Here is a 1,153,433-nt window from a genome sequence, read left to right on the forward strand (position 1 = left end):
AGCCAACTGGAAACACAGAATAAAAGGCAAATATACATTCTCCTTCCTCATATACGTATACATATAAACAACTAATTTGGGGATATTAAAGGATGACTATTTCAGTTGAGATTCATTCTTCTCACATAAAAGTAAGTAACTTTTAAAAGAGAACTGAACATTACTCTTTTGGAACATAGCAAAGGAAGACATGGTGGGAAAATTTCCAGCATGTGGGAGATTTGTAGTTAATGTCATTTTTAGTCGGAGAATTCAAATCCCTATTTTTATTTCTTAGAAGATTCTTCTGACCTCTTAGCAATGAATTTATGATTCATTACACCAGAGAGAAAAGAAACATGATTGTAGATTCTTGGGTACTCTGCATTTGTTCCAAGGTCTGCTTCTGCCAGCAGATTCCCCGATGTGACCTGTGGGACCTCCTAATATTGGAAAAAATAAATAAAACACAAATTTAAACACAAATTTAAAAAAGGTTACTGTGGGAAAGCAGATTTTTACCTTACCTACAACATTTCACTTACTCAATATTGCTCCCCATGGCTCTGAAAAAAATGGGGATCACTGATTTATTCATACAAGATATATTAATTAGATAAAAGGAAGGGGACGTTCCTGTATTAAGCGAAAAGAAGTTTTAGCATGATTTAGTCCATTATTAGAAAGAAGTAGAAAATATGTTAAAAATTATCTTTGCAGAGCAACAAGGTGACACACATATCTCACTTGAGCACAAAGTATTTTCCTAGTTTTCTGGAAACACAGGAGGTTGTTAAATAACATCTACTAGAAAGAAACATTTTTAAATAAGCTGGCCTGGATGTCTTTAAGTCACGTGTCCTAAATAAGCACGTTAGGACATCTCTGGCATGCATCTTTATGTGAAGCAAAACACAGTAAAAGCAATAAAGAGAGCATTTCTAGGGTATTTTTGTTATATCATCCAGCTGAATTTCAAAATTGTTTGGGAATTCTAAGTCTGATCCAAAGCTTATTGATTTTAATGTGAGAGTTTCCATCAGCTTCGATGTTCTGTGTATCACACTATGGTTACTCAAGAGGCTACTAAAAAAATCTGATAGATTAAAAATCCAGCAGCTGTTTATAAATTTATGCCTGCCAAATCCATATTCTGATCTGACTGATATCTGGTGCAGACCAAAATCCTTTGGAAAGTATATGGAATAAGTAAGAATTGAGAGAACTCGTTTTGAAATCATCTTATCTTAGACTCATAAGCTATTTTTTGTTTTCATTCCCTTTTCTTTCTTATTCTAAAATGTATAATTTTAACTCTGGAAGAAATTTATACCTTTTAAAACAAACAAAAAAAAAAATCAGTGTTAGAATCAGCTTTTGATGTTAGCTAATATTAGTCAATATTAATTATTTCTCAGACTTTTCAAAGTCTGCTAACCATCTGGAAAAGTCAGTAAAAGCACTAATAACAATATTATGACATGCACCAGTAGATAGGCTAGCCTTAGCTTTCATCTGGTTATTTACAATCAGCATATTCTTCTATTACCAATATCAATATTCTATTATCAATATCAATATCAAACTGCATTCACTAGCTTGAAAGGAAGACCTGAATAATATATATTAAATATATATTTTAAATATATATATATCCTCAAGGTGCCAGAGGATTTGTATATACTACAACTACAGGTTAGTCAATTCCCTAAGCTCAGCATGCGCCACATTTCTCTGACAGACCAGGCTGCATGAACAGGATGGGAGATGCCTGTCTTAATAAAACAAGTGGTTGAGTTAAAAACATAAGGGATAAGGAATATGTTGGTTATGCCTCCACACCTCTTTTGCATACACAGTTTGCATATAGGACACATAAAGCCTTAGAGTCAAGTAGCAGATAACTAGAGGTCTGGATCTGCTGCAGCAACCCTGTTGTTCTTGATAAATGCTAGTTAAGATTAATACTGTTTCGTCTGGGGAATAGAGGCAGAATTCTGTATAGTGGCGCATCTGACTACAGTTTACTGTGCTTTCTTTTGTGGAGTAGGAGTATTGAATGAACTAGAGAAAATAACCATTAAAAGTTTGTTATTATTTTTATTATTACATAATTCCAATTACCTGTGTTTATCTCTTTGGCATCTTGCAAGTATCAGTCTGCAACTCCAGTGCTAGGCACTTTTAGATTTTTCACAAGACTATGCAGCAAGGAAAAAGCTGGTGACTAAAACAGAGTTACTTAATATAAAATACCTATGGATTGGGAATTTCTTCTTGTTCATCAAGATTGAAAAAACTTTCTTTAACCTTGGAAGCTGAATCACTTAGTGTGAATCAAATGATCTGATGTTTTGGTTACAAACACAATGTATATCTTTATGTCGAGTTAATACATATTCACAGCGAAACGTGTGCCTGCACTCATTTGTTTAACTTCACCCAAATCATCTGGGTCTGGAGACCCTTTTCCAAGATATGCTTTACCATAAAAGTTTTTTTAAAAAAACTTCAAAATTAATAATTTTAAAGTTAAAAAAATAAATTAAAATCTTTACTTACCACATTTTCATTCTTGAAACTTGAAATTCAAGGAGACCATTTTATTCCTCAATACTGAATTGCTGTTTATTTTGTTCTACAGATTTGGAAATTAATAGTAAAGCATAATTGTATTCTAGTTAAACTACAAAAATTGTATCACACAAATGAAATGAAAAATGCATCAGGAGAATATTTGGTCAAGCAGAATATTTCACTGGCAAAGTGAACACATTTTTCTTTTAGAAAACTGTACTCTCTTCATAACATTTCAGTTTCCAATAATTTAGTTCTAATGATTTTCCATTCCTCTTTGCAGTTTTCTACTCTAATCTATCATTTTTCTTAGTTCTTTCCCTGATATACAGACATCTTATATCTCTCCATTCCTCATAACTCTTTATTGCAACAGCTTTTTGATATATCTCTTTCTATCAAGCTCTATTACATCTACTAATATTGTTTACTATTATTTTCAGATATTCTGCCATATTCAGTCTTACAGGGTTTGTTTGTTTTTTAACCTGGTGTACCTTCATTCCACTCAAGCTGCTTCCAGTGAGTTTCTTCTGGTTAGATTTCTGGTCCTCTTCTCTTCAGTACCTTTGAATTTACTTCAGAACTGCACTATCTACAGTTTGGCATCCTGTTTTATGCTAGCTTTTAAAAGTATACCTTCAAGTCCAAACCGTGTACATTTTTTTTCATGATTTAAAGTAAGAAAATAAAATATATAAATTCTTTTAACTGGTTTCTAGGTTTATATATATATATATATATATATATATATATATATATATATATATATATATATACATACATATATATATAAGCTGTAGCAATAGTGTTTTTTGAAGCAGGAATTTAATATTTGAAAGAAGACATCTCTTCAGGTTGGCTCTCCCCAGGAAAATCTTCCTAATTATGAATAAGAAAGTCAAGCTTCATCTGTTTTGGCCAATTTTTGTTAGAACATTGTGAATAGGTTAGCCCATGAGGCATGCAGACCCACACAGACTAAACAGACTCCAAAGTAGAAACGAGCGGTATGTTTTGTGCATTTACTACACAAAATAGAAGCCTTGTACAAAAAATGACAGCAGGCAATTTGGGGCCTCTGTGCTCTGATAGTATGGCAACTGGATTTCACAGATGGCCTGAGCAGGAGATGAAGCAAGAAGACTGGCAGAGTCGTGGGTCTAGGGGAAAGGGAGAAGAGAGCAGGAGAAGCACGCCCTGAGCAGACCCAGAAACAAGGAAAGGGAGCCAAAAGAAATGCTGTTGTTGAGTAACTGAAGATCTGCTGAAATTTAATGGAAAAAAAAACTATAAAAATAAGTTTTATCACTCTTTCTGCAGTCAGCTCCATTTTTATGTTAATCTCTCTGCTCACCATCTGTGGAATTGAGAAAATAATTGAGAATGGTGTATAACTACACTGATTACATTTATGAATTAAATTCATGAATCATAAGGTTTTGTAACAATGAACACTGACTTCAGATATGCAGCTTGGTACTGTCAGAATTTACAAAATTATGGAGAAAATTCTTGAAGTCACATGCTCTATCTTACATGCTGTTTTTCAGTGCGCCAGGAACTCAGAAACAGAAGAGAGGTGATGGAGGTTTGACTTTCTGGTGGTTCTTCTATTGCAGTCAATATTGTATAAGCTGTAGCTTTCATCTTTCAGCACCTTTCTATCTGATAGATCTATGCAGCAATAGAAATTACCTACCTGGTGAGTTCCAGAATAATGTAATAGAAAATTGCATACAGCCTATTGAAGAGCACGCTGAAGAGCAGAGTCTCTGAAAATGGCTTGGTTGGCATTCTAGACAATAAACATAAGCACTCAACTTAACCCTATGAGAGATTAGATGATGTGTATCTTGGATGAATCAATATAGGAATAGTGACTGTGTAGGAAAAACAAAAAGGTCAATATTCAACTGTCGCTTGAAGTTTTGATATCTAAGGCGAAAATACCAAAAAACTGAAGACTTTGTAAAAGTGATGATACAATGACTCAAAATATGAAAAAAATGCATTATCATGACATTCATTAATTTATTAAATAGATTATGTTATAATATATACTTCCACCCAGGAAAGAGAATTCCTGGTGCAAGATGGGTCTTTAGTGCAGCAAAGAAAGGGATAATAAGGTCTAAAAGCTAGAGCTGTAGCCAGAAAATTTGAGTTTAGATATGTAGCTTGGTTTGAGAGTGATTTAATATGGAAATAATACTGAAATACAGAAAAAATTATCATTAAATTAGTGGACTGAGGTCTCTACTCCTTAATGGCATAAAGATAGAATACTTTCTGGAACTTAAGTCTTTCCCTAGCTCATTTATTGGTGTCAATGCAGGAACGATCAGGTAAAATGCTATAAGCAGTGATATTTGGAAAGACAGCCTAGATTATATATCGGCTTTTTTTACTATGAAAATCAGCGCATAGGGGAACTCATGTGAATTTCACTTGATTGTATGGTTTACATGATATCTTTCATAAAATGATGTTCCACTGACTCTTAACAGGTGAGGCTTTTGTATTTTCTCTTTCTATTGGAATGTAGTTCAAGAATTTTCTGTTCTAATTAGAAATATTTATTCTATGTTTTAAAACACAATTGGGGGGGTTCAGAAGGAAAATTTTTGAATATTCATTTGTGTTTAAATTTACTTTAGTTTTTTAAAAAATATTTTTTTCCTTTAAGTTTTGGCACCATTGAACAAAAAATCCTGGTTTTGCTTGGCTGTATTTCCAAATTATCAGTTTTACTTTTATAGTCATATTATGTATGCACATTTCATGTATACTCGTTGTAAACTTATCTTTTGCTTCATATTAAAAATCAGTATCTTTGCATGAAATGAGAGATGTTGTATATATTGTTTTACTTGAGTTTGTTGATCATAACAGTCATATAGAAAACAACATGTTGCTTGGCTTTGCTAATTGTTCTAAACTGATGCACAGAGTGTAAGGTCAGCAGATGAAGCTAGGTGTGTATATTGAATATCTGATATAACTTCTTGCATTATATTTTGTTCCACAGAGTGCATGTTGCATTCTGAACATATATTTGTGTAAAGCTACATTCAGAAAAGTGTTTCATACTGTTTGAAGATACCAAAGTACAAGTATTTCATCTTTTCTACTGACTGTTAATTATAGAAGTTAATTAACCTTATTTAAATATATATATATTCTCTGGATTTCATTTCCATTTGAGGTTTGTTGTTGTTGACTCCCAGATATTACTTTTTCTCATGCCTTTTTCTGTTGTCTTCTTCAGAAATCTGTCTAATTTTTAATAAAATGTACAGATTTAACTGTTGCAATATCTCGTTTGAGGGCTTTTCTTTCTGATTATTGAATGATTTGGTAGAGTTTTTCAATTCCCTTTAAAAAAAGTGCACTCTGAAATCAACAGTGTTGCAAAGAAGATAAAATCTTCATACCCTGACTCACTACTATTCTATTCATTCCTCCAGAGATTACATTAGCCTACTTTGCTACAGTGTTGCACAGGATGTTGCATGTCTATAAAATCGCTGGAGTCTTTCAGAGTTTTGCTTTCCAGGATGTGATTTCCTAGTCTGTAGTTATAACTATAATTTTTTAATCTTAAAAGATTTTTTTCTGTTCCTCAAATGAGGCCAGTTAATGCTTCAATCTGGATTTTTCTGTGTGGTTACTCTCTTCTCATCTTTAATTATCATTTTGTAAATCTTTGTTTCGTCTGCAAATATAATCGATAGTAACTTGATACTTACTTCCAGAACACTCGTGAAAATGTTAAATAGTGTTGATCCTAATAGTAATCAGTTTTGATTCCCCCTAGGAAATCTACTGTTCGGTCCTGATTCAGCACAGACAACTGTTTTGAGATATATCAGTCCAGTAATTCTTAATCCATGCAATATGTCTCTTAGTCTTCACAGGATCACAGAATCATTGAGGTGGAGGTTGGAAGTACCTCTGGAGACTGTCTAGCCCCCTTTAGTCAAAGCAGGGTCAGCTAGAGCAGGTTGCCCAGGACCGTGTTCAGTCAGGTTTTCAATATCCCTCAGAATGGAGACTTCATGACCTCTACAAGCAGTAGTAGAGCTTGTACTACAGAAGTTCCACTGCTCTGTTACCCTCACAGTAAAGAATTTTTTTCTCATATTCATTTTCCTTTGTTTCAATTTGTGCCCATTGTACCTCTTGCCCTGTCAGCGAGCACCACTAAAGAGTGTGGCTCAATTATTCTTTACACACTCCCATCAGATATTTAAACATATTGATAAGGTCCTTCTCTAGGCAGAACAGTCCCAGCTCTCTCAGCCTTTTTTTCATATGGTAAAAGGTTCACTCATCTTTGAACATCATCTTAATCATCTTGGTGCCTCCTTTTTTGTTTGTTTGTTTGGTTTTTTTTAGTTTTTTAAAGTACTATTTTCAGCAGTCAGAATGTCATAATTATAACATTGAATTATGAGTCAAATAACAGTCCAATCATCTGTGACTTTAACAATTTCATCACAGAAAGTAGGTTTTTAAGGAGTAACATTATTTATTATGGCATCATACAAATTCTTTTCCTTTATTTTAATTCCATATTTGATTCTTTATCAGCATGTCTGTTAATATGCCTAAAATTAGGAATTAGGCATAGAAATGCCTACAGAATTAGACTAATTAGGTCTACAGTTACTTAAACCATCCTATCTGTCCATTCTGAATATTGGTACAAATTTATTTCCTTTGGAATCTTCCAGAATTTCTCATGTAGTCAAAAATTTCTGTAAAAGAGGATCAGGAGATCAGAAATCTTCTCATAGATGTATATGCAACCTTATCTCCCCTGCTGATTTGAAAATATTTATCTATGAAAATATCCTAGTATAATTCAGGTTGGAAGGGACTTCAGGAGGTCTTTAGTTCAACCTCATTCTCAAAGCATGGTAAGCTCACAGGCAGTCCAGTTTGCTCAGGACTTCATGGAGTCAGATCTTCAAAACCTTCAAGGATGGAGATGGCATAACCTCTCTGGGCTACCTGTTTCACTTACTGTCCTCGTAGGAAGAATATTTTCCTTATGTTCTGTCAGAACCTCTCTTTTCAGCTTATATCTGTTCCTTTTTCTCCCACCAAGCATTGCCATAAAGATGAGTCCATCTTCTTAACAACCTCCTGGTAGGTACTGGAAGGCTGCTGTTATGTCCTTCCCAAAGCCATCTTTTTTGAAGACTGCTGTGACATCTGCATTTCCTCAGTCATCAGGAACCTTTCTCACTCTCCCTGACTTTTCAAAGATGATAGTGGTCTTTTAAGCACAGAGACCAGTTCTCTCAGCTGCTTTGAATGAAGCTCATCCTGTCCCAGGGACTTGAGTGGAGTGAATTCTCTCAAGCAGTTCCTGACTTATTCCTCCTGCATTAGTGATGGGTCTTCCTGAAAATTTTCAGTAATCAGGGAGGCCTGGGAGACATTGCTTGTGAAGACTGAGGGAAAGAAGACATTGAGTACCTCAGCCTTGTCTATGTCTGCTGATATTAATTCACCCATCTCATTCAGCAATGGGCTCTATTGCTGAATGTCCGTGTCCAGCCTCTTTCTACTAAAATAGTGGTAGAAGCTCTTCTTCTTGCCCTTGAAGTCTCTTGCAAGTCTCAATTCCATTTGAGCTTTGGAACTATTCAAATGCTACTAAATTCCTTCTTTGTAACCTGTTCCTACTTCCTCATCCTGTACACTGCTGTTTCACACCAGAACTCTGCCATGGGTTTCCTGCTTTGCCAAGATGATCTCCTGACATGTCTGCTTGGTTTTCTGAGTATGGAAATGGACAATCCTTGCACTTAAAGGATACTGTCCTTAAAGGATTTCCAACTTTTCTGAGCTCTTTAACCTTTTGAAGCTGCTTCCCTTTGGATCCTATTTATCAGGCTCCTGGAGATATCCACATCTGCTCTCCTGAAGTCCAGGATCAGTGCCCTACCACTTCCCTTCTTCACTCCCCTCAGGATTTTAAATTCCACTGTTTTATGGTCACTACAGCCAATGTGACCATTGATCAGCAAATCCCCAACCCACTCTTCCTTGTTAGAGAGAAGCAAGTTCAGCTGTGAATCACTCCTGATTGGCCAATCCTGTACCTATACCAAGAAGTTGTCTTTTACACCTTCCAAGAATCTTGGCTTCAAGTATTCTACTATGTTGCCCTTCCAGCAGATGAAGGTTGAAGTCACCTGTAAGAACCAGAGCTTCTGCTCCAGAGGCTTTAGTCTTTTAAATCCTTCAGCTTCTCAGTCTGATTAGGTGGTTTGTAATAGATACTCATCACAGTATAAAATTCTTGGCTAGCTCCTCTGATCCTGACCCACAAGTTCTCTGTCAGCCCGTTGTCCACCCCGCAGAAGCTTCATATGTACATACTTCTTCATACAGAGGGCCACCACACCCACACAGTCACCCTTATATGTCCTCACTGAAGAGTTTGTATCTAACCATGGCGGCACCACAGACAAGTCAGCTGTTCCACTGTGAAAGAAGGCTCAGAGGAGATGGGCAAGGGTGAGGTGCCCATGAAGCTCAAGAATGGGGTAGGATGTGACTTGTTAATCATAGCTGTTGCACAGAGAATTGGCTGTATCTTAACACAAAAAGGGCTGCTGAGAGTGGCCTTGTGTTAGATAAGTAGCCATAGACGAAGTGTAAATGTTTCTTCCTGAGCTGATCCAAAGAACGTGAATGTCTCTCTGAGATTAGCCAGACCAGCATGGGGGAAGTATATACACGGCTGAGCCCAACATAGAGTATAAAACCTCAACAGCTAACAAAGGAATTTTACAGAGAGTAAGGGGCTTGAACTGGCTTCAATGGATGTATTTCCTCCCAGAGACTGAGGATGCTCAACATCATAACAGTGAGCATATTGTGGAGACCAGTAATGGCAATTACATCAGTATTATGATTGAACTCTGTAAGTGTACTGTATTTCAGTATATTGCTAGATCGCTCTGCTAAATCAAAAAAAAAATCTCATACAATATCAAATATCTTCAAAATAAACTTTTATATTAAACATTACAATCTCCATATGTGTGAAATATCTAAAAGAACTTAATAATAGAGTACTGGACTCTGACACACTTACTCCAACATCACCATTTTGTGATTGCACATGGAAACAATAGCTCCTGAGGTTTCTCCTTCTCATCAGGTGTTCCTTTGCTTTCCATCTATGTTCAGTCTTTCCTCACTTAACTGCATGTCATAACCTCTCTTGCATAGTTCCTAGTTTAAAGCTCTCCTCACCATCTTGGCCAGCCTACTGACAAAGATGTTTTTGCCCTGCTATGTAAGGTGCATCCTGTCTCCCTCCAGTTGTCCTCAGTCTTCAAAGATGTTTCCATGGTCATAACACTAGCTGTATAATTGATGTTGATCCACAATATACACCTCTCCTCACTGTATCTTTCCTCTTCACCAGCTGAATGGAGGAGAACACCAACTAGACCCCTATACCTTCCATTCTTGCCCTCAGAGCTGTGTACTCACTTTTGATACCCTTAGATATTGTTAGATAGGTCTCTAGACAGTGCTTAGTATTTATCTTGTTTATCAACATTCAAATACAATATAACTTTTTTTCTTGTTTCCATTTGGCTTATATCTTTACCTGCCAAATACAGGTAAAGCAACTTTTATTCACTTTGTATCTCATTCATTCTAACTGCTACCTAGTTTTCCTTCTTTCTCACTTTTAACATAGTGCTACTTCATTTCTAATCTTCTTTCTACCAATACACTAGGATGCAATTTTAACTGAAGTTTTTCTTAACTGAACCAGAAAGAACTTTTGCCTTTCATTTACTTTACTTTGAAACTATCATGTTCATAATTTCTTTTTCTTCAAAACAACAACAACAAAAACTTCCTGTGAGTTAGTTTCATTCTTAATTTTCCTCTTTGGTGGAATTAGCTTCTGAGAAACATTTTTACATATTAGTGCTGTGTTTACACATAGGGTACTTTTACTTTATGAGATAGTCTGGAAAGTAGTCCACACCTTGGTCACCCTTCTCCTGCCTAATGTAATGCTACTTCTCATAAAATGCCTATGTTACAAGAAAATAAATATGATTGATCTAAAGAGATGAATGTCTATGGGTTTATATAAGTTTGTAGCTGATTTGAGTAGAGAAATTTTTATTTCTACTGCCTTAGACTGTGATCCTGTCAACGCTAAGATTAATCTTTTTTCATTAGTATTTTGATGAATAGCAGCTATGAAAAATACAATACACTTCTGAAGCTGTTGTTAATTAGAGAATCTTGTGGTTTTCCATACCCAGACCAAAACTCCTGCAGTGTTTACATATGCTGAGTGTCTTTTAAATCAGAGATGATATTAAGTCATGGTATAATAAAGAGTCTGCTTGTAGAGTTAGTTTTTTACTCAAATTATAGGATCAGTACTTAGTCTGCCTGAAGTTTTATTTAGAAATGATGAATTAATAATCTACAAAATAAAACAATTATCTCTCTTTCAGTGCTCAGGAACTGGGCAATACTGTGCAATGCTCTCTATTACTGTATGTGCTCCAGAGTCAAAGATTTGCATCTCCAAAGCAACTTTGCTCCCTTTGTTCAGTCTGAATCATGGGATCAGAGAATCACAAAATAATTAAGGCTGGGATGGACCTCTAGAGATCATTTAGTGCAAACCCCCTGCTCAAGTAGGGTCACCTAGAGCATTTTGCAAAGGACTTTGTCTAGACAGCTTTTGAATATCTCCAAGGATGGAGACTCCACAACCTCTCTGGGCAACCTGTTCCAGTGCTCACTCTCACAGTAAAGAAGTTCTTCCTCATATTCAGGTGGAACTTCCTGTGTTTTATTTGTACCCATTGCCTCTAGTCCTGTCGCTTGGCACCATTGAAGAGTCCAGCCCCATCTTCTTGACAAATAACCCTCAGGAATTTGGGTAAACTGGTAAGATTCCCCCTCAGTCTTCTCTTCTCCAGGCTAAACAGGTCCAATTCTTGCAGCTTTTCCTCATAGAAGAGATGCTCTAATCCCTGAATCATCTTCGTAGCCCTATGCTGGACCCTCTCCAGTAGCTCCATGTCTCTCTTGTACTGGGGAGCCCAGAACTGGATGCAGTACTCCAGATGAGGCCTCATCACGGCTGAGTAGAGGTTCAGGATCACCTCCCTCCACCTGCTGGCAACAGTTTTCCCAATGCACCCACGATACCATTGGCCTTCTTGGCTACAAGAGCACATTGTGGCTCATGGCCAACTTGTCCACCAGAACATCCAGGTTCTTCTCTGCAGAGCTGCTCTCCAGAAGGTCCGCCCCCAGCCTGTACTGGTGCATAGGATTATTTCTCCCTAGGTGCAGCACTCTGCACTTGCCCTTGTTGAACCTCAGGAGGTTCCTCTCTGGCCAACTCTCCAGCCTGTCCAGGTCTCTCTGAATGGCAGCACAGCCCTCTGGTGTGTCAGCCACTCCTCCCAGCTTGGTATCATCAGCAAACTTGCTGAGGAGGCACTATGTCCCTTCATCCAGGTCACTGATGAAGATGTGACCCAGTACTGATCCCTGCGGGATACTGCTAGCTACAGGCCTCCAACTAGGTTCTGAGCCACTGACAACAACCCTCTGAGCTCTGCCTTTCAGCCAGTTCTCGATACACCTCACTGTCCACTCGTCTAACCCACACTTCCTGAGCTTGTCTAGGAGGATATTATGGGAGACAGTGTCAAAAGCCTTGCTGAACTCAAGGGGCACAACGTCCACTGCTCTCCCCTCACCTACCCAGCCAGTCATTCCATCAGAGAAGTCTATCAGATTGGTTAAGCATGATTTGCCCTTGGTGAATCCATACTGACTACGCCTGATCACCTTCTTGTCCTCTACATGCTTAGTGATGACATCCAGAATGAGCTGTTCCATCACCTTTCCAGGGACAGAGGTGATAGGTAATAAAATAGTATATTCAAGTATTATATTGGTTAAAATAGGCATTAAAATATTTTTGTATATAAGATTTTTGAAAGCTTATGAATGTAAAGCTATTCATATATAATCTAAGTTTTGGTTGAAGTAACATATTTTTGTATTTTAAATAAAAATGAATTCAGGAAATGAATTTGAGTTAAGCTAACAACAATAACAAAAAAGTATCTGTGATCCATTTCTCTGTGTATTTTTAAGCTTTAAATATATAGTTCCTATTTCAGCCCATCATCCATGTATCAAGGAAATCTGATAATCAAGAATCTCCAAATAATATTTATAAATATATGAATGCAAAACCACACAAGTATAGGTAGTCATGATGCATATTAATAGTTTCAAAAGCATAGTCATAATTATTAATTTAAAAGAACTTCCATTTGATTATTTTGCATATTCCCCAAAATGTATCTTGAAGCAGTAAGAGCTCATCCATTTACACCAGAGATATCATTATACAAAATGAAAGTTTTGAATTTATTGATTTAAAAAGCAAAGCAATCTGTTTATCAGCAGTTCATGTGTTAATTATTGTAATTAAATTAACCTTGAATATTAGGTTCTTCATTTGCTTAAATTTGCTGTTTTTAGTGTCCACTAAATGTCACTGAATAATTCTTGGCATTTCATGGTTAGTATAAATGATCATTCAATACTGAAATCAGAATATAGAATCAGAATAGGTAATTTTTTATCATCTGAAAATTGAATGATCTTTGATTCAAGTTGTAATGGTTAAAAAATATTTAACATTATTGTTTTCACACTCTTTCTAGAAACCTTGTTACAAAGATCTTGATGAACATGAGCACAGTTGGAGTGAATTGATTCCATCCAAAAACTGAGTGAAGACATATATGTGTTATCAGATTTTTATAGCAAATTATTTATGCTGTAATGTATGCACTGAAACATCCTGAATCGTCTTACTATGGTGCACATAGTCCCCTCTGCAGCTGAAGCAGTCATTAGGCAGCTGATCTATAGAGTACTCTGCAACTATAAAGCACTGTATAGTAAACGGTAAAGGACATCGCTTTGCAGCACCTGCAAGAAAACCTGCAAGAAAAAACGTAATGAAGGAGGACGAAACTGAACAAAAAAATTACATTCTTATTATTGCAGTGAAACCATTTTTTTTCAGTTTTAGAAATATCTATATTTTTGATCTCAAAATTTATTTCTAGTTAAATATTTTCAAATGGGTTATTTTTTCTTAATAAGATTTACTCTACAGACCTAGGAGGCTTTGAGGGTCAATCTGTGAATCATAAGATGCACAAGATACTGCAAGAAGATAGAACTCCGTTAGTTACTACTACTACTTCTGATTGTAGTTCATTCTGTATAACTTAAGGCGTAGGCACTGTACAGAAAGCAAGGATTTAATATTTTCTTGTGATGAAGTGAACTTGAGTTAAAAGTACAGTTTAGAGTGGGTACAGTGTGAGTTAGGAATGTGGTCCAGCAATATCCTGACAGAGCAAAGACAGTGTAACAGACTGCCTCATCATAATGAACGTCTGGAGAAAACAGGTTGATCAAGTGCCAAGATAAATTGGCTGGACATATCCAAATGATGCCTTCTAGCATAATAATGACTCAAATCACTATTCTGAAGGGACTTAGTAAATTGTGAAAACCTAGCATATAAAGGCTAATGCTCATATATTGTATTGTCAATCTAAAGATGACAAACGTCTTTGGGGAGGATTTTCCTTTCTTCTTTTTTTTTTTTTTTTTTTTTTTTTTTTTTTTGGTAGCATAGATGAAAATACTCATACTGCAAATATTCAAATGCGATGCCAACTACTGCATCACATCTCCTTAGATATCACAAATCCCCTTTAATCCTTAGAAAAGAAGGATTAACTATATCAATGAAAAAATGATATCATCTACTGAATATCAGTTACCCTGGAAGAAAGCAAACTTCCCTGATAATGCCCTTTAAATTTAGTATCTTATAAGATATATCTTTTCATGTATTACTCTTGTATTTTATAATGATATGTATATAGTAAATATGATGTTCTCCAAACACAAATTCATTACATGGAACAAAACAAATATTTTTCCTGTGCAGGAATTAACAAGGCTCAAAATATCCATCTCTTCTAGTTATAAAATTGTGTTCAAACCTTTGTAATGAGCTAGTCTAGCATCTATTTTCTTTTTGTCTCTGGCTGGTGTTCTGGTACACAAAGATGCTCTCACTCCTTTCTTTAAATGATGTGGAATCACCTAAACCTTTCTCTGCAGTCCCATGCCTGTGCTTGAATTAGTTCATTATTTTCTATATTTACTCACCTGCTGGATATTTTGGCTAGAATTCCTACACAAGGACCATCCTTGTATCCTGTGGAAGGAAGATAAACCAGAGTTTTGCTTTCATGACAAACTATAAGTCAAAGAATGAGACAGGCAAAAATATACATGACAATAACAAATGGAACAAAACAAAAATAGAACCAACTTGGCTGGGTAAGCAGTAACACAAGTCCCCATGATATATCAATTTCAGTAAGCAGGCAGTTAGGCCTTCCAAATGTTAGCTTAGTGACTTATTGTAAAGAGTATGGATTAGTGTCTCAATACAGTCAGGAAGGTCTATTGTACTAATGGAGACAGAGGCAAACAAGAGCATGGTAAGTAGACAAAGAATCAGGAAGCATGATCTAGCCTGCCCAGCAATTATGATTCCTTTGCTAATGGATTTAGAAAATAAAATAAATACTTTTCCAGAAGATTAATGTAGTTTCAGAAAATCCTATCTTTTGACATACTTAAAACACTGTAAAAGTAACTACTTATAACTCCACATGCCAGGTGAAAAATTAGTGTTGAAACAGAATTGTAGTTTTGCTGTTAAGAGAGTTAGGCAATCAGGCAAAAACTCTGATGCAAACTAAACTTAGTGGATGAGTAGTGTGACAGTTGAGCTGAAAATTCTGTTGAGAAATTGGAAGGATGGCTGCAATAGCTTTTTTTTTTTAAAAAAAATGATTATAAGGTGTGCAGATGGAAGAAAAATCAAGAGTAGTATTAATCTAATTCTGATACCAAAGTAAAGCCACTTAGGACTGTTCATCTCTTAAGAAATAATTTTAAAAAGTTTTATTAACCACTCCCTGAGGAAGCAGAATCTCAGAGAGTATTTGCAAAAAAATGTAAAGAAACACAGTCTTGTGCACTAGCCTCCTCAATTGTAGTGACAGGAACATGGTAGAAGTATCATGACCAGTTACTTAGATAATCTCAACTGGAAAGTAACAAAGAAATGAATCATGTAGGCTACAAAGTCAATGTTGCTGAACAGTCAACTCATTTTGTGAACCTTTATGTTGGGTTCTCAAATTCATTCTAACATCCTGAATCTAGTTTTACAATAATGCATCGTGTAGGCAAGGATACCAGAATATGGCTATTAAAATAAATAATCAAGATAAAATGACAGCTTCAGACTAATATTTAAAAAGAAATAACATGACATGACCTTCCAGAGTAAAAGTACAAACAGAGAATGATATACAATAGAGCCTGTGGAGGCGGAGGGGGAGAAAGACAAATCCACATTTTTTTTCTGTATCATGTGCTATATGTGTATTTATATGTAGTTAGTTAAAAAAAATTACTTACCTTCTCTAGACAAAATGTAAAAAGATTTTAATTTAGTACAATACAGTATTAGTAAGTAAATAGAAAATAAAGTTCAATCTTTTATTGAAGTGAGAAGAAATCTATACTTTTCCATTAAAATTGGTAAAGAAGAAAACTGCTTCCACTTGTATCTATTTCAGATAGCACCTTGACAGCTGTTGAACAACATAAGAGTACCACAGCTAGAGCTATCGCTAAAGCTGTGAGTCACTTCTCCGGTGCAGTTAGGAGAAAAAAGAGAGCACCTAAAAAGGGAGTGAGAAATGGTTAGCGACTGATAGTACTGCCATCTTTTGTCTGTGATACCTACTGTCAGAATTGTACCTGACTTTGAATGAAGAGAGAAGTTGTACCTTCCTTTGACCAGTGCATGGAAATTTTTCTTCATCCATCTTCCCTGGGTGTCTTGTGCTTATAATATGATTCTAAAGCGCACACCAGCTACCAAACTGGAGTGTACTCTGAGCGTAGCGAAGGTACTCAAGTACTGAGTGTACCTGAAGTTATCTTTTTACAACTCATTAAACCATAGTGGGTTAGATATTGTGTAAATAAGTCACAGCTTAAGAATAACCAAGTACAGTCTTTATTATTATTATTATTATTATTATTATTATTATTTTCTTTATAGAATACATTCTTGTCAGAACAAACAGAATCTATATAAACCTAAACCATAAAAGATTAAATCTTAAGGATATCTTTTATATATATATATATATATATATATATATATATATATATATATATAAATTGCTTTTGGTTAACAATTCATGGTTAAATTTGAGGCTTCTTGCTTAGACATTTTGATCTCAGCTGGTATTAAGCATACAGAGATAGGATCTTTATATTATTTCTAATCCAAATCCAGTGAATGAGATGTCAGGAAAGATTGTGTGGGGACGTTATAAAATATTCCCACCTAGATAATTCTGTGGAAATGTAGGCTGTCATTTTTGCATCAGTCAGTTACAATATCTTGGTAGCCTCTACAGAATGTGTTATAAACATACAGAACAGCATCAGAACAAAAAGGATTCTTTTTTTCATTTTTTTTTTTTTTTAGTTTTGAGGTAATAAGAGCATATATTTTTACTACTATATAGTATATTGAGTAATCTTTACTATGAATTGTATGATTTTGAAATATTTCAGTGCTCATAAACTGTTATCACACAGAGATGTTTTTCACTGTTAAACATTAATGTTGTAGGAAAATGGAATAGCTAAAGGTATCTCTCATCCTTCTCAGCCTCATTTTCTTTTATTACACATAGTGTGCCTAAAAATCTTTTTTTAAGTAATGATTGAAATACTTAATTAGTGTAGAGCTGCCGTTTACATTTTTTTTTTCCTAAAATGATTTGACAGTCTGTGGGTGTGTAGACAATTTTTATCTAAAAACATTTATTTCCAAAGAGCAGAAAACTTGTAAATTTTCAGGTGACCTCACATATAGCAACTATTGTGGGAGAGGAAGCTCCTACTGAAATGTATTCTTTGTATTCAGGCTGAGTCTAACTTATCCACAGTGTGAAGTGTTCTGTAATGAAAAATGGCCTTCGATGACAACATTTAAGAGGAGAAAAGGTTAACAAATATCATAAATATCATATTTGACATAGGAATAAAATCCATATTCTTCTCTTCTTCCGTAGTATGCTTAGATGCTTTACAAATAAAAATGCTCTGATTTGCATTAATGAACATGGAGTTTAATGGAGTATATATACTTCTTTTCTGGTGACATCTGCAATAAGACAAGCTTCATGTGAAGAAGTATCTTGCAGCATGGCCTGGAAGTTAGCAAGCGCAGATAATTTTCTACCAAATTTTGAGAAAGGGAAGTTTTGAATTAGACTATAAGAAAAAATACTCAGGAACAAATAAATTAATGCCAAAATGTTCAAGAATGATGAATAATGAAAATGCATCCCTTCTCAGAAAATCATCTCCTTTTTAAAATGTTCAGGAAGGACTCACATAGATTGAGATGCCCAAGAATCCTGGTTATTCTAATATGTTATTATTTATTCCAATGTGTTATTCTAAGATGCTAGTCTAAGAATCTAAATAGACATTTGGAGAAAGGCTGATGTATAAAATTCACTTAGTATGCATAACATTGTCTCAGAGCAGATAATTATGGCAATTTCATGTAATAGACGTGAGGTTTGTTGGGGCTGTTTTTTAGATTTTAGGAAAAAAAATAGAACAAATGCCTTATTTTTTGAATACCCATAGTATGACAGCTGAAGCAAGTGGCTTTGTAAAGTGAGTCTGTTTGCATTTATCTTTATTTTTAATTTGTAATTATAAAACCAGACTGTCCTATCCAGGCCAGTTATTGTATTCTTAGCTAAAGGCATTTTGTCAGATAGACAACATCAGCATGAAAAATAGGCCTCTTTGACTTCCACTAATAATGTAAGTTAAACTAACCATGAAAATATCTGTGCTTTACAAGAATTTTTAAAAAATCAAATCATACAAATTACTAAATTTATGCATCGTTGAGTATTAGTTGTTTTCATCAATGTATCAGTTTTACTTTATTGTCCATGTCTGCACCATCCTTAGTAGGTATGAGTCTCATAGACAAATTATAACATTATAATTTGTCAAGCATTCTGAATGGGCAATTTATACCCTAAGACACTTTTAATTAACTTATTATAATATTCAGTATAATAACAGTATTTATATGAAATTGATTTCAGCATAGAAGAATTTTGTAACTATTAAGATGACTTTAGCCTTCACAGTCTCCAGTACCCACTTTCATATGCAGAAGCAACACAACCATCCAGCCACATCCAGGTAGCATCTGGAATAGCGCTCATGACCTTCATCTCTCGAAACATAGAAAACTCGCCTCGTGAGATAAGGAAACAGCTTCACTAACTCGGCTAATAGCGTGCGCTGATGTGCATATGAGTCGGTCAGACATTCTGTTCAACAGAGGATAAAAACAACTGTACACGTTTGCATTGATTCATCGGAACGGTTGCTATTTTGAGGGCCAGTACATACGCAGACATTACTTCAAGTAGAGGCCATATGTGATAACTGACCTACTATCAAAGGGAGGAGGGAGAATAAGTCATGACTTATTTCATAACCTCTTTCAATTTTTGACTTTCCGGCTTCATAAGTAATGACTTATTCTTAGTAATGTAGTAAGTAATGACTTACTAAAGAACAGTTATTTTATAACCTCTTCCAATTTTTGGCTTTTCTATTTCATAACTGTCATGTAGTAAGTATAAGGCTTAAAGATTTCATTAGAATACTAAAATGCAGAGAAGAGCAGGTAGAACAACACATATTTAACATCTGTGAAATCTCTAGACTTGAATGACTGTTGCCCACCAGCAAAGATCTTTTTTATTTTATTATTATTATTTTTTAAGAGATTAGCCAGTATAGTCCCTGGAATGATGAAAATAGTAACTCAGAGATTGCAAGAGAATAGATTTGTTAGGGTTTTTTTTTTGTCTGTTTGTTTGTGAGGTATTTTTTTTATTTTTATTTTTCCAAAGAAGATCTTCTAAAGGTACTTATAAAACTGGTGTATCCCACCGGCAGAATAAGTATAAAGTGATTTCACACCGCAGATTTTGATATTAAATCTCAGAAGAAAACAGATATAGCACTGGATGTTGCTCATATTGTGCGTTACCTAAGGGATCATGATGTTGATCAGTGGAGTGCAAACATAAGTAAGAAAGCAGCACTCTTCTTCCAAGAGGTGGCAATTTTAAATGCACTAACTCAAAGTAAGAGAGGAAGAGAAAAAATTACTTGAATTTGCAAAGTATATCAGTAGAAGCATTCAGAAAAGAATCTAGATTTGCCAGACTGCTAGTTGCTGCCTTTGTAGTCCATTCATAATCTTTCCATTTCAACTATCCCAGTGGCTTTTTCCAGATAAAATTGTATCCATGGTAAAGTGTACTATAAAACTGTTTGATTCTCCTTGTTAAAATACTTATTAAACATTAGAATTTAACATTTAATATTTTTAAAATACAATATGTTTAAAGTTATTCTGGACATTGTAAAACATGGAGAATAAATATAATTAAATAAGAAAATATAATTGATACTACATATATTCCCATACTTCCAACTTTTTGTCTTCCTTACAAGATATCAGAGCATAGCAAAAACCTCTTCAGAAAGCACTGAATTTCTGAAAGAGTCCAGAATTAAGTAGTACTCTGTATGCACTTGTGGGCAAGAAGATAGTATTTCTTTTTCTATTTTTTCATTATAGACAGGTTATAGAAATTTGTTGCATGATTAAAACTATGTCTGAAATACCATACTTACATGAACAAATTTGTCTCACAGCACCTGTACTGTCCCTTTCTAGATCCATTTAAATTAAATTTGGAGATAGAGATTAAAATATTAAATTATAAAGTCATTAAAGGAACAGAATTTTCTTCTCGATTGAGATTTTAAGCAGTGGCTTCACTAGTATGTAATTAGCATCAGCTCACCAAGCTTAGCTTAATTAATAACATGACAAAGACATTTTGAGATGGATAAAAAAAGAAAAATGATTCCAGGTAGAATCATGTAGACTGCTGAGACCAGGGGAAAAATGTACTTTCAGCAAAGAAATCTCCACACCTCAAGATGAGTGTGAAAAATCTAACAAGTTTACGTCTTCTCAGCTGTTCATCAGAACTGCACATTTCCTAATAAACTACAGCTTCAAGTAGATATAGTGTATCTCTTCATAAATTTGACTTGAAAATTGAAAACTTAATACTTGAAGATCTCTCATTCTATTCAAGTTACTTTTTTCAAATGCAAGTAATAACTTCAAACATTTTTTTTACGAGTGACCAGATTTTACAACTTTCTCATCACAACTGATCCCAAAATATTTCCAAAACATTGAAAAAAAAATAGAATACATATAAAAGGTATTTTTCTTTTGAAAAAGTAGATATAGTGACCCTTATGGAAACAAGGAAAACTAGTTTTATCAATACAATTCAGGAAATTTCTTGTAACAATTATGATGTGTGTTGTGTGTTATTTATATGGCCATCATGATTAAACAGATGTGCGGAATATGGTCATTCCAGAAACATTTGATTTAGCAAGACTGCTGTAAGCCTAAATGCACCAAAAGTAGATATTATACATGTATACTACCTTCAGGTACTATTATAGAATTCTAGTGGTGCTGCAGGAGGTTAGATCAAGCTTCACTGGTCTTCAAATTGTATGGCACAGCTCACTTCAGCAGAGCATTGTCAATGCCCAAGATGACTCTAACTTCTCATATATCCTAAAAGAAGTATTTTTGAGATAGAATTGAATACAAAATAAAATATTATTTCTGTAAATAAACATGCTGATTCAAGCTGAGCTCTTGGAGAAAAAAAACAGACTTCCTAATATAACTTCTGGTAACAGCACATAACGAAACACATTTGGCTCTGTTATCAATTGTATAGTTGTACTCATTCCCAGCATTTCCTTTTCCTTCCTCTGTTCCTGCTACTTATATTTATATTACTTATATATATGCAAAGAACAAGTTTCAATTAAATATTAAGGTTACTTAAGCATTCATAACTTAGGATGTTTAAATATTTTTCCTATGATACTAGGTGCATCTGCTAAATATACATATATATTTTCACACTTAAACTTTAGTCGTGCAACTGAACATTAAGCTTTGTAGTTCCTGAAATTTGATTTAACTGTGTAGTCTTTATGTTCTAAAACAAACAGTTGGGTCTTGATCTCTCTTTTCTCATTCTTTTATTTTCTTTTTTAAAATTGGGAATTAGAAAAGGAAAAGGGTGACTTTCCTGCTTTACGAACCAGAGGCACAAGGCAACTAAAAGAGTTGCTGCAATAGTTGTAAAATATGCTCCTTGTTAATGCAAGATGTACCAGTTAGATAGCACTGATGAGTAAGGATGGGCTTCTATATCTAGTCTAAATTTCTATAAGTTAAATGTCAAAATTCACTATGAAAATTGTCCCCATTATTCTTCCTGTTGTTCACAATTTTAAAGACAATTTTAAATTTGTATATCTGTCATGGAACTGTGTTGGTATAGGATCAAGCCCTGTAGATCCCTCTGAAACATTATAATTGCATTTATTCAAAGTTGGTTTAGAAAGAATAATGTTGTCTAGTGAACGATTTATTTCTGTGTTTCTACAATGGTTTCTATTTACATATTAAACTCTAGTATAGTAACAGCAATATTAAATTTTGCAGTTTATATCTTTTTATGAAAGATAAATTTTAACATTTTCCCATTCTGAGTATAGTAAAACTTGCTGTTTTATAGTTGGGCATTTTAGGAGGTAATTAACTAGAGGAATTCTGTTTAACCACAGAGGTCAGTTATGGAAATATTCTTTTCATGACTGAGACATCTTAGTGATTCTACTATTTCTTTCAAAATGAATAGACACACACAGATTAAACTCCATAATATTTTTTTGCGGAGATATCCTACTAGATGTGATATGTATATGAAAAAAAAGGAGAACAAATTATTAATGTACTGCTTCTGAAGCAATCTGAATATTCTGAAGTCATTAAACTCAAAGCAGATGAAAAAGTTAATAGACTGCCACTACAGTTCAAAATGCCTGGAGGTATCTGCTTACTTAATGGTAAAATTTCATTATATAAGACAAAAGCCCTGTACCTTGCTATGATACATTTTAAATGTTGGATTTTTTTTTTCCTTTGGTCTCAGGATAATGATTTTTCAGTTATGGAAAAGGCTTATGTGTAAATAGGTTCTTCCTTTAGGAAAATAAGAAAAGACTAATAAACAAGCTTGGCATTTTCAAAGGCAATTAGTACAGTTTGAAATTAGATATGCAAATTAGCAATGCTCCAGTAAATTGGTGGTTGGTGCACAGATTTACTCTTTAGAAACACAAGAATCACAGGCCAAACCACAAAAAGAGCACAAATTCATACTCCCATTTTACTTTTGTACTAATGTAGACATTTTGGCATTGGTTTTAGCAATCTACTCATGATGACAGAGTTTATTATGCTAATTTGAGGGTGTTTCTTTTTCATGAGATACTAACCATATTCTAGTACAATAAATGTCAAGGCTAAAGGTGTTTATTAGTCTCTATACAACTTTTATTGAGCCAAGAAGTATTCCTAAATGGCTATCACACTATAATCTGGTAATTATATGCATTATTATTATTATTATTATTATTATTATTATTGACATAGCTAAAATTACGTTTTTTAAACAAGTCATAATGGATTTAAGAATAATGACATTTCTAAACAGGAGGGAAAGAAAGCTGAGGGACCCTTGCAGTTGTATTTCTGGGGTGATGAGGCCATGTGTCTGATTCCACATGTATAGTAGTGGGTCAGAATGTAGGAACATTTATACAAGACTATTACTGAAAATTAGAGCTAGAGAAAAGTGTGTTTCCTCCTCCATCCATAGAACTTAAAATAACATCACAAATACTACATTCTCAATAAAGTTATAAAACAGTATCATCGTATCATTTTAGGCTGAAAGTAATACCTAAATTTGCAGTAACTGGTTCATTTCAGTAAGGAGCTACCAAAGATCAGTAGATATATATGTCATGAATAACCAGAAAGCTTATTTGGTGGAAAGAAGGGACAACTGTTCTTCTCCAACATGGAGAGGGATGAAAAACTTTGTGGCAAACATATGCTTACAACAACTGGAGAATTTAAGTAACTATAAATAAGCATTGATATATTTCCAAGCATTCAGCCAAGATACTTCAGCATTTTCTGTAAAAATTACTTTAGTTTAAAATAATTTAATTCATAGCATTTTCTCTGAAAGTTCTATAATGATCGTATAATCTAGTCTTATAGATTAAGATTATAGAATCATAGATTATTTTTTTTATCAGAAATAATTATTAAAAAAGAGCATTGCATTTCAAAAATAATAAAGAAATTCAGGACTATTTTAATCCATCTTCATATGTTTCGGCGATCATGAGTGAATTCTACTATTCTTCTACCGTTAATATGAAAAGTGGTTATGCTGTTAAAGGTATCCAGCACAGAGGACAAGGTTTTTGTCTTCTCTGGAAATGAGTGACATTGTTTCTAAAACAGTGTTATTTTCTTTTGATGATTTTTCTTCATTCAGTGTTTCTAGTGTAATGTGAAGGCAGAGTATCATATACTGCAGCAGAGTTTTTAGTAGCATGACATCAAGGTCAGGACACTGTATGACACCTGGAGATGTTTCAGGACCTAAGGTTTGTTGGAATAATTTTAGAGGACAACATAAGATACCGACTGGTAAATTTAATGCTGTCTCATGCATGTTACCTGTAGGAAGTGGTCATAGAAGTGAACCAAATGTCACCCCTATCTTCAGAATAGGCAAGGAAAAGAATCTGCAACCTCATCTCAGTCCCTGGAAAGGTAATGGAGGAAACATTCCTAGAAATCACTTCCAAACATATTTAGGACAAGAAGGTGGTTGAGAGTAGTCAGCATGGATTTACAAAAAGGAAATAATTCCTAACCAACCTGATAGCCTTTTATGACCCCTCTATGATGAGGTGACTGGTTTAGTGGATGAGGTGAGAGCAGTGGATATTGTTTACCTGACTTCAGTACAGCTTTTGACACTATCTTCCATAGCATCCTCATTGACAAACTGATGAAGTACAGGCTGGAGCTGCTCTGACTGACCCTGCTTTGAGCAGAAAGATTGCGCTAGAGACCTCCAAAAGTGCCTACCAACCTCAACTGTTCTATAACCATTCTCATAAATACAACAGAGTTTCATAGAAACTAGATGCTTCACTTCAAAAGGGATATGAGAGTGAATTAAAATTAAGACAGACGGGAATTTAAGGCAGCAGGACCTATCTAATAGACAGATAAGGAGCTCAGAAATTTGCCAGTATAGACTTCCACAATATTTTCTTGGTATACATGTTATTAAACAATAATCTGATATATGGACCTTTTTTTTTTAATACAAGAACATAAAGCTATGAAAAATACGTTCTTAGAGATTATCATAAGAAATTGTTCTGGGTTATGCATAGATTACCATGACAAATTTAGGACAAAAAATTAAGTCATTTTTACAATGATGTTTGGATTCATAGACAAAATTTGAAAAATTTTACTATAAACTGAAAAGATTATGCTGCGGATTAAAAATTTAAATTAAAAATACAGAAATGTCAATACTATACTGTTTCTAGTGCAGCAGTAGCAGACATGAACAAAAGGAATAAAAGCAATTCTTGGACTCCTAACCTTAGAAGTAACAAACACGTGAACATGTAGCTTCTGCTTAAGATAATGCCACTGACAATTTCAGAGTGGTAGCTAGTATTGAAATCTTTTCAGATCAAATGTTTATCTTAATCCTAATCTTGCTGTAATCTTATTTTTAGATTAAGTAGCTAGGTCACTTGTTCAGATACTTCGCTGTAAATTGACAAAAGAAATACAAGAATTTCTAACAAATGCTGCTGTATCCAGGATGCTCCCTAACTAAATTCAAAGTCCTGAAATCTTCAAATTGTAATTTCAAAACAGACTTTGTTTTATCTCATCAACAGGATCTGAACCTTTACCTATATTCCAAGGTATCTGGAGAATTCTCCGTCCAGAATTAATTAAAAAAAAAAAAAGAAAAAAGAAAAAAGAAACATCGAAATCTGTGAGTCCTTGTTTTCCAGAATGATTGGAATTTGATCTAGTGTCTCCACATCATAGTATATGGCCATAGTTATCAAGCTTTTTCTCCACAAATTTTTTGCATATGCAGTTTTGGCAAGTGACTCCAAGTAGATGTAACCAGAGAGATATGGAGATACTAAAAATCCCTTAACAATAGAAATCTCATGCTAGAAATTTCCTAGTAATACTCCCAGACTGTTGAAATACAAGAAGCCCCAAAGATGACAATGATCAGCAAAGTTGAGCCTACTGATCTGGCAACATTTTTAAAATAATGAAAGAAAAGATGGACAACAACAGATGAGCTGTTTTACCTGCGGATATGTTCAGTCCTAATGACTTATTGTGACTGTGAAATGTCAATGTTGAGACTTACTTAAAAAATAACTGAAATTCCTGCAAACTTCTTATACGTTAACCACATATGCTAAACATACAAACAAGCTGCATGCTTAGTTCTGCCACCTACTGTGTAGCAGCTGAAAATTTTAATTATCACACATATTTGGCAATATGACAAAGCACAGTACCAATATTTATTTAGGTAATGTGAGTTAATTCAGAGACACAGAAAAAAAGATTCTTTTCATAGTTCTGTCAATAAAGTTTTCCCCAGCATATGTTCTAGTGCTTTGTTTTGAGTCCGGCCTTAATTGACTGGATTTTACTGCTTGAAACATTTTCCTCAGATATAGATCTAACTAACAGGAACTATCTTAGCATGAAAGTTCTGTTTTCCATTCTTTAAATGCATCTCATGGCTTGTTTTAAAAAGTACAGAATAGTTGGGATTGGGACCTCTGGACATCATCTGGTCCAACCCTGTGTGCAAATAGAGTCACGTAGAGCAGGTTGCTATCTGGGTTATGAGTATTTCCAAACATGGAGACTCCACAACGTTTCTGGGCAACCTGTTCTCTTGTTCAGTCACACTCACAGTGAAGAAGAGGGGTTTTTCTGTGTTCAAGTAGAATTCCCTGTGTTTTGGTTTGTGCCTATTACCTCTTGTCCTATCACTGGGTACCACTGAGAAGAGTCCTGTTCTTCTTTATTCTGCCTCCATCAGGTATTTAAACGTGTTGATAAGATCCTACATTTCTCCAAGCTGAACAGCTCCAGTTCTCTCATTCTCTTCTTATATGAGAGATGCTCCAGTCATCTTTGTGATCTTCCACTGGACTTACTCCAGTAAATTCATGTCTGTCTTGTACTGGGGACTTCAGCACTGGACACAGCTCTGCAGGTGTGGCCTCAGCTTTCCTTTCATAAGCATTGAAGTATTCACACCAGTTCATTCCTTGCCTTTCTTGATTGATATATATTTTCTCTGTATTTCCAACAAATAATTCACAGAGAATATTTTTCATTTTAATAATAATTACCTTAGCTTTCAGTTCCAATCTTCAGACTGTGAGCATTAAAATCAAGAACTTACTACTTATAAACTTAACCTAATAAAAGATTAACATTTGTAAGGCAGTTATGCTCTTATATCAGAAATATCATTAGGCATAGTTAATTTAGTTAAAATCCAAAGATTAATCGGGGATATCTCATTTCTAATGTTATTTGTTATTTTATTAGCATTTAGCTTTAATGCTAATGCTTTAATGCCAGGTATATTCAGTATAATAGGGGAAAAACTTCCCTTAACTTATAACATTTCTTAGGATCATGTTGATATGACTCATGAGAGGCTTATGCTATTGGAAAAAAACATTTGAAGTGCTGGAGGTTTGATGCTCGTAAAGAAACCTGTGTTGACTCTAGAGAAGAAAGGGCAATTTTTGCTCAAAATATTGCAGAGAAAATACAGCTTTGTTGTTGCAAATTGCGAGGTGTAAACTTATACCCTTTATGTATACCAGATAAAAAGAGAAAAAAATAGCACTGAAAAGGTAAGGATCATGATAGAATAGGGCACCTAGAAAGAGGTTTAATGCCCAGTCATAGTAGATATCAACAGCTTCAAGATTAAGGGAACAGTCAGAAGGGCCTTGTCATCTTTTAATGTGACAATACCAAAATACTGAGATTTGAATGACTGAATTCTCACTACTGTCACTCTTTGCATAGCACATTTCAATCTTTGTTTTGCTGCTCTGATGTGCTTTACAGTTTGGGTTTCTGATTCTTACGATATGTTGTTTTAAATGAAAAAAGGTGTTCCTGTGTAAACCTGAATGAAAGATTTAGGCCTAGCAGAAGTAACGACAAAAGGATACCATCACCGGGACAGATTAAAGGAATGTAAAGCAGTCATACCATCATGAGCTTGTGACGATGCAAAGTGGTCATTTTTTTAAAAAAAAATGCCAGTATATGCTGATGGATTATAGAGTATTTTTATGCAGGTGTATGTTTTTCACAGTTCTAGAATTGGCTTAATGAGTTAACCAGAAATTACGTGTTTTGAAATATTATCAGAAACCTGTGAGGATGGGTAGGACTTGTTTATCTGCTTCTTCATGTGATTAGTTTCTCATCTGGCCACACAGAAATGTTGTGGTGGTGGCCATTTGCTATGACATATGACTTTATAGCTGAATTCTTTCCAGGTCAAAATGAATAATGCATTCTCTCATTTAGAATGTCATAGAATCATCAAGGTTGGAAGAGATCTCTGGAAATCGTCTGGTCCAACCCTCAAGCAAGCAGCCCACACAGGGATCAAACCCAAGACCTTGGCATTATTAGCACCACGCTCTAACCAACTGAGCTGCCTGCCCATGCAAAAGAAACAGCCTGCTGCCCATGACATAAATTCCTATACTATTTTCATGAAATGTTTTGATTATAGCAATATTTTGAGCTTTTTTGTCAAATAGACCGTTGTCTTTCATTTTGTTTGGAGTTTTCTTGTTGAATTTATTTTACTTAATAGCTTGGGGGGAAAAAAGCCATTATAGCACTAGTTAGGTTAAAGCTTGTCAGGATTGCAAGCATATTTTGAGACAAAGGCCAGATATGATTTATTCTGACAATGTGGGAGCTAAAAGGTGTATAAGAGTAAACTGCTTTAAAGGATTTCATCTGAATAAATGTTTATGATCTCAGTAATTTAAATCACACTTCCCGACAACTAACAACTGAAAGAAACCATCATGGCAATAACCCATAACTGGAGAAAATCTGTTGAAGAACCTCTCATCTCTGATTCAGAGATGTCCTCTTGAAGAACATAGCATCCTGCAATTTGCACAAATAATGTATGTTTGCATTTTAAGGCACAGCAATATTCTTCAGGATACTACCATGTCAAATATGATATTGTAAACTTAAATAAAAGTAAACACCTTAACATTACATAATCCCCTACCTACATTTGCTGAAGTATTTTGAAGAAAATTGTTATATTAAGACATACAGATGCAAAAGAAATATTCTGAGTGTTGAAATTTTTTCTTTAAATGGTTAACCTAACACAGCTCTCACTAAACATAAAATTTAGGATAAAACACTCTCATTAACATTTATACATATACAAAAGGTAGACTTGTGAGTTTTTGAAAACTGCAGCTTTTATCATACTATCATATGTCTGGCAATGTCTCTCAGACACAGGTCTGTCTGTCTGTCTCTCTTATTAGCAGCTGATTTGGTAATTATGTTTGTTCCCCGCTCTGTTACAAGAGCCCATCAATCACTTTCAGCCTATTGCATCTCTTTCCTTCTTGCCTTTTTACCCTTTTTTCTTCCTCATTCTTCTTTTTCCCCTTATTATTTCTTTAACTCTTTTAATGTTATATATGTAAGTCAATGTTCAGGTTTTCATTCTCCTATTCATGTAAACTTGTTTTGCCAGAAATAGACTCTCTCGACAGCTTTGCAGGATGCAATCATCTCAGTCTTTATTTTCTTCTCCAGAATCTATTGTTGGCACTCTTACAGTATTTTGTACAGTGTAAGATCACTCTCTAGCAGACATCACCAAGTCTAACCATCGGGAAGTTTGATTTGGTGTTTAAGGCTCAGGAAACACTAGAGAGTTCTCAGTCCGTATTTCTCTCTTATGCTTATTCGTTGGTATTAGTCACTTAAGTGGATTCTTCAGTTATGAAAGAGAGTTTGTTCTTCAGCCATAATAGATTAATCTGAACATTTTCAGTAAAGGCCCAGCTACCGCTACCAACAGGAAAAGAGTATGGAAATTGATGCATCATATAAAAATATGGACAAGCAAAAGCATCATTTATAAGATGATCCTTATTTTCTGAAACTGTGTTGCAAATTATTGAAAGAGTTACTTTAGTTCCAGTAATATCAAAGAATAGAAAAGGATGAGGCAAGGAGTTAGGACCAGGTTGAAGACTGGGGACTGAGGGTTACAAAAGTTTGTGTTTAAAACAGCAAGTGGCGGCAGAGGCAGAAGACAGTCAAAGGTGAAGACAGGAGAAAGACAAAGATTAATCAGCAAAGCTTTGCTTATTTGACAGTTACATCAGTTTGATTTGCATCTGATTTAATTAAACTAATGCAAATACTTTCATGGTTCTATATTTTGGAACTGAGAAGTTACATTTTTTTTAGTTTAAACTGTGCTCTAAATCACTATGCTAATTCCAACCTCAAAATGTCAAAGGTAGATAATCAAGAACCAAGTTTATAATACCGAAGAAAAATAAATAAATAAATAAATAAATAAAAATACTAAGCCTGAGAATCATTTTAAAACCACTGAAATGTTGTTTCCACTGAAAACAATGGAAAACCATTGCTGACTGACTTGCAAGAATATACTTGGGGATAATAAAAAAAAAATTCAGGGAGAAGGTCTATGTCATTACATAGAACAGATTTACATGAATTAGGTTGGCCAAATACCTCCTAGTCTTTTACCAAAACAAGAATTTACAAATCCTTTTCTTTATGCACTGCAGAAAAAAATCTTTTTCTGATTCACCCCTTAACATCTGTTTGCGGATTAGTCGTTAGAGTATTTCAATATTTTCACTGCAGGGACCAGTGGAGACTATAGGGTCTGGGCATCAACTGAGACCCATGAGTGTATGTGTCTGGAACCACAAGAAGTTCTGCCTGAACGTGAGGGGGAATTTCTTCCCTGTGAGAGTGATGGAGCACTGGAACAGGTTGCCCCAAGAGGTTGTGGAGTCTCCTTCTCTGGAGATCTTCAAGGCCCGTCTGGATGCAACTCTGACTAATATGGTCTAGGTGACCCTGTCTGAGCAGGGAGGTTGGACTAGATGATCTCCAGAGGTCCCTTCCAGCCTTACTGAATCTATGATTCTACGGTGTGTGTATATGTGTGTGTCTGCAGGCTTTTGGGGCTTGTATGTGTAGGTACCAGCAACTGGGGAGAGCATGGATGCAGGGCTGGTTGCTGAGAGGACTGAGTGTCCAAGTCCAGCAGCTGAAGGGATCCACCTTGTACGTATGCATATACAGGTACCAGTGACAAACTTTACTCTCAACTGGCCAGACAGGGGAACAGGATGAGGCCGTTGATGTTGTTTGTGTTTTGAGTGAGTGCTGAGAGTGTCTGCCAGTGCTGATCTCTGTGGCCAGCTGTGTATATGCATACATACATATACATATATATACACATATATGTGTGTATGTGTATATATATATATATATATATATATATATTGCATATGTGTGTTTGTGTGGGTGCCTGCCAGGAATACATTCTTAGCCTTGCTACTGGCTGGACCTGGGGGCATGGAGCTGCAGCAGCCTTGTCCCATCGGGCTCCTGAGTTTAGCCTCCTCGCCTGACAGTTCCCACCCATGTGAGAGGTATGCTCTGTAAATATAACTATAGAAATCTATACACCAATACTGAAAGTATATCAGTTTGTAACTTTAGGTAACACGCAACATTGGAACAGTCTGTAGTATTCTCCTGTGTGATTCTTCTTTTGACATTCTTGTATTCTAAACTGATTGTTGCTACGCTTTTTTGTTTAGTCTTATTACAGCTTATTAAGTTTTAGATTATATTTGGAAATTTCTCCTGAAGAAAACAAACAAAAAAAAACCTTTTGAGCTGCAGGAATAGGTATGGATGAATGGATGCCCTGAGCTTAGATCACTTTTCACTCTCAGTCAAAAGATCAAAAATCATCAAAAGCATCCCTTTCTGCCATGTGTTTTTCCAACAACAAGTTAACATGTGCACAGAATGTACAAACCAAGTAAAAACGATAGAGTTATAGTTAAATGGCAAAGCAAGCTGTCTATCATATAGTGTATATGTGCACAGAAGTATGTTTTGTAGGCAAGTTTCTGGTGCAAGTATATTGTACATCAGCTGTACTTTGTTATTAAAATGCCTGAATCTCTGATTCTTTTCTAAATATAGATGAATCATAATATTTGCATCTGAAAATATAAGTTGATATTGCATTTGTAAATGCTATTTGTATTACAGTATTGATACACTTCTAAGATAAATCTTCAAGATGAAGTAGGCAAGTCTACAGTAACATAAATTAGGAAAAAAGTGTGGAATGGTGTTATATATCAGTTATTCTTACAAGACTTATAGTAAAAGTGAGATGGTTTGGATAGTTCCTTCCTTGAATTAAGATCTGTAATTACACAAAATATAAATTTAAATTAAAAAAAATGCATTTTAAGCAGAAGTCAATTCACTGAAAGTTAGGTTTAGATAGGAGTTGATATGCCAGTTTGGAATAGGGTTCTGAACCTCACCTATGTTTTTAGAAAGTCACAGCATTGCCCTACAGTGGTTAGGGAAGTCAAAAGATAAATGAGAAATCTAAATTTGTGCTCTGAATCTAGGTTCTTGTCCTTGCTCTGTTGAAAATGGAACGGCCATACCTTATTCCAAAGCATTCAATATCAGTAATTAGTATGTTTCTGCAGGATGCTAAACACTGAAATGCAAACTTCTGGTTCAAATCAGAGAAAACAGAGCTTTCAAGCTTGATACTAAACTTTCCTATTAACCATCTTCAACATTAGGTATGATGCACTGGATTGACCTTGGGGCTATTTTTTACTCTTTCTGATTTTTTTTGTTTTTGTGATGTAGAATAAAAAAATTTTACAATCTCAGAAAACTTAAGGATGGAAAAAAAATCCAGCTCATTTTCCTTTGATGACAATGAAAACTTATATGTACAATAATATTTCGGAATAAGCATGAGAAAGACATACATGATAAATAGAAATAAAAGTCTAAAATATAATGTCAGCTGGAAAAAAATCTACTACTTACTTACAAAACACATAAAGTACTTGAAAAGGAAAAAAAAAGGAGTACATGAAAAGGAGGGAAAAAAGCATCTTTAGTTTTCAAAGCTTATATTACTGCATATAACATATCCATCCAGTCTTCCTTAACAAGCCAATCCAACTTCACCGAACCTTCAAAAACAAAATTAAAGACAATGAACCATTTTAAATGGATGCTATCATGTTCAATATACTGAATCTTAGAAAATAATTACTTGTCTTACTGAGAAGACAGCTGCAGGCAACATTTTAGGGCTGGAAGATACTGTCTTCCACAGACTACATAACCATGTAAAAGCCAGTTTCCTTGCTCTGTAGTAGATAATATCCAGTTTTACATCATAACCTCTTGCTTCAAATTATATACTAGCGTCAATGAAAATGACATGCACAACATCATTTTACTGTGTAGAGACCATCGTCAGGGTCCCAGCCATTCAGTGTGGCTCGGAAAGCAAAATGAGAAAATATGCATATGGATAATTAGACTCCTAAATAGCCCTATCACAACACAGTTCTTTGGTTTACATGAATTTGAAGCTTATTGCAGAATATGCATATATCTGGTCTTTAATCAACATAGATAAATTTTTCTTTTATTGATTATTGGGGAAGTTGCCTATGAATGTGATTTCTAGATATACTAACATAAATCATTTTAAATTTTGTGAAATTTCATAAAACTAAAGTAATTTGAATATATATTTAAAAAATCTCAAACATACATTTAAAAATGAAACATGTATTACAGTAAAACTGTATGATCAACCTCTTCAGTGTTTTTTGCTGTTAGTATGTATTTATTCTCCTTGTTTAATAAAAAGATAGAATAAGTACATCATACTATTAGTTTGTGTGATAATCATAACAAAGTCACTAATTCTAGAAAATTATATTTAATGTAGTAGATAAGCCAACTGTATCAGATTCAATGTAGATCACAAGCTATGGAATACTCCATAAGTCTATTAATAGCCTCTTGCTCTTGAAATCCTTTTCATGATTCGTATCTTGCCTTTTTCAGTTATTCTTCTGGTATTCCCTGTATAAATAGGGATAGGTTCTATATAAAACTATCATATTTTTATCATTTAATTATACTAAATAACACCAATTCCCCAAATGAAAACCATAGTTACTTTAGCAAGATTGTCATAACTTTGTAGTACTCTGTTTTGATACAGGGGCAGATTTACAAGCAGAATTGTGGGACAGGGACTAATTTACTAGACAGTAAATTGCTGCCCTCCAATAGCGTTATATATTAATAAAGATATTAGACTATATATTTATCAATTATAAACTCATTATTAACTTTATTTAGAAGATTTATGAGATGTTACTTTGTATTCCTTTTATATTAAACTAAAAGATCTCTGGAGTAAATACACTTCTCTCCCCCCCCCTCAAAAAAAAAAAAAAAAAAAAAAAAGAAAGAAAGAAAAAAAAATGTTAGTCACTGCAATCTTTCCTAAAATGTTATTTGCAACTCTTTGGGGTTTTACAGACATGTGATGCTGTTCTCTTGAGAAATACCTTATTTCCAGGACCTAAATAAAATTAGGAAAATATATATAAGGTCATTAAAACTTTTCAAATATTATGTTGCTATGTAAATAACTCAGTTAATATTGAGAAGGCAGGGAGAGGATGACTGGAGGTTTTAGGAGACATAAACTTAGGAGACAACAAGATAATTTCCTTATTAAGATACAGTCACTGCTATGAAATTGGTGGAGAGCTCCATTTTATGAATTATTTGCTATGAAAGCTTCTAATTAGAATGCCAGTAAATCATTCAAGAACTATAAAACCATTGTATTTAAAACTTACAAGTTAAGCTTTTTTAGAATGCTGCTAATTGAGTGAAAATTATAGGTAGAATTCAGCACTTTGAACATTCTGTTTCTGCACAAATCTTGCTTAGAATGCGATTTTTTACATTCCAATAAACTAAAAATATATAATTTAAATTTTTTGTTATAACTTTCTTCATATTCAGTCTAATCTTACTATAAAGAAAAAATAGTTTAAAAGGGTTGAAAGTATGATGAGACTAATAGAGGATATTCTGGCACTTAATTTATTCTAGCTACTAACTCCTTGGATATACAATAACACTTTAAAATACTTTAGTCGCACTGGTTATCCATATAGGATGCATAACATACCCGAAAGGATCTTACTTTTGATGAATTAGACATTGCATATGTGTTTATTCTTGTGCTGAATTTGTGAACAGATTAGTTGTCAGTCTTTATCAGCAGATGTAGAGGAAATAGGGAATCGAATATATCTCCCAGACACATCTACTGTGCGAAGCCCAGGTTAATGCTTGGGGCTCCATAGACTGACTGTTTCACTGACCACTGTGGAATATTTGCTGTACAAGGTGTGATCACAAGGTGGGCAAGGAGTGGAGAGAGACACTCAGAGTTCTTGGTGGTTAAACAGGACAGAGTTAATAAAGGACTCAAGTTCACACCCAAGCTGCAAGGGGAGCCCCAGGAACCACGAGGAGAGGTCATCAGCAAGGGATGCAGCATGAGCGGGTGCATGGATCAGAGGCCCAAGTGGGACTCCCCTGTGTAGTAGGCCCCTCCCAAGGGCTCCCTTTTGTCTACCAGGTCTATTTCCTTATCTCGGCTATGCTAACCTTACGTAGCTGCTGCCTGGGAAGCAGCTAGATGTTGTTAACAAAGCAGAATATGCACGCCTGGCCCTCACGGGAATTTGGTCACTGCGCAGTTTCACACACTAGCGCTGCTATTGTGTGCTTTGCCCATTGCCGACTCTTCGCCAGATCTTCCTCGGGTGTTCTCACTACACTAGGTTTTTCTAGTTCTTTGGAGCCACATGTCCCTGAATTTACTTTGTTTATTTCCCTTCAAAAGCTCATGAAATACCAACTCCCATCACGTTTGTAGGCCTTTTTTGCCCTTAAGATAACAAAAGCATTCAACATCACTTTCCTGAAACTGTACAGTGTTAGAGGAAACTGATGATTTACAAAAGGGCACACAACTGGCACAAATTATATTATAAAGGATTATGAAGAACATTCCCAATGGAGAAAGGAGCAAGAGAGAGGCAATAAAATGCTTTCCTATATGAAGAGCTCCAAAGAGCTCTAGAACATCTCTCAGGGTCATGGGAAGGCTTCATCTGAAGGAGCCATTCATGTCTGTGACCATGAATGGGCAATTAATGAACACAATAAAATGATGTGATCATTAAAAGTCAGAAGGGAGACCTTGGGACTATAGTAGATTGTTTCCTGTATGTATCAACTCAGTTTTCAGTAATAATCAATAAATCAAATAATTACAGTAATTTGGAATGCAACAAAGAATATCTTTATTATAAAGCATAGTTTACCTCAAATTGAATACATTCTGCAGCACTGCAAAAATTTGGGGCGAGATTAACAAAAATGATTAAGATGATTATGGCATCAAAAATATCATAGCTCACTCCGGTTTGAGCTGGAGATTGGAGATTAGATATCCTGGTGTTCCTTCCAACTTGAACTATCCTATGATATTATGAATTGTCATAGTTTTTCAAAAATCAGTCTTAGGACAGGCCAGGGTTTTTAGCAGATATAAGCAGAAATATGACACAAGCATGGGAATCTATTAACTAATAATTAATTATTAATTGTTATTTCATTTTTGTGAGCAAAGCATTGCTGCTGACTTTAAGAAATACAGTCTGATAACAAACAAGGTCCAGTACAAGAGTTATCTATTATAGAATAAGTCATGACAAAATCTAGGGAAGATCACGAGGGTAAGGTCCTGGTAAGAAATCATAAACAAATTACTTTAGAAGCTGCAAGAGAGACAGATTAATCATTAAATAGACATTCACTAAGACCAAAGTTAGACTGAAGCTCTATCACTTGGGGAATCGTGAATGAGTCAATGTTCATAGGACATATTGATTACAGCCTATAGGCAAATATTTGTCTATCAAGATGTTTATAATCTGATCTATAGTCTAGATTTCATAACACAATTGCAGGGCAGAGACATTGTAATTTATCACCTATAAATGTCCCATGCTAGATAATGACCAAAGTGAATGTTTTTATGTGTTTAGACTTTCTGTCTTGTGTAATGAAGAACAAAGGAATAGAGACTGAAAGAAATAAGAGAACCATTTAAAATACTGTCACTGAAAAGCACAATGAAGTAATGGGTTTTCAAGAAGTTTGGATATTTGAGTTAGTTTTAGAATGGCTATAGAAAAAAAAAGAGCAATAAAAACTCCACAGACCAACTACTACCCACATATTCATCTCATAAAAGGGCATTAGGGTTAAACCATCTCAAAGCTGTCTCTTCAATTATGTTAAAAGGCTAAAAGCAAGATGATCTTTTTCTAAGGCCTTGTTATACTATATAGTCCTTGCAGATGGAAAAAGATAATCAGACTGACAAAATTCAGTGAATGGACAGTTAGTTCTCTGTGCTGCACAAGCCAACAGCCTGGAGACAAGGGAGGAATGTCAAGTCCTGCTTCATTATTGTTTCAATGGGTTTTTTAACTGTTGCTTTTTTCAGTTGCATAACACTGATGATATTTTGGATGTCACTTGAATCTATTCTTGCACACTCAAATACTCTTAAATGGCTGCTTTAAGGACTGGAGTAAACTGTGATCTCAGTTACAACAGTTTACAACAGTGTAAATCAAGAATAACTCCAGTGTAGGCATTGGAGTGACATGGAGTAAGACCAACCTCAGTTCAGGAAGGAGCTTACTGAATATATATATATATATATATATATATATATGTATATATATATGCTGTGATTTTGTTTAAAAGTCTTTTCTGGCACAAAGATACATGTGGAATTACTTCTAAGGAGCCTTTGTAAAGCTATCCAGCATCTCTGTAGCACTTGTTGGCTTTTCCTCCCTGTAAACAGAGAAGCTATTCGTTCCTGTATTACTGACTTATCCCCCTTTTCTCCCATTCTTAGAACTTCTACTATGCTGGTGTGGCATTTAAGGAACAGAATAGCTTAGAAAGATCTCTAAAAATATCTTTGATAATTTTCAGGTCAGAATAAGACAGACTTATGGATTTCAGTTCCAAAGTTTGTTACACTGATAATCTTGTTTATGGGCAAAGATGAAGCACACATTATATTTATAAACATATTGTTATTGTTAGTATAATTGAAAGCTAATTATTATTAGTCCAAATTTAATCCAAATTTACTATATATAGTGTCTTTTATGTATGTTAGATACTGCTTGTTTTCTGAGTTACTCCTAAAATCAGGTTTGTCCAGCTTCAGGTCTATATTTCTTTAACTGATCATGAGGGAGTTGCTTATAGCTGCAGGGTCTCCAGTGCCGAGCCTGTGCCCATCTCTTATCATCCCGTGCCCACACTCCTCTATGCCTCACCCTGTGTCTGCACCGCTCAAGGCCTTTGCTGTCACACCAGAGCTTGATGTTTCTACACTACATCATTATGTTAGACTGGTAAATATCTCATTCTACACTGATAAGAGTTTACTGCAGCTGTCTGTATTAAACTATGGCTGTACCACACAAAGATAAGGAAAAGTAGAACCAATTAGCCACAGACACTTGACCAGTTAGAGAAACTGCTGCCACAGCCAAGCCAAGTAGCGCAAAGCTGCAGGAAGGTCAAGTTCAGACAGAGGAAGTCTGGCGAGGCTCAGTCCCGAGGCCTTGCAAACTCAGTACAAAGCCTATGGCCTGCTGTTAGCATGGTAGTATTCTATTACAGTAGTAGACATGAGAGACCAAGAAAAAGAATATTTATCAGAATTCAAATTCCCTCTCATTTTGATGAAATGGAATATTTTCTGCTCTTACCACTTCAGTCAGAGGTATCTGAAGATTCTCTTAGTCTTTTACATGAGCTCAAAATAAAAATAATCCAACAGTTTTAACTCATTTTAACGTTATCAACTGATACAAACACGTCCTACAACTCAGTTTCATTTCTACTATATATATTCCAAGTTAAATACAAGCATTGTAGAAGAACTATCGACATTTTCTAGCAGGGATATACTGTATTGCATCCCAGTGTTTGCTTGCTTTCTTTGACCTACTAGCTGCAGTTAGATGAGTTTGATGAAAAGATGGAGTTATTATACAGTAACAAAAAAAAGTGCATCTATTTTTATAATGTGTTTTTAATGAATAACTGGCTTTGTTCCTTTTGAGGTCTCTTCTAATTCCTAACCGTAAAATTTTTTTCTTGACTAAACTTCATTTTATTTTTCATTTATTTAACAAGAAATGTGTTTAGGTTTTGTTTTCCTCATCTGAGGCCCTGTAGTGGTACCTTTATGATAACCACATATTTTAAGCCTAATGACACCAATGCTGAGTGATAACCGGGATGAATGGACAAAGTACCTCCTCAGCAAGTTTGATGATACCAAGCTGGGAGGAGTGGCTGACACACCAGAGGGCTGTGCTGCCATTCAGAGAGACCGGGACAGGCTGGAGAGTTGGGCAGAGAGGAACCTCCTGAGGTTCAACAAGGGTAAGTGCAGAGCACTGCACCTAGGGAGAAATAGCCCCATGCACCAGTACAGGCTGGGGGCGGACCTGCTGGAGAACAGCTCTGCAGAGAAGAATCTGGGAGAGCTGTTGGACAACAAGTTGACTATGAGCTAGCAATGTGCCCTTGTGGCCAAGAAGGCCAATGGTATTGTGGGGTGCATTAGAAAGAGTGTTGCCAGCAGGAGGACATAGATGATCCTCACCCTCTACTCAGCCCTGGGGAGGCCTCATCTGGAGTACTGTGTTCAATTCTGGGCTGCCCAGTACAAGAGAGAAATGGAACAAAACTACTGGAGAGAGTCCAGCGCGGGTGACGAAGATGATTCAGGGATTAGGGCATCTCTTCTATGAGGAAAAGCTGCGAGCGCTGGGCCTGTCTGGCCTAGGGAAGAGAAGACTGAGGGGGGATCTTATGGATGTCTACAAGTACCTTAAGGGAGGATGTCAAGGGAATGGGGCCAGACTCTTTTCAGAGGTGCAAAGCAACAGGACTAGAGACAACAGGCACAAACTGAAGCACAGGAAATTCCACCTGAGCGCGAGGGGGAATTTCTTCCCTGTGAGAGTGATGGAGCCCTGGACCAGGTTGCCCAGAGAGGTTGTGGAGTCTCCTTCTCTGGAGATCTTCAAGGCCCGCCTGGATGCAACCCTGTCTAACATGTTGTAGGTGACCCTGCTGAGCAGAGGGTTGGACTAGATGATCTCCAGAGGTCCCTTCTGACCTTAATCACTCTGTGACTCTGTTTTTCTGTGACACACAGTAGGCTGAATAAGAACACCTCGATGATAAAAAATAGTTATATTAGGGATACATTAACCGCCTGGTATTTTGTAATTTACTTTTAACCTCTTTTGTTCTAATTCAGACTCCTTTTTTTCCACCAAATACCTTTCTTTCTCTCTACTGGAACTTCCAACAATATTAAGCTAAATTGGCTTAAGATCATGACTATCTTTTTCTTTTTTTTTACCTTTTTATTTTTAAGCTATATATTTGGTACACTACCTTTTTATTTATGGACAACCTATTTTTTCTTTTGTTTTCTAATTCCTGGAAATGGCAGCATGAAATATTTCTCTCTTTTTTTCTTCTCTCTCTTTCTCATTTTAATTCTCATTGTTAACAAAATCTGAAATCTTCCTATACTTGCTTACTTCCAGGAGTTCAGCCATTAGGAGAAAAACAGAAAAATCCTAAAACCGTGGTAGTACCACGCAAAGTTAAACAAAAGTAAAACAAATTACCACAGACACTGAGTCACTTAAAACTGTTGTTACATCTGCACCGAGTAAAACAAATTGCATGCAATCAGACAAAGTTCAGCCAAAGCTAGGCCTGACACTTCTCAGTCCTGAGGCTTCACAAACTCAGTACTAAGCTTACAGCCTGTTACAGCCAATGGCAATACCATATGGCAAGGCTATGGGGTAACTGGGACAGTCTCTTCTTCCTGCACTAGTTTACTCTTTGTGTTTTTTGCAAGTCCTAAAGCAGCTGACGTATGATGTAACTACATATATCTGTGTCCCCTAAGAAAATAGGTTGATAATGTTTATCTCATTTGCTTTTGATCTCACGCTTGTATTTTTCTTCCATAAAGATATCATGTAGTATTACTGCTTCTCCAATAGGGAGAGAAGTACAGAATTTGCCTATCATTGTCTGCATCTGTCCTCATACAAAAATCATAAAATATATGTACATACACACACACATATATATATATATAGAGAGAGAGAGAGAGAGGGAGAGGGAGAGAAATAGAGAAATAGAGATGGAAGACAAGATTATTGGCACCAGTCTGAAAGAAGTGTTAGCTGCTTCTCCCATCGAAACAAAGAAAATTAGAAAAAGAGAGGAGCTGCAATCTTTCGGAAGAACTGTCGAATGTCACTTTCTAAAATGTCTGCAGCCACTGGAAATTCTTTATAACAGAGATAAGTCGTGACTTATGGTTTATTGCTTTATTCTGTTCTTGTAATTGATGTCTTTTCCCCATACCCTGTTCTTTGCTGCCTGCCTGCTGCATCATGAAAAAATATTGGCTGGGACAAAGTAAGTGATTTGGATCCCTAAAATGGTCTTAGTAAAAATTTCAGGGATAACAACAAAGTTTCATTATTTTTGACATGAAAGAAGCTGCATAAATTCGTAATATCAAATGTACACTTTTTCACAAAAATTATTAGAATTATTAGTATTCTTGATCATATCATTGTTTATTTTTGTTGCTTAATTAAATAACTTTGCAGATATCTTAGCAAGTCATTGCAAATAAAACTTTCTGCTTCATAGAGAAAGAAATGACTTATTAACCTAGTATTTTCAATATTTTGATAGTGACTGAGTTCCTGTGGACCTCTTAGTTTTGGTATAGCAACACAGCAGTGCATTTATAAATATTGGGAAATTTTCCAATATTTTCTCTAAACAAAGACTTAGAAATATCATAAAAAGGGGAAGAAAATAAAAAAAATCTCATGCTAATCACATCACTTCTTTAGTATCCTTTTCTCTCAGGAGATGTGGATACCTGGGTCTCTTAGTGGACTTCCAAATCCTGAGTTTGGTAGTTATAATATGTAAAAAGCTATGGGATGGGGGTGGAAGAGAGGAGAGAAAGTTAAATACATCACAGTGCTACCTATTCACCTCCATATTCATATTTATATTCCAGGATCTTCTCTTGATGGTATACTCCTAAACCATGTTGAAATAATTAGATGACTATCCCTCTTTTTCTTCAAGGTACAGATAGATGATGTTTACACAGCAATTAGACCTCAACACCTATTCTTCCGTTGTTGACTTTAAAAGGCTCTGAATTAGATCTCTTGATGACTTGAGCTATCATTATTAATACGAATCACATATTCTCAGCAAAATCTTTCTTCCAGATCTTAATACAAAAATTTTATTACATGAAAAAACTCGTAACAATGTAGCTAATCAGTTGCATCTGCACTGATTGTGCCCATGTTCATTTCTGTCTAATATCAAATTAATTTACTATTGTTTGCAATAAAATACATTAAAAATGTGATGGTTTACTATGAAGCAGACTTTAAAAATAATTTGATTATTATAAAAAAATGAAATCTTTGTAGATTTTCCAAATGAAAAAAATCTGAAGAGATGAAACTTCTTGATGTTTTCGTTTGTAATTATATTTTCCAATGTCAGCTGGGATGCAGGTGGGTTGTAACTAAAAACTGGGTTAATAGTCATTCACATAGATAGTCTGATATAAAGCAGAGGTTTTTGAGTATGAATTCTTTCTCAACAAGGATGTACCAGGATGTGTCTGGACATATTCCAGGGACTCTTGCCAGTACACAGGTTGGAAATGGACATTTTATTTTGGAGGGAAAAGAGTTCAGAACAGGCAGTAGTTGAACTCTTGAAGCCAATTCATGTTTTATTAGTAGTATAGATACAGCAATTGAGTCTGTCCAAGCAGATAGAAATATTAACAAATAACTAAGAATTTCCTAAATACTAATTAGTTAATAATGAATTCAAAAAGTTATGGTAATGTTAATATATGTAGGAAACCATGAATTACCATAAGTTCAAGATGCTTTACAGAGATCAAATAGAGTCTCTCACAGGAAAAGGCTTGGAATATAAAGGAGGAAATTTAATTCAGATAGAAAGGGAGAGAGAGAAGAAAAATAGATAGGTGTTGCGATTGTTTGCATGTTTATAGTAGTTATTTAAAACCTCATAGATCTAGTAGTGTGGAGAAGAGTAAAGGATTTTTAAGTCATTCTCCCTAGTCACAGAGCTGGTTGCCAGAGTGCAGTGTCTTTTACCAGGTGACAACTGAATAGCTGAGCAGTTGCAATTGCGCAGCCTGCACTTCTACATATTCCCCCTGTTCAAAATGTAGTAGTCTATAAACATTTCAGACATACTCTGCTCCTCTGTAGTGATTGTTACATAACACATGAAAGAATATATAGTCTTTCACTTAGAGCAATAGGAAAATATTGGATATTTATACATGTACGTTTGTGCACACACTGCTCAAATGTTATTGCAATAAAGAACTGTTAATCAGGTGTGCTGGCTACCTGGTTGATTTATTGTTTTTAACATTCTCCCAGTCAAGTACAATATTAGCAATGGAGAGCCCCTAGGATGGTTGCTAGTAGGGAGCAAAAGAGTGAATAAGTAGAGAGGGGTACATAAAATTCAAAAAATAAAATTCCTTCATGTTTGGACCAACTTTTAAAAGTTCTATTGCTAGATATATAAGAAGAATTTTAAATGAAATCTCCAGGGTGTGTGTTCTATAGATGCTTAAGAGCAGAAATAAATGAGAATATGCATATTGAAGCAAACTTGATACTCTGCTAGATCTGACCAAACAAGTTCAGTGCAGATCCAATTGCACTGTATATCCCAGTTCAATCAGCTTGCTTAAATTTATTTTCAGGACTTTCCTGTAGCTGACAATAAAAAAATAGTCTGTAAAGAGCTTATATGAAGACTATGCTTTTCAGCTTGCTGGCCAATGAAAAGAAAAATGAAAATGCCTTCTAATTTCAAATAGAACAAAAAAAGCAGATAAAAATATTTGTGATTTTTAATATTGCTGATGAAAATTTGCCCACCTAATGTTATTTTGAAAGAACAAAATTTGAATGTCTTCTACTTTTTATATTTGCTTTTGTTTTTCTTCAGTTGAAACATTGCCATGTTTAGTAAGAACAACCTGAAACAGTTGCTATCTTTGACAAATTATCTGTTATATCTCATAAAACTTTTCTAACCACTGTCTCTGGTAATGTATTGGTCTAGGACTTTGGCCTCGGTTCCTGGCTCTTCCACACTTGTTTGAGCTGTGCAGTCTTTGCCTATCTCCACAAGCTATAGGAAAGAATTCACAAAACATCTGCTTTACCTCTCAGGAATTCATTTCAGTATATGTATATCTGAATGAGGTAGTTCAGTACAGGACGAAGAAGAGCACAGAGCTATTAGAGATGTGGGCTTCCCACATTTGTTAAAGTGGATATAAAATTTCTGGCACAACAGACAAAATATGAAAGCTCAGGTTTACTGTAGTAGCTACACTAAAGTGCTCTTGAAAGCCTGTGTACAATCTATAGAATCTCTGCATACCCTCTAATAACTTTCTGAATCCTATAAACAACATGAAAGAAAATTTTCATGTCATTTAACGGCACCTGAATTTGATGATTATCAAACCAAAAATGAGAAGCACTCTAGAAGTAATTATCTGGTCTCTGGAGTAAACTAGCTAGCATGTTGAATATATAGTCACATCAAGTTGTGAGAAGTGAAAGTCCTGGTGACTATTATCAGAATCCATTCACTATTTAGAAGTTCCTAGAATAATTCTAATTTCATACTTTTAGCCTTCTTCTTATACAGCACATCACCTTTGACTGTAAAAGTCTCCTTCTTCTCTCCATGGCTAACTCTTATAAATTACATTTCTAGATGTACCTAATTTGATACAAATGCTTGTGGTACATCAAAGATATACATATGCTGATGAGAAGATGTGATTATAGAAAGCATAGCAATTCTTGAACAGCACAAATAGCCTTGTCAGTGAAGATGTGAGGCTTTGGCAAAGCAATTACAGCTCAAGCTTTGGTTTATACTTTCCCCAAACAAGCCCAAGACTCAACTATATTAAGAATTTCTCAGAACACCTCAGCCTACTTAGTGTTAGGAAACAATAAAAATTTCAGGTATCCCTCCATATTTCAGTGCCAACTTCAGTTGTGATGTAGACACAGTGGAGGATAATTTTCATGTTTATATTCATGAAAGTATAAAATGTATACCTATGGAACTTACAGTCATCCATCTAATTCAGTTTCATATTGCTCAGTGACAAAATTCATGCAATTTTCAATTTTGCTCTCTGAACCAAATTATAGCTCTTTCTGAAGGCTGTTTTTAAAATAAGTAAGCTTTTAACTTTGAAAAAAAATCTGAGTAAAAAGACTTTGTAAAGTAGTATAGTAAAGTATATAAATATACTTTGTGAAATCTGTGGGGTTTTTTTCCCTTTCTGCCTACTTCTATTAACCTCTTTTGTTTTTTTGCTATAACTTAGAAAAAGAAAAAAACATCAATATTCAATTTAATCTTAACGGGCAGTTATAGCACATGTTTCCAGAAATTCAAGTTTTGAAAGATATAGGAGCTGAAGATATAAAAAATATAGTCTCACTTTTTTGGGTAAAAAGATTTTAAGCCTAGAAAACATTTAAGCGTGAGGCACCCAGCATTAGGACCTCTGTACATTTCATAGAAAACAGTAGATGTATGTGAAAGACAGAATATTGTTGGATGGAGAGACATAATATAACCAATAAAAATGTCAAAAATGGTAAGGCCTGTGCAAGGTGCAGCACGTCCAGGATAAAAATTGAGAAAATTACTGTCAATCTATTTTTATGTTTGACATTGTCACAAATTGAAACCATAACCTATACAGGATCATAAGCATCCAGGGTCATAATTTACCAATGAAAGTCTACATAAATTATAATAGTTTTTTTTAATAGTTTTTCCATCTTGAGTTATCCTTAAATTATTCCTCCAACCTATAACATGGTAGTAATTTTCTGGAAACTTTAATTGCTTCATCAGGAGATACTCAGACAGCTCCACAGCAAAAAGTCCTATAACCTGAGGGGACAAATAGTTACATAAGAGGTACAGAAATGGATTCAGACCTTTTAGGCAGAACTGGACCTGAACAGGTGTCTCCCACATCCACAGAGGTCCATAGCCTTCAGCCCATAGTTAATAGGCTTTGAAATGAGTAATTTTATACTATTATATGTAGTAAGACATACTAAATGACTCAAGATTAAATGTTCAAAGGTCTGCTTTCAGAGATTACATATATTCTTAAGTACATATTTTCAAATCGACTTGGAAGCCTCAGAAGAATATCTGTCTATATTTACCCATTGACTGTGCACCACCTTTTTTGGAATGTCACCACTGTATTCCATTCAAGATCCTGCTGAAGTATTTATGCAGAACTTAGGAAGAGTTTACAGTCTACTAAAACTTCCCAGTTCAAGTCAATGTCCTGAAGGATTCAAAGGAGAATTTAGAAATCAGCTAGAATACAGCGAGGCTAATCCTGGTAGGCTTGCTGAACCAAAAAATAACTGGGAAAGAAAGGCTATGCACAGTGAAGCCAATGGATAATAGTTGTGTCACTCAGTTATCTGACAGTTTTGAAGCAGACACCTAAAGTTTCATCCCTGGACAAATATTGATGCGTTTGATCCTTTATTGGTGCTGTTGTGTGTATAGATTTGATGCTAAACCGCTGAAGGAACACCAGGGCATCTCTGAAATGTGAATAGATGAACAAGGTCTGAAGTGAAAGGCAGATATCCCTTGACAAATTTAGCTGCATTTAATCATCAGGAGAAATTGTCACATTGCAAATAAATATTTAATGACTTGGAGATAAATCATGTTCTCTCATTTCTTGTGTCTGGATCTGATTTTAACTATTCAATAGTGAATAACAAATAGGAAAACTGATAGATGTTCATCAGTGAACATCAGTGACTATGCATACAATGACAGCTAAGCGCAATCTAGAGATTGTTAGTGGCATTGAAGTGGTGATTTGTATGTCTCAAGGATGGCAGAAATGTATATGAAGCTTTGAGATTAAGCTTCATTAAAAGTAGACATTTCTAGTGAGATTTAGATTTGTGCCTTGATTCTAAAATCAATTAATCTTTAAATGTGGAATTCACTGCAGATATCTACATCCAGACTAGTCTCCTGGACTGTCAAGTCAATGGAGAGAAGTAGGCATGATGAATAAGTTATCTAGGATATCTAAAACGGACCAGATATATCACAAACCAAAATGTTTATTTTTCTGCATTGTCCATAAAGGGAGTATAGAGTGACTGGCTCAGACCTAGACGTCTGAAGTTAGAGGATATTAATAGTCTCTGCACTAATGTTCTATTGACTTGAAAATCCTACCCCAGTCATAACTCTGAAGGAATTAAAGGAGAAAATTTTTCCATTGATTTCAGCAGGAATTAAGGATGTAAATGGCTTCAACAATTGAGTAATATACATCACTGTTCATTTTTTGATGACTAAACAGATTTAAAAATTCTCCTAGACTATTTCCAAAATAACAAAGAAGTTATGTTTTCACAATTTTCCTTTTTTCTAGTGTACTGTATTTTAGAGCTCAGTCATGTCTGAGCTGATATAGGGTTTAGCTGAACTCTCCACGTAGTTTCTTAGTCCAGTTTGAAGTTACTTAAAACTTTTTGACTGTTGACCAAGATAAGAGATTCTGGATTTTTCATATTTCTTGTGAATAAGAGAAGAAAAGTTCTGCAAAATAGGTAATACGTGATAATTTATTGTCTTAACTTTATAGTTAAAAAATTGATCATATATCTCAGTACCTGCCTTCTTACTGAACATTCATTACTTTACTATCTGTTTATCCTCATTCAAAATGACTATAAATGTCATCTCAAGCTCCAGAAGCTGCTTAAGTCACTCATTATGCAAAATGGATGACACTGTGACTATTAAAGGAAAAAGACAAGTGACATAATTCCAATTTTGATATACCAAGAAAATTAAAAAAGAAAATAAACGTAGAATGGGAAGTATAACTTTTGTTAGTGAAATAAGTGAATGCACTGTGACCACATAAAATAAATGTATATCTAAGGAGGCTGAATTAAAGTATAGGAAGGAAGGAGAATGCAAAGGTAACAGGCTTAGATCTCTTGGGTTTCCTGAACAGAAAGAACAATAAATATTTTATGCATATGAGAAAGGCCTTTAAAAAGGCTTAGAACACGAATCATTAGAGATTTCCATTTCTGTGACTTTGACTGCTCTGATACATATTCATGGAATTATTATATGTTTTCATAGGTTTCTGAGGCATATTCAAAGCTAGGGGCTGTTAGTGACAGGACTTTAAGAAATGAAATAAACTGCATGAGTAAGTAGAAGCTGATCAATTTATTAGTTGTTCTGATGTAATTATAAACTCCTAAGAATATTTCTGACCATAAGAATTTATTGAAAGATTATGCAAAGGCATGTTTTAAAAATACAGAAGTATTTAAAATGAATATCACCCTGAAAATAGTAACCTGTTTGTTGCATATTTAACTAACTCAGTGATTAGTCTAGTAAAGCCTATCTAAATAAATTATTTAGGAGAAAACATTGCAGTTATGGAAACGTAGTCAAATCAATATCGTATATAAAAAAAGTAAGCACTCAGAATGGAGACAGGTCTAACAGAAAAGATGAGAAGGTGCAGAATGGAACCAGATATAACAATTAGGCATAATTAAAAGATAAAGGATTAATGAATGTTGAAATGCAGACCTGTTGTACTATCTAGGGCAAGGTTTGTTTAGGTTCGCATACCACTGGGCTTTCTGTAGGATAAGCTGATACTCAGAATGAAGGAGGCAATCAACTTTTTGCACAGATTTTGAGAATAATTTATGCATTGTACAAAAAAAAGGTCAAACATTGTGCAAGTTTTGTCACTCCTTTTTTACGCATAGCTTCATCCTTCCCTTATCTGAAGTCATTAACAAATTGTCTTGAATCTGAATAAACAGGAGTATTCTTCAGCAATAAAACTCTGAAGTTTTGTTATTCTCATTTTTGATAGTTCAACAACACCTGCATTACTTGAACAGGATAAAGAATATTAATTTTTTCACAGAAGACTGAAAAAAAAGTCAGCAGAAAATATATATGAAAACAGATACCGAGAAACTTTATTTACTTAAGGTTGTATTGAACCTTTACTGAGTCTTCTTTGGTGAAGAAGCTGAATGATTCTATAGACAAATATTTATTTAGTATGTGAGAGATGAAACCTCTATAATAGCTTAGCCTGGCCACAACCTTGAATAGTGTCTCTGCTTGGCTACAGCATTTATATTTTATCCATTTGCAAGAAGTCGTAGATCCCCAGTTAATTTCAGATGCTTAAATTTGGCTGTTTAAATATATATTTTTTGTATTCACAGCCTGGTATCTGGGATATATTGTTGCTATCTTCCATTACAGTAAAGATTCAACACTGAACGTGATTTTTAGGATGACAATAAGTAAATTTTCAGTAATTTCTGTAGAGATTCATAAACTAGTCAGGTGTGAATTCAAGGCTGGCACAAAGAGGTAAAGGATCTACCCAAGATTAGAAAGGCAGAAGCCAGATGATGGCAGATAACAGAAGTAGCACAGGAAGCAGTTGCTCAGCAATTTCTAGTATCTGAGTCTATTTTTAATTCTTTTAACTTTCAGACTTTCCACAATACAACTTGCCCCAGATGAAGGTTCTAATTTTAAAGTTAAAGAGAAAACTCTTAAAGTGTTAGACTTACATTAAATTCTGATGCATATTTTACGTATTTTTAGTACCTTCATGATTTGCAATATTTTAGGGGAGTAAGCCTCTCACCAGTAATACTCCTGCCTTCTCTTGTAAAAATTATATTTTAATTTGACTTTCTTAGAAAACCCTCACAATCTCAAATGCCTCACAAATGGCTAAGATTGCATCACAGGGCTGGTAGTGTGACTGAGCTGACTGAAATAGTTTAACAATCCACATCTCCAGCTACATGAAGAAACAAATCAGTAGAAGCTGAAAGATCTGATATTGCTGAATTTTGGGGGGATCTAGCTGCTTATTCAAGCCATCACAATCCTGGGGTAGAGTGGCTGGAGCTACAGATACTCCTCCTTGCAAATTCTGCAGTTCTTTGGCTTTTCAAGGTATGCACATCACAGCCACCAGGATTTTGAAGATTTGAGCTTCTGGCATATAGTTTCCACAGAGCTTACCAATACAATCTTGAGAGACACAGCAGCAGACTTGACCTTGACAGTGGTCATCTGTTTAAAGATTCTTTCTGGATGAATGCCATCAAAGTTGCAGAAAAAAAGAGCAACCGCTTCACTCTCTTTTTGTTCTCCTCAAAATACTCTGCTAGACTGCATTACTGAGGAGGAGGCTGACACTCTAACAGTGCAGGTGTTCTAAGATGAGCATCCAACCATGTCTTTCTTCCCTCTCTATTTTTCTGCTTCATCTATTGTCCGTTTATTTGTATTTGGATTGTAGGCTTTTAGGGGAAAACTCATGTTCTGATTCTTTGTAGAATGTAGTACTTAGCATGTTTGTGAGGAAGGCTCTAAGGTACTAAAAATGCAAATCATAAATTATAACTTATTGCTACAGTAAAATCTGAACAACAGTGCTGTAAGCAGTTTAGCTTAAATAAATACATTGCAATAGCATAAATAACTTACATTCTTGTTTTCTGTTCTGTAATGAACAGATTTCATTTATGATTGCCAAATTATAAAAAATATTGCAAAGTACTACAGAGTTATTGTACATTTTTAGATGAAATGTTTGAAAAAAAATGCAAAAAAAATCCAACCCATTCCTTTCAGCTTGAGAGCAGTTTAGAGGGTCATTTTTTTATTGTGATGTATATGTGCAATATGCTTTATGTCAGTATTTAGGAGTGTGTGTTTTGCTATCAAAATATGTATAGACATATACATGTTGATTGTCAGGTTTGCAGCATCACATGAGACTGAGGTCAGCCAGGTTTTCCCATTATAAGATCTTGTTTTCAGCTGACTTTATTTTCCAGACATTAGCTTCTTAAACTGAAGTGTTATGAGTGTCTTCTTTAAGCTGTATTTTTTTCATTTTATTTTTAAAAATCTAACAATTATTGTGTGCTACACACTGTAGTCTCTCTCTGTTGAGCTAGTTCTTGACTGTGGGGCAAAGATTAGACAGTGTGGATAATGTATACAATCTTTATATGACTTTTCAACTGCATCCATTCAAAAGCTTCTTCAAAACAAGATAAACGGATAAAGTAGATCTAAGCTTTTATTGAGACAGGGACTACCTTTCACATAGCCCCAAGTGTGGCCAAAACCTTAAGGAGGTCTAAGTAATCTTTGGAGCTTAGCCCAATAGGTTTGCTCAGAGCTGGTTTAACACACAACAGAAATATTCAGTTGTTGCAGTCTTCATAATATCACAGCTGAAGGAGCTATGGACCATTTCTGTCTAAGAGCCTGATAGCTAAAGAGTAATCCAAGTCTGTAAGCTGAGAAAATGTGTATTAGATATTAGCATTTTTTTTTCTGTAGAGATTCCCTCTTCTTCTTCTCCTAACCACAGTAAAAGCTGTGCCATTTTATAGAAAATAAAGAATGATTATGGACTGAAATTATCAGCAAGCAAAAGGCTACATGCCTCTAATCCAGTGGTCATAGTTATCCATGTGTTCACAGAATCACAGAATGGTTGAGGTTGGAAGGGACGTCTGGAGATCATCTACCCCCACCCCTGTTCAAGCAGGGTCACCTAGAGTGTGTTAGACAGAATCGCATCCAGGCAGGTTTTGAATATCTCCAGAGAGGGAGATTCCACAACATCTCTGGGTTGTGGAGTTCAGAGGAATCATATTTTAGGGTTTCCACTCCCAAGGTTGCTTATGGTGTTGCATTAAAAGCCTTCAGATTTAGAAAACCACAATCCAGAAACCTGTACCCAGGGAAGTGAAGAACAGTTTTAAGAAGCTGGAGATCTACATTTGAAGCCAAAAAGATACTGAATTATCTGTTCTTCTACTTCTTGAATGGATGTTCTTGTTTCTGGGACGTTATAAATACTGGAGAGTATGCCTTTTTCCTCTTCCATAAGGAACTACATTTTCAAGCAAATAGAGTATTGACTTCATTTTTGGAATGACATGAATCTTCTGGCATGTTGTAGATCTCATCTAATTATGTCGTAATAAATTGGGCTCCTGAGATAATACAGTTTTCCTCTGCCTACATTTTCCTCTACCTCTAATGTTGTACTTTTCTACATCAGGCAGAAGACAGGTAGCTAACTGCTCGTATACCTGTGCTCTGAAGAACTGAAGGTAACTAGAGGTAGGGAACAGAGATGTGTTTTCCTGAGTTTTAGGTGCTGCCAGGGCATGGCAGCCGTTGAGTACAGAGAGTGAATCACATTTTTTATCATATTTAAGGTCTAAATTTTAAAATTTAAGGTCATTTTAAAAATCTATGCACAAAGTGATCAAAATTAAAAGTATCATTTATTTTATCATCTGAAGGTGTGAAGATCCAGTTTTGGGGGATAGTATTTTAAGTTTTTCTTTCATGGTCAGTGGTATCTGTCTTTAAGCTCAAAATGTTCATTGGAAGCCTTTTTTTTTTTAAGTGAGGGGGGTCTTACATGCTATATATACAATAATAGATCGCTGCCATCAGGAGCATCCCTTTTCCAAAACTACTACTTACCTCCTTACTCTCAAAAGGATTTCATCACATTTAAGCTGCCTATTAGGAATATTGTCTATCTAGTTCATACCAGTTTTAAGCCATACTTGGGATTTGTTTGGGGAAGTTTTAGTGAGTTAAAATCAAAACTAAGCTGAGTTTTAAGTCTATGGACTTCTAACCTGGCAACTCCCAACTTAAAGACAATTAAGTTCCAGTGCCCGGGAATATTCCCTGACACCATTTCACTTACTAGTAGAGACTGCTCACCAGGGGTAGCTATGAGTATAGCACTTCAACAGATATCTCAGCTGTGTTCCCTTTGATAGATATTCAGGAAATTAGACACAGTAAATTAACAAGTAAATTAACAAGCAAGAATGAAAAGTTTGTTACAATTACTCCATCCAGCATTTTGTGCTAACTATGCAGAAAATGCAAGCTTAACATGCAATTCAGATGGCTAACCATAAAAGGCAATTTATCTTCCTGTAATCTTCTGGCTCAACTATATGCCTTTCAGCTTCCATAACAATAGAAGACAGTTCTTCTAGATAACAACTATTCTATATACTGAGCATTCATATACAGAACTATTCTATTTATACTCAGAAAGAAGCACATATCCTGTCTGTATCCTGTGCATTCTCACCAAGACAGCATTGTAAAGGATATATGTAAATAAATTAAAGAGTTAAAGGATAAATGCGTGACATGAATGCTGTACGTGATTCATTTCTCACATTCTAACTTTTGAGGGCCTAATTTGTGAACTTAAGAACTTTAAAAGTAGAATTTTAGAGTGTAATTTAAAGTCATCATACTTATATGCACATGTCCATATATATGCATGTATGCATATTGCCTGATGTTACAGTTTTAGATTTCTAAAGTGTACATTAATTTTTGATTGAGGGAAAACTGTGCATACTCAGACGAGCAATTGACGTACATCGTCAAGTCCAAATGTCAAGGTATGTAGTAAATGCATTCTGGTTCAACACAATAACCTCTGATAAAGATTCTCAGCATGAAATGTCAGGAACTAGAAAATGAGGTCAGACAATGATAATCAAACAAGTTCATGGACTGTGACTAGCTGGGGAAAAGGAAGCACTTCTATGCTGTATGGATGAAAGTGTAAACCATTGTAAAGCTGCTTACAGAACTACTTGCAGAGCATGTTAATGTGCAGCTTTTATCATGTTCCTTATGTATATTCTGAATCCAGCGTCTGATAGAACTTGAAGTTTATTTTACATTCTGTTTGACATTTCCTTTATTTATAGCAGTTTGTTAATCTACCGTGATGAGAAATTAGGACACAGACTTTACCCACATGATGTATTTTCTCTTTAGTTACATAAATGCATTACCTGAAAAAAGTATAGTTAATAGTTGCCTTAAACAAAAAAAAAAAAAAAAAAAAAAAAAAAGAGAGAGAGAGAGAGAGACAATTTCATAAATTGCTATATCTTAGGGGCTTTTTTTTAATTCAGAAAAGTGCCATTCCATATTGATGTTAATAAAAAAAAATGTAATGCATTATAGATGAATTAGTACCTATGAATGGCAGCACTTCATTTTATTTTCTTTTATGACAAATTTTTAAAAATGCATGAAAAATGTCTAATCTTAGATTATACAGTGAGAACTTCAGAGGATGTCTTGTATGCTTGTATGTGTATGTGCCAAAAGCTCCTTGGGGGCAAAGCATTAAGTCAGGAAAGATGTTTTAAAATAGCTTTAAGAGCTTCAGTTTTAACTTCAAAATCAAATGAATTATTCTTAAGGAGGGGAAAAGTTTTCATGTCTCTTTGACTTTTCCATTTAAATTAACAATTCTGGTGACTTCTGAACAATGAAATACATTAATGTCATCAGTGGAATCAGACCAAACAACTTTAACTTTTATCGTGAGCTGAAGCATTACCTCAGGATGTAGACTTATCTGTAAATTTTCATGATTTAGCTGCTTGAAATCAGACTATGCTTTATTTCAAAGGTGCATTAAAATATTTTATTCATAAATCAGTTTTTCACACTCAGGGTATTTAATACTAAGTAGACTTTGGAAAAATAATCTAAAACTGTCTCGAACTCTTTCCAAACTTTTCAACATCAAAAAGAGACATGGCATTGTACCTGCCCAAGCAATCCAAATTCTAAAATGTGAAACTCTGAATAAGCATGTCATGAAATTTTAGATAATTACGAAAATGAGGGAAAAGCTAGGGTAAAAGATATTTGTGCATACAAGTATATGAGGTAGAAAGAAAGAGATACAGAGAGAAACATTCAGTCAACAACATTCTGTACATTTTACTTTTATAAAAGTTAAGCAAGTCTAAGGAAGATAACTGTCATCATAAAAGTGAGAAGAAAGAAAGTCTTGAATAAGGAAATGCAATATAGTAGAAGTGAAGTTATGGCAATATTGTAGAGCTCATGACAGACATTTGAAATCATTGACGTAAGAGGAGAAGGAAATGTCATCAGCATTCATATAAAAAAATGTTAGAAGGACAAAGGATGATTACAGTTTTTCTTATTATAATTAATGAGATCATGTTAACAAAAGCTTAAGGATAAGTACAAAGAAAAGAGTTCCCAGAAATAGAGAAGATGGAGATGTTCATTATCAAATCTTACATGAGGACTTTGAAGACATCATAGAAGACCAGTAATTGTGTTGTATATCAAGACCAAATATACTTCATCTGGAATACAAGCTAGAGAGGGTGACAGAGCTGCTGAAAATCTCTGGCAGATTCTTGAGAGGAAAAAAAACATAGTACTATAAAGTTCATGACAAACCTAGAAGAGGAGGGCAATATGGCTTTGTTTGAGAAATGAGCAGAACCGTATAAAGCATTGGAATCATGCATGATTGGAGACTTTTAACTAACCACAAAGATACCGAGGAAGGCAGAATAGCAGGATACATAAGATAGGATTTTTTGCCTCCTGGTTATGGATAGCTGTAGACGTGCTTATCGTCTAAACTACCTGTGGGGGGAAACCAGGAACTTTCAGAGGGTTATTCCCTTCATTCCAAGGTAATCCCATAGCTAAGATCAGATCACTCGTACTCTAGAAATGCCTTTTTGTTTCTTTATTGACTGCAAAGAGAATCAAAATGACTGAGGAAGATGTAGTAAATATTGACAATGAAGTAATGTTACATGAGAGGAATGCTTTTAAGGCATAGTGAAATCTTTTGATACACAAATGTAGAAAACATCTAGCAAAGAGATTTCTATGTTTCAGTCTAAAACTAGGAAAGCAGATAATGTCAAGGAGGAAGGCAGTTTGGGTCAAAATAGTCATAAAATGAGTGTTCCTGATTCTCATGTTAGGGAACAAAAATAACATCAAAATACAGTGTATGAAGGAATTAAATGTTTTGCTTTATATTACATTATTTTAATAGAAATATAGAAATAGAAATATTTTATTATATCGTATTAGGTTAGACTGAAATAATAAACTCAAAGAATATATAAGACATCCTAGGAAATAAATTAAAAGAATCACAGAATCACAAAAAATATTTTTAATGAGCAGTATTGAAGATCATAGAATCAGTAAGGTTGGAAGGGACCTCTGGAGATCATCTAGTCCAACCTCCCTGCTCAGCAGGGTCACCTACAGCATGTTGGACAGGGTTGCATCCAGGCGGGTCTTGAAGATCTCCACAGAAGGAGACTCCACAACCTCTCTGGGCAACCTGGTCCAGTGCTCCGTCACTCTCATGGTGAAGAAATTCCTGCTCACGCTCAGGCAGAACTTCCTGTGCTTCAATTTCTGCCCATTGCCTCTTGTCCTGTTGCATGGGACAACTGGAAAGAGTTTGTCCCTGTCCCCTTGACACCCTCCCTTCAAGTACTTGTACACATTGATCAGATCCCCCCTTAGTCTTCTCTTCCCCAGGCTGAAGAGGCCCAGATCTCACAGCCATTCCTCATAGGGCAGGTGCTCCAGCCCTCTGATCATCTTTGTAGACCTACGCTGGACTCTCTCCAGTAGCTCCATGTCTCTCTTGTAGTGGGGAGCCCAGAACTGGACACAGTACTCAAGATGAAGATACGTATACAAAATGTACTCCTGGAGAAAAGATTGGATATGTTTTAAAAGATTATTTTGGTTAAATCAAGATAGCTCTCAAGCACAAGCCAGAAGCACAGAAAAAGTAAAACTTAGGACAGGGTACTAAGAACAATATTTCACATGTGCAAAATCAGAAAAGCCAGTGTACCAAAATGCACCAACAAAATACATAAGATACACAAGCATCTAGATGCTTGACTAGATGATTGACTAGATGATCTCCAGGGGTCCCTTCCAACCTCAAACATTCTGTGATTCTGCAAAGCAATTATTATGTAAATACACTAATTGCAAGAGAAGGATATGAAATTGGTAAGTGACCATGACAAAAATGAGTATGTAATGCCTAAATAAATTGATGAAGAGCGATCAGGTGGCAAATACAACGGTGAAAAAGATACAATTCTGGTCTAGAATAAGCAAGAAACAACTTAAAAACTATTCAGGTATATTGCACAATTTGAATTTATTGGTTAATTTCACATAAAGATACTTAGACCATGGTTGATGAAACCTCAAAGTCAAAACCGTTATCTCTTGAAAACTCAGGGAAGGTTGATGAAATATTAGAAGACTGAAAAGAGCTATATGGTCTCTATAAAATTGGAAAAGAAAGGCTCAGTAAATATACTTCTACCTGGTTAAAATCAGTTCTTGGAAAAATCCTGGAACAAATAATCAAACCAATTATATGTAGGTAATCTGTTTTCTATGTATACGTGCATAGGATGAAAAATAGTAGTAGCAATGAAATTCAAGTAAGAAATGAGACATCTGGTGGTAAGAATAGCACAGGACTGCACTAGACTGGGAAAGCTATGGAGTCTCCACCATCACCAATCTTTAAAAACAAACTAGGAAGAATATCTGCCAAAAATGACTTAAAGCAATTGGAGCGGGACAGTGAATGAGATATTTTTTGAGTTCCCTTCCAGCCCTGTGATTCTGTGAATTGATTAAAAAGATCAGACAGAAAAATGTAAAGTAAAGGTTTTTCTAGTTTTTTTTTCTTTTTGAAAAGTGCTATGTAGCAAAGATCCAAAGATGCTAACTTTATCTGATGAAGGTCCTAGTCTCCTTTTCTGATGAATGTTGAATGTGAAATCAACTTCTCTGAAGATCTACTGAGGGAACAGAGATTTTAGATTTCCTGCATTACAGGTGATATTTGCTAATACTACAGCAATTTTCTTTGTTGTACAATGAATACAAGGGCAGCTGTCCCTGATAGCTATTCCTTGTTTGCTTCTTTTTCCAATGACCACAAATATATAAAACATGTTTGGGGAAGCGTGATTGTGAACTATGTCTCTGAAACCTACAAAAACTGTTACACATTAGATTTACAATGCTGTGGTAGAAGACCATACATATTCTCAATCCAAAATAAGTCATGGAAACTGGAAACTATCCATAAATTACTGGAGGAGATTATGAAACTGTCAGTGATACACAGACTAAGGCTGGGATAGCCCAAGAAGACCATCTTTTACAAAATTACAAAAACTTGGAAGTAATTTGGAAAAAATCTCTTTGCGTTCAGAGAAATTATATAAGAGGGCTTCCACTTTGGATCTTTCACACAAAGGAATAACATAAGAGGCAAAATATTGATACAGTGTACACAAGACATAATATTCTCAGGCACCATAAGACTATATTCACTTCTTTTGCCTCTTATAAAGAAGTTATTTAAAATGATTTTTGAATTTTGAGCCCTTAAGAGGCTGACTGTTGCACCACTTAATTTACAAACTTCAGAATCATGTGTGTGTGTAGTTGCAGGGCCGTGATCACATTGTGATTACAGAGACATGGTGGGATAGCTTGTATGGCTGGAATGCTGCTATGGATGGCTACCTGCTTTTTAGCATGTGAAGGTTGTGGGCAGCCTTGGCTGTAGTGACCATGAGATGGTGGAGTTCAGGATCCTGCAAGAAGGAAGCAAGGCAATAAGCAGAATTGAAACTCCGACTGCAAGAGAGTGGACTCTGGCATCTTCATGGAGGAAACCCGTGGGTTAGGCCCATAGAAGGAAGCGGGGGCCCGGGAGGGTTGCTTCCAGCATCACTTCCTCCAGGCTCAAGAATGGTGCATCCCTATGAATAAGATGTGAAGCAAAGGGGGCAGGAGACCTGCATGGATGAACAAGTAGTTCCTGGCAAAAGTCCAACAGAAGAAGAAAGTACACAGAATGTGGACGAGGGGAAAGGCCACTTGTGAGGAGTATAGAAACATTGTCAGAGTATGCAGGGATGTGAGGAGGAAGGCTAAGCCCCATTTGGAATTAATTTGCAAGAGATGTTAAGGACAACAAGAAGGACTTCTTCAAATACATCAGTTGCAGAAGGAAGACAAGGAAAAATGTAGGCCCACTGATGAATGGGGTGAGAACCCTGGTGACAAAGGATGCAGAGAAGGTAGAGTTACGGAATGCCTTCTCTGCTTCAGTCCATATTGATAAGGCCAGATCTCAGAAATCCCAGGTCCTGGAGACAAGAGAGAAAGTCTGGAGAAAGGAAGACTTTCTCTTGGTCAAGGAGGATAGGATTAGAGATCACTTAAGCAAACTTGACATCCACAGATCCATGGGCCCTGATGGGATGCACCCATGAGTGTTGACAGAGCTGGCAGATGTTAATGTTAGGCCACTCTCCATCACCTTTGAAAGGTCCTGGAGAACTGGAGCCTGAAGACTGGAAGAAAGCCAATGTCACTAGCCTTCAAAAAGGCAAGAAGGAACCCAGGAAACTACAGCCTTACCTCCATCCTTGGAAAGGTGATGAAACAGCTCATCTTGATTGTTATCTCTAAGCATGTGGTGGAGAAGAAGGTGATCAGGAATAGCCAGCATGGATTCACCAAGAGAAAATCATGCTTCACCAATCCGATAGCTTTCTGTGATGGAATGACTGGCTGGGTAGATGAAGGGAGAGTAGTGAATGTTGTCCACCTTGACTTCAGCAAGGCTTTCGACACTGTCTTCCATTACATCCTTGTAGGCAAGCTCAGGAAGGGCAGGTTGGATGAGTGGACAATGAGGAAGATTGAGAACTGACTGAAAGGCAGAGATCAGAGGGTCGTCATCAGTGGCTCTGAGTCTAGTTGGAGGCCTGTCGTGTGTTCCGCAGGGGTCAGTACTGAGGCTAGTCTTGTTCAACTTCTTCATCAATGACATAGATGAAGGGATGGAGTGCCTCCTCAACAAAGCTGATGATGATACCAAGCTGGGAGGAATGGCTGATACACCTGACAACTGTGCTGCTATTCAGAGAGACCTGGACAGGCAGGAGAGTTGGGTGGAGAGGAACCTCATGAGGTTCAACAAGGCAACAGACAAAAACTAAAACACAGGAAGTTGCACCTAAATGTGAGGAAGAATTTTTTTACTGTGAGAGTGTCGGAGCACTGGAACAGGTTGCCCAGAGAGTTTGAGAAGTCTCCTTCTCTGGAGATGTTCAAAACCTGCCTGGATATGATCCTGTGCCATGTGCTCTAGATGACCCTACTTGAGCAGGGGTGTTGGACTGGATCATCTCCAGAGGTCCGTTCCAACCTCACCATTCTGTGCTCCTGTTTTCTAAAATGTATTCTTTTGTACTTGCTTTATGAAGGTTTCTGTCACAGCCTGTGGCCTGCAATGCTTTCAAAACCTTTACTGAAATTTCCACAACAATCCTTCATTCCATAGCACAAGTTGTAACGTATTCTCATCCAGCTGGTGCTGAGGGAGACACATGCACAGTTCACACTGAGTATCAGTTCCTCTGTCATTTTTTTTAGTAAATATATCCCTCAAGACATGGAGGAGCGCTCTCTCTCCTCTGGAATTACTGAGACATTTATCTCTTCAAGATGCACTGGGGAAAATAATTAGCCTCCATGAGGGAGCGAATACTTTTCAGTTCTCACATTTTAGCATCTAGAAATCTGAAATAGATATGTGTAGAATGAAGTCCATGGGGAGAAATTAGAGCTTAAATTAGTTTTGTCTTAATCTTAGACAAAACCACTATTGCTATCTGAAAAGACAGATAACTATTCATAGTCAATATCACGTGCGTGTGTGTGTGTAAAATATACTCTAGTGTACATATATGTATATATATAAGCTCTTCATGCACATGTTTATATATAAATTTCAATAAGTCAGTCAGTCTTTTGTATACCAGGTGTTCCCTGTGATTTTCTCTACAGGTTATTGAAAGTACTGCCATATTGAAGCCTAAGGAGAAGGTTTGTCTATAACTTCTCCTTCGTCAGTTTTTAATAGATCTAATTGACTAATTATCTGCTCCAGTGGAATGATGGGATGTTGTAACATTTCTTCTCTCCTCCAGGGAACAGCCTCTAGGAAGTTGCCATCTGCTTCCATTTAGAGTACTGGTGAAATATTCATTTAAGCACTGAGGGTTGCCAACTTCATCTGTCACTAATCTTCATTCACAAAGGATTGACCATTTCATGATTCTGATTCCTTTTATCATGAGAGAGACCAGTTTATCATCAGAAATGAAGAGATACATTTGTTAATGAAAATGACCACAGAGACACCTGCAATCTCACTGAAAGCAGAAAGCAGCTAAAGTCAGATGGTCCAAAACTACCGTTTTCAAAATCGCATTGCCAGTACTGGTTTGATCAGTTTGTGAAACACATATTTGTTGAAGTCATTCAATGATCATGAACAGCAGGTATTAAAAACAAACAGCACCTCCTAGAAAGTAAACATTGCTGGTCTATTTAGAGTGTGCCGTTCAAATTCATTCAGCAATTATCTCAAAAAACGCACTTACTGCTTACTAAACATAAAGGATTTTGAGTGTTCTAACAGTTCATGTGATTTGGTGGTTATCATATGGAATGTACCCCTTCGCAAAGATTTTGATTTCATTGTCTCAGTCTGGGTAAGTTACTGACATGTAAATTTAGCTGGTGTGCATGTATTATCTAAAAGATTAGCAATAGAATTAATGAGAAACATTTTCTTCCAAGACACATCTGTCCATACAGTCATTTGGTTAGAATATGCGCAGATACTGGTTGAAATTGTCCCAGTTTTCTCTACAGCTGGGTGGATTAGTCAATGAACCTTCCATTGTCTAAACCATCAGGTAGAGCACAATCTAATGTTTTGTAACAGACTTATAACTAGTCTAGTAACATTTACACAAAAATCAAGCAATCTTTGACTGAGTAAGCAGTTCTACTGAAGAGCAGCTTGCCTGAATGAAGATTATTTTTATGAGCTAGAGATCTTTAAGGTCAGACTATGACTTTTTAACCAAGATTTGGGCGTGTATAAACTGCTTTTCCAAAATAAATTCTAAATGCCACTTCCCCCTTTCGTTTTCAGTTCCTTGAAGTAGAGTCAGAATCTTCATCTCCATTCAGTCTTGCTGGGATCTTTCCCCATCCAGTGTCAAGACAGAGACCCCCAAATCTTGTGATGTTCAAGGCATCACATATCTTGACTAGGTTCTACCTGACTGAACTATCTACCAGCTCTCTCTATAGAAGAACTGTACAGAAGAATTTTTCAGAAGTGTTACACTACTATGTTTTAACTAGAGATATATTTATGAACTGAGCTTTAAGATGTTATAAGAAAGAATGTCTTAATTACGTATATTATGCTTGGATATCAAGGTAATTGGTGTGGTGGACTTTATAACAATTTGACCATCCTGCTGTATCATGAACTCTTTCATACAGCTTCCTTAAAAATGAAAATAAAAACTTCTAAAGAAACAAATTTCATTACCATGGGGACATTGTTATATACCAGTTTGCAATACGAATTGCATGCCAAGAGATGGTTTATTTTAGTTATTTTCAGAACTTATACAGAAGTGATTAATTGTATAACTGTGTCACTGTAGCATCAAACTCCTCTAATATGAAGCAATTTTAGACTGTTAATTTTTCCCCAGAAGACACATTAATACCATTGTGGAAACTGTGCAGCCCGTGTCTTTATTACACCACAGCGTGTCTCTCTCTACCAAGATTAAAACTGTAAAATAATTACTAATCATAACCACTTTGAAATTGGTGTCCTACTGCTATAGTACAGTGTTCACATAAAAGCAAGGAGATAGCTAATATGTTAAGAAATCTGTTTTTAAAGTGATATTCAGAAAGAAATTTTAAAAAATCCTCAACAAAAGAGGGACATTTCCATCATAAAGCACTAGTTGGTGTTCTGATTGCCTACTGTTGTCATGTTGTCTTTCTGCAAATCCTAGTCAAGATGATTTGCCTGATTAAAGATTGATGGGATAGAGAGAGAGCAAGGGATAGGAAAACAGTTTGTTAAGACTAGTTATAGTTTAAAAAAAAGCAGCTCTAGACCTCTGAACCCAAACTGAGTCATTGAGTGATTTCTCCCCATTTCCCTCCTCCATCCCCAAAACATCTGAACTGTAACTGGCAATATATTAAAAAAAATTTTTGAATTTTCCATTAAAACTAATAAGTATACATTTTTCTGGGCTCCCTTCTTAAAGTACTCATGGTCTATAGTTGAAAATAGACATACTGATGGGAAAACAAACAAAAAAACAAACTGCAATAAATCTTTGCTCTAGTCTGAAATGAATTTGTGATTACTCATGGATTTCTCATCTGTAACTTCACTTTCACATCCTCATTTACGTAATTCCTTGAAATGTTTTCTCACCTCTTGCTCTAGTTTAGTGCAGTAGACTGCATTGTCTCCTTTCGTAATTGTTCTAGTGACTTCCCCACGTGGAAGTCTGTCTTCCTTGTATTGAGTATACCCTGCTGAAAAGACTCTCCCAAATTTGACATATCACAGTGTCCTGTTTGCCCTAACAATCGCTTATGTAGTTCACTTTCTGGTCTCAGATCTGCCTTATAGTTTACAGCAATGGATTCCATACAGCAAGGACTCTGTTGTGTGCCCTCATCTGTGAACAGCACAGATCTATCTGCCTCAACTTTGTATGGATTAGCCTGTCTTGTGAGATCAGCTGTAGCGACTGACACTTCAATATTTACAGGATCATGCCTATTATTTAACATCAAGCTTAGTTCAGTTGTCTTTGTTTCCTTGTAGCAAATTTCTGTGATAAAAAATCAGGAAATGTTCACAAATTACAGCTCTTATTTTATTCTCAGAGTATTTTGATGGGAAAATGTTTTCTTATACTTGATCACTATTGTAACTTTTTGTTGCATCCTACTTGTTCTCTCAATATTGAGTACTTTTCATCAAAGAACCACAGTTCTAGTTTCAAAAGACATGTCCACATCAACAACTATATTAATACATCAAGAAAATATTGCTATCACTACTAAAACCAAAAGAACTTCTGTCACCTAGTCACCTAGTCCTGAATACTCAATAGCCTTAGAGGCATCTTCCAATCAGGCTTAGAAATCCTCAGCCCTCTATAACACTCCCAACCACTTCCTCAGTCTAAGCACAGATGCTCAGTGCCTACTTAAGGCAATTAGGCTCCAGAAGCCTCCAGAAGCAGGTATAGCAGCACCTAAGAGCCCTAAGAGCTCAGTTCAACAGTCACTTACTAAGTATGCCTAACACATCTAGAAAGAATCAGATCCTCGTACAATGAAGCTTGACATCTTCATTTTGAATTTTGTCCTTTATATGTAAGTCAAAGGAAACAATTCAGAAATAACTCTGAGGTCAGGGTTAAGCCATTCCCCTTCCCGAATAAGTTCCTTGACCAAAAGTGAATAAAATCACGCTCCTTCACTTTCTAAATCAATGAATAATTATTTCTTTCTAAACAGTAGTAGAGCTTAAGGAGGAAAGGATGAGAACTTCTTTCCTCCCTTGCAGTTTCACGTCCAGTCTATCCTATGGCCAGATGTTTAAAGAAGCTCTTGAGGGAGATGAAAAACATGGTTTGCATCCAAGTATCGTACTTGCACAGGAAGTGTACTATCTACTGAGACTTCTGAGTTCCTCAAAGGGATTAGTGTCATCTTATGGTAGCGCAACTAAGGGTGATAACTGCTGCAGCAGGGTTGGGAATTGAGTCAGTTTTAATGAGTTCATAGCCGAATGCACAAGCCTATGTGCAATTATCTTTAGTTGCAAACTTGGCAACACCACTCATTTCATGAATCACGCTGGTGCTGCTATTTTTGATGCATCCTTCACTTCAAATCTTTTTCTTCCTAAAGATATTCCTCATTGCCCCTCAGTTTGAAGTTCTGTTAACATCAATTTCTTGGTTGAGCTTTAAAGACCTGCTCAATTATTTCAAATTTTAAAAATATATATATTGAAGAGCTTTTTCAGTAACTCCACTTGTTTTTCTCATGTCTCCTTTTTACCAGATAGGTCCTTTTTGGTTATTTTTGCATTTATCTCCTTAATTGATATGTTTCACAATGGGCAATTAGCCAACACTCACAATGAGTTTTTGCTGGTCAGCATTCAATATCATCACATTTGGTGGCGGGGCACAAACATATGAGTGTCTGTGCGTCTCTGTGCTTCTTTAGAAACCGGGTGTTCAAGACACATATTTATATCACTTTGTGATTTTTATGACAAATTTGCTTATTTTTCATTTGACTGTGGGGTTTTATACAATGCTGAATATTTTCTTCCAACATCTGTTAAAGGCCAGCTTCTGAAAGTCAGAAATTACCTCACTCTCAGTGACGTCATATTTGCCCAAAACCTTTACAAAGATAAACCAACCAAACAACATGGGTTTCAATTTCACTGTTGTATATGGAAGGGGAAAAATATTCTGTTCCAGAAAGTGGTTGACACATAGCCTTGATTTTTCTCAAAATTATGATAGTTCTAAGCCAGTCATTGAGCCAGAAAATTAACTGCCCAACAGTTGAAAACCTTTTGTCAGAATATAGCGTCATAATGCATGTGCTTAACAGTTATGCTGGTATTGAGGCCATGAGTATACCCAGCCTCTCCTGGGGTTCAGAGGCCTAGGCTGGGCCAGCCTAGAGGCAGTACAGCCCATGGCCTTGAGGAGAGCTTTCCCAGATAGTCTACCAAGAAGCTGCAATGGAAGCTCCATCACCCACAGCTCTGCTAAGAAGCTTCAGCAGGGCCTCTCCCCAATTTTTGCTTGTAAGAGGCTTTTAAATGGATGTATTTAATCCCCATCTGAGCTATATTGCATTTGTATTGCAGATGTGACTATGCCTAGCCATACATCCCCTTGATCCATACCTGCAGGCTGACCTTCTGGCTTGACTTCAGATTGCCCTTGTCCCTATGGATCTCTGGCAATGAGGACTCTCAGCTAAACTCCATCACCATTACAGAACCTGTTCTGCTCTCCCCAGGGCGATGGGGACAGGCCCTGGTCTGTGAGGTCTGACTCTGCTGCCTTGGGGAGCCCCCAGCTCCAGGCCCTGGTAATGGAGCTGTTGGCCATCACTGTGCCCTGAAAGCTAGATATCACTCTTGTTCTTATAAGGGAAGCAGTACACACGGCACTTGGTTCAACAGGTGCTGATGTTACGTCCCTGGAGGAGTTCTGGATTGCTCAGTGGGAAGGGCTCTAGAACATGAGACTGAGCCTTCTGTCCCTATTGCATTGATATCTGAGATTCCTGACTCCCTCCTGGCAAGATGACAAACAAGGAATTAATCAGAGTTCTGGCCCATGGAGGCAAAACATGTAAAGTTAGGAAATAATGAGCAAACTTTAGTCACTAATGTCCTTTTTTTGAATTTCATCTTTGTTTTCTTCGGTTCAAGGTATCGCAACACTTGTAGCCAAGGGAAGATACCATATATACAGAGAGAGATATAGCTATGTAAATATATATGAAGCCAAGGTTTTACTGTCTATCATCTTTGAAATCCAGTCAAAATACAGTCCAATCAATTAACGCTAGCACAGTTACAGTAATACTATCATCTTTAATCAAAATTAATACAGAAAAGCCTCAGTAATAAGGATACCCTTAAAATTATTATGGAAGAAAACTCACTAGTATCTTCCTCATTTCTCTGTATTATGCTCATTCAGTCCAAATTTTAATTCAATATTACAGTGAATCTAAAAATAAACAATATTGAAGATATTAATCTAAACCTGAAAATTATAGATGTTCAAGCAGAAAATTTTATGCGATTCACCTCTTGTAATTGGAAATCATAAGAGCCCCAGAACACTTTGGGGCTTTTTGATCTGCCTTGAAGGATGTTTTCATGAGCTGAGCACCATCCATTTTGGATCTGTAGTTTTAAAGTGATTATTTGCAGCATAGTATATCCACGTTATTAGTACACCCGCCCATGTAAAGCTATAATTAGAGCAGAAGCATGAAAGTGTTTGAAAATATAAAATGATTTTAAAGTAATTAATTACAATATGACTGCGAAATCTAGTTAGGTTTCTGCATTTTATCATGCTTATAGAAAAGGCTATTTGCTGTCATTGTTATTAAAATCACAGAATCACAGAATCACAGAATCACAGAATAGGTAAGGTTAGAAGGGAACTCTGGAGATCATCTAGTCCAACCTCCCTGCTCAAGCAGGGTCACCTAGAGCATCTTAGACAGGGTTGCATCCAGGCAGACCTTGAAGATCTCCAGAGCTGAAGGAGACTCCACAGCCTCTCCGGGCAACCTGGTCCAGGGCTCCGTCACTCTCACAGGGAAGAAATTCCCCCTCGTGCTCAGGCGGAACTTCCTGTGCTTCAATTTCTGCCCATTGCCTCTTGTCCTGTTGCATGGGACAACTGGAAAAAGTTTGTCCCCGTCCCCTTGACACCCTCCCTTCAGGTACTTGTACACATTGATCAGATCCCCCCTCAGTCTTCTCTTCCCCAGGCTGAAGAGGCCCAGCTCTCACAGCCGTTCCTCATAGGGCAGGTGCTCCAGCCCTCTGATCATCTTTGTAGCCCTCACTCTCTAAAACTACAGTTGTGTATGTCACCTGCAATAAATGCCTGTATTTTAAAATGATTATATTGTAGTAAAATTTTCAACTAAATATTCCTTTTCAGTTGTAATACTGGATGACAGTAACCTATTTTTTATATTTTTGTGCCAAAATATAATATAAAATATCACTTCAAAAATTTATTCTAAAGAAATGGTTGTGAAAAAAGTGAGTTGTAAGTCCCTACATGTAAGCATCTCAAATGATAGACTTGCTAGGCAGGAAACATTTACACAAAGTTCTTGATGATCTTGACATGAAGTTAAACAATTCAAAACAAGATTTTCATTTGTTTAATAGACTGTTATGAAAAACTTCATTTTCAGCTAAATTTGGGTTTTTTTTCCATTTTATTCTGTCAAATAAAACACTATGCCTTTTCCAACAACACTGAGAAATCCATTCCCACTTCCATGTACACTTGTGTCTCCACAGAAATCTTTTAAATTGTCTTCTTCTCCATTTAATCTAAATTTCCTCCAACTTATCAGTGTCCTTCTTGTAATTTAATGCTACATTTGTGTGCCCATGGACATGATTTTACCAGGGCCGCACAGAAGCTATTACATTGTTTGATCCAGAGCATGATGCAGCTGGACAGCCTTTTCTATGCTTCTCCTCTTCACAATATGTCTTAGTTTCTCCTCTTCACTATATGTCTCTGCTTCATTTTGGGAATTGCAGGAAGGGAAAGAGAATGTTCTGCTTAGGGGGAACAGAAGTATTAAATTCTGGATGCAAAATTCTAGCTGAAGAAGCTAGATTCTAAAGCCAGTACAGTGTCTGGAAAAATAAAGCAAGCGCGGAATAATCATCTCTATATTTATGAGATGGTTGAGATTTATGAGAACTGGTGTATTCACCAGTCTGCAAGATGCTGAACTCTTCCCTTGAGGTCAATGTAAGTTGAAGATACAACTTTGCAGGATTTGTTTATTATAGGCAACATCAAATGCGATAGTAAATTAAACAATCACTGAAGCAGAAAAAATGTGACATGAAAGAAGCATCAGTTAAGATATCACATCCGCAGTGGCTGTCTTTCGAAGTTTCTGTTGGCTATGATGAATGTTATTGTATTGTGCATATATTTTCCCCTGACGTTCATGAGAAAAAAAAAAAATAGGTCATTTTTTTTCCAGTATTATATTCTTTGCCCAGCTCATTGGAGTTCCAGAGATGCCCACAGATGTGGTACTTTTAAAATACAGTTGCTCAGTGCAGATTTGTATAAAATTGAAAACACTTTCATACCCTGACGATGTAAATTATTTGCAATATTCCAGAAGCCATTCATGTGACTGCTAGTTATCTGTAGTTTATAGATATCCATGGCACCTAGCCTTACACATTAGACTTTACGAGTCACAAGAACTAGAATGAGACTTAGAGATCCCGTTAATGACTCTCTCTCTCTCTGTCCATTGTGAGAAGGTGATCATTTCCAGCTGATGCCCTTTTGACAGTAATGAGATACCAGATTTCAACATAAATTTGTAAAAAAAGGCTAGGAATATCTTATCTGTGTGTGTGTAAGTGGAACTATTTATAAGCACAATAATGTAAACTGTCAGTATTAAAAACTTGTTTATATCAATAGAATATTAAATCACTGCTAAAAGATTTGAAGATAGAGAGATCTAGTCAAAGTGTAGGAAGACAGACATCTACTTCATTCAAAGGATTTGCAACTGTGTAAATTAGTGGTGAACTTAGGATCTGTCTGGGATGCCATGAAACATGGAAAACTAAACAGCTATCAGCCTTGGGAAAAAAAAAAACAAAAAACAAAAAACAAAAAACAAACTACTGTTCAAAAAGACCTGTGTAACTGTTAGGGCAAAACCAGTGATCATGTAAATGTGCTTTTAATTTGATTTTCATGTGAAAGCTTAGGTGAAAGATGCCCCATAAAGTATTTCAGTCAGGAAGATTTTTTTTTTTTAAGTGACACTGCTTTTAAAGGAAGTTTAAATGATCAAGTGCAGTAAAAACATTTATAATAGCCTGACAAAGAAAAGAATCATTCTCTCAAGTTTACTGCTCTGCAGTTTGTACTATGTTTTCACGGAGTTAAAGCTGATAAAACACTTTTAAAGAAACATCAGTAAGAAATGCTGTTGTGTAAAATAAGAAATAAAGACCAAAGAAATATGCCACTTTAAGAAGTTCTGTTCCCAGTATGTTTTTCCAAGAAACAAGCTTCCTCCTACTGATACATTAATAACTAATGAATCTTCTGCTGATGGCAGTATTTCTGGGTGTAAGGCAAATGAGCAGGCTTCTGATTTCAAAATTGAGCTCCCGGAGGTCTTTTGGACTATTCTACAAAGATTCAAACTAATGAAAGAAACTAGATCCAATCAGAATTTTTTAGAAGAAAAGGAAAATAATGCAACAGAACAAAGCAAGTTCCATATCATAATTTTTTTGTTGGATGATGAGATGACAAGAATATATTTTTACAGTCACTTTCCGTTTTACTCATTTGACATCAGTTTAATTTTTATCCAATTAAGGGCTTCAGTAACAAGTCTGTAGTGCTATATAGAAAACAATTAGAGATATGTGAAGTGTTTTAAAAGTTACAGAATCTTAAATATTTCTGAAGCTTCTGTTGGATGGAGAACAATCTTTCCTAAGATATATGATATATTTATACATAGATACATATTTCTAAGAAATCGAAAAAAAAGTTGTCATTAAGGCTTCAAAATTTATGAATTGATACCTATACAAATATTTAAGTGCTAATTTCACAGCACACATTAAGAAGTCAGGTTTTGTTTTGTTTACTTATGACTAAAACCTTGATTTTCAAAAGACAGGCAATGGATAAGACTTGCAATTTAAGCAAGCCTATGTTAATCCTTATATTCCCTATAAAAGGAGTGCATTTTAGAAACTAAGCTCCCATCCCTACTTCCATTTAAGCTGAAACATGAATATTTAAGATTCTGGCGTTCCCTGCTCCTTTGTTCAAGTCAAAGGATCCAATCATCACTCACTCATATTTCCGCATTTTTTAGGGAAGTGGAATTTGTGATGACAGATATTATCATTACTGAGCTCTGCAAATTTTCAGACAGCTCTTCGGAGGCAAAATGTTATTTTGAATGTATTGATGCTCATCATATATAGCAATGCTGCATGTTATCAATGGAAAAAAAAGAGGAAAAATAATTCAGACTTTTTTTCTAAACAGATCAGGACTGACTTCTTACAGAGATTTAAGTATCTATCTTGCCCTGAATGAGCAAATAGGTAAAACTTCTATGGTCTTCACCGCATAACAGTCACATTATGAGGTGCCTACATTTCTGACACTAAGTATATGCAACATCAGGGAGGTTTCAAACATGTTATTTATACTGCAGCTCTTTCAGAGAATAGATTGAGGTTTCCCTTATTATTACTATTTCTCTGGCTTACAGCATGAGCACTAAAGTCATTGTAAGCTTGTGATATTAATAATTACATCAATTGAAAGTTATCAGTATAAAGAAATACCATTTTTAGATACTGTCTGAAAATCATAATAGAAGCAAGAGTTAATTAATAGCTAAGGAAAATGTTGAGAGAAATAATACAGTCAGATCCATAGTTACCAGAAGGGATAGGGAGATGGGAGAGAGCAGGAGATGTATTATACAGGCACTGCTGGTTTGAGTTCTCCTACATTTCTCAGTGTATTCTAATCTGGATTTTTGTTTTCTATTTTATTTTAGCATGTGTGATTGGACCTGCTAAAAGGACTTGCTAAAACTAAGAAGCCAGCTTCTAGTTGGGACACATCGTGTGATCACACTGAACTGGCAGTAGAGTGATGGATGATCTGAATCTCCTACTGTAAAAGAAAATGAGCCAGTAGAGGCTGCAGAGGTCAAATTCATCTGATATTTAGTTGTGTACCAGCTCCTATAAAAGAGATTTAAGACCGTATGAAGGATATTTATCTCTTCTGCCTATGAACTCCCTCTGGGACTCGTCTTTTTAGGGCTCTGATCTGTATGACATGCCTTACAGCTTTCTAACTGCATGAAAATTGTGATAAGTGGTTCATAGGCTCATGAAGTGTTGCCAGAATTTATTCACAATACGCTGCTTAGATAATCATGTATTTCCAGTCTGACATGTGAGCAGCTGGAAGCTAAAGGGAGCTCTCCTCTGTACGACTAAACACCAAATTCTTGTTTTGTTGCAGCTCATGACTTCTCCACACCAGTAGTTCTCAATTAGTGGTCTACTTTGATTTATAAAAGCAAGTTCATCCATATGAATGTTCTGTCAGATTCTGTAAAAGGATCCTTTACTCTGAGTCTCCCAGAAAATCCACTTAGAAATTTCAGCATTTCTAAAAGCTGTGCTGGACTGCTGCAGAGGTCTGAAGCCATTACTGTCTCTAAAGACCCGCACATTTCAGTTCAGGTGTCTGAACATTTCGGAAGACATTTACTCCCCCTAACAGGTTTGAAAGCAGTCCGCAGGGGAACTATTTCAGCAAAAATCATTTGTGAATGAGTAAGAATTTCTCTGATTTCAGCCAAAGGCAGATGATACTTGGCTACTGACAAAAATATTTACATTTCATCTGTTTCGGCTGTTCAACATTTTTTTCCTGACTGGTGAAAACTTAATTCAGGTATTCAGGTGTAACAGTCAGATAGTATAGATGTTTTGCTGGCCATTGCTGCATTTGAAATTGAAACTAAACTTCAAGAATGTAGGCTCCAGATCTCATGGCCTTTTGAGTGGGCTAAAGAAACACGATTTATAGACAGAGCCAAGAATTTACTGTTAGTCTAATAAAAGTATTTAGCAATATAATCAAAGGTTTATTATCAATTCGAATCATAGAATGGTAAGGTTGGAAGGGACCTCTGGAGATCATCTAGTCCAACCCTCAGCATAGCCAATACAATACGGGAATTGAATCCGTGACCTTGACATTAGCAGCACCATGCTCTAACCAACTGAGCTAATTACATTAATATTAACAGATATATTGTAAACTATCCAATCACTAGTACTTTTTAACAAGAATACAGTTAAAATTGTTATAAACATATCTTTCTTTTGTTTTGTATCTACCTATTCTCTGAAGATATGCTCATCCTTCCTATGTATTATTATGGCGAGCCATCAGACTCCTGAATCCTTCACCATAAGCATGAGGTTGATGGTGAAGCGGTTTCTTCCTCTTCTCTCTTGGTCCAGTTAAAATCATTTCTATATCTTTTTTTTCACAGTCCACTTGCTTTCTCTTTCATCACTGTTTGACAAATTCAGTGTTATACCTGTACTTTACTACTCTCCCTGAGATCAGATTTCTCCAGTTCCCATGGCTGTATTTATTTGGTGTTCAATAATTGTCCTTGTGTTTTTACAGCCCTAGAACTTCCATTATTGTCCTGTGCTGCCACTTTCAAGAATTTTACTGCCATGTTGTGCTTTTATTTTGGGTGCCTTATTTTACCTTCTTGTACTCTATACCACTTCAACAAAAAAATCAGCCAGTCCTGAAGTGGATCACATTTATTCCAAATCTTGTTTACAGTATTTTAGGCTAAAATGACTCCATGACTTCAGGAAAAGTAAAACAAATAAAATTCCTGACAAAATCATCGGGCAAAAACTCTCCCAGATTTATTGAAAATGAAAAGCCTAGGGTGCAAGGTAACAGCCGTGCTAAGAGTAAAAAAGCTTGACCAATTATGTTCAGCATTCCTTTAGAGAATAGTATTGTATGTCAAATTCAATATTTGAAATAATCTTTCTTGAAATAGTTCAAAATAAGTTTATTCCTAGAATCAAGGGCAGCTGCTACTTTGCTTCAAAGATATATAGATCCACAGATATTATGCTTTTCACTATATTATTATACATGCAAAGTAAGACCAGAAACAAAACTGTTGGAAGATTTTTCTATTTTGTTTTGTCATCTCCTTTTTGTCACCCTGCCAACTTTAATAGATACAGAAGAAATATTCAGATAGGAGTGATATTCTTTCTTAAAACAAAACAGCATAGTCATAGGGTAAAGCCATCAAGATTTGTAAGGCTGGTGCATGTTCAGTTGTACAAAGATGCTGGGCTGGTGCTCACATAGCAGCTGTTGCAACAGTAAAATGATTGTCTTCTCCCAGGCTACTGTTTTTAGAGGCTGCATTAGGCTCTGTTTGTATTGTCATATCCAATCAAAGATGCAGGTCATATTTTGTAATATAACATAAATGAATACTGACATGGGTTTGTGATAATCAACCACTCTTTTTTTTTTTTTTAACTCTGCTTGATCACAGATAGTATGTTGGTTACTGTTTTGTTAAAATTTACATATCTATGAGAGAGCCAAAGGGCAAAACTAAAATGGAACATTAAACTGAAGCAAAGAAAGTAACTACGTGGAATAAGTAAGGGAAGTAAGACTGTAAAAAAGTTGAGAGAATTTTGAAGCTCTATTTTCTGACTGGCAAAGCAATTGAGGGAATTGTCATTGGCACTGTCTCCTGCTGAAGTTGCAGAAAGAGGACATTGTAAATCATTTTTAAAATGAATGGAAATGGATTTTTTTAAAAGCGTGGTTTTATTATGAATTTCACTCTTACCTAAAACAACCCACAAGCATCTAATGTTCTGAATCAGCTGGAAGTGGCAGGTCAATGGGTAGCTGCTGAATCTTGATTTATACCTTAAGCTCAATATGCGAAGATGTGACATTTCCAGCCTCATGTCAAATATTCTTTATAAAAAAAATAGATATTATATAATTAATATTAAAATGAATAATAATTTCTTACCTTTGTATAAAATAGGAATATATTACTGTAAAATTGGTTATAATGTCCACAGAACTATTCCATGAAGAGATCCCTTAGATTAAGGATGAACATTATTCAAGCTGTTCTGCTTATAAAGTCTATGGAGATCTTATTTAACATTTTCCTTTAGTAGAAGTACAAGCTAATTAACATATTAATGTTCTCTTGCAGACAGGGATTTTCTGTGATATTTAATACAAATTTCTTAGTGGAACTTTTCTAATTTTTTTAATTAGCTTTGCCTTTTGTCCTGCTTCATCTGATGGAGAGTATGGGTTGTTAAAGCACAGTCTAATATCTGTATTTTATATTATGAATGCAAAACACAAAGATAATGCTAATTTGGCATTATTGATATTAGCAGTAGTAGTTCTGAGCCTGACTGCAAAATATGACTTCAGAACTACGGAAAGATTTTCACTGGAATTTCCAATGCATAAAGGTAGGTACTAGCAATGGGCTGCAGGTTGCAAGTTTTCCAAGATGTAATTTAGAAAGGTGATATCAGCTCTGGTACCATTTCACCAAACCATAGCTGTTGAGCTAAGAGCAGCTTTATTGGCATGGGGACCAATATCCTAAGCAATTGAAATATGTCAGAAAATAGTTATAACAAAAAAAAGGTTGATCAAATGAATGATCTGTGGAAAGGAAGGTGGAAATGCAACGAAAATCAAATGCTCATAAGGAAAATGAAGAAAATTATAAAAATAAGTGTTCTTATAAGGGTTTTGTTTGTAGAGGTGCTGAAACAATCTGCCAGTCGGGACGACTAACAGGACTACATGACACTACTGGCACGAGTTCTAAACTGCCCATTCTGTATAGAGAGAAACCTCTGTAATTGTTCAAGGAAAGAATCTCTGGAGAACATTCACCAGATCATCTTCATTTTTTCATACAAGAGATGAAAACTATAATGTATGCAAGCATAAATAAAACTACAAAAATATAAATATAGCTGAGAATGTATTAAAACATAATTTGGACAATGCATGAGAAAAAAAATCTTCTATTTTTCCCACTTCTTTTCAAGTGTTCCACACTTTCAGAACTGGAGATATCTTTATACATATGTAAGAGTTTATTCTATATATAGTTCTCATATATTCTGAATTCTGCCTTCAGATAATACACATCCTTGTTCAGAAAGCAGTCAGGAAGGCAAACAAATGGGAAAAGAACGTGAAAAATGGGCCAGAAGTTGATGAAACTTAAGAATTTTGAGTACGTATCTGTTTTTCTACCTGTCATCTGATATGCTCTCAGTAAAAAAAAAAAAAAAAAAAAAAAAAGGAAAAAAAGGAGGAAAAATAAGGAACTAAATTGCCCTACTCTTTTCAAGAAGAATAACTGAAAAAAATAAGAAGGGAATGCAATCTAGGCCATCTATCAGAGCTTAAGATAAGTGTTCATAGGAATTAACGTGTATGGAAATGTCATTTTTTTTAAAAAATGCTAAGCTATTTGAAATAAATTTTGCTTTTGAAAATATATTATTGACAAAATTAGTAAAAATACTTAGTAAAAATTATCAAATTTACAAAATAACTGACAAGTATATATCTATAAAGGAATTTAAAAACAAACAAATGATTCAAGTCCCTGAAGTATGTAACGTTATTCTTGGAAATCATAACCACTTATGGCAAGATCACCCTTCTTTATAATGAGGTGCTTGATTTCTCAGCATGGCCGTTCTGAAGATCTTTTTTGCTGTCTCTTTGTAATCAACAGAGCCCATCTAAAATGGGAGAGTAACCTAATTCTCTCCAAACTCTTAAATATTATGTCAAAATGTAATTTAAGTCTCTCTTGTCAAACTGCTATCTGACTGCTCTTGTTATATCAGAATAAAAGACTATTCAGTATTGATTTTTATGTGTCTTTTGAGGCTCATTCGAGCAAGCTGCTACTAAATGAATGACAATCTGTACCATATCTTTGTCTGAAAAGGAAACTACAGTTGTTTGTTCAGTCAGGGTCATAGGCTGCATCCACCGTTTGAATATCATACTCTTCCCTAGAGTACATTGACATTCTACCAAAATTCATTTTGTCTTGCAAAATAAGAATTCTCTATATTAATGATAAATGGCTGAAATTTGCTATTCCCTTTAATTTATTTTTACAAAGCTAAATATCCTAATTATAATACACATGTATGTGTATGCATACCTATAACATGCATGTATTTGAAATGCAAGGCGTTATTTAGGAAAACAGGAAATGTCAGTAATTAACAATAATCAAGGAGGGGAAGGTAATAAATAGGAAATCAATATTTATAGAAATTTGATTTTGTTTTCATTTAAATTGTAAGGATTTAAGAGGGTCCTACCTCAATAACATGATTAATAGATTGAGAACCATCACATATCAAAAGACTTTGGTTTTGCAAACACTTCAGAATATGATTTTTTGGATAGGAAGTTTTTTTTTTTTTCTCTCATTTACTCATTTTTCCCAATTAAATGAATGGTGTTAGAGGCCTACAGGACTTGGCAGCACTTTCTCAATAACAAAATGATGTCAAGGTATATATATCCTATAAATAGGACAAGAAGAGGTCTTTTCGAGTCCAGCTTAATTAATGCAATTTTTATACATCTTCTGGGGCATACCTTAGCTTTGATCCTGCCATCCGATCTTCACAGAAAGACACACACGCTTTCATGCAAGTGACAAGAATCCCAGCTGGATATAAAGTTCTCCCAGCTGCTTTTAATTGCAGGATTGGTGTCGAAACGAGGTCACATTCAGGCCACCCTGCGAGGCCGCAGTAAGCAGAGCAGACAAGACTCTATTGTCAGTTCAGTAAGCTCGGAAGTGTCAAGGATGGTTCCCTAATGATTTCTTTAAACATAATCCGGCCTTATTATCCATATGCAAAATTATTCTTATTAAGCAGTGGGAATGCTGAATTTCTGTTTAGTTCAGCAAGGTACTCCTTTCCTGTGACAATAGTTATTGAAGTAGAGTTACTGCACTATAAATTCTCTTTCATTTGCATTAACTTTTAAGAGAGGGCAACTCTCTTCTATATTTATTTTATTATTGCACAAGATATGATCTATTTTCCTTTATTTGAACAAAAATCATTCCCTAATAATTTTAATTAAACAAAAAGCAGGTATTGACATATGATGAGATGAAAATTAAGTTTTATTGACCCAAGAGGTAACCATACACCAGGACTTACCTCTTGGTCAATAGTTTCTTTCAAGAATGTGTTTCTTGAAATTTGCTATCAATATTTTATGTGTATATATTTATACATGCCTAAAGCTGTTGAATCTGCTTTGGTATTGCCATCTTACAAAAGTGCAGAAACAAAAGCTGACATCTTTTTGAACAAATGAAAGCAAAATCATGACAAAATTTTTATTTTCTCTGTCTGAATTTATTTGAATAGTTCTCTTGGATCTTAATGTAGGAATTTTTTTTCCCTTTTTGAATTTCACTCATCCCTTACAATGTTAAGAAATAGTTCCACTGTATCTCTATTATTGTGTCTGTCTGAACTAGATAAGTAAAAGTTATTTAGAAAATCAACGTTCATTAGTCTAAATACCTCTTATTATTACATTTTTTTATATAATATACTAATAAAGAGTAGCACAGCTAATCACAAAGATTTTTCAGCCAATCAAAACCCAATATTCTTCTTGCATATAGCACGACTGCTGGAAAAGCTACAATAGAAACTCAGCCTTGAGTCCACCTGAGACCTTTTAAGTAACACTTAAAGTGGGAAATCTTGTTGTTTATTATGCTAATATTTAAGAAATCACAAACAAGTAGAAAATCAGAACTTGATCTTCATTACTGATGCAAAAATATTTTTAATATACTTTAGTCTTATTGATACTAAATTATACAGACAAGACAAAATTCCTACTGAATGTTGGAGAAAAAGAATGATGAAGATGGTGATACAGTTGATTTGGATACTAGTTAAAAATTTTTGTTTCGTTGGTTGGTTGGCTATCTTTTTACTGTGAATGGCTTAAAAGGCTTGAAGTGTCCACATACTTATTGTTATTATTATATTCTTATTCAAGTGGCAAAGTGACATTTGTAGAAGTAGAAAAGTTCTATAAAGGTTAATTAAATCTTAAGTTCCTGTAATAAACTTAAGATTTCTAACTGAGGAACAGGACAAATACCCAGGATGCCCCAGATGAGTGCCAGGTCAACTCTCAGGACTATACTGATGAATCAAGCTTAGAGACTCACATTTCATTCTAGACTCTGCAGAGGCTGAAAGAGGCAATATTGTTCTTGCTCTGCAGTGTGAAAGTGGGGAGAAGGGGGTCTTCTCTAGTTGTGTTTCTAGTGTGAGGCTAAGATTTAAATTTAGAACAAAAGGTAACCTCAAAAAAGGGAAAGTAGGGATACAGGCAAATGAAATACTTTCACTACAGTTGGAAAAAATATTTTTTTTTAATTATCATAAAATATTAACTTGCATTTTCTGCTATGATATTCTTGGCTACAAAAGTATTTTTGAATTAGGGGACTTTCAGAGATTAGCTACTTCTAATTGCAATTGAGAATGCAAATACAGAAGAATAATTAAATTAGCTACTGTTTTTATTATTTTATTTCAACATCCTGTGTGATACTTGCTTTCTGAATTGTTAAGATGAGTGGCTGAGAGTGGAGAATTGATAGGCTACAGATGAGAAAAAGAACAGAGAACAGTAAGTAACAAAAAAGGCTAATAAAAATTATATATTTTTTTTTCAATCTACACTTTTAGCACAAACTCTTCTGTATAAATTTCCTGAAAATCAGAGGTTATTTTAATTAAAAGTTACAAGCACTTATTGTATTGAAAAATTAAGGAGCTGAAGCTGTCTGCTGTTATACAAAAGAAGAAAGGATAAAAGACTAATAACCAGCTTTGCCTGTAAGTATTTTAACATTGTTTTCCCATAATGACAACTCATATATAGTGTTTCCCCTGCATATAGTTTATTTGTTCATTTTAAAATATTTTTATTAACAGTACTGAAAAAAAACCCAAAATAATTATAGAATAACTCTGCATAGGTTTCATCCTGAGTGAAAGCTGGAACAGAATAAGAAACACAATATAATTGAAATAGCAGAGCTTCTTTTTCACAGAGATACTGGAACCATTTTAAGCCTTAGCATTTTTCTGAGGCAAAACAGAATCTCTCAAGCAGAGCAGAGTTGGAGTAACCACTCTTCTTTTCTAGCAGCAAAAAGAACTGAACAAACCTCTGTTAAGAAGACAGCAGAGCTGAAAAGAGCTTTTTGCATTCTTAACAAGTTGCTTTCTTGTTGTTCTGTATAACTTCCCTGATGTTCTGCTTTAAGGGTTTTGACACTGAAATAGCTGCAGACACCCCATCTAGCAGTGTGCAGCTGCAGCAGCTTCCTGGGCGGCATGTGTTAACAGATCTCTCGGGCAAGGACATCACATCAGGAAAGGGCTTTGAAATAATAAGGACTAATTGAACTGTGCTCTCCTTGATGGTTGGTTGGCCAGGCTAATCAAAACTCACCACACTTGAGAAAAGCCCAAGAGACTGTTGAGGCCCCACACTCCACTAAACATGCAGCCATGGAGGAAAGTAGCTCTGACGTGAACTAAAGGGAATGGACAGGAAGACACAGACTTCTTCTGTCATTCCTCCTAACAGTACCCAGGTCACTTTTCTAACATTATTCAAATCCACAAGTCCACTTTTTTTTTTTTTTTTTTTTTTTTTTTTTCTCCAGGCATGACTTATTATAGCCACCAAAGAGAGCTTTTAAAGCATACTGAGGAATGTTATACAAATTCCTTCAGTTCATCCTTGAGTGGATTTGTCCCAATTTACATCCCAGAAGATTTTGTTTAAAATAGCCACAAATAAGACTTCATTTTCTTTTTATGCATCTGCTGCCCCGTTTTTGTGCTAGTGCCATGCATGTACAGTATAGTGTGACAAAAAGGATTGTAAGAACCGAATGAGTAGCCAAGAACTGTAGAAGTTGGTGCTTAGGTCTTTCAGGCTCTCTGGCTACAGACTTCTGTGTAAGCTGCTGAAGACTTTGTGAGTTGTTGAGAAGTGGGGCAAGCAGAGTAGATAGGAAAGAAATATAATTCTGACAGCTGCATGAAATGGAAGTAGGGCATTCTTTCTAGCTTTTTTTTTTTTTTTTTTAAGTTTTAGTAAATCAAACACTATGGTGAAAACAAGATAAGAAAAATATATAACATTTTCTACCCAGGTCCAAGAAATGTTCATCCAGATTTATCCTGTCCTTCTTCCTCCTATTATTCAAAGCTGTTTTGAAGATTCTTAGTAAATAAAAAATGATTTCAGCTTCAAAAGCTAGAAGTTCATTTGTGAAATAATACATTCAGAGTTAATAGACACGCAAACATCCAACATTGCATCAGTTGAATAACATTCAGAACAGTAAAGTAGTCCAGTCCAGATCAATTGATGTGCCGTGATGAATGCAGCAGTTTTCAACCAATAAGTAAATATATAGTGTAATATTCATCTTTTTATGAACATCTAATATCTCCATTCATGGTAAAAGGGTAGATGAAGTAGAAGGAACAGAAAGTCAAATAACTTTACTGAAAGAAGTATGGATAATGAACATCATAGCATCCAGTTCAGCAGAAAAAGGCTACATTAACAAAGTCAATATTTGGAAGTCTTTGAGCAGAGAATCAAGGTCTTAATACCTTATTGTATCCAGAACAAATCAAAAATGCCAAAGTCTATTGTTGATCAAGAGAGAATATACTGTGGTTAAGAGCACACATTTGCTCACATGATGTCTGTCTTTCAGTTCAGAATATTCTCTGGAACATTTTACTTTTTTAAGCAAAAATAGATGGCAAATGAATAAACTCATAGGTTACACCAGTTCTAACAAATTAAACATGTCCAGATCATTCCCTAGCATTGAACTGGATTGCATGAAATGGCCCATAGTCATATTATTTAACTATTTAACCCTCCAACACATGCACCAAAGCCAGACTGTCTACTAGGAATGGTTCCTCCTCATGCTAACTCTCAAACATTGACAAGGCCCAAAATTGTGCACAGACCATTCAAACTAGTTTAATGATATAGATGATGATATATAATGATACAGATGATTGATTCCATAAAGCTCTCTTAGAGGTGCTAATGAAACTGGGATATGCACATATTTTGATACTTATCACACACCTGCAGCTTGACGCAGTGTCAAAACAGAACACTTTCAAGAGCAGACTTAATGTTAAGCAAAGCACTAAGGCAAAGTCAAAGTGTGTTTTTGTTGTGGCTGAGATTTTATAGTGATGTCTGATCGTGGACTCAAAATCTCAAGTCCACATTATTTTTCACTAGAAGAAATAATGAACTGGTGCAAATATGGAACATGGTAATGCTATTTACTGAGCAATAAAATTATTCAAAGACCTACAAAGCCAGAGATCAAATTATCGTCCTAATCTAAGGACTTTATAGAAGTCACTGTACATCACAGTTCCAAACTATAAAGTATATTGGTTCCAGATTCCATTACCTACTTAAATAAGTTTTGCTAATGTGCATAATTTGGAAAAAAGAGAGAAATTCAGACTGGATATAAAGAGAAACATTATAATCATGATGATAGACATGCATTGGAACAAAGTGTCCAGAGACATGCAGTCTCTACCCTTGGAAGTTGTCGAGACTTGAACAGACAGACACATAGTCTAACCTCATAGCTGGCCCTGCTTTGAGGACTTCAAGTTCCCATTGGAATAGATACCTGCTAAGGTCCCTTCCAATCTGAATTAACCCATTAGCCTGTGATTTTAGCAGTGGGTAAGACTGCTTAATATTAGCAAATAACATTGCAACAGGATAACTGTCTTTTAACAGTAAAAAAAAAATCACATGATCATACTCACATACCCACAAACTCAGAAGCTCCAGGAAGCATGTGTCTAAATTTGTTCAGTATTCAGCCACCAAGAGATATACATCCAACTGATCCACGCAGCCTTCAGGCACCACGACATATGTATCCAGGTAGTCTGACCAGAATTCCTTGCTATGAAATGAAGGGCAAGTAATGGCAGTTAGCAAGTCCTCATCAATTCCCTCTATTCTTCTTAAATTGATGACAATATACTGGCTTTGGCTATATCATTATTTATTTATTTATATACTCTTTAGGGCTTGACAGTGTTTAGTCTTTCCATCCTGTCCCACCTATTGCTGTCCTTTATCCCTCAGTTTGTGTCTTTAGAGAAGCTCACACACATGTGTTGTAATAATCTGTATGTCACCAGTACATGTTATTTTTATAGGCTTCTTCTGTCATCCTTCTGATACTCTCACACCCTGATATTCCAATTCACTCTCCATTCTACCTCACTTAATAGACTTTTGAAGTTCCATTGGAATTCCCTACAAATTAATTCAAGAGACCCTTAAATAAACATTGTTTTTTTACTTCTGATATTCATCAGATATATTATAATTTGACAAGATTTAATAATGATAATAGTAAAACTGGAAAGGAGTAGAAGGAAAGAGCAAGAACAGTTTCTAATAAAAGGCTTACAAAAGTATTTAGCAAAGAGAGACTAGCAGAACTCAGAAAACGTAAGTGAGTTTGAAAGGACCAGATGGAAGAATGATACCTCCATAACCCAAGCCATTTCCACAGCAGTGTAAATTTACTCAATCACGCTATGACAAAGATCATTAGAATGATGGATAGAGACAAGATTGTTCCTAATTTTGAACTAGAATTAGAAAAAAAGAAAAGGTTTTGGTTTTGCTACAATAACCTTCTACTACATAATTCCCAATAACAATAAAAGAAGAGGGGAGCGTACATAAAAATAAAGGCATTTCTGAAGTAAAAAATAAACAGTGACTCATGACAATGAACATTGTCCTGGAAAGGTAAAAGTCTGGTCAAATTATACGCTGAACATAAGGATGTTAAAACAATTATAATGAATAGAAATATAGATAAACTTTATAAACTAACTATTGAGATTAAAGGATCTTACAAGCAACTATAACAGATTTTCTCCTATTTTATTGCAGAAGACAGTGAAAGCTTACGATGTATTTCATTAATGAACTCATCAGAGGTCAGTGAGTTAAAGACCAGCTGTTTGGATTAGGTCAACTCACCTGCAATGTTCTTTAGATTTAACAGCTAATCAAAGTGTGAATCATATGGGGGGTGAAAACAATTCAGTAACATATTTAATCTAAAAGCTTACATAAAATGGAAGTATAAATTCTTACTTAAAAATAGCAAAATTACTGCACAACTTAAAGTCTTAGCTTATACTTCTTACTTAAATTTTGTTAAACTAAGAAGTCTCATTTCAGAAAAAAATGAAATGAAAATATGGAAGAGAAAAAGAAGTTTGCTATTATATTTACTGAGGGAAGATAGCACTACAAACAGAAAGGCATGCAAAGTTCAGTCAATTTGAGAGAGACTTTTCCTTCAGACTACATTTAAGGAAGTGGCAATTGATCTGCAATGACCTTTGAAATTTCAAATTTTGCTGTCTTGACTTTCTCTTCCCCTTTCAGTTGCTGAAATATCTTGGTTTTATTATATTGGCCACCACATACATGAGCCGACCAGCAGCAAAGGGGGAACTAGCATTTTATTCATCCTCTGCTTGACTACCAGTGCCTGAGGGAAAGTAGTAATTTGTTGCTAATAAAAGCAGCTTCAAATTACTCTACTTACAATAAGAATGGAGTCTGAGCCTTATTCTTCCTTTAGACTACAACCTGGTCACGCAGGAAAAGATGTCAGCCCCTTTCCCAGACAAAATTTAGCCTATAATCTCACTATCACAATACCAGCTGAATTTGCTTTTAAACAACTCTCAAACAGTGGTAAATTGAAACAGCTAACACCTTCACTTCACACAAATCTCTATAAATCTCAATAATAAGCTAACTATTGAAATTATTTTTCATTCAAAACTATTTAGAATGTTGTTGGATTTTGAGGGGTTTTAGATCAAGTTATCTTTGCTATTCTAAGTTTTATTTTATTTTAATACGAGATAACGTTGTCTTACCTTATTTTGTTCCAAACCACTTAGGTATGTTTAATACATATTTGTGTTCAATATCTTAGACACTGAAGTCAGCAAGATTTAACCATTCTAGTACTTTGCTTAAATTCAGATTTTTTGTCTCAATACCTGTACAGAAATACAGTCTATGAAAGGAAGTAGTTGATAAACCTAGATAGAATTATTACAATCTACACAACTGTCAAATCAAAAGAAAAAAAAAAAAAGCCTTTTTTCTCCTTACTCTCAAAAGATTGATGCCCTTTTACTAAATATATCATTTATATAAAAAGAGTACAGTACAATTGTGCAGTTCGATTTCAATATAAGTTGCTTACTTTCAACTTGAACATATTCTTTCCTGTGAACCACTGTTTTAAGGTATGAAAAACTTAACACAGTAATGAAATCCAGGGGTCAAACCTTCTGATGGAGGAATTCCATTTTACATTAATTTCCATAGCAGAGCATTATTACCAGATAACTTGGTAATACAAAGGCAATAACTTGGTAATACAAAGGTACATAGAGCTAGCATGTCTAACTCAGTGGCACTGTTAGATTGCCTTGCTCCTCATTTCTCTCCCAGGCCCCGAGGCCCTTGGTCATCCACATGAACACATGCTGGTTTGCTCTGGGCTCCCCTCTGGAGTGAGCCAGCTAGTTCCTTCCAAAACAAAATCCTGCCAGATTTGACAAGGTAGCTGCTCCTCAGTCCATCCCAAACAGACAGTACCAATGTGTAATGCATGACTTCTTCCACCTGGCACAGCCCTCCACCACTATCTGAACAGGGCTTGCGGCTTCAAGTATGTCAGCATGCCTTCATGCTGTGCCCCAAGGCAACACATGCTGATGGTGCCCTCTCACCAAAGGCACGGCTCTTTCATTATGTTAGGTGCTCTGGACTGTAAAAAACACACAGAAAATTTTGTCTCAGGAAAACTCAGTTCGAATGCCACTGACTCCGTACTAGCCTCCAGTCTACTCCTCAGTGTGTTAGAAGGGGCACATAAGGCAGCATCCACAGCCGACCGCACAGCCAGCTTACGCTACGGGAATTCGTCCCCTGTGTTTGCCCTACTAGCAAAATATAGATATAGCCACAGACATCCAATCAGATAGTTATGCTTGGGATATTCCTAATACAAACTTTAGGAACTGGCACTTCCAAAAGGAAAGAGTTGTAGCTTCATTGTTTCTAAATATAAAAGAGAGAAGGGACAGAAGGGACATATTTTCAATGTCTTAGCCTAGTTTTGAAGGGCTTTGCATTAAATTTTGTTTTCTGTCTAAGGAGTTTCTAATGAATGTCTTCCATATTTCAGGAGAGCTCACTACTAGCGGTTGTACGCTTTAGTATAGGTGATGGCATTATTTACTGCTTATAGTGACTATAAGCTGCAGCCAAGAAAAAAATTCTGAAAAGACTAATCTTATATATATCTATAACTAAAATGTCATTATGGCGTATATATTTAAAAAAAAGGGAAGGGGGTCACAAACACAAACTTCAGATTTGAATTCTGATCAAAACCTGGGTCGTACATATATAATTAAAACTAAAATTTAACAATCTTTTTGTCTTACACTTTCATTTTACAATCTGATTCTAACTGTTTATATTTCCTGCCAAAGATATCTAAACAAATTGTGTGGATAATTCCAGTGGTAAATAAGATCTCTTAAAAAACGCATATTGCTAATATTTTAGTGTTTTTCTAAGGTAAAAAGATAAATACAATGTGGACTTCGGAGAGGAAAAGGAGGGTGAAATGACTCTTCTGTTATGAGATGAGTTTGTTCATATACCTTATTAGTCTCTGAAGCAGAGAAAAGGAGGCTATTACTTCCAAGCCTCCCAGTAACTCTAAATCTTAAAAAGATAGATGTGGAAAATCCAGAAAATCATTTTCACTAGAATTGCTGCTTCCAAAATACCTTCAGTATCACTTTGATAGTATCACTACTCTTTTTACATAGCAGCAGGCTGTTTTGAGGTGCGGGTGTAAGGGAACAGTCATGTACAAAGGCTAAACTACTCACTCTGTCACTGCTGCTGCTGAAGTTACAAATTTTCATGTCTTGCCTGAAGATGAATATCGTAGCATAGTTATAATTGGATACAGTCTGTCTTCTCCAGCAGACAAACATATACAAGCAGCATTTTAACCACTACATTTTGTATGAGCCCTTTCACAAGGAACAAGCACCTTTAAAAGCTCTGCAGACTCACTGCAGATTTTCCTCCCTGTGACAACACACTGCACAACAGACTTTAATTTGAGCAGTTTCTAAGTCACTGTACAGTGAGCATAAACTACATTTAATTCCATAATACCTAGTAATAAAACAGATGGATAATGTTCAAAGGATTCCTTGACTACATAATCCCAGTAGAGGAATGCTTTTAAAATACTACTAGACTTCTCCATATTTGAGTAACTAAATTTAAAGAACCTACCACTCCAGGATTTTCATGGTTCTAGTGCTGTGAGAATGCTCATTTTAACTACTCAAAGGAAGCATGACTAAACTGCTAAAAACAGATATCTCACTATGCCAAAATTAGGTTACTGGCACCTTCCAGATTCAAGCATTTGGATCTTCACACATCCTCAACAACAATATGGACTCACTGATATTCTTAGGAATAAAATTGTACTACTTTATAAGATCTCAAATTCACCAATAAACAAAAAAAAAGAAAAAAAATCCCCAAATTTACATTTCCAACCAGAGAAAACTATGTATAAAGCTTTACTGATAGTTTTGTTCATAAATCATGACGCTGATTACCATGTCGTAATGGGTAAAAACTAGACAGATCAGGCTGATCCAGATCCAAGGAGGCCTTCTCTATTTAGCATACACTTTGAACCAGCCAGAGAGAACAGCGTGGAAGAAGACAATAATCCAGCAATACGTAGATCCAATGGCCCAAAGAGTTTATTGCAGTAATAAGTTGTTCATATACCCAAAGAGGTCTATGATACCTATACGAGGGGAAAAAGAACGTTCTGGTAGTCAGGCTTTGCACAGATATTAGCAAATTTCCTATCTATATAATATCCAGCTGAACAACCTACTTATCTAACTCCTTTTCTTTGTAATAAGATTAATATAGAATGTAAGAAAAGAATTTTAGCACTTAACACAAACCTTACATTAGTATCTTCTGTTAATCCATTAGACTGTAGTAACATTATAGCTACAGGAAACACCATCATAGTATGGAAAGATTATTGCCATTTTAAATGTTGAGTTTTTAAATATTTATTAATATCAAATATATCTTTTATAAGCACGACTCTGTAAACATTTGTAAAAGACAAACATTGTAATGGAAATTATTTTCCATCTAGGAGCCAAATATGTGAAATTTCTACCTGTTCATGTTACATTTATACTGAACATAAAGCAGAATAAAATATCGTTCTAACTGTCTAGGGTTAGGATCTCACATAAATATAACTTACTTAAAGATGACTAACATATGAAAGAAAAAGCATAGCACTTCTAATTAGAAGACCATTGAATTAGCTTTATCAAAAACACACAAGATAGGACCCAAAACATTGGCTTCCATTTACACTAAAATGCTTTCCCCTATTTCACTTTGCACACAGGAAACTTTTATCAGCAGTGAGAGAAGCAACAAAGCAAGGGAAATGTTCCTCATGATAGTCTGGGTTTCTCATAAGAGCTACTTTATAGAGTAATTCATAGATTAGTGTTCATACTTACAGTATGTTCTGCTTTTTGTAGGTAGATGTTCAAAATCGATAGCAGCAAACAGCTTTCATATCTTCTGTCAAGATTTTGACTTTATGTTTCAGTCATTTTGACTTTTGTCTTAGAACTGCAGGATTTATTTTGGAATGAATGCCTTAGGGGCCGCGTATCTGTGGCTTCATAATCAGGCTAGAGTATAAATTAGTTTCTCTTCAAAATAATGATTTATTTCCTCATTGGATTTATTTTTTTGTTCAACATTTTTCTGTATTTCTACATACTTTTCTACCTTCAGCAAAATCATTATAACAACTCCATAAAAAAATTATCAAAAGTCTCTTTTATTCTTTATTTAAAGAGAATACTTCTAACAGCTACTGCACTACCTCTGTTAGTGATGTTAGCTGTACAAATGATTGGACACCTTTAGGGGCTGGCTTATTTTCAGTTTGCTGCATGCTATTGTTGGCAGGAAAATTCTTAAGCTTGAATCTCAGCTGATGTTTATATTTGATTGGACATGGCCAAGGGATTTCTGGACTGTACACACTCCTGGCCTCCCTGTCATTCAAGCTGTTGATCATCTGCAGATAAATCATCAAAATAGATATAAAACTTGTTTTCTACATAAACAATTAGCTGCAATAGAAAACAGATCAGATAGGCAGATAATGAATTTTTCAGTTTACTTTTCATCATTTCAAGGTGGTTGATAGAACAGTTGAACTCTGGTTCAACTAGAAGTATGAAGATAGCATGAAGGTTCTACTAGAAGATAGAAGTATGTCAGATGTAAACTGACTGGCTATACAAACCAGATGTTTTTGAACCATAACTGGCCTTAGCATAAAAACTTCTATGCTGTACCTTTAAAAAAATAAAAAATGAAGGAAATAGGACAAGAAACCCAATGATCTCAGTAAAGGTGTAGAGCTTGTTCTCTTTCCTTCTCACCATGGTGGAACATTTTAAACTGGATTCTTGTGAGGTCAGGTTAAAAGAATTCCTTTTCCTAGATAGACTTTTTTCTTGTTTCTGAGAGCTGAAAGGGTGAAACTTTGGGTTGTGCAGCATTTTTAGGGTTACTTCTTTTTCCTACTGTAGATTTCTCCAGCTGCTTTTGTTATGGAATCTTGGAAATCTTGAGATTCTCAGGAAAAGCTAAAGAACAATACATTGTGTTACTACCTCACATGTGAAAGAAAAATATAAACTTTTTGAATGTTTGTAATATATAACTATCCAAAAAAACATTATGTAGTAGTTACACTTTCTATTATTCATTGTGATTTCTGTGAATTATTTTAACCTTCAAAGTATCCTTGTACAAAGGATGTAATGACCAGGTCATGACCCTTACAGGTCACGCAGCTTCTTTTCAGAGGGAAAAATGCAATTTCAATCAAATCTTTGCCAGAATCACTGTCTATCTGCTAGGTGTCAGTAGCTGACTGTTCAGCTTACTAGCTCTTTTGTTTGCCGTTCTCAAATTCTTATTTCTTTTCACGCACCCAAGGCTAAACTGAGATGTCTCACTTGGGTTCCAAGGGTCTGTCTCCAAAGGGCCAATCATGGCAGCTTCTAAATGAATTATAAGAGAAAAGGTCAAGAAGAGGAACGCCTGTGTAGGAAGCTACATTCCTTCCTAATGAATGAATAATATCCTAAGAACTTTCAAGATCTTGGTATTACAGCTGCTACTTTGGAGGACTTCGGGGAAGATCTAAAATAGCGTGTTAGTTTGGATCAGATTTCCAAAAGAATTGGGCCACTGTTGAGCACTCTGGCTTGGTTTGAGGAAGGCTGGGAGAGGTGACAGAGTAAACTGACCAAATGCTAATTTTCAGGGTTAAAAGTAGAAGGCATAGCACTGGGGCTGCAGCTGAACAACCATTCAGGTTAGAGTGAAGAGTCCCCTCTTTTTGACAGAAGCATGAGGAGGTGACCTGGAACAGAGCCATGAGGTTTTACTGTTGCTGTAACATAGAGCTGCAATTGTATTTTATAATGGTACCTGTGACCTCAGTTCTTTCTGCCAATGTTGATGCTGACTTCATGAGCCCGGGTCTGATTTTCTCCACTCTTATTATACCTTGCAAAGCTGCTCCCGTCTTTTTAAATCCCTTGAATGATACTTGTTCTCTGGTAGCATAATAATTGGCATTTTTTTTCAAAAATTCTGTTACCTCCAAAGCCAATTAATTTGCTTTTATTTTACCACAGTTCTGTTTTATTCATCCCCAGGATTTATTGATCCATAACATTGGATATCTTATTTCTCTCCTAGGTTTCTTTTTGTCTTTTGACAATCCATTTCCACATAAGTCCAGAATCAAAACATTAAGGAAGATGAACTGCTACTTACAATTTTTGTCTTCGATAAAGATCCAGAATTTTTGTTTTGTTTTTGCTTTTGCTTTGGTTTTGTTTGATTTGTGAGGTTTTTAGTATTTCAGAAAGCAAGTCTGGTTTCAAAGAAAAGAAAAAAAAAGCACAAGTATTTTTTATAAACATGGCTTTTTTTTCTCAAACCCTTTGACAATTCAAATTGTGTTCTTGGTGCCGTTTTATTAACAGCAGCAGCTATCCTCTTAATCCTCTTGCAGTAAATTATTATCTCATAGCCTTCAAGTGCCATCACAGGTCTACTTGTGAGAATTTTCCTAGTGACATGTCTTTTGCATTTCCTCACTCCTCTGCATCTTCTTTTCTCTTTGCTTTGCTATTGACCATTCTTCAGCTGTCAGGGCTCTCCTGTCGCATGGCATCACATTCACATTCTTTTTCTTTTTAATTCTGGAGTCTATTTATAGTTAATTACTTGCTTATGTGTATCGTCCTGATATATTTATTTATTTAATTTAAACCCAGGTTTATCTTCCAGCTTTCTCTCCATAAGAAGTCTTCACTTTTCTTTCTGTTCTTTAGTCATTTGCTCACAGGTGACTAAGGCTGGCTTGGCATTATGAATGTTTTACTTGCCTGTCTGTTGCTTGTCAGGATTATTTTTAACATGCTGTTGGTATATTGTCTCATCTGTTCAGCATAATTACAGGTTGGCTTTCTATTTTCCTATGCGACTCACTAATTGAGTACTTTCAAGAAATGGCTGTAATTGAACTTACACTTGCAAATTAATTTACTAGGAAAAAAATACACATGCAATGTATGCAGAGAGCAACAAATATTATGGCTTTTAATATTCAAAAATTAAATCTTGCAGATAAGAACCTTCTATTTCATTTTATCAGTAAATAATACTAATATACAATGATCTATATTTTATTAGCAAACATATTTTTACAATTGAAACAATTCTGGTTTTAAAGACTTTAATAAGAACAATTTTAAGTTTTATAAAAATGTTATTTAAAAATTTTACAAGAAAAGCATACTTTCTATGTCTAAAGAATTACTATTTTTAAATTTTAGAAAACTATTAATGGAAAAAGGTTAATTCTACAGAAACAGATTGTGACTTGCTTGATTCTGAGTGAAACTGTCTTTGATTGTAAATCATCCAACACCTTAATACTTTCTTTCACTCTTCTGATGTTTACTAGCTTAGTTTGGACTAGTTTCATTATTTTTACAATTAGCTGGATATTGAACCCTTTTGAAGCCTTAATAAGGAAAATAAAAAATTTCCTTCCCTCCTACTGTGGCCCAGTAAATATCCACTGTCCAAGTTTTTTTTTTTCTTTTTTTCATATTCTTAGAGTTTTCCTGAAGATTCTCACCATTCAAATATTTTGAGGAAAAAAAGAAACAACAACAACAACAAAAAGCCCCACTCTCCTGTCATAGTAAATCAATAAGACTAAAGTGGAAATGAATTTGCTTTCGCTAGTACCTATCTGCAAGTTTTATTGTATAGCACCAGACATCCCTAAAGCATACATCTACCTTACAACACAATTTCCCTCAGTCAGAATTTCAATGAGCACCATTGGCTATATCATTACTTATCAGTTTCCCACAGCTATATAAGCTTCCATTATGATTGCATCCAAATGATGTGAGTGGATCATGCGTGCATGCATGCGACTGTAACCAGTATAACTGTAACCATATCTGAACAAATAGTATGTAAAGCATTGCTGGTACCAGAATCAAAAAACAGTCTTTATTTTTCAGTATTGAATTTAGCAATTCAATACTGAAATTCTTATAAGACTTCTTAAAATCTAGGGTACATTACTTACAAAATTTGTATATTCCTTTTTGTTGTACATATGTGATTCACTGGCACTGAAACTACAATATATTAAAGAAAGAGTAAGCTAATTTGACAGATGTGCCAAGTTTTAGGGGTAAGACTATGCATTGCTCATACAGGAAGCAGATAAAACTACTTATTTTCAAATGTATCACTGCACTAAAGATGATTGCTATTGGCTCAAAATAAACCATTAAAAGGAATCTGCAAGACAGTGGCTGGCCCTATACATATCCATTACAGGTAATAAACAATGCAGGACTATTCTGTAATTGGTCTGGTAACAGAGTAGCAATCAATCAGTGTTATTTGAGGTAACGTTTTAAGGAGATTTTTTTTCCATACAGATCAATATTGAAATTTCCTTATTGCCTTGTAAAATTATCATTTAAAGGCCTCTTAAGGTGGAAAAAAAAAAAAAGAAAGAAATTAAAGCATGGCCTCCTTATAACTGCTAAAACTTTAAAGCAGGCTATTACCTTCTATCAGTACAAGAGGAGTCAAGACCACTTATCATTTAGTCAAGCACAGGTTTCAAGCTTATCTTTATTAACAGTACAGCTAAACACCCCTAAAGTGAAGATCTTTTCTTCAAATACTCAGTAACATTACAGTTGCTAAGAGATCTTTGGAAGCAACTTAGTTCAGCAAAGTCAGTTATGAAAATATATAATTAGTAATTAAAGTCAAACTCTGTATGCATTTATTTTAAAATCATAGTTATTTCAAAGTGACAGACCAAGAAAAATTGTCCAAATAAAGAAATTAAGAAAAATAGTCACATAATCACAGAATAATTTAAGTTAAGTTGACCTCTGATGGTCAACTGGTTCAATGCCTGGCTCAAAGTTAGATCACATTGCTCAAGGTAATGTGTAGGCAAGTCTTGAAAATGTCCAAGGGTAGAGACTCCACAGCTTCTTTGGGTAACCTGTCTAAAGTTTGAACACCCACACAGAAAATAAACCAATAAATAAATAAATAAATAATCCTAGCATCCAATTGACATTTCCCATATTTCAGCTTGTGCTCATTGCCTCTGTCATATCACTGTGCACTTCTGAGAAGAGTCTAGCTTTATATAGTCTCTATCTTGCAATCAGGCAATTGATCAAGATAAGAGAGGTAAACTCTACATTTTACCTTCTCTTCTCCAGTTCCAGCTCTCTCAGCCTCTCCTCGTATGACAGATGCTCCAATCCCTTTATCATCTGAGTGACCCTTTGCTGCACTCATCCACTGAATTCATGTCTTTCTTGTACTGGGGAGACCAGCACAGGACATGGCACTCCCTGGTGCTGAGCAGAGGGGTAGCATCACCTCCCTCCACCTGTTGGCAACACTCTGCCTTCTGCAGCACAGGATACTGTTGGCCTTCTTAACAGCCACAAGACTGCATTGCTACAGGTTCATGTTCAACTTCTCATCCACCAGAATCCCAGGTCCTTTTCTGCTTTCCCTCTTGTCTGTCCCAAGCCTGTACATGGGCTTATTTATTCTTGGGTCAGAATTTTGCCTTTCCCTCTGTTGAACTCCATGAGGCTCCTGTTGTCTGTCAAGGTCCCTCTTTATACAAGCCCTGCCCTGCAGTGTATTGACCTCTATCTCCAATCTGCTCTCCTCCAAAAACTTGCTGAAAATGTACTCCATTCTGTCATTCAGGTTATTAATTATTAGATGATAGACATTAAAATATTAGTCCCTATACCGATTCTTGGGAGATGCCACTAGCTGCTAACCACCAGCTGGAATTTGTATCTTCTTGTTCATTTTATTCACTAAGCCAAATCTCTGCTAGAAACTTTGCAACATAAGTAGAGAAGACACACACAAACTTTATACTTCTATGTGCAAAGGCTAACTTAATGTGTGGCAAGTCAGTAGAACTTTGATGTTATTATTTCTAATTTTGCTTTCAAATTTTGAGAGGTAATTTGTGAAAGCTAGGTAGGCTGCAAGAAGAATATTGAGAGGACAAAAATCATTTTATTGCACACAGGTGGTCTCAAACATCACAGAATCATAGAATCATAGAATCAGTAATGTTGGAAGGGACCTCTGGAGATCGTCTAGTCCAACCTCCCTGCTCGACAAGGGTCACCTAGAGCATGGTAGACAGGGTTGCATCCAGGCGGGCCTTGAAGATCTCCAGAGAAGGAGACTCCACAACCTCTCTGGGAATCCTGGTCCAGGGCTCCGTCACTCTCACAGTCAAGAAATTCCCCCTCACACTCAGGCAGAACTTCCTGTGCTTCAATTTCTGCCCATTGCCTCTTGTCCTGTCACATGGGACAACTGAAAAGAGTTTGTCCCTGTCCCCTTGACACCCTCCCTTCGTGTACTTATACACATTGACAAGATCCCCCCCTCAGTCTTCTTCCCCAGGCTAAAATCATACTAATCCTTGTATCAGAAGGTTTTTAAAGTTGTTGTCTTGTAGTGTTCCACATATAGTTTACTTGTAATGTCCTTTTCAAATTACTCTGCCTTTATATGTAATAAATAATATGCCAACAGTAATCCATGTTACTTATTACGGTAGCACTTTTCTCCAAAGAGCAGTCAATCATCAGGTAATTGGTTCTGTCAAGTGTCCCACAACTGAATCTTCTAAGATCCATGGAGGAGAGCAGTCTTACATAAATCCATAATTTTCAAGGGGAGGAACAGGCAAGAAAGAGGAAGGAAATCTCTGTTTACTCAATGTAACTGAGATGATGAAAATAGTATCTTCTCTGCATAGTTCCCAAAAGGCATATCAGCTTGTGTGCAACAAACATGGGGCTATTTTTCAAGTGAGACCAACAGTTTGGTATCAGAGATCTCCTGATACCTCTTTATAGGTTTGTCTTTTTCAAGAGACCTTTTAGTCTCCAGCTACTTTTGCTTTTGCCATCTTTGAAGTTTTCACGTTTGCTTCTGCCATGTGGAAAATCCGAATCTAACCTAGAATGGATTTTATATTTCACATGCTGCCTGCCAGGAGATTGGGAATTGAGCTGGTAATGATATATTTGGCATTTCAGTCATATATTACTAGGTGGAAAAAACTTTTCCTAAGTTTCTCTTCTAGAAGGTTTCCAGTTTGCAGCCATATTGATGTTAAAGTACATTCAAATTTTATCTATTTGCTGTAGGGAGTGAAATTCCACTTCCACTAAGAATTGTGCTGAATAGGTTGGTCTTGCTCCAGATCAGTAGCATTCTGGAAATCTCATAATTCTGAAATGAAAGATTTTCTGGCTAGATTGCACCCCTTACCACCCATGTGAGATACAGATGCCAGTGGTACTATGCCTATGCACTGATTTCTCTAGCAAAAAGCTATAAGTCAATTCCATGCTGTATTAAACTTTCCTTGCAGTTAAATTATGTGAAAAGTAAAGACTTTTTTTTTTTTTTTTCTTTCTCCTCTGGTTCTGTTTTTATTTGTATACATGTGACCATCCATGTCATTAAATGGATATAAATGTATAAGTATCCTCTAATATAAGAGATATAAGAGACAAAGAAGGGTAAAAGATAATGTTATCTTCATGCTTGCTCAGATTATCATGACCACAATTTACCTTCAACAAAAAGATGAAGCAATTTTCTATAGAGGTGAAAGCATCTATGTTTGAAGCCCTGAAATCTTAAGGAATACAAAAAAAAAAAAAAAAAAAAAAAATCTCTGTGTTAGTATTTTTGAAGTATCTTGTTAGTCTGTGAAAAATGTTTTCAAAGTGCAAATAGTTTACTAAACTTATTTTGCATATTTTTTTGTAGCTATTTATCATGCTTTTTTTTTAGCAGAATGTTTTTCATTTGGGTGTGTTAGGTATACTTTATCCACTTCAGACACTGACATGATTGCTCTAGAATTATATGCATGTTTGCAATTATTTGCTGTAATTGAGAGAGACACTGCAGACCTTGTTGAATTGATAGAGTGGCAGTAATCAAGATTATTAACCTGTAAGACTGTAAAAGGTCATGGAGGTAGCAAAAACTATTTGACACTCAGAGTTTAAAGAGATCTTCTGTGACTCCTCAATATGTGCCATAAGGTGTTGTCTGCAAGATTAAATTCATGCATACATTCATCTGCTAATGGCACCTAAAACATGTCATATAAGGGAAGTATTGACCCCCGAAAATTATTTTTCTTTCATTTTAGCAATAGCATTTGTATTCTTTTTCATAAGAAAGGACAATTTAACTAAGGTTAATTTGAAAGAAAACAAAAAAAAAAAAAAAAAAAAAAAACTTTATCATACTTGGGATAGCTGTTTTTGATGTACTGAAGGAGGATCCACATTGTATTCTACTTACCTCTTCTCATCTGTCCCTACCAACAAAAGGATCCTATATCCCTTTGTCTTTTTTTTTCTCTGTATTTTCATATCATAATCTATAACTCTTCATTCCATGTCTCTAAACTAGTGTGCTTTCTTGACAGAATGCTTAGAATAGACACCAAGTTGAAAGTCGGTGTTGGCTATATGCCAACAGGTGAAAAGAGCAATCCTTGTACATCTGCACACTATGATTAAGTGGTTATAAATCATTATAGCGTGTATATTAGAAAACTCACCTGTGGCTTAAACGCCAAATTCAGGTTAGATGTTAACATTATTAATAGGGCATTGCCTATTTAATCAACAATTAGAATTAAAACAGAGCGAGTGAAGTGATATTTTCCTTGTGGCTGTCATCATTGATATTACTTTCATTATTATAAGTAGGATGGTAGAATATATTTTGTACTTTCCAAGTACTTGCTCAGCCTAACTGTCTACTCTAGTAGAAGAGACTAGATGTCCTGGAGATGAGACGCTGAGGTTTGTGATTTATTGTCATGGAGAGTATGCTTTTCCTTTGACTTTATTCATGAAAAGGTATAAACAATAAGCAAAAGTCTAACAATTTGAGTCCATATTTTATTTCATTACTACTTTTATCTTACATTATCTCCAAGTGATTAGCTTCATGTTGCTTTTTGAAAAGAAAACTAGAGGGATTTTTTTTTTTTAAGTAAAGAAATAAAGTGGCAGAAAAATATAAATTCTACAAATGTAATCCAAAAATTAATGAAAAATGGTGAATCGTTTAAAACTCTTTTTCCTTAAGAAATGCCAAAATTTATTCCAGCCATGAACCAAAATGTTTTATTACTTACTATAAAAGAAAATTGCATTCATTTTGTTGAGAACAGCTTTCAGCAAGCTAACAAGGTAAAAACACGCACATCCAGAAGATAAAACAAAATGAATTGTGCATTAAGCAGACAAATGAAGATCTTAATGAATTTTCATTAGAATGGTTTTCCTTGAGTATGTGGGACAGCAAAATCTGTTATTTCTCTTGCATTTTTTTCTCTTCTAAAGTAGCTCATGATGGCAATGTTTCAGAATATTCCAGATTTCTCTGTTCTACATAATCTTAAAATGTATTTGATTATTTTATTTATCGTAACAACTGCATCACAGGATGGCAGTTTGAACATCACAGGATGATAGTTTGAACTAGGTAGGTAGAATGTCATGTACTGGGGATATCCAAGTATTTAAATTCAACATCTTCTCTGATGTTGTTTAAGGTCCATTTGGGGACAGGTATATGAAGCATGAATCTTGCTTCGAGAGGAGACTGATATCTTCTTTCTTATATTGGTTCTTAATATGTTACCAGGGAAGACATTTTACTTTGCACAACTGAATCATGTTTAAATCAGTGTTTGTTTTGTTTGCCAAAGCTTTTGCAATGGAAGTATTTGGTTCATTCAGCTGATCTGGGAAGCAGAAAGATTTTCGTTTTGAGAGAAGGAGAGAGGGTGCAGAATCCAGTCTTCCATCCTCATTCATGGTAATTTTCACATCCATATTGATGTCCCAAGTGTCCCACTAGTCTCATTTTTTCTTGTTCTCATTTTCTTGTGTGATTGTTACTCATGACTCATCTTTCCACTCTTCAACATAGTTTAATTTATCCTCAGATTTTTCTATTACCAAGTTAATTTTCTCTGACTGGCAGCTCATTTCAATGACTTGCTCTTTCTAGCCTCCTTTCTATTAAAGCTCTGTCCATGAATTCCAAACTATTGACATTTTGTAGCCATGTTCCTTTCTAACTTTCCAGTCCTTCCTTTTATTTCTATCAGAAGAGTTAATTTATACTGTTCACTTACTGCTCTGAAGTATTCTGGCTATCTTTGCCCCTCTTCCCACCCTTTCTTTTTTTTTTTTTTTTTTTTTCAGTATAACTGCAGGAATGTTTAAAAAATTCAAACTCTATTTTACTAGCCATAAAAGGCACTGCATTTCTGTTCTTCTTCTGTGAAGACCTATGGAGCAATGCTGTGTTGGCCCAGTTGGCTTTCATTATTAATGTGCTCCTCCCTTCTTTTCTGCTATCGCCTGTTTCAGGCACCATTACTTCTACATGCACTGTAACTCCAGCATCCAGACTTTGATACCAGTTCTCCGCACTTGACCCTTCTATAAAATTATTTTGAATGCTAGCCCTCTTATTTTTCACCTGACATTCTTTGACTTTTATACAAAGATAAGTATCTCCATCTAATATGTCATTTTCTTCATCTATCATTCTTACACTTTATTCACATGAGGACTTTCATTTTCCTTGTCATACCCTTCCATATGCAACGTTAACCATTCCTTACCTTTCTCATTCCTTTTTGTCATATTAACACTTCTTCAGATTCTTTTTCAGCTCTTCTACCTATTTAACTTTTTCTTCTTCAGAAAATAAGAAAACAAGTTCTATGTGCTCTGTCCTAGGCTATTCCTGTCTCTGGAACTAGCTTTCTATCTTAATGTTTTCTTCCTCTTCTAATTTACTGAAATTCTTATGACGTAAAAGAGCTTCATGGTATCTGCTTTTTGTGCATGCAGAATTTCCAATTCATTCAGGCATTTTTTTTTTTTTAAGAAAAAGGAAACATATGTTTAGGAATTCCTTAAAAAATAAAATGAACAAAGTAACAAGATATAAATAAATTATATTCCTTAGTGAGAGACTACTTTAGATAGTCAAAGATGACAGTACAATTATCAGGTGTAAATATACCCCCAAAGGAAAGAGGAATTAAGTAATAATCACAACTGGCATTGTTCTAAATAATAATCAGTTCAACCCTGGCCAAAATTTTCTACATTCAATACTATGGGTAATTCTTTCATTAGTGAAAATATTTGAACTTTTGCCCAGTAATCATTGTTACACTCATAATCTTGTTAAGGGCTACAGGGAACAAATGATATACATATGAAACCAAGAATTTATTGTTAGACTAATTAAAATCTTTACAGTCTAATCAAAACACAACATACTTATTAATAGCATAGTTACAGTAACATAAACAATCTTGGTTTAAATACAGAAAAGCCTCATTAGTAATAACGCCATTAAATTGTCATTAAAAAATTCCCCAAAACTGACAGCTATCCTTTTTTCTCTAGTCTTATGCTCACCCTTCCTGTATTCCTCTGGGTCCTACAGTCAATGGTAATGATCTTTCCCACGCAGAGAGGTGACAGGGAGTTGCAGAGAGTCATCAGCATCCTGGGCTCCTCACCAGGAGACCTTTGACTCTGTTGATGGGAGTCCCTAGCTCCTTGCCTCAGGGTCCACTTGGGACTCCTTTTATAGGCTTTCTTATCACAGCCTGCTTGCTTGCTTGCTTTCATTCATTCATTCCCAGCTAGTTTGTTGCACAATAGGCAGCTCCTTAACAAACAAACAAACAAACAAAAAAACCACAAACAAACAAACAAAAAAAAAGGCTATATCCCATTATGTAACACCTTTACCATACTTGGTTGTCAATGAGATTAAGGTCACACAGGTTAATCAATAGTCACTTGGTCACTTGGAAAATTTTAAGAGAAGCTAAAACCAGCTATAGCCAAATCTTGACAAGTCCTGAGTCTCTGCACTATCACATCAGTGTAACACTTATGATCTTCTACTAATAATAGCAACATCATGTGTATTTAGCTTTACAATAAGACTTTTTAGATAGTTTAAAATGCTGATTTGGTCTGTTCATCATAAAGACCATTTTGAAGGTCTGAAGTGCATTGTTTGTCTGCAGAGAACCTCTCTATCTGACCTGCCCACTGAGGAAACCAAAGACATACCCTGCAGCTATACTGTAAATGTAAAAAGAAATGATTCAGTACAGATGCACAAGCTGCTTATGAGAGGGTACTTTTAGATCTGGTGCACTAATATGGTGAGTCAATGCTTAATGATGGCACTATTCACTTTATAGTGGGTCCTTATGCTTACACCAGGGCAAGAATTTCAATCTGTATTTTCACACCTGCTCTCAGAACAGCAACAGGAGTCACTGATATCTCCACCTTCAAAAATCAGGTAATTAATTTAAGTTCACAAATTTCCATTTAGGACCTTGATTTTACACTTCTATGTTTAAAAATTAAGTAAGTATTGGGCAGTTTTCCCCTGATTAGGCAATACTGTTATCTCCCAGGGGAAATAACAGGCAATACTGTTAACGCTGCTCTTGATTCTGCATTCTAAAGGGCAAGATTAGCATACATTCCTAGACACAGTCAGATTTTACAATAAATGTACTCATCATAAAGCAGCTGAAACCATTAAACAATAAAGAAAATTAATAGTTTAATTTCACAAAATGTTCTGGAGGTAGACATTTTATTGTTGGAATACTTTAAGAAGATGTAGAACTAAAGAGCTTCTTTGTGAATCACCCTGGCACAATGTTGATTGCTACCTTAAGCTTTGTTTATTATATCTACAAAAAAGGAGTGAGATTGGCATATGTTTCTTTTAAAGGAAAGCATTGCAGATACAGGCAGAAAAAAAAATGTAGCAAAAGTCAATTACAGTGATGGAAGATTAGAAATAAAATGGAAGCTTTTACTTTCTTGAAAGAGAATGGAGAGGATGGATAACTGATCCAATTAAACTGTGTTTGCAAAACAAAAAAGAAAAGAAAAGAAAAAAAATGGAGAAATTTTAGTAGTGTAGAAATAATAAATATTAGGAAAAGCCTTTATTCATTTAGAAAGCTGGGAAAAAAATACATTGATTAAGAGCTATGATTATATATTTTATGTCAATGCAGAGAAAGGGCATAATAAGAAAATAATGGACCAAAGGAGGAGAAAAGCAAAAAATGGACAAGATAAAGAATGTCTGTAGGATTACCAAATACAAAATATTTTTGTTGATTTCTTGTTTTTACAGACTTCATGTATGGTCTTTTGCAAAACCCAGTTTCCTAGTTTTGATAGATGTGTATCTATTTTCACCTTACTAGGTAAATGATAAAATGTATTGCTTTGCACTACGTTCAGACATTTTCCCGTGCTGCAGCCTCTATAGGATACAGCACTTGTTAAAAGTGTATTAGGTCAGTTTTTAAAAGCCTGCTGTTCACTTGCGTTAGAGCCAAGAAGCTTAGACCTAACTGCAGAGCCATTATATAAAAATTAGTGAAGCAATTACGATGTGTTTTTTTAACATATTTTCCCTTTCTGTTGTTTAAACAAGGTCAAACAAAACTGGTTATTCAGCCAGAGTTAAAATTTTCCTGTAATATATCCTGTAAAGTGTCCTTTATGCTAAAAAGATATTAATGAACCTTAATTTCTTTCAGATGACTGTACTGAGAAGTTACTTTTATGAAGTGTTTAGTGGAAAATATTGGTATTATAGTTGTTGGAAAAAGAGGGGGAAAAAAGTGAATTCTGAGAGGTCTAGGATTTCAAAAGAGCCTCAATTCTACACATATTTTGATGAATGGCATATTTTGATGATGAGAGCCACAGAGTTTAAGAATGCAGCTGAAAGTAAGTTTGTTAAATCAAAAGGTTTTCTGATTGTCCTTTGGAGCCCTGTAGCCTAGTAGGCACCATATTGTCATTGACAGTAAGAGGCCAAAGGCTTTGCGCTGATTTATGCAGGCTTCAAGTCTTGTCAGATTTTGTCTGGATTTGACTTGGCTTCCTTGGAGCTTTGTTCAGCATTTGCAACAAATGTTTAATGCAAGGTGGATATTACTTTGTTGTAGTTTTGCTTAGCTTTGTGTAACTTTGTAATCTAATGAATATTGTTGGTAGTTCTGGTAAGCGTAACAACTAGTCACATTGTGTAGAAAGAACCATCTGAACTATGAAGGAACTAATGATGCATATAAAGGAGTACAGGGGTTGGGATGGCAGCAGATACCTAGAAGACATAGGCCAGATCATATCAGAGAAGATACCAGAAGCTTCACAATTATCAGCAACTCACCTGTGGTTAGTTATTGATAGGAAAGTAAACTTAGAAGCCAAGAGTAAAAAAAGAAAAATGAGTTTGGGAGCAACAGAAAGCAAGTATCTAACATAAAAGCTTCATATATAGTAGTCTGCAACTACTGGAATTGCAGACCAAAGAAGAATGAGCAAGGTGTAAAGTGTGTTAAAAAACATAAAAATGGCCACCAGTTGACTTTGAGCCAAGGATGATGAAACTGTCAACATCAGCCTCATATTCCTCCTGGCAAAGAGAAGGAGGAACATTTTCAGACATCTGAAGAACAGGAAGGTGATTGGAAGCAGTCGGCATGGATTTTTTTTTTTTTTTAATCAACTTGATAGCCTTCTCTGATGAGATGACCGGCTTGCGGCTGAGGGGAGAGCAGTGGATGTTGTTTGCCTTGACTTCAAAAAGACTCATAACATCCTCATAGACAAGCTGATCACATATAGGCTACATGAACAAATAGCGAGGTGGATTCAAAACTGCCTGAACTGCTCAGCTCAGAGGTTGGGATCAGTGGCAAGAAGTCCAGGCAGAGGTTGGTCACTAGTCGTATCCCCCAAGGGTCCATACGGGGGCCACTGCAGTTTAATATCTTCATTAATGGCCTGGATGATGGGACCCAGTGAATCCTCAGCAAATCTGCAGATGACACAAAACTTGCAGAAGTGGATGATACACCAGACAATTGTGCTGCCATTTAGAGGCATCTCAAAAGGCTGAAGAAATAGGCAGAGAGGAACCTCACGAAGTTTAACAAAGGAAAGTAACAAATCTTGCCCCTGGGGAGGGCAATACAGGCCCATGCAGCAATACAGGTTCAGGAAGGACTAGAGAGAAAGTAGATTTACAGAGAGGACCTGGGGTTCTGGTGGATGACAAGTTGAACATGAGCCTGTAACAATGCAGCCTTGTGGCTATTAAGAAGGCCCACAGTATCCTGTGTTGCAGTAGGCAGAGTGTTGCCAACAGGTGGAGGGAGATGATCCTTCCCCTCTGCTCAGCACTAGTGAGTCCACACCACGGGGTGCCATGTCCAGTGCTGGTCTCCCCAGTACAAGAAAGACATGAATTTAGTGGATGAATGCAGCAAAGGGTCACTCAGATGATGAAGGGATTGGAGCATCTGTCGTATGAGGAGAGGCTGAGAGAGCTGGAACTGTTTAGCCTGGAGAAGAGAAAGCTCAAGGTGGGTCTTGTCAATGATTATAAATATCTGATGGGAGAAAGTAAAAAGGACACAGACTCTTCTCCGTAGTGCCCAGTGATAGGACAAGGGGCAACAAGAACAAGCTGAAACACAGGAAGTTCAGTCAAACATAAGAAAACTCTTACTATGAGGGTAACAGAGCACTGGAGTAGGTTGCCCAAAGAGGTTGCAGAGTCTCCATGTTGAAGCTATTCAAAGTCCAGCTGGATATGGTCCTGGGACATCTGCTTTAGCTGACTCTGCTTGAGCAGGGGGTTGTATCTCCAAAGCTATCTTCCATCCCCAGCTATTCTGTAATCCTGCAACCCTCACCATGACCATGACACTTTTCCTGGCAAAGACCTCAGAAAGCTGACAACTTGCCAAAGGCTTCCGCTCAGCCTGATGTTGATCCAGAGAAACAGTGGAGGGTGAGCATAAAGCAGAAAAAAAGTAAATGATGCTAGGAGACACAACTTTTAACTGCTCAAAAGCCACTTTCTTAATCTCTCTCAGATTCTTCAGCAGAATAGATTTCTTTTTAAATTCAAATTCTAAACATATAGGCATACAAATTGTGAACTGTATTAACTACTCAGAATTCAGTTGGAACTCAGGCACTTTACATTGAGGCAATTTTTGAATTAAGAATCTGATTGGAATACCTGATTTTAAAATAGTTGGCCTTTTAAAATAGTTGCTTTTGCATGTACATCTTGGGGAAAAAAAAAAAAAAAAAAAAAAAAAAAAAAAAAAAAAGAGTTATGTGTCCTTGATGATGATTGCACTGCTAATAAACAATTTAAGAATTGTTCAGATTAGCCTTAGAAATATACATTACAGGAAATACAGGGAAGATCTGCTTTGCACAAATGCTCTTTTATAAATTATCAGTTTACTTCTCTGATTTAATTATAATAACTCTTTGCCATGTTATTGGATGTAGTACTGTCGTCAAATTGTACTCTAGGCATTGATAGACTTTTACATTACCCATAAGACTGAGGAATGATCTTGCTCCATACTTCAGAGCACAAATGTTAGAGTCAGCACACACAAAGCAGAATCACGGAATGGTTAGGGTTGGAAGGCACTTCTGGAGATCCTGGTCCAACTATCTTCTACCCCATCCTGGCTCACAGCAGGGTCAAATAGAACAGGTTTCCTGGGGTCATGTCAGGTCTGGCTTTATGTATTTCTGAGGTTAGAGGATCCACAACCTCTCTGGGCAACCTCACTGTAAAAAAGTTTTTTTCTTATCTTTATGTGGAATTTCTTGTATTTGAATTTCTGGTCATTACTTCTTGTTCTTTGGGCAGGTATCGCTGAGAAGAGTCTAACTGCATCTTCTTTATGCCCCTAAACAGCTGCATAGGTAAAAATTCCTATATACAGTGACAAGATCCCCCTGAGCCTTCTCTTCTCTTATTCTCAGGAGTAATATTCCTTCCCAGGGAAGTCTCCAGCACTTTGCATTTCCCTTTGCTGAACTTCATCAGAGGAACTGCACTTTTCTAAAGGCTATTTGGTCTCTGTCAGGGCCCTGAGAGCACCATCAGGCCTTAGATCCTCCAAATAACCTCAGCTGAACCTGCACCTACACCCTCTGCTCATCACCAGGGGCTCCTTTTTGGTTCAGGACTTCAACTTTAGCCTGAGCTATGCTGTAGGTGTACCAGTTTCCAGCCCTCTCTCTAGCTCCTAGATAGACCCTGTCCTTATGCCTAATCTGTGTGGAGCTTGGCTCCTGGATGGACCCCTTGCACAGATGCTGTAGCTTGTCTCCAGCACAGATTCTAGTCCCATCTCCTTTTGCACTGAGCTCCATAGATGGACCCTGGACCTAGTTCATCACACTCCATGTCAGGGGCATTTGATAGACCCTGCTCTACATCATGCTCTGCCCACCATGTTTAGCCCCTGTGGGTCTGTGCCCCATCATTTAGGGCACAGTGTGTGCTGGAGTCATCCCCAGCTCCTGCTTCCCCCTATCTTAGGAAGCATCTGGCCCTCACTTATGAATTGTAGCACAACCACCCGGTATATGAACTGTTCCTCCTTGTTTTGTATCACCTGCAACAGTGGTGAGGGTACACTTTGTCCCATCACTGAGGTTATTAATGAAGATGTTAAACAACATTGGCCCCAGAGTCAGCCCCTGGGCTATACAGCTAGTGACTGGCCTCCAGTTAAACCTCATGTTGTTGAGCTCTTTTAGCTCACCAGATCAGCCAGCTCTCAGTCTGCTTTACTGTTCATTGAGTCCTCAACCTTTCCTGTCCTTTTTCACTAGATCCTTTTCCTCCTTCAGTAGCAGGCCCACATTTCCCCCAATCTTCTTCCTACTAGTATGCCTGTAGAACTTCTGTTGCCCTCTGCGTTCCTTGCCAGATTCAACTCCAAGAGGGCTTTGCCTTTCCCAGCACCATCCCTGCATACTTAGACAGTGTCTTTACAGTCCTCTCAGGTCACCTGTCCCTTCTACCACCACTTGTGCACTTCTTTTTTTATGTCTGAATTTTATCATGAGCTAATTGTTGATCCATGCAGGCCTCCTGCTGCCTTTGATTGACTTTCCACATGCTGAGATGGACCATCTTGAGCTTGAAGAAGGGAATTCTTGAAAACAAGTTGGACGTGTCTTCTGTCCTGTATTATGTCCTATGGGATATGTAAGCAGGTCTCTGAACAAGCCAAAGTCTTTCCTCCTGAAGTCTAGGGCTGTGATCCTGCTATTTGTCTTCTTCCTTCCTTTTGGGATCACAAACTACACCATCTCATGATCAGTGCAGCCAAGGATACTCCCAACATTCACATCTTTGACCAATTTTTCCTTACGTATAAGTGCAAAAGCCAGCAGAGTAACTCCTTTTGTCAGCTGCTCATTCACCTGTCTCAGAAAATTGTCATCAATGCACTCCAGAAGCCTTCTGGATTGTTTATGTCCTGCTGTGTTGTCCTTCCAGCAGATATCAAGGTGGTTAAAGACCCAGTGAAGACCATGGCTGTGAAAGTGAGGCTTCCTCCAGTAATCTGAGAAAGGCCTCATCTGCTTCTGCTCCTGATTAAGCCACAATGTGACCCCATTGGTCTGTCCTCTAATTCTGACCTGCAAGCTCTCAGCTGACTCACCATATTATGAGATCCACTAAATCCAACAGACTTTGGGACCCAAGGATTCCTCCTTCTCAGCCACTGAAACTGAGCTGGATGCAGTCTGAGATCCATAGGTCCTTGCTGTATGGGTGCTGTCGTTGCTGTTACCACTTGCAGATTCAGCTAGTAGTGAGGCCAAGGGTATATTCCAGGCACATGCACACACATGCACACACACACACACACACAGGACACTAGTGTGGTTGGCCACACAGACTACCACAGAGTACTACCTTTAGTAGTGCCTACCTGTAACACTACCAAAATTCTTTGAGCCTTCAGATTTTTACCTATACATTTTGATTTTTGAATTCATTTCTTTCAGTCATTTTGGGTGCCTGTTGGACTTTTCAAGTTGATTTCATTACTCACTATTTCTGTCTTTTGAGTGTTTTATGTTGGTCTACATGAAGTGTTGTAAATTTTGGAATTAATACTCCTTTTGTATTAACTGTTCCCCATCAGCCTCATTTCATTGCTTCTCCAGGGTTGCTTCAAGAGTTTTGCCGGCTGTGGGCTGACTACAGAAGCTATTTTCCCAGTGTTCTCCATTGCAAGTAGAGTGGAAGGCAGGAAAAACTATTCTTCTCTTCCATATCCCTCAGGGAAGAATCCTGAGTCACTGGTTCATTAACTACTGCAGGATCTTAACTTGTAGACACTGCATTTTGTTTACTTCAGGATGTATGATCATCAAAATATTAATAACATCAAAACTTGCTTCATTGAATATCACTGTTAGTTTCATGACAAGATTTTTTTTCCATGAAAGAATATACAGTGTCACCTGGTTCAGTTCCCTGACTCCTCATCGCTGTCTAAAAATTTCATCTTGTTATCTCTTTCTTTTATTTTTTTATATTTTTTTTTCTTTTTCTTTTTCTTTTTTATGGCTTGCTCATTGAAATCACTTTTGCTTAGACAGAATCTGTCTGTTAAACCTGAGATAAAATACCAGAAATGTAGTTCTGAGCATTATTCATGACTACAGAAAAAATGAAAGTGAAATCTATACTAGGAGAATAAAAATATTAATAATAGTTTACAGAGTCAGAGCATCTACTTTTTCTTCAGGCTCACTGATGATTTTTTATTCTTCTGGTAGCTGTAATTCCTAGAATGGTATCCAGAAATTAAAACTTTATATTGTGATTGAGTAAAAGGAGAATTAAAACAGAACACAGCATTCTCACTGCAAAATGCCCATCTTGAATAATCTGTCTTTTCTTGTGTTACATCTTCTAGTTCACTGCCTTCTCTCTGATTACGAGTGGCCTGTTTAGACAATCATTTTCATAAGGATTATCTAAGGCAATAGAAACAGTACTGTGTGAATAAATTGACTACATAGGTAGTCCCAATAAAACTATGTGACAAATGAATGCTACAGTTAGAGTTATTAAAAAGCACTTATTCATCAGTCCAATGGCTAAAATTTTTGTAGGCTAAAGGGTGCTTGAATAACTGGTAAAGATGAATAAATTGGTAAACTCTCAAACCTTTGCTAACACTTAGCTGACATAAAAGATATAGGTGCTATGAACTCAAATTTTTAATTAAGAATCAGCAAAAATTTTGGACATTGAGTAATAAACTACTAGACAGGGCTCAAGTAAAATCCAAGGCAAAGTGCTAGCTACTGGAAAGGCAGCTGTACTCTGCAAGTTTTTTAAAAAAAAGCCGAAAGCTTTGTTTAGGACTTGAAGAGCCAAAGGAAAAATGGTCACTATTTTATATGGTTCATTCTAAATACTTCTAGTCATTTTATATCACAAATCTATCACAGGAAAATACTATTATCTAGTTAATTATTTCAAGTTTAGAGACGTGACAGCACATCAAAATTTAGAATTGACTGAAGGCAGTGAGTGAAATTTTGATGAGGAGCCCAAATCATGAAAACTACCTGACAGAACTAAAGATGGGTTCTTAATCATCTGCACAGAAGAAAGAAAATAAGCGGATAAATATTCAAGGAACAGTGTTCAGTGAAATATATCTGGCCTTCCTAGCCAGAAGAACAGGGTGAGCCAAATTCAGCTTTCTTTCTCATAGTGTTAATTCTACTGTACTTAACTGAATGTTCCTGCAAATATGAAGAACATGTTTTGCCTCCCATGTCATTTGTTTTTCTTGACTTCCCCATTTAGCCTCAAAGTAAGAGCATCTCTTACAAAGGGCTGAAAAAATCTTAGCTATCTGAATGTTCAGGGGGAACTATGTTTTCTGTATGGACAGAGAATATCTTGGGGTATTTCACTAATGGCCCCAGGCTAATGTTTAGCTCTTAATATCAACAATACATTTAATAAGGATCCTAGACATCATGCACCAGAAGTCAATATAGATCATTTTTCCTTACTTCTTCAGTCTTGTAAAGAAGAATTTATATCTCCTAAAATATCAGATAAAGGATCCACTCTTTCCAACCGGTTCAAGAAGCTATCACAACTTCAAATAAGATAATGTGAAGACAATTCTCAATATCTTGGGTTACTTATTCTCTCTTTTGCTGGTATACATTTTCTTCCTTCATATGCTATGAATTGGGATTTTATGACATATGTTTTATGTGTATAGCTGCTGTGCATTACTACAGTATAAATAAGTAATGATAGCAGTGAAACAGAGTATGCATAAATGAGAGATAAGGTTTTAGTAAGGAAAGATAAATCTACAGGGGGGTACATTTAGCTCAGTTGGTTAGAGCGTGGTGCTGCTAATGCCAAAGTTGCAGGTTCAATCCCCGTACAGGATATGCTGAGGGTTGGACTAGATGATCTCCAGAGGTCCCTTCCAACCATTCCATGATTCTATAGAATTTTACAGTATGGGAATTCTGACAACCATATCAGTTTGAGAAGCCATTTACCATTTCTGGATACTTTTCAGACTCCTAGAACAATTATCTGTGAGCTGGCCACAGTATATATCCATTTATATGTACATATATAAATAAAACCTGGAAAAAAAATTATTTGTCATTCAATGCAGTATTGACACAGCTGAACAATGACAAGCAGTGCTGCACAGGTAAGAAAGAGGAAATGGGGCTGGAGAAGAGAAGAATTTTCTTAAACTAATATTGCTATAGAGGATAGATCAAAAAATAATTAGAAAAGAAAAAAGTTTCACATTTTCATCTAGCTAAAGACTCAGGAGTTTGGAGTTTTCTTGATTTTTTTTTTATTTGATTCATTTATTTTGCCTAGATTCCTATGCAAAGACAGCTTATACAGTTACTCTGTCGCTGAGTCCGTGTGTTTTCCTGCCACATCCTCCCAGTATGTTTTTAATTAGTCAAAAATTCTACCCAACTGGCTAGAGGTTTCAAAGATTTCCTACAAGTTTCATAAAAAATAGATGACCAAGGACAGCATAGTCTGGGATTTCAGCATTTGCTAGCTTACTTCAGAAGTCTTCGATCCTGTCAACCATTTTCTAAATATGATAATTTGCACATTGCTGCCAAATATAGACATATTACTTTCACATTCAAAATCTTATTTATGGACAAAGAGGAAATACACCTTAAATATATAATCAAACCTAAGAATTTATTGTTAGTGTATGGAAATTTTAACACACTGCTTCAAGAATCATCATTAGTCTAGATTGAATTATTGTGAAAAATAAAGACTAATAATACAGTTAAAGTACTTATATACGGGAAAAGTTGCAAGAATAATAACAATACAGTTAAAATTGTAACACACTTCCTAATTTCTGTATCTTTTTTTTGGTGTTATGCTCACCTTTCCCTTGCTCCTCTGAGTTCTAAGGATGGTAGGCTCATTCTGGTGCAGACAGTGGGGGTGCTATGGTGAGTTGTCAGCAACTGGAAACCTTTGCCAGAAGGAATATGATGTTCACATTGATGGCTTCTTCCTTTCTCGCAGGATCCACTTAGGATGACTTTTATGTGTTTGCTAACATGCTTTTATACCTTTTCTCTTTCTTCATTGGTCTGCAGCTAGATGTTACATCCAAATTTATTTCCTATAGTGGTTTTTATTTGTGTTAGATTTTGATTTTTATTCTCTTTGTTTCCCCTAAAACCAATTTTCTCCAGCTCCTTGTCTGCATTTTTTAACTGATCATAGGTGAATTGTTTATACCTGTGGGGTCTCCAGTGCCCAGCCTCTGCCCCATCTCTTATCACCCCATGCCTGCACTCCTCTATGTTGCGTCCTACTCTCCACTTCTCAAGGCCTCTGTTATTGTATCAGACCTACATTATTATGTTAGGGCCATAAATACTTCATTCTACATGGAATAAATAATTGTTGCTGCTATTCGTATAAACGTATGGTCATACCACATAGAGATAAACAAAAGTAAAACAAAATAGTCAGATACTTGTTAATTAGAGAAATTGCTGTCACAGCTAAAGCGAGTAAAACAAATCTGCAGGCAGGTCAAGAAAAGTTCAGACAGAGGAAGGCCTTACAAACTGACACAAAGCTTATGGCCCATTACTAGTAATGGCTAATATATTACAGAGCTACACAGTTGCACTGCATAATGCAGTTCATGCATAAAATCACTAATCTGGCAAACCAAATGCTAAGCAGTGAGTCTTTAGAATATAGTAAGGTATAAGAAAAGGACATAGGTACCTTGATCATCAAATGAGAAAAGATGAAATCCCAGTCACAGAGTGAAAACTTGAGACCAAAGACTATGTCCCTTGGACAAAAGTCAGATAATATCAGTCTATAAGTACTAAGCTATAAGCACTATAGTAAATGTTTATGGTTCTTCCTTTTATCTTAGAAAGAATGATTTTGCATATGATCAAAATCACAAGATTTTAATCAAATCACAAGAAAAGTAATGTAAGAAGATCAGAAGTCACGAGAAGGTAAATTAACTTGACTGTCACTGATGAAGACAAGGATGAACCTATAATTTTGGTCAGAGACACCAAAATTTAGAGTGACATCTATAATCATTGGTCCTCAGTACTCTTCTGTTTTCAGAAAGTATTTGTGAAACAGGCAAGAAAAAACTTACAGGTATTACCATTTACTCCATTAAATCAAATGGCAGATGTTTTGTGTAACAAAAATTTCAAACTTGCTGATGACTACCTGAGATATCAATATAATAAGATATCAATATAATACAAGCAATAAGAATTTCTACTTTTCAAATTACCTTAAAAACAGCAGTTGTAGCCCTATAAATATGATTTACAGGCAGTAGGCTTTATATTATCTTGGCAGCATGGGGCATGAAGACTTGTTTGGGATTGCCTTGGCCCAAGCTGATTTTAACTTATCTTAGCTGTGAATAGCAATTTGTCTGGCAGTTAACTGGTTTCAATTTGGCTTTAGTTTATAGAAACAACTGTATTTATTCTGTGTTTCCACACCATGATCTATGACAGTTGAATAAAATGTGGCATAGAAGAGTGCGTATATGTGATGATACCACAGGCCCCAGATGGTCTCACAGATCACCATGGTCAATAATTGGTCACTACAGCAGTTCAACTTTGTGAATCAGGTAAAATTAGTAAATTAGTTTTATCAATAACAAAGAAAGCAAAAAGACTCAGTAATTAGGAACAAACGAAAAGAGAGAACACAAACAGATTACATTAAGAAAAAAAAAAAAAAAAAAAAAAAAAAGTAGGCCAAGACAGAGAGAGGAGGGAAAAAAAAAACACATGAACATCCTTCCTGATTAAGAACTCATGATTTTGATGGCTTGCTATAACATAAGTTATAGGGAGGTAGTGAAGAAAACTATTGTCTGTAGGAATTCATATATGAAGTATGAAGGAGGGGATTTCAAGAAAAAAAAAAAAAAAAGATAGTCTCATAGTTAAGCCAGTTAAAGGGTCAAGGAAGTCTAAATCTCTATGAAAGAGTTATATCGCTGCTTCAAACTTGAAAGTTCTTTAACGAGGCTTAAATAGTCAATTAGGATATCAGGTTCCTGTGATTACCTTCCCTTAGAACTGGAAGAGCTGAAAGATGTCTCTTTCCTGAAATCCACAGGTGAATGCCATATAAGCCTCTCAAACTAAACCAAACCAAACAGCAGAAATGTTGACAATAATATTTGCATTTCTGTTTCACATACATAATACGGCAAAAGTATTGATGCATCTAACAATAGGTCTGTTTATGAAACACTGATAAGATGATGATGTGTGCAAGCCTGGTGCTCTTGTGAACTCCACTCTGTCTAATGAACACTATGGACAATTTTAGCAGTCCTCAGATTTGAGTGTCCTTTTTGTAGAGTAAATAGACTTAAAGTGAAATTGAAACAGGGCTATCAAGTATCATCAACTGTATAGATGTACTCTTTGATTGCTATATTATCTTGAAAGGTTTTTCTGTCAGTAATGCTCTATCATTTTCAACATGGTAAATCTAAGCAAAAGAACAAGAACAAAGTCCTTGCCAAGCAGGAGAAAAACAATCCTTTATTTCATACTCGGACAAAACCTGAGTGTTTCATTGAAAAGCTTATGTTCCTTATTGTACTTATAATGAAAGTTAAGTCAAATTAATGTAGATGACAGAATTAAACTTTAGTCTTGCATAAGAAAACACACTTACACGTCAAGCATTCAAGAGGGTTTAGGAATCCAACAGCCGGAGTGCAGAGTGGTACTGCTGGATAACCAGTAATTTAGGCTTAGGTACAATTGAAAACTGTGGGATGAAAATGGCTTTGAAGATAAAGAAATATTAGATGCTCAGTTTCTCAGGCACCCTAGAATGACTAAAAAGAAATACAGAAACAGAAATCCTATTATGAACATAACATTACTTTCATTCATTCAAAAAATAAATAAAGAAAAAAGAAAACAAATGTCCCAAGACTTTAGCAGACCATAAATGGTATATACATCCATGTGAACTCAGGAACATCAAGAACAATATAGTGATAAATATCTACTTAAGAACAACTCTTAAAATAGTATTGCGGAATACAGATAAAGAAATTTCAGGAAGTTGGGCTGATTCATCTCTCATATGAGGAAAGACTGATAGAGCTGGGACTGTTCAGCCTGGAGGAGAGAAGACAAAGGGGGGATCTTATCAGTATGAATAAATACCGGAAGAGAGGGTGTAAAGGTGATGAGGCCAGACCCTTCTCAGTGGTGCCCAGTGATAGATTGCCCAGAGAAAGGCAATGGGCACAAACTTAAACACAAGAAGTTCTGTCTGAAGATAAGGAAAAACTTTACTGCAAGGGTAATTGAGCACTGAAATAGATTTTCTAGAGAGGCTGTGGAGTCTCCATCCTTGGAGATATTCAAAAGCTGTCCGGACACGGTCCTGAGGTCCTGAGAAATGCACTCTTGGTGACCTTGCTTGGGCAGGGGAGGTTGTGTTAGATGAACTCTGGAGGGCGCTTCCAGTTTCAACTATTTTGTGATTCTAAGAGTCTGTGAAGTATTACAAATTTTTGATATTTCTAACCTGTGTGAGTTTCATACACTTTAAGAGTTTGAGTTAAGCAGAAAAAAAAATCATAATTATTTCAAATTCTTCAAATTTCCATGAAACTCAAATCTTTATAATATTATCTATAAGAAATTTAACATATTTAAATAAATATTCCTGTATTTTCTCTTGTTCTTGAATAACTTGATTTTCATTGTTTGTATCTACTTAATCCAGAGGAAGAGATTCCATTCAGGTCAAGTTTAAGCCACATAGCTGGGCTTTTGCTCGGTTGTTTATTTATATAGGCAACTATCTATTAATATTTTAAGGAAGTAAAAGATATCAGTGGCATGTCATAATTTAGGATTCCTTAATTTTGCTCTGCTCCATGTTAAAAATCAAATGAACATCATTTAAAAAAAATAGCAAAAAGAGCAGTGTATATAATATTGAAATATTCTCATATATTTTATGCCACTGTTGATAGAATCATGCTTCCGGCATTTTTAAAGTGAATCATCAATCATGTGGAGACAATAACAAGCACTTTAATGAGAGTTTTCTGACCCAGATAACCTTAGAATGAAATATTAAAATAAACAATGGAAAAAAATTGCATTTTTGCAATTATTTGCAAATAATTTTTTTTAAATTATAATTTTTGCAATTATAATTTTGCAATTATTGCATAATTGCATCATTACATGGCTTACAATAATGCCTAACATATTGACTAAAGTTTAATGATAACACATGTACAAACATATTTTCATTCTTTGTATAACTTATAAAATGTATTACTTTACAAAAGCATTTATTTCATTTTACTTCTTATTTTTTATGTTTTTATAGTTATTTTGAGATAAATAAAGAAAAAAAAAAAAACAAATGTCCCAAGACTTTAACAGACCATAAATGGTATATACATCCATGTGAACTCAGGAACATCAAGAACAATATAATGATAAATATCTACTTAAGAACAACTCTTAAAATAGTATTGCTCTGTTAGTTATACTGTCTTTGACTATATATCTCAAAATAACTACAAAAACATTTTTGAATGAATGAAAGTAATGTTATGTTCATAATAGAATTTAATATCTTCCAGTTTGAAAGTCCCATACATGGAACATAATGCTTTCATAAGCTAATGAAAAGAGAGTCTTTTTCATAGCTATGTCCATAAAAGGCCTACAGGAATTCTTGGCTATATGTACAAAGAGGACACTGCCTAAGAACTGAAGAAAATTGACATAATAGTGTCAGCCTGAGCTTGAAAAAAATTTTCTTTGTGAGTATCAAAGCTAAGATATTTCCTTTACCTGTCAAAATGAACTATTGAATATTTAATCAAGTTCTGCAGCAAATGAGACTGCCATTTAAAAACTTCATAAACTATTATGTAATAGGTCTTACAAAGATTAATTAAAACAATAGAAAAAAAGATTTAAGAATTCTTAAAAATAATGAGAGAGAAGAATGTCACCATGCAATAAAGATAGTCCTGAGATTACAGATTATCTAGGCACTGCTTAAAAGTTAAATAAAGTATTTGCTTCATTTATCAACAAAGGTGATAATTCTGAACATCAGGCAAAATTAGAATGGATAATGGCGATGAAATTATAGTTATAGAATTGTACCTCTGACTGTAGTTCAAATAGTTCAGCTTAATCTCCTTCCCTGAATACTAAGGTAAATGTAATATAAAACTACTGAGGCTTTTAGCATGAGCAGCAATAAATCTATTGATTTGAACATAGTGTTATCACACTGGAGAATTAACAATGTGGTGAACTCCTAAAGGGTCTGTCTTGGGATTGATCACATTAATATTAAAAAATTTGTTAGTCTTCTTGATGCAAAAAGTATGATAATGCACTTAATTTATTACATGAAACTAGAAGGCATCAGCAAGACAGGAGAGAATTGGAATATTATTCATGAATAATCTTTCAGGACGGAATAATAAAAAAGAGATGAAATTCAATGGCACAATGCCCAGTCATTTACTTGATTAGTAATTGATAGAAAACTGAGGACTCATCAGATGGAAACAAAAGATGGAGATGAAAGAGAAATCAAACCAGAGTATATTATCTGATAACAGAGTGATTGTAAACTACCAATCTGATGAAGACATGATAATTAATAAATACGAGGCTAGAATATAGCAAACATGCTATATTCTACAAATGACACCTCTAAAATATCCTTATTAGATAAGATAATATTACTGACAGTATACAAAACATTGGTTAAAGTTGTGTAGTGTGGACAATTGTTTAACTAGTATTCAAGGAACATTCTTTTGAACTAGAATAAATGCAGAAAAAAGCCTGTTAGCTGGAGAAATAAATGATTTCTTAGAAGAAAAAAAAAATGGTGGGGCATATTTCTTCTCTGAAAGGTAAAGCTAGGAAAGAATGTCATTATTTTCTATAAGTAAGCCAAGGATATAAATAGAAGAGAGAGAGATTTAAGATAAAGGAAAATGAAAACAACAAAATTATATAACCTGACCCTGGACAAACTCAAGTTTGCCTCTAAGAAAAGAAAAGAGCTAAGAAAACAAAGGAAGCACAGAATTAGGAACAATGTCAAATCTGGCTGGTATAGTAAAGGAGGGAATTAGTAATCTCTCATCAGAAGTCATAGCTGCTGCACAAAACACCCAGCGATGAAGTATTCCTACTGATGTTGATACAAGACCAGCTATTCTACAGGAGACTAGCAGAACACAGATCTCCTATGTCGCAAACTGGACACATTTATTTTGTGAGTGGAACTGGGCTTCTAAAAATTACCATTTTTTTCCCTCCAGCTAAAACCCTCAAAGTAATACTGACTGCTCTCTACTGATATACAGAAAGTGAGCTGGTTCATCACAATCCAATTCTCTTTGGAGAGCTGTTCACCAGATTTTAACCACATATTTTTTCCCCTTCTCACAACATATAGAAAGAGTTGAAAGACTAGAAATCATGTAGCTTGTAAGAGTCTTTTATCCTAATGAGAGATAGCTGCAGTTCAGTTTTGAAGCATTTGCAAAAAAAAAAAAAAAAAAAAAAAAAAAAAAAAAAAGGTAACATTGCATTTTCCCATACTGTTTTTCTTTGGTAGATAAAGAAAAAAAATCAAGTGCCAAGACTGCTGCTCAAGCACTTTTATGCACACTAAAAAGCAAGACATGCTATGTGATAGACAGCTGTATAAGCTGATCATACAAATCCCAGTGAGACAGCTTTATTATCCAAGGAAATACTAATCCAATTATTCTCTTCTTGTTTGTTCATGGTCTGCTTTTGCTGACAAAAAGAAGGGGCAAATAAGCATTTCCTTGATAGTCATGTTATTAAGGCAGTCTTTTTAGGAACTTATTTTAGCAAAGGAATAAGATATTGTCCCTATATATACAGTATACTGTATATATAACTTGTTTGTCACATCCTCTGTGACACTATAGTGACACTAGTTTTATATACTATAAAACAATAGTATATATACTATTGTTTTTTGGATAGATAACATAAATAACTTAGAAATATCTGATGCTAGTGTAATATGTTTGGAAGTAATTTACATTTTTAGATGCATCAAATTATTGGAGATTTCATAAAGGAAATAAGAACACAAAGTTTGTGCCTTGACTGGAACAATTGAGCAAAATTCACAGTAAGATGTTCTTTTTGTTCATTTTAAATATATCATGTAAGAAAGAAAGCTATTATTGTAAGATGTAATCCAGTAACTAACCAATAAAAGCACAGATTCACAGCATGGTTGTGGTTGGAATGGACCTCTGGAGATCATCTAGTCCATCCACCCTGCTCAACAGGGTCACCTAGGGCATGGTAGACAGCGTTGCATCCAGGCGGGCCTTGAATGTCTCCAGAGAAGGAGACTCTCTGGGCAACCTGTGCCAGTGCTCCATCATTCTCACAGTGAAGAAATTCCCCCTCACGTTCAGGCAGAACTTCCTGTGCTTCAATTTCTGCCCATTGCCTCTTGTCCTGTCGCATGGGACAACTGAAGAGAGTTTGTCCCTGTTCCTTTGACACCCTCCCTTCAGGTACTTATACACATTGATAAGATCCCCCCTCAGTCTTCTCTTCCCCAGGCTGAACAGGCCCAGCTCTCGCAGCCGTTCCTCATAGGGCAGGTGCTCCAGCCCTCTGATCATCTCCTTAGCCCTGTGCTGGATTCTCTGCAGTAGCTCCGTGTCTCTCTTGTGTTGGGAAGCCCAGGACTGGACACAGTACTCAAGATGAGGCCTCGCCAGGGCTGAGTAGAGGGGCAGGATCACCTCCCTTGACCTGCTGGCAACACTCTTCCTAATGCACCCTAGAAGACCTTTGGCTTTCTTGGCCACAAGGATGCATTGCCAGCTCATGGTCAACTTATTGTCCCCCAGAACTCCCAGGTCTTTCTCTGAAGAGCTGCTTTGCATTAGGTCAGCCCCAACATGTACTGGTGCATGGGGTTATTTTTCCCTAGGTGCAGGACCCTGCACTTGCCCTTGTTGAACCTCATGAGTTTCCTCTCTGCCCAGCTCTCCAGCCTGTCCAGGTCTCTCTGAATGGCAGCACAGCCCTCAGGTGTGTCAGCCACTCCTCCCGGCTTGGTATCTTCTGCAGCTTTGCTGAGGAGGCACTCCGTCCCTTCATTCAAGTTATTAATTAATAAATTGAACAAGACTGGACACGGTACCGACCAGCTACTAGACTGTGCACTGCTGATAACACCCTCTGAGCTCTACCTTTCAGCCAGTTCTCAATCCACCTCACTGTCCACTCCTCTAGCCCTCTGTAGGGAGACAATGTCAAAAGCCTTGCGGAACTCAAGGTAGACAACATCTCTTCTCTCTTCTCTCCTCTCTCTCCTCATCTACCCAGCCAGTCATTCCATTATAGAAGGCTATCAGATTGGTTAAGCAGGATTTCCCCTTGGTGAATCCATGCTGACTACTCCTGATCACCTTCTTTTCCTCCACATGTGTGGAAATGACATTCAAGATGAGCTGTTCTATCTCCTTTCCAGGTATGGAGGTGAGGTCGACCAACCTGCAGTTCCCTGGTCCTCCTTCTTGCCCTTTTTGAAGACTAGAGTAGCATTGGCTTTCTTCCAGTCCTCATGCACCTCTCCAGTTCTCTCAGATGATGGATGGCAATAATATCTACCAGCTCTCTCAGCACTTGTGTGTGCATCCCATTAAGGCCCATTAATCTGTGGATGCCAAATTTGCCTAAATGATTTCTAACTCGATTCTCCTTGATCAAGGGAAAGTCTTTCTTTCTCCACAGTTTATCTCTTCGCACTACTCAATAACTCTGCCTTCTCTGTATTCTTCATCACCAGGGCACCCACCCCATTCAGCAGCAGGCCCACATTTTCTCTAGTCTTACTTCTGCTACTGATGTATTTGAAGTTCTTCTCATTGTTCTTGATATCCCTTGCCAGATTTAATTCCAAATGATCCTTAACCTTCCTCACTGCATTTCCACATACTCTGACAACATTTCTATGCTCCTCCCAAGTGGTCTATCCCTTCTTCCACATTCTCCCTTTTCTTCTGTACTTTCTTCTGTTGGAGTTTTGCCAGGAGCTCCTTGTTCATCCATGCAAGTCTCATGGCCCCTTTGCTGGACTTCTTACTCATAGGGAAGCACTGACCCTGAGCTTGGAGGAAGTGATGCTGGAATATTAAGCAGCTCTCTTGGACTCCCCTTCCTTCTAGGACCCTAACCCATGGGATTCCTCCAAGGAGGTCCATGAAGAGCCCAAAGTCTGCTCTCCTGAAGTCTAAGCTTACATCCTACTTATTGCCTTGCTTCCTTCACGCAGGATCCTGAACTCCACCATTTCACGGTCACTGCAGTCAAGGCTGCCCACAACCTTCACATCTCCAACCAGTCCTTCTTTGCTTGTTAGCACAAGGTCCAGCAGCACATCTCTCCTCTTTGGCTCCTGCACCACCTGTGTCAAAAAGTTTTCATCGATGCTCTGCTGGAGCCTCCTGGGCTGTTTGTGTCTAGCTGTGTTGTCCTTCCAGCAGATATCAGGGTGGTTGAAGTCCCCCATGAGAACCAGGGCCTGTGATCATGAGGCTACTTGCAGTTGTTTGTAGAAGGCTTCATTGACTTCCTCTTCCTGATCAAGTGCCCTGTGGTAAACTCCCATAACAATGTCACCCATGTTAGCACTTTAATCCTTACCCATAAGCTCTCAACTTCATCCACCCCAAAGCAGGGCTCGATGCATTCCAGTTGCTCTCTCACATAAAGAGCAACTCCACCACCTCGCCTTCCTGGCCTGTCTTTCCTAAAAAGCACATGTGCATCCATGGCAGCATTCCAGTCACATGAGCTATCCCACCATGTCTCTGTAATTGCAATGAGATCATGGCCCTACGACCACACAGAGCTCTCCAGTTCCTCCTGTTTATTCCCCATGCCACATGCATTGGTGTACAGGCATTTCAGAGAAGTAACCAAGCACACACGTCTCCCAGGAGGGGTGCAAGAGGATCCCCCATAGCCATATCTCACATGCACTTCCTCACAGAATCACAGAATTGCATGCACTTCCCCTGGAGGCTGACTCATGGATAAGAAGCATTTTGTCTGTGTTTCACAATATTTCCTTGCAATTTTTGAAAGAAAATCAAGACAAGAAGAAAATCTAATTAAAAAATTTCAGCCTGGAAAACTCAGTCATCATATGCTGCTCATGACCTCCTAAGAATTCCTTGCACCATCATTTTTTAATCTATCACTATCAGCAATCACATAGAAAATTCAATAATATAAACAAATGTAAATGCAGTATTCCTAATCTAATTTTCTTGTAATGCTGTTCAACATGGGTGTTATTAAAATTTATCTTCAATTCACCTTCATTTCGGTAGAGAAGGTAGAATGGGGGGATTTAAACAAAACCATAATTTTGAGGTTGTAGAAGTTTTACTTGTATTCATATATTTCAAAAAAAAATGCAGAATAGTAGTACTTTTGCTTCTACTACTTATTTACCTGAACATGAGGGGGAAAGAAAAAACAAAACAAAAAGTACTTTTCTCAGAACAAACCACAATTCCATATATGAAATATGTCCCTATTTCAGATTTTAAAAGAACAGAGTAGAACAGGCCTGCGTACTCTGTTTAAATAGCAGTGAAATGAGGTAACAATGTTAAATAGAGAATGTATAGAATTGTCTTTGAGGATGAGGAATTCAAATACCATTGAACATGGCTGCATTTAGCAGATACATTGGCTTTCCTTTCAAACACTAGAACATTTCTATTCATAACTTGATTTTGCAATTTTGCCTAAAGAGAGATTTATCATGTTTTCTGTCCATGATAAATTTGATATTTTGCTGCTAGAGAAAATTTAAAATTTAATTTTCAAAATTTCTTACCTGTTTTATAGTATGAAAGATACGTACTTTTGTTTTCAACATGTTCCCTTTGCATTCTTTGAAAATGAAGATATCTTAAAAATGGAAAAAAATGATTTTCTGAGAGGAGTCTTTGGTAATGAATTTACGGGTCACATTTTGCCCCATATTCCAACACTGGAGATCGTAAATTTCAGAATATGACTGCAAGAATCATCATTATCTCTGGAAAACCAACACGAAAGATAGACCAATCCAGAAAATATACAAATTTTCACCGTAGGTCAAGTATCGTCTTTCCTAGTCCCAGAAAAAAAAAATGGCTAACAAAGGTTATTTAACTTTAGTTTTCTCCTCTTTTTCTGACTCACCCAGGAAGAGATAGCACTTAAAAATTAGAGGCTACTGTAATGTAATAGTTTTATTGATTAACTACATCTTGAATTTTTAAGAATTTCCAAAGTCAGCTTGTCATTGGCAAAAAAAAAAAAAAAAAAAAAAAAAAAAAAATTTTTATTCCTAACCCCTATTTAAGGTCTTAATTAAGAAGAGTCACTTTAGATTGGGCCATTTTCTTAAATTCTTTATTTGGAGTGCTGAATGTTTGCCATATAATTTTGATGAATGAAAGGTGAACTGCAGGCTAAAGTTAGATCACTGAAGTATAGCAAATTAAATGAAGTGGTATATGATGAAACCTACAAAGACTTGTTTTGATTTACCTAAATTCTATTATTTATGAGAAAGTTGAGAAAAGCTGCCATATATTTCTCGTCTGTGATCTTGGTTCTTTAATTCATTGTGTCATTGATATATTTCATCGATATTTTATAGATATAGTTTAACATTGAATGCCCCCATAAAAGCTCAAGACTACTTTGAAAGGGATTCATATTGATACCTTACTTTTAGGTGGTTATATGAAGTGAAAATAATTCCCCTCCACACCTCTCCCTCCAAAGAAACTTACTTATGAGTAAATTGATAATAAATGAATTTTGGATTGGACTTGAAAGTACCGATTTTTAATTAGATTCTCCCCTGTTGTGTGTCATTTAGCATCTTTCACCTATAGGTCAAAAGGGGAACGACATTTTTTTTTAGTTCTAGGGTTCTTATTTGTTGTTTTGTTTGTTTGCTTTCCTGAGGAATTAATATTACATGAAAGACAGTGATGTGTAATTTATGATAGTGAATTTTCAGGCAACACAAAAACATTTGCAACATTCTGCAACATTTGAAGTGAATGTCTCCTAGAAGCTTCTATGAGACAAAATTTTAGAGATGTTCCCAAGAGAGATGTTTTAATATGAGGCACAGTGGAAATCAAACAAACAAATAAACAAAAAAAAAAAAAAAGACAATCATACATATTTCTTCTTTGCATCAGCTTGAATTGTTTCCTCCATTCTCTAGCTACAGCTCCATTCTAAACATTCCTGGTTTAGAATTCTGATGTGGGATATATCATGTTATCTGATATGGATTAACTATGCAGTCTTCAAGGATTTCTGCTATCTTAAGGCTGGATTAATACTTGTTCAGAGTACATGCACAAAATACTCACTAAAAAGAAAGCTGTTTTCCCATCACTGACCACAGGAAAACCAATGAGCCACAGTATGAAGACAGAATCACCATAGTTGGCAGAAGGGGAGTGAATTTGAAGCTTGGTAGATAATTCTTCCAAGATTGGATGACCACCACATGTACAGATGAGGAATTCTGATAAAAATGTGATTATTCAAGTCATTCAGTACATTAGGTACTTACACTATTAAACCCAATGACTAAAAAGAAAACAGGTGGAAATAATGTTTACTTTCTCTAGAAAGAGTTCAAGTCCTTTCAAAACAAGCTGGTAAGTTCTCTTTAGAAGAAGGAGAATGATGCTATTGTCTTCCGCTCTCTTCAATGAGGCTAAGCCATTGCATATAAATGAAAATTTCAATGCTCTTCTCCAAAGAGCAGGGCTTGCATGGTCATGACTGAAACATGAAAAAACTAATTTCATAGTTTAATATTTATATTTGATATTGCAACAGCAAATGACTAAAGAAGAATAAAGCAGAAAAATGTGCTATACACAATCCAAAAAATTCTGATCAATTTCTTCTACATTTCTTTCTCATAGAAACCAAACATTTCTCATACATCAAAAAAAGTATTCCTGTACTTGTAAGATTAACAGAAAAAATCTTCTTAGAGGGAGGAAACACGACTGCTTTGAGATTTATACCCTCAGATAGCCTAGGAAACATAGATTTATGTTTTCACTGCAAGATTTAAATGTCAAAAGTGACCATTCTTACTTGGCAAACTACAGACTTTTGATATATGAACCAAAATGATGTATTTATGACTGCAATAGCCAAGTCCACTTAGGAGGTCTATAAAGAGCTTTTAAGTATTCTGCAGTTGGACAATCATAAGAGTGAGGAAAGTCATAAATAAAGAAATGAATTTTTGTCTTTTTTTTACTACAAATTGTATGAGGATTGGAAAGTAGGAGTTTTCATCTCTGAGTATGTTTAATTGCTGAATTAAGTAAGAGTTATGTAAACAAGAAGTGAATGACTACCTAATGTAATTTTTACATATTGTTGATTTAAATATAATTCTTATTTCCCCCTCTCCTGATTACTATTTTTTTCTCTATATATCCTGGCAAAATGTCACCTCCCACAAGTTTACATCTATTGAAGGCTGACAGAATTATGATAAAACTTTCCAACTTAAGCAAATTTCCAGATGTCAAACATATGTAGTGGTGCAGTCTTATAAATATGTATTTAAACTTTTTACATGATTCTGAGTTCTTTATAAACAATCATCATTTTCTTTGCACTCACTGTTTTACAGATAATAATGACATAAATGAGCCTAGCTTATGCACAATTTCTATTTGTATACTATATATTTGTGGTGTTTATCTTCTTTTGGGAGCCTAAAATTACTCAAAGAGCAATTTTGTTTTCAGGAAATATCACTTATAAATCTAAAGATTTTGAGAGAAAGTGTATTAAAAATAATGAGTAGTTGCATCATCTACATCTGACTTCAAACTGATCACTAGAACAGGGAGAATTTGGATTCCATTTTCAAAAAAGAATGGTTAGTTTACTTTGTATTAATCCTTAAGTGGAACACAGTGAAGGTCATGTCAAATTATTTCAAATGATTGCTGAAGCAGTTATACAGTCCATAGTCATTCTATGGAAAATAGCATACCTTTCACCACCTTTTACAAGAATATTTTAAAAACAGGCTAATTTCACCATGTACTACTGTTCTCTTAAGAGCTGAACTAAGTGTCCCTAGCCGAACTAGGTCTCCCAAATCTGATTAAATGGTCTAATCGATGAGTAAAAGGAGAGTGAAACAACATTTTCCTCGTGTGTTTTGAACAGAACTCAATATGGGATCTAGAAAATTGCTTAGATTGTGATCCTTGCCACCCTTCAACACTATTTAAATATCTAGCTTCTGTTCAGTGGCAAGATTTAGATAAGTGAAGATTTTCAGAAAAAAGGGATGCTGCCATTTATGGTGTTCAAGTACTATAAAGATTTGATGCTAGAAGATTATCAGCAAGTTCCTTGAGAATCTAACTTTCACACTTAGGGCCAAGATTCAAATTACTTAGAGGTCTCTAAGAGTAGAGGCTCTAATGCATTTACATGGTGGCTACCTCAACACAAAAATTTTGTAGTAGATTTCTGTACGCATGTGCACATTGAGGTGTTTCCTGTATGTGTGCATGTGCACACATACATCACAACAGAGATTTACAAGAGCAATATGGCACAAAACAAGAAGAGTATCTTATTCACTATCAAGATAATCCTAACAAGTCAAGATTTTGTGTTAGAAATGAAAAAAGGCCATTATCTTCTAAAGAACTTTGTAATTTTCACTTATACACTGCATCCTACATAGCCTGAGTTGCCTCACATCTGTCTCTGTGAATTTAGGGATAGACTCTCACTAAAGGCTATTGCATGGGCCCTCTGCAATGCATTTAATTAACTTGTTTTTCTTAAAAAAAAGTCTATATTTAAATTCATTGTAAAAAGGAGGGCTGTAGCACACACTCCTACAATAGTGCTCATTACTCACCTCACAAACAGAATCAACACTCATCCTGAGCTGTTGTATGCCCATCTCTGACTTTATGGATAGCTGGGGATATCCCATCAAAAGCTGATGAGCAGGAGCAGTGTGTTTTCGATTCTTTTCTAGTCTGTTCTTCCTTGTTTTGTGTGTTATGCTGTCAGGCATGCAGCTAGCATGTGTCACATTCATATCACAAAAAAAGAAATAAAACTCAGGTTTTGCCAAGAGTTGTAAAATTCCAGTGGGGACGGGTCTACAGAAGTATCACAGAGATGCCTCTGACTAAAGATATCGGAATGCATAAAAAATTAGGCTCCTGAGAAGTTCACACATCTACTGTGATTGGGTGCCTTACTAGTAGAATGTGTGCCACTGATGGAGAAAGTGGAAGAGCTGGTGGTGGTAACTGGTCGCAGGCTGTTTCTACATTTTTGTTAGACAGCAACTGCATGAAATAAATATTTGGTGGCAAACTGATGGAGGTCTAACACTTTGTCAGGTGTGCTTTGACCAAGCCTTAGGGATTAAATATTTCATAGAACTAAGAAAAACTAAAGACATCTAAATACATCTTCAGATAATAATGAAGAATAGCAAGAGCTCTGGGCCTATTTTCTCAGCTATTTCTGCAGTGATGATAACTTAGGAAAACTCTCAGGTTTAGGAAACTCTCAGGTCAAATAAGAAAGCTGTCAATTAATTTTTCATTTCTGGAGCAAGTGAAAACTTCACTTTCTAATCTTACTGGATCAGTTTCTTAGATAATTCATTAGATATAAATCTCACCTTGGATGAAAAAATAACTGCTTTAGACTCTAAGTACCTACAGTGTTAGCAAAGTCCTTAGGTCAGTTTTTGGATTTATCCTATAGATCCTCTTTCAAATCCTGAATCCCTCTAAAATGATGATCCTTACGTCAGATTTGTAATAAAAAATATGTCCAACAGAGTCCTATGGTTTTACTTTACAGACAAAGATTTTAGAAAATATGGGTCTCTAGCCAAGGGACAGTCTACCTGAAATCAGAATGTCTTTATATGAAGCAGACTATTTATCTATTATCTTGTCAGATGGACATATTTTTATATAAAAAAGCTATCCTCCTCTTAGTCTTAATCCGTACAACACATTTTTTCTGATTTCATAATGTTTCCAAGAACTATTTTATCCTTCTACATCATGCCCACTTCTAAGCCTGGAGACCCAAAACCTGCAGCCTAGGCTGTTTCCCATGATGTTTGGCATCCAAAAGCTCTCGGCATTCATGTTCTGTTTGGAGTTTGGCTCATCCCTAAATCCCTGAGGAAATCCCACCTGGAGCCACCATTCCCAAAATTACTAAGCCTCTCACTGCAGATCACACTCTCAAATTCCTGAAATGTGCAGCTTCCTAAATTCACAGAATCAGGTCCAAATGTGGGGACCTGCCATAAAACTAAATGAAACCACCATCCTATCAGGTCCACTAATGCTGTTGGCAGCACAGATATTGATAAGAAAGCCAATTTCACTAAGCAGCTACTGGGAAGCTTCTAGTTCACAGAACTGTTTTTTAATGGATTCAATCTAATTTTTATCAAAGGCATATTGTGAAAAATGAAATTTTCCATAAACTTAATATCTTGCCTTATGGATCTTTCTGATCCTAAATGCCGAAGGCCTCGTGACATGATCTTGAACTCTAGAATGGAAATGTCCTCACTTTACACACACACGCACATGCACGTGTATGTGTGCGCACACAGACACACACACACACATACACTTTTGATGCACAGAAACACAATATCCAGTATCCAGTCATCTATTTAGTACCATATTTAATAAAATGCAACAATGATAAACAGGAGCACAGCAACTCATTAAATAGAGACACCTGCACAAATAAAATCAGATTTGATGGCTGAGACAAATTAAATACAATAATTTTACCTCTTAGTCAAGGGGATGCCTTTTCCTCCAGTCTGCTTTCTTTATCATCTTTCAAAGACTTTTTAAACTTACATGACAGAGTCCAAATAAACTCTCCTCCATTCTATCACTGCTGAAGCTGGTCTGTGAGTATGCCATTAGCCACAGAGTCTCCTTCCTTTCATCCTGTTATTTTTGTGTCATTCTTTCAAACAGCCTAACTCTCTTCCGTTAACTATGCTTAGCCAATAAGTTGTTTTCAGATAGGGATTGTCATTAGCTGGATTTATGTTTGCAATTTACTTAGTGCTTAAATCCTGTATGTGAACAATACTGACACAGATTTTAAAAGTTTCTCAGGTTTTATAATCCTCACTAAAATATATCTGAGAAAGATTTGTTACTTGTCAGTAAATTCTGTGCTTAGGTATTATCCCATTTTTGTTCTATCTGGCAGCAGCTGATCATGATTTTCTTTTCCAGATGAGTCCTGCTTCTTTGTGCCAGAAAAGATACATCTTTTGAAATATCTTTTTTTTTTTTTTTTTTTTTTTTTTTTAAGAGAGAACCCTGGGAATATATTGATTTTTCTTAAAGTGATGTAAATTAGGAGTAACTCCACTGAAATGTTGTTACCTGAAAATACATTAGGTTTTTAGGTTTTGCTTACAGTCAGCAGGCAGAAGCAGGCTATGGAAGATAACAAGCACCTAAGTTAGACTTCTGTTCTGAATTATCCTCTTACTGAGCCTTCCCATATGAATAGGCAGCCTAAGGATGCTGTGCTAACTTCTTCATCTAAATTAAATACCCATAGAAAATGGCTTGACTGAATGCTATAGCCCTTTCCAAGGATTCAATAAAAGTCACTGCATATAAATCTTTCTGTTGACTTTGTCAGAAGAGAGTGTTTCTCAGAAATATAATCAAAATGTGGTCAGGTAACTGAATGAATATTTGAGTCATGAGGCATAATAAGGTAAAGTCTATTAAATGATGCCTTTATACCACAGTATAAAACTACAACACAGAAAAAAAAAACATTTTGGCAATGTCTGAAATAACCTTATAACTTTAGCAGCAATTTTTTATTTGGGGGGAACAAATATGGTGTAGTCAAAAGCTTGGTTAGTAATAGCATATTGTCTTTCATAAAGGTCATGTCCTCAGGGGGGACAGTAAAAGTCTGGCAAGGTTCTCCTACCATTCGTAAACCTGTAGCACACTTGTAGTTCATCTTCTCACTATCCATATTGTTGTCCATCCTTTTAGTGGCACTGTGCCTGCAACAGATTTTTTTTTTTTATTTCAATGCAAGATATTTATCAAGACAATGTGCACTTAGATGGTCAGTGAAAATTGGTTCAAAAACTTCCTCTCATTCTGCAGAAACTCCCTCTTATGAGACTTCATTGCCCCATTATTTCAAGTGCACCTCTGCTGGACAATATTTGATTTGCATATGCCAAAAAAAAGTTACTTGAACAAAGCAGAAGCAAAAAGATGGATTTTACATGCGTGTGTGGCTGCCAGTAAGACAGAACGTATTCCACTGGGCACATGTGAAATCCATTAAGAACAGTTGCAATGTCAGAACCCATGCAGCTCAGGAGTGGAGTCAGACGTTTCATCAGGGGTTTGCAACTGGCAAACAGTGATATTAGTGGAAATTGAAATATGCAGAAATGAGAATGCATATAAACACACACATTTACTTGATATATATGATATATGTTTAAACACATAAGCATAGATTATAGATTCCTTAGGTTTTAGTTTCTAAAACAAATGTTAGTTACTGTGAAGGTTGTGGAAGAATTTCAGACAGTAGAAGATTATTTATAGGAATGAATGGTCTAGGGTTTGGAATAAGAAAATACAGATTCTAACTCCTGAATAAGACTGTATAAAAGGATCAGCTGAATCATCAGTTTTGATTAGTTGGGGTGAGTTCCAATTTAAACTGTGAAACAATTATTTGCATTCCATATCCTCACCCATAGCCTTTTTCACTTTTCCGATCCTTCCTTCAGTCTTACCCAGAACCTCTCTTCATCTTTAATTTGATTTGTTACTCAGGGAAGATTTAACTCCACAGGTCTTTCCTAGTGTAGCTGAGTAAATATAATTATTTTCCCATTCCTAGAAAGAGGCACATGGTGTTTCACTGACCTGTCTGTGCAAGGTCTCATGACTGGCTCCAAGCTGTTTTTTCCATGGTTTGAGCTGTGATGACAATTTTGTCATGATCAAGTGGCTATTATCTATGACGTCTGCACTTGGCTCTGGGATTGCTACATATGGTGAAGGATTAACAATGCTGTGTAGCCACTGCACAACCCACAGTAGCCCTTTATATGAAGTAGGGCTAGGTAAGGCTATGCAGCTCTCAAGCTGTATAAAAAGAGAGCACTGTCTGTTTTATAAGAAAATCTCTAAAAAGTGTTCCAAGCAGACCCCAAGACTGTGGAAGAAGTCACCCGTATCTGTATCTATATCTATATGTAGCAGTTTTAACTACATTATTAAAGTGGCTTTTCTGTATTAATTTGGACTAGGGGTATTAGGATTGTTGTAATAAGTAATGTTATAAATGTCTTAGTCACATTTTTAGTAATATTATTTTGCTCAAATAATGTGTCCCAAAGGTCACCTACCATTGATGTTGACTCTGGATAGACATGATAATCTATTTTCATAGTGGAAGGACTGCACCCCTGTAAATGAGTTGTTTGCAGGAAAATGCTCCAAAATGTTCAATTAGGACAAAAATGGTAGAATGTCAAAAAGCTTACTGTAGCAGCTAGGAAAAAAAATACTGAAGCACTTGATTCTAAACATTCATAGGCTGGCCTAGTGTCTTCTGAAAAATGAATCAACTGCCATAACTTGTAGACAGCATCAAACAATAGCTCAAGTCTTGAAGCTGGTTCCTTCACAAACTTCTTCCCTGGCCGAACAACTTATTTACCTCAGTTTAAAAAATGAAATTATTAATATGTATGCTTCAAACATATATCTATGTTAACTCAGGCTGATATAATACTTCATCATAAAGCATTATTATAATTATGTTTTGATTAGTTATATCTCTCTGGAAAAAATATAGTCAATGAGCTCAATGCAGAATGTTCTTCAGATCCCATTTTGGTAATTAAACATTACATCCTGTTAATCTTTGGGTGTCATTGATACCTGCGCAACTCCACCTATTTATCAATAATGGACTGCAAGCATCATTTGATAAACTAAAGTTTTCACTTTCAACCGTTTATGAAGGTATATTCAAAAAGGACCTGAGTTTAGGTTGAATAATAACACTACCAGAAGCTAACAGAAAGCTCTTATTAAAAGAATCTGAAATATACCTCTAGAGAGATTTTTTCACATCAAAATCTATTTGCTCTTAGCTACTGAATTGGTTAGTCAGGACAAGTTCAGTTCATTGCTGAGATTTGCAATTACTGTAATTGCAATATATAAGAATTAGGAAGAAGAGTAAGTTTTACATTCTATTATACAAGTAGAAATTTCCAGCAGCCGCTGTTTAAAGTGAAGTAGCTCAAGGTGGAAAAATTACATTTAATCTTTCTTATTGAAAATAGTGTAGGTTGTATAATAACTTGTTTTTTGCTGATTATATGCTCAGTTACTCAGAAGACTCAGAACTTAGCTTTCTTGGGGAATTATAGTTATTTAGTTTTGGGATGAAAAAAAAGAGAAGCTAAGCACATCTATATCATCTTAAAATAAAATCAACAGATTTTTTTTTTTTTTACTTTAGAAAATATATAAGGGGCACAACCATTTTGCAATTGTAGAGGCGGAAAGATATTATAATTCATTCCTAGAATGAAAAACTCAAAAATTATTTAAAAAGTAATTACTTAATTTTGATCAAGACATACTACCAGCATCTGGAAAATCATAGTTTTTTCCCACTGGACCCACATTTTCTGTATGACTTAGGATCTAATTTTAAAGTAAATAGATTAAGTTTATGCCTAGTTAACCACACACTAAAAGTATTTTTTATTTATCCTGGCATTCCCTTATATATCATAGTATCCTGGCAGAATTTGACTCAAGGTGATTTACAACCTATGTGATGGACTTGAGACTTTGTTTTAAATATGAAAAGTATGCAAAAACATGAAATCCTACTCAAATGAAATGTCATCAACAGTTGAGCACAACATTGTTAACTCAATTTTGTTGTAATTAATAGTGTCTTTGCTTTGTTTCTTTTGTGACAGTGTTTAATGTAATTAAATTCTTCATTTACATCTAGAATCTCCTATTAAAATTTGGCAGAAAATTAGATGAAAAGAAGAATACTCTCACAGGATAGAGATATAAAAGCAATTCATATTAAGAGATTTAATAGGTTTGATTTTCATAAAGTGGGGATTCTCAAGTGATATGAGAAATTACCAAAGCCATATCTCAAATGCCATATTCCATTACAAAAACAAAGAACTTTATGCAAAATTATTTCTACTCTTTATTGAGATATATTTATTCTTGTTGTTGCTATCATTATGAACAGTAAAAACAAAAGAAAATAGCCAATGTATTGTTGCTCACAGAACACTTTCACTACAAGAAATCTGGGGACTTAGAGATTTTGTTTGTAGGCTAGAAAATTGACTTGAAAGTTTTGCTTTTGCTAGTGGTAAGTTTTTATTTCTTGTATTTCAAAACTAAACAATTAATTAAAATATCCCTCTAATCTGAAAAAACATATTTTCAAGATAGCATTTTAGAGCTTTTTTTTCTTTTGCTCTTCCATGTCAAATGTGCTCATTTCTTCAAAATATGATTTTGATTCTACCTAGTAGACTTCTATTGCTATCCATAAAAATTTATGGGATTAATATTATATACACAGACAATAATAACTGAACTACTGTATGGTTTTGTAAGCAACTGAGAGCAGCCAGTTGTTGATGAGAGGGCTGGAATGCTGATAATAGTCAAGATTTCTAGAGTAGTTTCCAGCACAGTGTCATCCTGTGATGCTGAAGAGTTTAGCAGTCAGTGGATATTTGTTTTACAATCTGAAGATACAAGCAACATTTCTAGGAGGAAAAGTAATGATACAGGAAATCAACTCTGCTAAAAAAAAACCTATAAATAGCATGTTTTGTAAGTTTTCAGATATAAAATTCATATTGAAATCCCATGTTAAGATATGCATCAGAAAAAGGCTTGGTAGTGTATAAGGAATGCTGGTAGACTTACTATCAAATAGATTTTATTTTAAAATTTGTTTACACTATTTTATACGAGATAAAATATCAGAGAAATATTTAAAAATTTGCTATGTAGATTTATTTTATATTTTGTTCTTTTTTTTTCCTGTGGGAAATTATACAGTAGTTACTTTGAAAGGCAGCAGGGAACTATTGTAACACATTTACAATTGCCCTGAGGTCTGATTCCTTTATATCACATTCTGAAAAGTCAGCATGCTGATCCGAGCTTCTGTAAACTGATCCTATCCAAGTGTAAGTCTTGCCAAGGGAACAAAGCTTGTTCTTTTGCAGTACTCAGTCTTCAGATCACCAAAGAGTCTGAAAAATCTAGGTTTCTGCGTTCATAAAGACTGACAGCTCAGAAGCTTTGACCAGTCAATTTGAAACTTGTTTGAAAGGTTGCATGAATAATATGTAAAACTGAAACCAAGAGGATAGCTAATAAAATGATGACCACTGATGAATAAAATTTCTCTCACCAGCTTAATTGCACAAAGACTTCTTGCTGACAAGCAAGCTCCAGATGGGTTAAAGAAATCTCTATACATTGGGAAACTAGAGTTGGAACAGGTATTTTTTTTACCAGTTTTAGTATTGACTTCTCATTATGATCACTTGGTGGTGCCCTGTTACCAAACAGTGATGCTCTTATAGAGGACTCACACCCTTCCTGTTTATGATTGAAGGTAGCTGGATACTTATTGCACACGTTGAAGAGTACTAAGTTGAAGCGCAGTATTTTGCAAGTGAATGGCAGATGGCAAATGCAGTCATTCAAAAGATTCATGTAGTATCCTCCTATGCTGACACAGCTAACTTGGTAAGAACATAATTGTGTGTCCCGATTTTGACATCTGTTTTCTTCAGCTATTTGCGTTAGGTGACTCTAATCCAGGTCACAGCATGACCAGGTGTGGTCTATGCCTTGGGCATCACTCATTAAAAGACACATTCAGTAATTTGTTAGCAAAGCCTTGTGAAATTGGAAGATATCTGTTCCTGCCCAGCTATCCTGGGGCTGTGTCTCACCCTGGGCCTGACCCTGACCCTGACTCCTAGGCAACTGCCCAGCCTGGCTTTGGCCTGGACCCATCCCCACAGCGGTGTCCAGTGCCGGGGCTGAGTCTGCTCTGGTTGCCCTCACGACCCAGTTCCCTCAGGGCTGTGGGATGGGCTTTGGTGGCCAGGCCCAGTCTTGTTCCGCTGCAAGCCCCCAACACCAGCCCCAGGAGGCCCCAGCCCAGACAGCACCCTGACACAGCCATGTTGCCTACTACATTCAGAGGAGTACCTGAATCAAGAAATGAAGTGCTGTGGAGATGAAATAGATATCTTCAGCAAAAAAGCCTTATTTCTGAACATAGATGAAAGGTCACCAGTGTGGAGATTAAACATTTTGCATCCCTGTATATTATTCTTCTGGGCAGCATCAGTGGGCAAGTAGGAAGGAACATCAAGGAGACACTGCACACTGCCTCTGTAGTGCTGGATGACTACTTTTTAAAAAACATTCTGAATTCACTCAAATCTTATATTGATTCTTCTAGTGGTATCTGTCAGTATTTTTTCATTTCCATTCCATAGATTTATCTTTGCATTGGCAGACCAGAAAGATTTAAAAGGCATGAAATTTATCCTTGCTGGTAATGCAGACTAAATAGTAGGTTAGTCAAGATATGAGTGGTTCTAGATAATTTTTTTTTTAAAAAAAAAGTTTTGCCAGTTGAGCTGCCACCATTCATAGTGAAACTGCTGTTATAAATTTGCATAAAACATCAAGCAAATGATCAGAGGGCCATAGCACACAATATAGAGCTGTCTGCTAACAAAGCCATGATTTTGAGTCCCCTTCTAACAAGTTTGACTTACAGCATCTTACAATTTATTCTGATGATCAGCAACATGTGACACCAATCACAACATAGGATGCTAGGGATACTAGGTGATTTGCTCTGACTGAATAAGAACTAACGATATGGTGGGCTGAATATATGAGGACTGATTTTAGTTCAAACATTAGCCCAAACACTGTTGGTACTAGATCAAGCCAAAAGAATCAAACTCTGGAATTCTATTGCTGACAAATTTTAGAAAGTCTGTTTCTATTGTCCCATCACAAATACAGCAAGGCACAAAAAACTTACCAACAAAATTACTGAATTTAGAATTTAAGTGAGTTAGTTGAACTACTGAGTATAGATGTGTCATAGATGGTTTTGGATCAGATAAATATGCCATAAAAAGAAACTAAACTTAAAGATTATCAACTTTTCTAAGCTTGTTCTAAAGTAAATACTTGGATATTCAACCAGAAAAAATTTTCAATATGTAGTGTTCAGTAACAACTCCTGGGAAATGAGTTTTGCATAGAATGGGCAGCATACATATTAGAGATCCCCAATACATTTTAAACTGTAAAAAATGGTATGAATGTAACTCATTGATGAACACACAGTGGTTGTGTCCATCTGAAAACAATCTGTCTGTCTGCTGATAAAACTTTTTACATATTTGTGAACCCTTAAGGTTATAAAGGACGGTAAATTCATCTAGTTGTCTTCTACACGAAACATGCAAGACATGTTTAATGATTTTTTCCCAGAAGAAAGAATATTAAAGAATGAGAATTCACCCCTTTATCTGCTTGTTTCTTCTAATAGTTAATAGCCTTCCATATTGAAAATGTATGCTTTCTTGAAAGGTATTCATTTGAATTTGACTGACCTAATCTACTTTAGGTCATTCTGAGATATACCCTGATGGATATTAACCTAGAGTATACCTAAGACAGTTTGACTTCCATCTGACCCTTCTTGTGACCTGCAGCTTGGCACCATTTAAAACAAAATCACATGAAGCAAATGTATTTCTCACATGAAACAATTCAAAAGCATTTTCTTACTTCATGTTAGCTAAGACTAAGGACTATAAGAGGTCACATTATGTATGGAGAACTAAGTAAAGGACAATGAGTATTGATGGATAAGATAAAGGACTAAATAAAAGTGGAGGGCAGCCAAGCTGAGTCCAGGCTGATCCAAAATCTTATCTATCCAAAGCCCCCAAGATTGTCACAATGCTTATGGAGACAATCCTTCACTGCAGAGGTTGGCATAATATGTCAGGTCACATCCACAGCAAAGTCTGATTATCAGAAAAACGAGTGCTGTAGGTAGCTTTTCTTTGGTTCCTTAAAGAAAGTGCCCTTCTCTTGCACTATGAACTGATTCACCCAAATGAATCTTGCTTTCAACTTATCAATCTATTGTATCATAAGTGAAGAATGCATTTCTTGAAATGTAGATGCAAACGTTCCTATGATCTACTTTTCAAAAGATAGAATACTGTAGTATGTTAAGTTTTTTATGGCAATGAATATGGTGTGAAGGATTATGAGGAAGTACACAAATACCAGAAAATTCCAGTCAAAAACTTCCTGAATATTCTGAATACATACCTGGAAAAAAATAGAAATGAATTAAAATTTAGTCTTGAATATATTCCTTTATTTCTCAGGGCAACCAAGGCACAAAATATAGCACTGTTTATTGAGTCACTTAGAATTAAACACAATGACAGAGATAGAAAGACATTAAACAAACAACTGCAAGGACTGTCATTGAGCACCAAACTGGCAAATCAGTCAAATTACCTTCTCACATAGTTGTAACCTAGGTAAAAGTAAACGAGAAAATAAAAGCATAGCAAAAATAAATGAGAGAAGTAAGCAAATAAGAAAATACAACTGATTTTTTCCTATTGACTTTGAATCAACACTTCTCAAACAGCACAACAAATTTTCATTTATGTATAAATCCCTAATGATATCTTACTATGAGCCTCCTAGTCTATATAACATATATTAAAATGAAATTAAACTGGAGTTACAAATCCAAAAGTATGTACACTGCTCTGATTCAACTGGTACTGAAAGTTGAAAAAACAGATATGTCCAGCTTGATTAATCCAATAAAAAATGCCAATGCAATTATAGAAATATATACAGCCATTTGTTATAATATTTCAAATAAGTGAATATGGATTGTTACATGGGGTACACCCTCAAAGAGAAGTGAACTTTAGACAGATTCATGCTATGCAGCTAAGAGTATGAACCTGCTCACTTGTGCCAGGCAGAAGTCCTAATGGGACAGTCCCGGCAGCTATATCTAGCAAAAGGTTTTCATGAATATTCACACAGATACTAACTGCCAATGCTGAAACATTCTTAACAATACACAAATGCTTACAGATAGTATGAGACCTCTATCAAATACTGAATAATTTCGCCGAAATTACTAGATGACAATGGAAGGTGTCGAATGTCATCATTTTCTCATTGAGCTTCCAAATCTAGCGCAGAGATGGGGAGAGACAGAGATCTCCAGAGATTTGTTTGGCTTATGTGTCTTAGCTACATAGGTTAATCTGGGATAAGTCTTCCTTTCTTAACAGAATCTAAGAGTTTAGCTTGCAATTGATGTGCAAATTTTATCCATTTAAAGTCACATGAAATTAACTTGATATTAGTGTTTCTGCAGTACTTTCCTTTCAGTCCAATTTTGTTAATTACTTAGGGTGTATTTTTCTTTACTAATATTTTTTATAGTTTATTCTAGTTTGTAGGTACTTTTGAATTAAATAAGCAAGACTGGCATTTTCCATAATGTAGTGAAAATTACAGTTCAGACAGTATATCTTTTGTGCCCAGAGACAGAATTATACTAGAACTGTGTATTGTGTTTAGTTCTTACAAGAAGTATGAGATAGTAAATAAACAGCGTATAAGATAATGCTTCCTGTGCCGAGGCATAGGAAATACCGTAATGCAAAGAAATACGTGAGTGTCATACATATGAACTAAAATTTTTGTACAATTCTTTATTATATATAAATATTTTTTAAGGGGGGGGGAAACCTTCCCAGATACAATCGCTGCTTATTTTTGGATTCTTCATTCATATGTAACTAGGAAAATATATGCTTTCCTGTTGCCAAAATTGGTATCTGACCACCACCCCCAAATCCCAAACAAAACATATAAACTTCTAAATGATGCAATATGACAATGAAGTTATATAGTTAAGGTTATGGTTAAAGCTCAGCAGCACCTTCTGGGTAATAAAGTACCTTTGCTCGTGTTATAATTTAAATAATGTGATGGCTTTGCAATTTGCCAAGGTGCCCAATAGCTCATTTCTCATTTAATTACATACATATTTTTGGAGGTGCCTGTCAGGCGTACAGACCTGATTATTTCCTATGTAGGAAGGCATCAGGAGCTTTTTTGGATAATTTATTTACGCCCTACTTAATTCTGTGCTATATATCTGCACTTGGATGTTTCATCTCTTAGTCACACTGAAATCACCACAGCAGATCCTGGTGGAGGCAGTTTCTGCCTTGTCCCTCACTGTGCAGGGACAAGCTGAAAGTGCCTGATCAATCTTTGTATTCTGGAAGCCAAAGGCAAAAGATGTCCTATCACAGTGTTTGAAGTTTGTTACACTCCTTTGGAAAGCAGCAAATGAAAACTACTTGGCATCAATGTGACAAACCAATAATTCAGAAAATCATTTGAATTACTAATATTTAAATAAAAATATTTAGAGTGTGAATGATTTTTAGGTTAGACATAACATATAAAAAGGGGAACAGTGTAGCAAATGCATAGCAAAAAATCACAGATAACTGCTAAAAATGAGGAGAGACTCTTTTGATTTTTAAATGTAGCCCAGGTAATACAGAAAATAATTATTGGGGAAAGGTCAGTTCTTCCACCATGGAAATTACTAGTTGGCAATTACTGAAAAAAAAAAGATAAGGAAAACTTCAATATCATCAGCGAAATAATTTGCAAAATTTAAAGCTTAGCAAGAAAATATTGCTTACACATAACAGCAATATTCCTAATGAATACCTGGCCAGTCAAAGTCTCAGATTCATTAGAGTTGATTTACTGAGCTTTCTGACGACCCTATACCCAGCCTGTGTTCAATACTGCTGCAGCCTCTTGATAGTTGTGCGTACTTTACTATGGTATTCCAACTGATTGAATAGCCTGAAATTGATTATTAAATGTGACATAAAGGGCAATTATAAAATTTGGGACTTGATTTACAAAGCTTAATAGCACTGCTGAGGACACACCTTATGAATGCAGAAGTTGAGTTCTTGCATAAAATTGCTGTCAAATATGTTCATGAGGTTACTTTATTCATTTGATAATTCAGTGCAGTCTGCTTATGAACTATATTTTAACTGAAGCTTTTGGATTTCTGGTCTTTTCTCAGATACTAGAGTTTCATTTTCACTACCTAGTTATCAACCATATATTTACCAAAATTTGGAATTTCCTTGGAAGCTTCACAGACTGTCTGTGCTCTTCTAATAACTCAAAGTTTTTGACAATTAAATCTTATATTGCTTTAGTTTGAGATCTCATGACCTATTCAAATTTCCTTGATTCCCTCTGCTTATCCTTCTATTCTTTGGTGTGAACCTATTACACAAGCACATGCCTGAAACTAGTTACATATAATAGCTGATTACCTGAGAGAAAATTTGCATTGAAAATACATAAATGAGGCTTGCCTCTCAGAGGCATGCATAGCATTTTAAAAGCTATAGAGGCATCTTTAAACAAATACAGATTTATTCCAAGCTCAAAAATCCCTCAGGCCAAGTAAAGGAGACATACCACAATGAACTTTCATTTCTATGCTGCTGCAGTTTTCTCTGAGTCGCATTAAGCTGACTGGGTTTTGAGCTTTGCTCTTTCGAAATGTCTTCAGCTACTGTGTCAGTTTTGTTTCTAGCAGTAAGAATATTTTTCTCATTTGGTCAGAAGGAAGACACATAAGTGTTTGATTGATGGAGACTATTCACAGTATCAAACGTAGTTGTTCTTAGTTTTTTATTTTTTTATACAGAACTGAACAACCAAGATCCTATTCTACTTTCTTTATTTTGTTTCTCTGCCCCTGACACATAGTCCATGCTTTTACAAAACACTTTAAAGAATTGATTCTTTGTTCTCATATTTTTCTTTAATAACTGTTATTCTACTTGCTCAGAAAGTTTGACTATCTTCCAGAAACTGCAGAGAGAACCGATAGATTATCATTCTTACCCTCCACAAATATGTGAGTGGAATATGAATTTTCAGACTGAAATTTGGACTTCCTAGCACTTTCAAGTAATAAAAAATTAGAAGTACTTTGCAGATTAATTTTTAGAGTAATCCAGCCTCTGTAAAACCTGATCAAAGTCAAAAGGTTATGCAACTAAGATGGTGAGATTTCATCCAGTGAGAAGGAGAACTTGACCTTTCCAATTCACCAGCCTAACTGAGAACAGCAGTTTGTATCATTTCTTTTTTCCTTAAGTTTTAAAAACCTTGGAAAAAACCTTTTACTTGAACTGCAAGACCTTGTCTTCATATCAACTTATTGAAGTTATAATAGTAGTAAGACTAATGTGCTGACTCCTGAGATCTCACATCATAAGATTTTAATGGCAGCTTGGCATATAAATCCTAGAACCAAATATAGTAAATCATAGTTGTATTACCCATGGTGAAGGACAGTTCCTGTCCATGGCTAATTCAGATATCTTCTTCCAATATTTTCAAACTGAGACTCATTATGGTATAATTAAGCGTTATGCTTTACTATTTCAGGGGAAAGCACATCAGCAAAGTAGTCCAATTAACCAATGAGCTCTGTCAGTGATATACAAAAAGAGGAAATGGAGAGCAAAGCAAGCAGAGTCCACCATGGGAAATGCTCTGTGTAACCTTTACGATAAATCAGAAAAAGAGGGAAAATGCTCAGGGAAGCAACCTTTTCCTTATTTTGATAATGTGCCAAGTAACTGAAGATATAGATCATTTCAGTTATCTATTTTTGCAGAGAATGAAAGCACATGGCATTGAGAGAAGGTAGATATTCTGTTTAGAGGCACTGTAATTTTTCTCTTTTTTGTATCCAGCCGACCATGTCCAGAATATTACCCTTCTCTATAGTCTATTAGATGGTATAATATTCTTACTTCATTAGTCAATACAGTATTCTTAAGGAACTTCAGACTAGCATCTGTGGTTGACAGTGCACCAAAAATAGTTGGACCAGCCTTATCAAAACACTGTTTAGTAGAGTTTTGTTTAATTTGGTATTGCCATTTCCTCAAGTGATGCTTAGTCTAATCTTCATGTTATTTCTTCCCAAGACTATATACCTTGTGACCTGATTTGAAAGGAATTCACTAGGCACATAACAGCTCCATTATGTTTATAAAGGTTCGGCTCCTGGTATTGTACTTTCTTCTTTCCTTCAGGTCTTGGAGTTCTGGCAGTACTTCCTCTTCCTGAAAGATTGGAGTTCATTAGAGAAGTTAATGAGAGAATGGGAAATTGGGGTGGGAAGTACTGGGGTGAGCAAGCCCAAGGAAAATTGTATCTTCCAGCATCCTTACCTTCTCAATCTCCTATAGAGATTACTTTGGAAATTTAACATTCAACTTCACATGGTGGAAAATCAAAGCCAGTAAAATTCTGTGACAAACTATTTACATCTTATTCTCTTGGTTTTTCCACCAGAGAACAAAGCCAATTCCTCAGTCTCAATGAATATCTTGGATTATTGTTCCCAAGGTAAAGCAGTTTGTCTGTTTGATTGGTTTTTTCCTGCATGGAATCCTATCCTGCTCTTTCCTATCCCAATTTTTAACCTTGCTGATACCCTCTCTATATTGGCTCTTTTATCTGTGAGATAAACAGTGATTTTCAGTAACAGGCTCTTTATTGCCTCCTTCTAGAACGTTATTGTAAGTACAACAGCAGCTATTACTGACCATAGAATGCTTACTTGTCATTTTCTTTCCATTCCTTGGTTTTCATATTTTACCATATCAAAATATCATGTATTTGCAGCATTCAGACCTTTTTTTTCTCCAAATCAGTTCCAATGCTGTCATAAATATTGAAATCTAAACATTGCCTGTATGTTATTTCATATACTAATTCATTAAAAACTGTTGAAAAAAAAATTGGAATTAGTTTGGAAATATTTTCTATAACTTTATACTGTGCATTCCTGCTGTCTTTAATGACATTCCTTTCCCCTCTTAATGCTAGTAATAATATTTTACTTTGTCTTCAGGAAGAATTTAAACTGAGCCTTTCATGAGTTTCTGCCACCTCAAGTTTATTTTGCTGTATTGAAAGATAAGTAGTATATTTTCTTATCTGTAGCCAGCAGGAGAACTTTTTTCAAGATTTCAAGTGCTTTCTCAAGTGATTAGTTACTTAATTTGTTAATTCCATCTAGATATGTTATCCATATAAACTGAACTCTTTCATAACTTTTATTCCAGTTATTCTACACAGCACTTATACATAAATTCTCATTTCATTTTTATTTTTTTCACTTTCAATAACATTGAGAGATATTAAAAATAGTGCTTTAGAAAAACTGATAAGTTCATTTCTAATATTATAATATTATAAAATTACTATTAACAATAATAATGACTATTTCTCTTACTAATGTATTTATTTCTCCCCACTTCTGATATTTCCCCCAAACAACTTTGATTAATACTGTTGGATATTTTTGTTTGATATTTTCCTTCTCTTTTGTACGTGATTTTAGCAAGCAATGTTCTGCATAAAGATCTGTTCATAAAGACCTGTGTCCTTATAAATCCCTTATAAACCCTTATAAATCTCCTAAAATTTCTTCTTTACTTTTGTGTTTTTTTGTATGTTCACTTTCCAGTGTCAGTCTTGTTATACTACACAATTTGCGCCCTTGGCACCTTAATTTAATGCATCTTTTCACCTGTCACCTTCCATTGATGAATGTTAACTCCTTTTTTAATATATATTCTTTAATAGTTGTCTGCAGTTCTTACTCAAACAGAATTCACAGTGAAAGTTAGTGTCATGATTCTCTATTCGGATGCTAACGTCCCCAGATTCACATATTTGCTTCCAGAATCGTGACATGAATTGGATCATTTTGTCAATGCGTCATAAGTTTCAAGTCTTCCATAGATCAGATAATATAGGAGATGTACAAACACAAAACTGTGAGTTATGTTTATTCAAGTAATGACTTTAAATTCAAATCCTGGATGTGCTGATTTCCTGAAATCTAACATCTAGTGGTGAGCTTGCAAAAAATGTGTTTTGAAAAACAAAGAATTACTTCTTTGTGGGTTTTTTTCCTTTTAAATGTTCTATATTTTATTTACATGTGTTTTTAATGTATTGGAGCTTTGTAATTTATCTAAGTTGTGTGAACTGTGTCTCCACTATATAACTCCAGTTTTATACCAGTGTAACTCCATTCATACACAATGATATAGAAGTGAAGTTAAAGGCTATGGCAAAGAGGCCTTAATTTCTTGTAAATGCTCCAGAGAAAGTTTTTCAGCTAGTTAATGATTGCTTAACCCCCCTAAAATGCTTATTTTCTCTCTCAACTGTTTAGTATTCAAAATCTAAGTCAGATCTGTAAATAGCTAGGACTAGTTTGTGAACCTTTATGTTGCTGTAATGAATCCCAATGACTCATCATCAGGATAAAAAGTCCTAGATTTATTATTTTCTCTAAATCTAACATCCAGAAGCAACTGAAAGGATGACTATGTCTAGTCAAGCATAATCTAGGCTATTACTCTGAAGTTTCACACTGTTATTTTCACTGTAACTTATAATTCCATTTCAAGCATGTTTGAGACAACTGTGCAAATATGTTTTCCCAGACAAGTCTTTCAGAAAATTAAAGTCACAAAGATTTTTATAAATTTCTACAATTATTAATGATTTCTATTCAGAAGAAGCAGCTCTGCAGAGAAGGACCTGGGAGTGCTGGTGGATGACAAGTTGACCAGCAGTGTGCCCTTGTGGCCAAGAAGGCCAATGGTCTCCTGGGGTGCATTAGGAAGACTGTTGCCAGCAGGTCGAGGGAGGTGATCCTGCCCCTCTCCTCAGCCCTGGGGAGGCCTCATCTCAAGTACTGTGTCCAGTTCTGGGCTCCCCGGTACAAGAGAGACATGGAGCTACTGGAGAGAGTCCAGCATAGGGATACAAAGATGATCAGAGGGCTGGAGCATCTGCCCTATGAGGAACGGCTGCGAGAGCTGGGTCTCTTTAGCCTGGGGAAGAGAAGACTAAGGGGGGATCTTATCAATGTGTATAAGTACATGAAGGGAGGGTGTCAAGGGGACAGGGACAAACTCTTTCCAGTTCTCCTATGTGACAGGACAAGAGGCAATGGGCAGAAATTGAAGCGCAGGAAGTTCTGCTTGAACGTGAGGAGGAATTTCTTCCCTGTGAGAGTGATGGGGCACTGGAACATGTTGCCCAGAGAGGTTGTGGAGTCTCCTTCTCTGGAGACATTCAAGGCCCGCCTGGATGCAACTCTGTCTAACATGCTCTAGGTGACCCTTGTCGAGCAGGGAGGTTGGACTAGATGATCTCCAGAGGTCCCTTCCAACCTTATCGATTCTGTGATTCTGTGAGGATGTGAATTTGGACTAAGCATATGCTGAATTTGTACTGTGCATGTGGATATCTCAAGAGTGACTTCAACACAGGTGTCTGAACAGCTATACTCAGTGTTTTTTATACCAGTAGTATCAATATGTGCCACTGTTCCTGTACAGAGCTTTAATGTGTCCTTAAACAAATTAATTATATGTAAGCTTACTCAAAGTAAATTGAATGTGCTGTAAAATTTTCCAGGTCATTATGCAAGTACTACATAATAATTTGTGCCTATTTCCATCAGGGAAACTACTGCCAGGAACGTGGAGGCTCTGAACCTGACTGGTGTTCACTGTTAACCCCCAAAGAGATTTGAAGTATTTCATATTTTAAAAGTCACGTACATAGAATAGTCAGTGTTTTTCAATATGTTGGAAGGTAGCAAATTCAGATTTCTCCCTATAGCTGATGGGCTGAAATGACTGCTCACCATTACTCATATTCTGCTTATGTGCTGAGCAAAAGGCAGCAGGATGAGAATTACATGCAGAAATCTAATTAAGTGGAAGCAGAACACAAAGACATAGCAGGGAATAATGGAAGAAAAACAGGAAGAAGAAAATATAGCCATGCCTGGAAACATGGCTTAACTATAATCCGACTAAATATATCTACCAAACAAAATGCTGGATAGCCAATCACTAAATCATTTATAATTGGTTTGGCCAAAATGGTTGAGAATATACAGCATGCAGCAATTCTTCATTTGTGAGTGAGTAAATGACCTACAAGAATTGGTTGGTGTTTTTTCCTCATCACTGATTTATACAACTGAAGAATGATCCCCAAGCTGTTACCAGTGTCATTAACAGAGTGAATTTCATAACCAAATGTGCTTGGTAGATTAAAAAAGAAAAAAGAAAAACTTTCCACTCACATTAAATAATTCAGATAGCTCTGCATATAAACAAATCAATCCTAGGCTTTGTGTAATAAGGTTTTCTGGATGAGAAAGCTGTTAATAAAAAATCAGAATTTATACATAAAAGTACATTTTAGTGTATTACTCTGCCAACGTATGATTTCATTTCTTGCATTAATTGAAAGTCAAATATATAAAAGAATTACAAGGCATAATCAAATCTGCCCTGTATCCTGGAGAAAGATAAATTGTTCAGCCTAAAGTTCATATGCAACTACATTTATTTTCTTTAAGGAAGATAGGAAGATTTTTTTTTTTCCTTCTGAGATTCAGAAAGACAAACACATGAAATAAATTTAAGGGAAAATAAGATGTACATGTGCTTCACTACAACACCTGAGGAATTTTTAGCGGGGGGGGGGGGCAAAAAAACAAACAAACAAACCAGACAAAACACAAGAAATCAAAGGAGAAAATGGCCAACTGGGCTACTCAGAGCAGGAAATATTCTTTCTATTTTCTCCCATCTGGGGAGATTCCCAGAGTAAACTTGACTGGGAATTGGCTTATTTTTATTAGCGGCATTTTTGGACAGAAGATCTGAGTTAAGATACCACATTTTTATTTCCTTGACTGAAATAAGCCTCTGTAGGCCAGGCAGGCATCGATTGAATCCAGCTGAGAAAAATCTTGCTCTTCTTTCTCTGTGAAATGTACAAACCACAGGAGAATAGTGTTTAGAAGGAAATTAAAGAGGATCAGAAATCAAAGGACACCTTCCATATTCCTGCACAGACCTGGGAAAGACATGATAAACTGCAATGACACTACAACTGTAAAATGAACATTTTTCTGGGAAGAGGCACCACTGTGCACGTGGCCACCTAAAAAATGCATCTTGCAGTGTGAAAAAATAGTCCAAAACAGGACAAAATTAACCTGTGGAAAAAGTTAATGCAATCTGGCATTGACAAGAGAAATACTTGAAAGTTGTATACAGTTAGGCATACAGAAACAGAAGGAACTACCAAGGTCACTGAGTCCAGAATCCTGCAATTCAAGGTGCTTTATAATTGAAGTTTAGTCCTGAAGAGACGCAGAGAATATCACAATCCACATGCATTCACAAAACACAGTGTTTCCCAGCCTTTTATCACAAAGTTAAGACTTCTAATACTTTAGACATAAAAACTCCACAGCACTGGAGAGAGGGAGCAGGAGAGATCAAAAGCAACATTATAAAGGGCATAGGAAAATCTTGAAAAAAATCTCAGAAAACTACCTCTAGAGTATTTTGAGGTCTGATTAATACACTTCGTAACAAGAAATGCAAGGAAATCAGTATATGTACTTTGTTGCAAAGAAGAGTAAGAGGCAATTTGATCACAACCCTGTGTGATGTTATTCTATAACTGAGTTATTTAATTTAGCAGACAAAAGCATAAAAAGATCCAATTACTAGGAATTAAAAAAATTCAGCTTGAAGTAGGCTTCAGATTTTTTAACAGGTAGTGTTAATTGTGAATGAGAAGATATACTGACAAGTTTAGATTGCTTTGTTTCCAAGATCAAAATTAGTTTTCTAAAAAACCCCAGAATCTTAGTGGAATCAGTACTTTTGCTCACTGCTGAAGCTGCAAACAGCACTATATTGCAAAGTTAGTGCAAGAAAAGATGTATATGATTCTTCTGTCCTCAAAACCCCTAAGGGAACCACAAATACCTGCTGAAAGCTACATGTGGTTTTAATTTGAGCAGAATTGCCACAGTGTGACGCAAAAACGTCCCGATACACGCTTCAAAGGTAGACTAGCAGATGGAGATACGCTAGACTCATGTCGTAGTCCCAGCTCACTACTGGACTCTGGGTGGAGCTTTTATCCACGCCGAGTCAAAGGGAAAAGAACGGCGAACACGAGAGCTCTGCAGAGCTGCTCAAGATGAAAAGCAGAGATGAGAGGGATACCAGGGGAATAAAACGCAATAATTTGGAGTAGAGGAATAGGCAGGGATAGTGATTAGAAACAGAATAGAGAAACACTGAGTCTTTGTTATGAATTGTGAGGGAGGAGAGTGATTATCAGAGGGCAGAGTAGACAGTACTGGGTGGCAGTGTATCTCTTACAGTACATTCAAGAGAGCAGCATCACTGGCAGGGTAGGAGGAGGACACTGTGTATTCCCACTGAGTGTAGCAGGCATCATCTAATAACCCAGATGAAGCGTGGCTAAAGAACAGTAAGAATGGGGTAGACAGTAATTCTCAAAAGAGTTATTCAAGCAAGAGATTACCTTAATTTGCAGAGTAGTAGAAAAATATGTAATCTTAACTAACATCTTTGCACTATTATCAACAAAAAATGATAACTAATTATTTTATTCCATCACGTTGTTTTGCATTACTTAATTTAAAACAGATTATAACATTTTAAATATACTATTTTACTGAGGTAATATAGAGGCCTGAAAATTTTTGGTAAAATACTTACCAAAAATGCAGTTTTATGGAACATGAAACTGTTCACATGCTAAGGAGTAAATGTAATGAATTTTTACTCATTAGAATAAAGAAAAAAATAAACTGAAGAAAAAAAGAAAGAAATGCAAATGTCAGAATGGTTTATTTCTACCCTTCTTACGTTTTCCAGTTTTTCAAGACAAATTCAAAGCAGTAATTTAAACATTACTCAAAAAATCCAAGAAGTTGCTGTATTTTAGATCTTCATTATGCTAACCTAGTGCTTAGGATTAATTTAAAGTAGCAGACAATTTCAGATCTGCTTTTGCCTGATTTATAAAGTTAACTTGAACTTTCATTTGCTATTTCTTTATTGATTACCCTAACCACTATGTAGCAAGTCATATTCAGCATTTCTCTTCTGTTTTTTTCTCTTTTCCAGCTAAAATATAACTATTTCTCCAAAACACACAGTAGCATATCCTATGCCTAGTGGCAGCTGAATGTGTGTTTAAACTCTCTTAGGCAATGAAGGGATTTGTCAGCAGAGTTTCCACCTCCTGAACAAGTGCTCTGCCAATGTGACTATGGAGTAACAAGGTGCAAGCCTCCTTCCTAGGAGGAAAGTATTGCTTCTCCTCCCAGGAAGAGTAGCAGAGCTCAAATGAAAGATGTTTCTATGCAGTTCAGAGTGAAGCAGACATTTAAGTAACAGAGGCAGATTAACTATAATCTCTTCCCATTTCTTTGGTTTTTCCTCTTGATTAGTTTAAATAGCCCTCAATTTACTGCTTGACTTTTATGGATCCATTCTCAGCCTGGGTCTATATCTCTCTATAGCATATCTATATAAGCTTGTATTAGCATATCTACATAAGCTTATATTAGCATATCTATATAAGTCTAATGCTATACTAGAAAAGTAAAAAGTGCTAGGAGATGACTTAAGCACTCTTTCAAAACAGTTCATACTATTTACTTGCTAGTGTGGTCCCTGAAATGGTTTTGGCCCTTATTAGCTCATGCTCTTCCAGACAATGCTCAGGGGACTGGGCTTTCCAGCAGCTGCTGCCCACAGGCAGTGGGGGAGACAGGTCACCATTCACAGCAGGGTGAAAGTTCAGCTAGATGACTACAAGCCATGTCATAGCTCCTGCCCTCAAGTCCAGAGAATGGTCCGTGACCCATTTTATTTTCCAGCACAGACCATACTATCTGCCTAAGGATTGTGGATTTCAGCAGGTGCCTGAGGATCGTGTGCTTGGCCCTTTTCCAAACCTATCCCTTAGTGTTTTTCAAGATGTTCTGAACATTTTTCAGGCCAAATGCATATGCACATATCCTTTGAGGAAGGCTGGGCTAGACTCCAGGAAGAATACAGAAGAGAAAACAGGAACTGAATTATTCTCCTACCCTCAGACTTAATATCTACACTTGAACTTTTTCAGTCCTCAAATTCCTCTGATTGCATAGTCCTCTAAGACATACCTATGATCAACAATGGATAATAAATGATTCCTCCTGCCCAAATAGAGAAAATTAACCTAAAGAGGAGAGTGATGAAATAATTAAGACTTAGAGCAAAGCAACAGATGTTCCTCTTTACGGACAATTCAGAAAGATTCTTAATCATATGCTTAACATTAAGCATATACTTCAATTTCATCAAAGTCAATTGGACTTATGCTTATATTAATATTAGATGAATAAAGATGAAGCTATACACACATTCAGACTTTAGAAGCTAAAATCTGAACTACCATTCCAGATTACTTTAGACTAATTCATATTATTAATAATATCCTGAAGAAGAAAATCTGGGGATCTAGTAAAAGTGTTACATATTTTGTGCTGGAAAAGTGAAAAAATAACATATTTATCTGAGGGGAAAGGTAAAGAAAAAAATGCAGCTAGTTAATATAATAATAAATGTATAAACTAATTTTTCATTGACTGGTAGTTCTAAAGTAATCTCACTATATAAGCTTTCGCTATACTCATTCAAAATAAGCTGTCACTATACTCATGCAAACTCATAAAATTTTTTCATGTCCAGTTTCACATTTCTTTCTCCTCTATATTTCCTTTAGTACACTCTCTTGTAAATAAGTAATCTTTTTACCCTTTTTTTCCATTTTTAATATTTGTTATAAATATTGGAGCAATATTTGTGGAATATAATAGTTGTACATATTTTTATAATTTTGAATATATGACCTGATCTTACCCTCACAACTCAGAAATCAAGACATAAAAGACAAAATAAACAGAACAAAAAAATCCACGCTTTAAAAATCCAATAAGTTATCTTTTGCTCAACTGGCTTTTAATCTCAAGATTTTGGAGGGCAGCGTGGATTAATTCATTTTTTAATCCTTTGGAATGACAATTTGGATGGTTATCTTAAAATTTCTGTATTACTTTAAATTATTGTTTAATACTGTTCTCCAGGGGTTAAAAAAGATTATTCCTTTATGGGTGTGGCTGCCAAAATGTTGAAATATTTTATGGGATGGCTTACAGAATTCTGTGGATTTTTGCACTCTGCCTCAATGGTTTATTAGGCTTCTTAGGCTTCTCAGATTCACATTCCTGCAAGCTGAATGTGTTCACCTCACTCTTCAGCTGAGTGCATTGTATATCTTCCTCCTTGGAGTTACGCTATGAGAAAGACAAAGACAGAGCTCAGCTATCGAACGAACCCAACTGACAGATCAACTCCTAAATGAGAAAAGTAAACCTGCTCAGCTTGAACCTGTGTCAGCAGAAGACATATGTATGCATCCAAAATTAGGGATGGCTTCACTTTTTTCTTCTGTCGCCTCTTTCTTGCAAAAGGTAAAATCACCATGTAAAGTAGTACAGATAAATTAATGATCAGAAGATTACAAAAAGCTTTTGCCATGACTGAGACTAAAATTAACAGCAAGTCCAATCGGAAAATATACATTTATGAAGCATGTTTTCCATGTTTTTAACTATAAAATTGTGAAATCTAACAATAGACTATTTAAAGACGTTATTCTTCTGATATGCTGGTAAAGAAGTGATACTGTAGATCAGATCAACAGAACCAGGATAAGGAAAGAATTCTCGTTTCTCAGCTCAGCATCTTGCTGAACTGTAGGACCATACGGCTTTCCTTCAGGCCAAATACTGATATTGTTTGTGTGCTAATTCATTCAGTCTCTCTTGAGTGGCTATAGTGGCACTAGATTGGGAATTTGGCTCTAAGGATTTGACACAAATTTAATGCACTGTAGGTCAAAGAACATATGCCTTTCATTCAGTTAAAAAAATAAAAAAGACACCCACATAGCAGTGTGCACATTACATTATGTTAGAGTAGTTTTGATCTGTTTGTGCCACTAATGTATTCATTTTAATAGAAGGTTTATCTCGGTACTGAATTATTTTATTAATCAGAGAGGAGATTAGCACCAGATGGTGTTTTGCTTCTCCTATCAAGCAGGGGAAAAAAAATAAAAGAAAAAAGTAAAAAGAGAACGAGTGTATTTTGTAAGTGGGTGTGAATGTAGGTATACTTTGTCATTTTAAAGGTAAGGAAGTGGATGATGACACCACCATGACATACCATAGATTTATGACTATCTGAAGCTCATGAGAGAAACCTGAAAGCTTTGAAGGATCAGAGGAAATAAACTGCAGCTTCATTCATGCGCTGCCATGTTCTCTTCTTCCAAATACATCAGTTATACACTAACTTCTCCTCAGATTAACATGAAGATGACAAGTTCTTGAGGACATAACCAGCCATTCACAAATACAGAACTTCACTTAAGAGAATTTGTTATATTTACTATATAACAAATATAACTATATAACTTTATGACTTTGTTATATCGTTAATCATTTACTTATCCACAGAGTAAAAAAAAAAGTCTTGTAAGTAATAAAAATAATTGGAAAAATGGCAAAATTATTGTGGAAGTTCTGTGTAGAAAAACGGTGGCCAACAGTAAAGTACAAATTTCCATAACACAGTTATGTCAAATACTTTCCTCAAATGAAATCAGCCCATGCAGCTAACAAGAACATTTTTCTCACATATGAGCTGGTTAAAAGATTATTACATATTTTACTAGTTTCTTTTGTCTAGAGGTAGATGTTTTACAATTTAGTAAGGATAAGACATCACATTATTTCATTTCTCTTTGTTCTCTCACAGGTAAAAACAAATATGCCCTCAGTTCTTATCTCGGTTTCCTCTTTTTGATTTCATAAGGTTGTATCATAATGCAATAATTCATATCATTGTAATTAACTTTTTTTTTTTAATGTCATTTCAAAGATGTATTTCCAAAGCTTTGACAGGTCAGTGGTACCCATTAACCAGCCTCAGAAATTGTGCATAATTCACATGTTCTTCTCCACGGCATTCTATCCATCATCAAAAAAAAGGAATGACCTTTGAAGAGGTGAGTAGTGAGATTCACAGAGATGGAAAAGCTGCAGAACTTAAAGCTATCAAAATAAATGAAGGCTAAATATAAGCAGAGGAAGGTTGGCTTAATCACATAAGTAACCCACACTCTTTTTCAAAAATAATATCTCATTTCAACCTTCATATGACATGCACACAGAAAAGATGCTAAGTTTCACATCCAAAAAAGACATTATCTGCTTTTATTTTCCTTCTTCTGATATCCACCTTGATGGTCCCCTTCACTTACCTCACAAGCATACTCCATCTGAAGTAGTAATTGACTGGGGCTATATACTGTTGCATGTCCAGTACATATATAGTTTTGTTACAGATTCAAAGACTGTTTGAGATTGGAAGGGAACTCTGGAGATCATCTAGTCCAATCCCCCTGCTCAAGCAGTGTCACCTAGAGTAGGTTGTCCAGGACGATGTCCAGACAGGTTTTGAATCTCTCCAAGGATGGAGACTCCACAATCTCTCTGGGCAACTTCTTCCAGTGGTCTGTCACCCTTGCAGTAGAAAAGTGTTTTTTTAGATTCTAATGGAATTTCTTTTATTTCAATTTGTGTCTGTTGCTTTTCACATTGTCATTGGGCTCCACTGAAAAGAGCTTGATTGTCTTCTGTACAGATATTTATATACTTTGATAAGTTCCCCCCTGAGCTTTCTCTTCTCTCTCAGCCTTTCCTTGTTTGACGGATGCTGCAGTCACTTAATCGTGTGGGTGATCCTTCACTGAACTGCTCCAGTAAATCCTTGTCTCTCTCATACTGGGGAGACAAGTACTGGACACAGTGCTCCAAATGTGGCCTCACCAGTGCTGAGTGGAGGAGGAAGATTATCTCCCTCAACCTGCTGCCAACACCCTTCCTCATAAAGGCAAGAGTGCTGTTGGCCTTCTTTGCCTTGGGGGCATATGGCTGGCTCGTGTCCAGCTTGCTGTCCACATGGACTCAGGTTCTTTTCTGCCTATACTTCTGCACTTCTCCATACTGAATGTCATGAGATTTCTCTCTGCCCATTTCTCCAGCTTATTGAGGTCCTCCTGAACGGCAGCACAGCCCTCTGGTGTATCAATCACTCTTCCTAGTTTTGTATCATTAGAAAACCTGCAGAGGGTGCGCTCTGTCTCTTCATCCAGGTCATTGACAGATACGTTGAATGAGGTTGGACCCAGTAATGACCCCTGGAGTACACTATTAGTTACTGGCCTCCAACTAGACTTCATGCCACTGACCACAACCCTCTGAGTTAGGCTGTTCAGCTAGTTTTTAATCTATCTCACTGTCTACTCCTCTAGTCTCTACTTCATCACCTTGCCTACGAGGATGTTACAGGAGACAATGTTGTAAGCCTTACTGAAATCAAGATAGTCAACAGCCGCTGCTCTTCGTACACCTCACAGACCAATCATTTCATTGTAGAAAGCTTTCAGGTTACTTAAGCATGATTTCCCCTTTGTGAATCTATGCTGACTACTGTCAGTCAGTTTCTTGTCCTTCATATGTCTGGAAATGATTTCCAAGATTAATTGTTCCATTAATCATGCATTACATATCATTATGCCAAAGAGTAATCTATGGAAACTTCAGGACCAGCCAAACAACACACTAAAGCTATTCCTATCCTTGTAAATTAAATAGTGTCAGGAAACCCATTTTGTAACTGTTTAATTTAAAAGCGCAGTCTTAGACTAAATTTCACCAGAGGCATCAGGATGCTCTTGTTAAATAGCAATTGCATTTGATTTTCTTAGAAATACTTGAATCGTAGAAACTAGTTATCATAAACAATAAACTCCTGGTGACCCTCTTTTTCCCCAATTATGGTGAGAGCTTCTGCATACGTGAGCACTTCAACTCCTGGCTGGTTTGCTATTACATTTCCTGGTATATCCAACCACAGAGTGATCTTTACCCTATAACTGAAACACAGTAATAAGTCTGATCCTAGCAACCTTTTATGCTTTAAGGTGCTTTACAATATTAAGAGAAGCCTAAGATCAGAGAGGGAAAATTGTATACAGATGCCAAAAATGACATGTGGAAGGGCAATATGATGTATTCGTAAATAAAATAAATGTTCAACTAGCTGATCAGTGAAAATACTTCCTATGTAAGTGTGATAAATTCTAAATCATATGAATTATTTCCTTAACACTTTATAAATATCTAGATGCCTTTTTAAGTTTGTACTTACTAATTCCACATTTTTTGTGAAAATGATAAGAAAATATTCAGTAGATTAAGATAGAACCAGAAATAAAATATTCTAATATCAAAAATCTGGTTGGGTCTATGCATTTGTTTCCAAGAAGAATGACTTTGAGCATAAGGATGCTTAAACATGATAATTAGGCTCAGTAAAGCAAAAAGTCACCAGCTCTGTGAAACTATACCTAATGTTAAATCGGCTCTCTGATAATGGAAATTTTCCACAATGCCTCCTCAACAGACAGCGTGTTTGATAGGTTGCAAAGTGTAAGAAAGTATCTTTCCTAAAGCCAGACAGATACGCTGTTTTATGATCAGTGTCTATGTGGAATACACTGCAGCTTTTATTGGAAGGTAAATCTCCTATGAGAGAAGATTCTCTCACAATAGACAGCAGACATTCTGGAGAGTCCAAAGAGGTCAAAGGAAGATGACAACACAGTTAATTCTATAATCAAGGTGATTATATTTCTCAGAAGCATACACAGTATTCCATCTTAAGAGTAACTCCATCTCAACTCATGTTTGTTGTCATTTTGTAAGATGACAATGCCAACTCCAAGGGGTTCATATTCACTACAGAAAATGTGCCACCTTGCTAACGGAGGGCTGAAGTCAGAAGGGTTTAGGTAACAGTCCTCCTTTCAGGCTGCAGGTAAGATTTTTGCTATCATCTACTCAGTATTTGATATCACAGAGTATATAGCAGTACAATATTTGTGAGGGAGTAGCAGCTTCCTAAAATTAACAAGTGATATGGACATAAATAGAAATCCTCCTTCTCACAAGCCCATACAAAAACAAGGTCATTGTGAATAAGATCAGCTACAAAATATGGACAAACACAATTTGGCAACAGCAGCAACTCAAGGAAATAATTGTGAAATTGAATATGATAACAAAAAATAGATTGACTTATACTCTGAGACTAAGACATTCTGTTATTACACAGGCACTCTTAAATTTCTTTACACTTTCACAGAATGATCAGTAGTCTGACTGAAAATGTGTATTCAGAACTAAAACCTAAGTTTGTCCAGAAAAGATATTCTGCCTAGCTGGAACATGGGAAAGGAAATTTAACGTAGAAAAAAAGTATCTGCTTTTCAGATATGACAGCTCTCTCCACAGCACTCTCTCTACACCATCAGTAACATCAGGAATAAATATTTCTAAAAAGGTGGAGCATACTTGCACTTGAGTAGTTCAAAGAAAAGATTCACTAATGAATCTGAAGGACAAAGCTAGAAAATAGAGGATTTATAGCATATTAAGATGAAAATAAATATAGAACAGATATAGATTTTTAAACTCATTTTTTCTTTGAGATGACTGGAGACTAATATGTTGGTTGTCTTGGAAATATGACAGATAAACAGTCAGATAAAGAAACTAGAAGATGTTAGGCAGAGAAATACCAACTATTTTCATTTAATAGGAATGTATAAATAAGAACTAAGAATTCTTACTAAGTAAGAATTATTTTCTTACTTACTCAACTACAATTATTTTCTTACATGTAGTTGAGTCTCTCCTTTTCCTTTTCTGTCAGTGTTTTAATCAGATTTTACTTCTAATTGTGATGACATTCCTAGAACTATTGAACAAATTAAAAAATCAAGTAGTTTTGTAGTTTTGTTCTATTTGTTGTGAATTTCTAGGAAAAAAAATGAAAAAAATCTATGTACTATTGCATAGAGAAAAAAAGAAATGCAGATTTATGTTGCTACATGTTTTCTGACCTTCAGCATTTGCTCATATTAAAATTATATCCATCCTTACCTCATAAATTATCACATGCCGGCAGATAAACTTTATATTTTATTCCATCTCAATTATACTACACATGAGAGGATAAAAATTTGAGAATAGTCTAAATTAACATGGACAATGAAGGTGCCAAGGATGAGCTAACAGGTACCATTCTAATGATCTGGCTGTTAGAGCTAACATTTGTATATTTTACTGAGGATGGCAGAGGAAAGTTAAAAAAAGTCATGTTTTATTACTTCATCTTTTTGCCTGTTACTTAATTGTTCACTGTCAGGGCCTGCTGGAAGCCAAATATTTCTTGCTGCATAGAAGGGAATGTCTCAGCCATGGAAAAGCTAACACTGACTTCATGCCAATTAATACATATTAAAAACAAAAAGTGTTAGGTACATAATGAACAATGAGAAGGTGATACTAGACTGCATAGAAAAAGCTGGCTGGTCCTTCACAATACCACTTTTAACTTATACAACACTTAAAGTTGCAACTTCAACATCTCTTGTTCCTGCGCCATAGAATCACAGGATAATCCAGATTGGAAAAGACCTCAGAAGATCTCTGGTCCAACTCCTGTTCAAGCAGGATCAGACTAGGTTGCTCAGGGCTTCACTTAGTTGGGTCTGTAAAACTTCCAGTGATGGAGACTGGACAACCTCTTTGGGCAACCTATCCCAACTCCTGATTGTCCACAAGGGGGAAAATTTCAACCTTTGCTTGTTGTTGCCCATCCCTCTGCCATGCACCACTGTGGAGAGGCTGGCTCCTTCTTCTCCATAACCTCCTGACAGGCATGGTCAGGCTGCTGTAAGGTCCTCCAAAGCCAACTCTTCTCCAAGCTAGCCAAGACCAGCTCCCTCACAGGGCAGGTACTCCAGCCCCAACCATCTTGGTGGCCTTCCTCTGAGATGTCTTCCCCATACTGGGAGCCTGAAACCAGACACAGTATTCTATATGTGATCTAACGAGTGCAGAGTAAAGGGGGATAATCACTTCCCTCAATATACTAGCTATGCTTCTGACTTTAATTTCTGTGAACCCTCACCATGTGCAGACACCAGCCATTTTGCTTTTAGAGTTTTAACAGTTGATTTATAAAGGAGATGTACAATGTAATATATTTTAAAGACTTGAATTTTAACCCTGAAAATATAGCAAATTGCTGTTTCTATACTGAAAAATGAAATATTTCAACAAAATATGATATTTCTCCAAAAGTTATTGATTTACTCTAACACTTTAGATTGCAGTTTACCTTTTGCTTTTGTCTTTTTCTGTCTTTCCCCACACACACACACACCTCGCATTTTCCTGTTCCTGTTCCCTTTCTTTAAACCACATCTTTACTTTTATTTACCCCAAGATGATGATTTCAGTGGAATATGAATATTCCCCTCCTGAATAGTTGGAAAAAAGCTAGCACACCCATTAAAATGAATATTTAATAACAGTATTTATCGCTACTTATTGCTTTTTTTATGGAAACGCACAGAGGTACAGAAACAAATATTAATTAAAAACACAACCAAAGCTGAGGGAAATAAACAGGTTTATTTTGTTTAAATGGGAGAGAACCCTTGCAGTCTTTCAAACACTAACCTGTGTTGGCTGAGATTTCAGTGCTACAGGAGGAGTTGCCAGGGGGAGCTCTTCTGCACGTATCTGGGCAGGTGGAGCAGCTGCCAAACCTGCGTCTCCCACTACCGAGGAGGTTAAAATGATAAGATGGCAGATGGAGCTCTGAGGAAAAGGGCACTTAAAACATGGTATGTTTTTCTTATTCCAACCTATCTTAATTGCTTACCCAGAGGGTGCTTGCTTACAATGTTGCCAGCTCACAGTATGGTATTGCCTGTTCTTCAGATATTTTCTGAATATCAGATATTGAATTTTCTGTTTTTCTCTATATGGCCCAGCTCCTGAAAGTAAGTGATTACAAGAAGATTTCAGATTTGTTAAGAGTGAGAATTAAATAGAGAAAAAAGGAGAGAAATATTTCATACTTGCATTTCCAGAAAAGAAAAGAAAAGAAAAGAAAAGAAAAGAAAAGAAAAGAAAAGAAAAGAAAAAATACATTGCACATAAATAAAAAGTTAGCATACCAATTGTATAAGTCAAAAAACGAACAAGTAAATAAAGAAGTCATAACTAATAGTCATGGCCTTAAACCTATTTAGGTTAATAATGTTGGAAGGAAAGGTATTTGATGGAAAAAAGAGTTTGAAATAGAACAAAAGAGGTTAAAAGTAAATTACAATATAATTAAGCCTATTTATAGAAATTAAAATATACACAGAAACATCCTGACACGGAAGAAAACAGGAGGGAGGATAGGAAGTGATTTTTTTCCCTTAATGTAACAGCTCAATTTTCATCCTATAAAAGGATGTAGAGGGCTAATATATCCCTAACATAACCATTTTCTATTATCAAAGCATCCTTATTTAGTCTACCATCTATCATTCAGCATTGGTGTCATTAGGCTTAAAATATGTGGTTATCATAAAAGTACCACTATAGGTCCTGAGATGATGAAAACAAAACCCAACATTTCTTGTTAAATAAATGAAAAGCAAAATGAAGGTTAGCAATGCAAAAATCTTATGTGGTTAGGAATTAGAAGAGATAACTCAAAAGAAACATACCCAATAATTCATGAAAAACACATTATGAAAATAGATGTGCTTTTTTTTTGTTACTATATAACTCCATCTTTTCATTAAGCTCATCTAACTGCAGCTAGTAGGTCAAAGAAAGCAAGCAAACACTGGGATGGAATACAGTATATCCCTGCTAGAAAATGTCAATGGTTCTTCTACAATGCTTGTATTTAACTTGAAATATATATAGCAGAAATGAAACTGAGTTGTAGGATGTGTTTGTACTGGTGGATTATGCTAAAATGAGTTAAAACAGTTGTTTGATTATTTCAAATCGTATTGATACAAATAGAAGCCAGATTGAAAATGTAGCCTTTTAAAGCTCTTTTATGGTAGTTAACTGTCATTAAAACCCTTTGGAAACTGTTTTAGTCTCCTTCATGGAACCTCTCACCTACCTTCTTCGCAAGAATCGTCATTCTCAGAAGGCTAATCACTGCCACCCTTAAACTGCGTAGTAAGAGAGAATCGTGTTCTGGTTTTCTGGGACGTGACTATATGCTCCACAGCTGAAAAAGAATGTAGAAAAGACTGCTGATTTCTTACAAAGAAAGCAACTTAGCCGGAATACGCCTCAGCACCACAACTACAACTGTTCCCTGTGCCCTCTGGGCAGAGGGGAGTTCACCGTGGCTTCGAGAGAGCTGAAGTCTTCTGCTTCTTACTTCAAGGAGGCATCAGCCCAATTTGAAGGTGACATCATATCCTTCTTGATATTCTGAGGGTGAAAAGAAGACAAGAAAAACTTTAATGTACAGATTGCTGGGCTCCTAAGGAAAGCTCCTATTAATTGCACCATAATACACACATTGGATTTCAAGAGCAGAAAATACTTGAATACAGAGAGATGTGTTTCTTAGTTTTTATTTTGAGCTCATGTAAAAGACTAAGAGAAACTACAGAAATGTAGATACCTCTGACTGAAGCTGTAAGAGCAGAAATTATTACACTTCCTCAAAATGAGAGGGAATTTGATTCAATGTTATGAATTCTGATAAATATTCTTTTTCATGGTCTCTCATGTCTACTACTGTAATAGAATACTACCATTGCTAACAGCAGGCCATAGGCTTTGTACTGAGTTTGCAAGGCCTCAGGACCGAGCCTCGCCAGACTTCCTCTGTCTGAACTTTCCTTGACCTGCCTGCAGCTTTGTGCTACTTGGCTTGGCTGTGGCAGCAGTTTCTCTAACTAGTCAAGTATCTGTGGCTAATTGATTCTACTTTTTCCTTATGTTTGTGTGGTACAGCCATAGTTTAATATAGACAGCTGCAGTAAACACTTATCAGTGTAGAATGAGATATTTACCAGTCTAACATAAAGATGTAGTGTAGAAACATCAAGCTCTGGTGTGATAGCAAAGGCCTTGAGCAGTGCAGACACAGAGTGCAGCATAGAGGAGTGCAGGAGATAGAGCACAGGTTCATCACTGGAGACCCCAGGGCTATAAACCACTCACCCACAGTCAGTGAAATGTGGAGTTGGAGAAAACTGTGTTTAGGGGCAAGAAAGAGAACAAATAGAGAACAGATAACATATCTAACATAACATAAAAAGTGTATGTAAGCTAAATTCAGATGTGATGTGGAGCTGCAGACCAATGAAAGAGAAAAGTATAAAAGCATGTCAGCAAACATATAAAATGAGCCCAAGTGGATCTTGCATGAGGAAGAGAGGATTAGAAGGAGGAAGACGAAATCGTCAATATGAACATCACATTCCTCCTTGAGGAGGACTTCAGATACTAAAAACACACTGTATACCCCCCCACACACACATACCACCATGAGTGAAACTACCAATCTTAGGACCCAGAGGAGCAGAGAAAGAGTCAGCATAACATCAGGAAAAGCATTGGAAACAGAGTGTAACTAGCAATTTTAACTTTTTTATTATTCTTTCCTTTGCTGTAATAATTAGATCTGGACTAATAATAATGATTAGAATCCTAGGATTTTTGCTACACTAACAATCATAGCTTGGCTTTATCCATTTAAGGTGTGCTTACTCTTTGTATCTAAACAATATATATAAGGTTTAGCTCAGATGATTAGAGCGTGGTGCTGCTAATGCCAAGGTTGTGGGTTCAATCCCTGTACGGGCTATGCTGAGGGTTGGACTAGATGATCTGCAGAGGTCCCTTCCAACCTTACCATTCTATGATTCTATGATTTTCAGCATAACATATGTCCTGAGAGAGCATGGCCCACTGAAATAGTGGGTGAATCTTCAAGGCCTTATTGACAACTGGTTAAGCCTCAACTGTAACACAGGTACTGTTTGATTATTCATGGAGGTCATACTGGCAGATACTGGTTTGATCATCTTTACTCATCGCTGATGCTTTAGTTGCACCTTCCAGCTAACTAGAACTGTAGAGACTTTGTGGAGCAAGTCACAGCAGTACAGAAGGCTTCGTTTTTATGACATAAAATTTATTTCACGAATACTTAATTAGTATGCAACACTGTGAAACTCTATTTCCAGACTAAATTGTTCGTGTCCATAGGATTGTCTTGGAAGACAAAAAATACGTGTGCTTCCCTAGAAGTAAATAGAGAGGTGAATTCAGTCTGAGTATAGGCTAAAAGTATATGGCTTCATGTAATGCATCATGGGGAATAATTTAAGTAGGAAGTTCTCAAAGCAGTAGGAAGGCCCACAAGCTTCAGTGGCTGTTTGGCTATCTTCTAATCAGCTTGACCAGTTTTACTTCAGACAGACCAGTTACTGTTAGAGCTACTGTAAACGTGCAGACTGGTCTGTGCATGTGTCTGAGGAATCCTTTCTATACAAATATTTCAAAGGTATCTACCATAAATTAGTACAGCTTTTGAGGCTGCTTTCAATTGCATGCAAGATAATGAGCAGAGAAAAGCCCAAATTTTTGAAGAGGTAAAGTGGCTTAATTGCGTCTTTGCTCATCTCCTTCCAGCAGCTCACCATCCTACATCTCCTGAGAAGGCTCTGCTGTTCTGATCACTTGCAAAGTCTCCTTTGAGCTATCTATCAAAAGAAAAGATCCATGTCACTGGAGACCTACTTGTGGTAGGAGCAGTGATGTGTAAGTTTTTTAGTAGCCACTGAAAGAGATGAGACCAGAAGCTGCAGCTGGGTCATAGATCTTACCGTTACTTTCTCATTTTTGACTCTGGTGGGGTTGCAGGAACCCCTGCAGTTGCCTTTAGCTCAGGCTCAGGCCCGGGTTCCATATCCAGTCACTATTTCTATGCCTTGGCACATTCTCAGTGAGACTGACACTTTTTGAAAGAGCTATTTGATGCTGGAATTGGCAATGACATTTGGAGTGCTTTGGGGAACACAAAAGTGCCGAGAAAATGTGACATGTTTAGAAAGTGCAGCAAAACCCAGAGAAGCCCTCTTCAGCAAATATGAGATTTTAAGAGACTTATGAGCCCAGTTAGATGATGGCAGCTTTTCAAGAGGAACTCAAAAGGCATATCTCAAATCAAGGTCTCCTAAATTTACATCCCAACTATAGACATGATACAGCTATTCAAACACAAGCAAGAAAAAGCTTTTTAACACTAGCAGAAATACATGTCTTCCTCAGAAGTAGTTACAGCTGAATTGCTTAACATGAAAGTTTAATAAATTTTCAGGCGTAGATCGAGAATCAAAAATGTTAGTTGGAATATTTAGACATAGAAAATAAAATCTTTAAATAAGTAGTCTTTTCCTAAAAATGTATTTCCTATTTTTAAAAGGAGAGGGAAATAATATTGCAGGAGTAGGTAATACAAATTTCAAAAGTATTTCAGCTGGATCCAAGATATCTTAATCAAATCTGAAGTCAGAAACAGCGTTGTTGTGCTCCTCTGTGAAAAGGAAAAATCACCAGATAAAGTGAACATAACCAAATCAACTATAAAGTGACCCTTTGAATTTCAAGTGGACGTAAGATGTAGTAACCATCCTACTAAATTAACACTATAACACCACAGCTATGTTTACTATCTATCTATCTAACATATCTGTATCTCCAAAAAGACTGAATCCACCTCCAATTAACCATTGCACAGTTTTAGAGATGTCTAGTTCACTCGTTGCTTGGTATACCACAGCAAAAGACACTCTTTAAACTTATATAATAATCTTAAAAAGGTCATGGCTTCTTTTGAAGCATTGTGACAATTAGAAGTCTAGTCTGATTTGTGCTGAACAAACTGCTGCGATTACTGCTGTGATCACTCACTACTATTCAGAAATTGTATTTTTTTTTCTAATGTCTATTTTGTGATGTACGTGATTCTGCCCTCCATCCTGCTAAACTAATATTAAAATCTGGAAGAAATGTTCACATTCAAGTTTTCTGAACCTCAGTTTATACAAAAAAAATCAGCAAAGACATCAGATAAATGTTTCCTATAAAATTGTACTACATTTGAAAATGATCTGTTTGGTTATTTTCTCTTATCCAAATAATATCCTCTCAAATTACTGGTTTATTTGAATTTCAGATTAGTGGACAAACTGCAGCTAGCTATTCAGCTGACAGATTGGAAGAGGAAAATCTACTTTGCATATGAATAAATGTAATTACCAATTTTCATCCAAATCAAAATTTATTATCTAAATTCTGGTCAGATTTAATATCTGTGCATTACTTTTTAGTTTCTGATGTCACTATAATTTCTCTCCCTTCCCATCTAAAAATAGTCTATAGTCATTTTGTGAGTGCAGTACAATATAAGTCTTTTAGAGTGGCAAAATATATACCCTCATTACAATAGTCCCACAAGGTAAAAAGAATATTATCAATTTGGGAGATGATGCAAGGTGAAGTCTTACTCTCTCTGGCATATACAGTGGCTCAAAGCAGTCAGAATGCTGGTTTAACAGGATATGAGGGAATTTTTCTTGTGTATGAGGTACAATCAGATGTCTCCTGCTTTCAGGCCATTCTTACTGCTTAAATGTTCCATTGTATACACGGATAAACTGATGTAAATTGTTTAAGCTTTTAGATAGCTAGAGAAGTTTCTTGGCAACTGTGCACCACATGGTGCTAACAGCTCTCTCACTTTGTTCCTGACTTCTTTTAGTCCTAGGCCAAGAATAGCTTGGCCGCACTGGTGAGGATGACTGATTGCACCAAGTAATGAAAATGGATGATGATCATTTCTAGTATTTTATATATATATATACATATATATATATATATATATATATACACACATTTAATTTCTAGTATTTCTTCTTCAAAGTAGTAATGAAGTCCCTGCTAGGAACCAATTATCTGTTTTTTATAAAATACAATTCTTCAATTACTTTACTGAGAAATGAAAGGAGTAGTATATCTATTTTCATTTGATTCTCAGATCTTGAATAATATGACAAGTGATAGATGGGACAATCAGCATTCAGGCCTGAAAAGTAGAATAGATGATTACACCTTGGAGAGATGCTTTCTGTGTGCTAATGATATTTCAATTTCCTTGATGTAAGGCAGACTCTGTGTAAGTTGCACTCCAGAACATGTACTTCTCTTGAGACCCATTTTAAATTTGGAACTGCTTTGCCATCAATATGTGAGAAATGAGGACAAGATTGAAGCTCTTAAAGTACATTATTTTTGGACTTGTCCTATTCAACAGCTATTCTTGTCACAAATCATGTTTGTTTTTTCTGAAAATGTTTAGTGTTCATTGTTTTTTGAGACCTCATGTTTTTGCTTGGAGATGTAGCATAATTGTGTATCTTCTACACCATAATAACAAGGTCATTTTACTCTCCTTAATTTCCTTTTCTAGTATTAATGTACTCTTATGAAAAGAATGAGCAGGTTCAAATGCTCTCAATTAATTGCTACCTATAATGTGATTTTTCTGCATTTTACTTTCAGTCCTGCTCTTTCTGGTTCTACCCTACATACAAGTTCCCAAAAGCTCTGTACCATATAGTCCACGATTCCAGAAGTTTCTCATTATTATGAAGGAGCTCTTTCATTATTTCTAGCTCTTTTGTAATAGGTAATTTGACTATCATTGCCTTCAAGTTGCTACAGCATAGCAGTGGGAAGGTATGGAAATGGACTAATGCAGGATGGTAGAAGAATTAGGCTTCTTGCTCCCACTGTCACTTTGGGATAGGTAAGGATATAGACATAACTACTGCCACCTTTCCATGATACTGGTAGACGAAAAAGGGAGAAAAGACAAACCGACTCGAACCATTGAGCAAGGAGAGAAGAGAAAGACATCTTCATCCTGAATCTCCTAGAACTCCAGTTCTGAGAAATTTCTTTGCTACATTCTGAACTGTTAAATTTGAATTTGAAGCTTGTATTTCACCGCCATGGATACTTCCTAACATTATGGCAAAAAGTAAACATATAGAACATATGATTCATAAATAAGTTGGTAAAATAATTTAGAATTTTTCCTTAGAAAATGGAAGAGGTTGTGCAAGCTTCCACCCTTGTGCTCAGCCATGGCCAAGAAATATTTTTAGCCTTCATTTTGATTTGACATTTCTTTGACTCTTTAAAGTTGTTCGCCCTGCTTTCTAGCTCGTGTACTTCGTGGCATTTCTGACTTTGCTGCAACCCTTTCTGGGGCCACAGAAACCCCTTGTGATATTATTCCCACCCTGTAGCTGAGTTTCTCATTCCCTGGTGGTTCACCTAAAATGCAGGTCTGTAGAAAAAGCCATTCAGAATTCCAGAAAGTGACTTTTGGTTAAACTAGCAGGAGAATTGGTAGCAGGACATCAGACACAGCATAATCCTGCCACTGTCAGCATGTAATAATACAACATGTGACTAGTCAGTACATACAATCTGAGTAATTTTTTAATATCGTGTCTTTCATAAGAATTTGATCTTTAGATTGTCAAATGCTCATGGGAACCATTATTAAGAGCAAAAGACCTGCAGTATCTTGAAAGATTGCGTCCTAAACATACGCTAATGTACCAAATTCAGTTCGGATAGCTATCCTTCTCATGGGGTTATATTATTTATGTTATTTGCATAGAAAGCTGAGGGTAAGGGAAAGAGAAGTGTATAAACTACTGCTTTTGCAGGGTTTTAAGGAGCATCCAGCACCTTGCCCTGTATTTAGGATAGTACAAAGGTTGTTTCTTGTTTACTTTCTGTATCTTTGGTGAGGGAAAACTATCATCCAGATTCACCAATCTAGTCAGCAGTCTGATAAAATGCATCCAAGGGCTTCACAAGGGCATATCTGAAGGAAGATTGTGTCTAGTCACATGATGTACCCATCAGAAGTAGAAGAGCACCCTGTGGCCAATACAACACTGTGAGTATGCATGCCAGGTAATAACAGGGCCTGTCAGAAAGCATAATTCCACGAATAAATATAATCTCAGCAGTAGCACAATACTTCTATCACATAATCCTACACTCCAGTTACTGAAGCAGCATAAAAACCTATAAGTATAGGCATCACTGGGCACAGGAAGGAGATGGGGGCTGAGCAAGCCTTATGCTGCAAGCAGAAGACTCATGAAGTCCATAGAGGATTGCAATCCAGAGTGCGACAGGAAACACACTAAAGCTTAGTGCTGCTTCCCCAGCAATTTTTTAGTAATTCTTTTAGCTCTTTCCTGAAGCTCAAAATCACACACTCTGGTTCTCAAAATATGTGTGATATGCTATTTACTCTGTTTTATGACCCTCGTATCTGTTCACACAGAGTAATTCAGACATATCAGTCAGGCTGAATGATAGTGATGTCAAAGGCAATCGTTAATAATACACACATGTAGTCAGCCTATAAATATCAATGGCTTTCTCAGGAATGTGGAAACATGAAAAAAAAATCTGGAAAGTCTGAAAACATATGCAGCTCACTGTGAGCTCAATTATTGTACCTGCCACTGCTGCAGCTGCAATTTTTCCCTTGCTTTGGACAATATCTCTTTGCCTTTCATTCTATTTACTTTCTGGAAGGAGTCCATATGATGGTACCTGAGTGTCACATCATTTCCACAGTGTATAACTTGCAAGCATTACACAAAGTTGGAGCCAAACTGGTGAGAGGATGTCAACACTTTCAAATTCTCCATGCCGTTTCTGGCTGCCAGACTTGCCTCCACAGTGCTGTGATTCTGATCAAGCAATTGTAGCATAACACAAGGGATAGCTAAGCTTATACCTGGCCAAATTAATGAAACAAAGTCTGAGATGACAAAGGATTCTGTCCCAAGCTTGAAAAGAAGTCAACAAATAGGAAAGTTTCATCGAATGGCTGTAGCAGTTGTGTCTTAGATCATGAGAAATACTTAGGGGTGAATCTTTGTTCCGTTAAGTGCTTAAATCCACCAATAAATACAACAGGGACTTCAGCTGCTACTGTCATGGAGCAGCAAGATTGGGCTGCTCCTCAAGGGAAGCAGGCACAGAGCTGAGGATGACTGTCAGGCAGGGGCTGTATCCTGACCAAGCAGGATGGTTCAGCAAGTAGAGCAGAGCAAGACAGCAGCTAAGGCCAGCCAACAGTCCCAACCATCAGTCAGGTCCCTGCTGAAATGTCAGGTCAAGTTTAAGCCAGGAAGTCAGGTCAATAAGGTAAGGTCAGGCCCAGTATGCAGCAGGGTACAAGGCTGGACACAAGCATATCTACAGGGTGGTTGAGGCAAGTACCAAGAACAAGGGCTTGAGTGTAGATGAATTTCCTGTGCGAGTAAGTAGAGGTCACAGGAGAGTTTTTCACAGCAGTCCGATCCAGTGCTACAGAGCTGTGCAGTGTCAGAGCTAGCCTTGATCAGGGACAGCAGTAGAGGCTTCAGAGCCTGATGGTACCCTTGGGTACCATCTACATGACACCTAACATGACACCTGACAACTACATGACACCTAAGGAACATATAGCTTTAAGGTACTCATTTTAACTTTTGTAAATTGCCAAAGTACAAACTTTGTACTATAGCCCAATACTGAGCAGGCTGCCAAAAAAAAAAAAAAAAAAAAAAAAAAAAAAAAAAAAAGAAAAGAAAAAAAAGAAAAGAAAAGAAAGAAAAAAAAGAAAAGAAAAGAAAAGAAAAGAAAAGAAAAGAAAAGAAAAGAAAAGAAAAAAGTCCAAAGTCAAGGCTTTCTTCTCAAAAGCAACTTTTCTGCAGTAACAGAAGAAATGCCTATCTTATTAGCAGGTTGCAATTCCATGCCTGAGTCAGCTCTTTCAGGCTACCCAAAGGAGGAGGAGGAATGCTGAGGAATGTAGCATAAGTGCAAGTGTAGTTTGTAAACAGAGCCAGAATAATAATTAATTCAACTTAGAGAGTTGTTTTTTTAAAAGGAGTCAAAGCTAAGGATCCTAATGGGAAAGAAATCAGCATTACACCACTGTCTGAGCTCATTCAAGTGGCTGGGTCCAAACTATGCAATCCATTCATTTGACCCTAGGGTAAGTTCTGTTCTTATTTTGCAGCATCTAGTGGTTTGACTTGAGCTAACATTGATCTGTCTAATAGATGCTGTCTCAGAACAGTAGCAGTGCTGAAGTAAGATATCATGCGGCATAGGAGGTTTAAGTACAGGAACGTGTTAAAAGAATAGGGAGCCTGAGGAGTATGTTCTTAAAAATCTTTAAGCTCTGTAAAATCTAAATAAAAATAACATAATACTAGTATAATCTCAGAAGCACACTGAAATTCTTTCAGTTCATCACTTTTTGCCCTACCTGGGAAACTAAGAATATATCTAAAATAGTTTGTCAAATGTGAATAGTATCATTCTATAGCTCTGAGACTAATTGGAGCAGAATGGCTCACATCTATACTATTAAATTCTCTTTCCTTCTAAGATACATAAACTGTGCAAGTACAAACTAGTCCTCTAGCCCAGCAACATGGTCTTACCGCTGCTAGTAAAAGGCCACAGGTTTGTATTGAGTTTACTTGATCTCAGAACTGAGGCTTGTGAGGCTTAGCCTGTCTAAATTTTTCTTGACCTGCTTAGAGCTTTTATTTTTATTTGGTTCATCGGTAACACTATTTTTTCTTCCAACTGGATAGCTACAGCTAATTTGTTTTAATTTTGCTTGTCTTTATGTGGTAGAATGATAATTTTTATAGACAGTAGTAACAAGTACTGGAGCACAAAACAGATTATGTCTGCCAGAACACTGTGCTGAGATGCATCTCAGAACAGGCAGAAGCTGATAGCTGCTTTGGGCATCTCTGTTCAGCTTCAGTTCACATAGATCTGTAGGGTTTTAATACGCAAAGCATTAAAGCTAAATAGCTGAAGTATGCACTAGAGAGTTGCACATGAAGGGCCTCTTCTGAGACTAGCAAGTGGGGAACACTTATCTTGAGATTTTCTCTGTAGAGAGGTTTCAACTGAAATTCCTGTCATCTTGGTTCCTTTAAACATCTTGGTTCACATTCACCAGAGAAATAGCCATCTATTGAGTTAGGGATAACTAATACACACTTTGAAAAATGTCACAGGTGCCTGAGTAGTGGATTTAGGTGCATAACAAAGTAGAAGGACTAATTACCTTGTATGATCTGAGCTGAACTGACAAGCTTAATGCTACTGTCTTTTAAAGTCTATCTTAAATTATCAGCCTTTGGTATATTGTACTGCATTATCATTGGATAACAGAAATCTGTAAGTCACTTTCTTTACATTTTCAGGCCTAGGGTGTTGAAATCAAGATAATACAATATATTTTCTAAGACATTTTTTCTCGTGTATATGATTACATTATTATAGTGTTACATAAGTGTATTACATAAGTGTATTACATAAGTGTAATAGCCCCAGCTCCTCTGGGGCTATTCACTTACCTGCCAGGGCTATAAACCTCTCCCTTGCTTCCTTCCTTTTTTTTTTCCTTCCTTTTTTTTTTTTTTTTTTTTTTAAGTAAACGTGGAGCAGCAAACACTCTCAGCTCAGAGAGCTACTTAAGAAGACTCTATCAGTCTCTATCAGGCCAGGATTGATCACAATTAAATGCTTTTTACTCCCCAAATGAAAAAAATGCGTACATATTTTCCCTATTTTTGCCAGCAGCAGACTCCCTGAATTAGGAACCAAATTAAAAAAATAGTAATTTTACAGTTATATCTAGTTATAATTTAGAGATTTGCTTTGTGATTTGCATCTGAAGTGGTAAGCATATTCTTTAGATAAGTGAAATTCAATTTATAGCTGGACAATATGACTTGTCATTTCTGCTTTGAAAATCCATTAAGTTGTACCAAATAAAAGCATCTAAGTGAGTAAGTAGAATTCATTAATAAATCTCAGACTTATAAATATCAGCTTGGAAGAAAAATGCAATAGAAAAGTTTTTACTTTTGTTTCTTCAGTTTCCACAGCCCTTATAACACTAACGTTTCACTGATTTAAATTACAATGAGTTTTTATTTATGAGAATTATTATTTTTATTATTTTTATAGGCAATGATTTTCAAAAAGAGGTCTATAATTTTAACCCCTTTATTATCTTAACATATAATAAAGTAGGTTATACTTAAAGAGTTAAAGTCACCTAAGTGGTGATTTTAAAGATTTTTTTTTTAAGACCAGGACTCTTCAGTGGGCAGATAAAATGGAGGCAGGGGGGTATAGCTGAGGTTTACAAAGCCTTTTAAAGATTTTAATTTAAATTTTATGTTTCAATGCCACATAAAATAGACACTGTAAACATCCTAACATACCTGTTGCAAAATATTATTATGTTGAGTGAATTGATTAGGTAAGCTGGTTTTATTCTGCAAGCATCTAATCCTTTAGATTTCTGTTTTCAGTGGCCCTTATTTGAAAATATATCTGAGTTCTTACCTTATAGCTCATGAAAGAATCGGAGACCTAAAGACCCTGAGAGAAGAGTCTCACACTAGTGTTTCTCCTCTCCATCCCACCAGATGTGCTCTGAGCATGCTCACAGCAGCTGGAACCTATATAAAACACGACTCGGTGAGGATGATGTCCTAATCTAGTACAGCTACTACCAGTTTAACAGCTAGTATATGGCTACATCTGCCAGTGACTCTAATCGTCGGTTCTTTGCTGTTGCATTCCACATCTTGCTAGTGAATGGGGATTTCTGGTTTCTTAGCACTAGATTTGAGGCTTTCAGTACCATGAGGAAACAAGGTACTTTGTGTTTAAGGATTATCATGTACCTTTGAGGATCTTGCCTTAATTATTTTCCAAGTATTAAAAAGAAAAGGTTACTAGAAATATCTTATTTCTGTCTACAGGAGTTGGTGCCTTTAAGCCTGAAAAGTGTTACAGTTTATTCACATCCTTCTGCCAAGCTTTCTTCAGAAAGTTTCCCTACTTTAAGAATGAGAGAACTGGCTTGCCATCTTTTCTGTCATGTTCAGAAAAATGAATTCATGCATACGAGTCTTGGTTTGCAGAAGCAATCTTTAAATCTATGCAATAACCTTGAAGAGAGGTTTAATGTCTCTGACTGAATTTTGTTAGTAATTTGATTTACCTTCACTTGTTAGGATTTATGTAAGCTTCTATTTTGCATGATAATTTGGCCATCCATTTACAAAAGCTTTACCAAGAGAGACTAAAAGGCAGAGAAAATGGAGGTGGGGGGGTATAGCTGAGGTTTACAAAGTCATGGCTACAGAATGGTTGTTGAGCAAACCCCACAAAACAAGAGCTAAAGGGCCTTTAGGGAAACTAGTAGAAGTTTAGTTTAAAAAGATGAAAGAAAGCACTTTTTTGTAAAGATAGGAAGTTTTGGAACCCGCTGCTGCTGCAGGGGGTTGTGAAGGCAGAGGCTGAAAACAGAGAGTAAAAGTGCTGGTGAGGGATGCACCCTCTAACATCCCTAATTCAGCAGTTCTGGATGCTGGGGAATAGATAGGGAATAGACTCTAGAAAGTTGCTACACTCGCAGACTCTCCTGAAATAGCATCTCCTTCTGCCAGGATCTAAGATAGAATACTTGGATCATTGGGTTTCTTTTAGAAGAGCTTTTCTTATATGGTTAGCACAAAATTTTAATGCAAAGCAGTAGATTTATACAGTATAATTGAATAACTCTGCTAATACAGTTCTGAGAAGCTCTGTCTAGTTGAAGCCATGGCAGAAGAGATTTAAAGCAGTACCTGGTGCAGTGAAGGGAAGGGGTAAAATGGAGAGCCACCAAGATCCAAAAGCTTCCTGGGACTCAGAGCTGTGACAGGCAGACCATCTCACGCCGCGGAGCTGCAGGGACCAGTGCAATGCCCCTCGTTCCTGCACCCTTCAGCAACACAGCTGTGAAATTCCAAGTACTGTTTCCCCATTTTTCCCCCCCTTTTCTAAATACCTCCCAAACCAGTCAAAAAATGAACCGTGAAATGTTTGTAGTTTTGACGGGACTTTTTCAGCTTGGTGCTGATTACTTGTTACTGCTTTCTCCCTTCCTCCCTTCTCGTAGTGTACTATCTTTCCTTCTTTTCCTAACATACATTCTTTTTGACATCCGCCCTCCTTTCCCTTTTATTTTTTATTCAACTTATTCCCTTCAAAATGATGCCTTCTTTGACAACTTTTAGACCTGTTAAGAAACCTTCTACCATCACACTTTTGCTGTCTTTGTAAATAGTGTCCTTTCCTCTCTCCTGCAGCCATGATCTGATTTCTTCCTTTCCATCATGAGTATGGGAACAAGGACTATTAATCCATACCGGTGGGCAGGCTAGGCAATTTATTACAGTAGAGAGAACAGCCTGCAGTCCTACTCCTACTTGCTGTCTTTGCCTGGCACAGCATTTGCTTTTGCTCGTCAGACAAAAAGGAAGTCAGAAATCTCCATCCACACCGCTGCTTTATCCAGACTTTATTTATCTGTCCAGTACCTAGCACAGTGCTTCTTCATTCTCAGTTGCACCTCAGCTACATAATAATAAATAAATAAATAAATAAATGTGGTCATGTGTACATATAAGCTTCAAGTACTTTTAGTAATTAGATATATTTTTTGAATTTATTATTTGCATTAAGGCAGGAGCAAGGAGTATCCATCACACAGTAGAACTCCAAGGTGATGAGTACTCTGCAAATAACAAACAGTGCTGGATGTGAGAATAGTTTTTGATGATTAAGAATATACGGAAGAAAGAAGCATAAAATAAAGCTATAATCAGGTTATTCAGTTGAAAAAATATTGTTATTGGAGACAAATAACATCTTGTTAGGTATAACCCACCATTGAATGAGCTTTTATGGGAATTTTAAGCTTTTGTGCCATGTATTTGCAGAAAGCAAATTTAGAATGATATATTTTCATTATAATAATCAGATTTACCACTAAGTTCATTAGTTACAAAGTCAGCTCATCAGGGAACAAAAAAATACCTTGAAACTCACACAGCATGTATTTCAAAGTTTGAATAACAACAATATTTATTATTATTATTATTATTTTGTGAACTAATCCCGTAGGATAAATATTTTGCAAACAAAATCCCTCAAATTTTGGATATTTTGTCATCTTCTAGTAAAAAAAAAATGGTTACATTTGATCAATAATTTATTCATTTTCATTTATTTTCTCAGGCTTTTAATGAGTAAAATTGAAAAGGTAGGGTTGAATTTGATTTTGACTTATCAGTCACTCCGTGGGGTTCGTTTGCAGATTTATTTTCTCTTTAAAAAAGCAACACATTAATTTGTTATTTAGTTTAACTTTTCAATTATTCCTTGTGGAACTGAAAGAAACAATTGTGCCCACTGCAGAACAGCCTCTCTACAAATTGATAATGTACTATTCATTCAACCATTTATTTACTTGCATCTGTTTGGCATCCCCACCGTTTCCCAATTTTGTGAACTAATTAATTCATATGACTTTAATTCTCTCTGATTATGCATTTCCATTTCATGTGAACACGAACATTTATCATTATTAATTTTAATGAAAGTGATTTATATTTCATTTATAATAATGTAAACATTAATCTGAGTTAAAAATAGTTTTCTAAAGAAAAATTTTGAATCACATTCTAGCAGCAAGAAAGGGATTACTGGTGGAAACTAGTGGGAAGATATTGAATTGTATTTTTTTCAGAAATACTGAGTGGACAATTTTTTTTATTCTTAAATTATTCTGTAGTTAAATTGTTTCTGGCTTTCAATTACATTGGGACCAAGCAGTCTGGAAATCTCAGTTGTGTTTTTTCCTAACCCAGCAGAGCAATATTATGTTCTAACAGGACTGGCCCACAAACAAGTGATATTTTTCTTTGTGGAATCCTTGTCAGTTGGGAAATTCTCAGTGTACTCATACTTTATCTGTCACTAAATAAAGTTGATAAATTCCTATCCAAGTCACTATGTGTACAAACTGTGCTGTACTACCTTCATCACATGGGAAAAACACAAGCTGAATGAAAGAAGTTTAAGTTTATTAAATGTAGACAGATGGTTGAACTGAGACTGACCTGTTTTATCCTTGAAACCTCTGAAACCTCTTGGTACCTGTGGCAGCAGGTATGGAGGTAATTTAATTTATCTGAAACTGTCATAACACTGTAATACAGGCTTTGCCAATATTTCTGATTATTTTAAAATATATAATTTATTATTTTCATATTACAGTAGGTATACACATAGTAGGTATACAAGATTTATGACATGCGAAAGAGTTCTTGCTTATGAACAACTATTCTGCCGGAATAGCTACATACAGTAGAACTCAATTCTTTTTATTTAGAAAATGGAAAAATGGATAAAATAGCTAGGCTTAAATTTGTTTTATCTGTTGTGGAAGTAAAAATCCTTTTATCCTATTCAAAATTCTTGGTTTTATCCTCCTTTTTTCCCCACCTACTGCCATTTAGCCATGGAAGGACATGCAAGTATAAGCAAAACAGCAGAGCTCATAAATCAGTAAATGACAGCATTAGCTTCCTTAAAGTATTCATTGGATGCTATTTCCTGTTTGCTTTCATGAGATTGCAACCTCATATTCTATGCTGATAAAGGAATTTGAGATTCTCCGTAAGAAAAGTACTATATTAGGACATTATTTACAGCCTCTGAGCCTTAAAAATGCAGGGGGTTTGGCAGGAGGTTTCATATCCCACTGAGTGAATCCTTTTGAATAACATTAGAACATATCATGGCACCAGCTTTCAAGCAGGACTCGCCCCTGGAGCCAAATTCTAACTAAAAATTGATAGTACTATTTGGTCCATTAAATTCTCACTAAACCAACTGGAATTTTCTAGGACTTTAAAGATGAGATCCAAATCCTAACATAATCATGAATGGTGATCAGACTGGATATATAGGTTATATATCTACAAATCTGGTGTCAAATGATGTGATTACAATGACTTCCATGGAGTTGTGTTAATCTGCTAAGTTGATGATCTAGTCACAGTGTAATCGTACTTATGTGCCACATATTATTTTAGGAGATAGAAGTTTTATTAGTGTATAGTACTAGCACTGTAAAGCATAGATCTTATTTGCTGAATCTCTCAGCTGGTAATTCTCTAAGCATATATGCTTTCAAAATGGAAAGAAAAATATTGTGTGACATCTACTTTAAATGAATTTAGGCTTTGTCTTTCTCTGCTAATGGGTTTGATTCTCCCCTGCGGTCTTTCTTCAAGAGCAGAAAATCCCCAAAACTGCAGGGAGACTGTTTAGGTAATGGGTGATTCCAGTGTGGCTCAAGCTGCCATCATTCCTGCTGTGTTTACTCTATTTCTGTACTTAACAAATGGGTTGGGTGGAAGAAATGCAACTGGCAATTGGCAATTGGTCTTGGCAATGTCCATTGGTGAAAATGTTTATTCCACATTCTCACTGTGGTTAAAATTGGGTACTCTAGACTGTAGTACTCCACAGAAACTCAGTGTTGGGGAAATACAGGATAAAAATGTCATCGCTTACACAAAAACAAACAGGCACACCAACATACACGGTGTCAGATCTTAACTAAGATTGGGAGGCAGTCCATTGGGGGAATAAAAAAAACACATACGTGGACAGTTCTGCATTATGCAATTAATTTCTTTAAATTATTTAGCTGTGTAACACTAGCATTTATAAAAACTGATTATGCATACTGTACGCTCACTTGTCACACTTAACCAGCAGTAAAACTAGCTATTTCGCTCTGTGCCTATTGCTTGCTTCATTTGTTTGATTCCATGCCTAGACAAGGCAATTTATCCCAGGATCTCTTAACAGTGAAAAAGCATAGAATGTCCAATTAAATTAATCAGTACTGAGAGTATCAAGAAACAATTCTTACGGCAATTTTTTATATCATTAAACCATATTTTTGGCCTCTTTATTTTCCTAATCCAGTGCCAGTCTGTGGAGACTCTGCTGAAGTCCAAGGAATTGCACCACTGTCATAATTATCAGAAGGAAGCAGCACCTGGATCATTGCTCATTCTGCATGGAGAGTCTTGCAGTGGGAGGAAAGATGAAAGGTGAAGTCTGATTATTCTAGTTAGAGTAAAAGAAAGGGGTTTGGACACTCCATCTATACTTCTTAAGACAAAAAGAAAAAGAAAATCTGTGAAGTATCCTTTCAGACTTTTCCCACTAGGCAAAAAATGCTCTGAATCTCAATGTCATTTATGCCAGCTTAACCTTCTTCCTTGTCCAGTCTCAAGGGAGAAAATTGCTGTCATTCTCATCCACTCTGAAAAAGCATGCAATGAGTCGCAGAGTATAAAGGGACAGTGTAGTCTGTGCTGCCACTGTCAAATTTAGGATTAAATATTCTTGATTATTTAGACAAAATACTTCTGTCATAAGTGAAATATGAAATATAAAATCCACGAGCGTACTGGATTTTCAGAGGCACTTAATAAAGATGACTAGAGGGGTGGAATTGGGTTATTTACCCCGCCATATTATAAGCTAAGTTATTTTCTCTTTCGGATCGCAAACACTACCCAGACACCAGCTGAGGAAGATATTTTCCCTGCAGCAGCATCTGGTTCACTGGCAGACTCTTTAGGCAGTTACATTGGCATCTTGAGGCCAGCCTGCAGATCTCACATCATTATGCTAATGGTTTGTCTGAGCTACTGTGCCCTTCTGTTAAAATCTCTTTTTTTTTTTTTGTCTGCTTTGTTTTAAATAATTTGTTCATTATATTAACCTATTAATTAGCTAATTGCTGTACACAGGAGACCTTTGAAATCACTCATGGTAAAAATTAGTGATTACACATTTCTGCGGGGTTTCCAGTTTGCTTCTTGTGTGAATCAATGATAGAACTACTTAAGACTCAAAAAATTCTTGACTGAGGGTGAATTTTGAGAGAAAGTTAAAAGCTGTCTTTTCCAATCCATTTACTACTTTTTAAGTATAATTTTAACTTAAAACTACAGCCTTAGATCTGATTGTCAATATAAGTTCATTATTATCAAATACCAAAGCTTTGTCATCTTTAAAAAATAATTCAAATTAAACTACATATCATGGAAAACTTATCTTCTTCAATGATGAACAATTTAAGCAAAATATTGCACTACTAAGGATAATTATCACTAAGGATCATTGTGATTACAGCACAGAAGTATTGTACCACTGCCAGAAACTAGGAATTAAAAACAAATAGAAGCAAAAAAGGGTAGTCTAAAGTAGAAGTTGGTACGAATACAAGAACTACCTTACAGAGTTAGATCGAGTATCCTTCCAGCTCTGTGTCCTGTGCACTGAAGTAGTAAAAGGTAGACGGCTTGTGGAAGAGTGCGAGAACAGCAGAAGCATATATATTTCCCCAAAATACTTCCTAAGTTGTCAGTTTTTTGCTGCTCAGGAATTTCTAAAATTGAAAAAAAAAATCTATATATTTAATAATTCTCAAAAAAAAATGTCCTTTCTGATTCTAGTTTTCCCTGAAATAATTTCATCTTTTGCATCCAGTATTTGCTGGGAAAGAGCTTCCACAGCTTAACTTTGTGTTTACAAAGCTTAGCCAACATCCCGGCTAATGTCATCCTTAGCCTTCTATTCAATTGTACTAAATGTAGTTTGTTTTCAGTTATTCCACTGACTCTTAAGCAGAATGAAAGATAACGTTTTGTCCTTTAACGTGTTGATCACAAACAGCCTGTATACCTCCTCAATTTCTCTCCTATTTTCAATCACAAGTTGTTCTTCTGGTACTGGTAGCAACTTTTGTCTATTTTCCTTAGCTAAGAAGTCTTAATTTAGTTAAATTCTGTTGAAATTACCAGATTTCCTTTGGAGTGGTCATCATCTTGCACAGTATAAACCAATACTATCATTTATCTTCAGAGGAAAAGGAAAAGTGTTTTGGAAAATCCAAATCAATTTGCAAGAGTTATTTCCTTTCTTTCCATGTCCATTAGGTGCATACAGTGCCTCTTTGAAAAATTTTTGAGAAAATCCTACATGCAAAGCTTTAGGTGATAAAGTTTCTCCTTAGCTGAAATATTTTAATATGTGCAGTTGGGATTTTCAAAAGACATTGACTTTTTTTTGAAAAACATCATCCTGACAATTTCTTTTTCTTATTTAGAAATCAGTTTATAGTGTTGAACATTTCACATTATGCACAGTAAAAAGAAGTGTTTGAGGAATAATATTCTAAATTCAGCTGAAGGCTTGTATCTTTTTATTAGATAGGACATCTAATACACTTTTCTTACAGTGATCTTCAGTTGCTTTTAGTCAGATAAGGTATACATGAATGTTATTATTGTACATTAAAACTAATTGATTCCCTGCATAGCACACTTTATGTTTCCTGATACAAATGCAATATTTGATTGACTGTTTTATAATTTTTGAAGGAAATTGCAGGAGAACAAGCTTTCCATTTTCTATACAGTGATAAGCTCCACTTTTAGCACTCTTCTCAACGCTAAGGTCCCAGTTCACTCAGTCTCTTACATGCCATAAGTTCCAGACTCCTAAATATACCTTACTGACCTCTACTCTCTCGTATGTTGATATTTCTTTTTAAGTTGAGGAGTCCTAAAACTGGACACCAAATGACAGATACAGCTTAATGTCTGTCAAGTATAGGGGAGTAGCTCTTCCCTCCTTCACTGACTATGCTCTTGCTGTAGGCTGTAGCCTGATATGCCTAATCTGATATCATTCATGAATTAGCTAAGGGTGCTTTCTGTCTCATCGTGCAGGTCATTGATAAAGATGTTAGAGTTGATGCCAATATGAACCCCTTAAGGACACCACCCCTAACTAGTCACCAGCTTCACTTTGAACTATTACCATCTAACCCAATACCGCAATCAGTTTTTTGCTTTCCTTGTAGCCCACATATCCAGTCCATACCCCCCCCAGTCTGACTGCCAGGAGACTATGAGAGACTGTGTTCCAGTCCTAGGGACCTCCACTGATCATCAAGATCTTTTAAACATGATAACTGTCCTCACTATGATATTGAGGTCTCCATCAACAGTATCAAATACATCCAGTCTGATCCCATGAACTTGTAAATGGCCAGGTTACCTGGGGATCCCTAACTTTTTCACCTCTATGGTTGTAGTGAGAACACCTGGGGGAGATCTGGTAAGGAGTCAGTGACTGGCAAAGTACATGGTAGCAGCCTCGATGTGTGAAACTATGCATTGACCAAATTCCCACCAGGGCCAGGCATGCATATTCTGTTTTGTCAACAACACCTAGCTGCTTCCTGGGCAGTAGCTGCTCAAGGTTAGCATAGCTGAGATAAGGGAATAGTTCTAGCAGATGCAAGGCCTTTACGAACAGTGAGTTGAATCCCGCCTGTGTGTCCTACCTGTGTGTCTGACCCGTGCCTCCAATAGTCTGCTGCTGGCAACCCCTCCTCATGCTCCTCAGCTCTCCCTGATCAGCTTGAAATGTAAGGCCTTTATTAAATTTGTCCTATTTAACCCCTCATTAACTTTGAGTGTCTCCCTGGGTCAGTATATGCCCCTCTCTTGCCCGCCTTGTGGTCACAACGGTGAAGAGTGCCCCTCTCTCTCAGCCTTGGCACTATGCACCGAGACACGGGAAGCTTGAGAAATGACTTAATAAAAGCTTAAGAAAAGAAAGCAGGAATTCCTCTGCCTTTCTCGTAGCCTCTCACACTAGATGACCTATTCCGTTCAGTGCTGAGTCCATGATAGTCCAGAGACGATTTCTAGGTCAGAAATTCCTTACCAAACATACTCAAAATCTAAGTGCATAAAGAATAAATTCATTCATACACACCCTGTCAACATGAGTGGAATATTATGTTTAAAGACCTTGTTTCTTCTTCCAGCAATGCGATGCATTCACTCTTTAAGTGTCGGGATATATTTCACTTTCTTGTAACAAAATCCAGTAAGTAAAAATGCAGATATCTCACACATAGATTCTAACTACTCATCGACTGAGTAAGATAGTCAGTAACCAACAGGGATTAGAGCAATTTAGTATTTTTTTTTGCAAGGAGTTTTTGGACTTACAAACTAATGATATGTGTAAGTCTTCTATGATATTTGTCATTTAGTATTTCTTTAAAATCTAAGGTACTGCAACTACCCATTTGAATTTTCCTGTTATTCACCTGTGTGTTTGGAGATACCTGATATGCATAAAGACCTAAATGTTGAACTGTGAAACCACAGGACTTTCAAAAGCAAGAGCCATATCAGACAACCAGAGAAACAGTTGGTCCTTTTCTGTTTGACCACACTGTCTGGTACCGATGGGGCAACAAGGGGAATATAAACATCTTTATTCCGTAACATTCTGTGCATTGTGGTCATGACTGTATAAGAAGGCAAAATTATCTGCCCATCTGTCCACTTGAATGTTATCTAATATATTTGCAGTGCAGAAACCTTCAAAACCACAGATGGCATCTTTCATCCATTTCTACTTGATAAGGAATAAAACAAGGCACAAATACTAAAGGCCCTCACATCAGTTTGTACGAGTTGTTCAATTTCCTGGAACATTTGTCTAGAAATGAAACTTTATACTGGCTTAGTCTTTAGTTTAGGAAGGAAAAGTGTCAGGAAAAAAATAATTAATTGGAGGAAAAAAAGTTGAAAAATAAACAAACTAAAAGGACAGTATAGTTATATAGTTATGTTCCTTCCTCTCTCATATGTCAATGAAAAGCAGAAAATACTAACATTTTGTTTTCATACAATGTTCACTAAAAATACAGTGAAATACTGAGTTTTGAACAAACATGAGCCAGAAAAGGTGACAAATAAATATTTTATGCATCTTTCTTGTAACAAATCTTCATACATGGTCTTCATGAAGCTTGGTATAAATCACCATGATTCCACCGAAATCGTAGAACTCCAGCTGAGAAACAGGATCCATGTGCTGCTGAAGCATTAGCAATATCTCATCTACAATAATATCCTGAATGAAAGACTTACAGGGAAAGGAAAACCCAAAGCAAATGTTTCTGGAGTCACTAGTTTCAGACAAAAATGAATGTTCATATATCTTGCATAAATTAAAAAATACGAAGAAATTTAAACTTGAACATACAAAATGTTTCAATACAATTTTTTTTCCACATTTTATTTCTTTATTTTTTTTTTCAAATGCAATACTATAATGCTGAGTTCTGGAGAAGGAAAAACAGGGTGGAGGGAGAGGATAAAACACTTAAAATAGGTGATAGAAAACTGTTTTTTTGTAAATGTGGAAATTCTCACCCAGGCTGCCACTGATCTGTTCAACTGTGAGCTGTGAGCAGTATTAACTTTATGTCAGATACAGGGCCTTACATTAAGCTGGCTTTTCATGTGGCAACCCAGGGCAGTGGGTCATTGCTGGCAAAAAGTCCTCCTGGATGAGAGAACAGTGGCAGAAGATCTCTTTTCTTGGGCATCTAAGGTCTGCATATAAGAGCCATTTCATACCATGTACATCAGTCACGGCAAAGACTGGGACAGCAGGTTATTACTTCCACCTTCCTTTTGGGGAAAGCATCGAGTGTTTTTGCACACTGAGTGAGAGAGGGCAGTGGTCTTGCAATGCCGTGGCATGTAAGTGCCAAGCACAAGAAATCCCTCATACTGGAATGACGTTTCCAGGAGGAGTGAAATTCTTCCCTAACCCAAGTCACAGTGCACAGAAACCAGTAAAAGTCATACCCAGGAAAGCATAACATGCTAATTCTCTTTTCACTTCCACTGTTGTAAACCAGAGAAAACAAAATCCTTCACCTAAAGTTGTCATTTGCATAAATAATGTTCAATCAGAGTTAATCATAGGATGTGACTGACTGAGAAACTTTGTGTGTTTTATTTTTTACTTTGTCTAAATATGTTCTTACTTGTGGCTGGCTAAAATTCCTTCAAGAGGCACTAGTTTAAACAAAGCATGCTTTTCCTGAAACACAGAAATGATGTACATACTGCAAAATTTAAGTATCCTGAGAAAATGACCTTAAGAAATTCAGAATTTCTCCAGATTCTCCCAATCCCGTTAGAAGTTAAAAGCCTGAACTGCACAAGAATAGTTTTTATAATAGTGTAAAAAAAATTACAGTAGATTCTGGATTAATGACACAAATGCTCATAAAGATAGCTGATTTACATCCTTTGAATGTGTTGCTTTTGCATAAACACAAATCAGACATGTTTCTAGTTTAATAGCACTATCTGTAACTGTCTGAAAAGGATCAGATAATTAAAACACATTGTAGTTAAAGAGGTGAAATTCTTATTAGCCACCATCAAATTCATCAAGCTGCTCAAAACATTTGCTGGATGGCTCACACTGCAAAAGTCTCTTTTTGCTCCTGTCTCATGGGGAGAATCAAATGGTTAAGTGGGGCTAAGGAAGGAAAATACAATGGGAGACACAAGTAGTATAACAGAACGAGAACGATAAGTAAAAACATGCTTTTATATTGCCATATAGACAACTATTTTCAGTATGCCCCTGAATTAGGAAAGGGAGCAAAGAATACAAGCTCTTCTGCCTTAATATATATGTTTATTTAGGATTAAATATGTCATCATGTTACCACGAACTGATCGTATGCCATGTTGTAAGATTATGTTCTAATAATCACAGGAGACCTACAGATTGGGAAGCTGTTGTCCCTTATATTATTAACTAATTAGCTACATCTGCAAAGTGATTATTTTAACATAAAACAAATGTTAAGAACATTATAACTAGGTCACATTAAAAACATTTTTTCTCTAATAGTCTGTCAGAGGCAAAATACTTCATTTTTTTCTGACTAGACAACATAGTGTTCACTAGTCCTTTATTCTTTCTTTGTCAACAGAGGTAAACATTTCTAGTTCCCATTAACTTTCAAAAAACAGAATATCACCAAAATAAAGTAATTCTGCAGAGGATCAGGCTAGAAGCAAAAAAGGAATAAAACTGAAGGCTTGTAAAAATGAGAACACGTGTGTCTTGATAATGTGAGTAATCTCCATAAACTGAAATGTTTACTCCTTAAGTTAAGCAGTGGTGTTGTTGAAAGATGATCTGTCTCCTCTCATCTCCTCTCAGTTCTTTTGCGTGTCCTCCTCCTAATGCCAGTTGTAGCATTCCACTGATGCTCTCATTAAGCTGATATAAATTGCTAAACTGACTGAAAAATCTCACGGCAAAAAAGTATACAGATTTCTGTAAGGCTTAAGTGATATAAAGGGTCAGGGAAACATGAGAAGGAATGAAGGCAGAGAAGACACCTTTCCCTGGAGGTAACAGGCTGTTTGATTAGCCCAGCTGTAACATGTAATGTCACCTTAGATAACAGAGGGCTTAATTAGCATGTCTAATTAAGTTAATTAAGTTAATTTCTGAAAGCAAGTGTAATGAAACTCAATTCACAACAGAAATACAGCCACTATGACCACAGAAATAGGGCATAACATAAATAATGAATAACTATTCAAATGTCTCTGTCACCCGTATATGTTTTTTCAATATGAATCCCAGACGGATTTTGCTATCACCAGTCTGGGATCCTTAAGGAGGAGGCCCAAACTGCTAGATTTGAGGTTCTTTGTCCCTTTTCCGAAGCTCTATCTGTTCTTCTGGGTAAGTGGTATTGTCTGCATGCTAATCCTTTCATGTAAAATCCTTTTACCTCTGACACATGCCCTCATCCACCCTACAGGGTTGTCTTCTGGGACCTATACTGTTCTAAAATTGTAACAAACATATACGATTACTTGTGCTCCACCTTCTGATGCTGTGATGTAGGCAGGTACCATAAGAGGCTCTGGACATTTTTGTTCATGCCAGGAAATGTTTTCATGGCACGCTTAGATGCCCTTTAGATAATTTTCTTGTGGGTGCAGCTAAAAATGTATAGTCAACATTCTGCTGAACTTTCTTAGGTGAGGTAGAGTTAAGGTCAGTGAAAAGAAAACTGGAGACACTTGGAAGCAAACTTCACCTTCCCTGAATCCAGCACAGTTTCAAGTCCTTCTAGACACTGGATTATCACAGTATATCTTAGTAAACTTAACCTCAGAATGTCAGCTAGATCTGGGATTGGGGCCCTGAACAGTTAGTTCAGCTAAAAAGCTACCATTCAAAGCACATTATGGAGAGGGAGGTTTGGAGATATTGTGAGTAGATTAGACATCATTTGATTTCTAGACTATTACCTTTAACTTCTTGAAGCTAGCAATGGTTTTTCTGGTTTTAGTTGTTGCAGATTGGTAATTTTATTTATATTACCCCAGTATGTCTTGTCTTCTAGATAATTTTAATGTTGAGGGTTTTAGTAAATGAAGATGATGTTACAGGCTAAAAACAAGGAGTGTATACAGTTAAAGCTACAATACCAGATCATTAGTTTTTCATAACTGGTACCACAATACCTCCAAAATGTCCAAAAGAGAGCAGGGAAAGCCTTGGCTTAGTTTCCAGAGCAAGTCTGAGATCTGCTCACTGAAGGAGAGTCATATCAGCATTTTCCGGCTGCCAGTATTAATTATTAAAATCTTTGGATGTACACCAGACTAATCTGGAACATGCTTGAATCTCAGCAGGATTGAAAATATCCACTTCTATTACGTTAAATGTAACCAACAAGAAGAGAAAAGGTGAGAAAATAATAGTCCCTGAAATGTATGGGCATATGTGAAGATAGATGTAATGAAAATAACTTGAAATCTAACTGCAGCAATCTGTTGATACAATAATACACTATGAAGATAATCTACATTTTTAGTTTATAAGATGCTCAATCTAACTACAAAAAATACCTTTGCTACACTTATTTTAATGCTTACATTTTAATCCTATCTAAATAAAAAGTCAAAGTTGAAATAAATTGTAATTTGGAAGTTGTGATCAAAATATTTAGCTTTAGGAAAAAGTAAAACGGAGAATAAAATGGAACATATCTTTCAATTTTAGCTGTAGAAAACCTCAGTATGATTGATATAATGATGTTCCATAACCTACTCTTGAAAACAAATAGGCTGCTTTCAACTTTTTATTTATTAAATACAGCTGTTATTATAGTGTCTGGTCTCCATATGTGTTGTGAAATGCATAATTTCTCTTTGAGGACATCTTTCTTTCATTTGTAAATACATATGTATTTTAGGGGCAGACATGATAATGTTATGATTTGACATAGAATAATATGGACATAATATTTTAAATTCAATTCTTTTTCTACAATAGACATTGATATATATATATATGAAAAAAAGGATCATTTAGTGTATTTTTCAAATATAATAGTTATAGTATTATGAATTGAACTATTTGCACTAGCTGACAGGTGCCAATAGTTCAATTCACAGCTGTTCAATTCATAACAATTTCTCTTCTTGTCCTCTCCTATTATTTGGCACTAGTCTATTGACTCTTTCTTCACAGCACCCCTTAAACATTAACCCTTAAACATAAACATTAACCCCTTAAACAAACCCCTTAGAATCATAGAGTCATAGATTCAGTAAGGTTGGAAGGGACCTCTGGAGATCATCTAGTCCAACCTCCATGCTCAGCAGGGTCACCTAGAGCATGGTAGACAGGGGTGCATCCAGGCGGGCCTTGAAGATCTCCAGAGGAGGAGACTCCACAGCCTCTCTGGGCAACCTGTGCCAGGGCTCCATCACTCTCACAGTGAAGTTGTTCTTCCTCATATTCAGGTGAAAATCCCTATGCTTCAGTTTATACCCGTTGCCTCTTGTCCTGTCACTGGTCACCACTGAAAAGAGTTTGTCCCCATCCCCTTGACATCCTCCCTTCAGGTACTTACACACATTGATAAGATCCCCCCTCAGTCTTCTCTTCCCCAGCTGAAGAGGTCCAGCTCTCTTAACAGTCTAACAGCTGTGTCCTTGTTAGTGCTACTGTCTTTCTTAAGCCTTTTATCTCTAATGGTTCTTCATAAACTTTTCAGTTCCACGCTAAAAGGCATCTTATGCATCATTTAAGTTACTATTTTTGTACGGTGTAATTAATAAACATTATTCACTAATAATACCCCAAAATCCCTAACCTTTGTTTTTTTTTTTCCGAGTTTCTTCTTATTCCTTTTCAAAAATTTAGCACATAAAAAGCAGCACATAAACTTGAAATTTTTAGTAAGGCAAAATTCACAGAAAAGATAATGGCAGTTATGAACAACTAAGACTTTCAAGACTAGGCCTTCTTGGCCACAAGGGCACATTGCTGCCTCATGGTCAACCTGTCATCCACCAGTACTCCTAGGTCCTTCTTTGCAGAACTGCTCTCCAGAAGGTCAGCCCTCAGCTTGGACTGGTGCCTAGTGTTATTTCTCCCTAGGTGCAGGACTCTGCACTTGCCCTTGTTGAACCTCAGGAGGTTCTTCTCTACCCAGCTCTCCAGCCTGTCCAGGTCTCTCTGAATGGCAGCACAGCCCTCAGGTGTGTCAACCACTCCTCCCAGCTTGGTATCATCAGCAAACTTGCTCAGCAGGCACTCAGTCTCTTCATCCAGGTCATTGATGAAGTTGAACAAGACTGACCCATAGATTTGTGGGTGTCCACGGAACAAGATCAGGGCCATGGATTTGTGGGTGTCAAGTTTGCCTAAATGATCTCTAACTCAATCATTCTTGACCAAGGAAAAGTCTTCCTTTCTCCAGACTTCCTCTCTTGGCTCCAGAACCTGGGATTCCTGAGGACTGGATTTATCAGTAAAGACTGAAGCAGAGAAGACATTCAGTAACTCTGCCTTCTCTGTATCCTTCGTCATCAGGGCACCCATCCCATTCAGCAGTGGGACTACATTTTCCCTCGTTTTCCTTCTGCTGTTAATTTATTTGAAGAAACCTTTCCTGTTGTCCGTGATGTCCCTTGCCAGATTTAATTCCGAACACATCCCTGGATACTCAACCAGATTCTTAAAATCCTCCCAATTAGCCTATCCCCTCTTCCTCATTCTATATGTACTTTCTTCTTCTGTTGCAGTTTTGCCAGGAGCTCCTTGTTCATCCATGCAGCTCTCCTGGCCCCTTTGCTGGACTTCTTACTCATAGGGAAGCACTGACCTTGAGCTTGGAGGAAGTGATGCTGGAATATTAAGCAGCTCTCTTGGACTCCCCTTCCTTCTAGGACCCTAACCCATGGGATTCCTCCAAGGAGGTCCATGAAGAGCCCAAAGTCTGCTCTCCTGAAGTCCAAGCTTACATCCTACTTATTGCCTTGCTTCCTCCACACAGGATCCTGAACTCCACCATTTCACGGTCACTGCAGTCAAGGCTGCCCACAACCTTCACATCTCCAACCAGTCCTTCTTTGCTTGTTAGCACAAGGTCCAGCAGCTCACCTCTCCTCGTTGGCTCCTGCACCACCTGTGTCAAAAAGTTTTCATCAATGCTCTGCAGGAGCCTCCTGGACTGTTTGTGTCTAGCTGTGTTGTCCTTCCAGCAGATATCAGGGTGGTTGAAGTCCCCCATGAGAACCAGGGCCTGTGGTCATGAGGCTACTTCCAGCTGTCTGTAAAAGGCTTCATACTCTTCCTGATCAGGTCGCCTGTGGTAAACACCTACAACAATGTCACTCATAGTTGCCTACCCTTTAATCCTTGTCCATAAGCATTTGACTCACTCCAAGGCAGAGCTCAATACATTCCAGTTGCTCCCTCACATAAAGAGCAACTCCACCACCTCGCCTTCCTGGCCTGTCTTTCCTAAAAAGCACACAGTCATCCACGATGGCATTCCAGTTATGTGAGCTATCCCACCAGGTCTCTGTAATTGCAATGAGATAGTGGCTCTGTAACCACACACAGATCTCCAGCTCCTCCTGTTTATTCCCCATGCTGCGTGCGTTGGTGTACAGGCATTTCAGAGAAGTAATCGAGCATACATGTCTCCCAGGAGGGGTGCAAAAAGAGCCTCCATAGGCATATCCTCTATGTACTTCCCCAGCTGCTTGCACTCACTGGAGGCATTCTGACTTGAGCTATGTTGTGTTGACTACCCTGTCTTTATAACTCTCCCCTTCCCCCATCCTTACTAGTTTAAAGCCCTCCTTATCAGGCTGGCCAACCTACTGGCAAAGACACGCATGCCCCACTCTAGTGAGGTGGATCCCATCTCTCCCCATCAGTTGTCAGTCTTCAGAGTCCCATGATTGTAGAAATCAAAACCTTGTTGCCAACACCAGCGGTGCAGTCAGTTGTTAATTTGGAAAATCAATCCACTCCTTCTCCTACTCATCCCCCTCACTGGCAGGATTAAGGAGAAAATGACCTAGGCTCCCAGACTCTTATATATATGCTGTATTCTTTGTTACTACATATATCTCTCCTGATCTCTTTTCCTGAGTATGTATCAGCTAATATTTTCCTAAATGCCTTCTTTAAACTGATGGCAATCTTTTATTAGCTGCTTATGTATCACTTTTCCATGAGAACCCACATCTTTTTTGAAATGATCATTCAAAGGTATTCTAATTCAGTAACATCTAGAACTGAATTAACTGTGAAGTTTAGATACATACTGAAGTTTAGTGTTCTTCAGATAATTTTGAGAGATGCATACCTAGCACTATTGACCTGGTCAGAATACTGTCTTAAAAACTGATACTCTATCACCTCCTTATCCTAATGTTATGGAAGTGCAAAAGAATTTAAATTGTCTTCACTCGCAATTGCAGGAGGGGCTTCTTAATTAAGAAATGACACAACAGATGGATTAAACAAATACATGAGGAGGATATTGGAAGTATGAGACAATATTATTAGCAGAGATTTTTTTTTAAGGTGTAATATGTACATTTTACAGTAGCAAGCTACAGTTCTATTAGAAGTGCGAGGGAAGGTGTTGACAATGAATTAAATACACAGTTTAATAAAGTAGGATGTCCTTGCCTTTGGACAATGACTCTACAACGGAGAAAAAGGGAATTAAAGACATGGAGGTACTTTGTTTATAACCTTGGCGCTTTGTTCTTGAAGTTAAAAAGAATACAGACAAAAATGAAAACACATAAAAAAGCATCACATCTCCAAGCTTTTAATCAAATTGCACATTTTTCCACCCCTGACAGCACACTGAAGTCATAAAGTTTTCTTATGAGGAATTTTTCTGAAGCAAGTGTTATAGAAAATAATATTTGTTCCTCATTTTCTTCCTCTTGAGACACCATATTAATAGAGCACCAAACATACCTCAGAGAGCATTGAATTCCATTTAGCACTATTAGTAGTAGTATATATATACTGATATTTATTTTGCCAGATCAGTTATTACTATAATCCTGAGAGAAGGATTAGTAGTCCTATAGCAGTTACTTGCAAAATTTCAACTGATGCCACAAGAATATTATAGAGCTATGAGTCTGGGCACATTTCACCAAAAATCAAACACATTTTCTCTGATTCATACTGCTTCCTAGTAATTTATCCCTACTGCCTATACATATATATATATATATATATGTATAAAAAACCAAAGACTTATTGCTACTCACAATCATAGAAACAATACTGAAGTATATGTTGGTAGAAGCATGAAGAATTACCCATGGATTTTTAATTTGCATAAGTGTAACAGAGGATCACTGTACTTTGTTATTGAATGAGTCAAAGCACTTGAGTTACCAGGACTTAATGAGTCATCATGCATCAGCTAAGCTCTAATAACTGACTATCTTTGCTCAATTGCACCACTTCAGTTCTGAAGTAATATACTTTATCTTAAGACATCATTAAGTTCAGCCAGTGGGCAGTTTTTCACTAGGATGTGTTAAAGTAATCACCTTTCAACATATGACCAGTTAATTGCAACTGGCATAGGAAATCATAATCTAGTCTTATTTTTCATAAGACCAATGTGAGATACTTTGTGCTTCTCTCTCTTCAGTGAATCTATAGACACAGATTTGCAGTTGATTACATTTATAGAATAGCAGGGCAGAAATTTGCTGAAAAAAAAAATTTGCACACATGTACAAATTAGAATCCAGTTCTGTACTTTCTGTTCAAGTAAACGTGGCTTTAAACTAACAGAACTGAAGGAGTGAGCAAAGTAGAACTGGCCCTATTAAATCAAGGAATTAACTACATTTCTTCCTGACAGCAATAATAAACGACAATTTTCTATAGGGAAGTACCTTGGTCTCATTATCAAGAAGTAGGTTCATTACTTGCTATATTCTTTAAGAGGTATTTCCTTTACAAAGAGGGGAAGAAGATGGTTGGGGAAGGCAGAGAGATTAGAAACTAATGAAAAAAGACAATCCTATGACATGTATATCAGTATTTCACAAAGAGAGAAAATCTTTCTGCTGAGCAATGATTTATTAAGAGTAGGCTTCCCAAACACACAATGACATTTTACTTCAAGTATATTTACGAACACTAGCACTTTTTGAAAGCTTCCTGAATTTCATAATTTCTGCACTATAGCAACTGCATTAAGTTCCCTCTTTTGTTTATTTTGGCAGGCTAATATAGAAAATTTCAAGTAAAATACTTTCAATTTAGAATTAGAAATAAGTATTAACTTATATCATAAATAGATTTTTAGTTTAGTAAAGTGTTTTAAAATTATATTTGCTGGAGATGCCCGATATCAAAGGAAACATTTTCTAGCAGGTATTAAAAGAATACATTAAAACAGGACACACATAAGGCATATCCAATTCCTTTTTTGTCTCAAGAAAAGGACACCTGTCACCTAGAAGATCTCTGAGTCCCTGTGGTGGGTAGGGTGCAAGGAAGAGACTTACCAGTAGTGGATGAGGAGCAAGTCAGGGATCACTTGAGACAACCTGACCCCCATAAGTCCATGGGATGGACAGGCTGCATCAAAAGGTGCTGAGAGAACTGGCCAATGTTGTTGCAAGGCCACTCTTCATAATTTTTGGAAAGTTATGCAGATAAGGAGAAATCTTCAATGACTGGAGGAAAATAAATGTTGAAATCATCTTTAAAAAGCCTGGAAGGACATTCTGAGGAACTATAGGCAGGTCATTCTCACTTCAGACCCTAGGAAAATCATGGAGCAACTTCCTCATGGAAGCTATTTCTAGGCATATGAAGGAGAAAAAGGTGATTGCAAATAGTCAGCAAGGGCTTACCAAGAGTAAATCATGCTCAACAAACCTGATTGCACTGGTCTGTGAATATGGGGAGAGTAGATGTCATTTGGCTTTAGTAAAGCTTTTGACATTTTCTCGCTCTTGGATTCACATATTGAAGTTGGGTTGATATAGTCTGGATGCATGGATAAGCAAATGGAAAAAAAAGAAAAAATGGTTGGACTATTGGCTTAGAGGGCAGCAACTAATGGGCCATATGTTTCCTAGAGGCTGATAACGAGCGGATTGCTGCAGAGGTCTATCCTAGGACCAGTTCCATTTGACGTCTTTACAAAAGATCTAGACAAAATGGCAGAGTGTACTTTCACCCAATTTGAAGATGACACCAGACTGGGAGGTGAGCCATTCAGTATATTACAGGGCACAGCTGACATCCAGAAGGACCTAAACAAGAAGTATGGGTCAACAGGAGTCTTATGAAACACAGCAAGGACAAGTGCAAAGTCCAGTACCTGGCAAGAAATAATCTATGACAGGTATACAGGCTGAGCACTGGCTGAGGAGCAACTCTGCTCAAAAGGCCCTGGGTGCCTTGGCACACTGAACTAGAGCCTGCAGTATGCCCTGGCAGTGAAGAGGGCCAAGAGCATCCTGGGCTGTATAAACAGGAGCAAAGCTAGTAGATCAAATGAAGTGATTATTCTCCTTTAGCTGACACTTATCAAGCTACATCTAGAATACCATGTCCAGTTTTCAGCATTCAAAACAGGAAATAACTAGATCATCTAGAGCAAATTCAGTGGAAGGCCATCAAGGTATTTGGGGTTTGGTGCACTTTCCTGGTCCTTTGAGGAGAGGCTGAGGGAACTGGGTTTGTTCAGCCTGGAGAAGAGACAGCTGACAGCAACATGTCAGTACCTACAGGGAGGTTTTCAAGATTGGGTGGGCCAGGATCTTTGTAAAGATGTCTGATGGGAGGAAGAGAGACAATAAGTTCACATAAGTTGAAACAAGAAAGAAACCCACTTCCACTTATAATGCTACATAAAAGTACTGTCAGGGCTCCAAGTGCACCAATAGGTCTGCAGGGCCCTGAAACCTCCCTCGGGAGCACCACCCACTCCCTCTACCAATGTCCCTGGGGGCACCATATAAGCGCAGGCCTGAGAGGTCGGAGTTTTATATTCCCTGTAATATGAATTCTTGGGATATGGAACAGCAGTAGCTAAAAATCTTTTCAAACCCTCTACAATGATATTTGCCTTCTTCAGTGGGTATGATCTTATACTTCATAACTCATAAGATGCTTCATAAGTATGGTAGAATGGGGATAAGACTTAGCTTGACTCAAATAGCTTACATATGATATGGATAGGTACCTTCACTTTTCTCATAATTACCTGTGCCAGTGGTAACTGGCAATCAGTTATAAAAAGACAATGAAAAACTAATGAGATCACTATTTGCATATTAAAAAATCATCTATCAAATGTGTATTACATTGTTCTAATGACTCAATATAAAATCCAGTGTTTGAGCTGTACTATCTCATTCTTGATATATCATGTTTAACTGTAAACTTTTTGCTAGAATGATGGTGAACAAAGATTAAGCATATATACTGACTATAGAACTCTTCATATGATAGAAGACAACTGCAGGACAACAACTGATACAAATGACTTCAACTTTTCTGACAGTAAAGAAGGCAAAATCAGTATACAGAGCCCACATGGTGCCCAAATAGTGAGGAATGAGGAATGAATCACGGGAAAAATCCCCACATAAACTTTTTTGCATTTTATTCCTGTGACAGTATGGTCCTGGTCTATAAGTGCCACATTTGGATACTGCAGAAGATAATAATTTGAGAGCGGCTTCAACTACATTGTCTTCCAAAAAATTACTCTTTCAATGAGACAATTCGTTTTAAGATTCGGTCTAGGGTCCACTAGTGCAGATGACGATAATAAATTTTACAATTCATTCATCATTAACATGGATTTTGTAAGAGCCTCTCAAGTTTTGGTGTCTAGCTGTTCATGGGGCTACTAACGGAACCAATCAATCATTTTCAGGAAAACTTAGCTCTTTTATAAACTAGTGTAAGAAAGGAATTACTGAGAGTTCTGAAAGTCAATCTGAAAGATATGTGGAGAGAAACCAAGGAGGAAGTTTATATTGGTTAGCTTAATCTACCTGTACTGTCACTTTGCCCTGTTCTATAATGAAGGGCAAAACCAAAGGAGAAAAAATAGTAAGAATAATTTTTATAACTATATTCCAATCTATGTCCCTTTAAATCATCTGAAATCCTTTTAAACCTGAGAACACAGTGTCCTCACTCTCATGTTGATCCAGAGATTATCTTCCTCCCACACGTGGAAAAGCAAAAGCATCCACCAAATTACTGTAGGCTTCAGAGCTGTGGTGAAATGACATTTCATTCTCTTAACCAGTGACATTATTATACAGAAGGTACTCAAATAAGAACCTGCTAAATGCCTGCAGCAAAGGGGTGGAGACAGTTTGTGGGCCCTTTTGGAAGGAGAGCAAGAGGACTAGAAAGGTATTTCTGTGAACAAAAAAAGAAGTCACTCTTGACTCTCCCTTGGTATTTCTATTACGAGCATGCCTGTTGGACAAGCCTGAAAAATATAAATTGTTATTCTCCATTAATGTCATATCAGTTGGTGGGAGGAAATTAAAAAGCTATACAGAACATATTTCACCATTGTATTATGTGCATTTAAAAATAACTGTATAAAATTATTGCTATTGTAGTTCTCATTTGAGAATAAAGGCTGCCAAATTTAATGTGCATGATGTACAGAACAGTGACTTCTAGCTAACAAAAGCTAAGTAAATTTCCTACTGTGCTTAAAGCCAGCAAGGCACTCGCTTTTAGCTGGCTTGGTAATGTTTCTGCCTGGGGAGAATTAGGATCCTACTCAAGGACGGGCAGCACATGCAGACACGCTCTCTGACCACAAGTGCAGAGACCATTTCAGTCTGACCAACAGGCAACATTATCCTTTGACTCTTATTGTACCATTTCCAAGTTAGCTGCACAGATGCTTTCTTCTTTGAAAATCAGTGATTATAAGCTGTTTTTCCCAATTGCTACAGTTCAAGAAAGCAAGTATTTTTCAGCTTTCCCTTTTCTAGTTTGCATACATCTTTACACACAGGTCATACTGTACCTTTTAGATGAAGGGCCGGCTCCTTCACCTTGGCCAGCCCTTAAGCAGCCATGTGTTTATTGATTTTTGGCTCCATATATCTTTGTTTCAAGAAAATAAAATTTTAAAGCTGCTAAAGGTAAAAATAATAATAATTTTATTAAATTATCTGTTTTCATTATTACAGCTTATGATACTTAAATTCCCCAAAATCTCTCACTTCCTTTATCTTACCCTATGTGACTTAACAGTCACTGCTTAAATAAACTGCACAGTAGAGAAAGAAGAAGCATTCTTGTTTACCAGGTATTACAATGGTTAATTATACCCCTTCAAAATGTTGAAGCTTAAAAAGATATTTTAAGCCAAACTGGCTATTTTGCTTGAAGCAGATAAAGTTCTGGTATGTTCTTTCTGCTGGCAGAGCTGAAGACTGGGGACCCTGCAGGAGAAAACAGTAGCCAAGCAGCTAGGAAAGCTGGATTTTATCCGCTCCAGCTGGAACCAGAAGAGATAAAGCCTCAAATAAGTCAAACTGGAAATACACTGCCGTGAACCTGAGGTAATAATGTGATGTAGCATTTTAACTGCACTGCCACTTTCTTATGTGGATGAGGCTTAGCCAGTGACCAGACAAAGACTGTTGACCTGAATTCCCAGAATAGCAATATTATTATCAAAATACAATTTATTGGCATTGAATAAATGTAAATGGCACTGGCATCTGGAAATCAACTCCAAGTGAAAAAAAAAATATGATTTGCTATTAATATCAGACAGAAAAAGCTAAACCATACAGAACAACCAAACTGGCTGACCTAGGACTAATAAGATGTAGCTAATACTAAGAACTTTTTAAAATTCTTTATGTGGGAAAGAAGAATAAAAAGAAAGCCTTTTGCACTGTTTCTTGGCACAGTCAGCATATTATTTAGTTTTAGCGCATCATGTCTGGCTAGACGTTGCAGTGGTTAGGGGTCACCCAAGCCGGCAGCCCAGTGGAGGCTGCCGCAGCTCCAAGCCCGCCGGGCAGCCAGCAGCAACGCGGAGCACCGATTCCCGACAGGCACACGCGCACGACGCGTTTACGCTGTATGCGCAGCCTGCACAGACATCAACACGGACAGAAACCCTCAGCCCTCACGCAAACACGAACAGCACGGTGTGCATCCCTCCAGGAGCTTGCCTTAAACGCTCAGCGGACCCGTTGTAGCTCTGGCAGGGTCATTGGGGCTCCCCAGCCTGCTGCTGGGTGCAGGCTCCTGTGTGCATGTGGGGTAAGTTCTGATCAGATAGGCTTTTATACCTTGCAATGTATAGACGGTAAGCATCAAGTGAGAATAAATGTATGCCTGTTGCTTCTCACAGTTTATCTCTGCAGAAATTTAAGAATAGCCAGTACCAGTAATTTGTAACCTCAAGGCAGCAGGTTATTTTGATACATTTATCTGTTTGTTACTAACTCTCTATTGACATGCATTATAAAAATAGCATTAGAGGTATACTATTTCTCTCTAATTAAAACAAACAAATATAAAGCCCTGCTTTATCCCTACTCTGAATCAGAAGTTATTATTTCAGTTTTCTTACAGGATAATTGTTAGGTAAATCTGTTGGAAAAAAAGAATATCTTTTCCAGCTCTTCTCAGAGGATGTTTTGCAGTCCTTGCGTGCCTGAACAAAGAGCCAAACAGCAAGCTCTACACTTTCCATGAGGCTGAAATCTTTTCAAGATTTTCCAGCCCTTTGAGACATTCTGCTTGTCTGCTTGCACTTTTCTAGGACTGGAACTGCAAAAATACACTTCTTCTGAAAGTTAAGACATCCATAAACTTGCACAGCTCAGCTCCCCCGTGTTTAGGCTTATGATAATAATAATAAAAAAAAAATTAAAAAAAGGGAAAGAAAAAAGAAAAGGAGAGACGGTGGAAGGTATTACGACCCACTTGGTTAGTGGCTTCATACCATAATTTTTTTGTTGCAATAGTGTTTTTCAATTTGTTGTCAGTTAAGCCTTGGTGGCATGGGGACTGCAGGGCCATAAAAGGCGAGTAAGACAAATAAGCTAATTTATGCCATATGCAGTTTATGAAAAATCTGCACTTTCTACCTCCTTTCTGAGTGTAGCTGCACCTTTTGTGTGAGAAGTGAGGAGCACTGTGGTTATACCATGCATACAGGCCTGGAGCTAAAATGTGCAAAATTCTGTTTAGAGAGAACTATTAATTTATTACCTAGAATATTTTTATTATCTGGAAAGGAATAATTTGAAAGTCACTACATTACATTCTCCTGTGGTAGGGGCAAATTGTGTGAGCTGCAAGGACTGTTTACTGCACAGAAGCAGTGAACTCCTGTGGAATTTATTCTCAGATATGCTCCAATCTTTTCCACGCATCACATCTGCCTTCCACCTTCTAGTACACATTTAAAGCATATTATTAAAACATCTTTGAAGAAGTTCCTGAAGGTTATTCTTTGTTAATATTATACTTAAATTGTTCAGAGTTGTGTTTTGTAGATTCCAGTGCATGTGCTATTCCTCTGCTAAACAGCCCTATTGAATCTAGATTATACTGAAACCAGATCATTGCCTAATGCTGAATAGACTGAAGTAGAGAAAATAATATTTAAAACTTTTCTATGAGTTGTTACTAGCTTGTATTAAACTGATTTTTTCCTGCATCCACATGCCAGAGAGGATGAGACCATCTAAGAAATATTTTCTATGCCCCTTACCAATCTATACAATTTGGAGGCCTTCAGTTCGATTACATTTGTCTACCACTGGATCCAACATAATAACATAACAGATTTGTTACTATTGCATGATTTTCTAGTCTTAGTTAAAAATTGAAGGGTGATTTACTTCTAACTAGAAAAAATAAGATGCTACGGTGTTTTCATTGTTTAAATGAAGTCCTTGATTTTGTAAAAAACATTCTTGTTATATTTTCATTACCATGACTACATTTGCCAACTTGAGAAAATAAAAAGGTATACAACAAGGGCTATGGCACTGCAATTGAAATTTCTGGCAATCAGGCTTAAACTCAGTTTTCAGCTCCAAAGTTGGGTCTATTTCATATCCACGTGAACATGGCCCGTCAAATACCCTGGAACAGAACTATACTGTAGTGTGTGTTCCTGGAGCAGAGTAGTAGTACTAGAGTACTCTAGTTTGTATTCCTGGTTATCTGTATAACTAATTAGGATCTTTTCCCCATAGATGTTTTATTATCAATCTGTATTGTATACAGCCACATCAGCTAGTGTTCCTACACAATCTTCTGACCACTAAGAACATTTACTGATACCATTTCCTGGAAGGTTTGAAAATACTAATCTGGAAATAAAGAAAGGTTGTTCCTTTTGGAGTATTTTTATTACTATTATTATTTTATGGATATGTAAGATTGAAGCTAAAGAAAGCAAAACAGCCTTGTTTTCTGAACCCCAGACCTTGTAGCAACCACCACACAGTCCTCTCACAGATGATTAAGAGAGGTTTTTTTTTCCCATGTCCTTTTCAGAGTCTACTACAAGGCATAATTAAAATTAATAGAGAAATGAAGGACATCATGAGCAGAAGGGTCAGAGACTATAGTTTCTATTTGGACAACAAGAGAAAAGTAATAAAATTTTCCTCAGAAAAATATGTAGTGATTTGCTTTTGTTTTTTTTTTTTTTTTTTTTTTGTTAAGTGAAGCTACTTAGGCAAATATTACACTAATTTCCTGTGCGGATCAGTGAGATAACAGCAAGAGTATTTATCAAATGTGCTGTTCAGGCACATTTAGTCGAGAAGATTTGGACTGATAAACCCAAGGAGTGCTTTACTCAGGGCAACAAACACATGGGAAATTCCAAGGGACCACCAACTTTTACCTTTATAATAATTCTTTAAACATGTTTCTTAGAAGAAAAGAAAGCTCAGAGGAGATGAACAAGGGCGAGGTGCCCATGAAGCTCAGGGAAGCATGTAGGGAGTGACTGACCACAGCTGCTGCAAAGAAAGCTAAACTTAACACAAACGGGACCATTGGGTAGTCTCAGCTGGTATGTCAGCTAAGTGCATCAACCAGCTGTGCAACTGTTCAGCCATGAGTTAATCAAAAATATGCAACTATATGTTCTCCTGAGTTAGTCAGACCATCGTGGAGGGTGTATTTGGGGCTCTGCCTAACAAATATAATAAAAACTGAACAATGAACAGAAAGACCTCTGAAGAGAGATAGTTGCCACCAGCTGATCTTGAGTTGGTTTCATCCTACGTATTCCTTCCCAGTAACTGGGGACATCCATTGTTGTGACAGTGAGCCCAGTAAACAGACTGGCAAGGAAAATCACTATGATTCAGCTATATATTGCAGTTGCTATGCTCTGCTAACTGTTATTTGTGCTTGTAATGTAAGTACATTGCTGTGCTAAATCAAAATTCTGCACAATGTTAACTAACCTCAAATTTAGTAATTAAACATTAAACCTTTTATGTATAGACTATCTGGACCTGGTCAGAGACTACTGCATTCTGACATCGACCCTGTGCTCTCATTATCTTGTCTGAAACAGAAGCTAAGGTAAATAATAGCACTCAAATAATCCAACCTACATGTAATAAAATCATACATACGGTACTCTTGCCATAGGATGAGGGCCAGAATAAGCAGCATTTTGAGGTTACAGAGTGAAAACAGTGTAGCCTCACAGGCATGACTAAGTTTTGCGTACTGTCTTAGTCTCTCTGAAAGGTATATTTTTTCCTTTCCTAAAGAAATTTTTCATTCTTCCTTGGTACTAAAAAAGTTTCAGCATTTGGCTATATAATTATGATCTATATTTGACATAAAACATCCATACAGAATCCAAGTATCCAATCCACCTATTGCACACTGGATTGTTTCTGAGGGTATACACTGTAACAAGGATGATCAATACTTTTTGAAATAAGAAAGAGTCTCATCATTTACCTCAAAAGATTTTAAATCAGGAACTATTGGGGAGCTGAGAAGAAGTGGAACAAAAGCATTTTTTCTCAGAGGTGTCTAACTCTCACAATGTTTTCATGAAAATGATTAGTTTTTACAGCTTCTTGTATGGTATTTCTGAGATTATCTCTTCAAATAAAAAGGAATAAAACCAGAAGTTTTAAAGTCCATGCAGAACACCTGCAATCATTTTAGCAGATAACTACCTTATCTTAAGAGATAAGAAAGAAGAACCTTATTCACTAATTTTTGCATCAGTTTGTTCTTATATATTTGATAGATATTCTATGTTGAGCTACAAAATAAAAGTGATGGAGAATCTACAATTTACTTAAATATTTTATTTCATTGTAAATTACTCTCACTTAAAAACTTGAATATTCTAATTGGAATAAGCCTTTCTTAAGTGTTTCATTATTGGATTTATTATGTCCTCTTCTGAGTGATTCAAGAAATATTTACTCTCCAAAAAGATTATTCTGAATAAATTTGTAAATCATAATCCTAACTTCTTCAAGAAACTAAGATTATTGCATTGTCTTACTCTTTTATAAGTAATCAAATTTTCCTAAATCTTAGAGTTTTTTCTGTTCTCCTTTACAAATTTCAAAATCTTTGTTGAAAGTCCAGATATCAGAACTGGATACATTATTCCATCAGCAGTCAAACTAATTGTGTGTGAAGAAAAACTCTTCTCCCTTTCTATTTAATTATCCTCTGTTAAAAAAATTTGAACATTATACTAATTCTCAGAGCTATGTCATTAAAAGAGTGCTCATGATCAACAGATTTTGTACAGCAAGACCCAGTCATTTTCAGAACTACGAGATGTGGTCTCTCATTGTAACACAGTCCATATTTATTCTACAGTGAACTTTATGTGGCCATATCAAAATGGATGTAGCTGATATGATTCTTGATTATTATTAGTTTGCTTTCAAATATATTTGCTATTTCTCCAATGTATCTGTCATGTGAAGATCATTCTCACAATGATTCTACATTTTTTCAGGAAAAATGATAAAATTACTGAACAATATTGGGCTGATAGCAGATCTCAACTAGATCACATTAACATTCCTTAAAGTGGCTAATAGGCCTCATAGCATAGCTGAGGATATCAATTAATCATTTTAAATCCCTCTGGCAAGGGTCACACTGATTCTGTGTCACAGCTGTTTTTCTTCTAATCAGATGTCAGTCAAATGCTTTATTGAAGTATATGTATATTATGACAAATTATCACTTTTACCAAAGTTTTCATCAAAAAGAAATATACTGATAAGATTCACCTTTTGTAGATGTGTACTGATTATTATTATTATTATATAGCTTTCTCATTTGTTAACCTGTAATCAGTGATGACTTACCCAGCATACCATTATCAAATCATTACTTCTACTCCTGAATACTGTCTTCTTTATTTTCAGTCTTCTTATACATTCCAAGAACTCATTTTTTCTTAAAAATTATTTTTAATGATTAATAAATATTCTGAGACAATTTCTCAAAAATCCTTCATACAAATTTTCCAGTTCTTAAGATTTTAAATGTTTATTTCTATTGTATTCTTTCAACATCCTCTTTACTTACTTAAATTGAAAGAACAATATCTCTAAACCACATACACACATCTTGCTTCATTCTGGATATAGACAGAAATAGTTAAAGAATAATTCTACCTTTCAGCAGTACATCTGAACAATATTATTGCACTCGGCTAGAATCAGACCTGGAAATTGGTCGTTCATTCATAAACTCATCTTTATGCATCACATAAGGCCTTATACAATCTGTGATATGGACACTTATGCTTTCTTGTATAAAGATGTACTTCTGGTGGTATGAGACATTCAGCATATATTCTAGAAATGGAAATGTTCAAAGTCTATATTTATTTTATATTATTTTTAGATATACAGACATACACGTTTGTTTTTGAAACTCTGGCAAATATACCTAGCTATATTCTGTTATAAATGAGATGATCTTTGACCTGACTTCATTGTCCTTGACCAGTTCTACTCATTTAAAAAAACAGGATTTGGAAATAACCAACAGAAAAAAAATGGACTTTTGGAAAAGATTGATTAATAAATGTAGTCCTATATGCAAAGTTTCTGAGCAATATGATCTCCAATACAAAAAAATTAAACCTTCTTTGCCCGATCTAGAAAATAGTGGGGTGATATCTCTTGAGGTGCAACCCCTGCAATGCAAACTTATGGAGGAAATTCTTCACATTAAATGAAGCAGTAGATTATTTTAGTAATTCCCCATCTGAAATAAATTGCCATTTTTGAAATCAGATTTAATTAGTTTATTGATGTTATTGGGGGGGGGGAAGTTTTCTGTGCAATTAAATTAAAAATTAGCTTCACAGAAATTCTGTTCTTTTCTTAGAGGTGAATGTTTTGCCTCTGAAGTCACACTTCAGTTCACTTCTGAATGCCCCTTTCTCTTCTGTATTAACAACATTCCAGTTGCTGGCTATATCTTGTAATTTTAAGGGAAAAACATTAAATGCCTCTTCCTTTCTAATAGAGCTTAATAATAGCACTACTGATGCTGAATTAAGTTTTCTATGAAAAAGGAAATTACTTCAGACAAGCCAAATATTCAGGCCCATCTTCATCTTATTTTATATTGTTTAAAATATGTGTCTGTTCTAAATTAGTTGACAGAAGTCTTTAATGAATGGAGAGAAGAAATGTGAAGATATTCTCTTTGAAATTATATATTTTTTTCTTCCCTGATTAGATGGGAAGCCTACTATAAACCAGGGACAGATAAATTCAGGTGCTGAATTTAAGAGGCTCAAACTTTTACACTATAGTACTACTGCACCTCAGTGATTCCCTTTGAAGACAGATATTCTAGAGTGACAGCTACATGTTGCCCAGGGAGGACTGGATGAATAACAAGTCAATTAAAACAACAATTGCTGTTTGTGAAGGCAAAAGCTAGATAGATCTACCCTAAAGAAAAACTGAGCCTTCCACTAAACAAGGAGCATAAAAAGTAAAAGAGGATCTATCAGTGCATTATTTAAGCAAGAAATAGTGTAGAACTAAGATTCCTCTTTGAAGAATAAGGAAAAATAATTCAAATCACAACATTAGTTTCAAAATCTGAGAAGCAGCAATGCTAAGAGATTCAGGTCACAGCAAGTAACAGTGATTATATTATGGCTTCAGTACAAGAATAATTAAAACTACAAAGTTGAATGACAGAGATAAAAGCAAATAAACAGTGTTTAGTTCCTAAATGCAGCAGTCTACTTCATATTAACCACTATTTAAAACTTGCTATTTTGAAGGGAAAATTTTTCATGACCAGTTCGTCTAGTTAATACAGAAAAATCACTACCCTTCCAGTACAACTTTTCTGTTGTGGAGCTACACCACATTTATACATACAGAGAAATTAGCTCAGGCCCACTTAATCACATGTAAATTTAAAGTGGCTCATCATGCACCATCCAACTCACTCTTCAAAAAAAGCCATGAGAAATAAAAATCCAAATTACAATCTGTGAAATTTACTCAAAGATTTCCTTACTAATGGAAAATCCACCTCCATTTTGAGCAGATCCCACCACCAAAGTCAAGGGGAATATTTCCATTAACATCAGGAGGAGCTGACTGCTGCCCTGACACTGTGGAAGTAATTACTTTGAAAAGTCTTTGACCCCCAGGACTCTAGTTACAAGTATAGTTTGCATTACCTCTTTTCTCATTCCACACATTTTCTCCATGGAGAGCAGTCTATTTACATAGAAATTGCAAAAATAACCTTTTATGAATACAGCACTTACTGTGTGCTTTATTTGTACCATCCTCTCTATCAGGTCTTGAACATTACAATAATGCCATACATATTCATAGAGAAATATTGTAGGATAATTCTCACAAGGCAGTTATTATTCACAATTTATAAATGAATTATTAATAGCCATTGAAACTTATAAATAATCAGCATATAGTAGGCTTTGTTGATCAAATTAAGTCATTTAGCTGCAGTACAATGACTAAAGAATATGAAGAATTCAATATCAAGTGTACTTCCTTTGAGCACAGAATTTAAAAAAGTATTGTTTACAGCATGCGCCAAACCAGATATTTAATATGGTTCCATATTAATATAACAGTATATTATGCATTAACTTTCAGCCATCAGCTTGCATCTTTCAACACATTAAGATGGACATATGTATTCCTACAGAAAAGTCCAGGTTTCAGCTGACCAAACATAGACATCTGAGTTTGAACCGATGTGACACGCTGGTGCTAGGGTTCATTACGACTCCAGCAAGAAAGGCCTTCAGATGCTGTAAGGTATTGATTAATATATAATATTAGAAGGAAAAAGAGGATAGATTATCTTACATCAGAGGCTGGGAACTCCGAGCTGTGTGACACTGGAGAGACTTCCAACAGGATCATGGCATGCTCTACAGCTCCTATACATGAAGAGGCCCACCACTGTCACAGTCTTTGAAGCTCTTATAGGATTTTCTTAGCAGTAAACAATTCACCATTGTCAGGCAAAAGGAGTTCACATGAGAACCCGCAGCTCATTCAGGTGAAATCAAGGACATTCAGGTGGAGAGTTGCACTGCTACCAAGTCAGAGCTGTCTGCAGACTCCTTAATTACAACTGGCCAGCTAAGTTTATTGCATGGCCAAGGGATATGGGGGTACAACACAGGCCTGAAGGCCAAGCTGTAGGTGCAGCAAAGCACACTACAGCACCAGCCTGCCCCTGCTCAGGTTAGCTCTGATGTGGATCACGGAATCCTCAACACACAACAGTCTCAGGTGAGGATCACTACAAAAGAGCACCTAGACTTATTTAACACTCATTGAAAAGAAATTGTATCGTTTATGACATGATTCATTTTATTATGAAAAAAATAGGTCAGATTATCAGATTATCAGTCTTTTTGTAATGCCTTTGAGAATGGTTCCTGACCAGTTTATCTCCTAAACTATCCCTGGACTTTGAGAGAGTGTTAGCTGGCCTGGGATGAAACTGTACCAGAGATTAAGCAATAAAGAGTAGGCTTGACTGTTTTCTAGTACTTACATTTGCTTCTTGATCTCATGTAACTTTCTAATTCCGGCATAGGCTGTCCCAGATAATGGGAGAAAGGTGTATGTGCAAAAAAAGGGAATGTCAGCTAATATATTTTAAAATGCGCTAAACTAATTCTGATTAGCGCTTTGAAGTACATATGTTTACACATTATTGATGAAAATCTCAGTTAGATTTCATTTTTTCTGGATTCATTTTTCTGAATAAAACTGCACATCTGTTGAGGATTTTTTTCTAGGGAACAAAATGAACAAACATCGCCTATGTAGCTTTTATCCTCTAATTGTTGATAATATTACTAAAGTATTGCTATAACATGCTTGCAAACAATGCAAAAATTCATACTGCTGCCTCTCTTATGCATACCAGTCATAACCATATCTACTTTTCCCTGAGTTCACAGTTAACTCTCTATTGGCACTTTTAATAGGCTCACAGAAAATGTTAAGCTGTATGTAATATAACAAGCTGGGATTTCTGTAGGTTCTCAAAATAGACAGCCAAAGGCAAACTGTAAGATTTTTAGTCCCTTAGGTAGCCCTGTGTATGTTTCCTTCCCAAGTTTTACATAGTTCTCAGTCTACAATGCTGTGCAGACTTTCTCCAGGGTTAATATTAAGCCAAATTCTCTGTCCATCCACAGTTCTTGGGGTCAGCTGTGGAGCTACCTCCTTTTATTCCAAGGTCAGGGAGCAGAAAAAGACTTTGGTGCACCCTTTTTTTTTAAAAAAAAATCACAATTAAAAGTAGTAAATACTTACTATGTATTTACCCTGTGCCTGAGAGTGGCACCAACCCCATCTGCCCTGAGGGTGACAGGATGAGATTCAGACTGGTCAAACAGAACAGCCCAGAGTCGTTCTGGATGGGACTCAAGCTGCTGTTGGCTGCCACAAGGTCAGACAGGTTTTAGGGTCAGCTCCATTATAGGCAGTCTGAGTCAAACTGATCTCTAGCTCACTTGAGGTGTTTATACATTATGACTGTTGGGTCTTTGAAGCATCCTGAACTTCACGCTACCCTCAGGACTCTCTGGTTCAGCTACCATCTATACAAAGATTTTCTATGAGCTAATTGCTCCAGTGTAGTGTTATTCATCAAAATAGAGCTTAGAGAGTACATTCTTCAGCTGTAATATTTGTCTATCTCCAGTGAAACTACTGTTATAATATAAGGGTGAACTGTGGTAGACAAACTCCAAGTCACGATCTAATACAATTTTCTTAAATGATAAGATCCATCCTTTACTTCAGAATATATACTTTGCAATGCATAGATGTGATATAAAATACATTATGTATGTATGTGTGGGAGAGTGTGTGTGTGTGTGTGTGTATATATATATATATATATATATATACATATACACATACAAATATATATATATACACATATAAATATACATATATCTCCTTGAATGCATATTTATGAATAAATAAAGAAGAACAAATATCCTAGAGTAAATTTTTAGCAGCTTAAAACATATTTCTAGCACCTGCCAGATGCAAAATGTATTATAAATATTTTTAAATGAACTATAGTGATAGATTTCTCTTTTGTAAATAATAGCCTCGGTTGCTGTGTCTCCAGCTGTATGCAAGTGGGAGTAAAGACTTTGAAAGAGAAACCATGTTTTCTTCAACAGGCTCACATTTTAGAACAACAGCCTCACATTTTAGATTTATAATAACTATATAGTTATGATAGTTGCATATGTACTACCATTCTTTTTTGTCAAGTGAGCGGACATACATGAATGTAAGCACATGCCCAGCCACACATGAACAAATAGACCTGCACATACAGTACTGTATAACTGACAAGCTCATAGATTTTTATACCAAATTCCTACTTGTGAAAAATAAAATTATAAAGGTAGAATGTAGAAGACAGCTTTAAATTTTTAATTAATGGCAAATCATCCTTTTATTGGTTAAATATCAGGGCACTTTTATGACAGCAGCCCTACATAATGAATTCTTTTTAACTTTCCATAATTTCAAGTGAAATCTTTCATTTTGATCTCCAGATTGTGTATATATATCATATGATTAAAATACCTTTTAATTTTAAATGCCAAATAACAGTACCCGAGTGAGACAGTATACAGTATTTCCTGAAAAAGAGTCTTTATATCTCTGCTTCATATCACTTGTTAAAATATAGCGGGATCCTGCCTCACTCTATCTGATGCCAGAGTAAAACCTTCACCTCAATGAGGAGTGGGCTGCAATTCCTAAGATTTCCACAGGTGCCTTAGCAGGCTACCAGCAGGTTGGCCTGCACTGCCAATTTATTTGGGTTTATAAGCTCAGTAGAATTGGCTGGATTTGTAACTACACTTTGAAATTCTTGTGAGGTCACTTTAAATACATAGAGAGCCTAAAAATGAAAATAAGCCACATTCTAGCAAAATAATTATGTTCTCCATTACAGAGTTAGAAACACAGTTACAAACAGCCCTGCCCCCACCACTCCACCCCCTTTCAGATGCAGAGGGAAATTTCAAATAAGAGTAGAACTAATTTCTTATCTTGTAGCTTTTTTTTAGATTTTCCCTAAACATCTCTCAGATGTAGTAGCTAAGGATCAGCAGACAGGAGAGTCGTGGTAGCTACGGATCAGCAAACAATATCTCATATTATGGGCATCATCATTACCTTCTACCAGGACCCTGCCAAACATCTCCCTCATACCTGAAACTAACCCTCAAAATACTTCCTGGGACACCTAGTTTATCCCTCTTATTGCTAATCAGTTTGAGGAAATAAATAAATTAACTGCTTTGATTAATGTATCTTCAGAACATAGGTAAAACACAACTGTTGTCATCTCTTCACTTTTTCTAAAACTTTGACTTTCACTAGGAACTTTTACATGAATCCGTAATACCACATGTGACATAATAACTCTTGTAAAATCTTTCTGGTAGTTTTGTAATCTGAAGCTCAAGAATGAGTACATATGGCACAACAGTAATTGAAATAAATCTGAAAAAAGCACGTTACTCAATTTTTCAAGATTTTCAAGAATTGGACTTTTATAACAAGAAATAAGAAGTACTAAATAAGGCAAGAGGTAGAGATATTTACAAATGAAAATTTCTGAAACACTTTTTTTTAATAAAATCTTGATAAAATAATCTTAATAAATCTTAATAAAAATTTTGTCTTACATTTTAGTTTCTTGTATCCCATATGTGAACACAGAGAAGAGGGCAATCCAGTTTATGGATTGAAATTCAGCAACTTCTTTAATTTCTTCGCTTCTTAAACAGCATGTGCCTTTTCACCCTTTAACTTGACTATTGACAACTATACTTTCTTCTGCTCATGATAGTTTTGTAGACAAGAAATGTTGGATGATAATTACTTTTGTAGTGAGTACAAGAACAGCTACAAATAACTACCCTGAACATGTCTATTGCATCAGGTTTGTTTTGCCTAAAATAAACCGTGTATTTTTTATGTATCGAGTGCAATAGCAGAACAGATTATTCTAGAGACTAAAAGACACTGTTAATGACATGTTTTGTAATGCATAGCTGACAAAGGAGACAAATGTAAAAGTCTGAAGTAAGTTTGGCAAGCAATGATTAACACAGGAGTACCTGGCATCAAGAGGGCTGAAGAGAATAGGGAAAAGATGACTATTCCCTAGAAAATGGACATAATGATTATTAGAGGTGCTTGATGCTCTCATTAAATGGCGCATTTTACGTGGAATTCACCAGATGGCCAAGGCAAAATCCAGCTTGGACACATGCCTCCTAAAAGGCACAAAGAGGCACTGTGGGATGTCAAAGGGTACAAAATTACCAAGCGTAGCAATGAACAGGAGTTTTCAGAACGAATAAAGTTAAGAGAAAAATGTCCAATGCAACTGAGAAAAATTATTCTTGAGCATGAAACTTTGAAATAGGATCTTATATACATTTAAATGAAACACAAATCAGTCAAAAAGTTATTAAAAGGAAGGAAACAAAAATATTTGTGTCCTGAAAGTTACTTTTTCACCTCTGTCTGATGCAAATAGGAGCATCAAAGAATGGATGGATATCCCTGAGGTGATGAGAGAAAGTAGAGAGGGAGCACACAGGAGGAAAGAGGACAGGTGAAAAAAAAATCCTGTATTCTCAAAGAAAATTTCTAGTGGTCCTGTCATGACGAAATACATTTTCTGAAATTGGAAATTCAGCTGTACTGAATCAAGTAGAGAAAAAAATATAAATGTTAGAAGATAAAATGGATAGTAGAAAATAGAAAGACAAAGTGAACATCTAAAGTGCAAAGATGCTAACAGGAGAAATCAGTGTCATGAGACACAATGTAAGAATCAAGAAAATTTGGTAAAGGTTGGCTTAGCACATGGCTTAGTACAATGAAACCCTGATTCCTGACTAACACTCCCTGGACATTATACAGATAAATTAGATAATTGCATTATTTAGATATCTGGATTATTTAATTAGATAATTAGATAATTACAGATATAATATTATAAAGATAAATGGTAGCTCTTATTCTTCTTTTTAAGGAATTGTCAGCTACTGAGGTATATCAAAAGGAAGAGGCTAAAATGCATTGAAGCTATGAAGATTAAGTACATCAGAAGAAGGAAGATATCAAGGAGTGCTTCTCCATTCTTGTATTTCTACAGTAATCTTTCCCCGCCTTGCCCCAATGCTTTGCCACACTAATGATATTTTGTTATCTCCTTTCTTTCTCTAATGTTAGTTGAGTAAAGTGGGAAAGGGAAAATGACCAATAAATACACTTTAAAAAATACAATTGCATAATATGTCATTTTGCCAGTGTTCTTGCCATTCCCAGTTATTGTAGCTGACATATCAATTCAAGGGAATAAAATAAAACCAAATATAAGCACTTCCTTCTACTAGTTTTTCAGGATAGCTGCAGTATGCATCTGTGAGGCCATATGGATTTTCTTTCTTTATTAGTTATATGCTATAAAGTCCAGGGCTTTGAAAAAGCTGGAGATTTGTCTGAAAAAATCCAAATTTTCCTATAATATCCACAGATAAAATGGCAGGTGTCACCAAAGACAAAGCTAATAGATGTGAAACTACAGAGTGGATATACAGAATAGTATTCAGTGCAGGTAAACATGAATTATGTTGAAAATAGAATTATGAAACATGACAGGAAAAAGTAGAGGAAAATATTTTGTTAATTTAAGTTCACTCAATAGTTCAGGTTGCATTCTAGGCAGAAACAGATTGCACTAATACAGTGAACAAACATACTATTACTAACCTTGTCATAGCTATTTATCATTTTCAACCATCTGCAAACCATTTAGCCATCTGCCTCTTCAGGTTCATGGATTTCAAAAATGGAAATACCGCAATATAAACATTTAATGATGTGAAATATCTTGAGGAGAAAAAAAAGATGCATTGCATGTCCAGTGACTGGCTTTAAAAAATTTTGCAATTTTCTAGAAGGCATGCAGCACAAATCCTGGAAATTTCCTGTCAGAGTTATCCCTACGACAACAGAAGCACTGCCTCAGGCTCAGCCTACACTAAGGGATAGGGTTCAGGCTGGAGTTAAGAGAGAAAAGAAGTCTAGCACTTCAGCGGGAGTAAGGGTGGAAAGGAGATGCCAAGGAAAGTGTGGGCTGCAATGAGCACGAGACTGTGAGAGATCTTCCGACTGGACAATGTCTGGGTTACAGGGGGTGTGCCTCCTAGGGCTTTCTATGGCTGTGGAGAAAAGTTAGGTAAGAGTTAGAGTTAGACTTTAAATAAATAAATAAATAAATAAAATAAAAGCAATTCAGTTGGAGTGGAAAGGAAAGGCATCATACTAAAGGTTTCAGTATTATTTTTTCATATAAATAGATTTTTATCCTTAATTTTTTTCTCTACTTTCAGCCAGCTCAAGGGCTCAAATGTTCTCCAAGCTTGGAAGCATCCTTTATGCTCTTTAGATTGCTGCTTTTTGTATTCATTATCTGGTGATTGATTCTGTGAGAAATAGTATTGCATTTGCTATCATGGCTCTTAAAAATCTATTTTCAGGGACAGCTATTTAATTAATTTTATTAATAGAAATGAAAAAAATACTAATTTGAATTAAAAAAATTCTATCACATATACTGAAATAGTCTAAAATATGACTAAGCGCCTTTCTGAGTGCATGTTAAGGTGAATACAGAACACAACTCTTACATGGTGAGCAGATAAAAGCAACTATAGTCCGTCTTGCACAAACTTTTACCTCCTGGCTATTGTGAATCCTTTGTTATACCAAGCAGTATGATCTCATACATTCTCACAATAATCAGAGTTCCTATTCTCACAAAGCAATTTTTCTTTTTGCTTCATTTCATTTCATTTTTCTCCTCCCATATTTGAAGGGGGGTGGTTCTTAAGAAGAAAAGGCAAGAGGTTCATGTACTGCAAAATATAACAATATAAAAATGAAATGTTGACAGCACTTTGTTCTTTCATCTGTTTCTGTTGGTTTTACCTTGCTTCCATCCAAACTGCCAGCTATTATGTTATGGGAGTTACAAAGCAACCCCCTCCAGCAAGCTCCCGGACAAGGATCGCTCCTGCCCAGTCACCGGAGCCGAGCGTGGTGTGCCTGCGCACCTGGAGGTCTCTCTGTCCTAGGCTGATGGATACAGGTGCTGCTCTCCCACTTGCAGGTTCAATCAGTAGCAAGGTTGAGCATGTATCCCAGACACACACACACGCACATACGCACTCACACATCTGGTCACACAGAGCACTACAGAGAAGGCGCTACCTTCAACAGCACCCACATGTGACACTCCAAGAACTCACATAACGTAAGTGCAGATAGCAACATCCCCTCCCTTCCCTCCATCAGGCAAAGGCTGAAGCTCACTAGTGAAAGCACACGCATCCTCGCTCTCTAGTGCACAAGCACACACACATTTGCAGATCCCTCAGATACCAGCACAGCTCCTTCATCCACCTCATATCCTTACCTGTGTCTTGGACCCCCTTGCCCACATATATGAGCCAATGCTGGGAGCCCACTTCACCCCACTCCAGCACCCCAGGAGCTGGCCACCATCACCCACAGTCTGGCTCCAGTTAGTGACCCCAATAGCTCTGTCCTGTTCCGCCTCTGGCTCACCAGGACTGACATGAAAACACAGATGCCCTCACTGCCCAGATGCACAAGCACACTCGCACTCATGGAGCCCTCAAAAATCTGTGTGGCCTCTAAGTCCATCTAACAACCATGCTGCGCTCCCTTACCTGGTATGCAGGTCTCTTCCAATTCACTGGCAGTCCTACTTGATGTTTGCCAGTGAAATAGATGTGTGCATTCCACACTCATCTCACAAGCACCTCCACAATCACAGATCCCTCAGATATTAGCATGGACCCTAAAAGCATCTAATATCCATGCCCTGACCTTCACCCAGCCACTGGCTCAGACCCTGCATCTGGAAGATGCAGGTCAGTTATTTGCTACATTAGTCGAGCTTGAAGTTTGCTAGCAAATTATACGTACACACACATGCACATGGTGTTAAATTCACTGTGAAAGATAGATGGACTCAGCCCCTTCGTCAGTTACTGGCACCTAAACCTTGCAGTACACACACCGGAGCCTTCAGTTGCTGGCACCCAAATCTATCGGCCCTGTGGTCCAGGCCCCTTCTCCAGCTGCTGGCATACACATACCTTGCAGTACTAACACATAGACAGTGAGATTACTGAGTGAGAGAAAAATTAGTTAAAAAAATGATTTAATAAGAGGATAGGCTGGACTGTGGGGATCAGGTGCACAACTCACTCAGACAAGCGTACTGACCAGCTACTGCTTACACAAGACCAGCCCCTTTCTCCTTTCTCTCCCATCTCCCCATTTGCCCACACTTCTTCCTCCCTTATCTACCCTTAAACCTCCCTTTCCCTGCTTCTGGCCATCCCCTGAACATCCCATTATATCCCATCCTATTTTCCATTCACAAATTTATTAGAAATTTGCACACTCTCACAAACCCCTTCTGATATCCCAGGATAAGTTTTGCCCAGCCCCACAAGTCCCCTCAGCTACCCCGTAATCTTCATGATAATCATGTTTCCTCTTTCTTATACGGATAAGAAAATGGCAAAATTCCCATTAAGCCTCTTCAATGCAGTGCCTGAGCAGCCTTGTCGGCGGCCCATCAGACCCTGGCGGAGCAGTGCTGGCCCTTGGTATCGTCCACGTTACCACCTTACTGTTAACATCTGCATGCCTCTTTCATTTATCAATTTCCCTGTCCCTAGTTATTTCTTTTGTACTGAATAATAACCAGATAACTTAATGAAACAGATGCTCTTTCATTTCATATATCCTTGAAGCTTTGCCACATGCTTTGCTGAAAATGAACACATCTGAGTGTCTACAAATGAAAAAAGAGTAAAATCTGAATTTGAAGATTTATTTTTTTCATTTCTAGACATTGTGTATGCACTTCTAGCAGTCTGGTTAAAATATTTAACTTGCTCGAAGTTAATTGCACTTTCATATAGAAAGTTATGAGGAAGTGCTGAATTAATCTTTTGATAGGCTTCATCTTGTTTAGATGTTCTGCTGTATAATTGGCTTGATCCAATGTCTATTGAAATCGTTAGAAATACTATGCTGGTTTTAACAACACCTGTATAATTTTCAATGTAAACCACTAATATTTCAGCAGCACAAGAGGAAGTCTGCGTTAGAAATGCCACTTTTATAAAAATTATTTTTTAATATTGACCGAAATACAGGGTTTACTGATCTGCAAATAGTCATGACAAGCTGTATTTTTTGGTTTCATTTTCTTCTTGTAAGCCTGCAGTTACGATGTGCTTTCTTAAAGACCTTGACAAATACTAACATGATACATTTGTGGAATTTCCTAATGACATAGTCTCATTACGAAAAGATTTTATTGCACTTACGTTTAGAACTTGGAATACTGTCTAACACTTGCACCTACAGTTTTCAGAAGGTAATAAATAGAATATTGGCAGAGTGTAAGAAGCTAAAGGTTTTATTGCTTATCTTCACGGACAGAGCTCTTTAGTTTTTCTTTCTGTAATTATAATTTTACTGAAGCACCCTAGCTTGAAATAAAACAGTAAATCAAAGACTAGAGTAATGTTCTTAATGGAAACTTTTAACATACTGCACTTTTATGCATATATCAACGACTCAAGTTGTCTGATTATTTTAGGAACAAGGTCATCTACGCAGAAGTATAGATCCCCAATGAAATAACTTCACTGAAGTCAAAATGATTACACCTATTTTAATCAAGAGGTATTTATAATGAGAATTAGGTTCTCCTGCATATAAAACAAAGATTGGCTAAAGGAAAGTCAGCTGGCAGCATCTAAGAGAGTGACACAGTAAGAAATTCGCCAGACCTTGTCAATTCATTTCCAACTTGAACCAAGTATTTATTAATAGTTGATCTATTTATTAATATTATTCACATCTGGGAGATTGCCTTAGGCTTTTAAACTATATTTTTGTGATCTTTGAACATGAGCCTAGCATAAAGCTCTTGATTCTGCAAATGCTTTATGGACAAGTTTCATCAAAAGGTAACTGGGGTTGTATATGTTAATCATAGAATCATAGAACCATAGAATCAGTAAGGTTGGAAGGGACCTCTGGAGATCATCTAGTCCAACTCCCCTGATTAAGCAGGGTCACCTACAGCGTGGTAGACAGGGTTGCATCCAGGCGGGCCTTGAAGATCTCCAGAGGAGACTCCACAACTTCTCTGGGTAACCTGTTCCAGTCCTCCACCACTCTCACAGTCAAGAAACTCCCCCTCATGCTCAGGCGGAACTTCCTGGGCTTCAATTTCTGCCTGTTGCCTCTTATCCTGTCACATGGGACAACTGAAAAGAGTTTGTCCCAGTCCCCTTGACATCCTCCCTTCAGGTACTTGTACACATTGATCAGATCCGCCCCTCTCGCAGCCGTTCCTCATAGGGCAGATGCTCCAGCCCTCTGATCATCTTTGTAGCCCTACGCTGGACTCTCTCCAGTGGCTCCATGTCGCTCTTGTACTGCAGAGCCCAGAACTGGATGCAGTGCTTGAGATGAGGCAACGCCAGGGCTGAGTAGAGGGGCAGGATCACCTCCTTCCACCTGCTGGCAACACTCTTCCCAATGCACCCCAGGAGACCATTGGCCTTCTTGGCCACAAGGGCACATTGCTGCCTCATGGTCAACTTGTCATCCACCAGCACTCCCAGGTCCTTCTCGGCAGAGCTGCTCTCCAGAGGGTCGGCCCCCATCTTGTACTGGTGCATGGAGTTATTTTTCCCTAGGTGCAGGACTCTGCCTTTGCCCTTGTTATTCCTCTCCGCCCAACTCTCCAGCCTGTCCAGGTCTCTCTGAATGGCAGCGCAGCCCTCTGGTGTGTCAGCCACTCCTCCCAGGTTGGTATCATCAGCAAACTTGCTGAGGAGGCACTCCATCTCCTCATCCAGGTCATTGATGAAGAAGTGGAACAGCATGGGACCCAGTACTGAGCCCTGGGTGATGCCACTAGCCACAGGCCTGCAACTGGACTCCACGCCACTGATGATGACCCTCTCAGCTCTCTGCCTTTCAGCCAGTTCTCAATCCACCTTGCTGTCCACTTGTCTAACCCACACTTCCTGAGCTTATCTAGAAGGATGTTATGGGAGACAGTGTCAAAAGCCTTGCTGAAGTCAAGGTAGACAATGTCCACTGCTCTGCCCTCACCTACCCAGCGAGTCATTCCATCATAGAAGGCTATCAGATTGGTTAAGCAGGATTTCCCCTTGCTGAATCCATGCTGGCTACTCCTGATCACCTTCTTTTCCTCCATATGTCTGGAGATGACATCCAGAATGAGCTGTTCCATCCCCTTTCCAGCGATGGAGGTGAGGCTGACCAGCCTATAGTTGCCTGCATCCTCCTTCTTGCCCTTCTTGAAGGCTGGAGTGACATTGGCTTTCTTCCAGTCCTCAGGCACCTCTCCACTCCTCCAGGACCTTTCAAAGATGATGGAGAGCGGCCTGGCAATAACATCCGCCAGCTCCCTCAGTACCCATGGGTACATCCCATCTGGGCCCATGGATTTGTGGATGTCTAGCCTGCCCAGAAGGTCTCTAATCCCTTCCTCCTCAACCAAAGGAAAGTCTTCCCTTCTCCAGACTTTCTCCCTCACATCCAGGCTGCAGGATTCCTGAGGGCTGCCCTTAGCAGTGAAGACTGAAATGGCAAGTTTGAATACAGAGTTTTCAGGTTTGAAAACAGAGGCTTTTTGAATATGTTTTGCAGTCAGTTGCATTGCAGCTCCTATAGGTGATGTGTATGATCATATAATTCATATAGTCTTTATGTTAACTGCTCATTGACCCTCTCCAAAAATTTATGAGAAAGAAACTTCCACTTAAAAGTGCTCTACTTCATTTTACCAAAGCAGTCTAGTGCCCTCCAGAATGATTGCAGTCCTATTTCTTAGAAAGATAAGAGGGCATTTAACTCTTATTGGATACAATTTACCTAGATGTTGTTGGAGTTATTCACTTCTGTCTATATTCCTTTTTAATCTTTTTTCCTCATTTCATTTATTTGGATGATCATTATATTCTAATTTTAATTAGCTATTTTGTTGAATGCTAAACTCTTTTGGAAGTAGCTTGCTTTATGCTGTTGCTAATGTATTAAGTGTTTGATTTACAAATGTGTATTTCAAGTTCATTGGTTTAGCAAATAATTGAGCTGATATTAATGGATTCATTCATTATGTGTGAGTAGAGAAAAAATAAGTTTCCAAGAAGACGGCACATTAGTACACAAAGTAACAGGAGGTTAATTACTGGCCATTTTACTGCAAGTTTAAATATTTTCTTTTTAAATTATTTTTTAAAATACTCTGAAAATGTTTTATTAAGAATGTGCACTAGTCAGTAATACCTAGCAGAAGCATATTTCTAATACTTAACAGAAGCATATTTACTTTCCACAAATACAGAAAGATTTTATTATGGCAGCAAAAAATTATTTTAAGTAGTTTAGCAGCATAACATTTTGAAAAACTTTTCTGTGGTACTGTTTTGATGCCCTTAGGCATACACAGATTAATTTAGTCACTGATCAGACCACACTGGGGCTACTTAAAGGAACTACTATTTAACAGACTAGAAATACATATCTGTTCTATCTTCAGCATCTATTAAGGCTTTGTGAGCCTTGACGTCCTTACACGGAAGATGTGTCTCCATTAAATCTTTTGTTTAAACAGGATGGTAGCTTGAGCATATCGCAATTTCACTCTTCCTCATTGAGTCTTAAATCGGTAGGAAGCTGCATGCTGCTGTTTTCTATGCTCATTCCAAGTCTCTGTAGGATAAAATCTTCCACTCCCTAGAGAGGACCTACTTTTTTCCCAAAATACATTTCTTCACTAATTACTATTTAAAAACTCATTTTGTTGGATTGGCAGATTTACAGTAAGATTTGTATCACTGTCTTAGTAGTCTGCATTATTTATTACCCAATAAACCTGTGAGTCATCTGCAAACTTTATTGGAGATATTGTCTAAATAAGAAATGAACTATTACACTATGAGAGATCTAGACCGATTTCTACTTGGACCCTTACTTCTCTACTTTCCCAGACTATTTTAGTTAGGGGTAGGTAAATCCTAAAAACTGCGGACAAATCCTTAGGTCTTCCAATTAGAGATGCTGTATGAGGACAGACTGAAGGATTTATATGAAATTATTATATACAATGTGTAACACAAAATTGTTACTTCATATTATTAATGAGCCAGTTAATTCCTCTTCACCTTCAGAATTCACTGATGAAAGACTACAACTAATGAAAATGTTCTTCAAATTTTGTTGGATGGCCTTTATATTGAATGAAAAAAATAACTTACAGAAGCATTTGGTTTCATAGGATGTTCAGGGAAGGTTAGAAAAAAAGGGAAATGATAAAAAGCCACTTACTCTTAAGACAGTTCTCTTAAGAGTAAGTAAGTTACTCTTATGAAGTGTTCTTCCTGAAATGTGTAAGTAGTGCCTATGTTGACAATATACATTCCAGCATTATGGTGCTCCAATAGGTACTTGTAACTCTACACGGGTTTGTGCTTTTCTATGGATACAAATTACCCACCCAATCTTAAACATTCATTTACATAAAACTGGCCCATAACTGCCACAGCTGTTTAAGCAAATGCAGCAATAGTAATAGCAATACTGATAGTTAAATGTTTTAAATCTCTCCAAAACAGAAAGCAAATATTTGAAATCTCAAATTAGTCAACAATCCATTTCTTTATTGTACTTTAGCCCACTGAGCATGTCTGACTCCAGCCAATCATTTTGGTATGAAAAATGGAGAAAACAGGAATTCTAGAAGCAATTTTTTTGACCTACTATTTAATAATGGTTCTGATTGTGTTTTATGTGACTCCACAATCCTAGAATCATCAACTGCAAGAGGATTTATATGGCACACTAGATTTATATGGCTGTAGGAATTTGATCCAGTGAGCTTAACAGTACAAATATGCCAAATCTGTTGTTCTCTTTATTCTTGATGATAAACGGTCTGAATTTTCAGAATATGGGAGAAAGAGGAAGAAGAATTTGCAAAGCCTGATTTGGAGCAGGCTTATTTGTTTAATGGTAAATCATTAATATTCCAATATATATGGAAGAGAAGAAAATAAAAAAAAAAAAAAAATAGGTTTCCCTGAAAAAAATAGCCTCTACTGGTGATAACCATTTTTTTTATATATCCAGAAAAAAATGGATGGAAAAAAAAATGCTACCTTCTGATCTACTTAATTGATATAGCACTAGTGAAGAAATATTGCATACATATCTGAATGTGAGCCTTTAACGACGTATTTTATGAGCCCTTGCTTAATATATTTCCTTGTTTCACAAGTATCCAAAATCTTTACAGTAAAAATTCTAACTGTGTCGGCTGCTGTCGGCGCTCCTTGGCAAGCGCACGCAGCTGAGCTCCAGGGGTGCGCTTCCCTGCGAGCGCCAGCCGTCGGCCGGGGCAGCCCCAGCGCCGCGGGGCGCCGGCACCGCCGCGGGGCCGGCAGCGGGGCCGGGGCCGGGCAGGGGCCGGGCTGGAGCCGGCGCCGCTGCGGCGTCGCGGGGCAGCGACCCGCGGCCCCGGGCTGCGCTGCGCTGGGCTGGGCTGGGCTGGGCTGGCGGCGCCCTCCGGGCCCTGACTCTAATACTTCTGGAGTAAACACAGCTTTTCTTGCTGGTGTCGTAACTGCTTAGATACCGCTCTGCAGGTGGGTCAAAGCTTCTGATCAGCAAAGCCACCGGGCGCTGGCCAGCAGTTTTTCCTTTGATACCTCTCCAAGAGGATGCGGAGCTGTCTACTTTAAAGGTACGTATTTCTAGAAACAAAAGCTGTTTCTTAGTATGCCTTAGGTACAAATAAAAGTTGTTCATACTCCCTGTTTTGTAAAGTAACTGTTTTGATATGAGGGCATGAATAAATTTTCAGAGCGTCCTGTTTCGGGGGTGGGGGGCAGAAGTGACGTCTACAGCCCTGCCAGTAAATTTTTTTGTTTGTTTTTATACTGTATTTTTTAGTACAATGGTTCCAAATAATTTTTCCTTATCATTAAATCAATCTCATTTTCAGAGAGAGTTTCTTAAATGCAAAACCTGCAGTAATTTAAACTCTTATAACTTAAAGATATAACTCATACATCACACTAGTTATTCCTCACTTGCAACATCTGTACTTTTGTCCTCCTGTAATCTGCAATTTTTTTTTTTTTTTATCTGCCTCAGGTAGCTTCCCTCATTACCTAATCACTTCCCCCCACTTTTCTCTCTGTCTTCTCCATTTTGCTAGTGTTTCAGCTGTGCAAGAAATTAATGCAAAAAGTGCCACGTGAACATGAGCGATTACACTTCTGTTAACCAAGATGGAACAATTTTTCATGCAGCTAGAAATTTTTTCTTAGTGATTTTTCCACAACAAGCCTTCAGTTTACTTGTTTTGTCTCTTTTATTTGTACAGCCAAAAAGTACAGCTCTCTGATCTTCAGTTTTTCCTCTAATCATATAAAATGCTGTGGGTGGCCAGCACCCTTCATCAGTTCTCACTGAATGTCAAGCCTTGATTGAAGTCAAGAGATGCTGAGATACTGCCAGGCAAGTTCAGAGCCTGCAGGATTATACCTACACAAGGTAAAACAAGAGAAGAGCCATGTTTTCTAAGAAACGAAGACTCAGTGAGGAAAGATTAAAAAAAAGCACACACACCCACACACACACACACAGAAACACACAGCCAAACTTTATCTGTCATGTTTGTACTTCTGATTCAGAAGCAAGACCTCTGATGGCTGTTTGTCATGGATCTTTGAATCACTTCTACGCAAAATTGATGCATGCTACAATTGTTTTTCTACTTTTTTTGAAAGCAGAATTTATTGGCTTAGAAATATTGCCAAACTTTGTGCGTCAGCTGAAAAACTTTAGGTAGAAGAGTAGAGAAAAGATGAGGGTGTTCTTTAGCCTGTGTTTTGATTGGCCATGTCACTCTAGACCATTAAAAAGTGTATTTTTTTCTTAAAAATATGCATAATGCTTCAGCTTTTGCTGGACCTTCGTAGGAAGGCTTTTGTTACCATCCCACCTGCTTGGCTTGGCCATGTCATTTCACTGTAGCAGTTGGTAGATGTGTCTCATCTGTGCTGCAAGCAAAGTGTGCCCAGGCTTTCTCTGAGCTCCCTAGGAACTTATGGTTTCTTCCTGCAGGCTCCTCAGTTGTGCTTCAGTGGGAAGATTTTACCAAGATTTGAGTTAGAGCACAATCAAGTGCTCAAAAAGCCCTCTACCTTCAGCCTATATGTTTTCTAAAGCTATGTATGCTAGTCAAAGAGTAACTGATGACATCAGTCCCTGCTAATACAGTTTTAAAATTCTGTTAATTGCCATTTAATACATCTTAAAATGTCAGCTTTTTGACAGGTGCAGAAGTAACTCAAATAACTGCAGGATAATCCAAACAGGAAACAGGAAATAGCAACATCACTAGCAAACAACATGTGCTTTTTGAATCTTTTATACTTAAAAATGAATACTTTGCAAGATAGTTTAACTGCATCTGATTTGTTTCCAATCTGATTTAGAGTAATTACATCTGGTAAATATCACATGATTAAATATATTTTCTCAGCACTCTTTCCTTAATTTATACACTCTAATGGAAGTAAAGTGGAAAGTAGAGTTGCTTTAACATTCCTGTGACTGGTTTATCTTCTTGATGATAACAGTAAACAACCCTTCATTTAGTCAACACTGACATCAGTGACAAGCACAGTGGATGCTGTGCTTCCCCAGAGTCCCTTACACATAACAAATGTCAAAGTCAAATAAGGCAAGAATGTCTTCTTTAGACAGTTTGATTTTACTATGACAGCTGAGTGCTTGCCTGTCTTAGAGAACAGGACTGCTGATTTTTATGAACTACTCACAATAACTCTCAGACTCTCAGATATTTCAGACCTCTTTCAGCTAGGCATTAAGATGTGTAAATAGAAGAGACATAGAGAATGAATAATGTTATGTAAACACAAAATAATTAATCAAATTCCTATTTCTTTTGGAGGTAAAACCTACCTCCCTTTGAAGGACTTCAGCCTCGTCCAATATAAACTCATTTCTCATGCTATATGCCTATTTGTTGACACTAGAAAAATAAGCTGCAGTAGTGAACAACTTCAAGAAATATGAAGACTACATCTCATCACCATCTTGGTTGTCATAAAACTCCCTGTACAAGACTCACTGGAGATTTTTTTTTTCCTTCTTTTAACTGTAGGAGACAGGATTTATTGTCTATCATTTTACTATATTACAGATTAATAATAGAAGTGAAGAATTAGCCTACATGAATTGTCCATCCCATTCTGAACACTTAAGGCAGAACTTCAAAAACATTGTAAAGATTCACACAATACAGCAAGAGAATTTGGCTCCACTTTCTGTCTTACATAATTCAATGACTTTGTTGTTTATCTAACAAATTGTTTAATGAACTGTAAAGGTTTTAAAGTTCCTTGTTTTCCTAAATGCAAAAATGGTTAACTATTTATGTAAAACATTCTGCATAGTCTGTGTGGAAACCCATCTCTCTAGACTAGGCTTCACTCGTGCTTATTTTCGTGTAATATTTTACAGCTTTCACATTCTACCACTTGAGATAAGGACCTCAATGATGGGAACAGAAAGTTACACTGTAGTCACAAAGATAAAATGAAGGGAGAAAATGTCAGTTGTTCATGGTTTGTGGTTTTTTTTTTCTTTTTTTCACCTGAGATTTTCATTTAGTCTTTTCCACTTGCCTACTATTCCATAGATTCACCTAAAGCTTGGTGTCTCATGCCTTATATAAACAGATAGGTGTGCTACCTAGATGATGTAACAGTGAAAGTTATTATTTTGCTATCCAGAAGAAATAACTCAGAATGCTTTTTCTTTCCGAGTTTATTTGTGAAAGTTTGGAATTAGAATGGCAGAAAGTAGGGGAAAATAAGTCTTGCTAATGCATAGAAAGTAAAGAGATTGAGGAATAGGAAATAATCACTTGCCATTCAAAGGGACCTACACAAGGCCGTGAGGAACATTGTGGAATTCAGCAGGAACAGATTGAAAGTCATGTGTCTTACAAGAAAGAACCTTGTAAGGTTCCTTACAAGGAACCCCTGGTAGTGATAGAGGCTGGGGACAGACTGGTTTGGGAGCAGTTCTGCTGAAAAGACCCTGGGGGTTTTTGGCAGGCAGTAAGCTGATCGTGAGCCAGCAATGTCCTGGAGGCAAAGAGGGCCAACAGCATCCCAGGTTGTATTAGCAGGAGCAGAGTGAATAGATCAGTAAAAGGGATTATTCTCCTTTACTAAGCACTTGCTAGACTGCATCCAATTTTGGGACCCCCTCAATAAAAGAAAGATGTTGATAAGCTGGAGTGAGTCAGCCACCAAGATGGTTGGGGACACAAGCATTTGCTCTATGAAAGGAAGTTGAGGGAACTGGGTTGTTCAGCCTGGAGAAAAGACAGTTTGGGGACTGGGGTAACTTAATAGTATTTTCTTTATATCTATGAGGATCTTCTCAAGAAGACCGAGCCAGGATCTTTGCTGTAGTGCATGACGGGAGGACAAGAGACAACAGACATAAATTGATAAGGTAAGGCTACAACTTAAAAAAGGAGAAATTCTTTTTCCCCATGAGGACGGTGAAACAGGTTGCCCAGAGAGGTTGTGCTGTCTCCATTCTTGAAGGCTTTCAAGACCCACCTGGATAAAACCCTGCGCAACCTCACAGTTTACCCTGTTTTGAGCTGGAGGTTGGATAGAGTCTTATGGAGATTCCTTTCAACCTGAATTACCCTATGATCCTATGATCTATAATCAAAAATTAACTACTTCAATGGTCTGTTTGAAATCTTTTCCTACTTCACTGTCATGTTGCTATAATAACTGCAACATTTAGTTCTTTCAGAAGAGTCCAGTAGAGTGTGAGCTTCAAGTTGAAAAAAATGGAATAAAAAGGAAAGACTATGAAATTTATATTTTACTTCTAAAAACCACATATATATATATATTTTAAAGTCTAGCATGAGTTATATAGCCTGTTCTATGCAATAGAGAAGTGACTGGTAGAGATAGTAAAACCATTTTAACAAAACCATTTTTCATTCAGAATTTGCTTCTTTGTCACAACAGAAATATTTCACAGAGATAATTTAATGTCAGCACAATTTCAAGAGAAACCTGTCAGCTTTATTTAGTACTTGGAGATTCTCAGCTCCCATACTGCAAAACTCAGAGACTGGAGGTGTTTGTGGACAGTGAGTGTTCTCAGGAGACTAAGACACAGAAAAGTGATTCTAGCTGGACATATCTTCCCCAATGAATACTATACAAGCCTCTGAATTTTCAATATCTTCCACAGAATAGAATCAACTATTTTCTTAGTCGCTTTTGGAGAACTTCCTGTGACTAGGAAACAGATTTGCCTATCTGCTCCTCTTGGGATCCATGCATCTGTTACAAATGCCATACGGACCTCCCAGAATTCTGGGGTCTAGCTTATATTGCCTCACAGCAGATGTATTACCTGTTCACTCTTTAATAATCTCAGCTGTGGAAGAATTTGGCTGTTATTAATTTTTTAATCCTTTTTTTTTTTAAAAAAAAAACTTTTGTTCTTGCTGAGGAAACAGCAGTTAGAAGCACTGTAAAGATGCTAAAGCTTTGTCATTGATCACTATATTCTGCCAGTCTTGAATAGAGAGGAAAAGGATTTTCCTCTTTTTGTTTTCTGATAGATAACCTAGTCTGCTGAGCTGAAAGATGAAAAAAAAACAGATAAAATAAGCCATGTAGTACATTAAAAATAATAATGCATTACACTTCTATGGTGCACATGAGTAGGGATCAGGTATCTTGCCACCTTCTCAGGTAGAAGGTGAATTGACAAAAGAGAGCTAGCTATATCAGAGTCATGATATCCCACATAGACAGCTCTCCAAGCCTTACCCATACAAGTTAGCAAGAACTATTATAGTTCTATATAGTTGTATAGTAGTGGTATATAGTTGATTATTGTAGTTGGTGAAGGTGTGTTATTTTTTATACTGGAGGGATGCTCTTTTTTCATGTTTACAATATCATGAAATACTGGGGACCACAAGTGATCTTGAAAGAAATGTCTTTAACAGTGTTGAAAGGTCTTTGTAACGTCCACAAATCCATGGGCCATGGTGGGATGCACCCACAAGTGCTGAGGGAGCTGGCAGATGTTACTGCTAGGGCACTCTCCATCATCTTTAAAAAGTCATGAAGAAAAGGAGAAATGCCTGAGGACTGGAAGAAAGCCAGTGTCACTGCAGTCTTCAAAAAGTGCAAGGAGGAGAACCCAAGAAACTATAGGTTGGTCAGCCTTACCCCCTGGAAAGGGGATGGAACAGCTCATTCTGGATGTCATCACTAAGCATGTGCAGGAGGAGAAGATGATAAGTAATAGTCAGAATGGATTCAGCAAGAAGAAATCATGCTTAACCAGTCTGATAGCCTTCTAGGATGCATGGCCTGGTTGGGTAGATGAGGGGAGAGCAGTGGACGTTGTGTACCTTGACTTCAGCAAGGCTTTCGACACTGTCTTCCATAACATCCTCATAGGTAAGCTAAGGAGGTGTGGGATAGAGTGGACAGTGAGATGGACTGAGAACTGTCTGAATGGCAGAGCTCAGAGGGTTGTGATCAGTGGCTTAGAGTCTAGTTGGAGGCCTGTTGTGTGTGTCCCACAGGGAGCAGTACCAGGTCCAGTCTTGTTCAATTTATTCATCAGTGACCTGGATGAAGGGACAGAGTGCCTCCTCAGCAAGTTTGCTGATGATACCAAGCTGATCCACCGGAAAGCTGTGCTGCCATTCAGAGAGACCTGGACAGGCTGGAGAGTTGGCCAGAGAGGAACCTCATGAGATTCAACAAGGGCAAGTGCAGGGTCCTGCACCTAGCAAGGAATAACTCCAGGCAGTAGTACAGGCTGGGGGCTGACCTGCAGGAAAGCAGCTCTGCAGAGAAGGATCTGAGAGTGCTGGTGGATGACAAGTTGACCGTAAGCCAGCAATGTGCTCTTGTAGCCAAGAAGGCCAATGGTATCATGGGGTGCATTAGGAGGAGTGTTGCCAACAGGTCGAGGGAGGTGATCCTGCCCCTCTACTCAGCCCTGGTGAGGCCTCATCTTGAGTCCTGTGTCCAGTTCTGGACTCCCCAGTACAAGAGAGACATGGAGCTACTGGAGAGAGTCCAGTACAGGGCTACAAAGATGATCAGAGGGCTGGAGCATCTGCCCTATGAGGCACGGCTGCGAGAGCTGGGCCTGTTTAGCCTGGGGAAGACTGAGGGGGGATCTGATCAATGTGTACAAGTACCTGAAGGGAGGGTGTCAAGGGGATGGGGCTGAACTCTTTTCAGTGGTGACCAGTGACAGGACAAGAGGCAACAGGCACAAACTGAACCATGGGGATTTTCACCTGAATATGAGGAAGAACTTCATTCCTGTGAGAGTGACAGAGCCCTGATCAGGTTCAGGTTCAGGATCAGGTTGCCCAGAGAAGTTGTGGAGTCTCCTTCTCTGGAGATACTCAAAACTCACCTAGACATGATCCTGTCTACCGTGCTGTAGGTGACCCTGCTTGAGCAGGGAGGTTGGACTAGATAATCTTTTCCAGAGGTCCCTTCCAACATCATCCATTCTATGATTCTATGATTCTGTAAGTATTCTGCTATTTATGAACTCTTGTTCACTGCATGTATCTTTATTAATATGAATGCCATTTGATACAGTACCATTCTTTGTTTGTACTGCATCTGCAAAATTTCTTTCACATTGTGTGATAATAACATTAGCTTTCAGTCCTTAATATTGATGGATTCCTGCTCAAACAGGTTGAAGTGTTACTTACATTTCATAAGCTCAGGTTTTCCATATAATGGGAGAAAGTTACTACTGTATTTTCTAATTCTTCTTAACAATTTTTGTACCATATTTTAATGATGACTTTTATAATCTCTACATTTTTAGAAATGATTTATTCTTCCCAGTCTAATAAAAACACTGTTATATACAACTTCACATCATCCTCTATGAATTAAAAATCATCCTTCATTCTTGTAAACTTTTAACACTAAATATGGTGTCTTACGACATTTATTGGATACCCTTATTACTAGAAGTATTTACACTTTGCAAGTATCTTCAGAAAAGGTCTTTCTGCAATTATGGCTCCATACATTGTAAATGCATTTCAGTTTGAAGTGATAAGTGTTGGGTAAATGTTTAATGAGGGCCCACTTCATGCAAAATTGACTTAACTACATAAATAAATGAATGTCTATCATCTATATTATATATATATGTATGTATGCACATCCACAGACACATAAAATGTAAAATCAAGCCAGCGGCTGTGAAATTGATTTACAGAAAAACAAAATAAATTAAGCCAACCGAAAGACTTACTGTCAAAGGTATATAGGTGTTATAAGGTTGTGAAGGCATTTAAATATGCAGAAATAGAAATACAACCCATATAATCAAGAATCAATCAAATTCCTATAGTAGAGATGTGCAAAACTGATGGGCCATTATGTGTTTTTCAGACCAGATCAGAAACCAGTTTTACATCTGCTGGAGCAGCAAAAAGACAACTAGTTTTGCAGTTGAAAAAAGATACGAGGGTGTGGGGTGTCTCAGCTTTAAAAAAAAGAAAGAAAATCAAAGAATATCCTGTCTCAGTTACAGTCTATGCTAAGACATAGATATGGGCTTACTGGCTTCTCTGTTAAGGAACTTTCCTCAAGGAGAAATAGGAGATTCCATTATAGGAGAACTTGCCCATCTAAAACTGCTCAACAATCTGGAAATTCGGGGAGGAGGAAGGAAGCTGAAGAAAGACTAGACTACAGCAGCAATTCCTCTGGACTTTCTCGGTGGACTCTTTGTCAGTCTCACAAACCTTAATTTTTCTACTCGGACCACAAGCACAGAATACGTTTAACAATGTCTGAGCCACCTACCTAACCTTGTTCCCTAACTGTCAACTCCTGAACTTCCTTAATTTCTTTTGTCACTTTGTGTTATCCCCTGGGGCCCATTCTGTGGTGAGGAGAGTTGTCTGTTTTGATACCTCCATTTTTATCAAACTATATGACCTCTTTTTCACAGAGCTCTTCTCACTTCATCTTAGCCCATTAACATGTGGCAAGTATCAACTTCTTCATTTACAGAAAAGCTCTGTACTCCAGGCCAAGTTATTTCTGCCTTTCACTGATGACAAAGTCCATCTTCATCTTATTTCAGACTCAGACATGACTGATATTGTGAAACTGGTATTTTTCAGAGTGCTTTAGAGATTGCTGTATCATGTTACCATAGTTTCAGCTTCCACAGAAGATAAAAAAAAAAAGGGGGGGGGGGGGGAAGCACAGCTACATCATTGGATATATATGTGTATTTATATATATATATATATAGATAGATTAATATATATATATTAATCAAACTTGCATCTATTATCGGTTCTGCTTCACTTTTGACGCTCTTAGGCTCATATATAGATAATATATAAATGGTAATAGCAAAACAGTGATGTTTTTTCTTTACTTTTCTCTTCGTCAATCATTTTAGAAATAGCTTTTACATCCTACATAGCAGCAAAAGCACATAGTGCAATTTTCATGAACTACTTCATGAACTACTGTAGAGTATCTAATATGTTCTACATAACACATTATTTTTACATGAAAGCTTAATTAACTTGGCAATGATTTAAAAATATTTTACAGATAAAAGCAGAAGTGTAAATTTACAAGCCTCAAAATGTTTTTATACTCTGTTGTTAATGATATAAAATATATTCATTCTTATTTAATGAAAAATATATCCCCAAAACACTAGCAAATAGGACATAAATTATGCTTTTTATCAGGCCATTAAAATAACATGGACCCTGTTCACACTGATTTTTTGATTTCTTTTCCCTGAGAATTGCTCTTCAAAACTTTTGGGCTTGGATCAAGCAATTTTGTGATCCAGATAAGAGACAAGTGGATGGATGAAAGGTGGAAGAACAAAAACTTTTGTCAAGAAATGGGTGGAATGAACAGGTTAAGTTCTGAGGGCTTGAAAATCACATCAGATTGCTCTTACTTACCCTGTTTTAGAATCACTGACCAAATATAACACCATTTAGCTTGTCAACAAAACCAGGGATCTATTTATTGTCCTCCTTTCCCTCTCCCGTTCCTCTCACATGGGTATTTCAAGTTTTTGGACCACTTTTCTATCACAAACCAATTTCCGAATGCAAGTGAAGTGAAAAGAGGAGAGGGAATCTGAGGGTGTCTTTACTCAAAATTGCACTACTGGCCATTCTTGTGGTGGGCTAACCATCAAATCCTGTGATACTCTCTCTGATATTTTTTTTTTAACCTATATATGGGACTGAAAAATCCTTCTCTTGCAGAAGAGTCTATTCTTCATAATTTTGTGGGAGAGGGGTTATTTCACAGTTTCTCCTTCTGATTTCTAGCAGGTCACTAACTAAACTTTTCTTATCATGGCTAAATGTGATAAAATACCCAAAAGAATGGCTCACAAAAATCACAAGATGAGGGTTAAGTTAGAGCAGTCAGATGCAATTTCCTGTCAGTTAAGTTATGGAAAAGAAGATGACTATATAATTAATTTGCCCCTACATGGCATCTTTTATCTTAGAAACATGAAGTATTTTGACAGCACTACATAACTGGGATCAAAGATCACTCTAGTAAACATTATGTTTATTTTTAGAAATGTGGGCTTGTAACTAGAACATAAAATTCTGGATACTATTTGAAATGGTTTAAGATTTTACTCTAAGATGGATATGCAGCTCTTCTGATGGAAGTTACCTTCTTTATAGTCTGCTTAGTAGCTAAGCACTTTTGACAAGTGTTTTATAAATATACTTCACATAAACAAGTATTTTGAACTCATCAGCCTAATCTGGCAGATTTTTCATGCAGCAAAATACAGAGCATTGAGAGATGCTCACTGGGTACTTGACTAATAGCTAGGGAATGGTGAATGTATTCAACATTCACTATTATTCACAAAATGATGGTGTACTAATAGTCCAAGGACTGACTTTTCAGCACTAGTGAGCAAGTCAATACCTTCAAAATCATACTCAAAATTATTTACCTGAGTTATTACTATTTGTACTCATTTTATTACAAGAGGAATCCAAATGATGAGTCATCTTCCCATTGTCCTAAGCTATCAGGTATAGAACAGCAAAATAAAGTAGATGAATAAAATGGTCAGAGGGTGATACTGTTTGGGAGAATGACCTAAAGATAGTTTATCCTATGTGCAGAAATGACAAATGTTCATTTGCTTAAAAAAAAAAAAAAAAAAAAAAAAAAAAAAAGAGAGAGAGAGGGAGAGAGAATCACCCATTGATTTGGGATAATGAATTGATTTCAAGTGCAGAAATCTTAAACTTAAATGCATTTCCAGACATTACATCATGCTCGCCTCACTTGAATATTATCTTCTGAAAAAAAATAATTATTTCAGAGTGGAAGATTGTAAAGGTACAAAAGAATAAAATGTTTAATTGATAGCCAGTAACAAAGATATCACTAACATCCAGCTTTACTAGAAAAACAATGCAGTGCATCTTTTTCAATCATGTTTGATTGAACTTTGATATCACATGAAAAAATTTATAGAAGCACCAGATTTCATGAAATCTTTAAGTTTTGAGAGACATTGTGTAGATCTTCTGTAGTAGCATGTAATGCTAGTAAAATCAGAAACAAAATGTTTGAGATTAACACTGGAACTTGGTTGCTGGGTTTATCATTGCTTCACGGCTGTCACTGGTGGTCCTTCTGAAGTCTCAGACACATAAAGGACACACATTAGTACCTACTGGCAATCTGAAGTTGCATACTATTTTCACAAATCAGCCTAACAGACTGTGATCAATCTAACAGAGATTGTGGGGCTTTAATATAACAAATAATACAATCATATTCTTCTCCAATTCTGATAATCTTTTAAAGAAAAATCCTGCAATGCTGCCCTTTTTTTTGTGAAACAGATCACCAGATCATCTTTTCATCTTTTCACAGAAAAAGCAGAGACAGAGGCCTACAAAGTAAAAAAAAAAAAAAAAAAAAAAAAATAACACACACACACAAAACAAACAAACAGAAAAAAAAAAGGTAACTTCCTGCACAAGAGATCTATGCCATACTTACAATTTTGTACTAGTTAGGTAGTAGTTAGGACTTAAAATTGAATCTACACCCTGGAAAACAGATCTGCTCACCTACTTGTACAGCTGCATCCAAAATTTGAAATTGCTCTTATTTCACTAATGTTGGAAAAAAAATGATGGATGCTTCATAACACTTCAGCCAACTTTACTCATGGGTTGATATATAACATCTGCTTTAAGGACTTAGAAAAGAAATGCTGTCTTTTACCAAGACTTGGCTTATAGGCTTATTTTATTTTCCACTCCATATGCTGGTTCTCTATATGAAGCCATAAAACTTGTAGCTTTTAAATGATTTTCCCCACAAGAATGGCTTCTTGTATTGTCAAAGAATTTTTGCAGGATAATACATCTCGTATATGTACTAAAGCCAGTTGTATTTTACAAACAAAAATAAAATCAGATGTTTTTCATTTTATAGGAAAATAACATTTTCTCACTATTTCCTCCAGCAATTTTCCCCTCCCTTCCTAATTTAATGTCATTGAAAGTCATTAACTTTTTTTAATGTTAGAAAATACTGTATGCACTGTTAATAAGTATGCCTTTTATCTTTCTGCGGAAAGAGCAAACTTCAGCAGGTAGGCTACCTACAAGTTTCAGGAGCACTAAGCTTTTCTATGCTTTAAAAGAAAAAAAAAAAAGAAAAATAGGACTTTTCTGTGCTTTGCACTAGGTTGACAAACACAGGACTTTCCTGTAAATCTGCTTCTCAAGTCAAATGAAAAATTAATTTTAGTGAATAAATGTACACTTTGGGTTCATTGCTTGTTTGTGAAAGTAATCTAAATCTTACCACTTTAGCTAAAACACACAGAAAGACTGATAAAACAAAACATTGTTTTAAGACCGACAAAAATAGGGGATTTGAGTGATTACTTTGGCTATTTTATAGTCTTTACACCTGAAGTGAGTCTAAAGCTCATCTTCTAAAGAAGAAACATGGTTAAAAAAGCAATTGTCCATTTTTATTTTGTTTACATTGCACTGAAAATTTACATCATACTTTTACAAATCCTTTTTTCATAAAAATATACTTCTTTACAAAAGTGTATGCATTAATATAAGAGGAGTAGCCAGTTGCAGAAGAAACATTTTAAACGATCTCAAATGTATTAACCTTAACATTAATGAATGAATCATAGTTATTGCAGTCATTTGAATAAACAAGAATAAATAACAACCAATGGTATAAAATATAAAACAGCATCCTTTTAGTAGAATACAGTTTGACAGAGTTGTATGAATTTTCAAAACAAAGTGTTGTAAAATGGTTTATAAGAAATTCATCAAACATTATAGAAATCCAAGCAGCAATCCTGGGAACAATGATTTTTGGTAGGCACTCTCTATTACGGTAATAAAAAGTTTAGATTTTCACAGAATTATTAATGTCTGAAAGGGACAATAACAGATAATTCACACTGGTTAACACACAGCATTTATGAGTCATGCTATAAATGGAAGACAATGACCTACATCAAATAAATTACTGAGTTGCCATTGAATAACTCTGTTATGAAACAACTGCAAAACTAAAAGCTACATTTCCTTAGAAATGGCTCTGGAATGTCTAAAACTTGTATTTGAGGGCTGTGGAATCTGAATTGTCCCTAATATGGATTGCCCCTAATAAAATCATGGCTTTTCTTTTCTTTCTTTTTTTTTTTTTTTTTAATAATTTTATTTTCATTGCACTGTGGTAATATATTTAATTTTAAACTATTAACTGTAAGGATTTGTCTCCATAAAATACAGAGCTAAAATAAACATGAAAACACAGTATTTCCAAATTATAATCACCTCTTGTCTTGTAGGCACTAACCAAAGTCTGTTAGATTCTTTCCATCAACTTCAATGGGATTTTGCCATGCTCTGTGCATACATTTCAACAAAATGCTAAAGGAGCAAATTGACATGATACAGTCTAGATTTAACTAGAATGGATTGAAATACAGACCCTCATAGTTTTGATTGATTGATTTGATTCCTAATGTTTCTGTAAACTGCACCTTTTAATTGGGAATATCATTATGTTTTGACAACTGAAAAAAAACTGCAAAATGGTCACTCTTCTAAATGATCTTCATCAGTAAGCCCCATGACAAAGCACAATTCATCCTAGTATCTTGATTGCAAAATTTGTCTAATTGTAAGGTTGACAAGAGGAACGTAGGCACTGATTTGTACCCATGCACCTCTGGGTGTTGTTGATGAATACAAAAAAGGAGTTTGACTTGGAATACAGAAAGGAAGCAAGATATGGAACAGGGAAATAAATTCATTAACCAAGCTCCAAAAACTTAACATTTTATTTTTTCTTTTTGTAATGTGAAAAGAGTAAGTTGTACTTGTTGATTTTTAAATATCATACTCTGGAGTTAAAAATTAACTGATTCAAGAAAAAATAAAGCTAAACGGGCTGAATAAATGAAAAAGTGGTACAAACTTATGAGAAAGATGTAGTATGTGACTGTTAAAGAGAACTCAGTGACCTATTGTCTCCTGTAAGTATAGCTCTTATTTTCTACCTATATATATTTTTTTTTAACCCAGACCCTCTATTATAGTTTTTATAAAGCACAGAAGTACTGATAGTGGATGCTCCTCCAATATATGCAAATACATTTTATGTTTTAGAATAATCTTCTTTTTTAAAAAAAGCAAATAAACTGTGAGTAAGCACTCATGGAGTGCAGCAGATTTTTTGTAAAACTCTCCATGGTAAACATGAAGACGATTCTGATCCAGATTATGAAAACAAAAGAAAAAAGAACCCAACCCACTCTTGTCTATCATCCTCAGGAAAAGGTGACCCAGTATATCCTGAAAAGTGTGCTTTAATTTTTTTTTTTTTTTTTTAAATCAGTGAACTATACGTGCACTGTGTTGTGTTTCAATTTCCAGACTTTGAAGATATATCATTACCACATTATACCATTGTGCAAACAGTGTTCAAGTTGGGGTCAAATCGTACAGCTTTCCCTTCCACAGACTTTGCATTTGTATCATACATGGGGTTTTCAAAAGCAGCTTGTCCGTTATTATTTTCATGTACAGAGCATCCTGTATATTGTGTTTTAGGTGCAGTCCTATTAAAGAAAGACAGAGTAACATGTAAGGCATTTATGATTCATTTAAAAAGATGTTCATCTGAAAACTCAGTTAACCACCCCAGGAGAAAGAAGCATTTCTACTGCAATCATTTCTACTGCAATCATCGAATGATTAGTTAAAAATACAAGAATTAAGTCCACAGACAGATAACAGAGATTTTCTTTTTTCTCTGAAGATGCAACACATTTATCGAGAACTAATTTATAGTTGAAAAATATTCTTTTTTTTTTTTTTTTTTTTTACTAAGTAACTCAAAATGTCAGTTTAATCCCCTGACAACATTCCATCTATGTTGCAATGTAAAACGTATATTATATTGTAAATTATCTATATAAATTTATATCATACAATTTATAGAAAATGTATAAAATAATACTGTTTGAGCATCTGCATTCTTTCACACTCTGAACCAGTTCAAAATCAAATAGTATGGTTAAAAAATTATGGCACATCTTTAAATTAATGTTACCCTGCAGAATGTGTCACAAGTGTTATAGTTAGGCTACCAACATTAAATGACTACTTCGACTACTAGTAGGCAACGAATCACTGTCTTTGCAGTGATTAAATTTTCTTCAGTCTCCTAATGCTTTATAACTATAGAAAAAGATTAGTTGAAAGTAAAGCCAAAGAATTAATATTGATCTCAATAACATGAACAAACTGTTGTTGAACTCAGAAACAGAATGACACTGAGAAGACCATGATGGCTGTATGTAAGCATATACATGTGCATATAATTACATATGAACTAGTAACTTTAGATGGTGAAACAGTTCCATAATGAAACTCCTCACTGACATAATACTTGCATATACTTGCAAGTGAATAAACAGAGCGGCATTAAAATAAATTACTCAAGATATGACTGACAATTCTGTTTGTGTCAAAACAAAATACAATCTACCATAAGTAAACACAAGATCTACGCATTATATTATTCTCTGCATGCCAATAATTTTTCTTATCTATGTTGGTCTCAAAGAGAGAAATTTATAACATTTTAAATATGTAGGATTAAGAGTACAGAATGGTACAATAATCTGATCTCTCAATCAGCCATACCTAAATGCAGATAGGAGGAAATGTTTATATAACCATTTTGTAAACATTTTGTGTATTTTTAACAAATCTTATTTCACTCCGACAAAGTTTGAGGGCAATAAAAACACAAATTAATACAGAGATTCTATATAGGTAATTTATGCTTACCTTTGTTTATAAAGATAAAAGCCAAAACCTGCAAATATAAGGGCAAAGAAAGGCACAAGGATAGCAATGGCCACTGAACTACTATTTGTACCATGTGGTTGATTAGAAGAATTTGAACCCTCAGACATGTTAAGACCTAAAAAGAATAAGAAAAAATAAGCAATATAATATCTGGGTCTGTTACCTCTGACACATATTACTCCATGAACTTCAGAATTCAGTAGAAGTTAAAGAGCTTTCAGATCAAATAACACCTCATGATTAGATCATTAAAATGCATTCACACAGCTGTATGCTGAGTCCACCAGAAAACTAAACATATTTATCACAATATGGTATTCCAAAATGACGGGATGCTGAATGTCAGGAGAACAATACATGCACTCTGGGACGTAACTGTCTTCCTGTATGTTTCAAATTTTTGATGTTATGCTATGAAGCTTTAAATATCTTTTGAAGGACTTTTTCAGTATCTTAATTATGCAGATAAATAACATATTAATGTACTGAGTTACAAAAAGTCAAATTTAGAATAACTCTGTGTGTGTGTGTATTATATATACGTATATGTGTGTGTGTATGTATGTATGTGTATATACATATATAGGAAAGAAAAAAGAATACTCCATTCATTTAAAAAATGATTTAAAGGAAAGTGTAAATCACCTGAAAAGGCAAACTGAAAATTTATCACATTGTTTTTCTGTCAGTATCTAGTCTTCCTTCTTTTAATATTTTTCTACCTCTTATGCTTCGTGTATCAACAGCAGTGCCTAATTAAATCAATCTCCTGCTATTACATTATCTACATCGTCAAAATATACACCTTTTATATGAAGAAGAGAATACCAATTCAACTTCACAGTTCATTTTTAAACCTTGAAATAGTCCTCATAAGAATTATGTAGGTGAGTTAGTTTTCTGGCTTTCTCACTTGTATAAAGAAATATAAAGAAAATTATAAAAATAACCCAGATAACCAACATATTAAAATATGGGAATTTTAATTAAAAGTTGGAAGGAAAATTGACTAGGAACATTAATCAAAATATATTGTTTCAGAAAACAATTTTCTTGTTTCTTCAGATGAAATAATAACGTGGTAAATATGTTAATCTGTTCAATGATTGACCTGTTAACTATATTACTGACTTCTTTAATTTATCTTGTACAGATGTTAAACCTATTCCTGTAGGACCAGAATGATTCACTAAGGATGTAACTCATTATAAAAAAGTTTTGAATACATTACAGAAAAGATTCTCCCTAGTGAATAAAGAAAAAAATCCCTCTGAAAACTGAATGAAGAAATAAAGTTTCCATAAGAATCTACCAAAACATTTTGCCAAGGCACTCTTGCATTTTATATTACATGACTTTAAAATATTTTAATATTTGAAATAAGTTCATATAGGGAAATTACTTTTTAAATATTAAAGGAAATGTTTTCTGATGAATATATTCCTAAAAACTGTTCTAAAAACACCTGCATATCAAATACCATGGAAACCAAGTTAAGAGCTCAAAGTATTATGATTGTAAAAAGGGAATAATTTGCTTTTACCTCATATATTCATTAATAAATACTTCCAGAATATCCAAGAATTATTAATATTAAAAGAATTTCTTGATTTTGTTCAAACAGTAAGACTGCTAAGAGTGAAACATTGTGGCTGGAAGAACCTACATTTGCTTCTAGATACAATAATTTTATCTGAAAATAAGTTTTCTATTTAAGGAGGAATAGGTAACAAAAAGTATTTCCTCTTCTAACACTTTCTCAATAGTATTTTAACATCTGAGAAATTGTTCTTAACTAAATTCAAATTCTTTGTAAAGAAGAAATACCACATTCTCAAAGGACACAATAACTGCATGAAATTTTTTTCTCCTTAAATAAGCACAAAACAGAAGCATCTGTGCTACCAATGCTATCTTCTCCAAAAAGATTAAATAGTGAGTTTAGAACTCTGAACTGAACTTATTGAATTTACTAGTTCTATAAGAACTGAATTTATAGATCCAAGTCCATTTTCAGAAAATAAATACTTATCAATTCAATAAAATTTGTTTGTTTTAGGATTATCATAAGGAATTGAAAATATGCAACAGTATTACTCTTCTATCAAGTAGGTTTAATGTTGTTTCACTACTAGAACTAAGGTCTATTTAGCACGGTACGTATTCTAAAACACATGCTTTTTAAATAATGATTAAGATGTAGAATTAAATGAATTACATACATTCTTATAAAAATATTGCTCAAGACACTGCAAATATATAGCTATAATAAGCAATACATCACAAGGCAATTGTGACTTCATATAGGACAAACTATTTGTAAGCAGTACTTTAAATGTGATTTCAATATTATCAGTACTGACACTTTACAGAATACTGATATAAGCTCTTCAGAGGCTCTTATTCTGTAAGATATAATGAAACAGAATATGGGACTGAATTGGAAAAATATTATAATTTGTTGAATACCTAATCTCTGAAGTCCAAATTGCCCGTAATCTTTACCCTGGATGAATCCTTGAAAAACATATGTAGCTCCATCAGGTTCAGCAGAAACCTGTAAACAAAAAGCACTTAGAATTGAACAGGGAAAAGTTGGTTACTAGTATCTAGTTGCTCACAATTATTCCTCATTAAAAAAAAAAAAATAATAAATAGTACTCCTTCTGTTAGGAAATGTATAAAGTACAAAAGCAAAGACAGCTGCTAAAGGTAAAACTTAGAAATGCTACACTATGGCCAGACACAGTACCTTACACTACCTTGAAGCAAATTATTTTTTAAGCCAACAAAACTGAAACAGTCTAGCAAATCAAGAAGTCAGCATTGCTAAGGATCTTACATATTTGAGTTATTTAAGTTACGTGGAAGATAATCCTACAGAGGCAAGCACTGAGGTGTTAATAATCACTTTAAATAAGAAAGTCCCTCCATTCAACTTACAGATAGTTATTTTGTTCATACTCAGTGCTCATTAGAGTAATTAATTATACCGCAGTACACAAGAAAAACATCGAATGAGGCTTTGGTACAAGAATAAGATATGCTAGTATAAACCTAGAAGACCTGGGGGAATAGGAAAAGGGTTGTGATTCTATGAGTATCTCCCTTACTAGATTAAGCATGTTCAGAACTAAGACGTTTTACTCAAATTTACTGATGCTTTCCTTCTAGGATAGTCTTTTGGCAAAAATTTAGTGGTTCCAAGGCAGTTGCCTTCACTTCCCTTGAGGTTCCCTCTCTTACAGCACCAGCATGTTCTCAGTAGTCACCTGAGGCTATGTTTTCACTGAAGAAAGCGCACATTTTTCAGGTGATATTTTCTACTTTGGGGTAAGTAGTAGTGCCAAAAGTTTTTTAAAAAATACAAAATAGAATTTATAAATACCCTTCAGATTTTAAGAAACCTTCTTTCATGTACACCTCTATTGGTGGCATGGTATAGCTTTACTAGTACATACAGCATAAAGGAGACAGGTATGTGTACAGACAAATTTATGAACAGCTGATGAAAAACTGAGAGGCTTTAATGGATGGATGGATGGATGAGTGTTCATCACCATCTTCACCCAAATTAATTTAGGCCCCTTCTTTTCTGATAAGTATACTTTCTTCTCTGGCAAATAAAGTGTCTCAGATCTCCAACACTTAGCTTTTTCTTGGCACTGCTGGTTTCTCCTCTGCTTGTTCTTTGAAGGGATTTCTTCATAATTTAAAAATATCCAAGCCCCTCCTTCAGCTCTCCTCCTACTCATGCACCCTCTTCATCTCTACAGAAAAATCTCATCCCAGAACCTCCAAGGGGCTTAACAGTAACTGGAGTGATATATTTAGGTTTCTCCATCTATGTAACAGTTTAGCTTTTTCATAGTATTTTAAAGAATATCACCAAAACTTAAAACATGACTGTTAAGCTAATGACGAAAATTACTATGATATTATATGATAATGGTAAGAAAATGTCTCAATATCTTCCAATGACATTCAAAGAGAAGCAATAAATGCTTCTTTGCTGCCATGTGCTATAATAATGCCCACAAAGCATGGCAATTCCCATATTTTTCCTCAAACTGGTCCCCTACATCTTTCAGTAACATTTTCATTTCTTTTAACAGATCATCATTGTGAACAGCATTTCACTTGGTATGTCTGAACATTATGGATGCAGAACACCAGCATGATTTCAAATAATAATAAAAAAATCTCCTTTGCCTTCTCTCTCTTTTGTAGTACGAATATACTCACAAAACCATCCATTGCCCATTTTTCCTCTTTCAACTTGCTTGCAGAAGTGTGAGAGGGTGCTTTAACGAGATAGATGTGGAGCATTAGCCGAGCTTCTTGGCTTTTATACACTCCTGTAGAAAATAGTTTTAAAGTTTATATTTGTGTTAGGTAGACAAGTCATTTCATTTTTAAGAATAAGCGTTTAATTTCTTGCCTTAAATAGGGAAAAGAAGAGTAGGTAGTATTTTCAACATTTTATTTTAGTAAGATATATTCTTTTATTGAAGCTAAAATATTTTGTGGAATTATTTCTATTATCATAGAATTCCATTATCATAGAATTTCAATGTGAAATGAAACTGTTTAATTTAGCCCATAGAGCAGACAGAACGGAAACTATTCACACAACTGCCTACTCAATAGTCATGGTAGAAACTCTTGATACAAATAAGAAACATTGACATGATCTGCTTTGAGATGAAAAATATGGATCTGGGATACAGTAGAGTTTTCCAGCAAGAAGGCAGAGTTTTTTGTACACGTTCAGAAGAAAATGGTGAGTGTCGTTATTGTGTTATACAGAATACCACAGGAGAAAAATTGGAATTAAAGAGTTGTCACATCTGTCTTGCTGGTAGCTAATCTGAAAAAGATAACACTTTTAAAATGGAAACAGTTTGCAGTCCCGGATAATTCCTCCTAAGAAAAGTCATTTAACTTTGACCTCTGTGTTAGGAGTTTAGTCACTCTAGGCTCTCATTACAGGCTATGAAAAGATATAAGCATCTCAAAAGTCCAGTTCAGACTTTGATGCAAACTGCCTTGCTCTTTTCAAAAGCTGTAGTAGGAGGCGGGACAGTGAGGTTCCTAGTTCAGGTTTCTCATTTATGTGCCGAAATTCAGAGAAGAGAAGCCCTCTCTCCATACTCAAGATAGGCAATTATCCTATACGGTATGAGGAGTATGGATATATATAACCATCTGTGGGCTAACAAGCAGCCTTACTTTTGTATTAACACTGCACTGAGTTCAAATTCATATGCCTTGATAAAGGTACAATTTAGTCTCTTGTTTTAAGGGCTGCATTACCTTTATCATATAGCTCTGTCACTTCAGAATTTGGACAGCGAGCCTCTGATTATCACTGGAACTTGGCAAAAAATCATTCACATCTGCCATGAATGTATTGTATAAACATACACTAGGAAACATTACATGATGCTGCAGCTCTGGTGTGTATACTTGAGCATGAACATTATGTATGAATGCTCAAGAAAGAATATAGAGAAAAATTATCCCACAGAGCAAGACTCCACCGTTCTCTACTAATTTACAGTGATGGATTCACAGGCAATTCTCCATGAAAGGGTGATGTGCTTCTTCAGAGCTGGGCACTAGTTTCCTAATGGACAAGACAGTGTCTAGTCTGAGCCAAATCAAAATAAATCCTCATAGGCATTTTTGTACAGCTGTACCTTCCTTTCCTCTTAACGCCTATAATTCCTATTTTCACTCAAGCTACCCCACTTCTAACCTGCATGACAGAGGTGTCTACTACAATCACTCCAAGCAGAGGTGTCAAAGAAAGCAGAAGTGGGGAAAAAAAAAGAAATTTGAATGATGCAAAGTATCCACCAACAAGATGGAATGCAAAACAGTGAGTATTGCAAGGCGAAGAGAACTACTTTTCAACTCAGAAACACACAAGTCACATACAGGAAAATTCAACTTTGACATCAAAATATCTTTTCAGTCCATTCAGATTCTTGACCCTAAGATACTCTTTCAATATATAGGAACTAATTTCCTATCTATGAAACGGGCAAAGAAAATAGCATTAACTACATTAGAAGGAAGCTGAAGTATATGCAATGCCTGTATGTAGAGTACAAATGGGCATTTGCAGTAACCTCATTTGCATCCAGCTGGGGAACAATTTTATTTGCAGGAAGCTTGGGTGAAAAAGTACAGCTTTTACATTTGATCATCCTATTCTGTGAAATACTACATTTGCTAACACCCTCATGGAAGATACATGGCTCAAGCCAAACAGACAACACATGATAGAACAAATTGACAGAGACGTAAAAGAAAATACAGTTGCCAGTCAGAAAATATTTTTAGGAAACAGCCAGTCTGTATATGACCCCTCAAGTATGATTCCCAGAGGAGACCTAAAAAATACCTTCAAAAACACAATCCTGATGAAAAAAAAGTCATTGCTTTACTAGATATTAAAAATTATAAACTCAGCAGAGACAATTACATGCTTCACAGTGACCAACCCCCTCAAAAATAAATGCACTCAACTTTCCCCGTCTCTTTTACTAGTAGGCTAATGGCCTGTCACTTATCTCCGTGCTAACACCTCCATAAAAAAACAGTCGTGTTAAAGTACCTGAAAGAAAGGGGTCCTTATGTGATGAAGAAGCCTAAGAACAGCCGTGTCCAGCCTACACTTAACTTCAATTTTTAGGTTTTGTCAGCCCCTTGTGAAGGCTGTCATAGGCAGATGGTGAGGTTACATGAAAACAAGTCTTCAGTGACAATACAGATTTAAGGTGGTTCTTCCGTGCTGCTTATCCACGCCCCTGCGCTACAGCCTGCCACTCCTGTGGTGTGGCAGGTCCACTGCTTGCGTGGCTGTGCTGTGAATTCAGTCAAGAAACTGATGGGGTTTGAAAAACAAACCAAAATTACAAACTCAAACAATTTTATAGTATTTTTGTTTGCTTGCCTGTCGAGCCAGATCTGCAGTTCCCACAGCATAAAGAGCTGTGAACGTTGCTGTTCCAGCATAACCATGGTGACAGTGCTCTGTGGTGCAGGGACAGTGGGAATAACATAAACCAATATCACAATCAAGGACTTCTTCTGAAGCCATGAAAGCTTGCTGATTTTTTCAATTATATCAGCTAGTCTGACAAAAGCTTTTCTCTCTCCTTATTCTCCATGTTCTTTACTTATCTCCACTTTGCTAGGTCAACACGTATCAATATCATCATACTGTTTTTTATCCATTAATATGCTGCTGTAGGGAAATTTTATCACTTAAGAATTAAGAAAAAAGAATAGTAATTTAAGCTTATTTATAAGCTTAAGCTTTAAGAAAGAAGAATGAGAATTAGGATGATTTTCTCTCTCCTTATTCCCTATTAACTCTAACTATAATAAAAATCTGGAAAACTAGAAAAAGTGGAGGAAAAAGTGCACAATTCCCTTAAAAAAGGAACTGAATTAGAATCAACATTTTTTGATAAATAAAAAGTTTCTCAGTTGTTGCAGTTGTTGAAATTTTAAGTGTGAAGTATAAAATTACAGGCAATAAATGTATATAAAGCAGCAAAATTAAATTCAAATAAGTTTTTCTTCTCCCCTACCTGAAAGCAGCAATTCCATATTGCTGTTAGTAAGTGTTGCATTTACTCTTCCCGAAGTTGCATTGAAACTGGTGACTGTCAAAGTCATAGGCTGTTTCTTGCTTTTGTAGTTGTAAGATCCTTTCCATATATAATTTTGGGCAAATACGTCATCAGGAACTATGCAGACATCAAACACATTTCAATATATACAATATTTAGTAGTTATGAAGTCAAACATCCAGCAAACTGTATGATAAATTGGAGCAGTTCCTCTATTCTCCTCTCTCTACTTGTTAGCTTTATTGGGCATTATCTTCACGTATAAAGCACAAAAAGCTTACATGAACATTTATGAAAGAAATACGTTAGTACTGAAGATCTCAGTCACTGCTATGCCTTCACGTGTTTCTTTCTTCAAATACAGACACGTGCTAAAATAAAACTAACTTTGTAAGGTCTAATTTAATGGCTGTAACCAAAAGATCAGATTCTTCTCCTTGTGAAATCTATTCTGGGCCAGTACAGACAGAGATGTACAGCTAGGATTAGGTTTAGCAGAAATTAACATCTATTTAGATATTAAAATCTTTGTAAATATACCTAAATGATACTACTGGCTTATATGTATCTACTTTAACATCTGCCCATATAATCTTTAATGTAAACATTATTTAAGAACTTTCCCTCTCAGGACATCTAAAATTCAAGATTTGGACACACTGGAACACCTGATAGTCATCTTTTACTGTTTATTCTATGGGCCACAGAGACAAGGTGTCTTCCCTAAAGAGGGAAAAATATCCCTCATACATTTTATTTGTGCATGCATACAAGAATTTTTTGACAAATAAATGTGTAAGAGAAAGCACCAAGTTTGAGCCTGCAAACTGGAAGCAAGGGAACAGCCTGGTGGAAACAGTTTTATGCTGTTTATTTGTGCTCTTCTGCTTTTCCTTCACTAAGCTTCAGAAAAGCTGAATCTTTACGTACTTTATGTGAGCTTTATGTACTTTATTTGCAATCAACTGGGATTTTGCAAAAAGTTTCTGAATGGAAAAATTGATAATATTACTCCCATATATTTCCCCCAAACACAAAAACTTTGAGATCAATGTCCAATATATTATTAACAAGCTATTTTGAAGGAGAAAACAACATGTTAAAAAAAGTACACAAAAGGTATTACTCTTGAAATCTTTTTTTCATATTAGTAAGCATTTAATAGGGTTATAGTCAAAGGCTATTTTAGTTAAGGAGACTTGTCTCTTCAGAAAGTATCTTCAGAGAACAGAGAAAGGCTTCTCCAAGATCTATTCAGGACAATAACAATGTTTTTTTCTGGTACAATGTTTGGTAATGCAGAGTGTTCAGTATTATAAGGGTTAACTTTCATGGATTATTTTTCACTCCAGCTAACATAGCTATACATATCCAGCCATCAACTGAGCAAAAACTTAAGTTCTTGGACTCCACAGTATAATCACTGTTGATAAGTGCTATCTCTGCTCTAAAAGTGGTCACACAAAAGATTCACTTTTTCAGACAGCTTCTATTTCTGACAGACTAATATAGTTTCTGCATGAGTACACTGCGTAAGGTTTTACCGAAAACAAAGTGACTTCAGTGAAATCAATAAAACTATTCACAGAGTAATAGTTGGAAAATGTACACAGATACAAATTATATAAAGTCTGGAAGGGCTTAAATATTGGGGAATAACTAATGCTTTCCTTGTGCTGTTAATACAATTGCTAATTTGATACCCTTATTCATTCTGAGCCATTCTGTGTAGTTGAACTAAACAGACTCTGTTTGTCTTTTCTACAGAAATAACATTTAAAACTATATATTTATCAAAGTACTTACCACTTAGTTTGGGACTTGGTGTTCCCAAAGCTGGTCTGGGATCCTTCACCAGTATTTTGGAACCAGCTGATGGAAAGAATGAATGACCAAATGACAAATCATGAGCAAATTACCACCTAAAACCAAGTAAAAATCACTTCCATAATGGAATTCATTCATTACATAGGTTATAAGATGCTGCTTCAAATTGCAAAATTTGACGAAAATTTGAATGAAGGAGGAAGAGCCTTGGTATTGCAGGAGCACATGCCCACTGATTTCTTCCACAACACATTTGCTTTCAAGTCACCTGGATGCTACTAAGTTGTTTGCAATAACCAAACAGTGTAGCTCTCATTTCAGAATCTACAGTTTTGGACCAGGCATCTAGTACGTTAGATGTCTTCTAACGTGCTATATGACCTAAACTGAGATTCACATAAAAAAGCAACATGGGCAGTGTTTTGACTGGATAGCTATGTAGCACCAAACAGTGAGAAGATACATAATAAGGGTGTCTTAAATCATGTTCCTTTCTAGGACAGGATTATCTTCAACAGTACTAAATGAAGTATTTCCTTGTTTCAGGACTGAAAACCCAAAGATGCATTAACAATAGAGAAGGTCTCTATTTCTTTTAAAGTATGACAGCAGCAGAAGAAATAAATGAGGTTCTCCAAAGCATCTCCAATTGCTCAGCTAATTTGATCAGTAGAAGTAGGAGATCTTTTGTTCTGGAGTTTTGAAGAACTTCATTTGCAGTTCTTCCGTGCCTAGTGCAAGAACTTTCCCCCTCTGAAGATGATGCATTAAATGCAATGGGGCACTACCACTTCCTCCGGCTGAATCTATTTTATGTTGCAGAAACTAATTCGGATTCACGGGGCTATAAAGAAGACAAATAATCTCCTAACGTAGGACACTCATGTGATACTAGTCTACATTCCTTGCTCTAATGGTTATTTCAATATTTTGTATTTTGGATCTTGGTTTGGAACCCAGACCTTCCCTCTCCCTGGTTGGTACTCTAAAAAAATAAATAGACAATAAAAGCAACAACCTTCTCCCTGAGTGGATTATTTGTCTGTATAATAGGAAACTTCAGCAGGAAGCACTGGAAATGCTTTTTTGAGAATACTGAGAATAACCTTTTACAGAATGCATGCTCTTGGCATATATGTTAAAACTGGCAAGGAGGGAATTTAACATAAGGGCCTCATGGCCTCCCCATTGCTCTTACTATTAATTGATCAGATAAAATGGGCACAGCAACATCTCTATTTCCCCTGCATTTTGCAAAAAACTATTGAACTTCACTGAACACAGCTGATCTGCAGGGCATTCTTTAACAACGTATGCTTTTTGACTATATCAAGCTCAAGTTAGAAACAACTGGATCACAGTTCCCAAAGGGCATTAGTATAAACAATTGCCGAGTACATCAGCCTTGTCAAGGCGGATACATCTCTTGTCACGCTCAAAAGTGAAATTTTAAATTCAAAATACAATTGAAATATGATTTAAATTTTAAATACAGAATTTAAATACAAAAACCAAACTAAAACAAGGTAGCTACAGAGTTCACATTTTTAGGCCCAAACACTTGTTCCATAGGACTTTCAAGATTGCTGTTTTGTATTTAAAAGACAAAATTCCGCCTTAATCCCTCTACAGATCCTTTTATAGGATCTGTATACAATCCACTCCAAGTTTTTTATTCCTCTTCATCTCTTTGTATTTTTTAAAGTTCATCATCACAAGTGAACAATCTGACCAAGTGCTTTTCTCCCGTCTGCAGGAGAGACATGTTTCACCTACCACCTCTCTGTGTACTTAAATATTTTCAATATCACCTAGAGATGCTTCACTTTACCCAATTAGAATTAATACTTCACCATATGCTGTTCATTCTTATCTTTCTCCACTATTGAACAGCAAAAAGCAAGACTCTGATCCTAAACACCTCCCTTTCTATTAATCTAGTTTATAAATGCCACCATTTGTAAAAGTAGTAAATCAAACACTTCTCAATAAAAAAGAAAGAAGTCAGTGCTTTCTACTTGCTTTTTAGAAGTTGGAACAGCTGTTAAATTCAATATCTTGCAGCAATAGAGAAGAAGTAGTTTTACTGCTAAGGGGCATACCTTTGGGTTTGCTGCTTTCACACACATCTTCTAAACTGAAAACAGGCACCTTTCACTATAAAGCTTTCTATATCACTTAATACCTTCCCTGAAATGTTTTGGGTTAATGAATCATGGCATTTATAGCTCTAGTAGCCACTTGGCAGTAAATACCAGAGACAAAAAGAATTTTCATGCAAAAGTGACGAAATACCTTCTTAAGCCACCTCTATACTGCTACATCCCTTCTCTTCAGGAAGCAGCCATACCTAAACTGATGAGAGTTGAATTTATTTTTAGAGGAGATTGTACAGATGGTATATTGCATTTGGTCCCGGGTCTTCTCTATGTCTTTTATTGGACACCTCTGGTCCTAAGGTACAGTTATTATACATGGTCTTGTTTTCAATTCAAAATGTTCAAAGTAATTCTGCAGCTCAGAGTTCTGCCTTTATGAAATGAAACTGAAAAAAAAGTCTTAAAAGTGGGGAATAAAAGTATGTAAGAGTATTTAAAAGGTGAAAAGCCTGCTGGGATACTGTTGGAGGAGTGTGAAAAGGCAAAAGGAGGCAAACTGCAAGCGGTCTTGTCCATACTGAGCAGCATCTCTTGAGTGAACTGTGGAATCAGAGCTAGCTGGTTCATTTCCCAAATGAGCTTACGAGTAAACTAATATTTCTGCACTTCTGCAACATTTTTGTAGGACCTTGAGAAACTGTTATATAACAATATAAAGCACTGGAACTGACAATATAAAGCACTGGAACAGGTTGCCCAGAGAAGTTGTGGAGTCTCCTTCTCTGGAGATCTTCAAGGTCTGCCTGGATACAAACCCTGTCTAACATCCTCTAGGTGACCCTGCTTGAGCAGGGAGGTTGGACTAGATGATCTCCAGAGGTCCCTTCCAACCTTATTGATTCTATGATTCTATGACAATATAGTTATAGTTAACCATTTCTCACCATTAGATAGAATAACTCTGTCTGTGAACGGACTTGCTAGTACTATTTGTTTTAATATCATCAGCAAAATATTCTTGGATCAAACTATAATGAATCCATTTTGTCCTACCCAAACACTTCCTGAGCACAGAACAAGTCATGAGCTTCCTGGCAGCTTGCCTTCTGACACTGTAATACAAATATTCACTTCCTGTTTCCCTTCTAAATAGCAACAGTAGGCTATGCAGCCTTTCAATAAGAGATGTTGGGGATAACACCACCTGAAACATCAGGTATTAATAATGTAAAAGGTGCTTTAATTATTCAGGAAAGTAGCATTCCAAATAGTTGCCAGACTTGAAGATGTTTCTTATCTCGCACAGGAAAAACACTATTTTCATCATGGTTTTGACATGAGGTTTTTCATGAGACGCTATGACAAAGTATGTAGTAAAGATTAAAACCAAGTATTAATTGCATATTGGAACATCAGCATCAAAGGAAACACATTAATTTTATTTGCAAATAACTGTTTCTTACATATGAATGTAAAATAATAATAAATCCTATGGATTAATTTCATGGAGCAATTTAGACATCAGCTTGGAATTTAGGTATCTTTATGTAATATTGCAACTGCCAGAACCATCTTGCAGCTGACACAATCTCTGTAAATAAAGTTATCCCGGTCTAAGTATAACTACGTGCAAAAACATCTGGGTTCTTGCTCCACTGAGTTTATCAGAATGTAGCTCACACTTGGCCCAGTCACGCATCTAAAAGCGAGTGTCACTCATGCATTTGACTTGCAGAATTAAATCCAAAACCGACATCTCTGAGCAAAAGACAGACAAGTACATGAAAGCATGTGTCTCATTAAACACAATAGACAAAAGATTACAGTTATCCCCGTAGATGTTCACCCTCTTAGTCGTCCTCACCATTCTGCCTCATTGTTATTAGACTGCAAGTAAACAAAGTCATTGAAATGGGATATATGAGAGATGGAGTGAAGAAGAGGGAAACAGAAGAGCTTGCCTTCACAAACTGGAACTTTTCCAGTCCAAGTGCCGTCAGATCTACAAGCTCTGTGCTCTGATCCTCCTGCCAGAAAGAAGCCTGGCTGACAAGTATAAATCAATGTATAGCCAAGTGAGGGTAGATCCATTCCTGCAACATTAGCATGAGTTGGTGTTTCTGGTTGTTTACAGCTGTGAGCTAAAAGGAAAACATGAATTATTCTTTAGTCAAAATGGTGAAAATATTTCTGAAGGAATAACGTATACACATTTTGACAAGTATAATTAAGTTAGAAACATCAGTAAAAATAACATATACATGTTCTTTCTTAATTCATATTAAAATGCATTATATATATTCTATGAACTGTTGTTACATGCCCTTGAAAACAGACCTTTCCTCTGCAAGAGATCAAGAATCAGTTTAAATGCATTCTTGCTTGATCAAAATCGTGTCTGCATATGTGAAGGCAAATATCACGACATTTTATAAATTATAACATCTATGTAGTATTGCATAACAATAAATAAGTATCACTTTCAGAGTAAGTAAATAAGGTCACTTAGGGAAATACTATGAAAGCCAAGAAGAAATTTATTTATTAGGTGAGGCCAGCTTAAAATATCAGATGTAGAAATTAATTAGCAATCCTAATTTCAAGAAAACCGTCTCATATCTTTAACAACCACCAACATCTCAGAGTCTTGTGTTATCTCAAAAACAGTATACCACCAGGAACAGAGATGACCTTTCAGTACTGGACTACTGATTTGATATTTGCTTAAGGGAAACACTAGCACCAACTGAATCACTAAGGCTGTTTTCTTCTCTGGATTTACTCATCATACACTGAAGTGATACTATAATGTTTCTCTTGTAAGCTGAGACTATTTCCCTAGGCAGAATAGCTCCTGGCTAGCTGAAGAACTAGAATGGTTAACTGATATCTTTGGTAAATTAGCACTATTTACTGAAGTGTAAAATATCTAAGCACTGTAAAGCTGTCTGCTGTGCCCCAGTAAGAAGGTTCTCTCCAGTTCATATCCACTTGTTTTCTCTTTTCTTTAAAATGTTCTGACAAACTAGTTCAAACTCTCTTCTACAACTAATAATAATTTTATATTCCAGTACACATTATGGTCGAACAGGGCTTTCCTACATGTCCTGTTCTCAACACATCTTCCTGACTCTTTGCACCTTCTTAACCAGAAGAATCTTCCCTGCTGGAAACTGTTACCATTTTCAGCATCTCTTTAACCAGCTGAAGAAGTCTCTTCAGCTGGGATTCAGTTCCCTTCAGCAGGAACGAGATTTAGTATTAATGAATACCCATGATAGTCTCATGATTTCAATTCTTTTCAGTTCTACAGGCTACTGTAGGAAAAAAACAAAAGCAGAATTCTTTTAATCATTATATATCATTTCATATTTCCAGCTGCTGTAAGCTAGTAATGTATATTAACTTTGTTATATTCCTGTTGTTATAAAGTTAACTTAAATAGCCTCATTATAAACTGATTAATAATTCTAGGATTAGCAGAAATACTTACTCATGCTATCAATTACTTACGTATACATTCTGGCTGAATTCCACTCCATGTAAGATCAGGAAGACAAGTTCTCGTTGTTGATCCATGAAGAAGGTGTCCTTTTTTACACTGAAACTGAACAACATTTCCTACCTGTTGAAATAGACAGCACATTAATATCAGCATGAGAAAATATCAGTTTTAATTTTTTCAAATTCAACAGCAAGCTTCTACACATAATGCAGTCTGGATAAATTGGGAGGCCCATTCTGTTGAAAGTAAATTAGTTTCATAGAGCCTGTTCAATACGAAATACAATTTTGCTTCAGACACATTTAAATTACTCTTCCCCCACAGAAAGCCTCTGTGGAAGAGAATCAAATACTTGTCTCCTGTGATCTCTCCAATGTGCTGCTTTGGGCCTGGAGCAGTCAAGGTGCTGCGGGTCTGGAGCCAAGACTGCCATGGGGCGCTAGCTCAGGACTGGTCAGTCCAGCAGGGAAACCACCAAGGAGGCGGTCAGGCAGCCTGGAAGCAACCTAGGGAAGCTGCATAACCTCAGTGGGTAATAGATCCTGCTGGACCTTTGCTGGACTGCAGCCACTTTTGTGGAATGTTTACACAAACCAACAAATTATAATGAGAAACCTTTCATTAGAACACACAAAACGGTCAACAATGCTATTTCATGCTTCAGAAACTATAATGCTGCTATAATATTTTCATTTTTTTACATGACATGAAATAAAAAAAAGACTATTCAGAAAACACACATACTAAACAGAACACAAGTACACTAAAATTTACAATAGGAATTCATTGTGATTTGTTTGTAATTATTATTCTTATAATGAGTATGTGTCATAAAAAAAGAGAATGGAATTCTTCAGTCAGTAACTGTTTCTGTAGAACTGTAACATGGAATAACTTGTTCAGCATGTCCAGTCACTGTGAAATTGATGAAAGTGCAAATAATTCTCAGTTTCCATCAAATTCAGGGAAATTAGATTACAAGTGTATCATTCAGGGAGTAGTTTGTTACATGCTGTGAGTGGTTAACTCAAGTATCAAGGTGCACAGATCTCATCCACCACTCTGTAGTGAGCTGTATTAATGTATTTATTTATCAATCAATGTTGAAAAGAGAAGCTAAAGAACCTGAACTGTATGTAGCAGCATCTTTATGATTCTGTATTGGTTTTGAATTTTTGATTAAATGTAGAAGGCTTGATTCAAAATGATGCCTGAAGGTAAAATGCAGGCTTTTTCACAATATCTTAATCCCGGGAAAGAGTGTTTCACTGCTACAAGCAGTCATTTGAACCTTTATAGTACTACTCCATTTCAACTCAAGCCTCTGATCAGAATGGAATTTAATAATAACCCATGAACTGCAGACAGTAGCTCATCAACACTGTATGTGATTTAAAATTCATCTCTTTCTTTTTCCTCTTCACAGTGCTCATTGGACTACGTAATTACTTTTAAAAAGATTTTGAAGAAAGTACACTAAACTACTCTCAAGATGAAGCATATAGTGGGAAAACACTAACAGTTATAAAAGTTGCATCAAATTGAAATAGAAGTCCTCTTTTTTTCTGGAAAAGTTTTTTTTCTTTTTTTTTTCTTTTTCTTTCTTTTTTTTTTTTTTGAAACAGTAACCACCAATATATTGCTTTACAACCACTACTAGTCTTATGAAGGTTCAGTAATCTCTCCATAGTAAATCAATCTCCATTCAAAACTACACGAAGAACACCTGCTTATTTAATCTTTAGCTGTCCAGGCACACCATACTTTGACATTGTCTTTGGCCCCATCACCCTTGTACACTTGCTCTTGTTAAAACGCCCCGTCTCAGCATGACTGTTAACCATAATTGCTTAATATATTTAACATGCTTTAAAATTTAATATACTATTCATTCAAAAAGGACTTACCTTCCTGAATATAAAGTATTTAGAAAAAAAGTAGCTTAATATTTTTGTAGTGTGGAGTAGCTGGACCTCATCAAAAAAATCAATAAAAATTAGAAAGAAAGTTATTTGAGTACTCATACTCAGATATTTAACTCTAAACTGTAATAGACTCAAACTCTGCCAATAACAACTCAAGGAAAAGCTATTCTGTGGCTTTTAACAATAAGTGAGGAACTGTGACTCAGTAGTTATGTGCTTATTTTTAAAATAATTCTTCTTTTAAGAGTTTAACAGTTCTCAGGATATGATTATCTTTCATATATTAGCTCAATGCTATCTAAATATGGTCAATATTTAAATTATCAGATAACAGCAATCTTAATTTTTGCTACTTCTGGGGTTAATTATTTAGGACGTTCTTATGAGCATATTATTCAAAAAAAATTCATTGGATAGAATCTTTTTGGAAGAATAAAAGGTCAGTGGATCACAAACACATACCTAAAATGTGTTCAGTGTATTCAGTAAAATTCAGTATATAGTAATTCTTCTTATCAAGGATGATATGATCAGGAAGTTCATACTTTGAGAGTTGAAAAAGCTGAAAAATCACAGCCCTAAAGTTTTAGGCCTACCAGATTCAATGGACAACAGCTAAAAAGAGAAGAGCCACATTCTTCTGCTTTTTCCCGTGACTTTTTTCTTTTTTTCTTTTTTTTTTTTTTTTAATCTTCCCTAACTGCCTCCTCATGACTTTGGATTAGTTTTTCAGGAGCAGACACATCAAGGAAAAACTGCTCACCTGAAGAGCAGGAATAAGGAACACACAGAATTTTTTCCACTGTCTGCTCATCTTCACTGCAGCCCTGTCATTCATCAAGGTTTACGCAATCTGCCAACCTGATAGCTTTAGTGCATATACATTAAATCAGTTTTTAAGTTCGGTATCACAAGTACATCAATCGGATATTTTAGCAACTTGTGCCATTTTGTATGTGGAAAATTTGTGTTGATAGCCTTCCCACTTTCTATAAAAAAAAGTGTTGGTATTAAAAAATAAAGCCATCTTTTTTTTTTTTTTTTTTTTTTTTTTTCTATCCAAAAGAGCAACTAACAATGAAATCACTTTCATTAGATCCTCTTCTCATTTCAAACACACAAGGAAAACATCTGTAAAAGTGAATGTCAACACCATCCATGTTAGGGAAACATAACCTTTATATGTAGTCCCAAAAGCAACAGAAAAAATAAAATAGCTGTCCAAGTATTGAAGATGATTTTAGAAATACTCCCATGATATTCAGGATTATGTTAAAGATAAATATAGAAAAGAAGGAGGCTGCCTGCTCATGAAAAAGAGGAGCAGTAATATAGTAATATAAGTAATATAGTTTCCCAGTGTAATTACCTCAAGGAAAGTCCACTTTGCAATACTGTTATGCCAGAAACACCAGGTGGCACTATAATACAGTCTTGCATATTAAAAAAATAAACAATTTCTCAATCTTGAGAAGATGTTCTGTATCGTTCAAACTTTTTGTTATTCAGCTTGCATAAAAGACTTGGTGTGAAGGTTTGGGAAAACACCTGAAATGTCTTTATTCACCATGGCTTGAGACTTTAGGAAGAACTACTCCATGTCACAGTTATTTGCGTTCAATTCTGAAAAAAGATTTCCTTATGCACAGTTTGATATTCCTGTTTGGTAGTAGCTTTTTTCATAGTATCAGTTGTGGTGTGGATATTCAAAAATTCAATTTTTCCTTTTGTTAAGAACCAGAGACCAGATATTTGCTATTCCTCAATACAGAAGAAATAACAGTTAGAGAAGAAAGGCAAAAATAACAACCTGTAACCATTTACTAAGAATAGCATAATCCTCTCTCTCTCTCATACATATAGATATGTATTTTACACATACACACACAGAGAGAGAGAATGCATAATAATACCATATATTTATACTTATTATTTGATTTATATTTCTTCTTACATTTCAATTTTCTTGGTCTTCAATTTATCAAAGAGCACCAGGACACTGCAATGAGCTTCACCAACCCCAGCAATTCACATCAAAAGAATGAGAGGCTACGGGAATGTCAATTCTTTCTCTTCACGAAATTTTAGCAACATATTTTAAGTGGATGAAAATACAATTCCTGAATTTTTTGCTGTATCTGTAATCCTGTAGCCCAGAAACACAATATTGCCATTACTAGTTACAGGACAGTGCTTTTGCAAGACCCCAGGGCTGATGCTTGTCAGGATTCCTTTGTGTGAACTTGTCCGGCCCTGCCTGAAGCTTTGGTTTTGGTTGGTTTAGCTGTAACATCAAATTTCTTCTGAAGAGGTGGCTCTGGCTAATTTTACAACCACAATGTTATATACATAGTAATAACAAGTTCCTATTTCATGTAGAACAAAATATTGTGACTAAAATCATGATGTAGTATAAAGAAATACAGGTCTGGTATGATATAGCAAAACCCTTGAGAAAAGAGGACAGTGGATACTGTGAGGAGGACACAAGCACGAGGTGAAGAGAGATGGGGCACACACTCAAGACTGGAGAACCTGTGGCTCTAAACTGTATTTCTTCAACTGACTTGGGGCAGATGTGGAGCTGGACAAAATCAGGTTTAGATGTAACACAAAAAAAAAAAAAAAAAAAAAAAAAAGTAACTAACCTACATGGAATGCACCATATACAGTAAATTTTGATGCAAGGTTGAGCTGCAGACCAGTAACAGAAGAGCAAGGTGTAGAAGCATATTAGAAAATGTGAAAATAGCTCCAGGTAAATCAAGGAGAATGAGGAAAAAAAAATAGGAACAAAAAGTCAAAATCACGTGCCTCCCAGTGAAAAACTCCAACTACTGATGCTGTAACATGCACCACCAACACTAGACTGATGTCAGTGCCCTCAAGATCCAGAGAAGTGGAAGGAACCAGAAAAAAGGTTAGAAATGCGGTTAGACACCAGGAAGTTTGTCTATAAGAATTTTAATTGAAAAATTATTGAGATATTTTTCTCCACGTAGGTATTAATTTATTTATTTTCTTCCTCTCCCTTTTCCATAATAATTACATTTGAACTAATCAGGATTCTTGGATTAGACTGTTAAGACTTCAACAACACTACAAGTTCTTGGCTTTATGAGGTGTGTTCCCTTTTTGCACATAACACATGGGCAAAAGCATTTGAGAATATTGAAGCCTAGCCCTAACTTCTACAGCCAGAGAGAGAGTTTCTAGAAGACTGGATAGCTTTGGTAATTAAGAATTAAGTATAAGAGCTCAGAAGAGGATTTTTGACACTGCTTTGATAACCGAATGAGCAATGAGTTTTAGTTATAGCTAAGTGCCTATCCTGGTTACCTAGGACAGTACATGAAAGAGTTGCGTTCTTTGTGCAGTTATTCTTTCTGGTGTACATATATTTGCATGATAAAAGATACAACATAACTCTCATCCTTTTTGGATATTATGTAGTGTCTGGTAGGGGTAAAGTTATATTTTCATCAAAGAAGTTAATGATGCCAACTATGCTAGTGAAGACAGCTATACATCTGTATCACAACACTTCTGTTAATTTTATCCCACAATTCTGTAAACACTATGGCTTTTATAGGCATCACATTCACAGAAGAACTTTTACAGGGTTGCTGTGTATCTTCAGATAACATTTCATATGGCATTTCATACGATAGAACCCAGGAGCTAATACAAGACTAATGCTGTTGTAATGTGGACTTTTTCCTTTATAAACTCATATTATTCCTTGGCGCTCTTCCAGATTTAATGTAAGGGAACATTGCTGATTTTCTAAAAAAAAAAATTGCAAAAACACTAATGCTAAAAGTGTCTGACATATATGACTGTTTATAACACTTAAGCATAAGCGATAATAATAGAAGACACTACTGAGCTGAAGTAACAGTTTAGAAATATTTAGAACAATTTCCTATATTACTAGCAATATATTTGAAGATATATTCCTTTCCAAGAACAAATTTATTTTCCAGATTATTGATGAAATGGATAGTCACTGAGTCCTAAAGATAGTTTGACTCTGTAATAGATCTTCACACCACACTGCTAAGATAGATCTGTCAAATCAAAAATAATCAGACGAAGAGTAAACATCCTAGAAGCAGAGCAGTCATACCAAGTGATGTCACACACTAGGTCTGGTATCCAAGCAGTATTAAAATTGTAATAAAACATTTGTGTGTGCAAATGTCCACCAAAAATACAAGAGTGTTTAACAGGTGAAGCACTGCTAAACTGAGGTGAGGTGACATGTGCACTTTTTGTTAGCACAGGATACAGGAGGCCAAGTTTTAATACTCCCTTCTCTTGGTCAGGTCTGGAAACATGTCAAACACACCTGAACTTTCAAGTCAATCAATAAGACAGGAAAATAGATAATGAGGAGGTAAAACAAAAACAGTGCTGTGGAAATTTGCAACTCGGCATTTGTATTGTGAAGGGTAGATATAGTCAGCAACATAGCCAGGAGAAGAAAAAATAATCAGTTATCAAAAAAAAAAAAAAAAAAAAAGCACAAAAAAAACAGGACTCCACATAGGAAGGCTGAATTCTACTGTCACTCTAGATCCTTATTTTGTGATATAGAGATATAAATTAAAAACTTAGCAATAGAGTATTTAGTCACTTCACTGCTGTTATTTTTTTTTAAGCAAATTCCCACATGAGGAGAAAAAAAAAAATCTAGTTTAGAATCAGAAAGCACCTCATATATTCAATAGTAACAACTCTGTATCATTTGTAAACTCCAAGCCATTTTGATTAATTCTGCTTAGGCTCTGTTCATCTGTTTTTTAAAAAAAGATATAGAATTTAAGGAATCTATCAGCCAAAGAACCAAAAGCCTACTATCTTTTGTATTTTGGTATAAATTCAAATTATTCTTTGACTTTCTGCTATGGATGAAAGAAAAATCATCATATTATTATCCCATTCATACAGGAAGTCAACTATAACATAATATGAATTCAGCTATAAGTTTGCTGTTTAAATGAGTCATATTGTTATTATACATAGTTATACAATATTTATTTCCAGAAACTATAGATGGTAACTTGTTTAGAATGGATCATTTTAACTATTTTTTTTATACCCAATAAGGAGCTAAACTCAGCTTCATCTGTGAGAATGATATTCCTACCCTGTCCTATATAAACTAAGCAATTATATTTACAGTGACAGAAACTGTCATGCAAACATTTAGTTTCTATACAGAACCAACTCATTACACGAGAGCTTGAGGATAGGCAAAGGACATACAGCTTATACAGTTTACAAAAGAACTGTTGTTGAATTAAATTGGCAGATTTGCCCCATTAATCTGCAAGGCACCAGCCTTATAACTGTGGGATCAAGGGTGTAAATTCTGCCAGCAGCTACACTTGTTTTAGAAATTACTTATCAGCTGACTGTTATTGTTATTTTGCCTGTTATTGTTATTTTGCCTGTTATTTTAGCAGTCCCATGCTTCGTGTGAGTGATGCTTTCATTCACAACCACAACTACCTCTCAAATGAAAGAGGTCACATTGCTTCTTCAGTGTAAGAAGCACTCATTAATATGCTAGAGAAATTCTGACAATAAAATTGCAGGAGACAGTCATTGCAGTGATTCATTCCTTACACAGTTGAACAAGGAGTTGCTCTCTAGCGTAATATTGTATTATACCCAGAGGAAGCTAGCCCAAGGATTGTCCCTGAATATTCTGTCTTGGTATTGAAAAGCCCTGCACTATATTCCCTGAAGAAAACTGAGTCAAATATGTTATCACTTCTCTATGACTCTGACCTAGCAGAATCCAAAATCCCAAATATTGATAAAACTCTCACTAAGCAGGAGATAAAGGACACCAAAAAAAAAAAAAAAAAAAAAAAAAATCATCTTTGCCATGATCCTTTTCAGAGTGTTTCACCATAACCACGCTATAAACAATGTCTGTGCTGTATCTTTGCTCAAAATTTCAAATCAGACTTTTCTTGCATTTTTGGCAACCTGCACTCTTTATTTAAATCCTGCTACTAGGCAGGTACGAGCTCACTCTTCTGCCTCTTCATCTTCACATGACTGGAGCTTCTAGCCCTAACAATAAACACAGACATAGCAGGATCAAAATAGTTTTTTGACTCTTTCTTAGCTGTTATGGAACCAAACACACATCACACAGCAATCATAAGAATGATCAACCTAATTCTGTTCTCCTTCACACTTGATTTACACGGATACAAATTTACTAATTTAATGGAACTATTCCTGATGTAAAGCAGTAGGCATGAAAGAAGAATCTGGTTTGTCTGTACCAGACTTATTTCTTAGCAAGTTCTCACATCTGCACATCATTTGCTCAGTAAAAGTCACACTGAGAAAAAAGTCCCACTGAAGTGACTGTCTTGTGTAATTAGAAATTCAGTAGCTTTTTCAGTTTCACATTTTGATTTCAATGCCATAAAACTAAAGGTTTCTCATTAGATTATGAAAAAGGTTTTTTTATGCTGAACCTCCTTTTTTAGCACTGCTATGTCAAAACAGCAAATTGTATGAACTAAAATATGTAACACATGAACACATGACCAAAGCGGTACTGGAGCATCTCTCATATGAAGAAAGGCTGAGAGGGCTGGGACTGTTCAGCCCAGAGGAGAGAAGGCTCGGGGGCTATTCTGTCAACCTGTATAAATATCTGATAGGGAAGGAGTAAAGAAGAGGGAGTCAAGACTTCTCAGTGGTGCCCAGTGTAAGGACAAGAGGCAATAGGCACAAATGGAAGCACAGGAAATGCCACTTAAACATAAGAGTAAGGGGTTTTTTTTGTTTTTTTTTTTGTTTGTTTGTTTGTTTGTTTTTTACTGTGAGTGTGGTCAGACACTGCAACATGTTGCCCAGAGAGGCTGTGGAGGCCTCCATCCTCAGAAATATTCAAATCCCAAATGGACACAGTCCTGAGCAACTCTGCTCAAGGTGACCTGGGGGGCTAGATCAGATAATCTATAGGTGCCTTCCAACTTTAGTGATTATACACACATGTGAAAAAGATTACCACAAAAGACAGAAGTTCTCTCAGGAAAAAAAAAAGAATTCTGTTGGTTTTTAGAGTAGGTGTACGAAGCATTTTGGCACACAGCAAGCAGTCTTTTAAGGTGAAAAACCATACTTGACAAATAGCATGGAGCACACATTGGTGTTGAGATACTGAACGTCTTCAAAGTGAAACCAAGCAGACCTTGATCACCAGGGTTTCATGAAGTGCAAAGCACTGCTAACAAAGTAACAAGGTCAGTGTAATCTGGCAACTAGGAATAAGGAAAGACAGTACCAAACAATTAACTCTTTTCAAAGCACAAACAGTTTCTGGACCTCTAATTAAGAGTTTCTAACTCTGAGGTATTATAAAGACTTTAATAGACAAAGTAATTATTAAGTATATAGACGCATGCATGCACACACACACCCACACATATATACACACACACACGTATATAATATACACTACCTGATAGCCAAATGTGTTGTTCTGTGATCCATGCCGTGGGACTCCTGGATTTTCACATGCTGTGCGAGTAGGTTCTTAAAAAATTACAATAAATGAAAAAAAATACAATATTTTGGTTAAAACTCATATGTTACAGAATTATTTATTTAACAACATGCAATAAACTGAGGAAACAAAAATAAGGTGCTTTGATTTCTAGAAAGTATAGAATAGCACCAGAATAATTCAAAATAGCTGAAAACTTTTTGACTGAGAAGGAGGAGGACAATAAGAATTAAAGAAATTTCAGTATTATGGATGTCACCCTACCTATACATCGAGGAGAAGAACCGCTCCACGTGCCGTCTGCTTGGCAAATCCTAGTGTTGGAGCCAACCAAAATAAAAGGAGGACTGCAGCTGAAGGAGACTTCTGATTGATAGATGAAGCTCTTGCCTTCTCTTTTCCCTTGAGCAGGCACTCCAGGGTCACCACAAAACTTTGCTATGAGGAAAAAAAAAAAAAGTGATAGAAAAGGCATTTGTCATTTATTAAAATATAAAAGACTTATGTGAACTCAGTTGAGTATTTTGTCTAAATTTCACCTTTCTTTTTTAAAAAAAGAAAAAACACACAAGCGTTTGATAGCAATTCCATTAGAGACTAGAGACCTCACCTTTAGTCTGCTTCAACGTGCAGTAGTTTTGTTACCTGTTCAAAATGCCTAAGTAGTAGGATTGGTCCATAGCTTAAAGTTGACTCTCCAGGTATGCAGAAGTTGTTTGCTTTAGCACAAAATATCTACATTTCACCACTGTCCCTACTCCTCAGACAATATCAATCTGTAAACCTTCCTGTACAGAGCAATTAGAGAGAGTAACAAACCTTTACCCTTCGTCTCCTTCCCCTCTCCTGCTTTCTGCTCATTGTTCTACACTGTTATAGAATTAAAGGATTTAGCAGACAGATTTTAAGAATGGTAAATGCTTATATCCTCATCCTTCACTGAAGGATAAGATCTGGTGTTTATGGAAGTACAACATATATATAGCCATATATATAAAATATATTAAACAAGAATTTCAGCAGCAGCAATCTAAAAGTCAAATATTAATAAGCTTTTGTTAGAAGGGATAAATTTAAGAACTTATTCTTTAATTGGTATTTTCATTTTAAACCTAACTCCTACAAGCTTCTCTATGCCTGTAGCACAGTACAACTGACTAGGAGCACTGCTGAAAAATTTACTGGCCTCCTTCTGCAACATAAAGTACTGATTATTGTCATAAGCTAGATTTTGAATAATTGATTCAGGAAATGTAATCAGCTATGGTAAATCCTGTACCATTAGACTATACTTTAGCTTGACACATCATGAATTCTAGTAAGGTACAATCTAATTTCATGTCAACCAGAAAACTTTATAATACAAATTTAAAAACAAGAAATACCTAAATGTGCATAAAGATATATTTCTACAGGGCATGTTCAACACAGAACAGAAATTTCAGCTCCACCTTTCTCTCTAGAAATAAAATTTAAGTTACACATATTAAACTATCACTTTTCAAAATACATTTCTAGTATTTCCATTTTTGTCACCTAGATCTTTATCCTTCCAAAGGATCTGCTCACATGAAATGCTCCTACTCTCTACCCATCACTGTGGAGACTGACTGAATGGGAACTTCACGCACACACAAATAGCCTTGAAGAAAACGGCTTAATCCACAACAGATCAGAAATGGATACGATTTCATGGTTTGGGATTGTCTGCAAAATTATAGGCCCACTTCCAAAAAAAAAAAAAAAAAAAATCTATGAGTTGAGGGCACTGATAAAACAAATCTCTGTTTGAATGACAAATCACCATTGTAAATTTGTAAATTATATTTTCATCAGTTCTATGGAATTCTTCAATACATGAAACATTTATAGTTTTTAAACACAGAGGCTTTAAACTGTCTCCTGATCAGTTCTTTACACTAGTAAAGTAGCAAAAATTCTCAGGGAAAATGAAATAAAATAAACAAAAAATAAAAAAAATCCTCACATTAAAAAAAATGCTATTTAAATGGTCAGCAGGTTAAATTTTTATAAAAATAAACTCTATCATGCATTTGCGATAGAGATATCACCTTTATCCAGTTGTGAAATAACTGCTAGCTGCCTTTTATATATGTAACCATAGAAACCAGGCAATATGGTAATTCACAGCAGTTTCTCTCCATTACTGAAAGAGTGGACTACAGTACATACTACAGTTACAGCAGACTAGAAGGTCTGTGAGATCTCCTATTCCCAGTGGAAAAGTTTTTCTAAGGATTCTGAGAGCCTTTAATAAAGATATGGCAGTGGAGCTCAAGCACTAAGGCTGGCAGGTTGGATTACTTTCAAATAGAGCATTAAAAAACAAACAAACAAACAAAACACCCTACCACCACTATTTTCACTTCAGGAAAATTTCTAAACACTTTCCTCAACCTTTCTACCCTCTAGAACCTCATTCTACAAAGACATTTAATTGATGAATAGTAATTTAAAATCTGTAGTTAGGCTTCAGGCATAGGACAATAGTTTCATTTGCTTGCTCTTGTCAAGTTTGTAAAAACAATACTCCTTTACTGATACAAGATAATATACCACAAATTAAACAAATTTACTAGATTATAGATGACAAATAACCAAGCAAAGACATGACTGTATTTCATTTGGAACAGACACTCTATGTCATAGCTCCACAACAATTCTTGCATGTGCCCCTTGCATGTCTTCAGCTAAAGGCTGTATGGAACCAAGCTGGGAACTAAATTCCTGATGTCAGGAGCTGCTTAAAGATTGCTCACTGAGAATGACTTTCACCAGCTCCCTCTCATTTCTGCCAGATGGCAGCTAGTTTAAGCTCTTTGACAAGCATGGGCTGCCAATTGATTTCTATTGCAAGCCAATGGGTAACCACAGCACATCAACAGGACTCAGTTAATGTAATCTCTGCATGAAACAGACTTTAATTCCTGGGCAGCTGCACTGTGAGCTAACTACACATTTCAAACAGTTTAAAGATGGAGCCCCTTTGTGGAATATATTATAGTATTCCATCATCTAAGATGATAAATACCTTAAATGATACCCACAACTGAAAGGAAAGACAGAATAAAGAACAAAACGATGAAAATAATTTTTTAATGTCTTGCTGTTCTTAATATAGGGGATACTAGAAGAGCTTCATATAGTGAACTTAGGCAACAAATGGTAGATGTCACCTTTGGTCAAGCAAACTTATAAGATACTTTTTCCCAGAAACAATGTTTTCACACTGTTCCTGTTCTGAAATATACAATTTCAGCAACATATCCTAAACAACTAAGTTCCTTAATGAGAATATCATTAAGGAAAAAAAAAGAGAGAGAAAAAGAAAAGAAGTAAAGATATATGATATACCTCCATAGGAGTAGGATGTAAATACAGCCAGAGTAGAAGAAATTTTTGAAAGGGAAAAAGGAATAATGCAAAGAAATAGTAAAACAGCTCAAATGAAACTTTGGAAATGGTAATGCCACAAAGACGGAATCATCCTCTTCCAGTTAGACCCCCTGTTCAAGGACATTACATTCTTCAGTGCAATCAATTGAGCATCTCCCCAAAGCAACACAATCACTTTAAATAAATAAATAATCACTGAAACAGCACCAACCTAAAGAATGAGGCACATTTTCTGTTGTAATGACATTCACAGCGATATAAATTCCATCAGTGTTATGAATTTTAAGCAGTAATTTTTACTAACCTGAAAGTTATAACTATAATTTAGCATAGAATAAAAAATACAGTGGTCCAAGAATCATTCTGGGGTTTAGTCAACACTGCTGACAGACAAAACTCCCTGTCACATCTAAGAAAGTTTAGCATGAGTAAATGAAAGACTTCACAACAAGACCTCAGCTGTCTCTATACGTAGCTGGATCTATAAAGATCTCTCAGTCTTGATTTGCTTGGGATTATTTGATACGCATTGTCTGTTATATTCCTTCAAGTCTTTTTTCTTTCTTTCTCTCTTTTTTTTTTTTTTTTTTTTTTTTTGAGGCTTCCTATACACTCACTTAAGATTTATTGATGTATATTGACAGATATCAACCTTATGATGTTAGGACTGTATTTTCCCAAGTTTGAAATCAACTAAGCTACTCCTGAAAAAAAACAATGAACATTCTAATGAGGAAAAAAAAAATATCTGGAAGAATAAAGAAATACAGGAGCACAAAGGAGATACTTACGCAAGCACTGAGGTACTTCACCGCTCCAGGTTCCATTCCCAACACAAGTCAAAACAGCAGGAAAAGAGAGTTCATAGCCCGGAGAGCAGACGTAGCTAACACTAAACCCCCAATCAAAGTTTGTTCCTTCCAACCTTCCATTAGAGATCTGGGGAGGTGTTGAGCAGGTAACAGCTGCAATAACATTTGAAATAATTAGACCCAGCTGCCATAAATATCCCCAGTGTACACAATTACTAGAAGAACCATATGTGCTAATTTCACCCTTTTTTTGGAGGACAATACAGTGAGGACAGGCTGTCTTCCTCACTGTCTTCTTGCCATGATACCTGAGGTTAATACTTTTGATTGTTTCCATTTCAAAGATGTACTACAATGGCTGATTGATAAAGTAGCTTAAATAAAAGAGCAGACTGAATCAAGCCAGGTAGGAAAACAATGCCAAAATCATTATATGGACTGTGAAGTGTACAATATTTATAATATGTTTGAAGGTATATTACAAAATATATATATATATATATATATATATTTTGTCTATTTAGGAATCACTGAGGCCACAAGAAGTGTATCTGAATGGTTTCTCATTTCCAGGCCTCTCAGGAAAAAAAAAAAAAAAAAAAAGAAAAGAAAAAGAAAAAGAAAAAAAAATCTATTCTGTCCTAGGAGAAAGAATTGAAAAGCACCACAGGAGGACACAGGAATAAATGAACATAAATACGGTGATAAGGGTAAAAGGGCTCTTAATCGGAGAAAGGAGTAGTAACATACAATTGCTAATTGAGGGCTAAAGGAAACTGCAGATAAAAGAAGTGAGATAAAATAAAATAAGTATCAATTAGAACAGGGAAAATTGAGGCAAAAGTACTAAAATGAATGAAAAAGAGAAAAGTGAGAAAGAGAAAAGGGATGAATAAACAGGGAGTGAGAAGAGCACCAGTGCGAGAAAGTGTGCAAACAAAAGAAAGGGAAAGCAAGTGAAACTAGTTTGACAAAATTGTGTGGAGAGAGTTGGGGGAAAGGAGGAGAGACAGTGACTAAAAACAAAGGCGAGAACAGAGGTCACAAGAATGGAGACGAAATGCTGCACTCTTAACCTTTAGGCTTTTAGTCAGCTGTCATCCCGCACGCTTAAGGAGGTCAGATGTACTAGGTCAGGAGCCGTGTGTCTTTGAATGTGTTCTGCAGAAGATCTCATTTTTATTGTTAGTCATTTCAGTGAATCACTACTATCTACATCACTAGGATGCTCTGTAACATCTTTCATCACTGTTTGAGAGTTATGGATGAAAGCTGGACTATTTTTAGAATAATCCTTTGCCAAACAGTCCCTATTTTTGAGACTTTCTGTTTCTATTGCTCTGGTTCACAGCCAAAGAAAAAGGATATGAGAACCTTTGCCATGTTTTCATCATGCTTTAATAGAAGTCATGAAGAAGCAACACAGATAAACCACAGATACCACATTAAGTGATAAAAGTCCACCTACGTTCTCCAAGAGCTTCATTATTAGTCCTTCTAAAAAGAGCTTTATGTTTTAACTCCTGAGCTGAATAATAGAGGCAGGAATAGTTGTTGACCATAGGGAAAGATGACAGATGGAGAAGGAAGAAAATAAGGGTATTACTAGAATTGTGGGGTGGAGGGGGGTGGAGAGGAGAGTAGCAAGGTAGAATGCTCTCCATAATGCTTTTATGAGAGTCAGCCATAAATACATACATTTCTCAAGTTTTCAGCTGAAAGTATGTTACAAAAGCAAGTCAGCAGAAAAAAAAATCAGTGCTTGAATAGTTCATATTTAGTTGCAGCTAAACATGCATCCGGCCAAGCTGGAGAATCATCTATATCTTCTATTTCAACAGCACTGAGACAACTATGTATTTATTTTCCGGGCAGTTCATGTCCCAGTTATTTTAACAAAACGGTAACAAAGGACCCTGGCACTTTATCCTAATAGTAAGAATTAGTTAATATACATTTCAAACATACTATTGCATGTTCCTTTCCATTATACAGTTTAAAAATGGGGGGGGGGTATTAATTTACTACTGCATATTATTTTTTATTATTACACAGAAACCAATGTGGAATAGCAGGAACCTCTGAGAACACTAGAGATTCTGCATATGGTTATTATTTAATACTAATATAAGCCTCAAAACTCTAATCAGAGGTTACTCTCCTGTTCCCAGTTAGGTCTTAACCCTGTCATCCTTAAGAATTAGAAACTGGGAAACTGTTAGAGGGGACGTAATCCTTCAGAATGGAAAAAAAATCAAAATATTGGCAAAATAACTAAGAAGAAATATGATGTTATCAAAGGTGAAGGTGACCCTGCTTGAGCAGAGCAGTTGGACTAGATGATCTCCAGAGGTCCTTTCCAGCCTTACTGATTCTATGATTCTGTGAAATGGGACTTGGTAAGACTGGAGGAGAATTGTACCAGCAAGGAAAATGGCTGTAGATGGGGTGAATAAATGAAACTGACTTGATCTTTTTTGGAAAATGAACTTGGGGAGAAAATGAGCCTCACTAAGCAGGAAAGGAATTATACCTTCAGAGAAGAAGACAGTCTGCCTGTGCAAGATGAAAGGAAGATGAATACAAAGTAAGCACAGACTTAGCTGGCTAACTTGTAAAAGAACAGAGAATAAACACACTTAGTGCGAGTCTACTGAAAGGCAAAGATGATTCTCTAAATCTCTGATACCAGGAAGAGTGAGAAGAATGAGTAGAGAGAAGATGTTTTGGGATGTAGCAAGAAAGAAAGTTTGGGTTTCTTAGAGAAAAACAGTTTTGATGACATAGATAGAATAGTCTTTCACTAAAGTTAAAATTTTTTGCTGCTGACATTTCAAAAAAGGACAGTAAAACAAAATTCCTCTAAAAAGGAAAATTTAGGAGTAAAAGTAGTAAAAAAGAGAAAAGATGAGGATCTCGAGACTTATCCTTTCATTTTTCACACTAGAGGAAAAAAAAACATAAAGCAGACAAATGTCTTTCAGGGAATTTTCTAGAAGGATTTAGTTTGCCGTATATGTTGATGATGCTCAAAGGTGTATGTCTAATAAAGGAAGGATTAGGAAAAGATCTTAGCATTATGGGCATGGTAACCCAGAGCAATAAGCCCATTGAAAATTTTCAGTTGTATATGATCTAGACCTTTCCCAAAAGTTTCTATCATGCATTTAATTGTCATGTTTGTAAAGACAAGAACATAGGTAGGTCACCTTGGTATGAGATCTTAACCTTATTTAGAAACATATGAAAGCAAAAAAAAATCTATAATTTCATATTTGCTAACTTACTGTGCTGATATAAGCTTATAAAATGAGGTAAATAACCAAATGATGAACTCACAGTTCCTGCAACCAAGAAATCAATGCAACATATTTATAATAATACTACATTTTGGGTTCTACAGAAATATTTGGTTGACACATTGTAATAAACAGAAGATGTAAATGTCATAGAAGTAGCTGACAATCACAATTAATGTTGTACCTTTGCATGTTGGAATTACTCCACTCCATGTGCCATTGCTAGTACAAGTGCGAATTAAGGAGCTATTTGATTCCATTGTATAACCAGGTTGGCACATATATGTAACATTTTGTCCAACAACATAATCGTCACCATATCTCATACCATTGGCTGGAACTCCTGGATCTCCACAACTGATAACTGCAAGTAAATCGTTGAAGAATAGATTTAAAAAACGGAAAGTAATTTATTTATAAATAAAGGGGTAAAACATATGGCAAAATTAATAATTTATTATGAAAAAAGAGGAGAAAAAAGTATGATATATCTCTTCATCTCCACTAATAGAAGATAAACATATATGTCATCTAAATTAGCTGCCAAACACATGTGGAGTTGTACAGCAGTTATATTTTGGAGAAAATCAATACACCTGTTCAAAAATAGAAGTAATGAACTGTACAATTTTAATCAGTAAAATTTCAAGACCATAAAATGAAAAGGAAAAGTAGCAAAGAAAATAGCCATATGTTGCTGTAGCCCTTTTATATCCACAGATGTTCATATCAATTTAGAACTTCATATTTAAGAAGGCAGGTATCTATTGTATCCTTTACTTTTCCACGTGTACATCCAGACAGCAAGCACTGCCTGGAAAATCTATGCTATATGTCTGCAAAAATCTCCCAGTTTGTAGGTATTCACACGGTTACCAGGTACCTAAACAGATGACAGCATGCAGGTGACTCCAAACATGTCCTATGGTTTACGCCAAAGTTAGGCCTATAGTATTTTAATGCATGAGAGTAGTTGTGAAATCTCTTGTGACTTCTAGCATCAAGAGATAGTTAATGTTTACAAGGAGGTACATCACTACAGTCTGAGAGTTACGGTAGAACAGTTTTTTTCTCAGATCTGGTCAATTAGATCTATCAATCTCTGGAATAGTTTTAATTTCTGGAATAGTTTTCAGAGTGAGAAAACCAATGATCAGAAACAGAGAAGAAAATCCTATCCAGTTTATGAAAAAGAAAAGATAAAAAAATCTAGTTTGTATGAAACAAAGCACCCACATCTGACAGCTCATCTTATAGTGTGACACCCCCCTCACAGCAATCGCATTATTTCTGGATAACTGTCAGAGGCAGTTTCCTGGGCAGAGAACACATCCTGGCTACTCTTGACTCAATGCCAAAACATAGCCATTGTACATGGCATCTTTTCTGTATCCTGATTTCCAAAAAGAAAAGACCCATGACCATGCCTGTAGTGCAATCTAGCCAGGTCCCTTGAACTGAACAACTGGGGAACTGAAACACCAGGTGTAGAGTATACCTGCTCTACAGTTTATCACCATCTGAGTGAGCAAATACTAATTAAGCTGCATGTATCAAATCTTCTGAACATCAAAATGTCCCATGCAGTGGGGTCTAAGGATGTGCAATAGACTACAGAACATACTACAAGATTAGCTAGGTCTAAAGTTAGCTAGTTCTGTTTAGGCAAAGATTTTGTTTCACCTAGAAATACTTGGGGTTTTTTGAAAATTATTATAGAATTGTAGGTTTTTTTTTTTTTTTTTTTTGTCATTTTTCAATAAATACAGAAGTGTCAAAGAACTGTATCTCTTAGTTACAAGAGCATGGTCATATACTTTGTATGTTCTACCTTCCTCTAGTTCAAACATTCCATTTACTGTGATTAATGTTGCAAATTCAACTGAAATAATCCTTTTTCCAGATATATAACTGTTTTAACTGGATTACAATATAATGTCCATGTCTGTATCCTTTTTTCCCTATCCACTGTTTCATCACTTTAGATTTTCCTATATGAAGAACATTAAAAATTTAAAGATATGTAATTCCATATACAGTATATGTTAAACCCCTTCAGAGACTTCTGAAACCTATTTGCCTTGTTTTTTTAAAAAATCCAACAAAAATTGTGTTCCCAGCTTTCTCACTCATCTTCATTACAACCTCCATTTCTTACTTTTGGTCACTGATATGTAAATTTTGCTTCTTCCAGTGCTACTGTAAAAGTTTTGTACCCTTTCCTACCACTGACAGTCTAAAGTTTGATCATCATACCTTAATGACTCTTGCAGATCTCTAAGATTCCTCTACCTTCTCAAAATTTCTGACTATCACTTTCAGTCTTTATCTGAGAAAACAAACCCCAAACTGCTGTTGTTACACCTGTTTTTGTCCTTCTGCACTTACCTTTTGTAGTAATCTCTGTCTTACTATAGAATAAGGAGTGCATAAAAGAAAAGGTTAAAGGGAGAAAAAGTGTCATTCTCCACAGTATTGTGTTGTCACAATAAACTATTTGTAGATCTGGATGAAAAGTAGTAAGAAACAGATACTTCTACCCTTTTGCCTTACACCACAGCATTTGAATTTCAAAGAAAGAAAAAGATGTAAGAAGAAAACCTGGATTTTAATTAGATATTGTATTTTGTCATAAATGTAGTGAATAGAACCTTAACTACAAGAAACACGTCGTAGCTAATTAGCAGGCTCAGTGGCAGTTTCTGAAGTTTGGAGATTTATAAATAGAACAGAAACAGCCCTTGAGAGGTCAGACAGACCATACATTTTTGGACCACCTTTACTAAGTCAGCATGGTATGTGAAAACCAGTTTAAACTGGGAATGCTGACAGGTGGCAGACAACAGTGTGTTGGGAGTGTATGTTCAAAACTGAACTTCTGAACTCTCAAGCAGAAGCCTGCTACTTGTGAGTTGCAACAGGTATGGGTTTGTTGTAAGTTTTGATAACACTTGGATTAAATAAAAGTGGTATGTCCTGAATCCTCCAATTAACAGAGACGGAACTGGGCTGACCATGCATTGAGCTTCTGCACACTGACTATTTAGGCTGGAAAACTGGGGGCTTCAGGGTCTGGGAAGAAGGTGAAGATGTTGGCTGCAGGAAAGATCCTAGAAGTTGGGGAAGACCTTGGAGATGTGGGAGATGCGTGGAGATAATGCTGGGGTGCTAGCCAAGGGTACTTGGCTAGTAACATCTGAGGCTAGTAACTGAGAGGAGCAGCACAGCAGGAACTGGCATGATTTTGTGCCTGATCTGCCTGTGCCAGCAGTGGTCTACCTGCAGGCTAGCGTACCTGAATGCAGCACTGGGGGAGCTAGCCAGTGAGTGTGTGAGATAATCAAATAGGGTAAAAGTATGAAATTTATTGGCTGCTAAATGAACCCCAATATGCAGATCCACTGCAGGTTGTCATTTACTTTGGCTTGCTGGTGACAGCTGCTCTTGACAGATGCTTACCTAACCTGTTCTCAAAACCTACAATGCTTCCATGATGTTCCCCAAACAGAACAGACAATAAGGACATATTGGAAAATCTGGTCATAGTCAAAAATGGAGAGCATGGTGGGGGCAGCTAGTTCAAAAGGAAATAAAAACTGCCTTGTCCACAAAGTCTGTTGGCACTGCCAGTTCCAATGCTGTTACTGCTTTGCATACACTTTGAAATCATTGTGAAGAGACTGTTCCATCAGAATAGATAATCTTTTCCAGGTATATTTTATAGTCCTATATACTCTTAGGAGACAGGGAAGCAATTGTTAACTCATGATCTGTTATCTAGCTATTTAGCTAACCTGGTCCATTAACTAGTTGCTAATTAGCTGTTAGCTAATTGTTAAAATTGAAATATCATAAGAGGTAACATGGCAAGATACATATGAGGAAGTTTGATATAATCTTATGTGCATTTAGGTGAGGTGGGTGTTTGTAGAATTAAGGACCAGTAGAAAGGGACATAGACTGGACAAGTTCTAGTTCTGGTTGCCCCTGCTCTATGCAGCGGGGTTGAACTAGATGATCTCCAGAGGTGCCTTCTGACCTCAACAGTTCTGTGATCCTGTCAAATGCCTCCACATTTATGGATATTTAGAGCTGCTGCTAGTACCTGTAGCAGCTTGTGTACGAGTTAGAGCACCTAGCAGGGCCAATAGGCCTTTAGGCCTTTAGGAACTAGTTAAAAGTCAGCAAAGATCAAAAAAGGTAGAAATGATGCTAGCTGAGATTCTCAGAGGTTGTAGCTTTTTTGGTAAGATTTTAATTCCATTGTTCTTTTTAAGTTCTGATGACTCTAGGGGATACACATAATGATCAAACTGAAGAGTTCCCAAAATATTATTTTTGGAATAAGTATAGAAGGGAATATACTTTTTAACATATGTAACCATAATAGAGAGAGAAATGTGCATTAGGAATGTCAATGTCAACTAGTCTAACAATCTAAATCCCATTTATTTATTTATTTATTTAACCAATAACAGTTTGTTCTTCTACATATAATCTTTACAATGTTTCTCTTTGTTTTATTAAGGTATTTCCTCTCCTAGGTGAAATCAAGTAAGAGATTTTTTTTTGACAGTTTTTTGAAGGCATTTTTCTAAGACTTTTTTTGAGCAAACATCCCAAATTTCTACCTGAGTAGTGTTTTTTGAGAAGACTAAGTTCTAGTTCTACTATGTACTTCAGCAAATTTTCACTTTAAAATACAAGAAGAATAAAGATGCAATTATTGTCAGTAAATACCTTTATCCTTGGTACAACTAATTTAATGATCTTTATAATTTTCAGCAAAAGAATAATTCAATAAAATCTCTGGCATCTCTCATAGACTTGCCAAGACCAGAGAAGCAGCTATTCTCAGATTTACCATTAATAGTGGATTTAAGGACAATGTAAACAGAACAAGTTTATTTTATCATGTTATTTTCTGTCTTTATTTGGGTTGCTACAAATGTGTAATGTGGCCTACTGTATAGAAAACAAAGTATTAGTTTAAAGCATTTCTAAAATTTAAAAATATTTTTAAATTTTATTTTATTTTTTAATTAAACAACAGTTATATTGATGATGGTATGTTTTATCAAAATGGTAGGAACAGTCATATGTTACGTACCTGTAAAATTTTCATAAGTGTTACTAAAAGATGACCTAGGAAATGTAAGAAAGCAGGAGCAGATGGGCTTAGAAATAAACTGTTTCTAAATGACTATTATGAATGTGAGAGAAGTTGAAATAGCTTCTGCTAGCCAACTAACCAAAGCAAGCATAAGGTTAATGAAGAGGCCAAACAGAAGCTGTTAACTGAGAGAGGGGCAAGAGATTTAACCTCTGAGTCACTACAAAAAGAATTCTCAAGTGTTCATTTCAAGGTTTTTCTTTATCTACCCTCTGCAAGACCAGAATATTATACCATGAAGTTTTTATGACACAGAAAAGTGACTGAATGAATAATATTTAAATATGACATATCATAAAATATAAACAAGATTTAAAATATACACTAGTGAAGAATTAAAGTAGGTAGGTCCTGTAACCACACAACTGCCTTAAACTGCAACAGCAGACACTATACTGTGTCTGTCTTTAAATCAATATATTCTTCATCTTTTCATAGCACCGCAATTTTTAAACATATCTTATGCATAAAATCATTTATGAAGTAGTTCAAGGAAAAGCTAGAGAGCTGGAGTCCTTTATTTATTTGCAGTCCACTTCTATATTCTACTTCGCTGTCTTTCAGTGGAGAGAAAGAAAAAAAAAAACAAATTCCTTGTTTCTTACTTGTGCAGTTTGGCAAGGATCCAGACCATGTTCCATTGGCAGTGCATTGTCTTACAGATGATCCGGAAAGTATGTATCCTTCCATGCATGAATAAATTACTGAATTAGAGAATGTAGTTCCATCTATACGAAATACTTTTCCATTAGCAGTTGTCCCTGGATTACCACACTGTACAGCTATAAAATAAAATGTTAAATATGTATAAAATGTCGTTAGCAAAGGAAGTTTTTGAAATAGGAATGCTTAAGGACAATCCAGTTAATATTCCTGCTCCCAGCAGTGCTGAGGTGGTAGAAACTTTGTTATTGTGCTGAAAATATAGGTTTGACAGCCTACTGATAAGGCATGATTATATTAAATAGCTGTTTGCATAAATTATCATTTGTTTTTACCTTTTTGTATGTAGGAAAAAACAGCTTAGAAATTTAATTTTAAAAAAATTAATTATAGGAAAGCTAGTTTAACAAACTCCAAACTCCAAGAAAAAATGCCTCATTTACAACTATAATTGAAAACTTAATTTGACTTATTTGCAAGTATGCACTATGATATCATCAAAGTACATTTCCTATCTAATTCAAAGCATAAGATAGAATTAAACTGTTATTTCATGGTCAGATGTAAGTCTGATGTTTCCTAGCTCTTCAATGTTCAGCTTTGAAATCTAAATGTGCCTTGCTTATGTAGTTACATATATACCTCTAATCTATATGACCAAAGTTGAAACGGTATCAACCTCTGTACCATATTCATGCTCTGAAGAGATTTTGAGAGTAACACTTAAAATCAAAAGTATCTTAAAACATAAACTGTCAATGTCTAATTAATCTTCACAATAGGTAAGATCAAAGAATGATGGTAAGAAGTTCAGTTTGGTTAATCATATCCCTAGTGAGTCTGTAACACACAGATATATATTTACTTTGTGTCAGAGTGGCAGTCATTCACTAGAAGGATATTGCAAAACCAGCTTGTGAAATAAATTTTTCAAATGCTGACTTTCTCATACAGATCACACAGACGATGCTGACAAAGCAGACAATAAGAGAATTGGTTCTTAACTGCTATACAGGAAGCCTTCCTTTCAGGAAGAGAATTGTTGGAAATTATTTCCTATTTCTGAATTAAAATAATTTCAGCTAACAAATGATTCTCTTTAAATATACTGTTAGGTCTTTCTTTTGTTGTGATATACCTGATATACTTGATATACTTGTGATATACTTGAAATTTGTAGACTGATTTATTCCAAATAAACTTATTTCAGCATTTCATTTTCTGTTGAAAAATAATCATAAGTCAATAGTATTAATCAGTAAACAAAATCTGTAAGCTGATCTTTTATAACATATATGTATCCAGTGAAATGATGACATTGTCATTTCTGTAAAAGTCAGCTCTTTTCTCTGGAATTCAGATGCATTATAATTGTAATTGAAGATCAAGTAACTGCGACCTTTTTAAGAGAAAAAAAATCCTGCAACAAAAATGAGTTATACAGGCCTTATCTACATCTTTTTCTGTCTAGTTATTTAAATAGATGACACATACTATTTGATGCTGACTTAAGACTGAGAAGAAATAAAGAGTAAAATAGACTTTTTTCTCAAAACTCTGAAAACACACCATTTCTTGGTTACTGATTTCAAATCTGCTCACTTGCCCACTCTCAAGTCGCTCACTTGAAGCCACTGCTATCTTGTAACAACTTATTTGAAAGATTTGAATGATCAGTCCAAAAACCCAAAAGTAAATCACTCACAGATCTCAAAACTGGCAATGTAATATTGCCAATATTAAAAAAAAACAGTTTTTTAAAAATGTGGACCTTCTGTGGCTTACCTTTGCACTCAGGTTGTCTTCCTGTCCAGCTTCCATTTGCCATACATGTTCTTTCTTCTGAACCATGGAGAATATATCCAACATCACAGCTGAAGTGTACAGTGCTTTTAATTTTAAAACTATTCTCTTCCCTAGACCCATGACCTGGGATACCTGGATCACCACAAGAACCAGCTGTATCACCTGGAATTTAAAATGCAAAGATTAAACTAAGTATGAAATATGATTATAATGTATTTAAAATATATCTTTATATATTTTAGATATAGGCAGATATAGATACAGATCTGTGTGGGTGTGTCTGGAATTAAAAATTACTTGATTCTCAAAATGGTTTGATATTATTGATTTTATTTAGGTACAGAAAAGAAAATATAATTATTTCAAGGTTCTCTTTAGATCCTGACAAATTTTGGTGGTACAATCCTCAAGCAAGATTAGGTAAAGAAACAAGAAAACCTTTGTCATTTTTCATTCAAAATAAGAATTCTGAGAAACACAAAGGTACAAGTGAAGATAATTTGCTTGTTTGTACATCTGATATTCATATAATCCTTCCAACCTCTATGATATCATTAGAGTTGCAAGAGTTTTAACAATTACAGCTGTTGTCAACAATTTTATGCACATCTGACATCAAGTATTTTGGTATGGGACGTTAGGACACTGGAGTTATAGATACAGGATAAAAAAGAGTTGCCCTTGCCAATCACTTCTGGGAGCCTCGCAGATGATGTGGGCAAACTGTACTATTGGAGTCCCTGCCTGAGCACCAGGAAGCTAGTTCATGTACCAGCCTGCAGTTTTGCCGGTTGCACTTACTAAACCTTTAATTTTCTTTCATGTAGGTCACGTTTCCTTCCTTCCCCACAAACTCAGGGGAAAATAATGTAATTGAGCATCTCATGAGCTGATCTGCACAAATCCTATAGGCTTGTGGGAGAAGAGTACACATCTCTGGAACAGCAGCCCAAAGGCATACTGGAAAGTCACAGAGGATAGTAGAAGTTTGCTTGGAAATGCGAACTGGAACAAACTTGGGAGCGCATATTACCTGTTCAGCTCCTGGCTGAAGCAGCTGACGAGCAGGCTTCTTGTGAATCACTGCAGGACCTTTAGGAGTCAACTTACCACTAATTAAGTTATCATGCTTAAACAGACCCCTTTCATTTAAGAATAATCCAGCAAGCTAACGTAGTCACACCTATTACATTGCAAACTTTTATACTATGTATGTGCAGAAAGTACATAGTCCCATGTATTTTAATGAATTTAGCTAATTATCTCAAGTACATGTAAGAGCTAGCTGATTTTCTCCTTCAAAAGCATAGACTCTCAAGTCTAGGCTCTTTTCTGTTTAACCTCATCATTATGTGACACAGATCACTAAAATTGCTTGTCAGCCTTCTTTCAAAATAGATAAACAGCACAGAGTTACAACTCCAGAACCCAAATTACAACAAGTCAAAGAACATTACAAGCTTTCAGTGCTCCTTCAGTATTCAAATGTCCAAGCTACTTGGATGACATACGATATACAAGTTTAAAATACTTATTGCTACATTTTTTTACATTAATTTACAACTGCACTGGTTGAAGACATTTTGACTGTGATTTAGGAAATCCATATCCTGCATTTGCATGTCTTATTTGTTTAGACTATAAAGAATTAACGGTATGGCTCATTCATTATTCTACATTTGTACAGTGTACTAAAAGGCTTAGTTTTCAGCAAGTGACTTTCTTGGCATGATACCTAAAATAACTTTGTTATGAATAAAATGGAAATAGGCTTTTTGCTATGCAAAGTGAAATGCATATTCCTCTTGTAAATGAAATCACATGTTCTTAACTAGTGCCTAATTATTAGTGGGAAAAATTATTTTTTTAAACTTAGGTATGTTAACTACCGGTATTTTTGATTGAAGATTACAGAAATACATTTTCTGAAAATCACATCAAGAAGTGAGAGTGATATAATCTTCCATAATATCATAAAAGAACATAATTTTATGACCTCATGCATCATAGAGATTTGAATAAGTGGTTTTCACAGTTGACCACGAACTGCTCTTTATCCACATATGTTACAAATTCTCAACGGTCATTTAATTTTGATGGGAGGAGGCTATCTAGACCGCTTAAGTAAATGCACAATCAGTGCTGCATATAAGAGCAATTATGAGTTGCTGCAAATTGCTGACTGCAGCTGACACGCATGCGATAACCGAAACTGTTTCTGAATGACAACAGGTATCAGCGAGACACCACAATTCTCTCTGTCTCTCTTTGAGGTGTGAAAGAAAGTGTGATATATCAAGAAGAAAACTGGGATTTAGGGATGATGTGACAAAATCTGGTCATATTGTATTGACTCAACTTATATAGGTTTGAATAAGCTCAAAAATAAAGAGGACTTCTTAATCTAAGTAATGGAAACATGATGACAAGAAAAAAAACTCAGATATTTATTAAGAATTAAAACTGATAACATGATTAACTTCTATCAGAACCTGTATACACATATTTTAAGATCAGAAATGAGACTTAGCTATACCCCCAAAATTTCTGGGACTTAGGTTTCTATCTCTGTTGTTAAACTGATACAAACTAAAACTGTGAAACAGAACAGTCCTAAACTTCAAGGTGTTCAGGAAACATATATTGACTTTGGTGAGGGCTACTCTTAAAACGATTAGCTGTTTTTCTCTCAAAACCAAGTATCTATCTTGAAATAATGTGGAGTCCACTGGGCCTTATTAAAATGATGGATGGATTATGCATTTAAGACATAACTGAGATGGTATTGTCAGTAGTTATTTTGCAAGTTAAAAAAAAATGAACTCATCATCTTGAGATAATGATTCAGGGTTTTCCTATGCAAATTAATACAAAAATGTTACCTGAGCAATGAGGAAGAGATCCACTCCAGTGTCCATTTAACTGACATGTACGAGATGACTGCCCTAACAGTGATCGTCTGCCTGTGCAGGTATAATGAACAGTAGATCCAAATGTATACTTATCTCCAGACAGGACCGCATTAGGAGGAATGCCAGGATGGCCACAGTCAACCACTACAATGCATAATTATTGGAGATAAAAAAAGGTTATTATCACTGATCAAACTGTTCATAGTTATCTTTTTCATAACTCCATACATAAGCTTGGTGAAGAGGTTGACCTTAGAGGAGGGGTTACAGTATGTGATTAGAAATACAAAATATATTAAGGAACAAAAGCTGTAAAATAAGACCTCATAAAGATACTTTATGTATAGATATTGATATCCAAAAGTGGTTAAATATACTTTTACATTTCTACTAAGATGAGCTTTGTGAGCACACAAACACATTGATCTACTTAGTCTTCAGAGAAAAAAAATCAGGTAAATTCAGGTAGAGAGTATAACTAAAAGTCATTGCTGAGGTATAGAATATCCAGGATTTCATCTCTGATCCAGTCCTAAATCATTGATTATAAAGCCTGTTAGGTTTAGAAGCAAGATAATGCAATTTTGTTATGAGCTTTAATGTACTAATTTCATATTGATTTAAGTTTTGGTTTCTTAAAGTTTTGTATGTCAATGAATAAAATACTTGTTTATATATTTTTAATCAATCCTGCTCCTAGGTACCCTCAGTTGATGTTAACTGAGCAGATTTTCTAGGGAACTCCTACATGATTCAGTCTTAGAAATGGTTGTAAGATCCCTACTCATTTGCCATCTCATATATTTTGGTCAGTTATTACTAGTTATTTTCATATTGTGATTAGTACTCTCATAGTCTTGCCACTTTTGTGACTTCCTCTTACAGACTGCAAAGAGCAGTATTCAACTGTTAGTTTATACACACTTAATTCTTCTAAAACTGGCTTAAATATCATAAAGTACTTAAATTTTGCACAGAAAATTGGAAAACTAACAATCTTGTATCCTTTGTCTCTTAAACACACAAAAAATATGATATTGGTCAAAAACAGTCAGTTTTTCAGGAACAAAAAACAGGCTAAACTATAGAAACTTTGCCAAAAATCAGGATAATGCCATTCAAATAATTTCAGCAGCCTCCTATCTACTATAAAGTTTTATGAAATAAGTGAAGCTACCTTGGCTAGGCCAATAGGCAGCTTATCAATAAGAGTAATGTAAAAAGACAGAAGTGTCATTATGGATAACATTATTTACATGGACAATATATGTAAGAGAAATAAAGCTGTGTCCTGTAGTACTAACAAGAATTAGCTAGTTTCTCTTTTAAGGTTAAGAGTATATATCAAAAGCTTACAAAACAGAATACCCTTATACGTGCAAATAGTAAACAAAAAGTCCTAAGAATTCAGAGCAAGGAATAAATTTAGAAGGTAACTAAAGATGTAAATTTATGAAAATAGATAGCTACAAATTCACTCCATTCAGAGTCAATCTAGCCTTGCATGTCTGATTCTTTTTTATTTCACACCTGTCCTGTGATGTGTTCTTGTCCAAAGATATTTGTATCTATGCAACATGAAACCCACAATGTACAACTGTAAATACCAGGATATTTCCAGGCCTTAAATCATACAATGTAGTTTGCACCAACACTTCTTCCTCTTCCATGACATTTTTAACAGGAATTTTTTTAACTCCACTAGTAGCCTGACTGGGGTTGAAGATACATTCAATTCCTTAGCACTTATATGTATACAACAGCACATAGGTTTTACAATACAACACATGACCAAAGTCATATGTGATGATTCATCCTCCTCTAATGTTTTTTTTTTTTTCTCGGAGTTTTATTTTTTATAGATACACTGGAGTTGTGCTCAGTGACACAGGTTTTCCTTGGGATTCAACCTGCAAAATACAGAACCATGCTGACTCAGTCCCACAAAGGATTTAGGAATGTGTATGTCATCAGTTTGCTTTGATTCCCGCCTAGCATCACTGAGTCCCATGACCATTTCATAGGAAGGAAAGACTTTGCAGGATTACAGTCAGAACAGTCAGCATTACAAACTGAGCACCTGTTGTTAGCATGCTATTGTTTAATCAAGGACTTATAAATACAAGCTACTACTAATTATGTATTATTTGAAAGAAAGCAAACTTGGAACATTATTAATGAGAAGGCATGATGACTGCATAGACTTGAATGAAATGAAGCTATAGTTTCCTGTGAGCAATGCTCACTATTTTTCAAGGTGTTTTTGCTGACTTGCATTTTTCTTGCTTGCTTTCAGATGTTTTCTGAGAGGAAGAGTTAATTTCATAATGGTTCATTACAGTATTCACTTTTGAGCTTTCCTATAGACACTTTCTTCTCTTACATCTACATTTCCATTCAGAAGTCCTAGAATCCTAATTGATCTAGAAAATTATACCACCTTTTAATGTTTCCCTTGACATTCTCAAACAATCACCCAAATTAATTTTATATTCATGTTCTCAGCTGGAGATTTCACGGGAAATATTGATCATATTTCTTCCTTTCTCTCTTTGCCAATGCCAATTCATCTTCCTTCTTAATTCCATCAATGTCTTCTTTCTGCCTCTTTGTTATGCTATCTAGTGCTATTCCATCATGTACTTTCATTATACCTTCTTCTAAGTGTATAAACAACATTTCACATTAAGATAGGGACCTTGAAACATATTGAAAGAAAAAATTATAGAAGAAGAAGAAAAATAAAAGAGAAGAATATTATTAATATTAATATGTAAAATGTCATGTAAAATTAATATTTTTCATTATAATTTTCATAGACAGGAATTGATTAATAATTCCTGTTACACTGATACTTCACTTTCAAAAACAAATAAATTTGAGAGAAAGATATCCAAATAATTCTTTTCTCTAGTGTGGCACTTCAATGGCTACTTCTTTTTCCCAGAAAAACTCCAATAACCAAATATATAGCTAGCACTATCTGTATAGTTGTCAGTATGTATAATTGTATAATTGTAATGTACAATAATGTATTGCAATGTGTAGTTGGCAGCAATTCCTACCAGCCTAACCCATAGTTCGGAATGACTGTATATGACACATCCTTCTTTTAGGAAGAACAGGGTGTTATGATAGAATTATTGAGAGGATTGCATATTCATCAGCAAAGCCTAGTCTACATTATTTGGATTTTGAGCTTGGAAGATGTGGATTGTATGTACTCACACCTCAGTAGTTTAAAAATAAAAGATCAAAGTATATGGCTTAAAAATAAATTGAGAATACTTTGCAGTACATGAAACTAATGTTGTGCCTGTAACTCTTTGAGGTATATTGTCTGAACATATCTTTCATTCTAGGTTCACTTCAAATTCACTTAAGTAGCACATGCCACTGAAAATCTTTAATTCAAAGAGAAAGTGGAAAGGATATTATCAGTTAAGCTACCACTGAATTCTGCTTCTTACAGGATTTTATAGCAGTTAGGAGAGTAGATTTTGCTGTAGGACAACACATTTTAAAGGAATCCAGTCACTTTACAGGTGAATAACTGTCACTGTGAGCCTCTTGAAATACTCATTTCACTAATTTACTATTGATGTTTCAAAAGACGGTAAGAACTTGGAGCCTAGTTATAGAGATTGAAGTCCAAGTAGGTAAAAAAATAACTAATAATAATAACTGAACCAAGGTCAAAGAAAAATATCTAGCCTGCTTTCCACTGCTTTTCTATTGCCCTTACAGTAGTAAAATGTGCAGACTACTGAATGATTGCCTTGCAGATCTCCCAGACAAACAATTTGCAAAACTTTGCAGAAGCTGTTTTTGCTCTTGTAGACAACCTACAGTAGCTACCTCAGAATAGGTTTTAATAAACTTTGTGAAGTTAATGTGCCTTAGTTACAATTCATTGGCCTCTCTATACAAATGATACAAACCTGAGGGTGCCCTTTCAAAAGTACATACAGCACTTTCATTCCCAAAGGTCAGTTTAAAACATGGGAAAATCTGTATTATTAAACTACTACTGATAATTCTGAGCAAAGACTCTGGGGGAGACAATCACAAAAGGAGACAAAAAGGTCTTAGGTCTTTGAATCTTTAACTTAAGGATTTCTTTCTCTTTATAGGTATGTTATTTAATATCCGTTTGACTTTCAAAAATGATAACGAAATCTTATAATTTAATGTGAAAAAGTTGGAATCTTTGTCATAAGTTTAACTGTGACTTGCAATCATACTATTAATCTTGTCAGGGATAAGAGCACCTTCCAGAAATAAATGTTTTAACAGTAAAAAAATAAGAATTCATTTTGGGGGGGGGGGCTGTGGACAGAATAGGAGAACTGGAGAAATCTCAACTGATGAATAATAATAAAGACGAAATGGAGGAGTATTATCTACAAGATTGAAAATGTCTGTCCATGATTCCTGAATAAAGCCTTTACACATTTTCATTTTAATCTTTAAAAAATAATGTTTTCAGCCATTCTCAGAGAGAAATGTTGATCTCAGAACAAAACCTTGTACAATGACTTATAGAGGGCTGGGAAAATGATCCATCCCAGCTCATTAAAAACCTACGAAACTTCTGTGGCAGTATTTATGTGACAGTTAGAAAGTGCTTTACATGAAACCAGAAAAAAAAATCCTCCTTGTATTTGTTGATCCAGTTGGCTTCTTAGTGGACAGGTTGCATGTGACTATGATTTTCAGGTATATATAGTAGTGTGGTAAGCTGAGGTTCATTTGTCTGGTCCTGAGGACACTTACAGTGTGAGTGGGTGAGTCTGACCTTGCTACTGTCCCAAAAGAAGTCCAGAAAATACTATATTGACATATTCCAGTAGTCAGCTATTGCAGTGTTGAGTTTCAGTGTCATGGTTTACTATGAGGATGTTTAATGGCTAATGGAGGCCAGATATTGGCAGATTCCATGGATATATTTTCATCTCCAGATTGTTCCTTTGCTGAAACACAGTCCTATCAGAGGTCATTTTTCTGAGTCATTCAGAGATATTTGTGTTTTGCTTACTGATTTTTCCAAAGTTTCCCTGATTTTTGCTGCAATCAGTATCAATATAGTTGTACTACTTGGACTGCTCTTGAGACCTCCCATCATGACCACACACATAAAAATATATATGAATATGATTATTCTAGTCACTGTCATGAGACTGATGGAAATGTTACGTAAAATAATACTTAGTACAGTTTGTAATTTTTACAGAAAAATACACATTATCTACTTACTAATGCATTCAGGTAGAGGCTTGTCCCAGTGGCCATTTGGTTGACAAATTAAAACGGAAGAGCCAAATAAAAAATATCCGGGATTACAGTCATAAAATACAACTGTGCCATATGTGAAATTTCCATGTTCAATTTTACTCTCTCTTATGGAATTTGCAGGAATTCCAGGGTCAGAGCAATTCACCACTAAAAAGAAAAAAATATACACTTTAGACTCAAACAAATACATTTCACCAGAATGGTCTTTACAGTCTCCTATGCACTGTATAGGAAACTTCTGGTGCTATGCTATCCTATACAGGATATATCAGGATTTTGTGTATAATGATATTGAACTAGAAAGATCATATGAAACCAGTAGATGCCAGATTCAGACCAAATAAAAGGAAATCTTTCTTCACAGAGAGTCATGAAGTTCTAAAAGTCTTTGCCACCAAAAGTGACTGGACATATTAATGGAATCAAGGTCTAGAGAGAGTGTCCAAGCAAAAGGGCATTAACTGTGTTTAAGGAAAATGCTTAACCAATTTGATTGCCTTCTATGATGGAATGACTGGCTGGGTAGATGAGGGCAGAGCAGTGGACATTGTCTACCTTGACTATTATATGACCTACTATTCAGCAAGGCTTTTGACACTGTCTCCCAGAACACCCTCCTAGAGAAGCTTTGGAAGTGTGGGTTAGATGAGTGGACAGTGAGGTGGACTGAGAACTGGCTGAGAGGCAGAGCTCAGAGGGTTGTCATCAGTGGTGTGGAGTCCAGTTGGAGGCTTGTGGCTAGTGGAGTCCCCCAAGGCTCAGTCCTGGCTCCCATCCTGTTCAACTTCTTCATCAATGACCTGGATGAGGGGACAGAGTGCCTCCTCAGCAAGTTTGCTGATGATACCAAGCTGGGAGGAGTGGCTGACACACCAGAGGGCTGTGCTGCCATTCAGAGAGCCCTGGACAGGCTGGAGAGTTGGGCGGAGAGGAACCTCCTGAGGTTCAACAAGGGCAAGGGCGGAGTCCTGCACCTAGGGAAAAATAACCCTAGGCACCAGGACAAGCTGGGGGCTGACCTTCTGGAGAGCAGCTCTGCAGAGAAGGACCTGGGAGTGCTGGTGGATGACAAGTTGACCATGAGGCAGCAAGGTGCCCTTGTGGCCAAGAAGGCCAATGGTCTCCTGGGGTGCATTGGGAAGAGTGTTGCCAGCAGGTGGAGGGAGGTGATCCTGCCCCTCTACTCAGCCCTGGGGAGGCCTCGTCTCGAGGTCTGTGTCCAGTTGTGGGTTCCCCAGGACAAGAGAGACATGGAGCCACTGGAGAGAGTCCAGTGTAGGGCTACAAAGATGATCAGAGGGCTGGAGCACCTGCCCTATGAGGAACGGCTGTGAGAGCTGGGCCTCTTCAGCCTGGGGAAGAGAAGACTGAGGGGGGATCTGATCAATGTGTACAAGTACCTGAAGGGAGGGTGTCAAGGGGACGGGGACAAACTCTTTTCAGTTGTCCCATGTGACAGGACAAGAGGCAATGGGCAGAAATTGAAGCACGGGCAGTTCTTCCTGAGCGTGAGGGGGAATTTCTTCCCCGTGAGAGTGACGGAGCCCTGGCACAGGTTGCCCAGAGAGGTTGTGGAGTCTCCTTCTCTGGAGATCTTCAATGCCTGCCTGCCTGTCCAACATGCTCTAGGTGACCCTGCTGAGCAGGGACGTTGGACTAGATGATCTCCAGAGGTCCCTTCCGACCTTACTGATTCTATGATTCTATGAAATCTCTGGGCCATGTAGTGTTGGAGGCTGGAAGAGAACTTCATTCATTACAAGTTATTTCCATATTTTTACTCTTCCCTTGACATAAACTATTGCCCACAGCTGTAAATTGGTTATGTGGCTAAACGTGTCTTTGGTCAAACACACAGAGCCATTCAAACATCTTCATGTTCCTGTATCACCATTTTGATAATTAAGCACATGACTGAGCCAGATGTTTTGAGCTCCAAGACAGACGGTCAATTAGGTAAAAAGGAGATGATGCTGCTAGAACAGGGAAGTAGCCACAAATGGATATCTGCTCTTAAAAATACAGGTATACTTTGGTGGCTGAGAATATTGTTGGATGTTTTTGTGTTCTCAACTACTGTAGCATTCATACATTTCAAAATAACTGAAGAGTGATATTTTTTTGCCACTTGCAGCTGACTGGTAAGGTGAGTATAATTCTTCTTGGAGAGGCCGTGGAGAATTTGTGAGTGTTTTCCATCCCAGTTTTAAAATATTCTCCTCTAGTCATCACCTAATTAAAGTTACCCTAGAAAACTATACCTCACGTAAAAAAGACTATCCCTATAATCAGTTGCATACATATATGTATGTGTGTGTATGTATCTGTGTGTATATGTATTTGGGTGCATATGTGAGTACATACACATATCAAAACGTGCCAGAAAGCTCTGTAATTTAAAAAGAAATAAAGCTGTTGCTGGATTCAACCCAAGATACCTCCTCCTACCTACATTACTCTGTGTAGTTGTTTTATGGCTCACCTACTTCTCTCTACTCACCATCCCAAATGGGGGAGTCTGCTTGTGCGCTCTTCCTAGCAGTTCTCAAATACTGATATCTAAAGGCTAGGATACATATGTTTTTCATGGCTAGAACTAATTTACTGCTGGGGCTTGAGCTCGTTAACATTCAATGACAGACCAAGCTGTTATATTGATGGATAGACTTGGTAAGTTTTTATTTTTCTCCTGGAGGAAAATTTGAGCTATATTTCATTTCATTTTCTGTTTTGCTAATAGGAATTTCATAAAAATTGAACACTCATCTTTAGCTTATTAAGCATTAGCTTTAAATAAAATGAAAATTATTTATTAATTCAACATCAGTCTGATACACTGAATATTTGAAACAAAATAAAAGTAGCTTTGAGCATTCCAATAGTTTTCAGCAATTATTTTTACTGGCTAGGAACCAAACTATTTAGCAGACCTGTAGAGAGTATAATCACATTAAGGGCACTGCTGAGTTTATCTTATGATAGCAAATAGAGCTTTTACAAAGATGTGCAGCCTCTTCTGTAATACAGATTGCATTTTAGGTAGCTTACAGATATACAAGGTAATGCCTTTTTACTTTTTAATTTGACTTCAATGCAAGTAAAATCATAATAGAACAAAATCATAATAATTAGAATTGATTTTACTGCACCCTACGAACAACAGTAATGATGTTCTGCACAGTTTTTGTTGTTATTTAAAATCTGCTCTAAAACTAATGTAAGATTTCAGAATAGTGTAAATTTTTTTTTAAAAAAATCTGATCAACATATTTGCTGAGCCCTGATACATGCCAGTAGCATATCAGACAGTTTGACACATTACTTGCAATAGCAGAACACCAAGGTGTTATAACAGATGGACTGAGGATGAAATTTGTTAATATACAATGCATGTTTTATATTGCAAATTAAAAAAAAAAAAAAAAAAAAAAAACTCATCAACAAATAGCTTGCTTGAAAATAAAATTCCAGAGTATTTGCCAGTATTGCTTAAGGTAAAGTGATGCAAGGGAAAGGGAAGGACATTTATGGAAGGAAAAGATAGTAAATAAAATTATTATACATACATAAAATGATTTAGACACATAAAGACAAAAATCTACAGAAGCTGCCATGAAGCTTTAGAAGAATAATCCCTATAGCTCCTGCATGTGTTCAAGTAGGGCTGCTGTAAAAAGTAATTTTTTCTAAATGAGGACAATTTTAAGCATTTTAAAAGCATTTAACAACAGACTTAGACAATGCTGATTAAACTTTTCCAAAAGGCTTATTAAAATTCATACAGAAATAATTTCATGTTACTCTTTTATTTTCAGTGAAGGACTTCTAAATATTTGAATTTTGAGACGTGTTGAGAATCAAATGGATTATGCTAATGAATTAGAATAATAATAAAAAAAATAGAAGTGAAGCTAAGCAGCCAGCTCAATGCAAATGAAATAGGAAAAAGTACATTCTTATGCACCTATTGAAAATAGGTAGGCTAAAAATGCAGATGGCATTATTTCAGGATTTAAAGATGCTCTCTGGTTATCTCTGGATAACGTATTAGGCTTAAGAAACTTACATAAACCAAACATTACAAAAAATCAGTATAAGCTGCAGACAGTTGAGGAAGTTTCTCTGTAACCGTTATCCTGGCAGCCTTTTGCATATAGAGCAGATCTAATGAAAGATGAGTCATGCTACAGTAATAATTTGACATCTTTTAGTAAGACTTAGGATCTTTCAATGCATGTTTTGTCTTGACAGTGTCCCTCTGCCTTTTGTTTATTTTCCAGCCTTAATTTTCCAACTCAGTTAGAAATCAGTAAGCACTGGCATTCATACCTTTGCATATGGGTGGTGGGTGGCTCCACTGCCTGTTAGCCTGGCACTGGGCTTTGGTTGGCCCTTGCATAACGTACCCCGTGTTGCATGAGAACGTCACAACATCATTGAAGTTGAAACCGTTTCCACTTGTCCTTCCATAAATCGGACTGCCAGGGTGACCACAGCTAACAGCTAGCATAGCAAAAAACAAAGAAACAAAACCACGGAGAGAAGCATGCTGTTATCACTTTTCACGATTTTGGGTAATTGTTCATGATTACGTACTGGCAGGTTTGATATTACAAGCTACTGAGTGCTACATAACAGTATGCCTTTTGCAAGCCTAATCATCTCCCAAGTCTTTTGTCCTTTTCTGAAATGCTGTATTGCAAATTCTCTTGTGTTCAAACAAGCACCTTCCAGTTGTTCAGAGAAAGAAACTGTGTTCACTTCCTCTGCTATTAGCAGATCTGGAAGCAATTATTTTTTCAGTTCTAACACTAACATTTTAATTTTGAATTTCTTGATTACCTGTGTCTTTCTTTTGTTTATCTTAAAGGTTATCAGTAAAGAAGTTATGTTCCCTAATGCTTATCTGAAACATAATAAAAGGAAGTAATGATCTATTAATAGATCATAAAGTGGAAACCAAATAAATAAATAAAACTATTGTAATAAAGTTCTATGTAAATCTAGCGCTGTGTAAAAAAAATATTAAAGTGCTATGTAAAACAATGAAGACAGTGAGCAAAACCTGCCTAACTTTTTGAACAAGTTTTATATTCATATTTTTTTTAAAAAAAAGAGGTATATAGTAGTAAAAAGATGCAGTGGAAACTTCACGATTGATTTTAGGTGCTCACATACCTTTAAGGATCTGCTTTAAATGACTTTTTAAAAGAAATGAAAACAAAATTCCAAAGTCATACGGCATCTTGTCTGAAAACGTATTCCTGTAGCATCATTTAATCTGTGTTGCCATGCTTACTTACGCACACAGGACGGAAGCTGACCAGACCAGTTGTGATCTTGCTGGCATAGTCGTACAGAAGAACCAATCAACCGAAAACCAGGACTGCACTGGTATACAACGGTGTCTCTATATCCATAATTTTCTCCAATTACTTGACCGTTGACTATGAGATCTGGAATGCCACAGTGACCAGCTACAATTTTCAAAGTAAATAATAAATAAAAAGAATGAGTAAGTATTCCAGACAAAATTTAATTATACCTCCTTAATTAAAACAAGTAACCACTGAACTACTTCCAGTTTCTTCTAATAACTTCATTCAAGAGTTTATTTATATTAAGTTGGAGAAAAATACAGTACTGCATTTGTATTTGTGAGATTTATACATCTAAAAAATCAGAAAAAAATAGTGAAACTAAGAGATTAAATGCCATTTACATTATCAAATTTCCTTTCCAAAATATAATAATTACCTTTTTATTAAAAAAAACTCTGCAAAATTCTCCAATAATTTCATCTGTTCTATTTTGGCCACAATTGAACTTAGCAAAATAGTGTCATTTCCATTAGGTGATTAAGTCATTATAAATATAAATAAATATAAATGTAAATCCACATAAATATAAATCTATTATAAATATAAATTCTTGAGGATATTATTAATATATCCTATCTTATAATGGAAAAAAAATTAATTGGATGATTTAGTGCTGGAAGCTGACTCTCTGGATTGTTTTCTAGTGTATTCTTCTCTCCCATCAAGAGGAATACCCAAAAGACTAGTGTGTTTGGCCTAAAAGTGATCAGTGTGACGATGTGCAAATGTCTTGTAACTAAAAAAAACACTGCTGTCTTGGCCGAAGCTCCTTCCCTGTACGCTCAAAATATGAGAAATATTTTATTTACACCATGAGTGTAAATACTCACACACTATGAATGACTGAGAGTCACAAGCACATATTTAATCTAGGGGAAAGATGGAAAAAAGAATGAACTTTGTGCCTCATTTTTTTTAGCATATTTCTTAATGATTTCTAGAAAGTCTTTTAAGTACTGCACTTCAACAAATAATGTAGAAATGGAAAAGCCTTTGAGAACATATGAGCTCATGGAGACTGTGATATATGATAAATCACTTACTGCAAGAAAAAGGCAGGTAGGTGAGGAATATGAGCAGTTTCATCTAGTACATTAGAGAATAAAATATTACCAGCCACCTAAGACTCCTGCACTACCCTTTTGTCCTCTCTTCCTCCTCCTCCAAAAAGAAATCAAACCCCAAAAGCATGGGGTTGCAACTAAGAAAAGAAATTTAGAAGTAATATGGTTTGCTGCTTTTTTTCTTTTGGAAGTTTTAGGTCTTTATAATGTTCTCACGTAAAATTTAAGAGTTTTCTTTCTTTTCTTTGAAGGCTAGAAACTTCCGGTAGAAAAAAGAAAGAATTGCAAATCTGAGATTTTTTTTTTTTTTTTATAAATTGTCTCTGACATTTGGGGCCTCATATAGCACTTCATTCTATGAGTCATGATTAAACCGTCAGGATTTATAATAAAGGTAGTGTATGAACCTTTGCACAGACTAAATAGATGGGTGCAATCCCACTTCTATATGAAGAAAGGAAGTTCTAATCTATTACTGTTCGTGGGAACATCCCCTGTCATGGTGTTCCCTCCCCGTTTCCCTCAGCCTTACATGAGGACCAGGCATATTTGAAATGTTAAGATTGAAATGTTATATTTTCAGGGAAAAGAAAGTGGTATAATACATGTTTATAACATTTTTCACAAAGTCCCTCTTGATTCTCCAGGAAATTCAAAATTTGTTCAGTCTGTAGTAGACTTTGTTCAATGTGCCTCAAAGGGCCCAAGTTCTCTATCCTATCACACTTGTATGTTAACAGGCGGAGCAGTAAAAACTGAGCTGGAAAAAAATCCGCTTTCTATCAGAAGGGCAACCAAACAGGTTGTGGTGATACCGACCATGTTCAGGGGAATCGTTTTCTAATTGCATCTACTTAGTTCAACAATTGATAACTTACCACTTGGAGTAATCTTCACTGTTTATTATATTTATCTACAGAAGACCTCATCTGTTATACAAAGGATGACTACAGCCTAGCTTTCCAAAGAGGGTTTCTGATAAGTTTACAATACTTGACCTGCTCTTTAATTAAGATTTTAGTGTAGTATTTCAGCAATCGAGTGGAAGCAGAATATATCACCAGAAAGGACTAGCTCCACTTCCTTAGTTGAACGATAAGCTGGGGGAATTTAACATACCGGGTGACCAAGATCAGACTGCAGCTTCTGTGACTGCGCATGGACAGCACAAAGAACATGCAGATGAAATAGGTGCAAAATTCACCATAAATCACCCATAAGTCTTGCAGTAATGTCTAACTCTACAAAGTTTATCACTTAAAACTCCCATCCTGTTGGCATACTTCCTCTCAATGTCATAAACTTCTCAGATGCTAGCTTTGATTTAAAAGCCTCTGTCTTGATTATATCCTCCCAGTCTATAACAATTACATCTTTGGAACATTAACTATTTTCCATGACTAATTGTGAACTATTCGTTGTTAGGAAAGAAGAATATATTTGCTAAATAGTAGAGCCCAGTTCTATTTCTGTGTGAAGTTCCTAAATTAAAGAAAAATAAAATAGAAACATAATTGTAAGAAGAGTATTACAAAATGTAGGTCTTTTATTTCAAAATTCTGATAATCAACTACTTATGACAATTTCAAGGAAATACATATCACTTAAAAACAGAATATGACAGACATCTGTGACACAATTTTCATCTTAACCTCAAAAACAATTAAAAGACACATAGAGTGTGTAGGCTTTGTCCCCATTTTCACCCTCCCTTCTGCAGAAGTCTTGTCTGCCTGAGATACAAAAAGCAAAATAAAACAAAGCAAGACAGAAATCTCCAAAACAGATGAGTTCAGCCCTTTTTGTTTCATTTTCAAAACATCATCTGTCATGTAGGTACACATGGTAGTTAATTGTATCTTCCATAAAAAGTGTCTGCAAAGGTACACATAATTCCTGATAAGAGAACCTTTGAGAATATCACTGAAATTTACTCTAATTTATGCAGCTGAATAAATTCCCTCAGTTCCAATAAAGTCAGAGGTTCACTAATATTTTCCAGAAGGTTTTTGTTTATTTGCTTTATTTTTCCACACATCCACAAAACTGGTCTGCCTCAGAGGAAAGGCAGACCTTTCACTTGCAATACTAGCTATCACTACTTCTCCAATTTGTCTTGACAAAAAGGAGAAAAAGAAGAAAAATAATCCCACAAATCTGAAAAAGGAATTATTACTTATTTTCCATTCAATTATATTCTTTTTCTTATTTCTCCTATAAACAAGGGTTTTGTTCTTTCTCACAAGCTCTAGTAGAACTATTCTCTTTTAGCATGTTTCTCTTAAGAAATCTGTAAAGAAATGAATTCCAAAATGCTCATTTCACATTAGCAACATATGCATATCCATTACTTTTATGCCTGCAGTTTTTACAATCAGTTCTGCTATTAAATCATTTCCAGAATTTCCATGTTAAATTCTCAAGTAATATATGCCAAATAAAGATATTTCCCCTCCTTATTAAGAAAGCTTGAAATGATTCTTGGAAGTGTCATTCAGTTTGGCTTTTGAAACATTTCTTTGTGTGTGTGTATGCACATATATGTATACATACATATATACATATATACATACTTTTTTCAGACATTGGAAAGTTTCCAAAGCTTTCAGACAACAGCTACATTTGGTAGCCTGAGAAAAACAGATATTGTACCTGTATAGCTAAATTTTGCTGAGAAACTGCCATTGTTTCTGAATAACAAGAAATATACTTATTGTGGAAAGATAGATCTAAGATTAGCTCTATTCCTTCATTTCAGTTCAAAGCTGTATCCCAAAAACTTTTTTTCTGCTCATTTGCTCCTATTCTATATTGCACCTTCCATGTAACTGATGTCAGTTTTGTCACTCTGGAACACATAAGGAGTAACAATATAGAATTTCACTACTGCACAAAACAGTGCAAAGCTATAAAGGGATATCATTTAAAAACTGTTCTCATCTGGTACGGAACAAAATCACGACACTTCACCCAACATAACTGTAAGGTGCATCTATCTTTTGCAATGAGATAGCTAAAATAATCCCCTAAATGCAAGCCAGATACAAAATTGGTCAGAGTTTAAGCTCTGCAAGTGGAGTATTTTCACTGAGGACTGAATGGAAATACTGCAGGATGGGTACCATACCGAGAGAGCTTTCTGTAAATATGAACAAGATCTGCCAGAAAAACTACAGCAAAAAACTAAAAAGAGATGCAGAAAGGTAAGGAAGCAGAAAGCAAAGGACTGCTGAGAAAAAACTAGGAGCAATGATGGGAGAAGAAGCAAGAGTTCAGATGCAGAGTAACAAAGTTGTTTTCTGTTTTTTTGATTGTGTCCAAGGAAAATTATTTTTCAAATAAATGAGAAAGCATTTAAGAAATATTGAATCTATTACCAATTTCCATTCCTCTTTGAACAGCCTGAAAGACACTGAATACCATCTTATCATGCATAAAACAGTTAATAGTGCTGTTGTTATCTAATGGAATATGGCTTCTTTATTCCTAAAGTAATCTTCTGACTCTAAGATGAATTATAAGAAAATACAAAACTGCTTTAATCACCTTGGAATACTATTAAAAAAAACAGAAAATAAAAAGCCATCATACAAGATTTGTGGGGAATACAGGATAGACAAAAAGGTTCAGACAGTAAGATCAATATCATTCTTCTGGTCTGCATTTATCAGAATGAAGGAGTGAGAGAAGAAAAAAACCTTACAGGGTACTCTTCTTAATAAATACAAGCTCATAATAAACACAGGTCTTACTCCAGTGCATTAAGAACTGGGTTATGGATAAAGGAAACCTGGATAAAATTTAAAAAATGATAAGAAAATACTCCCAATCAATGATTTACTGTAATTAGGTTATGATAACTATTTCAACAAAAAAATATTCTAACACCCTCATAGTTCCTCAGTTAACTTCACATTATGGCAGGATTTGTCTCTTCCAGACTGTTTCAAGAGTAGTCTTGTTCACTGTTAGTTTCTTTATTTTATCATCATATTGTAAGCCTGGGAGCAGGCTAGTGAAGACCTAACACACGTATGGTATGAATGCAGCTGAGCCCTCTGAAGTCTTAATGCAACACCTAATTTTTAACACTGAATCAGAAGACATCACTTTTGTTAAGAAAATCAGTGAATACTACAAAGAAACAGATTCAGTGTGAAACTTTTCTGAGTAGCAGAGATAAAGGGAAAAATAAGGACTACGATCCTACTAATTTCCACCCTAGCAAAGCTTGAGAAGGATAACTATCGTGAAGTATTATTTAGTAAGAAACAACATTAGCCAAGGAGTATCAGTGAAGCGTATTACTAAAATGTGAGTGTCAAACAAATTACCTAACTTGACATAAAATCCAGCCCCAGGAAAGGAGAATGAGCATAATAACTTAATGTCAGAACCTTTCGAAACTTCAGCTTTTCTGCAGAATGAAGGTTACTCTCTGATATGTGAGAGCAGGAAGAAATGAATACAGAATCTTTACATTAAATGACAAAAAATGCCTATGCTTATTTTAGCTGTTAATAATATCAAATATCAGTGTAGTACTGAGAGAAATCTACATATTAATATATTCTTGGAAAAGGAGATATAGGTTATTAATCAACAACGTTAATTAACCTGTCAAGATGGCCTCAGCTGAGGAGGGAAGAATTATTTGAGCCCCATGTTTGAATTCCTTTGCTCTCTACAGGGCTTGCATTTCTGATAAGGATATATTCTGCCTAATCCTCCTGTCTGCATACAACATTTTCTGTAGAAATTCACAGTATTGAAATCAGACAGTCACAATCCTGGAAAAAATAGTTTCTTGGATCTTCCTCCTACTAATTTCAGAAGATCCTCCCCTTATCAGCTGTTCAAGTCATGGTAAAACTGTTTGAGATGAATGGTTAAGATCTTTTGCACCTTTTAAATCCATGACCCAAACTGTGAAGTTCTCTGCAGGATTCCTTTATATGGCTGAATAACTCTTTAAAGGGAAGATATTCCCCATTGCATTTGAAAGTCTAGTTATTATTATTACGTAGTATTAAAGAAAAAAGATAAAGATATAGCTAACTCAAGAAATATTAATTCAATATCATTGGAGATACTGATTCACTTTCAATTAAAAATCTTCAATTAAAAAGAATTGTTTAAAAACAGTGTAGAGGAAGAAAAAGCTACTTGCTTGTATATTTTTCCAAAAGTTTTAAAGAAGAAAACGCTGCCAGAAAGGCTATGGTTCAGAGAGTATATAGCCAAGGAAAATGGAAACTTTTCAGTAACTAAGAGTTGACTGAGGAAATTTTTTAAAGTAAATACTAAAGCTCCTTTATCCTTATCTGACAGAAATGTAAAGATATACTCACTATGAAGTATACATATGTTCCTCTCAAACATAAGAATGGAAGGTATCTTTCCAGCTTTACTCCTCTGCCTTGCTCTTCCAAGTACATAAACTGCATATATGTAAACATGTATATATTTCAGTTCCTGGCTTACTTGATCCACACTATTACTATTATTTGGAGGAAACCAGAATACATAATCTAAGTGATTGTAATCTCTCTTCAGATCTTTTAATCTGACTATCTATCCTCCCCATTGGTGCTTTCCAAGCATGAACCAAGCAAGATATGCCTTATAAGCTGTTCTTACATATTTTTATTCTTTATCATGTTTTCTTTCAGATATGAACTGACTGGAGGTGTTAAATGACAGATCCTTACCTGTTCCCCACTATTCTCCATGGGCATTAATTCACACATCGTGTATTCTTCATTGTCAACAGACATGGTTACACTGCCCCAGTGGTTTTATCTGTCACTTTTACCCCATTGACAGCTTTGCTCTATAGAACTACTGGGTAACAGTCTTCTCACATGTTGCAAGTAATCGTCTGTGACACTAAAGTCTCATTAGAGTTGGAATGGGAACTTGTGTATAAACAAAAGAGGACTGAGAAAAAAATGAGCTAAAAAGCTTATGTAGACCTGACCTGTGAACCTCAGCGAGGAACTGATGTTTACAGGCCGTGTCTACATTAGCATTTTAGTTCAGACCCTCCATGTGCAGAGTGGTTTTGGTATGGACAAAATAGCCTCCTGTCAGAGAAGAAACACAAGAAACTCAACTCTAAGTGCCCCCAAAACATGTTTCAACTCCTTTTGCACAAAGCGGTCTAAATTAATAACAGGACTTTTTGGTAACTTAAAACCATCTGAGTAATGGGAACATTTAGCTCAGAGAACCAGACTAAATATTGTCCCAGGAAGAATCTCAGAACCGTATGTGATGCAGATATGGGGGATTCAGCACCAGCTATTTCAATCTCATGATCTATTCCTCTCTGGCTAATGCAGACAAAGCCATGGTAGCTAAGGTCTATTATTCCTCTTAGAAGAAGAGATTGAAGGCATTCCAGAGACCACTGTACTGTGAGTATGAATAAACGCTGACATTTAGTAGTGCTTACTCTAATCAAATTAGCTTTTTCTGCTTGTTATCCCAGCTTATTGAAAACTCCACTAGAATTAGTGATATGTTCAAAAACATCTCCATCTAATTGATCAAGTCAACTTCTTTCTTCATTTCTGCATTTTAATTCATATGGAGGCTTAGCATTTTATAAAGGCACGTTGAGCTTTCCAAGTGAATACTTATACTAAAGTCATGATAAACTTAATAGTATCATGATATCTTAAATAGTGACTATAGATCTATTAAAAAGGTGATCAGATTTTATTGTTTATTTTGATTTCAGATTTAATATTCACTTGGAGAACTGAACAGACATATCATTGCAGCAATTGCTGATTAATCGCAGGACATATCTAGGAAATGGTAGCAATAACTTTTGGTAAATAAAGAAGAGTGAGAATTGATTGGTTTTATCAATGTTATTAGAGGTCTGTGGGAAGTAAGAAAAAGGACTTAAGAAATGATGGGTAAGCGTAGTCCAACTAGTTGAAGAGAAGGGATCCAGACCTTTTAAGAAATATGAAGAGGCTGGAGCATGCTCATTAATCAACCAAGACAAGAAGTTTGGTTAAGATATATTTCCTGTAATGAGTTCTGGAATTAGTTGAAGGTAACCTATCTTTTTTATCCTAGATTTACTTGGTTTTCATTGATGTCATATCTAAGCATCTTCCAAAATTACATTCAGTCATGCAGCTAACACAATTGTGAGAAACCTAATAAAATCAGATTCCCCCAAAGATAAGTATGAAACTTTGTAAATTACATTAACAATGAGTTACGCCCCAGAATGAAATATGAATACTTTGGAAACACATGAGAAACTCGTTGCTGCTTTTAAGTACAAGAATTCAGTCTTATAGAAATGCTTTTTGCATGCTATATTTCTGTTTCTTAGTTTTACTTTGGTTTTGTAACTAGGTTTTCTAAAACAGAAATCAAAATAATATAGGATACATTTTAAAAACCAGAAGCCACCTCAAGAAAATTAATTTCAGCATATACTGATCTCTACCATGTCAACTTCTATCCAGAGTGACTTTAAAAATCATACAGGTTTCTGAAAATGCCTATATATACTTCCTGCTGTCAAGCTACAGTAGCACAGGGGAAAGGCTGAAAGCTCCCCAGATAACTACGCTGAAACAGCAATGATTTTCTGATGATGCTTTATCTAAAGCATCTCCTTTGGATTAATAAAACTTCTGGAAATAGGGATAATGAAGGAGAAGAGGAAAAAAAATCTCAGTTTAGGAGAAACCTCGGGAAATGCTGTGAGATTTTATTCATTATTCATATTTCCATTAAAAATACGAAAGTACTAAAACAAGTACAAAATAATCCATATTTCTGCTTCTGCTCTAAGTGTTGTGCTGTCTAATAATAGCTCATGATTGACATCAAAATATATAAATAAAAAGAAAGCTCTTAAAATGTTTCTAGTTCTGAAGATGTATCTTTTATTTGACATTGTTACTCTTGTCACTAATTGAAAGCAAATAAAATTATTCTTTCCACATACTAAGTATAGTTCTTTAGCTTCTGAACTTACAATTTTGTCATGCTGCTAATGTAGAGTTTAACAGAGATGAGATACAGAAATTTTCCTGGATATTTGCCAGTGAATTTTATTCTCATTGCTCTGTTAAAATGACAAAAAGCTAACTTCAGAAGAGGCAGACATTCTTTACTGACAGAGCTTCATCTATTTCATTGTATCAGATCTCACTTTAGTACAATTCATTATGTAGAAAGAGGATGTGTGTATTTATTAGCAGTTTTACTTATATATGTTAAATAATTTCATAAATAGGTAAATCTGTATTTCTAAGAGAGATACACAATATTCTTTTGTTATTCTATCAAAAGCAGTGATTTCTCTTATTTATCTTTCATTAATTGTTTTGGTTTTCTAATATTTCATTAAAATTATTCAAAAAAAATTTACTTTTTAAAATCTATCAGTAGTCACTTTTGATATTATAAATATGTTTAGTTGCAGATACTACAAGCAATGTGAATGTGAATGTGTTAGGTTTTCATATAAACAGAAACACAACAATCATTTTTTTCCGCGAAGAAAATGTACAAAATATGAGATCTGTCAGGATATTCAAATAGAAATCTTTTTCTATGTCTTTGAATGTTTATTTAGTATTTATTACACAAATTTTTCCCTAAAAAATGATTTAATGTCTTCAGTACAGAAAAAAAAAACCAACAAAAAAACCCCAATTATTTGTAAGGGGCAGTCTGTAACATTGGTATAAAACAGTAGTAGTTTTCATCTTTGACTGTCACTTTATATTAAAAGATTAAATTGAATTTTTCACATTTTGTCATGCTAAAATATTTTATTTGTTTTAAGATTTCCACAGCAGAATGACTTCAGTTCTTTGTGGTTTTTTTTTTTTCATTGCTGTTTTTGTTTGTTTTATTTGACCACTGTTTCTTCTCACCAGCTATCATGGAGAATAACAATAATGATCCAGAACTCAATTTTCCACTGCCGTCAGTGATGGCTAAACCAAGGTAATTACATTAATATGACTACTCACACAGCACAACACGGGCATTCTGGAGCAAGATTGGTCAGAATTCAAAACAATAAAAAGGCAGACTTTCAAACCTTTTCAAATCTCTGGAACATCAGCAAGTGAATAATTTGTACGTAAGATGACCATTAACTTTTATGTTGTAACTATGAACTTATCTGGAGAATCTGGAGAATCAAGCTAAACTACAGCTGTAGCCTGGCGTAGGTATAACCTGATCCACCTGTAGTATCACATATATTACAAAACTTCCCCAAGCTCTCTTGTTTCCTAAACACTACACTGCTCTCCTCCTGTTCTTCAGTGGACCAGAGATAAATGCAGATCATAACAAGTTCCTTTGGGTTCCCTTACTGACATGGCTTCAAAATGCTCCCTCTGTTAAGCTTGCATGAAAATCTTTTGGAAGTATTTTTATTGCTGTCTAATAATTCTCTCCTGCTCAGTACTTGAACCTGTTCTGCCTTTCAACCTTTTCCCTTGATATAAGGATACAAGAACAGGGATGACAGCTTCCTCTGTGCTCTTCATCTGGCAATAGCTTCTTATATATGTAAAGAAATAAAAGGACACATATGAGGCCCAGAAAGCACGGTAGTTGTGTTAAACTTAATGATTGTCTTTGTCATCTACTATCTCCTAAAATTCAATGTCCAGACAGTAGTACCTCTCTCTTCTCCATGCAATACAGAAGCAGGAATGGAGGCAAGAAGACAAAGCAAAAACGGGCTGTGAAAATTATCAACATCTTCTGACACTGCCCATTACACTTCTCATTAAAAATATGTGCTACTGCCCATAATGTCATGGGACTGTATTTGTGCTGTAATACAATTTGGATTCGGTCAATATTTTTAGTGATTTAAAATCTGTCTATGCTCCAAATTCTCTTCTCTATCTGATTAGGTACAACACTAATTAGTTTAAGATTCTGCAGAGGATACTTCCATTCTTCTTTAATCTTTCAGAGATTCATATACTTTTCTACTTACATGTAGCTGGAATAAAAATGAAGGTGTTTAACACAATGACAAGCCTAAAAAACTTGATCAGAATTTCTGAAAAAAAAATAATTGGTACTTTAAAAACATACACATGGAAAAAGTTGTTATTTTATGCTGTAGGATTTCATTAACGTCATCTGAAAGGTACCTAAGTGTAGTCTTAAAGGCATCTTCAGTCCTTAAAATAGAAATACTCTGGTAGCCCCCTGAGTCCAAGAGTGACTACATTCTTCAGCAAGCAAAAGTGCAAAGGCTCCAAGATAAATGGTGAAAGAAAGGTTAAAGGTGAGGAGAAAAAGCTTTGAAAGTAAAAAGTGATTTTTTAAATTATTTTCCAGTGACTGAAAACAAGCACTATAATTTATTCAAAATTTGCACACAAATATATTTCTCAGATCACGAAAATACGCACTCTGTATATCTTTCTGATGTAGTCTGTCTCTTTCCTTCCAGGTCCTACTACATATATCTCGTTTTGCCCAAGGGAGCTTTTTCTTCTCTATTGATGCCTGCTCAGGACTTTGACAGCACCTTGGCTGCTTCCTTACATTTCCTCCATTCTCCCCACCTCCCAACAACTCATTTTCTCTCTCAGCCTTGCTAAACAAATCTGTGTCTTCTGATTTGTCATTAGCTCCATCCATCTGTCTATCTTAGGTCTCAAATTATAAGTTGGAGATACGTGAATTTAACGGAGTTATATTCAGTCTTTTCAGAAAGCTCATTCCTGCAGTGATGGAGCACAGCAGGTAGCCAGTGATGCTGCAAGGGCAACTATATTAGTCATTACTGTCTCCCTTTTATAAATTTGCTCTGCCACTAACTTTTTTTTCCTTTCTTTTTGCAAGCTGTATCTTCTGATAAAGTCATATGTTATGTTCTATTCCTGTAAGTAAAACTTTTATCCATCCTCTCTTCAACAAGATACTGTAAGATCTATGGTGATTATGTCAGGTTGATGCAACAGGTGCCTTTTATATTACTTTTCTGCCTCTTTATGTATCATTATTTTAATATGTTTGTTAGCAATTTATTACTACTAGATACTAAAGTATATGAACTTAACAATAATGAATACCTTCTGTGAAGAAAAAAAAGTTTTGTTTTATCTGAAAATAGGTCAGTTCAGAGCTTTCCTTTTAAATTTCAACCAGAGATTATACAACCAAATAATATTCTTAAGACTATATTAGACCTTTCCTATATTTCTACAGGCATAGGTTAAGGAGAAAATAAACACTTCACTTTACATAAAGTTATAAGTTATTTTGGTGAAATTCTTAAAAACTATTATCTTTCCAAAATGCTGCTCACAAATAGCACATAATTTGGCATTTTTTTTCAGATTCATATTACTCTGGTGAAAATTTTTACATATCCTCAGCTTCTAACAGCTGTTTCCTTAACAGATGAGCATGTAATTATGAAAAAAAGTCAGTATATTTTGATTATACACATCTTACGGTGCCACAAAACTTTTCAATTTAATAATCTGTTTTACCATTTCCCTCAGCTTAAAAATCAAAGAAGCTCTAACATGAATATCTTTTCTTTCCCCCCCCCCGTGTTTTTTCCTTGTATTTCTCCTCTGAAAGGAGGTTAATTTGTCCATAGCAAAACCAAAAGTGAAATATAACTAAAATCTTCATATTGCCCTTGATTATGTGCCACGAAAATTCCAGCTTCAGATATGGACCTTAACACGTAACACTTCTGCTCATTCATGAGTCATTCAGGTTATGCTTAAGTGAAGATTTGCACCAAATCATGCTGAATTATAGAAGGAAAACTATTTTGGATAGAAAGTAGTCTGGAAAGGGATTTTACAATAAATCAATGTATCTTCTCTATATATTATTTAGATACTTCTGAAAGTTTCAATTCATAATATTCTTTTATTTTTCCACACTCAAGCAAGTAACAAGGGACAATGTGACTTTAATATTCCGTTCTAAAGACAGAACATTATCATTATTTTTACTTCAACTGAATTTAAAACTTCAGTTGTATATAGAGCTAAAAAGGATGCCCCCAAGTTAACCAGAACAAGGTATATTTGATAATATACATTAAGAAGAAGCCCTTATATTGCTTCACTGAGATAACATGCACATTTTATTCATGAACAGTTGAGGAACTGTAGTCTGAGTATTGTATTTTAAGTAAAATTTAGGCTGCCTAAATGTATACAACTAAAGGGTTGTCAAATTCTATAAATATCAGCTGCACTGTGATTTTCCCTCAGTGATAAAGCTGCAGTGCTCCTGTCCAAGTTTCCATACTCATATATTTTTGTGCTATTTCTATTGCATGTGTACAGATTAATTCTGTAACCTCTGAGTTCAGGTCTTCTATGCAGTCATTATACTAACGGGAAGCATTACAGTTGACACTTTTGGAGCCCATCAGACTTACTGTGTATGCATAGGTCAACTTTAAAGTCGTATGGAGCAGCAGAATGACACAGGCTTTGCATGTGGACTAGATACTGAAAAATGTACTAAATCTCTGGAAATGTAACCATAGTTATCTTTTGAAAAGAGAAGTAATCTAGCCACACACATTTATAAAATACAGAAACCTCTTCAATGCCTGTGCTTGAAAGGCTAATGGAAGGAGACAAGTTGATTTGCCTTGCTTGCTTTTGTCTGCTAAAGGAAAAGAAAACAGGCAAGCCTTGACATCATTACCCATACCTAAACATCGGGTCTCAATTCCACTCCAGAGTCCAGAAGAGAGACACTCCCTCACGGCAGAGCCAACCAGCATGTATCCTGAATCACAAGTAAAGATAGCTGTAGATCCATATGTGATCTGGGTTCCAATTTTATTTCCGTTTGGAGGTGTTGGAAGTTCTCCACAAGAAATAACTGTCCAGCAAAAACAAAACAAAGCAAAAGTAAATATTCGAGTATCGCAAACACACACACAACAGTATGCAATACTTATCAGCCAGTGAAATAAATGTCACAGCCTGAAGTATTTTGCTTTGTAGAATGAAAAGCTCTATATACAAAGACTATTATTTCCTCAGGCATAATACTCAAAATTTGGAAAAAAAAAAAAGTCTCTGTAAAATTAAAAAAAACCCACACTTTGCTCAGAACTATAATAACTAATTGCTATTTAATTACCTTGGTTTTGTTTGTAATGTTTAAAACTATTTCAGTATTAATATTGTTGCTACTTTTTAAATTACATTTTTTTCTTTGATAAGATTTTTATCTTCTAGTTTATACCAAAATGCTTGCTCTTCCATTCTCACAATACATTGCAACAATGAATGAACCATTTTCATGGAATTCCTTGCCATGTAGTTACAATTCAAAATAGTTTTTCATATAAAATAAGAATTTTTATTTAAAATTTTTATGAACTAATACACAATTACTGAACAAGATTATCAGTTAGATTACCAGTGGGTGAAAGCAGCCAGAACACTTTATGTTAGAAGAGTAGGTAAGTGGTAATATTGCAGAAAAAACTATATAAAGACGTATAACATATATATAAATATACATGTAGATATATACACAGAATTTTAACACTAGCAGAGGTTGAATACTGTGAATAACTTAAAACCCAAAAACTCTTCCAGATTATAAATGAAATTTCCATTAGTATTCAAATAACTCCAAAATAAGGTTAATTTCCAAAGTAATTATATTGTTTTCTGATTTCACTTTTCAGTCTTTTATTTAATATTTAAATATATTCTAAATATGAACAAACTGCAGTTTTAGGGATTATCTACACATTTGGTTTCACTTTTTAAAATGTGTGGATTTATACACACATATATACATATACATGTACCAAATGCAGAATTACATTTCATTTCATTAGAGTGTGAGTTACTAAGTGTTTTATAAAGAGGAAAGCTTGTGTGGCTTTCAGGTAGGCCTATACAGTCATAATTTTCAAATACAGATGTCTAAATTTAAATTCATAAAGGAGTCTGCTTTTCACAAGGCACCCAACTAAAGCCCCACATGATGGACTATTTTACTCTCCTTGTTTAAAGTATCTCTCCACATGGTATCTCAATATTCACTACTTATGGTTTTTGAAAAGTAGTTACTGAAGGTGATTAGGATACCAAATTATATTGGGAATGATGCGGGCCTGCATAACATATGGGAACCAGATGAAAGGAGGGATTATTTTATTTCTCAAATGTTAAGGAGGATGCAAAGTTATAGCATTTTTATAGACGATTCAGCATTTTTAACCTACAAAAGTATTCTCCCTGATTTATATCCAGCATGAACAAAATAGAAAAATAATCTTCATGACTTATTTGTACATTTTTAGGGGCAGGGAACTTAAAAATCCAGAAGTATGTATACAGATATTTTCTTGTCACTAAGCCTAATAGATTTTTTTTTATAAATAATAGCCTGCAGGATACCCAAAAACTGGCTGAAAAAGGTTTCTACATTTCTTAGTAAGCCAAATAAAATACTTTCTATCTGAAGCCTATATAGGAGAGGTCGATAGGTACAGATGTAGAAAGATAGATACAACATGTACTCACTTTGGCAGTAAGGCCTCTCATTTCTCCAACTCCAGGTGCCATTAGCAAGACACTCAATAGATGCTGGTCCCAAACCATAATAGCCTGGATCACAGCTGAAAACTACTTTTGTTTTATACTCATAATGTGAGCCATTCACTATTCTCCATCTTCCATGCTCCAATGTGAAAGAATTGATGCTTGGACATGTAACAACTTTAAAAGTAACAAAAACATACAATTATTTCTGGCTTAGTACACTGAAATTAGGAAAATATGTGTAATTATTCACTCAGAAATATATCTTAAAGATAGTGACATCATGTTTGAAGAGCAAGGCTCTTGAAAAATTCAGTGTAGGTTCATTGTCATGGAACTACTATGCCACTTTCGATCAGACATGAGAATCTTTATTAAAATACCAGCTAAATTTTTATACAGGAATTACTTTCTACCTAGGTAAAGTCTATGACATTTTAAAATCTGATATGGAGAGTTGCATACTGGTGACAGCAAGTAATATCTATATTCAGGATGGGTTTTCTGTAGAAAAACATTTTTATCTCAGCTCTGAATGCCACATGTTCTTCCCACTACACACACACACACACACACACACACACCAAAACAAAAACAAGAACAAACTTATACAATCCAACTTTCTTTCTCCCCATCCACACTGTTTCTTTAGGTAGAGAAAAAGGCACGAGGAAATGTACTAATTTATAAGAACAAGGAAAAAAAGAAAAGTGAAACTCTTATTATAGAGTAAGTTTCCTTCCTTCTCCAAAGTTCACTGCATGAACATCTCACTGGGTGAGATGATGCAAATCAAAATGTGCATTTCACTTTTGGTCTGACATTTCTGTGTCAGTCTTATGATCATCTGTGTTTTCATATCCCACTTACAATTTTTTGAGAACCTACTCCTCCCAGGAACTGAACATGCATTTTCTCTTCAGTGATGTTCCCTAGAGTTTAGATGCTGGAGGACTATAATGATGGGCTGGATACAAATAATCAGCAGTAGTTTCACAGATGTGTGTAGCACCAGAGATTTTGCAATTCTGGATAGTGAATAGGGTTTTTTTAGTAGTATAAGAATTCTCTAAAGAGTTGAGTTTTGAATAAACCTCTGAAATCATAAATTGTCACAGAATGTTTCAATATATATTTGATTAAAATAACTTAAAGTCATCAATAACTCACAAGTTAAAGCAATCAGAAGTTAAAAGTTTAAGTAATGCAAAGTTTTTTGTCTTAGATAAATAAATACAACATACAGTCAGGTTCCTATTCATCAGGATTTTTTATATATTTCTTACCTACACAGCGAGGTGTTTTGTTGTGATTGCTCCATGTACCATCTGGCTGGCAGACTGCAGTAGTAAGTTCCTTGGACGATAGTCTATACCCGTCATTGCAAAAGTAAGTAACACGGGTGCCAACTAAGTAATCTGTCGTTAATATTCCACCATTTACTGGAGCTTTAGGAATTCCACAAGATATTGCTAATTAAAGAGAAACACAAAATATTTTTATGGGTTCTTCATTATAAGCTGCCTCTTGCCTTAAAAGGTGTATGCACTGTGCTATCAGCAGTTACACATTCATACAAATGTCTCTTTAACTTATTAATGCATGTTTTAAGCCTAGAAATATTAATTCTCTTAAAATTAAGGGAAAATTAAGGGATGAAACCTCAGGAAGTTTTTGGACCATTATTACATCTTCCTCAAGGGAGGAGGTAGTATAAGAAGCTGCATAACCCTGCAGCTATCCGTTCAAAGTGCAGAAGACAATCACAGAAGATACAGTACGGAATATCCAGAAAAAATATTATCGAATGCGAACAGCACTAAACTGAGACATTAGAAGTCTAGTTTGTATTTCTGGTTTCTTCAATCAGATGTACTGTGTAGCCTTTGGCAAGGCAGTAATACTAACTTTCAGCATTCTATTTATTTTCTTGCAAAGCAGAAATTAAATACTTACTCTTTGTAAATATTTTAAAATTTAAAATGCAAGCAACATTATTACTATTACTATCATCATCATCATCATCACCATTCAGTAGAGGAAAAGCACAAATAGAAGATCTGACTCTGGGTGATACTGCATGTTTTTGGTATAAAATCAACACTGAATCTTATCTGTATTTTAATATCACTCATTTAACACAGGCCAAATCCAAGCAAAGGACTTACACATTTAATATTGAAGTATCTTACTTTGAAGTGGAATCTTGAATCTATCTATCCTTTGTACAAAGATATGAAAAGTTGGACCCTCTTGGACTACATATAAATAGTTGGGACAGAGAAGGTATGCAATTGTTGGCGCTCCTGTGAGCTCACCTGATGCAAGACAAATCTCCTTTGTAAGCAATATAACAACAGCATGGCACTGCACCAAAAAAAATAATCGTGGTTGAGATGGTAGAAAAGCACTAATACTATCACAGCTTGCAGAAAAGAGGTGATAAAATCACTTCACATACGGCATGTGACGTTAAAGATAGAATACACTATATTGAAAAGATCCAGGAAAACTATAATTAGTTTGTTCATCACCATATCTAAGCAACCACAAAACATATATCTCATGGCTATCACTATATCTAGTGGCAACTGAAGACAAATGACTTTAGAAGAAAAAGAGAAAAATAGTGATTTGGATGCGGTGAAGGCATTTGGAGTGTCACTGAATTCCAAGGATATGAAAGAAACCTTTGAAAAGCTTTCAGTTCACTAATTCTAGCTGCAAAACTTGATTTCTCTCCTGCACATTTGGAGTTGCTGTTTCTAGTAAAACACTGTGAATCAAAAGTGACAGCTCAGATTTTCACCTCTCACCTTTTCCGTAATTTTAAGATCAAAAGTGACAAGCTAACTAAACAGATGGTCCGGAAGAGCTTTTACTAACTATCTGACAAAGCTCTACTACTTCACCTGATACCACCAAAGAAAGAAACAGAGCTCGCATGACACTAAAATGAAAACATGATAAAAATGATGTTTATCATATCTCATATTCCTCAAGAACTTGGATTAGAGCAGTGAACATATTAGACAGACCTCTTCCCTGCAATGAGGAAGACAACAAAAAGCTGGTATAAGCAAGGTGATTAAGTATTAAGTCAAACTAAGTGATGTCCTAATCTACCCCACAATTCATCTTTCCATAAGCTGTAAATTGATAAGATTTTTATTGACCAAGTTTACCTCCTCCTTCTCAAACATATGTCTACACTAAAAATATGTTTCAGACTATAAAGGAGCTTTGAGAACCCAGTCCATTGCCAGTAACAACAAAGTCAACTTCTAGCAGAATATAAATCTAGAAAAGCCCAGAGCAACTTGTTGCATGGCATCAGCTACTGCTTATGGTCCTGAGGACTAACAAATGGCATAGCACTACTTGTGCACATACTGCAGATTCTTTCTCTTTCAGCAATCAGCAAAATATAAAATCTCAGATGTTCACATATAACTCGTGTTTCATATCTACCGCAGAGATTAACGATTCCTTCAATATTCAAAAATCTCCATTAGTAACTTAATTAGATAAATTTTGAGCAAGATCATTCATGCTAACAGAATCAATTTTGTGGCACAAGAAAAATATATTCTTCCCTTAACTTTAAATTATTCAAAAAAAACCCTTCATCTCAATGCTCTAAATCCTTAATAAATCTTTTATATAAGCACTAAATCTATCCAGGAATTACTGAGACTTTTAGTTGTCAGCAGATATGAACTCAATTTTACTCGTGTGCAAACTTGCACAGAAATTTAAGATTTGGTTAAGGAAAAGAAAAAGTAAGAAGATTAAAGCAAGGTATTGCCTTATCTGAACACCCCCCCCCACACACCAAAAAAAGAGAAACGACAAATAAAGAATAACTACACAAAAACCAGCTTTATCACTGAAACACTTGATCACCATACACCGGCTTGTACATTACAAACCATGTTTTTGTAAATCAATGTCAGAAGGGTATTCAAAAACTCACAAATGGAACATTAAAATCTATTTTTTTTGTTGTTTTTTTGTTCACCAGCTTCAGAACACAATTCCAAATCTAAAGATGTACACATAAAGTCCTTGGAAAACCTTAAGTTTGTTAGTTCTTGAAGACCACCAGCAACTTCCAAAGACCTATATGAAATTTCATATTTTCATGGGACTGGGATAAAGCTGTTAAATGTCCTCATTTAAATGTTAAAGTGCAATTAAAAGTTTCTGTGATAATGACAATTTGCCAAGCAAAAACCTGACTATCCACCATACAAAGGAACTTTGATCCTTAGATTTACTCTGATCCATAAAAAATAAAATAAAATAAAATAAAAAAAAAAGGTAGGTGTAGGTACCTTCTACTCCTCCAGGAGACAAAATACTGAGCGTCAATGCTGACACCAGCTGAGAACTGAAAACATCAAAGGGTGGCTTGCATCCTTTACCAGGAGCATTTCAAACATCAACAAGACTACTTCTGAAAATATTCAGCAACATACTCCCCTGAGTGTAATTACTTGGACATTTGACCCATGAAGATTAAGAAATATTATGAAAACTAAGTTTCCTGTAGATTGCCTTGAACATCACTTGAAAAGGTGTCAGCTCTTTCTTTGGAATTTAACAAACTATTAAAGGAGTTCTCACTCCTATTGCTCTCCCTATACAGTTAAGCACTTTGGAATAAACAGGAGTCTATTTTTAATGAATACAGGAAATAGTTATCATTAACATTGCTGTATTAATCGCTACTTAATTCAGCTAAATAATGTATACGAATATGGCTATCTTAAACTTACAAACATCTTGAAAAACATTTAAAGGTAGAAGATAATTTCTTTATACCTCAGACATTTGTTCCAGACTACCATAAATTCACTCTAGCATTTTATCTGACAAAAAGATCATTTTTGAGAAAATCATACTTGCAGATAGCAGTCAGGCTACCACAATTTTAATATTAAAGGCAGTCTTGTTTTCATTCCTTTTTTTTTTTTTTTTTTTGTATGCTTTAGTATCATTTGCTTAACAATTACAAGTAGGACAATTTAGATTACTGAGCTACAGAACTCCTCTGAATTCCACTTTATTTTCAAAGTTCTATTTACTCAACATCTTGACCTAGAATTTCTGCCAAACCATCTGCCTGTAATCCGTATATGAAACTGTGAAATATTAATACTGATTTCTGATGAGGCCTGTGTGAGACAACACTTATTTGCAAGAGAAATATTTCATGATTAAAACCAGGGATCATGTAGTGCTGGGATAAAAAGTAAAATGTAAATAATAACCGAGAGGAAAACAAATGCTGTAAAAATACTTTGAAGCTACTGAGAATCCTTATCACTTGTAAACTTATATGAAGTATAAAATTTTAATTTCCTTTCCCTGCAGCATGTTAATTCTCATTTTTTAAAACCTTTACCATAATCAATTTCATAATTTAGTTATTCACAGGAAACTTTTATTGACTTGTGATTTCAGAGGCTTGGTGTCATTAAAACTGAGATGTATGCAAGGATGCACAATACTTTCACATTACAATTTCTTTAAAAACAGAATAGTTAATATCTAAAAGTTAGAAAAGTTATTTTGTGTTTCATAGTAATTATTTTTGCCACTACTGTACCTATATTAGAGTTTGAAACAAATTCCTTTTAGTCTTTTTAAGGCAAGAAATGGGTGGTTTTACATTAACTTTGAAGCAGGTTTCAGTTAACCACTGAAATCTTAGATCGAGGCTTTTCCTTTTGATTCCTCACTGCTGTACTGAGTATTTTCTACTAAGGTATTTTTGGAACTATATATAATATAAAAAGGTTTTCATAAGGTTAAAGTGTTTATCCGGATTTTTCAGTTAAAGTTCTGTAGTGCAAGTGATTTGAAGAATGCCTAATATTATATATTTAGAGGTTTAGAGATCAAGATTTCTATTCATACAGGTGTAAGAATGAGAACATTAAAAATGTGTTGCTCTAACATAACTCTCAATTTTGACAAAAAGCAGCAGTGAAAGAGGCTACTGGCATTCATCGGTTACAGGAGGGAATTCAGAGTGATGACAGTAATTGCATAGATGAAAAATGAAAAATGTGGAGAGAAAGCACTGGTTAAAACACAGTTACGAAAATCTTCTGCAAGCAGTAAAAAAGGCTTGAAGAGAAATGGACATAGCATTGTTAAAAGCAACATCAGCTGTGCTGATTGTAGAGGCAATATATTAAGTAATTCTCAATTTTGATTCCTTAGGTTTCTCATTTTTTACAGAATAATGCCAATAACAACTACTGCGATTCAACTGGTAATCTTCATTTAAGAAAGAGACTATAAATAGATTAAAATGAGCTGTACTAGTCTCAAAGCATTTTACAAATTAAAAAAAAATTGCAAATGACACATTTTTTTGTCCACAAAATGGGCATCCATGGCAAAATTAGGATATATGAAAGAGCTCGTTGAATTGGCTTTGGTAGTTACTCTATATATGTGAAAATGTAAAGCAGAAGAAGTTGGTAAATTGTGAAGGATAAAAATGTAATGGGAAATTTTAATGACTATATCATGAAGTTCTAAAAACCACCTACTCATAGTTAAAAGAGTTGGAACTACTTTATGGCGAAGCTGTACTTTTCAGAAATAAAACAAATGTGTCTTGGATATCCTCTATTAAAGAACATTAGGGATATTTACTGGCAATGTTCTCAATCTTTTGATACAAGAGATTATATCATAAATCTTCCATACACAGGGTAATTATCACCTTGGCAAGGCAAGAGGAAGCTTAGATGCAGGAGTGATGCACAAAATCAGGTTATTTCTGAGAGGCTGTTGCAGTAATAATGTTTCTTTATGTTGAATTTAATGAGCTGGTTGGCATGAGTTGCAGGGCATACCTATTATGACTGCAAACCATTTCCTGCACACAAGGACTTTCTAGAAGAATCAAATGAAGTCCATATCATGTATCAAAGCTAACTCTCATTACATGAACAATTATAACTGTTATTAAATTAATATGCATATTATATAAAATTCACATTAAAGTTACAGTTAGTCTAAAAGTCTTTGTATGATCAGACACCATGAGATTCCTAAGAACTTAATTCCACTTGTTCTTGAATTATTATCTTTGAGTAGTGCAACTACTTCTATTATTAACTATTTCTATTATTATTTCTATTATTCACTGACTACATTGTTGGCAATAATCATCTGTTATTTGCATGTGGAAGGCTTTTTTTTTCATTCAATATTGTTTGAGATATTCAATTAATAGTGTCAGGCAGTCCTCACATTGACCAAGAAGGAGAAAAAGCTAAGGAATGAAATGCACTGCCTGTTTTTGGTTTTGGTTTGGTTTGGTTTGGTTTTGAGGACTTTCAATTTTGAAAAATACACACACGCTTTCTATATATTAATGGAAATTTATCAGAAAGCTTTGACACTGAGATTATTTTGTTATGCTTCAGAAACACATAGTTCAAAGGTAAAAAACACATCTGGGAAATGTGAACATTTACAAAGCATTTATCTTCACTGGTCAATAGGAATGAAATGTCTGTAAGTATCTAGTCAAAATACTTAGCTGCAATATCCTAAAGAAGGTCTATTGCTTCTGTGAACATATAATTTGCAAAGTTGAGATACCTTATCTGAGTAGTAAATATAATCAGTGTTTTACTTGGCTTATATAAGAGAACAAAAGAAATTCCTGTCTATATAACACTGTATAAAATGTAGACCGCACATCTGCAATTTTTCATGAATAAAGTTCTAACAATGTACTAAAGATAACTGTATGTGCAATTTATAAGCAGAAAAGCATTCTTCTTAAGAAAGGAAGAAACAGAATACAATTTTAATGAACATTAAGTAGTTATTTAATTTTTCTTGCTAGGGAAAAGATATTTTGATTTTATAAGGCAGAAGAAACTAAATATACAGTAAGCCTCATGACATTTAAACCTCAGAAGATTAGAATGGCATCAAAAGTAATGCTTCTTTTGGCATGTATCCTGTTCTTGGACTTCCTTGTTTTACACATTCTTGGATTACATCAAAGTGTGAATTAGAGTGAAAAGTAAAATTAAAAGTTTTAAGCAGAACTAAACAAGACAAACTAAATGAACTTTACTAAATACTAAGTGTTAAAGAGTATTTTGAGTGTCTTTATATTTTAAACTTGTATTTTTTTCTCACAGTGATGTAAAATATCTTTGTTACTTGCCAGCCTTAGCAGATTCTGTTAAACTACTACTTGTTGAAAATGCATTTATTTGGTAAGGTTTAGTGTGCATTTGCATACAGCGGTATGAACATTAAACCTCATACTACCTCATATTCATCTAAAGGCAGAAAAGTGATGGCTTATGTTAGAAAAGGAAAAACAATTGCAAGTGCCTATTATTTTATACTAAAACAATTACCTTGACAAGCTGGGACTGGAACATCCCAGGAGTAATAACCATATGGAGACTTCTTGCATACAGCAGTACTTTTCCCAACGAGCCGAAAACCTCGATCACAAGCCCAGCGGACCATACTGTTGAGCTGTCCGCCCGTCTGGCTGACAATGAAACCGTGTGGCGGGGACTCTGGAGTACTACAATAGAGAGCTTTAAACACAAATAATAAATAAATAAAAGATGCATTTAGGAGCCAGATGACACTTCTTGACAAACACTTATTGAACTCACTGGATATCTGAAAAGGAGATGAGAAATATATAACTGAAAGTTGTATTTTGTGCCCTAATCATGCACTCATCAAACCCTGAGTATAAAGGTGAGAGAACAGGGCCTTGTAAAGGCTTCAGGGTTTAGTACTTTGAGAGGAAGTGAAAGGTGATAGCCCACTTGTACAACTGCATTTTACCATCTTGTTTTTTAAACTGAATAACACAGAGAATTTTAGTCAATGATGAAATGTAATGCAATCTCATAAGTTTCTACAGTATACAAAATGTTCTGAAGAAGGAACTGTTAGGGGCATCCTACACATAACCCCTCTCTTTTCTTTTCTTTTTTTTTCTGATCCTAACAGAGTTATTTCTTTTAAGTTTTATGATCCTGTGAACTGAAAGTGAACTCGGAAAAGTTAGGATAGACTTTAATTGTATCTATGAGTACTACTAAAATCTGTAGCAAAAACACTGAATCTGCTTTTTTTTTTTTTTTTTTCTTTGTGATTTATTTAGAATCTGAGAAACCCTTATCTGGATACTATGAGAAAAAACAAAACAAAACTAGAAATCTTTATAAAGGCAAAAAGATCATTGAGAGATAGAGTTGTTTTAACCTGAAATAATGTATGTGCCTTAAGTCTACATAACATTAAAGAATGCTTAAATATTATCCTGTCATTACGCATATATTGTTAACTACTCTTGCTCATTAAGTCCATGAGACTGAAGTCGCTTGGTTTGGTCTAGCTTGCCAATGGAGTAGACTAGAAGGGTCTTACAATCTGCTACCTAGTTTAAAATAAATTTTGTTTGTTTAATAATTTAACTTAGTTTCTGATCTTTTTTAGTCAAAGAGGAGTCAAAATGGGTTGGCTAAGATGCTACTTCTTCATTTCACAGGACAGTAAACTCAGCGAGAATTTGTTTCCCAAGTTCTCCCTTCATGCTTTAAAGGAATGTTGGTAACTGGGGAGAACCTCACTCTGTTCCAGTCCGCAGTGAAACAGAGAATTGCTGCTTGGCTCAATCTCTCAGCCTTTCCACATCCCACTATTTATTTACCTCAGTGCAATGGTTTTCACTGGTAAAAGCTTCCTCTGGTCAGGACTGAGTCATATGGCTGTTTATTTACTCTATTAAAGCAAGTAGCAGAAGCTAAAATACTGGCAGACCTTTCAGAGTACATACTGTGGAAATGTTTTCTTCTTTACCCCAAATCATTCCTCATATCTGTGGAAAAAGGTAGAGATAGAGCCATCTCTACTCCTTTAATGTATGAGGAATTATACTGGTGTTTTCTGCGTGATACAGACCACTCCCTAGCTAGGATTTCCTGTCTAAGTCTCAATATTCTTGTTATGCTGCCTGTAAAGAATATTAAGAGATTTCTCTTCTTACTTTTAAAGGATCCCACAGATACTACAGGCAGAGAAAATAAGCACAGTGTAATGTTTTGTGTCTAGCCAACAGTGAATTTTATCTAACTACACAGTAAACATACTTTATCTCTCAGAAAACTGTGTTCTCCTACAGGGAAAGATGACACTGATACTTTATTTCACAGATGTTTGTACCAAGCCTAATTATTTTCCTACAATAGTGAAGTAACCAAAATTGAATGAGAAAAAAAAAAAAAAAAAAAAAAACACAGCACAAAAAATTTCATACTACTCTCTACTGCCTTCTCCATTTTGTAAAGTGAAATTGTGTCATGCCACTAACTTCACCAGTACTGCAAACTATTCTGGAGCTACTATCCCCAGTACTTTTCATGCTATATTTTGTATCTTCAGTCGTGCTACAGAATTCAAATATATATTTTATGAAATTTCTAAAAATGACAACAGATTTAGCTTAGTTTGAGTGAGGAATATTATTAATCTGTTTGCTGCTTCTTTTGAACTTTGAATTAAAGGGTTCAGTCCTTCAGGGCCTCATACTTTTCCATCTTACAGTTGTTCATTCTTGCCTAGTTGCTACCTCCTTCTCTGACCCAGCAGAAGTGTTTAAGTTGAACTGCATAATGATCCAGTAAGAAGGACGGTGGCACACGCATGGAAGGAAATGAGGAATGAGTGGCAGAAGCATGAGACTGATTCTTTCAGTAAAGGTGCTGGCTTATGTCATTTAAAAGTTTTGCGAAACTATTTCTTAAATCTCTACAGAGTACTTGTGCTGCCTACATTATATATATATTTTTTTTACAAAAGATCAGTATCATTGGGTTTGTGTATAAAGCAAACTGAATTTCCTTTCAGTTTGGGTAGCTGATGTCACAAAATATAGCTTTCCTTTTCACACAAAAAAGTATGTTCCATATTGAGATTTTATACACATTAAAAAAATTTAATTCACATACCTATATATCTTATCCTGAACCCTTTTTTATTCGTGCCATGATCCGCTGACCACCGTAGAAATACCTCATGGCCATTGCTAGTTATATTTAGAGAAGATGAATAATCCCCACTGAGAGAAATGAGCAATGGGCTATGACTATTTGGTCCTTGACACAAGCAAGAAAAGAAAAAAGGAGTTACAAAGTTTAAAACCACATACAATAAATTATAGGTATACAATTAATATATTTTAAATACATCCTTCAACCAAATGATAAATTAATCACATTTAAAAATGAAAGTTGACATTATATGATATACATTACAGAATGTATATTTGTTCTGAAACAAAATTGTTTTTAAACATAACTAATGCATTACAATCTTGAAACACAATATAATCCAACAATTCTTTTTAGCATAACAAAGATGTGCTTATTTAACTGTTTTTATACTTAAATCAATTATTGTATGCATAATGTGATTTGATAGTGGCAACACAGATGGAATGTAAAAATACACATAAATATAAAAAGTATCATCCAAAGTTGTTCATCCTATAGTTACCATCAAACACCTCAAGTATATCAAATTCCTTTTCTGTCTGGAAGAATTCAAAGAACATGCTGATATTATAACCCTTTTCCACAGTAATGGTCCAAGCACACATCTGCAGGTTTGGATAGCTGTCAGGATAACCAGGGCTCAGTATGACTCCCGTTGAATCCAGACGCATCTCATTGGCTGGACAGAGCACTGTGAAATAGATGGATTGTTTAAAAATCCAAGTGCACTATTTTTAAGTGTTATGTGATTGGTAAGGTTTTGGTTTTATATCTACATTGTTCATTTTATTGCCAAAAATATAGAAAGACTGACACTTAAGGAAAAAAACAGTTATAGAAAAAAAAATCTAAAATAACATATACCTTGAAAATAAACATGTAGCCTTCAGAAGTTATTGACTCAACGCCATTTTTCTTCTTTCATTGTCTATAAAATTGTCTAGAAGATATGTTGTCGTTTTAGACTGCTCTTAAAAACCAAATTGTTACATTATTCAAAAAATGAACCACAGCCTTTTGTTTTTTTTTTTTTTTTAATACTACCATCAGCAATAGTTGCAGGAAAAGTTTGGACTGAAAGCCAAAGTTGAAGACACTATGTGATATTCATTTGTCAGACTCCAAATACAAAGTAGTCAATCTCTCGTACAATCTGTCTGTATAAAGCAAGGTGGCACCTAAATTTTGAAATCCTGAAGCAAGCTCCAAGAACATTGATATATCTACATTGTACAATGCGGCACTAGTCAGACATTCTGCCTTTGGCCTAGAAAATAACAGACAGACTTCAGGGTGACATTTTATCATGACTAATTAGCCCAGCCTCTCAGCAGGGCTAATTAGACAGAAAGTAGAACTGTGCTATTGAAGCTGTCTTGCTTTTGGATCCAAAGAAACCTCACATAATGCTTGTTTATTGCCTATACTTGCAATAACCAACATTTGAAATTCTGTTTCTCAGGCTCCATACACAACATAGTGCTATTTCTTTCCTATCTCTTACCAGATGAAGAAGAAGAGAAGAGCTTCTCATAAACAAAGTCTAGGACTAGCAGTCAAGACATTGATGTTCTATTCCTGAATGTGCTACAGACTCTCAGGCTGACTTTAGGTAACTCATCTACTTTCTTCCTTTTAAAAATATGTACAGCAGGTCATTGTATGATAAACACTTCTGAGTAAATAAAGATCAAATTAGGAGGAAAAATATAGGTGAGTTCTGCCCCATCTAAAAAAATCCAAATAACAACCTGGCATATTTATTTTTTTAACTCCATATTCTTCATTATCAACAGATGTGTAACTGTAACATATGTTATGCACATACTGAATTTACATCTATAGATCACTTCCTTTTTTATTAGATGTGTCTATCAGTGATTTTTAGTTACATTTTCACATTTCTGGTACAGGGGACTCTCAAGTTCAGATGACCTGTTATTTTCCTCCTTCTAACACGAGGACAGATAATTTACCAGATGAGTAGCTTTAACTCAGCTGAAGAAGAAATTTAAAGAAATGAACCCTAAAAATCTCAACTTCTTAATAGCTGACATCATTTTTTCCCAAATTCAACTCTAGGAAAGAAGAAAGGGAACGTGTTATCCTGATCTCTAAAATATTGTTGGGAAAGGCTGGACCCCACAAGATGAGAGTGTCTCCTGCAGGGATGAAAGAAGACACTTGCTCCATTCCTGCTGGTTTGTTCAGTAGATATTACTTTCATCTCATTCAACAACTCCAGAAAGAGTTGTTTTTCTTATTTTCGACACCACAGTCTGCAGTTATTCATCTCCCACCTACAGCTGTACTGGAAAATATAAAACAACTCTAGCTGTATTAATCGTCATAGTTCAAGGAGGGATAGAGGGTGTTAACTCAGTAAATAGTAGTTTATGAAAAAAATAATATCACTATTGCTGAAATTCAGCAAAATGGGGTTAAAAAATCATGAAGAAGAGTATGACAGAGGCTTGCTTTTGATTTAATTCTGATTCAGTAGGTCTACATAGAACAATAAACATCAGAACAAAGAAGTGTTTGAAGTTGTAAACCTGTATTTGCACGGAGCTCTGTTCAGGCTAATGGACACAGTTTCTTCGCGATCCAGCCCAGAACTGAAGTTGATATTAACTACCAAGTCTTCTGTGCTTGAAGTACTGGATTTAGCTTAATATCTTAGAATTGTTTTATTTTGTCAGACAGATGAGGTTTATCTACACTCTGAGCATCTTTACTTAGACTGAAAGGTCCTTTACTGTAGCATTATCATGAGATTTTGATAAATAAAATAAAAATAGCTTATATTACTATGCTATTGAGACTTCTTTCAATAATTACTTTTGCTTAAGGATATATGAATCAGCTATCTACCATATATTCAGGGCTGAACAGTGCCTAACAGAAGCCTTAAAATCTGGCATTTACGTTCACAACTAGCACTTATATGAAAGTGAAAGTACTAAGCTCCCACAGTGAGAAAGAAAAATAATGAGATCTCAGATTTCTCAGAAATATTGAAAATAATGCAGTCTTATTAAACATGAAAATCAGACTTTTATGAAGACTAAGTCATTTGACTATAGAGAGAGAAAGAGATCACACAAAAGTAAAGAAAGCAATAGCAATCTTTTTTCATAAATGAAACCAACGTAAGAGATAGGAATCTGACCATATATTTTAAAATGTCATTTTCAGAATTATCTCTAATTGTTACGTTAAAAGAAAAAAAAAAAAGTTGTTTCTCACTCCCTGTTTTTCTCTCGGTTAATCAAGAAGAGATTGACTATAACAATTCTACTCTACTAGAGAATAAGCAAAGTTTATATGCCTATAATCTGGCTGTCAAAATCACACTGGGCCAGTAGTTATACAGACTTCACCCGATGAAAGAACTGATCCTCTCAAGCAGATGAAAGAATCAATCCTCTCAAGCTTTTATATATGTATTTATGCAAATATATGTATATACACATACAGAGAGAGAGAGAGAGAGAGAGGGAACGAGAGAGACAGGGTGAAAGAGAGATATAGGTCGGGAAGAGCACTGTTCTCTGGCTGCAGAAGTGTATTTACAGCTAATTTTGCTATCTCCACATGATCCTGCTTTGAGAAGTGCTCTCCATTTTAGGATCCCTTTCTAAGTGTCCCTCATGAAGTTTATAGAGAACTTAAAGATCTAATTCTGTACAATGAACTCCCCTGGGAATCAGGTAGCTAAGTTATTTTATACATCCAAGCTAATGTAGCTGAGATAGCTGAGAGTCATCACCAAGAATTTTCTTAGGATCTCATAATTATAATGTAAAATAAAGTTCGAATCCTCTTACTCTAAGTCTTTCATTTTATCCTGAAAGTAGAATTTAATGTCAAGGAAAAGGAAAGGCAAAGCTAGATGATGGATATGGGAGATACTCTATTTTAACAGAAGATGATAGACATTTGCATAAGCTTGTAGAAATTAGTGATTATTTACTGATCTAAAGGAGGAAACCTAAAATAAATTTAAGAAATGCTTATCTAACTGATATACATAAGAAAATTTAAGTCAATATAATTTGAAATGATAATACTGCATCTGAGTGTAAACTAACCTTCACTAGCAAATACAATCTGAAATAGACTTTGTTTCAGTATTTTCATTTAGTGGTACCTAGTTGTTGACAATTATGTCTTTACTGCAACACATTAGATTCAAAAATACTTTCATTTAAATTCTGTTCAGTAACACTATTCAGATTTAAAAGAAAGCCTATTGAATGTAATTATTAATTTACTTCAGTCTAAATCAAATTAAAAATTGAACCAAAATTCAGCAGAAACTCACTAGACACTGACTAAAATTTCTAATGTATGCACAAGGCTAAAGGCAATAGAAAATTACTCAATGAAGTCTAATGCTAAAACATGCTCTGCTTCTTGAAAGATCAAGAAATAAATTAATATAAACATGAACCAACAGAAGAGCAGTTTATTCCTACAGAGTGACTCTTAGGTAGTGAGTTATAGCCTGCATAATTGAAGTATTATAAAGTAGTATTATATGAAGTTTATAAATAGCATGGTTAGTGTAGCATAGCAAAATCATGAATGTCATACATTTAGGTATATAATTTTGCTACCTCCAGATTCACAAAGCTATCTATAAGTATTCCTTTGGACACTGAAATTTAGATTACATATTTTAAAATTTAAATATTAAATAAATAAATATAAAGGATAATAATGTTCCTTCTTATTCAAGTTGGCCTGTTTGAATGGTCAATGATCCCACTAATTATGAAGATTATGCTAATTTGATTCAGCTTTAGACTGAAAATGATAAGAGCCCTGGTTTAGTATTTAGTATTTCATCCGACATTTACCATTTCTATGTGATAGACTAGAATTTGACTAGGGTAATGAAAGTTGTCATTCCTGGTTTTTTGTCTTGGGTTTTGCAGTGAATGTATATATGATTTTATCAACACGTGTTGAGAGAGTGCCTCAGGATCAGCACATTTACCTCTATTTGCTTCATCTATTATTACAGCACTTTAATTTAAAGAGTTCCCAGAGGGTTCCTAATTTTCTTCAACCCATTAAAGCTTTCGTACCTGCAAAGTTTGGTTCTTCATTTAAACTGGGGATATAGGGTGTTCTTCCCAAATACAATGTTTTCTAAATAAATCCACAGATTTTCAGAAAAATGAATTTTAAAGTTCTTATTGAAACTCACAGTTCAAGATCACTCCGCATTTTTAAGGACTAGACATAATGTTAGGCAGTATGTTGACTTTCCACAGAATTACAAAATTGAGGTTGGAAGGCACCTCTGGAGATCATCTTGCCCAACTCAAGCAGGGTCAGGACCATCCCTGGGACTGTGTCCAGCTGGATTCTGAATAACTCCAAAGATGGAGTCTCTACAGCTTCTCCGGGCAAACAGTGTTCATTCACTCTTAGAATTGTATATATATGTATATATATGTGTATATATATATACATATGTATATTATGTTCAGATAGAATTTCCTGCGTTTCCGTTTGTGTCCATTGCCTTTTGCCCTGTCAAGGACTTCTGCATTGTTTTGTGAATAAAAACAGGGGAAAATAGTTTATTCAGCAGTAATAGCTGTTCCTTCCAATTTTTCAGGTATGTAGGAAAAGGATATTTGTAAGACAGTTATTTTTCAACTCTCAGCTGAAAACTCTGAGCTAAACACTACAGTTATAATTACATTGTAAAAAGAGTATATTAATGCCTAAATTCATAATAACTAAATTGTGAATTACTCTGAAACTTTTAAAATTATCAAGAAACTGTAAAAAAATAAAATTTTACTTGTAAATATAGTAGATTCACTCACAATTAACTTACTACTATTACTAAATCAATCTTTTATCATGAGTGTTTTCTAGACATGCTGATTACCTCAAATTGTTGCAAAAGAGAACATCATCTGATAGGCAGCAAACCCAGACACCAGCAATTTTCATTTAATAAATGTAAGTAATTGTACCTATTACAAACTGATTTGGGAAAGTACTTTAAACTTTTCGTAGATGGTATAATATTAATGGCAAGAGTAGCTGGACCATGAAGGAATAATAACAGCAAGTAGGATACAAAATGGTTCTGATTTACATAAATTATACTTTTCTGAGCCTGAATTGTTTGTCTCTGTCTTTGTCATAAATGTTCATAAACATATGTCCTATTTTATCTCTCTTTAACACTTGGATGAAATAGCCAGAAACCATGGACACATGCCCATCATTTTGAAATTAAGAAAAGATTCTAATTTCTGATATAAACTGTTGGAAGCTTTACCTCCATTAGCTCCCTAGTCAATACTCCATAAAAGGAAAACTCTCACATTTTCTTCAAAAGGTACAGAAAAATTCTACTCTAGCATAACACATCATATGTCAACTTAGTAAGAACTGGTTTAAACTCTGAGATGTTGGTGGTTGTCAAGATTGTAATCTTGTTTTAACCTCAACAGTGAAGTAGTGGCATATCTCTCTACTCAAAATTTGCAAGCAAAGGTGGAAAATGTAAAAACACACACATATATGTACATAGAAACATCATTCTTTAGCGTACACTGAATAAAAATGGAAAACACTTCAAATTGAACTTTAAAACAATAAAATTTCATGATCTTCCTCATCCAAATATGAGCTATGTTGTAATTCAGCATTTTTTAAATTTTCACTTGAATTTTCATACTGCTACATTCTAGAGAAAATGACAAAAACTAGCTCATGTGCACACATTTATTTTAACCTCCCTCCTAGAATATGAATTGTGAAAGTACACAATGTTTTCACAAAATAGAGCAGTAGCCCTTTAAACCTAAAACAAATGCGTTAAAACGTTAATAATGGTTTTGCATCAATATTTGACATATATTCACTGTAACAAACAGTGATAATATTGAAAGTGTCAATAGGTCTGAAATATTTTAAATGTGCCAGTTTATGTAAATAGAAAGTGAAGGGTAGTTCTGGAATCGTCATTTGGCTGGTCTGACAAAGAGGAGGACAAACCTTGACAAGTAGGTGGTGCTCCATCCATCTGAAGTCTTTCTCCTAATCGACAGGTCAGAATCTCATTACCAACCAATGTAAAGCCTGGTTGACACTGGTACCTTATTATGTCTCCTGTTTGATAAAAAAGAATACCATTAAATAGTAATTATCTAGGACTTTTCACTCTGAAAACACTATTGATTAATGAAACTCTTTGCTGACATATATAATAGGTGAAATGACCTCTGGCATAAACAACTTTGATTAGTCTAAGCAAACGTTGTGGTAAATGAGTTTTGTATCACACACTATGTTGCACCTATCACTGTCTTCCACCACAATATTAGCTGAATAATTTGCCTGATTTTGACTGATGCTAGGTAAGCCATGTGTCCATAAGCTTTAACTGATATAATTCATTGGATAATCATTGTCGAACCAAATAAAAAGACAAGATCAAGTCAGTATTTCCTACAGTCTTGAGGGGAAAAAAACCAATATGAAATACATTTAATTGATGATAACTGAATTTGGCATGGTCAGAATAAGAAATTTTGTTAATTAATAAAGTATTCATGTAGTTCTATACAGTCACAAAGCGAAAAATGTGTGTGGCCCAGCAGTTTCGCTGGTTTAGTTTACAGAGTAGAAAAGAAAAATATAGGTGAAAGTCTTTTTCTGTTTTCCATCAAATATAAAAAAGTATATATATATAAAAAGTATAGATATAGGTTAAGAATAAATTGAAATTCTTGCCATAATGTAAGCAGACACATACAGTCAAATATCTGATCCAACACAGATACACACTGAGGCAAAACAGAAAGTCGGTATTTCTTTGAAGATTAGGTGGCTAAGTAATGTTATTAACATATCTTGTAAAGTCAGAATGTCATCCCCTCCTGGATTCTCCTAAATTCTACAAATTTGTTGTTACTCTTTCATTTCACAAAACTGTAATTCTGGTGCAAAATATACCATTGTCAACAATACTCTTTTATTAAGCAGAAAATAAATTTACTATAAATATTCTAACTAAGAATGTCATTGATAATACAAAAAAATTTCATTGCTGCTTTTGCTAAAATTCCAATTAATTCCAATTATCTAATTTATTATAGTTATACAGGTACATACACACATATATACATGCACATACGTATTAAAATACTCTTAACTTTCACTGTAAGACTGCATGTTTTATATTAAGCCTTATGAAAAATGTATTTGAAAATGCACTTCATTGGAAAGGAGTTACTGAGATACTCAGATATGACCTCTGAAAGTGCTCAGGAAGTCTAGGGAGGAGCAATGATTTCATAGATGTCGTATTTTTAAATATAAATATATTCCAGTCACGATTTGCATCTTGAAAAATAAGAAATTTCTGTTCATAGCAGTCCTTTTTCTGAACTAGATATCGCTTTCATTTTTTCTCACATTACCTATTTCAAATTCATCATCTTCAGTCAAAATTTCAGCATTTGGTATATTTGTTGGAGGTTGGCAGACCCGAAGCTGGTAGGCTATAAAACAGAAGAAAGCATAGTTAATATTCCCATGCTTCCACAGTTAGCATAGTCATACAAATATGACTGAGTTAATATTCAAGTTAACATGATAAAAATGAACACTTTAGAAATTTCAACAGAATAAAAAAAATATGAGCCAAGAATGAAAAACTGGAAGTTGGATTCACAATCTTAAATAATTAATTCTAATGTCAAAATTCCCTACATAAATACCCTATGAAGCCTAGAAGTAGTTACAAATTTTCTCACTGAAGTAAACATCGAAAAAGCGCAAGAGTTTTTTTGATTTATGCAATTGATTTCTTCTTTTTACAAAAGCTATCCTCAATATATTTTTTACTCCTGAACAATTCCTCTCCTGACACTACTCATAAAGAAGATAAGTTTTAAAAGACAAATTAGTGCACCCAGAGGTATATGGACAGAAGTACTTCAAATGTGAAATTTCCTAGTAAATGAATGGAAGTGGAAGACAGACAGGTGATCACCTGTAGATAAGATCAAAGAGAACTGATTCTTCTGGAATTAACAAATTAGAAGCTTAAAGGAGTTAGTTTCTAATCATTATGTTTCAGATACAAATCCGGCTAAGACTATTTGAGTGTCCTATTAACTTACCACTTTCCTTAGACAGGAGAGCAAAATATTCTTATCTAACTATTTTTTTAACATTACTTGATGAAAACAAAAGAGATTTTGCTTCATATTGACATAAAAAGTGCCATACTTCATGTAAAAAAATCAATTGCATTCAAGTCAATAGATATTTTTCACTAATTTTAAAGGAACAATAATTATATTATTTTTCAAAAATTTGGAATGTACACTAGAGTTTTATAATCACATTTCTTCCCCTTGATCGTGAGATACGTCAGGCTTAAATAAGTTATTAAGACATAGACGAATACATTAAGAAATAATTTTAAACAGTCACTCTAAAATGATTTATTCAAGGAAAAGCAATAGAAAGTTGCACTTCTTTCTTAAAATTTCTCTTTTGAAGTTTCACTTGAAATAATTTTTAATAAGTTTTAACATACATATGCAATGGCCAGGCAAAAAAATTGGGTGAAGCATATGATAAAAATACAAGTATCGAGTCTACAGAAGATATATAGCTCTATTTTTTTTATAGAGAATCACGTTGCTTGCATCAGCATAGGCTTGTGTTTGGACATAACTGAAATTCCCTTCAGTTTTAATGCAATTAGGACAGAAATGGGGCTTATCGTTCTGAAATGTTTTAACTGACTGTGGTTTTAAGGCACATACTCAGGTTGGTCAATGGTTCAAGCATTCTTGGTTTTCACCGATACTAAGTTCTTAGATATCATTGTTTCCTACCATCTCTCATTAGCTAGGAAATAGCCATTTAAAAGGCAGATGATGACTTTGTTTCTATTTCACACATCTTTGCTACATCCTGTCCTAAGATTCTGTAGTGAAAAAAGGATCTGGCTTATTTTGATTGAACACAAATATTTATATTTTGCCCAGACAACATCTCTTCTTGGTACTGAGTCACCACTTCACTCCTTTTTGTCTACTGTATAGTAAAGGAGCAATTAAATTAGTGAGTCACATAGCTGTCGGCCTGCTTTAGGATAAAGTAATTTAAAAGAAAGTACACCAAGCAAACATGGAACAGCTGTGGTATTTGCATTACTAAAAAAAAAATATATATTAAAATCACCAACATAATTAAAAATGGCTTCAGTAAAGTATTCATGTAATTTATCTCAAATGTCTCTCATTTAAGGGGTATCACTCATTTTAATCTCCAAATTATTTGTTTTAAATAAATTTGATTCCTCTCACCCTCTCCTTGCCCTAAACAGTATGTAGTTGATATGAAGAATCACAGGCTATAGGATACGTGTATTTGTTTATGTTGAGAACATCAATCCAAGTGTTTAAGTTTCTTTCAAGAATAACTTTTTTTTTTTACTATTCAGTTTGCATCGTCATTGCAAGCAAAGACTGTGTTTGTGCAGAAGATATATAGCTCTATTTCTTAACAGAGAATCAGTTTGCACAGCATCAGAACAAAGAGAGTACAAGGCCAGCAAGTTCTCTAGAGACACATTATTACTAGCTACAAACATTTTTAGATGTGGTTGGTCATACTCATATATCAATAAAGGCAAAGAGTCAGTTTGTTCTTCACAAACTGCAACATGTAATTTAGATAACTAGATCTGGAACTGAAATTCTGAAAAACCACGGTCAGTCAAATCAGCAATTTGGATGCTGTTGCTGCTGTTTCTTCATTGCGGGCTTTGTTGTTGTTTACAGTAAAGTTCCTCTAATCCTCCCATCTCTTTTCATTTATGTGCACCTTAGTCTTTATTCAGTTAAAAAGATAGAACTCTAGTCCCAAAAGCTGATCAGGATCCAGAAGACAGACTGCTGTCTATGTTGCCTGAGCACCTAAAGGCACTCTTCCTGCTGAATCTGTCCCACTGTAATGATAGGAATGGAAGAGACACTTGGACAAGAATAAGTGAATGACTGCAAAACGTGCTCCAGAAGTCTCTTCCAATCTCAATCATTCATTCTGTGGTTCTGTGAAGTATAATTCAGTGTGTTAGAATTTAAGCATTCAGTCAAAATAAACTGTAAACTCATTTTCCAATCTGACTTTCAAAAACATTTCATTTAGCAACAGTTCAACGTTAGCTGTAAAATATAGTTCACTATCATTGGCAACTCTGGAAGAAGAGTATTTTCCTCGTAGTATCTGAATACCTCAGAGAAGTAGAATGCCACTCACAAATATCTACACAGAATTTTAAAAATGTTGTTAGTAGTTAGAAAATATGTTATTAGAACTGCAAGATCTTTGCTTATGGACAGTCTCTTCACAATGCTCTCTTGTTTGCTTGAGTATTAGTGGTTAAGAAAAAAGTCTGTTTTGGTCATTCTCATTAGTCTTTCATAAGTTCACATTACTCTAATGTTGGTCATACATTGTAATACTACCAATTCTTAAAAAAGTAATTAAAGTATTTTTTTCCAAGTTTTACTCCTACAGTAATCAGTATAGATAATGAAAAAATTATTTGTTACACTTACCATGATAACTAAGTACAAAGAAGCCACTGGTAGTAAAGTCGCTGTGGAATTTGATGAGAATCTGATTGGAAGTGCTGTAGACTGATTCTAATGCAGTGTTGCCACTGAACTGTCCAATCTGAGGAGAAGTTTGATCTGGTCCATCCCTAGGAAAAACAGATATAAAAAAATAAACTACAGAAAAATTGTATAATATTGTATCAGAATATTGAAGAAAATGTTCTCAGAGCAGAGGGATTATTTGTTTGTCCAGAAGGCATGAGTTTTTATTTCAAAGTAGTAAATTTTCTTTAGGTTACTTTAGGTTTTAAAGTCTTAAATCATCTAAAATCAGATAAGAAAGACATTAAGGACTGCAACTCTTTTGCAATTCAGCATGTGGACTAAAGTATAAGAATTAGTTGCTTAGAGAGTCATCAAAATTTATTAAAATGCAAGATCCTCCATTTTTACCACCTTTTGGAAGTAACAGTCTCATATTTCTGAAATTCTGAAAATTCCAGCAACCTCAATATGATTGGATTTGTGATACTCCTTCCTCATATTGCCAGAAACCCTCCTCACGTTTACATGTCCAAGTTTTTAAATACGGATATTAGAAAGAAATAAACCTAACGCTGTTCATCTTCCCCATTCTTTTGGATATGTTATTGCTAGGAAAAATTAAGACATGAATATCTTTTATTTTACAAGATAATGACTGAATATTGGCTTTCCTGAAAATAAAAATGCGTATTCTCTACTGAATGCAAGATCCTGCTTGAAATCTGTATACAGGCATTTATGAATACAGAATTTATTTATAATTTTTATTTTAAGAGCTTTAATTACAGAAAGTAATTCTGTAATTTTGAATTGTAAAATTTAATTTATAATTCAAAAGAAATTTTCAATTGCATTTTTATCTAGCTTTTTCACAATTAAATTTTCTAATGTTAATTTTTCTATTTTATAATTGCACAGACATATGAAACTCCATTTAATATGCATTTTTCTGAGTACTGTAGAATTTTCTTAATAAATTTATTGTTGAGAGCGATGCTCCATGCAGTTTATATAAATGATTGTGTTTCATTAGCTCAATAAATCATTCATATAAATGTCAATACTAGTTTTAAGCAAAATGAAGTATGATAGATGTTTGATTTTAAATCAGGAATAGCAACAGTCTTTTTTTACTATATATCTCATATTTACCATATAAAATTTATTATAAAATTTTTGAAATTGTTTATATACATTTATTGATATTATTTTGTTCTATTGTGATTTAGATAGTACACGGATGACTTGCAAGATAATTGTCACCCTATGGAAGAATGAAATACTTGTTTTAGCAGAAAAATTAAATCAAGGTTCAGACTAAGCAACAGTAGACTTGTACAGAGGAATCATATTTTAAGTAGGGCTGTGAAATGTTGATATTTCTTTCTTTCCAGGCCAGAATGAGAAAAAAAAAAAAGAGTCTAAAAATACTTTGGCATTGATTAACATTAAATCAACAATTTCAAATTAAATCATAAAAGTTTAAATTGTACAATTGCTATATGAATAATATCTTTTTAACAGAAAATAGTTTTAAGAGGATGGGAATGTTTGCTTGGAAAATTTAAAAATTTTGTCCAAAAATTTTAAATATTTTTCCAAATTCTCACATCTCATCCCCTCCTCTCCCCATTCTATTTTTTCAGGCAAATAATATGATTTGGAAAAGTATTTGGATTGTGAATAGACTGCATCCTCCTTAAAATGTTGTTAATTTAAATAGACAGATTAAAACCAATCTAAAATTGTAGAAATAAAAGAAAAAAACAGTAAAAATCACATAGTGAAATAAAACTGAGGGTTTAGTTTTGTAATGTTATATATATAATTATCTTTATTGTAAGAACTAAGTCTGTAACTCAGCCAGGCATACTGCTGAAAGCACATGAAACCACATGGTAGAAAGGAAGAGCCCAGAGGGAGGAGCGCTGGAAGTGGACAGGAGTGTTCTGATTTGTGTGGGATAAAATAGAGAAAAGATGTACATATGAATACAAAAACAGCACTTAATTCAGGAAAGATTCTGAAGTTCAGCCTAAATTTGATAAACTGGGGAAGAGTCAAGGGATTCAAAAAGTGGTTGAGATTTACCAGAGTCTGGATACGTACTCTGACAAAAATTGCTTAAGCGTTAGAGAAAAGCAATCAAGTATCTGGAACACTGGACAAGAAAGTTTGCACTGCTCAAAATGAAACATAATTGGAACCTACAGAAATGATCACAAAGGTGTATAGAGAGGACTGTCAAATGTTCAGGGGTGTAGGAATGAAATCCTCAGTTATCTGAACGTGTATGAATGCAAATTAGACTTCTGTAAAATAGAAATATCAAACAAATAATGGATATTTCACTTTGCTTCTCCACTGTCTTGCACTGCTCAGGCAACACTACTCAGACTACAAGACTACTCTCTCAATCTGCAGATTCTTTCCACCAGACTATTCTCTTAGACAAGCTTCCAAAAGGTCTTCATCACCGCTGAACTGTCTAAGGGACTCACTAGTAACTATTTCAAGATGACTATGGGGCAATTACACTACTTTATAGCCTCCTGCCACATTAAGTAGCAACTAAGCACGACAGGAGCTTCATTATCTGAAGAGATTCATGATAAATACGAATTCAGGTATAACAATATAATTTATTGACAGCAATAGTTATCTCAATTCTTTTTGTAATAACTAAATATGTTTCCTTTTATGTGCCATTAATAGTTTAAAAGAAGCTATAGGAAGAAAATGTAGCTTGTATTGACTTGAAAGACATCACAATATAATTACTCATTACTCATTATTTTCTTAAGTGTAGTTACTTCTTTCGGTTGCTGATAATCTCTGTCTTATCTCTGTATACTTTTCTTGATTAATAAACTGATAAGACACTATTATTGTTTTCAAATTCTTAAGACAGGGGCTATTCAACTTCCTATCCAGTGCAAACTAGAGAGAATAATAAATTGGAAAACATGGAATATTGCAAATCACTCATTGTCACTAGACAAAACAACAAGCGTCAAGGGAGAAATCACAAAGATATTCTTTTTAATCTCTGTTTTGTTACATAGTGTCACAAGAAGATTAAATAAATGTCAATAGTGTTTTCTTACCAGACAGTTATGAAATCATATATTGGCTCTGTTTGGAGAACTGTGAAATTGATGTAGATTCCATTCCCAGGTGGCACTCTTACAAGCCAGAAGCAATCTTGAAAGTTTGGATACTCATCAGGGTATCCTGGAGAGTATATGGTGCCATTCATTGCAGTTATATTTCCTCCACAGAGAGCTATAAAAAATACATTGGTTTTCAGAAGCATTAAATGCTTTTTGCATTCTTCTTAGATCACCTGAAATCTATACTTTAAAACACATTTGGTACACTAAAGGTAGATTATGTAAAACATCATCACTGTTTAGAAAATAAAGATTTTACCAAGCTCTCTGCAAAGAGTCAGAGGTCAGCTTCCAACTGATAGCTCAAATCTGTATTAAAAATCCCCCAGTAATTCTGATGGTATAAAGACTATGAGAACTGAAACTAAAGTAATATTTAGACATTGGGTTAATCTAGTGACTGCACAAGTGGAGGCAATAAAATAGTTTGTTATACCTTTGTGTATATTTCAGCTCTGAATCAGCAGCAAAACATAAGAATTGCTATCACTTATTGTCACAAGAAGATAGCCAACCAAAATTATCAGGTGGGAGATGAGATATGCTAAGTTGATTGAAGATGTATGGGGAAAATTAGAGGATACAGAAAATGTAAACAGTTGGTGTGCCACAGTGAGGAAAACAATTTTGCATTTCCTGAAAGAAATACTGATAGGTAAAGAATTTCTTTCTGAAGTTCTTCTTGAAGTGTGGTAATTTTAAACCTCATCGAGGCAAACCACTAATTCATACTCTATGATTTTCTCCACAGATGTTTCAGACGCATAGTGAATGTTACACTTTTAAGTATGTATCCCTTTTTACTATCCTCATCAAATGTAAGATATTATGTTAGCAGAAGCCTAGTTCTGGAAAAACAGGCAAAGTCTAAAATTGTATTATTTGCTTAACTTTGTATACACGTCTCCGAAGAAAAATTGGGCATAGAATGGTAACCTAGACCCTCTTAAATATGCTTAAGAATCTCTAACTAAAGAATAGGTAGTTCGGAAAGATAGGTTTGTCCTAGGAGGATTGTAAAGTGTTTGTATTTAAGTGAACTATGTGCTATGGCTTGTATCTTGGTGCTGAACTGTAGGATAAGGAGACTTTCAGATTCACTCCCCCTCCGTTCAGACTGAACAGCTGATATACCACTTATCTCTGCTTTTAACTTCAAAGGCTCAAGGTGTTCTGAGAAGTGGAGGCAAAACTGATTTGGCAGCAGAGTCTCATGGGAGTGAAGACATGGGACAGTGACTGGCATGCAATGAAGTTTCTTGGGAGGGAGTAGGAAATGTGGTGATCCAAAGAAATAAGGGAGAGGGATGACTTAGGAAGGACCAGAGAGAGTTAGAGAGTGGTGAGCAGGGATCACAGGGGTTTTAAAGGCATGAGGATGCAAAGAGAACAAAACTGTTAAAACAGAAAGCATGTTTAATGATATTTGATTCAGATCATTTGCTTCAAGAAGTCTAGCATTAAATAAGCCTTAGTATAGCCTCACAATAACCCTTACAAGAAAAGTATTAGAGGAAAGAGAGAATAATTATATGTCTCAAATATGAGACACAAAAAAACAGGGAACATCCAGAAAATAACTGGTTCTCATGGAAGAAAAGATAGACAACAGTTTCACTTATAAACTTTGTGGTGCACACATATTTCTCATGCAGATTTCTGTGCTACATAACTACCCATCTTTGTGTCTTTCACAGTTTGCTGATGCTAGCCAACTCCTTTTACTAGATAAGGATAAAAATCATCATATACATTCATTCATTTCCTTAAAATTTCAGCTATAAGCAAGTCAGTTCCTTGATTCTGCTTACCTATTACATGGGTATCATTGTAAAATAATGTTAAATTTAATATATTTTAAATACCTTAAATACCATAAATATGAAAATATATGTAGATGACTTCAAATAGCAGTGACTGTAGTCAGTTGCATTTCATACCATTTTTGACAGTTTCTTTTTTAACTGATAAGACAGAAAGTAAGTGGCCAGAGTTGGGAAATTCAAGTACTGAATCTGTTTTTCTTGACTCAGTGCAGAGCTTTTACTCTAGAGCACCACCTAGGCCAAAAAATTAGCTCCATATTCCAGAATTTCAGCCCAACATTTCAGAAGTAAAAATCTTTTTTACAAATATTTACAAATAATGATGGGTTCTTTCAGTCACTCAGTACATACCTTCACATCTGGGCAGAGGATGATTCCAGTTACGGCTGATGCCATGAAGACAAGTCAGAGCTGAATTTCCAATTAAGGTGTATCCAGGAAAACACTCAAATGAAATAGTTTGTCCCACGGTAAAGTCATTCCCAATAACAAAACCATTACGAAATGGTCGAGGGTCAGGACAGCTTTGTAGTTGATATGCTGAAATAAATAATAATAATGAGAAAATAGCATAAGTAAAATACAGATTTTTATTATACCTTCAAAAATAAAAGATTTTTACTAGAGTAAAAGAAAAATTACACAGAGATCCCAAATTGCTTAAGTTCTATCATAGTGACAGACAAAATCATTGGTCCTATACAAGGAGAAGCATAGCAAAACATTTCAGCTGTAATTCTGGAACTATCCATAAAAATTATTTTAGGATTCCAAACTTTATAGAGGAAACATAATACAATAAAATTTTAAATGATCTTATACTTTTTACACTTTGGAAATATACACACAAAAAAAGATACACCCTGAAGACTTTTGGAATAGAGTCCCTGTGAGGGCAAAAATGAAATCAGCCTCTTAATTTTGTCTTTTAATTTTAGTAACTAGAGAGTACTGCATTACAGGAGAAGAAGAGAGCAGAAAGAGAATAGACTTCTTGTGTTCACAGGTCTTCAAAAAAGTAGGACACCAATTAGCTCTTTAAGACTACAAACAGCTTCCAAGTACAATACACCTTAAGCAAAATGGAGGTGGTCTGCTGGTACTGAAAATTAAAAAAGGTTAAAGAGGAGTCCTTAAACCAGAAGCAGTGTAAAGACTCATGTGAAGAGTTTTTTCTGTCGAAAACCTGATGTGAAGCCATGAGAGGGATGAGGCCACCTGTCAATGCACCTCTAAAACAGGCCAGCAGGAAAACAAACAGTTTTACAATGAACAGGGAAGACAATTAGATCGCCTACAATGCAAGTTGCCTGGCGCATGCACTGTAAAGGAGCAAAATACAGGGCAAAACAAGAAGCATTTTCACACCAATACAGTAGCCTAAAATATAACACGTGGGAACTAGGATGCTTGAACCAAGCAGCCACATCAAAGCGAAAGGCATCTCACAGACCAGTGTGGCCAGGGACACAGTGCTGCCAGGCTACTTTACAAGAATGATAGGGTATGGACTTCCAGGTGGGGGAGAACACTAAATGCTGAGAACTATATGAAGTTTCATATCAGTGAGATATTACTAGGAAAAAGGAAACATGACTGAATACTTATAGGTAAGATTACAATTCTATAATATAAATGTAGTATTAGCTGCTTCTGTAACTCTGTAACACAGAAAATTATAGTGAGCCATAAATGTAAGATTAAGTAAGAAAAGTAAAATTAGAAAAGCTGCAATTGTAGGACAAGTAATGGGAAACTCAGATCCCCACATATGGACCTCATCATGATGACCTGAAGAAATCAAATCGCTGATCGTTAGTGCATTAAATAATTGTTCCCTAGAATAACCAGTTTGAGAACCCACAAGCAAAGTGGTTATATTAGATTTGAACTGACTAGCTACCCAGATCTTAGAGGGACAGCTGCTCTGTAACAGCAGTCATAATATTGTTTGCTTATATTGTGAGGGAGCGAGTCAAATAAACACAGCACAGGCATCTTCAGTCTCCAGAAAGGGAAACAAATGAGGAAAATACAAATGAGGGGAATACAAAAATGAAGTAATGCAGACTGGAATCTGTTGATTAATGTTACATTAAAAGGCCAGGTAAAACATGAGCTATAATTCAAAATAAAAATCTAATAAAGTGGTCCAAAAAATGCTTGTATGAGTCAGTAGAAAAGTTGGAGAAGTTACCATACGGAAAAGGCTGGCATTTAAAAAAATGAAAGATCTGCCTTTTCAAAACCTAATCAAACATAGTAGTCAAACATAAATAAGAAATTAAGAGGGCAAAAGTATAATTCAAAAAATCAAAAGATGCTGGAGAGATTCCCAAACAAGATACAATATTTGCAATAGATAGGTCTTAGAAATAAATAGAAAAAAAAAAGTATTAGATTAAATAGATAGGGCAGAGGACCAGGAGCAGATGGCACTCATCCAAGGTGTATATCTCATAATTTCAGGCTCTGCGCTAGAGGATTGGTGGTTTGCCAATGTAAATCTCATCTATAAAAACTGCTTTAGAAGGGATTCTTGAAATTACAGATCACTGAGTCTGACTTCCATCCCTGGTAATACGGTAGAGTCTATAATAAAGAATAATATCACTGAGCACATGGATAAACATGGTGTTTTGGCAACAGACAGTGGAGCTCTGTAAACTACTTCCTACAGTTTTATAAAGGCGTCGATAAAGATATCGCATGTATGCGATCCAACAGACACAATACACATTCAAAACACTTTTTGACAAGGTTTCACAGAAAAGCTATTAAAAATCTGAGTTGTCACAGAATTAGAAGAAAAGTTCTTTCACAGAATGAAAGCTGGTTAATGTGAAGGATAGGTCACTTCTCAGATATAGGCAGAGTCACCAGCAGTCTTCTCAATGGATTGTTACAGAGCCTAGTTTTATGCAAAATTTTCACCAATAACCTGAAGAAGAGAGTAAGTCGTGTAATTTCCAAGTCTGCAGATGATACTAGGCTCTTATGGGCAATAAAATGCTGTCAGTGAGGAATTGCAGGAGGACCTCGTAAAATTAGGTCTGCAAAAAGCTGCCAGATGAGCTTCAACTTAGATAAATGTAATTTAATCCCTTGCATAAATCATCCATGCCTTTGCATGGATAAACACAGAACTGACAGTTTTTTCCTGACACTTCAGGAAAGAGATTTCAGAGTCATTAGTTCAGTTTTCTGAAACCGATGCAAGGTGCAAAGGCAGCCAAAAAATTAAACAAATGTTGAGTGTGATCAGAAAACATACTGAAATTGATATAGTGTGTGTCTTTTCACCACTATATAATACCTTAGTGTGGCCACATTTTGACTTCTATATGCACTTCTGGTCTCTGAATCACAAGAAAGTTAGTGGACTTAATTGCTAAAGCAATCCAGGGATGGAAGCTGCTACCTTTACAAGAAAATACCAAAAGAGTTGAAACTCTTCAGTTTGGAGAGCAGATGGCTCAGAGAGATCTGACTGAGATTCACAAAATCGTGAAGGTGGTGGAAAGGCTGAATGCAAAAATGTCCTCCATAAAATCCCACGGTATTAGAATGAGGAGACTCTCAATTAAATAGTAGCAGATAAGTTCAGGACAGAAACAGAAACTTTACAGAGTGTGCATGAACTTCTGGAACTTGTTGCCACAGCAGTTTGTGCAGTAAGACGATATCAGCAGGCTGAAAAGGGGGTTAGACAAATTCATGGACAACAGGTCCACAGAGAATGTGAAAAAAGGCTTGGAAAGTGCTGTACCCTCTAATATCTCTGGTACAACCACTGTTGGATGCTGGAGGGGTACAATGATAATGGACTACAGAAATTACCTACCTAACTTCTAGTTAACTAGCTAACTTTGTTCCTAAATAGTATTTCTTTTTGCCACTAGGAGACACCATACTGAGCTAGACAGAACATTAGTCTGACACAAAAGTTTTTAAAATATAAGTATATGTGTGTGTGTGTATGTATGTTTGTATGTTTAAGACAGGGGAAATGAAACCTGACTGTAATTTTATTTCTGATATTTTTCTCAGAATAATTAACAATTAAAAGTTTCCATCATGAACTATGAATACTAAAGCTTTTATAGTGAGCAAGTAAGGTCTGAGTACAAGCCTCTTTTGCACATCTTGATGATCTTTTCCAAGCATTGCCTTCCTATTACAGAACTGAGAACAAATATGCTATGTAAAATCTGCAAAATCTGAAAAGTGCACATAGTGTGTATATTTTTGTAAGAACTAGCTATCTCTCAAGTGGTTTAAAGGACTAAGAGAAATGTTTTGGAATTCTTTGCTCACAAAAAACAGCATCTCCAAAACGATTACTCTTTTATTAATAGTATCAATTATTCACATGCTTTTTCTTTATAATCTTTCACTGCTTTTCTTATCAGTAGATTGTAAAAGTCCCTTACCCTTACAAATCATATCATATCTCAAATAAGAACTGAACAACATCTTACCAGGCACTTTAGGTCATAAGTTAATTTTTGCTATAAAAGTGAACACTTTTACAGGGGCTTATTTCAAGAATGTTATATAGAGTTCAAGTCAATTTGGACTTGTTACTATTGAAAGAGTAATAGCAGACTGGTATAAAGCAAAATCTCTTAAAATCACCCTCTGATGTTATTCATATTGTGAAAACAGGTATAGTTTTAAATATGCATTTGACCTTTCTCTAGGGACAGTGGTGATCTAATTCCTTTGAAATGAATCTGCAACTATATGAATAGAACTATGATTTAGCAGTCTTCACCAGCTCAGCAGGACCAAACTGGGTAGAATGGAACATAAATTTTCAAGGTAAATTGTCAACTAGCAAATAAAATGGATTTGGAGATTTCTAGGTTGGGATAATTTTGGATTAGCCTGTATCGATCCAGTGTTCTAAAACAATATTTAGATCTTTCCCTTGATAGAACCCAATATATAAAATTGTGATTCCTTTAAGTTTATAATGATTAAACAATAGAGATGCTTATTTTGTAAACCCACACAATGTCAATCAACATGTCAACTGAATTCAAATATGAGAAATTATCTGTTCACTTAGATTTCTACCGCTTTTTAATGAGAATACTTTTTTCCCCTTTCTTAACTATATGCATCTCTGTACAATGACAACATATAACACTTTAGTTGGAAACACACAAGATATTTTATTTCATGTTTATCTTTCAGGAATGGTAAGAAAAGAAATAGCCTTAACAACTATCTTGCTCTCACATAAGAATATCAAATCTCTTACCTTGGTATACAATATGAAATCCTTGTTTATTCTGTGAATAATCGCTGTGGAAGTATAAGCTTGTTTCATGAGTTGTGCTAAACAGAGAGGCTGGTAGCTGAGGACCACTTAGTCTTCCAATAACAGTGCTAGTTTCTGTAGATCCACTCCTTACTTCTAAATAATCATGTATGGTCTCCGTTGAGAAATTCAAAAATTGCAAATGGACACCTGAAAAACAATGTGAGCAAATAAAAGCCATTGGTATCAATACCAGGCAGGAAAATAAAGAATATATATTATATGGTGCTGATGTCAGAAAATAATGTAAACAGTGGAAATGAATGTGTTATGTTGCCAGATACAGTCCCAGGGATTCAGTATGACATGCTTTTTCTCCTTATTACTAATTTTAAGAGGCTGGCAAGATAAGGAATGTGAATGATGAAATACTGACTTGACGTAGGGTGTTGAACTGTACGTTATTTATAATTAAATGCTACTTTTTGGCAAGGTTTGTTGTTCTGATATTTTGGCCAAATTTAACTTCTCAATACAAAATACATTCAATTTCATTAAAACTTTCCTGTTTTCAATTGCATACAATAGTCTTTGTTTCCGTTAAAAGAAAAAACGCTTTGTGTGCCGTGACTGGAATGGGATAATGACGGAGTCCTCCCCAGAGAGAGCTGCATTTCAGTGGTACATAAACTGAACTCTATCAGGTTATTTCTAGATATGAATATATATATATATATATATGTACATATACACATACATACAGAAAATAAATTGTAAAAAATATATCTAATAAAAACAATGAGGCAAATAAAATTATATATATAATATGGATTATGCATATATATAGTATTTGGGGCTTTCAGGTAATGTAAATGATGTTAATAACCATTATTCATCAATGATTCTTACTAGAAATTAGACATGCTATTCATTTATTTAATTCCCTTCACACTGGTATATGACGACCTTGTCAACAGAAAATTCTGATTATTTGATTCAGTAAGGAACAGGAAGGAAGCTTACTATCCAGTAGCAAGTTATCTCTCCTAACCAGATGATGGGTTATAATTATTACATGACAGGAGAAGGAGAAAATGTTCATCAGCAGAGTTGCTATAGGGCTCTTTAAACATTTTCTTATTCCTACAATTTTCTAAATAAGATACAACAAAAGAAAATTTTTATTTTGTCTGAAGTGAGCTAGTGCTACTACGGAATGACAATGGACTACTTTCATTAAAAAGATGATTGAGTTCTGATGGTGTTTCTGGCAAAGATAATCAACATGATTTCACATAACATTGAAAAGAAAACATATAATGACTAATTATTGAAAAGTCATGAATAATTTTGTAACTCCTAAACTGTAACAGCTAAATAGTGTTTGTCACTGTTTCATAGAGCTTTCTCCCTAGATATCATGCAAAACTTATGAATGGCTTTCTGAAGCATGTGGTATTTTATATTCTACACCAAAAGTTAGTGCATAAATACATCACTGTTTCCTTTACCATTTCTGTCCCTCTTTCTTTGAAGATAGCCTGTATGTAGTAAGAAAGCTTCTGCTCTGTGTCTTGGATTCTTCTAGCCTTCCAAATTCCTATAAACTTACTTTCCTACTCAAAGAATCCAGTTATGTCCAATCCTTGCTTTTTCTCTGTCCATGATATTTTTAGGCTTGACCTTTTATTTAATTCCCTCAACCTAAACTTGTCCAAATTTTAAGATGTCATTCTTTAATAACTGCCAACTCATGCTATCTTCCTGTCATTTTTTTTCTCTTCTACCGCCTTTGATCCATATAAACACAGCCCTAATATTATATTGTTTGCCCATCATTCTACTCTCTGCACTTTGCTGTCTTTCACTGTATATTCCCAGAACTACACTAATCTTCCTTCATAGCCATCATTGTCTCACATGTGACACCTGTCTCCATTTCTCTCAAACTTCTTGTTATACTATTTCTCATCCAGTTTCATATTTTCTTCTTCTTTGGACACTCCTTCTGAGTATTTTGTATATTTATATATAAAATCTAACTACAAATCTCAGGAAGAATAGCATAGCAAAAAAAAAAAAATCGTATCAAGTAACCTTGTAAACTCATTGCAAATTAACAGTTACTGGTTTAGATAATAATCACAGTTAATCTGAAGTGGAAAAGTTTATGATCCATGGTTTTTAATTGGGAAGATATCTCTTTTTAGAAACACTTAGAAAGAAGAAAAAACTACAGAAGGTCCCCACAATGATCTTTGTGAGTTTTTTCCCTTGCTACTCAGAGGAGTTAGATGTCTACGCCTCCACTGGACTAGAATCTCAGCCTCTGTAAAATCAGTTTTACCTATCACTTTTTCAAGTGCCAAAAGGTGAAATGTAATTTTACTCCAATATTCAATTCAGTTTTGTCTCCTATTATCAACGTATTATATAGAAATGGTCAAAATGTTAAAAATATTTCAATCAGTTATTCTAACAACAGGAGCACTTAGTTTTCCCATATATGAACTGGAAAACAGTTCTAAATCCAGTGGCTAAATTTCAGTTAGTGTAAAGCAGTGAAGAACTGCTGATTCTGAGGGAGTTAAGGGGCTGTCTCCAAAACTGTAATAGTTGAATTACCTTCCTAATTGAAGGTAAAATTAATAGTATATTAATATATAGTTTAAATAGGAATCTGGACAGCCAAATTGGAATTGTTGCATGTGGAGACAGAAATGGAAAGCTAAGCCTGGGACAATGAAAACGAAGAAAATGGAGTCAGTAGTGGAAAACAAGCAGGAAAACAAGTAGTGGAGTGGGACAAGAGGCAGAAGGGAACGCATCTGGCATAAAAAGACAGCAATGTCTGTACAGAGTTCAGCACAGTATAGAATCTGAAATGGAATCAGTATTCTGGATTTTTATTATTTCTCCCTTATTAGTAAATGTCTTTGAAATCATCTGTTAAAGAATCCTATTGCTCTGAATGTCCTGTTCCCCCAGAGCTGTGACCCATGGACAATAAGCCTACTATTGCGATCATTTCCTTGGATAACACAGCCAGCAGGGATCCGCACGGCATCTGAGGATTATACACACTTTATGACTCATAATGAAACACTAACTAAGCTGTCAAGTCAATCTCTCTAAAATTCAGGCACTGGCCAAATTAAAGCATTGATGCTATTTATATAAAATAGTAATACAAAAAATCAAAGACTGACTTGAGTCTTGTGACTTTTAAACAAAATGCAAACATAACAATAGGATTTTATTTGGAAATTCTTATCCAGAGATAATGTATTTTCCCCACACCGATTGCGCTCAGTTAATGTTACACAAGATTTAACATTCTTCAGTATAAACAGCCCATGCAAAACAAACGGCTTTCATCTAAATCATAAGTGAACCAGGCTGATGGGACTTAAAATCAAAAAGGAACATAGAAGTGATTTTGAAAAGAGGAGAGGAAGAACGTGAACAGGTGTAGAAGGGCAAACTATTTGGGATGACACATTCACTTACTGAGGAAGACCCAGAAATCCTGCATTGTCAAGTAAAGACGACAATAGAAGATGGCAATTATCAAACAGGAAACTGTGAGGAGCAGACAAAAAAAAAAAAAAAAAAAAAAAAAAGAAAGGCATGCCATTCAACCAGCATGTGAAGAAGAAACTGAAGAAGTGCACAGGCTCCTACACATGAACCAGAAGTTTAAAAAATGATATGGGGCAACTGGAGCTTTGAATAATTATTTTGCAATAGTATATATATATGAGAAACTTGGAAGAAGAAAGGCAACCAGTGGCCAATGTTTTATTAGTTCACAAAGTACAGGCAAAAGCAGAACAGGTTATGACAGGGAAACAGTTGCAGTATACTTAAGAGAAAGCATAAAAACAAATAACGTGATAATTACCAATGTCACCATGAAACACAGAATGCCTATAGACCAAAATTCTAGATGGAAATAGGCAAAATAAAGTTTTAGGACTACATAGGAACTGATATGCTTAGGAAAATCAAGTAGGCTACAAGTTCATAAGATGCAACAGTAAAAGAAAAACTTGAATTACTGAAGTAGATTAGCTATATTTCTCTCATCAAAACTAAATTTTTAGGGACAGCTAATGATTGTTTCTTAAAGTAACTGGTCAGGGACATCACAAGAGAAGAAAAATATCTGTTTGTACAGAATCTGGCTTAAATACTGTTGTCAAAGAGCTGCTCTGAAACAGCAACCGTAAGGGACTGGAATGTTTTTAACTTGCTCTGAGGAGAAATGTAAGGCAATCAATCCCATTAGTTTTTGCCTAATTTTAAAAAGTAGAATGACATAAAAATGAGGACTCTTATAAAAACGTTAAAAGAGTATCAGTAAAAGAAGCTGTGCCCTTACAGAGCAACCACAAACCTGAAGGTGTAAATGCATACCACTATCATAAAAACACACTATATACACAAAAAAGAAATTGAGTAATATTGCAAAAACCAAAAAGTAACTTTTACTTGGCAAAAGTTGTCTCTAAAAGAAGACCAGAAAGAATCTATTCTAGTAGATCAGATGTAAAAATATAATTCAATAACTAAAAAAAAAAGTTGAGACTCAACCTGAAAACGATATAAAAATAATGATAAAACTTTTGTTAAAATATTAGAAACAGGTAACTTCTTAGACAATATCTAAATATATCAGCAAACAGCTCACAATAAAAAAAATCCCTAAACGTTAGGATAGCAGAAAAACTAAATACCGGTTTTCCTCTGCAACCACCATGAAGGTGTTTGAGCAGGCTAGGAGCCTCACTATTGGGAGACTTTCTCAAACTGAAGTTCGTAGTCACAATTTCAAAGCAAATAAAGTATTAGACACTGATTGGGAGAGTCAAGTGGTATCACACTCCCAAGGCAAGAAAGAAGGAACAATCAAAGCAACACAGTACATGAACTCCTGTGAGAGAAGAAGATGGAAACTACTGGCAGCAGGAGCAAAGCTACATCCCACCTGCTGGGGTTCACCTACAGAACAAGATCATGACCCTGGTAACAGAAGGAACAACTTCCATAAGGGAGAGGCTCCAGGCCAGACAACTCAGATTATCAGATGTGGACCAGTGTTATCAAGCGGAAGCAACAAGTACTGGTTAAGGACTCCCTCCTGCATAGAACAGAGTCACATTTCTGCCAGCCAGACCTACAGGCTTGTTTCTTGCCAAGAGGCCAGATCTGGGATGTTGAAAAGAGATTCTTAAGACACATCTAGCTTTCTGACAGCTACTTCTTTCTGTTCACTTCTGTACATGGAAAACGTGGGTCCACTGATGAATGTGGAAAGCAACCTAGTGAGGGCAATACAGAAAAGGTTGAAATATTCAAATTCTTTTTCACCTCATTCTTCACAGGCAATGTGTGCTCCTAGACCTTTGCATATACTAGAAAGATTTGGGAAGGGGCAGATCCAACAGTGGAGAGCAACTGGTTAGCGACTATTTGGAGACAGTGGATGTATTCATCTCCATATTGATTGATAGGATCTACCCAACGGTGCTCAAGGGGTTGGCCAATGCATTTGAAATGCTCATATTGTCTATGCAAAATCATGGTGAATGAGAGAAGTCCCTAGTGACTAGAAAAACCCTGAGATTAAAACTATCTCTAAGGCAAGAAGACCTCTGCTACTACAGGTGGTTTGCTTCACTGAAGTCCACGTAATGACTATGGACCTGGAAGCCATTCCAAACAAAAAGGGACTCAGGCACAGTCAACATGGATTTACTAAGGGCAATCACACTTGATCAACCCTAATTTCATTCTGTGATGAAACTACTGGCTATGTTGACAAACTGAGAGCAATTGATATAATGTACTTTGACTCTAGTATGGCTTTTGACTCTGTCGTCTATAGCATTCTCGTTGATGAATGGACAGCAAGTGGGTTAAAAATGAGCTGACCTCTGAGGCTCCAAGGGTGATAATCAGCTGTACAATATCTCCAATATATTCCATGGGTTGATATGGGAGCTCATACTATTGAGTGTCTTCATCAGTGACTAATGAGAAAGAATGCATCCTAAGCAAATTTGTGGAGATTACTGAATAAGGGGGAGTGGTCAATATACCAAATGACAGAACTTCCATCCATGGAAATACTGAAAAACAATGACAACTGGGTCAACAGAAACTTCATGAAGTTTTGAAGAAAGAGAAGTACAAAGTTCTGCACCTGGGGCAGAACAGCTTTATGCATTGATACAGGTTGGGAACCAATTGGTTGAGTATCTGCTGAAGAGGACCTGCCACCCATAGTTGACTTGATTCGGTGTTAGCAACAGTTCCTCTTGGAGTAGGAGGTTTGACAACATTGATAGGGAGCCTTTCAGAGGTCCCTCCATTTCTATGCTTCTGTGATATTTGCCTAGGAATTGCAAAGAAGTTTAATGATAAAATAACAGAATTTTTAAATGTATCTTTCTTCTGTTTATAGGGAGAACACCTAAGGAAGATCTGTCAAGCAGTTAGGTGACTGATAGAGTACATGATAGCAGCCCCACAGCGTGCTCTCTACACGCTGGCCAAAACCTGTCAATGCCAGACATGCATATTCTGTCTTGTTAGAAAAGCTTTTTAGCTTTTCTATCCTAATTTGTTCTCTTATGGCACTGATAAACCCTTTAAATGAACCAAAATTATTTGTTTATTTATTTTATTATTACCAGGATGAATACAATATTTTAAAATCTATGTTCAAAGTTTTGAAGCCATAAAAGAAGTAAAGTTAATCCATGAAAGAGTACATACCAAAACCAATAGGCAGTCTGATTGTCCATGTGCAATCTAAACTGCTGGGATAGTTGCCAGGAAACCCAGGGCTAAGGATCACTCCACTGAAGTCTGACATACCACCACCACATTGTGCTGCAAAAGCATCAAAAAAAAAAAAATTTTTTTAGAGGAGTAGAAACAAGTTGAAAACTGATCTAGAAATCTAGGGCCATTTCATGATTAACTATATATCAATGTTTATATTTTAAAATATATACAAACATTTTTTACCACTAAATATCTGTAATGAATTAATTTACAAATAAATACTGTAAAAATGTATTTATTATGAATTGACTGGGTTTTAATTTGGAGGACACATGCTCCTGAAAAGAGAACAGATGTTCACTCTGCACTCTGTATGAATCATTCTTGTGAACAGGCAAGAGGTACATACCAGCACACTGACACAATTACTTATGGGTTTATAAAGGAATATTTAAGTAATATAAAGTAATAAATATTCAACCATTCTAAATATTTCAAGAGGCCTTTATAAACACTGCATTTGTATTCTCCTCTGTTTTAAAAATGAGATAAAATAAACAGAGTTATAAAATGTATATGTACAAATATTTATAGAAATGCAAACAACTTTGGGATTTTTTTTTCTATTTTATCATGCATGAGGTCATTCAATAAAGGAACTTCCACTTCAGTGTTAGATTTGAAAACATGTTTAAAAGATTAAGAAGTTAATTAGAGTAAATAAGATTTTTTAAACTAACTTTTTTTCCAGTTAACAGTTGCTACATTATTTGAAATACAATTAAAAATCATTATTTGAGGGAAGGCAAAGCACGGCAAGGCAAGGGGAGCTCAGTACCTCACATGAGGTGTTTAACACCTAACCGAATTAAGAGCAGGATTGTGTGTGGTAGGTCATGGGATACCTAACCTGTCTCAAAGAAAAATAAAGTATAAAATCTCTAATGGGGTCCACAGCTTTCTGCTTTCTATACATTCAAGATTACAAATACAGATAACTCTTATTATTAGGGAACTTTCCCCCCAAAATCCATTTCTATTCAGTCAGAGAAGATGCAGATAGAGAGTTCTACATCCCTCACATTTATTCTTCATATAAAAAGAATATATTTTAATGCATTTCAGATGTTTCAGTTGGGCTTATGGCAGGCTTCTAGGGCTTTCTCCATTTATATCAATATGGTTATTTATACAGTTTAATTTGAAAAATAAAATATCTTGTTAAATAGGTAGATATGCCTTATCCTGACATCATCAGAGCTGAGAATGTAATGTTACTTCTATTTTAGTATTTTCTATACTATTTATCACTCTACTGTGGAAATTATTCATAAATAAATTAACTATGTTTTTAAAGGTCTCTGGAGGTCTCATCACTGGTATAGGATACTCAGATTGGAATCTATTTCATTCATTCTTCTTTGATTGGACACTTCAGAAAAGTCTTGCCAAAATAAGAGTGTGAAGTATTCTCTGAACATCTTCAGTTTAATATGTCCATTTTCACTTTTAATTAAGTCCTTTCAGATCTACCTACATATCTGTTATTTTTGAGGTCTCTGCCTTGTTCATTCCAGCATGTTTAAACAAATTTATATAAGATGAACATACCTAAACATATCGGAATTGGGTAATTCCATCTTCTCACAGGTCCGGGCATACAGGTGATATGTGAATGTCCCTAAAAGGCCAAAATATTTAACAATAAATATAATAAAAATGTGAAATATGTGCTGCATCATTAGTAGCCCAACAACAGAATGTTTAGTGATAACCCAAAACAACATCAAAATATTTTTAAAAAGCAATAAGGTATAATATCTATACTGTACATCTGTGATTTCTATCATATCCTTCAATGTAACAGGAAAGCCTGTGCGATCTTACCTATGTGATTGTCAGCCTTGCAGGGAATTGTGTTCATACCCTCTATTACTGTTTCTAACAGTGTCCATTTGAATTCCGTGACTCTAGTTTTAGCAATTTGATAATGTAATCACACAGTAAAGTTAGAAACGGAAAGTCTAACTGAGTAATAATTACATATTATTCATTTGAATTAACTGTGGAACATGAAAATATATGAGCAGTATACATTACTGGTTTTATATCTTACCTGCATATTACCAATCCTAACTGTAGTCCTTACCTCACCCCTACCCACACAAACAGTTGCTTTAAGTAGCCAAAAGCTGAGTCATTTAAGAAATTTCTTTACAACAGATTGTCATGAATAGCCTAAATATTCTCTGATTTCAAGATTAGTTTCAAGATCCACCACTACCTTGTATAACAACTTCATGTAGTTGTTACTGTCTTCCAGGTTCAGCAAATGAAAATGAAAAACCCACGAAAATCTACAACCCATTTTTTTTTCTCTCCTAGAAGGAAAAAATAGCATGTTTCCTCTATAATTATGAGCAAGAATATCTGCTCAGTGCTAGAGGAAAAAAAATGAAGTGGCAAAGTCATACTGTATATGCCAGCAAAACAATACGGAGGGAGGAGGTTTTTCATGCGTGTTTACATAATCTATGTGCTCTTTGTATTTCCTTTACTTCAAACCTAAGAGCTAAACTCCAGTAGTCAATGACAGAGCTGCAGTCACAGAATATTTCAGTTATTCTTGCAAAGCTGGAAGGCTGTAAGCATGACTAGGAACTCTGTATTGAAGGGGAAACTGGTTTACAGGCCTCAAATCCAAACAATGGGTGAGATCTGGAAGCACACAAGTTTATTTAATTCCTGTTACACAACGTTGGCTGCAGCTTTTTACATGGTCCAAAAACCTGAATCATTTTCTATTTTTGGTGCAGTACTTATTACCTCAGGATCTAGATCTTCACAGAATTAGGTAAAACAACTGTTTGAAATGATCAGTATTCTTAAACCTCACTCTGTGAGTAAGTCTGAAGCCCATCACTGTAGTCACACATGAGAAAAAATATGGAAAAGAATAATCTGTCTGTTGGAATTTTCACCCTTTTGGAGAGTATCTCAAGTTGAAGCAGTGATCAGTTTTGGATTTGGTTCTTCAGTGTAACTACAGATATTGTTGAAAACATATCCAAGCTCTTTCCTGTAGACAGACATATACTGGTTGTATATGCCAGGAAAATCAGATAGGCAAATTAATCACAATTCATGGTCATTGTGTTACCTCTAGTCCTACTTTTTGCTAATTGAACAACACAGCAAATAAGCATAGTAAAAAACACCAATATTTGAAAATGTTTTCAGATAAAAAACAAACAAGAAATATCTGAAAGAATATAACTGACACTGATTTCCTGGGAAAGGAAAAAAAAATTCCTTTCTCTTTGTTCTTTATTCTCCCTTCCACTTATTTTCTTTTCATTCCTGCCTATAGAGAACTGTGGATATTGCTCATCAAATGATTTCTTTAGCTTAATTTGCCAGCACTTCAACAGTTCATCTATGAATACCAAAGATATCATCAGTAATATATAACAATGTATAATCACTAACATGGAGGGAGCACAGAGCCATATACTTTGAGGGAATATCTGGATAACTGTGAATTTTATATTAGGCAGAAAATGCTATCAGTCCTGCAAACTGATTGTGTATTTACAACTCCTGAAGTTTTTGGTGTCCATTTCATATTGACTGACTCAAATATAACCATGTTAAAGAACTAAAGGCATCATTTAAAATTGGAAACTCACCTGGAGGGAATAACCCTGATCGCACTGGAAAGACACCACATCTCCAACCATGTATCTGTCTCCAATTTTGATACCATTGCTTGGGGTCTGTGGTTCAGGACAAGAGTCTAGACCTATAGCTGTGAAAAATTGAGAAGTTTAGACATTCTAAGAAATATAATCTGTTTTTAGATTCACCTTACTTCTGTGTGTACTGCATATGGGCACACTCTGTTGATATACTTTAGGAAGCTCCTGGGTACCAGCAGTTTGTCTGTGGACAAGCAAATGGCATATTATTCTGGAACTATATAGAGAGGAAAGCTTTCTTTGCTGAGCAAAAGAAGGGGAAAGCAAGAAAGAGGCCGTAAACACTTCCCAGCAATTTGCAGTCTCGATTCAGTCTTGCCTAAATTTCTTCTGTCTTCTGGCTTAGACCTATTTAGTTCCAAACTCAGTCTCACTCCAAATCAGAGCCTAATTCAAACTGGGAGCACTTGCACATTCCCTTCTCAGAGTATTACAGAGAGTGAAGCTTGGTCAATACCCCACCAAACCCACAACACAGGAAAACAAATGTAATGTATAGCAGCCCATCTGCATTCAGTCCTTCCCAGGTCTACCTCTGCTTTTCCATTCTTTTATACACAAAGAGAAAATTTACATCTAATTCTCATGTAATTTTTCATTTTTAACACAGCATATATGAAGTTACAACACAGATATTTCTAATTAGTGATCATGATAGAAGTTAGTTTGACAAGAGAGTGTATGTTTTTTTTTCATGGTCATCATAAGGAGAAATGAGAAAAATTCTTCACTGCATCTACCCAGGAAGACCCAGGAAGATAAAAACACGTGTAACACTAAGTATAATCAGTTCTCTTACTCTGTCTGCATGCTGTAAGAATTGCACCGTAATTACTTTTGAGGCCAAGATTAATAAGCAATTAAACATATACACACATAGAGTAGTAGGGATATATGGGATTCAATAATGGAATTATGTCACCATATTATGAACTTGTGCATGTTTGAAAACTTGCTAATGTAACTGTCCACTTAATTTAAGAATCTCATTAAATAAAAATTACTGTTTAAAGAATCTCTTATAAGGATATATTTTTATAATATATGAAAGCTGAAAGCTAATAAATTCTTAAGGATTATAAAGCATACATATTAATATGTTCTGTAAGGCACATGTTGTAGATTACCAGTAATTTTCACTAGTCTGATTTTACAATAAAATTATACTGTAAAAACAACAAAAAAATCTAATTTGAATGTCTGGCATTTGCAAATTAATTAGACAGATATTGCTGTCCTTAAAAACATTTTGGTTTGTACCAAATTTTACATAAAACTGTATTAATAAATAATATATTTGGACTAAGATCATTGGAATCTACAGTCTTTGTGTATTAATACCAGTGAACCTCAGAACAATGGTAATTTAAATCCTATCATAAAATGCAGTTTAACCTTACATTGAAGAAACTCCCTCAATGCCTTTGCAATTCTTATCTTCTCTGCTCAGTACAGTAATCAGAGGAAAAAACATATTTTTATTGTGGATATCTTTAGAATCTATTAATAGGAATCAGAAACAACTAATACAGATCCACAGACAGGGCGATTCTGCTCATTACTTTTAGTCACTGTTAACTTGGTGAATATTAAAAAAAAGTCTTAGGATATTAAGGAGCATATATAATTTATATATATTTATATAATTGTTATCTTAACATAGATTAACAGCACCTGCTGGGGAAAAAAAAAGAGCTTACAGCCCTATTTTAATTCCTTCAATCATTATAGTTTTCTGCTACAAGTTATCGTTTGAACTTATAAATTCTTTAAGTGTCCAATAATTTTAAAATGTTATTTTGTATACTTGTGCTTGAATTTCTTTGTACAATTTCAAATAAGAGTACTAGAAACATATAGGAATATCTGCCTTGAAACCTAGCAGAATTCTGGTTATTTACTTATACATTCTGGAGAGAAAATTATCTCCCCTTAAAAAAAAATGCTTTATAGGAAGAATAGAGATAAAATACACTAAAACTGCAGGCAGTACAAGCTTGATTCTTATAATACTCATGTTATAATATAAAAAATTTATCTCCGTCATGTTGCATACATATATGAACTTGAGACATTATGTGTTATTCTCTATAGCTGATAAATATTCTTTGGATCTCATTTACACAATAAATAATATTTATACAGCAGCAAATGAAGATTTTAGTGCCACTGGCTTCAAAGGAGGATGACTTTCAAGTGTTCACTGTAAATTATGAATAGCAGTGGAAACCGATCATATAAACTCTCAGCTACCTCTGCAGTTCATTTCATCTCCAGTCTTGTAACTATACTACTTTTAAAAATAAAATTGCATAGTATGTGGTTACTGAGTGATTAAAAGGCCTCCTTTAAAGAGAAGATAACTTATCATATAAAATCTTTAAAAGATATACTGGAATATTACAATGGTGAAAAAGAGTTGAATGAACCCTAATGAGGAATACCACAACAGCAGCTTGTCTCAGAGTCTTGGCACTACTGCTGCAATATCAGCAAGGCACGGTTGAATTTGGGGGTAAAATTTTTAGATGAGTTCTTTTAAGATAGTCAACATGAAGAATTTAGCTGCATAAATAGCTTTCAGAGTTGGGATAGTCGATATTTAATTTCCCCCCCCTCAAAGGATAAAGGAGTTGAATCTACAGAAATACAGAGACAAAAGTACAGCAGGATTTGGCTTACTCAGATGAGTGCTTATAAACTATTTTGAGCATTTAAGGAGTTGTTGGTCTTCAGCTTCCAATTACCGAACCTGCAGCTGAAATGCAGAAAATTAGCATGGGAATACTCATTTTTTTTCTGAGGTCACGCAAAGTGAACCAGTAACTTGGCTCACACCATGTCACAGGTCTTCATCCCATTGTGCTCTCGCCTCACTTAATCAAATAATGTTTGGCAAAAAATACAGTTTGAATGTTTTGAATGCCTTACAAGAAACTGAAGTATAACATGGTTCTTCTCAGCTGAGAGTTAACTTGGAAGAACTTTTGTCTCTCAAGTTGCCATAACAGTAATTCGGAAGAAATCATAAATGTATTTACAAGCCGCGCCCTGTTCATTCCTGACTATGTTTCAGTGCATGACTAGTCCCCTGAATCACATTATACTGTCTTAGTATAAAGTTTTAGATTTTTAAACTTTGATAAACAATAGCATTAGAAAGAAAAGAGACTTTAACTCAGACATTAATTCAAAACACTTTCTCAGTACCTTCCCATTTTTAAATACTTCTGATAAAAAGAACTGGATATAAATCAAAAAGATAAAGAAGCAATTTGATGCTATTACCCACTTCTCCAAAGGTTCCTGTAGTTCTAAATATGAAAAGCTACAAATGAGATATTGAATAGTACACTGTTTGACCACGTAAGTCTTAAAGTAATAAAACTTTTAATTTTTTAAAGTTATTGCCTTAATTTTATGGATTTTTTTTTACTATTTATATATCTATGTTAAAATTACATGTTTAAATGCATAAATTTCCAGGGGTTGTATTTTAGAACGAATAGAATGAACATTCATTAATTTTAAATAGATACTGAATGTGACAGAAATTATGTAGGAGGCAATCAGACAGGAACTCAACCAACCTCAAAGGATATTACTACTATTCATAAACCATAAGCAATTACCTAATTAGTAAAACATTGCATATAGAAAAATGAAGAGTAAATCTAAGATTTATAGTGGCTTACAACAAACATCTTTTTGCTATATAACAAAGCTTTCTGTTGTGCTATTTGTTGCAGTATTTCAGTTGATGAAACATCTCTTCAAATTTAGAATAGTCTATTAGAGTACATACTATGGATGTTACGAATATAGAAGAATTTAAGACTTCAACATACAAGTGAAAATATAATAGAAAATAAGATTATTGATAAGACCACTACTCAGCTTTGGAATGTGAATACTTAGTCCCTTTAGGTCTAGGCACCATTTACTTGGTCTTAAAATATTTCTTAAACAAAAAATATCCTGTTTTGTCTATTTTTTTTATGAAAAAGCACATTTAGATTTATTAATAGTGCAAAAGATGAACCAGATTGGACAGTGTGAAAAATTTATTAATAAAGAATGAGAAGAGGTATTGGAAATGAAACAGAACGAAAATGAAATTTCAGAAGTTCACTTTCTAAATGAAAATCTTTCTTGAGATGAGAAAGTAATCATTTTGGAAAGAGAGGTGCCTTTCTCCTCAGATCTGAGTCTCCTAGAACATGTGAAATGAACTTTGAAGATGCATTCTGTAACAAACAAAAAGGTCTCTGCCTAACCCACTTCACTTTTGTTTAATATAAATATTTAACTCTGATGTGCTTTTCACTGAAGACTCATGCATTGATACTTTAATTTATTTTAATTTATCTGACCTCTGATAACCCCTGCCAGTAGAAGCTTAAGTGAAACACCGTACGTGTGGTGTTAATGTGTGGTTATTACTGTTTATTTACTAACACTACTTAGAAGGACAATCACAGCTTTTATAGTAGGAACTGTTGTCTGAGAGTCAGAGATGATAACTAAGGAGAATTACATGATCAAAACACTGAGTTTTGTTCCAACCAATGCATTTCAAGTGAAATTTCAGTAAAAATACTGTAGTTTTATATTGTGAGCTCTGGAATCCTGACTAAAATAATCCTTTACTAAGCTCTCTCTCCACTGCAGAAAGCTACCAGAGAGTCAAAAATCTAAAAGATACACCAGGTACAATTCTTGTTTCTCCTCCTAGTAATGGCAAAAAAAGGATTGCTCCTTAGCTAAATCTCCTCTCAAATTCAGAATTCAGCTCAGTGCAGCATTCTCCATCCTCTTCGCAAAAAAACCAGACAGCTTCAGCAACATTAGGAGAAGAAGAACTCATAAAACTCTCCTCCAGCCTATAACTAATAGATACTGTGCTATGTCTTCATAAGCAAGCAACAGAGTAATGGAGCAACGGAGTGAAACAGCTGGTGTTGAGGACTCAACAGCCACATTACATGCTAAACTAAAGGGGTTTATTTTTTTATAAGCCTGAGTCTGGTGCCATCGCTTGAGTCTGTCCATTAGTAGCTGAAGGCATTTGCTGTGATTTTGAAGTATGTATTTCAACTTAGATTTTCATGGGAGGAATCCAAACTGCGTGTTCTGAAACCACGTTTTAGTTCTATGATATGAGCCAAAACAAGATAAACAGGTATGCTTATGCTAATGCTTTACATTTTCCACATTTATTTTACAAATTTATTTTATAATTTCATATCTATTTCTATTGTAAACTTCACATTAAACTATTCAGAGTAGTATTTCAAGGAAATAGCAAGATAATTTTAATCTATAATGAATGTTTAGTGATCACGTAGCCATTTTGCAAGGCCTTGTTCTTCCACTGGCTAATCAGACAACCAGAGCATGGGATTTGCATACTGTAAAATTTACAAGAAATAACCATGAAACAATTATGCAGATTAGACATCTGAACCAATATGAGCAGAGGGAATTGCACAGCTAGGGGGAAAAAAGTCTGTAACAAAGTATCAGTCACTGTCAGAATTCCTGACAGCTAAGGAAATCTCATCCAGACAGAAAATAAAATATGTTTATAGCCTTTTCTGTTGATAAGATATTCACCAATAATAAAACATTTTAAACTATTATGTTCTCTTGTGTTCTTACCAACACATAAGCATTTTTTCAGTTAGCTAAGAAAAAAGCTCTAACGCTGTCAGCTTATTCATTCTCATTTTCTTTGAGAGTGATTTATTTTCATGTCTTACACATAAAACATATACGATATAGTGCATATTATACAAGTATATTGTACTATATTTTGGAATTAGCATTGTCATTCGAATATATCTGCATCTACTACTGTTTGCAGTATGGTCAAAAAAGCCTTTGAGGGAGCAAACAGAAATTAAAGGAGAGACTAAGAGAAACTAAAGTTATCAGTCCTTTCAATAAAGATTTCAGGCCCGGTCTTACTCCTTTGGAATTAAATGAGGATGTTACTAATGACTTTAAAGTGACAGTATTTCATTCATTATGTACAACAGAACTTAATATTCCTCTTCCATATCCCTTAGGTACACCTGCAGTCTGCAAACAGAAAGCTCTCTCAGTTAACTGAACATTTCTACACTACCTGCGTACTCAAGATGAAATCCAGCAGCTGAAACACTAATGTCAGACTGAAAGTTTAGGTACAAGTTGTTTGACGTGCTGTTGAGAAGCGGAGGTATGGTTGTACCTGAAAAGAGAAAACAAAGTATTACTGAAACTCACAGAAACTGAAATGCACATATAAATGTGCATTTCACATTACGTATGTATAAAAAAAGAGAGAGAGAAAAAGAGCAAGAGCGAGTGAGAGAGAGAAGTTACATTTGTTACATTTTCAGGGTACCACAATATCAGAGAGAGGAACTGCAGGCATTCAGGGAAGAAGGATCTAATGTAAGTTTATAACACACACTTTTATCAACCAAAGAAGAAATAAATCATGAAAACAAGAACAAATCTTCTATCGGGATAGACTTTAAAAGTTCCAGTCAGATATATCAAGTAGCTCTGAACATATTCTGCAGGGCTATTGTTAGAAATGTAATTGATTATTTATTTGTGATTTCAGCAAATTGGTAATGAGGAAGTTTGAATGACAAGACAACAGTCTTAAGTGATCGTACCCTGTACATAGGAATGCTGTATATTAAAGGGAGATGAAAAAAATAATTGTCTTATTTATCTAAAATATGGGTAGAGAACGCATTCTTCGCTCATACACAACTTCATGAAGAATCTCTTTTAGCAGTCTGTGGTTTTGGACCCTGCTATAAAGTAGGTGAATCCTGACATTAATAAGAGATGATGTCCATGATATTACATCTGTAGTTTAGAAGCGTCTGAACATTATTTTATTTATATTTTTTCAAATTTTCAAAGTTTTAATGAAAATCTACTAGAAGATGACAGTTCATTAAAATAGAAACAATATTAACTGCTGTTAATTATGGGAGTATGGGAGAAACAAACACAGAAAAAAGAATTAGAAAGAGTTGTGTGTTTACAATGAAGAGTTACATTTCTAAAATATTTATTATAAAATCTACTCAGTCACCTGAATAACTTCCAAGCCTGGGAGCATTGTTGTCAGCACCATCGTAAAAGTCTAAGGAATCCCAGTTGTGTTCTGTGGCAAAACTCACCACTTGCACCTATGAAGAAAAATGTGAGGTACGGAACATAAACTTGTTCCCTTCTGTACTCAGCATAAAGAAGGAAGATTGTAAATTGAAGCCCCTGTGGCTTTCAATCACAAAAAGCTGTTTTTTGCTGTCACTGTCAAAAAGAATGGAAAACAAACATTGTGCATAAAATTGCATCCTAACAGTTTTTTTTTTTTTTTTTATTTTAATTTCCAATTCAGACGTCTAAATTCCTTGACCCTCAGCCACAACTACATATTACCTCTGACATAAGCCACAGAGCCACAAGAGTCATCTGGGTATAGAACATGATTCTCTCATTTGAAGGACACTGAGGGGAAGATAAACTACAAGATCATCAATTACTGCATTTTTGTGTGTGTGTGTGTGTGATTCCCACTTGTTTATCCAGCGCTAAAAACAGTCCCTCAATGATTCAAGTTGTTTCATCTATCTTGCTACATTCAATTCTGCCTCTAGGTAAAAGCAACCTCCTATATTTGGTGGCCTTCATCATTGACTCATCTCCTGAGGAGAAGTAGTTACTAGCCTGCTGCAAGCAAAAGGCAGAATATTCACTCCATTTCTTCCAGAGGTGACAACATCATATAAGGAGATTGAAAGCAAGAAGCAGATATACTGTAAGAGGGAGCATAAATTTGTTCTGACATACTGAAAGCATTCACTACAAAGCAGAGAAATACTAGGTTTCTATCTCTGTCCACTTTACTATTTTGGATGATGTGGAATATTTATTTTAGTAAAATAACTGTTTAATGAAAAATGCTTGAAGACTGACAAAGGTAAGAATGAACTTCAAAACACCCTCTCAAATGAGTTTTTTGGGCCACTAGATTAGAGACTCATGCTTCCTTTTGCTCTCATTTACTCTTCCTTATCTTTTCTTCAAATTTGGAAAATCTTCAGCAGAAGTAAGTGCTAGTTCCAGTATAGCTAGGTACTGAACAAATTTTTCTAAGTGGAGTTGGACCTTCTAGCTGAAGAGAATGTTGAGTTTGGCCACTTATTTCTTAGATAGGGACCTTAAGCACTTTGCTTTTTATAGAAAGGAACTGGTCAGATGCTACAGCCAATGGATGATTTTTTAAAATTAAGTAGCAATTTTGTTGGCATGTTTTAGATGCTTGGAGAAGGCCCACTGGATCTGCTCTACTACAAAACTTTAAAATTTGTCTATTTTTTGGTTCACAAAGGACTTAAGTGAAAGTTATGTGTTGTTAGTATGTCAAGAACAATAGAATTAGAGCTGCAGGCACACAGGTCTCTTTCAGACCAAATTTGGAGATACCTAATGCTTTTTATATGTTTTCAAGGCCAGACTGCTGATGATTGCTATTTTTGGATTAGTCACAGAACATCTAATTTTAAATATCTATTTCAGTGCAAGTTATGCTATTCTCCCTAAACTCCCTGTGTAATCAATAAAGAGAAAGACATAACTTCAGTCAGTGATCTGGAGTCTACATTAGATGTTCTGAATTGCAGATGCTTTTGTGTTGTAACTTCATAAGAAACCTTGGCAGGTTAACTTCCCAATGTAAAGTATTTAAGTTAAATGCCTCAAGATAGGCATTGAGTGCACTCTCTTCATATCTACCTTTCAATATTTGCTTTTGGATTTTAGATGATGCAGCTTACAGCTGACCCAGTTGTTTCAAAATATTCAATAAGGTACTTATGCACATTGCTACACCTGAATAGCCTCTTACATGTTTCACTGAGAAATATGAATAGGTGATATATTACCTTTGTCTCCTTTAAAACTCAGAAAAATATCTCTGTTACTTTGAAGGAATAAATATTAATTAAGTAAAATATTCAGATATTTTATGCATTTATGTATATTGGTGTATATATAACATTACCTACCAAAAAATCTGGAATACCCACATTTACATTCTCAGGTTGGATAAATAAGGTACTCAAATACTGCCTCAAGAGGCTAGCAGGCATAGTAAGATACATTTTTATGTAGGCATATTCAGGTTTGTTCTTTCTTGTTAAACAAAAACAAAAATGAAACAATTATGATGTCATTTCATTGTAAATGCATACAAAGCCAAGTTCAGTTCTCAAAATGGCTCATAAAAATGGTATGATGAGTTCCTAGTATATTATGTCTTACTGATCCTGTATCAGGTGTGCTCAGTTCACTGTATCAAGGATTTTTATCCTCCTCAGAGCTAGCCCTGAAAACCAGACAGGATTCAGAGCACCAAGCCTGATAATCGTGCCTTGTGACTGTCCTGCTTCATCAACAATATTCAGGGTTCTGCAGATCTAGTTATATTCGTAAGCATGTCCATGAAAATGCCTTGTTCTTATTACATATGACTAAGTGATCAGTAACAGAAAAAAAGAGATATTTTACACTAGCTCTCTTAGCTGGAAAGCTCTGGAGAATATAAAGTATTTAAAACAGTAAATATATTGTTTTGTTATGACTCTGGACTAAATCATGTAGATTTCTAATCATGTAGATTAGAAACCAGAAGTAGCAGTTTAGTCATCTAACGTACTCAGTTATAAGAGATAAACACTTCCAAAATGACAGTGTGGGTGCTTAAGTCAGGACGTCAATTAATGTCTAACTTAAAGGCTCTGAACTATCCTCCTAGTGTTTAACTTTCATTACTGATCATACAGAAAATGTAGGGAGCTCAGGATCCTAACTTAGTCAACTGTTTAGACTGAGTAGCGTTCCTCAGAATCAATTTCAAAACTTATTTATCTTATTAATGGATATTAATGACTTTGAAAATTGAACTCATAATCTTTTAAATCTTAATGTCTATGGACTTACGGTGGATTTTGATGAAGTTTTAAAGTTTTTGTTAAATATTTTCAGTTAGTTAAAGTAAACAGCATATATTTTTCAGGATGACTATATAGCAGCCAACCATTAAATCATATTGTTTTCAAAACCTTTCTTGACTTTATAAAATTCCTTAAAGTATCTGTGATGCAACTATTAAAAAGACAGCTTTGATAAACTGTTCACAATAGTTTCAATTTTTTGTCAAGAGAGTAAAAATTAAATTGGAAATAATCTTGTCACTTTTAAATGGACTTTAAAGTTACACTAGGGACTTTAACTTAACAGCAATGGGACCTTTCAGTGTTAAGTATCTACTTACTGAAATGTAGCTCTTTAATTTTTCAGTTTCTACAGTAGTCATATTTTGAATCAAAGGAGATTTAGGAAACTATTTAATGATAAATGTTTTGCCAGGAATTTCATCAAAAGATGCTTAGAAGTCCTAATACGTTAAACACAACTCTCCAGTAATCAGGCTTCTGTTACTTTCTTTAGTGAATTCTAAAAAGTGATGAGATAACCTTACTTAGCTACATGAATACTTTTCTACTATACATTCTACAAAAGCCTTAATCTATATTTCAATAAATTAGAATTCTGTCAATAATTTAAAACACCCATTTGTATGTCATGTTGAAACAGACTGAAACTTCTTTATAACATGTCAAACATTTATTTACTGTACAGTAAATAACAGGGTTTCTAGGAAAACATGTATAACTTGCCTATGAAAGCAACCCACTTCACTCTCTTGAAAGGAAATATATCCATTTTAGGAAGGAATAAATACAGAAACTTCCTTCTGTTCTCTACTTTACAATGAATTTTTCACTATTGACACATTTTAAATTATTAGTGCTTTTCTTCTGAGTAAAGAGGTATAGGTATATTGTGTAAATTTTGCATCTTTTAAAATGTGTGTGAATAAAATAATGTGCAATAAATTCCCTTATGACAATCATAGTCATAATGAGACTATGAGTGAGATAGTAAAAACATATGAATAAATGATCTCATCATGATCTTTTATTGGGAAAAGCAGTTTTGAGCACGGTGACGGCAAACAAATAGCAAATACACTTACTTGAATACCAGCTCCCTCCGGTACTGTGATCTTCCACACACAATTCAGATTGTTGTCATAAGGCTCAGGGTAACCAGGAGACAAAATGGTCCCTTTGCGCTTTGTTAAAATTCCACCACAGGGCACTGAAAGGAAATGTGTAAGGCAAGAAAAGAACTATGAAGCTTCAGATGTGAGAGAAGTTATTATAAAATCTTACACAATGTTCAGCAAAAATTTATGCTGCATTTAAAAATTTATATTTGCCTCAGGAAAATAAAATCTTGTATCTCAGAAAACTTTGTTTTAAGTGACCAAAAAAGAATAAAAGAAAATTAAAATTCTAGCAGTTTTCTACTTCACAAAGTCATGTTCACATTCCCTTCATTTATCTGACCTTTAACAAAGTAAAACCCATTCCGCCGTGCCCTACTAATCTGATCAAAATAAAATATTATTGTTAGTTGTTAAGACTGAAGCTTGAACAGTGTTGTGTTGTATCAGTATAACAGATAAAAATGTGGTAAAAAAGAAATATTCTTTCTTAATATTGCTACTTTATTATTGTTTAAATAAATAGTAGCACCAGTCTTATGTCCTTGGATTTCTCTTTGCTTTTGTTGAGTTATCCCATTACAAACTATCATATTAGCAAAGAAATTGCTAAGTGCTAACATGACCGCACTCATCACACCCATACCTATGGATTAATAGAAGTGTTATGCATGAACTAGCGCAGAGGCCATCAGTACCATCAAGTTTCCCTTCTGAATGCTCAACTTGAATGTATCTTGTCTAATCATTAGATGTTCTAACAGCAATAAAGAAATCTAGATACAGATATTCTGTTGATATTTAAGAAGTTGAAGGAAAAGATTGATGAGATGTTTTATCAAAGCTGTTAAAAAAGCTAATGTATCATTTCTATGCAACACTACCAAGTACTAAACTGATTTCATTAGATACAAATACGATGATTTTGAAAATAGGTAGAGGAATGAAATTTATTGTAGTAATGAATATTTTAGCTACATTTTATACAGCATATAATTGATAGAATCTGTCCAGAACTACATGGATAAACTAAAGGTCAGTGTGTCTTAAAGTCTTTAAATAATTACTCGTAAAAGGGATGAGCAGACAGAATGATTGATGTCCGCTATCTGCAAGGAAACATTCAAGCATTCACTAGATTTAAAGTAATTTAGTATGGTCATATGTAGCACTTCAATTATTAAACTGATTTAGTTCAATGAAATTTTCACTCCATATGTATTTTATGACCTTTACTGGTACAGTGAATTTCAGAAATAAGGTGCAATGAATAGTTTTGGTCTGTAACCCTTTCTCAATTTAACTTTCCTTGAGCTAGATAGTTCAATATAATAATTGTAATCAATGACCAAAATATTTATTTTAACATTTTGCTGAGTTGTTTTATCTAAAAAACAAAGTGAATACACAGCAAGGGGATAAATGGTACAGTTCTACTGATTAAATTGTAGTAGTTGAAAATAAATAGAAGCATAGATCCATACTTCAGTTTCCTATTAATATATGCATTTTGGTTCTATCCTCTAGTGTCTAGATAAACACTATTAGTCTATAATATCTAGTTAATTGCATTTTATTAATACCATCCCATTGGTATGTAATCTCAATATCTACCAAGATTTTAATATTTTGGAGGAAATCTATTTTTATTGAAAGCTACTCAGTCTCTACTATACGGCATCAGCCGATTAGTACAGAAGTTTTAAAATTACCCTAATGAAAAACTGTTTTCTATTTTCCTTTCCTCTACTTATCTAAAGCTCTGTGTATGTATTTCATAATGCTAGGGTCAGCCTCACAGTGTGGTTTCCTTTTCCTCTATGTGCAATGGGTTAGGATCATTTTTTGTAAAAATCATAGAATCACAGAATCATAGAATCGGTAAGGCTGGAAGGGACCTCTGGAGATCATCTAGTCCAACCTCCCTGCTCAAGCATCTGTTTTCTGTTCAGAAAAGTATAGTAACTTTATCTCATACATATGTTTATTGTTTGGATTGGGAGCTGAGTTCTTCAGATGGCTTCATTCTCATAATGAATTGTTTTTAATGTATTCAATTTGCACAAAATTAATATATAATACAGTCAGTACTCTAACAGCCGTTACAGGTTAGCTGCCGTTACAAAAACATCTCTGCAAAGCTAACCAATTTTGATTAATTTATACACAATTGATCTTTTTCCCACATTAAAAAAACCCAAACATACCAAAGTCCATTAAAGCATAATATGTAAATCAAAACATACAATGTTCCATATTTGCCCTTGATGTAAACTTCAGGAAAAATGTACTAATAGAATTTTATCTGTTTACTCTAGAGCTTTTCAGACCAGTCAGCTAGATTTCCAACTGGTGCAAATCAGTTTATTAATGCCAATGGATGCACATTAATTTAAGAATTTAATTTTGAGAATTTAATCTTGCATGACTAAAACAGGACAAAGTATATTTTCTGCTCTGGAAAACTACTGACAAACAATCACATATCAGCTTAACTATTTCTAACACTTTAATACAGTAGCACTCTGCATAATAGCTTGCAATGTCTTGTTAAAGATCTGAAAGGTGAGAGCATCGTAGTCTTGCAGGCAGTTGGGGCACACAGTGTTGTTTCTGAGACTTGACTAAGGTACAGCCAGAGCTTGTCATTGATGTTAATGCAAAAGAAGCTAACATATAATTTATAGCAGCAGGGTATATTCATGAAACTAGCGAAATGTCACAGCAAGGTTAGACTAGAAAGAGGAATAACATCTTAACCTTGAATGAGGAAGAAACTGAATGAAAGTAAGCAGGAATAAAATACTGTATGGATGACAAAGAGGGAACACATTCAACTAGAGGTAATGGTCTACACTTCAGGCAGTAATCAATTCTACAAAAAAACCTTAAGAACTCACCAACACATGTAGGGAGAGAATCATTCCACTGTGCCAATGCATTTGGTACTGTATCACATCTAATTGCTGTTGATCCATGGAGGATATATCCTGGATTGCATTCAAAAAGAACCAACGAGCCAACTGCAAATTCATTCCCAATCCTTTTTCCAAATCTTGGTTCAGGCACAGAGCTGCACTGTGTTGCACTTGTTCTTGGAACAGCTGCAAAGATACAAATAACTGTGAATTCCTAATTTTATATTTGGTGAGGGAATACATATTTTGAAACACAAATATTGAAAATGATTGGAAGCAACATTCCATTATTTGCCAGTTAAAAATATCTACATAATTCCTAAATGAATATTCAGAATATAGATTGCGTACTTTTAATGTCTGAGTTACAATTTAGAGAAGCATACTATTGGTATTCTTGCCAAGATTAAAACCAGTGCATAAAATCCACACTGAAATCTTTCTCAAATGGCACCAAAAAGAAGCAATATTATCAAATATTCAGCTAAAACTTCTAACACATGTTTTCCAGTAACATTTCTGTGTCAGATAGATATTTACATTTATTCCTGTGGATTTCTGAATGTGTACTTTGCTTGTCAGATCAGGATTCAAATTTAATGAAAGAATGAATTACAGTTGCAAGTATTAATGCATAACTATTTCCTTGTCTGATCCATAAAAAGGCAAATAATGTAAATCAATAGAAGTATCTTAATAATAGAAAGCTCATTAATTCACCCACAGGTAATACTAATTCCAGTTATTCATATCTAAATGGAAAGATAAGCCAGTTTAGCAGCCAGATGGACCAAACATTAGTCAGTCAGATTAGCAAACATAGAAACAGATGTTTTGTAAAACTGTCTTCCCAAATTTGGAACCTCTCTCATGCTTCTTAAATATCTCATTTAATCTTTAAAACGCAGATAAAAGAATGGTGCTAGAATATTTTTAAAACATACATAAATAGTAAAACATTATATCATCAAAAAGTTAGTACTTTTCTCTGTATTCTCAGTGTGTTCCTCTCTGATAGATTTCTCCATCAATAGCATTGCAATTTGTGAATAAAAGCATTAATTTACATATTTTTCCAGGCTGTCTCACCTTGATAAACAAAATGAAATCCTTTAGCTGTTACTGGTCCAACTGAAGTAAATCTAACCGTGATCTGGTTACCTGAACTCAGTGGAAGGGATTCACCTACTCAAACAAAGCAAACATAAAGCTATCATAACCAGTTTCCAGTAAAGATGCTTTCAAAATGCCTATCAATATCTTTGCAACTAGAAAATAACCAAAAATCTCTTCTGCTCATACTTTTTCAATATACATATGATTTCAATAATTTATGCTGGTAATATTACATTATTCTAGAAGAGGGAAACTGAAACTCATCTCAGTTATTAGAAATATTATTTTCCCCTTACCAAAAATTAAAAAAAGATATATTGTATCTCCTGGAGGAAACATGCACATAATTCATGAAACTTCACTTTGCTATAAATATATACTTTTATTTCCATTTAAATATATAATACCCAGTTCAGATTGTTTCTAGATAAGAAAATCATAAAAGCCCAAAGTAAGACACCCCAAATACACATTATAATAATTAAAGAAGAAAAACAACAACAACAAAATCAACTTAGCTTTAATTCTTTCATTACTACAAACTTTTGAGTGATTAGGAGTCTATATCAAAATCCTGGCTTCATATGTTGGTCTAAATTTGCGTCTGAGAAAAACTAGCAATAGATTTTATTTATGTATTTATTTATGTATTTATTATCTACACATTCTCTCTAGGTTTATACAAAATGAATAGCAGTTCAATGAACGTTCTATTAAGGGATACCTGAATGAGATCCTGAGAGAGAGGTTAACAAAGATGATTGCAGAGTTGGACCATCATATACTTCGACCACATCATGGAGTGATGTCTGGAAAAATACAAACTGGCCAAAAACCACTGATCAAACAGGAAGGAGAAAAAGCAGGTGGCACCAGTTGCCAAACAAAAAGAGGGATAGAATGGAAAAAGTAAAAACAAACAAAAAAAAAGAGAACAAAATACACATTAATACAGTTTTTTAAAATATTTTAATTGAAAAAAGACATATATTTATTAGCTGACTTTCCTGCTCTGTTAATTCAAGTAACTGTCTTGGTATATAAAGTTATTTTTCACACCATATGATCAGTAGATGGATAAAAGTGTAGTTATGTATATAGAAAACAAGCAATGAATGTAGATAAATCATATATTTACTCATAAAAATATTTTAATAATGAGGGGAAAATATGCTGTGGAATATATTTTCAAATTTTCTGCTTTTTTCCTATTAAATTCTCAGTTTATTAAATTCCCCGATTAAATTCTAAAGGCAACAAAAGTTGCTATTAGAATTGTAGATATTTTTATATATCCTCTTTTATTCAGTCATTTTGTTGATAAGTGTCTGCAAGTTTCACTTATCTTGGAGTGTTTTATTTTTCTTAAGAACATTAACATTCACTGCATCTTTCAGTTTTGCAAAGTATGATGAACAACTGATTCAAAACAACAAACACCCTGGGGAATTCATATTCTGAAACACCAAAAAATTGTTTGCTTTTTAAAATCATGCTAGTTGAACAACTCAATTAAGGATGTTATTTTTTCACTTAAATCCAGAAGAGTACTCAGCACATTCATATTACAGGTATTATCACTTTCAATATATGTAAACAATTAAAAGAAAAGGAAATGAATTGTTTTGTTAATTCTGACCCTAGCACCTACAAAACATTTATATCCTAAAGCTATCACCATTACTAAAAATGGTTGGGAAAACGGCTTTAGGAAAAAGCGGTAAAAAGGTGGAAGTAGTTATGTATATTTGTTGGTACTGGAATATCTGTAAAGGGAAACAGAACCAGTTCTCGTTCATGACCTTTAGCTCATGATCTAGGTGAGACATTTGGGGATAAATATTCCAGTACGCTGTTGCTGGAGACAGGTATCTGTCTCCCATCTGTTCTATAATATCCTTAGCTGGCATTCTATTCTGAAAGGACGAAGCGAGGAATTTACAATTCTTCCAGCTTATACATTCTAATAAGGTTTCACCCTGCCAATGCAAAATCTTATTATATCCTCTTTTCAAGAAAAAAAAGAAATTCATTTCTGAATGAAAGACTTCTTCTGAAGTGAAGGACTGAATGTTGTATTTATAATACATTCAAACAAAAAGTAATTTAGAAAGTGTCAATGAAACACTTTCAAATTCTTTGTCAAATCTTAGGAGGAAGTATAAGTGAGATGTCAAATTATCTCCTTTATTTTTCCTCCAATTTATAATTACATTTAGTGTCTCCAGAAAATTAAATACAGATGTTTTTACTAGCCCAACTTATTTTTAAAACCATATTTGACTGCATCCAGCTCATAATTTTTTGTGTCTCTAAAGATACTAACAAAGTGAATTCAGCTAATTGCTCCTGCCATGTAACCTATTTACATTCATACTTGTTGCAGATCTTAGTTTCAGAGTCAATGAAGAACTTTATTTTGCCACTGCGTCAAGAACAAAGTTCTTGACCTTCACTGCTCTTTCCCATTTCAAGGCAAGTTATGAACCATGTACAGAAATTTCATGCAAGTTCTGAGGCATAACTGTTAACAAATACACATAAGTGTTATCAAGATCTGTTTCATGGGAAAACTGTAAAAATAGATTTTATAAACTGTATTCGTGCTTTAATGGGCTATTATAAAATATTTGCAGAGCAATTATACCAATTATACCATACAGCGAGCTAAGTCCAAAGGTCTGTTTCTACACCTCATAAAAATTTCAAGATCCTTGTTCCCTCCAGCCTTGCCTTGAGCACTTTCTCATCTAAGAGTATAACACTGAAGAAAAATGAACATAAAATCTGCTTATTATAGCAAACAGAAAACTCCACACATCATTTGTGCTAATCTTTTTTTGTTTTTATATTTGCTTCCCCTCCCCTCGACATTTGTGCATTTCTTACTAAAATACAGGTAAAATCTGAGCAGGTAACCAGAAGTTAGTATCGGCTTACAATCAAATACATTATGGAGATATTTAAGGTGATTAGATCAGACATCAAATAAAAATGTTGAGAATAAAGTTTCATGATCTCTTTAAGCCAGTCAGACTACCTCTTCAACTCGGGCAGCAGTAAGGTGCAGTCACTAGTGAAGATAACAGATTCCCTTTCTTCCTCCTTTTATGCTAGGCTACTTATTTCTGACTAAATCAACTGTGATATACTACGATACATCAGTGACTGGTATCTGATCAGCTGAAACTATGTAATAAGAAAGGAGATTTTGATTATTAAAAAAAGAACAGTTCATGGTTCCTGAGTTTTCTGGGGCTTCTTGTTATCTTTAATATGATTCTGTCTTCCAAATAACTACTACTATTCTTATTAAAAATAGTTAGTCTTTACTTCTCATCTACTTAAAACAGTATTTTTTTTTGTAGATCATCATCCATCAGCATCAAGTAAATATTGTTATTGCAATAACTTAATTCTTCCTTAATATATAAACTTTCTTAACAAAAGGTATGGCAGCTAAAATATTCAATAGCTGTACTCCAAGCACAAAGAGAGAGACCTTTGTTTAATTACACATTTTGTGAATTGGGGGCAGAGGGAGAAGGGTATGACAGAGCTGAGTGGGTCACTATAAACTAGCACATTTGGCATGTATTTATTACTATTTTATAGTATTTTCTTAATGCAAAGCAAAACAAACAGATGTACACCTGAAGGTGATAACAAAAATATCTGCTTCAAAATTAAGTAGAGATTGATCTATAAATGTAAGTATACAGTATAACTTGCATTGGGAAAGTCATTAGAATATAATTATTCAGTAACAAGAAAGATCAAATAGCGTTCATTGAAGAGTTGGGAATGTGAGGTAATTTTCTTATGATAGGTAGGTAAATATTCTCTAAAGAATAAGACTCATTCAGTTGCCATCACCTCTCAACTACCATGGAAGACTGAAAGTCACCTGTTCAAACTTGATGTCTAAAACTGGGTTACATATTGTTCCTGAATTAATTTTCATTTTGGTCTTCACTGATTTGTGGCAACGCTATTTAAAAAATAAATAACCTTTTTCTATATATTTTGTGGCTTAACATTTAGCTGAGATATTTAGATGTCTTTTCCTTCTCAATGCTAGATGATCAACAGAAGCTTCTCACCCGGAATTTTCAAATTAGTTATGATACTAGCTTACCTATTGCCTCAAAAATAATAAATGACATTTTTACGTTCTTATGCTTATTCATCTGTGTGGGTTTCTTTTCTTTTGCTGTCCAGATTCCAGATGAAGTTGGTATCTATTCAGAAAACTAAAGAAATACACATTTATACAAAACATATAAGCACAAAAAGAATTCCTTTTTAACCATAATCCAGACAAGAGCAGGACAACAGAACTATGCTTATATGGCTTTCATCACTGTAACATCTGGGTACTCTTAATGAGTTTGAAGAGCATCTAACAACAGATGGAATTGGCACAACATAGTTGATTGGCTGAAAAATTCAACTAAGTACTTTTAGTTACAGTTTTAAAGTGAAAGATTAACATGTGTAAGACCTACTTCTGACTTTCAATTGGCCTGCTTCAAAATCAGAAAAAAATAACGGTATAATTTAAGTAACAGTATTTTCAGTCTGATTCTTATCACCAAATCACAGACTCACAAAACGGTTGAGGTTGGAAGGGATCTCCACTATTCATCCAGTCCAACCACCTTGCTCAAACACAGTCAGATCGAGCATGTTGCCCAGGACTGTGTCTAGTCAGATTTTGAATATATCCAAGGATGGAGACTCCACAGTTTCCCTGAGCAACCTATTCCAATGTCTGACCACTCTCATAGTAAAAAAAGATTTCTCTTACGTTTAATAGCATTTCCTGTATTTCAGTTTGTGCCCATTGCCTCTTGTCTTTTCATTGGGCACCGCTGAGAAGAGTAGTGCCATCAGATATATTTATACACATTGATAAGATTCCCAGAGCCTTGTCTTCTCCAGTCTGTACAGGTAGGCATCACCTGCAAACTTACAGAGGCTGCACTCTGTCCTATCAATCCAGGCCACCAATGAAAATATTAAAACAGTATTGGCCCCGATATCGATACCTGGAGCACACCGCTGGGGACTAGCCTCTAGTCTTCATGCCACTAATCACAACCCTCTAAGCATGGCAGTTCAGGGAGTTTTCTGGTCATGTCACCATCTTTTTCACAAGTCGCTATGTTTGTCATTGTCAACTAGTCAGTATCAGCTTGTCAATGAGGATGTTATTGGACCCAGATGCAGAAACGTTGCTGAAGTCAAGATAAACAACATCTACAGTTCTCTTGTCCTCCACTGAGCTAGTCATTTTGTCAAAGAAGGCTACCAGGTGCCCTTCATAAATCCATGCTGCCTATTCCCAATCATCTTCTTGGCCTTAATATGTTTGGAAAAAGTGACTAGGATTATTTGCTCTATCAACTTCCCAAGGTTTGAGCTGAGGCTGTCTGGTCTGTAGTTCCCTGCCTTCTCCTCCTTGCCTTTCTTGAAGACAGCTGTGATATTTGTTTTCTTGTAATCCTCAGAAACTTCTTTCAAACCCCACAGTCTTTCAAAAGTAACCAAGAGTGGCCTCACCAGTAGCCTGCTGGTGTAACTGTAGAAGCTTTCTTGTTGCCTTTCACAGATTCAATGACTGCTGTGTTTTGGCTTTCGTAACTATCCCTGCATGCTCGGATAGTATCTCTGTGTTTCTGCCAGGTCACCTTCCATCTTTGGTATGCTTCCTTTTGATATCTGAGTTTTGTCAGGCACTCCCTTTTTATCCAAGCAGGCCTACTGCCACCTTTACTTGATTTCATCTCCTTTGGGATGACCTATCTTGAGCTTAGAGGAGGTGATCCCTGAAGTTCAGCTACTCTCCTGGGTACCCTCGGACCAAAAACTTCCTCCCATGGGATTCTTCCAAGCATCTTCCCAATAAAGAATTACACCTCACTCAAAAGACAAACTTTGGCAGATTGTATATAATTGTCATTAACACTGCACTGCTGATGATATATATTCTTGAGTACAATACATGCCTTTGCCAGCTATTAGAGCTAAAGAGACACTCTGAATAACTTCCTATGCATATCAAAGGAATACTCAGCTGCCTTTCCTCATCCCAGTTTTCCCACTGACATCAGTGGAATATTTTATATGTGACTTACTGTTTATCAAACTTGCAAAGTGCTAATAGAAAGTCAAGTTGCTTGCAGATCTGACTTTAAGATACTATCAAAGAGACAAACACGGTATTAAGGCTTGTTACCACATTAACTGAAGTGTGTATGTCATGCAAGTCCTCCTGATTAAGTTCAGATATTTGCTTCAGGATAGAGTCAGCACTTATGTAAGAGGTCCTAGTAACTCTGTCACTAACAAAGGAAAAGGAGAATCAATCTTGTTAACTTTAATAGGTCCCAAATTATCTCTGCAATTCTTTATATCTACATATATATATTTACATCTCCCACTGAGACCTATTTCAGAAGAGGAGGAAAAAATCTGTGTTAGTCCAAGATCTACATGGGTTGTAAGTTTTGAGGAGCTGAAAGACAAGTAAACCGCGAAGCCATCCATTTGTTATGAATGATAATTTTCTACTATGTCGTAAAAAAGCAAATGGTAGCAGGAAGATTCAACAGATTTCTTCTGACTGCGAATGAAAATTTAAGAGGTTCAAGTGTCTGGCAGTTGCAGCATATGCACAGATCTTATTACAGACTAGAGCTAGAGGAATTCATCAGAATTTCAAGTTAATTTGCAGAAACTGATAGATCCTTTTTATGAGAAAAAAAAAAAAGCTATACATTCTTGTGGTTTTTCAACCATGAAGAGTATTTTTTGTTTCCTTTAGCAATTATGTTTACTCTATTAATTTTGTTGTATCAAGCTCAGTTGAAACAACTATTCTCAATTCATGTTTAGTGAGGACATAAAGGAAGTGCTCACTGAAAATGTATTTTCCTGCACAGTTAATAAAACAGGTTGCTCAGTGTTTGCAATGATTGCCATTAAATGGACCTCAGTGGTTTATGTCTTTCACCTCTTAAATAAGTTGCTGAGGAAAGGGAAGGACAGATGACTATATCCTTTCTTCATGATCTTTATTTTTATAAAAAATAGCCGCTTTTCAATTTTATGCTTAGAGAATATAGTTTACTTCAAGTTCAGTTATATTACTCAAAATATATTACACAGTGCTTGGGGAAAGGAATAATGTACTGGGCAGAGTCTCACTAGGAACTATCCCATTGGAAATATTTAGCACAATGGTGTCTGTAACTCTGCTCCTCTGCAGAGCACTGCCTTGGTTAATGCTCTCAGAAGGGTTAGGCATCACTCTGCCTAGGTGCTGGGTCCCAACAAGGCTTAGGCAGTAGCTAGGCAAGAATGGTTCTTTGCTACTTTAGCTCAAGATTTAGACATTTGCACCTAAAACTCCCATCCATTATGTGTGAATCTGATGTTCAAGATTTTGATCTCGAGCAAAGCAGGAACTTGAGCATGAGTGTCTCTGTCCAAACAGAGTGACATGATGCCAAACTAGTGCCTATTTAATGGCATGACAAGCTTTCTCATAGTTTCAGATAGAATTTCCATCCTCAGATTAAGTAATCTTTCCAAGAGAGAGTTTTGCTGAAAATAGTGTATTTCTATGGAAAAATATTCACTTCAGCGAATCAATATTTCATGGTTAAAAAAAAAAAAAAAAGATTCTTCATCAACTCCATTGATGACGTCCTCTGCTATTCAGCAGTAGTCAGAATCTACAAATTCATTTAAAAGACAAAGATAAACCTCTCACTAGAGAAATGGTCTCCACGGCAGAGGAGGCACCCCTAAAGGCAAGAGATACCCAGTAAGAAACAATAAATGTAAACATCTTAACTTCCATGCTAAGTGGTGGATCATGACCAGTCAGCTAATGATAAATGAGACTGGAGAAATACCATGCTTTAAATGAGCAGGATTCAGGAATAACTACGAGAAGCAAAAAGTAGGTAACTATTGTGTGAGACTCTTCGTCAGTGAGCAAGACTCAGCAAGGCTCCAAAGCTGATCAGAGAGGGATCATCAATCAGATGGTCACCAGGCAGAAGAAACTCCAGTGCCCAGTCTCATAACTAAAAAAGGAATTGTCCACAGAAATTTGCTCCCACAGGATGAAACCACTGCAGTAAAATGTCATTACATTAACATGAAGAAAATCATTCTAATTTTAATTTGCAAGATTTTCAGAAAATATATTTTTCTACAGAGGGGAGGAAAGCAATTTCCTTTGTGTGTGTGTATGTATGAAAAACATAAGATATTGTAATTTTCCAATTCTTCTACAACTTTTTTTGACTGTCATCTTTAGCCTTGAACTAGCATTGATAGAAAATAAAATGTATGAGTGAACAGGAGAACATCTGCCTCTATAAGGATTTAAAAATGAAGCTCCATTATTTATTCATATAAGGTAGCTTAACATTCATATATTGCAAGGTAAGAGTTTTATATAAAATAGAATAATCATAGAAAGTAGAATGATAAATTCACAGATTTTAAAGGTAGAAAGGTTCATTAGGATCATTAGGACTATCTGTTCTACCCTATCTAGACTTAAGGTGAAAGGGAAAAAAACAAATTTTATTACTTTGTTAAAAAAGTCAGAGGCTGCTTACTGTAACAATTTGAATCTTTCTCCTGCTAAAATGTGAGCAATTCCTCTGATTTTAGTATCTAGCTTCATAACAAGCAACAGGTAAGAAACAGGTAAGATCTTTGTATTTAAGATCAATTATGAATACACTGGATTGAATCAATGTTTTTAAATTAAATTTTACTCATGTAGACATCAAACAAATAATCTGATGTTCACTTCCTCTTGCCCAAACAGAATGTACAGTAAAACTGTAAGATAACTTGTTTGGGCTTAGAAGAGATTCAGTAATCACTGTAAAGATTTTTGAAGGAAAGGACTAGTTGTGATCTTATGCAATTCACCTATATAGAGATACTGTTTTCAGTGAGGCAACTTAAGCATGACTAGATCACATAAGCAAATTGGAAGATTTGATCTTTTACTGTGCATACGAATACTCAGTTTGACATAAAAAGAGTCAAATATCTGAGCTAACAAGTTAGTACTCTTATTTAGTCTTTAAATTAAAATAATAGCAGAGGTGTCATTTTTTGAACATTTCTTCCCTCACTTTTCTAAACATATGGTTGTCTGCCAGTTACTGTTAATACTACTCTGTTGCAGTAATCATTACTGAAATCTGTTAGGCTTCATACAATGCTTGGCACTTTTTAGCATATGCTATAATATAAAAGGAAAAATAGTAATTGTGAAGACAGAATAGAATCCTTATTAGTAGTATCCTGTTGGGTAAACATCTATCTGTTTCAAAATAAATAGTAAAATAAAACAACCCTCTAGTGTTTCTGAACTTGGAATCAGTAAAAAAAATAATTCTAGCAGTAAACCCGCCAGGCAGACTACAAATGAGACATCAAAATAATGCCAGTGATGGCTTTATGTTTAAACCACTATAAAAGGTATACATTATGTAAAATTACGTGAGGAACTGCTTACCCTCCACAGATAAATATTAACAAGAGTTAGTGACTGAGTTACTGAAGCTGAATGAAATTTCTATAACAATGTTATAAAAATAATCAGATATAACAAAGGAAATATATGATAAGTGGAAATGAAAAGATGACGAAGATGGCAACAGATAAAAAGAATATATATATATATATGTATATATTTGTATAGATATATAGTTTATGTAGTTATTCAAGTTATATACTGTTCTTACACAAGATCACTTGTGTATGTACAAACTTCAGACAGGTATGATGACTATACATCATGAATCTACAAGAGCCTTCAAAGGTAATGGAAGTGCAAGTTAATACCATCAGATGCACACTACAAATTTTATTATTATTTAAATATAGTTGAATAAGGTGTCATGTAACACCAAAGATAAACATAAAAAGTGTGTACTTCCACACAGAGGTACAACACATGCCTGTTCAAGGGAAAAGAATGTGAGTTTCTTGACAATGTATGCAACATACACCACTGTCTAGTTCTTCCTTCTTCAGTATGTGGAAAAAGGCTATGCTGAGCTATTTGCCTTTCGCTGCTAGTTATCCATGTTCCATAGGTCTTCTCAGATACTGTGTTCTCAGGTGGAGTTCTCCATTTCCAGGTAGGACACCCAGGAGCTGGGGAAGGATGAGAAAGAATAAAGGATTCTGTCTCCAAACGAGGGTCGGGGAAGGAAGGGCAGAAGTGCTCTGCTTCTTAACACTCTGAGGTGCTGCTCTCCTTGTCCCACCTGTCCTGTACTGCCTCTGGGACACAAGAGGCAGGAAGGTACAGACTAGCCATGCTCTGCTGCTCTTTGTTCTTCTTCTGTAGAGAATGTGTTGACTGAAAACATGCTGGCCCTGTTCTTGCTGTCTCTGCTGTTTCCTGCATTTCCAGACTAGGTGGGACAGAAGAGGACAGAAGTGCTGCATCTTCTCGTGTTTGAGAAGAGAAACAGTGTTTCTCTGAAGGTACGAAAAGAGAAGGTGTGTTTAGGAACAGAAGGTGCAGTTAGAAACACTAGGAGCTCAGAATGAGGAAGACACAAGTGAAATTATGGAGAAGAAGCCACACATGCTTCCCCACAGACACACTCCCATGCAACATGGGAGACAGTGAGAATCAGGCCTCTTCCTGAAGCTGGAACAGGAAACAACTCTCCTAATTAAAATCTTTCTTGCCTTCTCCTAAACTCAGCTGAGTTCTAGCCTTACATAAATTATTATTCTCCAGGCTTCAATCAACAACGTGTATTTTAGTTTAAACATTATGGATGTCTATCATATTATTATAAATATTATATGCATTAATAAACAATAATAATATAGATATTATTATTTAAAACACTATATAATGCCTACTATATTTTTTATTATATATTTAGAAAATATATGTGCAAATTTTATTTTTTAGAAGTTGTACTGAATACCTACTCCTCATAGTTACTCACAGTTATATGATTTCTGTAAATCTCCATTCTGAAAGTGGGTTTTATTTCAAAGTATGTTCTCATACTTGTTTTTCCTCCCCCCCCATTTACCCTTCACTGTATTGGATATCCAAGAGGCACTAGCAGGAGAAGTCACAAAATGTCTTGATGGCTTGAGAGGCAGCAGAGAGGAGCACAGTTTGGTGTTGGCCTGATTACCACCCTTTTACTCTGGGGAGTCAAACCTGTCAAAACGATGTGACTCCAGCTGCTACTCCTAGCGATGTGAAGGGCAGTGGTAAATGCTAAAGCTACTCTTTTCACCATGGCAACAGGATGGTTAATAGGCAATGCCACGAAGAGCAGAGCTCCGTTTCCTGCAGCTTGGCCAAACATCCATTACCGTGTCCTTCCCTGTCCCAGCAGAGCAGAAGTGATTTATCCCCGGACAAGAATCAGAAAATATTTTAGAGAAATATTTCTAAGGACACTTGGACTATACACTGTTTCACTTCACTTTTGTTAAATCTCCAAAAAACATGGCCAGGAGTGATACAGGGTATTTTTAAAAGTCAAACATCTATAGAGTCAATTGAAATAGAAAAGTATGCAAATGGTTACAAGAGCATAGGAATAGTTCTTTGAGAAGAAATATGAGGAGTACTGGTAGACTTTAGTACTATTTCAAATGGACAGTTAATTGTATTAAGAAGAATATCTGAGGAAGGGAAACACAGAGGCACAGCTATATGAAATACTAAAAAAGTTATGTATTATATTCTATTGTTAATTATAATATGTATTATGGGAATCATAATCATTTTTTATTTTTGTTCCAATTATGTTGTTTATAACTGAGGAGTTTATATGTTTGTAAAAAAAAAATTTTCTGTCATGAATAATGTATTTTGTTTTACACTGAAACATTATTTTAGAAAAAAATATGGAATAAGTAATTCAGTATTTTTGTAGCAAATATTCTACCATATATAATCAACAAATGCATGTTTATATTTCATGTTACATTCACTAATTATATGTGCGCATTAAATATATAGCAGGGAGCAATGTATTTTCCAGATTTGGAAATATCATTCCATATTTGAGTACACTATTGACAATTTTAATTTTCTGAAATGATACTAAAAATCCAGAAGACTTTAATCTTAGTAACTGTCAATTTACAAACATTAAAAACAGTGACCCGAGCAAACACATTAAAATGTTTTATATACAGTACAGCTAATTACACTTTGAACTGTTTTCTCAAGCAGAAGGTTGAATCTCCTTCAAACATTTTTGTCTCAACGAAAAATTAACATTTACTGCTGAAAGATCAGCCAATTATATACCTTTTTCAAAACTATTAATTGACAATTTATTTGAACTGTGAAACTGTATAAAGAAATACAAACTGATCATAGCTTCACTTTAAATTACATTTTTCTTTCTATGTCCCAAAGAAAATATCCTCATTTTTCAAAAGGCTGCTTTCAGCCTTTGTCCCTCAGTCCTTAGAGTTTTTTATTTAGACTTCCAACGGCTTCAAGTGTACCTTGAGCAGAATACCAAGGGGGAAGTATTTGTTCACTGCTCTAACTGCACATCCGTGTGCAAAGTGAATTTAGCATCCAAACAAATTAACTTATGAATAGCATCACTAATAGCTTTTTTTATGATTCAAACCACACATGAGGTTTTTTTAAAAAAAACAAATTCTACCTTAATAAATTCTATTAAATGTTGCCAAATAATAGAAAAGGTACCAACCGACTATCTCTAGATAATTTCTTGTTCTTGCAATATTGGTTTTCATTAGCCTGCAAATTGTATATCATATAGTGATGCATCACAGGCAACCATTCAACACTGTGTTAGCTACAACAAAACAAGCGGAGATCTGGTAGGACTTGGAAAGGAATATATGGAATAGTGTAAAACAACACATGGCTTCCCACCAAGTTTGATCTGTTTTCTTCATGTAACATAGAAGATGAAGCTTGCATTTCACTGTAGGTTTACAGTACCTTTTTGTACTTAACTGTTTAAGTAACAATCTGATTAATCTTCGTAAGATTTCTTGCAGGTCCCATGTTGTTGTTTTACAGATGGGTAAACAGAGATGCAGAAAAGTTAACTGATTTACCCAGCTAATATATACATGTTAATATTTATTCTCTCCTGCTACTTTTAAATATTGCTTTTATATAATGATTTCTGGTTCCTTCTGTTCATTGCTGTTGTACATGACAAGAAGAATTGATGAAAAGAAGGTAAAACAAGAAAAAAGGAAAAAAAAGTGATTAAAATTCTCACACCCCCTAATTAGCCACAGTGGACAGAACCAGATCCAAAATACACACACGCACATGTGTCTCGCAGCAGAAGTCTTTGCTTACCGCTCGCTGCGGCAAATTTCCTGTCTTACTGGGCCCAGGACTACTGTGCTCTTCACAGAACTTTTCCAAAACAACAGTTTTCCACACAGCAGTCTGGATTCTGCTCAGTTTCTCATCTGTACAGCTGCCTATATGTGGCCTCTGTATCTCCAGAATGATACCCTGTTTCCTCAACCTCTGAGTACACATTAATGTTGCAGGACGAACATGAACACTATTTATGTAAATTATTTATACCTAGATTCAATGGAATACAATTCCAACACGGAATTCAACAGAACTTCTGTTAGCTAACTGCTAGCGCATCATCCTTCTCACCTTGCCTGGGGTATGACGTACTTTATCAGACAGTATGAACTCACTTAAGTAATGTTTCCAGCACTGCATATGCTTTTACCATCAAGGTCGACTGTTTTTTATTTGATGTCCCATTCAAGAAGGAAAATGGAAAAACCTCAGTTTATCCTTGAAAGAAAAGGACTTTACTCTGGGACAGTTCTTTTCACTTCTTGATTTTGGTGTTTAAAAAAGAATCTTGAAAAGCTTCTCAGCTAATAAGGATTTACGCAGCTCCTCTGAAGTCAAAAAATGATTCTAATATTTGCTCACTACGGGTTTGCCTTTCTCTGTACCAGATGTCCTGGCAGCGACACAGAGAGCCAGCCATGAGTGTTGTGCCTACTAATCTTCCCTCAGGAACCCAAACAATTTTTTTTTCCTTTTTTTCCTTTTTTTTTTTTTTTTTTTTGTGTGTGTGTGTGCGCTGTCTTCTTTTAGGAGAAGTAATTGGATGTACCATTTATGTAAGAGACTACATGATTATTTATAAACCCAAATACATTTAGGGACACAGAATTACTGATGAAGAAGGTACAAATACCTACACAAACATAAAAGTATGGATATACTAAAAGTGTTAAAGATTCTTCAGTCATTCTCACAAACACTAGACATTGCGTAAACTGAGGCATTTCTGTATTTAAGTCAGAGCTCCTTCTGCCTGATACATATGGTAAAATAAAGCCATTCTGAAATTTGGCCCTTATCTAAACTCTTACTACCCATGTCCAAAAATTGGCTTTCTTTTAACAAAAATCTTTCTCAATCAAGATTATACTCATTTACATGAATGCACTAGATTGCTATTATTGTTGTACGTGTTATTTTCTATTTATTTCTTTTTAAACAGCTGAGGGGAATTCATGGTAGCCTGGTTGAGGAAGAGCGTAATAGACTCAGTTTCTTTGCCTCCTTTATCAAGATTTATTTGTTTCCAATGAGCTACATTCTGAATGAACAAAGATGCACTGCATGTAAAATTTATACCCTTAAATAGGGTCCATGAAACATTATTCTAACACTTACATGGTATTTTTTGCAGAGTAAATTCAGAATTTGATCTACTGAAATTAGTCTGAAATACAGGCACTTTCACTTTAATTATGAAGTCTCATTTATTTTATACATGAATCTCTGGAGAAATAGAGATCATAGAATAACTAGAAAATAAACTGTAAGTGTGAGTTATTGCTAAATTTAAAAACCAAAACTATACAGAAACCTATCTAGTTTTTAATGTTAGAGACCATAATAAAACACTTAATTGTCTCTCTCTTATTTTAGTTAATTTTAATAGGATGGATGAAACTAGAAAACATTATTCTTAACTGCCAGGATCCAAGAAAAATAAGAAAAATACTGATGATTAGACATAAGTTACCTAATTTCAATATTACATTATCTTATTTCATACATTACAGCAGAGAGCAAATTATTAAAAGCTTTTCTAAACAAGGTACAGAAGCTGAACCTATCCTTTTATCAAGGAGGTCATCACCCCACATAAATTTGGCTTCTACAACTTTAAATGTTTATGTGACCACAACCTATAAACTCTAATCCTCAAAAGTCTAATTATGCTCCTACTCAATAGAACACTGAAAAGAGAATCAGATAGAATAGTTAAAAATAGTTTTTAAAAAGTAATCTTAATAGGAAATATTTTTTCCTATTTATTGTCTAAATGGGTAAAAATTGGTGACAGTGGGAATTTCAGTGATTAAATGCATTTTAAGGCTCACTGAAGCTGGTATTCACTACATTTATTTTTAGATGTTTAACTGACACATCTAAATTAGGGTTCTATTACTGTTAGTAACTGAGCTAGTCTTAAATTCAAGGAGCTGTCTATCTTTGTATAATGCTTTTTATACATGCCAAATTGCCTCTAATTTCTCAGTTAAGTTATTAAAGTTATATGGGAAGAATGTGAATATAAGCACTTGAGTCTATGGACACTGTAATCATTGGAAAACTCTTGCTTTCCACAGCCCTGCCAGAATATGCTTATTTAAGTTAAGTATTAGTAGCAAATTCTGACTTTTTGCTTTAGTGTAAGATAAAAGAGAACGTTTTTATAAAGATTAAAAAAAACCAGGAAGAACAGGTATGCATTGTTCTAAGCCATTATTCCAAACCTCATCAACAAGAACAGTAAGTAGACGTATTTCAATTTTTGCATATAAGGACAGGAACAAGAAAGTTTCATTTCTTAGTATGCAAGAATTAACAACAAGAAATCCTTAACATTGCATTGTCACTTCTACTTTATTGCTCCATTTCTTAAAAATCTCAGATCACCTGGAGGTTCCTGTTTTTTGATGGGTAATATGCATAGTCCACCACTGCTGTTTAAAAGTCAGCTAGTCTCCTGTTTTTGTGAAAAAAGCTTTCCAGCAAATGCTAAATTTAAAATGATACTTATTTCCTTCTCTCTTGTCTAAATAAAGGGACAATTCTTTGCCACTATGATCTGCACGTGAGCAGCAGAACCACAAAGGGAGGAGGCAGTAATGTGGTGCTCTTCTCTCTTAGGTCAAGTAATCTCAGCCTACAGCTGATATGTTTTAGCATCCTCCAGCTGGGAACGGGATGGGGAAACACAATTCTATGACTGCACAGCTAACAACTAGTACTGAAATTTATTTTATGCTGAAAAAAGTGATTACTTAGGATTTTAAAAGTGGCAAGCCACTTTTAGGAAGATTTTATGAACCAAAATGAGAGGAAGAAATTCGAGGAAGCATAACGTAAGACGAAATTGCCAAATTGCCCTGCTCCTACACAAGTATGGTGAACCCCAGACACAAGTGTGTGTCTGCGTCTCAAAAACATGAAGATCTTCTTAATCTTGAGCACAGGTAACATTTTGTATTCCTGCTTCATTGCTCTCATATACAATTACCTATTTGCTTTTTGAAAAAAAGCTGAACCACTCTTTTATGACAAGATCTGACTGTGTGTGTAACTTTTTATACGAAGAAAGGGGAGTACACTAGTAAAAGCAAAGCATCTGAATTTTGTTCAGCATTCGTTTTTACCCCTTACAGTCTCCAGACTGAACAAGAAATAAAACATGTCTGCAACTTTTTATTGTTCTTTTTCTGTAGATCTTAACAGTAGCCTTTACATAACAGCAGGAATTAATACTCTTATATATGGTGGGTCAAGCAAATTTATTTATAGTGATGGCCACTGCAAAACTATTCAAAAAACTATCATCATAGAATCACTGAACCAATAAGGTTGGAAGGGACCTCTGGAGATCATCTAGTCCAACCCCCCCTGCTCAGCAGGGTCACCTAGAGCATGGTAGACAGGGTTGCATCCACGCGGGCCTTGAAGATCTCCAGAGAATGAGACTCCACAGCCTCTCTGGGCAACCTGTGCCAGGGCTCCGTCACTCTCACAGGGGAGAAATTCCCCCTCGCGCTCAGGTGGAATTTCCTGTGCTTCAATTTCTGCCCATTGCCTCTTGTCCTGTCACACGGGACAACTGAAAAGAGTTTGTCCCTGTCCCCTTGACACCCTCCCTTCAGGTACTTGTACACATTGATAAGATCCCCCCTCAGTCTTCTCTTCCCCAGGCTAAAATGACCCAGCTCTCACAGCCGTTCCTCAGAGGGCAGGTGCTCCAGACCTCTGATCATCTTCATAGCCCTACGCTGGACTCTGTCCATTAGCTCCATGTCTCTCTTGTACTGGTGAGCCCACAACTGGACACAGGACTCGAGATGAGGCCTCCCCAGGGCTGAGTAGAGGGGCAGGATCACCTCCTTCCACCTGCTGGCAACACTCTTCCTAATGCACCCCACAATACCATCGGCTTTCTTGGCCACAAGGGCACATTGCTGGCTCATGGTGAACTTGTTGTCCACCAGCACTCCCAGGTCCTTCTCTGCAGAGCTGCTCTCCACAAGGTCAGCCCTCAGCTTGTCCTGGTGCCTAGGGTTATTTTTCCCTAGGTGCAGCACTCTGCACTTGCCCTTGTTGAACCTCAGGAGGTTCCTCTCTGCCCAGCTCTCCAGCCTCTCCAGGTCTCTCTGTATGGCAGCACAGCCCTCAGGTGTGTCAGCCACTCCTCCCAGCTTGGTATCATCAGCAAACTTGCTGAGGAGGCACTCCATCCCCTCATCCAGGTCGTTGATGATGAAGTTGAACAGGATGGGATGCAGGACTGAGCCCTGGGGGATGCCACTAGCCACAGGCCTCCAACTAGACTCCACGCCACTGATGACGACCCTCTGAGCTCTGCCTTTCAGCCAGTTTTTAATCCACCTCACTGTTCACTCATCTAACCCACACTTCCAGAGCTTCTCTAGGAGAATGTTATGGGAGACAGTGTCAAAAGCTTTGCTGAAGTCAAGAGATACAACATCCACTGCTCTGCCCTGATCTACCCAGCCAATCATTCCATCATAGAAGGCTATCAGATTGGTCAAGCAGGATTTCCCCTTGCTGAATCCGTGCTGGCTACTCCTGATCACCTTCTTTTCCTCCACATGTCTGGAGATGACATCCAGAATGAGCTGTTCCATCACATTTCCAGGGATGGAGGTGAGGCTGACCGGCCTGTAGTTGCCTGAGTCCTCCTTCTTGCCCTTCTTGAAGGCTGGAGTGACATTGGCTTTCTTCCAGTCCTCAGGCACCTCTCCACTTCTCCACGACTTTTCAGAGATGACGGAGAGCGGCCTGGCAACAACATCCGCCAGCTCCCTCAGTAACCGTGGGTGCATCCCAGCAGGGCCCATGGATTTGTGGATGTCTAGCCTGCCCAAGGTCTCTAATCCTTTCCTCCTCAACCAAAGTCCTCCCTTCTCCAGACTTTCTCCCTAACGTCCAGGCTATGGGATTCCTGAGGGCTGCCCTTAGTAGTGAAGACTGAAGCCAAGAAGGCATTCAGTAATTCTGCCTTCTCTGTATCCCTTGTCTCCAGGGCCCCCGCCCCATCCAGTAGTGGGCCCACATTTTCCCTAGTCCTCCTCTTGCTGCTGATGTATTTGAAGAAGCCCTTCCTGTTGTCCTTGACATCCCTTGCCAGACTCAACTCCAGCTGGGCCTTAGCCTTCCTTGCCACATCTCTACATACTCTGATTGCATTCCTATAATTCTCCCAAGTAGCCTGTCCCCTCTTCCACATTCTGTGTATTTTCTTCTTCTATCTGAATTTGGCCAAGAGCTCCTTGCTCACCCATGCAGGTCTCCTGCCCTTTCTGCTGCACTTCTTGCTCACAGGGATGCACCACTCTTGAGCTTGGAGGAATTGATGTTTGAATAGTAGCCAGCTCTCCTGGACTCCCCTTCCTTCTAGGGCCTTAACTCATGAGATTTCACCAAGTAGGTCTCTGAAGAGCCCAAATTCCGCTCTCCTGAAGTCCAGGGTTGCAATACTGCTTGTTGCCTTACTTCTTCCTGCAGGATCCTGAACTCCACCATGTCGTGGTCACTGCAGCCAATGCTGCCCCCAACCATCACATCTCTAACCAGTCCCTCTCTGTTGGTAAGGATAAGATCCAGCAGGACACCCTTCCTCGTAGGCTCCTCCTCCATTTGCGACAAGAAGTTATCATCAATGCATTGCAGGAGCCTCCTGGACTGTTGGTGCCTTGCTGTGTAGTCCCTCCAGCAGATATCAGGGCGGTTGAAGTCCCCTATGAGAACCAGGGCGTGTGATCGTGAGGCTACTTCCAGATGTCTATAGAAGGCCTCATCAACATTCTCCTCCTGGTCAGGAGGCCTGTAGTAGACACCCTAACAGTGTCCCCCATGTTGGCCTGCCCTTTGATCTTTACACATAAGCTCTCAACTGCCTCCTGCTCCTCCACCCCAGGCAGAGCTCGATGCATTCCCGTTGCTCTCTCACATAAAGAGCAACTCCACCACCTCACCTTCCTGGCCTGTCTTTCCTAAAAAGCACATCTCCAAAGACAGAAGCAATGTGAAATTCAGCTTAACTGTGCTCCTCAAGCATCTTAATTGTAGTTCTAGCAAGGATTGATTTTTCAACGTAAGTATCAAAATTATAGGTGCCTAAAAATATTTGCCTAAATTTGAAGGCTGGTCTCCTCTCAATAAATTTCTGGATGAGCCCTTCTCTCTTCACTGGTTTTATAGAGAACACAGAGCTACTAACCTCTTAATTATTACAGCTAATTTTGGTTCTAGAAGTTAGATTGTATAACTGCTGCAATAACTGCATGTGCAACTACTGTAAATATACCATAGTAAGTATAAATTTAGTATTAAACAAGACCGCATTTCAGAAAAGACAGTATAACTGCCAATACCACCATTTCATCCATCCTTTATAAATTTACTTCCAACCTTTGACTGATAGATTGACTAAAGAAGAGGGTTTGGGGTTTTTTTTGTTTGTTTGGTTTTTTTTGTTTTTGAAGGCACCAGTGTGTAACAAAAGCTAATACAACTTGACTTGTCATGAATATAATGAGTAAACTATTTTAACTCCGGAAGAACTGAAAAGTAACCCAAAGCTATTTAAAGTGAGGTACAACTGGAAAAAAAAAAATCTCGTTAAGATACCAGGTTTAATTCAAGCCATTCTATTACCTTGATACACTTTAAGAGGTTCTAGATTTAACAGAAAACTCACTGAAAAAAAAGGTTCTCCAATCATCTTCCAGGTAATTTAAAGCTATTAATTAAAATTACAACAGTTTTCTGAGTATAATTATTCTCTTTTATTATCGTACCAGAAAATGGTATTGATTAGATCAGGTTCATCAGATCATTCATCTGAAACCAATTATCATTTTAGCTTGCTGAATGGTATATGCAAAACGAATACTTGATTTTTTTCCCTTTTTGTTAGTAGGCAAAACTAAAGTAACTCTCAATGGAAAATTTAAAAAGAAAATATAGAAGAACTACTTTGTTAGTAAAAGTATATACAAATCCTATGAAAGAATAAAATGAAAATATTCAAGGAATTTGATGGCTGTAGATCGGAGAAATACATCTTAATCGATACCATCACTACAGTAGAGGTAATCAGTTTCCAGTCTGGCAGTAGTTGTGTTGTCAGTTTGCAAATGTCTGCAACTGAAATGTGATCTCAAAACTTGGAGAATGTTTAAATGTAAAATGTTTCAATAGTTAAATCAGATAGAAAGTTTTTTGGTTTTGGAAAAAGCTAATCTTGCTTATCCATAAGCTTGTCATTTTATTTTTCAGTTGTAAACAAGTACAAAAAAGTGGTAGAAAATGTCTCCTAAATATGATTAGCATGCTACTACTAAATCTTTTTCCTCATTCTTTTTAAAAAAATCTATTCTTGTTATTTCAGTTAATGAAAGCAGTCATTACAATAACATAATGAGTTAAAGACATTTATATGTCTCTTTATCCGTGTTATTTGGTCTACATTTATCAAAGAGGTATGAGTGAAATCACTCTACAGTTCTGAGTGACTAGTGAAAATTGTCATCGACACTCAACATATTAGAATACCTTTCTTTCCTGCTAAGTATTTTACCATAAATTTCAGTATATGTTTCATTTAATTATTCAAATTTACTATGCTAAAAGTTTCACTTTTGAGCAAAATTAGACAACCTACATTGTTGTGGTTAGGTATTACCATTATATTATTCTTTTGCTGTGCTCTTGCTATATCAATTCAGTCTGATCTTTTAAACTATCACCAAAATCATAAAACATATCCATTTAGGTTGCTTATTCACCCATGAGCTGAAAATAAAATATATTCTATTCAGACACAGTGTAAACGTTAAAGCTCAAGCTAAGACTTGTCATATTTGGTTTGAAACATTAAAATAAGAAATGAGACCATCACAGAAATCATACTGAAAATATGACTGATGTTATGATATAACACTAACTACCTTTGAAGATTGTATCTGTGTATATAGAGTTGGGAACACATATATCTGAGTTAATACAGGTGAAGTTACTTGAAAGAGGAATATTTATATCCAAAGGAATACAATGAAGAGGAAGAGTGAAAAATATGGATTTTAAATATATGAGCAGTGCCTAATCTTGAAAAGTTTTATAAGTAGAAGACTTCTGTAAAATGCCCTTTTTGCAGCTCCTTGATTATATCTGATCCTAATTAACTCCTTCCCTGAAACACAGCAGACTACTTTGACGGTTGCAGCTTGGCAGTGGCTCAGAATGACTCACCAGTGATTCTCTGGCCATATTCTGTGCCTCACTACCTCCCGGGGAAAGTCCAATACCAGGGAGCTGGCCAATAGGCTACACTTTGGACACTTAGAGATTCCTCAACTGTTCTTCTCTTAGGCTGATTTTCCTTTTTTTTTTTTTTTTTTTTTTCCCCAACTACAAAGGTGGGAAAATACAGAAAAAAAGGTATATTTGAGGTATAAGGTCAAATTCCTGTAGTGGAACACTATTAGCTTAGGTGAAGTACTGATTCATTTGTGGAGGTAGAGCTGATACAATCTGCGCTTTTTCATAATTTTACATAGTCTTGTATTTAAAGCTCTTGTTTGAGAGCAGGCAAATAGTTTAACTTGGAGTAGTTTGAAACCTCATTTATATCTTCTAAGAAGAATGTCCTATCAGTCAAATATACTTTATTCTAAATAGCAGTACTGTTCTAGTTAAGTCTGGGTATTTATGTGATCAAATATACAAAATCACCAACTAAAAATGGCTCTCTTCTGAGTACAAGTTGATGTAACGCCTTTGCCTTGATTACTTCTTTATCTGCAATTTGTATGAATGAAGATCAGAACTACAGAGTTCCACAGCCTACCTAATCCTTCAAGAGTCAGGCTCTGCCTTATCTGCTCTTTCAAGCTTTACATGTAGCTAAGTGTATTCTGAGGTGGACTGTGGTCTTATTCCAACACGAAGGATGAAGAAGGCTCTCATCTGGTGCACACGTTTATGGGGGAATGCTCCTAATCTCAGGAGATCAGCTGCTCAAAAGTACGGAATTTCGTACCTCCTATATCAACCCCATACTGTCCAACTTCAAGGGTGAGAAAGCACTCACGCAGTGATTAAGAGTAGAAAATGACAGCCTCATTATTAGTATATCTTTTAAGTCACAAAAAGCATAACTGATGACAGTATAAGCTGAATTGTATAGAAAAATGGCTACCACTCAGTTTCACCTCCAGGATAGTGACATACATTAGAAAGCATGTTACTGACAAATATAATATATAGTTCTGTCTTCTGTCAATTGGAATAAGGAATCTAAAGTAATTTCAGCTATTTTAATAACAGCCTTTTATGTGAACAAGTTTTGATAATTAACTATTTGGAACAGCTGGCTTCACATTGCTGAGGGAAAAAAAAAAGGTTTAGAAATCCTTCATCAATTCAGTGGAATTAGACTCAAATTATTTTATTTATTTGAAGCTATCTATTTCTTTGAAGACCACAGATGTGGTCTTATCTTCATTCTGCTTTGTTACTGGACTATTAGAAAGGCAGATATTCTGTTGCCATATCTTTACAGTCAAACTCAATAGCTTAAGCTATTCAGTGCTCTGTACTAAATTGACCATTATTATTCTCTAAAACATCGTTAATATTTGAGCCAAAACTAATCATTTTTATTGAGGAAATCTAATAACAGCATTAAAAAGTGACTTCAAAGGATATTAAGCAACTAAAATAGTAAGTCTCTTCGAATCTTACATCAAAAAATACATTGAATACTTTAATCTCCTTTAGAAGTCACCCTACGGTGACTTCTTCATTGGCATCTGCTCACTTGGCAAGCATGCTAAGCACTGAGCCAGTGAATGAAATACTCCCCAGCTGTGAGTTTGCTTATATAAAACTTGCCAGTCCCTGCTCTCATGAACGTAGGAGATTTACAGATAAGCAGAGAGTGATGTGCAACGACCTTGTGGCATCTCTTTAAATGATATAGGCAGCATCTGAGTGACACAAACTTGGCCTAAAACTAGAAAACCACAACAGAATTTGATAGTTTTATAACTAATGCTCATCTTCATTCTCCTAAAATCTTCCAATGCAATCTTTCATTAAGATAAAAGAATACTAGCCACCTGCCAAGAATATTTGTGCAATATATTGTTACTAGCCTACTTGTATAGGCTGAAATTAATGAAATCAAATAAATAAAATATAACGGAAAAAAAATCCATGGTACAACCTCTTTAAACTCAAAACTTGCAAAATCTTCTTCAGAGAAAGAACTGTATTTATCAGGAGTTAATTTCCTTGTTTGGATATGTAACACTGAATTTAAAACTCTTATATTTTAATTTAATTTATATCAAACTCTGAAAATATTTGTACCTTAAGTAGCACTTCAGTGCAGTAGTTACACGTTTTGGAAAAGAAATTACTTTAAACTTGCTGAAAAACAAGAACAACAAATCCAAAATATAACTAATACTGTCTTTCATGTTTTTTTCTCAGAAAGTAACGTAAATCAGAAAGCAATGTAAATCATGTAGGTACTCCGTGTGCAAACAGGCTGTAGGGCAAGGCTTCCTAAACATCTGTAGAGCATCTAACATAACAGAATCCATCATCTGACATTCTTCCTCAATACATGATCTTACAACATATAAACAAGCAGGAATCTGATTGTCTAACATATGCTTAATAATAAATACAGATTTTGTTCCATCCCCATGTTAGAGTTAAAAGATTTGAGGATGAAGAATCACCAAGTAAACTTTGAATTTGAATTACCCATGCACAACCCCCTATCTGAATGGATGAAAAGTGAAATATATCTGAAATCACCAGCCTTACCATACACTCAGAAGACAAAAGCATGAAGCTATGTGTGTGTAATTTGAATACTGGATGGGTGTAGATTACAGAAGCAGAAATGTTCTCTAATTCATTTAACCACCTATAGTTACAAGAACAAATATGATAAAATGAGTCTGTTCTCTTTCTTTTATTGCAAGGAGTTTATCTCTTTCCAAAAACTGCAGAGAGAGAGACATTTTAGACAGGATGAATCATACTATGGAAACACTTATTTCTCCTTTTTGATTATAGCAACCATCCGAGTGGCTTAGACTAGATACGTAAAATTTCATGGTTAGGTAACTAGGAAAACTGAGATGAAAAAAATCACACCTAAGGGTTAAACTGTGTGTATACGCACATATTTGATTTGCATGCAAGTGAAAAGCATGTATGCACGTACATCAGCAATACTTAAGGGCAATGCTTCAAGAAGAGATACCACTCACAGATTCAGACTATCCCTGCTCAGATTATACGGATTCAAACACAAATTACATTACCACATTTACTCTTAAGGTTCTAAATGTTACAGTTACAGGTGAGGACTTTTCCATTAAGCTTATTATGTCCATCAGAATGTACATTTTTCAATTTTCTTGTTTCTGGCTCATTACCTGTATGTTCTTTCTTTTACAAAAACACTGACAATATAATGAGCCTCATTCTACTCTTTTTTCTTTTTTTTAAGCTACTTACTGTATAGCTATATAATTCTCTTACAGAAAGTGAGAATCAACTATGCCTTAAAAATGCATTGTACATATCAATCAAGTATGTTTATTTCATATATTTAATCTAAACAGTGCAAACTAAATGCATATCCAGCCACTATTCAATGCATTATGAATGCACATTGAGAACATTCAATTTCCATTTTTATGGCGGGAGATGTAATAGTTGTTTCCAGCACGATGCACGTAGCGTACCTATTTGTATGGCTTTAGATAACCTGACTCCATCCTTACCCCCTTCAATCTCATTCATTAATGCTCAAAATTAACTTGACAAAATGGAGTCAATCAAAAAGACATACACCAGCCACGGGTCAGTCCACTCAGCCAACTTTCAAATCAAAACAGTTTTCTGGCTGTGAGCTAAATAATTTGCAGCACTTTCACCAGTGTTGCAAGTATTTCCTTTCCAGTAAATGTGTTCATCTTGCTACTCCCACATGAGGACAGAACAGTTTGCCAGTTGTATGTCTGATTGCAGGTCATCTTCATTAGGCTGATTGTTCTCGAGGTGAAAACCACTCCCGCGTCTGCCCGACGCCCTCTGCACAAGGATGCCTCCCTTCTGGCCAGAGCATCTAATGCGAGGGCCGACATACCACTGCCTACTGTTTAGGTACGTATGAATGAAGCACAGTTAGACGACTGGTGAGAATTGCAGAAAAGGACTTCCATGCATTTTGAATGCTGAGCTTGGAAACTCAGGATTAAAGGATTTTTAATCCTTAAAGGAATTTAAGGCTTAAAAATCATTCTGTTAAGCTGGATGCTAGTAGAAGATACTTTGAACACTTTACACTAACAGAATAGTCTTAAAAAGAGAAATAGCAACAGGAAAACAGCCTTTAAAGAAAGATGAGAAAAAAAAAAGGAAAATGGGGCTCAATTGCCTATCCTCTGATGACTTTACCCTTGCAGTAAGTACTTCTCACTAATGTTAATAAGAAGTATTTGTATGTATACTCTCAACACTGCATGGCATTTGCTAGATAGTTTAGAAAACTGAGAAAATAAACCAGAAAAATGAAATACTATCCTTCTCATCTAATCAGTTGCCATATTCAACTAAATTGTCTTTCATTAAATTTTTGGATTAAAAGATTCATCTTGTATTTCTGGTATTGTTAGTGTTTATATGTTGTGTCCTGTGATACAGTCAGCTTTTCTGTCTGACAAATTTCTGTAACCATATATGCAAACAGAGATTTATGTTTTAAAATACAGTTTTATGATTATAAGGAAAACTTAAACACAAATTTTCAAGCTCAGAAGGTAAAAATAAATTATGATCAGATTTTTTTTTCTTTTTAAAAGTCCTGTGATTTTGTAGTCATTCACTTTTTGGGAATGAAATGTAGCCTGATTTAAAAATAAATAAATAAATAAATAAATAAATAAGGTTGCCCATGCTGGAGCATGTTCCTTCCTCCTGCAGTTAGTATATTGAGGCTGTTGGACAGACAAGAATTTGGAGCAGTCTTTGCAGTGCCACGTTTTATCAACTAGTAATCATTGTTAGAACAACACATTCCTACCAACAGTCCCACGGACTTTGAAGTGCTCACTTGTATGAAAAGAGAGTAAGAAACAGAATAAGATTACTGTCTACAGTAGTATATTTGATCTTTCAGATCATCCTTTATTAACAGCCTAGGATGAACTCTATCTCCCATTCAGCAAAATATTGCTAAATTCAATATACACATAGTTGAATATACCAAATCTAGATATTTAACTGAATATTTCGCTAGATATTTAGCTGGGTATTTCCATCCATTCTAATCTAATATGGAGGCTTAAATTATCTATGTTTTAAAACCTCAGTCCAAACACATCTGCCAGATTTCTTAAATGAAAGTAAGATGCAGACAGTAGTGATGACCACAGAATCATAGAATTGGTAAGGTTGGAAGGGACCTTTGGAGATCAACTAGTCCAACCATCAAACGAGTGGCCCATACGGGGACTGAACCCGTGACCTTGGCATTATTAACACCACGCTCTAACCAACTGAGCTAAACCTAACCCCTGATGCACTCAATTTACTAAAAGTAAATATTTAACTTGAATGCAGTTAAGTATAACTATAAATAACATTTCATTCTTATTCCCTTCTTAATTTGAGGTTGTCATTTGAGATATTATGCTACTTTGATCTGTCTATGGCTATATTTTTCCCTAGCAAATGTAAACCTAGTTTGAAATCAAATCAGACAGTACTGAAATAACTCTAGTGTGACATGGCTTTTAAACTGTCTGAAGATTCTAGATGCAGTAAACTTCAACAGGGAAAATGCATATTGACAACACTGCTCGCTCAATGTGCATCTTCGCTGGCAGAATAAAAGTTGTACTTGTTCTTTCCAGAATTTGCAAAGCTATTTTTTTCAAGGATCTTAAAAAAAAATCATTTTTTTTCGTTGTCATTTAGAATAGTTCAGGGCTATGTCATAACACAGAAACTCTAGAAAAGATGCAAGGAAAAGCTGAATATGGCAAGACTGTAAAATTGGAAGGTATTTATGAAAAAAAAAAGTATGGCTTTATGCTGTTGTCTAGGAACTGAGAAGAATAGTTGATTTCAACTTTTGTTTATAGTACCGCATTAAACTGGGTCTACCTTCACTGAATTCACAAAATTTTAAGAAATCTTGTCCTAGAATTTAGTGCTTGTCAATGTAGTGCCTGTCGTTCTTTCAATATTATATTTTGTTGCAAAGGTATAGCAAATACACACAGAAGCCAAACCTTTTCTCAATTACATACACGTATTTTTACCTTTTTTGTAGGGGAAACAAAAAAAACCCTCTGATTTAAAATTTATATTTCTCAGTGGTCACTAAGAGTGAAATATATTGCATTTAATACTTTATTTTCTGATAGCATGTCATATGTAACTTATGCCAGCTCATGCCTTATTGTGCATGTTGAATGTATTTTTCTGATGTAACAGAAGAAAAAGCCATTTGCTGAGGCAAGATGAGGTTATTTGTTTTGCTATTAATAATATTATTTTAAAAATAAACTACATTATTATGTATAATAGCATACACAAATTAATTCAATTGCATCAGGAAAACAAAGAAATCTTCAGCATCTCCTTTGTAATCAATCCTGGATTTCAGCATTAAACAATTAATGCTCATTAAACCATTTTGAAATATCAGTGGGAGAGTGTCAAAGAAGATGAGTCTTCCATGTTTAGAAAAGACTTTGCCTGTGGCATACTGTGTGCTTTTGTGAATCATTTATCTTCTAGCTTAAAACTGTCATGATATGAAATATTGCAACAGTGATTCTGCATGACAGAATAATGAAACATTGAAAGAAGTCTACACTGCAATGACTTTTACACAGAATTTTGGGTATAGAGACTTGAAAAGCTGCACATGAAATACCTTTTCTTTATGCTCTACCAAAAACTAATCCAGGCCAGTGAGTTCCCTCCTATACATTTAATATGCTATTCCATTGGTTTTGACCCTATATTGACCCTGATTTTAACTTTTTTAAACTGTGCTCATATCATATGATATGTAAAAATATGTATGGTGTGTAAAAATAGTTCTTGAAGAGATTTTGTTCAGCAAATACTTGAATGCTATATTTCATATTGAAAACCAACAAAACAGGGAAGATTATAGAAGAACAACTATAGCTTTTTGCCATTTTCTTTAGGTGAACTAGCTAAAATTATTTTATGTCCCAGCTTTGTTAGAGTACTCTTTAATTCTCCCCAAAACCTGTCTTAGCTCTTTGATTAGTATTTGTTGTGCCATCATCTCTAACAAATCTACAGGTAGTGCCTGTATCTCGTGCCGTTATCCACGCAGGGCAGCACTTCTGTGGGTCGGTCTTGTCAGTGAGTGATCCCTAAGCAGCCTGTGTAAAAGCCCTGCAAGTGAAGACCGTTCCGTCAATGGAAGGTCCTCTGTTAGGACCCACAATAAGAGCAGGTTGTGTAATAAATTCTAAAACTGAGCCTCAAGAACTCAGCATCAAGAATCTATGGTTATCGTTCTCTGAAACTGTATTGGAAAATATTGCGATGAAACAGGCAGATAAGCACTGAGATTGAACACATTCATTACATGAATGTGTCTCTCAGACTGAGAGAAATATATATCCTGAGTATGGAAGACTTGTTTAGATTATGTGGATTGTCAAAATTTCTTAGTTTTTTAATGGTTGTTATTGGAAAAATTCTAGCAGAGGTAAAATGGTATGAATAACTTAAAACAAAACTACATGTATCATTCCACTAATCATCATATTTTAAAATTTCAGCTATTGGAGGAAGGAGGTTCTGCTCCTATCATTGAAAAGAAGCAGCTAAAATGGCAGTATCTGTTTTGGCCTCTTTAATGTGCCATGTCATCCTCATTTTTGAATGGCTACTGCCACATGTCTTTTACTTTTCTCTTTCAACACATATATGCCCATGATTTCTGTCTTCACAAAAGCAGATTAAATACTTTCATGGCATATTCTACAGGTACTTGGTGTCATTGCCAAAATGTAAACATCATAAGAAAAAGAGAAAAGGTCCACCCCAAGGCAAAAGAGCAAAAGGACAAGTAACAGGACTGACAGAAACTATAGTAATCATCCCCCAAAACTTCACTGACTCCTTGTATGATAGGATTAACAGTATCGCAAATCATGATTTCTTTTCTTCAAAGTATTTTTCTTTTTTTTTTTTTTTTCTGAACGGTGCTAGGAAAGTGCCAAATAGAATTTCTTATTATTTTTCTTAACATACTTAATATGAAAAGAAAATGAACATATGCCAAATTATTCCAAGTAACTAAGCAGAATAGTCTATATAAGGATTTAAGTAACTGTATGAAGTTTGTTTTCCTATTTCCATGTTTTATTTTGGGAATTATGCTTCTGTTTCCAATTACTTAACATCTGATTGTAGGAAGTCACAAAATTACATTTCCATTCAGAATGTCAAAGAAGATAAAAGGCATTAACATTTTCAATAAATTCTTTGTTACAATAATTGTAAATCTTGTATTGTAACGCGTTGACATCTGTGTCATAAATTAATAAATATCAACTTTGAAGGAAATGGCAGAACTTAAACTTTTCAGTTTATCTAAAATAGGTTGGTTAGGTCAAAATTACAGTTCTAGTAACTGCTAGAAATAAATCTAGAACTGTGCAGACGTGTTTAGATTTTTTTTTTTTTTGAACATTCTAGAGGCCACTTGGAATGAATAGGAATATCCAGAGCTTAGAGACAATACTTCAAAAAAATCTGCTTATTTTGTAATAGCCTAAGCACCTCTATGCTAGGTTAAGAACAAATTAATTGGATATTGAGGGAGTTCAGGCATCAAGAGTATCAGATACACAGCAGTGCAAGCATTGTCTTTAATTTGGATAAAGTGTGGTTTGCAAAATCAGTATGAAGGAAGATTAATACAATACACATCCACATCCCCAGGCACCTGTTATTAGACCAACTAAACTGTAAGTAAGTGGTGATTCAGAATAAAGTCTTACATATCCACAACATAAATCCAAAGCACATATATTTAGAGAATAAATGCTATTCAGTACGTGCTTACAAAGCAGTCAAAATGAACAATAAAATACCAGCTGCCGCTCTGCGCACTGTTCAATCACAAAGTGAGCGAAAAAATTCGTAACTATGGAGAGATAAAAAGCTGATGTAAAATCCCTGTCTTGTGGAGGATAAAAGACAGCTTTTAAAGATTCCTCCTGTCACCAGAGAGGAGGTTAGGAAGGGAGTGAAGTTCTTACGGTGGGCTGAGGAACCTGCAGCGGAGCGGCAGGGACAAGCTCCTCTAGCTCTGCTCCTCAGGGAAGCTGCGCCGTCAGCCAAGGATGCGGAGAGCAGTATTATCATACGTTTAAAGCAACCGTCGCTTCCCCTCTTGCCTGGACTTCCTTGATCTACACCACACTTTCTCGAGTTTTGGCACATGATCTTTGGTGAACAGCCACCTTATCTGATAACACTAATAAACTTGGCTATTACCACCACAATAATATTCTAAGTCACATTTTTCTTGTCAGTGTGAATTAAAAATAAACAAACAACAGTGCTTTCTAAACATAAAGGTAAACGTAAACATTCTGAGGTAGGAGCTATTGAGTAAATAGTACACAACAAAAATGTATGGCCTAAAGAATAAATAGTAGTATCAGTTTAAAACAGCTTTTTTACATTAGTATGTTTTAGGTAAGGTGATGATATAATTCATCGAGATGTGCTGAAAATATGCAAGCAGCAAAAGGATATGAATGAGATTAGATCTACTTACCAAATTCCTTAGGAACAGTAATAGAGTAAACACAGTTGTGACCAACGCTGTAATTCTTCGGGTAGTTTGGTGATAACACAGTGCCTTCGGAGCCTGTTGATCGGCTTCCACAAGGTGCTAGAAAGTAAAGATAAACAGTTTTGAATAATATAACATTAGAAAAAGTTATCAACTTGAAGCGATTTGTTGCATGTTGATATATGCTATTATAGTAAATTTTATTATATTCTACACTAGATTAAATTTGTGTATTATGTGAAGTACTGAGTATGCAACCTTCTCATATATCAAAGGAAACTGATGGCAACCTGCAGGTTTCCAGATCAATTATTTTTCTGTATCATTTATAAATCACCTTAATAAAATAATGATGTTCTTCATGCTAATGCTACTCAGGATGCTACATTCGCAGCACTCAAAGCTCATGTTTTATGCTGTGATAAAGGCATAGAGTATGCAGCCCTTCTGCACACTAGTAAAATGCTTACTCATACCTATAGGCTCATAATTCAAAATAATATAGAGAACTTCTCAAATAAGAAAGTCAGGATTCCTTGTCTAAATATGATGTGCAACACGATGTTCTATCCCTTGAGAACCCTTTTCTTTATCACAGAAATAGCTTGTTTATTCTACTATTAATAGTTATAAAGGTTGATATAATGACAGACAAATAACAACACTATTTACTACAATAATATATTTTTCTAAAGTTGACAATAAATGCTGGCATTTGTTATTACTGAAAATTGTCAGGCATGAAGCACTGGTTTTTACTTTTTCTTCATCAGATGTTCAGGTGCATTTATATGAAACAGTTGCTAGTAATAACTGCTAGTAATTTCTTATGGATAGGATATGCTTCTCATATATTTAATTTAGTAATTCAATCTATTTCAATGATTATAGCATCTCTTCACATTATTTCTTCTAACAGCAAATTGAGTTATGAAGAAATCTTCAATGAATTTAATGGGAATTATTACCAATTTAATAAATTTATGTCTTCAGTTAAGAAGACTTAAGTGATTTTCTAAAATACATATTGCTACTTAACGTTTAGTGAACATAAAAAATTCTAACATTTAATGTATTTTTGTGATATGTTCTCAAAGCATGACTACTTTATAAATTATATGCAATATGTAAAAAAGTGGTTTCTTCCTATTTTTTAAAATGAGGATATATTATCTCATTACTTGGCATATTAAATACAATCTTTAAATTAAAAACTGCATTAATGTAGTTACAAATAGTGTATTTCAAGACTACATTTAGTTAAATTCACACAAAACATAATGTACAATGCATTATGTAAAGAATACACCCATTAAAACTAGCAATTTAAATTCATTTTGACCATGGATTTCTATAATTTGCACTAGAAGAGCTTCGTTTCAATATGATGTAGCTGCAGAGTTTGACAGACTGTGCATCTGAAATAGGAACAGATATTACTATTGCTCTAGTGTGAATACACTAATTTTAAATGATTTAAGTGAAAGTCACGGTATTTGAGATAGGTCAACAGGGGAGTTGGAGGAGTCTTGACCTTTTTCTTTCTTTTTTCTTTTATTCACTTCAGTGTAATTTGCATCACATGGTATGAATCTACTATATCTAAAACTAACAGTGACTTCTAAGTTATATCTTTACTAGCTACTTAACACTGTTCATGCTGTGCTAATGTTATAATACTGTATAAAATTGAAAATATATTGTAACATCTTAGGCACCAGAACATTTTTTTTTAAAGGCAAATAGAGGTTTTTTTTGGTCAAAAAAAAAAAAAAAAAAAAAAAAAAATTGAAAGCTAGTATACTTTCCAAGCGCTCTTGATTCTCTGTGGCAGGATTGCTGTTCAGTGGCGAATAGCTCTAACTGTAATATTCCACAGTTCGGAAGGTTGTATTATCATAGCTGATATAAAAATAAGCAAATATCAAAGTAAAGGCAGAAAATAATTCCATTGGCAATGCAAGAAAATTCTAAAAGTCTTTAAATGCAGCATGTCTTTGCAAATTCAAAAAAATTCCCACAAAATATGAGTTATTGCCTTCAAAAATGTGAAGGTTCTCATTAATACTAAAGACTAATTAAAACAACTCCAATGTATCTAAAAGGTGAAGACAGTGCAAGAGTTTTTTATAATTTATATTAATTAAAATATTTATTTAGACACTATTTTTAATGATACGTTTACAAAACTTTTTTTCTTTTTGTAAGCAGCAGTCCTTGAGAAATAAAGTGTTTTCTGTTTTTCTTTTTGTTTTTTCTTTTTTTTTAATGGAGGGGTTTAATGTGCCAGCTGTCCAGCTGATATTCGCAGGTGGGAGGTATTTGAATAGGGAGGAACCATCTAAGTAGAACTTTGGCTTGGCAAGCTCATTTGGCAAGTAGATTGAACAACTATTATTTTCTCTAGAAACTCACTTATTCTTGTATGGAAATTAGCGGCACAACGATTCATGACCTGCTTGGTCACAGATACCCTGTTAAGATACAAAAAAAGCCAAAAAATCCCCCTAAAAATAAACCAAACCCCAAAAAGCCTGTTCCTGTCATTTTCTGCATACTCTTTGGCAGCACTTTGCCTTCTATGCTTTCTCTGATGTTTTTGTAGGGCTTAACTGCCTTGTTATTTAGAACTGTATTATGCAAATACCTGAACTTTCCTGCTCCTCTACCTGAGCCTCCGCACGCCGAGTGCCTGCACTGACCAGGTAGCAGACACATCGCTGGTCGCCCAAGAGGACACGCGACGCAGGACGTGGGCGACTGGGCGGCGCAGGGTGCAGCTTCCCAACAGAGCTGCCCGCAGCCTCGGCTACAACGCGCTCAGTGCCGACAGCACTTGGAGAGGAACCATTTATCGCTCCAGCTTATGTAAAGGGCAGTTTGCAACAGCTCACTACTTGCCTCTATTCCTCCTGGGAGCCGGTAAGTTTTCCAAACATTTAAACTTTGTCTCTTTTTTTCCTCACAAATAAAAACTAACTGGCAAAACTATTTCCCTCTGTAGTCCTGTTTCACAAGGTTAACGGCATCAATCATTTCTGCTGTCTTAAGAGGCAGAAGTAATGGATGTAAAGGTGCTGAAAGCAACAACGGATTTCAAGGAGTCAGATCCACTGATAATTCATGGATATGTCACAATGATGCTGTGAGAGAAGTTCAGGATTTTTTTTTTATTTGTTTTCCTATTCATTTATTTAAAAGATATATTCAAGATATAAACATTCAGTTGTCCTTAACAATTTAAGAAAATGTTTAGCCTTGTAAATCTTTACATTGAAAATCATTTAGTTCTTACAGCAGCAAGACTCTTCTCCAAGATCTGTTTGAATGTATGAGGGAGGAGGAAGAGGTTTCTTTTATGGGTTTGTGTTGGTAAACCCATATAGCTTACTGACTGTATTTTTTCTTTACATTTTGGGAAATCTAACAAAATTCTTTCTTTAAAATGACAGTAGTTACAGGAAGAGGAGGCTCTTAACAGTACTTTATTTATTTATTTTATTTATTTATTATATTATAGTTATTTTAGCTATAGAGGTCTTATTGCCTTTGCAAATAGTTTTAAGTGATTTATTTCATTTCCTGACAGCAACAAAGTTAAAATCTGAATGGTGTGAAAATCAACAGGTCTAATTATTAGGCTATATTAAAAAGTCTGAGTGTAATAAAATTCTAACAGATCCATCACATTTACAAATGTAAACTGTATTTAACATAAACAAGCAACAAATGTTGAATAACATTTCCTTAGCAAGACAAATAAATTGTGGGGAATAAAAACAAAAAAGACAAGTTCATAAGGCAATTCATATCATCTAGTGTTACTCTCCAATAGTATGTCAGTACTTTTAAAGATTGTTTTGTCAGATTTTGAAATACACTGTGAATTTCCATATTTCTTTCTGTTATAGTTCATTCACTGACAAAAAAAATACTACATGGTTTTCTTGTCCCACTTCCTAGTTTCACCAATGTACACTAATGGAAGAGAAAAGCAGCTGACCATGATACCAGTTTGATGAGAATGAGAGCATCTGAGGCATTTCTCTCTGCTTCCTAATGAAGATTTCAAGCATTAACAGCAAAAGTTCCTTTTTGTGTGTGCTGAATTCAGTGGAATGGCATCTCCTCTTGTAAAACAGCATTTCCTGAAGCCCTTGAAAAGCCTCATCATAACCACAAGAACCAAGTATCACTCTTTCTCTATCTTCAAGTGGTAAACATTTTTATTTGGGAAAAAACCTATCATCCATTAGTATTGACCATTAGTATTCATGCCTGTTAGCTCGTCAAAGCACTAAATTGTAGTACTTTATGGCGATGCATTACTAAAGAGAAAATGCAGTATAAAACGCATTATCGTATCTTAAAAAGTAGCAACTCCTATGCTTACGATTCAACATACACTAGACTCAAAAGGAATCTAGATGATCACTGCAGAAGCAAGATCACACAGCAGAACCACGGATCCCCACACACTACGTCTCTCTAGTTACTGCTATAAAGTAAACAGGGACTTCTGGGGGGCAGTCCCAGCAACAAAGAACCGAGCTAAAAGCCCTTACCAGATGCTCATTGCTCCTAAGTTTTCTACCGTGCCTTTTCAACATGGTAACAAAACACATACACACACACACACCCCCTTTCAGTAAGGAACTGTGAAAAAGGGACTCCATGACCGTAAGAGTCGATCACAGACATCTTCATCTTTTGAAGACGTTAATATTTTTGCTACTACTAAGTGTCTTTTTCCTGCCTCTTCAAGTTTTTAATTCCTGCTAGTATTTTCAGATTACCACTTTCCAGCTCTTACAGCTAAGATCTAATACAATTTAATTGTAATTGAAGATTGTAAGTAAGTGCCATATTGCGCCATCCATTTTTAAGCAGCATTCCTCAGTGCAATCAATAGGGAATACCGCTTAAAAATGAATGGTGCAATGTGGCTTTATGTCATGCAGACAGATTTGATTACACAGCTACAAATACGATAAAAGGACAAAGAATAGCAGTGCACAAACTCAGCAAAAAGAAGACAATATGCCTTGAAGACCTGATAATAGGATACTGATTTTTTTATCTAATGGATCACTGTTTCATAATCAGACTTAGAGCAGAATAATTACAGATTACAGAATCTAGTATAGCTATGGAATATTTACTTGGCCTAACTGATTAGTTAAAAAAAAATTGTTTGGTGACATGATGTATTTTTAAGATTTTAATACATTATAGTGTTGAGTGCTGTCTGTCCTAGTCAGATAGATAGTAAAATTTCATTTTCCCTATCTTTTTTAACCCAAGTGACCAGTTTTGTCAGCTATACTGGTTAAACATGGTGGTACACTCAAGACTGATATGGGTAAAAAGAAAGCAAAATAGTAACTAATACATCACCAAAGAAAATAGAAAAATATTTGCTGCAAAAGAAATCATAACAGATAAAAATAGCAGAAACATTTTCTTATGAACTAATGAATTACAGATACTTTATTTGCAGAGATCAGTCTGAAAATGTGAATGTGCTCAAGTATTTGAAATTATTTTGATAATACAATGGATATGGAGAAAACAATCTGATACAGAGAAATATTTTAATTGATATTTATTACTTACAGAAATACATTAGAAATAAAAAGAATAACAAAATATATGATACTCTCATACAGCAGGAAAGCAGTACCAAAAATATAATAGCACAAGGCACATGGAAGAATTCCATGTCTTCTTCATTTCAGTCTTCATAACAGCTAAATGATGGGAATCAATTCTAATTTAAAAAATGAGAGAAAAGCTCAAGTCAATGTATATTAAAAATATTTGAAAATGATTAGTTAAAACAGAGATCAGCAGGAGCTGATTGAAATCCCCTCAGGAATTCAGAAACTAATCAAAGCATGGCCTGAATCATTAACACCGGAGAAATGATGAAAGTCAAAAAAATTAAGTTAAATATAGAGAAATTCTAAGTACTAAACTTAAGAAGAAAATAAAATATGAACAGAGATATAAATGCAAAATGAGAAGTATTTGGCAAGACAGTGATACAGAATAAAAACTTTGTGGATCAAATGTTTAATGTGAGTTTCCACACATCATTGCTACAGACAAGCACATATCAAAGAAAGGCTTCCATATATAAGACAGAAGTAACATTTCTGCTCCATTCAGCACTGGTAAAGCCTCAAGCCTCACTCAGCAGGAACATGATGTCAAGTTCTTGGCATCAAATAAATAAATAAATAAATAAATAAATAAATAAATAAATAAATAAAATTGAAGGAGTATGATCTTGCAGGAAATACTGAAAGAATTGTTTTTGCTTAGCCTTCAAAATAGGTAGACTGATCCCTTTTCCAGTATGTTGTAGATGCCATAAAGATAAAGCAACGAATTGTTCTTTTCATCCACCAATGACAGCTGAGTTAATCCATGTCCATTTTAGATGGGCAGCGGAGTTCAGAAGCATAAATGTAAAACACTGTGCTCCTATTTAAGTCATAAAGTACTACAGAGAAAATTAGAAAAAATTTGTAAAGTCAGAGTCCACTCTTATAACTCCAAATCCTTTTTCCACACAATATTACCATTTCTAAACAGCAGGGTAGAGATACATATCAGGAATTATCATTATTGAAGTCTACCTTATTTAGATGTCAAAATATCTAACAGTTAAACAAAATCAGAGAGATATTAAAAAGACATATGCTTCACTCTTTAAGAATTACAGCGATAAAACTAAGAATGAATCTAATTGAAATTAGATTGAAATCAGACATCTTGTTAATCACCGTTGAACAAATGCATATATCCAAAATAGATAAATTTCAGATAATTATCAATCATAATTCTTCATTTTTCTACTAATATAGTAACAAACAGAAAAATTTTCTTGGTTAAGAAAAATAATTCACCATATAACAGTGGTATAAGTTAAGTTCTGGCGTGCTACAGTCTTTTAGATCTCAAGTGATGTATACTGCACTCATTTTTTCTTTTTAAGTTTTGAAAGTGATATATGTGGCTCATGAAAGCCTCAAACAAAAACTGTAGAATTTGATGGGATTAGATTTGACCTACAGTATAGCTTTCTGCAGTAGATGAATAGTTTTTTTTTTTTTTTTTTTTTTTTTTTAATGTTGCTTGCCTCTGGAACAAGGAATGAGATCAAAACTCCACCTGGCTCAGAGCTCCCAGACAAGCGGGAAGATGGTGAGGTGCCTCCACACAAACTCTCCCTGGTTTCACGGTACACCTCAGGTCTTTGGCTCCAGGTGACATAACCACTGGAACTCCACGATAGATATTTCAGGACCTTGGCTTACTTCAGAAATACTAATTGAATAAAGCTGTGGTTCCTTCATTTAAGCAGTATTTTATTGTCTTCTACCCAAGTTAAAGTAGCAGGCTCTGAAAATGGAGCCATCTAAACAGAGAAAAAGTTGCTTAAATGATATTTTGCGCTAGAATAAAATATATTAGTCTTTGCAGTGAAATAGTCTCTGCTTATAATAAATGGAGGTAGAACAGATCTTTGCAGTTACCCTGTGCTCAGGATCACTCCTCTGAAAGAGCACACCAGTGTTATAGCTTCTACAGCTGAAAAATTGTAACTACATAAAAATTTTACAGTGCTATTCAACTCAAACCATCTGCAGCAGAGCTTTGATATGATATTTAGGGAACTTCTGGAGGAGGAAAACAAACAAACACTTAATAACAATTTATCTACCAACTAGTAAATGAATAAAAAAAGTGAAAAGAAAACTGGCAGTAATACAGTGTGCTAAGGGAGATCAGTTCAGACTCTTTTGTGCCTGTTTACACAGCAGGAGGGAGAGGGCATTAGATTTTTAGCTACAACAGCAGAACTGAAATGTTGATTCAAGAGAAAGCATGAATGAAAGATGTTTAAGGATTTATAGATGTCTTAAGAAGAAATAATCATCCCTTCCCCTCAGAAACAGAACTGTGTCTTTTTGGAGGCTATATAACTTCTGTAAGATGTGTTTATTCACCTATAGGCTCAGTTTTTATCCAAATTATATTTAATTTCAAGCCAGACTATTATTTGGTGGTACCATTCCTATTACAGGGTGAAGATTATAATGACTTGGAGGTACTACATATAGCTAAGGTCATATAGGTAGACAATAAAGTTGAGGTCTCACGGAGCATATTTCCTCCTCCATAACAGACAAGGACATAGCAAAGACATACTTTCATTAAGCTGAAGAAGAAAACTTACAACTGTGAGGCTGAAAGATAAAATTACATAAACTTTCTCAGAACTCACTAACTTTACGAGTTCAGTTAGAACTTCATCAGAACGGCACAGTGCCAGAAACCGACTTAGAAACCTACTAGAGAGCAGGTAAAAGATACTGCCTTCTGTATCTGGTTTCAAAAATAAGATTCTCACTATTTTTTTTACAGTATAATCTGCCTATAATAGCTGTATCCAAAAACCTTGGAAGTTGTTGTCCGCTCCCAACCTGTGTATCTCTACAGCGTCCCTTTATCCAAATGAGTTTTCTTGCACTAGCAGTGAACCAGAGCTGATACATGGAATCAGCTTTCTTGAGTTATCTGAGGATCTTGTTACACTATTGGAACAAAAATCTGTAATTCCTTACGTTTCCAAGTGACTGGTTTGACAGCACCAGAAGTTGACTCAAAGGCTGTTGTCTCACTATATTTTGGATGTGTGTGTACACTGGCAGTTTGAAAGGAAATTAGAGTCACGGTGAATGAATTTAATCTTAAAATTGAGATCTGACAACAAACGATATATTAAATAAAATGTCTGCAACCTTTTCAGTCTCTGCTTTCTTTGCCATCATTGCTGGTTACATCTGCAACACAGACTTTAGAGTTAATTTTACGTAGACAAAAGCACCCACTTTAGAAGATCTCTTCCTCAAATAATTCCTCCTTTCATTTTTCAACTGGATGTGTAGGTAGGTAAATTTATCAGTAGCTTCATATCTAAACAATATGTATTAGCTTATTGTAACAAACTGTTCTGAGGAGAAAGAAAGTCAAAATACTAAGTTGCCAAGAAAATAAAATACCATGTTCTGCATAAAATATTAACTCCAATAAATTTGTTTCAGTAGTTGAAGAGGGGAAAATATATTCAAATATAAACAGTAACAACAGTCATCTCAATTCAGCTACCTGAATATCTGAGTTAATCTAAGGTTAACATAGGATCATTCTCAAATCAATAGCAAATTAAATATGACAATTCAGTAACACATCTGAGAAAACAGCCCTAGAGCACCAAGATGACGCACTCTGCTGCCACGCATTACCCCACACTTTCCACTCGTCTCCATCCATGCTGGCTTACTGCTCCGGAAGCGAGACACACCACCGCTGCAATACAGGATACGGGACGTAGGGAGCTACAGGGATGCTCTGCCATACCTATCATTTGTTGCAGGCAAAGCAGTCTCAGCTGGGGGAATTTCACTCATTTTAATTTATTGCTAATCAACATAAACTTTTAATTACTGATTTGGGTATTGAGAAGCAAAAAAGGACATAAACAACTAAACTCTTAGGGAGACAGTTTTCCTTCCTCTTCCCAGGCTCAGCTTCAGTCCGTCACCTCTGCTCCCCCCTGCTCCGCTCAGCCGCCCTTGTTCTCCGCGCTCACCGCGCTCACCCCTCCCTGTCCCTGCGCGAAGGCAGCAGGCAGTGCAGGATGTGAGATCCTGTGCGTAACGGCCGCTCCTCACTTCTTACTCTTATCCTCTGTTACTCCGTCGCCTCTTACTGCTCCTCTGCCCTGGCGTGGGCTCCCCCAGGGCCGCAGCCCCTTGGGGGTGTCCCCGCTCCGGCGCGGGTCCTCCACGGGCCGCAGCCCCCGCGGAGGCAGCCCTGCCCCGGCGCAGGGCGCATCCTTCCAGGACCGCGTCTCCAGCCGGGCCCCCAGCGAGGTCCCTCAGCACGCCACCATGCTCATCAATATTAATATGATTTTGTCCTGAATACTACCTGTAGATTTTAGCAGGATAATTGCAACACCATGCTAAATTCAGCTGAGGTGTCAGACTGAAATCCAAATATATACTACCTGTATAAAGTGAAAGTTAGGAAATCAGCATCCTGCTCAGAGAACTTTGAAACAAGGTAGTGGTTTGTTCACATCTTTAATTACTAGCCTTTATTTCTGAACATGTCCTGAGAAAGTCTTGTGAAGTTAAACTGTAATGTAAAGATTTAATACCAGTACATTCGACAATTCTGTTAAAATCAAGTATTGAGCTCCTCTGAAAAAGAGAAAACATAGCAATTTTTTTTTCTTTTTCCTAAAATTTCTACTAGTCCTTGGAGCAATTATATTAATCAGGAAAGATATCAACTCCTAGGGATGCCATAAAGCAAAAACAAAGTAACGGGCCCATTTTTGTGCGCCTATATTCATCACCTACCACTACTTTGACAGAGAGGCTAGTTTACCCTATTGGTCCATACTTGTACTTAATATCTAGGTTCCTTCTGACCTCCACAGAGAATATCATCTAATCCTATCAACTTGCTACAGTCCAGTTTATTGACTTGGTTTAACATCACTTCTATCACTGCTTCCATTTTGACACAGTTCCTTGAAGCCACGGGAACGGCCTCTAGTGCAGGACCTCTCTGGTCTTCTCAGTAGTAAACTTAAGATAAATAATTTACTTAGCTTTTCTGCAATAATTTTACCTTGAATGTATTTTTGCCCTTGATCTTCTATTAACACTTTAATAAGTTTCCTGCTTTTCCCACCTTTGAAAAGTGTATTAATGGTTATGTTAAGTTCTTATATTTAAAAAGTTGTTTCTCAAAATGTTGCTGTCCACATTACTCTTTCTTTCATTTGAACACGATTTCTTTTTCCCTGGAATGCTTCTTTTAATTTCTAATTGATTCCTTGACTCTGTTGTTTCACCATGTGTTTTGACTATTCTTTCAGAGCTTGCTTCTGATTGGCAAGGCTCTAAAATCATGTTTCTAAAAGATTACCAGATAAGTACTTCCCTTTTTCCTGTTGTCTTCAGTTTCATTTTAATGAGCTCCCCCAGTCTGATACAGCTCCGCATATAAAGTTAATTTTTTTTTCCTTTTCTCCTGAGATGTCAAATTTGAGTGTGTTATGGACAGTCTGGGTACACTCTGAGCACATCATTGCCATATTTACTCTCATTGAGAAAATCTGCTCTGCTTTAGGCCAGCTGTTTCCATATTCATTTGATACTCTCATATTAAAGATGAAATAAAAATATGTTAACTAGACCACTAATGTTTGAATTGGGGATAATTAAAACATCACTATGATATTCTCTGCCCTTTATATGTGCTCTCAACTGTAACTCTGTCTAGCTTAATGCCTGATTGCACATTAAAAATTAGTCTCAGACCAAATCAATGTATTTCATATTTTCCTACAGTTCATACTACAAAAGTAAAGTGTTAAACTACAAATCAGTACACGATTATCAAAGCAACAGAAAAACAATAGTGCTGTACAGTACAGAAGGAAGTCCAATCGTTCTAATTCACAACACCACCACAACTTCTGCAGTAGTTGAACTACAGAAAATGTGTATTAGACAGAGTTGTAATTCATGTATTAATTTCTGTTAGCACTCCGCTACAATTCAAGATATAAGAATAAACATATAACAAAAGATTCCAGTGAGTACCTAAAAACTGGAAGTTTTGCTAACTGTTTCCTCAAAAGAGTTTGAAGTCAGAGAAAAGCTGTTATTTTATGCAGCTTACCACTGAAACATCAAGCAACATAAGATTTTAAAAGAGGTTATTCTCTTTAAACTGGAAGATTATCTTGTTTAGCAATCATTAAACAGATTGATTAACTCCTACATGTGGCACCGCCAAGAAGGAAAAGATAACTGAATTCCATTTTAAATATCGCAAGGTATTAATTCCGTATTTTCCAGTCCACAGAACCCTCACCAAGGCCCTGTCGTGACAGCGAATGGGTACAGCAAAGTTATTAAAAACCTTGCGAAAAGGAGGAAATGTGAGTTGTGCACAAGTAACCACCAACACATCGCACCTACTAGAACTTCTTCCAGTTGAGTGGGATCCTGAGGTATTAGACACGAGTGAGACCATTCAGGCTGCTGCTGCAGATGAAGTTAGAAACATGCAGATTCGTCAGCGAGAGCCACCACTGATGACTGCACCAGTTTCTTTAATGCCAGTTATTAATTAATTGCTTACCTTGATTTCTGACTTATAAAATCCTATCCTACTTCCGTGTCTTGCAGTCTTTAGAAAATAAATACTTGTTTATCTGTGTGATTACATGATGGAGTTTTTTTAATTCTAAGCATAGAATACTCTGCAGCCACTCTGTCTGTTCTTAAAAGACTTCAAAAAACAGTATGTACCTATGGTGTTAACATTTAGAACAGAATAAAGCATATATTTACTTGAACTAGTGCTAAAAGCTGTTCTTCAGCTCATAATACATGGTCGAATAATTGTTTGTTTTTAAACAAATAATAATGTATTTCAATTATCTTCTTGCAAAAATTATATGTTCAAAGCAAACAAACAAAACAGAAGATTGACAGTGAGCAGTATTCTAAATCCAGAGAAATCAGAGTTCATTCTGCATTTTCATCTGCTTTCTTATGCTTTCTTATGCTTTCTTTTATTATCTCTAAATAATTTAGAAACTGCATGACAGTTAATTTATGTATTTTATCATTTACATACTATTCTCAATATTATCAAAGCTCTATGTTGCATTTGCCTTTTTATTCATGATGTCAAACTAACAGTTGCATCTAAGTAGACATAGTTAAAATTATAGCATTGATACAAGTTTAAATTCAGATTTTTTGTAGTATGGAATATAGAAAGCTAAGGCTACAAAAATCAAGGTGTACATAGCCTAAATTGTTTTTCCTACATTCTAATATTTACTTCACTAAATTATGCTTCCAAAAATTGGCAACAGATTTAGTTCAACAGAAGATGAAGTACCTGATTTTGTGATGCACTCTATTTAACTAATCCCTTGAATACATTGGAAATTAGGATTCTCTGACAGCTGATTTTAATGAGATCATTGTAAATAACTACTATTCTTCATTTCTTATGCTTTATTTATCTTTATATTACATTAGCACTTTTTAAATGGAAGCTTGCAATAATTATAAATAACATTTATTATTCAACAGAACACTGTAAAGTCATATTATGGATTCCAAATGTATATGCAAAAGGTCAGACACTGAAAACAATGCTTGATATGGGTATACGTGTGTGTCTATATTTATTTTTAATTGTTTTACAATCTTTCTAGAATTTTTAACCTTTATAGTGAATTCCAGCAACATTTTCAAACTTTCTCTAATGTGAAGAGAAAAATAACTTTTACTCAAAAAATCTCAGAAAAGCTGAGATTGTAACATAATCACATTTTTCAAGAATTACTAGGTTTTGGCAAAATGCCAGACATTCTTATATTTGTATAGAAGTATCTTAGTTCCATTTCCTACTCACAAAACCATCTGTGCATTTTACAGTAAACAGTCAGTGGCTTGTCATAGTTAAAAATGAGCCAACTATCTCCAGCAAATAAAGACTGGTAACCAAATTTCTCCTAAACTAGTCCAAAATCCATCAGGTTAGGTTCCCTCTTTTTGGCTTCGTGACCTTGATAATTCTAGGCATACGATGGCATCCCTTCCATGGAGGAGGAGTAAAGCGGTTCATACAAAAGAGTGTGTGTGTGTGCAATGTGAAGATCAAATTCAGGTATACTCAGACCTAGATCCCAACTCTTTTACTTCTTCAGCAGTCTTCTAACTGCTAAGCTTTTGCACACACACAAAAAAAGTGACCTTACAATCTCTCCAAAATAGTGTTGTATGTTTTAATCTCAAGCAGATGGATGTACTTTTGAACAGTGTATTCAGGTATTTTGCTACACCTACTATTTCTTGTGTTGCTTCTCCAGGCAGTTCCCTGCAGAGCATGCAAGCCCAGTGAATCCTGTTCAGAGTCCAGACACAAATTGAAAAACGTTCCTTTCTAAGAAGCTCTCTGAATTCCCTTCAGTGACCTTTAAGACATCTGTCTCTCTCCAGTGACTGTATTGGAAAAGAAGCTTGGCATGGTAAAGGATCAGGCACCTATTTGTAGAAGATGGAAGTTTGGGAACAAGAATTCAGAGTTCAGAAGATATCTCGGTCACAATAGAATAAAACCCTTTCTACTTTCTTTAAAAATCCTTAAATTGCCTCTGCACATCTGACTACTAGCATCTAATTTATCAGAGCACGTAGCATTTGAGTGGCATTCTCTGTATTCAAAACACAAGCCTAACTGACTTCAGTCCTACTTCTAAGTGCTTAGATCATGGTTCATTTTATCGTATAAAACAGATGTCTCATCCTGGACAACAAGAAAATTAGAAATGCACTGTAAGTAGTCAACACATGGTAACTTCGAGTAAAGCATACTAGTTAAGTGGTTACACTGAAGATGACTTTGGAACTACGGAACAGAGGCAAACACAGAATCCAATTCTCCACAACGGCATGCAGCTTCATTAACTGCAGGAGTATGCTTTTTCTTCTGCCATTGCCTGACTCATTCCTTAACACTTCCAAACTTGGAAATAGATGAGGTAATGGCCCTACATATTTCGCCATCAGACACTAAGCAACTATTTATTGTCACTGAATCAAAGCAAAACAAAAATCTGCCTTCCTCTCCCGACCACAACAGTAAGTAAGATCACAGCTTATTTACATCCTCCCCTGCATGGCAGCCTTAATTCTGCCCTTGACTAACTTTTGTGTTAGATTTCCCTGCCTTAACTTTCCTTTTTATTGTAAAATAAACACCACATCATTTATTGTTTATAATGATCTACAACTTTTATACACATAACTATCATATTCATTCGGCAGTATAATACTTTTATACACATATACACATTATATCACTGTTTAATTATACTTCAAATACAGTTCTTATTGCTTTAAAGGACAAATTCGTCTCTCCTCACACATCATCTTGCCTCTCCTCTTCTGTCACTCCATGATTAACAGCTTTAAACATAAAGTTATGGGAAGTAACAGAGTAATCAGCAACATTACACACTATCATAAACACAGTCACTGAAGGGAGCCATGGCTTGTTTTTCACTAGTGGTTTTATAGCTTTTATTTATAAAGATTTAGCTTTCAAGTAAATACATCTGTCTTGTATCCTTCCTGTTTTTATAGTGTAAGTATAAGTGCACCTCCATAAAGTTTTTCTTTACCTATTCAAAGATGCTAGTTAAGCACAATAGCGCATGATTAAATACACAGCACACAAAAATACAGCTATACCTTTTCTGAATGCTCATTTAAGAAAGGCTCATTTAAGAAGTAGATAGTATAGTAATAGAGAGAGAAAAAAAAAACACACAGTAACAGTCAAAATCCAAGAACAGGTGGCACAACGTGTTCACATGCTCATGGTAATTAATGAATCTCCTGCTGTAATGTCATTTAGCTAGTCATAATTCAAATGCAAAATTAATAGGAATAAATTTTTCTTTTTTTTTTAACTAAAAGCATCAGGCTTGAAGTGGAGGGAAATGGTCTTCTACATTTTCAACATCACCTACACTGTCTCTTCCAGGAGTTTTAACTATGCTTTTAGTACTTTTACTGCCATAACTGGGTGCTGACTCACACTGGCCTTTGCATTCCAGTAAAGAGTAATTCTCTCAGTAATTGTGTTGGACTTTATTGCAGAAAGTCTAGCTATTTAAACTTAATGTCATTCTCAAAATGACATGAGGTCTTTTTCTTACAAGAGAAATAAAACTGCAACAGCAAATATCAGCCTGACAAATTAGATTTATGAAATATTACAAGAACTTAAATATGTTTTTAACAAAACATTTTAATGAGCAGTAACTGCAGCCAATCTAAAATACAGCTACTGCTCTACACTATAGTAGACTTATAAGACTACTTTGGTAGTCTTATAATAAAGTGTAATCCTGATCTCACATTTTAGATATTCATTTGATCCGTTCTTTCCTTTAAAAGTAGGCAGTTTTGTCTAGAAATGTATTTTGTTTTGTTACTTTGTTGAAAAAGATGAAAATGTTGAATACCACAGATGGAATTCAGTGAGTGTTAGGCTTCTAAAAAGCGGTTTGTGCCTTTCAAAATCTTTTTACTTGCTTATATATGATAGCTGAGGATTTTGGAATATAATCAAAGCATTCTACATTTATACTCCAAAAGTGCAGAATTAGACAAATATGCTAATGAAAGTTCCAATTGTTTTGATCAAAATCATTACATCCAAAATAATAGAAACACATTAAAAGTGCCTTAATTTTTACCCACATTAAATTGACCAACATATGTCAATTGTACCTAAATGTTCTTATAGTGTACTTGAGCATTATGAAGAATTATAAATCAGATTTCCTAGAGATTCAACCTTGTCTTTACCAATTCTATACAGAAATCATCCAAGAAAGTATTTTAGCCTAACATGCCCTTGTCTTGTATCTTCTTACAGGAGATTTATGTCTTTGCTTATGATAAGAAAATTCTCTACTCTTTATAACATAGTCAATAATGGTTAAAATGATCATTTAAAAATTTTTAATGAAGCCTGGAAAAATACAGTGTCTGACTATGGTTTATCATGTAAATAATGGGCTGACTAGAGTAATGGTTTTAGAAGACCACACTGGTATGCAAATACCACATAAAAATCATAGCTTTATTACATAAGAAGTGCATAAAAATGCCATAAATAAAGCCTCTAAAATAATCAATAGCACATGATTGATGAGAAAGCTGTCAACAGTTAATGCATTACAAGATAATAAATAATAAGATTAAGCTTTTCTGTGCAGTCTTCCACCCTGAAAGGTTTCAGATATAACCCTGACATGATCTATCCGAAACAGCTTGGTAAGTTAATATGGATAAGAAAGAAACAAAATCAGCCATACAGAAAAGCAGGAATCAGCACAAGCGAAACCAAGAGTCAATGTAAGAGTCCAAACAAACAACAGGTATTCCCTCTGACACTGCAGTTTTCAGGAAAACATTTACTTGGGAGACAACTGCCACTCCTTTTCCCAGATCCTAATAATGTGAATTATCTTCCAGGTCCCATGACTGAGGTACAGCCATAGTTGTTCAAGCTCTTCTCTCCCTCCTCATACTGCACATGCATCTAGCCTTTAGCATGGTCTAATCATAACCTACCACTGCTATTGTGTAATCATGTACTGACGCCCACAAGACTAGGCATTATGATTTGTTATTGCAATTATAATTATTAAGAGCGTTTCTGTTGTTTTTTAACTTCATGGTATAGAATTGTTTTATGAACAATATTTAGAATGCCAAGACTTTTTTTACACTTCTTACGACAAACAGTGCAAATGAATATAATGAGACCTGATGTTTTGTTACAAAATGAGAGCAAGTCATGTCATAACCAGTTATGACATTATCTGAAATTGTTAGCTATATCTTTCACATGGAAATATTTGGAAGCCATGATTCAAATATTTTTATATTTCTAACCTACTACAATGAGGTATAGCAACAGTTGTTAGTGGTGGAAAAATTCTGTTAGGAACAAGATTTTACACTCAGCCATGACTATGATTTCCTACTATGGGACTTTCTGTTATTCTGCAAACAACTGTTGCTCTCTACCAAAAATTTTAAATGAACTATAGTTGGTGAAGCTAAGAGAAATCATTAATCATCATCTCTGCCACAGCAACATTTAATCTGCATATGTTAATTACATCCTGTTCTTAATATCCACCATTAAATGCCAAATAGCTTGGCATATTAGCCTGGATAATCTTTGCATGTGTTCATAAAAGAATGAAGCCAATGATTTGGTTCACTTCCCACACTTATTAGAGAGGCTCAAGGTCATTTTAAATAATGATTTTAACCAAATGCAAGTCAAGCCAAATACACATAGGACTAGGCCATAAAAATATTGTGCGCATAAAGCTACAAACATCAGTTTTATACACTGATTTTTTCTTTCTCTCTCTCTCTTTTTTTTTTTTTTTTTTTTTTTGTAAATTTAGTCCTCCTTTTGATCCTGAAAGCTTCTGCTCAGCTTTAGCTAACTCCAAAACCATCAGTGGCTGACTTTCAGGGTCTGTAGCTAGTCATATTTTCTGGTTTTGCACATTTCCAGGAAAGCATGTTTTGACAGACCAAGCAATTCATCAGGCAATTCATGGTGAAGCCTGCCCAGATCCGAACACTGATGTTCCTATGGGACTTGATCTAGTAGACATTTTCAGGCCATGCTTAAAGCTTTCCTAAAAGATTGCCCTTCTAATATAACACAGTCATAGCCTTCATTTTAATTCTGAATGGATAAGGAATTTCTACCCACGGTTTATATAAAAGCCTAGGTCTTAGAAACAAGGCCCATTACTCCTTTCTGTACTTGGGTGATCCAAACTCATCTACCCTCTCTCGTGAGTATATCTGAAGTTATTTCAAGTTATTTGGAACGGGTAGAGAGATGGCTCTCCACCCTCCTCTGCTCAGATTCCACTATTCAGTGAAAAAATCAGTATTTATTGCTACAAGAAGAGTTTTGACTTAACAGGGTATGATTTCGCATCACTCTCTGTTAGCTTCACCCTGATACCAGCTTTGTTCATATTATTTATCTAAGGATTTTCTTCATGTCAAATGATCAAATATTATTGACGTAAATTCTCTTGGGGGGGGAAAAAGGCTTGTCTATGTTTTTTGAATGACACTGCCTATCCTTACAAATCCAACTCTGTGTGGCATAAAGCTTTTTCCCTTGACACCCGAGAGACCTCTGGAATACTGAACGTTCTCCTGGCCTTTCTTCTGCCCCACTTAGAACCTGTGAACATGAGTAGTCAAAATACGCAGTAACAATATTTCTCTCTATCAATCATATGCATTTTGTATTTTGAGGTGCCTGTCTCCCCTGATAAGACTTTATGGGTAAATATCACTCACAGGAATATAACAGAGGATCCTAAATTCTAACATGAAATTAAAAGTCTGAAAGTTTAGGTAGAATGCTGTACAACTTTTATACAAACTTCTTGCTGAACTTGCTACCTAAAGCTCTAGATCAAAATATTACAAGCATAAATTTTCATAAATAGTTTTTTTTTTCATAAAAAGAGATAGGGAAATGACAAAATAGTATATTTTGAGGTTTGTTGTATACCACATTTTATTGTAACATCGTCAGTTTTAATCAAGTTTCAAAAATGCAATTGGCAGAATGGAGGCATCTTATTTCTCTACTACAGCCAAGTAAATCTTTCACCTGGGTAAGACTGGACAACTGAGAGGTTTCAAAATTCAGCTCCCCTATTGCTTCTGCCAGCCCTCATGTAATGGAAAGCTAATCTATTGTTATTGTCTTCTTTTACACAGGTGTATATATATATATATAAATATCCTGTTTTTTCCTGAGTAAAATCCCCCCAGAGTTGATTATCTAGTAAAAATATTGTAATTGTACCACAGACTCACATCTACAAATCTTTACAAACTCCAAAGCAGAGAAAACCATTATAAGTAAAGGTATAGTCAAATTAACTGTAAGGCCCAGGCTTTTTAATGGGGATTATAGTGCATGCTACAGAGGTGTAGGGCCCGTCATCTTCGAAACAAGGCCCTGTTCATCCAGAAAAAAAAATAGTCTAGTTAGAATTAGTGACATCTGTCCACTACCCAATGTATTGTAAGATTTTTTTTCTTTTAGTAAAATTATAGTCATTTCCGTCCAAGTAAAAGACTCTCCCTTTAGTGAATATGTTCAACGTTAAGATAATCAGATAGCTCTGGAAGACTATTATGTAGATAGAATGAACATAATCAGTGCATCTTTGATAAAGAAATTCTTTATTTATCTTTACCTATGAAAAAGATCTCTTAAACGAAGAAATCCTTTCTCTTGCATACAACAAGCTTTCTCGTCAACCCCTCTCCAGAAGTTAGATGACATCTGTATATCATTTTTAAATGAGAAAGAAGCTTCCAACTTGAAGCTTAAAACACATTTCCAAATGGTCGAACACATTTCCAAATAAGTTTGTTAGGGCCAGTTTTCCAATTTGTGGCCACTGAAGCTGGTGTTTCAGTACTGTAATATTTTGGTGAATAATGAAAACAATAGTTCTTCAAATCCTCATACTTTTATCATTTGGCACTTGGATATTCTGTTTAATTGTCGACCTGTATGTTTTACTGATACTCTCCCACTCACTGTAATAGGAATATAGTATATAACAAAGAAAAATCATATTCTATTTAAAATAAATATATTTAAAATGGAAATGAATTTCATAATATTTTGTATTCACATTGGGCAAAAGAACTGAAATTAAGATGTTACTTCTGAGATTTAATTTTAATCAAATCTTTAATCAAGTCTCAATTTTATTATTTAGTAATTTTGTGTTCCAAAAGTTAGCAATATCTGGACATACGGGACATGTTTTGCACTCAATAATACAGAATATCTGAAAAAAAAATATTGCATTCTTCTGGAGTGGGTATCAACTGCTGGAAAAAATCACCATCAAATCAGTAATGTGGAAATGGAATCTTTTCTTACATTCTAAACCTGAAGATGTTTATGCTGGAGTTAATCAGTTGTATTATCATTAAAGACAGGAGATTCCTGAAGTGAGTAACATTACTTATACGCATAGAAGTGTGAAGGACTGGATCTTCAGTTTGTTTCAAGGCTGAATTTTCCCAGTCACTAGATGCACAAAAGGTTAACTGATACACTGTGGTGTAAACAAAATGTTTCACTAAAGTACTTCTTCTGTAGTTTAAAAACAGTCATAAAAATGCAACAAAAATATATGATGACATTAAGAGTATAATTAATGCTCTATTTAAATAAGTATCCTAGGCATATATTTGTATGCTCTGCTGAAAAATTGCTGATTCAAGAATACAAGTAGAATCTGTCTTCAATAACTTGTAAAAATATTTATTTGATGATACTAAAATAATAACTTGTAACAATATTTACCAAGTGATATTAAACATGACAACCCAGTGATATTAAACATGACATTTTTATTAAATATATCACTGGAAAGACCACTTGTCCTAAGAAGTTTATTAAAACTGCTTCTTCTAATTTTGAATCTGTTTCTTCCATGTGACAAAAAAGGAATAAATTCGACAGCAACAACAGTAAATGAAATGCTGCTCTTACCGTGACAACTGGGCAGTGCTCTGTTCCACCCAGGTCTTCCATCATCTCCCATGATGCACGTTAGTGTGGAATATCCTTGAAGAACATATCCTGCATCGCAGTAATATGTTACAGTTGACCCCAATTTATAATCCATTCCAAGTCTTGTTCCATTCATTATATTCCCAGGATCAAAGCAAGACTCACGCAGTTTTGCTATAAAAAAAATGCAAACATAATTCTGAGTATAATAAAACATTATAAATATTCTTTGCTGTTCTGTCAAGGTCTTGTTTGAGCATCCTGTGAGGGTCTTCATCATGCTCTCATCTTCTCTAAGGAAACCTTCCTTTCACATCAAATGTTCTATCACTGTAGTGATCTCTTCCTCACTTTTAAAATTTCTACATAATAACCAAGACCACATCTCTTATAATTTTCCAAGCTTATACCTATAGAGCACCATTAGAAGAACTCCTGGGTTCACTGTGATCAGAGATGTAGCTATGTAGGAGACCTGAAGTTACATTTTATGGATGTGGTCCCACTGAACTAGGCACATCTTAGTTTTAAAATATAAAGACTGAAAACTGGGAAGTGGGGGAAGCTAATATAATATCTGCTTTAGAGGAAATAAAAAGTATGCATATGAGCAGCATTTCACAATTTGTGATTAATCAATAAACTCCAAGTGGAAATCTACATCCCTATACACTGCATGATACATTTTCATATAATTTTTCTTTGATGACTGGAGGACATAGCACGAGACTATTCCGAAGAATTATCTGCTTCCTTTGCTATTTATGCCTATTTGTTTTAAAATATTGAAATCCATTCTAACATGCATATCACCTTATCCCTGTTTCCCCCTTCCTTCCATAACATGAAAAGCAGTATGTCTAGTAACTAAGCCATAAAAAGTTGCACAGAAATAATACCTCAGCTCTTTTAAATAACAACACTGATAGGAGGGAAAAAAAAGTAAACATTTAGGTGAAATTTGCACCATTTTTTCATTAATGAAATAATAATAAAGGTATTAAGAAATCACAGAAGCTGGAATGAGGTGACACTTTTGTGTCGTGAAGATTTCAGATTCCAGAAGATTCCAGATTTTCCTCTTAATCACTTATGGATGTCGTGGAGAGGATCAACAGGGAACACTTACACACTTCCGCAAGGACTAGGAGGAACCAAATGGAGTTATCAATTGCCAATTTCTAAAACATCAAAAGAGGTGTTTTACTATGCATATTCGCACTGTGGAATTTTCTGCTCCAGGTAGGTAGGGCTGCCAAAAGATTAAATGAGCTTTGAAATTCTTGGAAGGCTATTTAAGAGGTTTAAATACATAGACATTTCCTCAGATTCTGGCAGTCTTCAAGCTAGATTTTCTGAAAGCTTACAGATACAAGGGAAAAATGATTAAACATTCAAATATTTTGTTATACTTTAGCCACATATCAGCTGTTGGTCACTACTGCAGACAAAATATTGAAGAAAACAGACGGTTTGTTCGATCTCCAAAGGCCATTTGTATATTGTAATATTTACGAGAGGAGAGAAAAGACACATTACAAAATCATAAAGTTATATTCTCATGTGAACACGGAAACATAGCTTAATTCTTCTGAAATTTCAATATGAAATTTTGCAAACGAATGTGAAGATATAATGTGGTTAACATTTTATCAGGATTTTTGTATCCAATCTGCAGAACATTGCTTCTGATACATACAATAACAAGTAATAGTTACAATGCATAGTTTTCTTAGGAGCAGGTAATAGAGGTTCAAGGCAATTCATTTGCGTAATTGCAGTCTGGTGCCTGTGACATCTAACTGCTTCCTATTCTGAATGGGAAAGCTTCAAAAGAAGAAAGGCCAAAACTTTGGTAACACTCATAGTCTGAAATCTGGTGGCACAATCAAAAGTTGAGAGATATAATTTAGTAGAAACCCTGTAAGATATCATATAATTATCATAATAATTACTTTGTGAGCCACTCACTTGAGAAGTATGACAGATCTTTCATTTTCAAATTCTCAACTTCATATAAAACGGTCCATTTAATTTAGAGGGTATCTTAACATTTTGGTAATAAGAAGAATGGAAAAGAATGAACTTTCCTTCTTACTAAATTTAAAGCTACATATTGTGAGATAACTATTCTTGAATTCATAAGAAATTCACATTTCAGAATTATGGCAAATCCTTGGATAAAGTATAGACTAATATCACGTAAGAAATTAAAGAGAGAAAAAGATGAAGTAATCTATTATGTCTGGTGTGTAAACCAAAACCTGAGGAAAGACATTATCTGTCATAGCACAAATTTTCTGTGGGAAACAATGACAGTCCTGTAATTTTCTTTTCTCCAAAGATACTGTTGTGACAGATTTTTGAAACTGCTGACTAAACACTAACAATGTCACTATGGAAATACAGTTTCTTAATAACTATTCTTAAAAATAAAATCTGAAATACTTAGCACCTTCAAATTACTTCTGGCAATCTGAAGTACCTCCTAAGAGAACTTGGAAAGTCAGTATATCAGGCCATAATACTTGAAGAAGTCAAATTTGGTAAAAGGATTCACCAGATGGAGCTGGGATCATGAAAAAGAGCAAATAAGTAGACCATATTAACAAACTTAATTTGTTTCTCAGGTAACTTTGGTATATCAGTAGATCCATTAAGGCTTCTGAAATACACACAAGTGATACATGCTGCAGCATTCTTGATGTTTAATAGGAAGCCTCTTTGTTAGCTAACATTTGGTAATGATGTTAAATCCCTCTAGAAAACTAGTATCTCAGTGCATGGAGAACAGCACTGGAAGCCAAGAGAATCAGGTGCTTTGTTCAGAACTTGATGACTTACTACTCTATCTCTAAGTCTCAAAAAGAACGAAGCTGTAATAGGCTTCTTAGAGAGACTATTACAGACGTACTTAACTACAGTAAATATTCATAATAACTCTATAAAGTGCTTATGATAAGTAATAAGCTGCTCCACTATTATGAAAGAGAAATGAAGTGAGGCAGGAAGGGAAGAATAACATCCAATGACAAACAGTTTACAAAATAGATCTGATGTAAACTGGTACAATTCACCCTTCCATTAAGTAGCTGAAGCCAGCCTTCTCTTCCTAAGGTTGAGTAAATCCAGTTTCTTCAGCCTCTCCTCATATGTCACATGCTCCAGCCTCCTAATCATTTTGGTAGCCCTCTGTTTGAATTGCTTCCATATCCCAATGGTCTTGTGTTGGTGAGCCTTGAACTGTACTCCAAGTGTGGTCTCAAAAGGGCCAAAGGGAAGAATTGCTTCCCCGGTCCTGCTGATCCCACTTTTCCTTCCACTCTGCCATTCTCAGTTCAGGATGCGGCTGGCTCGTGTTCAGCCTGTTGTCCCACAGACCCCCAGGTCCTTTTCTGCAAAGCTGTTCTCTGTCCAGTCAGCCCCTAGCCTGTACTGTTGCAGGGGGTTATTCCATCTAAGATGCATGACTTTGTACTTCCTTTTGTTGAAGGTTCCTGTCAGCTCATTTCTCCAGCCTAGTAAGAGCTATTTGAATAGAAGTGCCAGAGTATTGAATGCTCCCCACAGTTGGCCAAGATTGCCAACTTGCCAAGAGCACCAAAGCACCAAGAACATGCCCCGTTCCATCATGTAGGCCATCAGTAAAGAGAGTAGTGCCCACATTACTAACCCCTATTAACTATTTACTGGCTGCCAGTCTGAGCCCAGCAATCAGGCCAATTTTCTGTCTACCAGATTGTCACCTACCCACTCTCTATCTCACCAAATTTCATTCTCAAGATACAACGGGAGAATGTGTCAAAGGCATTTCTGTAGTCAGGGTATTCAATATCCACTGCTCCCTCATTGTATGCAAAGCTTTTCATCTTCTTACAAACAGCAACAAATTGGTCAGGCATGTCTTCTCCTTGGTAAATCCATGGAGGCTGTTTCCAAACAACTTCTTGTCCTTCATTGTTTTGGAAATACTTTCCAGGAGGATTTGCTCCATTCCAAGGACTGAAATTAAGCTGACCAACCTGTAGTTGCCTTTCTTGTCCTTTTGAAGATTAATATAATATTTATCTTTTCCAGTCTTCTTTTCCAGTTACCAGGAAGCTTGCCTGACTGCCATGACCTTTCAAAGATGGTAAGATAGCAACTTTGCAGTAATATCAGTCAGCTTCCTCAACACTCTTGGGTGCATCCCATCTGTTCCAATGGATTTACACATGGCCAGTTGGCTTAAGAGCTTCCTAAATCTTAAATTCTTCCACTGTGGAGGATGCTGCACTCCCATAGATCCTGATAGCAGGCTCAGGGAGGCCTGGGAGGCAAAGCTTGCCAGCAAAAAAAAAAAAAAAAAAAAAAAGTTTAAGGCTCCATAGCCTTCTCCATCTCCTCTCTCATCACGTTTCTTGCCCCACTGAGTAATGGAATATTCTTTAGCCTTTTTAGGCTGCCAATGGACTTCAAGGCTGCCCTTGACCTTCACAGCACTGACTTCTCTGTTTGCGAGTAACAAGTCCAGCAGAACATTTCCTCTAGTCAGTTAGGGATCACCTACATCAAGAATTTGTCATAAACACACTCTGGAAATCTCCTGAACAGCTTGTGATTAGTATATTGCCCTTGTAACAGATAATGAATTGGTTAAAATCCTCCATTAGTACCAAGACCTGTGATCATAAGGCTTCTGCCATCTGTACAAAGAAGGCTTGGTTCATCAAACATCCTATTAAGAGTTTTCTTGTCATTAATGCAATCATTATTTTTGACCAAATTAAATGCATGTTGGTTTTCTATTTCAGATGTCATGCCTACATCATTTGAATATAGTTTATGACCCAGTAATAGTAATATGATAGAATAATATAGATAATAACAGAGTAACAGGTGAAACTATTTCCTTTCTTTTTAAACACATTAGTTGTCCTATTACTGTCCTGCCAACTTTTGTTTTAGGTTTCAAGCACTCATTCCTCGCTGTTAAAGGTTTTGCTTTGGATTCTGGGATATTTACTAAAAGTGAACTGTCTCAGAACCTTAAACATATAAGAAATGGATTGAAAATAAGCATGTAGAAAACTAACAACAATCTAAACAATTGTTCTGAAACCTTACAACTGATCTTTTGTGCACTAGTAAGAGTTATATCACTTTCAAATTTTAAGACATTACAGTGATGATACTCTTACGATATCCATAAAGTAAGTTTAAATATAAATATAAACATAAATACAAATACAAATGCAAATGTGTGTGTATGTATGCAATATTTAACAAATAGCCTCAGTACAGATCGCATAATTCACGAGTAAGGAGTTTCTCTGCTTAAGAGATTTTGATAAAGGTCTAAAAGTTAACAGTCCTTGAAGTTCTTTAGTGGGAATTAAAATACCTCCTTCTGCTTATGTCCTTTTTTTCCCCTTAATTTAGATGTTCAAAAGCATATGGCAGATATTCGGAGAAGAGCAAGAGATATAACAGTATTAGGTGAACAGCGAAAATAACAGTTAGGTTGAATCCTTTCTCAAACCTTCCCTCATCGCCTTACGCTCATGTATGCATACACAAACACATATACGCACAGTCTAATGCCTACATCCTCCCATTACCTAGATTTACAATCATTTTAAAGATATAGGATAAATCTCCTTGAAAGGGTGACTCCTGGAAGCACAGAAAGAAATATGGGATCATAGTGACACACCCAAGCTAACAGTAAAGTTGGAAATAGAATTTTGTCTTGAATCGAAAGCACAGTAAATAAATCACTTCCTTATTTAAACATAAACTAAGAATGAGAAGAAACTGTGCCCCTAATGACTGTCTTTCACATTTAGATTGGTGGATCTGAGAAACTGTTTAATTCCATAAGACATGGCTGCATTCAACAACACAGGAAAAGACTGCTCCCTTTGCAAAATCCATATGGTTTCTCATTCTTTAAAAGTTCTGCATCCCTTTATTGTTTTATATAGTACTCACATCTGCACTTGCCATTCTTCAATTTCATTGAGAAGGAAGAAGAAATATTTTAAGTGATGTGGAAAAGTGCATACAACTGGATTTACCATTAACATGTTTCTGAGCTACTTTCAACTTCTTAGGGCTAAATTATACTTTGGAACTAACTTTCCTTACATTTGTGGAACCCACTGGTGTTAGGAAAGTAAAAGGAGCCTCTGTGGGTTTGCCAAAGTAACAAATGCATTACTCTTTTTTTGTATACTTTTGTGTTTATCAACTGTTATCAGAATAAATGGAGAGGAGAATCTATCCAAAGAGGTTATGATGTATTGCCTTTATTCCAACAACATTCATGTTTTCCCACTGGCTATCTTTATACATTACTGGATATGTTCATATTCATTTTATATTTGATATTTCTGTCTCTTGTGCTAAACTGAAAAAGTTTTGAAACTCCTACTGATCTTTACAAGCCTTCATTTTCTTGTTTACGGTGTTATGACCTTATGTAGATAGATTTACTATGGCCTACCATACAAAGGTCTAGCCCAAGACTTTTTCATTTTGAATCACTGGCCTTCTAGAACCTGGAGCATCTTTTCATCTTACAAGAATCTGAGATACAAATATGCCAAAATGCCCTACTGCATAGTGGAAAAATAAAAATAAATTATATACTGGGGGAAAAATATATCTACGCTGTCTAATGTTGTCAATTAATCATTATTTTTGAAACATATAAATTGAGGTCTTCAGCTTTTCTGCTTTTGATTGTGAATTTAACATTATCCTGTGTCAGCTGAATGAAATCATATAGCAGAAGCTCTATCTGAAATTAGTATTTTATAATGCTCTATTCTATATGAATAGATAACACACATATCATAGGCAAAACCAAAGCACAACCAGAGTAATTAAAACGGACTAAGGTTTACCCTCATGCATTAAACTTTTTTAATAGAAAAGAAAAATGATTTCCTTTACCTTTGTACTCCAGGTGGAAACCAGTGAAACTAACAGATCCATCACTTCGAAAAGCCAGATGCATGGTATTTGAACTGCTTTCTATCCTCTCAGGCAACTTGCTGTCTTGAAAGCTCCCAATCAGTGGGCTATTACTGTCTGGCCCATCATAGATATAAAGAAAATCATAATTTGGTTCTATACTGAAACTGTAGAACAAAAAAGAGAAATGGTAGCTAGAATATGCTTTGCATAACATTTTCACTCTAATCACATTAAATAAAATCTTAACATCATTGTTTTCATAAAAGGAAAAACATGCCCTCAGAATAATGATTTGTGTAAGTGCTTTGTTATAAAAAACAATGGAAATACTATATTTATTGAATCTCTGCTTAGAAAAAAAATCATTATTTTTCTGCTAGTCAGCAAACTATGTAAACTTTTAAAATAGAGAATAATGATTAAAGAAAATATTTCTAAAGCTTTAGGGAAATAAACAGCTTAGATCTGCCAGAACCCCTGACAGAAATACTTCATATAGAATACTATCATATACAATGCAGTCTGCTGCAGAATAAGAAAGTGTACACCTCCAGGCAGCCTGAACATTTTCACATCGCAAATGGATGATCCTCCAGTAACCCTAAGACAGCACTTTGACCATTGTTAGCATAGCTCAAAAAGGTCTAGTATTTAAACCTTCCCTCTTCTTTCTGCCATGTTGCTCAGGTGAATTTGAATTTAATTTTACTTAAGGGCAGAGAATTAAGTAAAATTCCTTGTAAGGTTGTCCTTGTACAAAAAAGGTGGTTAAAAAACAGAGATATAACCACTAGAAATATTTCATCTCTATGTTTCATAGTGATTAAAGATCTGATCCAGTACCATTAGTTAATTTTTAATTTTTTATTTAAAAGTTAAAATTGTTAACTTTTGGATTATTTCCAAAAGATTTTTGAAGTAGAGTATTTTGTGTCTCTCAGTTTAAGGGTGGCCTGGAATGAGTATCACTCAAAAGCACTATTTCATAGTGTTTAGTGAATTTTAAATTTTTTATCCAGAGTTTAGTTTATATAGGAATGGTTTTTTCTTGCTCCGGAACAGTCTGTGCGTCACAAGTGCGGCAAATCTCAGTTAGGATGTGTCCCCCTCTGTTCAAGATTAAGCTTCTGAGAGGAATCATAGTAACTGTCCAGATTTTAAGACTGACGTGACAATATCTGGGATCTATAAATAGTGTTCACATATTCTCATGTCAGAACTGTTTATCTAAACTCAGTCCAACATGAAGAAGCACACTGAATCTCTTCCTACATTAAGTGACTCTTTCTAGACTAGCCAAATACAAAATATAATAAAAGGTTTCCAGGGCACAGTATAGGTAATATCTAATACGGTAAAGGTAAATATCAAATGTATTTTAACAGCAAAACACACACTATACCACTAAGCAACAGCTGAGGACAAATATACAGATAATATGATCATTAAAGAGGTTATCACATTATCAATGACCAGAGCAGTAAAGCTAGTATTATATAACACCTGCCATAAGGAGGACTTAAATTTAATGCAACATTAAAACTAGTTCTTTTATCTTTTATGTGGTACTATCATATGTTGCAATTTGGATGTATTTTTTCACACATAATAAATATGTGTATTAATGTACTTCATGGGTTATGTACAGTGCTAGGAGCAGAAGTTCCTCTGTGAATTCTACTAAGCTCAATTAAATACTGCAATGGAAATGCAAAAACTATTTCATTTAATAACCACGACAGCAGCACCTTTGCTGTTTGCAAAGTGATATGGGTTGATAAAACTACTTTTAAACACTACTTTGGATTTAAGTATCAGCAGAGTATGTTGCATGAAACACGATCAACCAACAGGTGTCCTGCTCAGAGGCCTTCCTCCAGGGCTAGGGAGGACACGGTGGATTAGCCCACACCGCCTGTTCAGGAAAAGTCTCTGCAACCGGAGTGCCATCCGCTTCTGCCTCAGTCCGTGCAAGCCAGGCACGCTTTAACCACACAGGAGCAACGAGCTCAGGAGCTCAAACCCCATGTGCACTGGATACTTGAATGCCTCCACTGAGACTGCTAACAGAGATAATAACTATGCATCACCTTGATAGCTATTGCAGGTGTACCAGATGTTATCCTACAGACCTCTGAACAGCTGCCAACAGTTAACTTACAAACAGGATTTCAGGAATTATGAGCGAGTAGCAGTTTACCTGATAAATGCCAATGATATAACGTAGTCATTATTAACAGTGATAGTCCAGTCACAATCTCTGCTATGGGGATAAGGATGAGGAAAGTTCGGTGAAAGTATAAAACCTGATGAGCCGGTCAAGTTTCCTCCACAGGGAGCTGTAAATAAAAACAAATTGAAATTGAGGAGATACGATAGGAGAAAAAGAAGAAAGTACCAGCAATCTGTTCACTGACATTTAATTAAACAAGAAACAACTGAAGTATTTACAAAGCTTTAATAGAAATAAAAACTGAATTCACATTTCTCTTTAGTCAAATATTAAATACTACTAAGTGAAGCACTTGTTTCTGAACTTTATATCCTTTTATTTTTCTCCATGGCATTATATCCAGGCTTTTCTGAAAACACTGTGAACCTGAGAAACATTCTGGCTGCTGACAGAAAGCAACGTTAGCATTTCGTTTTCTACTTCTTTTTACAGGCACTCCAAAAAAAGTTTTTTAGAATATGAAGTACACCTTATCTATACTAATGCAACTATGCGCATTTTCACAAGTCAGAATGATTATTAATTCAGATCAAGACTGACATAAACAAAACCCAACAAAAGCATTCTAGCAATTGCAGCTCGTATACTCAAACATAAAGAGTATTAAGTCTATTAAGCACACTCAGAATAGGAAAAAACTAATTTTTCTGTATGATTTTGAGATTTCTCAGTTTTGTGCATTTTGTGGTCCAGAACTGTAAATACTTGATAAAAAGAATAAAGGTGTCTATAGCAGAATTAAGTTTTTTAGTCCAGCAGTCTTTAACTGACATTTCATATAAAAACAAGAAAACAAACATGTTTTCTATGGATCTTTTTTGAAAGAACTTCTTAAATTGTGTTTAAATGACTCTAGCTGTGCATTAACACAAAGATATATCATTTTGTGAAATAGAATTCTATAATGCAATCATCTGCACTATCAGGGAAGGGCGTCAATCACTTAGTTTTCTCATTCTCCTTTCTTCTAAACTTGCACTTACAGTAAAGATACTGTGAACTCAAAGATTATACATAATCCCTTATACTTAGAAAATGAACTGAGAAATATACACAATATTTTTTAATGTCATGAGAAATAAATCACAAATCATTTAAGAATTCAAGTAATGGCAATTAGAAAATTTAAATAGATTAACATATCTGGAGTTGCATTACATATCTGAATTAGTATATTATTTGTCCATTTTATATATTTTTTCTTATATTGAAAAGGAGTAGTAGATAGCTAAATTACCATTATTTAGAATCTCTTCAATTATATTTTGGTGCAATAGCAGTAACAAATTCCAAAAATGCTATTTTGTCTAAAAGCGGTCAAGAGTTGAACAACTACCTAGCTTTAGGAACATATAATTATTATAAAACAATAGAACTAACAACTGCATAGAATAATCTTCCCAGACTGTTAGCCCAGATGATTTGCTTTGCAATTACCAAACACAGATTTTATCATGAGAGCAGTTTCTCAGAAATTTTTAAAAGTTAGACAAATTTTAATTTGACTTTAATTTGGAGAAATTTTATATACATTGTAAAACAAACAAAAAAAAATCTTACTTAATTTTATAACAAGGATCATAACAGTGATTATTCTGTTTTCACAAGATTAAGGTTGATAATGTTCCTAATCAGAAACATATTTTTATTTAATGTTCTATTGTTACAATTCATATTAAAAAAGAACAGGATAAAAATATTATAAAATAGCAATCTTGTTCCTTTAACTGTAAAAGGGATCCCATTAACCCTTCATCCTGTTGAACAAAAAGAGTTTGTGTAAAATAGCTTTGAAGTGTGAGGATGCATGGAATATAAAGGTTGCTCATCATCTGAAACTAATGTTCCTTGGTATGACCCTGCACATGCATGCTCCTCAAGTACCTTAAATGTTCAGGTTGCACCATCTGTACATCTCAAGAATGAAAACGTAAAGAGGCTCAGACATTAGGGTTATGTACTATAATCAAGCTTCACTGATGTGACCCCTAAATTCTAGCATGCTGAAGATACTCTCTGAGGCACCCTGAATGGCTTTTGCCTATGAAGAGTGAGAATACAAAGAGGTTAGTTCAATTCATATGTGCTCCTTCCAGACCACCTTCTTCTACTGTCCGGATTCGCGATACTTTCCTGATGTGATTTTGATTTAGTTTAGTTCTCTGTTGAGTACGTTAGAATATTTGCGTATTAGCAATTTCTTCCCCATCTACCTACACATTAGCAGTTGCTACTTCTGTTAAAGTGAGGAGATAGTCTCTTTGGTTTAATCTTTGCCAAATCTAGCTGATAATCTGAAAGAAAACCCATGGAATAAGTGGAAATCACATGAATTTGGGCAGTCAACATGTATTTTATTTCAAACTTTACCATAAATAGTGGTAATAGACATTAACCTTCAACTATGCAAAATATCTCCCAGGTAGAATTTTCTGCAGGTTCACAAATTTCTTCTTTTTTTTTTCTTTTTTAAGTTTGATTAAACAAAAGTTTTGTTAGACAGTAAACTGAGAAAGGCAACATCATCTAATGATATTTTTCATGAAAATTACCATTAGATGATGTTGCCTTTCCCAGCTTCCTATTTGCTCCAAACTTGTTTCAAGATTATCTTTCTCTTTGTGGCTGAATTAAAATCACGTGTGTTTCAGAATACATTGTTTTCTGAATTTAATATGTAGAAGAATATTATTAATAGTGTCATAACTTTTATTTCAAGTCGTAACTGAGGGAAGACCAGCACTGAAAGCAGAGCATAACATTTGAAGGATGGACACCTACCATTATTTATAATATTGGACACAATACTGAATAAATGTAGGAAAAGACAGATCACAATACACTACAAAAAATGTGTTTTCCAATGTATTATACAATGAAAACTAGATGTAGGCTATGTTAACTCATCTGCAAAAACCTCTGTAAACATAGTGGTGAGGTAGGATTGTGCCAGATACTATTGTCTGTTTGTGTGATGATTATAATATTCATTATTTATAGAGGAGGAAGAACAGATGTTTACTCAAAACTATTTAATCTGTGTGGAAGGCAATGAAAGGCAATTGCAGAACTTTCCAGCTTTTTTTTATTGTTATGAATTACATATTAACAAGAGAAATAAAATGCATAGTTTCATTAGGTATTCTGCTTTAAAAAGAGATATTAAATCTAATATTGAAATTATCTCTATTAAATACGAGATAATAGTTGATGACAGATCTTCAGAAAAAACATATCTGTTTGAAGTGTACCTGTCTCAAAAGAGTTTAAAATCCAAATCATATTGTTTTCATTGCATTTTTTCTTATTATAAAAAATTTTCTTTATGAAACAAGACTTGATTTTTTATTTCATTCATTTAAGATATGCCATCAGAAGAAAAAAGAAAGAAAAGACAAACAGTACTGGAAATACAATTTGTTTTAAAACTAGCTAAAAGTCTCATTCTATTATTTGATAGTTCTTATATCCTTGATATAGATAAAAGATCTACTATATGGAAATTTTCATTGGTAAATTCACTAGTGTGATTTTTTTTTTTTTTTTTTGAAGAAATCACTGCTGGAATTCATTCTTTATAAAAGTTTTTCTATATATCTATGAATGAAAATCAAGTCCCTGTTCAAAACAAAAAAAAAAAAAAAAAAAAGAAAAAATATCTATCTATATCCTTAAAAATATGCTATTTTATAGAATAGTAATTATTAAGCTATCTACTTTTGTTGATTTTGGGGGTGAATAGAAAAACTAGACAAGATAAAAGTAGTAACATTCTTTTACACTAATATGTTCAATACTTTTCATTTCTCAAACATGGAGTCTCAGAGTTACAGCTTCTCAGAAATAAAATAGTAGAACCAATATTTAGCTCTTTGTAATTTCCCCATTGTTATTTCCGTTTAAATGAAGGCCTGCTTAAAATTTTGTTATAGACAAGACTATAGAAAGTTAAACAATCAAGGCAGCCCCAGCTGCAAGAAGCATTTGCAAGTACACTTACTGTGCTCTCAGCATTAATAATTAGAGGAGGTTTGAGGTGGTATTTCGTAGCGAAAAGAACTGCTAAAATACATCTAGAGCATGCTATACCTATAGACCTCAAGAATTATCCCTGCCTTTCATTTCTGCAACAAAATGATATTTATTTTTTGTAAGACTTTGCTTAAGACTTGATATAAATCGTGATGAAGCTGAAGACTAAACTTTGTACAGTTTTGATATATAAGCATGGAAACAACAAGACTCAAGTGAAAGTATTTCACGTTGGAAAAGAATTATGAACTTCAGAGCGTAGTCAACTACAACAGGCAATTCTGAAATCTTTAGGCTCCAAGCCAAGTTTGCACACTAGAGTTTAGTCCCTTGGCATCTCATTATCCCAAATAACATATAATCATACAAAATCATCATAAAATGTCTCTTAAAGCCTGACTTTCAGTCAGTTAATCATCATAATATGCATTCTTGCTGCTACAGGTGTTTCTGCATAGTGTGTGGATATTACAAGTATTAGACAAACAAACAGATGTATATAGTTAAGAAAACAAATGTATGCATATGTGAGCACCTGTATTTAATCTATTTAATAATATTATCAGCTCGATACCAATAAACAATAAGATTCCTAGCTCTGATTTATCATAGGGTAATTATTTTTGCTTGAAAAAATATTTTTAAAACAGTAATATTAAATGACGCCAATCAAATAACAACAGTCTAATATATTCATGTTCTTAGACCTCTAGCATTCTTTTTATTTTTTCCTTATACACCTACACAGGTTCAATTACAATTATTGTTACAATTTTGTATATTGTTACAGATGTATAGGGATATAAGATATAAGAATAATAAGAACTGAGCAGTAAAAAGTTTATTTTCTGCACTCTTCCAACAAAGAGTGTAGACAGTCCATGTCCTGAGGATCACACAGACAAACTACACAGGAAGGTACAGTAAGGAGAATAGGAACAGAGAAAATAAAACTTTGATGTGGTGGGTAGAACAGCCACAGGCACCATGCCTGTGCCATGATATGTGTGCAGACATCTGGGTGCAGACACACACGTGTGTGTGCACACAGAGGATGCAGCTTTTATTTTGTAACAGCTAAGGTCAAGTTAAGGTTATCAAAGGTAAGAAAGTGTGCAAATTTTGGCAAGCTACCCAAGGGCTCCTCTGAGGTGCAGTCTCAGGCTAGGTCCTGAGCAATGTCCCCTAAGGCCACCACAGGATGGATGAGGACGGGGGATGCTCTGCAGAGCCCCTGTCCACCCTGCTGACTGCCTCCTCCACACCCTCTGGGCCAAAGGCTGCTGTCTCATTAGCAGTCACTAATGAGTTCTAACTAATAATTAACACTGCAGAGTTGCCCTTGTTTCCCCCCTTTCAAACCGTCCGGCTGGGGAAACCAAGAACAAAGATGGGACCTCGCCACGGTGTCACCCAGGTCTGCGCAGAGGGCTTATCGCTGCACTGGGCCTACCCAGTGTCCTCCCACTTGTACTTCCTTGGAGAAAAATTCCATTTTCTTTTTTTTTTTTTTTCTATGCTATCACACCTGCAGGTTCTATTTAGATAAATTTAGATAGATAACAGATAATCTATCGTGACCTTTAGGAATTTTCAGGCTTGCAGGCACTGTCCTCTGAGACAAAGTCTTCCAACATTCTACTCACATGGCATCACATTTGACTGCATTAAAGAATATACTGGGCACATAATTGGGTACCACAGTATTTAGCAAACTACCCAGATCAGTCTTTGCAATTGACTTTTCCCCATCATTATTTATTACTCTGCTTTCGTAGTGGTAGAGTTTTAGATAGTGTTTTAGAAGTGATTAGATTTTTCTAAATCAGTAATAAAAATTATTAGGATTTGGCTGAGAATACATTATTGGAAGACTACAATCTACCAAAGATTTTTGTAATTTCTTATCACTTTTCATGATGATTCAGTTAATGAAATTAAATGTTTTTAAAATCCACTTAATATGGGTTGTGCTTATCAAAATGCAATTAGGGATTGAAACAGTATTTCCAAAAGTAAATGGAATAACATATTTTTAACTAATGAAAATTTTGTTCTTTCTAAAATAACAATGAATTCTCAGAGCAATTATGCTACCATCTTCTAATTATTTTCTGTTGCATCCTACATTTGTCCTTATGTAATTTTACCTTGTCTATAAATTTACTAGGTCATCTGCCTGATGTTTTGCAAGTTTGGGCACATTAACCAAATCTTCTACAATTATCATCATTTTTTAAGTTTTAAAACAAAGCTAACAGTGTTACTGACACTGACTTTCTTGCTTTCTCTGTCACATGCCATCAATCTATAAATAGCATGGCCTTGATTAGGAAAGGAAAAGACCTATTATAGGGACAACTACAGAGAAAAGATCTTGCTAACATCCATCGAAGCTTTATACAGAATATTTTATCAGGTGCACAATACTCTTATGCATTTGCTTCTCAAAGGCAATTTCTAATGCACTGTGATTAATTACACCAGGATTTCACAATTTAGGAAAGCATTCTCTGAGGTTTTCTGCATACCTATACAAACTGGTGGGTTGGGCTGCCAGAAGTACCGGTTTTCTACCTGAATGCAGGTTATTCTCTCATCTCCTTGCAGTTCATATCCTGGGTCACACTGGAAAAGAACAGTGTCTCCAGGTTCTCTTCCATCCCCGTTTCTAGTTCCGTTCATGGGGACACCAGGATCACGGCAGGCAGTAGCTACAGAGCCTAAAAAAAGAGAAGAGAAAAACAAAAATAAAAAAAGCAGGTTTTCAATCCACTTTTGTCACATTTAACCAATTTGTCATTAGATTTTTCTAGTCAGGTAGCTCTGCAATTCCAAAATTTTCCCAGTCACTTCTACACTTTTGAGAAATCATACTAAAATATATGGGCAATACAATGCTTCTTTTATACTATTAATTTTTGCCATCCATTTTAACTATTGAAGGTGCCTACTTCTTTCATTTATTTTTTGTACAGATTCTGTGTAGTGTTGCAACATGCAAAAAAGAAAGTAGATTTCCTAGTTCTCTGTACAATCTGCAGAATTAACATAGAAGAATTTTTAATATGAATAATGAGAAAAATTGATAAAGAGCCTTAGATTGTTCAAATAGCTATGTCTGCATGCATTTCCAATTCTCCATAGTGCAAGGTTTCTTAAATGCACATACTGCATAAGATTTAGCAGGAAATCTGGAAGTAAATTCCAATAGTGAGTGTGTGTCTGCTTATGTATGTATGTAACCTACACACAGCACATTTACTGTGCTATGCTTTTGTAGCAATATTAAAAATACATATCTATATAAAAATGCAAATGGACTTTGAGATAAAATAGTCATGCATCATGCATAACTTCAGATTACTACTATACTATATCTGCACTCACAATCAATGATTACAAAAGCAGTATCATGTACAGATTTATAAATATCTCTCCTTAGTTAATGTTTTATGATGAATATATTATTTAATACTCTGCAAAAAAGCACAATCATATGAAAAATAAGCACATCATTCTTTATTTAAGTAAACATCATTTCCTACTTATATTAGAGTACTGCAACTTACTGTATGTTCTTCAAATATATAACAGAAGTCAAGGTTGCCAGTGGAACTAGTCCCATTGAACTCAGCAATCTGCTGGTAAAGGGACAGGACTAGGGATTAATTCAGATGCCCTTTTTCTGGGGCACTAATACCAACAGAATTTGTCTGGAGTGTGGGGTTTTTTTTTGTATATTTACTATATTTTTTTAAGAAGAAATTTTGCTCTAAACAGGTTATTTCCCTAGAAATCAAATATCTTGCTTTCCAAGACATAGTTAATCAAAAATAAAATAATTAGCTCTATAAACACAAGGGGTTTCCAAATTTCCTTTTTTCCAAATAAGAAGTGGCCTAAGAGTGGAAGAAAACAACAACAACAACAACAACAAAAAAAAAAAAAAAAAAAAAGGATCAACTCTGACTATAAGTTGGGGAAAATTTTCCTCCATGTCTCTCAAAAATGAAGTAAGTACCTCTTTGAAACGTTAGCAGAGAGAAGCAGCCGGCGGGGTTTGCTTGGCCAGAGGAAGAGGAGGCTGCCTTCTTCCCCCCAGGCCAAGGCACAGCCTCCTCCTGGAGGCACGCAGCAGAAGGACTCAGGGAACGTGCAGCAGTTGCAAGAAGGGAAATTACAACAACAGGGGAAGAGAACTTGGTTCATCACCAGGGTAGTCAAACCCCAGAACAGTTTTTCCACAGAGGTTGTTTTATCACTAACTTCGGGGACATTCAAAGCTCAAAAGGACGAGGCCCCGAGCAGCCTCTGCTCTGATCAGGGACTTGGACTAGAGGATACTTCTTTTAACTTCATGAATTCCCATTAAGCACACACGGACTTTTTTTTTTTTTTTTTTTTTTTTTTTTTTTAAGACTTTGATTTAGAGCTCATTTTTGCATTACAGCGCTAGATTGCTAAGGAGGCAGAGTCTCTGCTCCCACAGTGGAAACAGATAAATTGCTATGAAGTCTGGATTTTAGATTTTTAAATACTCAGTCTGTAGAAGTCTGATTCTCATTTGTCAGTTTGCTGAGCCATCTGCAAGGCTCTGTAAGAGTATCAAACCTAAGTGAAGGATTTATGAAACAACCTCACAGACAAGGTGAGCTGCTATTTTAGAATCATCCATTAACGTCAAACAGAAATTCTCAATAATTTGATAAAAAAAAAAAAAAAAGACTATGTTCTCAATGCATAAAAGGTAAGAGGACCTAACACAGCAGTTAAAAAAAAAATAGTAGCCATGAAAAGATGCATTTATTTTTTACTTTCTCAAAAAACAATAGTCAACTAATTTGTCTTAATTGGTCTAAAATCTGTGGAATATTTTACTTTTTTTTTTTTTTTTTTTTTTTTTTTGGTTAAAGTGCTACTTTAAGAATGCACTTTAGGAAAAAAGCCTCTATAAGATCTCTACTACCTGATATATGATTGATTTATTCATGTAGTTGTGTTGTACAGCATTATTTTCATCAGGATAACAACAGCAGTGATGATTTCTTACTGCAAGTGTAACAAAGCTGTAAAGCTACTGACTTAGAGGTAAGATAATTTGTCCCACGGCCTTTGGCAATGTGATCTCTAGTATGCTGATGACAGTAGCTCTCAACTGCTGTGTGAATCTGCACAACTTTGGCTATTGAGTAAAATCCTGGGATAGGTATGCAGGGATACATTTATGAAAATGGGACAAGCCAAACACAGATACATTTGCAATGCATCATTGCTCTGAATGTTTAATTTGTATCAATAAAACACTCCCTCCCCTTTTCAGTTGAGAGCAAGCACTCCAATCGGTTTTGTATCTCTCACCTCTATTTCAAAAAACATATATACTTACCTAAACATATTCCCTATACATACACCTAGAAATAATTGAGGATTATACAGTTCCTAAAAAAGACCATTTTCACCTTCAGCTTTCCCTTCCTTTCATTAAAAAAAGGATAAATTAGGAAACACTTTTCACCTTTCCAAACATCTTTACACACCTCTATGGTGAGCTTAAAATATAAATAAATGATTCTCTTTTGTGTTTCTGACAGCCACAGATGTTTCTTTCTAATCACGTGTCTAAATCCACCTTAAGTAAGTGGGATTCATTTAACCTAATTTTCACCATGCAAAATCTAAAAGTGTCTTGTTAGTACACTTATTTTCTAGATTCTCTCTACAGTCAATAGAAAAAGAAGAATCCTATACGAATACCTTACATTAGACATCTAACTTCTATCCTAAGAATAAATTTGTTATTCTGACTCACTTGGCAGCATATATTTGCCTTAAAAAAGGAGAAGAAAATGACTTTTTTTTTTTTTTTGATAAATCAAATTGTCAGAATAAGAACTCTCAAATACAGAAATATCTTTTCCCTGGGGCAAGGTTAAAAAATAGCTCTATAGGAAGCAAACTGGCAAAGAAAAATCTCAACACTGGATATAATTATGGAACCACTGCACTTCTTGACAGTAAACACATATTAACCATATATTCATAAATGGATTTCTTAATCACAGCTTTCTGTAATTTCTGCTCTTTTTCTTATGCTCCTTTTCATATGCCTGACTCTAGCCCATCATTATCACTGTGTAAAACTGTATGTTTATATGTTTGATCTGACAGCGGGGGTCCCCATTACCAGTGTCTTAGTGGGATGCGTTCTTTACTGCATTCTGTACTCTCTATTCGCCTCTTTATTCTGCTTATTTTTGAACACTTATTTTCATGATATTTCTTCAGTCTCTTCCTTTGAAGCATCATTAGTGCTTTATAGATGAAGTGAATATTCCAGCACAAGAACTTTATTCTTTTTTTTTTTCTCCTATTAGATGTTCAGGGACTTCAATCACCACTTTTGTCATTTCTCATGAAAATATGTGGAGTAAGCAAAAACTCCAGGAATGATAAAGTTCCTTATAACCTTGCTATCATACCTGCAATGCAGTCCTGAAAGCTTTCTGCAAAATCAATGGAGCTGGCTATCACAATCCCCCATAAATTCATGTATAGGCTTTAAAGCTTTTTGCCAGAGATTAAATTAATAGCTATATCAAGGGAAGGGTAGTTTGATTTGTATCCTATTACAATCACTGTAAACTCAAAGTTAAGACAAATCTTCTGGTCATATTGTCTTGTATAAGTAGTGAAGTGTGATCAGTAAATTTAATGTACTAAATTGCTATAGGTCAGATGAGAAAAAGACAAATTCCAGCAAGCTTCTGTTATGTGCATGTTACGCACATGCAGCATGATAGGTGCAAAGCAGTGTAGTATAAGCCTGTGTGTGTTCATCTGAGGACCTTTTTCCTAACGAATACAGAGAAATACAAAAAAAACTATTTTATTCTTTCTCTAGACTGGAATAATTGCACTGCAAACAGTCAATAGACTTATGACAAGTCTGAAAAACAGCTGCTGATCAAGAACTCTGGCTCCAAGATGAGGCTGAATGAGACGATGCTCAAACTATTCAGGAGATATTAGGGGATAGACTAGGCATACAGACCTTGTCTACATGCTCAGGGTAGGAAGACAGAGCATGTTTCTACATTAGCATTTCAGTTCACATCTCTCTTTCTTTTGAAATAAACTCCAGATTGTACCCATTTACTGCGCTTTGGTTTACACTGGGACACAGAGACTGGATTACTTTCAGATGAAACTAAACTGGAAGATACTTTTCTGACTTTAGAAGAACAACTCTGAAGCAACAATATCTCCAAAACAAATATAGTATTGCCAGCAGTTTCAAACTATAGATCAGGTTGTGTTGCTGTACGGTACTTGCTATTGGACAGAAATAGCCATTTCTGCTGTGAGCGAGTCTTAATATCTCAGATATCCATACAACATGTTTCCCAGTACAGACTTCGAATAGGAGATCACCAGCTCTCCACAGAAGATATGCCAAAGCATAGGCATAAGACACTTTCTCTGGAGAATTACTCATCTTACCCCATTTCTGCTAGGTGAGTTGAAGGACCAGGGGTAGAATCTTGTTTGGGAGATTCATAGGAAACAATCCATGTGGGACACTTTCCTAGGAAACTTGTTTGGGTTTGTTCTAAGAGCATTCGTATCAACAGCTACCAGATCTTAGCAAGTGGTCATTCAAGACTGAGAGGAGGGAATCCTTTCACCATCACTCACTGAACTGTATGTGACCGTGCAAGTGCTCCTTTAGAGCTGCAGAACCCTTTAAAACACCATTCAGTCATATCCAGGAAGTGTCCAAATACAGATTGGTCTACAAATTTCCTTGATTTGAAGTATTGATATATTTTGATACATCTGTTTAATAGTAAGGAACTCGCATACATTTTATGCAAAAATTTAGATAATCAAACTTGCAAGTTGATCATTCCTGCCTCAGAGAAAAAAAAAAGATTCTGCCAGAGTTTCTGTTAGTTCATGAGCCCAGGCAATTTGATATGTGATTGTTATGTCCCAAGATGACATCCCCATTTTCATGTGGGAAAGGTACTCTGAAACATGGCATTAGAAGTGCAACAAAACAGTAATAGACTCCACTAATGCTAGGATCAGTATAATAAATGTCCCAGGATTTCTCACTGTTAACAGTGATTTCTAAATTTAGTTTCTTAATGTATGCCAAGTCTAGCATCAGTAAAGGCCTGAACCTCAACCCTGAGATAAAATATATATTTTTTTAATTTGTTCATGTCTTCTGGAGAGAGAAGAAAGAAGAATTTCACTTGTTTATCAAAGAATTTAAAAACTCTTTTTCAGGGCATATGCTTAGGGCAGAACTTCTAAGCCTGCCAAATTTCAAACCATTCAGAACTTGCTACATGTCAAACAAATTTATTCCTAAACCAAGGATAGTCTTAACCTATTTAATCCAACATGTTCTTTTAAACTCCTATCACTTTAGATCAAGACCTTTTATAATTGCTGGCCTTCCAAACTTTCATCAGCCTCAACCAATCCTGACAGACTGCAGCTTCAGAATCCAAGCTGTCCCGAACTCCATGCAATATCTCTACCCATATGGACACTGCAGTCTCCGTGAATCTTTGATACTGTCTATTTGAGAAGCAGGTTACCTTGATATTTGCTATCTCAAACCCAAACTTCCATACAACTTCTCTCTGTAAAAGGAAGCATAAAATGACAACAGTGTTTTCACTCTGTCCTATATTAACTGAAATACTGTTGAGACAAATTCTTAACTATTTTTAACTGCTATATCTGCTGTAGACCTAGCAGAGATTTAAAAACATAGCCATTATAATTTTTAAGTAAATTCTAACCATAGGCTCAGTTTGTTGATTTTGTATGACTTCACAGATTCTACTTAAGCTTGGGAAACTATCAGTTATTGTTGGAAGATTAAAAGGAAAAATATTAAGAATAAAGCACTGAATCAGAATTACATTTGTGAAAAAACAACAAAAGAGAGTATAATATTTTGCACAATCAGGTTTTGCAAGTTCTCTGATTGCCTAACTTTTAGTTATATCCTCTTAGGCACTTAAATTAGGGTTTTCATCCTCTCAGGTTTAGTAATTATAAAAAAAGTTAGCTGGTATAAAATGAGGCAGCTTTCTTTTGTTTTTGCTTTTTTAACACAAAGAGTAGGTGAATATTACAGTAAATTGAGGCAGCTTACTGTTCAATCTCTTCTTCTAATTTGAATGTATTTTGATGTGGCTTCTCATTTAGAATTTACTGAGCAGTTCAAGGGTAAGTAACTCGAAAAAGTTAGGCCTGCCTTCAGTTTCTGTTTCAAACAATGCTCAAGTACTCTAAATAAAATAAAAGAATTTTGAAAGAAAATAGCTAAAACATTTTATAAGCTCCTGTTGCAGATCAAGAAGATCAGATAACAAATGCAATTCTTAAATCACTTTCTGTAAGGAAAGAAGGTCTATGTGGAACATCTTGGACAAAGAGCTGGCTTGCTCCTCCTGCTGCTGGGTGGCCTGGGAGGGATGGAGAGGCAATAGGGGCCCTGGAGACAGCACTGGCTATTAGTAGCTTCCAGGTAACACACTCCCAACCTTCTCTGAGCAGCAACCACTGCCACACTGACTTCCCAAGGCTCTGGCGTAGCCAACAGGCCGTTCTCACCTTGGCAACGTTATCAAGTCAGAAAACATAGACTAAGTGAATCTTGAAATTAGGATATATGCATACTTCAATAATATTTCATTGCTATTGTTTCCACACATTTTGCAGTGTATTTTGCATACATTATGTATTATATTGTTTAGTAATCAGAAGCACTGCAGACTAATTTTTAACTGACTTGTGTTGAAAAGGCTGTTTACATTGCAATCTGGTATATTCTCTTTTTTTTCTTTTGTTGGGGGGGGAAGGTAGGGACAAGTTTTTTTCTGGAGGACTTTGTCTGAGGTTATTATGAGATACATTTTACTCTTTAGGTAAACAACAGGCGTGGGTTTAATGAGACAGACTCCTTTTCCTTTTTTGTTTTTGTTGTTGCCAATTTACTTCAGTTTTGAACCAAATTTTAATAACTTAAGTACTACACAACTCCTACTACATCTTCTTGGATAAACTTCAGAGCTCTTTCCCAAATTGATAAGCAGATCTCTTTCTCTTCAAATATGAACTCTTCAGTTCTGAGTATCTATTATTCCTCAAGCTTTTGCTCATAGCTCTTGCACTGTGTATGAAACTCAGCCTCAAATAAATTAATTGACACACGGTTTCAGATAATTTGATGGGAATCAGCATAAAATGGGTACTCTGACAATATGCTGGTAACTCTCGAGCTGGGGAGAAGTATTCCAAAAATCTTCATTCCATTTAGATTACTTTTTTTTTTTTTCAAAATGATAAGATTATTTAATCTTTTTCTACAAGACTTATTCCCGTTTCAGATGATATATTTCTTTATGTATATTTATGAAAACAGAGAGATAGAAATAACTTCTCAGAAAGAAGCAATCACAATGCTCTTGGACCACACACAACACTACTCACACACTGAAAATTCTATCAGTGATCACTCATTTTTAATACAGTTTCTACTGAAAAGATCTTTAAGATTATCTGAATAAAAATCTTTTTTTTTTTTTAATCTGATTCTTTACAGAATATTGCACAACCTGTTCTGTTGAAGGACACAGACATGCAACAGGGACCAGTACTGCTGTTTTGACTTGCCCTTGATTTTGCTCTCTGGGTGAACTGAATCCTCAAAAGAAAGGAGGGTTCTTACCTTAAAAGTTAATTTTTCTCATTTGTGTTTTAGTATCACAAACTGTACATATACATACAGCCTTAGAGACTCAAAGTCCCTTCGGTATTCTGGGATTTCTTAAAGGTATGATTAGATGGGGATCTCAAGACACCTACTAAGAGTGAGGAGATGTTTAATCTGCCTGAAGTCTTCAGCTTTTCTTGATTTTTTGCTTCAGGTTTTTGTACTATAATTGAATAGTTTGACATTGATACAGAATTGCGCTCATTATTTGATAATATTTACTTGACTATCATTACCGTATTAGCAGGACTCCTAATCTTTGTTGAGATATTCTAAAATTTTTGATTTAGGAAAATATTGTACTAATTTGCAGAAGGTATAAAGCACTGTGTCACTTGCAGGAAATTACAGAATCTTTGTCAGAAAACAGCTTCTGTTCCCATTAGTTGCACGACACAGATAACAGCTTCCCAAAACACAGTTCTGTTGGCAACACATGCTGAGTTGTCTCAAGGCTGGGGACAGATAGAAGACTGAATCTCTGATTCTTATTTTCATTTTCTTTTGTGATTTTTAAAAAATTCCTCTATGAAAATGATTGCATCTGAGATTGTGCATTTGAACATATCCAGCCACTAAGCTGAAGTTACCAGTCACTAAATAATTTGTTGACACTGATGTATGGAAGACTGAAACATGAGCATTCCTTTAGTCAAGTGGCTTTGCCAGATCTGTGATTTATGAAATGGCAGGCTTACTGGAATGCCTTTTTTAAAAAATTACCTATATATCTATGGGCACAAAATAGCAAGAAACATCCTCCTTCAGTTGAGCAAATTGAACAAAATACCCAGCCTTAGTCAGGAATGAGGTAACTGGGAAAACAGGGGCAAACAATGAGGTGACAAACTTGAAGAAATCTTAACTCTGTAGCTCTTCCCATAACCGAAGTAAGATGTATATGGAACTCTATATAGAAAGTTTAAAGAATTACTCCTTGAGAAAGAGGATCTGGATTCCATTAATGAAAGTTTTCTAAGAGATAGCAAGATAATAACAGAACATGAAAAAAATATCAAATACAAAGTGTAAATCTAGTTTCACATGCCTTCAAGGAATTTCACTTACATAAGACTATTTTGGCCATTCTCCTAAACTATTACTTCTCCCTAGCTACATTTTTGTGATATGTTTATTCCATTGCAAGCTAGCAACAAAGATTCCAAGTTGCCTGTCTTTCCTATGATATGGATTGCATAAAATAGAAAGCCCACGTCAGTCATACTCATTAATTGAAAATGTGAGATGTTTAACTGACAGGAAGACAAGACCTTAGATGAACAGAAGATACTTCCCAGAATAGTTGTCCCTCTTGTATATTTGTGCATTCTACTGTAATCTGTACATGGAAAAAGGAAAATAGTCCTTCTGTACCTCCAGGAAAGATTCCATCATGCATGCATTCATGTGCACATGCATATATGTGTATTATGTATAAAGATGGTACATGAATCATATACGTAAGTTATACTGACAATGAAGCAGAGCAGAAAATCCACTTCTAAGTACTATTAATGCAATAATACTAGAATTTGTTGAGGGAAAACAAAGAGCAGAGTCACTACAGCAGCTAATGTATTCAGCACTGGAGGATGATTTCTGTACCCACATTTCTGGATATCAATTCCATACTGGCATACACTTCTATGCCTTATACCAAATACTTAAAGTACCTCATCAGAGAACACAGAACAAACTGCTTGATACTATTGTCCTACCTGCAAAACTCACTGTAGGAAGATATTTCAGTGAGGCAGGATGAGTTTTATATATTTTTAAAGCTACAAAATGTAACCTTTAAGTAACTCCATCAAAATAATTCCGGCAAACCTCAGCTGATGAATTTGCCATTCCCACTGCAATTTGCCTGCAGTTCCCTGTAGGAGTGCCAACGAGCTCTGTTGAATAATCAACATAACGTATGAATGCAAAGATTAAACTTCAGGGTGAAATTCCACATGACAAGTGGTTGGAGAGAAATTTCTTTGCAAGCAGAAGACAAAAAGCAGGAAATCATGATCGTGTACAGCTTTGCTTACTTACTGGCAATAGAAGTAATGCCGAGAAGTGAAAGCTTCAGCAAGACAACACAATCAAGACAATCTTTTGGTCCTGAACAAACCTGAAGAGGCAACCTGTATTATTAAACATAAACTACTATTTGATGATTAGGCTGCTTCATCTTCTCATCCTCAAATTTCTTATTGTGACTAAGATCACATAATTGCATATGTAGAGAGACACCAAATTGCAATGCTCTTCTACTGATGTCGCAGCCATCTGTTAAAGACAACTGGTATCCAGAATAGCTTAACCTAGAATAGCTTATACACTTTTATTTTTACTACATAAAATGGAAAATTGAAAATAAAAACATGCCATTACCTAAATCTTTGACAGCATTTTAAAGTCATAGAATTTACAAACTTACTAATATAGACACATTTTGACTGTGATGTGCACTATTTGGATCAAATGTCAACTTTAAAGATTTTGTTGAAAGAGAATATATCAATCAAAGAGAAAAGATTAAGGAGGAATTTATTTTGACGTATAATAGAAAGGTAGTGCTATTTGTAACACTGTGATTCTGCATAAAGGTATCTTTGCACTTCAGTTTTATTTTATTTTATACCCAAAGCACTTTATAAAGCACTGGGGAGGTTTTTATTTGTAAGTGCAATGACTCACCAGAATTACAAATTTTATCCTAAAAAAGTTACATTTTCATATTCTTCAATAGAAAACATGCCAAGAGATATTTCAGATTCAAGGGATAGATATCACACATATGAAATCGAAATATGAACTTTAAACTGAGACACACGATATTCCCAATTTAGAGCTAAATCAGCTTGAATTCTCTGAAATGCCATCCCTAAGTCAGACAAAGTCTATTTTAAACTATGCACTTGTAAATCTAGGGCAAATGAATGGGCTTTGTATTGATGTAAGTGACAAGGGTTTGGCAAAACTGTGTTGCCTGAGGTTTAAACTAAGGAAGTTCAATCTTCATAGTAAGAAGATTTCTATGGGGACATGATGAAGAGGACTATTTATTTATTTACTTATCATTTCATAATTAATTATAATTAATTTCGTTTTTTTTCATTGCTTTCTGGCTACTTTCATCTATCCATGCTGTAACTTCAGATAATTCTAGGTATAAGCCAGTATCAGGACATTTGACGTGGGAACATTAGTTCATAGTATTTACCTGCATAAAAGACGTGTCTCCTACCTGTATACTACTGAACTAAGAGATAACAGCTATGTTTGCACAAACGTGTGATAGGATTGCAAGTTTTGTCACTGAAAGCATTATTTATGGTAATTCCCTTTACAAACACTTGCTACTTAAAAGATAAGGCAACAGATCATAGAAGGAATGGCTATTTTCTTTTAAGTTTCTCAACATGAAAAAACACACAAGCAAACAAACAAATTGGCTAGACTAATTCTCTGAAATTAACTTTCTGAAGCAGCATTCACAGATACTTCTGGCAGAGAAAGCAGTGACCCTTAAATCTCCAATCATTAAATGCAAAGACTTCCTCTCAAGGTTGAAAGAAATCAGCAAATGTAGATAACAAAAACATTAAGATGAAAAAAAAATCCCAAATCCCTTCTCAAATGACATGCAGGTTAAACAGGTCAGAACAAGAGCTCTCTGCTACTGGAAAAACAAAATATAAAGGAGGATATTCAGTCTCAAAAAAATCTTCTTCAATGAGGGTATAGTGAATATGGCTTTCTCTGAACAACCACCACCAACAACTGAAGAAACACAACATTTAGAGACATAACATTATGTGGCTATAAATCAGCACTGAACATACATAGAAAGCTGACTTGTAAGCATTTATGCATTAAACACAATCAAAACAAACTATCATGCAGTATTCTTCCAGACTAGAAACTAATTTTGCCAAATTTAAGCCATCCAGGTAGGCAGACATCTGACTCAGTTATCTTAGGCTTTTTCTGCAATCCACAGAGACAAGTAAGTCCGAAGAGCTTTTTGTCTTATCTAAGAAAAGTACGTTTGACAGCAAAATAAATCGAAACATTTTAAGGTATTTACTATTACATCGGAAGCTGTTGTTGCATGATATAAAATAACTTCCTTTATATTTATATATTCATATATTTATGAAAAACAAGTATTCAAAATTTTTTTAACAGCTTTGCACTGGCTGTCTTATAAAGTTGGAAAAAAACTCTATATTGTGCTCTGTTTAATTAGTTAGAAATATTATTGCACACTTAGGCATGACTGGAATGAAGTCTATAGTGCTGACTGATTCAGCAGTGCAGCTGCTAATAGGGAAATAATAATCTATGAGAGATGAATACAGTTATCTTTCTTTCTGCATAAATGCTAAATGGCACCTGAGCTGCTAAACACTAGCAGAGATAAAACTTTCTCTGTAATATAGATACAAAGACCTTTAAACTCTAAGAATACAATCTCAACATCAAGAAGATCTGATCTGATGTTAGGCACTTCAAGTATATTTAAGAGACACAATTAAACGATTTATTTTAAACACATAGAATTAAAATCACTTTTTTTTTTTTGCTTTTAATGTTCAATTATCTTCTTTCATTTCTCCTTCTCTCCCTCTACTTCTTTCTCTTCCTCCCTCCCTGATAGACTACCCTCAGCTTGCTGAGATGAAGTAAAGAAATCAGTTGAAGAAAATGTTTTATTATGCTTAATATTTCTCTGAGATATGTAGCTCACGTCTGTGGTAAATACACATTTGTTCCTTTCTCTTTTTCTTGAAGGTCTAATTTTCTATTTTATACAGAATATACTGACCAAACAAAGTTATTGATAATTTAATTTATGTTTTTCCAGTGTGTCTTGGGCTCCAAATACCTTGTCTGAGGCAGTTCTGAGAGGATATGTGATAACAAGTACTTCCCGTGTGCATACTGCCTTTGGCATGCTGTAAACTTTTCACTCCTCCTAACTTAAAAGTGAAGACCTCAGGCACCACTTTTCTAGCTACATCATTCAATCTGATCATCCCATTTCTAAGCATGTTCCAAAATCCTTCATTGAATCCCCAGAGGTTCCCATTTTTCTCTGTATCTATATATATTAAATTTCAAAATATTTCTGCTTTAATACCCATCTTTTTATAGTTTGCTGTTCAGGTTTTGTGGGCTCTGCTTTCCAGTTTGTTCCTTCACTTCATCTCAAAGAAGAACATAGAAGTTGAAAATGTTTTAAGTTTGCAGGCAGAGAGTTCAGAATCATGTCTTGCAGATGTCCAACAAGGAAATTTTCCTCTCTCATTTTAGAGATTGAAGTATTGGGTATATTTTAATTTGTATTTTTAATATTAATTAAAATATTAAGTATTTTAATTTGAATACTGATTTTGACCTGGGAGATAGTTCATCAGATTAGTTTGTGCTATAAAGATAATCTATTATTACACTTTAAATGTTTGATCCACACATCTGAAGATCATCCATTTTAGTGACTGCAGCTGATTTCAACAGTCTAATGACCTATACATAAGACAAATGTAAAAATACATCATTTCAAGAAAATGTGAAATAGTTTTTCCAGAAATCAGAATATACCAAACGCAATATTAGAATGTATTATCTTAGAATAAAAATAATTTAAATAGGCCTATTTTTTCAGGTTTTTCACAACAAATGCTGCTACGTGACAGTGGATGAACCATCAGCAGACTGAGGTATCTCCTTTTATCCTATATCCATCACCCTCTCGTCTCAATTTCCATAGTAATACACAATTTTAATAATTTAGAAAATTTGTCCTAATCAACTATAAAAAAATTCGCAGCATTCCTCAGAAGTTCTGCATAAAATAAGCAGTTGTCCTGAAATTAATTACATAGGGAAAGGGTTTATGAATGTTAAAATCATGGAAATGGTTGTACTATTTCAGATAGCAGCATGCTATCCCACTCCCCCCCCCCCAAAAAAAAAAAAAAAAAGGCAAGCAAAGAAACAAAAGCAAACAAGCAAAAAAAAAAAAAAAAAAAAAAAGCATTGTTTCAGGTGATGAACATGAAAAAGTTCATCTTGACTGCTTGTGTTTTCATATTATTAACAACTTTGATGCCTTGTAAGGGACGGTGTTGGGTAGCCCCAATTAAGAGTCAATTCTAATAGCCCTACCTATATATGTATAAGAATATTCATTGATTTGTAATTCTCTTTCCATTATTTATATAGTATAAATACATTTATTTTTATATATAGGGAGAGAGTGCTTGAGCACTAGGTTCAAACACTAGATTTGAACTCCAGGTTGCCTACAGAGGTTGTGCAGTCTCCGTCCTTAGATAGAGATTCAAAACTTGACTGGACATGATCCTGTCTAACAGGCTCTAGGTGACTGCTTGAGCAGGGGGGCTGCACCCGATGATCTCCAGAGGCGCCTGCCAACCCCAGCCATTCTGTGCTTCTGCGATATCAGCTTCTCTAGGCTTTTTTCCCCTTTTCATTTGGCGAAGAATATCTCACCTGTTAGTTATTTTGCCATTTGCAAATCCATTTTCTGTATTTATTGGATGATACAGAAAGGAGTAAAATTCAAATTACACGACATTATCAATGGTGATTTGTTTCAGTCATTACATAAATTACTGCTGTGGAATTTTTTTATGAGCACTTGACAAAATGATAGTAAAGACTGTGAGGAACCGATAAAAAAGAGAATCCATATTGTAGAAGCAGATTTTTAGTTTAATTGGATTAAGAAAATAGTACAAAAAATATAGCATTCAGGATCTTTTAAACATTTAAACACACAGTTTATATTATCTTTGATTAACACTCCTAGTGAGGCTAAACTGTCAATAATCCAGTTAAATACTCATACTCTATTTCATAAAATGGCAAGAGGAAAGTAAAAGCATATACCTCCCCTGTGTGAGTTTTCTGTTTGTTAATTACACTGTAGCTAAAGTGTGTAGGCACCATCTGTTTCACTCAGGCAACATTACATATTCAAAGAAAGTATATTCAAACTGAAAATAAGATTATATAGAATTAACCTTCCCTTTTCTCCTCAAATATGTTTCTTTCCTGGCTAGTAAAATAATATATCCAGAGGGCAACAGTGTAATTGAGGCTGCATAGCTTTTCATGTGTTCTTCTAAAAATCTTAAAAAAAAAAAAAAAAAAAGTGTTCCTTAATAAATACTAAATATTTACCCCAACTATGCAACATCGAGTATTTCAGAAAGAGCCTATATTGACGAGTAAGACAAATGCTAAGGCAGTGACACCTCATGGATATTTTAAATTGTCATAATAAGACCTCAACAGAGGGCAAGAGGATGAGAACTAAGTAGAATACCTCTCCCTTCAGATGAAAGTCTGAAAACTCTTCTCGGGTAAAGCACTGGAAGTACATCAGCAACTGCTGTCCGGTCTACTCCCATATACAATCCATTTTTCCTCTTAACTCCATTCTCAGTCTACATCAACCACTTTTTCCCACTCAACGTAGACGAGTGACTAAATGGTTTCAAAATGTAATGTTCTCCCCATGATTTCTGGCTCAGCCTCAAAATAAATGAGAGTGTGATGAGGCTGAAAAGTAGATATGTGAGACTCTCCTAAATAGGGTTGTAAAAGGTGATAAGGTTGAAAAAATATTTTGGAGCTGAAGAATTAAAAGGTTTATTCATGGTTTCAGAAGAACACACAGTGGAGCAGAGGCACTCATTTGCCACTAATCAAGCGCCTTTTACTTTGTCTTCTTATTTACATACTTCACTCGTCCTTTCCGTTCAAGGTTCCCTCTAACTTAAAGTTACTGTGAATGCGCACACACATGTTTGCCATACAAACAGAAAGAATGAGGGTAGGAGGAAATAAGGATTAATACAATACCAGGTATAGAAAGTACAACAAGATTAATGGTGTTATATAAAAAAGAAAAACCTCTGTGTCAACCACTGTTAGAAACAATATTATGGTTAAAAAAAAAAATGATTCTAACAGACCAAATCTGTCTTTTGGAAAAAAAAAATACTGACTAGAAAAGTAAAAGTCAAAACTGACCTCACTCAATGATTTCTTCTCTTTGAGCACTAAAAAATTCAAAACTTCTAAAAGAATTTCGTAACAGTTAAATAAATGCTTTGAATTATCACCACGCTCTCTGCTTGTTAAAGCCTGTAAGACGAAACAGTGCTAGAAGGTGAAAGAGAGCGGGACACTGCTGTTCCTTCAGTGCCATTTCCTGTTTCATCCCATACAAACGCAGCAGGAATGAAAACTGCACACAGATGTCTCGGAAAGCAGAGGCTCTTATTGATGAAGGATGGAGCCTTTGACATTCCTGCGTCAACCTCTTTGTGCAAAACACTAACCATAATTATGAGCATTTCTGCACTCTCCAAGCTGCCCTTGAAACAATGCCAAATAGGAAAAGATACGCATATTTTTTGAAACCCATACAATCAATATTTTTTCAGAAAAAAAACGATAAAGCTATAGTTCTACAACAAATCTCCCATTTCTCTTCCTACCAAAAAACTGAAGAAACATTGCCACTGTTTTGAATTGTAGTCAGCACTGATTATCTGTAGATGAGCCACCTTATATGAAAATATTTGAAAATTAAATTCATGAACTTACTTGAAAACTGTATGGCGAATCCAGATTTACTGATATAAAAGTCCGTGTCAAATTGGATTGTGACTATGTTGAGTGTACTGTGAATGCCTTCAGGAACAAGAGATCCACTAATTTCCTTGAGTAACATCTCATTCTCAGGTGGACCATCCCAAACTCGTAGAATATCATGTGATGCCTCAGTATCAAAAGCAAGAAACTGGAGGCTGTAAGAATACCATGATATTACTCAACAATGTATCTTTGGCTATAACACTAAGCCAAAAAAAGCAAGCAAACTGCTGTTTCCAGGTATAATTTTCCATACTTTTTGGTACCTTTACATTTGGATGCATAAAAATCCAATACACACATGTATTTAAAAGTAAAGTTCCTTTAAAACTAAGGATAATTGAATACATGAATTATGAAATAATATATTTAGTCATTCAAATAATTTATAAGCATCTACACAATCTTTAAGAAAAATAGATTTTTCTTAAAACAACACTGTACTAGATTTTCATCAGCATAAATTAAATTACACTGTAAACTCAGACAGTTAGCCACATAGTGTCAATAAACATCCAACTACAAATTATCACTGAACTGCAATAATTTGGGTGGGAATTGATTCTTCCACTAAATATTTCCACTGACTCCATCACTTTTTACTCTATACGCATGCAATTTTTTGATTTTGGCATCAAAACAACATTCTTCCTAGATCTTTTTACAAGATTTCCAGTTACAGTATAGTTCTATTTCGTATATTAACATAGTGGTTTAAAATTCACCAACACTTCACAATATGATAAGTAATTTTAGGGTTTGATCTTCATCAGAAAGATCAAACCTTTTTGAAAAAAAGGTGTCTTTTGAAAAATAAATAGTTAAACACAAATCTATAGATCCAAATCTAGAATGCCAGAAACAGCGGCCTTAATCTGCACATGAAATCTTAAAACCTTAAATCTCTTCTTTTTTACTGTATGAGTAAGATTCAGTTATTATGTAATCGAAGAAATTTGTTATATATAATTAAGATTTGCTTTCAGTACCTGACAATATTTCCTGGGTCTACTTCAATCATCCACATGCAACGCAGATTGTTGTCATAAGGAAAAGGATAGCCAGGAGATAAGATTCTTCCTGATGATTCTCCTTTAAAACGACCTCCACATTCAGCTAATAAAAACACCATTACATAACACGTGACTTTCATTTTATTACCGATGGGCTTCCAACTAATCATCTGAGCAATCAGTTTATACACCTACTGCCTTGCTGAATAAACAACACAATCCAAACATGATGAAATTGAATTTATTTCCTAAAATTTTAGAACACCACATAAGTTCTCTAAGCATTTTGGTAAAGAAAAGTATATTTTTATTTAATTTTTCTTGTATTTTCCTTTAATACTTACGTCTTTCTAATCATTCTGAATGCAACATAAAAATCGGAATATATACCATTGTATAATGAAACGAAGAAGGACTGTTACTTAAAAACCCAACAGTATAATGTCTCTCTAAAGCAGTGGAATAAAATAAAGAAAACTATTCAACTGAGTAAGGAGGAAAGAAAATGCAAACAAAACAGGGAGGAAATTAATTAAATAAAAGCAGGCTATTCAGAGATAAAATTATACTTTAGGCTTACATAAAAAATTTGTAAAGTTTCTTACTAAAGAAGTGTGATCGTAGGGAAGCTATATTATTTCTCAGAAGATAGCAAATGGTAAGTAGCTCCCTGTTAGGTGGCTTCAGCCAGCCATAGCCATTAGGCAAAGCTGAATATTTCATAATCTTGATACCTAATCTCTAAGAAATCCTAATTTTTACGTAGACCCTTTAGGCTTTTAAAGTCTCCTTATTTTGCCTTCCTTCTTTTTAAAGTCTGACTAATGCTTTGTCTCTTGTGAACTCCAAAGCCAAAATAATGCTTTGATTAGATCTCTTGGTAGAGGTAAAATGCAGTTTTATTTTGATTTAACATGACCTAAAATATTTAGTTGAGTGATTCGTTACCTTATGATCTCTGTGTACTGTGATACAATGTAAGTGAAATGGTACTCTTGATAGATTCTCTAACATAATAAAAAACATAAATAAATTTTCAGAGACAAGTGGCCCTTCGTACCTTTTTTAAGCACTTTACCAACCTGTTAATTCCTAAAAGCTATTTAAAAAAATCTTCAGTGATTATTCAGCTCAGAGAATAGACTTGTCTATTATTCTTCCATTGGATGAGGATATAAATACAGTGCTTTATAAAAAGAAAATTATTTACTGACAAACTGAACAAAACTAAAAAGTAATTGCATTCCCACCCCACGACCAGTGTGCCACTACCAGTTTATTATTTCTAATTGTCACAGAGGATAATTATTTTACTTTTTTATTATCAGTTCAGAAGATTCTCCCCCCCCCCCCCCCCCCCCCAGTGGCTACTTTCTGCCTCTCCAGCGAGGCTCCAGCTCCCGTATTTGCCGAGTGCCAACTCTGGTGCGAGTAGGGAGTCCTCAGCAGCCTTGCGGGTGGCCACCAGCACCAAGGAGCAAGCACCTTCCTTCTCCACATTGTTTACTATGAAGACAATCCGAATTAACCATCGCGACTTTGCCTCCAAGTGTCGATGTTAAAGATACCTCTGAGAGTTTCAAGTTAAATGGAATACGTACTTTTCTTTCTTTCTGTAAATTCAGCAGTTAGTATGTTGTGTTGCAATATTTACTGCATGTTTATTAAAACTTATGATAACTAGAACTGCTCAAAAGCAGTTTTGCTGCTGTCTTGTCACTACCACGTTTTCCCATGAAATTACATTCAAACTATAGGCACCTTTTTTAAATCCAATTTTTGATGGTAACAGCAAGTTGAAGTGGTTTCTGACTTGCTGCTCAGAAATTTCCATAGAATCATTTTATTTGTAAATGCCAATCAAAAATATTCCATACAAAGCATTACTGTTTTCATGGATTCGCAGCGTTTGGCTGAACAGTCTGCGTACTCTAAATGAGAGATCGTGTGTTGGGCTGCAACCATGGTCTTGTAAGCCCTGAACGTCAGTGCAGGCAGCTACCTGAAGCATAAACAAGTACTCAGGAGAGAAAGAACATCAGTGTTCCAAAACCACCTTTTCTTCTAAATTTTCTTTTGTAGCAAAGAAGTCTAGTTTCAATCTGATTCTAACTAAAAGTGAATGTTAAGAGAAAGATTCCTATAAAACAGAAATCTGTCTGTTAGAACAGTTTTACTGATTATTCATCTTCACCTCCTGTTATTTATCTATTATAAATGCTAAACTAGACTATTTCAAGTACAGATAAGCACAGGATTTTCATACCAAGGGTTTTGTTTGGACATACTATAAAATCTCAATCCTATACCAAATCTGGCACTATGAGACCTTGCTGTGTTGTTTCAAGCACATTTCTAACTTGAATATACTCCTTTCTTACTAATCTTGTTGTGCATTTCTTAACTGTCATTCTGCTTTCTGGTTCTCTTCTGACCCGATTCATATATCCTTACATATATATATGAATATACATATATTTATTTGTATATGAAACTATTTTGTAATTCAATGTTACTGGGTAAATAACCTCACAAAACTTATACAGCCTTGGTTTTCTGACTAAGCTGCCTTTTTATGCTATTTGCTGACTATAATTAGGATTTCACTTATTAAGAATTTCATTATGCATGCATGTTTAAAAATTACTAGTTTTTTTATCAAAAAAGCAACATTACTCATATAGACTTAGATCAGCACTACATAGATATAGCTTCAAACTTATCTGTAAATAGATCTGTACATGATCACATTTCACATATATCTAACAATCTCTAAAGAAAAAAAGAACTTTTTTTTTCATTTCTTATATTTAGACAATAGTTCAAGTTAAAAATTTTAAAAAGAGTCTACTACCAATACATGATGGCAGAGGATAGTCCCATGCCCTTCTTTCCCCTGTCATACACTTTAGAAGGCTACTCCCATGGAGCGTGTAACCTGGATTGCATCCATAAATTATAGTGCTTCCAGCAAAATGGCCTTGGTCACTAATCTTGTACCCAAACTGTGGCACACCAGGGTCCTCACAATGTGAAAGCTCAAAACCTGTGTTAGGAATAAAACATTGTAGTTACAAAATCAAATAGATATGTACATTGATAAAATTAACTCTTTTGTTTTCTAATGGAAAACAGGTAATTTCAGATGTCACGTAACAATATATTTAAAGTTTCTTGTTTATCTTGAAACAGTCTAAGTAGAATAATTCTGTCTATAACACTCAGTGTGAGCATGCCAAACAAACTCTCAGCAGCATTTTTTTTCTAAAAGTCCTACTAAAGACTCAGAAGAGAATTCATGATCATTTTTGATCAGGTCTAAAATGCCATGATAAATTGTAAAATGCTTTTAGTGACTCTCCATTTACTCTGATGACAACTTAGTTTGTGAACAGCCATTTAAAGGCTCATAAACAAAATTTAACAGCAGATTTTTTTGTTGTTACTGTGCACAATAGCACTAGTGGCACCATGGCATCTATAGCACAAAATACATCTTGTTATATTCATAAACTCTTGCTCCAATCCCACTTTCAATAGTTAGCTTAAAAACTGCATGCAGGAAGCAATGATAATGACGATATGGGCAATTAAAGCCAAAAAATGTAGTCATTTTTGAGAATTTAAAGATTTGGAGCAAGAAGAAAACAAAAACAGCTTATACATTATACAAAGGCAGGAAAGCATACTAACATTTGGGGAAATATAAACTTTAATTCAGAAGAAAGATTTTCTGTTCAAAATGTTCTTTATTAAGTGAGAAGCAGCTTGAAACCTCGCTTTATTCAAAAACAAATATATTTTAAAAGTATCACTGAGCTCGTAGTGCATGTAGATAAAAAAGATACTTTGTGACAGTTTGATATTCCTATATGTAGCTGGTATGGGAGCAAATTAAGGGATCTTCCTGTCCGTGTTGTCCAATTATGGCATTTACACAGTATTTACCCAGCTGGTCAACAGCTGGTAGCCTTTCGCAACCTGTCCTGAGGTACTGCGTCATTCCTATTGATGGATCGTGAAAACGTTCAATATTTTATTTTACAGACAACAGTGGTTTAGGCTGGACAGGGCTCTTTGCTCTCACAAGGTAAAAAAGTAGGTCAGATGCTGTACGTTCATGGCTCTGGCTCCAGCTCATTAAAAGTCTCACTGAAAACAGCTCATCTCCTGAAGGGCCCCTACAGCCCCTGGGCTGAACTTTCCCCACTCTGAGCTGAGGTAGCATTTCCCAGTAGAGATAGTGCTGCCAAAACGCTAGAAGAGGCTAATGTGAGGCCCAAAGAACTGTACTTTCGATTCAGATCAGTAGTCTGAATACTTATTGACCGGTAACAGATTCCTGTTTTCTAAAAAAAAAAAATCTGTTGATCAGATCATGTGAAAGAAATCTAAATGGGCCTTGGTCCCTGAGATGTCCTTACCTGTGGACAGTCCGGTTATAGACACAGTACCAAAACTGCCTTAGTAATTCATCATTTCTCTATCAAGGATGAAGTTAAAAGTGCAATTTCCCTACCTAAGCTCAGGTGTTAGCATCATTTTAGCTGCCCTAGTGTATGTATTTGAGCCACCTACACTGCACTGGCAGTTCTGGCCCAGGAGGGTAGAGCTGAATCCTTCTGGAGTAGCACCTCGCAACCAGGGGCACACTGCAGGGAGCCCAAAAGGGCACTAGATGGCTAATCTGGGCAGCTGAAAAATCGTAATGGCCACAATGTGTCCTTAAAGACAGAAAATACTTCACTGCAGCTCATGGGGATTTTGCTGATTGCTTAAGAGCATCAGGTTTGTGGATTGTGCTTTTGAAATATTCGATTTTCTATTTATGAAAAAAACCCGAAAACCTGTATTAGTTATCTTCCCCAAAAGTTTTCAATTGTAAAGTATCATGACCGTCTACAATAATGATCTTGCATCAACATTAAGTGGACAATTATCAAGATTAATGAAGGGACTCAAACAGTGAAAATTCTAATCAACTCCATGTTGTTTTATCTCTGGTATTAGCTAGAGGACTCCAGGGAGGTATTTATCCTATCTAACTTAAAATGTCTACTTAAGAACCAAGCCTATGCCCTATGTATCTTTCCAGTGAAGGAAACATCTAATTCAGCACTGTTCAGGCTAGAAAATTAAGTATTGCCTAATTTAGGTGACTCAATACATGCTCTGAGGTCCATAGTCTTTCCGTCGAATAGGTAGGATGATTTATATAAACACCTGAGTAGGTGCCTGAAGTTACGTAGTGTGAATATGTTCTCCTTTCTTTCCTGTACGCAGGCTCGTGACCTGGCTGGTGCCGAGCTGTACGTCATGTAGCTGCAGCACATGTAAGTCAAGATGGAGATGAACCTGGCAGTTCGGAAGGAAGTCGTTGAAAGAACTGTCAAAATCTCAGACAAAGATCTCTTAAGGGTAGCATCACTACTGTTTGTTAAATATCGCAAAGCTCCTGTAATGTCTTAGGCAGTACCTTCACATACAGGTATCAGCTCGGGTCCAGTGCCATCTTTTCTAAGTATTTCTAAAGAAGTAATGCAATCGTTTCTTACTTTTCCAACTAAATAGATCATCAGCATACATGGTAAGCAGGACATCTTGAGACTCTCTTGAAAGCTAAAACTAGAAAGGGTATTAGATCCCATTGACGAAATGAGCAGGTAGCTTGTGGACATACAAAATCTAAGCTCCATGATATACACTGGTTTCCAGATGGAATTTGAGGTTTGTGGGTTTTAATGAAAGAGCCCTAGAAAGACTGAAAATAGGTATCTGAAAAATTACTTTATATGCAATTTCACAACATCAGAGTAGAGACAAGGAACTGAAAGAGCAAGCCATGTGCCGTGGCAAAGCATCAGTTTTGAAGCTTGTTCCATATCATGGGAAGCCAGGCATCTTTCTGCCTGTATAATAAAATTAATTTCTTTTTCTAATCACATTCTTCTCTAAATTTAGGGATAAAGTCTGCTAATATTAAAATATTTATTATATTAATATCTCTCTTTTGTTAGGGTTTAATTTTTAGTATAAAATATTTATAAAATCAAGAGTTTTTTTAAAATTTTGAATAGAAAAGTAGTAAGTAATGAATCTGCACCATGAAAAGCATAATGGGAAAAAATAGTGCATTAGGCAAATATTTAGTCTATAAACAAATTTATTTTGCACTATTGCCTTCAGAAAGATGAACATCATATGGCTTCTGGGGTTTACTAAAACATAAAATCTGTATGACACTATGATAAAAACACAGCGCTGGAAAGCCCACGATAAATCAAAGTACAGTCCTAAGCTATTACATGCTTGCCTTGCTATCACATGGCACAATTACCCAAATTTCATCTTACAACTAATTAGATACACTTGTAGAATCTTGAAATATTTTCCGTTATGAAATCTCTGAAACAAAAATATTTCGCTATGTATTTAAAACTACTCAGGTGCTTAAATAGTTTTATATGCTGGAACCATTGACAGAAAATTATTATATTTTTTTCTTATCCTTCCAAGACTGAAAAAATATCAAAATTACCCTTGCGCAAAAGACAGCAGTTTAAGTATCAAACTACTGAAAGTACCATCAAAGCCACAGTCTCAGTACACTAAATGTTGTCTGAGGCAGAATTATGGCACTGGATTGTTTTGATGAGCAATGAATGAGCTGCTGGTAACATTTTGTTGATTTTTATCAGTATTTGACTTCGGACTGTATTTTCATCTCATGAGCCATGAATTTTCATTCCATAAATGCCATACATCTATTACCATTGTTTTCCCAAATACTTACTGGTATACACAAGCTGAAAACCTTCATCAGTGCCTTCCAAGTCTGAGTTAAATTCCAACCACAAATGATTTGAAGTACTACTTAGCGTCAATCCTCTTAATGATGCCCCAGTAAATGCACCCAGAAGGTGAGCAGTGTTGTCTTTGCCATCATATATCTGTAAAACAAACATTACTTTTACAGTTGCTGAAAAAAATGAGGTATTTGAGTTACAAAATAATTCATTATATTTCAATTAAGGGAGAGGACAGCTTTGCTAGGGGACATCAATTGCCAGTCAACCCACAGCGCTCTTTGGATAAACTGTTTGCCTCTCTTGAATTACGTTAATTATGGTGACCTTTCAAATGCACAATTTAGAATACGTCAGTTCATTTTCTGCATGACAATAGAAGCGGGCAGGGTTGCCAAATCATCTCAGTGTTTTTAAACATCTGTGTTTCTCTTTCACTGCCAATATTATAAAGCTGGTCACACCCTATCAGTAAATACTTATTCTGTGGGGCTTTGTCTGCCTCAGGTCACTGAGGTGGCGTAACACAAAAGCTAAATTTGTCCTGTTAAATAAATGTCTGTAAAACTTTTCTGTATAAGGAGAGGTTCAAATATAACTGTAAAGTAAAATGACACTAGGAAATCAGAATAAAATAAATAGAATAGCTGCTTCTGTAAGTTGGAAGAGAAACGTAATCTATATGTAAATCGGAAAACAGCATTATTATTATTTAGTTTTCTTCGAGAGTTGTCCTTTTCCATATTTAAACTAGAAAACTTCTGTCGGACTACTAATGCATAAAATAATCTTTTAATAATACTGAGAAAATTTCCTTACAATTTTATTGCTTTAAAACATTGCAGGTAACAATCTGTGATGCATTCTTCTCGTTTTTAAAAGTAGTTAAACTATAATTTAACAGTAGTTGCTAACTCAAGTACAATACTCTATAAGTTTTATTTAGTGACTTGTATAACCACTAAAACTTTGATAAATGGGTTCTAAGAATAATTTCACTTGCAAATCAGTAAACTGACCTCTGAATAATTTTCAAACTGTCAGAGAGAAATTCTAAAGCTTTACTAAATAAACAGGGAACTGTCTCTAGTTCTAAGTAAGACCTAATTGTATGAATTTGAAATGTAATCAAAGTTTACAGTTATAAAGAGAAATCTATACTAGAATGAATGAATCAAACCAAACCCATCAACAACAGTATACAGCAAGAATAAGAATGTGAAATACTATGATGTCTGCTCCTCATCTGTGAGAATGATTTATATACGTAACTCCTATATGCAGAAATCGGATGTATCTAGAAATATCAGAGACTTTTGCACTTAATGAAATGATAAAATAAAACAAAGTCATTGCTAGCCACCTTTAACGAATGAATATTTGTATGGCAGTTTAAGAAATAGAGAAAAATGACTTAGTATCTTTCCTTGTTTTTACTGAACATGCCAATAAACCTGAATAAACTTAATGCTAATGCTAGCATTAATGCCAGCACTTAAATGTTAATGTCCTTTCACAGAGTTAAAATAAGATATTGAAGTAAAAAAGCTACAATTAATGCTTATCAAGAAAAAGTAATTTTAAAATATATATTGTAATGTTAAAATGGCTGTCTCGCTTAACTTTATTTAAAATTTCTTTAAAATTATATTAAGATCAGTAACCAGGTATGGCCAGAGGCAAAGCAGCAGAAAATCCGTTCTGAAATGGACTCAGTTATGGTTCAGTAGCTGAAAGAAGAAGAATCTATTCCAGGAGCACTACTGTTATCCTACAGAGATATGCACATCATGACTGACTACAAGAGAAGTCAACTTGTACTTGATGTTCCTTTTCCTAATCTCTCCAAGCTACTTATAACTAATAACACACAAGGATTCTGGATTTATTTTATTTTTAAGCACTGCATAAAAGCAATCTATTTTCTTCTCTTACATATGTGTGGATCACTAATAATTACTGCAGGAAAGCCTTTTCAAGTTATGCCAACTAGTCTCAACAGCTTGCCAGAACTTCCCATAAGCCACTTCACAATACAAATTTTCTTCATGAACAGTTTTCCCAAACATATATTTTATTGCCAATTTTGTAAACTGTCCTACCATATTAATCCTTTCACATTGACACATTGCTTATTGTGAACATTCATACCTCTCAAAAGCTGACATTAATTCTACTTCATGGATAACTGGTAGCCTCATTGTAAAATGTATCTAAGCCTATGTCACTTCTAAGAAGTAACAAATTTCAAAGTATCCAAAGGCTTCTGAAACACTCTGATTCTTTGTATAAGAAAAATGAATTGGTGTGAGGGAAGGATGTGATTTGTTTCAAAAACATTTTTTTGGGTGGTTGACTTAAATAACCAAAGTAACACATACTCATTTTCTTGAGATATTTGGGTATCCCCTAGGCCAATATGGATAAATATTTTTTTTTTATATTTCATCCAAGTTATTGTGCCCTACATAGGAATGTCTAGATATTACCTAAATGATAGAGTTATTCATTCTACTCAAACGCTTTCACATTTTTATGTATTTATGTTGCAAAGAAATTGGTAACAGCCTACATTCTCTTGTGAGATTTGCAGGAGCAACATTGTCTTTCCAACCTTCCTATAGGTGGGAGTTTTGCTAAAGATTTTGAATGAATTTGATAATAAATATCACAATGATATTTTGAGATGTTGTAGGGAAGGATCCTATGTAGGAACACCATTTAGATAAATATGATTTGAACAGACAGATGTATTCTGTTTCTTGGGGGAGGGAAGATAATGCTTACATTTACAGTTGGAGAATAATGGAAACTTGATAAGTTTCTGAGGGACTTAATCATCAACAAATTTTTAACAGAAATGAATATTTGTAAGTTTGGTAAGTTATTTAACTCAATTCTATAAACTTTTAACAATAGTTTAAAGTGAATTTATTAAATGTATGCATTTTAATCAAACTCTTTTTGAGACTTGCCATTGAAACGTAAAAGGCATATGGATATGTAGATCTGTGCCTTTCTAAAGAGAAGGAATAACATAAAATCAGCAGCTCAGAGCTGAAGCTGTCAACACCCCGTCAAATATATCATTTATACCACATGCAAACAGAAGCACTAATATAAAGACAGAAAAGGGACCATATGTTTGTGTTTTTTTTCTCCCCTATATTTATTACCTATTTCACACTCATGTTTTCAGGATACTACTGCTGAAAGGATTATTATAGCAAGCGTAGAGAATTCTTAAGAAATAAATTAGTAAAAAGACATTATCTCCCTTTAAAATATTTGCACAAAAATCATCAAAAACTGAATCACATGCTCACACTTCAAAGCTGGCCTATAAGTCAAAGAGCAAACAAATGCAGCCAAACTGATTTCTATGTATTGTGTGGGAGCACAAAGTGAGAGTGCTGAGAAGCACTACCGGGAAGGGGATGCTCATTGCCAGCTCTAGTTTGGTCCACTATTAAATTATTCTCCCCCAGTCGCTGCACTGACAGTTTTTGAAGAAGCTTCATTACAGCAACAAAACCAATTCTCAAAGCCATTTTTTGCCATTTTTTGAATTTCATCTGACATGACATCTTCCCCTCTGCGTACTGCCAGTTAAGAGCACACAAAGTAGGGGAGTGCAACTGGTCGCCCACTGCAGAGATCCACGTCTTGTGCACAGCCTTTCCCTTGTTCCTGCCTGTCATGCACTGCCAAAACAAAATGCATATATATGACAAAGTGCTACACAGCTTCTCAAAAGACTAACCTTGCTTTGAAAATAATAGTGCATTGTAGTCTGTTAATGTAGCGTCTTCAACATTATTCTGATACAACGGTCTTTGTGTTGAACTCTGAACTGGTTCTTTTTCTCCAATACTATATGACCCAATTAGACAAAACTTCTAGACATATCATGAATCCTTCTCAGAATCTAAAATGTTGATTTTGACAGTTTTTTTTTTTCTCCTTTAATCATTAAGCTCTTAATTCATGGGGTCACTACACACTTATCTTCCATTAAAAATAACCAGAGTTTTATTATTATTTAAGGACTATTTTTCATTCTTGCTAAAAATGAAAGTCTTTGAAAAAGTGTGTTAACTTTGCTTCAAAAAGGATTGCGTTTCTCAAATTTTGAACAATCTTCCAAAACTCTGAATGAAATGTATACTCTTTTCTTCAAAATGAGGTACCTTCTTTTTTCGATAGTACACTCAAATATAGCTTAAAGATAAATACAAAATAATCCTGCAAATTTCTTAACACAAAATATCTGTATCTATTTACAATTTCTAAAGAAAAAATTCTGTCAGAAAAAAAAACTTCAACATATATACTATAAAGAAGAACTAATGTTCTCTTTTCATCTCAGTCTTTCATACTTGATATTCCTTTCTGTTTCATCTTATGTTCTCCTATGGAATGCCCGCATTTTCTGTGGTTGCTCTTGTTGCTGTTTTTTAACATTAATATAGAACTACAGAGTACCACACTTGGGTAAACTAATCCAATTCTAGTAACAAAGCTTCTCTTTATGTTGAAATCTCCTGAAAATGAAGAACATTTAATCATACAATCTTTGCTGAAATTTTAATTTTACTAAAAGTTGCCTTTCTCCTGCTAAATTGGAAATGTATATTTGTACTAAAAAGACTTTCGACAAAAGCTTTCAACTTTCAACTGACAATTGAATGTTCACTACAGATAATGGACTACCCAGTCAAGTAGAAAAATAGTAACTATTCCTTTCTGTGTAAATATTTGTATTTATACAGTTTGCTTATAGCTAAGAGATACTACAGAGCTTACAAGCAAAACTGGTGGATGGAAGTGAAAGTGAGAAGAAAAGCGCATAGAGATGTTATTTTGCAAACTGTGGATTTTGTCCTGCCTCCCTCACCACCAGTTTGCTCTAACAATTTAGAGCTATGGAAGCACTATAGTACACAAATTCAGTTATCAGTACAATTACAAGGAAGGAAACAACTGTTTTACGGTTTCTAAGATCAATATTAAATGGATTGCCATGCAGTAACTATACAGATCATACAGCCTTCTTCTGCCTTCATGCAACTGCCATTCATAATGAATCAAGATGTGGTGGCATCAAGAGCAGGTTACAGCTATAAAAAATGTAAAGGAAGCTATGTATTTCTTATAATTTCCACCCCCTCAAGAAAAAGCTTCCCAAAACATTAATGTAAGTAGTCAGAGCAATTCTATCAAAAACAACAAAGAGAAAAAAATGCATATTAAATGCAACAAATGGAAAAAAATGTGCATGTTCTGAAGCTTCTATTCTATACAGTTCAGAAGTGACAAATGGGAGCTTCTCCTTTTCTGTCTGGTGAGTAGGAGGAAGGGTGGTGATTTATTTGTGTCAGACAGACTGTTCCACACTAACAGGGTTCTCCGCTCCCGGTCCAGCTGTTTCATTGTTTCACTCATACTGCTTGTCAGGGATAAATTTGATCCACGGTCAGTTAATTCAACCGGAACCCAGCTGACCCCATGCCTTGATTAATTGGTATATTAAAATATCCAGCTAATTCAGACTTTAAATTGGAAATTTTGCTGCATATCACCACATAATACTCTAACACATTAGCTGATAGAAAAAGTAACTTCAAGAACAAGATGAAATTCTTTGACAAATTTTTTGTCTATTGCTATTCTGAAGAACAGATTAATGCATCATCCAATCCATCACCAAAATCTGTACTTCAGAGACTGAGCTTTAACTGAGAAATATTATTGGGCTAATTCTTTTGTGTTTGGGGACAGAAGCCTTGTCTGAAAGCTTCTGAGAAACACCTTGGCTTCTGCGTGGTGCATTCCCTATCTCACCTATTATATAGTTAAAAGAGCACTGTATACTGACTGTATGTCACCCATTTTTTTGTTGTAACACTGAATGGCACCAATTTTTTTTCCCCTTTTAACTTAATTGCCTTCCATCATCATATTTCATTCTAAATGACTTTAGATATTCATTATTCCTTACCTGCCTGAGAGTTCTTAGGTTTCTCTTAAGACATATTCAGTATAAACTTTTCCAATACTGTATTATTACAGACAGATAAAGTTCAATGGTGTAAAGCACTGAAAGTTTAGAAATATCAAATAGATTACATGATTACCTACCTTAAGAACATCTCCTTGGGCTAAATGAAATGTTCTGGCTGAAATGTTGATTCCTTTCCCTGCTTGTACCTGAATGCTATAAATACATTCATGGTTGTTCTCATAGTTAAGAGGATAATTGGGGGACAGTAAGATTCCTTCATTGTTTGTAGTGGAGGCTCCACATTCAGCTGCAAGTAAAAGAAAATGTTAAAGTATATTTTAAAAGAAAATTTAAATATTTTCAGTAATTGTGATAATGGGAATGTTAATGTAACCTAGCTCAACGTGACTAGCATTTATTCACATCCAAAGTCTAGTTCTAAAAATGTGTTCATGAAAGTGATAGAAGATTGCAAACTAAATTCCTGCAATACTTATATTAAGCTATGCTAAATAATATAGAGAGTGATAATCATGTAAGTGTTCGATTCTGTAATCAGAATATTCTGAAGGATCTTTCTTGAGTTTTGTTTTGGAGAAAATATACTTTGTATTTAATAAAGCTTATTTCTCCAATACAGAAATTCTTAAAGATATGCTAATTAAAGGGAAGTAAGAATATTCCAAAATTTTTTTATGTATATATTTTTTACACATACACATATATATACATATATGCAGATACACACATCTTCAAACATATATAAATGACAGTAGAGAATTTTGCTCTAATGTCAATGTAATAAAACAAACAGTATAGTGAATGGTGTAAATTAGAATAGAACAGAAAGAGTTATTCTAACCTACTAAATAAATAAATAAAAAATCTAATTAATAAACAAGTAGAAAAACAATTACTCTCAGGGGAAAAAAAAAAGAATGAAATGTGATTATTCCAGAAAAAGAACCTCATAATTGAGGTCTTTGCTTATTAACATTAATCAAACTGAAAATTTAAATATGAAAAATCCTATTGTATTTTGGAGTAGTTATATAATTTTAATTAAGACATTTTTGGCATTAAGGTACCAGCTAAATTAAATTAACATTGACAAGATATTAGAATTCTTTCCTCTTCTTTTTCTTTAGTCCTGATATGTGGCCATTATGTGCAAAGACAATAGCACTTTCTCACTTTTTAATTGATTTAGATTCATTTAAAACTTAACTGTAACACTAAAGTTCCAGGGTTTATGTCTGTTTCCAGGAGTGCTGCAATATTTCTGCCATGCATTTTAGCCAATATGATTAGATTGCACAGAATAAAAAAAATCTACTGTATAAAAACTAAGTGACATTTTAATGGATCGAAAAGACATTTAAACAATTTGGTATCTGTCTTAAGACCTCTAACTGTTATCATTATAACTCCCTCACCAGACTTACTGTTTGAAATCTTAGAAATGAAGGATATTAAGATGTTTTGTAAGCAAAATAACTAACCATACTTGATTAATTGTTCTTTCTATAAACAACTAAAAACAACATTGTGCAGGAAGCCAAATAAGGCACAGATCAGACACAGGTGCACAAGAAACACACGATGACTATGTATAATTCAATAGGGAAACCTAGCAAATACCCAAATAATTCAGAAGTCATCAGGTTGTCTTAGAATATTTGAATAAACATAGTCTAAGTAGAAGCAGGGAACCTTCTAGTCTACATGGTTATGTGTATCCTTTTATCTCATTCTTAAACAAATGGGTATTTGATGGGAATGCATAGGCCAGTTTGACCTATAGCATGTAAGAGAAAGATAACTGTAACTTAAAGTTTGCAGGATATCCTCTTCCATGTCAGAGAGAAAGAAAAGTCAAAAGATGCAAGGTATTTATTGCATTAAATATTTCATTAAATAGATCAAACACTAACTGTTCCGCCATTTAACCAATATTGAGAACCATGCTTTCTTTTCTGTTACAAATAAGGAAATTGCTCAAAACAGATAAAATTTATACATCTGATTGTACTTTTCTTTAATACTAGCAGAGAATAAAAGCTTTAAGATGATTGGAACACAGTATGTATGATCTCAACCCTCATAGTTTCATACAAGAAAGTATGTTTAGTAAAAGTCGTTTTGGAAACTGTAATAAAAAAGATGAACGTGTCCCATAGTATTTAGTTAAATCACTACAGTTCCAAGGCAGTGCACACTGCATCCTATAAAAGTAGTTTTTATTGCTCACTTTCTCAGAAAATCAACAGTGTAAACTTAAAAAACAGTATAATTCTGAATAAGTGCAGTATCAAAAAGGGAAGTTATGCATTCAATATTTTAAGACTTGCCAAACTATACCACAGGCAATTCTATTTCTCAGACTGCACTTTGATTTCTAAACCTTAACAGACAGTTATTTCAGTAAAAATATACATGCAACTTCAAATAATCTATGGTTACCTTGTATTCATTGATGTTAGCACTATAGCATAAAACACAACAGAGCGTAATATCTGTATGTCTGGTAAAGTGCTGAGTTAGGGGAAAAAACATTAACTGAGTTCTTAAGCTTAAAATAAATACAAATAATAAATGTAGTTTCTTTAAAGTGTTTGGAAAATCTTAAAAAGCATTACAGAGAGAATGTCAGAAAAAGAGACAGAAGGAAAAGAACAAGGATAAAATGAAGAAAAATAGATAATGAAAGAAGAAAAAAATAGGACACTTTCAGAAATGAAGGAAAAATGACAGAGGAACAGAAAGTTTAGGATTGTCCTTTTAAAAAACAAAAAACAACTAGAGCTACATCTGCTACCAAACATTTCTACACTGTCTTAATGTTTCATTTTAGTAAAGTTCTTTTTTCAGTAGAAATAAAATCCATGTTCTTTTAGTGACAAAGGTAAAATACACATATATTTATCTTAGCTGAAACTAAGAATCTACCCTACATATCTTGCTTGTAGGAAAAAAAAAAAAGTAAAAATATTCATCTGCGTAACAAGGTCAACAATAGAAAACATGCAGCTATGTTTTGACAAGGACTGTAATTGATCATACATACACAGTATAATGATATAACTGAAATAAATCATTATTTCTGAATTTCATTAGAAATGTAAAATTGTTTCAATATTAAAAATGAAAACAAATCAAAACTCAAAAAAATACAAGATAATACTGATGTAACAAGCTATTAGTTGTTATAAGAAATAACTATTACGCTTTCTTTGGTTATAAATATGTGCTTGTTGCAAATTTTCATACTAGAACAAGTAAGTTCTTGGTTTATTTGTATATTTAAATTCAGTAATTGTGTAAGATGCCATTACTGTAACCGAGGAATGAAATGCATCTGTCTGCATAATTCAATTATTTGAATACAATTCTTCAATGAATGAGATTTTTTCAAATCTGCTCTATTAGGAGGATTTTGCAAGGTTTCTCACTATTCAATTGATGAAATGCTAACCACAGAAAACTATCGAATGGCAAAATGCCATGTGCAGTTACAGATAAAAATTGTCTTTTCTTCAAGGCAAACTGTTGGAATCAAAAGCTAAGAAGTACAAATAGCAGTTCCATATTCTGAAAAGATGTTATATCTCTTGGTTAGGAGACCAAATACAGTGCCAGAAGCTTCACTGGGAAGTATATGGAAGCATTCTTAGAACAGCATCAGACTGAAAATCAACAGCTATTTCAGAAGGAGTATCTGAATTCAGCTGTCAACAAATTGTGTCTCATTAATCTCCTAGAAATGTGACCACTGCAGCTCATGGAGGAGGTAAGCAAGATAATAGCAGTCTCATCAAAATAAGACAACAAAATGGAGAATAACAAGACAATCCTGAAAGTGTAAGACTGTGATAGAAGCGGTCTACCCTTGAACACCTTGAGTCTGAGGTCATCAACAAATTTCCAGATGATTTGCTGCTCTACCAGAAGTGAGTTTCAGGGAACCAGCAGGGTTTCAGGGAATGCTATGCTGACAAATAAAATAAAAAAAAAAAAAAAAAAAAAAAAACATTGCTCCTCTTACATTAGCATAAGGGCAACAACAGAAAGTATCTTTAACTTTTATTTTATATTGTTCCAGAAGACCAGATTTACTTTCATAGAGCAATAAAAGGAATGACTATCATTTGTGGTTAAATGCGGGTGTCTGCCGTATATGCATCTCCATCAGAGTTGATCTAAACAACACCTGAGCCTCCTTCAGCAACTGGTAGAGAGATCATCATCATATTCAGTAAAATTTAGGTCACATTTCTCTTCATAAAGTAACGTCTCGCATCCTAGACTTCCCTGATCAGACCAACTAATCACCACTGACTGCAAACAGGAACCTGGACAGCTAGTACAAAAGCATATTGTTGGCAATCAAAGTTAGCAGGCATGGATTCTGCTCTTGATAGCAAAAATCATGGCAAGGCAAAGAAGGAAATCCAGCTAAGAGGACTGATACTAATTCCAACTTGTGACCACTATGTGAACAGTGGCACAGCAATTCCTTTAGAAGATCTCAATATGAGCACATAAGGCCTGCATCTTAACATCTACAATATGTCCCTACATCTTAAACAATATGTCCCTGCAAAGTAACCAAAGAAGGATAGGGAAATAGCATGGTAGATGAACTTCTGTGTTAGTACTTGCAAGGTAATGTGTGCTAAAGAATACATATTCTCCAACAGAAGAATCTAAATAGTCTGCACGCATTATTTGGCTTTAAATTAAGTAATTACAAAAAACAAATAACTCAAGATGTCATTGTTGGGACAATTTTTAGTTTTTTCAGTGAAAAACTGTACTCAATGGGTAGGAATACTTAAAACATTATATAATAATTCTAGAATTATAATACATTTTAATTGATAACATTTCATTTTCATATTAGCATTCGCATTCATATAGCATTATAATATAGCTATTCATATAGCAATATTATATATATTATATATTATTATATATATTAGCTAACAGATGGTGTGCCCTCAAAGGCTATATTTTGCTTGTTTTGGGACACCCTATCCCTGAAGAAAACAATAGAAATAGAAGGAAGATATTCCAAGATGACATGAGATGTATTTAAAGGGATAAACTTACTTCTGATTAACAAGAGAAAGACTAGGAATAATTTGTTCTGAGAGGAAGCAAAGAAACATACATGAGTACTACAAAAATTAAAATAAGCGTTCATGTGGCTAAAATATTCCCTATCTTAAAAGAAAACTCAGTTAAAACTGACAAAAGCAAACCTTTTTTAATCCAAAAACATTAGAAAGAATCTTTTGCCTTAGGTATTGCATATCTACAGAAATAGGCCAGCAAGACTCTAGCTGGCAATATAGTATGAGAAGTGCAGAGGATCTCACTAATGGATCTCCAACTACAGGGCCTTGCAATTACTGCACAGGTGTCTGTTGTACAACCTTCACTTCACTAGTTACATAACTGTTCTTCAGTTAAACACAGAATTTCTTTTTTTCTCACACGCAATATAACACTCAGACATTGCTATTTTTCACTCCCCAGGGATCCCCTGCAAGGGCCCTTCACTTGAGCTTTATGCAGAAGCTACACAGGTAATCATGATGAAAACTACCACTTAACCAAAAGTCTTCTTTACTAGCCAAGCCCCATATAAAATACACCTGAAAATGGTGCAAGGAATATGCTGTATGTGTATGGATTTGCCTGCAGTTTGCTTGTCTGTTTTTCATAAATGTAAGATACAGTTCCTTGGAAGCGTGTATGCTGAAGATGCTGACCCTTAGCTGCTGCCATTAGGACAGATTCAGAAAAATGGACAGGAAATGTTAAAATAAGAATTATAACTAGAAGTAGTATATGAACAAAAGAAAAAAAAAAATTCAGTGTCTTCCAGCCAATATTTAACAGACTGAAGGAGTTTTGTATGGTCCTGCAAAAGGCAAAGGAAAAAGGCCACTACAGTTGGGAAGCAATGAAGAAACTTCGTTATTTTCTTTATGAAAACCTAGAAGCAACTGTAGGTTGCAAGTTTTGACACAAAAGTTACAATAAAAGGCAATCTGGCTCTCAAACAATCTTACAGAAAAAAAAAAGGAGGTGGAGAGAAAGGGAAGAAAAAAGAAGAGGGAAGGAAAGAAAGAAGAAAGAGGGAGGAAGAAAAAGAAAAGCAGAATAGAAAGGAGAGACAGAGGAGGGCAGAGAGTAAAGGGGAGTAAGCCAGTAAAGAAACAGCTTTTACATCTGTGCTTTACATAAATTAAAGTGCATGTTTTATCAGTCTTTCCCAGCATATGACAATATTGTATTTCATGCGTAGATTCATCTAAGTTATTGATAGATTAAGGTCCTATATCATAGGATAGTAATTCAGTACAGTAAAAATACTTGGAACTAAACAAAGAACCCTCAGAAACATAGTCAAGTATATAATTTCCTGCTTCTACTTTTCTTTTTCTTTTTCATCTAATTTTCCATTATAGTTTTTTAAACAAAAGCAGAGGTATATTTAATGGCATCATTAATTTGAATGAAAATATTTTCCTTATTTGTCTTTTTTACTTCAAGTAAAATTACTTTTATAAGCCTTTTCTAAATTCACATTTTTAAAGATTTCATGTTGAAAAGTCTGTTAAAAAGTCCTTCATTTACAGAAAGCAGGTAGCAGCTACTATGAGAATAGTTCCATGTCAGGTTATATTTGACGGTGCTGCTGCTGCTAGTGTCACTTCTTTCCTTCAATTTTGATGGTCCTAAATTCTCCATTACACTTGGAACTGGTATTTATCTTACTCTAGTAAGCTAAACAAACAGAAAAGCATCATTTCCGTAGGGTTCATTTCTGCCTCATATTGACTTACTGACAATGGAATAAAGGATTTGCTATAAAGTGTGTAGATGGTGCTCATCTTAGGGGATGAAACGATGCTGGAGAACAGAATAACATCTCTTAATATTCTTAACAAACTGGAGAGTAAGCCTGAATAAGCAAATTCCACAAAAAGAAAAACAAAGTTTTATGGTTAGATAAGAATAAGCAGCTGCACAAGAAGATGTAGAATTATAGATCAAAATTTTGGATAACCCAGAAGCTTGCTTTTTTCACAGTTGCATAAGATCAAGATATTTAAACCTGAGTACTGCTTATAACATGCCTCTTCTCTCTGATAGTGATAAGACTTAAAATCGATTGAGCATTTGGAAATTCATTTAAAGGGATAGATATCTGAATAACTACAGACTTTTTCAAGGTAAGAATGATGACAAATCTGGAAATGTGATTTTTTAGGAAAGACTGAAGACTGTAATCTCTTGATATGAAAGAAGACTTGAGTCTTCAATATACAGAATAAGCTAAAGAGAGGAATAATTTATAAAATTAAACAAACTTGCTTTCAACATTGACACTTTCACTAACAATAAAAACTTCCTTTTTTCCATTTTTAGTTATTTGCTTTAAAAAATATTATCTTTCACAAGATAAAGTGTTTGATATTATTTCTTGCTAATCAGGGCAATGCATATTTAAAAAACACAAATTTACTGAGAACCGTATTCTACTGTGATTAAATTCTCAATTTTTGTTAGTTTTCTTAAAATAGTATTCACTATATGCCTCTAGCTGAATTTAAAAGGAAATTAGAATTTCATTCAGATACCAAAAATCAGCCAACAAAACAGAACAAAATGACAATATGTCAATATAATTTGTTAGTTATTTAAATCTACTACACATATGCTGAAAACACAAGCAATGTAATTCAGCTCAGTGATTAAGGCATCTATCTCAAAATAAGCTGAGTCATATACTCAACTTCCTTAATTTTATTGGCCAGATAGCCATTTACTATAAAGGTATTACTTAGGTTATTAGAAATTATGTACAGATATACAAATGTAGCTACATGTATTTGTATGAACTTCAGCCAAGAAAAAAGTGAATTTACCAGCATGTGGTTTGTTCTTCAAAATTATCATATGTGATACATGAATGTGATCATTTGTAATCACCACACTCATCAGGATATACGATGAGTAGTTTTAATTCTGTCACAGTTTTTCATCTTTGAAGAAAACAGTCATTTAACAGAACCAGGTAAATAAACAGAAATATGGAAAATACTTCTGCACTTTTAGAAAAGAGTAATGTTAAAAACCTGGTGCTGCATGACATCAAGCCCTGTGGGATTTAGAGAATTCTATCATTTGAACAATTTAGCTTTAAAAATTCAGTAGTAAATACCTACAACCAGAACACTACTTTTTAATTTATTTTAATGAATCACAACTAAGTTCAGTCTTGATTTCAAATTCAATTTTGAATAGGTGTATCTTCAGATATTAGAAGAATGATAAATAATAATTAAAATGTTCCACTTATTCCCCTGACATTTGAGTAAGCAGATGAAAGATAACTTTGCTTTTCTGGCAGGTAGATATTTGGTTTTATTTCCACTAATTACCTGTTACTATGTTTGGGTACTGTTTCGGAATTCACTATATTGGCCTTCCAGGTTTCCAGAAAGGGATGTTTGATAAAGACTCTGCCAAGATATTTGAAAATCTTTGCTATCCACCTACATTTCCCATTGTTTTTTAAATTTCTTTATACTATTGCCCATAACTATTTCCACGGTTATTTAATAATTGAAAAAAAAAATTAAATTGAAGGGGAAATGTATTGATTTCTATCAGTTTTGATTTTTTTAAAAAATTTTCAATTGAACAGTTCTTTTTCTTACATTAAAGAAAGACAGAGTGGAAGCTCTTGAGCTAGTTTCCTTGTGCTGTTTATCATAGCAAAGAGACACTTCTCCATCTCTTTTTTCTTATTAAAATGGTTCAAGCTCATAACCTGTCTTCGTGCTGTTCTCTGAACTCTTACTAATTCTGCAGCATTTTTATGGAGATGTATTTGGAAATATTTCTAAGGACAGCATTTATTACAAAGACTCTGTGTCCCAGGCCTTCTACATATCATGCAATATCATTTTTATTTTGACCCCTGGACATCGATGAATTGTTCTCCATTTCTCTTAAGTCAGCCTCTTAGGTTGATCACACTGGTTTAGAACTCCTAAGATGTACGTATGTATGCTTACCTTGGATCTTTCCCCCCCTCACTGCATTTATCAACCTCACATTTATTTACTACTGTACTCCGACTTTATCTGTCTATTCATTATTATATCCCTCAGGTTCTTCAAAGTTTTCTTCTGGTTGTAACTATTCTGATCAGCTTTCTGTCATCTATTCATGTTACTAGCATGGAGTTCACCTCACAACAGTAGTAATAATAGTAATAGTAATAATAGTAAGCAATACAAAACATAATACACAATTCTGATCAATCTTTATCAAGCATGCTTGTTGATTCCTAACAAACTTTTGATTCTTACAACTTTTTCCATCCCATGACAGAGTAATAGAATTTTATGTAAAAGTTTATTAAGATTTATTGAAAAAAAAGGTTAGATTCTTCTTTATCATTATCTTTATCATTAGTTCTCTGTGATTTTAATAAAATTTATATTATTTTTCTCTTTACAGGACCTAGGTCCTAGGACCTGGGTGAAAGCTGGTAGGAAATTCTGACTCATAAAGAAGACTGTTTTAACTGACACATTAATCATTTTCTATATTGATCCAAGAAAAAACAGGTAAATAACAATAGTTAGAAAATGTTCCAACTATACATACAAGATGATTTCCTAATATACACAGAGCATCACAATCTATTTTTTTCCATGGGTTTCAAAAGAAATAAAGTCATACTGGGAATAAGTCAGAGAGTAATAATACAAACTCAGAATTTCAAAATGTTGGTAGCTTGGATCGTTAGTTGCCCATCAATTACTATAAGGATGGTATAATGTGAAAATATGCTTAAAAGATAGTTTCAGAAATACAGAAGGCACAGATTCTTTTTGTTTGTATTTCAAGGTGTAACAGAGATATAATAATTACTAATTCTTAAATATTCCCACTCTCCTGGAAATCTAGTGCAGGTATGTATCCTCAGCAGTACCAGAACTATATTCTGAAGCACTTTCCAAGCAGGTCAAGCAGATCTATCTCACAATTGGCAAACAGGCTCGGCTCAGTTTGTGGGACCAGAAATTCAGCAGAATTCAACTGAAAAGCATCCTGTGATGCCCCATTAAGAGTCTGAGCTACACTGAGGTGGTTAGATCTCAGACTAGGTATATGGTGATAGTCGCATTTTGTTTGTTTTTTTGTCTGTAAGTTAAAGGTTACAACACATGTAAGGTCACCTTTTAATTGAGGCCAACTCATTAAACTGCTAAATATCTGAAAGACTTACTTTGAACACTTTGAAATTGATTTTCATATGCACATACAGTATTTTTCATGTTACTAATTCACCTGTCAGAAAGAGGCAGATCTCTTCACTAAACTTCTAATAAAATCTGTTAATTTATTTTATAATGAAATTTAATAAGCTATGAACCTTGCCCAATTCTCTGAGAAAGAAAATAACAGATATAAAAATATGTATCACCAAAATAGAGATTGTATACATAAATACATAAACATATATCACTACAACGAGGAATATTTTACTTAGGTGGTAAATTCCAAGCAATCTAATGGAGCTAAGTACCCAAAATACACTGAATTTTAAGCATCAGAAACATATAAAAGCTAGTGTGAAATACTGTTGGCTACAAATCTGTTCTTGAATAGCATATAAACTTCGTAATGCAGTAAATTTTGTAACCACACAAAAAATGGTTGTTGGGAGGATCAAATGCCATGATCATCTAAAAACAGCCGAGGATCAAAATAGAGGCCACAATGATAGCTGGGGAACTCCGAGCAAGTACTGTTTCCTTCCACGACGGCTTTGCCCTTGGCTCTAATAAAAGAGTGATTCCTGAGAGAGCAGAGGACTCACATGCTTTAAGCAACTACCTCATAGGAAGATAAAAGAGAATCATTACGAGTTGGAATGACTGGAAACTCTGGCCTGTGGAAGGTACCTGCTCAAATTTCCAGGCATTAAGAGGTACCCCATGAAACACATCAAAGCAGCAATTTGTGGAATACGGGTTTACTTAACTGATATAACGGTGCGTGTTAAATATGTGTGACACCAATCAGTGCAGGAACATAGGAACAGAGCTGAGGAAGCACTGACAGAGTTTCTGTTGGAGGAGAGACTGTATAAAAGCCTGAGTCCTTCTGTTTGCGACCTGACTCCTTGGCAAGACGAGCTCAAACAGGAACCGTCGATTCATCTGCGGGGGAAGAACTAAGTGGGAAGGCTACACCCATCCTAACGGAGAAACGGAGGAAGAGCCCCGTGGCCACCACTGTAAGGTACAGCACCGAAATGAGCACTTCTCGGGGCCGCAACGCGCTTGGGTAGAACGGCCACACGGCCTGGCCACGGGGCAGACCTGCACGGAGAGGGGCACGGACAACAGCTTGCATCCCCCTAAGAGAGGAATCATGACCAGAACTGTCTGGCCTTCTGGTAACAGTTTCCAAGGAAGTTAAGTGAAGTAAATGCTGGCATAATTAAAGTATATCTTCTACTTTTGTCTTTCTTATCTTTTCCCCGTATGTCCAAAAAAAAGATGAGAAGTTTGCGCTTATGCATTGGATGTCAAAAAGGCACGCATTTTGAAAAACAAATTGTTGATCAAAAACACTACTTGCTGAATGTACCTTTCATTCAGCATTGAAAAAAAATAAATAGAGTGCAGATAAAATTTTAGTATGGTAATCATGTCAAAGAAATGTAGTATGCACAAAGGGTATCTGTATAGGCAAAGACAAAACAGGAGGTGAGACAAGAAGCTATCGTCTATAAATGTTAAATATATTCAAGTATGCAAAACACAAAATGGCAAAAACATCAGAACAGAATTCTGTACCATTAAATTATCACAGCAGATAACCAATACTCTGAAAGAGTGAAAGAGCACATAGACTATTACAGTCCGGGCCCAGAGAAGAAAATCCAAGGTCTGGAAAAGTAGACTGCATGCCTAGCTTTGGAACGTACAACTTCTTACTCTTTTGTGACGGGGAACATCATTGCTTTCTGTATGTATAAGCCACTGCTAATAATTGCAATTTTTCTTGTCCAAATTAGAACAAATTTGATAATAACATAATTAGTGCTAACAGAAACAGTTTTAAACTCATTTCCCATAATTCAGACCTTTTTCCCTTTCTCCTAACAATTATTATAATACATCATGTTATGACTTATTTCTCTCTCATATATAACATTCATCCCCACAAGCTCTAATATTAAAATCCAATCAAATAAAAACATGTCATCTCAAAAAAATCATGTAGTATATTTATATAATAAAAGGTATTACAATTCTTTTTGAAATAAGGAAAGTAGTATTGATTTTTATTTTTTAAAAAATAAAGAGTGAAAAGGATGTTGATGTACTAAGAGAATGTGGAAAACTGGATATTGGGGTAGTTTTTGATGCAAGCAAAATTAATCTCCCTTTTTTAAGACAGGGGCCCTTGCGTATTGCTAATTATGGGAACTGATGTTGTCATGTACAACCAATAAATCTACTAAATTAATTCAGTCCTTTCCTGTTTAAGGAATGTCCATAAGCTATCAGTAATTCATTTTTCAAAATTTTGAATTTAGTCAAGTACAGGATAGTTAATAGTCCCAGACATACTGTAAAGTCCATTTGTGGCCATTCAGATTACATCAGAATACTACTAGAACAATTAATTCTGACTCGTCCTAACCTCCTTGTTTCTCTTATGGCATGTGAACTAGGGACCAGTCATAGAAAACACAAATTCTTCAGCCACCCTATTAATTTCCATACTCCTTCTGAAGTCCCCAAACAGTCTCCCATCATATGACTAGAACTGTCACCATCATTAAGGATTTCTTATCATGGGAATGGAAGCACTTTTATCATATGCTAATGAAACACTCAGTTTTGGTGACATTGCCTGTATCTACCCCGCTAAATGCATCCACTCCCAGAAAGATCCCTGTCTCCCAGGCTACAGCAACAATAGCAATATGCAGAATTCTGAATCTGGTACAAATGGTCAGGGGTAAGGGAACTTCTACTTTCCAGTTCTGTTTGAATTGCATTTATCATGGCGTACAAATTAAGCACAAATTTAACAAAGAATGAATATTTGTAGGGGGAGAAAAAGGTTCATGAAGTCATTCTGGGGAGACTATCTTCCATTTTCAAAGATTAGGAGAAAATATATGGATGTGCAATTTCCTCCAAACACATAAAGCAAAGCTTGACTAGAACATAACTCATTCCCTATGTTCTAGCCTCTCTTTTTCTCCCCCAAGGACACAAACATAAACATTATTTTCTATGTCATGAAAACTAAATAGCAATTATTTTCATTTATGCTTCTGATCGAGTTATTTACTGCTGATTTACAAAATCATTTTCTGATACAAATGCATTTCCAGGAATTTATTACTAAAATTTCACCTGTCTTCACAACTGTGCATGCATTCGTTATTATGCTTATGGTTAAAAAAAACATTATCGTCTTTACAAAAATAACTTTTCTTCATGTGCCGCACTGACTCAACTTCTAAACTAGCTCTTATATATATGCAAACATATATGTTGATGATAAAGATGTTAAGAACTTTTACTATATAAAAGTAAATATGAGAATATCTGCCATGTGACCATTATGATACACTAATTAATACTGGGTAAAGGCAAGAAATTAGCCTAGTAATAATTATTATACAATCAGATTTTTTTAAAAAGTATGTTTTTCTATGGTGCAGTTTAGCATGAAAAGATAAAAAAGATTTCAATCACACATTGATATAGATATTTTTACAAATAAACTTTTCCGTGCAACAGATATTCTTATAAAAGTAAAAAATTACAGTTTTGCTGTTGATTTCAGTGAGTCTAAAATTTTACAAAGAATACTGAATATTTTATATACTGAATATTTATGAACATTTTTCATCATAAAATTAGAGAAATAAGTATCCCATTTTTTAGAGATTTTAGACTTTTTGTTGTTTTAACAGTTCGCAGTAGAACTGAAAATCAAGACCTGTAGGGAGAGATTCATCTAGGACAACATTAGGCATTGAAAGTTAAGTTTCTCATCAAAGCTAGATATGTTGGCTACTCTTAAAGTCAGTGGAGAATGTCAGTAGTCTTTAGAGCACCCTCTCAATTATCTTAGCAAGTGCTTTAAAATCAGATGGATTCCTTTCTGAAGGTGTCCATTTCTGTCCTCTAATTACATAGGAACACCTGGCTGACTGTGCTCCTATATATGGGTCTATTTTTATTAAATAATTCTGACTTAACTGCTCTAACTACATTTATACATTTTGATAATACAGGTTTCAGTTGGAAACTTGCATTAACAGATAGGAGTCAATTATTAGGCATCCGAGCTGGTAAACGCTGACCTTAGTTTACATACAGGTTTCTACATCTATTCACCAAAATAAGAAAAGCAAATATTATGTCCTCAATTTTAAATGTATCAAGGTACAGACTGTGAAGCCTACTAATCGCTCTTATAATAATTATATTAAGAAAAATTAAAGAGATCTGACTGAAGAGATATGGAGAATGTGAAAGTACGTTAAAAATTAAGAGGTGTTTACCATGCTTTTCCATGCTGTATATCTGCAACTCCATGGACAATGACTACACATACAAGCAAATGAAAGCAGCTGACCACGTACCCACACACCTTGGCAGAGGTGCACTCCACACTCGTCGGCCACCACCAAGACAGATAATTTCTGAAGCTCCTTCTAAACGATATCCAGATGAACAGGAGAATGTCAAAATGTCTCCCACTCCAAAATTAAATCCTATTCTGTTACCAAATTGTGGGATCCCAGGATCTTCACAAGGCTCAAGATTATACTCTAAAAACAAGAGAGCAAGTCAACTTGTGTGAGAATTACATGTATTTTCTATCGATCATATTTTAATCTTGCAGTCTACTGTTCTCCATGTATTTCCACTTGACCATCAATACAGATTTTAGATTTGAAAACAAAATGAACGCATGAACGCTAAAGTGGCAATTATACTATATTCAAAAGTAAGACCAATGAATACAATCTTAATGTTTTTAAAATGTGTAACACAACATGTTTTTTATCACTTTTACATGAGCCAAAAATGTCTCAGGTACATAAAACAAGCTAAAAGAATGGCAGAGCAAAAAAACCCGACTAACTTATTCCTGGGCTCATCTGGAATTTCACTAATTGAAATTGGACTAGCTCTGTTTTCCTCCCTGACTTGATAATACTGCTTACAGTTTACTGCCATTTTATTTATCACATTGAATAAATATCTACATAAAGGCACAGAGGTCTGCTTGGTTTGAAATTTTTGTGCTTTGGAAACGACTTATATAATTTTATGATTTGGTATATGTATTTATCAAAATCACCTCCATTTGAAACTTTTTTTTCAGGAAAAGAATATATTAATAAAAAATAATTATTATTTTTCAAGGTATTCCAAGTACTTCCTTACCAGAGAAAGAAATGTTAAATCCTTCATATGATATTGAAAAATCTGAAATAAAGCGCAATTGAGCTCTGAAATTTCCATAGAGACCAGCATTGATTGGTGAAGGAAGTTCTGAGCCAGTCAGACGTGCTAATGGCTGTGTGAAACTGCCGTTCTCCGTTATTAGTAAGTAATCATGATGATCCTCTAGATGAAAGGTATAAAAGGTGAACTGCACCCCTATTAGAAAAAATAGAATTAGACTTACATATCACACTATTAACGTAAATGTAATTATGTCACAGATTAAATTCATACATTCCATTATGAAAGATCGTTCAGAAAATTAAAGTAGTCTATAGCTAAGTCTAAGATTTCTAAAAATTATCTTTTTAATTTAATATTTTCAAAATATCTTTGCCACAGGTCTTTCAGTCCTGTCAGCTGCCTTTCGCTTTTCTCTTGTTGCTGAAAGATATGGACATTTGGTGTACAGAATTCTCAGGTACATGCTTGAGTTTTGATGTAATACCAAATGAGGCACTGCATCTGTTTAAAACTGCAAATTGTTTTACACAGAATGAGAAAGGTAAATTTTATTCCCTACAGTAACTAATATCCTTGTACAGTAACAGTGACTGAATCCTGAAAGGAGGACTAGGAAATTACACACTCATGATACACAGAAAAATAACACTCCCTCCCCCCAAAAGGGAGGGCTATCAGTAAGATGGGGCGTATGTCAACAACACGCTTTTTTACTATACATCACACATCCTGAAAGGAAAAGATCCTGCAACGTAATAACAATAAATAGGACTTAAAGGTGAAAATAGACTATTCAAACTATTTTTTCTGCAGTTCTGTAACTGAGAGTCTGATCATGACCTTCAGGTGCAAAGGACAGAAAATTCAAGCAAAAGAGAAAGTAGAAGTCATTGGCCAGCCTAAATTACTCCTGAGACCTCCACTGGGAAAGCATGCTCAGTTTCAAAAAACTTCTTAATGTTTCAGGTTCTATAAAATCTACCTACTAATGCATTACTTTGGAAGATCGATGCATGTGGTGTATACGAGACTGACGATTAATGTCAGGTAAGAAGAGTAATGACCTCCAGGTATGCTCATGGGCAAAAAATTCTTAATAGCAGACACAGACTTAATCTCATAGGAAAAGCAAACAAATATCTCCTCCCTCCCCTCCAAAAAAGTCTCCTAACAAAGGCCAGAATTCAAGTTTCTGATCACTAGGCCACTAGCAACCTTGCAGAGGTTCAGCCAGACCTTCGTAACTGATAAGAAGAAGGGCAATAGCACCCTGCTGGCAGGATTATCTGGGGTCTCACAGAAACTTACTGTGGCGTATTTGAGAGGCATTGCAAGATTGTGTAGATCTTCGTATGGAATTTTTTAATGGCATTGTGAGACTGTAAAAATTTTTTATGGGATGTTTAGGGCCAAAGGCAGGGAAAAGAAGGGAACAAGGTGGATCAGAGAGGAGCACGTGTGGGAAATTGGAAGGAGGCGGGATAAAAAAGGGCTGGTGACATGTAAGCTGCAGCTGTCAGTAAGCTTCTCGGACAGAGCCCAGTGTAGCAGCCTGTCCTGCCTTCTTATCACTCCCTCTCCCTGGCTCTTTTCTGTGTGAGTCAGTTCTCTGTTCAGGGTGTGAGTATGTGTGTGACCACTAGTGAACTTCACTCTAGACCAGCCAGAGAGCAGGTCAAGGGCAGGGCACCAGCAACCAGAGTAAGAGCTCTGGTCATAGTGGGCCAGCAACTAGAGGGACTGGGATCTGGGAGCCAGCTGCCGGAGAGACAAGGGCTGGACTCTGGAGGGTTGTGCATGTGTGTGAGGCATAGTCACTGCACTGGCAAACTTGCATCCTGATCAGCCCAACACAACAAACAGGATCGTGCCATGCATGTTGGTCATGCTTGTATGAGTGCTGTTGGTGCTCATGGGGGTGCCAAGAAAGGCATGGCCTAGCCATGCTAGTGTGTGCGCACATGTGGGTTGTGTGCAAGTGTGCACTGGCATCTTCAGAAAACACGCACAGCCTTGGTATTAGCTGGACACAGAGTCTGCTAGATTTGACTTTGCCTTACAGAGACTAGGGAACTGCTCAACCTTCTGAAATAGATACCTCCTCCTCTTACAGCCCCCACACTTGAGCTTGCAGACCAGGTAAACTTGCCCTTCTTCAGAAGTTGAAGCAGTGATATAGAAATTACTGGATAGGAATGTGTTTTACGCGAAGGATAAAACTAGATAACCACAGAAATCTGTTTTCGATTTGTAAAATTATTAATCTAATAATTATATGATGAAAACTGTTCATCTGTTTTGAGCATCCCATTTATTCTCCTAAATTGTGTGACACGCAGACTAATAAGAAGGGCAACAGGTATATCATGCACTGAATTTTGGAATCAAGGCCAAATTATATAACTTTTGAGCTTATGTATGTAACTTTAGAGACTCGAGGTTGGTAAACTTTTGAATGATTGAATTTCTAATCATAATTTAACATAGGAGATAGTGTTAATCTCACATGAAAGAAAGCACTTAAGAAAAGAACTCAACATATATAGAATGAGGGTGAAATTTAGCCCAGATTTCTTGTATTTGTTGCACCTCAAATTAATTTTGATCTTTTACATCATGAGTCTTTAACTATAAAATCAGAAATGCCAAAGAAAGCTTTATGATAGTAACCCAAAATAATGGAAATCCTAGGGATGACAGCTGAGCTTCACTGAGTTTTGTTCAAACCCAAAGTTTAACTCAAGGAGATTTTTCAATTAATTTTTCAGTTTGCCAGGACGTTTCTAAGCAAAACTGCAAGATATATCCCAGTAGTAGCCATACAATTTAGCTTTCTGCAGAAAATGTTCTAATCACATTAATATATGCTGTGTGACAGATTGTATTGTCTCCAGAGAAGTTTAAAAGGTATGTTCAGGTAGATTCTTGCTCACGCTGCTTCACAGGCCCCTTTCTTTTTAAGGGGAATATTTAAAACCATAAATAAAGATAGGAAGACATAACACTTCAATGTAATTTCTCAATACTATAATCCACATGGCTGGCGGAAGAGTAAATTAATTGTTCAATTAGTTTATAGTCTAAAATCTACAGTTGAGACCTCACGCATTTCATTTCACTATATGTTAACAGAAGCATCAATGTCATGATAGAAGCTTCATTTCCTCTTTATAAGTAATATCAATCACTAGACATATTAATTATTTATAGAATATGTTTTCCATCCTCCTAGAACATATAAATTAAAAAATATATACTTTTAATAGCCATTCAAGAATCTTAAAATTAATCCACGTGAACACAAATGAAAAATCAGATGTACAGGATTTTAGATGAACTAGGATAGTAAAATTGAAATGTGTTTATATATATATCAGATGATAGGATTTAAGACAGAATGTATGCATTCAGAAATATAGATTTTTTAAATAATGTAACATATAAAATGTAAAATAAAAATCTTAACTAAATATATTTAATCATCTGCTACTACTTAAGTATTGGCAGCATGAAACTGTAATACAAAGATGTATTTTAAAAAGCACGCCACAGCATTCTGGTGTTACAAATTAGACACTATTTTCTTAGTAGCCTGACTTTAAACTGGCAAATTCTGACCATAAAAGCCAAAGAAAACATTAAATAAAAAAATCATATCATTAGTTACAATATGGCAAATACAAGATACTCCCTGACATTCTAAAGTTTAAATTATGTTAGACAGGAAATGAAGCAGAAAACGAGATTTCTACAACAAAGTTTCTTTGCACCATTATTTAATAATCCATTTTAGGTATATGGGATTAATTTTCCCTAATGGTAACTATCTGAAATTAAATTGTCTAATTTGATTGACAGGCTAGTCATCCAGTCTCCCCTTGCACAATTATTCCTGGGACTACATGAACCTGTAGACATTAGCTGATAGAGATCAATAGGCACCTTCAGAGGACAGTTCATTCCATTTATGTTTTAGATGAGAAGTCTCTTATTCTAAGGTGCTTGTGCTTGTCCATTAAATACAGAGGTAGTCTAATGGACTAGATTACTCAGACATAGCAATTTACTGGTGGAAGTTTAAAGTTAAATTTAAATAAGCCTGTGACTTTTTGCCAAAAAAGGGCAGTTATCTTCCTCCTGCACTACTGCAGGAAGATTTTAAAGTATTAATATTTTCTGTCACCAAGAAAGAATGAAATATGAAAAATTTGTACAATATTACAAATTCGCTACTCAGAGTAAAACTCATAGTTTTCAGAAAATTTTTTAGCAGCATAAATCAAAACAGCATGAGTCAAATTACATCACAGCACTCTTATCTAGTAATACTTTTTTCTTTAGTAACATTTTCATAATTTGAAATAAAAGTTATGGATACATAAACAAGAATGCGCTTGTATTTTATGTATATACCTGTAGGGGTGTGTGTACTTACAGATACATATGTGTATATAATTTTTTTCTCTCGCTCTTCTCTCTCTCTCTCTATATATATATATATATTTTCTATAAATTTGTTTTCTTGGGAGTCTCATAATAGATGATTCTTTTTTTCAACAGCCTCACAAAATGTAGTAATATTTGAGAACTTCAGCTTTTATTTATTTCATCTTTTAAATACATTTCTAGCTGAGGGTTTTAGAAAAAGAGAAATCACAAAAAATCTATTCAATTTTCTCTAAAAAATTCCCTCATGTTTTTCCTCAAATTCTCCTTAAGAATCCTATTTTTAATTCAAGAAAAAACAAGTGTTAATAAAAAAATGTCTCCAAGTTCATGAAGAGCCCTTAAAAATATTATGTGAATTTTGGCTCTTGTTCACTGCAGAGTTTACATAATTCTTACTTATGCATTGCTCCCTGAACCTAAACCCTCATCCGTTTCTGATGATTTTCTTCAACACCCAGGTTAACTGAGCCTTTCTCTTGTATAAAGCTTGGAATCGTTACCCACTGGCTTTGCAGACACGATGCAAGCTGAACTAATATTTTTTCCTCCACTGTCTATCAGTCTGTCTTGCTTTCCTAGAAGAACAAAGACCTTCCCACATCCTTTCTGTACTGCAAAACATGCAGAAACCTCACCTCAGATCCTATCTCACTTTCCTGCAGACCATGTATCATCCCTAGAGGCAATAAGGGTAAATGCAGCATCCAGTGCAGACTCAGTAATTTCAGAATGACTTTTTTTCCACTGCGGATACTTACAAACAAATTATATTGATACAATGACATCACTTAGCACTAAACGGAGAATAGTTGGAACAATAATTCTGAGATACACTCTGCCACTGTAACATCAGGGAGTTTTAAATAGGATGCCTAGCAGTACCATTTAACATCCGGATGGGAAACTATTGGATTGTTCATACAAAATAGGACATAGGGGAACACAAATCAGCACACTTCTCGGTGAGGGAAGTCTTATTTTCATGTTATCAATGAGTGACATTTGGAGGAATACCCCATTAGCTAACTTTGCAACACTTTCTATGTCCTCATAGAGAAAAGTGTGAAAATCCAGAACTGATCTGTCCTTCCTTCTTCTCCTTTTCATTCTATTTTCTCTGTTTTCTTCAGTGTTACAGTCACGATTTTCCTTCTTCTGCTCTGAACACTTCACCCTCTTTCTATTCAAATTTGTCTTACGACACTCATCTCTATTACACTCTTTCCCTTAACATTAACTTGTGATGATTCTCTATTTTTTCTTCCCCATAGTAAAACAGACTATTCTGCAGTCTCTCCTATATTTAAAATAAAATCCCAACAAAATCTAAAAATTTGACCCATTTCTTCTCATCTATTCCCAACACCTTTCATCTGAAAGCAAATGGGACAAATGATTTCAAGGAAATTTTACTATCTGGAATTCCCACCTTCTATTTGTATCCATGGCAATTTTTCTAACCTTATCCCCATGTCTCTCATTTCTTTGAAATAACTCTTAATGATATCTCTAAAGATCTTTTCTCGTACAGAAATTAAATCCATTACTACATACATCTTTGTCTTAAAAATAATGTCTTCTACAAATATCTACTCTTTTCTTAAAATTTTGTTGTCCCTCAGTTTCTGTGACCAGTCACATATAGTTCTTTCTTAGCTCTCTAAATGCTCTCTGAATTCCATTCTTTCAACTATTTTCTAAATAAGGCCTTTCCTCGTCAACACAACCAGAGCATTCACAACCTGGATTGATGTGCACCCATCCAACTATCTGCTGTCTGGTAGCTGAACTAAAAACTTTAAAACTTTCAGGGATTTTTTTTTTTTTTTGGTCAGAAAGCGCTATGCTCACCAGTGTTAAATCTTAATCTTCACTTGAAATTCTAGAAACTATTACAATAAAAATAAGTTAAAAGAAAAATAACAATACAACTGCTAGTTCACTGCTGCTACCCTAGATCTGCATCTGTAGCACAAATTCTGGACTTATATAAAAACAAACATGAGGAGAAAAAAAGAGAAAATCAATTATTTACCTTTTCCATGCGTGACATCTACAGTCCACGTACAATTCAATGAATTTGGATACAGTTCAGGATAACCAGGGGATAAAATTGTTCCACTAGGTCCTCTAACATCTCCACCACATAAAGCTAGAAATAACAAAACAAATATTAATACAATAATTTGTATTATTTTTACAATAACTTCTAGATGAGCGATAATATTAGAAAATATCTGCTTAGATCTTACGGTTTACTTAAAAGTCAACTAGTCGAACGATTCAGCTATTCTATATATAAATACAGTCCATATTTACACAATACAAATGGAAATACCATCAATTAAATAACAAATGAAATGTGGGTTTACTCAGCTGTTTTTCACATTTTCTTATGAAAAGATATATATATATATATATATGTATGCATAAATACACGCATGTATATATGCGTATATTTCCAAGTATTTTAAATTATTAGCAGAAAAGCAACGAGAAAACTGTATCGTAGAAAAAGGTTTTTACGAAGGAAAAAGAAAAAAAAGGTGAAGTCTATAATAACTTTGCCTAACTAAAATCTTAGCAAAAGAAGGCAATGTCTTGGAGAAAATGATGAAAACAGAGAGGGAAATTCATAGCTGTTCCTAGAACAACTGCTAGTCTCCCTCTCCCTTTTAATTTCTGCAGCGGTGAGTTCAGCTTCCAAGGATTTAAGAATTAAATCCTTTAATTTCAATGAGAACTGCCCTAGGTCCAAGTTAGCATAAAACATTTGACTCTGAAAATCCCAAGTTAGCACGAAGCTAAAGGCAGACGCAAGGACACGCAGCCAAGTAATATCACTTTAGCCAACATAAGTTAGAGAGTTAAAATGGCAGAGGGTGGACCTCAGTATTAAAGATTTACTGACTGAAAATATTAATCCAGGGAAGCATGATGCCCTTCATTGTACATAATTATCAAATGTGCATCTGTAATTCAAGTGAGAATGATAGTTGCCAGTGTAACTTATTCTACAGTATCACTAGTAACTTTGTAAAAATGATGAGTAATATGAAAAAATAAATTACAGCTTGAATTATAAAAATAAAATCATCATATTACTGGCATAACTATCACCACAATTCTCCCCTTTTCCACTCATAGAACTTTAAAAATTCCAAATGAATTCTGAAATAGTAGTGAATAGGTCCTTTCACTTTAGAATTACCTTTATCTTTTATCGTAACAGTAATTAAAACTTGTTACTGTGCAAAGTTATTCCATCAAAATTTCAGAAGAACTACATTATAAAATGAACAAGTATTTCTAAATTCTGTCTTCCTTCAAAATTAAAAGCATTTATCCTTTTCATTTTTCTTAGGCCAAATATAGGATCCCCCAAATTACTTTGTAAAAAATATTCCAGGATACAAAACCCAGTAAAGTACGATACTGCCACCGGGTTTCAATCAAACGAAGTAGTTTTAGAAAAGTGAAAAGCCAGTATTTAATACTGCAATTGCTCACAACATGGTTTTCTCTTTGCTAGAGGCTTTGGAAAAGCTGTCGAAAGGCAACGTGGGAGGAAACACAAACGGCAGCCGCTTGCCTCCAGTTCCAGCCTACCCGAACAGCAATGCCTCTTCCCCCAGTATAAGCCACGGTTCACCCACAGCTCACGCGGGTGCTTGCAGGCACGCAGGCGAGGATCAGGCAGGGATAAGCTTCAGCAGGGAACCTCCAGGGATTGTTTTCCCCGTTGCGGAGAGCCGCTGGTGGGGCAGTACCTCTTGGTGAGAGAGGCTGCCCCAGGAGCACCGTCTAACGTGCCCCTACTCGCCCTCCCCGTCGGCCGCAGCCCCAGGCGGCACCCGAGATACCAGGGCTGCCGAGGAGGGCAGCTCGGATCGTGCAGGCGGGAGGCGCTTGGCCTTTCAGCATACGAACGCTACTCAAGTAGCATCTTTTCAGTTCTTCAGGAAAGGGATGTCATGACTCATTTGTTTTATCTTGCTGTTTATTCTACAATGAGGACTTTGAGTCACTTCATGACTCATTTGTTATATCTTGCTGTTTATTCTACAGTTAGGACTTTGAGGGGGTAAATTATTACAGTTATACAAATCTTTAATTCTTGATATTCGGTGTATATATGACATGAAGGTCGTATACACATATTCACAAGCGTGACTACGTTGACCAGCCACAACTTCCGACTTGCAGAGGTTCATTCAAAGCTCTTTTGAGGACAAGCCAGACAGTGAATCAAGAGAAAATCCAGACTGTATTTTCTGCCTTACAATGTTTCCAAGCACAGATTTGTCTGGAGTATGGCCATGGTGGACAACTAGCCCTGTCCTGGATGCCCTTATGTATGCCATCTGCTCTTCAGTCTCCTGTATTTGTCTGAGACCCAGGTCACATAAGATGATGAAAAGGAAAGGAGGCTTCTTACCTATGTGTAAACTCAATAGCTCTAACATCTTACTCTAGCAAATAGCTCCACTGAAGGGATAATGGGAACCCTACTCCATTTGTGAAAAAAAGGTTATCACAAACATCAGAATCACTTTTCTTCTTGAAAAATGTTAAAATAGTACGATAAAAAATAAATCACAGTTACACAGAAGTCTTTCTTCACATATCGGTAGCTTTATTTATATCCACTTCAGAATTATACTTCATTTTACTAGCTAATCCGTATCATCCCCGAGTATGTTCAATTCAAGACTGCCCACTGAATGTTGCCTTATGGTGAATGAAAGAGGGAGCTGTCAAAGACCTTCTGAAATGCTGTAGTGGTGATGTGATTTGATCTGTTTGTAATGATTTTGGTTATGGTCTTTTTCTCTCTACCCATGCTCTTTTACGTCATTTTGGAAAGCTTATCGCTCACATTAGAGCAATACGGATCAGCAATGTTTGCTACTACTTATATTCTCTAGATTTGTTTCTGCACATGAAAAGCCAATAAAAAATAATTATTTTACCTACCTAACCTTATTTGATTCTTCTGAATAACCACACTTTTATTTTTATCTGGGTAGTCTCAGGATTTCTTTGCATGTGATACTTCTGCCAATTTTATAGTCTGTTTTGCCCAGTTGTAAGCTGGAAAGTTGGAGGTTCAGTAACATAGGCTGAACTGGGATATTATAGGACCACCACTGCATAACTGCATCACTGTTGCTATGGGGGATGTGGAGATGCTGCCTCACCCCACCAATTTCCCTCCTCTCTCCTGCGATGAAGAACCAATGAAGGTAACCTCTGTCCACTTAATGTCTGATCTCGCTATATTTAGAAAAACTCATTAAATTATATTTAGAGACCTCGTTAGATTTTAGCAAAACAGAATCAGGGCTACAGCTATGTGTTATTAAGCTCGTGAAGATAACTACCTACTTTGCCCATACCTTAGGTAAGCCCAATCAAATAAACAAACACAATCAGGATTTGCAAACATGGGAAACAGCTCACGCCAATAATGTATTTTACACTGGGTGCTTGGAAAAACTTTCAAGAATGCAAGTGGTGACAAAACATCTCTGGCATGCCAGCAGGCACTCTGTGTGACTCTGTGAAGGCCAGCAGATGGCAAACAAAGGCATCCAGGGACTAGTATTTTACAAAACAAAGTCAAGATGACAGATCTGAAATATAAAATGTGCACTGGTCCTGATAAGATGGCAAACAGCCAGAGCATATCACTGCTAGTATCTGATTTTTTTTTCCCAGAATGCAAGGGAAAACAGAAACAAAACAAAAGCAGTAAAAATCTCACATTTTCCCAGGAAGTTCTGCAAGGAACTTCCTTTTCATTTTATTTGATTATACAGAGATGGCGGCTAGGACAGGCTAAAAGGAAAATGAATAAATGAATGAATAAACAAATAACTGATGCACTAGACTGGTGTTACAATGTGGAAAATGGAATATATGAAATGTTTTTTATATAACTTACTGTGTTGCTAACACAGTATTTTAATATTTTTTATTTATTTTTAGGCAAGAAAAACAGTGGAATCAGAATGTATGCCTAGATCTTTTTTTTTTTAATCATTTGTCACAATGGTGAATGAAGGGAATAAAAAATAGAAGCACCTGTATGAAATAGAGAGAGATAGCTAGGTGTACAGTATAAAGTAGCTATACAGCAATAGGGGGAATAAAATACATGACAATTCAGAAAATAAGTCTCAGATAATTATGATTAAATATTAAAATTCAGTAGTGGAATTCAGAGTCTAAGTTTATCAGGAATAAGATTCTTATGCCTTCTCATGTGCTGGGTTGCTTAGTTATATACTTTCTTTTGCTGTAAGCAATCACTTACACTCATTCTGTTCAGCTAACGTGATCACAGCCATGAGGAAGCCTAGCAAAGAAAACGGCCTTGTATATTTTGAACAGATTTTTGGCCCAAATATTTTTAGAATCTTTATTCAGGCTACATATAAGTGTCTCAGTCGAGAGATATATTAAGAACTTGCTTCATCCCTGAAATATATAAATAGTTGTAACAAAAGTACTTAACTTTTATGTCGTAATAAAATTATGAAGCTCCATTTCAGGCCATATTTCATGCTACTGCCAAACTGTTACAGAAAGCCACTCTTCCAATGCTAGAAATATTCTCTCCTAAATTTCTCACCTAAATTTTTTCATGGTCCATTTTTACCCATTTATTAGGTTAAACTGTCATTGAGTTCTTTTCCCTCTCAGGCACTCACTTTGAGATGTTGGCAAAGCATAGTAGTATCTCGCAGGTTGTTTTGATCAGCTAAATGAGCCAAGTTTTCTTGATCTGGTCCTGGAAGATACATTTTGCATTTCTACAACCACTGCATTACCAACTGCAAGTACTTATCTTTCTTTCTTGTCACAGCAGCTGTACTAATGAAACATATTGCTAGGAGACTTCACACTGGATTATGTCAGCAGTTAATAAGCAAGGAAGGTGACATTTTTGTTCAAAAATGTTTTTTCCCATTTCCTCGTGTCTCCTCTGTTCTGTTTCTACCTTATTTATTTTTAAGATCTTAACCACTGAGATGAGTCTCTATAGGCAGCTTACCACTTCTCTGTGGAAGTCTCTCTTGAATTTTGCTCGTTATATCATTAAATAAAACTCAGCATTTACTAATTATGATTTCTGTCATCTAAGGTCTTTGAATCAGGTTTACTGTCTACTTAAAACTAATTTCTTTTGATGTAACTCAGGTCAGCCCTAGAATCATGAAGGGGGCAAAGAAAGTATAGAAATAATATGAAATAATGAAGGATACTGGATGTAAGAAGAAGCAGGTCACCAACTCCATGAGGGACAGAAAACTGTGAAGAGAATGTATTTGTTACTTTACTAAAGTAAGAGAAGAATAATATGCATTATGTATAAATACATATATCTATATATACAAACATATGATGTTCAGTAACAATGCTTCAAAAAGTCAGCTTTGTGTCCCTCACTAGTCTGATATTTCAGTGATATTTTGGAAATTAAACAAAATTTCCACATTTTGAAATCATACAATAATGTATCTCAATTTTCTCAAAAAACAGAAAATATACATAAAAAGAACAGAAGATTTGAGCAAGAAATGACTTTTTCAGTAAGGTCACCTTGCTGCAGATATAAATAATTGAAAATTAATTATTTTTGTAGATGATGGGAAGTAAAAACACACATTTATAATAAATTAGTAATAATGATTATTTTTACAGTTTCAAGCATTAGTGAAGTTCAGGAAGAACCACAGAGTGAAAAGAAGATACATATACATGTATGTGTGTATATATATGTGTGTGTGTGTGTGTGTGTATATGTGTGTGCATATATAAAACACAGAGATGTATATGGAGAGATATGCTTTTATATATATATATATTTGTGTGTGTGTGTGCATCAATGTATATATACGCATATGTACACACACACACACACACACACACACACACACACGAATTTACAAGCTTCATTACAGTCAGGTATTAAGTAACCATAACTGGTACATAAAAATCTAATCATCAGATGTTTTTCATTTACTATATAGCATAATAAAAGGGAAATATAGCTAAGATTATTAAAACAGTCAATTACAATTTCAAACTTATGCACTGTTTCACAGATCAAGAAATGTCAGCATCTTGCTTCCCTGTGTACAGTAGATTTAATGTAACATAAAATGGGATGCAGACAAGAAGCATCAGGAAAACAAAAGTGTGAAGAGCAAATGATTATAAGCAGCTTCCTGAAAGAAACTTGGACCTGAGCTGTATGAAGAAGAGACTAGCGTAACAGAGAATAGTCCAGTCTAGACTATTAACAATAAAGACTCTTGCATTTTTTAATCTTTTTATTTAACTCTCAACCAGACCAAGACATGCTAACTATTACCAGTTCTGGCATAACCATCTACCACACCGAATATTTGCAGTGGACTTTTTAAAAACAGCTTTTTAAGGAAAATATTGTTTTTAGTTTAGAGATCTCTTAAAAAAATGATATAACACTATTGCTTAATTTCCTAGAAATGTTGCCTATGATACTGCAAAAAGTCGTATTTGCTAATTAATTTGAACATCTAGGTGTTTTCAATATAAACATCAAATTACTTTCATCTTCCTTGAACATCCTTCTTGCTAATGTTCTCTATTTATCCATTTTCTTAAGTAAATCAAGATCAAGTGAAATGACAATATTTAGTCTTAATTCAAACACTGAATAAGAATTACTATGTATTAGCACTCATTCTCATGTTACGAATAAATACGAATAAAAAGAATTTTAAGATTGTCAACTCTTAATTAGGTATCTAAAATTTTACATTAATTTTCCTCTCATATTTAATGGGATTAATACAATACTCTATCTATTGGGTAGAGAAAGGTTTCTCACAAATATTCAAAGCTCAAAAGCCAAATTATATTAGAGTATTTGTACCAGAAGCACATGTAAGACAAAATTTATCAGTCGGACACTGAGAAGTGATTACGGTCAAGAAATTCAGGTAAATTAAACATAGATAGGTATCCACTGAATTATATGGAGATGTAAGATATGACCAGAACAATACAAGTATTATTCTTTTCTGAGTAAAGCTCAAAATAATATATTATCTCTCTTAAGTATGACTATTTTCTGAAAGCCTGTTAATATTACCATTTGAAGAGAATGGTTGTTATTTATGTGGTTGTTTATTTTCTTAGGTAGTGTGCTCTATATTTATAGCATCTAGACCAAACTGTATCTTTAGATGATGTATTTAAAAATAAATAAGTGCACACAGTAAAATAAACAAGCAGGCATCTTTTCCTGTCTATGTGAATACAGAAGAGTTTTATCCATGAATAAAGAAGCAAATTTGACCTGATAGAAGCAAAAGTCATTAATCAGTGAAAAGAAATTTGTCATACTTGCCACTGAAATATTGTTAACAGTATCTTCCCAACAGCCTACCAATTAATTTGTGTTTTGAAAAGAAAATGACAGCTTTTAGGTTAATGTTATGGTTGTGTAAGATATTTTAACTCAGGGGAGTTACTATCTTGAAAACTATAAAGCAATTCAAGTACCTTATACACCATAGTGAAAGGACGAGAAGCGAGAGGCGATGGATATACTCAGTACGTGGGCACGTCTCAGTAGATATAAGGATTGCTCGTCATGTGGGCCGGCATTGGAAGAGGTTACTCAGAGAAGTAGTGGAATTTCTCCCCTTGCAGATAAAACTCTGCTAATCCTGAGCAACTTAATCTGTCTCAAAATAGGTTTTGCTGCTTGGTGCAAGAGTCTGGACTAGATGCCACCCTGAGGTCCCTTCCAGGCTAACTTGTTCTGTGGTTCTATATGAGGGAATCTGAAAATATTTTCCTTAAACACCCACCCTAAAAGAACATGAGCAGAAAGAGATTCTACTAACCTCAAGGTTTTATTTTCAGAAAGCTCTAAAATATGTTTTTCAGAAGTTCTTTGTTGTTTTTTTATATGTATGTATGTTTGCATGTGTATGTACACACATAGAACGTATACAGGTACAATACTATACTGATGAATACTGTGCACCCGTTATCAATGTAGATATACACCAAAATCAAAAGTAAGGAAATGACTAATCTAAGATAGCCTATGAAATCTTTCATGAATGAATTACGCAGCCTGACATAATCATATATTTACCCCCTGAGGTAAATTTCTAGGGAAGGAGATATGTGATTTGTTTGTTAATTTTTAAACCATCATTTTTAGTACCCTCTAATTGTTGCTGTAGATAATAAACTGTGACTTTCCTGATAAATTTTTCTGTGATGCTTAGTTGCATAACATCTGAACACCTCATGAAAAAATTAATTGATATTCCTTCAAAGAAGAGAATTCCAGTCAATGTAATCTTCTACTTTGAGGAAAAGCTAGTGCCAAGAAATCAAGAAGTTTTCCTTCTCTAATATTTCTTCTCCATCAAAACATTTACACTCATGAGTTGTCACAGGCTGTCTATGTAATTGTTGCTACATGATTTAATTATCAAAAAGAGATGTAATTATTAAAAAAACCTAGCAGGAAGTATTTAACTCCGTTCCTCAGAAACTGTCAGAATATTACACTGAATGAGCAGGAACAGTGGCCAATGTGTTTCTTAGTGGCATGATTAACACAAACCCAACCTCACAGCTCATGCAACCCATTGAGCAAATGCCCTTTTTTCCCTAGGGATGTAAGGACTCTGGATCCTATTTAAAAATATTCCACCAGAGAAGAAATTCAGCAATGAAATTAAAATGAGTCCAACCATGAATTGATTAAATTTACTAGAATAAGTGTACTCAATCCTGCCTTTGGAGCATATTTATTCAATGGACAATTGCCATTTAGCAATGTGCTCTGGAGAAAAAACCATCCCATTTAGTTAATGAATTGCATGCGAGTTCAGTATCTTGAGGAAGAAATTTATCATGACACGTAAGATTACTGCACAGCAGAGCGCAGTATTCATAGGGAGTGTGTTAATACTGTTTGTTTTAGATGACTAGCATCTAGTGCCTATCACTGTAAGAAAACGTATTTTCTCTTTATGGCTTATTCAGCAAACTATAGTCTCCTTGACGGCGAGCTATGGCACTCCTACAATTCCTCATTCCAAGAACCTGACTGAGAAGCCAAATTCTTTAAGGACCTGGGCATGCTGAACTAGAGAAAGCCATCTTCAGGGAAGAGATTAGTCACCCTCCTCTCTACCACCACAGACTCCTGCTATCATCACATCCTTACATGTTCATCTCAGTCAGGTACATAATAAAGCATTTGCTAATTAAAATAAAAGCCAATAAAATTCACACCATTTTTCTGAAGAAAGAAATAGAATGAATATTAATACATTTCCACATGGAAAATCACACATCCCTGATTCAATAAGCTTATTCTCTAGTCTTCTCGCACATTTGGCTTTTTTCTTTATAACCAAGTGTCACTAGAAAATAAGTCTAAGGACTTTTTTTTTATACATACTACCACCTTCGTTATTTACGTCATAAAACTTGAGTAGGTAATTTTTGTACAGGTACATTATTTCTGATACTATTTTTATCATCAGAGAAGTGTGTTCTATACTCAAATACTGTATTTATTTAGAGAAGAAAACATCGCAAATATAGAACCTGATAAACAATTGTACAAAATCCTTTCTTAATATAAATACAATGGATATCAACCTTAGTGTGAAAATGGCTTAAAATGACCAACTCAGGTAACAAGAGGTCACAGAAACTATTCGCTATCCAGTACACTTTGTTTGTATGTTGCAGACTCTGAAATGCACCACACAGTGGTACTCAAAACCATCTTTGTCTGGTTTAACAATCATCTACATAATCATCAAGTATAATCAGGCACCGACCAATGCGTACAGTGACTGATAGGTGGCAAGCTTGTACTGGCAGGCTAGGAACATAGCAATCAAGATGAAACTGGAGAAAACACAGTCTTTGAGTGAGATCCAGTTAAATCACATCTCATGTGTTACATGTCAACAAGTCAGTGTCCATAGATGGATACTCAATCACAAACATTTGTAACTCAAGAGAAATGATTTGCAAGCAAACATACAGATTATTCTTGCATGCCATGAGCTAACTGCCTACCAGCTCACTGTAACATATATTTAGATAGACATATCCTCAGTAACCTACTATTCATGGAATTTATTTCTACTTTTATTACTAAATACATCCTCACACAGAGGATATAATATTAATTCCCTCCAACTGTTATTTTTTCCTAAAATTAGAGAATTTATAGCCTCTAGCATTTAACAGAAGTTAACATTTTGTCAGAATATGTATGTTTTTAAGGTAATCAGAATTTTAGGTTATCAGTATGTAAAAGGAAAAAGTATGTTTACAGTACTTGGTATTTTAACCTTTCATACTTACCATCACAAGTTGGGAGAGGGTGACTCCACCAGTGATTTTTTTCACAGAGCAAAGGCTCTTCATGACTCAGCCTATAACCTGGATCACAACTAAATGAGACAGTGGAACCTATAGAGAAGTCATGTCCATAACGACGTCCATGCACTGGTATTCCAGGATCCAAGCAAGAGTAAGTATTAACAGTTACACCTGGATAAAAAAAAGGGGGAGGGGGAGAGAGAAATAAACAAACTACGTATTTCTAATTTAAGCAGCCTTGCTGTGCTGAAATGACAAAAAAAAAAGGTTCAATTTAGATCCTTAATTGTATTACATTTCTCCATGTTTCTGTATATACAGAAAATTTTGAAAGGACCTTATAGATAATGAATTGCGTCCTGTTGCTATTGCAGCCAAAAACATCACATTGTTTACCATGGCCATCCCTCATACTTCAAAATGGATGAGAATTTATCCAAACCATCAGTTCCCCAAAACATACAAGACTGTATCAATGGCAGTACACGAGTGCGGGTTGGGACAGTAAAGAATTTAAAACTAATTTTCTGAGATAAATTGCCAGCACTTTGAAATACAGCTTCACGTGACATTTTCTGGAGTTTACAGTAACTCATGCTAATGGTTACAGTAACTCAAATAACAGCCCAAATTTTACATAACTAAAGTCATCTCCACATATACTGCATTCATTATCATTATCATTAGCGGTCAGGAAGAGTGTAAAATGGTCATAATTGATGTAAAAACTAAGAAGATAGGAGAATTCTCTAGTGGTAATCCCAACAGGCATGAAAATCAAACGAAAAATAGATGTGTTCACAACCTTTACTAACAGATTAGACAGCGATTTTAAAACTGATATTTCACATGAAAATGTGACCCATTAAAAATGTATTTAGAAGCACAAAAAGTATTTTTTTCTGATCAATATATATTAACAAAATTCATAAAGACATGATATTTTATGGATATTTTCTACAATTAACTACATGTTACTATAATGATTTGGATATTTCAGCATTGTAACAAACAAATCATACATGCAGAATCCATAATCAAGCAACTCAGTAGTTTGATTTTCAGTAGATTAGTGTAAATTGCATTTCTTATTAACTTAAGTGAGAGCTGTAGGAACATCAATCAGACCAGTAATTCAGGTTTTTGCCATAGATTTTCATAATCCTACTGATTTTATGCAGTTTTACACATACAAAAATGCACCGTGCCAACTGCATGAGATATAAGAATAACAAGGCGTAAGAGCAATCTCCAGAAGAACTGTATTGGATTCCAGTTCCCAACCTTTGATTCTTAAAACAGAGAACACAAAAGCAATGACCTTAGACTATACACAAAATTTCTGATTATTGTTTTGAAGTTTAACATCACCAAAATTTCTTATGTTGAAGAAATGGGAGCTCTGATTCAGGAATTTACTGTAGAGCAGACCTGTATATCTTTACCTACATATATATGTGACTATAGCAGCAGAGATGGGGAAATCAAATCATACAGTCCAGAATGACTTACTTTCATAGTGAATCTTGAATCCATTGTTGGAACGACTGTTGTCAGTTGTGAAGAGAAGATAAATGAAATTGCTACTACTAAAGAGGAACTGTGGGACCTGTGTACCATTGTAAGATCCCAGAAGAGGCGATAATAAATTTGGTCCATCATGAACTTCTAAAACATCATAATTGAGTTCTGTCTGAAATCTAGAATCGAGGAAATACACACACACAAATACAAGAAGCAGTTAAAACAAACTCAGCAAACGTACAAACTATGATATATATTTAAAACTTTGCTTGTTTCCTGATCAGGTTCTTTGAATTATTTCTCCATATAATACCTACGACATTATCATAATATATTATATAATGTAATTGATATAGTAATAGAATTTTAGTTAAATGCTCTAGCAAAATGAGAAATTTAAGCCTCAACTTCCTAGGCTGCTTTGTATCGCAGGAAAGAAAAGCAAGAAAACCATGACCTGCTAGCCATCGTTATTTTTTATTTCAGAGCACAAAATAATTTATCACTGTCATTTTGGAAAAAATAAGTAAAATATAAAAAGGATATGTTGATATGTTCCTTTATTACACTGATTCTATTTGGCACAAATATCATGAAAGTATTTTATATTACCGAAGAATCCTACTCTGAATGTTTACCCTTAAAATCTATAAGCAAGCGTGTAATTATTTAACCCTTTTCTGAGACTCCAAAAACTTGCTCCAGCTGAGGAACTTGTTTGGTCCAAACTACTGGTAGAAGTAGTAGCAAAACAAAAAAAAAACAAACAATAAAAAAAGGAAAAAAGAAAAAAAAAGGAAAAAAAGAATGTATTTAGAAAGCTCTGCAAAGGGCAGAAAGCATCTGTGCTGTCTTTATCAGGCAAAAGCAGCGTGTGACAGTGCTGCTAGATACCTCCTTGCTCTTCTGGTTTTACACGGTATCAGTAAGCCCAAACTGTCTGGCATCTGCTTTTGTCTGAGTGTTTCCTCTCTCTCTCTTGCTCTGACAGCTCTTACATCAATCACACTGCTTTAATGCACTCTCCGATGGATTACTGAGAAACTCGTCCAGCACTGGAAGAAATAATTAGCAGCAGGACACTATAAGGGGCTGAAGAGAGGGGCTGAAAGAGCTGTGAAGAAGGGATTACGTATTATGTCTTTGTTTAGTACTTTGTCTCAGAAAAATGATCAATTTAAATTTAGTTTGCACAGTCATGCTCGTATCATTTTCTCACTGAATCTCCTTCCACGTGATAATCAGCCTGGCTATTTGATAATTTACATATTACCTGGCTAGCCTCTGGTGCATTATGGATTGATTAGGAAAATGAGTAAGAAATTATTTGTGGTCTTGACAGAGTAACATTCTTCCCTTCTTAATTAGCCACTATTTTTAAATTAATCTGGATGGTGTCTTTACTCTGTGTGGCCCATTTTCGCAGAGGATGCACAAACATTCAATCAACCAGACAGGAGTGAAACAAACTTTACCACTGGAGGGGACAGCAATTTTTTTTTATCTTGTTTGTACAGATGTAGTAATTTTAATTAGAGCACACATCTTTGCTTCTAAGAGACAGCCTATCAACCCAACGCAGTGTTAGGACACGAGCTGAGCTCCCCACCTCACAGCATGTTCTCATTACTCAAATGTGACTAGTACTCCAATCAGCAGTTCGATGATTAACATCCCTAGCATTTAAATACTCATAATTAGGCTTCATGATAAACAACCTATTACAATAAAGAATGACACTCACACTTCTCCCTTCTACTATTTCAATTCAGCCTGTGCTGCCTTAAAAAAAAAAAAAAAAAAAGATAAGAAAGAAAGAAAGAAAAGAAAATTCCAACAGATAGTTATAACTATATAACAGGACTAAAACCTTCAGACTGCTCATTCACAGTAAGCAAAATATGAGCAAATTCACAGGGAAATCCTGGAAGTACTCAGACTAATACATTAGCTTTGTCTGCAGATCTGATTTTTTTCTTTTATACTAAGTCACTGGTTGCACACAACAGAAATACTTCACCACCCAGACATCAAATGCAATAGTTTGCCCACATGCAATGTTATACAGGAGAAGGTGTAGAAAGATGGGAGATTCAAAGTGAATGGAAATTACTGTGCTAGTGATAAACTGAAAAGTAATACAAAGATAGCATTCTGCAGGAAACCTGTATTAACTGTTCCAAAAAATCCAAAAAGAAGGAATTTAAAGGTTCCAGACATGTACAAAAAATGTTTTTCCTTGACAGAGCCAGAAAAATATATTTCAAATAACTACATATATAAATTGGAATTCTCAGTATTTGTACATAGAAAGGCTGGAAATAGCCTTTCTCATTGTTACTTTTTGAGGACAGAGGCTCAGAAAAGGCAGAGGTATTCAATGCCTTCTTAGCCTCAACTTCTACTGCTAAGACCAGCCCTCAGGAACCCCAAGCCCTGGAGACTTGGGAGAAAGAAAGACTTTCCTTTGGTCGAGGAAGATGAGCTTAGAGATCACTTAACTCAACTAACACCCACAAGCCCATTAGGATGGGATCACCCACGAGTGCTGAGGGAGGTCGCTGATGTCATTGCAAGGCCACTCTCAATCATCTCTGAAAGGTCATGGTGATCATCAGGAGAAGTGCCTGAGGACTGGAAGAAAACAAATGTCACTCCAGTCTTCACAAAGGGCAAGAAGGAGGACTCAGAGTACTACAGGCCAGTCAGTCTCACCTCAGTCCCTGGAAAGGTGATGGAACAGCTAATCCTGGATACCATTTCCAGGCACATGAAGGACAAGAAGGTAATTGGGAGTAGTCAGCCTGGATTCACCAAAGGGAAATCATGTTTAACCAACCTGATAGCCTTCCATGATGGAATGATTGGCCTGACAGGTGAGGGGAGAGCAGTGGATGGTCATAATTGATGTTACTTGACTTCAAGAAAGGCTTTCAACACTGTCTCCCATAACATCCTCATAGGCAAGCTGATGAAATGCAGACAGGATGAGCAGGCAGATGAGGTGGATTGAAAACTTGCTGAATCACAGAGTGCAGTGGTGCTAATTAGTCACAATTAGTAACACAAAGTCTAGTTGGAGGCCAGTATCTAGTGGTGTGCCCAAAGGGTCAACACTGAGCCCAATACTCTTTATCCGATTTATTAATGACCTGGATGATGGGGCAGAGTACATCCTCAAGCAAGACTGGGAAGAGTGGCTGATACAGCAGAGGCTTGTGCTGCCATTCACAGAGATCTCAGCAGGCTAGAGTGATGGGCAGAGGGGAACCTCATGAAGTTCAACAAATGGAAACGAGTTTAAAGTTTTTTTAAATCAAAAGAGAAAGCAATCTGATTGTAATTTTAAAGATGCATATTTTAACAAAATTTACTTTCTATCTTGAGAAAAGCCAGCTGAAGTTTCCCAAGTAGAGAGAGTGGAACAAGGGCAGTCAGACTAGAATGAGTCTTTCAAGAGAAGCTACTACACACATTTTTCAGACTGTGAATTTAAGGGTTTTTTTTTTAACTCAGAAAACATTGTGCTAATATTTTGCAGAATGTTTTTATTTTGGTATTTACTGAAATCTTTATTTCACTACCAAGTTTATGTAGCAACCTTTTTTTATATTAAGATAACTGTATATCTAAGCATATGTGTAAGAATACATATAGATAAATTTTACACATATTCACGCATAGAAATACCTAAACACATCTATATGTAAATAGGGCCTCTCTGTATTCACCTTGCTGCATCTCACCAGCAGGCATATCAGTCCAACTTATGGCAAGTGACAAGAGTGTTAAGAATGAGCAGTGATAGAAAAAGATGGAAAGAAAAAATGTGATAATGAGATTACTTTATAAACAAGAGTTCTTTCTGTCAGTTGAAGAGAACACATCTAGTTCTTACTTGTTTTTGTTACAGGAATAATAAATATTGTGTAATTTTAGGAACAGATGTTAATACACAAAATATGCAGGGAAGGGCCAGATTTAATGAAGCTCAGGCACAAGGGAAGGAAATGCAGCTGATTTAAAATTTGGGAGGAAAAAAGCAAATGTTTCTCAGTTTGAAGATACTTTTCAGATCAAAACTGTGGTTCAAAATGAAATGTTGAATTAAAAATTAATTATTTGGAATGATCTCATAATTTATTTTCTTTTCACAGACATGAATTAAACAGAAGTTTCCAAAATTTTTATTTTTTATGATTTACAATTATTAATAATCTCTCAATTTTGAACTAATATGAGTTTGCTGGATTTGTACAGGAAGAAATTATTCACTTCTCTTTTGTATTTTAATTGTCAGTAATTGGTAAAGTTTTCATTTTAAGTTAACGTACAACATTAGTGAAAACAGAAGACTACTTTGATGCTAACCATGGGAAATAGATTTAAAGTATCTGTATTACATGTCTACTGATCCTATATAATATCATATCATCATATTAATATAGTGTAAACTATAGTACTAGAAGAAGCTTACAAAAGTACTTTGCTAAGAAAAAATGATAAATTGTATATCATGAAGAAAAGCAACTTTTGAATTATATTAACATGAAGCAACATTTTCTCTTCAGATTGACTGTGACCAGGAGTAGTCAAAACAGCAACTAAAGATACTTTCATGATATTTGTGCACTCTAACTTCAAATATCACAGGTTCTTTGTGTTCTGGATCATCATCTAACTTATTAGCAATCTAACAATTAACTATGTAACAAATAACAAGAAGACTATACTATATATATAGTATATAGTATATATACTTGAAAATAGACCATACGGCATTTTTTAATTAAATTTTATATTTTGCCTTCTTTTAAGGAGCTTAAATGAAATGCCCGTGTCTTGCTAACATCAGCACTTTAAGATCCTCAACACACTTGGATCCTTGCAATTAGAAAGGGCCAGGAAGTAACAGGCAGTAACATAGACAAAATTGAATGCTGCAGTGCATATAAATGAGAATTTCCCCCAGAGAGCACACATTCCTTTCACAAAAACAGAGCAGCTGACCTCAGTTAAATATTCACAATGGATAAAAACCTGCGTGCATTTAGTTCAGAGTTCAAGATCTCACCCACTATGTTTAAGGAAAGGATAAAATAATTTAAAATTTTAAGCATTTAAAAAATGACAAATACGTATGATCAAAATGAAATACAGTACTAGCTCCTCTGGCTAAAAAAGGGCTGAAATACAAAATTAGATTCTTCTTTCTTTTCCTTTCTTTTTTATGAAAAGGTAATTATGTTACACTTTAAGTAGATTGGGAGATAAATAATATATGAAATCCACTCACATACTTCCTTCAGATCTTTCTAACTAAATACAACATTGCTACTAAGAAAATGGCTTCTTCTTGTGATGTTGTATATAAATACAACTTGTAGGTTCTATTACTGGTACAGACAATCCATGCAGGCAGACCTTTAAACTCATGGGAATCTTGTTTCAGGATTAGCATTTCAGAAACCAATTAAAACACAAGAGGCCATATGCCAAAATACATGTAAAACAAACAAAAAAAAAATGTTTGAGAATATCTGCATAATTCCTCACAGCAGCACAGTTATCTGTAAATTAAACAATAAACCTTAAAAACAGACAAAAATGTTAACTGGGGTAGACAGGCTCAAACATATGTAAAAGCATATGAAGTTCAACAGCTTTTCAGCGCATCAGAATTAGAAATTACATTGAAGATAAAATTTATGCTTTGAAGGCACTAAGGTGTTTTGCAAAGTCCTATTCACTGATACAATTGCTTCATTTCAGACAACGTGCAAATTAATTTTATGATACAGCTAATAAACTCCTGCTTCTGGGTATAAACTAAACAATATTAAGTAAGAAAAACATTAGTCAAGACCTTTCAAATGTAATTTTGATAGAGTGTCCTGGTTCAGCTTCTATCACCCACTCACAATTCAAGGAGTCTTTATAATACCCTGGCCAGCCTGGAGAGAGGATTACTCCACTGGGAGATGAAAAATGCCCACCACATGGAGCTAAAAATGAAACAAAAATATATAATTTACAGCACAGACTTATCATTTGCAATTCTTAATTATTACTTTCAGTATAAGACATCCATACTGAATACACCGAAAAAATCCAATTGCAAGATGCAGTAACGCCTCAAAGCTGACATAAGCTGTACATGGCTAGGAATTAGATGGAGAGAGCTGAATTAAAATTTTAAAAAGATAAAATAAACTATGTTCCATAAGTGCTGGCAAGAGCTATTAAACTGCACTCTTATGGTACAATCCTCTTTCCTATAATAAAGGATGTACAGTAAAATGAAATATTTAAAAACTGTTGTTACTCTTGTTTCTATTTGTGAGTATAGAGATTAGAAAAATACATAGAGAAATTTTAATTGAGCATCAAGTTAGAAACTTATTTTACTTATTTTACCTTTGACATGGTTCCACGGTGTGACCACACACATTCTGCTTGCCATGTTGGCAACTCAAATTCCTCATTCATGGAAAAGACATACTTACCATTCTTACAAAATTAGCTGATATTTTTAAAGCATTTTGCAAATGTAATAAATATTTATATTATATACTGTAATATATACATACAGATATCAGAAATAGTATGTAGCATTTCTCTCAGAGTAAGTGAGTAAATATGAGTTAGACAAATTGAATGAAAACATAGTTCAAAATGGTGTAGTTTGTAATGGTGTCTGAAGTTTTGCAATGGCTTAATGGCACATTAATTGCAGGAGTAATCTCTACAGTGGTAGGCATTATAGTGATCAAGTACTTTCCTTTGATAACAGTTCTTTTTAAATAGTTGAAAAGAATCTAGTACAGAATGAAGGAAGTTCTCACTAGCCGACCAGTGACAAGACAAACAGTCATAGGGCAGAGAGAGATTCTCAGAAGGAGTGAGCATTTTTGCCTCACGCTGAATTTGGCTACAGAGAGCACTAGTCCATCCCAAAGCTAACGTCATCTCACGTGTGGGAAGGCTAAGAACCCTGAAACCAATACTTCTGAAGGACAGATACTTTAAGCTTCAGTCTTGAAAAACTCTGTGCAGGTTCTTAATTCCATGCATGCATGCAAACCCACTAAATCTGAGTAGGTGAAGTTAAGTGCACGCCTATCAGACTTAGGTGAGATCATCTTCAGTGGTACGGAGGTGTGAGGAAGAGATTGTGGGAGTGCTTTAATGCTGGTGGCAGTTTTAGGTTTTTTTTTTCAGTGGAGACAGATATTCCCTAAATATAGAAATAAATTCATAGAATTATTTCAAATTCTGGACATGTAAGAAATACAGTGATTTTATCATTAGAAGTACTAATGTTTTTAAAAAATTACAAAAATCATAATGTTTTTCTGGCAATTTAAAATGTCTAGGACAGTTTATGAATTTAATGTATATTCAATATGGCAGATTGAACCTATGTTATTCAACCTATGTATAAGCATTGACAAAAACACATCTTTCTACATATACATTACAGCATATGCATGATTATACATAAATATACCTACATACACAAATATGCCAAATGAACATCTCTTTGCTCTGCAAGAGACAAGACAGAAAAGCAACTGATCTCTGAATACGTTTTCCTCTAGAAAAATAAAATATGTTTTCCTCAGGCTGCAGTGTTACATTAACTAACTGTAATTATTTATTCCTGGGTCAAATTAATTTGTCGAGTACTTGACTCTAAACAAAACTTTTCCACTCACTGAAGTTCTTGCAAACTGGTGTCCTTGAGTGAATCAAGCTATTTCAGTAAAAAATGTTGCACATAGAGAGATTTAATAAGGTCTTCTTCTTAAAAAATAAAATGAATTACTCAGAATCCAAAGAACAAAAGAGGGAGCTGAGAATAGCAATACATAAAAAGCTTTTCCCAGTTGCTGAAACTTGCATGAATGTGCAATACCTGTGACCTCGTGAAGATATCTCATCAAGCTTTCTTTGCTGAAAATATGAGGTCTGATAATGTTAGAAGAATCTGGTAAGGTGGTAAGACCATAAGACAGGTAAGACAGGTGAGGAGAAACATAAATATCTAAAGCCTTATTTAGTGACTTGGATTATAATCTAGACACCTGTGCAATGTAGGCCATATGTTACGTATACAAGTACTCTACAACAAATGTCATGGCTTTCAAGATGGTCAACAAAGCAAAACTTAAAGGCTGAGTTGAGAGCATTACACGGAGCATGCTCTTAAACTGGTGACCACGGACTCAATGATGAACGGTCTACAATTTATTTTTATTTTCAGGAAATGATGACTTTTCTATAGAAAACAAAACCAACAAAATATATTGGCTAATCAATTCAAATTTTACAAGAAAAATGATTTTCTGTCACAAAATATTTTTATTCACATCCATTTATACATATTCCACATGAGGTGAAGAAGAGCACAAGCACCACGCAGATCACTGCCATATACAAGCAAGCAGGCAAAAGCAGAATTCTTTGCTTCCCCAAGGTGCCAGCCATGAAGAGGTAGGTAGCACCTTTTGATGACAGTGGTAGATCAAACAAAATATACTGCAAACTAAAACTGTTTACATTACTCTTCTTCCCATTAACATCCTTTGAGTAATAGATTAGCACCAATGCAGTCTAGACTGAGAGCAAAGACACACTATTTTTCGAAGAGTTCTCAACACTACAGTACACTTTGTATATACCTTATTCTAGAGAAAGTCTAGTTAAAACTAACCCACTTTTCCTGTATGCGCTATAAAAATAAGAATTGAACTGAATTAATATGTGGACTCTGCAGGTCAGCTTGAGAAGGTTATCAGTCTTATATTAATTCAGAAGGAGATTCTTGCAGAATAAAGGGTAATTTATAGTTTTCAGGGGAGTCAAGCAATAAATATTTAATCTATTATAGCCTTATTTCTTCAAAATCTTCTGGACATCTCATATCCACCACTGGGGTGAGGGCACTGTACTCTGGAGAGCAGAACTTAACACCACTGAGAAGTAGAAGGCAGTAGTGAGCAGAGCTTCCAAGCTGCAAGCTGTGATTGTTATGCCAGTAGAAGGCATTAGTAACGGGTGCCCTGGTATTGAGTGAATTGGTATCAGGAATAAACTAAGGATCTTTGCCACATTAATCTTCTCTCTTGCACATGGCTTGGATACGTGCCAAGAATGGGATTTGTTCATATGTACACAAACCTAGGGAAGAATTTGAACTTTAAAATTGGTATAATTATTAATCAGGTAAGCTATATGGCAACTTAGATATATATAATTCCTCCAGTTAGAAGTAACATACTTTAAATACTTTCTTAGTTCTGATAAATATTAGCGTAAATACATTGTCCTATAGAACTATAAATGCACAATAGATTTATCGTTATCCTAAGCTCCTTTACTTAATTGCTAATTAAGGATTTGATTCAATCCAAATGAAACTTGCTGAGCTTCCCAGAATCTGAGCCTTCAGGGACTAATATAAATACTTATGTTTAGTTTTATGATACCTTTCTACACAAATTCATTAGATGACCCTGGATTTCACCAAACTTCAAAGTTCTTACAGAGCTGATGTTATCAAGCTAGCTACTTTTCCCCTGAAATTTATTTTGTAAAGTGATTGATAAGCATTCTAGATTTGCTTTTCAGGCTCATCAGAGACATACAAGTATTTATTTATATCATCTGCATCTGTCTGCAGACACTGATTTTTATATTTGCTTAATGTTTTCTTCTATTATTGAATAAAAAGCTTAAGTGAATGAAGTATATGAAGGAATGCTGTTATATACCTTATGGATTTGCTACCTAGCTGAATGCAACAACTGTCATTTATTTCTAAACACAAGTTTCTAAAAGCATTTGCCTTATTGCCAGAAAACTTCAATATTCACTTCCAAAGCAAATTAAATCTCTGTTAGGATATCTTCTGAAGATGAAGATATAACTTGACTCCCGCACAGATGGAGTCAGGACAGAGGAAAATTACTGTTGCATGTAGGTTTAATACTGACTTGATCCAGTTGCAAGTAAAGTCAATAGATAGCCTTAAACTGACTTCTTAATGAATAGGTCAGGGACATCATTTACAGCAAAAAAAGGGATAGGCAGTTAATTCTACTCTAGCAATAGTCAGATGCAAAAATACACTGAATAAATACGTGATCTATAAACTAATCAATGTATTCCTCCTACAGATATGGAAAAAAATAAGATTGTCAAGCCATTTATCTATTTAATTCTAGAAGACACTCAAAGTTTCTGAGGACTAGAATTATGTAAGTACCCTCTTAGATAGAAGGTAGAAAGTCTTGCTTTGGGGAAAGAGAAAGCTGCATCACAATGTTTCAAAATACTGTTTTTTCAGTAAATATTTATGCATACAATGCTACCCAAATGATGAAAAGAAACAAGATTCATTATATTGCAAAGCTAAGCTAAGACCTCCTTCTGTCCGAAGCTGGGAGTCTACAGTTACATTAAAAAAAAATCCTTTTGAATGAAACTGGGGGAAAAGAATTGAAAAGAATAAAAAATGAAGAATAGACTTCATGATTGTTTAGAACAGTGAAAAATTGAAAAGGATTTAGAGATTTAAATACATAAGCTGAGGAACAGAAACTTCAATATACTAAAATAAGACTCAGTAAAAAACGGAATGACTTTCTTCTTGGCTATTTCTTTCTCCTATGTATCAACAAGGCCAGTCAGGACACTATCTGGACTGGACTTCAAAAACATGGAGATGAATCTTGTTGGTGTACTGCTAACATGGTAGCTCGTTACTCTAAACAGCTCTCAAACAGGACAAATGTGTGCTTTCAAAAGAAAAAAGGCAAGAGTGATCCTTTCAAGTGTCTTTGGGAAACTGTACTACCACCAGCACCAAATCAGTGCTATCTGAAAGTATGAACAACATAAGCTGTTCCCATTACTGGCCTAATGTTCAGAGTTTGCTTCCATTGGTAGAGCAGTTATACAGCAGTATTTGCATCACTGATGTGTATGCCAAGTTAGTCCACATTCTTTTTCTGCCCATAAAACACTTACAAGAGAAATCCCCACCTGCAGACAGGACTAACGTCATCTCATGCAGCATTAGACCACTTTATTAAGAACTAGGTATTGCAAAGGCTTTGTGCTATCCATTTGCACAAGTCTGAATTTCATTTGGTGACAATTTAAACAAGTCACCTATCTTGAATCAAAAAGAAATACTATACATACCTCCACACTTTGGAATAGGTCCACTCCACATTACTTTTCCATCCATTAACATGCAAGTAATTGTTTCAGTTCCCTGTGTTTTAATAAATCCTTCCTCACAGATAACCGAAATTGAGCTCCCCAATTGAAAGTTATCACCAAAACGCCGAGCATTAATTGGTACTCCAGGATCAGGACACTCGTTATGTCCAAATGCTTTGGATATGAAAAAAAAGAAAAAAAAAAAAAAAAACAAAGAGGAGAGGAGAAATGTTACAACTCTTGCAAGTAAGTTGATATTTTTAGGAATGCATTTATCTAGTAAAAAATACATTATTTACATTATGAAGTAATAAAGACAAAAGTCCAGCCAAGATGATAAAATGTACACAAATACAAAAAATTGCTTAAAATATGATAAAGCTGTGCCAGCATAAATCTTAGTTAGGACACCTAAGGGGCTGACTGAATTTCAGTGAGGACTAAGTCACCCTTCCAACAGCCCATCCCACCCAAAGTTACAACATTCCGTCAGAGGAGCAGTGCTGGCATCTGTACTTTAATAGTTTTACTTGTCTCTTGTATTTTTAATTCACTGTCACATCCATCAGAGCCATACTAATTTCACTGTGCCTGATATTGCCATAGCTTGTTTTGCTTCCTGAACTGAGAATCCCTGAACAGTTATACTTGCGTGACAGTGGAGAAAGGAAGAAAATCTGAAATTTCAACCATACAGTTATCACTACAGTCAAAGAAATTCCTAGTAAATACAAATCCTTCCATAATTTCAAGTTTATCTATGAAGCAGATGAAAAAAAAAAAAAAAAAAAAGGCAGTTTCCCTATATCTGTACAGACTATCATATCTGGATGCGAAAGTAAAGACAGTCCATGTCTATCACTACAGAATAGACTGTACACTGGCAGAACAGACCAGCCTATCTACCTACCAGAAGTGAGCAAAATCATAGATACTAGTAATATCTTTAAAATGTCTGCATTCATTAGGTATAATTTATTTTTTTATCCAGAAAAGACTGTATATATATTTTAGTTAAAAAATAAAAAGTAGTGATTTCTCAATGAGAACAGATATCATTGGCACAAGATCACCTTCCTCATTTCTGATGATTGTAAATTATTTCTTATAAACATGCATACATTTGAAGGATGCATGAAAAGATAATTTTTGTACTATTATTCTGCAGTCTTAATAATACGTCTGCTATACAAAATATATCCAAGCTTCTCTATGAAATCTTCCAAATTAAAATATTATTCATAGAGAAAAAAATTATTTCTTAGAACTTACTTTAGAAGGGGAAATCATTTGGTTTTATTTATAGTGCAGACTATTCAATTTACTATTTAATTGAAATCTGACACCTGAATCATATTAGTTTGCTTTCATATGTTTTGATTGCATCCTGCATTGTGCAAGTGTTTGCATTTTCAAATTTCAGTAGATACTCGCACACTGATTCTGCTGGTAAAATAACCTTTCCAGAAAAAAAAATGAAGAACTTCCAAGCATGTTAATATCAAATAGAAAATGGAAATGTTTAATTTTTTATTGTTAATACATCTATTCTTACATTTCTTAAGAATATTAGTTATATAAATATTCTATATGAGAAGAATTTGCATGTTACATGACTGGTACACTTTTCTGACAAGAATACAAATCATCATACGGTTTTCAACTCAAAATACTTTTGAAATTAATAAACAGCCTTCTTCCTTTTCAAGCAATCTGTATATAAAAGCCATCATTTTTTTTTACTATAAACTATTAATACAGTATATATGCAACAAGACAATAATTAACTCCAGTTATATCATTTTGCATATTTTGAAGTTCTATTAGTATAGTGGCTTATTTTATTAAAAAAAAAAAGAATTTTAACTTAGTAACGAGATTTCTCTGAAGCTGTATTACAGAAGTAGAAGAACTACAATAAAGTAGAAAACTGAATGCATTAATATACATACATTTTGACTTAGATAAAACTATGTATCTTTGAGACTAAAACAATGCTTATATTGAATGGTTGCCTGCCTCGCTGGAGTATGGCATTCAAAAATGGTGCAACTGCACACTTTTTCACAGGAATTACAAACACTTTTCAATATTCTATGTATAGTCCTCATTTTCAGTGATGGGATTTAATGCCTGTTTCTATTACTAGCTTCAGACAACATAGAGATAGATTTATTTTCAATAGTACTATTTATAAATATAGATATTTATAGAAAAAAGTGATGTGAGATATAGCTTGCATGTGACACCAGTTTACTGAGAGTGCAAAACAGGTCCATTGCTCTGTATTTGAGCCCAGGAGTTCAGAGCAGAGCACTTTTGATCCTGCAGAAGATGTAGAGGATGGCTACTGAAGGTAAGAGCAAAGGATGACCCTTCTCAGCAGTGAGCCCTCTCTCATCCCAGACTGGGAAGCCAAGCACTTCATGAGCAAAATTCAGTCTGCCTACCACTTCTGAAAAGCTTCATGTTAGATCTGTAATATCATTTATATATATTCCTTAAATAGAAAGAAAAAGTATGTAGGTATATATCCTTAATATTTTACACATCAACAATAAGCCAAGAAACTGTGGAAAGGGTCCTCATACTATATTAAATGAAAAGAGGAGATCCAGCTTTCTTGGGTGGAAGAAATCACTACCATGATTGCACTCTCAGTTTAAGTAATATCTGGAAAAAAGCCAGACAGTGTAATCATAGCACAGGGTGAAGTACTTTCAGTTCTAATATTAACTCAGAAGGACGCTAAAACCTGAATTTTTCACTAAAAAGAAAGAAAGAAAAGAAAAAGAAAAAAGCGAACAGGAGGAACTGCAACAATCTCAGGAGATATGAAGGCAAGAATCAAGCTAACCATAACCTATCTGGTCTGAAGTCTGCTCTGAAGAGGTCCACTGGCTCACATAATTGTTTTGGTAGATTGCCCTGCAGTTTTAACTGATAAATCTAGCAATGGCTTTGAAATAAATACAACCTTTTTCTGAGGACAATACTACAGAGGAAACAAAAGCTAAGAGAATATCAAATTATTAAGAGATACTTGATAGGAATAATTGTGAATGATTGGGTTGCTAAAAGTCATGCAAATAACTAATACACAAATTCAGTACTGTCACATGTAAACTCGGATTTCTGCATAGTGTGTAACACTGCATGAATAACTTTATCCTGGGAAGTACTTAAGTTAGAAAAGTTGAACAGGAGGGAATGCAAGCAAAAATGTATCATGATGCACATACCCCCCAGAGTAACAAGAATATAAAAAAAAAATGTATAAAAATAATGGAATCCTGACGTTTTGGCCTCCTGAGCTGATATCACTAGAGCCATCAGGCTGATGTTGAAGTCCTACAGTTTCACCTGTGATATGTTGTTCTCAGATACATAACTTCTGTTAGCAAAAGCACAATTAGACAGTTGCTATGAAAAGAAAACCAAAAACACATAACTGGCAGAAATAACAGAACTAAACTTATACAAAAGTATTTGCCCAGCACCCCTGCACTAATCAATGAGCAACAGCTCAGAACGGTCCACCAACCCTTAAAATTGAAACAAGTTGGAAGATGCTCTTCACCTCATAACATTTGGCCACCTCAGTCTGAAGTGGGTGGCACTATGGTCAGGGATACCTGCCTGTGGGGAACCTCCAGGGATGCCCAGGACCAAAGGCCATGAACATCTCACTCCTAACAACCACTGACAGCCACCACTCCTGGCTGCAAAGACAGAGGAAGTAGAGACTCACAGAATGCTAGAGGTTGGAAGGGACCTTTGGAGTTCATCTAGTCCAACCCCACCACCACCCCCCAAGCAGGGTCATCTAGAGCATGTCACCCAGGACTGCGTCCAGATGGTTTTTGAATACCACCAAGGATGGAGACTCCACAACCTCTCTGGGCAACCTGTTCCAGTGCTCAGTCAGCCTCACCATAAAGCTTTGCCTTATGTTCAGATAGAATTTCTTGTGTTTCCATTTGTGCCCGTTGCCTCTCGTCCTATCGCTGCGCACCACTGAAAACAGTCTGGCCTCATCCTCTTCACACTCTCCCTTTAGATACCTGTACACGTTGATCAGATGCCCCTCTCAGTCTTCTCTTCTCCAGGCTGAACAGGCCCAGCTCTCGCAGCCTCTCCTGATTTTGAGGTTCCAGTACCTTAATCATCTCAGATTGAAGCAGAGAGACTATATAACCTCACTGCATCTATGTGGCCATTTTTGGATTCTGTGCCTAGTTCTGATCTCCACAATTCAAAAAAGATGCATATGAAGTGGGAAGCATTCAGGAAAGAGTCACAGATGTGATAAAAGGCTCAGAGCTCATGCCTGAAATTGAGGAATGCATTTTACTTATCAGAGGGAAGATTAAGGGATGACTTGAGTTTATAAATACCTTCACACAGAAATGTGAATGGCTCCTGAATTTGGGTATAAAGTGAAAGTAAGGAGCCAGAAGCACATATACAATTCTACGGCAACTTAAATCAACCTAATTTCAAGCAGTTATGTTCCTGTCTTTTACTGTACTCAGGAAAGCATCTGCCAACCTCATTCCCCACTTTTACATCAGCAGTAGTGAACAACAAGCTACAAAATAAATTGATACAGAGATCTGGTCTAGCTGAAAATCACAGCCTTTTGAGTTGCCAATCCATGGTTATTAGAGCATTTTCTGGGACATCCATTTTCACGTGTCCCAAAGTTTAACTCATTAGAAATCTTTTTATTTTATCAAAGTCTGCAGAAGACCTGAAAACCTGAAGCCTGACATTTGAAGTCACTCAAAGATGAGACATTTTAAATCTAAATTAAGTTTACTTTTTATTGAATTTGAATTTATGTTTAGTTTTACCAGAACATGCATAACTATCTGAGACTACAAGCTGCAGGAATGAAAGAAAATATAGCATAAAAATAGTCTGTGAGAAACACTTTAAAATCAGATTATATTCTAGCAATTCAGTTTTATTCTTCTCTACACTATACTTGAAAAACGTACTAATGAAGTTATTTATGTTAGTAGCCTACATTCTTTTTACTAAAGACTGATTATATACCTTTTCTGTAACATACTGTCTGTGCTCTTGAAGCCAGAAAAGAGAGTGATAGTTTTGAAAAAGATCGGCAAAGACACAGTAGAAATATTAATAGAAAATGATCTTTTTAATTAACTTTGGGTTTAAAATGCCAAGACAGAGTGAAAGTGATGCTAATTCATTTTCTACCCTCTTGTCTGGCCTTCAACTATTATGGAAAGAATATTTCTATAATTTATCAAATTGTAGCTGACTTTACTAAAGAAAGATTAGACTTTTTTTTTTTTTTTTTTTTTGGAGTTATTCTCTCTTTTGCAAGTATTAACTGAAGAGTTTAACAAACATATACTCTTCCATTCTATCTTAAACATAACCATGAACAACAAAAATATAAATACTTTAAACTATTCAAACATAGAAAGCACTTCTTTAAAACAACCTTTCAGAATAAGTTTGTTTCATTATACAACTGTCAAAATTAGTATGATATTGTCATTTCTTTATACAAATTAAAATTGTACCAGTGAATATCTGGCAATATCAGTACATACTTTAAGTGATTACTAATTGAAAGATACTGTAATTAGACTACCACACTACAATTTTTTTAAAAGGATCAACCTAAACAGATTTTAGTTGATTGTTATATTTCTATGGTGCAGAAAAATTAAACCAGCAATCTTAATATTGCTTGACGAAGCATTGTATTTTAAAATAAAAGGTGAAAATATTTTCCATGCTAATCTTCTGTATCTTTCATGTTTTCTGTAATGTCCTTTTAAAGCCATATTTCTGTGCTTATACTCTAACCAAACCTATGTCTAGTTCTAAATCTGCAAAAAGGGACAGCTTGGAGAATATACATTTAAAGATATGCCTATTTTTTTTTCCTTGAGAAGACTGCCATAGCTTCTCTTCTAAAATTTTCTTCATTAGTAGATTTAGGCTTGACACTACTAAGTGCATTACAGTGAAACTTTAAGGTAGAAAGCAGAATCCTTATAAATTTTAAAATGGTATGAAATAAGAAAACAACAAGGTATATAAGGAACAAAAGTTACAACTTCCGTTAAGAAATATGGATACCATATCTCAATTTAGTTATAATTATTTTTATATTTCAACAGTACTGAATAACTCCAGATATCCTGATATTTATTTACAGTAGCGTGACACCTAGTCACAGCTCTCAAAGTTGAACTTGCCATGATGACTGGTAGCTATAGAAACAAGTAAGAGATACTACATTTTCTTCATGCTTACTTTCTGCATTTGTGAGAAGTATTTGTGGATGAAGCAGCTAAGATAGAGGGCTGGGAGCAGAAATATTAGACAATATCAGAAAATGAATGTTTACACAGTAATCTAGTGTCAGCTTATCTCTTTCCTAACCAGCCACTGTTCAAGGTGAGTCTTAAGAAAATCCTTCTCTGAAAAATTCACAATCTAAAACAAACAAACAAACAAAAAAAAAAAAAAAAAAAAAAAAAACAGAGTAGAGGGGATGATACTAGCATGATACTAGCAAAGTAGAAAACCAAAGGCAACACTTAGTCATTGCAGTAATAAGAAAATAATGTTGATGATTAACTATTCTTCAGAGGAAAATGTGGAGTCTGGTTCTCAAAATTACCAGACTCACTTAATCTCACTGCCTCTTTGGCTTAATGGAGTCTTTTGATTTGATAAGTGGTGGAATTGATTTAATAGTAAAGATTATTTTACCATATAGCTAAGCAAGTAATACATTCTTCTAAGGAGACCTAGGTTTACATCTCTCCTTCATATCAAAGAGTTGATTCATCTCTCCTTCAAATCACTTAAATTCGAAGTAGGCCTCCAGAACTATCATACTGGCAGGTGTTAGGGAGAAAGACATGAATGGGATATAGGAGGCAGTTACTCATATCATCAGGCTTTTGTTTACCCTTTGGTCACAGAAAACTATCCTGCTACCTCTACTGTCAGAGAAGGGTGTGTGTATGGCGGGGGGGAAGACGTGACGAGGGCCAGCTCTAGCTGGAAAATACAATGATCTCATCAATTGCAACTCCTTTATCCCAGCCTTTATACATAACACTTCAGAAGAAACATAAGATTTTACTAGCAAAAAGTAAGGTGAATAAGCGCTAATGGTATTTATTGCTAGAGAAGATATTTAATTTCATCTTCAACTATTATGCTCTCTGAGAATGTGGTACTTCGTAGACAATGTGAAGATACATACATATTTCATTATATTCATCCTTTCCACTCCCCTCTCAGTGGAAAGGAGTGAAGTACATAGAACTCCATTTTAATGGGAAATGCTCTGTCTCTGCATAATGGTCAAAATACTAAAAGTGTAAAACAAGACATACTAGTGTCTCTTCCAATGGACAGAAACAAGTAACTACAATTCAGATATTGCTCAAGGCAGAAGCCCAACTACTGGTTATTGCAGTTACTCTGAATCACAGTCTATAAACCTCTCTCTCTCTGTGGCTGCTACATATGTAAGTTAAACATGTATTAATCAGGACTTATTTAGTGATGACCAAAAGGGCAATGCCAAGTGTAGTTGCGTGTACAAGGCATCCAAGTAGCAAAAGTTGCCAAAGGACAGGATAAGCACAAGGGACTGCAGATAGGCAGAATATCCTCCTGAATACACAAAGATGACTGCTAAGACAAAGGAGAGCAGGAGAAAGAGAGACCTCCCTTTTGGGAAGGCAGGTAGGGGAATAAATTAAAAGCATCAAAAATAAGCAAGGAAAAATCTGAGAAGAAAGAAGACAAGACCACTGAGGTTTGACTAATCTCATCAAAGAGAAGCCTAATCATGTTGACCTTGGTGACCAAGAAGCATCAAGGACCACAGCCATCAGTGCTCTGTACAGCATCAGCTGGTATATGGTAAGTTAGCACATGCATGTATTTTGTAAGATAAAATCATTAGCACAAAGTGTGCTGTTAATGAATCTAGTAAAGTTTAGTTTTAACAATTTAAAACCAACCTAATTTGTCAATCCTCTAAACACTTCCATCACATACTCTGAGTGTATATATATACACATATATATATTCAGCTGCAACATTTCCTTTGAAAAGCAATCTAAACATCTAAATTAGGCACTCATAGCTATGTAGTTTTTTAAAGCTGTCCCGTATTACCATAATGTCCTTTTTACACATGCCTCTTATGTCCTTTTTATGCATACCTCTTAAAATATACATTGAAAACAAAACAGACACACAAATATATACATACATATATATATATATATATTTATATATATAAATATTATTACTCACTGTTGTAAGTAATGTTAAATCCACGTCCTGACATTGAATGGTCAGCTTGAAATTCCAGACGCAAAATATGTCCATTACTGGTAAGATGGGAAGGAACTTCAGCACCAGTAAATGTTCCTATTATGGGAGAATCTGGAGAGTCACCATCTTTGACTGCAAGGAAGTCAAACTGAGATTCCAAGTCAAAGTCATTAAAGGAGAGATGGATTCGGCTCCCTGGGTCTGAAATTATTGTCCAGATACAGTTTAAATTATTTCCATACCCCTCTGGATAATCAGGTGAAAGAACCGTGCCCATTGGTGCAGTGAAATTAGAAAGGCAAGGAACTGCCAAAAAAGACAGAAATAAATTAGATAATAGAATAAAATATATTTTTAAGAGAGAAATTTTATTATTAAGTGTTTGTAAGAGATCTTTAAATTCTTTTATTATCTCAGTTGAGTAATTCAGTATTCTGTATAACCAAGTGCGAAGCAGAAAGGTTTTTTTTTTTTTTTTTTGGCATGTACTTATTTCCTTTTCCATAATTACATCCTCCCAAGTACAGTCTCCCAGGTAACAAAGAACATATCTCCTTCACTGAAAAGCCACAGCAGTCCTTTCAATTTACCCTTGCTGAACTGTCCTTAATCACTTAGCACCATTTGTTTTCTCCTTTATGAATTGTTTAGATGAACAGATCTCTCATGAAGTACATTAAAGACTCAGAGGGCCGATAGTTATCATTTGTTCACACAGAAACACAAGAAGTTAACTAGCCTCAAAGAGACAAAAGAGTTGTTTTGCTATTATCAGGATGATATTTTGTATTCAACCATTACAGTTAAGCAATATTAAATTAAGTTGCAAGGATGAATGCAACTGATTGTGCTCTTAATACATACAGTCTATTCATATTTTAGTGTAAAGATTAAGTAGTAGGTTTCCACAAAAGTATATCACAACAGTGCTTTTACTTATTCTGTAAGGTCTATCTGGTAGGCAACTATACCTATCTATGTAAATAGACATGTCTAGGAACACTCAAGTTCTAAAATATATTCATATATAATGTATAGGAAAAAACTGTAAATAATTTAAATGTCCTTGACTGCAATTCAACAACTACTAACTTGAAATTAACTTAGAATACTAGCTATAAAAAGCAAATAATACATATAAAATCTACAGCTTCTTACAAAAAAATGTCTCCAATAAAATGTTATGGGGAGTCACTTAATGACAACTATTTTGAAAACAAACAAAAAAAAAATTAGCAGTTCTAGAATTTCTATTGGATACAAGCCTTTAGTAAATCTACCACCAAACAAAAGTAAAACATTAAAACGAATTACATTGTGCTAACTTTGCAATTAATCACACACATCATTACTTGTGAGGCAAAATGTAGGATAATAAGACATATTAAAAATCAGTACATACAAATACAAATTGGTATGTTTGCAGACCACTGGTTGTTTTCTTGGCAAACGATAGATTTCTCTCCAATTAGTTCAAATCCGAACTGACACTCAAAACGTAAAACATCCCGGTTGGAAAATCCATCCCCTTCTCTGATACCATATAATGGTGTTCCAGGATCCCCACAGCTTTCCTTTTCAATTTCTGTTGGAAAAAAATATATATATTTATAAATATATATTTCTAGAAGAATAAAGCATACTCTACGTGGGTATATGCCCACATCTAGAACATAAGTACATATTACAAACAAATGAGGACCATCTACATAACAATTGCTGAAACACATCACTGAGTCTGATTCCATACTCTATCTTCTTAAGATTCTCTGTGAGTTTTGTGTAAGAACCTTGGAAAGATCAGAGTTCATCTGTATTATTATGTTACTCAAAATTAAAAAGACCAGGGGAAAAATATTCTTATTTTATTTTATTTTGTAAAATTTCTGGCAATAACACGAAGAAAAATATCACTTGCAGTATGTGAGATTTTAAAACTAACAACAAAGATCAGTATCCCACTATGTCAAACATAGTCCATATTCAAATACAGTTTAAAATGACAAACTAGGGAAAAGGAAAGAAAAAAGGAATAGTGATACAAAAAGAATTCTTCAAAGTCAAAAGGAGGCCACAAGTACATTTACGCATATATACATATATGTACACACACACGTACAGAACACATATGCATAAATTGTCTATATTCCAGTAACATTTTACATAAAATAGACCTGATTGCAAAATAGCTGAATGATCATCTATAGCTAAAACTGTTTTAGCCTTATTTTATAAAACAATACATTACCTTGAATTTTCACTGGAAGTTAAAAGCATGGAGGGATTTTCTAAATTGCATTTCTCTGAACATCTTTTTTTTGTTAACTTTTGCTCATTGTCTCCCATCTTCCCACCAGAGACCACTGTAAAGAGACCAGCTCTGTCTTCCTGATAACCTACCTCCTTGTAGGTACTAGCAGGCTAGGTAGTGGAAGACTGGTAGGTACTATTAGGTCCTGCTAAAGCCTCTTCCTCTCCAGGCTAAACAACCCCAGCTCACACAGCCTCTCCTCATAGGGCATGCTCAAGTCCTCTGACTACCTCAGTGTCTTTCTACTGAACTCATTCCAATATATTGATCTCTTTCTTGTATTAGGGTGCTCAAAACCTATTCTAGATGTGGCCAAATGAGTGCCAGGTAAAGGAGTATAATCATTTCCATCAATCTACTGGCCTGACCTCTGTTAATTCAGCCCAGGACGCTCTTTGCTCTCTTTGCTGCCAGGGTACACTGCTGGCTTATATTCTTGCTGCCCACCACGATGCCCAAGGCTTTTTCTGCAGAGCCATTCCCCAGCCTTTACTGTTATCACGGGTTCTTCATTCCCAGGTGCAGGACTTGGCACTTCCCCTCGTTGAACTGCACAGGGCTTCTGCTGGTTTACTCCTCTGGCCTGTGTAAATCTCTCTGGATAGCAGCCCTGTCATCAAGCTTATCAAACGTTCCTCCCAGATTGGTGTCATCTGCAAACCTGATGAGGGTGAACACCACAGCCTCTTCCCAGTCATTGACAAAGATGTTAAATGGGACAAGTCCCAAATTATACTCTTGTGGTACTCTTCTTGTTCCTGGCCTCCAGGTACAGAATGATCCATTTACCACTAACCTCTAAGCCTACTAAACCAATATGGCTTTTTCTTACTCATCTGGTTGTCTCCACAGTTTTCTTGTATATCCAAGTCATGGCATTATGTCCTAGCTAGGCGGACTAAAGTCCTAGCAGGACTTAGCCCTGATAAGTCTGGAATAGGCAACCTTCACTGCTCCCCTTGTCCACTGACCAAGTGATTTATCATAGACAGCAGACAGCTTGGTCAGGTGATTTACCCTTCAAAAATTCATGCTGACTATTCCCAGTGTTGTCTTCCTTTTCATATCCCTAGAAATGGCTTCCAAGAGGACTCGTTCCATGATTCCCTCAGGAACTGAAGAATGATCAGCATATAGTTCCAAAGGCTTCTGGCCTTTGTTGAAGATGGGTGCAAACTTTCTCCAGGTGGAGAAAGGATTTCCTTTGATCTCCAAAATCTGTCAAAGATGTTAGAAAGCAGTCTTGCACTGGCAATTTTCTCAGCCCCCTTGAATACAGCCCATCAAGTCCCAGGTAATTTTCCCAGTCAAGTAATTCCAGACCCAATGCTCTTCCACTGCAGGTAGTTCTTAACCTTAAACCCTTCCATTAAGCACAGAGGCCTGGGAGACCTTGTTGGTGCAGACTGAGGCAAAGAAGGCATTCATAAGGCATATACCTTAGCCATATCTGTATCTGCCATCATTAAATTACACATGCCATCCAGCAACAGTCCCACATTTTATTTGTTTCATATTGACACACTTTTGTGGAAACTGAGCCTCAGACATGGCCTGACTGCTTAAATTTTAAATGTTCCTTCCACACCACTACACCATAAGAAAAAAGTCCAAGAAAATATTGTGCTCAAGATACGGAATCTAGGAATTCATTCATAATCTATGACTATATAGACAACAAACATTCAGTCCAAAATTATTTTCTCCTTCTCCATCACAACTGTCACAAATCTTTTCCTAAGAAGTTTGAACTACAGAAGGGACAAAAGTCTTAAGATAAAATTAATTTATGACACATAATAATAATAACAATAAATATCTCGAAACTGTATTTTGAAAAAATTATCTCTGAAGGTCCTACTGCCACTATTTCATAGTTCAACAATGAGTAATAAAGCAATTAATTGTTTCTATTTTAACTCAAAGTATATATGGTCATACTGTCAGCATCATATACCACATTGCTCAAATATTTCAATTATTCATGAATACAATAAAATACGGTAAAAAAAAGAATATTAATTTTCAACAAAGAATTGAGACAGAAAAGACTGGGGAAAAATAAAAAGTTCATATTTTATTGTAGATATTTAAAGATCTTATTCTTTTTGACTAAAGGAAAAGCAAAATCAACAAAACACAAAAAACATCAGCACTTGCTATTGCTTTCTTTATTTTTGTCCAAAGACTCCTAGGAAGAAGCAAATACGATTCATAATTAAAAAAAGACTAAAAGAAACATGTTCAGATGCTCCCCAAAACACACAGTTCTAATACAAGCTAAAGCTGGCTTGAAGACACAATATAAAATATCCATATCCAGGCACAAACCCACTCCACCTGTTTTAAATGGTGATGAGAGTGGGAATATCAAACCTACAAGCTATACAGGTTTTCATTGCCCAGGAGACACAACATTTTGCTAGGCTTTTCTGGTAGGTCATAGGATTAACATAGTGCCTAAGTGCCTATGGCCCTTCACATTCTGCTCGGGAAAAGAAACGCATTCTATAAACTTCTTTCCAAAAAATGATTACTTCAAGTAACATAGTTTTCTCAGATAATGTATGCTAGACAACTCATATTTATTGTCTTTAGGGGCTGCTACATCAATGTAGCTGGGCCAAGGATTTTCTATAATTACTATTTTATCCTAAGTAACAAGAGTTTCCATGCTTTTTGTCTAATTTAAATAAATTAGGCTTAAATAAGGCTGAGTTAAGCTGCTGCAATGCGTTTGTTCATCTTGTCCTCTCCCTGGTTTCCCTATTAGGAAGACCTAAAGGAACTGATTCTCTAGTCAAAAAAACTCTTAGGGGGATGTATTTATTGACAGGAGTTGGAAAAAAAATACTGTTTGTACTATGAGATGCTGCACTTGAGAGATTACATCCGTAGGCTTATATTTCATTCTTTTCTAAATGGAATTAAGTTAAACAAAATGTTATTTGAATGACAGTTTAAAATTAAATACATCATCCATAAACCCCTTCCACATCCATTTACATTTACAGGAAATCTTTCCTTCATTACTTTAATCCTTCCTTCAAGCCTTGCTTTACATCACTTTTATACTCTCTGGAAGATTCATGTTAGCATCAGTTTATTTCAGAAGTTGAAACTAGATGTTTTTGTGTCTTTACTCAGTTCTAGCAAGAAGCAGAAATGATACTTATTTTTGTTGGTTTGAAACACAAGTAACTTTTAGACTTGCTTAAAGAATGGTAACAAACTTTCTTCAAAACAGACAGGAATAAAAACTGCTGCTTTCAGGGCTCCTGTCCGACAACCCCATTTTCAATACCAGGATTTCAGGAAAGAACACTATTTCAGCTTTGTCTGGAGTCAGCAAAGGGGCTAATGATATTCATATCCAAATCCATTTCTTTTACTGCTAGCTCTACCACTTTGTTTCAGCTTCCCTGCATCGCGTATCTGTGCCAGTGACTCTTAAGAAGTTAGATGCTGAGGCCAGCAAAGACTCATTCCTTGGTAAGCTCACACTAGTCCCTCGTTGCGAATATTTATGACTAGTGGAACACAAACAGCAGATGTATTAGTTAACTTGCAATCTTTAAGTTGTTATTTTTTTCATAAAACCTAAATAATTAAAACCTTAATCAAGTTAAAAGAAAATACCACATCTGTAAGCATAATGACTTTGTCTCCTATCTTAAACATTATTTATTTATTTTTAATTTAATCACTGTCTAATTCTAGGCCCAGGCAATCTTAGGTTCCCTTCTGTGTGGGGGACACTATTAATTTTTATACATCAAGTACTCTAACTGAAGATCACAAGATTAAATCAGTTTATAAGCATATATGAGACTAATGCGGATCAAAAAAAGGGTAAGATTTACAGCAGAGGGTAAGGTGTCACAGATCTGAATCCTTAGTGACCTTAATTTTTTCAGCATGACCTTGACCAGGATACTTAAATGCAAAAAGACTTTAAGACTAATTATTAGACTTAGAAAACTAATTAAGACAAATACTCTAATAAAATAAATAGAAACAGTACCACAATAATATTCCTAATCCTTCTTAATAGATTAATAATTCCAGATAACAGCTATTTCAACAAATATTAGGATTTACTCTAAAGAACAAAACAAGTTTTTACCATTTGTGTAACAAATATAACATGTACTTAAAAAGTAGGGAAACCAATCACCACGATATAGTTCGCAAATTGAGATTTTCAGTATGTTCACCATAATCACAGCAGAAGAATGCTTGTAATAAGATGGAAATGTTTTCCATCAGCTCGCTGATTGTAACTACTGCTAGGGTGTTAAGCAAAGTATGAATTCAGCCCATATCTCACCAGATTCAAAAAAAGCCTTCACTTAGAAGTACATATATTTAAAATATGATTGTCAGGATAAATACAGCAGTATTTTACTGTTATCACTCCTCTTCAGAACAGACATGAAATTGAGGGTTCGGGAGGGTGGGGAAGGAAGAGAAGAAGAAGAAAAGACAGCAGTGTCTCAAATTAGAACATCAGTTCACAGTGCCTTGGGGGAGCTGAGGCTCTACGCGCATTTTTTTCAATAAATATATGGGTTTTTTGCTTTTCTTGTTTTTGTTTTTGTTTGAGTAAAATAGAAGACAGCAGTCTAACATTGCCTTTAAAATTAGTGTATGCAACATAAAGAAATTGTAGCAGTGGTCCACATTAATTTTACTCTGCCTTCACAGTCTCACCATATGACAAAAGTACTCTATTTTGGTAATTACTTTTTATTTAACTTCTGACAAAGACTATCCATGTACTAGTAATCCTCATGTGAAAGTGTATTTCTTTCCTCATCAGTCTGCTTTTTTCTTCCTCCATGACTGTCCTTCTTAAGTCAGACAAAGACATCTTAAGTCTTTGGAAGAAGTCATTTCTATATATGACTCCTTTTCAAATTTAAAAATAGCCTTATAGATTAAGCACATTTTTGTTTTGTATTATTCTAGTTACTTTATATTTTTACATTTTGATTTATTAATATCCTTTTTCATGATTTTTTTAATTAGCTGTTCACGTTATATACAGTAAGAAATAGTGATGCTGGCGTTTTCTTTTAATATGGTCACTAACACTGACTTATAATTGCATGTTTCAAAAGAGCAATATTGCCACTTGTGTCTGAGAGAAACAAACATAAGCTAATATTATTTCCATCAGCCTGTTTTTTTTTTTTTTTTTGTAATGTCCTCTAAAAGAAACATCTCTGAGCACATTTTGTTAAACTTCTTGTAAATTAATCCTGCAAGACATTTTCAGATTTAAGGCTTTTGAGATAAGAAAAAAAAAAATCAGCTAGTTTTTGTTCTCAAAAATTATTTCACAACTCCACAGTAAGTATGGAAATCTGTTAGAAATTCTATTAGCATTACAACACGCAGAGATGTGCCTACTCTTTTAGCATAAACCTTTCCCTCCCTGCCATCCCCACCCTGGTTTCTCTCCGCAGGCCAACATTTTGCTTAGCGAAAGGAGAAGGGGGGAGGCATTCGGCAGCGGTCAAAATACTCTGTGACTTCAGGTTTTCCTTCGAAGCCCCCTGTGCCACAAGAGTGTTGACATGAAAGGACAGTAAAAGTGCAGAGAGGCATGAATTCTTCTCATGGTAAAGTTCTGCCTTTTTGTAGAAAGACCTTAACTTGCTGAGGTTGTCTGAGAGGCTTATTATTTTGGAAATTTTGTTCATGCAAAATTGATAAGTAGCTGGTCCCAATGCACAGAATGAAGCTTAAAACTACCAACATATTTTCTAACAAGAAATACCTGAAAGCCATTGAAATTATATATGGCTTTTCTAAGCCCCAAATGAATTGAGAAAGCCTGGCAAGGAATATTTAAGTATCTGTATCATACAAAGAGAAGGTAAGACATTATGTTTTAAAGAGCTATGTATATTTTACTGAGAAAACTGTTCCCAGTTTATTGTGTAATGATTTACATAAGTTATAATTACAAGGAATTATTCTTCAGAAAGCTGTACAACGCGGCTTCACCACTTTCAGAGATTAAAGTACCTTACATATATAAAGATCATGGTGCTACCTTCTTTTATTATGTTAAAACAAAGGAAATATACTAGCTTGACAGTTTAGTATTTTGTTGTAGATCATTATTTGGATAGACATTATGCAATCAAAGTCTGATTTCCCAATATCAACAAAAATCATAGGTACTTGATGCTAAATAGCAAGTGTTTGAGTTTGACACATATATAATTATTTGTTCCTGTAATTTTCATGCTCTTAGGAGAGAATTAACATGAGATTAACGTTGTGGTAGGGTTTTGTTTGCTAATTTTCAAGGAAAGAAAAAAGGAAGATAATGCAGGTGTTTCATTCTGCTCAAAATGATTCTTTTATTTCTGTGCAGCTCACTTAAAGAGTTCTGTATCTTTTCTATATATCAGCGACGTACTGAAAGGACAACACAAAGCTACAGTAGGTACTAAATAGGCTACCAATATAAGGACGTTCTTGTTCTCTTTTCATCTGCCTTTGTGAAGGACAGGCATATTCTGGAGGTGACTAAATGGGCCTTGGGGAAAAGAAACAGTCACTTACTACACAAATGCATTCTGACAGAGTAGCACTGGAGTCAGTGCTTGGAGAGGAAACTTGTCTATCTAAACCTTCTATCATTCAAGGGAAAATAAAAGTAAAGACTGTGATTCTTATAAGGGGAAACAATTTTAAAGGAAAAGAGATCACTACAGCACAGTGGAAAAGTACTTTAGGAAGACTTAACATCTCCTTTCTTATAAGCACTTGCTTATTCAAAGAGCTATGAAAAGAAACGATTATGTATTTATACAATTTCTGTTCAAATAGTACCAGTAACCAGCAGTAATATAATTATGTATCTTACTGTGAACATTAGGACATAAATCATAAAGAGAAAAAGCACTCATAAAGCAGCAGGAGGAAAGTTAAAAAAAAGAAGAAATTAACTTATGAATCAAGAGCATGATACTTCTTAGAGTCAATTAGGACGACGGATAATAAAGGCCATAGGTAAACCACGTTATGGCTACTGTGATTAGTAAACAAAATAGAAAACAATTTGAGTGACCTTATAGATGACACCTTCTCCTAAATATCATCATGTTTATATGCTACTTCACATAAAAGAAATTGATAACTGCTACTATTAACAGCAACTATTAAAGCACACGCATTTTTACAAAGAAAAGATGCAAGTCATCGCCAAAAGAACAAACAGCGAGGCACCATGAGGTTTTATCCACACCCTTGCTTCATTCACACACCACAGATTATTCCGCATGTTCCACGTCTGGGGAATTACTGAGAGATAACAGAACTGCCACCTTAATCATTATTATTATGCAGAACAGCAAGTGTAATTTATTTAGCCTCTGTTATGATCACAGTAGGTTTCAACAATCCCGGCCGCCACCTCCCCAAAAGTAGGAAGGAGCTACCCTTAGATGTGACATGGCTATTTTTCTAGTAGATACCAAATTTATGGATAGGGAATGAATCGTCCATTGAGTAACTAGAAGCTATTAACATTGACCAGAGTAGTAGAGTGTAGCAGCACACGTAGAAATGGGCCAGGACAACGTCAGTGCCAAAACTGAGAGAAGGTACAGTCCACATATTTCATGAGAATTATAGTATATTATATATTATAGATACTCAGGAACTTTATGATATACATACTTTCTTCTTTTTATTATTCAGGACCATGTTCTTTCTTTTAAATTTGAGTTGTTTACTTTACAGCTAGCAATAAGCTGGCCCAGCTAATGAATCAGCCCTGTGGGGCTTTGCAAAATAGTCTGCACCTTCAACAGAGTAAGTTACTCTCTTAGTTTAGGTTTAGAAAATGAAATGCTCTCTACAGAACTTTATGTACACAAATGCTTTAACAGTACCATGGGACAACTTATTTGTATAAATGTCTGCAGACACTGGGGTCTAAGTAAACATACTTTGGAGAAAAATGAGAGATATCTGTGCATAAAAACTGAACAAGGAACTATGCATAATTACTGAAAATAACATAAATACTTGACATTCATCTGAAACCTAAATTAAATGTTCAAATATTCTCCACTGTAAGTTATAAATATTTTTTCTTTTTATAAAATAGCTTTTAGAATTGTTTAATAGTTTCTAGGATGATTTAAAACTTCTATTAGCACAACAGTATTTTCTACGTTTGGAGTGTAATTTATGTAATGTTCTGACTGATACTACCTTCCTGGCATCACCTACAATTCACCTTGGACAAAAACTATTTACCATGTTCAAAGATCCACTGAGTTGAACAGCTGTGGTATTAAATATAATTTCAGCCAAAAACATAAACAGAAATATTTGAATCCCAAGAGAAAGAAGTAAGAAACCACTGTTTACTGAGGTCTATCAGCATGCTTGGCAGTATTTAAAACCCCCCAAAAAATACAGTTCTTGACAGCAGCATATAAGACTACTTTTACCTTTGAATACATGCTTTAGGACCAAAGTAAATTTCAAATATTTTCCAAAATAAAAAGCATTGACTCGATGCCTGATCTAAAGAGAAAATATAGCTTACTAGGATGAGAAATGAAGACTCCTTCATCTACACTTCTTTTTACCTTGCATGATTGGACTGTCAGTGACATTTTAGTTAATCAACACTTTATTACACTTTATTTTCAAGTTCTTTGTATCAAATTTGTGACCTTCTTTACTGCCTCAGTCAACAAGTATAAAGGATACAATTGTTCCTGTAGATTATTTTTAGTAGAATAGTTAAATTAAAACAATAAGAATAATTACATTGTGTAATTTATTTAAACATGCAATTACTGTAAAACTTTGTCTATTATTTGGATTGTTGATTTTATCAACTTTAAAGATGAATTTACTGAGTTTCCAATAAAACTAAAATGAATGTGGGTCCAGTTCAACAAACAGATAATAATTTACATAAATTATTTTATACGTTACTGAAAAATAAAGTTTCAGCTTTACTCTTTACTGTTTTTGATGCTGTACTACCATTAGTTTCAAACTAATGCTTTTAATAATAGTTTCATCAATTTGCAAACACGTTCTCAGAAATACCTCAAATCTAAATGTAAGTATGAAAAATCTTTTAAATCCAATGATCAATCTGCCCCAGGATTATTAAACTGACAGAAAGAGAGCAAAGCAGCTAGAGGCCAGTAGCCACTTACAGCTATGCACCACTACTAGAATAGGTCAAAAAAGTGAGCAGACTTCTTCTCTTCCACATGCCTCCTGTATCTAGTATTTCCTTAAATTTCTGTAGAAATATCCCTAAATCCCAGTGCCTCGTTGAGTCTACATTTGCTTGCATAAAGCAGCAGGTATTTATCTACACCATTTAATAAAGTTTCACTTAAAGTTGTGAAAATCAGCAGCAAGGTCTGTCTTATTCTCGAGTCGCACTCAGGAAACGCTGCTTTGTCTCTCTCTCGTGTTGTCTGATGCGAAGGCAAGGTGCACGGCAGCACAGACGTGCTTTTTCCTCCCACTATTTTCTCTTAAACTGTGGTGTGTATGTACATCCTTATACTCCCATTTGCCTGCTGAATCCTTTCAGCTCCCTAGCCTTGACAGCTCTGAGTCAGCTGCACGCTGCCTCCTCTTCACATAACTCCCCTGCAGCAGGCTTGTAGAGAAGGGGCATAAAGCAGGTACGGTGCATTCACTGGCCTTAATACTGCTATTCCAGCCTGGAGGAATACCTGCTCTTGGGTACAGCTAAGTAATTCCTGGAAGCTTTTACTGCATGTACGTGACTTTTAGTTGGACTGAAGATGCATTTAATTTAAAGAATTTAAAGGAAATTTCATGCAGCTATCGATATTCTTATTTTAAAGGTTGAATTCCACATTCTAGAGCGCTATATTGTACAGTAATGTCTCAGAAATAAAACAGTTTTGGATAAATAGAGAAATCAGTTTCAGCAGCCTTGATCTAATTCTTAAGAACAGACAATTATGCTGCTAATTTTCTGCATGGAACTGTAGAAACTAGACATTAGCAAGAAATAATACCCCAAACCCCTCTAATCTAAATGCCCTATCTTTTACAATAGAAATTCCAATTAAAACAGACAAAATATTGCACAGACCACACACTACTGCTGGGCTGGTAAAAAAGAAGTACCAATGTGAATGGCATCTGAACAAGTGCCCTTAATTAACAAATTATAATAATTAATAAATATTTGTAGGAGAACTACCAAAAACAGAGGATAATTCCAAGAAGAAAGTTGGTTACAAAAAATATAGTTTCTTCTGAATGTCTCTGTCTAAACCTCCACTGCGAAGATCTCTTTTTAGGAAAGAAAGTGGTAGGAAGCAGCAGCTGTGGCTGTATTTGCAATCAATTTGCAATTGTACACTTTGAAAATAACGATAGTCACTACATGCAGAAATGATTGAAATCATTTATACATTTCCATCAAGCCTGAAATCTATTTATCAGAAGTTACAGAAATTTTATGATTTCCATATTTGAACTCTCTTTCTTTATGTGGATGGGAGATTATCTGTATCACATAGCAATTCATATTCCTTATTTTAAGAGAAGAGGGGTTTCTTTCACTAACTAAATAGCTTAATTTCAATGAGGGAAAAGAATGTAAGCATGTTGTTAATCAACATGAATAAGCTGAAGAGAAAATGGTCTTCAGTGTTTATAAAACACTCCTAAGATTTGATAAAAACATGCAATATTGTATGAGAAGCCACGGGAAACTCATTTCTGTGATTATTTGACTAAGGCATTTCAGTTGGTCAGCTTTCAAAAACCCTCAGGAAAATGAGATGCTTTAATATATCGAGCATCTTCATCGCCATCTTTCAGGGTGGTTTAGAAGACCATGTAAATGAAAATGGACTATTTCAGGGAATTTTTGGCACTATGGGAGGCAAGTGGACCTTGTACGTACACCAGTCAGCCTTCTATTCTCAATAGTGCTGTCTTTTCAGCACTAGGAAGCTCTATGGCAAGTATATATAGATCAAGGTCTAAATCCAAGATGACTGAACCTATCATCCAGAAATTCTTAACTGTTGACAACTAGGAATTTATTTGCAGTCAGTATATCATCTGTAAGACCTTTTAATAAGCTACCAATGTTGTTCTTACTAATAAGAGGACAGACAATACTTTCAACCTGCAACAACTCTGTAGCTCTTCTTCAAAAGCAATTAAAACTCCTTGAATGATTCCATAAGTTATCTGCCTCAGATTCTGAATATATCCGAGTATGATCATACTACACCAGCAACATTTTAATTTAGCAGAAATAACATCACCATTAAAACCTTCCAGTTTTGCTGAGCTAAATGTCTAGTCAGGATGCAAGGCAGCTGGCTTGTTTCTGTCTAAGGTATACGTGAATATTGCACAAAAATTTAAAGGACACCCTAAAATTTCCCTAGCATTTTGTCAGATCAGTGTCAAGAGGAAGAGAAAGAAAAGAGGCTCTAGGATGGTCATAAATCTTTTACGAAGGGATCACAAGCTTTGGATGAAGCACCCACTCAGCTGAAGGTCACAAAACAGAAAAAAGGAAAGCTTGTAAAGAAACAATTAGCAATTTCCATTAAACTGTTTACATGCCGAAACTGTAACCACAGCTTTTTCTTGTATATTCATCTCCTCCCACAGGAGTAAGATGAATGGTGAAGGTGAATACCTACATAACACAAAGCAGCAGTTGTGAGAAATAATAGACCACCTTGAATTTGTCAACTACAGTTAGGCAATACAAACTAAGCACAGAAAGCCAGGCAGTTATTAGTTACAATTTTTTTCCCCTCAGTATTAACTTTCTTTTTAGCTGTATCTGTTGATTGCCTTTTGACATTTCCCTAGAGAGTAAATACAATACTGCCGAATGTCTCTATTCTGGGTCTGTATTAGTTCTCTAGTCTATGATTCATGTCCCTAGCCAGTATTATACTATGTTATGTCAAATTATAATACAATATGGTATATCACTGCCCATACTAAAATTGTCAATTCATTGCATATTCTTTATACACAGTTCAGCTTCTGCATCTCTTATGTGAGTGATAAACTTCTCCCATTCTGCAGCTGTTCTGCTGTTGTCTATCTCTTTCTGTACAGACCTTAGGCTTCAGATGGCTTTAGACTATCAATGTGGCTTGCTTGCTTTCCCCAGGGGGGTCTGATCCCACGGTCCCTCATCTGCAACTGTCTAGTTTGGCCACTTACTCCCATCTGGAGCCAGGCAATGAGTTCTTTCCAAAAGCAAACTAGGGTAGAGTAAAAAGAACAATTCATTCCCAGGTCTGCTCTAAAATGACAGAGCAGGTTTTGCACCCTTAAAAATCATCATTTGATGAGTTCTAAAAATATATTTTAAATTGCATCTAAAGTAGTTGTTACAAGTAGATTATTTTTAAAGTTGAAATTAAAGATGGATGTCTCTCTCCTCCCCCCTCCCCAGAAAAGGAAAGAAGTATCGCTAGAAGCTCTGATTAGGCTAGAGCTCAGATAAGGATAAAGCTCTCAGGGATTTTAGCTTTTATAACCTAAATCCTCTTAAACAAGTAAGCACGTGCAAATTGGAATTTTACAAACTGAATCTGGTTATATATCCATCCCCCTGCCAAATTTCAGGTCACTGGATCTAACATACAGGAATTCTAGAACGTTTCAGAAAGGTTTCCAGATTACCATTTTCAATGTGTACAAAAGAATGCATTTTCCTTAAGCCTTTTCTTTGAAGCTGCTGAAGTGTTTTGCCTGAATTAGCACATAAGTGTTTTAAACAAGACAGCTTGCCAATACAGATAATTTCGGCCCAAACAATAAAAGCATAGGATTTCTAAAATGGTAAAACAAATAATCAGAGTGGGTCATATGTTAGAAATAGAACCTCAAAATAAGTAATACAAAGAGCCTCACCAATAATATGCTTTATTGTTTCACTATTTTGGTTGAAACACACAAATGAGAGTGAAAACACTATTTATATATCCACAGAAAAAAAGTAAAAGCAGGAAAGTTACTTACACACTATATAAAATACGAGCAAGATCACTACTGTGACTGTGTAGCTAGGTCTTTTAAAAAATATTCCAGTTTTGAAGAGATGTTGATTAAACATGATTAAACATGATTAAACATGTATTACATGCATAGTAAATGCATGTATTGAAGTAAATAATTTTCATTAAACCAGTCATGCACCAGTAAAGTTTGTTGTCAATATAAAGTTGAGAGAGAAGGGAAAATGAAGTCTATACAATTTAAGAATTGCTGTTCAGACATCTCACAGACATATGAGCACAGCAAGTACAGCATCAAATACAAGTTGCAACATAGAGTCAAGAATATTCTAGGTTAGAAGAGACTTCTGGAGGTCACCTGGCCCAACTCTCTGCTCAAAGCGGGATCAACTGAGAACAGGTTGCTCCGGATTTTGCCTATTTGAGTTTTAGATGTTTCCAAGGATAGAGGTCCCACAGCCTCTCTGAGTAATCTGATATTTTATCTAATTTTACTTGTTGCAACTTTAGTCCTTTGCCCATTACCAAAAAGGCAAGCAAACGCCCTACCGACTCATGTTCAGCCTGTCGTTCACAAGGGCCTTCTAGTCCTTTTTTGTAAGGCTGCTTCCCATTCGACCCTAATCTGCACTTTGGCATGGGGTTATTCTATCCCAGGTGCAGAACTTTGTACATATATTTGTTGAACCTCAGAAGTTTCTGCCAGCTCATTTCTCCAGCCTGTTGAGGGCTCTCTGGAGCCCCACCATCTGACATAGCAAACGTTTTCCAGTCCGATATTGCTGACAAATGTCAAAGGCCTTGCTTAAGTCAGGATATTCCATATCCACAGCCATATCCTTATCGTCTTATCAACATATTTTCAACAAGAGCACAAAAAATCCCAAACTGGTATGTGAGTATGCTTTGAAAAGAATACTGTACCTGCAGTGATTTGCATAATATTATTTGTTCATAATTTAGCGTGAGGTATTGATATATGCATTGCTTGGTAATTTTGTGAATTAGGAATAGCAGCCAACAATGTCAGAAATTCCATGGTGATGTAAGAAATTACTCTTATTATGCTAAATTATAGAATGCATAAGCATCTCTACATACACACACATAGACAGAGTTTTTGGAATATTCAAACACTTGATTTTAGACATAATTAAACGTCAGATCTCCAGCTTCAAAGAAAGGTGACTTCCTTCTCTCATCACTGTTTTCCATAACTGACAACACATATATTAGATGATGTTATGCAGTTCACTGTACCTACCAATGTACTTTTCCAATTACTGAATACAATACACAAGATAAACTTCCTATTCTGAGTCCTTATTCTTATAAGTGAGTAGCTTACATTCTGCCACATGCAATTTGATTACTCTTCAGTGACTTAGTAGGCCTGCTATAGACATTATTTGGTAACTATTTAAAGAAAATGAGAACCTTTTCACTCAATTACACCTTTATATCAATTGCATGTGAAAGATTAATTAAATAAAATTAGGAATAATTAACAGCCCACAGAAGGAAGGAATTTATTTTACATTTCCCTTACATTCAACATTTAGTAGAGGATAGTTAGTGTATCTACTGATTCAGAAAATATTTTCTGATGATTCAAAATTCTCAAAGGTTTTTTTCCTTTTTTTTAATGGCATTATGTATGAGACTGAAGGGTCAGCTGGTTATCAAGCTTTGTTTTATAAAATTTAGCCATTAAATGTTAGTTTTTATTTTGCTTAAGAGATACAGCTTTACATCTGCCTTATTGATGCAAAATAGTGTAAATTATCAAGTTATATCCAGACTTTTTCTCTTTCTACAGTTCACAAGAATTTAGTGTGCTGAGTCTGAGCTATTGTTTTGGCAGCTTTTACCTGCTAGTCTTTTCTCCATACAAAACAAAATTGTATTAAGTTTCCACTCTCATAGTGTAGTTGTGGCATGTGGATGCCTTTGCTAATGCTGTAATTCCTTTAAATACTTGTATAACACCACCTGAAAACAATATAGTTGAAATTGGTGTCAAAGAGCGATTTAAGAGAAGAAAAAGAAAATGCATTCTGTTATACACTGCCTATGGACACAGGCCCATTGCATATTTTATTATGCTTGCTGTTCATGATAAATATGAGAATGTATTCTTGGCATTAAAGAGCTTTTGCACATCAAAAGTAAGAACTGCAAATGCTGTAAGTTTCAACAATATAAATGATAACTTGAAAAATCAAAAGAATAGTACTTTGGTTCTATAAGGATCACATAGGAATATGGAGCCTTGGCAAGTTAAATACAGAGAGCCAACTCATGGAGTAACTAAAAGAAATTACCCATACAATTACATCTTGAGCTGAACAGTGCTTCCTACACATGTCACATTATGAAGGGCCATAAGAATTGCTAGTCACGCTGAACTGGTAATAGCAAAAGCAGAACTTATAAGTCCTGATTTGTAATAAAAAGTAAACTTGATTCAGCTCAATAAACTATTATAAACAGGGTTTAAAAAGCTACATATAGATACAACATAAAACCCATAAAATTACAATGCTATATTACAGAAACATAACTCTATGTAAACAGGGAAAATTTAGTGATATTGCATATCTACTCAGTGCAATATAAACTACAAAATTACTTGTAAATAAAGTTCAAATACTGAAGAAAGCAGACATAGTTTAATAAAACATGACACAATGTCTCATCTAAGCCATAACTATATGGTCAGCTTTATTGCTTTCTGTATGGACAGGATGCATCGATACTGTGATTGCATACATCCTGTTAATGGTTCTGCTATACCAGGACAGTTTAGACTGTCTGAATATATGCATTTGCAACACTGTTGAAGTCTGTCTGGATTACCACTTGTGAGCTACCTTATTAATTCATGTCCTTTGCCTGATTAATTAACCCCATGAAAATGCAACTTTTGATGCCTTCTGATCATTCCATACTGGATGAAGGAGCTGGACTCCAGGCTACCCTAGGTAGCATTAATGCTCTTTTTTTTTTTTTTCTTTTTTTTTTTTTTTTTTTTTGCTAACTAAAATTTATGCAGCATGAATGACTGGGAAATGAAATCTTGGAATGAAACAGAAAGCACACAAAAATAACAATATGAGTACAGTAATTTCATACCAGCTGAGTTCTGTACTATGTATACAATATCTTTATATTTAGCAGACCTTTCTGCTTCAAATATGTAAATAGTTAACATGTGTATTGTTTCAAAATTACCAAAAATTGCTGCAAGAGTTGCTAGCAAAAAACACATTCTCAAAATCAAAACTTGACCTACTGGGATATTTATGCTGCTGTTGCTGTACCATTTGATTTGACAAATATCAAATACCTTTACAAGCTATTCAAGAAGATATTATTAAAAAACTGTGACTCTTCTGAGAGCTGATCTCATCAATATCAGTGACAAAGTGAACAGTAGGAATATTCATCTTTGTGTGGATTTAAGGGAATCAGGTAAACATCTGCCAGGATTATTCAGTAAATACAGCGATAGCCCTTCAGTTGTGCAGCCATTGTTTAACCACACAGAAGCACGGTGTCATGGAACCTCAAAGCTCTTCTCATCAGATGGGTCATACATTATTTTTGAACTCATACAATGGACCAATCACAAATAGTCACTTACACTGCAGTTACTATAATACTGGTATCTCTGACTATGAACCTAAGGCAGTTCTTCCTTCACCCCATAAGAATAATGCAGAGAAAATCTTGCTTCTAGAAGAATTACCTGTAGAAAAGATTCAAGCAAATGACCATGTGGATAGCAGCGGCCAGAAAGATTACTTTCATTTACCTGTTACATGAAATATAGATGATGAATTGGAAAAGTGAAGCTGACCCCTTGTCTAGAAATCTGTTATCTTTATCAGAAGCTCAGACAATGTAGAATTAGGGGCACAGATTAGTAGCTGCTTGGTTACCAGTTCTGATTCAACAGAAATTACACGACTTTCTGATACGATGGTCTAACAATCTCAAACACTAGACTACAGCATGAATTTTCTCAACAAAGTAGCTGGAGGTAATTATAGATTTATTATTCCAAATGATTTACAGGCAAATATAATACAGCTGGGCTATGACAGAAATCAACAAACTGTTAGAACAAAACAACAATTATGAAGCAATTACCTCTAGTATCAGAGCTGGATATTCAAACTGATGCTGATAAAAAGCTCTGCTTACTTTCTAGTTTTATCACAACACCCCAGTGACTGCATTCCTTCATAATCTGCTCCTTTAGCCTATTCATATTTAGGCAAAGTGTACAACTATCACTGTACAACAATTTGATTATTCAACATTTGATTACTGCCTTGCCATAAATGGCCAGAAGTAGCATTTATGTTACAGTTGCTACTGCACCCATTTACACTTCTGAGTATTATTTTCAAAAGACACCAAAACTCGAAGGATTTAGTAGCTAGCAATGGTTCCTTATAACAGAATTTTTTTTCTGAAGAGGAGATATGTTCCCAGATCATTGGTATGTTCCTCTCAAGCTAATGGAGAAACAGAACGCCTCAAAAGAAATTTGAAAGAAAGTTTATTAAATGAAATTCAGAGGGAAAAGCTTGAAAGACACTCATCATGAACTTTCTTCAATGTTCTACATCATCAGAGGTTTCTTGATAAATTACTGCTATTGGAAATCAGTAGCAGAGATTATTTATTAAAAAAATGTACTGAATAATTAATAAAGGTGAAACATATCTCTTTCCAACCTCAGAATTTTAACCGCAGTAGAGTTAGGCTGCTGATAGCCAACAGATCCATCTTATGTTCAAGGTGAAGTCATGACAAAAGCTCAATAGGCTAAAATTATAGGTTTCCACTGTCAGGATAAAAATCTTACATAGTTACCCAAAGCACAGCTCAACATAAAAATAGTTAAATGTTATCCTAAATTAATACAGAAGAGGTCAAGCAAGTTTTGGGATGGGCTTCTCTGTAAAGGCCATTTTAAGGTCTTTTCCTCCTTTTTTCCTCTCCTTCTCTCTCTCTCTAAAAATACCAAGTCACATGATCTCACCTGCAGAGATTAATAACTACTAGAAACAAAAGCAGGAACATTAGCAGTATGTTTCTCTCTCCTCTTCTGATAGATATTCATCAGAAAAGGATTTGCTTCCCCCATGAGTTTGCACTTTTCAGAGTGATGAAAATGTTGCCTGTACATCTCTCTGCTAGAAAGGAATTAAATCCCCTCTTAGACGTCACTTTGATGCACAAACTCCAGGAGAAATGTTTAAGAATGTTACTTGGGGACAGCTCCTATTTTCTAATGCAGCAGAGTAAATCACTCTCTGTACAGACAAAGAAAAACCTCAGGAGAAAACAGAACAAGACAGACACTCTGGAGAAACAAAAGGTGATGGAGACAAGTAAAATAAAAAGAGAGATGGTTAGACGAGTAAACAGAGGAGTAAAACAAGAAAGGAACGAAAATACAGAGTGAATATTATAATTTGTCCAATAGGTAAAGTGAGTGGTTACCTCACACTACCATTGAAGGCACAGCTTTGGTAAAGTTGATCAGTGGTCATCTACCTATAATCATTAAATGATATAATAATTCTAAGTCTTAGTAAATATTTTACTTATTTTGTGCATATTTTGTACAATTCTATATGCTTTATAAATTGTATTTTTTTAATAAATTCATAATGGTACTTAGGAAGTTTATTAAAAATCCTTGAAAAACAGACCTACACGCAGAGTTCTGAGACTTAAAATATTTTCAGGTTTTAGAGTAATTGTAGACACTGTTTATAGGGGTGTCTATTTGGATATAATTAACATATACTCTGGGGCCACTCTTCCCGGTCAGATATACTCAGTATATCATGCTGGTTAGCATGGTTGACTACAATGAAGAATATATAAATTACGTATTTATAAATTTATTGTGATTTCCCGTGACTACCGAAGAAAAACACCAATGTATGTTGGTGAAAACGGTAAAACAGCATGGACTAACTGTGCCTGAAACCAGACTAAGCCGTCAGCAGACAATCATACGAAAGGCTGCTTCCGTGCAGTGTTGGAGTTGTGTTTGTAGCCTAGCCCCAAGGCCAGGGCTGCAGCCAAGCAAGGTTCATGCCAGCAACGCCTCTGCTCACTGCTCTTGTATCTGGATTACAGACATAAGTCAGTAATTACAGTGGAAAGCACCAATTTCTGCTGAGAGGCAGCATGAATGTGTCTGAATCTGCAGAGAAACTGCAATGTATAGACCAGGTTGAATATACTTTTTATCACATATAAACACTGTCAGGAAAAGCAGCGAAATTAAAGAGGTGTTGGATTAGCAAGCCATTTTATTTTTCTCTAACAAAGGATATTTTTATGAGAATAACAGAATTTTGCAGTTGCTGTGGCAGTTGTGGATATACAGTATTGTGTACAGAATTGCAGAATAACTGTCATATTTAAATGATATCATTCTGTGATATAATTTGGATACTCCATAATATTGTCTGCATGATTCAATTTAGGCAACCTCTAGATCAAATATCCTGAGGATCTCTTCCAGACCTGTTAGAGATGAGATGCAAAGTTCCACTTTGTAAACACAACATGTAGAAATATTCCTTGATACTTGTGCTAATTTTTGCATTAAAGAAAAAAATAAAAGGGTTAGACTGAATTTTGATAAATTGACTCTACTTTGACAGAAACTCCCCTGGCACTCTATCCTAATTTATTTATTGCACTTAAGAAATGACTAGAAACCAATATAAATACTTTCCAACCCAAATTACTTTATAAATTGATTCTCTAATTTCTTAGTTAAATATAGTGCTCATTAAGAAGTCTTTCATTTGACCACAGAAAAGGGGCAAGAGATGTTATTGATATAATCTATAAATTATTTTATAAGGTACCTAATAATAGAAATAATAGGAAAAGAAGGCCTCAACTGCTTTATGAAGCTGTGATTCTGTGTGATTCTGTGATGATCAGTACTGAACTTGAACTATTAATTCTGAATTCTAAGGCTGAGGAAACTAGCATAACCCAGCAGAAATAATTAAAGTGATGACATACTTCTAGAAGTTTCTGAAAAATGTAGCAAGATTTTTTTTTTCCCTTTTTAACTACACCTAGTCTTTGGAATAACAGTTGTACTAAAGGAATTAGCTGTTTTATGTTCTTGGACAGCATTTGATTTTGTAAGAAATTACAAAGGTAACCTTCATTCCTATTAGTTAAAAAGAATAAATAAATAATTATTCTGATTCAAAATACAAGACAGCTATGATTAAGTCAAAATTAGGATTAAAAAAGCAAAGCATGAATCTATTGAGATCTAAAGAATAAATACCTATAACCATCATTTAAAAACTATACAATTCTGCCAATTTGTTTGCTATTTGAAATTCTTATTTACAATCACTGCAATTACTGCAGGAGGTTTTCTCTGTGGTGACTATTGCTGAATTGTGTCCATATGTATCAACTTGATTGGAGAAAATAACATATTGCTTTGTAAATTCATTAACGAATCACTTTATCAAAGTCTTCTTTTATGTTAGCTTTCACAGTGTACTGTTCATAGAATAATAGGAATTAATGCTCCTTAGATCCCACAGGTGAAATGTTTTAAATATACAAATGTAAACTGATAATCAAATTGGCAACATTTGGCCTTAGTAAAATGATTATGAGGAAACAAGACAAATATCTGGTACCTGTATTTGCCTCTGTCTCCCATGTTTCACAGTCAGCTCACCTTCTCTAGGTCATCTGTTATACTTTAGGTTATGTCTCTTTTGTATAGAACCATATCTGTGTAGAACAGATTGCTTCCTTGATATTTTGATATAGGTAGAAAGTATATTTTGTTCTTGTTATGTAAAGACTATAATTTGGATTTATTATAGTTGTTTTCTTTCTCTTGATTTTCCATCATCTGACGATCATCTGCTCATCTCTCAGCTCTTCAAGGAGAGGGGAAAAAAGTATAGGGCTATTAAATAACTAGATTGGTATTCCATCAAACTCTGGAAGGTCTGGAGGTATGTCCTGTGATACCAAAATACTTTATATATTAATCTGGAGCAATGTAAAGTGGGTTTGATCCACAAACAACAACGTAACTTTGAGATTATTCCAGCTACTCTTAGGTCAGTGCAAGAGAAATAGTGGATTCAACTAGAACTGCATATTAAAAATATCATCATCTTAAAACTCTTCTGATCTCCTCATAGCTTCATTTAGTTTGGACCTTATCACCCTCTCTCTTTTCTCTATAATGCAGTAAGCAGCTACAGCTAGTTTCCATCAAAACTGCTGAAAAGGAAAAAAAAAATATTGGAATAGAAGCTTGCACAGCTTATTATTATTTCAATAAAAATCTTTGGAAGAAGTTCACATGAAAAGTCCAGGAATTCCCATATGAAGAATGACAGATAAGGCATTGACGAAGAAAATCAAAATGCCACTACACCAAAAACAAACATTCAACCAAAATGAAGCAAACACCAAAAGCATTCTGAAACACCCAGAGAAAACTCTAATAACACTTGTTTGGATGATTCTGACCTTTCCTTCTTTCTTTTTTTAAATAACACAGTTATATGACAGCAGAAATCAGGACATAAAATTAATCAAAAGAACATTTTTATAAAGTCAGCTCTCATCAGCAGTTGTTCTAACTTTTAAAACTGTTGGCTTTATAAAACAATATAGCTAGTAGGAAGTAAAGTTATCTTGTGAAACACTAGCTTCATGTGTAATATATGTGTTTTACATTGTTTTATCTATTTTATATTTTTCATTGACATTATCAAAATAAAATTATACACTATTTTTTGATTAAATGCTGTTCCAATGTTGATTTTTTATATGTACATCATATCTATCTGATCACAGTAACCTCCCAAGTATCTTATCCCAACTAGCAGAACCCCATGTGACAGAACAGTCCAGCTCATGTCTGATCAACATGCTCTTAACCAATGCAGAAATGCTGCGATAGCCCAATACAAATGCCTCCTACTTAAACAGATTAACATATCCCATTCACTGTTCTATTAATGACTTATCAATGAAAAAAAAAACCTACTATGCACATGACCCTTTACACAATCTGTTGCAATGACTACTAATGCCAACAAAATACGCTGGCATATTTCACCAGAAAAAAAGTCAATCAAAACACAGAGAAATACTTTGAAAGAAAACAGAGCCCCCGAACTAGTTTATATCATCTGTATAATTCCTTCCCTCACACTAGCTGAGTTATCACACCTATTGTAAACTTGTAAGCAATGAAAATTAATTAGTGAAATGGTTCCTGTCCCTACTTAACTAATAAAAGTGAATAAATAACAACTTTAGTAATTAGTAAGGGAAATAAAGGATCAACACTTCCTTTAAACAAACACATATCTAAAAATCCATCAAAAGATACAAAATCTTACAAACTACTTCCAAAGAAAACCCTAAAAAAATATGAAATTAGTATTCTGTCTTGTGGATAAAATAACTGAAAAAAATAGTAATCATCAGCCAGAAATCTCCAAATATGCAAATATGAGATCTAGGAAAGTGCTTTGAGATCAGTATTTCTGATAGGTATTTCTGGTAGGTATTACTGCACTGTTGGTATAACTGTACTGAAAACTTCTTCCAGCAAAAGCTGGCAAAAGAGTATGATCCTGTGAAATAAGTAGCAAGATCTTTTTTTTTACTGCTTATTTCCAGAAGCATACTCTTGGACATAAAGCTCATTAGCTTGCTTAGGGAGTTGAAGAAATGTTGGATCATCAGAGGGGCGTTTGCTTACAGTGTACTAAGGAGACCAGGACTTCATGCATGATTTCCTTCTTAGATACACATCTACACACACATTAAACATGCCTTTGGCTCATAGCAATGCTTTCTTCTTATCATCTATGAGAAATCAATATTTTTAGGAGTAAGGGAGCTAGCAGCCCAGAACAACTCCTTCATAAGGCTTTTAACTGGAAAGGTTATGTACCCTATGAAGGGTATGAATGCAGATAAAGATTAAAAATGAAAAATGAAATTTGTTTCAGACCATATGTTGTAATAATATATAATTAAATAATAAAATCCATATTTTTAGCTCAGTTTTATTAATAGTATACATACTATAATAGTATACAATAGTATAGTAGACAAAATAAAATAGATGGGAAGAATATATGTCACAGAGTAACAGAAAGTTCTTTTGGAACTTTAAAAAAAAGCATCTCCTTTCCAGGAAATTAAGTTGTTAAAAATAATTAAAATTCTTGAAGCTTTTATTCTCAGCTTTTGCTGGGCAAACAAAAATAGAGGAGCCTAATACATTTTCCTGTACCATTTAAACAATTCTGGGTTTTCTGCTTCTACTTATTAGAAATAACTACTGGCAAATGAATGCTGTGGCTAAGGGCAGCAGCGAGAGGAAATTGTGTCACTGAATCTTCAAGGAGTTTGCAGCTCTATCCAAAATTATGCAAAATATAATTTTCCTCTCAATGAAAGGCATGGCAAATTAGTGCTTAGGATTCAGCACAGACACTTTCCCAGCAAAACACTGAAAACCATTTTGTTGTTTTTTCATACATCTCATTTTTTCCCCATATTATTCTTTTGTTGAAAAATACACAAAGGTAAATCACATGAAATAAAATTGCTCTTGCTGTAAAGTTACTCTTTTTCTATATTTAATTAAGTGCTCTTCACTTTTATGTTTTAATGGCAACTGATCAAGATCTATAAAATTATATATCACTTTACATTTTAGCGCATTGCAGCATTAAGGCAATGCAAAGAAATTCTGCAACACAATTTGGAATCTAAGAAATGTATGATTTTATTTCATATTTATAAGCTTTCTACATTCTCAATAATGTTCAATTGAAAAATAAAACATCTTGTGAGGTTAAAAAAAAAAAGAGGTAAAAAGCTAACTGGCAAAAAGGTCTCAACAAAGAACAGTCGTTTCGAGTTGCACAGAAGATCTGTCCAGCAGAGTCATGTCTCTAACAGCAGCCATAAGCCTAGACAAATTCAAAGGCACAGAAGGCATGTATGATACTTCTCCCACTACTTTTCCAAACAGTTACTATTTTTGGCTCAGGGGGCTGCCAGAGAAATTTTTCTTTGCTTTCCTTGTGTTTGGCAATTCTCAATGAATCTCTCTCCTGCGTACTTGTCCAGTTTCCTTCCTAACTCTTGTAAAGCATTTGCTAGTCCCGCATTTTGTATTATACCATCCTATTCACTTTTTTTTGTTTTTTATGTGACTCCCAGTTGCTTAATTTTCTAGCTTGTATTTCTATCACTGAAACAGATGGGGGAAAATCAATTCCTACCTGCCATTCATAATTTTGCAGATCTCTGCTATAGCGCTTCAGCCTGTTCTGCACGTCATAGCATTTAAATTACTCATTCGATGCTTGGATGAAAGAAATTAAATACTTTTGATCATTCTTGCTAGCCTTCCCCAAATATTCTCTAGTGAGGCAGTGTATAGGATGTGGAAGGATGACTTACAAGATTATAATAATGATGTTCTCTGTATTATTCCCAAGAAGTCTTATTTGTTCTTCTGATCGCTACTGAACATTGATCCGGTAATTTCATGGATCTATTGTAGCCTCAAGATATTGCTTATGACTGTCATGTAGCACTGGTTTTGTTTTTTTGTCCTCTTCCCCCTAAATGTATCATTTCACATTTTTCTGCCATTTTATTACCGAGTCATTCATCTCATGCAGTAACTGCAAAACACTGCTTTTGGCCTTATGGCCCTCCAGAAACTTCTCATCACAGTGCTGTCCCATTTTTTCAGGTCATCAATGAGTATGCTGAACAGCACAGGTCCAGGAAGAACCATTCTGATTAACTCCTTTGCAAGAATTATTTACATTCATGCTCTTTACTGGTTTTTAGATACTTATCCATAAACCATATTCCCTGTTATCCTATGGATATTTAGTTTCTTAAAAGTTTCTTTTAGAGATATTGGCAACTGTCTTTTTGAAATCCAAATAGATTGTCTCAAACAGATCCCTATTACCCAAGTTCTTGTTGACCCTTTCAAAGAACTTCAAGTGATGTTCAAGGGATGCCTTCAATTTTAAAAGCCTTTTTGGCTTTCCACATATATCAAGTTCATTTAAGTATTCACTAATTCTGTTCTTAACCTCAGCTACTTTGCATAGTAGAGATGTGAGGTTTATAAGTTATTGTTTATTATTTATTATTTAGGGTCTCAAAAAAAAAAAAGTTTTCTTCTTTGGATGCTTTTTATTATACTCTGATCATCAGCCGACCTCTGAGACTTATCTGGCAGACTTTCTGCTCCTGATCTGTTTAAAGAAAAATTATTTGTAATGTTCATTTTTTTCTATATGCCTCAAATAATACTTTGGCCTACCCTATGTTAAAGACTAAATGAAGAAAGCAAAGTACTCTTGCAAACATTGTAAAGGCTACAATGATAATTGGAAGTGTTTTGTCTTCTGGATTTGCATAGGTGTGAACTTACAGCTGAGAACTTATTACATATACACCTCCAGTCTTTCTCCTTGAACCTATCTTAGAATTATATACTCCTTGGTTTCTGTATTAATGGCTTTGTTGGCAGCAAGTAAAGACAACAACAATTTCACTAGGTAAAGAGGAAACAGGGAGGGAAAACAGGAATTTAGATCTTCTCTGAGATGACATTAAACTATCCTTCAATATTTTTAAATTTCTTAACTCTTCCTCTGCAGGCAACACTGAATTTGTGGGCTAATAATAATTGAATTGAAAACTGTATAGTATAATTCAGTTACTCACTGTATGCATCTATACCTTCTTTGTAGCTTTTGCATGGTTCAGATAATTAATAAAATGAACATATATTTATTTATAAAATTTTAACACAATTACATATGATGCCATATCCTTAAAAATCTGCAAAAAACCCAAAATATTGAGCATATTTTTGCAACTCTAATTCCTCCAAAAAAGACACTGAATATAAAGACTGACAGATCAGAATAATAACAAAAAGGGAGCTTTTCTCTTTTCAAAAATGTCAGTCATAAAATAATCATGCAGCCAACTTTGGCTTCTAGGAAGAACGTATTCCAACATTTACATTTAAAAAATCAATTAGGTTTTATTAAACAAGGTTGTACATAGGTACTGTGCTATCTCAGACGGTCTGGTAAACCCTCTCCTGAATTCAGCATTTTCTGAATAAACTAGGTTAATCTGACTCTAGTCTCATTTTTACAGAACTAAACTAGAAAAAAACTAGTTCTCATAATCCGAAGAAACAAACTAAGAGAAATACTGCTAAGCTCCAACATGACAACACAGATTCTCAGTCCACACATGATGGTTCAATTATTTTTAAAAATTAAGATAAATTTAGATATCTAAACCAACTGCAAAAATAGAAGCCCTGTTCTACCTCCCTATATTTTTGAGCAACTTTTATTGATGAACTTTCTCCATTATCATTTTTCTAAATGCCTTCTCAATCCTTTCTGAATGATTTTTTTTTTTTTTTGCTTTTTTTAATACCTGTTTTACAATATTCTGATCTCATTGTGTCACTTTTAAGACAAGCTGCATGTCCATCCAGCACCAAAATGCTAAGGTGGCTACAACACAGAAGACAAGAAGATATAGATTAATTTACAGAACATTTGCATAGAAAATACAAAATCTGCCTTTCTCTCACAAGAGAAAATGTATGTTCTATATTGTCTAAAATGGTTTAATCCTGCACTAACAATCAGCAGCTACAAATACCTTCTAAAATTCCCCAAATGAGGTACTATTTCATCATGAACAGAATCAGGCTTAGCAAAGCAAGCAGCAGAATGCATATTTTGGCTAACATAAAACTCCAAGTCACAGTTACATAGGCAGTAATCTCACATGGTACAGGGAAAACTTTTCTGTGAGGAATTAAGTATAAGGAAGAAGGAAGGAGTATACAAACAGCTGTTCATTCTCCCAGCAAAACCTAACAAATAAGAAGGCCATGAAGAAGGCCATTTTCACAGAGAGTAGAAGACTTGAGAGCTTAATTAAAGTTCCTTTTTGTTCAGTAGCAGCATATTTATATGATCTAATACTGTAGGCAAGGCAGGGTTTGGAAAAACAACTGAAAAGAGTTGAGAGGGAAAAAGAGAAAAAAAAAAAACAAAAGAGTTTTCAACAGACAACAGCTTCCTGTAGTCTAGCAAGAAGCTTCTTAGTACTTAGATCATGTAATAGGGTCTGTTTTTCACAGTCATAATGAGATCTCTATAGGCCTGTCCTACTATGAAAAGGTGAACTTATAAACTTCAACCACAGACAGCTTATGGAAGACTCATAGATTTTAAGGCCAATATGTAGTCTAATAAGTTGGGTAAACTTGTTTTTTTCAGACACTTTTCTGTTCCTGGCTGAAATGCACCGAACTTGAAATGCATTTTTTTTCCTGTAAATCTGAGCTGTTTCCAAACTTCTTGCTGTTAAATGTATGGAAAGAAGGTTCAGAACATGTGCTACTCTTTTCTTATGGAGTTATAGGCTCAGTCATGAAAAAAGGATATAGGGAAGAGACAAATACTTAAAATACAGATACAGAAAGCAGAATTTTTTTGGCCCTAAGGGAGTGTACTACTAGGCAACAAGATCAGTATATTGTAAAATAAAATAAATTAAAAAAAAAGAAGCATTCAGAAAGGATTGAGAAAGCATTTAGAAAAATGACGATGAAGAAAGAAGTTTATCAATGAAAGTTGCTCAAAAAATAGTTTTAGGATTGAACTTATTTAACTTATTTATTGCTTACAACAGTGCTGGCAGTTTAAAAAGCTGGAGCATATTTATAAAGCAGCTTGTGATGCCAATTTTTCAGTCACTGTCAATACAGAACAGAGAGCAATGTAAGTAATTGGTTGAGCTAGCTAAAGCCAATGGCATGCTGTCACAGTTTAAATGTAGTGAGAAGGACATAAGAAGTTGCAGCTTGTGATGTATTACATATGATGCCTGATAATAGTTAAGGTATACAGCCAGAGTGAATGAAAACCACAATTACAACATCTGCCACTTCCTACATGAGTTTTATTTTTGGTGTGTCTAGATTCAGATCCTGCTGTCTGGTAAGCAAAAAAATGCCAGCAATCACAAACATGAGAAAAGTCAATGTTAGATGCAGCAGAATCAACAAACACCTTAAAATATGCAGCATGATTGGCAGCAATGAAATCTGAGCTGAGCATCTAAAAGTAGTTTTACCACTATCTCATAGTTTCAATCTTACTCTTATCTCATTTCCTACATATATAATACAATAATAATTATGATTTTTTTTGATCTTTTTGTGGAGATAAATGCATAATAGTTTGTATGGTGATTAGAAAATAAGACCATAAGCACAGTAAAAATGAGACAGTTCATTTCAGGCTTTGAAGAGCATGCAGTAAATAAGGTAGAGGCCAACACTTGAATGATGAGGTTAAAAATATTAAACAGCTGCTATGTTTCCCAGGCACCATTCATCCAATGCAACGAATGAGGCAGGGAGCCTCAGGGAAATACGGGGCAACTGTGTAATTACAGACTGTATGATAATGAACGCGCACACAGAGGCTGAATTATGGTTTCATAGGCAACTTAAATTTTAACACTTCCTAATTTTCGAACCATCAACTTCACACGCAAACACACACACAAATCAGTTCTTGAATAAAATCCACTCTACTTCATGGCTAGCTAAAGCAAAAGCTAAAAACACAACATATTTTTTAGACAAATTTATAGCCTCGAATATAGCATGTTTCATTAATAGTTTTTGAAAATGAAGTATCGCAGCACAGACAGAACCACAGATCTAACGTTAAATAAATGTTAAAGTCTAATCCCAGCACAATGGAAAAGGACTGCTGGGACCTGTCCTAGTGCTCCTCTCAAACACCATCCATCACAGATGTCAAAATAAAACGTAAGTCTTGAGAGACTGAACAGGCCACTGATTCCTGCTTTCCTTTCTACATAAACACCTCTACTGATACTTAAATATTGCTGGGCATATAAGTTAGCTCTTCAATACAACTGAAGGCATCACTTCAAATACTACAAATCTGTAATTATGGACTCAGTCATAAATTACAATATTATTATATTAGAGCCATACTTTCTGGACAGAAATATTAAAAAACCCAAGAGAGAAATATTCACCTATGAACACCAAGATTTTTAAGAGAATGTTATACAAGCAAACAGCCAACACCATCTACATTTAAAAGCAGGTGTTTTCTTTTGATCCTTATTAAATAAAGAAATAGTCTTGCTTTCAGAACATTGCTATTCAGCTATGTTTGTTTTTGTTCATGTTAGCATAACAGATATTAGATAGTCATCTAATAAAAGACACAAAGGAATGACTGATTTTGGAAAGAAAAAAAAAAAAGTACACCAGTAAGGCTATTCCCATGTGTAAAGGCTATCAAAGAGCAACCACATCCTTTAATTTTAGACATTTTTAGGCATTCAAAGATAAGATGATCCCTTTATAACAAGGACAAAGGATGATAGATGTATGCTATGCTTCAGAAATTACGCAGCTTGCAAATATTCTTCAACTGCTGGAAAAACAATATAATTATGAATCACGCATTTTTCAAAAAGAAAACTGAATCAAAATTATGCCTAATTTTTGAAAGAGAAGATACTTCACAACAGAAAAAATGACTTAGAACTACAGTAGGGATCCTAGTCAGATAAAAATGGGATGTGGCTGGCTTCATATTATTCCTACAATTTCAAACTCAGCCTGTTACACTTATTATGGTCATAGTAAATAAAATAAAAGCAGGTAACTGCCTCAGTGACAATGCAGGGGAAAAGCATATAAACCAAACAATTCCAATGGACTATTGTCTTCCTCTTCATCACCCACAAAGAAAGCTGTTCTCTCCACCATCTCTCCACCATCCCAAGGCAGATATTTAATTCAGAGAAGTCAGACTGCCTAGAATTCCTTGGAACTCTCCAGACTCAATTTACACGTTCTAGAGGATGCAAACACATGCATAAGAAAAGTCTAAATGAAAATAACACAAAACCAGCCAGAATAAGTGCTAAATGTGAATATTAAGTTTTAATTTATACTTTAACACATCTATTGTACTGAGTTTTATGTTTGAAATCCTAGGCATGCAAGCTAAATAAGCTGGGATTCCTAAGTCTCAATTAATTAAATTCACTGATCATGTGCAAGAGGCTGAATATAAACTGCATGCTACGTACTGAGAGATTAGTAAGAAGATACAGAGCATAGGTCCATCGGAGTCTAAAGGGAGACTGAAAATGAACTAGACATATATAACATGTGATCTTATATATACTGATGTGAAGAAGGGCAAAATTATACCATCACAGGTTAGTCCTCAATACTACTTACAAATTTTGCCCAAAGACACTTCCACTATCTATATGATGACAAACAGAAAGAAATATGCCTTAAAAGAGTTGAATTTTAACTAAGTTGGCAAAAGAAATGTCTAGTTAATCCTCTATCCTAGCGAGTCTCTGTGGGAAAAGAGGAATCAAAGTTGAAGGCTTGAGTTCTACAGCTAGGAAGTGTTTTCCCTAGTTCAGGACTGATTGGTAATAGACAAAAAGTAAAAATCAGAGCATTCCTAGCAGATATGTACTCAAAAGCATGTTCAACAAATCTTGCTGGCAAAAGTATATTCCTAAATACTTAATTAAATTTATAAATGTTATTGTTCAATGCAAATTCACGATGGCAGTATTGGAAAGGCTAAACTTTCACAAGAAAGACCAGAGTAATGAAAAGCAATGGAATCTCCAACAAGATTTAGAACTAGTTGGCTAGAAAAATGTTTAGAATTTAAATATTCACTTTATCAATTATCACCTGACTAAAGTAACAAAAATGAGATAATAATAGAAAGCATGAAATATAAAAAGTCTAAAATGTGGGAAGAGATATTTATTCTCGGATCAGTCACTGCAACATGGCTGGACATGAATCACTTCTTAGTATAACACCCTTTGCAATCCGCCTTTCATTGATAACTCACTTTACCTCTAGTATTTTCCATTCCATGTTCACAGTAAGATTTGAAGCAGCCGTGATTTAGCATGAAATACTGCTCATGCCTCTGAAGAAGACAGTCCTGGAAAACTGCCCCATACCCAATTTTGGTTGTTCACATCAACTTCATTACTTTCTTATGAATTTGACTTTCTTTTGCACTGACCCTCATGGGCTACCAATGATTTTAATAAAATTACAATAACCTAAATTAGATTTTAAGTTAAATTGGGCAAGACTGTATCTGATTTAAATGTCTGCCACCAGACAATTACTTACACAGAAAAATTCTTTAGCCCAAAAGAAGCTTAAAATAAAATTACATAATTTTCTACAACAAAGTAGCAGAAGGTCTAAAGAACTTACCCCAACATACTAAACATCTATTTCCATGTATTTCCATGAACATGTATTTCACTGAACAAATGAATCTTGGATACAAAGCAAAAGCCTACTTGAAATATGCTACGCGATCTGCTCATCAAGAGGTTTCTGTGGTAAAAAACAGTAGAACTCTTGAACCATATGCATTTGTCAAGTATTAGGAACACAACACACTGCTAGTAGTTCGGTTGTCTTGGAAGAGAGAGCGGAGAAACAAGGAGTCGTACTGAGCCCAGGTCACCCGATGATCAAATGACACAACTTCCAGTTCAGCTCATGCCACAGCACAGAACCAAGATCCTCGGTAACCTCTGTTAGTTTCCCCCTTAGTCAATCAGTTAATGACAATCAGTCCCAAGATTTAAGAAACATCACAGTTTTACTGCTTGTAATGAAATGCAGTTTTAATGACATGCCTAGTCAGGGCGTCGTAAATATAGCTATTGCTAGATTACTGCAAAGTGCACTCAAAGGAACTGCAGAACCCGTGGAAGTCATGAAAAAAATCCAGGAAACAGTCAGCTAAGTAATAAGGCCATGTAAAAGCCAATTAAGATTATACACCTCGATAAGCTGTTGAAGAGATCAGAATTGGCAGGCTTCCTATTTATGCTGCACATCTTTAGAGGATTATTTCTAGCCTACTATAGCTTTTTGGGCAAATAAAGCGGGGAAGGGGAGCTTTAAATACTTCTAAAACCAATCGGGACAATAATGAAACCAAGCAGTTTGAAAAAACACTGGTAATCTTTCTTAACCTCCCCGCTGGGTAATAGGAGTATATCACCAATAGGTGTGGAGCCTAAAAATGTTGAAAGTGAATAAAATTTGACCCACCATCTGTCTTTCTCAAAAACAGTCAATTAGCGATTTAATTGACTTGGCACACTATACATTACTGTACATATGTCCCACTGGAAGAAGTGATTTGGTTTGTAAAAGTTGTGGAAAAAGGAGCTTTGAAGCTTTCAGCTTACTCTTTTTTTTGTTGGTGGTTGCATTTTAGAGACATTTTGTATTTTCACAAAATTATGCCCAGGGGTTAAATTCTTCCATGTGCAGCTTTCAGTCTTTTTAAATGTAGTGCTAAAGTAGGAAACAATGCACCATACTGGTACACCAAATGCTATTTATTATTTATTACATTGTGTCTATGCTTTCATTTTGTGAAGCCTGGGGCTGGACTGTCAGATTTCAGGTGTCCTTTAAGATGGTCTAAAAAGTTAACTATAGGTGATGAGGATGTTTACAGAATACATAATAACTGCCTACTGTCCACGTGGACATTACTTCCCCAGTTTATACATACACTAGTACAACATAAATTTTCAGGATTATCTTCCATTTAATTCCTCGTTTTCTTCCCATATATATTTATATGGTTACATATCCTGGGATTTGTAGTATAGTAAAAAATAAACAATGCGGACTGAAAATAACATTAGCAAAGTAAGCTTTAATAAATAGGTTTGCACTGTAAAACAGAATCTTTAGATAGCCATAGTGCTCAAAGGTTTTGTTCATCATATATGAAATGACTGTAGAACATAAACATGACCTGCAAATGTCACATGGGAAGCAACTATAGCATTCATCTCAGTTTATTTTATACTTTTTACAGTTAAATTTGTTTTAAGATTTATTTTTAATTAATGCTATTATTTCTCTCAGCATCACACTGCCAGCATGAGTTTAGAAGATCTATAAACAAATCTGTAAAATTAGTGCAACTATATGCACAACCTACAGGATCCATTTCCTTTCTGTTTTAAGCAGCTGCAAGGTACTTGCCAAAAAGGAACGCACAGCTGAAGACATTATTGTTTACAAGTGCAAAACTTTATGATTGAAGCTGAAATTTACTTTTATATTTTGAAATATTCTGCCATTCCTTTATATTTGGAAATATTCTACCATTATGAGAGATTTTCCTCAATTAAAATAGGGAAAAAATGGGGGGAAAATATTGTAAAGACTTTGCACTTTTCCTCAAATCAGGAGAAAACTTAACTGGCTATCTCAAATAATATTCTTCATTAATATTTTTTGCAAAATTAATACTAGCAATTTCAGACTTGGTTTGAACAAGTAACTCTACTTTGCATTGCTCACTGTGAAATTGTACCAAAACACAGCACTGACCTAAAGGAACACATATTTTGCTATAAAATGGGAGCAAAACTGTCCTATAAACAACCGAAATTGCACCAGCTAAGCATTCTCCTGGAGAGGATTGTGGGCTCTGGATGACAAGTTTAAGAAGGTTTAAGAAGGTCTTGCTTTAGGCATATTAGGTTACTGCCAAGTAACCTGCGGTGGCAGCCAGCAGCCCGTGAGAAGGGAGCAGGCAGCGGTGAAAGACAATGTTAAAATAACCCCAAGCAGATCCCAAAATGGAGGAGGAGGAGGAGAGCCTCTACCATGTACACCAAATACCTGAGCGAAAGACTCGAGGTGCTGGTGCCTTGCCGTAATCCAGCTCCCTCCCTTAACCTTTATGGGAAGGACAGATGCCACCCTTAAGACCCAGAGAACAACAGGAAAGGTGAGCATAACACCACAGATACAGGGGAAGGAGAGATAAAGGTAAGATCATCTAAAACTTTTAATGTATTAGTTAGGATTAACAAGATCCAGCTCTGTCCAGACATCAAGTCTTTTCCAGCTTTTCTGGATGGAGCAGGATTCCTGAAGACTTCCAGGTCTGAAGGCCCTCGGTTCCTTAACTCTAAGCCTCTCAGCAGAGGGCAGGACTTGGCAGCCCACTGAGCAGCCCACTCAGCTCTGTCTGGATGCCAGCCCCTTGCTTTGCGTGAAGCAAGGCTCTAGTGGGAGTCTAGCTCAGAAAGCCCTTGGGTCGCAGTTTTAGACCCCTTGTCTCCTCTAATCCTAGACATAGCCTTACAGCTAGCAGAGCACAGGACTCCCACCTTGCAGTATGCACTGAAATTCTAGCTCAGCATTTATGGGTTTTGCCCCTACTACTAGTAAATGACCACAGGCTTTGCACTGGCCTGACAGCTCTGTCATGTCCTCTCAAGACTTGCCAAGGCTTGTCTTGGCCAGAACTTCTTTCAGCTGGTCTGAGCTCTGACAACTGTTTGGTAGCAGAGCAACCAAGCTTACCCTGTCTAGGCTTAGGCTCCATGACAATCATATACAATAAAGACCTGACAAATGCAGGTAGACACCACATAACAAGAAATAGCCCATGGTGGCCACTGGGACTGATGGAGGCTATAGGGCAACTTCAAACCTGGGAATCAACAAGAAAGCTAGCTGTTTTCAGAGTGAGCTCCTGGGCATACCTAAAGACCCATGGTGAACCACTTCTCCAAACAACGAGCTCAGGGTCCTGGTTGACCCACCACAGGTCTCCCACTCCACCCTCCTTACATAGCAGATGCCACAGATACTAGGGAGGTTACATACAACATTAGATTGTACAAGGTTATCTAAGCCAGCTGTGTCGTTAACGAGGCCTTTCGGTAGTGTTGAGATACTAGATTGTTAAAACATGAACTAGACTAACAATAATTTCTTAGTTCTTTTTGTGTTACGTTTCCTTTGGCTCCTAACCAAACTTTGAGTGTGAGTTCCACTACAGCGTGAGTCAAAACTTACTCTTCTCCTGCGCATCATTTCCTTCAGCTAGGTCTGGCAGGCACAGACTCAACACCCTACTTTCTTCAGCTCATCTCTCTGAAATGTCTCCTCCTGGGCAAAGGATTGCAAGGTTCATCTCTTGAATGTGAAGCTCATTTCAGGGATCAGGCCTCCAAAACTTCACTTTGTATCAAATTCCAAACTTCTTCAAATTTGGATTTTGGCTAGTTTGTATCCCTACTTCTAAGAACTCGATTTATTTCTAAACCGTTTCACCAACAGATCTCCTACTAATGCACACAGATTATTATATGCTCGCTAAAGTTCATTTTTCTATGATTTTATTCTATTTAGCCTGCGCATTCTTTTGTTTAATGTCATCAAATTAATTCTATCAAGTTAATGCCTGTATTTGCTTGGTATTTGATATTAATACTCAGAAGAAGGTACCATATCTTTTCTTTAATTATCATTTAATAATGTTATTGGATATGGTGTCTATTTAATAGAAATAATTTTCTTCTCAATTAGTCTCTCCAGCAACTTAAACAGATCAAGGAATAAGTGAAAATTCTTAAGTGACTAACAACAGCAATAACCAGAATTAGTTTGCAGGCACATGCTCACATCTCTGTATTTTCTTTCTAGTGTAATTTAATATGATGACTAGATTAATATTCCACCTTCTGATTTCATAAGAACATATTTTTTCCATTTGTTGCTTTGTTAACCATTTTGTTAAAAAGTTGCTACTGTCTCTCCAGTATCATTAAAAAAGATGAATAATTTGCAGAAATGAAAAAGATTACCTTAATTGCCTTTCTATACCATTAATTAAATGGCAAAAATCCGTAAAACATTAAGTTTCCAGGACACAGTAATCTCAAATACTTCCCTCCTTAGTTATTTATAATGGGAAATTAGAACAGTTTCTCTAGACTCAACTTGGCTGAGAAGTCAGCTTTGGCCTTCTTTCATTAACTGTCTCCATCACCTGTCAATCAGCATAAACGAAATGTTTGCCACGGAATTATTGACCTCATGTGTTACCATTGTAAGTGAAGATCCTGAACTGCAGGGTACAGATTCAGCAGCTGGCTCCCAAAACTCTCATTCTGTGTACAAACTAGGCAAAAATAAGTAAACTAAGAACTTCAATTGAAAATGCACATACATGTAATTCTTGTAGAAAATTCAGCTGAAAGAGGTTAGCTATTTTTTTTTTTAATTTGGGAAGGTATAACAACATGAGTACATTCTTATGACATGGTAAAGGAAAAATATAGCACCTTGATTATAACATAACATAAAGAAACATGTATTTTCCAGGCAGCTCTCAGTATGTCTCCCTACTAAATCACACAAAGAATTCCATTGTCTTCAGGGGGCACTGGATTGCAATAAAAGAGGTTTTCATTGCCAGTCATATATAATAATGACAAGCAAGTTGGAATCAGTAGAGATTTCATGCAATTGAATGAAGAACTACACAAAAAAAAGAGCAATTGTACAAATTTCCAGTAAAAAAATTCAAAGTTTTTTCAAGTAGGAAAAAAAAAGAAAAATATAGCAAAAGAATATATAGAAAACATATTTCTTGGATTATATTCAAAATGACAGAACTGATAAATGTTGACAACTGTATAGAAACCTTGCATGTTTTGTGAAATTCAGCTATAGAGAAAATGAAAGACTGGATTTTTGCATGTCTTCATGGAAAGTATAGGGAAAATATAATTTACTTTCCTATTAATATTTTACTTAATATTCCACATTTAAATGCCACAAGACTTCTCCTTCATTTTTTATAGCATATTAGAAGAATTCTTGCATATGTAGATGTAGAATTATTTTCAGAAATGACATAACAATACACCAAATTGGGAGGGGGAAAGAGAGCTTCAGTTTTCAAATTATATACTACAATACCTGTTTTGTACATATAAGTATATATAGATAAATTGCTCATACATGTATATATCATTATTTTAATCAGAGGACAATGAAATTTTATCATTATTTTAAATATTAATAAACGTGATAACCAGCAAGGCAGCCTAAAAAAATTTACTTGTTTGTTCTCAATTTACAATTGGCCTATATAATTAAAGGTTGTGCCATAATTAAAATGAACTATTTTTGTAAATGATTCTGACAAGTAATGTTAAATTCTCACTCTGAATTTATCTTTGTCAATATTACCAACTTATTAATGTCAATTCCTAAAAGTACAACGTGCAAGCTTGTACTTGAATTTTATAGATTTTAGCATGCAATTTCCATTTTGAATATTCATCACCTTTTTAGATGAATGGAAGCAACTATTTCAATAAAAGCACTAAATTCCACAGCAACGCTTCTGGAAAATCATCTGTTCTCCTAGTCATATCAGCTTAGAATTTCTTAGGATTTTTTTGGCATCAACTTTTTCAAGTATTTTTTCAAATATTTCATAAATTCAGGTAAAGCTAAAAGGCATGTTAGATGATCTACTCTCTTTTTTTTTGATACTGAGGATAATCCAAAGCTAACTCTTTAATCTGCAAGACTTCTGATATGCAAAACATTTCAGTCTGTGGGGGAAAAAAAAAGGTGTCCAAAGTGCAAATGCAGAGACTTCTCTGCAACTGGACACAGCTGTTGTAACAATTAGTTGCTGAGATATGAGCAGTTTATCCCATCATTACCTTTGCCTTATGTTACATATAAATCATAGAATCATAGAATTGATAAGGTTGGAAGGGACCTCTGGAGATCATCTAGTCCAGCTCTCAAACGAGTGGCCCATACGGGGATCGAACTCACGACCTTGGCATTATTGGGGAAAAGTATTAATACAAGTAAAATGAAATGAAACAAGAAAGCACCAACACAAAACACCTGCAATTTTACATTTAGGAAAAGCTCAACACTAGCTTGGCACTATCTGAGCACTCACCAGTCCATGCAGTATTTTGTCTTCTGATAAACTCACACCTTTCAGCATTTTGCATAGACTGTAGAGGAGCTTAAAACCAAAAACCAAAAACAAACAAAAAAATCCATAATCCCCAAACAAGATGTGTCTCTCTTCTCCTCCACTCACAATGAGAACAAGAATCTATGTTATATTTAAGGGGAAAAATTCCTTTCCACCAACGTCAAGTGACCAGATAGATGATAGTTACATAGAACTGCTTTTCACTGTTACTTTAATGTTGAGCTGCAAATTAATCAAAATGAAATCAAAATGAAAATCTCTTCCTAATTCCCAGAATGGTTAACAAAGAAAAAGGTCAGACATGGAATTCAAGGAGAGAATACAACAGTCCTATTTTTTTGATTTGACAACGTAGACAAAAAAGACAGCATCTCTCATGATATCAGAAACTAGGTTCTTTTCTCAGTTCTACAGAATTGAACATGTCACTCATTTCACAAATACTTTAAAAACAAATTTGGGGCATTATGGGGTTGTTCTTCAATTTGTCATTCTGGTACTTTTCATTCAACATAAAATATTTTATGCATAGAAATATTTACACCATGCAGGAATGAGAGAAAGAGAGGAGACAGAAAAATAAAGCAAACAAACAAAAACAAACAAAAAGCCTCCTTTCCAACAATCTTTCTGAGAGAGACTACAACAGCAGCTAATTCAAAAGCTTAAGCCCTCAGCTGAACATAACTGGAATGTCGCCTTTGATGTAAAGATATAACTGTTTATTTGTATTCCACAGGCATTCCCTAACAGGTACACTAAAAACACATATTCAGTGTTTCATTTCATATGTATTATGTTTATCATGCTGTCATATTCTTATAAAAATTAATAGTCTTATTTTAGATATAATGATGAAGAGGAGGCATTCAACATATATTTCGGATATTAAACAGGAACTGCAAGCATATTTGAGCCTAAATAGATGCTGCAAGTTAAAAAATAGAAGTTAACCTGCAAATATTCTAGATATACAACAAAAAGGTGTTCTGAACACATATCGATGATACCAATGTCCTAGAAACTTTTAATAAACTGTTGCTTCAGCACTAGCAAAAATCTATGAGAATTCAATCGTATTGAAAAGTTGGCAAAAATACCAATTAAAGTACTGACTCAGTCCATAAAACATTAATGAATTTAATGCAAGGAAATTTTATGCTTAAAACAAGAGAATTTTATGTTTAATGTACTATTGACATCATCATTTGAAGCACTGGCGTATAGTGAGCTGAGCAATTCTACAGCTTTATAGCTCATAAGAGCTTTATTTCTCCAGAAATATGTTACAGAAAGTGTTAACCAAGAGCAACCCAAAACAAAGTATCATCAATAGATATAAATTACTCTAATACAATAAAATTAATTAATGATGGTTTCTGGGAAGATGAAAACATACGCTGAAAAGGCACTGCAGATCTAGTTGTTATGTCTAGCATACCAGCACTTACACAAATTAATTATTGACTTTAAAATAAAAGGCCAAAGCCCTTGGCATAGGCTTGGCAATACAGCAAACTCATAATGCAAGTCAAGGCAAGTGCAGGACTTTGGATACACCTGTCATTTTTCTAAGTTCTCTTTGCTGGAAATATTTTGAAAAACTCAACACACATGCATATATTAAATTTAAGGATGAATGTATTTTACATATAGTTTCATTGTATACATGAATGAATGAATACAAACATGTAGCTTCATTCTTCATGCAAGCAAGTTAAATAAATTTCTGGCTCTCTATTGCATGAAATGCCAACTGCTGAGGAAATCTAGCAATGACTATGATATGATGGTACTAAAATAGACAGACTGGTGGGAATCTTGGTACCAACTCCCTGTCACCTGCTGTTGTAGCAGGAAATGCTAAGAATACTTTCAAAGAAGACATCTCCAAAGACTGCCACACACAGTCCCTTCCCCACCCTGAGACACTGCAGTGCCATAGTACGACGCGGTCCCTGCATGGGACCTCTGCCATCTCAATTTTAAGTCAGTGTGGTAAGAGGAGACTAATGAAGCATGCCAAATTCAGACTCCGGTAAAATACAAGGCCAAAAGAATCCATCTCAGACTAAGAGCTCATGGTTAGTTAACCATAAGACGAAGAAGACCAGTACACAAAAGCATATGTATCCCAAATACTGAGGTAGATTCATCCAGAGATAAATAATACATAATAAAAAACACTGACATACAATCTTGTATTCGAGACACTTTTTAGAGCTCCACAACACTAAGGTATTCTAAGTAGTATTCTGTTGCGCTGGGTTTTCAAATTCTATCCTTTGCCCAGTGGGATCTTTTCAAAACTATGAAATGTTTTAACACCTGTTGCAAAGTTCATAATTATAATTAAAATGAGAAAATCTAGAAGTGCTACTAAGAAAAATTTTGCTTTATTTCCACACATAAACACAGTTTCAAGTATATTTTTCTCTGAAATATACAAGTAGTGCCTTTTGTAACAAATATGATTAATACGTAAGTTGAATTGAATGCAATTGAATACACACTGAACTGGTGAGGGGGATGAATCAGACTAACACCTACTTAGCCTCCTGTCCTAGCTCATGCAGTAACTAACATTAAGAATAAAGCAAAGATGACCTTCTCACATGTAATGCACTCATACTGCTCAACAGAATACTGTCAGAACACAGAAAATCCTCCTCTTCTTCTTTATAAATGATAACTTCACAGAGGTCTGACTGCTAAATATTTTTAATGAAATATAAATTAGAAAGGGTAACCTACATTTTTACCGAAAATAAAACTAAAAATTGCACTTCATAGATTAACTTTAAGAATACAGTCTTTAATGAGTACTAATACACAGATAAATCAAAATTAAACTCAATAAATAAAAAGCAGCAGCAAGGATCAGTAAATAAATATTTCAGGGAAGCACAGAGATGAAATAGAGATTAAATGCACTATTTTGCTTTAAAGAACATCCTTTTAGGCTGAAGAATGGTTTTCACCAATTTGACAAAGTTAATAGAAACACATGCTTCCCATAAAAAAGTATTGTCATGTATGCTTTCCATATAGAAGTTTATCTGTCATATCAACTAACATTTGACTTTTCATTCAATCCTAAGTATTTATGTGTATGTATACATATATACATACATATGTCAAGGTTCTGCTTAAAGTGTTGACCGAGAGTACACAGCAGGTAGGCACAACAGCATTAACATTTTCAAATTCATAGAATCACAATTATTTTGAGACAGGTATAGATAGTTAATTTCCTGTCTCAGTAGTACAAGAAACACAGTTCTTCATCTTTACTATTAGAAAAGATTCTATCAAAGACTGAGATACCAAAAAAACTATTGGAACAAATTATTAATTAAAAGAAAAACTAAGTCACATGTCCTCATGATATGCATCTTAAAGTTGCAAAAGAACATAGCTTCTAGCATCAGTACAAGAACAGCTGAAAAAAAATAGGTACCCCATCACCCCAGCAGAAGACAGGAGGACAGAATTATCAAACATCACTTCCTCCAAGCTCAAGAGCGGTGCATCCCTATGAGTAAGAAGTGCAGCAAAAAGGGGCAGGAGACCTGCATGGGTGAGCAAGGAGCTCTTGGCCAAATTCAGGCAAAGAAGAAAGTACACGGAATGTGCAAGAGGGGACAGGCTACTTGGGAGGATCATAGGAATGCAGTCAGAGTATGTAGAGATGTGGCAAGGAAGGCTAAGGCCCAGCTGGAATTGAGTCTGGCAAGGGATGTCAAGGACAACAGGAAGGGTTTCTTCAAATACATCAGCAGCAAGAGGAGGACTAGGGAAAATGTGGGCCCACTACTGGATGGGGCGGGGGCCCTGGTGACAAGGAATACAGAGAAGGCAGAATTACTGAATGCTTTCTGTGCTTCAGTCTTCACTGCTAAGGGCAGCCCCCTGGAATCCTGTAGCCTGCACATGAGGGAGAAAGTCTGGAGAAGGGAAGACTTTCCTTTGGTTGAGGAGGAAAGGATTAGAGACCTTCTGGGCAGGCTAGACATCCACAAATGTCCACATGTGAATGCACCCACGGGTACCGAGGGACCTGGCGGATGCTGTTGCCAGGCCGCTCTCCATCATCTCTGAAAAGTCCTGGAGAAGTGGAGAGGTGCCTGAGGACTGGAAGAAAGCCAATGTCACTCCAGCCTTCAAGAAGGGCAAGAAGGAGAACACAGAAGGTAACTATGGGCCAGTCAGCCTCACCTCCATCCCTGGAAAGGGGATGGAACAGCTCATTCTGGATGTCACCTCCAGACATATGAAGGAAAAGAAGGTGATCGGGAGTAGCCAGCATGGATTCACCAGGGGGAAATCCTGCTGGACCAACCTTCTATGATGGAATGACTGGTTGGGTGGATGAGGGGAGAGCAGTGGATGCTGTGTACCTGGACATCAGCAAGGCTTTTGACACTGTCTCCCAGAACATCCTCCTAGATAAGCTCAGGAAGTGTGGGTTAGATGAGTGGACAGTGAGGTGGATTGAGAACTGGCTGAAAGGCAGAGCTCAGAGGGTCGTCATCAGTGGCACGGAGTCTAGTTGGAGGCCTGTGGCTAGTGGTGTCCCCCAGGGCTCAGAACTGGGTCGCATCCCATTTAATTTTTTCATCAGTGACCTGGATGAGGGGATGGAGTGCCTCCTCAGCAAGTTTGCTGATGATACCAAGCTGGGAGGAGTGGCTGATGCACCTGAGGGCTGTGCTGCCATTCAGAGAGACCTGGAGAGGCTGGAGAGCTGGGCGGAGAGGACCCCCCCCCCGAGGTTCAACAAGGGCAAGTGCAGAGTGCTGCACCTTGGGAGGAATAACCCTAGGCACGAGTACAGGTTGGGGGCTGACCTTGTGGAGAGCAGCTCTGCCGAGAAGGACCTGGGAGTGCTGGTGGATGACAAGTTGACCATGAGCTAGCAGTGTGCCCTTGTGGCCAAGAAGGCCAATGGTAGGTATCGTGGGGTGCATTAGGACGAGTGTTGCCAGGAGGTCAAGGGGGGTGATCCTGCCCCTCTCCTCAGCCCTGGGGAGGCCTCATCTTGAGTACTGCGTCCAGTTCTGGGCTACCTTGTGCAAGAGAGACATGGAGCTACTGGAGAGAGTGCAGCATAGGGCTACGAGGATGATCAGAGGTCTGGAGCACCTGCCCTCTGAGGAACGGCTGCAAGAGCTGGGCCTCTTCAGCCTGGGGAAGAGAAGACTGAGGGGGCATCTTATCAATGTGTATAAGAAGGGCAAATGTCAGGGTGACAGCACCAAACTCTTTTCAGTTGTCCCATGTGACAGGACAAGAGGCAATGGGCAGAAATTGAAGCACAGGGTCGCAAGGGGGAATTTCTTCCCTGTGAGAGTGACGGAGCCCTGGCACAGGTTGCCCAGAGAGGTTGTGGAGTCTTCTTCTGTGGAGATCTTCAAGGCCTGCCTGGACACAACGCTGTCTAACATGCTCTAGGTGACCTTGCTGAGCGGGGAGTTTGGACTAGATGATCTCCAGAAGTCCCTTCCAACCTTACTGATTCTTTGATTCTATGATCTTACTTTTCTAGCTGTTTCTGTGAGTGTGTAAAGCAATAGTGTAAAGTCTGAATCATTTTAGGATGTATATTCATAGGAAAAGAGCTTGGGAAGGGGTACTCGTATCACTTGTTATGGGGCCGCTTTAGAAGATCTGGCTCAAAGTGAAGTGTTCGTAAGAAAACTAAGGAACATGTGACTTCTTGCTTTAAATAACCTTGTTCCCGTAGAACAGAGTGGCAAGCACAGTGTCGTTTTTTATAGAGTTCCAAGGGGAATTTGAAAAGCTACAGAGATGTAAACCTGAGATCTGTACCAAGTTTTTAGAAATTATAATCAAGAATATATTCCACTGACATTTGGATAAAAATGACATCTGAAAAGCAGCATACTTTGTCTAAAGGAAAATCCTATTTTATAAGCCCATCAAGGTTTTCCAAAGAGATTAGGAAACTCGAAGACAGAGGAGATTCAGCTGACATGGACCACTTGCACTTTCAAAGGACATTTAAGGAAGTGCCTGATCAAAGGCTCTTACAAGCTCTGTCACAACAAGAAAGGCTTCTGGTGCATACTTGTTTAAAATATAGTTAATCAATGGCAAATATAAACGCTTAATGTTTCCATAGGAAGAAAGTCACTATGGGACTCCTGCAGTTCTTTATGCTGTTTGACAGCATATTCATAAACATGATGGACAAGAAGGTAAGCAGTAAGATGGCAAAATTTGTTGAAGATACTAGTTTACATCAAGTAGCAATGATGATAGCACTTGCAAAGAACTAAAGTAAGTTCCTGCAAAACTGAATAAACAGTAAAACGGTAGATAAAATGCACTGTTTCTTCTACTAAAGGAATGAAAAGGCATCAGATGGAGCTGGTAAACTTAAAGTGAGAAGAAATGCTTCTTCACCAGAACCTCCTTCCCATGAAGTATTCTAAATACTAAAAGTGTACATGGGTTCAAAGGTAAAGTGGATAAAATCATGGAGGAAAAAAATCTGTCAAGAGCTACTTAATATAAATAGATCTGACTCAGGAAGTCTCTGTGAACTGCTGAAGCCTAAGAAAGCATCCTGAGAAAGTATTACTATATGATTGCTTGCTCTCTCTTCCATATGTAATACTCAGCTAAGTGGATTTTCGGTCTGATTCTGTAGAGTTGTTTTTATATGCTTAAAATCTAGAGATTATAAACAGCAATTCTTTTATCTTCTAATACATTGCTTGATATATAGATTACTAAAACATTTGGATAATACTGACTGAGTAGGGTTTATTAAGCTTGCAGTGAGACAATTGTAGGCAGCAAAGCAGGAGGAGCAAGTAAAATGCAACACCAAGTTTCATATTGGCAAAAAGTTAACCAGGAAAGCATCCCAGGTTTCTGTACTGGATCCTGTTTAGCCTGGTGTATCAAAAATAAATCTGAAACGGTTGTGAGCTTGCAATACAAAGCTTGTAGATAACACAGCTTTAACAAAGACTGAAATTGATACAAAGAAAGTTGTGTTGTGTATGTGAAGCTCTGTACGAATATGTGAACAAATCATGAGGCTCACAATGTTTAAAACCTAATTTAAATTTAAATTTGTACCAGCTTAGGAAAGGGAATTTGCCATTACTGTGAAGCTCAGCTTGTTTTGCTGCATAAAGACCAGCATGGAAGATATTAGAATCCCATTACATAAATCAGTGGCATGATCCCATCTAGTTACTGCACCACAAAAACACACATGAACACACACAGACACACACACACAAAAAGAAATCTCTATGCATGAAGTATACAGAAGAGAATGTTACAAAGAATGAATGGGAATTACCAGAAGAATGGAAGTAATTCAAGAATTGAAACTGAAATGCATAAGACTGAACAGTTTAGAAAGGAGAGTTTTGACATAGATTTCATTCGTGACTTTACAGTGTAGGGAAAATAAAACAAGAAAAAGAAAAAAAATAGTTTATCTTCCTCCTTCCTAATAAAACTAGGTAATATTAGAAAAAAGTATTGTAAGATCCAAAACTACACTACAGAAACTGATGACAACACAATCTCAGAGTTCAATAACTTAATTAGTTTGTAAAAATTAGTCTGTACTATACACAAGAATTAAAGCTATGTTTTTTTTAAAGAAAGAAAAGATATAAAGAGGCATGGTTCATAGATAAGCTTTTCCCATAACCAGTCTAGAACAGATGAGCCCTTCCTGAAGCCTATATTATCCCATATATACCTTTCTTTGCCCATACTGCTGAAATACATGGTTCTAGATATTGTTAGAGGACTAACACTGGATTAAGCTATCTGCCTAATTTGGACCATTCAGTATTCTGTCGCCAACTGAAAAGCAAGTGTTGTTGAGCAGTCACTGAAAAAACATCTCCCTGTGACAAAGCTCTAATGCTCTGCAGTTTAGTGCTTTCTCCTAGGAAAACAGGCTGAAATACGGATGGCACAAAGTCCAGAAGGCTACCTCAGGCTACAGCCGTGCCCCAAGCATGCAGGCACCAAAACTCAAGTCACACTGGTTGAAGCAAGGTGTGCTTTGATGAGAAAAATCTTTGTAAATACTGGGAGCCAGAGTATAAATCTCGTATCTTAGAATGACTTACTTCATATAGGAAATCTAATAAGCAAATCTATTTTGCTTTCAATTCAATTTTTACCTCAGTCCTACCTAGCTAGCGCAAAATTTACCATCATACTCTAAGTAACCTTCTCCAACATGACTGTCTCTCATGCCATTAAAATTAACTATGGGTAAAACAACAACAATTAAAAAATTGTATAGAATTTATTCAGATAGGAGGCAGAGCTATCAGAAGACCCTACTTGGAAGATTTAAAGTTATTTATTAGCGTGTAGTTAGTTACTGGGCACAGGGGAGAGCATACAACTGTCCACTCTGGCAACTGCTCAGAACTGAGGGTGGGACACGAGGACCTCACAGAAACAGACTACTCTAAAGCTTAGATGTACTTCGAAGCAAGAAGCTCAGCTTGTCCATCTTAAGCTAATACAGGAGGTATTTGTACTTTACATTTACATGAATTTATTTTCTTTTTCCTATGAGCTAAAACAGTGATTATGTATTTTTATTCTGCAACCCAGTGAATTCTACAATAATCTTCTGGAAAAATGTATAATGTGTACTTTTACTATTCTGTCTATCCTTTCACATATGTCCAAAGTTATAAAAGGAAGCTGTTGTATACGAATGTGATTACATTTAAGGAGTTTTCATATATAATTTTCCAAGTACTACAATACACTACTAACTATATTCTCAGTCAGTTTTTGAGAAATGAAATAAAACTAACAAATGCATAATTCTTCAAAACCTTATGTTCTTAAAAAAATGAGACTATTTCTAGACTATTTGTTTTTTTAAAGCTATACCATATTTCTAACAGTATGTTTTCTATTTATCTATTCTATCTATTTATCTGCCCTACGAGGAACGGCTGCAAGAGCTGGGCCTCTTCAGCCTGGGGAAGAGAAGACTGAGGGGGGATCTGATCAATGTGTGCAAGTACCTGAAGGGCGGGTGTCAAGGGGACGGGGACAAACTCTTTTCAGTTGTCCCGTGCCAGGACAAGAGGCAATGGGCAGAAATTGAAGCACAGGAAGTTCTGCCTGAGCGTGAGGGGGAATTTCTTCCCTGTGAGAGTGACGGAGCCCTGGCACAGGTTGCCCAGAGAGGCTGTGGAGTCTCCTTCTGTGGAGATCTTCAAGGCCTGCCTGGATGCAACTCTGTCTAACATGCTCTAGGTGACCCTGCTGAGCGGGGAGGTTGGACTAGATGATCTCCAGAGGTCCCTTCCAACCTTACTGATTCTATGATTCTATTTTGTGCAGTTGGCTTCTTCCCCTCAATTTTAGACTAAGAAAACTCAGTTCCAGTGTTATATGTTGAGGACTGTCAGTTTCTTCACTATTTTTAGATGGAAACTTCCTTCCCCTTCTTCACAGCTTTAGGAATAAAAGTGCCACTGTATAACTATGACATAGTTTTCTGAAATACTGGCAGATATGAAGTATTAAGTTATCTTATTGCCAGTAGTAACTATTAATTTGTAGGGTTTCCTTTCATAGTATTGATCCATAAAGCCTACAAAACTCCAATATTTAATTATTTGCTGATTATATGATAATCACAGCCTGATCCCATATCCAAAAGAAAGACTAGGTAGTCAAATAATCAAAATTATGAACTAGAAACTTGAGATTTCAGAATCTTAAGTATTCCATAAGTTCATCAAAATATACAAGAAATACAAAATCTGTACATATGGATTTGAAACATGAAAGCATCTTACACAAATGTGAGCGAATAGGTAAAAATATATATGCCTTTACTGAGCCTAGGCTTGTATTTCTCTCCTGCCTATTCCTGATATTTATTGTGCTACTTTCCTCAGTAGGTTTTTCATTAGGGATGTTGGTACAAGTATTTCAAATATATATATATATATATACACATATGAATATATATATGTATATGTATTTATTTTTTTAAAAAAATCTCTCTTAAATGTTTGAATCATTATTTTACATTTCATATAATCATAAAATCATAGAATCACTACGGTTGGAAGGGACTTCTGGAGATCATCTAGTCCAATCGCCCTGCTCAACCACGGTCACCTAGAATATCTTAGACAGGGGTGCATTCAGGCGGGCCTTGAAGATCTCCACAGAAGGAGACTCCACAGCCTCTCTGGGCAACCTGTGCCAGGGCTACGTCACTCTCACAGGGAAGAAATTCCCCCTCACGCTCAGGCAGAACTTCCTGTGCTTCAATTTCTGCCCATTGCCTCTTGTCCTGTCACACGGGACAACTGAAAAGAGTTTGTCCCCGTCCCCTTGACACCCTCCCTTCAGGTACTTGTACACATTGATAAGATGCCCCCTCAGTCTTCTCTTCCCCAGGCTGAAGAGGCCCAGCTCTTGCAGCCGTTCCTCATAGGGCAGGTGCTCCAGACCTCTGATCATCCTCGTAGCCCTATGCTGCACTCTCTCCAGTAGCTCCATGTCTCTCTTGCACAAGGTAGCCCAGAACTGGACGCAGTACTCAAGATGAGGCCTCACCAGGGCTGAGGAGAGGGGCAGGATCACCCCCCTTGACCTCCTGGCAACACTCGTCCTAATGCACCCCACGATACCTACCATTGGCCTTCTTGGCCACAAGGGCACACTGCTAGCTCATGGTCAACTTGTCATCCACCAGCACTCCCAGGTCCTTCTCGGCAGAGCTGCTCTCCACAAGGTCAGCCCCCAACCTGTACTCGTGCCTAGGGTTATTCCTCCCAAGGTGCAGCACTCTGCACTTGCCCTTGTTGAACCTCGGGGGGGTCCTCTCCGCCCAGCTCTCCAGCCTCTCCAGGTCTCTCTGAATGGCAGCACAGCCCTCAGGTGCATCAGCCACTCCTCCCAGCTTGGTATCATCAGCAAACTTGCTGAGGAGGCACTCCATCCCCTCATCCAGGTCACTGATGAAAAAATTAAATGGGATGCGACCCAGTTCTGAGCCCTGGGGGACACCACTAGCCACAGGCCTCCAACTAGACTCCGTGCCACTGATGACGACCCTCTGAGCTCTGCCTTTCAGCCAGTTCTCAATCCACCTCACTGTCCATTTAAATAACAGTAAAGAGATCTACAGATTAAAACCATAAAAGGACTCCATAAACAACATTGTTAAGTCTAGAAGAGGCCAAAGATTTTTAATATTTCACAAATTCTTACTACGTTCTCTCAACTGGCAGATACACAAAACAGAATAAATTGTTGGTTCTGGTAATAACATAGACTGGAAATAATTTTTCAGCTGAAAACCTCTTAACTTAGAGAATACGAAAGTATTTAAGAATTCACTTTCAATGTTATTTCTGATTCTTTCTACTTAACTACCATGAGGTCTATTTGAAAAGGAGAAAGCAAACAGGAATAATACTTGTTGGGTCACATTCATGACAAATGATACAGTGCATTCAATTTTATTCCAGTTGGAAGGGATCTGACCTTCTATCTCACACCTTGAGCAAGTACACTATTTTGGGGGACAACAGGTAAAAGGGCACTGGGTAACAGTGTCCCACAGCCTCCTGTTCCTTCTCTTCTGTTCCATGCAGGACTTGGGACAGTCTATATTCTTGAAAATGTTTGTCAGGCTCAGATCTAAACAGCTACATTTAAGTATTCTTAAATTTTGACAAATCTTTACAAATTAATTACAAATCCTGATGGAATGGGATAGGCACAACTCTGCTACCTCTGTAGCTAGTTAGGACTTGGGATGCACAGACACAGATATTTAGGCATCAAAACATTTTAATGGGCAAGTATTCTGGCTATTATCAAGTATGGTATCAAGTACATTAATAAGTAATTTTCTCCAATGCATGACAATTTTTAGAGTGAAATAATAGAAGATACAGTATCCACACTATATATTAAAGTTTCAGTGTGCTTTAGTATTTTATTTTGGACAAGTTTTAGCCTGATACTGTGGACTGAATGTCCATCAGCAGTTGTAGGAATGCTGTTCAAGTGCCTCCTCTGAATCACCTCAGAGCAATCCAATTGATGCATTTCAAGATTGCTCCATGATGAAAACCAAAGCAAGGGGAGTTGGGATGACCAGAAGCTTCACTCCAAAAGCACACCGCTGTATCTACACTAAAATGCTAATGCGGATGCACTTTTACGTAAGCAGAAACTTGCAAGATCTATATATGTAATATATCTATTGCAAAATATCTATTTTTATAGATACAGTATCAGAATCTGTAGTTAGTTTTCTGAATCTTCGAATGGATAATGGCAATTGTGAGGTGGAAGGAGTCAAGCTCTAGGAATAGAATTTGATCTACTACATTAAAAAGAAATACAAACAGGTTGGGCATGCACTCTTAATTTATGTAGTCACTTAAATTGTCTGTTGGGGCCCTGTGTCTGGGCCTTGGCTATCTTGCAGGATTATAAAGAACTGAGGTAAGCAACAAGCCATTCAAAAGTCACCAAGGAGGGATTCCTTGAGGGCAAGAAGACTAAGAAGATAAGATAAGCAGACCCCTGTATTCACTGACAGGATATGCATCCAGAAAAGGAGTCAACCCAGCAGATAAGCAGATGCCTGTAAATCACTGACAGGATATGCAGCAGATAAGCAGATGCCTGTAATCACTCTCAGAATGTGCACCCAGAAGGGGAGTCAACACAACAGCCAATTAGAAACTGAGCAGATGCGCTTGGACAATATTAGACAACCAATAGAAATGCTTTGCGAGGCGCATTGATACATGAGCTTTTTAGAAAAGATATATAAATTAGGTAGGCAAAGGAATAAAGTTGGATTGAACTTGCATCACATTGATGTGTGTGTTCCTTCCTGTGCTTGCCAAGGATGGGCTGCGGCATCTGGTGACCCCGACGTGATCCTCAGAGACCAACTGGGGTAGTAGTGGAGCCGTAAGCGGGCAAGGATCCTGCATAGCCAGCGACAGTAGCTGGGCGCCCGAAGAAAGGCGGATTGTGGCCACGACTGACCGGTGAGTCAGGGAAGCAGGATGGGATTCGCTGCATCAGCGATAGAACAAGCAACACTAGAGAGCCTGCTGAAGTTGGCTCAGAAAACGGACACCCAGATAACGAAATCAGACTTAACTGATTTGTTACTGTGGTGCCGAAGAAAGGGGCTTATAGCAGAAGCCCCGCAAGTATACAAGCTGGAAGTATGGGAACAAGTCGGAAAAGAACTGTGGGAGAGCGTGCAAGTGGGATCTAAGGAGGCACGGTCGTTAGCAAAGATTTACCGACCGGTCCGACTGATGCTAGAACAGTTGCACGGAGAAGCGGCTGTTGCTGCTGCCATTCGCAGCGCCGTACAAAGTACTGACGAGGAGCAGGAGGGCTCGGGAGACTCAGAATGGACAGCTGTGAGTGGCTCGGGACCTCGGTATGAGAGGGCGCCTGACAATTATAACCTCAAGTGTCCCCTGCATGCCTGTCCTGTTTCCGTAGCCGAGAAGGAGGCTTGGGGGGGAGTAGACGATGATTTGCCACCCTGGGAAGGGGAGGACCGTCCGGCGTGTACCGCTCCCCCGGCGAACATGGACATTGATCCAGTAAAGGTCCCGCTGCCGGATGATGAGCCAGCGGACCAAGAGCAGCTGAGAGAGATTTGTCAAGAGCTCCGCGGCCAAGCCGACAAGATGACTGCCTTATTGGACCAGATGAAACACCTCGATCAGGGATCGGGACGAAGGGACATAAAGGCAGCATATAAGGCTGCCCATAACTCAATTGTAGAAGGGGCTGAGAACATTGAGAGACAGATCGACAAATTTGAGTCGGGTTTGGCGGTCGGTTGTGGGGTGGGTCGCGGGACAAAAGGGATAAATCCAGACGGGGTGTTGTCATGGTTGCAATCGGTGGTGCATGGCAAGGAGAGGGAACTGTTCGGCCCTGTGGGGAAGGGAGGCAAAGATGAGGTAGTGCCACCTCATGACCCGAATTTTAACCCTGCTACGCGTTACAAGGGCCTTATAGAGAATGCTAAGTTGGAGGGAGAGTTTCTGTTCACTCCTACGGCCATGCCAGTTATATAAAGAGTGGACAGACCAACATGGGAACCAATAGATAAATAACGATAATAATAATAATAATAATTATATATAAAAATATATTTATAATTATAATATTATAATTGTGATTATAAATATATTTATAATTTATAATAATAATATATAAATAAATATAAAAATAAATAAAAGGGATAGAGGAAAAGATAGCCGGCACTGAGGCTTATCGGTACCAAGAAAATTTGCCAGGGATAGAACTACGTGGATACCAGCCAAGTGGGTGCGGCCGTGGCTGACAAAGGAGAGAGCCGAAACAACAAATGCATTACAGGGTGCTGAAGCAAACCCAGAAGTGTTGCCTAAAGAAACATGAAGGCACAGCGGGTTTGGTGGTTGGGATTAACTGGCGTGATTCATGTGTGGTCATTAACGAATATTAATAAGAGAGAAAACATATGGGTAACCGTAGCTAATACAACAGGTCAGAAATCATTTTGCTTGAGCCTGCAGAGACCAGGAGATCCATTTCGAACTTGTTTAGTGGGAGTGCCAGTGTGGCAACCGGGAGAATTTCAAGGATTTATTGGAAATGTAACATGTCTAAACTTTACTACGGTCAACCAGACGCTGAAAACTCCGGGTTTGACTGATGCACAAAGAGATGGTGGGTGGCAGTGTGAGATTATAAAACAACTAAACTACACATTGCGGTCACCCCCAGAAGAATTAGATTTATTAGGATGCGTAAATGCCACAAATGGCACAAGAAACGGAGGATGGGTGCAATTTGAGCCCCTAAGTACAGAGCTTGACATGCCCAGTAAAACATGGGCATCTGTCGAGTCGGGATTGAAAGCAGACAAAGTAATGGGACAAACATACTCCAAATGCAATCTAACTGATAAGCCAGCGCGGCGATTGCCGCCCGGAATCTTTTTGATCTGTGGAGATAGGGCATGGAACGGAGTACCAGCAGGACCGAAAGGGGGACCATGCTATTTGGGGAAACTAACATTATTTCACCCAAATGTGTCGACAGTGATACAGTGGGCAGATAGTCAAAGGAGCCGTCAGAAGAAAAGAGAATTGCATCAATTAGACTGTAGCGAAGTGGGAGACCCTAAATTTTGGAGTAATCTGAGAACTCTTTTAACGAGCATGGTTTTTCCCGGGGCTACAGCAGCGCGTGCAATGACAACATTAAAGCAGTTAGCTTGTTGGACAAAAAATGAACTTAACATGACTTCCGACATTCTAGATCAATTATCTCAAGACGTAGCCAGCGTAAATCACGCAGTATTGCAAAATAGAGCAGCTATAGATTTTTTATTATTAGCGCATGGGCATGGGTGTGAAGAGTTTGAGGGAATGTGTTGTATGAATTTGTCTGATCATTCGGAATCTATCCATAAGAGAATAAAGGACCTAAAAGATGGGATGAGTAAACTGAGAGAGGAGAGTTGGGGCTTGGAAAGTTGGTTAAAATCGCTAGGTTTAAGCTCTTGGTTTGCTTCTCTCGTTCATCAATTTATGCTTATGGGATTGATTGTTCTGATGTTACTTGTATGTCTACCTTGTATATTGCAATGTCTGCAGCAGTCCATGCAGAGGATAGCTGACTCTGTTTTTGAAAAAAGAGGGGGAGGTGTTGGGGCCCTGTGTCTGGGCCTTGGCTATCTTGCAGGATTATAAAGAACTGAGGTAAGCAACAAGCCATTCAAAAGTCACCAAGGAGGGATTCCTTGAGGGCAAGAAGACTAAGAAGACAAGATAAGCAGACCCCTGTATTCACTGACAGGATATGCATCCAGAAAAGGAGTCAACCCAGCAGATAAGCAGATGCCTGTAAATCACTGACAGGATATGCAGCAGATAAGCAGATGCCTGTAATCACTCTCAGAATGTGCACCCAGAAGGGGAGTCAACACAACAGCCAATTAGAAACTGAGCAGATGCGCTTGGACAATATTAGACAACCAATAGAAATGCTTTGCGAGGCGCATTGATACATGAGCTTTTTAGAAAAGATATATAATTAGGTAGGCAAAGGAATAAAGTTGGATTGAACTTGCATCACATTGATGTGTGTGTTCCTTCCCGTGCTTGCCAAGGATGGGCTGCGGCAATTGTCCTTTGACATCAACTCCTAGAAATCACACACTTCTTTTAAGAAATTTTCAACATTTTTGGAAAGTCTTTCCAATCTTGATCCTACTAAAGGAGTCAGAGATACATCATAGTCTTGAATGTATTGTTCTAATTTAATTACACAGTTTTTCCCCTCTATACAACTGTACAAATAAAACTTCTGCTTTAACTTTTTCTGCTATTTAGGAAAAAATAAATATATATACATGAAATATATATATGTATATGTATATATAAAAGCTCCAATTCATATAAGCTAGTTCCAAAACCTCAGTAAAAATAATCTTTATTTTGTAAACCAGCTTCTTATACAAAATACTATCAACTTAGACATCTCTGTTCAGAGTCTAACATTGTTACCAGAAAGGATTTCAAATAAAGACATTTTATTTAAGGTAATACTGGCCTCCTGCTGGTATTTCTAACGAATAAATATGCCCCCTCGGGATCAAAACACAGGCAACTGATTCTGAAATCTAATCCCATACTCCAGATTTAAAAAAGAAACAAAAAGAACAGTGCCTATGAGACCGTATGAGTGTTCACACTTTCTGTCTCCTTCCACCTTTTCAAATTCAATTAATTTTATTCTTGCAGAACCATTGTTTCTAAGAACAAGTGTAACGCATGAATAAAACAAGACATAGCAGTACATAGTAAGATACTAACCAATAATCCTCTGCCCTCTGCAAACTAAAATTGTTGTGAGTAAAATTAATGTTACTAGAAAAGAATCATGTAGATAAAAGAAACAACTACTTGAGCTGTGCAAATTATTTCAAACCCAGATCTAAAAGAACTCCCTTTCCCACTTTGCCATTGTTCCAGTTTTGCTTTATTCACAACACATCCCATCTCTCTTTTTTTTTAAAAAGCCTTTCTACTAAACATTTCTCTTGCCCCTTTCAGCAACTGCTGTTATTCCCCCGGAATGTGGCAGTTCTCGTTTTTAAAACTACCATACTAGAGTAGTAATAAGCTCTTTCAATCTTAATCCACTACATCTGAATAGCAAGAATGCATAAGCATGCTTGCACTTGCATCATGTCATTATAGAGCTTAACATACCTGAGCAGTCAAAAGGAACTTAAGGACAGAAAAAACCAGCAATTTATATTGTGTAGCTTTACTCTCAAAAAGCCTTTCCATATGTCATTCCTCAGTTTGTTTTGGAGTTCTTCTCCTACTTTCGCTCTACTAGCTACACTCTATTCCTTGCCCTATTCACTTGCCATCGTTCCATTCCTTTCAGAGATATCAAGGATGATGTACCTCAGTCCCTCTCCTCCTTCTCCAAATTACTTGTTAAATCTTATTTATTTTTACTTGGCAATACAGAGCATTGCTTTGCACCGATTAAGCTATTCACCTCCCCTACCTAAATTTTTATGCGAAAGCATCAATAAATGTCAAAACACAAAATCCACTCCATTTCTAATGTATACAGTTATTAGTTTGACTTTCGCTTTTTCTCTCTCCCCTTTTGGTAAATAATTTTCATATAGTCTATTATCTGGTTTCAGTGGTAGACAAGGATGATGTCATTTTAAAAACTTATTCTAAGAAGTACACTAAACTAAGATGCTATATTTAATATAAATCTAATAAATATAACTACTTCTGTAATAATACAAAAAAAACCTTTTTATTCTTAAGTTTCTATCTGAAGCTGATGTTCATGCTACATAAAACTTGGAGGTTCTTCTAGAAACATCAAATAGCAACAGCTGTTTTATGTTACAGAATCGTTATAGATTAAGACAGTAAAGAACAACAGTATTATCTAAGTTTTTCTTTGTCTCGGCCCAAAATTCTGAGGTACTTCCAACCCTAGGCTTCTGTTATTTTGTTGTGGTAGGCATGATTATTTTCATTTCAAAGAATATAAGAAATACGTATTTTCTAAATGTATTTAGCTTTAAATAGTCAAAGAATTATTTTATTATTTTTCAACATGAAACAAATAACAGAAAATGAATATAAAACTTATGCCAATAATTCAATTGCTTTATGGACACTAAATAAAAATTAAGCAATTTCACAGGACACAAGTCCTTTAAAGACAGCAAATCTATTTTGAGTATTATTTCCTACTCAAATATCTTGCATTCTCTTCTTTCTAAAACCAACAGAACTATGAAAATAATGCATCTTCGAGTAAAAAAAGTAGAATATTTCACAATATTGGTCTTATTCTGGTATACTGTTAAATTTGCTTCCAATAACATATTGTTACCTTTGTAGTTAACTTTGAAACCAATTGAACCCACACTTTCATCGGTTTGAAGATGCAACCACATCTGATTGCTCATGCTCACAATTAAATCTGGTACAAAGCTCCCAGTTAACCTAGAGAAAGAAAAATTACTGTAAAGTCATTGCATTTTAGATGGTTTTCTTAACAGACATAAAAGCCAAGAAGGAAACTTTAATCATAGTCTCAAAAGACAACCATACCATAAACAAGTACAATTATAGGAAAAATCATATGTTAAATATTAAGCAACCAGATTAATTTTTGCTTTCTGTAAGCATTATTGATACTTTGATTGAAGACAGAAAGAATTTAAATAACTGTTGAAGAATTATTTTCTTTCATAGACCTTTTTTGTAATTCCTCCTGTTCAGCTCACCCCGAATTAGATACCTACTGGCTTGTTAGCTGATATAGCTCCCAGAGTTCCACTAGCTGCAGGTTGAACAGAAATGCATAAATTCAAGTCAAGCACTACACGGAATACAGTGAAGGATCTCACTTCACTTTCAGTTAGTAGTCCACTGTCTCCCCTGACCCTGAACCTTTTCTGGCAATCCTGCATGCATAACTCAAATCCTTGCAGGTGTATCAAACAGCACCAGGAGCTGATAATAAGGCACTGTATATCTATTCTTCAGGAACAGGGTTTCTCTGGTACTCAACTATACCACTTTGGAATACATGTATCCCATAGGAAGATTGCTCATGAAGAGCTTACTACTCTTAAATAACAATATTGCTATGAAGACCCCTGGATTCCCTAGACTCTCTCACCTCCCCTCATCACCTCTACCACAGCAATGGAGGAAGGTACGTGACAGTCTCAGTTGCTATCCATTCCTTCATTAACAGGAATACCAGATGTCAGAACTTTAAGTTTTGTCAGACAGTAATTAATAAGAGCTATAATTAAACCTGAGACTTTTTTTCTTTTTTAATAAGAAGAAACAATCTGCAGTTAATTTACTTGTTCAGAGTTCTATAGTGTTATATACAGTTATAGAGGTAGCTGGCCTCCAGCTCCTCTTCCAGCAGGACACAAGACTTCTACAACTTCTGGGTCTGCAAGACTTGTGAATAAATTTTAAGCCCCATAAATTATCTCAGCTGGTACAGGGCATCCATAGATAGGTACACAAATCACATCTTTTTTTCTACTTGTCATATTGTTATAATATAAAAATGTTGAAGTCAGTACAATCCCACATGTTCATTTGGTTTTCTGAATGATTCCTAAATGCTGTGACAGTAAAAACAAAGCATTTTGAAATCTGCAGTTTTACAAGTTACTTTTTTTTATTTTTTTTCCCCCAAACTTTGTCACAGTTGGTAAGAGTTTATCGGCTCTTTTAACAACAGAATGGTGGGAAGTTACAACACATCTCCCATCCTGCAATACATTTCCCATCCTTGCAAAGTTAGGATCACAAACACAAAATTGTTTAAGAGTAAAAATAGTTTTGCTTTTCCTTCCCCAGTTCTAATCATTCTTTAAAGCTAGCTGAAGCTTCAGATAGTCTATTTAAAATATATTTTGTACTTAATTTTAGATCTCCCCTCCAGTCTTTTTTAGCTTGTTGCCGTATAAAATAATCTGCTGTGGAAAAAATTCACATCGATTTCTCACATCTGTGTTCACAGATGGAGCTTCTACAGTGACTGTTGCCAGACCTGTACAAGTAACCGCCTGGCCAAAATAAAATAATGTACTAACTGCTCATTCCTGCACTAAAGGGAAGTATCTTCAGTGATTTCAGACTTTGCCAAATTAATAGATTAACCGGCTGTCCCTCCATCAGGAATAACACTGATGTAATGGCCAGTAGAGCTCTGTAATTCTCCCTAGTGACTGATAGTAGATTTCAGCCATGGCCATTGGGAATATTAATCTCCAAGTTACGCCACAGAAAATAATTCCTACGATATACAGCATGGAAATGTTCATCATTTCTGCTTTAAGTCAGTTATAAATAATCGTTTGTGATTTATTTTTATTTCTTTAAACATCGTTTTCAGAAACCGTATTTTTTAACAAAATAAATACTGCATCAGGGAAGAATACCTCTCTCTTGCCCTCCATCTTCCATTCCAAAAGGACCTGAGTTATCTGTAATTTCTGCATCTGCAAAACTTGTGAAGCATCCTGCACAGTCCTGATTTAAGTTTTTAGGGTTCCCTGTACAATATGTGGGGAGACTTTGGGACTGCAAAGCAGTAAGATCCAGAAAAAGCATTATTATTTAAAGGAAGCTACTTAAGATAATAAAGAGTGAAACTGAGACTGTGAATCATCCTTTCTTTTCTCTTGCAGTTTATTAGACTTCTGCTCTGGATGGATTACCTAGATTCCTCTCCTGGAGGTAGGTTCTTACACCTTCTTTTTAAAAAACTCAGCATTGAACACTGTCAAGATGCTGTAGTTTATCAGTTATGTTACTCAGCAAGGTATTTTCAAATTTCACCTCTTCCACAAGGGCTCCAAATCTACCTCTCCTCCACAATAGTGAGATATATTTCTGCCGAGACAGTACACCAAAGTGGGTTAGAGGATATTCAGAAGCTTGAGACACTCTCCTTACCTTTTGCTAAAAATGATCCGTAATATAGGAGAGGGATACATGTATAGAGCCAATCCACATGCATACCAAAAGTGCAAGAATGAGTTTCAAACCTTGCTAACTGGATTTTTCCAGATGTGTTACATTTCCAAATGTTTCTTGCAGGAACCAATGCCAAGATTCACCTTACATGAGGAGTCATCTACAACAGCTCTCCATGCAAGCTACTGAAACTAGATCTGTCAACGTCCTGAAGAAGTGCTTTGACTGCTGTATGAGGCAGGAGCCACTTTCGGCCTCCTTTTCCTCTTCTATTCCTTGGTATTAGTTTCATGGGCAAGCACTAGGAACGCCTTCATATCAGTCACTTTGTCAAACATAGGAAAGTGTTTTCCGATCAGATTTAAGTTCCATTAGGAGCTGAGCTCACTAGGCTTAAGCTCCCGCTTATGTTCCTGAGTGTGTGTATACACGCACCCAGGGAAATTTAATGACAAATACTGAAATGGCTTTGGAGTTTATCTACTTCCATACCTAGCACAGCAGATGAGAAATTATCAGGACTTCAGTCTGGATTTAGAAAGCATAAATGCTGCTTAAATTCAGATACTCGTTCTGAACTTTTCTATCCAGTAGCGCCTAGTAAAGTTAGTGGATAAAATGTTTGAATAGGACTCCTGATTACTTTTGATAAACTGAAAGATAAGTGTTTTCACATAATATTCAATATAATTGTCTTATCAATTTGCTGGAGGAAAGGTAATTATTTTCAAATTTACAATCCAAAATATATCATAAAATATATTATTTATTTGAGATGCCTGATATCCCAGACGTTTACATGGCTCACAGTAGAAAATATTTAAAATATTTAAGTTTTTAACAGTCTTCAATTATGTTCTGTCTTCTATGGTTTTTTTTGAAATATTACTTGCCTAGTTCTTTACAGAACAGATTATCTTATCATATATATTAACAGTTAACTGAATCTCAGGGCAACTGTAAGCAACTCTTTGATAAAAGAAAAATTATGGAGAATTCCATTATATTCATAACAAGCTTAACACTGTAATTACATCAGTTCTCCCCAGTATAGGTCAGACAATATCAGGTATATTTTTTTGTAAAACCTTTGTAAAAATACCTTTAAAGAAACCAAATCTGGACAAAGTTGTTTACTATATTAGTCAAAATTGTAAATATTGCTGTACTGTGTCCCAGTGTGTTACTGTAATTTAAGTGTCGATTAAAACCATGTTAATACTTTATTTGAATGTTAATAGAACCTGGTGATCTGGCAGATAATAGATGTTCTTTCCACATGACAGAATAGTCAATATAGTATAGGAATGTAAGAAAATCTCAACTTGAGTCCCAGCTCCAGGATAAATACATTTCGAGGGCCTGGTATTGTCATGGAAGTCTGCATTACTACTACTCCGTTTATAAAATGTAGATTATAGTACTTCCCTACTTCTCAAAGTTGTTAATAATAATAATTAGCACACCTACAATCTCATGAAGAAACTTTCCACTAGCCTAAAGTAATTGCACCTGAAATACTTGGCCATATACTGATCTTCTCATTAACAAGAAAGGCTTGAAGGACTACAAAAAATAATTAAAAAATAGTAGGTCAGATAGGTTTGTCCTTCAGACACTAGGAGAACTCATGATGAAAACCTGTAAATCCTGGAACAAGATTTTTTTTTCTGCTCAAAGTTTTGGGATTAATAATATTAATGAGATAAAATCAGTAAAGGAAAAAATAAGGTAAACATTGATTTTAGATTATCTAAAGCAAGTTTTGGATGTCATTCCCACGGGGAATAAAGGACAGTTTATGATTACTATACTGAAGAACAGTATGAATAAATTTCCATTAAATTAACTGGAGGGAATATCATTCCAAGGAATCCTAATTTCGTTATTTTTGATTAAACATGCTTTGCAAGGTAAACATTTATCCCATCTGCTTCTGCTATGTAAGCTGTTGCTTCTGTTTTTAACTCATTTGAAATTTATCTATAGAACTGACAATAAAATAAGGTACTTACTGAGAAGCCATTTTATTTTAAAATAACAAACAAATACTATTTGGCCTTTCCAAAAATCTTTTCTAAATAGTAGACATTTTTTATAGATTAAAGATGGTTTCTAAGCAATGAAGTAGGTTTTTTTTCATAAAATTGAATCAGATATGAAAAAATAAGCATGAAGTTTTTTAAGAGGCTTTAATTTCTCATAAAAGCCACATTAAATTATTTATTCAGAATGGAATTGGAACTGCATAGAATGAAGGAATGTAAGTAATACCTAATTACAGTGTTTCGCATATAGGAATTAATCACTGGATTACATTGCTGTCTTTAAATATTTACCAACTAAATAATAGGATTCCGCATTTGTCTTCTTGGGACTGTTATTGTAAGACCAGTTCCCATCACAAGCTAAGTATTTGAGAAATATGAATTCAGAAGTTAACGAATAATTGTTAAAAAAATATATCAGGATTCAGTCATTTTAGAAGGATGGTATGATAATGCATGGTAAAGTCCTTAGATGATCCTCAGTGCTCTCTGATTTGTGATTTTAAGTGATTTAGATATTTTACAGGTATTTATAGGTACAGATTTTCTCCGAAGTTATTTCTTCACTATACTAACTCATTTTCTGGGCCTACCTACCAGAGTCAATAAGAAATTAAAGGTCAAGGTCCGAGAGTACATCTTTTGCCAAAGAAGGCTTGCTAGGAGACACATGTGTAAGCAGTCCACTTACCTGTTTTCAATCACTTTCTGATAGCTGTGTACTATGACAACACACTTACAAAGCAAGCACAGTAGACCTTACCAATTTACATGCATACAAATGAATGTAGAGATTGAATATGTCTTTTTGAAAATCTGGTGTTAGTTTATCTTTTTCTTCGCTATTGTCCAATTCATCCCTTTCTAATATTAGACCAGTAAATGTATAATAAAATAATATATATAACCTACCAGTGTTAAGTAATTTCAGGAGCTCAGTAAGATTAGTTTTTGTTAGGATTTAGCTTTTTCTCATCATTATTCACTGACATCAATCACATGAATGATATTCTGCAGTACATACAAAGTGTAAATGCAAAAGACTTACACTTGAAGAACAGTTTTAGGATCACCCACTTCTCCTCCATCACCAATTGTCAGTGTGTCGTAGCCAATCTCCAGATCAAATTCTTCAAAATTTATCTGAATAACCTAATAAAAAATAAGTAAATATATACTTTTAAATAAAGAAAAGTTGCTGTGAGATGACCCTGTAAATAAGTTTTTCAGCAGTAAAAATAAACAGAACTTCTAATTAATAATAGTTACATGTAACTTTAGTATATTTTAAAAGAAATTTTGTAACTAACCAAAAGGTCTGGTTCAAGAAATACAGAATTGCAGTAACTATAAGGTGCCATCACTCTGCTGTGCTGCTTACAGAACTGATGTTTCTCTTATTTATGCAGTTGCATGTTTAATACACTACCAAATAATTGTGTTACATTTTGCTAAGATATCCTCAAAGGGCAACTTTAATTGATCAGACTTCATGCAATACAATTGTCTTCAAAGAGCACCAGAATAATTGTACTTCACTGAGTAAATGCAATGAAGGTGAGGAACATAATTTACTCCTGACATCTATAATCTGGCTCAAGCAGGATAAAGCTGGACTAAAGGTAAAAGTCATTCTCTTATTTTATGAAGTTGAGTAAAATGCAACTATCAGAAACATAAGTCTATTTTATATCCTGTAATCTAAACTGCAGTGTGCATATTTAATGCATAAGGACAGCAATTTCAGCTCCATTTTAAGAATAAAATGAATTTTTCACTTTGTGCAGAATACAGTCATATTGTTACAAAAGAAAATAAAGCATTTTTCCCACTGATGCATTATTCACATTAACTGTTTTTTTACAAAAGTAATACAGACTCCTCAAACTTCCATGTAGATAATAAAATACCTGTGCATAACAATTATTTTATTATTTATATCTTTAGTTAATGGTCTTTAATTATTGTTATGATTCGGAAATGAGAGTGCTAATGTTTAAAGCTGCAGCAATTTTGCTGCATAAATACCATGTCCTTGAAAGCTCACTTTACTTTGTTACACTTGGCTTCTAATAACTGCTTTGAAAACAGACATATATTTATGAGTTCTCTGAAAAACTATAAAAACTATTTTTATTCACTCGTGGCTTTCTTCTTCTTTTTATTTTTTTCATTTTTGACCGTACCGTATCATGGGCCATGACACTAAAGACCAGAAAGCTAATGAATATACGTGAACAGAAAACAAAAGGTAGTACAGGAAAGCAGGAGAAACTGATGTACAGAGGTACGTGTGTATATATATTTGTATATATATGTGTGTGTATATGCCTATATATATGTACACAAATATAAATATGTATATATTTGTGTATGTATGTGCGTGGAGGGGCACCTTTCCTAGAGTGGGCAGACGGCTGTGCCTGGCGCCGAGGGTGCTCCCTGCTCCGGGTCCCTGCCGCCTCCCCCAGCCCGGTCCCAGCCCGGGGCTGCGGTTCGGTACCCCACAACGCTGCAGCGGTGACCGCTCCTGGCCCAGTAAAAGATACTGTCATAGTTTTTATTTTACAATGTCCGGTTTAATTTGATCAAATTTGATCAAAACCAAAGCTGACTGCCCTTAACGGTGCTTGTTATATTGATTATGCCTCGCAGAATACTGAAAAGGCATTTTGATGACTTTGGCATTTAGAAGTAGGGTGTGCCGGATCCTATCAACATAAAAATGCAGATTTAGGTAAGGTGAGTGAGTAACTTCAAAACTGACAAAACAACAGATGATTTGTAAAAGAAGAGTTTTTGGCAGGTGTATCACAAAGTTTTGTATTTTGAATAAGTAATAGAACTGCAAATGAAAGACTGAAGGTAAGTGGTATCCTTGAATCTCTTTAACATGACAGTAAAATTACAAAGTAATTCCAGATTTTAGACGGCTGTTTTTAAGAATAAAGGTTACAGGGAAATATATTCTCGTTTATTTCTATATTCTACACGTATAAAATCAGATCATAGCATCTGTGCTATTGATTTGATTACTAAATGCACAGTAATCAGAAACACAGGGACTGATACTCTTTAAGAATAAATTCTATGTGAAACCAATTTAATTCTTTTTCCCAGTTTTCCAGAGCAAGATATGTGTCATTACTATAAGTGAGATATGATCCAGTGTTTTTTAATAATTCATATCAACAGTGATCATGTTTGGCATGTGTATCTATTTGGGGTACAAGAAACTCATATCCCAGAATGTATTTATGTACTTACTCTATTTATGCTAAAATAAAAATCTTATTTAAAATTGTAAAGAAAGGAAGGAAGAAAAAGAAGGAAGAAAGGAAAGACGGAGAGGGGAACATAAAATATTTTGAAGTGGTGTCAGATCCAGCTATACTTTTAAAAGGAAACAGTACCATAAATAAGTATGTCAGGAAAGATTTGCCTGATGTGTAAGATTTTGGGTAGGAGGCTAATACTGTCAACTGTGGGTTCTGAAAAGCAGCCACAAGATGGAATTCTCCAAGATGTGGAAATCCAACTGGTGATAATGGATTGTGCATCTGTAAGGCTTCAGAACTGAAAAATTTTATTTATTTAAAAGGTAGCAATATATTAATCTTTTTTTTTCAAAACATGCTATTAATTAGCCCTTGAATTTTTTTTACTTTTATAGTAGCTTTTGTGATGTACCCAGAAGTTAGCAGACTATACAGACCAATCTATTTTGAAATTTTTTTCACACTAATTCTTCTACAATATTATTCAACATTTTCCAAGTGTCTGCAGTCATGGAAAAAAATATATATCTCTTCCTACTTCTCCCTCCATACACATATATACAAACACATAGATAAGAACACCTTTTTTATTTATTTGCATATGATGAGATGTGCAGTCCATATTCACAATAAATAAAATTCTAGCAAAAGGAAGGTCATATTCTGTCTTCATCTTGACATGCTTCTGCTGTTTATAAACCCAGAAGCAATAAACAAATTAAGAAGACTAAGCATTGCTTCCTAAAGAAAAAAAAATCCTCTATTTGAAAAAGAAATTTCTGGAAATGATGCTGATATACTTGTATCTCTAACAAATTTTCAAGTTCTTTTGTAAAGGAAGAAATGGAGAAATCAAATTTCTAATGGATTTCAGTAGATTTGTATCTCCTTTTCTGCCTTGGAAGACAAGATCTGGAACCCTCTCCTTGGTCAAAAATTGTCTACTGCCCATGTCAGAAGTAACACAGGGAAAAACTTTACTGAAAAGTTAACGGCTAACTTGAAAATGTCTCACAGGTTTTCAAACAAGTTTTCAGAGTGCCTGTTTAGGTGACTGTGTTCCAGAGAGCCACTATTCCAGACAATTCTTGATTGTGTGTCTAGTTCCTGGTGGAAATAGCTCCCCCAAATACCAAGATTTTATATGGAAAGTAAGGTTCCAGGTGAAATATTCAAATTTTTTAAATTTCAAAACACACTAAAAAACATGATGTAAAAATAATGAGGCTTAACAGAAGCAAGTGTGCATTTCAGAACTGCTTCTGAAGTAGAAATGCAAAGATTTGAAGTTGTATGTATTTCCATATGTGCATCTGTTATCCTAAAGCTTGCAATGCAAATGTAGTCTAAAAATATTTTTGGATATATAGTAATGTTTTCATTCCATAAAATTTGACATTTTACAAGTAAAATAACTATAAAGATTTTCTAAAAAAATGTTAAGAATCTATTTTCTCAGATAAGTATTTAAAAAATCCACACGAAGCTGGCAGATAGGGAATTTTCAGAGCTGAACCCTTTTGCACAGCTGAAGACCAGATGGGATATCCTAGACTATCATATCAGAGGTTGCCAATAATCTCAACCCTACAAATTGGAGACGCTTTCAGCACTGTAGATTAATCCTGCAATCAGTTATTTATAAAAATCATTCAGAATTATTTGCTTTTAAAACATATTTGAAATCAAATGTGAAGTCCTTTCCCACACCCCAGAACGAATATTAGCTGAAAGTTTTACAACAGCAGGACAGCACATTAAAATAAGAAACAATGAGATTATATTTTTGTTTTGCATGTTATAGTTTTCTGTTTGCATAAATTACAACCTTTATTAACGTAAAAGCTTTATTAAAATAAAAGCTTCTGACATTGATTAATCTGAAAAGTACAGCCTCCACCTTTAATGATCCTCTGTAGCTCCAAAACAAAGTATTCTACAAAACAGAAATAATCTTTTAAAGACAGATGTCTACAAAACAAACAAAAATGAATAATAATAAATTACACAGGTGAACTAAGCTGTCAATACAGCATTCATTTTTAGAAATAAAGAAATGCAATTAAATAATTTAGCAAGGACATTACCTTTTACTTAATCAGTATGTTTGTTCATCATGTTTTTCCCAACAGTATAAATTTGTCTACTAACTTGCACCTTTTAGCATATATCAGTGTTGAGTAAAACCATGCATTTATTGTGTATCACAAATATTCTTCCCACACTTACAGACAGCTTGCCTGCTGCACAGCAGTATACAGCTCAAAGGTTTCCCCACTGTCACAATGAGGTATGTGTATAGAAGTCCTCTGTACCCGAGCTGAGATATGAACATCCCTAGCTCATCAGTTCCATTCACACACTTGCCTCTGAACTTGAATCATTATGGCCAAATTCTGTCATATTTTCTCACATGAGATATTGTAACCTTTGCACATGCTGCCACATTATGCTTCTGAAAAGCTACTACTCAATGTTAAGTACGAGTTCACCCATTTTTATTCAGCCACTGGAAAAGAAGACAGAATTTTTGATCCAGGCACTGGATAGTTAATGACTGACTATTAACTGAAATTTAAGGTAGTATGAGAATAACTTATGTACCTAAAAGATAGTAAGACAGGGATAGGTTGGACTTGGAAATTCCTGCCACCTCCCTAATACCAGAACATCTATTACTGACCTACAAGGAAATCAGTTGCTAGAACAACCACAACATTATCATGCAAAATACACAGTATGAGTAGTCCAAACACACGAGGAACAACAAGGAATCCATTCCAGTGAACTTTATCCAAAAAATATCTACTTTCATCAGTTTCCACTGTTAACTCTAGAAAAAAATGCCTTTAAACTGTTGAAAATTTCATGCCCGCTCTTTGCTTATCAATCAAAAGGGATTATCTGGTTGCCTTCTTCACTGGTGGAAGATGAAAGAAAGCCTATCTGTAGGCCTTATATTCCCTCAGGTTTGTTAATTGTTTTTCTGTTGAGGATGACTGACTACTTCCAAGTTAGTAAATGATGTGCATTTGTATCAGATTATACAACCTAATGAAATCCTGCCATCTGATTGATAGGCTTTACCTCCATAATTTTCTGTAGAATCACAGTTCCCTCTGTCAAAATAATTGTGTTATTAATGTATTTTATTATGGAAGAATAGTTTCTGTAGGAAAATATATTGAATCCATCATTCATTACAAAACTGAGGTATAATTTTATATAGTATTAATATTATCAAACTTTTAACCATCTAAATACTAGGTATCCAGTCAAAAATTTTCACTTACACTACCTTCATAGCTAGAGCTTTTCTCAAAATAATCTGTTTGAGAAAGAAATTCATCTTGCCTATTCTGAACATACCTCTTAGGATAAATAATTAATCAGTAAATTAGGATTTGAAATGCTAGTGATACCAACATGTTTTCATTAACTATAAAGAGAGTCTAATATACAAAATCTACCAACTGTGTCACTTAACCTATTGTTGACTCAAGTCAGACAAGACTGATCTACATAAAATATCTCTATTCTTTAAAATTGTCCCTCAAGGTCTTCTTTATGGCAGTTGTGGAAAAGATGGAAATGCCTGAACCTAATTATTTCCTATTACATCTAACTGGACACGACTCCTTTTCTGGGTAAGATTGGCTACTGAATCATGAGAAGTTAATGGAAGGAAAGGTAGATTTTAGAGAAAGGTGAGTGAAGATGAGACTGATTACCACTTATGGGCACAGACACAAAAGGTCTTTTGCTTTAAAAGAAATATAAGTGCAAAGCAGGAAGTTGCACTTAACTAACCTAGGACAATATTTGTTATCTTAAAATTCCAGGATAAAGAATGGCAGCAAGGTTAGCTGTAAACATAAAGGAGAAAATGGTTTTGAAATATCTCCAAAGAGTTAACACACAACAAAGAAAAAACGTATACTAGAGAGTAAGATACTACTAAATTCTAGTAAAGCCACTACTCAACCCCAAGGCACTTGATCTCACAACATGTCTCTTTCAGACAGCTCAGGTGTACCAAGGCTATGAACCAACGCATTAGCATATTTGGATTTTTTTTTTCCTCAGTAACGTCATTCATCCAGCTGATCAGACAACTGGTAACAGTCCAAAATCTCAACCATTTCTCTTCTCTAATCCAGTCTTTTGACTAGATTTCCTATGTCTTAGGAAAAAGTCTCTCCATGGTACTTTGAGAAACCTAAGGATGAATGGTCACTCCCAGATGAACATAAGTTTAAACAGCAACATGAGATACAAATATTCTGGCTTTTTCTTAAAGATCTTTTCCCGTTCTTATAGTAGATGGATTTGTACTTTCTCTTAACTAGAAGATTTTCCAGGAAGATTTTGGTATGCATTTACTCACTGATTTTTTGTGATATTGAGCACTTAATGCTATGTCTCTGTGAAAAAATGTCAGTCTTAAGGCACTCAGGCTTATCCTCTGTTTATTTATGCCAATGTCCAATGCTTCAACTTACAAGTTTTTTAGCTTACCTCAGTAATAGATATTGGGTCACATTGACTATATAAGGGTTTTTTCACTCATAATTTTGAGCCATACAATAAAAAAAGTCTCTATTTTTTATAGCATATAGTTTCGTATCCTAATTATGGAGTGATTATATAGTCAGAGGAAATATTTTAGAGATTGTTTCCATTATCACATTTTCCCTATTAATACTATATGGCTTATTTTACATAGGACACTCAACTGGTAATTTTAGCCATTTGTCTCTGACTTTCTTGTCTTTGCTCATTATTTTTGTGTCACAGAATTGAAAGGTACACTTACACTTCTAAGATTTAGGCCATTTAACTACCTATATTAATAAAAGGAAATATAATCAAATGTAAATAGTAAGTGTTTGTACAAAGAGTCATACATCGGAAAGGGCTTCTTGGGAACAAAAGGGTGCTATACAGAATATATACCAGGAAAAAAAAAATCTGGAAATTATGAAGAAAAATTCATGAAGCTTTCAGTCTATTCAATAGTAACAATAACAATAAAATAAAATACTTCAAAAAGGACAGTAAATTATATTATGAGAGGTTAAAACATATGCAAAGATCTAGATCAAAGAAAGAAGAGGTTGTGTAGCAACTTAGCTAAGCTTCTGATGTTATAAAGACGACGAAATCAGTATGTTTCACTAGTAACCTCACTTCAGTAAATAAGTAAAAAGAGATGAACTGAGACACATAAAGGATTATAGACTTAATAGCAAAAGACTACTAGAGTAAGACTGAAGTGTAGAAGTATTTCAAAAGAAAACAAGAGTCATCTTAAAACATTTTATTTAAATTACTTTAAATATGTTTTGTTCTATGAGTTTTATGTCCTGGTACTCCAAAAGCTATTTTTGTAGTAAAATCCGTAAGTCCATTTCACTGCTCTCCAAGTAAATTTTTTAGGAAAAATTTATGCACTTTTTCAGCCACTTTGCCACAAGTACATTTTTTTTGAATTCAACAGATATACTGACAAGAGTATACTCTAGATAGCCAGAAAAGTATGACTATCCAAGTCCATTGTGGACGAAAAGTAGTAGGTTTAGGTAGCAAAATCCTATTTAAAAAAATCGGAACATCCTTTTTTTTCCCCTCTTAAAAGTAAGTTTGCTGTCATAGGAAAAATAGAAGTTCTTAAAGAATAAGATGACTCCAATCACAGTAAGCAGATGAAGAATTTATACTTGTCTTTGCTTCTGTTCTCCATTCAATGGGTAGTTAAAATAGATGTCCCCGCACTCAGCACAAAAGGTCTGTCCTTTCCTATCTTTCTCAGAGAAGAAAACAGAGAGGTCACGACTGATGCCAACTTAGCCTACAGGACAAGCTAGACATCCTGAAGGGAGCACAAGTATGGGAGCAGTATTAGTGACTTCAGTCTCAACGGACGTTCCTGCAAGCATCACCTTCAGTTCACAAGGAAAATGGTATTATGAACCTTTAAAGTCACCTCATAGAAAACAAACACTAAGCCATACCAAACTATGTGTAGCTCCACTTTTCAGTAAGATATCAGAAAAAGGCAGAACAATTTGCTACAAAAGATCACTCACAAGGGCACTAAAGTGAAGCTAAATGTGGAGGCAAGTGGCAAGTGTCTGTGCCAAAAATTCCTCAAACGAAAAGACCTAAAACATATTAGCAGCTGTTTACACTGGAAATTTCCCATGGAAGTCTCTGAACCATATTCTTTGATGTCTTTTTAAAAGTTCTAGTTTGGGTGTGCATGTACATCAATAAATACATATAAGAAAATATGTATTCAAAAAGTCAATGGGAGACATAATTTATATCAGTTTTAGGAACATATAGAATGTCAAATAGAACAAAAACTGAAATTCATCCTTAAGTCTACCTACGTTTTTAATCAAAGGTGAATGTAGCCCTAGATCAGATTGTGGCTAGCATTCAAAAAGTATGATGGCTAAAACAGAAGCAATTACTGCAGTAAGAGTAATCTCTCACTCATTATCTACAGGTAGATCATCTTTCCAAAGTGTAAAACATGGTTGTTACAGTCAGGCAAACCTCAGGAAAATAGTTAGTGAGACATCACCTATGACAATTGAGAAAAGGGATCTGTCCTCCCTTCAGAACGAAAATGGAGAAGGGGAGCACAAATCATCAATTGCTCTGCAATTACATTACTCTTCTGTTTCCCCTTTTCTTTCATTTTACTCTTTCTCTCCAACACCTAACCCACAGCCCACGCACACAGCTCCTGACTCCAAATCCTCTCACTCACTAACACATTGCAGTCCCTCATTGCTGAACCTGCTCATCTTCTGTTTTAGAAACAGCTGGGTTCCCTTCTACACATCCGTGCTAAGCCACTCTCCTCCACATACATTCAAGAGTCAGGTTTTTAACACAATCAAAATGTTGCTGAACAATATGGATAAAAAATGCAGTTAACAGTACAAAGGAATTGCATGGGTTCTGAGCAGAGTTGAAACATTTTTATGTCAAGGAAATGTCAACTATTTTCTATTGATAAATGTAGCACTGGCTCTCTTAATCTGCAAATAACAGAAATGAAAACCAGGATTATGCTTAATTTATGCTTACAGTATGCTTAAGTATGCTCATTTTTTCTAATCATGTCACTGGCTAGAACACCTGCAGTAAGTGTTTACAAGGAGGGGCTTAAAAAGCGCCTAGCTTGGGACATCTGCTTGTAAAACGAGTTGTAGTGCATTTCTTCCGACAGGCCTGACCAAAACAGTCTTCAGGAAATGAAGTACCCAGCCTGCTTGAGCTATATACTGTCAATATGAATTAATCTGGGTAGCAACTGGATTTAGGCTTGACAGCAAGTTCAGGAAATGTTCCACTGACAGCCTTGCCATAGCTGATGAGATAACACAGCTCTAGTAAATTAAATGTGAGCATTCAGGTTTGGCCGAATTTGTTCCACTTACTTTTGCGTTGGCCTAAAAAGCACAAGAACCCAGAAAAAAAAGATGAAATAAGGTCAGTGGGAGGGGGGAGGGCAAAGTGGAGAACAACAACATCATGAGGTAGAGAAAGAGGAGGAAAAACCAGAAACATTTCTGTTTTTTTCTGTCTGAAACAAGTTTCCCTTATATTTCGAACTATTTCCACAGTTCCTGGGAAAGGGAGGTGCTACAGCAGGTGAAAACAGACGTCACATGTCCAACACGCCCAGCCATTGCTGCAAAATGCCCATTACTCATTCCTTAATAGATATTTGACATCCAAAGAGAAGTCTTTTGGCAGTTACTCTGTCAAAATAAATATGGATAGCCTGAAGATTTTTAATTTATTTCTTAAGTAAGAAGATTAAGTAGATTAATTTCAGTTTACATTGGAAAGTAACGTTTCTAACATAGAGACCATTTTTGTCTTCAATTCAAACAAAAAACCCCTCCAATTTTCTTTCAGAAGAGATTTTACAGATGAACTGCCAGAGAAGAGAAGATACATAAGCTTTTAGAGAAAAAAAGATTTTTTTTAATTTGAGAGAGTTACTCATATTCGGAGCATGGGAAAGTCCTGTCTGTGCTATTATTAACGTGAGATCATTCTCTATCCTCTTAATACAACCTATATGCAATTGATACTAAGTGTTGTTAAATTAACATTCCAAATTGCTAAATGAATAGTTCCTAAAAAAAATAAAGTTTTACAGTTTTTTAGGAAAGAGATATTTAAGAACAAAACCTGGCAAACATAAAAATAAAACTTTCTCTCTCATCTCCCAGATGCAAATCTTTACTGATTTCAAAATTATTTCAAAATTATTTCAATATGTAAAAAATAAAAAGATAAGAATATCAACACGAGCAAAACTTTGGAAAACTTTGGAAACTTACGTTCTATATAACATCATTTATCTGTTTACCTAGATATTAAGAATACTTTTAAGCTTGTAATACAGAGAATGTAAAGTTTAAAATATGATGGTGGCAAACAAGCAATAGCATAGGATGTAATCATGTAAAATTTCTGGGTTTAAAATTCATACCATGTAAAATAAATGGAATCAGAACATAGTTTTCTAATCCATCTAAATTTAACAGCAAGCTTAGATATTTTATTTCTCCTTACAATTTTGGAACAAAAATCTTTCTGAAAAGGATCCCCTTTTTATTTATTTCATTCTTTATGTGTGGTAGAGTATGGTATGCGGAGGAATATGACGGAGATCTAGCAAAAGGGCTGTCCAGCACTGCCATTTTCCACATCATTTCTGTCACTATGTATTAAAGAAATAAACAAAAAACAAAAAAAAACAGTAAATACAAGCAGAAACAACTCATAAGACTTGAACTTTGACTAACCCTAGCCCTAATTCTAGTTCTATTTCACTGAAGTTTTAGCCTATTGTTAAATCCAGACTGAGCATTTCCTAACTCATGCCTTTGAAGGGCAATATTAACAGTCTTAACTGCAACTTTCTTCTCCCACATGCTACTTAAGCTAGGCAAACAATGTGAATTTTAATGCAAATAGGATTTTTACCATTACTAGTAAAAGGCCACAGGATCTATACTGACCTGGCACTGATGGGGCTCAGCATTATCTGGCCTTGTCCTGGCATGAGCTGATTTTAGCATGCTCAAGCTGTACTAATTAGCTAGCAATTACTGCCTGATGCATTTCATTTAGCTCTCTGAATACTACCTAGGGCAAAAAGGACTGACAAACTCTGTGTCTGTTACACATTCACTGTGTAACAAACAGGAGCCCTTCATATTAACCGGATCTGAGGCAACTGTGCAACTTTCAAATTTTAGCTTGGAATCGATGAAAAGAAAGCAAGTGTCAAAAAAAACGTATGAAAATAAACTGTGCCTTGGCACAATGCTGGAAACAGTCTTCCAGTGAGGCCAATGAATTTTGCAAAGTCAAAGCAAAAGGATACAACAAACTAGTATAATTGTATACAATATAGAAGTTTTGCTTTTTTCTAGGTAGTAGCCAAGAATGAAGTAAGTAAATTCATCATTCTTATATTGACAGGATTGCTAGAATATTTGAATAAGAATAATAAGAATAAGAATACCTGTAATGAAGAATTGCCATTGGTGATGTTCTCTCGCCCTTTGTTGAACACGTAGCATTAAAATCTCCAAGATTATACATCATGTCTTTTATTTTATTTTGTTGTTTTTATAAAATATTCGTATTAACAGCAGAGAATAGACTTTTTTCCTTGGTATCTGGAAATCTACAATGCAACATCATTTGTTCTGTGCTTTAAAATCATCAATATAGAGATTTTCTGAAAAAGGCCAAGGAAGAGCTGCAGAAATTATGTCACCAGAAGCAGCAGTAGATATATCTGGTTTTCATTTATGAAAGTAATAACACATATGAAGTGAGATTTTTGTGATCAGACAACACAACACATAAAGTCTTTCAATGTTTATTACAATGTGAAACTGCTTTCATGATGATAATTCTGTAAGTTCAAGAAATGGCATTTAATGTCATAGAACATTAAATTGAGATGGTTACCAGGCCTGGCAAAAAGAAATGCCTTTGCACGTGAGTTCAGTCCTTCTAGTGTTTACTCAGGTAATGTGAGGTGCTGTAGCTATTGAGCATAGGGAAATGTAAAGTCACTTTCTTTCTTAAAACCAGAGAGAAGAAACTATCATGAAGAGCTTTTACAGATTTTTTTTTCCTTTTATTTCCTATCTGGTTGATATTAACTGAATCAGTCTTCTAGTGTAAAAAAACTTATTTTTTTCTTTCTTTGTCTTTTTTTTTTTTTAAGAAAAATAACCTCTATCTCTTTCAATTAAATCTATCAGCTCCCTCTGCCTCTGATTTGCCTACACAAACTTCTACATAACCTAGATCTGGACTTCCCTTTCTCACCTCAGAGGTGGTGCACAGCTATCTCCCTGGAACAAGGCTCATTTGTCCATGACCAAACCATCTCTATGTTACTAGCAGTCACCTGAGGAACAGAGCATAACAGTACCTGAGAAAAAGACTGACTTGGAGCAAACTACCAGTAACTGCATAATTCACCTGGAAACCTGCTTTCTGTACAAACAGTTCATATCCAAGCACTGAACAGAATATAACAAAAGAGGCATCATAAAGTTATAAAATGCTCTTGCAAAATCCTCAAGGTCTTGCAAAAAAGTAAGATGTGTGTTATGAGACTATCCTAATGTCAAAAACTGTTAATAAATATAGTCTATAAAGGTATAGGCTGGACAGTTTAAGAAATGATAATTACAAAAAATGAGAGGTTTATAAGAAAAGCTCACATTTGATACCACATTCCTACCTGACCTGTATATTTTCGCAGACCCACACCTGCATACATGTGAAATAGAAAAGAAATTGTCAAGAAATTGTCCACCCCAACAAACAGGAAATCAAGCAAAAGCAGCAGGAGGCCTTCGTGGGTGAACAGGGAGCTCCTGACAAAACTCAAACATAAGAAGGAAGCAGGGACAGGTCACCCAACAAGAACAAAGAGACACTGTCCAAACACGCAGCTATAGGGTTAGAAAAGCTAAAGCGTAGCTGTAGTTGAATCTGTTGAGGAACACAAAAGGCAAAAAGAAAGGCTTCTACAGGCGTATCAGCATCAAAAGGAAGATTAGGGAAGATGTGGACCCTCTGCAGAGTAGGGCAGAAGACCTGGAGACAAAGAACACAGAAAAAGCCAAGGTACTCTCAATGCCTTCTTCACCTCAGTCTTCACCGTGAAGATTCAGGAAGCTCAGGCTACAGAGACCAGAGGGAGTCTAGGACAAGGAAGACTTACCCTTGGTGGAGGAGGATCAGGTTAGGAGACATTTATACAAACTGGACATAAATAAGTCTGTGGGACCTCATGAAATGCACACAAAAGCACTGAGGGAGCCGGTCAACGTTATTGTGAGGCTATTCTCGTAAGAATGGAGAATCCAGAGGTGTTTTTCCCCTTACCCTCACCATTTTATTCTCTTGAGGAAAAATCTTTCTTTCATTATATCAGTATCACCATATTTTATATCAATCACAAAAGAGAAAAACAAAGAAAACAAAATAAAAATTGAAAGTTCAGGAACTTTCCTTCTTTTTCTAAAATCAGTATTTTACCACCTCCTTTAAGGCATATAGCCAGATTACCTGCCTTTTTATTCAAGGCAACATCTGCAGTCAGAATAAAAATCCATCCTTGGCATTCACCTAATAAACAGGAGGTCAGCTAGGGTACTTCTGCGAATGTGGCAGTATGAGTCCCAATCCATTTTTGATTTCAACAATTTATCTTGACTGTCTTCTGAGTGTTAGTGGTCTTCTGACATGTTTGTGTCACAATTTTTTTTCTGCCTTTTATTTTTAGGGCAGATTTTACTCATGGTTTTCTCCTTGATTTTCAATAACTACAATCAAATAGAAACTAATGTCATCTCACTATTGTTTCCTTTGGTTTTTTTTTTTTTTTTTTTTTTTTAATATACGGGTAAAATATTCTTACAAAGTTAACTCTTTATAAATCAGTGCAAATATCCTATATGGAAGTTATGTATATGCATCTGTCCTGAAATATTTAAATTTTCTCAGAATGTGTTTACCTTACAGCAGCTGCTAAAGTTTAGAAATTCTCTCTTTTACATAATAAATATAAGCATTTTTAACTATGTAAGATAACATCCAGGTAACCATGGAAAAACTTCTATTTCAAAATTATGTACAAATTACCCCATATTCTTTTTTGCACTGGATCACTATTCACAGCTTTGACACATCCTTTCTTCCTCAGGATAACTTAATTATTTTTTAGCAAGCAAATCAACTTCACAGAAGATATTCCTGATAAGAATGATCATGCAAAAATGTGTACGAGAACAATACAAATATATCGATCTCAAATATATCGCGTTAGTGTACTCTCATCAAAGAGGCTTATCACTTGACTCCTGTCCACATGGCCTTCCCTTCACAATTGTTTTTATATAATTTTTCTACTTTTCAAAACATAAAATCAGATAATAAAATCATTGTCCTCTCTGACCACTTTTAAAGTATTTACCAGAGGCTTAATTACCTCCAACATTTCTACCAAGAGAGAAAGACGAGATGCTAAAACACTTGCCAATGAGGCCAGAAATGGTACTGACAATTCAGCCTGAAAGAGATGCTATTCTCAAAGACTTCATTTCCTTCCCTCCACCCCCAAGAATGGACCCGTATTGCTCTGCAGTATCAAAAGCATAGTATTAATTCACAGCTAACAGGGCCTGGGAATGAATGGCACGTTTGGTTAACCGTAGGAGGCAAGAGACCATAGTGCAGTGAAAAGCTAAGGAGACAGATGGCTGACTGGGACTAACGATATTTCTTTAATCTCTACTGTACGGATATCAAACTGATATTGCTGAACACAGTCAGAACGAAATCTGACCAGATTCAGTTCTGACATAGGCACAAAGACAGTGGGAACATCCTTTTACAGCAGAATTGAATTTCCTTTCAGGTTCTTTCTCATCTATTACTTTCTGCCTTAGAATATTCTCTATTTTTAAACTACTTAATTGCAAATGATGCAACAGAAGAATCTCTGAAAAGTTTAAAGTTCAACAAGCCCTTATGTTCTCATGCTTCTGGTATAAAATACAAATATTGCCATATTATAATAAACACCATCCATTATTTGTTACCGTTATTATAAATAAATATTAATGACAAATCTTCATTATGTCAATGGCATTTTTGACTTACAACTGTCAAAGATTTCAAATATAAAAAACTGTGGCTTTTAGCAGTCATGCAAGACAATACTATTGTGTTCAGGACAGTAAAGCAATATCAGCATCAATCAAAACTGAATGCATTAAACCACTGATTGTGAAAGTAAAAAATTTATACATGCTAAAAAGAAGCTGATACAACTATAAAAATGATAATTTTCCCTTTTTTTTTAGAACTTAGCTCAAAAATCAGTTTCTTCAGCAAGTCTAGGTTCTAATCAGTGGTAGCTACATTTTATACTGACAGCTATACACAGGTCAGAATTTCATTTCTTAGACAACATATATTGCCATGTAAACCTTTTACCTATCCATTATTTCAGAATCTCTCTAATTATCTTTGAGGTTGCATTTCATTGCAATATCAAAGAGAGAATTATGTCTGATTAATAGCATGCAAAGGATAGTTTCAGTCCAAAAAATATTATTATAAACAGGTATGTAAGAAACAGAAAAATTCCTTGCACCAATTTGGCTGAGATGAATCTAAGATTTTTTCAGTCTGCCTTCAGGAGTACATCACAGAAATGCAGGAATAATATCTAAAAAATCATATTTTGAGATAGAGATTATATTGTTACCAGTATTTTGATTTTTTTTCTTCTTCACATTTTCTTTCCAGACATAACTAGGTGCTGTACTATGCCTTAGTAACTATTCTTGATTGTAGTTTTATTTAAAATTTCATACTTAATTTAAATGACCTCTTCTTAACTGTATTTTTCACTCTAATTATATCTTTAACTTTTTTCCAGCATTTAAGCACCTGAGGAAACACATAGGTATATACTAAATAATCAAATAAAATGGAATCATGTATGCACTTAAATACCATGCTGAATGAGCCCAGGACTACCCAGAAGTTTAAAGCTGAGTGCATGCTTACATACTTTTATCAGTCAGAACCTAGAGCAGTTTTTGTGCTATGCAATTATGCTATTACTGTAGTATCTACAGTTTCAGAAGAGTTTCTAATAAATTACAAAAAATACAGAAATCTTTTGAATATTTAATCTTTCAACTATCCCCCTGCATCACCACACAGAGTGCAAGCCTTAAAATTCTTCTCTAAGTCCCTAATATTTAAATCCTGCAGTCCCCTGAGTTTTGTCAGTAGGTACATAGCAGCTTGTGGGCTTCTAGTTGTGTTTCTACCATGAGAAAAATGTATAAGCTCTGATTTGACTTCATTCACATAGACATTCCCTTACTTTTCCGAAATGGAACAAGAGTATTTTATTTAAAAATAGAGTCAAAAAGGTCTTCTATGCTATACAATAGCTCAATGGTGGTTTCAACCCAAACTGTTAGAATACCTGCTTAAAGTGTAAGTGCTGTGCTTAATTTCCTCAAACAATAGCGTATCAATTTCCTCAAACAATAGCGTATCAAATCTTATGCACTACCACACCTGAAATAACTGGCTCTCAGAAATTCTAGGGGGACATAAATTTAATCTTGCTCACTAAGGAGTTTTGATTAAAGAAATAAAAATATCAAGCTTCTTCAGGCCAGAGAAAGAGATCTTCATTATTACTTTTAAACTTTGTGCTCCAGATGCTCATCTGTGGGACAGACCATCATTGCTCTCTTTGCATCCCTTCCAAGGACTCTTGATGCATTTTAAATGATCCATAATTTGGATAAAAATTCTTCTACCCAGGACTTTATAAGACTAGATACAGAAATGGACTAAGGTAGCCAAATGACTTCTGAAATGGAATTAGGCTTTCAACAGGTCCTATAGCCTCTGGTTTATAAACCGTTCGGGTGTAAAATGGTAGTTCTTCAAGGTCTCTCTGGTCAATTCGTGGAGTGTGATGTAGATGGCAATATAAGACAGAAATTAGGAGGTAGAATATACCTCTACAGCAGCAAACACAGATGTAGAAAGTCCTTTGTAAAACATTCGTGGGCTATACAGCTAATTTCTTTTTTATTACATCTAAACAAATCCATTACATTCAGTTCACTGCAAGTGATACACCTGGAAATAGAATTTAGTTGCTGCTGCCAGGTGCAGAGCTTTTGAATTTAAGGACAACTTGTTTCATAATTTAGCTTTATTGTTCTATTTCAACTCCTAGTGCTTTTGGTTTAAAGTGTAGGCATAAACACATGGTATTTCAATACAGACAAGGAAATACGTTACAAAACTTTACAATTGTCCCTCACGAAGTAAAACTGAATCCATTAACTTAAGTAATTTTTACAGTCTAAGGCCCAGTTTTACACATAGTGCAGCCCTACTGATTATACACAGTGTAACTGGACCCATGATATTATTTCACAAAATCAAGTAATTGCTTCTGGGAATCGATTTAGAGAATCACATAAAAACATGATGACAACTACCTGACATACAAAAATCAACATATTCTCAGGTGAAAATATTTAATATCAATCATTTCTTAAGAATGTCCACAATGCACCATGTACAGCAGCTGCACTATGCAAATAAATCATATAAATAATAAATGTCATGGTCTATATATGCTCTTGTGTTTTTTAAAGCAAAATCAGAATTTTAAACTTACCTTATTAGTATTGACAGCCGTGATGACCCACACACACTGAGCATTGCTGTCATACTGGAATGGAAAGTTAGGTGATGTGAAAGTGCCTCCAGGTCCCTGAAGACTGGATCCACAAGTCTTGACTGCAAACAAAAGAAGTTCATCTTATAATTCACATACAAAATACATAAAGCTTGTTTTATCAATCTGCTACAACTTATATTAATCAGCATTTAAAGGATTAAAATACTATTGACCAAAAACAGAACTACCTAATACGAGATAATTGAATGCTCATGCATGCATTCAAGCTTATAATCTAAACTAAAACCAAATCAAAACAAACCAATATCCCCCCCACACACACACATTCAAAATAAAAAGAGAGACTACACAAAGAGAAACCCTTTGCTCCATTTATTTTTAAAGGAACGCGTCCATCTAAGAAGTACCTAATGTTACTACTCCCACAGATTTCTTGAAAAAGAAGAGTTTATATAGCAGAACACAAAAGTCACTCTAATCATTGTGTATTTTTTTGTTTATTTATTGGTATAGGGCTACATCAGCATTTTTCCTGCTGTTACCAGTTCCCAGGTCATTGAACCAATAGTTGAAACACTGAAAAATTTAAAGGGAACTTGTAAAAGCCAGTCTTACGCAAAACGGTGTAACTGTTTTTAAAGACTACTAAGCACATTCATTTACAAATCAAAATCCGCATGCTTATTTATAGTAGAATATCCTAAAATAAATGACATCCTTATTCATTTTAGGTTGTGTTCTACATCACAAATAACCCACAGGAGATAAACAGAGTTATTATTTGTGCTGGTGAGTGACACTTCTTAAACACTAAAACACAGCTTGCTGTAGCCAATAAACGTTTTACTGTTGGCCCCTTGATATTCAAACTTTTATTAATACACTAATGGTGAGGGATGTCTTGGATGGTAGTGTGGATGGTCTTGGATGTAGACTGTTCCCCCCACCTCTCCTCCAGAAGGAATGTCGTTCAAAATAGAAATGCAGTTACCTACTCCTCAAAAAAACCCACCTCCCCAGACACCGTAGCTCATTTCTAGTTCTGGGCTTCACCACACTTCTAGTGCTAACTCAGTTATTACATTTCTGGTGGTAACTTTAGCAATCATATGAAAGTCTCCTGATAAATTTGACCCAGTTAGTTCACAGAATTATTATTCTCCAAGTCTGAATTACAAATGCACTAAATATGTTATTAAGACATTAGTTTACACACAATCAATACTTATAGCATTAAAAGCTTTCATAATTTTGTAGAAAAAAATGTTGACAATTTATTAATGTAACTTTTTTGCCGTTAAAGTATTAAAATGTGCTACTGACATGCCTCAGTGACACTTACACAGTTGGTTGAGGATCTTTTTTAAAAGGAACATATTTTGAAGAATTTTCTTCTAAAAAAGGATATTCATTCTGCATTTAAGTATCATGCTATTGAAAAAAAAATCCAGATAATGAAATGATTAAAAAAAAAACATTAGAAATAAAAAAGACGCAACTGGCACCAAAGTTTCTTTAGTATTCGTAAGAAAGAGGTCTGTGTAAAAACTGATAGACAGGAATCACATCACAGAAATCGCAGTTAAATACTGTTAAATCTATTATAGACTTCAACATCATCTTTTTCTAAGTGAATTTATGAAAGTATCCAGATATGTAAATTTTGGTCAACACACAGCTTGGTTAATTGTGTTCTGCTTGCACTGGCTTGCAAATAAAAATAGATACTTTTAAAAGACTGTGATAGTAATTACCCAGTGTCGTGAAGTTTTTGTGTTCTTTCGGAACACAATACGTGCTATGAGAGATCCTCACACATTATGCAATTTAAAATGCTTTAGCTACTAGAGTAAATAATCTAACAGAATACTCCAGCACCTAATTTGTGCATCATTTCCAGCCGACCCACATCACTTTTACCCCTCAGAGAAGAGCCTGTTCAAAGCCACCAAGAAGCCACAGCACAGGGAGGGGACTGGACGGCTCCTCACTTGTGATCAGCGGCTGCCGCTGATGAGTTTCTGAGCAAGAGAGAGCATCAACGCCCGGCACAGCTTTTCTGCTGCTGTGTTTCTAAATAAGAAACCGTTTGTCTCCCACAGCTCGTGTTGGTGCGTGGGAAGAGCGAAAGCGAGGAGGGTAAAACAGGGAGAGTTCCCGACCCAATCTGCCGCCCCACCGAGTGCGCGTGGCCGTGCGGCGCGGGGCGGGAGGCACGTTGCCTTGACGGGCACCTGCGCTTGCTGCCTTTCCTCCATGCAGCCGCGTGCCGGAGGCCCCAAAGAAAAGCGACCTGCTTCTCTACTGCAATGATCCTGACAGATCTTGGACACCTGTTTCTGTTGCTTACCCTCATTTCAAGTATTTCTAACAGACATTTATCTTGAGTACTAAATCCGACCCCCCCACACACAAATTAAAGCCATTTGATTTTGGAATCTGATCAATGAGGGAAAAGGAGTGATTAAAAATATGGATCTTCATTCACTTGAAAATACAAATATAAGAAGCAGCAAAGATGAAACCATTAGCTATATTTATTTACAGTTTAAGAATATTTTTAATTCATCAACATAAAATACTGTAATAGTATGTTTACTTATATTTAATAATGAAATTCTATAGAGTTTAAATAGAGAAAAAAGTACGTGTTCCAAGTCTTAGCTATATGATTGATCCTATTGCGTTTGTCAGGTGAATGACGAACAAATCACATTTGCGTTGTTTTGATGTGTATCAGAGTTGTTTCTATTTAGTAACAACAGTAGTAAAAGTTCCTCTGTAATATGATAATATTAGAATATGCTAACAGTTTTGAAGTCTATAACCCAAATTGCCAATTAACAACAAAACTTCCCATATGATTACTTTCTTTACCTAGTAAGTCATCTGCCTCCAAACATCAATATTGTATTCTCTCCTTTAATATCCTGGTTTTCCTTGTTGCCCATTACCTGTTCTCTGTCTTAGTAGGTATCTCATGCTCCCTGCCTCTGCCTCTGGTATTATGTGGATTAAATGGAGATTCACTCTCCAGCTGCAACCTTTAAAGTGCTGCCAATTTGGGGCACTGCACTGTGCACTTGTAATTTTTTTATTATTTTTTTTAGAGATTAGTAGAAAATCTCTCAAATTCGTAACATGTAGCCTAAATAAACTCGATTTATTTATCAAAGATTATAAATACTTTCTCCATCTTTTGTTCTGAGACCTTCTTTGACAGCTCTTCTGAGTTCAAGTCATTCCTCGTTAAGTTAGTTCACCTAAGTGTGAACGGGCTGTCATGTTTCTGCGCTGATCTCACAGCACTCTAGGGAGTAAGTTAAGAAGAAAAAAATTGACTGTTTCCACTGGCCTCAGTCAGTTCATTAATGCAACTCTTCACATTTTAACATGAGCAAAGCTTCCAGAGGCTGGAAGTTGTAAAATTGTAGCCAGGGTTGAAATAAGCAGCTGCAGTCACCCCAAGCTAACCAAACGCAGAATGCGCGCCAGCTGAAGGATGAACGGAGCTGCGCTCAGCTCAATTCTCCGCATTGTCAACTGAGAAACATGCAAAATACAACCACCATTTCCAAACGCTGGGACATCATCTACCTCAGCCAAAGAAATAAAACAGGGCTGAACCAAACGGAGGCAAACAGGCCTGTAAGTACAGGAAGCTAATCGTATAAAGCAAGATTACATATAACATGTAACTTTATACCTAAAATATATGCAAAAATATATGTAAAATATATGCAAAGAAGCATATTAGGGGCTTAATTGCTTTCTAATTTTGGAATTCTGTCTAAACATGGGGGCAGCTGGAAATAGCATTAATATGTCCGTAAAAAAGACTACAAAGAGTAGACAATTTTCTGAGAAGCACTGATAAAGCAGCAAGCTATCTCACTAGAACATGGGGGAACAAAATTACATTAATTAGCATGCCAGATAATCCATTCTTTTCATTGTTTGTTCTATATACTTTAGCTACTGTTTATTTAATGTTTTAAAAATGTGTAATAACTGAAATCATAATTGGCATGACCTTTTTTGTGAAAAAAGAAGAAGAAGAAGAAGAAGAAGGGGAAAAAAAAGATAGGTGCCTATACTGAAATTCTAGTTCTGCTGGCGCCAAACACTGAGGCGGGAATGCCAGCGTGGTCCCACGTCTCCACAGCACCTTTTAGACGTGAGCTGCTCTGTCTGCAAATGCTTCACCAACACTCACACCATGCCAGTGCGCACGCAGGCACACGAGCTGCACAGGCCCTTACTCCCTGCACGTGCAGACTTGCTCACCAGGCTTCAGCAGCGCTTCCCCACGCTGGCAGCCTAGACTGAGTCCAGAAACAGCAGAGGCCATGCCCACTCTCTCCCCAAGGGAATGCTAAAACATCATCTACAAACTGCAGTGGCAAGCACCACACGTACACGTGAGTATTATAAGAAAGAAAGTAACATAAAGACCAAGCAGTATCAACAGAAGACAGGTTTTAAGTTTTTAGGTGTTTTATTTCTCTGATTTCCTCAAAAGGAAAAAAAAAAAAAAAAAAAAGGCAATCTTCTCTAGTAGACTGCAAACCTAAAAACCAAGAAATGGCAGCAATAAAAAAATAGTTTTGTTGGGCCAGCTACAGATTCAAAGTGCAGATACGCAGTCATTAGCTAATGTTTCAGACACTAAATTGCAAAGCTGCTATTTTTCATTTATAATTATATAGAGGTCTATTTCTGTGTGAGTATTTTTATCTTCAATTACACAAACTATCTGGCAAAGTTATTCAAACTCATACATTTCTTTCCATAACACTACAGACTACGGATGCAGCATTTGCTGCTTTGCTGGCACATCTCCATAAAACCACAATAACCACCCACAACGGGTGGGGGGGAAGGCAGAGCAAGAGGGAGAGAAAGAGAGTGAGAAAGAGAGCAAGGTCATGCTAAGAAAGCCTGAAGCCAGCTCCTGCTTTCCTAAATCTTTGTGTACTTGTATGCGCGCACAGACATACAATTATATACCAACTTCTTTTTTTCATGTATACTTCTGCATGTTCATGCATATGTATTGGTAGTAGATGCATGTCTTTGTGTACACAAACACGTATCTAATTCTGTTTTAAGTGTATAAACAGCTGAACAACACTAGCTGAAAATCTGACACATGAGCTTTACCACTGACAGATTTGTTACTTTCTTTTTTCAGTAATTGCAAAAAAATTCCAACGAAGACATATTTTTTCTCCCACAAGAAAGTTTGACAATTTATTTTCAAGAGGAAACGATGAAGTAAAAAAATAAACAAAACGTGTATTTTAAGGAAAAAAAAATCACATATATCACCTTATAAATCCTGGCATTATTTCTCATCTCTCTGCAATTCATCAGCACCTACTGCAGCCAACTCCTACTGATTTTGACGGATTTTTATATCAAGTTCACAAGTAAACCCCACGTTAGAAATGATATTGTTGTGATACTCAAAAGTATCTGAAATATGTATCAAATTATTCTGCTTTATTTAAAATGGTAACAAGGTCTATAACAATCTTTTTTCTCATGAGTGGTGTTTCAGGGACTGTAAGAAACCAACTGAAGTTAGGTTATATCAATTTTATTCGTCCTTCCTCAAATGAAACTTCTGCCTAGATGAACTAGGTAGAAGATGTGAGAGAGAATACTGTGTGTAGTGCAAGAAAACTGATTCCTGTGCATAGAGATTTTTAACAAATATTTTTTTTTCTAAAATGAAAGTAAGAGGATAATCTAAGGGCTATCTAATTTCTCAATAAAACTTGCTTTAGGTTACTAATAAACTACAAATAAAAAGGTATTGAACAAAAATCTTCCAGAATATAAATAGATTTTAAAAGGTAGGAAATACAAAGTTGCATAGAAATGACATTAAAACCTATAGATTTAATTAAGCATGATATTACAGTATATAATGGCATTCATCATTCTAACTGCAGTATTTGAATCTACTGACAATTTATTAGTATTGTATGCTGTAGCCTGCCACAAACAAAAAATACTTTTCTATTGATATATTTCTATTTCTTTTTTCTTTTTTAATGTAGCAAAGAATATTCAGGAACTATAGTTTTGGATTCCCTTTGTGGAACACGAACACAACAGCAATATGTTGTCTGGTAATATGTTTAGTGGCTGCAAAAAAATATTCAAAAATTAAAAAAAAATAGGTGTTTTAGTTGCTTGAACATTTATTACACATTTTGTATATTTTTTTTCAATATTATTTAAAAATATAAAATAAGTTATGGTAAAACAATATCACATAATGTCCTTTCCCGGACTTCTTGACCCTGTCCCTGCTTCTTCTAGCGCTTTGAGAACCTTGCATTACGATCTTTACATAGAATAGCTGCTTGTCACCTGCATGCGTGGCAGTGTGTCTGGTTTCCCAAATACAAAGCAAAATACAGTTCCCTGGGTATTCGGATTCATTCACCTCAAATAGATGCTTCTGACATCGGAAGACCATATTGGATGCCCAGCTCCTGAAGGATTTTATGAGTCTGTGCAAACAGCTTGCCAAAACTGATCAGTTAGTACCTCAGGTAAGTCCAGGCTGTGGTCATACAAACTAGCCCTGAAGAATTAGCCAAAATCTGAGCTGCTGTATTTTGCAACAAGTGAGGTATTACAAGTGGGAATAACAGAATATCATTATTACGACTGAGAAACAGATCAGTTCTTTCCTAGTTTACTCTTGAGTCTTCTGAAGGTTTTGTCCTGGCTTTGGTTCATTATTATTCATCATGAATTTGCTTTCTCTTTTGGAATTGATTTAAAGACAGGAATTAGGCTACTGTTCCTATTCAGATGAAACAGGTGTTTGAAGATTAGTTCTCATTGTCCTTCTGAATATTTCATACAGTATTTGGAAACAGATAAGCATTTAGACATCGAGATCTATTACCGTCTAAAACAAGTGTTATTAAACTTAACACTAGCTGGTGGTCACAGGTGCACACCGAGCCCACTCCCTCCAGAATGCATGAGTTGTTTTCCTCATTCAGTAATAGCAGTAATAGTTCAGTAGCTGTATTAGTAAATTTTTCTTCTGCCATTCTCTGTTTACATTTCTGATACACAACTATCAACTCAGTAGGAAAAAAGTCAAATACAAACATGAGATTGATAATATTTGACCCGTAATGTTTTCTGTCAAATAGAGATTTTTTATTGGGTTGCTGTAGAAGCAAATTAGAACAGACCAATATGTACAATCTGACTTCCATTCAGAGTTTATATGATTTTTACATTTCTAAGTCACTACCTTTATGTGATCATCTAATCAAGTACACCAAACTGATATTTTCTCACAGTACCACATCTGATTTCTGACACCTCATAAACACTGAAAAAAATATCATTACTACATTTTACAAGAAACAAACAAAAAAGACTCCCAAGATCTCACTCTTTTCTAAGCATGGAACCAGTTCTTGGTAAAAGAGAGAGGTCAGTAAGTTGATGGAAAGCTTTTGATATTCCAATATCCCAATCTTCTTTTCAGAAGTTATTATGAGTTTTGGTATTAACAAATAGTTAATGCAAGCCAATAATGAGAAATCATGAATGAGAATTCTGTATATGAAAGTAAGTCATATAAACTCTGAAGGGGAAAATTTAGAAGAAACAATTAACAATGACTGAAAATATAAAGTCAATATAGAAAAAAATATGAAAGAAGATAATTCACTTGTTGCAATCCTTCATACTGAAGGTAACAGAACACTTAAATAACCAGATTTTATGTTTCTTGGAGAAACTGGGTATAAACCTCCCTCAAGAAAACTTACCACCACCAGAAAAGACATGAAAACAAAAGGAAGCCATGCAATGTCCTAGCAGCAAAGGTAAACAAGAGGCACCATCAGTTTGGGAAAGCTGATTAAAGATATCCTGTCTATTCACAACATCAGTTGTGAACAGTTGTGATCACTGTACTGTAAGAGTGTGTTCAAAAGACTCAGCTATATGTATAAAACGAGCAAGTTCAGCCTGTTAAAGAGTTCCACAGAAAATGTACTAAATTAAAAGATAAAGTCAACTAGATAAATACAATTTAATTGGATTGTCAAAAAGCTGTTAACAAGGCTACTTACTCAGATGAACCAAAATAGGAAAAAATGAAAAATAGTTAAGCAGTTGGAAAAAGAAGATATATTAATGAAGTTAAAACAGAATACTCTTCAATGAATACTCTAATAGGAGAGGCTAAGCTATTTTCATCACAGTTTTTATATAGAGAATATAAAACTTCATTTATATATATAGAGAGAGATAATTATAGATATGTGGCTATACATATAATGAATATATATATTTATTACAGAAAAGTACAAAAACTTTAGTAGACTAAATGCTACATCAAAGTCTTATCAGTTGGCAGATAGTATAAACTTTTCCCATTTTTTTTTCAAGATTTAAAAAGGGAAAGAAAAGTCATCCTAAATTTGTGTTTGCAGGGCTTTTTAAAGAGTAAGTTGTGGAAATTTCTAGCCTTGAAATTTTCTGAAATAATCCTGATATATTTCTGAATATATCCTGATATACCCTACCTGCAAAATTGTGTTCATCATGAAAATCAGTATCTAATAATGGTAAAAAAAATTATTAAAATTTCAACTTTTATAGATTTAACTGGGTTGTGAAACTAGAAGCAAAGTAGTAAGTACATTTTTGCTACAGCTTACTTCAAAAGAGTCTAAGCTTATTATGAGTTGCAAAACAATACATACATATCATAGAATCATAAAATCATAGAATCAGTAAGGTTGGAAGGGAGCTCTGGAGATCATCTAGTCCAACCTCCCCGCTCAGCAGGGTCACCTAGAGCATGGTAGACAGGGTTGCATCCAGGCGGGCCTTGAAGATCTCCAGAGGTGACTCCACAACCTCTCTGGGCAACCTGTGCCAGGGCTCCGACACTCTCACAGGGAAGAAATTCCCGCTCACGTTCAGGTGGAACTTCCTGCGCTTCAATTTCTGCCCATTGCCTCTTGTCCTGTCACACGGGACAACTGAAAAGAGTTTGTCCCCGTCCCCTTGACACCCTCCCTTCAGGTACTTGTACACATTGATCAGATCCCCCCTCAGTCTTCTCTTCCCCAGGCTGAACAGGCCCAGCTCTCGCAGCCGTTCCTCATAGGGCAAGAGCTCCAGCCCTCTGATCATCTTTGTAGCCCTATGCTGGACTCACTCCAGTAGCTCCATGTCTCTCTTGTACTGCAGAGCCCAGAACTGGATGCAGGACTCGAGATGAGGCCTCACCAGGGCTGACGAAAGGGGCAGGATCACCTCCCTTGACCTGCTGACAACACTCTTCCTAATGCACCCCACGATACCATTGGCCTTCTTGGCCACAAGGGCACATTGCTATATGCTTTTAAAAATTCTTTACATTTATATCTAAAAGCTGCTGCTATTCAGAAATGATTTCTAGATACTACAGGAATTAAATTATTCAGAGAGCATATTTCACAGTAATTCTTGTCAGTGCTATCTCTCACATTGTACTGTAAAAATATATTTCTTATAATGAAAAAATACAAAGCAGAATTCTGAAAATTATATTAAGGGCATATGCAACAGTAAAAAAATCTCAACTTTGCTGACAATAGCTCACTGAAATTTTCCAGATTTAAGATTCCAGATATAATCTTTCATTGCTGCATTTAAAATAAACATTTTTTATTCTGATATTACTATTTGGGTAAGAATACTACAGACCTTCAAAATTATTTTTACTTTACATAATTATTTGGCTAATATGCAGACATAGGAATGTCTACAGAAAGTAAAAACTAATAAAATTATTATTATTATGAAGTCTTCAACAGAAATGTTATATAGAAGGCTAATATCCTAATAATCATGAATTGAATTCTCAGGTATTGTATGATGCGAATGAAAACCATGTATAACAGAAATAAAGGAGAAAAATATATGAAGAAATCTGACACAGAGGGACAGAATTGTGAGTATGCTAGTTTCTAAGGAGGTGAAATAAGGTGAATCTTGGTATTACTGAAAGTATGTTTAAAATTCCCATCAACTTCATTTGGACAGGGGAGGCTGGCAGTGCCCCAAGGGCCTGGAGACTATCTCTTAGCTAACAGTTGTTTCATACTGGGTTTCAGCAAAAAACACTTACTTATTACCATATGCCTAGAATATATATCATTCAAAGCAATAATTTTAGAGGAAAGGATTTTTTTCCCATATGAACTTATTCAAGATAATGGACAAAGCCCATTTCTCTCTTTTCTTCTTCATCTTCTTCTTCTTCTTTCCTACCACCTTGCTGAACTGTACAAGAATCTGAAGTTGAGTTAGGCCAATAGTCTGGCTCTGCACAGCATCACTTTCAGTGAAAGACACTTTCTAGAGAGCTTTCAGATAGTCACAGTTCCCTTGGACTAGAGTCTTGTGGCTTTGAAGGAAAGTTTCAGAATGTGAGCTAAATGTAACACAATGCAGTTCTGCCCCATTCTGAAGCAGGTATAAAAAAGATGTCACAAACATGGGATATTTTTAAAATAGTATTAAATGACGCATGGAAACTTTTAATATAATGTTAAATCCAAAGGCTAATTATATAAATTTAGCTGTTAATATTTTCAAATGTTAAACATTTCATTAGCAATTCTCTACTGGCAAAGCTTTATGTAAGAAGCAGAAGTTCCAGCAGCTAATGTGACTATTATACAATTAGTCAAAGCTGCTATAAACTTGTATCACTGCTTAAGTAATGCATCAAGAAGACAGTCACTTACATTCAGACCAATAAAGCACTGAGATATCAAAAGTGTAGGTTAAGAGGAGGAGAGAAAGGGACTGCTACAGTGCCCAGGAGTTCTCTGGTACCTGTGTATTTCCAAGAAATACAAAAGCTTTGTTATGTATATGATATAAAATATTGCCTATCAAGTTCTCTCATACTAAATTTTTTTTTTAATGTTTTATCTTTATGGGCAACCGAGGCTCCTAACTCTGTATTTTTGAATTTCGTTCTGTTAGTTACTTGCTGTGGCTTCATTTCTTTTCAATGATTTTTTCCACTAAAACTGTTTCAGTTACAAATCAACTACATCACTTGTGTATGTTGCAGTATGTGTACATGTGAAAAGACTGATCAGTTTAAAACAGTCATATGTCTTCCTCAGAAGCAGACAAACTTTCTAACTTTGGAATAACCTTGTTTCTCTGCTTAATCTCTCTCAGACTCAGTTGCTTATATCTAAAATGGTGATGATGATAATTTCTTATTTCTTGTTAGGAGTATAAAGACAATTCCATGATTTTGTTAGGCATGTCTGAGGCCTAAGAAGCATTAACACCTCCTCCTTAGACTTAAAAAAAAGAAAAGAAAGAAAAAAAGAAACAGATTATGTTTAGTTATACTTATGTTAATTTTCTCCCTTGGTACTAACAAAATTCAAGGGGACATCACATAATAATTTAATATATAGCCATGGCCTTTCACTCATAACAATATTTTGCAGTTTCCTGTAATGTAATACTAGCATTAATGACCAAGCTCTGTGTTGGTTTCTAGTTTTTACATGGCACATTTCAGATATCATAGACTTTTGCAAAGTGTTTTAACAACACAATTATCATTTCAAGAAAAGAGGAATTCTAGGCGGGAAGAGGCAAAATAAGTTATCCGGAATTGCCCATGTATCCAAAGAGGAGCTGGAGATATAGACCAGGCTTCCTAGACATAAGTAAGCAACAGTCCACGCTGCCTAGTAAAGGCTCCTGCAAAAGTCATTAAACCTAACTGGACACATTGTTTGAGTTTTACAGTCATGTTTGCATAGAAGATATATTCTCACTGCCTTATGGGTTTTTATTTTATCATCTTCATCTTTATGGAACCATTACAAAACCTTTTAAAACTGCATTTTACACACTCCCGAATAAAATACATTCCTCAAGCAATGCTACTACACCAGAATGATTTAATCTTTGAGTTTAGGACATCATTTATAGGTTTCATCTCTTTGAGGTGTAACTCAATTTTGTGTTTGCTTAACATTACACTGAGGTATGACATTTCTTTCAATACATCTGCACATGCAGATATTTTACATACATTTTTCTCTAGTCTTATTTAAGTTAACCGCAAACTATAAATTAGTAGTAATGGCTCCTGAGTGGCCACTGCTTTAAAGTAAATTCAAAATATGGAGGTTTTGAGGAATCTTCCAGAATCTTCACTGTAAGTAGCTATTATATTAATTCACAGTTACTTAGTATTCAAACCAAAAAAAGATTATACCTCAGAGATAGCACACTGCCTAATATTTAAGCTAATATTTAAGCATGTAAACCTTTCTAGGAAGTTCTTTTGCAAAATAGTGTAGTTCTTTTACTTCAGAAATCTGTAAGGATTTCATAACTACTCATAACAATAGCAATAGTCGATCAGTAGTCACATTTGTGTTTAAACTCTTGAAGACAGTGATTTTTCATGAGTTGATTTTAAATAAATTATGATTTATTGATGAGTTCATGAGTTGATTTTAAATAAATTTTTAATAAATTATTGATTTAAATAAAATTATGTTCTTATGCCTGAAGAGTTCAGTTTATTGCTAACAGAAACAGTATGTTTAGCTTGCTGTTGGTATTACAGTGATGTTAGTCCTGCATTAATAAAATTTTCACCACATAGTACGCTCTGCAGTTTTAATTTGTCATTGTGACTCTAAGCAAACTTAAAATCATAAATAATCAGGAAGTACAGGCTTTTATAATTGAAAATATGAGCATATGCTTTACTCTTCACTTTTTCTCTAAGAAAAATACAACTCATCTGTACTTCAGTACTGCAGTACAGTTTATTTGATTTTTGTACTGTTTCTAAAACACAATGCAGGACTATATGTCCTAGTGGTTATTACATGTGAACTTAGCTATGACTTTAACGTTAAAGTAGAAGAAATAGTAAAGAAAAGAACAAAAAGGGAAAAAATATTTAAAGAACAAGAGTACTTTCCTTGTTAAGAAGCCAGACTGCCTAAGCAATTTGCCATGGCCAATAATATGAAAATCATCTCTATTAAAAAGTCAATATAAAAATATTTATTTTGTAGCCATTGCCAGCAGAAAACAAATAACCAAACTGATGTTTTCTTGGCACTCGATTGGGCTTGGGAGGGAAATGGTGAGGCCTTGGTGCTCTAACCAAAAGAAAAAGAAATCATACCTCCCTTACTTTCCCTAAGGTTCTTTATCAAGGATGGCAGACCCTATAACAGAGACTTCCCTAGGTTAACCTCCTTCCGAGAACAGTGAGAGAATCAGCTCTTATCAGAGCACTTTTCAACTTCTCAGTTCCTTACATTGCAGCTCTCCACTGCTTTAGACAACCAGGCTGGACATCCAGGCTTACAGTATTCTAACTAAAACAACCGGGCTCATGAGAGACTTTTTTCTGTTTCAGAAAATGGCAAAATACTGTCTTTCAGCCTTCCATGCTTTTCCATAAACTTTACTCACATAACCTTGGAGGACCAATGAGTGCAAATGACAAGGATAAAATAAAAATGTTGTGATATTCTCTTCTTTAAAGAAAAAAAAAGGCAAAGTAGCACCCATCAATAAGCGGTGCCTGTAAACTGTAAGCTGAACTGCAAGATGAATGGGAAGGGGTGCCTGTGGAGTCACATCTCAATCACTGCTCATAGAACATTAGGTAACAGAGCCCTTCTCCGGATCTAAGGAGTTTTTGTTAGTTTAAAGAGATTTTTCTTCTTCTCATTTCTACTACTCATTTGTTAAATTTAATGACAGTACAAAGATGTTCTTTACAAACAACCTAACACGTATAAAACATGAAATCACTCTGCATCTATAATTCTTCTTCAGAAGAATTTCCCTCAACTTCTTAATATGATTCACTGATAATTACCTGTATTTTGGAAGATGCAGTCACTGTCTACCTCCAAAGAAGTACATTAATGAGTGCAAGTATACTTACTATGCTAAATTGACAATAACAAGAGCATATATTAAACCCACAAGAACCAGTGAAATGCTTAAGAATAACAACAGAACTGACTGAATATCTATAAAAAAACTGTTAATACAAAAAAATGGATTTAACATCAGTAAGAAAAACTTTTAGAGTGGTAACTTTTCTCTCCATTCTACACAACTCACAGAAAACATCCACATATTTTTCATTCACTTTTGAATGCATATATAATACTTAGTCTCTAATATTTAATCTGTAACATTTCCTGTCCACTGTCAGGACTGCAATCAGGAAAGCATCTTCTTCCCATGTTCCTAGGGAAGCTGACTTTGCATTGGAGCTCAGACACTTGGTCCTTGCCTGAGCTACTTTGGAAGAATGCCAGTGTCTAGTCATGTGACTTGTTGGACTGGAGTATGACCTGCTAACTCAACATCCTGGCTTGGCCTTGGATCTGCCTCATCACTATGGACTTGTTCAGCTACCTGGACCCTCAGTTGAACCCTATTGCTGTTACTAGAACTGCTCTGCTCTTCTCACTCAAGAACTTGCTGGTAAGGATGCTGCCACTGTCTGCCTTGCTGCTATATTTGATGCTCCTTTATGCAGGAGAATAAATATTACTAATTTGCTAGTAAAAATCTCAATTTTAAATTTGTAATCTTTTTGGAAAGAAGGGGAAAGGGTGTACAACACCTCAGCTTGTTGACTTCTTTTGGGGAAAGTTGGAAAAAGAGGTGTCCTTTAAAGAGCTTAAATTTTGATTTTTTTTTTCTTTTTTTGTCTATATATGAAGTGGAGAAGGCAATTAATTGAAAATCTCTTTAGAAATAATTGTAATAGGAAAAAATACATTGGAAGTGTAAAAAGAAAAAAAAATAACAAGAGTGGGTGACCAAATGAGTTCAGCATCCTCAGGAAGCAAATACAGGAAAAACACAGTGAACAGAAGAATCTTACTGGAGGCAAGTCTAGTGGGGAAAAAAAAAGTTACAGAGAGGTGACAGTTTTTCAAAGAAACTACTCTGAGAAAACAAACAAAAGCTGAAAAAATGCAAAGGAAAGACAAAAAGTACCGTAAAACACTAGCTTGGCTGAAGCATAAGTTTTTCATTGACGTCAGAGTGCTAAAATAAATAATACAAAAAGAGCGATTCAGAGTACTAAAGACAAGCACTTAAGGAGAAAATCAAGAAAGTAAGTGGAATATAATTATCCAGAAGTTTTCAGTAAACACATCAGCAGAAAAAAAGCAAAGGGAATGCTTGTCCAGTCCTCAGCGGAAAAGGATAACTATCAATAAATGATGCTGAGAAGACTTGAATATTTAATACCTTCTTTCCTAAAGGTTGTAATGGTTATACATGATGTTCTTAGAAGCACGCTAAAGGAAAATGATTTTCATAAAGACTGGCTCCAAAACAAGCGGAGTGGTTATCTGTTAGATCAGTCAGTGCTGGCAAAGGGAAGGGTGCAGGCAGAGGCAGGTATATCATGCAGATCAATACCTGGCTGTGTGCTTGGTGTCCCAAACACGATTTCAGCTTCCTTTACCCTGAGGCGCTCTTCAAAGACAGTGGGCTACTGCAGAGAAATGGGATTCACTTATCAAAAAGGGCAGGGATATTTTTGCCAGCAGGCTGGCTAACTTAGTGAGGCAGGGTTTAAACTAGGTTTTCTGGGGAGTGGTGCCAAAAGCCTGAAGACAAGCAAGGGTGCAGATTACAAGGTCAAAGCGTGTGTGGAACAGGGCAATGAGAAAGGCACCACACTCCGTCAGACTGGGGCAGACAGCAGATCATCTCAACTGCCAGCTCACCAATGTCTGCAGTCTGGGAAACATGTAGGAAGTAAACTCCATGCTCACTCAAAGACTTACGATCTCAATGGAATTGCAGAAACTCACTGGAATTGCAGAAACTCATACCTTATGTGTTTGAAGTACTACAATGGATGGTTACAAGATATTCAGGAAAGACAGAGAGGGGAGGAGAGGAGGAGAGGCTGCAATCTGTGTAAAAGACTGGTTTAAATGCATGGAGGCTAATAACAGATAAGAGGACAAGCAAGCCTGTAGAACATCTTTGAGTCAAAACAAGAGGGATCTCCATCAAGGGAGTTATCACAGTAGGTGTCTGCAACAGACCATCTGATCAGGAAGAGGTGGAGGAAACCCTCTTCAAGTAACTCAGAGAACTACTGGATCTGTAGGTCTGGTCCTCATGACCAAGTCCCCATGAGGGACTTCAACTACCCTGATATTTCCTGGGAAAGCATCACTCGGATGCACAAGCAATCTAAGAGGACCAATTTTCTACCACAGTTACAGAATGCACCAGTTAGGAGTACTATCTTTTTAGACCTACTGCTTAAAAGAAAGAGAGACTTGTTTGGAAGCATGACCTCAGTGTCAGCCTTGGCTGAAGCGACCACTGGATCATAGAGTTTAAGATCCTAAGTGGCATGAGGAAGACAAATAGCAGAATAAAGACTCTGGACCTCTGAAGAACAGGTTTAAACTTACTCCAGGAACTGTTAGGAAGGATTTGATGGGAGTCTACCTTGTAGAGCAAAGCAACTGATGAACCACTCTCTATCATCTTTGAAGGAAAATAGAGTAAATTCCAGATGACTGAAAAAGAGCAAATATTATGTCTAACTGCAAAAAGGCAAAAAGATAGATCAGGGAAACTAGAGACCTCACTTCAGTCCTGGGAAAATTATGGAAGAGCTCCTAGTGGAAATCATTTCCAGCACATGAAGAACAAGAAGGTGACTGGGGAAAGCCTACCTAAATTCCCCCAATGGTAAATCATATCTGACCAAACTGAAACAATTTGCTCAGTGGATGAAGAGACAGCTGTTGACATCATCTACAATGATGGTAGGTGTCTGACAGCCTCCCACAGCTTCCTTGTTGACAAGCTCATAAGGTATGTTTGGGACAGATGACTCACAAGATGTCTGGAAAACTGTCTAAATTGTGGAGTTCAAAGGATGACGGTTAAAGGCTCTAAGTCAAACTGGAAGTCAGTTATGACTGGAATTCCTCAGCAGTCAGTAATGGATCCAGTACTGTTCAGTATCTTTAAAAATGATTTACATGACAGCATTGAATGCACGCCCACTGACTTTGCAGATGAAACCAAAGTGGGAAGAGTCATAGATACACCAGAAGGAACAGCACCTGTACAGAGGGACCTTAATGGGCTTGCAGACTTGGCTAACAAGAATTATGTGACTTCCAACAAGGATTAATGTAAAGTCCTGCACCTCTGATAAGATCATCAGCAACACTGCAGGCTGGGAACAAAGTGGCTGAGGAGTAGCTCTGCTTAAAACGATCTGGTGGTCTTAGTGGATAGCAAGCAGAACAAAAATTCAAGGTGTCCTGTCAGCAAAATGGAAAAACTGTGTCCTGGACTGCATTAGTAAGGGTATAGCCAGTAGATCAAGGGGTGTGATTATTCCACTCTACTGAGTACTAGTTAGACCACATCTGGAATACTGTGTCAAGTTGTATTTCTACGAGTTCAAGAGAGACACTGAGATACTAGAAAGAACTATTCAACATCAGAGTATGTTGCCCAGAGAAATGGTAGAATCTCCCTCACTGGAAGTAGTCAAGATTTGTCTTGGCAGGGCCTTGGATTACAACAGAAGATCAGATGATCTCCTAAGTTCCTTTTCAACCTAGACTTCTCTGATTCTATGATCAGTGTGTCACTGTCAAAAAGGAAGAATTATTGAGTGAGGTTTTACAGACGTTTGTCTTGGGTCAGGTTTCATTCAATATTTTTATTAACATCTTGAGTGACAGAAGAGAGTACATGTATTAAATCTGCAATTCAGTAGAGACAAGTACAGGATAATACACAAAAGCAGGAATAATCAGTTCACAAATAGAGAATAAGAAGCAAGTCATTAAGCAGCAAGTCTTTAGGGTTACAATGGCTCAGACACATAACCTGAGTCAAAAATATCTTACTATTATGAAAAAGCAATCAAATTGAAGTTATGAGCAGGCTGAAAGACAGAAAAAAGCATGAAAATGTGAGAAATAATTCCTTTTCTCAAATAAGCACTGGAAAAGCCCTTTCTAAAATGCTGAGTCTATTTTTAGAAAATGTATTTTAAGAAAAGATATGGGGATAGAAGTTGTGAAAATGATGAAAATGTTGGCAGTCCTCAATCACAATCCACTGAACTGAACTGCTGTTGTTTAAAGGACAGAAGATGTTCTTGAAGTATACAAAAGAGCTATTGAAAAGAGAAAGAGAATAATTTGTTTTTCATATAGAAACATATATTGAAATAAGGCATTTAACTACAGCAACAAAAGTTCATATTTGAATTAGAAAAATTCTGCTTGCAAGGCCAAGGAAAGACTGGAGTACTTGAGCACCTTTCTTGGAAACAAAGAACAGTTTAGACCTTTTTGGAATAAATATAGGTGAGGTAAAGATTCTGGGATTCTGACTTTTTAGGACAATTTTCAGCCCTATTTATCAATGATGTGTATAAATGAGCATGTGTATATACATGCATACATGTATATATACATTCATATATACATAACAATTCAGCATCACATTCAATAGGTCCAGATACATCTGAGCATTTCCAAGATGAATTGTGGCAAAGGTGGGTTCTTCAAAAATATGCCAAAGGTAAGTGTAGGTACTTATAAAAGCAAGATCTAAAATTCATCATGTACATTCAGATGCATATTCATTTTAAACAAAGTAATGTTTAGAATCTTTGTCTACCAAAATGAAAGATGCTATCTAAAGAGTGTATAAACTCATTATTAGAAAATGCACTTTAAATAGTGAAATGAACTAACTGAAAACAGAAAAATGAAAGCCTGCTCTAAAATTGTCTGAATACTATTGAAATACATAATATCATTTGTCTTTTTGTACAATTAATCCAAACTTACTTTGTTACCTTCCCATTAATTAGACAATCATGATTTAAACCATAGAAGATATCTCTCCTTTAGTTTTCTTAGATGCACATCATTATTTCAAAAGCACATTTTCATTCTACAGATTAGATGAGATTTTCTATAGTACTCTACTTGTAGAACTTGTTGCTGACTTGCCAGCAGACTTATAAAGGGCAGCATTCATAAATGTTTCACAGAGGCTGAGAAAGAAGCAAGCAGAAAACAGGAGTGGCAGGCATGAAAACAGAAAAGGCTAATCGGCTGACCATGAATAGATCTATCTGTTTCGTTTCCTGAAACGTAAATGAGAGGAAGAGATTTATCAACTTTCATAAAGTAGATAATTGTCTCTGCTAAGCAAGTTGGCTTTGTAATAATGGCATTGCCCTGCAGGGGACCACTGAATCCCATGGAAGATAACTAAGTAGGGTCTCAGTCTTTAAGTATTTAAATTTACCTCTTGAAGGAAATTACAGATAAGTCAATGTAACCAGTCACGCTTATACAACCACATTAAGCATTTCTTGGGATAGGAAATAACTAACTAGTCTTTCGAAAACCAGGCTTCCACTATAACTCAGTGTGAGGTGAACCTTTATCCAATGGCTCTCACGGCATCTTTTGAACACTTGCTTTTTCTTTTTCAGGGAGGGTGGCAGGAGGTTGTCTGTTCTGTTGCCTTGTAACTACAATGCGCCACAGCATGCTGGCATCTCACAGTCCCTAACTCCTAAAGTTATTCTTAACTAACAGAAAATCCAGAGCTACCTGACAGAATTCTCTGAAAAGAGAAATGATACCATACATTCAAGGAAAAAAAAAAAAAAAAAAAAAAAAAGAATGAAAAAGGATGATTGTCAATGGGCTACACAGCAGTCTGACTGTAATTCAGTCTAGTCAGGATGTCTAATATAACTTTGCAAGTTCTCATAGTCTCTCCTAGAAGCCAAAGGGTTCAGAAATCAATCAGGCATCCAAAACAGCATTTTCCTGCAACTGGTTTTAAGGCCTAAAAAATATCCATAATCTATAACATTTGCTTATATTTTGTAAGTGATCTATCAGTTTTACTTCTCAGTGTCCTGTTTTGTTTCTCCTGCAGAAATGCTTCAGATTCAAACCAGTTCTCACTTTCATGAATATGATCATATGCCAGTTCTAGCAGGTATTACATGATAACACCTGAAGAAATTTATTTTTTCATTTTTGTCAGGCATTTACAGTCAGCCACTCACATGCCCTCTGAGAACAAGGATTTATGCTGTAAAATCAAATGTATCAAATGGAATGGGAAACTTCCCACTTAAATTCTGTACAATTACAGTACATTAATATAACTAATTCTTGATATTCATATGCTAGTTTCGGAAAATTTATTTTTACTGTGGGCTTTCTGATGTGTTCACAATAAAATTTACATAAGTGAATGAAAGCAATTGCAGGCTACTTTGTTCAAGAAGGAAACAAAAAAGAGAAAGAGCAGCACCTGAAGTGACATTTTAAAAAATAACAGAAGTATCTAATATGACTTGTGCTCTGGCAATCTACAAAGTGCACCAGTTCAGAAGAAAATATTGATTTCTTGCTTAAAGTAACATTGATGCATGATTGCCTGATTTGTTTGCCCAAGTGCTTTGTATGCAAATGTGCAATTTCAATAAGCAGATGCAGGCATATTTTTGCAGATGATTTCTTCATGCCACTATGTGATACTTATGCTACTTAGGCAAAAATCCCTCAAAATGTTTATTGTATGCTCTGTGCATGAAATTTACGGAAGACCTATTCATTAGTCTAGAAAAAGAATTTATATTCCATTTTTAGCATATTTAAGAGTCTAATTAAAACTTCTTGTTAATCAAAAGAACAAAATTATAGCCCACCAAAGGTACTTAAATCAGTAATTTTAATGTAACTAATGACACTCAAAAGCATTTAATATCTGAAAAATTGTAATATCTGTACCAGCTGTCTGTTTTTTCACCATATGGTGAAATTGTATTAATTCCTAATAACTTTCTTAATATGGCCTTCTGCTTTTTGAGAAGGAATTAACTTCTTCTATGAAGCATGTAAGCTTAAGGAAGTGAATGACTGTCTTTTCAGTTATGAATTACATAGTCTATCTATGAAAAATATCATCTTTTTAGATGATTTTTAGCTAATACTGATTCTGCAGTTTGAAATATGAGATACAAGGTTATAAGAATGGCTAAATTTCACCACAATTATTATTTTCTCCTTTTTTAATTCAATATTAAAGCTTACTTTATCATTATCCAAATCTTTACAAATTTGATTTGTAAATCACTGTAAAATGCAACTCTAAGTATAGTTGCATTAGGAAAAATTTTCAAACTTGGATTCCAGACGATGGTTACTTTTTTATACTAAAATACTTTGCTACATGCTGCTACTCAGAATTCAAAAGTTACACAAATCTGAAAAGCAATATAATTACCAACATCTATACTTAAAGGCCATTACTCTAAAAAATAACTGAAATGTATTTTTGAAATTAGAAGTAGCTATGCATACATTTCAATCTTATCAAATTACCGCTGAGGACATTTTACTGAATGTTAGGAGAGATTTTTTTAAAAGTGATAGAGTATAACGGTACTGATACAGTATGCTTTCCTTTTTAAATGTTCTCTTTTCAATTGCACTTATTAAATTGTACTATTGAATACATTAGATGAAGAGATGGTAACCTTCATAATGCAATTAAAATTTAAGTTCCCATTTAGCTGGGATATGGAAGTCTAGAATATATGGAATGTCATTTCATCATGATTACTATGCAAGAACTACATAAATCTGGTCATACAGCTTCATTTATGTGTCATCAAAATTATGATTTTACTTTCAGGAATCAGTCCTGAACTCTCGTTCAGTGAGTGAACACTCGTTCACTCATTTATAAAATACAGAAAATAGAAACAGGAAAAAATTTTTAAGAAGTCATTTAGTTCATTCTCACAACCCAAGCGGGATTAAATATACTTAATTTCCTCAATAAAGGTATATCTTACATGTTCTCATAGGAATAATTCATTCCTGAGTTCATTTAAAGAATGGTGAAATCTATTGTTTCCCCATTAGATTGCAATGGATCTTAGCTCTATTTAGTCTGAATACATCAAAATAATTTTTTCTGAAAGTTAGCTTGCGTTTCAAAGGATCATGTTCTATTGCTTTGTTATCTCTAAATCTGGAAGTTTTCTTAACTCATTGCTTAGATCACTTATCTTTATCAATGCAATTTAAGACCTAGTTGGGATCTCTGTGTCTTACTGTATGACCATCTCAGTAGCGCTTGAGCATCTCCTGTTAATACCATGTCACATTTAGACTGTCCAGATATTTCATTAGCCAAGTAATTTCCCAGTTTTTATGGGTTTATACTGTACACCACCTGGATATCATATTCAAGTATTCTGTCTTTTTCATTGCTGAGAAACACCATACAGTTCTCTTTGGACCTTACTGTATAGCCCTGATTTACAAGGTGAACATCCATCCTATACCCCACACCCAAGTGTTCTATGTGAAATAATTGTGCTCTTCAATATCACCAGGATGTTGTAAATGATGCTACAAAGTCACTCTTATATCAGCTTAAGCATTTTTTAGAGTATGTACTAATATTTTTCTTCCTTTAAAGTACCCATCATACTTCCTGCTATAGTATTCAGACCTCAAATATATACAGTAGAATGACTCATTACTTTGTCTTTGCTTTCTCTTATATTTTTCTATATATTTTGGCCTTTAACCATTTGCCAAGGCTTGAAAACAGTTATATGGATAGTTTCCCAGTGCTCATCAATTCTAGGTACAAGTCTTTCTCATTTGCCTAACATATGAAGACACTAGTGATTATATTTTGAACCACTGCACTTCCGAAATCTGTCCTTTATCAAACGGTAATCAAGTGAGGAGCCTTAATATTTACTATGAGATAGATTTTCATCGAGTTTTCATGTAAATTCTCAATTAAATTAAAGCACATTGAAATAGAGAAACAATCATATTAAAGAAAACACTTTATAGTAGTACCACTCTTATAAAGAAAATGAGAACATAAAGGTTAAAACTTCCTGTATTTACAAAACATTAATTTAACAGGATACAAATCACTAAAATATAAGAATTCTTCTTTACCTTTACACACAGGTCTATGATCACTCCATGCAGCAAAAACTTCAGCTATCCTCTGACAGGTGATACTTTTTGAACCTTGTAGGACATAATCTTCATCACAGGAAAACTGTACTGTTGCTCCCAAGCTGAAGTCAAACAATAAAAAAATTTTTTTACAAATAGTTATCCATCAATTTTTCCATCCTTTTAGTTACCACAGTTTTGACAAACAATATGAACTTGTATCCTAGTAAATACTAGTTTCTAGTAGGATAAGACCACAGACTATGCAATGAGCGACAGTGCAGGGTCTCGAGACCTACATGGGCTTGCTTCGGCCAGAGCTGGTTTAACTTGTTTTAACAGTTGTCTGGAGGTAAAATGACTATTTTCTGACCAGTCTGAGTCTAACCTCTGACTACAACATATGCTAAAGGTCTGACAAACCTGGGTAGTGACTGCATTACAAACAACAAGAAGCTTATTTATGTTAGTTTGGGCTAGGAACCATTGAGAAAGAGACTGTGATAAGAACATCACATATAAGAAGAGCCACAGGTGGATCACAAGACTGAAGAAGAAATCCCTACCATGAACATTATACTGCTCCCAGTGAAGAGCTCAGGATACAAACAACTTGCTGTAGATGTCCCTGACTCCTTTTTCTTCTTGAGGAAGACTGGTGCTCTTGACCATAGGACCCAGAGGGACATTGAAAGGGGGCACACAACATCAGAAAAAAGGGGTAGATATTAACAACGTTTCTTGTAAAATAATTTTGGGGTATTATTAATGAGGCTTTTCTGTACTAATCTGGACTGGGAATGATAGTATTACTGTAACTGGACAGCATTAACTGTTTGGATAAATAATATTAAGATTTAATTAGGCTACCAGTAAATTCTTGGCTCCATATATTTGATGGATTTCCTCTTGCGAATAACCAGATTTGAGTGTAACAACTATTAGACAACAGAAGTTCCAGAGACATTTGCTTCTTTAACAAGCGTATGTTTTGCAAACTAACGGAAGAAAATAAAAGAATTCTAAAAACATCTTCCCAGGTATTTGGCTGTGATTATTTATGAAGTGATAAGGCTGGCTTCAAAAGATTGTGTACTTTTCCATATGCAGCTGACATTTGGTGTCACAAATTTGGCATAGAACAAAACAGGAAAAAAAGCCCCAAAAAGCTTGTTTTGTTTGTTTGGTTTGGTGTTTTGAGGAGAGGATTGTTTATTGTTTGTTTCTGTTATTACTGAAATAATTTTCTGGTCCCTAAATATCATTATTGTTTTAAGTCTTCATTATAGTTGAAAATAGTCAACATATCTGGCATCTATTTGAGATCAGTGTCTTATGCTCCATAATCTTTCTTTTTTTGTTAAAGGTGTATCTATCAAAGTTGCAAAGAAAGTTTAAAAATTGTGACACTGCAAAACCTGTAACATTACCAAGAGAGCGCTTCTTTGCTTTGTGAGGTGCTAAATAATTATTACTATGTACTTGAACTAAAGAGTAGTGTTTTTATCCAATTTATCATTTTCTACTGATGAAGAAGAAGTGTATATCAGTAGATTTCAGTATATTGCTTCACGTTTATGCCAAAAATGAATGGAATTTGGAAAATAGCACTCTTTTCTCCTCCGATCAAGGACAGGGTATTCTGGAAACTCTGAGAAGAGTCAAATAAAATAAAAAGTAATATTTCAACAATCTGCTGTGTAGTGATAGCCGACAATCTGCTGTGTAGTGATAGTGCATTTTGCAATGAAGGATATTTTTAAGAGGTATTTGGAGGACCTTCATCACTTTTATTGCCCTTAGAGTAGGTTTGGTATTTAAAGCTTTAAGGTTTGGTATTAAATACATGAGATGAAACTTGACAGAAACATTATTTACCAAATTCTAGGCTAACTGCATAAAAAAATGTCACTTACATAAGCAAAACTAACAATGTACTACAAGAAATGCAACAGAACACAATATCCTGAAAAGTCTTACAATAGGAGAATGTCATAAAAGTAGAAGAGCAAAATTCCTTTTAATGCTTTTTCTTCATTATTGTTATTCTAGATGGTCTAATATTAACTAATATTTCATTTGTATGTAATATCTAATAAACACAAATTACATAATTAATGGACATTAATTATGTAGTTAATTTCTAGTCTAGGCAGAGCTAATCCGACAGCTGTTTCTCAGTGTATTGCAGTAGGGCACAAAGACCCTAAATATAGCTGTACTGGTGCTCCGTGAAAACAAAACAAAAAAGCAACCCTTTTCTACAGGAAGTAGGAAGAGCTGATATAAAAGCAAACAGCATTGTTCAGTAAACTATTTTTATAATTTTTGTCATTGTATTTTTATTATCACTTCCCAATGATTTCTGGAAACACATGTATAAGCATATACATGCATATGAACATCTTTAACATCAATTTAGCAATCTGAATACCTTACAACTATATAACATCTGATCCTCTGTATTAATTCTACTATACTTCAACAGAAAAGTTTGATTATTTTTAGATTATTTTACATTATTTTTATATGTAGATTATTAATTTCTGCAGAAAATGAATTATGTCTTTATATTGCTACTGTAACCTGAAAAATCTTTCCTCCTAATTTGGCCATCTGGAAATCAGCATAATACCAAACAGTAGTACGGCATTTCATTTTAACTCACATACATTGAAATATCGTATCACAGACCCAGTGATTTCAAAAGAGGTATCTCCCTGAATTTACATTCAGTCAGAACACAAAGCAACTGTTTTCCTCGATAATTCTCACATGTGCATTCCAGTTCTACCTTATTCTAGTCAAAATATGGATTCTTTTTTGTTTCAAAAAGCATTTCTTGTATAAAATATTAGCTACCATATCTTAGCATCAGCTCTTTACTTAATTTTTTTGTGTAACTCATGCCTTCTCCAATGCCACCTTAATCGTGGTATTAAAGACCAGCACACTGTGCATGCAGTTCTATAGGTGATCTGAGATTCAACATGGAGCTGTTCACACAGACATTACATGTTCTAGCCTGTGTTATAGCAGCTTTTCTGCGTGACCTTATAAATCACAGAATTATCTAACTCTCCTCAGGTGCATGCCATAGATCTCTATCACATTTTCCAGCCTCTGCTACCTATTTTGAAAACTCAAGGAGGATGTTTCGTAAATCTCTGTAAGCTTCCTTTTTGGTATAGTCCCTCCTTTACCTAAGTGTTTATGCTGAAAAAGAGTTATTAATTTAAATAAATTATTTCTTTTACATCTCTGAAACTGTCACTCATGCAAAGAGGCTGGGAGAGATTTGAGGATATTGCTCTGCTGGTTTAACTGCTATCTTCAAATCTAGGTTTGATACTACAAGGTATAGAACTCTCACTGGCTACAACATACTAAAATACATTTATCTCTGTAGAGCTTGACTTGTAAAGAATGAGCCTCATATTGCCTTGTACAAGGGCATTTTATTGCTGTAATAGTAATTTCTGTTTCAGTTCAAATGACAAAGATAAATAAAACAATTACAAAGACTGAAAACATATTCCAGAGATCAACTTTTGTTAGCTAATCTATTCAAATATCCATCATGGAAACAGCTATTGAAGAAAATTGATACTAAAAGGAAGAATAATTAAATTTAAGTGAGTTAGAATAGTTTTCTCACTATTGTTTGAAATTGTGTTTCTCACTATGTTTGAAAAAGGAATGGTGTCCTGAATAACATAGCAGATGAAGTTTGAGAAGCACTGAAGCCTTACATAGACAAAAGGTAATAAGTAAGACATAAATGATGATATACTGTCCTAAATACACATCACAGAAAAGGCGTCTTTGATAGGAAGAGCACAGCAGTTTTATAAACTACTCCAAAAAAGTTCCTACTAAATGTAAAAGCATATGGAACTTGTATACTCCATTAGATTAGATTTATAAAACCTGTAATGTATGCACCACATGCAGTGAGATCTACTAAGGACAGTCAAAGCGGCAGATGATAAAACATCAGCTGGGGAAAAGAATGGAAAAACCCAAGACTAGTTCTTATGGCAGATCAACTTTGTAAGATGAAGACATGAAACATTAAAAAATGTCTGTCCTAAAGTTAAAAAAAATAAATAAATAACAACCTATGAGAAAAAGCCCTGCTGGAAATCTGGGCTCCCTGTATAATCCTTCAGGACTGGTAGAACTGTAAGAACTGCAGCCACAAGGCCAGCGCACTGACTAGTCAAGAAAATGGGTCTCCCAGGAACTTCAAAGCCTAGGCAAGATTCACGTGTATGAACGTCTTCCACACACTCTTTCAAATCTGCTTAGTAGAAGAGACAGGTTTTGTTGTTGGTTGTTTCTGTTGCTGAGATTTTTTTCCCCGATATCAATCATCTAGAACATGGAAGAATTCAGTTCAAATCTCATCCTTTTTTAAGAAAAGTTGGTAACTGAGTCTGAAAGCATAGGAGGGAAGAATGTCATTTCCCTCTCCAGTGTACTACATGATGTAAGCACAGGAAATTTCAAAGGGGACATGGGGATTACATAATAAAATATGGCCAGGAAGTAACTCTTAGCTCTAAGACAAAATCAAATGGATAGGTTTACATCTACACTCTTTAGATTTACCTCTCTCTAGAGCACTTGGTCATGGATCTTATCTGGCTCTGGTTTGCTGCCCCTCTGACTCTGAAAACATTGCAACAACTTTGTGATTTTTTTTTTCCCTTCAGTCAAGTCTAAAATAATTAGAGCAGCATCTAAAGGCACCTATTCTAAACGCAGAGGCATTGCATGAGAACATGTCAGATATCTGATCAGAGTCTGCTGGAATAGTTTTAAAGAACTGCAAAATGTGGAAAAAGCTAAACTCAGATAATGCAAGCTGTTTTGGAGGGACTTTTTATTTCAGAGAAATCTGGCTGACTAGTCCAAAATGGACTCTGGAAGGAAACAGACTCTAGGAGCAAACGAACAAATGAATTGTGGGACAATAAAGGGCAGTTTCATCCCCTGACTTCCATTTGACCCTGACTGCTTACTCAGCAAAATCCTTAAAAGCGTATGTAGACCATATCTGTTTGCAAATCTAAAGAAGACTGAAGCATGATGTAGCTATGGAATTTTTTATTATGAAATAAAATGTTGATGTGCCCACCAAAAAAATCTATAGAACAGTAGCAAAATCTTTAATAGGTTTTAAAAGAAGAAAATCTTTATCTGGCAAATAGGCTCTGCCTGTGGATGCAGCCAAAGAACTCAGAGAACTAAATATAGTTATAAGAAGAGATTCGTAGAATCATAGAATCAGTAAGGTTGGAAGGAACCTCTGGAGACCATGTAGTGCAAACCCCCCTGCTCAAGCAGAGTCACCTACAGCATGTTAGACAGCGCTGGCTTCCAGGCAGGCCTTCAAGATCTCCACAGAAGGAGACTCCACAACCTCTCTGGGCAACCTGTGCCAGGGCTACGTCACTCTCACAGGGAAGAAATTCCCGCTCACGTTCAGGTGGAACTTCCTGTGCTTCAATTTCTGCCCATTGCCTCTTGTCCTCTCACATGGGACAACTGAAAAGAGTTTGTCCCCGTCCCCTTGACACCCTCCCTTCAGGTACTTGTACACATTGATAAGATGCCCCCTCAGTCTTCTCTTCCCCAGGCTGAAGAGGCCCAGCTCTTGCAGCCGTTCCTCAGCGGGCAGGTGCTCCAGACCTCTGATCATCCTCGTAGCCCTACGCTGGACTCTCTCCAGTAGCTCCATGTCTCTCTTGTACTGGGGAGCCCACAACTGGACACAGGACTCGAGATGAGGCCTCACCAGGGCTGAGGAGAGGGGCAGGATCACCCCCCTTGACCTCCTGGCAACACTCGTCCTAATGCACCCCACGATACCTACCATTGGCCTTCTTGGCCACAAGGGCACACTGCTAGCTCATGGCCAACTTGTCATCCACCAGCATTCCCAGGTCCTTCTCGGCAGAGCTGCTCTCCAGAACGTCAGCCCCCAGCTTGGACTGGTGCCTAGCGTTATTTTTCCCTAGCTGCAGGACCCTGCACTTGCCCTTGCTGAACCTCAGGAGGTTCTCTCCGCCCAACTCTCCAGCCTGTCCAGGTCTCTCTGAATGGCAGCACAGCCCTCAGATGTATCAGCCACTCCTCCTAGCTTGGTATCATCGGCAAACTTGCTGAGGAGGCACTCCATCCTCTCATCCAGGTCACTGAGGAATAAGTTGAACAGGATGGGAACCAGGACTGAGCCCTGGGGGACACCACTAGCCACAGGCCTCCAACTAGACTCCACACCACTGATGAAGACCCTCTGACCTCTGCCTTTCAGCCAGTTCTCAATCCACCTCACTCTCCGCTCGTCCATCCCACATTTCCTGAGCTTATCTAGGAGGATGTTCTGGGAGACAGTATCAAAAGCCTTGCTGAAATCAAGGGACACAACATCCACTGCTCTCCCCTCACCTACCCAGCCAGTCATTCCATCATAGAAGGCATCAGGTTGGTCCAGCAGGATTTCCCCTTGCTGAATCCATGCTGGCTCCTCCTGATCACCTTCTTTTCCTCCACATGTCTGGAGATGACATCCAGAATGAGCTGTTCCATCACATTTCCAGGGATGGAGGTGAGGCTGACCGAACTGTAGTTGCCTGGGTCCTCCTTCTTGCCCTTCTTGAAGGCTGGAGTGACATTGGCTTTCTTCCAGTCCTCAGGCACCTCTCCACTTCTCCATGACTTTTCAGAGATGATGGAGAGCGGCCTGGCAACAACATCCGCCAGGTCCCTCAATACCTGTGGGTGCATTCACATCTGGGCCCATGGATTTGTGGATGTCCAGCCTGCGCAGAAGGTCTCTAATCCTTCAGATTCAGATTCAGAAAAGTACAAACACAGTTCAATGATCCCAGGTCAGACTGGGTTCGTCTAAGCCAGAATGCCAACACTGAGAGTGGTCACAAGTAGATGCTTAGAGAAAAGCATTAGAATAGGGCAAGATAGGTTCATCTTCTGTTCACTCCTATATTCTAAACATTTGTGGCTAAGGAACTGTCTGAGCTGAAGCTGTTTAGTAGTCCTCTCCGTATTTCTTTTCTATTTCTTGGTTCTAAATCAGGAATCATAGGGCAAACTTGCTGGGTTAACAGCCAGTTAAAGCTCAGACTAGCAGGGCCCATTTAGGGTAACAAGATTCTGAGTAGCTTTGTTACCAGGGTTACAAAGATTCTACAGGTATGTTAGTCAGAAAAGGAAGTTCACGTACAATGTGGGTGTGTTAACAAATGGGTGAGGCAACCTAACGACGCCTGAATCCAACATGGAAAAGGCAGAAGTGTTCAATGTCTTTTCTGCATCTCCACAGCATACTTCTGTAGGTACTGGCATGATTTGGGAAGAAGAGGGACAGCGAACAATGGGGAGCAACAGTTAAAAGACGATAGATGTATTCAAATCCAGCTGACCAGATGGGCTTCACCAAATCGTTTTGAAAAAGCTGGTCGATGCTATGTAAGGCTGCTATCTTTGAAATACGGGAATCAGGGAAACTCCATCTGAGCACAAAAAAGGCTAACATTACACCAATCTTTAAGAAATTCAAGGAGAATAACTTAGAAACCTCATTTCAATCCCCGTAAAGAACATTTTCTCCAGGGAAGGACAAGAAGAAAATCTGGAGCAGTTAACAAAGATTTACAAAGGGTAAATCATGCTTGACCAACCTGATTGTCTTCTATGACAAAATGACTGGTCTTATGGATAAGCAATAAATGTAGCAAGCTGGTAAAAACAGTAGATGTAATAGTGCTTGACTGTAGCAAGGCTTTTGATATCATCTCTCATGGTGTTATCATTTGGGAGCTGAGGAATTATGCACAGAATGGACCATTAGATGGATTGAAAATCGAACTGCCAGCTGTGCCCAAAGGATAGGTAGGACTCAATGGTTTCATATTCAGCTGGTGGTCAAAAACAAGTGGAGCACTATGAGATCAATAAAGTGGGCATACATACACAACCTCAATGGTTGGACATACTGAATCCTCAACAAATTTATGGATGATATTAAACTTGGAAAAGTACCTGCCTCACTCAAGAGCAGAGATTTAATCCAGAGGCACCTTTAGAAACTTGAGCATTCAAGAAACAAAAACTTCATGAAGCTCAAAAAGGAGAGGTACAAAGCTCTGTACCTGAGATGCAATAACCCCATGCACAAGTACTAGCTGGAAACTTAACTGTCTAACAGCCTTGCTGAAAAAGACTGAGAACTACGGTGATCACCAGGTTGAGTATTTATCAAGAGTATGCTCTCATCATGAATAAGACAAACTCAGCTACATTAGAAAAAGCTGTAGCAACAGATTAAGGGGAGTAACTCAGTAATGACTCAGCTGGTAAGGCTATACCTGCAGTATTGAGTCTAGTTTTTGGTCTCTCACTTGAATAGAGGTATTGATAAAAGCACAAGAAGGTTCAGAGGAGCTTACCAACACAGTCAGAGCTTAGAGCACTCGACCTGCTTGAGAGGTTGAAGGAGTTAGACTAAATTCAGCTGACAAAAAGGAGGCTAAGAGATTGTCTAATAGCAGAGCCTGACTACTTCAAGGGCAGTAACAAAGATAATGAAGCCAAACTTTTCTTAATGTGGCAGACAATATAACAAGGGTCAGCTGAGGAGATTAAGGCTTAAGGGAATCCATCACGGCAGGGTAAAACTCAGATAGTTGTGAAATATCTGTTCTCGGGAGTTTTCAAGACTTGGCTAAACAAAGCCACAGCTGACTTGATCTAACGCTGGCATTAGTTCTGCTTTAGGCAGGAGGTTGGAGTAGCTGACATCTTGAGGCCCTTTCCAAACAGCTGACGTTTTGAGGCCCTTTTCAACCAATTTTTCTATGACTCACTCAACCTGTTTATTTTGAAACTATCTAAAGATTCTGCACCTACAATGCACTGTGATAAGGATGTTCATAATTTTAAAAAATACATGCATGACCTATCTCAAGGCAACTTGCAAATTCATCCCTGTAGGACAGATATAAATAGATTTGCAGGACAAAATAGGATTGTCACTAGGTTTGTTTTTTCAGGAAAAAAAATAGATATATTTGTCCTTAGAAAAAAGTATGAGTATATATTAAATAATAATGATATTCAATTTGAGAAAACATTTCTATCTCATACAGTTTTTAAAGTCTCCATTATCTACCCAAAATTTGAGATTCCTCTTCAGAAATCACAAACTATATGCAATGAGAAGGTTGATGACAGAAATCAATGAAGCTATAGGGGATGAGAGAGAGCAGATTTAAAATTTTCAATTTGATATGACGTTTCCTTTGTATGTTACTGTTTTAATAGTTGGCATAAACATGCATACTTACATATTTCTACATTTTTTATTATTTCAGCTGTTACTTTGAAGACTAAGTTCTGACCAGTTGACATAATGTGCATAAACCCACCACCCAGAAAACATACATATTTACTATCGAGGCTATGGTAGCACATGGAAAAAAGTGTAAATATATAAGAAATATTACCATATTTTAGCTATTGCTTCAAGGGAATGTCTGGAACTTATGCTAGTAGGTATATGCAAGTGCTATTAACTCAGTATGTGTCTGAAGCACAGTTTTTTCCTATTCTTCAAGCTCCCTACTGCTAATCTCATACATTTCAGGAAAGCTTGAAAACACAGAGTGTACTGTATGCTATGGTCTTGATTTTGTGTGGAATAGGTAAGACCTTCTCTTTTTAAATATTCCCAAAATTGTCAAAAGCATTTGTGATTTATGAAATTTATTTGTGTCTAGGTGCCTCCTGCAGAAACTCTCTCCCAAATATTACAAAGTATCAGGAAAAACAGTTTTCAAAAATAAAATTTGGGGGATTATATGAAACAGACATCAGATGAATGATATTAAAATGTTAATTTTCTGGCATTTCCAAAATGTTCATTTTTAAAGTGTGTGGTGGGTTCTTTTTCATTATCCATCTAGCCCTGTTTAAATGCTGCAAAATCTTATTGTGAATATACTATAGCTAGGGGCAGGCAGGCCTCTTGAATGTAAACCGACACTTAAGTCTTGAGTGCACATGGATGTGTGCAAGAGTTATCTTAATCTGAATTTGAATAGAAAGAGGACTCTCCTACATTCTGGACCGTGAGAGCTACTAATGTAAATATCTGAACTGTTTGAGCTAAAGAAGTCTGAAGAATCACTCTCCAGCTGCAGTCCTTGGCCCAGTCTCAGCATTTTTTTGTAGCTCTAGAGAAATCTCTGTTAGCTTATATCGTGAGAGGAATGCTTGTGTCAAACTCCACTTTCTCTCATGTTTCAGTTATATCTTGCGTAACTTCTTTACATCAGACACTGAGATTTCATTTCTAGTTTGTGGTAGCAGTGGGCCATGAAATCTTCACCCAGATGAAATCCTTGCAAATATCCAAAGAAGATCAAATAGAAAGCATTGTTTTGGCTCCAGAGGAGCTTTGTATTTACACTTACAGACACACAAAATGAATCAGTGATCACTGTATTTCCTGCTATATTAATAGATACTTATAGTAATTATATCAACACTAATCATAGAATAATGGTAGAATTAATAAACTAATAATTAAATTGATGCTATTATTGACATGTTCTACATGAGAATATTGTATCTAATATTGTACTAACTTCATAATTAAGTACTATAATGCAGAACACTTACGGCTATGGACAATTTTAGCAGAGGCAGTGGATAGACATTCCTTTTTCTAGCAGGAAATTACCCTGAAGCTTCCAAAGAACAATTTTAGCTAAATATAGAACAAGTATTAAAAAAATGACTTCACCTTTTTTAAGAGGACCTTATTGATCTGAACATGAGAAACTGAAATTTGAGTCACTGCTCTGATTCTAAGACGAGGTTTTCATCACAAATTCCCCTGAAACAGGGTAAGTAGATTCCTGACCAGTGAATCTTCTGTATTTCAGATCAGAGCAATTATAACATGCAGCATCAATTTTTACACTGATTTACTTGGAAAATATCTGATTTTTTTACATTGAATTACTAGTTTATTTTTTTCCAAATCTGTGGAAAAGTCCTGTATACATTTGACTATAGAAAAAAAAAATCTTCTAGACCTGCCCTTTTTGTCAAATTACGCCTATTCTGTATACATGTGCAACTGAACAAGTTTCGTAAGAGTATAACAGTTCCTGCCCTAGAAAAAAGTAGAATAGCTATTATTTGTTCCCAATAAATACAGCTCTGAAAGCCCATCCCATCAAAGAATAAATTTAACATGATACATTTTAATATTGGTGTAAATGAATTATCAGTACTGCAGTACACTGACTATGTCCTCCTCCTTCAGGAAAAGCAGCCCAGGCTATACCTAAGTTTTCAAGGCTATTTACAATAAGAAATTTCCTCAGCCTAACATCACCGATACTTATTTGCGTGCAAACTTTTAGCCTGCAGAAAGAAACTAACCCAGTCTATTTAAACTGCAATAAGAGACTTGAACTAAGCCACAGAATTTGAAGTTAAGAGTATGCTTATGAACAGATACCATAAAGCAGCTGAGTCGGTATTTGGAGGACACAGGACTTTAGGATTCCAAGATGACTTTAGACTATCTAAATCTTTTAAACTTCTGGTCAATAAAAACTGATTGTCTCTTAGTTTGTGCTAAACGAATTGAATTGGAGAGTAAATATCAGCTGCAGAGGAAACTATGTCTTCCAACACTCTGAAGACCTTTAGTAATTCTACTTAAACCATTATTCGAGTATCATCTTTTCTCGCAAAATTTGTACTGCCAGAGGCTACACTAACTGCTTGAAAGAGGAATGAATTGACTACTAACAAACAAAATGTACCATTTCCCTCAAAATCAGCCTCTCATCTCCAGCTGCTAAAAGTTTGCAGTTTGTTCAGTTTTAGGGATGTTTGGCTTAAATTTTCAGTCTAGAAGCTCACACAGCTTATCTGCAGAGAAGGATTTATGATTCAGAGAAGCCTTACAGAAAATTAAGTGTGAAACTTCTAGACAATCAACATGGTTACAGTTTGAAGCTATTCTTGCAAAGGGAAGAATTATATCTTAATTTGTAATATTTAAGGAAAGCAGAAATTAGCATTAGGTATACTGTCACTCAACTCATTGGCATAATAATTCCATATTTAAAATGCCAGCCTAAGACACAGGAGACTAGTTTTCCTTCTCTTCAAAAGTCCTCCATGTATACTGGGTAAATCATTTAGTGCTAAGTTTTAAGAAAAATACAGATGCCCAAGAAATACACAATAGCACCTGGCAGAATTTAAACAAAAATATGCAGAACCTAACTCATGCTGAAATATGAGTTGAAAGATCTGTTTGTTTGCTTGTTATCTGGATGTCATACCACAGACCGTCAGGCAGTGTGGGACAAGGGGGTAAGCATGGTGTAATAATTACCAAGAATATTTTTAAGTACAGGAAATGCTGGCAGTTATTAGTAAGTCTCCTTAGCTTTACTTCAACTTTTAAAAGCCTGTTATGCTCAAATAGGCATCTAGCATCTGAAAAAAAAAAAAAGCTTTTAAGCTTTAAAACATAACCAGGGGGAATTTTCACATCAGAAAAAAATATCCAAAAAGGTGAGTATGGAGTGGTAGATCCCAAAAGATGCCATAAAATGGCACAGTTTGTCTTAGGGTTTTCAGAGCAAACTTTTTTACATCTGTGTAAGAACCATATAGGAACATGTGAATACACTGAGAGAGCAGGTAAGAGTTTATCCTCTAAACAGGGGTGAAGCTGCAATACAATGTTTCCAAACCCATTCTTTTATATTTCTAGAAAGATAAAAGTGACAAGAGCATGCTCTTCTCTAAAATAGTTTAAATTGTATTTAAATTATATTTTGATTGATCTTGATAAAGCTAAGTGCAATCACTTCCTCAAAACACTAAATTTTAAAATTACGAAGTACTGTAATTGGGATTTTCACTTCCTCTTCAGAGACAACAAAAACAAAAAATAATAGGCCATCTCAGAGTAAAGGTATTTCCTTCATTATACAAAAAGTAACTCCAGGACTTCAAGAAGAGGGGAAAAATCTGCTCTTTTTCTCTCTGTTGTGGATAAGACAGTCTAGAAATGATTTTTGGTATTTTTATATTTTTAGTCAAATAAAAGAATATTCTTTCAATATAGTTATTTATTTTAAAGAATTAATTGTGTTCATACTTCAGAAGCCCATGAACAATACCGAACAGCCACTATGATAATAACAAGGACTGAAACTAGGTAAACTCAAAAGGGACTTTTATTCACTTTGTTGATTTCTTTTTTTTTTTTTTTTTTTTTTTTTTGGCTTTTGTTCCTTGTAAGACCTCTATTTAATTTATCTAGTGTTCAGCTTGAGATAAATGACATTAGTATTATTTCCAACATTCAGCAGTTTTGCTCTTACAAGTGGGAATCGCAATGTTCACTTCATGATACCTCTAACAAGCCCTCCATAGAAAAACATTTTATCTATTCCTAGTATGTCTCTGATGAATACAACCAAAGGAGTAATTGATCCTTTCTTCAAGGCTGCTTAATAAAGTGACTAGAAATTGTGCATATATGTGCCTGTGTATGTCCTCCTGCTCTTTACAGATTAAGTGTTTTTGCATTACAAAAAGAAGATTCAGTAAAACAGTGGAAAGACTCAGCCTCTTGAAAGGAAACCAGCTCAGTAGAAGACTGTTCTTTCTGGGTTGTTTCTGAAAGCTTCATTCAGAACAGACCAGGCTATTAAGGAGATGTTGTACTAGATGGGATTTGTTCAGGGAAGATTATCCAGAACAGACTGTTGTTATCTTTGAAGAAACTAAACCATGTAAATTCAAATTTCTGGATGAAATGAATTAGCTCCAGGACGACTTAGAATATGTTCGAGCTGACAGTGAAAGCCAGTGCGAAACTTGTGCTTTCAGAAAATATTGCTGCTCAACAATTTAATCTGGTACCAAATCAGTAAGCATCAAGTCTGCCATTAAACACAACAAGATTTCAGGCTAGAATCCATCCTCTTAATAGAACCAATTAAGTATTACCCTTTTTTCTTTCATTTTTTTAAATTTGATAAAACGCTGGTCTCCTATTAATATCACAAAGTGATCAAAATGGAGATTAATGGAAAAAATGTAAGTTCAGTTTGTTCTGAACTTATATTTTTTAGTGGAACAGGAAAAAGTCCTTCCTCACCAAAATAAACATCCCATCTTCATTTCCTGTCCCTAGGAACAAAACCCATGAAGCCAACAGTACTATAATGTATCTGTTACCTCTTCTGTTTACTTCATTTTGAACAAAAGCTTATTTACTTTTTTCCTTCAACAAAGAATGTTATGAAACAGAACATTTTCATTTCATTTTCACTTTTTTCACAGCAAATTAATATTATAAAAATGATATAATGGTAGGGTTTGTGTTTTACCTAAAATCTGAGCCTATCCGTTTTCCATTTTCTGGTTCTCCAGGATCTGGACACAAATTGGATGCCTGTTTAATACCTCCCTCATTTACTGCAAAAAAACAAAACAAAACAAAAAACAAAATAATACTGTTTTTAGGAAATACAGATTTAAACAATTAACATATACGAAAATGTACATTATCTCCACTTTTGGTCATTTAAAACAGATTTTCCATAGAATATCATCATTCATATAATCACTAGTTTCAATACAAAATTATCTTCTCTCTATAATAAGTAAAGCATGTGTTTTATTTATGCTTTTAACAAATCACACTAGGTTTTCATAAGTTGTATTAATCAACTGTTTTGTTTGCTTGTAACTTCACCGAACCCATATAAAAATGTTATTGCTATTCCTTTACAAACATTCACATTTAAAGGAGTGTTCGCAAGGTAAAGGGCTGTAAGTTTTTACTCTGGACATAATCTAGTAAATGTCATCTCCACTAAGAGCTGACCTTTTCTCCTTGAATTATAATAAAACTTGAATGGATAGGCTCATGCTGAGAGAACTGTCCTTAATCAATATTGAAAAAGCAGATATCCCCAAAATATGGTGATTCAAGGGCAAGCTCAAATGTCTGTTTGATTTGCATACACTGATCTTAAAATAAACTAAAATGGATCTTCAGAGAGAAACTTCTTGCATTTACCTGTATCCCATATAAAAGTCTGTTGTTATCAGTATTCAAACTAGTACAGTTTTCCAGAAATCTGTATGTAGCAATCTAGCCCTCAGCATATTGAGCTCCTTGTTTATTTGTTTTATTCTTAATGCACTAGGTACTTTCTGATAATTGTTACAGCTTGTAAAATTTTATGTTCCAAAGATAATCTGCAGGCCAAAGTAATTCTATTTACTTTGCATTTAATTCTCAAAGTTCATTGAATCAGGTGGTAGTCCCAAAAGAAAACACTAGCAAAGGAAAATGGTCTGCTTTTACTAGATATAGTCACAATCCACTATAAGAATATTTTGCAAAATACAAGTTTTCACAAGTTTCAAGTTCTAAGGGTTTTTTTTCTTGTTTTCACAGCACAAGACATGAAACCAAGAGATTTATACTGATCAGGAAAAAGAATGTTCACTGTATCTTCATCTCTGAGGTTCTAGACCAATGGATTTGCAATGATAGATTTCAGAGTAACATAAGTCCCCTTTTAAGAAAGAGCTTGCATAGAATTAAGCTAATCATACTACTTTGTAAAACTGAATTCTCCGAATAAAAAAATGTAGTGTCTAACTACACTCCTAATGGGTGTGTGCTAAACGTTAGCTGTTCATGAAACCAATGACATTCAAAAAAAATTTTTTTTCCCCAACCCTGGTTACATAATTGCCAAAGTAGAATTTGGGGACTTGCCCTTCCTTAAAATTTGTCTTCTTATATACACAGCAATGGACGAATTGGTTCAGCATCTCTGAGGAAAGCAAAGGCTAAAAGAAAATTTTGCCGAGGGTTAAAGGGAAAACGAATCAAGTTAGTACTCTTCTCTACTTAAAAACCTATCAGCTCAGCATTTGCCAACTGGGACAACAGTATTTATTCTCCTCTGCCCTGGAAGAGCTGTACTATATACAAGCTGGCTCTAATAGCAAATAAAATTCACTTATATTCATCTACATCAAATGCTCAGGGTATTCAGGGCAAGGAAGGGCATTCCTCAGAGTATATCCGCAGTACCAAGTTTTCATCTTTTCCTCCCCCTGTACTTGTTACGTGTGATGAGAACATATTAGCTTAGAAAACCAAGTTCCTGCTAGTGCTGGAAAGCATTCATTTCTGGCAGTTAAAATTCCATAAACTGCAGTAAACAAGGCAATCCAGGAGGAACTTGCTAGAGGAGCACTTTGAAGGAGCTGGCCCGGCAGCACCCCGGGCAGCCGGCCCGGCCGCGGCAGCCCCGAGCGCTGCGGAGGGACTGCTAGCGTTCGCGGGGTCACCGCGGTTTTCCGTAACGCACGAACGGGAAGAGGGAAAGGAGTCCCTCTGGAGAAGGAGCGGGGGAAAAGATGCGTTCTCAGCCGTGTAGCTGCCAGCTAACTCTTCTGACATTCAAAGGTTTGTTAAAACTACAGCTAGCAACTTCCACTAGTGATGGCTGATGACAATACCAAGTTATTCTAAAAAAAACTAGTGACATTTCAGAGTTGTACTATATACCTATGCACACTTAACTATAAATAAAATAAAAACAAAATCTGAATGGGACTATTTCTATTTATTGCCCTTCCTGTTTTAACATTTCAAATCATTTTACACCACATTTTATACCCCCCCAAAGGTAATAGAGTGAATATTCATGTTAAAAAAAAAAAAAAAAAAAAAAGGTATGGGATTTCACAACACAAGACCAATAGATTCTACAATTTCTTCCAAGAAATGATGCTTGAGAAACTGTCCTGCTTTCTGCATAATGTTCAGCATAATGTTCCATTCTTAAAAATTATTCCATCAAATGCATTTTTAAAGGCTAATTCATGGATTAATTAATATTCATAGAGAAAATTCTAAAGGATTATATTACAGAAAATATCAGTAAAATAATTGCAGTGACACAATTAAAATAACATATTCAACAATAAAAATTCAAAACAGGAAGAGTTCTAGATAGAAGTCATTAAACTGATTTCTCTTCTTAACTTTGATCCCAAATCAGTAATGTATTTAAGAACAAGCTCAAACCCATTCTTATTTCTGCTCATCATTTACATGCTTAAGTGCTTTGCTAAAAACGAATGCAACTTAAATTCAGGATGTTTGTCTCAAAGCTACCTTTTCAGACATAATGCTTGATTTTTCAGTCTACTGAAACACAACTCTCCTGTAGTTCCCCAGATACCGGTCTATATGTACATATAGATCTGTATATGTTTACAGCCCATATAGTTGTATGTCAATGAGCAGTGAAAGGGTTTTCCACAGGAAATAACAGGCTGGTGTGAGGAAGGCATTCCTTCGTGGCCTGAGCATGCAATTGGGATCAGGAAGCCTTAGAGCTCTACTCCAGATTGAAAAAAGTCCCCTCAATGATTTTTTGCTAATCTGAACACTTGCCAAATGAAGTTGATGCATATTCCTTACTATTATACTTTACGATGTGCAAATACCTATGCACATGTGCTGTGTATTTGTTTTTACAAGGGTAAACCTGATAACCATAAGCATTTAAACTAAGCATGTGCATAAGTGCTTGCAGGATCAGGGGCTATGTCTGTGAAATTATTTGTTAAGTGAGGAAAACTGCATTAATGTATATTAGACATCCACGACATTGAATAAAAATAAAATAGGGAAAAGATATACCCATCTTAGTGGTTACAATAATTTTTAAAAATTTTGATAATATAAGATGTCATTTAAAATAGGTATTTACTTATCTTTACTTCCACTAACAGTTACGTGACAGTCATCTTTTTTTGAAGGACCCTATTCTGTCACTGTTATGCAAGTACATATCCAACTGAGATTACACTGGGAATTTAACCTAAAATAAACAACTAAACACATATGCTTTTAATTAAATACTACCTCTTTTGTCTGACCAGCTACCAAACTGATCAGCTAACAAAATGCTGAATTACAAGAAAAAATCTAAGTTATCTTTTTACGACAAGATTATGACTGAATAAAAGTATAAACCAACACTGCTTTCACCTTTGCTTATTCTCGACTCATATCCATAATCTATTCTGCATAAGAAACAAACCAAGATATCAAAGTTTTTAGCTTTTCATGGAATATCACAAAATATTAAGTGATATAAAGATTTCTTATTGAAAATACTGATAGATGAATTTCTTTAATATTGATTTTATAACAATCACATTTGGATATCATGACTGCTACTTCACTATAAATATTATGCAATCCCTACTAATGTTTACATAATGGAATATTTAATGATTTCTGCAATAGGTATTTTTGTAAAGAAAAAAACTATTTCATCAGCCATTCTACTACTGTTTTCTTTTGTAACTATAAAATAGCAGGTGGGGAGTCAGGCAGAGACCTCAATGTTTTTTATGCAATAAACACTACTGGACTTATCTTACTACATTTCTTGTGGCATAACCAACCTAATTTCCAGTCACCCACTGGTTAAAAAAAAAATACCACTTTTTAAAAAATGTCTAGATATAGTTTTCAAATACAACAGAACTGTCTTTCAGAACTATTTAGATTATGCAGTTTACAGAAAAGTTGAATGTGGCCATATGCTGCATTATAAAAAGATGAATGGAAGTTCGGTTTGCTTCATTTTTCTTACTTAGTAAAAGTCCTGCCATTTTATCTAAAAAATCATGACTTATATGTTCACAATTGAAAATCTAAAACCAAAAAATACACTGAAATGTATTTTCTTCAGGAAAGCCACTGCCATGCTAAATTCAGGAAACTGAATCCACTGATGCTTTTGAACAAAAAATTATTGTAAATCTTTCCAGCCTAAGAAGCCTCATAAGTGCATATATTTGTTAAGTCTTCTTCTCTCCTGTGAATAATAATGAAATGTAGTATGAACAGATACATGCTACACATTTAGTCCATCTTTATTTTAACCATTTACTTTTAAATATTTAAAATGTGGTTCTAGTCCAAAACCTAACTCTGTAAAAATGGCATCTTTTTTTGCAACAGATACCCCCTTTAACATATTTAGGGTCGTATCTGTTCAATTTATGTTAGAAAGTTGTCTGACTCTTCGTTATAAGTCAAGCGGGACTCCATCCTCTAAGATGCTGAGTACTTTCAGTTTTTATTTTCTATAATTAAAATAGAAGACACTAAGCATATTCAAGATTTCTAAACTTACATCTTAATCAGTTCAAAATCTCAAAATTAATGAAGAAAAATAGTCTGCAGGAAGTGACATTATGGGTGTTGCTTGAACAAAAACATTGTTGTACTTTTGTATTAGGGAATGGGCCATAGCCTTTTGTGGATAGCAAAAGTTTTCCATTAAAGCAACATCCCCTGACTTCACACCTAAGATTTCAGCTGACATCTGGGAGGCTCAATATTGATTTCTTTGTAAATGCTACAAATTTAACCAGAAATTACTGACAAAATAAACAGAGCGTGCTATGATGCCAGATCTATAGGAAGCCAGCTTTCAGAGTAGAACCATATTTTAAAATTCACCATGCAGATGGAAGAAATAGATTTAAAAATAGAAACAGATTTCAGTTATACTATTAGAAATATATAAACAATTTTGAAAACACATAAACAACACAGACAGCACAAACTTCACTCTTGCACTAGAAAAAAGTAACAAAAAAGGAGTACACTCACAGATAGAAAACTTGTTGCTGTTGTCTTTCCCTGGAAACAATTTAAATCCTCTAGATTTAAAATCTATGGCCTTTTTCACTAGTTAAAAAAAAACAAACAAAAACATGTATCAGGCAATACAGTCTAAAATATTTCATTTCATTTGACAAATTTTATCATGGAAGTATATACAAACTAGAGAACTGTCTATCTAATAAGTTTACGTTATGTATCTATCCATTGAGGAAAAGAAAGTGAAAAAAAATTTACAAAAAGTAAGTATTTAGACTAATTTGTGTACCTGACATAAGAAAGACATTAGACTTGTAATTTATTTTTGTCGCCTATACCTGAAACAAGAATGATGGCAAAAAGGGCTTATTTCCATGCACCATACACAGTTGTGTAAAACATAGTCACACAATTATGGAACATGGAAAATGAAATGATAAAAACGCTTTCTTTAAAAACATTCAATTCTTATCTGGTATCTTTTCTATATTAGGAAGCACTAAAGCTTACACCCACACACAGCCCCCTCAAAAATCCGGAACACTATCATATCTGCTAAGTGAAAACTGAGCAACCTTTAAAAAAATAGTATTATGAAACTCTTGAAAAACATTTTTTGTCTTATTCAACTATCTTTTTTTCCACTTCTAGAGCATTTAAAAGAAAAAAAAAGTGTCATCCACAATATGTTAGTGAAAGTAGACTAAAATCCAAAATATATCCTCAGATCTGTAGTCAGTAGATGCCCATTTAAAAAAGTAACACGTCAATACACAAAACGTTTACATCTTCTGCAGACAGAAAGCAGAAATCTTTTCTTCATGGAGAAAATATTACATTAAATAAGGCATAGTAGGCTAATGTAGTATTTGAACTAAAAGTATTTGGATACAAAATGTAAATTATACTCCACTGTTCTGTTGTTAGCTCTGCGACTGGCCCTCTTTCCTACTTGAAAACCTTCATTTGCAAAATATGACATGGAAGGTCAGTTGTCTCCTAACTCACACCTCATAGCTGAATTATGTCTGTAAAAGCCCCTATTTTGGGATGCTTGGCCTTGCAATAAATGCAGTTAATTCAGGGGAAGTATATACCCCTAATATATTTTTGAAAGAAAGCAACTGAATAAAAAGAGAGTAAAAACAAATTAAACCGATACCAAAAGGAGTAAAGCAAGCATAGTTGCAAGCATAAGAAACTTTCTTTCAATCATTAGACTAAATATCTGTTCTCCCTCATACACACTGCCAATGAACACTGAACCCTATATAAAAAGGGATCCTCTAAACAAAAGTACAAATTAAAACATGGGTTAATTTCCGGTATACTATACTCAAATGACTTTAACAGCTAGATTTATTTACAAGCTACACAGAAGATGCTGGGCACTGGCTACAAGGCAATACTGCTGCTGAAGACGGAGATTCAGAGAACTAGGCATAAGCAAAGCCCTAAACACCAGTCCGACAGAGCAGCAAGATCTGTTTGGATCGCCTGAAACGTAGCTAAGAAAAGGCATTCCCGAGACCTAATGGGAAATTTCAGAGAGCTGTGCACGAGTCTTGCTGAACACGGCATTTAAAACCATCTGGGATTTGTATAACGGTTTGCATTACTTTGCTGAGGGTATTAAACACAGGACTTGTGAAAGATCTTTACACTAACAGAGATGAAACTTCCTTTTTACTGGGTTTTGAATGTTGATTAACTGAACAGTAAGGTATGAATATACTGCCAAGGAACAGTCAGACTAGTGTATTTGGTCCAAGTATACACAGGCACTAAACGGTGCATCAGGCTGCATATGCATGCACATACATTAAAAACAAAAATAAAACAAAACAAAACCTAAATATATTCTTTAATACCTCATAAACTAGATATTACTTTGTAGGGAATCAGTGAGGAAAATGGTGACTGCTCACAAACAGGCTTAGCAAACAGGGGACAGGATTTCCCTTTTCAGGAGGCTCGGAGGACAGGTCCCCGCCAGCAACCACTGCCGCTGAGCACGTCTCAGCTCGCTCGCAAACAGACCCTTTAAGGCTTCGGTTGACCTGGCCTGTTTTAGATACCTAATTTCACATAAAATGAATTTAAACTTATTGCTTATTTCTCTCCATGCAAGTATTTCAGGTATGTTAATTCTACAGACTTGTAAACATGGTCAGACTAATCCGTTTTGGTATTTCAGAAGAGCCAAGAGGCAGGGAAACAGGTAAGTCTAAACCGAGAGGCTGATGCCCTGAGAGCGCAGACCGCAGCAGAAAGCACCAGGCAGTGACACTCAAGTATGCTGCCTTCAGTGACCACAAGGCATCAGCGCTTTGGACTATGCAGTCATACTGCATATGCAAAATCAGTCATGAAACCCCAATCCGCTGTTATGCTGCTTCAGAGTCAACTCCAAAGCAGAACCTGAAAGTTAGAGTAAGGAAAACAAAGTGATCAGAGACCACATTTAACCATGTATTGAAACACTATAATGAATCCACAGTATCTCACTTCAAAATGCTAATCGTGTAACGGGAAGCACTGTAAAAATCTGTTTTAAAGAAAATCAAAATTCATAAAAAGGTATTTGAGGTAACCAACAGTCCATTGTTACAATATAGGAATATAGCAATATGAGGTTTTTAGATCGTCTTTAAAACTACTTTGAAGATCTATGCATTGTAGGTTTTTTTTTTTTTTTTTTTAACTTGTCGATTTAGAAGTTAATAGTTTTGTTTCACTGGGTTTTTTTTATTTTGTTCGGAGAGCAATACATCTCCTTTCTATACACATCTCCAATAGTCAATAACATATTTTTGATCATGTGGCCTGGTGAAGGGTAAAAAGTTCGGTCATAACTTTGCAACACTGGATCACAGATGACATCAGAAAATTTTGAAAACCTGAAAATTATTGAGGCATCCACCTTGGAACCAATGTTTATCACTGTTCACGCTTTTTATTGTCAAACGGTTTTAATGCAGAATTGATGCTGGAGTCCATGTGACTTTTTACAAAGTTACCAGACCCAGTGTATGTGTATTCGTGAACACAAATAATATATAACGACATATAATTCTATGCCAACAGTTAATTTTTTAAGCTTCTAAGAAAGTTCTATATCATGAATTGTAAGCTATTTGCATTATACAGATTAAATGAAATGGCAAATGGGAATCAGGATTTATAAATTTGTGAAATAAGTTAATATTTGTTAGCTTTACATTTAAATATAAATGATTTAAATTTCAAATATCAAAATGGCAATTTAAATTTAACATTGGCTTGAATATGAAGTTAAATAGATGGAAATAATTTTGAATATTTGCTTTGATACCAAATGCAATGTTATTGCTTGACTCTGTTTTTTCAAGGCTTTTTTCATTTCACAATAAGCACCTATGATTAGTTTCAGCCTGTCCTGAAATAATTTCTTTAATTTTCATATTTATCAGAAGTTTTATTTACCCCTTTCCAGTGTGCTTTGGCTATTTAATATTTATTATGCATTATGAACAAACTTCCTTAGCTTCTAGTATCAAGGGTACTAGACACAACTTTAAATCTTTCCTTTAGAAGTACTCATTGAAGTTCAGCTCACTGAAAACCATTACATTCAGAATTTTGATTTTATCGATTTTGAAATAAAGTAAAAGAGAATGCCTTGTTCTTATTTTACTGGGCATAATCGAGGCGACTCAAGGAGCCAGTACCAGCATCTATCACCGAAAAATCAGTCATCTTATTTCCTAGTCTACTAATCCATTCTTTTACAGATACACTTCCAAGATTCGTGTCCAAATTATTACTTTCACGGTAGATATACTTTAAAATATATCTGGAAGGGTCAGTGCATTGCAAAGGCACTCAGCTCTTTTGAAAGTTTCTCATTTAACTGAAGACATACTTGGAAAGAATAGCTTAATACCAATATCCTATGCACTTGTCATGTATACTTTTGATGAATACATATTCAGAAAATCCTTCTCTCAGAAGCACAGTATGAATCTCAGCGAACTGGCCAGTATTCTGCTATTATCCTCGGTTCTGTGGGGGACATGCGTAAGTTCTACATTAGTTTTATTGCTGAGATCAGCTAGGGTCAATATGGAGAATAAGAGGCGGTTTTTACAAATAACAATGAATTTTAACCTAAGTTATATTTATAACTTCTGATTGATTCAGTCATTCCTTTAGTGATGTAAAGTGAAAATACTGATAAACTCCAGGTTTAAAAACAAACCTATTTTGTTCAAAGTTGTCCGAATATTGAACAGTTCTTACCTGCTGATTCACTGCCATACACAAGATGTTTAAGACTGGCACTAGTTCTCTGAAATTTCTCTTTGACAAAGACATTGTCTCAGTATATCAACAGCTTTTGAAATTCCCTCCGCTTACTTCAAAAATAAAATCAAACCAAGAAATCAATCTGATCACCCACAGAAGTGCATACACTTTCAAACAAAAAATAACTTCTACAATGTATTTACAGAGCATTACAGGAAGCAGAAGGTGGATTTTTTTTATTTTTCTGTTTCAGGTACACACACACTAAGTAGTTTCAGACAGGCCAGAACAGCCTCAGAAGCATTAGGTGGCAAGAAAGAAGAAAAGTGTTTAAGTCTGAACTCTGCTTCAATTTATCAATACTACAGCTCTACCCACGTTCTACAGAGGTTTCCTGACTTAGCTATTCGCCTGCAGTAAAGTTTAGCCCCTTTGGCAAAGCAGGAAGATATAATGCACATCGACGAACCCCATCAGACTGATAATGATTTATGCCTCTTTTAACCCACGGCACCCTGGTGTAAATAACAGTAGAAGAAGGTGGCAATTAAAACTACAGTTCTCAATAGGAACATAACAAACTAATTCAGAATCAAAGAAAGACAGACTAGCAATAACAAAATAATTTTTAATATCATCTCCAAAAAGTAGAAACCAGTATTTAAACACTATTAATATTTAAAATGAAGAAAATCTCAGACATTTCTGACATGTAAAGAGGTACAAACAAAGATCTGGACAATCACTGACTCCTGAAAATTTCAGTATCTGCTGAAGGTCGGAAGGGCTTGCAGCGGCTACTCTTTCTAAAGAAAGTGTCAAGGACCTGGTATGTTCTGGATTTCCCACATTTGGTGCTTGGGAGCAGGATACTTCCAGCTCAACAGGGCTATATGTAATTCATCGTTGTGCGCTCTAGAAGTCAATCTGCATGCACAGCAGATCCACAGCAGCCTGAAGGCATTAAACTTACTATTCATGTCAGGTCAGTTCCGCTTTTTTGTGCACACTTCATGTTCACTGGGTATGTAATGCAACTGCATTAATCCAGAATTTTGAAAGTCTGACAACAGGTGATACATCTCTAGACACCTCGAGATTACCACTTAAAGCGGTTTATTGCACAAAGCAGAAAAAAATTGAAGATATAATAAGTTATTTACTTTTTAGGTACCTTAGGCTTCACAAAATTATATTAAAAATCTCTTTATCTAAGGAATACATAAATAAACATCAGTGTGAGCCAGTACACTGACTAACAGAGCACTATCTTCTAGGCCTTTTTGTACCATGAAAGTTGGCATTAGAGGACATGAATTTTCAGCTGTCTCTATAGCACAGTGTCAATTCCGCAGGTTCAAGATTGCTTAAATATGAAGACCAATTCAGAAACTGATCAGACTATACGGTAGTGGATAACCCAATTTTAGCACTTTTTAATTTTCACTTAAGTGAGTCAGCCTTAGTTTCTCTATTATTACTCCCCATGCACCTTACTTTAAATCCAGTAAGAATAGCCCCAAAGTCTCACGGTCAAAGCAGACTATAAAGTTTTCTGCTTCAAATTACTGCATCTGCTAGCCCAACATGCAACAAATACTTGTTTCTAGATCCGAAGGTGTTTCTAAAGAGATATGATGGTGCACAATGAATAAAATATAATGACTGCAATAGTGAAAAGAACTTTCTGACTCCTTACAAAAAGTAGAGATGTTTAAATGAAGCTGTGGCTCACTATCATATACAGAATTAAAAAATAAGACTATTCATTTTCTTTCGGGCATCTTATTTCAGCTGACAAGAGGCTCTATTTTAGTGCTAACTCCTCCCCACAGCCAAAAACATTTATTCAGAATGGAAGAAAATGCAAATAAGAATAAATGTAAAATCCCTTCCATAAAATGAAATGCTCTGATAACTCAGTGAATATAATTATATACTTCAAGAAAACCTGCCATAGGGATATGATTCTAACATAATGTATGCATTTTACATTTATATTTTGATTTTATTTTAATATGATGCATTTCCATTTTAATTATGCAAATATTCAGTTCATTTTTTGCATTCATAGATGAAAACCTATGACAATTTCCTGAGAACAGAACTGTGTATGATATAAGCTATGTACAATCTAATATGCATTTGAAAATTTCTCATTGGGTTCTTATCTCAGTTAAAAATACACTAATGTGTTGCTGAAAGGAAAAAAAAAAATAGAAGTCCTCTCTCCTTGCCTGAAAAATGTGATTAACATAGCACAGAATGGGAATTCCAAGAGTTACTGCTATACTTTATTTGCCAACAAAATTGTATGAACACTTCCACTTTACTATCTTTTCCACTAAAACTTTTAAAAATATTTTACTTCCTTAGGTAAGTCCTAACTAATACAAAGAATTTTGTATAACAAAGTAATGCAATTATGATACGAAATATATAAAATGAGATAAAAAAATGTTGATAGAATAAGAACAAGTCCTGACCTAAGATTGACGATGAAATATATTAAGCTTATACAGTCTTTAAAATGGTTAAGATTACAGCTTTTCTATAGTATTATACATTACTCTCTATTCTACACTATACTGTATTCTACATTATATGTATCTCAAATCTAATTTGAAAAATACTTACTTAAAAATACTTTTAAACTGTATGTTTTATAAGTAATGTATAACTACATTAATGATAAATTATTTTTCACATTCTAACTGCTATGCATTAGTACTGTATTTGTTTTACAGTAACATTATGGCCAAGATAACAAAACTTGAATTACAAAGGGAAAATAATGACACAACATGTCCATGGACAAATATTAATTACGGAAGTAAACATGAATAATAAAATAGAGAACATTAAAGAACTGCAGAAATTGCAATCAACAAAATAAAGAAGAGATGTGCAGCATAAAGTTGACTGGAATGTATAAAAAGCAATGTTTCAGTTGAAGTGTTACCACAGTTCAATTCTTCAAATCAGTAGGCTATAGAAAAACAATTCACATAAACATAATTGCAAGAAAGCTCTATCAGCATGTCTATTTATTTCCAAAATTATGCTATTATAAGTAATGACTATGTAATCTAAAGGAAAAATCTACAGTCAACATGAAGTATTATATTGGCATTGTAAGATTTTCATTAAAAGCAAGAAAGGAAAATTCAAGAAGTCTGGTCAGCTTCTTACTTCAACAGCTGATTCTAGGGCTCAGAGTCAATGTGCATTACTAATCAATCAACATGCAAAACAGCATCTTGTCTGTTGAGGAAATTGCTGTTTAAAAAGAAAGAAAATAGTACACTACCTCCAATTATTTGCTGATAAAAGTTAGCAAATGAGTACCTCTTTATCAAAGAATTATGAGTAAAAATAATAATTTTATGACTTCAGACATCCTAAAATCTTCATACCATGACAACTCTTGCCACTTAACATAGAATTCCGCAAAACCTAATCTCATTTCAGAAATTCCCCAGGATGTGCACAGGACACATCAGTAAAGGAGATTCAAGACTTACTTAGTACCTTTCCCATATCATTTATCTATCCTGCATATTTCCTTACAGATGCACATCAGACTAACAGGGATTTTCTCCAAAAGAATTCCCATTCCTGTCACCAGCTGAACCACACTAGCACAGCTTTCTACATAAGAAGGGCTCACAGTGGCGACTTGAATATGTAAATATAATATGGTCTCAAAAAAAGAGCAGGATCTCCTATTCTAGACACTGGTAGTTATTTTAGAGGGATAAACAATAGGGATAGCCACAAAAAAGTGTACATGACTCATTTTTTTCTCCCCTCTCACCCTTCTAATTAATCTAGATTGGAGTATTGGACAAAAACTGATCTCCTTTCCCAAGACTTCTTTGAAATAACTTCTAAGTTTACATGTCTCTGTTACACTAATGAGCATCTCTTGGAATGTTACTGATTATTTTTGCCAAAAATAACTTTTAAAAAAGCCTATAAATTATCTTACTTTTACCTCAAAATAAAATATATTCACTTTCTGTCCCTTCAGACTCATATTATTATACCTCTGGGTTTCACTCATGACATAAAAAAAACAGGACCTACGCATATTGATTTCTTACTAAATTCTATAAAAGCAGCTCTTCAGAAAATTTCTTCCCACATCACCCCTTCCTCTCCCTGCTCTTCTTCTAAGTAAAAACTACAGAATTTTGGATGTATCAGTGTTTTCTATCAGATTCTTTAAAAGGCTGTATCAAATAATCACATACTGATCTCTATCATTCCCTGAATCTTCAGGAAAAAAAAAAAAAAAAAAAAAAAAAAAGTAGAGTTAAATAACTCTATCTTAAACCCATTTGTTTTAAAAAAGAGAGTTTCTTTAGCATTCTATTTAATTCCTTTCTCTTTTAATTTTATATTATATTTTGGGTCTGTTTACGTTGTTAACAATTTTCTTGAGAACTTGAGAACAAACCTTAAAAATCCTCTTTCCTACCATCATAAACTCTCCTTTAAAACATAGCAATGGGAAATACTGGCTTAATAAGAAACATTCAGTAGCAACTTTTTTTCTCTCTCTGAAACATTTTTTCCTGGTTTCTACGAAGATACTATATTAAGTCAAATGTCAAAAAGCATGAGATAAGGTGTGTGATATACAAATGTTTTAAAAGAAGAAAAGGGAAAAAATAGGGGAATTAAAACAGTTTGGTAAGAAAGTTGGATAAAACAGAAGAGCTGAAAAGTCTGGGAAAGAAAATAGACTGGAGACATCAAGAAAAGGAAAAATAGATTTTTTTGAAAAACAAATAATCAGGGGGAAAGATCAAATATGTATCTATACTTTAATCCCCAAACTGAATGCATATCCATGGTAATATGATTACAACATTATAAATGTTTAGAGACATTTCTGCTTTTTAGATGGAGAAGTTCAGAGCAATGAAGTATGTCGGAATTCAAAGTTCCACTGAAAATAAATGAGCTTGAATTCAAATTCAAAAGCACTAATAGCACTACTAAACACTGAATTCTGAGTGTATGAGACATACAGTAGAAAACAGCAAAAATGACAGGTTGTTTTCTACTCAAGTAATTATAATCACAGTACTTACTAGTAACTGTGCTGTAGTAGCCACAATAATGCTGGGTGTTTGGAACTTCTCAAATTAAATGCCTGAAAGCAAGTGTTTGTGTGTCTCCTTTTCCTCCTTGTCCTCTGAGCAGAGGAAGAGATGTACTTTGCTGAGCTTGAATCTTTGGTTCCATCACAGCAAAGGATCCAAAAGATTCCACATTTCTCTTCTAGATATCGTATCTTAATATATTCTTGCACCGACCAAGTTGCAACCTGAAAGTAGTTAAACTCTTCATCCTTCATCTAATCTTTCCTCCTATCAGAAGCCCTCATTGTTCCAATAATAAGAAAAATTCTTCTAATCTTTTTCCCTAAAATACCTACATAGGTATTACATACTCATTTGTGTTTATTTAAGTTCTCCACAGACTGGCATTTTCCCTGAAACATCTATTGCACTTTTCTATTGTAAGATGGGATGATCAGAACAATGTAAAGCCATCACTCATCGTTTATTCACCTGACTCAGTCGAAACTCTTTTTGATGAGGGCCTGTAATCACACACAGTATTCCACATGAGATCTCACTGCTTCCTTACACAATGATATTTGTACTTCCCTATTTCTAATGGAAACATTTCATCAAATGCTGCTAGGGTTCCTTTCTCCTTTTTTAAATTACCAGATTAGAAAGTCTTTCTCCCATCTGTCATTTCCAACTAAAAGGGTAGAGGAAAAATTCTTCAGCCAGCCTTTGACACACCATGCAATTATTCATTAATTCCAAGTAGCAAGTACAGCAGACTAATTTCCAACTAGTAGTTTAGTTTTAGATAGAGACCTTTAGTTCCTTCTCTAGTGCACTTGGAAAAAATCAGTTTAGTATCACAAAAAGTATGATTAATGTTTACTGATTTTGCAAGATCTTATAGAACAACCATACAGAAGCCAACAACTGGACTTTATTCTATAGTTATCATTTTGCATCAATGACGACATATCATAAGACATAGCACTATTCAGATCTCACCACCAACCTTCTCAAAAAAGTCTACAGTGAGGACTGTATGTACTGTACACTTTTACCATTAAAAACATGTATACTTTTTCCATTAAAAGCATATACATATGTGATTCAGTACGTTTTAGTAGATTATATTTAGCATATTAAGTTTTATCATTTCAAGAGTGAATCATTTGCATAGACTTGGAAGCATAATTCTTACAGTATGATTAATAATACAAAATAATTCTGTATTTTCAGAATATAAACTATTCTGGAAACAACAGAAACTATTCTATTGTTTCTGTTGGAAACAATAGAAACTACTGGTTAATACCTATCAAACTGAGAAAAAAGTTATGAAAGGAATTTACATAAACTTCTCAAGTAGCTCTTATAAATGGTTCTATAGGAATTACTATGCAGGACAAGACAAGCAGGTTATATACTTTTGGATACATTTCACTATCAAAGACAGACTAAAATATTTCAGTGGAAAAAAAATGAAATTCAACAAAAGCATCTGTAGATTATCTGCCCATAATGGAAATTTCTTCCAGTCAGTTAATGACAGTCTCACATTCACAAATATTCCTTCAAAAGATGGCTACATCTTTCTCATGAGAAAAAATTATATGGGAGATCACTAGTATTTATTTAATTATGCAATTAAATAAATTTAGCATGTTTCCACAGCTAGTGTAAGCATGCTGTCATGGTGATCACCACCAAGTAGAAATGGTAATTTTGTACTCAATATATGAATACCCACTCCAGTGGGTTCAATGTGTTACACAGGTATGATACAATAAAATCATGTTTAGAGAATGTAGCAAAATAAAGGCTAGCTAGCAAAACATGCTAGCAAAACATGTGGCATGAGGAAACGAACTACACACAGGTTTGTTGCAAGATCTCAGCTTTGTTCTCTACTAAGATCTATAAAAGGAAGACTGGCTTTATTTGTTCATGTGTTGTGCATTTTAGTATTACTTTAGTATATAAAAGAGAAGGACTATAGCATTATTTTAGCAGAATCTTGGTGTCTCATTCATTTTTCTTCTAATGCGATGTTTTGTACTTTAATATAACAAACTAATTCAGAAATATGTGCCTTTTATACATATTAGATTAAAGGGCAGGTCAGAGAAGAAAAGGACAGCAGGAAAGCAATGGAGAGGGCCCTGCTGTCCAGCGATGACAAACAAGAGAGAGAAGAAACTGCATGTTTATCACTGCCAAATTACCTCACTCTCATATATCTACATTAGAACAGATTCTAAAAGACCCTCATATACTCCCTCACAACTGAAAATAAGCCTGTTTTCTCTGTTTTAACTTGACCAAAGGTGTTCTTAAGGAAATCCCTAGCCACCTATCAACATCACCAAATTCTGTTAATACTCACCAACCTATTTCAGGTTGGTGAGTATTAATTGAAGAAATACAACGGGAACATAAGCACCTATTTAGTACTTTAGTAGTTTCATATGCAAATCAACCATAGTGTTCATTTTTTCAAGTCACCCAATTTAAAAGAAATAAGATTTCCAAATTCTGTAGGGCTGCAGCTCTTCTGCTTTCAGTAAGTGTAATCTCTTCATTTAAGTAAATGAAGCTACATTGATTTATGCTAGGTATCTAGGAGTTTCCAGTAGGAAAATAGATTCCAAGATAAAGAAGTCTTTGCAAAGTATCAACCATATAATGAGACATCTGCAAATTGTTTCTGCTATAAAAGATGTTCCTCTTCAACATATTTGTGTTTACAAGTTATTCTTCCACAACAGATTAACATGAAACAATAGACTAGCACATAATAACAAATAGTATTTGATAACATTCACCTACAACATTAATCTACTCCTTACATGAACTTCAAGTTGTTTGTGGAAGTAAAACCATATGACATGCAATCTGTTTGTGAATGTCTGTTCAGGTTATATTAAGACATCTCAGTATTACAGTTTCTTAGCTGGAATTTCAGGCATTGTCAGTTACCTTTAAACACGGTATCTCATTCTTGTTTATATTCCAAATGTTGCTCATTATTAATACTTTCACATATGGACTAAAATATCTGAATATAGGAATATGACCCATCATTAGCTTTAATACTAAAATACTTTCCACTGAATTCCCTACTGCTCTAAACTTTGCTTCATTCACTAACTTTATGTTTAAGAAAAACAAATGGTTGCTGAAGGTTGAATCAGAAGGAAGATCGATACATCTGCATCACTGGTTAGTTTAGAAGAAAACAGCTATTTATAAAGTACATTTTTTATGCTATGGTCGATTATATCTAAATAATGCAGCACCAGAGAATATTTTTATTCTCAATTCTCTAAACTTTATCAGATCTCACTAACATTAGGCTTGATCATGAAATATAATCATATAAGCTATAGAAAGAAAAACTGAAGAAACTTCTTTGATCTTTCTCTTTGCCATCTTATAATTTAAATTAAACTATTCTGCCAGCATTATTATTAGTTTCTTTTTCCATCTATCTGCCCCTCTAGAACTCAGTTTTAGCCAGATTTAATCCTTTTCCCATTTGGTTCAATTACACTTCCTGAATTTGTGCCTGACTTTTCACTTTTAGATTATACAACATATTTTTCCACAACTACATGGGCACAAGTAAAATAATATCCAATACCTCTATGAGTAACAACTGCAAGTTCTTTAGTTCTTTCTATCTGCTCAGCATTTCTTGGTCCTCTTCTTGTGCTTTGTAAGATTGCTTGATGAAGAGAGAGTGCTTCTTTGGAAGTGGCCGATTCCAGAACTGATTTTCTTAGATTCATAGCTTGCACTTGTTGCTCTTCAGAAGGTTGTCTATGGACGGTCACTGCAGTGACACTGGATACAGTAACATCAGCAGATGTGCTAGCAACAGTAATAGCACCAGTAGTGGCCGCAATACTCTCCTCTAACTCACCAGTGGAGGCAGTTTTGATCAAAGTGGAAGAACCTGTGGGACACACAGTAGCACTGGATGCTAACTTTTTCTTTTGAATTGTTGTTTCCTGATCAACCTAAGAGATTAAATTTCCCTCTGTTTAACATAGTAAAGACAACTGACATGAAAAGAGGAAAGTCAATATTGCTTTATTTAAAAATTCAAAGTAATCTGAACATTTCTTAATGCTAGTGAACATTTTGCAACTATAGTGATACTACACATTTAGTTTTAAATATTCTGCAAGAAGTGCAATACAGTATTACCTTGTTTACCAATCAGAATGACAGCACGTAATTGCCAGCCCTACAAATTCAGTCCTGAACACAGTACGCTTAAAGCAAAATACACAACTATTAAATGAGGCCCCAAGAGTAGAACAATGAAAAACACCCTAGCCAAGATAATACAGCAGCATTATACAGCAACCTATGTAGTGGGCAATGCTTTGGTACTCCAACAGATAATAGGCCCATCAAATAAATTCATACATTCCATTCCTTCCAGCAAAGCTTGACAGAGCCCTAAATGCTCAGGAAAGTACTTAGACTTGATACAAAGGCACAGGTAGATGGACAGTAAAGGTGAAACATTAACAAAATAAAATCTATGTAATTTTTTTTTTTTTTTTGTATTTTATATTGGACAGAAGCTTCAATTAATGTACTGCATATGTAACTCCCTGCAAAAAAAAAAAATAAAATAAAGATCATTTTATCCTCTCCCCCAAAAAACACACACAAAAAAAACCCAAAACCTACTCCATAAAATGTTTAATGAACAAAAAATTTGTCTGTGCTCTGCTTGAGAAAACATCTGTAAGCTACACTTCTAACTCATGTAATAACTGAATTAGATAAGCCACAAAGGACTTTTACATTATATTACTCCTGTTCCTATCATTGCCCATCCCCCAGATTTGACTGCAGATGTTTGGAGGTCATGTCTCCCATTTGCAAGAACATCTACCACAGTGGCAAATCCATCTTGACTGGAATGAATAAATGACTGGGAAAAGTATAATAAAAGGAATAATAAAAATTACTATACACAAAGTTGATGTACCTTACACTAGTATCTTTATAATATAGCTGTTTCATTCCATATTAATTAAGTGCCTCTTCAATAGTTTTTCAAGAAACAACATGCCATCCTTCTCCTTTTTCTCCCTAGCTGTCTTCTCACAGACTTTTAGAGTTGTTCTTTAAATGTAATAGGTGATGACAGGATGGAAACAATACCACTTTTCTGCAACGTTACAAGAATATGTACACTAAAAAATGGAAATTAGACTACCAGTGAAAGTTGGCTTATACAGTATCTTTCATGCACGAGGTATATCAACTCTCTTCACAAAATTATCAAATGTATAAGCAAATGGAACAGAACCTAAATATTAAAAATACACAGTCTTGATAATAGTCTATTTTATTCGCTGCTGAAATTTAGGCTGAAAAGGTTTTTATTCTGCTATATTATTAAAAATTGTTACCAAAAAAAAATTAAATTTCAAAAAGACAACAAATATGGCTATTTGGTATGGTATATATTATTTTTGCTGTCATACACTCAATGCCTCAATATCTATTCTGCAGTACAGCATTTCTAAATCATGCAGTGGTAGTTCACACTGCATGGCTGAACAGCCTTATGTGCACTGGATAACACCTCAGGTTTATCTGTGAAAAACAGAACCATGAACCTTCTGGTAGAGAACAAAATATCCTAAACTAAAACCAACTTACTGGCCCATGACAATCAGTATAACATAAGTAACTAAAATAGAACTTAACATATGTTTCATTCTTTACTTCAGAATAAAAGGAAGAAAATAGCCATAACTCTGAATAATATCAAAAGACTATCCTATTTACGATTCACAATACAATAAATCGTGACAGAATGATATCAAGATTAAAGCATAGAAAATACAAGGGTGTGACCAAAAGATATTTTGGAACATGATAATGTTGAGTAAAATAAATAAGGAAACAAAATTTACTGTACGTTACATAACTATTATTTTAAAAGTAAAATCTAATAGGACGCATCTTTGTCATGCAAGCTAATGTACAAAAACAGGCAGTCACCAGCTCCCAGTATCAAGCTCAAAGCAAAATTATATTCAGAAGCTGAGTCATATGACATGTTATGTCCTAGAGCTTTAAAGATGTACAGTGCTTTAAAGAAAAATGAAAACAAGTTAAGAGAAAGTCCATCTAAAAAGAAAGCAAAAAAAAAGCGATACGAATACCACTCACTTAAAGCTTCAAATCTTATACTCTTACACAGTGAAAACTCCTATACTACTTTACTACAAAGCGAAACACCATACTTGTTATGCTGCCACATCCATTTACACTACAAAAAAAAAAAAAAAAAAAGATTTATACAGAAGGTCAGCAAAAGGTGAACAGAGTAGCATCTGACTTACACAGATTTTAGGACAAAATAAATGTTCTATGTGAACAATCTAGTAACTGTAAGCTACTATAGAAAACCAATATATTGCTATTTCCCTAAATGTCATTTATAATTTATAAAAGCATAAACTTTAGAGTCCTAATATGGTATGAAAGTTGAGGCCAATTGCAACACCTGTGTACGGGCAATACAGTATACTCTCCACTTCAATCATTCACAGTAATATGGTCAGATTTCAGCTAGTCAAAGAGAACTATCTGAAAAATAGTAATTTCTGATATTATGTGATAGGAAAAAAACCACACAGTATTTGCCCTAAATATTCTGGTAAAAATTTGACAAATTTGCAATGTGAATGTTAACAAGAAAGAAGAAAGGAAAACTGACTCTTGTTTTTTGGATAAAGTTCAATGAACAATTTTCCATCAGCTGAAGCCCACTCAGAGACAGGGCATCACTTCCTAACTCACAATTAGCAACTGAGTGAATGTGAGGCTTGAGGAGCTGCCACGCTGCTGCTTGGGAGGAAGCATTAAGGCTGGGGAGGCAAGAAGGAGCAGTTCAGAAGAAAGGGAACCTGATGGACCCAGACCAAAGCGGTCTGAGAACAGCAAGTGAGCCTCTATGGCAAGAGAGCTGATTAAAACCATGAGAACTGAGGAGACTCCATGTGTCAAATTAGACTGCTTAAGTAAGTGAGGAAAGCTTTGACGCAGTACTTGCACATGAGAAGGGTCAACTAAGTAGAAGAAGATCAAGCTGATGCTCCATGCAGCAACTCAGTTCGGAACACTAGTCTGAATGAACTATTGCTCAGAAGTGTTGTAACAGCTAAAACTTTGGATAATGCAAACATAAGGAAGACACATAAGCTTTCTATTTATGTAGGAGTGGAGGTTGCTCATGATTGTAAGATCATTTTTAGTCAAGAAAAGAGGCAAGGGCCTTTGACATTTGCCTGAGACAAAGCTCCAGAAATAGATAATGAATCTGTGCTAGAGGCACAGATTTGCATATGCAATATGCTACAAATACACACGGGGTTCCTTTTGTGAACATATGATAGAAAATGAAATTTACCCCAGATAAACTCATAGTGGAAGTTAATCTAATGAACTGATGCTGAAAAAGTAACCACTGAGGGGGAAAAATAACTGGGGAGAGTATGAATACCTCTGCCCACTCTGTATAAGTTTTGACCAGGGAAAATTTTAAGGTAAAAAGTAATAATCTAATACAATGGAAATATATGTATTGAAAAAGATTTTCTTCTAATTTTAGAAATCTGTGACCCAGAAAAGCTGCTATTAAAATGAGGCAAGCTAGAAGAATGCATCTTTTCTCCAAAGTCAGTAAGATATTTAAAATGTATTACTTTTAGGTTATAAATGATGTGCCAATACTGAATTAAATTTTATCTACTTTGCATAAAAAACTTGTAGGTCTGAAAAAGAATAATCACACTCATCACAGGAAAGTTCACATGTGCTGGAAAGCAAGATCAGGCAAACGGAGGTCTTTAAGATCTTATTTTTAATCTGTACATGCTTTAGAAACAAGTTATTTTCTTAACCTAATTTAATTAATTTCAGATAAGACAACCTGAGGTTTATGCTCATTTAGAAGCTTAAGCTCTATCCTCTGTTAGTATGTTGAGTTCAGTCCCAGGTTAAGCTGAGGGTTTCAGCTGTAGCTTATATTTCTTATTACTCAGAGTTATTTAGCTTTTTATAGTTTGGTTAACATAAGCTAAAATATCAGTGATTAGTTAACATGCATTAGCATACGTTTTAAGACTGGATTTGTCTTAATTTGTCTTAATGCTAATTACCATTATTACAAAACACAATTGAAAATAATATCTTAGCAGGGTAACAAATAGATAGGATTTTATGAAAAAAATGAACCCACCTTATTATTAATTAAAGTGACAGCGCACAATTACAAAATTGCCATGCTTTCACACATTAACCATCAACTGGGCTGAAAGAAACAACTTCTATAGCAACTCCATTTATAAATAAAGCTTTGACACATAGTATGTTACTGTGACTTCTGCTGTAACAAGCTGGCTGTTATTCTGTAACTGTAATGTAATTGTAATTGTAAATGGATGTAGCCAGCAACTTGACTGACTTCAAAGCCTATTACTAAACGTTTACAACACAACTGAAGAATGATTCATAAAAAGTATCTAGCAAATACTTTAATGATTTGCTCTTTCTTCAGAGACAACTGATAATCAGTGAAATATTCTAACACAATTTATCTGTCCATTAGTTAGTAACATTAGAAGTAATTAGAAGTAAAACTAATCAAAAAAAGAGTTAACATCCCACACTGCAAGATCAGTTCAGATCAACCAGGTTTAAAACAAGTCTTCTCCATAGCATCATAGAGTAATTCAGTGGGAGAAGAAGGATCTGAGAAGATCTCTTGCACTGCCTCCTGCTCAAAGCAGGATCAGACCTGAGGTCACTCAGGGCTTTATCCACTCATGTCTTGAGAAAAGACGGAGACTGCACAATCTCTCTGAATTTCATGAGGTTCTTCCAACCTGCCTAGGTTGCCTCTGAATGGCAGTCCCACTCTCAAGTGTATTGACTGCTCCCTCCAATTTGGTGTCATCTGCAAACTTGATGAGCATACACTCTGTCACTGTTTCAAGGTCACCAATAAATATATTAAATAAAACTGGTTCCAGGACGGACCCCTGCAGTACTCCACTTGTTACCAGCCTCCAGGTAGAGCTCGAATCAGTAACCATCAGCCTCTAAGTATGTATGTTTTGAATTTCAGCAGTGGAAAAACACGTGAAAATTGTCAATCATCCACAAATTGATTTACATAAAACTCTAGGGTACAGCTGGTAATAACAAATAAATGGAATCTGAGGCTGCCATTCAGCAGTTATTCTCATCCATTTAATGTCTTCCTGATTAATTCCTAAGAATCAGACTGAGTTCCGAACGTCAGAGCAAATAAGAGCTATTCAGCATCTTGTTTATTCGGGATGAATTCAAGGTGCAGGGCTATATTAGTCCTTGGCACACATATGATCCAAACACATATCTCCCAGATAGAACTATGGGTCCTTAAGGCAGATGATCCTAAAGGTTACTCACTACAGACAAGTGCTAATGAAGTCAGCCTAGGGTTTTGTTTCTGTGTATCTTAATAGCAAGAAGCAAACTCATCTGCCTTTTTTACAATGAGTTCCTCTTCCAAGACAGAATTGTTGACATCTTAAATAAAAGTTGCATATTTCACTGAAGAAAAAAAAAGTGTAGATAAAAATTATATATGAGATTTTAGAAAAAGAGTAATCAGTACATTCCATCTTCATTCTCTCTTCAGATGTTTAAGGACTTTCACTCAAGATTTATTTAGCATCCTTACTTCTAAAGCTTCTCCTAGTTAACTAACTTTGCAGTGACCACTGCACCCCGTTAAAAGGATTTTTTTTTCTACAATAAAGAATCTTAACTACCTGTTCTCTTTTGATATCTCTTTGATAAGTATCTACTCCTTGCAGGACCTTCCAATAAAGCTACAAACCTAATTAGAAGGATGTATTCTCGATCTGTTAAAAGAACTTTCAAGTTAGTGTAGAAATAACAATTTATTTGAATGTTTCAGTAGATTCTTTTTAGATATCATTCTAGCCTTATTATTTTCGTAAATCTCATTTTTTTAATTCTTTATACATTTTTAATATTGTTATTTACTGTTAAATTCACATTACAGTTTTGTTTCTGTTGATTTATAAAACAGGAATAAAAAAAGAATAAATCTGAAAGTCAAATATAGATTTGAGAATCTAAAAACAGTAACATGACTGACGCAAAGCATTATTCTGACCAAACTGATTTTCAGTTCCCAACTATTCAGGAATGAAATAAAACAGTGTATTTCAAGAAATACACCAATAAATATTATGGTTCAAAACAAGTTTCAGGACTTCAGTTCAAACAGTTATCACTGGATTTATCCAAATAGTAAATATTCTAATAGCTGTCAAAACAGAACTTTAATATATGTAATTTGTGCTTTCTTTCATTTTCAGGTTGTCTGTAGTTTGTGTAAACGAATTTAGAATTTAATTTTTATTTCTTTTTGATAGCAGAAGGTACTGCTTTGCATTACTGCATTTTCTTACAGTTTTTTTTTAACCTTTATTTCTTTTCCCTCTCTCTTCTTTCAATCTTTATACCATTATTTCTTTATTTTCCATCTCCCTATCCTTTGTTTTAATTTTGAATATAAAGCTACTGCTGCAGTAAGAAATAGACCAAAACAGACTGAAAATAACAATTAAACATCAACTAGAAATTTTCATAGATATGGGACATACAGATACTTCTATGTATCCGTACACATATACATGCATATGCCTGTATGATTTTCCAGATACTTTTCTCAATTAACTTATTACTGTCTAAAAATATTTGAACTAGACATTGAAAATAGAGTAAATCAATGCAGTTTCATGTTTTTCCAATTCACACTATTTTAAAATCTGAATTTTGGTCCAGACAAAATCAACCTTCTAGCTTTTGACACTACAGAAGTGTCAAACAGCTTATTTCCCTTCTACTAAACTCAGATCATAAAAAGAGAACTGCCACTGTCTGGTTCTATGTGTAACTATCTATTTAATAGATTTTATTTTCGTGAAATATGTTTGTTTAATAGCTCTATAATATGAAAACAAGCAATATAGAGCACAGATGCGCATATTCTTCTTTTGGTTTGTTTTACTTTAGTGAAAACATCCTTTTTGAAAACCCTATTACTTTTATTAAAAAAATAAAGATTAACAGTTATAACAAAAATCAGTATTTGAAAATGAGAAAAGCGTGATCTGACATACTGCATGAAACACTTCTTTTGGAAGGGCTGATATAGTCATATGCTGCTTTTTCTTCAATGGAAGTGCCTATCAATGCAAGATAGATTTGTGGATCCACAGTAATCATACAAAAGAACTTAGAGAACTCAAGACTCTACTTCAAGAATATTATTAGAATCTATACGATGAATGATAAAATGTCGGGGCCTTGGCTATCTTGCAGGATTATAAAGAGCTGAAGTAAGCAACAAGCTGCTCAAAGAAGGAATTCTTTTGAAGACAAAAGGCTAAAGAAGAAAAGATAAGCAGATGCCTGTAATCACTGACAGGATATGCATCCAGAAAGGGAGTCAACCCAGCAGATAGGCAGATGCCTGTAATCACTCTCAGAATGTGCACCCAGAAGGGGAGTCAACACAACAGCCAATTAGAAACTGAGTAGATGCGCTTGGACAATATTAGACAACCAATAGAAATGCTTTGCGAGGCGCGTTGATACATGAGCTTGCTAGAAAAGATATATAAATTAGGTAGACAAAGGAATAAAGTTGGATTGAACTTGCATCACATTGATGTGTGTGTTCCTTCCCGTGCTTGCCAAGAATGGGCTGCGGCAATAAAATGCTGTGGAAGGATGGTATTCACATTTATTGGTCTTACACATCAGTATTCATCTTACAAAAGAGAGAGGTGCCTTTATTTATCAAAAGTGTTATTGTTTCCCACAGACTACTTAGGATGAAAGGAAAATACATGCATTTTATACATTCTGCAGTCTGAAATACAGCCCACAGTATTTGGACCATGCACCAAAATAGACCCTACTACTACATTGTTTCATGAAGAGGTTTTTAACGACTGGATCTTAGAGAGTTTTGGAAATCACCCTCTCCTAAGATTTTAAACAGAAGAATCAAGAAACAGTAGGAAAGACTTTTTTGTTTGTTTGTTTTCTAGCAAATTAGTACTGGTTAAAAATACTGTCTGTTCTTAGAAGGGCTGCTCATTGGCTTCACAAATAGCAAACGCAAACTTTCAGAAAAAGTATCTTGCCAGTTTACATTAATATCAAACTAAATATAATCAGTGAGAATGACAGAATACAAATCTTAATATTCAAGCTCAGAGTTTGCATGCTTTCCTCTGCCTGCACCAAGCAAAATTAAGAATGATACAGAAGTTTTGAACACGGTAGCCTAGTAAATGTGATACAGCAATTAGTAACAAAAGGCCACGCATTCATGCTGACGTGCCAGCGCAGCGTATCAGGACTTGCCTTGGCTTGCTTTGAGATTGTTTTGGCTAGTTTCAGTAACTACTGCCCGACCTGTCTGAGCTTGGGGCCTGAGAACACAGTAGACTTTAATGACCTAACAGAAGTCTGTAGTGACTGCGTAACAAGGAGCAGGCATTTTTATCTACAGAGGCTGGGGGAGGCTATTGCACAACTTCCAGATTTTTGTTAAGACCCAGTGAGAAGGAAGCCGGCTGTGTTAAGAAAACACATAAACGCAACGGACTCCACGATCGAGGAGGAAGAACGCCGCACCGTGAACATCTCCCTCATCACTCAGGAGGCCCCAGGATGTTCAACTCCTTGTAACCCTCCTCCTCTGAGGGACACTGAAAAGGTGAGCGTAAGACCAGAGAAAAGAGACGGATTTAGGATGGTTGTTCTTAAACAGGAAATCTGAGTGTATTATTATTGAGGTTTCCCTGTAGTAGAAATCTGGACAATTAGACTGTTAAAACATCATTCAGACTAACACTAAATTGTTAGCTCTGTGTATGTTGTGTTCCCTTTTGCCCCTAGTAACTTTCTGTGTGTAACGACGTTATATGATAAAGTACATGACTTCCCAACTAAATTAAAATCTGATGTTCTCCATATGAAAAGTAAATCATGTTTCCATGTACCTGCCAGCTCCTGCTGTCCCTGCTGTGCCCCCCCACCCCCCCCGCCAAGCCCGGCTTCGCCCCAGCTCCAGCCCCAGCCCCAGTCCAGCCCAGTGCAGCCCGGGGCCACGGATCCTTGCCCCACGATGCCGCAGCGCTGCCAGCTCTGGCCCCAGGACCCCCCACGGCCCCGGCCCCATGGCAGTGCCCGGCGCCCTCCCGGGGCTGGGGCTGCTCCGGCCGCCCGCAGCCCCATCAGCCAAGCCCCCCCCCCACCCCCCCGCCCCGGGGAGCAGCCAGCCCACACAGCACCCTCGCAGTGATTAGCAAAATGCAACATTTACCAGCAAAGCAAAACATTGCATTCAACAATTCTCTCTCTTACTGCTCATTCAGAACAAGTAAATGAAGTTCATCTTTAAACAGAACAAATGTTACTTACAAGGCAATACAATGCTGAACTATTTATAAATCAATTTCTACCATATTATATTTTTATTTTGATTTAAAATGTCAGAATCCACTAAATAAAAATTTTTTATACTATTCCTTAAGAAGTGTGATGAAAACAATAGGAAGGAAGAAGGTTCCTTCAGTACAGAAACTGATTCAAAATACACTTACACTTCAAAGAGAAAGCTACTTCCGAAGAACACTAAGTGTTGTCAGCATCAAGTAGGCAGTAAGTGAACTTTGGAGCGATGAAGCGGACATCCAGCGCAAAACAGAACAGCTCTGCCTCTCTTCTGTGTCAGATACCTCCAGTGATCCAGTGGATTCAAGCTAGCTTCAGCTAAATACTTATGAGTTAAAATGACTTGTCTGCATTCTTAAGAATGCAGTTATCTTAAAAATGTGTAGCTATTCTTAAGATAGTTACACAGAAAGTGTCTTAATGAGCATTTCAGGCAATTTTGCACCACATTACAATCCTAGGAATGAAAGAGTTAGTTAGCTTCAAATAGCCAAAGTGGTTACTATTAACCAAGCTAGCTAGTTCATTTAGTTCAAGTATCCTTTCTCAGCAACGTATTAGGTTGACCAATGCTCACAGAGAGACGTATTCTGTATCAGAAAGATATACTGGTATGTCCAAAGATACAGAAACTCAATTTTTCTAAGTGGCACATGATTTTGGATACCTCTTACAGTGTGCAGCTGACAGAACTTAAAGAGGTCCAGTTTTGAGAACACTGGTTGCACAGCGCATCTGACAATTTCATTATCTTTTCTCATTCAAAGATAGATATTTTGTATTTTTCAAAGAATTTGACAATTTTCTACCATCAAACACCAAACATGATTTTCTGGCTTCCTGTCTTCTGGTAGTCTGTTTTTAGCAACTACTTTCTTTCTACAGAGAAAAGCTAACTAGACTAGAAGGCACATTCATAGCATTAGACAATGGAGACTACCAGAGAGGTAGAGGAAGTAGAAGCAGAAGCAGAAATTAGGTTTCAGAAGATAATAAATGGAAAAAAAAGAAGAAAACAGGGACCAGTAATACGTTATGTTCTTTGGATAAAAACACAAATAACAGCCCACAGAATCAGGAGACTAAACTGTGGAAATTAGTGTAAAATCTCTACCTCCAACACTGATGTTAATACGGGATAGTGTCACATACTTTAGGATGGTTTCTCTGTAGCAGGTGGACACCTCTTAGACATCTCCACAACAAGTTTTATACCCTCTCCTGTGCAAACTAACTCAAACAGCATTATACTGAAAATCAAATATTATAACTTATCTTGACAGAAACTAATCTGTAATAAACACGTCTTTCCTGGGCAGTTGAGTGCTTGGCTAGCTTGTTTTGTTTTAGGGGGAGGCAAACATTCAATCACAAATTTTTCTCTTATCAGAATTGTAACCATGAAAGATCATAGAATCACAGAATCAATAAGGTTGGAAGGGACCTCTGGAGATCACCTAGTCCAATCTCCCTGCTCAAGCAGGGTCACCTACAGCATGGTAGACAGGGCTGCATCCAGGCGGGCCTTGAAGATCTCCACAGAAGGAGACTCCACAACCTCTCTGGGCAACCTGTGCCAGGGCTCCGTCACTCTCACAGGGGAGAAATTCCCTCTCACGTTCAGGCAGAACTGCCCGTGCTTCAATTTCTGCCCATTGCCTCTTGTCCTGTCACCTGGGACAACTGAAAAGAGTTTGTCCCTGTCCCCTTGACACCCTCCCTTCAGGTACTTGTACACATTGATAAGATCCCCCCTCAGTCTTCTCTTCCCCAGGCTGAAGAGGCCCAGCTCTCACAGCTGTTCCTCAGAGGGCAGGTGCTCCAGACCTCTGATCATCCTCGTAGCCCTATGCTGGACTCTCTCCAGTAGCTCCACGTCTCTCTTGTACTGGGGAGCCCACAACTGGACACAGGACTCAAGATGAGGCCTCACCAGGGCTGAGTAGAGGGGCAGGATCACCTCCCTCCACCTCCTGGCAACACTCTTCCAAATGCAGCCCAGGATTACCATTGGCCTTCTTGGCCACAAGGGCACACTGCTGGCTTGTGGTCAATTTATCATCCACCAGCACTCCCAGGTTCTTCTCGGCAGAGCTGCTCTCCAGAACGTCGGCCCCCAGCTTGGACTGGTGCCTAGGGTTATTTTTCCCTAGGTGCAGCACTCTGCACTTGCCCTTGTTGAACCTCAGGAGGTTCCTCTCCGCCCAACTCTCCAGCCTGTCCAGGTCTCTCTGAATGGCAGCACAGCCCTCTGGTGTGTCAGCCACTCCTCCCAGCTTGGTATCATCAGCAAACTTGCTGAGGAGGCACTCTGTCCCCTCATCCAGGTCATTGATGAAGAAGTTGAACAGGATGCAACCCAGGACTGAGCCCTGGGGGACACCACTAGCCACAGGCCTCCAACTAGACTCCACACCACTGATGACGACCCTCTGAGCTCTGCCTTTCAGCCAGTTCTCAATCCACCTCACTCTCCACTCGTCTAACCCACACTTCCTGAGCCTCCCTAGGAGGATGTTCTGGGAGACAGTGTCAAAAGCCTTGCTGAAGTCAAGGTACACAACATCCACTGCTCTCCCCTCATCTACCCAGCTAGTCATTCTATCCTAGAAGGCTATCAGGTTGGTCCAGCAGGATTTCCCCTTGCTGAATCCATGCTGGCTCCTCCTGATCACCTTCTTTTCCTCCATATGTCTGGAGATGACATCCAGAATGAGCTGTTCCATCACCTTTCCAGGGATGGAGGAAAGATGTCAGAAACCTTCCGAATGGGTCTTGAAAAATACTGAAATGCTCATTCTTTACATAGAAATTCTGTTTGATGCTCACAGGATACTATGTCCTCCATCTCCCTCATTAGGTTCTGCTTACTTCTAAAATTAAAATTAAAATTCGGCTGCTTTATGCTTGGTCAATAGTTTTGCCATCATTCCTAGTTATTTTACATAGGTAACAGCTTCTGACAGATTCCACACAGTTCCCAAAGTAATTCTTTCATATGCAGGAAATAGTTGCAGGATGTTAGTCAGTGAGAATTTTCAGCAAATATTAAGTGAATTCATTCTCTTGGGAAATAAACATACTACATTAATTCTAACAGAAGATCAGCACAAAGAGAAACATTTGCCTCTGTACAAAAGACCTCACTGTGCCCATGGAATACTTAAATGTCAATTAGACCCTCAAAATAGACATTGTGTTAGCCTCTCCAAGAAGTAAAAGGGTGAATTCCTTCCAGTTCGGTTAATATTAGCCAAGTTGGTTAATTATATTGCTTAACAAATTCCCACTGGGGTCATTGGGAAGCTGAATGATTCTTAGCTTAAGCTTGCTATCAGTGTCAAAATAGTGTGTTCAAAAGGCTTCAAAAATAACTTAAAGTCAACTTATTTCTTAACGTAAATGTCTGGCTCTATTTCTGAGCTTTTATCCTAAAAAAAAGTCTTCAAGCAAACTTACACATAGGTGTGTGGGGGAGAGAATACTGGAAACACTGTTTTTGTCATATAATATATCAAATAATAATAAAAATAATAGGTTAGCCTTGTTGTTTTCTTTGAATTTAAGAATATACCCATGGGACACTGGGTCAGACCAAAGACGTATCTAAATATATTATCCTATTTCAAAGTTTGGTCAAAAGTGTGTATAAGCAAAAATATAAGAGCTAATCAAGTACGTAAGTGATGTTTCCCTTGCCTCCAACAATTTGCAGAGCAAATTGCAGGCCTAATTTGCAGGGCACTAAGCCACGCATGGTTTGTGTGTGCAATACCCCTCAGTAGACTTCCCTTCCATTAATTTGTCTAGCTTTCCTTTGAATCCATGTAAATTTGCCAATCCACAGCGTTCAGTTGAAAGGAGTTTCCCAGCTTGACTATGGATGTGAAGAAATACCTTCTTTTTTTTTGTTTTAAATCTGTCTTCTACTAATCTCATTTGTCCGTAGTCAGCACTACTCTTGCCATGCATGACTTTCCAATCTGTATCATATCTCTCCTCTCCCCCCAACCTCACCACTCATTTTCCAGACTGCAGAGTCCTAGATTAGTCAGCCACTTTTCAAACAGAAAATAATCCATGCCTTTGATCATCTTTGCTGCCCTTCTCTGAACTTCCTCTTAACTACTTTCCCTCTTAACTGTTCCAAAACATTTGAGCTTTCTGAGAAGATATCACTGGAACTGAAAATGCGTAAGACAATGTGATTTGGGCTAATTTCACTTTAGGAAAAAGTAAAACTAAATGTTAATACTTGGTATAGAAAAATCACCCCAAACAGATATTTGTTGTCATCTCTAAAAGCAAGCAAGCCAATAAAAACAAGAAACTTCACAGTTAGTAGATGCTACAAACAAACCTTACTATTCAGACTGCTACTCTACTGCTGTTCTGGCAATGTTCAAACAGCCTTTGAAACAGAAGGTATGACCAACGTGGTTCTCAGAGGAATATAACTAACTTTTTGTTCAAATCTGAATGGTACTGGAGTTTGACATAATAAACATCTAAAGCAATTACATATCAGAGAAACTATATGTCACTAGTTAGAGACTTTACAGATTAACAAATTGAGTGTATGTTCATTAGTACACAAAATACTAATGAATGTATCCTCAGTTACATTTAAGTGAACACTTTAATAAACAGAGCAACGTTTTGGTATGTGTGTTTACTCCATTTCCAAGTGCCTCTGAATGGGGAAAACTGTCAAATTCTTGGAGCTTTCAGATAGTGCTACCGATACAAATAAATATACAAATAAGTTAGCCCACACTTCAATGTATAAAAAGATCCACTGATTAGAATCAAGGAGGAGGAAGTGCTGCAGGAAATTTCAGAAAATTCTTACATACCTTATGTGGAATAGAATTCATTAAAAGCTTGACTTCTAATAAAATAGATGTAATGGTGCAAAGACTTATTTAGTAAGGAGTTTGGGGGATAATTTGCACAAGTCAATTTTACTTTTAGAATTAGATAATCTTAGAATTAGTTCTGAAGAATAAAGTCAAATGTCACCACTTATTAAATACTAAGAAATAAGTTGTGATGCAACATATTACATGGATAACATTCATCTTTATATTGCAGAACAGAATTTTGGATCTACTTTTTCTCTTGGTAAAAGAATAACTTTGTAATCTTTAGGCTCAAAACCATTCGGCACATTACTCAGTGTTCATCCATTCGGTGCGATTAGAGTTCTCACAAATAATAAAGAAGGGAGAAACATATAGAAGATCAAAACAACTAAATTCATGCCTTAACACAAAGTTATCCAGTTTGTATGATTAATTCTAAAACTAAACAACTACCCTACTTTCATCCTTAAGTTTTGGAAGAACAAGACTTTCATCAAAAATGCAACCACACTTAAACAATTAAACAAACAACTCTTTTGGCCAAATAGAACAGATACAGAAACACAGAGAAGAGAAAAATCTACATAATGCGGAGGGAGAGGGGAAGAACTGATTAGAAAGTACAAGCCTCACAAGGGTGTGAGGCAAGATGCACAAAAGGTCTCTTATTCAATAATTTCATTATTCAGTTCTATCCATCTGGCTTTTTTTTCCTCCTAATCCAAACTACCTCTCTCACTGTATGAGTGTCCCTAACAGTACAAAAAAATCTCCAAAATGACCTCTTAGAATTAAAAAGGTAGAGAATATTAGGCAGAAAAAAATAAAAGAACTAGAAATGAGGGTAAATCATTTAACAGAAACAATCCTGTCCCATATATCTGCTGTCACTGATAGTAACATTTAACATTCTAACATTTAAAATCTGTTTTTCCAAAGTTAGACCACTTAAGATTTGTTTCGTTCAAACTGTCCGGTAAACTTCATAATGTGCTTAAACTACTCTGAAGCTAACTAGAGTGGCTTATCACTTTTGATCTTGATGAAACAATTTTCTCTATATAACAAATATATTACTCAATGAAAGAGCCTAAACGTATTGTGGGAGCATTGCAATTTCAACATTTTCATACAAAAAATTTTATCTCAGTATCACAAAATACTCGGACTGCATACAAGTGTTTTATCCCAGTTTTTTCCCTCAGTTGCTTGTTATCCTCCTGACATGAGTAACCATCAGTGCTTGTACAACGTGTTACATTATTTGGAGGTCACGACAGTGTACAGTTTAATAGTAATGTTTTGATCTCATCAAAAGAAAGTATTTTGAAGGTTCTAGTTTCTATTACTTTATCCTTGTCTGTTTTTTCATCATGGCTTCTTCATTCAAGAATTTTGTTTCAACGTTAAGTGGAAAAGAAACAAGATTCCTAGTAAAATAGTATTACAATTATTTTTCAATCAATTAGTATACTTGTAGCTGAAATATTAAACTGGATTACATATCAAAATATAGCCACTTAAAAAGCCAATTCTCTATTAAGCAAAATAATTATTTGATTTTAAATGCAAGGTATTTTGATGCATACTCCTTTTTAATGTATCAGGTATATGCAGATTACTACACATAACTCACTACACTATTTCACAAACTGTGTACTTAATAATTCTTTCACCTAACAAAGGACTGATAGTAGCTAGTTAATTCATGGACTGGAATTCTGTCCACTGTTAATAAAAAACAAATAGATTACAGTACTTAAGGAGAAAACAGGATTTTTAGGAGTGCTTCTTTACCCCATAAATTCTAATAAAACTGAAATATTTTTAAAAACTGGCCTGCTATTTTTTAACTTTTCATTTTAACCCACTTTTTCCTAATCTTTTATGTTTGAAATCTTTCCATTTCTGTTTTTAAATTCCTGAATGTCAAACATGCTAACTTAAATAAGGAAAATACTTCAACTACTAGCTAAACAGAAATCAAGAATAATTCAATTTTTTTCACCTCTACAGTGCTTGGAATTTTTAAAAATCAGTAGTACATAAAACATCATCATTGTTTCTTTTCTAAATAGTTGAAGATAAGTGTGTAGAATGTTAAATTAAATAGAAATGTATTAAAATGTTTGAATGCATCTAAAACATTAGAGGCTTGTCTTTATGTTTAGTATGAAAATAAGACGAAGCACCTATTAAATGATTTTAAAAAAATAAGAAAAACTCTTTTCTGTGTCAATTAACACAGTAAATTACAGTCCATCAGTATAAACATTAGCATAGACTACCATGCTTTCAAAATTAACTTCAATTACTTTTGTTTTTTAAAAAGCAACATATTACTTGGAGCATTTAACTGAATTAAAAATTTAGAAAAAAATCTTTCTGGATCTGTATATGATTAACTATCAAAAGAATATAACCTTCAACTAATTAACCTTAAAAAGCAGTATTACTAAAACCTATAATTAGGACAAATAAAAGTATAGGTATTTCAAAACGAGGTATCAGCAAAATGTGGCAGTTTTTCTCATTTCTGTTTCGACTACATCAAAATCAATGTCACTCTGTGCACTTTGTTCTGTGGATGCATAGATGTGAATAAAAGATCTATCAAGAGTGCAAAGGTGGAAAATCTTCCATTCAGAAAGTATAGCTCAGTGAATATGAAGTGGAGCTAACAGACCCATGAGTATTAAAATCTGCTAAATGCATTTACTTATGTGGCAATGTATGTAATTTAAGCACAAGTTATTATGATACCTGGAGGCAAAAAGTGACCTGCTGAAAAGCTCTGGTAATTTGCTTTCGTGCTATGAGGACAGTGTTCTTTTTTCCTTTATCCATCTCCAAAATAGCTAGCTGTTTGGGCTGTGTTTTGACAAGAGGAATCACTTCAGGGTCTGAACAGAGCAACAACTTTACACTTCTGAGAACTAAAAATCTGTCATACATCTCCCTCCAGAATTATGGGTGCAATCAGCAACTTCTCCACTCTGCCCTAAGCAGAGGCAGGCACAGCCCCTACCAAAGCAGCAGGCTTCCACAGCTGAGGCTCAAGTCGCGCAGCACCTTCATTTCTCTCAGGCAATCTCAAGATCCCCCTGAATGTATTGGTGTTAAAAAGTCATTCTAGTGAGTGAGTGGTCACTTTAGTTGAGAATTAACCTGAGATAAAGACACCTACACCTGTGTGTCCATAGTTGTACTAAGTGTGTAAACTCAATGGCAATCTAGTCAGTCTGGTCAGGATAATGTAGCTTTTTAACTCATCCTAAAATACACCCTCGGACAGGACATGCTGCCTATTTGCTGTGAATTGTCATTTTTGATCTTCTTCCCTGTCTTCCAGCTCCTGCTCCGGAAGAGCATGGCCTCCTGTAGGGTCTCCCTAATTTGCCAAGAGCAGGCAGACCCCCCCCCATCACTGCAGAGCCCCTCCGCCAGTCCTGCCAGGTGACCAGTCAGATCGCTCCTTAGACAACAGCATTAGCTAATTACGAGACAGATTCAGTTGCCCACACATATTTTCCTCCTTTAGGGCAGTTTTGAATCTCTGCAACATCTTGCTTTGTCTCCAGCTGCCAGAAGAGCCCGTGCACGTCTGCCAGGAGTATCTTGAATACCCTAGGTCATCTGTCAGTGCACATATACGCACGGGCAGCTGAGCAAAGCCCCACAGCTCCACTGACCATAATGGGTGTTTAGACACCTCACAAACCTGCAATAAGGAGACATTTACATTTTGAAGACTTAACCTGCAGCCTGAGACTTTATCAGCACTGCTGACAGCACAAGTACTGTATACAGTTATTTAAAAACAGTAGTATCAGAGATTTTGAGAAAAGTAACTAATGACAAATTGTATTTAAATTGTTAAATGTTCCTAAACAAGGGACAAAGACAGTTTTCCCCTTCTGGTAACTCTAGCCATGATGCTCTGAGACAGGCCAGTACTACTTATTTTGGAGTAAGAAGTTCTTTAACTGACCGCCAAACATTTCAAATTCTCTCTCAAACAATAAATAAATCATTTCTGAATGAAGGTATATTTTCATTCATACTCACTGACAGAAAGAAAAAAAAAAAAAGAACTATTGGAAGAAAACTATTTGATCTCCGTTTTCTCCACACTGCATCACGCACCGAAAGTACTCCCTTTCAGCAGTTCAGCCCAACACAGTTGCCTGCCAAGCATTAAGCAGAGTAACCATTTGCATGTTTTTTACACATGAGAACGACAACTAAATTTTATCCTGTTCTGAAAAGCTCGTGGATATGCTTCATTCTTTTATTTGTATTTTCCTATAAGCAAAGACTCTTAATTGAAGGCAGATGAGATTGTATACTCAGCTGACACATTTGGTACCATTTTATTCATAGCTTAAGCACATTTTCAACATGACTTAAACAGTGTAACAACCGAATTACAGTATGCAGGGTAAAGGAAAGGCAGAAAGAAGCAAAAGTAGAAGAGAAATGGATTTCAAAAGTTAAACAAATAGCAAGAATAGGACTACTAGTGAAACTTTCTAGAGACTTTAAAGTGGATGTTAGATCTCAAATTCTTAATTCAGATTCTTAAAATAATGTTTAGCTATCAGAAAGCAGGGAATTCTTATCCAAAAGCCCCTTCAGAGTCCAAGTACGCTTGACATAACTGAATAATATTGAGGTCTGTGTACTTTAGTACTCTGTCTTTAAGACTGGAAGTTGTGAAGCTGACTTAACACTTTCTGTACGCTTAGATAGTGCTATGGATTGACGCATAAGTGACAAGCGTGAAAAGCAGCCAACAGAACGTAGCAAGCACAAGGAAGTTTTACAGCAATAGCGAATGGATGGAGTGAAAAAGCACAACTGATTTTAGAATGAACACGACTGGCAAGAATCATTGTAGTGGCAGCTTTAAGAAGATCAAGGAGACTCCAGCCCTACTACAATCAGCAATTTCTTAATTCAAAAGGAGTTAGGACAGAAAGCAATAAAGACACAAAACATCAAGACAAAGCACTCTCAGTGAATACAAGTAAGTGCTAAAACACAGGTGATCACAGCAGCAAGGATAAGTGTTTCTTCATTGTAACAGCACAAGCTGGGTAGGGTGGAGGGATGGAAATTATTCTGATTCTTTTCTAACTGAATACATGCCTTTGATTAATCATTTACATCAACTTTTAAATACTGTATAATTCAATATCTTTTATAAATTAAAATGCTTAATAAATTAATGCACATAAACTGCAGGACATGGGGCTTACATTAAGCTGACAGTTTCCCACAATTCCACATACCTCAGTGAATTTCATTTGTTTTGTATAAACTAATTTTCATAGATGTTTGCAAGGTTGAGGCTTTGAATGGTAAATTAGGCAAAGTATGATAAGTAAAAAAGAAAGATTATATAAGATTATGGAAAGATTATATAATTTCCCTATATTTTTGTATATACAGCTTGATTTAAAGATTTTGTATCACATCAGTATTATTCCTCTTTTCATATGAGTAACTTGGCCATACTAGCATGTGATACTACACTGGAGCTAAGCCATGTGAGGCTACTTTGTGAAAAAAGATCTTCAAGAAACAATTTTCATGTATTTAAGAGAGCAAGAGGAAATAAGATTAGTCTGTTTCACATTCTGCCCAGCAGCATATACAGAGCTTCACTCATTCTTTTGGTTTAAGTAAAAGAACTAACAAAGTTTTGCAATATGACCATATTAAAAAGCATGGTTGTGCAAATGAACACAGGAAGCCAAGGGAGAAAGCAGGCAAAAGGAGTGCTGAAGTGCCAGGCACTTCATGGAATAAGACAACTTTGCAGTGTCTTGAAATTCAGAATTTGGAATCTGGCTCTTCAGAAAGAGGCAACAGTGGAAAGAAGAAAGTTAAAGTAGGTGAAGTGGTGAGAAATTGCTATTCTAGTGGTCCAGCGGTATGATGTAGAAAAGATTAAGTGAGTGTCAAGGTGGGAAGACAGGAAGACATTATAATAATAAACAAATTAATTAAGCAGGGGAAAGAGTGGGGTTTCACAATGCAGTTATTACAGCATTATAAAAAGAATGCAGTGATGATACAGGATATTGAAAGTATTAACAGATACTCTCTCAAAAGAGATGCAGAAATAAATTCCTGAAAAGAAAAATTGCCACATCTATCTGTATTCTGTGGCTCTCTAGAATATTTGTTTTGATCTGAATATAATTATCTGTTTTTCTGACAACTCATGTCAACACACAAACGAAATTAAAAATCTATTACACTTTAAATAAAATGAAAATGGGATTTACACAGAGATTTAAAGTTGATGCTGACTAAAAAAAACCACATTTCACTTTAAAGATGTTTTTAATAAAACCATATATTCAACACACTTTCTCATTTAGTGTACCACTAATCCAAAAATCACTTCTCCTTCTTACCTGACATTATATTTTTCCAGTTTCTAATATCAGGGTTAACTTGTAACAATCATATCTGCTTGAATATGCACATTCAACGTTTTTACATGTTGAAGCTATTTACTGTCTTTATACATCAATTTTCTCAAACTGTTGTAAAAGATTTTCATCATTTTAAGTGTGGTGGACTACTGCAGCATTTCAGAACTTAGCATATAGTATATTTTAATACACTTTTGATGGTATACCATTAAAAATTCAATGAGCAAAACAAATAATAAAATGAACTTCAGAACTTGTGAAGAAAATGCCCTAATATAATTTATGTAAAGCCAGGTGCATGATTTAGTTGGTAAAGAGAAATAGGAGATAACACTACGAATTCAAACCTCTTACATGTACCAACTAATATGTTTAACTTGCAAAAAAAGTTTGGTTTCCTTTTCTGTATAGTTCAAAAACAAACTTCTCAAAAACTCATGTTACTTCAAATAAACCATCAAAATAATTATCCCATCGTTCCTCAGTCACTGAGTAGGATGATATAACAGACAAGTTCCTACTTCATACCTTTTAACAGTCCCATAAGCTAGCCAGTTTTCAGTAAAGAGGTTAGCTTATGATAGGGCTTATATCCTTTGGTATGAAGGATGCTATACAAAAATGAGTCACTGCCTTCTGTAAAAGTTGCAGAAGCCCTACAGCTACAGAAGAATGGCTCCTTTTACCTAAATTCACCCAGAAAATACATTCCAGGGCACCCATGACCTCAGGAAGTCTGATATATGGATATACGTACTCGCTGAAATAGGGTCAAATTCTGCTCTGTTCTTGTATGGAATATCTCATCTGAGGTAATTACAGAGAATTGTAAAAAGTTTGCTGTTGTAAAAGATCACAGTCACATAATAAAAATTGGCCCTAATCTTTTGCCAGTTGTAATTTTTAGCACATTAACTGATTAAAATTAACATATTGAGGGCCAGGTCCTACAAACATTTATGTACAGTAGCCCTGTGCTTTGTTCCGTGTAGACAAATGTAAAAGAAATACCTAAACTAAATCACATTGGTAGGTATACTGTGAAAAAACTATTTCAGCAGAAAAAATGGAAAACTGTAACCACAGAAAGGGTTACTGTTCCCTGAAGACTCACTACTCTATCGATATTGAGAAGTATTATTAACAGTAATGCTTATGAAAAAGCAGATAGTATTACCAAACACTAATGAAGCTCAATTTTCATTAGCACTTCATCATTTTAATGATCTTGTTACAAACGGTGAGATTCCCAAGTTAATGCTTCAGATGTTTTCACTCTTATGCAAAATTATGCTTGTTTATAAAAACAGTGGATAAGAATCTTAACAAGGTTAATTAAACCCTTAATATGCCACTGCATTCAGAGATAGGTAGCAAGAGATAACAGTGATAAAACTACCCTGGTAAATAGAAACTTACTCACTGTTTTACAAACATGATTTATACAACCATAGAGGCAAATAAGTATTTTAATTATAAAAACATGGTTTCTGCATCTATTATGCATTTTCTTTCAGAATATTAGGACCCTTTAAAAAGCTAAGTACTTGCACAGTGTACACGTGAAGTAGGTATTGGCTGTAATTTAATTAAACTGTATTTATATACACTATATAATAAACTATCTATACTCCAATACACTGTACTTTGACATAACTGTTCCCACAGCTGAATTTATCATTTATGAAAGTATAACCACCTCTTTATAAGGACTTTTTTCCTTGATGTAAAATGGCCCTTCCTGTTCCTCTACAACTTAAAACCTTTTTTTTTTTTTCTTAGCAAAAATATTACAACAAAAAATTATTCTTTAAATGTACCTTGGTAGTGAGCACTGAATCCACGGTATCGGTGATTGCTGTCTGTTACAAAATGTAGTCTGAGCCAGTTTTTGTTGCTGATAACTGGAGGAGGTATATTCATTCCAGAAAGCCTGAATTAAAACAAATAAATAAAAATTATTAATAAAAGACATAAATTGATCAGGGCTGAAGATCAGTAGATTATTAGAAAGACTTGATAAAGGTCTTGTATGGACTGTTTTTTTTTTTTTTTTAACACTCATTCATTGACATGCTCTATGCATAATTCATAAAGACAGTGAATGGGACTTCTTATGCATCTATGAATAGTAAGTACATCATGACATGTGTAAACAGACGGTACTGTTCACCCTGCATGACCAAGGGGTCAGATACAAATCAACGCTGGTCCAGAAACCACACAGCCACATTATTTGTCAGGCATGGCAATGGCATGATGCAGCTACACAACATTCAGGCTAAAAAGACTTTATGTCTATCCAGCTCAGAGCTCAGGTGAAGTGAGCACTGCTCTGTTCCCCACGGAAAGGATCATCCCCTGTGATTCTTAGGTTCAAGATGAAGAACAGGAGAGCTTAAGTTATGTAGAACACCTAAAACAACAAAACAGACATCTATTTTTCAAAAGTAACTATTTTCCTAAATCCAAGGGACAACTGGAAAAAGACATTTTCCACCACTAATAACTAATGAATATTTGTTATTACAGGTATATGAACAGTACTTTTTTTTCTTTTTTTTTTAACTGTCAGGACATTGCTCCAATTACACTAGTCTTTTTTCTAAACTTGTTCATTAGGTTTTTTTTTTATTAGATGAGGTGTTATAGTTCAAAAAAACGTGAATGACCTTTTGATAAATAGTGCTTCTATCAAGTCAATTATCCAAGAAAATCTTTCTCACTAAAAACAGAAGGAGTAGACGTATCTTCAGGATGTCAGCATACCTGTCTAGGTCCTTCTATTTATTTCTTCCTGTTAGAATAAATTACTAACCAACAAGTATACCATTTCATATTCAGACATTATGGATTCCTCTTCTATTTTGAAAAAGAAAAAACCTATAATGAAGCAGATCATAAAACTATTCAGACATTCCATAAGTGAGAAAATGAATAAAATCTGTTTTAATAGTTCCTTGGTTTTACACAAGACATTTCACCTAACCTCAGAAGTGGCTTTGCAAAGTACAATAATATCATTATCAGTATCATTATCTCCATTTTATGAACAAAGAAACTAACGAATAGAAAGGGAAAGCAATACACCCCAACTCATCTAGATGACCAGCAACTAAAAGAAAACTAGAAGACTGCAAGTTTGGAGCTCCAGCTTTTAAAAATCAATCTTACCTAGTAAATATCTGCAGATAGTCTTTTGGAAGGGACAGTTCCTCCTCCCTGCACCCCCTATTAAAGTAGGAATATCTGCTCTGAGTTCTCTTACAAAAGGCATTTTCTTCCTGCTTCAGGCAAAACCGGAAAACTCACAATTCCAAATACGTTCATGGTAGGTAGATGAACATGATAACAATTTTAACAAACACAAGTGATAAACTCAAGACTAAGAGAGAAAATCTAAATCAAAATACCATCACCTAAATAAAATATCTGGACTGTATTCTACTTCAACATGTGTCAACTAATTGCTTTAAACAATTCAGTTTCTTTAAATAACATTTTTCAAATGAAACTTACTGCATTATTTTTTGCCCTTTCTCTAGCACGAGTAATAGAGTGCATTAACTAGACAGGCAAGTGGCCTCTAAATCCTTGTTCTCTGCATTGCTAATATCAGCATATACTCTTTCCAAAACACACTTTCCAGGAGTTATTTTATGGCTTAATGTTTGTTTCATGGTTTGGAATCATATTGTGATAGTACTAGGCAATAGCACAGCTAGATAAAATACTGTAATGTAAATTCAAGAAAGTAATGACAAGTGCCTGAAGCACAGATTTTTCTTCTCTGGTTCTTTGTCCTCATATAGAACCTGGATCTAAATTTGAGCTCAATCCTTGCTTGGAGGTAATTAGTGCCAGCTGGTCAGCTCAGGCAGTGAAAATGAATGCTTTTTAGATGCAAATTCCTAGATTCAATTTCTGCTTATGATAGCCTACTCAGGGGAATTGCATGCTTTGTTTGGTGGGAGTCCCTCCTCCAACATATGATCATATTGTTTTAATTCTCCTGGAAATGCAATAGCCCCTTAGTTACTACATGCCTTCCAAGATCCCTCAAAAGGCAACCTTCTAAGCTTCTGAACAAATCTCCCTTTTCCCAATTTCTAGAATACCTGAGCTGGGTTAGGAGGGTGGAGGAGAAATGTGGTTAAGAACCAAGAAGGCAAACATGCAAGTATCAATAAATAGTTTATATGGAATAATATCTTGTCTAATATAAAACTAATATATTAGAGCTAGAATTACTTCCCTTAGTCTGTGCTATCAAAAATAATATGCTGAATAAGATGTGTCTTCAATATATTTAGCCAGAGAGCAGACATGGAAGTACTCGTTCCTCTTCTGTGGTACTTCGCTCCTCTCAGCCCCATAGAATTTCCAGTCATTTCTGTATGCAATTGTAAATATCCCACTCCAAGGAATTATGGTTTCTGAACCAGCTGGAAAGCAAGATCGAGATATTCTGTGCAAGTCCTCCACTGGGCTAAAGCCAGTAAGACTGTTCCTAGCACAAACTATACAAAACATAATCAGAAACACCAGTTAAGGTATCTCCTGGGCTTTTTTTCAGATTGCTAATTGAGAAGTATAGCACTCATCCAGGAAACTGAACCTGCCAGTTCAATCCTTATTTCACATAAAGGGGTGGGAACCCAAAACTGTGAACTAACTTCATCATCCTCCACACAAGATGGTATGCATACAGACAGGCAGTTTCTATATGCATGTATGTGTATTCATATATGTACAATTTCTAGCACTCATATTGCTACTGTACCAGACTCCAAGAAGAATTGAAGAATTCCTTGAGCCAGAAGGAAGATGAAAAAGCATTGTAATATCAAATAATTCTAATATCAAATTAGTATTTGTGAGATAAAATTTTGCCAATTAGTAAGTTATACAGGAAGATTTTCATTCTGGCAAAACCAAGGCATTCTGGTAAATTAAAGGCAAAGAAGCCGCCGGTCAACCCCCTAGCTGTTACACCAGTTGGCTGGCCTGGTACTACCATCCTACCAGGCTAGCAACTGGGCATCTAACTGCCTGGGTATTCAGCTGTTTGGCTCAGAGGGCTTGTTTCTTCCAAACCCCTGGAAATTTCATAGAGTTACAAGCAATACTGACACCTAGAATTTCATGGAAAGGAAGGAAAGGAAGGAAACAAAGGAAAGGAAAAGCCAAACACATTAAATCCCCTTTTTGCTTAGCTTTATTACATGTTCCATTATTGTTGTTGCTAGCTATTAGATTACATTTGCACATTGCTCTGTATTGCAGAAGCTGTTAGAACAGTGCTATGCCATGTATTTATGGCAGGCACCACAGAAAATATGAAATCTTCCCCCATTTTCATTGTGAATTTGGCCATGAAACACACTGCCTAGCAGCCATAAAGTGACTTAAACTGTTATAATATCTTATTACAAAGGTAAGAAACATACTATAGATTGGAAACTTAGTTTTTGGAAAGTATTTTACTAGTTGCACTTTTCTGTACAATTATTTCTCTGTATAATACTATTACCTAATGATGCAAGACAAAATTTCACTTTAAATCCTCACCTCTGTAACGAACTCTTAAGTAACACAGAAGCAACAAGTGCATATTTGCACACTTGAGAATAAACCTATTACTGCAGATGGTCTCACTGAACACTTTAAACAACAATAAGATTTTATGTCCCATTGCCTAGCAACTACTGAGTAGTATATATTCTGCCTATAACAAAATTCCCCCTTAACTATCACAAAAACATGTGAAAATTAAATTAGAGGTTAAAGTGCAAGACATGAGAAAACCATGCCCTAGCCATTTAAATACTCTCATGGAGAAAAGCAGTTTATTTTTAAAATAGCTAACATCTAGTTAAGTCTGTCTATCAAGTCAATTATTCGTTAACACATTTATTCCTGACAGTTATGGGTTATATTTAAGATCATTCTAATTAAGCACATGCTGATATCAGCTGAGTTCTAACTAAATTCATACTTCCAAAACTCTGATCTTTATAAGTCATGATTTCTATGGGATTGTTCCAGAAAGTAGGTTTGCAAGCTGAAGAATTTGTAATAGCAACTGGCAGAAAATGCTTATTCTCATATGCTCATATAACTACCTCTTTTCTCATATCAAGTTATCTTCTCAGCAAATTATAAAGCTGTTCACCATTAACATAATGCATTGGCAGTCCACTCTTCTTCTGTGCCAACCATAGCTCTAAGCATAGTTAAAGTACATCCACTAGAATATTTTCCTAAATTTCCAAGGAAAATAGAACATCTATCCATAAACTAAATGCAGTTGTCTCATCTTTTTTTTTATACTTTGAAAGATATAGCTCCCCTCCCAAACTGTACAGAATCTTGCATAGCAAATTTAAGTCATCAGACAATAGGCTTCCTCTCTGCAGCTGTCTTCCATAAACTCATGTTCATAGAGAATCTCAAGATCACCGATTCTGAATCAGAGATTTAATGTATTCCACCATTATGTGTAGTCAACATTTAATTTAACATTTAATTAACATTTAATCAACATTTAATGTGTAGTCTGTTATTTAATTTAAAACATATTTTGGAGGAAAAAAAATGCTTACTGATATAATACATCTTGTTTCAGTTGTTTCTAACCAAGACTGGAAGTGAAAGTAAAAAACTATGCACGTGGACAAGTTCCCATCTTGGTGGCTTCTTTGCTTTGAGATTGCAGCTAAATCATTGGATACAGGAGAAATAAGGTGTTAAATTTTTTTGAGAAACCAAAGCTTACTCTTCTTGCAAATCATGATCGTGCCTCCACTCCCTTCTTTTCTGTACAATTTAGGAAGTAATTTTCAGAAAATACTGTGCATTATGTTCAATCTGTTAGAGTGAAGTCAATTAGTATTTTATTCTCACTCAAAAACCCAATGCATAAGTGCCATCTCACGCTGCAAAGTGGGATTCCAGAGTAGGTTTGTTTGTTTTTTAATGGCATAGTGCATATCTTAGCATTTTATGGTATGTCTCAAGAGAAAATGTATCTCCTACTTCAATACTTGAAATGCACACTGAGAGCTAGCTGTATTTTTAACAATACAAACGCAGGTAGTTCAAAAATCCCTGCCTTGTCAAATTATGTGCATGTATAAAACTAACTTGATTAGCAGACATCTTCTACAACTGTAGTTCTTACCAACAAAATGAAACCAGAAAGAACTGTCTCTTTCTTTAAAACCAGAGGACAAAGAACTGAAGGCTAGAAGAGACAGTCTGTAAAACAAAAACACCTGATTTAGTACAAATTTTGCACATTATTTCTTATTCTTACAGACATACTGGCCAAACTATTTAAAATCTGTTCTCCATTCACATTGCTGTTTTCTTTTTCATACATTACTTATCTGCTATGATTGCCAAGTGGCTCAGAAGCTTATTCTGGCTTAGTCAGATAAAATATAGTGTATAATACACAAATATAAGAAGTAATTTAGACATGGTATGAACACACAGAGAGACAAAAGAGCAGCCAGATCACAAAGGACCTGTTAAACTCACAACCACATCACTGAACAAATAAGTAATAATTTCAAGGAAGACACTACAAAATAGGTGTATGAGAAGAAAGAGAAGAAAAGGAGTCAGAACAGGCAGCCCTGACTGTATTTCAGTGTCCAATTCTTCTATTTTATTATCTAAATCTGTATGGAATGGTAGCAGAGTTTAAGCTTTGTGTGTAACTCTTCTGTTTGGAGCAGAAATCAGCGACAGAGAATCAGGTATTCTTTTAGTAAAATTAATTTGCAAAGCATGTGCATTCTAACTTAGAAGCAAGATTAGTACCAAACAAGAAGCATACAAACCACTCTAGTACAAGCATCAATTTAGACATTAAAGATGGTCAGGAAAATATCCAAATCAAAAAGGTCTTTTTCTGTAAAAATACTATTTCACACAGAACTTTCTTGTTAAGCATACAGTTCCTATACTCTCTCAAAACCCAGGAGGTTCATAGAAATGGAATTGATCAGGAAAGTAATTTGAGGTTGATGTACCAGCTGCAGCCACTGCTGAAACCAGTTCTAATACTATCAAACCCTTGCAACAGGCCTGCTTAAGCTAACGCAGGCAACATCTTAGCATTAGGCCTTCCCTACCCATGGGCACTATAGTTTCTTAAAAGCTTGTTTTCATGCTGGCTGCAGCTGTGTAGACTCTCTCTGCTTCCCATATAGGTTATGGAGCAGGTAGTATTCTCTTGTTGAAATAAAACAGCAGTTGATACTAAAAGTTTTGACAGAAAAAGAGAACAAGGTATCAATGTATTTTGATGAAGCCTTTCAGGCAGTGGCCATGCACACTTAGAAGGTAGTGAGGGGTTAACACTTATGTAGCATGGTACAACTGCTGTAAGAGACACCAACCTCCTGCCCCTTAAAAGAAGAAACCCACCCCTCAAGATCACCTCTCTCCCATCCAAGAGAATAGCACCTGACTAGTGATTTACTTGATTTGGGTAAGTTAGGGAGCAGGCATATTACTCACCAATGTGAGGTATCAACCATACGTAGTTTACTCTGTTTGCTGTACTTATGTACAATACATTCTCATTGGCCAAGATTTCCACTGTCTTTTCTTCCATGATTGCCTTGAACCGATAAAACTTGTTGTCACAAGATTCACTAGGAACACTATTGTAAAAAAAAAAACCTATCCCACAAGGTAGATGTAAGGGCACTCATCTGTGGACACAAGACCAGGATTCAACTCTCTGATTTAACAAATTCATACACAGAACTTCAAGATAGGTCTTCCAAATGAATGTTTTAACCCACAAAATCATTGCATTGCTGTCCTTCTGCAGGAACCTTGATAGATTTCAATCTTCTTTTCTGGGCAAGAATGGGGAAAGGATTTCAAGTCTTACAGTTTTATGAGGCAGAAAATACTTCTCTTCCAGCTCTTTTCAATCAGAAAAAAATAGATTCACATTCAGAAAATAAAGGTGAAATTGATTGACTACTTAAACATTGCTCATTTTGAAAAGAGCCTGAATGATTTAGTGATCAAGTTATCATACCACTCTTGTTTCAACAACACAGGCAGTAAGATTGCTCAGTGTGAAAATACTGGGATTTAGACACTCACCAAATCATTCACCTTATGGTCACCTACTATACAAATAATTTTTTTGTATGACTAGGCTCATCATTGTCCTTTAAGTTTCTAAGTCTGGTAATGAGATTAATGGGCCTTAATAATAGTCATTAAAAATGTGAATGTCTATTGCAGGACAACTTGAGGGTACTGACCTTTTTTTTCCACCACTTATCTGAAAAATGTTTCCTATCTAAATTATATTACATCATTTCAGAGCAAGGACACTGTGACACATATTGTCAAACAGACAGCCCTCCTGCTCCCTCACCCCCGTCGTTACCTCTTACAAAATCCATTGTCTAAACCAAAAACTCGAGATATCAAAGATGTCAAAGATATCAAATACATGCTACACGCTAATGGATATTTCTAGTTTTCTTTGAAGAGGTCAGCAAGATGGATAATTCTCTATAAATTGTTCTTTTGTGAAAATATTTCTAATACAAATACTCAAGTAACAAGTGCATTATATGTATGAAACTCAAGCTGTAACGGTGGTGCACCTGGGTATCAGGGCTGCTTCAGTGTGAGCATCCAGAACACTTGAGTTTAATTCCTTTGGTGATTCAGGAGCTCCCCAGCTAGTTATCTGCATAGATGAGATAACGGACTGGCTTGAGACAACAAAACAACTTGCAAGGTAATTGCAGAGTTATTTAATCAAAACATACAGTTGATAAATTTCCACTGTTGAGTCTTCAAACAATGCAAACATAAAACAATGTAGCAAGAGAGAGATTAACTTGGAGATACAGAAAGCATATAAGTAAACTGAAAGAGGAAGGGAATTGAGTTAATCATCTTCTGCATCGCCACAGCTCAGTGTCCAATCATGAGGAATTACACAGCAAATCTTTCAGAGGAAAAACAAAATACTTCTCATTCAGTCTTGGAGAAGGAGAGAAGAAAGACTCTTCTCCATAAATCTGTACCTTTCTCAAATTTAAATATGAAGAGGAAAGCAAAGGAGAAGTCTCCAGAATACAAAGTTTTATTAGCACTTTGAGTAATATGTCAAGTTTTAAGTGGTTACAAAGGCACAAGAAAGTGAAAGATCTAAGATCCTAAGGCTAGTCTCCTGTAAACCTATCAGTAGTAGAACTAAGCATTTTATTTCATTTGGAATTAGGATGCTGACAAGGTTTAAGCTAGATACAGCCTTGATTCTCGTTTCCATGTCTCAGATCTGCAACCAAATGCTTGACAAAAAGCTACTTTCAATTTTTAAAACAGCACATCACCATTCTTATTTAACTTAACTAGCTATTTAGAACTGAATTAAGGTTTATGTAAAAACTATAATCATTTGTTTCTGATTTATAAAACAAACAGAAAGTTAAAAAGGCCAATGTTTGGAAGGAGAGAAAAACATAATTATTTTACATCATCTCACCTTGATCTTTTGTCTTTATGAAAAGTTCTTTAACAATCAATTAATTTTTGAGTTATTCAGCTAGAGGTATAAAAATAATTCACTCTAAGACTTTTTTTCTGTCAAGTTCAGCATGTTATCTGGAAGACTGAAAAAATGTATTTGTTTTAAAAACATCAGAGTGGAAATATATGAAAGCCCTTGTGGTGGCTTTGCAGTGTTAGTTAGAACAGTTCAATTTTGAAGTGAAGTTACTCCCATATAAAGTCTATGAGAAATCACTGCATGGTCATTAAGAATTGGATAAAGGTTTGACTGATGATTAATGAAAGTTTATAGCCCTGTGGATGTGAAATGCCGAAAAGTGCCAAGATTAAGAAATATTTTCAGACTTCAGAGCTAGATTGCAACTTATAAATCCAAATGTTCATGTGTCAAAGATTTTCCAAGTAATCTGTTGAACTGACAGAATATGGAAGTATGATGAAAGGAAGAGGAGACTCCCAAACACATGTACTCCGAAATGTTACTCTGTGAGACAAGTAGAGTGGTGTCTGTGATACAAGCAGTAAACATAATTTGCTGCTGTCCTGGTTGTCTAAGGGACTGGAATCACAAGTAGCTGTTTTTCATATAAATGTTAGGGGTTTTGAAGGAGTCATTATTCATAAATGTAGTATAAATACCTCATATGCAAAGTGACTTTGAGCTTACAACTCAGTTTTCCTGAGCAGACCACAGAATCAACACAAATACGCACCAGCTTCACTGGGGCTGTTTGGTTGTTAATATATGGGTCTTGCTGCCACATACACTCCTGCAAGTTGCACAGCCCCCCAGCATGACTGAGGAGATCAGCCCACAGTCAAGAGAATCTGCAAGGAGCAGAGGCAGGAGGGGTTGAATGCACTGCTCAGAAGACACATCCCTTACCCAAACAGTGGAGCCTGGCAGGGTGTGCAAGTGAGGCTTCTCCCAAAGGGACTCAGACAGGTAAAGACCAGGTTGCCACAGGATTTTATCTCCTGCATGTGTTAAGGTAAAGCTGTGGTACATGGCCTGCTTCAAGAACCCCAACCCTCTGAGGGCCTTCAGCTGATGACCTGAGGACCCAGGACAGATGTAAGGATAAATGTGTCTGAGTGTTTTCCCTGAAATTCCACACATTTCTCTCCTCTACTTTCACAACTATTCCAAATACAACTGAATTGAATGTAACTTGTATCTGACTAGTTACGTCTTTGGGTAACAGTCTAACTGATTACCTGAGACAATTATCAGTGAGATGCTACATAGTTTTGCTCTCTTAAAATGCTGATATCTTCTATTTTTAGAACCAGTTATCTCCCCCCCCCCCCTTTTTTTTTTTAATCTGTATAGAGAAGAATTACACTTACAAGTCTATTGTCTGGATAGGCGAGGGAAACTTCTTCTTTCTGGAAATTATTAATAAGTGAACCGAACAACAAACCATTGTGCCTGTTACTACACCTGGATGTTCAACAGAACATATATGCAGTCGAATTATACATATTGTTACATTTGTTGTACAATCTTGTTGGAGCAAAAGGAAAAATCCTATATATGTAGCCAAGAATTTAGTGTTAGTCCAATTAATATTTTAACTGCCTAATAGACCAAATTTTCTAATTAATATGGAAGATGCCTCACTAATAATAGCACTGCTAGTGCAAAAACCTTTCTAGTATCTAGCCCTTTCCTCTCATGTTATGCTCACCCTTCCAGTGTCCACATGGGTCCTAAGATCAATGCTTTTGTCTTCCCCAAACACACAGGGGAAGTTTACGGTGAACCGTCATTAGCCTGCAGTCATCTCTGGGAAGATGTTTATGATGAAGTTCCCTCTCCTCAACCTTGACTCTCCTCAGGGCTATTTTTATTTTTTCCTCACATGGCCTGTTCTCTTCTCACTGGTTCCCAGCCTGCCTCAGCCCCAATTAACATAAAGGGCCAATATGCAGCGTAGTATGCAGTGACTGCCCAATGTGATCAAACCTTTATTATATAGGACAGTCACAGAGGTTACGCTGAAACAGGTCAGGCAACAGTCACTTGATCAGCAGACACTTATCTGAGCTCAAACAAGCTAAACCTAGCTCAAGCCAAGATATCCCAGAAGAGTCTTTGGACCATGCCCTATCAGATCAATACCAAGCCTCTGGCCCTTTACTAGTATTGAGACAAAACTCGTATTTTCTGGGCTACAAGTTGATTTCAGTATTGTCAGATTCACATTGTACACACTGGAAAGCACAGGAGGTAGGAAAGGAAGGATACTTCTCCTTGCAGCTAACCCGCACCTAGCACCTAGCTTCTTTCCTTATTCCTTAGAACTTTATGTAACTATAGTAGTTCAAACGAAAAGCACAGACAGGTGTGCAATATTCAAAACGGTAGAAGACTTCTAATTATATTTTCTGTACAGCACAAAAGGAAACTGGCATGAAAGTCTGGCTGGAGATAAAGTTTAAAATATAAGTCAAATTATTCCCACTCTGTAGCAACATCATGGACCCCACAGGCTTTACTAGACAAAGTACTTATACAAATATGAAAGTTTCTCTATCTGCCACTCCAGCTGCTCATATTTGAGCAATCCATCCAAAGGCAAAATAGATCTTAAAAAAGTTTTTTCTTAATATTAGACTAAAAATTCAAAATGCTGTCATATTAGATCTCAGTCAGTTGTATTATTTTCTTTTTTAAAGTGATAAGTGCAAGTCCTGAAAACACCTTTAAAGAAGTCATCATTAGGAAGTAAGAGGATAGACTTTAAGCAGATGGATTCAAACTACATGTGATCTTTTTCTGAGAATTCCTCCTTCCAATTTCCTCTTTTTTGCCTCTGAAAATATATCAACTTCCTTCTTCATGAAGGGACATACTGCAGTCTGTCAAAGTCTACTCATATTCCATCATTTAAATATAATTGCTGTCAAAGAATCTATGCAGATTATTCACAGAACCATCTCTAGTTTCTACCTTATGATTATTTTTTTTTGCATGGGTACATTTTGTGCAACAACTTTTTTATTTATCTCAAGCGTCTAGTCTCCCTCTGGTTCTACTGAATTTATCACAAAAGAGATTTTTATTTTAGAACTGCTTAGATTGCTCACATTTATCTGCAGTGACCTTCCTCTTTTCCTTAATGTAACTGCAAACTGATAAATTACTTGGTATTTCCACAGATTCATCTCAGAGTGCTTAAAACACACCAAGAAGCCATACAACCCTTTATCTGATAAAAAAGCCCAAAACGTAAAAGGAAATATGTTGTTTGCCACCTAAATAATCTAAAGCAAAGGTGGAAATTGTCAGGACCCTGAGTGCACTGACAAGCTTTAACGTCCTTGGCCAGCATCACCGGGCCAAGCCCATGTGCCCAGGGGCCCAAGGGCTCCATTTCAGCTCAGCCTGGGCCCCCCAGGCCCTGCCGCAGTTGCACGGTAGCAGTGCTGGTCTCCAGCCCGGCCCTGCCTGCTTACAGACTTTTTTCATAGAGAAAAATAAAAAATCTTTTTGAATACATTATATGTATTCAAAAGCATATATAATACATAATAATTTACATAAACACACTCTGCAATTTTATCGTCTGCATTTATAACATTCCCCACAATTGGAAAGATCCCCAGAGGCCTATAAACTTGCAGCCAATCTGCAACTCTCCTTATGAAACACATAGCACTAAGCATGTTCTAAGAAAACTGCAAAAAAGTAGTGAACGAATAATCCCTGTTCTCCAGGTAAAGTATCTATCTGCATAAAACAGCACAGAAAACAACTATAGCTAAGAGCCTACTCTAGTTCGATGACCAAGCAAAAGCAGAAAATATGAATTAAAAAAGCAATACACGAGTAAAACAGAACGTATCAGTACAAGTAATATATCAAATATGGAAAAAAACAGCTTATAAAGTATGAGTTGACCAAGCAGCTACAGAGGGAAGGGGAAAGATACTAAGACAAAAGACTCCTCTTTTAAAAAAAATGTATACATAAAATAATTACTAGGAATAAAATAAATACATGCCATGAAACAGGCAATCCAGACAGAAAAATGAAACTATACCAGTATGATGGATTCATTCAATCCCTCTATTTAAAAAAAAGCAGAATGATTTGCCTATGGCACAAGTGAATGAAGTACTTTCTACTTAAAGGAATATGTTAAACTTCTACAAAGGATGAGCACTAAATCAGCAGATACAGATTACTTGCAGCTCAGAGTCCTAAAAGCTTACTGACATACAAATCTGTGTATCTCTCACATTTTATGTATTGATGGAGTATCAAGGAAATAGTACATGGAAACACAGATATAAGTTTACTTCTGTTTACAGTAGGCATGAAATAATTCAAGTTAGCACCAAGACATTTGAGAAACCCAGAATATTGCATCAGGCCTTATTTTACTGATCTTATTTTAAATCATATGAAATTGATAGGAATTAAAATATTTTTTGTCTTCAAAAAATACCATACTGTGAAAGTTAAAGCACTCACTTTTTTGAATGTATCAAAAAAGAGAGCGTAAAATGCACTGAAGATTTTTTTAACCCAGCAAAGACATGAAAAAAGCCAATAGCTGAAGTCAATGCTAGACATATTCAAAGTGTAAATAAGTACTTTTATTTGCAAGCAATGATGAGTAATCACTGAAATAAATTATCAAAGGAGGGGGGGGGTTGCTTGTTTTAATCACTTGATGCTTTCAGTCAAGCCTTAATCTATATGATAGGCTTTAAATCAATCAATCTTTTGAGCTTAGCACAGGAAAACAAAAGAAATACAGAAGCCTGCCATTTACAGGAAGGGAGACTAGATGATCCACCAGTTCTTTCTGGCTTTATCACAGAATCGGTAAAGTTGGAAGAGACCTCTGGAGATCATCTAGTCCAACCTCCCTGCTCAAGCAGGGTCACCTACAGCATGGTAGACAGGGTTGCATCCAGGCGGGCCTTCAAGATCTCCACAGAAGGAGACTCCACAACCTCTCTGGGCAACCTGTGCCAGGGCTACGTCACTCTCACAGGGAAGAAATTCCCCCTCACGCTCAGGTGGAACTTCCTGTGCTTCAATTTCTGCCCATTGCCTCTTGTCCTGTCACATGGGACAACTGAAAAGAGTTTGTCCCCGTCCCCTTGACATCCGCCCTTCTGGTACTTATGCACATTGATAAGATCCCCCCTCAGTCTTCTCTTCCCCAGCCTGAAGAGGCCCAGCTCTCGCAGCCGTTCCTCAGCGGGCAGGTGCTCCAGACCTCTGATCATCTCCTTAGCCCTATGCTGGACTCTCTCCAGTAGCTCCAGGTCTCTCTTGTACTGCGGAGCCCAGAACTGGACACAGGACTTGAGATGAGGCCTCACCAGGGCTGAGGAGAGGGGCAGGATCACCTCCCTCCACCTCCTGGCAACAGTCTTCCAAATGCACCCCACAATACCATCGGGCTTCTTGGTCACAAGGGCACATTGCTGGCTCGTGGTCAGTCAGTCATCCACCAGCACTCCCAGGTCCTTCTTGGCAGACCTCCTCTCCACAAGGTCAGCCCCCAACCTGTACTCGTGCCTAGGGTTATTCTTCCCCAGGTGCAGGACCCTGCACTTGCCCATGTTGAACCTCAGCAGGTTCCTCTCCGACCAACTCTCCAGCCTCTCAAGGGCTCTCTGAATGGCAGCACAGCCCTCTGGTGTGTCAGTCACTCCTCCCAGCTTGGTATCATCAGCAAACTTGCTGAGGAGGTACTCCATCCCCTCATCCAGGTCACTGATGAAAAGGCTGAACAGGATGCGACCCAGACTGAGCCCTGGGGGACGCCACTAGCCACAGGCCTCCAACTGGACTCGACGCCACTGATGACGACCTTCTGAGCTCTGCCCTTCAGCCAGTTCTCAATCCACCTCACTGTCCACTCCTTTAAACCCTGAATCTATGAAATGCCCACTGAATCTTAAAAAATTGCAAGTCACTTTCCCCACCCAAAACAATGCCTCATTAGCAACCTCAGAGCCTAGTTCCTAAAAGTGTCTGAAGTCATCTCCTTTGCTCTTCGCTCAGGGCCTACAATCCCTTCACTGCTGGGTCAATTCTGTAAATACCTGGCACGTGTACACAGCGGAGAGCAATACGACTGCGGTATTCAAGTCGGCACTAAGCCTTTCAAGAAATCTGCATTCTCAACATCACACTCCTGCTTCCGGGCACCTAACCACTGGCAAACGCAAAGTGGTTATTAGGGACTGAATCGAAGAGGCTTGGACCACAGAGTGCCGCAGTCCTTCATTGTGTCACCCCACTGTCCACTGGTTGGACTACTCCTGTTCCACGGAGAAGCATCACGCAGACATACTCATCCACACTGAGAAGCAGCAGTAATTATCCTGAGGGAAGATTCCCATTGACACCGCTACACTGCTTCCAGTTCTAGACCTGTGCTGGTATGGCACCGACCTGAACCCTATAGACACCCATAAGGTACTCTGCGCAACACAAGAGTCTCTGTCGAATTCTACTGAGTTCCAAAATGCTATGTTGAAAAGGAAATAATCAAGAAATAGGTGATTAGTGAGTTTACATGTGTTAAGATATCTGGAATAATAGGGATGTAAGTTCCTTCAATGTTGTCAGTATTTCCTTAAAATAATAAATATTATTTAAGCTATTTATAAATGTAATATTTGTGGCAAACTTTATGAGAAATAGGGATTTTTCTTTCTAACTTCAGATTTCAAGTATGAATGCATACCTGCAAAAAAGTATTACTTCACTAATTAAAATTCTTCATACACACTTGTGTGTAAAAATAACAATTTATACAATTATTTTCTTTTGAAAATTAAATGCTACTCTCAAAAATGATCATACCCTTCAGGGACACCACTGCATGGGATTGATTGCTAGCCACCTGCTGTTCCCAGTAAATCAGACTGTAAACTAGTGATCCATGTCACAGCATTTTAACCTCTCCATGCTTTGGAACCATGCCTCTGAGCTGAACATTTGTAGTTTAATTTGTCCAACAGAAGATATCATACTGCCTGTTAACAGAGGCCATACTGAAGATTTAAAGAGTAATAAACGTCTAAAGAACCAGTACAACGCGAAATTATTAGTTAAGAAGAATGTGCAAGAATCTTCTGAGTATTGTAAAATCTCACAGTGTATTTTTAAATGTAGATAATTAATGTTATTTAAAACAAAGGGCAATTAGTAAATGAGCGTATTTCAAATAGATTTTACCAGAGCAATCTGTGTAATTTATAAAATTCCCAGTACTCAGAAGTTTTCAACTTACAACTTTAAAAACACATTTTAAAATGAATGCTTCCGTCTAGAAATGGAAATGTAACATTTTCATTGGGATATAAGTTAGTACGATTTTTATTTTATTCTCACCTCTCTGCCTCCTCCTCTTCCTGAGAGACTGGGAGCAAAGTAGGCCCACTACAGAATGAGAACTGTCAGTTTATATACAAGACACAGGCAAAAATGCTTATTAAAGCAATAAAATTCATACAGGTGTTTATTATATTGACTGTTGTATTTAAAATATATGTTAGGAAGTAACACAAAGTTTGGAAAATTCAAGGCTGTTGTGTTGTTAGAATGAAATATATTATACTCTGGGAGAATCTGGTGCCTCATTTTAAGGCCAGTTCATTATGTAGATTTTCCAAATCAGTGGAGATTGTAAATTGGCATTCCTTAGAATAATAGTTTTATTTTTCCATATAAATCAATTATTTCCAAAATTTTATACTTGCGCATAACATTTGACTGAGAAATAATATAGCGTAAAATACTTCCAGTAAAAGTTGACTCTATTAAACTGATATATTTATATATTATTGCTTAAATTCTTATACGATGTCTATTACTGATAGCAGCAGTAATGATGATGCTACTATCTGAGCCTGAGTGAGTTTGTTATTCTGGATATATCTGAGGTGGAAAGTCTGTAATATTATGGCTATAGTAATATGCAGATTTTTTACCTGATAAAAGGCAGTAGGTCACTAATTCACTTACTATAAAGTTTAACATTTAAATCAGTGTACTTCTGACAATGTAATGATTAGAAAAATAACCAGAATAGACTAAGCATGAACAGATGAAAGTAATTTTAGGCTCCAGAGCTTTATCAGTGTACTTCAGTCCTAACCTGCAACACTCAGCCTAACATAATACAGAACAAATATTAGACGGAACATCACTAGATAATGAAATACTTTTTTTTCCAATTTAATCTCTTTTTTATTACCATGATACACTTGAAAATGATAATCTGACAAGGAAATATGAAAAGATTTGTGTAACTGCTAATGCAGTTTTAAAGGCTCTGTAAATATCTATTATCATTACAAATCAATTACTTCAGTTCAATTTTTTGTACTACTTAATTCAACAATTTTTAATACCCCCACTAACCCTGTCTGCAACCTCTCAAGGCTCTGTGCTTGCATAAATGCAAATAAATTATTTAATCAGAATTTATTTCTGCACATACACACAAAACCACATATGCATAAGAATACACACAAAAGAATAGTGCATACAACGCCATAACATTGACTAGTTCATTATAACTGTGAGGGTTCTTGCTGCTGTACCATGGTCTGGGTTTTCATTCTTCATTTTATATTTATGCCTTTGTTTCTGTTAGTCTACAGAATTTTGTACTTAATTAAAACTCACCTTGTTGATGCTTGCATGCTCGTTTGAATTTATCAGCATCATTCTGACGTTTATTTTCATCCTCTGAACTACTTCATCCCCCCAACTACTTGGTGTCATGATCACTATTTATGCCTACTTCCACTAACCAAGATACAATGAAAATATTCAACATTACCTGGCCTAGAACTGAACCCTGTAGGATCCAATCTGAAATAGCTTACATATCAAGACTCACTGCTAACTATTCTTTGCGTGCATCTTTCCAACTAAACACAGCATATATTTAGAGACCAAATTGAGTCATTTTTTCATCCTGGTTTGTAATAAAATGTAAATGAAAGCCTTAGTAAACTAAAACACATTTTTATTAAGCAATTTTTAATCACTTATTCCAATCCTTTTCCAGCAATCAAAGCTAAAACTGTTCTGTTACATCTTCCTAATTGCCCCTTTCTCGTTATCTGCTTTGAACTAGGACTGTTTTCCTTTGTTTTCTTTCACTTCTAACGTATTTATAGACTCTTACCATTGTCTTTTATATCCTTTGGCTTTAACTCAGCTTTATTATTCTATCTATTTATTCTATCCTCATAGGCTCCTATTATTTCACGCCTTTTTCATTAGTCATATGATCCTTTTCTCACGTTCTGTAAAACCCCTTTATGATCTTTATGTCCTTATGGCTGTATCAGGAGCTTTAAGGTCACTTGTGTTTTATATTTTTCTTCTGTACTAGGATAGTCTGTTATTATATACTTAACATATTCTCTTTCACTTATTGATAGATCTCCTACAGATTATCTTCACCCTTCTTTTTTTGAAGTCTACTTTTTTCAGATGTCTAATGTCCTCCTTTTCTAGTACTGGTGTCTTTTCTTTACCCCTTCATAACATTTCACCCAAATTGCCCTAATACTTTATATTCTTAGATAGTGTTTCTCATAACCAAACCTAAAGTAACAATTTTTGAAATGAAAAAAATGACTTTGTTCAATTACAAAAGCTAAGCCAGCTCATGTCCTGCCATTCCACTCTTTCAATTGATATTCACATAAATGAAGTCTTCTTTGTCATCACATAACCTTTTAGGTGTTCCCAATAATTTCTCTGAGAAAAAAAAAAAAAAAAAAAAAAAAAGAAAAAAGAAGAAGCAGCCGCAGCCTTGCCCTTCTAATTAAACTTTTGATAATAAATCCTTATGGCAGCACTATTTTTATTTTGTTTTTATAACACCATATATATATATACACACACACACATATATATAAATGGATCTGTATTAAGGAATGCATCTCTCAGATTTCACATTTGACTTAGTGTAAATATATATATTCCATATATATGATGAAATACCATTAGAGTTCCAAAGTTCTGTTAAGAACCTTGAGGCTGCAATCAAAGGATTTTTTGAAAGGCAATGTCAGCTACCAAATAGAAATTAAGCCACAATGCAACAGTCCTTCACCTTAGCCTTAGCTTGTTTTAGGACATACAGGACAGTACATTCTTGCTCAGCAAAGAGGAATGATGGTAAAAGTTTATCCTCTGACATAAAAAAAATAATGGGAGAGGAAAAGTCATGAAGCTCTACAATATACCCACATGAAAGATGTCAGAATTAATGTTATGCACTTCAAGGATAAGAAAATGTTCTATGAAGTAAATAGCTTTTCTGCTGATTCAAATATACAACAGTCCAGGTATGGGTACAGAGGTTGATCAGGTGGTAAGAAGATCCCAGTAAGGGTGCACAGAGAGAGATCCTAGAAGTATATTTGCCAAGAAAGAAGACTGGAAGTTGTCTTATCAAGGTATTTATACATGATCATTAATGAGCTCTTTAATAGAAGGAAGGAAAAGTCAATAAAAATTCCAAATGTCTAGAAAATGAAACCATGCAAAGCTACATTAAAAGTATGATACACATTTTACAATGACTATGATTTAGTATTACATAATGCCAAGTGTTAGAATAGATTCAGTATTTCTTGAAGCCTCAAATACTGACTTGGTAGCTTTGGATATTCTTACCACAAAACTCATAGGTAAAAGGAGATATTCTTATAACCTGAACTGAAAAGTTCTGAGCTTCAGCCCCCAAAAATGTTTTACAAAAGTCTGAGGCGAAACTTTGACCCCTAATCCTACTAGATCTCAGCTATGATCATTTCTTTGTTTTACACGCACCATGCAAAAATTTCTTACCAACATCACTGGAATTATAAGATCCTTGAGCTTCATACAGACACTCGTTTATATTGAAAAATCATCAGCATATAAGCCATAAACTTACCCATAGGAAGACTACCACTTCAATAAAGCATTATACTGACTACACAGTATCTGTAAAGATGAAAGTATCATTACAGAACACTTTATTTCTATGCTGATTAGAAGTGTTATCATTTTTTCAGATGTTTGCAGCATATAATGGTGGCCATAAAAATGTCAGACTCTTAATAGATTTAAGTCAGATAAACATAATGTGTAAGCAGAAAATATTAAATCTCTTCTTAATAGAACAGCTACATAAATAGAACTTCCTTTCATAACCCAGTGACTTTCAAAAGAAATTCATCCAGGAAAATGCTCATTTTCTTAGGATACAGTGGTATTCCTTGGGAAAAGGTGGACAAATCCCCATGGTAAAAAGCCAATGAAAATAATCCTACAGCATACCTGAGATTTCAGTTTATGATTCCTAGCTAAGAAATACAAATATATGTAAGATTCTTTTAAAGCAGACAGGCATGCACAGTTACCAGGTAAAAGGAGAATCAAACATAATAAGAGCTTAGCATAAATGAATGACAGTATCATTCCATTTCTAAAGTGCACAGCCAGAATTTAACACACAGAGAGATGTTCTGAAAAAGGATTGTCAAGGTTCAAATTTTGAATCTGAAGAACTAGAGACTGAATCTAGACAATTCACACAGAAATGGCTATGTTTAAAAAAAGTCAAAATCTATGGATGGCCAGATTTGGCCAGCTGTATAGAAAAAAATTTGTTTGTGTTGAAGTAAGAAGAAAATACATAATTATGCTTGCTGTATGAAAGACTAAGAGGTGCTTTTGGATAATAGTCTAAGAATGAATAGGAATGCAGGATAGATTCTGCAATGACTTTAAGCTGGGCATATCCTTGATGATATAGAAGGATGTACGTGCTGATGTGTTAGGTTAAAAATGCACTAGAACTATTATTAATATTTAATTTCTGACAATAAGCAGTAACAGATACTGCACAAGCAGTGTATGAAACTGGGAAAATACAGAAAGAGATCATCCCTTTATATAGCTTCACAACTTCTAGTAATTTTATGGACTGTGGGCTTCCTGAATGAAGCCCTTAGGAGGCCTTCACACTTAACAGCCTTTGATACATTTACCTTGTGCAAATTTCTAGTCCATTTTTCAGCCTAGTTATAATTTTACTATCTATAATACCCCACGGCAATGATTTCTACAACTTAATTATGTATTTTACAGAAAAGTGCTACCTCTTCTTTTAGATCTGCTGCCTGATAAATTTCATTGAGTGTCCCTATTTATTTTATTATAGCAAGTGATGAATACATGTTCCTTACTCACCTGACATATAATATTCATAATTTTATGAATATGTCATATCCTTTCTCACTCATTTCTTTTCAAGGCTTAAAGGCCTTAGACTATTTTATTTCTCTTCATACCGACTCTGTTCCATATCTGTTTTCATCCTTATCCCATACTATTTGTAATTTTACTATATGCTACTTGACATAGGGTATCAGAAAATTAAACTGGACTCAGGAGATAGGTGTTTGCCACAGGGAAATTGCATGGAGCATTTCCAGGAACACCACCACCACTCGGTGATGTATCATCTAAAATTTACTTACAGAATGGGATAGTTATAGCTGGTGGATAGTGATTTCTATTCTGTCACAAACACACATGCAAAGTCCCAGCCCCTTCCGTCCAGTTGTGACCGGCACCATGGATGCAGGGGAATGGACAATTGCTGTCACAGCTCAGTGTCGGAGGTCCTGGCAGGTGGTCTGGTCCCTGCATGTAACACTTCCACCTCGGGCTCAGCCTTCTACACAGAGCTGTGTGTGTGTCACACACCCACACCATTCCTGAGGGAATACTGTCTTAACTACCTACTTCTTTCTGTGCTAGGCCGCTGGCATAAGCCACACCAATCACAAAAGCCCAGGTTAGTCTCTCTGGCTTTCTCCATATCTAGGGCTAATTAACTGTAGTCACTGGGGTCTCTGTCTCTCTCTGCTCTCCTGCCCAAGATGTGTTACCCAAAGTGTGAAGCCAGCAAACTACATCATCTACTTCATCTACTGCTTCTTTGTTCTCCAGCTCATGCCAGACTTATCTGATTAGTCAGAGCCAGGCAGATGTAGTTAAGGCCCATTTGCCTGGCCTGTGCTTCTGGGCAGACTTCCCTCTATGACAGCATCTGATGAACATGAACACGTATGGTAACTAATGATGTTTACCTGCATTGTTCCCTATTCCTTTCCTAGTAAATCCTTACTATTTATTCACCTCTGTACCAAAAAGCATTAATAAAGTGTTTTTATTGCTTTACATACAATGTTTCCAAGATTTTTTCAGATAAGTAATAGCTTCTTTGAGTCCATCATTATGCATGGATAACTAGACTTCCCCCCCCCCCCCAACTTCCACCAACCACAGCCCACATAAATTAGTTTTTATTTATGAGTATTGAAATCTACATTCTGTTTCATTGTATGAAACACTTTGGCATCAACTTTGTATACCCCTATCCTGAATAATACTGTATCATCTACAAATATCCTTAGCTTCTTATTCATCTTTTTTTTTCCACATCACTTAATAAAGACTCTAAAAACCTACAAGCCCTAGCACAGGTCCTTGGGTGACTGTGGTGCCACTGTGAAAACTGAGGATATACTTCTGTCTTTCATTTTGTATTCTGTAATCAGTTGTCAGTCTGTAAGAGGATCTTTCTACCTCCCATTCCAACTCGGTCTCTTTAAAAGGCTTTCTAAGAAATCACATCAAAGCTTTATGAAAATCCAAGTGCCCCACATTAAATGCAAAGACATACTTTGAGTAAACTAGGCATCTGTAAAGCTGTGTGAATAATGAATTTTTCATTAGCTAAATCAAAAAAAAGCAGTAATGTAATGAGCTGAACTGTTTAATTTTCAAATGTTGTTTATATTTTTACAATTATATGTAACTAAATTTACCATTATAATTTCAAAGTAATGAAAATTAAGGTATTTCTTCTCAAATAAGCTAAAAACCTGCTAGCCTTAAAAAGAGGGGTCTCCCCCTTCCCAAGAAGGCAATTGATAGAAACTGACATAATTATGTGAACAGCTCTAACTCCAGACTTTTTCCAAGGCTCCTTTTTCAAGCTCTACTTTGCTGCATTTTGATGTTTTTCCACTTAAGTAACCTACCGTGCAAAAGAAATTAACATACTCTAAGTATACACCAATGGTTTATTTTCTCCTTTATTTACTGTTATGTCATAACCAGGACCCTGTGGACTGGGGCCACGGACACCCGGACATTGAATTGTATGCAATTATTAAAAATTGCTCTGACACTGTTTTGACGTTGCCTCAATCTCTAATATAAATGAATTCTATAGCAGTTTCACAGGCCACTAGGTAAGCTTAATGCTTTCTTTCAGATACTGGTTCAATTCATCCATGAATTTGCACAAATTCCTAAAATTATTTTCATAGGTAAAACAAATAAATAGACAATCACAAAAGTAGGAAGCAGAATCTGAAGCTCTGAGTAATCTGTAGGCCCCATACACACAATGCTTTATCTTGTTACTAGGATTTACATATGGAGCAACAGAATTTCTTTCATATCTTTGAACTACTATACATTTGTTTCTTGTGACCTGAGACACAAAAGCTGGAGTTATGAATGGGCATGTACAATGTACAAATCACACGAATATTTTTCATTATTCTTGTATTCTTGTTTGGAATCTGGGGCGCGGGAGTGATCTGGGATTGTAGAATTGCTTTTCTCCCAGGGCCTGTGGCTTACATTGCTTCATAATGCAAATAGGGAACACGGGAGAAACTGAGAAAACATGGGAAGTGCAAAGCTATTACTCTGCAATGACAAAATGAAACAAACTAGAGAACTACTTTTTCTTTTTTTAGGTGTTCAGCATTATGTTATGCTTAATGTGTAATACCCCTCCCAGGACTATATAACTTTTGAAGCATAAAATCGGGTTGTTTCAGCCTTACTAGTAAGATCTGCCAATTCAGGCATTCATGTTTCAGTCAAGACGAGAGCAATCAGTCTCCCTCACCACTCCAGCAATTGCCATCCTGAGACAACAGTAAATGACCATATCAGCACAAGTGCACTATTTTGCTGGACTAAAGCACAATGGAAGTGTTCCCTCCTAAAGTGTCAAGCAATCTTCCTATCTTTGTTTCTAAAATTGCTGAGTTAGAGGCTCTAGATTTTTTTTAACTAGTCATGCTTTCTAAGAATTCATTAGTAAAATATCCTAGGTCTAGATTATTATTTATCTATTTTTCTACAAAACACAGCATAGATGAGGAACAATAGAAGCACCTGGGACAATCAAGGAAGATTAATCAAGGAGGATTAAAGGGGACCATAGAAGTCCAACCACAACACTCAGTGAAATTATGCACAAAACAAAAGATGAAAAAATGTACAGATCCTTGAGAATTATTTTTCAATTTGCTTCCAAACACTGGTAAGACATTGGGAAATGGATATAATCATATTGCTGTAGAGTAGAATGTACAAAGCCCAGCCACCATAGAACTTGCTTGTTACAGAACTGCTGGCCAATAGCATTATGGTTGTTTGATTCCAGGTAAGAGTAACTTCATATATATTAATATGCACTATAATAATAATGAAATAATGCATCTTCAGATAAGGTTTTTAAACATTCATTTTTGTAGCTTTCGGAAACACAGGAGAAGAAATTGGGAGTTGGTTCAGCAGTGTTACTTACTTCAAGAAACCACAAGCACATCCTGGTTTTTTGCAACAATAAAAATGCTGCCTTCCTAACACTGTGTAGCTTAATAGTAATAAAATATTGTATACCATAATAGGAATAAAATAACCTAAGGATGCAGTAGACAAATATAAAGGGAACCAACTAACTATATGAAGTTTCCCCATATAAAACAAAAATTTATGAATAGCTGTATGGATGCCACCATTCAGTCTACAATTCTTCTGTGACTATATAAATATCTGAGCCAACAATAGGTGAGGAATGAACTGGAAATAAGAGCAGAAATAAAGAGCAGAGAGGGGTTAGTGCTTAATTTTTTTCAAAAGCAATATCCCACCTAAAATCAAAAGTTCACCTAAATCATCTACAAATTTACCTAAATATATACCACTATGAGCCAAGGTAACTCCATGTTTGGCTACATTTGACTCTCTGCCTGTACATACTTACCAAATAAGTAGTCTCAAACTATGCTTGACTCCGTTATGTAGTAAAAACTCTGAGACAAAACTAGCTGATTATACTCTGAAGTGAAGCACGATGATTCACAACTCTGGTGATGCACATACTCCTGTAAGATGAGTGGGACAACACTAGCCAGAGAGGGAAATCCTCCAGCATGAACCCTGCCATCTCCTTCTCCTGAATCAGAATTGGTCAGATCACCCAGCCTTCACAGAGAAAAGGTCATACCCCTACCCTACCATGAAGAACCATCATCTGAACCAAAACTAGTTGTTTGGCTATAATAAATGTGTGTGTTGATTCTAAATGTTTCCAAAAATTTTTAATACAAGGCAAAACTTTTTCAGTCAGATATTGGAACAAGCTGCACAGAAGTTGTGCAGTCTCCATCCATGGAAGTTTTCAAGATCTGGATGGATAAAATACTGAGCAACCTGACCTAACTTCACAGCTGAGTCTACTTTCAGCAGGAGGCTGGACTTGAGACCTCCTGAAATCCCTTCCACTCTGAATTATTCTGACTGTAAGATTCTAATATTCTCTTTTACTTTCTCTTACAACCTGGTATGCAGTCCTCCGCATAACATATTGAACTCCAGATTAAACTGTAAGTTACACCTTTGGCTGATTTGCATTTCCATGCATATGACAGTTTAAGTCAGATTCTCTCTTTACCAAGGAATGAGGCTACCTATTGTAAATATCACAAAGTAACTAAATATGTCTTTTTAAAAAACAGTGTAGTCTTCAAGGCCTTTACTGTTATGTGGAAGAACGAAGTTGTTCTTCTCTTGTACCTCAAAGTTTCATGTCTATTTGGTCTGAAATGTTTGAGATATACTTGTGTATTATATTTTGAAGTACAACCTGAGGAATTCATACAGAAAAAAATCACTAGAACCTGGTGCTGTGAAAAAACTCTCCTCAAAGAACAAATAGTACAAAATAACATAGCATCACCTCTGCCTTTAGTATTAAACATGTGATTTGTTATTTTTCCCTTATCTGATTCAAATCTGCTTCATGTTTCATTAAGTGTCATTTGTGACTATAGGGTAGAAAGTCAGTTTCAAGTAATGGTCACCAAATGGAACCATAAAATGACAGAACAACATAAGAAAAAACCTGCCAATTGCCTTCACAATCACTGCAATAAATTTCACTCCTAACACCACCATCAAACCTGACCATATGCATTACAGAATGTACTGTGCTTCTTGAACTCCTCTGAATGCCCTCAAAGAAATGTCATAGGTGAAATGCTCAACTGCTATGCACCAAAATAAAATAAAATAAATAAAAAAATCAAACCACAGAGGCAAACACTAAAGAACAGAAATATCCAGCTACTAGGAAAGTCTTTTTTTTTTTTTTTCCAAGAAAGCAAGTACTGCTTTTCTGTTCTCTGTCCTTCACAAAAGCAGGATGAAAACTATGATACACAACCCATTATAAGAATGTCAACCCAGACAATAGTTTTATGATGCATTCCTCCTATTCCTTGACTTTTACTAACCTTGTTCAATAGTTAAATACCACCTTGTCCCAAGATATCTGTTGTCTGGAGGAAAAGGATGACTTATGCATGCTAAAACTTCGTTGTTTTTGCAATTTTTTTCTATTTTTTTGCAGCGAAGTCTAACGAAAGATTAATACTGCATACCAATCTTTTTCTCAGTCTCATCTTCACCCCACTACCTTCACTGCAGATCTATGAAACATGATCTGCTTCAAGATCAGCAGTTACAATCATTTACTTCCATGTACCACACTCTGGAGTCAAAACACGGAATCAGAATCACAGAATCAGTAAGGTTGGAAGTGACCTCTGGAGATCACCTAGTCCAACCTCCCTGTTCAAGCACGGTCACCTACAGCATGGTAGACAGAGTTGCATCCAGGCGGGCCTTCAAGATCTCCACAGAAGGAGACTCCACAACCTCTCTGGGCAACCTGTGCCAGGGCTACGTCACTCTCACAGGGAAGAAATTCCCCCTCACGCTCAGGCAGAACTTCCTGTGCTTCAATTTCTGCCCATTGCCTCTTTTCCCATCACATGGGGCAACTGAAGAGAGTTTGTCCCCGTCCCCTTGACACCCTCCCTTCTGGTACTTATGCACATTGATAAGATCCCCCCTCAGTTTTCTCTTTCCCAGGCTGAAGAGGCCCAGCTCTCGCGGCCGTTCCTCAGAGGGCAGGTGCTCCAGACTTCTGATCATCTCCTTAGCCCTATGCTGGACTCTCTCCAGTAGCTCCAGGTCTCTCTTGTACTGCGGAGCCCAGAAATGGATGCAGTACTCGAGATGAGGCCTCACCAGCACTGAGCAGAGAGGTAGGATCACCTCCCTCCACCTCCTGGCAACACTCTTCCTCATACATCCCAGGAGACCATTGGCCTTCTTGGCCACAAGGGCACATTGCTGCCTCATGGTCAACTTGTCATTCACCAGCACTCCCAGGTCCTTCTCGGCAGACCTCCTCTCCACAAGGTCAGCCCCCAACCTAGGGTTATTCTTCCCCAGGTGCAGCACCCTGCACTTGCCCTTGTTGAACCTCAGCAGGTTCCTCTCCACCCAACTCTCCAGCCTCTCAAGGGCTCTCTGAATGGCAGCACAGCCCTATGGTGTGTCAGCCACTCCTCCCAGCTTGGTATCATCAGCAAACTTGCTGAGGAGGCACTCCATCCCCTCATCCAGGTCATTCATGAAAAAGTTGAACAGGATGGGACCCAGGACTGAGCCCTGCGGGACGCCACTAGCCACAGGCAAGACTCCGTGCCACTGATGACGACCCTCTGAGCTCTGCCTTTCAGCCAGTTCTCAATCCACCTCACTCTCCACTCGTCTAACCCACACTTCCAGAGCTTCTCTAGGAGGATGTTCTGGGAGACAGTGTCAAAAGCCTTGCTGATGTCCAGGTACACAGCATCCACTGCTCTCCCCTCATCCACCCGACCAGTCATTCCATCATAGAAGGCTATCAGAACTGCAGAAACAGTTAGGCTTTATAATATTAACTATTAGTTTAAATTCACAGTTAGCAAACAAAAGCTCTGATAAAATCTTTTTTTATGACTACACTTTATTAGCTATACTAATTAAATAATTCCTTCCCAATTATTTAGTTACAAATATGATGCTCTCCTAGGACTTTGCCAGTGTTCTTTAAATTTGAATCCAACTATATCAGATTACAAACTATGTATCTGTTTACCGCTTTATTAGCATCATTTTACTCAGAATCATTATGTACCTGATTCCTTTCCTGAGTCTTACAAGTATATTTCAAAACTTTCTGCAGTAACTACTGAGCAAACAGTAATAATAACTAAGACAGTGTCCCTAACGGTCATTAAAAAAGCAGTTATATTTGTTACTTTCTCATTCAAAGTGATTTTTCAATGAAATAATTTCTGGGAGTGATTTAAACTCTCATTTTCACCTGTACTTATAAGTATCTCTGCTTCGTGCCTTTTATCCTGTTATTTATTTATTTCCAGTACATTACTATTTTCTTGTTACTTATATAATTAAGGTGCCATTACCTCTCTCTACGCTGCCACACTTTTGTCAGCCAGTGCTTCTCCTCTGTAGCCTTACATGAACATCACTTGATCAAGTATGTTGACTGAAAAGAAATCTAACCTATTCAGACACTAGACTGTTGTATAAAGCAAGTAACAGCTTTGTTACAAAGATAAGATTGAGAAGCTATTTTATTAACACGTGTCTGAAACAGGGTACTCATCAACAGCACATGTTATTTTTAAATGCCTCCTGAAGATTAATTTCTATCATAATTGAACTGTCAATTGAAAACAAAATACAAAGGTATCTAAAATTAATTAGTTGCATCTCCTCCAAAAACAAAACCCTCCCCCAAAAATAACTCTCACCTGCTCATCTTCATTTTGCTTTTAATTCACACTAGTTGATATAACTTTCACTTATATCACTTAGAAGCTCTACATTGCACTGAATGTTTTTCATTTTATTCCTTTATAGCACTGGTAAAACAGGACCAAAAGGCAGGAAATATTGATTTTAGCCTTCACTGAATTGCCAGTGACAGCAAAGGCATGGAAAATGGTAAACGTGACACCATATGTATTTTAGAAAAAGTCCTGCTGAGAAAGAGATCCTGCTTCTACCTATTATAGGTGCATTATATTGTGCTACGACCAATTGTCCCAAGGAAAGATCCCTGGGCATCAGGCCAGGAACACTGGGTGACACTACTCAGGGCTCTGTGGAGTGAATGGGCCATGCCCAACTGCGTAGCACTTTCCTCTGGGCCCTTCTCCACAGCTCTAAGATCTAACTATTTTTTTTTCTGTACTTTCTGTTCAAAATATCTGAGGTAATGTGGTGTTGTTATGCATCTTGCAAGCCTCCAGAGCGATGTTTTTACACATGGTACAAGTCACATGAGAATGTTAGAAGCTACACAAAGCACTAGACATGCTGGAATAGCATTCAGGAAGGAAGATGAGTTGACCAGAAAGAGGAAAAGCTTGAGGAAAACAGACCCTCATGCAAAGTTAATGACCAGGCATCCAGGACCTGAGAGGGAATTGAGAAGCCAAGTTATTTCAGAATGAAGAGGTCACAGGACTATATGCTTAATTACTCCAGAGAACTGACTGATTAGTAAAAGAATTTGTAGATACAAACGCATTTAGGGAAAAATACAGTTTATATAGATGAAATATTAGCTATTTCTGTAGGACTAGATGTTTTCCAATGTTATCAGCTGAGTTTTCATCCTTCAAATATCAGTTTCTTCCATAACAAACCACTTCGCAGAAGTCTCAAAGTGAAATCATGAAAGATGCTATAAATCTGTAATGAACAAAGCCTGTTCATTAAATTCTCCTTACCTATGTTAACTAGAAGAGTAAACAAAGCTCATAATTAAAAAAAATGTTACATCCATTGAAAAGCTCACTAGGAACGTTCCCAGGTCAAGGATGAAACCCCACCCGGCAGAATCAATGCAATTACCTTTGGGAGAAAGAAGGCAAATAGTGACCTGGGCTGCATTATGAAGAACACTGCCAGCAGTTTGAGGAAGCCTCACTCTCTGAACAGGACCAGTAAAGCTGTATCTTGAGTCCTGCGTCCTGTTCTGGGCTCTTTAGTACAAGACAGTTATGGACCTACCAGAGAGTCCAGCCAAGGGGCACAAACACGACTAAAGGTCTGCAGCATCTCTGGATGAGAGGCTGAGCAAACTGGGATGGTTTAGCCTGGAGAAGATTGAGGGGGAATCTTACCCATATATAAATATCTGAAGGGAGGATGCCCAGTGACAAGACAAGAGGCAATGAGCACAAATTGAAGCAGAGGAAGTTCCATCTGAACATGAGGAAAAACTTCTTTACTCTGAGGGTGACTGAGCACTGGAACAGGTTGTCAAGTCTCCATTGTTGGAGATAACACAAAAGCTAACTGGACATGGTCCTCGGCAATATGCTCTACGTGACCCTATTTGAGCAAGGGGGTTGGCTAGATGGTCTCCACAGGTCCCTTCCAACTTCAGCTGTTCTGTGGTGCTGTAAAACAGATAAGAAGTGATTTGGAATAGAACCTAGTTTGGCATCCCAAACGGAGACCTTTTTTTTTTTTCTCTCTAATGTTTTTATTCTTTCTAGGCCACTCAGTCATATCACACTCAGGAATATTAAACTAGTAGGCTATCCTTAAGACCTTTATTATATGGATCAAAGTAACCTTAAAGATCTCATAAATCTTTTTAAAATTAGATGCTTTAGTTTTTTTCATCAGAATTGAGAGAAATATCTTTTGTCAAAATGACATTCCTCCCTGGAGAATTCTATTTTAAATAAATGCAAAGGGAATGTTTCTTTCTGAAAAGTTAGAATTTTGAAAAATGTAGGATTACTGTTCCAAGAGAGATATTCCTATTTGTCACCACTGTTTTTAGTAGCTGGTTATTTTAAAGTAATAAGACGATCTGCATAATGTATATCACATAATGAGCTATTCAAAATATTTAAAGATAGAAATAAATTTAATCTTGTACATATTATTTTACATTGGATACATCTAGATTTCTTTAGGAAGCAATGTTAATTTGGCTACAGCCAGATACAGAGTAATAGTCTAAAGAATATTCTGATTTAATATAGAAAACTGTAAGCTTGCTTTATACTTTAGGAAAATAAAATAGAAACTGGTCTGAAATTCCCAAGAATACACTATCACTAAGAAAGAAACTACTTCTTATAAAGCAACATGACTAAACCAATTAACTGCATTACATTTCAAATTTCACAGAAAGGTCCCTTTGAAGGTCATCTCATCCAAACCCCCGCTCAAAGCAGGCTTGACCTAACCAGAGTGCCATTATACATCAAGGAGTTAGTGGTCCACACGACACACTGACCTGGGTAGGTGGAGGAAAGTACTGTGGCATAACGTACTGCACTTGACTTTCAGGACTGCATTGCACTTGACATTGTTAATAGCAATATAAGAGCCTGAAAGTGGCACCCCTCTGGCACCAGCAACAATGCCACCATCACGACTTTGTCTTTAAGTGATGTTATTTTCCTTCTACACCACAGTACTTCTAAGAAAATCCTAAATCTAAAGACAATACCAGCTACCCTCACCATCGACAGAATTTGTGCAGCACGTCATTGCCTACCTAAGTGTCCATCTCATGCTGTATTATCTTGGGGCTCCCAACATCAAAAGGGACATATGATTTTACAACTTGCTATCATCTTTTCTCTGATGTTTATAAAATAGTGATCTTTCCTGAAGAAGAGTATGTGCCTTCTTGTGGAATATTAAAAAAAGAAAAGAAAGAAAGATAGAAAGATAAAAAAATTGCACCTCCTGGTGCCAAACACAGACCTAATAAAGTGTCAAGGTCTGGGAGGAAGCATTAACATTTCCAAGAACAGAGATTCCACAATTTCTCCAGGCAACCTGCTTCAGTGTTTGATCCACCCTCTTGGAAAAACTAACTAACTAAACAAACAACTCCACCTCCGTTATATCCAAGAGCACTATCACATGTTCCCTGCTAACCGCGGAGTTCACTTACAGTGCCTCGACTCGCTCTCACGCTCTCAAGAACAACTCAGGAGCAAACAACGCCTGGCCCAGGCGGGAGCCGCCCTGAGGAAAAGCTTCTCCGGCCCCGCTGGCAGCCCCGCGGCCTCCTGCCTGCCCCCTCCCCCCGCTCCGGCCTCGGGTCCTGCACCCTGGCCGCACCGGTCTCGTCGTGCTGAGCCGCCGAGCCCGTCACGGCACCCGGCCGCCGCCATCTTCTCCGCTCCTCAGCGCCGCCGCCAAGCGCCGCTGCCCCCGCGCCGGCTGCCCGGACAGGGAGCCCAGGCTGCTTCGACTACCCCGAGGCTGCGGACGTCGCGGCGCGGCCCGGCCCGGCCCGGCCTAGCCTGGCCCCGCCTGCCCAGCCTTCGATCCGCCCGAAGGCTTCGCCACCGCCGTTCGCCCAACTCGCGGCCGTCCGCGCCGCCCCCACAGCGGCGGGAAGCGCGAAGCCGCGCGCGAAGCCGAGCGCGCCCCCTGGCGCCAACGGCCGTTTCTTCTCGCGAGACTGCGAGCGCGCCAAACGCCGCGCGGGGCCGGCGGGTCGGGGCTTTTGTTTTTTCTTTTTCTCCTTATCAAGGCAGGGGTTAAATACATCTGCATGTTAACAAATAACAAAGTATAAAAACTTGCATAGTTATGTGCTCTTTAAAAGGAAATAGCGATTCTCACCCAGACCACAGTGATGGTTCTCTGAACTGCAGCTTTAAGCCCGTGCTTTATGGCAACCAATATTTTCTGTTAGAAACAGCAAATGCTTTCGCCGCTCTCTGCCAAAATATATTGCAACACCAGACGGAAACAAGTTGAAAGGTATCTTTACAGTTTTGGGGGGTATTTGGTGGAAATGGTCAATCAGGGTTTTCTTGAAGGAAAGACTTGGCATGACTGGCTGGAAGACCGCAGGAAGCCAGCGTTTCCTGAAGGCTTCCTCGTCGTCTCCCGCGGATAACCCCGGCTACCTACTTTGCGTGTATTTTAGCTCATTGTTTTATTTAGAACCAACAGTGATATGCTGTTATACAGTTAGATGTGTGGAAGGAGAAAGGTGGGTTTTATTTTTGATTTTGTTCGTTGTCAGGCGTAACAGTCATGTAAAACAAAATGTCTAAAAAATGATTCTACAATGCTACTATCGAGATCAACCACTGCGTTTTAAGAGTTTAAAAATATGTACTATTTGCCTGTCCAGAGTGACACATCAGGAACCTGGTTTTAGTCTTAGATATATACTTCTGTGTAGAGTTTATAAATGAATGTATCTTGAACTAAATCTCAAGCTATATTCTAAGGACCTATAAAGCATTAGTACAGTAAATCTAATTAACAAATCTTGGTTAATTAAGTTTTCCAAATCTATTTTTCCTAGCATATGGGGGGATACTTTTGCATTACTGAATACATCCATCTAATTCAGGGAATATAAATGACAAGTTATAAAAAAAGATGTGCTTTCAATCTGCTTCTCTACATGAGCAGTTATTAAATTAGCATTGTAATGTGTTTAGGTTTTGTAAATAGATAATTTAAGTGTTTGCATATATAAATTAACCTCATTATATAATTTAGATATAGTCAAAGCCTTCTGAGTCTGCAGAAAAATGAAATCATTGCTTGAAGCTCATGACTGAATACGTAAAATGCTCTAAGAACAAGCAAATGAAGATTTAGCTGTTCAAGTGGTTAATATATTCTATATGCCATTGGTATTACCTCACTAATAATTACAATAAATTCTTGTTTGAAAATAATTTAGCTGGCAGCTAGTCCAAAAGACTTAAGTTTAACAGCTTGAAAAATCACTGGCAATTCAGTAATATTCTAATACTGGTAATTAACTGCGTAGGTGGCAGTATAAATTAAACTATATTATGAAATACTATAAACTATAGCTGAAATACAGTGCATGGACTCCTAGTATATGTTAAAGCAGTAAGGAATATAACTTACAAGCATCATTTGTAGAAATAGAGACAGTTATTTTCAAAACAATAAAGCTATCTAATTTGCGGTATTTTATTATAAATTAAGAACTATTTTATTTTGTTGAGTTTATGTTTGTTTTTTTTTTTCTCTGTATAGATTAGAAGGGAACAAGACTGTTGACTTGAATAGGGCTAGGCAATTTAGCCTGCCTGCTGTGCAGAGCCCTTGTCATGCTTTGTGAACCGGTTAAGAACTTCTTAAGATTTTACTGGAAAGCATCCCAGTTGTTTATGATTTTGTGTATATCCTCCTCTTTGCAAATCAGCACTATGTTTAAACCAACATAACAAATACATTTGTTTGTTATCTTCAAACACATGTTGTATTAAAATGTTTTTGGAATGGTGTGATACTATATTACCATAAAATTACCAAGCCAGAAAACCACAACATGTATTATATATTTTTTTTCAACTGAACTAAACCTGATCCTGGAAGAGATTGCTTACCATTTTATTTATTCTACTTGCTTTATAGAATGCAACTACACTGATACCAAGAATTGCAGGAGGACACTTGGAAAACACTGTTACAACTGCCAAGTCAATAAACAAACAGAAATCCTCTCTGAAGGTAACATCACTGGAAGAAAAAAGTAAATCAAAAATTGCTGTGGCTGCTGAGCTCTGGGAGATGTATCACACAGATCAGGATGGAAATTTCCAGAACCATGTAACACTTGCTACACCCGCAGGCCCTTAACCTTGTGAGACACTTGGGTGGGCAGAAACTCCACCAGAGAAAACCTGTGAGCAAGTGTCAGCAGTGCAGCTTCACCCAGCTCTGTGCTCAGAGGACTCCAAGAGGGCTCCACAATTCCTTATCAGCACAACACCAGTTCTGTTTCTAAATACGTTTATTTATAACACAGTAGTGGTTAGGCATACCCACAGACAATAAACTGAATGAGCCTACAGTGCTTTGCATGTTGATGTTTCACACTTGGAATATATTTGGAAGATATTTTACAGCTGTGATTAAAAAAATGACATTTATGTGATAGTAATTTAAGTTTTTTAGCAAGGCCGTTGTGTTGACTAAAGCAAAATCAACACAAGTTATCTTTTCACATTTTTATCAACATTTTTTTTACCAAATTAAAAACTACAATAATCGACTTACCATATTGTAGGTGGTTCAGAACCTTCTACTTCCAAGTAATCATATTTTTCTTCCATTTGAAAATCTGTAAATATGAGTGAGATAGTATCGCCAGGTTCTGCCACAATTGTCCATGTGCAATCTGCATTATTATGATACTCATTAGGAAAATTGGGGCTGGAGATGATACCACTGGATCCTCTCATAGTTCCACCACAAGCATCCTCAGCTGTCAAAAAAATTTTAGAATGTCATTAAAATTACTCCTTAGCAAGCCACGCTTTCTTACTGAGAAGAAAAGTTTGTTACCTTTTAGATAAACAATTATTTAAGGTTTATTAACATGACAGACTTGAAACACTACCACAAAGTTAGGGTATTAACAAGTAATTGCTTCAAATTTTAATTATTTAAAAATTATTATACTAGTTTCAGCAGATATTTTTATAATTTACTTTTTATTATTTTGATTAACATTGTTTCATTCATTTTACAATAAATGAGATGCAAAAATTTCATGATTTCCTCTTGTACTTTAACCCAAAATGTTTCCATCAAGCAAATAGAGTTTAATTGTTATCATAGGCAGTCTGACACAAAAAATGTGGCAGCAACATTATACTGAAAAATAAAACTCTTCATGGATAATTTCCTAAATATCAGATGACAGACCTATTCACAATTAAAATCTTTACATCATAGTCATTTTAGTAAGGATATTTTTAATAGGTCTTGTGTTTCAAAAGCAACTATGGGAATACTTTCTCATGGTAAAAGTACTGTAATATAGTCTTGTTCCAAATAAACTTGTAGCATTCAAATTGGAGAAGATTTACAAAATCTTCTAATATCAGTAGAACTACTTCTCACATAAAGATTCACAAATGACATTCTTCAAGAACGTAAGAAAAAATGACTGAAATGGTGTATTGTCATAAAGGTATATATACACACCCTGTCTAATATCCCCCAAATTGTTTTTGAGAATCTTATGTTATTTTTTTGTGAGTTAATAAAATTGATTGTGAATGTAGTGCTATTACTCGCAGAAGTGGAAATACCTTTCAATAGAGTTATATCACGTTTTATCCCAATAATTCAGTTTGTTACCCAAATGTTTGAAGGACACCCAAAAAGGAATTCTTTTTTCTGTGTAGTTAAAGTGATAACATGAATAAATAGTGATTTAACACTTGAAATCAGTCAATATTCTTGAAAAGTTAAGAGAAAATTAAAAAATACATATTTTTGAAAGAATATAGGATCACTGAGCTAAACACATATACTGACATACATGTAATGACTCAGTCCTATCAAGAAAAAAAATCTTAATGACTGTCACAAACCTCCTAATTAGGGTAGTTTAGAAATTTAAGAAACCAGCTTTTGTTCCTTAAAAATTCTGCTAGATTATTGTATGACAGACACACTAAAGTAAATATATACATCGGTTTAATTTTGCTAATTACTTTTTAGTATTCACTAAATGTAACGAAGTTGAGGAACCTCATCACTTCACAGGCTTAAGTCCTTTACTGTGAAAGAAATACAGTAGTATATAAGAAAAATCAAAGCTTTAGTTTTATTATTTAAAGAGAAACCAGAAAACCAAGATCTGTTTTCTTCTTCGTAATTATTACTTCACAGAAATAATATTTCCATTAAAACAATGGTTAACATACTAGCTAAATGATTCTGATGGACCCATTCATGTTTATTTAAATATGTTTTATCATCTACCGATTTGAAAAAGTTGTTACAAGTAAATTTTCATAGCTTAATTAATGGAAGCTTATGCCGCTATAAAAAGAATAGAGAGTGGAGAAGGTTTTTGGCTCACATAAGTTAAAAGGAGAAGACTACGAGTACTCATAAAAGACTAAAAACATTGCAATAGCTTTCCTTTAGACTCAAAAATAAAAAGACTTTGGAAAAATAATTATACTACAGAACTCATTGTGTTTACTTTCTATAAATGAAAGAGAGAGAAGCCTGTCCTAGTTCCCAACAATCTAAAAGCTGTTCATCAAAAATGTTGCTATACTATGCTAATACTTTAAATAAACAGAGTGACTATGTTTAAAAATAGAGGCTATGTCAATGAGTATGTCTGCTATTTCTGAACCACATCTGTTCAGAGATTTTTGCCAAAATGAATTTTTGCTGCCATCAGCAAAATATGAACCAGACACAACATGATGCATTTTGTTCTGATTCATGAATCAACACTTACTACAAATAAAGAGGATAGTAACTACTTTTAAATATATCCAAAAGCACACCAGATAACTTCTTAGCCTTTTTAATGCAAATATTAGCTTGGTAAATGAGAGAATTATTGTGCTCTGTTACCATATCCCCCCATCTACAATATCATTTAATTGTTTTAGCTTCAATTTTGCAGGCAAATCCTCATAGGCAAAACCTGACAGCTGGGAAGATATCAGTTCCCTTAAACATGTTTGGTGCCTTAAGTTTTGAAGCCATTGGAAAACGGAATCCATCTTCAAGTGTTTTATAAAATGACAAGACCTGTTCTTACTCATATTGAAGTCGACCTGAGTTCTGCCATTGACTTGAAAGTGAAGGGTGCTGTGACGAATAAAATAAAATTTAATAATCATTTATACACAATCCTTTTTTAACACCTAAATTTCTATCATTTTCATAATTGCTTCTATGACAGTTCTGAAACACAGACAAATAACTAAGAAGAAAAATTTATGAAGAGTAAGTTTCCCATCTTCATCACTGTGCAACAAGTCCAAAAGTGGTACACGATCAAGAAAGAAAGAGAACGAAGGTAACATTTGCGGTGATTTCTGTACAGAACTCCGAGAATATCTTCTTGCAACTCTGTATGATCTATGTGAAACCCCTTAGGTACCAGTCCTCGAAGATACTTAAGTACCTAGCACTGCTCAATTTCAATGTGATCGAAAGGTAGTAGCTAAACAGCAGTTAAGAACCTAAATGAGCAAGAATTGCTTGTTACTCCCCCTTCTTTTGATTTCCAATTATGGAACAGGGAGAACAATATTCACAGGAATGGTGAGAAGACAATATTTTTGTCAGATTTTGAGACAATCGACATTATGCTGCTGACAGTTCTGACTATCCAGCAAGCAGAGATGAGGTTTTAGTATCACTCTACTTTTGAAATGCCTACCCAATATTTTCAAAAAGCAAATCAAATTTATTTTATCATGAATTTAGAAAATATATCTAACCTACAAACTTGCAAATGTGATAGGAAGGCATAAATGCAAAAAATATGCAGATTGCCAAGATGTCATTTTTGCAAACATACTTCTCTGATCTTAACCATATGTTGAAAGGGGAAGATTTTTCAAAGTGATATGCAAGTGGGGACTTGGCTTAGAAAAGCTTTTCAAGGTATTAAGAATTCAAATGAAGTTCTATATTTGAATATGCATGAGGGTTCATGCAGAGGGAATATCTCTGACACTGTGATGATTTGTGTGATGATTATGAGAGTAGAAAAGTTGGTGGATTTTTTGGGGGCATACACAGGTTATTATTTATATAAATACACACATGCCACGTTTTTTCTTCTGGATAAATCCCAGCAAGAAATAAAACATTTGAATAACTCCTCATGAAAATTAATTTCATAAAATTTTATATTGTATTATCAAAACAAAATACTAACTTTGTATGCTGTTCCTTGTTCCTTTTTCATAATTAATATTTTTAATACATATATTTATTTATTCAGTCTTTTCTTAGTTTACTTTTAAATGTAAATGTCTGCTTATTCCTGCAGGTTTCAGTGGTATTTACAATAATGCTACATAAGCACTGAACTACAATTTTCAAGAACAGTGATGATCAAAGCCAGTCAATGTTATCAGTGATTTATAGACCATGCAAATTCCCTGATTTCAAAGAGAATTCAATGAGATTGCATGGTAAATCAAGTTTTAATTTGGCACACAATATATCATATCATCTAATCTAACTAGATATTTATAGGGTTTTGAACAGTTAGAATTAAGTGCATTAATCCACTGTTCATGTTTAATAGGCATTTCCATTATCTAGTCTTGAAAATCAGGTGAGGGAAAGTAGCAACTTTCTTAGTTTAAACAATGATCTTTACAATATCCAATAAAAGTTTTGAGCAAGTTAAGCAGCTTCTGGAGGAACTTGTCAAGAAAGGGTGAGTGTTTTTGAAAGGATCTGTAACAGTTCCTCTGCACATTGACCTTAGCTGCACAGACTCTGTGCACTTCATGCGATACCATTCACTCACTGTACTACAGCTGCACAACCCCGGCTGTAGTGCTGTTTGCTATCCCAAATTTTAATCTTGCACTCCAAACAAGTTTGCTGAGCAGTCTAAAAGAATTAACAGTCTATTTCTTCTACTGAAGCACTTGACAGTCATAGTAATTATCACTCTTAAAGATCTATGCACATGAATAACACCTAGCACTTAAAACTTTTATTTGAAGATTACAGAAGATCTTGATGTTAGAAATCATTGAATTCCTTCAGAAACTCCAGTGCTTTTTACAGAATGTAGTATAGGTAAACAGATAACATGAGTGATGTATGGGCTTTTCAAAAATACTACTTTTTCTAGTTTAACTTTACTAAGGTCACTATAAAATTAATAAGTCATTCTACTGTAACATTCACATTCTCTCTAATGTAATGCATCTCTCATATTTAAAACAAAGAGGGAGAGACAACTGGTGTAATCATTTTCAGTTACATTTGTGCTATTACTGGTGAAAGAGTCATAGCTGTGTCCCCATCTATACCAAGAAATCTCAAGCTGCTACATGAGACTTTGCCAGATAATTTAACCTGGAGATTTCCCTCCAGTTTTTAACCAACCATGAGAGAAGAATGATGAACAGCTACGCAAGAGAGTCACTCTTCTGCTGTTTTGCTGAACTGCATTGCACAGCAGTAGGTGTCACCAAAGGATGTGGACCATACAATGCAATGAGAATATAACATTCCAAAATAAATAAATCATGATCCTGTTAGTGTAGTTAAAAATGACTTTACATGCTTCTGCACATTCCTCTGCATATGTGGGATACCTATACATGTATCCATGTGGTTATATAGACTCTACCTAGAGAAAAATACTCTATTTTCTTTCAAGCTCAGATGTCTTAATTGATGTCTAACTGTAAAGATTTCTGTTGAGCAATTAAAAAAAAAAAAAAAGTCCCTGAAAAAATATAATTCTCCACTCTATCACCACATATTTATCATTAAAATATAAATGAACCACTTATAGACATAAAATAATTACGTACAAAGTGAAGCACAATTCTAAGTATTTTCTTACTAAGTGAAGCCTATTGCTTTTTACATCTTTCTGAAACCATTCTTGATTATTTGATGTAATAAAATTCAATGGAAATGAAAATGGAAATATAATTATTTAGATTATACTTTCAGATATTTTTTCAAGACCACAACCCTTCAGATGTAATCTGATTTCTGACGGAAAAAATATTTTGCTATAAAATTCTACCAGTGTTTTTTAAATAAGATTTTTAACCATCAATCACATTCATATTCAACATTAAGGATAAAACAAATGAGATTATCTTGTCTAGGTAGTAAGTCCTTTGGCATGAGAAAGCAAGAAGTTCTATCTGGCTTTTAAAGAGGCAGCACACTCTATTCTAGCTACGATTTAAGTTATCTAAACACTTCAGAATCAGAATGTAGGGTCTTTTCCTGAGGACCTTGTCCTTTTTTGTTACTTCTGAAAATTTATCAGAGGTTAGCTCTAAAATAAAAAGAAAAAAAAATCTAATCTAGATAATCAGCTTCAGTGACCACAATTTAGGAAGGATTTTTTGTGTTTTCAGCAGTGGCTTATAACTAATAATTTTTATATTAGAGAGGTATTTTATACATTTTTTCTTGTGTTTATTGACTATTTTTGGTGAAAGTCAGAATTGTCTTCATTTGAATATTTTTACTATGTTATTTTATGTTTAATGTTTTCCTCTTTGGTTGTCTGTATGTTTATGCATTTAGATTTTTGTTTTTTACAGAGCATGGCATAGAGAAGCCACTTTATATTATGTTTTGAATTTAATTTTCCACAAGTCTGAATTTGCTGGTTTATCTGTCAGCAACTTTCACAAATTTCCAATGTCACACTTGGCCACTGCTTAATCCAGTATTTTTATATAGACTCTAGCTTTGCAATTTTCTGCACATTCTATACTCCTTTTATAAAATCCAATGTAGAATGAGTTTCTTTATTAAGTTCCTTCACTGGCTGGGCTACAGATCAATAACAGAAAAGAAACTAAACTGGTTGAAGTGGAATGTCCCTTAAAAAATTAAGCTTAGTTGAAAAGTCTGTAGCATAATTATCTGATTATGAGATGTAGATGAATAAAGTAATAAATAACATAGGTAGTCACAAAAATACTTGTAGGAAGGTACACAGGCAATCCCACTCCATAGCAGTTTCCTGTGTTCAAGGTATTCCTCTGCAAGTGTATTTGTTCCTTTTGTTCCTTGCCTACCTTTTTTTCTGAAGAGTCTGTATCCACCCATTGCAGCACTCCAGTTGTGCTGTTTTAGCTCTGTGATTTTAGTAATGTGCAAAGTCTGATAGCATATGGATTTACAGTTCCCGTTTGTTTCCCATGCTGCATATGTTTGTACATAGGCGCTCGAGATGCAGCTGTGGTCACCTTTCTCTCTCAAGAAGAGCGTGAGAACCTCCCCCATTGCCATGTCTTGTGCACATCTCCTCCATTGTTCCTCTTCCCTCATTTATTTGTAAGTTTTGGTCAACAACCTAATAAACCTGATTTAAAACTCTCCTCATTAGGTTACCAAGTTTGTTGGCAATGGTACATTTGCCCCATGAAATAAAAAGTAATTATCCAACTAGTTTAACTTACTCTCTATGATTATGTTGAATTCTGATGTTCAGACTCAGGGAATAAATTGTCTTTAAAATAGGAATAGAGAGAAGAGAATATGTAGAGTGCTTCATAATGCATTTACATTTGCTTTCATTTAATATTTTAATATAGTCTAAAAGTGCAAATATGTTGAGATTATTTATTTCTGAGAACTATTTATACTCTTGGGCTTTCTTCACACCTGATATAATCAAAAATGTCCTTTCTTTTAATTTCTCTTGGAATATTCTTACCTTTTTTCAGAAATTTAAATAAAATAATTGCAAAGCATACATCAACTGAAAATATGTAAGGAGAGCTTTGTTGAAGATTTGTCATCAATGGCTTAAAGTGATCCTGCTTTTGAGGGAAGGGACATAGAAGATTTCTTCAGGACATAAGAAACCCTAATTTTCTGTGATTTTGTGGTGTGATTTGTGCAATTCACACAGAGGTTTTAGATCCCAAATAAATCTAAGGAAGATTATAAGCTGACACAATTCACATCCTCAAATCCTTGGCTTTGCACTTGTATATTCAATAAAGCTGTAAAATGTATACAGATTTGACAGTCAGCAAAAAATCAAATAATTGATTGTAGCTTAAAAGGTGAGGAAGCTCAGGAGCTTAAACTGTGCTCTACCAGAAGTTAAATGGAATATATTCTCAATAAATTGTCTCCTAGTATGTTTCTTTTGAGACAGAACCTCAAAAAAATGAGCTATACCAGTGGGAAAACACTACCAACACACACACAGTTTGTGCCTATTTGGAGAGAGCATGTAGTGAATATAATTTAGCTGTGTTATACTCTTCTGCAGAATTTCCGATAGAAAAAGTAACCATTTGCTAGTAAATACTGCACGATTATTTATTATTTTATGTATAAAGAAGAAAAGAAACATGAATAGAGATATGAAAAATTTTGGCATATTAAAACCAGTAGCCTTTTTACAAAAAACGTAAAAGGTATGCAGTCTCCTGAATTCTTATCTATATTCTAGGTAAACATCATAAGTCATTTGGTTAATGGCTAAAAAGGTCGTTCATTTTCTGTTCTTCTAGACTGAAGACTTAAAATTTGACAGATCAGCTCACAAGTAGATCTATCAAAAGTAAGATAACCTACTAATCTGTAACTCAGCCAACATTTCTTTTAGTGCTGTTTTCCAGCAACAGAAAATGAAATGCAATTTTTCTCACATAAAAATGAAGTTTTGGGGGGAGTTGGTACTTTTACTACTTACAAGAAAATCCAAGTAATCTATATCAGTATACTTAGAGTGGCTTTCTTTGTGTGAGCATGATAGACAAATTTAAATAGAAGAGACTTCTTGTCGATCATCTTACTTCCAATTATTTCAATAGTAAAATAATGGGAGAAGAAAAGTTATGAAGCACTGCAATATATCCACATGAAAGATGTCAGAATTAATGTTATGCACATCAAAGATAAGAAAATGTTCTATGAGGTAAATAGCTTTTCTGCTGATTGAAATATACCAGTATAACAGCCCACGTATGGGCACAGAGAAGGCTGCTCAGGTGGTAAGAAGATCCCAGTTAGGGTACACAGAGAGAGATCCTAAAAGTATACTTGCCAAGAAAGAAGACTGGAAGTTGTTCAACTCACTCATCAGCAATGACCTGGATGAGGGGACAGAGTGCCTCCTCAGCAAGTTTGCTGATGATACCAAGCTGGGAGGAGTGGCTGACACATCTGAGGGCTGTGCTGCCATTCAGAGACACCTGGACAGGCTGGAGAGTTGGACAGAGAGGAACCTCCTGAGGTTCAACAGGGGCAAGTGCAGAGTGCTGCACCTAGCAAAAAATAATCCTAGGCACTAGTACAAGCTGGGGACTGGCGTTCTGGAGAGCAGCTCTGCAAAGAAAGACTTGGGAGTGCTGGTGGATGACAAGTTGACCATGAGGCAGCAATGTGCCCTTTTGGCCAAGAAGGCCAATGGTCTCCTGGGGTGCATTAGGAAGAGTGTTGCCAGCAGGTCGAGGGAGGTGATCCTGCCCCTCCACTCAGCCCTGGGGAGGCCTCATCTTGAGTCCTGTGTCCAGCTGTGGGCTCCCCAGTACAAGAGAGACATGTAGCTACTGGAGAGAGTCCAGCATAGGGCTACAAAGATGATCAGAGGGCTGGAGCACCTGCGCTGTGAGGAACGGCTGCGAGAGCTGGGCCTCTTCAGCCTGGGAAAGAGAAAACTGAGGGGGGATCTTATCAATGTGCATAAGTACCAGAAGGGAGGGTGTCAAGGGGACGGGGACAAACTCTTTTCAGTTGTCCCATGTGACAGGACAAGAGGCAATGGGCAGAAATTAAAGCACAGGAAGTTCTGCCTGAGCGTGAGGGGGAATTTCTTCCCTGTGAGAGTGATGGAGCCCTGGCACAGGTTGCCCAGAGAGGTTGTGGAGTCTCTTTCTCTGGAGATATTCAAAACCTGCTTGGATGCGTTCCTGTCTAACATGCTCTAGGTGACCCTGCTTGAGCAGGGGAGGTTTGGGCTGGATGATGAGCTTGGTCCGTTCTAGCCTCAGCCATTCTGTGATTCCATGAAACGTATTTTTGTCTTTGTAATTCACAAAAATTCCAATCATGAGAGATGATCTAAAACATATTGTGATTACAATTAAAAAAAAAGGAGGAGATATCTTTGCTATTTTTTCATTTCTTAATAAAGAAACTAAAGTATCAATTCAACCATGGCTATTTTTTTTTCTTGTTGTTTTGCAGTTTGGCCTGTGAACCAAAGATACATGTCTTCTGGGATGTCACACATCTGTAACTGGGATACTGTTCTATCACAGAGAATTATGCAAATGTACAGCCTAAGAGTGTGACTATTATCTTACTGGAAATAAGTATGTTAAGTAGTACCTCTTGTATTTTTCTGTTAGTGTGTAGAACAAGTTTGGTTCTGTTCTGTTAAAATGACGTGGTGAGGCTGCCTAGAAGATGACTGGGTAGCTCCGAGGGTACAGCACCCTGTGTTACCCAACTGTGGTTGCCAGGAGGAGTTTGCTCCTTGCTTGAGATCACCTGATGGCTCTTATCTGGAGCAATCTTCTCAAAGGCAGAGTGCAGCAAGCCAGATGTGGGAGCTGCACCAAGAAAGGATTCTCTACAAAAGCAGAAGGATACTGCAGGAGGGAGTAGCAAGCTATATAGCCATGCTCCATGGGCATGGAAGGAAAACTGTTTCTGAGACCTGAAGAGGAGTTTGTTGTGATTTAGGAAACTGCTGAAGGGAAGGACCAGTTTTTCAGAGTCATGGTGGAATGGGGAGATCTGTTTTCAATCATCTTTTCATGGTTTTGTTCCTGGCAGTATCTAGAATACCTCATCCACCCCTGTGGAAGAAAGAAGTTGATAAACCTGAGTGTGTTCAGCAAAGGTTGCTAACAGGGTTGGGAGCTGGAGCACTTGCCCTGAGAGAAGAGGCTGAGGCAGCTGGGCTGACTGAGTGTGGAGAAGAGGCTGCTTTCTGGGGAGTTAACAGCCCCCAGGTACTTGCAGAGAGATTACTGAGAAGGCAGAACCAGGCTTTTCACAGTGATGCACGGAGGACAAGCAGCAATGGGCATAAACTGAAACAAGAGAGGTTCAGGCCTTTCCTTCTCCAGACCTTACAGGAGAAATTTTCTCACCATGAGAACAACCAAGAAGTGAACAGATTGCAGTGAGATCTGTCAATACACAACTTCTGAGATTTGAATGTTACCCAGACTTAGATTTCTTCCTTACTGCAATTTGCTTTCTGCCTTTAAACACTGTTTTAAAATATACTATTGCTTCATCTCCAGCTGAAGCTTCTCCTTGTCATCTCAAAAGCTGTGCTTCCAAAAAACCCCTTTATTTTAGTAAATATTTATATATTTCACCTTCTGAATTCCCCCCCTTTTGCCATATATTATCATATTGGATAGATTGGGGAGAAAATCAGATAGGACTTATATTGGATTAAACCCAACAAAATATAATAATTTTGTTAATGTTTTAATGGAATATTTACATTAATTTGAAATTTCAGTAAAAATGTTCTTTTACTTTTCTTCTGATATATACCATATAAATCACTGAAGTCTGTTTTATTGTCAGGTAAATTTTGTTGTAGATTCTCTCACTGGTTTTATTAAATTTTGTGGGATTCATACTGTTGCATTAAAAAAAAAATAAGTAAGTTTACAGGTACCTGTTAGAAAAATTGCTCATATCTCAAAAATCTCTGTATATTGGAATTCCTGTGCACAGCAATACTTAAGGATATGACGGATGTTTTAAGTTTAAATCAGAATTATCACTTGACAAACAAGTTTTAAATCTCATTAGCTGTTCTTATGCGATTTTCTTCTAAAAGAGAGCAAATCTCAAAACATCAGCTCTACGTACCTGCCAGATATGCAGAAGGAAAACAAACAAACAAATGAAACCATGCTTAGCCGAAGGAAGACGCACACCTTTAATAAATTTTTTACCATCTTGGTTGCAGATAATGCCTTTACCTAACACAGACACTTAAGCTGGGAGCAATCACCTTAGACTTCATTTAGAGTCAGAGAAGAGAGTAAAATCTAATATCTCTCTTTATTCAATATGAAAATTTGTTTACAGGTGATAGCTCCTTTTCTGTAGCACCTATAGAGAAAACCTAGTACAGGTACCCTCCTACGAACTCCCTTCATACCTCAGTACATTTTGCTGAAATAAATGTAAGACTCCAAGGAGATAATAAACATATGCCCTCTTTTTCTCCCTCCTAAATTATCTGTTCTAATGCACTTAGGAGTTATGGAAAAATCTGGGATGTGTCAGACCTGAATGATAGATATAATGTGATTTTTTTTTTTACCTAATCTGTAACCAGATTCTTAAGGTGAGATGAAATCCTTATCTGATTCCATGACACTGTGAGTTGGAAGATAAATTTGAAGACTTACTCAATCTCAATAAATAATATTTAAAATTTCACTTTGCAGATCAGTTGTCACAGTTCTTAGAGAAAACTGCTCAGTTTAGGATCTTACAGAGTTGCCCATTCAGAGGGGGAGAAGAAGGAAAGCTTATTTCAAAAAATATGAATGGACAGATCCAGAAAATTATTTTTCCTCTCTTTCTTTGAATTATTAGAGATTTCCTGGGACAGAGTGTTTCGATTTTATAACTGTGTAGCCCTGTATTTGCTATTGCTAGTAAAAGGTCATAAGCTCTGCAGTGAGTTTGCAAGGCCTCAGGACTGAGGCATGGCATACCTGCTCTGTGTGAACTTTTCTTGGCCTGGCTGCACTTCTTTTTTCCATTGCTTTAGCTGAGATATCAAATTCTCTAGCTGACCTGGTGTCTACACTTACTTTGTTTTACTTTCGCTTAGCTTTGGTTATTATGACTATACATATACACACATACATATATATATATACACATACACATATACATACATATATATATATATATCCATGACAAGCAGTTATTCTGTGCAAAAGGAGCTATTTATGACTAACATAATGATGTAGTATATTACAGGCCTGGTGCAATAGCAGGCACCTTGAGAAGTGGAGGCATGGAGGAGTGCAGGCATGGGATGATAAGAGACAGGGCACAAGCTCAGCTCTGGAGGCCTCGTGGCTATGAACAATTCATGCATGGTCAGTTAGAGAAACGCAGATGTGGATGTGGACAAAACTGGTTTTAGGAGTAACAAAGAGAACAACAAACATTTATCTAGCACACACAGAAGGCACCATATATAGTGAATTTAGATGTGACATGGAGTTGTGGACCAATGGAGAAAGAGCAGGCATGTAAAAGCATGTTAGCAAACATAAAATTGACTGCAAATGGATCCTGGAGTGAGGAAGAAGAAACGAGCAGTGTGATTATTACATTCCTCCCAGTGAAGGGATCCAGATGCTGACTATTGCCACTACCAACAGAATGAAACCACCAGTGTTAAGACCTAGAAGAGCAACAAAAGGGTGAGTATAACTTCAGGAAACAGGGTAGAGTGAAGTGCATATATAACAATTTTGACTACATTATTACTTCTTTTTCTGAAACAATTAGACCTGGACTAATAGTGATTAGACTTTTAAAATTTCCATTATACTAACAATAAATTCTTAGTTTTACTTATATATAAGGTGTGCTTCCCCTTAATCCGTAAACAAGATTTTAAGTGTAACATTGTGTCTTCAAAGAAGTGTTTTTATGTATAAGAAGATATTACAGTAAGCTATACTTAAAATAACCTGGTAGCAAATGGTATTTATTTTACTTTCAATAATGTAAGTTTTTTTTAATCTCATTTGCAAGGATTGTACTATTTGGGGAGCAGAACTAGAAAGAGAAAAATATGTTTAAATTTGCAATAAATAACATACACTTTAAAAGGTTTTAATAATTTGGATTTGTTTGGGTAGAACATCCAATCTTTCATTAATCAAAAGGAGGTTCTAGAGGAGAGACAGTCACACTTTTCCAAGGTGCACAGCCAAAAGACAAGAGACAGTGGTCACAAATTACAACATAAAAAATTCTGGTTGGACATAAGCAAAACCATTCTTCACCCTGAGGGAAGTTAACCATTGGTCAGGCTACACAGGGAGGCTATGGAACCTCCATCCCTTGAGATTTTCAAAACTCAAGCTCGACCTTATCCATCTTTAAATCCGTGCTTTGAGGGGTGTGTTGGATTTGATATCTTCCATAAGTTCCTCCCCACATGAATTCCTCTGTCATTTCTGTGATAGCTTACAGAAAGAACAATAGCAAAACAAAACAAAAACTCCAAAACACAAAGTCTGAGGAACAAGTGTATTGTCACAATTAATTTACTGTTTTACAATCTCCCTGCACATAATCTAGTACAATATCTACAGCAAGATTAGAGAAAAAAAACTGCTTCCCATTGTTTCATTTTTCTCTCTCTCAACCTGATGCTTAAAGTTGTAGTTTTTCCTCAGAACGAGTGCATTAAGTTTTATACTGTCCAGTGGGGAAAGGATTGCAATGAGTTCATCTTCATTAACTGCAGAAATTATGGAATAAGACTACTGAAAGCTCTTTTTGCATTTACCACCTACAGTCAACTTACTTTCTTGCATTACTTTCAGTATAGGAACTTAGTGGGAAGATAATCTAGCGTATCTTTCATTGTCTATTCCTTGGAGCCTTCTGCTGTCATGACAAATGGATCACAGGGAGTATGCAGCTTTGAAGAAATACGTTTATGAAAAAAATGCAAATGTTCATCAAAATATCTGCCTAAAATGGACAAGTCCACATAATCAGGTTTGTAATACAGATAAACAACAGTGTGCAATCTTTCCAAGCACGATGCAAAGCAGGAAGCGTGATTGCTGCTTCACATCTGTTGCCTCTTTTCTCCTGTAATGTTACGTTCAGTTTTCCTTTTATCCCAGCATAAAATGGCTAGGGATGCTTTCAAGATTTCAGAGTTGTGATTTTGGTACTTGCTTTATTATGCAGAGAACTTAAAATTCAACCCTCTTGAATGTGATCTGTGACTACTGCTTCTCCAGAAGAGAGAAGCAGGACTTGACCTCTTCAAGAGACATTTTCTCAGCCAAATTATGACTACTCTGTCAGCTCTTTTATCTTGTTTGCCAAAATTTATCAAACTTAAATTAACTCTGCTTGCATTTCAAAAGTTCACAGACACATTGAAATTTGGAAAATTAAAATCAGAACTTGAAGGAAAAGATTTTTACACCACAGAAGTGTTTAGAAAAAAGAGTTTCAAACTTCTGTTTGAGGGATGTACAAAGAAGTTTTCCAAGTAGAACTTGTGTACACCTTCTTCCGCTATCCAAATGTCTTTGTCACTCATGTCACTTCCTCCCATCAATGGATTTAATATTACACTCAAAATCTTATATGCAAAAAGGAATACACTATATATGTATGTATATATATATATATATATATATATATATATGAAGCCAAGAAATGATTTTTGGTCTAATTAATGTTTTAACAAATAATCCAAACTATCTAATGAGTACAAAGAAACCGTATTAACAACTCTTAACATTGTTGTTCGTAACCTTTCTAGGATCTACTCCTTTTCTTTGGTGTTATGTTCACCCTCCTGATGTCCCTCTGGGTCCCAAAATCGACACTTTGGTCTTCAAGCAAAATGGAGGAAGGGAAGGGTTTACAACAAGTTACCAACGTCCTCCCTTCTCTGGGAGAAGTGTGATGTTCATGTCGGGGTTTCTCTCAGGTATATTTTCTGTTTTCTTGCCACTGTCTACCTCCTTGTGATCACCTCTCAGATGAAGTTTGAGAGTTGCATGTAACCTCTCCTACCCCAAACGAACACAAAAGGCTGTGGTTTGTAACGTAGTGCTACCTAGCTTTGCCAGATTTTTGCTATGTGTGGCTGACACAGAGGTTAGGCTCAGACAGGTTGGGCAGTAATCACTTGACCACTAGAAAATTGGTGAAACAATATAAATCTACCTCAGCTTTATCTAAAAATCATGTTTACTGGGCTACATTGTCCTCATATTAAGAAGTCTTCAGTGATGAGCTACCTGCAAGCCCATAGTGAATTGCAATGAACAGCCTGAGAGGTTTTGCTAGCTGTCTTCCCAGCTAAATTGTGAGACACAGCTTCACTGTGTTTATCACTATCACAAACTATTTATGTTATTAGGGATTTTTTTGTGTTGTAAAGTCATTTAGAAAGATTTTAAAATGCATAAAAATGTAAAGTGTAAATTACATTAAAATGAACTTTTGATTAATATTTTCTTATAATTCTTATTAGGTTATTTTCCTTATTTGCAGCCTTTTTTTTATTTACTGAAAAACAAACAAGCTAGTGTTCATTAATGAGGGGCTAAGATTGTCCTTCCACAAAACAAAAAAAAATTCAGATTTCGGACACTGACAAATGCTTCCTTAAATCTAATTAGAATTAGATACTTAGAATTGGCTTTATTCATTCCATGTGAGTACACTGGTTAATTAAACTATATTATATTAAGTTATGGAATGATAGACAGACTTAAGGTCCTGTCAAAAAAGTCTGTTAGAGGCACTGAGAACAACCTTTCTGTTGTTCCTTCAAGGGCAGAAAAGTAGGAAGATTAAAACAGTTTCTATGCTTACATTTCAATTTTTAATATGTTACAAGGAATAGATGTGTGCATGCACACATCTTGTATTCCATGCTACACAGTTTATCACAAAAGGCAAAGAATTGCATCTTCAAGATGTATACAACCTTTGAAGGATGAGGTTTGTCATGGTGCCCACAAGTTCTGCCCTGATTCCCCCCATACACACTCTCAGCACTGAGACGGGATGTTACACATTTTTTACAGCAATGCAGTAAAGCAGAAGGGCTATAAAAGTATGTGCAAGTACAACTGTTTTTGTAAACAAATGTTTGGATACACACAAATGCTAATAGCTACTATTTCTCTGCATTTCTCCTAAAACCAAGATTTATTGCAGAAAGACAAGGTTTTTGCTTCAGGTCTTCACTGACCTGCGGTCACATGTTCTTATTTTTGAGGTGTTTTGTATTACTTGAGAATGACGAAAGAGTGTATATTGTACTGGACTGCAATTTAAAGTTGTGCTCTTATGTACCTTATTCAGTTTATTCTAGTGTTCAGAGGTTTGAGTTTCTGCTAAGCTTGAAGTTCCAAAAGTATGTGAAACATCACTAAATTCTACATAACTCTGTATAATAAAGAGCTGTGGTGCTGTTTTTTTTAAAAAATTATTCTTTATTCCAGTGAATTTTATTTGAGTGAAGAAGGAAGGTTAAGGGAAGTGCTGGCATCATTGAAAGAAATACTGTTTTTGGAATACAATAGTGTTGATTTAGACAGCTGTTTTGTTCACAGAGATTTACAATTTTGGCTGCTTTGGCTACCTAGAAAAGATTTCCATGCAGTAATCCTCTGTGGCATACTTTGTTAGCATAGATTTTGATAATGTTCATGTTTTAAAAAGGCTAGAGAATTAGGTTTCTGAAAAAGAAGAGGAAAAAAATCAGAAATACAATCCAAAGCCCTGACATTTTTTTCCATCCTTGTTTCAGTAAGTCAGAGAATTTGAAAGAAAATCAATATATTTATTTCCAACTGCATTTCTTACCTCACAATGTTTCCAATCATTCCTGCCTTTCACTCAGATTTAATTTTAAAAAATATATCATCTAAAAAAAAGTTCCTTATGTCTAATGCCTTTGTAGAGAGGCACAATATTCAGAAGGAGGAGAGGGAAAAGGTGTTGAAGAGAGCAGCAAGGCTAAGCTGATTAAACTGTTGTTCAACAGAGCTCTATATTTTTCATTTTTTCTTTTCCTGTTAGATAATCAGTGCTTATTGGCAAATTCATGCAGAAATCTCTAGGTGAAAATCCTTACTAGGATACTCCCATGCAACATCCTCCTTGACCCAGAGTATACGCTATGTGAAACAACAACAAAAAAAAATCTAAATATCTCCAACAGCATCTTCACTTAGACAACTGAACACATGAAAGTCTGTCTCAGAAATGAGTAAAATCCTCATCTAAATTATTCATTAAGATCAACATAGCTCTTTCTTAAAAAATAATACAATTTCTCACAGGAGAAGTGCTCAGATTAATTGAACATGGACTCCGCGTGTCTTTGGTGAGGTAGAGAGATATGGTAGCAGGTGCTGTAGTTCTCTGCAAGTTTCTCCACCTAAGCTTGCAGTGCATGAGCGTTTCCATTTCTTGAGTTCATGAGTCCAGTGTACATTTTTCTGTACAACTAAACTCCTCCTTTTGTTGCTTCTTCACTACTGATTCATCAAGGCTTTAGTGGGTGCCATGATCTAATCAAGATAAATGACAGTGGCATGACAGAAAAGGAGTTGCTAGCTACATTTTAAGATCTCCATGTGCATAAAAATTCCAAAACAATGCCAGTGAACTACTAATAGAAAAAAAGAAACTGATGATTTTCTAAAATAAAATATATAAAAATATAAATATAAAAAATATAAAATAAAAATATAAAATAAAATATTTCCAATCTGGTCTTCTAAGGCAGGCCAAGACAAATAAAAATAATAATATGACCAAGCAAGGGATAAAGTTCTTCAGAATTTGCATTTTGGAAATGCTTTCTGCCCAAAACACCTTTATAGAAATCCTGGTTTTAACTGTTCTCCTGTGTAGTCATTTACTTGAGCATAAGAAACAGATAAAAACAAACAAACAAACAAAAAGCATTTGGAAAGTTCCGTGTGGGTGATTTATTCATGATGTTTAATAAAAAATTGATTTCTTAGCTATTTTTGGAAAAGCCAAATGCCTGAAATGGGTTAAATACCTGAGATCCTATATGTACTTACAGGAAATCTAATCATTTTATTGTAATATTATTTCTCAAAAGCATTTAATAAAGCTTTTAACTTAATCATCAGTCCATAGTGGTATTCACGGACTGAAGGAGGCACAGGCAGTCCGTGTTTATTGCGTTGGGAAATGGAGACTCCAGAGATGGTGAAGGAGTCGAAGAAGCTGGTGCCTCTTGCCACCAGGAGCTCCTGCTCTCCCTGCAGATCTGTGGGTACAGAATGGTTTCGTTGCCCTCATAGCAGACAAGAGGCTGCAAACGAAGGCGCTTCGGAGCCTGCAGAGCCGGAGCCGCACACCAGTAGCACCAGGAGGAAGCTGTTAGAGGTGGCAGTGGGAGACTCCCACCTGTCCCGACCTGCCATCCTGGTGTGCTGTCTGGGGAGGTTTTGTGGACAGACTACTGAGGCTTGTCCAGGCCTCAGATTATTGCACTCTGCTGCTTTTCCACATGGGCACCAGCAGTACTGCCAGGAGTACATCAAGCGCATCAGCTACATGGCTCTGGGGGTGAGAGTCAAGGACATGGAGGCTCGTGTGGTTTTCTCCTTGATCCTGCACTGAGGAAGGGCTTGAAGAATGAGCAGGTCACATGGGTCAGCCTCTGTAACTGGTGTCAACTGGAGGGATTTGACCTTTATCACCATGGAACCGTGTTTGATCTCAAGTACTGCTTGGGAGAGATGGGTCCACCTGACAAAGTGGGGCTAAAGTATCTTTTCCAACAATCTGACCAATCTGGTGAGAACGGTTTTCAGCTAGGAATGATGGGGAAAGGAGCTGACAGGTCACAGCTGAGTAAGGCAGTGGTGGACCAGCACAGCAAGCAAAGGGTGCAGAGTGATGTGGGCATGAGAGATCTCATAATCAACAGATCTGAAAGGGGACCACCTCAAGTGTATGCACATAAATAATTATGTGCTATCAGGACAATATTATGGGGAAAGCTCTTATATATTTTCTGGGAAATCGGCACAACTGGGTGCCTTTCTGAAGTGCCTGTACACTAATACATGCAGCATGGGGAACAATTGGAATTAAAGGTCTGTGTACAGTTACAGGGCTATAATTTCATTGAGTTCAAGGAGTTGAGGTGGGATAACTCACATAACTGGAATGCTCCAATGGATGAACAGGGTTTTCAGGAAGGACAGGCCAGGAAGGTGACTAAGAGAAGTTGCATTTGACATGAGAGAGCAGCTGGAGTGTATGGAGCTCTGCCTTGGGACGGATGATGAGCCAACTGAGAGCTTATGAATCAGGAATAGAGGGCAGACCGGCATGAGTAATGTAGTTAGTCTCTGCTACAGATTGATTGGGAAAGATGAAGCCTTCTTCAGATAACTGGAAGAAGTCATGGGAGACTTTAAGCACCACAATATCTGTTGGAAGGGCAATGTAGCAGGGCACAAGCAATACAGGAGGTTACAAAAATGCATTGCGAACTTTCTAACAGGTGATTGGGGAGCCAAAGAGAGGAGACACTCTGCTGAACCTTCTACTTACAAGCAAGGAAAGAATAATTGGGTATGTGATGGTCGGGCTCAGCCTTGGCTGCAGTGACCATGAGATGGTGAAGTTCAGGATCCGGAGAGGAGGGAGCAAAGCTAAAAGCAGGATTACTGCCTTGGGCTTGAGGAGAGCAGGCTTTGCCCTGTTCAGAGATCTGCTTGGAAGAATCCCATAAGCTGTGGGCCTAGAGGGAATAAGTCCAAAAGAGCTGGTTGATTTTCAAGGATCACCTCCTCCAAGCTCAAGAATCAACCAGCAAAAGGAAGACTGGGAAAAATATGGGCCCTTTGCTCAGTGGGGCATGAGACCTGGTGGCAAAGAACACAAAAAAGGCCCAGGTACTCAATACCTTTCCTCACCTCAGTGTTCACTGAGAAGACTGGCCTTCAGGAATCCCAGGTCCCTGAGGCCAGAGGGGAAGTCTGGGACAAGGAAAACTTACTCTCAGTGGTGGAGGATCAGGTTAGGAAACATTCAAACAAACCAGACATACACAGGTTCATGCGAACTGACAGGATGCACCCATGATGCTGGGAGAGCTGGCTGATGTCACTGTGAGGCCACTCTTGATAATCTTTGAGGGATGTTCCTGAGGACTGGAAGAAAGCTAACGTTTCTTCTATCTCCAAGAAGAGCAAATAGGAGGATCTGGGGAACTACTGTATGGTTAACCTTCACCGTGAGAAGATGATGGAGCAAATCCTCTTGGAAACAACATAAACACTGTATTCTTTGTGTATATTTTCTCCCTTCAGCGCAGTGAAAAGAAGTTTTGCATTTAGTCTTGTATAAGCCAGCTGACGTTCTTTTTAAAAGCTATTCCTTTAGAGCCATTAGGGCCTGTAATATACATCCTTCTTATTTCACACATCATTTCCTCAACAGGTAGTAATGGCATCTTCAGAATCATTCTGGTTTATGATATGAATCCAGCACATTATAGATATGAGACCAAAATCATTACGGAGTTTTTGCTGGAAAATTACAGCTCATGTGTAGTAGCCAGCCTAAAATCCCAGCTTTCCATCCATTTTATTGTTCTACTTAAATAAGCAATTAGATCATGGTCCAAACATTCATCTTCTATTTTAACTAGCTTGTTATAAGTTACTAAAACTTGCGCAGATTTCAACTCCTGAGACTTAAATGCATGGCAGAATATGAGATAATGACCTTGTGAAAAAAGTGAGGGTTACAGAACTGAGCTAATCATAAATACAAATAAAATACATTTTTTCAATGCTGTTTTTAAATAAGGATGTTGCAATGTATCTAGAATGTAATCAGTCTCAATTAAAACTCTGAAGTCCCTGATGACAGACCTTATTCTAAACCTCACTCTTGAGAGAACACCAAAAGGAATCCGGAATTCGGAAGAATCTTAGCTTTGTTGCAATGCCCCTATTCATCCTCAGGCAGAATATGTGCTACAGATGCTCTTGGTACGTGTCGTTTGGTATTGATGGGTTTGCACCCACAGGCCCAATTTTGTGCCTATTAAGCAAAAAAGAGCTTTACAGATTATGTCAATAAAAACATCAGATCCTAATCTTCTGCTGACCTCGCCAGCTAAGAGGCTTTGTACTTTCAGCTCACATTGGTCTTAGCTTGAATTTCAGACACAAATTACTCTTGCTGAAAGGATACAGCGTTTCGTAGAACAAGGCATTAAACTATTCATTTTATAAAGCCGTGTGAAGTATCTTGTTTTCTATTTATCTTTACAACCTTTTTAAGGCATTAAAATGAATACATACTTTTATTGCAAAATTACTCTCTTGATAAAGGTAATTAAAAACAGAATTTACAGGATCCTGCCATCAATAGGTGATAATATATTATTATTTATCTGTAGAATGTGAAATAGAGTATAAAAATACAATAAAAGAATGCTCTTATAGTGTCTGTGTGAAATAAGTATCAAAAGGGAATGAATCTGGACCTTGTAACTGAATGACACTAACTGTCTGCACACCAAACAGGAAGTCAGCAATAGAGCTAGGATTCCAAAAGTGAATAAAAAAAATTGATTCCTGTAGATAAAGCAGCAGCCTGTGATAGCTATAAGTGGATGTAATTAATATTAACTTGCCTTGAATCCTAATACATTAAAACAGAGCAATAACAAAAGTATGTAAAGTATTTTGCAGTGTTGTGATAGTATTTTCCTGAGCTGTGTGAACACCAAAGATGTTTGTAGCTGCACATAGAAGGCATCCAAGTGACAAAAAGTTCCCAGGTAAGATAAGTACCACTGACTACAAACTGATATCTTGTTGATTGCATTAGGATGACTGGCAAAATCAAAAAAAACCCTCTAAGATAAGCGGTACTAGGAGAAGAGGAGATCTTCCTTTTGGGGACGGGAACAAAATAGCATAAAAACATCAAGCATGATGAGGAAATGCAGAGAAGAAATTAGCCCACTTCAGTTCTGGCTTCTCTCATCAAAGAGCTCCCACATCTGACCAACCTGGTGACCAATAACCAACATGGACTGCAGCCGTCAGTGCTCATCATACAACACCCGCTCCGAGGTGGTGGGTACTCACAGATATTTTAGGATACGTCTTAAAGACTAACGGTTTTGTATATTAATTTTATATTTTATATTAATTAGTATTAATAGCAATTAATAGTATGTAAGAACTGGCCTTCGTACTGTGTTAATTAGTAAATTATTGGATTTAGTAAGCTTTACAGTTTAGACTTGGCCTGGTTTGCTAACCTTCTAAACTCTCCCATCATAGCAAACTCTATTTCCCTGACATATGCATGCGTATATGTTTGTATATTCACTTACAACACTCCTCATCCAATACTTACTAGAGCATATTGCTTATGAGGATGATAGGGTGATACATGCACAGATTTTGCCATTCCATCTGGACTAACAGCATTATACAGGATTTACTCAAGCACGATATAAATACTCAGAAGAGTATTTGGAGACACATGAGGAAAAATCTTAGATCGCCATGTTAAATTTAATTTCAAAGGAATTTACAGAAATATATTCAAAAAGAAAAGGGATTTTAATATCAGTGCTGACACAACTTGAACTCTAGTTATGTCATGAATGACCTATGTTCTGGGCATCTTCAGTGAAACAGCAAAACAAAACAAAACAAAACAAAACAAAACAAAACAAAAAAAACCCTAAAACAAACAAAAAGACTGGCTGAGAAAAGAAATCATACAATTCATTGGCCCTTACAGTATTTTCATTAGGTGACAATTTTCAACACATACACAATGTAAAAATAAAGCAATAAAGTTCTCAACATGCTATTTTCATCATGATGTCAGTGTCAGCAGTTAGAATCAAAGAAAATCATGTTCCTTGCATTACAACACAGACTACCAGAAAATTAAATAATTCAACAGCAGTATAAATTATTGTAATATAAATTAAACATTATACTTAGGAGAATATGGTTCATATGATTACTTGCATAGCATAAACCAAAAGAAGCCCAGGACTGTATTGCTGAAACTTGATGCTAAACTGACTTTACAAATGCTTCAAAAACTTCAGTTTGCCTTCCTCCTACTCCAACAGCTTTCAAATCCATAGCCTAACTTTAATCAGTTTTGGCAGGAAAGAGACATTTTGAAAAACATCCCCAAGATTTTCATGAAAATAGGCAGTTGGTTAGAAGACAGAGATATAAATTACTGCTCCCTTTGCAGGAAATACTGGAGTGTGAATGCAATCATACTATCAGGCACTGAAAATCCACAGAGGGGGGAGCCTCGGAAAGCCAAGATTTGTGAGTTCTGCTGCTCAATATTTTTATTACATTTTTGTGTCACAGTTGAGCACTACCACAGGAAAAGAATGTCTTTTTTGGTTTGTTTGTTTGCTTCTGAAGGACTAGCACTGTGGCTCAATAGAGCTAAGTAATGTTTTGGCTTTACATTTTATATGTTGTAAAATCCTTAATACTTACAATTTTATTAATTATTTTTTACTCATATTCTAAAAATAGTTTGTTTCTGTAAATGGTTCCTTCTCTCTCTCTCTTCTACCATAATCTCAGCTAAATGAATACTAATTTGGAACCACGTTCTACTTGCTTCCTATCGCTGCCCTATTTTCTGATTCAGGAATTTTATATACTTCTGCAGAAATACTGAATTAAAAATGAAAGTTTAAAAACTGGAGTAAGTGCTATGCTTTCCAAATTTTCAAAACTTGTGAAAAAACGTAAGCCCTGTGATGTACCACCTAAAAGATACAAATGTAACTATGTAACTATATAATTTTAGAAATAGACCCACAAGATTGAGAAAGCATAGCCAGAAATGCACTGGTTGAACCAGTAGTTCAAAAAAATCGATCTTTTTCCCCATTATACTTAAAAAACCCTAAATATGCAGTACTTTTATCTTAATTTTATGACTATTTTTTGAAGCACACAGAGAAGCAATGTATAAGAACATCGTTAGATCTTCTGGCAAATATCTAACATTTGCAACTAAAAGTAAAGCAGATGATTAATGAATTTTGTTTTACTGGATTTCTTCACTTTCTCTGTATGAGCATACTGTGCTATAATCAATAACTCCTTACAAGCCTATCTGACACACATAGATTGCTAGCCATCCAATCCATTATTTTCTGGGCAAGGCAAATTTTAGTGTATTTCTTCATGCCACACTGAAAATCTTTAAATGAATTTGGCAGAGGGGAATGTACCATTTTTGACAGAACACAGTACAATAAATGACTATAGCAAATGCAAAGCAGTAGCCTTGCAGTAAGATCATGTGTTGTTTGACATGAAAAAATGAGAAAAGAAAATGTAGGTTTATAGAATCTAATATTCAAAAGTATATTTTTTTTCAAACAGGATTCATACACATACAAAGAAACACACAACAACTATCTGTTGCTCTGGAAAATTTTATTAAATATATGTAAGATATATATCTTATCTTTTATATATATATATGCACACACACACACATATATATATATATATGTATATCTCCTTTCTCTGGCCTTGTCCATTTCCTCATCTGAGCCTCAGCTTCACCTTTCTTCTTTGGTCCTTTTATCAATACCCTATAACCAAGGTGAGGATTTTTTTTATGTATCTATTTATCTTCTTCTTCTTCTTCTTCTTCTTTTTTTTTTTTTTTTTTGCATAAGCAATGTAAAAATTGTCTGCTCCATTTGTCAGAATATTCTTGCCATCTATCTGTTGCCTTCCCTGATGCTACTTCCTGTTGATGATCTGGTCTGGTACTTTGAGACAGATTTGCCAGCATTTTCTTTCTTTCTGCTTTTGCAGAATCCATGTAACACATGGGAGTGGACATCTCATCTGACTTTTGATATGTACACAGTAGACAACTCGTTTTGAGTCAATCACCTTTGGATCTTTTCATGATCAGTTGTGATAAATAGCCCCTTTTAAGGTGCACCACATCTGATTTACCATACCAGTACACGAAAGACACTGACATACTAGTGTGAGTCAAGCAGAGGCCTCCCAAGATGATTAGGGGGCCGAAACACATGACATACAAGGAAGAGCTGAAAGAACTGGATTTATTCAGCTTGGAGAAGGGAAGATCTGTTGCGTTCAACCACTTGATGGGAGGGTGGAGAGAAGATGGAGCCAGACTCTTTTCAAAGGTGCACTTTGAAAGCACAAAAGACAGCCAATACAAGTTGAAACATAGGGAATTCCCATTCAGCATAAGGAAAAAAAAAATCCACGAGGGAGGCCAAACACTAGAACAGGGGATGAGAGACGCTATGGAGTTTCCATCCTTAGAGATATTCAAAAGTCAATTGGATACAGCCTGGAGCAAAGCAGAAGTTTGGACTAGAGACCTCCAGAGGTCTCTTCCAAACTACATGGTTTTATGATTCTTATATTTATATTAGAAGTGAACGTTAGACAGACTGGACATGCTTTATTCTCTCTATTGGCCTCAAAAAAAAGCCTAGATAGATATCAAAAAGTCACTGAAGATGTCTACATTGGTTGAAGGAATCTTCCACATTCTAGCTAGTCCAAATCCAGCTAAACACAACTCTGACTTATAGTCAAACTTAAGTTGATCCTACTGGAAGTTTGTAAACTCATTGGTCACTAATCAGCCCTCAGAACTTTTGAATATTTTGAGAACTGTCATAAAATAAATTAAAAATAATAAGTGGTTGAGATGTGAATTAGTAACATAATATGAAGAAAACTTATTATCTTGAGAAGAAAATCAGATTTGAGAAATGCAAAAAAGATACAGAAAAGCAGACTTTCTTAAATTCTTATTTTTCATAAATTGCATAACAGAAGATGGTGCTTCTATTATTAAGATAATATAGCTTCATTTCCATTACAAAGATAGATTTGATGATGTATTTGCTGCTATCCTGTTAAACAAATCTTTCATTAAAATATTTTCCCAACTAAACAGTATTTTTTACAAAATGTGATTTCTCAATAGTTGCCATCAAACATCGCAATTGAGTACACAAAGTTTAGAGCCCATTGGGGATGTTAAACTGCAAACATTTCAGCCCAAGAAAAAAAATGTTTAATTCCAAATACTCTCTAAGAACTAAGGAAATTCAGAGATGGCATAAACAAATTTGAAAATGATAGAAGTGATATGCTGTGGAATTGAGCTTGTATTTCATTTTTTGCTTTCTGCATAATTCTAAAAAAAGCCAATTCTAAAAAGAAATACAATAGAAATATAGTAAACCCCTTGGTCACTTTTCTTCCTTCAGCCTCAGCCTTTGGTCCTCACACAGCTTAACTCTGTTCTTATTCTCACTGTCTTTAATGGGAGCTCAGAAAATAGCTTACACACACTACAATTTAACTAATTTATATATATATATATATATATATATATATATATATACACACACACATACACCTTATATTTCTCTTCATATCATTTATAAATTTTGCGCCTATTCTTTCACTTTCCAAGAATTTCTTTGCAAATTCTGGATCTTCCAAGGCTAGTGAGTATTTTGAAATAAATACTTTGGCATTCATTAGGAAATTAATTTTTCAAAAACTTATCTTTTTAAGACACTTTTAATGAAAGGATTCCAAAATTTCTATCTCATTATAAGCTTACCAATTAAATTGTCTTAGTATTTACAAATACAAATCTGAATATAAGCTTGGAGTTATATTACAGCACAGAAAATGACTAATAAATATTTAGTTCATGTGTCCTGCATGAAATTCTGTAAAGGAAAGGAATCTGAACTTTTTGAAAATACGTGGGCATACTAAAAAAAAAACCCTCCAGAATAAAGGGTCTGACAATTGTATTTTAAAAAGAAATAATCCTGAGAATTGAATCATCAGTGGATTTTGAGTTTTGGTCCATGGACCAGTGACCTTACTTCTTAGGAAGTTAACTGAGAAAAGTAAGTCTATATCTTAAATGTCCTAAATATGATTATATGCCTCCATTAGGAAAATTAAAAAATTACAACAGAATCCACTCATCTCACATATTTTAAAAAAGAAACCTCCAAAGTTATAATAAAACCAAGTATTGGAGATTCTGCAGCCTTCGTAAGTAATCTATCCCACTGCTTAATTATCCACGTTATTTGAAAAGGTTTCTCCTTTCCCCCAAAACATTGCTTAGATTTTCCCAGCTCACTAATAATGTGACTGACTTGTAAATGAGTAACCATGTTCTCCAAAAGTTAAACTGCCTAAAATTAGGAGAGCAGCAAAAGGACAGAACATTTGGTCTGCAGAATCACAGGGCTTATTATGGAAAGCAATATATTCTATTTAGTTACGGAAAGAAAGGTTTCCGTTTATTATATCATTTGAAATGAGGCACTTATGCATAATACAAACTAGCTAAAAAGGAGGTTGAAGGAAAGGAAAGAGGAGAAAGACTGTTCTTCTTAGTATTTTTAATAGGGTTATTGTTTCTATGGAAACGCTTGCCATATGCTGGATAAAATTCTCCAGGGAACTGGTGATCAAATACTGCAGGACTTTCTCATTGTCTGGCAAGACTCATTTCACGTTTTTAAGGAGCACCACTTTTTGGTTAGAAACACAATTACATTATCAGAGAAGTAACCCACTGGATAAATTTCATAAAGAAAAGGGAAAAAAAATATCAATGCAAATCCCTTGCAGAGAAGGACAAAGTGATGTTTTAGATTGGCTTTCTACTGTTGCACACAGTTTAGACTATAATTAATTTCTAATAAAAAATATAGATAAAAGCAATCAAAATTCAAAGAAGCAATGCACAACATTCCAAATGACCTTGTAAAAAACCTCAAATCCGTTTGAGCTGAGTTGAGGCTGGCTATCCTACACATTTGATATGAATACATTCTACACAAACAATGCAACATTTCTTTTTCTATAGAACCTCAGTGAAAATATTCTCATTTTTATGGTGTACTATCCCAGTTCACCACATATTTAATACAAGAGATGGTCTGTATATATGAAATATATCCAGAATGCCATACTTGCTTCATGTTTGCAGAAAATCTCTCTATCACATACAGTGAATCTAGAATCACCGTCGATGGACAGTGCGTACCAGCTGCTGAGGCATTTACAAGCAGTTGCCTGGTGCCCTGTGCATTAAGACAGGACTATCCTGAATTCTTTGCTTTTTCTCAGGCTGTCTTTACTTTAGTCTTATTGTTAGATGGATTTTCACATTCTTCCTCATTAGTAAGCTCTGCAAAATGGTTTTTATATGCTCATTTCCAGATTCTGTGAAAGGCTTCAGCTTGCACCATTCTACTTTGTGAAATGTTTGTTCATACTAAATACAATCAATTGTTTTGACTTTTTTCATCCATACCATTACAAAACAAATTGCACCAAGATTTGCAGCCTCTGAAGGCCTGTTATGAGACCACAAAAATTATGTGTTAGCTGTTTACCTATCTGCGAGAAGCGCCTGTGACTTAATCAGTTCACTTATCTTCATTTGCTATTTTGGTTTGCTTTAGTCTTTCATATGAAGCTGAAATGGCAAGAAATCTTTGGAGGTGGCTATGACAAATATTAAACCTAGACGTGAACAGTTTGTCATCAGAACTCCTTAAATAAATAGCTGGGGGCAAACAAAAATGCAACTTGAATGAAAATTCTATTTTCTTTCTAGAATTCCATCTTCTTTCCTCAACATACAAGTTGTACAACAGGCACCAATAACCTAAGGAATTCTTTGTATCTTTATGTTTACACCTTCACTTTTTACATTTTTTTGTATAGATGTGTGTCATAATGATCCAGTATTTGAAAGCCCTTATCTAACAGCGATACCTGAACACAGTCCAGATGGGTGTTTGTTCCATTACTGAACTGCTGTTCGGTGACTGTTTTACTGAACTGACAAGTTTTGACCTATTGTTCCAAAGGTATCTAAATACTGGTGACAAAAGCGCTTCACCAACAACTCCTCAATGTGGACTGTGGATCTTTCAGATTGTTATGCATTGTTTAATGGCACAAAGATTAAGAAGGAAGACTGATTTTTCAGGTTGGAAGACTGAAACACTGGCAATGACAAGAAAGTAGCTTTTAACGTAATTATTTGTGCACATTTAGAAAACCTCTCAGTTGGCCTTTCTATGTGCTAGTCTAGCCAGGAAATGGCTGAAGTGCAGCAGAGCCTACCAAGCCTGCCAGCTCTCAAGCTGACAACCCACAGATTATATTAATTAATTCTGGGACTAGAGGACTATAGAATCACTCATGTCTTTAAGTCATCTTCATAGTACTGGCGCAAATCTAATAATATGGAGTGTTGGAATTTATGTCTGAGAGAAAATTGTTTCACTAATTGGAAATGATTACAGTATCTTCATTTAGAACAGTAGTAGGATAGCAAATGGCACAGTAGACTTGAGACACAAATAAATTTGATCCACAGGTAACTGGAAATGGGGTGGCTGCAGGTCATATGTGCAGTAGCATAAAACAAAGAGCATTAGCATGCAGGGTCATGTTTTATTACCTATGAATGACTTTCTCTGGCTTTTCTATGCATGTATGTACCTTAGGCCAAGCAATGTACATAAAGGACCCCAAGTAGTGATCAGAAAGTAATACTTATAGCTGAGAATCAGGACACAAACTCCAATGTGTTGTCACAGACTGAGGAAGATATTGCAAGACCAGTTTACCCTGCAGTTGTTCTAGCAACCAGCAGTGGGAGTAGCAGTAAATCTCTTAATTTACTGACCAAAATCAGAAATCAAATCTGGAGTCTAAAAATTAGCTCATTTTATTAAAGAAATACTGCTTTTAAAGCAACATTACTTTACAATATTTATACAAAGCAATGTTTTTGCACTTCTTCTGAACACTTACACAATGATGAAAGACAGAAAATCTGACAAGAGCAAATATCTGAAAACTACAGTTTCAAAGGATAGATTTAAACGCAGGTGCAACCTTCAAAATGATATGATTCAAAAAGATATCTCAGATATGATCTTCCCCTTTCCAAAATTCCTGTGCTCTTGTAGAAGATTCTTCTTCTTATAGTGTAATATCTGTGTGATATTATCCTCTTCCATATTTTTAATCTTTCCTGTTTCCCTTGTTTTTCTTACCTGCTACCATAATCTTTAAATTCATCAGAAAAATTCAATAAACTGTGACATATTCTTTTTCAGTAGAAAAGTTCCTTTTTCACTACCTATAGCCTTTCCAGTCTTACAAGTATTGCCACCACTTATCTGCATTTTGAAACATCTCTTTTCTTTAATCCTAGCACTATTAAACCTTTCATTTATTCCATTTTCTGTCCGCATTCTTGAATATAGTTTCTCTACAGCCTTTCAGAAAGCAATAATGTGCCATATAAGCCACTGTATAACTTTCCTTGGTTTGTATTTGGTCTCCCCAAAATTCTAATTTGAACCAATGCATTTGTTCACTAGAAACTGAGATTCCCCCCGCCCCCGGGTATCTACAGCTGAGGTACCTGAGTACCTATACATAACATACCTGAAGAACAATCTGAGATCTGGTTGCATTTGGTTACAGGCTTTGAGGCCTTTCTATAGTGATGTAGGAGGAGTAATATTTTGTGACAGAAATATGAGGACAAATCTCTGCTCCAGATTCTATATTGATGCACTGAGGCAAAGAAAAATTCTTCTGTGTTATCTCCTTCTCATCTTAGCACATTTGTGTTATACAGGCTTTTCCCCTTAAACTGTTTTTAACTAGCAGGTATGCTGCAAGTCTTTCTATTTTGATAATCTTACAGTTAATGCACTATTTAAAGTATATTTGATAAACAATCACGACATAAAAAGAGTCAGCAGTCAAAAATGAAAGCAATCAGCATCAGCATGAATATTTACTTCTGCATTTATATGCACACTCCAAGGGGAATCACAATTCACAAGGAAAATGTGACGCCATATCAAGCACGTGGTATCACTATTTTTAAAATTTACAAAAGACTGAAAGGACCAAAGAGACGTGACCTGCTAAGCAACAGAGTCACTGGATGGCCTGACTCTTACTGAAAACTCCAGATAGCAATCTGGAGTCGCATGCCCCAATCGACTATCAAAAATGCTGAGATTATATTCTACAAATCCATGAATATATGTATACAGTGCAAATCCGTTACACAGTTCTAAAAATAATGAGTTCAAATATTTGATTTTTTCCTCTGTTCTAGCAATGAAGAATTTTTTTTTTAATTCAATGTTCAGAGTTGCATCACCTTTCTGAAAAGCAGTTATGCATGAACATGTAGAAAAAGTTTGGTTTAAAACACCTTCCCGCTATAGATGTTAGACTTGGATATCTGCAACCTAGTTTCTTATGAGATGAAATGGAAATCAGCAAGTCATTGAAAAGATTCTTTTTAATTTTTTAAAAAATTTTAATACTGAAAAAAGATGTTTAAAATCAAAACCTGTCTCATGGAAAATATCATTTGTTTAAATTTTGAAGTTCCTAAACACTGCACTCTTGCTTACCTGTAATACAGCACTAACATTTTCAAGTGTAACTGGCTACTGTTATAGACAAAAATTCATACTGAAGCACAAAAATAAAGAACTTGATTGCGAGGGTCTTATTTATCTGTACCTCTATTAATTTGTGAATAAATGGCTCATCACAGGAGGACCACTGAAAACTGAGTCTTAGCTGTAGTTCTTATACTCTAATATAAAGCAAATGGTATAAAATGTCATCCTGAAATACCTGAAATTCAATTCGAGAAGCATAACATGTACTCTGGATTCTTTGATCACTACAATTTTTTAAATAACAGTGGGAAACGATTACATGTATAGAAAAAGGAACACCTGGTTTATCAAGGCTTACTAGTTGAATAGAAAAAATATACCGCTATTGGGATTGAAGTTGAGAAAAATATTGTAAAAATCATTGTTTTTTTTTTCAAATGAACAAAATGTACTATGCATTGAAAACAGCTGCATCATAAAGGGATTTTTTTGTCTTTTTGCTTTTAATCTGGGATAAGTAACCTTAACACACAGGAGAAAAAACACCTTTTAATGTATAACAAAATAAGTAACAAGAATAGAATCATAGAATCATAGAATCAGTAAGGTTGGAAGGGAGCTCTGGAGATCAGCTAGTCCAACCTCCCTGCTCAGCAGGGTCACCTGGAGCATGTTAGACAGGGTTGCATCCAGGCGGGCCTTGAAGATCTCCAGAGAAGGAGACTCCACAACCTCTCTGGGCAACCTGTGCCAGGGCTCCATCACTCTCACAGGGAAGAAATTCCCCCTCACGCTCAGGCAGAACTTCCTGTACTTCAATTTCTGCCCATTGCCTCTTTTCCCATCACATGGGGCAACTGAAGAGAGTTTGTCACCTGTTGACACTCTCCCTTCAGGTACTTATACACATTGATCAGATCCCCCCTCAGTTTTCTCTTCCCCAGACTGAACAGGCCCAGCTCTCGCAGCCGTTCCTCAGAGGGCAGGTGCTCCAGACCTCTGATCATCCTCGTGCCCTACAATGCACTCTCTGCAGTAGCTGCGTGTCTCTCTTGTATTGGGGAGCCCAGAAATGGACACAGGACTCGAGATGAGGCCTCCCCAGGACTGAGGAGAGGGGCAGGATCACCTTCCTCAACCTTCTGGCAACAGTCTTCCCAATGTACCCCACAATACCATTGGCCTTCTTGGCCACGAGGGCACATTGCTGCCTCATGGTCAGTCTGTCTTCCACCAGCACTCCCAGGTTCTTCTCTGCAGAGCTCCTCTCCACAAGGTCAGCCCCCAGCTTGGACTGGTGCCTAGGGTTATTTTTCCCTAGGTGCAGCACTCTGCACTTGCCCTTGTTGAACCTCAGCAGGTTCCTCTCTGCCCAACTCTCCAGCCTGTCCAGGTCTCTCTGAATGGCAGCACAGCCCTCTGGTGTGTCAGCCACTCCTCCCAGCTTGGTATCATCAGCAAACTTGCTGAGGAGGCACTCTGTCCCTTTATCCAGGTCATTGATGAAGAAGTTGAACAGGATGCAAGCCAGTTCTCAGCCCTGGGGGACGCCACTGGCCACAGGCCTGCAACTGGACTCAACGCCACTGATGAAGACCCTCTGAGCTCTGCCTTTCAGCCAGTTCTCAATCCACCTCACTGTCCACTCATCCAACCCACCCTTCCTGAGCCTCCCTAGGAGGATGTTCTGGGAGACAGTGTCAAAAGCCTTGCTGAAGTCAAGGTACACAACGGCCACTGTTCTCCCCTCATCTACCCAGCCAGTCATTCCATCATAGAAGGCTATCAGGTTGGTCCAGCAGGATTTCCCCTTGGTGAATCCATGCTGACTACTCCTGATCACCTTCTTTTCCTTCATATGTCTGGAGATGACATCCGGAATGAGCTGTTCCATCACCTTTCCAGGGATGGAGGTGAGGTTGACCAGCCTGTAGTTGCCTGGGTCCTCCTTCTTGCCCTTCTTGAAGGCTGGAGTGACATTGGCTTTCTTCCAGTCCTCAGGCACCTCTCCACTTCTCCAGGACTTTTCAGAGATGGTGGAGAGTGACCTGGCAACAACATCCGCCAGCTCCCTCAGTACCCGTGGGTGCATCCCATCCGGGCCCATGGATTTGTGGATGTCTAGTCTGCCCAGAAGGTCTCTAATCCTTTCCTCCTCAACCAGGAAAGTCTAGACATCAATTATACATGATTGAAACATTCACCTGCTCTTCCAGAGAGCTCCAGATGAAGAAGGATGAAAAGAGGAGGATCTTGTTCTATTGACATTTGGTTGACAGAAGGGAAGTCAAATAAAAGAGGCCATGGAAAGGTCTGCAATACGTTGAATTACTGGTTTGTTGTTTGATAGTGGGTGAGTACCTTTCTGTGAAAAAGGCAGGACTGTTGTAAAGAAAATGTCACACTGGTAATATCATGAAAAATAGTATCAAAAAACAACCATCAAACTACGCCAGAATGTGAGGTATTATCTGAAAGGCAACAGTTCACAGACTCAGAAGCAAGTTATACGGAAAAGCAGCAGTCTAAGAAGTCTTTCTTTTCTTTCTTTTTCTTTTCTTTTTCCTTTTTTTTTTTTTTTAAGTAGAGGGGATTTTTCTAAATAAGCACATATATTTTTTTTGGATACGTGTTATCTACAGTTGCTTTTTTTGCACACACTAATTTTACCTCAAGAGCTGCACAACCAGCAAAAGTGGCTGATGCAGCAAGAGTGCAGCTAGAGAAACCAGTATCACTAGAGCAAGCAGGGCTGCTAGGAACAGCTAGAAAGAGCAAACGGTAGACAAGCCACTTCACTGACATAGCTACAGCTCTCATGAAGCTTTGTAATTAAACAGTGCTAGTGTTTGGTAACGACTGTAAAATCTGGTGTATACACCCATTCTGGTGTTGCTGGTCAGGGTCTGGAAAGAGGGTTGGGCTAAGAGGCAAAAGCAGAGATAAGGCTTCCATTCCCCAAACTGTCCACGAATAGCAAAGGAACTGCATTTTATATAAAATCTAAATTGGGTATATTTTGCAGAGACTACTTGTGATAGAAACTGAACACTTTATAAAATCCTGTGGAAATACATGATATCCATACGGCTTATTTAAGAACAAGAAGCCCTTTAAATCCCTAGTGAGAAGAAAATTCCTGAAATAGTTTGTTTATGAAGTTATGATCATTATTGTTATTCAGAAAATTCTTTTTTTTCTAATTGTGTTCAGAGGAACAATTATATAGAAAATCATTATTATGATATTTGCACATTGACCTGAAGTAAATAGTACCTAAAAAGTTTTACTTGATGTGCAAAAACTCTGAAGAGCTGAATCTCTGAATATTTCTTCTTCTGTATTTGTACTGAATAAAATATGAGAAAATAAAGAGTTAAATCACAGCATTATTCCTGTAAATGTGTGAATTTTGGTTTTTTACCATATATAGTTAGAAAATTGGAATCTGGCAGAGTATTTCTGGCCAGCCTGTATTATACTACAGATTTGTAGATTGCAGTAAGTAAACAGAATAGTATTCTGGGATTTTGGCCAGATTTGTCTACAGCTCCTGGAAACCTCTCTTTGTGATTTGTGCCTTACCACAAGTGCTTCGTTCCACAAATGTAAAAAGATAAAAGCCTACTTTTCTACCTGAAATTCAACAATTAATCCATTCTGATCAAAAAAGATTTTAAAAATTAAAACATAGAACCTTATTTTAAAAATGAAGGAAGAATTAAAATAGCCCTGAGAAACGAGCTATGTGAGTAACTGGATGCACCAGCACCTCAGAGAACAGAACAGAACATGCTGTAACTATGAGCTACAGATCAATGAATCACAAAAATTCTCATCCATGGTCTTCTTAATTTGGACACAACACTTCAAAAGATGGATAAATTACCAACAAGCTAGGGGAAATGAGTAAAAATTACTAGTGGTCTCAAAAATGCGACCTAGGAGGAAAGAGTGTATTGGGATTATTGCAAATAAAAAAGAGAAGATCAATAGTAAAGAAGTACAATAAGTTGCAAAAAATAAAATAGCCAGTTTCTATTGTGCAGGGGTACAAAGTTATACACTGGACAAAAGGCAACATGCCTTAACTGCAGCAATAAAGATTAATGTGGAACAAAAGAAAAAAAAAAGACAAAATCCTTTTCCTAATTGTGAATACAAACTATGAGAAAATATAGCCTTTGGAAAATGTGAATACTTTTAAGAGACCATCTGGACAAATATCTACCGAGAATAAATCTTACTGTGAACCATGTGTGTGGATACCCTAAGTGCTTCTGAAATCTTTCATGCTTGCGACCTGCCATGTTGCCTTTCCAGTAAGGTCTGTGAACCAGTCTTCCTTGAGCTGTTTAAAGAAGACTTCATCTACTTCCTCACTCTAACTGGGTGGTCTGTCTGATGGTCTCTGTCTGTCTCTCCTGGAGAGTTTGTATCCATTTTTCAGCACTCTCCAGCTGCATGAGTTATCTCTCCATGTCTCAGTTACTCCATCAGCATCACCACTGGGACCACACTCAGAGCTCCAGTTCCTCCCACTTGTGTCCCAGGCTACATGCATTTGTATATATGCTTGAGGCAGATGTCTCTTCACCCTATTTCATCATTCCTGATGTGTTTCATATTCCTGTGGCTCTACATCCTTTCCTTTTAACTCTACTGCTACCTGACTTAACTGTGGTCGAAATCTCCTTTCCCGGTGGTTCCTAATTTAAAGTTCTTGTCCTTTTTAACTTGATTAAATTATATGATGCATTAATGCTAAAAAAGGTGGTTGTGCCCCAGAATGATATGAGAGAGGACGCATAGATGATCTACAAACTCTTTAGCTTTGCATATAACATCAAAAGCTTAAAATGAAAGATAACATGGAAATATGTCATGGGGAGAATTAATGCATACCAACACAGTAGAAAGTTTGTTTCTCTGAAGCATATTCCAGCCACTGTTAGAACAGCAAGACTAGGAACATTAAACTGATGAAGCAACTACTATTCCTAAGTTCTTAGAGTTTTTCTTTTTTCCTTTATTACTACATTCTTATCAGACAGTCTTAGACGAACCCAGAATCTACCTTTTGATGTATAGGAGCAAAGAGAACCTTTGCCCATAAACAGCTCTGTTCTGGTCAAATAAGGTCAGCTGTGCTGATTGACTCAAATGTTTTATGTGCTATCTTTGTAGGGATCTACTCTCAAAGGTTTCAGCTTTGAGCAAAACTCAGAAGGCCATCACACAACATAAGTGAGCAAGCGAAGCAGACCTCTTACCTCTATGTTCGTTACTGTCAGTTCTTAAAGAAACTAAGCCTATGCTATCAGTCATTTCTTGGCTACCTTAAATGAAATAGGGTGGTGAAACTTTTAATAATCATCAACTTTTAATAATCTGTGATAGTGTTTACATTACATTAAAATGTCCTTCCAACATCAACACAATTTTTAACAGATTATTTTTAATCTCTTCATTTACAGAGATAAATAAAATGACAAAATTATTCCCTGAGACTTCTGAAATTCTAAATATATTTTTGTAACAAAACTGAACCATCCTCAGACTGCTTTACCAGGGGATATTCATAAATATTGTATCTTTCAAGACAAGCTGCAGATTTGAAATCCATTACGCAGAACAGAAAAATATGCTGTTTTAGTGTTTGTATAAGCAACACTCATACCAGCGATGCAAACAGGAAAATAAATCAGGGCTTCCAGAGGAGAATCTATAATCATTCCTTAGTTAATAAAGATATAGCCTTGAAGAGTATTAAAATATCACATTACAATTTCAGCAATGAAATCTTTCACCTTCTAAAAGCACTGCTGGCAATCAGTTGTATTTTTAGATAATGATCATTCAAGGACTTTAAAGAATTTTCAGATAACCAATTTTTTACTACTTTTGTCTTCCATATTTAATTACAACAGTGCTATACATCACTGTGTGCAAAGTGTTATTTAAGTACTGGGCAATATTCTCGCAATTTGCATTTATACCTAGGTAAATTCTAATTTTAGACAGAAATTGGGAGATATGAAAAGTTTTATCAAGCCCAAATTCACATAATCTGCAAAAAACACGCTCGTTCTTTTAAAAGCCCATAGCAGGAAAAGCTTTTTGGATTAAGCAGCTTAGTAAATTGAGTTAATGAACCTGGGATTTACCAGTAATTGCTTTTAGAGTATCTCAAAGTATTTTACAGAATATTATATATGCTAATTGATCATTAGAAAGGATTTATCCACCAATACCACATAGAAAATGTGGCCAAATACAATATAAGATAGAAACAATATAGAAATAATTAGGTAGCACAAGCAGAATTTACTAGGCCAAACTCGAACTGGGCTAGAGCTATGGGTTTAACACCTCTCCTCTTTAAATAGTCTTAAAAGGTTTTATCATAAATAAACTAGGCTAGAAGTTAATTTTAAATCTCATGTGAAAGCCTAGGGCTTTGTTGGAGTGAACCCCCCTAGTATTATCATTTTTAATGACTGTATTGTACTCATTACCCAAACAAATGATTTAAATTGTTGTCTATTATCAGCCTAAAACAGCATTGCACTTTTCCAAGTTTTTCCTTCCCACTCAGTCATCTCAGCCCTTCAGATTAACCTCCTCCTTTCAATTTTGGGTGTAAATCTCACTGCTCTGTTGTTTCTTGTGATAATTTCAGAGCACAATTTCAATCCTATCTGTGAATATGGTCAATGCATCATTTAATTCTATGTCCTTTTTGCTTAAGAATATTTTACTAAATCAAGCACTAAAATCAGTGTTAGAAGCTTTTCATAAACTGCTCTCACTGACTTCAGGTCCGTTTATTGTAATTAGCCCTAATTTTCAGCCTTGAATAAAATGGTGAGCTCAAACATTTTGATATTCATGAGATTCTATTTTTGTTCAGTACTAGATTAGATGCCCTGAATTTTAAATCTGGTCTTTCTCTTTTCCTTTTCCTTGCTTATATCAATAAATATAATGATTTTTGTTATTAAATTTGATCTTATTGGTACTCTTCCACCAGAAGTAGCAACGTAATGCATTATTAGATCTGCCCTCTCATTACTTTTTTGTGGACTACAACTATCTGCAAATATTCTCTTTCTGGAATGATTGCATCTTCTTTTTTCTCTCCTTGTAACCACAATTTCATTTATTTAGAAACAAGTCAGTTCTGCTGTTTTCCCCAATCCTCTACATACTCTTTTGAGATATAATTTAAGAGGCTTCCTTTCCATTTTAATAAGGTTACTGTACAGATGAATGCTAATTACTTTGATCCAAATTCATTTTTATTCTGTACCGTATCACGCCAGCTGAGGATTAAGCCTTCGCTAATATAGATTTCTAAATGATATTAGGACAGATGCCGTCAGTGCTAATAGGAAATCTTGAAACGCCATGATGCTGAGCAAAGCAAAACTATACAAGCTGCATGAAAAGTGTTATTCTGATGCTCTGATTAAGATTCTGATTTGAATATATTACACTTATACATTTTTTGTTACTTTTTAAAAATAATCCAACATGTTTTTCAATTCAATCTCACATAGCTATACTGGGGCTTTAGCCAAGGATAAGTGGTGACAACTGTCTGTACATAAGAAAGAATTAGAAGTGATGAAAGAAAATGCTACTTGTTCCCTGTGAGATGTAACTTATTCCTGACTTTAAGTTAGTGTGCTTTATTTTCCTCCGTGTATACTGTCAGCACTACTATTAATGCACTGCACAGCAGCAAGCGCAGTGTTTTGACTTTATCTCTTTGCTCTCCCTATGCCCTGCAAAGCTGTCTTACAGCAAATGCACAAAGGTAGAGCCAGCTTATTCACCGCTTACATCATTTATCTATCTGTAGCCAAATCAACACATTTATCTGTCTGTGAGATGTCTACAGTGCTATATAAAACCTCTTGGTAGTTATGTGAAGTTCAATTCATTTTTCAAAATTCCATATTGTTATAGTCCATATATTAGCAGATATGCCCCTTCAAGGAAAGTATATTAGAGGGTTTACAAAACTACCTCAGAGATATTTTTATTTCATTAGGTGCTCTCCATTTCACATGAGCTAGCACTTATCTGATGCAGTCTATTCACGGAAATCTAGCAGTGATTTGCAATTAACAAATTTTCCTTGACAATGGCTTCTGCACACAGGAAATAGCGAAATACTTCAAAGTGAGCTGAATATTCTAATACTCCAATTTGATACCTGTTAGATCTTTTTGGCATTATAGGTGTATAAATATCTCTGATCTAGTTTACTGGGAATAAATGCAGGCCAGAGGAAAAGATGAGGTATCTTTTCTGCATTTATACACCTATGTAGACAAGTATAGATAAATTTATCTTTATATAGACATATATAAATGTCAAAGGAGAACTATAAAATCCCCAAACTTGAATTTAGTAACAACTTTTTTAGTCTTTTACTAAACGTTGAGATCTTTAATTAGTCTCAACACTTGTCAAGGTAAAATATGAAGAAGGAACTCAGTATTATCACAGATAGGTAATCAAAAAAGCTAAAATATATTTTGTCTTTTGCCTTCAATACATACTAATTTAGACAGGGGGAGAAACAAAGCTACTTGTTAAAAAACATGCTCCTAAACATGGGCAACTGGAATAGAATATGGGAAAAGGAAAAGATTTATTCTTGTAAGCAGATTTTTTTGCTTGCTTTTCTGAATAGCATATCTATTCATAATGAATGGGAGTCTTTTGAACTAATCGTTTTACCCTGTATTTACAGCCAGTGGAACAAAATGCAGATTTTAGTGTACAGATGCAATGTAACAGGTGTAGTTTATCCCATTCTGAGATAGAGGTCTAAAGTTACATGAGATGAAACTACTTACTTAAAAATTACATGAATAGTGCCTTGAAGGTATGCAGGTTTGTCTATTGACTGTGAAGGGAGTCTTAGACAACCAGGCTTGATATAAATACATAAATTATGGAGAACTAAAGCCAAAAGGGTGGATCCTGACCAGTGTCAAAAAAAAAAAAAAAAAAAAAAAAAAAAAAAAGATATATATCTCGAAAAGGAATTGTGAAGTGATAAGATACCATTTCAGTGGACATTTGGACATTCTGACAAGTTGAATTTCCACCTTATCTTCATATTGTCACTCCTGCGTGTGGTTATGGGTCTGACCTCTCTGTGTATTTAAGCTAATATGCTAACAATATACTAACTTTTGCTCTGGATACAGATGTCAGGTTCAGATGGTACCTGAGCTCCAGAGAGTGTCCTCTCAAGAATAGTTAGACAGCTTCTGAAGCACGAAGAAAGAACTTTCCCAAGTTCTCCTTGCTACGTTGCTTTATTGAGAAACGAAGCGACAAAGGCAATGCAATTCTGGATCTCTCTAACTGACTGTCCTTGGGAAAGAGCTTCTAGCAGTTCCAGAATTGCGACTCACCAGCAGGATGTATGAAACCAGGCCTTGTATATCGTGCCTATGCCTCAGTAAGAGAAACTAAAAATTCCAGCCAGGAAAAGTATTCCGATATTTCTATCTAATATCACGATAATAATTCAAAAATATGACATTCATCACTTTAGAATATTAAGAATGTTTTTGTTGGATATACCAAAATGCTTTATTTGAACTCATTAAGTGTAACATATTGCTTCATTTTAACTGAGTTATAAATAAGACTGAATTTTTCCATTAAAGTACATCACCTGGCTGGAACTTGAGCTCAGAATAATACATCTATTCTCCTATGTGCTACTTCATCTTTCATGAAGCACTCGGTAATTTAGCGGCAGTGAAGCAATATCTTTTCTTGATTCCAGTCTAAAAAACTAGCTGAGTTATTCTTGTAAAAGCTTAAGTATGAATTTAAATTTAATATTAATGGAAAATTGTGACTGGAGCAGCAAAGCTATGAGCAATTGAAAAGAAGTTTTATTGTGACAAATATTTTCTAGTTATAAGTATAGGCAAAGATGAAAATATTTTAATAAAACTTTTAGGAATAAAAATAATACTATTCTCTTTATATTTTTTTTTCCAAATTAAATAAAAAAGCAGTTTTAGAATAAGGATTTTTATAACAAAATTACAACTTCGTCCTGGGCAGGAAAAGCTTTAAAAATATAAAAGCCAGAATACTTCCTTGATTGTGAAAGTGTGAAATTATTGTAAGCTTTATAAAATTACAGTATCATATAAAAATTGTCTTATTTATTAACTGCTCTAAATTATTCCTACCTTGCTACATTATGTAGAAATTGCAAACTGCAACATTATCTTAGGAATGGAAAGTGAGAAGATAAAGCTGCTGTCATGTTTCCCTATTGAAAACATCCTTATTAAAATTATTTTTTTCAGGAAATAAGACTTTATTTTAAAACTAGTTACGGGCAATAGACAGTATAATTAACCACAACACAATAAAACTAATTTAGTTTTGTTTTAATTAAGGTACTTATGCACTTCTAGTAAAGCTAATAAAGATAAAAGTATTTTAGTGAATATCAAAACACGTAAATGAAAGGTGAAAAACTTTGTGCATTCCAACTATTTTCAGTGATAAATGAGTTATGACATAAAGCAGTGGTTAAGCATGTGCACTGGTTTTCCAATACAAACCTCTAACGACTAGTAAAGAAAAATGAAGCCGCTTAGGAAGAACATTTTTTAACTATGAAGAAAATGTGATCAAGCACATATAACTTTAAAAAGTACAAATATCGGTGTTGTCCACCAAATTTAAACCATAACCATGTAATTGAGCCTTATGTGTGGATACTTGTGGCAATATGGAGCCCCTGTGATTCCAATGAAACTCCTGTTATTGAAACTTCGATGTGTGAGAATTAGATTGCTAAAACACAAGTATGACCTTCCTCTCCTCTTTCTACTCCCTTTCTTCAAAGTGAAGGTAATGTAAAAGAATGATCTCAACAAAAAATTACTCCTAAAAATGAACTTGTTCTGAATGAAAAGAGGCAGATGAAAATGACATTTGCATACATATGATCTAAAGAGATCTATTAGCTTAACTCCACTGGCATCTAACCGTGCTGTAAGTTCAGAACTTTATTCACTTTATTTCCTATACATAAAAAAGCCAATATATAAAATTAATAATGAATCAAAGATACTTTCTTCCTATTCTTTGGGCTTTTTTCCCTGTGCTATTGTCATAACAAATCAGATAATTAAATTTCTCAGGTCATGACATTGGAATAGTCTGTCTTTCCCTAGTCCAACGAATTAGATGAAAATGGACAACTATAATATGAATTTCTGGAAGAGACCTGGCCATATACAAAAAACTATTAGTCAAATTCCTTAAGGTTGAAAAAAATTAATTACGAAGCAAAAATACTTGTACACTCTAAAAATACACACAACTTCACTTGTTCATCTTAGGATCCTCTATTTCAAAAGTAATGACCCTTAGTGGGGAACAATATGGCAGACATTTATCAGAGGAACTCTTTAAGGATGAATGTTTAATCAAAGACAGTCTCCATAACAAACGGAGAGAAAGAGATAAGGAACTAATTAGTGGGTAATCACCTTTAGCCACCTCCTGCAGAATTCTGTTGGATAATTTCATTAGGCAAAATTACAACAAACCTATTAGAATGGAACCACAAAGATTTCTGTATTAAATGTAAAGCTAGATGTTTTTCACATCAAACATAGATTCACAGAAAGAACTATTGAAATTAATTAGTCAATTTTTTCATGGGATATAGTCCAAAAAAAGCCTTAGCAGTACTTTAGTGCATTAAGCCTTTGAACAATCATACTTGATGTAAAAACTTAATCAAGAATCTATCACATTCATAGGTAATATTTCAATAATTGATAACCATCACTATTAAAATGAATGCCTTACTTTTTAGCTTTAATTTGTTTAGCTTTTATTCTTTAGATTCTTATGTGTTATTGGGCTAGATTACGCAACTGCCTACTTTGAAAAGATCTTTTCACTTTATACTTGATTCTGCAGTTAATTAAGTCACCTCTTCATCTTCTTTCACATAAACTGAAAAGATCGAGTTTCCTCAGTCTCGTGACAGAATGTCAGTCTTCAAAAGTAATATATTATGTTTCGTCTTTTTCTGAGATATTTCCAATTTATCAGCTCAGTTTTGGCCTAGAACTGGACACTATTCTCACAATGACCTCTCATAATTACTGTAAATAAAAAGAAATCTTTAACTGTACTACAAATTATACAATTTGTGTAAATATAAGATTTGAGTAAATTAACATATTAATGTATGATCATCTCCACTAATGAGATTTGGATTTAAATTTTGATTATACCTCTGTCTCAGGATTAGCTAGTGTTTTTCTGGGAAGTAGGAGGGGTGGACTTTGGCATTTATTTTATTGTATTAGAAAAAAGTATTACCAATAACAACTTTGTGTTTTCTTCAAGCTTGTAGACAAGCATATTTAATAATACTAAGCAAAGAATAGGAAGCAGTAGAACGGTATTTCCAATGATAACCGTTTCCCACATGTAATTATTTTTTGTGATAATAGTATATCTGTTAATCAGGTTTTAACCCAACTGACCATCTGAACTATGTTTATTCTTTTTTATTTTATTTTTATCAAAATTTTATTAAAAATTATAATTTCAGTAGGCAAGCTCATGTAGCACATCCATGACTGTGTCAAATATTTTAGACAAAACTAAATGTTTCATTCTATAGAGTTGTGATTCCATGAAAGGATCTCAAGTTTGCCTGACTTAACAATGTTACTTCAAAATGTTTATTAACTCTATAACATTTGGTTATATATACTAGTGATGGATGCTGCATTATATTACCTGAGCTCCTTGTGTTACTGTACAAACATTAAGTATTCTCTCTGAAAAACTTCGGAAAATAAGCTTTATCCAGGATCACTTAGTTCTGCTATAGTTCTAACCTGAGAAAGGGAAAAGGATTTGACCTACAATGTTATCTGTCAGAGCACAAGAAATACCTTGTGAAGAATTTTTAAGATATCAGATCTGACAGAGAACGAGGTTAAGACCCCCTAGTTCAGTTGCTGGGTAGTTTCAAGCTTCTATTTGGCACAACGAGCTGTATATCCCAGTTAATATTTGACAAAACCTCAGCCTAGGAAATATTAATGGATTTCAAATTTATATTTTAGTTATAGTCATGTTCAATCATACTGAACACATATTCATAATCTACTCATTACTGGGTTTCTAGTTATGAAATTTGATTACATATATTTTAAAATAAAGGTGAAATAGAATTTTATTGACTGAAAAATTAGCAGGTGCATACACTGAGATACATGTATATGAGCAAGACATCAAAATACTCCCAAAGGCTTTTGTTTCTTTAATCACAGTCTAAAACTTAATAATTTAAAGAGAGATTATAAATTGCTCAAATTAATAAACATAATGAATATATTTAAAAACTGTAGCATTTATCTTACCTCTACAAATAGGTACGGGGAAGTCCCATGATGCTGTATTCACAGAGTTAGCTGTACAAGTAAGCTGAGGATGGCCATCCAAAATGTACCCAGTTACACAGCTGTATCGGATTTTGTCACCAACATCAAATCTTGTACCATACAAAATACCCTTCGGTGGGACTCCAGGATTGCCACAAGAACTACTCTGTAATTCTGCAAAAGATAGATGTATTGTTACTTGTAATATTTTTATAAACCAACACAATATTGCGCTGAAGAATATAGAAAATGTAAATTCTGGCAACTTAGGGCAGGTAGCTTATTTTCATTCGTATTAGACAACTCTCAACACTGAAAGAGCCAGTACTGACTTAAGTCTATTGAGCTTATGTATCTACATACACGTAAGTAGAATATTATCTAAAAATAAACACCAAGTTTTCCTTAAACTGCAGCTAGAAACATATCCATGTATTTTTCTTAGTCATTAGCAAAGAACTGATTAGAAAGGAAGGGGAAATGAAGGAACTTGATATATTTGTGACTATGAGTTATAAAAGGCAACATAGTAAACAAATCTCTTAAGATGGACGTAGATGAATATCAGGTTTGAATCAAGCAAAGTTTGGAATAATTAACAAAAGTAGTTAGTACAGAATATTGGGAGAAGGTGTTAAGAAGTATAAGTCTAGGTCTGATCAGGAAGCTGATGAATGATTTGATAGTTTCTAAGTGATGAGACAAAAGTGATGAGATACTATGGGCAGCTGAATTCCAAGCAAAGGATTGATCGATTTAAACGTATGGGATCTAAGAAATGCCATAGATCTGGGGGAGGGTTTCTGCTCCGATCTGGAGCTCTAAACCATTCCAAATCCTGAAGAGCCCTGGCTCTGCTGCTGGTTTGGTCCTTGAGGAGATGAATCTGAGTTCAGATTCACTAGTTTAGTGCTCACATGCCAACTGTTTGCACTTCTAGCAGATGTTTCAGCAGCATCAATAGCTTGATTTCAAAACTTTCCATAACTTACCACTGAAGAGGTCTTTTAATTAATGGACATAAACAGACAGATTTTGCACAAGTGCAAGCAAATAGAGATTCCATAATCTCATCCTGAATTCTTCAAAACTTGTACCAACTATACTCATCTGCCTGGTGCTAATAGGGAAGAGGCAAATCAGGTGAATCTATAATTGGATGCACAGCAAATTTCGTTAATGTGCAGAAGAATAGAAACAAGACAACAGCCTGAAGAGCAGAAGTGTGTGTGTCTATAGTCTTACTTCCTTCCTTGTGTTCCTTTTAACTAAATTATTCCTCTCCATTCTTGATGTGTGCATGTACGCACACACAGACACACACATACATTTACATATAAATATATAAATACACCTAAATATATAATGAAAAATAAATAGAAAAGCTATAATAGGTTTCAATTAAAGAAAAGTAGAAATGAACGTCAAAGCAATCAGTATAGCTCATGAAATATATTATATTGTCAAACTACCATGCCAGGAAGCACCACATACTGGACTTGTGATACCAGATATGAAAAAACAAACAAACAAACAAACTATAAAAAGATTCTTAAAGGAAGAATTCAGTATGGTCACCTATAAATTACAACTGTGTATTCATCTTCAAGACCTGCAGTACCAATCCTGGAAGTAAGATGAAAGTAGGATTGCTTAGGTATGCAGAGGGGCCACTAATGTTGTTGCTGCTGTATTGTAGAATTGTCATTGCTTTCTTTTTTTTACATAATAAACTGCCTAGAACTGGATTTGTTTTACATCTCCTGGCACAAGGGGGTGCACAAGGACACACAAGTAAGAAGATAGCCTGTCTGATACAGGTCTGTTGGAGGCTCGTCTAAATGGTTGATATTCTTAATGTTGCTTTATCAAGCTGTGTGTTCTTTCCTCCAACAAAACTCTCCTTGTTCTCAGATCTGTTTGCAGATTTGAGGAGGCAGCATTGCAACTGACACCTGCATATTTTGTTCAGAAGGAATTACGGGCCCTTTCAAGCTTTTCAAGGCCATTCTAGGCTTCTGCACCATCACACAATGTCAAATTAGAGACAAGAATATCTTCTTGTGATTTTTGGTTATCTTATATGAGGTATTATATTAACTTGAAAACTTTGCCTGTTTTTATTTTGGGCTTCTCCAAGAAGATATCTTTCAGAGGGCTGCATTTCCTAAGCACTCTGCAAAAAGGTCACAGAATGATTCCCTGTCCTTTGAAATGAAGGATATAATGTTTAGTGATGCCTTTAACAGTCACTGCCTAAAATTGCTTGCTTTATTCTTACTGCTGTTTTATCAGATATTGGCTTCAGAAGGCAATGGGTTCTTATGAAATAATATTATATTTTAAAGCATTAATTCTAAACCACCCTCTTTCTAAAACATACCTTGTAGTAACATTACTATGTGACTCTACTACAGAGATTACATGGCCTTCTCTATTAACTTTTTATTATTAAGGAAGTGGTTAATAAGCAAGTTATTACTTAAAAACTTCAGATTATTTTGTTTCTAATTCTACATGATAACTGTGCAAGTTAAAATATATTTGTTGTTTCTGTAAGCATTTTAATTTTAAATACAAGTACATTATTGTTTTGGATAATTCACCTAGTAATTGCATAAATCTTGTCTTCTTTGACAAGGAGCATCTATCTTCAAATTTATAAAATATACCTCATTATAAATCTCTGGTGGCTGTAATTAGTCACCCCCTCAGCCCCTTTCAAAAACTTCTGGCTGAAAATCTAAGAGAAAAGATCAACAATTATGATTGGTAGGATAAACAATTTTCTCTGTATTTTAGTACCCCTCAGATGTAACAATGCACTACCAACTAACTTCCTGACATTTAAAGATAGGATTGTTTCTTTGAGTTTGTCATCTGCCAGGAAACACAGGAGCTGCCAGAACTGATCATAATCTTTGCTCAACTTTGCCCAGAATCTTAACTTTAATGACATCCTGATATTCAGCAAATTATATGAAGTGTGGAAAAGTATTTCCCTTTAAAATTGCCACACTAATTTGACTGGACTTTTCCTAGTTCATATTCCCTGAAAATAGGCATAACTGAAATACCATCCTACTTTTTACATTTTTATTGTGTCTCCTTATTCATCTCCTTTTTAAAGTAAGCTGTCCCAATTGTTTCAATCTCTCTCCAGGTAAGAATTTTCTTTGTCCCAGATTTAATTGTCATTTACCTCTGAAATCCTTCCAACTCAACTAGGGCAGACCAAATGGAAAAAAAAATGTAGCTTGTAAAGAATTCTCAAATTTTATTTCAGTTTAAATTAGGACAAAAACTGATGTTTGGTTGCTTTCCTATTAATAGCCTAATAAGAAGGCCAAAACTTGTTTTGAAACAGCAGTGATTCTTTTCTGAATTGAAGTATATATTTTTTGCAACGTTACAGTTGCTGATTGGAATTGGAAGCCTCAGATTTCTTAGTTTAAGGTAGTCTGTAGCACTGAACAACTCACATGCCAGGAACCCAGGATTATTTCTGAGCTCCAGAAGAATGACCCTAGAAATTTAGAGAGATTCAGCTGCAGAGCCAAGGCTTCAAACTGCTTTCAAGTTCTCCAAATACAGAGTTGGAACAAGCCTTAGTTGGAACAGAGTTCACTGAGCTTCTAGACTTCCACCCAGGGAGAGAGGAAGAGAAGCATCACAGATCCATAAACCTTGAAAACAAGAGGTTTCCAGAGGCTTGGAGGAAATAAGGAGGTTTTCTATGAGAATACTGTCTTTGATTTGCTAAAATTCTGTTGAACTCCAAATTATGAAAACAATTTTTTTCCTTTTAGAAAAGAGACATTTTGGGGGGAAAATATAATTTTTCTAAACATCTCTTGGCTTAAGTTCCTTCATTTCATCTTTCAGGATTTAATACGAAAAATAGAGTGCCCTCAAAATTTTTTTCTGTGTAAAAGAAAACTAAAATCTACATATTCAGTTGCACTCAGATATGAAGAGGAATGTAGCCTAGAGGTCTATATTTTACTGGATTTTGGCGATTATATAAAGTCAAAAGCATTTGTGTAACTATTCAAATATGTAGATTATTGATTTAAAAATTGTATATCGAAAATATTTCTAAAGAACTGTCAGCATGGCCTGTAAGGTTTTAGCACAGCAGCACAGCTTGAATGACATGACACAACTGTTTTGAAAAATTCTTGTCTGCTTTACAGCAAGAAACGTTCTGTGGATTGAAACATTTGTGAGCATACATTAAGACAATGTATACTTCATACTTGTATACTTTTCATAATCTTTGCTTATTAAACTTCAATACTTAATGAAATTCAGGTTTTAAATCTTAATTAGTTATAAACAATTATAACATGAAAAAGAGGAAATGATGAAGATAAAAACACTTGAAAAGCTGTTTCGTATAATAGCTAATATTTTAAATAAAAATCAAGAAATTTATTAATAGCTACTTTTTATTTAAATTAAGCATTATGTCTATTACATAAGTTATCTGGATATTTTCCTTCATTAGGCAAATATTAAAAAATGGAACAGCTATTTTATTAGTTGGTGCATACTACAACACTGAGAGAAAACTCTGTTCAATACACATTAAATGTCATTCAGCTCAACTCCCTCAACACATATGTGAACCTTGTAACACTTTGCAAAAATGTTTGATTTTCTTAGAAATCTTGCTTACATTGAACTAAACAGAGAAACAAGGATGTGATTTTTAGCAAGTACTTTTCATCAATGATCATCCAAAATCCAAATCATTAAAATGAACTTATTAAGTTTATTATTTGTGCGCTTCATTAATTATGAAACTATGAAGTGCATCTGGATACAGAAGATATCTTCAATTATTTATACATTTCTAGAGTCTGTATTTCATATTAAGACAATAGAATGTTTCAAAAACATGAATAATTCATCAACAAAATGTTTATACTTCTATGTCCAGTTTCCTTGACATTTAAGCTAAAGAAAGATGCTAGTTAAGCCTACTATCTGCATTTTTCATTTTTTCCATAATGTAATTTTGTAATGATACTCAGCCTGAGCTCTAAAACTTCAGATTTTAAATTCAAGGTTATGATTTCTGCTTAAGACAGGCAAAGGGCTCAATACACAAGGAAGATGATAAAATTATTTGCAGCAGAAAAAGAAAAAAAGATGACTACATCATAGTAACTACAGTGCATATAGGCAGTATGTAGCTTTAATCATTTCCCTCTACTCTTTACCTGTGCTAGCAGTTCACTACAGGCTGCAACTGAGAAGTTAGATAAGTACTTGGGAAATGTTCCCCCATCGAATTTTAGGGATACATTGCTAGAGTTGACATGAGCTAGCCAGTTTAAAGCTAACTCATTTATGCTCACAGTAGTTGAAGTGACATACAAACCCATGGATACAGACATACCTATGGATATTTAACTATCTATTGGCATTTTTCTATTCTATTGGCATTTGCAGTACAAAAATTTGTAGAATCTAAAAATTAGCATATACATTGTTTGCTTCAGCAAAACCAAAATGTTTTTGAAATTAATATTCCACTGAAAGACAACTACACATATTTTTTTGTCCTCTAGTTTTATACATGATGATGAAACACTAAGATCAAAATACCCTTCAGTGCTTTTCAACTCAAGCTCCATTCTGCTACGAGCTCCTATTAATGTCAATGGAAATTCTGATCAAAGACTGGGTAAAATACGCCCCTGAGAGTTCTGCTTATTAGGAATGGACGTAATTCTTTAAAGACTTTAATTAGCAGAAATCCAGCCACTTATAAGTACTAATTAATAAGCTATTCATATTAAATCATATTAAATATAATCTTTAGTGACAATACTTTCAAAAACAAAGCTGACAGAACTCGACCTCTCTTGGAATTCACTCAGGAACCTGATCATAACTGCATGTACAAATTCCAAATTTATTTTTATTCAGATTTTAGCTCAGGGAAATTCCTTTTGAGGCTATTTATAAAATCAGGAGTAACACCTGTCATCCCTAAACTGTTTAAGCGTTGAAACTCACACACTATTGACAATTTTATATCCAAATACACCAAACAAATATCTGTAAATATTCCTCTCAATCAGTGCATACCTTGGATCATTACAGCATGGCATTCAACTCAGTGGAAACTGCTTGTCTTTTTTTTCTACTGAAGATTAATCTTCTTAAGAGACTAAGTCTGTCATTAGAAATTTAGGAACACAAAGAATTCCATTTTTTTTTACACAAATGATCCCTATCTTCATCACAGATCTTATTCACAGCTATTATAAATCATTATAATCCTATTTTTCACCACCTGTAGTGAGAAATACTTTCAGTATCAAATATATACCTGCATGAGTTCTCATTCATTGGAAAATCTATGAAATATCCCAATAGAGGATATTTGGTTTATTTGTCACAGGTATCACTTTGGAAACATAATACTCCGTGAAATCTCTCCAGTGCCTGCCCGGAGAGTGCCCCATGGCACTGCACGGCCCTGATCCTTGGCTGCACAAAGGCTAGTTCACTCCTGCCCACCGCCTTAGGCCAAGAAAAATGTCCTCTGCAGACAAACCTCATCGCAGGTCAGTGAACGAGCCATTCGAGGGACCCCTCCAGTGTTGGTCGGGACAGGACTTGATACAACCAGGAACACTACAACACTGCTGTGCACAAACAGGCCTTGCAAAAGCAACGCATACAGAGTTTGTCTTACTGGCAAGCAAAGACACTTCTATACTGAAGACTCAAGACCGATTTCAAAACTGCTGCATATAGTGTGAGTCGTATAATGAGTGCCATAAATTCTTCAAAGTCCCCAGATAGTAGGAAGGTACACACTTTTGCAAGAATATGAAGTAGCTTGAAATTCAGTTGTTCAAAATTCACTTATATCAGATATTGCAATGGTTTATTTTAGTTGCAAATGGTTTTGCAAATGTTTTGTAAAGTAAAAAAGGGTATTGAATGCACAGTTTCTACCTCACAATATTTCTTTATATTTTGCTTATTTTCTTTTCCCTCCAGTCTTCTTTCACATTGTTCTGAACATCCAAATAATAATGGCCAGCATTTAGATCTAAAAAGGACAAGAATTCACTGACCAGTAGAGAAATACAGTTGTTTTCCTATGCACTTATTGAAATACACTTATACAGCGTATTTGTCCCACTTGAGTTTACAGAGTGAATGAAACAAGCCACAAAAAAAATCTGTAGTAGGTAGCCTCAGTACAATCAAGGGAAAAATGAAAAACAAAGATCTGTATCAACTAATTGCACGCTGCTTCTTGGCACCAGTATATTAGAAAACCCCTTCATGTGCATAGTATATTTTAAATTTTCTAAAAATAATCAAAGCACACAGGTCTACCAAAGCAAGCTTCTAAGAACTATCTATCTTCTTATACTCTAGCTTCTTTCTACAGATCCATGAGGTGTGGATTTCTGACACTCTTTAAATGACTGCAATGCCCTAAACCACCCAGTAGATTCCATTGATCTATGTCTATATAGTATTTTTTACTTATGATATTAATATTTTCCCCTAACTATTTAATTCCACTGAAATTCAGGATGATTCATAGCACTATATCTGAGAAAAACTGCACTGAATACAAAATGTTTACACCAAATGTGCCAGGAGATTGCAGCAGTTTGTGTCAGTGAGACACCACTCAGAAGTAAGTGAAAGGCATGTCGGGCTTGAGGTTGGAAAGGTTTTTCTTACTGAAAAATGCTACCTAGTCTGTAACATGTCTCAGGTGATATACCAGCTTTGAGGTTCAGTGGAAGCATGCTACAAGACACCAGAGTTAGGCAGTGCTGAAGTACATGTCTGTCAGATTACATATATATTATTAACGGGGTATAAGAAATGATAAGTTGCACACAATCTGTCAATAATAATACACGTCAATAGGAATATGCAATGCCAACAGTCAGTGTGGAAGTGACAGCATTAGTCTTCGTAGCATTCAGAACAAGGAGGTGTCAGATAAGGATATTTTACATAGCTTGGCTTCGTTTCCATCTCAAATATACATTAACTAAATTCTCTACATTTTTCAGTGTAGTTTATCAGTTCTCACACTGTTTGCAGTTTACTAATTACGTGTCATTTTCCAAAGAAATCTTACTTGTACAGTATAAGCTGTCCAGTAAATTAGAAACAAAAGTGTTGTACGGATTAGGTAACTGGGAATGAATTCATGCAAACCTGGAAACCTGTCCGCTCTGCTTGATGTGATTATCGTATCCCAAATACACACACACAGAGACATGACATCCATACTGATTTCTAAATGTATTTGATGTTGTAAATTGTGAGGTGAGTAAGAGCAGCAGACTTCCACATCTCCTGTGCAGCTCTGTAGGGGTGACAAAGCAGGAGTGGTGTCTCCTTCACCTGGGAAGCAAAGCCTGCGTGTATCGCTACCAAAAAACAGTCAGTGCTACTACTGCAGTTGGTGCATTTTGCACCCATCAACGGGAATCATTCACCCACTCAATAGCAATGATTCCAAGTCTGATACTAAAGTTTTTTATTTTTTTTTAATAAATGAATATCTAAGTGGCACTTTAACCGCACAAACACCTATGAATCACAGAGCAAAGAAAAAAAATGCTTTGAAAGATCTACTATGAAGAACATAGACTTAGAAAAACAGAAATTAAATGAAATAATCAAGAAAAGCTGAGTCTCTCTTTTGTGATAATTCAACAATAAACTCTTTTGTAGTAACTCAAAGGGGAAAAGTGAAAGAAAAATAGAAGTGAAAGAAGAGCTTAACATCTAAAATGAAGTTCTCTCTTCTGACTGCATCACAGTGAAGATTTGAATTCTGAAATTTCCATATCTGATTTTTTCTAAGTAACTACACATCCAAAATGACACTTCATTCTTGTAATGTTTCCTACTCTCTGAGGATGTCCTAAATCCAATATTCCCAATGTGGTTTGATTAGTTAAAAAGAAGAAATGTAAAGGCGTTATATGTCCTTATTTACTTTCTTTTAAGATAGATAAGTATCTACCAGAAAGATCTCAGAGTTGACCAATATACACTGTCATAAAATAGGTTAATTTGAAAGGATTGTCTGCAATAATATGATATAGCATCAGCATAATTTTATAAGGTCAAAGCTATTGAGCCAAGTGATTAAATATTTGGGGAAAATGGAAAAAATAAAATCATCTTTTTAAATTTATTTTTTCTTGGTAAAAATCACGTAATTGATTACTCAAAAAGCTATTTCAGGAAAGATAAAACAGAATATTAATATTAATACTTAATTTTCTTTTCATAGGCTTAGCAGTACAAAAAATACTATTTTAAAATTCCAGCATTCATTTTGTTAAATTAATTCCTGGTTTTTGACCATCATTTTATCTATAAGAACTCTTATTTTGTCTTACAAGTTGCAAAGCAGTCAACATGTCAATTACAATGGAGAACCATGGTTCTGCAACTGCATCCACATGAGCTCAATTTACCTTTGTGGTCGTTCTTTGATTTCAAGAGATTGCTTGCTTCAAGATAAAAGTGTAGAATCAGGAGCTGACATTCTGAAATTCATATTTGTTTACAACAGTTTGACTAACAGCAAAAAATTTCTCAAGTTTTTGTTTGCTTTTTGCATTTAAGATGGGTATTTCTCTAGTACAAATGATATTTTAAAGAAATATCAATCATAAGAGCATCATAATCTCGTGACTACCTATAAATATCTAGGTAAGTAAGAGGAAGTCTGAGAAAATTTTTATTTCTCAAAATGAAAACAAGGTAAAATGTATATATATTTTTCTTCTATTCTTAGCTGCAAATCTTTCATATACAAATATCTTTGCAATAATAACCTCACTGAGGGTCTCTACTGTTCAATAAAGATAATACAGCTAATTACATTGCATATTTTCTAACCTACATTGTAATGAATGACATAATTTTGCCTTTTCTTCCCTTTGAAATTATTTTCATGCAAACAAACGGCAGTGAAACTTGATTATCTGGAGTAAATACATTGATTAGTATGAGGGAGTCTTTTAAAACTGCATCTATCCTGAGGGAACTTTAAATATAGATTTTTATACCTAATTTGATTTTGTCGGTAAGTAAACTGAAACAGTCATTGCACTTGTCTTCTCTGCAAGTAACACAAGAGTGTTTCTATTTATACAGTGCTGTATGGTATGTTTTATGGGAGAATACCTGTTCCAGCATTAATAAATTAGAACTACTTTAATATAAAGCTACTACAAACAAGAAAAAAAACCCACTAACAACAGAAAACAGCAAAAAAATCCAGGATATGCGAAGGAAGTAAGTGATACTTGTAGTACTACGGTAGCATTGGCAAATACAGTGGTCCAGGGTTTGCAGCACCTTCCTTCCACACGCACTGTACTGCTCTGAGTATCTCTTTAAACCAGCTGACACAGGTTTCTAGCACTATTCTGTTAGAAAGCTAATACAAGCCAAAATGAAGAAAGAGAAAAGCAAAATCCTTTACAGACTTGAAATACTCTCTACCCAAGAGCAGGCAAAACAGCAGGGGCAATCACTAATTCTGTTTCTACCGTATCAGAGCCCAGGCCAGCACTGAGTGAAGGCAACAGAATGAGTACTACAAGCTTCAGTAGAGATGGATTAAATCTGAAATCTCCCCATTAACACACTTCTCAAGAGTTAACTAAAGGGAAAGATAAACAGGCAAAGAGTGTTTGACACTGACCCCCCAATACCTTCACTTGTTCGCTTGACTTTGGATCTTAGCTTACCACACTTAATTTAGCATCTTGTTCTTACTTAGTCGAACTGTAAATTAAAGTTTCACTGCAGAAAATTGTGCTGAGGGTGCCAGTTAAACCCCATGTGTGGCGCAGAAGGCCGTGCACGGGCTGAGGAAGCACGTTGGGGACTACATGAAGCTGCAGGTCCTGGGGAAGAGCGTGACACAGTGATTGCTTCGTCTGCACATCTCCAGCACCTTGCGACCCCACCAGGAGAGTGCTGAGGCCAGGGCACAACGCAGGGGTGGTTCCTCAGCCACGCAGGGTGGTTCCTCAGCTTCCCAGCCAGATGAGGCACACAGGGATGCACCCCAGCTGCGCTGCCATAGCTCGCAGGGCTCTCTGAGTACGAGCCCTAACAGCTCTGCAGGGCTTCCGAGCACTTTTTGGGGGCATTATTGTATTCTGTAGGCAGCTGGGAGGAAGCTGCTGTAATTACAGGGCAAAGATTATTTCAGAGCCCAGGACAATCTAAAATCCCAAAACAGCCTAAAACCTAAACCATATCTCTATTCTCTCTGCAATATGTATTTCTTACTATACCCTTTAGAGATCTAAAGAAAAGGATCATTTTCAATTTCCAAATTGCCACGGCAAGGAATATCTCGTGGTGTAATTTATTTCCATTCCACTCTTGCCTTAATACCTCCTCTCACTCTCATTTTGCTGGGTACTCTATTAACTGGTTGCATTGTTCCTCACTGACAGTCCTTATCTGGAGAATTTACAGTAACAGAAGCTAAGGGAAACTAACTGAATTTAAGAAAAGATAGGTTACCTGTCTAAAGGGCAGAAGGATGTTATAGAACAAACAAGCTGTGCTGTATCATGTAGACAGATCCATACAAATTCTGTAGACAATAACATATACACATGTGAAGTAAATCTCATCAATTTTATATATTTGATGTACTGCCCTTATCTAGACTCCTGCTGAAATTAGGGTTTCTTTTTGCAAGGCACCGCAAAAATATTAGGAAGATGGAAAGGTTGCTTGGTTAATACTCAAGATGATAGGAATACTGAAAGTAAGTAAGAGAATGAAAGAAAACAAACATTTTATAGAAAATGCCTGAGACTTCTTAAAGAGACTTTTTAAGGAGATACCTAACAGTTGAGGAACACTGATGGGCTTTGCTAATTAATGCATTGCCTTTCAGCTTGTTATAAAGGATAATCTGAAAGATTTGGGGTTTAAAAGATGATAAATTGAAGACCTGCAATTCTTAAAAAGAGACTATACATTATCTGGTCTAGCTTCCTACTGGCGAAGGTCATCTGAATTGACCAGAATATCGTATAATGATACTTACACATGTCCATTGGTAATCTCAAAATAGAAGCCATGTCTTATGTCTTACTCATTAGCTAAAGTTCCCCTGCCTCAGGCATTCTTGACAATTTGCTCTTAATATTGAGGGCAGACGTCTTCTGGTAGTCTGAACTTTTCAACTTGTTTTAAAAAAGAGAAAATTTATTCTTGCTACAGTGGATCTCTCAGGTTTTAAAGGTGGAATTTAAAGTATAAGATGTAGATATGGAAAAGGTCATAAACATAAGTCCATTATTAAATACAGACATAATAGGGCACAAACAGAAGCAGTTTTCTCCCCGTTAAAGGGACCTGACCATACGAGAATGGGCACTAGGTGGCACCTGAAACCTTCAGAGCTGTTGCATGACATGGGAGAGGGAAAAACATTTCCCTCTGTATGCTCAATTGTAACATAAAATTCAATTTTCTATAAATATAAAATATACATAAAAGTATAATTATTATTTGAAAACACTGTGTTCCCATGATAGAAGCACAAAAGTTTGATGCAATTGTATCACTTTGTTGACTAACTGTCTCTTTTTTTTAAAGGTCATGCTATTTCTTACAAATTTCAGTTTGGTTTCCATCATCACTGCTGAATATGAAGGATTCTTTAACAAAGTTGTTTACAGAAAATAGGTTTACAAATTTAAGCTATATCCCAATACTTGTGCTACAGATGTTTCCCTTTCAGCCATTTTGACAGAAAAAAAGTAGGCCTTAGTTACTAAATTTTGTTTTCTTTTAGAAATATTTTTCCTCTATAATTTTAGATGGAATCACTATCCCCTTTAGAATCTCTACCACAGTTCAGTTTTTCAGCACCATTCCTTGATAGAATTAATATCTCCTTACTGTATTTAGTAGCAAAGTATCCTAGCCAGCCTTCTTAGATATAAATTATAAGGACATTACCAAACTCTTCACTCTCTGCCTCCTATATTGCACAGTGAATTCAGCAAAGCCTAGAGGCAGCTCCGTGAACTGCTTATGAACTGTTGACGTGATACTCGCTCTGCGCTCTGCATCGTACGAAACACTGGCTGCAACTGCTGTGAAGCAGGTAGATTTGTCATTATTAGACAGTGCTTTTGCTTAGGCAAGACTATACTGCTGTAATTACTCTTCCGGATGTCCTGAGTACATCCTTTCAACAGGGCATCTTTAGGAAACACAAAATGCTTTTATGAGGCTTAAGGTCTCAGCATTTGTTCGCTTGGAAAAAATTTTAATTCATTAACACAAACTTTCTTGTAAAGTATTTTCATGAATGCTTCAAGATGCATCTGTACGTCTTTTAAACCACATGGATTTGATGCAGCTTATTCAATTAGTCTTATTTTATTATAGCTGAGTAGTTGACAAAATATGTATTCATACTTTCAAAAGGGTAAATTTGGGGTAATTAATTATACATAAATGTAAATCCGAAATAAAACATTATTTTTCAAGTATAACTCCTCTTATTGTAAATCAAAGCATTTTTGTCTGAGTACTAACCATATAATCTCCACTTGATATCCCACCTGAATGGAAGTATAACCCCCTCTCTTTACTTCACAGGATAATCATATATATATGATTATATAGAATATATAGAATATAGTTGCTTTCATAATATAGTTGAAAACAGTGCCAATAAATGAGGCTATAAAAAATCAAGCTTATTGTTCTACAGTTCCATGTGTACATCCAATCATAGTAAACAATTTTGTTTTGCTTACCAAAGTGTATATGATATGATTCAGAAATACATCAAAAATGGAAATCTTACATAATAAGCTGCTATTATCAGAGTCTTTTTTCTAATCACAATCACATTTTTAGTGTCTGAACAAGATGGCTACCTAATACAGCCCTTTTTATTAGAGAAGTATTTTCATCGTAGTTATGAAATGAATTTTTCATTGAAACTGTTCAGACAATGAGGACTTTTCAAAATACTAGGTCAAGGATATACATATTATTATGCTTTTAATCGTACTTACCCTGATAATTTTGCAGTGCTGAATTACATTATAGCCTAATAACTACTGTGTAAGTGAAATAATACGGCATTACTGATCTTGCCCAAACTGCTTATATGATGATTCATTGACCAGGAAAGACAGTGTAATCAAATTAATGGGTAATAATGTGAATAAATAAACATCTGCAACAGGCCGCTCACCAAGAATAAGCAGAGACCTTCGAACAGCTGATAGTCCATGACACTTTGCTCTGTAACTCCGTGCCGAGCTATGTGCCCCCAGTATCGTCCCTTCCACACAGGCGGAAAAGGACACGCTAGGTTCCCAAACACTTCCCGCTTTTCCCATGTATTCCACCATTCCTCTTCACTTTTAGACTTTAGCAAGGATTCCCAGATGTCGTCCACCTTGAAATCAGTTCGCTGCAATGCTTAGCTTATTTCATCTTTAAACTGGAGCGCTCCTTTTGCAAGAGATAAAATTAGTATTGGTGCTCTGCAGTCTATTATCACCTTCGCTGCACGGGGTTTTAACTTTCTCAGAGAACATCCCTCGAGCCTCAAAATTTTTATGCTTTGCCTCATGCTGGAGGCAAGTTTCCTGACACATTCCAGGAAATATCTTCAGATTTCTCAAGCATGGCAGAATGAAAATAGTACTTTTTTTTTTTTTTTTTTTTTTTTTCCTGATGAAATATGTGATTTACTTGGACAGGATTGATTTGAAATGGCTGAAAAGGGGAGCTTTTAAAGGCAAATGTATACCAAGAATTTTCCATAAACAAGCATCATCCTATGTAAGGAAAATTATACAAGCTCTGCTAAAAGTACTTAATAGTCACTTTCTTCTCTCTAACATTGAGCAAGTAAATAATATAATAATGCAAATTCTTCAGTATATTACTGCCTGCCACAGTTCTGCACAAGTCAATATTTGACTGAGCTTATGAAGTGCCTGTTGAGGGGCTGATTCCCTGAAAGAGTATATATCTTATCTCCATAAGATTAAAGACTTCCTTAAAGAGTGAAAGAATGGTTAAACAGTGTCAACGAAGTATGCATCATACAGGTAGGCCTTTTGCACAGTGTGAAACAGTAAGGGACAGGTAGAAATGTATCCTCATGTCTATATCTGAGGTGTTCAATCATGTGCTATTGGATTCTACTTTAATTTGTAAAGGTAAAAAAATAGATGCATTTTTTGGACAGAGAAAATGAGCATTAGTTTTTCATTTTTAGTGGAAAGGTGAAAATGATGACTATTTCAATTTGATTTCCTCTCCTTTTTCCCCTGCAGATTGGAAAGTAACGAGATAAACAAAGAGAAAGATCAATTTTCTGCTTTGGGTTACTCAATAAGTTTAGAAAGAAAGCAATTTCATTCAGGAAAAAAGTCTGCTTTCATCAGACATATTTGTGACAGAATCAGAGCGCTTAGGAACTAATGTTGACGTGGTTATCAGATGTTTACTGGGTTAATGTTGGCCTGACTTAAACAGAGGTCTGTAGGTAAGAAACACGGTAGGTTGAGAGAAAGGAATTTTATGGAAATATAGATGTCCGATCTAAGAATATGGGTCGCAGCAGCCTGTTTCATGTCTTCAGTTGTAATAATTTTGGCAGTGAACATGTGGATGCTAATGATGAGTCAACTAACTAACAGCCATTCACTGTAAGCAACAGAAAATACTGAAAAACTTTTTTTGTTTAAAAATCATGCTTATTTACTAACAGATACATGATACTACCTCCCAACTGGACTATAATGTGGATGTGATTTCTATAGTGTTTACTATATTCAAGGAAAATCAAAAACATCTTCATTATGAAATACCTTCTTTCCTTTACAGATTTCCTGTATTAAGGAATGAAAATGAATACATTAACTGTAAGTAATGTGCTCATGTCAGCTCAGGCTTTTGAGTGTATTAAACCTCTCTCAATTTCTGTAATGTTTTATTCCATTTTAAAGCTCTCACAAATAGAGTCCTACAATGCTCAGCCTTCTCTCACCTTAACAGCCTTGGTATAAAGATGCTGGGATGATGCTGGGACAATATAGACTTAAAGCAAATAGTCAGATGCACTTAACATCTTCCATAAGGAACAAACAAACACATAACCTGTAAACTGGAATCAGTACTTGTGTTTGTACTTTCCTGTCCTGTTTTTCTAGGAGGATTTAAGTATAATCTCTGCAGTTATGGTAGAGATGAATATTCTAATAGAAAGATAACAAAATATAAATACTAGGTAAAAATAAATAAGTTGGAGATAGCTTGTTGAATTTATATTGTGACCCTCCTTTTGCTCACAGCTTTAAGCAGCATTTTTTAATATAACCTTTGAGCAAGTTTCAGGGCTAAACTTTGTGCTTCACTTCTATAACACATCCAAAATTGGGCAGAATAGGGGAAAAATTTTTCAGTTGCTATATAAAACAAAAAATGTTTTGAAATGCGTACTGATTTAATAAAATCAAGAATTGCAGCTCTCCTTAACAGCTGCTTCATGAAGGATATTATTAGCATTGCTGTGTATGCTGATAAAAGTAAAACCTTCTCTTTCAATATTACTATTTACAAGTTTACTTAGTTTTTGAAACTTTTGAGTTGTTCAATTGTATTTGGACAAAGTTTTAAATACATGGATGGATACTCAAACTCCAGATGAATAAAAACTTATTGCTCTTGTTGATGAAGATTTGCATGACTTTTTAAATAAATAAATACAACTTACTGAATAAAACTAACTTTTTTCTTAATTTTCTATATTTCTATATATTCACAGGGATTGTATTTAGATAATTATTTAAAACCGATAAGAGAAAATGTCTCAGTTTTTCATAGTTTGTTTTGTGGATATAGTCAAGCTGAATATAGTTTTGGTTATCCAAAATAAAAATGGAATGCAAGAATTTGTCTTGAAAGATATTTTCGTTTTGCTGTTATTTTCATTCTACTTCATTCTTTTCATGCTAACAGGCTTGTAATGGCAGTAAAAATGCAAGACAGTCTGAAAAAATGGGTAAAGTATTTGATTGCATCATCAATTGCAGGAAATTGTGCTTGTTCTTCAAAAGTGCAGTCAATATTTGAGTCTTCTGGTTCATACCTCAGAACTCCAAATACCAGTGACGGCCAGAAGTGTTGATTATTGTTTGCAGCTACAACCGTTTCCTCTCTGAGCACATCAGAGCATCAAATCACGATGAAGTGGTCTTTTTCATCTCAGATTCAAGCCACAGAGTAATTTTTAGCCAAGGGTTAGAAATTAACGTGACATCCTTAAACATATAGCAACCATCTGTCAACTACAAGAAATCAAACTACATCACTTCAATTCCTAGTAAAATTCTTTCCTAAGTGTTGGCTATTCCTGAGCAGCAATGGACTTATTACTAAAAATTTCACTCCTTGTTTAACATTGGATCCATTTGAAAGACTTGTTGATAATTGTATCTTCTTCAATTAGAAATGTAATATCTTTTGTATATTTCTGTAACCTAAAATTCTTTGATTCATAGGATTCTGATCACTACAGGTTTAAGAAAGAATGTTTTCATTCAAACATCTCCTTTCCCTTAACAACTTGAATGTACATACACTGTACGTGGAATATATAACAGATGTACTTCATAAGATATGCATTCCATTCAAAAAATAGAGCTTTTTTCCAACAGGATATCATCTGTAAAGAAAGTCTCAGGAAAAAATATCCAATTTGTGAAACCAATGGGGAAAGAATCCTAATATCCGTATGTTGATATCAGCTCTTTCAACTATTATTCTTTTCGGTTATCTATTTTCTACTGTGAAAGTCTCACTAGCTGCAGGCCATTTTAGATTAATTTAAATGATCTGAGTCAGCAGTTTCCAAAATATATTATAGAGAAGAAAATGATAACATGATTACTGACATGTCAGAGAGCTTGCATGTGCTTTTTTTCACAAAAAAACCCTTTGATTTCTTTATTTCTCAGGGAGCATGCTGCTTATTTCATGACCAGATCGGTAGTGTTGATCATATGATGAGTGATTTACAAGCATTACCCAGTGACCTTTTAGACAAGGGGCATATGTTTCAGTGTCTACTAATTGACAGGTGGCAACTGAAACTACTGAAAAAAAGCAAAACGTTTTATCTAGTTTCAATTTTCTATCTTAGGTATGTTAGGTGTGAATTTCATAATTTTCATCAAAAAAGTGAAAAATAGAATTACTAATGAGAAATAATTACTTTTAAGTTGTATGAAGCACAAATAAATTCTGATTGACATAGAAAAATATAATTGTCCAGAAAACCCTTCAAAATATGTTCATTATTCTATCCTTTCTCTTTGCTCTCTTTCCTGCTCTGTTCACCAACTTCTGCAAGAATGAATTTCTGCTGCCTCTATCCTCCTTTACTCCAGCAACACTACCTCACAATCAGAATAAATATACCCCTTGCACTGTATAATGATATATAATAATGATTATATCAAGATTTTTTTGTTAAAAGAACTGTTTCCTGTGGATCACTTTGCTCATTTCTTAAATAGACTGAAGAAGATTAAAGTGATTCTTAAAGATATTTCTATTGATAATTTTATCTTCCTAGAATTCAGAGTTCAGTTTACTTTTTGCTTAATTCAGACCTCACCCAGGGTTTAGCCTTCCTCTATACTCTGCCTTTCAATAGTCTTGCTTTCAAAAACACTTAGTTTGATTGAAATCTATTACCTTTTCATTCCAGCAATACCACTTAATTGTTCCTTTTAAAGCATTTTGTACTGCATGGTTCACTACATCTGCGCTGTTTTAGATTATGTAATTGAACTAAATAAGATTTCATAAAGCTGATACATCCCATTTTTTCTAGAATTCTTTACTCCAAATGTTTTAACTCAGGAGTAACGTCTTGAAATCATTGATAAAACATAATATTTAAAATGAAGTACATTATCAGTGCATCATATCTTGGGTTATGAAGTTAATATCTTTTCTTTCAAAATAGGTTGGCAGAATTAATTATTCATATTGTAATTGGCCAGGATGTTAGATCTAATGCTTGTATTGGTATGAAAAACAAAAAGAGAATTTTAGAGGCTTCCTGGGAATTAGTTTTCTAATTCTATTCTTCATATGAAAGGTTATTGCTAGATTATCAGAATAATGTAGCCTTCACATGATTCTGTGCCATCTCTAAGGAAAAATTACTAGAAAAAAATATCTCTTACTAGACAGAATTATGTCAAACACTTCTTTTAGCAGCAATCTGGGAGCCTATAGAGATTCTGCATATAAACCGAGCCATGTAAAGGCTTGATGTTGCCTCTCTTGCTATCCCCAGGCCACTTCATTCACTGAACTTCCTTTCCATCCTGCCACCACAGGATGCTGCCGCATGAAACCTCTACAAGCAACAGATTTTGAGGATACAATATGTTTTTTTCTCCCCCATTTACTACAGCATGTGAGTACTTACCTGCTCTATGCGTATTTAATAGGACATGAAGTGGGAGGGGGCCTAGTTGCAGAAGCGGCCAAACTGAATCTATCAGTATGTTTCTATAGTCTGTCTGCCAGTATGTCTTTCTCTCTGGTGTTAGTTCTGTTGGTCCTTGTCATTATTTGTCAGTGTTTTTTTCTAGACAAGAACTTTCTAATTATTCTCAGAGGCAAGAAAGGGACAATCAGGGTCTACTGAATACAGAAACTGGTGACAGTGTCCCTTTTCCTCTAAGAAGCAGAGAAAGGATAAATTGGTTATATTTGACAGTATTTATTGCATAACATTTCTGTATTGGAAAGTAATTATGGTGGTGGGAGAAATTATGGTATTCCACTGTCCCAAGATGGACTCATTCTTCTTTTGTTTTTCCTTCATCTTCTGTGAAGCCAAAGATTTGCACAATACCAGTGATCATGCAGGTCTTTACATGTTTCAAGACACTGAATATGTTGTGTAACATTCATATTATTCATAATGTTAAATAGCAATGTGAAGAACATCAATACTGCAGTACATTTCATTTGAATTAATAAAAACATATTGATTTCAAATTGGGGCAGATGCTCCTGGGTCTAGGTTTAATTACTAGTAACAGAACTGCTGACTTGTGAAATAGTCTGCATTTATATCAATTCAAAATGAAGTCAAATTTTGCTTGCTCTATTTTATAGATTAAAAGGATGCAGTAACTTAATATACTATTCAGTTATTTCTCTCCAGACAGCATCTATTTGCCCTCATACTGTTCATTTATCTCCTTCCTTTTTTACTTTGAATCTTTGTGTATGTTTGCCAGAACAGTCATCTTTTCAGTTAAAAAATCATAGTCCAAGATTACAAGAGACATGTCAAGAAAATTCTAAAACTTGGATCCTAAAACCCCAGATCAAGATGTGTTTTAAGATATCATCTAGTAGCTTTATATATAAAAATACAGATTTTGAAATGAAAGAGATTTTTATTAAACCATTATAGTTATCTGAAAACATTAGCCATTAAGTAGTAGTGGTAATCTGCATGACACAAATATTATTAAGTAGCATTCAATTCATTTGTGACACTACACCGGCAATAGTTTGTCCTCTTATGTTTAATGGATAGCATGAAAATTTTAACAGACATAGCAAAGCTTTCTAATGAAAGCTTTTGAAACATCTTAATTAACTTAAACTGTGAATCAGAAGGCATTTATAAACATACGAAACTACCATATACTTAAAAATTCTTCTTTTAAAGGTCTATTTTTCTCAGCTAGATATATAAACATTCCCTTTTTCCAGGATAAAGATACACTTTTCCTAACTGCTATTTAATCATAAAAATAATGCTTAAAAGCCCTTTCATCTTAAGGTAAATGATAATTTATCTCCTATCTAAGACTTTGTCTTGGAATGGTTCTTGTCCCTGAGCTATTCACAATGCTACAAATTTGGTAGAGAAGGAAAACAGTTTCTTCCATAGCTCATCATCAAAGTTATTTATTTATTTATTTATTTATTTTTTGGAAATTGTTACCCATTTGTCTTGAGAATAGTTTTGAGGAAAAATCCAATAAGGATCTAAGAGTCAAAAAGTTGCCACCCACTTGGTTGCCATATCTAAATTCTAAATACCCACAAGTCTCCCAGGGAAGAATCCAAAAATCTGCATCCCATTTCTTAGCTCCATGTCTTATACAACGGAAAAGCTAAGTGCTGAAGAATGATAGTTCATAGAAGTGGATGTTAAGCATGAACCACATAGAACCAGCTGGCTGGAAAAATTAAGCACAAAATGCATTTTTGATTCCTGTGTCACCTGGGAGTTTGAGGTCATGAATATACCAGTAAAGAAATCGGCCAGCAACCATTCTGTCACTCTGGGAGCCAGTGGCAAGACATGGCTCAAATCCTTATGGCTGTTTTTTCCCAAAACATGATAGCCTCATCTGTAGTGTTTAGGCCCATACAATTTCCCACATCGTACCTGGGAGTCGCCTCAGTGCGCTAGCTGACAAAAGCCAAAAATATGCCAGGGAATAAGCCGATAATTAAGTGGCAGATGATCATCAGCCAGGGTTTGTGCCCATACTATAGGTACACTTAGTTTGCTAGTGCTTACACAACTTAAGTGATTAAACTAGTGCGTTACGAAGGACTTTCCATCTACTCCAAACAGGTTCCTTCTTAATTATAACCTCTGGAACCGTCCTTACAAAGATTTGAGCTGAGATTACTTTTATTTTTGGTTTTGATGCAGTCACAAGTGGAAGATGTGATGTGGATGGAGAAAAAGCATTCTCTAAGAGGGAGATTATGTAGGAGACTCTCAGGAATTGCTGCTAATAACAGTAAAAGCAGGAAGCAGGCTCCTGCTGTAAATACTTGAAATAGATTTTCCAGAAGAGTGGAAATTCTGGGAAGGACACTTTTAAGTGGAGGGAAGAGAGGCCTGTGTTTATTTGTATTGACAAAATCTGGATAGAATATAAAATCTAGGTGGCAGCAGCAAGACTGTCACTTGGTCTGGTAAAGGATGACTTCCTAAAGGAAATGCCTAACACAGCCTAAACGAGCTACCTTCTGAAGGCACTCATCTCTCTCCTATTTATAAGGCGAGCCCACAGTGTTTAGTACCCATAATAGATATATGTACTGTAGGATCTGTCTTACATATGGGCATGCTTAAATTATTAGAGTTGTATCTGTTTCCACAGTACAGAAAACACTTGTCCAACTAGACTATTTCCTTTAAGTTTCCACATCACTTTATAGAACATTAACATGGCAAAAATGCGGAGTTGGGCATTTTCTTCCTCACCTTAACTAAACATATTATTTTTTGATTTAGCATCTCTTCTTTTTAATGTGAATTAAAATATCTATCTTTCCAATTTACATTAACTTTGAATATTGTTCTTTCATTAAAAAAAAGAAAGAAACACAAAAAGGCATTATAAAAACCCAGTTGTATCAAAATAAGTTTCAGTAGGGCTGTCAACCAGCAACTGCTTTTCGCATAACTAGTTTAACAAACAACAATTGATTTAAAATTAATTAAAGTACTCATCCTTCTTTTTTTCTTTCCTTCTAAGGACCATATTACATTTCCTTTGAAGTCTTATAAAGTGTTGGCGAGAGCACTAAAGAATGTGCTAGGTTTTGAAAACACGCAATATAGATACAGTAGAGATTAACAAGAAGCACGCACACTTTACTGGGGAGAATTAAACTATTTTTAATATGAATATCAACTACAATTGCAAGCCAAAATGAACTTTCCAGTGTAAATGCTCTGGAACTCTTGTAAGAAATCTTGGCAAGCAATTTTTTTTCATTATACTATGAAAGTTTGGGGTTCAGCCAAAACTTTTGGGTTCATGCCAGTATGACCTGAGTTACAGGAAAAATTAACCCTTTAGCGAACATGACTAGCCCCCAAGAACCCATTAGAAAGGTTGGCCAATCTCTTGCTTTTATCACAGCTGAAGGTGAGCATGCCATAACAGTTCATTTCAACTAAGGTTGGTTACCACGCCATAACTAGTAAAGCTGATATTAATGTTGTTCTATAGAGGGTCATAGCACAACAGCTGAAGTAAGTATTCCTAGTCCGCAGAAGTAGGGCATATGCATCATTCATAATTGTTTTGCTAGATCAAGTGCTTAAATATCACCATTGTGCGAAAGCAAAACAAAACATAGCAAGCCAAATATAGCACCAGAAAGCAAAATAAACAGACTTTTCAAGAAAACACATGATTATAATAAATGCAGTCATCTATAATCTAGATGTCTATGAACTGTTCATCTAAATGCCATTTAAATCAGAATATTTAGAGAATAATTAATCAGCTTAATGAAAGACATCATGTTTAGAATGAGACTATTCAAAACAAATCGGGTGACTCTTGACTTGCCTTACTTCCCTACTGCAAAAACCTACTGCAAAAGAAATGTAATTAGCTCTCCTACAAATGTATTGTAAATGGCCATGATCAAAAGAGATTAACCCCACATGCAATCTATTCTATAATAATTGTCCTTTACACTGTTTACCAAAGCTAAAATATAAACTCTTATCCAAGTTTTTTTTCCATTTCCACAAGCTAAACTTCTCATTCACACATGAACTTTTTCTGCAAATACTACAGGATTTAGAATTTTCAGAAATGAAATTTAAGTACCTGCTCTAGCTACACACAAAGCAGAACAGATTAGAAATCTTCTGAGTGACTCCATCTATGAGAATACTACTGCAAATAGGATTTTCAGTTTAATCTGCATTAAATTAGAAGTAGCTGTACTGTGTCCTATACATTTAGATATACAGTCTTAGTCTTCATCTGATGTTCCTGTTGGAAGTTGGTTTTATTACTTTGCCAAGTTTCAGAATTCACTTTGTCCTTCTATAATTTCCTAACAAAGGGGTGAAGTCTGCACATCTAGAAAGAAGAACATATTTATTGCATGTATATACACTGCAAGGAGTACACAGAAACATGGCTTAAGTGACTGCAGGGCCAAAACAAATATATTTCCTCGGGATTACCACCTTTGGTGGAACAAAACTTTCAGTTTCAGTGTATGAGCACTGAATTTTTAACATATACATGAATAAGAAATGATACATTCACTATGAAATACCAACACAGTAACAAAATCATGAACAATCTATTAATAAGAAAAATAAAAAGGTAAAAAATGCAGCATATGTCTTTCTAGTATTCTCCTGTTATCATTATATTTTCTGAAAAATTGAACCTGAAGTCAGGACAGAGTAATAAATATGACCTAGCTCATTTTTTCCCCTCTTTCGTACAGAAAACTAAAATACATGTAAAGGATTGTTTCGGTTTTATACATACACATTTTTTAAAAAGCATATGTTTAACTTATGGTATTGTTGGCTTGGTTTCCCTGTAGCAGAAGTTACACACAGTGCCTGTGTCAGGATAATTAGGCCATGATCATGCCTTCAATTCAGCCACACAATTCACATTAGTGTAATTGGGAGCTGTACAAATGAACCAGGGCAAAAAGTTACTGTGAGTCCAGGGGCCCTTTGGAGTACTGTCAAGCTGCCAGTTTGCATGAGAGGATGATTCCTTGCTTTTGGTTTTCCGTAAAGACACTGATAGTTTGAGGTTAAAAACAAACTTTTGTTTACCATCATACTGACTATTGAATATTAACATACGCAGTTTCTGTCTGAACAAAATGTATCATTTGGTCCTCCTAATGTGTGTCAATCTCTCCAGAGCAGAGGATAAATTTTACCCTTGCCCTCAGCAGCACTTTATAGGCAGCTATGCCAGAATCTACAGGCAGAATTTGACTGTTGTCCAAATACAGCAAAAAAAACAACAATAACAACAACAACAAAAAAAAAAAAAAAAAAAAACCTGCAATACTGAAGCAGGGTAAAGAGAAAATAAATTTCTCATTTCATTTGATTTACTCTTCATTTTGTTTTCTTTTGTTTCAACTTTATCCAACATGTTTTTGTTCTAAAATATCAGACAGATTTTCTTATGAGGTCAAACACCACTCTCCCAACTTGCTAAAGGTTCGTTGTACAAATAACTGTCTTATTAAAGTGTCCATCACTGTCATTGACTCATGTAAGTTTAATTCCTCTCTAGCCATTTTTATAAGGAGGCTAGTCCAGCTATACTTGTCCTAAATAAGCCTCTTATTTTGACAAGGAGGTCATTTTGCACGCTGACTATCTTTACATTGCTGCACTGCTGCTGTATGAGAAAGTTTTATTTAGTGCTACCCCAAATTCACCATGAGATCTGAAGCATACCATGCTGGTGTAAATGATAAGGAGGGTATGCTAGGTAAAACCTCCCTTTCACCAAAATTAATGACAGGAAAAAAAGATGTATTTATGAAAAATCTAGAAACAGTGTGTTTTGTCATTTTTGTTTTCATTTTTGTAGGTATGTCCAAACATGGCTGGAGAAAGGCAGAAGTAAAATGGTAAATAGAAAATAAGTAGGAAGGTGAGACAAGGAAGATTTTAAAGATGCTCCCAATTCACATATGTTTTCAGAAGTCCAGCTCTGTGGGAGCCTTTTGGCTTGAGCAGCTGCTCCCAGACCGTTCCCATCACAGCTCCCCCCATCCAGGCAGGCAGCTCACAGAGATTACAGGGCTCCTGGCCGGCACCTCTGCACACCTGAAAACCTCAAAGGGCCCGACCAGGTCCTCCCTGACAATTTAAAAAGTTTTTTCACTGCTGTTATTCTGCTGTGGGCAGCAGAGATGCTGCCAAGAAACATTTTTAATTCAAAGCTTCTGTTCAACAGTTCACAGCAGAGAGGTGACCTAGAAGCCTCTAGGTTTGCTGTGGCAGCCGAGCTGGCAGCTAAAGATCCTGAGGAGACTATTATACTTCAGAAATACTGCTACTTCTGAAATCAAACACTGCAATGTTCTGGCTCCCTTCTCGTCATTGGGGATGGGCGTGGGGAGGAGATGTGGAAGGAGGAAAGAGGAGAAGGGCCGCCCTGATTTGGCAATAAATAATGAAAACTGTTTTCATTAAATTAATGTGTAGTTTGCCAGTCATGTCTAAGTATTAGTCATTCTAAAACCCTTTGCACCTGAGGTACCTGCAGATGATACTACATTTCAGAGGTAGAAATCAGAACAAGCCAGTGACCACACTGAAACAGATCCATGGTCTATCTGCTGCTATAGCAGATCAGTAACATGTGATAATACCAAAACTGTTACAGAATGATGCACGAAACCTCACAATTCCCTTTATATAAAGGCTGGTATAAAACTTTGGAATTGTGATTTAGTTATTCTTCCAAAAGTTTAGTATTTCTTCCAAAATCTTGTCAGATTACTTATTAAAACCCTGAACAATTTTGTCATCTATGTAAGCATGGAGTCCTTTGTCCATTCAAGCAAGTTTACTTTCGTTACTTGATACAAAAACAGCTTCAACATTCCCAAGGCCTAATTAAACACTCACAAAGATAATAAAAGTGTAAATCCTATAGCATCTCAGTGAAATTTTGCAGATAAAAAGATTGCTTTTTTTAAAAATAAAATGTATGTGTATATCAATTATTTTAATTATTTCCTTAGAATATTATTTGCTTATAATTATTTAGACACTAAGTAGAATTAAAATCCAATATTTAATTTAATATTTAATATTCTTAGAATAACTTAATATATTATCTTTCATTTATTTTTTCCCAGTTTGCTGACTCAAGACACTACAGTAACGTGATCTTGGACAAGATGGGGAAAGAATTTACAGTGCCTCATGTAAAACTGTGGGCAGTTGTCACCATGGGTATAACAGCTTAGTATTCTCAGAAAAAAGTATAATACCAACTGGGCAAAAAGTACTGATCTTATCCATGTCAAACTGCTATCTCCACTGCTATTCAAGTTTTTTTATGAATCTGTAAGTTTTTTTTATGAATCTCCAGCCCCTCCCTATTGAAGGAGCCATCAACAATATTACTTCCAAAATGATGGCTTATTGAACTGTGGCTTTTTTCTAACTTTTTCAAGAAAACCATGTAATGACTTTTTTTATTTGAAAAGGCCATTCAAGAAAAGACATCAGGAGTAGTTATTGGCTAACACTTTTCTCATCATGGTGCTCAAGGCTTTTCCTGATAGAGCTCTGGGGGATGAGAGCACCTTGCAAGTCAGCTGCTGTATTACTGTTGTGGGAAAGAACAGGAGCAAGCTGGGGTAGAAATCACCTCCAGAGCTCCTTCTTGAAGATCAACCCAGAGGTTCAGTAGGGAAATAAGACCCAGCACAGCACCCAGATCTTTTTAATGGGGCATGGGACTCCAGGCTGACTCTAAATCTCTCCTTTGCTCGTACTATGAGAAGCCTTCAGGAGGCACTTGCTTTCTTTGGATGAAGGAAAAATATATAACCATAAATAGACATTAGTATGAAATGCACGTTTCAGTAGAATGAATCATGTAGGGGAGGGTTACAACCAGTAGGTCATAGTAGAATATCGTAGAGTCAAATTATAAACATAAATATTTTAATTATATGACTTTTCTCCATTTCCTCTTACTAGACTAATGAATCACCGTGAATCACCACACTTTACCTATTATTTCTATTTTCCTTTGTTTCTATTTTCCAGAGCACTGGCACAGGTTGCCCTGAGAGGTTGTGGTGTCTCCTTTTCTGGCGATCTTCAGGGCCTGCCTGGATGCAACCCTGTATAACATGCCCTAGGTGACTCTACTTGAGCAACAGGGTTAGACTAGATGATCTCCAGAGTATCTTCCAGCCTTACTCATTCTATGATTCTGTGATTCTGTGATTGTCGATCTAATCCTTAACGGTCATCATCGTTGTTAAATTCTGCTGTTTTATGGAACTATTTTTAAATTGGGCAAAAAGGCATGTTCAAATTCTGTTAGATTTTTTACTGTTCAGTTAAAAAAAAAAAAAAAGTTTTTTTTGCATTATCCAGAGAGTATTGTGTTTTAATAACTAAATTTTGGAAATTGAAATGATTTTAGATTCTGTTCAATTCTTCAAGTATAATGCTACTCATATCCTAAGAATTTACCCTTTTCTGTCATAAACATTTAACTGCATATTTTTCAGAAGTTTCGATTTCATTATAACAAGCTCAGTAGAACAATCAAAAACATAGTGCTGAAACACGAAAATAATATTCTTATAACAAATTTGTGAATGAGAAAATATTTTTCATATTTTTTAAAACAAAAATAAAAATAAAAACTATGCAGAAGTGTAGTTAACAGGGCAGTACAAATATATTGAGAAAGGAAGTGAGCTTTATAGGCTCTTTGAATCACCTGGAATAAAAGTGATTGAGACTGAACTCCCTGTTGAAATAAATACTTAATTATTCATTCAGGTAGACCAACTGCAACAATTTAGATGGGGAGATACCCAGTATAGAATACTGGGTAGCTAATAACTTCATACAGTCTAGACCTTGAGGAAGTGTTCAGTTTCAATTTAGCTAAATTTACAGTATGGTAGCAATTTGTATTTTGTCCTTTTCTTTAATGAGGAGTTTCCTAATCAATACAAGGAATCCCAGCCCACTGACAGCTATCTTTTGCTAATTGCAAAGCTATTCAGCTACTGCATCTGATTCTTCTATGAGATATGAGAGATTATTCTCAAATTCCTGCATCTTATTGTAAGACTGAGCCTCATTCAGAAAATTAGTTACTCTTTTAAGATTTTAATTCTTCTTTTCTATTTGAAAATTTGAACAAAATCAACTAAGGAGTTCTTTATTCCACAATCTAACAGCTCAGGAGACCTCTTTCATTCCTATTAGCTTTCCAGCACTCTTTCAAATTCATAGGAATCCAGTTATCTTTGTAGAATTGTTCAGTTTTTCCTGAGGTCACAGTACAGTGACAACTGTCTCACATGTTAAGGCTCTCTAAGAGCCAGATATTCTTTCCTGTTTTACTCTCTCTATCTGTACAACAAGCTCTTTACTCTCTTGGTTCAGACTGTGAAGTCTCTTTCCCCAAAATTATGCATCTTTATATGATAGTAGATACTCCAGTGGTGGTACTATGACTTTCAGAGATCTTCTCACTTGAAATACACCAGTGACACCATAAATTTGGCTCCAGATAAATTACAGAATCCATTATCAAATAGAAAAAAAATCAGTCTTTAAAATGATGGTAACTTTAAATCATATTATATCTATATATATAGATATAGATATATATATATAATTTACTAAACAGCAGATAAATAAGCTCAGCTAATAAACCTTCAATGGATTAAGCAGTAAGGAGATGAGCACTTACTAGAAAAGCAAAAAGTATGTGCCACTATTTAAGCAGCTAAATGCCTTAGGGTAAAGTTAGTGCTGTTCAAACTGAATAAGGTCTTCATTCATAGTAATAACCATTTAACTACATTAATGTTCTTCAGAATTGGTAGTTGGCCAGAAAAATTAGCAGACAATATGTAAACAGTTCTCTGCATTGAGCTTACTCAGCTTTAATTAATGGAATTTAATTAATTTAATTGTTAATGTTGCTCCAGGAGGAATGAACTTTCAAGAAGGTATGTTTTAGTGGCAATGTAATTTAGGAATTTAATCTGGTTTATAAACTTGAAGTAAAAATATACACTCTCAATCCTTTTTCTTCTATATATTCTGTAACTCATACAAGTCGCAAACCTTTTAGAATAGAAAACATGTTTTATCTATCATATTAAAATGAAATATAACAAGATGAAACAATTTAAAAAAAATCTTAAATATAGTTAATTTTATTTTACAAGATGACAAAGCAGTATAATTAGACCTTTGAAAAGGAAATGAAAGTCACTATCAATATGATGAGTTCTGCTTGCTTCAGTTTCTATTGCAACAGTTCTGGGAGACGGTTTAAAAGCCAGATTTTAATATTGTAAATGGTAAACTATGCAAATTATTTAAACTATTAAGCTTCAGAGTGGAACATGTTCAGATAAAGGGTTTTTGATGGGTTTTCTGAGAATGACGCTAAAAGTAAACTGCACTGAACTCTTTTGACAGGTATTCTACTCAAACGAAGAAAAAGAAGTGTCCACAATCAGGTTCCTATTTTAGCTCTCCAAGTTAAGAGATTGTTTCCGACTGTTTCCTTCAAAATCAATGGAAAGAAGTTCCTCTTCAGAGAGCAATTTAGTGTGCAGCCTAAATGCTATAAGTCAAGCACAGTGCCTAAATTTAAGTGGTGTAAACACTCCCTCAAGATGCATTTTGGGGTGTTTTTATGGCAGAGGTCAAGTGGTTACAAGTGATGTTAAAATTATAGTCCAATACATCTTACCCTGAAGCTGAGTAAGACCTACCAGTTTAGAAGTAAAGAGCAGTGAAGTGAAGGCTAGGTATAGGTAGCGAAGGTTAACAGAGAATGTCTGCCTATTTACAGATACCGTGAACAAGAGACCTAGCGAAACAGTGTCGGTAGACTGGTATTGCACTTCAAAAATAAAAAAAAGAAAAATTAAAAAAAAGACATTAAACGTATGTAAGCAAAGCATGATTATCTTTCAATAACCCGAGACAGAGTAAATACCTGGGGCACCGACAGCCCTATTGGCCTGACCAGTGTCACCTGGAGACTTCTGCACATCCCCTGCCCACGGGCCCAGGGCTCCATTTCAGCTCAGCCCGGGTTCCCCAGTCCCTGCCGGAGCAACACCGCAGCAGTGCTGGTCTCCGTCCCAGCAGCCGGTGAGGGCACGGCCTGCGCCGGGGTCACCTCGGCTCCCAGCTCCCCGTCCCTCACGGAGCAGCCGGCCCTCGTTGCTCCCTGACCACAGCGTTGTCTGTAATTGGAGGAACTTCAAGCCAGCTCCCAAAGCGGGGAAATAAAACCCTCGAGACTGCATATTTAAATTTCAGAGTAGTACTTAAACAGCATTGTGCAAATCAAATATTTTAAATAATGGAAATATAGTATTCTCAAGAATTTAGTTACAGTTTTGGAGAATACTATATGAGAAAAAGATCTTATCAATTCTCAGACTTCTACTCTTGGATTCTCTTTTTCCTCACTCTTTTTAAAATCCATGGACAGGAAAAAGATATCTGGTTCTTTCAATGAAAAGAATTGCCTTTCTTCATTAGGACAATAGAGTGGTGATAGAAAGCTATGGAAAAAAACTCAGAATGCTGGACAATACTGTTGACAAGCATCAATAATTTTGAAATTCTGGCCAAGGTTGAATAGTCGCCTCTCCCTTACTCAGTTCAGTGAGATGCTTAAAAATCTCTATCAGATTGGATGTTTATGTCTATTCTTCTCCACATATTGTACACTGTAGCTTAAATCTATTATAGAGAAGGACTGGAGGAAAACAAGGAAATTCTGGTTTCCAAGTCATCAGTTCCTAATTATGAGTCTGACCTTCCAATACATCCCAACAGGGAAATGATTTAATTTTTTTTTTCAACTTATGCACATGCTACATTTACTGCAGTACACAATTTAACTATGTAGTTTGGAGATATTAGTGTAGACTTTATCATCCTGCCAAGGAATGATTACATCATTAGTTACAAACCTAAATAACATAAAATAGAGCAGATAACAGATAAAAGGAGAATTCCTATGGCTTAGTAGAGAATCATAAAAAAACACAGGTTAGCAGGAATCCCAGGAGGTTTCTAGTCTGACCTGCTGCTCAAAGCAGAGTAAATTAGACCTCAAGTGGAGGGGTGTCCTCTTTGGGCATTCTTTCCTCTGTTTAAGTTAGGATGTCTGTCCTTTGCCATGGATGTCAATCAAAATCTTGGCTATGTCTTCTTAGTAGGTTCCTTAATACATATTTGAAGGGTGTTGAACAAGCCCAGCACCCTCAGCATCTCCTCACAGGGCAAGTGCACCAGCCCCAACAGGCTTAGTGGCTGATGCAATCCGCTGAACTGGGTGCAGTTTATCAATGTCTTTTTCATATTGGGCGATTTAAGACTGGATGCAGTATGCCACCTGTAGTCTAGGAGCTGAGTAAGGGGAAGTAAATGCTTGTCTTAATCTACTGGCTGCACTTGTTGATACTGCCCAGTATGCTGCTAACTGTCACTGCTGCCAGGGTGCACTGTTGACTTATTTAATAAGAAGCAGTTGAGACCTTTACCCTCGTGTTATCACAAGAATAGAATATTCTATTCCATTAAAGATTGGCATTTTCCCAAAGTAAACCACTAACAGAAAAGATGATTTTAGGCCCAAAGGAATGACATAAAATGTCAACAAGAGTTCCTGATATAGATGTTTTCTTTTAAAATATAGGAGGGCACATCTAAGAGAGTTTAAAGAAAGAAAAACATGCAAAAGTCAACGGACTAGAATCATAGAAAAGCTATTGGTTTAACTTTTTCTGAAGATAACCTTGTCTGTGATGTGAAAATCAATGCTGGATGTATCTTATGATATATAATGGAAAGGGAAGGAGGGTCTGTGGCTCAGACTTTGAAATAAGGTCTTTACTTTGCTTCAAACTCTAATAGCATTGCCCTTTAACAAATGTACTCCTTGAACATCTGGATGTAGCAGCAAAGAATATTGAAGAAACAAATTGTATAGTTGCTTAATAATAATAATAGTAATAACAGTAAAAACCTGAAGTGACTTTGAGTAGATGTCTAGTCTGTTGCATCTAATTAATTACTTTAATTTACTTCTAAAATAATATTTCTCCTGTGTTGACTTTCCTTGTTTCTGGGGAAAAGGAGGAATGAACTCTATTCCTTCTATGATGTTCATTCCAAACAGAAATCTCACAAAGCAAAGCAAGAAAAAAAAATCAAAAAAACCCCAAGGAAATCACTTTGGTTTGTACTTCTGAAATAGTACATGGAAAAATTAACCATCAATTTATTGAATTTGGCCTTCATTTTCCTTCTAGCAAAAGGTCTATCAACAAAACAATTCATGTAGTTTTTAATTAATTTAGTTAGTCCCCAAGCCAAAAAAGAGGCAACGAATCAGATCAGCTACAATGAAGTCCTGATTTTGATCAGAAATGTAAATAGATATACTTTTGTAGGCCAGATCACTAGACCTAGAGCAAAATCAAACAAATTTCGGGAATAATAAATTTCCTGTGTTCAGACTTATGGATAACTTGACAAATTCAGAAATATGCCAAAATCTAGTCTTGATTTAATTGCAAAAAGAAAAGAAAAAGAAAAATCCACAGGAAAATAACTTGTAAAACACTCAGTTGGTTGTGGGCAGCAGTATGTCTGATACCTGCCTCTGATTCACCCTAGTGCCCTGGTGAGGGAAAGAAAAGGCAAACGCAGTTGAAATACTGCTGTGGCCTTTCAGCAGCTTGCCCCTCACAGTCCTACCAGTTAAAAATCCTGGGCGCCTTATGGAGTACGTGATGTTCATCTGGCTGTAAGACAGCAACAGATGTAACCTGAAGGCAGGAACACAAATAATGACACGTGTACTCATATTTTCCACGATGTCACCTGCACTCTTGTGACAGCAGGGGCCTTTAAACTGATGAAAATTTCTGTGAGGAACAGAGTGAAGAAATGCTAAGACTGTCTTTTGTAAAGTATTATGTCATCTCTTGTGTCAAAAGAGAACAAAAAAGAAAACCAAGTGTTACAGATGTGTGTATATATACTTAATTTACAATCAATGTAGAGAAAAGATATCTGGAATTCACTCTGGAATTGCCTCTTTTACCCCTATCGTATAGGAAGCCTCCAGCGACAAATTGGCTTCAGCACTGTCAATGTGTATTGGAAGACTTGTAATGAATCCTACCCTCTAAATTTAATCCTCCATATACTATTGGATTTATAAATGGATGTAGCAGTCTTTAAAAATGGTACCTTCAAGATAGTAAGCTAAACAAAGAATGCAATAGAAATTAAAGTAAAAAATAGTCTTCCAAGAAAGGAATCCAGTTCTAGAGAATAGGAAACCATCCCTCTTCTTTCACTTGCATTTCATATCACAGGTAATATAGGAAAGGAAGATTGATTCATACCACCATTAGTGTAAATTCAGGATGTGTTGTTTATCAAATACATAGGCTTGAATGGAGCTCTAAAATGTAAAGATAGAGGAGAAGAAGAGGACTCCATCCCTTAGAAAGAGCAGTGGAAATACAGTCTGAAATACCTCGTATGGGAAAGCTAACCTTAGAAACTGAAGGGCTGGGTGGGAGGGGTTGGAAAAAAGAGAGCTAAATTATAGGGGGAAATAAAGTAATTCAGGAAAAAAAATAGCACTAAATATACATTAAGATTGCATGTTCTCTAGAATTTTCCCCCTTTTCAATTTTTCTTTTCAAGTTTGTATAGCAATCAGACTGGATTCAGATGAATTCAGCAGGTTCACTGTATAATACTTTCATGAAAGATCTAAATCCAAACACGACAAGCTAACTCCTTGGAGCATTTGCAATCCAAAACAAGTTTGTGAATCCAAGGTGTTATAATGCAATTCCTTCTAAGAGCAAAAGGCAGCTTTCTGTACTTAGCAAATCTGCTAGCAGGCAGCAAGAGTAGGCAGAAGAGCTGTGAGACAGCTTACATCTCTAAGACTTATTGTCAGTCTGCATTACATGTGTTGCATCAGGATGCTGTTTCATAAAAGTTTTAAATTAAAGTAAATGTGCTGTTGTTAAAAGAGCAGTGTTTTTTCATGCCATCAGCTTTATTTCTCTCATTCATGTCTTGGGCTGGTGTCAGCATTTGTTAGCCATGCAGCAGGCTGGATCAGAGAAATGGATAAGAGAACAACACAACAGCTACAAAATGATTCATTTTCAGCCATACTAGGGTTCTGATCTGGTTTCTCACATTACCTTCTAAATGCCAGAGCAAGCACAGAATGATGGAGAAAGGAACATGGATCTGGGGACCCTAAAAATCAAGTGATTTATCCACTACTTACTCAATTCCTTTGTTTACTCTTCAGTTCTGGCTTAATCTCATGAAGTTGATTGTTGCCTCTCTGGAAAGGTACTTATTTGTCTTGCTCCACTGGCCAAAACCAAAATGTTCCCAGCTCCAGTACTGCCCATAAGCAGCAGTGGGAGGAACTCCTGTGCTAGGAAAATCTTTGTATAGGTTTGCATTTATAACCAAGACAACACTTAGCTTCTGTTTCCATTTCTATTGTTATCTGCAAGCAATTTACTCTTCTTTTGATTTCTTTTGCCCAGTTAACTTGCTTTTGAGCAACTTTTACTTGGATTATTAAATATATAATTATTTTTTTCTGTACGTGGAAAGGTTTTTTAAGAATAATAATAAATATGTGTAATTAGTAAAGAAGATCCTTTCACATGACAGTAGAGTCTTAGGAAAGGCTTAGGTGTAAGGAGTCTGCATTTCATTATACCCCACCAATATGTGAATTTGGAATGCATTTTAAATGTGAGAGTAGCAGAACTGTGGGTAGAAGTACAAAATTTTCCATTTGAAGACACTTCAAACCCAGAATAACATCTTCTTATTGCTTCCAATAGGAGCCCTAATGACAAGTACAAAATTTTACTTTGTAATTAAATATGACATAGTATGTTGTTATTTTACACGTGATTTGTCTATAAGCATGTTATTCTTGTAATCCATCTACTTACTAGGAAACTAGAGAGACAGAGGGCTGAAAAAATAAGAAGACAGGCTTTCACTTCTGCATCACTGATTCAGACCCAGACACAAACTCTCAGGTCGAAAACCCATAGATCAACAGTATTTTCTTAGCCTGTGATCTCAAATCATTTCACATATAATACATGTCTCCATCACAACATCAGCTCTCCAACTGGCATTAAGTGCATCAGTGTTGCTAATCTCTTCAGAGAAACTGGAAATTTAATCTTATGAGTGGAAATTGTTCCTGGTCCTAAAAGAACTAAGAACACATACGCCTGAGAGGCACACTGGTACAACAGTGTGGGAAAAAGTAGCATATGGACTAAATTCATTCAAAACAGAAATGAAATCCTTGCCAGTCTAATGCTTTTATTTCTTCTTTATCCATACAATGAAAGTCTCCAATTATTTTCGTATTTTTTTTTCATACTGTAATGTATTTTGCTAACCATCTATTTCACAGCAGTATTATTCATGCATTCCCACAGCTGTCTAAACTAATACGGAGGTTTGCTTGAATGACATCACTGGCTAATGAGCAATCTTCTGTTAAGAATTGGTTCAAAAAGCAAACATTTTCCAGAATAAACTTATAACAAATTTTATTTGTTTTCAAAAAGCAGAGTTTTTCAGTAGCGAGTGAAGGGTTGCTCCTTTCTTCCTATTAGAAAAGAGATTTATTACAATCACAACAAAATTTTAATGTTATAATGATACTGTTCTCCATAACGTGACTGATACAACTATATGCTTAACATAAAGAAAGTTCACCTATTTCCAAGCATGTTACCTCTTCCATCATATGTATTGAGTTTATTGGGGGCTATGCATTGCTCAGTAGGTATAAAAATCTAACAGTGTGTGGAAGTGTCCATGTATGAACTATAAATGTCACTCACATATGAAAAAAAAGAGCAAACTTTAAAAGTTTAAGATGATAAAAATGGATTAGTTCTTAGGCCATAGTTCTGCATTATCACATTTTCTCATTATGAATAAACACTTATAGAGTTTCCTACTGACTTTTGGAGAGCTTTATATGATTGTTTGCCCAACATACTGAAACTGTTCTTACAGAACAGTATTTTTATTTTATTTTTATATTTTTATATTTATATATTTATATTTTTTATATTTACGTATTTGTATATTTATGTATTTATATTTATGTATTTTTATATTATTTATATATATATAAAAAACTTGTTGGAAAGTTATATCAAAGCCAATACTAATAAAAGCCGAAGTAATATCAAAGACAAAATGTAGGCTGAAGGAATCACCCATGTAGTTCTAGAGATACAAATGTTGCCTATTAGTAGCTCTATTTTTTTGAATTCTGCTTTTGTTTATTACTGCTTCAAAATATCAGTGAGCTGTAGCTTGAATAGTAAAAGCATGAAACAACTGCTTACAAACATGTAAGCATTTAATTTGATACTTTAATGAGAAGGATATTAGTTTCTACAGAGTACTGTTTCAGCTTTATCAGATTACAGTTATCACTACTTGTCTAGACATGGGATTGAAATGTGAATCTTAAATTAGATTGTCTTAAGATTTGCTATTGTCAGGGTACTCTACTTATCTTAATAATATGACAGTCCAGTAGCTGACAAATGTAAGTTCACAAAAAACCTCTGAATCTCATAGGAAATTTCTTTCAAGACTTACAACGTATCATTTTTTTTCATGAAAAATGACATTCAATATGTAAGAAAAAAGTAAAGTAAGGCTGACATATAATTAAGATCTCAAATTAATCACTGACTCAGTTAAACTTCAATATGAGGCATATATCAAAATGATAAATTACAGTACCATAGGTTGAAAAATATGGCTTATTTACAACATTATTCTGAAAAATAAATTAAACAGAACATTGAAAGAATAAGGTTTTTCTTCCAATAATTTAATATTTCTTAAAGTAGAAAAAAAGATAGGCTACCCACTGTTTTTTACCTTTCAGATAATTGCTTTTTTTCCAGATTTTAAAACTAATGAACTTACCATCTCCTATGATGAGATAACATAACTTAACATATGTTACTTACAACATAAGTTCTGTGGCTCTCTAATCGATGACATTTTATTTATTTAATTTTTGAGATTATGCAAAGAAAATGTAATACCCAACAGACAACAGTTGAAGTCTAACTGATAGTTATGGCTGAATAAAACACTAAGTCTACAATCAAGCACATGTATATAAGCTTTTTTCCTATAAATGATACGTGATTTTGTGTATACAAGAGCATAACGTATAGAAGGAAGACAAGTCTATCTAGCTGAATTCTTCACGTACTTGCCTTAAAATATGACTGCAAATTGTTGGCAGCAGGAACGGTCTTGAAATGTACTTCTACATATAATTTATTAAAATGACACAATAATCCACATGGAACCTTTGAGAGCTACCGAAAAATATTATACCTGTGATTAGGCCTTCTGGACAAGCATTGGACTGGAAGCCTAAAGAGAAGAGAATCTCTTTCACCTAAAGATCATGAAAGCCAATTCATTACTACACTGATATCACCTTCACTCCAGTCATAGGACAGTTTAAACATTTGTGTGCACCTGAAATCTGTGCTTTAGGCTCACAGATCTGTATAATATTCCTACAAAATAACTATGGAAATGCTTATGCATTCCATAGTTCCACATATCTTATTTTTATGGATTTTTGTGAAGACTGTTTTATTACCATACAACTGATGATGAGGTATTCATATTTTTTTTATACACACACACACACACACACACACGTATGTATGTCTGTGTGTACGTATGTGTGTGTGTGTTTATATATATATATATATTTTAAGTGAATGATATTTTTGCCAGTGTATTCTACTGTCAGAAAAAGAACAGAGAGCTCTCCAGGGATGGTCCCTAGGAATAGGGGAAAGATTCCTTATAATCCCTTTTGTTCTTAGTAGTAAAACCCAAAGATTACAAACCTATGTGCACCATCATCCCAAGAGCAGAGTATGAAGAAGTTGGTAAAAGTGATATGATGACTAGTCATTTTGTTTGTTCTGTAATTTCCAAATAGAATTCGTAAAACTTTTATTACGCGATTATGCTGCAGTTGTTTGCACTGACGCTGCATCACTGCGAGGTTGTACTTGTGCAGCAGGCCATGAACTGAATGTTGTACAACCAGGCCGTGGCACTGAGTTGGTCTCGTGTTGGGACCTATCTAGACCAACAGTGGCATGGCTGCAGTTGCAGTGGGAGCAGGTAGGCTGCTGTCCAAAGAGGAACAACATGTAGGGGAGAGCCATATTTTTCCCTGATGGAAATAGGTTATTAGTACTAGCAAAGGAGTAAGGGTATAAGAAAAGAAGTCATTTTAACACTGAAACGAAGAGCTTTATTCTAGTCAGACCTATTTTGCTACAAATTCCTCTCCTTGGAATAGAATCACTCCAACCAAGATTCAAAACTTTCTAAATTAGATCCAGCTGGAGTGTCAAGAAGAATTCAAAATACTGGAGTACACACTGGACTACTGTTTTAATTGTGGTTTAGAACTAGCTTGGCAGCTTCGACTGGCTGGGTCAGTAGCAACGATGTGAACAGGTATCACAGCACCAACAGGACACAACAAGGCAGATCTGACTTCTTAGTCATAAGAACATACTTAGTAACTGAGCTTTCTTTAGAGAGCCAAATTCTACATAAATGCACAGAGGAAACTGTACAAACAGTTCTAGAGAGAAGAAAGGTTCTTAAAAACTTCTTGACTAGAAATAGCTAAAATCACAAGCATGACACAAAGATCAATAGAATGATAAACTACAAGAACACACAATCGTAATACCTAAGCTGTTTTACCTAGAAAATATGTTTATGGCCATGGCAGCAGAGAGGGCAGAATGAGTTCCCTCAGGGAGGCCTCTGGGCTGGATATTTCAGGTCTTCAGATTAGCACCAACAATAAGAAGAAATAGCAAGTGTTGGTGGATAGAAATTCCCTCCTGCATGGAACAGCCCCCTGTCTGCAAGCCAGATCTGTATTCCTGGAAAATTTGCTTCCTGACTAGAGCCCGGAGCCATGATTTTGCAGAAAGACTGCTAAGGTTTGCTCCTGCTTGTAACTGCTACCTCTGACTTCAAGTGGCCTTGGGGAATAGCTGAGTAGAATCTCCTGATAAATCAAGAATCAAACCAAGACTAGAACTATCCTTTTGCTCAGAAGAACAGGAAATTTCAGCAAATGATCCACTAGGTGAAGAAGGGAGCTTCCTAGCAAACTAAAATGCAAAAGATACAGTCAATAAAAGCTTGAAAAAAGAGCAGAAAACAAAAGAGGACAACGAAAGCTTTGCTTCGGTACTTAGGAACAAAAGGAATAAAGTCAGCAAGAGCTCGTGTTAGTGAGGAATGTTATGGGCTACAAGAAGGGATTCTACAAGTACACCAGTAGCAAAAAGAGTACAGGGATAAAGCTACTTTAAAGAAGGCAACAACGGAAAATGATTTTGAAACAATATTGAAAACAATATAGAAAAGGCCAAAGAACATAATGCCTTTTTACATCAGCCTTCACAAGAACAAATCTATTCTTAGATCTCTGCATATATCAATACAGTTGTGAAGGAGAGGAGCAGTCAATTGTGGGTGAGCAACAAGTGACAGATTACCTAGAGAAGTTGAGTGAATCTCTGAATATAACTATATCCAAGGGTACTGAAAGACCTGTCCCACTGTGACTGAAAAGCTGTTGCCTGTAATTCATGAAAAATTATGGCAATCAGTGGAGGTCCCTGATGACTAGTAAAAGAGTCAAACCTGTTTTTATGAAAGCAAGAGGCCACTATAAACTAGTACCTCTTACCTCAGTTTCTGGAAATGTCGTGAAGACCATCATTTTGGAAGCTATTTCCAAATATCTGAAAGATGATGGCAATCAGTAGTCAACACATGTTTACTAAGGGCAAATTATGCTTGAGAAGATGAAATGACTGGCTGTGTGGATAAGGTAAGTGAGAGCAGTCACTTTAATATACTTTGACTTTAGTAAGACTTTCATCATTTTACATTACATTCTCATTTGGGAGCCTGAAAGGATGAACAAATATTGAATGGAACTGAATATTATTGAGCATTACTGAGCATTACTGAATCAGTTACAGCTGAATACCCAAGCAATCAATATTGGGGCCCTAATTGCTCAACATCTTCATGAACAGCCTGGATGATTGAGGATGCACTGTCAGCAGATTTGCAGATAGCACTGAACTAGATAAAAAGACTGACATGTCAAATGGCAGTCTAAATCCAGACTCTAAATCCTAATGAACTTAAACATTGAGCCAATAGAAATCTCATGAAATTCAGCAAGAAAAGGTGCAAAGTTCAGCATGGAGAGAAAAAAAACAAAGCAAGACAAAATCTTGTACTTGGATTGATATAACCAGGAACTGATTGACCGAGTAGTAGACCTGAGGAAAAGCAGTGGGGGTGTTATGGTAGATGTCAAATTGAGTCAACCTGGATGAGCCAACAACATGCTCTCACTGCAAATAAGAGGCTTAAGAGGCTGTGTTAGGATGACTGTGGGCAGCAGATAAAGGGATTATTCCTCTCTGCATAGTGTTGGAGAGGCTCCATTGGAAATAGTGCATCCAAGTTTGGCCTTCTCGTTGAAGCAGGATGTTGAGAAGCTGGATGGTCCAAAGGAGGACCAAGATGGACTACCATGAAAGATGGTCAGGAGTTCAGAATACATGATCTATAAGGAAAAGTTGAAGGAACTGGGCTTATTTTGCTTGGAAGAGAAGACATCTACTGCCACTATAAAGATACTGTTAACTCTTTCCAGTAGATGACATAACAGAGGGCAATGGTCATTGGTTTGTCTCCAGAAGTTATTCTTTAGCCATACCTAAATTAGTGAGTGCGGTATCAAAAAAATTGTGTGAAATGCAATAGAAATTAACCAAATTAAGTCAAAGTTCTGTTTTTCTTTACACTCACTGATTCTATAAATGAGTGGTGGAAATAATATAGCATATTTAAAATGAATAAGCAGCAAGACAACCTGACACTATTTTCACAACTAGAGATTCTCTTTTGTGCAAGCATGTTACAAGTATTTTGGGCATTTTGCATTACTATTATAGTACTGAGGCAATGATGTATTGCAACACACGCTCAGACTACACTGGATCAACTATAAGAAAAAATATTTTTTGAGTCAATATTTATTTTATTTAGTGACAATGACAAATATTAGCTGATTATATTTTGGAAATCTTATCATTTTAAGAAAGAGTTGCTAGGAAGATATTATATGACTATACATCTGTTTATGCTACATGGGAAAGAATACTGATTTGTAATTTTATCAGATAAAGTATTTTGAGGTATTTTGGACTCTGTAATATGGGGACTTTTTTTCTTTTGTTTTGTCTTGTCTGGATTGATGCTGAAATACTAACAATATTGTCAAAAACAGGGCTATATTATTTTCCTATTTACATATGAAAAACATTTGTGCAACTTCTCTTAGTGGAGTTACAGTGATAGCACATCAGTATAAAAAATCATTCTGCAACATGACCCTGCATCATGTTTTCTAGCTTACCTGTTTATTCTTTCATTTTCTAAACTTAGCTTATGCCTTGATAATTTCATTTCATTAACTAAATTAATTTTAAAATATTACAGATAGTAATTTTGGCTTTACCTTTCCTATACCAAAGGAGTTCAAAACAATCTGCCACATTAACAGACTTTATGCCTCTTGAAGAGCAGTACAATAAAGTCAAAGCCTGTTATCCTTCCAGCTTCCTATTTCCCTGAGCATACAACCATTTTATTTTCTGCAACATCTCGTGTGCATAGAACATGCAGGTCTCAGACCAGGTACACTGTTGGGATATTTTATGCCCACAGCTGATATTCCAAGATCAGATCATTTTATATGACCTCCTAGAAAATGTGGCAGATACTCATGCATGCAGCTGATATGCTGAATCTCCAGCATTTTTGTGTTTTTTTTTTTTTTTTTTCTTTTCCAACAGTCTGAATGGCTCAAAACTTCAGAATTTTGATCTCCTTCTTACAAGGAGTTTTAGTATATCTGATTTTGGAAAATACAAATTTCCATGATGAATATATCCATTTAGGTAATTAATACATTTTCTATTTTAATTATTCTTTCCTTTTTGGAGTTTTCTTTCAGAAACCCTAGGCAAACTGAATTTACTTCCCTCTTTATCAAGGGTTTCCTGAAACAATCTTGTCACAGAATGCAGCCACATCTAACACAACTATGGCGGAATCTGAACCAAATCCATGTCCGTGGCATCCGTCAGATAGTGAGCCTAGTGAACAACTGTTTAACTTAAAGTTTGTGGCTTTTACAACTCCATTCTGGCAACTACTTTTTGGGAGGGCCCTTTAGAGACTCTGCTCTGACTTTAAATAAAAATTCATTAGTATTCCTTTAAATTTTTATAGGAACTTAGTAGTGATAATATTAGCACCCTCAATATCTTATCCTTAACATGTTTTGTACTTTTTCTAAATCTGAGATTCAGATTATCTGTAGCCACTTTTATATATTCTGATATGCAGGACAACTAAAAATAGATTATCCTATTTGTTCACATATTCTAATTCTATACCAACTGCCAAATTATTTTTAGCATCCACATCCTGGCACATTTAAATGATACTAGTATTTCTGATCTACGTGTTTCAATAATCCTGTATATCAGCTACCAATTTTTCTTAATATCTGTGAAAGAAATGCATGATAGGTCGCTAAAATCCAGTAAGTGGAAAACCTATTCTGTTAATAAACACCATCTGCTCCCTTCTGTCCTGCCCCTGTCGCCCATCATTCGTAACGATAAGACCAATCTTGAATTTTTAACAATGTCCTCAACCTCACTCAAAAGCATTTCAGCAGAACTGTTGAAATTCTATAGTGCCACTTCCACTACAAATATCAGGACCACTGCATTATTATTACAGTGCCTAATAATTCAGATTTAAAAATACAAGTAGGAGTACGAGATAGATCAAATAACACTTCATAACACTATTATAAATAATTATGAGCCATTTCTAGGACACTCAGAGTTCTCAATATAAAAGTAACCTATAGGTGAAGTTATTTTTTCTTTTTTTCCCATGATCAATGGGAGAGCACAAGAACATCTATCATATTTACCGTAAAAAAAAGATCGCCGTAAACTCTAATAGTAAAATTGTTCATGAAGTTGCTGATTTTCACTACGCCAGCTACCTGTTTAACACCTATAAAGTAACTGGCCAGAACAAAAGGGAGCATTGAGCAAGACGGCGCCAGGCTCACGGAAGCCCCTTGCTGCACGGTCCAGGCTGCTCTGTTCCTTTCTCTCCCAGCAGCTGTATTTCCCCTCCCACGCTCACAACGAATAAGCTGCCTTCTGTACCCCAGTACAACAGGAAATGGAAAAGCGCGTCCAGCTCTTCTATTCCACCACCAAAACAGTCTCACCAGAAATAAAGTGACCCAGGCGGAGAGTCAGCGGACTCTTTGCTCGCCCAGCGCTCACGCCAGCCAGCAAAGCTGCACAGCTAGGCAGTGACCAAATGATAAACTGCTGCTCACACTTAGCTTAGCTTATTTTCTTCTTAAAATTTCTCCTTAATTTTAGCCCATCTCACCACTTGCTATGTCACTGTGAGAGACTTCTTTTTCCTTTGTATAATGCGTTTCATTTTTCTCTCATTAAATCCTTTTTTTCCAGGGGTATTGATCTATACGGATAGCTTTGTATCTCAGATGTGTTACTTTTCAGGTAATACAGAAATGGAACATAGAAAAGTATATGCACAATGAAGAAATACCAAAGCTAATCCAAATACGCCACATGATATTGAGGAAAGAAAAGAAGGACATAGACTGAAGCTTACGATGTTGAAGGTAGGAGGTCTGAGTGGGTATTTTTGTGGTTTGTTGTTTGCTTAATTCTGCTGGATGCAATTGCAGAGGCCTGGATATGATGGCCCAGCACATTCCATCTCTATTTCTATATTTATATACACAAGCTAAATCTTGATTAACCTTTATAGCTGTCATTGGTGATAGCATTTTATGTTTTTTCTTACCTATTTTTATTCTCAGAGAACAGAAAATTAATATGTTCCTACTTATCATGCTCAAGTAAGCCAAGAGTAGATGCACAGTTCCCTCAAATACTGTCAGGTACTCTTGAGTTTCTTGTCAAGTTTCATTTGAACTGTAAATATTTCAAAAAGGATGGGGGGGCAGAGAAGATGTTACTATTTTTCTTTTTAAGTTAGTGAATGGCAGTGCATCCCATATAACCATCTGCCTATAGATCCTGTATTTCCAAACATGCCAAAGGAAAGTATTTTATATGATCACTCATTATGAAATATATGCTCCTTCTTTCTAAAATCACTTTACAGATGGAACCGATACCTTTAGATATATGTCTCATCCTGCCCTCTCATGCTAGCTCCATGATTTTGCTTTTTGCAGTGATGGGTTGCTAATCATTTTTATCTTAGGCTTCAAATTACAAATACATAATGAAGTATTTAAGTATGTGGTCTGATAAATTTAAGGGCACTGAGTGTGCGTATGTTTCATCAAGAAGCTAAAAAGGAGCTACTGGGCAATCAGAACTTTTGAAAATTGGATGCTAGGTAGAACCAGATCGGAAAATGTTGATTGCAAACTTATACACATTCACAAAGAGTATGGGAAAAGAAATGGAGATTGCCCTGATGTGATTATCATTTAAATACAACTATTCTCTCATGTCAAGAAGTGAGACAAGAAATGAATGGAACGGAACGAGTTTTCATTTCTTTGCTAGCTGGGTGTGAGATGTAATGTGAGATGTAGTTTCACAGAAAGTCAGAGGAAGAGGAATTGAAATAAAAATTCTTTCACTGAATGAAGCTGCCTAACTTTGCCTAACCCTCAAGAAGTAGATCTGGCCATAGAAAGGAGACTCCAGTGAAAAAAGTCTTTGGGATCTCACCTAATTTATTTTGATATTCTTGATTTTAAAGAATGAAGCTTCAGAATCAAAAATTAAGAGATGAATTTTAAATTAAGGTTAACTAGCTTATGTTTTGTCCTACAATATTGATCTCTGTGATCAAAGGTACAATTTCCCCCACACACCAATGATTTAGGACCTGAAATCCTATCAATCAGCATGACATTTTAGCCTAGAAATGAATTATGTGAAGAGTCAGTCATCTGTGCAGTTAAACTGAACTTGTGTTTTCAGTTTATCACTCTCCAACACAACCAAAATTTATAGTAAAACTTCCACTAGCATTATTAGTGTAAGACCTTCTTGCAAACAATGTACAAGTACAGTGGATGCTACTGGATATAATGAATTTGAATTTCCCAATTTATGCCACCAAAGGAATGCTAAAAGTCACTATACATTTTCCTAATACGCATAAGAGAAGTATAAATTATATTTTGCACAGTTAATATTTGGTACATTTGAATATAACATTTTTGTAATTGCACTGTTGCTGAAATAAATTTCTAAACACTTGAAAAACTAACAGACTGCAAAGTAGTTACAATCCAGCTAAAAAATAGTTTGTTACTCATAGGTTCAATTTCTATTTTCTGTATTACCATCTTTCTGTACACAAGCCAGAAAAGGGAATGTGTGTAATTACCTTGCTTATTTTCTATAATAACTCAGAGAACAAGAAAGGCTTGAAAATTCTTTTGTGTTTTTCATTTCATATCTTGACATAAAATACAGAATTATAGAAGGGAATTTCTAGGTTAATCAGCACTCTAATGCATTATATCTGACAGGCTGGCAATGTCTTTGGCTGAAGATATTTCCCTTTAGAACCAGTTTTCAGTGCTCTGTCTCCATGGCCGCCCTTCATATAAAATACTGGTTTTCACATAGCTTCCCAGCCACCACAGGGTGACTCAGCCACGACTTTCACAGCAATTAGATCACTGTTGCTGATGGGACTGAGCAGGTTACAGCAGCAACCTCAGAGCTTCTCCAGGCAATCTACAATAGCCCTCAGCTTGCTGATGGACGCACTTATTGGAAGAAGAATGATCAAATGTGTCTTTACATCAATGAAGAAAAAAGAGAGAAAAGCAATGGTTTTTGTTCATATCCTGTAAATGCATGTACGAGTTTATAGTCCCTGTGCCAAAAAATTGATGGTAAGAAGTGGGTGGTCATATATTCTGTGTGTTCAAATGTGATTAAAATGGGTTCGATTTAAAAAGAGATCCTTCTTGGAACGTACATGCAATACTATGAATCTTCAGATTTCAGAAATACATGTACCAGCTCATTTATTTTAATGCCTATTTGAATATTGTAGACAGTTTTGAAAATTGCAGTATGGAAGTAGTTTATAGTAGTTCAGAGATCAGAGTCAGCATTTCTCCTATAAAAACTTCAAGAAGAACACTGACCCACAGGTTGAGAAAACTTGCAGATACAAATTTGACTATGTACTGAGCAATGTCTTGGTATTAATGTGGATAAGCATACCTTAGAAGGACTAGACATATTATGATTTTGTTTCAGAATTTGTAGAATTTGGCATTATCAAAGTACAAATCACAAAACATTTGGTTCTGGATGGGGTTACAGAGTTTTACATTTTTCGTTTCAGCTGGGAGAATCTATGCATCTGAAAGTCAGCTTGCAAAGCAAACATTGTAACTTGTACAAGGTTGTAAATACGCCCGCACAGCTAGGACATTGAATTTTCATTATGTACAGACATTAGGTGAAAAAATCCAAATTCTTTTGATAAGTGTCTCTTACCTTCATAGTAAACTTTAAACCCATGAGCACTAACTGCAAAGTCACTTGTCAAGCGCAATGAAAATACAGATTTTGTACTTGTCACAGGTGGAGGAAGATGAAATCCAGTTAACCTAAAAACAAGAAAAGCACACCTTGTGGTTAATAGTCTGAAAAATAAGTCTGTGTTACAGGTTACTATTCTAAACAATATTTTATCATGACTAGGGCAATTGACTTAAAAGTATATAGTTTATATTACTTAAGAAAAAGTTCTTTATATCTTAAGAAATCAGTACAAAATTACATTGTCCATCATGGACACTGAACCAGGCAAGGTACCTTGGCTGGAGAAAAACTCTGTTTGAATAAATAGTAAAATAGTAAATTGATAGTAAATTATTTAAACTGAGTCTTAAAAATCATCCAGATTATCAGTGAATGAATCATAGAATCATAGAATCAGTAAGGTTGGAAGGGACCTCTGGAGATCAGCTAGTCCAACCTCCCCGCTCAGCAGGGTCACCTACAGCATGGTAGACAGGGTTGCATCCAGGCGGGCCTTGAAGATCTCCAGAGAAGGAGACTCCACAACCTCTCTGGGCAACCTGGTCCAGGGCTCCGTCACTCTCACGGGGAAGAAATTCTCCCTCACGCTCAGGCAGAACTTCCTGTGCTTCAATTTCTGCCTATTGCCTTCTGTCCTGTCACACTGGACAACTGAAAAGAATTTGTCTCTTTCCCCTGACACCCTCCCTTCAGGTACTTGTACACATTGATCAGATCCCCCCTCAGTCTTCTCTTCCCCAGGCTGAAGAGGCCCAGCTCTCGCAGCCGTTCCTCACAGGGCAGGTGCTCCAGCCCCCTGGTCATCTCCTTAGCCCTACGCTGGACTCTCTCCAGTAGCTCCATGTCTCTCTTGTACTGGGGAGCCCACAACTGGACACAGGACTCGAGATGAGGCCTCCCCAGGGCTGAGTAGAGGGGCAGGATCACCTTCGTTGACCTGCTGGCAACACTCTTCCCAATGCAGCCCAGGAGACCATTGGCCTTCTTGGCCACAAGGGCACACTGCTGGCTTATGCTCAACTTGTCATTCACCAGCACTCCCAGGTTCTTCTCAGCAGAGCTGCTCTCCACAAGGTCAGCCCCCAGCTTGGACTGGTGCCTAGGGTTATTCCTCCCTAGGTGCAGGACCCTGCACTGGCCCTTGTTGAACCTCAGCAGGTTCCTCTCTGCCCAACTCTCCAGCCTCTCCAGGTCTCTCTGAAAGGCAGCACAACCCTCAGGTGCCACTCCTCCCAGCTTGGTATCATCAGCAAACTTGCTGAGGAGGCACTCTGTCCCTTCATCGAGGTCATTGATGAAAAAGTTGAACAGGATGGGACCCATGACGGAGCCCTGGGGGACTCCACTAGCCACAGGCCTGCAACTGGACTCGATGTCACTGATGATGACCCTCTGAGCTCTGCCTTTCAGCCAGTTCTCAATCCACCTCACTGTCCATTTGTCTAACCCACACTTCCTGAGCTTGCCTAGGAGGATGTTCTGGGAAACAGTGTCAAAAGCCTTGCTGAAGTCAAGGGACACAATGTCCACTGCTTTCCTCTCATCTACCCAGCCAGTCATGCCATCATAGAAGGCTATCATATTGGTCAAGCAGGATTTCCCCTTGGTGAATCCATGCTGGCTCCTCCTGATCACCTCCTTTTCCTCCTTATGTCTGGAGATGACATCCAGAATGAAAAAAGAATGAAAAAGAATGGAAAAAATATGACATCCAGAATGAAAAAAAAAAATCAGTCAATTTACACTACTTAGAGGTATGTATCTATTATCATTTTATATATATTATAGAGACTTTTGTTAAAATTTGTAGTGGATGAATTTTATGCAGCAATATGATGATAGAAAAGGGACCATGGTTCACTTCAATAAAGGGATTTAAGATTATTTAAAGTATGTACTGTAGCCTCAGAGAAGATATTTCTGTTTTTAACTCAAAGAGAAGTCCCAAAGAGCACTGTTGTATAATCAGACATCCATGAAGAAAGCTCTCTTGAAAGGAATTACAGTGTTGCTGGGGGGTTGAGGGTTCTTTTTATTTTATTTTATTTTTAACGAAAACCAGTGTGTTTAAGATGCTGATGTAAGGACAATTTTGTGTACTCACAGCACTACTGATATGATACTTAGCTCTACATATTCTTTACTTTTGCCCTACATATAGCAGCACGTATATTCTCTAAATAACTATGATAAGATCTTCTAGGAGAATAACCTCATCAAGGGTCATCCCGTAGCAACAAAAACTGTACTACTCACCAGTCAAAAATATGACCTGTTTTCATTTGTGCATGTTGTGCACTTACAATGTTTCACTTAGATGTTGTTCTTTTCAGTTAAGTAAGAATATAATGGCTTCTTCCAGGCAGTACTCTATATATAGTGCACCCTTGAAAAAACCCAGACGTCATCTTCACCTGATGCATCACTTGCTATGAACTAAAAAAACATTTCAAAAATGCTCTCTAGATTGTTCCTTACATCTCCTACAGTTCTGATTGAAAGGTGGAATTGCTCAGCATGATGTAGTTCAAACTATCCAAGAGTTTTCCTTCTGTGAATTCACTCCTATGATGGAAAAGGTCACACATACATCTTCATTAGATGTGTATGAAGGCCTTTGAGCAGCAGGTGGAGTTTAGGGGTAGAGAACTGTCACAGTTCCAAGAAAACTACTAACAGTAGATATGTACATGCCATCTACTTATATGTTTAGCTATATATCAAAGTGTGTTAATCATTTATTTTGTTAATGTTTAACATTTAATTGTTTTCATGTGTTTGTAGTTGAGTCATATTTTTATCCAATGTTTTGAATTTAGAACCAGAGAAAAAATTGAGGAAGAAGGAATCTGTAGAAGTCATCTAATCCAACCTGCTGCTTGAAGTACCCCTAACTTCAGACTTAGTGCATGTTGTTGAAGATTTACTTTTTCCCTTTTTGTTATTAGAATAAATTTCCCATTGCCCTTCTCTATGTACACATATGGTTGTGTTTTGATTTACTGTTAAAAATGAAATATAAAATTTAGTGCACATGCACACACAATCCCCAAACCCCTCATTACTGTGTTAAATGCCCACTGTAAAACAGTACCATATTAAATAGAATTCACAAAAATATAAGATTTTTTTAATTTTACTGTGATATAAGTAGTACAATCACCAATGTTTTTTAATAGCTCTTCAGTACATATTCTACTCTTTGTACAGAAGTTCGGTCTCAGTCTTGTTCCAGAAACTAACATGTCAAATCCTGTCATTATCAGTATTTCTAGTCTCACCTGAAGAAAAGACTAAAAGTCATGAGCTGTTCAGAATTCTAAAGGTCAGGATATGATTTCCTGAAAATTTTTCACAAAATACACACTAAATATTAACACTGTGATTTATTTTTAATGTTAAGAGATCTTTAGATGAGTTCTGCACAGTGAATTTACACTAAGGTCCATTTGCTGTGGCTATCATACAAAGTTTTAGCTTGTTCTCTGATGACTGACTACTCTGAGTTCTTAACAGATACTCCAATTTGATGAGAGAAGTACTGTTTTTCATTAAACAATTACTTCGCAAAAAATCGTATCTCTTTTCTGCCAGGAACTACTTATTCTTTCATTTTCCTGTGCCTTTATTGAAACCATTGTTAAAATACATTACAATAGCAATGACAAGTACACCATTTTTGGTGACAATCATGACAGGTATGAGAGCCAAGTGATAAGTTAATACTAGTCACAATATAATGACCAAAAAATGGAAAAATATGAAAAAAAGTAGCAGTGCTACTTCAAGGGGTATATATATCTACAATATATATACGCGTCAGGTGATCACTGTGGGTATCCAAACCGTCATCCTTGGTTTTGCTGTTTATATGTAGTGAAAAATATCATAAAAAATGATCAAATAATTTATATTAATACACAAAGATAGAGAATTATTTGCAGAATATTTAGGATTTAGTAAATGATTTTTTCCCCATGTGGCTGCAAGAATATATTTTTGTTCAAAAAAAAATAGAATGCTTACCTCTCCCAAATAGGCATATACAAGTCAATATCAGTGTACTTTTCCAATTAACTTTTTCATAAATCAACAAATACACTTATTGTTGAGTATCACCACTTGGAAGTAAGTCAACCTAAAACCAAGCCAATAATTCAAATGAAACTTTAATTTCCACACTGCAGATTCAGCTAGTATCTGTTTACCTATGCAACGATTTCAGATAACAGCAAAAAAAAAAAAAATCAGAGTATTTGTCCCAAATTATTAAACTTTATGAGTAATACATATGCACAACTTAGATGGGCAGGGAATTTTTAAAATGAACAAATATGTTACCAGTGTGGCTTGCATTTCAGCTCCTTGTGCAAAGCAGATCGTGATTAGAGTTGTTTGATACCATTTATCTTTCAGCAGTATGCCTTTTATAACCACCATTATGCCGCATCTACTCTGAAAGCTGCAGCTTGTTTCTCTAGTTCTCTTGCTAAGTCTAAAATCATATGAAAACACTAGCTTTATACTTGTGGTTTAATAGATTCAAAAATAATGATAATTTTTAATAAATAAAAGGATGATAATATACTTCTATAATATCATTTCAGAAGGAAATGTGACATAATTTGCTCAGACAGTGGAAGTAACCTATTAACGTGACAACTTGAATATTATTTTTTATGTACTACAGTAGAGCGGCCTCAGAGCTTTAATTCTCATTTGTATGTGAAACACCACAGAAAAGACAAAATTGTTAACTAGAATAGCTTTTTTGGTATTGAAAATGAAACATAGTAAGTACATAATAACTGAATGAGAGAGATGTCAGGTCAGCAACAAAGTGCTTGCAAGATCTCACATAATGTGCATAGCTCTGCTTGTCACTTACTCAGCCCAGTCACTACTAAATGGCTAACTTACTTAAAGAGAATACACTGGTAAAAATAAATCTCAAGGTAGGACACCTGTGAAAAATAAGCAGTTGTCCTCTCAAGCCAGTATCAGATGGCTTAAAATACACTTAAATTTGTATTCCCCATAGTAGCTGAGGCAATTTTCTCTTGCATTCTGCTTGTATATCATATTCCATTTGCATCATTTCTTTTTTTTCAAATTTATAGTGCCTAATGGAGAGATTCAGGTGTCTGTCTACTGCCAGTTTGTGTACCCAGAGGTATCAGCAACATCTGCATAGAGCTTCTGGATGTGACATTGAACCTACAGGAGACTCACGCTGAGAGAGCTGGAGGCCAGGCGGGATACCTCGGGGACGCTAGAAGTACTCTGCATGTTATGTCAGGTACTTAAACGATGCCTTAATATTCTACCACTTTTGCATAAGAAATTCTCACTAGGACAAATTGGCAATTTATTTTTTAATTTGCATGGGATTATCTTTCATCCAGTCCTTATGCTCTGTCCCTTTCTGCTCTTGGGATTGGTTCATTTACAGTTCCCTCAAATACATAGAGAGATCTCATAATCAGCTGGTACTGGCTCCTGTGGCAAGAAGTCATAGGAACTAAAAGCTAATGACTACAGAAGTCTGAGAAGAAAAAATACTTATTTCTGACTCTGTTCTAACAAAAAGTCTCATTTTGAGTGGTACTTAATTCTAGCCCTTAACTGCTAGAACTGCTAATCTTTTAATTAAGATGTTGCAATTCACTAGAGCGCTATTCTACATATGACAGAGATGCAAGTTTGTAAATGTATAGACTGCAAATTCATGCATAATAGCATAGACTTTTGCTTAGTTCCTGCTGGTGCCTTCTCAGCTTGTTTGGTACCTTATCCCCTTGGGTAGGAGACACACTATGCGGCCATCTAGTAGACTTTGAAGTAGCAAACGAAATGTGAAATGAGCTAGTGGATAACCAAAGAGAAAGGACTAATCTGGGAATACAGGAAAAGCCTGAGAGACCATTTTATTCATTTAGCTCTTCTACATTATAAAGATTATACAGTCTTCTAGAGAAACATACTGTCTATAGAAATTCTGAAACTCAAGTCATATACCGGGTGAAATTAAAGATGAAATATCATGTGAAGAAATAATAATAATAGTTATATTTTGATTAGACTTTAATCAGATCAACAATCCTGGTTTGTGTTTCATAGAAACTGACATCTGTGAAAGAAATTTATTATGCTAAACCTTAAATCAGTGGCCCATACCATCTTGCATGGAAAGATGAAAATAGCTTCTTCCTTTACAATACTAAAGAGATTCAAATACTTATAAAGCATTAGAAAAAGTTGTAGAAAGTTGTCAACATATATGTACACACACAGTTTCAAACTGTAAGGTGTCTGCTAAATGAAAGATAAAATCAACTCAAAGCAAAAATGGAAAATTTCACTGTAAAATTTCAAAAAACCCCCATTTTTCTCATCGTATCATTTGTGAATTTAATTCAGAAAAAATAGGGAGAATTTCACAGAAACAGTAAATTAAATGAAAAGGAATGGGCTACCCTGCTGAGGCCTGTGCTCATAAAATATCTGTTTTGTCCCACTTGTCCAGGGTGGTTGCTAAGATTTGGAATACCTACAGAAATATTTGGATAAAATAAAATCCCTTTGATTTGAGTCCTCGTATGTCTCAAAGCACTCAGGATGCAGGTGCACAAAAGTTTCCTGATGTACAAATGAAGTGACTAAAGGGTATCTGTATTCAGCTGAGACTGGTTTTGAAAGAATCTGCATCATATGTAAGGAAATTCTTTGAATCCATCCTTATATACTTGTTTAGTAGTGGAGAGGGTAAAACTACGATTTGCAACAAAGCACTGTCAATGTCCACAAGAACTTCTAAATATTCTATTCACTGTAACTGAAATATAGTAAATACATTTTAAGAAGTGTTAATTATATTTGAATCTTCAGGAAAAATTTGTAGAAATAATTTTTGTATATACCAGTGATTGAAAATTTTTGCATAGTTACTTTTTAACATTCCGTTTGCAGAAACCTTTCCTGGAGGAATCTCTGTGCCTCTTCTTCCCATGAGTTACTATATTTCTGCATGTGGTATAGATCAGAAAAATGTCCATTCAGTAGTAAAGCAGTTGAATCTCTGTCTGCCTTCCTTTTGTTAACTAGATTTTCAACAACCATAAGAATATTACTCAAAGAATAATTACATTCTCTCTCACTCTCTTTTTTATCATCTATAGTCTTTTGGAAATGACAAGTTACCTTAGACTGATGATCCTGCAGGTTTTAAGGTTCTGACTGGAAATTCTGAAGTTTCATCAGTCATTTGTTTTCTACTTTTACTGTGGTCTTTGGGATAAATATGTAATCACATATCAGGGGAACTATTAGTTGCATGCTGGACCTTAAACTCACAAGCCCTTAAGGTATGATGTGCTCCCAACCATAAGATCAAATTAGAGCAGTCTTTTCGTAACTCCAAAGCTAAAATGATGAGAAGCAGTCTTAATATGTCATACAAAAATGCTTCTAGATAAATTGTTGACTTAAGATTTTAATGTGATAAATAAGCTGACAGCATATCCTCATCGCCTTTAAATCTTAGATAATTGCTGTTTGGCAAAGGTTTATTACCTTTCTAAATACATCATTATTTTAAAATTACTTTTTTCCCAAGTTAACAGAATTTTAGCTTTTCTACATTCTATTACTGATTTCTAAAGAAAATACAGGTTATCACAGAAATTTCAGTTTAGGTTAGATAGTATAAAGTGAGATTCAGCAGAAGACCATTGAAATCAGTGGTAATCTTTCACTTAATCTCAGAAAGCTTTTGATTAGTTCACAAGAATTTTACAATAGGAAAAATTCTGGGCTGATTTGAAAGGCGTAAAAAATATTTGTCCCTAATTTGTTAACATAGTGCCGAAAGTATAAAACAATAAGTCTCCACATGGCAGCATGTTAAAACTTTGACTGTAGAATTAAAAAGAGAGTGTGAAAGGCCATCCATCCTCACTTTTAGTTTGATCACCAAAGAATTGTTTATTCTTCACTTAAAATGGAGAAGATGAATCTCTGGAAAAAATGGCAAGATGCCAAATATAAAATGAAAGTAGACAAAGTGAATATGTTTTCATTCTTCACTGAGACTCTCCCCCACATTTAAAGACAAACTTTCTGAAGACTGTGAGAATGGTATTCATATTTAGTTATTTTCAGGAAATTTAAATATCTGATATATTCAAAGCACAGGTAAAATATATAACTCCTGACTTTATAGTATTAATGTAACTCTTATTCCATTATGAAATTCAGCAAACTAACGTCTTGTCTCAGTGATACGTGTGCAACTACACAGTCTTCAGTGAATATTATTCCTAGAAACCATAGTACATAAACAACTAAATTAAACTGCCAAACTGGTGGGCTTCTCCAATTAAACTGAATACAGTCCTGCTACCAACTGTGTTATTTGCTCTTATGTCCAGCGTTAAACATATTATTTATGAAGACACTAGAATTTAGAGCTTACTAAATAAATACAGCTTAAACTTAGTAATGTACTCCCGGGGCTTGGTCTTTTTGGACTACACGTTAATGACTTTATTAATTGGTGGAGTGTGTGTGAATCACTTCTACTCATTGCAGAAGTAGCGGATGATTAGATTTACATCTGACTAGCCTCATGTTATACCCATTCAATTTCAGGTTTAGAGAAATCAGGTCTTTTGCCTGCCAAACTCCCACTATCCCTGATTGTAGAAAAAGCATTCTGCATGCCCTCAGTAAAAGAGATTGTTTATTTGCATTTTCTAAGATAAAAACATGCTTTTCCCAGCCATAGTTTTATACTACATTTTCTGTGATCAGATAAAACTTGCATCTGGTTGACTGAAATAAGAGAAGTGTTTGGTATTCTTGTCCTGGGTCAATTTTATTTCTGTTTTCTGATATACATCAAATATTTGGTTCTGAGGACCATAGCTGCCTGACTGGTGCAAACCATAGCATTTTCTTGTTCTTATTACTGAGATATCAAATAGAAGTTATGATTACTTAATAAAGTATGTATTTTAAAGGTCAAACAGTGTATCCAGTTTGACATCCCAGCATCTGACTGCCAAATTGAAGTTATTTATTTCATCACTGACATATTTCTGGTTGCCCTTTTTCATGACATTGCAAAGCTAGCATCTGTTTCTCTTTATCTCTGTTTGTGACCTTCTTTCTTGTATGTCTTCCATAATAATTCGTCATGCAGGTAAGTGCCTCAGATCTCTGAGTAGCAAATTGAGCATCTACCAGTAGAAAGTACCAAGAGCACTGGAAACTGAATAGTAGTTAGTGATAGTAGTCAATCCTAAATGGTAATCTTAAACATGAAAACTAGGAGAGAAATCACTGGAAACTGAATAGTAGTCAGTGATAGTAGTCAATCCTAAATGGTAATCTTAAACATGAAAACTAGGAGAGAAATTCAAAGAAATATGTTTAAAAAATTAAAGTGGTGGATTATCACAGAATAATGTGGAAAGGACCTCAGTATGCCTCAGGAGGTCCAGTCTCCAATTAAGGTCAGCTGTGAGATCAGACCAGGTTGCTTAGACCTTTGTCTGTCTGAGTCTTGCAGACCTCATAGGAAGAAGATAAACCAGCCTCTGGGCAACTTGATCCCATGCTTGACTCATAAGAAATACTGTGCTGTATTGGTCAGATTCAAATTCCTCTAAGTGATTACTACCTCTTTCACTTGATCTAAGTAACATGCCTAAGCGATTCGAAATACCACTTGAGAAAGAAACCTTAAAATCTTAATATGCCTAATATTGACCTTAACAACCCACAGTGCTGTTCTCACAGAATGGTCGGGGTTGGAAAGGACCACTGGAGATCATCTGGTCCAGCCCTCTTGCTCAAACAAGGTTAGCTACAGCAGGTTGCTTAGGACCATGTCTGGTTGAATTTTGCATGTTTCCAAGGATGGAGACTCCACGATTTCTCTGAGCAACCTGTTCCACTGCCTGACCACTCTCACAATGAATTAAAAAAAATTGTTAGGATGGAATTTCTTTGGTCTCAACTTGTGCCCTACTGCTGGTCACTCCTGAGAAGAATCTGATTGTCTTCTTTACTCCCTGTAATAAGGTATTTAAAACACTGATAAGATCCCTCTGACCCTTCTCTTCTCCAGGCTGAACAGTTACAGCTCTCTCAGCTTCTCCTTGTATGACAGGTGCTCCAGTCCTTTAATCATCTTCATGGCCCTTCAGTGGACTCACTTTGCTATGTTCACGTCTCTCTTGTTCTGGGAAGACCAGGACTGGACCCAGAGCTCCGCATGGGTCTCACTAGTACTCTGACCAGTGCAGCAAAGGATACTCTTGGCGTTATTTTCCACAAAGGTACATTTCTAGCTCACGTCCAAATTTTGTCCACCAGAGCCCTCAGGTCCTTCTCTGCAAAGCTGCTCTCCAGCTGATTGACAGCCAGCCTGTACTAATACATAAGGTTATACCTTCCCAGATGCAGGACTTCACATATCCCTTAGGTGAACTTCATGAGGTTCATGTAGGCCCATTTCTCCAGCCTGTTGACTTCTGAATTGCAGCAACACCCTTTAGTATATCAACCACTCATTTAAGTTTTGTATCATCTGCAGACTTCTCTGCCCCATCATGCAAGTCATTAAGGAAGATCTTAAACAGTACTGGCCCAGTATTGACCCCTTGGGCACTCCATTAGTAACTGGGCTGTAGATGGACTTCATGCTGTTGATCACAATTCTCTGTTGCTTGCAGTTCAGCTAGTTTTCAATCTACCTTGCTATTCTCTTACTTAACCTGCACTATGTCTAAAGTTGTAATATACCCCTTCCAAATCCTTCCTACTTCAAACCTTTTCCTATATTTTATATAGTTCTCAGATAAGTCAAAGATCACGCTCTTTTTTGCTGTTGTTCTGATAAACTTTATTAGAAAAGAACTATTTTAATTTAAAGAAAAGCTATTCATCCTTTCAGGATAATAAAGAGACATTCTATGAAATTAAAGATTGGCAAATCAAAATTGAAAAGATGAATTATTTCTTCAGACAATGCAGTTCAATTACTTAGTTAAACTAATTCTTATATTAATCCAAGACTTTAGAAAGATTCCAGAATGGACTGGAATGTAACTAATAAGTAAGTCCAGAGTTATAGCAGTAGATCACTGAAAGACTTGCCAAAGTTTTAGAGGGATTATAAAAATCCCATGATTCAAGAAATAAATCAATTCATAGCTAGTGAGTTAAACTGAAGCTTAGTACAAACTTCCATGTGAACAGTATATTCAATTATCTTCTCATACAAGAAATTTTGTGTGATGGCTGATTATAAAGCCAAGTCCATTAACAGCATGAGATACAGTACGTGAAATCAAAGATCAGACAGTACAACATGTGTCCTTTGAAGAGATTTAAACAAGAACACATATTTCCATAATTCACGCTCTAATTGTACCCCCTACCCATTGATAATGTTGACTTTGAAGTCTCTCTCTCCTGTCTTCCTTTCTTTCTGCTTTTATTCCTATATAAACTTTTATTGTTCTTTTGTACACTCCAGTTCAGAATAAAATTATTGAAATCTCAGAAACAGTTATTGGAAAGCGAAAACACCCAGTAACAGACAACTCATTTTGAATATAATTAATCATTAAGCTTTTGGATGTGTATATGGATATGCACATTTACATCTTGAGAAGTTATTAAAGTTGTTACACTGTAACTGTGAGCACTACACGTCTGATCTGCAATGTTACTTGTTAAATTAAATGGACACTAGGTCTTCCATCTTTCCTTCTAAGGAAACAAGTTACTGTCTCATAGGATGAGAAGCAAAGTAAGGAATGTAAAAATGTCTTTAAAACAGTTCTAATGCTGACTCACTCCTACACTTATTATATGCCTGTTCAATCAGCTTAAAATAAGTAAATACATTTGTCTTAACAGCCTATACAGCAAAGAAAACAAGATTGAACAGAAGTGGCTGACTGAAATCAAATTTTTCTCTCATTAAAAAGGTTAGTAAATATCCTACTCTTTATTCAATAATTCACTAACAAAACAAGGAATAGTTTATGAACTAATTTATTTTCGTCAAATGATAATTCTTCTCTGTCAAAATGCAAAATTGTTCATGCAATCTATTATTTTATAATAATGATCATAGGTCAAGGCTGAACATTTTTAATTGAACAGCTGCTTTGAACTAAACAGCAAATTACTCATCAGGTTCTGATGATGGTTTCTTTATAAAATATGTTTCTAAAAACTGTTAACTTCCTTTGTCAATTTGAATCTTTTGTAACTATACATTTTTTAGCATCAAAAAATTAAATAGAACTTTAAAATAATTATCTTTCCTGTAAAAGACATTTTATTTTAAAATTTTGCATATTCAAAAATAACAAGAAAAACTTCAAAAATTAAGTAAGAAGAATCAGATAACTCACTACCATACAAAACATTCTTTAAAAATCTCTAGGGGCTGAATTTGCTGACTTCTTGAATAGAAAAACTGACCAGAATAAAGCATAGAATCATAGAATCAGTAAGGTTGGAAGGGACCTCTGGAGATCTGCTAGTCCAACCCCCCTGCTCAGCAGGGTCACCTAGAGCATGTTAGACACTGCATCCAGGCGGGCCTTGAAGATCTCCAGAGAAGGAGACTCCACAACCTCTCTGGGCAACCTGTGCCAGGGCTCCGTCACTCTCATGGGGAAGAAATTCCCCCTCACGCTCAGGAAGAACTTCCTGTGCTTCAATTTCTGCCCATTGCCTCTTGTTCTGTCACACGGGACAACTGAAAAGAGTTTGTCCCTGTCCCCTTGACACCCTCCCTTCAGGTACTTGCACACATTGATCAGATCCCCCCTCAGTCTTCTCTTCCCCAGGCTGAAGAGGCCCAGCTCTCGCAGTCGTTCCTCACAGTGCAGGTGCTCCAGCCCTCTGATCATCCTCGTAGCCCTACGCTGGACTCTCTGCAGTAGCTCCATGTCTCTCTTGTACTGCAGAGCCCAGAACTGGATGCAGGACTCGAGATGAGGCCTCCCCAGGGCTGAGTAGAGGGGCAGGATCACCTCCCTTGACCTGCTGACAACACTCTTCCTAACGCACCCCAAGATACCATTGGCCTTGGCCACAAGGGCACACTGCCTCATGGTCAACCTGTCATCCACCAGCACTCCCAGGTCCTTCTCTGCAGAGCTGCTCTCCAGAAGGTCAGCCTCCAGCTTGGACTGGTGCCTAGGGTTATTCCTCCCTAGGTGCAGGACTTTGCACTTGCCCTTGTTGAACCTCAGCAGGTTCCTCTCTGCCCAACTCCCCAGCCTGTCCAGGTGTCTGCATAACAAACCTGTTACTGTTAGGGGACTCAAAAAACAGGTTAGACCCTTAAGTTGATAAGAATAAAATAATGATAAAATAATTACTTTTTAGCCTATATCAACTAAAAGATTAGGACAATATAGCTTATTCATCTCCTTTTTTTTGTGAAGCTGGGTGTGGGCTAAGGGTGGAATTACACCATACATTTGAGCTGATCTAAGTGCTTTCCGGTGCCAAAAGAGGGAAGGCCACTTCTTGTTTTCCTACACAGTCCTGCAACTAGTTCTGGTGCCTGCTACACTGCTCTGTGAAAGGGTTTGCTCTGCTGAACCCTAAAGATTGCCAGAGCCAGTGGAAGGGAGGGCAGGGGATCATACAGCCAGATTCAGTGGAAGAGAGGTTTTGAATTTACTTCTTTTAGTGACAACGAGCTTTGAGACCAGCTCAACTATCTTTTGTAACTTTGCCTTAATGTGTGAAAATAGCACAGTATGGAAAGGAGAGATGGCATATTTTGCCTATCACCACTTTAAGCGCCAGGAACTTCCAGAGCAGCTTCCACTTTCATTAAATATTCTGTGGAGTTTTGGAATTTATCCACGAGCAAAATGCTTGTGACATTATCACCACACATGTTATTTCTGTTCTGCTACAGAGATAAAGTCATAATAGCAGGCCTCTGAAAGAGGAAAAGCTATCTTCATATATTTCAGGATCTATGGAATTTATATTGAGAAGGCACAGTCTAGAATATAGAGTCATTATTGAGTAACAAATAGAATAAATCCTATTCATTCATCAACTAAATTAGCTGGAGAACAGTAGCCTTCAACACTAAGTACAGCTCAAAAAAAAAAAAAAAAAAAAAAAGTGGATTCTGTTATACTTTTTTTCCTTCCCAAAATCTTGCACTGTAAGTCAGAGGCTAGTGACTTTCCTCATAGATGCCAGCTTTCTTTAGAAGGAAAAATGGAGCAGAGAGTAGAGCATGCAAAAAGAGAGAGAAGCCCAGAGGATGCCAGGGGAAAGTCTCATTCCTCAAATGGTGGATATTGCTGTCTTTCTACAGAACAATTTGGAGTGTTTGGTGCTTCAGCAGAGCTTGAATCCACTGCACTGGAGAATGAAGTCTGTATAAAAATTTTATTTTTGACCACTGCAGTGAGAAATTAATCTCTCCATTTTGCATAACCATTCTGAAATGCCCTTGAGGTAAAGGTGGAGGAGAAATAGATCTTTGGAGTTGTATTAGATGGAAAATGATTTCGATCAGAGAAAATTTGGAAAACAGAGGGAATCAAACACAAGGTGGAGGAGAAGAAAGTCAAGAAGAATGGATAAGATTTTCTGTAGGCAGAATTAAAATTCTGAGGGAGACAGTTTTGGTAAAAAGTTGTATAGTTTAAGACACTTCTTAATCCCATCATACCCGTAGATGAGAGCCTATAACGATCTTTGGAAAAACAGAGGAATAAAGGGCTGTAAATTAATGTATATATTACGTAAGAATATAGAATATAAACATTTCATTTTCAATCTCATAACAGATAGGAATTTAATTCTATGTTGTTCATTATATTTAAAATGTCATGGAGAACTTCATACATTTGTTCTTGACAGCAGTTTCTAGCAGAAAGGTGTAAGGCATTTTTCAGAAAATACGTATTTGAGTTTAAAATAGAAAATAAGGACTCTTTTTCATGAGAGAAAAGTATAAATTAAAAATTTTGACCTGGAAAATCTAGATTTTCTTTTTTAAGCTTTCTCCTTGTCCACTGAAAATAAATGGATGTGACCTTTTGGCTCTTCTATCCCCATAGAATAGAAAGAAAAAGATCCTCTAGGGGAAAAAAAATCTCTTCAGTACAGCTAAAATTTTCAAACTAAAAAATTCAATAATTAAGTATAATTTTTCAAATTAATTGCTCTTTTGAGAAAACTCCTATACCTTGAAACAAACATAAAAAAATAGGAACAGTGAGAGGAATGTTTGGATACACAAAAGATAGCGAAACATTTAAATTCGGGAAAAAATAACAGAAATTCTGACCTGAAATTTTGAAAATCTTCCCTTAACTTTTTAAATGCAGGAACAAACTTTCCAAAATTAATGAAGATGTGAAATGAATTGCAAAATAAGTGCATCATTAACTCCACTGCTTCCTACGTATGTTTAGCATCCTTACATTCAGAGCTTCTCACTGGCTGTTGAGCAATGGATTTAATTCAAAACTCATTGGGATCATTGGGCATCTTCCCATCAGTTTTCAAGGGCTTTGGGTCACAGTATTAGTTCCTCCCAAACCAAATCTAAATATTCCCATTGAAATAAAGAGGAACTACATTTGTTTAGTGGTTAAAGACCAAGCTTTTAAGTTGATATACGTGAACGACTGCAGAAAAACAGCAGCTCTCTGGAACAAACTGTAGCTAGGGTGTCAAAGTACAGAGCTCTCCAGCTTTGTTTTTGTTTTTTTTCTCCCTAACATGTATGATATACATTCAAAAAATTAACAGTTTTTGAACAAAACAAAACAACTTATTACAACAATAGATATACAAGTAGAACACATTTTTCATTTTCTATATGCCTTGACAATTTATTACATGTCATTACGCTATGCATGACAAAGTATAATGTTGTACTGTTCTTCAAAAAAAAGGGAGATAATGTTTATCTAATACTTTTAAACATTAGTGAATGAGTAGAACCATTGTTGTAGCAGAGAATGAGTATCACATACACAGTTTTAAGGACACACTGCTGTGTAAGTAATATTCCACTGTTAAAGACTGTCATTTCAATATATAATATTGCTTTTACTTGTAAAGTAACATTTTAACTAAACATTACTAATGGAAGTCTATCATGGAAAGGTATTTTTGACTATGTGCTGAGAACTCACAGATAAATTTAGTAGTTCAATTTCCTGTTTGGAGCATCACCATCATCTCAGGTAAGATTTTCTTCATGGATATTCCCCCAGGACATGGGAACTTTCAAACATTTGCATCATCTCTCCCTTTATTCATCCTTGGGTGGATAAATGACTGTTTTATAAAAATGTTAAATATGACTTGTTCAAACCATTGACATACTTAATACAAAGTATGAAATCAAATTCAATAGCAGGGAAATGACCGCTTCTCTAAATGCTAGCCTGTAAGAAACACTTTGTCTAAGCAAACACAATTTTAATAAAAAAATGAAAAAGAACATAAAACGTAATCCATCATAAATGAATTTTTGTTGTGTGTTGAAGATTATTATTTCTAAAACACTAACTCCATTTCTGAAATGGCATCTGCATGGCTGAATGTCAGTCACAAAATCTGTCCTCCATAAAACAATGTTATGAACCGCTACCATACAAATCTGGTTCAGATTAACTTTATAATGTAACATAGTATTACAGCATGTTGATTGATAACCTAAGGTGGCTCTACTAAACAACAAAACATAGCCCAATAACACTTTGAGAAAAGCCAGTTTTAATTTCCCTAGACATCATCATCCAGTTACAGCCTTAGTTACAGTAGGATTAAGTCCACTTTACTCAAAACACAAGGATGGACACAAACTTCTTAAATCTTCAACATAAAATTGGACAGTCAGTTGTATCAAATGTAACTCAGGTTCATTATATCAAAAGTCAAAAGCCTATCAGGCTAGACAGTATGGGATAAGATACATATGGGATATAGCTACTTAAGAATGACATGGTATGTCAGCAGTTTGATGGTGAAAAATCATATTGTGAAGAAATTATTTTCAATTCTATTTTACAATTTATTTTTACTTCTTATATTTTTTTGAAATCTACAAAGGAAATAAATCTAATAGAAACTGTGACAGCCATGATTCATTTTCACATGGTCTGCTACAACATGTTTACAATCACATGGGGACTGGGCAAAGGATATTTTTGTAATTATTAATAATCAAATGGCAATAGGGTCAAATACTACCTTGACTAGCATGGCATTGAGGCTTTTTCGTGTGGATTTTGTTTATAGAGCTGAATTATCAAGTATCATGCTACATATGTGCTCCTAAGGCAGCAAGCAGAGAGGTGACTGCAAGGTGCCCCAGAGGGGCTTCGGATCCCTTTGGATTCTGAAGTTAGTTGTCCTGAACTCAAGAGAGCATCGTTCATCAGGCAAGAGACTTTATTAAAGATAAGAGGTTATAACAAAGCTAAACGTATAGTAAAGCTAGAAATAGAACTGAAAATATATCTACAGATCAGAGCTCTACAGCTCTATCATGGGTGCCCGGTACAGTGACCTCTCTCACCCTTTCCTCCAAGGCCACCCCTCTGGGATAGATTTTCCCAGACTCGCAAGCAACAGGTGCTTGGTACAGGGACAACTCTCACCTCTTACGGACCACCCTTCTGGGAGAATTCTTTCCTGGTTTCTCCTCAGCACGCCATTGACATCAGGGTGTCCCTGTTGATGAGTGGGTCTTTGGATCCACAGGCCAGCTGACCATGAGCCCAAGTCCACAACAAGCACATGTGGCTGGCTCCCTTTTGTACCCAGTGAGAGCAAAGCCAGCCCACAGCGATACCAAGGCCGTGTGGCTCCAGTCAATACCAGTGGGCACAGCAGGAGGTCACCTGGTGCTCAGCCCACAGCCCTGCTCGTGGGGAACAAGGTGCCCATTAGCAGGTACAGCTCCACAGCCCGAGGTGTCTAATGGTGACGGTCTGCGGTGTCACTTCGCCTGCGTCTGGACTTGTCAGTCAGGGGTCATCAGAGGATGTACCCCAAGGCAGCAGCAGCCCCACAGTGTGGTGGTGCTGGTGGCCGTGATGCTCCTGGGGTTTGTTAACTCTTGGGGAGCACCCCAGAGCAAACCCATCTTCTATGGGCCACAACATCTGGAGCTCCACACACCTGTCAGCAACTTCAGTTTCAAATTTCAAAATAAAACCCCAAAACTTTGACTTAATTTGATTTTACCATGGAAGTAAACTTATGTCAGTGGTTACACACTTCAAACTCCATCCTTGAATAGTTACCATTGCCTTCAAACTGTAGAACACTTTTTCCAATTTTATCAATAGCTATATTCTAAATGATGATTGAAATACTACAGTATATCCAGAATTTACAAGACAGAATTATCCTAGAAGTAAGGCTGCTTTTACTCAGGACTTTGCCACTTTTGCACATGTAGAAGAACATTGAGGAGTTTGCATAGGTCTGCTCCACTCATCCATCTCATCTTATTCCTGTCATATCATAGTCACTATTTACTTAATTTTCTGATCTTCCAGAAACTGATATAAGACATATATCATAATGGCTGTCCATATATACCTTAGCACTTCTCAGCGTTCCTCACTTTTATGCTTGTTCTTTATGCTATAAGTTAGATCACCACACTGGGCTCTTTCATTTCACTTCTTTCTTCACCACAGCCAATACTCCAACCAAAAATGTCAGCTACACTCTTTGTACCTAGGTGTTTGTTACTCCAGAGTGCAGGAGTGCTGTGCTCATCAGCAATTTTAATCACCTTGTAAAAGAGATTTGGAGAAAGAACCATGTACAAGCTTTAGCAGTAGATGTCTTTACTACATTCTTGCAAGCTGTAGATAAGAATGAATAGCATTTTTCCAAAACCAGATTGCTTGTGTATAGTATGAAAAAAGACCTAAAGGGGATGAGGATTCTCCTCTTGCAAGATTCAGTGAAAACCTGGCCTACTTGTGCAGTTTTTGCATTTTATTCATACACATTTGAGCTGACTGATATAAGGAAAGTAACTTTAAACTATGAGGAAAAGAAGAGAATTTGTTGTACCTCAGAGTAACTTCTGAATAAATTACGTATTTTTTTTCCTATTTACATTGTTGAAGGTTTGGATTTTCATTATTTTCATATAGTTTTGTATATTGTCTTTTTCAGTATTTTCATTTCATATTTTTAAAGATGCAATACTTAGCTGCCAAAAAAAAAAAAAAAAAAAAAAACAAAACAAAACAAAACAAAACAAAAAAAACAGTCCTTTGTACATATTTTATTGGGTCAAGTTTCCAACCCACTCTGAAAAGTAGATGGGTAGTAATGGTGTTTTATAAAGGGAAAATGGAGGTTCATTGGAATCATGTAACCTGGTTGATATTGTATAAGAAAGTAGTATACATTCATGACTGAGTTTTTTGGACTAAACTAATAAAAAGAACACTTTTGGATATCTATGTTGCTGTATCTAGGTCCTGAAGCGTTGCAGTCACTGAAGAAGAACTAATAGCAGATTCAGAGATACATTTTTCAATATGTTCAACCTGTTAGGAAGAATTTGCTCTTTTTGTAATAGAAGGCACTCTTCCACGTTAGCAGGTTTAGGAGTATATATTTTAGTAAAATAAAATATATTTTATGCTTACATAAATAATATATACAATAGACTTTAAATATAATTATTTATAATATATGATATAACATATGTCATTTATATGTTATTCAATTATATACTTATATACAATTATAGAGAGAGAAGATCTGAACATGAGGCTTGTGACCTAAACATGACTTAATTCTAATCAATGCAACACTTCTGAATATTTGCGTACATATGCATTTATAAATATGTTTATGCATACACACACACATACATGCACACATATACGCTGCTTCTGACTTTCTGCTGACCTATCAGTTAAAGTAGAATGATCAAGCTTTTTTTCAAAAACAATAGATATATTCTATTCATGTAGGAGCTAAGCATTCAAAGAGAGTAGTAACAGCTTATGGTTGCTCCAGGAACATTGTGATTCAGCTAACGACATTATGAGGTAAGTTTATTGGCATTGTCAACTACAACAGCCCTGGCTGAATTTAACATTTAGTTTAGCAGTTGCCCTACTTCAATGTAAGCAGCTCTAAGTTAGACACCATGGCAAGAGAACGGTCTTTGCCATAGACTACAAATTTGGGGGACAAGATGACTATCGTGAACTACCACTTTCCTCCCTTTCACAGCTAAAAAATAAGATGGAGGGTTTATGGCCACAGATTGTCCTTGCTGGTTGAATACAGTACTGTAATGACAAAGTGGTCTCCACAACAAAAATCAACCTTTGTCCACAGCTGCAAGGCAAATTAGAGACAACATTAACAGCTGGCAAACAAAGAGGAGTTTTCTGTTCTGTAAATATGTTGACTATAAGTTCATGTTACAGTGGAAGTGGGCAGAAAGGAATGGGCATAAAATGGCTGGTTGAGGGACGTAGGAAAGCAGAGTTCAAGACAGAAATAGCAGGGCAGAAGACTGGAGGAGTATAGATACTGAAAACTGAAGTGTGTAGCAAGGACTCTGGTGAGTTAAGGCAATGGCTGGAGTGGATTATAAACACAAGTAGTTTTACATGGGGGTTGAAGAATAAGAACAGGGCCAGAACAGGTACGGTAGTTTTCCAAAGCGTTAGAGAGATCATGAAGATCCAAATGTCTTAAGATATATTTGCTTTCCAGACTGCTTCAAATCTTATGACACCATAGGAAAGTAAAGAAAAATGATTAACTCATACTTAGCAGAGGCCAATTTCAGAGATGGAATCATAAGGGCTACGAAGATGATCAGAGGTCTGGAGCACCTGCCCTATGAGGAACGGCTGCGAGAGCTGGGCCTCTTCAGCCTGGGGAAGAGAAGACTGAGGGGGGATCTTATCAGTGTGTACAAGTACCTGAAGGGAGGGTGTCAAGGGGACGGGGACAAACTCTTTTCAGTTGTCCCGTGTGACAGGACAAGAGGCAATGGGCAGAAATTGAAGCACAGGAAGTTCTGCCTGAGCGTGAGGGGGAATTTCTTCCCTGTGAGAGTGACGGAGCCCTGGCACAGGTTGCCCAGAGAGGTTGTGGAGTCTCCTTCTCTGGAGATCTTCCAGGCCCACCTGAATGCAACCCTGTCTACCATGCTCTAGGTGACCCTGCTTGAGCAGGGAGGTTGGACTAGCTGATCTCCAGAGGTCCCTTCCAACCTTACCCATTCTGTGATTCTATGATTCTGTGATTCATCTCCCCATAAAACTTTCTGTATATGTACTCTTCGTTTGTATAATGACAGTACCAGCTTTTCCAGAAGATATTAATTATCTGAGGCTGTAAAAGAGTTTTTATGCTTTGGTATTTTACTATTTGAAATTACACCAGAAGTTACATACTGTTGTAAGCATACAAACAGCCCAGTGCAGACAACCCAATATCCACCAGCTACTTCAAACTAGTCAAACTAGCTCAGTTACTTCAAAGAAAGATATCCCCTGGAAGGCTAATAATGGGGAAGTGTCTTCCTAAGGTCAGTTAGAAGAAAGTTACTTCCATCTTCAAATAATCACTACATTTTTTTTTTTTTTTAAACATATAATTTGGGACATCCTTGCTAGCTATGTAAATGTCTAATATATTTTTCCATTCTTTCTGAGATCTTGCCCTCTTTGCAATAACACGAGCATAAATTCAAGAAGCCAGTTGTGCCTTGTCTGAACAAGTATTTTCTTGTATTAGTTTTAACTTTCCACTTTTCACTTTCAGTGGATATCTAGAAATTCAACACCATACCAAAATATTCCCAAGAATATAGATCAATTGGTGTGAGCTACTGTTCTCACAGCTTGAAGTTTATAATCAGAGCTAAGCATTTTATTGCTTTCATATGAATTGTTCATGAAGCAAAATTTCCAGACTGAAAAAGCATAGTTTCTATTTAAATGGCTTATCTGTTCAAAACCCACCTCTCAGAGCTAAAAATCTTGAATTTATTTACCGTAGCATTCTGCTGCATTCGTTTCAATTATCTTTGTTTCTTTTATCTGAAGCTTTGTTTTATTTACTGCTGTGTTTTTCTCCTTGTTCAAACTATTTTCAACATTTTACATATATTTCATTTATACCTTTATCCTACTTATTTTTTGTTCACAGTTTAAATTTTCTTGTTTGTATCTTTCATTGTCTTCTCTGTCTCATTATTTTCCACTTTACTTGGCTGCTTACCTTGCTGTCTTGTCTTTTTTTAACTGCAATTGTTCTGTCTTTCCATCTACATTTTTTTTTGATCTTTTCATGTTCTGTTTTCCTCTCTCTTCCATGATCTTTAACTGGCATTTTCACCTTTTTATTTTCTATTTCTTTGTGTGAAGGGAGAAAGTCATCCAATTTGGTTTTGTTCACTGATCTGTAATTCCCCAGTGAAATTCTCTCCTGTCTTCTCTTTCCATGCAAATAGTGGACAAAGTTAGAGCACTGTGAATCAACTGGAAAATAAAAAACAATGACTCAGTGCTCAGCAGCTTCCAAAGTGCTGTATCCTTAATTTGCTCCTAATCAGCTCACACAGCTTCTGCTCTAGTTGCCAGTTTGGAAGTGATGAGAGAAGAAAACTACCTCTACTTTGTCTATAATAAATACGATCTGAAAGCAAAAACTTCAAGAGCTACAGTTGCCTCAGATGGTAGTGGAAACTTCTTGAGGTTCAATAAATGGTCCACTGTGTCCCTGTTGTCAGCTATTGGTCTACATCAGTACTCAAAAATGCTGAAGTAGTCTTTGATTATTCAAACAGGATAGTGAAAAAAGGAAGCTTTGCATACTTAAGTTGTCAAGATTATTCAGGAATGAGGACCTGAATGTTTGCAAATGTTCCCCTCTGATATAAGTCTTAAAGGCTTACTAAGTAAACCAAAGAGATTTTGTCACTCTTGGATTTAATACAGGCCCTCACAGAGTTACCATTTTTCCGGTATTTAACTAGTACTGAGTTTGCTAACTTGAGTAACATTTTCTATAGTAGATAAAAGGGAAAGGACTAACTTGGAAAGTAGTAACAATTTGAAATGTCAGCAGTATAAGAAAAATGATGATGTAATTCAGGAAGGGACTTCATAGGGTTTAAGTAAACAAGTTATTGTTCATATTAGAAAAAACTCACAGAGAGCAAAAGGATACACAGACATGAAGCAATATGGAGCTGTATGCAAGAAAATCTAGCTTGGGGCCAGAAAGGTGAATCAACATGTCAACATGGCATTCTGCCCATGCAAGACTTTGGTGTTAGCTGTGAGTTCTCTGCTGTGCCACATAGAGGAACTGAAGACAAGGGAAGTAGAAGGAGAAGGAGCAAAGACTATATACTGTAAGTAAAACAAGTCCCAAAGTGAGTAAGTTCTGTAAGTGGAAACTGTGGTATAGGAGAAATGGAGGAAGAAGGTAGTAAAAACATGGCAAAAAAGCTTTTTTTTTTTTTTTTTTTTTTTTTTTTTTTTGTCTTCAGGTTTTGAGGAGACTCAGTAAAAGAAAGATCATCTGCAGCACAAATAGGACTTGCTAACAAATAACAGTATAACAGAATCCTGAAAAAGGACAATGTGACAGGTCTGGCTGGGAGATAGTAAAGTATGTAAAGTAGATATAAAACTTTTAAAAGAATTTGAACATTAAGGTTAAAGTCCTCAGGAAGGAGTGTGACCAAAAGAGAAAGTCAGAAGATTACTCTAGCTACCAGGGTGGTTCTCGGTGACATGTTACAAACTGGACATTGCACTAAGATAGCAGCTTAGCCTAACTGCTGCCTGTTTGGCTCTGACTTTATCTGCAATTTTATAGTAAGACAAGAAATACATATTCTGGATAAGCAGAAAAACAAACAGAAAAACATGCAGAGGTATTAAATGAGGGCACTGAAAGTTTCTGTTATTGCCGATCATTCTCTTGCTAGCCTTCCTTCTCCATAAGATCTCTGTTAAGATAATTTGGACAATTTAGTATGTATTAGATGTAAATTATAATTCATCTACTTTATAAATGGAAAAGTTTTTAAGTCTAAATCTAGTCTTCTTCCAGAAAAATATTTTCCCCTGTGAAAAGTGAGGTTTCTTAATATTTTACTTATTGCTATTTATTTTCAAGTAATAAGATAAAATAATTAAAGTGCCATTGATTTTATTTTTTTTTTTTGAATTAATCCTGTCCCAAGAATGATTTTCAATAAACTTTTAGATTTGGAATAAAAGTAACGTTTTGGATAAAATGATAATGTTAGCATTCCAACACTGCAAAATCAAAATAACGTAAATTATTCAGAGAGAGTAGGCTGTGGATTGTTTGACAAGTTCTAGGATAAATCACCGTGTGTGATTAAGTTGCCGATAACGCTTGGCACATTAATTAGGAAGAGGTGGGCAGCTGCCGACACCATCAGGGCTGGAGCGGGCAGTGACAGGGTGCCAGCGAGGTGCTCCAGCTGCCCGTGCGGATGTTCCCTTAGCGGCCCGGAAAAGCACCTGGCCACGCTCCCAGCCCAGCCCTCCTGCCTGCAGAAGCAGGGTCAACGATGGCCAGAGCAACAGGTTTGGTTTATTCCCGCTGCAGGAATAAACCTGGTTTAAGGAATAAACAAGGTTGCAGCTTGTCTAGTTTCTTGACCTACCCTCATACCTTCTCCAACCTCATCCTCTCCTAAAAAATAATAAAAAAATCTTGTTGCCTTTTCCCCATTGGTTCCACTTTCGCTACATCCGGTCCCGCCTTGTGGCACTTGTCTGTGATGTCCTGCAGCTCCTAAGGCTGTTCCCTGTCACGGTCCCGCAGCTTTCCGTGCCCCCTTCGTTATCCTGACTGCAAGCCAGGACCCAGACAGCAGCCCCCTCCCCTGCCTGCAGCCTTAACAACACTGAATGTGAATTATTAAAAGTAATATTAAAGGTTCTCAGTAATTTTATGTTCTTCTACGCCCAAATTTTTGCACTGTTTATAATTAGTGGGACCAATGAAATTCTTTTTACTTTAATAGCCAGTAACTCACCTACTTAATATGTTGACATCTGTTGTTCCATATGTTAAATATTAAAAAATTAAGTATTTTAGTTTAGTTAAGTTTGGTTTAAACTTATTCCTTGGTTGTGTAGTGGCAATTACTTTTTTGAGTAGTTGGCAACACTATTATAAAAGAGTTTACTATGAAATTCAAACTTTTGGAAGTTTTAGACTGAAGAAAGGCTGAAGATAACACATCCAGTTCCTGTTTACTTGAGCAGGGAATGCAGATGGAAGGATGATTCATCTTATTTAAAAACAAGAAGTTAGAAGGGATGAATATTAGCTCAAATACCTTTTAAACACTGGGAATGTTAAAGCTTGCTTCTGTTTCAATTTTGTGAGGCCTGTGACCTCATTTGCCAAATCATTTTTTCACTATGAGTAGGTTGGGAAAAGTTTTAATACACACCGTAAATTCTTTGGGCACACTAACACATATCAACATTGAAAAATATCTCTGCAGATATATGCTAGTCTTGGAGGCTCTCAAACACAAATCAAATGTTAATTTATTAAATTTTCAAAAATTCTAATTTGCACCAGCTTGTTATACCTCCACTTCTCCTAATTTCTGATAAATGTACTCATATTTCTTTTCATTTGTAAAAAACAGTGAATAGCTGTGACAAAAAGATTATACCTTCTTGCTAATAGCAGAGCTTTTGATACTCTTATACCACGCCTGTCTATTCAGGGACAATATAGTGGATTTTTCTTATATTTTTTTTACCTGAATATTCTAGTAGACATCACTTTCTAAAGAATTTTATATTTAACTTGAGAAAAATATTTATAAAAATACATATTTTTTGGCTACTAAAATGTTGCTTTCTGAACATAAAGCTATGCAAATTTCTCTTTGCAAAGTAAGGCAGAAAAATACTGGATTGAATTACTCAATTTATTTCAGTACAACTGCAGCATGGATGCATTATGCCTCTGTTTAAAACAGGCCTGAACTTGTTTCTTTTTAATTTTATGATGAATATTTACATGTCAAATAAACTAACTAGCTAAGTACTGGTAATTTTAACAGCTATATTCACTTGTGACTATGAATGGAGCTTGGGTACAAGCTATTATTAGAACTACCCTTAAATAATTGAATATCACATTGCATATTGGGGTGATAATTAGATCAAAAAAGATATTTTAGATACCTAGTGAGTACGATATATGTCTTTTAAAAGTAGTGTTCAAGTTAAGCATTCCTAAAAAAAAAGGGCAAACATACTCTTCAGTGTTTACTGATAGTATACGACATATTATGCTCTGAATTTTCTTAAAATAACATTACTAGAGTTTTAAAGTAAAATAATTATGAGGGAAAAAATCAGAATTGGAGTTTCAATTTTCTCAGCTCTCTACCTATGTATCATATCACTGCCGCTAATCGTGTCTTTATAAAATTAATTATTGTTTCAATGTGACTTGAATGACAAGAAGAGTACCCATTGAATGATTTATATAGTTAGTTCTTAACCTTGTGTTTTCTAGAATATTTAAACCTTGCTTTGAAGGCAATCATTAAATAATTTTCTCCTCATTTTTTTTTATACTGTCAGAGTCCTGAGGGCACCAACAGCCATTACCAGCCTGAGCAGCCTCAATAGGAGCCCCCACCTGCACCATCTGTGCGTGGGCCAGAGTCTCTGCCCCAGAGACATCCTAGCAGTGCTGATGTCCAGCACCGACCCTGCCTCCTGCAGACACCCCTGGGACCTGCGCTGTGACGAGCTCATCTCCAGCCCCAGCCCTGGCCCCATCTCCTGATGGGGCTCCCCTGGACCTCGGTCACCACTTGCTGAGTCAGGGGCTCTTGATGAACCTTGGGACCAGCACCCAGCTCTGCTGTGCCGGTGAGGGCATAGCCTGCTCTTGGCTTATCCCTCCTCATGCAGCAGCCCTGCTCCTCCTACTCCCTAGTTTATGGCACTCACTACACTACAGTGAATTCTTTACAAATTGTACTACAATTTATTTTCATAACACATGAGAGAGATCATCAAATAGCTCCAAAGATTCATTTATGTGATGTTTTATCAGCTCAGATCATTTTCTTTCATTAACTTAATTTAAAAGTGATATTTCTAGAGAAATCTCAGAACACTAGAGAACTAGAGAAACCAGAACACCCATTCTGGGCACCCATCATTAACAGTTAATCCACATTTCCCATATAATATTTAGCCTTATGAAAACATACTACTTTATTAAAGCAACACTATGTGAAAGTAAAGTGAAACTAGACAACCCCTAAATAAGAATATACTTTGCATTCTTCGTCATGGTAAACACAACTAATATATGTATGCATAACATGCACTGCTATTGCAAATTTGTTATATATCCCTCAGTCTACAGCTCTCCAGAACTGAACATTTGGATCAGAGCTTGGAAATATGCATTGATAAAAAAATGTTCTGTAATCCGTTATGTTCTTGATTTTCAGATTATTTTTCTTTTACTCTTATGGTCCCTTCGTGACCCTTCATACACAATTGCTAAGAAATGGCATTATCCTTTTCCAGTCCTTCCTGAAAGCCTCCTGCTGCAAAGTTTAAAAAAGTTCCACAGCTCCTAGGTCACTCAAACTGAGATCAGCACTATCTCGTCTTCCTTTGCAATCATTTGTTTCCCATATGTTTCTTAGTTCATTGCATTTTGTCGAGATGACAAGTTTTATATCAGTACTAGAAATTGTTTTCGGCAATTGCTTTAAATAGATTTAAATCACATCACATATGTAAGTCATTTTTGATTAACTAAGGATAATGTGCACCTTAAAGTCTGGATGAGGTAAATGAGAAATGTAAAGGCATTAGCTTTTATCAGTTTCTCAGATATTTTTAACACACAAACATAGGTCATATTTTAATAAAGTTAATTATTTACCTTGTCCTAAAGTTAGCAGGATGAGGATGCCCATCATATAGTGATAAATAATCATATTCCTCTTCCAGAGCAAAGGATTGAAAGACAATCTGTATTCTGTTTCTTTCTTCTGCTATTATAACCCAAGTACAGTTTGCACCATTTGGATATCCATACGGGAAGCCAGGGCTTTCTATAGTGCCATTAAGTCCTTTTAAAGTTCCACCACAGGTATAAATAAATCCTAAAAAAAACCAACAACAACAACAAAAGGAAAAATAAGTTAGCTATACATTTTCATATCAACATTCAATAAAAAATATACCTTTGGAGTTCATGATTTCTACAAAATACTTCTTAACTGCCAAAGTACAGCATTTAGTAAGGTAGAGTCCAAGTATTAAAATACAGCCACTTAATGCAAAGCAGCGCCACTCACCAACAAATGTGTTTTTCATACTGTTTATATAAAGACATATTGTAGCATCTTTGCAGAGAAATATATACAAACAACATGTGCAACCCCATTTTCTTGCCTGGGACACAGTATTTGTTTCAATTACCCTTATAGTGGAAGGGAAGAGATGCTACCAGAGCAAGATTCTTTTGGTGTAGGGCGCAGATCCATTAGCTTCCTGCTGGTCCTCCCTAGCAGGAGGCTGAAAGGCTATTTATTGTGAAAACAATCATTATAAAAAGATCTTCCCTAAGTCACTGTGTCCTGGCAGAGCTGGTCCTTTTCTCCAGTCTTGCTCTCAGTCCTAATGCTCAATTGCTGCAATTTCTAATTTCTCTAGGTCCCCATGTTATATTTTTCTTTCCATCAGTTTGTTGTCTCACTGAAGGTCTACATGCCCTCTGCAGGCTTTCTGCTCTCTGATGCCTACATACTTGGTTGATTTTCCTGCCTTGGCTTTTGCAGCCCAGCAGCCTCTCCTCCCCAAGCATGCGGTCCAAGAAAGACCCTCCGCTTAGGTTTCTTCAACTGAGAGAAACCAGAAAAGCTTTCTGCTTGTCAGCTGCTTAGCACACGCTTTCAGAGGAACTTGATACAGATTTCATGGCAAACTACAAACAAACAAACCAGATGCCATCTCTTTAATTATACACACACATATATATTTGAGCTCATTAAATCATCTTCTTTATAGTACATTCACTAGCTTGTCTTCGTGGCGAGCATTTAAATGTGCAGAGGCCTCTTTCTGTGAAGTACTAATCAGAAATCTCTTAAGATTATATACTTTGGATTGTTATACTATAAAGTAACTTTGACAACAGAGAGAGATATGTCATTTCTTTCTTTTTTTTTTTTTTCCCTTGGCTTTTTCGTGTTTAGCTCCTTCACTGATGAGAAATGATGCCTCTTATGAGGTATAACTGCTATTTTACTATACATACCTGTGCATCATAGATATATAGGACAGAGAGAGAGAGGCATTTTGTTTGTCTGATCTCAGAGCCGCATATATAGTAAATTTTACCCTCTACTATAAATTAGCTTAGAGAATTCATTTTCATGTCAGTGCTGCCTACGCAGTTTCATTTATCAGTCTTCATCACTGGGAGTCTATCATATCTCTTGCTGCATCTCTCCCCCTCATATACTGAAACTATTTTAAAATCTCAATTATCTGTCATTATTTATTATTTAAGTTCAACTGTTTTATTTAATGCTTTAGCAATCTTTGGAATAGTCTGTATGCAAGTCACCTTACAAAACTAGACTATTTACAGATCATATGATCCTTATCCTAAAAATCTAGCAACTTCCGCTAAACACAATCACCAAAATAAGATATTTATAAAGTGATAAGTGTGTACATATATACGTTTCGATCTAGTTTTTCTTATATCTCTTGCTGAGGTCTACTTTCAATTGAATCAGAGAAAACTAGGATACATTGAGAGAGACTTCTGATAATGAAATGTCATGCACTGGAAATTATCTCTATGCCGCTCTGCAGACCAAGCATGGAAAGCACAGTGTAAACTGTGGCTCAGTGTCACCATACAGCTCCTGGCCTCATCCAGAATCTGTGCCACTGCTGCTGTGTCTAAGCTGATGGTGTCAAATTATCAGTTATATATGTACTGACTATTTTGTTTATTCAATGCAAACTATGAAGAAAAACTCAAATAACAGATTGTCTGTAACTACTCACAGAAAACTTTTTTTTTTCTTTTCCAGAAAAAGAATTGAGTTGAGTCAAAACAATGCAAAAAGTAGCCTGTGAGATTATAGACTGCTTACTAAGGAATATGATGTTCCATATTAAATCCAATCACAGTTCATATCCCTGTATGTAAAAAGTTTGTCCTTCCCTCATACAACATTTCCATGTACTCCTTTTACTCATATCCAAAGCCTAACAAAGATAATTATTCTTACTCTTGGAAAGATGTCATAACTTGGGCATTTTTCAAAGATAACTAGCAGAGTGTAACATAGCTATGCATGTGTCAGAAGAAACAAAATTGATTTTGATTTTGACAGGTCTATCCTTTTGCCCTGTAAAATAAAACATGCCAACAGAATCCATACAATATGTACGCTAATCTCTGCTTTCATATGTTAATCTATTCTGTAATACTCTTCACCTTCGCAGACCAGCTGGGATATGTTCAAAACAGAAAACATTTATTAACTGACTGATCAAATGCTGAAAACATGACATTTATTTTCACAAGACGAAATTCATGATGAAATAACTGGTAACATATACTGTGATCTTTTTCATCTGGATTTCAGAACTAGCATTCAAAACAGAATTCACTTGCAAACTATTTTTCATTAAAGAGAGGGTTTGATTTGATGTATGAGATAAAGAACTTTGAAAAGCTTGAAGTTAAACAAGAAAAAGAAAATGTTTATTGAACTAAATATGAATGTGACTGATACCATTGATAATATTCTCTTAGTATGATACAAAGTTTCCATTATTTTGTTTGTTTTCAGATTTTTAAATTCAGATATTTAATTCTCATCAGTTTCACATAGATAAATATTTATTGGAATCATAAAATAATGCTCATCTTCCTGATGTCAACTACACTTTGGCTGAGTCTGAGGTCACAGCATACATCTATGTTTATACTGATGAGTATGTATGCATATGTACATGTATGATATTATGTATGAATATAGATGTATTTATATCTGATGTATACTGTGAACTGAAGTTTTACCCTTCCATCTGTGTATGTAATTTTAATTGCCTTCCAATAAGGCAATTAATACTTACTCCATATCTATACTTGGAAGTCCCATAGCTGTACTCGCTTTATACACTACAAACTACCTTTTTTGCTTTTTTTGTTTGTTCATGACCATTAAATTATACTGCTTCATAACTTACTTCCACACAACTCACCTTCTAAGCACTCCACACCTTTTGTTTAACCTCTTTTGTTTTACCTATTCCATGGTAGCAGTCATCATCATAATATAATTATATTGTCTCTGTGTTGATGAACACACACAACATTAAACTGCTTGTCTACTTTCTTTTAAGGAAGTATGTCGTACTCATTATCTTTTAATTTGAGAGCAAACTGAGAAAATGGAAGATGAGGTTTTCACAAACCCTTTCCCTCCCTCAGCCCCTTTCTCTATTTTTTCTGATATCCTGGTCTTCATTCTTCTCTATTTTACTAGTACTCATCTTAAAGCATGATCAGTCTTGTCTTAAAGAATGCCTTAGCCATGTCATATAAGTTCCTGGTTTCGAGAAATCTAGCCATTTGCAAAGCTGATTTTTCCCTCTAGATGGTGATCTTCTGTTCAGGATCCGTCATTGCTGCTCACTTGTCTCTCCAGCTTCCTGCATCACTCTGTAAAATCTTTTTCTGTTTATGGTCTTTGATCTGCTTACTGACTTTGGCAGCAAGGACTGGTTCATTTTCACAATGAACCATGTGAACCAATGAACCCTATCATGAAGGGGTGTTCTCCTAGTTCTCTTGTTATGCTGAATTCTGTTTCTGATAGCTTCCATTATTACTGTCTTAGCTTTATGATGCTTGTGTGTTCATCCTTCTCATTTTCTTATTCTCCCCTATACTCCTGTTTGAGAAACTACTTGCTTTTGTGGTTTTATATTATATTCTCACATATGTATCTTAGCACTCGAAGGCACCTATTGGAATGCTAAGGTGATAGCTGTCATTACTGTATGAACCCTCCCCTATATCTTTGACTGCTTTTGATCAATCCTCCCAATTGTTTGAAAAATATGTATAATCTTTCTTTCTAAAACAGCTCTTCCTTCAACTTCTCTATAAGTTTAATTGTTCTGATATGCCTTTCACCAAGGAATGTTATCTTTGTGCCCACTTGCCCTTCCCAATGGACAGGATGGAGAAGAGGAAGCTCTCATCAGCTGTAATGGCTGTACTAGACTTTGAACTAAGTTTGCAATTCACTTTTATGTGGTTCTACAACAAAAATGTGAGTCATGTCTCTTCCATTTCTGCTTTTTTCGTTTTCCAAGAAGCTTTTTTCTGCATAAAATAAAGCTTTCTCTAATCTTGACCTTCAAGCCAACATTTTATTGACTTTCTCTTTTTTTCACATCAGCACAAACAGTAAACCTTTCATGAGCTAGATTTAGCTCTTTCCTGCTCTCCACCTTTTTCTCTGCCTCTCTCGAGTGCCCAGCAGTTTGCAGAGTTCTTTCTTCCTCTAATTTTTGAGAACAAGGATGGCTCTTTCGCTAAGGACAGTGGTGCCCACTGCCACTGGACCTTTGTAAGTCTTTCTATTCTTTCTGAATCTCATTTTCTTTCTGTGCTAAGTGCGGAAAGTACACATGCTCACACCAAGTCTGGCAGCACAGTGCACCGGGCTGGAATACATGGCACCTTCACAGCAGATCTCAGCTCACTAGGGATCATACCAACTACAAAGCGTTGCATCCGACACTGTTTCAGAAATGTCTCCGTATTCACCTGCCTACTGCAATGCTCAGTGATCCTATTTCATGTACTTCAAAGAATTTTCCTCACTTCTGCCTCTCTCCTGGAAACCAGTTCCTACAATGAGCTCTCGAACAGTTTAGCAACGTCTACAATTCTAGATTATCTACAATGATGTCTACAGTTCCAGATTGTCTACAACAATGTATTCACTTTGTCTTTTTTTTTTTTTTTTTTTTTTAAGTTTCCAAGGTTACGTTTATTTCTTGCTTTTGAAGTTTTCACTTTTTTTTTTTCCTATTTGTCTTGATCATTCTTTTTTTGAGATATAAAACTTATTTTCTTGGTTCTAGACTATTTCACTTAGCTTAGAGAAATTCCAGATATGTTTAATAAAACATTTGAAAAAAATACAAAAAACTTATAAAGTGTACAACCTTAGATCACCATCTTAGTAGCTCATAGTCAACTTTTATAAGCTCTAATAAATTCAAGATTTTTAAATCTGACTAAATTGTCATTTCATTTCAATTTGTTCTTAAAAGCATTTGGTCTCACAAGCCAAAAGAGAACTTTGACTGCTTTCTATTTACACAACTTACTGGGAATTGCACCTATATGTAGATGTTAGAAAATGTTCAAAAGAAGCTTTTTAAAGTCTTGTAGGTCTTTATCTGTCATTTATATCCATTTTAAGGCTATGAGAAACGATAGTTATGCTTCTGTATTAATAATTGGATGAGGTAGATTGTCTTGCCCTTGCATGAGCCATAACAAAATGCCAAAATGACTTTTCCAGTCATTCGGTAGTGTTGTCTGCAAACCTTAAATCCTTCTGCTATAGACTAAGAGCAAGAAGGAAGCCATCACTATCTACCAGGTATCACTACTTTTGAAGAAATTCCATCTGAAGAAATTTATGGAAATACTGCTTTTCCTCCAAAGAGTGAGTTCTTATCTCCAACCTGTTTAGAAAGGGGTTCAAAAAGATTTCAGTGCACTTGTCTCAGCCGTAAAAGCTAGTGGAGGGCCAAAAGATTCTTCCCTCTAATTTCAGCACTGAGTAAACTCTTTTAACAGCATGAAAAATGAGAGGTAGGAAACATGAATGCAGCTCATGCTCACGTGGACTCTATCCTGAGCAGTAGAAGCTTAAAATGGTAAGGAGGCAACATAAACAAGATAAAACTTGTATCCTATCTTTACTACAGGAAATTTAAATTAAGGTAGAAAAAAAGTGAATCGTCTGTATTTTAATTTAGTTATCAGAAATCAAATTAGGCTAATTTTTTTCTCTGTTTTTTTTTCTTAATCTACCCCTACTTTATTAACTGAAAACTAGATTTCAGTTAAGAAAATAATCCATAAAAAAATGATATATTGAAATAATTATTGATTGTCACTAAAATGTATTTCAAATGCGCTTTTCATTCTCTTCAACTGTTAACCATTTCCTATAACTGAAAACATAAAGACTTTAACTTCAGTTGTGTCACCAGTCTTTGAGGAACTTTGAAAGATGTAATATAAATCTATCATCAGGTAAACAATCTGGCAGAAGATGGTCACTTTCCCAAGAAAATTCAGAATTTTTCCCTGCCTGTAGGCACTTAATTATATTGGTTTATATATAACTCCTTGACAGAGGATAGCGTTCTGTTTCTATTTTAAAAACATTGCTATCACTGTCTGGGGATGAAAGTCTGGCTTCAAGGAAGTCAGCTGTAATACACTCAAGGTTTTATCCCCCAGTGTGTAATTAACTGTCCTTCTAAGGATATTTCAATATTTCTCTCCTATTCTTCATGTAATGCCTTTAATGCCTTGCAGACAAGAGATCATCTATTCCAAAATAACTGCCTCCCTGCTCATGCAGCCAGAGAAGGGTAATCTCTCAGACGTGACAAACATCTGGGCAATTGAACAAGACATAAAAACAAGAGAGGACATTTGGAATCTCATCACAGAACGAATTAAAAATCCTCTCTTGGGTTGAGAGCCTGCCGTATTTAATCCCCCTCACATGTGGTAGCCTTGCCAAACCTACAGGGGAATTGGACTTCTTATGTTTGAGGAGATTGTGGATAGATACTACATTTTTTTTAGAAGTGAATTTAGATTTCAAATAATACAAATCTGGTCTCCAAGTTATTCGGCCCTGCTTATTCTTTCCCCTAGGTGCAAGAATAAACATTTTGAGTAATGGTTTCCTCATTTTAGGCAAACTAATCTTCAAAAATGCCTTTTTAATACTCTGTGCCTCCTCTCTTTTTCCTCATCTATCCGTTCTTCCTGCAGTCCTTCCGTCTGAGAAGTGGAAAGTACGCAGCATATCTACAGCTGGAAACTGATCCCGGAGTCTTAGCCTCCTGGCAGCCCTAAAGAGCACTCTATCAAAGGCATGGCTGGAAATAGATTCAAGCAATTTCATTTCTGATTACATGGAAAAGTCACTCTGCGCACAGACCTGAACATGGATTCCATTCTAAAAATCAGGTGCAGAAAGTTTTATATTTAGTTAGCATTTCCTTTTCACTGCTCCTTTTTCTTCAAAGTTAAATGTCCAAAGATTTTGTATCAGGTCTAATTAGCTTTTTTTTTTTGTTTGTGACCTAAGAAACTATTATACTTCATGATTGAAACAGGACTTTTTTGAAATTTAGCTTGGAATTATCAGCTAACAAGTCAAAATGACAAGAAAGAGCTCCCTCCACCCCCCGCCCTGCCCCGAATACTCAGAACTGCTAATACCATTTTGGAGCATTTGTATTATTTTAGAAATGAAAACTCTTGCTTTGCATGGAATGCTCACACTTCCTAACTGATCCTCCAATGACATAACTAAAAACAAAATTCTATTTTCAGTAAAATGTGACAGTAGTAGTCAGTCTTCCCTGTGTAAACTGCATGAAAGACAGCGACAAGATACAAACATTGCAGCTGCACATCACCTTAAGACTTCTGAAAAAGTTTGTAATCTCAAATTGTAACATGCAATATGTTGATTCTATAGCTTTATTACTGTTGTATTTCTGTCCTATTATACTGGAATATTGACAGAGGAAAGCTTATGCTGCAAAATACTGACCTCTGGTCTCTGAAATATAAGTAGGTAACAGAGCTTGAAAAAATTTTATTCAGAATATTCTGGGCTCGACAGTACAAGAGAGACATGGAGCTGCTGGAGAGAGTCCAGCATAGGGCTACAAAGATGATCACAGGGCTGGAGCACCTGCCCTGTGAGGAACGGCTGTGAGAGCTGGGCCTCTTCAGCCTGGGGAAGAGAAGACTGAGGGGGGATCTGATCAGTGTGTACAAGTACCTGAAGGGAGGGTGTCAAGGGGACGGGGACAAACTCTTTTCAGTTGTCCCGTGTGACAGGACAAGAGGCAATGGGCAGAAACTGAAGCACAGGAAGTTCTGCCTGAGCGTGAGGGGGAATTTCTTCCCTGTGAGAGTGACGGAGCCCTGGCACAGGTTGCCCAGAGAGGCTGTGGAGTCTCCTTCTGTGGAGATCTTCAAGGCCCGCCTGGACGTGTTCCTGTGCAACAGGCTTTAGGTGACCCTGCTGAGCATGGAGGTTGGACTAGCTGATCTCCAGAGGTCCCTTCCAACCTTAACCATTCTGTAATTCTGTGATTTTAAAATAAAGAGTAAAGCAAATTGTCCAGGGTAGACTAATTAATTGGCAATATTGCAAAACTTATAACTATTAGAATTCTTAAATAAATAGGGGGAAACAATCACACAACAAGATGTTTCAGGAGTCTTGGCCTGAACTGATACTAGTGGAATATAAGTAAATACTCTCTGTAAAAATGTTAAAAGGAAAGTCACTTCTAAAGAAATTAAGATACTATTATCACAATTTTAAATTAAAGTTTAAAAGTCCAGAAAACCCAATTTGTAATAATTGTAATGTAACAGCAGAAGAGTCAATGTAATGCTGACTTGAATTATTTAAGTTTAAAGCCCTTTGACACACACAGGAAACCTCTGTTTGTCCTTATATAAACGGTTCATTAAAATCTGAAATCTCAGATATGAACATCTCTAATGACATTTACACAGAGACTTAACCTAGTGAAGGAAAAGAGAAGAAAATAAAGCCTACAATATATTACACTGGGTAGTTTGAAATCCTGTAGCAGCTTCAGATAGCTCAGAGAGAACAGATTATTGCAAGTCTAAGTAACCTGTTGGAAACAGTATATGCTTTGGAGAAAGAAGGGGAGGGAAAAAAAACAAACAAACAAACAAAAAAAAAACAGTTACCATAATCACCATAATCCTTCAATCCTTCTAAAGCACCATAGATTTAATCAAACTCAAATGAAGAAAGAAAAAGGAAAAAAATAGAATCCAATAAGCACTCGGATAGGAAATAAACATTATCAAATAAAGTATGATACTTGTTTGAAATGACTTCAACAAGATTAGAAAAGACTTTGAAGACTTCAGTCCTGGGAGAATCAGCAGAAAATTAAGACTCTGCCTTAAGTTTCTGCCAATAGAAACTGAACATAGGAATGGCTCAATATTTACTGTACTGCAGCCAGTCTTTCTATTTTCTCAATTTCCTTCTTTTCAAAAATAGCAGACACCTCTCTATGGTAGCTTAGATTGCTTCAGCTGCAAAGAGCCTAGAAAACATGGTGTTTATAATCAGTCTTCTCATTCAATCACAGTTTACCTTCAGCAGAGATCTAAATTTTTAAAGAACAAATCTAAAGTCTCTTACTTTAGACTACATACGGATTCAGACCGTTCAAACTCTCCTATAAGTGTAGGCAGAAAAGAAAGTGATCTGACTTTTCACATTCCTAAACCACTACCATTTGCAGAGAAACATCCATAAAATGGATGCAGACGGTTCCCTGCAATGCCATTGCTATGGTATTTGGGCTGTTGTACCAAATGCAGAGTCCATGTTCTCTACAACAGCCTAAACTGCCCCAAGACAGGCAGAATTAAAGATGTGCTTGGAATTACCAAAGCAGCAGTTGCAAAATCAACTACAGCCTTTGGTCTACTCCAGGCAATGACAGCGCCTTTTGAATTAAACAGGAAAAGGATTTTATCCCATTCAACGAAGCTGCAAGCGCAGCTTTCTGGAAAATGGACACCCAGAACAGTTAATCTGAAGCATAAAACATGGTGGAGATCACTACAGAAAATAAACACAGAAAAGACAAAAATGCCCATTCGCAAATGAACACGTGCCCAAACACAGTTGTGACTATGCAGAACGTCAGGGTGGGGTTTCTGGTTTTCAATTTCTAGGTTGTACAATGACTAAAAAAAAGTCATCACTTCAAATATCAGAGAACTACAGACTACACATGGGTTAAACAAATGCAGGGAGGGCAGAACATCTCATGAAAGATTTGAAACTATGGGACAGTTTCTGACATGGCTCTTAAAACGAAGGACAATTTAATTTAAATCAATTTAAAGAGCTTGAAGACTGTCATATGTAGATCTTCAGGTATATTATTTCTGCAGAGTTTCTGTTTCTAGTTCAATTTTATGAGCTAGGAATCTTCTAGCAAGCTATAGATTTTATAAAAATTTAGTTTGTATTGCTTTCTTTGCTAACACACACGGAACTTCTAACAAGTATTATCATATTGTTTGTGGTAAACCTGCTTGTGATTTTAAGAGGTGTGTTTTAGAGAAGAAATGAAATGGTAAACGGTAGCGTCTGTCCTGAAGTGTCCAGGGCTTTTCTGAAGTAAAACACCCCAAAACTTCCAGACATAAAAATATCAGACCAACCACAAAGTCCAGTCAGTAAAAATCTGTTGAAGAACAGTGTTTTATGTCTGCTTTTTAAAGTAATGTATGCAGTAACCTTATTTCCTCAAGAACTAACATAGTTTTTTAAAAAAAGTGTAAATGAATTTTATCTTCATTTATTCACACAGTTTCCAAAAACCCTAATTTTTTGGTTGAAATAGACTTTGCTGCTTTTATATAGAATATGAAACTATAATTACAATAATTTTTTCTGATCTTCTTATCCATAAATCTATGGATTATTATGATTTTTTCCATATTTTTCCATCCGAATGCAAAAGTAATTTTTTATGTATTGTCAGTTCTGTTCACTATTTCATTTTGAATAAATTCTCACTGTACATTTCTGAATTTGCACTAGAAGAAAATAATTCATATTTTTAACACATATTTCTTTCTAAATGTCATAAATGTACCTTTTTTCATTACAAACCAGAATATAATATTTCAATGATCTCAAGCAGTAGAGATTTAGAGGCTTGATTAAAAATAAGTGATAAACAAGAGTATCTTTACTCATTCAGATATCATCAGTACTTACTTTGTAAGATTTTTCAATGAGTCCTCAATTAACATCACCAAAACAATACTATAACTATTATTAATATTGTTTATATTACATTAATTACCACAAAGTTGTCTCTAAAATGTATAGCATTTAACAAAAGAAATGTTATGGAAAAGGAAAAACAGAGAATTATTTACTTGTTTACACACTGACAAACAAACACTGCACAGAGATGGACCTTTCCTAAGTACAGTGATAGTACTGCAGAAAATACTACTCTGTAACAGGAGGAGTATGAAGCTGTTCTAATCTCTAGCATTGATAGTACCTTGAATTAACTTCACTTTTTAGAATATTTGATTAATAGAGATAGCAGTGATAAAAAGCCATACAATATGACCAAGAGCTATAAACTATTTTTTTTCAGATTTGTTTATCTGGGACCATTGGAGCTGTTGCCATTATCCCATACTGTTATTCTGATCCTTCTCCCAGAGGTAGCCTTGTGGAGGTACCTAGAAGGATGGCATATCTCAAGCTGTCAGAGAAGAGCCCAGCATGTTAACACAGTGTTGGGAATTTGTGTGAATAATTAGGTTTTATACTTCGGTTGATCAGAAGCATTTTCCCTCTGCAGCCACCCTAACTTATCAACTGATAGTGAATTTTAGAGAGATAGGCATGACAGTTGGAGATTCACCCAGCCCAACTAAATTTTCCCATTTACCAGTGCTATCCTGATCGCTGAGCTTCTGGTAGCTCACCTGGGAGCTGGGAACGCCAGAGCAATGACTCAAAAACCATCATGCGGTGGCAGCACCGACAAGAAGTGCTGAACTTGCTCTCCTGGCTTGCTAAAACATGAAGCTACGCTGTGACTGGAAGTACTTAACAAAATCACTGCTGTCTTCCTTTTCCATTCTCCCTTAAGAACAACAAATAGAGAAACAAACAAAACAAAACAAAAAAATCCAGCCAGTTGATCCTAGATAGCAAATGAAAAACTGTTTGTTCTCTGGAACTACTTTCCTTTTTCCATATTCCTGACAACCGCATAACTAAAAATGCTGGATCCCCTGAACTTATGGTGCAGAACGAAGTAAAAGGAAAAAAGTATGTGAAAGAATTTTTCTAAAATGGAATGTATATAACTGTGGAAGAATATATAAAAAAACAACAAAGGCAAACAGTGAGGCACTGAAATCACAGAAGAGGGAAGTAAAATTATTAAATCAAACAGTTTTGACTGGGAAATAGTAGTTTAACTTGGCGAGTAAAATTATTTGATAAAATAGTTATACCGTTCTATTTTAACTCCATTTTCATTTGCATGTGACAACGGAATTTGGCATATAATTCATTTTTTCTTTCTCTGTTGACAGGAATTTGGACTGTGCTAGGTATTAAATCTCTATAAATGTCTTATACATACTATTATACAAAGCATACTAACATGCTGCACATGAGGAAAAAAAAGTAAATGTCTGTTCTGAGTCTTACTTCTTGGGCTTCATCTTATATCAGCACACATGCACGAAAAATGGTCCTAATTATTTCTTGAGCCTGAATGATCATTTGTCACATAGCGGCCCAAAGCACAGCCTTGGACATTCAGTTCCTCCCTCCCAGCCATTAATATCAGCAGTGCCCTGCGTCTCTTGTTATCACGTTAGCAACACACATAATTTCCTATTAAATTGTGTGACTTTTTATCTTTAATTAATGGGCTCCCTGGTTTCAGTTTATTTCACCTTTTGGCGACTGTTACTCCAAGTGTCTCATCCATTTTTCAGTACCAATGTCTGCTTTCAGTAGCTAGTATTTCTGAAATTAATCAGCATCCTACATTTCTAAAAAGGAATCTAGAAACAGTGCTGCTGGCTTACCATGAGTAAACATCCCCTCTGTCAGGACAAACCAGCTCCATCAGGAAAGCTATTACTTTGGAACAAATTCTACTGCATAAAAATATTTTCAGTAGCAAAGAATCTCAGAATATTAAAGCTTGCTGGGTTCTGAACAAGAAGAGAGAGACTTTAGCTTCTTTCTCAAACTGAATCAATTATACGCACTTTATTAAATATCAGCCAATTAATAGTAATGTCTTATTTAACAAAATTCTTAGGAAGATGCTGCTGTTTTCAGTCTTTAACATTGTATACTTTGATTTTGAATTTAGCATAAAAATATAACTATTTGATTCCTAATGCTCCTAAATATAAATATTTGTAAAGGGCTATCTATTTTTTAGTCTTTGTCCTTTTCCTAAACCAAGCACACATTGTTGTGTGGTTCGTTAGAGGAATAATGGATTCTCTGCTTCTTTAGAGTAATTGAAAATAAGTGCTTTTAACAGAGCAAAAACTAATACCAGGGCAGATGTGGAGCCTTTTCAATGGGAGGCATTATGAAAAGGTTTGACTTCAGAACATACGTATGTGTACGAGTAGGCATAGCTAGATAGGTACTAAAGTAGGCAAAGCACATAGATTCTCTAGGAAACTCTAAAAGGTTCTTTCTAATACGCCACATATCACTGTGATAAGGAAATATTTGGTATTTGTAAGGTGTCTCAGCAGACTTGTTCTTTAGCATGAGAAAAAGACTTATCTAGTGTTTTAGGAAGCCAGAGCGTGGTTTGCATTGCTATATACTAAGACTAAAATATTGCCCCTTGTAAAAGGTGGAGCTTGAGGAATCCACCGGCAGACTGTGGTAGATATCTTTCAGAAAGAATCTGGGGAGGCTTCCCACAAAAATTTTGAATGTTTTCTCTCAGCAGTTCTATGGGAATTATGGATATATTCACACAACGACTATATACCAGTAGAAATTTTAAATTTACACACGGTAACCGTTTGCTACCGTTGGAATGTATCTTAAGCTGTACATTTGGTCATTTAGGTTAGGACCGCAGATGCACTGAATCTTGTTTCATTGGGCTCAGTCTGAGGCAAGGGCCTGGAACTTGGATTTGATTTCTATCAGAAAATACCTGAAGAGTGGGACTTGGTAAAAACCTGCACAACAGCGTGTCAAAGAGCTGGTAGGCACGGACCTCTGGGGAAGCCGTCCAGGGACTGCTGGACCATCTACGGGCGTAAACCAAGCCAAACCTGAGGTGGTGAGCCCACCACCTGCACAAGAGGGAAAAGCGAGGCAGCCTTTTACTCCCAGGACCATGACACGCCACTCAGCAGGTGACATACCTCTGATGAGCCAAATACCTGTTTTGACAGAAGCTGGAAGATCTTTTGCTTTCTGAAGCAGAGAGCTGACCTGATTATCTCTGCAGTTGTATTGCCACAGTGGACGGTTACAGTTTACAGCCAAACATTAGTCCTCAGGAAACAGGCTGGGATATTTTGAACTTTTGGATGAGGATAGCAAGGGACGTAGGTGTAGTATTTACCCAGTACATCCTTCTGCTAGACTAAAAGATTTTTATATTCAGTAAAGAGCTGTAGACTATAAATTTGATGCTACACAGTCAAGTAAAGGCAGATTTACAACAGGGTGTTTAATCCAAACACTTCAGTGACTGAACCGTTCCTGTACTTCTTGTCAAAATCATATCTAGTTTCTGAAGAAAAGCTCAAATGTTGAAATGTTTGGATATAGTCTTCCATTTATATTTTTTGCCATATAAGAAAATATTATGAAATCAAATCTTATGTGAATGAATATCCAAATGCATTTTTATTAAGACTTCTTAATGCTACCATGAACTTCTGATCTAACTAAATGTGACATTCCATGAAATAGCAAACTGTTTATGGTAATTATTGGGGTATATAAAAGTATTTCAAGTCCTCCTTCTCTGTATTCTCCAAGTTTATGTATCCATCAGGATACTGACCATGGGTTAGTTATCAATCAACTTCATGCTTTTATCTTTTAGAGTTTCATAGCCTCTTATTTAAGTTTTTACGTAGGACCAAAGCCAAATTTCCAAACCTCTATATTTTGTTTCTGTAAAAGCAGATTAGTTTCCCAGCTTTAATTGCATATCCAATGGTTCCTCTGGCAGGGTATCCAAAAATCTCTGATTGCTGAATCCAGTCCAGAATTTTAAGTTATCTTTATGTTCTAATACTGACATTTATTCTGCTTACATCTGCTCACAGATTAGATACAAAGGGCGGAATCTGGTTAAATGTGGATGTTTATAATGTCCTAACAGTGAGGCACCTGTGATCATCAGTGGAGTGCTGGACAATAGATTCAGGGGCGCTTGGTCATCTACATCAAATAAATTGAATAGCTCTCCATTGACTTAGGTCAGCTTACACACCTGCTCTGAAGGTGCCTAATGTTAAGCGAAGGAATCCTGCCTAAGACACATTTGTTATTTTGCTTTTTGCAATGGTTATATCAACGTCTTTCTTCTTTTCAGGCCAGAAGTGGAGGACAGGAGTGAAATTAAGAGGGCAATTGCTTAGAACCCCAATCTGGTAAAATAATTCTTGGATTTTCTTTCCTCATGTCTTTTGCTGAAGGAGATGAGGGTCAGGTGCCAGAGCAGTGCATACGTAGATCTCCACTTCCTGACTGCCCACTGTGACACAGGGCTGCTGCCGTTACTTCAGGGTGCACAGAGGAAGGCAAGGTATTCGCCTTTGCAAGGAGCCCCTGGCTCACACCATGGCAGTGAGCAGCAGCTTTGACTGCCGTAAGCATCTGAACAAAGGCTAGAGAGCAGGCCTAGGACTCCCTGCAAAACACCTGAACAGTAACCCTGTGTCTTCCCATTCAAAATACCTTCTCTTCTCTTCTGTATCTGTGCAAAATGTGACGCAATAATGAATTTTAATTAGTGCTTAGTGTGCCAAGAGAAGTTTCTATGGGAGCAAGAAGGGTTATATTCTTTTCTCTCTTATTTACTATCTCTATAATTAAGAGTATGCGGTTATGCTATCAGTGCAGTGAAATAAAAATGAAATCCACACCCAGTATGAATAATATATCCAGTCTGCATGGAAACTGCAGAATTTTCAAGCAAAAAGTAATTATATTTTTCTATCTCTCTTAATTACTTTGTTGTAATTTAAGGGATGTGACTAAGTTATTAATGCAGTTTAATAAGCTGAAATCAATGCACAGGGAACCTAACTTTCTTTAAAAAGCACTTCTTGGATGTAAGGATGTGTTGACTTTGTTGAATTACTGCAGCAAGCTGCGTATGATTTATGTGGAGGATGGAACATAATTGTTGCTCAGTGCATTGAAGAAGCTGGAGTGCTATGCTATAATTGCATGCTGCTAAGACAATGCAATTGTTAATACTGGTTGGAGTCTTTGAAATAAAGTAGTATATCTAGGCTAAAAATTATTACCATGATTTGGTTTGATTAACAGAATAACAGGTAGAACTCATCAGCAAGATTAAAGACCAAAGATGATCATTTAAATAAGCTGAATATCTTTAAGCCCAGATCCTACTACTGCTGGCCATGGTCAAAACTTCACCAAAGCTCTCTGAAAGTTCATCACATGTGCAGGATCAAAATGCAGGGAGGACATATCGGTACTACAAAAACACAAAACAAATCATGGAGATCACTCAGAGAAGTAACCTTCAAGAAGAAATTGTACTATAGGACAATTGCTTTTTTACTTGTCTGAAAAATGCTTATAAGTACTTAAAAAGGAAGTAAGCTATTAACTCATTTTAATCATAATTTAAATTATCTTTAAGTGGTTCTAGACTTCTTAAATTTATTAAACCCCAAAAGAAATAAATCTACTAGATTGCCTTTGAAATAGGAGATTACATATCTAAAGATGTTTTCTAATATTTAGAAATGCTGCGTATAAGGCTGCTCCTAATAAGAATCAGACAACTCATTTACAACTTCACATATTTTTAGGATTTCATTTAGAAAACCTTGACCAGTTTCTCTAAACCTTATTGACTTTGTAACTATTTGCAACTTTCTTGCTCACAAAAAAACCTATGATAGTCCAACATAAAATGTAATTTTTTTAAAAAAACACTATCTTTCAACTCACCTGAGGAGAGGTAATAATTTAAAAACATTGAGTGATATTTCAAAATTATATTAAGAATGAATAAAATCAGAAGACAACTTTCTTCCTTTTCTTTGCACTTTCATCCCTTATAGACACTTCATAAAATTTACATTTTTCTTCTGTATAATGTCTTGTCAAAGAAATCATTAATTGTGGGTAATAGCTTCATAACGGGTCTTGTTCAGCAAAACAATTAGCCACATTCTCAACGTGAGGCATTCTGTCCTGCTTTGCCTGCAGATGTGATTAATATTTTCCTTGTGTAAATTGGTAATCCTAGATTTTCATAGGTTTAATGACTCCATGAGGAGTAATAAACAGCAAGAGTAATTGAAATAATCCATTTAAAGAAATGTTCATGCTTCTATGAATTCATGAATTAATTTTTTTTTCTGTAAGCAGAAGTGAGTCAAAGCCACTTGTTTCTTGCTGTTTATAAGAAGTTAAGGCTTCTGTTTTTCTAAAGATAAAAGATATTGATTTGCTATTCAATTAATCACTAAAGACCTATTATGTTAAGCCCATGCTTTGGGAAAAAAAGTCACTTAACTCCAGCCTGTTTAACAGATTTTCTTTTGAGTGAAAAGCATGGTACCTAAAGCAAAACACATTATAGTTTTTGAAATAAGCACAGTACTGAATTTATGTCATCATTAAAGTTGGTTCCTTACACAAATATTTTTTCAGAATCATTTTAAAGTTATCTTAACATATAATATATAATAATACAGGAAATACTAAAATATGAATTATAATATTTTTGAAGCCTTTGATAGATCCTTGCTTTTGATATTTTAGAATAGAAATACCAAAATTCCTTTATAAAGGGAAAATTATAAATTTTTCTGTGTTCTGTAAATTACTGAGTTTGTGATCATTTTATGAGCAATAATATTTTAATATTTTGTTAAGCTCTAGTTTTCTTTTTGCTACATTATTTTTCATTAAAATTTTGCTTCATTCAGTTACTTTTTTCCTCTGTTTTCAATATTTTCTTCTCATTTTTGCATGTATTTTTTTCTTACTGCAGCTTTCATTGCAATTAATTGTACACAGCTTTCACCTGCTTCAAAATTTTTCCGCTTCATTGTATGTGACAACTTATCTTTAAATATTATTTCCCTAATCTTTCTTCAGATTACAACATAAAATGAAAGAAGCAGAAATAATTAGTTTTAGGAATAAGATGAAAGAAAATATTAATTGATTGTCAACAGTAATTGTGTTTAGAATACATCACCAGAGAGAACTTATCTTGATCTATCTCTTAAGCTTTGTGTTATGGGAATTTATTGTCTGTTTAAGTTAGAAACCTTTCTGTGGCTCGCTCACCCGCCAAGGGGGAAGCTGACATTGAGACAGTGTAGCGAAACTTGCTGGGATATTCCACCTGGCTGATTTAGGAGATTTGCAAAACGCCTGAGGAGTAATGCTGCAGAAACATTAGCTACTGTTACCAATCTCATCAGTCCCCAGATGTCAAAAAAAATCAGGGCTTAACAACAGGTAAATATAATCATATCCCTGGGAGCTTTACACTTGCTTCAATGAGTGACCCAGAATCAGGGAGATTATTTCAGCTAACGAGCTCAAGAAAGATGAAAGAACACTTACAGATTTACACTGAGCTGTTACTGGATTCCCAAATTATGACGTTCCTGGCCACTTTTCCCTCTAGTTGTCTCTAACTTAATATTTCTTGGGACTCATTACGGCAAAACATTTATATAAGAAGTTAGACAAAAGAGCTCATCCATCAGTTCATTAATTCATAAGAATCAGACTCGCATGAATACAGCTCAAAGTCAATGCAGCAGTGTCATTCTAAGATAACCAAACCACCTGACGATTTAACCTGATGGAGAAAAGAAAGTTCTCTGTGTTGGTATCTATAAAGTGCACTGCATGTTCACACATGTTTGTGAGTGTTCCAACAAAAATTAAAAAAAGAAATGTTTGTCAGAGAAATGTTTGTTGACAGAGAAGTCCTACTTGCAAAAACTGACAGAAGACTTCTCAATGAAACATATATTTTCCTCTTCTGTCACTAGTATTCATTTCTCCTTTATTACATTACAAATGGCACTGTAAAAGTTTGCTTTATTATTACAAAATAAATACACTTACAGTGAGACAGACAAGGAAAGGACAGTGTATTAGAATTTTTACAGGGTCTGGATTTAGAACAAGGACTGTAAAGAGAATTAGAAGACCTGCCTTCAAAACAAGCTCAGTAGGTAACTTCACCCTTCCTCCACTTTCAGAAACAAAAATAATTGTATATTACAATTATTTGGTAGAGCAGGAGAGGTGGTAGAAAGTTCATTGTTATTTTGAATTATTGAGAAACACAAGGTATGACTTATCTGAATGTCTAACAAGCTTTGGACCAAGTCCTTCACCAGAGCCTGTTACGGACAGTAAACAGATCAGCAAAGCAGAGTGAAAGATAACATGTTGGTACAGATGGTAGTGTGGAGGTGAGTAGAAACATATTATTAAGCAAGCTTGTTAGAGCAGCATCAATGAACAGTGTGTGATTCAAATTTCACTGTCCTAACTTTATGTGAACACAGAATACCTTCAAAACCCCTTATTAGACTGTGTGTTGTGTAGAACCTAAACAGCAGAGAGCAAGAACACTCTGTACTACTACTCTTTTTTCTTTTTGGAAAGAGTAACGGAAGATGTATCAGAATTTTCCAGTGACAAGATCATTTGAGATATTAAAAGAGAGAAAAGGCTGTGAGGTTGTTCATAGAGCCAAAAAAAAAAAAAAAAAAAAAAAAAAAAAATGAAATGCAAACAGATCAATACAATTCAACGCACCTTGAAGGGAATTTGTTCTGAGTGAGAAGTAACTGGTTTCAAAGAAATGCAAAAACTCTTGATGACAACCTAGACATCTTTTTGTTTACTTGGATAAAAGCTTAGCTATGCTGAAATAATGATCGAAAAACCATCAAAAATATATTAAAAAAAAATAAGGTGTTCAAAAAAAAATAATGTAATGATGTTATTTTGAGTCAATGCAAATGAAACTTCTTCATGTGAAATACTAAATCACATCCTTATCTGGCATAAACTGGAATAAATCCAATGAAGCCAGGCAAGTTATGGTGATATAAGACAGATGATAACTGCTACACTGCATTCATAAACAGAAAGAACACAGGAATAACCATAAAAAGATGTTCACAAACAATGTGAGACTAAATGAAGGAAAAAAGTCAATAGAGATAAGTAAGAACAGGTTATATAAAATGATGAAATGATTAAATGATAGGCCAGACTTTAGATGAGGTGTTTTGGAATTATTTTTTTTCCTAATTCCTGAATATTAAAAGAAGAAAATCATGCATTTTAAAATTCAAAAAGAACATTCATTTTAGCCAGTGTGTTGCATTGAATTTGTTCACACAAGAAAACATTTAGCATATGAATTTACTAACAATACAAAATAAACTAGTTCGGAGGAAAAAAAAAAAAAAAAAAAACTCCCACAATTACAGAACACAAGCATTTAACATCTAGGTGTTAATACTTACAAATACATTACATGATTATGATATTATAACCACTGAATTTTCTTTCCTGATACCCTTTTTCTAAAACTAGCGTTTCTAAGAAAACAACAGTGGATCCTTTCTTCTAGTCTCCCTTTTCTTGCTTAAAGCTACAGTATCCTAAAAAAGCCTTCTAGATGCACTACTAACTGAAGCTGCACTTAAGCAAGCAGAATTTAGCTCCATCACAGGGACAATTTTTCATACTTTTTCCTCTTTGCTTTCCCAGTCACACAATGGTAATAAGAGTATCAAAATGCACAGTTAAAAAGATTTCCAAATAATATAGTAACACACCTACTGCAACTGTAACCTGGTCTCTGAAAGTCTGTGTATTTAACTCCTTCTTGAATTTCTTGTTAATCAACTTAGAGAAAAAATATGGAATAAACTACCAGTTTATATACATTTTTTCTATATTGTGTATGTTTACCGTATTTTTTCTTCTCTCTTTTTTGCAGTGATATTCACTGCATCGTATATACCAGATTACAGAGTCACTTTGCTGACCTTTGTCATTTTAAGATCTCTCATACTCATTCCACTTAGATTTTTTTTTCCTAGTAAATATTGGAGGTTTCTTTCCTAACCAAATATATTGACCTATATTTTCTACTTGACTTTCCTCTACACATGCAGGTGTCTCAAGCTCAATATTGTATTTAATGCCTCCCAACCAAACAGCGCATGCACTCTCCAGTGACCCCTTCAATGGCCTGGCAAGAAAAAGAAAGAGAAGGAAGGAAAATTTTCTGGCTTTGGCTGAAATAAGAGGAAAAGTTGTACTTCTGGCTAATCCAGATCCACAGAAATATATATAAGAAAATAAAATGTCATGCAACATTTTCCCTATAAAAACCTATGAAAACTCCATGAAGTCCAATAAGACTTTTTTTCTAAAATATTTATTTTCAGAAATGGGTAAAATTTGACCTTTTCAGTATGAACAACTTTGAACTGGATTGTGAACCTGATGTCAGAATTATCCTTCTACAACTCCTTCTCCGGTTTAGAAAGACAGAGAAATATTGATTTGACTTTAAGCTTCTATGGAATAGGAATATTTTTGTTTTGCTTTTCCTTCATGTAATAATTCCTTCAATGGACCATGATAAAAAGACAGCCTGTTCTTTTACTGTACAAAAACAATAGATATCAACATTGCCATTCATCATTATAATTTTTTTTCTTAAGTCATTACTCGATTTTGACTTATTTTTGCTTAAGAAGAGATGTGTGAATATCTTTTCTGAGAGCTTCAGTGGCTTTAAACTCGACATGTTGCTTACATTATTTTGTCATCATTTTTAATTGTGAACAATATTTATCAAAACTGAATAGCAGTACTTTTTATGAATTAAAATGATGAAAACAGTAGATACAGTAAAATATGCAAAAAAGGATAGTAGAAATTTATTTACTTGAGAAACAGAAATCCATGATGTTAGAAACAACATTGCAAAAATATTTCTGCTAAGCATTGCATACACAATTACATTTTCTCAAAGAAGTATTCCTCCAGATAAAAGTACTATGACACAGGTAAGTAAAATTAGAAACTGAAATATCTAACATCATGAATTTTAATACCAAAAAGGGATTGTTTGCTTTTATAGACTGTCTCCTCTAAAGCGATCCAGTCTTTATTTGTCTGGAAGGTGGCTTTTGAGGGGAGGGGAGAAGGTACTGCCATGAAGAACTCACTTTTTCGCTAGTTAGTTGAAATGTCTTAACAGGTCTAGTAGCCAAAAAAAGCCCAATATATCTAATTTGGAAGAATCTACATTATTCTTACAACCACCATCTCTTTTTGCTATTCTATCCATGATGCATGGTTCAAATCTCATTATATTGAAAAGAAAAAAAGGTAGCAGTACTTTGGTATAGGTTCTCAAGCTTACTTTCAATTTTTGAGTACAAGATAGTTATTTCTGAAAAATATCTTTTCCTCTAGTATTTTTTTTCTCTCTGTAACAATTAAGATTCATATCAAGATGGAGTAACAGGATAAACTTATTTTGAATGAGTGCATGACCTATAAGTTAGAGAGAAAAGTCTCCAACATAGAAAGCTGTTTGGTGAGATATGTAGTGAACACAAAACTGAGGTTTCTGTATATTAACCAAAACATCAAACTCCCCCCTTGATAAAGATGAGCTTTCTCGCCATTCCACACCATGCAATTTAACATTAGTAGTATCATCTAATGCATGTAAAGGGAATTTTAATTTACATATCAATTCTTTCATTCTGATAGATTTTCCTAACAGTCAAAATTTTTAGGACATTTCAATGATGAGGATGGTCTTCTCAAAGAAAATAGCAGGATGATCTTTGAATATTTAGGATTCATTGGTATCATCTCAAAAATGTCTTTGTATGACAGTGCCTCACTAAATATAAGCCAAATTAAATATACAAATAATCTAGATTTTCATTTTAATTGTTCATGAAAGTGAGTTTTAACTAGCTGATAGAAAAAATCCCACATTTTCAAAAATTAAGCATAATTTGAGTGTTGTAATATACAAATTCTTGACTGATTTACCTTAGTTCTGAGAAATATTTTCCTCTCTTCATAAATTCTACAAAATTATCTTACGTGGGTTTGCAAGAGTGATAATGCTTTCTGACCAAGGCTCCTTTTCAACTATCGTGTTACTAAATGTCCATTTATATCAGGTATCTTTAAAAATACATTTCTTTCCTCTTTAGCAGTAATTCAATCAGGTACTTGCTTTGCTTTGGCAAGACACAGCTGTCTTATGTGGCTCTGAGGGTTTCATACTTAATTTCTTTGCCATCATTTATCCACCTTGAGCTTTTTAAAGCATTGTACAGATTTTTGCAGCTTTTGCAATTAATCTAATTTTGCATGACTAGATGACTATTATATTACAAAATCATTTTAGATGCAGTATAAAATTATCAGTAATTTCTACACAGGTCTTGGCTCCAAGAGATTTTCTGTCGAGATAATACATACTCATGTATGTGTACAAGAATGTGTTGCAATGCTTGGCAATATAACTCACAACAGGTTATGTCTGGATTAGCAAGCAATGCAACTCACGTTATGCAATGCAACTCCTGTGTTTGTTAGGGGACCGTAAATGCTGCTCTTCAATTCTCACTCCTCATTCCAGTTATTGTCAAGTAGAAATTTAAGATACATTTATATTTGGTTCAATATAACGATCACTTTTGTTTTAGAAGGTATCTTTGAAACTTTGGAGGGAACAAAAAATAGAAGGAAAAATACTAAGCCTTGCCTGTTGTACTACATGTTTTAAGGTAAAGTACAATCTAGATCTCTAGAAACTAAGTTAAATTTTCTATTTTCTGACACGTGGAAGCTATATTCTTAAATAACCAAGCATACAAAAACATATGAATGGAGCATAATGAATATGATGCAAATTGAAAAAAAAAACTCATGCAAACATATAAGATATCCTGAAAGCATACAGTAGAATTGAAAAGAAACATTTTGCAAGGTGGAAGATTGTGTGCAACACTTTCAGGTTAAACTGTATTAAATATTATGAACATATAGAAAATATACTTAAAATGGAACTACATAGTTATTAGTAGAGAATAATATTTGTGAACATTGGATGTTTTGCATCGCAGTTGCTTTGTATTACAAAACTTTCAAATAAATGGCAAACTGCTTAAAAGTGCTTTTGCTTAAAAGGCAAAGGGTAACTAACTACTGGGGCTTTGGTACCAGCTGTTCCGATGAAATTTGTGTGCGTCACAGCAACTGAAAAGCTCCATCTGCTGGCTTTCAGATACATTGCAAAAAATGCAGTAGGGCACTCATTCTCTGTGAAATGTTCTCAAATTTCCCTCAGCCAGCATAAACTGAGCAGTAACATCAGAAATATTTTCCACGGCTGACAGATACATTCTCTGAGATAACATCAATACCTTCCAGCATCCATATGATCACATATTAGCTAACTAATCCATAACGAGTCATTCTTAGGGGATGATCTGTAAGTGTCCAGGGAACTAAAAAGGTCTTCTAAATAGCACAAATCTAATTCTACCATGTGAAAACATTAGACAGGTCCAGAATACCACTGTGTACTTTAGTGTCCCTTCAGTCCTGCTACTGTCAGAGTATCTTTCCTGATTAGGATTTAACATGCTAAAATTTAAAACTTTAAAATGATAGAAGTCCCCTCTGTGTGATAAAAAAATGTTAGGGAACAGGTCTTTTCATTGGAGACTTCTGCCGGTAAATATTAAGTAAAGCCTCCTCTCATTCCTTCTTTGTTATATTTGCCTAGAAAAATAAACGATATTGAATGATCTCCTACCCAACTATGGAAAATTATTTTGGTAGCAATAACTGCTGGAAAGACCTGCACTGATCAGTCAAGCAATAATCTGCATCATAATTTCAAACATCAGGTTGTCTCCAGACATAAATATCCATGTATGGAGTTTACTCTTGAGGTCCAGGTGAGTGCAGAGGACAAACATTCTTGTCATGTAGTGAGAGACAACAGGGAAACGGCACTCAAAGACAGAAAGCAGTTAAGTACTTGAGATAAATGGAGTTACTGTGCCCTTGAAAATATCACTATCTATCCATCACAGTTTGCCTTAATTTAAAAGAAAGATGCTGAAGAAGATGTCAACATAATTTCAACTACAATCCTATAGTTAGTTTGGATCTCAGGAGTTCATAGTAGCAACCAAATTAGTGTTTTCTTCCAATTTTCCTTTGAAGAGAAAGCATCACAAAATTATTCCCAGAGTTTACAGAAAAACACTGTATGAAAATCTATGTATCTTTCCTGTATTACATATTATTTTCTCTAATATATTTTTAAACAAAAAAAATCAAAACTGATCTGGAAATACATACAGATATTTACAAATTGTTGTGGTATCTAAGGCTCTTTGAACTGCAGCCTTAAATCTGTGATACTAGTATGTACTAAACTGCCATGCTTATTTATACACAGCAAGTGCTAGAACATAATAAGCACAGATTATACGGAGGGCAGTGTCTGCAGGGGCTGGATTCTGCTCTTCCCAATCATATTGCGTAATTCCACTGACATCATTGCAGATCTGACTTTAAATATACAAATGTAAAGGGTCTTAAGTCATTTTTAAGAACAATTCATATTTCTTAGATATATAGGAGATCTAAATTAAGACAATCAAAGGGGACCGAGAAAGTGTATTCCTCAGTTGACCTAGCATATGTAACTATGGCTGACACAGAAATAAGGTATGATTTTCATAATTGTTCCAATCATAAAATATTGGGAAATATGAGTATTTAGTCACATCCTATACACTGGATATATACTTACTGCTTGTCAAGCACATAAAATATTTCTTTGTGTGTGTGTGCGCATGTATGTATGTACATATAAGCTCTTAAAAAATCAAACTTTCAATATATGCATCAAGATGATTAGCCAAAAGGCTAACCAGAATAACTTAATGATTGCCTAACAAATATTTTCAGTCAGTATAAATTGTTTTAGGTTGAATTCACTGGGGTGTACATTAGAGAAAATATTTTAGCCTATATTAATTTATACCATCTTATTACAGATTGCACATATAAAAAAATCTGCTTTTAAATTATTGTGCTTGTGACATGGCAATTACCACTAAAAGCCACTGAGAGCAATTAAGAAAGTAGACATAAAAGACTACAAGTTTTCAAGAAAAGTAGTAATAAAATATGCACTATGAACAGAAGCAAGAATTGGAAAGGTAGAGCACTAAGCATAGGAAAAAAGATAGAAGGAAGAATTTAGTAATACAGGAATTACAGAATATTCCAGGAGTTTTACTTCCAGTTCTTAGCTCATTCTCCTTCATGCAACATTATGAACTTAATTAAGTTTCTTTGTGACTCAATATCCCATCTACAGAAATAAAATAATAATGAATATTCCTTTCCTTCAGGCTTACATATTTAAATTGTTAGTTCCACAAAGCATGAGCGAAATATTTTTCTTGCCTTTCGTTTCCTGCTACTACTTGAAAAAAGGTGCCACTGCAAAATATTAAAGTGAAATTATCTAATGCTAGGAAGAGTACTACTAGAAACTTTATGATATTCTTCTATAAAAATTCTATAGAATAAAAAGTCTATAAATATATGAACATTATTCATATGGAGAAATTTTTGTGGGCTCAGCCCTCATAGTGAAGATCCAGTAGGATTCAAGACTGATGCTAAAATTTTAAGGAATCTTAACTTTTACGTGATGTGAACCATGAATGTATCTCCTGCCAGATGTATATGGATGAGATCCTTTCTTTAGTCTGAAGAGGTTCCCATCATCAGCCATCAGTAAAGTTAATCTTCAGCAGGTATTTTGGGACATTCTGTTGTCATTTATGGGAAGATCATAACAATAGAATACATTTTTTTCTATCATGTTTTCTGTGACATAGTAAGAAAATATTGACAATAAAAATGCTTCAACAAAGTCTAATTATTCACCTTTTCAAACACTTTTATATTCTATAATTAAAACAAAAACTAATTTTATATTTACTATCAGAAGTGAGTATGCATTGTACTTTAGAAACTTAAGCAATTATTTAATAATGTTACTTTAGCTAATTTAAAACATTTTATGAAAATTTAAAGTTCCAAACTTACATTCCTTTCCAAAACAGAAGCAAGTCTTGAAATAACAGAATTTACTCCAAAACAAATTTTACATGGTTGTACTGACATATTTGCCAGAGTTTCTCTCTCTTAATTAGCATTTTTGATGCATAATATTTAATACAGCTCTGTAAAAATATGTGACTGTTAATGTTATGTGGGCAAGAACGTTATTGGTGTATTGCACTCCACCTATTTAGCACACTGCTTCCATGCAGTTAATATACTACAGTTCAGGGCTTTATTTATCTATTTAAGCAAACCTTTGAGTGTTTGCACCTTAGGGTACTTCTAGCACTCGGCATTATTTTTACTTACAGATGCAGAGATAAATATTCTCATCTTGGGATATGGAGATCCTAATTAGGAGAAGATTGAGACCAGTCGTTTTACACCACAGAGGTACCGTTCCCAGCTGGGTCAGCCCCTGTTTTACAGTAATCTAATCTGATTCTTTTACACTGCGCAGCATTATGTAGCCCTCCATAAGTCCATATGGATTCAAAGCACATTACTGCTGACCTCTGTTGCAACTATAACTCTTAGCAATCCTGGAAGCTCAGACCCTGGGCCTGTGAGTTGCTTACTGTGAAACATGCAACTACTGACTACCTAAGAAGTTTGTTTTAAGCCACTTAACGCAGCATCATTAAGAAACCTGAGTCACAGAGGATTTGAGGCACCTGAATCCAAACTTCTGATCCTGAAAATCCTCACTCAGCTTAACGCAGGAGGAGTCTACATTTCATTGACAAATTGATTTATCACTTGAAGCTCTTTAGGGGCTTAAGAAGGCAATCTTTTCCTGTGATGATTTCCAGTCTAAATTATGCGCCAGTTTGTCCTAATTACTTCTCTGTGGAGCCATACTTGTTTTTTGTTTATATCTTAGAGGAATTTGTCACAAAGCTTAGTCACTTAGTGTTGTTAAAGAGCTTTATGATCTTCTAAAGCAGCAGTTATGGAAGCGTGAAATATTGTTTGGATTCACATGTTTTCTTTGATGATTTAAGCAGAAAAATTCTGAAATTAAAATAAATGAAATTTTTGCAACTGGAAGATGCCATCTACTTAGTGACCAGTGTTATCCGGCCCAACTGCAACATTTTTCACTGTTATCTTTAACCATCAGTCCTCATGACTTCCAACCCTTTCTCTGTTTTCCATATATTGCACGTGTCCCGATGCCCTCACTACACAGTGAAGGACCGCTGCTGCAGAAATATATAACAAATGAGGTTTGCCTATCACTGACTGAAATATTGTGAATATTGTGAAATATTGCAGAAATATTGCACAATGTTGTCAATAAAAAACAAAATACAGCATTTTGCCTTCCTTTTTTTTTTCTCATATGCTTACCTTTTCTTGTTTTAAGATAAAGACTAGAAATCAGTTTTAATAATGATAAACAAGATTAAAAAAAAGAACAGAAAAAAAGAATCCTGGGTTAAAATTCAACTTTAAATACCTACCTTATTCTCTGGTAGAACAAGGAAAAAGAGAAAGAAAAAATCTTCTAATAATACCCTGTATTAATATTCCTGTTCAACTCCCCTTGCCTCAGTGGAACCTGAAAAGCCTCGTGTGCTTATCCTGTTCTGCTTAAAAATACATTTTTCTTTTAAACAGAAAAGGCTGAAAAGGCTAAAGAGCCTAAAAGACTGCGAGCTGCAGTCCCTGCAAGACTCCCTCCGCCGTCCTGGGAGTTTGGCAGTCGGCGAGCGGCGCTCCTTCTTGCTCCTGTTGCTACGCAACCGCCCGGGCATCCCACGAGCCCAAATGTCTCTGTCCTATCCCTCTGCGCAGAATGGGGAGAAACATCGCCATTTCAGGGGTTTCTACCTGCATTTTCAGCTTATTATTTAGATCAGAGATGTTGCCTGGGGAGATCTAGCATAATAACAAGCTGATGAAAATGAAGACTGAAGGAGAACTGAACAGTGAGCAAACATGATGTTAAGCAACAAGCTGTGGAAATAACTTACATTGATAGCTTAGTCAGAAAACTCCTAAATCCTAAGTCAAATTTTCTTGTCTTAGAACAGGTCTTGGGCAGGAATATATTTTCTGAACATCCTGTAAAATGTGCATTTTTGACAATTTTTCTATTTGGAAGAGGACAATCCCAAACTGAAAACATGAACACACGAGCAGGAAGAGGAGAGGAAAGAGGACAAGGAATAGGAAAAGGGGAACTTTTATTTGCATCTCCTTCACCCTGAATGTGTGTCCTGACCTCCATTTTATTTACTATGTTACAATTCTAATAAAAATAGTAGTGAAACAGCTTTATTCTATATATATATAAAAAAAAAACCACTGAATTTTGAACAAAAAATGTTGCTTTCTATGATGCCCAGGTTAGTCTGTTTGCAGTGCTAACCTCTACTCCTGCTGCTTTGGGTGTTTATGCAGACAATCTGGCAAAAAACTTCATTCTAGGAATGTGTGTAGTTTCTGGATTCCTTCAGTTTATCTGTGTTCATAATGATGAAATATAACCAGCTGTAATATAACCAGCCTGGCCACAAACTGTTTTACAGGAAATTTTCTGATACCATCTAATTCTGTCAAGAACCACCATCCAGGTTAGTAACCCTATGTTAGTCAAAACTGAGTACTTTGTGTACTGAGTACTCAGATGGATCTGGTTCTATTATATCCTTAATAAAGCACAAAGCTTACCAAATTAACAACAAAAAAAACCCTCCAAAATGAACCTCTGAGGCACTAATATACAATAAAAAGAAGAAAATATATCATTAGTTTGGTGTTGCCACGCTTCTCATAGCATAACAGATAAAAATTCAAACTTAACAGCCTGTATTATGTCTGGTTTTGTGATATCTTCCAACAAACTTGCCACTGGTTTTCTCTTTCATTAGAAAAACTTTCATACTCAGGTACTCATCTGCTAGACTGTGCACTGAGGTCAGGCTTTGGTTCATAAACGTTCATAAGGTTCTTTAAAACAAAGACTAGATAAACTATAGATGTTCTGATACAGGAGAAAAACAAACACCAAATTCACGTAGTATATAACAAAAGAAGTTGAAGGAAATGTGTTCACCTTGCCTGAGCAGAATTAAAGATATTGCCTTTGTAGAGTATTTGTTCCTAAGTGAGACATCTAATTTCCTCTCTATATGAACTAATTTTTAGAAGTGAGAAATATCAGGCAATCATATGGAATTTTTAAAAATACTTAGGGAAAAAATAGAAGTTTATCTACAAGTTTATCTGCGAATTCAGTGAAAGCTTCTAAGTGTTTCCAGGTTTGGAAATTTGGTCATATATTCTGATCATTAACTATGCATTTGGAAGACAGTTTTATTTAGATCTTATCTGTATTTCCAAAACACATACATTTAAAATTGAGTGGTAGAAAGATATTTCTTCAATATTCAGATTAATTGAAATAAAACAAAGAATAACTTATGAGTTGTAGCTATACCATGCTAATCTTTTTGTAGATACTGTATCTTTCTGAATACTCATTTTGCTCTATTTTATAAAAGATTGGTGAATTAACCTGACATTCAGGTTACTTCATTCTGTTCTTTCTTTCTCATAAATCTTTCCTAAGACATTTCATTTGTGTGGTAAGTTACAGTGTTTTAAATGAGGTTTTACTGAATATTAATTTTACATGTATTTTCAACATTCAAAAATTTCAGTAAAGGTTTTCAGTGTATTTTTCATATTAATTCTCTTAAGGTTAACAAGAAAATTTGTTATAAGGATAAAGCTCTGCAAAGTGCAACAATTTGCCATATATTATCAGATATTAGTGTTTTTTTTAAGACTTCTGAAATTTAAATAATTCTTTAATCTAATAGTTGAATGCTATTAGAGCAATAATAGCCTTAAGTGAAACAGGCACAATACAATATATTTCATGGATTTAATTAATCATCGTTTGTACTCACTCTACCAACAATAAGCTGTATCTGAGCAGCTTTATTATCTAGCGAGTATAAACTACACTTTGGCAGGAATACAGGAACATAGCTGTTTGAAACCAAAAGAGGTTAACCAAATAAATATTTCTAAAACTGACTCCAAGTCATTTTATACATGATATGGAAAGAGAAAAAGATGTACCAAAGTGTATGTTATGTTTGATTACCTTATAATTTGTAACTTTATCCAGAAATATTTTTTTAATAGGAATATGGTACTTGCTGATCTCATGAGTCAAATTTTATGATGTAAGATATGAGCCTTTTCCTCTGAAACCAAGCCAAATATTTTCATGGGAAAATTTTCACTGAGTTGTTCTTAAGTAATCCTAACTGCTCTCTGATGTGGAGTTATAAGGTTTTAAAACTTTTTAAAGAGTCAACATCCATCATGAAAATGATAAAGTGTAAAACATTGCCTGTTGGTCTTACTGCTCCCCGTGCTTTCCTTATCACAGTGTCCTGGGATCACTCAGGTAGAAGGGACCTCAGGAGGTCTCCACGCTACGCTTAGGTAGGCTCAGAGCCATGAGGTTTTTCAGGGCTTTACCGAGTCGGGACTTGCACACCTCCACGGATGGAGACTGCACAGGCGCTCTGGCCTGTTCCTCCTGCCTGCCTGGGTCCCTCGGGGCGGCAGCCCGGCCCTCGAGCGTCCCAGGCATTCTCCCGGTTTGGCATCACCTGTGAACCTGATGAAAGTGTGCACCAAAGCTTCCTCCTGGCTGCTGGCAGAGATGTTAAACAGCACAGTACCACGACCCCGCCGTACTCCGCTTGTTACCAGCGTCCAGATAGATGTGGCCATTAACCCCTGCTCTCTGACTCCAAGAATTTTTACCCATCTTGTCCTTTCATCCAGACAATAATGTCTAAATAATACACAAGAATATTGTGGGTGGCAGTGTCACAAATTTTACTAAAGTCATGGTAAATGATATCTACTGCTCTCCCCTCGTCGCCTACCTAGTCATTTTATTGTAGAAGGCAATCAGATTTTCTCTTGGGAATCATGGCCCAGACTCTGTGCTGACTTGCACATTATTTTTTGCTTCTTTGTCATCTCCTTGGGTCTTGGGACTTTCACCAGTTCTATCTCCTTTTATCCAGCTTTTCCAGATCATTTAGATCAAAAATGTGGTATGTAGTTCCTGAATCTACTTTAATCTCATATAAAAATATCTTTTGTTTGATTTTACATTCCTTCCTGTCAAATTTATCTGAACTTTAGGTCATGATTATATTATCATATATTTAAATAATTTTCCACACTGATACGATATAGCCCTTATTGCAGGCCTTTGCTATCACAGTAAAAATAAAATATTAGGAAGCAGTTAATTACAATTCCTCTAACATTGTGTAAACCCCGATGCAAAAATACTCAATTCATTTAATTACAAGGTAGCTTTGTAATAGTGCATTTTCTTATAACTTTCAGGAAAAAAAATGAGGGGAAAGTTTAATTAGCTTCCTTGTTTAAGTGCTATGATATGACAACAGATAAAGCAATGAAGTTTTAGAGCTTATGTCAGCATTTTGGAAGAGCTCTGTCTTACACAGATGAGATTTAGCATACTTCGCTGCTTAGTTTTGAACTGTAATATTGTACAAGTACAAATCCCTGCCCATAAACAAACATAATATTCACAGTAGCTGGACTTTTATTTTTAGTACTGCATTTTTTTCAAGTGTTTTAATTTCTAGTTCTGAAGGTGCTGCTTTACATAGCCAAGTCAGAAAAGATTTATGTGAAAAAAATGTAATCAACCAGATGCCCAGTTTGCAGAGGATGCTTCTTTCCTTTCCCTTGGCATGGCAAGTGAAAGAGAACACCTGGTAATGGTAAGTGAGGAAGATAAGTAGTTGACTGGATCCATTTTCTTGTCTTATTGAAGACTGATGCATTAAGGAACAAGGCAAAAAAAAAAAAAAAAGAAATGTATTCTGACAGCTCTCATAGCTCTCATTCCTATGCTCTCAGGACAGAGCAAGAATGTGCGTGCAACAGATACGTCAGAATTACAGATTAGTGTATTCAAAAGGAATTAGGAGAAACCAAAATGTATCCAACTATGCAAGTAAATTGTACTTGAACAGAATGATTATCTGTTTAGGTTATTTGAAAGAAATTCTATCATTTCTGGCCAAAACTCTCATACAGGAAATATGCAAACTAGGGAAAAGATATTAAATTGTTAGGGAGTTCTCCCACAGCCAGCTTACTTCCTTGTCTTGATTCTACCAAAACTAAGCCTTATTGTGAAGTAACCTATGACTACAAGAAAGTGTTTTGTTTCTTCTAGAAAGAATAAGATACAGATGTTTTAATCAAAATATTTCTACATCCTAAAATCACCAGGTAAGCAATACCTATAGGACTATAAAGAATTGCTTTCTTTTATGTATCTATTGCCTTAAATAAAGGATGTAATTCTCTTAGTAAATCACTGGATGAAGAGGAGGATGGAAAGTTAGGTTTCAGGTGGCCTTATGTGACAGTGGTCACAGCTAATAACATATCTTTTTTAAACAAAGTTTCCATTTCCTACCACTTTTTTTTTTCAGTCAAATAGCTGGCATTTAGATTCATACATATTTGACAATCAAGACTAGAGTTCCAGAACAGTTCATTTGAAAAATAAAGATTGAATTGTGTGTGCAATTCAAATGTTTATAGCTAGCTTTCTCAGAAGAGCAATACAGATGCTTAACACAAATAAAGGATGCATATTCTCATCCTTATACTTAACTGAACCCTTAATGGGACCATTACTGCCACATTCACAATCCAGATTTTGTAAATGCATCACTCCAATTCACAACTATACTTCCTCAGTGATCCCTTATCGTTCTTTTATCTCTCAGCTGATTTGTACTACATAGCCAGATACTGAATAGAAATCTCTTTCCATCATTATGAAAGGCAGAAGCTTCTGAAACAAAGTGAGCATATTCCAGAGGACAGCTGGGTAGCTGGAATAAGAAACATTCTTTGAAATATTTCCTTACAAAATTTCATTTGAAATGTATGCATACTTCACACCTTCACATCCTTAAAAGCCATTACTGAGAAGTATTCACAAAGTAGCACTCATGTTTCACAAGGTCTGTGTTTGAGAAGTTATTGTTTAAAGGAATAAATGAAATGGTGCATGCCAAGAACGTCAAGTATTATTTATAGTGCTATTTATTGTTACGCATAATTTATGTTACTCTATGTAGTTATAAGTTTTGAAAATTTAAGAGAGTCAGTATCATGTGATTAATAAATAAAATGATTATCAAAATGATTTCTAAGTCAAATATCAAGGAAATGCAAATTTTAGGAGTATAGAATTAAATTTTTGAAAAGCAGCCTTCAAACAGATCATATTATTGCATATATTAAAGCATATATCTTCAAATATATATCTCATGATAGATGTGCACATTCACACTTATATGTATTCCTGTAATCTGCTCCCCAAGGCTACTGAGTTCTCTACTCTGCTGTCAAGTTTGACTATCAGGTGTAATGTACTGTTATTCATCTATCCTCATTAGGACTCTTCTGACCTAAGCCCTACGGATTAAAGTAGATCAAATTCACCTTCCACAGAGTACCCCATAATTTTAATATATAAAGTGTAATTTTAATATATAAAGTGACATATACATATATATCTATATACATTTGTATGCATATATATGCCTTATTCAAACTGTGAGGCTTGGCTGCCCCTTAATTGCTCCTATACCTATCGTTCAGAACGCACTGAATTCGGTTACTTGTGTGAGAATCCTGCCTGGTATCATCCGTTCTTAGGACACTTTCTATCTCCAGAGAGAAAAAGAAAATATCTGAAGTCAGTGATACCCACACAGTTTTTGAAAGGTGAGTCACAACATGGGCGCAGAATCACTTGGAGTGGTGGATGAGGACCTAACAACAGCACTACTCTGCTTTTGCTTCACACGGCTGGAGGACTTGGAAAAAAATACACAACCCCCCAAGACACACACAGAGAAAACAACCCCCTATCCTCACTGCCAAATTTTGAAACACACTGTGATATTTAAAGCTTCTTCAGAGTAAAAGAGACAAGAGTTCAGTAAACATATTCTACCATCTGCTTGGGATTCCATAAATTAAAGATGTCTGGGTATTTTTAACTGCATTCATACAGATTTGGATATCTTTTTTTCTGTTTTGCATTTTTGCATCTGTCCTGTTTAGCTTCTCGATATAAAGCTGACAGAGGGAGGCTCAAAGATATACAACATGCTGGATTAGTATTTGTTACAATGTCTGATTTTTCTATTATTCCCTCAAAATCTATTTATTATCTGTTATCTTTCTGTTTTTGATAACTTCTAGAAATATTAGCAGGAAATGTAAATTGACAAAGAACAAGCAATCATAAAAACTTTTCCCTTAAAAAAGAAGATTCTACTAACTGACTAGGTTAGTGCTCTTAGACAAATAAATGGTCACTAAAACTCTTAGCATCCTTTTGCTAATGGATTTCTTTTTTGAAATTTTTACACTGAAATGTCAGGTATGATTTTCTAAATGCTTTCCTGAAAGACTATAGATATCAAATAATATTGATTCCAGTAATCTAGAAGCTTAGAGAAGTAACTTGGAGAGAAAAGAGTGAATCTGGAAATTAATGGCTTGGGAAAGTTTCCTTTTTATTCCTTAAAGAGGCAGCAGAGATAAAGGCCAATTTCAAATTTCTTTCTTTTTCTTTTCTTTTTTTTTTTTTTTTTTTTTTTTTTGTAGTTAATGACTGGTTGCAACCATAAGTATTTATTTCCTTCTTTATGCAAACTGGAAGGAATGACAACATAGTGACTATATTTCCTACAGTACAATCTTCCTTTTGCAGGGTGCTTCTGCAATATGGTGCAGTATGAATCAGATACCCCCTGCCATCAACCCACTCTCCAAGTTCCTTACCTTGCTAAAATTTTGTATAGATCTCCTTTTACTGGACTCATTGAAACAGATCTTTTTTTCTTAACATATTTTTCTTTGTAACTTGAAGTACTGTACGATCATAATTTGTAATCATGTATTACATTTCATGGCTGACTTGGAGAGCCTTAAGACCAACAGCAGTTGAAAAGGCATGCCAAATTGAAATAATATATTAACAAGAGTGAAATTCAGCACTAAAGAAAAAGTTCAAAAAGATTGTAGAATATCAGCAAGAAATTTTTTCTCATATGGTTAGGAAAGTGTGAAACTATACATTGCAAGCAAAACACTGAAATGGCACCTAGAAATCAAACAAAAAAAATGATAATACAGCTTAGGAAAGACACCTCTGGAAGAACTGAACAACGGTCTTTTTTTATATATTCTAGATATGGACATAAGCAGTAAATTTTACTTCGATGTATTCAGAAGGTTCTTCCTGCTACATTTGGAAATGGGCTTGGATTAAGCTGGTGTTGTCCACTATTTAGTGTGATAGACATGTAAGATCTTTGCATTCACATTTTATTCTTCCAGAAAATAATAGATAATAATAATTACTATCATTAAATCATAGAATCATAAGTGAGGTTGGAAGGCACCTCTGGAGATCATCTAGTACAACCTCCCCACTCAGCAGGATCACCTACAGCATGTTAGACAGGGTTGCATCCAGGCGGGCCTTGAAGATCTCCACAGAAGGAGACTCCACAACCTCTCTGGGCAACCTGTGCCAGGGCTCCGTCACTCTCACAGGGAAGAAATTCCCCCTCACGCTCAGGAAGAACTTCCTGTGCTTCAATTTCTGCCCATTGCCTCTTGTCCTGTCACACGGGACAACTGAAAAGAGTTTGTCCCCGTCCCCTTGACACCCTCCCTTCAGGTACTTGTACACATTGATCAGATCCCCCCTCAGTCTTCTCTTCCCCAGGCTGAAGAGGCCCAGCTCTCACAGCCGTTCCTCATAGGGCAGATGCTCCAGCCCTCTGATCATCTCCTTAGCCCTACGCTGGACTCTCTCCAGCAGCTCCATGTCTCTCTTGTCCTGGGGAGCCCAGAAATGGACACAGGACTCAAGATGAGGCCTCCCCAGGGCTGAGGAGAGGGGCAGGATCACCTCCTTCCACCTGCTGGCAACACTCTTCCTAATGCACCTCATGATACCATTGGCCTTCTTGGCCACGAGGGCACATTGCTGGCTCATGGTCAACTTGTACACCAGCACTCTCAGGTCCTTCTCTGCAGAGCTGCTCCCCAGAAGGTCAGCCCCCAGCTTGTCCTGGTGCCTAGAGTTATTTTTCCCTAGGTGCAGGACCCTGCACTTGCCCTTGTTGAACCTCAGCAGGTTCCTCTCCGCCCAACTCTCCAGCCTCTCCAGGTCTCTCTGAAAGGCAGCACAGCCCTCAGGTGCCACTCCTCCCAGCTTGGTATCATCAGCAAACTTGCTGAGGAGGCACTCCGTCCCCTCATCCAGGTCATTGATGAAGAAGCTGAACAGGATGCAACCCAGGACGGAGCCCTGGGGGACTCCACTAGCCACAGGCCTCCAACTAGACTCCACACCACTGATGACGACCCTCTGAGCTCTGCCTTTCAGCCAGTTCTCAACCCATCTCATGGGACTATTCTCAGATATCTCTTCTTCCTGAAAAGGCTGAAAATTGCTTGAGGTGAGGGGAGGCTGTTTCTCAATCAGCTACTTTAAAGTGAATGAAAAGAAATATGTGGTCTCCTCTCTCCCACTTGTCTCACAGATGGAGCCATTGGGTTCAGATAAGTGGTCACATTCCCTGTCTGCTCTGTAGCACAGTGCAAGACATTCAGATAGTTCCTTGAACCTAAAGAGCCCTGAGATCATTAAAAAGCAATCCAAAGGTAAAAAAATCAAAAACATAAAACTACACTTTTTAAACATTTCAGCAGTGTCCTCAAACATGGTCGCAAATTAAGTGATATAAAATTTGATGTATTATGAGTATTTTGGGATCTGTGTGAATGATTTCTTCAATTTTGATTTCACAGTAGCCTATAATTGCTTTTCCACTGAACAGAGCATAGCAGCAAAAAGTTGAATTCAGACTTCCTAGAGGGAAAGATTGTATGATGCAAGGCATCTTTCTAATTTATGGCGCAGAAGGTCTGTTGATTTGACTACCTTAATACTTGCATCCACAACAGTTAAGGTAAACATCTGGTTCAAGGTGGTTGTCATTCAGTGTGTAGACCTTTGTTTGGATGCATACTCACCTTCCTTCAGTGAAACAGTAGTGTAAAAGGTATTAATGAAGTCAGCTAGTTCCAACATACAGGCTTCGTGATTATGGTTCAAAACAATATGGCCAGCTGGGAAAATAAGTCTTGGTGATCAGCTCTCCATATGAAGTCGATTTTATAAATGTGCATCCGCTTCTGCTACAAATATATGACTACTTCTCATAAGCCTCTTCCTCATGCAATCATACTATGATTTCAATTATATAAAAAATCTTTTTTTCTAACAAGATTGCCATGATTAAACTGAGAATTCCTTTGATTACATGAGACTTCAATTATCCAAATGTTTTGTTTTCCTTAGGACTTCAGAATACTCAAGATTATTTTTTAGTATTATGTTGAGGCGGCTTTCATAAGGGAAATGATAGATATTATCTCTGTCTCCAGTGTATGAGTCTCTGTAGAGGCCATCTGGTCCTTAAGATTCTGGATGTCACTCTGATGCTGGTACGTTGTGTATTTATATTCGCACATATGTCCTAGCAAAGCCAGGATAGCACCACATTATAAAGGCATGGCATTGACATCTGACCAGCCTGTAGGGTTATCAATTGCCTTCGTTAATTTATATTTTATAGAATTAATACAAAGATGCAAAAGCTAATGTAAAACATTTTCTGATAAGTAGCTAATGATATCCTCATTTTTTAGAAATGGACAAGGACACTTATGTAATCTGGACAAATATGGTCTTTTTCTATGGTGTCTTATTAAGAGTTGCTCACTAATGGGTGAAATGTATTTTAAAAACCAATTATCATCTATTAATTAATTATGATACTGCATCACTGTTGCCAGGATTATCCCTATGAGTAAGAAGTGCAGCATAAGGGGCAGGAGACCTGCATAGGTGAGCAAGGAGCTCTTGGCCAAATTCAGACAGAAGAAGAAAATACACAGAATGTGGAAGAGGGGACAGGCTACTTGGGAGAAATACAGGAATGCAGTCAGAGTATGTAGAGATGTAAAAAGGAAGGCTAAGGCCCAGCTGGAATTGAGTCTGGCAAGGGATGTCAAGGACAACAGCAAGGGCTTCCTCAAATACCTCAGCAGCAAGAGAAGGACTAGGGAAAACGTGGGCCGGCTACTGAATGAGGCGGGGGCCCTGGTGACAAGGGATACAGAGAAGGCAGAATTACTGAATGTCTTCTTTGCTTCAGCCTTCACTACTAAGGGCAGCCCCCAGGAATCCCGTAGCCTGGACGTGAGGGAGAAAGTCTGGAGAAGGGAAGACTTTCCTTTGATTGAGGAGGATAGGATTAGAGATCTTCTGGGCAGACTAGACATCCACAAATCCATGGGTCCAGATAGGATGTACCCACAGGTACTGAGGGACCTGGCGGATGCTGTTGCCAGGCCACTCTCCATCATCTCTGAAAAGTCGTGGAGAAGTGGAGAGGTGCCTGAGGACTGGAAGAAAGCCACTGCAGTCTTCAAGAAGGGCAAGAAGGAGGACCCAGGCAACTATAGGCCGGGCAGCCTCACCTCCATCCCTGGAAAGGGGATGGAACAGCTCATTCTGGATGTCATCTCCAGACATATGGAGGAAAAGAAGGTGATCAGGAGTAGCCAGCATGGATTCACCAAGGGGAAATCCTGCTTAACCAATCTGATAGCCTTCTGTGATGGAATGACTGGCTGGGTAGGTGAGGGCAGAGCAGTGGATGTTGTGTCCTTTGACTTCAGCAAGGCGTTTGACACTGTCTCCCAGAACATCCTCCTAGGCAAGCTCTGGAAATGTGGGTTAGACAAGTGGACAGCAAGGTGGATTGAGAACTGGCTGAAAGGCAGAGCTCAGAGGGTCGTCATCAGTGGTGTGGAGTCTAGTTGGAGGCCTGTGGCTAGTGGAGTCCCCCAGGGCTCCGTCCTGGGTTGCATCCTGTTCAGCTTCTTCATCATTGACCTGGATGAGGGGACGGAGTGCCTCCTCAGCAAGTTTGCTGATGATACCAAGCTGGGAGGAGTGGCACCTGAGGGCTGTGCTGCCTTTCAGAGAGACCTGGAGAGGCTGGAGAGTTGGGCGGAGAGGAACCTGCTGAGGTTCAACAAGGGCAAGTGCAGAGTCCTGCACCTAGGAAGGAATAACCCTTGGCACCAGGACAAGCTGGGGGCTGACCTTCTGGGGAGCAGCTCTGCAGAGAAGGACCTGGGAGTGCTGGTGGATGACAAGTTGACCATGAGCCAGCAATGTGCCCTTGTGGCCAAGAAGGCCAATGGTCTGCTGGGGTGCATTAGGAAGAATGTTGCCAGCAGATCAAGGGAGGTGATCCTGCCCCTCTCCTCAGCCCTGGGGAGGCCTCATCTTGAGTCCTGTGTCCATTTCTGGGCTCCCCAGGACAAGAGAGACATGGAGCTACTGGAGAGAGTCCAGCGTAGGGCTAAGGAGATGATCAGAGGGCTGGAGCATCTGCCCTATGAGGAACGGCTGTGAGAGCTGGGCCTCTTCAGCCTGGGGAAGAGAAGACTGAGGGGGGATCTGATCAATGCGTACAAATACCTGAAGGGAGGGTGTCAAGGGGACGGGGACAAACTCTTTTCAGTTGTCCCGTGTGACAGGACAAGAGGCAATGGGCAGAAATTGAAGCACAGGAAGTTCTGCCTGAGCGTGAGGGGGAATTTCTTCCCTGTGAGAGTGACGGAGCCCTGGCACAGGTTGCCCAGAGAGGTTGTGGAGTCTCCTTCTGTGGAGATCTTCAAGGCCCGCCTGGATGCAACCCTGTCTAACATGCTGTAGGTGATCCTGCTGAGTGGGGAGGTTGTACTAGATGATCTCCAGAGGTCCCTTCCAACCTTACTAATTCTATGATTCCATGATTCTATCCAGGAATACCATGCTGGGACTAGACATATCATTTTTTCTCTAGAGTTAGTTATGCTCTTGTTGGATTCAGTTTTTAGAAACTACAGATGCTTTATCAAACACTGACAAAAGCGTTGCTAGGTATAGGTCTCTGTAAGCTTAAATTATTAAGCAGTTTAAGGACAGTCTAGAAAAATCTTACAAAGTAATCATTTTCTTCTCCTAAAAGCAAGATCATCTGTGTTTGAGAGACCTCAAATGAGTGATTTGATATAGTTTTATTGGCAATTTCAGAATCTAACCTAAATATACATGCCAAAGAACATTTAACAATGAAAGTGTTTTTATTACCCAGAGCTCTTTGTTTTCATGGAAGACACATTTCTTTGCCTCTCCCACAAACTAGCTACTTGCAATAGTGACAAAAGGTTGCATAGCATATCATATTGCTTCTATAAAGAGATAGAAATGATGAAACCTGTTCTGGGAGGAATGGAAGTACAGTCAGCTTATGATCAACAATCTCACTTCTTCCTTCATTCATAGATACATTCCTAAGAAATATACTTTTAAATGCTGATTTTCAATAAAATATTTTGTGAGATCAGTGGTAGAGAGGAGATCACACTTATTTTCAATTCTATAGTTTTGGAAAAAGTCGAAACTTGACATTTCCTGAAGTTAAACCAAGTTGGAGCACTCTAGGTAGCTTATTGTCTAGCATAAATTAGGTAGTTTGTTCATAGTTAAATATCAAATCCTGTGTCTGCAATTAAACACAGATAAGCGAAGCCCCAATTACTTTTAAGTATCAATCAGAAGTAATTCCACCAATTTGAGTGAAAATTGGGGGTAGTTTTGAGATAAAACAATCCTATACATGGTTTCCTGTTGAAACTATTATAGTAACGTCCTTGGTCTTGCTACCAAGGTATCTGAAATGATAGATTGGCAGTGTAAAGCAGTAAATTTATAGCTGACAGAGTTGTGTGTTCTATTAGAAACTTTCCCTTTCTTAAATAAAATGTAGCACATACTCTATTTGTATGCAAGTTCTTACATCTGCACTGTTCTCCATTAGCCATGATAAAAATTGTACTTTTAAGTCCCAGCGGGAAGTGTTTTTAATTAATAACTCAGAATCTCACTGCTGAATATCACAGCATAGGCCAGTGTTTTATAGTTCATGTTTTGGAAACTTTTCATTTTGGCACCTTATCCAAGGAACATTCTTATGCATATATCAGGTCCCTATAGCTCTTTTCAATGATCTTGATGTAATCCTTAGGCAGACATGTCCATGACTGGACAAAATATATCCTTCCAAAAGTATTGTAAACAGAAATGTTTACTACTTCACATTTTTGTTCTAGACAAAAATTTTTTATATCCAATGAAGGTACACAGAAGGTACACATTTCCTGCAAAATTAGAGAACAATATGAACTGTGAGGCACCACCATGCATGGGAATAGATCGGAGAAAGATATAATGTGGATACTATACAGAAGTAGTAGACCCACAAGGGAGCTCGATTCCTGGAGGAGAAAGGCATATGAAGCAGCTAAACTACAGGGCAGCATTATGGTATTTCTAAGGTTTTCTCTACACTTCAGACAAGATATTTCAAGTTCTGTGGAACTTAAACAAAAGCAGACATAAATGTTAACAATTCTAGAGGAACAAGGGGAAGAGGACGGTAATTCCTGGTAGCACAACTGCTTCTGTGCTGAATTGCTCAGTCTCCCTGATGAGACTATTAAATGAGGGGTCATAACAAATATTTTTAATAGTGGTATTCTGTTCATGAATAGATGTTCACACACATTCCAGCAATCATCCACTACCAAAGAGTCTGAAAGTTAATCTAATTTGACTTATGGGTTTGACTCACAAGCCATTGAAAAGACAAATGATAAAACAATCTGACCTGAAACTTGAGTTTGTATCCTAAAAGTTGAAGGTCCTTTGATTATCACAATCTTCAACCTACTTCATATTTTTAAAATTCAGCAAGTGCTCAGCAGGAAAAGTTTTCTGACTAAGAGACAGCTTTCTTAACTTTTTATGTTTTGAGAAAAAAAAGGGGGGGGACAGAAATCACTTTTGTGCAAAATGAAACTAAGTAGAAGTATGTACTTTCCACTGATTACTTCGGATGCGATTTTTCTGACTTCATTTAGGCATCAAAAAGTTGTGCTTCTAAGTCTAGGCTCTGGGGTTTTTTTCTACGTACAAAGGAGCCAAATGGGCACCTCCACATATTTGTTCATCTTGTCTTCAGACTGGCATCTAATATAGGTTATATGAACGACTCTCTGCTGCTTTTTGTTTGCCTATATTGATGATTAAAAGACTTTTGTCTGACTGGTTAAGATTGAACATCTTTAAAGCATCTAAATTAGGTCTAATGAATCTTACTGTTGCTTTTTACTTTATGAGATAACTTTCCTGAACTTCTGGTGTGCAGTTGTTTTTGTAAATGATAGTTATTCTGCAACCCATTTCTGCCCATGCCCAGTGGATTGGACAATCTTCATTTTAGGATAAATACATGCAAATCATAACATAGCCTAAACTTTTCACAGAACTCTATACATTTTCTCTAAACTTTTAGAATTATAAAAAACATTTGATTTTGCTGATAGTCCATGTCAGGAAAGCAGCTCCGTATCTCTGCCCAGATTACTTGAAATTGTTATTACATTTCACTATTTTAAAAGAGAGAAAAGCCACTTTTATGTCTTTCTGACTTACTTATGTTTTATTTCCTGTCATCACACTATCTCACAAAGAAATACAAATCAAAACAAAAAGCTCTTCTGAAAATTAGTTAGCAGTATGTAAACTCAAAACAAGATTAGTATGAAATTAAATAATTAGAGAACAACATATATAGCTCAACAGCTATCAAAAGGTGATTTTATTTTTATTCATACTAGTAAGAGTGTTACTGTTTCTCTTTCTTCCTATATAGTCTACCAAAACTGTAAAAAGAAAGACTAAGAAGAAATGAGAACCTTGCTGCCAGAACAATGAATAAAAGGAAAGTAACACTGCGTACGCAGGATTTCCACAGTCATCGTAATGTGAAAAAAGAACAGGAAGAGCTGCAAACATACTAAAAAACCACACACTGCTGCTAAAAGAAACTATTTGTCTGCATTAGCTCTGTCACATTATAGTACTCGAGAACACAAGAGAAATAGCTGCACACCCGCTCACACAAACTCACCTCTCACAAAGAAACATAAGGAAACATGTACAATTGTATTTTATCTTCCCTACATCCCTATTATAACTCTAGTAACATAAAAACCTATTAAAATTAGAAGTGGCCAAGTCTTGCCTGCTACATTGGTCAAAATAGGAAATTTTTGGAGAAGAGTATGAAACAAGGTAAACACGCAGCAAAACTTCCTTGGTATACTCAGCAGTCAAAATCTTTGGAAATTTATGAAGTAAAGACTTATCCTTTGTGTTTGATAGTTCTCAATTAATTTTATTTCCCATTATTTGTATGACTTTGCTCTTTGAGCCAATTTAAATGTAAGATAGAAGCTCAATAAAAATATAACGTTCATGAACCTGCTGTCCTTAATATTATGAAAAGCTGGTTTTGAAAAACTTCCAGAAGAGAAGAGCCTGCATGGATTGACAAGAAATGCTCTTAAAGAAACTGTTGGTTGTGTGCAGATTTTTATGCGGAGTTACTTCGGTAGTGAATAACCCATTGTATGTATAAATCATTTATTTTAACAAATATTTCATTTTTTTTCACAAACTACCATAGCCACTGTCACTAATAAGCATTTTTACTGACAGACACTGGCTAATTGAAAAGATTTATTTTAAGTACACCTGTATTAAACTGAACTGCTTTAAAAGGGTAAATTTGCTTCTACTTCTGTATCTTCATTCTGATTTTACATCCTTAATAGTACAAACCCCTTTTGAATGAGGGTATTGCTTTATGTTGAAGCCATTCAAAAAGAAATTAAAAAAAAGTAGTGGATTTAAGGTCAAGAAAGAAATGCAAAAAGACTAAGGGCATTTTCACCTTCATTTCATTAGAAATGGTGACAAAATATTGTATTTTGCTTACCTAATTTTCCTCTGCTAAACCCACATAATTTCCAATTACTGTTGGTAGCTATAAGTGTACAGTATATTTTTCTTAATTTTTGTCTAATTAAAATTAATTTTGCTTGCCTGGGCCCAGCATGGGCTGTCAGTACACTGTGCGTGTGAGCAGTGGAACTTCACTGTATCCCACGGTCTCTGACTACCTACATTAGAGACATACTATTTTCCACAGTTTATAAACCAGCTCTTCCTTTTGTGTGATTACAGTAAGTGTTGAATGAGGATGGACACTAAAATCAGTGGGGGTAATATCACAGCAGTGCACAGTTGTTCTGAGTTCTTATCACACTGAGTCATAAATTTAGTATTTTTGTTGCCATAGCAACTAAAAGAATTAAGCAGCAAATTCTATGGTCATGAAGGAGTAGTAAAGGTATCTTGCAATGTATTTTTTTGAACAACGTACTCAATGGACATCCTTCTATTTTAACACTCCAGTAATTAAATGCCTGACCGGTAGATGGCTTCAAGATTTTATGTGCAACAGATATATCCTGCTTTATATTTAGTAGATACCCATGGGAAACACTCTGTGTGATGGTATCCGCGAAATGAACAGTAATGTGAAGGCTACTTATTTATCATTGGCCTTGTGGATGAATAGTGAAAATGTCACTTAATTTATAGCCTTGCTTTGTAAATCTGAAGAGATTTCTTTGCCAAAGAGTTCTGTATCTGCCTCCAATGCTGTTTCTCAAGTTTCCTCTGAGGATTTTGTTGCTTCTTGGGTTCAGTGGTGACCCAAAATCAATATAAGTTAAAAAAAAAAAAAAAAAAATCTGTGTCCCATTAAAATTCAGTTTGTTTTGAGGAATAGTATGCACATCAAGAATTTATGGTCTTGGTGATTTGCATTGGGTGGGATGGCTGATATTAGGGTTCTGATATTGCATTACTTTACATAGAGGATAAAATCACTGCAGTTTAAAGACACTCCTGTATTTCATCCCCAAGCTTAGCTGCTAAAAATTAAATAAATAAGTTACCAAGTAACTTATGATGAAGTTAGTATATATATGTGTATGGTACCTGATAATTGTTAGCAAACTATCACCTTTAAACTGGAAGTAGTACAGGAATTAAGTCTTGCCTGTAGTCTCAATTCAGACCTGAAGACAACATAAGTAGTCTTATCTCCTGTATGTTTTTTTTTTTTTCAAGCCACCTAATTTCAGGAAGTCATGCAAAATGTTAGGAATTGCATTCATTGAACCTCACTCAGTGCAGGTATACAGAGTTGGTAAAATCTTGGGGAGGCAGAGAAGACTATTTTAAACTTCTAAGGGCCTGGATAAATATAAATCAACAAATTTACTTAATCTTAATTTGGCATGGTTTTATAAATTCAAAATTCAGATCATTAAAAGGTACAACATGGATTCCTGTAGACCCTTCCTGGAGCTACAAATGGAAACACTTCTATATCCATACCACAGGGACTGCAAAAAAATGTTAAAAAAAAATTAAAAAAAACAGACTGGTTAAAACCAGTGAAAATACTTATCAGCACCATATGAAAATCAAAAAAGTAGCTCAGTGATTTTAATATCATGATGCATGAAAAAACAGGTCATTTAGCTTGAAATTAGAAATTGAATCTGAGTTTTCTGCTACTCATTTCTTATGTTCTACATAAAACTTAATCAGACCTTCACATCTATTGATGCAAACAGGGCTGCAACTAAATTGTTTTTGTGCTCATGAAAATCTTACTAGATGCATAACTGTATCTTTTGCATCTGTTTGTCTTTGTAACTTAGGCTGAAATATTTCTGTAACATCTGAGAAGTATTTTCTATTCTTTTATTTTTGTTTGGTTTTATTTTTATTTTTGTGTGTTTTCATTTTTACTTTTAAAGTTAAAGGGTTATTACAAGGGTAAAAATAATGATAGTTATAAACCATTCAGTGACGGAGTTATATAAGAAAGAGGTTATTCTTTTGTGAATGAGGGGAAAAAAAAAACTCAGAGAGAAAGCCTTGTCCAGCAAAAGCTCATAACTTCTTATCAGAAGGGTATGGGTGTATGGGTGCATGCATGCGTGATCTCAGTGCATATTACAAGCAATCTCAATAACAGAGGAAGAAATAACTTTCCCTGCTGAGGTTTCTGTGATGAGTATGACAGCCGCAGTACTGTGTTTTGCAAAACTATTTACTGTACAAAAATATTTTTATTCTGGGACATATTTTCAGTACTGTGTCTGCTTTTAAAGATTAAAGATACCCATCCTCAGGAAACCCTGGAGGAACAAGTCTCTGCAGAGGAAAGGAACCAATCTTCTTTTAAGTTTTCTTTTATCTATTTCTATACAGTTTAATTGTGATGACCCAGATAGGTATTTTGCGTTATGCTCTTTTGTTATTTTCTGGACAGGGAATACAGTTTAATGACAGTCAGAGAGACTGGGAAAATATTTACCACACATACATAGGAAATTTTAGCAAACATCATTGCATGGTAATCTTGAAGAATTGTTATTAACGGAATGGAGAATAAAATGTATTTGGAAAGCAAGAGTCATGAAAATCATTTCTATAGAGAATGTTGTAGACCTTAAAACAAACTTCCATTGCCAGTCAGCTGAAAGTCGGTTGCGGCTTACTGAATGTTCTCTATCGTTATTTATGGAGCACCATAAATTACCGGGCACTTTACCGGCATAAACAAAGTTGTAGATTCATTTCCTGGAAAAAGCTTAATATGTTATAAGACAAATTATTGTAGTCTCATTAGCGTTAAAAGCCTAATCAGGATTTATCTTCAGTCCAAATTATTGGGAGAATCACAATTCTGTTTCACATACCACCTATGTCCCTGAAGCAACATTTTAAGCATTTTGTAATCCTGTGCCGCCTGATATTATTCTAGGCTTAGATTAACCACTCTTCAGCATAACTCCCAGAAACCCATGATAAGAATAATTATTCTTTGCCTTAAATGCACTTCCAGTCTTTCCTGAGAGACTCCAGGCCTCTTCTGTTTTCTCAGAGTTAAGTAGCAGGAATAGGACATATAAATTTATCATTTAGAAGGGAACTTCTTCATTAGGTTACAAATTGAGAGTAATCCATACTTCATTACACTCACACAGATTTTTTTTTTTTTTTGATATAACCATCTCTTAATACAATAATTTGTGTTAAAAGATGAGAAAAGTTTAAAGCAGAATATTTATTGGGAAATTAAAAAAAAAAAAGAAAAAAAAAAGAAAAAAAAAGAGGAAAGTGTGATTTATATCCATTGAGCTAATTTCTCTGTCTTTTATCCTTTCAGGATGTCACTGTTCTCCACTTACCAACATGATCTTTGAATTGATTCAAGTAAATAGGGATAGCGCTTCTCTGTGTCAAAGTTAAATTTAGCTGTATGGGACAAACCATGTTCTCAGTTTCATGTCTCTAAATACTGAGCAACTGAAATCAATGGAACTAGTCCTGATTTATATAAGTGCTACTAAAGGCAGAATTTGGTGTCTGAGGTCAGTGCTAAAGGACTTATGCACAATAACATTAACTTGTGTAAGCTCCAACTAAGTCAGAAATACTGTTATGTGTAAAGCTGCAACATTTTATTCAGGCTGAGAATTACTGAATCCAGAACAAAATCATCCTAATGGCATTGAGTTTCCCTAATGGAGCTGCAATAAGTTTTAGTTTAAAAGCTGCAGCAATATTTATTGTTTGACAATGCAGTTATAACAACTATATTTATGAAATAGTTATGATAGTAGTATAATAAGTTTTAATTTAAGACCAACTATAGCAACAATCTCTCTAAATACATGTTCTGGTCACTTTATTGGTCACAGAGAATACATTAGCAATCATAAACAAAAATAATACCACTACCTGAATATAAAGACATTTGACCACTGAAAAGAATCTTTACCTTACTGAAAATAAGGTTTCAAGATATTAGGAAGTTTTCAGGAAATAAATCATATATTATTAGTATATTAGCAACAGAAAGATTAGATATAATAGATTTTTTAGTTAATATATACTTTACTGTAAAGTAAATATTACTTAACAAAAATGTTATCTGTAATAACGTTTATTGATTTAACAATTTTCCATCCATTATATAAAAATTGCATAGTAGTGTTTCAATATGTTACTCTAGAACTCAGTTAAACTGTTGAAACTTTGCGCTTTAAAATAGACAGGCAGAAATTTCAAATGGGGTGGCTAAACTGCATATTTATATCATGTCTAATTTTCAGAAGTACTAATACAGTGGTTTAAGAGAGTTTAGATCATTATTAATTTTTAAGTATAGGTGATGGGTGCTGGAAAATGATGTTGTTCTATACTACAAACAAGAATGCTTCAACAAAAAAAATATAACCACTCAAAAGTGAAATAAGATCTAGTAATTCAATGATTTATGAAGTCTAGTCTGTCATGACTTTTCATTCTCTATTATCTCAGTTCTGGCAAATTCTAAAGCCTAATTTCTTTTTTCTTTTTTTCTCTCCCCCCCCCACCAAGGCCAAATTATTGGATCATTTGGGTGGGTTCTGCATTATCTGGTAGTCTAGCTGATTCTCTTGTAGCCTTTCTACTAGGATAGGAGGGAAAAGCACTATGTACGGTTCTTCTCCTTACTCATTTTCCTGAAACCCATACAAAAGAAACATCTGAAACCTCAAACCATATGTTAAAATTTGTTAAAATGATACAAGTTCAAAAGAGTTTTGAATGTGACGGAGGAAAGCAATACAACTGCACAGAGCTGGTTTTCATAGCAAAATGGTTTAAAACATGAACTCCTGCTATCCATATAAGAGGGAGCTTAACCCTCCTGCCTGCTGGTGCTTCCTTACATCTTGCAGGCAACACGAGACGTAGAATTTAAGTACATGCTGCATCTCAGCACGTACTTAAAGAATATGACCAGTGCTGTAGGCATGGTACAGCATCATCCTTTATCTCTCTTTAGCATACATATTGAAAATAAATATGGATAGAAAGTATACTTTTGAATAGGTAGCAAAGCCTACCTAAAAAAGTGGTTCAGAAGCACTCAGCCTCTGACTTAAATAATATCTGTAAAGAGTGTGCAGTCCTGCACTGAGAATTCAGTTTAGCAGATGGATTTCATCTTCCTGTAGCATACCTGAATAGACCCTGGAGGCTTAGACTGAGGCAAGTGGATTGAATGCCATCCTAAGTGCAAAAATTTAGAGAAGTTCAGGGATAATCCCTTTGGTTTAAATTTCAGTCTACAGCTAGACTTGTGCTGAAAAAAATAACAATCAAGCAAACCTAAAATAAAAATTATATTATAAATAAAGAAATAGGCCACTGAAGTCAAGTTTCATTTGTGTTAAATAGCCCTGGGAGAAGTCCTTTCCTTAGTTACTAAATTTTTTCTCATCCAACTTTGTTACAAAAGGCAAAAAGCACAAAATAACACATATAGTTTTCAGCAGACTAGGTGTCTTCTTTCCCTTGCTATAGTTTGTATAATCTATTAACAGTATTTGCACAGGAGTAGAATCTGACTTGCACGTAATTAAGCTGGTGACTGATGGGTTCCCTACGTGTGAAAAAATTAGCAACATCATTGACCCTAGCAGGTAATGTGTGTACTGCTTGCAATGCCGTCACATACATGACAAACTAGTAGGAAAAAATATCTGGCTTATAAGGCAGAGCTGGAGGATTAGTGGTTTGTGAAAAATCTTGTTGTTTCTGAGACAGAAAGATTAAGAATCAGTTCCATTAAGAATGGCATGAATTTAATGCAAGGCCCCCTATACTGAGTTTCCTTTTTCTTGCTGCTTCTTATGTTGTAATTGACTCAGCCTTCACACATCTTTTTGGTTTTGATTCGTGTCTGAAGAAAATTTTTCAAATTATTTTGAAAGAGAGGGAAAAATTAGAGGAAAAAAGAATAGCCTACTTTTTCATTCCTATTGCCTAGACATCCAGCTTGATATCGACAGCCAGTTTTTTTTTAATGTATTGTTTTCCTGAAATTTTGTGTTTGAGTATATTCTCACCTTATTGATTTCATTTCCAATAAGAATAAATAAATAAATAAATGAGCTGAATTAGAAAAGGTAAGGATTTGTCACTTTGATCATATCTAAAAGCTCCACTTTAGACACCTCGAAGCCTTCCCTCCCGATTCCCTGCAGTTTTCCCCTTGTACCCTAGACTGTTTGCCCAGGCACACACAAGCAACGTTACTTGCAGTTTCTCCACAGCATTCCTTGACAAGGCCAATTTTGAAAACAGATTTAAGTCAAAGATAAAACTGTATTAAAAAAAACTATAAAAAACACATTTAAATAGATCAGCCAACTGTGGATGGATAAATTAGCCTACTATGGATGGAACTAGTCTAAGAAAGGTGAAAAGAAACACTGTCTTTTGAAATTAGTCAAAGGAAAAGGATATGAGGGGAAGCACAAGGAGAAAGCAGTGTAGAAAAAGAAAAAAATAAAGGATATTTAAATAAAGTTATTTAAATTATTTTAATTTATTTTAAGTTATTTTAATAAAGTTATTTAAAGTGAATGCTACAGCTTTAAAGAGAATGTCTTTCCTGGAAGCCGCATACTTCTGCTCTTGCACAGAAAAGCAGCAGTGCCAGCAGCAATGCCAGCAGTAGTGCAAGCTGCAGGGCCAGCAATGCCACTTCCACCCGCGCGACTGTGACCTGGAGCTTCCCCTTCCTTAGGGCTGAACGCCCAGCAAGAGCAACACTGGCGACGGTAACGCCTCCAGTGCAGTGGATGCTCTCAAAGTTTGACTAGAGTGTCTAAAATAAGAAACAAATGAGGAAAAAAGCTTGAATGAAATAAGTATTTGCTGCTAAGAAGCACAAGAACAAGAGAGAGATGGAACCTGGTGAAGGTTGAACCGTGAAGGCTCCTGGTGACGTTCTCGGGATCAGCGGAAAAGGCAGCAGCACTACATCCATGCCATTCCCCACAGTTATTCCCTTCCTGTGTTTGCTGTCCTGTTCAGTATTCCCTGAACACCTGCACATCCAGGACTTACAGACTCTCTGTTTGGAGTTTATGATCTAAAAATACTTTAAAAAGTTGAAAAGGATACAGAAGATTAACTCAGGGCTGACTAAAAGTCCAGGAAAGTAAGTCTGACTGACAGGCTGGTGGAGAATGGCATGAAAGAAGTTAGGTTAGAGAGAGAAATCCAAACAACTTCTAATGGTGGTTACATTTTTACTCAGCTTCCCAGCTACCCAGGTTTTCATATTCAAGTTACAACACGTAGTTTTTCCTGAACTTATTCAAAATGTAGATATTAGATCAAAATGCAAGAATATTTGAGAGAAATGAGACGGCTTGTGCCTAAGTGATTTAAAGATTTCGTACCTTTCACTGAATTCAGTTAAAGCATAGAACTTCAAAAAATTAAAGTAGGGTATCTGCAGAAGCTATTGACTATAAATACAGTAATAAAAATAAGCCTATATAAATAAACCTAAATTCTAAAAATGAACTTTTTTTGTGACAATTTGTGACAAACTTCTGTTTTGCTTGTCCCTCTTAAAGGTCCCCATGTTAACTTCTTCACCCTCATTCAGTATAGATGTTTTTTCATGTTTTTTTTTCTTCCGTTGTTTATACTAGGCTTTGTATTCATAAAACATAATACAAAGTGATACGTGTTATTAAACAGCACGGATCATATTTTCAACAGCACTCAGCATGGGCAGAACTCCTTTCTTTTGCTATCGCTGAAAGTGTCTGAAATCAGAACAAAATTAGGTCTATACTGAGGACTGCTGAAGTCTCACCCTCTATGTTTTGCCAAGTGAATATCCACACATCATATAAAGTCAGCATACAATCCAGATATTAATTTTGCATCTGTAATTAAGCAATTTAAATCTTTAAAAAAAAAAAGAGAAAAAGAAAAAGAAGAAAAAACCTACAACCTTTTAGCCTGTAAACAAACTTGTTATAATAATCGGATAGCCTGGATTTTGCAGTCATCCTTTTTGGCTCACCTTTCAGTGAAATGAATGGTTAGATTTTGTTCTAATTACTCGGTTTGATTCCCAGTAATGGAAGACACTGAGGTGCTATGAAAGCCAAAGGCATATTTAAATAAAGTATGAGTCACACAGGAGCAGGTCAGGAGTGAAAGAGAGAAAAAAAAATCCAATACACTAAACCTGAAAATCTGCTCTGGTTTTCAAAATAATTTGGATAGGTCAATTTTGGGTTATAAAGAATGGTCTTGGAGAATTAAAATGCATAATGGCCTATTTCATGACAGTTCACAACCTAAGGCAATGGATTTTGGGGGGAAAGCTAGAGGAAAAGCTAGAAATACAAACGCATTCATTGCAAATGTACTAATAAATATATTGTATATTTAAAAGGACTCCAATGGAACTAAGATGGGAAAATCTTGTCATACATTAAAAAAAAATGCAGACATTCAAAATTTTCTCTTCTTCAAATAAAAGTAGAACACAGGAAAGGCTGAACAGAAAGTGAATGTATTATAAAGATTAATTTCACATCAGCTTTCATAGAAATCCCAACTATGGTCAAATTCCTCACTTTGCCTTTTCTTGTATTTTGCATATAGAAAAAGGGAATAACAGCTAGCTGCTGACAAAGGTTTTTTCATATGCTTGTATCTGAGAAATTTCTGGGACAAAAGCTCTAATTCACAGAAGTGCTTAAATAATTGCTTAATTTTAATGATGTACTGAATGACCACAGATTTTAATGTGACTTCAGCTTTATGTATAAAATTTATAAAGAAACTTTCTGCTGCCAAATGGGAACAAAATACAGCAAAATATTTGTTTTCCCTGAATCTCTCTGTGTTCTTTTGCTTTTCTATTATCTCTTCATTTCTCTGTATTTTCAGGTGCTTTTATATCTCTACTTTATCTAATAAGTTTCCAAAAATCGTCTTTTAAAATAATAACAAAAAAAGAAATTGGATTTTTTTTTTTCAGATGGGATTGCTATAGCCATAAAATATCCTAGGAGGTAGTTTTGGGGAAATATGCTATACCATGTAACATTGTATTACAAATTTGTAATTGAAATATCAATACAAATGTATGATTCTATAACTGATGATATATGAAAAATATTCTAATGCAATGCTAATTTCATCAGCACATTTATCTATTGTGATATTAGTAAATTTTTGAAGGAAAAAGGAATCTTCCTATACATATATATTCCAATTAACATGCACATTTTTACTTTTGAGAATAAGTACTTGGTAAAGATGGATGTGTAGACTTCAAGTGGACCTCTGTGGAATCTATTAAACTTGGTTGAAATGACTTTAGAATTGTAAAAAAAAAAAAAGGGGGGGGGAGGGCGGGGAGAAAAAATAAAGAAAAATGCTGGAGGCAATCTAAGCTTTTACCTAAGATAAATGCAAGACACACATGGAGAGGAGTCCAACAGCACTGCTCCAGCTTGCAACATGCTCTTTTTTAGATGGCCTCAGGAAAGAAGAGGGCTCTCCCTCTCTACTAAATGAGAAAGAGTGAAGGCTGTTTGTTTTCTGATGCCCATGAAATTTAATCTAGCCAAACAATTAACTTTACATGTTGAGGAATTTATCTTATACCTTGAAGACCTGTGGGACTTTGCTATTCAGTTCAAAGGGAAAAGAGGAGGAAAGAATTAACGGGATTATTTATTGTAAATGAAATTAAGCTTATATATGCAGAATCAAGCAGAAAATATATCAATAGGTATTCTGCAACATAAAATATGGCTAATTAATAATTTTACTTAGTATACCTGCTCAGGCTCATAGACTCATTTGCAAATATTAATTGACCTCCACAATATGTCTTTGGAGAAGGAAAGGAATTTTCTTTACTTACAAAGTTTTTCTGTAAAGGTGAGGCTATAGCTGTAAATTATTGAATTTTACATAAAGGTTTGAGCATCTATTTTAGACTCTATTATACATTAGAAATATTATATATTCCAAAAAGCTACATGTAACTTGTAAAAAGAGGTTTATATGCAAAAAAGGTTTGTATGCAATGAAATTGGTGCACTACGGAATTCATATGCCTTATTCATTTCATAAAAGACACATAAACAAAGATTTTTAGATTCATGGCCTTTATGACAATGAATTAGCAAGTGCAGGATAAATAAATAACGTTAGAAGCTGCCAAGAATAGGAGACTAAGAGGTGAGAGAGTGACTTCCATTATCAAAATGCACCACCAGCAAAGTAAAGTAACTGCGTCCAGTTCTTCTGGAGCACTGAAAGATTGCATTTTAGCATTATTGTTGTGAACATTTTTTCTTTCTTCAAAAAAAAACCAAGGTCCAGCTGGTTTAGTTTCAACAGTCATGTACAGTAAATGAAAGCAACTCTCTCTCCCGGCAATACAGATGATAAAGAAGGTCCATGTGCATGCCAAGTTTTTCTGTAGACGTTGTAGCACAAAAAAAAGAGAAGGTTTAATTCCTAATAGCACAAAGAGTTGCATTGGCTTGAACTCAGCTATGGGAAACAGAGCAGTTACTGTTTTTCGCACGTAGCTGTTTCATGCACGGCCAGTGAATTACTTCTGATGCATTCCTGCTTCGGGAATTTACAAAATCAGGGAGGGGGAAGAACAGCCAGCTGAAAGTAAGGTCCACACACTCCTTTAAACACCCACCCAGGAAACTGAGACAGATAATATGCAAATACAATTCCTGGAACAAATTATATATTATTTAGTGTCAGTTGTTTAATCTTAGTACTCAGACAATTCCCCATATAAGAATTTTTAAGCCAAGGCACTATAATTAAAACATTTTTCTTAATTATTAAGAAGATGTATACTTAATACATGCCATCGAAGTGAGCAACTGTACACTTAAAAATTTAGTCAAAAATCTATTCCCTTAAGGAAAAAGATAAATCTTACTCATCTCACCAACTTATGAGTTCCCCAAACATACAGTGATGGTTCACATATAAGTTGTAGAATAATCTGGTCCATGATGTGGTCCATCTACTGAATATGTACAGATACTATCTGATTTTTCCTTTCACCTACAGCTCTTTTTACTCAGCATACAGCAATGTTGCACTAAGCTGGAGATGAAATAAGTGACTGGTAATGCCCCCAAAGCAACTGGAACTGGAGCCAAAGCATCTCTGAAGAGATGAACCTCTTTGGTGAGACCCAGAACCTAAGTCTGCTGGACACTGCGAAACAGAACATTGTCTGACGTAACCCTAAAAGCCTTCTTAGCCAAGAAGGATACACATTGGATATTCACAGCAAGATTTGTTTGGAGCTCCGGGACAGATGGTTTCTCATCTGGTGTGAATGAGCATCATTCATGACACTTTTTTTTTTTTTTTAATTATTATTATTTTACTCCCACTTAAGAATTTTAAAGCTGCCCAAGGGAAACTATCTATGTAAATTGGGTTAAGTTATATAAATAAAAATCTGTAAACTAGTACCTTCATCAGTTTTAGGAAGAGATGGATTTAGCATCTGAGCTACAATTCATACTAAATTGCTAGAATTTATGTGGTTAAATATTATCTCATCTTCCAGTGTGTTCCTGACTGTGGAATAAAGTGGAATTTGTTTATCTAAATTTTACTTCTGTGAAGATTATGATGTAGGACTCTCCTGTTGAAATGATTGCTTATCTGGGGAGAAGAATACGTTCAAAGGTACTCAGGGTTTTACATAAAAGTTCCTCATGCTGAACACACCTTTCTGCGCTTCCTGTGGATGGGATGGAGATGCTGAAGGAGCAGCTCGTGCTCAGCCCAGCCTCTGTCCAGCGAGGAGGTGCTCCTGCATTCATCTCTTTAGAGCAGCTAGTGGCATTCTCAAAATACGTTTTAAAGATCAGACCTTATCCAAAATGCTCTGAGAGTCACAGCTTTTCCCAAAATACACCAAGTGAACGTAGTGCTCTGATCACCTTTCCATCCTCGACAGACTCTCAGAGAACAACAAGCAGAAACCCCCTAATAAACCTTACGATTAGGGTATTCTAGATTCAGAAATTCCCTGCTTCACCTGAGGGGAATTCAATTGACTTCTAAATTTCCCTAAACACCAGGTTAGTGTTCCTAGGCATTCTCCAGTCTTCCATTTGTAGTCATTTTATTTCTGTCTAGCAAAATGATATAAAATAATAATAAAAAAAATCCATTGGGACAGCAGTGAAGATCAAAACTGCAAGCCACAAAATGTCCTTGATCAGGCACTAACCATTGGTTGAATAATTTAGCTCTCTCTGTCTCTTGATTTCCACATCAAAATAAAAAACAATGGCTGTAATGCCATGAGCAGAATTCCCTGCACTGAGTATTGGGATTGCTGTTTACCAATAGAAAAACAAAAATCTCGGAACATCAGAAAAAAAGTTTTTTTAAAATTTTATATGAATTTGAACTTGAGACAGATACAATAACTACCTATCAGGCCAGAAAATCTACAGACACACTGAAATGTGAAAGCAAAAAGGAGTCTGAGCCTGCACTATTCTTCATCTGGTCTGATTTTCTATACATTGCAGCCTCTTTTGTCTGTGGAAAATGATTCTAGGAATGATTATAAAAATGAAGCTAAAACATAAAATTAGCATCTTACATTCTTGTTCAGGACTAAATGATAGCAATGTAATGGAAAAAAATCAGTAAAAAATACTTTACCATGCTCTATATTACAATAATGGTTGTTTCATACTTGCTGTTTAGTATGGCTGGCCTCTTTACATATGGATTTGAATGGATTCCAAGGAAAAAAAAAATAAAGTTTTGCTTATTTTTTAAGAGCTTTCTGCTTGTCTCAGAGTATTATGTAGCTAGTAGAATTTTTCTGCAGTCCAGAGAGAGGAGTTTTGGATGCAGATATCAAAATTAAAATTTAATGTCTGTCAGAGATTTATATATTTTCTGCTTTTATTAAATGGAAAGTAGGCAAAAATACAGATCTTCTAAAAGTATACTTGAAAAAAATCAGGATAGATATATTACTTAAGTGTATTTTTACAGAATATAGTATTTATAGTGTGAGATTTTATTGTTCATTTGTTCATGCTAGAGAAAAAAAAAATCTTCCAAGTAATCCTCAAATTTTTCTACTCTACAAACTGAAAACTGATCAAAATACATAGAAGTTCCAGTCAAAATATGGTGTTGTTTGTGACACTCAAGGAAAATAATTTCCATTTTGGACTTTTTTTCTTTAAAATAAAATAAAATAAATAATAAAATTCAATGCTAATTAAGCAGACTATGTTTGTATTTATTTTGATTAATCACTAGCCAGTGTACTGAACCATGCTTAAGAGATTAAAAATTTTTGAAGTCCGGTTTGTTTCCATGCCAAGAACTCCACAGAGATGAGCTTTGATTCCTCACTGCTGTGAATCTCATTTTGTCATGAATCTCTATGCAAAATGGACATAAATTGCTCCTGCCATTGGAAATGCTCAATTACAATTTTATAGCACCCGGGCTTTTCAATAGCACAGAGCAGTAGATAATTGGACCTGCTGATTTCACTATGTGCATAGCTCCCACCATTACTATCTGTAACGTGGCAATACTCCTGAGGAACTCACATACACAAGGCGCATGTTGTGCTGAGCACTGTATAGAGGCAGGAAAGACAGATTTTTGCCTTGAAAAAACCACCTAAACCAAAGGCAGCGTAGCCCAAGTGTATGCAGACGAGAGAGCACAAGAAATAACGAGACGCCGCTCATCAGCATAGCATGCAGTGGTCTCAGCTCACGAGCTGCCTGACAGTTACCAAGTTTGTAGAAACTGTAGCAAAGATGCATTTGAGAAAGTGATCATTCTTACAGCGTACTAAAAAGGCAATATGAATAAACACTCATTTACCAGACTGTGCACATATGCTGAGGAAGTACATGAATAAACACATTTACTCATTGCTAATGACTCCGACATGAGTTCGTTGCTCCAGTAAAACTCCTTTTGTGGTGATTCTGAATGTATTTATGTAACACTGACAATTTAAGACTTCATTTATTTTTTAACATCATAACAGGCATGGTTTTAAAGTTTTCCAGCAACAGTAACACCTGAAAATTAGAGGTTTGTATCAATTCCAATTTATGAATTACTGCACTAGTCCATTTATTTTAGATGGATAACAGATCATTCCAGAATCAGGTATGCATTCTACTGTCTTATTAGAAAAAAATACTAATTTCTAACTGCAAAACACTTGGATATTATTTCCTTACATACAGTTTAAGAGATAGCTTGTTCACCTGGGTATACATCTTGCTCCTCGTAAGATAACATGTTTAATACTTCACATTTACTCGTGTAAAAGGAGAGCATTTATCCTACAACCAAATGTTAACAGAGATGGCCTGGAACCAGGATGCATGGCTTGTGGACCACAGACTTCCTATATAACCTTGGGAAATCACTTAGGACATTAAAAAAAATCTTTGGGATTTTTAAAATGTATTTAGGGCCTAGAAATCCTGATAAGCCAATATGATTTTGAAAAATGTGGTACTTAATACCTATTGAAATAATGGGACTTAAGCATTTAGGCTTTTGTCAGTTCTGCTAGGAACTTGCCTGGGTCATTAGGTACCTAAGTACCCTTAGAAAATCTGGTCCATAACTGACTTGCAGAAAGACTATCTATCTGCAGGCGAGTTAACAGGTAATAATATTCCCTCATGACATTGTTGTAAGGAGACAAGCATTTAAGATTATAACACTGCTAGATACTAAAGCATGAGGTGGCATATCAATACCAAGATAGGTCATAACAAATGCAATTACATAATATTAATGGTGCAGCTGTGTCTAGAAAACCGCATGCAGCAGCGCCCATCCTGTCTCAGAAATGACACTGCAGAATTGAAGATGGTTCAAAGACTGTAAAAAAGGGATTAAGTGCTTGGAAAATTAATTTGAACAGAGGATGAAGAGAACCAAAGAATCCCAAAGACTGCAAAGGAAAGAAGAAATAGCAAAGTGGATAGCAAGACCTTATGTTAAAGGCTAGTCTGCTCACTGAAATGGGTCCCCAGCATTGTTTGTCAACTGCATACATGCATGCACACATTAGGTTAACAAATACTAGTTGCAGACAACTTCCTTACCTCCTTTCTTTCTGTTGCATTATTTACCTATCAGGTAAATTGTAATTAATAAAGGTATTTCATGTTAAAAAGTCAATATTTGCATGTGTACACTTTCAAAATATAGTTTTTTTTCTACTTTTTCTAGTTTGTCCCAGGTTGACCATCCTCTTTTCTTTCTGCCATCTGGGCAGATAAACCTATGCTTTGAAGGCCTGAAATATATACATATATATATGTATACACACACACACACACACACATATATGTGTGTGTGTGTATGTGTAAAATAGCTGTTTCCTGAAGTCACAAGGATTTTGAGTGTGATACTGATAGGAGATTGCAGCTTGATAAGCAAGATGTCCGCAGTGTGGCAAAGAATCAACAAACTTAAAAGTTTTTACTTTTAAGTTGTATGGGGGATGTTATACGGGGGAGGCCTGGCAAACCAGGAAGGGTTTATATGTACTGTGAATTTAATACATGCTGCTGCTAATGACTGAATATTTTGCATGGATGTAATACATCAACAAAATAAAGCTGATGATAAATTGTGTGATTGCAATGCATGATAGATTTAGGTAGATCATGACTAATATGCCTACTTAATCTGCTCTGGGTTAGCTGCCTCTAGAACCTGTACTGTGAACATTTTTCCTCTTCTTCTCTCTTCCTGTGAGGTCTACTTTCACATGTACCTTATTTATATTTCTCTACCATTTTATAGTCTCCCAGTTGACTATTGGACTCCTGCATTGGACTATTGAGCTCCTACATACCAAACAGCATCTTAGTGTCATCATTGTTCTATCATCTGTGTTTCAATATTATGTCACCCTAAAATGGAGGAAAACATGGAAATATGGAAGGTAAGACAGCTGTTATCTAGCAAAGAGTACGAATTTATCAAATAAACCCAGATTCTAGCAATGTACTTCAAAAAATATGATGAAGAGCAACAGCTGAGAAAACTGAGCCTGATTCTCAATTACTACAACATATTTTTCCACTTCTCCATTAGTGTAGATGTATGGGAGAAAACACAGTGACAGACAGACTGAGAAATCAAGAGCAATTAAAATCCTCATATTCAACTTTGTAAATGTACTTCAACATCCACTAACTAGAAAGAACTCCCATAGTTTTCTGTCTAAACAGCATTCTGAAAATCCTTTAAAAAAACGTTAGCTCTGCCAAGGATTATTAGAAAACTAGTATTCTGTAAAAGATGCTGTTTGCTTACAGCTAACACAACTCCACCTCAGAACAGTGACAGCTTTGACTAGCTGATCCTGTATGATATGCAGTTTTTAAACGTGCTATAGGAAACTACTGTTCCTGGTCAGCAGTAAAGAGAAGCAAAAATTGTTTTGTAGAATAAAAAAAAAAAGGCAAACCATTGTGCACATCATCTGCCTGAGTTACACCTTCTTCCCAACACACTTTTTTCCTTTCCTCCAGGGCAAATAGAGGACAATTATGGCTTATTTAAAATGATGAGCTGTGATTACACAACTATATATTGCAATTCTAATAATGAAAAGGAAATATGCCTGTACTTTACTATTCTGAACCAGTAGTGTTGGATTTACCTATGTTTCATTAGTTCAATGAGAGAAGAGTTTTTTGTTTATTTTTTAGTAATTGTTAAGGACCTAGAAGCCCCATGAGGATTACTTTGGGTCCAATGAGCTCTGAATTCGTAGCTGGCATGGTGTCAAGTATTCATCTTTCAGATTGTGCGGTGTCTGTTTCTGTATTATATTATATATACAATATAATATACAATATGATATTGTATATAATCCAGAAACAGTGTAGTATGCATGGTAATCTTTGTGAGATGCTGTGTTTTAAAGACTGCCACAGGACCATTTTTTGGTACTTTATTCTCTTTTTCCTCTTTCTTGTTAAAATGGCTGAGCAAACGGTAAGAAAACCTCCAGAGGTGCGTTAATACGTTTATGGTAATACTAATCTCTTTCTTTAGTGACTCACTTTAGAGCTGTGTTATAGAATACATGAAACCATTAATACTTTAATTAAAAAACTACCTAATTTGTTTCTTTACATATTTTACATCTATGTGTTTGCACACACTAGCCTGACATGAATATACCTGAAACAATGGACAATTTCATCTACTTCAAACGTAATTTAAAATATCTTTTTTTCTCACTGCTAAAACACTTCCCATTTGAACACTTCCCATTATGAACAGTGATAACATAGACTACCAGTTTTGTCAGATTTCTACTAGTACTTACTTTAGGCTTAATTCTTTTAGATATCTCAGCTAAAGTGATTTTGCTGTTAGGGTTGTACTTTTACAATGCCAGTGGTTGCCCATGCAAATTTGTCCAAGCTGAAAGACCAAAATATGTCAAATGCATTTCAAAATTTTTCAGGTTGCCAATGTAAAAGTATGAAAGTTAAGAAACATCATAATCAAATCTTTTCCTGTTTCAAAAAGTTGCAAACAAGTGTCCTTGCTGAAATGCATTAGTGTTTCTGTAACAGCAGTATAATTTTAATATCCTATGCTATATGAAAAACAGGTCACTGCCTAAAGAAGGTTGCTTTGGACACATATTCAACGTAAAACAGAGCTGAAGTGGAATGGAAATCTATTTCTTCTGCTGTAAATGTCCTCAGGAAGATTTTTGGAGATATTTTTTTTTCTCATTTTTGTTTTGTTGTCTTTTTCCAGCTGAGAAAGTTAAAACAGATGTCCTTCTGCTTTAACTTTGCCAGGTTGAACGATTTTGCCCTGAGCTCTGCGGGCGGCTCCCCGACGCTGCGATGCCCTGCCGTGTCCCGGCGGCTCTGCAGTTCAGGCGGTGTCAGCGATGAAGGCACTTGTAACGCTACGTGGCTGAAGCTTTCTTTCATCATGTTCCTCTTGGAAAAATCACCTCCCATTCCCTTATCATTCACATGTCCCGCAAAGTGCAGGAGATTTCATGCAACGTAAGTGCAGTACAGTAAGGGGCCGGAGCCAGAGAGACCCGTAAACATACTGCGGTGAGGAAGCCGGCTGCTCGGGAAACTGGCCTCGGCCAAGACTGGATTTTCTTGTTCTTCTCTAGTGGAGGGGAAAACGCAGGCACTATTGCCAAAGGCATTATGAGCCTAAGAAATTTGCTATAAATGTTAGGCAAAGTGTCAAGGATAGAATATTCAAGTAAGCTATCCTCAAAGTTTTTTTGTGCATTGAGAAAAAGAAGAATTTCCTTTCTTTGACGGAAAAAAAAAAGAATCTTTGACCTTAACTTTTGTTTTGTATCACTTTTGTCTTAACTTTTTTGACTAGCTTGGTGTAAGTTGGTAAAACTTAATAAGAAATGATTTCTAATGTTCTTACCACTGTGTAATTTAGTCCTTATATTCAGGGAGGGAATAAAAGTACAAAAAATGTTTTTTTTTATGCAACAAAACATTAATAGGAGAATACAGATAGAATGGGCAGACTTTATACAGACTGCAAAAAACATCATAGGGAAATGAGGAGCATAAACAGGATAATCTGAAAATAATATTATGTTTGTATGCAAATAAGGTGCTGATGATCTTTTTCTTCCGGTCTACTCCACTAATTTGCCACGAGGCAATATGAAAAGCAATAACAGTGAGCTGGCATATTAGGAAACCTTTGAATGTTCAAAAGAAACATTCAATCATTAAGGCTCCCAATATAACGTGGCGTGAAATCGTTATAACGTGGTGGGAAATGACCTGCTTAGCAGCCCCGCGCGGAGGCTGCGCGCGCCGGGGGAGCCCGGCAAACTCCGGCTGACGGCACGGGGCCACCGAACGATGCGCAGAGCAATTGTATGCGTTGCTTTGGAAGGAGCCGGTGCCTGCAAATGGCAACTTTTTACCCAAAGGATCACAAACTGTGCCTCAAACTGAAATGCAAACTTTTGCTTATCCCTACAGAGCTGCTACCTCCAGAGTGAGTCAGGAGCAGGTTGCCCTGAGTGCACACGCGAGAGCCGTTTCCCTCTGCATCCTCCTCCTCTCTCCCCCGCTCCCAGCAGGGAAAGTCATGGTTGGGTTTGAAAGCTCAGTATTATGCCTGAATAGAGAGAATTCCCAATGTTCTTCTTAAACAAGAATAAACCCCCCCCCAAAAAACAAACCCACTGAAACTGCTGGGATTATAATGGAAACATAATAAAAACTGATTTTGGTGAGGTTGCATAAGCACCCAAACACTGCTTTGGGGAAAAGAAGTTATATGTGAAGAGAGAAACTAAGTTCCTTAATTTAGCTAAAGTTAGATAATAACCTGCAGTATATTTTTCTCAAAATGCAAGAAATGTTACATTCTCTTTTTTCTATCCCCTTCCTTTATTTTTAAATACGAAAACTTTTTTTTCTCAAGTTTATATCTGAATCTTTGAAATTTGTAGGATGAGAGACATGAGAGACATCCTCCCCTTTGCTCTTCCATAATTTTTTGAATATGGAACTTTTTTTAGGAATTGAGAAAAATAAGAAAAAAAAAAGGAGAATATAGTATTACAAAAGACTGTGTGTGCAGGGAAGGTGTAAGCCAAAGAGAGAAGGAAACACGTATGCGCATGTGTTGATTTGTATTTATATAACAGCAATCCAAGAACCTACTGCGTCTCAGCTGAGATGTGCTAATGGATTGCAGGAAGTTAGAGAGTTTCCGTAACTACATCTGTGCAGTGTGGAGCTTTTCCAAAAATCTTTGTTCTATTTCAGCAATTGTGACGATGGAGATATGGCCATACTACAATATTCCCTTAACTGCATGGAACTAAATGGTGGTGTGGATGCATATATGATTATTCAGCTGTGTTTTTATTTTTTCATATGTTTAAATGTTTTAAATAAGATTATTCACACCACTGGACAACAGAAAAATGTTTGGATTTCAGATGAAAGTTATATTACTGAGCTGACACACAGAAATAACCTATATATAAATGCAATATGAGAAATACTGCCCATGTGAAAATGGGTGAAAATGAGTTATTCTCAGAAAAGGCAATTTTTCCAAATATACAAGAACTCTTATTCTGGCAATTTTTGGCTATATTGTCCAGTCTAGTTCTTAAATAGCATAGTAGCAGGTTTATTGCCTTGATACTGAAAAATCAATGTGATGCATGTTTAAACCCCATCAAAGGAGACAGAACTCAAGCATGTGCTGATATGCTGAGAGGTTATCTCAGCCTGAATAAATGTATGATAATTATTTTTTCTCCTAGTGAAATATCTAATACCCAGAAACTTAGCTTGCCCCTCCTCACAGCACGTATTAATGAAACACAGCAGTAAAAATGAAGCAGTAGTTGGAAGATAAATCCCTCCGTATAATTTGATATTAAACTATAAATTTGTTGCACTGACTGCATTGGAACTGGACTAACCCAGCTTTTCAGAACAGTTATAATGTTTCTTAATGTCCAGATATTAGATGATCTTATTTGACTTTATAGTATTTTACTATTTATGCAGCTGAAAATATTTTACAATAATAACCTTAGAAAGGGCATATAAATAAATATTCATGATTTTCATCTGTTTAAGGTAATTAAAGCACATGATATTTGACCCACTAACTCCAAGATTCTATTTTTGTTTTTCTTAACAAAGGACAGTACCAATTCCCTTGAATCCAATTTCTTATGAAGCTATAGAGAACTGCAGACTTCAAAGTGTGTTTCAAAATATTATGTATATCTTGGATATTTTGTCAATCTATTGATAAGTTGCAAACCAAAGTAAATGATGTTTTGGAAACCCACAAAGAAATTCCCTAATTAATTAAGAAATTAATTTATCCTGTTTTTCTCCTGACCATTACCTGCAAGAATACAGTTAACTGTTTTGGAACTATACGTATTGTATTATACTCAAATGATTTTTAGTCGAACATGAACCAAGCTAACGAAAATTCTATGTAGAGGAACTCCAAAAAAATAGCAGTTAATGCAGTTTTTGGCAGTACTAAGTCAGAATAGTAAGCAGGTCTCTGCACTTCTCTCATGTCAAAGAAATAGTCCTCTACAGGCTTTAAGGTTATAACCAAAACAGACATTATCTGCACTGTAACAACACTGTTTACTTGAATCAGGTGCAAATGATTTCTCAAAGGTCTATGAAAACAAGCCCTGTTTCCTTTCAATCCGTGTGTGCATCAATCCTACTAATATCTAATTGCATTGCATAAAATTCATTGGTTTTGTGTGTGAGGGAGTGTTTGTTTATTTTAAACAGATAAGACTGAGGCTGTAGCTGAAGCAGAAATATGACCACTTTTTTGCCTTTTATCAATGTAACGCCAAAAAGTGTTGGAAGTCATAAAATTGCTATGTGCTTGCATCAAGTATGTTGAATTGTTCTGTGTAAAATCCACAAAAATAAATCCTTCCCAAAAGGCTGTAAACAATTTGCAAAATACATGATGGAATAATCATGAGGAAACCTTCTAACATTGCCACACTTCCTTTAGAGAGTGTAAAACCCTTTTTCTGGCTCAATAGATGTTATTGGAGTTAAGATTGAAAGGAATTACACAGGAGAAGGTTTCTTTTCCAGGCTTACGGAAGTCTTCTGAAAAAGATAATGCGAGTAGGATATTTTTAAAACATATTTTCATCGCACTCCTGTCTGTACCATTCCTGAAGGAAATGTTGACCAACACAGCTACCTACTCTGCTCTGCTAGCTTAAGGCAACAGTGTCAGTGGGGACAGAGAAAAGGTGAGGTGTTGGAAAAGGTCAGAGCATTTCCTGAAGCAGAACATTTCTGCTGCGTCCCCTATGACAGAGAGGGAGGAGCAAACACTAGTTTTTGAAGGAGTGATGCTATGAAGTTCAAGAAATTATCCCTAAACTAGTTGAATAATTTGGGCTGTCCAAAAACGGTTTGTAAAACAATATGGTTTAATATTGAACATAATTTTTTTTATTATTTTCACACTGAAACAAGTAACTGAAAAAGCAGTATGTGCTTGACAAAATGCTCTGCTCAACTATATCTGAAATATTTTCTTTTTATCCATTTACTACAAAACTTCGTCACTGGACCAACAGACCAATTTTGCCCTCCTTTCCCCCTTTTTTATATATAACACAAATCCAAAGTTTTCATATGGCTTTACACTTTTCCGTTTTCCCCTGTAGGCTACATTTGTGTACGTTTATCTCTCATCTTAGCAATCTTTGCTTAAACCTTCAAAATCATGTACCTTTTGACAAAAGCTTTCTGTATAGATTTCTCCAAATTCATCCTGATCTCCTTACATGGAACAAACTGCACTGTGTATCTAAAATGTTTCCACCAATTCTAAACTAAATTACCCCTATCTTGATAAGGAGGTAGTTTCCACGTGGTTTTGTGCAGTACTAAGAAGCTCTTTCTACATCTCAAACATCACATACACAGCTGTGAATTTTGAGTGCAGAGCAGTCAACACATCTAAAGAGTCACTTTTCCCCATTATCTAGTTGAGGTTTCCTTTTATATTAAGCAGAACTATTGTTTAATAGAGCTCAGAAGTGCCGCTCAGAAGATTAAGAAAGGAAGTAAAGAAGGTTATTTAACCTACTCTGTTTAGAAGGTTATTTAACCTACTCTGCTTAGAGAATTCAGATAGCAGACTTTAATTATCCAAATTGGAATTTAGCCAGGAGAGGATGGCCAATAACAACATTCTGTGAAAATACTATGAAATCTTTTAGGACCAGACAGCTCAGCAACATCTTATTTGAAAGGTGGTAACCACAACAGCTGAATGTCTCTTAACACTTTTGCTGGAATACTATTCAGCAGTTCAAATTCTAGAAAGAAAAGTGTTTCCTACTAAATCAGCACTATTTCCTGCATCTTCAGAAAGTTTTTTTTTTTAAGAAATCTCCTACTGAAGCGTTAAACTATCTCATCCTACCTCATGAGTAACATAAAAAATGCTCTGATTCAGCCCTGGATTTAGATTTATTTAAGGTTCCTCTGTGTAATAGCAATGGCAACATACTCATCTCCAGTGCTTTGGGGGCTTGACCCAGTGAGGTACTTGCCTGCTTTTAAATCAGGTGTTCCAGAGCTCATCATTATTCTTCTCAGCCTCCTTTCAAGTTGCTAGAGTATAAGACATCAGATTCAGGACTCAGAAATCCAAGATTCAGAAATCTGGGTTAGTGCATGCCCCATATACTGCGCTTGAGATGAAACTCGCCTCCGCTAGCATTGACAGCAGCTGACGTGCAGCACACCAGGATTTCTGCAGGCCGCCACCGGGGAGCTCTCCAGAAGGAGACACGTGGGAAACCCTGTCCCTAGGCTTATGCTATTACTCCATTTAGGCACCTCTGTGAAACTGTGATTACAAGTCTGACTCTTCTCATTAGGTCTTCATGCTTGTATCACAATTTTCCAAACACTGCTAGCGGTTAAGTTCACCTTTTCCACGTTGCCTGTTGGTTGCAGTTTTTGCCTTGTGTCTCTTTCTGGATCTGTAATTTTTTTCATTCCAGATGATAAAAGCAGTAGGTGTGAGACAGGCAGAGTGATACTTGCTCTGAATATGGTTGGTTAAAGCTCTTATCCAGCAAATGAGAGTTCTGGGTACAGATCCACTGATCAGACTAATCTTTTAAATTTAATAGCTGTCAACATACAAGAAGCCTTTTTGACAAAATTCCATATCAAAGATTATTAAAGAGAATAAGTTGCCTCAAGTTAGGTGAAAAGGTACTTTTATGGATTTAAGGCTAGTTAAAGGACAGGAAAGATAGAAGAGATTAGTGATTACTGCTTGGATGAAGAAGAATCAAAAGTAGGATAGCCTCAGAAACAATGATGAGGTCAATTTTTTCCCACTTCTTCATCCTCAGTGGAGTAAGGATTTTGCAGAGAAATTTCCAAGAATAGGAATGATGCTAAATTCTTTCCAATAGGTCAGTGATGTATCAATGCTGAGGACCTCCAGAAGGTCCTCACAAAATCTAGGAAAAAATATCTAAATAACACCTGCATGCTGTTGAATTTGGAACTTAAATTTGTGATCTCTGAGTCATCATGGATAGTTCTCAGAAATCATAGACTTAATGTTCAACAGCAGTTGAATCCCCCTAGAAATGCTAGGCATGATCAGGAAGAGTATTGAGAATGAGAGGGGGTATCCACTTATCCTTCTTGTCCTTAAAACATGTGGAAAAGCCTGATGTGCCCTGATCTTGAGCGCTGTCTGTAGTCTTGATTGATGCAGCTGAAGAAGGGCAGAGAAGTGTTAAAGAAGATAGAGAGAAGGGTAAATAGCTGACTTAGGATCTGAAGCAGATTTTTTATGAGGAGAGACAAAAAAGTCCTGGACCCTTTGTGGAGAAAGTGGCAATTTGGAGAGAGCATAGCAGGGGGGTATATCCCTCTATTTGCTCTCCAGATATTTCCTTTGAGCTTTGCCAGCACTTGCAGTGTGAGCCTTGGCAAACAGTCTTCATCCTCCCAGCAAACCGCAGGAGCCAAAAAGCTGAGAAGAGGCTTTGCTTAGATGAGGGACTGCTCTGATATGGTGGTGCTGGAGGACAGCAGACAGGCAGCCTGGCCAGCACACAGGGCTTGGGCAGCCCCAGCAAGCTTGGTATACGTGCAGTTTTCTACCCTCTGCTAAGCAAACGTCATTCAGTTTTTCAAGTGGTTATCGCCTGGCCAAGTTTGAGAAGATTTTCATGGGTGAATGAGAAAGACTGAGAAAAAGCACTTCCAGAGAAACGTCAAGCCAGATAATACCAACTTAGATTAGAGACTCCAAATGATGGGAGGTTGGACTAGATGATCTCCAGAGGTCCCTTCCAACCTTACTGATTCTATGATTCTGTGAATTACCTTTCTCACATTTTTGTTATTATTATTCCACTTCATTTTATGGAAAAGCTTTATAAAAATATCTTCCTCTTTTTAGTCCCCCTGCCCCTCTCAGTGCAAGTAGTATTGGCACAGAATAAAGTATTAAGGCATAGAAAAGTTAATTTATGGATATGTTGTTGGGAAGGAGGTGTTGCTTTGGTGTTTTGTTCTACCATAGCTCCACATTATCATATTAAAAATTGTAAGCTTGGATCAGATTTGCCTAGCCTTATTATAAGGGTCACTCAAAGAACTTAAAAGATGGAGGCTAAGTTAAACTTTAACATCACTACCTGCATTTACATTGCCACAGAAAGTACTGCACCTTTTTTCAAACAATTTCTTGTCAATGTTCCCTCCATAAGCTGATGGCTAGAAGAGACTATGGCATTGCTAGTTTAGCTTATTCAATATAAAGTTCCCTTTTTGCTCCCATCAAGAATTTATATATTTAACTCCATTTGAAAGATTAGACAGATAAAGAAGCTTTCAGCAGAATCACAATACAGGTAATTACGGGTCTGTCAGCATTTCCATTATGAACTCCATTTAGCATTAAGGACTTAGCATTTTTCCATCATTTCAGAAAATGTCAAACTGAAAGCTGGCACATAGATAAGCAGCCTGGATGCAAATTTGTTTACACAAAATATTTAAATCTGTTCAGCTGTTTTTGATTTAGAGATCAGCCAGAAACTTTAAAATCTCAAGGTTGCTCATGTGTTTCTGCCAACTGCTAGACCATACCACAGTTTAAAGAAAATGTAATTGATTAATAAAGTGTAGACTCATTGTGCTCAAAAGTTTTAAAATTATTTATTTGAATTTTTTTTTTTCAGAATTTCTGGTCAGCTTGCAACCCTTCTGCCATCTTTATAAATGAATGATGAGTTACAGTAGGTTTCAAAAACTGTAAAATAAAACCTAATAGTAATCTTAAGATCTATAACATGTTTTTAAGCCTTAATGAACTACCATTGTAAGAACCTGAGTAGAAATGGACTAAAGCCTATAAGGTTCTTAACAGTGTTAATTGCTTAATCCACTGACGTAATACCATTATCTTCAGTGTGAATTTTAGAGAATTGTCCAAAAAATATCTGCTAGAATTTAACTGTTACGGTTTTTCACTCTCATCAGTTTAGTCCCATACATGATGTGAACAGTTTTGGAGAACCGTCATATCCTAAATAAACTCTTCTATATCAAAAGAATTTTGTTTATTATAGCAATTTGCTCTGTTCTGATAAAAAGTCAATGATAAATCTTCTTTTTGTTTCAGTAGGGACAAGTTATAAATTAATTACTGATTATGGTAAATGCTCCAGTAAGGTTATAAATGGATATCTGATGGCTCTTGCTCTTAAATACACTTTTCACTCGGAGAAATGAGACATTCTGAATGAAAAGAGTTAGAACTATTTTGCAACATTAAATAGGAAAATAATATTCATTCAGAGGAAAAAATAATGCTGAGCTTGTAAAATGTGAACATTTGGTAGATAACGAGCATATTTAAATCACGAATAAGAGATGGGCAATCAGGAAAAAATAAACTTCTTGAAAAATGCAGTCATCCAAGTGTGCCAGAGAAAGAATAGGAACCTAGCCCCTAGCAATTTACTAATTAAAAGCACAAGAAAGTATGATACAAAAGAGACAGTGCAAATAAACTTTGTGCAAATGAAACATGGAGGAAGCAGATGAGAGGAGAAAAGGCAAACTAAACATATCCAGATCAGTTTGGCCAGAGGATTTTCACCTATAGGGTCCTATTTGCTGCTTTAATAAAACAACAACAACAAAAATATGTAAGAGTGAAGAAAATATTCTTCAGAAAACATCTCAGATAACAATAAAGTACAGCTCTGCCTTGAAAAGTATCTCTGCAAATTAATTAATGATGATTCAATGGTTTTTGTATCCCATACTACATTTTTGAATAAATGATTCCTTTTTCTTATAGCCTACCTTAAATTCTGCCAGGCATTTCATGACTTCTTGAGAATAACAGAGGTTTCTGCCGAGCAGGTTCTCTCCTTAGCTGATATCTGTGGCACTCTCTAGCTCTAGATTAGACATCTGCTTCAGCTCAGATGTCAATGGTTTTCAAAGAGATAACCAATACAAGAGGCCCCAAAGGGAGCAATTTGAAAGAGTAACTTCCACAAGTCAGCTACCTAGAAAACTCATCTGATTTCACTGAAATGCTCAAAGTAAATCTTGGAACAAGTGAGTAGCAGATACCTTGCAAATCTCATCATGTGTTACTCTCTGGGAATTATTTTTTATTATTGTTATTGTTAAACCAAAATATCCAGTAGAATCTTGAGTTCTGAAAGACCTTTGTTCATCCCAGAGAAATGACATTAGTAGCATTATTAGAGCTGAAAATTTTCCCCTCTCATAAAGAATTTCATTTCACAGCCTGAAAAATCAAGAAGATACTTCTTGGATTTCCAAAACAGACTGTATATTGGTAATATTGTATAATATTGTATATTGTATAATGCTGTATATTGTAAAATGCTTATTTGATTGCAAGTAAAGATTTTATCTTTAAGTTACTCATAGATTTTGACTTCTTTTAGTCATATGTTTTGAATATCTTCATGTTTGGGACAAAGAGGTATTAATATTTTAGTGAACAAAACATAGTCGTGTATAGGCCCCATAGACCAGAGAAGAGAAAAAATAAATATACCTGAAACTCCACTCTTTCAGCCTTGCCTTCTTGTAGATGGTTTAAAATCCAAAGAACATCCTGAAAGACTTAATAAACCTAGTCTATGACTGCAGGGCTGGGAGGATATTTAGTTTCCTTATACATTTATCAGACCACAAAAGGACTTTACGAATGACATATAAGCTGAAGATAACTTTCTATATTCTACTGTAGACGTTACACTTTTTGGAACTTGCCAGAGGTCCAACAGTACTTGTGAAGTGGGAAGAAGGTTTGGGAAGTAGCCCAGAAGAACAGGAGAGGATGCATAATTTGGGAAAAAATACAGAAGCTAGCTGGTGTAGTGAAGCTATATATATAGGGAAAACTTATTTTTTTTTTTTATTTTTTGGGGGAGCGGTAGCTTAATTTAAAACTAGCTAAAATTAGTGTGGAAACTCATACATATTTCAATGACAATATTGTAGTAGCATGGAGATTTAGGAATATGGAAGCATATCCTTAGGACGATTATGTAGACAGATACACAAGAGTCACTAAGGCTGCTGAACTCATTCTGTATTAAGCACTGCCTCTGCGGCTGATTGAAAATAGCTGTTACTATTTCAGATAAATAGCTTTGAGAAGCATAACTTTGTCAGGATGTTTACAAAAATCACTAGGTCTTATATGGTTGATTCCTGCAATTTTCCACTGCTGACAATGAAAATGCCAATAATATTTATCTCCTCTATTTGTCAAGGGAAACCTGTTATCCTTGCATGAGAGGATATGGGAGGTACTATGGGTAAAGGTATTAGCACAGCAACGTCTATGAAAAATGCAGGAAGGCTATTACGACTTTACCGCATGTGTTATTTTTCTTTCCACATAAAGTGACTGAAAATTAAACTTTCTCAAGAATGCTGTAGTACTCAAGCAGGAAATTTGGCCACTGAAGAAGTTTAGTAACATTCACATTCTTATGAGATATCTGTAATTGCTATAAGGGGAATATAGTTGAATTTAGGATATATGAGAGTTCATTAAATAGAATCTATAAAACCTCAAAAGAAATATTCTCCCAAATGTCAGAGGTATTTTATTTTCCCAGGAAGGAGTTGCCAAGATTGAAGTAAAGGGTAAAGAGGTGATATTATCAAAGTCTCTGAAGCTAATAACTGTGTGCGTTGCATGAGGGAAATGATAGGTCCCCTTTTAAAAAACTGGCAGAAAAGAGCAGCTATTGAAAGGAAGAGTTCCAGATAAAAGGGGTGGATATGCTGAATAACAGTGTGAAAAGGAGTTATAAAGATGTTCTTGTTTTAAAATTAAAGATCACCACAGGAAACCTAATCTGAGCAATCAGTTTCCCCTTTTCTATGATAAGAGGACATTTTTCAAGCCCGTGAAATGGAATGTATTGATTTTTTTCTCAGTTCAAGGACATATGCCCAACTGAAGAAAATATTTTTTAATAATATGAATTATGCAAAAATCTTAAGAATTTTAGTAATAGCCTGAAGAGGAAAAGACCATTGCCATGAGTGTTGTTAAATGTTCACTTGATAAATTACAGTTCATATTATATAACTTTGATAGATTAGGCTGATGAAAATTCTCTATTCACATACACACTTTTACAGGCACTATATGAATATGAAGATTTTGGAGAAATTGTCTGGAACTTACCCTTGTAGTTAAACATTATGAATTATGCGTTCATTTGTATGTATTCCTTCTCTTGTGTTCACTAAAACTCCCATGTCAAGCAACAGGCATTACCAAAGTCAGTAGCAGTACTCATAAGACTGAAGTGGATCAAAGTTACCAAAGAAATGGCTCAACACATCAACCTGACAAAAAAACATGAGTATTCTGTTGTTTTAAGGACTACAACTGACATTTTGTTCTTCTGTATTACATTAAATCTAGTGGACTGATCCCTAGAAGTGCTGACGTGCTGATCTACAGAATGTAGAGATAGAGCATTTTCTGACTGTATCCAAATATACAATATATAAAATATACAAATATATAATTTATTTTCCCAAAGCAGAACAATTTACTTTTGTATTATTGAGGTCTGCAATGCAATGTAAGTTTTCCAAATGGCATACTTACTGAAAATTTCCAATGTATTGTGAAATACATAGCCTCCATTATAATTTATATTGCAGGATCGAATGAAATATATACATGGAAAAATGAAATTCAAGATTCAATACGAAAAAAGCCAGAGGAAAGTCTGCTCCCAACAGGAGCTCCCTGCTCCTGTTCCTTCTCCTATGGAAGTCTGTAGGGATTCTGCCATTTTCAATGGGATTAGAAGCCCATTTTATTCTGTAATTCATAGCTTTGATTTACCTTTGGATCAAAGCTGCTGTACATAAGGAAAAAATGTAAATTTTGGTGTAGACTTTAAAGGGGTTTGAAATTAGACTAAGTTTAGATCAATTCAGAGCAGAGCAATCCAGAGAACTGACTATAGAAGGATTTGAAGTTTTTCTTCTGGCTAAGAGTAAACTAGGAGAGGAAAGGTCTTATAATTCTCCTAGTTCTGGCTCAATGCTGTGTTAAAGCAAAAAGAATATCCTTAGTTTGCATGGATGTACCTTGTTTCAGCTAAGAACTCCATACTATACTTGCAAATATCCACTAACTGGGTCTGACGACAGTTCTGTAAGTAAGATAATGATCACAGAGGGATCATTTTAACTGCCACTGAAATACAGCCACCTCTGAGACATGATACATCAAACTCTTTAAATGATAATAGCAGCACTATAAAATAAAGCAGAAAATAACACTGAAACACTTGTCTGTATTTGAAAGGTGATTAGAAGTTTTCATTCTATTAAAACCTGTCTTATAGAAACTATATTTGGTAAAATGTTCTTAAATGAGTAGGAATAGATAATTGTGTCCATTAATTCCTAGTGTGCCAAAATCTATTTTTTATTAGCCTTTTTAGTAACTTCATCAACCTTCATCAAGCATTTCTCTTAACTTTTGCTAGATATAACTACTTGTACTCTCATTTTGTTAGTGAAACCAGTTATGCAAAATAGTCGAACTCCCTTGTGAGATTAGGAGTACAAAACAAGTAAAGAGGTAATGGATTGCTCAGTAAGCACATTCAGTTCAAGTTGTTAGCTCCACCCTTGAAAGCTAAAAATGCAGGTTGTGAATTTCTTCATAACATAAGCAAGAATGTAGATAATATTTGTATATACACATATTATCTATATTAAACATATGCATATACACAATTATGTGAAAATCAAACAGGCAACAAGCTACAATGCATATAGATATAAAACTAACATGATATGAAGATATGGGATACAGATAAAATTGAATTCGAGATCAGAATCAATGATTGCATCATCTAGCAATCCAGGTAATTACTTAGTCATTTCTGTCTCAAGCTTTCAGACTCCTTTAGTCCTATAGCAAAGATAATCTGTGCTATTTACTGGCCTCAAGAGGTGAGAATTCATCATCTATCCTGTGAAATTTTTCTGTTGTTGAGAATCGTTACTGTGATTCACTTTATTTCTATGATATATACAAATATTTTACATGATAGTAGATGTGTTGTGGAGAATCTAAGTAAAAAATGGGCCGCCTGTCTCGGTACATCTGTATTGATTGTCATGGTCATGGTCCCGTCATGGTTTTTGACAACGTCATTTGATTAGGGCACCAGACCCAGTGGAATCTCTTTAATGCCATTCCCCCAAACCCTGAAGATTTCCCATGGGGGCGGGGGAGGCACCTGCAATCTTACTTATCTGCCTAGCAGCTCAGACATTGGGAAGGAGATCATGAACTTCCACTATTTCCTTTGTTGACATTACATCGATATTCAATGCTTCTAACACTGCGATTACAGAGCCATCTATAATCATTATGTTCTGAAAGGATTCCTCCAAAATTTATGTGATCTGGAAGACCAAGATGGTAAGACTATGCAGTCAAATCAATTAAGGAAAAAAGAAATACATGTAAATATCAACAAAAATCTAATACGTGTGTGTACATATTTATTTTTAAAAGTCTTCCTTTTCATCTGATATCTTTGTCTATTTCATTCCTAATAAGAAAAGCTAGATGTTGGGAAGTAGATATTCAACATTTCCTAATAGTATTAGGCTTTTCACATATTAAATATCATGCACATGTATGTTTAGGTCCAGGACCATCACTAAATACGATTCCTCTTGATGCTTTTTTTTAGAGAAAATGCATTTTAGAGAAGATACAATTTTTTTAGGGAAATTGTACAGTTTCACTGAGAAGGAAACCTTCTTCCATGAAGTTATTGCTTAAATGGCACGTGACCAAGGCTTGCAAGAGTTCTGGAACTTTACAAGAAACTCTATCAGGAAAATTATGCAATCACAATGACGAGGTAAATTTGTAGACTTATAATAACTACTTTTTCGCACACCTGTCTGATTTATTACTTAAATATTGGTTCTTCAAATACGTAATAAGCTCTACCTTAAAATTATATGGCTCTAAGAGAAATGGCCAAATGGCCAATATGGCCTTGGGCCAGATTATCAGTTCTCTGACTGCTCTTTTCTGGGAGATTATTTGGCATAATCTAGTAAACTAATTTTCAATACAAATTTCCTTCTGTCATGTCAGGCTTGACCATTATATGTCCAGAGATACATGGTGATGTAATATATGATGATACTCATCAGTAAGAAGTAGAGTCTGAAACATTACAACCCTGCCACATTAGAAAAGTTGTTTTCTATTACCAGAAAAGGGAAAATTCAATTTTTGCTGCAGATTATAAAGAGTTTTCTATTCCTACAAGTTCCAGTTTACCAGATTTTATATATTTAACATTTTACATATAATTACATATCATTTTATAAACATTTTCCAATGGTTTGTAGTGCCTCCGTATACCAGCATTGTAATATTGTACTCACTTGGCCTTATTTCAGAGGTGCTAACTAGTTCCCCAGGCTCTTACTGAAGCCAGCTGGAGCTGGAAAGCCCGAGACCTTTGAAAATTAGACACATTGTATTCAGGCCACTTGTTTTTTAAAAAAGAGGGATACAAGGTCACATTATTCTTCCTAACCTTTTTTTTCTGAAAGGATATTATAATCCTGCAAATCATCCCAACAGGATGTTTCAATAACATTTAAAAATCTCTCTAAACAATTTTGTGCTTTTTCTCTCTTTCACAGATTCATACAGGTTCAGTGGTTATGAAGCTTGACTTTTTTGTTTTGATCCATGTAACCAATCAGCAACATTGGGTATAATACAGCCACTGCCAATACAAGCTGTTAAACCATCAGTGCTTTCAGCGAGATGCAGAATGTGTGCCTGGACATGTGATGGAGGATGAAGGATGGGTACAAACTCTTTGTTATAGAATTTAATGGGGGCCAAAAGTATGAATGGCTTATTAAAAAAAAAAGAAAGAAAAAAAGAAAAGAAAAGAAAAAGAAAAAAAAAGTAGCAGGAGAGGAAGAAAGAATAATAATAAAAAAATAAAGAATAGCACAGGCCAGTCCACGAAAAAATGATATTCTAGAAGCAGCTTCTAGGTCGACAAGACTCTAAACTACTGACTGCTGAAATATGGGATGATATGCCAGTCACCTGGTACCTGCTGTGTTTCTTATATCTTCGCCTAAAGTGCTGCTAATGGTCACCGTTGGAGATAAAGGCCACTAGTCTAGAAGGGCAATTGATTCTACTAGACTTGTTCCTATGGTAAAATTCAGGTGGATCTTAAGTTTCTACACAGGAGTTTCTAAACAGGAGGGATTTGAAATCACATCCACGGGTTTCCATAGCACGAGTGGGTTGGTGCTTCCAAGTCGGGATGTTGATAACTGGGTTGAAGACACAACCTGCCACTATCCAGCCGGTTGGGTCGTCGGAAAGGAAAAACAAACAAACAAAAAGAAACAGAAACAAATAAGAAGAAAAAATACCACTAATGCCGTCTGAGACTTGCGAGCAAACACTTGGAGTAGTCACGGAGCCGAGGAAAGGGGAGGCAGAGCGGCGTTTGCCGGGAGGAAGGGCTCTGCGCAGGGCCGGTGCGGGGCCGGGAGGGAGGCGCCGCTCGGCGCCGCTCGGCGCGGGGCTCGGGGGGGGGGGCATTTGCGGGGCCCCCCAGCACCGGGGCACAGGAGAGAGACGTGGCCCCTGCAGAGATGATGATGCCGAGAGGTGTTTCGCGGTTTTACCCTCGAGAGGAGGAGCGGCGCTCTAAAGAGCCTTGCTTTAGGCATCGGGAAGGGCAGAGGGCTGTTAACTTTGCCTGCCGCCCTGCAAAACTGTGCAGCCTGAAGAAAACGCTTAGGCGCTGTGCACTGCCTGCTGAGCATAAGCCTTGTGTGATGGGTGAGAGCTTATCGGGGAAAAAATAAAAATAATACTAATTAAAAAAGCTAAAGAAGGCAGCAGGCGGTTGTGCGGAGGAGCTGGCTGTGTGCGCTGGCGAGTTGAACAGGAAGGACGACGCGGTGCCTTCTCCAGCCAGTGTCTCCCCGCACCGCGCCTACACACACGCGCGCATATATACACACATACACACACGCGGAGCTGCAGCAGCAGCGGCAAGGGAGGAAACATCCCCCGAGTGCCGCCCGCCTAAACGCTCCCCCTCCGGGGACCCGACCGAGCGCCGAGCCGCGTCCCGTCGGGCCCCCACCGAGGAGACCCGTCCGCCAGCACCCCCACAAGCCCCGACGGGCCAGGAAGGGTGCGGGGGGGCATCCGGATCCTGAAACGACCCCTGAGGGAGCGCGGTCGAGGTGGGAAAGGAGGCTGCGGAGGAGGCTGAAAGAAACAGGGCACATTTTGTCCCTGCATGTTCCCACATGCCAGGTAGCCATCACTCAGAAGTCCTTTCCATTTTTTCACCACTCTCCTTCCGTCGACGAGCCGTTTAAAATCTCCCTGCTGCCCAGTCTTCCAGTCTCCCCTTTATTTGGAGAGCTCCCCTTGTTCCACTTGTCACAGCTGCGACCAGGGAGCAGAGGAGCTGCAGCAGAGGCAAGGCTTCATTTTAGCAAGGCAGACAAAGAGCAGACCGTGGTGCTCTCTGTCTTGGAGCGATAGCTAAATGCAAGAGATGGAAAAGTCTTTGGGTTCCTGGTTATTTCTCCTGGTTTCCTCCCTAATTTACTTCCACAAACAGTTCACAAGCATCTTTTGGGGCACCAGGGTGTCTGAAGTAGCACGGGTATCAAGGATTTCCTTTCTGAATCCCAGGAGGTAAAGCTTTATACTTTTTTTTTTCTTTCCATAAAAGAACTACCATTGATTTGATCCCCCTCCTTCTGTAAGGGAGTTAGGTGGTAGAGGTTTCCCCTCACTGTCCCTCCAAGACTGGTTCCAAGATCTCCCCTGCCCCAATGGACTCCTCATTTCTTTCTGGGGATCAGAGTGGAAAGGAAAAGAGCTTTCCTAGGTGCCTGCACATTTACAGGGAAGAGCACAGCATCCATCTTCCCCTGCAGCTGGACAGGAATGACACTGCTTGGCACTTGCTAACGTCTTTTTGTTTAATGCCTTCTCCCTTCACTTTTCAAAGGGGCTGTTTCTTTGCTTTTTTACTCCATGTCTATCCAAGAAAGATTATCCTGGAGACTGATCTATAGCGTAACAGGATATTGTTTTAGCAGGTAAAGATTTTCATAAAAGAAGGTAAATTTCCTCATCACCTCAGCTCTTTCTATCACTCCTTCCCCAGCAGTTCTGGCATATCTTTTTCCTGCCATTTTCTCTCTTCCTTTTTTCTCCCTTTCTAACCCTCTCCCAAGTACTGCTGCGAAATTCTGGAGAGATGCAATTTTGTAGATGAGCATTCAAAGAAACTTTGTGTTTACACAAACATATACACTTATAAGGGAGCACATAATTAAACAGGTATGATCGTGGCTGCATAAGCCTCCTGAGATAGTCTGACAGCTGGAAGACAGTCAGGACAGTGGAGTTAGCTGTGGGTCGAGACTGGAGTAATGGCAACAGAAGGATGACAGATGTGGGAAGGGCCTAAGAGGCAGATATGAACCAGAGTTGTGGATGTGGTTTGGATCACAGGAACGCCAGCAATAGTTTTGGTGTTATGGAGTTGCACCTCACTGTGCAGTAAGGGTGATCAAGCAAGTGAGGGGTAAGCTAGAGCTTGGGAAGGTGGAGTGTGGAGAAACGGCCTTGACAGGCAATGGTAGAGCAGATGCTGGCTCTGGGGAGTCACAAACTCCCAGCAGCTGGGGTGCTTTAAATGGGCATATATTCATTTACTCTTTGCTTTTGCCAGGGTTTCTGGGAGCAGGAGCACCGTGCTGACACAATAAGAATGTAAATCAAGGTAAAACGCATTCATTCACAGGAGTGTGGGGAGAACTAAATATAAATGCTCAGAATAGATGCAGTGCTGCAGTGAGCCTAAGCCAGCTCTGTCGAACCTGGCTGCCTAAAGGAACCCACGTCCAGGCAAATAATATCCAAGCTACTAGGTCGCCGCTTGCTGGGAGGACCCTAAAGCCAACAGAAGTCTACGGAAAGTGCCAGGCTCAGCACCCGGGAAGCTCAGGCCCTGACGAGGGAGGAAACCTCTTGGCAGCGTTTCGCTGGGAGAGGAAGGCAGGGAGGGGGAGGGCCAGTGTGCAAGGCGGGGTGGTGCCTGGGGCCGGGTGGGTGCTTCACCCCAGCTCTCGCCCTCGGCACCGGGGGGGGGGGGGGGGGGGGGAGAAGGGAGGGGGCTGCGGCCCCAGGGCATGCGAGGCGGCTCCTCAACAGGTGCTGGGAAACCCCGCGCGGCTGCGGCGGGCAGCGCGGCCGCGCAGCGCGGCGCAGGGCTGCTGCCCCCGCGCCGCTCGGGCGCGCAGCGCAGCGCAGCCCCGCGGCGGCGGCGGCGGCGGCACCTGCACTGCCGCCGCCTCCGCCGCCGCGCGCGGGGGGCTCGGCGCGCTTCGCAGGCAGCCGGCCGATGACTTGCAAATGGTCACACGCGTGAAGGAGCCGGGACCGAGCAAGGTGAAAGAAATGCCGCCTCCTCCCCCCCTCCGCCCCCGGCTCGGTCTCGATCGCAGACTGGGCAAAGCTCTCGGAGCAGCTTGCTTCGATAGACGTAAACAGGGAAAAGCTGCCTGTAATTAAATGTGTGTTAACATTCCCCTGCTAGCCGCTTCGCCTCGGATACCGTGGCACGATAACGTGGGACGATGAGGTAAATCCTTCTCCCCCCACCCGCCCCCGTGCAACACGAAATTCTCTTTTCTACGGAATGCAAATGGGGGGACAACCAGCTGCAAAGCTCCACAATAAACTGTTTCATAAAAGGCAAAGCCAGCTCGGGAAGGCACGCCTTTGAATGTGTGTGTCTCCCCCCCCCCCCCCCTCCCCCCGCCACACACCTCCTTCCCAGCCGTGCAGGCAGCCTCTGTGGGCGCTAACCCAGTCTAAAAACTCGGAGAGGATCGATAATGTCTACTAAATATTCCGGGAGTGTGCGAATGAAGCAGGGAGGAGGGATGAGGATGGGGGGGATAAAAGGATGATTAATCAGATATTAATCACTGGCCGCAAACAAGGGTAGATTATTTCGGGTAGCCAAGCGCCTGTATGGAGTTGCAGAATAGATCCCTTCATTGGAGGCACGCTTGATGGGATCAGCACTTCACCATTTGGTGATGCCCGTGTAATATCGGAGGAGCACAGTATTCAAGCCTCACATTTATTTTCTCTGTGAGTATCATTTCCCATCAACTCTCTGCAAGCACAAACTTAGTGCAGAAAGGAAGCAAAACCCCCCTTACTCCGAAAAAAAAAAAAAAAAACATAAAAGGAAGATTGAGGAAGGGTACCAAAGGAGGGAAGGGAGAAGGTGTCGATCGTTGCACTCAGTGGTAGACCATGCCTTCAAGGCTGAATTACTACCGTGCCTTTTCCACAGTCAAGGAGCCCTGGATGCCTGCAAACTGCTGAGCGAAGAACCGCATTTCGGGCTGCACACGCTCATCTCCTTGCTAACTTTCCTTATGGAACGGGTTAAACTAATAAGTGCATCGGTACAGGCATTCCCGCAAAGAGCCGTTTGCTCGACTGAAAAATAGAAATGTAAGTAATACCCCCCCGCTACCACCAGCATCACCTTTAAAAAGTCACCCAGTGGGATTTGCTTGAATATACACTAGTTAGAGGCTATATGAACCAACTCACGTATCCGTTTGAGCATACTGCAAGAATATTTATTGAGCCCCAGCTCAGTCACTGCACTGAACGCCAAGCCTGGTAAGCAAACACATTTCCTATCTCCGAAGAGAGCTCTGAATCAACTCCTTCTTTCCTCCTCTCTTAACGATCATTTTTTTTTTCTTCCCATTGTAAAGCACCCACAGTACAAATACAAAATAATAGAGAAATACATTTTTGAATAAACGTGTGTATAGGGCGAGAGCTTGCAACGCCCTGACAGAAAGCAAAGGGACCCCTAAAAATATACCCCTCAAATGCTACCCTACCTTTCACACACGAAACCATCAATAAAAAGACGAGGTTCCAAAATGTAAATCCACTTTTAATCTCCATTTTCTTCATCAGGATGAAGTCCAGCCGGCCACATTTAGTACATCCCCTTTCCCAAAAGTCTGCTAATTTTGATTCCTTTGCACGGATTTCCCCTTTGCAGATCCCTTTCATATTATTCTTGCGAGCTCCTAATTCCTGTTCTTTGGCCAGGCGCAGCGGAGTTGTTGCTGTTGATGGTGCGCGGTCACAGCTCAGAGTGAATGGTGTTTCTGGGATACCACAGCAACCTTGACGAGGACTCAACCATCTCTCCAACGGGGGCACAAAGTCTCAGCTACTCTCGATTGTGTCTTTTCCTCCCCCCCCACCCCCCCACTACCCCAACTCCCTGCACAATCGAAACTACCACAACCCTGCCTTGCTACAGCATCCGCCAGGAGCCGAGGAAGAGCACCTTAAAGCTCGGTCACCCTCTCGAATAAACTCCAAACAACATTTGCAATTGAGATTTTTTTTCCCCTCTCCTCCTCCTCTCCCGCCCTCGAAGGATCAATTCTGCCTGGGAAAGCGGCTCAAGACATAACACGGTGGGGAGATTTGCACAGCCTCCTGGAGGAACCTCCTAGGAGCTAACGCAGCGGGGCTCATCCACCCTGCTGCCTCTCGGGAAACAGAATGAATTAAAATAAGGAAGGGAAAAAAAAACACACACACACACACAAAAAAAAAAAAAAAAAAAAAAAACAGTGGCTGGTTACTAGGAATTCACGTGCCAGGCTTGGGGCTGCGCTCGTCAGCGCACACACGCGCCGGGGCGCACACACCTTGCGCGGCAGCACGTGTTGCGCGCCATGCGGTGCGCCTCAGCGCTGCGCGCGGCGGAGCCCAGCACGGGCAGCCCCTCCGCGGGGTGCCGAGCAGCGGCGCGCACTGCGGCGCGGAGGCAGCCGGCGCGGGGCTGCGCGGCCCCCGCCGGCCCGGCCGCGGCAGGGCGGCGGCGGAGCCGGGTACCGCACCGCACCGCACCGCGGCGCGCAGCCTGCAGGCCGGGCGGCTGCGCGGCGCGGGGCGCCCCCGCCCTGCCGCGGCCGGGCGCGGTGCGGCCGGGCTCGGCCAGGAAGAGCGACGGCGCCACCTGGCGGCCGCGCCGCCGCGCAGCGCCGCGCCGCGCCGCGCCGCGGCCGGGCGGGGGCTGGGGGCGGCGGGGAGCGGGCGGGGGTTCGGGTGCGTGCCTAGGCGTGTGCGTGTGTGCTTATGAGTGTGCGTGTGTGCGCGCGTGGATCTGTTCTTGCGCGCGGCGTGTTTGTACACGGTGTGTGAGCATGCGGGTAAGCGTGTGTGTGCCTGTGTTGAGTGTGTGTGCGCGCGTGTGTTTGTGCAGATGTGTGTGATTGTTGGTGTGCGTTTGTATATTGTTGCTCGTGTGTGTATGTGTACATGCATCTGTGTTTTTCTGTGCATGTGTTTGTATTCGTGCATTTTCATGCATATGTGTTCATGTGTGGATGTTGATATTGGTGTTCAGGCATCTGTCCTTGCGTGCGCATGCATGTGTGTGCATCTGTGTGTGTGCTTGTGTGCATATGTGATTGTGTGAGTACCTGTATGCATGTACGTGTGCATCTGTGTGTGTGAGTAGGCATGTGTATGTGCATGTATCTGTATATGTGATTATGTGTGTATGTGTGAGCACCTGTGTGTGAATCTGTGTGTGTATCTGAATGTGCATGTGTGTGTGCATATGATTTTGGTGCATGTTTGTGTGAGTGTATGCACATATTTTTGCATGCATGCTTAATTGCATATGTATACACGTGTATGTGCATATGTATGTGTGCGTGTTTGTGTATGCCTGTCTGTGTGTTGTGTCTTTTTATGTCTGCCTACGTGCATGCATATGTGTGAGTTTATGTGTGCATGTATGTGTGTGTGTGCATATGTGTGTATGTGAGTACGCAGGAATAATCTAAAGTGAACAGCAAGAGTACGCACAAGTGCATCAGTTGGAAGCTTTGGCAGGCAGTCATGAATGGCTGCTTGCAAGTGTTAATGCTTTGTGTACATTTCTGCATGAGGTGTTTGCATTTCTCCATGTGGATGCAATGCATGTGTTTTTATATGTGCTTAGCATGTGCTTGTGGAAAGGTATGCAGTGTTTGTGAACTGCGGTTAACAAGTCAGTGGATGTGATTTGAGGCTTTCTCTCCATATATGTTGGTGCATAGATGGATTTATATGCGTGTATATTTATGTATGGATATATACATATATGCTATAGTATCAAAACATCATAGAAAATAGTACTGAATAAGTCTAGCAGAGTGATGATTTATGCTTTAACCACCAAAATCAATGAAAAAGAAGAAGTCTGCATGGCCACGAATAGGTACGTGGGTGAGCAGTGTGTGCCATCCTTCCACCATCATTTACACCCGTTCTCTATTTCAGTGAATTCAGCAGTGTTTAGGAGGGTCTGGCCCTCCGCACGGCTGGCTGAACTCGTCTCCTCAGCTGCGAGACTGTGTGCGGCTGGCATAAGGCAAGAAGAGATTTAATTGCGAGTGCTGAATGACACTAACTGGCCTCCTCAGGAACGTACAGGTTTGTTTACTAGAGAGGCAAAGGTATGTGTTTCACCGAGGCGCGCGCGCTGTCTGCAGGCTTCCCTTGCAGACACATAAGTCTTAGAGAGTGACTAATGTAATTGAAACTTCGTGGGCCTCTGAGCTTCCTCTGCAGAGCATCAGAGACGTGATTACACAGGTGATAGCAACCTTGTGCTGCTGTTACAGGCTGCATCACGTTAGCATCTGACAGGTCCTTCCACGTCATGGCAAAATTTCAACAGTTCTCTTTAGTAGGTGGTGTGGGATGGGTGAAATCCATCTTTATCCCAGTAGTCTTCAAAATAATTCTAATAAAATCATTCTTTACTATATACATGTATATAAACTTATGCATGTAGGTGTACATATAACTGAAATCCATTTTTCAAGTGTTTCAAAGATGAAGGAAGAATTGTCCTGTCAGAATAGTATGACTGAGCTCAGTTCCAATATTTGCCTTTTTATGTGCTTGGAATAAAATTCAGTCCTTATTCCCCTGAAAACACTTTTCAGCTCTAGTACTCAATCTCCTTGGGGTAAATAATTCATCAGCTACTGGGAATGAGAAATAGGTATTAAAGACCATTAAAGACTTAAACTTCATTATTATTATTATTATTATTATTATTTGTAATGCAGCCATTGCATTGCTCAGCATTGCAATACCTGACTTATTTAGGAAACTGCTTCTTATTTGATGTTGCTAGAGGTCGTGTCTGTCTGGCTTCCAATAAGATTTAAACTCTGAGGTATCGGCATTACTTTTGAAAATGAAATTTTGGCTAATCAGTTGGATGTTGCAATGTGAACAATACAGACTTGAAAGTTGAAAATAGAATGGCCAAATGTTTTTTTGGCCAAACTCCTACTAATGTTCAAACATCCTTGTGTTCCTAAGTAATTTAGATGCCTTTGAAAAACAGGACTTCAGCTCCTAAGGCAAACATTAGGCACATCTAATAGTATTACTGCTGATTTGCATTTCTTTAAAGGAGAAAAAAATGTCAAATATTGTGATGTTACATTTTTGTTATAGTGATTTTGTTGTTAAATACTAGGATTCTGCAGGCTTTTGAGTGATTCTGGGTTCAAGCTGTGGATTATACTAGGTGCTTAATCTTCATATAGTTTCCTCCCTCCTTCCTTCTCTCCCTTCTTCCCTCCCTCTCTTCTCCTCTCCTTCTTTCCCTCTCTCGCTCTTTCCCTCTTTCCCTGCCTCTTCCCTTCCTCCCTTCCTCTCTCCCTTTCTTGCTTCTATCCTCCTTCTCTCCTTCTTGCTCTCTCCTTTTCCCCTCTTCTGGCATGGTCAAGCTTATTGATCATTTGGGTACCAGTCAAGGATGAAAGTGACTTGGCAAGGACTATTAAGTCAATCACTATGATTAAATACTCTGAAGAATTTTAAACTGTGCTGAAATCAGAAATGGGCAGATACTTAAATTTCTGACCTGTCAGGCACATGAATATTGGCGTTGCTAGGGGAAAGTGCATATCATAGCCCTGACAGTGACGGTGCTTCTCTGTGCTGTTATGGTTGGATACTTCATAAGGCAAATCACATTTGTTATAACATCTTTAAGGAAGCACTCTTGCCTCATAATCTTTAAGGAATAAAAACATGAAAATAGTTCCATGGCGTAACGTGCTACTGCTGGTATTCACATTTTTCCCTTGTGAACGATTCCCTGTTCACTTCACCAAAGCAGATCAGATTTAAGTTTTGATAATTACATTACAAATTCCTCCTACATTTTCAACTAGATTTGTTATTCTTCACTCCCTGTCATATACTTTTGTGTAAGGTAGCTGTATTTTGTTAAATAATTTCTACTTTTCACCCCTAGGTAACTTCACTTGAATTGTAGATAGACTGATTGCTTTACCTTTAAAAGTACATTGGGGTCTTCTGTGACAAAGAGCAACCTGAATGATACCACACACAAATGCTTGCAAGTACACACAACTCTGCATGTGTAGGCATGCATAAAGCATAAGCAGTGGTACTTAAAAAGATTTATTTGACTTGGGATACAAATCTCACTCACATAACATTTTCAAACATCCTGATATGATGCAGAATGTTGAATTTTCTGATTTCTTACATCTTTGTCTATCTAATTACAAACCTGAGTGTGATTCAATTAGATGTAACCATGATTCTGAACTGCCTGTTAGTCTTTCTGTAAGACCTGACATTCATCTTTTCTTTCCCTGAAAGTAGTAGGACAATATTACAATACAAGTATATTCCCAAACTTTTCTATTTTCTCACTTGTCCTTTTAAACATATTTAGGAGTTGTTTAGAGAAGGTCCCAAAGTGGAGGAGGCTATTGTGCCTTTTCCAGGTCAATGACACTTAGCTCCTTGCCTTTGTTTCATCAGAGTAGGATGGTTTTACTGGTGTGAAACTGGTACTGAGGCTTGGGCGGGGAAGAGTGAGCTGAGGATTGTTCCACAGATATTTGGGTACTGTGGTAGGCTGAAGTCACAGTCACGCATCCACAGCAGAAGAAACAGTCACAGTGAAAAAAATCAGATGTAATACAACCCCAAGGAAGATGCAGTAAAGCAAATATACTCATGGAAAGAGCTGGAGGGAAAAAGATGGTGGTAACACCTGTCTCCTCTTGATTATGTTTTGGACTTAAGTTTTCATTAATCAGGTTCTAAGCTGTTTCTAGAATGAAATAGCATGAGTCAAGAAAACTAGATAGCAACAATATTCAAGAGTGCCCACTTACACTTTGGGAAAGAAAAATATGTAAGCCTCTCTCTCAGATGCACTGTTCTCAGGCAGATTGAGATCATATGTTTCATTATCACAATTAGCCGTGATTTTGTTATCTCTGTATTGAATGTGTCTTGCATTCTGCTTGGGGCCACATCTGAAATCTGTTTGGAGACATGAGAGATAATGCAATTCTATTTTATGCAACATTTTCTGATTTAGACATTGTACTATATAACACTTAGTTTTCAAGGGGAATATAAGGAATTAGTTTTGGTCTACTGCTATCAGGTTTTGCATATGTTAGTGATGAAATTTGCATTTATTGTATCAGCTGTGATCAGTCAAGATAATCTTGGTTTGTAGTTGTATTTGTCTGGGATATAGACAGCACATATTCTCTGCAACAGCACTCACCGCTGTAACAATCTCCCATCTCTGTTCCACCGAGTTTGAGCTTGTTGATTTTGAAGTCCCACAGGATGTGTGAAAACCAGAACCGTCTGACTTCTTCGTACAGGTGCATCATATGTGCAATATGTGAGGCCAGAATCACGCAGATGCATTACAAAGTCAGCTTGGGCAGGATTTCGATCTTGCTGCCCCTGCTCCTAGTAATTGGATGGAGTGTCTTCAAACAGATACTTGGACCGTAGCTGTGCTACCCCTTAGACCTGGCAATTTAGGACCTTTGATTGGTCACCCAAGATATTGTTCACTCAGCTCCTTGCAGTGCTTTGTTAAGATACATAAGTGGCTCCAAACAAGCTCCTGCACATCAGTGACACAGTGCAACATTGTGCAGAGGGAGCTTGCCAAACCGATGGATGGCTCAATGGCCAAAATTTAGAAAAGGCTTTTATGTGATGGATAGTATCAAAAACAATTACTTAAAAACAGATTGTAATCTGGAGTTCTGGATATCATGAATATAAAAAGGGGAAATTCCATTACAGTGATAGCATGTGAATGACTGCACATAGTGTCAGTGGAACAAAAAAGAAAAGAGATAAATATTAAAAAAAATTATAATAGGAAATTGATGTTTTATCACTGAAGTAATAAGCAAAAGAGAATCATCAAGGACTGCAATAAATATTATCCTTCTGCCATAATAATACTTCGGTAGTGTGTAAAAGAAAAGAAATCAGGAAAAGGTAGTGAGGTGCTGAAATATGAAAAAAAGATGTATTTTTTTAGTGGGTTGTGTACGTAGGGGTGACAGTGGGGGAGAGCTGAAAAAACCCTTCTGAATTCCACTGTCCTGTTTGCATTAGATTGAGTTATAGTAAAGGTATATCAAACATTTCATCTATTTAGCAGTAATTCAGTGATAAGCAGATGCAATCTTCAATACCTATGTGTAATATAATTCTTCATTGAATAAATATGAACTGCTTCCTCACTGGTGAATGAAGCTCTTTCTCAATAAATTTCTGTTTATTAGCCAGGAGGTGAAAAGAACACTTTATAGGAAAAAAGATTTTTAACTCATCTCAGATTTTATTTTAATTATTTATGTGACTGGTTTTTATCTGTGCTATCTCTTGCATTGTTTAATGTTTAATGTTCTAGATGTCTTTGTGTGGCTCATGGAATGTTAGGGTAGATAAGCTCTGTAAATATAAGATTAATAATTAATTATTCTTGATGATACTTACAGGAGTTACATACATAATTCCTCCTGCATCCATGGAAGAACAAATGTAGAAGGGCCTCCGCTTTGCCGTTATTCTACATGAAGGATTCTCCTTGGCTTCGGCAGGAACTCTATGCACACAGTGGCAGAGAAACTAGACCGTAAGGTGTTGGTAACCTTGGCTCACATTTCAGATAGTAAATTATGTCATGAGCATCTTTTTTAATTAGTTCATACCTTGAAAGAAGGCTGGCATTCTAACCTGCCAGTCATGTATTCTTTAATGTATAATTGCGAATTATGAAACGGTGGACAGATTTGGTGACCTAGTGTCTCCGGATACTCAACAAAAGGAGTATATTGATGGCTTTTAGATGCCAATTGCTGATGTTGTAAAGGCCCAGATAGGTTGGGGGGGGGGGGTTGGCAGTAAGTGCTTGCATTTATTAATCTTGAATAAAAGAGAGGCAAAAATAGAACTTAAATGCGTCTGATGTATCAGAGCTTAGATATTTAATTTTGACTCATGATGCATTGCTAATTTGTCTCAGAGTGTTCAAAGCACCCTAGTAAGATTTTTTTTCAGACTTCTGTTCATAGTATGTAATGTTAGACAATGATCAGAGGGTGGAGGATTTAAATAAAATTGGTGGATGAGATTACTGAACTAGTTTCAGGCAATTTTGTTTCAGCTAGATTTTTGGTATGCATGAACATAGCAAGACCCTTTCCCTATCTGTTTCACTCTGTACTCCACTCTCAAATGATTTATAATGTTTGAATCGCATCCCCTATTTAGCCAAGTGCAGTATTATAGTAAGAGTATATCGGTCCTGATTTTGAAAAACATTTCCCAACCCCCTCTGTCCCTTACTTTATCTTCTGCAGAGGCATACCTTATTGCTTGGAGAATGATGGGCTAAAAGTAATCAGTAGTGATGTGATGATGCTCTAGTTTTTGTCAAGCTTGAAATATAGGAGATATGATCTGACCTGCACATTATCTGCATTGTATATGTGAGTACTGGGAAAAAAAAAAATCTGTTGTAAGAAAGCATCATATCATTTGCCCTTTAGTTAAAGTGTGTTGGAGTTTCTTGGCTGTGAGGCATATGGGATGAAATTGTAAGAGAATCCAGGGTGGCAAGTACTGTCATCTTTAATAGTCCTAATTGTACTAATAAATCACCTGCAGTAAAAATAGTCATCTTCAGTATATTGAAGACAAACCTTGTTACTACAAGATATTAATTTGCTACTTGCAGAAGATTATTTCATAAATGAGAACTACCATTATATGTTTTCCTCTCTGATTCTGAGGTAGTCCCTGATTTCTAATGCTTCTCTTCTGCTTCTAAAAACAAGCAGATTTTTGGGGGTTAGGATTAGGTTCACACAGCTGGTGCCATCAGCCATTCTTTTTATCTCTCCAAAAGCTTTTGGTCTTGATCTTTCATTACTCATGAATGGACAATGAGGATGAGACTGTGGGCTCAGTTTTCCAGCACCGTGAATCAATAGTTTTCTTAGTTTGATGCTCTCAGACATGCTGCTTGTTACCGAGTTATTGTTTTGATGGGTACTTAAGCAATGCAGGGTAGTAGATTATGGGGGCACTCTGTGCCGACAGAGCCATCAGAGCTCTTCACTGATTATTGGTGTAAACAAAAATATGAAATGTATATTATTACCCATTCTCATGAATGGACTGTACAAACTCTTATTTTAAGTCCTCCAATTTGAGTTATTAAGAATGCAGTATGAAGTACTTTAATGCACAGGAAGTGTAGTATTAATATGCACAAGCACTAATTTTCCATTCTGTGCCAGTTTGTCACATATAAACAGACTCTATCATCAAAGTTCTTTGCTTTTTTCTGATTTCTTTTTACTGTTTTAAGATTTTCAGTTTACTAAAAAAAGTGGTAGCTACCTTTCATAATCAGTAATCAGTTGTATTTTTGATTTCAAGCATGGTGTTTATCTTTATATGAGTTTGTCATTATAAAAACAAGACAAATGGACTGTAGTCTGTTATATGACTATATGCATCTCAGCATACTTGTCTTTTTAAGAAAACAAACATAAGCAAGTGGTTTCTTCTGTGAAATCCTAGTGGTTTCTGGCAAAAGTATTTTACAAATACAATAAGTGGCACCAAAGTATTTATCATAAATGGGAAATGAGATAAGATTTACTCTACAAACATTAAAGGGCTACAAATTAAGAGAATAATGAGCGTCCTTTAATGTTGAGTATGTTGAAAAATTGAGAATGAACTCAGGTGAGTGCAAAAGAAACGATAGCTCTAGAGTCATTATATGGAGCAAATTCAATTTAATTGTTAATATTTCAGCATTATTTTAAGAAAATATATGTTGGGGATAAGGTAGAATATTTGAAAGATTACCCAAAGAAAGTAATTAATTTGATTTCATTACAATGCATTATTGTAAGATATTTAGAATAAGATGGAAAATAAATGTAAAATACTATATACTGCATAAAAGCTGTTATTTTTCAATATAATTGATGCATAGTGGAATAAATATTCATTTTACAGTTTCAAAATATTATCAAAATTGATTAGATGTAGATGAAGATACATTTTTTTCTGAAATTTTCCTCAGCTACTGAATGTAGACTTTATTCAACTGATTTATGTAGAATGATACCATTTTACACAACCTGAATATATTGCCCCTTATATCCATTTCTTCTCACATCATTACATGTAGACGCTGTTATTGGAAACACAGAGTGAAGGCAGATTGCTCAAAAATGATTAGAGAAGAGGAAACAATTCTGAATGCAACAAACATTGCATTACATTTAGTAAGCTGGAACTTACTAAATTTCATTTTCTCTATTGGCTACTTAATAAAGGTTTTATGTAATACTTTTATTAGCTGGACTAGACACAGGTTCTCCCAAGCAAATATATTAATCACTGAATGCTTATTCATGAGCCTTTCTCAAGGTAATGAAGCATGATTCTTGTTTTTCTCCTTTGACCTGTACCCATACTCTCCAGACAGTGTATCTCCTGAGCATACAGTCTGACTCTCCCAAATCCCAGCAAGTGGTCTGCTACTGACATTTTTACTGAGCACGTTCCTGCCAGGCATCCTTTAGAATAAATGTCTCAGCTGCACTTTTTAAAGAAATGATCTAAGAACCCAAGTCCAGTGCAGCATTTTGAGTTGGTAATCCTGGTATAACAAAATCATTTCCAAAGAAACCTTACACCTGAGTGCGTAAGCTCCTGATGCTTTTCTTTGTCATTCAGAAATTCTTTGTAATTCATAAAACTCTGCATGAAGAGGGCTGGCTGTTGTCCGTCTCATTACTGAGTCCCCAAACCTCTTCATGCATTTTGAACTTAGGGCTCAGACTATTCCTCTAGATGCCATATACCTTGTAGCCAATACAGAGGCCTCTGAGATCTAGAAGTGCCCTAATTGGGATATAATCAATATTAACATGCCTTGAAAACCAATGTAAGTGTGCTAAAATTGTGTAACCAACACCAATATTTATGTGGTGGCAATGTGTGGTGTGCCACTGTGGTGGCAGAGCTACACACAAGTTTGCAAACTATGCGAGCAATATGAGCACCAAAGGGACAAACAAAAACACGGGTAGTTGCATGCCAGGCAACTTGCAGAACACACAAGAAGGATGATTGGCAAGGTAAAAATAGATAAATAAATAAATAAATAAATAAATAAGCAAGATGAGCAGTATTTGGAACAGATGAATCTCTGCCCCTTTTGGGAGGGGTTGAATGACATAGAAACATCATGCATGCATCAAGCATGGAGAAAAAGCGGAGAGGAAAGAAAACAAAACAACTTCAGTTCTGACTTCTCTCATCAAAAAGCTCTCAAGTCTGATCACCAGCCTCAGCAGCCGAGAACCACCAAGGACCATAGCCATTAGTGTCAACATCAGCTTTATATGTTATAGACTAACAATTTTTGTATATGTAGTGATGATGAACAGTAACATGCAAGAACTATTAGCACAAAGGGTATTGTTAATGAATAAATTTATTAAAATTTGATTTTGAAATTTAAAGCTATCCTAATTTGTCAGTCTTCTAAACACTTCCATTACTGCAGTCTCTAATTCTCTGATACATATATCCATGTACACATATACAGATACATGTATATTCAGTTGCAACAGCCTAAAAGTTGGATGTTAACGCATTGACTGAGAAGAAGCAATATGTTTTGGCCTTTCAGCCACCTCTTGTTTCACAGACGCAGCTTGAGTTTCTGAATCCTTTCCGGCCTGATAGTATCCCCCCTCTTTTACTTTCTCTTCTGGACTAGTGGCCTCCTCATTTCTGCTATCACCTGTTCCTGTTACTGTCAACAAGGATGTGGAACCTCTCTTTCTTGCTAGCAGTATTCGTGGCAGCTCATGCTCCCCTGGGTTCACTTTTGCATAGTTGCTTACTCAGAAGGGCACTTTTGTCCCGTGCTTAATGCTGAGACCTCTATTCTCACCAGTCCTTGGAGAATTCACCCCAAGAGTCCTAGAGCCATAAATAAATAATTTCCGCAACAAGGATTGTGTTGACAACCATTCAGCATGCAGTCCTTTGTACCATCTCACTGAAACACCTAGGATTATGTACTGTGTTTGAAAGTTAGATGAAATGAGTCTCTGATCTTGTATGCTGCTTGCTGTATTCTCGTGAAAAGGATATGAGTCAAACAGCTGAAAATAAAGCTGTTTTGTAGTTTTAATGGATACGTATAAGAGTGATTCAAAGCAAATTATCATAGAAGTGCTATGTGACAACGAGGAGAAAATTAAACATACCTAATTCAGAGGCAATAAAAGCGAAAATGCTGAGGGTGTCACGGCAGGTCAGCAGCTCCGGCAGACTTTGGGACATGGGGATTCCTCCTCTGCATTTGTCGAAGCCCAGCTGGATGCAGTCTGAGGCCCGGAGGTCTCTCTATCTCAGTCTTAGTCCTGTGGATGCAGCTACTGCTGGTCCTGCTTGCCATAGGCGAACTGTGTATCCCGGACTGATGTGTGCACACACGCGCATGCACACACGCACACGCAGAGACCACTAATACGGCTGGTCAGATAACTTAATTTACCAGATGCCCTCACACTCCACACAGCCTTACAGAAAAGCATCTAGGAATCTATTCCAGAGCATTTATGAATAATCTCTCTCTTCCTATGATTACCTCTTAATACTTTAGAACTGGAAGATTACATTGCTGTGAAATGTTTACTGGGTGGGAGACAGAACACGCGGCATCAAAAGTGAGCTCGATGGCAGAGGAGGGTGACTGAGTGGAGTCAGAACACAGGGCCCAAATGTTACACTCATTGAACTGAGACAGTGTAAGACCAACTTTTACAAAGGGCCAAATTGCAGATTTTTTTTTTTCTTTTCCTCAGGTAAGTAAGACAAAGATGATGGTCTGCTTCAATAAATTGATGCAATGAAAATATGGGATTTGAATCATACAAAAATTAAAATAACTTGTTACAGTCCTCACTGAACAGTTGCATGTGCTTCTGGCCACCTGTTCTGTTTTCCAGACAAGGCTGAAGACGAGATTTAACTGAAGCTGAAGAGCCTGTGCTGTATGGAGGGAAGCTAAGGGAGCAGGGCTGTTCAGCCCGGAGAGGAGGATGCAGGGTGAGGGGTGTAACTGCCATCTTCACCACCTTGGGAGGAATTAAAGAGAAGATGGAGCCATATTTTTCTTAGAGGTACACAGTGGAAGGGAAAGAAGTAGCAGTCCGAAGTGGTAGGAAGAAAAACTGTGCGGATATAAGTGGTCAGACACTGGAGCGGGTTACCCAGGGAAGCTCCATCTGTGGAGAAGTTCATAACCTGGCTAGGCACAGTCTTGTCAGCTGGTCTAATTTTTATGGAAGCTTTGCTATGAGCAGGTAGTGGACTAGATGACCTCCAGATGTCCCTTCCAATCCAATGTACTCTATAATTGTACAATGCATCTCACATCATTTGCAGCAACACATGCCGTGGCCTGAAATTAAAAGCATTAATAGTACAGAATAATAATAACTGAAATGGCAGTACAGTGGAAAAATATTCTATGTGAATGCGTCTTTGAGCCAATAGCCAGCGCAGGTAGGTCCTCTGCATTATGATATGAAGAGCAAATCATACAAAACTAGACATGTATAAACAAAAATCTACAAAAAAAAATAAAAAGAGATTTTGTCATCTCAGTTCTTTCTCACCAAGTCAAACAGACAGGCTTTTAGCCAAAATGGTTAATGTTAATGCTTTCTTCCTTTTAGTTTGATTCTCCTTTATCTTTGAGTGAAAAATTAATGGTCTTTTCCATGATCATGGCAGCTGCATTGAAGAGTTAAGGTCAGGGATGCAGGTCAGGGATGCAGGCATTTATCATCCTCCGTTTCAGCTTTAGGACCACAAATCATAATAAGAGACTGGCTTTATTATCATTTTGTAGAACGAGGAATGATTATTTCACCCTTATGTTGCATGCTTCCACAGCACTCTTTTGCCCTCTTGTTTGGAATAAGAACACCTTATTGCCTCTTAATGAATCCATACAAAGCCTTTTGTGTCTGACTGTGACACTGAGGGAGAATTAGCTAGATCCTCTGGAAGAAAAATCAAGAACTTGCTCTCGTGGTTTATACTAGGAAAGCAGAACCAAATACATATCTTTTAAATGAATTTTTGGATATTTGGTTGCAAATATTTGTATTCCATTAAGTTCTACTGGTGTGAAAGTAACAAGTATGATGCTTGGTTAGCAGAAATTTAGAAAGCAAATTTCAAATTAAAAAGACTTCTTAAAAATTCTTCAGTGGATGTGAAGTAAATATTACTAGATGCAGAAATTATCCAGCAATCTTTTTACTTGCAAAAATGGAAAACAAACAAGAACAAAAGAGAAAACTTAAAATGAGCAGCATTTAAGTGGTTAAACACTGACATGTATGAGGTCATTGAGTAAATTAAGTGCTTTAAAATTTGCATTATTTTTACTGCATTTAGGTACTTTCTCTACGCATAAGAAGAAACTCACTTGCCAAGGATATTACAGTGCATCCTTTTGCCACTGCTAAATTCACTTCAAATGGTTTAAAGAAAAAAAGGAAAAAAGGGAAAGGGCTTCCACAGGGATTTAAGGAAAAGTCTTCAGCTTTAACTGCCTGAAGGCAACACTGTAAAGCTTAGAGCACTGCATCTCTTTTCCCAAGTGTGAGGTTGATGCTCATTAGGAAAAGCTTTATAAAATAGCAAAAGACTCTAAAAACATTTGTATGTAATAAAAAATCAAATTACCCAATACTTGAAGTTGCTAAGTGTGGATTTTAGTAAAGAATGGCTATTACTGAATAATTTACCAGAGAATATGTGTGTGAAATAAAAGCAACATAAACAACTATTCCTATGACAGCAGTGTTCACTCTGTCACTCAGATATATTACAGACAGACTCATAACTCAGCTAGCATTTCTGGAGCATGTCATTTCTTCAAGGGCCTCAAAATGCAGCTCAGAATTCCCTATGTCTTAGCTCATTTCTGTCTAAAAAAAGAAAGGAAAATGAACTTTTCTTTTTTAATGCAGAACTGTCAGAATGATAATGCATTACATAGAAATTTAAGAGGGCAGAGTGGGTAGCACCAATTAAAAAAATGCTCTTAAGGAGTAGCTAGTTATGCTCAAACTTTCTTTGATATCACCGAAGTTCTACCCTATCTATTGAATAGTTAAATATTTTTCATATAAAGGATCTTCTTGCTATGTGTAAGTATGATTTCACAGTTAAATTTTTCAACAAACCTTATTCTGCAATAACTAATAGAAAATGTTATTACCCTGATTTTTTTAATTCTATCTCTGGCCTAACTGACAGACCTAGCCATCTGAGAGTGCAATTATAAGGTTCCTTTTATCATAGATACATGTGTTTTTCCAGGAGAAGTAAATTCTGCAGCATCCTCATGCCCAGTGTGTAAAAATCCAGAGTCTCAGCACTGAACTGTTAGTTACTATAAGATTTCAAAGATACAAAGAAATGTATGTCCTTAATATTGGTTTATACTAGTAAAGTATCTAAACTTTATTAGTTAACTTAGCTAGCTAATATAAGTCAATATGATGCCACCCAGGTCGATGAAGTTAGACTTTAACTGAGATTCCGGTCTTTTCTGTGTTATATATAATTGTATTTGTCAAGAAAAGTTGAAAAGGTGTTTCCTCTAGTTAGTATTTTAAAAGGCATTCAAAATAATTAATATTTTATTCATTATAACTGAGGATGCTATTCATGTAATAAATAAAGTAGAAAGCAATAAACTGAAAATGTATTGCGTGCAATAAATTAAACAATTCTGATGTCCAAGAGCAGACTGAATTTCTCCTGTTTTGGGATATACATTCTTGCATAAAGCAGCAATCAAGGATGTGCCATTATATTTTAATAATAACATATAAATGCTAATTAGAGGCATAATTAATGCATTTAACATGAGCATATTGTTATGGCTACATACATATCTGATGAGAAATGTACAGGGATTTTGAGAGCCTTGTTGCTCTAATATTAATCGGAATAGAGTTTATAAATTCCGTAAATCTTTTAATGCATTATCCTGTTTACTAAAGAAAATATCAGCCATAAACTCCTTTTGCAAGATAGCATAAAAAGATTTGAAGTTCTTTCAGCTGTGGTATCTAGCACATCACCAACATGAATGCTTCGTTGAAACTTCTCCGTTCACCATATTCCACAGACTCAGCATCCTCATGGCAATTGTTTTTTCTTAATTGCTTTCTACATCAATTTAATAGAAATACATACCAAGAAAACTGATAGCTGCACACCTGTATTGGACAACAGACATATTTGTCTGTAGTGAATGGTCATTCACTTCCTTTTTGGTACTGAAGAAGAAAGGATGAGACAGATTTTCAACAGAAAATAATAGTAAACAGTAATAACCCCCCCAAAACTAAAGAAGTTCTAATGAAAATCAGGGGAAAAAAAAGTCCAGTGGTAGATATTATTTTAAAAAAACTTTCTTGGAGAAGATGTGGTTTTAGGGTCTTTGCCGTGTTTCCATGCAGAGGTGGTTTTTGAACTTGTGTGTCTCCCACCAGCTTCTCAATCTCTGAACTACTGGGTGCCACAGAGCTCATTTCACACTGTAGTTTCTCTTTGCCATGGACATTTTTGAATGATGAAAGTTTTGTTCCACTGTGGAGTGTGATTTTTTTTTTGAAAAAATCTTATGTCTAACACCTTTATTTGGTACAAAGACAGCATGTACCACAAAAGGGCAAATATTGCTGAATCATTAAGTTTTCTATACATTGAGCTCCATAGGGAATAGTGAATGTGCATTTTTAACTTCCACAACAACATAGTTTATAAAACTCAAATAAAATGGCCAAAAATATGTTTTCACCTGCTGCTTTGCTGGCTTGACGATAGGTCTGTTTCTCACTAGTTTTGTCCTCAGAGACTGCCACAGACAACAGAATCTCAGCATGATTTATAATGGCTTGACAAAACTCTGAAAAATTTATGAAGGAAGACATAAGTAGAAATATAGTTTTTCTCCCAAATAAAGTTCTTACTATAAATACTGTTAACACTAACAGAAAGGGAAATAGATGAGAGAAACTATTCTGAATACTGTCTGTGTAATATGAAAATAATAGCAAAAGGTGACACTTCCAAGGGGATATTGTTAACAAGCCACCATTTCATTCCTCATCAAGGTTTTCAGTCAGGCATATTTTAAATCCTTAAAGTGCTCCTAAATTTTCGTATAATATATTTGACTATAGAGGTTTTCTGCTTCTGCATTTGGTTCAGGAATGTTGGGATTTTACTGCAGAGTACATTTTGTGTTACAGTTTATCTGCTCCTTTGCATCCTCCATATTAAAATGTTGTAACGCAGTCTGGATTTACTCAAGAGGCTGTGCTGAGAGGTTCAGGATTCCAGTGACACCTTATACAAGAATGATAGCCGTAGAAAACTTTGTGTCGTTAATCTAGCACAAACAATTGTGTTTCGGAAGCACATGCCTTTGTGGTAGAAAGTAAAGTGAGTTCAGAAGAATTTTCTTCAATGGCATATCTTACAGATCTTGGTCTGATTCTTATATAGTAATTGAAGTTTGATAAGTTCTTTTTCACTATAATGACTGAGAATTCAGATAAAACTACTACTTTCGAGACTGCAAAGAAAATTGATGTTTTATTGCATTGTGATTAAAAATAAACATAATATTTCAGGGTATGAGTTTCAGTTGAGTGTGAGTATCTGTAGAGATTAAGAAACAATATCTGAAATACAGAAGGTACTCAAATTCACTGAACATAAGAATAATATAATTATCTTCATAAGATTAAACTACAGAACAGTATAGTATTAGAGGAATAAAGACATGCTGGTTTCTGTCACCTGATTGTGGAGCAGGTAATAAATAATACAGGAAGATACTGAGCTAAAGCCAGAATAAAGATATCTGTTATTTAAATTATTCTGTCCTCTACAATAGTTGAGACTTTTAGTGGGATTGCATTTGTAGCAATGATCTAATGAAGGGTGTGAACTTCTGTGCAGAGTGGGGCAACACTGAAAAACTTCTTTAGTGCAACCCTGTGAACCCATATGTGAATTAATACTTTTTATTCCTTCTGTGTTGGATAGATTATACCTGCTGATACTAAAGTGATAATAATGAGCTCTTTTCATCAAAGGTTTATTCAAAATAAAGGACCTCCTTCCTGTCCTAAAAAGATAACACGCTAGACCAGTGTTATTACTAGACACGAGTGGAAACTCCGTTGCGAAGTTCTTAGGATACCAGTGTGCATTTTTCCGTGAGATTTAAGAGTTAACTCTCTAAATTCATTGGAATATGGGACAGGATTTTATAGCCTAGAACTGAAAAAAGGCTGCTAGTGTGTTGGGGTAGGTCCATGTTTTTATGTATTCACATACATAAATATCTAGCTTTACACATCCTTGAGGGAAGACATTTATTCAAGATCTGTTAAATCTTTAATGATAAATTACTATTTAATTTTTCTTTTCTGGTATCTACTCCATTTTAGCACCTTAACAATAAGATGCAGGACATCTATTCACATTTTTTAAACACCACATTATCTCAAATTCATAGCATTTTCTCTTTTCTCATCAGTTATTCTTGTGACTCAAACATTCTACTGTGGCAGCACAATACTCACGTAAGTAAATGAATAATCTTTGTCTTCCAGAATACAGTATAAATTTTGCCAGACACAATATATGAAAGTCATAACATGAAAGCAAAGGAAAATACATAAAGAGGATTTGAGGTGGTATTAATAATGTGTAGTGTTATGATGACTTATATTTTTTACCTTATGGTTCTACCTAAAGGCCCCATCAGAATAATCCAAATGTTTTATTATCACATAACAAAACAGTAAAAATCCTGTTTCTTTTTTTTTCAAAAATGTAGCATGGAATTGGAGAAGATAAGCTGAATCGTACAGAAAACACACACAAAAAAATGGTGCAAGCTGGTAAATACCTACTAGTTTTATTTTTAAAAAATACCACAAAGAGTTAGGGGTGTCATAAAACTGTACAGCATTAGTTAATAAGAGCAAGAGAAAATGAAAAGGAAGTAAAGTGAAACTGGAAAATGAAAACTTAGAAAAGGCCATGGAAAAAGTCCAAAAATAGAGAGAGAGAAGAAAGATTGCTTAGTAGGGAGCCATCTTCACATTCACTTTCCTTTTTAAAGTGGACTTATCCCACATCATGCACTTGGAGTGAACTAATTTCAGTTCCATGCATATTGGTAAGTACATCATCAATCATGCACTAATAAGTAATACTATTATGTTGAATTATATTTAAAATTTTCAGATTTTATCTGAAGACTGTATTTTTCCTGTACAACATTATTTATATCTTCAGTAACATCCTTACTGTTCGTCAGACACAAGAGATGTAGAAGGTTTTTGTCTGGCAGCCAACTATTTTCTTTGATTTGACAAATTTCTCATGAAAAAAAAATGTTTTCACATAAGTAGGTGCTAGCAAAGCCCATACTTTCATCTTTGTAAACTGTTTAGAAAAGACTAACATCTAACATTCCCAACTTTTTTAACTGCGATGTATTTCCTCAATGAGAAATTTAGAGCTTAGAGCTCAAAGACTTCCTGTTGTAAAGATGATAGATTTCTGTTGCTCAGCTGAAAAATATGAATCACTCATCAAAAATCTGGAATATAAAATGGTCCTTTTGAATTGCTTGATGATGCCTTTTGAATGTTTCTGACATCCACTTGATTTATTTTTCTGACTCAGATCAAATGCTAACTGACCTCTTTTTTGCTTTTTATTTTATGTGGAGAGTATAAACAAAGAGATTCACAAAGTTAGAGGAAACAAAATATTAGCTAGCATACTGAGTATGACCAGCTCAGTCAACTGTGTGTTTTCCAGGAGTACATCTTTGAAGGATCAATATGTTTTATATGGAAATAATTCCAGATGGGTATATAATGAAGTTATACTGTGGGCTCATAATGCTGTCAGCTAAGCATAACAAAATAATTGTCAGAAAGGCATAGGTTACGTTGTTTAATATCACCAGACATAAATCATAGAACTACTAATACAGTGACTTCCTATCAAATGTACATTTCTTTTTATTAGGGTTGTTTAACAAACAAAGTTTACCTTAAATACCTTGAATTTTTCAACAGTTGGTGAATATGATACAAATTTTATTGAAATAAATATTGTAAGTCTTTAGAAGACACTGGGGAACATCTGATTTCCTTACACACATCACACATGAAATTAATCAACTGATTGCTTATTTTTCTTCTTGTATCTGTAATTCATATAGGTCAAGTGCTGTTTGACATCAGATACATTAAATCTTACACAAGTATATGCATATATGCACTCCAAAAAAAAAAAAAAAAAAAAAAAAGAACTAAAAGCTAAGAGGAAGGTTACATTTTCTTTCTTGAAAACCAAGAATCTCTTAGAATGGTGATCTCTGTTCAGTCATTACATTATCAGCTTCTTTATGGCTGAAACGCATTTACTTCAACAGCTTTTTTAAAGGCTCTGTGGAAAGAACTATACCTCCTTCCTTGCAGACCTGCTTGGTCAGGCCTCACAGAGTAGCGTATGAAATCAACAGACCAACCTACATAAAAAATAACCCCATAAGTAATGATTCGTAAGCTGAGGAGCCATGGTGTCCCTCACCCTCTTTTTTATGGCATGTACTGGCTTAGATGAAGATGACAATGATATGATTTGGATTCAGTACTTCAAATCTTTGGACTCCTGGTTCTTCAGAACTGGAGAGAGATGGTATACGCAAATATAACTCATTTTGTTATGGAAACTATGAGGCACAGCAAGGCATGAGACAGTTCTGTTGTAGCAAAATCAGATTATCTCTTTTATTCATCTGTGCTTCTGATACCACAGAATTTAAGTGCATTTTGCAAGTATAGCAACAAGGAGACTAGCTGATAAATTTTAAATTAAAAGGAGCCTTTCTACTGCACGAGGAAGTGCTCTGTACAGCTAATAAATCTGATGTGAGACTGTGTCATTGTAAGGGCAACATTTTAAATAACTAACTGTTTTTTCAGAAATCCAGGCAGTAGTACATCAAAGGTCACAGCTGATAAACTCCAGTAGCTCTAGAACATTAAAAATGTAAGTGTAGAATCAGCTACCTCTGGAGTATCTGTTTGCTGGCAGTATATTCTCTGCTCTTGAATCAATATACAGCCTCCGTACAGAGATCTTTTCATATGTCTATAGTTTGGTCTTTTCCAAGGTTAATAGTTTTGTTAAGAGAAAATTTGGTAAATAAGGCAGGATGAATTATTAATTAGACCAAAAAAAAAAAAAAAAAAAAAAAAAAGGAAAGAAAAGAAAAGAAAAAGAAAAAACCCTCATGAAATTTGTATTTGTGGGTTGTTTGATTGAACAGTTTGGTGCCACTGAATTTTTTTTTAATTTCTTATCTTTACTAAACCGTTTTAAACAGTTTAGATAAACAAATTGGTACTTCATAAATTATTGATAGATTATTTGCTTTTCTCATTGTCATTACTTAATTTGTGGGTAGTTCTGTTGATCAGTTTGCTATATGTGTTATAGTAAGAACTGTGTGAATGAGTGACTGAGGTTTTTAAGAAACGTTATTAATTCATACAAATAATACAGCTGAGTATATAGTTTCAATGCAACAGAATCAGATTCCACGTTCTTATGGCCACTAGTATTAGCAAATAGTTTTTTGTTTATTAAGACCCATTCAGCTGCTAAAATGGACTACTAAAAATGGCAGGACCTCTAAACAGACAGAAAAGTATAAAATCTTTGAGAAAATTATAAAATCTTTGAGACGCTACTAATTTTTAGTTTTGTTCAGAAAAAATATTTTGGCATTTCATTTTATTCTTAATTTTTGAGTCATTAAATACAAACAGTAAATTGAATCCTTTCACAATACTTATTCTACTATTGATTCCACTTATCTTATGCCTGGTGATTCTTTTTCCTGAGGCATACGTGGTTTGTGAAAGCTAAAGCAATATATGTTATGTAACTTTGGTTACTCCTCAGAGTATCTGACCACAGGTTTTCTTCAGTTACATGGCCACTGATATTCAAATATTATAATTATCCCCATATTATAAAAAGATGAACCCTGTGGTGTGCTACATATCTTTTGTGTTGTGCTGGATAGCCCTCTTCAACTCAATAGGACATTTCAGTATGTGCGCAGCTTTCAGCTGATGCTAGTGATTTGATATATGCATTATGAAATAGATATTACCCATTACTTTCCAAGTTCAATTCCAGAAATAATTACTACCCATAACTCTGAGTTTTTGAGAATAACTTTCAATTTCTGGCTTCTACCTACCTGTACATCATCAGTCTCTCTGTCAAATTTTTAGAGGTCTGTTACCTTAGTATTTAATTCAAATATACCTGATGACGCTCACATTTAGAGTATCCACATCCTTTATACACGCACAATTATGTATTTTCTCACAGTTACTGCGAGTACCATTGGATCTGCTAAGGGGGAGAGCCAGTATTAAATCTTTGGTTCATTTATTCATTGTGATGCCAGAAAAGCATTAAAATTAACAAAACGTCTGCTTACAAGACTTTCTCTAGTGACACTTATCCTTATGTAAGTCTCCTGAGACTAGAAGACAAGGCTGTTTTCAAAAGTGGCAATTTGTTTCCAAAACTCTAGATACTGTGCTAAATAATTTACTTTGTTTGGTATAAAGCAATTCATGAATACATCATGTATCAAAAAGAATTAAAATCTACATTTTCAATATACTGTAGAGGTCTGAAAGCTCATACATCAATAAAATGGTATTCTGCTGCTACCTTTTTATTTATTGGTCATTGTCCAGTGTAGCAAACACACAAATCATAATTATTGAACTCCCAATCCTTCTTGTATTGAAGCAGTTGATTCTAGGCATGATCATATCTCAACAAAGCAAGAGAAACTTGTTCACTAAATAGTGAACAAAACTAAAAAGTTTTTTTTGCTTCTAAAGGACCTCAAGTCTCATAGTGTGTTTTTTCTTAGGTATGTGCTCAAGTGCACTTTTATTAAGTATACGGGCATTAATTGAAGTGAGTGTAATTCAGCCACAAAACAATCTTCAATATATGACAGGAGAAAAGAAACTTTGCTTTAGCGTATTCAGTCCACTGCAAACCTCCTGAGAGAAGGCATAGTCATTGTAATAAACGTAGGAGATTAGGCATGAATTAACCGAACGTTTAACAGCCCGGAGTAGCAAGTTGCAGGGAAGAAGAGCAGTTGTCCTTTGGAGACAGTCCTCAGGCAAGTAGCACTCGGAACTCAAACATACTTTGGTTATTAGGATGACCACATTTCTGTGTGGATTCTGATCAGCTTCAGATTACTGTAGAAATTCAGTCAGTATTTTTGGCAATGGAATATCACATAGAAGCTGTTCTTGCTCAGGTCAGATGGAAATTTATGGTACCTCATTCAGGAATAATATCAGTATAGCATAGATGTGCATGTTCTGACTCCATTATTTCTGTCAGTAATTTAGGAATAAATTTGTGCTTATTATGATTAACTATAATAACCTGGCCAGAAATTAGGATTAGAATAGAAAATTACTACAGTATTTTAAGAAGAATCTGCCAAGGTGTAAGATCTCAAGTTAATTAATGTTAGACTGACTGTTAGCTGCTATTATTTGTATTTCTATGGAATCTGAAAACTCATATCAGATGTACAGGATTTACTACAATAAGAGTAATGGAAAATATAGATCCATACAGTTTCACTGATAGCTATATTTATAACATATTACAAGATCATGCTAAAGCCAAAAGAAGGAAAACAGGGAAGAATGAGAGAAACAGGAAGAAGAAATTGGGCAGTCATGTTAGTTTATCTGTTGAAAGGCTGGCAAGTTCCAAATAAGCTGGAAAAACAGTTCGTAGATACATAATGCCTGTCTTCACTAATGGGCTGCCTAGCTGCATTTAGAATGATATTATAGCAGGTTGATATTTATGGCTAATGCTTAGTAACAAATCAAAAATACTTAATAATGACAGACATAGATGAAGATCTATACCTCAAATGAAGATTTGTAAGCATGAATTTAAAAACATTTCAGATAGTTTTCCTTCACTAAGACTGATGTTATTGTAGAAATTATATATATCATAAGGTAGTCTTCAAAGACATTAAAAATGATATACAAGTATCCTGAAAGACAGAAAATATTAGTGACTTAGTGGGCTTTTTAATCTGATAGAGAAAGATACAGCAAGAATCATGGCTTCAAACAATAAAGGCAACTCAAAAATAAAACACCTTTTTAATAATGAGTGGATGCAATTACCTCAATAAAATAAGCAGAAAATAGTAAAACTTTCTCTCCTTGAGTCTTTGATTAAAGACTGGATGGTTTTTGAAAGACATAATTTATCATACTCAGTCACTAAGATCAAATGAAAGTTACCTGTCTTGTAGAAGAGTCCAGACCTAACAGTTTAAGAGCTTTTTTCTCCTGGATCAGTCAGGGCTGAATTACAGCCTTCCAACAAGATGAGAGTCAGCTGCTGAACCACTGCAATGGACTGCATATCATCTTAGCCTTGCCAAAAGGTAAGGTAAAATTTATACCTATGTGAAATTAGTTTAAATTAATGCTTTTTACCCCACAAGCTAGGGTGAGCTAAGTGTACACATATGGGCTGCTGTAACTCATCTGATGAGCAGTAACTTGTAAAGCTGCCATAAGGCGATTGCTTTTGATTATGTGCCCATTTGCTCCTGTGAACAGGAAACATTCTACATTTATGTCTTTTATGGGTTGGCCCCACAGGAGTAGTAGCACTTTTTCTGAGTATGTGGCGGATCTGTGATTCTGATAGGGATAAGTAATGCTTTAAATCAAAGTTTAAATGAAAAAGCAGTAGAGTGTAGGCACTTATTTCGTCAGTTATCGGGATTTGTTTGCATGAAAATCATGGTGCCATGCATAAATGATGCAATAATAACGTTAGACATTGCAAACAATTCATAGCTGACACGATAATAATATAAGACACTGCAAACTATATGACAGACTTTTAGATATCTAACACATTTCATTTATATTAATTCTTCTACCCCTTGTAAATATACGCAAGTCTTACAAGAAGACCTTAAGGGTCAACAGAATCAGGCTTATTTGACCCAAAAGAGGTAAAAATTACAGAATCTAAGTTCTACAGTGAAAATACCTTTAAATAGTGTAAAATGCATATTAATGCAAAGGTACAGGCTATAGCAACAATTTATGTTACCACAAATAGATGATTACGAATTCCAGCTGAACAGAGGAGCCATTAAGGAATAAAGAGCCCATTTGCATTTAAGGTGGTTGATAATGTGTGACGGAAGATTAAAAGATTTTTTTTAAACTAAATTAAGTAAAATGTTTATATTGTGTATAAACAAAGCATTCTCTCAAGAGTGCTAAAAAACATCTGTATGGTAGCAAATCAGATGTTCCAAATGAAAATATTCTGTATATCTCTCCTAATAAATTATATTATATTCTCTTTTCTTATGCTGTACAGTGATTTATCACTGTTTTTCAAAAGAAGCTAGTCATTCTCCTACAATAACTGGCCTCAGTGTCACATTAACCTAATGAACAAAGAAAATGAACATCCTTCCCACTCTCTCTCAGTTGTGCTTCTTCCAAAACAAGGCTGAAGCATCTACTAATAAGTCTGTGTATGAGAAGCTAAAAGTAATGATGTCTGCTCTGCAGATAAAAGTCAGTCTTTAGTCTTCAGTGCTCTTAATGCAGTACCTACTGGAACTGTGAAGTTTTATATAACCCCTCTTATTTTCCATATGGCCAAGAACCTAGCATGGAAACAGGATCTTAAAAGCTCATCATCTCTACTTGAATTAATAATTTTCTGTTTGTGATATCAAAAATTATTGCTATGAAAATGAGTATGATTTCACAGGAGGTTACAGAAAAAAATAAGATGTAAATGCTTCTAATCAAAGATACTCTCTTCATGCAAATGAAAATCTAATTAGAAGAGGAAACAATCTGTTTTACAGACCACCATGAAAAGAGCTGCTCAGCATTAAATATAAGTTGATAAAGAAAAAGCTACTGGGGTAAGTATAACTTATTGCTTACATAATCTGGCTTTTAGGATATAATCCTAAAATATTAAATCCATGGAACTTCTACTGAAATCAGATTAACTTTTACTGTTGGAGCCTTTGCAGAAGTAAACTTCTGATTTCTTTGAAAGTGCTGAAAGTAACTAAACTGGAATGTGGAATTCATGTTAGAGTAAGAGTTTAGTCTGTTTGAACATGCACATAGAATTATATCATTTAGTCTAATAATGCTGTGTTGAAGCGCTGAAGAATATTATGCTAGGGTTCCAAGAGCATAATTAACTTTATCAAAATGTATATAAAAGAATATTTTAGATTCTGTTTAAATTTGATTTAAAAAAAAATTTCCTTTAAAAGTCTTATGTTGATTGAAGAATTAATATTTTATGTTAGTTCCTTTATTGATGTTTTCAATCCCCAAAGATAAATGAGATCATCCTGATAAACAGGATCTTTAAAATAGAAGCTTGTAGGTACACAATTAGAATTAGAGTTAGTAGGCAATATCTCAATAACATATATTTTGTTAGAAAATAAAAGGTTTGTTTAAACTAAAGCTCTTCAGAAAAGCAAATAGGCTTTCAGTAAAACACCATCGAGGAAAATTTTTAAATTTCAGAGTGAAAAATTCAAGCTAATGAAACAGTGAACTTGAAGAAAACCTTGAAATAACTGAAAACATTGATATAAAGTCTTTCCTCTATTTTACCTTCTCATTTTAACACAGAGTCCTGAAGATCATTTTATTAAACAGCTGTTGATTACTTTGACCTTTTGGATATGGGCTTGTCTTGCTTCTCTCAGCAGTTCATTTTACATTTTCCTATTTTATAGAAAGTAATCACTAAGTGAAGGTGAGAGACTCAGAACTCATTGAGATTTGAGTATGTGTTATTGATCTGAATGGAGCAGAATAAGAATTTGAAATTATACCTGCTATTTCCTACCTTCATTGGAGAGGATGAGGTTCAAGGTTTTTTATTCTAATCAGGCAAACCAGAGGTGTGATAACTCCATAGTTCCAAAGCCTGATATTATTTCAGCTTTTGCTAAGTACCTGAATAAAAATAAATCTTCGCAATATATACTCATCTTTATTTCCATACTGAGGCTTTTGTTCAAGAACATTCAAACTACTTTAAAAGTTGATAAAAGATCATATATTATCAAGCAGAAAGACTGAAGTCGGTGTTTAGTCAGTGTAGGCAACAACAATCAAACCTCCCACACACTTAGCTGAGTTGGTCTGTATTTGTTCTGAAGAAGCCACTTCTAGGGAAGAGCCTGTAGTTCATTTCCATTACCCCTACAGTTCTAAATATGAACTGATGATGAAGAGAGAAAAGCCTAGTCTTTCTAATGAACCATTACTGGCAGCCTTAAGCTATTTAGTTCCCACGCTTATTAATTAAAGGCAAAATTAAAGTGAGTATAAACAAGGACATTCAGACAAAAAATATGCGCAGAAACAACCCTAAAATCATTATTTTAAGTCCTCCATGAAAGAAAGTGATAAGCAAAAATAATCCATGTGTCTTCCAATGTTCAAGCCCAATAAGGTAACACCTTAAAGATTTTCTTTACTTTAAAGATTAGAGACATATATACATATTCAACTTAAAGATGAAATCTTGCCATTATTTTTAGAGCTGAATAAAATTTTTTTGCATTTAACAATGTGCTCAATTGGAAAGAATGCATGATTAAACAATATAATTTGTGAATCTGGGGAAAATCTGAAGAATAATGCCAGTGGGAAAAATGCTCTTATCTGCTCTTGATGGTGCTCTTCTATTCTATATAATTATTTTATCTAGGATTTAATGTTTAAATATAATTGTTTGTAGAACTGGATAAAACCAGAAAACTTGATCATGCACTTCTCAGAATGGATGCCTTACTGACTACAAGGTTATATTTAATTGGAGGAGGGAGGACTGTGTGTCTGAACTCTATGTTGAAGACTGTTTACATATTTTACTTTTAAAAGGAACTTGATAAAATAAATGATGGCAGTGGGAAGGTTGATCAGAAACCTAAAAGGCTCCTGACTCTCAGCAGAGGCCTTATCATGTAGCAGTCCCACCTTTTTTTTTGCTTATTCTCTGTATGACTTTCCAAATATTGCATTTGATTACTAAAAATATATATATTTTTTTTAATCAGGAAGGCTAGAGATTAGCTCTACCCTAGGCTACTCTGCAGTTTGGAAGTTTGGAAGGTAGAGCTATGAGTTAAAACCTTCTCAAGAAGGACAAAACTTAATGTCTTACTTCATATAAGGACTTTAACGCTCTTATGTGAAACAATTTTCCATTCCCCTCACCAGTCTTGTTTTATCAAAAAAATATTCAGCATTTTGAATTCCAAGTGGATTTTAGGTCTAGACATCTATTTTAATAAAATATTTTGATGTGTTTCTGATGCTATTAATAAATTCATCTTTTGGATATGCAGACGAAGAAAATGGAGAAAAGCAGATGTCATGCTCGAGCACTATGAATAACTCTGAAACATCTTGCTGATCAGTCATGGTGTGAATGTAGTTGCCTAATTTGGGAGAGAAGCATCATTCTGCTGGAGCCAGGAGACTACTGTTATGTGTTGTTCTCTCTAAGTTAATATAGGTAAGCTGAATCTGGCCCTGTGTTATTTTACATTTCATGATCAGAATCTCAGCTGATACAAAGCTGACATAGGTCTAGATGAAGTAAAGCCTTTAATATTCAGTGGTAACACTTTAAATGCTTTCAGTGGTATCTTGGTTTGATTAACTTTCTCTTCAGATGACAGATCAATTTAAATATTTGGGCCTACAGTTGAATCTCTATATTGATTTTTTAAATTAAGTTAGAAAAGGTTGTGAATTTCTTCCAAGTAGATATGAAATGATTTATCACACAAAGAACTGTATGTCTCTTCAGTGGAAAAGTGCTCAGCTCCCAGCATTAGCTATGCACTCTGTTATGTCTTGAGCTATACTGAAAAGTGCAGAAAGGCTAGTACTCATTTAGGTAGATTTTATTATGGTGCAAATATCCTTTTAATATGCAGGTTGCAATAAAGCTACATATTTTCCATAGCATTTAGAGAATCTATGTTCAGTATGGCTAAATATTAATTGGTTAATTTGTCATTTAGTTATTTCAGCAAGTTATTTCTTGCTTACCTTGAATTTCTTCTTTGGAGAAATGCAGAGGATGCATCTGAACCAAACCTCTATCCAAGATATACTACACATAGTGTAAATAGAAGAATTAAATTCCTAATCTCATTTTAGATGTGAATAGCTCATATTTCAATAAATCAACTTTCCAAATAAGCAATGATAAGTAGGCCAAGGAACTCTAAGTTTCCCATAAATGGCAAATGCACTAGCTATGAAGATAGTAGCTTGGTGACACCTCCACTTGAAGGCTGCAAAATTACAGTAAAAAATGGTGCTTTCTTCTGCGTAGAATTTGATAACAGTATTTTGAACTGATAGTGGACTTCTTGCTGTGTAAAAGCATCTCTTCCTTGTGCTGTACCTACTGTCAAGGCTCTTTTCTTCACTGTTTCTTCATCTCACCTCACTGTCTACCTAACCCTCACACTCTTCTCTTCTGCTCTTCCCTTTTATCTTTGCTAACCTGTCTCCTGCGTCTTTTGACTTCATTCAGTCATTTTATGTAGCTCAACAATTAAGTTTTCTGCCATTACTAGTAAAAGACCCCAAGTTTAGGAGTCTCAGGACTTGTGTGGGCTTATCTTGACCTGAGTTATTTTATCTTGTTTTAGCTGTGTTAGCAATTGCCTAACAATAACATAATTTGTTTTAATTTTGCTTTTGTTTACAGTGATAATAGGTAGCTATTCTGTGCAGATTGAATTGTCTCTGAATAAAAGGTGGTACGGATGAGTGGACACAATGATCCTAGAGGCTATTTCCTGGTATCAAAATCTTATTATGGGTGTTATATGACCTTATATATACAGTCAATAATTTATTATTAATACAATTGAAATCTTAACAGTATAACCAAAAAGTTATTATTAGTCTAGATTTAATTATTACAAAAATAAAATGTACTACTGTTACGGAAGAAATATCAATTATAACACAATTTAAACTGTTTTATATACATCCTAGTATCTGCCTCTTGGAATTATGCTTACTTTTCTGTCGCTCCTCTGGGTTCTGAGGTAAAGAGCCTATCTCTAGAGTCATCAGTATCCCAAGTCCTTTACCTTGATGAGTGTGATGTTGATCATTATGGTTTCTTCCTCTTTCTCTCTCTAGGAGTTACTTGGAGCTAGTTCGATGTTTTTTAACATACTTTGTAGTTTGGTTTTTCTTCTTTGGTCTGCAGCTGCACAATGTGTATCATGCATATTGGATATTTGTTCTTTGCTCTCTTTAGGGACAGACCCTAAAACCTAAAACTGTTTTTTTTTTCTCCCAGCTCTCATATCTGCATTTTTCTGAGCTGTCTATAGCAGCCTGTGCCCTGTCTTTTACCATGCCATGCCTTGTCCCTAACTGTGTAAAAACTACAGTTAAACTACACAAGGATAAGCAAAAGTAGAACAAATTTGGCACAATCTTTGGTCATTAGAAAAGATGCTGTTACAGATAAACCAAGTGAAAACAAAGTTTAGGGAAAGGTTGAAGTAAGTGCAGACAAAGCAAGCCCAACAAATGAAGCCCATTCACTGGAATGGCAATCCTGTACTTACTAGACTACAGGGCTAAAAAGTCCCAGACTCTAAACACACAACACAAATTGCAGCGAAGAATCAATGGTCACTACAGGAGTGTTACCTTACCAAGTAACCTTGCATTCAAGGTCAAATCAATTTTGGAGACAACAAAGGGAGTAGAAAACCCTGGGAACCAATGAGCAGAGAAGCCCATAGGCAGGCTCTGGGAACCTCCATGGACAGGGTCAAACACCTGGTAGATAGCCTTGGACCTTATGAAATTGCTGTGCTGCCCTGCTGTATTTTTATAATTACTGTGTTTGGATTAGATTGTTAACATTTTGATTGGACTGAGAATAAATTCTTGGCTTTGCACATAGTGTGTTACTTTTTGGCTATAACAGGACTTTAAGTGTAACACTCATTATTCTTTTTTCACCCAAGAAAAAGAAAGTATTGATCAATTATTTGACTAGTGTTTTTCAGTGATTATTCTGTTTTTCAATGCTTAGAAGAACTTTCTCAGTGTCTCTCTAAACTTTAAAATAATAAGTAAGTTTTACTCTTAATTTTCTACTTTCTAACGAAGAAGTTAGTATTTATCAGCCGCTGGGACCTAGGTTTTGATATTTTGGATTTAAACATCTAGAGGACTGAACTACTCTGATATTCAGCTCTGGATTCTTGTTCTGGCTATTCTAAAGATTATTTTCAAGATTATTTGTATTGTATTACATGTTATGAAAGATAGAAATGGCACCTTTATAAGGCATTTGTCTTCGTATGGAGAAATGCAACCAGTAAATTAGTTTGGAGAAGTCTGAAATAAAATATTTTTTAATTTGTGCTTCTAGCACAAAGAAACAAATGATTATATTACAAAGGGCTGCAAAGGAGATAAAATACAGACATTAGTGACCACAGAGGAAAATCTAGTAAAAGGTCTTGGTCGTAACATCAAGAAATTGAACGATCTATTACATTTATCTTTATTTTTACCATCATTCTCCTTCACTTATGTATCTTCACACGGATAAGGGAAATATCAAAGAATGGATTTTTTTAAAAAAACAGAGTATTCAAAACTTGGATTTGAATATTCTGAGTTTTAGAGGGAAAAAAGAGAAAGAGAAGTGAGATTCAAAAGTGGGGCTTGACTAAATTTGTTCGTAAGACTATAGCTATTATTGAAACTGTAATTTATAAGCAATATTGTATATGTGTAGGGAAAGTTAGTGCATTGCCATATTACACATACAAACCTTCCCTCTTTCTTGTGGAAATACTCCTTTCTTTCTCTGACTTCTGCTCCTGGTGTTCTGGCTCTCTGTGTCTGATTGCTATCACGCTCTTCAGCCAGCCTTATCTCTCATTTCTATATTAACACCTTTATGTTTCTTTTCTTTTTATCTTCAGGGCTGTTATAGCTCTCTGTGAAGGTACTAGGCAAGGTATTTGACTTTAGCAGGTGCTGAGGTTTTCAGATTGTACTTTCACATCCTCTTTTCAATGGCTATTCAGTGCTAAATGAAACTGATTGAGCCTCAGTTTATATCTCATATTGATTTTCAGGATGGGAAATTCCAGCAAGTGAAGCTCTTTCAAAACATCCACATTCTCAACTCTATCTCTGTTGATGTGTTTTCTTCTTTTTGATAGGTGATATGTTGTCTGTTTTGCAATTTAAGCAGCCTATCTTCTCTTCTTTTCACTTTATTCCATGCAGCAGCATTGCTTTCTTGTACTTTAGTTGAAATTCATTTTTACTAGTTTCAGGTAAACTTTTTTTTTGTCTTTCTCAAAATATAAAGATTTAAGGAACCTTTACAGCCAAGTTCCTCAAGCAACCTGTCAAAACTCTTCAATTCGTAATAGTACTCACAATATTAAAAATATTATTAGCAAAAAAGTATGAGAAAGAGAATTAATTTTTTCTTTAAATTTAAAACATTAATCTTTCTACATTTGGCTCATAGATCAGTAAGCAAGTTAAGATCTGCTATAATTTCTGTATATCTGAACCATATTTCAAAGCCTTATTTGTTAAAGACATTTTTTTTTTGACCTTCAACCAATCCTTTGTCTCCATTATCTTAACTCTTCATCTGCAACATGGTACAGCTCACCATATAGTACTGCTGTGATGGCAGATGGAATATTGTGAAAGGTGAAATAATGTGTTAGTGAGTCCCACCTAAGGAAATAAAGGATGTAGAATTATGTACTTGGAGATGAAAAACAGCAGACTGGAAGATGCCTGGATTTTTCTTTATCAAAAATTTTCACTTAATTTATCTGATTGTGCTCTCTTCTCACATGAATCTTGAAAGATATTATTTTTTATTTTCAAGTCTACATTTGCTAAAACTCAACATTGCCATGTTACACAATCGTTATAATTTTAGGATCCCAAAACTGCTGCTGGCCCTGTGGAATTATCTGTAATATACAGAACTAGCAAATGAAAATCCTCAGCCCCTGCCCTGCAAAACAGAAATGTTGTACATTTCTGGTTGGTGTATGAAAAAGAAGAGGCTCAAGATTAGTACTGAAGCAAAATCCACCTCATTCATTTGTTCAGTTAGTCCTTACAGAAATCTAGTGAAGTGACTTTTCTGATTTTGAATCTTTGAATTCCTTCACTCAGAAGAGAGCCTTCATTAATTAGAAAAGAAACTCACAAAGAGACACAAACATCCATTTAATATAGTGGAGCTCACACAGGTAATAAAATTCCTCTGATCAGAAATGTACTGTTTAGATTTCCAGACTTTAGCAATAGGCTTATATATTGGCAATAGTAACTGTAAACAGTTTGATCAACAAAAAGACATGAAGTAAATAGACCAATAGTTTTAGTGCTGTGGGTGAATCATGTTCATTTTATAAAAGTACGATTGATGATTATATAATAGATCATCAGAAAGTTCATATCTCTTATTCCCAGAACTAGTATGATTTGCTGATGTTAAGTACCAAGCAATTTATCTCAAAAAATGTAATTTATTAATAAATTTTTATTGCCTTTGAAATGAAATGTATAAACCTAAATCAGATTAAACTTAACAATAGATTCTAACAAATCTTCAGTCTTAAAAAGCAGGGAAAAAATGATGCAAAGCTGTTGAGTCATTTGCGTAAACTGGCTTATTTCATCAGCCTCTTAATTTCGCTGCTGTATACTCGAACAGAGAGTAGCAGTTCAAAGATCAGAAAGGCTATCTGGCTCACCACATTTGCCTTTTTCAGTTATAAGATAATGATATTTTCCTGCTTTATCACTTGCTTCCAATAAACAAACTAAAATATCTCTTGAAGTCACTCAGATTCTCTGTTTTAATCCCTTCCCAAGGAAATTTACTTATGTTTGTTAGAAACATATTGTTTCCTTATATTGATTTCCCTGGTGATCACTGATAAGAACTTATTTAATTCCAGGTATCAAGCTTTTCTTATGGTATTTTAGAGACAGAAAGGCTTCCTATATTGATTTTTACTATTTTTGAATTTGTAGCCCTTTTCAGTTCGACCAGGGATTAATTTTTAAGGAGTTAATAAGTGGACCAAATACTAACCTTCTTTCTGAGCACAATGAGTTTTACTCTGACACATATCTCACTGTTTCTGTTAGTGTTCACCTGGAGTAAGACTGAGACCTGTGGACCTCCAGGACCTCCGCTGAATTTAGAGTAATTGGTCTCCTCAGCATTGTGGCAGCCTCCCTGAGGAATGGGGAAACTGTGGGGGGAAAAAAGGGAAAACGGTGAATTACAGACCACTAACCCTCTTTGCATCCTACAATGAAGAGCTGGTAGAGACCCCGTGTTGGCAGAGGATTAAGGAGGAGCACTGCGGGAAGGACTTCCCGAGGCACCGCCGGCCACGTGGTGCCTGGACGAGGACTAGCGAGCAGCTGGCCACGCCGCTGCAGAAGGTCCGTGAAATCTCAGCACTCGCTTAGCTAACTGGAGCTGCTGTGGTCTATCCTTGCTCTGGTTTTCCACCTGCCTCGTACCTGTTTCTTGTCTCTGGGGCTTAGCTCATTTCCCGCTGTGTCCTGTAACAGCGCGTTCGCTGTCCGCGGCCGGGGCTGGAGCGGGCTCAGGTCAGCGAAGCAGCCTGCTCGTTATGCCTCCGGGCAAATGGAAACTGTAAGTGTCCTCTTCAGAAACTCAACCTCTCCTGGCACCTGGTGCTCGGGCAAGGCAAGCAAAAGAGAGTCTATTAGTTTCCTAATGGACTGAATGCAGCAACTGAATTTGTTACATTGATATTTTTATGAGAAATGTGCAACTTATGTGTATATCAGAATGAATCAGAGACTTTTCTCATCCAAAAAAAAAAAAAAAAAAAAAAAAAAAAAAAAAAAAAAAAAAGGAGGGAAAGATTAAAACCAAGGACTTTCTACTTAAAATAATAATAATAAAAAGCACCTCCAGGGCCCCTGTGGAAAACCATAGCAGAAGGCCCTGGCCCTAATACATAATGGAAAATTTAGTCCAAGTATGGAACACAACCCAGAGAGGAAACCAGGCATCTGGGACACAAAAGCTACAACTTCGATGGAACAATTTAGAAACATTCCTTAATTAAGACTTGAGTAGTTATTCTTTTTAATTGCATTTGTTTGTGTTTCAAAGTTTTACAGAATATTTCCTTTGGACAAAAGGAGGATACAACAGTCTATGTATTAGACTTAATAAATGAATAATTCATTTTATATTTATTATTCTGATTAATCTGAATTTAAGTTGCTTTAAAAATAGTTTAAAACTGAATCAAAGTTTCCATTTAATTCCCAAATCAAACTAGTTCTAATTTGAAATGGAAGTAAAGGGATCTATGGAAATGTGCTGTATGGCTGCTGACAAATACATATAGCAGTTATATATTTGTCACATAACTCATGAACTCAGGCTCTAAATGGCAAGCACGTTTAAACTCTTAAATGTATGGGCATTGAAAGTAGTCTAAAACTCCACACTGTTTAAAAGCATCAGAAGTATTGTGCATCCTGTAATGGTAAAAGAAATAAAATAATAAAAGCTTAACTCCAAATGTGTCAAAAATGAAGATTTGACATTTTCCCAAGTCTCATAAAAGAGCTTATAAAATTCAGTATTAATTTTCCTCCCATCTTTTTGAAATATACTCTGATTGCCATAATTATTTACGACATATTCAAAGGCATATAGTCTCCTCAAATGCCGCTTGAAGTGTAATTTAGCTTTTTTTGTCATTTAAGTTGCAGTAAAGTAAGAAAGGAAGTGACAGTGTTCTCTTTCATCTAATCTGTTCAATAATATTTTCATGTTTGTACAACAATAGAAGATCTGGTGCAATGAAGTTGCTTGTAGAATAAGACATAAATAAATATATTTTAAAACTATAGGACTTTCATTTTTTTATACATAATTTGTTTATATTCCCTTTCTTCTGTCCTCATTACATCAGAACATTTAACTTGCAAAGACCTCCCGCTCTTTCAGTCATCTGCTGTGATAGATAACTCATTTATACAAGTCATTTCACAAACAAATTGAAGTTTTTCATTAAAGTAATTTTTGCATCACCCTCCTCCTTTGCTCTTCCTCTTACATCCCTCCCTAAATCATTCTTACTGAAAGATTATTCATACATTTTCACTACTCTAATAATTAGAATCTCTTTAACAAATACCCATTTTCTAATATTTTTCTTCCACCAACATTGTCCTTTTATTTTTAGTGTTTACCTCCCATGTGTTTATATCCCTCAATCTTCTTTACTCTTCATCTTTTTTGCTTGCCAGAATTTCTTTCCTGCCCCTTCCTCTCCTTGTGGCTGTGAGGAATATGAAATTCATTTTCCAGGATTACATGAATCTGAGTGATAATAAATCATTGGTTCAGGAAACATGACTCAGATTAAAACAAGAATAAGAATATACTTCTAAGAATGTTTAATTGACCAAAACTTGTCACTAATGTCCAGCACAGGTAAGTATAAATAGGCCAGCTCTATGATTTTGGCTCTTCTATTTTTTTTGTTTTTTTCCTGAAAGGGAGGCATTATTAAAAATAATGTTATTCTTGTTATCCTTTATGTAATGAAACAAGATAGAATGAAAAAGTGGATCCATGGTTTCAGGCAGAAGAGTGGCTCTATGTAAAATGTCTAGTAACTGCAAGAAGGGAGCAGCGAGCACTTCTCAGTGTTAGCTCAATAAAAGCCAGTCATCTGCTTAAATTCTTCTGTCCTCTGGTCACAAAGGCAAAATAATCTAAAGCACTGGGAAAAATGGAAATATTCTATAATTCTGTGATATAAACCATTGTGGCTTTGAGTTCATTAAGACGTCTATGTCTCTATGTCTCATTCTTAAAGTTTCCTTTAGAATAAATCTGAAGCAGTCTCCTTCCTTGTGTGATTCTTGATTAGTCCTTCTTGAGGAGTTCCCTTCATCTTGAGTGGAGCACTCTAACAATAATGCATTATTAAAATAAGTAGGCAGATATGTTATAGTTTGTGATGACTGGTACTGCTATTGCCTTTTAATATTGATGATTATTACATCTCAGACTACTGACTAGGTAAGGTGAACGACTCATTGGCTTTCTTCACATTTTTTTAATTTTGTTTGTCTCTCAGATGGATCTACTCAAATGTGTTTAGTAAATTAAAACAAAACCAAGCCCTGAGATCTGGAGGCCTTTGTGAGCCAGAAATATCAGCTATTTGAGTAGCTTGTGAGCAAATCGCAATCCTCAACATTTGCCCAGCATGGCAGTTCCTGATGTAAACATTCCCACCGACTTCAGTGGCACTTCCATATGAAAGCTTGAGTTAATAACTGCTGCTTAGCCTGAGTAAAGGTGGTAGTAGTGGATCCTCTATTGGAAGGCTGAAATACCAGGGGAAGTAAGCAATCAATTGCCTCCACAAAGGGTTGAACCTTTTACAGACAGGGTATGGTCTGACACAGAATTTTTTTAACCAGGTCCAGTTCTGCCTTTTCAGCTGCTCTGGCATGTCCTGCCCCATTTATTTGCACTGGTACAGATATTTGTGGAGAATTAGATTAGGGAATTGATTCAATCTAATAATGCTTTTTGTTACCATCCACTTTCCTGCCCGCTCCTTAACCTGAGTTATTTCAACCTAGACTAGTTCCTTCCTCTGGCTTTTTGAGAGCCCTCAAACAGTCTCAGCAGCACAACTGTTGCTATAGAGGGAAGGCTGAGTAGAGGGTTTGGAGGTTGACTACTGCTTGTACTATGGCCAAAAGCAATTCATGTCAAATCATAACCTTAGCTATAACCAAGAGAAAGAAAATAGAAAGAACATTTATCATAGAAAACATCATAAACTTCTCAGTTACTTAAATTAAACTACTACATTTGGAATGTGAAACACCTTAAACATAAAAGTCTTTTAGCTCCTGGAAGTATCAGCAAAAAAATCAATATATACTCTTTTCACATATATTACCTTTGCACATCTTAACCAATCTAAAAATAATTCTTAAAATCCATATAAAGTCAGCTCTATATAAAGTCATCTATTTAGGTGATAAGAGCTCCTGAAAATAAAGCACTCGGCAGCCCCTATTAATTTAATCAGGCTTAAATATAAGCTTAGGAATTTGGCTTTTTGGAAAATCAGGATTCATATCTTCAGAATTAGGCTTATAGTTTTAGTCTTCTTTTACAAATTTTGCATGTTTTTTCTCCTTTACAGTGTAAATCTAAGATATATTATATTTGGTATCATATAGGGAAGCTTGGATCTACAACCTTTGATTGTATTAAAAGAATGAAATAAATATGATTACTAATACAATTATATTTCTGACATTTTGGAAGATTTTAAGCCTTTACATTATATTACATACTGTCAATAAAATTTGGTGCAGTTTCTCTCTGAAAACTAAAATCATGGAATTCCATATTTATTGTGCACCTTTGACAAGTAAGCTTGTTTTACAAAATAAAAGATGCTAAACTACATTTCAGCCTGACAGAAAAAGTAGCCAGCCTAATGAAATAGGTGCTTTGTGATCTAGAGCAGAGCCACATCTTTATTGTATATAACTTGATTCTGTTTTCACAATGTGCTAAAAGTTTTAAAGTTATATTGTAAATGTTAAAATACCCAAAGTGCAATTGGAGAGAAATCAGACAACATTTTATGTAATAAACAATCAGTCTATTAAATGTCAGGAGGCAGCTTGCTTTAGAGTTGTAGTCAGCTGGAAAATAAAATGCTCCTATCACCCTGTTTGCCTCTTATAATTGGATCATTCATATAGAGGTAGCCACAAAATGCATAAGCCTGGAAGAGGTGTAGCTTAACAATAAATCTAAAATACACGGGTTATGAAGTGCCTAATGGGAAAATAGCAAGATCTTAAAATTTTATAAGTAACCGTGCACAGATGCTAGGATCCGATACCATGTAAATAGGATTTTGTCTCAACCTAAAAGTTGTTACTTAATCTTTTTAGCGAGTTGTCAGAATAGTAGTAGTAGCAGTATCAGCATTATTTGCTGAAGCCTTTTAAAGTCAATATCTATTTGCCACTCCTGTTTTCAGCATTATCCAGGACTTCTCAGTAACTAACCTCACCCTCAAACTGAAAATTAAATTACTGTAAGAGTCTTTTTTTTATCTCCACCTCTTTAATAACAGAAGCCCTGGTAGCCATATTCCCCATCCAGCTGGCTCTTGTTAGATTCACGTAGCTGAAATGAACAAAATGTTCATTCGTATTAAAGATATGGAATGATTTTATAGAAAAGCTTAGTTTGACCCCTGTATAGTACTTTTTAAAAATTTTGCTATTATTAACTCATTTGCTTCTACTTTCAGGCAAGAAGTAGAGAAAGTATGAGTTCTTATCTCCCACAGAAATAGTAGTGCAAATCATCTGTAATGGAAGTATAATAAAAATTAATTGGACTGAAAAAAGCAGTTATGTTAGGGAAATATGCTTCCTGCTGTTTTTGTAGTTTTTGTTTTCTTTTCTCTAATTAACAGTTACAAGAATACATCTTTCCAAATTTAAAACAAGAAAGTAAGGAAATATTGCAAACTTAACGTCAGAGTATGAGAGTGAGTTTAAATCAAATACAGAGAATTTTAAATATTGTCTTCAATACAACAACAATGAAAAAGGATTTCAAAGAGTTCAGATACAACGGAAATTTTCAATAGAACAAAGGCCATGGTTAGAAACTACAGTAAATCTAGTTTAAGATCTTACTAAAAATTTAGAAATAGTGTACTGATGTAATGAAGAACATGCATTATATATCCATATCAAGTAAGTAATTCATCCCCAAGTTTGACTCCAGTCACCAAAATTAAGTATTTGCATGCAAGATAGATGTCTGGGCTGCTTTATGTCAATGGAAATCTAATCAGTACAGTCAACAGACCTCATAGAGCAATTTAGTTGAGCAAATATAGATGTCTACTCTAAGGTGATCTGAATCTGTCTTTAGTCTCTGTTAATAGCTCTGTATCGAAGGTCATAAGCACTTAGACTCTCAACTCATATAGAGACATTTAGATTTAAATAGCAAAATATAAATATTTTGATTTGGAAATGAATCTCAATCTGTCTTGGATTGATGATCTCAGAGTAAAATACCTATGGAGGCAATAAACAAACATACATTAAAACATAAAAAATAATCCTTTTTTTCTTTAAAGAAAAATCTATATTTTGGAAAAAAATGAAGAAGACGGTAAACAAGAAGTAAAATAACCTATTTCTCCATAACCACTTAAACCTTCTGTTCATAGCATTGCAACGCCAAGGATGAGACTAGTCTTTTTTATTCCACAGAAGAGGACTAGGTATACATTTTTCCTCTTTAATACAAGTTTATTGTGGTCCAAGTTGCCTTGGATTCTGGCATGTTAGTTGACATGCCCTTTTGCTTTTTGTTGCCAGTTGTCCTGAATGCCACATGATATTGTTATGACTGTGCCCCAATGGTGTTGTTCTAAATGAAATAGAGGGCAGCTAAGATCTGTCCCTCTGAAACTCTTTTGGCTCCTGCCTATTCAATCTTTTCACAGCTGATAACTCCAAAACTCATTTAGTCCTCGCCCACTGTTAGCTGGGTTTAATTTCACAGATCTGTATTTGTCCAGTATTTTAGTGGCAAATATTAAAGAGAAAGAAATGTGAGATTGAGATGGTGTCACAGTTAATTGTTTTATGTAAATTTTGAGTTCCCCATAATCTGGTGACATCCAAAGCCCTGAAATGCATACTCTGTCACAGAACACACATAAGAAAGAAGCATGTGGCATCTGAGCTAGTTTAAGGGGTGTACTGAGGCATCTCCACAGAGAGCGAAAGTCTCCCATCTGTTTCTTCAGGACTAATTTCAAGGCCAGATAAATATTCAAAATAAACAGTAAGTGTGCAGTGACTCCTATTTATTCACTGTTTACTGCTTACAGCACTTACCTGGCCTACCCTTGTCTGTGAGAATGCCCTAGTTACTACTTATAGGAGTAGTTTATCTATTCCTCCTTACTAAACTGAATTTTTGTTGTATTTGTAAATAGAAAAGTTTATGCAAAAGATTTAAAGGAAACACCACTTCAGACCACTCTGTAGCCCAGTGCTAGAACATTGCTATGAAAGAGCAGGCATTTAATGCGTACAAGAAGACAGAATTAAACACAATTTTCGGATAACCATGGGAAATGTTTTAACTTCTAAGCTAATGAGAAAAAATACTAGAGACAATGCATATGTAAGGTTCTCACCTGAAAGAATTATAGGAATGCAGTCAGAGTATGCAGAGATGCGGTGAGGAAGGCTAAGGTCCAGCTGGAATTGAGTCTGGCACGGGAAGTCGAGGATAACAGGAAGGGCTTCTTCAGATACATCAGCAGCAAGAGAAGGACTAGGGAAAATGTGGGCTCGCTGCTGAATGGGGTGGGGGCCCTGGTGACAAGGGATACAGAGAAGGCAGAAATACTGAATGTCTTCTTTGCTTCAGTCTTCACTGCTAAGGGCAGCCCCCAGGAATCCCGTAGCCTGGACGTGAGGGAGAAAGTCTGGAGAAGGGAAGACTTTCCTTTGGTTGAGGAGGATAGGATTAGAGACCTTCTGGGCAGGCTAGACATCCACAAATCCATGGGCCTGGATGGGATGCACCCACAGGTACTGAGGGAGCTGGCGGATGTTGTTGCCTGGCCGCTCTCCATCATCTTTGAAAGGTCCTGGAGAACTGGAGAGGTGCCTGAGGACTGGAAGAAAGCCAATGTCACTCCAGTCTTCAAGAAGGGCAAGAAGGAGGAACCAGGCAACTATAGGCCAGTCAGCCTCACCCATCCCTGGAAAGGGGATGGAACAGCTCGTTCTGGATGTCATCTCCAGACATATGGAGGAAAAGAAGGTGATCAGGAGTAGCCAGCATGGATTCACCAAGGGGAAATCCTGCTTAACCAACCTGATAGCCTTCTATGATGGAATGACTGGCTGGGTAGGTGAGGGCAGAGCAGTGGACATTGTGTCCCGTGACTTCAGCAAGGCGTTTGACACTGTCTCCCATAACATCCTCCTAGGCAAGCTCTGGAAGTGTGGGTTAGACGAGTGGACAGTGAGGAGGACTGAGAACTGGCTGAGAGGCAGAGCTCGGAGGGTCGTCATCAGTGGTGTGGAGTCTAGTTGGAGGCCTGTGGCTAGTGGAGTCCCCCAGGGTTCAGAACTGGGTTGCATCCTGTTCAACTTCTTCATCAGTGACCTGGATGAGGGGATGGAGTGCCTCCTCAGCAAGTGTGCTGATGATACCAAGCCGGGAGGAGTGGCTGATACACCTGAGGGCTGTGCTGCCATTCAGAGAGACCTGGAGAGGCTGGAGAGTTGGGCGGAGAGGAACCTGCTGAGGTTCAACAAGGGCAAGTGCAGAGTGCTGCACCTAGGGAGAAATAACCCTAGGCACCAGGACAAGTTGGGGGCTGACCTTCTGGAGAGCAGCTCTGCAGAGAAAGACCTGGGAGTGCTGATGGATGACAAGTTGACCATGAGCCAGCAATGTGCCCTTGTGGCCAAGAAGGCCAATGGTATCATGGGGTGCATTGGGAAGACTGTTGCAAGGAGGTCAAAGGAGGTGATCCTGCCCCTCCACTCAGCCCTGGGGAGGCCTCATCTCGAGTACTGCGTCCAGTCCTGGGCTCCCCACTACAAGTGAGACATGGAGCTACTGGAGAGAGTCCAGCGTAGGGCTACAAGGATGATCAGATGGCTGGAGCACCTGCCCTACAAGGAACGGTTGCGAGAGCTGGGCCTCTTCAGCCTGGGGAAGAGAAGCCTGAGGGGGGATCTTATCAATGTGTACAAGTACCTGAAGAGAGGGTGTCAAGGGGACGGGGACAAATTGTTTTCAGTTGTCCCATGTGACAGGACAAGAGGCAATGGGCAGAAATTGAAGCACAGGAAGTTCTGCCTGAACGTGAGGGTGAATTTCTTCCCTGTGAGAGTGACGGAGCCCTGGCACAGGTTGCCCAGAGAGGTTGTGGAGTCTCCTTCTGTGGAGATCTTCAAGGCCCGCCTGGATGCAACCCTGTCTAACATGCTGTAGGTGATCCTGCTGAGCGTTGGACTAGATGATCTCCAGAGGTCCCTTCTAACCTTACTGATTCTGTGATTCTATGATTCTATGAACGTCTTCTCCTCTGAAGTCCAGGCTTGTGATGCTCTCTTTTTCCTTGTTTTCTTTTCTCAGGAACCTGAACTCCACTGTTTCTTGGTCACTGCAGACAAGGATGTGCCTGACCATCACATTTGGTACCAAGTTGTGTTTGTAAATATGATGTCCAGCAAAGTGTCTCCCCGTGATAATTCCCCAATCACACGTTAGGAAGTTGTCATCAATACATTCCAAAAACCTCCTGGATTGCTTGTGCCCTGTTGTACTTTCCCTCTAGCAGATGTTGGGGTAGTTAAAGCCCACAAGAACCAGGGCCTGCAAAACTGAGGCTTCTTCCAGCTGTTTGAAGAAGGCATTATCTATTTCCTTATCAGTCAGTCTGTAGCAGACCCCACCACAATGTCATCCATGTTTGTCTGCCCTCCAGTCCTGACCCATGGGACCTCAACTGGCTCATCATCCATCCCATGGCAGCTCCATGCACTCCAGCTGCTCTCTCACAACAAGAGCAATTCCACCTCATCACTCGCCTGGTCTATCCTTCCTAAAGATCCTGTCTGCATCCGTTTGTAATCTAAGCTTCTACAATATGCACTTCTGCAGCTACCCGGGAATAGAATTATAGATGCCTGGAGAATTTCAGTATTATTAATTTCAAGCTCCTACAGGATTATGCAACAGCTGGGTGGGATTTCATGAATGCCAGTGGTCCCTGTCTGTTGAGGGAACCTAAAGGAACTGTTTGTTTAACAAATCTCTATGGGTCTAGCCCAAAGTATTCTATTCTTCTAACCCAAAGAATTCATTAAAAAAAATTTTGTAATATTTTAATTGAAAAAATTAAAAATGTCATTAGTTTTCATAGCACATTTTGAATGAAATTTAGTGAGAAACTAGAAAAAAAGGTATTTTAAGACAAAACAAATTTTTAACAGTGTTGCACTACATTTTATGCAGTTAATATGGGCTAAGAAACACACATAATATGCAAAGCTAAATTTATTGTTAGATTAATTAAAGTCTTGACAGACAGTCTAATCAAAGAGTTATTATTAATTCCATTGCAATTATACTAATATTTATAATCTAAATTATCTAGTTATTACAGAAAAGGGAAAAACTTTCTATGATAATATGGTTAAAATATTGCACACACACTTCCTAATATCTATACCTTTTATCTGGTTTTATGCTTATGCCTGCACTGTCCTTGACATCCAAAGGTCATCATTGCTAGTCTTCCTCAAGAAAAAGAGACGGAGGAATTTAGGTGGGCCATCAGTTGACTGATTTTTTTGCCAAGAAGAATATGATGTTTTTAATAGATGTTTCTTCTTGCTCCCTCCAAGGTCTACCTGGGTTTATTTTCACAGGTTTGCTACTAGGCATCACAATTTGTTCTTTCTTCATTCATCTTCAGTTCTGCTCTATATCTGAATTTAATATATATAGTATGCTTTACATATGTTAGATGCTTATTATTTTTTTGCATGTAAAACTGGTTTTATTCAGCTCCCAAGACTGTACTCCTTAATGAGCAAGGATGTACCATTTTTGATTTGTTTATAGGTCGGAGTCCCTGCTTTCATCCTATGTCCATACTGTCAAGGCCTCTGCTATCATCTTACACCTCTGCTTCTCTACATTGTATTTTTGTTCTAGGGTCATAAAAACCTACTTGCTATTAAGATATATTCGTTACAGAATTTTGTCAAATTATAATTTTTATAAAGTAATTATTATTTTATGATTAAAAATATTATGACAAGATGTGTTATAACTGCAGAAAGCTGGACTATAGTGAGAATGAGTATTCACTTGACTGTTAGGCAATTGCTGTTTCAGCAAAACTGGCTAGAACAAGACCCCAGGCAGACTGAGATCAGCTCAGTCAAAGCAAGCTTGACGATTCCCTCTCCTCAGGCCTCGCAGAGTGAAAGCAAAGCCAGTGGTTTGCTACCAACAACTTAACAAAGCCAAGGAAGAACTAGGATTTTCTGATTATCACTCAGGATCATCTTATATGTTTGGAACCCAAACCACTGGAACCATGAATTCAATGATGGTACTTACTGGGTGCATCTGCATCACTGGTCAGTGTAACACAAAGAATAAAGGCCAAACATTTGATTTCTAGTGGTCTGTTACAGTTCTAGGACTGCATGTCCTGTCCTATTATGTAATTACTAGTAATGAAGTTTGCACAAAGTGCTGGTCCCAGCACACACCAGGCACACGCAGAGAGGTAACCACTGGAGAGCGCTGCATCCACTTGGCAAGTGGAGTGCTTTAAATCTCCCTCACTGGAAAATTCAAGACTTGACTTGACAGAACTGTAGAAAATCTAATCTAAGGCCTTTCAACAGAAAGATGGACAGATGATCTCCAGATGTCTCCTCTAAGCTGGACTTTCCTACGATTCTATGATTTTCCATGAAAATTTATTGCTTATGTTTTGAAAGTATACAAAGGGGATTTGAAAGATATTGTCTGAAGGTGTTGGAATGATTGCAGTCAAAGCTGTAGTATTACAAAGAGCTTTAAAGGTTCAAAGACAGAAGTCTGAGGGAAGTGGGGGAAAAAAACAGACTCTCTGTCCAAAGAAGTCTGCTAGAATCACTGGATCCAAAGTATGCTGGGGTTAATAAAAGTCTTTGGACTTTGGATCTACCCTTAAATGTCCTGGCTTCTTTTTCCTTTCCTTTCCTTTCCTTTCCTTTCCTTTCCTTTCCTTTCCTTTCCTTTCCTTTCCTTTCCTTTCCTTTCCTTTCCTTTCCTTTCCTTTCCTTTCCTTTCCTTTCCTTTCCTTCTTTCCTTTCCTTTCCTTCAGGCTCTGTCTTGAGAGGTTTTAATGCTTGAAGTAGGTTTTTCAGTTGTACTTAAACTGATCATTATAGCAACTAAGCATACAGTAATTGAGAATGCTTAACACTGTCCATATTCTGTCTGCACCTTGGACTGTGATTTTTTTATTTCATACATCAATTGAAAATTGCTGCTGCGATCTCAGAAAATAAGTGTTCATCCTTATGGTTCTGAAAAAAAAGAAAAAAAAGGAAAAGAAAAGAAAATACATATATTGTTCTGAAATTGAGTGATGCTCTTTAGTGATAGAAAATATAATAGACAAAAGAAGACTTTTATTTTAATTTTAATGAATAAATGTAGAATTTTTAATTTTAATTTTGAAATTATATCTGAAAGAACACAGAATATGCCAATGCTACTATTCATGATAACATAAGAGTGAGCATTACTAGCTCTAATTTAACAGGCACTAATAAAAATGCAAAAAAACCTAAGGATTTGAATTTGTAAGGAGTTTTAAGTTAAAAAAGAAATGCAAAGAGGGAGTAATGTGCTTTAAAAACAGAAGACTTACAAAAGACTTCCTGTTCAGTGGAGCTGTTTGTGAATATAAGGATAGCCTGAGTCTCTGTCTAGAATATTGAACAAAAAACCATTCTTAGAAATAATAATAATGTCTTTTTTTGCATGTACCCTAAATTACCCACTTCATAGACTCCTTTGGCTTACTGTAAGTCTATCACTACTGCACATTCTACTAAGGAGATCCAATATCTGGAGTCCACGTTTACATGATGCATATATATGAAATTTCTAGATTTTTGTAAAGAAGACATTAGAATGCACAGATAGAATGGGATTCACCTAATCCAGTCGTACCTGTTAATCTAAGGTGTTAATCTTGGTGGTTTTCTTTAAGACCTCATAAAAATACTGGAATCATGAAAAGTATTTCATGTGTTTAAAATACAACCATATTTTTACATATGAATGATGTCAGGTCAGCTATTCAGTGACCTAAAAAATCCCTATATTCGTTATATTTCACTTTCATAAGATATAAACTTAAAAAGAGATTGGAGAAGAATTAAATTTTCTGTTCAAGAATAATAACATTCATTTATAATGAAGTAACAGTGAGGGAACTCTTTCCAGTCTAGAGAATACTACATAGAACATAAACAAGCTCTGTATATTGCTACTGTCTCCTTCTGCAATATGAAGAGAAATTACAGAGAACAGTGCCAGTAAAATTAGAAGGCCTGCATAACAAAATAACAGCCTAACTGATTTCATATTAAATATATGCCTGATGTCTGATACATGACCATTTGACTTTTATGAAATGCAAAAGAAGAACAGTTATAAAATTATAATAATTTGTACACGATACAGCAGTGTAAAAACAAAAAATTGATATTAATATACTATCAGCTAGAACCCTGCATAGTTCACCAGTCTGGTCTGCTAAGTCCAGAAGACTGGATTTCATTGGTCAATTATGTTATCCATAGCGTGGAAACTCCCTGGATCAGCTCCTAGCCAACCTCGACATGGGTTATTTCAGTGAGCAATGGATTGCAATATACAAATAAACAATCTTACTTAATTTTAAATATTTTTCTTCAGAATGTTTGCTGTAGGTATATTCTTTCACAGCCTTGTTGTGTTGGAAATAACATTTGTCATTTTTATACTGACTTCTTTGCCCGCAAATTCTAAGTGAAGGCAGCAAGGACTTCAGCTGTATTAAACCATTCTTCTGAACAGTTTTTTTATTTGTTTGCATTCATTAGCACTTTTCCTGTTGTATGTGATAGTACTAGTTTTGCCAAAATTTAGTTATGTTCTCTCATTGAATTTCAGCAGACTTCACATCTATATGTTACAAACTTCCTGCTTTTATTGTTGTTGTTGTTATCCCAAAGACTTGAATACCTTTCAGTCCTTCCAGGAGTATTCATATCCAAAACCCCATAATATGTATCTTCATTTCTATACAAATACTGATTTTTCCAGCTTTTATAGTTTTTGGCACAGAAATGCTTTCTAATCCCAAAAGGAGACCGACTGAATTTGCCAGCTGAACTATAGCTCAGCTGTTTGTGGCATTCTTCCTTCTCTCGTTTTTCTTCACAGTAGAGGAACATTTCTGGGGATCTATTTGATCTCTTCATTTGTCAGAATTCCAGACATAAGGTACTATTAGTGTTCACTGGGACTGAAAACAGATGGGAAATAGAAGTAACAATAAATGCTGCAATAAAATGTATGAAAGTAATGACAAACCTGTAAGGATCTTTATGAACCTGAGAGATGAAGCAGTTGTGCAGTCTTCTCAGAGTGGACTCATCTTGGTGCATGCTAGTCTTCAGCTTTAAAATAATAAACGAAAATGTAAAGCGGGCAGCAATACCTCTATACCAAATAAATGCATCTTTAAACCTCTAGAGCTCCCAGTTGTGTATGATTTCCATCTTAGATTTCTGAATTCAGAAACATTTCTTTGGTCATGCCTTAAAGAACTACATCAATAGCCTTTACATGGTAGATCAGATCCCAAAGGGAATATGGAAATCTTCTGACTTGAAGAGACAGTAATTAAACAGCAGGCAAAAGAGAATCCTTGTCCTTTCTTCTGGTTAATCTTTCCGTTTTATATTTTGAGAGGATTTCTTTTCCTCAAATCTTTTCTCTCACAGATATTAGATTTTTACATTCTGTGTACAGAGTAAATCTCTGCTGTATTTTAAACCAGAGATATATCTGAGATATAAATAATGGCACCAAACGTAGTCTGTTCAGCTTTATGTTTGCAGTTTAATTGTAGCAACTTATTCCAGATCTTCATCCAACTTCAGGCAGAATGATTAAAACCAAGTGAACAGATTTAGACCCACTGAAAATCTACACTCACAATTTAATCATAGGATTATTCATTTGTACATACTTACACATATTCTTCATATAAAGCACAGTATACAAATATCCAAATGAGATACTGCCAAAAATAAATGCCTTCATTCTGTCCAGAATTCAGTAATTTATTTAATTTATTTGAGAAATTCAGCCTTTCTCTTTTTCCTTTGTTGAATACTGGTAAGTGCAGTGTGATTTTTTTAAAGTTTGTATGAAAAACAGTGTTTTTTAAAACTCTTCAGAACTATTGCAGTCAGGACACTATAACTATGCAGTATTTCAGAAACAGGTTCTGTGGATTAGGTATAAGTAATTACAAAGGTCACAGGATTTTATAGCTATTTCTTGATTTGCCTGCTGCTGGTACAAATATTTGAGTGTACAAGTTTGTGATTCTTAAAATCTAAATTCTCAAGTTTTAAACAATAAGAAGGACTCTATTCCCATCTGTGAGTCCCTGGAACAATGACCCAGACAGTTTTATTTGCCTGATTTATTTAGTAAGGATACGGACGGACAGCAAGGAAGCAAGGAAGATTCCTTCTGCTAGGTAGAACCGCCTGCCTTTGTTTATGAGAGCAAAATTAAGTGAAATCTAGTTATACCTTTTCTTTCAGGCATTGCATAAATTGAAATTAATGTACCTTGATGACAGAAAATGAGGATGGCACTAGGTAACATTTCCCAAGAGACCAGAGAGGTCTGATGAGCACACCTCTCTTCTGGGGGCTGTGATATTCCAACCAGTGATGTGATATGAGAACAATTTTCTGGATGGGAGAGAGGTAAATGGTGTGCTGCTAGACTGTTTACCTGCTAGGTATCCATGCCAGCTGCTGGGGGACCAGGTTAACAGTTTCCTGCCAAATGACTATCACTGTTTTATTTCTTCTGAATCAACATGCAATAGTATTGTGTTTCATTTTCTAATAATGAAGTTTTCCTTGTTCCTCTGTTTCATAAACAAAATCAGAGTTCATCTCATCTAGCTTTAAGATAAAAGTTAAGACTCCATATTCCCAAGGGCTAGCTGTAATTTAGTGATGTTAATCTCCTTCTGATCCATCTGTAATTGATGGAGAGAATTAAGTGTTTATCCTGAGGGTGAGAGGTGGGGAAGATTAACTATTAAGGGCATCAAGAGAATATAGTTAGTGATTCCAAAAATTCTGGCTGGGGATTTGAGTCAGTGATGTTAGTTTTAAGGGAAAATCTATCTATTTAAACTTACTCCCTAGTTTCACTGACCATCTGGCAAAATGTAAACTAATATTGAAGGAAAATGAATTTAGAAAGAATAAAAATCAATCAATTTCTAAATTGAAAATTGAGAAATGTGCTTTTGAGGTTCCTTTTATTGTTCACTATCCACAGCTTAAGCTGAAATTTTTTGAAGAAATGGAATGAATTAATACTCAATCCTCACTGGAAACAGATCATCCAAAGAACCGAAAAATCTAATCCAGGGAGTATTTACTGTATAGTTTTCTCATTTTGTCATGGTTTCTGTAGTCTATTTTACATTATTTTTACTTGATTATTTTCTTCTGTTTCTTGCTCCTTCTTTCCTTCCTCTGTAATAAGTGAAATGGAATGGAATATAGAACATACGGCATTTGCTTTGGAGCATATCTTATTGGGATGGGTTTTAAATCATACGCAGTTAGCTTATATACTTTCATTCCTGCCCAACACATTTAACTGTCCATTTTAAGACTTGTTTCCAGAATAAGAGGACATAACCAGATAACATTTATTTGTAAACTAAAAAGATGTCGCCAAATGACTATATTTGGTGGAAACACTAAGGTATACTTTTCTAGCAAAGGAACAGTTAAAAAAAATTACCTCTATGGTAATATTTGTCACCATAAGGGATATAGTTGGTGAGATTTTATGAGAATATAAAAGAGAGAATATTGGACTATGTCCATTATTCTACTTACTTTGGCATTCTGCTTCCATCAGCAGCTGCCTGTACTTGATGCTTCAAATGAAAGCAAAGCCCGTCATAAAGCACCTGTACATTGTTTAATGTCATAATCAGAGGAGAAAAGCTCTTTCCTGACTCCCACAGATTACCAATTTATGCCCTGAAGCATAAGATTTTATTATAATTATCTTAGCTTGCATAGTTGTAATTGTTATTAATGATCATAAAGTTGTAGCTTTGTGATGTAAAAGTATTGGAGAAAGGAATAAGATGATCTAAAAGGTAACTAACCTTGACTTCAGTAAGAGCTATGGATGCCCAGCAACCAGGCCATTTACTGAAGTGTTGAAAATATGGTTTTGGTACCAAGAAGTAGGTATCTAATGAGGGGAGGAGGAGAAAGGAGTTCACGACTCAAGAGTCATTACAATTTTATGGATTATGAGTAGGTCATCTAAAGATTTTCACAGAAAATGTGCAAGGGCTGGCATACTTGCAAATTGTCAGCAGGTATAGCTGGCAATATAAATGAAGAGGGAAGAACTGCATACATATTTTAACTGAACCAAAAAGCTTCTTTTTTTCTAGCATGAAGTTTACTTTACTTTAGGTTTTAGATAAAGAGGGAAGACACACTGTTTTTCAAGTGCTGATGCCTCTTAATATCACACTGGAAGAAAAATGAGTAGTGGCATGCAGAAAACAAATGTAGAAATTAAAAGCTGAAACTGATGTTGGCACCTCTACAGAAAAGGAGCCATTAAAAAGTTGAGAGAGGTCTAAATGGAAATGCCTGCCTAAAATGGCGACATAATCTAACCAGAGGGTGAATGGAGGCTTGGCATTAGGATACACTGGGAAAATTTCAAAGACTATTCCAGAAAAAAAATTAAAAAAACTTCCTGAAATTGGTGCTGTTAAATAGATTTCCACCCAAAAAATATTTTGTCCATAACCTACACCTTGAAAGTATTAAGAGAATAAAAGTTTAAACTTTTTTATGTTCTTTATATTAAAAGTTCCCAGCACAGCTCGTTATTCTTATTTTCCATCCATTTAAATATGCAAATGTACCATATTACAAAGACTGAGCATATAATACAATTTAGGAATTATAAGACTTTTCATTTAACATTTGTAAACAAAACTGTTGATTGCTAATAGGTAGAAATGTGTGATGTTCTGTGTCTTTCCATTCTAAGTTATGTTAGCACAGTTACAATTTTCCGGCAGTGTAATTGTGACTAAGAGAATAAAATGTCAGTTGGGATAATGAAATAAGTGTAGTAAGATGGTGTCTAAAATTAATTGCAGAACCAGTGGTTGCATCAGCATATTTATGCTTGCTTTCATCTTTCATTTTAACAAATTGAAAAATACTGAAGAAAAGCAGTCTCTGCTTTTTGTGCCTAGGTAGACCCTTCAGGATGGGTCTACCTGTGTCTGTTTGGAGTACATATTAATGAGACAGATGATAGCAAATTTCTGAATATAGGTCATTGAAATGACGTTAGACTTTTTGCTTGGACAGCTATCCCCTAAGCCAGCAAGAAGAGCAAGCATGTTTCTGCATTTAGGAACAGAACCATCTTGTTTCTTTTTTGAGGACATTTACCTTCCTGTTCAATAAACTAGCTAGTATCAATAAACTAGCAATGCAAAAAACTTTTCCACATCGCCTTCAACAACTGCGCATATGATCTGCGAGTCACACAGCATTTGCTTTTGTTTTTAAATCAGTACCTATTTAGACATCACTATGTCTAAATCTTTGTGGAATAAGAATTTGTTTTGGCAAGAAATCTGCGATGCAACATTATTATAACCTGAATAGGACTAAGCTGTAACACATATCAAAACAAAACATCATCATAATTAACTAGCTATCAATTCAATAAAACATAGTTATAAAATGCTTACATATGTACATGTTTAAGCCCTATTGCTGCCATGAAGAATTATCAATAACTTTGGAATCAGAATATATGTAACAGAGTTGTCACAAGTCAATAGCAGTGTTAGACATAGAGCTGTCAAAGTTCAGGAATAGAATGATACCACAGATAGTAAAGCCGTTCATGTGAATGAATGACTGCTAATAGAAAGTTGTGTAACACCCTTGTGAAGGTATCCATAAATGTCAGTATAGGTAGAGCTGCTTATAAACTGTACGTAAGACTACAACAAAACATAGCTAAGTGCACTAGCACCATACTTCAGTAACTCACAGACAGAGTGATCATTCTTATACCCAGTACTATACTAGTACCTTTGTAAGCACTATCTTTAACAGTCTTTAAAGACTGGCAGTTAAATCTGAACACAAAAACTTGCCAGAACCTTGTAAAACAGGATTACTTCTGTACATTCCTCTGTGGCAAAGGGATGGACAAGCGAGAGAGGGGAGGAAGAGAGAAAATTTGAGGAGACAGAGAAGGAACTTGTATCATCTTACATTCCTGTAAATCTGTGCATATTCATCCTACTCATCACCACTTATTTTGCAGCTATTCAAGTAAGAAATGTTACTGTCATTGGTTTCATTTTTTTCCTGCTCTCCCACAAAAAATATAACTTCATCACACATATGACATTTTCCTAAGGAAGATCAAAAAATGGAGATGGCCTTTCTGGATATCTTTGCCCATCATTAGTTCCCTCATTCTCAGTCTGCTGGATGAACTAGAAATCTTAAGTATTAGAAAAAGTGAATATTTAGGTAATTTTTTGCAGTTTAAATGAAACCTTTTCTATATGGAGAGACCTATTCTACACACAAAAGAAGAGTAGATCTGTCATATGATAGTGATGACTGTGATCACAGTGATCACTGATATCATATCAGTGCTTTCATAAGCAGTGACATTTGCAGTGCATCAAAATACTTAGCTAGAGTGTTGCTCATATGGCACATTTACACGGAGCTGATGGTGACATAGTAGAAGAATGTTACCAAATGCTGTGAAAAACTTCAGCTCTCATCAGAAAGAATAACCTTCTGCAAAAGTCAAAACATGTTAGGCTCTTGCATAAACATCCTAAACATGTGCTTAATGATCTTTAGGTTAAAATGTGAGGAACTTTTCAGCAGTGGTCACTTGAGCCCTATTAAGGTTACATTGTTAGCAGATGTCCAAAACAGTTTGTTAAAGATATTTGGAAGTAAATCATAAACATTTATTCCCCTGTAGATATACAACACAGTATACCAAACACAGTATAGAAAAAGAGAAAATATATATATTCATGTATCTGACACTGCAGTAGGCATAGATTGAAGCAATAAATGCAATCAAGATTTTGTTTATTGGGAGTTGTTAGTAACAGATCATTTCAGAAGAGAAAGCTGTGCCTGCAAATGCTTTTTGAATTTGCATTTTTAATAGGGCTCAGGATAAAACCAAAATCAATAGGAGTTTTCTCTTATTTCACAAAATTTTTAACTTTATGTTTAATTATTTTCCACTGTCATGTCGTCACAGTCTATTATTACTTTTAACTTAAGTCTATTATTTCACTTATTTAACTATACTATGATTTTGAAAGGAGAAAGCTCTTTGTGCGGATTTGGGTTGACCGGAAAAAAAAGATCTATGGCTAGCACTCTTGTGCCAGTGCAAACATGTTATTTATATTAGAATTCACGTAGGTTTTATGTACAGAGCAATATAAAATTATCTATGCAACATGAGTAAAGTGAAATGTGGTACTTAATATAGCATGAATAAGGGATTCTTCATAACCAAAATTTCAGTCATAGATTCTTTGCTACTTGAACATATAAAAAGGCAAGTATATGGGGTGTTGGGACCACATACTAATTTGAAACACAACTTTTCTCAGGATTTCTTTTATTTTATTTTTTTTCCAGTGGAACAAAGGAACAAACATTCTTCAGCTATTGTCTAAATAGATGTTACAGAAGCTTTTCACCAAAGTAATAAGCAATAGAAATAGATATGAGTAAATGAAAATCTCTCCTTCCAAACAGCTTTAGGACTAAAATTGGTAATATTTTGTGCAGACACTGAAAAATCATTAAAAATACTGGATTATAAGAAGTAACACAATAAGACTTTTTCTTCATGACTTCAATTTTCCGTAAAGCCTGGGATAACTCTGTCTAAATGTATTCCTCATTTCTGTGACAACTAACTATTGACAAATTTGATACTAACTGTTCAGTAAACCTGAATAAGAAGTATCAGTGGTAGGGAAAATAAGATGTCAAAAATATATTTGTTTACAAAATATTCACAGTTTCAGTGGAGAACCTGAGATAAAAACCATGAAGATGCTGTAGAGCATTTATTTACTATTTCTTTCAACATATGGTTGAATCAATATTATTATTTTTTTTGGAGGAGGACTTTTTTTCCACTTAATAGAATTTTTCTTCTCTTCTCTCCTTTTCTCTTCTTTGTTCTCCTCTCCTCTCCTCTCATCACAAAGTGGTGCTCTGAAAGGAAAATAATTCCTGTGAAGTTTGACTAGACAAAGTCTCTGAGGTCTCTGATTTGTTTCTGGAGGTAGTGATGTTTATTAATTAATTTCAAGAGGAATCTACTGATACTTCTGACTCTTCTTGCTGCCAGTGACACTTGTGAAAAGTGTTAAAAGTAATATAATATAGGAAGCTGATGGTTTTAATATCTGGTTGCAAGAACAGTCTTAAACATTTGAAAATAATATTTAAACAGGAGCAGTAGGGGTTATTGTGCAGCTCTCACATATGTTGGCAAAGAACTTACTTACTTGCTAGAATAATCACTGAAATGAATGAGTCTCCTCACATCTGAAATCACTCACCAATTCAGCCTGAGATCCTTAGAGTCAGTTGTGATTTGTGTTTGTAGAAACTGTTCATACATGAAGGCCAACATTACACCTCCAAACCCACATTCTATTTGTGATGATTTCTTTTACCTTTTACTTGCATTTGTTTTACTAGAATTTAAGAGGAAGAAGCTGTATGGAAAATATTCCCTTTAATTGCTTTCAAATACTTTTTTTTTTTTTTTTTTTTTTAACTGAGGACTTCCCTTAGTATTATTTCCCTTTTGTTTCATGTACCTTTTTGTAGGAATATGATCAGAGGACAACAGACTGGAGTTGAAGTATTGTCAAGTCTGAATATTGCAGAACTTGAAAAATCATGACATTCAGTTATCAATCATGAGACAAATCTCTTTTTGTTGGCCTTGCCTTATGAGTGTATAGATTTCATCATCTAAGGCTTTTCTCTGCAATAATCAATACTATTATATAATTTAAATGCATATTGAGATTCTGTAATAACATTTTTGAAAGAGCTGAATTTTAAAGGAAATAACACTGGACATCATAATATTCATGCTTAAAAGGCAGATTTAGCAATTTTTGGATAAGAGATCCCAAACCAAATTAAAAGCAGGAGTAACAAAGCTAATATTCTATGGTTCCAGTACTGGAAGCAAATAGGAATGGGCAAACATTCAAAACAAGGAGCTGTTTGCATTTAAGACCATCCTAGCTGAATTATGTGTCCCATTTTGACTAAGTAATCTCAGTTCTATTCTTCCAGTATGAATAAAATATCCATGGTCTGCTGTGATGGCAAAGTGCAAGAATATCTCTTTTTCTTGAAGAAATGATATGGTGAAATAATATAAAGGTCAGCCTAGATGAAGACAGCAAAAACTGTCAGAAGGGTGAGATGGTTTTCATATGATCTGCTGACCTCACACAGTTTAGAGACAGTTGAAATGACAGAGAAATAGTGAACAATGCTCAGAGTAGGACATATGGAAATTTTCTACTACCTTTTTGCACACTAATTTGCATAGAAGAAAGGTAAATAAATTAAACTTTCCAATCAGTTTATAGGAAAACACAAATGAAATTTATTGAAAAAAGCCCATTAAATTGATACACTGAATAATAAATTACAATTGGTTTTTTAAAAAATGTTAGAATTTCTTTATAGAATTGTGGCTTCCAGAGTCTTACCTACATACCATCATGCAAGTAACATGATTTTGAAGTAATGATGTCATACGTGGCTATACTATCCTCTGATTTTCCATTCTGTGATTCTTTTTGTCAGGTATCTATTGAACTACTCTTGAAGAACCATCAGTGTGGCACTTTTTATCACCTGAAGAGTTTCCTACAGAAAGTGATCTCAGAGAGCGTTGGGATGACTGGATGGTTTGTCTCAAGATATGGTAAAATAGCCATGTTTCGTAGTCCTGTAAGGTACCATATAATTGCTGGATTGATACTTTCTTGTGTATTTCAGAATGAGCATAGATGATTAATATGAATTTCATTGTTTAACTGGCATACTACAGACTGGTTAAAATAACTCATCTGACTGGAATGTTAATTTAATTGGGTATAGTCTGTCAGAAAAGAAAGGCAATAGAATAGGGACTAACTCAATTTTTAATATCAAGAACAAATCTGACAAAATTCTTCATAGAGAACTTTCTGAAAGATTTGGATAATGATTTAAGGGGGAAAGCAATAGGATCACTATTATAATAAGAACTGAAGTGGACTAGTAAACCCAGAAGATCATACGAATCAAGGTTTTTTTGCGAGCAACCTCAAATAATTGCAGATATATACAGTGTAGACCTTTGTATATGAACTGGTAATTCTAAGCTCGCTCTCTTGCAGTGGAATAAAACAGGTACTTACTTTAAAGCAACAGAGCACTGGAACAGGTTACCCAGAGAGGCTGTGGAGGTTCCTTCTCTAGAGATATTCAACACCTGCCTGGACATGATCCTGTCTAATGTGACCCTGCTTGAGTGTGGAGGGATTGGACTAGATGATCTCCAGAGGTCCCTTCCAACCTCAACTATTCTGTGATTCTGTCAAGTTCTAGGTGAGCTGAATTGCATTCTAGGAGTACCTGTACCATTTCACTACATTGACTGTAAAGGGATTCTAAGCAGACATCTGCATGTGGTCAAAGGAATCCCTCCTCAAATACAACAAAGGATCATTGAGCTAACTTCTAACAGATCTCAAAAAAATGAGAAGAAGGCATATAGAAGTGAAAAAAGAGTAATTTACTAAGAATGAGACCGCTGTTCATTAGAATAGGAAACTTTTGGCAGATGATGCTAAGAAGGTCAAAATGTTTAGAGTTTTTTGAATCATTCTTTGCTAAAATGTCCACTGCAACCTAGAAATAAACATAATTAAAACCCCCCACACACAAAAAAGAGATTTTAGCCTTGAATAAGGCAACAATATGTTAGAGAGTACTTACTTAAGTTGGATGTTTTCATATTGTGAACTTGATAGTTTTAATTCTATGTATTTAAAACATTGACTGATGAAATCTCAGCACCAATAGCATTTATTTTGAGAGTTTATGGAGCAAAGATGAAAAGTGCAAATGTAGTGCCAAACCTAAAAAAAAAATATGGAAAAGGAGGAGCCAGCGAATTATACACCTGTGAGCTTTATTTCTGTTTCCAAATAATGACTAGAACAAATAATGTAGCAAACCATTTGTAAGCACCCGCAGATAAAAAAGAGGAGAATAATAGCCAAAAAGATTTGTCAAGAGTAAATCATCTCAAAACAACCTGATTTACTCCTAAAATAGAGCAATAGGCTTTCTAGACAGAATAGAAGTAGTAGTGTCATATAACTTGAACCTTAAAAGTCTTTTGACATTGTGCCTCATGACAGTACTATAAGAAAGCTGAAAAAACATGTCTGAATGAAACAGCTTAAGGGTGGAAGTAAATCTGGGAAGGAAACTGTGCCTATTTCGAAGTCCTTAATGATTCACTGTCAAAATGAATGGGATTTTGCAGGGGTCAGTAAGTACAACAAAGAACTCAAAAAATCCCACTTAGGAATGAACTAGGATCTTCTTGTTGAATCTTTAAGAATAGATTAAAAAAAAAAGTCACAAATTATAAATGTATATATATATACACACACATATAAATATTGTATTTATGTATAAATTATATATATATACACACATACAATTCCATATCTGATAGATTATATGCATAATATGCATATAATGTATATAATTGAATGTCCTGTTAGGAGCAGGTGGATAACCTCCTGAGATTCTTGTCAGGCCCACAATTTTATCTTCCTTCTTGCATATAAATTTGTTTGAGAGTATGCAGTCATTTTTTGATGATCATGCTCTATTTTGCCTGTTCAATTATATCAATATCAGTTTTAGTATGAGTAAGATTATCTGGTATGTGTATTCAAAAATGCATAGCTGGAATTCTTGTATATACATCTAATTAAGTTAATTGAATACAATTTAGATCAGTACTTGTAGGCAATTCCTATACCAAAGGCAGATGTAGTTATTTAGCTACAGGAATAGTTAATTATTTGGATAGAAATTAAAAAGGAGCAGACTACTGTTTCCATGAACAATGCTATTTATAGAGATCAAAAAGAGATGGAATTGTCTTTTACAGAGAATTTGAAGCTTTAATGCTTGATTGTATTGTGAAGAGCTTTTAGGATTACGTGTATGTTGCAAGGTATTTACTAAGTTAAAAAGTTGGTTTTCAATTTTAAGACTATAAACAGTTTGGAGTCTAAATCTGCAGAAGGTTCAAATGATGCTCTGTGCATCAACTGCGCCATATGGTCTAAATGCTGAGTATTTTATAAACATGCCTGAAACAGAGCTAAATTAGGTCATGGCTAAAACAGCAAAATCAAAGTCAGATTTGGGTCAAAAAGACCTGCGTGTCCTTTCTATGTTATACAGAAGTAATTCAATGCATAAATCATATACATATGCCTGGATATATAATTTGTGAATCATGTTTTTGTCATTAAAATTTCATTTGCTGAATAAAGTCGTAATGTTCCACCAGTATCAAGTTATGCTTTGCAGAGAAAAGAATGTCCTACTTAGAAAAATATGTATGCACATGTAGGCATACATATTAAAGTATTAAATCCATAGCTAATAGGTCCTTAAGATTTTTTGAGATCCCTCAGTTAAAGCTGTATTAAAATTCCCACGTTCCTCAATTCAGTGACTGAATTCATTCTCTGCATCTGTTGTCGTTACTTCTTACTCAGTAGTCATTTGCTACAATTTTGTATATTAATACAGAGTCATATATTATACATATGCAATAGCTGTTAGCATGATAAAATAAGTTAATTTTGTTCCTCAAAGCCTGTTAATATTCTGATCAATATTACTGATAGGACTTAGCATTGATGGATTGATATCTGGAGATCCAGAAACTTGGGTCAGCCAACTGCAGAGGATCCCTAATGGCTCAGGCACTGAGAAAGCCACCTGCATGACTAAGAATCTATCTGTACAAAGCTCAGTTTCTCAGTCATTTAGCTTAGGGTGCTCTTCAGCTCACCTAATGGTTAGATTCTCAAAACCTTGTATATCTAACACTCTTTCCTAAAACAATAAGTGGAGTCAGCATAGAGCAGGGCACTATTCGATGTGCCCTGCAGTCTGGGTTCCCTAACAATCATCATCAGGGGATGTACTGGCACCTTTCCCATCCCCATTCCCAGATTTACATTTTTACATTTACTAGGCAAGGGAAACCCAGACCAGCCTTGGCATGGTCAAGAGTACTGAGATGCTGATGAAATGCTATTCCACAGAACTGCATCAGCCTCAGACAGCTAGAGTAAGTAGATCTCTGCAGGTATCCAGCTCTTTCAGTGCCTATAAAACTGGACTAGCTGGCTAAACATACAAGAAATACTTTTGCTTTTTGAGTGTTTCATATTTTTTTCCAAACCTTAATTTTAAATCTTTTCATATCCTAGCAATCTACTGAGCTAAAGTACTTTGGAAAATAAGTGTCTCAGGATATCAACCACTCAGTTCTCTTCTGATTTTAATTTCATAGAAAGTTCTTTAGAAAGATAGGAAAACATTATATTTGTCATTCACTTCAATTTTATTAACAGCAAATAAAACTCTTGATGGCTTGTAGAGATAATCTGGAAGATTCTATGTTTTTGTGAAACATTAACGTTAAATTCTTGTTAGTTCTGGGAATGTTGTTTCACAAAGCAATGACTCATGAATCATGAATGCACTCACTGATCTCCATCAGCAGTTGATACAGTATTTAATTCACAATTATATCAAAACATAGTACCATTCAAACTGATTAAAGCAGCCATGTCTTTATTCTAATTTGCAAGAAACTTTTCAAGAATCTACAATATTTTTAATACATGCGCATTTTTTCAGCTTTGAGTAAATTAAAATCAGGATGATAATTAAACAAAAGGAAGATTACAAGGTAGTCTAACATAGTAGTCTAACAGAATATGAATTAAACTAATGAACAAACATGATTAAAATCTAGAGATTATAAAAATCATGTAAAACAAATAAATAATAGTTTTTTCAAGATATATTTTCACATAAAATTGCTAATATTGTAAGCATTTTAAATTTCTTACGTATTTTTCTTGTTTTTTGAGGCATTCTTAAGTAACTTTGCATCAAAATCCCTTTTTGAGAGCATTATCTGAAATATAATCAAAATGTTGATAAAATTATTTTTTAGCAAATAACTCAGTGAAGTGATTTTGAGAAATTGATTAAGAGTTAGGAAGAACACTATAAGAAATGTATGCATCTTTCAAAATGTAATCTTAAAATATTCTACATACATTCTTGTCATGAAATGAGACATGAAATGAGCCTTGCTAATTAACGAAACTAGAAGACATCCCATCAAAACCTTGACTTGGCTATTAGACATAGGTTCAGGTGGTGACATGAAATGGATCAGAGACTATCAGTAAGACCAAGTCTGCAGTAAATGCAGTCTGCAATGTCATTAAATTCATGACATTAATCATATACTTCCATAGCCCTAGCACACTTCAGAAATTCACAGTTCAGATATATCAGAACATATTTAAAACAATTACCTGGTTGAAAATGTCTCTTTCAAGTACGTTTGAGTATAGAAGAGAAAAGAGCTGTCAAAAGATCAAAGGACTTTTGCTGCCTAGGAGCCAGTTCACTGTGGGGTTCTTGCGGCTATGTCGTGGAGGTTAGTAGGATGCTGAGTTGGCGTAAGCATTTATGCCTTCATTTGCCTTCACTATAATACAGTTTAGTATGAGTTAGATTGTCTTAGACAGTTCTTAGTCCACCCTTATCCTACAGTGTGCCGTGGCCGAACTTGTGTCTCACAGACGTTACTCCACCATCTCATGGCATCTCCATTTTCACTTTGTTGTGGTTCACCCCACAAATCTTACCTATCTTTGCACTCCCATTTAGAGAAAAATCCAAATGATACTTGTATGAAAACAAAGATGAAAAAGAAGTTTGGTCTGTTAGGTCATCTTTAGACTGACAGTGTGCATAGTAACTTTAAGAAAAAAATATTTCTACAGAGGGTGAACCTGGCGTGAAGTGGAGCCATGAAGTTTGTCACTGAGGACTGAACTATTTCTCTTCCTACTTATAGTTTTGTATAGTTGCTGTTTTCATTCACTTAGTGACAAAGTAGTTTACTTAAAACTAATTGGATTGAACTGTCTTACTCTGGAGAGGAACTATTAAAACCAATGTGGGGATCAAAGCTTGTTTACTTTATCCAGTTGCCACTTCAACAGAATGCACATCTGAATTTGGAAAGTTATAGTTTTCTTTGCAGTCTGGTAACAAGAATGTGGATTTTTAGCAATCAGTAGAGATAGCAGTTTTATTGGACCTTCCCCTTCCCCTGTTTTTTTCCAACTTGGTAAGGATTCCTCACTAGAAGCCAGGAGTACATTTCAATCACTAAACTGACAGGAAAACAGTATTTTTTTTTTCTCCAGTCGTACTCTAAAATACTCATGAAACAGATAAATTATTATTTAAATGATTATAATACATCTTCAGGTTTTTCATAGAGGTGACTCTGGGTGGCCAGGTCATTCTAATCAGATTACTCTAATATATAATTACCAAAAAGAAACCAAACCAAAAAAAAAAAAAAAAAACTTTGAGGAAAATTAAATAGTTTTTGTGACTGTTCATGGTGTTGTTATTGTCTCTACTGTTATTACATCAATAGGAAAGGATGGCTATTTTGGGGTGGCCTAAACTCTGTTCTTCAGAAGTAGAGAAACACCTATTTCCGTTCAGGAATCAGGCTTTTATTAGGTAAAACAAAGCAAACATCCTGAAAAAAATCATTTAGAAACAAGCTTCTGAGAGGAATTAAAATTTATTATCACCCACTCTGCTGGGAGTGGGGAAAGGAGGGCGAAGAGATTGCTTAGCTGGAACATGGGGCCCAAATCTCAAATCCTTTATTTGTCTGAGGAAACATGGGCACACATCACACATAAGCCTTCTCTAATGCCCAGACTATATAGTATTTGGGGATTTCTGAGGCTTTATAGCATGGAACTGACTATAAATTGCACAACAAAAAAGCAGGAAAAAATCTTCAGAGGCTAATTCTATTTTGCTGTGTTATTTTTCAAGTCAACACTCTGTCCCAGGCCATTTGTGCGTGGAGCCGTTCACATACTCATGTGGTCATAGCACAAAGGCATTATAGGGAATAAGAAGATTAGAAATGGCTGAAGGAAAGAAGTGAGGTGCTTAAGTCATTTTGAACTGGTGAATTGAATATGTGTAACTACATTCTTACATATCTAAATATTCAAGTTGCAGCTGTTGGTATAAGGCTTTTACTTAACATGCTGTTCCTTGTGAATCCTATTCTTAGGTATTTTACTACTGCTAGACATAAAATAACAGGGATAGTGGCAATGAAACTGTGTTGTTAAGGTGACTTTACTGTATCTCAATCCCCATGCTGATGTTGACTCCTTCTGATATCTTTGACTCTTTGGTAAGTCTCTCTGATTTTGTGGTACTCTGACCCAGTTTTCAGGTTTCCAACTTTATTTTTCATCTTTAAAACTGTAGAGATAAAATATTTACCTATTATCATTTATGTCACAAAAATTATGATACAAGGTAGTACTATTTTAGTCAAACTAGGATTTCAGTTACCATGACAGTATCGCTGACAGTTCAAGGGAGTGAACTTCTAATATGATTTTTTTGCATCAGTTTTTAGCAAAGAAAATAGTAATGCTTTGTGGAGGACATTGAGACACTGAGTGAAGTGAGGATTTCATAAAAAATTTGTCAAGGGCTCCGTTTGCCTCCAACATTTTAATGCTATAGAAAATCTCATCTGGAGGTGTCAGCAGATGGTTAGAGAAAAATGACATAACTGAACTTAAAAAATAATTAATATTGAGCTTCTCAGTTCTAAGCAGAGAAGACCATTTCTTCTGTTTTGCAAGGTAATCTTATTCCCTTTTACACAATACCTTGCTTTCCAGCTCATACATTAAATAAATATAAAAAAAAGGATTTATCCCATTTTTTCATATCAATTATTTCATACAATTCAGTAAGGCAATTATTATAAAAGAGTTTCTTTTCCATAGATTTTAACTCTTCAGGTGTAAGCAAATTAATTTTTTATATACTGTACTTCACAATATATAAAGATATGCTTCAAAATTTATTTAATTATAACCCAGAAAAATTGAATGAGAAGTGCTATTTTCCCATAGCCAAATTAGTAAAAATGTCAATAAATGGAACACAGTAAATATAGCTGGACAATGTAGCCTAAAATTCTGATAATAGTCAGCCTCAGATCTCCTGTCCTGTGGCATTATCCAGGAGACCAGTATCTGACAGAGGGCTGGTGGGAGCATGTCCTGGCTTTTTCTCAGACTGAGTTTTCTTCCTTGTCTGCAGATGTAATCATGAGCCATAAGAATACAAGCAAAATAGAAAAGTCTAGTGATAGGCTCTTAATAGTTACTTGCATTTTAAATTTTCCTTTTGTACCAGCTTCCAAATTATTTCCTGTTAGTTCCTTTCCACTCCTTTTTCTTCTCTCTCAATATTTTTCAATTTCTTTAATTCTTTAGTGAAAACTCAGATCTTTCTTCTTAGAGGAGCAAGAACTGCCATAATACAAAGAGTATTACAATCCTGTCCTGTTTTCTGTAACTGGGACCAAGCTGTACACATGTGCCTCATAACTTCCATCACTTTTTCTCTTGTTATTATTTTATTTAAGCTTTCCCTTTCTTCCAGCTTACTATATTTTTCTTTATTTGTTCTGTTGAGTATTCCACATAAAACTTCCTGTCCAATATTTGCTTTGATTCTCATCGTTCCTGAGGACATGACTCATGACTTCAAAACGACCGTAAGCCTCTGCCAGAATCGTAATGTTGTAAATCAGCTCACGTTTCAGATACCTCATGCTGTCCAACTACATGATCTTTTCCCATTCAACTATGATCTTTATATTCAGTCACAAAATGAAGTGGAACTATTTCTAGTAATATGGAAATAAATGATTTCTAGTGCAGATTTTTTTTTTTCTTCCAATGGGTAATAATCTTCAGGAGGATAAGTTGTGCTTGAGGGACTAAGGAAGTTTTAAGGAACCTGTTGTTTTCTTTAGCATTTATTTGGACTATTTCATGAAGTGTCATCATGCTAATTAGTGTATTAATGTGCTAATAAGCATAATAATAAATGTCCCTGTCTTAAGTAGTTTGAAGTCTGGACTAAACAGATAGGAAAAAAGTGCTATATTGTCCATACATGCAACCACTGTTTTTAACAAAAGTTCACTTTGTAATTTTGAATATTTATATTCATATAAAAATACTCACATATGTCCACATAGGTGTATGTGGAAGTCTTTTGTACCTGTGATCTTAAAAGATGGTTTACAATAGCATATTTAATTATTGAGAAAAGATCATAGCTCAGATAGAAAGTATCACTAATCAAGCAGTTCTTTGCCACTGGCCAGGTGGAACGATCTGCTAGGAAGCAATGTAGCTTGGTGTTGAAAGGGCACTCTTTGAAAATTAAACACTTGATATGAAAAGTGCTATATAAATGAATAAAATGTAATGTAATATAATAAAGCTGCGGCCAAGTATCCTTTAAACTGAGATTACGCATATTATTCATGATAGTTTAACTTGACATGTGTAATGTTTATGAAGAGCAATCTATATAAGAGGATATCAATAATTTAGCTTGACATCATCAGCCATCCAATCGGATCTATTTTCTGATGCGTAAACTATATAAATCTCCAGAAATACTTTTTGTGATAGAACTAGAAATACAAACCTGTGCAACAGCAAGTCGAGGACTTCTATACAAATCTCTATACTAATGCAATAATACTTTTGTTATTACTTTGCAACTGATAAATGACACACACAGCATGAACAGAAAAGTAGGATGTAAAAGCGGGTAGCTAAAGAAATAACAGTGAGAAAGAAAAGAGTGGGAAGTACGGAAGTTAAGATGAATGTCTTCCCCAGGTACCATACTGTCCAAATCAGTGATTTCAAGGTGAAAGATGAAAAAAGGAAATACAATAAGAAAAAAGATGAAAAAATATGGTGAAATTCAGTGCAGTTAATTGATGTAAATTGTGCAACTATATTTTCTTTTAGTGTTATTCCCAGACTTTGTAACAGTTTAATATTTTATTTAAAATTGTAAATCAGCCTTTGAGAATAAATGATTTCTGAGATTTTTGTTCAAAAGAAACTAGGCTGAACCTTTTTGGTTGTTATGGTTCATAGATAAGGTTTGTGGTAGAAGTCTTGTTAATTCATCGACAGGGTACTTACAAAGGGAGAAAGGAAAATATACATGTTGAAAGAGATATTAAAAGATTTTTTAGGTGTTGGAGTTGCACAGGAGTTAGTTAGATTTAAGAGACAGTAAATAATACTAAATGTTTGCTTTAATTTTCAGTATATATTTAAACATTTTTTCTTCTCTGTTCTAGTTCTCTAGCCACTCTCTGAAACCAATATCTAAGTTAATATTTGAAATTGAATTGGTTTTGAGCTAGGTTTGGGAACAGGCAAGATGAGTTTGTTTGACCAAATCATCAACAGAAGCTGATGGAACTGAAAGAGCTGATACAGTGTCTTATTCAAAAAATAAATAAAGAATGATAATAAATATAAAAATATAATAACAAGAATAAAGTCTGTTAAAAATACATTTAAATTAATTAACTTAACCTAGCTTGTGAGTACAAAAGTAATGAATCATGGACAAAAACACTTTATAGGTAAACAAAAGAGAAAAATATCCATTGCTTTGCTACATCACTTGAGCAAGTCAAATTTGACTGTGAGTTTTCATTACAAAGTATAAACTCAGTGTCCTTCTAGATGCAAATTATTTTGCTTTTATTTCCATACAGTCTACTTAGATGACACAGTAGCACATAGCACTCAAAAAAATTCCACATTAAATTAAAAGAATGTGATATGGACATGTCTCCTGAATTCAGTCAGTAAATACTCAAGCACATATACCCGCACACACAAATATATAATATTTACATATGCATCATATATATGTATTTTTATTTGTAAACTCATACTAGCAACTTCCATGTAAGAGTATACTACCTTCTCTTCTCTATAAACTAGCAAACAGACAGTTATTATAAAGTAGATGACACATGTAAGGTTCACTCTGGTTTTTCTTACAGTATCTTGTTTATATCATTATTTAGATGATTGTATTAGAAATGAGATGAAGTAATAATTCCACTGAAAGGAATGAAATAGTGGTGGGGCTTGGCTAGCATAAAAGAGAGGTGATTCAGTTTATTCTGTACAATGTGGTTTTTATATTTGGCTGTTGAACACAATGTTTACCCCATGTCTCTGAAATGCATATAGATATTACTTAACACTTCTTGGTCTACTCAATCTTTACAAAGGTTTAAAGTTGAATAATATTTAGCTCAGACATTTATATTGTAATGAGTCACAAATGGAGGGATGTAGACAATTGTATTTTGCTTTAAAGCAATGCTGAAAAGTTATTAAGACATTCGGAACTTTGTAACATATCTTGAGAAATAACAGAGATATTATTTGTAATTGATTTATTCCAGTAACATCATTAGGGCCTTTAGAGCTGTGATTCTTTCTGAATTTCCATTACAGCCTATTTCTTTGGGTTTTTATATCTCAGCCATTCAGCATTCCTTCAGGCTAAAATTTAATATTCAAGTAACTTGATGTACAAGCTGTCTGTGCAGATGTAACTTTGTGGAGCTTTTAATAAAGCTATGTTTATAATTTCTGTGTATAAGGGCTTAGCAGTTAGTTCTGAATACCTTTCACACAATTTTCAATGCTCCTCTGTCAGCTCTTTGTCATGAAAAAGGCAGCAGGGGGGCATACAGTCTAAAATGCAAGAAATTGTTTAATTTATTCTTGTATTAAAAAAAATAAAACTGTTAAAAACATAATGTAAATACAGGAAAGAGGCACTGCATAAGCTAGCAGCTCTAGGGCATCGTTGCTCTACAGAATCTTTAGCAATTTTCTGAGGTTCACCAGGTAAGAGCCCAAGCACTTCACAAGAAGGACCTTGTAAAGCCCTGATGATTTTGGCATATGCAAAGTCTCTTCTGAGGTCTTATATATGAAAAAAACATGGCTCTGGTACATTTTATGGCCTTAAGTTCTGTTGGTAGCCTGTTCTCTCAAGTGTTTGAAAACAATGTAGGAATCTGCTTTGCAAAGAGTCTGGGCATCAGAACTTAGACTCAGTGGATTTCTAAACTGTTTACCAGAAGCTAAAATCACAAACACAATACATAAGATAAATGCCATTCAAGTATTTTGAGTCACAGATGATCCGGCCTCTGCCAATTGGATCATGTTTGGTCATTATCTTGAATAAAAAGCCATTATTACATACTGGAGAATCTGAAGTATGTAGTTTCAAGGCTGCAATAATACAGTCCGTTATATACAGTCCCTCAGAGGTGTTCAAAATAAACATTCATACAATGTTTGAAATGAGAAACATTGAAGTTAATTCTTCTTAGATTGATTTTTTTTTCCTCTTATGTTCAACATTTTTCAGTGGTTAGCACCTACAAATGAATTCATTTGTATCTTCCAAAACGTAGTGTAAATTGTTAGTACAGTTTAAAGAAAAATGTTATGTTGGATAAATGAAACAACAGGGATTAGCGTTTCAGTGAGAAAGGTTATTCTAAGGCTTGTTTATTCCAAATGTATACACACAAATTCCGTTCAGCATGAAGAGAAACAGATAAAATCACTAAAGCAAGAACAACAAATAAGCCCAGAAATAAATCCTCCTGAAATACTAGTTTGGAGTTCCAAATCCAGTCACTTTCAAGCACCTTGTCTTTAATTCTAGTGTGTATAACACTGCTTATTCCAGTTCCATAAAATTTAAAATCATTTCCAAAAACATATCTATCAGAAGGAAGATAGCTTTCCTTTTTTCCTTTTTTCTGGCAAGACAAAAAGATCAGTTGGCCTCAATCATTGTGTCTGAAGAAGAGCATTACTGCTACTAGTGTTGTTCCATTAATCAAAGTTATTTTTGCAACTAAACGAGGAAAGAGTTACATACTGCTGGTGTTAGAACAGATCCTGAGAATACCGCCCATACGGGTGCATCTCCAGCTACCATGGGGTGCGGGGTTGCTCTTGTACACCAGGCTGTGAAGCAGTGCAGCTGAGACTGGGCCAAAGGTTTACTCCTTCTGTTGCACGACGGTTGTGTCCAGTGCCCTCAGGACATTCAGCGTCACAACTCTCAGACAACATGTATTGTGCAAAGACAATAAATGACAAATCTCGATGCAAGTAATTCAGAATTGATAAAAAATCCAAAAGATCCAAAGAGAGAAGAAAATGGTAGAGTCAAGAAAGAGAGAACACACAAAATGAACTAATTTCTCTGATGGAAAAACAGTGTAATTACAGAGAAAATCTTTTAACAGATATGGGCTATTTCTGCCTTTAAGGTTTTAGCTTAATATGCTCAGGATTACTAAATCTAATAATTCAATATGCACAGGATTACTGAAAAAATAATACTTGCCTTACTGATTACCTTTCTGGATTATAAATAGCTGCAGTAACTGTTAATCTCTTCTGTCTCCAGTGTTCAATATATTTTTCATTAAAGATTTAATTTTCATATATATTCTCTATTTGAAATATTATATTTCTGTTATAAGTGTTGTTATTGATAGTATACAAAACATTTCTTTTGGGGGTCAGCATCTTGGAAATCCTAAATTAATTATTTGCAATCTAGAGAGTTTATAAACAATTTAACTTTTTTGCTGATTTCCTAGACTTAATCAAAATTATTCAAATTATATCAACTTTAGCAAAAAATAAATTAGGAGAAAAATTGCCTAGAAAGAACTGCTGTGATGTAAAATTAGAAACCCTGATATGTATGTGCTTATTAACAAGTTCCCTTCTAGCAAAGTACAAAGTTTGTGTAACTTAGCCTTTCAGATTAACACAACCAGAATAAATTAGTAAATTCTTGGATGTTATGACCAAGATTATCTCATTGGAGTAGGACAAATGAGGCTAAGAGATTCCTTCAGACTGACCTTGTAGAGCACTTCTACAAACATTTTCCTTGGAATTAAAATTAATCAGCCCTAAATTATATCAATTTAAAACAAATTGTGACAATAAAGACATTTTGTGCTCCGCCTGTGGCACTAGTAAGCATATCTTACAGCCTGGAAACCTTTTCTGTCTGCATCTGGTTCTTTTTATTCTTTCTGTCTCATGTATTGCCCTTAAAAAAAAATCTTAATTTTTTTGTGGTATTAGATTCTTCAGCTACCTACCTTCTGTCACTGTGGAGAACTCTGAAATGACTATCCTTGGTAGAGAACTCAAAGACTGAGATTCCTAGATGAATTTCTGCCTCATATTTTCTCTTCCACCAGAGTGTTTTGCCTATTAATTGACAATATTTAAGTCTTCTGTACTTTAAGTGAAAGTAGGAGACAATGGAGGAGCATAAGAAACAAAAACCTAAGCCTACAACCACTACACATCTCTGCAAAACCATGAGGGGAAATTATGTTAAACCAGGTGTTAGACTGACCACTAAAACTTGACTTGCATTTATGTTTATATTGCAGGTTTTTTTTAAGAATTGCAAGCTATAGCCAAATTTTACCACTGATTTCTTTATCACTTTTGTACAAATGACATCTCCTTCCATCTTTATGCTAATTATGAGTCACTATATAAAACACTCACAGTCTTTGGTGCAAACTGTTTGAGAATTACTCTCCGGTGTCAGCCAAAATGAGAACAGGATGATCACCTGGGACAGGTGGACTTCGTTTGGACTCCTTTTCTGCTCCAGCAGATGTTCATACGCTTTTATTAAATGCAGCAATCAACAGAAGAGGAAAGAAGAGGCTCTACTGCCTATGCCAGAATCCCTCCAGCTTTATAGGATACTGTCTGGGAGGGAAGAGATAGAGATTAATTATGCTGAAGTTGCTCGTACTGCTTTCTGTCTGTCTTGAGTTTTTACAGAGGCTATACCACTGTTAACCAGGGGAGCAAGTTCTGACGAAAATCTTTCTCATCAATCATATTTGGCAAACATGGATCAAATTCAGCAATAGACTTGGAATTTTGGAAACTTGCACCCAACCTCTTCAGCAAGCTTATTAGTCATTGATTTTTTTCTCCCCGTCATTCTCCTGTATTCACATCATCCATCTCTGATATCTGATATTTATCTCATATTATCCAATTTTGTCTCTTCCATTTCAGAAAGTGATAGAACCTCTTTAAACTCTCTCTTTGAGTAGTCGGCATGGATTCACCAAGGAGAAATCCTGCTTAACCAATCTGATAGCCTTCTGTGATGGCATGACTGGTTGGGTAGATGAGGGCAGAGCAGTGGACGTTGTGTAACTTGACTTCAGCAAGGCTTTTGACACTGTCTCCCAGAACATCCTCAGATACAAGCTTAGGAAGTGTGGGTTAGATAAGAGGGCTCTGAGGTGGATTGAGAACTGGCTGAAAGGCAGAGCTCAGAGGGTCGTCATCAGTGACACGGAGTCTAGTTGGAGGCCTGTGGCTACTGGAGTCCCAGAGGGCTCCGTCCTGGGTGCAGTCTTGTTGAATTTATTTATGAATGACCTGGATGAGGGGACAGAGTGCCTCCTCAGCAAGTTTGCTGATGTTACCAAACTGGGAGGAGTGGCTGATACACCTGAGGGCTGTGCTGCCATTCAGAGAGCCCTGGACAGGCTGGAGAGCTGGGCGGAGAGGAACCTCCTGACGTTTAACAAGGGCAAATGCAGGGTCCTGCACCTAAGGAGGAATAATCCTGTGTACCAGTACAAGCTGGGGGCTGACCTTCTGGAGAGCAGCTCTGCAGAGAAGGACTTTGGAGTGCTGGTGGATGACAAGTTGACCATGAGCCAGCAATGTGCCCCTGTGGCCAAGAAGGCCAATGGTCTCCTGGGGTGCATTAGGAAGAGTGTTGCCAGCAGGTCAAGGGAGGTGATCCTGCCCCTCCACTCAGCCCTGGGGGGGCCTCATCTCGAGTCCTGTGTCCATTTCTGGGTTCCCCAGGACAAGAGAGACGTGGAGCTACTGGAGAGAGTTCAGCGTAGGGCTAAGGAGATGATCAGATGGCTGGAGCATCTGCCCTATGAGGAACGGCTGTGAGAGCTGGGCCTGTTCAGCCTGGGGAAGAGAAGCCTGAGGGGGGATCTTATCAATGTGTAGAAGAACCTGAAGGGAGGGTGTCTAGGGGACGGGGACAAACTCTTTTCAGTTGCCCCATGTGACAGGACAAGAGGCAATGGGCAGAAATTGAAGCACAGGAAGTTTGGCCTGAGCGTGAGGGGGAATTTCTTCCCTGTGAGACTGACAGAGCCCTGGCACAGGTTGCCCAGAGAGGCTGTGGAGTCTCCTTCTGTGGAGATCTTCAAAACCTGCCTGGATGTGATCCTGTGCAATGTGCTCTAGGTGACCCTCCTTGAGTAGGGAGGTTGGACTGGATGATCTCCAGAGGTCCCTTCCAACCCTACCCATTTTGTGATTCTATGATTCTGTGAAATAAGACATCTTTTTCATTGAATCTATAGGATACTGGAAAAAATCTACCATCACAGAAAATAAAAGCTATAACAGGGCAAATTCTTAAGGTATTCTTTTGCATAATATTCTTATTTTTTATCTGAATAGTAATATTAAAACAAATAAAAAACCATGCAGAAAAAGTGTGTTTTTTTCTCTTTAATCAAAGCATAATCAAAGATTATATACCATACAAAGATGGCCTAAAACAAATTGCCTTTCTTAAGAGTATTCAGTCATTACTGTCAAGTTTGCTTCTCACAGATGAGTCTTTTCTTTATACATGTGTCACTGCCAACATTCAACCAATGTCAAAGTCTGTGCAAAGATGAACTGGTAGAAAGGCAACAAATGATTGACATATGCTCTCAGTTTCAGTTATGAATCTGGTTCTGCTCTAATTCAGTACGGATGTGCTGAATGTCACTAGATGTCAGAAATGTCAAGACTCTTAAAACCGAAGTCAAATCCCAAGATGTAAATTGTGACTCCTGAGATTTGTAGTATCCCTCTGAGGGATCTGTTTGATCCTCAGGAACATAAATCTTGGCTTTGATTTTCATTGGAATAGGCAATGTTTATATGGTAAATGATCAGTGGTAAGTGAGGTGACAGTAAAGCACCACTATTAAAAAAAAATTACTTGTTTAAAGAGAGAGAAAGAAAAGAAATTGCACAGTGAAAAACTGTTTTTGAGGGTATGGGAAAGCGAGGATCAGGCTTAAAGGTTTATTTTTCACTTTAAAATATACAACCCATCAGTATCCTAATTTCACTTTACATAAATATTCCCTGTACATAGATGTCCTTAAGTGTGAATCTTCACCATCAAAGAAGTGTATATTATGATACAATTTATCAGAATGGCATTAGCTGTCTACCCATTCTTTCTCCTAAATCTGCTGAAGTCCACTCACTGATAAGGGCACCAGAGGATGATATTCCTCTTACTCAATAATACTGTATTTTATGTTTGAAATTAAATTCCCTATATGGTGTTTAATGTAAATTCTATCTACAATATTAGTATTATATTTAGTGTGATATTGCTTTAAAAGTTTTGGCTAAATATATAATGTTGACATCTTCATTTATTCCTCTGTCATATGTGAATTTTTGCTGCAATATTTTCAATCTTTTTAATTTGATCTGCCTGAAGCTTTCTATAAATTCCCGTATTATTCATACTGCTAACTTTATTCTTTTTTTCTGTTATAATTACTTCCAAATTGTGACAGTAAAAAAAATAAAATAAAAATATAGAGTCTTATTTATATACCTAATTAGTTCTCACTTGTCAGTACATTATTTAGAGGGGACTTATAATTTCTATAACATCAATGCTAAATCAAGAATTGTTGCATTATTTCTCTAGAAATAAAACAAAAATATATTGTGGAGTTAATTTCTGACAGATATATTTTTAATACAGTTTGACGATTGTCTTTCCCCTGCTTTAAGAATAGAAAAAGAAAAAAAAGAAAAAGAAGAGGAAAAAAAAGGAAAAAGAAAAAAGACAAAAGACATAAGCTGATTGATACTTATGAAGTAAAGGAGACTGTTAGGAAGGGAAGAAAGGGATAAATTTGCTGTATCTTTATTAGTTTATAGGGAATTTTTCAAAACCACAAGCAACAGCTTAATGTCAGCTAACATCATCTTTCAGCTCAAGTCCAACTTATGTTTTGGAAAATATACCAAGAAGGGCCTACGTGACTGCTTCTTCATAAACCAGATGATTTCAGGGAAAATATGCCAGACAACATCATCCATAAGTTTAGGCTTTTACGTTGTAGTTAATAGATACTGACAGTTCATAGATTTTATCCAATTCTTATCAAAATTAATGAGATTCTTTGTATTGACTATATTGAATACGGATCGTATCAATGCTTCTGGTTAGAATGGAGACAATTCTATTCCTGCCTTTAGTAATTAGAAATACTGCAATATTTTGTCTATCCTTTGTCTATCCTTACTACATGCGTTTAATATTTTAATCCATTATGTCATAAAATGATTTACACAAATTCTTTCATTAAATTGGCAATACAGTTTAAATAATCAGAAAGGTCAGGGTCATAACCAGCATCACAGAGTAATGAATACAGGATTTGTTAGCACCCAGTTATAATATCTTGTTGTTATCAGGTTCCCTCGTTCTCTTCTTTTTATTTTCAGTGCTGATGAACATGATCGCAATAAGCATCCATACAAGAAATCTTAGTTACTGATAATAATGCTGAAGTATCCTGATTTTTTCTTTTTTCTCCCCATTTTTTAATTTCATACCAAACTCATTTATCATCAGGTTTTCTCCTTTATCCTGTCACTTCTTATGTGCCGTCTAAGCTGCAGACTGTGGCTCCAGTCTGTTCCTAACATGCACTTTCCCCCCTCTAAATTTGTCCCTGGAGCTGAGGGACAATTTGTTCAATAGAACAAATCTGGCTCTCCACCTCTGTTACAAAGGCTACAGTGCCACCTCTGCCAGTGTCACTCCTGCCAGGCACTGCCAACCCCTCCGAGCCTTGGTCTGTAGTGACTCCCAGCTGTTCTTCATGTGTGTAGTGTGAAAGACAAATCCTTCTGTGATTCACCAGAAAAGATTTGTAATGTGCATCATTTTATTGCAATATAGGACCTATATAAGGGCTAATGATCTCATATGACTAAGAAGAAAGCTGTTATAGATACACTGCAGAGAAAACATTTGGTACGAATTTGCAGCACAACCTTCACACCTGCACTAGTCAACTATAAGTAGTTGCAGTCAGCTCTGAACTGAACATATATGCTTTATGTTGTGAAGTGATTGACATCAGGGAGAGACTTCTGAGGCATGACCTTAACTGGTTAACTTAATTAAAGATTGGAACCAATTAATTATGATATTATCTGAACATTCCAGGATTCTAGAAAGCCAGTAGAAGATGGAAATAAATATCTCTAATGTGAGAAGTTAAAAACATTTTTCAAAAGACTTTTTGAAACACTCTTCATGTCAGCACAAACCTGAGACTCTTAGAATTGTTGTCTGTGTTTTGTATCTCATCCGAAAGATGAAGGTTTCAGCGAGGTTGAAGACTGTGCTCTGTAGAACCTTGCTTTGGTTAATAGTTCAGTACATACTCAAAAGGATTAATAACAGTTAATGTATCACCAACTCGGAGCAGGGGCATTAGAAGAGACAACCTTCAGCAGTGCCTTCCAACCTCAGTTTATGTCTAATAAGTCATTTGTTAAACAAGCCAATGAAGCAGTGTGATATATGTTTTTGCCAGGTCATCAGGGCAGTGTTTGAGGCAATGTGACCTTTGTGCATCCTTTCCTCCCCTTGTTTGCTGTTGGTATTTCTATAATTAATAACATGCTGTCATATTTTGCCAATTTTCCTTAGTCATCTTTATATTTAAGTTCTCTCTATGTTTTAGGTTACTAGCCTTTAAGACCCTATTATTTTGATAGGCATCATATCACTTTAAATATGTGTTGTATTGTAGAGGTGGGTAAGAGGGATGAGGAGGTGAGATTCTGCCTTTGAGTTCAAACTATTTTTGCCAGATAAAAGGACTGGGACATTGTAAAGGACACAATGTCCTGGTAGGAGTAGATCTCACCCAAGACAAGAATGTTGCATTTATGAAATCTGCTGGATATCCACAAAGTAGTTCTATGGATGGGAAGAAAGCAGCCAGGGGAAGCACAATGAATGTGGTGCTCAGGCTACTTGGTGAAACTTAGGAGCTCAATAGGCCTAACCTATGCTTCTTAAAGATCCTTGTGTCTATATGATGTGTTTATATGATACATATAAAATTAAGTTAGGGTAATGAATATTCTTCAGGAAACTGCTAGAAACATAATCCAGGCTCCAGGAAACTTGATCATATCTTATTTGAAAAAAGTTTAAGCAGTAACTTGATCATGATCTGCAGTTACTCATAAAGGGAGATAGCTTACCTGACTACAACACAGCAAAAATAGTGTAAAAATGTGAAGTAATAGGAATTCAGACTACATATAAGGTATATGTACATATATTCAGTGGTGGGGTTATAGGAAGCAGTGAGGGTCGCTTGCTCCCTAAAAGATGAGGAGCCGGGAGCGAGGTGACCCCAGTGCAGGCAGTGCCCTCCCTGTCAGGAGCAGACCCATGGGGGCTCCCAGGATGAGCTGAAGTGGAGCCCCGGCCCCCACCTGTGGGCAGCTGAGGTGGGGACATTTCCCCAGTGAGCCCGGTCAGGTCTGGTAAGTCCTGTGATGCCCTCAGGCCTGGAAAAGGGGCTGAGAAATCTCCACCATTTCAAGATCTTTGCAGTGATACTGCATGTTGCTCTATCTCAGCAGTGGCACTTGCTTTTCAAGCACACTGAGCATGAGTCTGTTGCTGATGCAGCTTTCTAGGTGTTTGCAATCATGCTTCACTGACATTAATAAATTTAATTACAGTATATATTTAGAGCATTAAATAAGCCGTAAATGGATACCTTTACACTACTTTCAGAGGAGAATTTAGCCAATTTTTAATGTAGTTGTGTGAACTCAATTCCATTTTGAAATGGTAGTGGTTTTATTTCCTATCTTACTGATCATACATTAGATAAATTCTAAAGCTTTCTGCTGAAATTCAAAGATGAAACCTTTGCATTGGAATAACAATTTCCTCAGTGAAGTGAAGTTCCTCAGTAATTCAGGCGAGAAAATACCGATATTTCTTTTTTGTTTAGCCCTCGATAAAAGTATATATCAGATACAGAACATCATTCTCGTGACATCAGAAGGCATAGAGCTGTTACAGTCACGCTTGGCTTTGTCCTAGGTTTTCTTTTTCATAAATTGTCATTATGAACTTATAACTGAATAAGATCTATTTACAATTATTTGTTGTATGAAATACATACCTACAATTTACAGTGATGCTTCATGTTCCTTCTTTATTTTTTTAATAAGCTTAGGATAATTAGAAAGAATGATGAAGAGTGGGATGCTCTTAGTCGATTCTTTTATAGGTGCCTTCTAATGCAAACAACAATAGCTGTATTTTCTTTTAAGTACAATTTAATCAAAATATAGGTCATATTTAGTGCATGTTATATAAAAATCAAATGCCTGTGACTTTTTATGTGTGCATGTTTCATACGTTCATTCTTAAATATTTTTTTAGGTATTCAAATACATATTTTAGTTAGTCCATGCTTACTTATTATAGACACATATGGCTAATTTATGCCTAAGTGTGCAGTTAAGAATTTAGATTTAGGGCATTCATGCTTGAAAGCTGAGCCCTGAAATTCCTTCACAATGTATGTATGACATTAATTCTGTTTGATGTAACATTAACACTTCACAGGGACCAGGGAACATGTAATAAGCTCTATGTGTATGTGTGTGTGTGTGTATGTGTGTGCATGCATCTGTGTATGTGTTTTTCTCCACCTATTTCTTAGTGTGTTTCCTCCACACTATCATCACTCTTTAGTATTTCTTTGTAATCTCCTCCCACTCTCCATTTTTTTTTCTTCTTCTATTCACTCTGCCAGGAAAAGCTTCAGACTTCTTCCAAACGCTAAGTAATCAGAATTCATACCCAAGCACAGGTCTTTTAAAGTACCTGTCACTGCTTTATCTGACATTTCTTTTTTTAACCTTCAAATACCAATTCCCCTTTCGATGCTGTCTTGATCCTGTGCTGAAATTTTATGCCCCACTGTATTCATGCAATCTCATTTATGTATTTGGTTATGACTCTGTTTCTGAAATGAATTTGTTATTGCCAATGCTACTGCTGCAACAAGAACACCAATTTTAGGCATTCCTAAAATGTTTGTAGTTACCTTTGAATGAGTAATCCAGAGGGTTTATGTTAGATATCTAGATTATGAGATCAGTTGAAGGATGGATTGGAGTATCTTGGAAAGGTTGTTGATCAGTTGATCAATCAGAAGATTGATCAGCTAACCATTGGGAGATGTCTGTGAGTCTGAGTTCTCAGTCTAGCTGAGGTCTTGCCAAAAGAATGCCTTTTCCACAAGGCAACTGAAAGGGATAAGTTCTGTTGAGTTTCACTTGGTACAGTGAATACTTAAACATATGAGAATGAGTGGCAATAAGCTGCACAGGATCACATAGATTCACAGAAGAATTAGAAAGACCTTTAGAGACCTTCTAGTCCAAACCCCTGCTTAAGCAGGGTCATCTACAACAGGTTGTCCAGGACCATGTCCAGATGATATTTCAATATCTCCAAGGATGGAGACTCCACAGTCTCTCTGGGCAATCTTTTCCAGGGCTCAGTCACTCTCACAGTGAAGTTTTTTCTCACATTCAGATGGAACTTCCTGTATTTCAGTTTATGCCCATTCCTTCTTGTCCTGTCGCTTGGAACCGCTGAAAAGAATCTGACCCCATCGTCTCTACATCCTCCCTTCACATATTTATAGCCCTATGCTAGACTCACTTCAGTTGCTCCGTGTCTCTCTTGTACTGGCGAGCCCAGAATTGGACACACAGCTCCAGACGTAGCCTCACATCAGATGTAGCTGGGTAGAGGGAGAGGACCACCACCCTTGACCTGCTGGCAACAGTCTTCCTAATGCAGCCCAGGATACCACTGGCCTTCTTGGCCACAAGGGCACATTGCTGGCTTGACATCCAACATCGCAACTCGTCATCCAGCAGCACTCCCAGGTCCTTCTCTGCAGAGCTGCTCTCCAGGTCAGCCCCAAACCTGTATTGGTGCATAAGGTTATTCCTGCTTAGGTGCAGGACTCTGCACTTGCCCTTGTTGAACCTCAGGAGGTTCCTCCCTGCCCAACTCTCCAGCCTGTCCAGGTCTCTCTGAATGGCAGCACAACCCTCGGGCGTGTCAGCCACTCCTCCCAGCTCAGTATCGTCAGCAAACTTACGGAGGAGGCACTCTGTCCCCTCATTCAGGTCATTGATGAATAAATTAAACAGGATGGGACCCAGTACTGAACCCTGGGGGACTCCAGTAGCCACAGGCCTCCAACAAGACTCTGTGCCACTGGTGACAGACTTGTGAGCTTTGCCTTTCAGCCAGTTCTCAATCCACCTCACTGTCTGCTCATCTAGCCCACACTTCCTGAGCCTTGCTGAAATCAAGGTACAGAACATTCACTGCTCTCCCCTATCTATCCAGCCAGCCAGAGAATTACTGAGAATAATAAAGAAGTAGCAACAAGGGATCTGTGGTAATATCTAGGGCACTTTGCTAGCAGTGGACATTTACATTCTAATCCAGAGCCCAGAACAAATTATACATTTTGTTCAATAAATGATCAAAAAAAAAAAAAAAAAAAAAAAAAAAAAAAAACAAGGAGAAACACTTACTAAGTCAAACCAAAAATGAGAGAGTAGGCTAGTCACTGAGCTAGAGAGTTAGTCTTTCCTCTTTTTACTTCCTCTCTGTTCCTTCTATTTTTTCAGCTCTTCCTTGCTCAGGAGGAGGAATAGAAGTATGTGTGGCACTCATCAAAGTGAAAACTCTGAATTTGAGATATCTCTTAAGAACGGAGTGAAAATTGAAGTCCAGTCTTCAGGCTTTCTTAGGTTGTTTATGTTCATATACACGCTGTATTTCCTGAGGTAGAACCGTTAAAGCAAATAACCATACCTAGAATCACAGAATGGATAAGGTTGGAAGGGACCTCTGGAGATCATCTAGTCCAACCTCCCCGCTCAGCAGTCACCTAGAGCATGGTATACAGGGTTGCATCCATGCGGGCCTTGAATATCTCTGGAGAAAGAGACTCCACAACTTCTCTGGGCTACCTGGTCCAGTGCTCCGTCACTCTCACAGTGAAGAAATTCCTCCTCATATTCAGGCAGAACTTCCTGTAAAGGAACCACCTGATGTGTTCTTTTTCTCTCTCTTTTTTTTTTTTTTTTTTTTTTTTAACTCTGTATATTTAAAGTAGACTCAGAATATAATTAGCATATTGGAACCTGTATCTGAAAGTAGTAGCAGAACTAAAGAAACCTACATGTTTAGTATGCTTATTTATGAGTAAAGAACTTAGGCTAGGTGCTTATAACTGTTGCTGTTCTGAAATACTGATGTTAACTGAATTACAGAAACTCCTAGATAAAACATTAGTGTAAAGCTGGAATTCTCTTTTCCTGAGATTTGGCTACATGCATTCCACTTACTTTTTTTGGAGGCCTTAATCAGATGCTCTCAATCGCAACTACCACATCAGAAACACAATATGATGTCATTTTTGATGTCATATTTGACGTCAGCTAAGTGTTATGACTTCAAATCTCTGCTTATTGCCCAAATTTTTATGCCAAACTGCAAGAATTTCTTGCTTGTTAGGACTTCTACCACATAAGATGCTCAACTGCATGACATCTTGTGTTAATTTCCAGCACAGTATATTCTATTCACATGCAATCCATCAATATACAAATTTAAAAGTTGTTTTCAATTATTTAAAGGACAGCTGTGCAAACTAAGAAAGGAACAGGCCTATTTTCCAGTTTAACAGAGTTGCTACTTTACTGTTTAAAGAATTTATTGTGCTAAGGTCATTGGTGGCCTCTGCTGCCTCCCTGATCATCTTGCTATAGGGGCAAAAGTATGTCATTTAACTCGTTTGTGCTTCACTGTCAAAAAAAAGGGGGGGGGAGGGAAAAAACAGAGACTATTTATATATAGTGGGAAGGTTTTTGAATCATAAGTTGGAAGGTTTTCATGGAACTTCACAACAATTCTGTCCTTTGTTTGCAGTTAGGTGATACCTAGTAATCTAACAAAGAATGAAAAATTAGTACCTATACTGTGCTATTTAGCCTCTAGTTATTTGATAAGTGCTTTTTTCACATGAAAACTATATCAACTTTGTTTATCTAACTTATTAATTTTTTTTAACTCATCGAGGAAGATAAAATGGATGTGTGTAAAAGTCTTTGGACTGGTGATGAGAATAACTGGTTGGACAAACAGCTCATATGGCTAGGACTCTCTATTTCTGGTAGGGAGATAGGGGGCATAGGGTAGGGATATGTATGTGCGAATCTACTGTATATTTGTTGTTCTCATGTTCAGTAAATCAAGTGATTCGGGGAAGTGTCTGTGCAATTCTATGCACAAACCACTGGATAATGCATGTGCAGAAGGTCCACTGCATGTGCAGCAGGCCCGCTGCACATTTATGGGAAGCAATAGGTTCATTACTATGTCAGGCAATGGCTGCATAGTGTAAAGACTAAATACCCACATTTTTTGAGATCCCTGGATTTTCATCCAATGTTTTGTAAGCACAGCACAGTGCACATATATCTTCAACTGGATTTCCAAGTACTGTTCCCAAGTTAACTATTTTACCATGACCATCATTATAATTTCTGGATATATGAAGATTACTAGGGACAACTGACCTCTTCTGGTCATCTGACTGAACAAATCTCATTGTAAGGCAGATGTACGTATAGCAGAGTGATAAATGTAACAGTGGACATTCAGAGACCTTAAATTTGGGAAAGGCATTTATCAAGTCATGCAAGAGCTCATCACATTTTTCACAATTGCTTTTCTATGATAACATTATTTCCTCAACATTTTTGAGGACTGGACCTATACATTTCAGGACTGGAAAAAGGCCATTTAAAAATATTTTAGGTGCCAAAGTATTTAATACTTATGTTAAGATAAATATTAGTAATGACAGGTTAGAATAAAATATCAGAGGAGTCATTAGGCTCCCATGTCAGAGAAGGATGATTTAGTTGATTCTGCAAAGTAGGACTAAGTACTTCCCCCATGACATGTCTACAGTCATAGCAATGATATAGCAATATCTAAGATCACTTTGGAACAAAATTGACTGTATTATGCCTATTATTTTACAACATATACTTTATTTACTGTAAGTGAAGATTTATTTAATTTCACACTGGAATAATACAGCATAAAACAGTTACACTAAAGACAAAAATACACTGAGAACAACTGAATTCACAAAAAGAAGCTTTTTTAAAAACACAGAACTATGTGTATTCAGACAGCTGATCATTCCTTCAAAACTTTTAATGATCTTTGAATAAAATACTGGTTAATGAGAACTTATGGAAAAGTAGACATATTACACAGTTCTCAGACGTATGCATTGTACCTTTGACTTAATCAGCTAATATTTGAGACCTTACGTCTCAAATTAAAGAGATTGTTCCCGATATGCAATCCAGGAAATATTCAGAATCAACAGTCTGGGTGAGGAGTGTTTCAAGGTTTGAGCTATAACTTCTTGACACTGTGCCTTTGCCTAACACAGTATCTGACTCCAACTTACCCCTGTGAAAACTCATAGGCCATTAGTAAAGTGGGCCAGGCCCTGCTTGCTTGTCATCGAGCAAGTGGGTGAGAGCAATTCACCTCTATATGATTAAAATCGATTTCCAGCCAAAACAAGGTAGCCTCATCCATGCTGCCTACCTTCTGCCCATCCTTCCATTGAGGAGGGGAGAAGGCGTTGTCTAAGAGACTGGGAGCTGGCGTGGGCCAAAATCGTGCTGGGGAGAGCTCTAACCTTTGAAGAGAAAGGATGATTGTGTACTGGTATTTGAGCTTGCACAGCTCCTGGCTCTGTCTATGTCATTAATATAGATGTCGCCTTAAAAATCCCTGTGAATCATCAGAAAAATTAATGATGAAAAGTTTTGATACAGTCCTGGTTATATATTAAAAGAGCTTAAAATTCTGTTCTTCAGAACAGGTAGCCCAGGACACTCTGGGCTTTTTCATACAGTTGTGTTAGTTTCTTCAGTTGTCTCCCTACTTCTGCTGCTGCTTTTCATATTGCTTCCACAGTCAGACATATCCAGCTCCATAATTTTTACAGGTCATATTCTACTAAAACTGTTTTTTTCATATACTTAGTTTTTGACCAGTCTTGAACCCTGTTGCCTTTTTTATGTGGTTTTCTATTTTTCACCTATCCTTTCTCACAAGGAAGCCTAATCACTTCTTAAATATATCTCCAGCAAAGGAGAGAGTACATATTCTCCAGTTTCAAAGAGCCTTGTGGTTGCTTACAGCTGTGAGATACTCCTGCTGCAAGAAACCAAATTCTTTGTCACAATACATATTTGAATGTAGGCATTTCCTAAAACTGATGTCTTTGAAAATCGCATTTCCTGCGGCAAGGAGTCACTCTTTTTACTACAAATTTCTCTTATGTGGTGAAATTTGCCTAAAATCATCCAAACACTTCCCAGAAGCAATTTGAAAGGCAGAATATAATAAAAAATGAAAATTTGAACCCACAGCTTCCACTACTGAAAGAATTCTAAGCACTGGGACCATACATCAAGGCAGTTTTTAATCAAGGCAATACAACTGTGAATCAAGGCTGTAATACTGCAGGAACATATAGATAGATAGTAAAAAAACAAAGCAAAATAATAAAAAGTTCATTATCAAAATATTGCCTTTTGTTTAAACTTGGCTCAAAGTAGATATATGTGAAGCTAGACTATACAGGAGTATTCACTAATACTACAGGAATATCCACTAATACAGCTGTGTGTAACAGTTGGTTGTTACCTTTAAAACAAAGAAGAAAAAGTGCTGTAACTGTTTTAAAGATAGTAGCAAATGTAGAGAACAAACCAATCTACTTTAGATAATTGCTTCTGCAACTACTATATAAAAGAACAAAGGAGTATCACTAAGATTTTGTTATCTTCCCTGGAAACACAAACAATGCTGCTGAGAGGAACCATGGAGGAAGAGAGTCACTGTGATGCAGCCTAGTGATCCAACACCCAGAGCTGAACTGAGGCACCTGGATCCACAGAGTTCCAGGCAGCAGCATTTGACAATGTGTGGAGGATTCTTGCTGGTATAAAAGTCCTTCAAATAAAACTGAAGTTTGAAAACTTCAAAGAAAACTATGAAAATTATTTGGCAACTTGTAACTGCCCCAATAATACCTCCCTCCCTTTGTGGACCCAGAAGATGCATAAATGATAAATTAAGTCATGTCAATCATATGGGTCAGAAATCAGTGATCCAGTTCATGGAAAAGACAATTTTAACTAACATTCAGACAAAGAATATATGTCCAGTGCTCTGACTAGACAAGATAAAACTATTTCCAAAGCCAAAAATTAGAACACTATGAGAAAAGCCTCTAAATTTATGAGAAGGCTTAAAAACAATGAATGAATGAATGAATGAATTGGTAATAGCTCTTTTTTATGACTTCTGGTTTCAGATCATCTAAATTATGTGTGAGTAATCATTTAACATCTTCTCTGATGCTAATAGAACTGCATATTCACCTCAAAAATATTATTCAAACAATGGAAATATAAGTTACTAAAAAATTGTTATCTTCTTTTTGCTGAAAGATCTGACTTCCCAAGTGAAAGAGCAACCACAACACCCCACTATGACACATCCAAATATGAAAATATATGCATATTTAGTTCTATTCATATACATTTCAGAATCTTCAGGAATTGGAAGCTTAACATTTTTTAGATAAAAAGATGAAAAAGAAACTTATTTTTCCTAGGCCAAATCCATTAAATTTAATTTTCTAATTTGTCTAGAATAGTAGGTTCTACTGATGAGCTGACAAGTCTAGCAATAGTTGTGGAATATTAGACTTACAAGCTAGAGATCTAAAGTAAGAAATTGCTATACTTTCACTACTCCACTACTTCCACTTCCACTCCATAAAAACCCATTTCACCCCTCTGAAGACTTTCTGTTAAAAATGATTTGATCTGCTTGTATTGTCTAGCTTGTTATCTAAAATTACGTGTGCACTATGAGATCAATATAGTCAGCCGTTGGATATTTATCAGTAGAATCAGAATTGCAGTTTGCTTTATGGCCTTGACTGCAATTTATCACCCACAGTATTTCTCAGTTCGAGTTTGACTAGAACATACAGTTAGGAGACTATACAGCTGGTCTTGTGTCACAGTGCTTTCTCAACAGCATTGCAGAGAAAATAGAAGTTTTGGTTGATGCATGGCTTTGGTATATGTAAGTGACAGATCTATTCATTTTATTATTTGCATCAAAAATAGAAGTTAAAGAAATAAGGTATACTGATTAGAAGTAGAGATTTACTGCAAAATGTTGTTGGGCAGGATAATCCATACTGTTTCAGCCTTTTCGAGATACTGTTGAGAACACCTTTTCTCCCCCAGGACAACAGTGCTTTAGCTATGCAGCCTTTTGGGACAAGAGCAGCAGCTGGGAGAACTTGGACACATTTGCTATCATTTGGCACTGCCCTCTGAGAGGCATTCAGGTGCCCTTTTCCAAGTGCTTGCTTTGCCATTCTTAACTTGCATTGACTTTCTGCTATGACATTAAAAAGACATGAGTTAAAAAAAAAGAAAGTGATTTTTAATCTTAACAGATTATAAATGTGACATTTCACACATACAAAAACTAACTCATTTTGTTTCAAAACAAAAACAGCAATGAAGATGTTTCTTCCAAATGACTCTGTGTAGATACTGTTGTTTAACACTACTATACTTAAAATAAGTCAAGTTTTTAAGACAGTAACTGATAGCTCACGCAGTAGTTACTATTTACCTTTCTTTGTTTGAATAGAACTATTTAAAAGGATGACATTTTAATTAACTGGGAGATAGAAGATGTATAATAGTTACCAGAAAGAAAAATTGCAAATGCGGAGAAATGTATTAACAATTATTTTTTAAATGGAAATACATTATTTTTATATCAATATTGAAATACAATTTAATTTAATGTTTAAAGCTTTTCAACATTAAGGAGTTTACAAAAGGTGTATAAAAATTAAATTTCTATAAGACAATCTAGTCATACTCCATTTGAATTAGACACTGATGAAAGTAAATTATCCCTTTAAAAATATAAAGAGCTTATTTTTACCTAATAAAGTCTATTGAATTTTTACAGCCTAAATTTTGCCAATGTATTGGAACATCAACATATATTATTGTTAGCTGAATGGCAGTCTTATTCAGCATGTTTTCTAGTATATAACCAGAGGCAGTATTTGGATCAGAAATCAAATTAGCTGTAAATTAGAATTCATGAATCAGCTCTTAATGTTCCTACTTAGATAAAAGATGACATCTCATTAAATTTTTTGGCCCAATGAGGGCATTTCATATGATCATCTAATTTACAGAAATTCCTTCTACCTGATGCCCAAATATTATTCTAAGACAAAATATAGAGCACTCTTGAATGGATCAGACCTTCATTCAGGGAAAGTGATTTATTTCTTGCTTAGTGTCACCAGTACTGTTTTCAGAGGTATAGACATCCATTATATGCAACTTGAAATGACATTCAGGAAAATAGTAATTGAAATCTGTTTCTCATTTTTCCTATAAGACAGAATTTCTGTCCCTTGCTTTACCATATTGGTGCTATTTCCAATCATAAATGTTCCATCAGCTTGGGAAGTAATGGTATTTATCTGTTAACAGTTATTATGAAAATATGAAGGTACTGAATTGAAAGTATTGTTACTGAAAATGTTACTGTCCCTATTCTTTCTTTCTCTGTCACTTTGATCTTAACATTTTATGAAATAAATTCTTAACTTGGAAGTCCTCCTAGAATATTTGCCAAGGATGGAAATGGGTCCAACGTGAAGCTGGTGAGAGAGAAGTGAAGGAGACAACTGGGATAGGGCCAGAGCTGGGCAGGGGATGATGAGTGGGTTGTCACCTGCCCAGGAGTGGGCTCCCACAAGGGACTGTCCCCAGTTTGAGAACGAGCATCTTACAATGAAGTAAGAAATACCGGAGCTGGGTGACAGGGTCAAAGTAGGTTGTCCAGGGCAATATGGAGCCCATAGTAGAGTATTTTGCTTCTATACCCAAACTATCTCATTCAAACCTAAATCAGTCATTTGCAAAACATGACAACTGGCAAAGTAAATATACTAAGTATTTTTGCCTCTGTTTTACTTTTTTATTTTCAAGCATTTACAGAGTTTATCTTCAAACTTAAAGGCCTTTCCCTTTCCTTTTTCATCGCTTTGCCTGCCATCATGAGCAGAACATCTGCAGAGATCCTCCACCAGTGAAGGAGCAAGGATTACATAAAGCTGTTTCAGCCATCCAAGAGTCAGAGATCAAAGGAAGAAATACTCAAGCATTAACCTTTTAGCATGAACTTTAAACCTAAATGGACTAGGAGTCTAGCAGCTCTTCTTGATCTTTCACAAATTTATTAAGCTTCTTGGCTTTCTCAATTAAAATTCATACTTGAAGTTTTGTACTTCAATATTTAATATTTTAATATACATATTTTACTATTTATATTTAAATATACATCAACACATAATATTTCTGCCATTAGTATATTTTATGCATGTTAGAAAACATTTAAAAATCATTTCTGAACCTTTTTTTATAATCCCGTTGCCTGCTAACACGTGTAACTTCAGAGTTTTCATTCATGTTTTCAGCTCCCTCTGATAATCCATTGCTGAGTCTCCATGCTTAAACTGCATATTTAAAACTGAGTGGGGCTTTTTTACACATTTTTATGTACTTACTTTCTTTTGTGATATCTTCAATAATATTAGTTCAGAAATAAATATGCTCTTGTTTTGAAATCTATCCCTAGTTTTTAGATATTTATTGTTCTAATTATTCTTTCTTGTTAAGCTTCATTACAGTTCCTGATTTTAGTATAACATATCCAGATTTTTAGAAAAGATACTTTTCCTGACATTTTTTTCATTGATTCTTCTATTGCTTTAAGATTGCATTTAAAAATCAGTCTTTACTTCTTGACACAAACTTTTTAAAGAACTATTTTTCTAAACATTTTTCTTTTTATTTTTCTGTTACATGTTTTTCACAGTCTCTCAAAAGAACCTTTAGACTTCTAATATTTTTGTCCAGAATCTTGTCAGTAACTTAATCTCTTTCTAAACAGGGCTGAAACTCTTCACTCGTACTGCATTGAAATTGAAGAATATTGATGAAATTATATAAATAATAACAAATTTTCAAAAGTATGAGTGACTTTTCAAAAATTGAATATCTCATTTTAGAGATGATGAATTCTGCACCTTTGTTTCTGAGCACTTAAGTCAGACTGAAAATAGCTTTTTTTAGATTGTTTTTTCATTTCTTGGGTTTACTGTCAATGTAGATATGCTTTGAAGACGAATAGAAATAGTTCCTTCTGAATCTTGCTCTGACTGACTTTATATTTAGATAAATCAATAATTTGATTCCTACATTCCTTTACAAAGAAGCCATGGAATCTGAAATATTTACATCTATAAATCATGTTAATCTTTTTTTTTTTTTTTTTTTTTTTTAAAAAAAATCTACAGCTTATAGTTGTAATCTAATAGTTGTACTTTCTACCTCGTGGAGAAGAACAGCTTTCTTTCATACAGTTTTGTATATAAGGATCTAGAACAGTACATGCTAGTAAAACTATCAAATATCTTTTCATTTGAGTTTATTCAGAACTTTAAGAATAGCCTAGTATACTTCCAAAGACTCACAGTGCCTCAGAGCAGAAAATACCTTATTCAGTGTGATTTTAGTGTCAGTGGGAGAGACTCAACTTGATTTTTCCAGCTTGAAAAATGAGGCTTATCAGCTTCCCTAATTTTCTCTCTGCTGAATAAAGATCATTCTTTAACTTTCATAAAATATTGTAATATGAGTGTTCACAGAATAAGAGAGCCTGTGATATGGAATAATTTACAAAAAAAAAAAAAAAAAAAAAAAAAAAAAGTACCATGAAAACTTATGTTGAAATAATATCACCTACTAAATCAATTGGACCAACAAGGTAGAAAAGACTATGTACATTAATTATTTTGCCTGTCCAGTGAGACAGCTGATAAATCTGTAGTAAAGAGAAATTATGTGATAGATTTAAAAAAAGAAAGAGAGAGAGAAAAAAAAAACATAAAAATTATGTGCTTATTCTTCTGAAATAATAAACAGTGAGACCAAAGTGCTTCCAGAGGACTACACAGCACATGTAAGACAACATAACACTAATGTAACCAAGCTGAAATATTTAGCAAAGGCACCTTTTTGAACTTCCCCACTCCTACACATCCTTATGCTCTCATTACTACTTGGAATCTAGACCCCAGAATGGTTCTCTAAAGACATGGACTTGTTTGAGATGTTCTCATCCATCAGGAACAGTCTTTTATAGGGAGTGGTGGTGTCACCTACATCTGAGTAATTATCTGTTGATCATAGAGAGATACTAAAATATTGCTCTACAGTATGAGTCTGTGCTTGCTCTTAGCTCCAAAGCTGATTCCATGACATTCCTGCGCATCTCCTGTTCAAAAGGTTCAGAAGTGATGAAACATAAACACGGAAATGTGTACAAAAAGCACAAGCTGGGACAAAGGAAATCCCAGCCTTCACTATTTTCCTAGAATCTACTCAAACTGATGATGATGGAATAGATAGTCTTCATCTCTCCTTTATTCTATTTTCACAACAAAATATACTGAAAATTATTTAAAGGAAAATCTCTGTATGTCCCTAATTGATCTTTTCTGGTTTTGTTTTTGTTTGGTTTTGGATGTTGGTTCCTCCTCAAATCCTCTCTCTCCTCTCCTGCCATGAGCTGATGCATTAGGTTGATGCAGTTATGAACTTTTTGGCAAACAAGAATGACAGTTTCCTGCATCAGTAGTTCTGTGGTTTCTGTAAAGGCAAGTACTGATTGAAGAGAGTGACAGAAAATGATTTACTCTTCTCTGGCTAATTCCTAGGCAAATGATCAAGTTTATTGTCATTGTAAAAAAAGTGACAACAGTCTACTAAAAGTTGTTGTCCTCTAATTACAGGCCTCAGATGCCTGTATTATATTCTTGAAATATTTTTTTTTCTTTTCCCATCTTATCATTATCTTACAAACTTATCAGATTCAGATTTCTCATTGGCTTCAAATACATCTTTTGAAATTTCTCCGGCAATACAAATGCTAGGATTTCTTTTCTCTTTATTAGATCAACCAGTAAAATGCAGAAGCAGTTGTTAAGCAACCCCGAAATTGAGTGGAAATGAATCAGCATGTGCTCCTCAGTGGGAAAATGCTTAACCTTTCTTTTTTTACAAGAATAATTGTCTTTTAGAACAACTAGTAAAACGGATTATTTTCTTACGGTAGATTCACCTTCACTCTACCTTAGGGGACAGAAAGGAAGACATATACAATATGATGGTACATTTGAGTTATTAAGACTGCCTGAATCATGGAACTGGCAATTTCTTCTAAAATCTCTTCATGATTATAAGTATAATGAAGCTACCTGTGCTCTGAGGAACATACTGCAGAGATCTAGAAACTTGAGAGTACTAGGAAAAGCCCTACATCTCCTCTTAAGTCCTAATGCTCTCGGAAATACGCCCTCACTGTCAACACAGTTTGAGAGATTTATCATACTGTTTGGGGAATTACTTTGACTTAGATGATGGCATGAACATGTCATGGGTAGAAGTGAATTTTAACAGTGCAGAACATTCACAGCTGTGTCCTCAGTAATGGTCACTTTTGGCCTTAGGCACCTAGCAATAAGGTCTTTTCTCATCTGTGGTCTTTTTAACATTTTAGCTTCTGTTTTGACACAGCAAACTTCATCTTGAATGTACTGAAGGTGGGTAGAGGGGAGTTCTCTGTGCCAAAACCCTCAATACACAGCAGAGACCATCTGTGATGCGAATATCAACTGACTTATGGAAGCCACCAGACTGGCAATTTTAGAAGAGAAAAGGGTGTTTGAAATAGTGTATTACTGCAGAACAGGCTGAAAATAAGATTATAAAACATAATCAAAAATGTCATACAGTACAGTAACTAAATCAGTAAAGAAAAGATAAGTCATATCTTATATCTCATATCTTATAGGCCATAAGTGCACAATAGTGAAGAACAATCCTGTGTGCTCAGGAAATCTATATCTAAAAACTGTGGAGATGAAAAAGCAATAGTGTTGTATTAAATACTTTTGAGTATCAATACATACCACTTTCATTCGGCAGGAAATTTATATAAACTAGGAATCACTATATTTCTAAAAAGTTAAAAAACTGTTATACCAAGGATGAATGTGCCTCAATGGCAATGAACAGCATAAACAATTATTAAAGAAAAACATTTATATTGAGATAGTTTGTTACAATTCATGTGAAAATGTGAAACTGGCTTTTCTGAACTGATTCTGCTAGCATCTTCAGTTTCAGTGATTTCTTTATGACAGAATAATATTAAATGGGGCTTGTTTGTTTATTTGTTTGATAAAAAAGCTAAATAAGTATCTTTACTGTTTTCAGATATGTACTCAAAATTGGCATACAATATTCTATATGTTGTATATAAAACTCAAATAATGCATCAAGTGACAAGGACACAGTTGACTGTAGCTTTTAACTGAAAGAAAAAAAAGAGTGGTTTTCACAATGCAGAAGGATAACAGATATAATAAAACATGTTCCTTTCTAGAGTAAGAGAAGAAAAACGATGAGAAATGTGATGGACTTTGAATAACACCTCAATGGTAATGCTATATAATTGCATTCCATCCCTTCTATCAGCACTGAAGCTTCAAAACATCTATCAAAGATGATGACTAACATGTAATGCTTAGGCTGCAGAACATTGTTGTAATTCCTCAGCCTCTTTAATAAGTGTAGCATGAGCCAGCATAAAGATGAATACTTTTTCTTAAATGTTTTTTCAATCTAGATTGATAGGATTAAAGGAGTCTGACAAGAACGAGCTGTATTAGAACGTCAGTGTCAATAAATACATCATGGACAGTTGTCTGAGATGGATAAAAATATGCTGAACATTTTACATACTACATAATGTAAAAGTATTACTCACTGTCAAACCCTTGCTCCACAGAGAAGCACCATGTAAAGTTTCCATTGACAAATTACAAACTGAAGCTATTTGAAATCAAACATATTAGCTGATCATGTAATGCACTTATTACCTTGGCTGCTGTGATTTAATGTGATTTGTCATTAACCTTATTAAGCCTGAATAGTGTTAATGAATAAAAGTTGGCTAAGAATTTTCTAAAAGTTATATGAAAACACTAATCCATCAGAACCAAAATTACCATGGGAATCTGTGTCTTTTGCTGAGTTATGCATATGGCAATAAATGAGAGAAAAATATTTAAAAAGGAAGAAAGATGATTGTTTTCCATTTGGTTTGATATTTTTCATTTGAAAATGTGATATTAATTTCAACTAAAAGCATTAATATTTGAAGAATTGAGAACAAAATGAAATTTGAGCTAAAATTTTTGGACAATGGGAAGTAATTTTTGGGAGGGTGTATATTGGAAATTTTAATAAAACCACATTATTTAGGAAAACCAATTTCCCAATGTGTATATGTAAACTTTACAATGATTCATTTATATTTCGGACAAGTTTCAGTTAAACTTATCAAATGAAAACCTGCCCCCCCCAGTTAGATTATAAACAACTAACTGTAATGCAAAGATTAAGAGATTCTGCTATTAATATCTATTAAGAGATTGACATTACAGTTCTGTGGAAGATATTGTTAACTGAAAAATACTAAGTTTGTGAATACAACATGGATATGTATGCCTGAACATAATGTTGATAGATGCTTTGCAAGGAATTCAAACTTTGAGTCAATAAATCAAAATAGATCAAAAGAGTGATTTTCTAAAACATCTAAGACATGTAGAAGCATAAGGACTTTTAAAACATTTGGAAGAACTGTGCATCGTGAAATAAAAAAAAGGATTTTGAATAACACATTAAAACTATCTTTCTGCATAAATAACATATGTTAGTTGCTTGGCTGAATTCTCAAAAATAGCAGGATGCTTTTAAGAAAGTAAGTTACTTCAAGCACCTTAACTAAAATAAAACATTTTTTATGAAGGAAACAAGACTAACATTGAACCCTAGAAACAGAGCTACTCAACTGTTGTGTTTTTAAAGAGACAAAAATTTGCAGATTCCTTCCTCTGCCTAATATTTTGACCGGTATCTGACTAGTTTGTGAATATGTACAAATATTCATAATAAGGAAGGGACAATTTGCTGGATACTCTTTTTCTCCATAGTTCTCTTGGAGCTACCTGAGTTTAAATATAAAGCTCTATCTTCTTACCAATGACATTCTCCTGTAGTTCTTTACAAAAAGGCCAGAAAGAATTCTAGTATCACCTTTGCTGAATTAAATAGTGAGAAACATCCTCTCATTATCTTCAAATAATACTTTTCTGAAAGCTAGAATTGATTATGACTATTCTGTATTTACTTTGAATAATGAAAATTATACTTTTTCTCAGTGTTAAAGAGACAAAAAGGTGAAATACGTTGCTTCTGAAGCATTGGGACTCAGACAGAAGCTCATTCTGGCACAGAGCCCTAGAAGTGTGCTCTGGAGCCTTCTAGCTTCAGTTCACATCAGGTCAAATAACAAACAACTCATTTCTCTATAATGACCAGTTTGTGGCCTAACAGGAAATGAGTTGTGTTAGTTAAATTCCTAGTGCACAGATGTTTCTGCCATAAAAAAACCCAAGATCACATCCTTGTTGGCATTATCAACTAAAAGGACAAAGAACCACTGAATATGGCTTCTGAATGCTCATATTTAGAAATGGTCCCTGTGCAGAAAGGTTGAGGTATACTTGCAAAGCGATGTAGACATCCTTCTTTGCTGTAGATGTCTCTGTATCAGGTCCAGCGAATCAAAAGACAACTAGTCTGACATTTTTCATAAAGAATTATCTTACATTACATTCAGTGTTATGCAGTGTTACCATGCTTTCTGTATATTTTTGATAGTTCACGTTACTTGAACTCAGTCTTGCTCAGAAAACAGTTAGTACAAAATGAAATACTTAGTCTGTTTTAGGCTTTTCTAAATTAAGTTTACCTGGCATCTGCTAGTCCCAATCTTTGACTAGCACTTCAGGGTGAAAAGTGCATTGTGAACTTCCCAAGTTTATGAAAACTTGTGTTCTAGCACATGTAATGGTGTCTGAAAAGTACTTTTGCTTGCTTTAGCTTACAGCACCAAAGAATTGTCAGTCTTTTCGATTATGTGTTTGTCACATATATATACATGGCTGCCAATTTGTATTAAATATATATGACTGCCTTGTTATGTAACTACAGTGAATAAATCTAACTCTGAAAGACCTAAGAAACCTCTCGAGAGTCTGGTCTCAGACAAGGATCGTGACACTTACATTCTCTTTTCTCCTTCTCTTTTATTCATGCAATAGCACAGACTACTGTCAAGCATACAAGAGAAATAAAACTGAAGTTTACTCATCATGATTCTCCAGGAAAAAATACTCAAACACTTTTAGAGTGATAAAGTTCAAGTGCTTTTCTGAGAATCTACAGCAACTCCACCACACACAGGATATATGTAGCCTATGAAAGAGTTGAGTAAGAGACTCAGTGTGCCCAGGAGTGTACTGTTACATTCATGACACACATTTCAACTGTCCTTCATTTACCTGCATCTCTAAACAGACAAAACTAACATTTTACTTCAGCTTCCAGGCTGAATCATACTGACAAAGAGCGTAAGGCTACTGCCCACTTACCCTGGCCATCCATGACATAGCTATCCCACAATATTACCATGAAGGATTAAGCAAATCACTAGAATTGCAAGAAATGTAACTTACCTGACCAAAATAGTTTTTTAAAAAGGGTGAAACTATATGTAAGTTAATTTTAGGCATTGCTGCCTGTAGAGGGTCTTCTTGTTTTGGAATAATTAGCTTAGTTTAAGGTTAATGTCCTCTATCCACAATATTGATAGAGCTGAGTATAAGATACCTACAGGATTTCCTTAGTCTTCAGGTTTAGATTTATTACTCCATATAAAGGACTGAAGTTCTTCAGTCAAGGCCACAGTGTGGAATTCACTTACTGTAACACCCATAAACCACAGTAAAGTCTGAAAATTTACAGTTAATGGTATTCGATAATAACAGACAATATATATGAGAATCATACATCTTTCTAAGGAGCGGATGAACTGTATTTGAAATACTGATTACAAAGTGTTTGTGTGATAAGTTGGTTTCACAAATATACTTGGAAAATAATAAAGAAAAATACATAAACACAGAAGATACTTGTAGTTACGGCTGGTTGGAACCGCTTGTCATTTGAAAATCATGGTCTATTAAATCCAACATTTTGGTGGGAATACATCAGTTGTCCTGAAGCTTTCTGCTGTGTAATGTGTCATGGATTCAGAGGAGAATCTTTGGTCAGAGTAAAAGACATGAACAAATTTTGTGGTTAGTACACTCAGTTGGATTTTCCCTAAGTAACATATTTAATTTGTTCTACTGAGAAAATTAGTTATATGAAGTAGAACAGATTCAACATAAAGAAATCCAACTTGAAAACTGACATTATAACACCCATGGAGGAGCTTTATTTGGAAAGTGACAAAACAGAGAATGATGCCTGACTTCTTCATGTCTGAGTGAGTACTACAACCACTAAACCACGGCCTTCAATGACTATGTGATAGAAAGTCTGCCTCGCCTCGCCTCGCCTCGCCTCGCCTCGCCTCGCCTCGCCTCGCCTCTCCTCTCCTCTCCTTTCCTCTCCTCTCCTCTCCTCTCCTCTCCTCTCTTCGAAAGAATGAAAGACTTTGGAAGTTTTGTCCCAATGTGGCATAGGAAACTTTCTCTACAGTATGACAAAAAAATAGTTTTGCACCTATTCCAGTTATCGCAGATTAGAAAGAATTACACCTTCCTTTCCAACTAAATAGTCGGTTATTTTGACAGAGAAATATGAGGAGGTGGAAAGAAGAAGTGTGTGGGGAAAATGATAAGAAGAAGAACTTCAAGATTTAAACTTCAAGATTCTAGTTTGGTTAGGGAGAACTGCTGCAGGGTAAAAATTTCAACTCCTAAATCTAAGAGTAAAATAAATTAAAGAGAACTACTCAAACTGATAGCTGCTATTCTTGTTGCCCTGAAATCATGTAGAACTATGCAGAGTTCTTATAGACACAAATAAACACTATTTTACATGTCATTTCCCACAAGTCTAAGGAGCAAGCCAAGGAGCAATGTAGGAAAAATTCAACCTTCGGGATTTTGTGGGCATATAATGTTTTCCCTAAGTAAACTCTTGTTCCTGTTAAATTCATTCAAATCCCTTAGTAGAATTGTTGAATTATAGATCTGTTTTTTTACTAATTTTCCATTTGCAGAGCAATACTGAAAAGAAAATATCAGCGAGCTATTATGACTAAGTGCTCAGAGAGGCCTGGTTCCCACAGTAACATCCCTAATATTTTTATCATGAACCTTGGGAAATTGCACCTGCTATTTTATAAAGATTTCACTACTTACTGAAGTACTATTTAGCAAATCAAGACTCTTTATTTATAGTCTCATGCTTAATTACCCTTTCTCTAAAATAGGTTGTTGTGGCACGCAGGTATTAGCTAAAAGAACAATAAAATAGCTTACCTTAAAGCTCATTTGCACTCAGATGTGTGACTCTATAAATGGCATCTACTCAGCTCCATTATTGCCCTCTATTGCTTTTCAAATTAAAGGTAATCACTCTGTGAAAGTCAAAAGATTTCTTTTTTAAATATCAGCCTTGCAAAATCCAAGCTTATCAATAACAAGAATGGTAAGAGTAATTTATCTGGTACTTTTGATAATATAGATTGAGAAACAATTCAGAGCTCACTCTTCTTTTATTGTATTAGCCCTATTTTGTAGGCATATCAAAAAAAAAGTCAGTGAAACAAACAGCAGCAGCTCAAACACACTGTGCCTATTTTTTCTTGTCTTGTACCTCATGATATTTAGACCTAAGTGAGTAACGGATATCAGGTTTGGATGTCAGAAGAATCAGAGAGAAAATATAAAAACAACAACAACAACAAAAAAAAAATCCACAAGCAAAAGAGAAAACAGGCAAAGCAGATGGAAGGAGATATTCCCTCTCCTTTTTTTAGCAAGATGAAAAAATCCACATTTTTCTCTCCCTAAAATAAATTCAAATCAAATTGAAACACTTTATTTTTTTCTTTGTAAAACTTTTAATTTATGTTATTTGGAAGTGAAGAATCTTGAAATGAAGACATTTCATGTTGTGTTCCAAAAGACTGAAAAGGAATGTTTCTGGAAGGCCATATATCTCCATTACAGTGTAGCTACAAAGATTTGTTGTGTGTTTGTACAGGTTTCATTTCTCCCAAAAGGGTATCTTTGTGCAAATTAACTAGTCTATTACTGGTATAGTTGTGTGTATTTGAACACAGTAGACATAAAAAATCCTATCCTATCAAAATAACCGTGCTTTACACTAACTTTACACACTTAAAAGTGATGGCTAAAAAAACTACCAGTCAGCAGGGATTCAGACTCAATATCTCCTCCCCCCCGAAAAAGAAAATAAAAAAGAAAAAACAACTTTCTTTCCTGATACATAGTGTAAAAGCACCTTGGCCTTCTTTATTGCAATTATATTGCAATACTAGAATGACATCTAGCCTGCCATTCCTTTTTTGCACTTCTGCAATATGCCTCCAAGTCTCACTGGGTTTTTAGCTGGACCTTCCTTCACCTTTTCCTTAAAGTAGGCATCCCAGAGCAACAAAAGAACCCCGAATATTTAAAACCTATGGGTTATTTGAGCACAGAGTCAATCAATTTGTTTTTTTCAATAGAGAAACTTGGACATAGGTTAGTGAGAATAACATAGTTCGTAAACAGCTCCCGCCTTCTTTTTCTACAACTCCTTTGCCTCGGGTCTTGCAGTCAGACCAGCAGCTTTGAGTGAATTCCTGAGCGGAACCATCAATCCCTCTCCTTTGCAAGCACAGGGACATCTGTCTCTGGCTGCCTATGGGGTTGCAAGGAATTACCAGAACCCTGTCAAACATGCACCAGGCAGCAGAGCTGAGAGCATAGCTAGTGGAAATGCTCCTCCTAAACACCCCGCTGATTTAAGGCATCTACGAAGGAAAAAATTCTCATGGAAGTTCCTTTTGAGAGGGTACATTTATTACTTTTTCTTTAGAGGTTTTTGTCCTATCATATACATTGGTTTGCATTTTTTCAGGCTGAATTTCATTTGCCTTCCCATATTTTAATGCCACTATTGTTGTTTGCATTAGTAAGTCAATATTTGCCAACATGTTTTGTACAGACAGCTTTCACTTTACATCAAGTGTAAAACTGGTAACAATACTTCACAGATAGCATCTCTGTGACAATTGTTCACAGATTGGTAGCTAGTCTATGCCTATCTTTATTTTTTCTTTTTCATTACACTTTTACAATTTAGAATATTCTATGAAATTCATAAACACTTTCTTTACTCATCACTGAAAATTAATTGAAGTAAAAATAGAATCTCTGTTGCCATCTCTGTTTCCAAAAGTTTGATATCACTCTCAGACAGCTTCTCTGTCCCTGTCTACTTGCACACAGTTTTGAATATTTTGAAGAATGGTATCTTATACTTTAAATAAATTTGTCATGTACTATTTTTACTTGAGCCATGAAGTAACATTTTAAAAGAAATTTTAGTAGTTCTTCTGTAATATTTTTTGCAAAATCTCTTTATTTAGTATAAACATGGTTTTCTGTAACACTATCCATGGATAGAATTTTTGAAATTGCAGTTAATTCTCCATTTAAAGAAAGGTTGCCCAGAAAAATGATAGCTTGATTGCCTTGTGATCACCCCCCTTGGTCATATAGGTTCTTCAATTATAGGGTATGCTAACAATTAGTGGGTATACCTTATTTTTTTATACTTCCTTTTTTTATCTTCTCATCATTCAAGATATAAATTGTTTCAGTCATAAAGATCTGATGATTGTTTCTAATTTGTTTTCTTTTAATAAAGGTTCACGTTTTTCAGTCACATACAACTGTTCAGTATATACATGGCAAAGCTAGATATGAAAAAGATCACATGTAGACAGAATGCATACCTGACAAAAATAAATTCTCTTTTTTTTTTCTCTCTCTTAGAATAATACTGCTGTCAAGTAACTAGGTTGCAAAGGGTTTTTACTGTTTTGTTCTTTGGTAATTTTATTTTTTTTAACTTTCTAGAAATGTGTTGTTGAGAGTAAAGATGCTCTCAACATCTCCTTTTTAGGAGCTTGTCAAAATGCTTGTAATTGGCAGTCTAAAGCCTGAATCTCAGGTACACTAAATAACCACAGTTTTTGCTATAATCAAAAAGAACTGTGTTTTCTTAACACTTCTGAGAATCACAATATTAATTGGTCTGTAGAAGTGTCTAGGTAAAGGGTTATTAGAATGCAGTGAGGCACTTTCCATGTTGTGAGCCTAGGAGCATTGTCTTCTTTTGAATTATGGATTGTGCAAAGTTGCAAATAATTTCCTCAGTGAAGAAATGGTATTTTCTAAATGAATCCTGTAAGCGATATGTTGCTATATATTAGTGCTATGAACAGTGATGACTCATCTGAGAACTGTTTTTAAGTTAAACTGAATGATTTCACTAAATTCTAAAAGATACTACCAAAGTGAAACTTTATCACCGTATCTATTCAAAACATTTTGCTCTCCCCCCAAAGCAAGTATTAATAGATCAAAATGTAATGTTTTAAAATTATTTTATTTCACAGAATTCATATTTTGTATTTTGGTCCCAATCTAAGACACATAAAAATGTGCAAGTCTCTGAATTTTATCCACTTCCACTAACATCTTGGCTTAATATTTATTTTAATTATTATGCTTTAATGAGTAATATTTTAATAAACTGCTTGACATCTTTGATCCATGCTAATGAGCTGCTTAACAGAAAACTCATAAATCATTTACTCAACTTACAAACCTTCTGCCTTACATACCTCTGCAATGACAATGGTTATGGAGAGAAGATGCTATTTATATTTTACCTGAATGCTCAGCTGTAGACATTTCATTAGGAAAAGTCACACACTACAGTCACTGTCACTGTACTGTCTGAACACTAGGTCAGGCTTTTCTATAGTTGCAATTCCTCATTTATTTGTGCTCCACAGAGCATTTATAATACTACACATAAGCAGTCTCCTCAAGAGATGAAAATTATGTTCTTTTCTCTGGAGCTTCAGCTATATTTCAGCCCTTCTCTGCCCTAGTATTCTAATGTTACTCCAGTGCCCATTTCCAGTGTTTTTTCTAAGCTCACTCTCAAATTCATGCAAGCTGATTCATTTGGCCCTCTTCTTCCTTACGTGTTTCTGGCTCTGCTTTTCTCTGCAAAGCTCTCCTGTCTTCAGGAAAAAATCAGAGCAATTAGCTGCCATCCTTTCTGACTAATTGCTACATCAACATTGCAGATTTCTGTGATGAAAGCACAAAAAAGGAAAGTAGAAATGGTGGAACATAAAACAAGTAGAAAAAAGGAACTGAACAAATCCTTTTTTGCCTTCCAACCTCACTCAAACCCTCAACATATCTAACATTTCTTGCTATGAATGACAGATGACCTTTCTGTGATTGCTAAAAGTGAATACTCTTCATGAAATATCTCAGAAAACACTGCTATATGGTTATTGGTGAAGAGTGAAATTACATTTTGAAGTTTTAATCAGTATCTGTTACAAATACAAATAAACACAATAAATTTAAGCCTGTACAATACAAAATATTCAGGTCTTTTTCTCTACTACCTTTTATTCTATCTAGTTGTTCTACACCAGTGTGACACAATTTAAAAGCAATAGCAGGTATGGTAGCATATATGATTAAAACACAAATCTCTGTATAAGGAGATAAATCTCTGTATAAGGAGATAAATAGTGAAAAACTTTGGGAAGATACTGGAACTGTGGGAAATACCCTCTGAGGATGCCTGGCAGACTTATTCAAAGATACACTTAAAAGCTGACTGTTCCTACCTTACCTTAAAAGTGTTCTCGCTAATCAGTCACACAAAATTTAGGAGATTAAGTTGGTTAAATTCCTCTGTTGTAGGATTTGATTTTCATCTGCACCTTCCTGGAGAGTTCCTTGACCATCAGATTACATGGGAAACATAAAGAAGATGCATTACACGTTCTTTCTTAAATATCATACATAATATCATACATCTAGCCTTTAATAATAACAAATAAACAGGTTAAGAGGAGGGGGGAAAAAGTGTAAATTTTAGCCCAGAATTTCATTTAGAAAAAGAAAGAAGTAGACTTCCATTAGTACTGTAATGATTATGTCACTATTTTGCATAAAGTAGAATCTTAAACTAGTAAAATAGAAAGAGCTGCATTCAGTAAAGCTTCTGGCGTATAGACTGCAATATTTTGAGAGAAGGTAAAAGATACACTTGAGAGTCTGTGATGTATGATACCACGTTAGTCTGGATGCAATAAAAAACAGTTTCTGTATTTTGTGTGAACAGGTGGACCTCTAGACTACTGCTTAGGGAGGAGCTGCTAGCAGCGCTGCACTCCCCAAACTGAATATTTAATACAAAAAGCAGTAGAAATAACTCTACCTCCATATTCAGCAGATCAACAGATGTGAATCCCATTTTCAGACACCTTAACCAATGAATACAGTGTCTAATGCCTAGTTTTAAATCCTGAGACTGTGAACCTTTACCAGGGCCTTATCAACAGAGCACAAAAATACTTTGGGAAAACCAATAGTAGACTCTAGTGAGATTTTCAGTATTTTGGTAATGTAAATGATCAATTTTTTTTTTTTTTTTTTTTTTTTAACTAATGAAATATGGTACTTCACTAAGCTAATATGTGTACATTTTGGACGTGTACTATTACATTTCTGAAATTACTTCACTTTTATATTACTGAGGGCAGAATTCAGTTTAATGCATCTCATCAAGCATATAACAATTAGAGATGAAACCTACAGAAAAGTGTCTTCAGTAGTGTCTTCAGTATTCATGCTTCTTTGCTTAATTTTAATTCTGTCTTGTACAGTCACCATGCGAGCACTGTGTAATTATGTTTAAAGCCTTTCATTATTTCATGTCTAAAATTAGGTATAAGTATTATTTAAAGATGGAGTAAGGATTTTTTTTTTCTGTAATCCCTATTTATGCTGGTAAATATATATCACCTGTAAATATGCTTTTTTACAGGCAAATATTGAAAGACAGGTGGTCTTTACTAGAAAGAATACAAGTGAATGAAATACATTATGTAGTAAAGAAAGGACATTGGGCAAGTTCATGTTCCTTTTGCAGTGGCCATAGCTGGAGTAGAAAATTGGTAAGTATATACAATAGACAGTAATAATTATGGGAGTTTAAAACATCTGTTCTGAGTTATAGTAAGTTTATTTGAAAAGGGAGTGACTGAGTACCATTTGGAGGAAGTGGGAGATTACTCCTTCCCTGGGAGCAGTGAAGCATGAAGCACTGACTGTTCCGAGAGCAAGAAAGGGCAAAAAGGACAGTGGGAGGATGACGCATTTCTATTTTGTCTGACCAAGTTGTGTTTTCTCTATTTAGGAAAAAAGTATTTGTTCTAGAAACATGCTTTTGAGTTTGAAAGCCTCTTCTGACCTTTCTTAAGGTATGCATGCAGATAGCTAACCCTGGCCCAAGGTCAAATTAACAGGATATCAAGGTGAGAAACTTCTGGACATGGCAGTTGATGGAAGGTGAAAAGTAGCTGGCCCACCTTAACCTGGTCTAGGTTACTAAAACAAGAAGAGTAAAAACTATAGATGCTATGGGAGAGGAGTAGCAGGAACTGCATCTCAATGAAGGCCTCTGCAAGAAAGTGAAACAGGTGCTGGCTTGTCAAGGGCTTTCTGTCCAAGGCCAAAATTGCAAAATAAGTATGTAAAATTAGCAAAACTGGGGCAAATGGAAAAAGAATGAAATGGAAAAATGAGTGAAGATTGCTGTCTGGAAGAAGGAAAAGAGGGAAAAGGGATTATGAGTTAAATTATAGCATGCGATCAGGATGGCTTAGAGGTTCCTGATGGGAAACCATGGCCTGACCAGCACAGCCTGGAGCAGAATAAACCCTGACCATAACATTGATGTCCGGTGTGCTTTTGTGGCTGGGGACCTAGAGTGTTTCTCCTAATGTCAGTGAGGAGAAATATTACACCGCAGAGGGGATGGAGCACAGAATAAACAACATTTTTTTTTCTCTTTTAGGAGCTCACAGAAAAGACGAGAGTCATTGAAATTCAAGCTGGGAGAATTAAATCACTCAAGTTTTCTTGTTCTTTTTTTTTCTTCCCACTGGAAGACTTTGATACCCTAAATGATCATTGTGAACTGTAAAATATTTAGAACAGCTACAATATCATAAATCAACAAGCAAATTTATGGTGGAATGTATAGAGAGATTTGGTTGGTCCTCTCCCTGCTAAAGCAGAGCCATTCTCTAAGCAAAATCCAAGTTCAAAGTTTGATCAGGTTGCTGTGGGTCATAAGCAGTCAAGTTTAGAATATTTCCAAGGTTGGAGCTTCTATAAGCTTTCTTATATTATCTCATATATATACATATATATATGAATATATATATATAAATTATATTGAAATGATGTTGAGAGAAACAAAGTCTACTATGCCTTTACCCTACCATATAACAAAATATTTTTCACCTGTCTGTGAGAGCTGTCTTGTACTTGTAACTTGCACCTTGCTACTACAGGTATTAGTCATAATAATTGTTATCTAGATTTTAAAGATGATAGCTATCGATTGGATATTTTTATTTGGTGTGTAATGATCAGTCTCTGCAGAGTGATAAATATCAATTGCCAGATGGAACTGAAAGCACGTAATAAAGATATATAAAAAGTTTAGAGGAGTAAACCATCTCTGCAGCTACCTGTTACCCAGAGCAATATGTCCAGTGACATTCTTTAAATCAACATCAAATCAATGACATTACTTCTCAGGCAAGTATTTAACTAACATGAGCACTATTGTCTAACAGTTAGAGTGATAACAGGAGATCTGCTGCAGGACTGCACCATGGATTTTGTCTGTAACCTTAGCATTACATATGTCAGATTTTCAAATGAAGCTTAGTTCCTAGGTGCATTTTCAGAAGTACACAGACAAGTTATAGACCATGAAAATAATATGAATTAGATGTTTAATTTCCTTATATGTGTCTGAAAATTCAGATCATTGTAAGAATTATTAGAGCCATATATTTGAGAAATTGTGGACTTCCTGTGCCTCAAAAATGAAGGCAATCAATATTTTGTGGGGATTAATACTGCCTGCAAGCAGGAAGATGCTGCCGGGCTTAGAAGGGGCACTGATGCAATGGCATGAGGCTACTCCCTCTGCCCATCCTCTTCCCCTCCAGAAAGGGCAGACATCGCACCATCCTGTCCCCTAAACCATGCAGCTGGGTTTGACATGTATGCTATTGGCAGAATAACAGGTTTGGTTTATTGTCCTACTTGGGACGTGGTGATAAGCACAGGACTGCCCGATGCTTACCCAGACAGCAGTGATATGAATACCTTTTTCAGCTTTTTCTTTGCTTCTTGAATCTCCTTTTCAGCACCCTTATCTCCCCTCTAATAAAGATTTAGTTCCTGAACAGTTTTTCTGTTTGGTCTCACCTTTGCTATATCTGTACCCAAATTGTGTATTTCTGGTACCACTACGTGGGTACATGGCGCTACTGGTCCAGACATCCTGGGGCTGCTGGCCTGCCTCCTCGGATGGCCCCAGTGCCACCTCTGGGGGTCTGTGGGGCTTGGCCCTTTCTCCAGTGGCTTTCCGTATGAAAGTGTGATTTTCTATGTGCGGGTTTTTTTTTTCTTCATACCTATGACTATGGAAGTAGAATTTAAATACTCTGACTCATATCAGAAGACTTCAAATAAAAAAACAAACTCTTAAAAATTACCTGTAATTCCTTATTTTAAAGCTATTCTGTTTTGAAGTTGATGGGTTCACCTATACTGTTGGTGGCATAGGAGCTTCAAGTAGACTAAAATAAAATATGCAGATATCCCTAAAATATTGGTATCACATAATTTTGTAACTATTTGACAGTATAGCTGTAATGAAGAAAAGAGACTCTAGATTCCTCTGAAGTTCACTGCCACAGCTGCTTGTCTGTAGAAGTTCTTCAAGATATTCCATGACGCATAGACGTGTGTTTAGTATGGCTCAGAGGAATGTCTTTCACAACCAACATTTAGTTCTCCTGTTTGTATAAAAGACTTCTAAGAGCTCCTTTCCTCTGTAAGTCACAGTCATTATTCAATCAGAGCTTGTGCCCTTTCATATATTACAGTAATGATTGTTCCGTGAATGCATACAACTGAACTGAGCATCTTACAGTGCACACATCACTGTATTAATCATAAAGAGTAAGATGTTGCCATGCACTGCTGTTTTAAAAGACAGATATTTTGTCAAGGTTTAATCACATGTCACTAAAGCCTGGACTATAAATTGATAGCACTATTTCACTGAAATATTTCTGAGGTCTAAAGCACAGTCTGTTTCATGCTGTCCTTAGAATAGTCTCATCATTTTTTACACCTTGTTGATAAAACACGCAAAAGAGGAAGGTTATACTTAAAACTGTCACACTTTCTGAAATATTTAGTGTGATAACTATTTGAATTTTCTCCTATATAACATACTTACAGAACTGGATTATCTAGAATTCAAATTAATTTCGAAAAGTGACAATGGCAATGTCTCCCCAACAGTCTGATTACCGTGTGTATTCAGTTTCACATCTGCCAGACTAGTGATAAACACTAAATCATCATCCCCTTTTCCTTGTCAGTACTGTGACATCAATACATTTGCAGAAGTGAATTCCATTACATTCTAGTCATAAAATTATCAGAATTTTTGACTTACTTCTTAGAATTGTAGAATCATAGAATCAGTAAGGTTGGAAGTGACCTCTGGAGATCATCTAGTCCAACCTCCCCGCTCAGCAAGGTCACCTAGAGCATGGTAGACAGGGTTGCATCCAGGCGGGCCTTGAAGATTTCCACAGAAGAAGACTCCACAACCTCCCTGGGCAACCTGTGCCAGGGCTACGTCACTCTCACAGGGAAGAAATTCCCCCTCACGCTCAGGAAGAACTTCCTGTGCTTCAATTTCTGCCCATTGCCTCTTGTCCTGTCACACAGGACAACTGAAAAGAGTTTGTCCCCATCCTCTTGACACCCTCCCTTCAGGTACTTGTACACACTGATCAGATCCCCCCTCAGTCTTCTCTTCCCCAGGCTGAAGAGGCCCAGCTCTCACAGCCGTTCCTCATAGGGCAGGTGCTCCAGACCTCTGATCATCCTCGTAGCCCTACGCTGGACTCTCTCCAGTAGCTCCATGTCTCTCTTGTACTGGGGAGCCCAGAATTGAAAGCAGTGCTCAAGATGAGGCCTCCCCAGGGCTGAGTGGAGGGGCAGGATCACCTCCTTTGACCTGCTGGCAACACTCTTCCTAATGCACCCCACGATATGGCAACACTCTTCCTAATGCACCCCACGATATCGTTGGCCTTCTTGGCCACAAGGGAACATTGCTGCCTCATGGTCAACTTGTCATCCACCAGCACTCCAAAGTCCTTCTCTGCAGAGCTGCTCTCCACAGGGTCAGCCCCCAGCTCGTACTGGTACACAGGATTATTCCTCCTTAGGTGCAGGACCCTGCACTTGCCCTTGTTGAACCTCAGGATGTTCTCTCCGCCCAGCTCTCCAGCCTGTCCAGGTCTCTCTGAATGGCAGCACAGTCCTCTGGTGTGTCAGTCACTCCTCCCAGTTTGGTATCATCAGCAAACTTGCTGAGGAGACACTCCATCCCCTCATCCTGGTCAGTGATGAAGAAGTTGAACAGGATGGGACCCAGGACTGAGCCCTGCGGGACGCCACCAGCCACAGGCCTCCAACTAGACTCCGTGTCACTGATGACAACCCTCTGAGCTCTGCCTTTCAGCCAGTTCTCAATCCACCTCACTGTCCACTCGTCTAACCCACACTTCCTGAGCTTCTCTAGGAGGATGTTCTGGGAGACAGTGTCAAACGCCTTGCTGAAGTCACAGGACACAACGTCCACTACTCTGCCCTCATCTACCCAGCGAGTCATTCCATCATAGAAGGCTATCAGACTGGTTAAGCAGGATTTCCCTTGCTGAATCCATGCTGGTTACTCCTGATCACCTTCTTTTCCTCCATATGTCTGGAGATGACATCCAGAAGGAGCTGTTCCATCCCCTTTCCAGAGATGGAGGTGAGGCTGACTGAACTGTAGTTGCCTGGGTCCTCCTTCTTGCCCTTTTTGAAGGCTGGAGTGACATTGGCTTTCTTCCAGTCCTCAGGCACATCTCCAGTTCTCCAGGACCTTTCAAAGATGATGAAGAGCGGCCTGGCAACAACATCCGCCAGCTCCCTCAGTACCCGTGGGTGCATCCTATCTGGGCCCATGGATTTGTGGATGTCTAACCCGCCCAGAAAATCTCTAATCCTATCCTCCTCAACCAAAGGAAAGTCTTCCCTTCTCCAGACTTTCTCCCTCACATCCAGGCTGCAGGATTCTTGGGGGCTGCCCTTAGCAGTGGAGACTGAAGCCAAGAAGGCATTCAGTAATTCTGCTTTCTCTGCATCTCTTGTCACCAGGGCCCCCACCCCATTCAGTAGCAGGCCCACATTTTCCCTAGTCCTCCTCTTGCTGCTGATGTATTTGAAAAAGCCCTTCCTGTTGTCCTTGACAACCCTTGCCAGACTCAATTCCAGCTGGGCCTTAGCCTTTCTCGTTGCATCCCTACATACTCTGACTGCATTCCTGTATTTCTCCCAAGTAGCCTGTCCCCTCTTCCACATTCTGTGTATTTTCTTCTTCTGTCTGAATTTGGCCAAGAGCTCCTTGCTCACCCATGCAGGTCTCCTGCCCCTCTTTCTGGACTTCTTACTAATAGGGATGCACCGCTCTTGAGCTTGGAGGAAGTGATATTTGAATACTAGCCAGCTCTCCTGGACCCCCCTTCCTTCTAGAGCCTTAACCCATGAGATTCCACCAATTAGGTCTCTGAACAGCCCTAAGTCTGCTCTCCTAAAGTCCAGGGTTGCAGTCCTGCTTGTTGCCTTACTTCTTTCCTGCAGGATCCTGAACTCCACCATGTCGTGATCACTGCAGCCAAGGCTGTCCCCAAACATCACATCTCTAACCAGTCCTCTCTGCTGGTAAGGACAAGGTCCAGCAGGACACCCTTCCTCGTAGGCTCCTCCACCATTTGTGACAAGAAGTTATCATCAATGCATTGCAGGAGCCTCCTGGACTGTTGGTGCCTTGCTGTGTAGTCCCACCTGCAGATATCAGGGCGGTTGAAGTCCCCCATGAGAACCAGTGATCGTGAGGCTACCTCCAGCTGTCTGTAGAAGGCCTCATCAACTTTCTCTTCCTGGTCAGGTGGCCTGTAGTAGACACCCACAACCATGTCCCCCATGTTGGCCTGCCCTTTGATCTTTACCCATAAGCTCTCAACTGCCTCCTCCTCCTCCACCCCAGGCAGAGCTTGGTGCATTCCAGCTGCCCTCTCACGCCTCCCTGGTCTGTCTTTCCTAAAAAGCACATGTCCATCCATGGCAGCATTCCAGTCATGTGAGCTATCCCACCATGTCTTTGTGACTGCAATGAGGTCATGGCCCTGTGACCACACACAGATCTCCAGCTCCTCCTGTTTGTTCCCCATGCTGTGTGCATTGGTGCACAGGCATTTCAAAGAGGTGGTCAAGCCTTCAGGTTTCCCAGGGAGGGTGTTTGGGGGTCCCCCACAGCCACGTCCCAAACGCACATCCCCAGCTGAATGCACCCGTTGGAGGCCTCCCAACCCAACTTGTGTTTTGTTGTCTACCCTGTCTGCATGACACCCCCACACACACCTAGTTTAAAGCCCTCTTTACTAGGCTGGCCAACCTGCTGGCAAAGGCAAATGTGCCCCACTTGGTGAGGTGAATCCCATCTCCCCCCACCAGTTGTTGATCTTCAAAACATGTTCCTATTAAATATTGACTAAGATGACAGAATTATTGAATAACTTCTTATCAAGTATTTAGTGTTGACAGATGAGTCAGACAAATTTCAACTCAACTTTCAGACTCCAGGTTACATTAATCAGACAGATTTTTAAAAAGTATCAGATATTTCTATCAGTTGGTACAGGCCAGGTCAAAGTCCTGCTCAGGTTGGGTAGCTGGCATTCTTAAAGTGTCTGGGGAGGGATTTATTTGATTTTTGTCCAGCTAGCTTCAGAATTCCAAGATTTCCAGAATGTCTTAATGCCATTTTTTCATTCATCCATCCATCCATCTGCCTATTTCAGTGCGCACACTCAACTCAGCCAGAGCTCAGAATCTAGATTACTTATTGTAATCTCAACAAATTCATTTTAAGAATCATACTGAGACAATAAATATTGAAACCCACAATGTCATTTTTAGAGTCACTTTCAGACAGTGTCTATACTCTTAGATATAATGGGCAAACTAATCCCTGAAGCAATTTCATTTTCTATTGGAGAGTTGCACCAGATCTGAATTTATTGAGCGTCTTTCAATACAAAGCAATATTTGAAACTATCAAGATATGTAATATAGAATAAAATATCAAGATGGCCAATGGAAAGACTAATTAACAGCTACTAGAATTTCAGTAACTAAAAGAGGCATTTGTGTATAAAACACCCCAGAAATCAGATTCTTCAATGTATTCTGAAAACATGTCATTGAGCCAATACTAAAAACATCAGTCCATATGACTGACAGACTTTTTGTCACTTTTTTCTAAAGGAGTTCTGTAAAAACTTACCTCATTACAACTTTTCTATATTTAAGATTATTTTACATTTTTTTTTTGAAATTCTTGGTTCCACTTTCTGATCTGTCATTGTAAAAAGAAATAACAATAACATTGAATGTTTAATTATAAAATAAGTCAAAATAATAGTTGTATGCAAAGCCTAAAAGTTACTTTCGATGTTAATTCAAAAAAGTCCTAGTCATATACCTATGAGAGGAAAAAGGGAAGGGAAGGGGAGAAAAAGCAGTTATTTTTAGGCGAAAAACCTTGCCTTTTTGATGGACTAATATCTTTTCTTGGGTCTTCCGGAGGCAAAGCAGCTATATACTTTGTTTTGAATAGGACTACATAGGAAGAGACATTCTGTCTCAGAAGAAATAGAAAGCTGATTTTGTTCAGGGATTTTTCATCTTCTTTTATGGTAACAGATAATTTTGTTTAAGCCTATCTTAATATTTGAGTAATTTAAGTAATGCAGTGAAGAGTGTTGAATTGTAAACAACTGAATCAATTAAACTGATATTTATGGTACTGACACTATCACTAACCCTACTGTCATATTAATATCATGGTAAATTGGAAGGATAAAGCTGATTGTATATAGAAAATTTCACTTAATGGTTTTCATGTGACTTGCAAGCAGTTCACGTATGCCTCCCAGCCCATGGATACATCTTGCTGCTGTCAGAAGGGCTGTGTTTGCTTATGCGCTGTTGGCTAATGCAGTCCTCAGAAGCAAAGCAACGAGTAAGCACTGCTTGCTATTTCTTCGTCTTTAAATCATGCCACGACCCAGTGACATACCCTGTCCCAACCTGTTCTTTGCTATAAGTAGAAGGACTCCAGCAGCTTGCATCCATGAACTACACTGCTCAACCATGACTGTCTGAACAATTTCTTCTGTGGCCTTGCTTCAGCAGCACTGGACATGCTGGTTCCTGCCACAGGTGACCTATTTGAGTTGTCTGCCTCTGGCACACATTATGACACAACGGCAAGCTCTACATAAGCGCTCACATTCAGCAAATCCCTGAGGCTACATCTTGTACTCACAGCTTGGAAGTGCTGCCTGCTGCAGCTGCCAGTATTTCTTAGGAGAGTCAAATCACAGACTACTGCCTTATGTATGTGAGATGAGGAAAGGAGGTTCACAGTTCTTGATCTTCTTTGGAATCTCTTTCTTAGTTTTAGTGTTTCAAAGAAAAAGAAGCAGAATTCTCCATCTTTTGCAAGTGCCCTTTACTCTTCTCCCTTATCCTCTCAGATATTAAATAGTCTCATGGCTATTATTTAGTCCAGTCTATCCCACAGTCAAAACAATGTTGGGGAATGAGGCACACAGCACTTTGTGGAGTGGTGATATCCTCTACATCTGGAATGGCCACATCTATCAGTAACTTGTGTCTCTCAACTTCACATCCAAGATGATCACGATTTTACTTGGGAAAATAGGCAATTCTAACTACTGATGGGCACCAGTCACCTACTCACTGGAAAATCGGCTTTTGAAACAAACAAATTTGTTGCCAGCCTCGTTGCATGAAAAATATGGGAGTCCATCACCCAAATCTTCCCTTCCTTGCTATCTCAAAGGTCATCAGCAGAAGGTGGGAAAGAAAAGGGGAGCAAGAGGAGGAGATGTTCCCTGGCACATGTCTTCAAGTTGTGAATGACTGATTTATGATATGCATACTCTAATTCACTGTTTGCTGAAGAAAGCATATAACTACATCACTTAGGAAGAGTACAATTCACTCCTAGTAACTGGAATGCTAGATGAATTAGAAGTCATCTTTTATCTCCTTTCCTGCCCAGAAGATGGTTAATGAAATGTTCTGACATCTACCTGAAGTCCTGGGGAAGCCTGGGAGATGCTCATGAGAGGCTTTTCCCCACCATGTAATTCCTGAACCAGAGCATGTTCATGGGAAAGAGTGAGGTGTGTGCACTGGGGGACATCGATATCACTTTCCTGAATTTGGAGTGCCATTTTCCATCTGGTCCAGCCAAAGATCTGTGGAGCAGATAAGGTCTTGTAAATGACAGCTGTTAAGTACAAAATGTCTTTGGAGTCTGCAATGCTGTGATCCTGCATGCTATAATTTGTAGTCAGTGATTGAGGCTGTGGTATATCAGCTCAGTGATGGCTTTGCAGAGGATGAAACTCCCTCCATGTTTCCTATTCTGTGAGCACACAGTGGAGAAAAGTAGTTTACAGTCCTTCTGGAAGATTACCCCTGCCTTGAAGGTAATGGGAAATTATGTCCTACTCATGTCTTATTAATGCAGGTTTCATGTGTGTTGGCCACAATATACCTCTAAAAAGAGACTATATGTCAACCCTCTTTCATCTCCCCTCTCCCTAAGTGGATGTCTACCTAATATATAGAATTGAATTCTCATAATCTAGATCCGAAGTCACCAGAGTTGGTTGCTCTGGCCATCTTCTGTGGTCATATGATGTGGCACTGTGAACACTGGTGAAATAATCTGGATGGGCTGAGGACAGTAGGAAGATTTTCTTTCTCTTTTTTCCTAGCTAGAATTAGACGGAATTTGTAACTGAACATTTTTGAATGTTACTAAATTTGGTCCAAAAAGTGCAAGCGATGGCAAAAGGTTTGAATCAGATCCTAATTTAACCAGAACAATTCACCCATCTCAAATAGAAATCCTTTCAGTACCACTTAGCACAAAAGCCAAGGAGAGACATAATTTTATAAAGCAAAGTACTATAGATGCATGTAGGCAAAGTTTTTTTTTCCCCTTCCCTTTAGTATGCATGTGACTTCAATTAATTCTAAAAACTTGAAGTACCCTGCATTTGGACTTTTCCTACATTATAATGGCTCTTGCTTGAACTTTTCTTCCTAATGTATGACAGAGCAGTGCTTTTAGTATGCAGTTACAGTAAATGGAGATATACATTTAGCATTTTAAGCCTCTAGCAGGTCTTTCTTTTTACACAGTACCTCACCAATTGAATATTAATATTATGCTTGGTAATTCAGAAACACACTGTGAATTTCTTTTGTCTGTAAATGTCTGTTTAACAAGTATTTAATATTCAGGCAAAGAGCTGGGATTCTATACCTACAGTAACACTTAGAGTCTGAATAACTTATTAGTAAGGTGCAGTGACATTCAATATCTTTAAATCCATTTTTGTAGAATGTTGCAAGCTACTGTTATGAGATTTTCCATTATTTATAATCAATGTTATATTTCAAAACAGTAAAACAGCCTGTAGCTCATGCATTTATATGATTCTAAACCTAAAACATATTAAGGAGAAAGAAAATAATTTCAATTCTTGCTTTGCATGGAAATTGCCAACTGTTTTTCAGTATTTCAGTATGCAGTTTTAGCAGCTGCACAGTTCTTTCATTTACCCTTCCTTAAACCCCAGGTTCCTACTCTGTAAATATATTTCATGCAGCATTACACTGTTTAAACAATTAGATAGTCCTTGAAAGATGGGCTAGACTCATAATTTTATGGTTTTATATTCTTCTCTGTCATTTACACTTGTCCCTTCTTTAGCTCTTCCTCCTTATTATTCCAAATGAATTTACAATGTGATTTTGTCCCAGGTTCAGTCTAGAACATGCCCAGAGTTATTATGAACCACGTTGGTTAATAATTCCTTCCCCCTTATTTAGATAATTATTTTTGACAATTTTGACTATATATCTCTTTTTAGTCAAAGGTAATGACTTTACAGCACTAAAAAGGTAATGGATATAGTTCCTAATCATTGCCCCAACACTGTATCTTCACTTCAGCTTTCTTCTTCTTTTTTTTTTTTCCCCTATTCTTTCTCTTCTCCCTGGCCTTTATTACAGTAATTCTTTTTCTCATCTCATCCATTTAGCATGTAACTGAATCTCTTCTCATCTTCATTATATATATATATAAATACTAATGAGAGAGACATATAGCATCAATTCTCTTCCTGATAATTCTGTTTATATCCTTCTGCTTTGCCTCTCTGGTCCCTCAGGAGCACAGTTGCATGACTAGTTGTACAATCATGACTTTTCGTCAACTGATGCCTAGAGACAGTCTGATGATGAGGTTTCAGAGTGGAAACACATATTAAGTGCGCAGTGCTGGCTTAGTTTTCGTTAGAGATTGCTTACTATAAAGCATCATTAAATGCCTAGTCAATTTGTCAATGATACTGTACTAGTACAAAGACTGAAGAATAAGGGTAAATCTAATGACCTACATTACATTTTTAACTATGAACATAATTTACCTGTGCAACTTCAAGTTAAATGAGTGTTTGGTTTTAGCAGAATTATGGAGATATATGCTGACAGAATTCATGATAATCATGATTTGTAATATTTACTGCTATTAAAATCATTGATATGTTTTATCCTGTAAACTGACTTCAATTGTATTTTGTCTTTACCCTTGGTACAAAATATTTTTACAATGAAGTAAAAAAATATATATTTAAAGAAGAGAAGGGATAATTTATACCATGTTATCAAGAGGTCTTCTATATTTTGTAAACTTATTAAAAAAGTGAGTTAGTTTTGAAGCACTTTAATCTATATGCATACACTTACTAAACCCTTTGTACCATACATTTGAAAGAGATTAGAACCCTATCTTTTATTTTTAAACATTTTGATCAGTGCTATTCTGCACAATGAATATTATAGCTTGATAAAGAATGTCTTTCATAAGCTTTTTCTGAAAGTTCCACTTGGATGGAAAAAGGAAAAAGAAATAAGATACAACTGAATGTAAGATTAAACAACTGTAGCTATGCTTTATAGCAAAAAAATGTATGGAATATAATTTCAGTATCCTACAAATCTTCCTCATGATAAAAGATGGAATGGAAACACACTTTTTCTTTAACCGATTTCAGTTCAAAATGAAATTCCAAGGAGTAAGTTGTTCTTTCTATCAGGTTACTGTGAAAGTGCAACCCTATTTTTCTCTCAAAAATAACCATGACACAAGCAACTTCAAAATAATTCAAAAAGTAGCAGACAGAAGCTACTTGATACCCTGTAAGTGAACCAGATAATTTATCACTTCTACCCAGTTGCCCAGTTTCAGATATATAGATGATCTAAGAAAACTTTCCACATTGCTTTTTTAAGTAACTAAAACATATTAGAAGATAAATAATTTTTATATGAGAATGCACTGCAATAGTCTAGTTCTGATGCCCATACTTGATAAGGATTTTTTCTACTCATAAAGATACAGAAAACTACAAGAACATTTGTGGAAAAAGCATTTCTAAAATAAGAAATAAGAAATAAGAAATAAATCAATTTATTCTATTGAACAGAAATTTGTGCTGTGACTTGAGCAGCTAATACATATGTAGCAAAGAGATACCTTATTCTGGACTGTCAGTTTAATCTAGCAAAACAGTATTCAGGAGCCAGAGGTCAAAGCTAGAAAAATCAAACCTAGAAATAAATATATATTTGTAGCACCAATAGTAGTTAACAACTGGAATGCTAAAGGTGGTGCAGGACTGGCTCTCTGTGTGGTACAGCCAACCTACTCCAGTACAGTGTGCATCCTTGACTCCCTTTACAGCATTACGTAGAATGAGATTTGACACGACTATAACTTTTGAACTTACCCTGATCCCAGTTCCTTGGTTTACAAGAGTTTCTCACGGTTTTGACTCTTAGGACAGAGTTGGTTCAGGATGAACTGGCAATATTATTAATATTTTGAAAGAAAAAAGTCTTTGCAGGATACTATGCCTAAGGGTGAAAGCATCTGTGGTGTGTTTATCTGTAGGGAGGTGTTTATTAGACCTTCAGCTGCTCTTAGACTGCAGTGGTTTCTGCTAAGATTGCTTTTTTTTTTTTTTTTTTTTTTTTTCTTTTTTCCGTCTTTCTCTGGCCCAAGAATGTAGATTTTCTTTTTCATATATGAACCTTGACACATCTCACCATGATTTTTTTCACCTGAAATTGCATTTCTGCAATCTCTGTAAGACCACCGAGGATCCCAGACTAAGTCAGAATGCGTGTGTTCCTCATTGAGCGGTGGAGCCCTTGGACAGGATAGAGCGCGATACCGTGTAACCTACTTTGATACTCTGCATGCGGGTGGGTAACGCAGTGTTTCTCAGGATAGCCTTGTATGTTTAGAATGGGGCTATCCAAGAGCCTGCCTACGCCGAAATTAAAATACAGGCACAAAATCAAAATATCAGGGCTTGAAAAGGAAGGAAGGGCTAAAAAGTATATTACAAAGCAAATTATAGATATATATCATTTTGGGTTGCATCCTTTTTTCTTGAATTTAGTACTGAGAAAATATTTAGTTCTGCTCATTATGCTTACGTACATTTTCAATACACATTGTAAAACATTGTAGCCTCTGACTTTTCCTTATTTGAATCTATGTCAGCAGATTATAAACGCCTTGCATTATATTACATCATAAACCAACAGAAATGTTCATGAATTTTTAGTTTTAGTCTCCAAATATTTGTGTATTTAATATGTTCGCTTCATTTTTCTCTTAGAAATGTCATAGAATACTAAGACAAAAAGCAAAGCTTCTCATAATTCTTTTCAAACCACAAAGAAATTTAGAGATATTATTATTCCAGTACTGTTAGGGCTAGTATAATTGTTTGTCAGCATTTGCATTGTAAATCACTGCCTTTTCTAGGCTTTTAACTTGGCTTTAAAGATGATTTCTGCTTCAAAATTTGGTGTACCTGTTTTTAAAGGAAAACAGTTTAGTGTTCACAGAATCTTTGGGGGTGGCAGGCACCTCTGGAGATTGTCTGGTCCAACCCTGCTGCTCAAGCAAGGTTAGCTACAGCAGGTTGCCGAGGACCATGTCCAATTGAGTTTTGAATATCTCCATGGCTGGAGAATCAACAGCCTCTGTCAGTAACCTGTTGCACTGTTCAACCACTCACAATAAAAAAATAAACAGAAAAGCAACAACAAAAAAATCCCTTTATTCTTCTATGCCTCATGCTCTTTAGGAGTTGATACCATCTTAACTACTTCAGTTTAATGGTAAAAAATATTCTGTCATTAAAACGTGTACAGAAATAATCTCATCTCACTATTGCAAGGAATTCCTTAGTATGTGGACTTTGCACGGTATCCAACAAATTATCTCCACCGGATTCCTTCACTGCTGATGTCAAGTAGATGTTGGCATGATGACAAACTGTTACTCTGCTGTGCAATATGCACAAATTTAATTGATATACAGGTATTAAGCCATATCTTAATTGCTGCATGAACTAAATAGCTTAGTTTAAATGTTATGCCAATCAGAGGGTATAGTACTACAAAAAATAATCAAGCTGGAAATATCATTGATCACTCCTACTTAATGTAATGGATTCTTCTGCAGAAGCATCTGTAGTTGATCTAATAACTGCACTGATATTTTTAGAGCCATTGGGGAGGTTAACCTAAGGCAAAAATTTTTAGGCTTGAATTTTATCCTCTCCCACAGGATAGTAATTGATTGTAAGTCCTTCTGTAACATGTTAAAAACTATTAAGTATTAACTTTCACTGAGAGCAAAAGTTTGGTACTACCCAGAGTAGTCATGGATTTCACAGTGATTATGAGGAAGTATCCTGAAGGTCTGATTTAGAGAACTGATAAATTTCTGAAAGGTCCATTAGAGAGACTAATATATGTGTGTAAATTGGGGGGTCATATTGTCCTTTCTGTACCTAAGTTCACCTTGGCAATTTTAACTATTTACTCATTATCAATTTATTGCATTTTGACAATGGTGCTATGGTGATTAATAGGCTAGTGTTTGCCGGGTATCTTCAGTCACTTCAGCCATGTTCTGGCCACTGAGTTGAGGATACGTGTTATTGATCTTTCATCTGTGAAAGTCTTAAAGTTCGATTCCTTATGACCTGTCAGGAATAGACATGCAAGTCAAAGACTTCCAACGCAAAGAATTTCCAATTAAAAGAGACAAGAAGCAGTTTCAGTTTTTCCAAACTGAAGATAACAGACAGCAGATAGGATTATTTTTTTTCTTTAAGGATAGTAACATAGGACTTCTGATTCTAAGGGAGATTGTTTTTCAAAAGAGATATAACTTTTATTATTATAGCAGTACTTCAATACTTCATGTGTTCAGGTAACATTTATAAAATTGGTTATTCATGAAAAATATGCCTTAAATGTGTATAAGCAAGATAGTGTACACTATATTATTTTCACTTATTTATACTGATCAGTATTCCTGCATGTTGTTCATCTTATATATTTTCCTCTTCTATAACTCTCAAGTCACACTACAAACATATTCTTTGTACTAAGTTACTAATCATAAAGTAGGAAATATCTGCCAAATTAAGATAATATTCTGGAGGATTTTTATCAGCTAGTTCAAACTGAATCTCAATCTAAGGGAATTTACTTAATCTGATTTGAAATTATGAATATCATAGAGCAGTATGATAGGGATGTCACAAGGACAACATTTTCCTGAAGTACTATCAAAAATGTATTTCATAGGCAATTTAAACTCATTAACAGAAACTTTCCAATCTTTTATTTGCAGATAGAGAAATTACAGGCTGACCATGAAAGTTATCAGTGATCTGTGCATCAAAACCACAATAATTATCCAAGATTGCAGATCTGACCAAACTAGAGAAAATTACACATTTCATATGATTGTCTATACCTATTGATGGTACAACGGTATATTCAATAATTCATCAGGAAATACTAGGCAGTTATTGACTTTTGCTGAGATGAACAGAGAGATTTATTTTTTAAAATAAAATGTCATTAAATCTTCATTAACTCAGCATAATCTGTATAGCATAATTCTAAAGAAGGCATCATAGTGGTAAATATCTCCTGAATTTATTTTAAGTTATTGGAATAATAAGAAATAATTATAGGTATAGAAATGAGAAAGCTTAGAAAGAAAGCTGGCGGTGAAATAATGATACTATATTTACACCAACAAGGGTCAGATAAATGTTTTATCTGAAGGTCTTCATAATATTAAAGAAAGACAAGAGAGCTCTTACAAATATATCATGTGAACTTCATCTTCATAACTCGCAGGCCATTTTCCTGATTTCAGTAAAGATCAGATAGCAAAAGGGACAAGCACTGAAATATACCTTCACAGTCTTTAAAATATTTTAAATGGATGTCATCAGGGGTCATGATTTAGACTGGGTCATCAGAAACCATGCTGGTTTCAAGCCTTCTGGTCAGGGCAAATTAAGATCAGGAATACAACAACCATGAAATACAATCAAAGCCATAATAAAGTTCCCTCGTGCATAGGACAAAATGTTGACAAAACAGTTCATAACATCTTGACTCCCCTAACATGAGAGAGAGCTCGCTGTGTAATTCAGCATCACTGAACTTAGTAAACACCATGGCTGCAGTTTGCTCGGCCATGTGGGACCAGACAGATGTTGACAACAGTTTGATGCAATGTCAGTGCTAGAGTGGAGTGCTGTACTCCCGCTTGCAGGCATGGCCAGGCTGGTGACAATGTGGTAGTCAGCATTTAAGGAACAGAGCTATGGGGGGGGGGGGGGTGTGCAGAAAGTTTTATCTGAAGCCCACATGGATGCTCACCTTCAGGTCCACCTTTGGAAGAAAGCTACATAAGATATTTCACCGCAACATATTCTCCCCCAGAACAGAGAAGCAATGCAATAGTTTCAGCACTGGCAGCAGCCTTGAGTTTGCAAGACTGCTAACCAGTCTGGGGTCTAAGGCAGGTTTAGACTCTGCAGATGTGACTTGGCTAAAAGGGTATATAATTTTGGGCAATACTCTGGACAATAATTAGGGATATTCTAATGAAAAGTTAGTAGTGGGAAGAGACTCACAAAGAACTGGATTTCTTACACTACTAAAGTAGTCTGGAAGTCAAGCCACAATTATCTGTTAAACTCAAACTGGAAAAAAAAAAAAAAAAAGAATCCTAGGAAGTGAGGATAGTGAGGATGGTGCACTGCCCGAATGACACTGAATGCCTCTTCCTTCTTTAACATCAATAATTCTAACCCTCCTTGGTAGTGTTTACCCTGCATTTTACACCATTGTTATAAACTTAAGTTCTGAACCTCCAGAAATCTTGAGCACTAAGAGCAAGGCAGATAGAGCACAGAGGTTCTACCTTCAGTACATCAGCATAAGCAAGTTCAGAGATTTTTACAATATTAGAACTGTAGGCATCTATCTGAAAATATGAACTAAGCTTGATGCTTGCATGAAGTCCAGTAGAAATCAGACCATCTAACAGCTGCAAGGGACTCTCTACATAAAGAAAAATATTTGCAAAGTTGGAAAATTAACTGGAAATCTTAGTATAGAGCATATAACTTGTTTATTCCATATTCTTTTAGGTTGCTCTGTATGGAGAGCCTATAAAACTAAACATTTACAGGAAGTTGTGGTCATATTTAATTGGTTACTTGATTAGTTTATTTCCATAAATGTTTCTTATGCATTTTTGCCCTTTAAAATGATTCCACACTAATGAAACAAATGTAATTCTGCCAGTCCTGCAATAATTCCCACATCACAACATTATGATTAGTTTCACTTTCACACTGAATCTGCCAATTTTTAAAACAATCTTTTCATTAATAATACTAGCTAGTATGAGCTGCCAAAAGCTGTTTAACATGCAATATGAAAAAAATGGCATTATATATGTGCTTAGTAAGAGCCAGTAGTGTAAGATTTTCAGATTTCCTCCAATGGATTTTTTTTTTTTTGAAATGAGGTCTTGGCCTCAGTGTGTATTCTCTGATAAAATAAAATTGTTAATTTTCATCATTAAATGTGCACATCAGTACAGTCACAGTGATATGAGTATAATCCTATTTTTATGGTTGCTATTCACATGCAGAGTCATTTGCTTGAGTTTTATGCCTAAATGAGAAAAAAATATATTTTTTATTCCTATTTAGCCTTAGCAAGTATACTTTTTCATCACAGGGTGACTCAAGATGTCATTCGTGCTAGCCTGCATCCATGTCCTTATGTTTCATTCCTCCTACTGTTGGTTCTACCAGGTATTTCAGTCTGCCTTTGCATTCCTTCCTCTAAAGCCAGCTCAGTGTGGTACATCCAGTTACCACCCTTTGGGGCTGGGCACCTTTCCCTGTGACTTGTACCAATCATATAACTTAGCAGCCTATTCCCATGCTGTCACCTTTGAAATTAGGTGGTGAGCTGTGCATTTCATGGACTGTGTCTTTTAATCTGTTCTATAAAGCTTACATGGCATTTATAGGAGCAATGTAAATTAATATTAATAAACATTTTATACTTGGTTGATATACATTTAGGTATTCAAACTGTGAAATATTACCTTCACTCTAAGCAGGTGTCAATGCATTACTGCATCTTGGTGCCGCACAGCCCAGGGCTCCCTGGGGCCAGGACTGGGGCTGGGCGGGGGCCGGCACTGCTGCAGCGCCATGGGGCAGCATGGGCTGGGCTGGGCTGAGATGGGGCTGGGGCTGGGGCTAGCGGAGGCAATAAGAGAAGGCCTAGCAGAGGTCTGGGACAAGGAAGTCTAGCAGGATCCACAGGACTTGGACAGATTGACTATTTATGAGAGATATTTGCTTTTAAGAGTTTTGTTTATTTATTTTTATTTGTAGATCTAGTGAAAATGTAAAAACCAAGCTAGCTCTGGAAAGGATACACCTTGCAATGATGAGATGGCCTGCCTTTTAGTTCTTAGAGTTAATTAATATGGGAAGACACCCAAAGTTATTTGCAATTGGAACACGCTTGTTTTAGTTGTACGCATGCACATTTTTGTTTTATGACTGTGTTTAATTGTGCTGTCCAGACTGAAAAAGATAAGGCCTTGTAGGTCAGCAAATGCAAGCAAATGTATTTGAAGTCTATTCCAGTTCTTGCCATTGTGTGTCTCACTCTCAGATGATGAAATGTTTTTTAGTCTTTAACTATTTTATATATATATTATACTTTTCATGGTCAGATTGTTCATATTTTCTCTTACTGGGATTTTAAAAAATAATAAATCTAGAACCAAAGTTGACAGCATGTATGAATGGTTGTATTATTATTGAGAATTGTCTTTTATTACATTTATCATACAATCATAGAATCAACAAAGTTGGAAGGGACCTCTGGAGATCATCTAGGCCAACCTCCCTGCTCAGCAGGGTCACCTAGAGCATGGTAGACAGGGTTGCATCCAGGTGGACCTGGAAGATCTCCACAGAAGGAGACTCCACAGCCTCTCTGGGCAACCTGTGCCAGGGCTCCGTCACTCTCACAGGGAAGAAATTCCCCCTCACGTTCAGGAAGAACTTCCTGTGCTTCAATTTCTGCCCGTTGCCTCTTGTCCTGTCACACGGGACAACTGAGAAGAGTTTGTCCCCATCCCCTTGACACCCTCCCTTCAGGTATTTATACACATTGATAAGATCCCCCCTCAGTCTTCTCTTCCCCATGCTGAAGAGGCCCAGCTCTCGCAGCCATTCCTCATAGGGCAGATGCTCCAGCCCTCTGGAGGCTACCCCCAGCCTTCACATCTTCACATCTCTAACCAGTCCCTCTCTGTTGGTAAGGACAAGGTCCAGCAGGACACCCTTCCTCATAGGCTCCTCCACCATTTGTGACAAGAAGTTATCATCAATGCATTGCAGGAGCTTCCTGGACTGTTGGTGCCTTGCTGTGTAGTCCCACCTGCAGATATCAGGGCGGCTGAAGTCCCCCATGAGAACCAGTGATCGTGAGGCTACCTCCAGCTGTCTGTAGAAGGCCTCATCAACTTTCTCTTCCTGGTCAGGTGGCCTGTAGTAGACACCCACAACCGTGTCCCCCATGCTAGCCTGCCCTTTGATCTTTACCCATAAACTCTCAACTGCCTCCTCCTCCTCCACCCCAGGCAGAGCTCGATGCATTCCAGCTGCTCTCTCACATAAAGAGCAACTCCACCACCTCGCCTCCCTGGTCTGTCTTTCCTAAAAAGCACATGTCCATCCATGGCAGCATTCCAGTCGTGAGCTATCCCACCATGTCTTTGTGATTGCAATGGGATCATGGCCCTGTGACCGCACACAGATCTCCAGCTCCTCCTGTTTGTTCCCCATGCTGTGTGCATTGGTGCACAGGCATTTCAAAGAGGTGGTCATGCCTTTAGGTTTCCAGGAAGGCTGTACAGGGGTCCCCTATAGCCATGTCCCAAACGCACATCCCCAGCTGAATGCACCCGTTGGAGGCCTACCAACCCAGTCTTCCTATTCCTCCTCCCATGCTTCACCCTAATTGGCAGGACCGATGAGAAGACCACCTGGGCTCTCAGGCCCTTGACCACTACGCCCAAGGCCTTGAAGTCTTCCCTTATTGTCTCTAGTTTGTTCTCTGTATCGTTAGCACCCATGTGAAAGAGCAACAGAGGGTAGTAGTCTGGTGAGTGGACAAGCCTTGGTGGCCTTTCAGTCACATCTCGTATCCTCACCCCCGGCTGGCAGCAAACCTCTCTAGAGGAGGGGTCAGGTCAGCAGATAGGCACCTCCATCCCCCTCAGCATGGAATCACCCACTACAACCACTCGTCACCTCTTCCAAGTGGTTACACAAGGCACAGGGTCAGACAGCCCTTGAGGCCAGGTCCAGGTTCTTCTCATACCAGAGTGCACTAAATCTGTTCTTCAATTGTAACTCCAGGTCTACAGGAGGATTAGGGGCCTTTCTTCTTTTTGCTTGAGAAACAACTAGCTTCCAGCCTTATTCGACAGTGCTGAAGTATGTACATATGTCCCATTCTCTTCAATTTAAATCTACATGGAAAATATTAGAGAATGTAGCTTTTTATTAGTCATCATGTTTCTCAGAAACTTGAGCATTATAGATCTTTTTGCAATCTTTATACTATTGCTAAAAACCTGATCAGTTCATGATGTTAACACATTTTATTCCAACAGTTCTATGCTAGGCAGCAACACTTCATACTACGTCTGGTAAGAGCTCAGCACGTGTTGCAGCATGAAATCTTAGGTGTTTTGAGATTTGCCTTGTTTCTATATTTCTAGCTATCGTGAAGAGTAACTTGTTTGCTACAGAGTAGTAATTCTGGACATAATTGTCCAATTTTGCAAGAAAAATTGAGTTGTTGAGATCAGCTTTGAAATCATTTTTCAAAGATATTTATGAGAAAATGTGAAAATCATCCATAGACAGATTTAGGAATGGCAGATTTAAACTGTTCCTCAGGACTGATATTTTATTGGATATGCAACAAAAGTTACAGCTTCATTGCTTTTCTTAAATTAATAAATTATGACAATCACTGAAAGAATGGTTTAGCTTAAAATATTTCCTAGTAGAAGCAAAATTATAAGCAAAAATTCCAAATTGTGCCAATTCAGGCTAGACACTAACCTATTCCATTTATGTCTTTGGCTGACAGAGTACTGCTATATGAAATTGTGACAGCTGCAACTCCATGAATATTTGGTCTAGTAGATTTTTTTTTTTCAAAAAAGGTCAAATTAGTTGGATATCAGTGATGTCTCCACCTGGCAGTTCTGAAGCCCCACGGATCCCACAGTAATTGCACAGATGCTAAATGGCCAGAACTATTTAAGAAAAGATCTTTATGTTGATTTTTTAAGATATTTGTCCCAGTAATTAAGCTGAAGTAGGCCAGCAAAACAGGACTAATTTAAGGCTGTGCTTTCTTGTTTGTGTGATCTTCTGTAAGCCTAGAAGTGAGGTGATGCATCCTTATATCAAGTACTGTTTCAGTGATATTCCTCACTTGTCCTCATTTTATTGCTTTCTTCTTAATGCCTCCCTAGAATGAAAGATTGTCCTTATTAGAGTCTAGAAAATGGAATTATTAGAATCTAGAAAAAGTACCAGTATTTGATGCTTCTATTTTGTTCTAGAATGAGATCTATAAGAGGGAAATTGAGATATTCTTGAGTCCTATAAAGACATTGTATGTTTTTTCAGTCTATACCGAAAATAAATGGGTTCTAAGCATTTGATCTTGATTCTTGGTTAGATTTTGTATACTAGTGAAGTGCGAGATACACTTTCCTTTTACTCAGTGAGGAGTCAGTGTAAACCTGCTAGTATGTAATCTATGAATCAAAGTAATTACAGGTTTTTACAGGCCTGTTACAGTCATGTACAGGTGCCAAAGCATACAGTAACTGTACATATCTGTCACAAATTCACCAATATTTATCAGCCTCACGGTAGTGCTGGCATCATTAATTATTTGGTAGAACAGGAAAATCAGTGAATAAGACAGTGTCTTGACATTGAATATATGGATAGTCTAATATTAAGCATCTTGGTCTGGTTAGGCATTTAAGTAATAAGATATCATTATCTTGTGACTGAAAGTTGGTTTATTTATACTATTCCTTCTCTAATAGTTAAGGAAGAAGTCAAGTTGGCTTCTCATACTTTTGGGCATAAGAATGAATAATGTGAATCAATAGCACATAAGAGTTTGTTTGCTAGTGTTGAGCTTTAATTAAAATTTGAATTACGACTGCAAAATTTTTCAGTTCATTAGGTCTGAAAGAACCTTTTGCATTTAATCTTTGCATAAATTCACACATGCGCACAGACACACCTGTCCCCAGGCATGCACTAGGAATGCAGCAGTTGCGGTGGTGGGTGGTGCACCTGCTGCCACACAACGTTGAGCAGCACCCATGGTCAGCACACACAGTCAGTGCACACAACATGCTTTCACAACCCCACTCACACAAAAGACAGCAGTGTGGTTATCTGCTCTTAGAGCATGAGCAACATACTACATGACACTTGATGTGTTTTAAGCACACATGCAGACAAAGGAATAAAAATCATTTTTACTCCTGTTTTATATGTTTACACCTGTCTATATAATGCACTTTATATGTGTACAAAATATATGAAGTATCTCAAGATGCACCTTATGTTAAAACTAATCCATTTCCTATTTAAAATCAGAACTGAATTTGGGTCCAAGCCAAATTCAAGACAGCAGACAGAACAAGATAATTGAATATAATCACCCTGATTTTCTTTGTTTTAATATATATCAATATCAAATTGTCAATATATATGTGCAATGCTTCGTCTTAAAGCACTTTGCCTTTAACTTAAGGCTTAGTTTGGTCTGCAACAGTAAATGCTCAGCATTTTCTCAGAGAATATGTAGATATGAAAAATCAGCTCTCAGAGTCTGAAGGAGTTTCAGCACAGCAGAAATTCAGAGGAAGTCTATTTTACAGATAGAACCGAGGTAGGAGACTGGAATGGTTCATATGTATGTTTGGCAGAAATCTTTGTGCACAGATAAAATACAATTGCAGTTTTTAATGGGTAGTAATAACTATGAGTGTATTTTATAATCTTATATCTTAATGTCTGTGTTTTCTTAAAATAGAAAATAAAAGTTTAAAAGAGCTATTTATGAGCTAACCTCAATTATTCAGAGGGCTGGAGCATCTGCCCTATGAGGAACAGCTGCGAGAGCTGGGCCTCTTCAGCATGGGGAAGAGAAGACTGAGGGGGGATCTGATCAGTGTGTACAAGTACCTGAAGGGAGGGTGTCAAGGGGACGAGGACAAACTGTTTTCAGTTGTCCCGTGTGACAGGACAAGAGGCAATGGGCAGAAATTGAAGCACAGGAAGTTCTGCCTGAGCGTGAGGGGGAATTTCTTCCCTGTGAGAGTGACGGAGCCCTGGCACAGGTTGCCCAGAGAGGCTGTGGAGTCTCCTTCTGTGGAGATCTTCCAGGTCCACCTGGATGCAACCCTGTCTACCATGCTCTAGGTGACCCTGCTGAGCAGGGAGGTTGGACTAGATGATCTCCAGAGGTCCCTTCCAACCTTATGGATTCTCTGATTCTCTGATTCATTTTCTATTTTGATGGTACACACTATACCATGGAAATGAATTTGGGAACTGGAGTATGTACAGTGGTGTGCACTGAAACCACACGGTATTTTTCAAGTCCTGAAGAAAACTTGTTTTAGAGGGGTTGTTTTCAATACAGAGCAAATGGCATGGTTGATTAAACTACATATAGAGGAGGTAGCAGCTCATTGAAATACTAGAGTCTAGTTATGACCAAGATTTTAAACATAACAGAGCTACCATTGTGGTCCTTTGAAGAGGAATGGTCACTATATTGCTGATAGTTCATACACAGTGGGTTACTGTGAATCAATGTAAAAAAAAATAGCTAGGCTATTGTTCAAATATGTCTGACTATTTTCACTTTGATGGTTAAAAATTGCTGGAGTAATAATCTAGATGTAAAAGACAGAATCAGGCCTGACCCTGATCCTGAAATCTAACTCTCTTGGCTTACTTAAGACAAGGTGTCAGTCAAAAAGATTAATGGTATAACTTCTTTCTCATGACAATGTTAGACCAAAACTTTCTCAGCTGTTAGGTTTTTTAACTGTTCATGACTTTTTCCCTTTATTAATAGTGTTCATGTGTTCTTCAAATACAGTCTACAATGTCTTTTATAAAAAGGACATTTTTTTTTACATGTGTTACACCTCATATTTTCAGTCTTCTCCATCATGGCTAAAAGAAATACTGTGTTATTTTCATATGAGTTTTTTTGTTTTCATTTTTAACCTATTAATATTAGTATGCTTACGATAGATCTAAAATACACTTTTTCTTATTTACTTGGAATTGCATCTTCTGAAAATGTTTTTAATACCTGCATTGTCATAAAATATTTTATAACTCTGTGCAATTTTAAGGCCAGAAGAAGATTAGCAGGAGGTATCTTACATTGCATACACACTACCTATCACAATATATGCTGGAATTTTGCAGTGTTTTAAAGGCATTCACAATGTCCGTTCAGTTCTTGACAGTAATCTTAAGGTTTTCTCCCTAGTTATATGTCAGTGATTGGCTGGGTTTTAAGGTTTGAAAGATATTTTTTGATTGCTTTTACTGCTTCATTCAAACTGCTCTTGGCAGAGCAAAAACCAAAACAGTCTCTACCAGCTAAAGAAAGCACTTATTCACGGAATATTGTTATAAGGATTTTCATGAAACTAAACTGACTTTACTTGAGCGTTACTCATTCACAGCATTTCGCATTTTGCCATTCAATTCTCGCAAGGCATAGGAAAATTAGAAACTATTTAAAAAGTTTCTCAAACAATTTATTTTTATTGTTATTACAACAGCATTAGTATCTCCAGCTCCTTTAATGTTAGTTATTGGCATATATATTATATGAACGACTGCTTTAAAATGTATGAAAATTTGTATGAAAATGAAAATAATTCTCACCTTTCTTATTTTAAATCATAGATATTTGATATCAGAGATACCAAGGATGGAAATCCTTTGCCTGAACAGAGGCATACGTATATTTTATTTCCAGGTGTGTAAGGTATACTGCCTGACCTCAAGCTGCTACTCCAAGGACTGTAGGTCTCTTGTGTATTATGCCACAGGCTCACAAAGATGCTTTGAATGCCTAGCATGTCTCAAATGGCACTTGTTACCTCTGTTTAGCGAAATCAATCCCACTCTAATTGTTGAGTTCCTTAAACTTAATTTTAGATATTTGTAATGTGGATACCTATATATGACCAAGTCCCTACTCCTCAAAGGATAAATCCTTGAGTAAGGACTGATATGACTTATTTCAGGTGAATACTGCAATAAGACTACCAATTCTTCCCCCTTGACCGTGAAGCCATGCTATAATGATTAGCTGAAATGACAAAGTAACTTTGTAGATATCTCTGTTGCATCAGAAGAACCCACTAAGCACAGTTTTACTGGATCTCCCATGTCTTAGCTACATGATCATCCATCCTCTATATCTCTTCTCCCATTTTTGACAACTGAACATTGCCTGTCATCTCTTTGTGTTGATATGTCTATATTAGTGTACACTGTATGTAGTTTTCTACTCATTAAATTTGATGTTCAATTGTACCTGCCCTCTAGAAAAATAATTCTTGTAATAGAATGAATGCTGAGATCTTTTAAGGCTTACAATGGTAATTCAGATGCAGGCATATTTACAGATTTGAAGAAACATCACTTTGATGCCAATTGTAGAATAAATCATTCCGAAACCTTTAAGGAAAGTATATGTGGAAATATCTTAGGTAAAATCCTTCCTTATCATGACAGGAAAAAGCACAAATCTTTTCTATGAATAGTTTTCATAAAACTGAATTTAACAGCCTTTTAGACTGAGTCTAAAAATGAAAGAAACATTTAGGTTGGATGAAATTCCTTTCTCATTTAGTAAGGAGGTCACAGTTACAGCCTTATAAGGGAGAAGAAGAAAAAAATACAACCTTTGTAATTTTGTACTATATTTGCAGCCTGCGTTGTTACAGTGGTAAAAATCCAGTTCTTCTCTTGCCTATCTGGTGGTGATCCACTCTAGCCTAAAGACTTCAATTATCAGTACCAAAGTGAATAGGATGATGGTTTAGCATGGGTATAGTTACTTAATTTGAACCCATATTTCTAATTAAATGATAATCCTGTGCCATATTTTGCTGTAAGAAAGCCATTAATGTGATGCTGAAGCAAATGTGAAATTTTTAATACTTACCAACTATTTAAATATTTACCAAATATTTAAAGTTACTCATTTGATTAGAAGATTAGTTAAAAAAAATAAAAACAATCTATAAGTCATATAATTTTGTCCTTAACTACTGATAATACTCCTAAAAGAATTGGCTCTAAAGGTTTAAATATTTAGAAGTGTACTTCTTTTCTAGGAAAATCCTCCAATATTCTGTAAAAACAGCACCACTTTATATCAGAAGACTGGTTCTGAGGTGTATTTAGAATAATAATTACAGACTTCAGTCATGAATATAAGTTTAGTATTTTATTAATTATTGTTAGCATGTCTTAACCAATGAAGTTTAAAAGATAACGGATTGGATTCTGCTCCATCTTGTGCATCAATACACCTACTTACTGAGAGCAATAACATCTCAGAACTGTTCCCTAAAAGCATAGTATGAATGAAATGAGTAACACAGTTATGGAAATTAATGAAGAATGCAAATAAAAATATTAATGATTACAATAAATAATAAGAAAACAGCACAGTTTTTAAGTTCTAGTGGGGCATACTTTTTCTGAAAGAAAATGGACTGAGAGACATTAGATCTCCAGCATCATTCATGCAAAACCATTTGAGGGACCAGAATGATGTACTGTTTTCTTCCTTAAAGCAGTGCTACCATTTTATTGTCTGTTGCAATCTCTAAATGCTGTTAGGTGCAGAAGTGACCTCTACTGTTATACCAATGCAGGGGGTGCATCTTTGCCTCTCACTTGCACCCACAGCTGGAGATGGCACGAGGGCCAGAAAGGTGTGCTCAGCCAAGAATGGAGTTACACTCAAGAAACCTCCACAGTGTTGTCCCACAAGCGGGAGCAACATTCAGGACAGGAATTAGCTCCCAACTATTTAGCCTAGAAAAAGCCCAGGCTAAACTATTTGCCCAGATTCACTCAGCAGTGGTCTCTAGAGAGAGACAGGCATTTATAAATGTGATCATCCCAGCTACTTCAGATGACACAGGATGACCTACTCTTTAGAGACGCCCTCCTCCTGATAATTTAAAGGGAAGCTGGATTATCCTCATAGTAGGCTAAAATGATGACTTTTGATCTCTATCCAATAAACATTATCTAGTTCCTATATAGGCAGTAAGGTATTTCAGACTGTGACTCAGGATCAAGTGCTCCTTTCTATTTTCAAGTGTTTTTGTAAGAGGCAGTGGAAATTCCTTGTTGGGAGCTACTCTGTAACTTCAGTTATCAGAAAACAGAGGGATCTAGGATCCACGAAGAGATCAGTTGAGGTTTCTAAAATTAAAAATTATTTTCCATACAGAAGGTCTTGCACATTTCTTGCTTTTGAGTTGTTATTACTGAATATTAATGATTAATGTACAATTAATGTTGCACTAATTATTTATGTAGGTACGGATAGAATCAAGAGATGGATGTGCTCTCAGGTGAGCTGATACTTACCCATGGACCTGCACAGAACATGGTACAGATGAGGGGATGTTCTCATATATGAGCTGCTAAATTCTGTGAAACACTAACAGAGTTTGACTGCGAAACAGATTAGGGCTTAACACAGAAAATAAATACAGTATTAACAGTCATTCAGAAAATTATGTCTCCCAGTTTAATGACAAAGACCTTATTTTGAACAGATGAACAAGAAAAAAGCATGAATATGTTAGCACAACAAACTAGTCTTTTCTTAAAGACTTAAAACCTATTTTGTTGTTCAATTCTCAGTTGTATGCAATTAACCCACGAGCTATTTAATAATTGTATAAAAATAAAAAAGGGATTTCATTGTGCACCTTTGTACCAGTTTTCACAGAATCCTAGAGAGCATGACTTTCATCATGTTATGACCTTCTCTGCTCAGGGAAATAGGTGGATGAAATTTTGTCTGTCTGAGCAATTCTACTCATGGCCTGTGAAGATCAAAACATTGTCTTGCAAACAGACTTCAGTATTCTGGAGAAATAGTAACATGAATTTTTTTTTCAAATATACCTTGAAGAGAGATAAAGTGGATTCAAGCTGCGGTGAAGAACTCAAATACTTAGTGATTTGTAACCTATAATTCAGGTGTACTTACATGAAGAACAATAATGTCTTGTTTTTCAAACTCCTCATTCGCCTTAATGCAGTCTATTTCTACAGTAATATTTTATTGTTTATGTTAAGCTTGTGTTCATTGCCAAAGGTAATTGCATCAAAACAACGAAGAAGATAAACATTATCTTTCGCAGATTTTAAACGGATACCATTAACTATTATTTCTCTTTTCAAATTTGCATTCTTTAGTGGGTACCTTCCTTTTCTTTTCAGTAGTGATCTGTCTGCTGTTTCGCTGATCTTTAAATTTTCAACTTGTATCTTTTACTATCAACCATTCACTATAATTTCAGTCCTTTAGGCATTGTTCTTGGAAGTTTATGGCACAGATTTCTTTGTCCTGGTTATTTTTTTCCCATGTCTTTGGTCAAATCTTGTCAAACTGAATCAATTTATTTACTCAGGTTTAAGAAATAAACATGTTGTCTTTTTCTATAAAGTAGTTCCTGGCTTCGTTCTTTATGCTAAATGAAAGGTTGTTACACAATGTCATTTTGTTCTACTATCAATTTTCTACACAGTTTTGCTTTTTTTTCTTCAAGAGCTTCTTATAAATATTTGCACAAAATAAGTCATTCACCTGGCTAATGCACAGGTAGTGAATCTGCTGTGCGTTACTTTTTTTTGGTTTGTTTGTTCTTTTGATGACAATCTGAAACTTCTTAGAAAATAAGATGGGAAAAAAGGAACAACAAAACATTTCAGACATTGTAGTGAGGTAACTCTTACTAAATCATTGCATTGACCTATAATACTTTCTTGACTGTTTTGACACACTTCCAAATTCTTTTCTGAATTCTGTCATCTCAAAATGTTATAACTATTAAAAGACTGATAATCAGTCAGTCCATCTACTTCAAGCTAATAGATTCGTAGATGAGTATCAGCCATTGTCTACAACCTTCTGGTATCAAATAATAAAAAGAGTCTTTGCAATTTTACACTAAAAGGTAAATCAGACCAGAAATCTTGTCTTCCTTCATTCAGCAGAGCAGGGCATCAGCTGAATCATCCAGAAGAAAATACGCGGACTTTGACAATGAACAAGAACAAGACATTTCTATGCAATGGGTGAATCATTTGAAAACAACAGCCAGAAACATTGCTAATCTCTCCATTGGCTTGTGATTTTGTATGTTTTTACTTAGCTTATGCTGGTTTTACTATTTAAAGGAGCACTCGTTTGCCAGGTGAACCTTCTAAGCCCTCACAATTCTCAAGCAGCCACCTTGCTTCTGACAGATTAGATGTCCACTTGTTAATTTAGTCATTGGCCTTACATTATATTTGGAACTGAATGATTCATAAAGCTCAATTTTGAGATGTAAATGCACATAAAAGAATAAAGTAAGAGAGACTTTCTGTTTGAGGGCTTGTTTTTTGTTTTCATTTTCTTTTGTTGAATCAGAAGTTTTAAAACTTGATGGTTATCCAGTGCAGATCTAAATAGAGAAGTGTTGATAACGTGATGCTCAGTCAGCATACACTGTTATTGTATGCAGTCATGATAAAGAAACTAAAAAAATGAAGAAATATAAAATCTTACATTTCTCACCGTTGAATTTTCACAAATAAATATCCACTTTTTAATTTGAATGAATTTTTAAGACTGGAAAATTACAAAATTCAGTTAGTTCCATGAGATCTAATTGAACAGTGCTATAGTACACTGTTTTTTTTAGGATGACAATTTTTAGGAGAAATGAGGAAAGAGATTTCTTAGGAGCAGCTTAGATGTTGTCTCGTATATGTCATCATATATGATGCTAGCAGCATAAAATAGAAAAGTTCATTGAAATCTTTATTGTATCAAACTGATATATATAAATCAAACACCTTGTAATCTTTTATAGTGCAAAAAGCTAGTTGTTGTAACTATGACAAGTCAATTTTCCACACATTTTTCTTACTGAATTTATATATATCTGCTTCTACAGCCTATCCAGATCTGCATTTTAACAACAGTTTTGCATTATCTCCCTCGATGAATGAATTACCGAATGTTACTGTAATTCTGAACTGCTTACGGCTTTCTATTTTAAAGGAGCACCTATTTTAAAAACATAGGTAGCATTAGTCTTTCTAAGACCGTACGCAGCTTCGTGAAAACATTCCTTGTCTTCTTTCTTGCTATGACACTGATACCAAGTTTCCTTACAACTCATATATGCGCTGCTGTGGCTTTCTGAACTGTTTCTTTTTCCGTATAAGGCACAAGTGCCCAAAGTTTCAGGCCTCATTAGCATTTGTATAGTTATTCTGGGTTTCATTTACTGCAATTCTTTGGTCTATGCAATACATATTATATAACAGAACAAAAGATATAGTACATATATAGCACAGGAAATGTTCTCCTTAACTTGCTAGAAATACGTCATTTTTATTCCCCTAATGAAACAATTTGTTGTCCACTATAAATAAACTTAGAGGACAGGATAAAATATAAATTTATTACTTGCTTTTCCCCTTACCCAAATAATCAGTGACTTGACAAAGAATATTGTACTTTCTCTGCCTTTTTGCTCATTAGTCATGCCTAGTAAGTCAAACAGGTCTCCAAGTCAGTTTCCTTCTGCATTAAATTTATTTTCACTGTAATATAAACTATCATCTAATTTATCCATCTTTGCAATAACACCTTGAGATTACTTAACAGATCTATAATTTCATGTGTTTGCTGTCAGTCTGAAAAATTTACTTGTCATCTACTACTCAGGGCCTAAGAACTTTGTTTGAAGTACTTGTCTAAAAAACTAGCTTTTCAGCTAACAGCTAATATGGGCATGACATAAGCATGCATGGACTAGCCTTTAATCTGTTGCAATGGAAAATGTTATTTTTTAATATTCAGTGAGCATATTGCTAAGAAGTCAATGCACACATACGCTTTGCTGAATGTAAAGTGCATGTTCATCACTACCGTCTTGTTTTATGTCTCAGCTTGAGAATAATACTCTGTTGTGCAGCTATTAAAAACAAGCAACTGTTAAGACACTCTAAAACTTCAAACAATGTTATTTTAAAAGCTAGTGTTCATTTGCAAGGTGTCAAAATATACCTACAATAAAGGATTTTGGTATGCTAAATGCTTAACATAATACTCTACAACTGAAGAATGAAGAAATGCATTTAGCTCACCAGTATCCTCAGAGAGTTCCATACAGATGCTACAAATGAAGAGTCAGTCACTGCAATAGTAAGCATCATCTTCTTGATAAATAGTTCTCTATTATTTGAAAGAGATATTTAACCTTTGTGTATTTAGGCCCATATGATTGAAATTTGGCATACGGATGCTCAGTGATGCTGCAGGCTGTGGTTGCACCAAGCTGTTGAGCAATGCATAACTTTAGGATCACTCTTTCTCTAGTCTCTTAGCTATGTAATTATGTAACAGAAGATGGATTACCTTCCAAGTGGTGTCCTTAGTCTAGAGTAACCTATAGTATTGTAGTTAGGTCAGATGGTGAGGTGGTGGATGTGACTTTCATTTCATCGGGGAGATGCTGGCTCTGAATTAAGATCTTGGATGAATGTTCAGATACTGAATCTACTGAATACAAGGGGACAGCAAAGGAAATGGTGCCAATTTTGTGATCTGTACATTGTAAAATAAGGTCTTGTGCATCTGCTTCCAGGAGGAAACACAGGAAGTTCCATCTGAATATAAAGAAGGACTTCTTTACAGTGAGAGTGACAGATCACTGGAACAGGTTGCCCAGAGAGGTTGTGGAGTCTCCTTCTCTGGAGATATTTAAAACCCACCTGGACGTGACCTTGTCGAATATGTTCTAGGTGACCCTGCTTGAGCAGGGGGTTGGACTAGATGATCTCCAGAGGTCCCTTCCAACCTCAACCATCCTGTGATTCTGTGAGGGACATTCAACACTGTAAGAGCCCATGTGACAGAAGGCATATTTCTGCAGCCACACTCTGAAGAGCAGCACGATTTAAGATACATCTCTGTATTCAGCAATTTTATGGTGACTTCATGCATCTCTCAATCTGTATCTATCAGATAATTCCATTTTTCTGAGGCATTTAACTCTCTCAGGCTTTATGTGTGGAGCTAACGTGTATGGTTCAGAGTGTGGATTCCACTTAGGAGGCAGATACCTACATATCAGTGCAGCAAAATGCAGTGAGGGTATTTAGGTCTCTCCAGGACCCAGAAGAGCTGGTTAGGGTTAACTTAAACTCTCATTTCTACCCTGGAAATTCTCTTCATGGAACTGAATTGAAACTAGAGCAGGAATTGTCGAGTTTCTTCAGTAGTTCAGTGATTGTGCAGTTGGAGGTTATGGTAATGCTGTCTGATTCATAAATATTTGGTCAGTTTTTGGTATCAGCCTTCAATGAAATTCTAAAAGATTTTTTTCTCGTTTCCCTTTTTTCTTCCATTAGGATAGACTGGTAATCTAATCAAAAACAGAACAGATTAGAATTGGGCTCAATTTATGTTTGATTAAGGCCATATACTAATACTGACTTAATGGTGTTGGAAAGGTCATATGCTACTGCAGATTTTGGTCTTGGATGACAACATCTCTACTAGAAATGTCCTTTAACCAGAAAAGAAGTAAAAATTTAGCAGAAGAGCAGTAAAAGAGAAGTCATGGGATGAAGTGATCATGGGACAGTTTAATCTACTGTAAGAAAGTTTTTTAAATTTTTATAAAATAGATTGAGTTAATTTAAAGAATCCATTGAAGAATCTATTTAGTTCTCAGCTTTAACATTTTATGGAATGATTTAAAATGAATGGTGCTATGTAAATCTGATAACTGCATTAATCTACCATGTAGTGGGCAATCATTTAGATTCATGATTTTTTTCCAGTTTTGCAGCATACAGTTCTAAAGAGAAAGGGACCAAAACTAGCTGGAATAGAAGGCATAAGGGTAACTCAAGAGAAAAGTGTCAGAAAGGAACTTAGAACTGACTCATGATTCCTCCTAGTGGGGTAGACACTGTGGCAGAACCAACAGTCAGATATTGAGTTGCACAAGATTTACAGACAACATATACTGCGTAGAATGTGAGGAGACAAGGAATGAACGTGTAGCAGATGGTCACTTGCAGCAATGAGAATCTATATGGAAAACTCCATCCCTTCCACCACCACCTCCAACCCCATCCCACTCCAGCTTTTTTTCTTTTGATATATCACATCTCAAGCAATTATCCTCTTGGGTCCAGGATTTAAGAATCACAGATGTTGGTTCAGATGAATTAGGCTTAGATTCTTTAATAATTTATGAACAAGATGTCAGAAAGGAGCTAGGTGTTTATTAGGAACCTCTTCCAAGAATGTGAAGTGCTGTAGAAAAAGAGAAAGATACAGAAGTTTGGAGGAATATGATGAAATAAGCAGATACCACTGTAGGTATCTTTAATTTCCTATGCACAAGATTCCATAGATATTAGTAAATTGGAATTTTCTAACTTTAGCACCAAAATGCCAGACTACTACTACTGGAGATAAAGAATTTTACCCAGTAACAAAACACATTACTTTTTCTAATTGCCTTGTAGACCAGTTCATAGGCATAAACAATCTCAGTCTATCCTTTGCACACACAAACTCACACTAAACCAGTGTATTTCTCGTCAAGGCCTTTCAAACTTTTACACTGATTTTTTCCTCCCTAATGTTGCAAGTAAACATATATATGTATGTATATATATGTATGTGTGTGTGTGTATGTGTGCCAGGGAATAGGAAATTGCTGTAATGGAAGTGTTTAGAAGGCTGACAAATTAGGTCAGTTTAAAATTAACTTTACTAAATTAATTAGTAAACAGAATGGTTAGTTCTTGCATGTTATTAGTCACCTTCACTGCATATACATTATATGCTTACTTATGTAAAATGCATACATATTATGCCTGGCTATGCTATCACAATGCTAAAAAATACTTATATACTGATATCAATTACAATATTGAAATACCCTCATATTTGGGTCCAACACAAACTCCTGTTAATTACTAGAGTTCCTAGTTGTCAGTCTTTGCTGTTGCTAAACCATTCCGATGATTTTTGCCATGGAATAATTTGAACAGATCATAATGAGAAAATTCTCTTGTGCTGGGTCTCTGATACAAGATTTTTTAATGCATTTGAGCTCTTGAAAAGTTACTTTTTTTTTTTTTTTAACTTGCTATCTCTGCTTTTCAGTGATTCAGTTTGCTAAGTATTGAATATTCAGATTCCCTATGTTATTGTTTTGTGCCTCTGTTGGAATCCCGGTTCGGTTCTGTAATTGTCTCTCTGAGGAAGAATCCTGGTTAGCCTCGGCCCAGCCCTGACTTCACGCTGCCCACGGAATTAATTACAGCTCCTGTCCTTCACTGCTTGCTTCTCTTGCGCAGCATGGAAACGAATGTCCTGCAGGAACACCTAACAGGCTGATGAAATCCCAGAGGCGAGAGCCGGGTAGGAAGATCCTCGTTCGGAGGGTGCTGCTTACGCTTATAGAGCCAGGTAAGCTTTCAGCCGTGGCTAAGCCCAAACCCCTGCGCTGTCCGTTTGGTCTCTCCTGCCTGTTCCCCAGCTCCGCAGCAGGGAGGTGGGGGCCGGACAGCTCGCTCGCGTCTCTGCTCCGTCAGCACGAAACCTAAGCAACTCGGGATCCTGCAGGCTCAAATCCCGAGCAGTCGTAGTACCGTATGCCTGATTTCCACTTCCAAGGAGCAGGAGAGTGGTGTAGTTCAGGAAAGGGCTACTCTTACTAAAGACCAGGAGTTCCAGGCCCAAATTAGTGGCTGATTTCTGCTGTGATTTTTGGTAGGCTGTGTGAATCCAGATCCTGTATTATCTATACCCTCCATTAAAACCTCTGAATTTAAATCCAATGACTTTGATGTCCTTCTTGGAAATCCAGTCTGAGACACCAGAAATTTACCCTAGAATTTCTGTGATTATTATTTTTGATTTAACTGATTTAACTTGATTTTTGATGATAAATTTTCCTATCTAAATCCCATGAAAGATGAGACTAAAGTGTACCACAGAATCATCAGGAAAATACAGAACTCAAACTAAAAATATAAACAAATACAGCCTCATTATTTTGTTAAATTATCCAGTTGTTTCGTTATGGAAATATTAACCATATTAGATAATATTTTTATCTATTTTGTTAAATATCTCGGTTACTAATTGGTTCAAAATTTCCTGATAAATCAGAACCGGATCGTCTTCACTTGTACACTGAAAAATCTGTACGTCATGGTGAAGAAAATATCAGAACTAATTAAGGAAAAACAGCCAAAAATACCCCAAGAAGAAACTGCATGTTCTGTAAGATTCACAAGCTTTAATTCTTGGAAGTCTTGTAAATGCATTTTGTTATTTTCAGTACACTCTGAGAATATCCGTGTCAGTAGTAATAATTCAATAGAAAACTTTTGTGTTTCATCTCCAGTTTCTTCAAGGGCTACATGCTGATAAAGTTCCAATTCACAGATTCATAGAATCAAAATTTTGTAGTCTTTCCAAAAACTTGTTAACTATGAGCTTGTGAGGATTATCCTGCAAGGTCAAATGATTATGGAAGTAACAGTAAATTTTCTGCTGCTAATTTTATTCTGATGTCTGTAAAAAAAAGACAAATACTCCACCATACTGAAAAATAAACTTAAATTTACTTTGATTTATTTTTGACCTTTTTAAATACTCTCTGCTTATTATATATTTATTATACCAGAAACTCTTTTTGCTTCTTGCATCATTTTGGCCCGTTATAAGCTCTGTCATGAAGTTAGGAAAGCTAGTCTTTCAGTAAACTAGACTGACATGATACGATATAGCTAAAAGAGTAGCTCTTATTAACTATGGAATGTGTTGTTGCATAAGCAGATGGGTTGCATTGCTGACCTGAGCTGAAATGTTCTGTGGAAAGCAAAATTCAAATTTCTGTATGGCTATTTACCCAAACCTTTGGTGTAATGTGCAGAAATTATTATAAGTAACCTCAGTTGTTCTTCAGACACCTATTCTACCAAAAAAATGACCACATGATATTTTTAACCTCTACAGGTAGTTGAAATTTTGGGTAAATAACCAAAATTGTTCTTCCAAAAATAATGAATAATTTCATCATAAATATTGACAATCCATGATAATTAAGGACTTTCAGTGGGATTGATGATGTACTCAGCAGAAGTACTGACAGGATAAAATATACGAGGATGGGAGAACTGGAATCTTAAGAAATTAAGGGTATCCCCTGCTACTCATATAGTCTAACAGTGGATGACTGTGAAAGATAGGGGAAAAAAAAAAAAAAAAAAAAAAAAGGTAGGGCAAATGTACTAATAGTTCTTAGCATAGTCACCCATCTTTCAGTGATAGGTGATTGATAGGTTTCCTGAGCAGATTCTGTATCTTTTAAGTCAATTATTTTAAAACTGTATTTAGAATCAGCTGATATCCCTGGAAGTGGAAGCTTTGTTCAAGATAAAAATTGAGATTTTTATTCAGCCAGAATTGCCATTTAAATATGTTCCAAGACAGGAGACTTTAGAACTCTAACTCTAGTGTGTAATGAGCGTAGAATACTCTGAGAAGTGTAAGGCATTCCCAAGATGCTTTTATTCACAGAAAGGCATAAATATTCACAGCATTAAAAAACTTTGGTAATACATCCTCTATAAATTCTACATAAATTAGCATATTATTTATACCTAGGCATAGAGAAAATGAGATAAAGTGGCAGTCATTACAGCTGGGTTTATAAAAATTACTAATGGGAATTTCTATTTCATGGGAAATTCTGTTATTTCAAGAACTTATTTTCTTTCTTAGAGAAAGTATGTGTTTTGAAAATTTCCATTCAATTATTAAAAAATTAGCCAAATAAACTATATTAGCTTAATTTTAACATTGTAAGTTGATATGTTTTGTTTTTCTTTAATTTTATTTTGCAACATGCAAACAAAATGTAAAATTTTTTATGAGAAAGCTATTTTCTACTAAAAATTTTGAAAATTTCATTGTGATGTTAAATTAATTAATAAAAAACTTCAATTATAAATACATTTGTGTAAATATATGTGCACATACATATACACATGCATAGGAAAGCCTCTGTATTTCATTAAACAAGTTATTTTGCTCTACAAAGTGTTTTAAGTGTCATGACTCAAAATTTACCTGTAGATAAATGTTCTACTGGAGACTTTTTTATTAATTCCAGTTTAAACCACTGATCAAAAGAAAAAAAGATTTAGATGTATTTTGTATGCCTTCCATCATAAGCTGGAAAAGGAAACTGCTTTCCGGATATTTTCCTGGACTATGTTTTTTCTTTCTATTTTTAAGTCTACTAAGAGAGGAAGACTGAATTCTTTAATGTTCATAATTGACCTAAAACTTGAAATAGAGATCAAAGACTTTGCTTTTACTTTCCTGGTCAATACATTTCTTACAGTCCAAATATCTATTCAGAAATATTTGGCATGTTTTATTTAAGGAGGAACCTGGGGGAAAAAAATGGTGATGTACAAATACAGGAATAAATTTTGGATCTTTTAGATGAGTAAATGAGATGCATTAACATTATATTGTCAGTATGCTAACCTCCATCATTTTAACGCTAAGTGTGAATGGCAAATCTAAGCATCAGTTTTAGAGATTTGATGAAGATGTTTCTCAGTTCCCAATCTCAAGTTTAGGTCACCAATCCTTCTCATGTATTACTAGGAAGATGTTTAAAAATGTTCTTTTAAAATAAGTGCTAGTATTAGGAATGCTGATTTGTCAGGTCTTTTTTCTATCTTACTGAAAATTTCCACTAAAAAGAATCCTGTTAAAAGTTCTGTTATTGAAAACAGAAATTTTGATTTGGAAACACAAGTGCCCTGCAGTTAGGTTGTTCACCTGTGTTGAGTGGTCTCAAGTTGCAGGGTGTAATCTATGATACACCACAGTCTGCCCTTTACCTCAATCAAGCAGATATAGCATAATTAGTTGAATGGCCGGTGTTACCTTTGCAGAAGAATGGGAAGAAAGATACGTTGGTTTAAACAAACTTTCTTCAAAAAGAAAGACAGGTATGTCTAAGGCTTTATTGTGACAGCAGATAAGTGATCAGAAAATAACAATGAGGCTCTCAGAGTGTCATACAGATGTTCCATGGACCTGAAAATACATACATTTTAGAGTACTAAGCTCACCAGTAAAATTGTCCCAGTCTTTCACATAAAATTTCCTGTTGACAGTCAAACTTGAATGATATCCCTGATTCCTGCCAGTGACTTCTTTGTGAGATTTTAGAAATTCTGGGGTTAAATCAATGCAATTTATGTTCCTGAATTATCTGAATTAGTTTGCTAAATATCAAGTATGTTGTCCATAAGACTAAACTCAACTCACTGGTTACATTTCTGTAACTTTCCTTGTTGGACAGATGATCTTATATATAAAGGGTTTTATGTCTCTCCCTGTGCTTACAACTTAGAAATATGCCAACATATATGTATGCATGAGCATATAAGTGTGTCTAAATAAACAGATCCAACTAAGAAACAGATAACTTAGAGGAAATGATTTTGCTTCTGGCTATTGTGACCATTGCAATTTATGTATTACTTGTCTATGTCAATGTTTCAACATATTTCTTATCTTTGTGGCATGCGGTGAGAAGTCTAGCCAAGCTTTTGACATGAAACATGGTTCTTATTGCCACTTAACTTATTTTATTGCACAGTCCACCTTAATGAATCAAGATCTAGTTGTTCTCAAGGAGAGTCCTGAGAGAAGACAGACTTTCAGCAGCTTGTCTCAGTATCCTGCAGCTGGCTGATGTCTTCAAATACCAATGGTTCAAGGGTTTCTCTGAATATGGGGGTGTCAAGAACAGCTGCCTTTATGCGGCATAGAAAAGATTTATTTTTCAGTAATGACTAAAAAAGGAAAGAAAAACATGCTTTAAAATTCCCTATAATTTCATTTTTATTTCATAAATTTGGGTCCCTTTATATCATCTAATTGTATCAGCACATGTAGTATACTGTAAATGTCACAAAGACAGGCTGTTTTCTCATGTGTAGCCTTCTCTGCTCTCTCTCTCTCTCTCTTTCATTTTTCTTTAGTCAGGAGATTACTTAGTTCAGACATTTCTATAAAAAAGAGAAGCATCTGATATCTTTTAGACACAGGAAATGTATGTTACAGCCTGAACATATACTCTGAGCTTTGGATGGGTGGAGAGGTAGGTGAAGAAGAAAATAGCTGCCCCTGTGTAGTTTTCAGAGGCCAATTTGCCAGCCCTTCTTGTTCTGTTGGCAATCTGACACCTTCTTTTCTCACATAACAAGTTATTGATTTCTAGAAGTGATAAGTGGCTGCTGCATGCATACAGATCAACACATGAGCAGTGGGTCCAAGCAGCGATTGATTTTCATATCAACAGTGAATCTAAAGTATCCTATATATGTTAGACTTGCTGTGCATGAGTTGAAACCTGCTTGTAGCATTGGGTTTTGTGAAGAAAGAGCATGAACAACTGCTTTTAGGAAAGAACCTGACATACAGTTTTCAAAAAAAGGCAAATTCTTGCAAGAGCTGCTGAGGCAGACACCAAACCACAGAAAGAATCAGAATTTGAGACTCAACTCTGTCTGCAGAACTTCCTTATATAAATATTAGGATATGAATGTATTGATGGAATCATAAAATCCAAGCAAGTTGAGAAAGTACATTTATAGGTCAACTAAATTACAGAAAATATAGTAAAGAGGCTGCTAGGAATTACATATGCATTGTTTTCCTATTTAAATAAACAATACTTTATCTGGTGGGAAGGACTATTTTAAGACAGATAAATGTGAATAGGGTTTGGACATAGCGACGAATGGTTTATCTTTCTGAGGAAAGAAAATACAGCATCAGGGAAATATTTTTCTTTGGTGGCTTCTTTCTATGAAGGATTGAAGTAACAAGAAGCAAGGATCCTGTAAGTTTAGGTTCTGTATGCATATGCTTGAGAGTTAATCAAGGTTAGTAAATGACAGCTATGGCAATAATCTTTATAATATGAATATTTTTCCACTGAGAACATCTAGTTAGTTTGATCACTACCACTGGCACAGCATAAATATATATATAGTCTGCTGTGAATGAGGTTTATAACAATTTCAAACTTAAAAGCCGGAACAAAACTTTTGCTCATGGGTAAAGTAGATACTATTCAGATACACATATGATACATTCTCCTAGAGTCATCACTGAATCTACATTACAAAAATAGGATTTTCATAAATCGCTTATTTACAGCACTGCTGCAAGAGCAGGTTTTTAATTTTTTTATAATAGCTTGCATTTATATAGCACTTTTCAAACCTTTGAAGATGGAGAGTTCTATATAAGTATTAAGTACTACAACCATGTAGCTGAGAGGGAACATTACAATGCCCTGAAAGTCGCAAAATATTTTCATTATAATGAGCTATTTCATTCATTCTTTGAATATTTTGGCTGAAAAACTGAGCTCTTTAGGCTGTTCATAGTTCTGATTTACTTGATAAACTGTGCTTATTGTTCTCTGAGCACAGGAGCTCCTCCTAAGCTCTCGTTTGGCCTTCTTGATCCTGGGAAATAGAGCTAAGTTTTATGGAACTAGAAGCTCTGTGAAATCTTAATGCACCAGGGAGTTAATGATAGTTGTCTGTTTACTTCACTGTCAAGCCTGTGACCTGAAATAAATTTCTTTAATTTGTGTTATCCAGACTATAGGCCTGTGTATGTGAAGAAAAGCTACAATTAAGAATTACCATCTAATCTGAAGTCTGACCTGTGAATATAGCAGACTGGCAGGAGGGAAATGAGGGGACAGTGACAGCGACTGCAGTGCTAGCGGTCGGTTACACTGATTAGCTGTGTGTGTGATCTGATTGTTTTCAATAATTTGAAAGCATTTTTCGTATTTATAAGTAAATAAAATCTTAAGTCCTGATCAGCTTGCTTTAATGATCAGAAGATAACAGTTCAGGGGGTTATTTGTGTAAGCACTGCACTGAAAGGGTGATTGAGAGAGTACAGATCAAAACATGACAGTTCTTGGTGCAGGCAACCTCAGTTCTGGGAGGTCATCCTACATATGAGGGTCTTCAGGAATGAAAACTCAGAAAAGAGGGTTAACAAGGAACAACCAGTGAAGTATAGATTCTGGCCAAATCGTATAAATTGCTGATTTGCTCTCTGTAAATGATTTCAAGTGTCTGCTTACAATGAGCTGTTACCATGAAAATAGCCATGTTCCCATGAACAATTCTTTACCAGTTTCATTTGCTAGCTGACAAATTGTTGCAAAGCGTCTGCAAAACAGCAAGGTGAATTCTCCTTAAAACTTGCAGAAAATCTCTTGAAATACTTCGAGCCAAACCAACCGAATCAAACCAACCAAACAACCAATTAAAAACCTCCCACAGTTTAGCACTGTGGGGAAAATGGGTTGGAGCATGGTTTGCGGACTGCCTTGAGAGAAGCTTGGAGCCCTCCAGCGCCGACAATGCACCTCGTCAGAGAAGATGAGCACAACTGGAAACACATGCACACACTGTCACACCGATCGAGCAGAAACCCAAACAAAATTTTGCAATGCTTCAACTGAATTTGCATTTGAATATACTTGCAGTGTTACTGTTGCACCACTTTTACATATTCCTGAGGATGTACATTTACGAAAACAATATTTGTCTACTTGCATGTGGTAACATCACAGACTCCTGGATATAGCATTTATCTTACAATCTTACAAACTGTTTCCTTCATTCTTCTTTGATATGCATTTTCATTTTGGTTGCTTTAACCTCTTAGTGAACTTGAAATCTGCTATGGAATAGAAAATTTGACACTGGAATAGAAAATTTGACACTGGGAACATCCCCCTGACAAAAACAGTAGTGATATGACAATAACCTGAGAATGGTCAAGCCTATGAAATAAGTGTGTTACGACTACGTTCAGAATCAAAAAAATAAACAGAAGAATATTTTAATATTTTAGTTGTTATTTGTTTGTTTTGTAGATTTTTTTTTTTCTCAGACTAAAAGTAGTGTTACATATTGGCAATATGTAACAGAGGAAGGAAAGTAAAGAGTTGCTACTGCTAATCAAATGCGAACTTCAGTTGAGATCCACAGACGCTAATTCAACACTCTCATCTGAGTAATGTCCCAAGGCAGTCGGGGTTAGACATCTGGGCTTTGTGTACAATCAGTGAGAAGCATGAGTTGCTTCCAAATTGCAATCCAAAAAGATGAATATAGTGTGAAAGGGCTGACCTGGCATCAATCAATAAGATAGGATACGAATGTGGCTATCTATATCAATACTGCTACCTCTGGAGCTTAGAGGCTGGCCTGTTTAAAAGTTTCTTATGTTGCTTTCAAGATGAATATGCTTGTCGTCTTGGAACTAGTACCAAAGTAATCCTCTGCAAGTGAATACATGAGAGGAACTTAAAAATGGTTTCCAGAAGGTACCAGTCCTGCAGTACTCACTGCTGTTTAATGAATACTTGATTCTAGGCCTGTCTCTGTTTGAAAAGAACCAAAGCATTTTTCCAGAGAGTTCCCTAAATAATAAGTTATCGCATAAGTTGAGCTTATTTATCATGGGGACAGAAGGTTTCCCAAAATCCAGATAGAGGCTGAAACCTATTAGGAACTTCAGCTCAGGAAGGGAAAGACCTGAGCTGTTTTCCCAAATTTCTTCTGGATTTGTGGGTTTTATATGTGTGCATTTTTTTAATTATTTTTATTTAGTCACTAACATGAGATGTTCTTGGGAGGAAGAAATACTGGTATAAATCACTTTGTGTCAAGGAGGGCAAGAGGTGATTTCCTGGGTGACTACTATGATCTCTAGACTACACAAATTTCAGCCCATCTTCTGGTCTGCTTGTTCTTGCCCCAAAACAAAGTCTTTAAATAGAAGGGAAGCTCTGCTTTATATTAGGCTCTGTGCTGTTGTTTTAGAGCAGATATGTTGCAGACAGCTCAGTGCTTCTACATGCATACAGAAACATGGAACAAGATGAAAATGATGCTCTTGTAGTCACGGGAACACAGACTTCCCTTATTACCTTGAACCCCAAAACTTAGCTATCTCTAGGGTTAGGCAAATAGTAACATCTCAAAGATCTTTCCCTTAATTCGTAGAGATCTTAATAGTGAGGTCATCTGCATATTCCAAAGGTATTTTGCAATTCCACTGCATCTTCCACTATCTGAATATTTTACTGATATCAGTAATTGAGCATAGCACCACTGATTTCTGAAGACGGAAAAACAGAGGCATGTTAAATAACTTACCCAAGAACATGCACCTCTCTATACCACAGCAAAGACTAAAGTTCAAACTTCGATTCGGTGTACAATGACACCAACTAAACTAAGCTTCAGAACGTCCAGTCAGCAAAAACAGGTTCATAAAATTTTAACATACTGCCTAATAAAAAGTAATAAAAAGAAGAGTTTGAATGTGCTTTGGGCACTGTGTATTTATCTCTATTTGTTTAAATAATTTCTATGAAATTCTTCCCAAATCTCCAAGTAGTAATTCTTTTTGATTTAAAGGGACATCCATTAAATAAGAAATAATATTCATTACGGAAATGATTTTTAGAGTTTATATAAGAAAAATGATAAATGAAATTCCTATAAAATGAACTTCATCATTGCTTTGGGGTGTCAAGAGTTGTAACCAACAAAAAAATCCAATATGTAATTCTTTAACAAACTCAATAAAAAAATTGTTACCTACGCACAGCCAATTTTACAATACCTTACTAATTTTCTATAAAGTTTATTTCTAATTAAATTAGTGAATAATTTTACATGATGGATATTGCTCTGGATATGTCTTTCTTGTTCATTTAAATAAGTGATTCTTTTAACCTCTGATCTGTAATCCCTGGTATTTCATGACCTGTTTCTTAAGGATTTGTCGTACATGACTAAGAAAAACAAGGTTGCTGTCATACCACATTTAAAGTTGGTTAAGTTGCTTCCATCTCTATTTAAATTTATTAAGGATTCAGACTGAAAGCATTGGCTTAAATAATTATAGTGACAGTGTTTATAATAAACCTGATACTGAAAGAAGTTGGACACTCTGGCTCGGTTCCAGCACAGCAGCTAAACACCTGGCTAAGTTTAAATGTGTGAACAGTCCCATGAGAAAGTGATTTTGCTGCTTGTTAAGAAAGATCAGAATGGTTTCTGGTAATTTTATTTTATTTTATTTATTTATTTTATTTTTTTTTACAGCAAAATGTAAATTATTTGTTAGCAACCACAAGATATGGTACAGCATCTGTGATAAGAACAAATAACTGCACTATAGTCCCTGACTCTGCTTTATGTGACAGATTAACATATGAGGCACCCTGCAGCTCGATATTTTCAGAGCTATGCACACGTGCTGCTTTAGCTGTTTATAAGGTTGTTTGTAGAACTGAGAAAAGAGTTTTGAGTCTTGTATGTTGGATACCTTGTATTTTTTTCTGGGAATGATGTCTGTATTGTTATTTTCTCATACAAGAGAAAAGATAATGAAGAATCTTATTGAATCAGCCCTTACTGTACATAAACCATCCATATAAAATTGCATTCTTACTTTTGCATTTATACAGGTAGATTGACTGAAAGGGAACCATCATTCTGCAGGATATAGGAAGGCACATGAGAATGGAAACAGTCCGGGAAATAAGTTCTTCTTAAGTCCTTCCAAATACTGTTGAGATAATAAAAATCTCTGCTATGCTTCATATATGGGCATATGCTTTCTCTCCTTTTTAGAAAAGTATTGCTCAAAAGTGGCAGGATCCTGCAATAAGATAGCAAGATGAGACAAATAGTTGTATCTAAGATGACTGATGTCATGAAATTAGATTTTGAATCTTTGCGTAACATTAATGAACTAGAATAAGAATTTCTAAATAATACTGTTCCAGACTGATAAACAGAGCTTTTGATGCTTCTCTTTAAACAACAGATCTAGACTAGTTTAATCTTGAAATGGCTCAGATGATATTTTACAAAATTCTACATTGTTAAATTTTTGTCTGGAATTCCAACACACTGTATCAGTTTCATTAATAGATCTGTTGTCAAATAAAATAATGTCTGAATTAATTTACAGAATGTTTCCCTGTGTTGAAATTGAGAAACAGATTGAGGTGAATGATTACTCTTAGGAAGATTATTCTTTTGTATTTTGATAGCAAGGAAAAGACTCAAGCCAGATATGCTGAGTGCTGGAAAAAATATTGGAGGAAGCAATTCTCCCAAAATATTTAAAACCCTTGTATTCCCAAACGTAAAGAGGATTTATCTAATAAATTCCATCCAAATGAGGATTTCCAATGGCCAGAATATTAGACCAGGACAAAGCAAAGTTTGAAACTGAATGTGATACCAGAACAATTATTGAAAGTTATTCCTAGAATTTGGGATTCACCAGATTGTCCAACCGCCTGATAAGCAGGCTCAAATAGATTTGAATATTCTTTTTGGTGGATGCAGTTGCAGTGATTTTCAGCAGAGAACACCATCCTTTTCTTTTTTCAAAGCTATATGTTTAAATAATTTCAGGTCTTTCTGAAAATGTTAAGACTCAGTGTGCTATTGACATGAGTTTCTATTACTTTAAGTATCCAATATAAGTGTCTTCAGGGCATCAGCTTAGTAAATTATACAATCAATGAAGTCTGGTGCCTCCTGAGGATTGTTCCAAATGCCTACATAAGATGCCTAACATTATATAATGTGAATGACCTGCTATGACATTTCCAGCCTCTGTTTTTTATAGATACACAGATACTACAGGCAAATGCCATTGCTGTTTGACAAGGCAAAAGGTATTTCTCTTGCTGAAATTAGTAACCTGAAAACTTCCCTAATATCGAGAAATACATAGTTTGAACTGTCCAGGCATTCCAGCTCTCCAGGGCTTCTGGCCTGAGAAGCGTAACTGCGGTGGAATGGATATAACTAAGACAGACTGTACCCTGGCCAGTCAACTTACACTGAGTTCAAAGGAAGCCCTGAAAATACAAGAAACATTGAAATGAATGAAAAAAACAGTTATCCTGATGCTCCAATTCTCATCTGAGCTAAGCTAAGCCAGGATGCAGCTGAGTGTTTACAACTACTTTTGAATACTTCACACAATGAAAACAATAGCTTCCAGAGAGACACAGATTTCTGCTGAATTATTTGTGTATCATTGTGACAGAAACAAAAGGAAAGCATGATATACAGAACAAATTTTAGTTCTGCCACAATGCTGAATAAAGATAGTTTGTTCTTTCCGATTAGGTCCCCCCTCTGGTCCCAGTCTCGGGAGGGAGGGAGAAAGAAGAACAAAGCTTTCATTCAAAGCATTCGATTAAAAATATCACTTGAAAAACCAGGTCTAGAAATGAGAACATTGCTATGAATACCACCCAATAAAAGAGCATGGCTAATCTTCTTTATATTATTTTCATTTCACTTCTGAATTATTAAACAGCAATTTTTCTACTGCTTTGAACTCTGAAATAGCATTTTCTGCAATACTTATGCTTTCTGGTACACTGCATCAATCAAGTCCGTCTGCCACAGATTTCAAAAAGCTTGTTGGAATAGTGTGGTGATTTAACATGCTGCCCATACAGGTCCACTTGTCAAAGCTGTAAAGCACTGAGAGCATTTCCATTAAAAATAATTGTTCATTATCTGCTTTCTAATGGAGTTTTGGTTAATTGACAATTATTTACATGTGAAATATTAAGGCAGTTTAAACCAAACCTTAACCCTCTCCAATTCATTTTTTACATTTAATTTACTTTAAAGGCAAATGAAAAACTGTAAATGCAGCTACTGTTGAATCCAGGATTTTAGCACTGTCTCTGCTGGATAACAAGAGGGAGCTGGAGCTAGTTTTAGAAATCAGTGCAGTCACACTAGCGTCAAATTACATACGGGGGAATACCACAGCGTACAATCAACCAAACTCTGATTTATTGGGACCCCCCCTCCATGGTCCATGTTTCTGCACCATACGATGCAGCAGCAGGCATGGGGTTACTCTGTCTCTCCACTCAGACCCACTCTTCTGTCCCTGTAGAGTTCTTAGACCTAGAAGAAATTTTCCCTCATGGGCAGGCTACTTGGTACTTGCTCACCAGGAAAAAGTTGTGCATCTTGTTTCTGGAGAAATGATTACTCACGACTGCTTAAATGCACTCCTATCGTCCTACGTATATTGAAAGATTGATTTATTCTATTAGGAACAAGTTTGGATTAGGCATTATCTGAGAAAATCAGTTAAAATAGGAACAAGCTAAGGAAGCGAGGCTGAATGTTGAGCAAACAGAGATCACATAAACGCAAAGGCTCTGTGTTCAGAAGCATTGCAACCCAGGTGAAAAGCAAAAGGAACGATGGTAGATTGCTGCTGACACCCACCAGGAGCTGCAGCTGTGTCCAGGGAAGGTAAAACTGGGGACTGAGCCGAAGCTGAAGGAGGCCTGGGTATCTAGCACATGTGCTAGATGCTCTCTGGTCAGCAGAGCCAAAAGCCGTGGGCAAAGAGAGCTGGCAGGAAAAGCCTGAGGCTGGCAGGGCTGCTGCTAGCTAACACCTATGCGCTGCCCGCGGACGAGCCGATGCCATTCGAGGCGGAGCCTGGGCAGCCGTGAGCCCGCTCGACCCTGCCGTCGTGCCTTGGCAGGCAGCGCTGCAATCGCCGCGGCCCGCCGGGACACGTGGTCCCTCCGCCGGGCATCAGGCGGGCACGGCAGAGCTGCCAGAGGAACGGCACTTGGCAGGCCCGAAGGTGGGGGCGGCAGGCTGGAGCCCCTGGCCAAAAGCTCAGATTTAGTCAGGCCCAGTCAGGATGCTAAACGTTGCAAAGCGGCTCTTCATTGTGTTTTCCCACCTTGTCCTGTCTTTGCACCGATCTCCTTTGTGTATGATGATTTCTTTTACATGTTTTGGCGTTTTATTAGACAAATTTTCACAAGCTCTGAAGAGAGTTTACATTAGAAATGAGTACAATAACATGCATATATACATCTCCAAACTGTTATTATTCTATATTTACAAGCTTTTTTGAAATAATTTAAGTTTTTCTAAGCCACACAAAAGAGTGAAAAAGAAACAATTTACAACAGGATGCCAAAAATTAAGCTTCTAACTCTAACATTGATGTGAGCTGGGCTAAATAGCATCTGAAATCAGCTCTCTAAGCTAAACATTAGGTAGCTTGCTCTGAAAATCTTGGCTTAAGAAGCGCATAACATATGTATTCATCCACCATCAGTGATTCTGGCTTACTGAATTGGCTGGACACGGTGACAGATTCCTGCCTTGTCAGCACTCGGATCTAGAGGAGGCAGTGATTCGACCGCTGTGCCAGAGCTGTAGTTATACAAAGCTGTGAAACAGAAACACACTTGAATGGGACTTCATATCCTTTTTGTCCTGTTTCATGCAAAACAAAATATTTTTATTTCATACCTAACCTTCATACCTTTATTTAATTAACAGGAATCATTCTGCGAGACTAATATATCTGACTGCAGTTTGCTCTGGCAATAGGTAGACACCGAGTTTAGCAGCATATTAGAGGTCTACAATTTTGATTCTAAACGTTAAAAATTAATGTGTTGTGATTCATTAGTATTTTCATGCAGATATAATCCATTACACTTACACACTTGTGTTTACACATGTTTATACACATTTATGGGAAGTCATCTACGGAGATATGTTTTATAAGGTCCTCAGATTTATTTTCAGATTGAAATCTTCAAAAATAATGACAAACAATGTTCATTTAGTATTATGCTGTAACTTCCAAGATAGAGCTTTTTATGGTGGAGAAATGATTGGACTACTTTCAAAACCTGACATGCTGTTGGCTTTAGCATTTTTTCTCTTTTTTTGTCACGCGGATGTATTACTTTATCTAGTAATGCCAGTTCACCATCTTATACCATTCAGTCTGCATTTCTAAGCTTTTTCCCCCCAAAAGTCTGAACTTTCCTTTAAAATTTAATATCTTGAGAGGTCTGTGATTCATTTTTGCTCATACCTCACATCAGCTACGGCCTTCTCAGCTTAGGAGGCAAGTCAGCCAATCTACCCCATGCCTCATTTCCCCTTTCTGTAAAATGGAGACGATAATTTTCAGTCCCCTGGTTATTATTACAGAATAGTCATTAGCAGCAACAAGCAACTCAGATACTGTGATGACGAAGTGAACTGGTAGGTGGCACGAAGGGGTCGCGATACCCTGTCTGTTTGCAACAGGCTGCCGGCCGGCTGCAGAGCGATCGTGCTGTGCAGAACCTCGAACGCTGGCAGTGTGCGCTCCGCAGATGTGCGCCTGAATAATTTAAACGTGAAGAGTTTAGACTGCGTGACTGAGGAAGTAGGAAGAACATCTTCGGTGTGAATTCCTCATGTGAAACACTGCGGCGGGGAAGGGAGTTAAGCACGAAACAGACAGGCATAAGAAATAAAAGTAGAATTAGTGATGAGCTAAAAGAAACTCAACCAATTATTAGGGCACAGTACAAAAGAAAACTGATCAGTTGTGATAAGTAAAAATGCTTTTAATAAATTGATATGTAAAACATTTAGAAGGATAGTGCAAGACCGGTAGAAAGTAGTAAAATAAAACTAGAAACAAGCCCTGCCCTTTAAAAATTTACTGAAATATGCAAAGGCTGATATGAATGGTAAAAGAATCCTAATGCATAAAAAATGTCAGAAGAATTAAAAGGAAAAAAAATAGCTGGAACAGACTGAAAATAGCTTAACAACAAACAAGAAAACATCTGGAGCATAGATCTGTCATATTATAGAAACCACGTCACTATTGGTGTTTTCACGGTTCTTGTTGTGTGGATGAAGAAAAAATTCTCAGAGATACAACACTTTTCCAGGGTTTGATATTTTCCCCCCTGAAATTGAAAAAGAAGACTTCAGATTTCTCTTTTCTTCTCCCTATAAAGCAATATTATGAAAGATGGAGAGAAGGTTGATCAAAAGGTTTGGAGTTACCTCCTTTCAATTTATACTATCTAAAAGTGTCAAAACTTTAAAAGTAAAAATTAACACAAATTTCAAAATAAAATGTAATTTCAAAATGAAGGATTTCTCCTTCAGAAAAATATCAAAACTCGAGCCTGAATAAAACCAGTCATTTCAGATTAATAGTTCAATGTCTGCTCATCTGACAATTTTCTAATGACAAAGCTTATTGTCAGAATATCCCTGCAGTAAGAATTAGTTTTATGTTGTCTTAAAATCAATTTGTAAATTATGAAAGATGATCTTTATCTCACTATATTTTTTGTAAAGAATCCATTAGCAACCTGATTGGTACCTCCAGATGCTACTGTAATACTTACTAATGAAAAGGAAATCATGAAACATTACAATTTTCAGGAACTTTTTTCTTATTATAACCTACTGATATTCATCAGTCTGTGTAGATGGATTCATAGTCCATCTGTCTGTGATATTGTGTCCTCTCCAAAGGGAAACTTACTCAGCATGTCATTTGGGAGGAAAAAATCACTTTTTTATATTCTGACAGAATAAAATAACTATCAATAAAAAATTATAGATTTTATTTTCAACTAAGCCAAATCTTAGTGACATGACAGTATTAAACTTGAGCATGAAAATTCACACAACAACAAAAAGATAGAGATTTCATGGAATATTTTAAAAACATGTAGTTTTAAGGAGAATTATCCCTTCAGGAGTCCTGTAAGTCCTTTACATTGTATAATCTTTTACCTCTTTTCATCAGAATAAAAGTATTAATTTTAGAAATTGACCAATTTTAATTTGAGAAGATCTGGTCAGGAATTCTCCTCTGAAAAATGACTCTTCTCTTGTCTTCCTCTGAAAAAGTAATCTATCAACTAATCTATTCTCTGGAAAGGAAGGAAAGATCACAGATTTTCTCTATTTAAATCTTTTTCTCACAGGTGGGTGATAAGTGCAGCCCAGGAGTTATTCATTGTTTATCATATTATTTTTTTTTGCACTGTTAGCAGGAATAAACCTTGAAGAAGCCCTGCAGAAGCCTGTGCATGAGGGTCCTCAGTGGGAACCTGACCTCACGAAGCAGTGCACATTTGACCAAGAAGGCAGCCTGTCTTCTCCGAGTAGCAGTTCCCGTGGAGTTTACTTTACGTCACTTCTTACAAAACTGCCACCTTCTTTTGTTCCTTACCTTGATCACTGCAACTCCTTATCAAGAAATCTGTTAGGAAAGAAACATAAGGAAAAGCAAGAGAGATAATGTAGGTGTGAATTCCTAAGCAGTTTTTTTTCTTTTACTTCATTTACAGTAATTCTTTCCTCTTTGTATCCAATTCTTTCTTAATCTTTAAAAATTTCTAAAACAAAAACAAGGAGACCTGAGCCTCTTTAGCCTGGGGAAGAGAAGACTGAGGGGGGATCTTATGTCAAGGGGACAGGGGCAAACTCTTTTCAGTTGTCCCGTGTGACAGGACAGGAGGCAATGGGCAGAAATTGAAGCACAGGAAGTTCTGCCTGAGCGTGAGGGGGAATTTCTTCCCTGTGAGAGTGACGGAGCCCTGGCACAGGTTGCCCAGAGAGGTTGTGGAGTCTCCTTCTCTGGAGATCTTCAAGGCCCGCCTGGATGCCACCCTGTCTACCATGCTCTAGGTGACCCTGCTGAGCAGGAAGGTTGGACTAGATGATCTCCAGAGGGCCCTTCCAACCTTACCGAGTCTGTGATTTTAAGGCTACGCAAACTGTCTCTGGTGACTGCACATGTCCAAACGTTTAAGCAGAGAAGTTCTTTTAGCAGTGACTGTAAAGAGAATGTCAGGGTATCTTTTGCAATACTTTAGATGCACTCTGTGCTCCAGAAACTGCACTTCTGAAACATTCAATTCTCTCTGCTTTGACATCCTGTGGGTTAAATCTGCTCTTGTTTTGAGGACTAGAGTTTATCTCCAGATTTGTTTCAGTATTATTTTCCTCATTTTGTAAAGAGGCTTCACGGTTTAATTTTGCCACTTTGTAAGCCTTATGCAGTTAAAGTTCAATGCTTTTGCACACCATAAACTGGTTAAAGCAGCCAAGTGAGCATAAATTAAACACATCATAAGCTTTTAAAATGTATTTTTTATGATATTATATCAAACAACTTATATCTAAAAAGTCCTATGTTTCATATCCTGCTGGTACCTCCTTCCTTATTTTCTTCTACAGTTATATGTATTTTCTCTTTCCCTTGCCTCATCTTGCCTTGCCTTCCCGCCCTTCCCTCCTCCTCCTACATTTTATATACATAACTATATATACAGTTTTCACCTTGGTACCTATTTTGCACAAGAAGAATTCGATAGGTATTCCCCGTCACTTTTTGCCTGGGGTGTTGGCAGCCGCCTGTTCAGCTTGTTGCTTCCCTGTGGCTTTTTGGGGGACTTTGAACAACTGCTTATTTGGGCTGTAGGCACTGGAGTTCCTTCAGAGCCTTTCTGATAATTCAGCAATTACATATTCTTCTGATGTCTGAAGTTCATGCCCAAGGGTACATCAAAGCCACAAGAAAGCCTAAGTCATGAACTGTGATCAGAATTAGATTTGAAATAAGGACTGGATTCTTCAGCAGTGACAAAGACTGCAGGGAATAAGTATGCTCAGTGTTTATCTAAAGAACTGAAGAATATAATGGTAGTAGCAGTAGGTCAAGCTACAGAATTGTTTATCCAAATTCCCATGCAAGCTTTGCAGGCAGTGACCTGCTTTGCTGACAGCTTTCCTGGCAATCAGACTCCTAGTCTAAAGCCAGGACAAGTATGTTGACCAAAGTCACAACCATATAGACATACATTCAGATAATCCATGTAAATGATAACACAATATCATAACACATGAAACGGAGTGCCTGGACTCCATATTTTGCAGATGGCAGTATAGTACAGGTTAATGGTACAAATGTTATCAGTCCTGACTTTGTCAGTGTGAAATAGCACTCTTATTTTGTATTGACAATATCTACATGAAATGTAATGAGTAATGCATAGCCATTAACAATAGAAACTCATAGTTAAGAGGATTCACATTTCCTGAGTTTTATTATTGCAAGTTATCTAAAGCCTAGAGCCAGAAAGTAATGGCTTTTTTTTTTTAAATACTAAATATACTTCAGAATGTACTACATTACTTTTCTTCTATGTTTTTTTCCTCTTTTTTAAATGGGAGAATACCTTAAGACTCATATGCACCCTGGTATCTTCCTTGTTCTAACAGTCACATCTGTATTTATTGTATTATCTCAGTTCTCGCTATCTTTCATAGTGGGAACATTGCATTGTCTGCTGGATGGAAATAAAAGATAAGAAAATAAGAAAAACTCTCAGTCAGGAAATAAAAATAGTTATTTAGGGCTCAATATTTCACGGAGATTGCTTGTTGCTCTGCAGGAGCTGCTGTTTGAGAAGTTTGAATTTTGCATTACAAAATATTTGCTAAGGGAAAACTTTTTTCAACTCCGTACTAAGTGAGTGAGAAAAGCAATGGACCTTACTACCTCCAGCATAGCTCATTCTCATACTGGATTGAAATACCACAAATTCAGCCTTGCACTATTTTCTCCCTAGTGCTTCTGCTACAGGAACATGGGGTTTGCCACAGATCTTTTTGTGAGCCACTCTGTGAATTTAACTGACCCACACAGAGCCACTGTGTGGTGCAACAGCTGAGTTACTTGGGAGGTGAAGACTGGAAAAGCCAATTGCTGTAGAAATTACCACTTCTATGGAGCCATCATGAATGAGGTCTGGGCCTAGTTTCCTCTCCGCTCTCGTGGTGTGGATCCTCTTGTGCAACCTTTCCCATATGCTGCATGTCCTGCCAAGAGTGCAACAACAAATCATGGCAAGCTGAGATACCAAACATGGTGTTAGTAAGCAAAGGTAGATGGGAGCTATGGCACCTCAGGCCATAGGGGGAAAGGGATGAGTCTTTATAGCATGGAGTAGATGTGGAGGGTCCCAACGCGCAAGTGGGTAGTAGAAAGTCGGGAGACGTACAGGACACAGGCCTGGCATCAGAGCGGAGGAGACAATGCAGGTTTTCTGCTCCCTCTATGTGTGAGCAAAGGAGCATCACTGGTGATGACACCTAAGGCAATCGAGTGCTGGAAAATCCTTACATTGCTGAAGAAATGGAGTAGAATAATCTTGCTCTTGACTTTCCTCAGAGAAATATAATAGCTTAAACAACGAGTTAAAAAACTTAAAATATGACATTTATGAGTATTTTACTGATAGTTACTGATAGTGATGTGATATTTTATCTACATACTCCATTCCTTTTTTGACCCTTTCTAATTTCTGCTTACATTTTTGCTGGTTCTTCTCTGTGTCTGGAAATGACCTACTACAATAGGACAAATCCAGCAATTTGAGAAAATGATAATAATTTAAAATAATCAAACTAGTGATTTAGTGCATTTTACAAGTGCATAACCTACATAGGGAAGTGGAAAGGAAATGGCCTTCAACTTTCAATGCTGAAAGGATTATTTAGATATAGATGGATAGATAGATAGATAAATAGATAGGAGGCTGTATCTCTGTTTTCCAGCAATTGTGGAAGGTTTTTTATGTCCTACCTTTACTTCAAGTATCTCCTTATTACCTCATAGTAGCATAGCTTCTGCTCCCAAATTCTTGTTTCTATAATACACTTTCTATTAAGAGATGGCAAAAAAGTTTGGAATGGAAAATTTTACACTTATGAATCCTCATAAATCTTTGTAGTAAGAACCAAGCAGATGAATACTAGCCTCTAGTACATGTCTCACAACTTCAGATTTTGGATTTTAACCCCTAGGACACCCGAATAAGAAGTATGAAAAAGGGGAAACATGACAGGAAGGAACACCACTCTGCTCTGCTGGCTAGCAAGAGGAAATGTGGGTGTGGGCTCCTTATCAAATGCTGGCAGTAGACAATGCCAGTTACATAAAAATTTCTGTCTATTTGAGAAGGGACTACTGTTTTTTTTCATATATATAAATCGGAATTTAATCGGCCTTTTAAAGTACTATTCCTTTGAAATAAGTCTTTGGCAAATTTGTAGTTTCAAAAAACCTACACTAAACTATCATAAAATCAGACCCAATGGGTGGGGAGAGGAAAGGAGGCGAGAAGTGAACAATGCAAAACAAAAGAAAGGAAAGGAAAGGTAATGATGGCAAGTATACACGTACACATAAGGTACTGCTGGCAGATCTCAGTGTCATTTTAATGACACTGCTAACGATTTAATGACAATTTAATTTTAAATGTCTCAGTGACATTTTAAACATTTTCCTTAATTGTTCATTTAACTACTTTGAGAAAAGGAGTAGTTTATGGGAAAGAAATGTAGCAAAATTATTGAGGAAAGGGAGCAGTCTGCTAGGGATCAAAGAGTGTAGTGGGATCCTGAATTATAGGACATTGAACAAATGACCTGTGTGGTTTATGCTTGTATAAAATTTGCCCAAAAGAAATGTGTACGTTTCTGCAGCATTAGGTTGTTATAGGAAAGGAAGTGATTTACCTGGATGTTGAAGAGATCTTTTGGTTAACACCAGCTTGAGCAGTGCTTTTTTTGGCTGGGCCAGTGCTGCTGCTGTTGGATAGTCACAGTAATGTTAGTGTAACTGCATCAGGCCCTGCCTTAGATACATGTGTGACAAAACTCAAATTAAACTATGATATGTTTTTCAGGTTGTTTATAGCTATAGTTCTGTTCCATATTTTTATTTTAATTTGTGAACTGTCACCTGTGAAGAAGAAAACTTTGTATAATTATTGTCCCAGTTCTTTTCAGTTACAGCAAATGATCTAATTGGCACTGCCTTTCAATATCTGATATATGAAATTGGTTCTGCTTTTATAGCTTTACTAATTTCCTATTCTTTTTAAATTTAATTAAAATATGCATTTTTGTATTCTTAGTAATAAAATATAAAATGTCTGAATACTCAAAATGTGAAGTGGGGGTTCTATCTCATTTAACAGTTATAAAATGAAGTTTATATTGCTTTGAAAATTACGTCAGGAATCTTCTGACACAAACGAATATTTTTACCTTCAGCATTCCGTTGGATCAGGTTTATGTGCCAGTCATCATGTTACTATAGAAAGCATGTGAAGATGTGGACAGTTCAAGAGATGACACATGAAACACGCAAAATCCTTTTTTCTCAGTGTCTACACAGTCTTTAAAATGAAGTTGGTTTAGTTAAGCATTCCTTGTTTAGATGAAGTTTGCACAGAGAAGTTATCAGTTTCCCAAAAGCAAATTATGACTTTGGAAATTATTGTATATGGTGTATTGTATTGATTGATATAACTGAAGGAGAAAGGGTTTTTGAAACCTTTTATAAATGCTTTCTCTTGGAGACCAGAGTCTGACACAACCCTTCACAGGCAGAGTTAAGCACACAGTGCACATGCAGAATAACTATGGCTTGGATTTCGATTTCGAGCACAGCAGTACTCTAGGATTCAGGATGCTCTATGTCAGTGGCAGATCACTGATTCGCAGTTCTTAGGAGCTACAAATTTAATTTTGATCTCTGACAGTTATGGAGACGGAGGCAGGTAGCTCTGCCCTGGTTTTCCCAGCTACGTTTCCAAGGAGAACTCTGCAGTTTGTTTATACTTTAAAGTAAAGTTGTAAAGCCTAAGAAGAAAGATCAAGATGCAAAGAGTGTCTCACATTCACATATGGATAATGGTGAAAAGATACACTTAGTATTATGCCTTAGTATTTTACTTAAAAATTTGGAACTCTGAAAGCCACAGTTTTCAACTTTTGTATAAAAAATAAAATAAAATAAAATCTTTCTTGCAGTCTCTAGTCATTTTTATTTAAAAACACGACGCAACATACTGAAAAGACATAATCAGAAAAAAGAAAAATCATAACTTAAAAACAATATATTTAAAATATGATGATAGGTAACAGTTTAATGAATTCTAGAGGCTTGACTTATGAGTTTCAAAGTTTTGGTTTTGATGAAACAATAAAGGTAAGTATCCCCAGACTTTTTGCTACTACATTTTGCTTGCACAGTCAGAGCTGGCTGGAGAATTAATGTCATTCCGAAGCAGATTTCTAGGGTTTGAAATGTATCAATTTTCTTCCACAGTGGTAAAATGAAAAAAACCTTTCTAGTGCTCTCAGAAAAATAGAATTTTGTCAAAGTTATGACTGAAACACGCGCTGTTGGATTTGGAAAAAGTAGGTAGCTTGGTATTTGGATTCAGGCCTGGATACACTCTTCCTGGTCCAGAATTGTATACTCCAGTTTAAATATCTGTCCTGATTGATTTAGAACAGAAGTTCTCATCCCAGATCCCTCTGAGTGAGGCAGAGCAGTGCCTTTGGCTGGACTCTTTGCCCTAGCAGCAAGTCAACCACCAGCCTATTTAATTTTTGATAAGATCTCTCAAAACCTTCCTAACCAAAAGCATTTTGATATTTGTTGCAATTTATGAAAGTCTTTATCCAGTAATTCAAGCCACAACTACAAACTGATTACCGCTACTGCACACTCCTAACTTTTGAATACAGTCCAGCCATTAAAGAAGCAGCAGGTAACATTATACTGGAATTCTGGAATTCTGGAATTCTGGAATTCTAACCTCTGGAACTGGGAGGAAAAAAAAAACCAAGTAGTTATGACTACATAAAAATTAAGATTATGAGTTTTTGAGGTTACACTGTAAAATTAAGACTGATATTGCTTACCAATACAAGTGGCTTTTTCAAGTGAACAAAACCTTCTGTGACTTAGGGCTAGTTAGTCATGGTATATCAATACTCTCGAATGTTTGAGTATTGTCTGTTTGTTTTAGGTGGATTTGCAGGGTCAATTGTCAATACTCTCCAGACCATATAAAACAAAATCAGTAACAAATGTCTTGGCAAAAAAATGATATGAATGTAAATAAACATAATTATTGGAGAATTAAGAACATTCTGCAGCTATTCCAAAAGTATCTGCATTTTATTTTTCATTTTATTTATCTATTTAATTGCATTTTTTGTTTACTTTGTTTCTACTGCTCATCCCAGCCATATACACAAGATATCTTCTTGAGCTCTTACAGTCAATGAAGCTATTAAACATTGAGACAAAGAAAAATGAAAATCATTGCCAGTTCTAAGTACAGAATTCTTCACTGAGGTGTAGAAAAAAAGGTTTCCAGATTTTGAAGAATATAGGATAGTATTTGTCTTCCTTGTTGTTATTAATACAAAGCTAGCCAAAGAACATTTCTGAGATAAATGAGCCATATCTGTAAACACATCTCTGTTGATTGCTTTTTCCTTTTGTTCCTTATGAGTCCAACTCCCCAGCTAGTATAGAAGGATCAGAACAACCTCCCAGAGAAAAAGGAGGTGGGAAACTTAAAAGTATGGCAATAAAGCCCACCAATATAGCAAGAACCCTGTATTAAAAGATGCATTTTCTTCAGTAGCAAGGATTTCAGTAAGAAGTTTCCTTTGTATTTAAAATTTTTCTATGTAGCACCTTTTGAATTTCCTCTGCAGTGCAGAACTTTGTCATCACTGGAAAACCTTGACGGTTTCCATTAGATGCAGAGGAAAAGTAATCAAGAGCAGGGCCTCATTCTTAATATTATTTTTATGAGCCTACCAAAAAGATGTAGGCATAATGAGATGAAGCAGCAAAATCACAATACAATGAATTAAAAAAAACCAAACTAATAACTTCTAAAATATTAATTATCTATATCTTTCTTGGAAACAAAGAATACATTTATATTTGATGAGAGCATGTTTAAATTACACTTGAAAGCCTATGCTAATCTGCAAATATGAAATATCATATAAGTTTATTTATTAGGCTTGCAGTTTAAAGGAATATTTTTACAGCAGGATGTGTTTCAAGTGGAGAACATTTCACAGTTTTCTGTGCTCTAGTTGCAGTACAAGTTTGTCACTCCTGCAGTGACAAACTACAGTCTAGCCTTAGACTGGAACTCAGAAAATCTGAAATTAATGTTCTTATATGCCATCCACTACATGAATAAAGTTTCTTGCCCTACTCTGTGAAGCACTCTGTTCCTCAACTGCTAATTGTGAACATTTCTGTAATAAAGTTTTTCTTAAGATCAACAGAGGAAAAGCATCAAATACAGATGATATTGTAATAAATCATAGCCTTTTTTTACTGTAGGTCTTTGAAAAGTTCTGTTAGACTCTCTAGGATTTTCCTTTACTGTCCCATCCTCATCAGAATATGCTAAATTTCAGTCATCGAAATCAAAACAGCTAAGTCATTTTTGTTATTATTTTAACTGTGAGATTTCACTTGCTGCATAGTTTTGATTATATTATTCCTGAGCTGAACAACTTGCTTTTACAGTATATCTTTCTGGTTTATTTTTTGTACATTCTACACTTATAGACTCCTGCTCCAAGTGGTAAACATTAATAAAGCTATGTATGCTAACCTAAGCTAAACATATATACATACACATATATAAAATGTTTCTGAATATTTGAGAACACAAGTTTGCATTAAATATATTTAAAGTATTTTTCCAGTGGTTAAGAAATACATTTTGCATTTGTCATTTGCAGTCTTGTCCCTCTGAAACTTCAAATAAAACACCTCTAGCAGACCTTGAGGGTAAAATTGCTAAAGAGATGCAAAATTATCTTTTTGATGGATTTTTACATCATGCTTTCCTTCAGTGCTGTAGATTGAACATTTGTGCAATAGAATTTATTTGCTAAATAAAAATGTTTATAACAGAATATGTATTTTACGGTGATATTTAAAATTCTCTGCAATTTGATAATGTTACAACACAAAAGAAAAAAATCATCAGAATTCCTATCATAGGCTCTGTTTCTTGTTTAACTCTCTCATTATCCTAGAGCATTTCAGGCATCCGAGCGCATGTCTTGAATGCAAAGGAAGCTGATTTAGCCTAAATTAACTCTGAGCTGAGATAAAGTCATCTTTAAGCTGATATCTTCCAGTGTCATACAGAGTAGAAAGTTGCTTGCAAAGTGTACCTGACCTGTTGTATTACAGTAATTAGGCGATAAAAGATAGAATTTCTTCAGGAGATCATTTATTCTGTAGAGTAGTTGCATCATTTATTTCCAGGAGCTGTAGTGGCAGTGCAGATGAAAATGGGCGTTCTTGATTCAATAACCTGCAAGGGACACACTTCTTTGCTACAGAATGGGCAATTATGGACTGCAGAACAGGATTTTGAGTGTTTCACATAACCTGCAATTTCTCATGTCTTCTTAGGAAGGAACTGGATAGAAATAGAAGTGATATTAGTGTCACAGAGAAAATGTCAGTCAGTCTTGTTCAGGTTGAAATGAGCCATGCTAGATATGAAGAACAAGTAGAGAGAGCAGCATTTGAAATATTTGAAACATATTTTGGACAAAACTGAGATTCATTCTGAAATAAATAGGACTGTTCATGTCTGAAGTATTACTGTCTGAAATTTCTACAGCTGCTGCAGTTTCTATAGAGTTGTGAATTCAGTTGTGAATTCAAAGTCACGTGTTGCATTAGATTTATTTCACGGTTGATAGCAGAAGTCGTTGGTCAACAAAATTTCAAGTGGAATTTTAGGCTTTTCTGCTATCTGCTTTGTATAACACAGTTGAGTTGATCTGTAAGAGTGTCTGAACACATCTGAGCTAAGTCATAAATTGTTTAAACACTCCTGTCTCTTTTCATTCCAATTCTGTTGGCCATTTTCCTAGCGAATAAAGCTGAAATGGCAAATTCAGTTGAAGAACACCTAGATAGTTATGGTGTGTATGATAAATTTAGTTCATCTTTAAGTGGAAAAAAAACCAAAAACAACCCCCCTCCCCAAAACAATAAGACTTCCACTTTAAGACTTCTTGCAAGAAGAAAGGAGTCTTAACCAAATTTCTGATAAAGTGTGCAGCATTTTTTTTGCTAAAATGAACACGAACGGAAATAAACTGGTGTTCCCAATTGATATAAAGTTTATAAAGGTTAAATACATTATTCCTCTTTGACGCTTGCATATTTAATAGGCAGTATGCTACATGGTGCAATATTAAGACCCCTTCTGAGAGGAATAAACACTTTATTGCAATCAATGTGCCTTTGCATTATCTTTATCATGGAAATATTTGCTACAGAAGGGTAAGTAGAATACTTTTTGAATAAAGTAATATTTCAAAAAGTTCATTTTTCATGATTTATTTCTTTTTAAAAAAGAAGAAATGTTTTATTGTGCAAACATACAGTACTGAAATGAGACATCAAAATAGGATTTGGCAAATAAATGATTAAGAAAAAAATAGGGAATAAATAAATGAATTAGTTAATTGGCCTTTACAACAGTAATCTTAGACTTCTCACTCCCTTTAACAACTAAATACAACCAGGGTCCTAAAAAAAGGCTAATGACAGCAGAGCAGAAATCTTCATAATCTTCAGCATGTTTGGCAAGTTCTTATCGAAAGAAGAGCATTGTCCTGTATCATTGTGTTTTGTTTTTGGTCATTCCCTCCTGCCATGAGTCTTCACCAGTGCCCAAATATAGGGGATATGCTGCAGAAATGTTTGGTATATAAGGATACTACAGCCTGGAGATCCAATCTAAGTTTGACTTGAGAGAAAATCATGGATTTCCTCTCTGAGAAAAGGGCCTGAAAAGGGCCCAATCCATGTAGAGTTGCCCTTAGAAAGAGGAAGAAAATCTATGGCATACAGTATAGACTATATTACAGCATTTCAGAAATGATTAAAAGAAAATAATATTTAAATAAGAATTTCAAACTTGATCTTAAAAATCTGATAACCTGAATGTAAGGAATGAAGCATTTGAATAAAGAAAGAAAATAAATAAATAAATAAATAATAAAGAAAATAAAATGAGATAATATTGTTCTGTTAGACTGGCTGTAAACCTAGTATATCAGCAACTGAAATGCTGTGAAATTTTGTAAATATCACAGCTGTTCCCACATATACTTTATCTTTTCTCTTTCAAGAAATCATTTTTTAACTAGCAAGGAGTGTAATGCCAACAATACCTACACCTAATATCTTATATAAAGGCAAGCAGCTCTCACACAGAAACAGAATGAGCTTCTGGATTATTCAAATTTTTGTTTGCTCTATAATTAGTGCCACGGAGAGTTAAAAATAGAGGCAATCTTTTCCTGGGGAGTGGAGTCTTGAGGCTTATATCTTCTTATCTTTGCCCAGGTTGTTTGTCCTTCACCTGTTAGTTTCTGCTAATATTGGTAGAGGGAGTAGAGAAAAGGGAAGGAAACTGTTACTGCTCTCTTCCCCAAACCTTCAAATGGCAACACCATTTAGTGAGCAACTTACTTACTTACTGAGATATCGCTTTGAAGCTATAGGTCTTCTGGATCTGTTTCTGTTCTCTAAATGAACAGCATCATGCAACTGTCCTTTCTTACTCTACGGAGAGTAATGCTTGGATATAGAAGCAGTGCCTCTCCTTTCCTCAAAATGGTCCATACTAAGCAGGGTCTATGTGTCCAGGTGTTTCTTGTAAAATAGGGTCTAATGTCAGTTTGATAAGTTGTCCACAACTGTTATTTAATTCCACAATCTTAAGTCCATGATCCAGATCAAAGTAGAAGCTATGTCGAGTATGATAATCATTTGCTCTTTGCCACTTTGTATGATTCAGATGCCCTGATAATTCCTCCATCGTTTTCAACATACTATATTTCCATATCTATGAATTTGCTTTTCAGATACATTCTAATTCTTTTAAAATAAAGTTTCCTGACTCTAATAGTAGTAAAACCTGCATCTTCAGAAAACTTGTATCAGGGAAGACGACTTCCCTCTGACCTGTGTCAGCAGGAATAAGAAAAGAATGGGAGGCCAAATGCATGGAGGTGTTTGGTGACATTTCTTTGACTGAAATTCAGTGAAATGAAGTTAAGTGCTAAATTACTTCTGTGATGGCTATGAGACTTATACAAAGTCATTCTGCTGTCTAAACAGCCTAATTTACAAATCAAGGATTATTGTATAACCAAGCATTTGACCACCTCAGCTCCCAGACAGGGAAAAGGTAACATTCTGCAAAATCGAAAAATAATTTAGTTTTTCAGAAATTACTATTATATTTTTTCAATCTACTCAGTGACTCATTCTATTAAAATACTCCTCTATACATCCAGAGAGATTCAAACTTAACTTGATTTTGATGTGACTTCTACCAAAATATAAATTTACATAAGCACATTTTCATATTTTTTTGCATTAATTCTAACATAAGAGACCAGTAACACTGAAATCACAAATATATACAAGAGTACTGGGATCTCAGTGGGTGCTTGTGACTTTCTCTTCCAACTTGTTCATACAAAATTGACTTTAATCAGCTCTAAATTAAGAGAATAACAGAAATCTGTCAGCCCAAATTTCTTTGTAAGGCCAAGAACACAACTGAATTTATAATTCGTAAGGTAATGAGATTTTAAAGAAGAGCTTTAAAATTCAAATGAATAATGTGTGAAGTTAACCATTTTGCCAAACAGATAGCATTAAAGAAAATCTGTCTGGTTTAGGACCCAGCCAGTTTTTTTAGTTCAAAACAAATGCCTATATAAAGTGTGCATGAGGTATTTGAAATTTATTAGCTGAATACTGAGAATAAATAATCTGAAAGTGAATATTAGACTATATAAAATTTTCCTTGGCACACTTATCCTTAAGTGAAGGTGTTATAATTTACACAAAGCATAACTACAGTTTTAATAGGTAAAAGGCATGTTAATCATTCAAGTACTAAAGCATCTTTAGAAAAGTCACATTGCTATGCGTCAATGTAAGGACTATTTATAGACACACTGATTGTTTTAATTTCAGAGTGAACATAAATTCTACCAATTTAACAGACTATTTAATAGTTTAGACAATCATCCGCAAATGAAAAATAATATTTTTTTAATTCCCTGATGAACAGACTGACCTTTAAAATGAGACGCAATCTCTCTTTTACAACCTCTGATGAGTAAATTTTAGCTTTTTATTCTACCTCAAGCATTTTCATTTAATTTTTTTCCTGTCTTCTTGAAGTACCCTGCTGTTTCCTCCTATCATAAATTTGAGGCAGAGAACACATTCTAATTCAACTTATATGTTTCTTAAACAGTGTAGGTAAAAGTACCAAACCAAATATATATATTTTTAATGTTACATATCCACTTATAACTATCACCACACATCTGAACTGGTAAAGGGAACAGTTTTGTTAAAGCAAGCTATTCTTGTCCTGCTGTGCCATCAAGATACTCAGATATGCATTTAGAAGCATATTTCAAGGACTGCTGAAGAAACTGTGTTGTAGTTTGTTCTCTGAAAATAACTCAAAGTTTATGTTTGGCATGGAAGACTTTAGGAGTGAGGTAGGCACAAGAACAGAACCACATCACTCCTTGATGTAAAATATAAGATTTATTTACTATATAGGATGAACATATGGAGGACAGTAATTTCTGTTCCACAACATCCATGCACACACATAAACACACACGTGCACACACATGCTTTGTACATAACACATTCACCTAAGCCAAGGCCTCTAGTTCAGCTGAGACCAGAACCACGGGCTAGTGGGAATAAAACTCATTGCAGCTGGTTGAGGTGTCCAGGCCCTGGCTGACAGCCTGGCATTGCATGCACTGGTTGGGCTCATGTTGGGGTCAGCTTTCAGTATGGTTGTGAATATGTTCCCCATGAGGGGCTGCTGTTTTCCCTTTATTTATCACTTTCTAATCTAGATAGTCAGCAAAAAAAACTAATGACCTTGCTGTTCGTGTTTTCCCCAGGCCAAATAGCTGTTGTAACCTGTGTTATTACTGTCTTCTGGCTTTCCTCCCTAAATATGTTATGTAAAGTTGTTAAGAGTCGGTCTGTGTTTCTTTGGTTCTTTCTCACACAAATCTAAACCACAACAGGAGGGCAGATGTGATCCCAGGCTTTTGAACTCTTTCATAAGTATTATCTGTGCTTCGATTTTTTTTTCTTTTCCCTGTGCAGATACTTAAGCTCTCTATAAGTTAGGACTGAGTAGGTAGATTCAGAGTCTCAGTAATGTGTGGTGAATGAAATGAAATGAATCTGGATAGTCTTCACATAGTGAAATATGTTTTAAAGAAAGAACTATCCAAAATATGAGAATGACCAAGAAGAGTGGTTAAAAGTGATTTTCCTGTTCTTTTACAAGGACTCTTACGACAAACATGTAAAGATATTCTGCATTTCAAAGCTCAAAATGAACATGGAAAAGGACCATTTATGCTACTGTCTTCCTTCAAGTGATTTGCTATATTTCATTGATGCTTTAACTTGTGCTATGTTGTGTGTCTAATATGTGATAGCTTGACTCAAGGAATATCTGCAGATGAACAGTTTTGAAGGATCGCGGCTTCTGAGAAAATTAATGAGTGAGAAGATGACAACAGTGTCTCAAATACAGAATGGGAGATGCTGTCTCCATCTTTTACTTATTCATTGAGTTGGACTTGTTCTAGACTTCTATTAGTGGACAAATACTCAGCTGGATTAAAACAAAATCGATCTTTTTGGCCCCTGTTTTATCTGAGGTTGTAGAAATGATATACAGGCATTTATTAGGTGTCAAAAAAATTAATAAAGTTTTTATTTTAATTTAATTCACATTTATTTACAGAGAGGAGTAGTGAAGAATGAAAAGAATAAATGACAACCTGAGGCAACAAACATGCCAATGGCAAAGACAAAAGGAGAACCTAGAACTCCTGCTTCCCATTCCAATCTGGTACCTGTTAAGAAAATAGATTCACTATCAATCAAATTGGAGATTAAAAAGTTACATTTTTCAACAGTCCAAGTATAAAGTAATACTTATATGAGGTTCACATTCAGAAAAATATTTAACTTATATAACTGAAAGTTTAGCCATGAGAGCACAGGCTCTGTGTAACTGATCTGAAAATTGTATTCAGCTGTCATGAAGGAAACAGCTGTTTCAAGGGCCCTGTACCAGCGAGGCTGATAGTGAATAATGCTACATAACTCTAGCATCAATCAGCAGCGGGCTAACAATGAAAAAGGTCAAATTTGAGAGAGTCAGAAATAATTCAAATGATTATTTACAAGGCAGAATAGCTCAAAAAGGGAAGAATTAGACTATTAAAGATGATGTAAGCACATATTGAGGCATACTGGAGGGTTGTTTACACACAGAAGAAGCCATAGCTAAAAGATTTTGGATTCTAGTTGAAGGACAGCTGGAATCTAGAGGGAATAATTTTGCTTCTAGCATGATAGTGCTGTGTTGTTTTGCTGCTGGTGTTGTACATGAATTCACTCTGATCTGTTGCTGAGGTGTCAGACGCATTTTTGAGTGGGACAGTTAAGTAGAAAATGTATGTGCACACACATGCACAACTGTTTGAAATTTAAATTTGTAAAATCCAGGTGAACAGCAAAAGATAATGCTTTATATATGATTGCTGAGGTACAGTAGTAAAATGTGATGAAAAGCAATACATAAAACAGTGTTATTTATCTTCCAATGTGCAGGAGGAGCTGCCACAGACATGCAGGAGCATGGGAGAGGAGCAGCTTTCTCAGCCAGAGGAGACAGTGCTGGACTCATCCCTCTATTTCCCTTCATCCTTTTTTTTCATACCTTCTTGTCATCTTTGCACTTTAACCTTATATGGGATGAGATATGTATGTTGGATATGTGTTGTTAGTTTTGTCCCCAAACAAGTTCTACCCAGCTCTCAAGATTGTATTGCTATAGCAACCAGTAACCAATCTTTTGTGATTTATGTTTATACCTTACATACCTCTGATACCTTTTTATACCTGTATACTCAAGTCCTCTGCTTCTACCCTAAGCTTGCATGTTGAGAAGCCCCTACTATGCTTTCCACTTTGCCTGAAAGCAACAAAAGAAACCTAAGCGACAGTTCTGGTTCTGAATTTGGCCTGTTGCTTAGTAAGAGGTCAGTAATCCCTGTCTAATTTGAAAGAGACCTTATGAGGAGGCTAATATTGTGGACATTATAACCATGTACTTATATAATACTTACAATGTGTAGAAGTATCATATACAAATATATATAGATGTGTATATATATATGTGTGTGTTTGATATGACCATTTATGAACCCGTATATTGTTATTTCCTAAAGTTACATTTTTCTTTATGTATGGCTTTTTGCGTCTTTTCCTTTGGTAGATTTGCTATTATTTTTTTCACTTGATTTTTTTCTCTCCTTTCTTTTTATTCTTTTGCTTGTTGTTTTCAATTATATTTCAGTCTCTATTCACAAATCATCAAGCTTTCAACTTGGTAGTTACTGTGCACATCTTCATACCTGCACCCTATGTTTGACACACCTGTGGTGATACACCTACGGCCTCAACAGAATCAAAATTTGCACCCCAAATTATACTACTGTGTTTAAAAGCAGAAGATAGTTTATTTTGCTGTAAGACTGAAGAAAATATTAGTGAAGCGACCAGAAAATGAAGCCTTCATTTCACATCACAATATTCATTCTTTTCATTTTACTCTAGTTATCATAATTCTGTGTTTTTTCTTGGAGATTAATCAGATTTTAAAGCTGAGCTTCCTAGCTTTTTTCATTTTAAATCAAGTTTAAGCTCAGATAAGTTTGAGATGTCTATGTGGAACAAGGATATTTTGAACTGACCTATTCATGGCCAGACTAGAATTCAACTTTCTTTTATGGCAGATTCACTGAAATAACTTATGCTAACATGTATGGTTACATGATTTAAATATCCTATTTCAAACATGACTAAGATAACTTATTTTAGTTATGGTTGTAATTTATTTTCTTCCCAAAGATAGTTTCAGTGATATTCATTAATATAAACATTTAATGAAATACACCCTTTCCTGCAGACGCTGAATTTCTTTTTCAGGAATCTGAAAATGTAACACAACCATTTACTTCAGAAAAAAACAGAAAGGCAATGTGGTACAGAAACATACATTTAGTCAGATTCTTAGTGTGTATTTTAGAAGTAATTTTGCAGTAATAATATCCAGTCTACCTCTTTAAAAGCCATCTGTCTTCTTGCCCTGGAGCTGGGACGGAATTAGGTGATTCCTATAAACTCTTTAGATCTTAGCAGGAAAGAAGCCGTAGGAAGCAGATACACTTTTGCAATAAGCTCTTGAAAGAGGTATATCATGTTGAATACTTTCTTTCTGTTTTTAGAAATGAAACAAGGAAATATTCCAGGATGGTAGCCAATGGTGCATTGGGGAAAAGGTTTCTGTTGACTTCCGTGCTTCAGTTAATGAACAAAACTCCAAGGAAAAGATCTGAAAAAAATCTAGTTACAGCCCTGAATTTTTTTGAGAGTTGATGTGAAAGCTCTCAATATACACTTAATATAGAAAGGGATGCATTTTTTTTCTCTAGTAGGTAATAACTGTATCTTTATTCATTGTTTGTGTCAACCCTCATTAGCATGAAAATTGAAATTAAGATACAGTAAAGATGAAGTTCTGAATTGTTTCTTATGAGTTGAAAAAAACTGCATATATTGCAGTATCCTTAGTTGCTGAAATTTACACTTTGTATTTCAGAAACATGTGCTTCAGAACTTCAGTTACAAATGCTATGTGATTCATGACTAGACTGTACAAGTACAATTACAGTATCTCTGATAACTTGAAATGGAAAACATTAGTATTTAAAAGAAATTAAGTATAGGCCATATTTTAAATGAAAATTCATTTTTTAAAAATTTAAAAATTTGTTTCTCTATTTTCTGTATTTTTTCCCTAGTAGTAACAACTAAGGTCCTTATTATTATTTTTTTAAATCCAAGCTATTATTTAAAATAAGGGAGCGCAAAGATCTGTTTTTTTTTTTCTTATATGAATTTGATATGCTACATTATACTTGACAAAGCCCAGATTGTGGTTTATTTTGAAGAATTTTTAAATGTGTCAAAAAAAAAGACAAAAATCCTTTAAAAGGAAGAGAACTATAACAGACAGGCTCCATTGTTTGGCTGTGCTTGATCAGTCCTCATTACTGCTTGTAGTAAGTATCTGTTCATTTTTGAACATCATTTAAAAATCATTTTTGATTTTTTTGCTAGTTACAGCTTTTTAATAGGCAATGGCAGCTTTAAAGTTGTCCCCCTTTCCCTGTTCTCTGTTGCCTTTGTCCAAACCTACACCTCCAGACCATTCATGGTCTTCTTCATTCTTCTCATTCACGGAAAGAGAAAGGAAGGAGTGGATTACAGAGTCATATGAAGGCAGGTTTGCTGGATAAAGCATGCCTCTGTAACAATCCGGTAAGTCTGCTCTGGCCTTTTCTACAGATTTGTCAAATGTGAACACATCTGCGATTGTGATATTGTTTGGTCTCATATACAACAGGGAATAATATTCTATAGCTTAAGACATTTTGAAATAAAATGTAAGAGAATAACAGAAATTCCTATGTAAAGATATTGGCAACTTCCTCTTTTGACCTAGAGGACTTTTCTTAGTACCTTGAACATCTTCAAGAGTTTTATGACTGCACTTTTGAAGATTCTTTTTTTTTTTATTTGGAAGGACTAACTAAATTTTATTTTATATATTTTATATTTTATTTTATATTGACCTCATTTAAGTCAGTTTCTAAAAAAAAAAAGAAAGCTTTTCCATCTAGATGATAATTTTAAACTTTGTCTTAAAATTAGTTTAAAGGGGAAGGATTGAATCCCAGCCAATTTTTTAAATAAAAACCAGAAAAAATAATTCCATAATAAGTTCTGCAGTTTTAGTTTGCAAGCTGAGGGAACTCCACTGGCCTGTAATGCAATTTTTTTAATTTAGTGAATTTATAACACATTCTGACATGCTCAGTAAGAATCTAGGGAAAAGTTTCTATATCATAAAAATATACTATTTCAATAGATGTGCAAAAAAGAATGAATGAGGGAATAATTGCATCTTCCTGTATTCACACTTTGTTACTAATAAGACAGTATTACTCTGTACACTTAACAAAATTGGTTGACCTGTTCTCAATTACAAATGTGGCATCTCAGATATTGTATTCAGTCGGACATTCTTGATGTGATATTTCAGGTGATGCTAAAAATAGCTGTAAATTTGTATATATAATATAAACTAAACATAAAAGTGATGCAGAAAATAAATGTCAATTTGTCTTTGAACATATACTATAGCACAAAAGGATGAATGAGTAGAAACTGAAGATAAACAAATTCTGCTGAGAAATAAAATGTACATTTTAACAAAGAATATAATTAACCTTTGGGAGACTTAGCTAGGCAGATAAAAGATTTTTCATTATGTGAAGTTTTTAAACTGAAATTGGTTGAAGATTAGCTGTCTTCTTAAACAGCATACTATCATTGTACCAGAAATTAGGGGCATGATGTGAGAATTAGTGAATGTAACTATTTTGTTTGTTTTATGCAGTAGATCAGACTACAGAGTACATTTCTATCTGATTCTGACTAAACATTTAGGAAGCTGAAGATTGTTTCATAAGTATATCCAACTCCAGCTTTCTCAACTCTTCTCACATGCTGTTGGCATGAATATGAGTCATTAGGTACTATAGTAGTATGTCAGTAGCCTGTAACATCAAACATACAATTATTCAAGTTCTGTTTTTTTGGTAAGTTACTTAAATGATTTTTTAAGTAAATAGTTCTATATTTTGGTGCAAACTCAACGTCAGAAAATTATCACTCTTTCAATGTATAACATGTTCTTCAAAGAGTTGCAGTTTGTTGGCGAGAGGCCTTCTGCACTGACTTATTGTTTCCAGCCTGAGATTTTCCTGATTTTTTTTAGCCTTAAGGACTTTTCAGGGCTTTCATTATTAGACTGATGGCACTGCCATGCATGAATTCTTAAGAAGAACACCAAGAAGACTCTCATCTTTTGCCCAGCCTTTTGAAAACAGATCATGGAACAGCTGGTGTTTTACGAATGTCTAAGATCTTTTCCTAAAATATCTACTTTGATTCATTATTTCTCTAAGATAAGAGAAAAATCCTAGATGCCAATCTTTAATTTTGCTTTTCAAATTGCTGTTCAAAAGAAGAACAACTCAGAGACATTTACTTATGCAAACTAAATAGTATTGGTTAATAGCTGGTTATATAAAAGCAAACTCCATTAGGTAGGAGACCAATAATTTAAATAGAAATTTTGTTAAATTCTAATTGCAAAGAGAATGATATATTGCAGAGATCAATATTGAAAAGGTACAGCAGGAATGATAATGTGAAAATATCAAAATAGAACCATTAATTCCTCTTGAAAATATGTGAGAAGAGGCAACTGAACTTGCTTGACGTTAGGCTAATAGTGTCTTGTACATTAGTAATGCTGCTGATATGCTGGTCAAGACTGTTACAGGTCAATAATTGCAATGTCAACAATTAAACTAGTCCTTTCCCAAACTCGATGGACCTGTACTAATTCACTGTAGTTAGACTCACTCTTCTCAGAATCCCTGTTAGCAGGATGCTAACAAAGAGAAGAAGGAAAAGCTATTATGAAAGACCATACAATTAATTCTTCCTAAATATTTCTGGAGAATAAAAGGAAATAAATTTAAAGTACTGAGATAATGTGAAATGGCAATTGTGCTAATTGTGAATAGGAAGTAATATTGTTAATGCATTCATTTCAAGGTCAGCAATGCCAAGTTTCAGCCACTCTCTTTAATTATGTTCTAGGTTAATATGGACTATGCTCATACTCAAACAAAGGAAACAGTAAAGGTAGACAATATTATTTACTAGTAATTTTTAAGTATTAGGCTGAAATATTTGATTCTTCACAACAGCAAAAAATAGAGTTTTTTCATATCTTTTGGATTAAGATATGGTTTGAATTTCTATTCAGGCATCTTTCTTATAATTCAGGTATGTCTTTCTTTTTTTCTGGTTAGAAATATGCCGAGGTTTATATTTTTGTATTTATTTGCCTCAATTTGTTACTAGGATAAAGTGATAGAGTTCAAAATGATGAACAGAATATTTCTATTGTCACTGAGTCTCTAAGATGTTTTAGAATTTAGTGTGAGATGGCCTAGGAAGAAACTTTATTCTATTATCATTTTTGTTAGTACTTTTAATAGTGTTGATTTTTTAACATACTTCTTAAGAAAAGCTTAATTTAAAATATTGTTTCATAGTTTCTGTGATGAATTCAGGATGCAAAATATAACGAACATCTGATTCTAGCAATAAACTTCTGAAATTTTGTTAGTGTTATTAATAATATTACAGTTAAAGATGCTCATGATGTGGAAGAATGTGACCCAAAGATTGATTATCTTTCAAAGTGTATAGAATAATAGAAACCAAACAAGGCTCTGTCTGCTGCTTAATGCATTTTGACAATCAAGTGATTGTCACTTCTAAATTCTCAATAACAAGACAGCTATAAAGACTTTTTTATTTACTCTAAGTATTCCTTGATAGTCTTATATATTCAGATGAAAACACTGATATTTTATAATGATTATGAAGAAAGCTGGTAATTGTTGCTTGTGTCCATGGTTGCCAAATTCTTTATATAACTATACTATATGTCAGAGATATGACTGAATATCTGGCCAAATTGTAGTGACTTTTGAAAACTGGGCCCTAGCTTTTGCAGAAAACTGTCTAATAACTCTATAATACCCAAATTTATCAAGATCCTCCCCAAATCAGTTAGATCTTTTTTCCAATTCATTACTCCTAATAGTCTGTTTTAGAACCTAACCCATTAGCACAACTGCTTCTAGCTATGCCAGTCTCTAACCATTTCGCTGATGTTTTCCATGGTGAATGTTTCTGACAGGCTATTTCTGGACTCATTTCAACTAAAATAGTTCAGTTAATTCCAGCAGAGGATAGTGAAAGACACATTATTTTGACCATAACTATTCACGAGAGCCAATTCTGGTTACTTCTTTCCTACTTCTGGACCAGAACCATAAAACCATTAGGATGATCCCAACCATCACTAATGAACTCCATTTTAATTAGGAACTTTTGAAGCAAAGGAAATTGTCTTGATGATAGTAAGTAAACAGATGCCCAATTCACACCTAGTAACAACAAACATTTTTTAATTTCCTGTTATTTTTCTTGTACATAGCCATTCAGACCAGGGATTTCCCCTGTTTATAATCAAGATACAGCTTATTTCAGAGAAATATGTCCAGGCCAAGCAGTCAGTATCAGAAAATCCAAAGGTCATTTTTTATGGAAAAACTTAGCGTAGGGACTATTTCTGACTTAGAAAACCAATAACACTAAATAACTTGGTTGCCTTCTCTCAAGGGGATATAACACAGCTGTTGCAGAAATTATCTAGGGTTTGATTTTTTATTTTATTTTATTTTCTATTATCTTTTCTTCTTGCTTTTACATTGAACTGAAGAAAAAACTGTGTGCTGAATTTGGAATTCCAGCACATAGTGTTCAGAGACTGGAATTTGAAGTAGAAGCAACTCAGCAATTCTGTTTAAAGTCTTGTGTTTAAATCATCTGGGAGTGATAGAGTTATTGAATAGTTTTCTCAACATTTGATCTAGGGTAAAGCACATACCTAGATATATATTCTATTTTCCAGGTACCTTCACATGTAGTTAAACACAAAAAACATAGGCCAATAGCCTTGATTGAGGACCAATACCCAGCTAGTTCTGATTATGTATTTTTCCTTGGTTGCAAACTGTTACACGATATTTTGATTTATTATACTCTGCCATGAGTCTTTCACATCTGGGGATTCCTTCCTAAAGAGCTACTCCTCCTGCAGAATCAGGATGCTAAAACCTCTAAATTCTCTGTTTCATAAAAGCTATCTCTCAACTCTCTCTGACAGCTTTGTCAGTCCCGGATTCTGAGCAATGCATATTCATAAAATCATAGACACAAGGAAAAACGTAGGTTGGAAGGGACCTCTGGAAGTCATCTGTTCTAATCCCCCTCTCAAAGCAGGAACAAACTCAAAGTTTGTTCCAACTTCAGGATTATATCTAATTTTAACTCTCTTGGACTTAGTTTTGATTGTCTCTAAGGATGTCAGTTCCACTATCTTCCAAAAGCAATCTGTTTTGTTTGACCATCTTCACAATGGGGGAAAAGAAATCCTAAATACCTAATTGTACATTTTTTTCATTTCAACTTTTGCCCTCTCCTCCTTTCACTCTGCGCTTCTGAGAAAAGTCTGGCTCCATCTTGCCTATAGCCTGCTAGTAACTGAGAACTGTAATTGGGCTTGTGCTTAGCTGAGGAGTGTAATTGGATTTGTCCTTAGCCTTCTCTTCTACAAACTGACCAAATCCTGCTCCCACAGCTCTTGCATGTCACATACTCCAGACACCTATTCATTTTGGTGACTTTCTACTAGACTCAATGCAATTGCCAATGTCTTTCTCATGCTGAGGAGCTCAGACTGGATGCAATGATCCAGACGCAGCCTCACAAGTGCTCAGCAGAGGGGAATGATCACTTTCTCAGTCGTCTGACTACCATGCTGTTAATGCAGGTTAATATGTGGTGACCTTCACTTTTGCAAGAGTTTACTGTCTTTTCATATTCAATATATTGTCTATCAGGACCCCCACGCCTTCTTTTCTAGCCAGCTGACCCAATAGGTCCTGTCATATGAAGTTATTTTGTCCCAGCTCTTAATATTTGTCTTTGTTGGACTTTACGAAGTTTCTGCCAGCCACTTTTACAGTCTATTAAGATCACTCTAAATGGCAGCCTTACTCTCCAGCATGTCAGCTGCCCCCCTAGTTTGGTATCAGTCACGAACTTTCAAAAGGTGCATTTTATCCTGCCATCAAGATCATTACCGAAGATGTTTAACAGTGTCAGCACCCAGAGGAATGCCACTAATAATCGGCCATCAGTTTATCTTACTATTACTGATCACAATCTTTCAAGGAAAGAAGTACAGTCAGTTTTCCACACACCTTTTTTAATCTGCCTCATGAAATCCTGTCTCTACTTCTTGACTGCAAGGATCACTCTGGAAGACTTGATTGGAAGCTTCTCTAAGTCAAGATAAAGAACATCAACTGTTCTTCCCTCTTCCACTGAGGCAGTTGTCTCATTAGAGAAGGATTTGATTAGTCCAGGGTATGTAATTTACTAGAAATGCATCAAAACTGAAACTAAGAGGCATGCTGATGTACATACATCAAATCTGATGGTACAGTATGGCTTCAAAGTTTCTCTTGAATAACCAGAGAAGGTGCATATTGCTGTATTATTCCTTTGTGATAGCTATTGTATTTTTTCTTCTAGGAGAGAAATATTTTCTTGACTTCAGATGTGAATTCAAGATAGTTTAAGGAACCTGTTCTAGAAAATTAAAGGAATCCAAAGAACTGAATTTAAAAGTACTTTACCCAAAGCATTAGTATATTTTGACATCTCTCCCTCTTTTTAGCTTGATCTAAAAGACTTACAGTGACTATTACGTTTTAACCTAAAACACCTCACAAAGCTTAGAGGCTTCTTAAAATTCCCATAGAAGTCAATCAGCATTACTATATTTCCAGGAAATAGAAACAGTAATCAGTATAAACACTATTACATTGTGAACCAGAGAATGCACTTAATTCTTTACCATGGTGCTTAACCTTATAGTGCGTTCCCTGCAATGTTGTTCTGGCTAGTGTTAACTAGTATGTTCAGTGATGGTACCTAGGGACTGTCCCAACATCCTGTCACAGACTATTTCTGAAAGGATAGGTGGACAAGCCTGCACCCAGTTCGGTTTTACAACGTCCAATGCTATCCTAACAAGCTTGGTACCCTCAAACATCCCTACATACATATCTCTTGTCTGACTCCAGCTCATGCAACACCATCATTTTCATCCAATGAAAATATTCTTTACATTATTTCATACATTTTGAACTGAAGGGATGAGGGAGAGGTGCATTTTCTTTTTCATCCTCGGGTGATAGCCAGAACCTCCAGTCCTCTTCTGGAGAGAGAAACATTTGGATAGTTACTGGCAGGCTTGTTCAAGCAACCAATAAGTTTTGCAATAAACTGCCATAAAAGAAACCTTCAAGGAAATGTACTCTACAAATCCTCCAAATCCTATTATGCACATACTCAGCAAGCAAACTTCTGTTTCTTACATGGCAAATTTATATAGGTTGCTCTAATTTCTTATTTTTCTATGAATTCTTACATAATGTTACTAGAAATAGGAAATGTTTTGAGCTTTCAACCTGTATTCAGTGGGCAATCTCAATTTTTAGTAACTTTTTGAAAGAACTGGGTGAAAGCTTCAAGAATCTGTTGAACGAAAAGTGCTATATAAATGTAAGGTCATTGCAACGCTTATGTAAAAATGTTTGAGCTGATAAGAAATAGTAATTTCCTCTCTGCCCTTCATTACTAATTTGCTTGTGTGAATTTGCCTCTATCTAAATTATTAAGTGCTGACCAGTAATGGAAACTGATATTAAAATCAAGGGGTCTAGTACTGTCTCCTTTGTTACTTCATACCCTTTTGATCTTCCATGCAACTACACTTGAAAATTGTGAAAATTTGATGTTATTTTTCAATGTAAAAAATACCTTTGTGCAAAATAATGATTTCCTGCTAAACTGATGCAGCAAGTTTCTCATGTTTTGTAAAATGGCCGATGCAACTTATATGTCTTATTTACAGAGAGATGAATCTAAAGTATTCTTGATGACAACTTGAATTAACTGAAGCGGAACTGTTGCTCCCAACAATTGGCCTTAAGATATTTCAGGGAAATTTTTTGTTTTGTTTTGTTTTGATTTAACGTCTCCCACTTTGTAGCTAAATTGGTAGAAAAAAGCAGAAATCTCTCCCTCTCTCTGACAAATCTTGTAAGATCCTAAATAGCCATTCAGGAACCGAAAGCCGGTGCCTCTGACAAAATGTTTTGCAAACTTCAGTTATCAAATAGTGATTAAAAATATTAGAATTGTTATCTTCTCAAGGGCAATCCCCTGAAGACAGCTGAATAGTTAAGCGTATCTGATAATGAACCTCTATATTTTTATCCAAAGTATAGCTGTAGCAATTTCAAAAATAAAATATGAGATATCATTCCTCTGTGTTCATCAATTTCATAGAAATATAATTTTTATACCTATGATCTTTGCTGAGCAGATAAACATTAATTCAAGAGAGGTTTTATACATTCTGAGGACAGCCTTGCAACTGATGGTGATTCTGCTGATAGCCCAAAAATAGATACTTAGAATGGAAGACCTTTATCCTGGTTAACATCTCTTATATAGTAGTAAACTCAATCTTCTGTATTACTCAGATAAGATTCTCATGTCAAGGTTTTTAAAGTGACTAATGATTTTGTGTGCCTCTGTTTACAGATGAGCACCTGGGGTAAATCTCTCTCCTTTTTTTTTTTCTTTTTTTTTTCCTTTTGTATATTTGTTTTTCAGAAACTGCTGAGCAATCATTCTGTGAGGGTCAAGACTTCAAGGCTTCAGATTAGAGCCTGGAAATTTTCTGGTAACTTCTGAGGATGTTAGTTAAGAAGAAAAACTAGTTCTAATGTTAAAAGAAAAAGTGAAAGAAAAAAAGATCTTAAAACCTTGTAGATAATGAACAGCAACACAGTAGAATGAAACATAAAATGAAGATTAAAATGAAAAGAACACTTACTGGAGGAAAAGTGTAATGCAAATTAGAGGTAAAATAATAGACTTACTGAAACCATGGAGAAACATACAGGTAAACTAGTGCAGAGCAAGAGAATGGGATCGAACTATAAAGGGAAAGACTACAAGAACTGAATAAGATTTTACTTGATCACCTTGAATTTCAGCATTTCAGTATTCAGAGGTAAATTTAGTATGAGGTATAACCAAAGGTGAAGTAAGGGGCTGTAGCCTAATATTTTTCTATGAGTGAACCTCTGGATGACAAAATCACTATTGAGAAGTTCTTATTTTAGGAAGAGAAGAAGAAGCTCAAGTCAAGGAGAAATATTCTTCATATTTTAGTAGTTGAATTGGTGGAATTTGGTGGAAAAGAAAAGGAAGGGAATCATATTAAAGAATGCTGGGGGATTAGTGAAAAGTTTCAAAAAATTATGAAACTATAATTGTTTAAAATTGTGGAAATTTTCTACAGTTCAACCTTACATGAATGGCAATTTCTTACAAAGTTTCTTGCTTCCACAGAATTTCTTAACTGTGACTCAATCCCAGACACCTAAATTCCACTCACCAAAATTTTAGAGGAGCAAATGTCTGCTGTCTCCTCCACTGTTCTCGCAAGGTCATTTCTCCATTTTGAGGGAAACAAACAGACAAATAAACAAAATCTCTAACTAAGGAAGCAAAAGACTGTTTGAACAAACTTTTCTAAACATACTACATTGAAGAGTTTTACCACTATCCTGTACATTCTCTCTTTTTAAACCATTGCAGAGAGTTTACATAGTCCAGTCCTTCCTGGGGTCTGAATCTTAACCCTGGGGCTATGGTTAAGATACACTGGGATGTGGACGGAAGTAGGGAGCTTCCAGGATGAAATAACATGCAGAGCTATCTGTTCTATTCATCTTAAGCACTTTGGACAGATTTAGATAAAAATGGAATAAAAGGCAACTATATTTGATCTAGCATCTTGTAAAAATGCAACAAAAATGGCATAAAAATGTAATAAAATTTCTAATTCTTTTTTATCTTAGCAGTTGCAAAGTTTAACAATTTGCTTCTAATAGCTGCAGACACATAGGTTTGAGGGGAGGGAGTGCAAAAAAACTAACATTAGCCTAAAAAAAATGCGACCCTTAGACAATGGAGAGAGAAAGAAATTCTTTGAAAGTGATTCAGGGTAGGAAACTAATATACCTTGAGTTGTTCTCTGAGGGAATCTCTCCTTAAGGAATACAGGAGTCTAGGAAGCCTTATTAAACTAAAATTAGTTTTTGCTTTGTTTCTACTGGGGATATTTTTAGTGTTGACAAAAGTATGAATTATTGATTAAACTTCAGTCATTATCAGTGTAGTCCAATAACTGCCTTCCAATATTCCATATTCTGAGAAATAATAATCTCCTGAGAACATTATTTGTTGAGATACTGTGGGTTTAAGTTAATTCAGCAAAGTACACAAACGTAAACATTTTAAAATATTTTAGTCACCTCATATTTAAGAATAAACACAATTTTGAATTGTATATAAAACACTTTCCTGAATTAAGGTCACAACATTTAGAACATCCTTGAGGCAAGTCTTAATTATGAAATGATATATACTTATTTAAATGTTTGCTTGAGAAATATATATATATATATATATATATATTTGCTGCAGCAAGGAATTCAGTTTTGGAATGAATTAATTAACATCTTTTACAGTCTTCATAAGAGAAGTTTACAAGAAAGCAGTGAAGCTTTGAAATTTGTTGTAATGGTAAGAAGTAAGTACTATTTCAAACACTCTAATGCTTATCCAAGTCATATACAAAAAATATTATGAAGCACAAATGTTTAAACTTTCTTAGTTTGTGTATGTGAATGTCATATAGTGTTAATTCATTTTAAAGTCAACATATGTGGTATATATTCATAGGCTTTTCTCTTGCCTAATGATACTCATTAATAGAAGATAATTAGGTTTTGTTCAGCCTTGGTCTTAACAAATCCATATTTTCTATTTCTGAGTTCCATGTCACATTCTAGTTATTTACAAATACTTCCTTTGTCTAATTGACATAGCATTTCTTTCAGAATTTTAAATCAACTGCGTGAATCTGTATAGATCGCCAAATCCTCTTTATAAAGATGTTCATTATGCTTGCTTTTTTTCCAGACTTCTGGAAATTCAGCTGTCCTCTATAAGTTTGAAAGATAATCACTGACAAACAGAGATTTTCATCAGCCAGATGTTTAAACGTCCTATAACAAAAACCCTAAGACCTAGTTAACGTGAATACACTGAATTTATGTAAGTAATCTCTCTAATCTGTCCTGTTTGTATCACACTGAGGTCTTGTCCTCCTGCCATTGATACTAATAGTGATAACTGTGTGAGTTCAGTTAACTTTCTAAATGAAAATTGATGTGGAAAATGAGTTAATATAACCGTCAATAGCTGTTCTTCTCCACTGAGTGGCACATCAGGCCAATCCTAGCTTTCCCTCTTACTACTAGTTGACTCCTGGTTGCTCTTACATCTCACTTTGTGCCTCATATGATTTTGTCTCTCAGAGATTATACTAAATGTTTGTCTTTTCTTTATTGTGATTGTGACTATATCTACTGAATTCACTTGTAACCTGAACGCTCATTTACTATACTTCCAGAATTTCTTCCAGAATTTTGTTTCATTAGAATGAAGTATTGAACAATTATTGAAGTATGAAGTATTGAATAATTATTGAAGTATGAAGTATTGAAGTCTGAAACATTTTGATTTTGATATAATTCTTCTTTCTATATTAAGGTTCATGAAAGTTCTCATTTCATTGTCACAGTTACCCAAGCTATCATTCACTCTGAAATTCTCAACTGTGTCCTCCCAAATGGGTAGAAGCAGCTCCACAAGTTCCCACCTAGCCGACTTAATCATATTGAAGATCAAAAAGTACTTCTATAGTGAAAGTGTTCCTAAAGCTTTCTGGACAGTCTATGTTCTCTTCTCAACACGTACTTGGGAAAATTCTTTCTCCTCCTTTCTCCTCTGCCTTCAATGACTTCTGTTTCCAAGTTTTGTTCTCGTAAACCTGGACAATGCACAGTACCTTGGCTGACTGCCCTTTTCAGAGAAATTTGATATATGACCTAGTAGATGTTTGGAATAAGATGTGTGTTATATTTCCATCAAAGTTGTCAGATCTCATTCCTAGATGTATGGAATTATAATATAGAGGGCATGCCAGGATTGGAAAGCCTAGACATTCAGTTTGGAGAGATGGGAAAGATCTGTATTTCAGGTTAGCTTATTCTTAGTCTAACTGCAGTATAATCACTTTCATAGACACTAACAACATCAACATTTTTACAAATGCATTTAAAATGAAAGATCTTCTGTGCTTTAAACTTTGTGCACTTTTCTGCTATGTCGGTAGGTCTAATAAAGAATGTTTCCTTTCCCTATGAAGTTTATGTCTCAAATCTCTTTTTATTAGGTCGATTAATGATTAGTTATGTAGTATGTATAGAAGAAATACATATCGTATGCGAACATACATTCTAAATGGATATCCTTCTAGCTCACTATACTAGCTCAGACTTCAGTAGCGTACGTTTTTCTTAAGCAGCAATGAACAGCCATAGTAACTGAGTAACTGGGACAAACCCTAAGAAATAGGAGAGGGAAGGAATACAAGGGGACAATCACTTAATTGTGGGGGCATCATGAGAGGGCATAAGACTTCAGGCTGATCTTCACTAGAGATCCACAGATGTTATCTGTCGTCATATACCATGTCCAATAACAGCAATAATAATAGTGTGCTCCTGATTAAGAATTGAGTAAAATCATGAATAAAAGTAGGTGCCAAGAGAATAAAAAAAATTGCCAGAAAAGCTTGGAGCAATTTATTTCCTATGGAGAGAAAAGCTAATTTCTCAGGGCCAGCTTATCCATGTGCTGTGCCAGACAAACTGTTCATAAAAATAGCCTTAGCTTTATCCTTGATTCTGATTTTCCTGGCTTGTAGGTGGATCCTGGGACCCTAGTGCATTATCCTATATCTAAGTATTCCCAACCAAATGGCTATTCTGGCAGCTAGTGTGACCTCATTTGACAGTATATTTGCCATGCATCTTTATCTGTTGTCATGCACCCTGTGCCTTGGCAAGAAGAATTGGTAAAGCAGCTAATATCAAGCAGCCCCAATATCCCTCTGTATATCCGAAGGAGACAAATCAACTGTACTGGGAAACTGAATCCAGCATAGAGTTTGTGGTTTAATTTTCTTTTTGTAGCGAGAGACATAAGGTAACTTACTACAGTTAGGGCAGCATGCATCCAATGCTCAATATTCCTTCCCACAAAAAGCCAAAAAAGGATAAGTGGCTGAAAGTGGCAATAAAAAGAAAGATAAAGAGAAGAATATCGAAGTTAAGATTAGTTTTCCCTTGTTTTTCTCTTTACAGGGCAATATCAAGTTTCCAGTTAGAAAAAAAAACCCCACACACTAAAACCAACATACATCAGCAAAATACCGAGAATATAGAGCCAATCTTTCTCTCCCAGTGGCTATCGATTTGTTTTAATAAAGTCAAAGGCTTCAGGAGGAGCAAGTGATTCTTACAGTTCTGAAAGCAGAGCACTTGACTGAGGGGCAAGAGGCCCAGATTCAAATCTCTGCCCGACTTGTTCAGAATCAGGTTGCAGGGACCCTGGGCTCCTATTTATACCAGTCAAGATCTGCTGTGCCTGTTTGCACTGTTTACTTCTTATTTGTTTCTTCTTTTTCCCTAGGGGAAAAAGAAAAAAAAAAAAAAAGAAAGAAAGAAAAGAAAAGAAAAGAAAAGAAAAGAAAAGAAAAGAAAAAAGAAAAGAAAAGAAAAGAAAAGAAAAGAAAAGAAAAGAAAAGAAAAGAAAAGAAAAGAAAAGAAAAGAAAAGAAAAGAAAAGAAAAGAAAAAGAACACATGGCTCAGCTTTATTCCAAATGACAAAAAAAAAAAAAAACAAAAAAAAAAAAAAACAAAAACAAACAAAAAAAAAAAAAAACAAGAAAACAAATTACAACACTTTGAAATTGTTTTATGAAACAGGATTCTTATCCTCTGATCAACTGAGCAGGCTTCTTAGGTTGATTGTTGTCTTTGTTAACCTCTTGGTTTTCTCCTCATATTTTATAAAGGGTTTATTTTCTATATTATTTTCTTGTGATTAATATAATAGAATGTTTAAACAAAGATAATCAAGAAAAGGACATAGATTGCTCTCTGGCAAATTGGTCTGGCACTACATTTTTTTCAGGAAGGCTTGAGATGAGGCATTTTTACTACAGTAACCAGCGCCAAGTCCTATCTGTTCTCTAGTCCCTGGCTGCAATAAGAAGCTTTGGCAACCTGACATCTAAAAATTAAAGTAGTAGGAGAGCAAATTCCTTTCTTAGACCCTTATCACTTCCAACTGGCAAAGAGCTGTAGTCCTAATGAGAAAATAGGATTTAAAAGTAATGAAGCTTCTTGGTTTTTGTTGTTTACTTTAACAGGTTCATTCTGTGGAGTGCTTGTTTTCTGTTCTAAGCTTTAACAAGAACTATTTGTGTCATCATAGGACCGGTATCATTATTTAAAAAGATAAACTTTAAATAGTATTAGCTTTATAGATGAAGATGATCTCAGTTCCTAAATTGTCTTTATTCCTAAGCCTTTATATGAAGATAGATAACAATAGGAAAGAAAATAAACACATTTCAAGCCTACCCGTTTCTACCTTTAAAGGAAACATACATTTCCTTCTGTGGAAATGCTGAAATACTGGCACAAATAGAAGTTATCATACAATTAATGCAATGAACTAAAACTGGGAAACTAAAACTTATTTAAAATTCTCAAAATGATTTTTTTTTTTTTGTGATTTCAGCAGCTATATTTAAAGGTTATTCACATTTTATCTTCCTTAATACGGGAATATGTTAAAATTCCAAAATTGAAAAAGAATTTCTTCCATTTCCTCAAGTTTTCAACCAACAACAGAGATAATTTAAAAGTTTTGAATTTTCAGTGATACCATGCTCAAATTATTGGCTTCCAAAAAATAAACAAACAAACCTAACAGAGGTTATGACTCAAAATATATATATCACTTTTATAACTTCATGTATGTTTTTAGTGAATGTTGTTTATCTTAACTCTGGTAAGGCTTTCATATGAAAAAAACAATATTTCTCATAACATTCTCATAAACAAACTGATGAAGTATGGGCTAGTGGACAGTGAGGTGGATAGAAAACTGGCTAAGCTGTCAGGATCTGGGGGTTGCGATCAATAGTGTGAAGTCCATCTGGAAGCCAGTAAAAAGTGCGGTCTCCTGTGGGTCAATACTAGGTCCAGTACTACTTAACATCTTCATTATTGACTTGGATAATGTGGCAGAGTGCACCCTCAGCAAGTTTGCAGATGATACAGACCTAGAAGATGGTTGATATACAAGATGGATATGTGGGTCAGATGGACCTCAGCAGGCTGGAGAGATGGGCAGAGAGGAACCAAAGGGAAATACAGAGCCCCACACCTAGTTAGGAATAATCCCATAATACTAGTACCGATCGTCTGGAAAGAAGCTTTTTGGAGAAGGCCGTGGGGGTCCTAGTGTGCAACAAGTTGCTGGCAATAAGCCAGCAATGTGCCCAATCTTTGCTCCTGTGGCAAAGGCGGCCAGTCGTATCCCGGTTGCATTAGGCAGAGTGTTGCCAGCAGGTCAAGGGAGGTGATTCTTGCCCTCTCACCCCCAGTCTTGGTGAGGCCGCAGCTGGAGCGCTGTGTTCTGTACAAGAGAGACCCGCACCTACTGCAACGAGTCCAGTGGAGGGCCACAAAGATGATTAAGGGCCCCTCTCATAAGAGGAAAGGCTGAGAAAGCTGGGACTGTCCAGTCTGGAGAAGAGAAGGCTGAGGAAGGATCTTAGCAATGTATATAAATACTTGATTTGGGGTCGAGAGGAGGAGGGTGATAAAGAAGACAAAGTCAGATTCTTCCCGCTGGTGCCTAGTGAAAGAGTAAGAGACAATGGGCACAAACTGAAACACAGGAAATTCAATTTAAAAATAAGAGAAAAGTTTTTTCATCGTGAGGGTTCTTGAACGCTGGAACAGGCTGCCTAGAACGGCTGAGCCTGATACCCTTTGAGTATCTCTATCCTTAGAGATGTTCCAAACCCAATGGGCAAATTCCTTCGAGGAAGAGGTTGGACTAGATGATCTCCAGAGGTGTCTTCCAGCCCCAAATATTCTGTGATTCTGGGAGTCACAAGGATTCAAAAAGCCTGTTTTATATATTTCATATAAATGTTTCCCTTTCCACAAACATTCTGGGTCTATTTTTTCCAAAGCTTCTTAAACTCCACTAAATGAGAACAAGGCAATTGAAGTGAAAGCAAGGTTATATTTTATTTTTTCTGAAGTTAAATAAATACATAAAAATAAACAGAATAAAAAGACCAGAGTTCTGAAAGACAGAGTTTCTTTTGCTTATTTAGAGAGTGCAATTGTAGCTGCTTCCATGTGTATGCAATAGGAGGAAGAAAAAAAAATTATTTTCTGTATGTTTAGTAAGTACTGAGAAGGAGAGGGGAAGGAAGCATCAACAGTAAAAGTACTTTTATTTGTCTCATGTTATAACTTTGATAAAGTGTCCTTTCAGTCTTCTTTTGGGTTATATATACATGCAAGTGAAAGACAAAAGGTTTTATTTTCATTTTTTTTATATCAATGTTACAGAGGCTTCCTAATTTAAATAGTAATGAAAACAGTAATTATCGTTCACTAAAATAAGTTAGTGATAGAACCTTGTTTGGGTAGACTGATGAGCAAGCTAAAAAAAAAAAAAAAAAAAAAAAAAACATTACTTTTCAGAAACTAGCTCTGCCACCATTCTCTTGGCAGATCAAGAGTGACCGAGGATGGAAAATTCGCCAGAGTAGCTGACCTCTAAAATTCTCCGGTCAGAATCCAGAACTCATCACGCTTAATTCCAAAGCCAAATAACTTTTTAAAAAATAATTTGAATGTTACATTTAAAATATACTTGCAGATATATCTTAAGACGTTTAATTGTACCGAATAATAGATTAGCACATCCTGCCATCTTAAAGAATACTCAACCTCCTACTAAAATAATTAAACTTAAGTATTACACTAATAGAGAATATATAACATCTTGAGAAACAGAGAAAGAAACTTACAGTTGTATTTTGATATCTGAGTAACTTGCCAATGCACAGTTGGTCTTTTCCCTTACATTTTCACTAATTTCTTCCTTATTCTTCCTTACATTGAATGAATATCTGGGTTCTGCAGCTCTTCCTCTGGAAATTAAGTTGTATTAGAAACTCTTGGTATGCATTTATAAAGCTATTAAAGATTTTATTGTGCTTTAGTGGATTTCTTTTAGTGGACGACACTAAATTTAAAAGAAAGAAATGATGAAAGCTTTGGAGTATCTGAGTGCAAATGCACACTGCTACAATTAACAGTACAGGTGAAACAGTTTAATTTTCATACATAGTACAAAATTTAGGCATCCATATAGGCAGCTATTCCACATATTCAAGACTACTGAAAATCCTTTCTGGGGCAAATGCTTATTTATTTTCTAGGACCAATGAAAATGAATCAAAGTGCCTCATTACTTGTATCAATGATACTTTCATGATGCCAAAGATACAGTAAGCTAGCAAATTAAATAAGCAAATAGTTTTTTGCTATTTTTGCAAGAATCAGAAACATATCTTTAACACAAACTGAAATAAAGAATAAAGCATTTCATAGATATGATTACCTCTATAATGTTTATGAATGATATTTCAGAATTCCATTTCAATATAAAACAGTTACTGAGCTCACACTTCAGTATTTGTGCTGATTAACTGCTGTCCACAGAAAAATATTTTTCTTGAAAATAATTTTTAAAAAATCACTTTGGGGGATTTTTTATTGAAGTATTATAATTGCTATTTTATACACAGCAAGCTGAAATGAAAAGATATTAAATTATTTTTCAAAGCCAAATACAACATATATCCCACAACTGTAGGCATGAGACAAAGTGGGTAGGCTGTATATATATCACAGAAGTATATATATGTATATACACACAGATATAGATATATAGAAATAGGAAATCATTCATATTCCTGCTTGTGTCTTGCTCAAAAGCTCTAGTTTGGAATAAGAAATAAAGTTTTTATTTCTTGTTTTGAGTTATTAGAGATCTCTGTCCTTTCCAGTGCTTCTTACAGGGAAGTCTTTTCTCCTTCCACACTGCTACCTGTCAGCTCAACACCATGAACCTCCCATGACCTTTTCAGTGGCCACTTCTACACCTAAACCTTAGAGATCTTCCCCACAAACCACAGCAGTCTTTTTTTTTCCTTTTTTTTTTTTTTTTTTTTGTGACAGGTACAATAAATAAATAAATAAATAAATAAAACAGAATCTGAACATAGTTTGAAATTTTTGAAATTAATATTTCAAGCCAAGCAGGGCTCTGGGGCAGAAGAAAGTGGCTGAGTTTGTAACTAGTCAGGAGCATTATGGACCTCCTCTGTTCACTGCATGCTCTGAGAGGCAGCCTCATAGACCATCCTTATACTAAGATGTGAGTTCTTCTAAAGCAAGACTTTTCAGAAAGCCATTTCCACTCACTAGGATGCCCCCTTGGACAGATCACACGAATTAGTTGGCCATACTGTTACCAAAAATTGGTGTTTGAACTGTTTTAAGGAACATTTAGGCTATCTGATAAACTTGACTCTTTTCATCTCCTGGTGTAGTTTTTTGCAGCTATATTTTCAATGAAAATGCATAATATAATATAAATTAACCCTTAGAAAAGTTCCCAAGTAATTTTAATTATACATGAAAAAATCACTTCATAAGAATTATGATGATCTAATGAAACATGTGTTGTCACACAATCACTATCAAGATTTTTAACCCAAAACATTTCACCGATAAGATTGAGAGAGACTGTTTTCTCAGGGCATATAGTCGTTTGCTATATGCTTATATAGTTGCTGAGACAACCAAATGAAAACTCTAGGCACTAAGAACAATTGCAATAGTCAATTAAAAATTGTTATTTTATTTGGCTAAATGTTTCATATAACTGATATAAATCAGAGATTCCTGCAGCAGAGTGGAATTGTAATGTGCTACATTTACATGAGGACATGAGACTGTGCAAATGCTTGTAAGATATCTGAGATTGTGACATTGCTAATTTTATTTGATAATTTATATTACAGTAATATTTAGAGATTCCCTCTAATGGAGCTCTATTGCACTAGGAACAATAAAAAACAAATCAGAATCTGGTGTCTTTGTTCAGAACAGTGTATAGTTGAATGAGAAAAGATGAACAAAAGATTCAAAGATTCAAAAATCAAAAACTTAAGCAAGTTGATTTACGCATTAAGACAATGGGAAAACTGGAAGTGCAACCTTATCTGCTGAAACATACTCCATCTCATTTTCTATTCTTAGTCTCAGGCCAAACATTATTGATGCTAAGCATGCTACTGTAAACGTTCAACACATTCAAACTCCTGACAATAACAATGGCCTTTTTTTGGTAAATTTTCAGCAAAGATTTTTTTTTTTTAAGTTACTCTCTTATGCAAAATGTTTTTCTTTTTACTATAAAATTTCTATTCAGATAACTGAAAATTACTGTAGGAACAAACTTTAATTTCTTTCATTTGGTGAGTCTGCTTAAAAGGATAGTCTTAAGACTGAAACAATAACTCAGACATTCTCAAGTTACCGGGGGGAATTTAATGTTGCTGATTTCCCACGTGTACAATAGGACCTTTACTCATGCTTTCTAGTCTGAGGTACTGTTCTGGATTTCAGATACTTAAAGCTTTAAAACTTTAAACTCTGCCAACTTTCTGCTCACTTCTGGCAAGTTATTGAAAGAGTTCAACTCAAGAAAGGAGCTTGACTCAAATCCACCCAACACAAGTTTCAGCAGTGACATGCAACCCTTTTGAATTTATTCAAAACTTTTCAAAAGCTACATGTGTTCCCAGAAGACCAACGTTTTGAAAATCTGTTTTTCAGTGTCTCAGTTATAAGTTTGATGGGGATCAGGTGGTACTCTGTTACACATTGTGTTTTCCCACCACAAAAGGTTTTTGGTAAATGTCTTTTTTATAGTTGGAATGATTAGCAATACAGAATTTGGCATAGATCTTTGTCTGGGACAGCTCTGAGTAGCATCTGACAGTTTTTTATGTGTCTGATTTAACAAAATCCATGTTTTTCAGGAGTTCTAACATCTTTTTTTTTTTTCCTATTATCTAGCTGGAACATCTAATATTGCATCTTGTGTCCCTCAGTTTTTGTCTTTTCACTGTGCACCTCCAAAATAGGTCCAGCTCCATGATAACTAAACCCTGGACAGCTGACTAATAAGATCCTATGTTAGCCTTCTTCTTAAAACTAAGCAGAGGTGAACTTTGGTACATCTTTGCTTAGCCTGTGGTTCGATGTCGGCCTCACTCAGAGGTGCTTCATTTTGTCATAAACAACTAGAAAACTAAAAGCCTATCTTTCCTGTAGCAAAAAGCCAAGGCTTCTCTAGAGAAATACTTGATTGTTCTTTCTTTTCTTTCCAGAAGCCCTCGCACAACTCATGTTACCCCTTTCCTCTCGTTGAGTCTTTTCTCCAATCCCCACAAGGAGTCTCCCAGTACAGAACGTGCTAAATTCTCTTTACATTTTACTCTGACAAAAAGAATTAATTATAATTTTTTGGATTTATGGGGACAGTAATAAACAGCACTTTGTATGCCTAAATACAGGCATCTGTTAGAATTTTAGGAATAGAAAATTATTTATATTTTAAAATTAAAAAAATCGAGCTATATTCTTACAGCAAAAGTATTTCTTTGGTCCTGCCACATAAATTGTTAGAACTATATAAATTTCCTCATTGTATGTCTCTTTTTCAGTATCTTGTCTCTCTCAGTGAGGTTTTCTGTTCAACTCTGGTTGTAGGAAGTAAGGCCTACTTCTTCCATTTTTTTTTGAAATTTCCAATGTTTTCCACACTGACCTCTCTTGTAGCTTCCCTATTTCTATGTCATTCTTCTTAAAATAAATGATGAGAACTTTACATGGCATGCTCTGCATTGCTTTACCTTGCAGATCGTGTGAATGCCATAAAACTATCTGCTTTAATTCACATACAGTGTATAATTTACACATGTATTCCTTCCCCTCACACTCTTATACTACTGTATTATTCATTTAGAACATTTTAAATTTTGCCTACCATTTATCTCAGATTATTTTCCTTTATTTGCAGTTTTAAAATTCTTGATTATTAAATTGTGCTTTCTCTCTCTCTCAGTTCCTATTTTCTGTTTTATCTTCTGAACATTGAATCTGATGAACTATTTTTTATTCAATTGTTCGGTTTGTATTTCACCATCTTTCTGTATAATATTAGCTGTTCCCCTTTTGGGGCATATGTACTTTATATTCTTTCTTTCAGTTAATTTCTCCTGACAAATATCCCATTTTCTGTCCTTCTGATGTTAATGTAAAGGACTGCATTATCAGAAATGCAAATACTCTAGATTTGCTTGGAGAGAAAGCAGAATATGTCATGCTTATTGTAGTATCTCTTTATGGCTATATACTAATTGCCATATGATCTTAGAACACAACAGTGTCACGCCAATGCCCAATTCATTTTGGCTCTTTTCTATTTACTACCATCTGATCCCCTATTATTGCCCACTGTGAATACAATGAATACAAGCAGTCACCTTTGAAATACCAGTAATAGTTGAAAATGTTGAATACCACATGACATTTTGAACCTTTCGAAACTCTCTGACCTTCTTAATGTTTGATTTATGTCAGTTCACAACCCCCGATTTTTGATTTGTGTACAACATTTACCCAAATGTAGACCTCCACATTGAGCCTAGTGGAAAATTAAACTATTTTATGCTTTGAATTATGTGTTATCTTTATATGTAAATGTGAAAGAGACTATCCGGTGTTGCAGATCTAAATCTATTTACATGAACAATGTGACAATACTTCATTGTTGTTTATTTTATAAATCTTCCTAAGAGCTATTCACAAATAGCATCAGATCTGATTGGGACTTTGGATGACTTGGTGACTGGGATCGGGTGACTGGGACTAAGATTTAAGATGCTTAGGTGCTTCTCCCTGATTACCTAGAAACTAAACTAGTGAAAAAAGAAGTAAAATCTTATACTTCAAGTATAAAGTCTGAGAAAGACTTCTGTCCAAGGAGATATATGACAAAAAAGCATGAAGAGATCTGAGTAGAATTTTCTTTGAAAATTTTATCTTTTTTTCCTACTGTTGTGTTATCTTGGCTGTGTTTCAGTCTCAGCTCATTTTATTAGCATTCATCATCAGTCCTGTAAATTTGCTTTTGTCTGTACACCTGTTTATTGTGTTAGGCTTTTATTATACTTACTATTTTACAACTTATTTTAGCAATGAAAGAGGGCACATTTCAGGGTTAGTGAGTCTGGCCTTTTTTAATAAGAAGTACAAAATGAATTCATAAGAACACGACAAAACAAAATCAGTCTACTGTTTGAAAAACATCCTGCCACTACCCAGCCTGAATTGCAAAGCATTGTTGAAGAGACCTTCTCTATCAATCCAAACAGTCAAAATCCTATTAACCCCTAGTATTTGTCCTTCACATGGCTGGTTTTTGTTAATCAGAAATATTTTTGTTGGACTATTGCTTCTTATTATTTTTTCAGAGATTTAATCAAAAGAAATATGTACAGTTAAAACTGGGTAAACACTTAAAAGTAATGTGAATCACACTCAATAATGAATGACTCATACATTTCTAATATTAATTAGCAATTTAGGTAGGACAAGGTGGATGTACGTGATGGTACATGAGAAGAAAACTAATAGTTGAAAACGGTTACAAAACTAAGAGTGAATTTGAAGTTGAGAGGACAGTTATCGCTGAAGCTGCTGCAGACTCAAAATGGCAAGTGAAACTTGCCAGCTCTCATCCTCTTCCCATCCCTGGTGTGCCCACCAAGACAACGACTAAACAAATTGTCTTCGCTGTGGCATGGTAAGCAGTTACCACTTTTATAGTTTTGCTGGCTTGAACGGGTAAGCTAGCAGAGGTGAGAGCATATTAATTGCTTGGAAGGACACAAAGGAGATGAGAGAAAGAAGAATGAACACTTGTGGGTCTAGGGGTAATAGCCTGTTACCATAGATAGTGTCAGCAGCTGTTCGTTCTGCTTTCCTAGAGAGCAGGTATGCTCAAGTTGACCTAGAGGCATACTGGGGTATGCATACCACAGGGTGAAGTCTCGGGCAGCCCAGAGGATCTTTAGCTGCTGGCAGATTAGACACAACTCGGAGAACCTCGGAGCCTGCATGGGACCTCACACTAGCCCGTCCTGGTAGATGGTGTAAGGAGAACCACAGCGTTCTCTGACTTGTCTTTGTGGGTTTGCATTGATGCACATACATCTAACTTTCACTAAATGCTTCTCAGCTGGATTTTCTAACCCGGTCACTCATGAAAACCAACATCATGCTCCCCCCCCCCAAAAGAAAAGAAAAGAAAAAAAGAATAACAGTTTCAGACAGCTTGAAAAAATAAACCTATGGCTAACTGTATTCTTTTTCAGCTTTTCTTCCAATAGACTATCATGTTGCAAGAATTAACTAGAAATCCCCTTCTTGCATAGAGCCTTTTGAGTTGTTAAGGAAAGACTGATGTACTGAAAGTCTTTTATTATACCAAACTAGTACATGTCGAGAAAGGATTACCCCCCAAAAAAAAGTCCTGCAGTCCTGCTCAAGCAGGGTCACCTAGAGCACGTTAGATAGGATCGCTGTATAATTAAAAAATAGCACCAAAAAAGCCTTACTGTAGGCCTATTTTGTGTATTGCTTTACTTTTTTGCTCTCAGATTTTAGTTTGTTCTAAAGTATGAGCTACAGTATTTAGAAAAGCCCCTGCTACTTTCCACCACCCATTCCAAGTAGCATATGAACTTCAGTTTCAAACATATAACATGCATGTTACAAAAGGACGTTTCCTCCTGCCCCAGTGATTAAAAGCATTACTTCCAGGAGAGTCTACAGATGAGCAGAGAGCTACTAACGGCAGGCTTAACCTGAGATTACAGTCACATATATTTTTTTTCTTTCCTGAGAGGTGTGATGTATCAGGGGGACTTATAGGCCATAAGAGCAGAACTGAACATTGAGATGAGGGGGTAGGAAGCCTGCATATCCTCAGATAGTTCTTGTTAGTGTTGCTCATCATGGTGGCATCAGCAAAGTTGTTCATGTGAGAGGGTGATCAGTGCTGCTTGGGACTAATTACACAACAAACCTCTGCCTGAAGTACTGATTGCATTCTCTCACATTTTATATACACTATAATTGCCATTTCACCTGCATAGTAACCTCCTTTTCCAAATTCTGTTATTCTCACTAAGCCTCTACTGTGTCATGTACCTTTTTTTAAGACTTATAAAATGATATAGTAATGTGCGGCGACTATGAATGGTAAAAGGTATTCCTTTGAAAGAATGGACATGAGATTAAAAAAATGTAAAACAGTGTTCCATAATCTTATTTACAATTGAACTTCCACCTTTTCTGCTTTGACATGAAAACACAATGCAATTGCCAAATAACAAAAGAATGCACTTTGACAGAAATGATGACCATGCCATAAACCATATTATTCATTGTTTTCTGCTCTTCCTTCATCAAGTGAATTGTTGTAAGAATCAATACTCATATCAGGTTGATAAAAACAAAATCTTAGTTGTTGACAGGGATATGACTTTCTTTCAGTTTCCTTATAGCTTAATGAAAAACTATTTTGGGAATATTTTTCATTCAATATTCAGAGACTACCTTCTCCAAACACCAGCATCGCACCTATCTGTGAAAAGCAAAGTGAAAATTGTAATCTATGATGACTGTAATTGTTTACAGCAAATTCATCCTCATAAGTGGCAGGACAACCTGAAACCTCCCATGTAATTGCTGCCTTATTCAATTATTGACCTGCTTTGGGGTGGAAACAGAAGCAAAGTCTTCCTTGGGCAAAATGCTTACATCTCAGGAACTCTCCAGTCGCTGGAATGAAGTACAGTCAAGGCTGGAGAATATTACGTTCATAACCTTCCTCTGGAAGAGACCTTTGTGTGGTATCCATCATCCAGCTTTAACTTAGAAGTTACAGTATAGTATTACTGTTCTGTCAGTTACTAGCAGTTGCCTAAACACAAAATTGAAATACAGAAGGTCATTTTTTCAGGTAACTATAATAAACCGGATATTTTGGACAAAACCACTGAAAAATGAGAGTCCTCCTGGGTGCCTTACTGACAATCATGGATCGTCTTCGAAAGCAGCGTGTAGCTTCTTTCTTTGTAATTTTGGGAAGAATGTATGCTTGCAGAGGTGCCTTATTAAAGAGGAATTGACACATTCTAACAGAGCCTGACCACTGGGAATATTCTGACCTCTTCTTTGCTTTTTAACAAGATTTTGATCTATCGAATAAAGACATGAAACTCTAGAATGAGAGTAACTTTTGGGTGATATGGGTCCAATAAGACTTTATACAAACTGATCAAATTTTGTCTTAAAAGTAGGTAGGATTTTTTTGCCTTTTTATTATACTGACAGGCTGTTTCAGAATATCAGTGATTATAAAACTCCTTTTTTTTTTTAATTTTTTGCCTAACAGTATTCATTGTCATTTTTCATATATTTTTGCTTGTGCCAACACCATCGTTTAGCTTGTTACTTGCTTGGATATCAGTTAATTACTGGCCAGTAAAATAAATGAAACTGTGATGAAATTTACTCATTTATTAAGTAATTTATTAAATAGCAAGGTGAGTGTTCAGATGACCAAACTGATCTTACTAGCATAACACTATTAATTCAGCATTTTTAACAAAAGGAACAGGAGATTATGAAACAAAAGTCATAAATTTATGTCTCTTACTGGTCTCAATTTTTCCTCTGGTGTGACAGAACAGAGTTCAGCTGATTTGTTGCTTAACAAATGAATGCTTTAGGTTTAATTTTATTCAGAGACTAGGTCAAAAAAAAAAAAAAGCTAGATTTCACACTCTCTCTAGAGCATGAGCTTACAGACAATTTTCTTTTTTCCTTTCTTTTTGAGTTATTCTGAGCAAATATGTCAAGTGTCTTGACACCACTGAAGATAACAGATCCTGGCCTCTTATCCTGGACAGCATTTGCTCTATACAATTAACTTCATCAAAGTTCAACAAAATTTCATTAGACTTTGGCACTTTATGCCTGCCTACATAAGAACAGAATAAAAGATGTTTCTGGAAAAATGCTCGATCAAGAGGTTTAATTCTAAATATATCATTATATCATGAATAAAGTCATGAAATTTGATATGCTAAAAAAGAAAATGTTGGTTAGAAAACCGGATCATCATGACCTTTTATTTGTAAGTTTAAATAGCTATTTTCTTTCCTGGATGTACAACCATGATATATTTCTTTAACTCAGTTGTCAAACATCCTCAGAGAATTCACAGAAGCAAAATAAGATAAAATCAAGCATTTTTTTAAAGGTACTTGAATTAAACAGACTAATTCTTTCAAAAGGTCTAAGAATTCAACTGTTCCCCCAAATTAATTTCATCAAGCGTTATAGCTCCCCAAGAAACTATGTTAGCTCCCAAAGGTCAGTCAGCTGATCTATTTTGCCATTGGTCTCTTAAAATTGCTTTGTATGAAAGTAAAATAGATGTAGGAAACAATTTGTCAGCTCTTTACCCTAAGAGGCTTCCCTCATGCTTGGCAAAACAGGCTAGGGGAGGAAGACAATTCTCAGCGATTTGGATCAGCCAAGTCCGAGTCACCTCCTCCATCCCTGGGTAATGCTCCATAGGTATGTCAAGCAGACCTTAAAAAATCAAGCCCAGAACTGGAAGTTCCTGGTAAAAATCTAACATACGCTCAGATGTGGTAGTAGATCACAGTGGTTACAGGGAAAAAAAAATCCTTTGTTTTTGAATGCAGAGCTGTACACTGCAAAGAGCTGCAAGCTGCTGTCAGGGTCAAGTTCTGCTTGCTGGCAGTAGTGCCTAGGGCTCAGGTAGGACCAATGTTATTTAAATAAAAACATGAAACAACATGTGGATACAAACTCTTTTGGATAAGAAAGGCAAACATTCCCTGCGACTCTCTATCTCTCTCTTTTTTTTTCATCTTTTCTCCTCTTTACCTTTTCTTCTGTTCTTTCATGTTCTTTACCGTCCTTGCAAAGGAGAGACTATGAGAAGGGTTTATCTGTAAGATAAATTAAAGAAGATTTATATGTAAACCTTAGAGATGTGCATTCTCTTCCTGTCCTTACAGAAAACTTGTATCCAGGTTCATCTCGCCTAGCTATACAAAAAATAGACATCTAGTCTAAGATATTCTTCCTTTTTCCTCTTACAGTCAACAGACAGAAGTAGGTATCTCCATATGGTGATACCTCCTGTTCTAATACAGATACAACAGGATGCAATGAGTTGTCTTATCTCTGTTGTTAACTGAACTGGGCCGGATACCAACCTTTTCTATGGTAAAGCTAAGTGGAATGAATCTCGTTCCTTCTATAAAAATTTCCTTATTCTAATTCTAGACCTGCAGTTTTGCTCTGTGGAAAACGAATGTCAGAAGACGTTTTTGCCATTAGAAGAGTAAAGTTAAGTAATTAATTTCCCTAATCTGTCCATCAGCTACTTACTCAATAAACACAATAGAAAATTCACTGAATATTCTTTCTCTATATTTTCTTCTTCCTCCTCTGTTAACATTTTTGAAGTAGTTTATCTATCCACATTCTAAATTTTACTCCTAGGTGTCTAAACCTATTTCCATAATTTCCTCAGCTGCCCCAATGCTATAACTGCAAAAATCTACATTTTCACTTCATGGATCAGTTAGCTGTAAAAATGAGCTCAGGTTGAGGAGGACAAATTCAGAACAAGTCCATTTTGAAATGTGTATTTTTTTTATGTTTTTGGTTTGATTTTTGTTTCTGCAGTTTATATATGCTGGAATAAAAGTTATTTTCTATCAAAAAATAAAAGAACTTAAAACTCTGTTCAATGTGGACACGAGGGTTTTTCATCAAGTTTATGTTTCTTAAAGGACTACCACTGGCCAGTTTTGCAGTCTTGTCTTTCATGTGGTTTGTCCTTACAGAAGCAGCCTTTTTTAACTTTAACATCAGTACCTGTAGCAGAGCTATTATATACAACTGAAAATATGCACCAACTTGTTGAAAATATGTCAGTGTATTTAATCTAGTGCTCCCTAGTTCTGTGTCCTGCCTTCCTATTTTAATTCAAGGACTTTGTCCTTATTTTCAAAATCATTCATGAGGCTGGCCCAAACTACCTGCAAAATATGACTTTCTAAAATCGTAGCTTCCCACAATTGCTAATTAGATGAAGAACAATGGACTGTCAGTTCTAGGGCTAAGATCTTCCATCCATGATCTATATCCTCATAGCGAATGGTCCTCTCACTCCCAGAAGAGAATAAAAACATAGTGAATATTTTTCAGCTTTATCTTTATCTTATCTTTAAAATTCAGCTTTAAAGATAGAACTTAAAAATTTTACCTAGTTCTTCATTTCTTAGCATTGATCTGTTTTATTCCTTAAAATCTAAGGTAGAAAAAATAATATTTAAGAGCAGTTCCTTGGTTGGGCATGGAGAGGAAGATAACCTTACAAATGTTGACTGTGTGTGTAAAGCATTCCAGTACCACAATGATAAACTTGGTAACGTGTGCACATTAGATAGAAAGATCAATATAGATACTGAGATCTGCTCAGCTTCTGCAACTCGTACAGAGTCCAAATTAGAGCATCTCAAAAAATAGCTACCTACTTATAAAAATACTAAAGATGATGAAAACATCTTATGCTGCAAAGTTGGAGAAATCTTTGAAAATATTTAGATCAAATATTAAAAAAAAATGTTTGAGATAGATTGATCAGAAGTGTTTAGCTTGATCTTTATGAACCACTTTTATCAATTGAAATTTCAAAACCATTTTGGCTCCAAAAATGGAATATATTTAGAAAATGTCAAACTAACTGGAAAATTGTCAACTGCTGTCCTTTGTGAAGAATCCTTTTGTTTGAGAAAAGAGCAATTTTCAACATAAAGCTATCGAAACTTTTGATCCATTCTGTACCTTAGGGCTCAAATCTTAGATTTATTGTCTTTCAAGGCCATAATTTTAAGCATAGTTAATTTTGTACAGCTCAGTCTGATATTGTATTCCAAAAGATGTGAACAGAAGCGTATGATTGAATCAAAATTGGCTTATTTCCCACAGAAATGAGTCACTTAACCTTTCTGTTTTCTTTTTATGCACTTTTAACATGGCATTAATATTCCTTTTTTCCTTTTCCATTTCTTAAGAACTTGTAGGAGCATATATTCTCTATTCTATGTTAATGGTGAACTTCATCCCACCAAAATCAGAAGAAATTTTGACCATTTATTTTAAATAAAGCAAAAACAAATTCCATATTTTAAGTTTCTGTTAGCAAGTGTTAAATAGTTTTAAGTGTTGCCTACTTAAAATTTTAAAATTTCTGAACCTGCGTACTCCTATACTGTAAAGTGAATACACTCTTTTACTCCAAATCTTTGTAAAGCTCTCACTGCTTACTTCTGAAATCTCTGGGATTGTTTATGAATCCTGTGCTTGTGCCCTAGGAGACCCTCTCGCAGCTTTCTACCATTGCTCTTGCAAAATGTTGCAAGAGTTTATAGTTCCACAGCACTGAACTGGCTTGTGGCACGCTTGTCAGAGGTGATTCAGTGGAAATTTCAAACATGAATATTTGTTTTATTCCCTAAAATAAAATAAAATAGTGCATCTGCTGTGATAAAACATGTCTGGCTCAGTTACCTTTTTCAGAACTGTTATAATATTTTAATGAATTTAAGTTTGAATTGTCTTCAGATCACCTCAGATCACTTGACTATGCCCAATATTTTTGTGAGTTCTAAACCGAGTTAGCAAAATGTAGTATATGTGGGAGGGAACATCCACATCTTGGGCATCAGATAAAGAAAGTACAACAAGTTTCGGTGATATCTATTCATCTTGGACTCCATACATCATGAGGAAACAAATAGTCATGATTGTAAATGAAAATTTTCAGTCACTCTTTCCTCAGTCTGGATCTATAGCAGGTATCTGAAGCAAGAATTAGACTTTTAAGACTTACAGATGTCTCAGTAATTGATTTTTCATTCTTTGACAGAATGATTTCTTAATGAATTTACCCAAAAAAGAAAATATTGCATTAGTCATCCTAAATACTCAGCAACACCAAACACACTGTGAATATACAGTCGTGGAGCACTAGACAAAATAGAGAAAAAGGAACAAGCAGTTTCTGATCTCTAAGGATGCAGCTACAGTTATTTTAGGTTGAGTATGCTCTTTTGAATCAAATCTTCTGATTGCTCTCAGTTACTGGATTTCAGATTGCACCAAAGAGCAGGTCTGGAGCTCACAAACTGGATTCCTCCTAGATGAAACAGAAGCAAAGGTGCCCTCCAGAAGCATACCTAATGTGTGCCTTGCATTAATGAACATTCGTCTCATAGGACCAGACAAGAGCTAATCTGAAGAACCCCACTGAAATGCAGATGTAGGATATTAGTTCTTCAGTACCGTTTGTTTTGCTCTAAAGATCCGTTCCTCGTGAGCAGCACTAAATGTTAATATAGACATAGCATAAGATTTTTGTTTTCTTCTCTCTTTGATTCTCTAGCCAAGTCCCTTAACATCTGTTTCCATTGCTCTACTTATTAGATGGAGGTACAGTGTGTGTTACATTCCTTATAAACTGTATTCATTCATAAAATAGTTTTGGGGCCCACTAAAAGCTAAGAGACCGTGTGTGCTGTTTGGACCATTTAGTAGCTTGGAGGGAGCTCAGATCTCGGCTGGCTAGCCAGTCAGCCTACGTATTCCTGCTGGTCAGTCAGTCAGGGTACACCTAACTCTTGGTTGGCCGAACATAGTCAATATTCCTCCCAGCTGGTTGGCTGATTACCATATACTGAAAATATTTTGGGGGGACAGATAGCAGCAGAAGAAAGCTACATCCATACCCTTTTCCAATAACACTGTTACGGAACTCATGCTGATGTTATGACTGTCACAACTTTCTGTATTTGTGCTAGTCTAAGAAAAAAGAAGGGACAAAGAATATCGCACAGATTAGGTGGGAAGCTGCTTGGTATTATAATCAAGACCATTAGTGGTTCACTTGATCATTTGAGTGTGCACTGCCTTTTTAGACCTTTTGATATTTTGGACTTTACACTTCTCTTAATTTCTGTTTTGGAGTTTTTTTCCTTTTTTCTGATACAAAATAAAAACAAATTCAATACCTTAACTTTTGTTGTGGAATAAAATTCTTCTTTTTGAGAAAGTCTATTCACAGGTACTACAGAAATACTCTTGGCTAGACAATAAAACCCTGTATTATATATAGTAATACCTACTATTATGTAATAATAGTGAAAATAATAATAATAGTAATAACAATAACAACAACTATGAACTATCTGCCTAAGAAAGAATCATTAGGTAGTAAATGCCCATCATCTCTTGACAGCTGTCTTACAGTTCCATTCAGGATTATGCTAAAGATGATGAGGTATATTTACCTTAACAGATAACTCGCTGCTATGTCCACTGTTTTTACAGTACGCTGCAGAAGGTTATAGTATTTGAATTCCTCAGTAGCATAGGTGTAAGGTTTTGTGATATTCCCAGACAATTTGTCAGTTTGCAATTCTCTCTGTACAATTAGGTATTATAAACTGTCGCCCTTTTCCTGACGATACAGGGTGTGTATGTGGGGATTGTTTAGCATATTCACAACCTCCTAACATGCTCATCAACATGAAAAAGAGGAGTAAAGATGTGTGAACTGAAGGAAGTTGAAGAAAAGTAAAAAATGGAATGTTTGGAAGTGTCAGTCAGTAGTTAGGTGAACATGTACAGCAAACTGCAAACCATGTGCCGTGTGCTGCAGACTCTAGACTCCAGCCATATTCCCTGAACCCAAAGGCAGGGCACCCAGCTGGTCGCGTTGGCACTTTTAACCTCTCCATAGCCTGGGCTTAGCTGTTGGCTCTGCAGTTTAAATTAGACAAACTATGCACAGCATCCACTCAGGCTTTGGATCAGCATGCATCTCGAGTTCTGTAAAGAGCAATCCTGACCTCGCAGCTGGTTTGCCCTCCGGGCTGCAGGAGGCCATGCAGACGCTGGGGCTGTGGTGCTCACCCTTTCCAGATCGTCCTGTGCAAGGTGACGGATAAGGGAAAGGAACAGACAACGGCTACCGCTGGCTTTTCTGGTGCATGAAGACAACTGGTTCTGCAGTTGTGTCAGACCCGTGAAGAATAGGCACCAGCCAAAAGACTTTCTCGGGATTTCATAGTTAGGCCTTTGCTTGGTGCTGTAATTGTAAAGATTACTGTTTTTCTTCCATAATATATTCCATGAAAGTCAGCATCACTTTCTACTACTTTCGTGGAAATTTGAGGTAAGCTGACTTCCTGCTGTTTTCCTTCTCGTCATAGTCAACAGGATTGGGATCTTTTGTAGTGAACATTTGGCTCAAAGCATTCTAGCTTTCTGTGTTATCTCACTTAGGTGAACTTCAATGGGAAACAACACCAAATTTTTTATATGAAACTAGTATAATGTGTCATTTTGTGTCTTGACTTACAGATGAGAACTACTTTTTCTCTATTTTATTGCATTTATCTTCGTATTCATGAAAGGTAGTTCTGAAAAAATATGAACAAATACTGTTTTAAGTGTTACTTTTTTATTTTGTTTTGAAAAATATTGATATTTCAGAGTTGTCTTTTGCAGACAAACAGTATATGTAAAGCTTTAGACTAATAACAGTTCAATTACTTTACTCATCTATTGATGAAGTCCTGAAGCATCAAACCATATATGTTTGGAGACTACAGTCCTTATTTCAAAAGAAACTCTAAAATTTCATATAGAAATTAAAAAAAAAATGTTTTTTCTGGATCTGGCTGTTGAAATGCCTACTGAAGTGACAATATTGGTCTGATTTAATTGACTGGAAGGATAAACAATAAAAAAGAGACAAATAGTGGATGAAAAAATACCTCTAAGCAAATCTTGGTAATAGATAGAACAAGAAGAGTTACACATAAAAGATGTCAAAGAGACTATTGCAAATAAAGAAGGATACTATTTTAGTGGCAGTTATTTGGAAGAATCAGTCTCTGAGATATTAGACTTTATCTGTTTATACTTAAGAGGTAGAAAGCAATTCAGTGAGGTGAATGTTTGAAAACTATGCCATTTTGAAAACTTTGCTCTTTAAATTTTATTTGAATAAATTGCTGTACTACTCAGTTTACTTGGTTCAGGATTACAGAGTAAGCAGCAGTGGGCCTCAGAGCTCAAATGGATTTTCTGGGAATGACTGATAGATAGAATTGGCAACAACCTGTAGCCCCCAAATGGTGGGTGGGAGAATTACAAAGTTCTCCACAATGAGCAGGCCAGAACTTGTGAAGGCTACATGCAGAAGGAAAGGTAGCTTCCAACCTCTGGCTGAATATTTCAAACAAAAACTTCATTTCTGTGGAACCGAATTTCTTGTGGCCAAATACTGGGAGAAGAAGGGGGTGGAAAGGAGGATAATGTAATATTTACAAACAGTGGTGGTAGAAAAAAGTTATAAAATGCAGGGACCAGTTTTGAAACATCAGTCGATCTTCCAGTGCTGTTGACTGGTAAAGTTATATTCCATGTTGCGACTGAATACCAGGACTATTCTCAAGCTAAGTAATTCCTCATCTTATGTTTAGGAGATATCATGTTATTTTACCAGCATTAATTAGCAAAGATTTACACAGGAACTCCTCAGTTTAGGAAGGTCCATGTGACAGATATCACTTGACAATTTGCCCCTAAAAGTCTGGAAAGCCTCCAAAATATTATTTTAGATTATCCTAGTTCACACAGTTGAAGCAGCAGGAGAATGATGAGAATATTTTCCTCCCTAGATGCATTCTGGAGGACATTTCCAGCTCTTTAACTTTCATTTGCTCTTCTTCATACCACAGAGCAGATAGCAGCGTATTAGCTAGTGTTCGTGATAAAAGGTCTAATTTAGAATTCACAGCATTCGCTTACAATATATTTGATGCGTTACTTGGGATAGAGGTGTCTAGAGATTAAACATACAGCTGTTACTACATTTTGGAATATTGGGTAAAAACAAATTATTAAGTACAGCTTGAAAGTAGACTTAAACCTCCAAAGTGTAAGGTTGTCTTACCGCAGCAATCCAAATTTGCATACAAAACATTTCAGATAATAGTTTCATCACTAAGGCCGTCACTCAACTCTGCATCAGTGCACCTCTGTACTTGGACAAGGCTCCACTGAGTTCATGGTTGCCCGAATTTATCCAAAGGTAATTGTGGAACCAGAGGATTTTTTTTTTTTTTTAACATTTCTTTTGTGTATCTTTTCTGAACTATTCTACTGTTCGCTAACACAGACAGTGACTGTAGTGGTAGACACAGGTGAAAAGAAACCTGGAAGTTTCAAGAGCAAGATTTTCCCCTAAGGTAATTGACTGCTTTAAGTTTCAGAATTTTTACTTACTTGTTTTTCACATTTATCTAATTAGTAGATATAAAAGCACTTTAGAACATGCATTCAAAAAACATGTTTTCCTTGTACTTAAATATTTGTACATACAAAATACAGGAGAAACAAGCTCTCCTGTAAAGACTCTTAAAAACTTGTTCAGGCTTTTCCTCTTAGATAAAATATGCATAAGATGATCCTGCCTATCCAAGAGGTAACTTGCTTTTTGAGGCAGTGAATAGTATCCTCAGAAGTTCATGTTGCAGGATACTTACCTTACATTATTAGATGTTGAAATTCTGCATGTTTCTCCTTCCTTAATATTTCTTTTAGAAACATAAAACTAAGATTAGAAGAACAAATTAGTATATCTCAATATTAAAAAGTCTCTACAAATGGTACAAAATGTTGGTCTCAAGTAGAATAACTAAATTATTCTTTAATGCTCTTCATGGACTTTTAAAATACAACAGATATGAATTTCTTTTCATGTGGTGATATATTTGTTATCTTCTCCTTTACTCTGCTTTGTTCAAATACTACTTGAGTTGCAACAGCCTTGCAAAGTAAGTTTTTTGAACTTTACCCAGAGCGCCACCTAATGGTACTGTTGTCTCAAAAAAAAAAAAAAAAAAAAAAAAAAAAAAAAAGTATAGGTTATACTCAATATTTCATTTTAAGATACAGATGAATCAAATCATTCTATGCTGGAATGCAGCCATTATTTTTTTCAGCTATTAGAGTAGGGTAAAGCTAGATAATTCAGTCTTTACACTGTTTTCCTGGGATGTATTCATCAACAGCACTAATTCTCTTATTTTAATGAAACAGTAAGATCACGATATTTAGGAAGGAGTGAGACTGAAATAAGAATTGGACAAAATTTAACTTGAAAATTTAAACTTTATTTTTTATTTAATTTTAAAATTTAAACTTAAAATTTAACACTGCATGGCATAACACCTTGGCCCATTATAATCCATTTACTTTTATCGCAGTCAACGAGAGCTGAATTCAGCTCACAATTGATACCGTCTTGAAAATAAAAATACACTGCTAATAAAGCACCTTATGCTGGTTATCAGATAATGGTTTAAAAGTTGAAATTCTATTTTTTATCATATACAATCTTATTCTTTTCTATGTAAGAAGTACGTTGTTGAGTCTGAAAAGGTACAGCAGAGGGCAAACAAAACGATTCAGGTTCTGCAAGTCTGAATTACAAAGAAATATTTGCCTGTATAGTTTAGGAAATAGAAGTCTAAGCAAAGAACTCTTAGAGAGGGAAATAGGATTTCAGAAGAAAGGAGCATACCAACACACATGCGGTGCTTAACAATAAAAGTGAGAGTAACCGGCCTGAATGACAAGAGATGACAAAGAAATGACATAATTCACAAGTTGCACCACATACACACATTCAGTAGCACGGATAATTCAATGGAGTAAGAGATTTACAGGGAGAGACAAAAATGAAAGATACCTTGTTAGTGGAGTAATGCAGAAATACACTAATCTATTGAATATCATGCTGCTGGGTCATCATCTAGGTGCCAATACGAATTGGACAAGAAATTGTGTATATCAGATAATCATAACTTTATTTGATTAGCCCACCATGACTTCCATAGGTATTTGGAAAGCAAAGTAGATGATAAACTGTTGAAATGTGGATTATTAACTTAAGCCCAAATGTGACTGTAAGTTGCTCTTTGCCACCTGCGAGTATGACAAGCACATTTCATCCTTGAAGCATTCCCATTCATTTTATGATCAGGATACTGAACTGGAAAAAAAAAAAATCTCCACTCTCTTACTACTTGACTTTGTTTTTTTTCTATCAGTACTTCAGTTTGAGCATAAATATTTTTCATTCTCTCTCTTTCAGATATAAAGATGCAAACATTACAAACTGCAAAAAATTTTCAGTTCTCTTCACCCACAACTGCAATCACAAAGTTGGAAGTACTTTTCAAATTCAATACACAAATTTTAAAAAAAGATAAAAAGAGTTGACATTTCCTACAGAAAATTTCCCACAAGAAAAGGCACATTTTACAGCTCTTGAACTGCATCTCTAAAGCTCTAATGTATGATAGATAAGACCATGTTCTGAAATTAATATATCCATTCAAATCCATTAATTTTAGCAGAATTTTCCTGGTGGAGCAAAATACGGTCTACCCTGCAATATTAAAGAAATAAATGTGGAATCTCAGATACTACTTTTTATTCATTTATATATATCCTTTAGGTTTTACAAAGGGAAAAAAGAGTAAATATTCAATGAACCTACCGGCGGATAATTTTATGAAAAGATGATTTTATCAGCCTATCTCTTCAAAAAAAGCTACCCTTGCTGCATAAGTCTGCAGTGTAATTTTTCAACTTCACATCAGAATGTGACTCAAATTAAGAGCATTATCTTACTCCAGGAATTTATGGATAGTTTGCCTGGACCACTGCTTATTATTTTTCTTGTCTTTTGCATGAAGGAGCTCTTAGAGAAGACTCTGCTGATTAGCTTACTTTGACATCTGCTGAATTTTTCATCCATATAATCTTTCTAAAGGAATCATCACAAAAACCTGCAAGAGCAGCAGTACACTCCCAATAAGTGGTACTATTTATATACAGCTCAGTACAAAAAAATCAGCTAATTCCAATGCACAGATGGACACTAATTCTTCCTTCAGAGAAGTAAGAAATAGGAGAGAAGTATGTCTTTTTTTTCTTAAGATGATGTTAAACCTTTAAGCTTTAGGGCTGGCTGAGTCTAATTTCACACATTTTTCATCTACTGTCCACTCTTGGACACTAGTTACTCCTTTGAGTACAGATGTGAAGGGAGGTGGAAAATGTTCTGGCATAAAGAAAAGTAGTACTAGGATTGTCATATCTCTGCTGTTTGTGTGTATATTCCATCTCTGTTCTTTTTAGTACTTTCTGCAAAATGGCATAGTTGAAGGCTATGTCAGACATTCAAGGATAGAGTCTTTTTTAAACACAGACATGTGCATAGACAGTTTGAGAGTTTGCTATATATGAGGATCTTTTGAAGAAGGTAATACTTGCTCGGGGAATTGAATCTCTCAAACAGAACAGTTGGTCACTATGCAGAAGGAGTGTACAAAAGACTCTCCTACATGAAAATTTCCATGTCTGCAAGAAAATTTCTACCGACTGTTTGCAAGTATCTTATTTATGTATGGTTGGGTGAGTTAGAATCAATAAGGTTGGAAGGGACCTCTGGAGATCAGCTAGTCCAACATGCCCGCTCAGCAGGGTCACCTAGAGCATGGTAGACAGGGTTGCATCCAGGTGGGCCTTGAAGATCTCCAGAGAGGGAGACTCCACCACCTCTCTGGGCAACCTGTGCCAGTGCTGTCACTCTCACAGGGAAGAAATTCCCCCGCACATTCAGGTGAAACTTCCTGTGCTTCAATTTCTGCCCATTGCCTCTTGTCCTGTCACACGGGACAACTGAAAAGAGTTTCTCTCCGTCCCCCTGACACCCTCCCTTCAGGTACTTATACACACTGATCAGATCCCCCCTCAGTCTTCTCTTCTCCAGGCTGAACAGGCCCAGCTCTCGCAGCCGTTCCTCATAGGGCAGGTGCTCCAGCCCTCTGATCATCCTCACAGCCCTACGCTGGACTCTCTCCAGTAGCTCCATGTCTCTCTTGTACTGGGGAGCCCAGAACTGGATGCAGAGTTCTGCAGCAGGAAATGCTGAGGGAGTCCTTAGGATGGTCCAGTTCCCAACCCTGGGGGTTAATCACCACATCTAAAATTTCCCTCTGTCCAGGCACAACAGAAGCTGCCTGGGGAAATCTCCAGGGCTATCTGAAACTCAACCTGGAGAGCTCCTGCAAAAACTTTGTCAAAAACTGGTCAAAAACTTCATTGTGAAGGGGGTTGGGAATTCAGGTAATTGCCTTGTCTCAAGCAAGTCCCTTGTCTCAAACCAACCCTTGTCTCAGCATAGCATTATAGACATTAGCATAGAGCATTATAGACGTATGACATTAGCATAGAGACATTGTCTCACCTGTGCAGAGCTCAGGAGCTCCGTGACCATCCAGGAAATTAACGACCAAGTGTGCTGGGTGTGCACCCAAGCACAGCCCCGACACCCAGTGGCACCACAGAAGTAGCTTAAATTCTGTAGTTTTTGCTGCAAGAACCTCCAGTAAGAGAAAGATTAGGAAACTACTAGAAAGAGATCAAAAAGGAAGAACAACATTTCCTGTCACACCTGCCACTATTACCCTTATTTCTCAGTCATTCTTGTATACTAACCTTCTTTGCTCCGAGTTCAATTTCAGATATTCAGACAGACTCATGGTTGTATATGCTGAACAGCAGATCAGTGGGAAGTACCCCTTTCAAACACTCCTGCAATGTAAACAAATTGAAACTTGTACTTCCACTGATTTCTTACCTTGAGACTTTCGTGGAAGGTTTTTCCAAATACGTCGGTGTTCCAGTTGTTCACACACCATATCTGAAGGTGCATCTGAATGCAATAGCAGTTTTCACAAAAATACTCTGTATACCATGGAATTCTATCATCCTAGAGAAGATAAATAGTGATGAGATGCACCTTTAGAAAATCTGTTCTGCTACCACTATCTGCATGGGAGTAAAAAAGTTGGATTTATATCTATGTCTTCTTAGTTGGATATATATCATTTGAATATTCTCTTTTTTAATCATAAGCAACAGAGAAGCTTGGCTACAAATAATAATAATTAATTATAAGCTTATTATAATTAATAATAAGCTTCGGAACTCTTCAAATAAGCTTCAGGAATTCTAGTACGGGCATGTATTTATTTCAGGTGACAAAAATGTTTATAGAAATAAAGAAATAAATAAACTAAAAAAGAACTGAAAGACTATAAATTCCAGTGCCTCTTATACTTGCAGTCAGATTTACATTGTAACTAGCTTTTTTAAATTTTTTAATTTGTAGCTCCTCTAAATCATAGAATCCTGTAAATGTATTTTTAAGAGACTGAAAAATGGAAGCATAATCTCAAAGGAATTCATCTTACAGATATTGAAAACAAAGCTGCAAATGTACCAAATCCCCAAATTCAATTCGAGTTCACAAAGAGATAGCCACATAAAGTGCTTACAGCTTTGAACTGTGGAGTTAGCTAGTTAGCTAGAAGTGAAAACTGAATGTTGAGCAAATGCTATGGGGGTATTTACCTCAAAATCAGTGTATGAAGTTGTCTGTGAGCATCACTGTAGTGTTTATTTTACATACTCCAGCTGAAAGTTGAATTTGCTTGGTATCAGTTTTTGTCAAATTCTCCGTGCTATGAATTCTCTACATTTTTACAATGTAAATTTAAGAATATGTCAGTCAGAAAAACATGAATATATTTTTTTGACTAAATGAGCAATTAACAGATAGTTCCATCATAAATTATTTGGATAATTGAATGCAGTGGGTCAAATTTATCTATGGATTAATTATTTTGGTGTGATATAATAGCATTCCACCAACCATACGCTTTGTCATGTGTGTTTATCTAGTCAGTCAGCACAATATTATTCCATTTGCATCTTATTATAGATGTTATGTTGGAGAAAGCCCAAGTGTTCAGTGATTATCAAACTTACAGTGGGCTAAAGAAAAAATGTGAATATCATTCTCCACTGAAAAGTATTAAAGTTGAAAGAGACTGAGCGATCATTATATTTTCATCAAACTAAAAAGAGCCTCACAAGGTTCCAACATCCAGCTATCACGTTTCAACAATTCTGATTTTTAATTTTAAATGTGAAGGCCTCCCCCCAAATCTATCCCTTGTTTATTTTTCCTGTTTTCTTGTTCATTCCTCTATTGTTTCTATTGCGCTTTTTGATTTATCATTTCTACAAAGTACACTGATGTAAAAGATGAGAAAAAAACACATTAAACTTGGGCATCATCTACAAAATATATGACAGCAGCTGAGGTACTAAATAACAGCAGATTAAAAAACATTATTGTTTTTTACAAAGATGATGCAAGATGATGATTTTGTGAACATTGATGTATTGATCACCAGATGCACTCGTACCTCTGTTCTATCACAAAGCTGGACATCTTTCTAGATTGTACATCTAGAGTTGTTAAGTAGATAATGATGAGCTCATTTTTCTCACAAATGCTCACAAAGATCAGTTTCACTGGATCTTTCTTTTTTTCTCCCTGAATATGAATATTATGAAAACAGGGTAGCAAGTTAGTAAAGACGTTTGCTATCTAGCTTGTCTGAATTGTTGGTTCATGTAATTTCCTGTTAATGTTCTTTTTCTATATTTTCCTCACCATAGAGACCTTGCCATACTGGTTCAATTCCCACATTTTCTCTCACTGTGTTTCACAATATTCTTTAAACATTCTTATTTTATCGTTCTTTTCCCACAGCAGCCTGCATGATTCTTCCTATATCTCATATACTTCTGAAAATGTCGGTTACTTTCCATATTTTTAAAATGGCAGCTCAGGAATACACAGCTCAGTGAAAAAACATGTTTTTCAAGGAACTACTTGACTTTATTCCCGTCAGAGTCATTTTTGTCTTAGGCATAAAACAGGACAGTAATATTAGTCTGAGCATTTACTGTACTTAAGACAAGACAAAACTGAACCTAATTCTGGTCTGGTTTGATTTAGAACACCATAACCTGAGCAATTTACTGGAATTACTCCTGACCTGTGCTTCCTTTAAAATCAGAATCTGGCCTCGGAAAGGAATAGTAATGGCATTGGTATTGAAAGTCATTGTATTTTGCATCTATTTTTCTCTGAAAATTTTCACATACTATCACTACCAAAAGCTTTTTGTCTCCTTATCCATCCATTTCAGAGCAGTAATATTTCCTATTCATGCTTGTTTCCACATTACCTCAGTGTATCTTCATGATGATATCTATTAATCACTTACAGGTTGAATCAAATGGCAGGTATTTTTTATTCATTAGTCCGAGCCTAATATTCTTCCTTTTTGTAGATGGATGATTTTTTTTTTTTCATTATCCTAGCTACTTAGTTGTCATCTGCTGGTAACTCCCCTCTCTTAATCAGGAGCAATGGTTTGCATCTGAGATAACTGAAATAACATACAATGTGAATTCAGCATCTCTCTCAAAATGTTTTTGGGTAAATCTGATCAAATGCTGAATTACATGAGTATTTGGAGATATACTCTGGTATTCTTTTATTGAAAATGCCCAGCTGACTGCAAATAGACTATGTATGGAAAATATATCCACCAACTATGAATAAAAGAGATAGAATATGGCCTCATTAGAATATTCTGCCAATCATAAAAAAAAAATCAATAAATGTTATTTGCCTTGATGCAAACTGAATATAATGAAAATCAGTAAGAATATATTTTATATTTTGCAGAGAAAAATGTAAAGATTTTCCCTCACAAAATATTTGGACATCTGTGCTAAATGTCAAGACCATCTATCTTGTTGCAAATGTCTCTCTGAAATTGTCTTGCATTTTATAATTATTAAGTTATGAATGGGCCAAATCTTTCTCTCTTCACTCATTTAGCTACCCTAGCAAACCCTAACAAAATTAGTCTTCTGTTACTGGTTTTACATTAACATAGACCAAGTGATTCAAATATTAAATTAGTTTATCTAGAATCATGATGGGTTTTAGTTCTGCGTAAGCTTGGTGTTGGCCTCTTTCAGAGGGGTGAATGTCATTCTCTGTCCTCTCGTGGGCAAAACTACCACTCAGTCCAGCTGGGAATTTGTACTGATTAGAGTCTTTAGCTATTTGTCTATTGACTATTTATGGTTTATTTTAGTCATTAAACTACAAGAGAATGGTAAAGCATGGATTATTATTTTTATAGAAGTAAGTCTAGGGATGCTTTCTAAAGCTTTAATCAATTCCCTTCTCCCCACAAGCTTCTCCTTCTTGCCCCTCCTCTCAGACAAAACCCCTAAGCCTAGCCACCTATCTCAGCCCTTTTTCCTCCCACAAGAATCCAAACAAAAAGTTCATTATAGCTTCCGGATTTGACTGGATTATGTGCCCATTTGTAAAATGTACTGCCGACAGTCTTAATTTCCAACTCATTATCAGTTTTACACAGCCCAGCATGTAGAAAAATATTGAGTGTTTTGTAAAAGTGTCTCTTTCTTCTTAAGGAGGAATCATAATTATACATTCTCACAATGTGTAGGGTCCCAAAATTGCTCCATCCCTGGTGTAACATTGACAGAGTATGTTTAATAAATCAGGTTTATAGCTCATTCTGAAATGACAGTACAGCAATGCTATATTTTCAGTTGCATCTGTATGATGCAGAGTTCTGTCCTGTACCTTTGTGCTTGCCAGTTCTAAGATATAAATAAAGATTAGGTAACAGTGACACTTAAGCCATTCGCTAGTTATTTTAAAATGTGGTGGCCTCGCAGCATTTAAATCAGTCTCTGGCAAGACGCTCCACTGTGGTGCCTTGTCCTCTGTAGTCTTAAGTCTGGAAGACTAATAACTCTCTAAAAAGCTATTCACACATGTTTATTGCTAGGCAGCAGTCTGAGGTGAAGGCTGGAAGCATTACTTAGCTTCAATTACTCCAAAAATGACTCTGAAAACCAATATTTTGTGATTGTGGCACAGTCCTAGAATTACACTTAGGGCAGAGAAAATAAACTGAGGACTGATCTAGGGACCAGCTATCCCTAGCTATCCGGGGTACAGTTGGACTCATCATAGGTGACTAAACTAAAGACCAAAAGAAACAGGAAATTTGCAGACATTTGCAAGACACACTGTGAGAGAAACTACTACTGCCTTTCGCTCAAGGGGACCCAATTTACAACAGGACAATCTACCCCCTTTACAATGTAGCAGGTGAAACACAAGAGAACAGATTTATTGGTTTTTGTAGGAAATTTAGTACTTTACCTCCACTTGGAGCAATATAACAGCACACTATGTAGTCATTCATTATCATCCACTAATTCAGTGACATAATTTTAAGCACCTGACTACAATTTTATTTATTTGCTTGAAGTCGTATGTATTTACAGATTCTATAACACTAGGCTACATTTCCTCCTTATTCTTCATACAAAACAGATATGGTAGTATCACTCCCCTTTGCAAATACACAAGCTCTTCTCACTCTTCTATAGGGTAATCTGGTGATGAATATGATATCAAAGTTTAAATAGTGTCTACTATAAAAAGAATATCAACAGTATTGTGCTCTCCACACTGCTGTGCTAATATGCCTCAACCCTGACATTACCCAGTGATGGAGCAGTGAAACTTCTCTCACTCATGGTGTTTAAATCCTTTCTAATCAGAGAGACAGTGGGAACTTTAGCAACATTTTATATTGTTACAGACTTGTAATGCTTATAGCTCATTGACAAAACACATGCTGCCAAACGCCAGCAGTGTTTAATGTTGCCCTGGCACAGTTTTAAATATAAACTGATTATTATTATAAGGAGAAAACAGGATGTGCAGAGGGTAGAATCTCAGTGCCAGATATTAAACATTGCCCTGTCACCTCACAAAGAAAATGTCAACAAGAATGACTATTCTCAAGATTAAAAAGCTGTTCAACAAGAAAAATCTTGGTGATGCCCACTCTGGAATTTCAGATTGCTCACATTATTAAGACACTTCCTTGCTACCTGCAATTGACTGTTTTGAAATGGTTAAGTATGTTCTTAGCCTTCCCTATTCCCTTTCAATTTATTTCCCCAGAGAGCAGGGGTTAGGTGCAGCAGCTGGCTGTCATTGTGACTTGCTTTTTACTCAACTGTGCAGCTGAGCTGAATAAGGAACAAGGAGACCAGCTAAGTTGTCCAAAGTCAGTCAGTGCTATAGCTGAGATTGGAACACGGAATCATCTTGAGTCTCAGTCTAAATGCTGCAGGAGCTGCCTGGTTTTAATTAAGTCCTATGCATTTTGAAATATTTCCTGCTATCCTGTTTACATTTTCTCTAAGTCATTATTTTTTGGGAACAAACAATAACAATAATTTGATTTAGATATTTTGGTTTATCTATAGAGTTATGGATTAATCACTTGAAGCTTGAATTTGGATTTTTATTAATGAATTAAAAGAATTCATACGAGAGTCTGAATTTTGCGAAAATTATCCAAACAGGTTTTATTTGCTGTCATTACTGCAAGAATGACACAAGAAACAGAAGGCTTTTGGCCTATTCTCCAAACAATCTCCATGTTCCTATATGTAAGACTCTGCCTATTGGTTCCAGAATACAAAATTCAAGATCTGTGAATTTGTTGGAAAGCAATAAAATTGGTCTAACATGAGAATAAGGGTACAGAAGGGAGTGTATTTTTAATGCTTTTCTCATTGAATAGTAGTTTTATTTTAAACCTATTTTAAATAATGTGATTTAATAATATGATTCTAAAAACCCAAGCCATATGTCTAATGTAAATTCCAAATTGTCATATACTTTTTAAAAATATTGTGATCAACCATTCCACAGAAATCATAATTTGAATGCATTTTCATGGTCATAACATGAACACAAGTGAGCCCCTGTTATTTCTTTACAATAACAAGTGAAAGTATGCTGTTATTTAATCCCTTGCCTTTCTCTTCTAAAACTATTCATATGACTTGGACATTCTTATCCTCATGTTATACATCATCTCCTTGAGAATTTCTTTCAGTAAAACCACTGTAGTTTTAGAAATCATTTATCTACTCCAAGTGGTACAGTGGTATTCAGAGATATCCAAATGACTTCTGCATGAGATCCAGCCTGCCTAGCTCTGACCTGATAGCAGCCCAGCCCTTGTCATCTACAAGCTTGATGTGAGTACACTCCATATCTTCACTTAGATAAAGACATTACTCCGGGCCCAGCATAGATCTCTGTGCCATTCTACTCATTACCTGCCTCCAGGCAGAGTACAACCCACTAACCACCAACCTCTGAGCCCAATCACATGGTAGGTCGTTTACCCATCTTTTTGTCTACCCATGCAGACCATAATTCCCAACTAGGATGTGATAATATTGTGAGAGATGAGGTTGAGAGCCTTACTTGTCAATAACATCCATTGACCTTTTTCTTCTTCACATAGCCACAAATTTGTTCCAAGAGGAGTGGCTCCATGATTTTCCTAGGGAGCTAAGTGAGGCTGACTGACCAGCATTTCCCTGGATTATTCGTTTGGCCTTTTTGGAAGATGGATACAATGTTTGTTTGTCTCCAGTCACTGTGAATTCTGCCCCAGACTCCATGAGCTGTCGAAGATGAAAGCAGTCTTGTAAGGGCATTGGCTGTTTCTCTCAGCAGCCTTGGATGTAGCCTGTCCTGTCTCAGGGACCTGCAGAGGTTGAGCTCTCTCAGGGGATCCATGACTGGATCCACACCATTGCTGGTAGTTCTCAGCTTTGAACTGAGGCAAAGAAGGTGTGTATGGATGCAGCCATATCTGTGTTCACTGTCACTAAATCACCTGCCGTCTAGGCGTTGCCTGAATAGATTGACAGCTCCCGTGAAGAGATTTTTGGTGAGAGGTAGTATATCCACATGTTCTAATGTATACATATGGAAAAGACTATTCAAATGACATATTTACAGCTAGGTCCCTAATTTATTGGTCATATTGGTCCCTAATTTAGTCATGCCTCTAATCCAAGCAACGCTGAAAAATAGCACCACAATTTAAGCCAGATGGACTCAAAATGTTTGTGATGTCTCATAATGACTCTGTTGTTGAGGACAGTGGGCAAATATAAGATGTCCAGTAATAAAATCATGTAAGAATGTTTTACTCTGATTTATAGTTGCTGGGCAACAACACAGTGCAATATGACCATAGGATAACTTGAAGTTATCCTGAGAATAGAGAGTGAAACACTCATTAAGGACTGCAGGCAAAATCACAAAATCATAGCAAAATGTATTCACATGCATAACACCATCTGCAAAATGAAGATTTTCATCAAGCAAAAGGAACTGACAAACCTGTAAAAAATAGAAGACTTCAATATCTTTAATTAAACCAGCAGAGAGAGAATTAGAAAGCTAGCAGTGTGGGAAAATGTTCAGCTTAATTCATACAAAACAACTCAACAGAGCAGTGAAAAGAGTTACTAATCTTTGCCAGCTATTGAGGACATGCTACATGATTTGCCAGATTAAATTGTTTACTGCATGTATTTTTACATGCAAAGTATCAGTATCCTAACAGCCTGGCAATGTTTCGTATGCTTCTTGGCAAGTATTGCTGGATACTAAGGCCTACGGATATGAGCACAGCCTGCAAGTCATTACTCACATAAAGTAATCTAGGCTCTGAAGGGAAGTACAAGCATCTTGATTATAACTGATTATATTCTTATTTAAGTAAGTTAAAGAAAAGGCAATCTATAACAATAGTATGAAGATGCAGTCACATCTAAACAAGTTTTCAGAAAATATATTAGGCCAAACTGAAGCTAAAAAGAACTACTGCCTGCTTCTTCAGGTGTCTTTTGACTCTGGTAAATCTTTCTTAAAATACTGAGAATCCAAAAGCCATTCAAAGTATATGCAGGGTTTAGGATATGACTGGAGGCCAGGACTTTACAAAATCAGTCAGAGGCTGAGCATATTCAAGACAGCCAGCACAAAAGGATGCAGCATAGGAATCATTAGAAATCAAAAACCAATATTTTAAAAAGTAATGAAATACATATGTGAGTCACTGATCCTGAGGTACTCTAATCCTATCCAGCAGCCTGCAAGGTAATCACAGCATGCGGCTTTTTAAGGACTTTGAATATGAACATTTAGAAAAATAGGAGCTAATAGTTTTTTTTTAGGTACAAGCAAGGAAGAATATGCTGAAGAAAGTAGCTCCCAGCTGCATTCTTTAGAATGGATTAATTCTACACAGATCACCTTTGGGCAGACGGTGCTAATGCAGACCGATCACAAATCATTAAAACGCACCATGAATAAGCCACAGCTGAGTGCACCCAAGTATGTACAACAGATGTTACTGAGACCTGAATGTTATGATGGGAGAATAAGCTGCTATCCAGAGAAGATATCAGTGTTTTAGATTTGCTGGGCAATACATACTTTCCTGAATGCAACAGAAAAGGCATGGCTCTGTGAAGATGGACATAAAATCAGCCCTCATGCTATAAAAAAATCAACAGAATGCTAGGAAATTCTAGGAAAGGAATTGAAAAAAGACAGAAAATATAATTATGCTAGTACATAAAACCATGGTATAGCTTAAACATTGTTCATATTTCATGTCAAACCATCTAAAAAAGATGAAGCAATAATGGAAACAGAAAGGTTTCAGGGATACTCTACAATTGATCAAAGGCACAAAAGGCAAAATAAGATTTTAAGCTTGGATGAATGTATTTTATATAAAATCATGAATGACATTCAGAAGTGAGTAGGGAATTATCGCTTGTCTTATAAGAACTATGGGGAACAAATCAAATTGCCAAGTATCAGTTTTAAATAAAACATATTTTTCTTTTTTTTTCAAACAGTGCCAAATAGCTTTATACAGCTTATTGGTGCCTATTTTGGATGCCAGGTCAAAAATTTGAATAGACAACTTCATGGGGAAAAGAGCCATTTACTGAAAGGGCCATTACTGAAATTGGGAAATGTTTATCCCAGGATGGATTCACTTTCATATCTTTCCCTTCTCTTATATTTTTCCCTTCACTTTCTACTACTAATCCCTTTCAGTGACCTTGGATGTGGCTGACTATATATAGACTGACTGTTAGATCTAAGTACTCCTAAAGAGACCAAATAAGATACTATAGAAAATTAATTAAATTATTTTTAGGGGTGATTAAACTGAAAGAAACAAGCGCCATACAACTTTGTTCATATTAAAAAAAAAATACCGGATGTGTAATAAGCATGTTTGAGACCTCATTTCATCAAAGACCTGAGACTGCCCTAAACGAGCATAATAAAGACACCAATTTTCTAATCTGTAAAACTTTCATTAGAGCATAGAAAGACAAAGTATTACCCTACAGCTGCTCAGAATCAGAGACAATTCCAACTTCCAGACTGACATAAACATTTGAGCTTACTTTCAATGTCTGCTGTCAGAAAAAAACAATAGTGCACATCTTTTTCTTCTTTACATCCTTACAGATACTGTGATGTCTAAACCTGAGATTTTCACATGAAGAAAAGGATGCAGAAACTCATTTTACACGGCTATTGTTGCTAGGGAAAGTGATCCTTTGGCAAGCACATTTGTCTCCCTCTGCCCACAGTTTTCAAAAAGGCTCAGTGACAGAGAGGAAACTTAGGGTGAATCATGTTTTTTTTCTGTTTGTTTTTCTATCATTTATAATTCTACAACTGTGGAATTTCAGAAACAATTAGAAAAAAATTCTCAGAGGATAATAAGTAGTTTGGGGGGATTTTGAAACATACGGAGCTACAGCAATTTGATAGGCCTCTTAGTGCTGACAGAGACCTAAAAAGACCAAGTCAACTCAGAATGAGTCAGTTACCTGATTAAGGGTCTGATTCCTGCTAAATTCATTGTTAGGTTTATAAGTGACTAAGAGAAAAGCAGAATCAATACCAAGAAGTATTAAGAATTTTTATTCTTTAAATACTTTAGATTCTACTCTTGATTCTTTTTTCTTCCTTTTCTTTAGTATTCTTCTCTGTCTCCCATTCAGTTATACAATTAAAAAATAGTTTCATGTTACCAGAACCACAGTGTGGTAAACTGTATAAGACAATCTAGATGTTTTAAAACTGGATATGTGATCCGATAACTATAAAGTGCTAAAGCATATGAATCCTGTATGAAATTTTTTCATTGACTTTGGTATTTGACAGAACTATGCATTATGTAACCCATTTTCTGTATGGGCTAACAACCATGCAGAGCATCCAGCATGTTTCATTCTTTGTCCTATTTGGTACTTTACTTATTTCTTAATCATTCTAATAATTTCTCTGTGTATTTGCATTGTAACTTGTACCACAGATTGGCAAAGCAGAAGCGCTGATGGGAAGGAAAACTACAATGCATTGGAAGAGGGGATATAGTTTCTTGAAAAGATGTAAAATAACTCATATCTTCCAAAAGTTTTGATCTGAACACGCTTAAGTGATATTGAGCTCCTTCATTTCAGATAAAACCCTCATCTCCTTAAGAGTGAAGCATTTACATGTTTGTCAGAGTATATTTCAACAGGAGGCCCTCCCTCACAGGTGCAAAGGGTTTAAAGTGTGCTCTACTTGACTCATCTCCTAAATTCAGTTCCTCTCCCTGGCTCTTTCTTTAGCTTTTTTCTACTAAATCTAGTTTGGTTGACCACACTTCATACTGACACTAAATTTGAGGACTAATATTACATGCTATAACATCCTTGATAGCACACATAAAAGACTAACTTTTATGCGCTTTCTTATTCCTAAATGAACCCAAGAGACTCATAAGCTGACAATATTCAGAGATGAGATGTTCTGTGACATAAATTCCCCCAGATAATGTAACCTGAGTGTATTAAAGCACCCCAGAAACCTTTTGATTTTTTTTTTTTTTTTTTACCTTTTTCAAATCCATGGTTGATTTGGCAGCTCTTGATATCCGTACCAAATCTGCAACTAGCATGGGATTTTTCATCCTACAAAATACATTTCCATTTGCTTCAGATCTTAAAACACTTTCTGGTTTCCCCTTATAAGACTGCTATAGCTATACTATACATTTCTTTATATTTTATGTAATAACTCTGTCTTTTAAAATATTGTATTCACTGTCTAATTCTATCTGTATAGAATCAGAGAAAATAGGTCAATTTGCTCTTAACCCTAGACCTTTGTCATAATCCCTTTTTTTTGCAAAACAAAAGATTTGGTTTGAGATTTTCTCCTGGAGCCAAAATAACACTAAGGATCAAAGAATGAATTCAAATAGTTTCAAGTGGGCAAAGGGCCCTCAGCTAGTGGAGAGGTCTTTGTATCAGTGAAGAATACAGATGTTTGGGCATCAAGATGTATGATGACTCCATTCATACCGCTATACCTCTATTAGAACAGATATTTCAGATTTTTTATAATGAATTCTCCAGTAGCATGATCTTTCAAGCATTCCCTCTACAAACCAATTAAAAAAAGAGAGAGATTATTTCTTGGTATCAAAATATGTAGCTAGCATACAAGAAATTTAGTGAGCTTCAAGTAATGTAAATAGATAAGTTGCAAGTAAAAGCTAATAAGTTTATTTAACTGGCAACCTAATAAATATCTATGTAACTAGGACAGGAGCCAAAGAGAGAATATAGTCTAAGCCATTTAATTACTGAAAAACAGGTAAGTACAAGGTGTTATCTAATGACTGTCAGACTCCTCATATAAGCATTCCCCATGTTTCAGTCTCAAGTGCCTAGTCGCTTATTAAAGAAAAAAAAAAGAGAAAGATATAGCTCTTTTTTCCTGATTTTCTGATTGTCAGCCCTTTGCATGGACAAGGAGCAGAAGTAACATCTCCTATGCTTTTAACAAGAGTCATCATATTTTAAAGAGGGAGAAGGAGACTCAACCACAAATAATGAAAGTGAAGATATATTTGGTGCCAAAACAAGTTGAGAGTTACTGGCTGTTCCCTTTTTTATTCCCTAAAGCCTTCTCTGGTTGCTTATTTTTAATTTAAAAAAACGCAATTGCATATTATGCAGATTGTTAATTCCTGATGAAATAATTATGTGCTTTGGTGTTTGCTAACGTTAACCTCATTTTGAAAGGCCACAAAGCCTTGGGGCACAGGCACACGATGTTCCTGCTGTTTCACTAATGCAGAAGTTGCAGGGTCCAGGAATAAGAGCCAGTATGTGACACATGGAAAGCTACAGGTGAAAAAGCTGCCAGTACCAAAGATCAGGAGAGTCATTATATGGTCTTTCTGTAATATACAAGACACAGGAGCTTAATGTAGCAGAGTAAAGTGAAAGAAAACAAATGGCCAAAAGCTGATCTGAGAAGTAAATAGCTACAATTTCTAAATGAGTCAATTTTGCATTTGTATGTTGTTTTCATGCTGTGTCAGCTCACTGATTACTTGTAATTTTTGTTTTGCATGTAGTAAAGGAAACACGGTAACAGCACTGTGGTCTTTTATCCATCTCTTATTAAAGACAATATAACAATATTTTATAAATCCATTAGGTGAAGAATTTAAGCAAAACAGGATCATGTCAATCTCATTATGAGGTCAGCTTTGAAGTCACTAGATTATTTATAATATTTTAGATTTTTTAGGTATTTTCCCCCTTCCTATTTCAAACTATCTGCAAGGCAAATTTTCTTTGAAAATATGTCTGAAGGATCTTTTTATTTCTAGTTTAGAGCAGAAAGATTTGCAGGGTGTTGGAAAGAGGAAAGGGAGTATGCAATGCTCCCACAGCAATGACTGTGTTAGCACAGAATTTGCATGGATGAAGAAAGCAGCATTTTGAAGAAAGTATACAATTCTTCATTTATAAAATGCGCAGAAAAAAATCTGAGGAAAGACTAAGCATACATTTTTTTTTCCGGGAGCCTAAAGAAACTTACTGTATTTTTCCTTAAGCAGGTAGCCAGTTTTCTTAGGCTTACAGGTTATTTCTTTTACCAAGAGAAATTAATGATAGAGTTCAGTCATTTCTGTTCCAGTCCTGTTGATTTTCATGAGTACATCAAAAGGCCTTACCAAGCAACAAGAAACAATTTTCTTGTTCTCTGTTCCCTGACCATCCATTTCAGTTAGTGGAAGCACTTGTCCATGCTCCTCCTGACTTCCATGAATCTTCCATTTCTTCTGAGTCTCTGTTGCCTTCTGCCTGCTTTCCCATACAAGCACACACCGTTGCACAGGCAGAATACAAATGACACAGCTCCGGTATTTCTTAAACAGCTCCAGGCAACTTATTCTGAACTTGTTTTACTCGGACATTGTATGAGACATGATGAAGTAAAAGCATGCAGCATGCTGTAGTCATACAGGGACTTCAACCTTTTGGCCGCTTTCTACCTGCCATTTAGCTAGATTGACCTGAAGATCCACTGACACCAGTGGAGTCACTCTTTGCCCGTTAGCAAAGAGAAAAGGACAGGCAGCTTTCACCTCTCTACAGCATTACCACTGCCAGGCTTTACTACGGCAGCGAGTAACATGAAGGCTTTGGGGCTCTGCACATTGATACTGCTCGAGGACACCCAAAATGCTTCTTTGTCAGTATACAAGCGCAGAGCCTTGGGCCCCTCTTCCTTGTCATTACATTTGGAGTGGGTGGCTTGCATTGGTATGTGGGGAACTATCCTTCTTCAATGAAACACGGTGCAAACATAATTGAAATGTGGGAGGAGGAGAGAGGAAAGCGAATATTTACTGTCTTCTAACATTTCCTCATGAGCAAAGCAAATGTGCCTTCTGCCTCTTTGTATCTGTCTAACAAGTCTGGAAGGATCTTTGCCTTTACTGTAGGTACAACCACATGCATAAAATATTAACATGATTCTTCCACAACTGAAAAGTGCAATTAATATTGATAAACAACAGGAAAACAAGCTATGCTTATGGAGCTATATATCTTATTTAAAAAGTAATATTTTAAGTGGATAATTTACTGTAATATAGCCACAGTCTGAAGTTACCCTGGATACAAGTACTGCATCTAAGATTGAAAACCCATGTCTATATTAATAAATAAATATAAATAAATAAATAAATAAATAACAACAAAAAGCAGGCCTTATATTATAAAATGTAGATATTATTATAAATTCTGACTGCCCTGAGTTGAAGGTCATTTGTTTCCGAAATATGAGGTGGGGTTTCTATGCCCCTTACTGAAAGCTAAATATCTAAGCCTGAGTTATTCACTCTGGGATCCCATTTTGCAGTCAAGGTAGAGAAACAGGTAGCTCTAGAAGGAACTGCATCTCAGCTGCTTAAGGATGAACCGAACTGAAGGTTCCCTTGACTAGAAACAGACTCTGGAGTGACTATCTCAGGCCTGGATGTCAAGCTTTTCAATGTCTAGATTTCCATTCTTGTTTCCAAGTTCTAGGTACCAGTTTTGTTGAACCATCAGAGAGTCTAAAGTCTGATTTTTTTTTTGATGATAATTGTTACGAAAATAGTTACTTTTCTTTCTTTGGCAATTGCATAATTCACTTTTTTTTCATGCTAGAAGAGAAAAAGATCAAAATGGCAGCCAGAGGGGGTTAAAAAAACAGTTATCAAATTTTAAGGCCTATGTAGTGTTATATATATCCTCTGCTTGTGTGACTAAAACTACATTCTCTTTGTTAACTCCACTCTTCATTAGAATACAAACAGAGAGAGTATTTTTGACTCTTCTTTTAGAAAAGTGAATTGTTTTATTCCTTTACCTGTTTAGCAACACTGATATCATAAGATAATTGACTAGTCACAAAAATTTCATTTCTCAGTGGTGTCTGATATAATCTGTAAATTATATTACTGAGCCTTACTCATTACTACTGGCATACTTTGCATTTTGACTAGCTGGCCATAAGGGCTCTCTTTGGAGATTTAGACTGCCAGAACTGTAAGAGAGGAGAACTAGAATGGCTTCCTGCCAATCAAATTATAGAGCACTGAAAAGGTCAGAGTTACACAGTATATTACTGTCTTTCAGAGATTGCGCTGGGTATTAAAATTCTCTGATGTCTCATTTCACTGACAAAGACTGTAATTAGAACAGGAAACAGCCACAAGATAGATCAGTTTTTCTGACCACAATTTTAATGAAGATGAGAAATGGGGAGAAAAAAAAAAAAAAAAAAAAAAAAAAAAAGAATCTTGTTATATCTAGACTTCTAATATTTGAGTTAGGAAAATCCAGAGAAAAATTCCTCAGATCAATGCTGTTCATGCAGCACATAGTATTTCTGTCTCAGGAGCAGAATATGAAATGAATTGTGAGAGAAAATGAACAGATCTAAGTGGTTGTATCACACACTTTCTTGCTGTAATTTACTACGTGATCTACAAAATTCTAAGTAGATGTTTTAGTTGCCCTTTCAAGATGGAGTGAAATCAAAGCTCAAAGCCACTTTGCCTAGGTGGTTAGGAAAGTAGCATCTGTCCAGAACATTTGCAGGAACCCTCGGTGGGATCAGTCTTTAAGCTCACTGCTACTTTTACCATCTGGGGATTAGTGCTCATATCAATGCTCATATCAATGCTCATAGCATGCGTCTCACTTATTACAGGTAAACAGTGCCACAGCTTGACATTCCAACTCCTCCGAGGTTTATTACTGCTTTCTCCTATTGAGATTGATTACATAAAGACATAGATAAGTTGCTTTTAATTCATTTGTGGTCATATGTTTGTGTCTATATTATGGGGCAGTTTGTCTCCCCTCTCTCTTCCTCATCTCAGGTAACTGGGAGTAACTGGAAAAAAGTTATAGAGGTTCAGGTTACATGTTTTCATGGGCTGCTTATTCTGTGGTAAAGAGTTGCTTAGCTGAAGCAGATAATCCAGGGTTAAGAAATGATCCTAATAGGGGGGAAAACAAAAAAGAAAAAAAAAAAAAGAAAGAAAGGAAAAGACACAGAGAAAAAAGATAGTAGCATAAAGGTTCAGGAGTAAATATTTACCAGAAATGCCATGCAGAAAGTATTGGTCCTGAGCAGCTAAATATCATAGCTCTCTTTTCCTTGAGGAAGGTAATTCTTCAGAGTAAATGTCTTATATCATAAAATATGTTTTAAAAAGGAAGTAGCACTTACTATGCAGAGTTTTCTGAAACTTATTTAATTACTTTCCTTGTTGCAATGAGAGTCCTGTAGAAATATAATTCTGTAAAATCATCCTTCACTTGAGGTTTCACTATATTGTAAATGCATTTTCGTAGTATCTTAATATAAGCAAAAGTCTGGTAAAAACAGCATAAAATTGTCCCTGGTTTCACCAAAGTGCTTTGAATGCCATAATGCATCAGCATCATTGCCAGACATACATATGGATTTTTTTTTTATTTCAGTTTCTAAATGGAGAAAGAAATATTTTTGGTAGCCTTTACTGTTTCTGTGGGGAGTAAGTGTACTTACGTCATGAGCCACACAGACGTTATAATGATGGGAGTCACGAGTTTGCCTGTTTCTGAAGGGATGGATAACTGCCACAGAAGTCTACACTACATCCTGTATGCATGCTAATGGTGGAGGCTGGACTGCCCTTTCCTTAATATCCCCAATAATTTGACATCAAATGCCACATTTTAAAGTATTAATAAAAAAGTTCATTTCTCCCTCCTGATCCACTAAATTTATGATGGCATAAATTCCTTGAAAATATTGGTAATATTTAAATAAAACTAACACATTCTGATGAATGTAAAAAAAAATGATTTTGTTGGAGAATAACACAGTGTATGGCAAAATTTTGTTTTCTTTGGAATCAGTTTCACTAAATTAATATAAACTTTTGTGCAATGGATTTGAGAGTCAGGTCCAGACCCTTTGACATTCATCACTTCAATGATCCTGATCACATTACAAAACAAACTGACAAGATCTGAAAAGATGCAAATTTTAAAAGGAATTTGCCTTATGTTAAAATCCACAACTGTTAAAATTGACATTAATCCCTACTTTATAATAATTCTAAAATTAATTTTGTTCCATTACAGGCAAACTTTTAAATGTTAAGTACAGAAAGATTTATGCAAATATATAGACAAAGCATTGACCAACAGAAAATAGTTAGCTGTTACTGCAAAATAATGTTCTTAAACTTTTATTTTTCAGTAAGTTCTTCTCTCTCTGTTTCTGAAAAAACATTTTCAGATTATAAAGGCTTCCATTCATTTCTATAAAAAAGAGCTTTCTCTTTCAGATGAACTAAAGGAGGGAAAGTATAACATTGACCAAATACAAAACTAGTGGTCAGAATTAGTATTTTTCTCTAAAAAGGGAAAAGTAATCCATAGTAAAAGTGAGACACATAGAGAACTAAATGTTCTCTGATTCTGATGTGAAGAATTCACATTCTTCCCTGAGTCATGAAAAAAACCCTTTGCCACTGTGTTCATACAGAATTAATTCTATGAAGTGAAGGGAAGATACTGAATATAATTCTTGCCAAATCAGGCATCATTATCAAAGTGGGACCTGACTCTTTCTGCCAGCTAGGGGGGCAGTTTGCAGTAGGATTTGGTGGCATGACACCCATAGTCTGGTGTATGCAGGCGAGCCAAACTGTTAATGCATTTGACAATGCTCTGTGTTTGGATTCTTTTAGTTTTTCACTGCTTAGCTAGGGAACCAAACTTCTAGATACTAGATTTGGTGATTATCCGTTGTCCATAAATGATGTGTTGGCTTCCAGTGACCTTTTCATAGGAATTTTTCTGTAGATCACCAGCATCACAGATGATCTTTGACAGATGGAAAGGCAGGAGAGAAAGAAGCGGGCTTCAGTGGTATTCACCACATGCTGAACATAATAGATCATTGCACGATGATAATTTGTGTTTCTTTGCCTGGCTGTAGCTGGGTCGGGGAAGGGGGGGGAGTATGAAGATCTTATTTTCCTTTGTCATTGCACCTGTGCAGCTGTAGGGAAAATGCAGCTCTTGCTAAACAAAAGGGTCAGAAGTTACCTGTCAGCAAGAGGTTTCTGTTTGTTCTTTCATTTGTTTGTTTTATGTCATCATGAAAAATTGGGTTATTGCCAATTTTTCCAGATTCTCAGCCAGTTCCTTAGGATTAGCTTTCTGATAACTGTTGACTGAAGGATTCAGAAGAAGAGTTAAGTCATCTTTGTCACTGAGTCTGTGTACTCCAGGCTAGCTATCAGAACAAAATTCTCTGTAAAATTTCAATAAAACATATTCTGTATAGGGAATGCCTCAAATACAATGTTCCTGTATACTAGACAGGTGCAATAACAATGTAGCATTTCTTCCATGATATCACTGTATTCAGTGCTCTTAGTAATTCCTCAGTAATGGGCTTCTAAGGCTTGCTTTTCAGCTAATTTTGGCTGCTAGGTTTTAAAATACTGAAAGTAATTGTTTTAAATATTAGAATATGAAGGAAGAACATTAAGAAGATGCTTATTGTCTTTGGAATTCCTTTCTGACCTTCTCCTTAACCTGAAATTGTTCTGAGCTATCATACTAGTGTTCCCCTCTTCAGCACTTATGAGACCGCACATAGATTACTGTGTCCAGTTTTGAGATCCTCAGTATGAGAAAGACATTGAAATTATGAGAAGACTTTGAAATATTAGAGAGAATCCACCAAAATGATTAGATGGCTGGAACACCACTTTCCCTACAAGGAGAGTCCGAGAGAGTTGAGTTTGTTCAATTTCAAAACAAGAAAGCTAAAGGAGATTTACTGCTGTCTTCAGTTATGTTAATGAGAGATTCTACAGAAAAGTGATAGACCTTTTTTGAAGCTATACAGTGAAAGGATTGGAAAAAGTTGCAACAAGGGAAGTTATGATTAAATATTAGGATTATTATTTTATTACTATTTTCTTTTGCCTTGCGGCTAGTCAAAACTGGAGTCTGTCTTCTAGAGAAGCTACAGAATATCAGGAGGCTAGAAGCAGATTAGCTGCAGAGGCCCATTCCAAACTGTATTATTCTAGGATTCTAGGATTATGTATTTTCTACCCTAACTTGCAGATAATGTTGCAAAATTTATTTGTCAGTGAAAGAACACAGGTTTTATCTCAGCACAGTCAGATTCACGAAAGTGACCATTTCTGTTTCTCACAGTCATAGAAAACCAATAATGATCATTATTTGATCATTAGAAAATTAGAAAAAATTAGAAACAAGTTTGTTATAGAAAGTGAAAAAATATGAAATCATAAAAACCTCGCAAAAATACAGTAATTGTGTAGGATTCATGAAAAATATACACAAATACGTTTTGCCTCTCTCATGAAAGGCTGGGACTTAGGTTGTGTTCTTTTTTCCTTGATACGATGATTATGTTAACAAGAATGAGTCCAGTTTTAATGAGTCCAATTTTAATTCTATGATCTAGAAGTGATGGGTTCTACTCTATAACCTTTTTAACATTCTAACAGTCAATTTAATAGCCTTTCTCAATTCTCCTTCTTTAGAGCATCATTAACTTTGAAGAAGAAGAAGAAGAAGAAGAAGAAGAAGAAGAAGAAGAAAGGAGAACAGGTATTACCCAGACAAACAAAATGTTTAAAATGTAAGGACAGAGTTGATTCTGACTGCTTGAATTTACTGTATGACTGACAGAAGCTTGCACAATTGATTGCTCAATTTAACCTCATTAAATCCTATCTTGAAAATGCACTAATGGCTCTGATCCATACTGAAAATTAAACTCTTATTGTCCCTAAGGATATGAGTGAATCTTTGGTATATGGCCCCAAATAGATATTGCGTTTATGGTTCTCATAATTTGTTCTTTATAAGCCAATAAGAATTCTACATTTTACAGTATATATTTATTATTTACAATAATAATATATATAATATATATATATTTAAAAAGCAAGCAACAACTTATTAAGAACTGGTCTTGTAATAAATCATTAAGGACCCCATGCTGGTCTTTAAATTCTACTGAGACAGATCTGTGAAGGTGATGATAGATCAAATGTCGTAGATTATAATGCTAGAAAGTACATCAGATGTGACCTATAGCAAAAAAACAGGATTTACTTTCTGAAATTAACAAGATGAACTAGAGATATATTCTCTCTGATGCACAGTCAGAATCTTTGCTAAGCTAGTATAGTAGCTAATCACACTCATAATTAAAAAAAAGAAAAATTTATTACTAAATTGATTTTTTTTAACTTCAATTTCTAGCCACTGCAGTTTCTTAAACTTTTGTGGACAGAAGTGTTATCAAGTTTTATGCTTACATGGAGACATTTAGAGTGGGATTCATCTCACCTAAATTAAGGGTGAGATTCAGTTAAAGATGAAGATTTATATGTATACATGCAGGTGTCTATAAGTGAGCTAGGTTTCTAAAATCATTTTTTTTTTGACAAAAAAAGAGAGAGATTTGTCTGTTTGCTTTTTAATTATTAAATAGATATTTTTCTGAAGGTTGTTATGCAATGAGACTGCACTTACAAGAGAAAAGAACTGGTGGCAAAGTCTTGCTTTGTTGTAACCTGTATGTTATATATGGATGAAGGCCAGACGCTGCTGACATCACATGGCTCTGCTAAGGCAATGATGGAGATAGAGTTGATTCTCATCTCTCCTCTCCATCCATTCTCAAGTGGGAGAAAATAGAAATTTAAAATTTCTCTCAATAATTGCCCTATATGCTCAGGAGAAAAGAGCGAGTTTCATATTACTTTGTCTAAATAATTATCTGTTCAAACCTAAATGGAGATGGATGATTTTATACTTCAGCACTGATGCAACAAAGAGATTTGCTCCAAAGCCCAGAGATGTACAAAAATTTGGTTATGAAATTGAAACAATACAAATATAATATGACATATTAAATAAGCTAAAATCTAGCAGATTTTTAAATTCTCCAAAAGTAATTATAAATAGGAAATTATCATTTACTAAATGATATATCTGGTGGGATCCCAGAGCGACTTTTGGTTCTGGTGATTACATTTAGTTCTGCCTGGCATAATCATTATAAAATACTTAGATGAGGCAAAGCAAGGGGAGTGATAAACAGTAAACACGGAAGTTCACTAATGCAATATTGTGCTTTGCTTTGTAAAAATAAATAAAGTGTATTTTTTAGCTAGGTGGTCTCCCAAAACTAGTTCTTTGGCCAAAAGGAGTAGATATCATCCTTCAGTGCATAAAAACCAGATTCTCACAGGATTAGAAACTGAGTTTAGTGAGGGTAAGGGTAAAAGAGGCACCATATGTGCCCAATTCCCAGTGATACTGCTGCCATTGGTGCAACAAAAGAGGACTTGTTCTTGATGCAACATAGAAAACACTGGCAAAAATGAAGAGGATGCCAGGAGAGGAGAGAAGAGCTCCAAATCAGAAGTACCTGAGGCCTCATATGGTCTTTTTGGGTACCTCATGTTACCTGAGAAGAGGTTTTATTATTTACAAACTTTTCATTTTATTCTGGTTGACCCTGCTTTGAGTGGGGGTTTGGACTAGATGATCTCCGGAGGTCCCTTCTGATCTCAATTGTTCTATGCTAGCAGAAGATCTAGCTTTGTTCTTCAACTAAGCACCATTTCCTGTATCATTAGTAAATATAACTGGAGCTATCACCACAGGCATAATATTCGTGCTGACAGGATGCTGAAAGATGTTTTGGTTCTCATGGAAAAATAAACAAACATACAACTAAATAAATAAAAATAAGGAGTGCCCTCTTTAGCTTGAAAGTTTGGTCCTTGGTCATGACAGCCTACATTAGTGCTCTTCATTCTTTCAAATCTTCAGCATCTTACACAAGAAGTGGCAGCTGTAAAAGGTGAAAGCAAGTGAGAAGCAGGGGAAAGGAGTTTCAGCGTGGTATGAGGGGACAGCCTTCAAGGCTCCCTTATTTTTTATTATTGCTATGCTTCAGGGAACTGCTCTTCTCCTTCCTGTCTTCTCACCTCTCCTTTCATCTCCCCCAAGATGCTGAACATCTATCACAATTTGACAAGAGGGCATGAGACGGGTGGGCCAAAAAGGGAAAGGTATTAAATTCTGCTTCCATTTCGTCTTGCACATAGTTATTTTGAAGTTGAATTCAATCATAAATAATGACCTCTATAGAAAAGTTACCAAATGAAATTCTATTACTTGCGTCAAATTGTACAGTCATTTCTTGTCTTAAAGCTTTTGATTCTGCTAGTTTTACTGTCTCCTATTCATTCGCACTGGGATCCATATATAGAATATATTGTATATCTTGTTCAAAAATGATGTAAAATCTTTCTATATTTTAATTTCTTTAGTAGGCCAGAAAACAGGAAGTGATGAAGATTATCAAGTCCTCACTTTCAGAAACTATTTTTATACTTTTGCCTTTCTAATTCTGTCTTGAATTGACTGAAATATATTTACAAAGTGAATTCTCACCTAATGAAGTGTTTCTGATCAGGATGAAAAAAAAGCAAAAAAGCCAGCACTACTGTGAAAATGATGGATGTGAACAAAAAGAAATTGTTAATGTTCATATTTAACATTGCACTGAGCCTGAATATTTCCACCTGGGCTTATTCATCTCATTTACATCAGTGACAGTAGATGTCTATTTGAATGAATTTAATAAAAGGCCTGCTGCATTACTACATCACTCTTATACTGAAAAGTGCCAGTACGTAATTGGAGCATGCACTGGAGAATGTATAGCAATAAGGCATTTTGGGCCCATATAGTGAAATGGAGTTTCTCCTACGTGCCAGAAGTGGTCACAGAACAGGGACAGGCAATGTGTAATTCTCTATATGAGCTTCAGAGCAAAGTGTTATTCTCAGCATGCTTCTTTCCCACTGTGTTAAAGCACTTCTCAAGGTTGTAGCAATGCTTTCCATCCATATGCAGCCAGAGCACGAGAAACAAAAATCTCTCCTCTTGCCTCCGTTTCTCACAGCTACTTAAATTTACTGCCCATTACGATGATCTTAAATCTTATTCAAGAAATACCATCTTTGATACTCATCAAGGTAAACCTCTTGTGGGTGTGTACTTCTACCACCATGTTGCCTTTTACTACATGGCAAACTTGTGCAGAACGTACATGTGATGCTGAACTGGCATCCAGAGACAATAGCAGTGACCAGGAATTCCTTAACAATAATGTTCCACATCCTACTGTGAGCTGTCGGATCATTGAATACATTCATCTTTTTCTTGTAAGTTAGAAACAAGAAAATGTATTC

The 1,153,433-nt window shown here is 35.8% G+C and overlaps 1 protein-coding gene across 3 annotated transcripts; it reads right to left on the reverse strand.

Annotated features, from left to right (window-relative positions):
• Nucleotides 1-234,183: 234,183 nt before the first annotated feature.
• Nucleotides 234,184-917,859, reverse strand: CSMD3 (CUB and Sushi multiple domains 3). Of its 3 annotated transcripts, XM_062568387.1 has the most exons (71): nt 917,682-917,859; nt 833,903-834,125; nt 805,826-805,938; nt 758,285-758,479; nt 713,051-713,258; nt 677,958-678,070; nt 654,874-655,188; nt 641,863-641,940; nt 636,521-636,608; nt 622,053-622,177; nt 598,903-599,024; nt 580,871-580,974; nt 575,154-575,266; nt 517,628-517,810; nt 516,205-516,531; nt 507,850-508,044; nt 502,505-502,643; nt 496,627-496,814; nt 495,097-495,285; nt 484,718-484,834; nt 478,210-478,425; nt 477,399-477,587; nt 462,817-462,986; nt 456,663-456,819; nt 452,724-452,915; nt 449,846-449,972; nt 448,809-449,011; nt 431,893-432,084; nt 425,297-425,435; nt 423,073-423,260; nt 416,113-416,307; nt 394,816-394,932; nt 364,014-364,127; nt 363,263-363,358; nt 362,156-362,359; nt 359,223-359,347; nt 355,212-355,308; nt 354,240-354,344; nt 348,041-348,159; nt 345,963-346,032; nt 344,340-344,456; nt 337,557-337,766; nt 332,639-332,827; nt 330,396-330,573; nt 327,244-327,389; nt 324,082-324,162; nt 322,655-322,768; nt 316,122-316,310; nt 315,575-315,721; nt 312,959-313,147; nt 305,834-306,019; nt 304,530-304,724; nt 302,689-302,862; nt 288,830-289,003; nt 287,856-288,029; nt 283,488-283,673; nt 278,202-278,375; nt 275,299-275,481; nt 273,456-273,632; nt 267,862-268,041; nt 264,358-264,531; nt 260,414-260,587; nt 260,105-260,178; nt 250,690-250,801; nt 249,138-249,317; nt 245,057-245,122; nt 243,209-243,367; nt 239,847-239,959; nt 238,071-238,158; nt 235,581-235,716; nt 234,184-234,343 (listed from the first exon to the last, which is right to left on the reverse strand). In XM_062568387.1, the coding sequence occupies exons 1-71, from the start codon at nt 917,857-917,859 to the stop codon at nt 234,184-234,186; spliced, it is 11,127 nt and encodes a 3,708-aa protein (XP_062424371.1). The 3 variants fall into 3 exon arrangements, with proteins under 3 accessions (XP_062424371.1, XP_062424372.1, XP_062424373.1); XM_062568388.1 differs by lacking the exons at nt 304,530-304,724; nt 654,874-655,188; XM_062568389.1 differs by lacking the exons at nt 363,263-363,358; nt 364,014-364,127; nt 641,863-641,940; nt 654,874-655,188.
• Between the last annotated feature and the right edge of the window lie 235,574 nt (nt 917,860-1,153,433).

Source organism: Rhea pennata, chromosome 2, assembly GCF_028389875.1.
Source record: "Rhea pennata isolate bPtePen1 chromosome 2, bPtePen1.pri, whole genome shotgun sequence".
Classification (NCBI taxonomy): Eukaryota; Metazoa; Chordata; class Aves; order Rheiformes; family Rheidae; genus Rhea; species Rhea pennata.

What these genes read in the sequence shown, in the direction of transcription:
- CSMD3 (XM_062568387.1), bottom strand. Translation starts at nt 917,859, where the DNA reads ATGAAAGGGATCTGCAAAGGGGAAATCCGTGCAAAGGAATCAAAATTA. An exon ending in CAAAACACCTCGCTGTGTAG is followed by an intron (nt 304,725 to 305,833) that starts GTAAGAAATATA and finishes TTACTTTTAAAG; the next exon opens with TTGTTACATGTCCAAGCATC. An exon ending in AGTAATTCCAACATGCAAAG is followed by an intron (nt 264,532 to 267,861) that starts GTACAACATTAA and finishes ATGTTATTGCAG; the next exon opens with CTGTTACCTGCTCAACACCT.